General features: G+C 38.6%; 2 protein-coding genes across 8 annotated transcripts; one reads left to right on the top strand and one right to left on the bottom strand.

Annotated features, from left to right (window-relative positions):
* Window positions 1-64478: 64478 nt before the first annotated feature.
* Window positions 64479-136334, bottom strand: LOC136887289 (DNA polymerase epsilon subunit 3). Of its 4 annotated transcripts, XM_068231071.1 has the most exons (5): window positions 135998-136120; window positions 117559-117784; window positions 113961-114235; window positions 95297-95419; window positions 64652-64790 (listed from the first exon to the last, which is right to left on the bottom strand). In XM_068231071.1, the coding sequence occupies exons 2-4, from the start codon at window positions 117696-117698 to the stop codon at window positions 95310-95312; spliced, it is 525 nt and encodes a 174-aa protein (XP_068087172.1). In that variant the 5' UTR covers window positions 117699-117784; window positions 135998-136120; the 3' UTR covers window positions 64652-64790; window positions 95297-95309. The 4 variants fall into 4 exon arrangements, with proteins under 4 accessions (XP_068087174.1, XP_068087173.1, XP_067015894.2 ...); XM_068231073.1 differs by lacking the exon at window positions 95297-95419 and having other exon boundaries at window positions 64479-64790; window positions 114120-114235; window positions 135998-136118; XM_068231072.1 differs by lacking the exons at window positions 95297-95419; window positions 117559-117784; window positions 135998-136120 and adding an exon at window positions 136232-136334 and having other exon boundaries at window positions 64479-64790.
* Window positions 136335-168163: 31829 nt separating this feature from the next.
* On the top strand, window positions 168164-855602 carry LOC136887288 (E3 ubiquitin-protein ligase LRSAM1). 4 transcript variants are annotated; one of them, XM_067159789.2, is made up of 16 exons: window positions 168164-168528; window positions 244201-244314; window positions 273270-273398; window positions 284478-284778; window positions 306614-306714; window positions 342380-342409; window positions 387456-387557; window positions 428814-428922; window positions 577637-577804; window positions 600737-600836; window positions 677048-677291; window positions 690547-690675; window positions 698398-698610; window positions 772665-772853; window positions 800647-800795; window positions 854923-855602. In XM_067159789.2, exons 1-15 carry the CDS (start codon window positions 168457-168459, stop codon window positions 800767-800769), a joined length of 2124 nt encoding a protein of 707 aa, XP_067015890.2. In that variant the 5' UTR covers window positions 168164-168456; the 3' UTR covers window positions 800770-800795; window positions 854923-855602. The 4 variants fall into 4 exon arrangements, with proteins under 4 accessions (XP_067015890.2, XP_067015891.2, XP_067015892.2 ...); XM_067159790.2 differs by lacking the exon at window positions 387456-387557; XM_067159791.2 differs by lacking the exon at window positions 772665-772853.
* The last annotated feature ends 71855 nt before the right edge of the window (window positions 855603-927457 follow it).

Below are 927457 nucleotides of genomic sequence, written 5' to 3'. Positions count from 1 at the left end.
AGATGTTCCAAATGGAATGAAACATGTACTGTTAATAATTAATTAATTTGCTGAATCTATATATATGCACACGAGTTTTGTCTGTACATTGCTCAAAATTTTAAAAGGACGGTATTTCTGTATCGGTTATGTCCATAGTAACAAGGAAATGCACTTTTTAATTTTCCATAATGTCTGTCTGTCTGTCTGTCTGTCTGTCTGTCTGTCTGTCTGTCTGTCTGTCTGTCTGTCTGTCTGTCTGTCTGTCTGTCTGTCTGTCTGTCTGTCTGTCTGTCTGTCTGTCTGTCTGTCTGTCTGTCTGTCTGTCTACGCATCACAAGAAAACGGCTGAAGAGAATTTAATGAAAATTGGTATGTAAAGTCCGGGAATAAGTCGCTACAATCTAGGCCATAAATATTTTTCACACTGAGAGAAATGGTAGTTTAGGGGAAGACCTAACATTTAATTCTCAAATATTTGTTAGTTTTCCTATCGTAATGAAAATCAGTATGCAAAGTCAGCGAATAGTTACTACAATCTAGGACATAAATAACTTTATTCACGCTGAGAAAAATGGTAGTTTAGGAGAAGGCCCAAAATTTAATTCTCAAATATATGTGTTATTAGTGGTCTTATTGACAAATACTATATAACTAAAGTTATATACTTAAGTTATATAGTATTAAATTGTGATCATTTATGTCTTATACATTTTTACTGTACTGGCTATGATAACAGAGATATTCATGAATTTGGATTGTGTTGCTAAGTTCATATCAGCGCCGTCACGAGAAAATGGGTAAACAGAATTTAATGAAAATCGGTATGTAAAGTTGGAGAATAAGGAACTACAGTCTACGGTATAATTAATTTTTTAAGATGCCCTAATATTACAGAGTCGAAAGAAAACTGAATGTGGAGGCCTATAATACAGAAAGCTCATAACATTGATCAACCATAACATTGCATTGACCATTGTTTGTTGTGATGTGCTTTGTGTCTCTGTTGCCACTCATCTCCGATAGATGGGATTACTGCTGTATACCGAGTTTTTTTAAAATTTGCTTTACATCGCGCCGACACAGATAGGACTCATGGCGACAATGGGATACAAAAGGGCTAGGAGTGGAAAGGAAGCGGCCCTGACGTTAATTACGTTACAGCCCCAGCATTTTCCTGGTGTGAAAATGGAAGACCACAGAAAACCATCTTCAGGGCTGTCGACAGTGGAGTTCGAACCTATTACCTTGCGGATCCAAGCTCACAGCTGCATGCCCCTAACCGCACAGCCAACTCACCCAGTCGTACCGAGTATAACAGCCTGCCTGAATATTGGCAGGAAGTAGCTGGGGAGTTAGGTAACTTTCTGATACTACTGATACATAGCAAACTGGTTCATCATAGCATTCGAGCTATTCAATTCCTACTCTGAGGCACTGATTGGAATGAGCAGTGTGCATATTTAACGGAATAATGGCAGAGAAGTGTTCAAGGCTGTGTGCGGTCTGGTCATTTCAGCACTGGAACTTTGGACTGTTAGATCGGCACCGTATTACTGTTCGTTAGTCCGGCTCCATGTCCAAATGGTTAGCGTGCTGGCCTTTGGTCACAGGGGTCCCGGGTTCGATTCCCGGCAGGGTCAGGAATTTTAACCTTAATTGGTTAATTTCGCTGGCACGGGGTCTGGGTGTATGTGTCGTCTTCATAATCATTTTATCCTCATCACGACGCGCAGGTCACCTACGGGTGTCAAATCGAAAGACCTGCATCTGGCGAGCCGAACTTGTCCTCGGACACTCCCGGCACTAAAAGCCATACGCCATTTCATTTTACTGTTCGTTAAAAGTGAGAAAATGTGCGTTTTTTTTTAAATTTGATTGAGTACTTTATATGATAACATTGCTTTTAATCGCTACATTCCTACTGACGACTCAGGTAGGAAAACAACAAAGACAGTCTTTCTGAGAATGCTGTCGCGAAGCACGGGTGGATCAGCTAGTGCAAATATAAGTATCAAAAAGGTGGAAATTTACTGTTATTGATTCATTGTAAATAAGATTTGATATGGAAAATGAAGCTGATTTCTTGCAGACCTATCTGTGTTGGTGCGACGTAAAGCCAATCATAAAAAAAAAAGTTGTTACAGTTTAACTCTTTGTTTCTTTTAAAACTATTTGTTTCTATGTCACCGAAGATTATAATTCTTTGCAAAATTTCACCTAAGCAATGAAATAAGTAGCTGAGGATCTTCCTAAGGAACAAAGCAAGTACTACTAGGTAGCTTGCCTTAAGCAAATATATAGTTTAAAAAAAGTGGAAAGCTTTTGAAACTTGGATAATTCTAAATGGAGAGAGGACAAACCATGGAAGATGTGACTACCTCCTACTCCAGTGGGGCAAAGGGCAATCACCAGCATGCGATTGTGGTGCAGCTCGACAGACTATCCAGCACATAGTGACTGAATGCCCTCAACATTTGTACCATGGCGATATAAATGACTTTTTGTTGGCTGCTCCATATGAACTTGAGTGGATTGAACAATCCACTTTAAATTCTAATAGTTTGTCTTTATTTCATTGTACTTTCAAAAATGTTATTTCGTTTGTAATGCTGTATGCTAATTAAATAATAACCTGTTTAGTCTTTCTCAAGTCCATTATATTGCATGATTTTGCTTTCAAATATTATTTTAAGATGTGTAAAATACGGTTAATAGTTGCAGTACTTCATTATATGGCGGTAAGCCACTGGTAATTTACAGTTCGAAATGAATTGGTAGAATAGAAAGAAAATTATAATTTTTATTTTAAGTAATAGAAAGGAATAAACTAGTGAAAATCACGTCATATGTAGAAAGACAGAAACCAAGAAAGTTGGCTAAGTAGCTCAAGGCATGTAGCTGTTAGTTTGTATCATTCAGGAGGTAGTGGGTTCAAACCCCACTGTCAGCAACCCTGAAGATTTCTTTCCATGGTTTCCAGTTTTTGCACCAGGCAAATGCTGAGGCTGTTCCTTAATTCAGGCCTTGTTTGTTTCCTTCCCAGACCTAGCCCTGTCCTATCCCATTGTTTCCATAAAACCTATCTCGGTCAATATGAAATAAAAAATAAACGATTTTAATTTTAATATTCTTGGTTATTTACTTCTCTGTATTCAAACATGCTGGACCGGGCGAGTTGGCCGTGCGTGTAGAGGCGCGCGGCTGTGAGCTTGCATCCGGGAGATAGTAGGTTCGAATCCCACTATCGGCAGCCCGGAAGATGGTTTTCCGTGGTTTCCCATTTTCACACCAGGCAAATGCTGGGGCTGTACCTTAATTAAGGCCACGGCCGCTTCCTTCCAACTCCTAGGCCATTCCTATCCCATCGTCGCCATAAGACCTATCTGTGTCGGTGCGACGTAAAACCCCTAGCAAACATGCTGGTATAACACAGAACCAGGACTTACATGTATTGTGATGTGTTTGAAAATTGCTTTTATAAGGTTAAACTCTGTATTGAGCAAACAGATGATAATTCTGTTCGCTAACTCGTATCAGTTATCTCTTTACCAATCAAGACAGAACATACAGTATATTGTTTTGTGTGCTTTTGCCATCTATCTCGTTTAGGGTTATTCTTTACACAGCACATAGTATCGAAGATCACTCACCAAATCAGCCTCTCTGATTGCAACAAAATGTAATGTACAACATCAGTTCAAGTTCAGGAGATGTCTTAATCTTGAACTTGAGGCACTCATTGAATGCTGATGCACTGCAGCTGGTTCTCCCACTTCTTATCAATCACTGCTTGGTTAAGGTTGGTGGAAGTACAAAACTGTCATTAGAGAATTTAAATACCACCTTAAAAAAATGGTATAGGAATATTTATTGGACATTGTGTATGATTTGGCATACATCAAAAAAATACAGCTGAGTGATAAAGGGTTAAATAATATTTCCATTCAAGCTCAAGTAAGAGCATGTAGGGTTTTGTGATTGATTGATTGATTGATTGATTGATTGATTGATTGATTGATTGATTGATTGATTGATTGATTGATTGATTGATTGATTGATTGATTGATTGATTGATTGATTGATTGATTGATTGACAATAGTGGGAGTTTACAAATTCTGTAATATTTGGTACTTCTTAATTTTTTATAATGTGTTTTCCATGCATGTTCACCTGGATTCATGACAGGTTGATGAAACGAAATAGCTCTTACAGTGGCTACATGTAGGGAAGTGGATTAATATGCATTTTGAGTGCAAAGTGTTTCCATTATCAAAACCATGTTATCAAAATGTGCTAGCATTTTAAAAATGACCAACTTTTGTATCGAGCATACTGGAACATCTATCAAAACTTTGGTGCTGATTTTTATTTGATATGAAAGTTAATTGTTATTTGAACTGGAGTAGTAGTCCTCCTTTCCAGTTGCACCATGCATTGCCAGCAGTAGCTAGTAAAGAATGTGAGTACCAGCTATCATGTATCAGCATTCAAACTCCTAATTTTTACCTTTTAGGTGTTAAATGTGAACAACAGAACTATATCCACGTGACGAGAAGTTGCTTGAGACGGGTGTAGAGAAGAGTGGGATCTCCACAGACTCCTGCACTTGCACATTGCACCTTGCCTTGGTTAATTCCTGAGTGGCAAGCATAGTGCTGGCTGTTTTGTATTATTATCATAATAATAATAATAATAATAATAATAATAATAATAATAATAATAATAATAATAATCTTCTTCATCATCATCAAATGTTTAATTATGCTGTCCTTCCTAGCAGGATGTAAGTGTTACATTACAGAGGTGTGTCCTTGCTATGTAATGGTGTCACAAGGCAGTCAAACAGATAAACCTTACTGTCTATGTAAGCACTTTACCTTTTACCTGATTGTGAGGGAACTAATCATGTTATTGGGAATCTTTTTTCTTTTCTTTTTTTCATAATATGTTTCAGCCTTTCCACAAAAACCTTCCCACTTACAACTTTTTTGGGTATCCTTGTTCTTCATCATGTACTTGTAGATATGGAGTTTTCTTACACAACCCAAATTTATTCTTATTTTGAGTGATACTATAAGTATGTCTATACCTTTAGAACCATTGTAATCCAAATATCACAAAAATTGGTTTTAAAGTGTAGAGAAAGGAATGGTTGTAAAATGAGCTTGTACCTGATTCACTGTGAGATTACACAGCTCATCATGACTAATGTTTCAGCAGTGTGTAGTATTTATTCCTTGCACATACCTACAAACTTACTATGACTTCTTGTGATGCAGACATATTAAGGTTCAGTCATCTGCCAAATCAACATGCCATTTGTCGTGCTACATCAAAATCAGAGAGCTTGAGTTGGCGAGTGTCCATTGTAAGACCCTCAATTCTGTATGTGATTCACTGAGAACTTTAATCGTTTACTTTCTATATTGCACATTACAGTAATTGTTCCCATAGAAAAATGAAATTAATTGATCCTCCTCTATCAAACGAGCAACTTTAAGATAAATGGAATAGCCATTAGGAAGCTACCTACCATATTGTATCAGTACAGTACAATGAATAATGTCATTTGATTAAGTTAGCATTTTTTTACTAGAATGGTAGACTTATTTACAAATGTTTGAATGATTTAAATTTTTTACAAAGGATTGTTTTTGTAGTAGTCAATATTTTGTTCTTTTTGGTGTTCATAATATTATATGTTAAAGTGCATTTGTTTAAGATTTACAAAAGAAGGAAAGGAAGTAAGGAAGGGGAAAAAAGAGGAACCCAGATGGTAATGGCCTTTTCTCTGTGTTATTTATTTATAATCTGTGTTGTTCTATTTACTGTCCAACGTTTTTTCATATTTCTGACTGTTGTATAGAGCTTTATATAATTTCTAATGCTCAGGCTGTTACATCGGCCTTGATTTTGTTCCTTGGGGTTGTTTCGATGATATGGCACTCTCTTTACTAGACTTTGAAGTGTACATATATTTTTATAATTTTTATAAATTTGAAATTATAATTTTCTGTAAATTTGAAGTATATTTCATGTCAGGTGTAAAGTAACTTGAGGGAAGGTCAAATGAAAAGCTTATAGAAGTTACACTTCTCTGTTTGAAATTATTAAGTATGATGTGTGTTTGTGTATATTTAATTGTACTTCAGGATATTGTTATGAATCTCACATTAGAAGTTTGTTTGCATTAGGGATTGTGTGTGTGTCTTATGAGTGGAGGTCACTGTAATTCCTTCTTTCAAATTTTTAACTCATCTTTTACTAAAACCAGGTACCATTTTATTCTTATATCTTATGTTTAACTTTTTGTAATTTATTCTCGTGATCAAGTGTCTTCCCTTGTGTGTGTTATGATGTAAAATAATATTGTAGAATTTATTGAAAACCATAGCTATGGAAACTTGGTTGACTTTATTACATATTTTTCTATGTATTATCCAGAATAGTTAAAAAGATATGGAACTAAAAAGAAAGACTAGAGAGATTTAACAATGAGTGATTGCTGGTGATAGATTTGAGTGCTCTTCCTCTATTTGGAAGATAGCAGTCATCTTTTCTTGAACTTGCATGTGTAACACTGCAAAAGAAAAGAAAGAAAAAGTTATACTTCTGGGATGTTTCACACTTGATGACTGACTTGGTATACTGTATTAAGATTATGATACTTCAACCAGAAGTAATACCAATTATCAGAAAAAGTGCCACACAAATTTTCAGATAATCTGTTATACTAATAGTCAATGTTTAGTTACAAATGCCAGCCTATTAGCTCTCACGTGTGATTTCAGTCTGATCTCATGAACATGGATATCTTTTTCTAGGATCTATAAATATTTTTACTTAGTTTTTAACAGTATTGACTTTTAAAACTTCTACTGTTACTTAGCTGAACAGTAAAATTAATCGAGGTTGTTTATGATGATTTCACTCCACTCTAACAGAGAAAATAATCTTTAGAAACTGGATTAATTTTAGAAGACTAAACTTATAGGTCTAGGAAAGATATGTGAGGCAAAGAGTAAAACAAGCCCCTGTATTTGAAATTGCCTGTTTAGTATCCCCATTCTTAAGAATACAAACTATGTGGCTCAGATCTAATTACTGGTAGATACTTTACACATAAGCCCATGATTGCCATGCAGTAAGTGCAGCAAATCCCACAGCATATCTGTTATGTGTGTTGGAGGAGAATGATAAATTATTGCAGATGTATTTAATTGTTTGATTACAACAAGATTTTACTGTGTGTTCTCAATGCTAGTTAGTGTGCAATATTTTAATCTATGCTATATTGATTTAGTTAATATTTAGTTCTTTCTTTCAGTTTTAGTCCTGTCTGTTGTTTAGTTCTTGGAGAACTTTGATCTACTCTTTGATTGTGTATTCACAACATATCCTTTGTTCTCTAATTCTTTGTGTATATTTGTCAACTTCAGCTGTTAACAGTTCATAGTTGCTTGAGAGCAGTACGTAAATGCTTTCGATCTTTGTTAATCAAGGTACAATTTCTCCTCTTCTACATATTGTATATATCCCACAAGGTCCCATTCCATTTCCGTGGTCCATTTTTGCTTTGGATGACCTCTTGGTGAATAGCCTTCCAGTTCTCTCTCCAGCTTGTGGATCTACAGTTGGAAATTCATATAAGCCTGCCATTAAAAATGCCTAGGTGTTTTGTCAATTTTTGGGTGTTTTCTTTGCCTTCCAATTATTAGTGCGCCAGGTTGAGTGGCTCAGATGGTTGAGGCGCTGGCCTTCTGACCCCTTAGCAGGTTCGATCCTGGCTCAGTCCGGTGGTATTTGAAAGTGCTCAAATACGACAGCCTTGTGTTGGAAAATTTACTGGCACGTAAAAGAACTCTTGCAGGACTAAATTCCAGCACCTCGGCATCTTCGAAAACTGTAGAAGTAGTTAGTGGGACGTAAAGCCATGTACTATTCCTCAAGTTTCATTTTAGATAGCTTAGAATTACAACAGCAAGAACTAATTACGTAATGTCTGCTACCTCGTAACGAGGATGGGTACACTTCGAAACATTGTTAAAATAATCATTCTTTCAAATCAAACATTATTGTGCGATCCACTTAATTTAGATTAGAAACAGTGTCAAGATATCAGTTCAAGTTAAACGTCACTATTGTTTTACCTTTGTTCTATCGATGGCTAAACAAACAAACTCCTTGGCACTACAGCCCTGATAGGCCTTGGCCTACCAAGCGACCGCTGCTCAACCCAAAGGCCTGCAGATTATGGGAGGACACATGGTCAGTGTAACTAATCTTCTCGGCTGTTATTCTTGCTTTTCTAAACCGGGATCACCATCTCACTGTCAGACAGCTCCTCACTTGTAAACGCGTAAGCTGAGTGGACCTTGAACCAACCCTCAGGTCCAGGTAAAAGTTCCTGACCTGGCCAGGAATTGAACCTGGGGCTTCCAGGTGAGAGGAAGGCGCACTACCCTTAGACCACGGGGCCATCTCCATTGATAGCCAGTGTAGCTAAAATACCAGTAGGTTGTTGCATCTTCAAATTACAAACCATATACAATACAGGCGATAAATACATTCTCAGAGGTAATAATTTTGATTAGACTGACCAGATTTCCTCTTGGCCAAAGAAGAACACTTATCCATAAACCTGAAACATGTTTTGGAGTACAGAATGGTTATGAAATTAAAATGCAGTCTGATGAATGTAGTGTATTATTTTATTAGATAATTTATTCAGACTCTTAACAGAGGAGAAGCTTATGTGATGTTTTATTATACTTTTCAGATAATCATAATAATCAATATAAGGGGAGAGAAACATTTCAAAATATTCAAGAATTCATTACAAGTTGCTGAAAATTATACTTTTTTCATCATAATGTATTTTAGAGTTTTTACTTTAAAAACCATTGTAGTTTGTACTCAGTTTTATAGTAGGACTACTATAAAATCTCCATCCAGTTTTATAATTTGATGAACTCTTTATTATCAGCCTTGGATATGAAAACGATGTTCAGGTTACATAAATGTCAGATACAACAGAATTAAAATCCTTGGATTGTCTGGTCTCCAGTTAAGAGGCAAAAATGCTACGCTGGCTGGCAGTGTGATATTCACGGTACAGCTAATTTATAGACTTTTTCTTTGTAATGATTATGTGGCCAAACATTGGAAAGTATTAATTTGGGAAGAGGCAGCATACAGGTGTCTGTGTGAGAAACTGTTCACTCAGATACACAAAGGAACATAAGTTTGAACCTGGATTTCAATTAAAGTGTGATTTCAAAACAAGGTTAAATTGGATGTTACAATTTCAACATTCATTTTTAGAATAAAAGTAACATAAAGGCCCAGCATTTGCATGGGAAACCATGGAAAACCATCTTCAGGGCTGCCAACAGTGAGGTTCGAACCCACTCTCTCCCCCGAATGCAAGTTGGGAAGATTTAGGTTATAAATTAACATCTTTTGACAGGAGTTCACGAGATAATAAACCTGGGAAATTAAATTAACTGAAAATTTAACCGAGTATCGGACTGTCTTGATCACTTAGACATGTCAAACAGCCATAAACAAAAGAAATAGCACTAAATAAGTATATCATATAAGGACTGAAGTGAAGGGAATACTTTTATTATTTTATTACTATTATTATTGTTTATTTCCTAATGTTTAGTCATGGATTGATGCAGGGTCCACTTTTAAACATGCTATCCTCGACTTCTTGCGATCTAGGGCATCCGCTTCTTGATGCCTACAAGACACATGTCTTCCTTGAAGCAATCAGAAGAACCATTACTTTTTGGGATATGCACAGGATTGAGAACCTCCAGGATCAAATTTGAAGGCTGTATATATTGTTGAGTATTCTGGGCTTCAGATGAAATGACCGTACTATCTAATTCGTGGTTCTCGCATCTTCTCTGGAATAGGTGCCACTCCCATTCGCCCTCCGATATAATCGTTTCTGACATAGTCCTATCTTGTAAGACCCAGTAACCAACATAACTTTTTCATCTCAATACCATGTAGAACTGGCTTGTGCTTTTGTGTTGTGGGCCTGCATTCTGACCCATAGTGTGCAACTGATTGGACCATGGATTTGTAGACTTGTCCTTTCATGCAGGTAGAAATTTTCTTGCAACATAGCACATCAGTGACTAGGTGCCACTTCAGCCATGTAGCATTTACTCGTGATCAGGTCTCTGGTAATGTGTCTTCATCTGAGGTGATAAGTGTTCCAAGATATTCAAATTATTAAGCTTTAACTAGGTCTTGCCCATCGATGCAAATGGTGCCAGTAGTCTGCAAGCCACATTGCAGATATTTCGTTTTTGTGATGTTAAGGTGCAATCCATATTTCCCTCTCCAAATATGCAGGAGATTTTCCAGATTCCTTTGGGATTGATCAACAAGGAACACATCAGCAGCATATAAGGTATGGTGTATGTATGTTAGCTGTGACTGTATTCATACATAGGATAAATAAGAGAAGAGACAGTGCTTAACCCTGATAGAACCCAAAGTTGAGAGGAAATGAGGGTGAGATTCCTGCTGGACAGCGAACCACGCTAGTGACGTTGTGGTAGAGAAGTTGAGTCCATTGGACTTATGCTTCTGGAACAGTATGGGATCAGAGGGCTTTTCAAATAAGCTCATGTGGTATCTGGTCAAAGGGTTTCTCTAAGTCCAAAAAGGCTAGGTGTACAGGTTTGTTTTTCTCTCTATGGTTTTCCACCAGTAGACTGGCTGTATGAATAGCATCAGTTTTACTGATCCCTTTGACAAAGCCTCATTAGTTTGTATAAATTTGTACAATGTTGCATAGACGACAATCAGGAAGTTGTTAAAAAATCTTCATCATCTGACATACCTAATAAACATATTGGTTGGTAGTTGATGCATTCATCACCAACACCTTTGCCTTTCCAGATAGAGACTTTATTGTTGGTCTACCAAATTGCAGATATGCTACCATCATGGAGAATTTTGTTAAACGGCTTCATGAGAATCTCAGCTCCACGCTGTCCAAGGATCTTTCAAGACCTCAGATGGTATATCATCTGGTCCTGGTGCTTTGTAATTTTTCATATTTTGCATAGCCATTAAGACTTCTGGAATGGCAATGGGTGGGATAGGTACACTCATTCATCATTTTCATTTCCCTTAGTCCAGCTCCTGCCAGGTCGGGGTGTTGATGGCACTTCTCCACCATTGCCTCTCCTTCCACCACTCCTCTTCAATAATTGTATTCCAATCCAATCTTATTTTTCTTATACTGTTCTTAACAGAATCCATCCATCTTGCTCTGAGCCTCCCCCTTGCCCTCTTTCCTTGTACCTTAGGCTCCAACACTTCTTTTGGTATCCTTCCCTCTTCCATTCTCATAACATGTCCAAACCATCCCAATCTCCTATCACTCAGTTTTTCCACCCCTATCTCTTTCCTGACCTCAACATTTACTCTGTCTCTCCTTGTCTTTCCTACCATACCCCTCAGGAACTTCATCTCACTGGCCTGAATTTTACTCCCATCTCTTGCTGTCAAAGTCCAAGTCTCTGATGCATACCTACGTTAATATAGGGTTATAGTACATATTGCACATTATCTCTTTACATTTCATAGGAACTTCTCTGTTCCACACACCAGGTTCTTTATATTCTGGTGGAATGTATTTCCCACTTGTACTCTTGTGCTGATCTCCCTATCAAACTTGCATCTTGCAGTATTTCAATTCCCAAATATTTGAAGCATTCAACAACCTCAAGGTTTTGTCCTCTGATACTAATGATTCCTTTTCCGTCTCTATCTCCTCTTGTCATTACCACTGTTTTGCTCTTCTCCACAATGATTTTCATACCATATTTCTCAATATTGTCATGTAAAGCCTCTAGTTGGATTTGCACTTCTGTATTGTGAACTCCCAAGATCACTATATCATTTGCAAACAACAATATTTTCATATCCCTTCCATATCTTGCCATTGTTTCCTTTAGAATTTCATCCATAACCATTATAAATATAAGTGGAGACAATACACTTCCCTGTTTTAGTCAAGTTTGGTATCTAAACCAATCTGTTCTCCACACTCGCGTCTGGAGACAACTGGAACAATTTTTATACATTGCTTTCACTAGTTCTCATGATTTCTTTCCACATCTTTTCAGAGTTTCCCACACCTTTTTTCTATTAATGCTCTCACATGCCTTCTGTAGAACAAGGAATACCGTTACCAGATCTTTTCCATATTTCCACTTTTTCCATCAGGAATCTTATGCTAAATATAGAGTTTATCGTTGACCTGCCCTATCGAAATCCATACTCCTCTTCTTCTAAATTTCTTTCCACCCTTCCTATCATCCTTCTTTCTATTATTTTCTCCAATATTTGGGCTACTTGTGACAACAGTGTAATTCCTTGATAATTGTCACATACCGTCCTGTCACCGTTCTTAAATTACATCAGATATCAGGTACTTGCTTCTTCCTCCATATACCCCTTACCAGTCTATATAACCAGTGTAGACCAATAGGTCCTGCTGCCTTTATCATTTCCCACACATATTTCATCCATCCCTGCTGTTTTTCCTATTTCCATTTGTTTAACAGGTTTAACAGTCATTTCTCCCTCTGCCATTGCAATATCACTCTCCATTTCTGGATCGTCCTCATTTACTACTACATTCTCTTCTGCATCATTTCTCACATTCAGGAGTTTATTGAAATAGTCTTTCCACCTATTCTTTATCTCCTCTGGGTCTGTTATTTCATTTCCACTCTCTTCCTTCACTTGTTTTGTGTAGTTTTTCATCAACTCATACAACATCCTTTTCCAACTCTTGTGTGAATCTCTCCCAACATATTTATCCCCCCTCCCCCATTTACCGCTTTGTTACACTTTTAATCTCGTGATATTTAGTATAACTTTATTCTTTCCTATATCTATTCCAGTCTTGCCATGCTTTCTTCTTTTGTTTAACAGCCTCCTCCACCTTTTCATTCCACCAAGGTGTCTCCTTTTCCTGTACTCTCGCCAAAGTTCTGCTACAAATCTTCTCTTGGATAGGTACGCTATAACGCATAAATTTGAGGTAGAGAAGTACAATCCCCAGTGCTTTTAGATTAACTGGCCTGCTTGAAATTGTCTGATAATTGCACAGCTAAGATGTATACAGAAACACATCCTAGAAAATCCAACTGAGATTTTCATTACAATGGCAGAATTTCAAAATTCTTCTCAAAGCATTAATGACTCTGAAGGGTTGGTTGATGTCATATCCTTATGAGGGTAATGTTTCAAACTCAAATCAAGATTCATCTTTAGTCATAGACCTTCTTATTATTATGTGGATATGGACTAGTTGTCTATTTTATAAAATATTTTAAATCACCAGTGCAATATCACACCAACATTCTTCATTTCTTTGCAAACATTTTAAACAAGCTTTAACTGTAAATTATCAATTAAGAACTCCTAACAATTTCACATTTTGTAATACTCATTCTTAATGTTATATTTTAGCCAAAGCAATCAGGATCCTGACTTTTGTCTTTTAGGTATGAGTGTAAAAAAGGCTGATGATGCCCTTATAAGGGCAAAACATGTCCCATCAAATTTTAGTATAATAAGATGTAAATCCTAACTTTAGGAATTGTATTGAATAGGTTGATCCTAATAAATTTTAGTAATATTTTTTAAACTCCTTATGAGGTTGCATATGGGAAATATTTTCATTCATTCATTATAAAGTGAGGTTGATGATAATTGATGTGAAAGTAGAGTAATTTTGCTGATGGTAGAGGAGGGACTAAAAAAGAGAGAAATTACTGTGATAGAAGGTCACTCCAGTATGTCACAGAAAGGCTTGTAAAATGGAAAGGTACCCTGCTCACAGTTTTTCTTAAAGAGTAAACATGGTGGTTGTTGTTTTAAGAGGCAACAGGAAACAAGTATTTGTCAAATATTGTGTGACACATTGTATAAGACCTATTGGAGCCAGAAAATTTTGGATCCTTATGTTATAGAAGCATTTGCGGAAGTACTTTAGTGTTGAGAGGTTGCCTCGAAATGGAAGCAGGTGATTCCAGTACTTAGAGGCTCTATTCTGGAAGATCTTCACTAACTTTCGATCATTCATTTCAAAATGGTTATGAACAAGGTTGCATACCAGACTGCTTCAGTTCTGAAATTGGTGTAAAGAATCAACCTGGGAAGAACTTGCACTACTGTACATAACCAGAGCATACTACTATAAATTTCATCCTAATTATTATAAAGGGCACCATAATTATGGCAACATTGCACATCAAATGAAAGACAGATCCTTTAAGAATCATTCAGTACAGTTAATGATCTTGTGTTTTGTACCACATTTAATCAACCATGCTTGAATTGGCGATCTTTATATGAAGCGATAAATTCTGCTCATTTAAGGTAAGCAGTATTATTCGCTGAACAAGAAAGTACACGCAACCTTTTTAATACCTGAAATGTGTTTGTAATAAATTAAAGTAACTTCCCATTAGCTTGATCTGGGGGGAGAAGAAATATGCCAGTACCATATGGTACTAAAGTCCTTTAGAGTAGAATTTCATGTTGTTCTATTATTTCTTTATTTTTATATTACAGAGTGAATTATTACAAAAGTTAGTATTTATAAATGTATGAATACAACCTGGATAGATTTTATTATGAATTTTAAGAGGTATGGTGTGTTTAGAAATTCAAGTGAACGGTAGTAACTTGGTAATTAGTTTCTTTCTCCATTGGTCTCACCTTGGAGGAAGTATTCCATATACTGGAAGAGTATGACAAAGACGTAAGGGAGATAACTGACCACTGGATTTGGCTGTACATTCTGATGAGGACTCTGCAGGGGAGGATGAGGGGGTTCAGCAGACAGTGTTACTAATAATAATATTGGCTTTATGTCCCACTAACTACTTTTTTTTATGCTTTTCGAAGACACCGAGGTGCCAGAATTTAGTCCCGCAAGTGTTCTTTTGAACAGTAGGTCAGTTATTGAAGCTGACTACAGAACAGAGCTGTGTAGTGTGTAGAAACAGTCTTCCACTTGTTTCCTCATGATAGTAAACTCACTGCAACCCAATTTTATGAACAGTTGTTAATAATAGTACCACAAGCTAAATAAATAAATAATAATTGTCTACAAATATACATAATTTTTATGTGTATATTTTTCGGTGAATATATTTTCAGGTTATTTATCATAGAGATAAAAGACCACCTAGGGTCACATTCAGTAATTATGTAACTTAAATATATTACCAAATATCGCAAAATTTGCTGTCATAAGAGACTGCGGTACTGTCTGGTACCAGGCTCTTATTGACACCCATAAGAGCCAGTTAACACAAAAATATCTTTTCTGGGCTTCCCTTCAGTGGTTATGTTCAGATTTCATCAAATGAACCAGTTAAAAGAAAAAGAAAATCTCTGTCCTTCCCGAGATAATGTTAAGCTAACAGTCAAAACTTTGTGTTGAAATGGGTATCTTCAGATTTTGAAATAAAACATAAGGCTGGCAAACATAACTGGAAAGAAAAGGAAAGAACTTTTTTTCTGTTAATGGTTTAACATCACACCAAATCAGACAAGATTTTGGTGGTGATGAGAAGAGAAGGGTTAGGAATGTGAAGGAAGCAACCATGGTGTTAATTAAGGTACAATCCCAGTATTTATGTGGTGTGAAAATGAAAAGCCATGAAAACCATCTTCAGCTCTTTTTCTATATTTTTATTTTAAAGAAGGAAGCTAAAAAAATGCACCATTAAACAAGGAATAAAAATACACACTAATAAACAAAGAATGATTTGTTTCATTCTTAAAAGAACATCATCAGATTCTGTCAACTCAAACCTGTCCAGCTCCATGGCTAAATGGTTAGCATGCTGGCCTTTGGCCACAGGGGTCCCGGGTTTGATTCCCGGCAGGGTCGGGAATTTTAACCTTAATTGGTTAATTTCGCTGGCACGGGGGCTGGGTGTATGTATCGTCTTCATCATCATTTCATCGTCATCATGACGTGCAGGTCGCCTATGGGCGTCAAGTCGAAAGACCTACATTTGGCGAGCCGAACTTGTCCTCGGACACTCCCGGCACTAAAAGCCATACGCCATTTCATTTCAACTCAAACTCAATATTTGGAAATATTTATGTTTATATCTGTCCAAATACCTAGGTATTTGAAATTTGAAACTTATCTTAATGAAGTAACCATTTGTTTTCATTTGTGTTTAATAGTGTGTACTTTTATTCCTTGTTTAATAATATGTCTCTTTTACAGGTTTCTAGTTAGGGAAAGGATTTTTTGGCACGAATAGGTTAGAAAGCAAATGTGTTTGAACATGGTGTAAGTGTAATCTAGACGCTCTACGATTATGTCGGGGAGTTGCATAAATTTTAGGGGTTCTGATAGTTCAGATCGCTGATATTATGCAGATCACTGGAGAACTGTTGTGCAGGTAGAAGACACATGTATCTTGGTTAAATGCATTTGCATTCTAACTTATTTGTGCCTAAAATCCTTTCCCTTGTTATGTTGTAACATTTATATTGAACTTGTGTGTTCGACAGACTGGAAAGCTTTTAACTTACATATTCTGGTTTGCCAATAGTGAGGTTTAAACCCACATCTTCCACATGCAAGCTAACAGCTTCACAGCCCAAACCATGCATGCACCTCATTCAGTTTTAAAAGAAATGGAACTGAAAAAACAAAAGTTTGACTTAATCTCACCAATGTACTAATGGAAATTTTCTTTGATTTGATTGGTCTTAATTCTCATTCAGCTTCTTCATCTATCAATGATAATGTATGGTGTGATTGGGTAAGCTTAAATAGTTATCTAAAAAAATCTTAAGGTGAATGAAAGAGAGTGAGTAGCAGTATTTTAATATAAACCAGGACTGTCTGTCTGCTTTCTTGATTCCCAGGTTTCCTTGTGATACTTTCCTGTATACTTCCTAAAATGGTTTACTTGTATAATGTGTAATATTTAGATCTCTTAATATGCTGCAGAAATACCTCTGAATATTTATTTTCATTGGTAATCTTGGCGATAAGTATTGAGGATGTATTTTCAATGAATTAATAATAATAATAATAATAATAATAATAATAATAATAATAATAACAACAACAACAAACTATGGTGCAACAGGACCGAAGGCCCTTGACCTGCCAAGCAACCGTTGCTGAGCCTGAAGGCATGCTGATTATGAGGTGTCATGTGGTCAGCTATTATTTTTGGCTTTCAAGACCAGGGCCACTGTCGCACCATCAGATAGCTCCTCGATTTTAATCACATAGGCTGAGTGTTCCTTGAAACAGTCCTCAGATCCAGATGAAAATCCGTGACCTGGCCAGGAATCGAACCTGGGGCTCTGGGCAATGGGCAGCCATGCTAGTTCTACACCACGTAACCTGCTAGTAATAATTTAAGTTAAATGTAAATACTATTGTGAAAATAAACCTTGTGAGTTTCCTTATGTTTTATGTCAGTTTAGTTTGAGATCCAATCTCAGGTTTGTTGGGACCAGCATGAGCAATATAAACCCTCTGTATACCCTTCTTAACACCAATCATGTTCCTAAGGTTGCTTTATCTTTTTCTTCTTTTCCTCTTTCACATTTGAAATTGTAAGAAATAAGCATTTATACTCAAATTTATTATGTCTTTAAGTTTTCTCAGTTTATTAAGTTAAGTGTTGCTCTTTACAATCGGTAATCTTCAATCGTAAGCTAATATGACTGGTATAATTAATACAAGAAGAATCGACTACAAAGCTGTGTTTTCCCCTTGTCTGCAGCAAGCCTTTTCAAGGCACATTCACTTTACTTAAAATTAAAGTAAACATAAAACTTAGTTATCATTGTTATTAAAATAAATGTTCTCAACTTGAAATTATTTTATATTTATTTCATTTTCTGGTTTAGTACTTTGAAAATGCTAACAGACAAGGGTGAGATCACCATTTGTAACCATCAGTGCATAGCTTAATTATCCATGGAATTTTAGGAATATAATTAGATTTGTTCATTTCTGGAAAGTCACTTTCTTTATACTACATAATTCAGCATATTTCCATAGCTTCTGGTAGAAAATGTGTGGACTTGAAAATATTGTAATTACTATTTATTACCAAGTTGAGAAAAATTATTTTAATTAATTTGTAATATATTGTATAGTTTTTTTACATTAATACTGTACTTATGTAACATCTTTAGACTAACTAAGTACTTCATTTTATATGTAAATAAATCATGAGGTGGCATATTAATTTAAGTGTGTTTTAAGATTTGAAATATTGTATAGTCATATGTGATATGTATATTTGATACTTGTAATTAAAGTATATTTTTCACTAAATTTAATAATACAAATATTTTATTCATGATTTCCCATCCAAAAGTGTACACATATAAGAATGAATATTGACATTATGCATCGATAAATGCTATCCATACAGAAGCAACTGACTTACAAAAAGAATATTATAGAAATTTGATGAGGCAGGATGTCTTGGGGTCACTACCTTGAATTTTGGTATTTACAGCAAATAAAAATTAGCTTCTTGTTACAGAAATTATACAGAACAGTTCACTTGGGACTGAACTGTCATTTTTAAGTAACTTGTGATAGCATAGTTACATTTGAATAAAACTAATGTGTTAGATACTTTACAAATTAATATAATCTGGAACATAGGCTCTCAATAGGGATAGAAATTTTTCTCGTTCAAGAGTTTTGAGACCAGCAGCCAAAATCTCAAGAACCTCATAACACTTCTCTAGTCGATGTAAATAGAGCTGCACTCTGCATGCGAGAATCACATTGTGTTGTAAACATTTCCCTCAAGTTTTTTCCTATAATTGGTCACAACACCTGCAAAATATCTTTAGAATTTCAAGCCTTGAGAGTAATGTAACGGCATGTAGACAAAATATTATTTGCAATTTAGTAAAAGCTGAGTATTGTTATTGATTTGAATTATACTTTCACTTCGTTTTTTATTATTTAACTGTAAAATCATGACTACTAATTTTCAACAGGAGCAAATATTATTTTGCGCTTTATTTTCTAGGACTTGTGTGAAGTACTACCAGGCTCGTGATTTTCTCTTGGTAGCCATAAATTTGCACTAAAAATATTGCGTTGAATAAATTACAAACGGGAAGACACAGATTTTTCCTATCCCCCATTGAGCTCAAGCTCAAATGAAGTAACAAACTCTGCTATCTGCATTGTGGGTTGACTCGAATAAATTAATCTCCTACCACGTTTCTTCCTGCTTGCACATAAATATGTCTATGCTAATTGCTGTGAATGGAAGACCAAACTGTCTTCTGACTTGTCCAGAAGACCAAGATGTTGCAGTGTGTTATAATTTTCCAGTGTGCCACATGTCATCCAGAATCTCATGAGCAAGACATCGTGAAGTTCTCGAGCTTCTCAAGACACGTGCTCTCATTTCTCACCTCTAGTTCTTAACCTGTGGTGCATGTACCCCTGATGTTATGGAATAGAAGTATAAAATATTAAGTTATGGAATGTTTTGTATGCACCATATGATACAAATTAAAGAACGTATTCATGATTATGTAAATGTCCACTCAAAAACTGGGAAACTAAGCAAAATAACAAATGGGTTTAATATTGTCATGTGTTGGGATGTATATGTTGAGTATTCAGCCCAAAGGCTGTTTAGATAATCAACATTTAATCATCAGTTGTCGTAGACGTCGTCGTTGAAGAGGCATACTAGGGAAATGAGGAGTGAGGTAGTTTCCTGTTGCTTTCCTCACCAAGCCAGCTGTTGCTATTATATATCAGTCTGCCAAGCCCACTGAAATGTTCACACCAACCAACCATTTGAGCGACATTTTCACACCATTCATAACAGGGACTGGCGTTATAAGGAATGGCATTACTAGCATTGCTTATACCTCAGTCACTTTCATAATATCATAGCCAAGGATTAGATTGAGACAAGTGCATGAAAGTAACAAATTTGAGCTAACGTATAGTAGAAAGACATGGTGCACTGTAAACACTTGGTCTCACCAGCAAAGGCACGGGTTAGGGATACTGAATAATATTACACTGTATGAATATTTTATTCATCACATGGCAATAATGACGTATAAAGGATGTTTTAGCAGGTAACACTAAAGCAAATAGGAATCACATTTGTTGTTTGTTTAACCCTGACAAGCAGTTAATATAATATTGCAGAAAAAAGATATGCCATGGACAACTCCTTAACCTATATGATATAATTTGTGACTGCTGTATTTAAATAAGTTTTTTGACTGTGTACTTTGACTTTCAGCCAACCAGGAAGGTAATAAATGAAGCCCTGATAGCTACAGTACAGTGGAAGTACAATCCCAGTTACGGTACCTATAAACATGGATTTACTTCTACTGTTTCACAGTGTGTGATTTGTCATGAAACTCTGTCCAATCATTCTATAAAGCTTTTCCTTCTTGAGAGAGAGAGAGAGAGAGAGAGAGATTTAAAAAATAACCATTAGGTGAAAACTCTATTAATTATCTACCAGTACCGGTACATCATTCTCAAGACTTAAAATGAGAGCTCTGGTGGTATATTACTTGTCACTATATAGTCAGTTCAGTTCTGGCAGAAAATGCATCAAAACTACTTGAATTGATAATATCACTATTTCACAAAGGATTTCAGAAGCAGCAGTTAATAGAGGAAGTTAAACTAGTAAATATTTTTCTATCCAGCTAGATGAAACAACTGACATCACCAATATGACCCCACTTTTTTCTTTTCTTTCTTTTTTAAGAATTCTTGTCTTATGACTAATTGCTTGGCCGAACATGTTCAAATAAAACATTTTTCAAAATTTGATCAATTTATAAACGTAAATTTTGTATAGTAGAATGGTATGTTAATGTTTTTTCCAATGATGCACATTCAATCACTGGTCAACAGAGTTATTACCAAAATAAAAGAAGTTCCTCCCCAAGCTAAATAAAGTTACAATCAGCATTCTTTGTGAGGATTTTGTTGCAAGAAAAGCAGCTGCCCTTCTCAGGACAGTTTCAAATAAAACCATATAAGTTGTCAATCTTATTAAGTCCTGAGCTACAAACATTAGACAGGTTTGGATTTTGTGTGAAGAAATAATCTTCCAAGCATCTTTCTTCATACTATATAGTTAGTTTTCTGTCTAGAGGAAATGCAGATCAGGATTGATTGATTCCCAGGCTGAGTAGCTCAGATGGTTGAGGTGCTGGTTTTCTGACCCCAACTTCTCAGGTTCGATCCTGGCTCAGTCCGGTGGTATTTGAAGGTGCTCAAATACGTCAGCCTTGTGTCGGTAGATTTACTGGCACGTAAAAGAATTCCTGCGGGACTAAATTTTGGCACCTTGGCGTCTCAGAAAACTGTAAAAGTAGTTAGTGGGATGTAAAGCAAATAACATTATTAATGATTGATTGATTGATTGATTGATTGATTGATTGATTGATTGATTGATTGATTGATTGATTGATTGATTGATTGATTGATTGATTAAACTTTGTTCAGAAGTACAGATTTTCTGTAACATCTCTCGAGTTAAATAATTTCACGCACAAATTGTAACGTGCACATTTGACCTTACCAGCAGATATATTTCACCATCTCAACCAGAAAAACTTGGGATCAACATGAAAGAAATTGATTGAATAAACACTAGTTCCTTTCTGTTGAATGGTTTCTTAAGGGAGAATGAAATTCGAGTTAGTAATGACCGGGCAAGTTGGCCGTGCGGTAAGGAGCGCGCGAATGTGAGCTTGCATCTGGGAGATAGTGGGTTCGAATCCCACTGTTGGCAGCCCTGAAGATGGTTTTTCGTGGTTTCCTAATTTCACACCAGGCAAAATCTGGGGCTGTACCTTAATTAAGGCCATGGCCGCTTCCTTCCAACACCTAGGCCTTTCCTATCCCATCGTCTCCATATAGGCCTACCTATCTCTGTCGGTGCAACATAAAGCCACTAGGCTTAGGAAAAAAATGAACTACCGTACCATAAATACAATACCGGTAGTGCACATGGGGGCCTAATCAAAGACTTCAAGTAATACTGCACCATATCCTGTCATAATTTCAGCCTAGCTCAGGGCAGAAGCGAGTGGAGCATTCAGATGTGGGCAGATAAAAATCTCTTACTAATAAAATACACCAAAGTATAAGGACAGGAAATACGTACGGTACATAAAAATGTAGTGAATGAGAACGTAGGTAATCGGGTAAAATGGATTTATTAAACTAAACATGAGTTAAAATCATAGTAAATAAAGAATGCGGAACAAAACGAATAACCGACCATTGGTTACTCAAAGGAAAGTGACACGCACATACACATAAATTAACAACAATATGTTTAAATGCGTCTTTGACTTCAGCTGCTGTCTTAGAACGCACAGGTTGTGCAAAAGCAAACTTCGAGTACCGGTACACATCGGCAACAGTAAGTAGATACTTATACCCCTTATTGCTAGAGGCATATGGAATCATTTCTACTAAAAGTCTGCTTGCCAGAGATCATCTTTCTCACGTGTAATAACGCGTCTGCGACAATAGGTGCGACGTGCTGGTTTATGTAACTCGTGTGCGATGTTTATCTTCATAGGTGAGATCTTATCTTGACGAGCCATTACAAAATAATACCGGCATGTTGTAATTCTCTCTCTATTTCTAGAATTTGTGATTCATGACCTGTGTGACCAGCATCTTGCGATGCTCTTAGAAGTTGTAATCGTACAACGAGTAAGTTTGGATCATTCCAGTACTTTACATCTACATACGGCAAAAAAGGCTTGTAGATAATAATAAGACCACGTGCAGTCGGAAACAGCTTAGAAATAAACTCACGATACTTGTAACCCTTATTTGCATTTACAGCTTCTGTTCTCTTGAAATTATGTCGTGTTGTGTCAGTAGTAAAAAGTATTGTTTTATATTGTTTAAGATCATCTTGTAAAATTATATCTTTATCAGGTATTCGTGAGAAAAGAAGTTCTAAGAGTCCTTTCGTAAGTTTATAGGTAACACTTTTTACAATAAGTTTGTTGCTATTAATCTTAACATTTGAATTTCCTATCCAGAAACAGTCTTCTTCATAGTGAATACCGTAGGTGGTGTCAGTTTGTCCTGTAAAGAGTTTTTCTATATAAGGTGCAAAGAGAGATCCATAGGTATCTTGAAGAAAAGTTCTAAACTGATTACGATACTCTGGAATGATCATAACCTCAGACAAAGATGGTAGATTTGTGTTGATGTAGTAGGTGTTTCAGCAATAATATCCGTAGTTAAAAACTCAGCACGCTTAGATGATGAAGTATCGTTAAGTTCATCTTCCTTATCCTGTTCTTTATGCTTTCCTTGTTTTTGCTTCTCTTCTTCTTCATGCTTCTCTTTATTATATTATGTTTGCATAGAAACAAAACTTGTAGTAGACTGCGGCAATGAAGTAGAATTAAAAATGTGTTTCAGTGGTGTACCTAGTTCCGTTTTTTTATAAGTCATTGTCTGCTTGAATATGTTTAAGCTTTTTAAATTTCCGTCGAATATTGTTTCGAGCATGGATTATATGTTTTGTAATCTCCTTGCTAGATGTTAACATGATGATGGTTTTTGATCAAGTAGTCACTGTAATTGTGTGTTAATGCATATAAAATGATCGAAACCCATGCGATATCGTCCATGGTGAAAATCACTTTCTTTATCATTAACTAAAAAACCGTAACGATGTGATGATCAACATGTAGCACACATACGTTTTAAGTCATTGAATGACATATCAGTGTTAACATGATCATCGTACACATGCCGCATGTTGCGCTCATCTTGCCAAAAGAGCACAATAATATTTGCGTTGTCGCCTAGGCACATGAGAATAGGTTTGACATAAATAGATGTAATCAACATTTTTATGTCGCCCCATACTAAAGTATGCACGAATAACGTTTTGCTGTTCTGTTGCGACATCGTCAAAGATCATAAGAGAATTCGGAAGCACATCGTCCGGTGATGGTACTTGCTCATGTGAATTAAATTCGAAATATTTTACTCCATCTTTAACGAGATCGTGCATTACAATTTGTGGAATAGTATATAGCGGTTGATAGAGTGACTTTGCGAAAACGTAAATATTCTCAAAGCGTATACCATTTAAAGAAGTAATGAGTGTAAGTAAAAGATTTGTTTTTCAACATCCCGATGGACCTGATATAATGCATCGAACAGTGAAAAGAAACAATTCCATGACGCTTTTTTTGGAGTTGTACTAGAACTAGGTAAGAGATGTGGCACAATGTCACTAACAGGTAGTGTGTCTTGCTGCTTTATAAGCTCCATGATAAATGAATAATAAAGTAGGCAATAGCAATATATAAACGATATGAAGAAGAAAAAAAAGCAAAAACTGTTGGATGGAAAGATGTTATAAAGGCTGCACAAAAAGCTATTCGAGGGAAATACAATACGCGTGTAGCTATTACTAAGGCACTACGCGCAACAAGAGCGAGAATTTTTCAAAAGTGCAGAGCAATGTTTAGTAAACGTGCACGAATTATTCCTGTACCAAAACGAGGAAGATTTCTTCCTTCGCTGTTTGCTGGACTAGCAGCTTTAGGGTCATTGCTGGGTGATGCTAGTGCTGTAGCAAGAACTGTTAAGGCTGTAGAAGATGCAAAACAACAGTTAAAAGAGAGTGAACACCATAACAAGACGATGGAGGCAATTGCATTACGTGGCAAAGGCGTACACATGAAGCTAGCGCCATACAAAAAAAGCCTTGGCATCTTCATATCTCAAAAAAGTCTACTAAATCCACTGCCACATCGAGCTTTGACCCACGAAGTTTTTACGCTAAACAACTAGGAATTCATTATTTTCGAGGTGTGTATATGCGCGATCAACTATCAGCATGCCCACGTGAACGTGAACGTGTTGTAATTAACTTAGACAACAGTTGCGGACGTGGAAATTATTACGTTCCCTGTGTAAAACTTAAATCTAAAGTATGGTATTTCGATAGCTCCTCCATTTGAGCTCATACGTTATTTCGGAAGCAGTACAGACATTGTTTACAATAAAAACATGTGCAAAAATTCAGTACACGCATGTGCGGACGATTATGTTTTATATTCTTTTATCAAACCCAGGCAGTAGATAAAGAGCATTAGTGTGCACCTGATGACTAACAGTGAAAGAACGTTCGCTGTACGTGGAGAAGGTCCTATAATGTGCGTGATGGTGTAAACAAGCTCTATTACGATGAGTATGTGCTAACGTTACCCTCTGGCAGTTATTCAGTAGACGATATCCATGACTACATTGAAAGGTCGTTAATTGAACAGTTAGGAGAAGAGTTTAAGTAATCATAATTACAAGTTCTCAATTAATGTAAGCAACATTACACATAAATGTGTTATTGAATCATCATTTAAGATTGACTTCAAATCACAACCTGATTCGATTGGTCCATTGCTTGGATTTTCACCGAATGTACGTTACGAGTCTGATCAACCTATAACACTCTTCGATGATTATCACGTGAACATTACTTGTAATATTATTGCAGACTTGAATAGTAATCAGCAACCTTCGCACGTCCTGCACGGCTTCATTATTACAGAGGAACGTGGATGTCCTATTCGTGAGAAACCGGCAGTAGTTCTTTATCATCCTGTGTCTGTAAAACACATTAATAACATTACTCTTAGGCTTGTAAATAAACATAATCACCTTATTAATTTAGATCGGCACACGTACGTAAATTACAAATTTTATCTTAAACCAGTACGAAAAACTTATATAAAACACGGTATACTTTATGAAGACATGCTACATGTTTGCGAAGACTCATCGAATTAACAGATAATCATAAGCAGATACTCCAAGATTTAGGTAATACGCTACTACAACAAAATGGAGGAAATGCTAGACATTATGAATACAGTAGAAACTCATGAAGGTGTAGTACGAAGTGAGCTTCATACTTATCAACCTTTTACGTATGGATGAAACAACAATGATGAAATTCGCTTTATCATTAATCAGCAAGATGTATACACTAGTGATGGGCAATCTGAGACGATGTCTCGAGATTTCTCGGGATTTCTCGGGATTTCTTCAGACTAGCGCAGGCACTATTTCTCGCGAGAAATTTCGAGAGATCTCGAGAGCGTTGTCCCCACATGTGTGGCGACGTTGCCTACGAGATATACAAGGCCGGGAAGTGGACCGATAGAAATGCGGGTCGCAAGTAGTTTTATGAACGTCCGCTAGAGGTCTCGACATCGTGCTATGCTGCTCGCGCGAAATACATTCAACTAATAGTACCTGTTGGTTTTTAAAGACGTAAAAATCTACAAATAATGAAGTTAGGACCACTTAAATGTGATTTCGACTGATTGGATATAAAGTAAAGCACATTTAAGTGGTATTTGGAATTATTTTAGGCGAAGTCAATTGCAATAAATAATAAAATAATACATTAAAAACGACTTACCATGATCACTGCTCGTATCACTCACATTTTTAAGATCTTCCAACTTAAAGGCTTTGTCCTGAAGTTCTTTTCCAAGTCATGAGCATCTGTAATTGTATGAGCTTCATTGTCGAGTATTGGTTTTAAAAGTTTTGTAATGAGAGTTGCAGTCAGTACTCTCTAATTACACTCGTCACATTTGGATGCTTCAATGAACTTTGGAATAACAAAAACGTTAAGTTTTTAAAATTAAATTCATAATTCCCAGATAATGTAATGAGTGACGCGTAAAATTCAACATATTTTGCAGGGAGTAAACAAATTTTTTGAGGGGTGGCGTAATGCTCCACGATCTTTCATCCTAATGAGGCACATGGACTGTCAGTAGTGGCCGAGGATATCTGTCCCAAGCATGATTCACACTTGGAATTTTTCTTCCGCGACTCCGACAAGATAACCATATATCATGGCCAAGGAAGACAACTCCAGAGTGACAGGTTTTTCTATAAAGGTATGGTGTCATTCTTAATATGAATAGTATTTAATATAAAACTAGCGGGCGAGTTGGCCTGCGGTTAGGAGCGCCCAGCTGTGAGTTTGTATCCGGTAGATAGTGGGTTCGAATGTCAGCCGTTCAGCGACGTAAAACCAATAGCAAAAAAACTTTCAGATATTTTAGGCCTATTAAAAATAGTACATCTGAAAGAAAATACAATAATCGCCAGAATTGATTACTTAGCTTACCTTCGAGCCTTTCGTCAAGTAGGCGTATTTCCAGAACTGTTGCTGACCAGGATTACGATTATAGTGTACTCAGGACTTGATAGCCACTTCATCTATGATAAGGGATCCTAACGTTTCCTCCACCACGCACGTCATATTCATGGCTTCGTAATGGAGGTTTTCTTTAATGAGTGGTAGTGATTATTGTTTTAAGAGGAAGTACAACTAGGCAACCGTCCTCTATATAACTCTAATCTGAGGGGGAAAATGAACGGATCCGACAATTCAAAAATGAAGATATCGGCCAAAGGAAGACAAGGGCCTCGTGAAAATGAAAGACTCCCTAGGCCTGGGGAACCTAATACCGTCGGGGTCGGAAAAAACAAGAGTTGACCAAGAGAAGTCAGATAGGATAGATGAAAGTGAGGAGCGTAGCAGAAGTAAGTGGAAGCAATGCCAGGACTCAGCTAAGGGCCCCATGGTCGCTAATCTACGCTCCAAAGTTCAGAGCCCCTGAGGCTACTTTTAGTCGCCTCTTACGACAGGATGGGGATACCGTGGGTGTTATTCTATCCCCCTACCCACAGGGGATTTTTAATCAGGGATGTCATTCTAGTTTTTTCCATTCGAAAAGCCAATATAGGCCTAATCCTTAAGTGTCTTTTGATGCGGTAACCGGAGGCAGTGAAGTGATCTAATGAATCTGTAACCCATAAACTGAAGTATCAATATTTAGAATGTAAATTATGGACTCAGGATGACGTCCCAGGCGACTAAAGTGAACCTAATTCCCCCCCACTCTGGCCGGATGTAGCAATTATCCACTTCTTTCTTTCTTTCCTTAAAGGTATTAAGGAGCTCCTAGTTCAATATGCAGTGCTTTTCTAGGTTTTAGGCAAAATTTATCGTCACACACGTTTCCATATGAAAACTGCTGATGATAAGTATCAAGCTTACACTTGTAGTTACTGGGACGTCGCACAGCTCGCAGCACACGAGAATTGGTCTCGAGACCGTTGCCCATCAACCCTGCTGAATGAATTGGAGCGAAGTCGGGCATTTTAGATTACACGTTCCACTCATGTGTAATGGGGGTTGCATATGTAGCAAAGCACATCTTCCCCATCTCAAGTTCGATTAATGCACGCCCCTAGTATCCAAGTAGGTGTACATCCTGTCTACAGTTATTCACAAATAATGCAAGGTTATTCAGTTAAGATGTCCACCCCAAATAAGTCGTGAACAGTTTAAGATACTAACATTCTGTTTTCACGTTCGTTAATGGTATTAAGGGGTTCATAGTTGAACATGCAGTACTTTTTCAGGCTTTTGACAAAATGTGTTGGCTCACACGTTTTCATATGAGAACATTATTTCACGCAATAACTGCCAATGATACACTATCAAGTTTACAGTCGTAGTTACTGGTACATCGTACAGCTTGCACTACAGACGGATCGGTCTCAATATTCTCGCGAGAGTCTCGAGAGTCCCGGGCGAGAGCGTTGCCCATCACTAGTATACACCCTACCACACGAAAGCTACCTCTATATTGAACGACGACTAGATAAGTCAGATGGAATTGGACCAAGCACATCGCAACTAAACAACCATGCTCTAGATTTCCTCTTTTCTTAAGCGCAATATGAGGTAAATAATATCGAAATAGAACTAAGAAAGTTGATATTACAAGTGCAATGAAAACCTACCCTTCTTTTTGTGATGAAGAAAGTCATCTTTTGCGGATGGCAGGATGGTGTCCAAAAGCTACTAACACTGGATGATTAATGAGGACGAAACATTTACAGGTATGTTATCCTTGAAACATATTCTTGGCTTCGCAGAAGACTTTACACGTATTATAATTAACGCAAAACAAGAGCTTATTCTGATCCGTGATCGAAGTGATTACAATTCTCTCAAAGCAGCAGGAACACCGTTAGACTCGAAAATTACACTTCATCGTATATTGTGGAGGATTCCACATGTAACATTATCTGATCGTGAAAAACTTCGATTGCTCAAGGTTGTACAAAATGATACACCATTACCTATACGTTTTCGAAGTTGCAAGCTGCATGAATATCCTGTGTTACCACCTACAAACAAGCATGCCTGGGCTGTTAAAACGTCACGTTTTACTGAGAAGCCCTTTTATATTATTTTTGGAGTTCAAACCCACCGCAAATTCAATCACGAAAAAGATAGCTCACAGTTTGATCACTGTAAATTAAGACATAATAGAATTTATCTCAACTTAATTACGTATCCCTGCGAAAACATGGACATTAATGTTGAGAAAAATAAATTTGGAATGCTCTATCACATGTTTTGTCAATTGCAATAATCGTATTATCAGAAAGAAGATAGTCCGCTATTTTCGCCTCAAGAATTTAAAAATAAAGCACCGATTGTGGTTACAGACTGCTCTTATCATGAAGAATCTATAAAATAATCTCCTGTCGGTATTCGTTTAGAATTTGAAACATCTGAAAACATTCCCGCTAACACAGCAGCCTATTGTCTTATTATTCTTTTGAGTGATATTACTTACCATCCGCTAACGAATATTGTTACAACACTATAAATAAGAATAGCCCTTTATCATAAACATTAGTGTGTGCTTCGACATCGTACGCTATGAAACAGAAGGAGTACACGATTACAGTAAATAACAAACAAAACTGTGAATGTGCGTGCTGTCCGCATGCTCATACGCAACATCTTATTTATCTCACACGAGGAAGTGAGGCTATTAAGATGTTCTATAAACATAGAATCTTATATAAGATGCCAAAACATCTCATTCAATATTTACCGCCAGGACATTTATCTACGTATGCTGCCCCTTACGTAAATGATTTTTGGGACATCCTTCGTCTACACAGTAAGATGTCAGTCGATGTAGCTTTATGCAAAACCTGTCTACGTCATAACAAGCATCGAGTTGAAAATGGTGATGATGATTGGGATGGACCAAATCCGAGGATTGAACACTGTACACAGTGTATGGATAATGTTTTTCCATTCATTCCAGTACATGATGACGATGATTCAGAAAAGGAACAAACCACATGAATAACAACAAGGTAAGAACTACATTATCTTCTTTGTAAAGCATAACATACCTAGTATAATATATTTCATAAACACTAAATGTTTTCTTTAATATGAATGTTGCAGGAGGCATTACGATTTCAGAAGCATGCTACCTCTTTGCAGAAAGCTGTTAAGGAGCATAGCAACCGTGTCAACAACAAAACGAAAACTGTTGTAGTACATTGTTTTAATTTTGTAAATAAATATTTCATTGCATTCAAAATGTTGTACTTATTGCAATCCTTTGCCTCCTTACACCTACTCATTCCATCTATAAAAGCTTGAGTAAGTAACCTTGATAACGAACAAGTCTAAACATGCATAAATATGGTGACGTCATCGCTGCAGGTTAAAACAGAGTAATAGCCAGTGCTCACTCTAGCCTTAAACTTAAGATCGCGTCGTTGTAGCAATGCATGTTTGAACTTCTCGGATAGGGACATAAAGCTGTGCCCCGACAAAAAGAAAAAGGAGAAGGAGGCCATAAACAGCCTATATATAGGCGCGATATTGCGCAAGCGCCCTTAGCCGTCTCATAAGAGTCTATAGCCGCCATCTTGCACAGTAGCCTCTACGCTAGCCTTTTCATATAAGCCTGTGTATAGCCGCCATCTTCCGCAGTAGGCCTCTGGGCCAACTTTTTCCATAAGAGCCCATGTATAGCCGCCATCTTGCGCAATCGCCTATAGACGTCATCTTCCTCCATAAGAGCCCATGTATAGCCGCCAGCTTGCGCAAGCGCCCCTAGACTTTCTCATAAGAGCCTATGTATAGCCGCCATCTTGCGCAATTCGCGTTGGGAAGGGCATCTTGCCGTAAAACTAAGGGTAGTCTCTTCAAGATGGCGGATGTGAGGTTATGCTCGCTCTCTTAGGCGTCGGGAAGGGCAACTATCCGTTAAAGTGTAGTTATGCCCCTCAAGATAGCGACTGTAAGGTTAGGCTCGCTCTCTTAACTATTTACATAGGCCAGCCTGCCATGCCCACGTGCTTAAAATATGACAGTTGTCAAAAAAGAACATCGAATTTCAAATTGCCTGCTATCACGTGCATAAGATGGCAGCTATGAGGTTTTAGTCCCGTCAAGAAGCCAGCACTGAAGTTAGCGATGCTACCTTGTTTAAAGATAGCAGCTGTCACCTTGACAGCTGTCAAAAAGCACGTAGAATTTCAAATAGCCCTCCACCACTTGCATAAGGTGGTAACCATGAAGTTTAGCGCCGTAAAGATGGCAGCACTGACGTTAGCGATGCTCTCTGGTTTAAAGATGTTAGCTGTCAAAAGCACGTGACTTTGTTAACAAACAGAGCACGTGGAATTCAAATTTCGTGCGCGCAATCACGTGACAAGCTGAGCGGCCTCTGAGTGGCCGGGGGTGGCAACCCTATTGCCCTACTACTTATAACCGCACGTATGCCAAGTAACACTAGGGGTAAGTCTTTAATCCATATTGCACTGTGACACATCAGCGAAGCTCTTAACTGTCTATGAACACGCTCCACCATACCGTTAGCAGAGGGGTGGTAACTGGTTGTACGGATTTTCCTTGTACCAAATTGTGTCATAAGTCTGCGAAACAGTGTAGACTCGAATTGTCTTCCTTGGTCAGTAGTTTCACGGGTAGGGAGACCAAATCGGGAGATCCAACAACTTATTAGGGTGTCAGCTGTTTCTTCGGCAGTGACGCTGCGCATGGGCCATACCTCTGACCAGCGGGTAAACCTGACAACAGGAGTGAGGAAATAATGATATCCTTCGCAGACAGGCAGTGGACCAACAATATCCAAGTGAATGTGGCTGGAACGACCTGTGGGTGCAGCGAAATTCCCCAGAGATAATATTGTGCCCGTTTACATCTCGTAGACAGCTTTCAAAATGGCGTCGAAGGAAGGTATGGCCCATCCGATCTATGAGATACAAGTAGTATATGTAGTGCGATATTATAGAAGGTCATGCATGTCTGGGAACGGACAAATATTGAAGGCACTGCGGGACAGTAGAGAGTCAAGTGAATTGTTTTACCAAAAAATAGAAGCGAAGGGATTGTTAAAAAACTTCACTTAAAAATCTGCATCGCAAGAGTGAAGACGTAACCGGTAAACGAGCTATATATTGAAAGAGGGTACAAGAATTTAGAGGAGATTCTTGAAGAAAAGGGATCGTCGTTGTAAAACAACTAATATAATTCACCGGCCGACAAACCAGAGTTAATTAAAATATATAAAAAAATAAGCAAGATACGGTGATATACGTCTAGAAGGATCCCAAGAGCAATCGCGTCGCATTCTGTAAGGAGGGACCAATTGAAAACCAAGAGAAATACTTTCATACGGCAAGAAGTCTACCTTGGTCTAATTCAAGAAACAGGAAGAATAAATTTTCCAGATTTTCCCAGAAAGAGCCGATATATATCTACGGAGAACTTAATCCCGACGAGATCAAAGTTATATCTCAGAGAGCAAGAAAAAGGAATAACAACTGAAGAATTATTATTGTCAGATGGATCATATCGTGACAATTTTCTGCTCCGAAAGGTTAATTTTTGTTATCAGCAGAAGTAATATGATGTGTGCCTGCTAAGCATATCATCCGTCTAAGTTGTAATCATGTCCTTACTCCGCTATATAAATATCGATTTCATCTGACAACTCACCCCGTTTTGTGAATGTGGTAACCCCGATGGAGATGCCAATCATATCTTTTTCCAATGTCCTTTATATAGTTTTTTAAAAAATATGTGCATTTCTTAAGTCACCCATATTTCCTTCAGTGCTTGTCAGCACATTACGGCATTCCAAACGGGGTAACTTGGAACACAAGCAGCCACACATATATGCATATACATTTTCCTGAATTAAATCAAAACTCACAGATCGCACCTACAACAGCACATTGGTATTGAAGGTTAACTGCTGCACTATACAATAAAATAAGGTTTATATTTTAATCCAGTTATAATACATGTCGCGCAGGTTAGAAATTTAGGAAGTACCGGTACTATAAAAATCTCGTGTCACTTGAAGAATATATATGCAAATACCATATTTACTTACATGTTCTTGTCACGAAGGAAATTGAAGGAAGACCGCGAATCTTTCTGTGCTTCATAGTTATTGCAGCCAAACACAGCACACATCTTTCCACTCATGTTGAGAGGAGATATAAAGGAATAACACACGCTACTATTTACTAATGTCAACTTACTGCAACCGGATAAATATCGCCAAAAACTTCAACAATTACACGTGCTCTTATGACAGTATCATTAACTCCAGGTCACTCCGCTAGATAGAGCTCTAATCGCTGTCCCTCGATATTTCGCAGAGTGTCGCGTATTGTCTCTACTGTATTTGTTTATACCAAATACAGTAGAGACGATACGGACACTTCCGGATTTAGCTTTGCTAAAATGGGAGACAAAATGTCAAGTGGCGCTCCTAGTGGCTTGACCTGAAAATTTGCGCTAAATTAAAATTTCAATGGAAAGATGTATACGGAAATGGATAAATAAATTACGTTTAGAAAGAAAGTGTTACTAAGATATTAACTTCTAGTTGCTAAAGCAATTCTGGATAAATGAATGAAGAATTATTTAACAGGTTATTACTTAAAGACTGAAATTAGACATATAATCAAGATGTGAAATGGACTGCTGTGAAGGCTTGATCTTTCATTTAGGCATTACATTTTTAGCTTTAGAATTCCTGCCTGAATGTTCATGGTTATATTTTTTTTCTAATTTAACAGCATTATACCATCATATTAAAACACTTGTTAAAAAAATATCGGCACATTCCTAGGGTTACCAACTAAAAATTTCCAAATGCAGGACATTGCTTAGCAAAAAGCAGGGCATTTAAGAAAAATGCCTGGCAATTTCAATCGATAACAAAATTATACATATATTACACACAACTTTTTACAAAAGGAAATACCTTACTGAATGATCAGTCCTTGCTGCAGTTCATTACCTTGAAGGTGTACTTTTCAACAGAACCTACTTTTGAAAGAAGACGTGAGTTATTTTCTTGAAGTACATATTTATAAAATTCTTCACACGTCACATCTTTGAAATTGAACTTCACAAGTAACATTCCTTTCACTGATTCTACCAACAAACGGTTCCTTTCCTTTGTCCATTGAGCATTTGTGAATGAAAAGACACGCTCAGTGGAGGCATTGCTGCCTGGTATGGCAAAGAAAAACTGGCAAATGTTCAAAAGTTCAGAAAATACCTCAATGTTCTGGCACTTATTAAGAAAGCAGACCATTGTTGGTCTAGTGTTGTATCTTTATCCAAAGTTGAAGTTTTAGAATAAGTCCTTACGTTGCAGAACTGGTCGAATAATTTTGAATCATCTATTTCTACACCTTTTGACTGTAAGTACTGAATACATGGTACAATATCGTCAAAGCTGAGGTCTTTAATGTTTTGAAGTTTCAACCATTTGAAACACTTGAATTCCTCTATAGGATGCATCCATTTATCCAAGTACTCAGTGCAGGTTTCATAGAAGCAAGATACATTCTCCATAAGCACATTGCATTCTTTATCCAAACCATCTTCTGAATATGTATTTAACATCTGTCTGACTTTAAGGGGAATGAATTGACCTTCAAGTCTGCCTTTCAATGAAGATTGGACAGATTCTAATAGATCAAGCACTTCTACAACTGAATTATGTTCTTTCTCAAGTGACAAAATTTTATAGTGAAAAATATGCATGGTTGAGGAAAGAAGCGAAAGATAGAGCTATGAAAATTCATTTTCAAGGAAGTTTCTAATTGAGGAAGGCACTGACTTCCTACCCTGAGAAAGAAAGTAGGATTTCAGAGCTGGGAACAATTGCAGGATTGTTTCCACTGCTGGATACAATGTTAACCACCTAGTCTTAGAATGATTTAAAAGCTGCAGATAATCTACATCAACAAATTTACAGAAGTCTTTCAGTTCCTGAGTGCGCACTGCATAAATATGAAAGAAGGTGAAAAGCTCATCACCACAGACTCAATATCAACAGGAGGAGCATCAGCTCCATGTTGCAAACAGTTATGTAGAATGTGAGCAGGACATCCAACACCTACTATGTTTTCATTCAAGTCTTTGTAGAGAGCAGAGAATACATTCTTCCATTCCCTGCGTGAAAGGCCTCCAAAATTAACACTGACATTGTCTCCAGAAAATGCAATGCATCTAACAGGTTCCAAGAAGGACATTCCAGGAATAATTAATGAACAAGGGGAGTGTGTATGTGAGGATCTTCAAAAGGCAGAAGTATTCAGTCAGCAGTATGTAAAGAATGTTGGTTACAAGGATAATGTCGAGATAGAGGAGGAGACTAAGGCCAAAGAAGTAATAAAATTTACATATGATAACAATGACATTTACAATAAGATACAAAAGTTGAAAACTAGAAAAGTGGCTGGAATTGATCAGATTTCTGGGGATATACTAAAGACAATGGGTTGGGATATAGTACCATATCTGAAGTGCTTATTTGATTATTGTTTGGTGGGAGAAGCTATACCAGATGAATGGAGAGTTGCTATAGTAGTCCCTGTGTATAAAGGAAAGGGTGATAGACATAAAGCTGAAAATTACAGGCCAGTGAGTTTGACATGCATTGTATGTAAGCTTTGGGAAGGCATTCTTTCTGATTATATTAGACATGTTTGTGAAATTAATAACTGGTTCGATAGAAGGCAATTCGGTTTTAGGAAAGGTTATTCCACTGAAGCTCAACTTGTAGGATTCCAGCAAGATATAGCAGATATCTTGGATGCTGGAGGTCAAATGGACTGTATCGCGATTGACCTGTCTAAAGCATTTGATAGGGTGGATCATGGGAGACTACTGGCAAAAATAGGTGCAATTGGACTAGACAAAAGAGTGACTGAATGGGTTGCTATATTTCTAGAAAATAGATCTAAGAGAATTAGAGTAGGTGAAGCTTTATCTGACCCTGTAATAATTAAGAGGGGAATTCCTCAGGGCAGTGTTATCGGGCCTTTATGTTTTCTTATATATATAAATGATATGAGTAAAGGAGTGGAATCAGAGGTAGGGCTTTTGCGAATGATGTTATTCTCTATAGAGTGATAAATAAGTTACAAGATTGTGAGCAACTGCAACGTGACCTCGAAAATGTGGTGAGATGGACAGCAGGCAATGGTATGTTGATAAACGGGGCTAAAAGTCAGATTGTGAGTTTCACAAATAGGAAAAGTCCTCTCAGTTTTAATTACTGCGTTGATGGGGTGAAAGTTCCTTTTGGGGATCATTGTAAGTATCTAGGTGTTAATATAAGGAAAGATCTTCATTGGGGTAATCACATAAATGGGATTGTAAATAAGGGGTACAGATCGCTGCACATGGTTATGAGGGTGTTTAGGGGTTGTAGTAAGGATGTAAAGGAGAGTGCATATAAGTCTCTGGTAAGACCCCAACTAGAGTATGGTTCCAGTGTATGGGACCCTCACCAGGATTACCTGATTCAAGAACTGGAAAAAATCCAAAGAAAAGCAGCTCGATTTGTTCTGGGTGATTTCCGACAAAAGAGTAGCATTACAAAAATGTTGCAAAGTTTGGGCTGGGAAGACTTGAGAGAAGGGAGACGAGCTGTTCGACTAAGTGGTGTGTTCCGAGCTGTCAGCGGAGAGATGGCGTGGAATGACATTAGTAGACGAATATGAATCTCGTTTATAAAAGTAGGAAAGATCACAATATGAAGATAAGGTTGGAATTCAAGAGGACAAACTGGGGCAAATATTAATTTATAGGAAGGGGAGTTAGGGATTGGAATAACTTACCAAGGGAGATGTTCAATAAATTTCCAATTTCTTTGAAATCATTTAGGAAAAGGCTAGGAAAGCAACAGATAGGGAATCTGCCACCTGGGCGACTGCCCTAAATGCAGATCAGTATTGATTGATTGATTGAGTGATTGATTGATTGATTGATTGATCTAGAAGTAATTTCATGCATTTTGAGAGTATCTGAAATATAGGAGGAAATACATTCAGAACTTTCATTTGGACATGCTTGTAAATCAAGAACTTTTATCTGAATGCCATTATTTTTGAAATCAAAGAATTGGATGACAATTCGAAACAACTTTAGTGTACCATGTTTGCTTGCATCTGTTCCTAGGCCAAAAAATTGAACTTTATTGTTAAGAGTTTCAATTATAATATCTGTCGAGTGAGGGGAAAATACATTATTTATTATGGCTTCTGTTTTAGTTCTTGCACAGGTCAGTTTCTGTGCTACTTCAGAACCTAAGAACATACTCTTATTCAATTTAGCTGTGCAGTCCATTGATTTGTACGACTGGTGATGGAAAACTGTATGAAATGACATTGTAGCTTCTGCGGCTTGAACTCTTTTATAATCTGGTGAATATTTGGGAGTGACAAATGATAACATTGAACATGATATTGACCTAGTTCTCAACGTCTTTTTGTGTTTTACACTGTTAACGTGTCTTTCCAAGTCACCAACACCTTTGTATCCGACATTAAGATAACTATCACACACTGCACATTTCGCTTCACGTTCACTGTGTCCGTGAGTAAAGCAAGGATACTTATGCTTTAGTTTATCCGAAAATTTACACTGTATTTTTTAAGATTCACTCCTTTCAGGTTGCAAAGATGACATACCGGTACGTAATAGGATGCAATGAGATTAATATTTCACTCCACTCGCTGCATACTCACATTATAATTTACGGCGACAACCAGATAACCAAACACGATAGCTGCAAATCATATGGCAAGCACATGTAAACTGTGTCTCTAAACACTTCCGGTTTCTCTCAACATAAACGTGGAAATGAAGCGCGTTGATTAGTTGATCGATGCCTGGACTTCGAGTTCAATATATCGAATATTAGTATTACTTATTTTCACCCTCGCAAGTAGCGCCCTGAGCACATGGAGTTGATGTACGATACAATAACATGCTGTCTTCAGCCTAAAACCTAAGTGAGCAATCTTGTGACGGAAAATGCCGGACAATGTCGATAAATTAGAAATGCCGGCCGGACATAACCAAAATGATGGAAAAGCAGGACATGTTCGGCAAAAGCCGCCGGTTGGTAACCCTACACATTCCTTAAACACATTTACATTTAAGAGCTGGACAATCTATAAATCTAAATGTATAAATTTAGCCTCAAAAACATTCAAGCTTTCGCTATAAGCAATACTTGCCATAATGCCATTACATTAGGGTAGAGCAAATTTGCATCATCATATTGTTTCAACAAAGTATGTACATTTCTCAAATCACTCATATTTTCTCCAATGCTTGACAACGCATTACGGCATTCAAAATGGGGTAACTTGGAACACAACCAGCCACACTCATATGCATATGTATTTTTCTGAATTAAATCAAACCCACAGATCGCACCTATAACAACACATCGGTATTGAAGGTTAACTGCTGCACTATACAATACCATATGCGTATTATATTTTAAGCCAGTTAAAATATGGGTCGAGCAGTTCAGAAGATTATAAAGTACTATAAAAATCTCTTTGTCACTGGAAGAATTTATATGCAAACACAATATTACTTACATTTTGTTGTCACGAGGGGAACGGCAGAAAGACCGCGCAGTCTTCTCCACTTCATACTTACTGCAGCCAAACACAGCACATACCTTTCCCCTCATGTTGAGAGGAGATATCAAGGAATGACACACGCTACTATTTAATTATGTCAACTCACTGAAAACGCATAAATAACACAAAAAACTTCACACACAAATACGACGTGCTCTTATGACAGAATCAGTAGTTCTCAGGTCAATCCTCTAGATAGAGCTCTAATAGCTGTCCCTCGATATCTCGCCGAGTGTTGCGTATTGTTTCTACTGTATTTGTTTATGCACATATCTAACGGTGTTTTATAACTCTCATAAGAATATTGACTGGACAAAAATCAGAGGGACCCTAATACAACTTTTCTCGGAGAAGAGGACGAAGAAGAGGAAGAAGGTCTTGTTTGGTTTTTCGTTGTAAACAGTGCCTGTGTGATTATTCTTGTCATAGTGGAGTTTGTAAAACCGGGAGGATTTTTAATATTTTGTACCAATTTTGACACGCTTGGGATGTCGCCTACGAAATATACAAGGCCGGGACATAGCTACTAATTTGCCGATGAAAGACGGCCCGACCAAGTTCACGGTTTGGCCGCTAGATGTCAGGTTTTTGTTCTGCTCTGGGCGGACTTTAACATTGTGATGTACGGAGTAATTGTGGTGTTGTGTTGATTTTATGCAGTTTATTGTGCGTATTGTATCTGTCGGTGAGCGTCCGTGAGGTTGAAAAGCATGGTGCAATGTTGTGTACCTCTATGTACTTCGGATACCGCTGAAAAGCAAGAAAATGTGACGTTCCATCATTTTCCTTCGGCGTGCGGTTAAAGAAAGAAATACAGGCAAGCTATTTCGAGGCACGAGTATGTAGCTTGCATTTTAATACATCAGATTTCAGTGTAAGCATATCAATCAAGTGAATTCTCCCCAACGAAGTTCCTTTTTTTTAAGTGTATATCCTGTTCACAACAGAAATTTGTCAAACGCAGGAAGGATCCAGCTCCCAGGAATGACGTATTGCCATCAAAATATATTAAAACTTCTTATTCAGATAACGATGGGCATACCATATCTTCAGCATGTAACTGATCTACGTCACCCGCAAACAAAAGAGAAGTATAGGTGGGCTGGCATAATGTTGCACTTGACAGTTGTAAGTCATGTTGGCACCACTACAAAAATGAAATGAAGAACGTCACCCGTAAATCAAAATCACTAATCTACTACTTTTTATGTCAGATACAGTTACGCATTTTATCCGTGTTAATTCGTTTTTAATTCCTATTGGGCTTATAATGTATTATTTGCTTACACAAATATATACAATTTAAAAATATTACAAGTTTTAAGCGAGCCACAAAATAAATACGAACTATTTTCAGTTGATTGTTGTTGGCAATATGGATAGTATAGTGGTGCCATCTATAAGCAGCTTGAGTACCGTACTGAAGTGTTGCCGTTTTGTCTGTCGCTACTAGCATGTGGTCAGATGTGATTCGCGCGTTTATGAAAGTTTTGTTTTCATTGTGAGATAATTGTGAAATGTTACTTTAACGAATGCAGTGCGATGTCTCGGAAATGACAACATAGTCATGAGCGCGAGGTGATAATAGCCTACTTTGCGCCGCGGAGTGTCCCTTAATAGTGCCATTAGAATTAGTGCGGTGAACTCGTGGGTTTTACGATAGAGAGAGGAAATTCGTACGCTTGTATAGCCGCCTCTCTGTTCCTACAGATCATGTTGTGGAACGCATATGTCGAACATTAAGGCTTTCAAAGCGTACTGTTATTCAGAGAGGTGTTGGCTTCCAAGAACAGAAGGGAAAAGGACTGGGGTGCATAGCAGTAACGGAAATGGGGCTGATAGTAGGGACTTGTTTCACAGCACTCCGGGAAAGAAACGAATTAAGCTATCTCCTGCAACAGGAATTTATACTTTCCAGGCTGATGCAATACGAAGGCACGAGTAGGATTATACAGCTCAAAGTCCCTTCTGTCATTGTTATGGACAATACACCTTACCACTCCGTAATAATGGACAAGACCCCTACTTCGAGCGCCAGTAAAGAACTGTTAGTGGAACGGCTGCAGTAAAGAAATATCCCAGCGCATATGTGCATGACTAAATTCGTCGACACCGGGCGAGTTGGCCGTGCGCTTAGGGGCGCGCAGCTGTGAGCTCGCATCCGGGAGATAGTGGGTTCGAATTCCACTGTCGGCAGTCCCGAAAATGGTTTTCCGTGGTTTCCCATTTTCACACCAGCAAATGCTGGGGCTGTACCATTATTAAAGCCACAGCCGCTTCCTTCCCATTCATAGGCCTTTCCTGTCCCATCGCCACCATAAGACCTATCTGTGTTCGCGCGACGTAAAGCAAATACCAAAAAATGACGAGGTAGCGAAGGAACAAGTGCACGAGGTTATTAGGTTGCCGCCGTACCATTGTCTCTTCAACCTCATTGAGTTGGTACCTGTACGGTATGGGGTGAAGTAAAACATTACGTACGCTCTTCACAATTACTAAAGTGGTAGGAGAGTATTGCTCGAATGGATGCTGCTTTGTGGAGGAAGAAATTTAGCCATGTTGCAGCATTCATTAACTCGGCAATGACAATACATTGCATCATCAGTGACTCTCAGGAGTTGATGATCTTCCTAGACGACGATAACAATGACAACGAGAGCGACGATAGTGGTGGCAGTGATCTGGAGGGTATTGAGCCTCTACCTTTGTGAATCAGGTATGAAAATAAGGTTTTTGAAATGACGTAAATTTTACAGATTTTACTTCAAACCTTTTGTGTTAGCACTGGTGTATATTATTCCAACATTTATTGGTGTATTTGAAGTGAGATCGTTGTCGGCCGATTTCTTCCTTATTTTCTAAAATCGCGCTAATAAGAACTTCGTAATATAATTATCTCGTAGGCTATAATTTTGTGTGATGAATAATCAGTGAGTTGAAAGTTCGATTTTTGTCGGCGTATTTCATTCGTATTGTGTATCATCGCGATGACATTAAAAATATTTCTCCCATGTTTCTAAAAACTCGCGTGTCGTGCAATCAGCTGTTGTTACGGCGGCAGCATCACTTCGTGCGCCATTGCAGTGTGGCCAATATTGTGCACAGCTGTTACGTGCAACCTTACACCGTCCCACCTAATACATACAAGTCTCGTTTCTATGACAAGGAAAGACTACGAGTATCAATGTTAAATCTAAATATACACTGCTGTTTGTAGAAAGTGAAACACTCAGAAGGAAGCACGCCAAAATCTGAGGACGTGTAGAGCAGTGGAACCTTAATAAGTGTTTAAAATTGCAGAGAGATGGCGTGCACGTAGGCCCAGAAGTGCTCTTCTGTGTGTGACCGGTCAGGGCAGTGTTACGCAACGCTCAGTCAGTGCGAAACCGTCATACGAAGCGGAAACGTGTACATAAGTCCAACTATGCCTCGCTTACATCTCGGAAGGGAATATCAGCATGTGAGTGCGTTTGAACGGGGCAGAATGATAGGGCTCCGGGAGATGGTCTGTCGTACCGTGATATTGCGTCTCGTACAGGGTACGCTGCTTCAACTGTGAGGCGTATGTGGAACCAGTGGAAAGAAGAGGGCTTTACACAGCGCCGACAGGGTATTGGACGACACAATGTGACCACAGCGCGAGGTGACCGCCACCTTGCCCGCTTGGCCGTAACGGACAGAACAGCTTTGTCTACGGTGTTGGCTCGATGTTGAAGCACTGCAACGGGTGTGGGCATGTCTGCATCGACGGTTGGATACCGTCTTCTGAGGGCCGGACTGGTGGCACGCATGCCATTGCGCCGGCTTCCATTGGCCAGCAACGACCAAGGCCATAGACTGCAATGGGCACGTGAACACCGACACTGGTGTGCTGAGTGGCAAAATGTGGTGTTTTCGGACGAGTCCCACTTCAACGTGTCCTACAGTGATGGTCGCATACGCGTTAGACGCCGCCGTGGTGAATGCCATCAGGCAGACTGTATTGTTGAGCGGCACAGCGGACAAACGCCAAGTGAGATGGTTCGGGGAGCAATTGCTATAACATGCGATCTCGCCTCCTACGCCTTGAGGGCAATCTGAACAGCTATCGCTACATCAGGGAGGTTTGACAGCCCGAGGCATTGCCCCTCTTGCAGGCCGTTCCAGACGCCATATTCCAGCAGGACAATGCCCGGCCGATGTGGCGAGGAATGTGCAAGCCTTCTTCGAAGAACGACGTATACCACTGCTTCCCTGGCCTGCCCGTTCACCGGATATGTCACCCATTGAATCTGTCTGGGATATGGTCGGTCGGCACCTTGTTCGTTCAGGTTATCCTGCAGCCACTGTTGATGATTTATGGACGCGCCAACAAACCGCGTGGCAGAGTATACCCCAGCAACATATTCAGGTGCTCTTTGATTGCATGCCACGATGTCTAGTGGCTCTGATTGCAGCGCGTTGTGGAGCTACGCCGTACTGAATTTCCACGGTCACCGTTCGTGTACAGTTCTGTAATTGTAATCATTTGTGTCTTGACATGTCCCAAATATGTGGAATAAATTGCATTGTGATCACAGCTCTGTCTTGGTTTTTCACTTTCTACAAACAGCAGTGTATATTAATGAGATTTCAAATGCCAGATTTCGGAAAACAGTCTTTATATTGAGAAGTACGATTCGATAATGAAATCAGAAACATGATTTAAGGTATCTGAACTTGGCCAAAAAGTAAACCACATTGAAAATAATTGTACAAATGGTCATTTAGGAGCTTTATTCCTGTTTAGAACAAACTGAATCTTACGGGAAGAAAGAGTGAAATACGGAGAAACGACGCTAAATATTTGCGTCTTCTGGCGTAGGAAAGCATCTACCGGCTACAGATTTGAGATCCTTGCACTGTCTAACTGTTCCACAGGAGAAAATGCTGAAAAATTATAGAAGATTTTGCAATGGCGAAACGGGCATAACATTACTCTCCAAACAGTGGCTTCAATACGAATGTCGCAACATGAGGTGTGTGGAGGAAAATGTAGGGTACGTAGCTAATAATTTATAAGATGGTGATTAAACCCAAAGTTTTTATAATTTTTTATAAGTTTTTTAATGTCGATCACTTTATCGGATACACTGAGGAAGAAGTAGAGAAAACAGGAAGAAGTGACAAACTCGCTAAATGACTTCCCTGCTTATTTAGTTTAAGGAAAGTTTAAGAAATACGTTATAGAAAGTCATCCAACTTCTCTTGCTCTATTTTTTTATTTCAATCTGTTTGGTGTCTTGTGAAATAGCTAGTTATAATGAATTTTTATAGGTTTTCGTACTGGAACGTGCAGCAGTGAGCGGGCGAGGCAGCTCAGTAAAGAGAACTCTAGCGGCGCTTGTCGAAAGTATCCCGAGGCCGTGTCTAGTGTGCTGAATTTCCCGGCCTTATGTATCTCGAAGGCAACTCTAGCGTGAAGATTAGTATACCTTGTGTCCCTGTGATTTTCCTGTATCTCCTAGTATTGTATACATAATTTAATCGCTCTTAGTTGTCTAGGTGCTACGTCTTCTAGTGATTTCAAGTGCTTTGAAACCATTTTGTGAGTCAACTGCACGATCTTCAAGTACTTATCAATCAGAGAAAGTTGCGAACAGCATTTGTGTCCTACTTTATCGGAATTGTGTGCGAGTGTAGAACTAGTACAATCATAAACAAGTATTGTATCTGGGTGAAATAACGTGCCCAAATCCACTTCAAGAACAAGAAAAATCTCGTAGGCAACGCTTGGGATGGATGCTGTTAAGATGCGCTCAGTGCTGCCAACCTCTGTACTTAGGAACTAATGAGTGGTACTTCGATAGTTGGTAGTGGTGATTGTTGTTACATTGGTTAGACCTTTGGTCTAGATTGGTTCATGCTGTGCGGACGGTTAGGATAGGATCTGGACAAGACCATTGGTCCTGGACGAGTAGAAACCGGGAAGCGGCCCTAGGCCCCTAGTTTCGTGAGGAAACACGATTGGTCTGGACGGTTAGGATTCTTGCCGTGGACAAGACGATTGGTCTTGGACGGTTAGGATTCTTGTGGACAGGAAGATTGGTCTAGACGGTTAGGATTCTTGCCGTGGACAAGATCATTGGCCTGGACGGTTAGAAGCCGCGAAGCGGCGCTAGGCTCCTAGCTCCGTGAGGAAACACGATTGGTCAGGACTGTTAGGATTCTTGCCGTGGACAAGACCATTGGTCTGGACGGTTAGAAGCCGCTAAGCGGCCCTAGACCTCTAGTTTCGTGTGGAAACACGATCGGTCTGGATGTGCGCACGGTTGGGATAGAACCAACACCTCCTAGATAATAAGGCCTAACAACAGCGTGGGGACGTCACGCTAAGGAGGCGATGACAATTCGGAGAAACGCGGAACATAGTTAAACACAGACATGATTTTAATATTTTTTGCCAATGGAATAATTTATTCACTGACAAATAGCGTTTCAAATTTAAAGGATATTGAATAATACTGTCGTTATTACCGTATTTTAGTGACTCTTCCATTCAAGAAAAACAGCAAACACTTGTATAACACGACAGCATTTTGCAGTGTTAACTTAGGCCGAATTGCTAACAGCACAACAGGATGTTAAAACACATTTCACTTTAAATAGGCATTACATGATCTTAAAAGAAAACTAGCACGTATAATATTAGCATAGGCCTAACATCTAAGCTGATGTAGCATCACTGGCAGTATTTGCACATGAGCTTACAATGTTTCCTCCCATGAAGTTCATGTATGGTTTAATGAGAATTTCACCTACCATCGATGTTACCAATTTGTCATTCTGTTCCAAACCTTGAACTTTATGTTTTATGTATTCCAGAAAGTATGTAAGTTTCTGTTCTAATATTGGACTAACATTCAGACTGGAGCCTACTCTTTTAAAAGTATTGACATTTGGCAGCATTAAATTGCTACTATGTCTCATGAAGTTGTAAAAATCGCACGGCGCAACAGCACTGAATGGCTTGGGTTTGGCGCTGCTCAGCCCGAAGGCCTGCGGATTACGAGGTGTGTTGTGTTCGGCAGGACAAATCCTATCAGCCGTTATTCTTGACTTTCTAGTCCTGGGCCGCTATCTCACCGTCAGATAGCTCGCAAATGTAATCACACAGGCTGAGTGGACCACGAACCAGCCCTCAGATCTAGGTAAAAATCCCTAACTTGGCCGGGAATCGAACCCGAGCCTCCGGGTAAGAGGCAGGCATTATATCCCTTCACCACGTGGTCGGCTATTAATTTGTAAACATGAGGAGATATCAGATAGAAGGTTGAACAAATAACAAGAAAATCATACACATACTAACTTTTGAACTAAGAAATGTTTTAACTATTACTATTAAGTTAACTGTGGGGACATCATCCTCGGTGTTCAACTCACCAACTAGGACTAGAATTAAGTTATTTCTTGAAACTTTCTACACATTGTTACACTCATTCCCTGTGATGCAGCTATGATATTTTGTAACTAAAGAATATACCGCATTTGTATTAGTAATTTTGTCCACATATATATTAGAAATATTTTATACTTTAATAAAACCCGTTTAGAATAAAGTCCATGTCCTATAAGATAATTGCATATGCTATGCAGTATGGTTGCCTTGGTGTATCGACGTACAGAAAAATTACTTACATTCCCTTCATCACAGTACAACAACCATCGGGTAACAACATGTTTATTGAACTTTTCATTTGTGTAAGATCGTGGATTGAAATTATGTGTATGAAATATGCACTATCTTCAATGGCTCTGTTTATTGCTCCTCTTTCTATTCTACATTTTTGCCTGGTTCTTCTCTTCACCTGCCAAGATGTGACAATAAATATGATGGGCAGGTGGGAAAGATATAAGCCACTGCAGTCTCTGACAGTCATTGTCTTGGAAGAGGAGTAGTTAAAAGTTTATCCTGAGGATCAGTACCAGTTACTTCCATCGCCGACTACAATTACAAGCCAGAGTCGTGTAAGTGTGGCAACGTCCCATGGAGGCCAAGGTGAAAGGGCGGGATCTATCCGTGTATGTTGATGTCTAGTGAACTTCGTCTCGTGTTTCGTTTAATTCTTCAGGGATAGGTTCGAGTATATTAACAAGATGAGTGATAGAATAAGCATACGTGGGGCCCATTATCCAAATAATGTGAAGGCTAAGCAGGGCTGAGTAGCTTGGACTGTAGAGCTGGCTTTCTAAGCCCAGCTCGGTCTGGTGGTATTTGAAGGTGCCCAAATACGTCAGCCTCGTGTCTGTAGATTTACTGGTACGTCAAAGAACGCCTCCGAGACAAAATTCAGGCATCCCGGCGTCTCCCAAAAATCGTAAAAGTAGTTAGTTGGACGTTAAATCAATAACGTTATTATTTGTGAAATTGCGGACTGAACTTGTATTATTAATAAAATGTTTCGTGTATTTGCAGATGCCCAGAAAATGTTGTGTTCCCATGCATCGTAACAACTATAGCATTAAAACGGGTTTTTTTACTTTGTTTAGTTTTCCTTTACACTGGGAATTAAAACAAAAAGTAAAAAAGGATTTGTCATTTTAAACGGGATAATTGGGATCCTGGGAAGGATTCAGTCTATGCATAAAACATGTCACACAGGAAAGATTTTCAACAGGGCATACAATTTGTGATAGTAAAGTCAACGTAACTATATTACCACCTAAACCTAATGAGTTTCTCCCTGATGCATGTTCAATTATTTTCCCAAATTTGCCAAAATATTTATAATCGAAAAATGTTAAAAATAAAAGATCCTGAAGGTAGGATCCTGGAAGTGTAGAGTAGGGTAAACAAGAAGATGGATGATATGCCAAATATAACCCATTTACTCAAAATTCACCAAGATATGAATGTCACTGTATATGTTATCAGGTGTTGGTAAAAGAAATGACATGTTTAGCAAATGGTAAAATATCAAAGTGGTCTCAACTAAATGCATATTTATTAAATTATATAGGAACCACTTCTTGTAGTGTTAGTGTTAAATGTGTACATATAAATATATTAAAATGCTTCACAATCTCATAGAGTATCGTGAGGTAAGCAGTAAAAGCACACTCTTTGTCTTGCCTCATATGTTTAAGCGAACTATTTGAACTTTGCACTAAAATGGCCGGGCTGAGTGGCTCAGATGGTTGAAGCGCTGGGTTTCTGACCCCAACGTGGCAGGTTCGATTCTGGCTCAGTCTGGTAGTATTTGAAGGTGCTCAAATACATCAGCCTCGATGTCGGTAGATTTACTGTCACGTAAAAGAACTCCTGAGGAGCTAATTTCAGGCACCTTGGCTCTCCAAAGCCGTAAAAGTAGTTAGTTGGACGTAAAGCAAATAACAATATTATTATTATTGTTATTATTATTATTATTTCACTAAAAGGAAAAAGAGTTAGGCCCTGCTCATAAAGTTTCGTTTGTAACTGTGAAAGCAAATTATTTACTGTCAAGAAACTTTCAAAGTAAAACTTAGAAAGAAGGTTTGTCAGTACTGTTATTGGTTGTACCTACCTGCACCTCAAGTCCTAGAAAGTGAGATGAAAATTAGGATTAAGTGTGTTCTAGTTTTGCGGTGGTGGTGGTAAATGAAATGGCGTATGGCTTTTAGTGCCGGGAGTGTCCGAGGACAAGTTCGGCTCGCCAGATGCAGGTCTTTTGATTTGACACCCGTAGGTGTCCCGCGCGTCGTAATGAGGATGAAATGATGATGAAGACGACACATACACCCAGTCCCCGTGCCAGGGAAATTAACCAATTAAGGTTAAAATTCCCGACCCTGCCGGGAATCGAACCCGGGACTCCTGTGGCCAAAGGCCAGCACGCTAACCATTTAGCCATGGAGCCGGACGGTGGTGGTGGTGATGGTAAGGAAGAGTAAGGTTTGGCTGTAGCCAATTAGAAATTTTTGATTCCATCAAGACAGATGTTATTGGACTGAATATGGAAATAATAAACAAGTTATACTCACATTTGTGATGTGAATTTTTTTGGTGGGCAGTTTGAGATGTCAGCGGTAAAAATGCTGTACATTTCTGGGTATACACTAAGGACAGTATCCATAAGGATAAGCTGTGACACTTGTTTAGGTCTCCTGCAGAGTAATGAAACAGGTGATCCCTATTTTGAAGAACTTGTGAGATGTAGGTTAGGGGTACCATCAGATTGTATTATGTGTGTGTCTGCAGAACAGTGGTATACGAAGACAATCTGGGTTGTGAAAATTGTAAAGCATTTCTGTTTTCTCTATCCTGAGCTGCTTTAGGAAGAGATGACAATCAAAATTCTGGTTTGAGAGCCGTCATTGTTGGCGTGCCAATAATGGTGCGATAGATTGTTTATTGTCTTCATTTTCCAGTGTCGTGTTGAATAAGTGCTGAAAGCAGATAAAGAACACGAGTAATGTCAGCAGTGAGGATGAACACACTAAGCGGAGGAAGCTGTCAACGCTCCACAATAATCGACCTTGTGAGTATTGTTCTTAAAATGAGCCTTTGGTTACGCTCGCTTACAGACCCAATATGGCGGCTCCATAAGAAGCATTCTTGACTTTACCTCCCTAGACAGACCTTGTGGGAGACAAGTCTCAAGTGGCGCTCCTAATGGCTTGATCTGAAACTTCGCGCTAAATTCAAATATCAATGGAAATGTATAAATAAATTACGTCTAGAAAGAAAGCGTTGCTATGATATTAACTTCAAAATTCCTAAAGCAATTCTGGATAAATTAATGAAGAATTATTTAACAGGTTATTATTTAAAGACTGATGTTTGTTTTTGATTTTGAAGTAAAGGAACTTGGTGCCTTCTATACTTTATTGCATTTGATATGTCTTAATGATGCGATATCACAACTTGATGACGGACATGACTGTTGCTTGCGTAACCATTTTCAACAATAAAAAATCATCTGACCAATCGGTAATAGGCTTGGAAAGTTCCAACTTCAATTAATGAAATACATTTGCAAAAATTAAAATTCTCTTCATAACATCATGCGCCCCTTGAAAGGAGTTCTTTCAATTAAGTATTGTAATCTTATACCTATTGTAAAAACAATTATTCTGAACATATGCATTAATACAAAACTCTATACATACATATTTTTATCATTAAAAGTAAATAATATTGAAATTATATCTTTGATGAAAAATAACACAAAGTTAAAGATATTACAGGAAATCTTGAATTCAGTTCTCCTTGTCATCCCCTTCAATGGGAAGAGGGCATATTTTCTTGATGCTTCGGGTGAAAGTTCCACCGGCCGTCCGAACGGTGACAACCCTCACCTCACCATCTCGTCCAGGATGAACTTGAACTATCCTACCTCTGGGCCACTATGGAGGAGGGATGTTGTCCTCAATTAATAGCACCAAAGAATCAACATCAATACGTCGATTGGTATCATGACACTTGACGCGTTTTTGCAATTCCTGCAAGTATTCTCGCTGCCATCTCTGCCACAACCGCTGCCGAATTTTCTGCAAGTGCTGCCAACGTGACAAGCGGTTATCGGGTTCTCTCAACAAATCCCTTTGCACAGGTTGCACGATCGAGTCACTTAGAAGAAAATGTGCTGGTGTTAAGACTTCTAAATCATTTGGATCATTTGGCAAGGGAGTAAGGGGGCGTGAATTTAATACAGCCTCTATATCGCAAAGAATAGTGTAGGTTTCTTCGAAAGTTAGCACGCGTCCCTGTGTTTCAGTCAGTAAATGTCTTTTCATCATCTTTACAGCTGCTTCCCGCAATCCCCCAAAATGGGGTGACCGGGGAGGAATGAAACTCCACTGTATCTGCTGCTGAGCGAGTGAGGAGGTGATGGTCGTTGACCCCTTTTCCAAAAAGGACTGGATATCTTGTAGTGCGTTGGCTGCTCCAATGAAATTCTTCCCATTATCAGATGAAAAGCTGCTTGCACAAACCCAACGAGCTAGAATAACATAGAGGGGCTGTATACCTGACATCAGCCCTCCCTGCTTGAAGCAAGTTGATAAGGGGCAGCCATGTTAACGGTTGTCAAAACAAAGCGAATTGGCGCGAGAGCATATGTTGAGGTGACAGGGAGATCGTGCTTGCCAATTTAGTTCCCTAAGAAATGAAAAGATAGATTCTCGCTTTCAAGAATGCCAGCCGTAAGCTCAGCGTATGGTTGTACTAATCGGAGTAATAAAACCAAGGATATATCGTACTTTAAGTAAGTATTTCTGAATTATAGCCGAGATTACTTTTTTGTCATTTCTGTTTGTAATTAAATCCATTTTATTGTTTACTTAGCGAAAGTACGGATAGCCACGGTAATTATTTGTCGAATTTTGTTTCAGATTTCGTTTAAAGAACAAGGAATTAACTGAACAATGCGTTGTGAGGGCGAAAAGAGATAAATGGTATCCCACTCAATTCAGTTGCTTATGCTCTGTACATTTCCAGCCCTATTTAATTTTCATTCACATTTACAAATAAAGGAAATGGAACGCCCACCATCAAGGAAACGTAACCACAAACAATCACTTATTTCGTTCAAACGTACACCAAGTATGATAAATACAGCATTTTACTGCTATTTTTGAAATGTATACAGCCTTTATTGTAGATGTCTGTTGCCTTGGTTTTTAAAACTACGCCACACTTCATAATGGACAACTTTCAAGCTAGTAATCCCAGTATGATATGGTAATGGGAGAAGCATGATATCCCCCCATATTATAATAAATAATTACACTAAACGATTATTGTGGTAAAGTATTCATGGGCCGCCTCTGTGGTGCACTGGTTAGCGTGAGCAGTTGCCACCCCTGGAAGCCCGGGTTCGATTCCCAGCTCCGCCACGAAATTTGAAAAGGGGCACGATGACTGTAACGGGATTCTATCAGCCTGGGGAGGTCAACTGAGTAGAAGTGGGTTCGACTCCCACCTCAGCCATCCTCGAAGTGATTTTCCGTGGTTTCCCACTTCTCCTCCAGGCAAATGCCGGGATGGTACGTAACTTAAGGCCACGGCCGCTTCCTTCTCCCCCCCCCCAAGGCCCCTGTTCAGCATAGCAGGTGCAGCCCTCCCTCACAGTTGTATCCCCCGACCCAATGTCTCACGCTCCAGAACACTGTCCTTGAGGTGGTAGAGGTGGGATCCGTCGCTGAGTCCGTGGGAAAAACCAACCCGGGAGGGTAAACAGATTAAGAAAGGAACACAGTACTCATGAGGATGCAATAATTTTTAAAATATTAACAGAATGAGGTTGTAACATATTATAGGTCCCTGTGATTTTAAGATTTCCTGTCATAAATATTTATGTCCATCGTTTTTATTCTAATTTACGCTTAACCACAACAGCCAAGCAAGCTAACGCTCTTGTTCCGATTTCAAGGCCTATTCGTATGTCACTGTGCGATGATTTCGAACTACCCTACAATCAACTGATCGAGATGTTGGCCTCGTGCCGAAATATGATGAAGTGGCGGTATTCGCTTTCATGCTTCAAGCTTTCGGCAACGGACTTTAATTCTCCCCCAGCGATTCTAAAATGCGCATTTCGTCATTTAAAGGCCATGCCCCCTTGCTTGTGTGACAACAGGAAACATGGCGGACGTTCGTTCTATTAGGTTCACCCAGGCAGCGCTTCCGCCTCTCTATGTTATTCTAGCTCGTTGCACAAACCTCTTCTCGCTGTAAGGCGTTGCAGTGCAGCTAAGAAAGCTTCGGTCGTTAGCTCCGACACCAACTCCAAATGCACTGCCTTGGTACTGAAGCTAGTAAATACAGCTACGTAACTCTTGTAAGTATGAATGCGGCCTCTTCTGTGGCTTTCTCTTACAGATATTGGACCTGCATAGTCCACTCCTGTGGAAACAAAGGGTCGAACAACTAACGTGACCCTTTCTTTTGGTAAATCTGCCATGCGAACCTCTGGAACTGTAGGATGGTAACAAAGCAACTCAGGCACCTCTTGACAATCCTTTTCGCTTCTCTTCTGCCGCTGATAGGCCAATATCGTTGTCGAGTTGCATGTAGCAGTTGCTCTCGGGCACAATGCTTCAGACGACGATGTTCATTTTCCATGATCATTCTGGTGACGTGATGATTTGCTGGTAGAAGCAGAGGATGTCTCTGTTTTGATGTTAGCTCCGAGAAACGAAGCCTTCCTCCAACCTTAATCAATCCGTCACTATCCAGAAACGGACTGAGTGACTTTAGAGAACTCTTCTTTGGGAGGTCTCGATTATTAATTAAGCAATGTAGTACTTGAGGGAATGCTTCTAATTGTGTCCATTTGACTATCTGCTTCTCTGCTTTACAAGTTTCTTGTATTTCTAGTGAACCCTTTTTCCTTTCTGGCGGTTTGAGTTTGCAATTATAAATGAATCTTTGGCAATATGCTACTATACGGCATAATTTCGGAAATGACGAGAATTTATTCAGTAGAATGCTGGTTGATGTTGCTGTCAACGTAACTGCTGTGACCTTCAGCTCTGGTAGTTCTGTTTCAAATTCATCTGAATGCTCTGGTTGTTGACGTTGTGTGCGAAGCCAAGAAGGTCCACTCCACCACAGCTTTTTATCTTCGAATTCTGCTGAAGTAATTCCTCTTGAGAGATCAGCTGGATTTTCAGTCGAAGGAACATGCTTCCAGGTGGTTGCATCAGTGGCTTCTTGAATCTTTGCAATCCTATTTGCCACAAATGTCTTCAGCAGCCCTGGTTCAGTGTTGATCCATCCCAAAACAATTGTACTGTCACTCCATAATCTGATCTGACCAATTTTTTTTTTGCAAAGCTCTCACTGTTGTTTGACAAGTTGTGCAAGAAGAAAGGCTGCCTCCAATTCGAGTCTTGGCAACGAAATGGTTTTTAAAGGAGCTACTTTCGTCCTCGCACAAAGTAAATTGGAAATGTAGAGACCACTTTGCGTTTGACAAACTGCATAAATGCATGCTCCAAAAGCCTTTTCTGAAGCATCACTAAATCCAAACAAATCAAAAGAGCCAGAGCAATTCCCAGGATTTATGTTTCTCATAATTCTGATGTTGTTGAGTCTTTCTAATGACGCATAATACTCGTTCCAAATCTGAAGGTGCTCTCGAGAGAATGGCTGATCCCATTCAAATCCATCTACCCATAAGTGTTGCGTCAACAACTTCCCTTTGATCAGTACTGGACCCACGAGTCCTAGTGGATCAAAAATCTGTGCGATTTTGAAGGCGACTTCTCTTTTGGATGTTGGTGACTGCTTTGCCACCTCAACTCGAAACTGAAGGCAATCTTGTGTTGGGTCCCAGAGGAGTCCAAGAGTCTTACTAGCTTCACCTTTGTCTAAAACCATTTCAGTCCCTTCGTCGCTTTTGCCCTCCAAATCCTGCAAGATCTCTTTGCTGTTGGACCTCCATTTCCTCAAATGCATTCCACCACTCTTGAGTATATTTTGTATTTGCCGCCGTAGCCCGATCACGTCTTCTAGAATGTCTCCTCCACTTAAGCAGTCATCCATATAAAAATCATCGCGAATGGCCTTTGTTGCTGCTGGAAATTCATTTTCATGAAGAGTAGCCAATTCATTTAGGCATCTCATGGCATGGTAAGGTGCTGATGCTGTTCCATACGTTACTGTATTCAACTGATAAATCCTCACAGGGGCTGAAGATTCCTCTTTCCACAAAATCTCCTGTAAAGCTCGATCTTCAGGATGGATGAGGATTTGCCAAATCATCTTTTCCAGATCTGCCGTCATGACGTACTTATGGCTGCGAAATCTAAGTACAATGTGAAAAAGATCTCGCTGTAAATTAGGTCCTGTCATGAGCTTGTCACTGAGTGATGCCCCGAGTGATGTTTTTGCCGAGGCATCAAATACCACTCTGATATTTGTGGTGTCACTATCTGGACGTACCACTGGTTGATGGGGAATGAATTTGGTACATCTTGATTTCGGTTTGTTTTAATCAAGCTCATATGCTCTAGTTTTTCATATTCATTCATGAAATCTGCATAAGCTGTTTTGAGTTCAGGGTGTCTGCTTAATCTCTTGACTAATGATTCCAGTCTGTTTAGTGCATGTATTCTCGATTCTCCGACGATGACATCTGGCTTAATAGGGAGCCTTACGATGAATCTACCTCTCGTATCTCTCGAAACGGTGTCCGTGAACTGTCTTTCACATATTCTTTCTTCTGATGTGTAATGTTGGATCTCCGGAATTGCTTCTTGTTTCCAAAATTTCTCCATCTGATCTGATAATTGTTGATTGTTAATTTTCATGCATGTTGTTGATCCTTGTTTGTTCTCAAAAACTTCACCACCTATAATCCAGCCTAATCGAGTGTTTTTCAGAGCGGTTGTCCTTCAGCTTCATTCTTGGGTGGACCTATGACTATTTTCCAATAAAATACTGCACCAATTAACATGTCGATGTCTCCAGGCTTGAACGTGGGGTCTGCCAAGCGAATGTCCTTTGGAATAATAATTTTGTCCTTCTTGATCTCCAACTGTGGCAATCGTCCTGTTATAGGTGGCAAAACTAGAAATTCTGCTTCCACCTCAAATCCGTCATTCCTTTAAGCGAGGTGTACTCTCGTGATTCTTTTTGTTTCCACTTTGGAACTCCTATGATCTGTGTGTTTGTCTTGACATTCGGTAAACCAAGTTTCTTATACAGACCTTCCTTTATTAGATTCGACTGAGATCCCGGATCCAATAAGGCTCGGCATGTCATTCTTCTTCCGTGAACATCTTTCACATCAATTAAAGCTGTTGACAAAAGTATTTGTGATGTTATTCCTTTCGCCAAGCTCACATTGAGTGAAGCAGGTGAATGCTGATATTCGACACACAGGTTTATGGGCACTTGATTTTCTTTAACATTTTGTTTCTGTTTGTCATCTTCCTCAGCATGTAAAAGTGTGTTGTGAAGAATTCCACATTTCTTGCATTTTGATCCTCTGCAATTTCTTGCAATATGTCCTGGTTTCAAACAGTTATGACACTGTCCTCTTTCTCGAAGCAGTTTTCTTCTGTCTTCAACTGATCGTTTAATTAATTCTTCACATGTAAAAATGGGGTGACTTCCACCACACAGATTACAGCTTGCCTGAGATGTCATAACAACTTTCTTGCTAGGTTGTCTGTCTTTCGGATTTGCCTTCATGTTCAATGCCTTGGTTTTGTTGTGATTTAAAAGCATATACGATTGGGAACGTTCAGTTAAAAATTTCAAGAAATCATCCAATGTTGGCATCTTTTCTGGAGTGTTGCCTTTCACCCTTTCCTGCCAGTCTCTTTGCTCAATGAAATCCAGCTGCTTCTTCGCTAGATGAATAACCAATGTGTCCCACTATTGTACCGGTTGCTTCATTGCTTTTAATGAAGCCATGTGAGTTTGAATATGAAATTGTAATTGCCTGAGTGATTCAGATTTGTTCTCCTTAAAAACTGTAGGAAACCTGAAAAGTTCATCTAGATGTGCCTCGATTATCATCATTTGATTATCATATGTATCTACAAGCAAGTTCCACGCACTTGTGTAGTTTTCTTCTGAAATGGTAAAACCTTGAATGACCTTGCGTGCCTCGCCCTGCATAAGACCGATCAGATACTGATATTTTTGGATATTTGTTAGTTGAGTATCATGAATGGTTGACTCAAAACTGTTATTAAAAAGCAACCATTTTGTGAATTCGCCGTTAAATTCCGGTAATTTAAGTATTCTTCTGTTATGATGTTGTGGAACTTCCTGTTGATGAACGGCGTTGTTTACTGCCGTGTTGATTTGAGCTAGTAAATTATTTTGAACATCCTCTGCTTCATCTATTATCGTTTGCAGTTGTGCAACTGCGCTGAAGTAAATAGATTCAAAAAGTTCTCGCTCTACGTCACATTCCTCTTCAAACTGTAGTGCAACTGTTTCATCAGTTACCTCTGTTTCCTCAATTTTAATTTGTATTTCTTCAAAATAATTCCATAGCTCTTCACATTTTTAAATTCTAACCTTCGCCTCCGATTTTGACGTGCCAGTTGTAATCGACTTTATTATTCTTTTTAACGTGCCTTTTACTCGACTACTCGATTGTTTCAATTTCGTTAGTTGCGACATATTGAAATTAAGGTTATGCTGTGAAAGCTCGAATGGATTGCGTGAAGGTTATGTACAAGTTCAAAGGAATTGTGTTGTTGAACTGAGGTTGTATGACAAAGGAATTTGGATCTTTTTTATTTATGACAACAGGAGGATCAGTGGACTTCAATTATTATTTTCTCATTATTATTATTATTATGTTGATCACTGCATGTTTATGTTAAGGCCGGTCTCCACTGATTAACATTTAACAACAACATGTTAAATGTTAAAAGTGTTAAATGTTAACTGGTGACACCATCAACATGTTAAATGTTAAATGTCAAAAAGTGTTTCATCTAACATTGTGTCCACACTTAATAAACATGTTAAACTTGACATTCTTTGTTTATATACAGGTAGTTCATCATATCAATTTATGGTAATACATTTAGATGGTATCTAGAATTTTTAAATAAGGACAATGGACTCAGATGAAGAGGAATTGGCCTTTGTTATTGCCACTGTTGTGTCTTATGATTTAGAAATGCAGTTTTATTAGGCACATTTCCTCCCCTCACTCTGCTCATTGTTTCAAAAGCAAACCACTTTGAAGTATAAACTTCGTCCGCTCCCGACTACTGAATTTTCTGAACTTTCTGCAATTCTCGACTGTACTGGGAGCAGAGGGGAGCTAGTTTTCTTTTCGATTTACTCGCGGGACCAATTATAGATATTTTCGAGTTCCTGGAAACTGTCGGCTTTCTTCGCTTTATATCTGTATTCCTCTGATGAGACATCCCACAAATAAGGCCTTTCTATTATAACATTAATTAAGTCCAGAGTAATCTCCTTGCTCTACTCCATTTCTGACTATACATTTTAGTATAGTGCAGAGAGAACGACACACGTGCGTGTACTGTATTTATAGCTTATAACAAAGAGTAGGAGTGTTGCGGAGTGTTGTAATTATAATCCTACTTCATGAGGAGCACGTAATTTGCGTCGTTTAGGTTGTGTTGGCATGGAAACATCATGGAAGTTGCCGAAGCTGTGCCGACATAGCATGAACAACGAATTGACTTGACATGTTTTCCACTTGGAGCCAACATGTTAAAAGTGTTAACTCAACATTCTGAGTTAACATGCAAAGTATGAAGGACCTTGGGACGAAGTTACTGTTATTTGTTGCTGGTCTGGTGAAATAGAATGGAGTTGCATATGCTATGAACTGCAGTGGAGAGATTAGAATGTATACGGTAACTACAGGGTCACGTATCACCGACTGAGCCTCCTTCATAGTCAACCAACATCCATCAACAAATTGCCTCTCAGCGACACATCCGATAACTTCCACTTCATACAATCCAACTTTCAACAAGACGCTAGAATTCCAGCGCACATCGACACGAATATGGCGTGCTACTACGGCTCCTCTTCGCAGACAGAATGAGAAGATGCCTCGTCCCAGCAACAACGTCTGACCCTGTAGATACCGTATACATTCTAATCTCTCCACTGCAGTTCATAGCATATGCAACTCCATTCTATTTCGCCAGACCAGCAACAAATAACAGTAACTTCGTCCCAAGGTCCTTCATACTGTCATTCACGAAATAATATCATTTTAAGTCTCACTGGCATCTCACACCGATGTTTTCACACATCATTCCAAGCTACAAGAAGTTAACTAAGAAAAAGGGAAGGATTCAACCCGCAACATATTCCCAATAATACAATTACCTACAAATAACTGCCATCATTGTTGCCAATCAAATGCACCATATACTCAATGACACCCATTGAGTCTCCGTCCACGCTGACCAGTTCACCGTACCGAACCCGGTGCTTCAACCAGACAACTTTCTGTTTGATGCCTATAGAACCTCATTTGGCTATGGAATATTTTCCCTGCCCCCTGTGATTATAAACTAAGATTAAACCACTCTGCATATTTCTGATATGTCAATGCTACAATCATATTCCAACGATTAAAACAATGGGACGCAGTTGGTACTAGACTTTTTTATATCCTTGCTCACCAAGCTGCTCTCTTGTAAATATGTATGTGTGTTGAGTCATCAGTCCATAGATTGGTTTGATGCAGCTTTCCATGCCACCCTATCCTGTGCTAATCTTTTCATTTCTACATAACTATTGCAACCTACATCTGCTCTAATCTGCTTGTCATATTCATACCTTGGTCTACCCCTACAGTTCTTATCACCTACACTTCCTTCAAAAACCAACTGAAAAAGTCCTGGGTGTCTTAATATGTGTCCTATCGTTCTATCCCTTCTTCTCATCAAATTTAGCCAAATCGATCTCCTCTCACCAATTCGATTCAGTATCTCTTCATTCATGATAAGATCTATCTATCTCACCTTCAGCATTCTTCTGTAACACCACATTTCAAAAGCTTCTATTCTCTTTCTTTCTGATCTAGTTATCGTCCATGTTTCACTTCCATATAATGCCACGCTCCACACGAAAGTCTTCAAAAACATCTTTCTAATTCCGAATTCAATGTTTGAAGTGAGTAAACTTCTTTTCGTAAGAAAGCTCTTCCTTGCTTGTGCTAGTCTGCATTTTATGTCCTCCTTACTTCTGCCATCGTTAGTTATTTTACTACCCAAGTAACAATATCCATCTACTTCCCTTAAGACTTCATTTCCTAATCCAATATTTCCTACATCACCTGCCTTCGTTCGACTGCACTCCATTACTTTTGTTTTGGACTTATTTATTTCCATCTTATACTCCTTACCCAAGACTTTATCCTTACCATTCAGCAACTTCGAGATCTTCTGCAGTCTCAGATAAAATAACAATATCATCAGCAAATCTCAAGGTTTTGATTTCCTCTCCTTGGACTGTGATTCCCTTTCCAAATTTCTCTTTGATTTCCTTTACTTCCTGTTCTATGTAAACATTGAAAAGGAGAGGGGACAAACTGCAGCCTTGCCTCACTCCTTTCTGGATTGCTGCTTCTTTTTCGAAACCCTCGATTCTTATCACTGCAGACTGATTTTTATACAGATCGTAGATAATTCTCCGTTCTCGGTATCTGATCCCTATCATCTTCACAATCATAAATAGCTTGGTCCAATCAACATTATCGAATGCCTTTTCTAGATCTACGAATGCCATGTACGTGTGCTTATCCTCCTTGATTCGATCCTCTAAGATCAGACGTAAAGTCAAGATTGCTTCACGTGTTCCTACATTTCTTCTGAAGCCAAATTGATCTTCTCCCAACTCAGCTTCAACTTGTTTTTCCATTCTTCTGCAAATAATACGTATTAAAATTTTGCAGTCATGAGATACTAAACTAATGGTGCGGTAGTTTTCACACCTGTCAGCACCGGCTTTCTTGGGAATAGGTATAACAAAATTCTGCCGAAAATCGGATGGGACTTCTCCTGTCTCATACATCTTGCACACTAAATGAAATAACCTTGCCATGCTGGTTTCTCCTAAGGCAGTCAGTAATTCAGAGGAAATGTCATCAATTCCAGGTGCCTTGTTCCTATTGAGGTCACTCACAGCTCTGTCAAACTCTGACCTCAAAATTGGGTCTCCCATTTCATCAGCATCAACAGCCTCTTCATGTTCCAGAACCAAATTATCTACATCTTTTCCTTGATACAACTGTTGGATATGCTCCTGCCATATTTCTGCTTTGTCTTCTTTCCCTAGAAGTGGCTTTCCATCTGAGCTCTTAATATTCATACACGTAGATTTCCTTTCTCCACAGGTTTCCTTGATTTTCCTGTATGCAGCATCTGCCTTTCCCAGGACCATACAGCCTTCGACAACCTTGCACTTCTCCTTCAGCCATTCTTCCTTAGCTATCTTGCACTTTCTATCTACTTGATTCTTTAATCGCCTGTATTCTTTTCTGCCCTCTTCATTTCTAGCATTCTTGTATTTTCGTCATTCATCAATCAGGTCTAGTATATCCTGAGTTATCCACTGATTCTTAGTTGATCTTTTCTACCTTCCTAACATTTCTTCAGCAGCCCTACTGACTTCATTTTTCATGACTCTCCACTCTTCCTCTATAGTGTTTCCTTCAGCCTTTTCATTTAGTCCTTGTGCAACATGCTCCTTGAAACAATCCTTCACACTCTTTTCTTTCAACTTGTCTAGATCCCATCTTTTTGCATTCTTTCCTTTCTTCAATTTCTTCAACTTCAGATGGCATTTCATGACCAACAAGTTGTGGTCAGAGTCCACGTCTGTTCCTGGGAAAGTTTTGCAATCCAACACCTGGTTTCCAAATCTCTGCCTAATCATAATGAAGTCTATTTGATACCTTCCAGTGTCTCCAGGTCTCGTCCACGCATACAGCCGTCGTTTGTGGTGTTTGAACCAAGTATTGGCAAGGACTAAATTATGGTCAGTGCAAAATTCAACCAGCCGACTTAATCTTTCATTCCTTTGTACCAATCCAAATTCTCCTACTGTACTACCTTCTTTTCCTTGGCCTACCACTGCATTCCAGTCTCCCATCACAATTAGATTCTCGTCACCTTTTACATATTGTATTAAATCTTCTATCTCCTCATATATTCTTTTGGCTGAACGGTCAGTGTACTGGCCTTCGGTTCCGAGGGTCCCGGGTTCGATTCCCGGCCGGGTCGGGGATTTTAACCTTAATTGGTTAATTCCAATGGCACGGGGGCTGGGTGTATGTACTGTCTTCATCATCATTTCATCCTCATCACGACGCGCAGGTCACCTACGGGTGTCGAATAGAAAGACCTGCACCTGGCAAGCCGAACTTGTCTTCGGACACTCCCGGCACTAAAAGCCATACGCCATTTCATTATCCGCTGAACTAGTAGGCATATAGATCTGCACTATTGTGGTGGGCATTGGTTTGGTGTCTATCTTGATGACAATAATTCTTTCACTATGCTGTTCGTAGTAGCTTACCCGCAGCCCTATTTTCTTATTCATTATTAAATGAATTTACTGTATAGTTGCCAACCACTGACAGTAATTTTTGTTACAAACTTTGACGCCAAATACTACACCCTTTCCCCCATGACCGTTATACTGTAAATAATTTTATAATCTTTGTAATTTCCCACGAGTGCGTAAATTATTCTTCAGAGCACCACTGCTGAACTCTGCTATAATTACCCAGTAATTTTAAGCATTGGCGCAGACTTCTTATTCTACAAACTTATATGGTTTAACCATCACCACTGTACACGTGTTTCTCGTACTTAATTTTCCCATTGTAATGTGTATTAATATGTGCATGTTAAATACTAATCAGGTACCTGATTTTTGCCTTGAGGAGGTGATTTGACTGATGATGCCCTCAATGAAGGGCGAAACATGTCTCAAGTGGAAATAATAATAAATTCCTAAATGTAAAATTTATATGTATTGAATATGTGAGAAAATAAACCATTTAGCATCCTACATTCAGTATCTTCAATACAGAAACAATGATTTTTATCACTTGCAAAGTGTGATAGCTAGGCGCATAATGTCGGTACGCGAGACCGTACACTTCTTTTTATTATGAAAGGGGAATCAAATCATGAGATAGTGTTAAAACAGTTCAGGTTTAATCCGCGTGTACAAAACGAACTGATGAGGGTCATTTCGTAAGAGTCGATTACCAAAATCGCCCCGAGATAACCTTCTTTGATTCACGGGATGAACCCATTTTCTGCACCGTTCTGTGTACACAGATGCCAGGAACAAAGCAAAAGATGTTTGAAGTAATATGAATTCCGCTACCACGTTGTTTGATTCCATCGAGATATTAAAATATAAAACTGCGAGATATCCTAAAACCCAATTTCCGTGTTAAATAACATGGCAGTGTTTTGATTGGCTGCTGTGTACTCTTTTATGTTCCTCCATTGTGAATACCACAAATTTTATGTTAATATTACGGTTACGTTTGCACTGTGAATGGGGCCTTAAGCATCGGCAGTTCCTAACCTTCTTAAGTTTGCAAAGGATTAGTTGGACAGTGGTGTAGCATTTGTTGACTGTAACCTCTGAAAAAAATATTACTCTTGTTAAAATACTAGCAATAACCTTCAACATTTCACTTCTTGTAACTTGTAAAGCAGCTTTCGGCTCTATCACATAATCAAATCATTTTGGTGAATCGTTTCAAATGAATCAGTTTCCCCATCTCTAGAAGGTGTTAAAAAGGGAAGGGCAGTGAGGGGTAGGACTGTTCATTGGGAATACTATTACTGCACACAGCATAGTTTCTGTTAGGTACATACATGAGGAAACGATCTGGGTAGATTTGGCAGTTGGAGAAATTACAAGAACTGACTCAGTATATTCTCCATGCGAGATGAAAATGTTTATGAATCCTTGTGACATCGTCGTCAAGATTAACAGGAAGGATAGGATAGTGCTAGTGGGAGATTTCATTGTGAGAATTGGAAACAGAACCGAAGTATACAAAAGGGCATAGGTAAATGTGGGGTAGATATGGAAGCTAAATCATCTTGAAAATACCCCAAAGTGTCCAGCTGCTGAAATAATCTCTAAATGCGAGTTGCATGTATAACTCTATTAACTTACGTAGATACAAGCAATAGTACTGTATATGCCTCTGTTTATTACATGGCGTGGCACGTGTTGCCAGTGCCATCTGTGCAGTAGTCCAAGGTAACTAATGGAGAGCTTACACTTCCTCTCTATGAGTTTAATAAGTTATTACAATTTAAAAAGAAGTTTTTTTGTTGTTTGTTTAGTATGTTCTCTAGTTTATGTAGTTCAGAACTTTTTCGTCCCTTGAAAAATGTGTTAATGATATTCTACTGTATAAGCAAAGGGAGAAAGAATGGCATAGCAAACTACAAAAATACAAAAAGAAAGAGGATGAGGAATTCCCATGTTATGATTGATAAAGGTACTTAAAACAATAAGACAATAAAACGTGGACTGGGACATGTAGATGATTGAGTGATGGAGGGACAGAATGTAGGTATGGAGAGGAACTATATTTCACGGGTCTGTCTGCATCTGGAGAAGAGGAACGCAACTTTATTTCTAGTAGTCACTGAAAAGCACATTTTACCCAGTACTATTAAAATTTCGGATTTTCTTCATTTGTTCCTATTCATAATTTTTATGAGGTACTAATAATGAGTCGTTAAAAGACAGCATGATAATCAAGGCCCGGATTTTGATGACATATATTTTAAATGATATATCACACTCATTTCTAATGTGAAATACACATGAAACTGAAAGGACTGGGAACATTACTTTTTAGGTTCTTTTAAAATTGTATAAAAATAGGGTTCTCAGTAAATGAATACCTTCCTTCTATTTTTGGATACATTTTTTCTGTTTTAGAGTAATATTTTGATTATTTTTAGACCATTCTATACATCATTTTCATATATTTATTAGGTGATCAAAATTTGGGCCCTGATGATAATATACTAAAAACAGAGTTAATTCCAGAATTACTAAAAAAGTAAGGGTTTTTATATATACAAATACACTCATATACAATGCTTTCGACAAATATATTTACGACAAAGTCCAGTTATGAGTCCTAATTTAAAACTGCGATTCAGTGTTCTTTAATATTTGGTGTCTCTAACTGTTCATTTCTTGCAAAGGTTTGGTCTGATAACATAATTAAAATTACTCATCTTCAGTAAGTTCCATACTTTCTTTATCAATTTCTTCTTCCATAGCAGGGTCATCTTGTTTCTTCTGCAACTTTCGCTTTGCTACAGCATCCTTCTTCTCCTTCTGCAGTTTTCTAAAATCTAAAAAGAAACTAATAATTAACACCGCAAATCTACAGTGGAATGCAAAATAGTTTACAGTGAAACAAAACAATCATGATACATGTTTTATAACCATAACATCTTGAAATGGAAGCAAGCAAGTAGCTGGAGCCTTTAATATAGCTACAACCTCAGCATTTGTCTGGTTTAAAAATAGGAAACCTTTGAAAACGATGTCCAAGGCCGATGATGGTCTGAACTCACCATCTCCCAGATGAAATCTTATAACTGTACCGTTTTCATCGTCCTGATAACGAGAAAAACGAAGGTGTTACAATACTTACGTTTGCCATGCATGGTAATGAGATCACAGAGATTATTTAATTGAGCCAAACATCTAAAAAAAAAAGGAACGGATATCTGGTTAAATAGGCCGTGATTTCAGAATATATAAAATACGGACGCATAAAATCAAGGAGGCCATGAATGTGACGGCAAAGATGTTCATCTGGCGAATCAAGTATGCCTAGGTCACGAAATTAAAACAAAGGATCCATGCGGCCGTGATAAAAAAATAATAGAAAGTTTTTAAAATTGTTAAAAAAAGAAGTGAGTGAACAATAAAAAAAATTTACGCAAAACTTCGAAGCAAGTTCATCCACGAAGAAAATAGTCCTGCGGGAAGGAGGGAGATATATACAGAGCAAGAGCTAAAGATCCAGCACATTAAAGAATATTTAAAGTTACGCCGATATCCAGCCTAATGTCGAGGCAGATAAGCAGAAGAAATTGAATAATATTTAGACAGTAGTCGGAATACAAACTGAAGGTCGTCGCAAAAACTGAGGATACCCGACGTAGCACATTTTAAAAAATCCCCACACCGTGGAGTAAAACTGAGGATATCCAAAGCGGCGTACATTAAATTGTCATAACGTTTAGGCGGAAATGAGGATACCCAGGGGCAGTGACAAGATAATTGTCAGACACAATAAATCGATGCCCAGCAGTAAAGTAAGATTGAGGATACCATAGCCCAAATGTTGAATTGGCATTGACCGTTGGAACATAATTGAGGATACTTGATATGGGAATATTTTAAAGAAAATAATGAGGAAGGTTGGCTAAGAAAGATAATAACCAGCAATGAGGCGAAGAATAAATGATTATTTGAAATCGGATATTTACAGAAGACGCCAAAAAGGAGAGAAGAAGTTGAGAGATAGGTAAACAGTTCAAGGCTGTGAAAGAAAAGCGGAAGAAGAGATGGATAAATAATATTGAAATAAATTGCAATAATAATTTAAATAATTAATAGGTTAAGATAATTTATAATGTTGATTTCGATCATTATTATCATATTATGTTAAGATAGGAATAGGTAATAGGTTAATAATGAAAAAACGTTTAAAAAATGCTTATTTTCGGTGTCCTAAATGACTGGGATAGTAGGATGGCTGATTAGCGGGGGAAGTCGGATTGTCAGTCCCATATTGATTGAGCAATTGATATAATTTTTAGTGATTCTAAGTCATAAACAATTAGAGAAACTGATATTTTAAGGAGGTTGCATAATAATAAATATTAGTATGACGAGTTTGAATCAGCTTCATTTACAATTTGAGGAATATCAGAAGGAGCAGGTAGAGAAACTGCAAGAAAAGGATGAGGAGATAAATAGAATAATAGAGGATGCAGAAAAGACAAAAGGAGAGCAGGAAAATAGATTTAAGAAGGATGAGATAACTAAGATAATCGAAGAGTTAGACAAGACGAAAAAAGAACAGAAGGGAATAATAGAAATGTTAAAGGAAATGAAGAAGAAACAAGAAACACAGCAAGAAATGATGCGGAAACAGGAACAAAGAGAGAAAGAGCAGTTAGAAGAGGTATTTGAAAGATTTCGAGAAGAATACGGACAAAAACAAGAATATAATGAGAAACAAGAAGAAAGTCATCGGAACCAGATGGAGGAAATGAGAAAAATGAAAGAACATAATCAGAAACAAGAAGAAAGTCAGCAGAACCAGATGGAGGAAATGAGAAAAATGAAAGAACAAAAAGAACATAATCAGAAACAAGAGGAAAGTTATTGGAACCAGATGGAGGAGATGAGAAGAATGGAGAAGAGGCAAGAGGAGATGATTAGAGCAGGAATTGGTGAAATCGAAGAAGTTTCCCACATGAAAACCGGGTTAAGCGAACTACGAGCTGAAATGATGGAGAAGACAGAAGATAAGAATAAAGAGATATATAATGAAATTAATAAAATTAGAGGAGAATTAGCGGAAAGTAGAAATTACATCCAAGAATTCAAGGAGGAAGAAATTAATAAATTAACGGAAAACATGGAATCGATGAGAGTAGATTCCCAAGAAAAATGGAATCCATATGATGAGAAGTTGAAAAACATAAATGAGAACGTATTAACAGCAAATAAAACGCTGGGAGATAATTTATCTTAGCACGTGACCATATTGGAGATGAGATGAAAATTATAAATGAATGAAGAAAAACAAGAATGAAACGGAAAAGAGAATAGTTAGAACAGAGCAGGGAATCGATGACATGAAGAAAGAAATTCAGAACATTAGAGGCGAAATTCAAATGACAAAGTTGGAAATATCAAAACAGTTGAATAAACAAAGAATGGTAGACATAAATACAAACGACAGAGAGGGAACACCGACAATATCGGGCGAAACCGACCAGAGTAATAAGGATATGATGGTTGGAAATATTGGAAATCCAGCCATTATAAATATTGTAAAAACGTACGATGACAGGCCCAAAAATTTTAGCAACACTGCAGCAATGTCACCAAAGAGATTCTTGCGAGAGATGGAAGAGTATTTTAAAGAAAACAGAATACCTGACGAAAAGAAACTGAGGGTAGTCGAAAAACACTTGGATGCAAATCCGGACCTGTGCTACCAGGCATTTAAGTATACTTTCCATGATTACGATGAGTTTAAGGTTGCATTTCTCAAGCGTTTTTGGAACCCTGAGATTCAACAAAACCTTAGGTTGGAATTGTACTCGAAAAGATATTCTTCAGTAGGACCAATGAGATATAGTGATTACTTTTCGTACCAGTTTCACAGGTTCCAGGACCTCGATTCTGCACCCAGTGAATTAGAAGCGATAAAGACCATACAAAAGCAATTTCCTCTGGAAACTCAAAGATTACTAGCTCCCGCAAATGTGACTTCCGCGATTGAAATGGAGAGCATCTTGAGGCAGCTGGATATGACATCGAGTCACCCGGCAGCAAGAATCCACAGGAACACAAATAATCAAGAAGTAAATTTAATAAACTGGGAAAACACTAAGAAGAAATCAATACCTGAGAAAAGAGATAATGATAGAAGCCCAAGGAAAAGAAAGATTAGAGAAGATGAGACGAGAAATGATCGAAACCGATGCAGGCAAAATGGACATGATTGTGGAAGGCAGAATGAAGATAGACAATTTTTGCCATATCATCGACCGCCTAGCCGGTTTAGGAATGAAAGAGAAAGAGGAAGTTACAGGCAAAGGCCGATATATCATGGAGCGCCAATGAACAGATACAATAACAGGGAGAATAGGAACAGGCAGTATGTTCAGGAATTGAGAAAAGAAACCAGAGAAAAGAAGAGATGGGAAGAAGCGATCAGAGAACGAGACATCAATGGAGATATAGAGGGAGCCGAGAGTTTAGAGCTTCAGGAGTATAAAAGAAAAGATAGAGAGGTGCAGAAATTGAATCCAGAAGCCCAATCGTATCAAACGGATTCCCGGAATAAAAGAAAAAAAAGCCAATCTCAATTTAGAGATCAAGAGAATTGATATTTCGGAAAAATTGGGCAGCAAAATTAAAAGTTGGCATGTACTGCAAATTGACGCCTGGGATATCGATCCGGATGATTTACTGGACGAACCGCAAAAGAATAACAAAGAAAACAAATTGCACTTATCCATTATTACCGCACGGATAAATGGCTTAAAGACACATTGCTTGATTGATTCGGGGGCGTGTATAAGTGTAATATCAAAAGCGTTATTTGTTGAGGTCAATCAGGAAGGAAAACTGCCAATTATACCAGTCGCACAAATGAAAATAAGAGGAATTGTACCAGATAAATCTGTCGAGTGTAAAATACAAACTTATTTAAATATCAGAATTGGCAGGTTTATATTTGAGCACCCATTCATGGTTATGAACAAAATCAAGTATAATGTGATTCTTGGGGTAGATTTTATAATAACTACAGAAATGACAATAGACCTGAAAAATCAGGAAATAATATTCCCAATTATTAGGGACAATGGGAAGATAACCAAAGAAAGGATAAAATTAGAGGAAAAGGCAGAAGAGACGGAACATATGAAATTTGAAGGTGTTGAGACACAAAAACAAATGGGAGAAGAAACACCGTTAAGTGAGACTGAGGAAATGGAAGAAATTATACATAGTTTGGAGAAGATCTTGATGAATGATGGTGAGAAAGAAGAGTCAGACATTTGGAGAAAAATCGCAGAAATAAAGTTGGGTCCTAAAGAAAAGCAGAAACTATATTCGATCATAGAAAAATATTCAGGAATATTTAAAGATAAACCGGGACAAATACCAAACTTTAAATATAAAATCATAGTGAATGACTGGACAACATAGAGAGGAAAATTATATGACATACCTGAAAAATATTTCCAGGAAGTGAGGAAGATCATCCAAGAAATGGTAGCTGATGGTATAATCATAAAAACTACCACACCTTATTTGAATCCGATAGTAGTCGTAAAAAAAAATAACGGAAAATTAAGAATTTGTCTCGATGCCAGAATGCTAAATGAAAAATTAATACCGGAGTATGACCAGGTTCCAAAAATTAAGGAAATAATAAAGAAATTTAAGGGCATGAAATATTTTTCAAGTTTAGACTTTACATCTTCGTTTCATCACATACTACTAGAAGAGAAATCTAGACTTCTAACAGGATTCATGTTTGATAACCAAACCTATGCATACTGTAGGTTGCCTTTCAGATTAAAGAACAGCTGCGCAGTATTAATAAGGGCATTAGATAGGAACCTGTTACCTGAGGTGAAAGAGTATGTGACATGTTATGTAGATGACATGGTTTTTGCAACGGAGACATTTGACGACCATTGTATCAAACTGAATCAATTGTTAGAAAATTTGGAAAACACAGGCTTGAAAATCAACCTGGCCAAATCGAAATTTTGTCAAGATGAAATATTTGTCGGACATGTGATTGACAGATGGGGTGAAACCTAATCCAGTTAAAATTCAAGCCATTTGCGGATTTCCTAGACCAACGCGAATAAAGCAGACCAGACAGTTTCTGGGGATGACTCAGTTCTTTGCGAACCACTGTAAAGGGTACATGGAAGTTGCAGCGCCATTACAGGATTTATTAAAATCAAACAAGTGGAAATGGAATGATCAAACAGAGGAAGCTTTCGTGGCGATGAAAAGGTTACTGGCAAATAGCATCAAGTTGAGGTATCCGGACTTTACTCGAGAATTTATTATACAAACGGATGCATCTAATATTGGTATAGGTGCATATTTGTACCAAGAGGCACCAGAAGATGGTAAAAATCGAGTATATTTAGCATTTGCAAGCCGAAAGTTACGCAGCCATGAGATAACTTATACGACTCGGCAAGAGTTGCTAGCAATTGTTTATGCCCTGCAACAGTGGAAAAAGATCGTATACGGATTCCCAGTTACCATTCGTACTGACCATAAGGCTCTGGAATTCGGTCTTAAGTCAGCAATGCTAAGTGAAAGAATTACACTATGGATCCTATTTGCCCAACAGTTTACTATCAGAATTGAGTATTGTAGCGGGAAAGATAATGTCCTCGCTGATGCATTAAGTAGAAATCCTGTAGCAAAAGAGGAAAATATATATTAAATTGAATTAGTATGGCGAGACGAAGAATTTTTGGAAAAACTAAGGGATATATCGGCATGGCAAAGAGCAGATGAGGAACTAATGCTAGAAATTGCAAAGGTTGAACAGGTTGACTCTGATGGCAAGAGGCAACTAAATAAAAATAGCAAATATACATTGGAACATGGAATATTAATGCAATATGTCACTAAGGATTTGAATAGGACAAGAATAGTGGTACCCAGATCTTTACAAAAAGGGATAATTTGGCATGTCCATAGAATAATTGGACATGGGGGTATGGCGAAGGTGGTAAGGAAAATAATGGAGAGATTCACGTGGACAGGAATGAGACGAACCAGAGATGTGATACATGTCAAAGGACAAAATATAGCCCTTTCCTAACCAAGCAAGAACCAATTGCAATATTACCAACGACCCCTCGTGAGATCTTTGCAATAGATATTTATGGAAGATTACCAACGGCTGCTAAAGGGAATAAATACATAGTTGTTACAATGGACATCTTTTCGAATCACAGTCTTGCAGCCAATACAGAGAGCTACAACAAAACAAGTATTGAGAGCCATAAACAAAAATGTAATACCTAAGATGGGAAAACCGAAGAAAATCTTGACTGATAGAGGAACTCAGTTTACATCGAGTGAGTTCCAGGAAGCAATGCAAATTTTAGGAATCAAACATGTATATTGTTCAGTAAGGCATCCGTCAGCCAATCCAGTGGAGCGCTGTATGCGAGAGATCTCTAAATATTGCAGGATATATTGTTCCCAAAATCACTGGAGATGGATTGAAGTAATAAAGATAATTGAGGCATGTATAAACAACACAGTCCATGAATCAACTAGCCAGATATCAATACTCATACATCTGAATGAATGACCAGCTCGACCATGAGATGATATCATAGGGAAAAACGAAGAAGCAAAACCTAGCTGCATGGAGATCAATCAAATAGTAAGCGCCAAATTGAAAGAACAAGCGAACAAACGACGAAGAAGAGTCCGAAACAAGAAGTTCCACCCACCATTCGGGGTTGATGATTTGGTAATGATAAGAAAAGTACCAATTTCTAGCGTTTCGGAGCGGATATTAGCCAAATTCATTCAATTATATGATGGTCCATATTTGGTAAAGACGGTGTTTGGAAACAACGCATATATGATTGAAAATTTAGACGGAACATACAAGAATATATACAACACTTCAAACATGAAACGATATTATGAAGAAGATCAAGAGTAAAGTACAAACCAAAAATCCAAAATATACAGGACGGACGAACAAAATCAGGCCGATGAAAAGGAACACCTATGTAAAAAAAAATGAAATAAATATACTGCGAGCAGCATATTTATTTATCCATGGCAGGAGGATAAAATGTACAGTTTTCATCGTCCTGATAACGAGAAAAACGAAGGTGTTACAATACTTACGTTTGCCATGCACGGTAATGAGATCGCAGAGATTATTTAATTGAGCCTTACATCTAAAAAAAAAAAAAAAGGAACAGATATCTGGTTAAATAGGCCGTGATTTCAGAATATATAAAATACGGACGCATCAAATCAAGGAGGCCATGAATGTGACGGCAAAGATGTTCATCTGGCGAATCAAATATGCCTAGGTCACGAAATTAGACATAAAGGCATAAAGGATCCATGCAGCCGTGATAAAAAATAATAGAAAGTTTTTAAAATTGTTAAAAAAAGAAGTGAACAATAAAAAAATTTACGCAAAACTTCGAAGCAAGTTCATCCACGAAGAAAATAGTCCTCGCGGGAGGAAGAAGGGAGATGTATACAGAGCAAGAGCTAAAGATCCAGCACATTGAAGAATTTTTAAAGTTACGCCGATATCCAACCTAATATCGAGACGGATAAGCAGAAGAAATTGAATAATATTTGGACAGTAGTTGGAATACAAACTGAAGGTCGTCGCGAAATTCCAAAACAAATTAGACCTCTCATATGCTGAATGTCCGAATGAAAAACTAAGAGCCAATTCGATAATTTACTTGTAAAAGTCTGTTACGAGAAATTAACATTGAATTTCTGCTGTAATAACCTGCTACAAAACTATAATCTAGCTTCTTTGTAGTATATTTTGAAGGCTATGTTCGTGACATTAATTACAATGCTGGAAATGTTTCTTTCACATGTGACTAACGGCTACAACATGAGAGGCTAAATCGGAGATGAGGCTAACTTTCCAACGTAGACCGCCCAACTGTTCCTGCTAGCCCAAGTCTTGAGTCTACCGCCTGATGATGACGTAACGGATGTTGGAGACTATCTACGCAGCCCTAAGTTGACAACATCGGAGCCCAACCCAGTCATTTAACATCGGCAGTTGCAAGTTAAGTCCAAAGAATTATTTTATCATCTTGAAATTTATGTGTCGTAGACGTAGTATATAATACTTGCAGTAAATGTTGGTGTGTAGTTTGTTACGAAGTTCTTCATGATGAAATCTCAGTCGATAATATCTTCGCAATGAGATTATCCTAGTTGATTTATCATTACGGGAGTAAGTATTCTTCAAGTGTATATAATCAAATGTCATGATGTGGGAATGCTTAAAGTTAAACAAGGAGAGATTTCAAATGATGTTTTCAACCATTATGGAAATAAAAAGACATACTCAATGTGATATATTCCAGACGTAACGTTTTAAAGAAGATAATTAATTTCTGAGTTGTTTAGACTTGGTTACTTTTACGCTGCGACTACATGTGAGTAAATATTAACTTATTTTGTTTATACATGTGTTTCTTTTACAGAATAACGTGATCATGTACATTACAAGTGAAATTTAACCCAGAAATGCACCGCTGTAGTATATTAACGATATGTTGAGATGATTTGCCGCCTAGATGGAAGTGATTAACGTTTATGTAGGAAAGTAAAGTCTTGAACGACGTGTTGATGAGGTTATACGTATAATTATTCGTTGAGATATATTTATGGTTATGAATGACGCGATATTATAATGTTTAATATTGGTATATGGAGAGATAGATATAATTATGAATTTTTGGTAGTAAATACGATGTGTTACTAACCAATAATGTTATTTAACGTATGCGGCATGATTTTAAATAGTATAATGCAAGATATATTGGGTTAATGATACATGTATACAATGAAATACGTCGCAGAATTCGTATGTTGGTTACCGTAAATTGTCTTCAGATTAAATCTCCAAATAAGGAATAAATAAGGGTAAACTTGTTGTCTTCATGGAGAATATGTCAACGTTGAAATGAATGTTATTTGATGTTTGATCTCAAGGTTATATTTTAATGGATAAAGGACAAAACTCTTATTTATTTTCAATTGATTCTCTTTAATACAAAATAATATTTCAACAATCGCTCCGAAAGTCTAAGGTGTAAGATAGAAGACTTGTCCAGTGGAGCGTTATCTGGAAAAGTGCCCATAACACTGGCAGCATTTCCTCGCTGGATAGCAATTCCTATCCGCTGTCTCAGGAATTCTGTTGAAGAGGTGTCTCCAGTGATTGCTGTTAGTCGTTTGCCAATATCTGAAATCAGACTTTTAGCTTCTTGACACCACGTCCCCATCGTTTCGACAGCGAATACCACGAAGATGTAGCTGTCCGTTATTGCTCTGTATTTGGCCCTTTTATTGCGCACGGCCGTTTCTGCAGCAGAACCAGCAGCCTTGCCAGTGTGAGGCAAATGCAATGGTGCTAATGTGTCCACACACGTGGCATCCCACAGGAGAGATCTGCCTTTGTTCCGTTGGACTAAAGTCAGACCATCAGGGCGTTTTCCGTCTGTGCGGCTAATTCCACTCGGTTCTAGGACAGAAGGGACATCGATAGATGTAAAAGCTCTTTTGATAATGTCATTAATTGAACAGTGTCTTGAAAATCGGCCAGCACTCTTAGGGCAACTTAAAGCATGGCGTCCATAAACGTCGACTTCCGCTCCACTTATGTGACCGGCATAGTTTGCAACCAAGACGTAAGCCGATTGCTATTTTAAACGACATGTTATCCATAAGCGTGCCAACATTGGGTGACGGAAAAGCCTTAAGCCATGAGCCCGCTTCCTTTTCCTGGATAGCAAGATGTCGTGCTCGATCAGTTTCTGTTGGACATGACAAAATCAGAGAATCGAAAATTCGACGGGTGTTTATCATATCCCAACTTCTTTGTGAATCCAGGGATACTGGAGGACTCAAGTTATCGGTCATGATATTCCAGTGATATCTTGCGTCAACCAGATGGCATATCTCGACATTATCACCGTAATCAGAGAACAGAGACTTGATAAAGTCAGATACTCCATGAGCGGAAGCAAGAAAAGCGGGGATGGAAATATCACTTAATCTACAAATTCCGAGGCCTCCAAATCTTACTGGTAAACACGCCAAAGTCCAGTTATGTTCCTCCAACGGTATATTTAGTAGAGACTCGAGACAACTTCTTGTGAAATCATCAGCCTGAGCAAGGAACGAAGGAAATAACCATAGAGGTGTGGTCCGCAGAAAGTAATTAAATTTTGGAATAAAAATACAGTTCTTTAATGAGAAGTATGCCATGTGAGAATTGATCGCTTGGAGACCATCATACAGCCTCATTAATTCTGTTAGCTTTTGCTTCGCAATTTCCTCCACGGCCTCGACTGTAAGCGGTGATCCAAGCAAGGATAGACTGGAATTTGTTGTAACGTGAATACCGGGAACAATATCTTGAATTGCAGAAATTGTTGCCTCATCTCTCGCGGAACAGAAGTAGATTTCACATTTATGCGGATTAACTTCCAAACCGATGTTTTTACACTCAGTGATAATTTTCTTTAGATCCATAAGTACCGTATCAGGATCACTGCCGATGGTTCCATCAACCAAATAAAATAGGTTAAGAGGACTGTTCAAGTCTGCGATGACAGGCTGGAGTGCAAGACTAAAAAGTAAAGGTCCTGTTGGATCACCTTGCTGTACCCCATTGAATCTCTACTACAATTAAATAAATAATGTTACTAAATATATTCCTACGAATTTTATGGTACTTGATTGGACATAGGTGCAACCATAAATCATGATAGGTATAATTTCTGATAGAAGTACGATAATAACTGATCATTATACGATACCTACATTTAATTTTAGGATGTAATATGATTATTTTTACCAAATGACATGGTCAAACTGACCAATATTTTTCATTTAATGATCGATACATGTTCGAAATAGCCATTTTGAGCTATTATATATTTGGAACTTACTTGCAACTGCTGACGTTACAATTTTGGAAGATATGCATTTTGTTTAGTGACAAAATATGAATTCAATATCAATGAAAATAAGCATTTTTAAAAAAAAAAGAAACAAGAGCCGAGGGACTCTAATTAAGCATATTTATTCTGCATTTTTCTAAGGCTTAGGGACTTAGATTTTTTTTTAACCAATGTTAACTTATCTGCTTATCAATTCATTGTCATTTTTAATTTGAGATACTTAATTTCAAAGAATATCTGACTACATCCTCATCAAATATGACTGGTACCTACGACTTATGTGATTATGAGAATTTTTCTTTGTTTTTATGATGCGGATAACAAGTATTTAGCAAGAGGATTAATTGAATCAGATCATAGATAGTTTAGGTTTATATTTTTCAACAGAAAGAAGAGAAAGGTGATTGATGTAAATGACTTATCATATTTTCTTTTATGATTCTAGAATCATGAATAAAATTGTAGATTTATACAATTAAGAGGTTATTATTGAAAGTAGGCTGATATAATTATGGTAGATAAGATGATTTTGAATTAATTAAAAAAATATTTTTACTTGAATGAATGGACATGAACAACTTAACATCGATACCGATGGATAGATGGTATTGCTGGTAAATTATTAAAAGGAAATGCGGGTTCCCAGTTGACCTCACGTTAAAAATACTATTTACAGATGCATTTTAATTATCCCTGAGAGGTGTTGCGTGGCAATTTGGAAACTATTTCGATGACAAATGTGACATGTGAAATGAAAACTGCGGCGTTGCTTAAATTTTTTTTATGGCGCGGTCACTGATTTATTCATTGATTAATAGAAGCAAGTATAGCTACCGACACTAAGCATCGTTTTCATAAATGCATTGATCCATTCTACTGATCCGAAGAGATGACAGTCGGAGGAGGGGAAAATAGCCGGAGCATTTGATAGGTCGCCCACGATGGTGCAAGAAAATGATTCCCCGCAGGATGGTGCATAACTTACTACACAAGGTGTACTGTATAAGGCCGTAAACAAGCTTTCAGTTCAGTGTGACGATCTTGTGATCATAGCCACAAATAAATATACACAGAATCCAAATTGCAAGGTCATATTTCATTTTAAAATCTTCAAATCCATTGATCAGAATTTGAACTGCAGCCATCTTAGTCAAAAACCAGAGATGATGTCATTCAGCTATCATGTACCTGAACATCTTTAAGCATGAAGGATGTCCCAGTAGAATATAGCCATGAAAGGAGGGAAATATCAGGGTACCTTCTTACCACCTATGATTCAACAGAAATATCAAATGAAATATACCTGGCATTTAAAGTGCAAGTTATTTTTGTACCCATGCAGTAAGACCTCTCACATGTATTGTTCACAATTTTAATCCAATTTGTCGCCCACCACTGCATGCATAGGATTACTTCCTCACGTGGCCATTAGTTTGCATCTCTGCCATACCATTCTAATATCAGTTTTAAAACGACAAGCTGGTGGAAAAATAGTCAAGCATTGAGGTGTGCAGTATGATACAATTTCTGAATCTAAAAGGTTTATCAACATCTAATAAAGTAAAACAAGATAACTTGGATTACTAAGGACAAGTAGCATATAGCAACAGCCTAAAATCAGAAAACCATGCAGAGGAGTTACTATGGTTTTACCATTCAGAGGTACTGGGCACAACTTGATACCAATTGGTAATAATAGTCTTGGAACATTGCAGAAGCTAGGTAGATTTTGCCATATGACAGGCGGTCACATAAGGCTTCAGGTTTCTTCTACCAAATTAGCTAAATTTTGAAAGAATTTCTACAAGTTTATACTCATAATCGTTCTGAAATGGATTTAGTACCAATCCATTTCCAAGGCCAGAATTTCGATCTCCCCAGTCAACACACTAAAACTACCAGATTCTAACAATGCTTGCAACGTTTTTCAAGAAAGATCGTTCAAATTTAACTTGGCTGAATCATTGTTTGCAAGAAGTTTTAAGCTAACCTCTTTAAATATATGTATTATTTGTTCTCGTATGTTTTCTCAATAGTTTTAAAAATGGAACTTCCATTTCAAATACGGACAGCAACAATGGACATTGATTCCGTACGAGATGTTATGGCAGGCTTGTCCATTTCAAATTAATTTCATTTTTAACATTGAAGACAAAGTTTTTGCAAGAAGTGAGATCAATTTGTGTATATATTTATGTATATATATTTATATTTTTTGCATTTCCCAAATAGTCTTTAACCCATTGAGCCCTGCATATTTGTTGGGTTGAAACTGCATTGGCGCTGGGATTATTTTGGAGGAAAAATAGTGTTGCTTCATATCATGAGAAATTTCTTAGTTACAAGACCATTAAAGATTTAAATATACATGAACACAAAAGGCTTCCATACCACAAACTGCGCAACAAGGAATACAGTAAAACACTTTATTTTATTAGCATCACGGAACCGTAGGCCTACTCAGTCCGCCTGCTGAGCTGTAACCCAGTTTTCTCTTTGCACTTTCTCTTTGATTTCCACATCTATTTGTTATTCAGGAGCATTGCTCACACTAGTACTAATATTACTACTAATTTCACTGAAAAAATTACATTCCTAATCATCATTACTTCCTAAAAGGGGTTATATATCTGTAAATATCAGTTCTATACTGACAGCCATCTTGTTTACAAGCGAATCTCAAAGGCAGAGATAGCCCACTTCAAACTAATATTACCAAGCACACTATCAATATATATTGCCAAAGAGCATATAACATTGCAAAGAAAGAGTCCCTACACAAATCGCAAATGCAACTCACTCTGCCATCTCTTGAGGAAAAGTAGAATTACGTAGTAAAATGAGACAACGGAACAGTTCCGTGGTCCGGCGTTTGGTCCACCGAGATGAAGCACGGAACAGTTCCGTGGCTCGGGCCCAATGAGTTAAAAGATAATGACTTCTTCCATTTTTTACAGTTTCTGATTTGAGTTTTGTAATCTACCACGTGATTTTATGGCTATGAAGTCTCAAATAGAGATGAAACATGTCGCTAAATGTTTTTTAATATAGTTCACTTGTAAAGTGACTTGTATTGACAGGTTTGACCAAAACCTAACATTGTTTATTACTTTTTACACACCACTTAGTCGAGCAGCTCATCTCCTTTTTCCCCAGCCCAAACTTTGCAACATTTCTGTAACGCTACTCTTTTGTTGGAAACCGCCCAGAAGAAATCAAGCTGCTTTTCTTTTGATTTTCTCCAGTTCTTGAATCAAGTAATCCTGGTGAGGGTCCCATACACTGGAACCATACTCTAGTTGGGGTCTTACCAGAGATTTATATGCCCTCTCCTTTACATCCTTACTGCAACCCCTAAATACCCTCATAACCATGTGCAGAGATCTCTACCCTTTATTTACAATCCCATTTATGTGATTACCCCTATGATGATCTTTCCTTATATTAAGACCTAGGTACTTACAATGATCCCCCAAGGGAACTTTCAGCCCATCAATGCTGTAATTAAAACTGAGAGGACTTTTCCTATTTGTGAAGCTCACAACCTGACTTTTAACCCCATTTATCATCATACCATTGCCTACTGCCCACCTCATAACATTATCAAGGTCATTTTGTCACAATCTTGTAACTTATTTATTACTCTGTACTGAATAACATCATCTGCAAAAAGTCTTATCTCTGATTCCACTTCTTTACACATATCATTGATATATATATATATAAGGAAACATAAAGGTCCAATAATACTGTCTTGAGGAACTCCCCTCTTAATTATTATAGGGACAGATAAAGCTTCGCCTACTCTAATTCTCTGAAATCTATTTTCTAGAAATATAGCCACCCATTCAGTCACTCTTATATCTAGTCCAATTGCACTCATTTTTGCCAGTAGTCTTCCATGATCCACCTACCAAATGCCTTAAGATAGGTCAATCACAATACAATCCATTTGACCTTGTGAATCCAAGATATCTGCTATATCTTGTTGGAATCCTACAAGTTGAGCTTCAGTGGAATAACCTTTCCTAAACCCGTACTGCCTTCTATCGAACCAGTTATTAATTTCACAAACATATCTAATATAATCAGAAAGAATGCTTTCCATAGCTTACATGCAATGCATGTCAAACTGACTGGCCTGTAATTTTCAGCTTTATGTCTATCACCCTTTCCTTTATACACAGGGGCTACTATAGCAACTCTCCATTCATTTGGTATAGCTCCCCCATGTAATCAATAAATGGTACTATATCCCAACCCATTGAATTTAGTATATTCCCAGAAATCTTATCAATTCCAGCTGCTTTTCTAGTTTTCAACTTTTGTGTCTTATTATAAATGTTGTTACCACAGGTAAATTTTAATACTTCTTTAGTATTAGGGTCGGTTCGACCATCTGCCAGTAAACTGGCTGGCAGCTGCACGGGAGGCAAACTACCTGGAGATGTAAAAATCAGCTGGTACCTTGGCTTCCGTGCAACCACCTCCGCGCAAGTGCTAGGTAGCTACCTGGAGCTGGACACTGATATATGGGGTTAACTAGACTGAGTTTCAGCGACTTCTCTGTTTCGAGTGAGGTGCTATCTATTGTTAGATCGATGTATGAAACTCATTTCGAGTGTCTTATTTTCCTGTGCATGCATCTGCTGATTATCACCAAAAAGTCTAATAAGGGAAGTCTTTAAGAGTTATGGATAATTATATATGTCAACCTTTTTTGATTTGAATCTATGAGTTTCAAAATCAATACCTGACTGGGATTAAAATCTCGAGATTACATTTTTTTATGCCAGTTATAACCTGTCATGTAAGGCAGCGTTTTGGAAAATAACCTCGTGGATTGGTCAAGTCGCCCGCTTTGTAATAAAAGGTATGCAGGTTCTCTTCGTCTTTCTAATTTTTAAAAATTTCTTTTTCGTTCCCTGCCACTGTTAACTTTCTTTTAGGCGCTTCCATATACGTATATACACACATCTTCCTTATGAACTTACTGCCTTTGAGCATTCTATCTGCAGACTTCTGTGAATTGATGAAGTATCTCCATGATCCTCTATTCACAACTAGCTCTGTGACCTCGTTTAGTTCCACATGCTTCCATTTACTGATAATGCATTTCATTCTAATGTTTAACTTTATGAAGATAAACCCCTCAGCGTCGCAGCCATTTAAATGGCTTCCTACCCCGCGGCCGGATAAGATTTCAACTACGCGCGACTGAAATACATCGATTCACTTAAAGCGTTACTGCAAGTATAAGAGTAGCCCGATTTTCACGAAATTTGGAATTCCTTATGATAGAACTATGTACATGCAGATAATTACATAATTGTTTCACATTTCCTTAGTAATTTAGTTCCGTGTGATAGAGTTCGAAGCACTCTTTGAGACAGGGACTCAAGTCACACTCCTGGCAGCAGTACAATGACGTCTTCTTTTCGCCGTGTTTTGAACACAGGATACAATGTCCCTCAGGTTTGGATTTCTCACTCTTGGGTGCTAATTTCCTGTTAAAGTATCTTTCCCGCAACCTTGGAACTGTATTATCTGATGCGCGCCGGCCTTGAATATTTCGTTCCCCTCCCAAGCGAGCGTATTTTGTAAACAAACCTTTCACCAGCTGAACCCGATAAAGTAATTGCTCAATATTTGTCTCTGTGACCTGTGTGAGTATAATTAGCGAATTTAGCAATCAGAATTCACTGTTGAAAACTTCTCTCTGACCTGTATAATTATCTATAGCCTCCTACACGAAATGTCCAAATACTGTTTCCTCCTCATCGTCACTTTCATCATTTACCACTGCTACATCATCTATTTCATTATCACTGCTCGTTATACTGACACTACTACTTCCGACTAAACTTTCATCTGAATTATACAATATTTCAAGCACGTTACTGTCAGTCATATCACGGCTGAGCGCGGCGCGTCACACGGACTGACGAAGCTGCAGCGAGACCGAAAGCAACAGGACGAAACTGAATGAGGGGAATAACATTTATGACGAAACAAACCAACTCGATACATATTTCAGATAAAAGGTCGAGACATCGTCTTTCAAACGAGATATATACCACAAACAACTGGTTCTCATATCGTATGACAAAAAGCAACACTAACTGATGCCTACACAGAGCGCTCGTGGAGAGTTACGAAAATATTACAAGCTGAAAAATAAAGACAAATATAATAAATAAATCGCACTTCCATTGTACAAATAGAGCAAAGAACATCACACGAAAAGACAAACTTCTCAGATCATCATTTCTTTATTTGATTCTGTGGGAAAGAATGAAGCAAACAGACTTTAAAAAAGCAAGAGATTAGTGTTCAGACTTATTTGACAAATAATTATCCTTGCAAAAACAACTACATTACGATTTTTCAATTCTTATTTACAACACTGATAAACCCGAAAATGTCTTCTTGGAAACAAAACAATTTGCATGTCAGTAACTCCAAAACTCTTTGCGCTATAGCCGTAAATGTGAAACCATGTATGGGTCTATACCACGTATAGAGGTCGGCGCTGAGGGGTTAAGTTGGAAGATATTGTAAATGTAAAGAAGTAATCAGGGTAGATATCCATTCATAGGAAGAGGAATTTGGGAACGGAATAGTTTCCAATTTCTTTGAAATCGTTGACGAGAAGACTAGGTAAAAATCCGATAAGGAATCTGCTACTTGGGCGACAGTCCTATATGCTATATGCTTTACTACTATAATGTGATTGGAATTAATCATAACTGCACTTTCTTATAAATAGCACACATATAAAGCATTTTCCTAGTAGACACAATATTGTGATTGAACATTTCAATGAAATATATTATTAGCAAAAGAACGTATTAATAGAGGCATACAGATGAATACAATGATAATTACGAAAATAAAAAATATTTGGCATAATGAAGACTCGAACCAGCATGACTCATATTTTTTCTATTTGCTTTACGTCGCACCGACACAGATATGTCTTACGGCGACAATGGGATAGGAAAGGCCTAGGAATTGGAAGAAAGCGGCCGTGGCCTTAATTAAGGTACAGACCCAGCACTTGCCTGGTGTGAAAATGGGAAACCACAGAAAACCATTTTCAGGGCTGCCGACAGTGGGGCTCGAACCCACTATCTCCCGATTACTGGATACTGGCCGCACTTAAGCGACTACAGCTATCGAGCTCGGTAGCATGCCTCATTTTACGAAGCAAGTGCATTAGCCAATACGCTATGAGAACGCTTGGGCTACTTGAGATACATATACTTATACCTAGTGTCTGAAAACTGAAAAATTAAAATTAGAAAATTAAAGCCCATTTGAGATCATTTCTGAATAGGTTTTAATTTTATGTCCTTGTAGAGTTTCTTTGCGAAAGCTTGACGTATAAAATGTGTCCCCGACGCTGTAGATGAGAGGCTGGAGTGACCATTGCAACTCAAGGGAAGCATTAATGTTCAAAATCCTGCAATACAATATCAATCACTGTTATGGTATCATGCTTTTATCAATATAGTATGCTAATTTAAGCTGTATGCCACCAGAAATATGGTTAATAATGTTCGGCTCTTAAAACCTGCCCAGCAGGTAAAGTCTTATCAGGCGCTCGAAGCGGCTGATAAATTATGCAATGAGTAACTAAGATTTAGCTGCTGATAGCGCTACCTGGGAGTGGTCGAACGGAAATATCTGTTTACGCGGAGGGCAAGTTAGGCGCTAGTTTACCCATAGCTGGTAGAACCGGCCCTTAGTCACCTCCTCTATCTGGACATTATCCTTGTAACCAAAAATCTTTACATACTGCTGACTGAAATCTTCTGCCTTTTGAAGATCCTCACATACACACTCCCCTTGTTCATTAATGATTCCTGGAATGTCCTCCTTGGAATCTGTTTCTGCCTTAAAGTGCCTATACATAACCTTCCATTTTCTAGTGAAGTGTAAGAAACTTTGTCTGAAATAAGGAAGTACCAAAGAAACATAAAGATGTATTATGCACCTATACTGACTGATGATGATGATAATAGGGATGAGAGTAGAATTCAAGCCAGTGAAATGAAATACCTAAGAAGGATGACACAAAAGAGAAGGAAAGACAAATTGAGAAACTAAGATGTGAGACAGGAGGCTGGAATGGAAAACCTAAACGAGAGAATTGATAGGAGTAAACTAAGATGGTTTGGACATGTGGAGAGGAAGGAGGAGGAAAGAATACCAAAACAGATAAAGGAGATGAAGTTTGACAGAGAGAGAGAGAGAGAGGGGGGGGGGAGCACCTAGAACAAAATGGATCGATTCTATAAAGAGGAGTGCACGGAGAAGAATACTGGACAGGGACAAAATGATGGAAGAGGAATGGTGGAAGGAGAGAGGAAGGTGAAGTGCCATAAATGCCTAGACATAACAGGAGCTAGATAAGGGGAAAGGAGGGGGAGAGGGAGGACGAGGATGATAAAGAGTACAGTGAAACTCTGTTAAGAAGTTTTTCAAGGGACTGCAAAAAAAAAAAAAAACTTCTTAAAAGGGGTAATGCCCAAAAACTTCTTCTGTATTTTGAAATACATGTGAAACACACAGCCGACAGATTTCCTTGTTTGTGAACAATACCGAAATAGTCCGATATATAAGAGCAGCTAACAGAAAGCCACAATATAAAAATTTGATTATCATGACAATATTTTTAGAGATAAAGTAAAATAATTGAACATACCGTATTATAAATATATTTGATAAGAGACGGGAACATATTATATAAAAACGTTGCAAGGTTTGCTTATTTTAGCAGGCAGAACCATTTCCTTCCACACTTTCCTTTCCTCCGCACATACACTCTCTGCTTCGCCACAAATTGTTTTGTAAACGATGCCGGCTTGATTTTTAAAGCGGTCCAGCCACCCGTTCGACGCGGTAAAAGGTACCCTTAATTTGCATGCGGCTTTCTCCTGCAGAATAGTCCCACTGAAAGGTATGTTTCAACTTCGGTGCTGTTTAAACCATATTAGCAGAGCTTGTTCTATTTCGTCGTACTTTTCAGATTTAACTTCCTTACAATTTGCTGAAGTATTCCCTGCAGAAGCAAAGATCACTTCTTTCTTCGCTATAATGTCGTTCAAAGTAAACGGTGGCATCCCCGGCTCCTTTGACAAAGCAACACGGGAAAGTGTAGATGACTCCACTTTTCTTATAATCTCCACTTTGTCTTTTATTGTTAGTGCCTTTCGCTTGATCTCCTTCCTCTGAGTTCCGCTCATTTTCACCTTAAAACGTTTGTACGTTGATATTACAAGTACAACTAACTTCACACCGACTCCTATTCATACTAATTACGACGCTACACTATGCTTGGCAATCCGTAGCTTAGGCTTACAAGACGCAAAGACAAGACGTGTACTACAGTTTGTTAGCATGTGCTTTCTATCTTCCTCACCCCACCCGATACCTCCTTCAAGGATAACGGCAGCAAACAGGAAATCTGGTTAGAGATTCTTAGAACCCAGGCCTAAATCACCCCTGCATTCCTACTGGTTGTCACAGCAACGGGCATGTTTCACAAGTACCGCATGGCCAAGCCAGTACCGAGTTTATTTTCCCGCTTCAATCCTCTCCATGCTATAGGTAATGAAGAAAAGAAACACAGGTTCAAAGTTGCAGAAATGAATGCATGGAAAAGTATCTGGGGTATTACGTGGGAGTGATAAATGCGCAGTAGCAACACTAGCACATCTAAACGTAAACAGTTTCTTTCCTCGCGAGAATTTTATTTCATGTCTCCTCATCCTTCTGCTACGTTCTAATAATGCAATGTAATAATTACGAGTGACACGATAATACAATGTTTAGCTCGTATAAAGGTAAAATTAAAAATAACTTTCAATTTTATGCCAACACGTGGTATTGCAATGCCTCTGTGTGCCTCCCACCAACACCCAGTTGGCTATCAAAATTCGTTCAACTTCGTAAAAGATCGGGATCATTCGGCCGGCTGTTTGGCGCCATGTGTATAAGCTGGCTGGTGGCAAGTCGGCTGCTTCCTGCATAGAGTTGGGAAGTTCTTTTTGTTCATCTCACTAATAATGGACACGGAAAATCTTATCAGTTTAGTTCAAAAACGTAATTTCCTCTACAGCAAGACCCATAAGTATTATTGCAACAACAACGTTAGAGAGAATGCCTGGAAGGAAATAAGCAAGGGAATGAAAATCAAACAGGTTAGAATATTCACTTTTGTGGTAGATTAACAGTAATGTTATGGACAAATACATATTACGGTTTTTAATTAATGTTTAGGCCATCTCAATTAATGACTTCACCCTGTCGCGGCCCGCAAATTACTGCATTAAAGTTTTATCAAACCATCCATTGCGTGCTTTATGTTTCCCACGTAGAATCCCGTTCGATTCTATTTCGCTAGATGGAACGATGGAGTGTGGAAATTTCGACTGATGGGTTCGAGAAGTAACTATTAATAACCACCTAATCGATACTTTATTAATGCCTCAGGCAAAATTGAATAAAATTAAAACTTACAGGACATGTTTCGACCACTTAGTGGTCCTCTTCAGCTGTATAAATAAAGAACCGAAAAGAAAAACATTATGACAATAAGCACAAATAAAAGTTCTTTGGAGACTCCTTTGATAAAAATGGAGGTCATCAGAATAGGTCATCTTGCCTCTCGTTCTTGTTTGGAAAAGATGTTTATTCTGTGCTGTCTAGAGGGTCTGTTTTTGAGTGCGACCTGGTGAAGTAACGATGTGATACAGTTTGACAGTTCATGGAAAGCTCTGGAGAGAAGGGAAGTAGAGTTTTATCGTCATCTAAAATAACATGTGAGGGAGGAGGGAGATTGGGCTGTGCTTCTGCGATGTCGTGTTTGATTAAATCTCTTGTTCGTCTAATCTGTTTCATGTCTACCCATTCTAAGTATTTGCTAATATTCTCATATAAGATGTTTTTATGCTCGTTGTTTTCGTTGAGATTCTCTTCACCGTTTTCCAATTTATCAAGAACGATGTGGATGTTTTCCAGGTTGTTCATAAGATTACCTTTATTAATCATACAGATAATTTGAAGGTCCTGTTTTATATTGGTGAATTTGTGGTTGGACTCTTTCATATGGAATCCCATGGCAGAGAATCTTTTGTATCTTTCAGCATTGACGTGTTCTTGATATCTAATTGAGAAGTTCCTTCCAGATTGTCCCACGTAAGTTTTTTTACATTGAGCACAAGTCAGCTTATAAATACCCGATTCCTGGAATTCGTCATCTTTAAGTTTATTAGCTTTATTATGTCTAAAGAATCTATGTTTCGTGTTGTTGTTTGTAGAGAAGGCTACCTTGGTATTGTGTTTCTTGAATAAGTTGGTGATTTCGTAAATCTTCGGGTTATTAAAGGTGAATTTTACATATCCTTTTTCTTTTTCTGAATGCTGTTTAAGTTTAATTTGTTGTTGGTATTTGCATTTAGTGATGATTTTATTGATGAATTTCAAACTGAAACCATTATGTAGAGCCTGTTGACGAATGAAAGAAAGTTCCTTTTTTCTGTCTGTTTCTGTTGTTAGCGGAATTTCAAAGGCTCTGTTGACGAAACTATAATAAGCTGATTTCTTTTGCGAGATGGGATGTAAAGAATCACTTTTGATTGTAGTTGGGGTAAGTTTTAATTTTATTCAATTTTGCCTGAGACATTAATAAAGTATCGATTAGGTGGTTATTAATACTTACTTCTTGATTAAACATCGATACGGTCATGAAATGGACAACTTATAATGATGGGTTCGATTCGATTCCACAAGGTGAGAGTGAGCATCTGGTGTCCGTGTTGTCATAGCGTGACGTCGTATGTGGCCTTGGCAAGTCCGCACAGGTTCCGTGACACCAGAGACACAACGCGAGCGCGCGAACGGTCTAACACAGGGTGCAACTTGCGTGGAGATGGAGGGTTCTAACCATGGGCTGCTTTGAGCAGACGTTTTCTATCTAAAGGAGCTCTAAAATCTGAACTAACCGGGAAATATATTTACAACAGAACACTTTAAACGGGAAAAATATACATATATCTTAATGCAACTGATCAAGGGACCAGGAATATCACACTTCTTAGGCGCGAACTTCTTAACCAAGTTTCACTGTATTTATTTAGTTGGCTAAACCTTGAATAACTGTTATTCAAGTTATTTTAAACAATTTAAAATATTTCACAGCAAATTTATATCTGTAAGGAGTAATAAATTTAATGCATTGTTGAGCAGATTGTTATCTATATCATCTCATCTGGTGCATGGAATCAGCATGTGACGACTCTCCCTTTGTTCATATATGCTATTGTTGATCGTCTTATTCTTTGATTCGAGGAAGCCTGCTGTATGTTGTCTGTCATTGCTGTTGTGGCGCTATCATATTGTGTCTAGTTACTCTGGCTAGTTACTTAATAATTTTGTTTATTGAAGGGCTAGTGTTTTTTATTGTGATGTGAGCAATTATTTAAATTGAATTTGAAAGAAATGACATACATCTAGATGTATTGTGTAGCTGTGAACCTATCCATGCTTTGATCCATCTCATATTAGTCTTGCCTTATGCAAGATACCATGTGATTGAAGCTTCTGTAATATTAAAAAATGACATGCTTGTTCGTTGCATTTGAATAATACAGGTAACATACAGGTGAATTCTATATTTTAATTTATGTTCATATATGGAATGATTACACTGAAATTTATCATTACTGACGTTTGCCGTCTTTGCTGATTAAATTCTCACCTTGCTACCTGGCTTACTGTTCATGAGCTAATTCTAGTGCCTCTGGTGCCATTGTCCTAGTCATAAACACATGCAAAGAATTTTTTTTCTGAATACTGAGTACCTCTGGACTTTTGGTGAAGACACTAAAGAGTCATTAACATCCACAGGCAAATATGCTAATAAGTTTGTGACAGACTCCAATGTCAATACTTTTGTGCATCATAACTAAACAGGAGCCGATGACCTTCGATGTTAGGCTCCTTTAAACTACAAGCAACATCATCATCATCATCATCATCATCATCATCAGAACTAAACACATTTAAAGTAAATTTGATTTTACCAATGACATACCGTGAGAAACATAGCTATCAGTTTGAGGAAAATGATGCTGTAGAGGTGAAAATGACTGTAATACAGAGCAAACTTCAGAGCACAGAATTCTTGCAGTAACTCACAACAGACTTCCACTGAGGTAACATAAGCCAGTCAGTCATTAACCTCCTTAACACGTTCCGTGCGGTTCGGGTCACCATGTGCCCTGAAACATGTTACTCTTATCCGTTGGTACGAACTTCCCAAAATTGCGAAGTAAGTAACTACGTCCTAGTTACGAATTTCCATTAACTAATGGCAACATAGTGTTCCAATTGAAGTAAAGGATCAAGGCATACTGCTAGTTTTGATCGGCCCACCGGTGACCCGAAGGAAGTTGTTTTCATCTTCCATTCATATTGCTTCGTGTCAGCCTGAGTCCCGATTGTTGCCTGACCTATATTTTTACGCGGGAATCACTTAGCGCGGTTACGGTGAATGAAGCCTAGAGTGTTGCTGCCCGCAGATGGTAGATTGTTGTTTAAGGAGTATCAAACCAAACCCCATGGCACTACAGCCCTTGAAGGGCCTTGGCCTACCAAGCGACCGCTGTTCAGCCCGAAGGCCTGCAGATTACGAGGTGTCGTGTGGTCAGCACAACAAATCCTCTCGGCCGTTATTCTTGGCTTCCTACACCGGGGGTGCCATCTCGCCGTCAGATAGCTCCTCAATTCTAATCACGTAGGCTGAGTGGACCTCGACCAGCCCTCAGGTCCAGGTAAAAATCCCTGACCTGGCCGGGAATCTAATCCAGGGCCTCCGGGTAAGAGGCAGGCACGCTACCCCTACACCATGGGGCCGGCGTTTAAGGAGTACCACCCTTCTGATATCTGCTTTCTACACTGCTCTTAGGTAAGCGAATAGAGGTTATTGGAGTAGTTATTGACATATTTATCTTCCGTAGATAATATTTACAAGCAATTTCACGTCCTTTTTTAGGGATGGAGCCTTCACATTCTGACACGGAAAAGAAAGAGGGTTAGGACAGCACTGGATCCCGGACGAATTGTTCATTATTTGGAACAAAGTGATGACAGTGACAGTAATTTCTCTCCTGTATCTGACGATGACACTACGTACAACCTCCAAGAAAGTGACTCGTCTTCTGACACACGCAGTGACTCTGAAGCATGTGGGTCAGCTATTTATGGGGACGAAACGCTAAGTGATGACTCTCCAAGTCAGATTGTTGGTAATGGCGATGTAAGTGATGACGATGTGCCAAGGTGGGGTCCAGTAGGGGGACATGACATTGGCATACCCATTTTCTGTGATGACACAGAAGTGAACATTGTGACTAATTTTGAAAGCCCTTCTGATATTTATAACATGTTTGTAAAACAGCAAATTATGCCGACTATGGTAACTGAAACAAACAGACTTACTGCACAAAAGTCAGAAAAGTGTCCACCAAAGAAAGGGCTTGTTACGGGGTTAAATTATGTCCCTGAACTGGCACTCTATTCGTCGAAGAACTCTTTATATGAGAATAAGGTAATAAAAGCCACTATTACTCGTGATAGCTTCTTAGATTTGCTCTCCTGTTGGCATTTGTGTGATAATGAAGCCCCTAGGGAGAGAAATGAAAGAGTGTATAAAATGAAACCTCTAGTAGACCAGCTTCAGGAAAATTTTCAGAATGCCTTAACCCCTGGGAAAAATGTAATAGACGAGTCCATGGTGCCGTGGAGGGGAGGATTGCTTTTCAGGCAATATATTCTGAACAAATCACATAAGTACGGAATTAAACTATACAAAGTGTGCATGAAAGATGGGTATACATTTGCAGTAAGAGTTTATTAAGGGAAAGATGATGAGCTGCAACGGACAGGTCACGCTGAAGCGGTCGTCATGAACATGTGCGAGCCATTGTTGGGAAAAGGTCACATCTTGTTTGCCGACAATTTTTATACAAGTGTTCAATTGGCACAGGATCTATTGGACAAGCAAACACTTCTCAGTGGAACAATTCGACCTAATAAGAGCGGTCTCTCCAAAGATGTGGTAATAAGCGTCTTCAAAGGGGGGAAATTTGTGGAGCAGAGAATGAAAAGGGGGTCAAGATAATTAAGTGGATGGACAAGAGGAGAGTTTTGATGATATCCACTGTACCAGATCATGGTGATATTCTGGAAGACACCGGAAAAAGGAACAGCCGAAATCTGTGTTGCACTACAAGATCAAAAAGGGTGTTGATCTTGGTGATCAAATACACCCCATTGAGAAAGGGTGTAAATTGGTGGAGGAAAGTTGCCATTGGACTTCTCCTGGGTACTGCAGTTGTAAATGCCTGGATCCTACAATGCAAGCGCAGTTCTGGGGAAAAAAAAAAAAAAAAAAAAAACTTTTCATCATTTAAAGGAATCTCTTGCCTTTTCTCTATGTCGGTACAGCACTGCTACATCTTGTACACCTCCAACAAGGAACAGGGCGCACACACTGGGTAAACTGGAAGGATGAGCCAAAAAATGCGGCGACACTGCACAGTGTGGTACAAGAAGATATTTGCACAGCATGGTAAGAAAACTACCAACAACAAAACAAAGAAGTTGGTGACATTTTGTGCAGTGTCCAGGAGCACCAAAAATGTGTATGGAGTGCTTCAATGAAACTCACGTGAAAAAAAAGCCAGTGAACGTGTAAAACGCAATGGTGACTGTTTGTGTTATATCTCGTCTGGAAATCAGTACTTAATTTTACTTGATGACTTTTCTGAAAAGTATTGGCAAATGATGTTATAATTTGTCCCGTTTTTACTGTAAATAGCTGGGATTGTTTTTGTGTCTAGTAAATATCGTTCCGAATTTATATCCTTTCCCTTTTGTGATATTACTTTTTTTACTAAGCATAACATGAAAATAATTAACACAGGCCTCTCATATTCCCATAAAGAGAGATCAATGAACGAGAATCTAACAATTATTTCCGGGGTCATTTCTGTTTCACGCAATTGTTGAATCGGAACACTGTCGCACAGGTAAATACGCTGGAATGTCTCTTCAACAATAATGCACACAACAAGTGCACATGCATTGTTTAGGATTTCATACTAGGGAGTAAACAAAGTCAAATTCGTCAGGTCACCGGTGACCCGAACCGATAATAACTAAAGGCAGCATCGGGTCACCGCTGGGCCGATACGACGTAACATTAAGTCATCGAAATTCACTACCGCACGGAACATGTTAACCTTTTTTGAGAAGAACATCAAATGGTTCTCACCAATAAGTGGTAAGAACTTCCAAAACGTCGATTATACACATGGAAAGCTCCTAAAGATGATCCTCAGAATCCTGACTCAACAAGAAACCAATCTAATTACATTCTGATAACGAAGCGTTTCAGAAATCCCATCAAAAAGTGTCGCCACATATCCAGGTGCAGACATTTCCTCAGATCATAATCCGTTGATAGCTAATGTAAGAGTCTGACTGAAGATCCTAAAGAATAAGCCAATAAGGAAGGTACTAAATACCGCTAATCTGCAAAATTGTGGAACTCTGCAGAAAATTGTTCAGGATTTGAATAGGCATTTAAAAGAAAACAATACCAGTAACTGTAAAACAACAAATGGAGTCAGTTTAACCCGTATCTGCCCAAATAATTTTTTTGTGGAATATTGTAATATATTTCGTAAGTACAGTTGTTTGTAACCTAAATTAAAGGGTTATGATGATTTTAGGTTTCATTAACATATTTTCGTGAGAATTTACCTTGTCGACATGTCGACAGTGAGCATGGACGGGTAGGGTAAAAGACATGCTCAACAAAGGAACTTTTCTTCACATTTTCAGCTCATATGAATGTAATAATAAATCTCTTAGTAAATATTAGTCACACATGTGTTGAATAAGCACAAAATATATGATTCAAAACATAAATAAAGAACAGTTTTGTTTCAATTTGAAAGGCACACTGTTTCAAAACAAAAGGACAATATTCGTATGTTTGTAGTACTTATTATACACACAATACCAAATTTTAAGCAAGTATGATCACTCTGAAAATAGCAAAAAAAGGAAAACTACGAGTAGAACCACAAAACAGTTTAGTCTGTGTTTTGAGGTTACACTCTGCTTTTCGTCATCCAGTCTGGTTTAGTGTGAGTGAAATGCCTCGAAGCAAAGGACGGGGCAGCCAACGTTACATTTTTTGCACCGTTTCCTGGCAGCTTTACCACACTGAGCGCACCGCACGTGCTTCTCTCTTGTTTTGAGGTAGTGGGATATCCCATTGAAACTCACTTCTGGCAACACGCGTGAAGATACTTTCGTACTCTGTTTTCCTGCGTTAGGACGCGCAGCGGCAAAAGATCGGATATATGCCCTAACGATGTACCGTGTGAAGCCGAGAAGGTCTAAATTTTCCTCTTTGCCCTTTAGGATCAAACGATAAAGTTCACTTATTTTTCTACACACTAGGTCAGCACCAGCCAGGAGTTGATTACCAGAGAGTCTGTTTATATCCAGTGTTGCCAACTTAGCGGATTTTCCACTAAATTTAGCGGAATTAGAAGACTGTCAGCGGAGAAATATACCATTTAGCGGACAGCGGATTTTTTGGCAGATTTCTAGATTTATTATAGCGGAATTTAGCTTTTATCTATTTTACTTTTTAAAAAAATTGTACTCCGGTCTGTCTCAGAGCTATTCCGTATTTCTTGCCAGGAGCTAGCAGTCACATGATAAAAACGTGTCATTTGGATTTGATGTTATGAGATCGTGGTATCATAAATTTGCAATGCGTGGGGAAAGGGTACTTATCTCTTAGTTGACGAATGATGACGGATAATGAGACTGTGAGAGAGTAACATTTATATTTATGCTATGAAGGAAGGCCGTTTAATGAACTGGCCTGTTCTGTGTTAGGCCCTTGAGGTAGAAGATTCACGTAGTTTGCACCCGGCAGTAAACCGCCTACAAGTTTTAGCTCGCCGGCTCGCAGGCAGGGAATTAATCCCAGTGGAACTCACAGATCAGGTGAGTACAAACATTTACTACTATTATTATTATTATTATTATTATTATTATTATTATTATTATTATTATTATTATGTGCGTACGGACCCAATGGATCATGCAAAGCTCTAACGATTCTGTTTCCTGAGTTGCCACACAGCTCTCATCCTTTCTCCATGGATCCTTTTTCGTTCTTCTGTCCACTTTGCTCCAGTCTTCTTTTTCACTTTGTTCTCTGGTTGCACTTTCCATCCATTAACTTTTTTCCTACAGAGGTTTCTGTCCGCAGTGTCATTTGAGTTCATCTGGACTTTTTCCAGATCTTTCTTCACTTCCAGTAGCCATGGAATATTTTTTAGATGTTCTATGTAGGTGAGAATCTTGTGTGTCAGTCTCAGTCTGCGGACGTGCCCATAAAATTTCAGACGTCTTTTGCGGATGTCTGCTGCAATGTTGGAAATCTCTTCTGTCACTTTGCGTGACCTCAGTCTATATCCATCTTCTGTTTTTCAGGGGCTGAGAATTTGCCTCAGATTATTATTATTGCCCATGATTTGAGATCGGATTTCTTGGCGGAATTTTAGCGGATTTTTAGTAGTATTTAGCGGATCTTGAAAATATAAGTTGGCAACACTGTTTATATCTCTGCATGACTCATCATCATCATCGCTATCCCCGTCACTATAGAAAGCATTTTCAAGTGGTTCTATGTATTTATAAGCATCTTTTTTTTTTTTTTTTTGCTATTGGCTTTACGTCGCACCGACACAGATATGTCTTATGGTGACGATGGGACAGGAAAGGGCTAGGAATTGGAAGGAAGTGGCCATGGCCTTAAGGTACAGCCCCAGCATTTGCCTGGTGTGGAGGGAAACCACGGAAAACCATCTTCAGGGCTGCCGACAGTGGGGTTCGAACCTACAATCTCCCGAATACTGGATACTTGCCGCACTTAAGCGACTGCAGCTATCGAGCTTGGTATATTAGCATCTAAGATGTCTTGTGATTCCTCCACGATGCTTACGATCTGCTCGACGGTCAATCTGAGAATAATAAATGAAAATTCTATATCAGTGTTGAGGCAACCCCATTCGCGCCCACTGTCGACATGTCGACGTGGAACTTTTGTGCTCTGCTAGACAAAAGCAACTACAAATCAGCCATAAATTGATTCAAAATCTGTTAAAGGCATGTTTCGTTATTATGTTTAACACAACAGTCCGATCTTACTTTCAACTGTAACAATATTAAAAGAAATTATTACTCACGGCGACGAAAGTGTCATCCTCTTGAGTGTATACGGAATGATATTTCATACACAGCCACGCGGTAAGGCGTGAAACCCGAATGTTTCTTGTTTTCGTGCTGTGCAGTAAGTACCAAACAATGACCTGTAAACAATGCACCTCTAAAATATTCTTTCGGTTTACCGATATAAGATCAACAACATTCAGATATTAACGTTGACAAATGTCGACAGTGGGCACATATGGGTTAAAAATCGGGTAGAGGTACTTTTTCAAATAAACATCAAAAGACATACCCAGTGAGGAAAAAGAAATACATAACATGATATTCCTGAATTAATGAAACAATAAGTATCAGAGAAAAACAATGTAGAGGATTATACAAAATTACAGTGCCATATAAGGAAAGAAATATGTGCTGCTAAAGAGAACTCGATGAAAGAACAATTTGTGGAAATGGAAACCTTAGTCTAAACATAACCCATTCAATATACATAAAAAACTGGAGGAAAAAGCAGGAATGTACAGAAAACAAAACTTTCCTTATTGATTCCATGGATAGGCCCATTATTAATGAACAAGAAATTTTAAATACTTGGGAAATTTATCTAATGGGACTTTTCTGATATCAGAGAGGTGAGGAAACTCACCATTTAGTTACTGTGAAAGCCCAGATATTCTTGAATCAGCAGTGCTATATTCCGTGAAAGTTTCAAAAAGCAAGAAATCACCAGGTCCAGATAATACCCCTGTAGAACTTCTTAAAATGATTAACAATGACAATATCCAATTCTTGTGAAGTTGTTCTATACTAGGTATATATAACATTGGAGACACCCCATCCAACTGCTGTTATCACATTCATCATGCTGCCAAAGAAGTAAAAGCTATGTAAGTGTACTGATTTTAGGTTAACAAGTCTCATGAGCCACACATTTAAAGTATAGTATTCCTTCGCATAATCCATTAACCCCTCAGCGTCGCAGCCGTTTAAAGAGCTTCCTATCCCGCGGCCGGATGAGATTTCAACTACGCGCGACTGAAATACATCGATTCAGTTAAAGCGTTACTACTAGTATAAGAGTGGCCCAATATTCACGAAATTTGGAATTCCTTATGGTAGAACTATGTACATGAAGATAATTACAGAATTGTTTCACATTTCCTTAGTAATTTAGTTCCGTGTGATAGAGTTCGAAGCACTCTTCGAGACAAAGACCCAAGGCACACTCCTGGCAGCAGTACACCGATGTCTTCTTTTCACCGTGTTTTGAACACGCGATACGTCTCTGAGGTTTGGATTTCTCACTCTTGGGTGCTAATTTCCTGATAAAACGTATTTCCTGCAACCTTGGAACTTTATTATCTGATGCGCGCCGGCCTTGAATATTTCGTTTGCCGCCCGAGAAGCGTATTTTGTACTACGTAAACAAACCTTCCATCAGCTGAAACTGATAAGATAACTGCTGAATGTTTGTCCCTGTGACTTGTCTAAATATTATTGGAGAATCTAGGAATCATAATTCACTGTTGAAAGCTTCCCTTTAACCTGTATGCGTATCTATAGCCTCCTACACGAAATTTCCAAGTACTGGTTCCTCCTCATCGTCACTCATCATTTACCACTGCTACATCATCTATTTCATTATCACTACTGCTAATACTGCCACTATTACTTCCGACTAAACTTTCATTTGAATTATACAATATTTCAAGCACGCTACACTCAGCAGGAGCTAGCCATTGAGCGCGGTGCGTCACACAAGCTGATGAAGCTGCAGCGGGACCGAAAGCGGCAGGACAAAACTGAATGAGGGGAATAACATTTATGACGAATCAAAACAACTCGATACATATTTCAGATTAAAAGGTCAATACATCGTCTTTCAAACGAGATATATACCATGCACAACTGCTTCTCGTGTCGTATGACAGAAAGCAGCACTAACTGATGCCTATACAGAGTACTCGTAGAGAGTTACGAAAAGACTACAAGCTGAGAAATAAAGACAAATATAATAAATAAACCGCACTCTTAATACAAAATTAGAGCAAAGAACATCACACGAAAAGACAAACTTCTCAGATCATCATTTCTTTATTTTATTCTGTGGGAAAGAATGAAGCAAACGGACTATTAAAAAAGCAGGGATTGGTGCTCAGACATAATTGACATATACTTATCCTTGCAAAAGCAGCTACACTTTAACGATTTTCAATACTTATTTAGAACACTGATAAACCCGAAAATGTCTTCTTGGAAACAAAACAATTTGCATATCCATAACACCAAAACTCTTCGCGCTATAGCCGTAAATGCGAAACCATGTATGGGTCTATACCACGTATAGAGGTCGGCGGCGGCTACGGAAGAAAAGGGGGTCTATACCACGTATAGAGGTCGGCGCTGAGGGGTTAAGTGTGAAGATCTTGACGAACCACAATTCGGATTCAGAAATTATTTTGGTAAAAGGGAAGCATTTGACAAGGCATTTGACAAGGTACAATATCCAAAACTCGTAGAAGTCCTAAAGGATACAGCAGTTGACACCAAAGTTATTTGGATTATCAAAAATCTTTACTGGAGACAAAAGGTTGTAGTCCATATCAGAAATCAAACTACAAACGATATAGCCACCCAAAAGGGAGTTAGACATGGTTATGTTTTATCTCTATTGTTATTCAATCTTTACTCAGAAAATTTTCAAAACAGGTTTAGAATATCACGACAATGGAGTAAAATACCAATATAAATTGTCCGTTATTGAACGTTACAAATTTTCCAGCTAACCCATTCCTAGTTGCCAGTGTTTTGCCCTCGTGTGCTAGGTTGGGCTCGTCAGTTGGTACCTAGCACACCTACCAAGACGCATGGCTAGTGCATACCGTGGAGGCCACTGCGTAGGCTACTTGAAGCCACCGGCAGTGCCATTGCACTATGACAGACCTTGTCTCACTTCCAAAAATTGATGCCTGCTTGACCGTCAGATGATAAAGATGTTGATTCCCATAGGGAATCTGAAATATTTGTCCCGAATGAGTAAATTTATAATACCAATATAAATGGTCCGTTATTGGACATTACAAATTTTCCAGCTAACTCATTCCTGGTTGCCAGTGTTTCGCACTCGTGTGCGTAGGCCAATTGTAGCCACCGGCAGTGCCAATGCACTATGAGACACTCTGTCTCACTACTAAAAATTGATGCCTGCTTGGCCATCAGATAATACAGATGTTGATTCCCATAGGGAATCTGTAATATTTGTTCCGAATGAGTAAATTTATAATACCAATATAAATGGTCCGTTATTGGACATAATAAATTTTCCAGCTAACTCATTCCTGGTTGCCAGCGTTTCGCCCTCGTGTGCCAGGCTGGGCTCATCAGTTGGTACCTAGCACACCTACCAAGACGCATGGCTAGTGCATACCGTGGAGGCCTCTGCGTTGGCTGCTTGAAGCCACCGACAGTGCCAATGCACTATGAGAGTCCTTGTCTCATTACCAAAAATTGATGCCTGCTTGACCGTCAGATGATATAGATGTTGATTCCCATGTGTGTAAGTTCTGTGTGTGTGTGTCATTCTAGACAAAGGGAATGTGTGACAAGTGCTGGAGCTGATACCAATTCGATTCCTTCAAGATTTGTAGCAGTTGAACGAGCCAATCAGGATGATGGACTGTCGCAGTCCAGGTTTGAAGGCTGATGCTCTCGTCTACAGAGCCGAGAGTATGGACGAGTAGAATTCTACCATGGGTTTCCTGTGGAAGGAAGAATGACCACCAAACAGATGAGTTGATGTCATTTTATTTCTTAGCATGACAAAATATAACCGGGATGACATAATGTACGATTTTCTTTGTTTAATACATAAATGCTGTAAATAATGCATTTCCTAATATGGAATTTGAGTTTTCCTTTTGTCATGTTAACGTAAAATGAAGAGAGCTAAACTTTCCAGATGAACCATATCTTTCTTTCTGATGAGTAGTTTTTTTGTTAGTAATTAGGAATATGCTAGCAAGTGTGGGAAACAAGGATAGAATAGCATTTTGAGTTCCTCTAAAGCAGGTGGAAACAGAAGTGAGTGATGAATGAGAGATACCATGTCCAAGAAGTTGCTATTAATGTTCAATAGGGTTGTTATAGAGAACAACCAGGGAGCTCACGGGTTATTTAGACAATACATGCCTAGCTGATACGTATTATTAAGGCATGAACATTACGGGTGAAGAGTTCTGACTGAGAGAGATACAAAATTGTGTTATTTAGGTAGATAAGGTTAGGGATAATATGCAAATTTCCCTTGATTGTTGATTTTTATCAGAATCTGTCTGGGGTGTTCTTTTTTGTGCGAAACCAGTGTGAAGTGCGGTGGTACCGGGTGTTTGAAAGAGTGGTCAGAATGTTTACAGAGAAATATGAAGAGTTGAGAAAGGAATAATGATAGCCCTATTACCAAGGAACTAGGATATGCGGTATGAGAAGTAATGAGAAGGTCGAACGCCAAAAAGTCTACGATGATATATGAAATGAGGAATTCGGATGTTATCATGCCCCAAGATAATAGACATGAATAAGAGAATGGAGAGCAAATGAATAGTATTTCTTGGGATCTCCGTGGTGATAAATAAATGAACTTGGGCAATTATAAGTGCATACTTGGAGAACTAGCCGCTGTAATTATGAAGGGTTAGGGCCCTTGCAGCCATTGAATGGGAAGGACCGCCCTACTAACAGAGTCGCGCACAATAGAACAGAAACCTTTCCTCTCATTCTTTCTTCCCTATGTGCGGTGCGACGTGCTGTGCATTGAAGTTGATAGCTATGGACTCTTGGGTTTCACACTGTGTTTTCTTTCAATAGTTCGGTAAGAACACTTGTGTTAAATGATAATATAATGATAATTTTGATGGTAGTTAGTATATACTGTATACAAGGTGTACAAGGTAATGGATAGCTAGGGATTTTCAGATGTGTATCTCTCATTCAGAAGGAGCCTGGTTCGAACCCCGAAGACGGCCAGAATGAGCCGGCATGCGCAAGCTTGCATTAAGCTGTCACCAGGAGCAGAAGAAAGTGATATCCATGTTTCTCCTACAGGAATTGCCCCATTTGTACATACATTGTACATATGATTTTATTCAGGTTATTGTTTTATTTCTTTGAGCTCAATCAGAACCGATGTTCATCGTTGTGTGTCTCAGTGTCAGGGGCTACAGAGAGTCCAGGGAATTTTGCTCACTGTTGTGTCTTTTTATGTAAATGTTTCTCTCACGTGTTATTTATGTAGCGTAGGGACCGGTTAATTACGTGCTAAGAATATTGTATTATGAAGGGGACATCTTTTCAAATGATATGGTGGTGATCGACCAAAAGAAAGTAAATTAAGGATAGAAAGACGGATGATGTTTAATTGCCAGACTTTGATTATACGTCATTGACAAATGAAGCCTGTACTGAGTAAGATCATTGAACGCCCTTCAAGTGAGTCAATTTAATTCGCGTACCTTTTTTTCTTTCCTCCGTGTGTGGAGATTTTGTGATAGTGTTCTGTTTTTCTTGTCACAATTCAGGAATAAATTTATATTCGTTACCCCATTACATGATTCTTGTCATTTCTAGCAGTGCTAAGCAGTATCCAGTAAATAGTTGAACCCAAAAATCCTACTTTCACATTAGGAAAAACTCTTCAAGTATTTTCCTTATTTACATTTTTTCGAACATTACCACCCCCCAAGTGCTTCAGTTGTCAAGGCTACCACAGAAAGTAGGAAGAGGGGGGTTTGAAGACCGTGTTGGCAATTCGGGCCGCTCTTCGATATAGTCTCATCCGTGGTTGTTCGTCAGATTACGCTGACCGCATCATTATGCTTGGGTCTCATAGTCAAGCCTAGGAAGGGTGTCGTAGCCAAGTCATAGATGCAACTAAATCAGATGGGTATCTGTCAAGAGACAAAACAAACAATTATTCATTGAAGACAAGAAGCAGCCTGCTGGAAGGTCAGCAGCAAGGATGATTAATTAATAATAGCCTAATAATAATAATAATAATAATAATAATAATAATAATAATAATAATAACAATAATAATAATAACGTTATTTGCTTTACATCCCACCAACTACTCTTTTACGGTTTTCGGAGATGCCGAGGTGCCGGAATTTAGTCCCACAGGAATTCTTTTATGTGCCAGTAAATCTACCGACATGAGGCTGACGTATTTGAGCACCTTCAAATACCACCGGACTGAGCCAGGATCGAACCTGCCACGTTGGGGTCAGAAGGCCCGTGCCCCAACCGTCTGAGCCACTCAGCCCGGCGGATGATTAATTAAAATGGCACTGTAATAATACTCAACATGGTCGAACTATATTGACACTGCTGCATGACTGACAGCAATGAGAAGTAACAATCTGAACTCCCAAGGACATGCAGCTCCCTGTGACTGAATGATGTACTGGTGATGGTTTCATTCTGAGAAAAATCAGAGGTAAAATAGTCCCCGTTAGGATCCCTGGGTAGGGATAACAAGAGACAGGTTGATTTTCAAAAGGTAAATGCTGCTGACATTCTTTGAATCAGAATGTTGAAGTTGTTAGGGAACCCGAAAAGAAAAATGGATAGACTAAAGATAGACGTAGTTGGATCAAGATAAACCCATCAAAAGAAGTGGCCGCTCTCTTGAACGCAAGTCCCTTTGCTATTATCTGTAGATAGACAATGTTATATGTTGTTAGGTCATAGTGCGACATAGCCTGATATCTATAGTTATAACGGACCAGTTCTGCATGTTACTATTGTAGGATAGTGGTAACAAGTTGGACTGATATTCATGAGGTTGTACATTCGCAGGTTCACAAATTCATTATGCTATGACTTTATAATTATTATGACTTTTTTTTTTGCTATGTTTTAACGTCGCATCGGCACAGATAGGTCTTATGGTGACGACAAGATAGGAAAGGCCTAGGAATTGGAAGGAAGCGGCTGTGGCCTTAACTAAGGTACAGTCCCAGCATTTGCCTGGTGTGAAAATGGAAACCATCTTCAGGGCTGCCAACAGTGGGGTTCGAACCCACTATTTCCCGGATGCGAGCTAACCACATCCAGTCCTTAGGGACTGCACGGCCAACTCGCCCGGTTTATGACATTTTGGCTTTAAATTAAAACTAATGAAAGTTTTTACTCTCAACAGAAGTATTCACTATTTAGTCCATCTTGTTCAAAACTTCATCACATTCTGCAGTCAAGTGGGCCTGGAGTTGACTAATCTTTCTGAATAAAGACTGTTTTTAGCCAGCATCCCAGGCATCCTAGCCAAGCTTCCACAAATCATCAGGACATCTTGGAGGGTGACTGAGCCAAATTTTTTCTCGTATGTTCCTTTACTTCTGCCCAAATTTTTTCAACTGGGTTCAAGCCCAAACTAACAATTTTATATCTTGCCTGCTCGCAAACCCGTCTCTAATTCAGATGTGTAGACTTGCTGATCATCCTGCTGAAATTGAAGAATTCCAACAAGATACAAGAACCTAGTATAAAGAACCATGTAAAGTTCCAGCAACCATTTATATTTACACTGGCTCAATTTTCTGTGAATGCGATGGGTTGTGCCCATTCTATGACAAGAAATCCATCCTCAACACGACAGAGATAATCTACTACTGCAGGCAGGGATGACAGCGTATCTGTGGTGGAATTGAGCGCCAGGACTACAATACACCAAAGTTGTTCCTTCTTTTCTAGCAGAAAAGGTGACAATCTGAATAAATACCCTTTTCCAATCCGATCATAATTTTCCACTAAAAAGACTAAACACTTATCTGTATGCTCCTCCTTAAGAACTTCTCTAAGAATAGCATGAGATCTCAAATTAGCAGTCCTTACACTAAGTCTCAAGGTCTGGTCGTGGCTGGGAAAAATGACTACTACATTCAAAGTAGCAACAGTATTAAAGGCATTCCTTAAAACTTCTGCCACTAATCTAGCGTTGTGCAGCAGCGTTGAAATTTTCCCTCTACCACTCCCAGCTGTCCTTTCTGAAACATGGAATCCTCAAGCTGCTTTGAATGCCAAAAACCCAAACTCAATTACAGCTTGTATTACACTTTCTTTTCGTTCCATCACCACTTTAAGGAGCCACGTCAGTCAACAGCAAAGTCTCAGGCAGAAATTACATCGTTAGTAATCTCGTAGAGTGTAAGGCTCTACCTAGGTCTTAAAATAACAGCACAGTATTCACAATGACAGAAATATAAATTTTAGAACTAAAAATTAATAATGTAAATACATATAAATTAATGGAGTCTTATTAACACATTATTGACCGGCTGCTTGAGCTTGTCACATACCCTGTGGACCGGTCATTTTTCTATTGAGCATACGAGAGTGCACTTGATTATAAAAATGTACATAAAATATTAAACTAGTCAAGATTTTATTTTTAAAGTTGAAATATCTCAGTGGATCTGTCTTCATAAAACCATCTTCAGCGTAATTTCCTAATACATCAATGTTTACATCGTTGTCATCAGTCACTTGAATAAATGAGAACATCATGTAAATTACGGCGTGTAGGGGCTTGAATATCACTTCAACTAATACTCCCACATTCAGTTTCCACTAATTCATGAAAACTATAGCCATCTGAACGATCGGCATAAAATTCTTCTAAAATATCGTCATTAGCTAACACTGTATTACGCGAGAGCTCCATCTTATCATTGACCAGTGTTCTCCCCAGAAATTTTCGTGAGCCGGGTGGCAGGAATGAGTAACTGGGCAGGGAATACTACGTAAAAAATGAATATAGTAAAATTTCAATGTATTCCCCTCAGTTCATTAAAAATAATCTTAGGCAGTTAATATTAACTACAAAATTGAACTATTTTATTGTTATTATCACGAACAAGACAATCATAACTTCTAGTATTCTACCGCTCGTCCATAATCATGTAACGCCAAGACTTACCACTTGCTTGCTGTGGAGTGCCATACAGGTTTATGACGACATGCAAAATCGAGTGCTCGCATGCGATTCCAGGCTAATCCAGACACCGCTCGTGCACGACACTATGCGATAGTCAAGCTAAACATTTAAACTCTGATGTAATTAATGCAATTATGCCAAGAATAATAAAGATTTGTCATTTAAATAAACAGTTTTACAGTATACATACACCTCAATTTGGAGCACCAAGCGACTTAATATTACATAAATAGCACATATCTAGGTTATGTTAGCTGGGCGGTTTGTAAAAATAGCAGCGCGGCGTGCCCATTAAAAAGGTCCTGGGGAAAACACTGTTGACTGAACCGGCAGAAAGAAAGTCGAAGTTTCAAAACTAAATCAAAAGAATATAAGAAAAATAAGGATTAATACCATATGTATAAGTACATGAAAACCTTTGTAATGGGAGACTGGAATTCAGAAGTAGGCCAAAAAAGACAGGGTAATATATTAGAATATAGATTCTGACAAAAGAATGAAAGAGGAGGCATTAAGTCTTGTTTTGCAAGATCTTCAATTGAACACATGAACTCTGATCAAAGAAATGCCAACTAGAGTTGAAGATACCGCTGCTCTTTTGAAACCACAGGCAAATACAGTATAACCGCTCCCAACGTCATATATACATAGCATCTTCATTATATACCGTTATGCCTTTCAGTGTTCAGTCTGCAAATCTATGTGAATTTAACAAATGCCGCCACAATCCTCTATTTCAGGGCCTCTCAGTGCATGCACTGTGCAAAAGACGACTTCGCTTGGTTGCCCAGAGTGTAGACCCCCACTCCTCGATTTGGATCAATAGCACTGTCTCTCTCTTTCCCCACGCCTGACTCGCTCGCTCCTCCTGTCTCCCTCTTCCTCACTTGCTCCGTGGCGCTCCAAATCTGAGCCGAGTAGCCCAGAGACGAACCATTGGTCTGAGCCAAGCCGAACCGATGCACTGTGCACAGGAACTCTAAGCCGCTGTTTGCACGCATGAGATTTTTGGCGTTTGAGAGGCCCTGCTCTATTTGTAACTAGTTCTGTGGCCTCGTTTAGTTCTATACCTCTTATCTTTAAATCGTTAGAAACTTAATCTAACCAAAGTTATATTGATCTCCCTCTTCTTAACTTCCATAGCACAGTCCATTATTCTCCTACGTAACCTATCCGCCTCCATTCGCCTCACCTCCAACACCGAAGCCGGTTTATGCGTACAGCTTCTTCCATCGAGTACACTCCTAACTTAGCCTTTATCTCCTCATTCCGAGCACCCCCTGCTATTGTTCCCACCTGTTTGTACCGGCAATCATTCTCGCTACTTTCACGTCTGTTACTTCAAACTTATAAAATATCCAGAGTCTACCCAGCTTTCACTCCCATAAAGCAAAGTTGGTCTGAAAACAGACCGATGTAAAGAAAGTTTCTTCTGCGAGCTGACTTCCTTCTTACAGAACACTGTTGATCGCAACTGTGAGTTTATTGCATTAGCTTTACGGCACCTTGATTCAGTCTCAACTATACTACCATCTGGGAGAACATACATCCTAAATACGTGAAGTAATCTACCTGTTCCAGCTTTGTATCCCCAATCTGACATTCAATTCTCTTGGACTTCTTATCAACTGACATCAATTTAGTCTTTGAAAGGCTAATTTTCATACCATACTCACTGCACCTATTTTCATGTTCCAAGATATTAGACTGAAGGCTTTCGGCACAATCTAGCATTAAGTCCAACTCGTCAGAATAGGCCGAACTGCTTACTATATTTCCACCCATATGAATCCCTACCTGCCACTTTATACCTTTCAGGAGATGATCCATGTGAACTATGAACAACAAAGGTGGAAGATTACAGCCTTTTCTAACCCCTGTAAGTACCCTGAACCAAGAACTGATTCTACCACCAATTCTCACAACAGCCCAATTGACAACATAAATGCCTTTGATTGATTTCAATAATGTACCCATAATCCCCCAGTATGACAAACATCTTTTCCCTCGGTACTCTGTCATATGTTTTCCATTCTCTAGATCTATGGAACATAAACATAACTATCTATTCTTCTTGTAGCATTTTTCAATTACCTGGCCCATACTGAAAATCTGATCCTGACAGCCCCTCTGTGGTCCGAAACCACACTGATTTTCATCCAACTTTCACTCAACCACTGATCGCACTCTCTTTTTCAAGATGCCAGTGAATACTTTGCCTGGTATACCTGATCAATGAGATACCTCTATCATTGTTGCAATCCTTCCTGTTCCCTTGCTTATAGATTGGTGCAATTACTGCCTTTGTCCAATCAGATGGTATCTTACTAACACTCACCCGATGAAGCCAATTCATCCCTGCCTTCTCACTATATTTCACCATTTCATGTCTGATTTCATCTTTTCCTGCTGCTTTGTGACAATGGAGTTTATTTACTATCTTTTTCACCAACATCATTGCCCTCCTCCCCATGAGCTTGGTTGTTCGTGACATCACCAGGGAGATTTCCCTTAACGTTGAGAAGATTCTCAAAATATCCCTTCCACCTGTCCAGCGATTTGCTGGAATCTATCATGAGTTCAACTGAATTACCCAAACACTATTCATTTCCTTTTCCCATCCCTTATTAAAATTATTTATTACAGTCCAGAAAGGTTTCCCTGCTGCTCGGCCTAACCTTTCAGGTTATTACTAAAATCTTCCTACAACTTCTTTTTGGATTCAACAACTACCGTATCTGTTTTGCTCTGTTTCTTTCATCTATGTACAATTTCGTCTGCATCAGGTCTTGTTTGGAGCCATTTCTGATACGCCTTCTTTTTACATTTACAAGGTGCTCTCACTTCATTCCACTATGATGTTCGCTTTTCCCCATCCTTACACACAGTTGTTTCTAGGCATTCCCATGCTGTTTCTATTACAGCATCCCTGTATGCCACCCATTCTCTTTCTATAGCCTGAACCTGCTTGCTGTCCACCATTTGGAACTTTTCACTAATCATATCCATGTACTTCTGTCTAATTTCCTCATCCTGGAGATTTTCTACCCTCATTCATGTGCAGACAATTTCACTTCCTTAATCCTACGCCTAGACATGCTTACTTTACTCAGCACCACCTAGATATAAGGCCTGAGCACAAAACCAAGATGGCTGACAATAGAGGCAATCATCATAATGTCACTATGGCATCTTACCATATGTTTTAATTGATCTGGCTACTTAAATGTCAAAATAATGACCCCAAACCCTCATTCTTCCATATAAAAGTCACTTACACCTTCAAAAAACTTTCTGAAAAAATCAGGGATGGTTGATACACAAGGTTTCTAAATAATGCTGAAACTCAAGTGAGGTTCAAGAATTAAGGGAATGGCAGAACCCCGAAATTCATAAAAAATGTTTTATTTTGTCCCCCCACGCACAAAAAAAGAGGAAATGAAAGCAACAACACACTTATTTACATAAATGCAGATTTGCGTGAAGTTCAGTTCTGTTGACAAATAACACGTTTCTTCCTTGTCAGTACCTTCTTTGACATGGAGCTTTCTTCCAATAATTATTCAAATTTGTTGAAGTCCATACCAGTTTTCTGCAAACACATTCTGATGTATGTCTGTTATTACACATATCTGGCTCCCACAAAAGTTCTTTATCATGAATAACTATCATTGTACTCTCACATACAACTTCCCTATGATCATTTACTAAAAGAAATTCCGTTTCAAAATCTGTACATAATTTTGTTACTACCAGATAATTATGTATTATTACATTGATAACAAACATTTCAGGGAATAAAAGCCTACCCCTACTCTTATTTCTAATTAGATTATATGCCTCATCATCGGCATCAATGAAATCCTCAGTAGCAAGAATTCCTTGCGACAATGGAGTTTATTTACCATCTCTTCCACCTCATCAAACATAATTTCACCAACATTACTGTCCTCCTCCCCATGAGCTCGGTTGTTCGTGACATCACCAAGGAGATTTCCCTTAACCCAATCGCATCATTTGACAACCCTAGCTCGTCATAGTTACTCGTGGCATATGAATCACATGACGAGCTCTGCTCGCGGCGATGCACAGCTGTACATCAATCCATATAGTTCAGTCAATAACCCACAGACGCCACTAGTATGCATTCTGAGCTGAAGTTTACACATGTGGCTTTGGTTTTTTCCCTTTCACCAGGTTCTCGCACACTTCCGGAACAAGAGATAAGAGAATCTTTTTTCACATAATTTCGCTCATGTCAGTTGCTATCGTGGCGTCAAGCAGATATGCTGGTGTTGATGAAGAAGGAATACGAAAGCTAATAGATAGTGTTTTAGAGAGTGATATTGAAGGCAGTGATGTTTGTGACGACGAAATAGACCCTGAAGTCCTTAGTTCGAGTACTAGCGATGCGTATAATAGTTCTGATGACACGGAAAGTGAAGCAAATAACGACGGTGTACCAAGTCTTTTGAAACGATGTTCGTACCTCGGCACAGACTAACCTGACTGACTGGAACTGGACAAAAAGTGACAATAAACCTGTTGTACATAAGTTTAGTGAATACAGTGGGGTTAGTGAAAATTTATTGAAAAAGTTTGATACGCAGCCATTATCTGTACTCTCAGTTTTGTGAATACATGAACCCTTTGTTTGACAATATATCTGTCGAGACAAATTCATATGCAGCAAAACAGTTGAGCAATCCTGACAGAAAAAAGTTGAAAGACGATGACAAATGGTTTGAGACTACACTCGACGAAATCAGGGCATATTCTGCGTTAGTTATACTAATGTCACAAGTGCGAAAGTCAAGAATACAGTTATACTGGAATAAAAACAGGTGTATACACACTCCTATTTTTCGTGAAACCATGAGCAGGGGAAGATTTATTATAATTTCATGAGTTTTACATTTTGTTGACGATGAACAAGTCGATAGTAGTGACAAACTAAGAAAGATTAGGCCTATAATACAACATTTCCGCTCCAAATTTTCAGAATTATATTTACCTTCACAAGACATTGCTCTAGATGAAAGTCTAATGAAATTCAGAGGCCGCCTTTCATATGTCCAGTGTAATAGGTCTAAACGTTCTTGGTTTGGAATAAAAATTTACAAAATTTGTGAATCAAGTTCTGGCTACTGTCTGTCTTTCAAAATTTATGTAGGTGATGATGTAACGGATCCAAGTCTGCCAGCGAGTACAAACGTCGTGCTCAACATATGTGAACCCTTGTTAGGCCGAGGACATAAATTGTTTTTAGATAACTGGTATTCTTCCCCAGATATATTCAAAAGGCTACACGACAAGCAGATGAATGTAATTGGAACTGTTAGACAGAACCGAAAAGACATGCCTCACGATATCAGTAAGAAGAAACTAAAACGTGGAGAGTATGAGACGTGGGCTGCCAACAGTATGTTGTGTGTGAAGTGGAAAGATAACAAGGATGTTTGCTTTCTCACCACTAAACACAAATCAGCTGACATGATAGGGAAAGGCAAACTCAGGCGAAAGAGAGGACAAACTCCGAGGGAAGAAGTGATAAAGCCCAAGTGTGGCCTTGAATACCAGAAGGGGATGGGTGGTGTTGACCTTCAGGATCAGGTTACAGCTCTGTTCCCCGTCATGCGACGCACAGTGAAAGGATATAGGAAAATATTCTTTTATCTCCTAGATATGTGTATTTTCAATTCCTTCACTGTGTATCACAAGATCGCTGCTAACAGAAAGACGAGCTACACGGACTTCCGAACTAGCATTGCGCAGCAGCTACTAGAGACTGTTCAGTTGCCGGAGTACTCGGTTCGAGGTCGACCTTCAGCGAGCACCACCCCAACCAGATTACAAGCTAAATCATGGGCCCACTTTCCCATGCATATTCCCCCTACAGAGAAGAAATCAAAAGTCACAAGAAGGTGCGTTGTGTGCTACAGCCGGGGTAAAAGAAGCGAAAGTTGCTGGCAGTGCAAAAAGTGTGGCGTAGCTCTTCACTTAGAAGAATGTTTTGAGGTGTACCACACTCAGCAGACGTACTAAAATAGCGGCATTGGTAAGTTTATTACTTCTTTATCATGCATGCAAATTTTCAGAAAGGAATATTTACTGGTTGGTTTTGTATGATTTTCTAAATAATAGTGTGATGACGACGGCCGCAGAGCGGTATTTAAATGTGATTTCTTAGTGAACTCCTATGGTATTTAAATGTGAGGCGAATGGGTTAACGTTGAGAAGATTTTCAAAGTATCCCTTCCACCTGTCCAGCGATTTGCTGGGATCTATCATGAGTTCAACTGAATTACCCATACACTATTCATTTCTTTTTACCATCCCTTCCTAAAACTCTTTATTACGGTCCAGAAAGGTTTCCCTGCTGCTCGGCCTAACCTTTCAGGTTATTACTAAAATTTCAAATATTTTGAGACACTATAGCAACAATATCCCGCTAAACAGACTAAAATTTGCATGTCATTGTTACAGTTTTCAATAACCTGTTATCGTACATGTACATCTATGCTCATACACAATGAATTATCAAAATCCAAAAAGGCAGAGGATTCAGGAGGCAGGTCAGAGAACTCTTCCACTTCAATCTCCCCAAATGCATTTGATCTTATCTTCAGAGTCAGTGATGATGGTAACCTTAACTTATTTTCAACTTCAAAGAACTGCCTCACAGAAATATTGTACTGCCCTCCTGCAAGCTGCCTATATTTCCCAAACCTGTCCTCTAATATGTCTGTTTGAAATTTTCCTAATAGGAGATATGCAAAATTAAGTTTTGACAAACAATATTCTATCAACAACAATCCTTCAGTTGTCAGTATCAAAGCAGCCATTGTTTCAGATGATAATGAACCCTTTCCACCTAGATCTTTCCACTTTACTATAGTTCCGTTATGAGTTTTGACTTGACAGTTAGCCGGAAGTCAGACGGTGGTGCCAAATTGCTACGAATACAAACAGCTGATTTACGATACACAACACGAACAGAAATATAAATACTGGAATATAAGTCCGTATCCAGTTATTCTTTGTAGCAACGTACATGATTCAAATTAGATGAACAGTAATACACAACACATTTAGGATAACGCTACAAGATAAAAATATGTCAATGCTCGAACAGATAAAACGTCAGAAAATTAAATTAAATTTCTACTCACTATAAAGAAGATCTTGCGTTGTGTTAGATTCAGTTTCCCGTAACAAAGGAAATAATTCTTCAAAGTGAATATACCACTCATTTCTGAGTCACTATCGGCATTGTCATCGTCTGTTGAGGTTTTACTCTTGCTTGACCCTAAAGAGATAATAAAGTCTTCAACATAATCGTGTGTGAGACTTTCTTTCTCCCAAGCTTTAATTATCTCGGATTTCGTGTGTCTCACAACGTTGCTCCAGTCCTCCGCACTTATACGGCCTACGGCTTCGAAAATAAGTCTTTCAACTTCCGAAACTGTGAAGAGTCGGTTATTCTCAGCTGCATAATCCTTCACTTGGGCCCCAAATCAGTTCTATGGCGTTAAAATGGCAATGGTATTGTGGAAGGTGAACTACTTTATGTCCATTCCTTCTGGCTATTTCATCCACCACATAAAACGGGCACTGCGGCTTGTTTTGTTTCAAGAGATGCATAAGATCCCCCTTCCCCATGTCATCGCGAACCGAAATATTGTACTCCTTCAACCACTTAATCAACTCATTCTTTCTAGCCGCCATTGTTGGTGCTTTGTCAAGAATGACTCCCTAACATTACAAACAATTTCCCGGGCCTGGCTCCTTAGTGGAGTACCGCGCCAGAAGGGCTTTCTTCTCTTGGGAGCTTCAACCCTTAGACGTGGGTGTCGACATGACAGAATATCAAATTCACACATAGACCTAAAATTAACCTACTATATAACTACCGAACGAAATATTAAACTAAGCTACTATATAATCTAGATCACCTCTTACACACACTATTCACTACAATATAATGCACTACACTATTAAAAATACCAAACAATACAGTTATAAACTCTACACTACGAAATATAAACAAACAACAACCTAGCACAATGACACACAAAGACCGCGAAAAGAACTGAGCACAATCCAACACACAGCTGATAGCACGTGGTTACAGTAAACAACAGATCGACAACACTGCTAACTGGAACTGGAGTCTAATGCACTCTATCGGAGCGATTGGCTTCCTATGACTGGCTGTTGATTAATTCACTTACCCTCCGCCAAAAGGCAGCACTCAAACGTCAAGTCGAAACTCATAATAACTGAACTATAGCCATTGTAGGAATTTCTTCAAATATTGAAGCCCTTCCCCTGAATTTGAAGAGACTGGACATATTACGCTGTTTGAGCCTTAGCCCTTTACCTGGTGTTTTGACATTGACAACAGCCCACCAATCTATTATTATTTTGATATATGAAGCTGTTTCTTTATAATATGGTAGCTTACACTTTTCACCTAACACTTTCAGCCCTTCTATAACACTGTCATTGAAAACTTGTAGGGTTAACTTTACACTCTGCCTTTCAAACGATGAAGGACTTAATGCTTTGAGAAACAGACCATAACCATATTTTATGAACTTTTCATGCTCAAGATCATTATAATTTCTTAATTGTAAGAAAAGAAGCACACTGCACTGCACTGTTATCTTCAAAATCAGGGAAGTTCATGCACATATTCTCATCCTTTCGATTTAACCAGTTATTGCGAATACATTTGAGCAAGTGAACACTATCAAACACAAAGAAAAGTGGTCTGCTCTCATCAGCAGGATGTGGATAAACACATTTCAATTCATTTTCAGGTGAAAAAAATTGCATGCATTTTCTGTTTACAGAACTATTATCACTAACAACACAAACAACTTTAAACCCTGTTTCCTCTAAACCTACAATAACTTTTCTTACTACACCACGCAAATATTCTCCAGTAATTGATTTTACAGGTAATATGTGAGCTACTTCTTTAAAATCAGATAAACTTGAAACCATAAAACAATAAGCACCTGTTGCTAACTGCTCATCATTGAATGCTTTGCCAACAACATTACCACCTTTATAGTCCATTAATGGTTTAACACGAATTTCATCTATCAAGCACAATGAACTTATCCAAGCGATTCCAACTGAGGTGCTCCCATGACCCCGGCCGGTCCCTGCAGCAGCCCCGAAACTTTTAAAGACATGGATGATCTGCAAATCTAGGGGTTGAAGTTTGCTTGTGCAGTTGGTTGGAAAGAATACCAACACCACATATTGCAGCAGCAAGTTATGAGTATGAGCCAGGCACTGGTTGTGTTATCCTACCCACTCAGTGTGCTCCATACAAAATTTTACTGGATTAAATATCACTTGCGCCAAGCCAAAATATTTTTACTTAATAAAAACAACTGGAACAGCTTCCCATTTGACAGAGTATATGGGAGCAGCCTAAGAATATTCCTAATTAAGAATATTCAAGAATGCAGCCTGTTCTAGTGGTAAGATTAGTCTTCTAACTAGTCATGTGTTTCATTTCCTGGTCTATCAAAGCATCTTGTCATTGATTTGGAGGTCTAGGATTTAAGCTCACTTCACCTTTATCTACAGTTCTAAATTATGAGAAAAGTGAAAACAGTTATAACAATCAACTAACAATTTTTTACTTAATTCTAATATTTTTTTTTACTTACTTCCTAAAGCTTCTTCCAAAGGTTCAAGAAATTTGTTCAATTCAGTTTCCTCAATAGCTTTCAATACATCCTGTCCATTAATAGTTTTACGGTTATTCTTTATTGCTATACTACTGGAAGCAGCAGTCAAATAAAGTACAAACACTGAGGCTGCTTTACCAATTGCTGTCCTAGCTTCTTTGGCCACATTCACACCATCAGGAAGAGTTTCCTTAGCAAGTCTTGTCACAACAGTGTTTGGTAAACTCAAGTCTTCAAGACGTTCTGCCATGATACTGCAAATTAGGCATAGGAAGAAATTTAAAAATCAATGAGGTACAATGTACAATCATCAACATGTCAGGTAAAACCATGGGACAGTGGGTAGAAATCATTCTACAATAGTTTGACTACAACAATGTGAAGTAAGACACTACAATGAAACAGAGATCTTACAGGGAACAGGAGGATGGATTAGAATGTGAATCAGCAAACTGGAAAGTAATTATTCACAGAAAAGAAAAATGCATTGAAAATTCTACAATTAGAAACACGAGGAAAAAAATGCCTATCGTAAATTATCAATATTGTACGAGGGTCATTCCAAAACTAATGCATCGAACACTTGCCAGGCTGAGTGGGTCAGATGGTAAAGGTGCTGGCCTTCCAAGTCCAAACTGACAGGTTCAAACCGGGCTCAGTTCAGAGGTATTTGAAGATGCTAAAATATGCCAGCCTCATGCTGGCAGATATACCAGCACATAAAAGGACTCCTACGGGACAAAATTCTGTGAACTTGGTGTTGAAGAAAACCATAGAAGTAAAACCAATACCATTAATCAAGAATCATATATTTTTACAAAACCAATTTTTATTCTATACCTAGGTCATTTCTCTACTACAGGGTGGGTGAGAAGTCCCTGTACCCCTATAATTGTTTAGTATCAAATGTTATTTAGGTTATGTTACGTATTAAGTGTCAATATATTTGTATGTTCTCCATCATGCTGTGAACACAGTTCTATACATCTGCATGTTGTTCTTGATATATTTCTGAGCATGTCCAGTGTTATAGCGAAAAATGTATCCTCAACAGCATTGTGCAGTTCTTCATTTGTAGCATAATGACATGCAGATACATGCGTCTTAACGACTCCCCATAATGAGTTGTCAGGTGTGGTGAGGTCAGGACTTCTTGGTGGTCATTTCAAGGGAGCTGATGTTGCTAGCGAATAACGGCCCTTTCACCGTCATGGGAAATGTTCGTTTAGGAACTCGCGCACCAACAGAGCGCAGTGAGCAACCATACGCGTTCTGTGAGGCCCCTTTCCTCAAGTTAGGGCATTAACCAGGTTTGTAACACGTGTAAATAATATGTGCCATTCACAGTCCCTTCAGAAAAAGTACGGTCCAAGCAGATGAAATGAAATGTCGTATGGCTTTTAGTGCCGGGATATCCCAGGACGGGTTCGGCTCGCCAGGTGCAGGTCTTTCTATTTGACTCCCGTAGGTGACCTGTGTGTCATGGTGGTGGTGGTGGTGGTGATGATGATGATGATGATGATGAAGACAACACATACACCCAGCCCCCGTGCCATTGGAATTAACCAATTAAGGTTAAAATCCCCGACCCGGCCGGGAATCGAACCCGGGACCCTCTGAACCGAAGGCCAGTATGCTGACCGTTCAGCCAACGAGTCGGACATCCAAGCCGATGTTGTGATGTCATCGCTGCCCATATCATTACGTGGGGCGGATTCCTTTCCAACTCTGTAATGAGGATTCTTCAGCCCACACGACAACATTTCTAGCATGTGAGCTGACATAAATAGCACATTCATCTGGAAACAACCTTGGCACGGCTCACTGCATTTGAGAATTTAGTTAAAGCACGACATGCTAAAACAGGCTCATTCCCGTCTCTATCCGATAACTCATTTACGAACATCTGTCGAAAAGGTTTGCAATGAAGGTCTTTTATAATGTAATCTCTCATTGCTATCCATGGTATACCGAGTTCTGTAGCATGTTTACGTATTGGCTTCATAGGAGATTGTTCAATCGAAGTCCAGACTCTAGCACGTTTCTGCTATCTTCTTCCTTCCACTCTGCGACCTGTTTTTAACACTGCCTGAGGCAAAAGCACGTCTGTCCCAATTGATAAATGTTGCATTTTGCAGTGAACCTTATTAAATCTTTCCTGGAATGCTCCCATAATCTGCCCTGTCTGCTTGTGTGTTCACATTCGTGCACCCACACACTTGCGACTAAACCACTCCTCAATAGTGTAACTCTTACCGCTCACATATGCCACAAACTTCACACTAACACTGCGACAATATGTATTCCAACAGTAGATTCCAACAATTAATAAGAAGTAATATAGCTACCAACCTGCATAACATAGCATAAATAACATTCCATACTAAACAATTACAGGGATACGGGGACTTCTCGCCCACAATGTGTATTACTACATCCTTTAGGCACATTATGTCACTTCTCTATATAATCTCTGTTCTTTTTAGATGCCTTACACCCACTAGGATTGAGCACATGTATGCTTGTACAGTAAAAATCCAATCTGGTATATATAAACCATTGTGTAATAGCCACAAGGGAGTCGTTATCTTCCAATCTCTTTCTGTGAAGTGAATCTTTCTGTTTGGTGGTGGTGATTGTTTCAAGAGGAAGTAGAGCCGGGCAATCATCCTCATTGAATCCTAATTAGAGGAAAATTGAGAGAGTCTGACCTTTTGAAAAATGAAGGAATCAACAACAGGAAAGCAAAGACCGCAAAAAGTGGAAATGAAAGACTCCCCAGACCTCATAAACTTAACATCTTCGAGGTTGCAAGGAAATGAGTTGATCAAGGGAAGTCAGATATGAAAGATAAAAGTGAGGAGCTAATCAAAGTAATAGTAATCAGGAGGAGGCCAATTCAGGGCTGTAAGACGTGTGACAATGTTGCCCATCCTAGTTGGTGGATAGCATCCTTGATTTTCTGACCGATGTGTGGTCAAGCATCATCGTGTAACATCCACAGAATCCACCCATGGCAAAACTTTTTCAACCCCAACTGTTACAGTATTCTGGACATACTTACCTCCTGAAGTACCAAGTTCGAGCAACATTTTCATCACAGTTGCCATGTAGTTAGCACGCTGTACATTATCAAGTGTGAGAGGTATGCACTTTTGCCAGTACAAGGAGAATTTTGACATGCCTATTGTTGCCCAATATTATCTGTGTTCAGCGACTTACTGCACTGCGATCAGCAGCGTCATACACTTGTTTCAACCTCGTGCGATTGTTTCTCACAGCCTCACTGCCCGGCTCCTTGGCTGTATAGACACTGAAGTCGCCTTCAGTTCATTTATCTGGCTCGGGGGGGTGTGTGTGTGTGTTCGTACCATCCTCAAAATCCCTGCAACTTACACACCACACCTAATACTTGTCGTAGGTACGCCATCCCATACATAACAACTCTTGTAAAACCATGTCCAAACAGGTAGGTCACCATGGGCTGTGAGGCGGGGCGGAGCCTCACGGCAACCCCCCAAAAAGACACATACTAACACAGCTCTATTCTCTTTATCTCACCTAGACAAAGACAAACCTTGTCGAGCTGGGCTTTGCGATGACCGTCCGACCAGGCCTCCAGTGATTTCCACCTCTTCGGATCGTTGATGAAGCACGAGGATGAACGCCATGACGTGGCTTCAGAAACTGGAAGCAGATTTCTGTCTTAACCAACATCGATGTCTTGATGTAGAGGAACAAGAGCTTGGGTAAGAATAGTATGTTGAATAGCAACGTGTACTACTATGTATTCTTTCATCTGCCTGTAAAATAAAGTTTCTCCATGCAAGATCTTGTTTCATTATTTTTTAAAGGTACAATATACTTATAACACATGGTGCCAGTCATCATTGAAGGGCCTGCCTTACAAATGCTGCACCACTCTTAGTAATAAGCCATACAAAACGCACCCTGGGGTGTACAAAATTCCCTGTACTTGCAGCAAGGTATACATTGGCCAAACCTTCCAGTTCCATTGGTACTCATATCAGAGAAAACAAAGTCAAAGTTACCCGTCTCCCCTAATCTCGAACACCATAGATTAGGGAGAGGGTATTATTTATTGTAATTGTTTCATAATCTGCGATACATGCAGTATACAAAATTAGGAGTAACCTGAAATAACTATTGAAATTGCTTTGGTACACTCAATGAATATTAATATAAACACAGATGATTAGAAATTGAACAGAGAAAGAATAACCTGAAATGAATATTGGAGTTGCGTTGATAGATGGCACTTTGAAAGAAAAACCGAAAAATCTATGAATATTAATATAAAACGCAAACCAAACCTAATAAAATCTCAATATTGCCTTTTCAGACTATTGAGAAAAACAAAAAAATTAAAATAGTATTGTCTTTTCTAATACAAGAAACAACTTGGACAAAAATGCAAATGTATGCATGACTGGATGGAGTAAAAGTTATACTTCTCCAGATATTCATTAACCAAGTAATAAACTGTATCAGTAAGGAATCTCGCTTGACTGTTCCAGAATTGCTGATATTTTGAGATTTAAAACATGCTCTTGCTCATAAATTAAGGATAATATGACCTTTTGGTACCACGGGGCATGACTTTGTACTAAACTAGTGCTGAGAGCATAGATACAGTCGAACATGTAAGAAATAACCAATGCACACATGTGATGCATAACTATTCTTTTGAGCATATACACAGGTTTCAGTGTGGTATGTGATGACCATGCACATAGATACTGTACATACAGTACAATGGGTAGATGTATTGTGGATCAGGTTGTTGAGCAGCTGTTGGGAGATGGTCTCTCATTCTTGCACCAGTGCCTGTCATAGCTCAAGAAGATTTGTGGGAGGGGAAAACATACACCCATACATCAACAGAGAGAATTTCAGGCAGGCTCAATGAGGTTTAGAATATGGGAATGGGTAGGCCAGGCCATTCATCTGGTGTCTTCTGTTTCATGATTGATCGCAGCCCAATGTAATGGTGCATTGTCATCCATTGGTAGGAACGTGGGACCCACTGCACCCCTTAAAAGGTAGATGTAATTTTGCAGATTGACATCCTGGTACAACAGATGTGTTGCAGTTCCCTGAATAATGCTGTTTATAGCAGCGAGATACCTCGTTCATATTGCACGCCAGATGATTGCGTGACAAAAATTACTCTTGAGAGTATACTTGGAGCAGTCAGTGAAGCGAACCTGGGTCCACTCTATACCAGGCATTTCAGGCTCCTCTGTGTGCATTGACCAGTGGAATGCAAATTGTAGGCCTCCATGCCCGTTGAGTCATCTGTACACTGTGTGTCCAGGACCAGCTGTTCCAGTGGCAGCAGCAAGGTGCCCCTGCAGTACTCATGCACTTATGGTGAGATACCTTTCTTGTACACTGTAGATGTTCTCTGCTGTACTGCCAAGATATATTTCATGCCTGGTGAGATGACACTTCATGGCATGTGTAGCTCCCGTGGTACGCCCTTCTGCGTTCGGCCAGCCTCTAATCCCGTCTCTATCCTGCCCCTCATTATATCATTATGCGAGTTTTGAGCCATTTCCAACTCACAATCACCACTGACAGCAGAATCACACCTGTGAGTCATCGGTCCAGTTACAACGCCACCATCCATCTGACCAAGATCACAGTTACTGCAAGGTGTTTGGTACAGTGATTTCAAGCCACAACATGCACCCCAAAGTTTTGTTTGCATCTGGTTCAGAATTAACCTAATTTATGAGCATGTGTGTAAGGCATAAACATTATTTCTACCCATATAGCTAGGCTTATTTTTTGAAAATTCTAAAAGCTTGCAGCCTACCAGTGCAAGCAAGTCTTTTCCTCTTGTACTGGCAGTAATGAACAGTATATCTGAGTTTTATAACATTACACATTGTTTTGAACATGAAGGTGTTTGCACGGTTCATTTTATTTGAATTTTGCTAGGTATCCAACTTAATGGCTAGTTTCTGCAAAATTTATAAAAATTCTGCTGGGAAGTATTACTTCATAATTCTGTGCCATATGTTGTGGGGAAATAGATCACTCTTGCAGTGCTGACAGGACCTATTTAACCAGTATTCTGAAGATAAATAGTCCCTTACTGCTTATATGAACTAATTTCTCTGTATGTTTCTTCAGAGTAAATGTTCATCTATTCTCATTGATTGTATCCTCTCCACTGCAAATGTGCAGTTCGAAGTCAGTAAACATGACTTTCTCTCTTGTGTGCTATCTCAACATAATAAAATGCACAACATAAGGACTTCATTCAGATCAAAAGTAACTTAAATTTAACATAAAAAATAGTTATGACTATTACTGGTTTTGAAGGAGAGAGTATCCTTTCATAATTACATAACAGTAACAGGATACAAAAGTGATATGGAGATAACCTGAAATTGAATAAATAACCAATGAAAGGAAGAGTGTATACATAAGAATATTGAAAAAATGTAACTGAATTATTTACTTGCAAAATGTAAGACAAAGTACTATGGTACAATCTAGTATGTGTGAAGATAAACAAGTTGGCAAACAAAACAAAGTTACAGATAGTTGAACTGCAGTGCCTGGTAAACTGAATGATGAAGTTCAGTGGTATCTCTTTCACAGTGTAATGGAGTTTAACTTATTTCAGTTTAAGTTTAAAAAAATCTAAGGGTACCTTTTGCCCAGAGAATCACAACCTGTTTGAGCATCAGAATCTGGATGCATCACATGCTGTAGAAAACCCTCATTTCCTGCAAAACATAAATAGGAAGAACGCAGAGTGCTGATGGTTTGGAAGGGAGGCTGACATATAGGAGAGTAATATTAAGGAGAATGAAGAAATAAATAGAGATTTTAGTTGTTACCTCAAACTAATTTCAAATATATTATCTCAAATAATGACAAACTATTCTATTGAAAGTTTTGACATCTAATTAATGGAATGTATCTCTTCATTACAGGATACGCAGGAAACCCTGTTAGATGTTTCCGTCCCTGTTGTGACACATCTCACTGCGACTGCTGGCTGTGATGATTCTGCAGATCACGCAGAAGGTGAAGTTTCACCTGTTCTCTTGTCTTAGTCTCCTGCAAATAAAAATTCACAGTCAGCAGTTCAGCATCCGCATGCGGTGCCACAAATTGTGAGAGGAGGCAGAGTATCCAGATCCAAGTCATGTGTTTTTCCTGAGCATATAAGGCACAAAAAGAGGAACAGGCTGGGAGACTACACTGCCAGCAAAACAGATTTCAATGATTTTAGATGCCAACTCTTACTGGAAAAGTATGAGTTGGAGATGGATATTTTACGTACAAATCTTCAGGTGGCAAAAACAGAATTGGAAATAAAGAGAGCCATTTTAAACAGAGAAAGTAATAAATAATTTCCATTTCAGTGAAAGAATGTGTTAAAACTTTATTTACCTTTCTGCCACTTCCATAAAATGTGTATTTATGAGTGCAGCTCTGACTGCATTTCTCCCATTTCCTCTTCCTCCTGCAAGTAGTTCATCCTCATCTGCCTCTGGGTACATTCTTGCAATACTATCTTCATCGAGAGGTGGGGGATCATTTTCTCCTCTCTCCAATAGTAAGTTGTGGAGTGCAAAACATGCAGTAATGCATTCTAAAGTGGGAGATCTTTGCCTTCCCAGTCTGCACCAAAGACCCACTGACAAGCATGGGTACCTTCTTTTTACCACTACAAATGCTCGCTCGATGCAGTTCCGAGTGTATACCAGAGTAGAATTGTACATCATCTCTGGTCAGTCCTGGGATTTACTAAGGGTGTCAATAGAAAATTTGAGCATGGGTAAACTCCATCACCTAAAAGGATTCCATTACCCATTTCTCTATTGACAAACTGAGCACGCAGCCTGCTCATTAAAAATATGGTGCTGTCATGTGTAGATCCCTGACAACGGGCTACAAGATTCCAGAACTTTAATGAAAGTGTACAGACTGCCTGTACATTTATAGAAAAGAAACCTTTTCTATTACGGTACAGTTCTGCATCATTTCCACCTGGTGATATGATGGGAATGTGAGTACAGTCTATACAACCAATCACTACTGGAAACCCTGACATGGCAGAAAATTCTCTTTGTATTTCCAGACATTCTCTGTCAGTACTGGGGGGTTGGATCAAAGTTTCGGCGAGCATTACAATCTCGTGTGTCACTTGCCTAACCACTCTGCAGATGGTTGATTTGTGAACCCCTACCAAGTCACCCAAAACAATCTGAAAACACCCGGTAGCATAAAACTGAAGTGTTATTAGAATCTGGTTCATGGGAGAGAGGGTGATTTCTATTTGTTTGTCTAGAAATTCTTTCCTCAATAATTAACAAAAAAACCACACGCGCCCTTACTTAACCTAAATCTTTTCACAAACTCACTTTCGATACACATAAAAAACAGTTCACGTCTATCATGAAAAATTCGTCTTCTTAATATAATTTCTTCATATTGTTCAAAGATTTCTTCATCAGAAGAATCCATATTAATAAATTACCTGTACTAGACACACACGTGACAACTGACCGGCGAACAGGCCACGGCAGGAGTAGGGCACGGTACGAAAATTACAAAACATAAAACAAGCATGCTGCGGGACAGGCTGAATTTTTATCATGTTGGCTTATTCATTTTAAAAAGTCAGGTTTTATATAGATATAAATATGCCAGAGATAAGTATTTATTTCAAGATTTGGGTGCTATAAATTAATCGTTCCATGTTCAACATTGAGGTTATATGTGAGAATAATGACTACGGAAAACAAAATAGTACGTCACTCAAATCCCATTTTCTACATGAACTTGAATTTATTTATCACTGAAACGTTAAATCAGATGTATTTAATAAAAGAATAGCATCCTTGAATTTTAATGACTGCATGAACTGATTTGAGAATCAGTGCTTGATCAGCATGAATTTGCTGGTCAAATCTGATGGGAGATTGATCGTCGATCAAACACTGATTGCTGTTTCTGCAACTCACATAGGATTGCCAATCAAACCCACACTGATTGCCAGTCAATCTCTGGTCAAACTCTAACTGGCTTTTCTGCAACCAGGAATTAGTATTGTCTTTTCAGACTATCGGCAATACACCAGACTAATAGAACTACTACGACAAAGTAGTTCCATACTATACCTAATGGCTCTAGACTTCAACGAAGTTATATTGTCTAGGTTACCTTAGGCACAATTTAGTTCCTGGCTGACATGTATCACATCCTTTCCTTCCCTCAGTTTCCTACTCCACATTCCCCTAGTAATGTTAAATAATTTTGCGATTCTTCCCGGGTGCATCCATTCTCTGTTCAATAACTTTACAATTGTATACAGCTGATTTTCGTCCTCAATTTTCTTTACATCCTCCTCATCTATAAATTTATCTCGTATTTGCTTTATCTTTGAACAATCTTTTATAAGGTGTGCCCATCCCATTTCTTCAGAACACAGTAAACATTTATTTTCATCTCTGTTTTGTCTGTATGCTTTATTATTATGTATCCCCATATTATTATGTATCACCATATTATACCCCTCATTCCCTTTTATGTTATAATCTCTATATTTATCCTCATTCTCCCACTTACATTACAAAATTCTTCTGATGACCTCTTAGGCTGATTCTCCACGAGCAGGTAAAACGCTGCTGTTCGCCTGCCTGACCGCTCAAACTTTTTGCCTATTCTACACGAGTGGTTGAATTGACGCCTGTAAACAGCGCCAAAAACACTGGCAAAACGCGCAGCCATTCTCCACCAGCGATAAACCTGCCAGCCATATTGTAATGATGGATGTCGTACAAATAGATTGTGTTGTCGGACCTGTTTAACTACAGTTATTAGCAATATTAAAAAAGAAACCTGGTAAGAAAAGACCTTGGTGGGCTCACCCTGCGTTATCGAATCGGCTCACTACTGGACAATTTCATTTAACGTTTTGCGAAAACAGGAGCTATCCGAAAATGTTTTTCCAATATCACAGAATGTCAGCTGCTTCATTCGATGAGCTGTTTGAACTTATTAAGATGCATATTACTAAATGAGTGAAATACTAGTTTAGGGGAAGGCCTGAAATTTAATTCTCAAATGTTTGTATTATTAGTGGTCTTATCGATAAATATTACATAACTCAAATTATATAGAATTATATTTCCGCTCATTTATGTCCCATACATGTTTACCATACCGGCTATGATAACGGAGACATTCTTGAATTTTTGTTGCTAAGTCCATATCAACGTCGAACCAGGAGAAAAGGGGTTAACAGAATATAATGAAAATCGGTACATAGTCGGGGAATAAGAAACTACAGTCTAAGCTATAAACAATTTTATTCACCTTGGATGAAATTGCAGTTTAGGGAAAGGCGCCTAAAATTTATTTTTTAAATACCTACAATAAGTTATTGGTCCTATCGAAAAGTACTGCATAGCAAATCTTAGGGAGAATACAATTTCCGATCATTTATGTTTTATTGCCAACGGCCGTAGCCGTGTTGAAACACTGGATCCCATGAAATATCTGAAGTTAAGCAACATTGGGTGTGGTCAAGATTTGGATGGGTTGCCACGCACTGTTGGTGGGGGGTAAGGGAATGGAGGAGCGGAAAGGAACTGGCTACCCTATCGCACGTAAACTCCGGCTCAGGCACACCTCTGCGGAGGTTCGGACCTGCCTTCGGGCAGAACACACCCTTAACTTTTTGTTTTATTCATTTTTTTGCAAGTTGCTTTACGTCGCACCGACATAGATAGGTTTATGGCGATGATGGGATAGGAAAAGGCTGGGAGTGGAAAGGAAGCAGCTGTGGCCTCAATTAAGGTACAGCCCCAGCATTTGCCTGATGTGAAAATGGGAAACCACGAAAAACCATCTTCAGGGCTGCCGACAGTGGGGTTTTATTCAGTTTAACCACACCGACTATGATAAGAGTGGTATTTCAGAGTCGGAAGAAAACTAAATGTGAAGGCCTACAATATCGAAAGCGCACAACATTCATCAACAATAACATTATATTGACCACTGTTTGTTGTGATGTTGTTGGTCACTTATGCTGCCACTCAACTCCAATAGATGGGATTACTGCTGCGTACAGAGTATAACAGCCCGACTGAATATTGGCAGGAAATATCTCGGAAGTTAGAAAACGTTCTCCTTTAGCATTCCATTCCTCTGGGTCATACATTTCCTGATACTGCTAGTACGTAACACACTGGTTCATCATAGTATTCTAGCTATTCGATCCCTACTCTGATGCACTGTTTTGAATGAGCAGTGTGCACATTTAAGGCAGAGGCTTACTTAGTAGTAGTAGTGGTAGTAGTAGTAGTAGTACCTGGCCTAGAATTACAATTTAGGACTACTACAAATTTAGCACCACAATTCACTAAATAATTCAAAATTCAACCCTGAAAAGAGCCGTTTCTTAAGAAAAGCTTCTTCTGCTTCACTTTTATTACAACTATATTTATTTTATTCCAAATTAGCAGTGAAGAGGGGCTTTGTCCTGTGGCTTTGAGGAAGAATTTGCCTCCAAGTCAGATAGTTTCTTCTCCCGCCAGTGTAGTGAATTGAGATTTTCCGAATCATCGGATACTCCTAGCAAACAGATTAGTAAAAGGGCATAGTTTTTGCCCTGGGACTCTCCACTATTCGACCCCCCCCCCCCTCCTCCCCGCTGAAAAAGGACGAAGAGCGTTCACGGATCACGGCTGTCTGCGGCTTGGTCATTCCAGCTCTGAAAATTTGGATTGTTACATCGGAAGCGTAGTACTGTTCATTAAAAGTGAGAAAATGCGTGGTTTTTCATTTGATTATTTCATATGAAAACATTGCTTTTAATCGTGTCTTTCCTACTGACATCATCGTAATGACCTATGTTCATTTCAGTTGGGAAAAAAATGACTAAAGACAGTCTTTCTGAGGATGTAAAAAGGCAGGCGGAGATTGAGTGTCTGCTATTATAATGCTCCCCAACTTGATTGTGACTGATCGTAGGCAAGTGGGCCTACCGTTACAATGAATATTCCCTAACCCAGTCTTCATATGAGAAAAGATGTTTGGTGACTTCCCCGTCGTGTTTCTAGGGTAACGTTAAGAGCTATGGAATTTAATACAATCTTGCTCACAACGTGTACACTACCTAACCTAGAATTCTGTATACAATGTAGAATTCCGTAGCGAAGCACGGTACATCAGCTAGTAAAGAATATGCTACATTTCAGGCAGTTCCTATTGTGCGACAGAGGTGGGTGAACTGCTCACTGCCGCCACATGGAGTATGATTCGCTGTTCTACCGCTAGCGGGAATAACGCCTCTGCTGGCGTTAAGACCCGCCTGCCCGCTCATGGACGCACCCACCCGCGGCGTGCAAAGTGCCCGTGTAGACAACTCTACAAATACCCCATAGTTCTGTTCCGTAAGCGGGTTTGTAGCGGGCGAACAGCGGCGTTTTACGTGATCGTGGAGAATCCGCCTTACTTCTCCATTGTACAGCAATACATTGCTTTTCAATATCCTTAACTCTTAGGACTTTTTTTTTTTTTTTTAAACATATTCTCACCTTCTCTATACAGTCTCTTTTCCAATAATATCCCACTCCTATCGTTTCCCAAAATGTTCCGTACCCCATCCACCCAGTATCCTTGGTTCTGATGTTTCATTTGGTGTTGATATGCTATCTGTAATACTTCGTCACCTTCTCAAAGCTTCAGTATCAGCCAATACTTTATTATCTTTTTAATAATATCCGCTTGCAGCCTTGTATCTTTGCACATCCTTCTCACTCCACAGTTAGCTGTACAACTGGGTAGACCCATAATTATTTTACCAAATCTACTCGTGATTTTATCAAGTGAATCAACCCTCCCTTCAACTCCCCAAATTTCCACTCCGTACAACACTCTAGATTTAACTAATGCATTAAAACATTTTTATACACTCTGTAATCTGTGTTGGGCATCTTTTTCTCCAGTATGTTAATGGTTGACAGGGCACTCGTAACTTTTAGTTTAGCTCTTTCCTCTGTCCATTTTACATTTCCACTTAATATCAAACCCAAATATTTCACTTTCTTGACAACTTCTAATCTCATCTCGTCCGTCCACCATTTTTCATTCTTCGACAGTTTATATCCTTTTTTACTCACCATTACCTTGGTTTTCTGTGCATTAATTTTTAAATTCCACTCTTTACAGTAATTTACCACTACATTTATACTATTCTGCACACTATTGGGTGTCAAAGTGAGCAGAAGGATGTCGTCAGCAAAAATGAGACTCAGAATATCCTGGTTCTCAAGACTTGGGTAAACCCCTGCTTCAAAACCTTTCAACTGAAAGATATCGTTTATAAACAGAAAGAACAGTACAGGTGACAACTTACAACCCTGCTTCAGCCCTACTTTTGAGAATATTTCCCCAAATACTACTCCCTCCTTAGTTTTAATTGAGCACTTCACTTCTGAATATACATTTTCAACTGCTCTTATCTTGTGAGACACCCCTATCCTTCTCATCTTGGCTACGACCGCCCCTCTGCTCACAGAATCAAATGCTTTCTCCAAGTCAATAGCAGTAATGTACAATTTTCCACCTTTCGTTTTTACATACTTATCCATTATTGTTTTTACTACAAAAATATTACCAGTTGTCCTCATCCTTTCTCTAAAGCTTGACTGAAGTCTCTCCAAAATCGTTCCCCCCCCCCCCCCCTCTGTCCACTTCATTATCCTTTTTGCTAACACACCTGTGTATATTTTACTTAATGTATCCAGCAACGTTATGCCCCTGTAATTATTTGGGCTAGATTTATCTCCTTTCTTCTTGTAGATTGGGCAGATCACTCCCTCTTGCCAAGATTTGGGAACCCCCCCCTTCAAATATTCTGTTAAATAATTTCACCATACTTTCTAGGATATCCTTATTCTGCACCACCTGCTTCCAAAATTCGTTAGTGATGCCCGAAATTGCTCCTGATTTGCCTTTCTTGGCTTGCCCGAAGACCTCTCTTACTTCTTCTATCGATATTTCCTTATCTAATGCAGGCACAGTACACCCCAGTCCTAACGATATTCCGTTTTCATCTATCATCTATTCTCGGTCTCCACCTATCTTCAACCTCTATTAGTTTCTTATAGTGATATTGCAATGATATTCAATTCAACAACTCTCTGGTCCTGCCATTTGGACTTAGTTGTATACAGTATTTCTCTATAATCTCGTTGTATACAGTATTTCTCTATAATCTCTTCTTAAGTTACAAAATTCAATCCTATGGTTTTCTCCCCCGTGCTCTCTATACGCTTTCAAGTTCTTCATACTTTTTATGCCTGCATTCGTCATTGTACCAACCCTTTCCTATTATGTTCTTCCCCTCCTTTACCCTCATCTTCTCCCCTGCCATCTGTACAGTGTTTTGTTATTTTAACTGCTGTACTCGTTAGGTTAATCTCGATCATTGAGTCTATTCCAGCTTTCACTATGTAGCCTATTTCTTCCCCATTATAGTTCATAAATCTCTTCTTTAGCTCCTCTCTCCACCTGTATTTAGCAACTAATGTTTCTTTGAATTTTATTGTATTGCTTGTTAATGCCCTACCCTCTATCATTTACTCTGACAATAATTGGTAGATGTGACTCACCAAATTCCTTAACCTTCGTGCTTTTAATCACAAACAACGCATTCCATGAGCATAGCGCCAAGTCTATGATACTACCACCTGTCTCCGTTATGTATGTCAGGTTCCCTAATTCGTCACCATGCCACCATCCATTCAAAATATATAGTTCTACCGTACCACACAGCTCTAGCAACTTTTCTCCATTTTTATTACAGCCCTTATCCTGGCTCACTCTCTTTTGTACATAAACTACTTCTGCCTCTTTGTCGTACAGCGGCTTCTGAACCGCAACCCTCGCATTGAAGCCCCCCATTATTAGAATACCTATATCCTCCAAAATGTGTTGAATTCTATAAATTTCTAGTGCCAACTCATCAAAAGAAATCATTTTTCACAAATGGAGAGGCTTCAGGAGGGTTGTAGATAAAACCAATACATAAATCTGGCTCACTCTCATCGTACATCTTTATTTTAACCCACATCATCTCCATTTCTGATTCAATTTGGTCTATTCTAGCTTGCAAATCCTCCCTAACCATAACCATTATCCCACCCGGGTATCTGCCCCTGCCGGTTCGTCTTCTTTTGCCTTATAGTAAACCGTGAACTCTTCTATTTCTACATTACTTTACGGTGGAATCCAGGTTTCCACACATGCTAGGATATGCAAGCTTCGTAAGAACTCTTTTAAAAAATTCATTCTGTAACTTACTTTTAAGGCCTTCAATATTGATGCACCCTACTGTTCTCTAGTTATTTCTTCCTCCTCTGCCCCTCACTCTGGCTGTTCTTAGACCTTGTAATCCTAGTAACACCCAGTTCGTCAAGAGTTCTCATCTAGTGTATTAACACATTCCCTAACGAGGCCAGCCTTGTTTAAATTACCTTTTCTGTGCCAGAAGTCCTTCAGACTCACACGCCAGCTTTTCGGTGTTGCGTCTCTCACGGAGTCAGCACTCTGCTGCCACTGTAGATCACCAGGACTACCCTAGCTATTAGTTGACTGCGTCGACTTCTTCCTCTCTCTGTCCTTGTCGCTTCACTTCCTGGTCATCGCTCGCTGCTCCGCATTCTGCTGATCTCAGGTGCCTTGTACGTTCACTTTTCTCCTTGGCCAATGTATACTCTGTGCTGCACATATTCTTTAACTGCTCCACCACCCTGCTCCAGTCCACTTGCCATCACCTACCACTAATTTGTTCCCCCTTATGTAGGCCATTAATCCTGCACGCCTGCATTTTCTGGTTCCTGAAGGCTTTTTTCTCCAGCTCCTGTTTGATCCATAATTTTTCACCTTTCAATCGGCTTGTATTATAGAAAATCTTCCTCACCCGTAGGGTTGATACGGACCTCTCTCTCATTGGTCTCTTGCCTTTTGCCTTCCCCATTCTCTGTATCTCGTCTATATCAGCCTCCCTGCAGCTGATCTTCAACCTCTCGTTTATTAGCTCCAGCACTTTGGATACCAGATATTCTTTAGTGTCCTCGGGTAACCCATATATAAAAATATTTTTCTTACGGGTTTCCTGCTGACGCTTTTTCTTCTGCCACCTCAATTCTTTTATCTCATCCTCCATTCTTCTCACCTTATCCCTCAAACTTGATATTTATTATTTTGGACCACCATTTCTGTCGCCTTACCTATCTCCTCTTTCACTTTCACAACAACACTGCCATCACTGATGCAGCCATCAAAATTGAAATCAGACTCACATGCTGTCTGGTTCTGCAACCTATGTTGGGCCTTGTGGGCCCGCCTCTACCGTGCCAACGATCTATCGTCGCCCGATACAATTCTATTGAAATCCCCATGTCAGCACTCACTCACTAAAGGGGGCTCATACACCGCGAGATATCAAAATTTCCGTTTTTTCCTTTTTCCATTTATATGAAAGACCGTACCTTTCTTAGTACGTTTGTTAAGTTTCGTAGCTAAATTCGGCATTTTGACAGAGATATAGCATATTACGTGAGACCATGTGCACATCTGTCAATGAAGTGGGTGTGGCATCAACAGTCAGTGTCCTCTGTATAAATTCTCGGTTACTGTTTTCGTATCACCGGACCGATTGCACATTTGTTGTGGACTAAAAATAGCTGCTGTAGTTCGGGTTTGGGTGTAGTCAAGGAAATATGAACGGGAAGGTGCAATCTTCTCTTGTTTTGATAATTATTCCGGTTCCTATGTATTCCATGTGGTGAGCAGCAGCTTTGTGGTGTGTTATCTTTGTGAGTGTTTACATATTATTTCGGAATAACAATGAGAAAGAAAGGTAGTGTGGCGAGGTCCAAAAAGAGGCGTTTCCTTGGAAATCAACATACAGACAGCAATAATGAAGTCAGTGATCTTCAGAGACCTGGAACTTCTAAAAAATAGTGCGTCTGCCAGGAAGCGTGATTTGAAGGTTAGCCCGGAACGAAGTACTCCGACAAGTGAAGAAACTGTGCATAGTATAGATAATGTTGGTTATAGGATTGTATATCTTCCTAGTTTATATACTGCTATAAGTGAGAATCTGTGTTGCAAAGTCTGCCATAACAACACTACGTTGGTAGAAACTGCTAGGCAAAACGCCAATGAATCCTTCCATAATAAAGTGTGGACAATTTACCCAAAAACACAAACAGTAGAGGAAAAATCGTGATCATTGCTGCTTTTGATGCTGTGAATCCATTCAATGATGGCAATGCTAGCAAATTAAAAGTGTAAAAACATTGAGTTGGAAGATGAAACATGTGCTCCAGGAGCTTTTTGAGCACAGTTTAAGTCGATACGAAGTGTTGAAATTTCAAAGCTATTTTCCCGAAAGTTTGTTTTTTTGGAGGGAAAAACACAATATCTCCAGAACTATTTGAGATAACTGCATGAAACTTGGCATTAATATCCCTGTTAATGATCTCTACAGGATGAAGCACGTTCATGAAGTTATACTTTAAAATAATTAAGATATACTTGGAAAATTAAACAAAAAATGTTAAATTTTTGAGAGACGGTTTAACTTTTTTCATTTTTAAAAACAATATCCATTATAACATTCATAGTGCTTCATCCTTGAGATTTAAGCATCTTCTTTACAGGAAAAAAGAATCAATCAATTCAGATCAGTATTTTTTTGTTAAATCGTGTTTTTTGTACTTTATAAAGTTAAAAAAGTCACAAATATGTTTTTTAAAATAACTCATGTAATACTTAATACACTGTTCCCATTCATATATGAAATGAAATCTCTGTGTCTACTATCAGTATGTCAGTTTTTGTAATTCTATGCCACATATTAGTGAAACTATAATGTAATATTTATCTGTATGCACAAACCGACTCTCGCGGTGTATGAGCCCCCTTAACAACCTTCCTCTTCGCTTGCATGGTTACAACTGGTAAGAGCTATCTTTTGCAACTGATGAGATTTTGATCAATTATTATTTCATTTTCCAAATTTGTCTTTATAACTGTTAAACTGTAACACCCATTACAATGGAATGCCTGAATAGCCACAAGCAGGCATTTACACAAGTGGAGGTACATACTTCCCCTAGCGTACAGTCATGCATCATCCTACATAGGAGGCTTGCAGTGGTGTCTCAATGGTGCACTAGCCGTCAGTGTCTTCTAAAGGCGAGGCAATCTGATGAGCCCACTGCCAATGTGAGCAAAACACTGGTATTTTCAAGACTGAAAGGCCTTAGGAGCTTGAATGTTTTAACATTTGCAACTGATGAAATGAAATTGTAGTTTCCTTCTGGGAACTTAATATTTTATATAATAGCAGTTATACAGTTAAAATCCAGGAGAGGCATTCCAGCAAATAACTTTGCCAGTTAATATACATATGTGTTACCTTATAAATGCCAAGGTCCTACCAAACCACCCCAAAAATTACATTTACTTTTATAGCCTAATTAAATATTTCCCATGCCACTGCCTATTAGTCAAGCAGCTACTAGCACTGTCAATGGCTGGCATGTCATTCTGCTAAGACATTCAACCTGGAGCACCAATCTGAAGGAGGGAAGGATGGAGGCCAAAAGGACAAGAGGAAGACCAAAAAAATAATATATGACAGACATCAAGACTGAAAGACCGTACACAACTGTACGGAGAGCACTAGACAGAATATGGACAGGGTATCTATATCGTGATGATGACAATTCTGCCCACCAACCATGCACTGTAAGGTCCAGAATTAATTAAATGAATGGACGACTTTTTCTACTTTCAGTCAACGGCAAAATGTTTTCTTTACAGCAGTAGTCCAAACACTAAAGTTAAGCATACCAGGACTGTGGCTAATTGTATAACAAAAATAAAAGACTTTACTATTTCCAGGTTCAGGAAGGAATACAATCAAATGCTCTTGAATGTTGCCCCCCCCCCACACACACGCAAAAATAATTATTTCTTTGGCGCCTTATTTTCTGAGCTGAGTATAAACCCTACTCCCCCTTTATATATTCAATTCCTGGTTTGGTGTTGCTGAACAATTGCCAAGTGCATGTAATAATACACAATCCCAAGAACTAGTATACCTCCTACGAAGATCAAAAATAGGATGTAGGTAAATCACTCCATGCGATTTCTGCTTTGATATTAAAGTTCATTACTGTACCTTTTTAAATAATAATCAAGGCCGCATTATATACGCAATAGAAGAAAAATTAATGTTAAGTACGAACATTCGGGTGTCTAGGAAACCTCTCGTAAAGAAAGTATTACTGACATAGAAATAACTTAAATATTCTTCCCATGTAAGTGAGATGAATAATATCCTGCAATGCTCCTTACTATCAAAATAGGATCTTGTTTGCTATTAAACTGATTATTTCAACAGAGTTGTTATTTTAAAGTGAAGTAGTACTAACTCACACGGAATTTATTTCTGTATGTTGACAGAATACGAAGATCCTAGGGATGCACTTGGACACAGAAGTCAAAATAAGGATGTCCTGTAGAGTATGGATTGTTCCTTGTAACATAGGCTATTTGTTTTTAGATAGGTAGATAATGTTTAAATTTTAAGTTATTAATCCTTTAACATGAGAGACTAATATCTACAAAGGAATTGTGCGATTTGATGCTGTTGACGACAATATTCACTTTACTATTTACAAGTTTCTTAGAACATTATCAAATTAGAAGTACCATATGCAATAGTTACTGTAGCTAGTTTCACTAATTTGTATACATAGTGGTATGTCTTATTTCTCCTTGGCTGAATGGTCAGCGTTGAGGCCTTCGCTTCAGAGCGTCCTGGATTCGATTCCCGGATGGGTCGGGGATTTTAATCGCGTCTGATTAATTCATCCATTTCGGGAAATGAGTGTTTGTGTTTGTCCCAACACGTTCCTCTTCATATCCATAAAACACACCACACTACCAATCACCTCAGAAACATGTATAGTACACACACCTTTTAGTGAAAGATGGGACACCCTAGTGCTGAATCGGTCGACCTTGGTTACCTTCGAGATTCGTATTGGTAACCTTTGAAACACAAGGTAAGGATCGCTTATGTTCGCTGTGAGACATCTGGCGTACACTTTACTTACTTGCACTGTTGTTGTTCACACAGCAAAACCAAACTATAGAATTCATGCTAGGAACAAGATTCGCATCGAGAAATGTTATATAATGTGTATGCGACACAGTTGTTCGCTTAAAAATATAAAGGATTAGAAAATTCATATTGATCGATCATATTATCAATTCAATTCAGATTTCATTTCCATTCTGTTGGCAGTATTACCGGAACCTGCAGTGCTCCCTTATCAGTAAAAAGTGCACGTACTATAATAGTGATTACATACCTCCATATAGGCTCGATATAAGGAAGGGCATCCTGCCATAAAACAGGGCCAAATCCACATCTGCGACACAGGTGTGGGAAAAGTGGTAATAGTAGAAGTGGTTTATGTCTTATTTAGTTCAGTGTCCTGCTGTCTTTACATTTTGTGGTAATCTGTTGTAGTGTAGGCCCACCTATTATAAAACTATAAAATAACAATACCTATTGCTATTACTACCTTGTTTTATTTGTCAGAAGGCTAGACGCCAGTTTGTTAAAGATGTGAGTACTAGAAAAATTACCTGGCTCCTAGATTTAAAAACATTTGTCATGGCCTGGAAATTTAGTAAACATAGTCCTAAATAGAAATTGTTGACTCTCTATTTCATAAACCTACTAGCGTGTTGTGTTAGTCTTATTGCGTAGGAGAAGCATGTCTTCCACTCCAAGCACTTTGCCACGAAACAAATGTGAGACTGTTGTACGTAGACAATTGATGCAGTACATTGTGTGTGTACATTTCTACTGTATCAGGCACAACCAAGCACACTAGTCAACCTACAGTATTTCACAGCACACTATAGACGATATTGCTCTCGCAGTCATCCCCCTGCTGGTGGGGGCAGTAGAATAATAACTACGGTATCACCTGCTTGCCTTACGAGGCGACTAAAAGGGGCCCCAGGGGCTCTGAACTTGGGAGCAAGGGTTGGCGACCATGGGGCCCTTAGCTGAGTCCCAGCATTACTTTCACTTACTTCTGCCAGGCTCCTCCGTTTCATCCATCCTATCCGACCTCCCTTGGTTAACTCTTGTTCTTTTCAGACCCCAACGGTATTGGAGCACTCGAGGCCTAAGGAGCCTTTCATTTTCACGCCTGGATGATATCTTCATTTTTCGAAGTGTTGGATCCCTTCCATATTTTCTCCCTGACTAGTGTTATATAGCGGATGGTTGCCTAATTGCACTTCCTCTTAAAACAATACTCGACACCACCACCACCATCACCACATGAAATACCCTATCAATCTCTGGAATTTACTTCAGCACAGAAGTTAAAATATTTTTTCTTATCAGCTGATAACATTGGATGTTGTCTGACAACAGCAGAACAAGTGTAACTTATAATTTTGTTCCTTTGTTTGAGCATTGATGAATTTTGTTCACGTCTGCAATACCAAAATTAGATTCTGATATGGTGAAGGACGTTCTAACCTTTTGTTCCATATCCCTCCAACACACACACCCAAACACACATTCATTTCTGCTAATAAATACAATAGGACCCCAATAGAAGTAAAAACAATATGTTGTGATTAACATGTTGCAATGTTATACCAATTTATTGATAAAAATACCTTTAGGGTTTGTATTATTCAATTCAAACATCAAAATCAATTCTTAAGGTGACAAATCATCAAGATGCGATGATTTTCTGTGTGCTATTGGCTGGTTATGATGAAGAAAATGTTCATATTGCCCATCTTCTGCGGGAAATATTGAAAAAATAAATAAATAAAGATGGAGAAACGTGAAAGTATTTTACGAAAGCTATAACTATTTAATATAATTGACTAACTACTTTAACCGTTTTCGGAAACGCCGACGTGCCGGAGGTCTTCTACGTGCCAGTAAATCTACCAACACGAGGCTGCCGTATTTCAGCACCCTCAAATGCCCGGACTGAGCCAGGATCGAACTCGCCAAGTTGAGTCGGAAGGCCAGCGCCTCAACAGCCTAAGCCACTCAGCTCGCTAACATTTAACTAGGCCTAATTAATGCCAAATAAATCACTTCTAATAATAAGAAAAAATACCCGGTTAGAGGATGATTAACCATCAATAACTACGAAAATAACAACAGCTGATCACGTCGCGCAACATCGAGACTACGAGAAATGCTTGCTGACAGTTTTAATGACATATCCGTGACAGTGAAACTCACGATAATGCGCCCACCACAATTTCAACTATCAACATGCGAATCCACACGATCTGGCCCCATCCAAAAATTTTCGCCAACAACACGACGGCGACGACTGCAAATGATAATTTAGTACAAACATGTAGGAGAATACTCACATGTAAACAAATTAACGAAATGACGAAAGGCGAAAAATTAGAAACCGCAGGCTTTGTACACTAACTAATTACTTTTGTTTTAAAACAAGACAAATATAACAGCTTCATAAAAAGGCATCTTCCATGCGTCTTTCCAACACACAATTTCCCATGCCAAGTTCACGTCTGCTTGCATCTGCTTAGGAAGAAAAGTGGCGCCAAAATTGCCAAAATGAAACAAATTGAAACGTATTAAACGAGCGGGTGAAAGTAGAACCTGTCAGTACTCGGGAAGTATTAGTGTTAAATTATTGAACGCTGTGCCAAATACACGTGCCACTTTGAGGACCAAATGTTATTTGGAAAGTTCAGCACCGTAATTAATCCAGCACAGGGAAGTGAAGTGATTAGATCCCTGTAAATATTGTTCAGTAATGTGCAGATTCATATCAAATCAAAATCTCTTTATTTGCAAATTAGGTGTCTACCTCGGTGGCAAATGGTACACTAAAATACATTATTGGCAAGCACTAAATATTAAATTAACAAGAGAAGAAAATTTTCCTATAATACAATAATATACAATTTATATAATCACATAACCACATTTCAGTAGAATTGTAGTGAAGATAAGGTATAATATATTAGATAGTATCTTGCCAGTTATATTCGTGTTTTTCTTCGTGTACGGCAATCCGTTCGATACTTAAGCATTTAATCAAACGCAGTGTAGTGTAGTGTAGATAAATTGTAGTATAGATACAGTACCATAGTGCCGTATCTTGCCTGCTATATTCGTGTGTTATTTTTCGTGTGTATCTATTAGACCGTAATACTAATAATAACTTGTCTAAGAAATTAGCTTCTTTGGTAATCTTTGAGTACAGTAGTTCTTGCAAATTTCATTTCTGTTGTGCTTAGTTTAGTGACATACGGTACGGTACCGGTATCGTAATTAGGATACGTCTGAAAGTAGTTTAAAATTACTGTAGTGTACTGTACAGTAGTATACGAGTAATATCCTATTATAATTTAGTGTGATTATTTTATTATTGTAAAATATTTGTGTAGTACTGGTGTAGTAGAGGTATCCGTAGAAACTCTTACTAAAATACTGTTGTTGTAATTAGAACAGGCTTAATTGCAGTTTGGAATTGTGTAGTTCTTGTGTAGGCTATTACTTTCGATATTCAGTAATTAACAGCAGTTTTTATCCTATCAGGAGTTGTAGGGTAAAAAAAAATAGAGCACGACTAAGTAGTATTGTAGTGTAGTCGTATATTAATTACCTTATTGTTGTGTACTATCCCAGACAATATATCCCTCCGTTCATTTATTTTTTGCAAATAAGTTATTTTATTTTTAATTTCATTTCTTTCCCCGTAAAGAATGGCTAAGGAGCGCGAGTGTACTTACTGTGGATATGGCGAGGCATTGAGGGGTATGAGGGAGGAGTTGGAAAGTTTGAGGGAGATAATTAGGATTCTCACAGAAGACAGGAAGGAAGATAGAAACAATGTACAGGTTACAGTAGGTGTAAAAGAGGGAGGGGAAAGAAAGGGAGGAGTTGTAGAAGACAGGTGGTCTAATGTTCTAAGGGGAAGGAGATTGCAGGCTAAGGGCTCTATTCAGGATCAGAATTCAGGACAGGTGTTTGTGCGAAATCGGTACGAGTCACTCTAGGTAGCACAACAGAGGGAAGATGAGGGACAGGGAACTGTTGCTGAGATGTGTGGAAGTAGGAGGAAGGGAAAAGGTAGGAAAGGGAAATGCGGAGTAGTGGATAAGAAAAGACAGGTGGAACAGGGTCATGGGAGGGAGAAAAGGGAGGAAGAAGTAGCTTCTGCAGCTGTCAGGAAAGATAGGGCTGACCAGGAGGGGAGGAGACCAAATGAGGTGGGTAGGTTTGAGGCTCTGGTCATGGGGGATTCCATTGTTAGACGTGTGGAGAAAAGGGAACCAGGTTAGAGTGTTATCCAGGAATTAGGTTGAGGCAGATGTTGAGGAGTGTAGAAGAGAGAGAGGAGGGGAAGGAGAAGGTGGTAGTGTTTCACGTTGGTACCAACAATGTAAGGCAAGCTGATATAAGTACCAAAATAGTTGGAGATGTGTGGGATCTGGTAAATGCAGCACGGGTGAAGTTTAAGAAAGCGGAGATTGTTATTAGTGGAATACTGTGTAGAAGGGATACTGACTGGAGGGTGATTGGGGATTTAAATGAGACTATGGAGTGGGTATGTGGGAAACTGGGAGTGAAATTTCTAGATCCTAATGGGTGGGTAGGAGATAGGGATCTGCGCTCAGATGGCCTTCATTTAAACCGCAGTGGTACGTATAAGTTAGGAAATTTGTTTGGAAGGGTAATAGGGAGGTACATTCAGGGAAACGGGATGGCCTAGGGAGCGGTGATAAGGGAACAGGGAAATGGAAATCAAGTAGGGATGACATAAAATTGTTAGTGTTGAACTGTAGAAGTATTGTAAGGAAAGGAATAGAATTAAATAATTTAATAGATATATATATTTTCCAGATATTGTAATAGGAGTCGAATCATGGCTGAGAAATGATATAATGGATGCAGAAATTTTCTCACGGCACTGGAGTGTGTATCGTAGAGATAGGATAGGAAGGGTGGGAGGGGGAGTGTTCATTCTGGTGAAAGAAGAATTTGTAAGCTACGAAAAAGTTAAAGATGAGACACATGAAATTCTAGGTGTAAGGCTCATTTCTAAAGATAATAGGCAACTTGATATATTTGGAATGTACAGATCGGGAAAGGGTAGCACTGACGCAGAATCGGAATTATTTGATAGGATAGTCAGCTATGTGGGAAACGACATGGAAAGAAATGTGATTGTAGCGGGAGATCTGAATTTGCCAGATGTCAATTGGGAAGGAAATGCGAACGACAGGAAGCATGACCAACAAATGGCAAATAAGTTAATATGGGAAGGACAGCTGATTCAGAAAGTGATGGAACCAACCAGAGGGAAAAATATCCTGGATGTGGTGCTGATAAAACCAGATGAGCTCTATAGGAAAACTGAAGTAATAGATGGTATTAGTGATCATGAAGCCGTTTTTGTGGTAGTTAAAAATAAATGAGATAGAAAGGAAGGTCTTAAAAGTAGGACTGTTAGCCAGTACCATATGGCTGATAAAGCAGGCATGAGGCAGTTTCTAAAAAGTAGCTATGATCGGTGGAAAACGGTAAATAAAAATGTAAACAGACTCTGGGATGGGTTTAAAGAAATTGTTGAGGAATGCGAAAACAGGTTTGTACCATTAAGGGTGGTAAGGAATCGTAAAGACCCACCTTATTATAATAAAGAAATAAAGAGACTAAGAAGGAGGTGCAGACTGGAAAGAAATAGAGTTAGAAATGGCTGTGGAAGTAAGGAGAAATTGAAGGAACTTACTAGAAAATTGAATCTAGCAAAGAAGGCAGCTAAGGATAACATGATGGCAAGCAAAATTGGCAGTCATACGAATTTTAGTGAAAAATGGAAGGGTATGTATAGGTATTTTAAGGCAGAAACAGGTTCCAAGAAGGACATTCCAGGAATAATTAATGAACAAGGGGAGTGTGTATGTGATGATCTTCAAAAGGCAGAAGTATTCAGTCAGCAGTATGTAAAGATTGTTGGTTACAAGGATGATGTCGAGATAGAGGAGGAGACTAAGGCCAAAGAAGTAATAAAATTTACGTATGGTAACAATCACATTTACAATAAGATACAAAGGTTGAAAACTAGAAAAGCGGCTGGAATTGATCAGATTCCTGGGGATATACTAAAGACAATGGGTTGGGATATAGTACCATATTTAAAGTACTTATTTGATTATTGTTTGGTCGGAGGAGCTATACCAGATGAATGGAGAGTTGCTATACTAGCCCCGGTTATAAAGGAAAGGGTGATAGACATAAAGCTGAAAATTACAGGCCAGTAAGTTTGACATGCATTGTATGTAAGCATAGGGAAGGCATTCTTTCTGATTATATTAGACATGTTTGTGAAATTAATAAATGGCTCGATAGAAGGCAATTCGGTTTAAGGAAGGGTTATTCCACTGAAGCTCAACTTGTAGGATTCCAGCAAGATATAGCAGATATCTTGGATTCTGGAGGTCAAATGGACTGTATCGCGATTGACCTGTCTAAAGCATTTGATAAGGTGGATCATGGGAGACTACTGGCAAAAATGAGTGCAATTGGACTAGACAAAAGAGTGACTGAATGGATTGGATTATTTCTAGAAAATAGATATCAGAGAATTAGAGTAGGCAAAGCTTTATCTGACCCTGTAATAATTAAGAGGGGAAATCCTCAAGGCAGTATTATTGGACCTTTATGCTTTCTTATATATATAAATGATATGAGTAAAAGAGTGAAATCGGAGGTAAGGCTTTTTGCGGATAATGTTATTCTCTATAGAGTGATAAATAAGTTACAAGATTGTGAGCAACTGCAACGTGACCTCGAAAATGTTGTGAGATGGACAGCAGGCAATGGTATGATGATAAACGGGGTTAAAAGTCAGGTTGTGAGTTTCACAAATAGGAAAAGTCCTCTCAGTTTTAATTACTGCGTTGATGGGGTGAAAGTTCCCTTTGGGGATCATTGTAAGTATCTTGGTGTTAATATAAGGAAAGATCTTCATTGGGGTAATCACATAAATGAGATTGTAAATAAAGGGTACAGATCTCTGCACATGGTTATGAGGGTGTTTAGGGGTTGTAGTAAGGATGTAAAGGAGAGTGCATATAAGTCTCTGGTAAGACCCCAACTAGAGTATGGTTCCAGTGTATGGGACCCTCACCAGGATTATCTGATTCAAGAACTGGAAAAATCCAAAGAAAAGCAGCTCGATTTGTACTGGGTGATTTCCGACAAAAGAGTAGCGTTACAAAAATGTTGCAAAGTTTGGGTTGGGAAGAATTGAGAGAAAGAAGAAGAGCTGCTCGACTAAGTGGTGTGTTCCGAGCTGTCAGCAGAGAGATGGCGTGGAATGACATTAGTAGACGAATAAGTTTGAATGGCGTTTATAAAAGTAGGAAAGATCACAATATGAAGATAAAGTTGGAATTCAAGAGGACAAACTGGGGCAAATATTCATTTATAGGAAGGGGGGTTAGGGATTGGAATAACTTACCAAGGGAGATGTTCAATAAATTTCCAATTTCTTTGAAATCATTTAGGAAAAGGCTAGGAATGCAACAGATAGGGAATCTGCCACCCGGGCGACTGCCCTAAATGCAGATCAGTATTGATTGATTGATTGATTGATTGATTGATTGATTGATTGATTGATTGATTGATTGATTGATTGATTGATTGATTGATTGATTGATTGATTGATTGATTGATTGATTGATTGATATAAATATTATCCAACTGAAGCCTCTCACGGATATCTCCCCATGCTTCTTTTCCCGTATAGGCTCTATATAATCCTATAAGTCTAGTTTTCTCCCTTCTCTTACTTAAAGTTTCCCACCCAAGTTCCTTTAACATTTCTGATACACTACTCTTTCTCCTGAAATCCCCTGTTACAAATCTTGCTGCTTTCCTCTGCACACTATCTGTTTCTTTTATTAGGTATTCTTGGTGAGGATCCCAAACACTGTTTGCATATTCCAATAATGGACGAACCATACTCAAGTAACTTTTTACTTTTAATTCTTTGTTGCATCCTTTAGGTAGCCTCATTATGACATATAACGAACTGTATGCTTTCCCAACAATGACATCAATATGACCCTTCCAGTGCAAATTACTTTCAAATCTCACACCCAAATATTTGCACTTGCCATCTTTTGGGATAACTACCTCATCCAAAGTATATTCAAATTCAGTTTTAAAGCTCCTGTTTGTAAAAGTTGTAACAGTTGATTTGCCTCCATGAACCTTCATATTATTTTCTTCAACCCATTGTTAGATACTTTCAAGGTGCCTTTGTAATTCTGAACAATCCTCAATGTTGTTTATTTCCCTATAAACAATTATGTCATCTGCATACAATTTTATTTTTGATGTTAAATTGTTCCCTAAATATTTTGCGTATATTATGAAAAGTAACGGACCGATTATACTACCCTGTGCAACTCCCTTTCAATCTTTCTCTTCCTGAGATACATTATTTCCTACTTTGACTTTCTGAACCCTTGAATTTAGAAATGTTTTTACCCAACGTGTAACCCTTACGTCCAATCCTATTCCCTCCAATTTCTTTAATAATATTCCATGTTCCACTCTATCAAAGGCTTTGGAAAGATCTATGGCTATGCAATCTAACTGACCTCCTGAATCCAACTGATCTGATATGACCTGCTAAAATTCCACGAGTTGTGCCTCACAAGAAAAGTTCTTTCTAAATCCATACTGGCTCCTCATGAACCAATTTTTATCATCACATATCCCTCTGATGTACTTCGATATTAAACTCTCCAGTATTTTACAAACTATACTGGTCAGGCTGATTGGTCTGTAGTTCTCTGGTTTCCTTTTATCATCCTTTCCTTTATAAATTGGTATTATTATAGATTCCTTCTATTCCTTTGGTATTACACTATTATTTATGACAGAGTCAAAGAGAAATTTTAAATAAGGCACTATGTACCATCCCATTGTCTTTAATACCTCCCCAGTAATTTGATCACTTCCTGCTGCTTTTCTTGCTGAAGCAGTTGGATTTCTCTGAAAATATCTTCGTTTGTGAATAAGAAGCTTCTTGTTTCCCTCTGTCTCCCTCCCTCTCTATCTTCTGTTTCGGTTTCCAACTCTTGACAATCATCTACTGAATCTCTAAATTCCCTACTAAATAGGTTTGCTTTCTCAGTATCTCTTAAATAGTTTTCACCCCCTTCTCCCACCATTGTAGGAATTTGGATTCCTTTTCCTTTTTGATTCCTGATATATGAATACAGCTTTTTCCATTTCCCTTTGTGGTCATTACCCTCCTGAAGTATACCATTCATATAATTCTCTTTTGCTTCCTTTTTCACTCTATTCTGTTCCCTCATTAGCTGTTTTCTAGTTTCTCTACTCTCCCTACCCTATTTGATTTTCCTGTTTCTTATTCTACATTTTCTTTTTAATTTTCTTATTTCCCTTGTATAATAAACAGGTTCTGAGGTCATTTTACCCTTCTTACCAGGTACAAATCTCTTCTCTCCTTCCCAAATGATTCCTTTAAATTTAGCCCAAAGTGTATCCACATTACTCCCTTCACTTATCCAACAACTGAATTGTGATTTAAGGTAAGTCCCAAATTCATCAACTTTAGTTTTTCTGTACAATTTCTTGTCTTGTGTAACCCTCTTATTAAGCCTTTTTGGTACGAGTCCTACATCCATTATTACAGCCTTATGGTCTCCTATTCCTTCAATTACCTCAGTTTTATCAACAATTTCCCATGGTTTAACCAAGAATACATCTAGTAAGTTATTGAGACGAGTCGGTTCTTGTACTACTTGTGTAAATCCTCCCTCCCAAATTAACGTATTTGCCAGTTTCTGTTCATGGGCTTCACTTGCAGCTCCATTCCATTCAACTTCAGGCAAATTTAGATCTCCCCCGATTATTACCATATCATTATTATTGTTTTTACGAGTATAATCTATTATTTTCTCAAAGATTTCCATGTCTCTTTCCTCTCTCCCAGGCTTGTATGTTCCTATAATTCCCACCTCCTTCATATTATCACAAACTAATTTTATCCCTAATATTTCATCCCTTTCATCGGTAAACCATTAATGTAAACAGTAAGTTTCCTTCACCAGAATAAACACCCCCTCCCTTTTTATCTCCTCGGTCTCTACGATAGACTGTGTACCCTTCTGGAAATACTTCCCTATTACCCACCCCTTCTTTCAACCACGATTCCACTCCTATCACCACATCAGTCTCATAAGATTCCATCAATGTACCAAATTTTAATTGTTTATTTACTACACTTTGACAGTTTACCAAGAGCAATCTCAGACCCCCTTCCTCCCTAAAACTTGACTGTTGCAATTGGGTAACTTGAAATTCCTTACTATCCTGAGTTTCTTTTTCTAGTTGACTGAGCCAGCTTGAAGTACATCTGGCTCTTTCTATTAGTTTTCCTGGTCATTATTATAACTCAAGGGAGTTGCCTGTTTTACAGTACATATCTTAAGATTAATAAAATCTAGAACAATATTTGCTATCTTTCGTTTACCTGAATTGTTTAGATGGAGGCCATGTTTTGTATAACAGTATCTCTCAAAACTGCTGCATTCAATAACCTGAGTATTCCGAAAATGTCTACAAATTTTAACAATATCTGTATTGACCTTGTCCACTTCAATGTTCAAACACGAGTCTCTACTCAAATCATGCCTGTGGGGCACGTTCACTACAAAAACGTTAGTGTGGGTCAGCTTCCCTAGTGTATGTTTAAGTTGTGATCTTACATTCTTGGCGTCGTCGTGAGCTACGTCGTTCGTCCCACCGATGATGAGCACTGCATCGCCGCTCCCGAAGTTCCTAGTTGCTGCTTCTACGTTTTCCACAACACTGCTGATAGAAGCTCCTGGATATATTTATCCGGTTGCTGCTATATTCTCGTCGTTAATCACTCCCGCAATTCCCCTTCCTTGGCTATCACCAAAGACAGCTACCTTCGCTGATTTAGGCCTAACTGGGTCTTGAATCTGAATTCTAGGCCTAAATTTTAAACTCGGCACGGCAACGGCAGCGGATTGAGATGATTTGGTTTCACGCGTGCGATCACTTTCTTCCAGAATTAAATTATTTAGGGCAGAAAACCTATTTCTGATGTTTATTTTCGGAAATTCAGTTGTAGATTTCTTCTTAGCCGGCCATCCACGAACTACTTGACACCACGTGCTCGAGTTTGTTACTTGTACCGGTATATCACTCGAAAAATGGTCAGTCCCAAATTCTAGCGATCACAGTCTTTCTTTTAATTCTTGATTTTCAACTTTAAGAGTCTCATTGTCCTTTTTTAGAATGTTTATAATTTCTAATGCGCTTTTATATTCCTCATCGACTGTTTTCGGTGCTTCGTCAACACCGTCCCCAACAACAACATTCCGAACACACTGCTCACAAATCCAGTCAATATTTTCATTAGTTTTTACGTCTCTACGGCAATTTCCGCACTTATAATGCCACAACCATCGATCCCATGAATCACACAACATTCCATTTTTCACTAATCGTCATTTTCCGCACTTTTCGTCACATTTTACGGTTAATTTACTCGGAGAATAAAACACTACGTCGTCATTACCGGGCGCCATTTTGAAAAAACAAGATAAATGCAGAATTACCTCCTGAGGCATGAAAAATAGACTGGTAGACTTTGAAAGATTCATTTATTTATCGTACTCCTTTTAGATGCGGAATGTCCAAAGACATGTTCAGCTCGGCTGGTGAAAATTGTTGAGATACGGGTAATGTTTATTGAAAAAGAAGACGATGTTTTAATAACGTGTTAATTCTTCTTCTCTTTCTCCTAATTTTTTTACTTGAGTAGAGAACACCGTCATCTCAGTTTCTATATACTGCCTGCTCTATGCTATGCGGTTAATATGTTTCGCGGCGTAAGTTCTTAGTGTCCCGAACCTCCGCCAGGGGCGCCAGCTAACGCACCCAACCATGGCAAGACTTTACTAAGGCCGTGACATTGGAGATCCGACAACGTCGCTTGGAGTCAAGCATTTGACTTCTGTATTCGTAATTTGTAAACAAGTCTAACGTGGTGTATCATTGTACTTTGTGTTGTGTGTGAATTAACTTCATGGCATTGATTAAAATTCAGAGTATACTGAAGATATTTTATGTGTTATAGTTTAAAACATCAACCTACATGCTATTTGGTTGCCTGGAACGGCATTAATTTACGGCAAAGGTGAGCTTTCTCATGTTACAATATGTATAAGTGTGACCATCCACATCATTTTTAAAGCCATTCTGTGTGTGTATTTTTAAAATCGATTAGTTTAAAAGAGTGGCATGATTGTGTTATTTTATTTTACGTTGCACAAGTATGATAACCACAACTAAAGCTAGACTTAATTTCAGATGCCAAGGCATTGCTGTGTTCCTTCGTGCTCCAGCAACTATGATTCTAATCAAGAAGGATACATTTCAGTGTTCAGATTTCCCAAGGATGATGCAGTGAAAGCTTCTTGGATGCAATGTATCCCCAGAGACAACTGGAACCCTACTTCATCTAGTGTAGTCTGTGCGAAACAATTTGCTACTGAGGATGTGGAAATATATGAGACTTACATTGATCACAATGGTGAAAGGAAAACAAGGAAAAAGATAGGCCTACATTAAAGCCTGGTGCTCTCCCTAGGATTTTCCCAAACCTTACCTATTATTTAACCAAACCCAGTCCACCTACAAGAAAAACTCCCGATGACAGGCGTAAAGAAATTCAGAAAAGAGAGGAGGAGGAATTTCAAAAACTTGTTGAACAAGACAAAATTGTAGATTTTGTAGCCTTAAAAGATTGTAAAACCCTCCTTGCTGACTGTCTAGGAAACGGATGGTTGACAGAAAGTAGTGAAAATGAATTTGTATTTTACACTCTGTCAATCAATGAGGTACCAAAAGTTGAGGTAGCAGTAAAAGTGTCAGTGTTGTTGGAGCTATCAGTGTTTGTGAAAGGGAAAAATGTAGGTAAGGATGATCCCATATTAAAGGGAAAGTTACAGAAGTGGTCACAACTCAGGGACATTCTGAACAATTATTGTGAATGCCATGAAAATAATGAGTTGGAACCTCAGGTGCATTACAAGAAAATGGTTAACCATATCAAAGGCCAGCTGTCAGATCTTGAGACTTTCATTGAATCTCACTCAGATGAAGCAGTTCCAGACTCGAAACAAGCAGTGCTTTTAAGCCATCAGTTTCAGCTCCTGTATGTGTCAAAGGAGTTATATTCCTGCCTTCTTTTTCAGTATTCATTTCTAATTTACTACATATCTTCTTCCTGTTATGCTGCTATTCGCAGTCAAAACATTATGTTCCTTCCTCATTCTAGACATCTCAAACGCATAGCAAATGCATTACATGTGTCACCTGATAAAGATAATGTTAGTTTTCTGAAGAGTATAGCACGTGGTCTTTCTGTAAGACAGCGATATGTAAATCTCTTTTTGAATGAAATGTATGTTAACTCATATTGCCAGTATAAGTCAGGTGTTGTGCATGGCCATGCTCAGAATCAAACAGGAAAGTTAGCTAGAATCATTCAGGCCTTTATGATAAGTTCTGTTTTTGGGAGTGTTTCTGCTGTAGTTGCACTGGTGCCAGTCAAAAATTTAACATGTGATGACTTAGCTATCTTGACAAAAAAAAACTGTAAGTACTGTCCAAAATTGCGGTTTTACTGTGCTTAGCATTATTTCTGATAATAATCGGATAAATCGCAACATGTTTTCTGTTCTAGGTGGAAGTTTAAATTATAAGATGCCCAACCCAAAGTGTGATTCTTATATTTACTTTTTATTTGATATTGTTCATCTCCTTAAATCCGTCAGAAATAATTGGTTAAATTTGTGTGATGAAGCTAAAACATTCTTTTATCCCAAATTTGATCCAGTTGTTGGTCATGGTTGTTCAGTTTTCAAAGCCCAGTTTTCAGTGTTGACAGAACTGTACAAGTTAGAGTCCAACAAGTTATTAAGTGTGCCTCTAGACTTAATTACAAGTCAGTGTTTCCATCAGTCATCGAGAGGCAGAACGTGGCTCTTGCTTGTAATGTTTTTGTAATTAGACAATTACAGCAGTGTCTACAAAGGGCTATTCTGAAGTAGAACATTTTCTTAACTTGATTAATAGATGGTGGACAGTTATGAACATTAAGAGAAAGAAAGTCAGTTGGAAGCAGAAAGAGAGAAGTGGATGCTGCTCCATTCACATCAAGAGATGATATCAGATTACAGTTTCTTGAAGAATTTGTGAATTGGTTGAGGACATGGCTTAATATGACCTTGCAATACGGTCGCCTTTCAATAGACACTTTCAGGGCTCTCATACAAACAACAAGTGCCATGAGTGTGTTGATAAGCTCTTGTTTAGATCTACCTGAAGTCGAGTATGTGTTGCCAGGAGAGTTTCAAACCGATAAACTTGAGAAGAGATTTAGTTCTTATAGACAGTTGTATGGTGCTAATTGTAATGTATCTGTTTTACAAGTTTTTGAAGCTGAGAAGAAGATAAGAGTGCAATGTTTGCTAGGATTAAGGTCTGCAAAATATAAAGAAATATACTTAAGCAAGGATATGTTTGAATTAGATTCCGATTCATTGAACATAACTGACGAAACAGATGTATGCAGTGAATTTTCCAGTGTGCTAGTTAAAGTAAATGAAATAGAAGTAGACTTTGATAACATGTTTCCTGTCATTTACATTTCAGGTTATATAGCTTTTAGGTTAGCCAGTCAACTTAATTGTAGGCACTGTATCTCAAACATATCAAATGAAACAGTGGAAAATGACATGTTTAATAGCTTAAACAGGGGTGGGTTATCGGTCCCATCAGAATTACTCTTATATGTGTGTACAAGTGTATATAAGATCATGCAGATTTTAATCTGTGAGGAATATGAACTAGCATTCCTCCAGAGTAAGAATCAGAAATGTGATTAAGCTTGCTAGACAAAGTGTAAGTGATACAAGGGAGTGCTGCTCATATTGTGAATAACCTCTACATGAAATTCTCTGTCTATCTTTGCCCTATTTTGCAAATATTATGATCAACAACTACACAAAACATGTTGATGATTCTGATGCCATGGTTAAGAGTTCTGGCAAGAAAAGAAAACTGATGACCCTGGAGTGATTATGTTGTAAGTTGATTCCCAATGTTAGAAATGTATTTTGATGGACATAGGATTGTATTGTTTTTTTCTAGTTGTAGCCATATATTTGTTTATTCTCATATTTACATTGACGTATTTATTTCAATTTTCACCTTGTTTTATATGTATCCAATGAAAACTGCTCTTCCAGCAACGTTTTATTTGAGAAAACATCATTGAAGGTTAACTTCCCATATGTTACAAGAAAGACTCCAAAGAGTAGCAGTACAGTGTTGCCAAGTTTCAGTGTCACGGCCTTTAGTGTAGTCTGGCCATGACCCAAATTATCTCCGTACCCACGTTATTGTGTTCCAATGCGTTTGCATCGAGCATTTGTGTGTGTGTCTCTGGTTTTAAAATGATTAATTGCTGTGTTCCTATCTGCATATCAAAGCAGGAAATCAACATTCTTCAGGCGTGAGGATTCCTGTTATCGCCCCCAAATAAAGAACTTTGGGAAAATTGCGTTAACGCTATATCAAGAAAAGGATCAACCAAGGGTGATCAATAGAATCCATCCGATTATTCCCGTGCACGTAGTCTGAATTTTCGAGATGGAGATAAAAGATAAAGCTAAAAGAAAAATATATAGAAGCCAAAGAGCGTGCCTAGTCGGTCTTTGAATTATCTCAATTACCTTCAAACCAGAAAAATAGCTCCACGAAAGACGAGACAGCGACAAGATATTTCTTCGGAAGAAATCTGTGATGAAACAAGCTCTCCAACCGCAGAAAATACATTGGATGACGAGTAGGAAATTCATTTGAACAGCGATGTATCAATCCAAGTCAATATTCCAACGAGTAAGAATGAGTGCAGGTTCAGGAAATCAGACATTAGAGGCACCGATCAAGAATTCTGAGACTGCGATAACAGCTGATGACTAACTTTAATGAAGTTAAAAGACTACAGAGACAATTCGAAGACAACCCAGAAATTGATCGTTTGAATAAAGTAAAGGAAGCAGGTAAATTTAATGGAAAAAAACGATCGTTTGTTAAAATCAGACCATAATTTTCCCAAGACAAAATCTGGGCAGTCAGAACAAATCACGCGTTACTATGTGGCGTGGAGAATAGTATCCCAAACTTTTACGAATATGGCAGGACTCCAGGTCTAGTGTCAGCTTCGTCACAAAGTACTCTGGACAGGTAACCTAAATGGAAAATGTTGATTGTGTTTGTCGGGATTTCCCAATTAGCGAAGGAAAGGCTTTGAGCTGAATGTAAAACTCTCAGACCAACCGAGAGGAGTGTAACAGTGATCGCTGATTAAATGGTTAATTAGGTTCGGCTCCTTTAAAACCGAACCAGTGACAAGTTCGTTTGCGTGGTCAATGTTGAAAGTGTATGCGGCACAGATATTGTAAAATCTGCTACTCTTGCGAATAAACTGTTGTGTTTTCTTGTAATCCGACTTTCAAAGAAGTTCTCTAGTCCTGCTGCCTCTTTCCTCGTTAAAGGATTAGAAGTCTCCGATCTATCCCTTGTAGTCCAGAAATGATTACTGTAATGCCTTTCGGCAAAACGATGCAGCTTGTCTGCATTTCTATTCACCAGCAGATAAAATACTTACAATGGTTGAATGATGATTTTATCGAGTACGTTAAAATAATTCGGTTGGAATCAAACCGTGAAAATAGTGTCTGACTAATGAGTATTCATTCTCGTGAAAGAAGAATTTGTAAGCTACGAAAAAGTTAAATATGACAAGCACGAAATTCTAGGGGTAAGGCTCATTTCTAAGGATAATAGGCAACTTGATGTTTTGGAGTGTACAGCAGGGTGCGAAATCACGGCGTGGGGGGGAAGGGAGGGATTACCCCCACCGACGATTTTATCTCAACGGTTCTACCCCTCCACTAAAATTACCCGGGGGGATTCTTTCATTATAAAATTATGATGAAAATGTAGAATACCGTACATATAATTTATGACTAAAATTAATGATTTTACTGAACATATTTTGGTGAAAACATCAGAAATAATTCAAGTGACTGCCAGACCTTCAGCAATAAAACAACACATCAATGGAAATCCGGACCTGCAAATTATTATTCATGTTTCACTCTGACAAGTCTATCTGAAACCCAGGAAAAAATATAGAAGCTCTCCTCCTTTGTCATTTCTCTAAGTAGCTCGAGCTTACACCACTCCTTGGAGAGGTTGTGTTTCAGATAAGTGGCCAATAGTACAATATTCTCTTAAGCAGTGTACAAACCGACACATTTTTCAGTCAAAACAGCCCTGACAGAGGAAGGTTCCACTAATAATGCAATAAATAGGGACAAATCGCGCCTCGTCTGGCCTTTCGTAAGAAAACGACAGTCTCTCAAAACTTCTCACCTGATTGGAATAATGTTCTAATGTTTATCATTCTCGTGATAACAACAAAATTCAAACAAAAAGATCTACAATTTATATTTGTCTGGAGGAGAAAGGGTAATTAAATACTGCCTGAAATAAACATTAGTATTTAAGCCTATGTCCCTTACCCCCACCATTTATTTCTGATTTTTCACCCTGGTGTACAGACCAGGAAAGTGTAGCGCAGATGCTGATTCAGAATTATTTGATCAGATAATAAGCTATGTGGGAAACGATACGGAAAGGCTCGTAGCGGGTGATCTCAATTTACCAAATGTCATTTGGGAAGGTAATGCGAACGACAGGAAGCATGACCAAAAAATGGCAAATAAGTTAATATGGGAAGGGTACCTGATTCAGAAAGAGATGGAACCAACTATAGGGAAGAATATTCTGGACGTGGTGCTGGTAAAACCAGGTGAGCTCTATGGAGAAATCGAAGTAATAGATGGTATTAGTGATCATGAAGCTATTTTTGTGGTAATTAGAAATGTGAAAGAAAGGAACAGATTAAAATTAGGACTGTTAGGCAGTACCATATGGCTGATAAAACAGGCATGAGGGAGTTTTAAATGAGTAACTATGATCGGCGGAAAACGGTAAATAAAAATTGAAACAGACTCTGGGATGGGTTTAAAGCAATTGTTGAGGAATGTGAAAATAGGTTTGTACCTTAAAAGGTGGTAAGGAATGGTAAAGATCCACTATATTATAACAGGGAAGTAAAGAGACTAAGAAGGAGGTGCAGGTTGGACAGAAAGAGATTTAGAAATGGCTGTGGAAGTAAGGAGAAAGAAGGAACTTACTAGGAAATTGAATCTAGCAAAGAAGTCAGCTAAGGATAACATGATGGCAAGCATAATAGGTGGCTACACTAATTTTAGTGAAAAATGGAAGAGTATGTATAGGTACTTTAAGGCAGAAACAGTTTCCAAGAAGGACACTCCAGGAATAATTAATGAACAAGGGGAGTGTGTATGCGAGGATCCTCAAAAGGCAGAAGTATTCAGTCAGCAGTATGGAAAGGTTGTTGGTTACAAGGATAATTCCCAGATAGAGGAGGTGACTAATACTAAAGAATTATTAAAATTTTTCCTATGACAGCAATGACATTTACAGTAAGATACAAAAGTTGAAAAGTAGAAAAGCCGCTGGTATTGATACGGTTTCGTAAAGACAATGGGTTGGGATATAGTACCATATCTGAAGTACTTGTTTGATTATCGTTTGTATTAAGGAACTTTACCAAATGAATGGAGAGTTGCTCTAGTAGCCCCTGTATATAAAGGAAAGGGCGATAGACATAAAGCTGAAAATTACAGGCCAGTCAGTTTGACATGCATTGTATGTAAGCTTTGGGAAAGCATTCTTTCTGATTATATAAGACACTAGCTGTAGTACCCGGCGTTGCCCGGATAGTTTTTGAATGTTTACCTTTAATATTTGTATTACCAGTTAGTTAAGTGTGAAATGAATGTTTATAGAATTCTTTTTGAGGTGTTGGTTTTACGACTTATTATGTAGTTTTAGACTTATTTAGATGTATCTGATTTCAAGTTTTAGATTATTTAATTATCGAGTAAACACTAATCTCGGTCATTTTACACTATTTACTTTTAAGCCCTTCTCAGCTCCTGCCTCGATGGAGGCTGAACGTGGACTTAAACGGTATCCACAAGGTCACAGTTCGTAACAACGACACATGAACAATGGATTTCGACATTGATATTGATTATTTTCCTTATTTTTGCACGTCAGCCGCTCTCATTCCCCAACACCGGCGGGGGCTAGGTGTATCTGACCTCCACAGTAATGTTTTCTATATAGTAAGTCATGTGTATACCAAGTTTGGTTGAGAGATATGCTAGAACATACACACATACATCCTTAAACTCTGTCCCTTTGGACGTTTTCAACTTTTTGCCAGTTCTCATCCGCCTGCCAATTAGGACGGAGCTTTAGCTTAAACGGCATCCAGAGTGTCACAGTTCATCTCAGCTACCCCGAAAAGAATGGATTCGATACTATTTTCGAATATTTCTACATCTCACCCCGTCGTAGGTGTGCTAGGGTTGTCAGACCTCCACGCAGGTTGTATCCTTATAATAAGTCATAAGTGACCAAGTTTGTTTGAAATTGCTCCCGTAGTCCCTAAATGTATGGATTCAACACTAATATCGGTCATTTCCAGTCATAATTATATTTCGTCCCCTTATCTAAGGCTTCTAGGGGTGTCTTCCCCCACAGTATTTTTTTCAGGTAATGGGTAATATTTGTATCAAGTTCTGCTGACAGTTATCCTGGAACGTACAAAAAGCATCATTAATCTCGGTCATTTGGATATTTTCTGTTCTTGACTCCTTCTCACCTGCCTGGCAATTGGGATCAACTTGGACTTAAACGACAACCTGAGTGTCACTCTTCATTTCAGCGACACCTAAAACCATGGATGTGACATTATTTTCGATTATTTTATATCTAACTCCCCCCTAACACCCCACAACAAAGGGGTCTGAATTTGGACTTTAAAAGTCAAGAGTGCCACTATTCATTTCAGCGACCCAGAAAACTGTGGATTCGATACTATTTCCGATTATTTCCATATATACTCACCCCTCGTCCTCCACCCCAAAGGGGGCTAAACGTGGACTTTTAAAAGATTAGAAGTGTCACTATTCATCTCAGCGACCCCCAAAACTATGGATTCGACACTATTTTTGATAATTATATATATCTCGCCCCCTACCCCGAAGGGGGCTGAACTTGGTTTAAAAGATTCCGGAGTGTCACTGTTCATGTCAGTGACCCCGAAAAGTATGGATTGGACAATACCTTCGATGATTTTTATATATCAGCCCCCTTCCCCCCCTGCCCCTAAGGGCGCCTGGGGTGTCTTACCCTCACGTGGTTTGTCTCATGATACTAAAATTCCGGACTACCACTATTCATCTGAGCGACGCCGAAAACTGTGGAATCGACACTAATTACGATTATTTTTACATATCACTCCCCCTTGCCCCCACCCTAAAGGGGGCTGAACTTGGAATTAAAAAAATTTCCGTGATGTCACTATTCATCTAAGCGACCCCGAAAAGTATGAATTCGACACTATTTTATATTATTTGTATATATCACTCCCCCTCGCCCCCACACCAAAGGGGGCTGAACGTGGACTTTAAAAAACTCGGAGTGTCACTAATCATCTCAGGGACCCCGAAAAGTATGGATTCGACACTATTTTCGTTTATTTTTATATATGACCCTCGTTTCCCCCCGCCCCTAAGGGTTCCTGGGGTGTCTTACCCCCACGTGGTTTGTCTCCAAATACTAAAAATCCGTAGTGTCGCTATTCACTTTGGCGACCCCGAAAACTATGCATTCGACACTAAATACGATTATTTTTTATCTCACCCCCCTTGCTCCCCACCCCAAGGGGGGATGCACTTGGACTTAAAAAATCCCGGGCTGTCACTATTCATCTAAGCGACCCCGAAAGTATGCATTCGACACTACTTGCGATGATTTTTATATCTCACCCCTTCGCCCCCCACCCGTAAGTGTTCCTGAGGTGCCCTACCTCCACGTGGTTTGTTTCCTGATAGTAAAAATCCGGAGTGTCACTATTCATCTCAGCGACCCTGAAGAGTACTCGACACTCTTTTCGATTATTTTTATATATCACTACCCCCTTGACCCGCACCCTAAAGGGAGCTGAACTTGGAATTAAAAAATTCCCGGGATGTCACTATTCACCTAAGCGACCACGAAAAGTATGGATTCGACACTATTTTCGATTATGTGTATATATCTCTCCCCCCTTTCCCCCACCCCAAAGGGTGCTGAACTTAGACTTTAAAAAATTCGGAGTGTCACTATTCATCTCAGCGACACCGAAAAGTATGGATTCGACACGATTTTCATTTATTTTTATATATGACCCCCCTCGCCCCTGCCCCTAAGAGTTCCTAGGGTGTCTTACACCCACGTGGTTTGTCTCCTCATACTCAAAATCCGGAGTGTCTCTATTCACTTTGGCGACCCCGAAAGCTATGTATTTGACACTATTTTCGATTATTTGTATATATCACTCCCCCCTCACCCCCACACCAAAGGGGGCTGAACTTGGACTTTTAAAAAATTGGAGTGTCACTATTCATCTCAGCGACCCCGAAAAGTATGGATTCGACACTATTTTCGTTTATTCTTATTTATGACTCCCTCGCCCCCCGCCCCTAAGTGTTCCTGAGGTGTCTTACCCCCACGTGGCTTGTCTCCTGATACTAAAAATCCGGAGTGTCGCTATTCACTTTGGCGACCCTGAAAACTATGTATTCGACACTATTTTCGATTATTTGTATATATCACCCCCTCGCCCCCACCCCAAAGGGGGCTGAACTTGGACTTTAAAAATGGAGTGTAACTATTCATCTCAGCGACCCCGAAAAGTATGGATTTGACAATATTTACATTCATTTTTATATATGACCCCCTCGCCCCCCCTGCCCCCAGGGGTGTTTGGGTTGTCTTACCCCCACGCGGTTTGTCTCCTGATACCAAGTCATAAGTGTATCAAATTTGGTTGAAATTACTCCAATGGTTTGGGAGGAGATGTGGTACAAACCCACCCACCCACATACATACAATGACTTTTATATATTGTACCAGTAAAAGAGCCCGACTGTCAGATTAAATTTTAAAGTAGCATGAATATAGTTCTCAGGGCGAAAAACTGGATTAATTGTAGCTAGGGCTCGGTACAGGAGGTAGGGTCCTATCTACAGAAAAACTTTGACTCTGATTGCACAGGAGTTTATTCAAATAAGTCATGAATTTGCACATCACCTCTCAGTAGACATGGATTGTCTTCCTCGTATTCCAATAGTATGGCTCGGGTTCTCCAGCTCACCAAGCCAAGCTGGTTGAAGCACGTTCCAGAAGACTCCAGGGATTCCAGAGACTCCAGATACTCCAGACAGAGGCAGCTGGACTGTCTGGATTGACGGCAAGTAGAGATGTCTCGAACTCTGAGGCCCGGGTTGAACCCCGGTGATCCAGGCGATGTTGTAGATAGGCATGTACAACCTCAGCCCAATGAGACTGAAAGGATTGATGTTCCCAAGGTCACTAGTAGCACTGAGTCCATGAAAACCTTGGATGATCAACTTATAAGCAGAGTTCTTGATAACTGTACATCAAGACTTCCAACACTCCTAAAACGATATGAGTGGTATTAATAATTTTAGAGTTCATCACTAGGAAAATCCTCGTCCCTGAATAACTTTTGGCAACGAAAAATACAAGTCCCTTCTTGTGAAATTATAGTTAAACTCAAAGTTCATTACTGGCGAAGGTGCAAGTCTTTGCCTAAACTCGAATGAAAAACACAAGTCCATTCACTTGGAAGTTTGAATATATATTTAAAGTTAATCACTGGTGAAATTCATAAAGTCTTTGAGTAACCACTGACGGAAACACAAGTCCTTCCACATAAGTAAATTCACTGACGAAATTTATAAGTCTTTTAAACCAACACTGGCAAATGTACAAGTCTTTGAGTAAATGTAAGTGAAATCCTAACTTCGTTTAAAGCCGTTGGAAAGTTAAAGTTCATCACTAGCAATGTTAATCAATCACTGTCTATTAGAAGGATGAGTTCCTCAACAGTCGCAAATATTCCACGTAAATAATACAAGCCCATTTCACGAACACTTAGAAAAATTCCAATCTCGAATACTCGTAAATAATACAAGTCCATTCAATGATCACGTAGAAAAGTTCTGGTCTCGAACACATGAAAATAATACAAGTCCATTTAGTGAACACTTAGAAGAATTCGGGTCTCGAACCCATGTAAATAATACAAGTCCATTTCACAAACACTTCGGAAAATTCCAGCTTCGAAGACACGTAAATAATACAAGTCCAAACACTTAGAAAAGTTTCAGTCTCGAAGGCACGTAAATAATACAAGTCCATTCAATTAACACTTGTAAATATTCTAAGTTCAATTACGAAGACTTAGAAAATTTTCTACAACACTCGTAGTCTTATGAGTCCACTTTATAAAACTTGGAAGAATCGTCTTCCCACACTTGTAGAATGATAGAGTTCCACGATGATAGTAGCAGCAAGAGTGTCCCCGCTGACTACTCAGCTGAGACTGTGTGAATAGGCTACAGTAGGTCCTCCTTTTATTCGATTCGGGACGTCTACGTCATAATACGGTTTGATTGAATATCTCCCGAATCCCTCGATGGATTTGCTTGAAACTCGAGCATTGGGACGTTTAGGTGATCCCAAACAAGATGTCATATTGCTCGACTCGCTAGCATCATTATAATAGAAATTTCCAAATTTTCTCCATCGAACTCTCTAGAACAAGTGACGTGGAATCCAGAAAATACCAGTCAAGGCTGGTAACACGTGTTGAGACGAGCGGGCGGTCTAGCTAGCCCCCTGTGGCTACGTCACAGCTCACAGTCGTCATACACTCGCTAGCTGGTCCTCGGTGCTGGTAAACAAACCTGGCGCTCTCGGAACATTACGCGTGGTAAATAAACGTAACTTATGCTCAAAAATACTTATGTACAGGTCGTAACCGGTAATATATATATATATATATAGATATATAGATATGCAATATTAATAACTGGTTCGATAGAAGGCAGTTTGGGTTTAGGAAAGGATATTCCACTGAAGCCCAACTTGTAGGATTCCAGCAAGGTATAGCAGATATCCTGGATTTAGGAGGTCAATTGGACTGTATTGCGATTGACTTATCTAAGGCATTTGATAGGGTAGATCATGGGAGACTACTGGCAAAAATGAGTGCAATTGGACTTGACAAAAGAGTGACTGAATGGGTTGCTCTGTTTCTAGAAAATAGAACTCAGAGAATTAGAGTAGGTAAAGCTTTATCTGTCCCTGTAAATATTAAGAGGGGAATTCCTCAAGGCAGTATTATTGGACTTTTATGTTTTCTTATATATATCAATGATATGTGTAAAGAAGTGGAATCAGATATAAGGCTTTTCGCAGATGATGTTATTCTGTACAGAGTAATAAACAAGTTACAAGATTGTGAGCAACTGCAAAATGACCTCGATAATGTTGTGAGATGGACAGTAAGCAATGGTATAATGATAAACGGGGATAAAAGTCAGGTTGTGAGTTTCACAAATAGGAAAAGTCCTCTCAGTTTTAATTACTGCGTTGATGGGGTGATAGTTCCCTTTGGGGATCATTGTAAATACCTAGGTATTAATATAAGGAAAGACCTTCATTGGGGTAATCACATAAATGTGATTGTACATAAAGGGTACAGGTCTCTGCACATGGTTATGAGAGTATTTAGGGGTTGTAGTAAGGATGTAAAAGAGAGAGCATTTTTGTTTCTGGTGAGACCCCAACTAGAGTATGGTTCCAGTGTATGGGACCCTTACCAGGATTACTTGATTCAGGAACTGGAAAAAATCCAAAGAAAAGCAGCTCGATTTGTTTTGGGCGGTTTCCGTCAAAAGAGTAGCGTAACAAAAATGTTGCAAAGTTTGGGCTGGGAAGACTTGTGAGAAAGGAGACGAGCTGCTCGACTATGTGGTATGTTCCGCGCTGTCAGTGGAGAGATGGTGTGGGAGGACATCAGTAGACGAATAAGTTTGGATGGTGTCTTTAAAAGTAGGAAAGATCACAATATGAAGATAAAGTTGGAATTCAAGAGGAAAAATTGGGATAGATATTCGTTTATAGGAAGGGGAGTTAGGGATTGGAATAACTTACCAAGGGAGATGTTCAATAAATTTCGAATTTCTTTGGAATCATTTAAGGAAAGGCTAGGAAAACAACAGATAATGAATCTGTCACCTGGGCGACTGCCCTAATTGCAGATCAGTAGTGATTGATTGATCGATTGATTGTTGTACGATACAAATTCAGGCCGTCCCTTCACAAATAATAATGTTATTGATTTAAATTCCCAGTAACTACTTTTACGGTTTTGGGAGACGCCGAGACGCCGAAATTCTCTCAGGAGTTCTTTTAGGTTCCAGTAAATCTACCGACACTTGGCTGACGTACTTTAGCACCTTCAAATACCACAGGACTGAGTCACTATTGAATCTGTCAAACTCCTCAGCCCTGTTGCGCCTTTACATATTTCGGTAATAGGTTCTATGTATGCTTATTCGATCACTTACCTTATTAATATACTCAAATATATCCGTGAAAAAAAAACCAAACACAAGGCGTAGTTCTCGGCACATCAAAATGTACGGATAGCTCCCGTGCTTCCACCTTGGCCTCCGTTGTACGTTGCCAAATTTACATACAACTGGATTGTAACTGTAGTCGGCTATGGCTTAATATTAGCATCATTCTACTGTAATCTCCTGTTAGTAATAACTGACACAAGCGACACTTTTTTCTTTTCGTTCGTGTCAAATGAGGGTTGGCCATGTCTTGTCCTTGAAAATTTCTCACTTCTCCTTTGTATTCTACGCCTATTCTGGATTCGTTTCGGTTCTTTTATTTCCTCCATAGCTACTGCGACTCTCGTTGCATTGCTACCGTCTTTTGTCATTTCTTCCACACGTGTTTTGGTGAGTCATTCTTTTGTCAGCCGGACCACAATTCATGCGTAACGTGTTTAGTATATTAAGTCGATCTCAATAACATACCATTCCGAAACTTTTCACATATCCTTTGATCACTACCTAAATGTCAACCCTATGATTCGTGTTCTTCGCTTCCCAAAATTAACTCCTTTAAAGTCAGTGTTTTATGTCCTATTATTCTTCCCAGCTGTAGATCCCGGCATGTTCGTGTGGTATTGGACGTCAAGATGGATCACTTCGGCGTGAAGTTTACAACTTGGTGTCCATATGCTTTCTCCTATGTTTATTTACCCTTCTGCCTTTGTTGATTCTCACTACTACTAGAGATTATAGGGTCAGAGTACTTTATGCATAAGTTTAGTTGCATTGATCCCACATACTAAGGAGAGTCGCCTTATACAGTATTTAGCAAGAAGTTCACAGTTTTTGTCAAGTAAGGAAACGGTGGTACAAAGTTGTTAATTAACCATCATAAATTGTGGTTAATAGTGTTGTGAAGTGTTTATAACAAATACAGTAGAAACAATACACGACACTGAGCGAGATATCGAGGGACAGCTATTGGAGCTCACTCTAGCGGATAGACCTGAACGGTACTGATTCTGTCATAAGAGCACGTGTATTTTTGTGTGAAGTTTTTGGTGTTATTTATGCGTTTTCAGTGAGTTGACATAATTAAATAGTAGCGTGTGTCATTCCTTGATATCTCCTCTCAACATGAGGGGAAAGGTATGTGCTGTGTTTGGCTGCAGTAATTACGAAGTAGAGAAAAATGCGCGCTCGTTCTTCAGGTTCCCTCGTGACAAGAACATGTAAGTAATATTGTGTTTGCATATATATTCTTCCAGTGACAGAGATTTTTATAGTACTTCATAATCTTCTGACCTGCTCGACCCATATTTTAACGGGCTTAAAATATAATACACATATTTTATTGTATAGTGCAGCAGTTAACCTTCAATACCGATGTGTTGTTGTAGGTGTGATCTGTGGGTTTTGAAATGTCACAGAAGCGATTTGGATAAAGTGTACAAGAAAGAAGGGACGTTACGCTTGTATAAGAATTATAAGATCTGTTCAGATCATTTCCAGGCCAGCGACTTTAAAAATCCTCGACTATAAAGCCAAGAGTATGTTACATTTTTACTCTAATTGTACGTAAATATTCCTCAAAGCATCACTATCGACAACATTTTCAAACTTTTCTTTCTTTTATCCCTCTTCTCAGATTAAAGCCGAGATTTTATAGATTTTCTTTCTGTTAGTAGGCTTCATGTTAAGAGGAAAATTGTCCAGCTATTAAATGTTAATTCATTGCATCATATGTGTAAGGAATGTGCCGATATTTTTATTGACAAATGTCTTAATGTGATGATACAATGTTTTCAAATGAGGAAAAAAGACAAATCCAACCGTAAGATTTCAGGCAGGTATGCTAAAGCTAAAAAAGTAATGCATAAATGGAAGATCAAGCCATTTCACAGCAGTCCATTTCACACCTTGTTTATATGTCTAATTTCAGTCTTTGAATAATAACCTTTTAAATAATTCTTCATTCATTTATCCAGAATTGCTTTAGCAACTTCGAAGTTAATATCTCAATACCACTTTCTTTCTAGACGTAATTTATTTATCCATTTCCGTATATACATTTCCATTGATATTTGAATTTAGCGCGATTTGTTCAGGTCAAGTCACTAGGAGCGCCACCGTCGAATTGTCTCCCATTTTCGCAAGGCGAAATCCGTAAGTGTCGTGTATTGTCTCTACTGTATTTGTTTATAATTCTTCGAAGTATTGGAACTGGGTGTCAAGTACCAAGCCCATTCAAATATTCAGCAGAAGAAGAGGGTTGGCGAAACTGCTTAAGATTTATTCTATCGCCCACATAGTCTCGTCCGCGACATCGTGCTGTACGGTTCGTTGTGTTCGAGGTTTCGTGTTCGGTGTTTGACGTTTCTCGAACTTACTCGTGCGTTCGGGTGCTAGCTTGCGTGTGATTGTGCAGTGGTAGTGGCATGAGTTCTGATAGTGGAGGTACTCGGGACTTTCATCCCGCGTCAAATAGTAATGTTGAACGAGAAGAAGAAGTGCAAATGGATACAACCGTGACTGATAATTCTACGCCTACCCCTTCGTTGCAAACCGCGACTCAATCCAATCCTAACCCTCCCCCTCCTGCTCAACCTCCTAATACTAGTGCATGTAATTTATACCCATTAAACCACCCGGGACCATATTTTGTTTTTGTTTCATCCAAACAAGGTAATAACATTGGCAATCTACACCCTATGGCTATAGGGCGTCTACTCCATGAAAGGAAATTTCCTGTTAAATCCATCCAGTATAAAGGCCGTAACAGGATTCAGGTAAACTTTCACTCTCCTAATCATGCTAATGACTTTCTGCAGAATAAGTTTCTTGAGACACAAAAGTTGCATGCCTTTATTCCTCACTCAAATATCTTCCGCGTAGGCATTATACGCGGTGTTGACAAAGATCTAACTGAATCCGATATTCTTACTTTACTTCAGAGTGACGTCAAAGTTCATTCTGTTCAACGCCTACGTCGTAAATCCCTCCAAGATGGTCAGTCCGTATATCTACCTACCGGCTCCGTCAAGATTGTTTTTTGCTCCAAAACGTTGCCCAAATATGTTTCCATCTATCATGTAATGTTAGAAGTCAATCCCTTTATATTTTACCCCATTATTTGTTCCAAATGCCAGCGTTATGGACACACCATACGCAATTGCCAGTCCACTAACTTTCGCTGTCGCAACTGTGGTTTGAACCATTCTACCTCAGACTGCCTTGCTAATGTCAAGTTATGTGTACATTGCAATCGGGAACACGAAACGGGTTCATCAGATTGTGCTGTTCATCAGAAGCAAGTGGAAATCAAAAAACTTATGTGCACTGATAACATTTCGTTCTCCGAAGCTTCTGCTCGACTATTTCCACCTACTTATTCTGAGTATCATAACGTCCAACAATTTCCTCCCCTACCCTCTCAACATCCTTCTCCATTACCAGACGCCCCTCGCAAACGCAAATTCACACAAGTGGTTGTTAAGGATTTGCCACCTAAACCTTCTCCCGGCTATGATAGAGCTGCGTATCTCCAGCTACTGCAATCCACTACATCCTCTCACCCCTCTCAATCTCTGAGTTATCAATACCCCATTCAACCCAGTCAGCCCCCTCCCTCAACATCGAGCCCGTCAATGCCTCTGCAACCCGCACAGCATTCTCAAACAGGTACTACACTTCCTCAGCGAGAACATGTTCATCAGTGTGTTCTCCATCTTCTCATGCAGCTTACTCAACTAATTGGCGATCACCCCAATATCTTACCAGTTATTAGTCAACTTCGCGAAAGTTTACACCTTATCTTTAATAATGGTAGTACGCATCCTTCAATGGAATGCTAGGAGCCTACAAAATAAACACCACGAATTCAAAATTCTCATGCACGAAACATCTCCTCACATAGTCGCTTTGCAAGAAACTTGGTTTTCTCATACAACTCACTTTTACTTTCCAGGATATTCTATCGAACGCCATGACGGACCAGGATTTGATGGTGTCGCACTTATGATACATACTTCGTTATCGTACACTCCATTACATCTACAATACATAATACCAAATACCTATTCCCTAGGTCTTATATATCAGAACACAAATGTTATAAACTTGTATAATCCCCCTGATAACTACATATCTTTTGCCCAATGGTTCAAATTTTTTAATCAGTTTCCACCTGACACCCAACTGTTGTTTTTAGGCGATGTCAACATTCATCATACTCAGTGGGGAGCTCCGCTCAACACCTCCAAAGGCACACAGTTCTTACATGCTGTAACTCAACATAATCTTTTGCTTCTGAACGATGGTTCCCCTACCAGGCTCACTCCTCCTGGTTCGTTGCCTAGTGCAGTCGATCTATCACTTTGCCGCAACTCCATTGCCCCTATAACCACGTGGAGAGTACTCAGTGACACTCATACAAGTGATCACTTTCCTATCCTCATTACTTATGGCCACGGGTATATCACTAAAAATCCCCTTAACGACCATTATATCGCTCCGCTACGTTCCATGAGACAATTCAATGCTTCGTGCTTTAACTCCTACATGGTAACCCAATTGGAGACCTTCCCTGTAACAGAATTATCCTATCACTCCCTGCTCAAAATAATAACACAGTATTTGGACCTCTACCATCCTTTTACGACACCATCAAACTCCATGACCACTGGTGCCTCTCAATTAAAGTGGTGGGACAGTGAATGTCACCAACTAATCCTTAAACGCAAGAGACTCTTCAAAATTTATCGTAAAACTCTAACCCCTTCACACTACTTTCACCTCAAACATCATATTGCGCATATCAAACGTGTATTCAATCAAAAACGACGACAGGCATGGAAAACTTTTATATCCTCTTTCCATAACCATATTTCTGCATCTCGCCTATGGAATGCTATCCGTGCTCTCACCCGGGCTTCCACTCACGTTCCACGCCCTCAAATCCCGCCGCCTATTCTGAATGACTTTATCAGGTCCCTCACTCCAGATCATGCACTTCCACCTTATACTCCAGTTATCTCTGCTTCCACTCGTAATTGTTCAGTACTTTCATGTCCCATCACTCTCCCTGAGCTCACGTCCGTTCTTAATTCCTGCAAATCATCCACTCCCGGTCCTGATTATATCTCTTATGCCATGTTACAACAGTTGCCGACCAAAGCCCTACACGTGCTTGTTCAGTACTTTAATTTTGTGTTACATACTACGACTCCACCTCCCGAGTGGAACACTTTTTTCCTAGTTCCGGTTCCAAAGCCTCGACGTCCAATGACCTCCCCTCACAATATTCGAGGAATAATTTTGCCGTCTTGTATACGCAAACTATTTCTTAAACTCCTCCTCCAAAGGTTTCTCTGGTACTTGGAATATTATTCCCTCCTTCCCAAGTATCAGTATGCTTACTGTAAGGGTCGAAATGCTCAGGATGCGATCAATATGCTTATAATAGACATCTTATTAGCTAAATCTCGAAAAGAACACACTATTGCTGTCTTCCTCGATATACGAGGTGCCTTTGATTCCGTCCCCCTGAATATGTTATGGGATGTGTTATCACAGAAAGGCATCCCAACCACTTTCATAACTCTTCTACGTCATCTCTTAACGTCTCGCACTCTAATCTTCAAACCTCCTCTCACTACGCCATCCCCTCGTCAAGCTAATGTCGGCGTCCCTCAAGGTGATATCTTCAGTGGAATACTGTTTGCTTTATATTTATCCGGCCTCGAGCAACTTGCCCTCCAATCTGCCCGAATTCTTATGTATGCTGACGACATAGTTCTCTACTTTTCCCATAAAGACGTAGATGTTGCTCGCACATGTATAACACGGCTACTCATTCAAGTTCAGTCCTGGTTACATACTCATGGGTTCTCTTTATCACCTGATAAATGCTCTGCAGTAATCTTTACTACCAAGCGGATTTACAACTCCGAGCCTTTACTGTTCGATACTTCTGAAATTTCCATACATTCGCACCATAAATATCTTGGCATTATCTTTGACCGTAAATTACAATTTTCCCAACATATACAACACCTACGTAACTCTACTGCCACGTATATTAACCTCCTCAAAGCCATTACACGTCGTTCGTGGGGAGCTGATCCTGCTACAGCAAAATTAGTCTATTGCTCCACGATCCGTGCTCGTTTCGACTACTGTGCACATATAATTGATCTAGCATCACCATCTGCCCTTCAATCCCTCACCACAATTCAAAATCAAGCACTACGAGTTTGTTTTGGTGCGTTGTCTACCACACCTACTAATGCCTTATTAGTTGAAACTGGTGACCCTCCTCTTCCCCTTCGACGCAGATTTCTAGCAGCTAAGTATCTCCTCAAACGACTTCTCGTACTCTCCAATAACCTTCTACCCAAAATACAATTACTCGCTCAATCATTTGCAACGCCTATCCCACATCCTTGCCGAGCCCCTGCCTTAATTTGGGCATTTCAGTTTGTCTCCCCTTTTAAATCTACTATTATTCGTAGTCATGTGCTACCATACTATTCTGTGGCATACGATGTGATTCAATATACACCTCCTATTATTCATTCTAAAGAATCTTCTTTTGCTATGCTCCCTTACCGGCTTTCATATTTTCCTCTACATTCTAAAAAAGTTCGCATATCATCCACTAATGCCTGTCCCAATTTTTATACTGATGGATCGAAAAATTCTTGTGGTGTCGGCGCTGCTTTTTATTATGAACAGACTCAGTATGCTGAATTGTTTCACTTATCGTCCCACTTTTCTATTTTTTCGGCTGAACTCCTTGCCATACGCCAAACATTACTCTACATCAAACATTCATCCATACAATCTGCTAATATATTCACTGATTCTCTCTCTGTGCTACAAACACTAAAATCTAACAAGTTTACACTGAACTGGTATGTTTATAACGTCAAACACATCCTCTTCAATTTACACCAATCAGGTGTCCAAATCACCCTCATTTGGATACCTGCACATAAGAACATACCAGGCAATGAACGAGCCGATCGCTTAGCGAAAGAGGCTTCCCTCTTATCTACAACCCCAGCTACATTTTCTGTTCCAGCCACAGATTTCATATCTCTCCTCAAATCACAACAACGACAAACATGGCAAAACACATGGACAACATCTGCATGTCAGAAGGGCAAATTCTATCATAGTCTCCAACCCATACTACCTACTACTTTTTGGTATCAACACGACACCTACACTCGTCGTCATATCATCAATATCATACGTCTTCGCTTTAATCATTCCCTTACCCCTCTCTATAAATTTCGCTTTCGCTTACAACCGCATCCCATATGCCATTGTGGATCTGTAGATGCTGATATCAATCATCTCTTTTTTCAATGCCCATTGTATAACTCTCCTCGTCGATGCCTGTACTCCAACTTAATACAATACAATTATCCACTTCCCACGTCAATTGCATGTCTCGTCTACAAGCCCTCTCCCACAATCATACGTATCTTAAATCAGTTCTTAGATCACTCTAATTTACAACTCTAACCCCACTTTCCCACAATACATTGACACAACTTACATATTTCATCATATTCTCATTGCCTCCTGCCCTCCCTAACGCCTCCTCTTCAACCACGACACATAGCTACCGTTTTTTTTTTCATCTCCCCCTCCGCCGATCGCGTGTACCTTTTCATTGATGTTCATAACAACACAATATCGCCCCTCTTCCTCTTTTGTTTACGATTTCACCGACACTTTCCCCTCCCTACATCCCCCATATACTTTGCTCAGATCTTTCCTTCCATCCGTCCAAAGTCCTACACCCTCACATATATCCACCCCTCCGTCGTTCCCCTGCCCTCTCCTGCTTGTCCCTTATATGTTGGCCCGGTGTGTATGTTTTGTAGAAGTCGCTGAGACGGCCACTCTAGCGTGAAGATTAGTATACCTTGTGTCCCTGTGCTTTTCCTATATCTCCTAGTCTTGTATACGTAATTCCTCCCTTTTAATTGTCTAGGTGATACGTCTTTTCTTGATCTACTTTCAGTGCTTTGAAACCATTTGTGAGTCTGCTGCATGGTCTACTTCCCTCAATCTTCAAGTACTTGTACTCCGAAAACATTGTCAACTGCATTGGTGTACTACTTTATTGAAATTGTGTGCGTGTGTAGATCTAGTACAAATATCATACGGTATAGTGTCTGGGTGAAATAACGAGCCCAAATAAACTTCACGAACAGAACAGAACTATCGCCCACATGCCGTGGGCGTGGCGTACGAAGCTTATTCTCTTTGGTACGAAGAAAGGTTGCATGGTTTGCGTTTGTTGCGTGCTAACTATTATAGGCGCAAACTTAGGACCAAATGGCGAATTATGCTTTACTCGTAGTATTCGCGGTGTTTAGTGCAGTGAGACGATGTATTCTTCACTGCGGAACAAGTTCTAAGAAACCGACAGATTTTGGTATCAGTCAGTGAAATTAGAAGTTTTGTTGACAGATCTCCAGTGAAAAATGTTAAAATATTTTAAACTTTAACCTAACGGTGTGCCCTGCAGTTCATAAAAATGCCCCTCTTTGGCAAGAAGGAGTCCAAAGATGCCCAATACAGGGCGCGACTAGAACACAAACTTTATCTGGTTTGTATTCGGTATTTTTGCACTATAATGTTACAGAATTTCACTTTTACATAGCTTATAGTTCTGGAGTTTAGTGGGCTGAGAAGCGAAGCATGAAAATCCATTATTTCTTCTACTTACTGAACACATTTTACTTTCCTGACGGCCGATCAACATTATTTTGATAAGCCTATTCTAATCTCGTAAGTACACCTGACACAGTGTTTACCTGGTCATTTTGATATAAACGAGCATTTAAAAGTTCTATTGCAAAAATAATTAACAACATAACGGAAATGCATTTGAATGCTCCCAGTTTACCGGATTCACCAAGCAAGTTGGCCGTGCAGTTAGGGGCGTGCGGCAGTAAGCTTGCATCCCTCCTGTTGGCAGACCTGAAGGTTGTTTTCCGTGGTATCCCATTTTTACGCCAGGAAAATGCCACGACCGCCGGCGCTTCTTTCCTACTCTTAGCCCTTTTCTGTCCCATCATCGCCATAAGACCTATCTGTGTTGGTGTGACGTAAAGCAGATTGTAAAAAAAATAACTACACTGTACTTAGACATACCGTATAATAATATAATAATAATTATTAATATTAATAATAACTAGATGACCCATGCTGCTGCGCAGCATTCGTTATAAATATGTTAGATACCGTGCATTAATATAAAATAGCTTCGTGCTCTGCCCAGGTACTTTTTTTAAAACATTTATGGTTAAGATTTGTATTACTTGTTAATTACGTGTCAAGTGTATTTCTGTAGACTGATTGATATTTTACAAACTATTTTGTAGCTTTAGAGTTATTGTGTGTTTAAACTTTTAGGTCATTTTGTTTCGCGTGCAAGTTTGTCCTTGTGGCAACCCATATTTTGTGGGAAGCAGTTGACCTTATCAAATAAACATTCAAAATAAGTACCGGTAATTGTATGTATTTATGCATCATGCTATGGATATAGTGTACGTAATTCATACTGTCACTGGGACTCTTATCTATTAGCCTAGTGAACCCAAAAACTGTGAATTCAATACTAGGTCATTTTTGACATTTTCTTTCTCACCCCTTCTCTCCCACATACCAATGGAAGCTGAAATTGAACTTAAAGGGCATCCAGAGTGCCACATTTCATCTCAGTGACCCCTAAAAGTATGGATTTGGTGTTAATATTGGTTGTTCTTTATGATTTCTTAACTTCACTCCCTTCGAACCCCAACCGTAGGGGTGCTAGGTGTGTCTTACTCCCACAGTATTTCTCTCGAGATAGGACGTAGGCCTACGTGTACAAAGTTTGGTTGAATTGGCAAGTTTGCCTAGAGTTGCCATCATTTTTTAATCATTTAACCTTGCCGATATCATTACATCAAGATATTGGTCTTTAACTGTATGCAACCTGCTAAGTACAGTAAGTATTTCAGGCTAAGGCAAGCCTTTGTTTGCGATTATTGAAGTGATCATTTAATGATTCGATTTTATGATTACTCACAGTTGACTGAACTTAAAGATCTGTTCACCAGCGGGTAATTCTGGAGAGAATAAAACAAAAATGAAGCAAATCGTTTGAGTAGAACAGATGGACAGATGGACAGACTAACTAGACAGAGGCGTTTTTAGTAAACTTTTTTAATATATAGATAATATTATATTAATAATTATTATTGTTATCTTATCCATGTGATCTTGCTGCGGTGGGAAGGCTTGCATGTCCCAATGAAGCAGATAGCCGAACTGCAGGTGCAACCATATCGGATTGGTATCTGTCGAGAGACCAGACTTTTTTTCTATTTGTTTTACGTTGCACCGATACTGATATGTCTTATGCCGATGATGGGATAGGAAAGGCCTAGGAATGTTAAGGAAACGGCCATGGCCTTAATTAAGGAACAGCCCTAGCATTTGCCTGGTGTGAAAATGGGAAACGACAGAAAACCATCTTCAGGGCTGCCGACAGTGGGGTTTGAACCCACTATCTCCTGGATGCAAGCTCACAGCTGCGTGCCCCTAACCGCACGGCCAACTCGCGCAGAAGAGACCAGACTAGCGAATGGTTCATCGAAAGGGGGGTTGCAGCCTTTTGTAAGTTACAAGGGCGGAGTCTAGATGATTGACTGATGTGGCCTTGTAATAATATTGAACATGGTTTAGCTGTGTTGATACTGCTACATGGCTAAAAGCGACGGGAAACTACAGCCGTTACTAACTCCCGAGGACATACAGCTCTCTCTGTATGAATGATATACTGATGATGGGTTCCTTCTGGGTAAAATATTCTGGAGATAAAATAGTCCACCATTCAGATCTCCGGGTGGGGACTACACGAGAGGGAGCGACCATCAGGAAGATGGATACTGACATTCTGCGAGTCGGAGCATGGAATGTTAGAAGTTTGAATAGTTGTGATAGGTTAGAAAATCTGAAAAGGGAGATGGATAGACTAGAGTTAAGTGTAGTTGGTATAAGTGAAGTACGTTGGCAGGAAGAGCAGAATTTTTTGGTCATGCAACTACAGAATTATCAATACAAAATCAAATAGGGGAAATGTAGGAGTTGGTTTAATAATGAATAAGAAAATGGGGCACTGGGTAAGCTACTACAACAAGTATATGTACATACGTTCATACATTCATCATCATTATAGACCGTTATGCCTTTCAGTGCTCAGTCTGCAAGCTCTGTGAATTTACTAATGTTGCCACAATCCTCTATTTGCAACTAGTGTTGTGGCCTCATTTAGTTCTATACCTCTTATTTTTAAATCATTAGAAACTGAGTCTAACCGTCTTGGTCTCCCTCTACTTCTCTTACCCTCCATAGCAGAGTCCATTATTCTGTTAGGTAACCTATCCTCCTCCGTTCGCCTCACGTGATCTCACCACCGAAGCCGGTTTATGCGTACAGCTTCATTCAACGAGTTCATTCCTAACTTAGACTTTATTTCCTCATTCCGAGTACCCTCCTGCCATTGTTCCTCCAACTGCCAAATCTACCCACATCATTCGCTCGTTTACATGCATAACAGAAACTATGTTGTGTTTAATAGTATTCCTGATAAACAGCCCTAACCCAGACTCTGCACTTCCCTTTTTAACACCCGTCAAGTACACATTGTAATCTCCTATCTCTTCCTCGTTATCTCCCCTTACCCGAATATCACTTACTCCTGGCACATCCAGATGCATCCTCTTTGCTGACTCAGCCAGTTCTACTTTCTTTCTTCCATAAGCTCCATTAATATTGATAGCTCCCCATCAAATTCCATTTCGTTCGCCAAGTTGTTTGCAAGGAGTCCCTTGCCTGTCAAACGGGAGTAGGAGTCCGTTACTCCCATAGGTCCGAGGTTTGCTTAAAATGTTCTGAGCTCGGTAAATTCATGAAGCAGGATGCTACCTTACTTGCACATAGTCCACATGAGGATCTCTCCTCTAACGGGTTAGGGGCCACTGCTAGCCACCTGAGCACAAGGAAGGCCATGATTCCGAATATGTCCAAGATGCCCACTCCCATCCGTAGCAACTGGTATCCCGACTCTCGGGACCACTTACTAGGCGACTCAGCTATTGCCTATGGTTCACGAACTAGGACATGGCTACAGTAACCCACACCATGAGCCACAACAAGAAGCATAGTGAATGAATTATTGTTGTCAGGATAGACACCAAACCAGTGCCCACCACAATAGTGCTTACTAGTTCAGCAGATGATGAAGAAATTGAAAGAATATACGAAGAGAGAGGAGATTTAATACAATATGTAAAAGAAGACTGGAATCTAATTGTGATGGGAGACTGGAATGCAGTGGTAGGCCAAAGAAGAGAAGGTAATGCCGTAGGAGAATTTGGACTGGGACGAAGGAATGAAAAAAAGTCTGTTGGTTTAATTCTGCACTGATCATAATTAGCCCTTGCAATGCTTGGTTTAAACACCACAAACAATGGTTGTATGCATGGACAAGACCTGCAGACACAGGAAGGTATCAAATAGACTTCACTATGATTATGCGGATTGCAAGACGTTCCCAGGAGCAGACATGGACTCTGACCACAATGTGGTAGAAGTAGAAGAAATTGAACAAAGGAAAGAATGCAAGAAGATGGGACCTAAATAAGTTGAAAGAAAAGAGTTTGAGGGATTGCTTCGAGGAATAAGTTGCGCAAGGACTAAATGAAAAGGCTGAAGGAAATGCACACCTGCCAACTTTCCCGATTTAGGCGGGAGACTTCCTATTTTCGACAGCTTTTCCCACCTCCCGATTATTATTTCTCCCGATTTTGGCTTATTTCTTTGGTGTATTTCAAACATTTGTTTCCAAATCTTGCCATTTCAGCTTTGTACGCCAGTGGCTGGAAGTCCTTCGCTCATTATCCGCTTTGAAATGAAATATCAGCCTTTATTAATACGAGAAATGTGTGCGAATATGTGATGTTTATTGAAACCTGTATATCGATTGTCAATCTCTCGTTCTCGCGTACTTTCTTCATGTTCGTTCACATTAGTCTAGTCGATTCTAGAAACTAGTCGCTAGATTAGGAGTCTTTTTTTTTAGTAATTTAGTGACAGAATTCCAAAGACAGTGATTAGTGATTTCTTAAAAAACAAAAAATTAGGAACCATTTGGAGACAATTATGGCGAATTTTAATTTATTGCATAATCGCGCGGCGCGTAATGCACTATATTAATCTATGCATTTGCTAAGTAATGGCATCTAAGTGCATCATTGATTCATACTATTTTTGGAAGGCTTATCAGAGGCCGATCATCTCATTCACATACTTCCTGTGAGGGAACTGAGATGTATAATTTGTAGCCTTGTAGCCTGGTATAGCAACATTCAGATTTTGAGACAATAAGTGTTATAAACCATAGTACTCCTGTATTGCGCAAGACATATAGAATAAGCAGTTTTGACCAATTGCATCTGTTTTCATCAAATAGATAAATTATATTGAATAATAATTTTGACACTGTATGTAAAGAAGTATAGGACCTATATACGCAATAATTTAGACATAGTGAGCCTATAAATCTCACACACATGTTTTCAAACTAAGATGTTCCCACCAACATTCTAAATACAAAAATTTTTTTTGACTCAATTGAATTAACTAAAAGATTAATATTTTACATGTGATGTTTTTGTAAATATCTTTTTTATATGTGTATCAACTGAAGATGATCCCTTAGGCATCGAAACCGGTCTTGACCTAATTTACCAATTTTGAAGTAAATAAATATGAGTATTGATAAGGTGGTGACTTTTAAATTATCTTTATACTGTGATACCAATCAATACGGAAATGAAGCTAATAGATTATAATAGAATTATCAGAGACCGAACATTCACTCGCATACTTCCTGTGTGGGACTAGAGATGTGTAATTTTCAACCTTGTAGCATCGTATAGCAACAGTCGTGTTTTCAGACAATAAGTATTATAATATACCATAGTACTCCTGTATTTCGGTTTTGAGCAATTGTATCTCCTGATTCCTCCCAATTTTTCTTGATTTCATATCCAAATCTCCTGATTTTTGGTTTTGCAAAGTTGGCAGGTATGCAAGAAGAACGTGGGCATCACTAAACAGGTTTCGCACTAATTGTGGAAGATCTGCATTCTCCCTTCACCAGTGGGGCTTCGGGCACTCTCCAGCGTGTGATTGTGGTGCTTTAGTCCAGACCATGCATGATATAATGGACGAATGCCCTCTGCGTGCTTATGGTGGAGACCGGAAAGACTTTGCTGATGTCTCAGAATCCCTAGTGCAGTGGATAAACAATTTAGATATCAATGTGTAATTGTTCCCTACTTACCATGTATTCTTTGCAGGTTTTTCTTTTGTATAATATTGTATATACTTGTCCATTCTGTAAATTCCATACGCTTAATAATAAGCGAGTCGGAGGTGGTATCTATGATGGTGTATGGCATAGGTGTATGTTTAACAACTACCTTTTTACCACAAGGCGCGGGTGAATCGTGACACATGGATGTAACACAGACCGGGCGAGTTGGCCATGCGGTTAGGGGCGCGCAGCTGAGGGATTGCATGCGGGAGATAGTGGGTTCGAACCCCACTGTCGGCAGCCCTGAAGATGGTTTTCTGAGGTTTCCCATTTTGATACCAGGCAAATGCTGGGGCTGTGCCTTAATAAAGGCCACGACCGCTTCCTTCCCATTCCTACGCTTTCCTTTCCCATCGTCGCCATAAGACCTATTTGTGTCGGTGCGACGTAAAGCAAAAAAAATAATGTAAAAACAGCTTTTACTATTTGCTATACGAGGTACCTGTGCCTCGCAATTTTAGTAGACGTCCCGCTCAACTGCGGTGGACAATAGGAACTATACATTTTTGATAAAAGTATTATCCTGTTGTAGCTATCATTCTAGGCTGACAGAAATCTGTTGTAACATCATGTGAATATCCTTGTCAGCGTGTGAATTAACTACAGGATTTACAATTGGGCATCTTTTCTATGCAGCATCACGGTAAGGACATTACTTATATACAGATTTCATCATCATATTCTCAGCTATAAGCATAGAAAGCTAAGGAATGTGTGTGAATTGTTTCAGATGAAACATAGATTAGCAGACTTCCACCTACCCGAAGAGTGTTCCAGTTCAGACTCTTCACAACGAACCAGGAGATCTCGTTTTGAGAAACCATTAGAGGAGTCGGATATTAGGGATCTTTTAGGATATGATAATATTGAATGTAGTGATATTGAGGATCCAAATTTTTCATTAACAAGTTCATCTTCACCAGTATCCTCTGGAACTGACACAGAGGTAAATGATAGCCACAGTGAAAGTGATAGTGAACAAGCTAAAACACAATTAGGTAAATCAGATTGCAGTTGGGGTGATATAACCAGGAATGATTTAGGCTTCACTGTTTTTCCTGGGCAAGCAAAAGTTCAGTTGCAGTTCGAAGAGGGACAGCCCATTGATGGATGGCAGTCTATTAGAAATTATGGTTCAGGAAACCAACAGATATGCCATTCAGTTTAAACAAACTCATAATGAGAAAAGCAAGTCCAGAAGTTTGAAATGGGAGGAAACTAATATTGAAGAAATGAAACAGTTTCCATAAATTATCATGTATATGGGTCTTGTTCCTCACCCAACTGTTAACTCATACTGGTTCAGGAATGACTTATATGTTGTGCGACTTAGACCAGTAATGTTACAGGATCATTTCCTTCTTCTCTTGAGATTCTGGCACTTCACAGACAACGAAGCTAACCATCAACCAGGCGATCATCTATCGAATCCAACCCCTTCTTGAAAAATTAAACCAAAATGTTGAGAATGCCATGACAGTGGGAAAAGAAATGGTTATAAATGATACTATGATTCCTTGGAGAGGCCTTTAATTGTTTAGAATGTACATTCCTAACCAAACTCACAAATGTGGAGTTATGGTGTACCAACTCTGTACAAAAGAAGGCTACACTGTTAGAACGAAGATCTATGCAGGAAAATCCAGTGCGAGTGAAAGCAGAGTGGAGCTTCTAAGTGGATTTCTAAGTGAAGGCTGTATCCCCTATGCTGACAATTTCTCTGGCAGAAGAACTTCTGAGGAACAAAACATTTGTGCATGGGACGCTTTGTAGCAATAGACGTGGATACCAATGATATTGAAACAGAAAATGAAGAACGGAGAGCTGGTGGGTAAGATGAGTCATCACGGTAGTGATGGGCTGCAAATGGACTCACAAAGAATCGAGTCTGGGACCGTAAAACTCGAGGTACTTGAGTCCGGACTCGAGGCCGAAGACGCTGGCAGCGGTATCTGTGAGCTATGTAGGGAAACAACATGATGCACAATATTGTAGGTAGGCCAAGGACAAGTATTGGTTCCGTTTCCCAATAATCCACAGTGATATAATGTACAAGTCCGCCTCTGTGGTGTAGTGGTTAGTGTGATTAGCTGCCACCCCCGAAGGCCCGAGTTCGATTCCCGGCTCTTCCACAAAATTTGAAAAGTGGTACTAGGGCTGGAACGGAGTCCACTCAGCCTCGGGAGGTCAACTGAGTAGAGGTGGGTTTGATTCCCACCTCAGCCATCCTGGAAGTGGTTTCCCCACTTCTCCTCCAGGCAAATGCTGGGATGGTACCTAATTTAAGGCCACGGCCGCTTCCTTCCCTCTTCCTTGTCTATCCCTTCCGATCGTCCCATCCCCCGCAAGGCCCCTGTTCAGCATAGCAGGTGAGGCCGCCTGGGAGAGGTACTGGTCATCCTCCGGCCCAAAGTCTGAAGCTCCAGGACACTGCCCTTGAGGTGGTAGAGGTCGGATCCCTCGCTGAGTCTGAGGGAAAAACCAACCCTGGAGGGTAAACAGATTAAGAAAGAAAGAAAGAAAGAAAGAAAAGATATAATGTACAAACTAATGTTGCCACGTGTGTACACAGTCGCCCTTTGAAACAGTCGTTATGACGTATTATATGAACAGGACAGGCTGAGGACTTGGGTTCGAATATCAGATTGACGTTGATATAAAACACTTTCTGACACCATTAAATTCTTAGTCTAATTTATTTAAACAGATTATCAAATATACCCTTCCAATAATATTACATCACACCTGTAAATATTCTCTTCTCAATATTACTTTAAAAGTAACCAGTTTATCAGTCTCTGACTTTTTTGGAAAATACACACACTTCTATGATTCACTATACAACATTTATAAATTCCCTTCAGTCTTTAAAGTCTCTTAACTAGTTGATACTTATCTTGGGTTTTAAGGCTTCTTTCTTCTTGCTTCTCTCTTGAATCCTCGTTGTGGTGTTCCTCTGAATCTTCCCTGACGGTTTCAGGACTCGAACACAGAACTCTAAGGTGAATGCTAACTGAAGCTACAGTCTCCTTCGAACACTCAGTGAGTTCTCTACGTACTGACTCTGTACTTTACCCTGTGGGACACTGCTAACCAGTTCTACTGCTTGACAGTCTTAATTGCTGCCTAATTTGAATAACTTCTTATATTGCTGTCTTCACTAACTGATGGCAGGCTCAACTACTGCCTGATCTGACTAACTCCATATACTGCTATCTTCACTGACTTTATTCTACAGAGTCTGTTCTCTACCAAGTGATCTAGTGTCCGTCCCTTCCCAAGAGAACGTTCCTTTCCAATGTTAATAGAATAACTTTCTGAATGACACCAGAATTAAGACCAACAGAATGACACAGAATCGCACAGAATGGCCAAGAATGACAGAATGACCAAGAGGCTCCCTTGTCACTCGCCTTTATCACTTCTCTGCGCTTCTGGAACAAGTCATCCCCTACTACTATGTTCCCTCACATCACTGATCTGTTAGCTTCCTATTGGTTACTTCAAGTGTAGTCCCACCCGTCTCATGGATGTACATGTGACTGGTGACCTTCCAGAAAGAATTATTGCACCACAGCATGCGTTCTTATTTTTACAGGGCACCTTGCTACGTGACTAACAACAGGTTTGATTTTCCTGGTCCACCCACTAAAAGCTAACTATGACCTTGTAGTCTGTTTACTTGTTTCTCTGACCAATATTCTGATTGCACAAGTTTGCCTCATTCTCAGCTCACTGAAATGTTCCAAGTTGAGACTAGCTTTAAGAAATGCTTTTAATTATAATTGTAATTCTGCACTTATTCACTGCACTGATATTCTATTACACTTAATCATTCACTTCCACTGTTTCTTGCTGTATCTTACCTTTATACAGGGTTATTCACCTAACATGTTACACAGAAATTACTTCTAAACGATTAAAGATATCAGCATTCTGTTTCATATTCGTAAATGGTACCCAGCGCCTTGTAAAATAATGTGCTACTTAGTCTCATGGGGTGATTAATAACAGAGATAGTGATACTAACTCCATATTTTTAAATGGAACGCCACAAATTCATACAGCTGGCCTAAAAGATCAACTGCGCACAAGTTCAAATATGTAAGTATTTTCAAAATCGGGCAATTACTTTTTGAGATATAAATAAGAACAGCATGCGCAGTTTTCCTGCCTCATCAGACGGCGTGAAGTCGGGCAAGGACATATTGAGGTGCAAGCTGCTTCCTGGCCTTGATTCCAGCCACAGAACGGATACCAGGCATGTACTGTAAACATAATGTGATGTACCATAACATACCCTGGGTGTGCAACATTATTGTATGACTGGCAAACACACAACGGAGAAGGGAGACTAAAGTTGTATTGTTTTGTTTTGTCATGTAATAAGTTGCGCTCAGTTTTTCTCACGGATGGGAATGGGAAGGATTTGGAAAGGTAGTTGGCCGTGGCCTATCTCAAAGGTACCTATCCGGTATTTGCCTAGTGTTGAACATGGGACACCATGAAAATCACTTTCAGGTTGGGCGAGGCAGGACTCGAACCTACGCTCTCCCGAATGCATGCTACTACAGTTTGCACTGAAGCTCTGCAGAGGTTAATGCGTGTAAAATAAAACATAAACAGTAGTGTTCCTGCCATTTAACCACGATCAGCTCTGACCATTTGCTTTTCTAGGAGGAGGTCTTCCGGTGTTTTGTGTTATGTTTATTTCTCAACTGAAATGAAATGTCGTATGGCTTTTAGTGCCGGGATATCCCAGGATGGGTCCGGCTCGCCAGGTGCAGGTCTCTCTATTTGATGCCTGTAGGCGACCTGCGCGTCGTGATGAGGATGAAATGATGATGAAGACAATACATACACCCAGCCCCCGGGCCATTGGAATTAACCAATTAAGGTTAAAATCCCCGACCCAGCCGGGAATCGAACCCGGGAACCTTTGAACCAAAGGGCAGTATGCTGACCGTTCAGCCAACGAGTCGGACATTTCTCAACTCATAGAGTAGTATGAAACCAGTGACAATTATAGCTTTCGTTATGTTCCTTTCAAGGCAAAGTACTTATTATATTCCTTTTAAACACATCAACCCTTTCTGTCCTGTCATGTGTTCGCCTGTCATACACACTTTGCAAACCCATCACATGTATATGAGGTGCTTACATGCCTGGTATCCATTCTGTGGCTGAACTCACTCCCAGGAAACTGCTTGTGCCTCAATATGCCTTTGCCCGGCTTCACGCCGTCTAATGCGGCATGCAAAACAGCACATGCGGTTGTTACTTATATCTCAAAAAGTAATTGTACGATTTTGAAAATACTTACATATTTGAACTTGTACGCAGATGAACTTTTAAATCAGCTGTATGAATTTGTGCCATTCCATTGAAAAATATGGAGTTAGTATCAATATCTCGGTTGTTAATCACCCCACAAGACTAAGTAGCACATTATTTTACAAGACCCTGCGTACCATTTACGAATATGAAAACAGAATGCTGATATCTTTAATGGTTTAGAAGTTATTTTCGTGTAACATGTTAGGTGAATAACCCTGTATATTACACTTAAACTACTCATGAGTATTGGGGATTTCTGACTGGGAGGTCATGGATCGAATCTCGTTCGATGCGCTCGCCCCATAATTTTCCACGGAAGGACGTGTTGTGAATCGGTGCTCGCGACACCTCCCCGCCCAGGTAAAGAAGTGTATCGCGACCCATGTTGCGATCACTTCTGTCAGTCCCTTCTCTTTGACTTTTTTTATACTCTGACCTTTATACTCTGGCTTTGTCTTTGATCCTCTGGCTACGGGATGTTTGTACTTTTTCTTTATCCTCCTCTGTCTCTGAAATACCTGACTCTGATTCTAGGTTATGAATACTAGGCCTAGTGCCAATTACTCTAGGTCTCTCAAAATGCACTACTATGTCTTCATCTGATGACTTTGCCTTTACTCGACTTGCATTAATTATCTTTTGCTTGACGCAAATTTTCACACAACACCCAGTAGCTGAACCCCAATATTTTTTTTTACACATGCTAACAAGACATGGATTACAACATTTACAACACATTAATATGGCAAGTATGGCTACAATAGTCCATACAATTATTTTATTGGTATTAAAATTGGAATACACGTGATTTGCATACATTTCCTTTTCTTTATCAATAATTAAGTTCTCGACTTCCTCTACTTTCTTGCCTGCATGTTTGAAGTCCTCAACATGTGTTAACAAACTGTGCAAGGGGGCTTTATTTAAATTTATTACATCTCCTAATTTTAAATCACTGTTCAAATGTACACAACAATCATATTCTAACAAGACATCTGGTATTAGATCTTTCCTGTCAGTGGTATTTACCTTTTCTGTGGACCGTATTTTACTGTTTGGTCCATATACTGTACAATATTTGTAAAATGTAATTATCCCTGAATTATTTAAAGTCACCTCAGTGGTGTTCTTACATACTACAGTTATTTTTGTTGGTTCTGGTGCTAGATACACATATTTATTTTCTTTAATGAACAACCATGTTAATTGTTTAATGTGAGTGACATCTTTTGCACAGGTTTTAGGTACAGTATTTATCCCTTTTAATAGAGTAATTATGCAGTCTTTGTCTACCTGTATTATCTTTAGTGGAAAGTCTGATTTGCATACCCTACATTCCTCGTTAATTTCTTTACATTTTCTTATTTGCTTATCAGTTAAGTATGCAAAAATTTGCTTTTCAGCATCAATTACAATAAAATCTTTCTCTGCTGTAATGTGTATAAATTCTCCCATGTTATTTTGCACTGGTGTTGGGAAAGGAAGTATTTCATACAATTTAAATGTCTTTTTATCACTAGAGGCATCATTATTACATATGCTAGCATATTCGTATTAATAAATGCATTTACATTTACAATCTTATAGATTAAATGTTCTTGAGTCGTTCCCAGCTCAAATGGTAAGGTCATACTGTGTGGAAATTAATCCCTAGATATTCTATAGGCTCTTATAATTTCTGTGGGGCTTAAAATTTGCACATGTATAATTCCTAATTGTGCATACATTATCCCTGATGCTATTACCTTATATTGATCATACACCTGTGATATCAGATCCTAAGTTTCGAACAGCTGCCTATTGACTGCAATTTCTATATCCATTTGTGTAAATACTTATTTTAACTGACCCGTTTCATTTTTAAGAAATTCTTTTATTTGTTCTAAGTTTTTATTCAAGCGTAACTCATTAGCTATTACATAATAATAAGTACTATTGACCGATTGTAGAGTTGACTTAACAACGGTTAACTGTTCCTTCGTGATTTTGATCATTGACATCTGCTCTTTTTCTAACTCTGAAATTTTATTTTGATAGTATTCGGAGTCGTTTTCATCTAATGTGCCAAATAATGTTTTAGATATCGTTCCTATAAAATTGAAAATTCCTCTTTTTTCGCGTTTACCCTTTTCTTTAGTAAATTGTTTTATAGTTTCTTTTAATTCTTGAATCTTTTGCAATCGGCTTGCTTCTAGCTGTATTTCGTGTCGACAAGTGTGATTTAATTCTTGCTGTAATTGATAGCACAATGTTTGGGTCTTTTGCATATTTTCTGTATAACAATGTACGCATCATTTAATTTACTTAAATTTACATAAGTGATTAATTTCCATTCTATAGAATATAATTGCATTTCCCCTTGATTCTTAAAATAAACACCTGGTGTTTTCTCGTAAGGCATAATCTGAAAATCTAACGCCTCTCCCATAAAATTTAATATGCATATTAAAGCTAGAGTATAGACTATTTTCGTTCTGGGATTCTCCATATCGTTTGTCGTATGACCTGTAAAGAAAACAAAAGGTCACTATACTTTTGTAAGTGTAATATTCTTGTGTTAGTCTATCTTACTCTACTGATTCAGGTTTTTCATTACATCTACATTCTACATTACAATCACTATGTATGTAGGGGTTTGTTATTAATTCGTGTCGCCTTCAAATACAGGGGCACTTATTTATTAAGTGCAGGACTCAGCTTTTCCAGCGCTGTTGTCCTTTTGCGAGGTTGACATCTAGACTGTGGCCTCGCTATCTCACAGTCTTTTCGTTACGGGTACTAAGGATATATACGCACTGATATTCCCGTACCAAAATTCCTTGGTTTCAATACCCCAGGTTAATTTTCTAATTTCTCTTCAAAATTTTGCACGCAGTTTGGCACGGTATTTCTACTAACCACACCAGCAACTGTCGATAGTTCTAAAAAGCCGTTGGGATGGTAAAGAGCACAAGACCGTCGCGGCCGAAATGAAGCCCATCCTTTCTCACACTCAAATATACAATTTTAATCTGTTCCTATGCACCTTCATTAATTTTCCCTTTCTGTTAGTTTTTAGAAAACAGTTCACGCCATCAATTCATCAATTCGCTCTATCTCATAGGGGCTTCTAAACGGAGGTTCTAGCTTTCAGGACCTACCCTGTCTCAGGGTTTCATCCCTTAACAACATTTTATCTCCTACCTGTAAGGTTAGGTCGTGCTGTCGTTTGTCATATCTCTCTTTTTCTTTCTCTTTATTCTGTATTAGTGTTTTTTGAGCAATCTCATTGTTTTCTTGTAGTCGGCGAGTTAAGTCTTCGACTACATTTTGATATTCATTATAGGATGTCTCGGGTTTCCTTTGGAGCACTCCCGAAACATCCGCCTTTCTTCCGAATATTAATTCATAGGGCGTAAATCCCGTATTACTGTGTTTTGAGGTATTGTTCACGAATGTGGCTGTGGGTAAATATTCATCCCAATCGTTTTGATCCTTGCAAATATAGTGATGCAAATACTCGGTGAGCACTCTGTGTGCTCTCTCTATACTACCATGACTTTGTGGCCGAAGTGCACTTGTGTGTACCTTTTGAATTCGTAAAATTTTGCACAGCCTTTTAAAAGTTTGACTCATGAAATTACTCCCCATGTCAGTCAAAATTGAGCTCGGTATCCCAAATACACTAATAATGTTCATTACCAATGCCTTCGCCACAGTATCAGCTTCCTGATTAACCATTGGTACTGCGACTAAATACTTGGACAATTGGTCCTGGCAAGTAATTATGAACTTATGCTGTCTTTTGTTAACTGGTAGGGGGCCTACAACGTCCAATGATATCGTCCCCACTCTGGCAAACTAGCGAAACTGACAAACTAAGGAATCTGTAGTTCTGAAGTTCTGGTCTAGATTTTGTTATTTATATATTGTCTACCCTCTGAAAAAAGTCACATCTGCAGCTCGTTCTGTATGCCTAACACATAAAACCAATAATTAAATATAAAAATTGATTTGACATGAGTAATCACAACTTCTTTCAGCTCTCCTAACCTTTTAACAATTTGCAGATTCGTTAGTTTGCCAGAGCAGGGACGATATATTTTCGAAAACAGTATTTGGAGTATCTGTTAATACTAAGGGTGCCTTAATTTCTGGACCTGTAATTTTATTTCTCTGACATGAAGGACAGGAGCGTATAAAGGCTTCCACATCCTTCTTCATGTTTGGCCACTGAACATCGTCTTTTATTCGCGCCTTTCTTGTGATCCCCTGATGTCCACCTACAAGGGACGTATGGGCATCACGTTGTATTGCTAACTTTTTTTCCTCAGTCAGATCTTTACGCTCATTAGCAGGTGATTCTTCTTCTTCCTTGGACTCATTCTCCTCTGCTTTTGCGTCCTCAGAGTTAGAGTCTTTGGTCCGTACCTTCCCTCCTGACCTCTCTGCTTCCGCGTCCAAGAGATCATTCCGCTCACTTTTTACTCTTTCGGTTTCACCTGTTTCAGCCGTCCCTTGGGATATGATTCCCTCTGAACTCACGACTTGTACCGCCTTTTCAGGCACAACGGGAATTCTGCTTAATGCATTGGCATTCTTATTTGTTTTACCCATCTTGTATACTATCGTGAAATCATATTCAGCTAACTTTAGCCTGAACTTTATTATCCTGGGTGAAGGATCTTGGACATTGAATACCCACTTCGGTGGCTTATGATCTGTTACTACTGTGAAATGTCGCCCGAATAGGTACAATCTAAAGTACTTCACTCCCCATACAATTGCAAGTAATTCTTTCTCCGTAACTGAGTAGTTTTTCTCTGCCTTATTTAGAGTTCTACTTGCATATGCCACTGGTAAATCTTTCCCTAATTCTCCCTGTGATAAAACAGCTCCGAGAGCTTCACCACTTGCATCCGTAGTTAGGATGAATGGCTTTTCGAAGTCTGGATATTGTAATATGGGCTTTTCGGTCAACTTCTGTTTCAAGATGTTGAAAGCCGTCTCCTGTTTGTCTGTCCATACGTAAAGGACATTGCTCTTCAGGAGTTCATATAGAGGTTTTGCAATCTTACTATACTCGGGTATGAATCTCCTATAATACCTGCTCAAGCCTAAAAATCCCTTCAGTTGTTTGGTGGTTGTAGGCCTTGGAAAATTTCTCACTGCCTCAACCTTTCGTTCGTCCGGTTGCACCCCATTCTCGGTAATCACGTGGCCTAGAAATGCCACTTCTGTTCGCAGGAATTTGCACTTATCTGGCTGTACTTTTAGCTGGTGATCCCTGAGCCTCTGGAACACTTCCCGCAATTTCTGATTATGGTCCTCGATTGAATTCCCATAAATTAAAAAGTCACCCATATAAATCAAACATTTTACACCATTTAGGCCTAACATCGCTGTCGTCATGATCCTCATAAAGGTACTAGGAGCGTCTTTAAGCCCCATAGGCATACGCAAGTACTCGTAATGCCGCCCTAAGGCTGAGAATGCAGTCTTCTCACAGTCCTCTGGCCTTATTAACACCTGATGGTACCCTGATGCTAGGTCCATAGTAGAGAAGTAACGTGCTTTCCCTAAAGCATCTAAGAGCTCTGATATGAGAGGTATTGGAAATACCGTCCCTATCGTCACCTTATTGAGCTTTCGAAAATTGATGCAAATGCGGTAGTTTTGCTTCCCTGAAGCGTCCACTTTCTTTGGGACGATGAGTAACGGTGCAGACCACGGGCTGGTACTAGGCGCAATTATTTCATCCGCTAGCATTTTATCAATCTGTCTTTGGATCTCCTCCTTTTGAGCCTCAGGTAATCTGTAAGGTCTCACATTAATTGGAGGTTGATTTTCCCTGATCCGAATTTTGTGTTGTAACACATCGGTGTAAGTTAATTTATTCCCTTCCAAGTGAAAAATGTCATTATGTGCCGCACAGATAGCATACAACTCTTCTCAGTCTTTGGGTGCCAAATGGTCGACCCTTAATTAGTCTATCACCCTTTGTTCTCGGGACTTCGTGTTCTCATGTTTTACTTGGGTTACATGGTTGACTTTCCTTCGCTGATATTGCTTCAGAGGTGTCACGGGTTCGACTTTATGGATGCAGAGCTCTGGCATTTCACATTCAACCTCTGCATCTCTTGTATTTAGCACGCTCACAACTGCCTTGTGATTACGTGCTCTCGTCAGGCAACTTGCTGCATATACTCCTGGCAGAACCTCCCTTTTTTTCGATCACACCATCTGCCATTCACTTATCTGTTCTTAATTCTATTATAGTCTCCGTTCGGGGTTTGAGACATATCACCTGGACTTGAGCAGTCCGTTCACCTAAGGGGTATTCCTTCCCAGCTATTATAGCATAACCTTCTTTGAAATTAATTATGCTATCTCTCAAGGCATTCCTTCCAATAATGCCATCATAATATGAATTAAAGTTTTCATCCACTACGTAAAAGTTAGGGTTCGATTTCCCTACCAGAAGTCTTACTCTGCCCCTAGTTTCGATCTTTTCTATGCCTAGCCCCCTTAATTTTAAGGTAGGCTCATTCACAATTAATGCTTCTCGTGGCACAAGCTTTCTTTTCACAAAGGACACTTCTCTTCCCGTGTCTATCAGGAATCAAAGGGGGTCCTTCCGACCCGGCACCTCAAGATAAATTACACTTTTATTCTCTCTTGGATGATTCGTGCCCTTAATTGCTATGCAACTAATATCTCTTATACTTAATACCATAGGGAACTTTTGTCCAAAGATTTCCACGTACCCTTCGTGATAATTAATTATACTGTCTTGTAGGTCTCTTCCCACGAGTCCATCTACTGACAAACGAAATTCATCTCCTACCACATGAAACTCAGGAGTGGATTTCCCTATATGCAACTTCACAGATCCCCTTGTACGGGATGTCCTTCCTGTGACACCGCATAACTCTATTATTGGATTTCGATAATGGACTTCCTTTTAGGGCACACTCCTTTCCTTAATTAGACTGACATCAGCTCCCTTATCAATAAGGAACTTGAGGGGTTCCTTACGCTCTCTGGCTCGCACTAGAATAGAGCCGGTTCGATCATGTTCTTCCTGTGTACCTTGTCCTCCTGTCCACTTTTTCTTTAGCAGACAGATTTTTTGGGGCTCCCCTACTCCGTGGGTCGTTTAATTCTTGGGACCCGCCTTTCAACCCGCATTGGTGGCCCCTTTCTCATTTAAATTTTGGGTTTTCAGTTTAGCCCAATCTCTGTCTCTGCTAGAGACCTCTTCCCTACCCTGTTCTTTATCACGAGTTCTGATTTTCTCCTTTCCGCGATTTCTTGGACCCTTTGTATTCTGAGGATTGAACCAACAGTTCCTTTGCAAGTGACCCTTGCATCCACACGCAAAGCATGCCCTGTCTCCAGACTGTCTTTGGACTTCCCTAAAATACCGTTGGGTATGTCCCATTCTATTGCAATTATAACATCTTATAATCTCACAAATCTTTTTGTGCTTTTCACTTTGCCTCCTCTCTATTTTATTTCTACAGTCTTTCTCGAGATGCCCTATCTTTTTACAATAGCTACAGGTATCTCGTCTCGGTTCCCGTTTCACTATTATTTGAGCTTTACAATCACGGGTGAGATGTCCCTCTCTGTTACAATTGTAACATATGACTCTAATGGTTGCCTGTCTCTTAGGTTTACAGGCGGGCATGGACGTCCTCTGATAGTGAGGTACCAACCTTGTTCTTACCTCTACAGGTCTTCGCACCTGTGTCATTAATTGCTGTTTTGCCTGAGTGGAGATAACAGTCTCCTCCTCTCTATCCATGGCTTGTTCTAGAGTTTGAGCGTTTCTACTTTTAATTAAATTTTGGATTCTTTCATACTTAAGGCCCTGGACAAAACTAGCCTTTATTAGTTTTCTAATAAATCTCGCCTGGTGTTCCCTAGCTACAGGTGTTTCCCCCTGTGTGGCCGTGTTTCTCAGTTCCGTGCCCATACGGTCAATTCTGTGGGCCCATTGGGCACTACTTTCATTTTTGCCTTGTCGGGCTGCGAACAACTGACATGCATAGAAATCTATTGTTCGCCTTTCGCTATAATATTCTTCTAGCGCACCCTTAATATCTTCCCATGTTTGGATATCTGATCTTACTATCAACTTACTTCGCGCTTCTTTAGTAATCTTCGTTAGGATTAACTTGTAAAATAAATCTAGGTCACCTGGTCTCACTAGCCCCAATGCAGTCTCCACATTTTCACAAAATTCTCTTAACCTATCAGGGTAAGAGCCATCAAACTCTTCTCCAATAAGTTTTAAAGCCTCTATTACTGTAGTATAATGGTAAGCATGCACTACTTCCTCATGAGCTATATCAATGTTGCTGGGAGCAGGACTACCACTTCTATCTGACCCATCCATTATGAACTAGGAATTTGACTCACCCTACTGTTGAATAAAACAGGACTCTGAGCTGGGCTGCTACTGCTGGTAACTTTTTCGATGATGCCTCCAAGTGTTTGCTGCTGGTACTTCCTTTCAACACTGGTCTTACAATACTCGAACTTTCTGGAACATGTACAAGCATGTATTAGATAGGTTATTACTTCATCCTAACTAATTAATTACCCCAAAATCTGACACCAAAAATTTATCGTCCACCTGTCGTATTCTATGAACAAGACAGGCTGAGGACTTGGGTTCGAATATCAGATTGACCTTGATATAAAACACTTTCTGACACCATTAAGTTCTTAGTCTAATTTATTTAAACAGATTATCAAATATACCCTTCCAATAATATTACATCACACCTGTAAATATTCTCTTCTCAATATTACTTTAAAATAACCAGTTTATCAATCGCTGACTTCTTTGGAAAATACACACACTTCTATGATTCACTATACAACATTTATAAATTCCCTTCAGTCTTTAAAGTCTCTTAACTAGTTGATACTTATCTTGGGTTTTAAGGCTTCTTTCTTCTTGCTTCTCTCTTGAATCCTCGTTGTGGTATTCCTCTAAATCTTCCCTGACGGTTTCAGGACTCGAACACAGAACTCTAAGGTGAATGCTAACTGAAGCTACAGTCTCCTTCGAACACTCAGTGAGTTCTCTACGTACTGACTCTGTACTTTATCCTGTGGGACACTGCTAACCACTTCTACTGCTTGACAGTCTTAATTGCTGCCTAATTTGAATAACTTCTTATACTGCTGTCTCCACTAACTGATGGCAGGCTCAACTACTGCCTGATCTGACTAACTCCATATACTGCTATCTTCACTGACTTTATTCTACAGAGTCTGTTCTCTACCAAGTGATCTAGTGTCCGTCCCTTCCCAAGAGAATGTTCCTTTCCAATGTTAATAGAATAACTTTCTGAATGACACCAGAATTAAGACCAACAGAATGACACAGAATCACACAGAATGGCCAAGAATGACAGAATGACCCAGAATGACCAAGAGGCTCCCTTGTCACTCCCCTTTATCACTTCTCTGCGCTTCTGGAACAAGTCATCCCCTACTACTATGTTCCCTCACATCACTGATCTGTTAGCTTCCTATTGGTTACTTCAAGCGTGGTCCCACCCGTCTCATGGATGTACATGTTGTAACTATTTGATGATAATAATAAATAAAATCATGAATAAAATATATAGATAAATAAAATTTCTCTAAAACTTCATAAAACACTTGAAATAAATTATTAAACATAATTAATCGAAATGTCCGTAGTATGGGCGCCAGAGTTCACCAGAATGGATCCCTTGAATTTTGATAGAGCATGATAAACTTTATATCCCAGGGCGTGTACATAATGCTGCGTACTGGTACATCTGCTGCAGGCCTTACCTAACCTCCTGAAAACGACTAAATAGGTAGGAACTGCACCTAGGTTCATCAATAACTCCACTGATTCTAAAATAGCTAACTATATTCTTAACAAAATCCGTGCATGAGCACCTCATCAACACACACAATTATACACATAATACACACACAAAAGATTGCTGGAAGACTCCATATTTACAACAACAATGAAAAACAGTGGGAAAACGAAAGTGAGAACTAAACAACCATTTGTAGATAGTCCGATAAACAATGTACATGTATGAAGATAAATACCATTCACTGTCTCTATATCAATTTGACTTACCGATTCTCATAATCGGCAGTTATCACATCACACAGATACTGTACCTTGTAATACTGTGTTCACATATTTTAACACTTGTTGTAAAGATATATACACACGTCTGTCGATCCTCAACATAAATGATGGAAAGTCTGAGATAGCTTTCACCAACATATAAGGCCAGACCTCCACAAGTACTACAACACTTAATGCATACGCCCTCCATAGTTTGTTGATCAGCCACTTTCTACGAACATAACAAGACTACGCTCCATGAACGTTTGAAGTCCAGTCCATTGCAGCCGTGTCACTCGAGTACCGTGTATCAGCACCACTTCCTTCCCGTACAGTGTGTCAGTTGTCGTTCCTTCATACCGAGTGGTTCTCTTATACAGTGTCACTGGTTGTAATTGTCTTCCTTCTCGTTCCTTTACAATGTCCCTGGTTGCCGCCGTATGATCAACCTTTATAGACATCAACATCCCCCTCCTCTCAGATGATACGTCTGGATTGGTGCTTGCCAGGCAATCATGAGTGAACCTCTTGTCAATACCATGCCCTGAACTACTTCTTGCTCCGAAGAGATAAACAAACTCTGGAGTTTATTACATGAGTCAACGAACTTCCCTAATACAACAACAAGCTCATCTCATCAGGCTGGGATATATACATGACTCATGGAATATCCCGACACAAGTACATCACAACAAACACTGGGGTAGCCACAGACTCATCCAAATTACCAGAGTTATTAAAGCAATGTTTTCCCACTCGTGCAAAACAAATTACTCATACCTACATATGTGGATATCTTCCAGCTTACAAATATAAATGGCAAAATATACAAATGAAATACTGATAATAATAATGATAATGATAAATCGAATACTGACAATAATATCTCTAACTTCTACATATAATTCGGGGGTGTGATATATGTACTATCACATAACGCCCCCTTGGTGAATCAATGATATCACATATTATGATTCACCATAAAACAGAACTTCATACATAACTTTATAATGACATAACTGAACACTTAATTTACTGTAATAATGATATATACATTGCGTCCACTGCATTGTATTCGCACACACGAAATACAATTTGTCCAAACAATAATAATAATATGGCTATGTACACACAACTCCGATTGTTTTATATACCGTTGAACACAATCCCTTCTTACTACAGAACACTTAACTCAAAATTGATAATATATACATCCAAGGTGCAGATCCTATCTCTTATATCTGCAAACGCTATAGATATTAAATGTCCCAAGGACCTTGTTGTCAGAAGTTAGGAGCCTATAAGCACACTTGCCTATTCTACTGTCCACAGTATATGGACCCTGATATAAATAAAAAAACTATACATAAACTTAACATCAGCATCGATAAGCGAGGAATGCGTACCGCAATAAAATCTAACTACGTCTAGAATCCACTATCTTACACACAAACATTCATTCCATCCAGTCACACAAGAATTATACAAGCTTTCATTCAGGACATTCATTACAAAGAAATTCCTATTTCTGAAATGCGCGGGAATCTCACTACGTTTACTCTCCCACAAAACCATAATTAATGCAAGCAAACAGATCACATACTTTCTCACACATTCCACATCGATATCACTCAGCACGTCATTCAAGTCATTCACACAACTCTCAGAATTAAATAAAACATTACACACTCGCTTGGATGAATCTTATATCTTTGAATTCTTGGATACCTCACCAAATGCCCAGAGCATTCCTTCAATCAATTGAACATTGTGGATATTGAACTAGGGCACGCGTTGTTCTACTGCACAACAAGATATACAGTCGAACATGAACATTATGCCATATTTACATGAATGTATAGACCTACACAACAAAACTTTATTGTAACATAAACTAAGGAACGTGTGGACACAGTTGCCACGGGTGTCAAATCTGAAGACCTGCATCTGGCGAGCTGAACATGTCCTCGGACACTCCCGGCACTAAAAGCCATTTCATTTTATCGGCGCACAGTGTGAAATTTTAGAGATCAGGCAGGACAAAAGTACATTTTCGACTAATCTATTTCTATTATAAAGGGCATTATTTTACGCTCTTTACTTCCTTTGGCCAATACCTTAATTTTTCGAAGTTTCGGATCCCTTCCATTTTTTCTCCCTGATTAGTGTTATATAGAGGATGATTGCCTAGTTGTACTTCCTCTTAAAACAATCATCACCACCACCACCACCACCACCACCACCACCACTCTGGGAGAAGTATGTAATGAATAGTTAAATTATGTTCCTAATATTCACTCCGTATCTTAAGTTAGCAAAGGCTAACTTAACGGGCAATATAATGCAAAAATGCAAACTCATGTCCTCATCCTGAGGTGGTGCAGCTCCTTTCAGGAAAACCCCCATTGCAGGTGAGCTGCATGTACTATTTCAACCACATACCAGCCCTCCTGACATTCTAAAATTTCTGGCGGTATCGGGAATTGAACCCAGGCCCCAAGGATGGCAGTTAATAACACTAACCATTACGCTACAGAGGTGCTGTAATGAAAGAGCCCAACTAAATATAGACGAAGGAGAAAAAGAAGAATGTCATTGTGTGACAAACTAAACGAATTGCATTTTGAAACAAATATGTTAGGTCTTACACTCGCATGTTTCATGTTATGGTCATCATTTACTTAGCTGTTGTAGTAGTACTTAATGATTGGAGTATTTATTCCGACTGCTCGGCAACAGGTCGCAGTTACGGATCATGACGTTACCGGGGAGACTCGAATACTTCGCACAGGTTACTCGGAGAGGCTCGGACTCGCCAGACTCGATTCTAGCGAGTCGAAGAGTCACTGGCGCACATCATGACACCACGGTATTCAAGTTATCAAGTGGGTTGACAAGCGATCTGTTCTAACGCTTTCAACACTGCCGAGCCGTAGTGACTGTCTGGTAGACTTTGGGAAGATAAACAGGGACAGTGAACCTTTCAGGAAGCCTCTCTCTGTTCTTGATTACAATGGAGTTAAAAAGAGGGTCGATTTCAGTGATCAAATGGGAAATGTCTTCCTGTTATTCAGGTCTATGGAAGGGATTAAAATGGTACAAGAAATTAGCCTTAGAAGTTATAATTGGAACGGCCTTGGTTAATGCTTGGATTCTTCACACCATGTCATCTGCACAAAAAATTCCGCTACTGCAATTTCAAGAAAACTGTGCGAGAAGCCTGGTTGGACCACAGGCGGAATCTGTCATCAGTCCTGGTGGTGGTATTATTGTTTTAAGAGGAAGTACAACTAGGCAACCATCCTCTATTAACACTAATCAGAGAGAAAAAAGAATTGAAGCGATCTAACATTTTGAAAAATGAAGGTATCGGCCAAAGAAAAACAAGGGCCATGAAGGGCATGAAAATGAAATTAGTGGTGGTGATTATTGTTTTAAGAGGAAGTACAACTAGGCAACCATCCTCTATGTAACATTAATCGGAGAGAAAAAATGGAAGGGATCCGACACTTCAAACAATTAAAGTAGCGGCGAAAGAAAGACAAGGGCCACAAAGGGTGTGAAAATGAAAGACTCCCTAGGATTCGCAAACGTAATACTGCCATTGTCGAAAGGAACAAGAGTTAACCAAGAGAAATTGGATAGGATGAATGAAAGCGAGGAGTCTGGTACAAGTAAATGGAAGCAATACCAGGACTCACAGGACTCAGTTGAAGGCCCTGTGCTCGCCAACCCATGCTCCCAAGTTAAGAGCCCCCGGGGCCACTTTTAGTCGCCTCTTACAGCAGGCAGGGGATACCATGGATGTTTTTCTACTTCCCCCGTTTACAGGGGGACATCAGTCCTGGGAGGAGATGTCTGCACACTCTGTTAAAGATGGAAGGACCAGCCATAAAAGTTTGAAGGCAATGCGTAGTTTGCTATAGAGCTCAGCCAGAATGTGGCATATCAAAAGACGATTACAAAGCAAAGCAGGTGATAACGTTCTGTGGAGAATGCCCAAACAAATCATTCATGTGGAGGGGATGTTTTAATAAAGTTCATAAATGCTGGAATTGAACTTCCTGTGTTCAAAATAAAAATTGCTGTTGTATAATAATAACATTAATGAAATCATGAGTGTAAATGGTTTAGGGAATTTTGAGATCAGTGAAAAAACATAAGACACTTGGGTTCAAATAGAGAACAGTGTTATTTACAAAATATTATTTAAAAACTTGTATGCAGCGCCTTTATTATAAAGCAAATAAATATACCCGTTTATTGTTTGTCTAAACATGTATTTATGCTCATGTAAATCAAGCTTTACCAACACATAGAAAGGGAGTTAATGCACTGTTCTGTGCTACGCGAGGCATGGTGACTCGTGGACTTCAATGATTATTGCTGATAAACTGAGTGCTGGTGGATCCCCCTGCTGAAGAATGTGAGAACTTGACATGACTTTCAGCTGCCAATCTCATTATTTCAAAGTAATATAGAGATCGGGCCAGCTAGGAAGACATCCGGTGAGGGGAAGTGTGCGAGTGAGAAAGCAGAGTCGTGGGAGCGAGAACGCTGACTTCCCCTTCTCGCTCAGTGTAGTGGCGACGTACAGTTGACCCGAAATATCTATTATAACTGCCATGTAACACTCCGCAGATTTTCAGTTAGTGGAATTACCTTCTAGCTGTAAATTACAGACATACCTAGCCGAAATGAATTTATTTAGAAGTGTTACAGATGATAGATAGATTTAAGGAGTTAGACTATAATTTAACCTCTTATTATGGTAGCTCTCAAAATCGTTTTCGTGTATCAATTTGCGTAGTCCTTAAATTATAATTTGATGTAAAATTAACTTTACGACGCTGTAGATGTACAGTGTAGAATATGGTTTGCTATAACACCAGGCTTCATAACCTGAGCCACGTCATGTAAAATAACTCGATGATAATAATATTAATAATAAGATAATATACATCAAGAATGAAACATGCTACAAGAAAATTGAAAAACTCTCAGATACAATGGGAAGAAAGAGGATAATTATTTTCGGTCATCTTCTTCTCAGAATGAAATCTAATAGATTAACCGAAGAAATCTTTGACTTCTTCCGTAACCCAAAACAAAACCAAACTGGTTTAAAAAAACTGAAAAGGACCTGGTAGAATTAAAAATTACAGAAAATTCAGCTGATGCTACTCTTTCCTGCACTTTTTTGCAATCTATCATGAACTTTACTTCCACTGCCTCCCTTTCCATAAAGTCTATAACGTTCAAGATTGCTGCACCTTACGATGCAGGCTACTTTTAACGCCTTCCATGCAGTCATAGATAGGCCTAATGCACACCACCACTAACCACATTTACTACACAACAAGAAATTAGAAAGCAGCGTGCGACAGCAGAGTGTAAACTTATGCACTGTACTGTCCTTGTAGCAGGAGCTCTGTTGGGAGGGGATGCGGTATGCGGGATAGTCCAAAGTGCGCATGAGCTCCCAGACGTCTTCCTAGCTGGCCCGATCTCTACAGTAAAACTTAACGGATGATTTTCTAAATCCATAATTAAATTCCATGTTGTATAGGAGTAATTTACACCTCTTATACGGACACCCTCTATTATGGACGTGGACACACCATAGTCACTAGAAACTTCAATTAAACCTCTCCTAACAGACACTTATTTTAAAAAAAATATTTTGTCCTGTACAGTTTTCTGTTACTTTTTGCAGAAGCGGTACCTCCAAGAATTGCAGGCACTGTTATTTGCAATGCAGGTTGTACACATTCTTGGAGGGCAACACTAAGCTATGCGGTCACTCTCGGAAGTTGTGTGATCTGACATGCTTGACAGCGCTGGAATTTGTACTTTCACTGTCAGATTATATTTCATGGTCTCGTGGGCTTTTGATGTGTTCATTTTATGTTAGTAAGTTGGTGTATTTTAACATCGCTCTGAGGAAGCTTTTAACTCTAAAAGAAAAGGTAGGCATAATAGACTGTCATAAACTGCGTAAACTCTCTGAAGTGTTCAAGATTAGAAAGATACAGGCATCTGAAATAGTAAAAAATCAAGAGGAACTAGTAAAAGAATGGCATTTAAATGGCAACAAACCGCATTAAACTGTTTCAAAGTGGTAGTGGAGCTCTCATCGACAATGCAACGCTAGAGTGGTTTGGTAGAATAAGAAGTTAGAATGTCCCTGTGTCAGGACCAATCATACAAGCGAAAGCATTGCAATTTGCGGCAGAATTAGGTATTGGAGATTTCAAAGCCTCAGATGGTTGGCTAGAAAGATTCAGAAAGTGACATGGTATCACCTTCAGAGCTATTTGTGGAGAACCATCCAGTATTAAGATGGAGATTGTTGAAAACTGACAAGAAAATATACCTTCAATCATAGCCGGGTATTCTCCGGAAAATATTTTGAATGCCGATGAAACTGGATTATTTTTCCGTGCTTTACCCGACAAAACTTTGTGTTCTAAAGTTAAAAACTTCATCACTGATCCATATTGAACTAATAGTTACAATGCTAAAAAGAGAAAAATGTTCCACCTTTTCAATACAATAACACTGTTGCACGAATCAATGTAGCAGCATATTTAATTTATTAAGGGACCGGTTTCGACATCTGTCCATGCCTTTTTTGTGTAGGCTGATGATGACATGGACAGATGTCGAAACCGGTCCCTTAATAAATTAAATATGCTGCTACATTGATTCGTGCAACAGTGTTATTATATTGAAAAGGTAGAACATTTTTCTCTTTTTAGCATTAAATCTTTGTGTTTCAAAGGAAATCGTTATACTGGTGGAAAAATTGCGAAAGTATGTCTTACGGTCTTGTTATGTTCAGGTATGAGTGGAGAATGGGAGGAGCCCCTTATGATAGGCAGAGCATTAAAACCAAGGTGTTTTAAGAATATGTACATTACAAAGTTTGGCAGTGAGTGGAAAGCTAATAGGAAGGCATGAATGACTAGAGAAATAATGGACAGGAAAATATACGCCAGGAGCGAAAAGTGTTATTATTCCTTGATAATGCAGCATCGCATCTGGATACAATTAAGTCGCAGAATATGAAGATCGTCTTTTTCCCACCAAATTTAACATCAATTTCTCAGCCGCTTGACCAAGGAGTAACCCAGAACTTCAAGGTTATGTACTGATAGTTACTGATGAAGCACAATGTATAAGAATTTAACGGGAATGGAGTAACCCTTCAAACAGTAATAAAGGGACGGAATGTTCTCCAAGTAATTTCGTGGGTAACTGTTGCATGGAAAAACGTTACAGCTTGAACAATTCGTAACTGCTTTCTGAAAGGTGGGATTCCTGCTAGTGGTGGACATCCTGAAATACAGGGTCGTGCACGAATGGTTGACACATTTAATTTTAGGAAAACAACTTCATTTTTCACAGAACACTAATGAAATTTTAGATACAGGCAGCTTGGACCCTGGAAATACATTTCACTATATCACACATTCAATGTGGCGTCCACTTCGGCGGATAACCTTTTCGAGACGAGTATGCATGTTTCTGACGACTTTACGGCACAGGTCTTCATGAATTTCACTGGAGAGCTGCACAAACCAAGCACACATTTCCATGCGGTTTTGAGGTCTTGAAGCAAAGAGTTTTTCTTTCAAATAGCCCCACAAAAAGAAATCTCAGAGATTTAAATCTGGGCTTTAAGGAGGCCAGAATAATCCACCATAATTCTTGTACTGTGGGTAACGATGAGACATTACTCGATCAACACATACTTCCCTCAAAAACTCAAGAACATCGTTAACTGTGTGAGGTGTTGCACCATCTTTCATAAACCACTGTGTATGAATAGGTTCAGCAAGAATTTGAGGCATGAATTTATTGCCCAGCATGTCCTTGTATCGCTGTGCATTAACTGTCTGACTGAAGAAAAATGGTCCAGTTAACCCATGACTTCACAGAACTATCCACAGACTCACTTTTTAGCCATACATGTTTTTTTCGTGAATAATTTCTGGTTTTCTGTAGCGCAAAACAGCACAGTTTGTTTATTTACTGCCCATGTGAGATGAAAATAGGCTTCATCAGAGAACCAAGCGTTAAATAGTACTTCTTTATCTTTAGTCCATAAGGCGTACTGCAAACCCTTCTGCCTGTGAAGATCTGTTAACTTATGTAGCACAGACATTTTGTACGGGTACAATTGAAGGTTGCCGTGTAACATTCTCTGAACTGAATGGCGCGATATTCCACTTTCTCTTGAAGCCCCCAATGTTGACTTGTGGTGGCTGCGCTGCATGGCGACCCTCGGCGCAGCGATGTTTTCAGGAGATTGAACTGCTGGTGCACGTGGTCGCTTTTCTTCCTTCACACTGCCTTGTTCTTCAAAGTTTCTGTATAAGCGAAGGGTGGTGTTCCTTGCGGGTGCCCACCTAGTCTGAAATGCAGCTCGAAATTTCTTTTGTGTCGTCGTAACAGTTTTTGATTTGCATTAAAATATTACTGTTTTGGTGCGCTGCTGAACGGAGAGTTGGCCATGGCAGAAAGCTCACTGGAATGCAGGCGTTTGGAGACAAAGCAGCAGTGTCACCTCTATAGATATTTCCATAAAACAGGGAAGGTGTGCGCGAAATTTTAACAACATAGTGCATAAGTTGCATTTTATATTTGGTTTTCAAATGTGTCAACTCTTCGTGCGCCATCCTGTAGAATATGATATTTCTGAGAGCATGGAAGCAACACAACAGTTAATTAATGCAGCAGATTACAATGTAGAAGTGAACACTTGTATCGAAGTTGATTCAGATATTCCAACAGAGTGTGAGAGTGGAGACACGAAAATGGTTCTTCAATCAGTCTAAGGGAAGGAGGACAAAAATGAAGATTATGATGAAAGCGTCAGTGAAGGCAATGCTAATGACGACTTTGCAGGAAATATGGAAATTAATGTGCTGCCAATAACCTCGTACAGTGAGGCTTTCGGCTTTGTCAAGCGACCAAAAAAATTCTATTGCAAGTAAAACGATGAAAAGGGTGTAAATTTGACACAGGATTTAATTGCACTTAGTGAAAATATCATTGCTAAACTAAAGTGGACAAAACAAATGAACACTAAAGATTTTTCAAGTGCTAATATTTTATTAGAGATTGCTGCATGTACATATTGATTTCAAGTTTCAAAAACTCGTATGTTGTTCTTATTTTTAACAGTGTGCTCAGTAGAGGTTTTCATAGAAGTGTTTTTGTCTCTTTGTTACATCGCAGCTGCAGCAGCGCATCTGTAACTTTCTCCTTTGAGTACAGTACAGAATATTGTACAATACTATATACAGTTATTTGCAAGAGTTTTTAACGCATACAATACATGGGTTATTGTATTCCAACTTACGTTTAATAGTACTGGTTTCATATCTCTCTCAGGTGGACACCCCTTCATAATGGACAATTTTTTTGGTCCTAAAGGTGCCTGTTACAGAGAGGTTTTTCTGTACTTTCGCCATCCATCGGCAGCCTGCAGAGCTAGTTCCATAGGATGAGTTGCACATGCCTCGTGACGCACACCAGCGAAGTACGGTATGAGACATCTGTGACTTGTGGCGCACTCCCGCTTAATGTCAACAGTGTAACAATAGCAGGGAACGTGTTAAAAATAAACTCATCTTATTAATTACAATGTTCCTTTTATTGGTTCTTCAGCCCGTGATATTAAAATAATAACCAAATTAACAATCACCATAGGTAACTGAAGACTTACACGTAAGTAATATTTACCCTACTTTATAATGGTGGGAAAATATGACGCAAGATGAATGATAGGTTGACATGGCAAGATAAAATGTCGCACATAACCACATTATTTCTTGTGAAGCATCAGACTTTTATTAATCATTTATATGGACTATTTAACCTCATCAGCTGTGTGTAATATGATAAGAATGATAGGTTAGGTATCATATATAATGAACGCCATGAATGAAGCTAATAGAAAACAAGCCGTTAAGAAAAGAGGAATCATAAAAGCAGGTCTTAGCCGCACTGAAACATTTGTCTACACTAAGCTAGAAACTGTGGATCTTGCACTAATTCAGATTAAATTAAATAGATTGTGATCCCTCAACAAAGAATTCCAAGCAATTTAGTTTGATTTGGAGTTATATGATGAGTCGGAAGATGCTCAGCATAACAAATACTGCGAGGAATTGGAAAATTTGTATATCATAATAGAATCTAAACTACAAGGCACAGTCAACATAAAAGTTGCAAGAAATAAAGTTGATTTACTTGCCCTTTCTGTAAATAATTCCTGCCATAAAATAAATATTAGTCTTTTGAAAACAAACCTGCCTGCTTTCAATGATAATTTTACCACATGGCTGCATTATAAAATACACCTTTGAAAATTTTATCATATCTAATGAGTATCTGTCAAATATAGAAATATTTCATTACTTTCATTACTTAAAGGTGAAGCCAAGGACACACTCAAAAAATATAAGCGTTTCAGACTCTAATTTTACAAATACCTACAATCTATTAAAAAGCAGATACCAGTGTCCAAAACTCATTGCTTTTGAATACATCAAACAGTTGTTAGAACTCCCCAAGTAAACCAAGTTCTATGGAGCCAAAATTGCATTCTTTCATAAACACATTTCAAGGTAAATAAAATTCAGGAAACTCAATCGTCAAAAATTACTAGTGTTTCACCCCATTGCAGCATGGGCTCGTCAGTTGGATACCGCACCTTCCTAAGACACTAGCCGGCTAGCACGCCGGTAGCGACACCACTGTAAGCTAGGGTGACAAGCACAATGCAGTGCCGACGTACCAGGGGAGAATTGTATCTCCACTTGCCATATATGCCCTCCCGGCCTAGCATGACCAAAAATATGACTTCCGGTTGAGATAGCTAAATAAAATTCAGGAAATTCAATTGTCAAAAATTACGAGTGTTTCACCCCAGTACGGTATGGGCTCATCAGCTGGATGCCGCACCTCCTCAAGACACTGGCTGGCTAGCACGTCGGTAGTGACACCACTGTAAGCTATACATGTGATAAGTACAATGCAGTGCTAACGTACTAGGGGAGAATTGCATCTCTACTTGCTATATTGTCCTTATCACATGTACAGCTTGCAGTGGTGTTGCTACCGGCGTGCTAGCCAGCCAGTGTCTTATAAAGGCGCGGTATCCAACTGATGAAGCCATGCCGCACTGGGGCAAAACACTGGTAAATTTTTATGATTGAGTTTCCTGAATATTATTTAGCTATCTGAATCGGAAGCCATATTTGTGGTCACATTTCAAGGTAGTTTAGCTGCACGGTCAGCATTAAATGCTCAACCCAGCATTCAAGATTTCATTCTGACTGAATTACTGTTATCTCATGTTTACAGAAAACTAAGGTTAAAATTTAAAACATGTATTCTAATCATGATGTCATTAGCTTCAATGATCTTGTCAACTTCTTAGAAAAGAAATGCCAAACTTTGCAGTTATGCATGTCAACTTCTTTTCCCAAACAATCTCACGGTTCAGGATCAAGAAAACATCAAGGGTTGTAATGTATGTAAATAATAATAATAATAATAATAATAATTCATGACCATCGCCATATGATTAAGTTAATCAAATTTGAATGAAATAAAATACTTAATCGCCTCATGCTTGGCCTAAATTGTAATCTAATTCAAAATATATGAATAAATAACATAATTAAAATGATTTATCAAATTGTCCGTAGTTTGAGTGCCAGAGCTTACCAGAATAGATCCCTGAAATTTTGATAGATCATGATTATTCTTTCTTTCCCAAGGCGTGTACATACAGCTGCATACTGGTACATCTGCTTCAGGCCTTACCTAACCTTCTGAAAATGACTAAATAGGTAGGAACTGCACCTAAGTACATCAACACACCAAAACATACATAAAATACACTCACAAAATACTGCTGGAAGACTCCATATTTACAACAACAACAAAAACAGTGGGAACCAAAAGCGAGGACCAAACTACCATTTGCAGTCAGTGCGCTGAACAAAGCACATATATGTAGATAAGTACCCTTCACTGTCTCTGTATATCAACACGACTTGCATAGTCTCATTATTGGCACTTGTTTTATCACACAGGTACTGTACCTTTATAACATTATGTTCACTGACTCTTTAAAGATACATTCACTTGAGCAACACATGCTTGTCGTTCCAAAACATAAATTATGGAAACTCTGAAGTACAGCACTTCATAGCTCTCACCAACATATAATACCAAGCAACCACAAGTGATACAATACCAAGTGCCTAAGCACTCCATAGTTGTAGGTTAGTACCACTCTTCACATTCCACAAACATAATAAGGCCACATTCCACTAAAGTGATATCTCCTCTCTTCTGCTGTTTTAAGTCAACTCTTCTCCACCAAAGTTTGAAGTTCAGTCTTTTTCCACTGTTTGATCACATGCCTATATAGACCTCAGCTTCCCCCTTCCTCTCACATGATACGTCTAGATTGATCCTGGCCATCCAATTACGAGTAGATCCTCTTGTCAAGACCATGCCTTGAACCTCTTCCGGATCTCATGACAACATCAACAAGGCCACCTCGTCAGACTCAGGGATGTCTGCATGACTCACAGAACTTTCCGAGTTGTAATTAGCATTGTTTTCCTATCCGTTTGTACAAAACAAATTACTCATACCAAATATGGAGACCTTCCAGCTTAAAATATTAGGAATGAATATACAAATGAAATAATAATAATGATAATAATAACAGGTATAATGACAATAATAACTCTCACTTCTGAATACAGTGTGAGGGTGATATATGTACTATCACAGGGTTCAATGAACTTACCAAATTATATCAATCCTGTATGTCTAACAACCATATCAGGTTGTGTTTGTAGTGCTTCACACAAATTATATGCATGTCCTGAAGTTTTACATTTAAATATTAACGGCAGATATAAGGTGGTAAAGGATAACAATGCATGCATCAATTGTCTTAGTATTCTTATAAATGTACATCGTGCTAATCTGAGTTGTAAAAAATGTAATAAATACCATCACACATTGTTAACATGATGAAACAAGGACTCTGTCACAGACATCACCAACAGCAAACATATCAGAATACCAGACTCAACAAGGAACTGGTCACCAGTACTCTAGCTATCACTCCCTAAAAACCAAACCTGTAATTCAAGTATCGTTGAGTACATCCCTCATAAAAATCAAGGACCCTAGTCGAATGTTACATATAGTTTGAGCTATCCTTGATAGTGGTTCTCAGAGTAATTTCATTTCAGAAAAGATTATTCAACAACTTTGGTTGAAAAGATGTAAAACTCACACAATGTTACAAGCTTTTGGAGATCTTACTTCACATTCAGACACAACAGTAAACATAGAAATACATTCTGACTTGAATGACTACAGCTTAAATGTTGAGTGTGTAGTTTTCCCTTAAATTATGGGTAATGTGCCTGCTTCACATATATTCCTTGTAAAACTGGAATATACTATAAAAGGTATTTCATTAGCAGATCCAGGATTTTATAAACCTCAGGTTACTGACCATCTCGTCGGGCCCCAGTAGTCATGTATCTTCTGAAGATGAAACGCAAGAAACGTCCAGGCAACTATCCAGTTTTACAAAACACACATCTTGGTAGGATACTCAGTAGTAGTTACCATCAACCAACACCACGAAAGGAATGAATAAATCCTTGTTCATTTTTGGTTCATAATGACCTCGTGCTTGAAAGTCAACTCCAGAAGTTTTGGAGCATCAAAGAAATAAATCATGTTGTTTATTTACCCCAAGAAAGAGAATATAAAAGACATATTCAGGAGAATACCAAACGAAACAGCCATGGAGGATATACAGTAAGCTTTCCCTATAAGAATAACCATTATAAGCTTGGTAATTCGAAGGACATGGCCCCCACCTTTTTCACTTACACTTAAGAAAATGGAAATTGCAACACCATGAAGGCATTGGTCGTTTGTGTTGATTTTCAAGATATGTAACGATGCCATGTAGGTATGTAAACGATCAAAGTTTCAGACCTATTGGATTGTTGCTACAGGTCTCCCCACGTGATTGGTCATGGAAAAATCAACTCCAGTATACGGACTCTGGTGTAGCATAGTTGACTTGCAGTCTGTGCAGTGAAGTGTTCCCCATCAAACATGCCTCGGCAACAGAGAAGACCACGCTATCAACAACTGTCGCTGTTTGAGAGGGCCCGGATAATTGGGCTGTGTGAGGCTGGATTATCGCTAAGGACTGTCGCTGCACGTGTTGGCCGACAGGCATCTACGGTACAACGTGAATGGCGGCAGTGGTCAAATGAAGGTACGCACACTCGTAGACCTGGCACAGGCCCAGCGCGACAGACAACTGTGAGAGAGGATCGCCGCATCATTCGGATGGCCCGGATGGAACCCCATGCAACAGCAGCGCAAATTTTAGCAGCTGTGGCACCCCACGTTATACACCGAACAGTTGGTAATCGCCTGCGTGCAGCTGGCTTACGAGCCCGTGTCCGTGCAGAAGGTGTTCCATTGATCCCTCAACGGCGACGTGTAAGGCTTGCCTGGTGTCGAGAAAGATCAACGTGGATCGACGAATGGCATAGGAACGTCTTTAGTGATGAATCGCGCTTCTGTCTTGCCCGCAGTGATCGCCGGAATCGTGTGCACCGATGTACCAGTGAGAGGGGCCCCCCAGATCATATTGTCGAGAGGCACACAGGGCCAACACCAAGCATTATGGTCTGGGGAGCTATTGGCTTTAATGTGAAATCACAGTTAGTGCTTGTTGAGGGCACTATGAATGCTCGACAGTACGTTGATAGGGTACTCAATCCAGTGGTTGTCCCTATGATGGCGAACATTGCTAATGGGATGTTTCAGCAGGACAATGCCCGAGTTCACACTGCACACATCTCCAGAGAAGTTCTCCACGACATCACAACCTTAGAATGGCCCGCCAGATCCCCGGACCTCAGTCCTATTGAGCATGTGTGAGACATGATGGGTCGACAACTGGCCAACCGTCCTCAGCCACCCACAACTCTGGAACAACTGACCCGTACAGTGCAGCAAGCATGGGCCACAATTCCTCAGGAAGCGATCCAGGGCCTTATTGACTCCATGCCTCGACGAATTCATCAATGTATTGCAGCTCGTAGTGGGCACATCCTGTATTGATTTTTGTCCAAACTTGTGGTCAGAGGGACCTGAAAGTGTAATCATCGAAACACAACCAAACACTCGTCCTGCATGTTCAATTGCAGCAATGTAGCACCACTCCTTCTGGGTGTTGCAATTTCTATTTTCTTCAGTGTATTAGAAAGAAGACTTCAAAGAGACAAGCACTTACACCAAGAATACATTGATTTTATGAGAGAATATAAAGCACTTGGACACATGCAACAGATTTGGCAAGTGGCAACAGATGTTGAAGAAAATAACTACTATTTATTACATAATCCTGTCTAAACGAACTAGTAGCATGACAAAAATGTGCGTTGTATTTTTTGCCTCAGCAAAGACTGAGAATGGTTTAACCTGTTCACTCCGGCGTAGCGAGTACGGTGGCGTGACCCTCTGGATGTGAGCAGCGAGCTGTATGGAATACTTGTCTCGCTCCACTCTCGAGTCGGCATACGGCTTGCAACGTGAGGAGGGAACAGGAAGAGGTTAAATGTATTTTATTTTTAATGCAAAACTCCACCTGCAGCCACCTTCTGAGAAAAGTATCTGTTAGCCTTCTCGCATTCGTGTTAAAAAAACAGCCGAAAGAAACTTAAATTTTCAGTCAAGGATTAGTTGCATCGAATTTATGTTTCTTCGATTTCAGGTTCTTCTTTTTCCAATTTAGTTTTCTGCTCGGTGGTTCAGGCATCTGGTTTTCATCCTCATTATCTTCATTTTCAGTCAAATTGTCGAAGTAGGCCGACCTTTTAGACAAAGAAGCGGTAACTGAAGTAGAAAACGTGCCTGAGGTAGAAGGTATGATTGAAGTTTTTTCCATCACCAGAATTAGATGATAAATCACTATCATCATATTCTTCAAAGTCACTACCCAATATGAGGGCAAGAGCTTCCTCCACAGTATATCTTTCCTCCATCATCAGGCTTTTCACAATTTAAAAGCGATTGAAAGCTAAATTGAAAAGCTCAAGCATGTCAGCACAGGGGAGCAATTAGGCGCGAAGTGAGTAGCATACTGGACACATTGCTTTCGTCTTCGAACTGGTTACTTCTGTCATCTGGTGATCATAGCCATAACTATAGACTCCCAAATCAGCCACGAGAGACTTCCAAGGCCGAACTTCCCCAGCAGTCTATCATGGCAGAACGAAAAACAGCCAAAAGACACGTGACTGCTACAGCAGTCCACCGCGTGCGCAGCACAGCTCCGTCCCTCGACCGGAGTGAAAGGGTTAAGCTTGAACGACATACTTCTTGTAGATCCTACAATCCAAGACTACCTCTGCTCCATTATCCTGGGACTTTGCACCAAACATAGTGCAGACTTTGAGAAAATGTACCATCAAATAAACATCAGTCCATAGAACAATCATGTACAACACATTTTGTGGTGAGAAGATCCTAAGGTGACACTCAAACATATGCTTTCATGACAGTTATATATGGAAATTCATCTGCACCATTTCTGGCAACAAGATGCTTGCAGCAACTTGCCACTGACAGAGAATGCTTTCCCAGAGCATCCATCTTTCTCAAGCGAGATTTGTACTTTGTCAATTGTATATCTGGTGCTAGCTCAATTGAATTAGCCCACATTCTCCAATCTGAACTTCAAGACCTTCTCAATTGTGGAGGTTTTAATCTTGGTAAATGGTGTACGAACAGTTAAGAATTGTTGAATTCTCTTCCTACACACCTTCAAGAAAATCAACATGCTGTCATTAATGACAATAGTGACATTTTAAGAACTTTATGTCTCAAATGGTAACTACCTAGCGACAGTTTTCAAATTGTCAGTGATCCTATTTCTCATCAGCAATTGAACAATATTAAGGTTATACAAAGATGTGTCCTTTCTAGATTAACAACAGTATTCAATCCATTAGGTTTACTAGTTCCTATGATAATTCTTTGCAAGATATTTATGCAACGTCTTTGGCAAAAAGGCTACCTGGGGATGACCCATTAACCTCACAACTTCTGCAGAACTGGAAAACGCTTTCTAACCAATTTCAGCATTTCACAGCACAGCTAGGGATGATTGATGGCAAAGTAGAGAGTATTAAATTTTATGGATTTTGTGATGCCTCAGAAAGGGCCTACGGAGCCTGTATCTATATAAGATCTTTTAATCATAAAGGGAAGACTGCTGTCATACTGCTTTGTGCAAAATCAAAAGTAGTCCCGCTAAAACAAATCACACTACCACATTTAGAACTATGCAGAGTTTTATTGCTAGCAAGACTTATAAAGAAAACACCAGCCTGTGTTTGACTATTGAAAGTGTTCATATGAGGACAGATTCTATGCTTGTATTAAATTAGCTTGCTTCCTGTCCCACGAAGTGGAAAATATTCATTGGCAATCGTGTGGCAGAAATTCAAGACAGTAACTACCATAAGTGTGTGGCATCATGTACCATCTAAAGATAACCTGGCAGATCTCATTTCTCGATGGTATGAAGCTTCATCATTAATTAATTGTGAAATCTGGTGGCATGGACCTGATTGGTTGAAAGAAGATCCTAACACGTGGACACTTGATAAGGATACCCCTTCATAAAAAACCTTACTTGAACAAAGAAGCCTTACAATGCTCATAACTATTCCTTACAATGATAAATTTATCATGAGATTCTCAAACTTATTAAAACTGCAACGTGTAATTGGATATTGTTTACAATTTATATCAACAGAACACAATTTTGACACATTGTCTCCCAAAGAACTAGACATAGCATTGGGAAAATGTACCGGTATTAAGATAATACAATCCCTTTCCTATGCTAATGAAACAGATAAACTGAAGAAGGAGAATAAATTGAGCTCCAAAAGAAACATTAGGAAACGTAATCCTATTCTTGATCAAGAGGATTGTATTTGTGTTGGTGGAAGATTTATCAATGCTCTTCTATCCTATGAAGTGAGACATCAGATCATTGTACCTGGTCATCATCACTTAACAGAACTGATAATAATTAATGGACACAAATGGCTACTACATGTTAGTAATCACCTTCTAATTTCATAATTGCGATAAAGATTCTGGATTCCCACAATAAGATAGATTGTTAAGAATGCATTCACTCATGTATAATATGTACAAGGATAAGTGAAAGAAACTACAGAGCAACTCATGAGAAATTTACCTAAAGAACGGGCTACACCCTCTCATCCTTTCATGAATGTAGGTTTAGATTATGCTGGCCCTTTTCTAATAAAAAATGGTAGCAAGTGAAGTAAGACTTATTCCAAGTCATATGTATATAGCACAAAGGCTCTACATCTTGTAGTATTAACAGATTTTACTACGAGTGTTTTCTTGGCAGCCCTACATTGTTTTACATCCCGAAGATGATATCTCTCCAGGATATACAGCAACAACGCATCTAACTTTGTTGGTGCTAATAGAGAAATTCAAATGACCATATTCAAGAATTAATGAATGCTACCACTGTAATGGGACTAATATGGCACTTCATTCCACCATCTGCACCTCATTTCGGAGGCTTATGGGAAGCTGCCGTTAAAATCTATGAAACATCATCTCAGATGAGTAATGAGAACAAGTTCACTTACATTTGAAGAGTTAACTGTTTTAGTTTCTTAAATCGAAGCATGTCTTAAATCCAGACCCGTAATCAAAAGTAATGATAATTCGTTAGATCCACTATATTGTATATCTGCTCATTTCTTGATCGGAGAACCCCTCACATCCTTTTCTGAATTTGATATTGAATCAAAACCAATTAATATAATCTCTAGATGACAATACATACAACATTTGAAACAACATTTCTGACAGATGGATGAAGGAATATCGGAACACTTTGCAACAATGTCACAAGTAGACAAGAAGTTCTCCTAATCTATGCCCTGGAACTGTGGTTCTCATCAAAGATGACAATCTATCACCATTTTGCTGGAAATATGGAGTAATTGAAGCAATTCATTCTGGTAACGACAACCAAGTACATGTAGCAACAGTCCAGTCTAACTCTGGTGTGTTGAAAAGACCAATGCATATACTGTCTATTCTCCCAGTAGAAGAATAATTTGAATGAACCAGTGGCTTGATTTGAAGAAACTACAATTCAAGAATTGTTCATTGTCTTATAATTGATTCAGTTCATTTTCTTATTTCCTTCTTTGTGGACTGAAAATTAATTTATATTATCATGTTATTCATTTATGAACATTTCTAATTGCACTTAATTATTCTCATAAATCTTCTTCTAAAGGCCAGATAGCCTTTGATGGGTGGTATGCTCATGATTTATAATTGTAAGATGCATGTGCCATTAATTCACTACTCTCTTAAAGCATACAAATTGGGAACATGGCAATTGATATCTTTTGTTTTACATAGCAATGAGGCAGTTATTAAAAATAAACACATCTTATTCCGATGGTAAAAGCAATGTTCTTTCCCTTCCATCCCCACAGTATGAATATAACAAACAGATTAGAGTAGATGTAGAATGTAGTAATTACATAGAAAAATGAAACGTAGAAAAATGAAACGGTTAGCATAGCACAGGATAGGCTGGCTGGCAAGGAGAGTTCCATCAAATCAGTCTATGGACTGATGACCCAAACCACCACCATCTTCTTTCGTAGGTTAAGAACTTAATGTTTTATCCGTATTGACATGTGTATTGAAAGGTGGATAACATCATACGTAACAACCTTCTTTGTCTTCAAGAATTATATTTATAAGCTTCGTTTGAAATGAGATAAGAAATAGTTTATACATATTAATCTGATGAACTTGAAGACCTATTGTCTGTCATACAAGTGCCGCTTAATATTCTCATTCGACCTTGAATTCTTGCCAGTAACTTGCTGTAACTCAAAATGCACAATTTCTTCTATAAGTTAGACTATATTGGAAAATATTTTTCTTCTCACTTCAGCTTCATAGAAACTTAATTCTTATATACCGAGCTTGATAGCTGTAGTCGCTTAAGTGCGGTCAGTATCCAGTATTCGGGAGATAGTGGGTTCGAACCCCATTGTTGGCAGTCCTGAAGATGGTTTTCCGTGGTTTCCCATTTTCACACCAGGCAAATGTTGGGGCTGTACCTGAATCAAGTCCACGGCCACTTCCTTCCCAGTCCTAGCCCTTTCCTGTCCCATGGTCAACCTCTCTGTGTCGGTGCGACGTAAACCCAATAGCAAAAAATTAAAAAAACTATGTAAATTACGCTCCTTTTACTAATATTAAGTCTTGCATTTTCTTTTTTTTTTTTTTCCATCTGCTTTACATAGCACCAACACAGATAGGTCTTATGGGAATGATGGGATAAAAAGTGGCTTAGGAGTGGGAAAATTGCAGCCGTGGCCTTAATTAAGGTACAGCCCCAGCATTTGCCTGGTGTGGAAGTGGAAAACCACAAAAAACCATCTTCAGGGCTGTCGATAGCGGGGTTCGAACCGACTATCTCCTGGATGCAATCTCTCAGCTGCGCACCCTAACTGCATGGCCATCTTGGTCGGTACTTGCACTTTATGTCACTAAAAAAAAAAAAAAAAAAAAAAAAATTGTAAAGGTACTTTTACTCAATATTATTTCGTATAACTTGCATTCTTCAGTGACAGTTCTATAATCTGTTTACTATTCCCTTCTGTTCCCAAAAGGGGGCTGCCTGGCCGAGGCGGTGAAGGCGTGCTCGGTTCACCCAGAAGGGCATGGGTTCGATACTCCGTCAGGAAGTTGAAAAAATTTAAAAAGCAAGATTTTCACTTCCGGAGGTGCACATGGCCCTGAGGTTCACTCAACCTGCACCAAAAATGAGTACTAGGTTAACTCCTGGGGGCAAGGCAGCTGAGCGTAGAGCTAACCACTCTACCCGACCAAGTGCTGATGTTACAGATGGTGGAAGTCTTTACCTTCCACCCCACTAGTGGCCTTCATGACCTGTACGGAGGTAATTTTGCTCTGCTCCCAAAGGAGATGAAAATTAATCACAGTGGCATCAAATACCACAACAGAAATTTTGTTCTTCACTTTAGATACCAAAAATCTTTTTATGTCAATAGACTTGCCTTGTCATTTCAATACATCAATATCATTAGAAAACAATTCTTCCATTTCTAATACAAACTGCAATATAAACTCATTCACAAACCATTTAACCTTTCATAAGGAAAGCCATAGGGCTCTAAAGTATCCAGGTTTTTTGAACATTTCTCACAGTGTCTGGAAATCTTCTTAATACCTATAATTAGACAACCCAACAAACAATACAGAGAATTATTTTCACTGGGGGTCAAGCTTAGGCTTGGTTTGCTGAAATGTTGAGGTATTTCAGGTTCTTGCACTTGCACTTTCTGCTAGCACTCTAATTGCTTAGTGCAATCAAGAAAACCTGTTAAGAGCCTCTCTATCATCCCCATCATAGCTTCCATTTCTTAATCTTTCATGATCAACTTCAAGTTCTGTTTGAACTGTAATGCTGTAGAGACAGGTTGCATGGTGACCAAAATGTCTTATTCCCACTTAATAAACAAATTTGATCACTATTGAACACTTTTCTCAGGCTTTTCTTTATGCTGTGCATATAATTTATTTTGCTTTGTCTGATAATACGTTTAAATTTCAAACTTGTGTGTTTCAGTCTGCAATTTTGCTTCTCAAACTTTTTGTAATGGTTTTCATACTGCTGCAACTTCTCATTCAACGATTTTTCTGTGTCTCTATTTTAATGTGGCAGGCTGTAACTTGCTATTGCAGTCTCATTTAGTGAAGGAATTGTTGAGTTAAAAATAACAATAATCTCTTCTATACTTGTCACTGCAGTGTCTGGTAGATTAGAACATGGTATTCTCCTACCTTCCTGTGTATTTCTTTGTTTTTGAATTGCATGGTTTCTGAGCGATGAGAGACTTCCTTCTTTTTGGAGGTTCTCGATGAGAAAAAATTGTGGGAACGGCATTACATCTCAAAATTTGTTTCTCATCCTCTCGTACTTTTTCCCACATATGCAGCTCAAAGTGTGCCTAGTTAAATAAAGTAACATGCCAGTCATTCCAGCCAACTGTATTGTGTGAACTTTGATCACTTAAAAGAAAAGTATCGTGGGCTTATGTCACGTAAACGTGGTGTGTCAATAGGAGACTACCCTTCTCTTTTAACAATGGCAGTCCATTGCTTCCTTCGAATTCGTTCCATGGGAAATTCCTTCATGATAAGTCCTTTCTCCAGCCTGTTGGTACAATCGAAAGCACAACAACCCAGCATTTTTACCAACAATGTGTTTACAATATAGTGCTAGGGACGAATATGGTGAATAGAATGCAACTCCAGGGGCAGACAATCAGAAATCAATCTATAATAGTCACTGTAGACTGGGCCTTTGTACCAGTACGGTACGGTAGAGTACCTCCTAAGTTGTGGAAGATGGCAGTAATCAAACGTGCATTCTGGCATTGACGGATTAATTCATGTAGTGCAGATGAGTAACGGTGAACATAAAAGGCCTATTCACAAAGTCTGATTCTTACTGACTGTGAAACAGAAAAGGCAAGATGCCTTTTGGTGGGTAGTATGTTTGATAATATATTTATTCATTGCAAGTTAGTGATATTATAATGTGTCACCATATACTATGTAGTACCACAAACCACATTGGGTGCAAGAAGACCGTTTCACATGTTACAAGATAGCTACAGTGTGTACGTCGTGTTTTTTTTTTTTGCTTTACGTCGCACCGACACAGATAGGTCTTATGGCAACGATGGACAGGAAATGGCTAGGAGTGGGAAGGGAGCGGCTGTGGCCTTAATTAAGGTACAGCCCCAGCATTTGCCTGGTGTGAAAATGGGAAACCACAGAAAACCATTTTCAGGGCTGCCGACAGTGTGGTTCGAACCTACTATCTCCCGAATACTGGATACTGGCCGCACTTAAGCGACTGCAGCTATCGAGCTCGGTACATTGTGTATTGGAGCTCTCTTACAAGTGATTATTTTCACTTTGACCGTATTGAAATTCAATTATTAAATGTTACACAATTAATTTATTGAAACCACCTATTCAATACTAGTTAAGTCTTTATGACTATAACAATGTCATTACATTAAGTTTGAATATGGTACATGTTTCGCCTGGCATTGCAGGCATCATCAGCCATGAATTCTATCTCCAAGTCAGAGCTCTGAGTGGAGGCTATATTAGGATTAATCATAGTAAATATTACGTACGTAACAATTGCAATGGAGTGATCAAGCCATCCATGTTTTAAGGTACTAATGTGACGTCCAAATCTTGTTCACGTTTAATGGAGATAATATTAACTCTCAACATTCATGAGTTAGTAATGAGAACGGCATGATACATGGGTTTAAACCATCTGTGCATTTTACAACTTATTGGAGATTAAGTTGTGCTAGAACTATTCTTAAAAACTATTTTTTACACAATTTACACTAATGTATACAAACTTATGTTACGTTTTGGAACTGAATTGGTTGATCTTGTCTTGAAGTTTCAATGGGATGTCCTACTCATGTCCTGTCAAATGGAGATAAATGCTATGACTTCAATAGACTACAATACCATATCAGTATCAGCATTATCTCCATTCGACAGGACATGAGTAAGACATCCCATTGAAACTTCAAGACAAGATCGACCAGTTCAGTTCCAAAACGTAACATAAGTTTGTACACATTAGTGTAAATTGTGTAAAAAATAGTTTTTAAGAATAGTTCTAGCACAACTTAATCTCCAATAAGTTGTAAAATGCACAGATGGTTTAAACCCATGTATCATGCCGTTCTCATTACTAACTCATGAATGTTGACAGTTAATATTATCTCCATTAAATGTGAACAAGATTTGGACGTCACATTAGTACCTTAAAACATGGATGGCTTGATCACTCCATTGCAATTGTCATGTAAGTAATATTTACTATGATTAATCCTAATATAGACTCCACTCAGAGCTCTGACTTGGAGATAGAATTCATGGCTGATGCTGCCTGCAATGCCAGGCGAAACATGTACCATACTCAAACTTAATGTAATGACATTGTTATAGTCATAAAGACTTAACTAGTATTGAATAGGTGGTTTCAATAAATTAATTGTTTAACATTTAATATTGGAGCTCTCACTATGAACAATCATACTGCCTGCAACTTGCATCTACAAACAATTGTATGTACTTACAAATCTAGAATTAGTGTGTTTCAATAAGATTATATAGGTGTTTCATTTGGAAGTGGCCAGTAGTGTCTATCAGTGTCCTTTCGTAAACACTGTTGAAGAATCACTGCAAAAATAAAAATAAAAAAAGGACTGCAAAGAACTTAGAAAGGGACAATATAACAACACATATGCTTTAATTCAGACTGGATAACATGGATGTCAAGCAATATAATCCATCAAATAACTCAATTAATAAACACGATGGTTTTAGCAATGCTAATTGGAGAGAAGCAATAAAAATACAGGCCAATATATGCGCATTAAGAACCATACCTGGCAGATCTCCAGACGGCGTTGCCTCAGTGAGACAGAAACCCTTGCACCCTGCTTTGGATCCTGCCATTATAGTGAAAACCTGTGCAATACAAGACACTATAAAATGAGATCTTTTGAAAGCTTTCTCCTTTTGACTGAAAGATCTAACTGTATACAAAGGAGTTCATGGTATAAGAGTTAATGGAAGCACTCATCATATCGGCATGATTGCAGTTGCACCGAAAACCAAGATTGCAGTGAAATTTGATCTTACAGTTCCATACCAATCACTACTGCATTTAGAGCAGTCGCCCAGGTGGCAGATTCCCTGTCTGTTCTTTTCCTAGCCTTTTCTTAAATGATTGCAAAGAAATTGGAAATTTATTGAACATCTCTCTCAGTAAGTTATTCCAATCCCTAACTCTCCTTCCTATAAACGATTATTCGCCCCAGTTGAATTCCAGTGTTATCTTCATGTTGTGATCTTTCCTACTTTTAAAGACACCACTCAAACTTATTCATCTACTAATATCATTCCATGACAGCTCGGAACATACCACTTATAGTTACAAATTCTTGTTTTTATATCCACCTTATTCAATACATAAAAATGTTTATTATCACTAAAAGGACATTTATTACAATACAAACATTAAATGCGACATGTTTCGCTCGTTGTGTCGAGCATCTTCAACTATTTTGTACAATTATCTCAAGGTTGAGTCATTATAATAAACCTTATTTTATAATTATTTGTTTATTAAAATGTTATTACACAAAATTGTATTGTATTGTAAGTAAATGTCCTTTTAGATATGATAAACATTGTTATGTATTGATTAAGGTGGATATAAAAACAAGAATTTGTAACTATTAGTAGTAAGTTCAGTATGGGCAAAAACATGAAATTGGTTTTATGCAACATACAACTTAGTCAAGCAGCTCGTCTCCTTTCTCCCAAGTCTTCCCAGCCCAAACTTGCAACATTTTTGTAATGCTACTCTTTTGTCAGAAATCACCCAGAACAAATTGAGCTGCTTTTCTTTGGATTTTTTCCAGTTCTTGAATCAAGTAATGCTGGTGAGGGTCCCATACACTGGAACCATACTCTAGTTGATGTCTTACCAGAGGCTTATATGCCCTCTCCTTTACATCCTTACTACAACCCTTAAATACCCTAAATTGCAAGAAGATACAATCTCTCTGAAATCACTGTCAAAGAAATGCTGGTAGGAGTTAGAGCAGTCTTGTTCACTCTCGGCTTTCTGTACTGCGGGCACACAGCATATAAGGGTGGTGATCAGTGTGTGTTCTTCATCCACAGTGATGATGTGGTTACTTCACATAGTGATGGGTAGTCTGAGACTAGCGCAGGCACTATTTCTCGCGAGAATTTTCGAGAGATCTCGAGAGGGTTGTCCCCGCATTGTGCGTCGAGCAGCGTGTCGTAGGCCTACAGGTAGTCGGAGATGAATATTGTTTGTGCCGAGTATGCGAATAGCCAACCACGGGCCTTCTCCATTTCGTAAATACGTATCAAGCGACTAGGGCGTTCACTTTACCGAGGTCTATTTTGACGCAGTATAACAATTATAAAGGATACGCATTCTGGCATTGTTTGCACTGGTAGGTACACGAATGAGTGGTTTAAGTACGGAACCTGAAGGCTGCTGTAGGTACTCGTACCTGGATACTAGAGGCGTGCGTTATTCGAACTCGGAACGATGCAAGATGCGCCTTGCTGTATATTGTATATGCAACCACCAATATGCATGAGTGGAATGTGTAATCTAAAATGGTTGAGTTCGCTCCAATTCTTTCGACAGATAGGTGTATATCGTTATCAGACACCACATTCAATAACATATGACCACTGCTTGTGTTTACCGATATTTTGGTGACGAAAGAAATAATTCCTTATAATGTCATTCCCGTCATAATTAGGTACTTCGATATATGACGGTGCAATATGAAATTGTACTAGTTGTACGCGACAATTTGAAGACGATGTCCGAAATGCAACGTAAGTCGTTGATGTCGGTTATTTTGAAGAGATGTCACATAGCACAGCATGCTGTGTTGCTTGTTCAAAAGAAATAAAATACGTCGGCAGAAATGCTTCTATCGGTGCGACGTAAAGCCCCTAGCAAAAAAAAAAAAAATACTTCTGGGATGATCCGGCACTTACAAACGCATATTATCAATGAACAGGAATCGTCACAGAACACCTCCGGCCCGGTCTGCATCACAAGAAGCTCCCCTGTCGACTAGTGATGGGCTGAGACGAGATCTCAAGATTTTCCGAGACTAGCGCAGACACTATTTCTCGCGGGAAATTTCGAGAGATCTCGAGAGCGTTTTTTCGCCGAGTACCGGTATGCGAATAGCAAACCATGCACCTTCTCCATTCCGTAAATACGTGTCAACAAGCGACTAGTGCGTTCATTTCTAGCGAGATCTATTTTGACGCAGTATAACATAATTATAAAGGATACGCTTTCTGGCATTGTATGCAGTGGTAATTACACGAATGAATAGGCTAAGTACAGAAACTGACGGTTACTCTTGGTACACCTACCTGGATACTAGAGGCGTGCATTATTCGAATTCGAGACGAAGCAAGATACGCCCTGCTGCATATGCAGCCACCATTACGCATGAGTGGAATGTGTAATCTAAAATGCTTGAGTTTGCTCCAATTCTTTCGACAAGTAGATGTACATTGTTATCAAACCCCACATTCAATATCATATTATGACCACTGCTTGTGTTTACCGATATTTTGGTGATGACGAAGGAAATAATAGGCCTATTCCTAATCTATTCGCGTCATATCGTCAGTCTAGCTTAAGCCAGTAAGGAGGACAGACGTGTCGTGTGGCGTGCGCCTGTTGAGTGGAGTGGAGTAGGAGTGGGGAAGCGGTAGGGTCAAGTGGACGGCAAGGAGAAGATGAGCTGGGTAGACGTAGAAGTTATGAGGAAGTGGTAACAGAGATAGTACAGGAGTTATGTCCGTTTGAGCAATTAAAAAAGATGCTTCAGGAGCAAGTCCAGGAGCACGAAAAGACGAGACAGTGGATCCAGGATTACATGAAAAATACGAAGGCAATGATGGAAGACAGCGAGAAAGAACTGGTGTCACTAAGGGAGAAAATAAAAAAATATGGAAGAGGAGCTGGTAAACCTGAAGAAAGAAATAGCAGTCTGCAGACAGGAGCGTAAGAAGAGATCCATATTTATTTACGGGGTGGAGGAAGAAAAGGCAGAATCTAAAGTGGACATTATTTACAAAGTGGTAGATGTCATACAAAATAAAATGAAAATTAATTTCAGTGAGGTCGATATAGACAATGTGGAGAGAGTTGGCAAGGTGGGAGGGCACAGACCCATGAAAGTGTCACTGCTATCTTCGTTGATGGCAGATATAGTGACAAGGAACGCTGGTAATCTATGGTGTGAGAAAATTGGAGTTAAGAGGGATTTCGGAAGAGAAGAAAGTATGAATTTCAAAATTCTTAAGAAGCATTTAGTAAAAGCAAAAATTCAGGGGTTGAGAGCGTATATATTAGTGGCCAGATACTTGTGGTGAGCGACAGGAATTGGACCCGAAAGTGGACAGTATCGAAACTGAAATTAATGGATGAGAGTTTGAGGCACGAAGAAACTAGCAGGGCTGAGAGTTCGAGGCAAGAAGAAACTAGCAGGGCTGATATGCATATTATCAAGGGAGGAGCACCGAGCAGAAGGGGTTCCTGAGAAGCGATCGTAAAAAGAGCTGAGGAAAGAGTAAATGCAAGGAGAACGGAAGAAGTCAGGAAATTAATGAACGAACTAGTGACGGAGGTCAGCGTCAGAGAAGAAAGCAGGATGCAGGAAGAGAAGATGGAAGAAGAAACACAGGGGATGACAAGTGGACATAACCAGAGCGAAAATAATGGTTTGAGGGAGGAAGCAGAAGTAAGAAGTGCCGTGGCTAAAGGGAGAAGCTTGAGTTCGAAGGAGTTATGGGGTAAAAAGGGAAAAATGGAAGGAGTAATTACGAGAAGTCAAAAGACAAGTAACAGTAGTAAGTAACCTGGTTTGCTTAAATGGTATTGGTGATAAGAGAGGTAGCGAAGTTTAGATGGTATTAATTCAAGTGGTGGTGTCTGTGGTATTTATTCATAAGATGGATGAATTGTGGAGTTCGATAGATGGAAGTGTATTGTAATTGTATGGTATTTATTCATAAGATGGATGAATTGTGGAGTTCGATAGATGGATGATAAAGAGAGGTACCGAAGTTTAGATGGTGTTTTTGGGTATAAGATGGATGGATTGTATTTATTCAAGTGATGGTGTCTGTATGTGTATTGTAATGGTTAAAGTAAATGTGGCCTGGAATAGACGTAGTAGCAGAATGTGAGTGCAACGGAAGTATGGAATCAGCAACCCCGAGGGAATCAAGTAGAGGAAATGTAGGAGGAATGGAATGTGCAGCAAAGGTTTGCGTGTATACTCAGCAGGGGCATGAAGGTCTGTGACATTCATAATGTCGCTTAAATTGCATATTCTGGCAAGACAATAGTAATATTCAGGAGAGAAGTTGGACGTGACATGAAGAGGCCAAGGTTGACTACCGTGGTGACCTTTATTTGGGGGGTCACGTTTCCGGAGTATCCGAGGGGATTCATGCCATGTCCAAGGAATATCATTATTTTACTAAATTGTTCTATTCATTTTCTGTTCATTACGTGTATTATTTTCTTTTTCTGTACCGTACATGGAGTGTGAATTGGCTTAGGCTGGACATTGTTATTTTTCTCTTTTAAAGGATCAAATGGGTATTGTTACTGCAGATCTGGAGAAAAATAATAAATAAATAAGTAATGAAGTCAACGGCCTTTAAGAGACCACCAAGGAAACAGAAGACCTGGACGTCACCCAACAACCTCTTAGGGGAATTTCAGATAGATCATGTTGCCATTGCAAGGAAAGCCCATAGAGAGATCCAGAATGTAAGAGTGTTAAGAGGAGCGAAGTTGGACTCCGACCACTACCTCTCCAAAATAAAGCTGAAATTTCTACCTAGGAACACTAAAAGAACCAAGTCAGTTAAACTTACTAAGTTTGATTTAGAAAAACTTGCAACTTGCGAACAGTTTACAGAGAAATTGGAAAGAATAGAATGCAGAGATTGGGATGAATTGAAGAAAATCCAGTAAAAGTAGCAACAGAGACTGCGCCATTACTAAAACAGAAGAAGCATGCCTGGTGGACAGCTAGATGTGAAGAAGCGGTAATGCAGAGGCAGATGGCCTGGTTAAAGTGGAACTCACAGAAGACACAAGACAACAGAGAGAAGTTCATAGAGCAACGGAAGATAACTGCCAATATCATCAGACAAGTGAAACGGCAATTCACAAAAGACCAATTGACACAGTTGGATGATGACTTCAAGAAGAACAATACCAGAAACTTTTACAGAGGCTTTAAACGGAACGTTAATCACTACAGTCCACCCAGTCTCCATTTCCGTGGACCAGATGGGAAGATAGCCTATAATGACACTGACAATTGCCACCTTCTCGCCAAGTACTTCGAGGATCTCCTTAATTGTGAATCACCTGATACCTTTTTTGTTTACCAAGACAACATCAAGCAACCAAACTCGCAACCACCATCCAAAGAAGAAGTAATACAAATCATCCAGTCTCTGAAAAACAACAAAGCATCCGGAGAAGATTCAATAGTAGCCGAACTATGGAAGCAGGCTGGAGACAAGACTGTAAGCAAGCTGACAGAAATTCTACAAAACATCTGGGAGACCGAAACATTACCTAGTGACTGGACCACTGCATTGATTCATCCCTTGTACAAGAAAGGAGACTTGACTGACATCAATAATTATCGAGGAATCTCATTGGTACCTGTCACATACAAAATTTTCTCTAAAGCCTTATTAAATAGAGCCGAACCTCAACTAGATCCACAATTAGATGAGTACCAGGCAGGATTTAGAAAAGGACGCTCTTGTACAGAACAGATACTCAATCTGCAATCGTTATTACATCAAGCAAAATTGGCCGGTAAGAAATACGTTGCCATTTTTGTCGACTTTACAAAGGCGTATGACTCAGTAGACAGACCTACTCGTATGAAGATTTTTGCAGGAACTAGGACTTGATGAGAAGACCCACAACCTAATCAAACAGACTTTAAGAAACACCAGGTCACGAGTGAAGTTCAGAGGAATCATATCAGAAAGTTTTGAAATTAAATCAGGAGTGAGACAGGGAGATGGTCTGTCCCCTCTCCTCTTTAACTGTGCCTTGGAGAAAGTAATAAGAGAGTGGCGAAAGGAGTTTCCAAGGAGATTCCAAGTGGCATTTATTTGGGACATAAGCGCAATGAGCTCAATGTTTACTGTCTGGCGTATGCCGATGATCTGGCCCTGATATCTAATTCAATAGAAACCTCAGTGAAACAACTAAATGTTCTCAGACAACAAACAACAAAGGTTGAGCTACATGTGTCTCTCGAAAAAACACAATTCATCACGAACATCGGTGAATCTCCTTGTACGTTGCATCTGGTATAGGGAGAGATCAGGAAAACCAACAGGTTTAAGTACTTGGGAGAATGGTTGGAATCCAATCTCTCTGAAGGAACGGCTTTGTCAACTCGAGTTAACAGGCTTGAAATGGCCTACCAACTGACCAAGAATACGTATAATAAAAAGTGTCTCTCTCGTAATACTAAGATGAAGCACTACCAGACAGTCATCCGCCCTGAAGCCTTATATGCTTCAGAATGTTTAACATTCAACAGGAAGGAACTCATGGAAAAACTCGAAATCCAGGAAAGAAAGATAATGAGGAAGATACTGGGGCCAGTCAAGAAAGGGGACAGTTATAAAAGACGGCCTAACCAAGAGCTCTACAAGTACTGTGAAAGAATAACGAATGTAGCAAGGAAGAGACGCCTAGCATTCTATGGGCACGTCTACAGGATGCATCCTACCAGGTTGACCAACCGGATTCTCAGCTACTGGCAAAATAGGAAGACCAAGTCACCATGGTTGATGGAAGTGAATAAAGATCTACAGGAACTGGGAATAACAGAAGGAATCTTAAAGGATCGTAAAGCACTCAGGAAGATGCTTAAACATAAGAAGTCCCAGGACAGACTACCAACAAAGAAGACTGGCGCCCTTTGGACAAAGGAGAGGAAGGAGCAACACAGCCTGAGGATGCGCAACTACTGGGCAAACATCAAAGCCCATTCCAAAATGCAATAGTTGAATGTCGTGGTCCTTAGCTGGCCTATACGAAACAATAATAATAATAAATAAATAAAATAAATATTCGCGTCATATGTAAAGTTAGCATAATTATCCAAAAACAACAACAAGAGTACATCAAGCAATTCCATGGAAAAGAAATATTACAAGTACTACTACTAATTTAACATTCTACATCCAGCATCATCGTAAACAAATTCAGTACGGTATTTCCAGTGCTTAATACTACCGCTTACAATACTATAGGTTGAGCTTTCTACTAGCTTAACATTACAAGTGATGATAAAGTGAAATTAAACCATCATTGCCCTACAACTAAAACAACAACAACAACAACGAAAGGAAATATGACAAGAAATACTACTAGTTTAACTTTATTAATCCAGCATCTTTATACACAAGTTCACACACATCTTAAGTACCGGTACCTATTTCCATTACTTAACACTATGGTTTACAATACTATAGGGCAGGTTGAACTTACTACTAGCTTAACACTACAAGTGATATTAAAGTTAAAACATAACTACCCAACAACTACAACAACAAGAGTACAACAAGCAATTCCATGGAGAGAAAATATTAGAAGAAATACTACTAGTTTAACATACTAAATCCAGCAGAAAATCACAAATTCAGTGTCCGTCGTTTACAGCTTTTACTTTTCACTTTACACCAGCACTAATCATCATCTTAGACGATTTGATACCGGAAGAGAATCTGTCTAAGACTGCTGCAGATTATTCATTCCAATCCCTTATGGTCCTGTTGACGAAGGAAAACTTGCCCACATCAGTATGCTGGTTATTATTACACTACTGTAAGTGACCATTGCCAACGGGAGATTTCCCATTTGCAATGTATTTGTTAATAATAATAATTACGTACTACGCTATATGACAGTGCAATGTGTAATCGTGTCTAGTTGTACGCGTCAACTTGAAGACGAAGTCCGAAACGCAACGTAAGTCGTGGATGTCGGTTATTTTGAAGAGATGCCACATAGCACAGCCTAAAATACGTCGGCAGAAATACTTCCGGGATGATACGATATTTAAAAACACACAATATAAATGAAGAGGAATAGTCACAGAACACCTCCGGCCCGGTCTGAATCACAAGAAGCTATCCTGCCGACAACGATTGTGAGGCATCCAGGTAGGTTTACATCCTAATAACAGTTATTAACAAATTATACGGGTTATTCATCTAAGAAGTCCACCTGAAATAACTCGTGAACAGTTTCTGTCTTCACTTTCGTTAATGGAATTAATGAGCTCATAGTTCAACATGCAGTGCTTTCCTAGACTTTTGACAAAATTTATCGTCACACACGTTTCCATATGAAAACTGCTGATGATAACTTTGAAGCTTACACTCGAAGTTACTGCGACGTCGCGTCGCACAGCTCGCAGCATACGAGAATCGGTCTCGAGAGCATTGCCCAACACCTTTACTGAAAGAATATTGAAGCAAAGTCGGGCTTTTTAGATTACACGTTCCACTCATGTGTAATGGGGGTTGCATATGTAGCAAAGCACATCTTCCCCGTCTCAAGTTCGAATACTGCACGCCTGTAGCATCCAAATAGATGTACATCCTACAGTTAATTCACAAATTATGCAGGGTTATTCAGCTAAGATGTCCACATCAAATGAGCCGTGAACAGTTTAAGATACTTTTCACTTTCGTTAATGGCATTAAGGGGTTCATAGTTGAACATGTCCAGGCTTTTGACAAAATGTATTGGCTCACACGTTTTCATATTAGAACGTTATTTCACACAATAACTGCCAATGCTATACTATCAAGTTTACAGTCGTAGTTACTGGTACGTCGCACAGTTTGCAGTACAGGAGGATCGGTCTCGAGATTCTAGCGAGAGTCACGAGAGTCTCGAGGGAGGGCGTTGCCTATAGACTGTATCTAAAATTCTTTCCTATCAGAAATGTCACCTAAGAAGCATCAAAAAAAGGAAAAAAAATAGAATCAAAATAAATATTTCTCTAAAATATTGTCTGATGATTTCAGATATAACCTACAATAGTTACATTAAAAAGCATAGAAACTTTTTTGGAGTATAATAAACCCTCAAGAATGGAAGGTAAGGGGTGTAATATGAATAAAATGTGAATACATAAAATAAAATACAATACTCACCTCACACTTGGGTGATATTTGTAATGTTATACCCTACTGCTGGGTGACATTTGTAATATAAATAAACTATTAATAAAATGAATGAAATAATTAACTGAAACATCTGGAATTTCAGTACTAGAGTTCATGAAAATGGATCCCTCAAATTTTGATAGAGTATGATAATTTTCTCTTCCAGGCCGTGTATATAAAGCTGCGTACTGGTACATATGTTTTGTGCCTTACCTAACTCTCTGAAAATGATTAAACAGGTAGAAACTGCACGTAGGGTCTCCAATAACTTACAGACATGATACTGGGTACTGTATAGGCTTTCACAAGAAAATAAGGTGAAATTCTTTACGTTTCGCAGAGAACTGTGCTCTGCGTCATCAGAAGAAAATCTCAACTGTCCACGAGAAAGGCTTCTTAAACAATGACTTACTGAAATTTAGACGTTATAATAGAAGTGGAAATGGTACGTTCATTCGTCACCATATGGCTGCTCAGATGTGGCACAGCGCTAGTGTTCAAAGTGGAAGCTGACCGAACCATTAGAATCAGTCAAAAGGGTCACATAACATGTGTACGTAACATATGACATTGACAGGTGTATGACATAGACACAAGCCTGGAATGAAACATCTGGCGATGAGGAACGTACGAATTTGGAAAACACAGACGAAGTCTCTCATAGTGCATTGGCACTGCCGGTGGCTCCAAGTAGTCTACGCAGTGGCCTCCACGGTATGCACTAGCCATGCGTCTTTGTAGGTGTGCTATTTACCAAGTGATGAGCACAATTAGCACACTGGGGCGAAACTCTGGCAACCATGTTGTAAAGAGGATACAGATCTCTTCACATGGTTATGAGGATATTTAAGGTTTGCAGTAAGAATGTAAAGGAGAGGTCATATAATTCTTTGGTAAGACCCCAGTTAGAGTATGGTTCCAGTGTATGGGATCCACACCAGGATTACTTGATGCGAAAACTGGAAAAGAACCAAAGAAAAGCAGCATCATTTGTTCTTGGTGATTTCCAGCAAAAGAGTAGTATTATGAAATGGCAAATTGTGGGCTGGAAAGATTCAGGAGTAAGGAGATGAGCTGCTCGACTAAGCAGTATGTTATTGGACAATATCAATTTTCCAGCTAACTCATTCATGGACCGAGGTGGGATAGCGGAATGGGAGCTGCAGGGCGTGGCGTACGGTGCGTCATTCTATGGAAAGGAGTTGGCTGGAAAATTTATAATATCCAATAACGGACCAATTATATTGGTATTGTAAATAACAATAGTGAAGCGACAGGGAAGGGAACTACCTACGTAAATCCTTAATGGCCCTATAGAAAGTGCGAAACATGTCCCAAAGGTGTCTGTAAACATACAATGTTTTTACCATTGTATTTGGAGAAATAGGAGACAATTCTAAGAGACATTCTATAAGGACGTCAAAAGTTCATATAAGATGAAGATCTAGTTTTAGTCCCGGAACACATGGCTTTAGAATGACTAAGTGTTAACAGTAATAATAATTAAATTAATGTTGTATGGTCCACCTTTTTCAATACTATATTATGCAATATTATTGAATTACATTACTAAAATAGGGACTAGTTTCGGCCTTGGCTGGCCATTTTCAGCCTTAATGTAATACATCTAATAACTAAACAAATGTAAAAACACACTATTGACATGAAAACTAATGTACAAACATACAATTAACATTAAAATCTGGGATGAACTAAGTGTAAAATAGAAAAATAAATTAGGCTCTAAAATCTTAGCATCTGGAGTATGCTCCTCATTCCAGACTCTTTCTTATATCGATATTCATAGAATTGTTTGTTCCATCAGTGCTAATCATTACATTTCAATTGAAAAACGGGAACTGGTAAATGTTGATTCTGTAGTCAGATCATCAATCACCAAATCTACTTGAGTGGTGTTAGCAGTATGCAAGCCACTGGATGCCACTGTAAATAACCACCAGCTGACGCAGAACTGGTAGATGGTGTTTCCACATCAAAATAAAATGAAATGTTCCCATAGTGCTTGTTAAAATCATGCTGAAATGTTGGACATTGTGAGGATGGCACATGAAGATACGGTTAAAACGGACACATTCTTAATTTGTGGCTGGTGTAAATTTGCACAATTTATTGCGGTGTCCATGAAGTTAACCTGATAAAATTAAAAGGAGAGAGAGCGAGTGTGTTAGTCAAATGGCATAGGTTATATGAGACTTACCTCTCGGTGTAGCATTTGGTGTAGCGGTGGGGACGGAGCGGAGCGGAGCGGAGCAGTTGTTGTGACGTCATCACCCGGTAGTACCGAGTGAACTACCGAGTGAATGTAATGTGGCGGCACGTTTAAATACGTTATTGGTATGGCAACGTTAATTCAATGCCCTTTTCTCACAACATAACCATTTTGCTGAATACAGCAATGTTGCTTTCTGCTGGAGATGCCGACCTGCTCATTTCATCCTTGTGATGCCTCTTGATATAATCCCACAAATTTGATACGCTACCACCCGTCGCGTAAATGCGGCCGCAAAATTTGCATTTTGCTTATTTTTATCACCAGTAATTTCAAAGAACTGCCATGCAGCAGACGGTTTTCGTGGCATTTGTGGTACAAATTTCAGTAAAAATGTATGCAATTCCTTAAATTTTCTAAAACATGAATACCATCTCAAAATGGGATTAAATATCAAACTAATGCCACAATTATTATCTACTATGCTTTGCATTGCCTACAAAACACTACAAGCGGAGGAAATACAGAAGCAAATTAAGAAACACAGACTGAATACAGGTATAATACTCTTACAAGGGGTGACCACGGCGTTCGGATCACGGAGTATCTTTACTCTTCGTACACATTTAGTAGTCCATTAGGACAAGATAATGTGCAAGTAGTAAGGTGTACTACTAAGGCGTTCTCGAGAAAATCTCAAGAGAAGTTTTCGGTGCGTTGTGATCATTAGCGCGAAACGGTGGTGGTCGAGTGGTTAGCGTTCAAGCTCCGTAATCGCTGGCTCGCTGGATCGAGTCCCGCTTGTCGTTTTGTTTTTCAACACTGGTCAAATTCTTTCATATACATTACAATTCAAAGGTAATATACTGAAAAAAGGTATATTTGCATGAACTTTTATTGGATTTCCAATGTTATTTGGCTCTTTACTAATGTTTAACATTACAAAAAATATCTGTCTTTAATCTGTTTACCCTCCAGGGTCCGTTTTTCCCTCGAACTCAGCGAGGAATCCCACCTCTGGAGCGCGAGAGTTTGGGTCGGGTATACAACTGGGTAGGATGACCAGTACCTCGTCCAGGCGACCTCACCGCTATGCTGAACAGGAGCCTTGTGGAGAGATGGGAAGATTGGAAGGGATAGGCAAGGAAGAGGGAATGAAGTGGCCGTGGCGTTACATTAGGTAGGGGCTTACATCCCGGCATTTACCCGGAGGAGAAAGAAATGGGAATCGACGGAAAACCACTTCGAGGATGGCTGAGGAGGGAATCGAACCCTCATCTACTCAGTTGACCTCCCGAGACTGAGTGAACCCCGTTCCTGCCCTTGTACCACTTTTCAAATTTCGTGGCAGAGCCGGGAATCAAACCCGGACATCAGGGGGTGGCAGCCAATCGCACTAACCACTCCACAACAGAGGTGGACTACAAAAAAGTATATAATTTCTTTTCTGCTAGGGGCTTTACGTCGCACCGACACAGATAGGTCTTATGGCGACGATGGGATAGGAAAGGCCTAGGAGTTGGAAGGAAGCGGCCGTGGCCTTAATTAAGGTACAGCCCCAGCATTTGCCTGGTGTGAAAATGGGAAACCATGGAAAACCATTTTCAGGGCTGCCGATAGTGGGATTCGAACCTACTATCTCCCGGATGCAAGTATATAATTTAAAATTATCAACAAGTAAACGGCCCAATGCATAAAGTATTCCTGAAAATGTATGCCTATCGTGATTTGTGAAATCCCTCATACCTGATAGTGTAATCGAGTAAGGTACCCGGAACTGCTTTGCACCTGGACGCTCTGACCTGCAATATATATAAAAGAATATGACCAGTGTTGAAAAACAAAGAGTGAAAAGCGAGACTCGATCCAGTGATCCAGCGATTACGGAGCTTAAACGCTAACCACTCGACCGTCGCCACCTCGTGCTCGTGACCGCAACGCACCAGTACACATTCGAAATTCTCTTGCGATTTTCTTGAAAACGCCTTAATAGTACGCCTTACTATTTGCACATTATCTTGCCCTAATCTATATAAATAAAATTGTAGGGGGTCCGCTGTCTGTAATTTCTTTTGTTTTGCCAATTTTTAATATATTTATCCGTTTTAGGTCAACTCAAGACCGAATCGGTGGTTTTTACGTTTCGTGTCTGTTTGTTTGTCTGTTTGTCTGTTTGTCTGTCTGTTTGTTTGTCTGTTCCAACATCACGTCGAAACGGCTGGATAGATCTCAACCAAACTTCATATTTAGAGTATACTCATCCCGGGGAAGGTTTCGATATATATATCATTTTAAAATCTTTGAGTAGACGGGGGGTTTATAGGAAAACCAGAATGGTTTTTCCACCATCACGTCGAAACGGCTGGATAGATCTCAACCAAACTTCATATTTAGGGTATACTCATCCCGGGGAAGGTTTTGATATGCATATCATTTTAAAATCTTTGAATATACGGGGGTTTTATAGGAAAACCAGAATGGTTTTTCCGCCATCACGTCGAAACGGCTGGATAGATCTCAACCAAACGTCATATCTGGAGTATACTCATACCGGGGAAGGTTTCAATATGCATATCATTTTAAAATCTTTGAATAGACGGGGGGTTTATAGGAAAACTAGAATGGTTTTCCTCCATTTTCTCTTATACTATTGATTTTCTGTAAACTTCATTTACCGTACGTGAAACGCCTCTTCATTATAAACAACTTTCGTTATGTTCATAATTTACCTTACTTTTCACATGACGGAGAAATTTACAATTTTCCGCTGGTATCATGCTCTGCATTGAGTGACCGACAGACCGACAACGAACCTACAGGTTACCATGGCAACGTCTCTGACTGCATGCCAGCAGCGAAGTAACGTATTGCCATTTTCCTCATCATGCTTTTAAATTCGTGGTTGTTCCTTGGGTAGAAGGAAACGGAGGCGACAATCGGCCTATCTGCGGGATATTGGCGGAATATCGTTGGATGTTATAACCGCCCTCGAATAGATTAAATAATAACACCATCAGTCATATTCTTATTATTTGTTTACCTAGGAATCACTGGACCTAAATTTCTCCTCTGTTACCACTTTATTATATCCATAACTCACACTAGCATAATTTGGCTAGGGGCTTTACGTCGCACCGACACAGATAGGTCTTATGGCGACGATGGGATGGGAAAGGCCTAGGAGTTGGAAGGAAGCGGCCGTGGCCTTAATTAAGGTACAGCCCCAGCATTTGCCTGGTGTGAAAAAAAGCGTAATTTATTGAGGGGCATTTGATTTTCCAATACATTAACTTGGCATTTACATATTTGTCGTTATCCGGCTGTCCTCAGTTATAATCCATTTTCTATTACTTTCAACTTTCTTAACTGTATTATTTTCTTCCTTAATTACGCCGATGTACGCGAGTGCTACAAACTACTGGATGTATTTCCACCAGGACTCATATTTAGAATACACCTGTCCTTGATAGGTTTTAGGGCAAATATTGTTTCTAAATCCCTGAACTGACTGGGGGTTTATACGAAACCGAAACAGTGATTTTGCACTTCCACAAAATATCCACAACCAAAGTTAATTTAAATCTACCTGCCTTGGTAGAAATTAATTTCTAAACCTTTTTTTCTCATGTGCATCATTTCGATACGAGGATTAATACGGGAGATATCAATAACGGACCGTTTTTCTGTACAAGTCCCATCGGACTTAACTCACGAGCGGGTGCGTGTAAAGCGTATTCCTTACAACTTGAAAACTACTGAAGACATTCGAACCAAAATTTATATTTAGCATCCACCTGTCCAAAGGTAGGTTTTAAACGTAAATAACATTTCATGTTCCGGAATGGACTGGCGGTTTATAGGGAACCGAAATGGTGATTTTACTCTTCCACAATATATACAGAACAAGATCAACCTGACTGGAAATCGAGCAAACGTGATGGAATTCCACCTCTAAAGCTTTTTTTTCATGTGCATTTTTTCGTCAGGAGGATTAATAAGGGAGTATCATGAATGGTCACTTTTGCAGGTTAAGTCCAGCGGACATAGCCCAAAAGGTGTTTTACATGGAGCAGATTCCTTATCTATATAAATCAAATCGTAACGACTGTGTGCCTCTACACTGACTATTTTGGCGAAATTTTCGTACAGCTTTCCGTTTAAGGGGTAATAATGACCATCTGCATAATTTTTGGTTTAGTTTCCTGAATGTCCTAATTATTACCCGCCTCGCCCAAAATCCAGATTGCAGCATAATCTGCCAGAAGAAAAAGAAGATAATTGAAATTTGACAAAATTATACGTTTTAGCCTGTAACGAACGGAAAACATCCAAGATCATTAAATTTTTCATTTTTATCCCCGAAGAATATCGAAATGTGCAGGCAATTTTCATGATGGTGTAGACCTTCGGAAATTCCTATCACATAACTGATTGCACAATCTCCGTTCAATTTGGAATGATCTACAACCTTGGTCTTATGACTTTTAGCTGTATCTGTATCCCTTTTACGTTTGATTTTTCTCTATTAATCGATGTTAAGTCAATTTGGAATTTTCACATGCATAATTCATAATTTCGATTACTTATATGAAATACAGAGTCATCAAACTCTTCACGAAAATTGGCCCTCCCAGTAGCCATATGTGAGCCAAATGCTATGCATGTAGCTGTCACATAATTATCCGAAAAGTAATGTAATGTGAGATAATCTTACAAAAACGTTACACTGTTCCACGTTTCTAACTCAATCTGACCCAAGAATAGATGACATATCATAGGACCAGCCATTTAGGCCACTAAATCCGGCGTGTCTTATGGTATAATCCTTTGTCGATATGACGTACGTTTAATAGCAGTTAATCTGTAAATGAAGGTCTTCAATATTGTAAACACGCATATACTTTCGTATGTCGATCTATATATATTCACTGATGTCGATTTGTAGCGATCGAGAAAGGGTGGGTCTGCTATTGTAATCAGTACTCCCCACACCGACTTTGACTGGCAGTACGAAAGGGTTCCTTCTCCAACTCCTGTGTAACTGTCATTAGTAAGGAAGGCCTACAATTGTAATGAATAGTTCACTTCTCGATTTGACTTGCAGAAGGCAAGTGAGCATGCAGTTTTGTTTAAAACTCCCCTACCCGATTGTGTTTGGCATTAGGCAAGGGTGCCCGCCATTATAAAGAAATGTCCTCATCTAAAATGTGACTGGCATTAGGCATAGTGGCCTGCTATTTTGATGGAAACTCACCAAATTGGTGTGACTGGCAGTAAGCTGGCTGGAAGTAGGAAAATGGGCCTGGCATTATAATGATAACTGCACAACTCAATTTCGAGTGATAGTAGGGTAATTGCCTGCTATTATAATAAAAACTCCTCAACTGTAATCTGTCTGGAAGTAGGAAAGGGGGCTGCCATTTTAACGAAAACTCCCCAAATCGATTCTGTCCGCGTAGTAGGCAATGGGGCCTGCAATTATAATGTAAACTTCCCAACTCGATTGTGAATGGCAGTAGGCAAGTGAGCCTGCCGTTATATCACAAATCCATAACAAACACTTTACATTGGAAACAACGTACGGGGACCTCCCCATGCTCTTTCTCGGATAACGCTAAGAGACATGCAATTTTAAAACAATCTTATTTACTGCATGTACACTATTTACTTCGATATTCGAATACAATGTAGAATACCGTAGCGAAGCACGGGTACATTCGCTAGTAGACTACTAAAAGTGTACAAAATTTGAAGATGATCCATGATCTCAAAGGCGTGGTCTCCCCTTGTTAAACACGTGTCGTGCGCTACACTGTGCTCTGGTCCTCCGCGAGTACTTGCAGTTGTAAGCGGAGGGGATCGGTGGTGCGCTCTACCGCTACAACCGGATTACTCATTGGTATTACTCGCTCCGTCCCCACCTCTAATTTGGTGCGTGATGTATTATTGTGTGCCTCGTACTAACTGTTGTGAGATTCAAAGGAAGAGGAAGGGGTGGGGCAAGGGGATAGGTCGAGAAAAGGAGACAGGGGGTGGAGGGAAAGGGGGGAATTAAGGCGGGGCCGAAGGAAGGGGGAAAAGAGATGGCTGCTGAGGAAAGGTGCTGTGAATATTATGAAAAACTGAATTATGACTTGTTGGTTTGACGTTTCTAAAAATGGGAATTAGAAGGTCAAATAGGATATTTGGCTTTTCTGAAATGTCATTAAGATTATGATTCGGGTTAAAATATTGATCTATGTGTATGAAGCAGCTTTCAGTAATGTTAAGAAGAGGTCCATTGTTGATGATTTTGAGAATTTCCATATCTTGTTTTATGTCTGTGAATTTATGATTATAGTCATGAATGCTGTCCTACAGCTGAAAATTTATTGTACTTCAGGGCACTGACATGTTCCGAGTACCTTATATTAAAATTCCTCCCACTGGGCGAGTTGGCCGTGCGCATAGAGGCGCGCGGCTGTGAGCTTGCATCCGGGAGATAGTAGGTTCGAATCCCACTATCGGCAGCCCTGAAAATGGTTTTCCGTGGTTTCCCATTTTCACACCAGGCAAATGCGGGGGCTGTACCATAATTAAGGCCACGGCCGCTTCCTTCCAACTCCTAGGCCTTTCCTATCCCATCATCGCCATAAGACCTATCTGTGTCGGTGCAACGTAAAGCCCCTAGCAAAAAAAGAAAAAAAAAATCCACCCATTCTGTACGAAGTAAGAAGAATTACAACTGTTGCAAATAATCCTCTATTCTCCTGATTTTGAAAACCTGTTGAACTTATTTATGGATGTGGCATTATGTAAGACCTGTGCATTCCTATTGTTGGTTTTGAAAACTACTTTTACATCGTGCTTTTTAAAGATGTTGGTGACATAAATTTGTTCGTTGAACATAAAGATAGAAAGGGAGGAGTTGTTTTGTTTATCCTTTTTCAAAGTGGTAGAGGGGCGATATTTATATTTTTTTATTACTTTTTCTATGAAGGAACTGTTGTATCCATTAGATTTAGCTATATTACAAATGGTGTTCAAGTCATTTTTGAGGTCTCTTTTAAACATTGGAACATTGAAGGCTTGGTACACCATGCTGTTGTACTCTGCTCGTTTGTGAATTTGGGGGTGTGAAGAATCTTGACAGATTTTAGTGACTGTTTGGGTGGGTTTTCTGAAAATCTTATATCTTAGGTAGCTTGGGTGCATGATAATAGTTAAGTGTAAAAAATTAATTTTCCATTCAATTTTGGATTCAAGTGTGAATTTTATATGCAGGTCAATGTTATTTAGATTATTGAGGGTGGTAGCAGTGTCTGTTATGCTCTCATCCATAATTACTATGGTGCCATCTACATATCTTGCCCAGAAAAGGATGTCAAATTAATTATTATTATTATTAGTTTTTGGTGTGTTCTAAAAAATCGAAGTAAATCTCGGCTAAGATACCCGAGACCAGCGATCCCATACCCAATACTTCTTGTTGATAAATAACATTATCGAAAGTTAAATAATTGTTGCTTATAACTAATTTAAGCATAGACATGAAATCCTGTATTTCCAATATACGTAGGCCGCTGTATTTGCTTAAATTGTTTTGAATGTTAGGGTATACCTTGGAGATTTGTATGCTAGGATACATGTTTACAATATCGAATAAGTGGAGAGAATGATTGGATTGAATGTTCAAGTTTTTGAATTTATTGATCAATTCCTTAGTGTTTTTGATGGATTTTTTTTTTACAAAAAACGATCGTTCCTTCTTAAAAATCTTTGAATGAATTGTAATGCTTTATATAACGGACTCGGTCTATAGTTAATGATCAGGCAATTTGGCGGTGGGTATACCTGGGTTCATATTAATTAGTTTTTTCTTGATCTGTCAATAGATAAGAAGTATTCTTGAGGGTCTGCTTAAGTTGATATTGGATTCTCAGGGTAGGGTCCTTCTTTACTGTAGAGCTATCTTTAAAAAATTGATTTGTTTGCTTACATATTCGTTTATGACCAATATGACAGTAGTGTTACCTTTATCTGCTTTCATAATTATAAGATTATTATCATTGATTTTCTTTTTGAGAGCATGTATTTGCTTTTGTATGAGAATCAAATACTTGTAGCTATTGTCGTTTTGAGTAGTAAGGGGTGAATTACGGGAGTTAATATTGTTTTTTGGATTAAGAATGGAGTTTTAATTTTCTTTTTACTTCAAATCTTACTTCGTCTTGTTTATTTGCTGGCAATTTGCTAATGGCTAATTCTGCTTCTACAGTTGTAGTGATGGCTATGTTCAGAGTGTTAAAATTAGGTCAATTGTGTTTAGAGCCCTTGGCTAAAATGGAACTTTCGTCTTCATTCAATTGTACCTTGGACAAATTTATGATCGGAGGGTGAAATTGGTTGGGCATGTTAGGCCTAGTGTTTTTGTTGGTTTCTTTAGCATAGTTATTGTTGAGTTTAGAGTTCATTATCATATTTAAATTTTTCTCTAGGGTTTCTTGTTTTTTTGATAATACAATAAGTCATCTATTGTCAACTTGGGCTTGAAATAGGTTCCAGTGAGCATCCGAAAGTAAACTTGTACTTCGAGTCTCATATTATGGTTAAAAAAGGACTTTTTCTTGTACAAAAATTTGATCTCCTCTTTCAGCCAAATCTTATTTGTTCTAGTTTGGGTCTTAGTAATTTGAAAAGAAGAATGATGATTCTTAAACTTGCTTTTAAGAAAGTTGGGTGTCAAATTGTAAGTAATACACTGTTTGAGAAATTCGATTTCTTTGCCCAATTTGGCTATTTTGACTTTAAGACCTAAATATAAATAGGCTTTCTGCTTTGCCTGGTTGGTTATGTAATCATAGGATATAATGTTCCAGTGTCTAAAAGAGACCTCAAAAATGACTTGAACACCATTTGTAATATAGCTAAATCTAATGGATACAACAGTTCCTTCATTGAAAAAGTAATAAAAAAATATAAATATCGCCCCTCTACCACTTTGAAAAAGGATAAACAAAACAACTCCTCCTTTTCTATTTTTACGTTCAACGAACACATTTATGAAGTCACCAACATCTTTAAAAGGCACGATGTTAAAGTAGTTTTCAAAACCAACAATAGGAATGCACAAGTCTTACATAATGCCACATCCATAAATAAGTTCAATAGTTTTTCAAAATCAGGAGTATAGAGGATTATTTATAACAGTTGTAATTCTTCTTACTTCATACAGAATGGGAGGAATTTTAATATAAGGTACTTGGAACATGTCAGTGCCCTGAAGTACAATAAATTTTCAGCTGTAGGACAGCATTCGTATGACTATAATCATAAATTCACAGACATAAAACAAGATATGGAAATTCTCAAAATCATCAACAACGGACCCCTCCTTAAAGGAGAACACAACACAAAAACACATATTTCATTATTCATTGCTAAATATGTATTATGGGAATATAATAACAATGCCGTTAATCCAGTGCCTCTATGTCCAACCATTCTCAAGTTATGTGCGGAAGTAGTAACTGGTCGTGACGTCACTGCGCTGTAGAGTCTACCTGGCAGCCTTGACGCTGGGAGTAAATTCGCGCAGTCTTTTCCTACAGTCCATCTGCTACTGCCATGTTCTTCTGTTGCCAGTGTTAGTGGGCTTATTTTTATTTATAATGGGTGTAAATATCATTCGTCCATATCAGTATGACCCAGAACGAACGACATTTGCTGATGTCCATTCAGATAGCGATCTTGACATGGATATGCTAAACACTACAGGCCGTGCCGGCACGCGAATTTGGTGTAAATGTAATGAGTGTACCATCATGGATACGGATGTAGAAAGTGTATGCTGTTGTGAATTAGACAATGTAAAAGCAGTGAAATCTGAGAAATGTATGTGTATAACAAGAAATCCCTCGTTTACAAGGCTTATTTTAGACCGTGAAGTATTGACAATGACAAGGCATAACATGAGCTTAAAAACAAAGAACATGGCATGGAAACGTTTACTGACAGCTTTAAATCCATCAAATAGAACTTGGCATTTTATTTGTTACAAACAGTTTACTTCGTGGGTAAATTCATGGACTGCGATTGGTAAAAAGAAGAGTTGCCATACCATCATGTGTTGTCAACACCATAAGGAACACATTTCCGGAACCCGATGGCACCTATGTGGGCTTCAAGCTGTAAATGAAAAAATGAAATTAAAACAGTAGAATTATATAAGAGTTTCCTAAGCTTGTTTGTGTGATAAATATAGATAATGTACACTGACTGACAGAGCAAATGCAACACCAAGAAGGAGTGGTCAGAACTTTATGCCAATTGCAGGGTAGACTGACGTCACTGAGGTATGCTCATGATGTGAAATGCGCCGCTGTGCTGCGCACGTAGCGAACGATAAATGGGACATGGCGTTGGCGAATGGCCCACTTAGTACCGTGATTTCTCAGCCGACAGTCATTGTAGAACGTGTTGTCGTGTGCCACAGGACACGTGTATAGCTAAGAATGCCAGGCCGCCATCAACGGAGGCATTTCCAGCAGACAGACGACTTTACGAGGGGTATGGTGATCGGGCTGAGAAGGGCAGGTTGGTCGCTTCGTCAAATCGCAGCCGATACCCATAGGGATGTGTCCACGGTGCAGCGCCTGTGGCGAAGATGGTTGGCGCAGGGACATGTGGCACGTGCGAGGGGTCCAGGCGCAGTCCGAGTGACGTCAGCACGCGAGGATCGGCGCATCCGCCGCCAAGCGGTGGCAGCCCCGCACGCCACGTCAACCGCCATTCTTCAGCATGTGCAAGACACCCTGGCTGTTCCAATATCGACCAGAACAATTTCCCGTCGATTGGTTGAAGGAGGCCTGCACTCCCGGCGTCCGCTCAGAAGACTACCATTGACTCCACAGCATAGACGTGCACGCCTGGCATGGTGCCGGGCTAGAGCGACTTGGATGAGGGAATGGCGGAACGTCGTGTTCTCCGATGAGTCACGCTTCTGTTCTGTCAGTGATAGTCACCGCAGACGAGTGTGGCGTCGGCGTGGAGAAAGGTCAAATCCGGCAGTAACTGTGGAGCGCCCTACCGCTAGACAACGCGGCATCATGGTTTGGGGCGCTATTGCGTATGATTCCACGTCACCTCTAGTACGTATTCAAGGCACGTTAAATGCCCACCGCTACGTGCAGCATGTGCTGCGGCCGGTGGCACTCCCGTACCTTCAGGGGCTGCCCGATGCTCTGTTTCAGCAGGATAATGCCCGCCCACACACTGCTCGCATCTCCCAACAGGCTCTATGAGGTGTACAGTTGCTTCCGTGGCCAGCGTACTCTCCGGATCTCTCACCAATCGAACATGTGTGGGATCTCATTGGACGCCGTTTGCAAACTCTGCCCCAGCCTCGTACGGACGACCAACTGTGGCAAATGGTTGACAGAGAATGGAGAACCATCCCTCAGGACACCATCCGCACTCTTATTGACTCTGTACCTCGACGTGTTTCTGCGTGCATCGCCGCTCGCGGTGGTCCTACATCCTACTGAGTCGATGCCGTGCGATTGTGTAACCTGCATATCGGTTTGAAATAAACATCAATTATTCGTCCGTGCCGTCTCTGTTTCTTCCCCAACTTTCATCCCTTTCGAACCACTCCTTCTTGGTGTTGCATTTGCTCTGTCAGTTAGTGTATTATTTTGACATGAAGTACGGTACCTCATTTATTGTTGCGAGTGAAATTGTGAGTAGTGCTTCTTGATCAGGTCGTCATTGGAAGGTCGAGGTATTGGAGCGATGCTTTTAGGCAGTGACAGATCCATTGCTTGATCTTCAGGTGAGGCTGTACTATAGTTAGTTTGCAAGAGAGTTATTTTGTTCATTATTGCCTGCTTCCATCCATCACTTGACGCCTCATATTTCTGTTTTATCACCCAGGCTCCTGTTGATTTTGAATACTGAGTTTTGATACCAGCTTTCAATTTATTGATGTTCCAATTATAGTCCGATACAGCAATCACTGACCTGAGCTTTAAGCCTCTGTACGAGAAATGAACTCTTTTAGGAGCGTGTTTCAAACGAAGGTAGTGATATCTTTCTAGGCTTCCGGTGTGAACGTAGTGTTTTATATGTTCCACATCTTTTAAAAATGATTTGTCTAAAACTAATTTCTTCAAGGCTTCATATGAACTTGAATTTCCTTTAATCCACATTTTCTTTCTCTCTTCCTCCTCCGTTAATGTATCGTGCTCACAGGATTTCCATTCACCGTTTTCTAACAACTTATGCTCATTTTTTACGTGGTGCAAAATTGACGTAAATTTATCAATTAACACAGAACTGTTTCCATTACATGTTTGTGCTGCCCACCATAAATTATTATTTATACTGGCCTTCCATGCTTGAACTTCCGGATGATTTTTATCGAGAGGTTTCATCTTTTTCATTAGACTTTTTGATATGTGCCAAACATCAAATTCATGTTCAATATCAGGATACTGCATTCTCAGTAAATACCTTACTCCTTTGTGTCTATCGGAAAGGAAGAGTTTTATATTACAATTTTCTTCCTGTACAATCTTCCTCATCGTGATTTCACACACAGCCCTTTCAAGATCACCTTTCACCATCACTCTCTGAACAAGTTCCAAATAAGCTATGTGGTCTGTATTTATATCCATTAGTGAATACACTAAATATTTGGTTGAAAAACCGGGAGAATCGTACTGGCCATCTCCGGTTAACCAAATGGGTTTGGCACTGCTTTTCACACAATCAATAACATTAGTCATTTCTTGATCCCAAGCACCCTCCACTATCGGACCAGTTATTCTATGAATAATTATATCATATACAGTTCGTGACATCATATGTAAGTTAATGGACTTGCAGAATGACCGGAAAGGTTCAAACAGGACAACAATAATGTTGATGATATTAGGACATTTGCTTCCAGTTCCTTTCCTTCCATATGTTGTGGATACCAACAGACTTTATTACCACAATCGCAAAGTGATTTTACGCACAACATAGTCCCTTTAATGTAATGTGAAATGTTTTTCACTTTACTTTTACAAATATAACAAATTTCAAAGAGTGTGAGCAAACTTGTCCCCGCTACAAAGAAATATGAACCTGTAATATGTACATCGTCCCGAGTGTGTTCGTTATCAGTATCACTAATGTAACTTTCACTGTCACTTTCGTCTGGTTCATAGAAACTGTCATTCAACTGTTCTCCCAGTACATCACTGTTCAAGGCTGTGCCGGAAGTTGCAACGTCAAAGTATTTTCTAGCTATTTCACTTTCTAACTCACACTGTATTTCTACACTACATTCGTGTCTGTCTGGTGAAATATTTTCACTCATATAATTCTGAACATCGTGTACATCATTATCGTTATCACTTTCGTTTAATACTGTGTCAACAAACTCCCTTCGTCTTTTAGCCTCATACCTTTCCGTCCTGCTCTTTTTAGTTTCTGACGAGTACTCCCACAGTGTATTTTATGAAGCGGCTTCCGTATGAATTAGCATTCCTGCCTGAGAAGTATCTCCATCTGTCGACGCCGGACATCTTATTGAAGGAACAGACCCTGACTTCAATTTAGGACCTTGCAGCTTTTCCGTAGGCATCACCTTCATTTTCAAAAGTTGCGTTTCATTATAGTCTGTATTTTTAAAATGCACTGAGCACACAGTAGCTCCCTTACCGGGAAAAAAATGTTTCCTCATGCAAAATTGTACCCAACTGCTAAACCTTTGAGGCGACTTACTTCGATTTGGAAACCTATGGAAATGTATTTCTTTCTCTCTACGCTTTTGGTTTCTACTCGTTGTGTTGTTATAGCTGTACACACTACAGGAAGGTATTTCAACAAACAGTCACCGCACTATTAAAATAAACAACACTTCAAATAAACAGAAGAGCGGCTAAGCGCGTACTGCAATAACCAACTGGATGGTTCGCTCAGCGCTTACAGCGCAGTGATATCATAGCTACTCGTGTTTCCTTAGTTCACCGGCCCGCGGAGTGGCGCACAGCAAAAGCAAATGTATAGTTGAACACTGTCCGATACACTCTTTGATTCTGAAGCAACTTGATTTTTGTGTTGTGTTCTCCCTTAACATTACTGAAAGCTGCTTCATACACATAGATCAATATTTTAACCCGAATCATAATCTTAATGACATTTCAGAAAAGCCAAATATCCTATTTGACTTTCTAATTCCCATTTTTAGAAACGTCAAACCAACAAGTCATAATTCAGTTTTTCATAATATTCACAGCACCTTTCCTCAGCAGCCATCTCTTTTCCCACATCCTTCGGCCCCGCCTTAATTCCCCCCTTCCCCTCCACCCCCTGTCTCTTTTTCTCGACCTCTCCCTTTGCCCCACCCCCTTGTCCCTTGCCCTGCCTCTCTCTCCTTGCCCCGCCCCTTCCTTTTCCTTTGAATCTCACAACCGTTATTATGAGGCACACAACAATACACCATGCACCACATGCTGCAACGAGAGGTAAGTCTCATATAACCTATGCCATTTGACTAACACACTCGCTCTCTCTCCTTTTAATTTTATCTATCATTTATTCAGGTTAACTTCAAGAACACTGCAATAAATTGTGCGAATTTATACCAGCTGCAAATTAAGAATGTGTCAGTTTTAACCATATCTTCATGTGCCGTCCTGACAATGTCCAACAACATTTAGCATGATTTCAACAAGCACTATGGGAACACTTCATTTTATTTTGATGTGGAAATACCATCTAGCAGTTCTGCGTCAGCTGGTGGTTATTTACAGTGGCACCCAGTGGCTTGCATACTGCTAACACCACTCAAGTAGATTTGGTGATTGATGATCTGACTACAGAATCAACATTTACCAGTTCCCGTTTTTCAATTGAAATGTAATGATTAGCATTGATGGAACTAACAATTCTATGAATATCAATATAAGAAAGAGTCTGGAATGAGGAGCATACTCCAGATGGTAAGATTTTAGAGCCTAATTTATTTTTCTATTTTACACTTAGTTCGTCCCAGATTTTAATATTAATTGTGTGTTTGTACATTAGTTTTCATGTCAGTTATGTTTTTTACATTTGTTAGTTATTAGATGTATTACATTAAGGCTGAAAATGGCCAGCCAAGGCCGAAACTAGTCCCTAGTTTAGTAATGTAATTCAATAATATTGCATAATATAGTATTGACAAAGGTGGACCAAATGGCATTAATTTAATAATTATTATTATTGTGATCACAATTCAGTATGGATCAAAACAATGAAGTATATCCTATGACTAACTGATAGTTTTTCAATGACATTTTTTCACAGTTTTTATTTAGTGTTGTCCATATGTCATATTTAATGTACCGGAATTTTAAGCATTAAGGTCACAGGCTAATTATCTAGCTTATTGTTTTAATATTTAAGGTTAATATTTAAGATTGATTTAAGGCTGAAGATGCTCTATAGAAAGGGCAAAACATGTCCTGAGGGTGTCTGTAATGGTATGTATTTGTAACCACTTACAAATGGACAGTATTGAATAAGCGGACTAATAAAATACCTTTATTGGATTTTAAGTTATAAGTGGTATGTTCTGAGCTGTCAATGGAGAGATGGCATGGAATGACATTAGTAGACGAATGTCCGACTCGTTGGCTGAATGGCCAGCGTACTGGCCTTCGGTTCAGAGGGTCCCGGGTTTGATTCCCGGCCGGGTCGGTGATTTTAACCTTAATTGGTTAATTCCAATGACACGGGGGCTGGGTGTATGTGTTGTCTTCATCCTCATCACGATGCGCAGGTCGCCTACGGGTGTCAAATAGAAAGACCTGCACTTGGCGAGCCAAACCCGTCGTCGGATATCCCGGCACTAAAAGCCATAAGACATTTCAGTAGACGAATAAGTTGGAGTGGTATCTTTTAAAGTAGGAAAGATCACAATATGAAGATAAAGTTGGAATTCAAGAGAACAAAATGGGGCAAATATTCATTTATAGGAAGGGGAGTTAGGGATTGGAATAACTTACCAAGGGAGATGTTTAATAAATTTCCAATTTCTTTGCAGTCATTTAAGAAAATGCTAGGAAAACAACAGATAGGGAATCTGCCACCTGGGCGACTGTCCTAAATGTAAATCAGTAGTGGTTGGTTGGTTGGTTGGTTGGTTGGTTGGTTGGTTGGTTGATTGATTGATTGATTGATTGATTGATTGATTGATTGATTGATTGATTGATTGATTCATTGATTCATTCATTCATTCATTCATTCATTCATTCATTCATTCATTCTTGTTCTTGCCCTGAGGTAGTGCAGCTCTTTTCATTCACACCCCCAATGGAGGTGAGCTGCGTGTACCATTTTAACAACATACCAGCCCTCCTGCTGTTCTTAAATTTTTGGCAATTCTGGGAATCGTACCCAAGTCTCCAAGGACGGTAGCTAATAGTGCTAATCGTTACAATACAGAGACAAACATAGAGGTTGAAAGTGATATCACATTCAAACTTTTGGTGATTCACGTGCCATTATTACTGACAGGAAAATTATGCTAGTGGACTCCTCTTATTCTTTTTTATGTTCATTGACTTATTAAATTAGACTAAGTAAAATGTTTTACCTAAACTTAAGTGTACTTTACCTTTATTACCTCATGGTAGAACAAGTAAGCCCTGAAATAACTAGGATAAGCAGGAGATCCTTTGCATTAGTTACCTTTTGATTACTTGAAAGCAGTTACCACACAACCTACCAGCAAGGAAGCAACCACCACTGCAGGCTGAAAAGATTACAACAGATGTTAAGCTGATACTTGTATCATTGTAGGCAAAGAGCTTACAGACAGCTTACAGAAAAGTACTATTTGTGATGTGTGTGTGGTTGTTTTTTATTTTTGAGGAACGCTGTGAGATACAGGTACATTCATCATTTTGCAGATCTTCCTTATAACAGTACCAAGGAGAAAGCATATTGACCACATTTGATGGAGTGTCATATCAAAGATGTACCATATTTACCCTAATCTAAGACAAGTTTTTCCTATCAATTTTGGGTTTGTTTGAAAACTTAGTGGTTGTCTTAGGTCCACAGTTTATTTTTTTATTTTTTATTTTTTTACAGTTTGCTTTACGTCACACCGACACAGATACGTCTTATGGTGACAATGGGATAGGAAAGGCCTAGGAGTGGGAAGTGGCCATGGCCTTAATTAAGGTCCAGCCCCAGCATTTGCCTGGTGTGAAAATGGGAAATCACGGAAAACCATATTCAAGACTGCCGACAGTATAGTTCGTACCCACCATCTCCTGGATGCAAGCTCACAGCTGTGCACCCCTAACTGCATGGCCAACTCGCATGGTGGTCCACAATCTAAGGCATACCATTACACTCAGTTGGCGTTAATGTTTTCACTTAGCAAATGATCACTATCATTACAAGAGTCCCATCAATTATGGTATATCACAGCACATATGTACAGCTGCCTTCATTACTGAAGCTGCAACAGTAGAAAATAATAAAGAGTGGTATTCTTAATTTGTTACAATCTATGTTCATAGTATGTTTAGAAGTTTGGTACGATGAAAATGGATTTAACAAATATTAGTAGGCATGATTTTGTGGAGAGATGTGGTTCAATAAGTTCAACAAGTTTGGTTTGTATTCATATCAGTAATTCACCATCTTGCATGCATTTGTCCACTTCTTCCAGAAAGTGCTCTGGGTTGCCATCTTTTATTTCCTGTTTTGTATGTCCTTATGTAAGGTTGCTTAAAAGAAGAATGAGCATATAGTATTGTTTAAGTTCCTCAGAAGTACATTTTTCTCAGGGACAGCTGAACATGTAGATATAATGTTCGTTATGGGCTTCCACAAGGTGTGTGTGTACAAAGGAATTTAATTATATTTTGATAATAATTAAAATGAAGTCTAATAAAATATTAAATATGAGGAATATACAGTACCATGTGATCTTTCTTTTTTGAGTAATTTTAAAATTACTTTGTCGTTAATTTGTATTTCTTTATTAATGTTCTAGGCTCGTGAGAACCCTGAACCTGTGTTTGATTTAGCCGCTTGTGGCCTAAAGACTGTACCTGCTGGAATATACTCTCTCTGCAAGGTTTTCAGGAAGGAAGTCCTTTACCTGCAGGTAATTTATTGTCTTGTAAATTAGAATTGCATACCGTATTTCATTTTCTGTGTAGAAGGCATACATAACAAAATATTAATTTTTTCAGCATGTTTTATTAATGTAACAGTAGATGGAAGAGGGAAGGTGTTCATGGATTAATATATAATATATATATATATCATCCCTGGAAAGGCAAAATATCGTAAGCAACATTTTTTTCAAAATTGAGGTGACGTAGTGGTGACTGTTGTTGGTTATTGCTGTAGTACATGTTTTGTAACTGCTTCAAATCAATTTGGCACTTGAAACATAAGGCAAAGCGTGTTGACAGACCTATCGCATGTTGATTGACAGCTTATATACTAATGGAACGCAGAAAAGGGGCGGGAAGGGAAGAGAAGGGGGTGCTTCTTGTGCGAGACTTGACTGAGCAAGTACGATCAGTAGCTAAACAAATCGGTTCATTGTCAGTACTGCGCCATTCGGAGTCCAAATCTCGTAGCGTTCAAGAAGGGTCGGTGAGCATCTCAGGGTTTGTAGCAAAATATATAAACATTTTTTTTTTTTTTTTTACATGAATTCAGATGATATTTATCCAACACAATGATTCCATTGATGCCAGACAAATTTGACGGATGTTTCTATCATATGTCAACCTCAGAATCAGCAAATACCGTATATACTCGCATTACCATGATTTTGACTTAAGTACTATAGTATAATCTATAAATGATAAAAATGAATTGATTCTTACAACTATCTTTTATTCAAAAATATTAAATATGATGGATAAATTAAATATTTGCTTGAGGCACAAAATTCTTATCGAAAGTAAGAATAATATTTTTTAAGTATTTGCTCAATAACATCTTCTCTTCATATAAATTGTCACAATGATCATTAAAAAGAAAATAGTCATCTCAGCTTTTCCTCAACGTATGATTTTAAAGTTAAATCATTCACATCATATAAGTCTTCGTAGATTGGAATTAGTTAACCAAAATTAGTCTTTCTCAACACAAATTGCCTCTCACATATTCGAAAACTAGGCTTCTGATATTGAAATATTAAGTTATTAAGAAATTTAAATGTTAAAGTCCGACTCGTTGGCTGAATGGTCAGCGTACTGGCCTTCGGTTCAGAGGGTCCCGGGTTCGATTCCCGGCCGGGTCGGGGATTTTAATCGCTTATGATTAATTCTTCTGGCTCGGGGACTGGGTGTATATGTCCGTCCCAACACTCTCCTCATCATATTCAGACAACACACTACACTACCAACCACCACAGAAACACGCAATAGTGCTTACATCCCTCCATAGAGGGTTGGCGTCAGGAAGGGCATCCGGCCGTAAAAACAAGGCCAAATCCACTTGTGTGACGCAGTTCGCACCCGCGACCCCACAGGTGTGGGAAAAAGCGGCAGGAAAAGAAGAAGAAGAAGAAATTTAAATGTTAAAAATTGAAATATTTTGCTATTCAGATTGAAATGTTGAAAATATCATAACATTGAGAATAAAATATTTTTGATATTAAGAACAATTGCTTCAATATGTCTTCACAAATTAGACATACACAGAATAAGATCTGTTTCAATTATGTGAAGCTTTCACTGGCTAACCATATAATGTTTTCTAAATTAAAGTAATTATCAGTAAATATATTCAAATTCCAATTCTAGAAATAGGTGAAATTGCCCCAAATAGTCTCGGTAGTTTCATAGTTGGATTGCAATTATAGTTTATCATCTCATAAAATTCAATCATTCCAATATAAGTTATTAAGGAATACCATGGATGAAAATTCTAAGTCCTCATTACTCATAGAATATTACTAAGAAGACATTAAGATTGTATATCCTACCTAACAACCTGTTATATTGGCTATAATCAGCTTAAACCACATATATAATATTTATTTAATCTCGAAATTGCCTCTGATTGATGATCATGGGTTACTGGCTTTATTCTTGATGACCAGTACCTATCATTAGCTTGTAATTTCAATACCAAGTTGCCATTTGCCATGTGATATGGATTATTTAATACATAAACATTCTTATTACCACTCAGTCTACCATTGATCCACGTTTGCATTACTTAACTACTCTTTATTCATTCAAATATGAAAATCCTTCCTCATATCTCTTTGCATTTGTCATAATTCATTGATTCTTTCCCTCATATAATATTATTTCATTTCACACTTCCTTTCTCATATTTCTTTTATATATTTATACTGCACCATATGTCAGTATTACTTATTTAATTCTATGTAACGCACAATTCAATTCAATTCAATTCAATTCAATTCAATTCACATATAACCAAAATATTATATCATGGGTCAACAACTATCTCATATCTCTGCCAATATGTACCTTATTTATCCATATACATTCATATTTAATCTGTACTGACTTATAACTGGCAAGAAATAATCAATCTTACGTACTTGGTAACCTACGACTCAATATTAATTTGTAACACATTCTGTTCTCATCATTAATTCCTATCATTGGCAGTGGTTATTAAAATTAACTGAATATCGCTAATTTAACACTTCACTGATATATGTTCTCTTGCCTATCTTAGGATGTACTTAAACCATACTGAAGACTACCTATTACCTTCCTTAATACGTCACTTTTGGATCACTTGCATGGAAATACAAGTTATTGAATCATATCACGAAGATACAATGACCTGTTCCTTTCCAAAATAAAACGTACATCAACTACCTTCTACTAAGGAAAAACATAAAATGATTTGGAAACATTTTTGAAAACTTATTTTATTCTGTGTTGGTCTGCTGCCAGGATTGGTGTTGGTTCTGCTACATCTTCCACTGTACTGGTCCTCCTTTGGTTATAGGCTCAGTCATCTGGGATTTACGGGAAATTAGCTCTCATCTGCTGGTGATGTTGACTGGACTCCTTCAGTTGTCAACCCCATGCTCGATTTACAGATCCATTACGCCAGTTTCTTGCGCATCCAAGGAAAACAGATTTCAAAGACAATATTAATAACATCATTTGGTTAGATGCAAAGCCTTCTTGTACTACTATCGTGTTTTATATTCTCAAATCTAACGTCAATGTGGAAGTTATGTACAGACTACCAATATGTATGACGCGACTTAAGTTCGTCTAACTCAATAGTATTTATCTTATATGATTGCGTATTTTAAAATCTGTTCCCTAACAAAACCTTTACTTTACTTCTATAAGTTAGGTCCGTTTAAAATCTTGCTCTTCTTCTTTCAAGCATCCGAGATGAATTCTATAATATATCTTATCCCTTTTCCGTATTACGTATTAAAATGATCTTGTATATTACGCGCGGAAGTATGTCTCTGATATGTCTTTGTTTTTCTACCGACAAATGTATTATTTTAACTCCAAAAATAACTTAATTCTTCTAGAGATTGATTCTGCCAATCTTCTCACCTGTCTTTTTCAAAATCAGTTCTCTCTTGTTCTCTCTATTGATGCTAACAATTTCCAATGGTACATTTTATCTTGGTCACGGCCACTATGATTTGAGTTGTGCTTGTATCATCTGACTTGTATCTTTCTGACGCTAAAAATACAAACTTTTAAACTTTATTTACGGCAATTCAGAACATCTTAACTCCGTGTTTTGGCAGTCAGGACAATGGAACGGCACATTTTATATTCCTATCATTCGTGCACGAAGTGAATTATGCCGCTGAAACTTCTAAACTGAAGTTTGCGACAAGAGGACAAAAGCGAGAGATTGTTCAGTGTTTGTAGTTTTATGAATAAGCAAGCTTAGAACAGAAAGAATAAAACACAAGAATAGTATGGAAGGGAGTTGTAGAAAGTACAACAAGAAATAGCAGATGCAATAAAAGTGTTGTGTAGAGGACAGTCAAGGGAATTTTAACCGAACAAGTTGACCATGCAGTTATAGTCGCGCAGCTGTGAGCTTGCATTTGGGAGGCAGTGAGTTTGAATCCCATCGTCGGCAACCCTGAAGATGTTTGTCCATGGTTTCCCATTTTCACATGAGGCAAATGCTAGGGCTGTACCTTAATTAAGGCCACAGCCACTGCCTTCCCAATCCTAGCCCTTTCCAATTCCTCCTTTGCCAAAAACCTTCAATGTATTATTGTGACTTTAAAGAAGTAGCAAAAATAATTATAAAATAAAATAGCAGAACAGAGACATTACGAGACTGAAGAAACTTTGTTTGGTACACCAGGAAAAACATGGAAAGGGAGAAAGCATGTAACGGAATTTTAAGATTTTGACGCACAATCCATGCATTTTACATTCTTTAGAAAACAAGTTCATCAATATCTAAATTACGACCTGTGTCATGAGAGAGGATTGGTTTCCAAGGAGATTGTATCAGTTTGAGAAGTATTATAAAATAATTAGGCTTCAACTGGAAGAAGATTAGAAATAATAAAAGGGTTTTAAGGTTGCCTATATGGTGAAAGACCTGCATCAGGCCTCTCTGGAGGCCACAAGCAATGACATTACAGTAGTTATCTCATGAATAAATTTGTGAGTTGCTGTGGAAACTGTGCGTACTTCGCATAGGAAACAGGGAAATTTTGTATAGCCTTTTTGTTGTCCCAGCAACAATTCAATGATCTTCAAATCACCGCAAATTTGCCACCCATGCTCGTGATATTTAATTATTTAAAGCACCAACTTTAAGGTCTCGTATGTTTCAGACATTTTTGTGGAGTGTGCAAGTGGTACAGACGCCAGAATATTTGTATTATGAAGCAAAACAGCCTTTAAACTACTTTTGGAAGAGTCAATAAAAACATGCCAGTTACTAGGATCATACTCTTTCTCTCCCAGATTGACGTAGAAGATTTGAAACATCTGTACAAAATACAAGTTCATCTTCTTGAGTATAATACTTCTGGAATTCTTTGTCATGATTTCGGTACCAGGAAAATGTAACACCGTGTGCCAACATATTCTTTTCGCGCAATCTTGAACCAAGTAATTCACTTTTTTCTTTGATTAGCTCTAAGTCCCTTACCAGATCATTCAATTCGAATTGTGTGAATTTGTCTGAAGGTGTGTAATATTGATGTGGCTCGAAATCTATTTCTTCATCGTCAGATTGCAATGAACTGCTACTTTCCTCACTCAAGTGAGTAGGTGGAGTAGGTACAGCTAAGTCAGGTCCATGAGGAATATGATGGCTGATTACTGTTGGTCGATTGCAGGAGACGACCCTTTTAGAGATCATTCAGGAACTTCAAAAACCCGAAAATTCCGCAGAAAACGGAAAAAGACGGAGGTGTGAATCTAATCTGCACATAATGTAAGTAATAAAACTGTGTATGTTTAACCATGTAATTCTTATTCAAGGTGCGGTTATATTAATTTAAAAGCAACTGTACAGCCGAAACTAAATAGGCGCTTTATGCTTCAGTTTCTCGAATTTCAATATACATTAAAAAATAATACAAACCATCTACTTGCTTACAAAGCAGCATTTATGTGTATTTAATGCATGCAAAATATGATTAGGTTTTGCAAGCTGAAATTTACATTAGTATGTCAAATTTAATCAATACCAAATATCAACAATTTTACGTGAGAACAAAATAACATTTTGTAAAATTGCCACTAAACCAGACATGATACACCAAAACTAATTTTTTCTTGAATTCTGCGTTAAGAAATTCATAAAATCCACCTATTTTCCTTTTTACCGCACAAAAATTTTTTTTTTTTTTTTTTTTTTTTTTTTTTTTTTTTTTTTTTTTTGCAGGCTAGTGCTATCGATAGTTCAAAATCAAATCAAAATCTCTTTATTTGCAAATGAGGTGTCTACCTCGGTGGCAAATGGTACACTAAAATACATTATTGTCAAGCACTAATATTAAATTAACAAGAGAAGAAAATTTTCCTATAATACAATATTATACAATTTACGCTAACAATGTTTTCTATTAAACACACAGCTCATCCTTAATAAATTTATATTGTTTACAAAATTCCTACTTATAATATCTCCTGTACTACTTACAAATATAGTCAACTGATATACAGTATGTGGAATTACTTCAAATGATACTATACAACCGGTATAAGATTAATATATACATTGCATTTATTTATTTACTTTTTTTTTTTTTTTTTTTACCCGTTCTGGATCCTAAGTAGCATAACGACCTGCTGCGTCTTAACCAGAGCCCCTTTTGCCACCACTTTTCAGAGTTCCTGAAGGGCCTTCACAGCTACCGTAGCGGTCCCAGGGCCCTCGAAGTCCCCACTGTACTTCACCCCTACAGGCAGTCCCCTACTTTGGCTGTCCAAACTCCTTAGACCAGGGGATGGAATTAATTTATTCACACACATCTTTTTATTTACAATAACCTGCACTGGTCGAATGCCCTCTAACACTTCATTTATTTTCTCTGTTGCTGTTTATTCTCTTCTTGAATATCTGTACAGATTTTGGAAAAGGATCAAACACTACCCCTGGTAAACTGTTCCACTCCTTCACACCCTTCCCAATGAATGAAAATTTACCCCAATCGCTTCTGCTAAAATTCCTTCTAATTTTATATTTGTGGTCAGTCCTGCCGATATAATTATTTTCCAACTGAAGCCTCTCATGGATATCTCCCCATGCTTCTTCTCCTGTATAGGCTCTATATAATCCTATAAGTCTAGTTTTCTCCCTTCTCTTACTTAAAGTTTCCCACCCAAGTTCCTTTAACATTTCTGATTCACTACTCTTTCTCCTGAAATCCCCTGTTACAAATCTTGCTGCTTTCCTCTGCACACTATCTATTTCTTTCTTTTGTTAGGTATTCTTGGTGAGGATCCCAAACACTGTTTGCATATTCCAATAATGGACGAACCGTACTCAAGTAACATTTTTCTTTTAATTCTTTGTTGCATCCTTTAAGTAGCCTCATTATGACATGTAACGATCTGTATGCTTTCCCAACAATGTCATCAATATGACCCTTCCAGTGCAAATTACTTTCAAATCTCACACCCAAATATTTGCACTTGCCATCTTTTGGGATAACTACCTCATCCAAAGTATATTCAAATTCAGTTTTAAAGCTCCTGTTTGTAAAAATTGTAACAGTTGATTTGCCTCCATGAACCTTCATATTATTTTCTTCAACCCATTGTTGGATACTTTCAAGGTCCCTTTGTAATTCTGAACAATCCTCAATGTTGTTTATTTCCCTAAAAACAATTATATCATCTGCATACAATCTTATTTTTGATGTTATATTGTTCCCTAAATCATTTGCGTATATTAAGAAAAGTAACGGACCAATTATACTACCCTGTGCAATTCCCTTCCAAACTTTCTCTTCCTTGAGATACATTATTTCCTACTTTGACTTTCTGAACCCTTGAATTTAGAAATGTTTTTATCCAACGTGTAACCCTTACGTCCAATCCTATTCCCTCCAATTTCTTTAATAATATTCCATGTTCCACTCTGTCAAAGGCTTTGGAAAGATCTATGGCTATGCAATCTAACTGACCTCCTGAATCCAACTGATCTGATATGTCCTGCTGAAATCTCACGAGTTGTGCCTCACAAGAAAAGTTCTTTCTAAATCCATACTGGCTCCTGATGAACCAATTTTTATCATCACATATCCCTCTGATGTACTTCGATATTAAACTCTCCAGTATTTTACAAACTATACTGGTCAGGCTGATTGGTCTGTAGTTCTCTGGTTTCCTTTTATCACCCTTTCCTTTATAAATTGCTATTATTATAGATTCCTTCCATTCCTTTGGTATTACACTATTATTTATGACATAGTCAAAGAGAAATTTTAAATAAGGCACTATGTACCACCCCATTGTCTTTAATACCTCCCCAGTAATTTGATCACTTCCTGCTGCTTTTCCTTGCTGAAGCAGTTGGATTTCTCTGAAAATATCTTCGTTTGTGAATGAGAAGCTTCTTGTTTCCCTCTGTCTCTCTCCCTCTCTATCTTCTGTTTCGGTTTCCAACTCTTGACAATCATCTACTGAATCTCTAAATTCCCTACTAAATAGGTTTGCTTTCTCAGTATCTGTTAAATAGTGTTCACCCCCTTCTCCCACCATTCTAGGAATTTGGATTCCTTTTCCTTTTTGATTCCTGATATATGAATACAGCTTTTTCCATTTCCCTTTGTGGTCATTACCCTCTTGAAGTATGCCATTCATATAATTCTCTTTTGCTTCCTTTTTCACTCTATTCAGTTCCCTCATTAGCTGTTTTCTAGTTTCTCTACTCTCCCTACCCTCTTTGATTTTCCTGTTTACTATTCTACATTTTCTTTTTAATTTTCTTATTTCCCTTGTATAATAAACAGGGTCTAAGGTCATTTTACCCTTCTTAACAGGTACAAATCTCTTCTCTCCTTCCCAAACGATTCCTTTAAATTTAGCCCAAAGTGTATCCACGTTACTCCCTTCACTTTTCCAACAACTGAATTGTGATTTAAGGTAAGTCCCAAATTCATCAACTTTAGTTTTTCTGTACAATTTCTTGTCTTGTGTAACCCTCTTATTAAGCCTTTTTGGTACGAGTCCTACATCCATTATTACAGCCTTATGGTCTCCTATTCCTTCAATTACCTCAGTTTTATCAACAATTTCCCATGGTTTAACCAAGAATACATCTAGTAAGTTATTGAGACGAGTCGGTTCTTGTACTACTTGTGTAAATCCTCCCTCCCAAATTAACTTATTTGCCAGTTTTTGTTTATGGGCTTCACTTGCAGCTCCTTTCCATTCAACTTCAGGCAAATTTAGATCTCCCCCAATTATTACCATATCATTATTATTGTTTTTATGAGTATAATCTATTATTTTCTCAAAGATTTCCATGTCTCTTTCCTCTCTCCCAGGCCTGTATGTTCCTATAATTCCCACCTCCTTCATATTATCACAAACTAATTTTATCCCTAATATTTCATCCCTTTCATCGGTAAACCATTCATGTGAACAGTAAGTTTTCTTCACCAGAATAAACACCCCCCCTCCCTTTTTATCTCCTCGGTCTCTACGATTGACTGTGTACCCTTCTGGAAATACTTCTCTATTACCCACCCCTTCTTTCAACCACGATTCCACTCCTATCACCACATCAGTCTCATAAGATTCCGTCAATGTACCGAATTTTAATTGTTTATTTACTACACTTTGACAGTTTACCAAGAGCAATCTCAGACCCCCTTCCTCCCTAAAACTTGACTGTTGCAATTGGGTAACTTGAAAGTCCTTACTATCCTGAGTTTCTTTTTCTAGTTGACTGAGTCAGCTTGAAGTACAGCTGGCTCTTTCTACTAGTTTTCCTGGTCAGTATTATAACTCAAGGGAGTTGCCTGTTTTACAGTACATATCTTAAGATTAATAAAATCTAGAACAATATTTGCTATATTTCGTTTACCTGAATTGTTTAGATGGAGGCCATGTTTTGTATAACAGTATCTCTCAAAACTGCTGCATTCAATAACCTTGAGGCCACTCTAAACATCTTCAATGCTCTCGGCGAGGATTACCAACAACTCTTTGTCTGTTTGTTTGTTTGTTTGTTTTGCTTGGTGTAGTTAAGGCTCTACAGCCTACTCTTACATTAAACCAAAGTTAACAACTATAAAACTGATATAATTAAAGTTACTAGAAAATAATTTTAAGAACTAACCCATAAAATAAAAATTACAAATCTATATATTAAAGAAAACAGAAAAATCTCGAGAAGAACTAATTAATGCCAGAAGACAAACAGCTAAAGAAATTAGGACAATTAAAAGAAATTATCAAAGGGAAATGCTTAACACTATAGAGGAAACATTCAATCAGCATAAAACAGGAGACTATTACAAAACATTCAAGCAATATCAATCTAAATTTACCCCTCCCACACTTATGTTAAGAAATAAAAATGGAAAAATGGCACACAATAATCAGGATAATGCTAACATCCTTGCAGAATACTTTAAAGAGTTACTTAATTGTGAGGACCCTGTGGAACATTTAGAATTTGACCCTAACCCAAAAAATAAAACTCTATTACAAAAGATTATACCACCAGTTTACAATGAAGTGAAAACAGCAATTAATGCACTTAAAAACTACGAAGCAGCAGGAGAGAATCAAATAGTAGTAGAAATATGGAAGAATGCTAATGATCAGACTATTCAAAACCTACATAAATACATCATTGATATTTGGAACACGGAGAAGCTTCCCGAGGAATGGAATACAGCGATAATCCACCCGCTGCATAAGAGCGGTGATCGCTCTGATCCAAATAATTATCGGGGGATATGCTTGCTTGATATTACATACAAGATTTTATCCAAGATTATATACACAAGAATCCAAGAACAACTCGACCAAGAACTTGGAGAATATCAGGGAGGATTTCGACCAGGTAGAAGCTGTCCAGATCAAATCATTAGTTTAAAATGGATAATGAAGCACCAAAGAGTTCGAAGTAAGGGTCTAGTCGTCATGTTTGTAGATTTAAAAAACACATACGACAGTATTCATCGTGAATCATTATTAAAAAGCCTTAAAGAATTTGGCTTACACCAAAAACTTGTTAACGTCATTATTATGACTTTTAAAAATACGAAGGCAAAAGTTAAATTTAGAGGTGAATTATCAGAATCATTCACTATAAGAACTGGACTTCGACAAGGAGGCGGACTTTCACCTTTGTTATTTAATTGTGCATTGGAGAAGGTTATGCGTGAATGGAACAAGAAATGGCAACCAACTATCAAGATCTGTAGAAATATTAAACTCAACTGCCTTGCTTTTGCGGATGATTTAGCATTACTTGCAAATACAATAGAAGAGGCTAAATTTCAAATTGAACAACTAGAAATTATAGCTAAAAATATGGGATTACAAATTTCATTTGAAAAACAGAAATGATGCCAACTTTTAAAGTTGATTTACCAGTTATTCAACTGAACAGTAATAAAGAGATTAAAATTGTTCAGAAATTCAAATATCTTGGGGAAATAATAACATGGAACACAAATGAAAAAGAAGCAATAGAACACAGAACAACTAAATTTAAACAAGCACAAAGACTTACCTGGTGGCCAACCTATAAAAAAAAATCTCTTTCGATAAACGCTAAGCTGAAACACTATAATTCCATAGTTAAACCAGAGGCAACGCGTGCTAGTGAAACTTTATTCAAATTAAATGTAAAATCTACAATAGACAAATTAAAGTAAAATGAGAGAAGAATTATTAGAACAATTATTAATAAAAAACACCAAGTTGATGGGCAGTGGAGATTGTTGCCTAAGAACATTGTCTATCGCGAATGTGAATCAAGAATATCTACAATGCGTAAAAGAAGAATTTCCTTTTTCTGTCACATATCAAGATTACCAGTCACCAGGATATTGAAACAACTATTTGACTACTTTTTGAAGAATAAAATCAATAATAATTGGTTCAAAGAAGTTCAGGATGATTTGGAAGAATTGGGTATAACTCGGCAACAAATCAAAGACAGAAAAGAGAAGAGGATTTTGAAGTACAAAAGCATAAGTCTCAAACTAAAAACAGTTGAACAACGATTTTCAAGTTCCAAGATATTACACTGGAGGCTTTCGGCACAATCTGCCATTAAGACCAAGTCGTCAGCATAGGCCAGACTGCTTATTACATTTCCACCTAACTGAATCCCTCCCTGCCATTTTATACCTTTCAGCAGATGATCCATGTAAACTACGAACAGCAAAGGTGAAAGATTACAGCCTTGTCTAACGCTGTAAGTACCCTGAACCAAGAACTCATTCTACCATCAATTCTCACTGAAGCCCAATTGTCAACTTAAATACCTTTGATTGATTTTAATAATCTACCTTTAATTCCATAGTCCCCCAGTATGGCGAACATCTTTTATCTCGGTACCCTGTCATATGCTTTCTCTACATCTACGAAACATAAACACAACTGCCTATTCCTCTCGTAGCATTTTTCAATTACCTGGCGCATACTGAAAATCTGATCCTGACAGCCTCTCTGTGGTCTGAAACCACACTGGGTTTCATGAAACTTCCTCTCAACGACTGATCGCACCCTCCCTTCCAAGATGCCAGTGAATACTTTGCCTGGTATAAAAATCAATGAGATACCTCGATAGTTGTTGCAATCCTTCCTGTTCCCTTGCTTATAGATAGGTGCAATTACTGCTTTTGTCCAATCTGAAGGTACCTTACCAACACTCCATGCTAATTTTACTACTCTGTGAAGCCATTTCATCCCTGCCTTCTCACCATACTTCACCATTTCAGGTCTAATTTTATCTATTCCTGCTGCTTTATGACAATGGTTGCCATCCTTTCCACTTCCTCAAGCATAATTTCACCAACAACATTTTCCTCCTCCCCATGAGCTTGGCTGTTCGTAACACCACCAGGATGATTTCCTTTTACATTGAGAAGATGTTCAAAATATTCCCTCCACCTCTCCAGTGATTCCCCGGGATCTATTATGAGTTCACTTGAATTACTCAAAACACTGTTCATTTCCTTTCTCCTTCCCTTCCTAAGATTCTTTATTACTGTCCAGAAAGGTTTCCCTGCTGCTTGACCTAGCCTCTCCAGGTTGTTACAAAAATCTTCCCACGACTTCTTTTTGGATTCAACAACTATTTGTTTCGCTCTATTTTTTTCATCTACGTACAAATCCCTGTCTGCCTCAGCCCTTTTTTGGAGCCATTTCTGATAAGCCTTCTTTTTACGTTTACAAGCTGCTCTCACTTCATCATTCCACCAAGATGTTTGCCTTTTCCCATCTTTACACACAGTTGTTCCTAGGCATTCCCTTGCTGTTTCTACTACAGCATCCCTGTATGCCACCCATTCACTTTCTATATCCTGAACCTGCTTACTGTCTACTGTTTGAAACTTCTCACTAATCATATCCATGTACTTCTGTCTAATTTCCTCGTCCTGGAGATTTTCTACCCCTGTTCGTTTGCAGACAGATTTCACTTTCTCTACCCTAGGCCTAGATATACTTAGTTCACTACAGATCAGATAGTGGTCTGTATCATCAAAAAATCCATGGAAAACTCGTACATTCCTAACAGATTTCCTGAATTCGAAATCTGTTAAGATAGAGTCTATTATGGATCTGGTACCCCTAGCCTCCCATGTGTAGCGGTGAATAGCCTTATGCTTGAAGAATGTATTCGTAACAGCTAAACCCATACTAGCACAGAAGTCCAGCAAACGCTTCCCATTCCCATTAGCTTCCATATCTTCCCCACATTTACCAATCACCCTTTCGTATCCTTCAGTTCTATTCCCAACTCTCGCATTGAAATCGCCCATTAGCACTATTCTATCCTTGCTGTTGACCCTGACCACGATGTCACTCAATGCTTCATAAAACTTGTCAACTTCATCCACATCTGCACCCACACATGGTAAATACACGGACACAATTCTAGTCCTAATTCTTCCAACTGACAAATCTACCCACATCATTTATTCATTTTCGTGCCCAACAGCAACTATGTTGCGTGCAATGGTATTCCTGATAAAGAGCCCTACCCCAGACTCTGCCCTTCCCTTTCTGACACCCGCCAAGTACACTTTATAATCTCCTATCTCTTCCTCGTTATCTCCCCTTACCCGAATATCACTTACCCCTAGCACATCCAAATGCATCCTCTTTGCTGACTCAGCCAGTTCTACTTTCTTTCTTCCTTCCATAAGCTCCATTAATATTGATAGCTCCCCATCGAATTCCATTTCGTTCGCCAAGTTGTTTCCAAGGAGTCCCTCACCTGTCAAATGGGAGCGGGACTCCGTTACTCCCATAGGTCCGAGGCTTGCTTAAAATCTTCTGAGCTTGGTAAATTCATGAAGCAGGATGCTACCCTACTTGCACGTATTCCAAGTGAGGATCTCTCCTTTAACAGGTTATGGACCACCGGTGAATTGTGTAGTCCTAGCCGCCTGAGCACAAGGAGGGCCATGACTCAGAATATGTTCGAGATGCCCACTCCCATTCCATAGCAACTGGTATCCCGACACTCAGGACCACTTACTAGGCCACTCAGCCATTGCCCATGGTTCACAAACTAGGACGTGACTACAGTAACTTACAAACATGAACCAATTCAACAACAATAAAGGTGTTTTAATTTAATCCACCTATTCAATACTTTTATTTTCACTTATAGTGGTTACATAAATAGACTCACAGTTAAATGGGACATGTTTCGCCCTCAATTAAGGGCATCTTCAGCCTAAACCTCGCTGAACAAAATGGTTTCAAAATAGAAATGATCAACAAATTAATCAATAAAATTAAGAACAAGTTATCCTCAAATCTGATACCAGAAAAAAAAAAAAAAAACTGAGTATGCTATATTCCCTTTTAATACTCCAGCTATACACCAGATTACTAACGTATTCAAGAAACATAATTTTAATATAGCTTTTAGAACTACTAATACTAACCAGTCCATATTCTTTAATCATAAAAAAGTTAATTATGATAAAAATCGTTATTTGGGATCAGGAGTATACAGACTCAGTGTAATTTTTCATATGTTGGACAGACTGGGAGAAGTTTTATGACAGGATACATGGAACATGTTAACGCGGAAAAACATAGGAAGTACTCAGCGATGAGTTTCCATATGAGGGAGACTGGTCACAGATTTGAATCCATAGAGAAAGACCTAGCGATAATTAGAAACATAGAAAAAGGGAGAATGTTGAACGAATTAGAAAGTTTATATATCTGTTTAGATCAGACGTAGAATAAGCAACAGAATCTTAAGGAAACCACGGACAGTAAAAGTATGTTACATGAATTAATGCCGAAATTATTAAAGTCAGTTAGTTCGAATAAATTTAGGATACCTAATATATTTAATTCTTCATACTCTAATACTCCTCCCATACCTACAGATATTAAGCCTACTTCCAGCAATACGGTTGATTCCGCCCCTTTGTCAGCCTCGTCACAATTGACTCCACCCATCCTCTCCTCCTTTCCACACTCCCCTATTCCTTCCCCTCCGAGTTCACTACCGCCACTGCAGCACAGTTACAACACCAGACTCAGAGCCAACAGAAGGGCAGCAACCAACACAACAGTAGATAACAAATAACAACTTTCAACTAACATGTAAGTCCTTATCTGTCTCAATTTATGTAATCCGAATTCTCTCCTTACGTTCAGCTTATTTCATCTTTTCCTTCCCTTACAGAAAACATTATTTCAGTATCTACTGACATTTCCTGGCAAGGTTTCAGCCTCCCGGTGCTAAGGGCCACTTACAATTTTTCAACTGATGCTGACGAATTTCATCAGCGGCCTTGGACATATTGTATTTATGACAATCATGTTTATGCTTGTGTTCACACCCTCATGTCTTTGGCTTTATATTATTACCACTTTGGTTTTCCTCTAACATGTTAAATGAACTGTTTTAATTAGAATTTTAATGGAAGAAGTTTTAGTCTCCGACAAGATTATAGTTTAATCATTGATGGTGTTTCCATTAGCATCTTTATATATTGTATCATTTTTCACATTTTTATGTCCCGTATTTTAATAACTGGCTAAACTTTTAGCTTTCACTTTTAATATTAGTTGTACTCTTGATGATTGTTTTGAGGCTGAAGATGCCCTTAATTGAGGGCAAAACATGTCCCATTTAACTGTGAGTCTATTTATGTAACCTTTATAAGTGAAAATAAAAGTATTGAATAGGTGGATTAAATGAAAACACCCTTATTGTTGTTGAACTGTAAATTTTCAATACGGACCAAAAATGAGATTTATAACATGTAAACATGAACCATGCGGCATGAAATAAATTGTAAAAAAAAAGTTTGTAAATTATCAGTCAACATCATGATAGAGAAATCTACAAAAAATCACTTCACACATAATTAACAGGTAATACAAATTCAAAAATGTAACGTTCAAAATAGCACCCGGACAGCGCAAGGAACAATATTATATCAAGACACGTTATCTGATCTGTTTATAACGAATGCTGCAGAGCAGCATGGGTCCTCTAGTTTGATATTAATTCATAATAATAATAATAATAATAATAATAATAATAATAATAATAATAATAATAATAATAATAATAATAATAATAATAATAATAGTAAAGATTTTAACATAAAATAAATGGAAAATAAATATTTCTTATACTGGTTTGTAAATGATGAGCTCAACATCAGGCTCTGTAACTCATCTGGTATGGAGTTCCAGACCTGCACAGAATGTACCGTGAAGAATAGGGTGTATCATTTGGTGGTGTGTGCGGGGATGATTGGGATGTTCCTGCTGTGGGAGTGTGTTTTGATAGCTTGGAAAACCTGGATACTGAGGTATAGATGTACTTAGAATGTTGTATAGTCAACACTAAAAATGTTTTCTTTTCATTTGCAGATTTTGCATTGACAGTCGGTTAAGATATGAAGTATTTATCTTTGTAGAAGCCTGGTGCAGGTCTTTCGAGTTGATGCCGTATAGGCGACCTGCATGCCTGTGAGGATGGATCCCTCCTTAAGATGAATTCTAATGCTGAAGACAGTACAAACACTCAACATCCAAGCCAGAGGAATTAAGCTGAAGAAAGTTAAAATCCCCTACTCAGCCAGAAATTGAACCTGGGATTCCCAGGACCAAAGATCATAATGCTAACCATTTAGCCATGGAGCCGGACAATAGTGATATATTAACACTATTTTACACTGAAGATGAAATGAATGCAGGAAGTTCGAGCTTTCTGTAGTCTACTGGCTGCAAGTTAAGGTCACAAAGGTCACTATATACAATACATCACAGTAGTCAAATAGGGGCATTATTAGAGTTTTTGACTAGGTTGTTGCTAGAGGTAGAAATTTGGCATTTTGCAATGGATGAAGAGGTCAATACACTCTCGAACAGGTATATTTTACTTTCTGTGACTAAGTAAGTGGCTGCACGTTTTGGATCACATAGCTAACAGCTTGGGTTCAGATGATAGTGGGTTCAGACCCCACTTTCGGCAGCCCTGAAGGTAGTTTTCCATGCTTTCCCCATTTTCACAGCAGGAAAATGCTAGGGCTGTACCTTAATTAAGGCCACAATCACTTCCTTGCCACTCCTAGCCCTTTCACATCCCATCGTTGCCGTAAGACCTACGTGTGTTGGTGCGACATAAAGCAAATTATAATTACATGCTGAGAGGTCTTCGTCAAACTTTCCAAGATTTTTTTACTATTTTTCTCTGAAAGACACCATTTGAAAATGTTTGATGGAATTATTAACTTAATTATAAAGGTTTATACATAGGAATGACATTTTTGAGTTTTCTTTAACCTACACCACGGCATATCAAGATGATAAGATGATCTGGTATTGTGGGTATATACACTCACTGGCATGAAAAATGCTACACTTCAGTTCCTTAGAAACACAGAGATTTATTCTAGTCACTTTTATGACACTAATCTAGTATTTTCTGATAAAATATTGTGGTACAGACTCCTTTAGGTTTCTGACAAGGAGGAACGATTTTTTCTGAACAGTTTAATCGAGATATGGAAGTAACACGTATTGATTTACACTTCAAACAAATTTTGAGGAATCTCATGAAGTTTTCCCTTTGTTTTGCTTTTCTACACTTCGCACTTCACTTCATAGTCTTCTTTTCTCATCGTCAGAAGTGTGTATTACGTCTTCTTGCACCAGTCACAGCATCCAACCTTTCAGGCATGCTCCTGATTAATGCGCTGCAATGTCCTTTAGGGAATCATCGCCCATTGTTCCAGGAGGGCTTCCCGTAGGTCCTTTAGAGTGTCTGTAGTGTTGATGGATCCTTCTCCCCAGTTGGTACCATAGATGCTCAGTAGGATTCCAATCGGGGCTTCCAGCAAGCCAAACCATAATATGAATCTCCGCTTCATCCAAAAGCTGTTTAACACATCTTGCATCAGTGTGGGCATAGATTGTCCTGCATTTGTATGAAACCATCACCAATAAATGGAGAAAAAGGCATAATATGCTCCAGAGGTTTTCCACATACCAATGTGCTGTAAAGCTCCCATGTTCCACGAAGACCAAATCTGCCCTTGCAGTCATGTTGATTCCTGCTCACATCATCAGAACACCACCCTGAAAAGGCATGCTGGGGAACATCTTTCCCCAAACCTTCTACAGACCCTTTCTCTACCGCAAGGTGATCACAAGTTAATCGTGACTCATCAATGAACAGCACTTGCTCCTGTTGTTGTACTTTCCTGTCATGATGTTCCGTTGTGAAATGCAGTTGAGCTGCATGAGGTTGTTTGTAAGGTCTAGGCCTTTAGCAGTTCTTCTGAATTGAAGATTGGCTTCTTTCAGTCTTTTTTGGACAGTTCTCTCATTAATATTGACTCATCAAACTTGGTAGAGCTAATTTTGTGCTTCAACGGCAGTGGCGTGACAGTTACAGAGAAGTTGAGGCTTTAAAAAGTGATCATCTCTTGCCAGTGTTGCTTTTCTGGGGCCTGATCCCGGTCTCCTTGAATAGACTCCAGTTTCCCAGTACCTTCTTACGGTTCTGGAAATCATGGAAGGTGTAGTTCTGCAGTGTTGTTTCTCCAGGTTCAAGAAATTTAACCTTCACCCATTTGATGTTTATGCTAAAATCATTTTTTGAGGATAGAAGTGACCAATGCAGACACCAAGCATTTCCCATACTTCATTTGATCTCTTTGTCTTGCCTGTTAAGAAATTTAACTGAGTGACCTATATACTGTGTACGTAGTCATCTATGTATTCTATACAGTTACCATTGATCTTAATTTCTTCCTCAAGGCTGTTGGTCATGAGCTTGGTTTTTGTTTCATTAATCATGAGTCAACTTGGTCACTGTGCTCATTTATATCTTATACCTGAAGCCATTTCTTTTCACGTTCAACTGAGTTAATTTATAACTGTTGTAACTAAAATTAAATATAATCAACAAAATTAATACCGTAATGTAAGTGGGCATCATTTGCAAAATACTTGCAGAAAGAAATAATTTGGTTGAGCATGAACAAACTCCTTCTCCCAAGGTGACAGTCATAAGGCTGATGAGGTTCCAAACATATTTCATTACCTTACCTGCTACTCTTTAACCCTGAAGAGGAATCTGGGTAACATGCCAGGTTTTTCTTTACTCCACCAATAAGAAACATTTACCATAAGTTTCACTATGTGAATTTACTCCAGAAACAAACAAAAAACAAAACTATAATCATCATATAATGAGACCAACTCGTTTAGCTGCTAACACAAACTCATAGATTACCAAAACTGACAAACAACAGATGTGCAATTTACCCAGTTCAGCTAAACAAAGTCTTCATATACGTATTACCAATTATTACATACCTCAAGGTAACAGTCCGATAGGTACTGCCTGATGCTCCTAGAATTCCCCTTTATCTAGTAAGAAAAGGTGCGACGACCTTCCTTATACTTGAATGTCCCTTATTTGAGAAGGTCATCCCTAACCTTAATTACACACTCCCTCTTCACTGACTTCTTGAGTCCTACCAGCTTCCAACAACTATTTCCAAAGGTTGATCCAGCCCCTCACTTGGTTTCATGATATTAATATACATGAATTGCCTCCTTGGTTCACAGATGTAGGTACATAGTTTTGAAGGCCAGGCTTCAGAGTGATGATTTCATATGGATGAGATTGCTGTCCCTTTCTTTACCTCCTTTGCATGAACAACATAATCCTATCACCATGGAATAGAGTCACCATGTATTATAACTACACAAGGTATGAAAAAGAATCCTAGTCACCTCACAATATTATGTGATGTGAATCTATCTAAACAATTTCACAATGTCAAATGAATGAACAACGAATGCCATGTTGAATCACTGAAAGAATGACCAAGCAATGAACACTTGGCCTACGGTACTGTTTCACCTTGCAATAGTCAGTTTTGTGTGAAATAATCAGTTCTTTATCTCCAGATTACACACATATAAACCACTATGCATTTTACATTCTCCCAGGGAATGAACGAGGAAATAAACACCTTGTAGTGTCTTCCACAGACTGAACACAGAAAGAGACCTCATAATGAATACTGTCGCACGTGTACACACTTATATATAGTCTTGCTCCACATGACTGCAGCGTCTCCAAAAGTTCACTCTTAGCGGCGCTCTTCCTGACACATCTTCAAGCGTCTCTCAGTCAACGCAACCTTGTTCAAAATTGGAGAAAAGTCTCGTGTGCATCCACACTGATGAATTAAAATCTTCAGCTTATACTTTCCGACTGTACCCCAGGTTTTCAAGCCACTTGTTGCAACATTTCCAACCAGACTTCAACCGTCTTTACCAATGTAGTCGCTGTTTCCCATGTTGCACAATCTTGAGCAATCTTCAAATTAAAAGTTATACAAATATAATGATATACATGTTCAGTATTCCTATATACAAATTCTTTTTGTAGCACTGTATTCTTACATCTTAACAAACTCACATGATATTCTCCACTGTATATTACAAATTATTTTAAGAAAATTTTCTAACCTAAAATTGGGGTATTGTACTTCTGTACGGGTTTTAGAGTTTCGTGCTATCTTTTTATCATTCCATTCCATGGAAAACATCCTCTGATAAGGAGATGAATAATTTAGAGGAGTTAGATTTGTTGTATCATCTTGATATTAAGATAAAGTTAGAATTCAAGAGGACAAATTGGGGCAAATATTCATTTATAGGAAGGGGAGTTAGGGATTGGAATAACTTACCAAGGGAAAGATTCAATAATTTTCCAATTTCTTTGCGATCATTGAAGAAAAGGCTAGGAAAACAACAGATAGGGAATTTGCCACCTGGGTGACTGACTTAAATGCAGATCAGTAGTGATTTGATTGGGTACATTGTTACATTCTTTAGTCTGCCAAAACTAATTTTAAATAAATAAATTTACAAACATCCTGAAAAAGAAAATGTATCTTAACAGAATTATACATAAAAATGAAACCTAACAGAAAAAGAACTTAACAGTTCTAAATAAACTTCTGAAATTGGAGGGTTTTTCAAGAAAAGGACAATATCTTATGCAAAACCTCAGATTTTAGAGTTTCTTGCTATCTTTTTAGCATTCCATTCCATGGAAAACATCCTCTGATAAGCAGATGAATAATTTAGAGGACTTAGATTTGTTGTATCATCTTGATGTGATGTTTCTGAATTATTTGCTTAGCCAAAGTATGCTAAAGACACGAGCCCTTGTTTTAGCCAAAAATGCTAGATAGGTCTTTGTTAAATTCCTTGTATTTCTTGATGACTTGGTTGGCAACTTGCAGTTGATCAGTAGTTAAAACAGCCAGCATGAAGTCCAGCTTGTTCCATTGGTTGATTCAGATCTAAAATGGTCATAAATCTCCTTAATAAACTATTTGTAAGGAGCTTATAAACAGCAGACATCAAACTAACTGGGTAATAGTTGTTTTACCAGGCGAGTTGGCTGTGCAGTTAGGGGCACGCGGCTGTGAGCTTGCATCCGGGAGATAGTGGGTTCGAATCCCACTATTGGCAGGCCTGAATATAGTTTTCCATGGTTTCCCCTTGTCACACCAGGCAAATGCTGGGCTGTACCTTAATTAAGGCCATGGCCGCTTCCTTCCAACTCCTAGGCCTTTCCTATCCCATTGTCGCCATTGGCCTAAGACTTATCTGTGTCAGTGCGACGTAAAGCCACTAGCAAAATAAAGAAAAATAAAAAAATAGTTGTTTATGAGTTCTCTAGAACCTTTCTTGTGGAGAAAGACTTTGTCATTGAATATCTTAGTTGCTGGGCTAACAGGATTATTTGTAATGGCCTTCAGAATGTTATGCCATCTTCATCTAGACACTTGTTCTCAAGACCTTTCAGTGAGGCTAAAACTTCGGATTTCGTTGATGGTGGTAGTCGCTCTTTGAATGTTCTAGATTGTTTCAATTACTCGAACCAAGACCATCAACACTGACTGACATAAAAGTTGGTGGCTAGTTTTAAGACTCACTCCTTGCTGTAAACTGTCACCCTTTTGTTAGATCTTTCCTTACTTTTTTTGACTGATTTTGATTTTTCTGTTATGGTTTTTGCCCATTAACAAATGATTTTTTCTGATGTCATTCCTGATTATTCTCTTGGTGAGTTTGCTTTTACTTTTTGGGCTCTATTTCTTTCCTACTTTTCCTCTTCCTCTCTCATCTCATGTCTAAAGTTTTTTTCTGCTGTCTTTCCTGCTGGTCAATTGAGATAAAATAAAAATGTTAAATTTAGTGTGGCTATTTCTAGTCTGGTGCAGACCTTGTAAGGCAGACCCTCCAATGAGGGTGGGCGGCATCTGGCGTGTATGGGAACTGCGTGTTTTTGTAGTGATGGATATTGTTGTGTGTGGTGTGTGAATTGCAGGGATGTTGGGGACAGTACAAATACCCAGTCCCCGAGCCAGGCAAAATAACCATTTAAGGTTAAAGTCCCTGATCTGGCTGAGAATCGGACCCAGGGCCCTCTGAACCGAAGGCAACTATGCTGACTATTCAGCTAAGGAGCCGGACAACTGAGATGATCTTGCAGCCTCTTTTATTTGGTTTAAAAGATTGTTATAATGTTTCAGTAATAACCCTCGTTCAGCACAGAAAATCTGTTCTGAATTCCCACAGCAAACTTTTGTTTGTCCAGATTATCAAGTTAAATAGACTTATAAGCCAGCCCCATAGTGTAGGGGTAGCGTGCCTGCCTCTTACCCGGCAGCCCCGGGTTCGACTCCCGGCCAGGTCAGGGATTTTTACCTGGACCTGAGGGCTGGTTCGAGGTCCACTCAGCCTATATGATTAGAATTGAGGAGCTATTTGACGGTGAGATAGCGGCCCCGGTCTAGAAAGGCAAGAATAACGGCCGAGAGGATTCGTCGTGCTGACCACATGACACCTCGTAACCTGCAGGACTTCGGGCTGAGCAGCGGTTGCTTTGTAGGCCAAGGCCCTTCAAGGGCTGTAGTGCCATGGGGTTTGAATAGACTTATAAGGTTTGAACCATTTTTTCCTGTCTTTCTTTTCTAATATGTCAGTTGTTACTCTCACAATTCTTTGGTAACTATCAAATATGCGAGGGTTAGGGCAAAAGTCATTGTAACCATTTTCTTTCTTGTAGATACCAGCCTGGTTGTGGTATATACAGATGAAAGTTCGAGGTGGGACATTGAAGAACATGTGAATATTGTGCCCCACATATTTATTATGGTAGTGTACAGGACAATACCAGTTTCATGTTACAAAATAATTACAGCCAAGCACACCTACATTACAGCACTGCACAGTGCACATACCCTTGACCTGACAAAACTGTATCTAAAGACCCTCAAAGCAGTAGCTTGTAGCATTATTCACATACTGCCAACCACTGACGTTCGGGTTCCCGTTTGTATGCCCTGGCCCAGAATTCATCAATGGTGATTATTCATGCCAAGAAGAGATCACTATCCTGTTGCCAGTGTGCTAGGTAGTCTGAGCATGTTACATATTACATTCACCGCTGAACTTCCATCAGTGCATGCGGTATCCATTGTGATGCAATTTTACGCAGTTGCAGCTCTATCCACAATATCCTGTGGATGGTGCGTTCCTTGATTCTATTTGCCCTCTCTGACTGCAGTAATGTCTGTTGTCTGTCTTCCTCCAGGAGCTCCTCGATGACGGCATGGGTCATGTCGGTTGGCATACTGACAGGTCACCCTGAGCATTGCTGATCACGTGTTGCCACACGTCCTTGCTGAGACTTTCCTGCCCACCCTGCTACTGTACGGTATGGGAGGTCATTATTTCCAAGGGCTTTCATCAATTCACTGTGACATTTTCTCTCATTTCTCCCCCAGAAATGACTATTTTGATGTATGCACGCTGCTCAGCATGGGTTACTTCCATCACGCACAACACTCGCCACACAACTAATTTTACAGTGCTCTCTGTGCTACTACCAGCAATCACAGAGCCATCTATTGTTGTGAATACACACTATGTATGTATAGCTTCCACATGACAAATAGTAGTTTGTGATCCGCTCACATATGTGCAAGATGAAAATAATATTTGCAATGACTTTTGCCCCAACCCTCGTATATAAACTGAGCACATCTACATCTTTCAACCCTGGAATATCATCATTAATATAAAGTCTACCTCATTTTAATTTGTCCTCCTGGAAGCATCCCTGTCCAACTCCATGCAGTCCCTTCATCTGACCATGGTAGCAGGAGAGGGATCCATCATCTCTTTCTAGAATGGATTCTCCTACCCATCTCACTTCTGATAAGCCAACCATATCCCATTTGATTTTTTCAAGCACTGCATGTAATTCTGATAATCTTGCTTCTCCTAGAAGAGTTTGAACATTAAGGGATGCTATTCTTATAGTTTAATTTAATGTCACTCCCTTTTCAAATGTTGGGATCCTGTGGCATTATCTTGTCCTTTAATCCATGCAGGCTACTGAGGGCATTTTCTCTTTTTTCTATTGATGTGAGGTTTGACTCCTGTCTTCCGTGGCAAGTCACTCGGGCGTGGGAGATTTTTATATAACAGGCCACCCTTATTATAGGGAACAGGCATGTTTGGCAGCTGTTCCTAACATGGAGAAAAGACAGTACCTGATGGTTTCCAGTGACATTTCCTTCACTGAGGGACCATCTACCCTTCTAAGGGAACCCATCCACCTGAAACCATCTGCTTCATTAGGCAGTCAGGTTATTATGTCACTGGCTGCACTGTCTGCTCTGTTACCGTAGCAGGACAACACCTAGCTAGACTTGGATTTTCCAGAGGTGGTAGTGTAATAATGGTATCTAAACATAGTTTAGGAAAGATTGCATCAGAGAAACTAACAGAAAGCAGCAGCATGGTGATATGACATAATGAAAGAAAAATTGAAATAAAGAAGAAATTCTGGAGAGAATGAAAAACAACACTGAAGAATATAAGAGAGGGTACTAAAGCAAAAATAATGTGCAAGAAATAGATTGCTGAATAAAAGAAGAAAATATGGGAACAATGCACTCAAATAAGAGGTGATCTGAACTGTAGAAATATACTGTTATATGGAATTGTAAGTGTATTAAGAGTGAAAAATATTAATGTTAGATTTGTGTAGTATATGATATTGACAACACTAGCAGAAATATAAAGCAGCTGGAAGGGACATTTTAAATAAATGCTATTAGCTTTATGTCGCACCGACACATAGGTCTTATGGCGACGATGGGATAGGAAAGGCCTAGGAGTGGGGAGGAAGTGGCCGTGACCTTAATTAAGGTACAGCCCCAGCATTTGCCTGGTGTGAAAATGGGAAACCATGGAAAACCATCTTCAGGGCTGTCAACAGTGGGGTTCGAACCCACTATCTCCCGGATGCAAGTACACAGCTGCGTGCCCCTAACCGCACGGCCAACTCATCCGGTTAAAATAAATGAATGAAGTTGGTGGCCAAATTAATAGCGTTGGAACAGCAATGAAACTATCTGTTTCACTCTTTCCCTAAATTCTCAAGTGTATATTTAAAGATGCAGTTAACTTTTACAGGAATCACAAAGCACAATAGTAACATTCGTCTTTGTTTCAAAACTTAACCCACAAGTTCACCGCCTTCTTGAACCACAACATCGCTGCTTGTCCAGACACAGCATCCTCCCACCTTTGATTTTACACTGTCAAATCAAAATTATCATCACATTAACAAATATTAACGAAAATTTTGAACACAGTTTAATTTCTTTCACTCAAGAAAACATGCAGGGATGTTCACTTTCCTTCCTGTCCTGGTAACTTTAACACCTTGCAAGGGGGCACCAGGAGCTGGAGACCTTGTAACAGCTACTTTGGTATTTTTTCGTGTAACGTCTAGTGTTGCGCCTTTACTTGGTCTTTTGGGAGAGAAACACATCTCTAAGGGGTGTGTTATATTGGCCAGATGAATTCTCCAGCAGCAGTTTTCACCTTCACTACTTGTACTACATTGTCCTTCCTGGGGAACACCTCTTATCACTCTCGCTAAGAGCCAGTCCATACTCTTCATGTTGTCATTGCCGATCAGCACATCATCTCCATACTATATCTCTTCCCTCCTCTCCTTCACATCTCCTTTCTTGTGAATAAGTTGACCTAGATACTCCAGTCTGAATCTCTTCCTCTAATCTTCTCTCAAGTGTTGTTGGTATTGCAGCCTTTTTGCTAAATTAATGTTATCACTGGAATTGAGATCTAGCACTCCCACCCTTTTGATCTTTTATGTACATTGAAGGTGTCTGAGCAACTAGGTCATTCTGGTCATCTGATATGTAAGTCAATGGTCTGGAATTTACAACCACTTCACAGTCAATAAAAATTGTCATCATGACCCAGAACCCGTCGCGACAACTTTTTGACCATCTGAACAACTCATTACCACCACCCACCCCACCAGGCTACAGTGGGTGGGTTGAATCTCCATTTTGTATTCAAAACTACTCTTTCTTCGGTTATCTCCTTCCAGTCAAATATCTTGAATAAATTGTCCATTCCACGGAAATCAAATGGCATATGGCTTTTAGTGCCAAGAGTGTCTGAGGACATACGGCTCGCCAGGTGCTGGTCCTTTGATCTGACACCCGTAGGCGACCTGCGCATCATGATGAGGATTAAATGATGATGAAGACGACTACATACATCTGACAGCCCCTGTGCCAGCGGAATTAACCAATGATGATTAAAATTTCAGACCCTGCCAGGAATCAAACCGGGGACCCCTGTGACTAAAGGCCAGTGTGCTAACCATTTAGCCATGGAGCTGGACCGTTCCACGGAAGTTTGTGCCATTGTCGCTATATATAACATATGGTCTACCCCGCCCAGACATGAATCGTCTCAATACCAACATAAAACTGGACACAGAGAGCGAGGTAACTAGCTCAAAATGAACTGCCCTGACAACAGCACATGTAAAGATTACTATCCATGATTTTGTATTACCTCTTAAGTGCAATGGATCTGCTAGATCAATTCCGACCACTTCAAATACAGGCGCTTCTCTTACTCGAGCTTCTGGAAGTTCCACAGGTTCTGTTTCAGCATTCTTTGATTCAAACCTTCTACATCTGAGACACTTGACCAGAATACTATGAATTATCTTCTTTCCCTTGATGATCCAATATTGTTCTCTGAGTATAGATAACAAGATCTGTACTCCTGCATGAAGAATTTTCACTCTTTCCTTAAATTCTCACCCATATATTTGAAGATGCACTTAACTTTTACAGGAATCGCAAACCACAATAGTAACATTCGTCGTAGTTTCAAAATTTAACACGCAAGTTCACTGCCTTCTTGATTCACAACAACATCGCTGCTTGTTCAGACGCAACAATGTCTCTACTTTTAGTGTCTAGTCCCCTGATTTTATCATTGTAAGCATATGTATCAGAGTTCATGAGATCCGCCATTGAATACATATATTAGTCATTGTACAATTCCTCTGTATGAACCTTTGGCTCATTGGAATTCATTATTGCAATTATTGCAATAAATATCTATCTTTTTCTAACCTCTGACGAGCTTATTTCTACTTCCCAGCATCTTCACAATGGCAGTTATCAACACCTATCTGTCAGATCTTCAGTCTTGATGTGGGAAGTATAGAATAGGAAGAAAGCCAGATAAAGATAAGAAAAGGGAAGCAATGAAAAGAAAAGGCTGAAAACAAATAGTAAAAGAATAGAAGCCTGGGATGAACACACAAGGAAAAATGGAACAAAGACAATAAAAGTGATAAATCAGGTTGTATATAGAAAGTAAGAATGTAGGGGAACTGGTAGTAATGAGGAGAGAACTTATTTGAACACTGCGGTATGTGAAGACATGGAGAAGGTGTAGTAACTGAGTGGCATAGCCACTAGAATCTCACTAATATGGCCATAGTTCAAAACTCTGCCAGTACATGTGAGATTTTTAAAATGAAACTCATGTTCCTGTGTTTTGGATTCCACAAAAACATGAGGTCTTGGGGCTATCACAATACAGTTGCATATAAATATGGTTCTCTTTGCTTTTGGGTTTTTTCACGTTTCCTCTTTCTGTTACTCCCTCTTCCATTGCTAACCTGTCATTGTTTTTATCCTATTATGGTTCCTTATCATGTTCCTTTTGACTTGAGTTGTCACTTATTTATTCCATTACTTAAAATCTCATACCATTTTCAAACCTACTTTGCAGCCCAGTCTTCTTCTTCTTTTCCTTTCTGGCACTTTTCCCAATTTATTGGGGTCAGCACGTGAAGTGGATTTGGCCCACTTTTATAGCCGGATGCTCTTCCTGATGCCAATCCTATGCTAAGTGATGTGCTCACTGTTATGTATTTTTGTCGTGGTTGGTAGTGTGATGTGTTGTGTAGAGGTGAAGACAAGTGTATTAAGAAAAACACAGACGCACAGCCCCCGAGCCAGAGGAATTAACCATGTACCAACCTGGCCGGGAATCAAACCTGGGGCCTCTGAACAGAAGACCAGTACACTGACCATTTACCCAGGGAGCTAGACACTCTGCAGCTCAGTCACCTCAGCAAAATAAAGACCGCCAGTGCTAATCTCATGTGTAGGCTAGATGAAAACTATCTATTACAGTTGCAGAATATTTACCTTTTGTTGAATTGTTTTGTAGACTTATAACCTCAATGTTTGGCCCCATAAAACAACAGTCATCGACCTAGTTTTTTAAAAACTTAGATCAATGTTGATGGCCCATCAGTTACAATAAATTCAGAAACTAATTTTAATGTTGACAGTAGCTGTTTTCAATGTTTGCATATTTAGTAAAAATGTACATCCAAAAAACGCTGGTTTTTGAAACCCTTAATTTCTCAGATTGCTGTGTACCTACTTCATATTTTATTTCTTATTCATAATTCACATGTGTTGTTTACTTGCAGGAGAATCTCCTTGTTTCTTTGGCAGCAGGTGGAAAAATGCAAGATTTATCTTTACTGCAAGTATTAGACCTTCATTCCAATAATCTGGCTGTTTTACCTGATGATATCCGATATCTAAAGAACTTGAGGGTTAGTAGATTTCCAAAATCTTGTTACTTGCAAACATTTGTGTTGTGTTATGTAACCTTTTTGTATGACCTCTTTGGTATTGAGATATTGATTATGGCAAATATCTGAGTATTATGGTTATATGTAATATGTTTAGTTTTGTGGATGTTGGGTTATGTGAAGTACACAATAATAACTTATGTTAAAAGACGATAGCTCATTAATATCCTACGCCCAACATTACATGGTATCGGGTGTTTTGTGAGTGATATTGTGATAATGATATCATCTGGCCTATTCAATCAAATGGGAAATACCACTACTCTTCAAATGGAAGCTACCAGTTGTTACCAAGTCTCACCTCCTGAGATATTTCACTTTAAAGAGCCATCAGATTGGCTTCATTGGATTAGAAGGTTTGAACGTTTTAGAGCTTTGTCCGAATTGAAGTGCAAGGAAAAGGAGGAGCTATTGAGTATGCTGTTATATTCTTTGGGAGACTAGGGTGAAGATCTGTTGAAGTATTTCGGTTTCAATGAGGCGGATAGCGGTAAATATGACAAGGTCAAGGCAGAGTTTGAAACGTTTCTTGGAAAAGTTACATTGTGGACACCAGGGTCTGGTTAAATGCTGAAGACGGGCCAAGGAGTCGGTGGTGGCCGGGATGCTCAAAGGACATCGAGTGTATTGTAGCCAACTGTAGAGTATGTTTGGAAAATAGACATGAGCCCCATGCCGAGCCTCTAATGACTGGAGAATTGTCACAACATCTGTGGCAGCAAGTCTCGGCGGACTTATTGAAACACAATGGCGAATGGTACCTGGTCATACAAGATTACTACTTGCATATCCTGGAGCTGATATACGTAGACTGTTTCACATTTGTGCCGCACCTCATTACCTTCATATCTTACTTTACTGATATTATTATCTGCTTACCAGTTAATGAACAAGTTCCTCTTAGATACGAAGTTAGTAGATCATTATCCAATATGATAGAACATATGGTAGAGAACCATAAGGAGTTGAATAAGAATATTAAATTATTGAAGAAGGAGATAGATAATAATATATAATAATATTGTTGTGACAAAAGCTGATAAAGGTAATACTGTTGTGCTGATAGAAAGACAAGATTATATTGAAAAGACTAAAAATTTTCTAAGTAGCAATAATTTTGAATTGATAAAAATAGGTCCCATGTCATCTATGCAGAAAAAACTCAAACAAATTCTCAATACCGTAACTTTCTTATTAGACTCCAAAGATACTGTCTAGTTAACATGAGACCAGAAATAACTACTTTAAGGGTACTACTGAAAATTCATAAACAAGAAATTCCTATTAGACCAATAGTTGATTTTAGAAATAGTCTGGTATATAAGACGGCCAAATTCATACAAAGATTTTTAAAAGAACCCTATAAGTTTAATAGCCAGATGCACCTAATTAATACTATTGACTTTTGTAAAAGAATTAAAAATATTGAGCTAACAGACTACTACACGATACATAGTTTGGATATCAAAGATATGTACTCCAACATTCCTATCATAGATACTATAAAAATAGTAAGAAAGAATTTAATCCAACACAGCAAATTAAGTAAGGTGGAAATTGAAGAATTTTTAACATTACCAGAATTTCTTTGGAAAAATAACTATTTTGTTTTTGACAACAAAATTTACAAACAGTCTAAAGGCCTAGCAATGGGTTCACCAGCTTCAGGTATTTTAGCAAACGTATTTATGGATTACATGGAATATAATAAAATAGATAAAATAGATGGATTGATTACATGGTTAAAATACGTCGATGATATATTTATTATTATCGATGAACAAAAGGTTAAACCTGATGATATATTAGAGTATTTAAATACTTTGGATAAACAAGTGCATTTTATGATGGAATCTTAAAATGATCGGACTTTAAATTATTTAGACTTAACAATTACTAGAAATTCTGGTCATTTTGATTTTCAAATTTTCAGAAAAGCTACTCAAACAGATACTATTATCAGAAACTACTCCAATCATCCAGGTCAACATAAAAAGGTAACATTTTACAGTTTAATTAATAGAAAGAACTATGAACATGCCTATGTCTAGGAAGAATTATAATAGAGAGATAAATATAATCTACCAAATTGCTCGTAGCAATAGATATTCCAGAAAATGTATTAATAGAATGATAAATAAAATGAAAAAAGAACCAAAAATAACTTTAATTAAAGAGCAAAGGGAGAAAAAGAAATCTGCAGCTCTAACATTTTGAACGTTCTTATCAACTGGTTAAAATTTTCACAAAAAAGAACATCAATATCCCATACAAAACGGATAATAATACTAATAAGATAATTTTCAATTCAGGTAAGATAGAGAATAAATGTATATTCAATAAATCAGGAATTTACAAATTGACATGCCAAACATGTAGGTAGCGATACATAGGACTGTCTGGAAGAAGTTTGGCTATAAAATACAAAGAACATGTTAATGCAGTCAAACATAAAATATATTCGGCAATGGGAGAACATATGGTCAAAAAGAATCATAAATTTACAGACATTTCTAATGACATGGAATTAATACATTCGGTCAAAAAGGGAAAATTAATGACTGTTTTGGAAGGTTTAGAAATTTATCTACCGGGCAAGTTGGCCGTGCGGTTAGGAGCGCGCAGCTGTGAGCTTGCATCCAGGAGATAGTGGGTTTGAACCCCACTGTCGGCAGGCCTGAAGATGGTTTTCCGTGTTTTCCCATTTTCACACCAGGCAAATGCTGGTGCTGTGCCTTAATTAAGGCCACAGCCGCTTCCTTCCCATTCCTAGGCCTTTCCTATACCATCGTCGCCATAAGACCTATCTGTGTCAGTGCGGCGTAAAGCAAAATAGCAAAAACAAAACAAAATATTTTTTTATCTTGCACAAAAAGAAATTGAATCAGGTTTAAATGAGAGAAGTACAGACGATAACCCACTGTATAGACTAGCATATGATCATTTAAGGAAAAAAAGAAGGAGAAAAAAGAAGAAAAACTTGAAGATCTTAAATTTATGTAAGTATTCTGAATGAGAGCCTCCGTGGCTCAGACGGCAGCGCGTCGGCCTCTCACCGCTGGATACCGTGGTTCAAATCCCGGTCACTCCACGTGAGATTTGTGCTGGACAAAGCAGAGGCGGGACAGGTTTTTCTCCGGGTACTCCGGTTTTCCCTGTCATCTTTCATTCCAGCAACACTCTACATTCTCATTTCATAGCGTCTATCAGTCATTAATAAAATCACTTTGGGATTGGCGACCCCATCGTACTAATAGCCTATATATGATTCATTCATTTCATTCCTGACCCGGTCAAAGACTGGAAAACAGGTTGTAGGTTTTCATTTTCATTCTGAATGAAATGAAATGTATGGCTTTTAGTGCCGGGATATCCCAGGACGGGTTCGGCTCGCCAGGTGCAGGTCTTTCTATTTGACTCCCGTAGGCGACCTGCGCATCGTGATTATTCTCATTCAGTTGAACAAAATTTTATGTATTGATCATTTTCATAATATTTCATTAGTTTTCTTTATTCATTGATATGGTGAATTAGGACACAATACTACCAGGATGAATAGAAATGAATAGTGTGACGACCCCCTCTGAATCACATGTTAACAGACACGGCGTACATGTTCTTCGTCACCTGCAGCACTGCCATCGATAAAAGTCCAAGTACGCGCGCTTTTTGTCGGCTTAATTTGGAAGCGTGCAAACACTTTGTGGTATTTTTCCAGTAGTTTTATACATTCTCCAGTTTTATACATGCAAAATATCTGGTGTTAACTTTTCGTGAACTGGAAAGTTAAAAAGATTATGCATTTGAGAAGTAGGACGTATACTTTGGCATATGGATCAATTTACTAACGCATGTGAATTTGCCTACAACTTGCTGTGTCCCGGGTTGCAAGTCGGGTTACGATAAACATTCGAATGAAAACCGGCATTTTTTTTCACACCCAAAATATCCCATTCTATTCTCAAAGTGGTCGAAGGCTATCCCATGTCAAGATTTGCCTTTAAATGATAGTACCCTTAACATAATTTTTCAGTCAGATTAGAGCCATGGCAAAAGCTGTTATCAAAGTGAATGCCAAAATCATAAGTACAGCTCAGGAAAAATTTACAGCAAACTTACCTTTGATCAGCTACTATTATCAAGTTGCGAAGATGAACAAATAGTTCCTTTCACCAGTTCAAAAATGAATGTTATTCATCACTTCTATGGGGATTTTTTTAAACATGCAAGCAAAGTGACAGATTTTACAGCATGTATTGGTTATCTGAAAAACAATACGGAGGAGTCCGGCTCCATGGCTAAATGGTTAGCATGCTGGCCTTTGGTCACAGGGGTCCCCGGTTCGATTCCCGGCAGGGAATTAACCATAATTGGTTAATTTCGCTGGGACAGGACCTGGGTGTATGCGTCGTCTTCATCATCATTTCATTCTCCTCACGACGCTCATGTCGCCTACGGGCGTCAAATCAAAACTCCTGCATCTGGCGTCCTCGGACACACCCTGCACTAAAAGCCATACGCCATTTTATTTAATACAGAGGAGGCAAAAGGCAGTCTGTTTTCAGTTCTAACAAGTTTACCAGATTATAGTAACTCACCCAACTATCTCATTTACCCATAGAATTAATTATTTATGTTTTCTCATGTAGAGGAAGTTGTATGGGGAGAAATATTTCAAGAATGCCTGGATAGTTTACCTCCAATTACTGTTTCTCATGGACTTGGGTGCTGTACTGAACATTGCTCAGGACTTGGTAGCAAAATTAATTTACCATTACAATATGATGCCGATTTTATTTCCGAATAAAAGAAATAAGGAAAGAAATGCAAGCTCGTACAACTGCAAAACATACCCAGAAAATGTCAAAGGTGTCCAGTTAACTGACTGATGGGGTGAAGTGCTGGCAAGATTCATTAAGCTGAGCATGTTAATATATTTTTAAGTAGTTATATAGGAATTAAATGTGTATACCATAGAGAGAGAGATTTATTAACGAAATAAATCGTCCGTCCTCCAATGAGGGTGACCATTTGGATCCAGAATACAGTTTCAATTCCAATGGAGTTTAAAAATATTAAGAAATGAAGATTTAATCGTTGAAGCTGTTATCTTATTTTTTTCCCGGGGTTAGTGGGGGAGAAATGTCAATCACGTTCTCAGGTACAGATGGAAGTGAGTGATTTGCAGAGAGTCCCTCAGTATCTGTATTACTATTTTTTCTAACTCGCAGAATGGAACTTTCAAGTTTTGTAGGAAGTTCGATGTCTGACTAGGGAGGGCGCCTCTTGCTCCGAATAGCAGGCCTCTGACAATCCGCCGATCGATAGGTATTTTATACTTAGATGAAAGGTAAGGCAAGCATGGAATATAAATAGCTTGCTTTTCTAGGTCCACATCCCTAGCCTGATCCAGGTCCCTTTCAAAGCGAATGGTACGTAACAGTCATGTGGGTGCCTGCAGAGTTATAATATGTTTATATTACATAGCATGTACACTAACAGTTGAACATAGGTTTTTAAGGTTATAATTGATAATTGCAACTGAGTTTGATTTCGGGGTCAATTAATGAAAGATCTCTTAGCTCTAAAGACACATACACGTTTGACATATTCATTAAGATACTGATGAACCAATTTTATAAGTAATGTCATTAAATCATAACTGAATGCAAAATATTTCCTGTGTATTTTTCACTTATTACTTTCAAAACAAGGAACACTATATATTAATTTGAATGAAACGCAGATCGCACATAAACGCAGTTATCGGTCAGTAAATAGAATGCTCAGTCTGGAAACATTGCAATAATTAACACACGGTTTTAAATAATTTGTTTAAACGATAAATTCTGAATTAAATCATTTCAGATCTCATTTAGAATCACATCTTCGGAGACAGCTGATCACCTTCTATCTACACCAGCGCCATGTAGTGTAGGAACATATCAACCAGCAGAATTCGTCACACTATGCATTTCTATTCGTCCTGATACTACTTTAAATTCTAAAAACAAAAGATAGTGTTATATTGTTTTATTCTTTGAACTGACATCACTGATGAAGGGAATGGATGACTTCCCGAAACATGTATGATAAAATAAATAGTTTTCTTTCATTATAAGGTGTATTGACAAAGCGGACTGAAGTAAAACTATTTTAAATAGTTCTGTAATAAACCTGGCTATGTCAAATAATAATTTGACCTTGAATGAAAATGAAAACCTACAACCTGTTTTCCAGTCTTTGACCGGGTCAGGGATGTAATGAATGAATCAGATATAGGCTGTTATTACGATGGGGTCGCCACTCCCAAAGTGATTTATATTAATGAGTGATAGATGCTATGAAATGAGAATGGGGAGTGTTGCTGGAGTGAAAGATGACAGGGAAAACCGGAGTACCCGGAGAAAAACCTGTCCTGCCTCCACTTTGTCCAGCACAAATCTCACATGGAGTGACCGGGATTTGAACCACGGTATCCAGCGGTGAGAGGCCGACGCGCTGCCGTCTGAGCCACGGAGGCTTGAATGCCCTGAAATTGATTATTTCGAGGCGTTTTTGAATAAAGAAATGTCAGCAATGATAGTGGACGAAGCGAACAGATAGCTGATGCTAAATTCATGGCAAGTTCCGCTCTGCTCTGATCGGTATTGTGTGCTGAATTGAATCTTTCTGCTGTTAATTGTGTGTGTGGATTGGTATTGCGTGTACATATAATAGACGCAGCCCATAATGCAAATGAAAATTTCTAAGCCTCTTCCTAATGGACAATATTTTGGCCACCTCGTTAGGAATCGAACCCTGCATCGCAAACATGAACCGTCTCCAAAACTGTATGAATAAACTGGCGAGTTAAAGTATCATCTCAAAATATTATTCTGAAATTAGTGCTTGTATTTTATGTTCAAATTAGTGTTAATTTTTGTTGAGGTAGTTGGCTAAAATAATCCAGCACTGGGGGTGCACCAGCCTGTTCAGAATTCAGCAACAAAAGGGAGATACTCAATAAGTTTCCTAGTTCTTTGAAATAATTTAAGAAAACCCTAGGTAAACAATCGATAGGGAATCTGCCACCTAAACATCAGCCCTAAATCCAAATTGATTGATGATTGAGTGATCGAATGTGCTTGATGTGAATGTACTTTTCGAGGCATTACTCAACAGTTTCTCCTTGAACAAGCCTCACAACAAACGTTTACACACTCGCTCCCCACACACTGGATTTAACCCTCCCCTACTCTCCCTTCAAACTAGCTTTAATCCCACATGGCCTCCACAGTTCACCTTCAGTCAGCCGTCAACATTAACACACGCTTTGAGCTAACCATACTTCGGTAGGCAAGGACGCAAGTAGTCAGATGTGTCGCATATTATTTCTAATTTCACTTGTAATTATAAGATGCTTCAAACTTTCCTACTTTTAACGTTGCTAATAGCAAACGTTTTCGTTCTAGGGATACTCAACTACAACACAATTTCTTCATGTATGAAATTGCAGTCAACTATTCTGCCTGTCGTATAACTAAGAATTGTTAACGACATCATCACGTCAATAAGAAGAGCTCAGTTACCTTTATTTTATCGGAACTCTCACACGTGTTTAATATCTGTGTCTTCACTTTATTAGAACCAAACATTTGTGCTCCAGAACATTCTTCAAACAAAAAATATTTTTAACATGAATTTTAATGGATGTATTCTGTAATCCGAATCATTTTAATGTGTTTTTGTACTTGTCTATTGTACTTATTTTTACAATTATTCGGCTGATGATGTCTACAAGATAGACGAAACACATACCAATATTTTGTTAATTGTTAATTAAATAAAAAAATCTTTTAGTATTGTAAAGGTGGAACCTTTGACTGTACCTTTTGAAAAAATGATTGATTGAGTGAGATAGCAATTGATTGATTGATTGATTGATTGATCGATCTAGGACTTGGAAGGAAGCAGCTTGGCCTTAATTAAGACACACCCCTGGTAGGAAAATGTATGTCTGAGAATCTCGTCAAATACAATCTAATCTTGGTCAATGCATGTGGGTTTACAAATGTAACCGCGAGGGCTTGATTACGCAAAAAAAAAAAAAAAAAAGTTATGAAATTTGTGGCCATTGTTGAACAGCAATGAACAGAAATCAGTGAAACAACAGAAGTCCTTGTGATATAAATGTTGCCTTGTTATCATTTAATTTTGTCTTCTCATCATGTTGGGTAAGAAGAAACATTTAAAGAACTGAAGTGTTTATGCAAAGCAAATTATTGTATGTAGTTTTCTTACTTAAAAATTATTAAATATTTAGGCCTATGAAGGAAGGGACTATGAAGAAGATTTATGTTCTTTTAAATTTCCTGATTTAAATTGTATTCTTTTGTAAAGTATAGAAAGGGATGTGGAATTGTTATACATGACTTGTGAGGCAGGGTGTGCCATGTGTAAGTGGCTTTTTCCTGTCGTTTTGTAATATCCGCTAAGATGCGAATTCAGCAGAAAGGATTATACTATATCATTGTAATTGGCCAAAGTACAAGTGTTTTTATTGGCCAGTATATTAGGATTTTAATTGGTGAGTGTGGCAAACTGGAGTGTTGCTATTGGTTAGTTTGTAATCACTTGATTTCCTGTTTGTGGCTCCTCGCATGTGCGAGTCAATTTGTCTGCGTCTTTGAATTTGGATCATTGCAGCAGGCAGACAAATTTAGCATCCGTCTCGCAATGGGTCTTCAGCCGGCAAAGGCAAGCGCTATGTTATTGCCTTATGTTATTTAAATGCATTCTTGTGTTTATTGTAACTTCAGTAATTATGTAGAATTTCATCTTGTGTGCCGGAGTTTCCTCTAGTTTTCCACATTTTCCAAAATAGAACATTTATATGACTTAGCAATTATGCTAGTCTGCAACATGTTGTTTTCAGAGGCAGACCTTCTTTTCTAACTCTAGTTGTAATTGTAAGTAACTGCAACACACTTTCTTGAATAGTGTATTTAAATTTTGATTCTTTTCTGGTTGCCTCCTTTCATTCCGTGAATTTAACTTTACTGTGAATCTCTATGTTAAAGTTTGTTCATGACTGAAGAGCTTAATTGTTTCCCTTATACATCTTTTGTTTTGTGTCTCAAGTATCAGTTAAACCGCAGTTCATTTATTTGTTCATTTATAATTGTATGTTCATTTTCTCAATAATTATTTGTCTGTTGGGTGTATTATTGTAAATCTTTTCTCCCCCATAACGTCATACCTTCCCATGGACCTCATAGGGTTCCAGCACCTTCCACTCCCCTCTCTTAGTTGTCATTTTTAGGCCCGTAAGTGTTCTCTTGTATTTGATTTAATTTTGAGTACCAGTATTGATAGTTATCCGTCACGTTTCCATGCTCTGATGTGAATTCACCGCCACTGCATCATTTTGATATTTTCTTATTCATATTATTAAGTATTCACTTTTATTATTATTATTATTATTATTATTATTATTATTATTATTATTATTATTATTATTATTATTATTATTATTATTATTATTATTATTATTATGTGTAGGCATAATTATCCCAATTATGGTTACAAAATTTAAACACAGTAAGAGAAAAACTGAAGGTTCAACAAAAGCATTGTAGTACAAAACGTAAACAACAGGTTAGGAATCATGACAACTACAGAATATATGTGGAAAGTAGCATGGTACCCTGAGAGGTAATAGAACGTAGCCTTTTGCAAAGAAAGAAAATGTAGAGGGTAATTCCCTTGGGTTGCACACATTTATTTTAATAAAAAGGAAACAAATCAAAACTCATAACAGAAAGGAACAAATCAAAAACTCAAAATAGAAAAAACTTTACAAGGAAATTTAGAATTTAGCCATGCCTGCAGATATTTGCAGTTCATTAAAAGAAATTTAATCACAGAATTTGAATTGAAGGGAAATTATCCAACAATACATGATGATAAAATGAGGGCTAATCCCAATCTACACAAAAGTAGCAATAAGACCAGACACAGAGGTACAGAAAACTTGCATCAGTACCTAAAACACTTCAGGTAATATGCATAGATGTTCAGTACTTACATAAGGCAACACAGAAATGCAAGGAGGCGAACCTGAGGGATATTACATTAGAAGTTACCTGTACGAAGTTAAGGAAAAGGGTATTGCCTCCAAAACAAAAGGTACAATATCTTAGCTGAAAAGCCAAGTCATTTCGACATATTTAGTGGTAAATGTGAAACGTGAAACTCGAGAATAAACTCCTGCACAAGGAAAATAAATTATTACATTTAAATGAAGTTGAAAACCAAAATAAATGTAAAAACAGTGCTTACTTTGAGACTAGGTATCGCATGAAGGGACCAAAGGAGGAGCACGACCGCTCACTACTATGGTCAGATAATCAAATACGCAGATCCTACCTCGCTCCCACCGAAGAAGCAGGGTAAGATCCAGAAATAGGAAATGGTGCAACTACCCAAGGGAACCAATCAGAAACCAGGATTTACCCTTGTCTTTCACATTCACCCATTAAACTTACATTAACTCTTATTTTCTCCAATCAAAAGTCTCTTCATTCTTGCTGACAAATGTTCGAGATAAGTCTTCGTTTACAGAATAGGAAAAGTGCTTCCAGAACTGCGGATGTAGGTACATGCCGTTTCACAAATTTTGATAACAAAAATTTAAAATTCACAGATAATAATTTTGATTAAAAAAAAAAAGTTTCTAAAACAGAATTCTCCCAGGTCCTAAGGTCCAAACAAAATAAAATCTTATACAACAACAAAAAGAATTTTTAAAACAATAAAGAAATTTCAATCAATTCCCACTGCTGTCTTAATACTGCCACAATAAAAGTGATTAAGCACATACCTTCAATTCAGATTCCTCATAAAGCAGAAACCTACATGGCACTGATCATGATGTGAAGAGTTGTGTAAAATTACAAGCTTATAACTGTATAATAGAGAAGCTTTTGAAACAGTAAATGACTATATGACTATATATGCTATTAAGAAAATTAATTTTAATCTTTCCTTTTCTTTCAGGAACTGAATGTTAAAGCTAATCAGCTGACTTTTCTTCCTGAAGTTATAAGCGAGCTGGAAAACCTACAGACTTTGATTGTATCAGAAAATAAATTAGAGGGATTGCCAAGTTCCATTGGTTGCTTGCTCAACCTCCAGCATCTGGACATTCGTCTCAACAAGGATTTGTCACATTTGCCAACTAACTTATGCAAAGCTTGTGCCCTCAGAGAGTTACATCTAAATCCTGAGAACTTCACATATCCTTCAGCGGCGGTGCTCCGCCAAGGAACTGAGTCTATAATGAAATTCTTGGCAGCAGGTAGAGTTCAAGATTATTTTGTTTCTTAGTTATGAGGTGAGGTGCATTTGGATTTAGAGTTGTTATGAGTTTTTGATAAATAGAGATAATAAAATACTTAAGCACCACAGCAGCAAAATTATCAATTCATTGAAACTTGTATACAGTGTGAGTGATTTGCTGATAAAATATGGATTTTTATGCTATCTTACCTTGATTTTAATTTAAATATTTAAATAGTATAATTTATGGCAATATTGAAATAATGTAATAAGTCTATGTACAGCACTGAAAGAATACATGGATCTGTACACATCCTGAGATCTCATTTGTTTGGACCTCTATTATTTAAAAAACTTTTATCACCACTATATATCTATATGTTAAACATTTCTGTATACTGAAATGCTTTACTTTGTCTGTTGTGGCAACCTGTAATTGTGGAAATTCATTGATTCATTCAATAAATATACACTGAGTGGCCAAAAGTCATGGGAAGACACTGAATGTGATGTTAATAACAAGTTCCTCCTCTGCGAGCCCCCAAAACGGCAGCAGTGCGGTGAGGCATTGACTCTACAAGGTGTTGGAATCATTCTGAAGGGAACTGGACCCATGCATCTTGCACTACTAGCCACAATTGCTCTTGTGAAGTTGGTGCAGGGTTCGTGTAGCATACACCAGCATCGACAGTGTCCCATAAATGCTAGATTGGATTAATATCGAGCAATCTGGAGGGCTGTGTGCCACCACAGAGCGGCGACATGGCGCATTGTTCTGTTGAAACATGGCATCTTGATCAGGGTATCTAGGGCCAGAAAGGGATGCAGATGGTCTGAGCGAATGTCCACATAACGTGCACCTATCTGCGCTCTCTGCAGCCGGACAGTGCAGCCTAATTGTGACTATGAGAACGCCGCCCAGACTTGAACTGAACCACCTCCCGCCTGGACACAACCTTGTTGACACGCAGGATCCATAGCTTCATGGGGCATATGGCACACTCTCACATAACTATCAGCTCGATACAGCCTGAACCGGGATTCATCGGACCATATCTTTCGCTGTCACTGTTCCATGGTCTATTGCCGATGTTCATGGTCCCATGCACGTCACTGAGCTCTGTGTCTAGGTGTCAACAAAGGAACAAGAGTTGGTAGGCCGGTGAAGCCTATGCAGTGCATTTGCTTCCTTACAGCCCTTGTAGAAATGGGTTCCTGACTCCCAACATTCAGTTGGGCGGTGATCTGACTCACAGTAGCCTGTCGAGCGCCCAGTATGGTTCTGCGGAGGTGAAGTGATGTTAATTTGTTAAACACCTGTGGTCTTCCCGTGGGGCGGTTCACGCGGGTGGTAACATTCTCTCTGTGATATTGAAGATCCACCCTCGACACTGTTGACCTCGGAAATCCGAATTCAGGTGTAATCTCTGCAATGCTGTGACCCATGCGCTGATGATCATCCCAAGTTCAAAGTCGGTTAACTCGTAACATGTTGCCATCTTCACAACACTCAGCTGCTCAGCCACTCAATGTATATATATACAGTATTTATTCTAATTCCAATAATAATACTTCTTTTTTTTTCTCAGTACTATATTAAGTACCACAATTATAATGTTATTAACGTACCTCATATTGCTGCATCATTATTTTATACCTTAAAATCACAATGTCTGAAATAATAACATTTTCAAATTTTCTTGATACAATCCCCAAGAAAATTACTCATGCCATCAAGCATCTTGACATATATGTATATTTATACCACTGACTCGCAACCGACATTCAATGACTCTCCAACTATAACAACTACCACAACTTCAGACAAAAAACTCATTCTTCAACTTACTGTCCGATGACATAAAATATTTTACTAAGTTCCTTCTTGCATCAAACTTCTTTGCCTCAAAATATCTTTTCAGTATAAACAACCAAAAATACTGCATGTACCAAACTCCACTCATTCACATAATTGAACTCCTCCTTATTGCACAACTTGTACAGTTTTTGCTACTGATGCCTATGAAGTTAACATATTGTGCGCAAGTATCCTTCTGCATTATTCTCCTGTGTATTTTTATAACTTTATTGGCCACATTCGACCACTTGAGTCTTCTATGTATACTTTTTCTTTGAAGTTTGTACTGTTTGATTCTTCTTACCTGCCCAGTACCCCTTCCACTATACCATTGCCATTTTAACGCCATAGAACTGATTTGGGCCCAAGTGAAGTATTATGTAGCTGAGAATAACCGACTCTTCATAGTTTTGGAAGTTGAAAGACTTATTTGTGAAGCCGTAGGCCGTTTAAATGCGGAGGACTGGAGCAACGTTGTGAGGCACTCAAAATCCGAGATGATTAAAGCTTGGGAGAAAGAAAGTCTCACAGACAATTATGTTGAAGACTTTACTACCTCTTTAGGGTCAAGCGAGAGTGAAACCTCAACAGACGATGACAATGCTGATAGCGACTCAGAAATGAGTGGTGTATTCGCTTTGTAGGATTATTTCCTTTGTTACGGGAAACTAAATCTAACAGCAACGTGAGATCTGCTACATGGTGAGCAGAAATTTAATTTAATTTTCTCACATTTTATCTTATATCTTATCTTTATATTTTAATGTGTTGTGTATTATTGTTCATCTTATGTGAATCATGTATGTTGCTACAAAGAATAACTGATTATGGACTTATATTCCAGTATTTACATTTCTGTTCGTGTTGTGTATCGTAAATCAGCTGTTTATATTCGTAGCAATTTGGCACCACCGTCTGACTTCCGGCTACTGTCAAGTCGAAACTCATAAAAACGGAACTATAGGTCCTGACCAGGGTAATGACAGAGAGGTGATGGAAATAGTGCAAGATGATCGTAACTGGTTTCCAGTGGTTACACGATACACAGTTAAGAAAAGGGGAAAAAAATCAAATTACACGGTACGTTAAAACCTTAGCACAAAATAAAACATCAGATAAACTGCACCAATACAAACGAATAAACATCAGGTTGGGCAACGTGACGACTATAATAAAGGAATGTGGAGCGGGTCTGGGAAACCTACCAGGGCCATCGGGATATGAAGGTTGCAGGTTTCCAGAAAAATCAACAGTCGAAATGTCGTATGACTTTTAGTGCCGGGATGTCCCAGGACGGTTTCGGCTCGCCAGATGCAGGTCTTTCTATTTGACACCCGTAGGCGACCTGCATCTCGTGATAAGGATGGAATGGTGATGAAGACAACACATACACCCAGCCCCCGTGCCATTGGAATTAACCAATTAAGGTTAAAATCCCCGACCCGGCCGGGAATTGAACCCGGGACCCTCTGAACCGAAGGCCAGTACGCTGACCATTCAGCCAACGAGTCGGTCAAATCAACGGTGATCCCTTGATTCAAGATATTATTTTCCAAAATAAACATTACAAAGAAAATTCAGAACAAAATCCATCTATCCAAATAATCCAGTTACGCTATTTCCAAAATACAAATTAGATGTTTGTAGAGAGCTTTCCTCTTACGGCAATAGGTTAACTAAAGATATCTTAACATAATGCAACTTCTACAATAGAATTTTGAGGCAAAGAGGAAGTACAGGATACAAATACAATATTAAATGAAAGTTAACGCGCTTTCTAAGGCATCTGAGTAATTGAGTGGCGAGTCTGGGCGAGTAGGGCAAACTCCTATGTGAAAATACAAGTGAACATTAAATGTGAATTAAGGTGGAACTGAAAGCAACAGTGCTTACCCCAAGGTAGCCCATCCCGGAAGCGAGGATTCGCCGACGTGCGTCTGATCGCTGGACTGATGAGAAAACGAAAGACCATGAAATCTCATTCATTCTCTTAAGAAGGCAAGCCTGGCCCTAGTGTGATCACCAAGTGACCAATCAGAGCGCAGGAGTCTTTCTATCGCCACCGAGATCTACCAATCAAAACCCTTTATCACGTTGCGATGTTTTTGCAATATTCTAGAACATCACCTAACTCTAATCGCGAACTTTCCCATCTTCCAAAATTGGTAAAGACATGCTTCTAGAATCGACAAGGGCCGACACACCCTGTTCCAAAAGTCCGCGTCTTAATATTTCCAGAACCTTACAGAATATCACTTCCAATGATGATGATGATGATAACAAAACAACTTACAGGTAATGTATGTCTATGAGATTGACAATGTGCCAATGCTGAATTCTCTTCATTGTTCTGAATGATGTATCCTAATTTTCTATACAATTTCAATACAACATTTAATGTTAAGAATATCATGATATAAATTAGTAGAACATGTTTTATCCAAGTATAGGACATCTTCAGCTACTAGTTATGTGGGAACTAAAACATAATTCAATTAATCTTATGTGCTTAAGAGGAAAATCATATTAATCCTGGAGCATAATGCACATTTGCCTACTCTGTCGGATTTTTTGTGAAGGGAAGGTGTGACTGTGGAATCGCTTTATTATATGCTACATAATGGTGTAGTGCTGGGTGTTTACCTTAAAATTGCACCACCGAGCTCGATAGCTGCAGTCGCTTAAGTGCGGCCAGTATCCAGTATTCGGGAGATAGTAGGTTCGAACCCCACTGTCGGCAGCCCTGAAGATGGTTTTCCATGGTTTCTCAGTTTCACACCAGGCAAATGCTGGGGCTGTACCTTAATTAAGGCCACGGCCACTTCCTTCCCACTCCTAGCCCTTCCCTGTCCCATCGTCGCCATAAGACCTATCTGTGTCGGTACGACATAAAGCAATTAGCATAAAATAAAATAAAATAAAATTTCACCATATGTTATTTATAACATCATAAATTCAAGATGGCTGCCATATGTGAAATTCATACATTATATTTAGAATAACTTCTTCCAGAGCTCTCATATGCAAAATGTGCATAGAACATTTTTTTATGTCCGTGATCCGAAGAACAAATTTAGTCCTTATCGATTTTTTCATATCTCTTACCAGTTGTTAGTTAGACACCAGTTTCCCTCCATGAAACATATTTAGTAATCTACATTTATTTCCTAGACTATATATTGCCCTGCTTGTCCGCATATCTATCCTTGGTGAATAAGCCAATGAAAAAAAAAAAATGAGGGTTTGTTTGCTTCCTCTCATAGACAGCAGTCCAGAAACTGTTTCTACACAGGTAACGTGTATGGAAAGGTTGGAAAGACGGACAACCACCATTGTAGGTTCAGATTAAAAAGCTGTGTCTCTTTCAACCCTGGTCTTTATAAACCAGTTTGTAATTTAGCAATAGCAAAACCAGGTCTCTCTACTAAAAATTGGATGTTGAGACCAGGAGAATTGCACAGAGAAATGGCAATGCTAAAAGCAATAGGTATATTTGTAGAAGGTACAGCACTTGTATGTGCTTTATATGATTTATATGGCGATTTAATAATGTCACAAATCCTGGCAGGAAAGCATGCGAGATGAAGAATTGAGGAGCATACAACACTTCTGCTTGCTTTATTTAAATGCTATACTGACTTGTTTTCTACCCATAATGGAGGTATAAAATAATTTGATAGGGAGATCAAAAAGTTGATTGCTGCCCTGCAAACAAACAACATTACAGATATTAATTCAGTTCACAAACAGACTGTTTTTGCTCTAAAGAACTTGAAAATCCTGTCTAAAATGGAGGAATTTGATAATGCTGAAGGAGAGCACAAACCCACCTTTAAAGTTGCTCGCCAATATATGGAAATGGTTGGCACTATGTTGAGTTACATACGATCTGTAAGAACTGGTAATTGGGAGCTACATCTAGCTTCATTGGAAGATTTTGTCAGATATTTCTTTGCTCTTGATTTAAGAAACTATGCAAGTATGATCACTTGGTATTTAGCTAATATAAGGTGGATAGAAAGGACAAACCTAAATCTCTGGGAAGATTTTATGAAAGGGAATTTGGTAGTAAACACGAGTAAGATACCATTTTGTGGTTTGGGTGCAGATAAGGCTCTAGAACACCAAAATAGAGCAATGAAGGTAGCAGGTGGTCTTGTAAATATTACCCAAAGGAGAAGTACGCTGGTAAGGTTTTTCTGATTGCTCCTGGACTGTCAAGGCTAGCCACAGAAGCAAAAGACTTAATGGAAATAACAGAATATTCTCACTTACATCATCACAATCTTACAACATCAAAGTTGTAACACCAAATTTCTGACGTGACTACAATCTTCAGTGCCCCGAGTTATTCAGCAGACCCGATATTATACGATGGTAATGACCTTATCATTATCAGCACAAAAGCTGTTTTCACCAAAGACATTCAGATTGATCCCACACGAATGTCAGCACTTGGGAAAGAGTTGTACGTCAGCTTCAAAACTGGACAAATTGAGTCTGACTTAACGTATTTCTGGACGAAAATAAAGCAAATTAAATTAAAATTGTGTAGATCTGGTTTCAAAAAAGTATCAACAAAAGTGGTAGAAGCAGTTTTACAACTAAAGGCAGATCGACCGCTGTTACATGTTTTGCTGGTTGTGTCAAGAAGTTGACCTGATATCAATCTGAAGGAGTCACTGGGTACTTATGAATTTTCTGCTGTTTCTCGATCAATGTTCGCCTTAGATGGTACACGGTTATTGTGTGCTAATAAATCTAAACCGATGAAACTATTGGAAGATCACGTCACTGCATTATAACGTAACTGTTAACCTGCACCCATTAGCAAATCAGATATCTGTCACTTCAAATCATTCTTCAGTAGTAGATACATCTAATAAACTTGCAGTAGTGGTTTTTGATGGAATGGCAGAAGTACAAGCCATGAAAAATCCTCCTACTGTTAGAACCTGTAGTGATCTTGCAAACGAATTTAGCAGGAAAATGGAATATACACTATTATGTTATGATGAAAGCCACTTGGTCTTCAACACATACAGAGAAGATTCACTGAAATTGCATAAGAAAAGAACCGGCAAGACACAACTAGTCCAGTACGAGATAAGTGATACAATGTACATTGGGAACACTTCTATTGAGTTATTGTTATCGCACACCAAGACTAAAAATGAGTTAACAGCATACTTATCCAAGAGAGCAATCAAGTATGCTACTGAAAGAAACAAGTGTTATTTGTATCTTGGAGGGAAACAGCAAAGTCTTCAAAGGGTATTGTAATAGATGATCTCGAAAGCAATCCCGAGGAGGTAGATACAAAAATCATTTTACATTCCATATTCGCCTGTCGTCGTGGTGCCACACAGCTTCATATTTACTCACCTGCTTTGCTTTGTGATGGTCCAAGCTCTTTTCAATGGGCACTATGTTTTTAACTGGAGTTTGTCAAAATCCAAGTATGATCAGTCTCAGCAAAGTAACCAATTTCCTGGGCCAAAAGAAAACTTTAGCATTACTAGGCATGCATGCATTGTCCAGAAGTGACACCACAGAAACATTGGCAACGAAATCAAAACCCTCCTTCTGGAACATCTTCAGTAAAGCAGATGACGACATACTTGAAGCTGTTAGCAAACTTGGAAACTTGGAAAATTTTCTTGATAATGATAGTCTTTTAATAGAAAAGTTCATATGTCAAGTCTGTCTCTGGCACAAATATATCAAATGTTGGAGAACTGAGCGGGTGGATGTTCACAAAGAAAGAAATGTACAATATAACTATATATATCATGGTTAAGTTTATTAACAAAGAAAGAAACTCGAGGAGAAAACTTGCCACCAACAAGAGCATCACTGATACCATACGTTGATAGAGTTCGTTATCAAACCATAGTAAGGTGCCGTGATGACCAGCCCTACCCAGATCTGCCTTTATCATTAAACTGTGGCTGAGAATTGAAAGAGAAAAACAACCATTATGCTTCTGTTATATGTCTGCTACCATTCGCTCCAAAAACAGTTTTTCAGCTTATTCGGTGCTCTTGTATTAAAAGAATTTGTGCTCCACCATGTAAATGTCTTTACCACAATCTAAACTGTGCTGAAGAGAGAGAGAGAGATGACCATATAAACCATGAAGCTTGTTAAAAGAATTCTTTTAATTTGTTTTAAAAGAATAAAATCTCATTAAAAATATGTTTTATATCAATGCATAACATATTTTTAGAACTACTACTACTACTACTACTACTACTACTACTACTAGACTCTACTAATAATTTATTATATGATGGAGTTAAATTTGCTTTATAAAGAACAATGTCATATCGTTATCATTAGTTCATTAATGTTAAACACTAAAGTTTGTTAAATATCATTGTACAAGTATTAGTAAAATGTGTTCATACCATTGTACATGACTGTACTAGTAATGTTTGTTCCATATCATTATATTATTAAAGTTATTGTGAGTAAATAACAGCACTATCATTATTTCCTCTATTCCTTAATAAATAACTGATGTCAAAATATTCAAACAGCTTATAAATTTCATATTTTGTCCCATATTGGCTCAACACAACTAAGGTTATGTTACAAGGAGATTCCCACCTTGCATTACTTGTCAGCTAATTATGGAACATCTTCAGCTAAAAGATTTAACAAAGATTCACAAGACAAATAGAACACTTATGATGATTATGATAATGATGATAAGATAAAATGTTCGTTCGTGTTGGGTTAAAAATTCTGAGTCAGTATCCAAGTTAATGAATAAAATCGACTTAACGGGTCTTCATTTAAGGCTTGAGAAGTATATGTTTGTTGAGAATCTTTGACGGTAAAATTAAGAATATAAAAGGTTTTCTTAAAATATGACTTTCGGGGGAACTCTTGAAAACAACTGTAGTTGAAGTTGAATTTAAAGTTCGACTGTTGAAATAAGTCTGAAATGAGAAAGAAAATTTAAATAAGGAGGGTGGTATTTTAAAGGAGAAAAACTTGTGAGGATATATATTGATGAGGTGTTTAAAGATACGTGAAATTATAGTCAGTCGTGTTATTTTTTGCGTCCTCCTTTACGTCGTGTTGTCAGCTGACTGAGTTTGTATGTATGTGAGGAGCTTGTAGTAGGCGAGGGGAAGCGAAAGGAGAAATAGGGGGATTAGGGGAAGTAGGGGAAATGGTACATAGGGTGGAGCTAACGGAGGGGAAGCGTATTGGATGTTTTTCCGGATCCTTTTTGATGGCTTTTCCTAGATAGAACCAATTTGGTGGCCTCTTCTAACAATATACCGATATTATCTGTTATTCCATTAATATTCTGGCTAGGGTTTTGTTTCTGATCTATCTCAATATAAATATTTTCCTGAATATTCATTAATTTACCTTTATTTAACATTTGTAAAATGGTTAAATCCTTTTTCTATTGTTGTAAAATTGTGTTTATATTCAGTCATATGTAGACTCATGGCTGAGTATTTCCTATATTTCTCAGCATTAACATGTTCCTGGTATCTTACTAAGAAATTCCGTCCTGTTTGCCCAATATAAGAATTGGCACAATTTGTAGACTTAAGTTTATATATTCCCGAATTTGAATATCTATTATTACTTGCAATGCTTTGGTAATTGGAAATTAAATGTTGATTATTGTTATTGGTGCAAAAGGCTATATTGAAATTAAGTCTTTTGAAAATATTGGTAATCTGGTAATTGTTTCCATTATTATAGGTGAAGGTGGCAACATTTTTCTTTTTTTCAGCTGCATTTGAGGTTTTCTCTTTATTTTGTTTATTAATCTATCTATGTCATGTTTTGTGTATCCATTGCTTATCGCTATTTTGTAATTGACATTGATATCTATTTGGAAATCGTTTTTGGACAAGGGGATGATAAAGACTCTACTAACATGCTTAAAAAGGAGCTCCTTTTATGTGCTTCAGGATGGTATGAATCTTTTTGTATGGTATTTATGATTTGGGTCGGTTTTCTAAAGATTGGAAAGGAGAAATTTTCTTCTTTTCTTTCAATGGTTAGATCCAGGAAATTAAGTTTTTTAATGTTCTCAGTTTCTAAAGTGAATTTTATGAAAGGGTCTAAACTTCAATCTATTAAATTAGCGGTGCAATTGATCTGTTCAATTGATAATTGCAAAAATGTCATCAACAAACCTTAGCCAGATGATAATACCTTTTCCTTCATTTAAAATTTTATGTTTTTCTAGATGATCCATATAGATTTTGGCAAGTATACCTGTTGCTGTAGATCCCATTGGGAGACCTTTCTGTTGGTATACTGTATTATTGAAGGAAAAATAATTATTGTTAAGGGTAAATTCTATGAGTAGCATAAATGCTTCTTTTTCATGGTTACTAAGTTCCTTATGTGTCCTTAAGTTGTTCTTAATTATGTCTAGGGTTTCCTTTGTAGGGATGGTAGAATACATGTTAGTAACGTTGAATGGTTTCAAGGTAAAAGATGGTTTTAATTTAGTGTTCTCAATAATTTTACAAAATTCTATTGAATTTCTAATTGTAATTCTACTTTGGAAAGTATAGTGCTTTTTTAGGAAATTATTGATAAATTTAGAGGTTTTATAGATAGGGCTATTTTTGAAGTTAGTACTTGGTCTTAGAGGTGTGTCGGGTTTGTGTATCTTAGGTAAAGCTCTTCGTGTAGGTAGTCTTGGGTTCATATTAATTAAGGCTGATATTACGTTGTTGTTAAGGATAAAATTAATGTTTTTAAGTATTTGTTTCAGTTTTCTTTGGACAGAGGTAGTAGGATCTTTTTTTATTTTTGTGAAAGTTGTATCTGAAAAAAAATGCTTTGGTTTTCTCTACGTACTCTTTCTTGTGCATAATAACTGCCACATTACCTTTATCCGCCTTTGTGATTATAAGGTCGTTGTCATTTATTTTTTGTTTTTTAAGCCTTTATGGTCTTTTAGAAGGTAAATGGAGCGTATTATCTTTCTGATCTTTGAATAATTCTTGAAGTGTCTTTTTAACTTAATTTAATTTCAGGTTGTTGATCTACTGGGAGTTCAGCTATAACTTGTCTACTTCGGCAATGGTTGTTATATATTGCTTTTGGTTTTATGGACTAGACCAATTAAGTTTGTGTCCTTTCTTAATGATCTGTAACTCTTTGTCCTCGAAAACAACGTCAGTCAGATTCTTAGTTGGAGGGTGAAAGGTTAGGTTGGGTTCGGTATTAATGGGGGATTCTTTTGACTGATTTATATTTTTTTGATTTAGAGTAAGATTGTGAAGTTTTTTGTTCAAGATTTCTTTGTTTTTATCTAAGATGTTTTGAATTTTAGTATTACCATATCTCAAAAAGATATGCCATTCAATAGGGGCCATACGGGAGGAAGATTCTAGATGAGCATTATATAACTTAGAATTTAGAAACAACTTTTTTCTGTAAAGGAACTTAATTTCATTTTTGATCCATAAGTTGTTAGTTTTTTTCTTGAGAAGCTTTATGCCATTTTTTTGTACAAGATTTTCTATGTACTGAATTTAGAAATTTAGGAGCGAGTTTTTGATATAAACACTGTTTTAAAAAGTTTATGTCTTTGCCAATTTTTGACACTTTAATTTTTAAATTCAAAAAGTTATTTGATTGCTTTTTTGCTTGGTTGGCTAAATTACAGCTTATATATTTCATATTTTGTCCCGTATTGTCCAGTATTGTTATGTTACAAGGAGATTCCCACTTTCCAATACTTGTCAGTACCAATTATGAAACATGTTCAGCTAAAAGATTTAACAAAGATTGACAAGTCAAATAAAACACTTATGATGATTATGATAATGATGATAAGATAAAATGTTCGTTCATGTTTGGTTAAAAATTCCAACTAGTCAATCTCCAGGTTAACAAATAAAATCGATGTAAGGGATCTTCTTCTAAGGCTGGAGAAGTATATGCTTGTTGAACCTTGACAATAGAATTAAGAATATAAAACATTTTCTTAAAATATGACTTTCATCCTTAATGACAATGAAATACCTGGCTTAATTAATATGAACCCAAAACTACCTACAGCAAGAGCTTTACCTAAGATACACAAACCAGACACACCTATAAGACCAATTATTAACTTCAAAAACAGTCCTACCTAGAAAACCTCTATATTTATCAATAATTCCTTTAAAAACCATTATACTTTCCAAAGTAGAATTACAATTAAAAATTCAATAGAATTTTGTAAAATTATTGAGAACACTAAATTAAAACCATCTTTTACCTTGAACCCATTCAACGTTACTAACATGTATTCTACCATCCCTACAAAGGAAACCCTAGACATAATTAAGAACAACTTAAGGACACATAAGGAACTTAGTAACCATGAAAAAGAAGCATTTATGCTACTCATAGAATTTACCCTTAACAATAATTATTTTTCCTTCAATAATACAGTATACCAACAGAAAGGTCTCCCAATGGGATCTACAGCATCAGGTATACTTGCCAAAATCTATATGGATCATCTAGAAAAACATAAAATTTTAAATGAAGGAAAAGGTATTATCATCTGGCTAAGGTTTGTTGATGACATTTTTGCAATTATCAATTGAACAGATCAATTGCACCGCTAATTTAATAGATTGAAGTTTAGACCCTTTCATAAAATTCACTTTAGAAACTGAGAACATTAAAAAACTTAATTTCCTGGATCTAACCGTTGAAAGAAAAGAAGAAAATTTATCCTTTTCAATCTTCAGAAAACTGACCCAAAACATAAATACCATAAGAAAAGATTCATACCATCCTGAAGCACATAAAAGGAGTTCCTTTTTAAGCATGTTAACAGAGCCTTTAACATCCCCTTGTCCAAAAACGATTTCCAAAAAGATATTAATCTCATTTACAAAATAGCGATAAGCACAGATACACAAAACATTACATAGATAGATTAATATATAAAATAAAGAGTAAACCTCAGATGCAGCTGAAAAAAGAGCACAATAAGAAAAATTTTGCCACCTTCACCTATAATAATGGAAACATTTACCAGATTACCAATATTTTCAAGAGAATTTCAGTATAGCCTTTCGCACCAATAACAATAACCAACATTTAATTTTCAATTACCAAATCATTGCAAATAATAATAGATATTCAAATTCAGGGATATATAAACTTAAGTGTACAAATTGTTTCAATTCTTATATTGGGCAAACAGGAGGAATTTCTTAGTAAGATACCAGGAACATGTTAACGCTGAGAAATATAGGAAATACTCAGCCATGAGTCTACATATGACTGAATATAAACACAATTTTATGACAATAGAAAAAGATTTAACCATTTTACGAATGTTAAATAAAGGTAAATTAATGAATATTCAGGAAATTATTTATGTTGAGATAGATCAGAAACAAAACCCTAGCCAGAATATTAATGGAATAACAGATAATATCGGTATATTGTTAGAAGAGGCCACCAAATTGGTTCTATCTAGGAAAAGCCATCAAAAAGGATCCGGAAAAATATGCAATATGCTTCCCCTCTGTTAGCTCCACCCTACATACCATTTCCCCTACTTCCCCTAATCCCCCTACTTCTCCTTTCACTTCCCCTTGCCTACTACAAGCTCCTTACATACGTACAAACTCAGTCAGCTGATGACACGACATAAGGGAGGACGCAAAACATAACACGGCTGACTATGAGGTAAATAATTTTACGTATCTTTATACATCTCATCAATATATATTCTCATAAGGTTTTCTCCTTTAAAATACCACCATTCTTATTTAAATTTCCTTTCTCATTTCAGACTTATTTCAACAGTCAAACTTTAAATTCAACTTCAACTATGGTTGTTTTCAAGAGTTCTCCCGAAAGTCATAATTTAAGAAAATCGTTTATATGCTTAATTTTACCATTAAAGATTCAACAAACATATACTTCTCGAGCCTTAAATGAAGACCCCTTACATCGATTTTATTCGTTAACTTGGATATTGACTCGGAATTTTTAACCCAACAGGAACGAACATTTTATCTTATCATCATTATCATAATTATCATAAGTGTTATATTTGTCTTGTCAATCTTTGTTAAATCTTTTAGTTGAAGATGTTCCATAATTGGAATGAATCATGTTCTATTTAATATTATACTCAGAGATTAAGCTGGATTATGTTATGTAATTAATTAATTAATTAATTAATTAAGTGGGAATCTCCTTGTAACATAACCTTAGTTAACATGTTCAAAACCAATGATGAAAATGTAATGGACCATAACTCACAAATGGTAAGAGATATGAGAAAGTTGATAAGGACTAAATTTTGTTCGGCGGGTCGTGGACATCAGAAAATGTTCTATGCACATTTTGCATGTAAGCACTCTGGAAGGAGTTATTCTTAATATAACGAATAAATGACACATATGGTGGCCATCTTGGATTTATGACATCATAAAAACCAAACGACACAATTTTAAGGGAAACACCTGGTACTAGACCATAATGTAGCATACAATAAAGCAATTCTACAAAGGCGTTTACAATCAACAGTGTTCACTAATATTTACACAGTCAGTAAAATATGCAACATTAGGTAAACTGAAGTGATGGAATCACAATCAAAAGTCTTATGTTTTAGATAATTTTATAAAATCTTCATCAAAAGTTCATTGAAATACTAATAGCACTGTTTCTTGATGAAGTAAAATGTTCACACAATTCTTATTTCATTGAACATGCAAAATTGAACAACCTATGAGTAAGGCAGTATGAATGAACATTGCTGTAGTGGATATTTCGCATGATTTGATTACAACACCTACGTTGTTGGCTTACTTGTCAAGTATCCCAAGTTTCATAACTTCTGGTTGATGTTCACTACAGCAGTGAGAAAGTTCCCCAATTATGTTTATTGGGCTGAGACATCATGCCAAGTCCTAATCCTCACAAAATGCAAGAAAAGCAACCTATTTTGGGCACATCTTTTGAAGTGATAAATACAGCCTAATACAACTGATCATAGCAGGAAATTTAGAAGAAAACCTGGATGTGGGCTAAGAAGATTATCCTGGGCTCAGTGCAACCCTAATTCGGCAAGCACAAAATGGCAATAACTACTCTCTGATGGTAACCAATCCTCTGTTAAAAGAACGCACAAGAAGAAGAAGAAGAAGAAGGAGAAGAAGAAGATATCAGTATTGAAGAATCCTTATTTTATAAAACAACAACTAAAAATTTAAAAAAAGAAGGAAATCAGATAGAATTCTGTAATTTCCTTGAAATATATAGCACCACCATTATACATTGTCAGAACTGTCCTTCATGAGAATATAATATGACTAGAAAACAGTATGTGTCAATTTTCTCGGAATTCAGTAGAGGTTGCTTTCAAACACCTTGAAAATGAATTATCATCAACCATGAAACTGCTTATGACTTTTTTGCTTCAGAATTATCTACATACTGTAGAACCTTGTGTATTTGTTTGAAATGGGACTGGGTCCCATGGTGTGCAATGATTGAAATCAGTTGAATTTTATCATAAAATCTATGATTTAAATCAGTTGGCTTAATTTTATGTCATCTTATTACTTGTTGTCGGATCATCGCCTGGTGCTTAAAGCCCACTCCACTTGACAAGCATTTTTGCCTTGCTGGTATTGCACCTCCTGACATCTGTAGAGAGGTAGCAGCAAAACGTGAGATGTACAAGGTGCAAACTTCTCAAGCACATCCTTTACATGGATATCAACCAGAAACCCCATGACTAAAATGAAGGAACAGCTTCCTCAGAAAAACAGAGGCTCTTATCGGGAACCACAGCATTCCCAAACTGATCTCTGGCATGTAAGGCTTAACAGCCCTGAGGGATGGCTCACACCCTGTGAAAAACTTCCCGCTAGATACACAGAGAAATGGATCACATGAAGATCACTCAATAGATTGCGGTCAGGTGTTACTAAATGCAAGAATAACTTAATGAAATGGGGTTTCCATGTGGAGTCACTGCTATGTGAATGTGGCGAAGTTCAGACATCCTCCAACCTGCTCCAATGTAGTGAGTGTCCAACGTCATGTACTCTGAAAGACCTGATTTGTGCTACATGAAATGCAATTGATGTTGCTAACTTCTGGGCGGCAAAAGTGTAAATGAACTGCCAATTCAGTGTTATATTGTTCATGTATCATGTACATATTATGCATTATTACCACATTAACTTCAATCAATGTAAGTGCTTCTGACACAAATTGAAAATAAACCTGTTGTCCATTGTTCAAAATTAATATAAAAATCAACTACTTAAAATCAGGTTGCTTGCTTGTGGGTGGTGCTTTTGTACCCATCCCACATGTTTGGAATCGTAGAAAAATGATGTTCTATGATCAAAAGTGAGACAGCATTACAAGATTGCCCATATTAGTAATTATCAAATATTTCCTTATGAACTAATGTGGATGTAAACTGAGGTAAGTGCAAGTAGTGGTTAAGTCAGAAACGACGACACTTGTTTGAAAGGCCTAATTGGATGGTGTTATACATCATTTGACCAAGCGCCAAAAGTAGATTTTGAGATATTGACACAAACGCAAAATCCTTTGTATTAATTCATATTTTCTTTTCAATGTGAGGTATTATATACCAAAATGAAAATAAAAACATAAATTTTCTTCTTAATTTATTCAATTTAGGGATATTTGAAGTATATCGTTGTAATCTAAGATAGTGGTGCTTGGTCACTTGATGCTTTATTGCGGTTACATTCGTTTTTGTTTTGCATCACTTGACCAACAAATATAATTGTCATTTAGTGATAGATTTGACTTTTAAAAATTCAGTGCAGTGTAAAATATGGTACTTGTTAACTAATTTTATTGCTTATTTAAGTACAGGATTAATTTATACATAACAGCATACAACATGACATAGAAAAAACATGAATTTTAGAATATACAGTAGTATAGATATTACACTGCTAGATCATAGTATTAAGGCATCATAAAAACAGAGTCTTCTCGTGTAATATAATGCAGGATTTTAAGAATTTTCAAGTTCAAAATCCATATTTCCACAATCTATATCATCTATATCATAGTCTATTCCAGGATCACTAAACAAGGCCTTATAGAAAGGCTTAGCATCATTGGGAATCAGCTCCATGAGAGAGCGCAGGTCGTTCAGTTTTGCTTCTGAAACTGGTTTTCCATTGGGCCATAATAGAGTGAGCAGACCATGTAAAGTTAATCCATTTTCGTTCTGAAGCTGCGACCAACTGTAGATTTCTTAATGTTCACTTCAACAGTGCATTCTGCATAAAAATGCATTTTGAAGAAAATGCTAAAAGGTTTATCTTTATTCAACTTTATTTCTCCTACATGCAGCCTCACTGTTTGTGCCTGTCTTCCTGTTTACAATGTGCTTCTGCAGATGAACCGTACTATGAAAATCCGGTCCGATCATTCTGAGCACAAGCAGGTTCTTCTTTCGGCACATCTTCATTACATTTATGTAGTCTTCGGTGGTATAGAGGCACTGCTGAAATTTGAAAGCATATTCTACATCTCCAAAGTCGCTGTCATTAGGGAGGAAGGTATGGCCTGGAAATAAAAATATTTGTGTAATATTTTCAATGGTAGGATGTTGTTCCAAAAATGTTTTCAGAATTAGAACACTGTTTATATTACGATTCTGGCCTCCTCAAGAATGTGACCACAATATGACTTCTTTGGCATTGTGCATGTTTTCCATAAGATGCTTGTACAAGGAGGATCCAACCTCCTGAGCCCCTCGTCCTGCTTTTCTTTCCAACCAGACATAACAATTACCTTTATTATCTTTCCCACTATGAATTCTAAAGTTATATAAGCACAACTGCCGCTTGTAAAATACCACATCTGTGGTAATACGGGACAATGGCAGTGTTTTTTCAAGGTCAAAACGAAACGTTTCCAGTTTTTCATCCAACTTCGATCTTTCCATATCGGAGGATTTTAGGTTCTGGGCATATGCCGCAGGGAAGAAAACCTGTGCGGAAATCCACTATGCGGGAATCTACATTTAGCATCACATGACCAAGCGACTGCATGCTTGTCCTGTGGTCATTTGATATGTAATTCAGACTCAGAAATGATGATTGGTCACTTGATGCAAACCAAGCTCGATAGCTGCATTCACTTAAGTGCGGCCAGTATCCAGTATTCGGGAGATAGTAGGTTCGAACCCCACTGTCAGCAGCCCTGAAAATGGTTTTCCGTGGTTTCTCATTTTCACACCAGACAAATACTGGGACTGTACCTTAATTAAGGCCACAGTTGCTTCCTTCCCACTCCTAGCCTTTCCCTGTCCCATCGTCGCCATAAGACTTATCTATGTCGGTGTGATGTAAAGCAACTAGCAAAAAAAAAAAAGTAGCACTTGATGCAAAACTTATATTTATGATTGAGAGGTTGGCGTTTGGTCAAAATTCATTTCCTGCGAAATCATATTGAGAATAAAAGTCCGAACAATAACCTTTGTAAAGTTTATACCTTTAGCTACCAGTTGGTGCAATAATCTAAAAAAAAATCCATTTTGGCGCTTGGTCAATTGATGCATAACACCATCCAATTATAGCATGCCTTCATCCAACTCTGGTAATAATGTTATGCATGGTAATAAGATTGGATGAATAGTGAATGAAAATTGAGGTTGTGCAGTATATATAGTGATCACAGTTCAGGATGTAAAGTGATGACAGTAGTTGTAGGCATAATTATTTATGTGTTATTGTCTAACTCATGCGAAATGTTTTTCATGATAATAAGATTGAGTTAAATGTGAATGGAAGTTGAGGTTATGTAGTTAAATCCCCCAAGTGGCGAGTGTAGCAAATATCAGTTTTTCACTGGTTGATGGCTACAAGACATAAACTTGAAATTTAAAGTAGAAGCATATGAAATGTTTCACTTGCATGAGTTAACTACATCACGAACACCAAAACAAAGACTGACTACCAACTTAATTAATAATTCTAAATTACTAAATATTAACAAAAATGGAACTCCTATTAACAAGCCAATTCACTGGCATGGCAAGAACATTGGCACATATAAATAAATCGAGAGCTCTTCCTGCGGTTGACTTTAATGACATGCATTGATTAATAATTGAAACTTAACTGCTTTTTGGAGTGAAAAGTGAAGCTAAACTGTATTAGATTTAATTATGTGGAAATAACATTAATTTACATATATGAAGTATTTGTACTACTTAAAGAAAAGGTAGGTTGTTCCAATTAATTTCCTAAGTTTTTTGTGCACTTTGTCTCCCAGTTCACTTGAGATAGAGTTAAGTAGTAATTATTGAAAATATTTCACTATATTGAGAGTGTTGTACTGTACCTGTGTCACAAGAAATTTGCTTTTAACTTAGAATGAGTAATCCAGGCTGTAAACTGGATCCAATATTTTTGTTACTGCAACATCTGGCAATGAAGATCAAAATTCAGAGACAGATCCAGTAATTTCACCTTCAGCATCAAAACAAGAGAGATCATTAGTAACGAATCAGCTATCCACTGAGGTACCCTCTCTAATAATTTAGCAGAGTTAGATTAGTCACTTTGTTGTCTGAATTAGTGAAAAGCAAAAAGAGGACCTAGATAAACAGGTTCCAAAATTCTGTTATTCTTCAAACAGTGCCTTCTGCTCCATTAATCATCTAGAATTCAGGTGACTCGTAAGTACGTTGGGACCTTGCTATACTCCTCCATCATCTGCTGCAGTAGCTGGACCCCTTCTTCTTGAAGAAATTTATCAAAGTGAGAGAGGTAAGTGTTTCAAGGATTTTGTTTGAGAATACAGTTTATATGAGCTTAGACGGATGCATAATAAGCCCATTGTGTATGTTACAGTGACCTTTGAAAACAGGGATGTACATCTGTTAACACAGTTGATACATCTGGGCACCTCTATACACACATGACTACTTAATTGAACTTGCAATTAATTCAGTGAAAAGTTGCAAGAGCAGATTAAAGTTAAATGTGAGAAACTTCGTTACAGACACTGTAAGCAATGTAGCAAAAATGCGGAGTGCTTTGAAAGAAAGGGAAGATATTGAAGTATTTTCCATATGGCTGCTCTACTACTATTTTGAATCTTCTCACACAGGACCTTAGCAAGGACACTTCAAACATGAAGGAACATATAATAGAAATTGTGAAATACTTCTGCAATAATCATTTTGCCTATTCAGAATTTGGGAGTATAGGAGGACAATCATTAATCCTGCTTCAGGAAGTTCGATGAAATCCATTGTCTGTCTGCCTTCCAGCTTACATTAAAACTGGCCACTTCTTGTGAAGATTTGTGAAGAGAATGGAGACAGGATTCAAGATTCCAGTAAGAGATAGATTCTAATAAACCAAAATGCTGAAGACATTTCAAATGTGTTAAAACCAATAGCAGTGGCTCCTGATCTAACCCAGAGAGTGCTTGTACCATTGGACAAGCAGTGTGAGTGTGGAAAAAACTAATGTATGACAGGGAACAATTACAAGTGTTAAGGAAATCTGGAATTAATGACACAAAACTAAGATGTTTTAAAAATGTTATTATCAAGCATTGGCTGCACCACGTTTTCTGGCTTCCATTGTTCATTCAGTATTAAACAATGCAGAATATGTTTTACATCCATCCGAGCATGAATATGCATTTCAATTTACGCAGGAAAAATATGTGGGAACTTCATTTCTATCAATATATGTGAAATACCAAGCAAAATCTCAACCCTTTATTTCAACAATGTTCATCAATGTAGTAGAGTAAGGTGTGTCTGCTTTGCACTGGTGAAAACCTCAAGAAAATATATTTGGAAAGTTGGTAATAGACAAAGTTATGCAACTCTTTAACAGCTAAAGCATCATCCGCAGATGTAGTATGTGTGTTTTCTACATTTTATATTGTTCATTCAAAATTAAGAAATAAACTTTGTGTAGACAAAGCTCCCAAGCTTGTGTTTTTGTATAAGCACTTAAATAAGGAAGCCATAAATGTGATGTTCGATGAAGAACTAGTTTAGAAAAGGGCTTGGTGTAAAGAATACCTTCTTGTTTGTGTTTTTATTTAAAAGAATGAGTCATGAGACAGAAAAACTGTTTTAATTATATATTTTAAATATCACACCCCAATTAAAAATATTGTTAAAACCAAAGAATTTAGAGTGATCCTTCGTTATTCATCTTAGGTACTTAAACACTAACGCATGCACAAATCTGAGACTATTATCAAATGATTAGCAAAAATGTAAAATTTAAAAAATTGTTTAAATAAAATAAATCTGATTTAAATCAAAACATACTTAAAATTTTTTTTTAAATATCCTGGATCCAATCTAGATGTCTGGAAGTCTCGATAATCCATAAAATATGTTAACAACTTAAATAATGCCGTTCATAGGCTTTCTGTAGAGTCGTGACTGAAGTGTGGTTCTATACACGTCATCAGAATTATCATCACTTTCAACATTATCATGAGTTGAAGAAGCTGCAGTTATCTTTGCATATTAGAATATTTGAATTTCATAATAATCATCTTAGAATTAAAAAGCAGCTGATGACCTCTAGACCCCTTTAAACAACAATCATCATCATCATCATCATCATCATCATCATCATCATCATCATCGTCATCATCATCATCGTCTTCTTCTTCTTCTTCTTCTTCTTCTTCTTCTTCTTCTTCTTCTTAGAATTAAAAAATGTCCACTTTTCAATGAAATTCTCTTAAATTTAAAAGATCATTCATGTTAGACTTAAAATTATTTTTAAGTGTGTGGTTAATGTAGTAATGTTATATACAGTCCAGACAAACTAGTTATCTAGATTAATGGGTTCCGGATAGACAGAGTTTTGCTTACTGATCATCCTTCCACCAATGTACTAGATGAAAATTAGGGTAACAGGAACTTTGTTCGCAGAAAACCTCTGGATGAAAATAAGCATATTAGTACAATTTTGTTTTTCAGAAAGTGGACTCAATTTTGAGGAGCTTCAGAGTGCAAGATATGAATTGCCGGGACCAAGTTCAAGTTCTTCTCAAGATCAAGAACAGGAAAATAAACTTAAGGTAAATGCATATGTTCCTTTTTGTTATCAGAGAGTACATATTTTTTTTTTTTTTTTTTTTTTTTTTTTTTTTTTTTTTTTTTTTTTTTTTTTTTTTTTTGTGGGAATGCTTCATTAGATCAAGAATGCAAAGTCAAATGCTCAAAGTTATCAGGCAGGAAAAAGCACGATTTGTTGCTCCCTTTTTTTGTAAATTTTGTCTTAAGGAAGAACTGAGGTGCAACATTTAATGAGTTGAACAAATGTTTCAAATGTCAAAGTGAATGAAAATGAATCCAAAAAGGGAATTCTAAGTTAAATAATGATCTTTGACTAGAAATGCCTGGTCTTGTTGCTGTGCCATCTTAAAGCATGGACAAGGGTTCAGGGAGTAAATCATTCAATAGCATCTGAACCAGTGGTGTAGTCGTAAAAATAAAAGCACGCAGGCACTTAAGGAATGGACTATGTTTTTCTAAATAGTGTACGGTGCCTGGGGTGCAACATTAAAAAAAATCTTGGTCTCATTTTGGTGTATTTCCTTTTCCAGTACTAACATGACATAGGATAGAATATTTAAATCTATATATATTGTACTCTAAAGGTACATGGGCAAATAAATCACACAGAGTGGGCACAGTAATGGGCAACTTACCTATCATTCCTGTCCTTTCTTCACCTGGCTAGATTGTCGAAGAGCGCGTGTCTAGTTCGGTGGCTACATAAAATGTAACAGGATCTTAAAGATTTAACAGGACAGGAAACGTGTTGTGTGATCAAATGAGGAACGATATAGAATAAACTGAATTTAATGAACGAAAGCATAGTGTAATGAACAAAAAGGAAAAATCACGAATTACACAAATGCGTACAACACATAATTATAAACATTAAATCATTGGCCATTAGGTGGCAACGAAACAACAAAATCATGGAGTTCACGTGGTAATTGCTTTAGCGTTAAATTGAATTGCGGTAAGTCTGAACAGGCTTTTAGTGTAAATGCCTTGGCACAACGTTTGTAACTTATGATGTTAGGAACAGAAATACATCACAGATTTTTAGATTAACACTATCATCAATTCCCTCACATACGGGTTATATTTCCACATAAACATGTTTGCAGGGCCATTTGTTGCCCCCAAAAGACATAGAAGTTAAGTGTGAGCTTGAATCTCACTAACATGGATGGCACATGAACCCACAACCTCTACGTAGCGTGCATGCTACTGCACCTTCTAACAACAACACATGGCAACACAACAAATAGAAGCAACACAAATAATACACAATAAAATAACACACTTTGCAGCACATGAAAATAATAACAAGCCAATGGAAATAAACACTTTACTCTAGTTACAACTTTCTTTTCTTAAAGAAAAGATCAGTTCCTCTGCATTGCATGCTAAACTGTGTCAATGGCCGCTCGTGCCGAGGGGTAGAAACACAGTCGTCTGCACTTCCAGCCGTTCAAGCAAAACGTCAACAGACCCCTTCTTAACTTGGCCTAGTTTCCACACAGCTGACACTGTCTCGACATAATGGGATCTTTAAATACCTTTTTTTCCCTCAAAGCAGGCAATCTTTCGGCTCTCTGGGCCTCTTCATAATACACATGGGGATCATTTCCTCCTAATTCACATTACAGCATATGTGCCTGACCTCTTATCAGGTCAGATTCATCTAAATGAAACTCTTTCATATATCAAGTCTCCATTAAAATCCATGGAGTTTTGTCTGTACAGTGTATCACTTTGTTCCTTAGTCCCTGGTTCAGATCCAGTGCACATTTGTGGTAAAACCCTAACAGTAAAATTGAAAACCCTTTCTGTTTCAACGTGGCGGACACATGCTCCGCTGCTCGGCCCCTTTTCTCTGTAATTCATGACAACAGAAGAACATGCAGATCCTAACTTTAAGTAACCTAATACATCGTGATAAATTCCCCTACAACACTAAGATGGCAAACCTTTCTGTTTTAAAGACACTGCTTTACAACAAACTACATTATCTCACACAAGGAATAAAATAACTATTTACATGACGACAAACCTAGATTGGGCCTATCTACCTTGTTACCCATAGATCAAAGCTAAACACTGGCTACACATTCATTAGTCCTGTTAACAATACTAGACTGCGAAAAGGGCTTAAATATGAATTTATTTACATTGACAGAAAGTTATCTGCAGAAAATTGCTGTCCCTAACTCATGCCAAAACACATGATCAACTTATTGCTGTAGACCTCATGGCACCTCCATTGCGGACTGAGCAGTTATATTCAGCCCATCATCAGGCCGTCGTCATCCTGGGTTGACAGTCCTGGTTTCAGCTCCTTGGATGGCTTAATCGTGATGCCGCCTTCTTGAAGATGGATGTAGGAAGGTCTCATGCTATTGTCAACTCTTGTCGTAGTTTCCAGGTCCTAACTGCAATCAAACGTTCCATTAATCATCTTCGATGCACACAGGATTCTCCTACTCCTTTACGTTAAAGCAGAAATTTGTGGGTTGTTAAGCCAAATGCATTCATTATATGTCTAATGCTTAACTGCTTTGAACTCATCAGATAAATCTAACTTTAAGCAAATTATGGTCTAGCTGGCTGAATTGTACATTATTAATGTTTCGTGCTCAACCGCACACGCATTCTTGGTTGGAGTCTAACCTTCGCGTTTAGGCACGGATTGTGACCTAGCTACGCAAACTGTACATTGTTACTGTCTCGTGCTCAATCGCACACATATTTTTGTTGGAGGTCAGTAGTACTAGCCGTTCTAGTTCATATCGCTAGCTCCACTCCTAACTTGTATTTTACATTGTTCGTCTACCCAGCTTCTTTGAAGAAGTCTTTGTTCACGGCGCAATTATTGGTTGGATTGACACTCGTGATCACACTGAGAAATTGTTAGAACAGAGTGATCTAATCACATCTTTGTTCTATAATAAGTTCATGGCGCAATTCATCGGCCGGACTAATACACTCATGACTGCACTGAAGAAAAGATTTTTATAGAATGACCTAACTGAACCTTTGTTCTATGATAAGTTTATGGCACAATTTATCGGCCGGACTAACATACTTGCGACCGCACTGAAGCAAATGAACTGTCTCCCCACACATCTCGTTCTACTTATAGGGAACAGTAAGAAACGCCACGCCAGGGAGTTCACCCAAATATACACTTGAGATTGGTATGTGGCGAGTCGTTTCATTCCCACGTGTGTGCGCGAGTGTTGTATTCCAAACTTAATTGCCAATTAATGTCTCAAGACACATCAGGCCATGCAGAAAATTATGTGGAATATTACTGTAGTTTTAGTTTTTCTAATATCCTTCCAGGAGAGTAAATATGGCCTGATTTTCTCAACATGCCAAGCCGATTCTTGCCGCCTTAATTCTTAACAAGGTGGCATGGGTAGTTCCCCATATAGCATTCAAGGATCTCCATCCTTTATCTGCTATATTCTTTCTCGCTTACTCCCAGTGTCACGCCCACCTCCGGGAGCTGCACTCCACCTAAAGCTCTCATCTGGACTTCGCGCCAATTGTGACTTCAATCCCCTGACGCTATATTATCGCTGCGTGAAATATATATTTTTCTTACCATGAACAATACCGTTCAATATATATTTGTATACATTATATAATGGGAAATTATCTTACCTTTAAAAACTTTCCAAAGGTCATCTTTGTCCACTGTTGATTCAGAGTACCTTGATGTTGGAATGTGATGCGATTGTTTGCTGTCAGCTGTACGGTGCCTCAATAGCCTTCACTTGACATATGGGGCTGGCTGCCATAACTCCAGAGGGAGGCTATTAATTTTCATAAATAACAGGGAAGGCGCATTCTCTAATGTCATGCTATTTCTTTCATTTGTCAGTTAGTGGTTCATTGCTGAGGTTCCTCTCTTGCACTCAGCGGTGCTGGAAGGTAAAGTGTTGTGATTATTGGGATTCTATTATTTGGACTCGGAAAATGGCGATGAAATTGTATATATGTAATGCATTTGTTCATTTGTTTTCCCTTTTGTCTTCTCGGTATGTGAATTTTGGAATTGTTTAATTTGTTTGATGTTAATATGATTTTAATATTATTCAGTCGTCATGGTAATTCTGGTGCATACTGTACCACATGCGCCACATCGGCGTGGGAGATTTCTGGTTTCGTAAAGTTGCATCAGTTTCATAATTTCTCGAGGATTCCCAAATGTTCTTTGTCAGCACTAATTTCTGTGCTCCAGTTGGAGAAAATAAAAGTGAATGTGATTGGTAGGTGAAGGAAAAGATCGGACGCTCATTGGCTGTGTAAGATTTCCTAATTTCCGGAGAGAAGCGTTGTCGCTAGAGCCTGGCTCTGCGAAGGTGTTTTTTCTGTTTGACCAGTGAAGGGAACGGTCGCCTCCTAAGGTATGGGTCTTCTTGGCCCTGCCTTCCGGTAAACACTTTATTATTTTTCACTTTTCTGGTATTCAGTTTCAAATGTAGTGTTTCGTTTAATTTTCTTTGCCGGAGCATACCCGTGTTTCCTTTAGCTACCGAATTTAATTAATATGACTTGCCCATTTCGGTAAGTCCCCTCACCTTTGCAAAGAGATAGTCCCCGTTTTGTTGTTCTGGTAAATTAAATTTTGTACGCCGTTCGATGTAATCTCTAAATGTAAATTCTCCTCGGGACTGTCTTGTTCTTTCTGCTTCATCGTGGAGTATTTCCCTTTAGGTCCGGTACCCTTTCTCAGAAGTGTTTTTGAGGGGGCTACCCACTGAAGGCGCTCTGCTCCATGATTATATTTTAAACGTTATTTCCTTACATGTACGTCTTCACTTTAATGTAAATTTACCTTTCTCTTACTTATTTCAAACTGCTTTGGTTTTTAAAAGTATCGCCACAAACAGTGGAACATCATGTGCAGTGTTCCGGTGAAAATTTACATAACTTATATCTAAACTCATGGTATACTGTAATAACAGCTGTAATAATGTTGTCAAATTTTAATGGTGTATTTGTTATTGTTTTATATTTGAATTTGCATCGAAATTGTTAAGTAAAGTTTAGGATTACATTGACTTCGCTTCTTCAGTATTACCAATACCTTCCACTCCCTGGATATGGTTCCCAGATGCTTCCCTGTTATCCTTTCGTAGTCGTCATGTTGGTTATCCTGTTCGTTTTAGTTTCTGTGGCTAAAGTGTTTATAATTTAATTTCGTACATGTTGAGATGCCTCGTGTAGTGTACATATTTGGTAAATGCACAACGGTAGCAAATATTTTCTCTTTATTATTTCTGTAACTTGTAACCCCAACGGGAGGTTGCATAAAGCATTCACTACTCTCTGCAGTTTAGCTACAATAGGCAGCACAACTTTCCCTCCATTGTCGATAAATTCTCGGAATGCAAATTCCACTGGCTTGTTGTCCATGTGCATTATTTTGCAAAGTCTTACAATGGATTCTTTTCCGTACAAATGACAAATATTGGAAGGTCATATACTTGCATCAAAGATGTCCTGTATGAAGGTTGTGTAAATATTTGATGGTCTGGGGCTTGAGAGACACTTTACATTTGATGCTTGAAATGAAAAACATCTTGAATTCAGATTATCAGTGATGTTGGCAATAAGCTGAGCTCTATTTAGCTGGGTCAGTTTTTTGGGAGTCAACTCCTTTGAAGGAACCCAACTCCACAGCTTTCTCACATTTGTCACTCGAGTGTCTTCGCATTTCACCAATTGTTTCAGTTGAAAATCAGATTAACTTATCTGCTTTTGCCATGTTGCAGCTTCATTCATGAAGACTTGAGGACAAACATGACAGCTTTTCCAGTACGTCATACATACAAGCTTGATCTCTCAAAAATTCAGTCGACTGTAATCTTTTTAGTAGTCCCTTGTATTGGGTTTGCTCAGTTGTTGATCTGCTACTATCAGTGGGTGCCTGAAAGAAGTGCTCATTCAAAGCTTTTTAATTTTCACAAATAGCCTTGACAGTCCTGAAGTGCTAGCAACCCAACGCACTCCAAATATTTTCCCAGTTTTCTTAATTTGCATATTGAGATCTGCAGCTGCATTTTTCAATTCTCTGCAGTTTTTAGGCAACTGGTGGTAAAGCGAATAAATTTTACCAATGAAAAATTCTGTGTAGTTAATTTCAGATCGCTCATTAATTGCATCTCTAACTGCAAGTTCAATTCGGTGGTTCAAACAATGCCAGATTACTATTCGAGGAAATAGTTTCTCAGATTTTTTTCGTGAAATCCATGCTTATTTAAACAGCTCAAAAGAGAGAAAAAAATATTTTTTGCTCTTTGATCTTCAAGTTCAACAAGGTCTAAAAAAGTTATCATGTCTTTATTTTCAAGAACTATTCTAATATCGATGCTTAAACATGATTTTTGACGAACACTTGTTGACTCATCAATTATGATAGAAACGTTGCAATTTTCTCGAACAGTTGTTTCTGCTAATTTCTTCCTAAATTCACTAGCAATGTGGCTGATTATTCCGGTGGCACTGAATCTAGAGTGTAGAGTAGTACCCACATCCAAGCCATTTATTTGTTCCAGATGAATCAAATCTTCATGATCAGTAAATGGACGTCTGTTCTGAACTAGATAATAAAGTATAGTTGCGGTGTATTTCTGAATACTGCTTTGGACAAAGTTTTCTAAAACATTCTTCTCTGCCCCTTGCAAGGTTTTTTTCCACTCTTTTATGAGTTTCGCTTGGCTGATGAAAACTAATTTTATTTCTCAATGATTTCAGTTTCACAGTCTTATGTGAGTTTGAAGAATAAGTCACACTGAAATTACTCTATTCAGAACTTATACTGAAGCCCTGGCTTACGTGAACACACAGAGTTTTCATTTTTTCGCACAATTTACAACCCAGAAAACCACTTTTGCACCCCATCCACGGATATCTATTTCGCCTGTCAGTCCACGGAGATATGTGTTGCTCCGTCCACATATCTGAATATTCAGTTGTAGTCGTACAATTCAGTATTTAAGTACCTGATTCCCTTTCACGTTTATTGCCACCCCTTATTTTATCGTCGACTTCATCACTTTCACTTACTGATGTGGTCTCGTTTTTAGCACCTGGATCTCTTCAACTGTTATTTCAACTGCTTATTATATCATCGTATTTGTGGACTTTATCACTTTCACTCTGTGATGTGGTCTTGTTTTTACCTTTATCTTGCCTACATGTTTTCTTTAAAATTGGAGATACTTGTTTGGTGTACTTTAACTCGCTTCTTATTGAAGAAAGGAAGAAAACGTGCTGTGACTGTCGCACACGATAGCCCGCCAGAAACTGAATAACTGGACGAATGACAAATGGAATGCACTTTACTCGTGTTGGAGGGAGAAATCGTACAGTATTACCAGATTGCTTTCTAGGCTTTTGACATGCCCTCTCCTTTCTCATTTCAATCTGAAGGCTGATGCAGCCACTTTTAAAATGCTTGGCACCCTTGTCAACCAGCTGACCAGTTCAGTCCCAGGCAGTGTTATCAGCTGTCAATCAAGATTCTTCTGAGATGAAGTAGTCTGCCACGTGCATTCAGTAAGCTATGATCAAATGTTTGTAAATGCTATTTTCAATCCCAGCAATAATACTTACACATACAGAATTACTTATAATGACATGTTATTTTTGTTTTCTTTATTAAGAGTCTTTAGAACTTAATTGTATTAATTTATAAAAGAAATGACACAGATTATTGAGGTTTAAAAAAAGATAATACCCAGAAAACAGTAACTAGGCAGTGTCTTGTCTGGGCTCCACTACACCACTGATGTGATCAACCATTGGAAGACTTGGAAGCTCAGTAAGTGGATTCCTCACATTTTGACCAAGGAAACCAAACTCAGCAGCTCACCATTTACTCTTCATTGCTGTCACGCCACAAGAAAGGACCAGATATTGAAGTGTGAAGAGAAATGGGTGTTATACTGTAACTGCAAAAGAAACTACTGGTTGTCCCCTGGTTTTTCTGCATTTGCCCCCAAACGAAACATCCATCAGCAGAAGGTACTGCTCTGTGTTTGGTGGACCAGCACTGGTATTGTGCATTTTTTAGTTTCTAGAGCATGGCAAAACAATCACAACCAAGGTGTACTAATCCCAGTTGCAAAGGGTTGCAGCTGCACTGCATCAGATGCAGCCCTCACTAATCAACAGGAAAGGAGTGATCCTTTTTCAAGACAACGCTGGACCTCATACAGTGAAAGCAACCAAGGAGGTAATCAACACACTTGGTTGGGAAATTTTACTTCATCCTCCTTACTGTCTGGACATTGCTCCATCTGACTATCATCTGTTTTTGGCCATGGATAACCATTTGAGTGAGCAACAGTTCCAAAACTGAGATGATGTCACTCAGGCCATAGGGCAATTTTTTGCTTCTAGGGACAAGAACTTTTACAAATGTGTTATTTATAAGTTTGTATCTTGTTGGAAACATGTTATTGAAGCTGAAGGAGATTATTTTGCTCAATAAAATGCATACAAGAAATTACTTAGTTGTTATTTCTCACTGAAAAGTATGGTGCAAACATTTTTGGATGCCTAGTATAAAGCAAAGAAAAATTTATTATCAAGAAATACTAGATGCAAAGAAAATAGAAGAAGGCGAGTAGCATCCTTATTAAATACTGAACAAAAGAAAATTCCCCTGAGACATTCCAATAGAAACTTGGGAGTGGAATATGCATCAAGTACTGCAAGCAAAAGAAACTTTCCCATTAAAAGTATCAGCATCAAAAGTGACTGAGATAGTATCCATAACAGCAAGGAATACTGTAGATACTGTACACAGCATGAGCAATGGAAAACCGTGTGGACCAGACCAGATGTTCAAGTTTTATGTGGGCCGATGACCTTCACTGTTAGGCCCCTTTAAACAACAAGCAACAAGCATCATCAAGTTTTATGTGTAGTTATAAATTCAATCAGCATCGGCCAGGCAGCACTTGCCACCAGCAGTGTGACAACTGGAGTGGGGTGGGGGGGGGGAAGAGACTTTTAGCAAGGTGTTAGACATAAACATTGTGTGACCCACGCATCCAGGAAAGATGGCGTGTATGGACATCAATCAAGCTTCATATCTATCTGGAGTCACGATTTTATAGTAAATTCTAATATTAACAGTGTTTCAATGAATGTAAACAGTGTGTACCGAGTGATATTTTGATTATATTTTCATGCATTCGTATAGTTGCGATCCAAGTGACTATTTAAAAACCAGCCCGCCTCACGGCAACCATTTTACAGTCCACTCATTAACCTGTAACAATAAGTACATCAATGTTTGGACATTAATGCAAGATTTGGACCAATTGAAAAATGTAGTATTTGTTAGGAGCACTGCAAGGCCAAGCTAAGGCATTAGTTCAAAACCTACCTACTAATGAATCCATTTACAGTGTTGCATGGGATTTTCTCTGCAATAGATTTCAGAATAACTAGTTAACTGCATCAATACAAATCAGAGAGAAGGGGAGTCAGCTGTTGAAATTAGACAATTCATTAACACATTTTCTAGTAATTTGCAAGCCTTTAAAGCTCTTCATTTAGACAACCCATTGGAAGATGATCTTAGCACAGCATGCAGTAGACCAGTTGGATCATGAAATGAAGGGAGGTTGGGAAATTGAGTTAGATTCTATGGCGACACTCCAGCAGCTGTTTAAACATTTAGAACATAAATGTCACAATTCTGCTCCAGTCAAGGTCAGTCAAGACCTGCTGTTTCCAAGATTCACATGTCTAAAAGGAAAGCTCATCCTTACACACATATGACTTGTACTGACTTGTAATCAAAAATATAAACTGTTTGCATGTGAAATATTTCAGAATTTAAGCATTAGTCAAAGAATACGGTATGCACATAATGATAAACTGTGTTCTAATTGCTTGAAATCAGATCATGCAGTTAATGTGTGCACTTCTGGGCATTGCCGCAAGTGTATTTAATCCCATAATACATTGTTGCATGTAGACACCAATATCTCCTATAGTACAAGTAAAGAGTTACTCACCAGAGATCTAATGATGTAGTTATATTCAGGGTGCACACAGGATTGGAGTCGGTTTTGATTTGTGTTAAGAAGGAACAGTTTCGATTCTTGCCTGAAAGCCTAGTAACTATACAGTGACCTGAGGTAAAACCTGTTCGGTGATACAATCAAAAATAGTAAAAATATGAACATCAGGAAAAGAAATCGGCAATCTGGCTGGACTTCTGCATTACAGAAGCGATGCTCAACGACAAATAGAAGGAAGCCAACTATGAGTACGGCATGTAACAACAAGACTAGCTGTGCATGGTTTTCATTTCTAACTATGCTTCACGACGAAGTATCACTCGCCAAATGAGGGATGCATCTGTGCTTTGTGCGGGAAGCAATGTGATCATTATCATGTACTAAGGTGTTCAGGAAGGAAAATTCTTCTAATTAGGTTCTGCATTGAATGATTGTATTGATTCTTTGTATATGGCATTGAAAATCCATGGCCTGTTTCTAGTCATTTGATCAGGTCAGTAATGGAATGAATGAAGCCCCCATCTAGCAGCGAGGATAGGAATTGTGTCAGCTGCCAAAGCCTATCACACTCCTCTGGGGCAATGATGAATGAATGACAGATGAAATGATATTGGAGAGTGTTGCTGGAATGAAAGATGACATGGAAAACCGGAGTACCCGGAGAAAAACCTGTCCCGCCTCCGCTTTGTCCAGCACAAATCTCACATGGAGTGACCGCGATTTGAACCACCGAACCCAGCGGTGAGAGGCCAGTGCACTGCCACCTGAGCCACTGAGGCTACGCATATAGCAATTAGCTGCAATAAATATGTTGTTATTATTATTTTAAAACGTTTGCGAATGCGTTATATCAAGAACATCTTGTAGTTGGTCTTGATTATACTCAATTCTGCCTGTCACTAATCACAATCAAATTGGAAAGAGAAAAAATATTATCAATACTTCAGAAATTACGGTTATTCGTGACCTTGAACTTAGATGGAAAGCACGCTCACTGCACAAGTCAGTATGAGTAGGAAATGATACAAAATTTTTTAATGAAACGTGCGCAAATAAAACGACTGCAGTTTTTGTGACATAAACACAAAAATGTAAAATTCCCAGTCTTATATTAGGACCAGAACAGTAATAGACAATCCCAAAACCTCCCATGGCTTTACGTATGTAAGGTGCAACATTTGTTTTGGTCTGGATAACATAATCGTATACGATAAACTAGATTTGTGTTAAGAAGGAGCAGTTTTGATTCCTGCCTGAAAGCCCAGTAACTGTATAGTGCCCTGAGGGAAGTGCCGAAAACCTGTTCAACAACACAATCGAAAAAAGTAAAAATATAAACATCTAACCTTGGACATAATGTGAACGTTTTACAAGTACGAACATTTTACGAAACTTGTTCTGTCTTCATGTAGAGCTGTTGAAATGCACTCTGTCTCCTTCCAGTTGTTGTGGCCACACTCTGCTTTAAGATTTTCAAGGATTCTCTAAACAATACCAGCCGAATGCGATGCTATGATGGTCCCTTATGCAAATTAACTGCCGATCGTTTTTCCAGTACAGTACTTGCTCTAATTATCACAATGATGAGGCATAAACACCAAGATCTATAAGTATGCTGTAGAAGTCCTTTAGTGAGATACAGTTCCTTGAAAAATGCTTGATCGATGATTTAGCATTGATGTGACTGGAATTTCTGGACGGTTGATCTGGAAAATTGTTTCTTCGGAGAACGGATAATGCTGAATTTTTACAATGTGATTTAATTAGGATTTTCGCGGGACCATATACTTTGAACATATAATCCGGGAAAACATACATTCCAGAAACGGATATTCGAGGTTCCACTTTATAGTTTTATACCTCTCCCTAAAAATTTGGATTGTTTACCATGTACAGATTATGCCAATTGGAACATTCATTAGAAGTCTGCATTTGTATCGCACAAAATGCAGCCTTCTCAGAAGAGATCAAAGACTTTAAACATGGAGGTGTCGTCTCTAAGAAGAGTCAGATAAAGAGCAACTACAGCAACTCGATGTGAGCCCGTCATAAAGTGACAAACGATAGGAAAACAAATTACTGGATGCAATCAAAGTTACCCACACCAGTTGACCAATTAGAGTAGAATCTGTTTTAGTAGTGTCCTCATTTTTATCAAATTTAAATATCAATCGATCAATCAATCAATCAATCAATCAATCAATCAATCAATCAATCAATCAATCAATCAGTCAATCAATCAATCCTGATCTGCATTTAGGGCAGTCACCCAGATGGCAGATTCCCTATCTGTCGTTTTTCTAGCCTTTTCTTAAATGATTTCAAAGAAATTTGAAATTTATTGAACATTTCCACCGAGCTCGATAGCTGCAGTCGCTTAAGTGCGGCCAGTATCCAGTATTCGGGAGATAGTAGGTTCGAATCCCACTGTCGGCAGCCCTGAAAATGGTTTTCCGTGGTTTCCCATTTTCACACCAGGCAAATGCTGGGGCTGTACCTTAATTAAGGCCACGGCCGATTCCTTACCACACCTAGCCCTTTCCTGTCCCATCGTCGCCATAAGACCTATCTGTGTCGGCGCGACGTAAAACAACTTGAACATTTCCCTTGTTAAGTTATTCCAATTCCTAACTCCCCTTCCTATAAATGAATAATTCTCCCAATTTGTCCTCTTCAATTCCAACTTTATCTTCATATTTTGATCTTTTCTACATTTAAAAATACCACTTATACTTATTCGTCGACTAATACTACTACTTACAAAGCCATACCAGAATTTATTTTCATTTATTGAAATTATCTTCATACATTTATATATAAAAATTGCTGCACTATTATGATAAATAAAACTCATTGTCATCTAGAGGAATGTGCAATCTTTCTAAATATTCCAAAAATTATTACAATCATTGTTTTTATTAGGAATGAAAAGATTCAAAATCCATTAAAAATCTTCTGATTGCTGGAAGGTAACACTTTCAAGTATGACCATCTCCAACATGTTATATGTTGGTGAATTGGAAAATACATTAGAAGTCTGCATTAATATCACACAAAATGCAACCTTCTCAGAAGAGATCAAAGACCTGAAATATGGAGGTGTCGTCTTTAAAGAAGAATCAGATAAAGAACCTATGCCCATTCCTACATAACAATGTTTTAAGAGTTAGGGCTGGTTGAAAAATACATCAATTCCGTATTCATTCAAACACCCAATACTGTTACCATCTAAACATTATCTTTCAGAGCTCATCATAAGACACGAACATCTTCAACAGTCCCATGGAGGACCTGGATTGTTATTGGCTTGTCTCCCTGAAAAATATTGGGTCCTGAACAGCAGGAATGCGATAAGACATCAGACACACAAATGCATACGGTGTCACAGATTAAGAGCATTTACAGCACAGCAAATCCTGGCCGACCTACCTGAGCATCATATTCAGCCAACTCGACCATTCAGCATTTGTGGAATCAACTACATCAGACACACAAATGCTTACGGTGTCACAAATTAAGAGCATTTACAGCACAGCAAATCCTGGCCGACCTACCCAAGCAATATATTCAGCCATCTTGACCATTCAGCATTTGTGGAATCAACTATGGTGGCCCTATTCTATTATGCCCCATCAAAAAAATAAAAGAGCAGATTGAAAATAAATGCATACATAGCATTGTTTGCCTCTTTTTCTGCTAAGTCTGTTCACCTTGAGGTAGTAAGTAGCCTCAACAGCGAAACGTTTCTGGGTGCTTTACAGCGATCCATAGAAAAAAGGGGAAAACTAACAACATTTACCGGAGCTGACAAGGGACTGCAAGGTCATCAGTACATGTTATCAAACCACTTCCAGGAAGAAATTATTAACAACATCAGTAATAATGGTACTAATTGGCATTTTATACCTGCACTATCGCCTCACTTCGGTGGAATCTGGAAAGTAGTTATTAAATCTGTAAAGTATCATTTGCGTAGAGTTGTTGTCAGTGTTGCACTTACATATGAAGAAATATGTACTGTGCTTACACAAATTGAGGTTTGCTTAAATTCAAGGCCATTCATATCTCTGTCCTATGATCCCACAGATTCTAAGGCTTTAACACCAGGACATTTTCCAATTGGCAACAACTTATTCTCAATCCCTGAACCTAATCTGATACCTGTTCCCAGCAATATGGGAAACATCTTCAACAGATAGGGCAACACTTTTGGTTCAGATGGTTCATGGAGTATCTTACTCAGCTACAGCAGAGACCCAATTGGGTCAGTCAGCAACCCAACCTTAGGGGTTGGAACTGTGGTCGCTATCAAAGAAGACAACCTGCCACCCCTGCAGTTGAAGCTTGCAATAGTGTAAGAACATTATCCTGGTAGAGATGGACTTGTCAGAGTGGCAACTATCAAAACTGCAAATGGTCATCTCAAGAGACCCATTGTGAAGCTTAGTCCATTACCTCTAGAGTGAACTATCTGCCCAGCCATCAATGACAATATTTGAGGGTTTTGTTTTTATGTTTTTCTTGTTTGTGACATTTTCATCATTTCAGTGTGTAAAAATATTTTACTGGTACATAGTCTTACCTTCAGAATAAAAACTTTATTGAAAGTGTTTCCCTCAGTTTTGATTGTCGGTGATCAACAGCAGGGAGAAGATTTAAGTGTTATGCGTAGTTATAAATTCGCTCACGAGAGTGCTGCATTGGCCAGGCAGCACTTGCTGTCAGCAGTATGGCAACGGGGTAGGGAAGAGGGGTGGGAGCAAGAGACTTCCGGTGGGGAGATGGGACATAAACGTAGCATGACCCATGTGTCCGGAAAAGATGCTATGTACGGTCACCAATCAAGTTTCACATCTATGTGGGGGTCACGATTTTATAGTGTGTTTTAATATTACTAGTGTTTCAGTGAATGTAAGCTGTGTGTATCCTGTGATATTTTAATTATATATTAATGCATTTGTGGTTCATGGTGTGGGTTACTGTAGTCGCCTCCTAGTTCGTGAACAATGGACAATGGCTGAGTGACCTAGTAAATGGTCCTGAGAGTCGGGATACCAGTTGCTATGGAATGGGAGTGGGCATCTCGGACATATTCTGAGTCATGGTCCTCCTTGTGCTCAGGCGGCTAGGACTATACAATTCACTGGTGGTCCATAACCCGTTAGAGGAGAGATCCTCACTTGGACTATGTGCAAGTAGGGTAGCACCCTGCTTCATGAATTTACCAAGCTCAGAACATTTTAAACAAGTCTCGGACCTATAGGAGTAACGGAGTCCCACTCCCATTTGACAGGCGAGGGACTCCTTGGAAACAACATGGCGAACGAAATGGAATTCAATGGGTAGCTATTAATATTAATGGGGCTTCTGGAAGAAAGAAAGTAGAACTGGCTGAGTCAGCTAAGAGGATGCATCTGGATGTGCTGGGAGTAAGTGATATTCGTGTAAGGGGAGATAACGAGGAAAAGATAATAGATTATTAAAGTGTACTTGACGGGTGTTGGAAAGGGAAGGGCAGAATCTGGGGTAGGGCTCTTTATCAGGAGTACCATTGCACGCAATATAGTTTCTGTTAGGCACGTAAATGAGCAAAGATTTGTCAGTTGGAGGAATTAGGACTAGAATTGTGTCTGTATATTTACCATGTGAGGGCGCAGATGAGGATGTTGACAAGTTTTATGAAGCATTGAGTGACATTGTGGTCAGGGTTAACAGCAAGGATAGAATAGTGCTAATGGGTGATTTCAATGCGAGAGTTGGGAATAGAACTGAAGGATACGAAAGGGTGATTGGTAAATGTGGGGAAGATATGGAAGCTAATGGGAATGGGACTTCTGTGCTAGTATGGGTTTAGGAGTTACGAATACATTATTCAAGCATAAGGCTATTCACCGCTACACATGGGAGGCTAGAGGTACCTAATCCATAATAGCCTATATCTTAACCAACTTTGAATTCAGGAAATCTGTTAAGAATGTACGAGTTTTCCAGGGATTTTTTGATGATACAGACCACTATCTGATCTGTAGTGAACTAAGTATCTCTAGGCCTAGGGTAGAGAAAGTGAAATCTGTCTGCAAACGAATAAGGGTAGAAAATCTGCAGGACGAGGAAATTAGACAGAAGTAAATGGATATGATTAGTGAGAAATTTTGAACAGTGGACAGAAAGCAGGTTCAGGATATAGAAAGTGAATGAGTGGCATACAGGGATGCTGTAGTAGAAACAGTAAGGGAATGCCTAGGAACAACTGTGTGTAAAGATGGGAAAAGGCAAACATCTTGGTGGAATGATGAAGTGAGAGCAGCTTGTAAACATAAAAAGAAGGCTTATCAGCAATGGCTCCAAACAAGGACCGAGGCAGACAGGGATTTGTATGTAGATGAAAGAAACAGAGCGAAACAAAGAGTTGTAGAATCCAAAAAGAAGTTGTGGGAAGATTTTGGTAATAACCTTGAAAGGCTAGGTCAAGCAGCAGGGAAACCTTTCTGGACAGTAATAAAGAATCTTATGAAGGGAGGGGAAAAAGGAAATGAACAGTGTTTTGCGTAATTCAGGTGAACTCATTATAGATCCCAAGGAATCACTGGAGAGGTGGAGGGAATATTTTGAACATCTTCTCAACATAAAAGAAAATCATCCTGGTGGTGTTGCAAACAGCCAAGCTCATGGGGAGGAGAAAAATGATGTTGGTGAAATTACGCTTGAGGAAGTGGAAAGGATGGTAAATAAATTCCATTGTCATAAAGCAGCAGGAATAGATGAAATTAGACCTGAAATGGTAAAGTATAATGGGAAGGCAGAGATGAAATGGCTTCATAGAGTAGTAAAATTAGCATGGAGTGTTGGTAAGGTACCTTCAGATTGGACAAAAGCAGTAATTGCACCCATCTGTAAGCAAGGGAACAGGAAGGATTGCAACAACTATCGAGGTATCTGATTGATTAGTATACCAGGCAAAGTATTCACTGGCATCTTGAAAGGGAGGGTTCGATCAGTCGTTGAGAGGAAGTTTCATGAAACCCAGTGTGGTTCCAGACCACAGAGAGGCTGTCAGGATCTGATTTTCAGTATGCGCCAGGTAATTGAAAAATGCTACGAGAGGAATAGGTAGTTGTGTTTATGTTTTGTAGATCTAGAGAAAGCATATGATAGGGTACCGAGGTAAAAGATGTTCGCCATACTGGGGGACTATGGAATTAAAGGTAGATTATTAAAATCAATCAAAGGCATTTATGTTGACAATTGGGCTTCAGTGAGAATTGATCGTAGAATGATTTCTTGGTTCAGGGTACTTGCAGAGGTTGGACAAAGCTGCAATCTTTGAGCTTTCTGTTCGTAGTTTACATGGATCATCTGCTGAGAGATATACACTGACTGACAGAGCAAATGCAACACCAAGAAGGAGTGGTTCGAAAGGGATGAAAGTTGTGGAAAAAACAGAGACGGCACGGACGAATAATTGATGTTTATTTCAAACCGATATGCAGGTTACACAATGCGCACTGCATCGACTCAGTAGGATGTAGGACCACCGCGAGCGGCGATGCACGCAGAAACACGTCAAGGTACAGAGTCAATAAGAGTGCGGATGGTGTCCTGAGGGATGGTTCTCCATTTTCTGTCAATCATTTGCCACAGTTGGTCGTCCGTACGAGGCTGGGGCAGAGTTTGCAAACGGCGTCCAATGAGATCCCACACGTGTTCGATTGGTGAGAGATCCGGAGAGTACGCTGGCCACGGAAGCATCTGTACACCTCGTAGAGCCTGTTGGGAGATGTGAGCAGTGTGTGGGCGGGCAATATCCTGCTGAAACAGAGCATTGGGCAGCCCCTGAAGGTACGGGAGTGCCACCGGCCGCAGCACATGCTGCACGTAGCGGTGGGCATTTAACGTGCCTTGAATATGCACTATAGGTGACGTGAAATCATACCCAATAGCGCCCCAAACCATGATGCCGCGTTGTCTAGCGGTAGGGAGCTCCACAGTTACTGCCGGATTTGACCTTTCTCCACGCCGACGCCACACTCGTCTGCGGTGACTATCACTGACAGAACAGAAGCATGACTCATCGGAGAACACGACGTTCCACCATTCCCTCATCCAAGTCGCTCTAGCCCGGCACCATGCCAGGCGTGCACATCTATGTTGTGGAGTCAATGGTAGTCTTCTGAGCGGACGCCGGGAGTGCAGGCCTCCTTCAACCAATCGACGGGAAATTGTTCTGGTCGATATTGGAACAGCCAGGGTGTCTTGCACATGCTGAAGAATGGCGGTTGACGTGGCGTGCGGGGCTGCCACCGCTTGGCGGCGGATGCGCCGATCCTCGCGTGCTGACATCACTCGGGCTGCGCCTGGACCCCTTGCACGTGCCACATGTCCCTGCGCCAACCATCTTCGCCACAGGTGCTGCACCGTGGACACATCCCTATGGGTATCGGCTGCGATTTGACGAAGCGACCAACCTGCCCTTCTCAGCCCGATCACCATACCCCTCGTAAAGTCGTCTGTCTGCTGGAAATGCCTCCGTTGACGGCGGCCTGGCATTCTTAGCTATACACGTGTCCTGTGGCACACGACAATACGTTCTACAATGACTGTCGGCTGAGAAATCACGGTACGAAGTGGGCCATTCGCCAATGCCGTGTCCCATTTATCGTTCGCTACGTGAGCAGCACAGCGGCGCATTTCACATCATGAGCATACCTCAGTGACGTCAGTCTACCCTACAATTGGCATAAAGTTCTGACCACTCCTTCTTGGTGTTGCATTTGCTCTGTCAGTCAGTGTAAAATGGAAGGGAGGGATTCAGTTAGGTGGAAATGTAGTAAGCAGTTTGGCCTATGCTGATGACTTGTCTTAATGGCAGATTGTGCCGAAAGCCTGCAGTCTAATATCTTGGAACTTGAAAATAAGTGCAATGAGTATGGTATGAAAATTAGTCTTTTGAAGACTAAATTGATGTCAGTAGGTAAGAAATTCAACGGAATTGAATGTCAGATTGGTGATACAAAGCTAGAACAGGTCGATAATTTCAAGTATTTAGGTTGTGTGTTCTCCCAGGATGGTAATATAGTAAGTGAGATTGAATCAAGGTGTCGTAAAGGTAATGCAGTGAGCTCACTGTTGCGTTCAGCAGTATTCTGTAAGAAGGAAGTCAGCTCCCAGACGAAACTATCTTCACATCGGTCTGTTTTCAGACCAACTTTGCTTTACGGGAGCGAAAGCTGGGTGGACTCAGGATATCTTATTCATAAGTTAGAAGTAACAGACATGAAAGTAGCGAGAATGATTGCTGGTACAAACAGGTGGGAACAATGGCAGGAGGGTACTTGGAATGAGGAGATAAAGGTTAATTTAGGAATGAACTCGATGAATGAAGCTGTATGCATAAACCAGCTTCGATGGTGGTGTCATGTGATGCGAATGGAGGAGGATAGGTTACCTAGGAGAATAATGGACTCTGTTATGGAGGGTAAGAGAAGTAGAGGTAGACCAAGACGATGGTGGTTAGACTCGGTTTCTAACGATTTAAAGATAAGAGGTATAGAACTAAATGAGGCCACAGCACTAGTTGTAAATAGAGGATTGTGGCAACGTTTAGTAAATTTACAAAGGCTTGCAAACTGAATGCTGAAAGGCATAACAGTCTAGATATTGCCCCCTTTTTCCTGGGCTCAGATGCCAGACATGATGAATCCCAGTGTGGACCGTTCAAGGTGACTTTGCAATTTTAGACATTATAAAAAGGTGTTGGAAGGGTTTTGGCAAATATTTCAAGTTATGAAATGGCATATGGCTCTTAGTGGCGGGAGATCCCAGGAGGGGTTCGGCTTGCCAGTTGCAGGTCTTTTGATTTGACGCTCGTAGGCGACCTGCGCATCGTGATGAGGATGAAATGATGATGAAGACAACAAATACACCCAGCCCCCATACCAGGGAAATTAACCAGTGATGGTTAAAATTCCCGACCCTGCCGAGAATCGAACCCAGGACCCCTGTGACCAAAGGCCAGCACGCTAACCATTTAGCCATGGAGCCGGACAATATTTAAAGTCTTTAAATTTGACTCTCACACCCTATTACAAATTTTATAAAGTGTAAACACAGTCATCCTCATCGTCCTCTTTCTGGTTCACATAGTAACACCTGACGTTGTGATTGAAATACGGATAAATAAAATAATTAATTTGTTGTCCAGATTTACTTAAATCAGATGAGAGTAATCTCTCCAATCTTATATTTATTTAACTCCTCAAAGTGCCTCCCTTGCATTGCATCATTTTAAGGACTTACTTAGTTGTATGAGCAAAGCATGTTCTGAAACTATGGTGCTGAATGAGCATTTTTCTCATGCCGAGTCAGCACATTTTTCCTAGTAGTAGGACTATAAGGTTTCTATGTCATTGTGGTCATTGACCTAGTAGTAAGACAAAGCAGGGTCAGTGACCTACTTGTGAGGTTAAGACGTGAAATAATGCCATAACCTTATGTACGAGAGCAATCATAACCTCACATGCTCCCTTGGAGGAGTCCGATAAGTCAGGTCAATGACCTGGGATATTTTTGACCCCTAGGTGAAGTTAAAACGTAACCTTACATATGAGACCAATGCTAACCTCACGGCCCCTTTGAAGAAGCCGAATCATCAGGTGACCTGCAGGTGAAGTTAAGACATTATTATGACGTGTTAACCTAACCTTGCGCATGAACGCTAACCTAATCCCACACAGACTCTTTACCGTCTCTCCTTAGAGGAGCCCAATCGGCTAGGTGAATTGTAGTTGAGGTTAGGACATCATTATGATGTGTAAACCTAACCTTGCTACCAGGAACGCTAATCTAACCTCACACAGGCTCCTTATGGGCTCCACTTGGAGGGGCTGAACTGGTGAGGTGACATGTGTTAACCTAATCTTGTCCACAAACACTAAACAAGCCTCACACAGACACTTTGCCATCTCCCCTTGGAGGAGCCGAACTGGTGAGGTGACCTGTAGGTGAGGTTAACATGTGTGTTAACCTAGACTTGCCTACGAATGCTAATCTAACCTCACACAGGTTTTTTACCATCTCCCCTTGGAGGAGCCGAATACAGGCTGCCCTTGGAGAAGCTGAACTGGTGAGGTGACTTATAGGTGAGGTTAACACGTGTGTTAACCTAACCTTGAACATGAATGCTAACCTAACCTCACACAGGCTGTTTGCCGTCTCCACTTGGAGGAGTGACGGAGCTCTGATGTTATTACAAGTAACTAATCTCATATCTGTTCCGTATTGAAGATAACAATAAGTTATGAGCTCCTGACCAATGAATGATATTGACAGCATGTTCCAACATGCACATTTTTAACCTCTTAAATAATACCATCCAACCACGCTTCTTTCTAATGGGATATCCAAGTCCAACAAGATTGACATTATACCACATTTATTTTTGCATCTGTGCACTTACGACATAGGTGATCATAACCTCCTTTGAATGAACACATTTGTATAAACTATCAACCTAATGATTCATCCATACAGTTGGAGAAGTTCCATTTTACGCTTTGGTCAATTTCTAGTCATTGTGAACACATTTGCATAAACTATCTACCTAATAATTCATCCATACAGTTGGAGAAGTTCCAATTTATGCTTTGGACAATTTCTAGTCATTGTATGATAATTTTAATTGCTTCCTTGTCACAAATTCTGGGTTTTAATTAATGTACACATTTTAAATCTATGTAAATATCACCTAAAGCACAACTTTTAGTAAAACATTTTTTAAGCATAAGACCGTTGTATTTAGTTTCAAGTTCTAATGTTTAATTGGTTAAAGGACTTGACCTTAAGATTATTATTATTATTATTATTATTATTATTATTATTATTATTATTATTTTTTTTTTTTTTTTTTGCTAGGGGCTTTACGTCGCACTGACACAGATAGGTCTTATGGCGATGATGGGATAGGAAAGGCCTAGGAGTTGGAAGGAAGCGGCCGTGGCCTTAATTAAGGTACAGCCCCAGCATTTGCCTGGTGTGAAAATGGGAAACCACGGAAAACCATCTTCAGGGCTGCCGATAGTGGGATTCGAACCTATTATCTCCCGGATGCAAGCTCACAGCCGCGCGCCTCTACGCGCACGGCCAACTCGCCCGGTAAGATTATTATTAGGCTGAAGATGCTCAAAACTAGGGCAAAACATGCCCCTACCGGGCGAGTTGGCCGTGCGCGTAGAGGCGCGTGGCTGTGAGCTTGCATCCGGGAGATGGTAGGTTCGAATCCCACTATCGGCTGCCCTGAAAATGGTTTTCCGTGGTTTCCCATTTTCACACCAGGCAAATGCTGGGGCTGTACCTTAATTAAGGCCACGGCCGCTTCCTTCCAACTCCTAGGCCTTTCCTATCCCATTGTCGCCATAAGACCTATCTGTGTCGGTGCGACGTAAAGCCCCTACCAAAAAAAAAAAACATGCCCCTAATTAGTATATGTAATTCATGTAGGATTTAATCATTACAGAATATAATTGTATTGAATAGGTGGACACAGTAAATTTTATTCTTGAAAGAATTTTACTTATTGTTCCGATGTCATAGCGCGGGCATTTTAAAATGCAGACTGTTGGCTAAGAGTGCGTGCTTATCTTTATATGACATAATAACCTGACGTCCAGGCCTGCTGCTGACAGCTGTGACGTCACAGTGCAGGCAATTTGAAATGTGGACCTCTAACTAAAAGTGCATGCTTAACTTAACATGACGTTATAACCTAACGCTGGTTACGTGTGCAGGCGTAACCTTACAGGCCTTGGGTTCGACCCCTTTTCCAGGCTTAATCTTACAAGTGCGTTATTCTACCAGGCTCTACCTAACTAGACAAGATGGTGACTGTACGGGAGGTAGTTCAGAGTCTCGGATACGAGCGACCGTGGAGTTAAATATGCTAGCGTTTGAGCTGATGTGTAATGCTCTGTTTTTAGTGTCTGGAACACTCAGTTTTAGATTTTAACTTTAGAGCTTATAGATATAAACTCAGAGCACACTCTAAAACTTAATTTACTACCGTAAAATGGGGGAACTTTGGATACGTTTGAAATTAAATTGCCAGCAAATCTTAGTTTGAAAGATAAAATAAAGTTATTGGCACCAAACTCTTAATGAGAGACTGCATTAAATATATGTAATGTTTCATTCAGGTCCGACTTCATTTTATGCCTGAAAAGTTAAAAAAATAAGGGTGTCCAATGTTAGACCCTTGAGTGGGTAACTTTGGACAGGCTGTTGTTTTACACTGCTGACCACAATTGTACATGCTAAGTTAAATAATAACCAACCTATGTCATATTTTCACTTATATTTTTCTTGCTCTACATAAGCTCACAACCGACATTTGTACCAGATCTACTTGTGGATGTTGAAGAAGCCAACAACTGTTCCTTGACTTACAAAAATTCTGTTTTCAGCTATCTACTGAATGGGATTTATAAAATCTAAAACGAGATCTGTCTTTCATACCTACTTTGGTTGGGGCAGGTATAATATACAAAACATCCTTGACCAAAATTTCACATTGATGCAAGTGCGATAACAGGTATAACTTGAAAACAGTATTCTCTCAACCATGGGTAACTAATGCAGATATTGAGCTCGAATTATTATTATTATTATTATTATTATTATTATTATTATTATTATTATTATTTGTATGTATAGCTATTAAGTGTTACATCCATTTAGTATTAGTATTATTTACATAGTTTGTGAGGTTATGTCGTAAAACAAGTGATATACATAGATATTCATATGAGTTCAGTTACTGTAAATACCTGTAAATTAATTTATTCTTACCTGTATAATTTGTAATCTGTAATCTGTAATTGTGATACAACTGTAACTTCTGGAATGGTAATAAGGCACTAGAACAATTGAGAATATTCTATACGTTGTATTCTATGTATTGGACACTCTGGAATATTCAAGAAGGTGTTTTTTTTTTTTTTTGGTATTTTTCTAGAAACCTGGCCAGGATATATTTAAAGAGGCAATCTGGACACTGAAGTCCAGTTACTGTTTGGAAGTTATTGGTTGACAAGTATGGGATAGCAAGGAATATTCTTGTGACTTCGTGACATGCGGTAAAATGCAGTTTCCATATTGAAGTGATATGCTTGTACGCAGTCATCTGTTTCTTTTGTGTTCAAAGTTGTAATCTCCATGTGCTGTGTTATTCAGTTGTTTTTAATAATGGCAGCTTGTTGATATTCTCAAAGTGAAGTGTTTTGATACTGTGATTTGTGAATAAAATTAATTGTACCAACTGCCAGCATATCGTGTGCGTCTGTGTGGCTATGTTAATTGGTGACCGTGGGACAGGACGTAAAAATTTACGAGTGAATAAGAGTGTAGTAGTTCAAAATGCAAGTCATTTTAGAGAATATGTCGCTCAAACAGCTCAAAGACGAACTTACTAAGAGGAATCTCCTGACGAATGGGAAGAAGAAATTGCTACAGACGCGACTATGGGAAGATCTCATGGAAAAGGGGGTAGATCCAGAAAAGTTTTTCATTGAAGTCGACAAAGATTCAGATAGAAGAAGAGGTAAATATAATTGAAATGTGTTCTAACTTAATGACCATGATGCAGGCACTAAACGACAAAATTTCAGATGAAAATGTCAAACTTTCAGGCAAAATTTCAGACAAAATTTCTCGAGCTAACTCAGTTTTAATGGGATAAATATCACATGTATAAACAAAGGTTTACAATTTGGAACAGGGCCTAGAATCAAAAATTTCAACCGTAAATGACAAAATTTCATCACAAATTAGCAGCGTCACTAATCAATTAACGCAGCAGATATCGGACATCAGGTCAAAACTGGAACAGGTTGACCAGGTCGATAGTAGAGGAAGCCAGCTGGAAGAGGATATTTTGGACCTCAAGGAGGGGGTGGAAATCCATATAAGGGAAAGCATCCTTCACACAGTAGAAAATAGATTGACTCAAACAGGACATACCGCCACACCTCTAACCTCCTCAAACCTAACTGACAATACAGGACACCTAGACCCGAAGGTGATTATAGAGAGCCTTCTGGAATTCCACAGGCAACTGGAGGAGAACCCGACTAGCTTCGTCGTGGGATCAGTCAACCTATTAAGAAGGACTAGTTTACCAGAGGACATCTTCATGCAACTCATCACACCGCGATTAAAGGGGCAAGCCGCTATTTGGAGGAACAACTTGACAGGATTACTTCTAAACTGGACGGACTTCAAGAGTGAATTCCTCGCTAGGTTTAATTCTGAAGGGGTGAAGAGCTCCGTGAAAAGGAAGGTACTCTCTGAGGCACAACCCACTGGCATGAGAGCTAACACCTTCATCCTACAGAAATACCAACTCTTTAAGCATCTGCATCTGGAAGGGAGCAAAAACGAGATCTTACCAGATATCACAGAGCTACTCCATTATAAGATTCGGCCCCTAGTGAAAGTATCACAGCCTATCACAGGATCTGTCCTTTGATGATCTACGCAGAATCATCGCCCAGCTGGAGGAGGAACACAAAAGCAAAGCTACGGAAGAGCCCAGCGCAGTTAGAAAGTGCTACCAATGTGAAAGAGTGGGGACACCTGAAGAAAAAGTGTTCAGCTTTGACGTCGGAAAACTAGGGCTGGCCCATTCTGGATTAAGGTGGGATGGGACCAAGAGCAGGAAGTTGCCTCAAGACCTGACAGACGAGCAACTCGGAGCAAGTAAGAGAGGGATTGGTCAGATAGTGAGTAGAATAGGCCAACCCCGCCCCGCTATCATCTTAAGGATTGGCAACGAGAATTTTTCAGCCATACTCGACAGCCAAGCAAGCCATTCGTTTGTCAATGGGACTGTTGCCAGATTACTACCGCCTATGAAGTCTCACCATCTCGGAAGGGTAGTGGGAGGGCAGCAGACAGGGTAACCTATTCCATCCAAGGACAGACTAACCTAACTGCTAAATGCATGAACATGCCTATCGTAATTGATGTTGCAGTGATTCAGAACCGGATACCGGACATCATATTACGTCATGACTTTCTGATGGAATACAAGGTTATCCTAGACTATGCAGCTCATGAAGTCTTTTTGGGGAAAGACAGACGTCTGAGGGTCTCCTGGCATAATGGAAATCTCCGGACTCGCAGGGATATGGAAGTTTTAACGTAAACCTGGGAGATATCCAATAAACACATCTTCGACCGAGTGAAGAAGAGAGCTGAGACACACCTTAAAGTACTTTCCGGAAGTCATCACCAATAAAATAGGATGGACTACCACAGTAACACACACCATTCAATGCAGCACTTCCTCACCGATCAAGCAACGTCCATATCCAATCAACCCGGATAAGCACAAGTTCATCATCCAGAAGATTCAAGAGATGGAAGGGCAAGGTCTCATCGAACTGTCTACATCCTGTTGGGCTTCACGTATCGTCCTGCCGAAGAAGAAGAATGGGGAGTATCGACTATGTGTAGAATATAATGTATATAAGAAAATATTAATTTTTTTCCCACCTAGTCAATACAATGCACAATGTTAACATGTGAGTTAAAACATTGTTGAAATATAATGAGACATGTTTTGCCTCTTCTTGTGAGGCGTCTTCAGTCAATATCAAAACCTTATTTGTTACCAGGTACCTGGTTGAAAATTATTCTAAAATGTATTGTAAAATGATGTATGTAGGATAAAATTTACAGTTCATCATAAAAATGTTTCTGAAATAATTAAAACTCTAATACAGTGATAAATTCGTGCGTAGTTTCACTTAAAGAAGGAGCCGTCATTTGATTAGAAGTAACATGATTGATGGCTTGATAAAGTATAAAATAGGTTCAGTGTTGAGTATAAAATGGTAAGGAAAAGCATTCCAACAAGTTCGACAAACTCACAACAAATTAGTCCAACTACAAGTATCTGTTCAACTGCAAGTCAATACAATCTCGCCGGGCTAAATTACAAACAAACTTTATGAACTGTTGACTAATCTCTTATGAATGTTTCAAGTAATACACGCCAATGTCAAATAACATTTGGCTCAATAATTGGAATGCTTTTCCTTCCCATTTTATACTCAACATTGAACCTATTTTATACTTTTTCTGCTATGTATTAACTTATCAATTTCCTTCTACATCAAACATTGACTATGGCTTCAAGCCATCAATCATGTTACTTCTAATCAAATGACGCGTCCTTTTTTAAGTGAAACTATGAACAAATTTATCATTGTATTAGAGTTTTAATTATTTCAGAAACATTTTTATGATGAACTGTAAATGTTATCCTACATACATCATTTTACAATACATTTTAGAATAATCTTTAACCAGGTACCTGGTAAAAAATAAGGTTTTGATACTGACTGAAGATGCCTCACAAGAAGAGGCAAAACATGTCTCATTATATTTCAACAATGTTTTAACTCACATGTTAACATTCTGCATTGTATTGAATAGGTGGTAAAATAATAAATATTTTCTTATATATATTATATGATACTTTCAATACGGACCAAAAATGATTTTCATTACTTGTAATATGTGTGTGGAATTCTGCAGGTTTAACAAGAAGACCGTTAGTGATGCCTACCCCATGCATGACCTGAAAGACTCACTGAAACAAGTAAGTGGGTCTAGGATTTTCAGCATGCTGGATCTCAACTTCGGATACTGCCACGTGGAGGTCGAGGAAAGTTCTATACCACTGACCGCTTTCATGACACCGAGAAGATTGTACCAGTTTGCAGTAAAATGCCCTTTGAATTGAAGAATGCTCCTGCCACCTTCATGCGACTGATGGATAAGGTATTATCAGGATATGTTGGAGATTTTTGCCAAGTGAATCTTGATAACATTTTAATTCACGGCAAGAATTTTCAAGACCATCTTTTACATCTGAGGAAAGTGCTGGAACGACTGAAGATTCATGGACTGACTTGCCAACTGGCCATGTCCTAACCTCTGAAGGCTTAGAAAGGCAACTGGAGAAGAATCAAGCTATTGAAGAAGCTGAATGCCCACAGACCAAACGACAAGTACGGCAGTTCCTTGGTTTGTGTGGATGGTACAGCAGCTTCGTGCCACACTTTGAAGAGAAGGCAATACCACTCACCGATCTACCCCATAACAACTGCCCGTTCCAGTGGACCAGCAGGGAAGAGGCAGCATTCCAAGGCATTAAGGCTGCAACATGCAACGCTCCTGGTCTAGCCCACCCTGACCATCAACAGAAGATGTGCCTGCAGACAGACACCAGTGTCTCTGGCTTAGGAGCAGTGGAAACTTGATGGAGAAATGACTTTCTCCTTTGATTGTTAAAAGAATCATCCAATCCCAAAATTCTATTTGTCTGGGGGGTTCTAAAGATCGTCAGTGGAGAAACAAAACTTTTGTTTATGTATGGCTTGAGAATTTATACAGGAAGGGTTCAAACAAAATTGCATCTGCACTTTACCACAGATTTACATCTACTGACCTGGCAAATTACCATTCCATCAAGCTGGTCGCCGATGATTGTGGAGGCCAGAACAAAAATAAAATCATAATTGGAATGCTTGGCAAGTTCTTGGCTGAAGATGCTTCTCCTTCAATTAAAAAGAAACTACTGTTTCCTGTGGTAGGGTATTCATTTATCCCTCCTGATAGGGTTTTTGGACAAATCAAGGCCGATGTTAAGAAGCATACAACACTTCTTACAGATCGAGAGTATGTTAACATTCTTTGAATCTCATGCAACTGTGATTCAATTGAGAAACAGCTGTCCTGTGATGGACTGGAAACAGGCATTGTTCTTACACATTGAAGGAACCAGGTAACTGGCATTTCAAACTTCAATCTTGTAAGAGGATCATACTTACATGAATAAAATCAGGCAAATGTGTGATAAGAGGGTGAAGTAAACTATAACAGCAATTGTAGTGAAGCGAAAAGCATATTGAAGCATGGAAAACACTTTTCTGCTATTGTTTAATACCAGTGGAGAAAGGGGTTCCTCTTAAGAAAGAAAAGCTCAATGACCTGATCACATTGCTGACCGAACATTAGGGGAAAGAATGGATACGGAACGATGACCTCACATTCTTCTAGACACTGTTTGATCAGCAGCAAACTTTGAACAGTGAAATGCCAGACTATGACACTGATGTGGCAGATTTTGTTGAGGACAATAATGGATTATTCATGAGTTCTATTTTTGGGCTTATGCCGTGTAAATAATTATAAACACACTCAACGTTTCAAAAGGAACCTTGCCTTTCTTCATCAGGAGACAAAAGAGAAGAGAAACGACGTATTGATGGTTGCTAGGAGAAAGCAACAAGGAAGCTTCAAATGGTGCCCAAAGATGTAAAGGGGACGCCATTTTAGCCCAATGCTAGAGACAATGAATAGTAGCAGCAAAGCATTACTCTCTAATGGTTCTGATTATAGGTAGCCATGATTCACTGAGGTTGTAACCTGTATCGCGGTTGAAATTATCTGGATGTTTACGTATTTCAACCGCCTCCCTGATAATTCTTGGGCGATATTGCTTTATACGGGCAAGAACATCCACTTCTTGGAACAAGACATCATGACCAGGTGTTAGGGCATGGTCAGCAACAGCTGATTTATCAGGTTGGTTGAGTCTGATACATCTGGTATGTTCTTTGATGCGAGTACACACCGTTCTCGAAGTCTGCCCAATATAAACCTTGCCACAAGTACAGGGAACTCTGTAGATACCAGGTTGTTGTAATTTAGGCAAACTATCCTTAGTTGGTCGCAGGAGTTGCCTAATCTTAACTGATGTTCCAAAAACAGTTCGTACATGGTACCTACGTAAGATTTTAGCAATACGATCCGTCGTGTTATGTATGTAAGGTAGGTAAGCAGTTCCTTTTACATCTTTTTTCTTAACAGACGTCCGATTATGTGCCGATTTCAGAACCCTTGAGATCAAAACTCTGCTGTAACCGTTGCTCTCAAAGGTGGTTCTCAAGGTGTTAATTTCCTCTTGTAGATCTGACGCTTCACAAATCCTCCTGGCCCTGGTAGTCAGAGTTGTAAGGATACCATGTTTCTGGGCAGGGTGATGGTGAGAATCTGCGTGGAGATATCTATTGGTGTGTGTGGGCTTCCGACACACGCTGTGTCCTAGAGATCCATCCTCTTTCTTGGTGACGAGAACATCCAAAAATGGTATCTTGCCGTCAGACTCCATTTCCAAGGTGAAACAAATGGAAGGGTGCTGGCGATTAAGGTGATCCAGAAAGTGACCAAGATTGTCTTCACCTTCTGTCCATACGACGAACGTATCATCCACAAATCGCCACCAGATCTTCGGTTTGCAAGGTGCCGACGACAAAGCTTTCTCTTCGAAGTTTTCCAGGAAGAAATTGGCCACAACAGGAGAGAGAGGACTTCCCATGGCCACACCATCTGTCTGTTCATAATATTTCCCATTCCATAGAAAGTAGGAGGAGGTCATGCAGTGATAGAAAAGCCTTGCGATCTCTTCAGTAAAAATATCATTAATGAGATTTGTGGATGATACGTTCGTCGTATGGACAGAAGGTGAAGACAATCTTGGTCACTTTCTGGATCACCTTAATCGCCAGCACCCTTCCATTTGTTTCACCTTGGAAATGGAATCTGACGGCAAGATACCATTTTTGGATGTTCTCGTCACCAAGAAAGAGGTTGGATCTCTAGGACACAGCGTGTATCGTAAGCCCACACACACCAATAGATATCTCCACGCAGATTCTCACCATCACCCTGCCCAGAAACATGGTATCCTTACAACTCTGACTACCAGGGCCAGGAGGATTTGTGAAGCGTCAGATCTACAAGAGGAAATTAACACCTTGAGAACCACCTTTGAGAGCAACGGTTACAGCAGAGTTTTGATCTCAAGGGTTCTGAAATCGGCACATAATCGGACGTCTGTTAAGAAAAAAGATGTAAAAGGAACTGCTTACCTACCTTACATACATAACACGACGGATCGTATTGCTAAAATCTTACGTAGGTACCATGTACGAACTGTTTTTGGAACATCAGTTAAGATTAGGCAACTCCTGCGACCAACTAAGGATAGTTTGCCTAAATTACAACAACCTGGTATCTACAGAGTTCCCTGTACTTGTGGCAAGGTTTATATTGGGCAGACTTCGAGAACGGTGTGTACTCGCATCAAAGAACATACCAGATGTATCAGACTCAACCAACCTGATAAATCAGCTGTTGCTGACCATGCCCTAACACCTGGTCATGATGTCTTGTTCCAAGAAGTGGATGTTCTTGCCCGTATAAAGCAATATCGCCCAAGAATTATCAGGGAGGCGGTTGAAATACGTAAACATCCAGATAATTTCAACCGCGATACAGGTTACAACCTCAGTGAATCATGGCTACCTATAATCAGAACCATTAGAGAGTAATGCTTTGCTCCTACTATTCATTATCTCTAGCATTGGGCTAAAATGGCGTCCCCTTTACATCTTTGGGCACCATTTAAAGCTTCCTTGTTGCTTTCTCCTAGCAACCATCAATACGTCGTTTCTCTTCTCTTTTGTCTCCTGATGAAGAAAGGCAAGGTTCCTTTTGAAACGTTGAGTGTGTTTATAATTATTTACACGGCATAAGCCCAAAAATAGAACTCATGAATAGTTACACGGGCCGTGAAAGTCTAAATGATAATAATGGATTGTTAATATAACTGTACAAAATGTGAAAGAACTTATAAAACGTTTTGAATGAATGATGATTTCTTGATGTAACCATAAAATCAAAGAGTGGGGGTTAGATATCAAAACAGATTGCACCCTAACCTTAATTTCCATTCATGCTACTTTCAGAGTGTAATACTTTCAAATGTAGATAATAAAACATGTTCACCATACATTTGCACATTCTATTCCATATACTGCTGCAAAACCCTTTAGTTCCATAAAACTGCTGCAAAACTTGTTGTGTCCAAATATTTTTTCAAATAACATGGGTTTTATAAGTTATATTTTGTGGAGATTTTGCGGTATGACGAAGATGAACGTTTACAGTTTAATTACAAAATTTCAACCTCCTATCTTTGTTGCACAACAAACAACAGTTTTTAACTCTTCCTGAAAAATTTGTTTGTCTGCACATGACGAGTTTTGAATCTGGACAACTCGTATTTACCTGACCTAGCGTCCACAAGCAAAAAAAGAAACTCTATGGTCTACCATTCAGCACTCCTGCATTGTGAAACAATATAAAAATGAGCATGAAATTGTACCTTTCAGTTAGTAAATAATGAAATGGAATACTAATCACATGTGTATTCTGTATAAGATTTCATTTTCCTTGGGAAAGGGCCATCACTCTTGGCCAGACTTAGCCAAGCTCGAGGCTCATTTTCAACATGTGGTTGGACGGTTGTAAAAGTAGCTTGCTAATTATTCCAAACATTGGCTTTGTTTTATGACTAGGTAATTACACTTGCCGTTTTGAACATTGCACATGCCACAAATACACTTCCAGGATTATAAACACTGAAAATAACAGTTAAAATAAAATGTTGTCATTTATGTTAGTAGACTGTATCTTCATGATGAGATAAGCAATACACTACCGTATTCCTTCCTGGGCTGATAAATTACTGCTGAAGTCGTACCAACTTTTGCTACAATAAATCAAGAGCTCTCTCCTTTTGCACTCCCACGAACATATTACCTTTTAACGAATTCATGACGTAATTTACACAATTACGGTTTAAGTTCATGGTGTTAAACTCCCATACAATGTGTGATCACTACGGAGTTTACCTGATTGACTCAATCATTTTCTTAAATAACCATTAAATGTTCTTAACGCTTGTCTCTGCAAATATTGGTGCAAAGCCATTACCAAAGAAAGCACAACACTTGTGCCTACATTCTAATACCTCTACTAACCAATAGAAAAGTAATTTGCATACTGTCAAGTTAATGAAAATGTATCTCATTCCAGCAGAAATTATGAGTTTCAACAGAACTATTGAAATGAATCTTCATTTCTTGGTTCCAATATACACTAGTGGATAGTCAACTCTATTGACACACAAATAAAGATAATCTGCATCCTGTCACCATAAATAAAACACTTGCGACTGCAGCACAAAATCTAAGTCCACAAGAGTAGTATTGGATTGAGTCTTGATTACCAGTTCTGGTACATGATAGTGAGGAAACTACATCGTTAACACACAGACAAAAGATTTGCATATTATCTCATTAAGGAAATATTACTTGCTGCTCCATCACAAATTCTAAGTTCCACAAAAAATTCTTGGAGTAAGTCTTTGTTATTTTGTCACAGACTAGCATGGAGACATCCTCCTTAACACACAGAAAAGAGATAATTTTACAGATTGGGGGTTCCTTATATGAACTAGAACATAGTGCCAAAATATCAGTGGAAGGCACAATTTTTCTGACGGCTTAGCACGAGTGATTTAAACTTGCATGTTCAGTTTTCAACTTGAATTTTAGATGTTATTGTAGTCAAAACATTGTCACACAAGGCAGATTTTTTAAACTTTTATTCACATCCCAAAGATATCATGAGATATGGGGCACAACTACCAATTGACCAAATAATAAAATATGCCAAAAAGTCCATAGAATTTAGCTCAATTTTCTATTAACTGTCAGTCCATAAAATCTAATGTAGGTAATTACAATTTGTAACTTATTGCACACTATCATAATCGTGGACTAGACAACATGTGTTTCAAATTTATATTACACTCATGTTCATAAAAAACAGAACACATTGAAAGACTAGAGATAAGAAGTTCATATTCACAGGACATGTTCATTAGTATGTTCTGCAGAAATGATTAGTATTTCAGTCACCTAGGTTCAGCATGTGTCCTGTTGCCTAGTGGGCACTCGGTCCTCCATGGGCACTGATAACTTGTTTCATGCATGATGGCATCGACGCGTATAAGGTGCGAATGGCGTCCTGGGGTATAGCCATCCATGCTGCATTCACCTGGCTTCACAGTTCGTCTATGGTGGTTGGCATTGGGTCACAGTGTCCCACCCGTTGTTTCACAATATTCCACAAAGTTTTTATTAGCGACAAATCCGGTGATCGGGCGGACCAGGGCAACAGTCTGACATCCTGTGACAGCAAGAAGGCATGTGTTCATGCAGCAACATGTGGTCGCGCATTGTCCTGCTGAATTATAGCGTCTTGGGTGTCGTGCAGAAACGTTGTGGCTACTGATCGCAGGATGTCATGCATTAGCTCAAACTGGTCACAGTGCCCTGGACATGCACCAACTGTGATTTGTGGTTGTACCCAATAGCACCCCACACCATAAGACCTTGAGTTGGTGCTGTATGTCTTATGCGAATGCAGTCAGTGGTGATGCCTCTCCCTCTGTCTGTGGTGAACCAAAATGCGGCCATCATTTTCAAGCAAACAGAACCTGGATTTGTCTGAAAATGATATCTGCTGCCATTTCTGTGCCCAGTGACGCCGTTCCATAGACCATTGCAGTCTAGCATATTTATGCACATTAGTCAAACGTAGGTGGAGAAGTGGACGACGCGTCGGTAACCCAGACCGCAATAAGCGGTGACAGACTGTCATTCCTGATAGTGTACGATGTGTAACACTGTTCCACTGTTGCGCCAGAGCGAAGGAGGATGCGGATTTCTCCTACAGTGCCATTTGGATGAGGTGTCGATCTTCTCAGGGGGGTGATATGGGTGGTGCGACCAGACCCATCTCGTAGTGTTCTATGGCATTCTGTGAACCGTGCTGTACACATCTGTTGCACTGCCAACACACTTTGTCCCACACAAGCAGCAATTTCCCGGATGGATGCATCACGTTCTCTTATGCCAATAATGCACCCTCTTTCCAACTCACTCATTTTCGGTACAGTTCTTGCATACATCTGCAAGGCATTCTGCATATCTGCTCAAGTCACACTGATCAATTACCTTCAGTTTATAGTGACAACGGGAGCCGCAATCACATTTTACCAGTCGGTGGTGGTGCACCAAGACATCGATGTGGACCTTGAACCTGAGGGCCGACATGGTTCAAATGCTAATCATTTCTTCAGAACATGCTAATGCACATGTCCTGTGAATATGAACTTCTTATTTTTAGTCTTTCAACGTGTTCTGGTTTTTATGTACATGGGTGTACATTCTAACTGCAGTGATAACAATAGTTTCAAAAATTCCCAATTTTTTTTATTGATATCACCCCAGTTTATGGTGTTTCACAAAAAAAAAAGCATAGTTTATGGTGAAATACTGAAAACAGTCAATTATTAGGACAGTCAATTGCAATAATTTTGTGGCAAGCCATACTTTATTACTGTGATTTAAACATAGGTTTTACAGGTATGAACAAGGAGGTAATGAAAAGGCAGTTGCTAAGGCTGAGAACATCTATGTGTAAAGTCAGTCCTCAACTGAAGTGTAAGTGAAGTCTTCCAGAATTCAACATTCTCTGTTACTTTTCCCATTTTTCCTGTATCATTTTCATTTTCAGCTTTTGTTGGTAGATATATGGCATATGTATGTAAATATTCAAAGATTTAATTATCTTATTTCTTCTTCTTTTCCAGGCCATAACTCTGCAGCTCGAGAGACTGAAGGCATGTTGAGTAAATATAAGCAAACTTTCTATGCTTTTTCTGTCCTTCCTGGCTTTTTCTCAGTTACTTAAAGTCAGCATTAGATATGGATTAAGCCCAGATTTATGGTTGAATGCCCTTCCTGTTGCCAACCCTATGTAGAGTGATATATCACTTTCTCGCGTAATTCATGCACCTTTTTGGCAAAAAATACAGGTGAAAACTTTGGATGTGTAAATAATTATTCAAGTAATTCAGATATTTAAAAATGATTTACAATTCATTTACATTTAAAAGATACAACAAATATAATATAAACGCAATTGCTTCAACTCATTTGTGGTTATCGTCATTTGGCGTAAAATTCCGGTGTGAGATTTTTCTGAAAAGTCAAATAAGGTACCATACCAGTACGTCAGGTAAGTTGGACACGTGGGTTTGAAGTACAGACACTGGAAAATATTCTTCCCATTACGAGCTAACAATACGACTTGAAGTGAAATAAACTTGAAAAAGTACAATTCATGCAAGTACATAATAATGACACACTGGCCAAAAAAAAAAATATAACAAAAAAATTTTCCAACATGAGAAAGGACGGACATCGAAGGACGGACCCTGCTAGATTTCCCCAAACCGTTCGTATCCAATCTTGTACGAGAGACGTGTCTATCCACCCTTTTACTTGTCTTCGAACGTGGCTCCCTTACTGAAATTTTACTTTAGGTATTTTTTTTTTTAAATTTAGAACAATGTAAGGTGGAAGCTTTCTGGCATCAGTGTTCTTCTTCTTGGGGGAGAAATTATGGGCTCCTCTATTTCACCCAGTCACAAGTGTTGAGGTAGGGTGCACATGCTCACAATAATTACAAACAACACATATTACCTCATGTAGCAAATCTCATATACGTATGTTCACCACTAATCTAGTAGCAAAGAAGGGAGAAGTGAAGTACAAAAAACGCCAGTGGAAGCAGGAGTATATGACCTTGGATGGAGAACATAACACTGAAGTTTACAAAACAATCTTAGCATCATCCAGAAACTTATTGATCAAATCAATTGTGGTGGGAGTTGGACTGTGTAGCAAACAGGAGATGCTGGTTGGGAAGGGGTGTTATAGGCACGTGAGATGATGTAAGAATTTTTGGCTAGTGGAGGTATATGCAGGGCATTGAAATAATAAGTGATTGGCATCCCCATCTCGTGTGCTGCATATGCACGTAGGAAGGTTGGTAATACGAACTCTGTATTTGTATTGAGGTATTAGCGCATGATTAAAATGTCATTGAATAATATTGGTGATCTAACGACGGGAATACGAGCCTTTCATGTACCAAGGTTTAGGGAGGACTAGTGGTTGTATATTATAATAAAATTTCCCTTTATGTAAAGCAGAAATGTTCCAATCCTCTTGCCAAGTATTATAAACGCTGTCTTTGAGATTTGGGTAATAATCCGTAGGAGAACTGATATTCGAAGTGGAGGTGTTGCTAATTGAGCTGCATGTGTGGCAAAGAAATCTGCTTGGTCATTGCCGTATATACCAGTATGACCGGGCACCCAGACCAACGTGAGATAGACTCCTGATTGGTGTAGTGTATAGAGGAGGTGCTTAACATTGTATAGGTACCAATTTAATGAGAAAGTATGTGCAGATAGAGATTGTAACATGCTGAGAGCATCTGTATAGATAGTAGCTTTATGAATTGCATGTTTCCTGATAAAAATAAGGGCTTGCCGTATTGTAAGTAGTTTGGCTGAATAAATAGAGAAATCATTTGGTAGACTATATTGCTCTACTACTTATGTGTTGGCTGTAAGGAAAGCTGCTCTAACCCCATTAAGATTTTTAGAGCCATTCGTATAGATATTAAAGTCCGCGGTCAGCGAGGGATATGCATATTTTCTTCTTAGGCGGCTCTATAGCTGTGTGACTGGTTGGAGACCAACAAAACCAGATAACAGGTGGGATGATGATAGAAGGCGTAAAGTATAAACTAGCGAGGGAAAATGAATAAGGAGGGGCATGGATGGTTCTTAATATCGAATCACTATGAGTATGTAGTGATTGATAAGCAAAATACAACACTGGCTTTCGGTAGCATTGAGAGTTAGGGAGTTGATAGTATTTATATAATAATTGCAGTTTCAAGACCAGTGGATTATTCACCAGAGCAAATCTTTAAAAAAATTTTTTTTTTTGCAAGTAATTGTCAGCAAATTAATAGCAGGGGCTCGCCGGACTTGACAAGAAGAGCATTGGTTGGAGTGGATATAAGAACTCCCTAAACAAATGTGGAGAGCCTGAAACTGAATTGTATCGAAGTGCGCTAAAGTAGCAAGAGGTGCTGTATCAATAACGTATGCACAGTAGTCCATATGCAATTGAATGGTAGCCATACAGTATATAATATCTTAGCTGTGACTGGATCAGCTCCCCAATTCTGATGAGTAACCGTTTTCAATACTTTAATATAAACATCAGCCTTATTACGTAAACGTGGGATATGCTGTTTCCAGATCGGATTGTGATCCAAAATTATGCCAAGATATTTGTGATGGGTACAAATGGAAACGTGTACGTAGCAAAAGTAATCAGTTGTGCATTGTAACTGTACTTGTGGGTAAAAATCATGGCAGAACATTTTCTAATGGAAAGTTGTAGTCCATGTAAGTTAAGCCACATAAGTGCGTTACCCATGAGGTTGGATAGGTGGTTGCGGCACGTATCGATGTCATCGTGTGGATAATAGAGAACAAAATCGTCCGCATCCATCAGCTGTTACAGCAAGCAATTGTACTTATTTTTCGTTAGTACGTACGATAACACTCGATGTCCCTTTCTTATCGATTGTTCGACTTTGTGGCATATGCAAACCGATTGGAGTCTGACCTGCGGTTCCTATTTTGGAGATCAAATATTCCTTTACTTTACGTTTCTCAATCACAAAGTGATGAAAATCAATTACTTTTTGTTTGAAATCATTCAACATTTTATGGCATAATATTGTTCTTCATCAAAGAGAAATCTGAGACATTGATTCCATGTGCAGCAGTTATTTCTTGTCCTTTAAAATTCTGCATTTTGTGAGAAACGGCATATCCAATGTTGCATAACAAAATCATATATTTAAGCAGATCCTCCTCTACTTGCAGAAACTTGCCATTTTTTTGGTCCGCAAAATGCTTTGCGAGACTTATTGGTTGCTTGAAGTGCACTTCTCTGTTACTGTGGTAGCGCATGTTGCATTCGGACACTCAATACTTGCACACCGCTGTCCTGTTCCCGTATGTTTCGGCGTAACTGATCTCTGCAAGATCATATGATGCAGTATTACTCGAATACTTGCTCACTGTGGACTAACAAACAGTTTTGAGAGCACAGAAAACGCATGTCCCATACCCGAAACACTAGTAAAATATGTTTGTAGCAGACTGGAATAGAGCGTCACTATTACTTATGTGCTGATTCTCTCGCTGAATTTGTGCAGTGGTATTTCCTATTGACTGATAACAGCATGTTGCTCAGTATTTGGAATGCCCGATTTTGCAATAGGAAGGCTACTACTTGAGTAGTTGATAGCTTTATTTCGAAACGCATCCGGAGCTGCATGATGGATGTCAAATACGTTACGTGAAAAAAAAATTTTGTCCACTTTGGACCAAAAAATATTGGGATGGATAAATTATGCAAGAAAGTACGGTATTCATCATGATTTTCTGAATATAATTTATAGTATTTTTCTGGCATCTTCATAATATTATTGTTCAATTTTAAATTGTTACATGTTCAGATATAATTCAAACTATTATGGTATACTATAATGTATAGTATTATCATTATAGGCCTAAATGTAAAAGTGTTGTATGTTAACTTTTAAATCTGATCATTTGAAAATATTTAGAATGTTTTATCAATATTTTGCCTGTTAACTTCAATCGATGATGGGATGAAAGTTCCTTTTGGGGATCATTGTAAGTATCTAGGTGTTAACATAAGGAAAGATCTTCAGGGTTCAGATCTCTGCACATGGTTATGAGGGTGTTCAGGGGTTGTAGCAAGGATGTAAAGGACAGGGCACATAATTCTCTGGTAAGACCCCAACTAGAATATGGTTCCAGTCTTTGGGACCCTCACCAGGATTACTTGATTCAAGAACTGGAAAAATCCAAACAATGGAGCTTGATTTGTTCTGGGTGATTTCTGACAAAAGAATAGCGTTACAAAAATGTTGCATAGTTTGGGCTGGGAAGAATTGGGGAAAAGAAGATGAGCTGCTCGACTAAGTGGTATGTTACAAGTTATTATCCTCATGATTTTTTCCATATTGAAAGTTATTCATATAAGAAATAACAAAGGTATTTTTACTGTTCCACCTATTCAATACTACCCACTGTTCTGTGGTTACATTTATAAACAGCTATATACATTAATGGTACATGTTTTGCTCTATCTAGAAAGCATCTTCAACCTTTAGTCAAACTTAAAATGCTATACTTAGATATTAAATAAAAATGAGAAACAAGAAAGTAGACAATTAACATTGTAAACCTAAAACTAGAATACAAAGTCATATGGACAACCCTAAATTAAAACATGTAATGATAAAATAGATTAAAATAGATTAAAAATCAATGTCAGTCTAAAACTACGCTTCTGAAGCTAAAACTCGATCTTCATCCTTCTATGACGTGTGGTACTTTTATATTTTCAAGCATGTAATTCCAATATAGTCACCAAGTTATAACACTAGAAGCAGGACCAACAGACAAGCTAACACTGCTATAACAGGAGGACATGTACAACATTCTAGGCATTCTAGGATTATATTAACATATTTATTGAAAATCTGAAACAAATTAACTGGAGCTTTGTATTTGAAAAATTGTATTGAAACTATATTTGGAAACATTTTAGGTAAATTGGATGAATTGTGGCATTTTTGTTCACCACTGGTAAAAATTAGTCGTAATGGTAAACTTAAAAGCAAGAAGTTGAACTGGTATACTGATGAAATGAGTGTAGAGAAAGAATGCTTTTGCTGTATAGAATTTATAAAAACTCTTGTCAAGGAGGAACCGAGCAGAATGGTGTGTATAAAGCTTATCTTAATTGTAAAAAGTTATATAAAAGTAAACTTATCCATGTCAAAACTTTAGCTTGTGAAAAATATATTGAGTATGCACCCAACAAATGCAAGGCGGCATGGGATGTTATAGTACAAGAGAACATCCCTACTCAAACTCAAGACACATTTCTCGATCTGGAAGAACTGAATAATTATTTCTTAAACTCTGTAAAAGAAATTGGAGATGAAATTAAGGCAACAGGTACAGCTGCGAGTGACTTTCTTCACAATCAACCCCCCTGCTGAAACACTTTCCACTGGGTTGAAATCACATTTGATGAAGTAATTAAAGTTAGCTTAAAATTATCAAACTCTAACAGTATGGATTGTTATTGGTTATCTAATTACATCATCAAAAGAATAATACATTTGATTTCTGAACCTCTAGCTTTTATTTTAAATAAGTGTTTGGAGTTTGGAGTTTTTTCTGATCTACTTAAAATTTCTAAAGTTATTCCAGTATTTAAAAGTGGGGACAAAGAATTTCTTCAAAGCTATCATGCAGTCTTAATTGTTCCAATAATTTCTAAAATATTTGAAACACTTTTGTACAATCAACTTAGCAACTATTTTGAAACTTACAATCTCCTATCCGACTGTCAGTTTGGGTTTCAACAAGGTAAATGTACTACTACTGCTGTTCTTGAAATTGTTAATCAGATATTAACAGCTTTTGAAAACAAGCAGTGTTATGGGATGTAAGTAAAGCTTTTGATTGTATTAATCATGAAATTTTACTTGCACAGCTCGAGATGTATGGTGTCGAGTATCCCTCACTGAACATACTTAAATAACAGATATCAGTTTGTCTCAATTAAAAATAGGTATTCCACTTTGAAGAAAGTTACAACTGGTGTGCCACAGGGCTTGTCCTTGGTCCATTTTTATTTACCGCAAAATGTCAAATGTCGTGTTCTTATATCATATGCGGATGATACAATGTTAATTACAAAACACTAGAGCATCTCAGGTTTGAATCATATGTCACAGGAAGCTCTTGCAACTGCAATGCACTGGTTTTCATCCAATAGGCTGTTGTGCAATCAGGATAAAACTCAATTTCTCACACTAGGATTATCCAAAGATATTGAAAGTCAGTCAGTCAATCAAACTTTTGGGTTTTCATATTGATGCCAAACTGAACTGGGAAACACACATTGATCATGTTTGTAAAAAAATATCACGAGTGGCCTATTTGATATGGAAATTGAGGGATTTAGTTAGCAGTGACTACCTAAGGATGACATATTTTGGTTTCTTCCAGTCAAACATTAATTATGGACTGTTATTATGAGGGCATTCTTCTTATGTATATAATATTCTTCTAATACAGAAAAAGGTTGTCCGAACAATGTGTAGGGCTGGTGCAATTGACCATTGTCGACCTCTCTTCATTAAGCTTAAAATACTGACAATTATAAATTTGTATATTTATATATCTTTGACATATGTTAAAAAAAACATAAATGAATTCAGCACTAGGGAAAACATTCACCTTCATGATACTCGGGGCAAAGCAGACATTGACATCCCAATTCACAGGCTGTCAAAAACTGCTCACTCAGATAAAATAAATTCTTTAAGATTATTCAATAAATTACCACATTCTGCACAGTCCACTCCTTTAAATAATTTTTTGAAAGAAAAATGTATGATTGGTTAATAGACAATCCATTTTTAATACCTCTGAATTCTTAGAAATGCATAATGTTAGTATTAAGTTTTAATAAAAGGTGTATGTTCATTTAGCCTTAGTAATATTAAAGAAATAGTAATATTAAAGAAATAGTAATATTAAAGAAATAGTAATATTAAAGAAATGTTGAAGAAAGAAAGGAAAGAATGCAAAAAGATGGGATCTAGACAAGTTGAAAGAAAGTGTGAGAGATTGTTTCAAGAAACATGTTGCAAAAGGACTAAATGAAAAGCTGAAGGAAACACAATAGAGGAAGAATGGATAGTCATGAAAAATGAAGTCAGCAGGGCTGCTGAAGAAATGTTAGGAAGGAAGAAAAGATCAACTAAGAATCAGTGGATAACTCAGGAGATACTAGACCTGATTGATGAACGACGAAAATACAAGAATGCTAGAAATGAAGAGGGCAGAAAAGAATACAGGCGATTAAAGAATGAAATGGACAGAAAGTGCAAGGTAGCTAAGGAAGACTGGCTGAAGGAGAAGTGCAAGGATGTTGAAAGTTGTATGGTCCTAGGAAAGGTAGATGCTGCATACAGGAAAATCAAGGAAACCTTTTGAGAAAGGAAATCTAGGTATATGAATATTAAGAGCTCAGATGGAAAGCCACTTCTAGGGAAAGAAGACAAAGCAGAAAGATGGCAGGAACATATCCAACAGTTGTATCAAGGTGAAGATGTAGATAATTTGGTTCTGGAACAAGAAGAGGCTGTTGATGCTGATGAAATGGGAGACCCAATTTTGAGGTCAGAGTTTGACAGAGCTGTGAGCGACCTAAATAGGAACAAGGCATCTGGAATTGATGACATTCCCTCTGAATTACTGACTGCCTTAGAAGAAACCAGCTTGGCAAGGTTATTCCATTTAGTGTGCAAGATGTATGAGGCTGGAGAAGTCCCATCCGATTTTCGGCAGAATGTTGTTATACCTATTCCCAAGAAAGCCAGTGCTGACAGGTGTGAAAACTATTACACCATTAGTTTAGTATCTCATGCCTGCAAAATTTTAACACGTATTGTTTACAGAAGAATGGAAAAACAAGTTGAAGCTGAGTTGGGAGAAGATCAGTTTGGCTTCAGAAGAAATGTAGGAACATGTGAAGCAATCCTGGCTTTACGTCTGATATTAGAGAATCGAATCAAGCAGGACAAGCCCACGTAAATGGCATTCATAAATCTAGAAAAGGCATTTGATAATGTCGATTGGACCAAGCTATTTAAGCTTCTGGAGGTGATTGGGATCAGATACCGAGAACGAAGAATTATCTACAATCTATATAAAAATCAGTCTGCAGTGATAAGAATCGAAGGCTTTGAAAAAGAAGCAGCAATCCAGAAAGGAGTGAGGCAAGGCTGCAGTTTGTCCCCCCTCCTTTTCAACGTTTACATAGAACAGGCAGTAAAGGAAGTCAAAGAGAAATTTGGAAAGGGAATCACAAGCCAAGGAGAGGAAATCAAAACCTTGAGATTTGCCGATGATATTGCTATTTTATCTGAGACTGCAGAAGATCTCGAGAAGCTGCTAAATGGTATGGATGAAGTCTTGGGTAAGGAGTACAAGATGAAAATAAATAAGTCCAAAACAAAAGTAATGGAGTGCAGTCGAATGAAGGCAGGTGATGCAGGAAATATTAAATTAGGAGATGAAGTCTTAAAGGAAGTAGATGAATATTGTTACTTGGGTAGTAAAATAACTAAGGATGGCAGAAGTAAGGAGGACATGAAATGCAGATTAGCTCAAGCAAGGAAAAGCTTTCTTAATAAAAGGAATTTGTTCACTTCAAATATTGATATAGGAATTAGAAAGATGTTTTTGAAGACCTTCGTGTGGAGCGTGGCATTGTATGGAAGTGAAACATGGACGATAACTAGCTCAGAAAGAAAAGGAATAGAAGCTCTTGAAATGTGGTTTTACAGAAGAATGCTGAAGATGAGATGGATAGATCGAATCACAAATGAAGAGATACTGAATTGAATTGGCGAGAGGAGATCGATTTGGCAAAATTTGATGAGAAGAAGAGATAGAATGATAGGACACATCTTAAGACACCCAGGACTTGTTCAGTTGGTTTTTGAAGGAAGTGTAGGTGGTAAGAACGGTAGGGGTAGACCAAGGTATGAATATGACAAGCAGATTAGAGCAGATGTAGGATGCAGTAGTTACGCAGAAATGAAAAGGTTAGCACAGGATAGGGTGGCATGGAGAGCTGTATCAAACCAGTCTATGGACTGATGACTCAAACAACAACAATATTAAATACTAAATTATTATCAGTTGACGAAGGCTATTTCATTGTATAGGGTCAATGGCAAATAGAGATTCTTGATTCATGTAAGTAACAGTTCTAGTTCAGTAAAAATGGAGGACCCCTTAACTTTTCCAAGAGATTAAAATTTCTTTCCGTTTCGTTTCATTCCAGAGAAACGACGTTCCATTCAACTATAAAATATTCTCTACGAAGGGCCTTACCTCCAATGAAACTACATCGTCATCTACATTTCACCTTTAAGATATTTTTAGCAGCAGTTCCAGCTAATGTCTTATTTTATGTGTCTCTAATGACAAACTCTGCATTCTCACCCATTATTATTTACGACGCATCAAATACAGATTTCACGACTCACACAAAATTATATTTTTCTACAAATGCTCATTTTTATTCAGTTTGGACACAAAGTTTAACTATGGGCAATATCTTTGGTGACAATATCAGAATTACATGCTTGAAATATACAAGTACCACATGTCATAGAAAGATGAAGATCGAGTTTTGGCTTCAGAAGCATAGTTTTAGACTGACGTTGATTTTTAATCTATTTTAATCTATTTTATCATCATATGTGTTAAATTATTGTCAATATGATTTGTATCCTAGTTTTAGCTTTACAGTGTTAATTGTCTAGCCTACTTTCTTGTTTCTCATTTTTATTTAATATTTAAGTATAGCATTTTAAGTTTGACTAAAGGCTGAAGATGCCCTCTAGATAGGGCAAAACATGTACCATTGATCTATTTAGTTGTTTATAAATATAACCATAGAACAGTGGGTTGTACTGAATAGGTGGAATAGTAAAAATACCTTTGTTATTTCTTATATAAGTGGTATGTTCCGAGCTGTCAGCGGAGAGATGGCGTGGAATGACTTTATTTGACGAATAAGTTGAGTGGCGTCTTTAAAAGTAGGAAAGATCTCAATATGAAGATAAAGTTGGAATTCAAGAGGACAAACTGGGGCAAATATTCATTTATAGGAAAGGGAGTTAGGGATTGGAATAACTTACCAAGGGAGATGTTCAGTAAATTTCCAATTTCTTTGAAATCATTTAAGAAAATGGTAGGAAAACAACAGATAGGGAATCTGCTACTTGGGCGACTGCCCTAAATTCAGATCAGTAATGATTGATTGATTGATTGATTGATTGATTGATTGATTGATTGATTGATTGATTGATTGATTGATTGATAGACATAGTAATTTATTGTTTATTTTTATATGGTGTTTTTTCTTTCTTCTCTTTCTCCTTCTTTTTCTTTGTTGTTTCATTCCCGCAGAAGGTTGGCTATCATCACGAAGTAGTTATTCCTATTTTTCTTGGTTATGAACTGCTGCCAATAATGATAATCTTCTCGACGTTCTTTTCGCCAACATTTTCCACCTATCTTACCTTCTATGACCAGTTGTATCAGGCTGTGTTTGCATTTTGAAAGAAGAAACCAAAATAGGCCACTTTCCTGAGGTTTTCAGCACTTCACATGATTTTAACTACAGGTTATGTAGTGTATGGGTTACCATGTCTGCTATGGTGTCCTGTACTGGTTGGTACAAAACACTGCAGGGAATTCATTTTTTGCATTCGTTTTACATTCCCAAATTTATCATGTATATTCATGGTTTTTAAGTACTTTAAAAACCTTATCTGTGATTACATTTCTTTACTCATGTCATTTATACAGATAAGAAAACAAAGAGTTCTAATAATACTGCTATGCAAGCCCCCACGCCTCCCCCACCTCTTAATCATTATTGATATTGCCTCATCTACTCTGATTCTCTGAGTTCTATTTTCTTGAAATTGAGCCACTCATTCAACCACTCTTTTGTCTTGTCCATTAGTCCTCATTTTCGTCAGCAGTCCCCCATGATCTCCCTTATCAAAATCCTTAACAGGGTCAATAGCAATGTAGTCGATTAGACCTCCTGAATCTAAAATATCTGCTATACCTTGCTCGAATCCTGTAAGTTGAGCCTCACTGGAATGAACTTTCCTAAACCTAAATTACCTTCTATCAAACCAGCTGGTAATTTTGCAAGACATGTCTAATAAGCTCACCGGACAAAACATTAGTCACCTTAGTATGCACGCACAGATGGATGATTAAATCTCCACGGATGGCACAGCGAATGAGTCACGTGTTTGACCACATGCGCATTGCATCTACATGAGCATAAGGCAGTAGCGATCAGTGAGACATAGATGTTTCAAGTGGGCAGTGTACATCAATATGGGTAGGTATAAGAATGCAACAGAGTGGCAAAAAGGGGCAATCATATATGGCCGTAACCATGGCCGTATGGTGTGTGAAGTTTTTGGATTTATTGGGTTTTGCAGCAGACTGTTCACCGTGTCTACAAGCAGTGGTCTACTACACGTGGCCACGAAACACGTCAGAATTGTTGTTAGAAAAAGATCACGACTGAGAGGGAGCGGAGATGTGTTTCACGGCTTGTGAATCAAATAACAATAATTGAAATTAAGAGGGTTCCTCCTATTCAATACAAAGATATTTATTAACGTGAATGAATCCCATATCATTCATATGAGGTACCAGTTTTGGCACTAAACTTGTTCCATCATCACCCAACAAGTCAAATTGGGCAAGGCAAACACAATATAACTTTAAAACAACTTTAAAACACACTATAACACCTGCACAGATGAATATGAAATAAAATATGCTACATGATAATGTTGCATTTCAGTTTAAAATCCATTAAAATGACGATGAAATGCAACATTATCATGTACCCTATTTTATTTCATATTCATCTGTGCGGGTGTTATAGTGTGTTTTAAAGTTGTTTTAAGGTTATATTGTATTTGCCCGATTTGACTTGTTGGCTGATGATGGTACAAGTTTAGTGCCGAAACTGGTACCTCGTGTGAACGATATGTGATTCATTCACATTAATAAATATCTTTGTATTGAATAGGAGGAACCCTCTTATTTTCAATTATTGTAATCCTACTTCAATATGGATCATGAAATTTCTAAATATCAATTGTGAATCAAAATCGCTTTCAAACCTGACAGGAATTGGAACTGCATGCAACGAACATTTGGAGTCAATCACCTTGCAAGAGACCATTGCTCACACAGACTGCGCGTCTTCAATGGGCTATAAATAATCAAACATGGACAGTAGCTGACAGGTGGAATGTAATATGGTCTGAAGAATCACATGTTTGCCTGTACTCCAATGGCGCATGTCATCGAGTCCACCGAAGGCCAAATGAAGCATTTCATCCTGGATGTGTGCAAGGTCGGATTCAGCCGGAGGTGGATCTGTGATGTTTTGGGGGTGTTTTTCGTATCATGGATTGGGCTCACTCACTAAGGTAACCGCTAACATGAACCAGCATGTTTATTTAAACATTCTGGATGATCAGATGTTACCTTTCAGTCAACATCTACATTACGAGTATGTTACTGATACCCTGATTTTTCAAGATGAGAACAGCAAAGTTCATGGGGCTGGACACATATCTGACTGGTTTTATGAACATTCCCCCACCCTGTTACATCTTGATTGCCCTGCAAAATCACCTGATTTAAACCCCATTGAAAATCTGTGGGACATCTTGGAACAGCGGGTAAAACATTGACATAAAAATGCTTGCAATTAAGTGGAATTGCGCGATCATATCCTCAGCGAATGGCTTAACCTGGATGTGACATACCTGCACGACCTTATGGACTCACTTCTTAACCAAATTCAAGCACTTATCAAGGCAGAGTTTCACGGTATTAAATGATGCTTGTTATGATTTCTCCAGAGGTGACTAATTTTTTGTCCAGTGAGCTTATAATGAGATAGAATGCTTTCCCAGAACTTATGAGAAACAAATGTCAAGTTGACAGTTGTGTAATTATCTGCCTTACGTTTATCACTAGGGCTCGGAAGATGATGATGTAAAAATTACTGAAAATGACGTATAAAAATACCTTAAATTAATGAAAATATGACCAAAAATACTGAAAAATGATGTATAAACCTACCTTAAATATATGTAAATATGGCACAAAATTTAAAAAGTCACTTAAATGAACACTGTATTTAGTATTGCAGTAAAGAACCCTAGCCATTACACATGATAAAATCATCTTTGGACAGTATTGACTAATTACAGTTAAAATATAGGATTTTTATCCACCTTATTCAATACACAATGTTGTTAACTCTAAAATGAACACATAAATAGTTTCAAGCATAGACATGTTTCGGTCCTTTGGATCATTGTCAATACAAAAGAAAGTTATAAAAGAATTAAAATATCAAGACATTTGTATAAAGTTTCTTTGAGGAGTTATGTCCTCTCATTGCGATCTTCTTTATTTTCTGTTTGTTTCTTCTTGTGTATTTCTTGTCATTATTGTAAATATTGTTATGAAGTTCTTAGATTTTGTAGATATATAATGGAATTTTGTTGACTCTTATGTGTCTGTTGGTGTTATTATAATTAAATCAGACCAAGGTTGATGTTGTGGATGTTAATCTTCTAAGAGCTATAAAATAATGGTTTCATGGAGTGGAATCTATGAGAAGGAAAAAAAAAAATCTATTAGAAATCACAGTGAATTTGGTATTGACTTCAAATTGTGAAAAGAGAGAAGGTTGTCTCACCTTATGGTCCGTAGAGTGGTGTGTTGTTATGCGGCTGGTAGTAGAACCACTACTGAACAAATATTGGAATTGACGGCTGCTCCTAGTGTGTACTTATGAGGGTAGGAAGGGGGAGGCAGAAGGCGGGGTAAGAGGGTGGAGTTTGGTCGTAGGGAATGTGGGGTGAAAAGGAGGAGCTAAAGAGATACGTGGTTTGAAATTATGTTTGAATACTTCGTCTAATAAAATTTTAATTTTTTGTGATATTTAGTTCAAATTATATGTAGGATTGAGTCTTTGGTCTACGTCAATACATAGACTCTCAAGGTAGTTTAATAATTTACTCTTGTTGGCTTGATGTAGAATAATCATGCCTTTCCTTATGCTGTGAAAAGAGTGTCCAAAATTGGTCATTGCAAAAAATTTATGGTACTTTTTGGCAATGAAATGTTCTAAATACCTGATCAGGTAGCTCCTCCCAGTGTGTCCAACATAACTCGTGTTACATTGGGCACATTTCAGTTTATAAACTCCTGAACTTAGAAATTTGTTGCAAGTGTTAATTGTTAAGTGTTAAACTAAAGAATGTACTTATAGACACTATACATCCAAATTATAGTCAAACACAATGTACTGAAAGGAAATCTCAAAAACAGAATTTTTTATACAACAACTTGATTATCACGAAAGCCGATAAGGGCAATGTTACTGTTATAATGGATAGAGATGATTACATTTTAAAAACTGAAAACTTGTTCAAGGACAATGGATTCATTCCAACAAAAAGATCCGACCTAAAGGATCGTAAAGAACATCAAAATCCTTTTAAAAAATTCTAGCTTCTTACTTACCAATCAGGACCGCTTCCACGTAATTATAATGAACCCTAAATTACCTACAGCTAGTGCTGTGCCAAAGATTCGTAAACAAGGCGTCCCAATTAGACCAATCATAAACTTTAGAAAAGTCTGATATAAGGTGTCTCAATTTACCCACTTTATAAAAATCAAACATTACAAATTTAATAACCATTCTATAATAAAGAATTGAGTAGAATTCTGTAATAAGACCAAAGATTTAGTACTATCACCCACACATACCTTGCATTCTTTTGATATAACTAACATGTATGCTGATATCGCTATAAAATAAACCTATATCCCTATAAAATAAACCTATGTTTTAAACATAGTGCAAAACAGTTTAAATAAACATAGTCTACTTAGTAAACAGGAAATCAATGAATTTATGACCTTACATAAGTCTATTACCTAATCGGCCTCCCAATATTCTGGAATATTAGCTGAAATTCATATTGATAATCTTGAACATACTAAAATCAACAATCTCATCTGAGGTATTGCACCTGCCTCCTTCCTATCGGGTCTCCGGCGATGAATCTACAGGGTCGTTCACTGGGTTATAATCAACTAGGCATCAAAAATGTATAAAATAACTTAGCGCCATAACAAGAATATGGGTGTCATATAACTACAATCGAATGAGAACAATATTTTAAAATTTTAAAATAAAAGGATTTCTTATACTCCTGATAATGATGAAAAATGACGTGAACATACACATGGTGAGTACATAATCAAATTTCACAAAATTAAACTTCGGATACGTTGAGCTTTGTTCAAGCTTTGGGAATAAAACGGAGTATAACCATTCAAGAAGAATTTATTTTATGACTTCATGTGTACAGAATATTAAGTATTAATCACTGAAGCTACTCCCAATTTTACTGGGCAAACAAGACTATGATACTCAAATATAAACAAATCTGAGTGACACCTAATCTAACATTAACAAATTTCCCACTGGAATAATCTTAAGTAATGTAACATAAACGAACACAAACTTTAGATGTACTGGGTCCAAATTGAATCCCACCCATATGTACACAAACCCGTCGCACCATTGGTTGAAACCAATCTCACCCCTGAATAACAACACAAAACAATTAAACACATAACACTTGAGACATAAAGAAATTATATACACAACACAGATGAACGCTAACCACCAGTCCCAACATTTGTGGGTCTGTCAGTTGCATACCCAGAGCCAAACCCAAGATCTTCGACGTTTGCAAAGGGCCTGAAATCCCTACTAATAATAATTTTTAGATGCATGAAAACAATTAAGAAAAGGAACCAGGTTATTGATGTCTGATATTTATTTAAGTCGTCTGAGGAAATGAATCAATATCATTCCACACGGGAACAATATTAGAAACCTTTTTCATGTCACAATACGGACCACGATTTCATGGTGTGGGGTCAAAGACAAGAAAGAATACAAAAGGCACACTCTTAAGAGACGAGCCTCCGTTCACTCAACCTCTCGGCCAGAGGCGCAATAGTGCGATAATCAGGTGACCAGTGATCTTATAGTATGGTTAAGACTTGCCTGGACAAAATCTGATCGCAGAATCCCCAGTAATGAATAAATAACTGTCTTCAATTTTCAGCTCACTCATGGGGTTCCCCCTGTCAAGTGGGCATCAAGACATTTAACACATAGCCTCTATAACTTTCCACTGTTATGTAATCTCATATTCCTTCTTTTAACAGAAGATGCCAACGGCCATAGCCATGTTGAAACACCAGATCCCGTGAGATCTTCGAAGTTAAGCAACATCGGGCATGGTCAGGAGTTGGATGGGTTGCCACGCGCTGTTGGTGGGGGGTAAGGGAATGGAGGAGTGGAAAGGAACTGGCCACCCTATCGCACATAAACTCCGGCTCAGGAACACCTCTGCAGAGGTTCAGATCTGCCTTTGGGCAGAATAACCCTTACCTTACCTAACAGAAGATTATTACCATAAAAGACTTCACACACTAAATAAATTCACAAATCATGAACAGCTCCTTTGAATCGTTGTACAGTGCAGTATTATTAAAATTATTAATTCCTTTAATGTAGAAAATGAAGTTGACCAAGCTGTTTTGAAAATGGTTCCAAGATTACGATGCTAAAAAGTGTACCTCTCCCACTCACCAACGACTAGTGGTGGGGATAACTTTTCCCTCCTTCTCATCCAGGGATTCCCTAGCTCTGCTTGGGGGAAATACATTCTAGCCTCATCCGTAGCGTTCCAAGCTTCAAGATCCCGCGTGCTCGCTTTCAGACAAATAAATGCGCATCCACTTGATCATTAGTCCTTGGTTTATGTCCCTGTCAGGTACAGTATATACTTCTGGGTTCATTTTGTGGATGATATCTTCGCTGTAATAGACCAACAGGTATCAAGTGATTCCTCCATACTCACCCATTTAAACTGAAGAGACCCTTACATAAAATTTACAATCATCATCATCATCATCATCATCATTTTACAGTTCCAGTTTCCCGGGTACTGTTGACGAGCCTCTTCCATTCTCTCTTATTGAGATACGTTCTGTTGTTAATGACGTCCTCCAGTGTCCTTCCCCGATCTGCAATGTCCATCTTTATGATGTCCATCCAGTGGGTTCTTGGTCTTCCCACCATCCGTTTCCCTGCCACATGTCACTTCAAGTTAACATATGCTGCCCTTGTTGGCTCCATCCTCATTACATGCCCAAATCACCTCAGTCTGGACATGCAGATCCAATCTAACAATGATGTAACAATCCCTGCTTCCTTCCTAACCACATCATTCCTCAACTTGTCCAGTTTGGTTTTATGAATTTTGGTCCTATGGAACTTCATCTCGGATGCCTGCAACCTTGATGAGTCTTTCTTAGTAAGGGTGCAGGTTTCAATACCATAGGTTAAGATTGGTATAAAGTACTGATTGAACATCACCAGGTTTGATTTTGTTGGTACTTTGGAATCTCAGAGGAGTGTTTGTACTTGCTGGTAAAAGTGAATGCTCTTCTGCACTCTATTTGCCACCTCCTTTGTGGCTAGTGTATCTCGAGATATTACACTGCCAAGGTATGTAAAGCTTTCCACACTTTCTACTGGATGGTTTCCTAGCATCTCGACTGTATTTGTTCCTCAGTTTCTCTCCAGATCATTGCATTTAGTTCACCAGAGGTTTTCTTGATGTTCTTCATTATGTCATCCATGATGGTGATAAACAGCAATGGGGATAGTGCACTGCCTTGCTGGACTCAAGTTTTGGGCATGAACCAGGATGAATGTCCATCATCCAATCGCGCACAGTTGGTACAGTTCTCATACAGCATCTGAACTTTCCTCACCAGTCCCTCTGGTACATTCCTTTTTCTCAGGCATTCCCATATCTTCTCTCTTGCAATGCTGTCATATGCCTTCTCACTGTCAAGGAAAACATTAAACAGATCTTTGCCTTTTTCCCAATATTTTTCCATTAACATATGGACGCTGAAGATTAGGTCTGTTATGGACCTGTTAGGCCTTAAGCCATACTGTTCCTCTTCAAACTGTGGCTCTAAGATGACTCGCAATGTACTCTAATATTTTCTCAAGAATCTTAAGCCCATGTGAAAGGAGTGTTATTCCCCGGTAGTTGGAGCATTTTTGGCAATTAATTTCTTAAACAGGGGGATAATGACATGTTTGCTCCAATCAGTAGGTATCTTGCCATCTTTCCAAACTGCATTGAGCACTCTGTGTAGCCACTGTAAACCCTGGACTCCTGCTGCTTGAATCATGTCCATGCTGACTTCATCGATTCCTGGGGATTTCACTTGCGCCATCTTCTTAAGGGCTGCTTCTGTTTCTGCCCACGTAATGGGAGGTACCTCTGTGCTGGTTTCAATGACTGGTACTTTCGTTCTCTGATCTGCTTCTTTCCTGTTCAATAGGTGATCAGAATGGTTCCTCAGAACCTCTCTGATATCTTCTTTCCTGGCCAGGTTTCCATTAGGATCCTCAATTGCTTTGATGGTTTCAAGTGAATTCCTTTTGTTTTTGATCACTCTGAACAATAGTTTCATATTGCCTCTGCTGTCTTCCTTCAGTGTTTGAGTAAATTTCTCCCAGCACTTAATCTTCTCCTCTTCTACTACTCTTTTAACTCTCAGTTTCTTATCCCGGTAAACTTGTTCGAGCTCTTTGATTTTCCCCTTGTCCCTTACTTGTTCTGGCTTGGATTTCTCTCTATTTCATACTTTTTATGCCATGTTCCTTTCCTTTATTGAGGATCATACTCTCTCATTCCACCAGGGTGTCTCTTTTTTCGTTACTCTCGCACTTGTGTTCCTGTAAACCTCTGTTGCTTCTTTTATCAAGGTGCTTTTAAATCTTTTAAATCTTGTCAATCTTGTCCACTCTATGACACCATGCTCCACTTCTTCCATAGGCAATTGTCCTCTTATAGGATCCTGATAGTCTGTCCTTTTTTCCAATCTGTTGTAGTTCCCACACTTTAATCTAAGGTAATTTCCTGGTTGTCATCTTTGGTACATTAACATCTTACCGGGCGAGTTGGCCGTGCGTGTAGAGGCACACGGCTGTGAGCTTGCATCTGGGAGATCGTGGGTTCGAGCCCCACAGTCAGCAGCCCTGAAGATGGTTTTCCATGGTTTCCCATTTTCATACCAGGCAAATGCTGGGGCTGTATCTTAATTAAGGCCACGGCCACTTCCTTCCAACTCCTAGGCCTTTCCCCTCCCATCGTTGCCATAAGACCTATCAGTGTCAGTGCGACGTAAAGCAACTAGCAAAAATAAAACAAAAAACATTAATGTCTTTCAGATCTGCTACTAATAACCGGTCGTCGCTATTGAGGTTCTCACTTGGAATCACCTTGATGTCAATCACAAGTCTACTTCTTTCTTTATCTGTAATGACATAGTCAATGACCGTCTTGCTCTTTCCATCCCAGCTGTAACGGGTAATCTTGTGACTGACTCTTTTGTTGAACCAACTGTTTTTTACTATCAAACAGTTTCTTATGCAGAAGTCTAGGAGATGTTCGCCTTCCAAATTCCTTCTCCCATAGTCATGTGGTCCCATCACCTTCTCATAGCCATTCCTGTCTGTCCCGAGCTATGCGTTGAGGTCCCCGGTGATGATTGCCCTCTCTTCACACTTATGATCTCTTCTAGGTCTGTTGTCTACTCCGAGTTCTTTGTTTGCATCCAAGGCTTGTATAAGTGTTGAAAGCAAATGCAGTTACTCTCCAACTGACTTGATAGGCCTAACATTAGAGAAGATTTTCTGTCAGGGTTATCTCCCTTAGCCTTTAGCAGTCCCCTGCCACATCTGCAAGGCAGCAGCTTCCAGTTGAATTTATGTGTCATTTTCTACACAATGGCTTCAACAAGCCCCATAAGGGTGAACTCCTCTGCCCATAGCAATTGGTTCTCCCTTAGTTTGTCAGGTTGCCAAGCAGGCATCAATTTTTGGTAATGAGACAAAGTCTCTCATAGTGCATTGGCACTGCCGGTGGCTCCAGGTAGTCTACGCAGTGGCTTTCATGGTATGCCCAAGCCTTGGTGGGTGTGCTGGGTACCAACTGATGAGCCCAACCTAGCACACGGGGGTGGAACGCTGGCAACCAGGAATGAGTTAACTGGAAAATTTATAATGTCCAATAAAGAACCATTTATATTGGTATTATAAATCTACTCATTTGGGACAAATATTTCAGGTTCCCTATGGGAATCAATATCTATATCATCTGATGGCCAAGCAGGCATCAGTTTTTGGTGATGAGACAAAGTCTCTCATAGTGCATTGGCACAGCCGGTGGCTCCAGGTAGTCTACGCAGTTGGCTCGACGGTATGCACTAGCAAATGCATCTTGGTGGGTATGCTAGGTACCAACCGATGAGCCCAACCTAGTACATGGGGGTGAAACGCTGGCAACCAGGAATGAGTAAGCTGGAAAATTTTTAATGTCCAATAACGGACCATTTGTATTGGTATTGTGAATTTACTCATATGGGACAAATATTTCAGCTCCCCTATGGGAATCAACATCTATTACAATGTATGTATACAAAGATAATGTAAATGATACTTTAAATAATAAAATAATGACACTATATTCACAAAATGGCACATACTTGTTTTATAACGTCCTCTACAGCTCTTCAGATCCACTGAGTCCTCTGTCATCACTTCTGTCATCCTCACCGGATTACATGTCGTCGGCTCCCAGCTGGATCACAAATGACTCTATAATGTCTTCAGGAGGTTTCTCATCCCACCTTCTTTGTGTGTTCACATTTTCATTTCCAGTCTTCAGCAGATATTGATTTGAATTTCTGCCTAGTGAGTTTTTCTACGTCGTCTATAGTGAAGGTGACGTTGTGAGAAGCTACCGAGTTCTTCACTTCTGTTCACATTATTTCAGTACTGTTTAATTCAGATTGATAGGGGGGCAGTCAAAGGACCGAGTTTCTGTACTGTTCCACGAGTTCATCTAGGACGTAGGTTTTGTGTGCCGGCTTGTGCAATTTGATAAGATCATAAAGCTAGTGTTTGTACATCGTCTTACAATGTGAAATGTTCCTATTCACTAGTCAGGAGATCGTCACTTTCCGTGAGCTGGAGGTTGGAGCACTGTCTACTTCCTTGTTGTGATACGACGCATTTTCAATCATGAGAACACTGCGAATTGGAAGATTAGGAACAAACATACCTCTCACCCACTTAAAATAATTGCCACTCTTCATGTCATCGTGGTAGTCGCCATTATTGCTGCCAGACTTCCAGATTAGCAGACAGGTCTCGATGAAACCCATTTCCCTGGCAGTGCATGTACACCTGTAAGTCTTTACCCTATTGACACGGGCACTGATATACTGGATATTGAATTTTGCTGGATACATGGGACATATGTGTATAGGTTTCATCCTTGTAAACTATAGGCCTATTCTCTGCCCGATACTGGGCAATTATTTCAAATAAACAAATCTTTTGTATTTTATGTCATATTTTTCCATTAGGATGTGCTTGTTAGTGTTAGTTTTTTCCCAAAGATATCCTAATGGTCGAAGGATTCGCTTGACACTAGTATTGGATCCTTTGAACTTTAAGTCTTTCTCTAACCTTGCACGAATTTTTGAAACTGTAGGTAAACATGTTTCAACTAAATAAAAGTTGTTAACAATACGACGTATGGCACATGATACAGATGTTGATTCCCATGGGGAATCTGAACTATTTGTTCCGAATGAGTAAATTTATAATACCAATATAAATGGTCTGTTATTGGACATTATCAATTTTCCAGCTAACTCATTCCTGGTTGCCAGCGTTTTGCCCCCATGTGCTAGGCTGGCCTCATCAGTTGGTACCTAGCACACCTACCAAGACACATGGCTAGTGCATAACGTGGAGGCCACTGCATAGGCCAATTGTAGCCAGCAGCAGTGCCAATGCACTATGAGAGACTTTGTCTCACTACCAAAAACTGATGCCTGCTTGGCCATCAGATAATATAGATGTTGATTACCATGGGGAATCTGAAATATTTGTTCCGAATGAGTAAATTTATAATACCAATCAATATAAATAGTCCATTATTGGACATTATAAATTTTCCAGCTAACTCATTCCTGGTTGCCAGCGTTTCACCTCCATGTGCTGGGCTGGGCTCATCAGTTGGTACCTAGCACACCTACCAAGATGCATGGCTAGTGCATACCATGGAGGCCACTGCGTAGGCCAATTGTAGTCAGCAGCAGTGCCAATGCACTATGAGAGACTTTGTCTCACTACCAAAAACTGATGCCTGTTTGGCCATCAGATGATACAGATGTTGATTTCCATGGGGAATCTGAAATATTTGTTCTGAATGAGTAAATTTATAATACCAATATAAATGGTCCATTATTGGACATTATAAATTTTCCAGCTAACTCATTCCTGGTTGCCAGTGTTTCACCCCCATGTGCTAGGCTGGGTTCATCAGTTGGTACCTAGCACACCTCATAGTGCATTGGCACTGCCGGTGGCTACAATTGGCCTACGCAGTGGCCTCCACGGTATGCACTAGCCATGCGTCTTGGTAGGTGTGCCTGGTACCAACTGATGAGGCCAGCCTAGCACACGGGGGCAAAATGCTGGCAACCAGGAATGAGTTAGATGGAAAATTTATGATGTCCAATAATGGACCATTTATATTGGTATTATAAATTTACTCATTCAGAACAAATATTTCAGATTCCCCATGGGAATCAACATCTGTATCATTTGATGGGCAGGCAGGCATCAGTTTTTGGTAGTGAAACAAAGTCTCTCATAGTGCATTGGCACTGCCGGTGGCTTCAATTGGCCTACACAGTGGCCTCCACGGTATGCTCTAGCCATGCATCTTGGTAGGTGTGCTAGGTACCAACTGATGAGGCCAGCCTAGCACACGGGGGCAAAATGCTGGCAACCAGGAATGAGTTAGATGGAAAATTTATGATGTCCAATAATGGACCATTTATATTGGTATTATAAATTTACTCATTCGGAACAAATATTTCAGATCCCCCATGGGAATCAACATCTATATCATCTGATGGCCAGACAGGAATCAGTTTTTGGTAGTGAGACAAAGTCTCTCATAGTGCATTGGCACTACCGGTGGCTACAGTTGGCCTACATAGTGGCTTCCATGGTATGCACTAGCAGTGCGTCTTGGTAGGTGTGCTAAGTACCAACTGATGAGCCCAGCCTAGCACACGGGGGCAAAATGCTAACAACCAGGAATGAGTTAGCTGGAAAATTTATAATGTCCAATAACGGACCATTTATATTGGTATTATCCCTTTGTCAAAGTTGTCCAGTCCAGTAACATTCTTTGTGCACATTCTTTTTTTGTTTTGTTTTTTGTTTTTGTTTGGTTTGGTGTTTCAGACTTTCCATAAGTTTTCCTAATTCTATTGCTTTTTGTTTTTCTCTCTTAATCCATGCAGCAGAGCTTTCTGAGATTCCAACAGCTGCTGCTACTCTTTCCTGCACTTTCTTACAATCTATCATGAACTTTTCTTCCATTGCCTCCTTTCCATAAAGTCTATAACATTCGAGATTGCTGCACGAGTCTAACTCTTTAGCATCTTACAATGCAGGCTACTTTTAACACCTTCCATACTCTCAGAGATGGGCCTAATATACACCACCGCCAACCACAGTTACTACACAACGAGAGATTAGAAAGCAGCACGCGAGAGCGGAGTGTAAACTTATGCTCTAAACTGTTCTTTTAGCAGAAGCTCTGTTAGGAGGTGATGTGCTAAGCTGGATCATCCAAAGTGCACATGCACAACCAGACATCTTCCCAGCTAGCCCCGTCTGGATAACTGGCCTTAATAACTTCAGCTATGTTGAAATCACTGACAATAAGGCAGTGAGATGTCATAAGACCTTCTATGTTTTCAATGTAATTGAAGTATCCCTCATATACAGAAAGTTTTGAAGAGGGGATAATGTACACGGCATTTATGAATAACTTACGAGTATGACCCTGAAAGTAAACAGATTGATTCACACCATTGCTTATTATATTTAGAACACAGTTTGTTTGTACCCCTTTTTGACAGCTACTAAATCTCTACTACCTCTAGTCTTCCCAGATAAAATCAGATCTCTGTCATTTCTGAACACTACATAGCAATCATCGCAGAACTCAGATCAAATAAGTACAATCGCATTGAATTCCTTCAGTGTAATCACCCGTGTTGTATCCACAAAGATGCACACACGAAATGCTCTCAGTTGTGTACACTGTTTTATTTACAAATTATATACACAGCATTATACACATACATTAATGAACCGCCATCCTGACAAACATTTGACTACTACAGTAGCATCTCAACAGAATCACAACACGAGTTCACGACTTTCACTAGCAACTCGTTAACAACTCTCCTAAAGACTGCCTCTTTATATACATTGCCTGGTCAGGCTTCTAGAAGAATATGATACAACATGTTTTCTCGTAATTTTAAGAGTCTCCAATAACCTATCTACAATGAATGGAATATTCTGTAACTTTCTAGTTCCAAAGATACGTTGGCCTGGATTACTACTGTGTTGCAGAAAGTTGCATTGGATTTATACATCATATATTCAGGTAATAATAAATTATATACTATTAATTACGTGTTCTTACCGTAAATAAACTCATATTAATATACATACAGCAGGTGTTTCATGACATAACCTCACAAATAATACAATAATGATTTATACCAAATAAAGTCCAGACATAAGTACATAAATAATAAAAACAATAACAACAATAATAATAATACTCAAGCTCAATATTTCCATTATTTACCAATGAGTTAGAGAATATTGTTTCGAATTTATACTAGTCCATTACAGTTGTGTCACCTGTAAAGTCTATTACCTTTTGCCAAATGTTGGGAAACCTTTGGGGATCATCGGCAAGGCATTCTCTGTTGATTACAGCAACGGAGCGCCCTACTGCACGGAGTACAGATGCCACATCAGGAAATCAGTGGCCTCAGAGGGGTTCCTTCAAATTCAGAAAAGGTCAAAGTCAGAAGGACTCAAGTGTGTTGAGTACGGAGGATGTTCCAAGAGGTCCCAATGCCACCGGTGCAATAAGAGCTTGACATTGTTTGCGAAGTTGCCATGCGACACGATAGGGCAATCATCTCACAATAAACATTGACGCAAGTGTGATAAACTGATGTAACTTGAAAACAATATACTCTCACACATGGGTAAATAATGCAAGTATTGAGTTATTATTATTATTATTATTATTATTATTATTATTATTATTATTATTATTATTATTATTATTATTATTATTATTATTACTTGTAATGTATGGCTATGGTGTGTTCCCATCCATTTAATATTAGTATTATTACTATTTACGTAGTCGCATAATCGCATTGTTTGTGAGGTTATGTCATGAAACGTGTGCTGTATATAGATATTAATATGAGTTCAATTAATGTAAGAACCTGTAATTATAGGTCTTTTCTGCTCTGATGGTGGGCGGCCAACATGATGTCAAGGGAAGCAAAGAGCGTGGGGCCGACCAATCCTACACGATGTGAGAGGCCTTTAAGGGAAAGAGATAGAGGCCACTACTACAACGTTGCCGGGAGTGTCCGCGCGCACATTATAGTTGTGTTGAAATCCACATAGTTATGAAATAAAGAGCTTCATATGTTATAGTATGAGTTATATTATTTTTATTTATTTTATTATATCTCTTTCTAAATCACCACATAATTTGTTCAGTGTCGGGTATTCACCCTTTACGTAATAACTGAGGAAAGTTCTTCTAATTACATCTTTATGGAATCCGTCGATTGCCTTTGTTATACAGTTCCTTTTGATTCGTTTGCGCGGTGATTGAAATGAGATGGAATCAGATGACTGGGTACTGTCTTTATCTTCCTTTACTATACGCTGAACGGTTCACGTACTAACTTGACAAGTTTCCGACACTCTCTGCTGCACTTTATACACACTCACTAAAAGGCCATTATTTTCTGCTTCCTTTGAAAATATTCATGAACATTGCTGATTATTTTTTTACCCTGGCTCCTTATCTCCTTCCTCTTTGCCATTGTAAGATATATAGTGCAGTTATTACATACAACAAAAACAACATAGAGCAACACAAATATAAACAACAGAATAGAAACAAACTAACATCACATCACATGCCACAAACACGCTAATCAAAGAATGTAGTAAAAGGACGGGCAAGAATTACTAATTAAACAAGAATAATCCTAAAACAAACTCATCAAACAAGTTCTTTGTAATACCCACACGCACACTGTAAGACTACTCGGGAACACAGCAGTTGGTAGAGCTAATTGAGCGCGGCAAACTCCCCGCGCAACTGAGCAGTACTCAGCGCCACCGCTAGGTGATCTTTTGTCTGATTGGACAGTGACATACTGCCCGCACCCCACTTCCCCTGACAGCATGTAGGCCACCCGCCATCAGAGCAGAAAAGACCTATAATAATATATAATTTATTATTACCTGTATATATGATTTGTAATCCACTACAGTATTGTGAAACATACTGTAACATCCAGAATGGCACTAGAGAAGATGAAAACTATGGAGAATATTCTTTACATTATATCTGGGCTTTAAGCACTCTAGATTTTACGAGAAGGTATTTTGTAACATATCTTTCTAGAAGCCTGGCCAGGCACATATATAAGGAGGTGGTCTTGATGGTGGATGACACAAGTGTAGAATAATATATTGGAAGTGGAAAGTGTTTGTAGGAGATTTTATTTGTAAATCTGGTGTTTTAGTAATATCTCCTGTATGATCTGGTGTGTGGTGATAGGATATTTTATTTGTATTCCGTGTAACTACCTAACCTGTACAGTGTAAATATTTTTGTAACATATTGTATTTGTAACTAGTAGATTACATTTCTATATTAACTGGAACTGTTCAGAAAGTTTGTGGCACAAATTTTTGAACAGGGTGTGTTGGCCTTTGTTAGTTATGCATTCGAGAAATATGGCCTTACTGTTCTGGAAATGGAAGGATCGCGATCGTTCGTGTTCGAGAAAATGGTTCAAAGATCGCGACCGCTGAAAGAGTTGTGATTGGTCAATCCGGGAAAGCTCCTGTGTTCTGATTGGGTACTCCAAGACCAGATTTCCCTTTAAAAGGGGCTAGGCAGCATTTTGTGGGAGATAGTAAGTTTCTGAGCCGCCTTGGTCTTGGCCTGCCGAGACTGCCGAAGTTTTTGACGTCGTGAACGTCTCCTCGGTACCAGCATGGGCTGCCTTGGGGGTAATCGCTGTTGTTTTCTGTCCGGTTTTAAGTTCCATTTAGTTTTCGTTGGTGTATCACAGGAGTTTGCCCTAATCGCCACTATTATGTTGCTCAAATTTTGAAAGGTTAGTTTAACTTCACTCTGTATTGTAATAGCGTATTGGTTTCCTTTTACCTCCTTGATTGTATTGCCAACTTGGTTTGTAAATTGATGTACCATATTTGCGTGACTCTTTGAACTTATAGGGAGTTCTCGTCAAAGAATATATAACTTATGTGTCTCTAAGAACACGTATCTGTATCTTACGAAAGGTGTATCGGTATTTTTCACTTTGACTGAAACTGTTTGTAATTTATTTGTTTTGGTAAAGTCCATTTGGTAAATAATATATTGAATATCAAAGATCACTGTTAATTTTTCTGAAAACCGCAACCTAGACATATCCATGCCCCTGGTAGGTTCCCAGTTCCGTCCCACGTTCCCTGTTTGTTATCGTCAAGTTGCCCTCACTGGTATTTACTTCTGCTGTTTTCGCCACAATTCATTACATGATTATGGTATGTATAGTGTTTAGGTACCTTGTAATTTGATTTTCTTTCCTCCCTTTACCTGTGTTTATGTAACCGCTGAAGTCCCGGTTACAGAGGAGACGAGTTTTTGCTTAGTTGGATTGTGGTTTAACAGGAATTGTACTTGTGATTTCATGTTATGGACGACATGCTTGTCAGCAGTTATCTGTTTCAAGGTTGTAATCTCCATGTGCTCCATGATAGGCAGTTGTTAAAATGGTGTTTTGTTGATATGGTGTTTTGCTGTGACGGCAGTTAATTGGGTTATATGCATGTTTAATATGTAATGTGTACATAAATAGTTCTAAATAAATAAGTGTACCAACTGACAGCATTTTGAGTGCATGCTTGTGGCTACATCAACTGGCGACCATGACGAGGACATAAGAATTTATGAGTGTAGTGCGAAATAGATCAAAATGCAACTTATAGTAGAAAATATGTCGGTGAAACAGCTCAAAGACAAACTCACCAAGAGAAATCTCCTGATGAACGGGAAGAAGAAATCACTGCAGACAGGGTTACAGGAAGATCTCGTCGAAAAAGGAGAAGATCCCGAAAAGTTTTTTCATCGAAGTCTATGAAGATTCAGAGACAGAACAAGAGGTAAATATAACAAAAATGTGTTCTAAGTTAACGAGCATGATGCAGTCTCTCAATGACAAAATCTCAGGCATTGATTCACGAGTTAATTTCACCTTAACGGAACAGAATTACAAACTTGCAGAACAAATTTCGAAAGTAAATGACAAAATTTCAGATGTCAATTACGCCCTAACAGAACAGATTGCAGACCAAATTTCAAAAGTAAGTGACAAAATTTCAGATGAAATTTCCCAAGCTAATACAGTTTTAACCGGACAAATAGCATAAGTGTACACACAGGTTTACAAAGTAGAAAAGGGCCTAGAATAGATTATTTAAACCGTAGATGACAAAATTTCATCGCAAATTAGCGACGTCATCAATTGATTAACGCAATAGATATCAGACATCAGGTCAAAATTGGGGCAGGTTAACCAGATCGATAGTAGGATATGCCAGCTGGAAGAAGATATCTCAAACCTCAAGGAGGAGGTTGAAATCTAGGTTTCCGGCATAAAGCAACAAGTTGAGGGGAGAATTTCTACCATTGAGGGAAATTTTGGAAGCCATATTTCTGCTGTTGAAGGAGGATTAGAAAACTGGATTTCGACCATCAAGGGAGATGTGCAGAATATAAGGGAAAGCATCCTTCACGCGGTGGAAGATAGATTAACTCAAATGGGATGTATCGCCACACCTCTAACCCCCCTCAAACCTAACCAGCAATACAGGACACCTAGACCCGAAGGTGATTATAGAGAGCCTTCCGGAATACCACGGGCTACTGGACGAGAATCCGACTAGCTTCATCGAGGGATCGATCAGTCTGTTAGGAAGGACTAATCTACCAGGGGACATCTTCATGCAACTCATCACACCACGATTAACCCGCGATTGGTTGCTATATGAGATTTCCTCTAACATTATTTTGTATTGTGAGTTTATTTCTCGAGTGATGTAAGGTAGGTGACTGTTACCTCTTCTAGCTGAGTTGATAATTGTCCTGAGTAAGGTGATTCACATTTGAAGGGTAAGCAATCCCTTCTCTAGTCGGAACAAACATTCGTCTAAGTTTGTGCGCCCTGTGGGTGAGAGGTTCTCTCATTGTTGGACCAGTGGCGTTGGTGTTTTGTTGAAATCGAGAGGAAAATTTTATCCTATTGTAGGCATTAGTGTTTGACTTAAGTCGTGAGCGAAACGTTCTCCTTTTGCAGTTACTGATAAATGAGTCTTCACAAATAGTGTGTCCAGGAAGAATACTGGGTAATAAGCGCTGTTACAAACTCCAGCTAACTGAAATGTTATGAGAGAAGACCTATTGTACTTTATTCTTGCATTCGGATTGCGTCTGTCAGAAAGGTCTATATTAATAACAATGTTATTGGTTCTACGTCCCAATAACTACTTTTTAAGGTTTTTGCATATGTCGATGTACCGGAATTTTGTCCCACAGGATTTCTTTTACATGTCAGTAAATCTACAGCTGACATATCTGTGCACCTTCAAATACCACCGAACTGAGCCAGGATCAAACCTGCCAACTTGGACACAGGGAGCCAGTGCCTTAACCATCTGAGCCATTCAGCCCGGCACTCTCATGAATATTACGTACTGACATGTGACTGAACTAATGACTAAATTCCATTGAGTAGTAATTTGTTTCTGTAATATACGGCTAATAATTTTATTTTTTTTAAATCTAAAATGTATAACGCAGACTTTGCGTCTCATTTCCGTAATTCATTTCACACTTACGCCCCAAAAAATTGTGGAAGATATATTTATTTTAAATGAAGTTTAATGTGAGAGAACGTCTCACGTGGGACCACTCGTGTTGTATTATGGCTAGCGACTACTCGCGGGTTAAAGGGGCAAGCCGCTACTTGGTGGAATAACTTGAAGGATTTAAATTTAAACTGGATGGACTTCAAGAGGGAATTCCTTGCTAGGTTTAATTCCGAAGGGGTAAAGAGCTCCATGAAAAGGAAGCTACTGACTGAGGCAAAACCCATTGGCATGAGAGCTAGCGCCTTTGTCCTAGAGAATAAAGCTATGTGCATATAATTTGTAAATAATTGAAAATAAAACCATGTACTCAAGTTGACAGCATTTTGTGTGCATCATTGTGGATACATCACTGGCGACCGTGGGACAGGACGTAAGAATTTACGAGTGAACACGAGTGTAGTAGATCAAAATGCCAGTGATACTAGATAATATGTCGGTGAAACAGCTCAAAGACCAACTTACCAAAAGGGATCTCCTGACGAATGGGAAGAAGAAATTGCTAGATGCGTGGCTACGAGAAGATCTTGTGGAAAAAGGAGGAGATCCTGAAAGTTTTTCATCGAAGTTGACGATGATTCCGAGACAGAAGAACAGGTAAATATCACTAAAATGTGTTCTAACTTAATGACCATGATGCAGGCACTAAATGAGAAAATTCCAGACGCCAAGTCCGGCCTAAATGACAAAATTTCAGACGGCAATTGCGGCCTAACAGGACAGATTAAAGATCAGATTTTGAAAGTAAATGACAAGATTTCTCAAGCTAACTCGGTTTTAACCGGACAAATATCACAAGTGTACACGCAGGTGTACAAAGTTGAACAGAGACTTGAATCGACAATTTCAACCGTAAATGACGAAATTTCATTGCAAATTAGTGATGTCACCGATCGATTAACTCAGCAGATATCGGACATCAGGTCAAAACTGGGGGACAGGTTGACCAGATCGATAGTAGAGTAAGCCAGTTGGAAGGGGATATATTGAACCTCAAGGAGGGGGTGGAATTCCAGGTTTCTGGCATAAAGCAACAGGTTGAGGGGAGAATTTCTACCATTGAGGGAAATTTTGAAAGTCGTATATCTACTAATATAATGGTCCATTATTGGACATTATAAATTTTCCAGCTAACTCATTCTTGGTTGCCTGCGTTTTGCCCTCGTGTGCTAAGTTGGGCTCGTCAGTTGGGACTTAGCACACCTCCCAAGACGCAAGGCTAGTGCATACTGTGGAGGCCACTGCATAGACTACTTGAAGCTACCAGCAGTGCCAATGCACTATATCTGCCGTCGAGGGAAATTTTGGGAGCCGTATTTCTCCTGTTGAAGGAAGGATAGAAAACCGGATTTTGACCATCAAGGGAGATGTGCAGAATATAAGGGAAAGCACCCTTCATGCAGTAGAAAATAGATTAACTCAAACAGGATGGACACCTCTAACCTCTTCAAACCTAACCGGCAATACAGGACACCTAGACCCGAAGATGATTACAGAGAGCTTTCCGGAATTCCACGGGTGACTGGAAGAGAACCCGACTAGCTTCATCGAGGGATTGGTCAGTCTGTTAGGAAGGACTAACCTACCAGAGGACATCTTCGTGCAACTCATCACACCAGATTAATGGGGCAAGCTGCTACTTGGTGGAATTACTCGAAGGGTCTAAATTTAAACTGGATGGACTTCAAGAGGGAATTCCTCGCTAGGTTTAATTCCAAAGGGGTGAAGAGCTTCGTGAAAAGAAAGCTACTGACTGAGGCGCAACCCACTGGCATGAGAGCTAGCACCTTCGTCCTACAGAAGTACCAACTCTTCAAGTGTCTGCCCCCGGAAGGAAGCGAAAACAAGATCTTACCAGACATCACAGAGCTACTCCACGATAAGATTTGACCCCTAGTGAAAGTATCACAACCGAGATTCTTTGATGATCTACGCAGAATCATTGCTCAACAGGAGAAGGAACGCAAGAGCAAAGCTACAGAAGAGACCAGCGCAGTTAGGAAGTGCTACTAGTGTGGAAGAATGGGACACCTAAAGAACAAGTGCCCAGACTTGACGTCGGAAAACTAGGCTCGGCCCATTCTGTATTGAGGGCGGATGGGACCGGGAACAGGAATGCGCCTCAAGACCTGACAGATAAGCAACCCTGGTCAAGTAGGAGAGGGATTGGTGAGATTGTGAGTAGAACAGGCCAACCCCGCCCAGCTATCATCTTAAGGATTGGCAACAGTAATTTTTCAGCCATATTCGACTGCCAAGCAAGCCATTCATTCATCAACGGGACTGTTGCCAGATTACTACCGCCTATGAAGTCTCACCATCTCGAAAGGGTAGTGGGAGCAGCGGACGGGGTAACCTATTCCATCCAAGGACAGACTAACCTAACAGCTAAATGCATGAGCATGCTTATTGTAATTGATATTGCATTGAATCAGAACCTGATACCTGATATATGATTCATAATCTGTAATGTGGATAATAAAAGCCAAATGAATAATTAAAAAGAATGTGACTAAGAGGAAAATTTAAGGCAAGTCTTTGATGGCGAAACTAACTTAAGTTATGTGGCCCGCTTGACCTTCCCGTGTTTGCTGACTGCGTAGTCCAGCTCTCGATTGACATGCTCCAGCAGTCGAAATGTGTGATGTGTTGTTAGGAGGGAGTGGTGTGGGAAATGGGGTAGAACTTGCGAGAGTGTGGGGTAATAACTGAAATTGAGTGTAGAAGTTGTGAATTCTTCTGATCTTGTTTTTTATTGTAAATAATCAGAATGAAAGTTTCCCATGTTATGTTCTTTTCTTTTCTTTATCTCATTTAAGTTAAGAACTGGTGGATTTCTGTATTGATCCATACTAATGTGAAAATTCTCTAAGATATTGAGTAGTGGACTTTTTTGTTCACGCTGTAGAATTTTTAGATCTTGATCTATTGTGATATAACTATGATTACAAAGGGCACTAGGAAAGTTTTGCAATGTGAGTGAACACTTTAGACTTTTTCAAAATAATTTCCACCACACTCAGTACACTTCTCCATATCTCGAAACCAGTCACTGAACCAACTCTGCCACTTTTCTTCGGTTACATTTTCACACTCTTGATCCCATGCTGCCAGAAGCTCCTCGTCGGATGCAAAATGCCGCCCTTTCAGCTTCATCTTCACTTCTGGGAAGAGTACGAAGTCACATGGGGCAAGATCAGGACAGAAGGGTGATCAAGCACAGTCAACCCTGATCTGGCAAGAAAATCCATTGTTACATTAGCACGATGTGCTGGAGCATTGTCGTGATGCAAGAGCCAAGTGCTGAGCCGTGACCTTGGACGGAGATGCTTGAGAGCCTGGATGACCTGAGGTAGACAAATCTCACTGTACCACTTTGCAGTAACTGTCCTTTGTGTTTCTAGCACAACCCGAGTCAGGATGCCCCGTTTAGTAAAGAATGCTGCAATCATCCTTTTCTTCACTGACCTTGACTTTTTCACAGTCACAGGAGTACCCTCATCTTCAAACAGCCACACCTTGTTCTGGGATTTTGTTGGAACATCGTAATAATAAAGCCAAGTTTCATCACCTGTAACGATACTATTGACGGTACGCAAAGTCCCATTTCCAAATTGTTTTAGCATTTCTCAACACCATTTCACTTGATGTGACCTTTGTTCCTCTGAAAGTGAATGGGGCACCCAAAGGGAACAAACCTTTCTAACATCGAGATGGCCGTGTAGAATTGAATGAATAGCTGGTGCAGGTATGTGGAGGGTCTCTTCTACCTGCTGATATGTCAACCGCTTCTCTTGCTGCAACATTTTCTTCACAGCTTCAACGTTTTTCTCAGTCACTGATTCAGACGGTCACCCAGAAGGAGGATCGTTTTCAACCCCAAAATTTCCCCTCTGGAACTCTTTGTACCAGCGGAAAATTGTTGTCCGATGTGGACAGTCTTTTCCCAGCACAGGAGTCATTTCCTCCGGGCACTGGTCAACAGTTGATCCACGAGTAAAATTGTAGTGGATAATTGCGCGATATTCAACTTTAGACCACACTGACATTTTAACTTGCTTTCAATCCCACTGCTTGGTAACAACTGGTGTGAAGGTCAGTCCTTGCTGTCTTCCAAACCAGTTTTCACCCCTCTTTTCATCCCTCACCATAACAGGGGTGTCCAGCCAACCGTTTTTGCGTATTGCAAAACTTTCCTAGTGCCCTGTATGGTCTTCACGATGGTTGCTTATGGCCAAGAAATAATTATATTTTAAAGCGTTGTGGTGTTTTGTGTATCTTATCAAGAAATTCCTGCCGATCTGTCCAGTGTAAGTTGATGTGCTTCCCTGGCATTCCAGTTTATATATACCACAGTTTGTGTTGTTATTGCAACTATTTACTGCGTAAGAGTTAAATATTATTTTTTCATTGGTGTTGCTGGTTTTAAAAGGAATTTTTTCTGTTTTCTTAGGACTTTATTATATGTATATTATTATTAAATGAACGTGGCATATTATTCCTTAATTTTAGACTCTTTCATCACAGTCGTTTTGGGCTTGTTTCTATGTTTACTAATTAACTTATTTATAAACTTTGCTCACAGCTATTTCACGAATGATCTTGATTTCTTTTTTCAAATTTTTCTTTGAGAGCGGGAATTTTAGAGCTCTCTCTAACATGCTCTTATAGGCAGCTTTTTTGTGAGCTTCATGATATACTGAATTTTGTTTAATGGTGTTAGCAGTATAAGTTGGTTTTCTGTAAATGTTAAATGCCAGGTCATTATTTCTATGGTGTGATACTATTTTGTCCAGATAATTAAGCGAGCTGTTATTCTCCATTTCCATAGTGAATTTAATACTCTGATCTAGACTATTGAGTAGTTCCAGAACTTCCTCTCCTTTGTTAACATTCTTGTTTATGATAGCTAGAACATTGTCAGTATACCGTGTCCAGTATTTTATGGCTTTGATTTTGTGTATGATGTTTGTGTGTTATATATGGTCCATATATAAGTTAGCCAAGATACTGGTGCTTCCATAGGTAACCCTGTCTGCTGGTAGATTTTATTATCAAAAGACAAAATAATTATTACTTGATGTGAATTTTAATAAGCATATGAACTCGTCTATTTCACCGGTGCTCAGTTTACTGAATTTGATTAAATTATTCCGTACCAAACTTATAGCAGCTTTAACGGGGATATTAGCGTACATATTAATGACATCAAACTAAAGAATCTCGTAATGTTCTGGTACCTTCAGGTGTTTTATTCTTTTGTTAAGTTCTATAGAGTTCTTTATTGTAGTATTCACTTGGTAGTGATAATGTGTAGAGAGAGGGGGTGCGGGGTGTCATTATCTTGCCAGGTAGGTAGCCAGATCATTTAAAACCGAAATGTCAAGATGCTATTGTGACGTTATGGTGATAGCCTCTATTGTCAGCCATCTTGGTTTTGTGCTAAGGCTTTATATCCAGATGGGTTTGTTAAACTCACTCAAGCAATTCCGTGACATGACTTGCCATAGAACCTAATGGGGCAGAAGGCCTGGTGACACATTGGATAAGCCATACTACATTGTGACTAGGAGAGGAGAAGAAACTTAACAACTGAAAATACAAGAAAGAACAATTTAAATTTTGAAAAAACTTAGTCATAATGGCACAAATTGAAGAAGAGAAGTGGGGGTCCACACTCTTACATCGTTAAGACATTATATGACACTCACTTGGGTAGTTACACTCCATCCTAGAAACCTACTTGTTACAAAATAAAATTAAATTAAGATTGCCTATCTTAAAATAAAGGTAAACGTGTCTCAATCCTAACTGTTACATGCTAGAGGAGAATGCTGGTATCTTCCTGTCGCCACATGTAATTCCAATGTATTGAAATTATAAATTTTTCAGATACTCATTCTTGGTTGTCAGCATTTCACTCCAGTGTACTAATTTGGGCTTTCCACTTGGTAACTAGCACACCTACCAAGACACATGGATAGTGCATATTGTGGAGGCCACTGTGTAGGCTACTTGCAGCCATAGGCAGTGAGAATGCACTTTGAGAGGCTTGGTCTTTATTACAAAATTGCTACATAAAGCAGCTTGTAAAAATATATTAATATGACATCTGTTACATCAAATGATGTAGATCTTAATTCCCATGGGGAAGCTGAAATATTTGTCCAAAATAAGTGAATGCATAATTCTAATAAAATTAAATTATACATTTTCCAGCTAACTCATCCTTGGTTGCGAGTGTTTCACCCCATTGTGCCAATTTGGGTTTGTCAGTTGGTAACTCTTGTTGATCTTGCTAATGCTGACAACCAAGAATGAGTTAGATGGAAAATTTATAGTTTCATTATATTGAAATTATGTATTCACTCATTTGGGACAAATATTTGAGGTTCCATATGGGAATCAATGAGAATTCCACTTTCGGACGTGCACATGGCCCTGAGGATCATTCAGCCTACACCAAAAATGAGTACCAGGTTCATTTCTGGGGGCAAAGGTGGCCGGGCGTAGGGCTAACCACTCTACCCCACCAAGTGCCTGGGTTACGGATAGTGGAGGCCGTTACCTTCCACCCCTCCAAGGGCCTTCATGGCCTGTATGGAGATGACTTTGCTTTGCTATGGGAATCAAGATCTACACCATTTGATTGCTTAGAAGGCATCAGTTTTGTAATAGATACCAAGTCTCTCATTGGCACTGCTTATGGCTGCAGGTAGTCTACACAATGGCCTCCACTATATGCACTAGCCATGTTTCTTTGTAGGTGTGTTAGTTACCAACTGAAGAGCTCAAATTGGCACACTGGGGTGGAAAAACTGGCAACCAAGAATGAGTTACCTGGAAAATTGAATTATGCATTTGCTCATTTGGGACAATATTTCAGGTCCACACCCTGTGCATGGGGGACGCAGACGAAGAATACACTCACGGTATTCCCTACCTGTCATAAGAGGTGACTAAAAGGGGCCCAGGGAGCATGGGTTGGTGACCACGGGGCCCGTAGCTGATTCCTGACATTGCTTCCAGTTGTGCTAGCCCCTCACTTTCATCTGTCCTGTATGACCTACCTTCGTCAACTCTTCTTCTTTTCCGACCCTGACAGTATTAGAGTATTCGAGGTCAAGGAAATCTTTCATTTTCATGCCCTTCATGGCTTTTGTCTTTCTTTGTCTGGTAGTGCATTTTTTGAAGTATCGGATCCCTTCCATCTTCTCTCTCTGAATTCCCTGTGGGTGGGGGACGCAGGTGAAAAATACACCCAAGGTATCCCCTGCCTGTCGTTAGAAGCCACTATAAGGGGCAACCAAGTGATGATGGAATTAGTTATTTGTTTTATGTTGCACCGACACAGATAGGTCTTATGGCAACGGTGAGACAGGAAAGGGCTAGGAGTGGAAAGGAATTGGCCGTGGCCTTAATTAAGGTACAGCCCCAGCATTTGCCTGGTGTGAAAATTGGAAACCACAGAAAACCATCTTCAGGGCTGCTGACATTGGGGTTCGAACCCACTATCTCCTGGATGCAAGCTCACAGCTGCGCACCCCCGACCGCACGGCCAACTTGCCCGTTTGATGGAATAATTAGAACTATGAGACTATTTATGATTAGTACCATCATGCAAGGAGCACCATGGGTCGACTTTACTTGCGATTAGTACCACTATGTGGGTCACACCATAGGTTTGTGATTAGTAGCATTGTGGGTGGGTCACCATGGGTTTCCAATACCTGTGATTAGTATCAATATCTGTAGAACACTATGGGTTTACGTTGCCTGTGATTAGTACTACAATGTGAGAAACACCACGGGGCTGGGCATTACCTGTTGTTAGTAACACTATATGAGTGACACCATAGGTCTGCATTGCCTGTGATTAGCACCCACTATGTGAGGAACTACACATCATAGTACGGGTCCCTGTGATTAGTAGCCCAATGTGAGGAACACCATGGGTTTGCGTTGCCTATGAGTTACACCATTATGTGAGAAACACCATAGGTACATGGGGCACAGTACATTACTTTTTATTAGAACCCCTATGTGAGGAACACCGTGATTCTACGTTGCTTATGATTAGTACCGTTACCAGAGGAACACCATGGTTCTACTTTACCAGCAATTAGTACCATTATGAAGGGCCCAAGACCTAGATTTTGGGCCCCTTTAGTGAACAAGTATCATCAGTTTAGTATTTTGCTTTGAAAGCAGTCCCTTATTTGGTTATTTTATGGGAAGTTGTGGTATTATGGGTAGGATCCACTGATTGTTTTATGTTCATAATCATTGTTCATTATCGTCTTTTTTAATTCATCAGTGGACGTATTTTGGAATTATTTTAACTTCCAGTATTATGAATTAGATCTGCTGATTATTTTAAATTCATATTCATTCTGTCAGTCATCATCATTTTTTGAACATTCTTGTCAATGGATAAATCTTGGAATTTTAAGTGACATTACATTTTGTCTCATCTCGTACCATTAGGGGCCGATGACCTAGATGTTAGACCCCTTTAAACAACAAGCATCATCATCATCCTCCTCCTTATCATCATCATCATCATCATCATCATCATCATCATCATCATAATATTTCAGATTCCCTATGGGAATCGAGATCTACTTCACACACAAGTAAGTTCACGATAGAGTAAAGTCTTTTAGCTGCCTACCTTGGAAACTGCCCCAGCTCACCTCTAGCCTCGTGTGAAGAGAGTCTCACAGCCCATAGCTGTTCAGATCCAATCAAGATAAATACACAAGTTTCAAGGTTACTCCTATTTGTAGGGGTGAACTGGGCGATGATTGGTTGATTTAATCTGAAGTTGCAGTAGTGGCAACTTAGAAACAGATGAAATAACTATCATGTGCCAACCCCCTATTAGGTACAATACTCTACTACACAATGCTCAGTCCAAGCCCCTATGTTGCACTCTAAATAAAAAATAGTGACATCTGTTAATAAATAGAAAATTATCTGGTTTTCATTAAGTTCAGACTATCTCCACGAGACTTCATCACTTTCAGGCGTTTAAGGTGTTGCCTACCACTAGGGAGAGGCCATACCGATGTTACAATTTCCATTCATATTTTTGGCGGCGCAAGTCTGTAGTGGGGGGATCTAACTGGAATAGTGTCTGAAACATCAATTAGTAAACCAATTAATAAAAACATCAGAATACCTGTTACGGAGTTCTCAAATTTGGTGGGCTTGAATTTTGTTCAGATGACCTAAACTAAGATTGGGTTCACTAGCATCTAAATCCTCATCAAAAAGTGACACTTGGTTCAATACTCCAGAACACAACATCTTAAATGAAATGTTAACTGAAGGTCTAAATTCTAAATTTAAAACTTGATTTCCTAGATTGTAGGTCCAAAATAATGCTGGGGCTGTACCTTAATTAAGGCCAGGGCCACTTCCCTCCCACTCCTAGCTCTTTCCCATCCCATCATCACCATAAGACATATCTGTGCCTGTGCGATGTAAAGCAATTTATTACAAACTATGCACTTGTAAAAAAAAAAAAAGTCAACACAAGAAATTAAATCACAGGATAAATTTCTGATAACTAGACACCTAGCTTTCCAAGTAAATTTGAAGACCCTAACCTTAATTAAGACTGATCCAATGATGTCAAATTGATTATGATTAGCAATAATACATGTCATCAATACTGGCTCAATAGGTGGAAATTTACATGCAGTTTTCATGCTTTGATAATCGTTGAAACCACACTACCAGTATTGACAAGGGCACTAACAGGTTAATTGTTTATTTCAGCATCAAACAGTGGAACATGATTACCTACATTGGTATAAATCACATTACATCCAGAAGGAACGTACAGCAGAGGGATTTTTTAGTATTAAATCTTGATTTGGAATATACAGGGCTATTCACCTAACATGTTACATGGAAATAAATTCTAAATCATTACAGATATCAGCATTCTGTTTTCATATTTGTAAATGGTAAACAGGGTCTTGTAAAATAACATGCTACTTAGTCTCATGGGGTGATTAACAACCGAGATATTGATACTAACTCTATATTTTTGAATGGAACGGCACAAATTCATACAGCTGATTTAAAATTTCATCTGCGTACAAGTTCAAATATGAAAGCATTTTCAAAATCGGACAATTACTTTTTGAGATATAAGTAAGAACAGCATGTGCTATTTGCATGCCGCATTCGACGACATGAAGTCGGGCAAGGACATATTGAGGCGCAAGCAGTTTCCTGGGAGTGAGTTCAGCCACAGAATGGATACCAGGCATGCAAGCGCCTCGTACACATGTGATGGGTTTGCAAAGTGTGTATGAAAGACAAAAACATGACAGGACAGAAAGGGTTGATGTGTTTAAAAGGAATAAAATAAGTACTTTGCCTTGAAAGGAACATGACAAAAGCTATAATTGTGATTGGTTTTAGTGTACAGTTCATACTACTCTATGAGTTGAGAAATAAACATAACACAAAACACCGAAAGACCTCCTTCTAGAAAATTAAATGGTCAGAGCTGATCGTGGTGAGATGGCAGCAACACTATTATTTATGTTTTATTTTACATGCATTAATCGCCGCAGAGCTCCAGTGCGACTGTAGTAGCGTGCATTCGGGAGAGCGTAGGTTCGGGTCCTGCCGTGCCCAACCTGAAAGTGATTTTCATGGTGTCCCATGTTCAACACCAGGCAAATACTGGATAGGTACCTTTGTGATAGGCCACGGCCGACTTCCTTTCCAAATCCTTCCTATTCCCATCCATGAGAAAAAATGCTGAACTGAGCGCAACCCATTACATGTCAGAACAAAACAATACAACTTTAATCTCCCTTCCCCGTTGTGTGTTCGCCAGTCACACAATAACGTTGCACACCCAGGATATGTTACGGTAAATCACATTATGTTTACTGTACATGTCTGGTATCCATTCTATGGCTGGAATCAAGGCCAGGAAGCAGCTTGCGCCTCAATATGTCCTTGCCCGACTTCAAGCCGTCTGATGCATCAGCAAAACCGCGCATGCTGTTCTTATTTATATCTCAAAAAGTAGTTGTCCGATTTTGAAAATACTTACATATTTGAACTTGTACGCAGTTGATCTTTTAGGCCAGCTGTATGAATTTGTGCCATTTCATTTTAAAATATGGAGTTAGTATCAATATCTCAGTTATTAATCGCCCCATGAGACTAAGTAGCACGTTATTTTACAAGGCCCTAGGTACCATTTATGAATATGAAAACAGAATGCTGATATCTTTAATGGTTTATAAGTTATTTCTGTGTACATTTTAGGTGAATAACCCTGTATATAGGATTATCCTCCACATCCAGTAGTCATATATTAAGATTATTAGGAGATAATGTTAGGCTAGAAGATTTAGACAAAGGACAATAACATTTACTGTATAGTTTGGTACCACAACTAAAACAACCAGGAATAGAACTGATAGTGGAATAATGAGGCTGGGGTTTCCTTACCTAACACATATTCCTAAGATGATCTTGGGAATTACAGCCAAAACATTTTCTTTGAAATACCCCTGTACATGAGGAGAAGATAGGATTACTTTGGCTGTACACAGCTGGAGGAGGAATATCCATTACATGACATGAGCCTTCATATCTGATACTCTCTGCCTTAATACTTGCAGCTTCAACTTCATATATATTCAACCTAGATCAAAAATTCAAATACGATCTGTACTTGGGGGGATATACCTTGCACTAGGTAGCTTACTAAGACATCTTCAGCAATAAATTATCAGAAAACCTTACAATAATACTTGCACATAAGTGGAGTTTTTCATTAATTACCTGTCTCAGGAAGTGATAATCTTGGACAAGAGACTGTTTGGTGCTAAATGGGATAAATTTTGACAACGGTGATCCTGAAAATTATTTGTAAGAGTGAAGCTTTAGAGTGCCAGTAATCAGGGGATATTAAAGCAAGGGGTTAACAGAAAATTATCCATGTTCCTAATATTTGTCTCTGAAACTTGTATTACCTTATTAAATACACTAAGGGATACTCTATTTCTACTTTCTTCTACCTGTCTTTGCCTTTGTATATCCTTAATCCTCATTATAATCGCTCTCTGGTTTCTGCTGCCCCTTCTATTCCAGACTTCTTGCCAAGTGTAACCCATCCCCACCCTCTGCACTTACATTTTAATTTTTGATAGCCAGCTCTCAGCATACATACTTTTCCGTTGTTGTTGGTAAGCTACTTGCAGCACTTCACCTCCCTACCCTCTTTTTAAATGGCTCCAATAGTTAAGTACTCTCTTAACACATTCCTCTTCTATATACTCCCCACACATTAATACCGCCCCGGCACTTGCTGTGCGCTGTGGGAGTCGCATTACCGCCTTACTAAATTTACAAATAATTTGATTTAGTATAGCTTTTTTTCTCAAGATCCCATAATTCAGCCCCAAACAGCATACAGTACTCTACTTAACACTAATGTCGTTAACACTAACCTTAATATTTTATAATTTATCCCTGGGAACTTTGTTTCTAGAATTTTAACAACTGAGAGGGCTGCATGTCCCCTTCCATTTTGCTCTCTTTAATTGATCTTTCCATCCACCTCTTCTGTTTATAATCACTCCTAGATATTCTAACTTATCTACTTGTTGAATCCTCTCCCCCTGAACTAGCCATTTCATTTCATTCTTTCTTCCTGTATTCTTGCACATTACTATCACCTTTGATTTATTTCCATTAATTTTCATGGACCACTTCCTAGCATATTCTGAGACCGCATTCAAACTTCTCTGCATCCTACCCCCCGCCCCCCCTGTTAAGGTCAGTAGAATCATGTCATCAGCAAAAATCAGTCCTGGGATCTCTAACTTGTTTACTACCAGCGCCGCCTGGTTACCAGTTATTTCCTCAGTGCCCTTGCAATATGTCATTTATGAATAATAGAAATAGAATCGGTGATAACTTGCATCCCTGTTTTAATCCCATCTTGCAATCTATCAGACTACTTATTATATTTTCCTCCAGTTTAATGCAACAATAGACATTCTGATATATAGCCTCAATCACTCGGATAATCTTTCTTGACACCTTCCCAGTTAACATTTGGTAAATTGAGATCACCCACTACAATTACGTTCCTTTCTGTGTCATTCCCCACATAGCTGATTGTCTTTGAAATGATTCCATATCAGCATCAACACCACCCTTTCCAGGTCTGTACATCCCAAAGACATCAAGTTGCCTATTATCTTTGGAGATTGGCCGTATACCTAGAATTTCATGTTTCTTATTCTCAACTTTTTCGTAACTTAAAAATTGTACTGGCTTAAAGGGAGCGCTTACCAGATGTACCTCTTCCTCTGAGCCAGTCCTTATAGTGGATTGAAGCCGCACTCTTTCATTCTCAGCATTTTGATAAAGTAATAGGAGGGCCATTGATTTTACCTTTAATTAACTGGCCAAAGACACATTTAAACTGATAAATGGGATTCTGTAGGCATCACAGCATTCCTCAAAAATAGATTATAAAGCTAGAAACCCATGCCTTGAGGCTAAGTGGTTCTCTGGAGATGTTGGAGAGAGGGAAACATGAACTCGAGAGTGTTCCTGGAAACGTAGGACACCATTTGCAAACAAAACTATGTGACATTCTGAAAAGAAATCCAGGCTACAAGCTATAAGCAAGTATCTGGAAGATGTTGACTGTGCGGATTACCGAATATATGACTACTAAGTTTGTTTCTGAATACAAATACTCCCCTATCACGTCTGTAGATGTAGAGGGGTTATTGTCTACTTTTAAATTATTTCTACAAACATACATCGCAGATTTACACCAGAAAACCTGTAAAATGAAATAAAATGGTGTACTGAAAGGAAAATTATGGACAAGAAATCTAACGGGAGTAGCCTAGTCGTGTAGTAAGAGTGAACTGAAGTCTGTTTCTGCTAACCATGAACACAGTCTGCGAACATAATCATTAATGCTTATTTCTGAACCAACTGTGTTGTGGACGGTTTATTTTTGCCAGTGAAATTACGTGCATCTCTTGACAGCAAACATTAAAAAATAAAGATATTTTATAAATCGTGCACTAGGTACTTTAACTAGTGGAATAGTTACAACTGTAAATAGAATATGGTTGCTACCTTTCCCTCTTTGATTATTTGATCATAATTTGTGTATACGGTAATATATGGGTGTGGGTGAATAGCTTAAATATAATAAAGGTTATGTCAAAATGGCATAAAATGTGTTAAATTATATACAAATAAGTGTGTATTTTAATAATTTTCAACAGATATTTGCATGCATATTTTGGAAATTTTCAGAGCATTGAAATCCATTTTCTATTAATAATTCCCTTTCTGCAAACTGTATTTGATCATAATTGAATAAACACACTGGGTTAATTTGACATATTATGCTCATGCCTCATCAGTGATTTAGTACTTGTTTTGCTACTTTAAAATCTCTGGAAGAAGTTTGATAAACCAAAATTATTTTACATCAGTCACTTGTGCTAATTGCATGCATTTCTTTCATTCTTTCTTTATACTTTGGTATAAATGGCAGGGCATGAAAGGCACATCATTTTGTAGTCTTTAAGTGTTGCTGAAACTTCAACTCCACTTTTGAGATGATTTCCTTTCCAGCTCATTCAGAATATAATTGTCATCAATTACTGCTGTTTTTCTTATCATTTTAGCTTTTATATGCATAGTCATTATGGCTTTAAACATATGTTTCAGGAGCAACGGCAGAGAGAAAGATTGGCATTGGAAAAAATTATTGAAGAACAGCAACAAAAAGAGCTGGATCTGAGGGTTGCAATGCAACTTTCTAAAGAAAAGGTACATTTCTGTATCTTGCTTAATTTGTATTATAAGGCATCATATGGCGTGTATTGAACAAATAGAGAGCAGCATTGTAAAACCATGTTCTTCTCAGCATATTGCAGTTTACAACTGGAATATGTGATTGCTCAAACATTTTAAAAATATCTACCTACCTACTTGCCCACCTGTCCACCATTCATTTCAAAATAATTTTGTAGTTCTTGACTAACCTATGCCATTAATTCTGAAGATCTACCAGTTACCAGCAAGTTGTCCACATATGACAAAATATACATTACAGAACCATTATCTTCTTTCCTGGAATACAGACATTGATCCACATTTTTTTTGCAAGTTTCTTTAGTTTCTTTACGTCGCACTGACAAAGATAGGTCTTATGGCGACGATGGGACAGGAAAGGCCTAGGAATGGGAAGGAAGTGCCCGTGGCCTTAATTAAGGGACAGCCCCAGCATTTGCCTGTTATGAAAATGGGAAACCACAGAAAACGATCTTCAGGGCTGCCGACAATGGGGTTCGAACCCACTATCTCCCGGATGCGAGCTCACAGTTGAGCGCTCCTAACTGCATGGCTAACTCGCACGGTCTACATTTGCTTGTTGAAACCCTAGCTTCAGTAAAACTTCTTGAGCCTTTTTATTCCTAACACGTGCAGACTGCTTCAATCCGTAAATACTTTTTTGCAATTTTAGTACTATGTCTTCTTGACTTGGTTCTTCAAAACCTTTTGGCTACTCCGTATATATCTTCCGTTAATCCGCTGTTTATGTACGCAGATTTAACATCCAGTTGTCGAGCATACAACAGCATACAGCAGCTACAACAAACAAAACTCTAATAGCCTTATGTTTAACAACTGGTGCAAATGTTTAGTCTAAATCATCTCCAAAGTTTGCTACTAAACAGGCCTTATACATGTCATGAACATTTTCATCCCCATTTCATTTTGTTTTGAAAACCTATTTGTAGGAAATCGCTTTCTTTCCAGTTGGAAGATCTGCCAGTTCCCATACATGACGTTGATTTAGAATATGTATGTCTTCTTTATCAGCAGTTGACTATAACTTTCGCTCACAGGGTTTCATTTTCAGCAGTTCATCCCATATTCATCTCACGTAATCCACTTGCTGTTTGTAGGTCAGTCTTGTCGATGGTACTCCTTTAGTTCTTTGGTTTAATGCAAATCATTGGGGTACCTCTTCAATTTCCAGCACACTGTCAAATTCCTCTTCCTAGTCATCTTTCTCATCACAAAAATCTTGTGTATTGTTATCAGTTGAACACATTTCAATGGCAATGCCGTTTGCCATTGCTTTGGTCCTTGAGATGACATCAGCTACCCCTTCTGGCATTGTACTGTTAACAACATTCATGTGACTGGTGTCTCCTTCGACTATTTTCACAGACCTGTTGACCCAACCTTAGCTGAGTTAGGGTCAGAAATCCTATATCCTTTAATATAGTCATCATACTTTGTTTCTCTTGCCATATTAGCTACCTGCATTGGAGTCACAGTTTGAAATTGGAATGAATTACCATTGCTTCTTGTCTCAGCCATGATCTGTTGTCATTTGTAGAAAAAGTTTTGGTTGCTAGTTACATGTCTTGCATGGATATCAATGCACTACCCCACAGGTCATGTGGTACTTAGCTTATTTTGCATCGTGAATGACATGTAACTCTGTTTACCTTCCACCTTGACCGATGATTTGACAGATTCTGTACCACTTGACATCCTTTGTTGATTTGTCTTGAATCAAGGACAATCTGTCTTTAAATGGCTGAGTATTTTACAAAAATAACATATTCGGGTCTCTTTATAATTTTAATTTAGTTTTTCATCCTTTGTAACTTTGTGTGATCCCTTTTTATTATTATTATTATTATTATTATTATTATTATTATTATTATTATTATTATTATTATTATTATTATTATTATTATTAACCTTACTGAGCTTGTTGCGGTTGACTGTTGCACTATCTTACAACTTGCTTGCTTCGATACATTTTTGATACTCATTGAGCATTTTCCCAACTTATGTATTTTACAAAGAAAGATCTTCATTAGGTTACTCACATTAAGAAGGTTATGAATAAAGGTTACATATCTCTTCATATGAGAGTATTTAGGCGTTTTAATAATGATGTAAAGGATAGGGTATGTAAGTCTCTGGTAAAACCCCACTTAGAGTATGGTTGCTGTGCATGGGACCCAAACCAGGTTTGCTTGATACGAGAACTGGAAAAGATCCAAAGGAAAGCAGCATGATTAGTTCTGGGTTATTTCTGACAAAAGAGTAGTGTTGCAAAAATGTTGCAAACATTGGACTGGAGAGACATGGGAGTAAGGAGATGAGCTGCTCGACTAAGCTGTATGTTCTGAGCTGTCAGTGGTGAGATGGCATGGAATGACATTAGTAGATGAATATGAGTAGAGCTTTTAAAAGTAGGAAGAAGATAAAACTAAAATTCAAGAAGACAGATTGGGGCAAATATTCATTTGTAGAAAGAGGAATTAGCAATTGGAATAATTTATTAAGGAAAATGTTCAATAAATTTTGAAGTTCTTTGAAATCATTTAAGAAAAGACTAGGTAAACAATTGATACAGAGTCTGCCACTTTGGTGACAGCCCTAAATGCAGATCAGTGATGATTTCTTTCATGATCCTGTTCCACGTCCCTCTTTTTATCCTCTACTCTACGTTTCCCTTCCCTATTACCTCTCCCCTCTGTAACATTTTCATGTTCCTCATGGTTGTTTTACTAATTCTACCTGCAGTAACTCATACTAATTCCTCACCAATAGCTGTCCTGAACTTTACCCCTGACTAGACCCGTTGGCCCTCAGTTTCATTCCTCTTGAAGGCCCACCTGCCTTCCACAACTTCTCCCTTTCCTTCTCCTCCATCTCATATACCTACTGTATCTTGTGCATCATTTGAGGGAGACCTCCCTTTTTTCTGTCTTCTATTAGAAGTATTTCACATCATTTACATTAATTAATAGTTAAACAACATTGGGCAAAGGCAGCACTTCAATGGATAGACTGAGTGCTGTTGGCTGGAGGAGGTGTGGAAAGGAACTTACCACCCTGCCCCATATGAATTCTGATTCATGGAGCTTGGTTGAAGGCATTTTCTAGCTTGCTAGTGCCCAGTTTGGACAGTTATTCAGAGTATTTGAATATACAATATAAACTGACCTTAAAAGAGCCAGATAAAGAAACATACACTTAAGAAAATGAAAATTGCAACACCATGAAGGCATTGGTCGTTTGTGTTGATTTTCAAGACATGGAACGATGCCATGTAGGTATGTAAACGATCAAAGTTTCAGACTCATTGGATTGTTGCTACAGGTCTCCCCACATGATTGGTCACGGAGGAATCAACTTGTAGTTGACTTGCAGTCTGTGCAGTGAAGTGTTCCCCATCAAACATGCCTCGACGACAGAGAAGAGCACGCTATCAGCAACTGTCGCCGTTTGAGAGGGCTCAGATAATTGGGCTGTGTGAGGCTGGATTATCGCTAAGGACTGTTGCGGCACGTGTTGGCCGATAGGCATCTATAGTACATGTATGGCAGCAGTGGTCAAATGAAGGTACCCACACTCGTAGACCTGGCACTGGCCCAGCGCAACAGACAACTGTGAGAGAGGGTCGCCGCACCACTCGGATGTCCCGGATGGAACCCTATGCAACAGCAGCACAAATTCAAGCAGCTGTGGCACCCTACGTTACACAACAAACAGTTGGTAATCACCTGCGAGCAGCTGGCTTACGAGCCCGTGTCCCCGCAGAAGGTGTTCCATTGACCCCACAACAGCGACGTGTAAGGCTGTCCTGGTGTCGAGAAAGATCAACGTGGGTTGATGAATGACATAGGGTCATCTTTAGTGATGAATCGCGCTTCTGTCTTCCCCGCAGTGATCGCCGGAATCGTGTGTGTCGATGTACCGGGGAGAGGAGCCAACCAGATCTTATTGTCGAGAGGCACACAGGCCCAACACCAAGCATTATGGTCTGGGGAGCTATTGGCTTTAATGTGAAATCACAATTAGTGCTTGCTGAGGGCACTATGACTGCTCGACAGTACGTTAATAGGGTACTCAATCCAGTTGTTGTCCCTATGATGGCGAACATTGCTAATGGGATGTTTCAGCAGGACAATGCCCGGGTTCACACTGCGCGAATCTCCAGAGAAGCTCTCCACGACATCACAACCTTAGAATGGCCCGCCAAATCCCTGGACCTCAGTCCTATTGAGCATGTGTGGGACATGATGGGTCGACAACTGGCCAACCGTTCTCAGCCACCCACAACTCTGGAACACTAACCCGTGCAGTGCAGCAAGCATGGGCCACAATTCCTCAGGAAGCGATCCAGGGCCTTATTGACTCCATGCCTCGATGAATTCATCAATGTATTGGAGCTCATGGTGGGCACATCCTGTATTGATCGTTGTCCAAACTTGCGGTCAGAGGGACCTGAAAGTGTAATCATCAAATCACAACCGAACACTCGTCTTGCATGTTTAGTTGCAGCAATGTAGCACCACTCCTTCTGGGTGTTGCAATTCCATTTTCTTCAGTGTAATTATATATTGATACATTCTTGTAATCTCTCCTGTCAACTCAAGCCATTTTAAACATTCCAGTACTTCACAAAATGGTTCCTACTTGCTCCAAATGATCTTATGAAGAGATTTTATTTATATTTTATATATTTGTATGTAGCCTATATGTTATGAGCCAACGGCCATAGCTGTGTTGAAACATCGGATCCTGTGAGGTCTCCGAAGTTAAGCAACATTGGGCGTGGTCAAGATTTGGATGGGTTGCCACACGCTGTTGGTGGAGGGTAAGGGAACGTAGGAGCAGAAAGGAACTGGCCACCCTACTGCACATAAACTCCGGCCCAGGCACACCTCTGCGGAGGTTCGGACCTGGCTTCGGGCAGATTACACCCTTACCTTATATGTTATGAGATCACTATAATCAGTCAATCACCACTGATCTGCATTTAGGGCAGTTGTCCAGATGGCAGAATCCCTATCAGTTGCTTACCTAGTCTTAAATAATCTAAAAGAATTTGAAAACTTCTCCCTTGGTAAATTATTCCAATCCCTAACTCCTCTTCCTATAAATGAATATTTGCCCCAATTTTCCCCAGTTTTTTCTCTTGAATACAAACTTTATTTTCATATAGTGATCTTTCCTACTTTTAACCTTTCCTGTTCCAAGTTCTTTTCAACCTTATGCATGTCCCATTCTGGATTTCTCTGGATGTTTCAACAATGGTTGAAATAGGCTAAAAATACCTTGTATTTACATAGCTGCTGAATAGTCATGAAACAACATTAGCAATAGTTTTATTTTGGCTCTTTTACCAGAACTAACAATGGCATGATAAATGCCCACAGCTTTTTTTCACTGCAACTTACCTATCTTCACTATACTCATACAAGTCACCTTTATCAGCATTCCCTAAAATTTCTAAAATATAATTTTCCTTCACACTTTCTTTATACTTTTGTGCACCCATCACAGACAACAGCTGTGAAAGAAACACAAGGCCCATAATTATTGTCGAAATATGGTCGTCCATTGTCTGAACAAAGCATGTGATGAACAACAGAATTACAGCATCAGACTGAACTTTGAATTGGAGAAGAGTACAGTGATTGAAATTTGAACTTGTGTTTGGGCCAGCAGGAGACATGTTGACATCCGAGTTAACCTGGGCAGTGGATGGAAAAGGTTAAAAACATCACTCAATCTTATTCATCTATTAATCTCATTCCATTACCCCACCAACAGCTCGGAACTTACTGCATATGATAAAGATGTTGATTCCCATAGGGAACTTGAAATATTTCCTATGCAGTGGACTCCATGGTATGCACTAGCCGTGCGTTTTGGTAGGTGTGCTATTTACCAACTGATGAGCCCAACTTAGCACATTGGGGCGAAACGCTGGCAACCAGGAATGAGTTAGCTAGAAAATTTATGATGTCCAATAACGGACCAATTATATTGGTATTACTTACTGCATAGTAAAGAAGCTCGTCTCCTTTCGTCCAAGTCTTTCCAGTCTAAAACTTGTAATTATTTTGTAATGCTACTCTTTCGTCAGAAACCACACAGAACAAATCAAGCTGCCCTTTTTTCTTTTTTTTTTTTTAGTTCTTGAATCAAGAAATCCTGGTGAGGGTCCCATACAGTGGAACCATATTCAAATTGTGGCCTTGCCAAAGACTTATGTGCCCTCTCCTTTACATCCTTACTACTGCCCCTATATACCCTCATAACTAGAGGCACTTATTTGTGGTGAAAATGTTTGACTAATTTTGTAATTTAAAAAATTTCATTTTGGTATATTTTTTGCTATTTTTATTTTATTTCATCAATCATTTTACTAAATTCTTATTTCCACTTTACAGCAATAAAATGTAAACCAAAACATAGTTGATAGCAAATTTGCAGTAAAACATATTTTATATTTGTATTTGTACAAGAAACACGAGAGTCATTCTTCTGTTGAAAAAACCATATCACATGTATCAAAGCAAGGATACATGGAAAAAAATTATCTTACTACTTTAACAAGTGGAGCCTAGCCTCAATGCTTTAGTTATGAATGTGCTTCAATATTATATGTGTGTAACCGGTTTCCAGCAGTTACATGGTACACAGTTAAGTAAAGAGGAAAATAAGTCAAATTACATGACACTTAAAAACTTTAAGACACAACAAACATCAGATGAACTGCGCCAATACACAAATAAATATCAGGTTGGGCAACGTGATGACTGTAATTAAGGAACATGGAACGGGGCTGGGAAACCTACCAAGGCCATCGATATACAGAAGTTACAGGTTTCCAGAAAAATCAACGGTGACCCCTTGATTCAAGATATTATTTTCCAGAATTAAAATTACAAGGTAAATCCTGAACAAATTCATCTATCCACACCATCCAGTTACACAGTTTACGAAATACAAATTTGATGTACTTGCCAAGAGCTTTGCTATTAGGTCAAGAGGTTAACTAAATATATCTTAGCATAATCAAAGTTCTACAATACAATATTGAGGGAAAGAGGAAACACAAGATGCAAATACAATATTAAATGAAAGTTAACATGCTTTCTAAGCCCGCTGTCACACAGAGCATCGAACGATCAAGAGCAACCAACTGCCATCGAGCACTAACGACTAAACTCATTTACCTTGTCACACTGGTCATCGATCGTGAGAGATCGACTGCGCGGAAACAGCTGATACTTCCACCCAGTGCCGTACAGGCTATAGGACGTATTCATATTAACGAGTGGAAAAGAATGTGTCGTGAACGCGATAATTCGTGTGAAGATATTATTCTAACGTATGAATATATTAGGAGAAAGGAAAGAACCAGACAATCGCAGTGGACAAGGCAAAGAGCCATGGAGAATTCCACCAACGTGTGCCTTCGTTGTGGAATGATGAAGGAAAATTCAGGAACTAGTACCGAATGTCCATCAATAATTATAAGGAATTAGTGGGAAAAAATGAAGTCACTAATAAACATCAGGCAAACAAATTACAGGAAAAGTATAAGTTTTGAGGAAAGGCTGACAGTATCGTTAAATTCAATATTCACAACGATTTTTTAAGGTTTAAAGTCAGAAGCGATGTTCACCTCCGAAATAACTATGTCCGTGACAAAATATATCAAATAAAAGATTAGTGGCAGGTACATTTCTTTGCATTCTACAGGTTGTTAATAAAGTATTGATAAAAAAAAAAAGGACTGAAAGCAATGGAGTCATTTATGTACATCAATTGGAATTCATAATTTGAAGGTATTACAATTAACAGTGAAAATATATTTATTTAGGCCTACAGGTTTCTGGACATCGGGGACTCATACATGTCTGCATCTTACAGATTTAGGATTGCTCATATTACATCAGCAGATTTGTACCTGTGATGCCATTCATAGAGCACTACAGCCAGAATTCCTGACAGGGTGAAAATTGCAACAAAAGCCTCACAACAGTGGCTCATTGTATTTCAAATATAAGACAAATACCATTTATGCTTATTTTTTTAATGATGCTGGTTCTTGGGACATAATTACTGTCTTTTTCAGATGATATTTTGAGGTGTTTATTAGATGGAGGTTAACAGCTTTTTAATTTTTTTCATACCACTTGGTGAGATCCCACCTACCAAAATAATAAATATATCAAGAAATGCTTCCAGTTAAAATTTACATTATACCTAGTGTAGAAATAGTATGTCAAGTTTTATTAAAATCCTGTAAATAATTTTGAAAGAAAGAAAAATGTACATATGTTCTGAATATTGTGAAAATGAGAAAAACAAGGAAAAGCAATGGGCATATTGCTTTCATGACAAGCATGTTGCTGAATTTCTGTACTGTCTTTTGTGCAAAGAATCCAGGTCCAAATCCAAACTTTGCAAGAATGACAATCCTGTGTTATCACTGAAGACTACAGCAGCTTCAAAAGCAGCTAATTTTACCAAATGGCTGTGAAGAAAGGTTGTCTATGGACATCTCTTCCAAAGTAAATTCTCTTTAGAGTTCTGTGTATTCACATATGTGTACATTTCTTGAGGAGTTCTGGTGAGGCTAGTACTCTGTACACTAGCTTAATAACTATAGGAAAAGCTTCTGGAATATTGTTCTAATGAGTAAGTTGGCAGTGTAATAGACTGATACTTGTCACAACTACATGTAAATTACACACAAGGTCTTATTACCCTCATTACTATGCATAAAGTACTGTCTCTCCAAACTTTGCACAGGCAAGCTGATCTAATTGCTCACTTAGCAATAATAAACCTATTAATCTAAATCCTGCACTTCCATCCAGGTTACTGGTAAACTCCTTGGTTCAGAGTTACAACTTTTTCCACCAATGTCTGGTAGGACTCTCTTTCTTACTTCAATGTTGATTTTGCCTTTCTGTACATTTTTCATATGCATCTTTACTGATGTGAACACTACCAAGCTTACGTATCTATCCTGAAATACTTCCCTTATGAATCACTGCAAACAATAATAGGTGCTAATAAACAAGCACCTTGCCTTCTATTTTTAGAAGTGAAGAGTATGCCTTTCTAACAACTAAGTACCATGCCTGTTTACAGTAGAATGTTATTTAGGGCTTTGCTCAGATGGTAAATGATTTCATTTTGCTATATCTTACATTGTGTGTCAAATTTTTTTAAAATACTGATTATATAAAATAATGTTTGACAGAGTAGGGTGCTTGGCTCTTGTAAGATCTCGGATTAACTTACAGGGTAATTAATCTTCTCAACCTTTTATTACAAGCATGTAACTGTGATATGAATATATTTTTATAAATATGCATATTTTCTGCCATCATATCCCCTTAATATCACATCACACAAAATGCAGATTTTTATTTTGTAGATTAAAATCTACAAAACTTTGGTAGAAACACCTGTCAAAACAGTTACAAATGAATTTTCCACCTTTGTTTTTCTTTGTTTACATGGACCTACAGCACAAGAAATAAAAGAATGGGTCTACCTTGATGCCCTCAGTAGGCCTGTATGTTATTAATAAGTTATAAGTAACAGACATAAAAGTAGTGAGAATGATTGCTGGTGCAAACAGGTATCAATGGCAGGAGAGTACATGGAATGAGGGAGATAAAGGCTAAGTTACAAAGGTATAAGGTGGCAGGGAGGGATTCAGTTAGGTATAACTGAAGTAAGAAGTTTGTCCTATGCGAATGACTTGGTCTACTGAAACCGTGCAATCTAATATCTAGCAACTTTAAAAAAAAGATGCAATGAATATGACATGAAAATGAATAATCTATGTAATGCACATTCGTGTGCTTTTCTAATAATAATAAAGTTAGTCTTTTCAAGACTAAAGTGATTGCAGTAGGGAAGACACCTAAAAGAGAACTGAATGTCAGGTTGGGAATACAAAACTGGAACAGGTAGATAATTTCAAATAGTTATTTAGGATGTGTTTTCTCCCAGGATGGCATTATAGTAAGCAACATTGAATATGGGTGCAGTAAACCTAATGCAATGAGCTTGCATATGCAATCAACAGTAATCTGTAAGAAGGCAGTCAGCTCCTGGACAAAACTACTCGTACCAGTATCTATACACTGGTCTGGTTTCAGACCACCTGTGCTATACAAACCTAGTGCAATGAGCTTGCATTTGCAATCAACAGTATACCATGAGAAGGAAGTCAGCTCTTGGACAAAGCTATCAATACACCAGACTGGTTTCAGACCACCTGTGCTGTACAACTGTTTACTACATACCGTACACATAGAGAGGACCTACTACCAGTGCTTCAAAATAGGCTACCCCTTTTTTTAAACCATTCATGTCATACCACATAAAATATACAAATTAAGTTGTAATAATGCTAATAATTAATAAAAATTGGAGTTAAGGTTACTTTCCCATTAGGTGCTAATGCACATAACTCACTGAGGATTCCAATAAATGTTGATAGATAAGTAGAAGGAAAACTGATTTAATTTAAAAAGTAGAACATTTCTCAAGGACATAAATTTTATTAGATTCTTTCTTGATCTACAATAGTTCCTGAATTTTAACTATGAAAAACCTTTGACCTAGTTCACTCAATCTTTCCATGTCATCATGAAGACACTAAAAATAACATTGATTAGCCTATGTTTTCTTTTCAGTTTTCAGTATCTTTTCTAAATATTTACTTAACACATCACTGTCACTTTCACATTTCTATTTCTTTCTTTTTTTTTTAACTGCTGGCAGAGCTGTTGGTAGAAGCAGAACTCACTGGACTGGAAGTTGAAGTCCCTTCAATAATTACTGAACTGCAGGATTTAAACCCATCCAACACAAATTATTTCTGCCTCCTCCTTCTCCATTTCAGCTTGGTGAGAATGCTCTCCTACACCAGGTGCCACTTCCATAGGTGTGTGTGTTATAGAACTGAAAAAAAATAAACAATATATTAATGCAATTCTTCTAAATTGGAGCTACATTTTAGTCTGCATACAAGCCTTCTGTTTAAGAAATTATTAGTTTCAATAATTATTATAGTAAGATGATTGTTAGGTTAGATTATATTATATTACTTTCAGTTATATCTGATACATTAATGAACAGATGGGTAGAAGTTATCGCCTAGAGACTGAATTTTCCCCTCACTCTTTCACAACTAGAACACTGGTCTGTAGTGTACGCCTACTTTAAAAAATAAATATTACAGAATTGTACCTTCTTCCAGCAATGAAGGGTTCCAGAAAGTTGAGAGCAGTGAAGTAGACCCATTTCTTGTTTTCTGTACAGCAGAACCTGGGAGGGGAGGGGGGATGTTATCTCTCCAAGTTCGATACCCTGCCCTCAGAATTTGCCATATTTTGGCACAACTTTTTTCCTGAAACAATGAATTAGAATATTGTGACAAAGAAAATATACTTGTTGTACTTATGGCATACACTTATTTGTCATTAAAACGAACAATGCTGTTCATTTTATTAGTTAGGCCTACGAGATGGAGGTTAGGAAAGCACTGCTATGTTTTCCAAACATTTCTTCAATTAAGTCATAAGAATGATAATTACTACTTCTCCTAGTGTAACTTTCTTTGCCAATCTGTTCCATATAATATATTTTATTAATAATTAATCTAAGATATCACTACACATAATCATAATAAATCTAATAATTACTTACCAGTTTTTGTCTCAATTCTCAATGCTATAAAATGCCATACGAAATTTACGGTCTCCCTGTTACTATATCCAGGGAGTCTAGGATTATACAACACTTTGTTTTCATACACTAGGCAAATTAATGTTTCGATTTCATCAACAGAACACAATGTTACGTCCGCCATTATCGAACGACTGCGACTGAAAAACGAACACGTTTGTTTTCACAAACCAGTCGATCTTCATCGCTCGTAGTTGATCGCTGACGATCGATGCTGTGTGACTGGTGCCACTGCCCTCTGTAGGTTTGTTTTCTTTTTTGGTTGATCGCAGTCGTTCAATCGATCCAGTGTGACAGCCCTTTAAGACATCTGAGAAATTGACTGGCGAGTCTGGGCGGGTAGGGCAAACTCCTATGTGAAAATACAAGCGAACATCAAAGTGAATTAATGTGGAACTGAAATCGACAGTGCTTACCCCAAGGTAGCCCATCTCGGGAGCGAGGATTCGCCAATGTGCGTCTGATCGCTGGACTGACGAGAGAACGAAAGACCACAAAATCTTGCCTCGCTCTCTTAAAAAGGGAAGTCTGGCCTTGGTGTGATTACCGAGTGACCAATCAGAGCACAGGAGCTTTCCTATCGCCACCCAGATCCACCAAACATAACCCTTTATCCAGTCACGATGTTTTCACTATGTTCCAGAACATAGACAGACACTAATCGCGAACTTTCCATCTTCCAGTGTTAGTAAGGACATACTTCTAGAATTGACAGGGGCCAACACCCCCTGTTTCAAAAGTCCTACAGTTAAAATATACTACAATAATCTTTTACACCATACAGGTTAGGTAGCTAAATGGAATACAAACAAAATATTCTACCACCACATTTCACATCATACAGTGAACACTCCTTAAAAAAGATTTACAAATAAAATATTCTACACCAACATTCCACATTATACAGTAAACATTCCCTAAAGAGATTCTGCACACATCTCAATGTGTATGTCATTATTTCCTAGTAGCTTCCTGTATGGTATAGCGTACATGTGGAGCTGTACTGGAAGCGGCTTACAAGTTTGCAGGTTTCCCCCTCATAGACCCCACCAACTTTCTCCCACTGTAACTTCATGCCACATCATGCTGCAGTCAGTGACGCTCGGCAGGCATATCTGTGAGGGTATTCCTCTTTCTTCTTAAGTACACAAGTGTTAAAATTCGTAGAAACGAGTTTGGATTCTCTGTTGAAGAAACTTTCTCTGCTCGATCTTTTGAAGAAAAAGTCCTAGTACTGAGAAGCCTTCCTCTAATATTATTATGTTCATGGAGGCAAGCTACTGGTACTTGTACAAGGTGTATAGGTGTATTCATAGTGATGTTTATGTAAAATATCCACGGATGTGGTTGTGAAATTAAAAATGCCCTTTTCTGCTTTCCTTGCCTGTTATTTGGAATTAATGATTCCTGGTCACAGTTTACTATAAAGGACCTACAGTACTTAAATGATTATACAAATAAGCATTTGTTGAGTAAGAAACACATGTGCTGGATTTCACTACCTTCCAAGAGTAAGCTGTACTTCTGTATTAAAGTCAACACTTGGTGACTTCCATATGAGAGTAAATTACTTCTGAAGTTTTTTTAGATATAATTGTTTGTTTGTTTCTTTCTTTCTTTATTAATTACACATGCCTGTAACAGAGTTGCACTCCAGTTACAACAGACATTACTAAATATATTATTGTAATAGGTAATGCAAATTAGAAAAAAATGTCATGAGAAATAACTCGACCCCCTAAGAGGACCAACGGCTTCGGGCGGATGAGTTCTTTTAGATGGGGTGGTAGTCCCCTCAGTGTAGGAAATGAAACTGGAACCTATCGAGCAGCATCTGTCCCATTTTAGGAACAGCTGCAGAAGGCATCTCTACTCTGTCAGGAGCGGCCACATCACCTGCTGCCAGCACCTCTAAAATGCCTTTGGGGGTGGCAAACCCATTGTAATAACAGCCTAAAAATGAGTGCAAATATAGTGCGGCCTCAGAAAATGCTAGGGCGTCCCCTGCAAGCAACACACAGTTCTTCAGGTACTGGGGGAGCTGTGACAAGTGGGTGATCAGTATCACAATATATTCAAATTGGCACATTCAACATCCTAACCCTAACAGACAAGACCAAAGAGTTGATAAAGTTGATGAAAGAGATCGACATACCCAAGCAGACCTGGTCAGCAACTGGAAACTGCATATGATGATGATGATGATGATGATGATGATGAAAGATATAGCCATCCTTGGTCTAGTGAAACAAAATGGAGGGAAGTGAGGAAAGAAAAATAAAGGAAGGGTATAGGTTGTTTTGCAGTGGAGGACAGGATGCAGTAAGCAGAGTAGGAATAATCATTAGAAAGGATGTCCTGAAATGATCATAGCAAGGATATAGGAATGTGAGATCTGTGCCAAGTATATGCTCCACAGTCTAGAAATAAAGAAGAGAATACAGAAAAATTCCTTGAAGAAGTGGAGAAATACATAGAAGGCAAGGAAGTAATTATAATGGGAGATCTGAATGCACAAGTGGGAAGAGAGAGACTGAGAAAAGAAGAGATTCTGTGGCTGTATGGATATGGCAACAAGAATCAAGAAGGGGATATGTTAATGGACTTCTGCCAGAGAAACCAACTCATATTAGGAAACACATGGTTCAGGAAGAAAAATTGCCAGATAACCAGATATGGATGGGGGGACAGAAGAACAAAAAGTTGATTGATTAAATTCTAACCCCCGGTTACACCAACATACAAATTACATCGGAAAAGTAATGAAACTTAAAAATATAGGAAATTTGAATATATGCTCGAGGTTGCATAAACTTAAATTACAGGTAGACCAAAACGACAATTACGGAAAGGATGTGGAAGTGGCATGGAAACCCTATGAGGCCGTGTGAGCATATATAGTTGTGATAAAGTAGAGGTATGCGATAATCACCCTCAACTCTTAGTTTACTAAATGAACAAATAGAAGATAAGGTACAAAAATCAAATTAATAAACTCAAATGAAGAAGTAACATATTAGATGAAAAATTAAAATGGAAGTTCCCGCAAACACGAGGTGTACTAATGATCCTTAAATAAATTTAAAAAATTACAATAATGGAATGATTAGACTCTTAGGAGAGTAGGAACTTTAAAGTCTTAACACAGAAGCTGATACAGAGTTACGGGAGGGAACCCCAAGGGAAATCTATATATATTAATTACACAGTTCATAAAACCAAAAGAAAAAAAGGGGAATTGCCTCCAAAAACCAAAAGGAATGACTAGCTGCAAAGCTAAGTCATTTCGACAAAATTGACGAATGCGGATGTCTAGAGTAAACTCCGATGCACAAATTAGATATTACATTAAAATGGACAAGTTACATTAAAATAAGTTAAATGCCAAAACACAAGGAACTAGTGCTTACCACAGAGGCTGGCATCCCCAGACGGGGGCGGACACCAAGCGCGTCCGCTCTCTAGATCGGTCAGGTGTTAAAGAATGGAAAATTCTAAATTCCCATGGAGGGAATTAGATATTTTTACCAATAGAGTATGTCAAAAATGTCAAAAACATATCAGATGTAAGGCTTTTCAGGCGTTTTTTGAAACGCTGGTTAATAGAGCAAACACCTGAAAAGCCTTAAATCTGATATGTTTTTGACATTTTTGACATGCTCTATTGGTAAAAATATCTAATTCCCTCCATGGGAATTCAGAATTTTCCATTCAGAATTGCTAGGTGGGCAATAATTCCATTGTGGAGATTTATCTCCCGTATGCAGTTATCAGACTGTGCCTCTTATAAGGGCTTCTGATAATTCACCTGCATACACCCCAGCGTCAGTGGGTAAGGTCTGACACATCCCACTCTGATGAGTCTAGTGTCAGACCTAAGACGAAACGCTGGTAAATAGAGCAAACGCCGGAAAAGCCTTACATCTGATATGTTTTTGACATTTTTGACGTGCTCTATTGGTAAAAATATCTAATTCTCTCCATGGGAATTTAGAATTTTCCATTCGGAATTATTAGGCGGGCAATAATTCCATTGTGGAGATGTATCTCCCATATGCAGTTATCAGACTGTGCCTCTTATAAGGGCTTCTGATAATTCACCTACATACACCCCAGCGTCAGTGGGTAGGGTCTGACACATCCCACTCTGATGAGTCTAGTGTCAGACCTAAGATGAAACGCTGGTAATAGAGCAAACACCTGAAAAGCCTTACATCTGATATGTTTTTGACACAGATGTTAAAGATGCGGAAAACTTGCTTCACTCTCACAAGGAGCCTGAAGCCAGAAATGGTCTGATCACCAGGTAACCAATGGGGCAATCTCATTACTCCGACATCCACATTCACCAATTAAAAATGTTTTAATTCCGATCCATTACAATTCACCAGATTTCCGCAGGGGAAGTTCGAGATCATTCTATTATGACACACCAGCAAAAACACAGCACGTATAAGCACACCCTGTCTCAAAAATAAATACATAATACCTAAAATTCCACAAATTAATAATAACCTTTTACAACCAGAGATACATAATAATTTTAAATAAGATTCTAAAATTTCATTGAACATAATTCTTGCAATGTTCTTTAGAGGTCCAATTATAAATAATTTTCTTCACCAGTCCAGAAAGATAAAATAGTAAAAATAATATATCAAGAGTTCACGTTTCCAAAATTAAATAAAATGATGCATGACATTTTCAAAATACAATGAAAAGATTTTGATCACTTCAGCTGTCCGAATTCCGGTCACATAAATATTGGTGGGAAAAGGACATTGGAAAATTATTATGGATGTTAGATGTTATAACTATGTCTGAGGAAGCCTATGTGACTGACCATAGAGCAGCGATAGCAATGTTGAAATTACACAAGGTCACAAAACTACAAGAAAAAAGAGAATGAAAAATTAGGGTCTGGATATCGAAAGAAAAGGAGGTTCGGGAAGAGGTCATGGAATAATTACTAAAGCTTATACCAAGGACAGATATTAGTCATGTTTTGAACAGGAATGGAATAATTTTAAGAGTGCATTTGTAACATGTGCAGAGAAAACATGTGCAGAACATCAAGCAACGTAAGAGAAAAAGAGACAACATAGTGGAATGATAGAAAGAAAGGTCAGGTAAAGGAAAAGAAGAAAACTTGAAAGGAATGACAATGCAAAAGACTGACTAGAGTAGAGCCAAATACATGGAAGCAAAACAAATTTGCAAAAAATTAGTAGCCAAAGAAAACTTTGGGAAACATTCACCTAGGAAGTATAGGAAGATTTGAACAGTGAAAAAAAATAATTTTTTTTGAATTGTAAGGCACTGTGGGAATGAAAGGACTAATACAGGATTTGAAAAGAATAAAGAAGGATTAATACTGACAAAACCGGAAGAGATAATGAACAGATGGAAAGAATATTTCAGTCAACTGTTGAACGTGAGAAATCGGACATGTGGAGAAGGTATCCAGGCCACAGGAATAGAGGAAGAAGAAGCAGAGAGCCGGGCTGAGTGGCTCAGATGGTTGAGGCACTGGCCTTCTGATCCCAACTTTGCAGGCTCGATCCTGGCTCAATCTGGTGGCATCTGAAGGTGCTCAAATACACGAGCCTCATGTCAATAGATTTACTGGCAAGTAAAAGAACTCCTGTGGGACTAAATTCCGGCACATCAGCATCTCCGAAAACCGTAAGGCCAATAGCATTATTATCATCATCATCATTATTATTATTATTATTATTATTATTATTATTATTATTATTATTATTATTAAGCAGGGAATGAATCAGACATTACCATGACGGAGGTGGAATGCGCAGTTAAAAAGATGAATATGGGAAAAACTGTGGGAATAGATGAAGTAGCCATAGAAATGGTTAGGGCTGCAGGACCAACAGCACTCCAGTGGACTTATAGAATACTCAAGTGTGTACGGAGAGAGAGAGACAGTGTCTGAGGGGGTGGGAAAATGGGCTTATTATACCAATATTCAAGAAAGGAGATAAGAAGATGTGTAGTAACTATTGAGGAATCACCATCCTCTCTCATGTTGCCAAGATAAATGGAAAGGATATTGGAAAGCAGAATTAGAGAAAAGGTGGAAGGTCAGTTACAAGAGGAACAATTTGGATTCAGAAGTGGAATGTCAACAGTAGAACCCATTTTCATTCTGAGACAGATTATGGAAAAGAGCTGCGAATATGGGAAGGATATAGTAATGACTTCTAAAGACTTTGAAAAGGCGTATGACAGCATCCCCAGATCAGAAATTTGAGAAAACCTGACATACAGGGGCATTGGCAAGGATCTAATAACATTAATAAAAACAATATATAACATTTGCAGCTGTGTGAAGACAACATTGGGTAGAACAGAATAGTTTGGAATTTACAATGGGCTAAAGCAAGGGAGTGTGTTGTCACCTTTACTGTTTATAATGGTGATGAATGAAATCGTAAAGGCATCAAGGGAAGATTATAGAGGGGAAGAATGAATGTAAAGATGATTGCAGATGATGATGTGATCTGGGGAGAATGTGAGGAGGAGGTACAACAACAGCTGAATGTACTGAATAGAAGGATTGAAAAATGGGGATTGAGTATCAATGTGGAGAAGAGGAAGACAATGATGATGAATAAAGGAAGTAAAGAAGGAAAAGGAAGTATCAAAATTGGAGACAAGGAACTGGAAATAGTAGAACACTTCATATACTTGGGAAGTGAACTGACAAAAAGAGGAAGAAGACTGGATATGGAAATTAATTGGAGGATACAACTGGAGAACAACAGAGATTACTATGGAATAACAATGTACCAATGCAAGCTAAAGAAGTAATGTACAAGGGATATTACTTACAGTACGTGTAATGACATATGCAGCAGAAACCTTGACAACAACTCAGAGAGATGAGAGTAGAGTACAGGCAGCTGAAATGAAATTCCTGAGGAGTATGGTACAGAAGACAAGGAGGGGTAGAGTGAGAAATTAAGACATAAAATTGAGATAAATGTTCAAAAACCAAATGACAAACTGGAACAGAACATATCTAGATGGCTTGAACATTTCAAGCAGATGAAAGAAGAAAGACTGCCAAGGCAAGCACTGGCAAGACAGATGTTAGGGAAGAGAAGACGCGGGAGACCAAGATTACGATGGATGGTCTCTGTGAAGAACAGTGTAGGACAATGGAACCTGGACTGGAACACTGTCTCGGATGAGAAATGGTGGAGAGACAGAATGAAGTGGAGAGGAACCATATTTGCCCCCACCCGGTTTCAGTTGTGAAAGGGGAAACAATAATGATGATGAAGATTTTAAGTGTATTCGCTGAATTAATTCAGTAGACGGTTGGGGGCATTGAGAGATCTATGGCATTGTTTTTTAATAAGTCATTAAACATGGTACACATCCTTACTAATGGCAAATATTTGTGAATTAATATGTTGGATAAAGGATTGTGAAAAGACGTCCAGCTCTGCAAGTTTGCTTTCCTGACGCAGAAATGTATTCTGGGTAGCCTATCACCACTGTTTATAATGCTGTTTATAATTTTGTGTAGAAAAAGTTGTTGATATAATACTTGGTGAGCATTTAATGAAGCATAGCTAAATTCTTCTAATAAGTTACTAGACCAATATGAAATTCTCAACCCATATGTTGACTGATTATACTTCTTGTAATAAATACAGAGTAAGAATCTCTTTTGAACCTTTTCAATTTTAGTTATGTATAATTTGTAACTTGCCATCCATATAATGGATGCATATTCTAATTTCAACCTTATAGAAGACACATAGAGTCTTATTAATTTCTTCCCATGTCGTTTAATGAAACCCAGTTGTTTCAGTGCTACATGTACTATTATATCAATATGTGAACTGAATGATAGGTTACTACTTATTGTAACTCCTAAGTAATTCATTGATACAACTTGTTCTAAATTCTGTCCAGTCATTAAATACTCACTGAAAGGGATCATTCCCATAGAATAGCTCATCATGAAGAATTTTCTGATATTAAATGTGATTTTATTGGTGATGCTCTGCATGTAGATCTTCTCAGTATCCCAGCTTGGAGAAATGGAGTCATCAACATGTGATAGCTCTTTGTACAACTTAAGATCATCAGCAAATATGAGGCATTTGGAATTTATAACTACATCTCTCATATCATTTATAAATGACAAACAATAATGATCCTAAATTTGAACCTGGAGATACACCTGAATTAACACTGAACACAAAAGATTTGGCCTAATGCTAGGTGACAAACTGACTTCTATTATGTAAATAGGAGGACATAAGCTTGAGCATAGGGTTCTTAAGTCCAAATCCAGAAAGCTTTCTGTGAAGTACTGCCCCCACATTATATCTTTCTGCCACTGCATGACTGTTGCATTTCTAAGAAAGTGCAAGATCTACTTGCTGTCAGCACTTCTATTTCTATTCCCGAGTCCCACAATGTGAAGGAATGTAATATGATTAGGAATGGAAGTGCTGAGAACAACTAGACTTATCACTTTCTTAGAAATGCAATGGTCATGCAGCAGCAGAGATATAATGCAGGGACAGTACACTGTGATCAATCTTGTCAAACACTTTTTGAAAGTCCATATTTATCACATCAACTGAGTTATGACTGTTTAAACCATTAGCCACATCTTGTACTAGATTTGATAGGTTAGTGACAGCTGACCAATCAGGGTAGAATCCATGTTGATGTGGTCAAATGTAGTTTTGAACATGATAAAGAATCCAGAAATAAAGAATTGTTTCAAAAACTTTTATGAAAGTACATATTATGGAAATGGGCCTGTAATTTTGTACATCTCCATGATCTCCAGTTTTATATACTATATATCAAGCATACATGTGAAATTTTCCACATTTCTGGGAACATGCCTGTATCTAATATAAGATTAATTATCTAACATAAGCCAGGCTGAATGGCTCAGACAGTTGAGGCGCTGGCCTTCTAACCCCAACTTGGCAAGTTCGATCTTGGTCCAGTCTGGAGGTATTTGAAGGTGCTCAAATATGTCAGCCTCATATTGGTAGATGTACTGGCATGTAAAAGAACCCCTACAGGACTAAATTCCAGCTCCTCAGTGGTTCCGAAAACTGTAAAGGTAGTTAGAGGGACGTAAAGCAAATAGCAATTTAAAATTTTTTTTTTGCTAGTGGCTTCACATCGCACCGACACAGATAGGTCTTATGGTGATGATGGGATAGGAAAGGCCTAAGAGTTGGAAGGAAGCAGCCGTAGCCTTAATTAAGGTACAGCCCCAGTATTTGCCTGGTGTGAAAATGGGAAACCATGGAAAACCATCTTCAGGGCTGCCAACAGTTGGTTTCGAACCCACTATCTCCCAGATGCAAGCTAACAGCCGCATGCCCCTAACCACATGACCAACTTGCCCGGCAATAGCTTTATTAATATTAATATCTAACATAATGGTGGCATTAAGATATTCGAACAGCCTTTGACTATGTAAGGAGGATTCCCATCTGACCAACTTGACCTGTTAGATTTATTTACTTATTTATCATTTATTTTAGGGCTCATGGCCATAATATACAGATGATGCAGACTGGAAAGAAATAGAGTTAGAAATGGCTGTGAAAGTAAGGAGAAATTGAAGGAACTTAATAGAAAATTGAATCTAGCAAAGAAGGCAGCTAAGGATAACATGATGGCAAGCATAATTGGCAGTCATACAAATTTTAGTGAAAAATGGAAGGGTATGTGTAGGTATTTTAAGGTGGAAACAGGTTCCAAGAAATTCCAGGAATTATTAATGAACAAGAGGAGAGTGTATGTGAGGATCTTCAAAAGGCAGAAGTATTCATTCAGCTAAGATTGTTGGTTACAAGGATAATGTCCAGATAGAGGAGGAGACTAAGGCTAAAGAAGTATTAAAATTTACATACGATAACAATGAAATTTACAATAAGATAAAAAAGTTGAAAACTACAAAAGCGGCTGGAATTGATAAGATTTCTGGGGATATACTAAAGGCAATGGGTTGGGATACAGTACCATATCTGAAGTACTTATTTGATTATTGTTTGGTTGAGGAAGCTATACCAAATGAATGGAGAGTTGCTATAGTAGCCCCTGTGTATAAAGGGAAGGGTGATAGACATAAAGCTGAAAATTACAGGCCAGTCAGTTTGACATACATTGTATGTAAGCTTTGGGAAAACATTCTTTCTGATTATATTAGACATGTTTGTGAAATTAATAACTGGTTTGACAGAAGGCAGTTTGGATTTAGGAAAGGTTATTCGACTGAAGCTCAGCTTGTAGGATCTCAGCAAGATATAGTAGATATCCTGGATTCAGGAGGCCAAATGGACTGTATTGCGATTGACCTATCTAAGGCATTTTATAGGGTAGATCATGGAAGACTACTGGCAAAAATGAGTGCAACTGGACTTGAAAAAAGAGTGGCTGAATGGGTGGCTATATTTCTAGAAAATAGAACTCTGAGAATTAGAGTATGCGAAGCTTTACCTGACCCTGTAATAATTAAGAGGGGAATTCCTCAAGGCAGTATTATTGGACCTTTATGTTTTCTTTTATATATATATCAGTGATATGTGTAAAGAAGTGAAATCAGAGATAAGGCTGTTTGCAGATGATGTTATTCTGTACAGAGTAATAAACAAGTTACAAGATTGTGAGCGGCTGCAGGGTGACCTCGATAGTGTTGTGAGATGGACGGTGGGCAATGGTATGAAGATAAACAGGGTTAAAAGTCAGGTTGTGAGTTTCACAAATAGAAAAAGTCCTCTCAGTTTTAATCATTGTAAATACCTAGGTGTTAATATAAGAAAAGACCTTCATTGGGGCAATCACATAAATATGATTGTTAATAAAGGGTACAGATCTCTGCACATGGTTATGAGGGTATTTAGCGGTTGTAGTAAGGATGTAAAGGAGAGGGCATATAAGTCTCTGGTAAGACCCCAACTAGAGTATGGTTCCAGTGTATGGGACCCTCACCAGGGTTACTTGATTCAAGAACTGGAAAAAATCCAAAGAAAAGCAGCTCGATTTGTTCTGGGTGATTTCCGACAAAAGAGTAGCGTTACAAAAATGTTGCAAAGTTTGGGCTGGGAAGATTTGGGAGAAAGGAGATGAGCTGCTCAATTAAGTGTTATGTTTCGAGCTGTCGGTGGAGAGATGGCGTAGGAGGATATCAGTAGACAAATAAGTTTGAGTGGTGTCTTTAAAAGTAGGAAAGATCACACTATGAAGATAAAGTTGGAATTCAAGAGGACAAATTGGGGCAAATATTCATTTATAGGAAGGGGGGTTAGGGATTGGAATAACTTACCAAGGAAATGTTCAATAATTTTCGAATTTCTTTGCAATCATTTAAGAAAAGGCTAGGAAAACAACAGATAGGGAATCTGCCACCTGAGCGACTGCCCTAAATGCAGATCAGTAGTGAGTGTGATTTAAGGTGAGCATTGAGAGTCATGGAGACTGTGATTTGAATTCTTGAACTGGGTTTATCATTTTAAGGCTGACCAAAAATCCTGGTCCATATTGTGGGACATTCTTCATCACTCTCTTCCTAGGTATACCTTTATAAAGTCTGTATCCTTGAGATTCCAAGGCATTCTGGTCAGTATTTCTCATTTCCTGCAATCCCATGATAAGAATTTTGTGTTGGTCCATTACGTATGTCGGTGATCATTTTTAGTTTACCAGTTTGCATGAGTGTCTTTATATTGTGTATAGGGAAGTAGGTTATCTGCTTTGGTTAGATTCTTGATTTTGTCTCGTTGGTGTATATGGTACTGGGGTATTTCCATACCTCTGACTTCACGGTATCTTTTAAGTAGCAGCCCACCGTATCCGAATGCTGCCTTCTCTGAACACCTGGTTCAGTCGGTGCAGTGTTACTTAAAAAAGATCTTTCATGGTTGACTGTCAAGGTGACATCTGTGTGAGACTAGGTCCTGAGTTACAACTCTGGGTGTGATCTAGTGAGGTGATAATGAGGCCGCTCCTCTGGAGTACAGATGCCTTGTGCAGACTCTCCTAACCTAGAGAACGCTGTATGATATGTTTGTAATAACCATATTGAAACTTCAGAATATTATACTGAAGTGTCAAATGACACTCACTCACAGTTAGAATTTGATGATTTTCTTGTGATTTAAGCAGGTGAATTGTGGAGCACACTTACACATGTCTAGCTCTCAGCATCATAAAGTCTGAATATAGTCTTTTTTGTTTATATGAGCCACTGGAAGTGAAGAGTTCGTTTTCATCTGAGTTTCAACATCCATATTACCTCGGGAACTATTGCTTACATAAACCAATATGTGGTAAAGCCATCGACTATTTGCTTAATGCTTTACAAAGGTACACTGTTCAAAGTCATAACCCCATGGTTTGATCTATTATTCCATTAAAAAGAAATAGAATTCCAAAATGATGATGGGTGTATATTTATAAGGTCTTCAGAACTCCTTTCATATGCATTTTCTGTCAGCGATTCTGAAAGCTTTCTCATTTATTTAAAGATGATCTTATTGTATTCTGAATTCTTCATATGTTTTCAACAATATTCCTTTAATTTTACGGTTTGCATAATTTCCTTTGTAAACCAAGTTGGAGTATGCCTTCCCATTTTTTCATTTTTGGATTAGTCTTACCCAATATCTTGTCAAAAACATCATAGAAGATACTCCTGGGCTAAATTACTACAAAAGTAAAATGTTGAAGATCACCACCTTGTAGTATATTACTAAGGAAGTAAATAAAGTATAAATATAGGTTTGAATTTACTATCATGTCATGCATGGAGTAAGCCAGGAGTAGACCTGTTGACTGAAATAGAATAATGTGTAGTAAACAAAAGGAAGACATTTTAATGTTTTCATGGATTGCTTAGATTACATTGACAATTCAACAAAGAAAATAATGGGAATGTAGTAGTGCATAGGGTGTGAAAGGCGAGATTTGTATGATATTTACATGGAGAGAAAGTTTAAGGTACGTTTTGGTCTTACCAAAAAATCCTTTAATTTCCTTCAGAATTCTATTTGCAGACCATCTACAACAAAATTCAGATAGGAATTCAGCTGTGTACAGTTGTTGTGTGCACTATGAATGTTTCGTACTGGAACATTTCAGTTTTTTGCGGGTGATCTTATTAATGTTCACCATACGACTGCACATTGATTTTTTCACTTATAGTTTAATGTTGTACTAACACATCAAGTAAAGGGATAAGACTAGGGAAGTACTGGAATGGCCTTAACTAAGGTATAATCTCAGCATTTGCTTGGTGTGAAAATGGAAAACCACAGAATGACATATTCAGGCCTTCTGACAGCGGTATTCGAACCCACCATCTCCAGAATGAAAGCTCAGAACTACAAAATGAATGGGACATATCTTTCTTCACGTGGTTAGAGTACTAACGACATTAAGAATAAGGTGCACAGATATGCCTGCAAATGATGAAGCATGTTAAAAAATAAGAGTTGTTCGCATTTGCAAGTTTTCCACACATCGTGAGTGCATTTGACTGCATATTTATATTATATATTCCTATTTTGTACCCTCCCAGTAACTTTGGTGAACTTTTTATAAACCAGAAGGGAGTATTTCTCCATTAACAGGCAACTTGAACTTGCTGTTCAGTTACAAATATTATAAACAATGTTTGCTGATAGCCTGGTTGTACGTATAATGCATGAACTTGGGATAGCGGTGCTGTTGCAGTGAATTTCGAGCATAGTGTCTGTAATGAAATTCGGACATTATTTCAATGATAATCTTCAAAACATCATTCACATATGTTGTCTCTGGACCACCACCAGTTTTAAATGATTCCTGGGTACCCATGACTTGCTGCTGTTTAGACTTCACATTCAGGTCTTTCCACAGATTTCTCACTTGGTCTTGAATTCATCTTCCACTATTTTCCAGGCATTTCTTTCTATCTAGCATCTATACATCATGTTTCTTGCACTTTATAACCTGTGTATGGATGTACATTATCACTACTAATATGTTTTTATCTTCTTCGCATATATTTTTCTCCTGTCACACATAACATTATTCATAGCTTTAAACAAAATACATGAACACAATACTCTGTGAGTAATGAATGCTCTTTCAGTAGTAGTAACTCAAAGAGTAAATCACATTCCAGCTCTCTGCCAGAGTAAATAACTCCTGTAGTAGTTTACTTCTGTAGTATGGACTTCTTTAGTAGATGCTACTTTCTGAGTAATATACTCCAAGATAGTGAACCCCACCCTTGGTGTGATAAACATTGGTGTACAGCTCAGTTCAGAATATAGTGACTCTCTTAAATCAAATCAAAGCAATTCAAAAAAATTGGTATATTAAATAAAACTAATAGACTGCATAAAATTTTGCAGTGCATTTGGCATTAAAGGGACCTGATAAAACAAAAGATATTGAAAATTTTGGAATATATTTGGGACTTGCTTAGTACGGTAGCTTATTAGCAAGTGTTGACAGTACTGTAAAGAATCACGGGGAGACATACTGTTGCTTAATGGACATCAAAAGAACATAAAGTGAATTGTTACAATATTGGCTGGACATCTGCTGCAAAAAATAAAAGAAGAGCTGAAGAACACAAAAATGTGTAGCTTTTACAGCAGATGATACTACAGATATGTAGAGCACTTTCACACGGTCCTTGTATCTCTAAACAAGATTAATGGAGATGTCTACAGAAGGTTTTGGGTATTTTTTGAGCGTGATGGATAGAACTCCATATAACTATCAGAGTGTCTGCTTACAGAGTCAAACAGTCATTTCAAGTCAACACCAAACAAGATCATTGTGCAGACATATAATAGCACTGCTTTTATGAGGAAAGTAGCAAATGGTGTACAATCAAAAATAAAATAACACTATCGCGTGGCACACTATATACACTTTTATGCACACCAGTTGAATCTCTTAATGGAGAAAGCTGCTTCACAAAACAAACCAGCAAGAGTGTTCTTCCTCACCCGGATTGGATTTCCTGCTTTCTATTTTGCTCAGTTCAGCATATTTCAGTTCTGGAAAATATCTGTGAATGTCATATTGCTGCCATTTCTGTAGTTAGGTGGAATTTTATGTCCTGGACAATGAGTTGTATTTTTGAAAATAGAGAAGCATTTACTGAATATTTTCTTGAATTTAAGGGCCCATTTTCAAAAGACCGTGTAAAGATGCGTGAGAACTATGACACAACTTACAAGACAAAGAATTCCTGTTCTGGTTAGATTTATTTCATAGATTGATGCCTCATGTTAATGTAGGTACTCTACAACCGTTTGCAGATGAGGAAAACTAATAGCATGAAAGTCAACCATTTAGTGAAAAACTTTGTACAGATGGCCCACAGACTGCATAAGAGCTTGCATACTGGCTCTTCTGAAGAAGGTTCACATAGAAATATGGGGAAATGATGGACCTTTAAAAGACTGGCTGACACTAAAGAGATGTGTAATTGCATCACAGTAGAGACAAAGGATGTTTGAATGAATATCCAGTATTGATATGTGTAAGCTCTTGAACTCTGAAAATTTCCAAGAATATTAGAGAAACTTTCACATCATATTCTAGATGTGGTTGTAATGATATCCCATACAAACAGAAACAAAATTAAATCAGAGCTTTGATTTGTATATGAAAGGCCAGAATTTCAATCAATCAATCAATCAATCAATCAATCAATCAATCAATCAATCAATCAATACTGATCTGCGTTTAGGGCAGTCGCCCAGGTGGCAGATTCCCTATCTTTTGCTTTCCCAGCCTTTTCCTAAATGATTTCAAAGAAATTGGAAATTTATTGAACATCTCCCTTGGTAAGTTTTTCCAATCCATAACTCCCCTTCCTATAAATGAATATTTGCCCCAGTTTGTCCTCTTGAATTCCAACTTTATCTTCATATTGTGATCTTTTCTACTTTTATAAACGCCATTCAAACTTATTCGTCTACTAATGTCATTCCACGCCATGTCTCCGCTGACAGCTCGGAACATACCACTTACATGTGATAAATATCATTCTTGATCCGTATTGATGATACTTGAATGGAATAATATCAGTAAGTTAATTTATTGAATTTACCACCTAATCAATACAAAATGTCATACATTAGTTGGTTTACTTTGGCATATTAACTAAAATGGTACATGTTTCGCCTTGAATTCAGGCATCATCAGCCATTATCTTAACTTAAAAATAGAAACAGGCATCTGATTTATATATACATGAAATAAAATTTTAAAAACTTGAAGAGACTAAAATTACAATTAGCATATAGTAAAAGAATTAAAGTTAAGTTGGTTATAAAGATATTACAATGAGTCAGTAAAATTACAATTGGTGGAAGTAATGGTGATATGACATTAGAAGGTTTCTATTATAATTAAAAAGAAAGAACAAAGCAACAGTTTGTCCTAAACGAGTGATAGGATTGCTAAAAATTATGTTGGCCGACCAGCGGTTACAACGAAAATGACAATGATGGTCGTATTTAATAAAAATGTAGCTTAAAATAATAGTGAAATACGGTCATGTGACCGTCAATACTTGTTGACTAGAGATAAATCGAAAGTCAATGGCATATGGTGATATGGTTCAGTTTAATAAAAATAAAAATGCGAAGTTGAATAACGATGTTTAAATAGGGCCTTTATGGACCATCTCAGTTTGTTGCAAATACTGCAATATTCTTAAGAATGTGTGGATGATTGACATTCGAGTCGATACAGAAGTGTTACAGTTGAATCTGTAAAAGGAAACAAAAAACGTGGAGTTAATTGAGTGAAAAATCGTAATTGAATGTTAAAGTGAAGATTGTGTACACTTACCATTAGACTGAGAGAGGGTAGTTTGTTACGTTATTACGTTATTAACTGAACGTTATTGTCGACTGTCTGCTTCTTACTGCAAGTGTTGTAACAGTATGTTTGAGTTGGAGGTGGAACTGTTTGCGAAGGTGTGGCTATGGGCTTGTTTGTAGTGCTTGGAGGGGAGTTGCTATTGGCGGAAGAGAGAGGGGGAAGTGTGCTGCTGCGCGTGTTGTAACGGTGAGATGCCGTTGGAGGGAGCAAAAATACAGTGGGTGTGGCTACGGGTCTATTGGTAGCATTTGAATTAGAGGTAAAGGCGGTGAGGGGAAGGGGAGGGATTGTGTTAGTTGTAGAGGAAGTAGGGAGGCTTATTGATTTGAGGTTGAAAACTTTTAGGAATATATTGGTGAGGGGAATTGAATCTTGTAATAGACATAAAGTCTGTTCGTACAAGGGGCTTTTTTTTATCAATGATATCGTTTAAGTTCTTATCTTTGTTGAAATGTTGGTCTAGGAAAATGAATAAATTTTCATACTCAGTCATAAGTTTACTTTTGTTGACTCTTTTAAGGATATGAAGGTCTTGGTCTATAGTGGTAAATTTGTGTCCCGTGTCCCTCATGTGGTTGGCCATTGCTGAAAATTTGTAATGTCTTTGTGCATTATAATGTTCGGCGTATCTAGTGGAGAAGTTGCGGCCAGTTTGGCCAACATAGGAAAAATTACATGTGGAGCATTTTAGTCTGTATATTCCTGATCCAGAGTAACTATTGTCTGTGATGTTAATAGAGTTATGATTAAAGAATAGATTACGACTAGTGTTTTTGTTGTATAGGCTATTTTTACATCGTGCTTCATTAGTGGATTGGAAATCGGATAAATACCATAGTTATTGAATGTGAATTTAGCGTATTTTGGTTTAGCGGGTTTCAATGGGGTTAAATTTATAGCTAATTTTAATTTAGTTTTATTGATGATTTTATCAATTATATCTGTATGAAATCCATTGAATTTAGCTATTTCTTTAATGAATTGTAATTCTTTCTTTAAATTACTGGGGGACATAGGGATTTTTAATGCCCTATATATTAGACTGTGATAAGTGGCTTTTTTATGTGAGTTGGGATGTAAAGAATCATTTTTTATGGTTGTTGGAGAAAAGGTGGGTTTTCTGTATATTTGGAAGTCGAACTTGTTTGATAATCGTGTGATTTTGATGTCTAAGAAATTTAAAGAGCTATTGATTTCATCTTCTTTAGTGAATTTAATGTTATTGTCCAGATTGTTGAGGAAGGATAATATGTTGTCACTGTCATTGATTTGTTTATCTATGATTGCTATGGTATCATCGACATAACGATGCCAAAGACAGAGTCCGTTGATGTCATTGATAATTTTGTTGTGTTCGAGGTTATCCAAGTATATATCAGCTAATATTCCAGATAACGGGTCTCCCATCGCCAAACCTTCCTGTTTGTAAATTTTCTTATTGAAGGTGAAGTAATTATTGTTTAAAACGAAACTAAGTAATTTTAACCACTCATCAATTTCGATTTTACTCAATTTGCTATGTTTCGATAGATTGTTCCTTACGATATTAATAGTATTATTGATAGGGATATTTGTATACATGTTGGTGATATCGAAAGAGCATAAAACGTGGTTTTGTTGTAGATTGAATTTATTTAGGGAATTGCAAAGTTCGATCGAGTTTTTTTATGGGGTTGGAGTTGTTGAATTTGAAATGTTTTTTCAGGAATTGAGAAGTTTTATAGGTAGGACTATTCATACTATTAATTATAGGTCGAATGGGGACTTCCTTTTTATGAATTTTGGGTAATGATCTTACTGTAGGTAACTTTGGGTTCATTATGGTTAATTTCTGATAATTGTGATCATTTAAAATAAAAGTAGAATTTTTGAGAAGGTTCTTTAAGTCGCGCTGTATTTTGTTTGTTGGATCTTTATTAATTATAGTATAGGTTTTGTCTGATAGAAAGGTTTCTGTTTTATCTATGTAATCTTGTTTATTCATTATTACTATGGTGTTGCCTTTATCTGCTTTGGTTATTACTACATTACTATTATGGATTTTAGATTTTAGATTTAGGATTTGTTTTGAGATGTTGTAGTTGTTGTTAGATGTTATCTCATTAAACAATGTTGGGAGTCTCTTTTTTACTTCATAACGTACGTCATTTTGCTTCTCAATCGGAATTTGTTTATCAATATTAGTTTCGGTTTCAGCGATGGTATTGATTAGGTGGTAAATTCAATAAATTAACTTATTGATATTATTCCATTCAAGTATCATCAATACGGATCAAGAATGATATTTATCACATGTAATATTAATGCCAACCAGGCAATGATAAAACCTAATAAGTATTTGAACCTAAGAATTAAAATAGGCAAGATTTCTAGAGATATTAAGTTTCTTAAAGATTGCTTGAAATTAGAGTTGGTTCCTAAGTTTCTCAAATCTTTGCAACGAAAAGGTCATCCCCATTCAAAATCTAATGTCACTCAAAAGAAAGTAAACAGCATATGGTTAAAAAATGAAATCAAGCTATTATACAGGAAGAAATCTCTATTGAATTTACAATTATACAGGACACATTTGACCATCTCTCAAAAACTATCTCCACTTGAATGGAATTCATTTTCAAGGCACACTGACCTTAAACTGTCTTACATATTAGACAGGAAACAGAAAACCCTAAACCATAAATTATCTTGTTTACAAGAAAACAAACGCAAAACTTCCGACCATAACACAACTAACAAAGTGCCCCCTTCCCATTTGACTAACTTTTCCACTACTATCAGTCTTTCTAATACTGCCTTCTCCAAACAAGAGATGAATCTATTGGATAAGGGTATTAAATATAATTGGCCTAATCACAAAAAGCAGACGACATAATTACTACCATCGCTCTGAAACCGATACTAATATTGATAAACAAATTCTGATTGAGAAGCAAAATGATGTATGTTATGAAGTAAAAAAGAGACTCCCAACATTGTTTAATGAGATAACATCTAACAACAACTACAACATCTCAAAACAAATCCTAAATGTAAAATCTAAAATCCATAATAGTAATGTAGTAATAACCAAAACAGATAAAGGCAACACCATAGTAATAATGAATAAGCAAGATTACATAGATAAAACAGAAACTTTTCTATCAGACAAAACCTATACTATAAGTAAAGATCCAACAAACAAAATACAGCGCGACTTAAAGAACCTTCTCAAAAATTCTACTTTTATTTTAAATGATCACGATTATCAGAAATTAACCATAATGAACCCAAAGTTACCTCCAGTAAGATCATTACCCAAAATTCATAAAAAGGAAGTCCCCATTCGACCTATAATTAATAGTATGAATATTATTATTGAAAAATGCGCACATGCCGTGCAGAATACCATTACATTACATACACATTACTTTTCTTTGCTATAAGCTACGATGGATTTCTCTCTATTCCTGCATTTTACAATATGGTATCTATCACAGAATTCCAAGCACAACTCACACACACATTCGTCATTTGGTTCGTGAAAGAATTTGTTGCAGCACACCTTGTGGTGGAAACCATGGATCGCCAATCTCGTCGTCACGCGTCGCATATCATGATTAGCTTCCATCCAGGTCCTGTCTTGCATAGCAGATGTTGCATAGAAGTCCTCTGGTATGTTGTTTTTCTTCTCATGCAGATCTTGTATAAGCTGTTTGAAGCTGGTACTAGCTTGAAGTATGAGCTCGCATCTCAGATCCTCTATTAAGAAGGTCTCCCTGGTAAGCTCATACACTAGCCTCGATCTTGCATTCTGCGGGACTCCTAAAATTCTCTTCAGGTATCTAGCCTTTACTCGCTCCAATTCTTCCAGCTGTTTGTACGTGAGGTATTCTGCCATTAATACTAGGTCATACGTCAGAACAGGTAGTATCTTTAACCTAAACAAGTCCATAGCTGTGCTGATCGATAGTTGTGTGATGTTCCGGATTTCATTCATAGCCCTAGTGGCCGCCACTGCTCTAGATCTTATATGTAAACTGAAACTCTTTCCCGTTGTTTGAATTGTGATACCTAGATATTTAAAATTGTTAGCCCTCTTGAGTAGTTTGCCATTGCGTTTGATGTTCTCTGCTTCAGTGAGTCTTCCTCCTTTCCTAAATACTACCAATTCCGTCTTCTCTTCGTTTATCTGGATGTCGTTTCTCTCTGCCCATTCACATAGTGTGTTTAGTGATACTTGCAGTTTATCTATATCTGTTGCTGCGATGGCCATGTCATCAGCGTATACGTATGTGCTTGTTCCTGCCATTCCTTTGGTGACATCGTTCGTGAGAACATTAAACAGGATAGGGCTGAGTGGATCGCCTTGGAGGACACCGTTCGTCTGCGACAGCCAGTCAGATATGCCTATTCCATCATCTATCTGTATGTAGTTTTCTGCCAGTATATTCGATATCAGGGTCGTTGTGCACGTTCTTCCAATTAGTTCCTCCAGTTTATCTATTAATACCTTTCTGTTGACCGTATCGAAGGCTTTTGAGTAATCAACAAAAACCACATAAAGTTTTCCTTTTGGTCTTTCTATCGTCTGTTTTATTTGTTCCAACAGGTTTTCTACTGCCAGAGTCGTGGACCTTCCCTTTCTAAAACCAAACTGTTCCTCTGGTAGAAGGGGTTCTATCTTCTCTGCCAGCCTTTTGGCGAGGATTCCTGTTAGGAGTTTCAGTAATGTAGATTCCAACGCTATTCCTCTATACGCGTTTGGGTTCTCTGTGTCTCCATTTCCCTTGTATAATAGCTTGATTGTTGACTTTCTCCATTTGTCTGGTATACTTCCTAATTCTAAACATTTATTTAGAAGGGAGGTCCATATCGGTAAGTATTCTTGTGCTGTCTGCTTTAAGTGTTTACTTCTTATTTCATCTACTCCTGGTACTCTGTTATTCCTCATTTTCTGTATCGCTTTCGCAATTTCATCCATGGTGAAGATCTCATCAGCTTGTGGAGCCATAGGTGTCCTAATCATGGGTCTTGTTTCTTTTGAGCAAATTACTATTCTTATATGATCTATCCATGTTTCCATAAGTATGTTGGGCTGTATTTTCTGCCCTTTTGGCCTCAGAGCTCGGTAGGGGTCTTCTTCTGCCCCCTCTACCATTTTCTTATGTTCTTTTTCCAGGTGTTGCTTTTTCTTCTTTTTTATTAGGTCCTTGTATTTCTTTCGTTCTCGTTGGTATTCTTCGGTGGTTGCGCTTGCCATTTGTCCTCTAGTTTTATGTAGTGTTTTCAGTGTCAATTTTCTTTGTTCATAACATTCTCTGTCAAACCATGGCCTCGCCTTCCTATTTGAATCTTGTGTGGTGGCCCCACTTATTATAGTTGATTTCAGCCATGTAGCGGCCTCATCAATATTTCCTGCTCTTATTGCTCTTTCAACCTTATCTTTTTCTTTCATTTTCCCTTTAATTTTTTCCATGTCCAGGGTCTTGCCAAATGTTATATTTAGTCTTTCTTCTAATTTGCTACTTCTACCGTTTTCTATATTTAATTGTACTGGAATGTGTTTACGGATGACTGCTGCTTCTTTTTTCACTGTGGTGGCAAGGTGTTTTGATCTAAAGCCCTTTGTGATTATTAGGTCTATTGTGCTAGCTCCGTTATGCCCTATGTATGTCCAGTCCTCCTGTCTGCTGTGTATTGTAAAGCCTTCATTTGTTAGATATTCCATTACTTCTTTGCATTTTCTATCTTGCATATTTATTGCGCAATTCAGATCTCCCGCAATGATTATCTTATCCATACTTCTACTATGATCCAAGGCCATCCCTAGTTTATCTATTATGTCTGTCGCGGTGTGATCTGGATTAAAGTAGACTGCTACTATAACTCCAATTCTTGTCCTGACAACCAGCATGTTTTCTTCTCTTAATAGTAGTTTGAAGGGAGCCAGTTGTGGTTTGATGATGCATAGCACACCGCCCGCTGGTCTTCCTCTTCTCACACACTGTATCGCATAGGCATGAAAATTGTAGAATTCTGGGATGTTCAGTTCTGTGTCCTCTTTTACCATTGTCTCTGTGAGTACTCCAATGTCATAATCAGCCATGATATTTCTCGGAAGCAGGCTCAAGACTCCCCTCAGGCCTTCTACGTTCCATGTTATTATATTAGTTCCTGGTTGCCGGGCCTCTGAACTTCCAGGGTTGCCGAAAGGGCCGACATATTACATCTTCTGGCCAGAAGTTTCCATCGTAGACTGTTTCTAGGTCTTGCATTGGAATGCTTATTTTGAAGGCTCTGCTTCCTATTTTGTCATTCACCAGGTTGCAATATATTTTCCCTTTTACTCCGTTTTCCTTCAAGTATTCTATGATAGCTTCCTCCGTCGTATCTTTGTCCAGTTTTCCCACGTATAACCAGGTGTATCATTCTGCTGCCTTTATTTTACTTTCCCCTTGTCTCATTCCCATTTTTCTTCCGTCACTTCTTTTCCTGTCTCGTTTTCCCATTGTCTGTTCCCGCCTCTCACCGCTGTTGTCCACTCCCTATCCTGATTCTCTAGTTTACTCTTATCATTTACTGGTGTTCTAGGTTGCCTCGTTGCTCGCTTCCACTCTTCCCCTTCTATTACATTTATTTCGGCATCGTTGGGTCGTTCTTGCTGGCCCCTGCGCTCTTGTCTTGTTGCCTTTGTCTCTGTTACGCCATGTGTTTGAGCTGGTTCCTGTCTTTGTGTCACCATTATTTTCATTTCCTCTTTTATCATCATCTTTATATTATATGTCAGATTTTCAACCATGTATTTTATCTGTTGGTTCATCTTTTCTATTATTATTCCTTCTATATCTTCTTCCGTTCGTGTTTGGTGTGGTGTATGTCTAGCCAGGTCAGGTGACTGACCATTAAGTGTCACCAGTTCGTCATCATTTCCCTTAGTCAGCCTTCGTTCATCACTACTAGTTGCCTGCTGATCTCTTTGTATCTTGGAGATGTCGTCGTTGCTGTAGCCGAGAGATGTCACTAGTTGTTTTGCTGTGAAACTATTGCTGTCAGTTGGCGGAGACCATTCCATTGCCAGCTTGCTACTTGGAGGTTCATAGGTGAGGTCGGGAGATGTCACGAGTTGTCGCGCTATGAAACTCTCTTTTGTCTGCTGACCTGCGTTTGTTACATTCATAACCTCTTAGACATTTATTTCTTGAACAATATTCTTATCTTCAAAGGCATGTTTAGTTGTTTGAAAGTACAGTACTCACGAATGATCTTCACCGCTTCCTGCAGCTGTTCCTTTGTTTCCTTTTTCATATATCCTCCTGCGTCCGCTATGTCTTCAACGCTTTTCAGAGCACTTTTAAATCGTTGTTCAGCTTCGTCCGCCATCTTGTGAGAAACAAAATCTCTGTTCATTAGGGCTCCCTCCCACATAATCAGCTGAAAAATCTTCTTCCGAATTTCCAAAGATTTTAAAACGATTTGCTGTATGGTTATAGTAGTCGGCTTCTATGAATTTCGGTACTTGCCGGACTGTCTCGTATTATTCTTTCTTCTACGATGTTCTCCCGATCCTAAAGGCAACAAATTCTTTCTGTGCACTTCCCAAGTCTCTGCTTAATAGAAAGTCTTGTCGCATTTGTAGCATGAGATGGGAGTTTCTCTTCTGTGTGGTGATAAATGCCTTGTCGCATTTGTCGCACAAAGTTAATGCTTCACCCCTGTGCGGTGATAGAATGTCTTGTTGCACTCATGGCATGAGATGGGAGTTCCTTCTCTGTATGTTCTGGAATGTCTAACCGCATGTGTTACATGAGATGGAAGATTACCTTGTATGTTGTGCTAGAAAGTCTTGTCGCACTTGCAACAATAGATGAGAATTTGTCTTCTCTGCAGCCTGCGTTGGCAGCGTTACGATCTAGCGGTTTCGCTGTTCAACACACCGGCATGTAGTTCCAACATGCAACTAAACTAACCTTTTTGAGGTTAAAATTCCGCCAGTCTTACGGGTATTGATCTTCACAATTTTCCCACACTTACGGGATTTTCGGTTGTTTTTCTTCCCTCACTTTTCTTCTCTGTTGTTAACAGGCACTTCCTAAGTATGTAGGCTAGTCTTTTATCACTTTTAACACATAGTTTTACCGCGTTTTCGGGACCGTCCGACGTGGTTTAAAATTTCCTCTGTGGGAATCCCAGTACCGAAATTAAGTTCCCAGTTGGAAACCACCATTTCATTTAACCAATTGACAATATCAGTATACTAATCAAAACGGTTATATTGCGCAATATAATGGATTTATTACTTTCTACTTCCAATGCTGTTCCATGAATATCAGTCATTTAGGATATGAAAGAAATATCGAAATATCCTGATGTCAAAACATCGTAAATATCTGAGTATGATTTTTTCAAATATTGTCTCTGTTTTGTTTTACACAATAGTCATGCACAGTCAAATACAGTCTCTACTGTATTTGGTACAGTTAAAAAAACTAATAGCATGAATAGTCCTACCTATAAAACTTCTCAATTCCTGAAAAAACATTTCAAATTCAACAACTCCAACCCCATAAAAAACTCGATCGAACTTTGCAATTCCCTAAATAAATTCAATCTACAACAAAACCACGTTTTATGCTCTTTCGATATCACCAACATGTATACAAATATCCCTATCAATAATACTATTAATATCATAAGGAACAATCTATCGAAACATAGCAAACTGAGTAAAATCGAAATTGATGAGTGGTTAAAATTACTTAGTTTCGTTTTAAACAATAATTACTTCACCTTCAATAAGAAAATTTACAAACAGGAAGGTTTGGCGATGGGAGACCCGTTATCTGGAATATTAGCTGATATATACTTGGATAACCTCGAACATAACAAAATTATCAATAACATCAACGGACTCTGTCTTTGGGATCGTTATGTCGATGATACCATAGCAATCATAGATAAACAAATCAATGACAGTGACAACATATTATCCTTCCTCAACAATCTGGACAATAACATTAAATTCACTAAAGAAGATGAAATCAATAGCTCTTTAAATTTCTTAGACATCAAAATCACACGATTATCAAACAAGTTCGACTTCCAAATATACAGAAAACCCACCTTTTCTCCAACAACCATAAAAAATGATTCTTTACATCCCAACTCACATAAAAAGCCACTTATCACAGTCTAATATATAGGGCATTAAAATCCCCTATGTCCCCCAGTAATTTTAAGAAAGAATTACAATTCATTAAAGAAATAGCTAAATTCAATGGATTTCATACAGATATAATTGATAAAATCATCAATAAAACTAAATTAAAATTAGCTACAAATTTAACCCCATTGAAACCCGCTAAACCAAAATACGCTAAATTCACATTCAATAACTATTGGTATTTATCCGATTTCCAATTCACTAATGAAGCACGATGTAAAAATAGCCTATACAACAAAAAACACTAGTCGTAATCTATTCTTTAATCATACTCTATTAACATCACAGACAATAGTTACTCTGGATCAGGAATATACAGACTAAAATGCTCCACATGTAATTTTTCCTATGTTGGCCAAACTGGCCGCAACTTCTCCACTAGATACGCCGAACATTATAATGCACAAAGACATTACAAATTTTCAGCAATGGCCAACCACATGAGGGACACGGGACACAAATTTACCACTATAGACCAAGACCTTCATATCCTTAAAAGAGTCAACAAAAGTAAACTTATGACTGAGTATGAAAATTTATTCATTTTCCTAGACCAACATTTCAACAAAGATAAGAACTTAAACGATATCATTGATAAAAAAAAGCCCCTTGTACGAACAGACTTTATGTCTATTACAAGATTCAATTCCCCTCACCAATATATTCCTAAAAGTTTTCAACCTCAAATCAATAAGCCTCCCTACTTCCTCTACAACTAACACAATCCCTCCCCTTCCCCTCACCGCCATTACCTCTAATTCAAATGCTACCAATAGACCCGTAGCCACACCCACTGTATTTTCGCTCCCTCCAACGGCATCTCACCGTTACAACACGCGCAGCAGCACACTTCCCCCTCTCTCTTCCGCCAATAGCAACTCCCCTCCAAGCACTACAAACAAGCCCATAGCCACACCTTCGCAAACAGTTCCACCTCCAACTCAAACATACTGTTACAACACTTGCAGTAAGAAGCAGACAGTCGACAATAACGTTCAGTTAATAACGTAATAACGTAACAAACTACCCTCTCTCAGTCTAATGGTAAGTGTACACAATCTTCACTTTAACATTCAATTACGATTTTTCACTCAATTAACTCCACGTTTTTTGTTTCCTTTTACAGATTCAACTGTAACACTTCTGTATCGACTCGAATGTCAATCATCCACACATTCTTAAGAATATTGCAGTATTTGCAACAAATTGAGATGGTCCATAAAGGCCCTATTTAAACATCGTTATTCAACTTCGCATTTTTATTTTTATTAAACTGAACCATATCACCATATGCCATTGACTTTCGATTTATCTCTAGACAAGTATTGACGGTCACATGACCGGATTTCACTATTATTTTAAGCTACATTTTTATTAAATACGACCATCATTGTCATTTTCGTTGTAACCGCTGGTCGGCCAACATAATTTTTAGCAATCCTATCACTCGTTTATGACAAACTGTTGCTTTGTTCTTTCTTTTTAATTATAATAGAAACCTTCTAATGTCATATCACCATTACTTCCACCAATTGTAATTTTACTGACTCATTGTAATATCTTTATAACCAACTTAACTTTAATTCTTTTACTATATGCTAATTGTAATTTTAGTCTCTTCAAGTTTTTAAAATTTTATTTCATGTATATATAAATCAGATGCCTGTTTCTATTTTTAAGTTAAGATAATGGCTGATGATGCCTGAATTCAAGGCAAAACATGTACCATTTTAGTTAATATGCCAAAGTAAACCAACTAATGTATGACATTTTGTATTGATTAGGTGGTAAATTCAATAAATTAACTTATTGATATTATTCCATTCACATGCCACTTAGTCGAGCAGCTCTTCTTCTTTCTCTCAATTCTTCCCAACCCAAACATTGCAACATTTTTGTGATGCTGCTCTTTTGTCGGATATCACCCAGAACAAATCAAGCTGCTTTTCTTTGGATTTTTTCCAGTTCTTGATTCAGGTAATCCTGGTGGGGTTCCCATACACTGGAACCATACTCTAGTTGGGGTCTTACCAGAGACTTATATGCACTCTCCTTTACATCCTTACTACAACCCCTAAACACCCTCATAACCATGTGCAGAGATCTGTACCCTTGATTTACAATCCCATTTATGTGATTACCGCAATGAAGATCTTTCCTTATATTAACACCTAGATACTTACAATGATCCCCAAAAGGAACTTTCACCCCATCAACGCAGTAATTAAAACTGAGAGGACTTTTCCTATTTGTGAAACTCACAACCTGACTTTTAACCCCGTTTATCAACATACCATTGCCTGCTGTCCATCTCACAACATTTTCGAGGTCACGTTGCAGTTGCTCACAATCTTGTAACTTATTTATCACTCTATAGAGAATAACATCATCCGCAAAAAGCCTTACCTCCGATTCCACTCCTTTACTCATGTCATTTTTTATATGTATAAGAAAACATAAAGGTCCGATAATACTGCCTTGGGGAATTCCCCTCTTAATTATTACAGGGTCAGATAATGCTTCACCTACTCTAATTCTCTGAGATCTATTCTCTAGAAATATAGCAACCCATTCAGTCACTCTTTTGTCTAGTCCAATTGCACTCATTTTTGCCAGTAGTCTCCCATGATCCACCCTATCAAATGCTATACATTCCATTTGACCTCCAGAATCCAAGATATTTGCTATATCTTGCCTGAATCCTACAAGTTGAGCTTCAGTGGAATAACCTTTCCTAAAACCGAATTGCCTTCTATCGAACCAGTTATTAATTTCACAAACATGTCTAATATAATCAATTTTTCTGAAGACAGTCGTCACCATCCGTATGACTTCAGCAGAACCAAAGTGATGTTTGTCCTCACTGAAATGGATCAGATGCTTCCTGAGGAACACACACTCAGCACTCGCCGTGCTCTCTATAGAAAATGAAAAATCAGAAACTGGTGCATAAGTGTGCAGCATGCTAACCATGAAATCCATCGGGTGGCACTGAAAATAAGTTTGTTGTATTTTAAATGCGGGTAAATATATGATCAGACAGAACAGGAGGCTTCATAGTCTAAGCCGTGCTGAGTAAAATGAGACATTTAATTAATCAATCAATCATAATCAATCTATGCCTCTAATGAGTACTATATTCATGTAATTGAAACTTTACTTCAATAATGCATTACTTATTATTTTATTCTTTATCTTAAAAGACAAGAGAAATATACTTTATAAGAATCTGAATAAATATAAAATATTTTGCATTTATTTCTCCTCTATTCCATGTGTAAATATTATTTCAGATTTTTATGTGTATTGTACTATTAGTGTACGAATGTTTACTCATTATGTTTTTGTTGACTGTCTCTTTCCAGTTGTTAGAAGACTTAGTTCAGCAGCAGACAAAATTGGAGTGTGAAATATTACAAATCCAGCGAGCTAAAGAAGCTGACCGACGGCAACTACTTCAGGAACTACAACAAGGTGAAGCTAAGATACTTATATAATATGAGGAAGAGTCAGTCTTATTGAGCCATTATTAAAAAGTTATCACAAAATGAAAAGCCTATGCTATTGTGTTGTCAGCTGTATAACCAAATTTCTACTATTTTTTGAAAGCATTATTTCAGACAAGCTCTTGTCAGCTTAATATTCTCAAATACATGTATCTAAAACTGTATGACTGTTTTGCTGCTTGAAGATCTTGTGATTTCCAGCTCTTGGGAAGTCTCCTAATAACACTGCATTTCCAATTGTCAGTTTAGTGAATGGAATAATAACTGGTGAAGAAACAAGACTATATACTTCAATGTACGGTATTCATACCATGGTGTGCTTTGCTAGCTTTTTGTCAACATTACACAACAATTTCTTTCAAATTTCTCAGGGGCATTAAAAGTTTATTGCTTCCCGATAATTCTTTGGAAACAAACTTTTGTAATCCATCTCCTTCATGTGTTTGATAAAATTGATTCCATCTGACCTTCACCCCACCACTCACAGTCACACTTTGAAATCCACAAGTAGATTCGCTCACAACCAAATGACACACCACACTATATTGTAGGGTGAGAAGATCTTATGACAAGGCGTTATAGGTACCACCCTAACTTTACTGGAGTTTTCCAGTCCAAGACATAAAACTTCTTTTAAACAGCGTGGGTGAATTACATCAAGTGGCACAAAAATAAGGTGCAAAAGGTATGGCTTAAGTTCATGGAAGGGAAAAATTGCTTTTCACAGTTTGTGTTAATGAATTTTCTAAAAATGCTAATGTGTTTTCACTTCTTGAGTGGTTGGAAGATTTCACACAAGTTACTGTATTTACACTACTGTCACCGTGTCTTATACTGGTTTCCACTGGACATTGTGTAGTTATCAACTTTAAATACTCAAACAGAACTTCTAGTAGGCAAACAGTCTTGGCTGCTGAACTCATATGAATTGCCTCGCTAAGCTTGCGTATCTCTGTAAAGGCATGATACATGATACCAAGATTTTCAGCAAACTCAGAACTAGTTCAAATTCTGCTCATACTTCTATACTTCCTTTCTTGTTTTCCATGAAGATTTTAAAAAAATATATCTTTATGAACCTAATCCCTTGAACAAGTATACTAAAACCAGGCAAGTTGGCCATGCGGTTAGGGGCGCGTGGCTGTGAACTGCATCCAGTAGATAGTGGGTTCGAATCCCACTGTCGGCAGCCCTGAAGATGGTTTTCCGTAGTTTCCCATTTTCACACCAGGCAAAAGCTGGGGCTGTTCCTTAATTAAGGCGACGGCTGCTTCCTTTGAACTCCTAGGCCCTTCCTATTCTATCATCGCCATAAGACCTATCTGTGTCAGTGCGACGTAAAGCCACTAGCAAAAAAAAAAAAGAAAAAAGTATACTAAAATTTTTTGGAAGATCATTTGAGATATTGGTGTGTTTTGCTTTCCTGGTAAGCTAAACCCAAAATACTTTTTTCTCGTACTGCATACCATTCATTCCATTCAGAGTACTAAACACTCGCCTATTGATAACTGTGTACTTCCTTCTCCTAGCAAACTTACACTAGTGTGAAATTAGTGAAGAACTGTTAATCATGATTAACCTATCCTGAATGCACAATTTAACTGTTTCAGGTATTATTTTACTTGAAGACCGTTAGAAATGTTTACATTTAATATGAAGGAAACTTGAGAGTAATGCATTAGTTGCATTATATCATGTATTTTGTTAGTTTATAACAGTGTCGTTATTTTGATTTAAACCTTTACTGTACTAGAAATATTTACTTTAAAGTTTATAATTCTGTATTAACCTTACTAAAAACAATTTACTTTAAGAATACAAATCCTCTAGCTAAGTCTTTCAATCAGTAACAGAAAGCATACTTAATAAGGTAACTGAAGGAAATTTCAGATGTTATTATACAACCTTGTATAATGCTGGAAAATGTGATTATCACTCATGATATAACCAGCAAGTGAAAATTAAACATGCTGTTAAGACTGTCGTTTCTTAAAGATAAAGGGATGGTGTCTAATTGAGGCCATACTGACAGAATCTTCTGACAAAGGTCTTGAGGCAAAATTCTCAAAACAGGTTGAGCTCAACATAATAGGGACTGCATCCCTCCATGACCAATATGTTTATTCCACTTGTGTGTCATATATTGCACTTCTAATTTGATTGATTAGTGGTTTAGTGTACTTATGCTAAAGGAAGATCACAGTGAAGATTTTCATTTTAAATGTAGGTTAGTTACGGTACTTCCAAAGATGGTGGTCATATTGGCCATGGGAACCTCCAGAAGGCATAGTGTTAAACTCTCAGGCTGGTTCTATATATGTGGGTTCACTCACGCTTAGTAGCCAGAGTACTAACATAAACAGTATTTGTACAATATCTATGGAGCATTTATGGGAATTTCAGACATCAAGGAGTTCTAGAAACCTTGATCTTCCTGATCTCTGTATTTCACAACAAATATTTTTGTAACTTACCTCTGTGTGTCGAGATGAACCCAGGCCCATTGACATGGGAGGACATTGAGAAAATCAAGGAAGTTGTCCGCGATGCTTCTCAGGCTGACCAGACCAACGAAATGGTCGAAGCACAGTTCCAACAAATCAACGATATGAAGGAAAGCATAACCAAAGATCTAACAAAAATAAAGGCGAAGATAAGAGAAGACAAGGAAGAAAGAGCTATAATAAATCAGAGGATACAGGAGCTAGAAGAACAAGTACAGGTACTTCAATGGCGAGATAGCAGAAGAAATATTATTATTTACGGACTGGACGAAACGGAAGGAGAATCTAAGATGGAATTGATGAGCTCAGTCCTTAAGCTAATGAGAGAGAAATTAGGCATTGAGTGTACCGAAAGGGAGATAGATGATGTGTATAGGATGGGAAAGAATAGAGGAAGAAGACCCGTTAGAATTAAGTTTGTTTCCTCATTAATGGCAAGCCGAATTTTGAATAGTGCGAGGAACTTGAAGGGCACCAGAATTTGGATAAAAAGGGATATGGACAGAAACAGCCTCCAAGAGCAAAGAGTTCTACAATTCCATTTACGACAAGCAAGAAAATCGAATCTACGAGCATTTATAAGAGGAAACCGCTTGCATGTGATGGGAGATACCTGGGCGAGAACGTGGACGGTCAGTGATCTGGGTGACATGTTTAAGGAACGAAGTAAGCAGTTTGGGTCATCAGCGGAAGTGCATGGTGAAGGAGTGATGACACAAGAGATTCCAGAGTATACGTGCGATGCTCGGGTTTATAACCCCGGGCAGGTGATTCAACAGCCTACGTCAGATCTTCCAGTGGGAGGAATGACGAGGAGAGCCGGATGTCAACAGCGGCGCCGCGTGGAGGAGCTGAGGATACTTCCAGTCGTAGGTCAGTGAGTCTAAAAGACTTTTTTCAGAAGAAGGGGATGGGTTCAGGTAGTAGATTAAAACTCACAGAAGAACTATCTGAGAAGGACGTTATTTGCTCTCCGGAGGGAAGTATAATGGAAGTGGAAAGATCTAGAATAACTAGAAGTAAGTCAGGAAGTTTAGAACATAGAAGTAAAAAATAACTAGAGTTAAAGGTATCATGTGTTAACATTGAAGGAGTATGGAGCAAAATAGGTAACGAAGACTTTAAAGAGCTACTGGAAGAAATGGACATCCTTGGGCTTGTAGAAACTTGGGTTGATTACAAGAAAAACTTAAAGATAGAAGGGTGTATCGTATGGAGTCAATATGGATCAAGGAGATCCAATAGAGGAAGGATATCGGGCGGAATTTCAGTGGTTATCAAAAACAACTTAAAAGATAGAATACAGCTGTTAGAATCTGAGTTTAAGGAATTAATCTGGATAAGAATATTAGATAGGGTCAATTGGAGGAATGAAATATGTATAGCTTTTATATATAATCCACCTTTGAGCTCCCCATTTGCGCAGAATGATTTTTTTGAGCATTTAGCGACAGAAATTAGACGAATGAGAAGTACGTATGATCAGGCAAGCATTATTATTATGGGCGATCTTAACGCGAGGATAGGGGACAAGAAACCAGTTTATAGTCAACTTGAGGACGGGGTATTACTAGTTAATAGAAATAGCCAGGATAAAGAATGTAACAGAAATAGAGAAAAACTACTAGAGTTATGCGCGGTAGAGGAGCTTTATATATTGAATGGGTGGTGGTTTGTAGATGAGAGTGGAAAACTAACCTATATAGTAGAAAATGGGGGCAGTACAATTGACCTAGTTGTATGCTGTAGGGACAGTTTGCAAATTATCAAAGAGATAAGCATTAAGGATTGGGCAGAGGCAAATCATACCTCTGTTTGTTTATGCATCATTGATGCAGGGGCGGCTTTTCAGGTGAAGTAGGTGAAGTGCCACTTCACCACTTATTTTTACCATAATGAATTACTTAAATTAATTTTCTTATGACATTTGTTGGTTTAATTAATTGAAGGAACAAGAATCCACCTGATCGATACTTTCACTTTTATTTAGCCTTAGGCTATTTCAATAGACATTAAATTAAAAGTTCAGAACATGTTTCGAATGCGTTGCATTCATCATCAGCTGCTTGCATTTGGCAAAAGTAAAATTAGCTAAAAACAGTCTCACAATTTTCTTAAAACCTTAAAAACAAGTGTTAGTAGTGCGTGTGTGAATGGATGTGGGGGGCGGTACGTCTACTACGCCAACACAGCCGTAAAACATTCTAGCGATTTCTGCAAGAGAATTAAGGACTTCAAACTCAAATCCTCTCACACAGTATGTTCCTTCGATATAAAAGATATGTACACCAATATCCCCATAGAGAAGGCTATTAAAATCATAAAAACCAACCTATTAGAATATAAAAAGGTAAGCATACCCGAAATAGAAGAATTTATGGTTATCCTTGAATTCGTACTTAGTCAGAACTATTTTATGTTTAACGGTAAGATTTATCGGCAGGATGGCCTCCCCATGGGCACTCCAGCCTCGGGCATACTAGCAAACATTTACTTGGATTACTTGGAACATTCCTACATTATAGACCATATCAAAGGACTTGATTTATGGGTACGCTACGTTGATGATACGTACGCCATAATTGACAAGGTTCATACTGACAGTTCTAGCATTTTACACATGTTGAACACCTTAGACCCCAATATACAGTGTACGGTTGAAGAAGAAGAAAATGGTTCGATTAATTTTTTAGACGTGACCACAACTAAAAAAGACAACCAATTTCACTTTAGTATTTATAGAAAACCTACATTCACCCCAACAACCATTCATAGTAACTCCCTACACCCCGATTCACACAAAAAATCAGCGTACCACAGTTTTATCAACAGAGCTTTTGAAATCCCGTTAAACAACAAAGAGAGAAATAAAGAATTAGCCTTCATTCGACAGCAGGCCCTTATTAATGGTTTTAATTTAAAAACCATTAACGGATTAATTGCCAAACGCAAGCATAAACTACAAACAAACTTAACAAAACAATCAGAGCAAACAAAAAAGTACGTAAGGTTCACCTTTAACAATACCAACATTTATGCAATTACCAATTTATTCAAGAAGCATGACATCAAAATAGCGTTCTCGACGAATAACAATACAAGACATAAATTTTTCAACCACAATATGGTCAATCGAAATAGCGAGGAGCGGTTCCAGGATTCAGGTGTTTATAAACTGACATGCAATCAGTGCAAGGCCACATACATAGGGCAATCTGGACGTAACTTCACAATAAGGTACTTAGAACACGTCAATGCAGAGAAACATAAAAGATTCTCTGCAATGGGAGTACACATGAGTGAAACAGGCCATAGATTCACAGACATTAAACAAGACCTAGTAATTCTCAATAGGCTAAACAAGGGAAGGTTAATGAACAGTCTAGAAAATATTCATATCCTTCTAGACAAGTCATTTAATAAGGACAAGAATTTGAATGAAGTAAACGAACAGAGAAACCCCTTATTTGAATGCATATCGAGATATATTGAGTTATTACGAAGGAAGCAAACACGCCCAGCGCACACTTCAAGCAATCACAAGGCCGACACGTCACAAGCAGAAACCTCCTCCCTGCCTGATATAGCAAATGATGACGCGTCCGCATTTCCCCTCCCTCCTAACCAGGCTAACTCACGAACTACAGCACACAGTTACAATACAAGGTTGAAGGCAGCCGGATTAAACCCACTCCCGTAGTACGGGAAGTTAAACTAACACGCAAGACAAGGGTAAATTCATACTTTTATACTTTCCTACACTCAAAGACTTATTATCCGTTACGTTTTTCAAACTCCAACTAATAGCCGCATTTTTCCTGCCGGTTACAGATCGTGATACAGATGATCCAACTGTTTTTATTCAAACTACAAATTAGCAAACTTCATATTCGAAACAAGCCACACCTCTCCACTCAACAGGAGATAAGAGACGTGAAAACACCGGATGCCTTCTTAAGGAAACTTTTTACCAATAGCTCAACAGAAATACTTCCCATAGTGCATACAAGTTCTTCAGTAATCAACGAACTTATGGAAAATTCACAAGACTTATAGTGAACTATATTTTAGTCCATCAGTGTTTTTAACATTAAGATTTTTAATAATAAGTCATAGTTTAACTAACAGTCGCCTTCAATGCATTCCCCCCCCCCTCTACCCCCCCCCCCACACATCCATTCACACACGCACTACTAACACTTGTTTTTAAGGTTTTAAGAAAATTGTGAGACTGTTTTTAGCTAATTTTACTTTTGCCAAATTCAAGCAGCTGAAGATGAATGCAACGCATTCGAAACATGTTCTGAACTTTTAATTTAATGTCTATTGAAATAGCCTAAGGCTAAATAAAAGTGAAAGTATCGATCAAGTGGATTCTTGTTCCTTCAATTAATTGGATCTTATAGTCGATACGGATATGAAGTGGATAGTATGTAACATTTGTTGGTTTTACGGAAAGAAAATGTTTTATTGTACGGTGTTTGGAGCACCTCATCACCTGATGAGAACCAGGGGAACTCACGAAAGCGCCGGCTGTTGGCCACAGTACAGCACGTGAGACTGAGTGAAGACGAGAGATTCCGCAGCTGCCTCTACCTCCCATCTGCTCCCTCCTAGCGCTTGGCCTTGGCGGTTGCCATGAGAATCGTGACATCACCCGTGTACTTTCCACATAGCGGAATGTGGTAGTGAAGTTGTCGGAAGAGCGGAATGTTTCGTCTTCCCTGCGTCATCCTGTGTGAAGTACGAGTACTTACACATCGTGGTTCATTCGTAGTGTTGTGGTTTTATTTAAATATGTATCCTATTTATGACATAGTGTGCATTTTAGTATGAACACCATTTTCACGTTGGAGAAACGAAGATCAGAATGAAGTTCTACGTTTTGATTGCCCTACTGAATCACGGCAAATTTGTGCTACAAAAGAAGTGAAACATTCCGGTAAATCTTACAATCTTAGTTTCAAACGATCGTGGTTTAAGGAACTTCCATGGTTATGCTCCTCTCCAGCTCTACAGAAGTTGTTTTGTTGGGCCTGCTTACCTTTTATCAATAAAAATAACGTTTGGAATAAAGAAGGATTTTCAGCCCTTTTGAACATAACACGTTCTTTACATAAGCTCTCAGACTCTGCAGAACGTAAAATATGGCAGCTAGATTTCAAGACATTGGAAACAAACCAAAATACGATCTCTGATGTCCTGAAGGAAAATGCCAGACTGTATATTGTAATTGTACAGTTCAGTGAAAATGTACATTTAAATAGGCTTTTCCTTCAGTTGGTAATTGATGCAGTGCTCTATTTAAGTAAGCAAGAACTAGCTTTTCGTGGTCATGACGAAACATTAAATTCAATAAATCGTGGTCATGTGCTGGACCCTCCACCAGTCACAGATACGAGTACAAAACAACCAAAAACAACACGTAGTTCCTAAATCTTGTCCTCCTCTGTGGTGTAGTGGTTAGTGTGATTAGCTGCCACCCTGGAGGCCCGGGTTCGATTCCCGGCTATGCCACGAAATTTGAAAAGTGGTATGAGGGCTGGAACGGGATCCACTCAGCCTCGGGAGATCAACTGAGTAGAGATGGGCTCGATTCCCACCTCAGCCATCCTGGAAGTGGTTTTCTGTGGTTTCCCACTTCTCCTCCAGCAAATGCCGGGATGGTACCTAACTTAAGGCCATGGCCGCTTCCTTCCCTCTTCCTTGTCTATCCCTTCCAATCTTCCCATCTCCCACCAAGTCCCCTGTTCAGCATAGCAGGTGAGGCCGCCTGGGCGAGGTACTGGTCATCCTCCCCAGTTGTAGCCCCCGACCCAGAGTCTAAAGCTCCAGGACACTGTCCTTGAGGCGGTAGAGGTGGAATCCCTCGCTGAGTCCGAGGGAAAAACCAACCCTGGAGGGTAAGCAGATTAAGAAAGAAAGAAAGAAAGAAAGAAAGAAGTCCCTAAATCTGTCACTCGAAACCGAACGGGTAATAGCTCTTCACCATACTTTACAGCCACAAGCCGCCACTGCATTGATGTGAGGAATAATTTGCTTTATGGCCTCTGTTGAGACAAAGTAGAAACTTTTGACTCCTTGGATTCCTTTATCATGACTACCATCTGTGCTAAGAACTTATACCTACATGCATGTTGTAGTCACAAAATGAAAATGAATATTGTTAGGGAAAGTACCGGTACCATGAAAATTGGCAGGATCTTTGCATGGTCATTCGGATTCTAAAATTGAAAGTGCTCCATTAGGTGAAGAAGGAAGTAGTATAGGCAGTTTCACTAGTGATGCTGATAGTGCCTGAGAACTTTAGTCTATTGAAGAAGAAGACAAAGACGTGGAACATGTCAGTGTTACATCTGCTTATAGTGACATTCATTGGATGTGGTGGTAGTTACAGTTCATACAGTGTACGGTAAGCAGAAAATAACTTTTACTGGACAGTCAAGGCCACAGAACAATTTTGTAGCCTAGATTGTAGTGCCTCATTCCCCGACTTTACATATCAATTTTTGTTAAATTCTCTTCAGTCATTTTCTTGTGATGCCCATACATACATACTTACTTCCTGCACCTGTAATACTAGTCAACAGCTGGAGAACACTGAGACACCTCAGGGGTGCTCAGTTCGCAAATGGGACGCGTAAGTAACATAACCAAGGATGTGCCATGCATAGGAAAATAAATTGATATTGTGGCATGTAATAAAGAAAAACACAGAGTAAACTTCACATATGGCATGGTTTATTAACGTAAAAAGTCTCAGATTGTCATCCTTTAATAACTATGATCGTGGAAGTGATCGCTAATAAAAACTGAAATGCAGCTCTTGATGTACAAACAAAATAAGTCAAATGGGGTGGTACATGATTCTTCACCCTATCTTGCCCTAACAAATCACAGTTACACATTGATTTTGATAATTTTGTTAAAGTAAACAGATTTCATTTAACTAACTGAAAGATCTGGGTTCTAATGATCCAGTCTAAAATATTAGAAAAGAAGAAAAGAAAAATTAAATTCTGTGCAATAATTATATCAAATTCTCAATTATTTACCCGAAGTTTAAATTTACTGTTACATAATTTGATGCCATAATTTCCCTTTAAACTTAATCAACTCAACAAAATAATTATCTGTTCATTTACCAGTCCCTTACTGGATTAGCGAAATTAAACAAATAAACTAAAGTCTGGATATATAATTTTAATCATTTCAAATGGTCTGCCTAACTCAAAATCTTAACTCCAGAAACGCCACATCATAAATCTTAGATGCAAATATCAAAGAAAGTAACACTGCCCAGATAGCACAATAACATCTGAGGAGCATCGTTTCAAATCGTATTAAGTGCACAGATTATAATTTTACAGGAAGTTACAAAAAGTCTTACTTCCTAACCAAATAAGACATGTCAAAATTCTAAACAGCAATATCTAGGTATTGAGGTTATGTTCCCGAATCAGTCATGATTCAAATCATTTCCCAATACATGAAGGCGTCATTCTAATTATAAAATTTTACTTGATACGTTTTGAACCAATTCACTGAACAAAATACGATTTGATACAACCTTTTATTCACATAATACGATTTGAACCGTTCATTTGATTCGAAAGATTTTTATTGACTTTATTGTTAGCTACAGCGCATCATGTACAGTAATTAACGTTATTATTAACACATTGTTAATGCTATATGGATGTTTACAGTCTTGCAAGTAATCCTTCTTCCTCATGCAAACAGTCGCAGTCGTCATCATGAGTCAGCCTACCAGTATCTGACGTTGAACCGATATTTAGTGCTGAAACATAAAATTGCAAACTGTTGAACTCCTTCCAGTTGTCTCCAAATCTGCCTCTCAGCAGGTTCTCTTCATTCAGTTTTTTGCGTCAGGTAATGCTCTCGGTTTATCGATTATGGGAAATTCATGTACCTGGCCCAGCCTTATGCCTCGTTTCAGAAGGGTTACGAATCGCTTTGAGGGGTCATCAAACCTGTACGTCAGTTCCATCTTTACTGTAACGTGGTAATGACCACTTTTCTTGGTTTTCTTCAGAATCACCGTCTTCATTTCTTTAATGGAAAATTCTAAATTCTCATGGAGGGAATTAGATATTTTTCACCAATAGAGCATTTCTTTAATCCCGTCTATTTTCTTAAAATGCTTGGCGAGGATCCTGTAGTCCCTTATAACCCAATCTTTTCCTAGATGTTTTACAGGCCCCACAGACTGATAGATCTCTCGGTATTCCTCGGGAGTAACGATGTCAGAGCACTTACGAAGAAACTTTTCTACAGCACCGAAAACCTTGTCTGTGTGTAAAAATTAATGTCCTCTGACAGGAAAGATTACAACAGTCATGGAAATGTTAGCGGGTGCTTTGGTTTGTAGCCAGTAAACTAGAGCATGGATAACATGTATTTTCTTGTTTTGGCCTCCAAATCCGTCTCGAAATGTACTTCATCTAAAAACGATGTAACGGCTGATGACACCTCGTTTAGCCCTCTTCCAGCCTCAGTCTCACTCCATACATAAAATTTTGGATTCTGAATACTGACATTGCTAACACACAGTGCGTTAAATAATAATTGGCACAAATAGAACGCTTCTCCAATTGATAATTTAGGAAGTGGTTATGCCTGTTGCAAATCAAAGCAGAAGGACATTGTGTCAGCAGGTCGTTCCCTAATAAGTTTGTGAAAAGCCTGTGAGCGTATTTTATCTGCTCCCAAATCAGGTAGTAAATGGTTCTTTTTAGCACTATTTTTTTTTTTTCAGATTTAATCTGAAAGAGCATTCAAGCACAGTAACTACAAGCATCTGTGGATGGTATCCCAAACCCAGTGTTGAACTGTGTACGGAAAATATTCTGGAAGAACCATTTTTTCACTTTTAGGTACGCGGAAACACTCTCATACGGGTAAGTAGCCCTCCATGGTGATGGAAAGTAAACGGGCATGCAAGCAATACCACACTGTCAAGTACGATATAAAAATAGCGGGAACAGCCAACAAAAGAGCAGGATAAATGCAGGCTGGGAAACATTATCGTGAACATAATACGTTTTGAACCGTTCGCCGTGGTGCACATAATACGATTTGTTGCGAATCATGTTTTTCAGCACTGAATTCCTATGGGAAAGAATACAAAATGACCCGATCTAACTCAACAGCGCTAAAGAGCATATCCTAATTTGCAGGAAACCGCATCAAAACATATTCTGACCTCGACTGCATTTAATACGTTTTGAAACGATGCTCCTCATCTGAGACAATAAAATACAAGATGAACTCAAACTACCATAACTATGATTATAATTCTATGTTACACTAAAATCTACAAAATACGAGGCACGTCCAGAAAGTAAGTTCCGTTTCAATTTATCTCCGCTGCAGCGCTGCTATCGCAGTTCCGCACATGCACGGTAGACGCTCTGTATCAAGGAAAAGAAGCGTGTGCCATTTTGAGATCGCTGTCAGCCACGTACGCTTTGTTGTGCTTGTTTACAATGTCGGTGTTGATTGAAAATCCCGCCGCTTGTGAAATCAGACCTATGATTCGTTTTCTGAATGCTAGGAAAGTGAAACCAATTGAAATTTATCGGCAAATTTGCGACGTTTAGGGACAAAATGCGATGAGTGATTCAATGGTGAGAAGGTGGGTCCGACAGTTCACTAAAGGACGTAGTGACGTGCACGATGAAGAACGAACTGGACGTCCATCTTTGGTTACAGAAGAACTGGTTCACGCGATTGATGACAAGATCCGGGAAAACCGCTCACTAATTCATGAAATTGTTACCGAAAAACTGAAATTTCGTAAACTTTGCTCACGTTGGGTACCAAAGATTCTTACTGAGCAACACAAAACAAAACGGATGGGTAGTGCACTTCAGTTTTTGACCCGTTATAATGAAGGGGGCGAAGAATTTCTGACACAGATAGTCACAGGAGATGAAACTTGGATTTCTTACGACACCCCTGAAAGTAAGCGGCAATCAATGGAATGGAGGCACAGTTCACCCCCAGCAACGGTTAAGCCGAAACATATCTTGACACCTCGAAAAATGATGTGCACAGTGTTCTGGGGTTACAAAGGCATCTTACTCATTGATTTCTTACCGCGTGGTCAAACAATGAAAGCAGATGTTTATTGCGAGACACTTAGGAAATTGCGCCGCGCAATACAGAATAAGCGCCGAGGATTGCTGTCAAAAGGTGTTGTTTTCCTTCACGACAACGCACGACCACACACTGCAAATGTGACGAAAAACCTCCTACAGGGATTTGACTGGGACGTGTTTGAGCATCCTCCGTACAGCCCTGACCTCGCTCCTAGCGACTTTCATCTGTTCTTACATCTCAAGTCTTTCCTTGGCGGTCAACACTTCAACAGTGATGAAGAGCTGAAAGAAAATGTTTCCAACTGGTTGAAGACACAGGCGGCAAACTTCTATGAAGAAGGTATACAAAAACTTGTGCCCCGCTATGACAAATGCCTGAAAAATTTCGGCAGTTATGTGGAAAAGTAGTTTAAGAGTTGTGGAATTTTGTGCAATAAGTAATTTTTCTGTATCTGTACACAATTTAGTTTTATTACCAAACGGAACTTACTTTCTGGACGTACTTCATATATTACAATATCTACACATTTGGCAACACGGAAGATGATCATAACGTCTGAATACCGTCGAATATTCCTAGCATAGTTAAGTGTACTTCAAGGTTTCTAATATTCAGGCAGATGACCCGGATGAAAGTCCTTGACGTTCGGGAAAGGTCTCGAAGATTGATCCAGAACCACTGCGAGTTAACGCAAATATTAAAGTTACAAATTACGGAGAATTCGAGATAGAACCTAATTAGACATAATTCACCGAAGACGTAGTCAAAATCAAATATACGCAGGCTCTAATTATCCAAAATTATGCAAATATTTAACATATTACAATACCTAACTGTCATTTGCATCAATAATCTTCTTCTACAATCATGGCGTGACTTTACTCTTGAAGAAATACATCCATTATGCACTACAATTTAATCTCTCTCGGAGACACAAAATTATCACGTTAATAATAGTGAAATCTACTATAATGACCCATATCACACGACGACACATTTGTGATCCGCCCTGGGATGTCAAATTCATCACAGTAGCATCATGCGACAAATCCTATGCGTATACAATTATATTTGAATTCTCGAAGATCCAATCCATCTACCCATTCTTGTGTCTCGATTTAACTATTTCTACTCTGCATTTTATATTCACGGGTTCTGATTTAAAGTAATGGAATCATTTTTTCAAGACTTAAATTCAGTGATCACACACAATTATATTCCAACAGATACCATTTGAAATTATAATCCGCTTCAGTGCGACGACTGTACATCCGAGAAAATCTCATTTAAGTAATCGAAGATTCTAACACAGTTCTCCACCAGTCATGTCTATAATGAATTTATAAAGTGGAATCATGAGAATTAGTACCAACTGATTCACCGAACATAATTCAAAAATCACATATACCATCCAATATTATATTAAGCCTATCTAATGGAAACAAGTATGTGAAGATCATCTACTGATACTACTATATGGCAAAGTGCTACAACTACTCAACTATACCAAAATGCAAGACCATTTACCAATTATAACTACGCAACTATCCCACTACAGAGCAGATATTTATTATATGACTGCGTCGACTTAGCTTTACGATGTCTTCATAATGCTGGACGACTGGTCATCCTCAATAGTACAATTATATGTGACTTCCTCTTAATCCATCACTGTCAGCTTCGGTCTCATAGTTTAAGCCTCCATCTCAACACTAGCACACACAGCGTTAGGTAACATCACCATAATGAAATTTGTAGCTGTCATCTTCTTGGATTACCGAGCTTGATAGCTGCAGTCGCTTAAGTGCGGCCAGTATCCAGTAATTGGGAGGTAGTGAGTTCGAGCCCTGAAGATGGTTTTCTGTGGTTTCCCATTTTCACACAAGGCAAATGCCGGGGCTGTACCTTAATTAAGGCCACGGCCGCTTCCTTCCAGTTCCTAGGCCTTTCCTATCCCATCGTTGCCGTAAGACGTATCTGTGTCGGTGCGACGTAAAGCAAATAGCAAAAAACTCTTCTTGGATTTCAATCTGAAACTTTCACAATGAAAGTTAATAAAGTTGTCAGACCACCAATTCCTGGAAATATTGTCCAAAGAATATGTACTGTAGGAAACTCAACGTCTGTTATTTTAAGTACGTTGTCGAAGAGAATAGCCCAAGTGATATATTTGCGTTACATACAGTTACTTTAAATCAAAGTTCTACTTCTTCAGATCCTGCAGAAGGTATAACTGTCTGCTATCGAACCAAGTCCTTTGCCTGAACGGCGTGTCGAAGAAGACTGACGTCCAGCGACTCACTGACCCAGTAACCTACTTCCAACATCAGCTGGCGAGTTAGAGTCCTTGAAGCATCGCGCACGCATTTGCACATGCAGGAGGCCTCGTCAAATTCACAACTATGTTAATAATATCCCACATTTGTATTACTTGCAAGATAATATTCAGAAATGTTATCATTATTATTATTGTTGTTGTTGGAATACACATTGCCTTTCCACCAAGCTGTTTAATAGTATCACTAGTCATTTGCTAAGTTGGACACAGCCGGTGACAGTCTTCAGGTTTATCGTACACTCATGAAGTGCGTTTCTCTTTCTTTCTTTCTTTCACAAACAGGTTCATTCCTAAACCGCCGACACCAGTATGAAGTCTTATGGCTTAAATCAATTAATTAGAAGAGTACTAAGTCCACAGGTGAAATCCATATGAATTCAAAGAGCACTAACTCCAAGATATACCACTCGGTCTCATATATTCGAGCCATCCGGCCTATCAAAACTGTCACAATACATACGTACATACATACATAGATGGCGGAAAATTAAAAAGTGCATTTGCTTATTACTGTGGACATGACCAATGCAGAAATACCATTCTTTTTAAATTCTGAGCATTGTACAGACTAAACTCTTATTTTGTACATATATATAGACTAGCAAGATACCCGTGCTTTGCTACGGTATTATACTGAAATTTATAATTGAATGCTTATTGTTTTAAATATATAATATGCCAAAATTCGCGACCTGACTCGTTTTCTGCGAGAATCCGCCAAAATTCGCGATCTGACTCGTTTTCTAATAGATTACGGCAAGTTTCGTCCCATTTTTCAATCTTTCTTTCCAGCAATCGATTTCGTACTTCCCGGGCTAGGTCCAGGTAGTCCTCCCAGTCAGATGGGTCCCTCAATCTTTGCCATCTTTTCCTATAACCATTTTTAATATGGATCAAATCCTTCAGGAGATCCGGCGTGGTGTCTTCTTGGGTGCCTTGGCAGTACTGACCCCTCAGCCAGACTGAATTCTTAGTCATTACCCGTCCAGGACCCATTTCCAGCGCGGTCCGCACATTTGCCGATGGTACAGAACATTATTATTATTATTATTATTATTATTATTATTATTATTATAGATGCTCTGGACCTCACAGCTAGATGCAAGACCGCTACTTGGCGGTAAATTACATCTGCTGCCATTGTCATTGTTGACAATGTGACCAGCACCATTGTCGCGCGTAGGCAAGTGTGCGGGATTTCTGGCGATGCGAATGACATACTTCCATGCATTATTGACCTTATTATAGAGGTGAACAATTTGACGGGCAATCTCGTTCCTATCGTTTATTTCAAATGTGTTTACATTTTTATTTATATGCCACGAGAATCTACTGTAATCGAAGAACATTCTCCGAAGGAAAAGATGGCTGTTGAAAATGAACCCAGGAAAGATTAAAAATGATCGGTTTGTGATCAGAATAAGTACATCGAAAATCTACAGCCTGTTTCCAGACATTTGACAGGGTCAGGAATGGAATGAATAAAGCCCCATCTAGCGGCGACAATAGGAATTGTGCTGGCTGCCCAAGCACTCTTCTGGGGCAATGATTGATGAATGACAAATGAAATGAAATATTGGACATTGTTGCTGGAATGAATGATGACAGAGAAAACTGGAGTATCCGGAGAAAAACCTGTCCCGTCTCCCTTTTGTCCAGCACGAATGTCACATGGAGTGATCGGGATTTGAACCACGGAACCCAACTGTGAGAGGCCAGCATGCTGCCGCCTGAACAACGGAGGCTCCTTATAAGTACATTATGAACAGTAAAATCAATTGGTCTTTTACACCCCACTGCCGTTAAGTTTATTTACCCCCCCCCCCAAAAAAAAAATTAAAAGAAGGTGTGTTTCTTTATGTTTAAAGGAGATTCCAAACACCAAAGTTCACGTCTATTACCTTCAGTTTTGAAATATAAGTATTCCCATAAAAATAATTCACTTTTTTTCACTTCCTTTCACACTCCCCCCCCCCCCCCCTAAGTGAATTTTCCGGCAAAATATACTTGTTTCTGTAATAGTAAAGGATCTTCTAAATACCAATTATCACGTCTCTAACTTCTTCAGTTTTTGATGTATGTGTCCTCATGAAAGGAATTCAACTCCTTTTCACTCCCCCCCCCCCCCCCGCCCCAAGATGGTTTCCCCCACACAACATGTTTTTCTTTTTTTTTTTAAAGGAGATCCAAATACCAATTTTCACGTCCGCAACAACTTTAGTTTTTATTAGATGTATGTATTCTCATACAATTAAGTCAATTTTTCAATTCTTCCACCCTTCATTGGATTTTTCGAGAATATGCGTTTCTTTACTTTTAAAGCAGATTCCAAATTTCATGTCTGCAACATCTTCATTTTTGAGATTTCAGTAGCCTAATTAAAAGAATTCAACACAATTTTCAGTCACTTTCACCCCCCTCACCCTCTACCCAAGTGATATTTCCGAAAACTAAAAATACACGTTTCTTTATTTTTAATAGAGATAAAAAATACCATTTTTCACTTCTGTAACATGTTAAGTTTTTGAGATATACTGTAGAAATTCTCATTTTAAAATTTCACCCCTTTTTAGTTCCCCTTAAGTGGAGTTTCCAAAAACAAATCACCTATGTTTTTTTACATTTACAGGAGATTCCAAATACCCACTTCTTACGTTTGTAACATTTTACGTTTCTCAGATATTCTGTAGATATAGTCTTTCAAAAACTTAACCCTAATTTGTCACTCTTGTTTAACCGCCATTAATTGGACTTTCCAGAAAATAAAAAATTCGTTTTTCTTTATTTTTAAAAGAGATCCCATATACAAACTTTCAGTTCTGTAATATCTACAGTTTCTGAGATATATGTATCCTCATTAAAGGCATTCAACCCATTATTCACCCTTTTACACCCCTCCTATTGGGATTTACAGAAAACAAAAAAATACGTGTTCCTTTATTTTTCAAGGAGATTCTAAATTCCAATTTCTACATCTGTAAACTTTTAAAGTTTTAAGATGTAGACACACTCATTTTAAAAATTCACCCCCCTTTATTTGGATTTTCCAAAAACAAAAAATACCTGTTTCTTTATTTTTAAAGTAGATCCCAAATACCAATTTTCAGGTCTGTAATATCTTCAGGTTCTGAAATATAAGTAGCCTCATTAAAGGCATTCAACCACTTTTTCACCCTTTTTCACCCTTCCTATTGGGATTTTCCAAAAACAAAAAATACGTTTTTCTTCATTTTTAAAGAAGATTCTAAATACCAAATTTTACATCTATAAACTTTAAAAGTTTTGAGATATAGGTACACTCATTTTAAAAATTTACCCCCTATTCATCCCCCCATTAATTGGATTTTCCAAAAACAAAAAATACATGTTTCTTTATTTTTAAAGGAGATCCCAAACAGCAATTTTCAGGTCTGTAATATCTTCAGTTTCTGAGATATAAGTATCCTCATTAAAGACATTCAACCCATTTTTCATCCCTTTTCACCCCTCCTATTAGGATTTTCCAAAAACAAAAAATTTGTGTTTCTTTATTTTTAATGAAGATTCTAAATACCAAATTTTACATCTATAAACTTTAAAAGTTTTGAGATATAGATACACTCATTTTAAAATTTCACCCCCCTTTTCACCCCCTTAGCGACGGAATATCCAAAAATCCTCTCTTAGCGAGCACCTACATCTTAATATGAATATAACCCCAAAATTTCATGTCTTTATGTCCAGTAGTGTTGGCTTGGCGATGATGAATCTGTCAGTCAGTCAGGACAAGTTCTTTTATATATATATAGATATATGATAACCTAATAAATGCTTGGAGCTCACATTATTTGAAACTCATTTTTGAGGAATTAAACCATGAAAGAAATAAAGAAAGAAATGACAATAATGAAGGTATTGAATGTGTATATGGGTATATTGGTATATATCAAGAAGACTTTCATTCATAATATTGTTGCTTTGTCGAGAAGAGTGATTGCATGATCATGACTATCATCAACTGCTGTGTCCTCATATAAGTATTTGTTATCAGATTAGTCTTAGCAGTTGTGTTACTGTAATATGATCATTACTAATGTTTTTAAGCTCCTTAAATATTTATACATTTTGAAAAATGATTAACTGGTAATGTTGTTTCCATAACAATTTTTATAACTAGAGACTGAATTTTTAAGCAGTAATAGATTAAATTCCAAACAAATTTAAATGAATATCCATTGTTGTCTAGTCCGCAAGACAGTTCTGCAATGAGATGTGTGTGAACATAGTCTGTTTTGACCCCTACAATTTATGCACCTCTCCCTAAATAACATTACTGTGGGTAACAATATCTGTAGGTTAGAAGGTAACTTGAGGGAGCTGCAAATCTGGTCTTATCTGGGCTTTATTTATAACAAACTAGCTGATGTACCCGTGCTTCGCTACGGAATTCCACATTGTATACAGAATTCTAGGTTAGGTAGTGTACACGTTGTGAGCAAGATTGTATTAAATTACATAGCTCTTAACGTTACCCTAGAAACGTGACGGTTAAATCACCAAACGTCTTTTCTCATATGAAGACTGGGTTAGTGAATTTTCATTGTAATGGTAGGCCCCCTTGCCTACATCAGTCACAATCAGGTTGGGGAGTTTTCATTATAATGGCAGACACACTCCACCTGCCTTTTTACATCCTCAGGAAGACTGCCTTAGTAGTTTTCCCAAATTAAATGAACATAGGTCATTACAATGACGTCAGTAAGAATGGCGCAATTAAAAACAATGCATTAATATGACATACTCGATCAAATGAAAAATCACACATTTTCTCACTTTTAACCAACAGAACTACGCTGCCGATCTAACAGTCCAAAGTTCCACAGCTGGAATGACCAAGCCGCAGACAGCCGTGATCCGTGTGAACACACTTCGTCTTACTTCGGCCGAGTAGGGATGTCGAATAGTGGAAACTCCCAGGGCAAAAACTATGCCCTTTTACTAATCTGTTTTCTAGGATTACCCGATGAGTCGGAAAATTTCAGTTTACTACAACGGCGGCGAAAGAATCTATCTGACTTGGAGGCAAATTTTTCCTCCAAGCCAGAGGAGAAACCCCGTCATCACTGCTAATTGGGAATAAAATGAATGTAGAATTTAATAAAAGTGAAGAGGAAGAAGTTTTTCTTAAGAAACGGCTCTTTTCAGGGTTGAATTTTGTTATTTAGTGAATTGTGGTGCTATAATTTGGAATAGGTCTAAATTGTAATTCTAGACCAGGTCATACTACTACTACTACTACTACTACTACTACTACTACGTGAGACTCTGCCTTATGTGTGGACACTGCTCATTAAAAATCGCGCGTCAGAGTAGGGATCGAATAGCTGGAATACTATGATGAACCAGTCTGTCACGTACCAGCAGTACGGTATCAGAAAATGTATGAACCAGAGCAATGGCATGCTAAAGAAGAAAGTTTTCTAACTCCCCAGCTATTTCCCGCCAATATTCCGTCAGGCTGTTACACTCGGTACTCAGCAATAATCCCATCTATCAGAGTCGAGCGGCAGCATAAGAGACAAAGAACTTCACAACAAACAATGGTCAATGTAATGTTATTGTTGATCAATGTTATGCGCTTTCAATATTGTAGGCTTTCACATTTAGTTTTCTTCTAACTCTGAAATACCACTCTTAACATCGGTACGGTAAAACTGAATAAAATATAATGTATTCTCTGTAACTTTTGTTATGTAGTACTTTTCGATAGGACCAATAACATAGGTATTAAAAAATTAAATTTTAGGTGACTTCCCCTAAACTACAATTTCATCCAAAGTGAATAAAATTGTTTATAACTTACACTATAGTTTCTTATTCCCCGACTCTATTTACTGGCTTTCATTAAATTCTGTTAACCAATTTTCTCGTGGCTCGTCGTTGATATGAACTTGGCAAAAAATACAAATTCATGAATATCTGTGTTATCAAAGCCGGTACAGTAACAATGTGTGACATAAATGATCAGAAATTTAATTCTATATAACTTTAGTTATGTAGTATTTAACGATAGGACTACTAATTATATACATATTTGATAATTAAAATTTAGGCCTTCCCCTAAACTACCATTTCACTCAGCGCGAGTAAAATGATTTATAGCCTAGATTATAGCGGCTCATCCCCCGACTTCACATACCAATTTTCATTGAATTCTCTTCAGTCGTTTTCTCGTGATGCGTGTACATACATACAGACAGATAGACAGACAGACAGAAATTACGGAAAAGTAAAAAGTGCATTTCCTTGTCACAATGGACCTGACTGATTCAGAAATACAATTATTTTCAAATTCTGAGCAATGTACAGACAAAACTCTTATTTTATATATATAGATATTAATCTGTATCCCTATTTTATAGTTCCAAATATTTTATTATTAAGCTTCTAGAATTTTGACTGTTAAATATCGAAGGGACCACTGTACCATAGACCATTTAAATTGCTAGAACTGCATTATAGTCTTTGAATGTTTACATTCTGCTTAAAGCTGTATCATTAAGCTAAAATTCCTTAGGTGCTACTTATATGCCTCATCCATTCACTTTTGATGCAAGGAAAACTTTTGTTAAAAGTTCTAAATGTTGGACTACAGCCTCTTAGCAATCTACCTCTAATTATACAGTGGAAATGGAATAAAGAAGTGTTTGAGTAAAAATCAAAGACAAGAAGTTATGAACGAGCATGGAAAAACACAGAGGCTAATATGGATAGAACTACAGACAAGAGAGACAAATACAAGCATAGAAACTCAGAAGGACAAGGACGTACTCCTATCATTTCTAGTTTCCTGTCCTTGATGTGTATTCTTAAAATCAGTAAGGAGATTTGGCTAAAATAATTTAGCATTTTTAAGCACTGAGGTCCATTGCCATGTTTAGTGATGACGTCCATTACTTTGTGATGAAAAGCATTAACAATGAAAGGTAACAACTTCACTAAGTTTTTATGGTAATCAAGGTACTACATTGGAGTTCAGTGTTAACTTTGTATTCATAGTTAGTAACAGATAGGATCACTGATTAGCAGCACATAATAGGATAAACACAATGGCAGGTCAGCATCAGAAGCGAGAGCAATAAAAAGAAAAGGCAAAGACAAACATGAAAAGGACAGGGAAAATCTTCATACACTGCCATCTTAAAAAATCTAGGCTCTTTCTTCATCAATCCAATTCTTCTACATCCATTTCTTCTCAGACTCTGATGAGCTCATTTCTGTTTTCCAGCTTCATGGGAAGAGCAGGCGTTAACACTTATTCAAGTGCTTTCTTGGCAGATGTTCAGTCGTGATGTGGAAAGTGCAAGATAAGAAGATCAGAAAAAAACAGGGGAAAAGCACAGAAAGATAACAGAAACCCAATGGGACAATATAATAGAAAGGAACAAACGAGTGACAAATCATGTAATAAATAGAAAAATAGGAACATGAATAAGAACTAGTAGCATGTATAAAGTTTAACTTAAGAAGGAAATCAATAAATAAAATATTTGATAATGAATAAGAGTGTCTGTGGCATGTGATATTCTTCGTCTTAAAACCATAATTTACTTAAATACAAAGAATTATTTCAAGTATAGGTGGTGGAAATCAAACTAAACCTACCTCCTGATCTCATTGGTACTTGCCATATGCTAAACACTCCATAGATCTTGAACACAAAACTTTTACATTTTTTCATGGTGAATAATATAAAATTAAGTATTAGGGACGGATGATAATGATATTTCTTGTTATTTGATGGGGCCAAAATTAAGCTTCTGGTATTTGAGATTATATGCTGTACCAGTAAACATTAATACCGTATATGAACAAAATTCTATACTCACCATTGCAGGATGTTGTAAATTCTTCATGCTTTTAACCAAGTATATGTTTAACAATTATGCACATCCATTGAGGCAGGTAGTAAGAAGAGCAGAAAGTAGAAACATCTGTCTGACCTAAGGAGAATACACTCTGGCAAGATGTTCAAGCCCTTACTTATGCAAAGCATAGTTACCATTGTTGTAACTTAAGACAAATTGTTGACTAATAATAAAAACATTATAATGTTACTTGTGCAACACTATGCACGTGGTGGTAGTAATACCGTATGCACCGATCAAAGACACTGAAATGTTATTTAATTGAGTTGGTACAGTATGGGTGTGTTCAAAATGTGTACCATCATGTGCCACCCATTGTTCATAATGCTTTTGAAGATTATTGAACATGTTGACAAACAATGGTTGCAATAAGGACACAAAAAATTATATTATCTTCTTGTGTAATTAGGGAATATTTGTAGTTGGGTCATCTGTCTTGAAAACTGATACTTTCAACATGCTCCATGTGTAGGTAACAGGGGCTGTGGCAAGGACAGCAGTCTGAATGATTGACTGATATGGCCTTGTAATAATACTCATCATGGCTTAGCTGTGTTGATCCAGCTACATGGCTGAAAGCAACGGGAAACTACAGCTGTAACTAAACCCCGAGGACATGCAGCTCTCTCTATATGAATGATGCACTGATGATGGTTTCCTCCCAGGTAAAATATTCTGGAGGTAAAATAGTCCCCCATTCAGATCTCTGGGTGGGGACTACAAGAGAGGAGGCAATCATCAAGAAGATAGATACTGACATTCTGCAAGTTGGAGCGTGGAATGTTGGAAGTTAGAATCGTTGTGGTAGGTTGGAGAATCTGAAAAAGGGAGATGGATAGATTAAAGATGTAGTTTGTATAAGTGAAGTAGACTACATTGGCAGGAAGAGCAAAATTTTTAGTCAGGCTATTACAGAATTATCAACACAAAATTCAGGGAAATGTAGGAGTTGATTTAATAATGAATAAGAAAATATGGCACCAGGTAAGCTACTATGACCAGCATAATGAAAGGATTATTGTTGTCAATATAGACACCAAACCAATACTCACGACAATAGTGCAGGTCTATATGCCTAATAGTTCAGCAGATGATGAAGAGATCGAGATAGAAGATTTAATACAATATATAAAAGGTGACAAGAATTTAATTGTAATGGGAGACTGGGATGCAGTGGTAGGGCAAGAAAAAGAAGATAATACAGTAGGTGAATTCGGATTGGGACAAAGGAACAAACGAGGAAGTCGGCTCGTTGAATTCTGTACTGATCTTAATTTAGTCCTTGCTAATACTTGGTTCAAACACCACAAACGACGGCTGTACGGTATACGTGCATGAGACCTGGAGACACTGGAAGGTATCAAATAGACTTCATTGTGATTAGGCAGGGATTTAGAACTTTCCCAGGAGCAGACTTGGACTCTGACCACAACTTGTTGGGGCATAAAATGCCATCTGAAGTTGAAGAAATTGAAGAAAGGAAGGAATGCTAGGAGATGGTATCTAGAGAAGTTGGGAGAAAAGTGTGAGGGACTGTTTCAAAGAACATGTTGCAGAAGGACTACATGAAAAGGCTAAAGGAAATGCAATAGAGGAAGAATGGACAGTCGTGAAGAATGAGATCTCTAGGGCTGCTGAAGAAATGTTATGAAGAAAGGAAAGATCAACTAAGAATTAATGGATAACTCAGGAGATACTAGAACTCATTGATGAATGACAAAAGTACAAGAATGCAAAAAATGAAGTGGACAGGAAGGAATACAGATGATTAAGGAAGGAAGTAGTAGAAAATGCAGGAGAACTAAGAAGAATGACTGAAGGAGAAGTGCAAGGATGTCGAAGGTTGTATGGCCCTGGGAAAGGTAGGTGCTGTATACAGGAAAATCAAGAAAACCTTTGGAGAAAGGAGAACCAGGTATATGAATATTAAGAGCTCAGATGGAAAACCACTTCTAGGGAAAGAAGACAAGGCAGAAAGATGGCAGGAACATATCCAACAGTTGTATCAACGTAAAGATGTAGATGATATGGTTCTGGAACAAGAAGAGGCTGTTGATGCTGATGAAATGGGAGACCCAATTTTGAGGTCAGAATTTGACAGAGCTTGGAGAGATATAAACAGGAACGAGGCACGTGGAGTTGATGACGTTCCGTCTGAATTACTGACTGCCTGAAGAGAAACCAGCTTGGCGAGGTTATTCCATTTACTGTGTAAGATGTATGAGACAGGAAAAGTGCCATCTGATTTTTGGCAGAATGTTGTTATACCTACTCCCAAGAAAGCCGGTTCTGACAAGTGTGAAAACTACTGCACTATTAGTTTAGTAACTCCTGCCTGCAGAATTTTAACACAAATTATTTTCAAAAGAATGGAAAAACAAGTTGAAACTGAGTTTGGAGGAGATCAGTTTGGCTTCAGAAGCAATGTAGGAACACTTGAAGCAATCCTGACTTCACGTCTGATCTTAGAGGATTGAATTAAGAAGAACAAGCCCACTTACATGGTGTTCAGAGATCTTGAAAAGGCATTTGATACTGTTGATTGGACCAAGATACTTGAGATACTGAAGATCGGCATCATATACCGAGAACGAAGAATTATCTACAATCTGTATAAAATTCAGTCTGCAGTGGTAAGAATCGAGGGCTTCGAAAAAGAAGCTCCAGTCCAGAAAGGAGTGAGGCACTGGGTGAGTTGGCCGTGCGGTTAGGGGAATGCAGCTTTGAGCTTGCATCCGCGAGATACTGGGTTCAAGCTCCACTGTTGGTAGTCCTGAAGATGGTTTTCTGTGGTTTCCCATTTTCACACCAGGCAAATGCAGCCGCTGAACCTTAATTAAAGACATGGCCACTTCCTTCCCACTCCCAGGCCGTTCCTATCCCATCGTCGCCATAAGACCTATCTGTGTTGGTGCAAAGTAAAAAAAAGTAGTGGGGAAAGGTTGCAGTTTGTCCCCCCACGTCCTTTTCAGTGTTTATATAGAACAGGCAATAAAGGAATGTGGGAAGGGAAATACAATCCAAGGAGAGGAAATCAAAACCCTGAGATTTGCTGGGGATATTGTTATTTTATCTGAGTCTGCAAGGATCTGGATAAATTGCTGAGTGGTATGGACAAAGTCTTGGATAAGGAGCACAACAAAGACTTAATAACAATTAAAAAACTTCCACCTTTTTGATAATTATATTTGCATTTAAGCAAATCAATTAATCATACACAGTTCATGTTTCATTCCTTTTTAGAACATCATCAGCTGTTTTACATTGCTTAGGTGAATTCACTAAGTATTTATCTTTTTAAGAACATCTTAAACAGGTACCTTGTTTTTCTTAAATACAACATAAATTTGAATGAAATGAAAATAAATTAAAAACAATGTGGATGGTTGAATGGGGTAGTGAAATGAGAAGGAAATGGATCTACTTATAGTGGGCCTGTTTTAAAAAAACTTTCTATTCATTTGAACATATGTTGTAAAAAATGTTTCCAGCAATTTTATCGCTAAAATATTTATTGTTATTAAGTCTTTGTAGATAGGATTTGATACGGGAAATGAAGCTGATTTCTTGCAATAAGGAGCACAAGACGAAAATTAATACGTCCAAAACAAACGTAATGGAGTGCAGTCGAACAAACTCAGGTTATGCAGGAAATATTTGATTAGGAAATGAAGTCATAAAGGAAGTAGATGACTATTGTTACTTGGGTAGTAAAATAACTAGCAATGGCAGAATTAAGGGCATAATATGCAGACTAGCACAAGCAAAAAAGGCCTTTTTTAAGAAAAAAATTTGCTCACTTCGAATATTGAGATAGGGATTAGAATCGAAACAGACTTTCAACGTATTAGGTCGTATTACGTACATGTAGTACGTGTTGAAGAGATGTTAAGTACAGAACAAAAATGGCCAGCCGGACACCAGTGGGATCCGAACCCACAACCTCCCGATTTCGCATCGATAAAAATGGCCAGCCGGACACCAGTGGGATCCGAACCCACAACCTCCCGATTTCGCGTCGGTTGCTCTACCAATTGAGCTATCGACGCGAAATCGGGAGGTTGTGGGTTCGGATCCCACTGGTGTCCGGCTGGCCATTTTTGTTCTGTACTTAACATCTCTTCAACACGTACTACATGTACGTAACACGACCTAATACGTTGAAAGTCTGTTTCGATTACAATGCGGTCGTGAAAATTCAATATTCACAGGGATTAGAATGCTGTTTTTGAATATTTTCATATGGAGGTGGCATTGTATGGAAGTGAAACATGAACGATAACTATCTCAGAAGGAAAGAGAATAGAAATGTGGTGTTACAGAATAATGCTGAGGGTGAGGTGAATAGATTGAATCGCAAATGTAGAGATACTGAATCGAATTGGTGAGAGGAGATCAATTTGGCTAAATTTGACCAGAAGAAGAGATAGAATGATAGAACTCATCTTAAGACACCCAGGACTTGTGCAGTTTTTTTTTCTGATGAAGTGTAGGTGGTAAGAACAGTAGGGGTAGACCAAGGTATTAGAGCAGATGTAGAATGCAGCAGTTACGTAGAAATGAAAAAATTAGCACAGGGTAGGGTGGCATGGAAACTGCATCACCAGGCGAGTTGGCCGTGCGTGTAGAGGCGCGCGGCTGTGTGCTTGTATCCGGGAGATAGTAGGTTCGAATCCCACTATCGGCAGCTCTGAAAATGGTTTTCCGTGGTTTCCCATTTTCACACCAGGCAAATGCTGGGGCTTTACCTTAATTAGGGCCACGGATGTTTCCTTCCAACTCCTAGGCCTTTCCTATCCCATCGTCGCCATAAGACCTATCAGTGTCGGTGCGACGTAAAGCCCCTAGCAAAAAACAAAAAAACTGCATCAAACCGGTCTAGGAACCGATGTCTCTAACAAACAATAACATCATTAGTTTTATCATCATCATCATCAACATTATAATAATAATAATAATAATATAAGAATAGTAATAATAATAAAGTAGTAATAATAAAGTACTTAATAATATGACTAAGGAAATTGTAAATAACGCAGTGGCGGTGTATTGACATCAGAACATGGAAACGTGACGAGTATCTTTCGATATGCAAAATTAAACCAAATACAGAGAACACTTACAGGCCTAAAAATGACGACGTTATGGGGGAGAAAAGACTTACAATAATACACCCAACAGACAAATAATTATTAAGGAAATGAACATACAATTATAAATGAAGAAATAAATGAACTGCGGATTAACTGATACTTGAGATACAAAACAAAAGAAGTGTAGGTGAAACAACTAAGGTCTTTGATCACGAACAAACTTTGACATAGAGATTCAGAATTTACAGAATGAAGGGAGGCAACCTCGAACGAAACAAAATTAATTACACAATTCAAGAAAGTGTTATCCTTTACTTACAATTACAACTAGATTTAGAAAAGAAGGTTTGCCTCTGAAAACAATACATTGAGGACTAGCATAATCGCTAAGTCATATAAATGCTCTATTTTGGAAAATGTGGAAAACTAGAGGAAATTCCGGCACACGAGATGAACTTCTACATAATTACTGAATTTACATTAAGTGGGAATTTTCCGAAACATTTAAATAGCATAAGGCAAAAATGCACCTACCTTTGGCGGCCGACGACCCATTGCGGGACGGGCGCTAAACACGCCCGCTCGTTGTAGTGATCCAAATTCAAAGATGCGGACAAAGTGAATCGCACACACGAGGAGCCACAAACAGGAAATAGAGTGATTACAAATGACCAATAGCAACAATCCAGTTTGCCACATTCACCAATTAAAAATTCTTATATACCGGCCAATAAAAACACTACCGGGCAAGTTGGCCGTGCGCGTAGAGGCGCGCGGCTGTGAGCTTGCATCCGGGAGATAGTAGGTTCGAATCCCACTATCGGCAGCCCTGAAGATGGTTTTCCATGGTTTCCCATTTTCACGCCAGTTAAATGCTGGGGCTGTACCTTAATTAAGGCCACGGCCGCTTCCTTCCAACTCCTAGGCCTTTCCTATCCCATCGTCGCCATAAGACCTATCTGTGTCGGTGCGACGTAAAGCCCCTAGCAAAAAAAAAAAAAAAAAATAAACACTTGTACTTTTGGCCAATGACAATGATATTCTAGAATTATGCTTTCTGCTGAATTTGTATCTTCGTGGATATTACAAAACGACAGGAAGGGCCACTTACACGTGGCACACCCTGCCTCACAAGTCATGTAGCCTATAAAAATTCCAAATCCCTTTCTATAATTTACAGAAAAATACAATTTAAATCAGGAAATGTAACAGAACGTAAATCTTCTTCATAGTCCATTTCTTCACATGCCTAAATATGTAATAATTTTTAAATAAGAAAACTTCATACACCAATTTACTTTACATAAACACTTCACTTCTTTAAATGTTTTTGTTTATCCAAAATGATGACAAGATAAAAATTTACGTAATATTACATAATAAAGACTTCTGTTGCTTCACTGATTTCTGCTCACCAACGGCCACTATTATTATTATTATTATTATTATTATTATTATTATTTAGCATCTGGGAACAATCATCAGAAAAGTTTGAATACCACTGCTCTGGCTGTCTCATCGCAGTGGGTAAACAGAAGGTATGTTGGAGCCTTTGTAATCAAACATAATATGGTGACAAAAAAATCATGTATTTTATAATAGCTACATTTCGCATACAGACACATTTATTAACACTTTTCAGTAAAAAGAGAACACTCTGTCCTCTGATGGGACATATGTTAGTTTGGACTGTATAAAGTCTTCTGTGTTTGGAACAAGGATTGACAACAGTCAACTGCACCGAGCTTCTCAGGTTAAGGATCGTTAAACTATATGCTGCTGGGACTTGGTCAGTTTCATAACAGGAAAAAATACTTGAGTACATACGGTATCTCCCCGAATCCAAGATGACCCTGAATGCAAGACAACAAACAATTTTTCTTTCAAAAATATTAACTCAGGGTTAAAAAGTGTTTTTTGAAATCATATTCTTATTTTAAATGAATTAGAAATTTAAATTGAGAAAAAATAAACATGCACAAATATAATGTAATTTCTACCTACTTCTCTATTCACTAAGAGGGACTTGAATTGGTGTCACTGATCTTAACATGCTTCCACAGACTGTTATTTTCATGAAATAATAATCTTATTTAAATTGAATTACAATTTTAATCTGAGAAACAAATAAACACACTCAATGTCATGTAAATCCTACCTAATTTTTAAATAACTGTTACTGGAGCTGTCATTGAAGGCTTCTGAATCACTGGCACTGATGTAAACATCCTTTCACAGAATATCATTTTTGTCAAAAACATATCAGATGTGTGGCTTTTCCAGCATTTGCTCTATTAACCAGCGTTTCGTCTTAGGTCTGACACTAGACTCATCAGAGTGGGATGTGTCAGACCCTACCCACTGACGCTGGGGTGTATGCAGGTGAACTTATCAGAAGCCCTTATAAGAGGCACATAACTTGATTCAGCTTGGGGACCAAGAATAACTGACCATGTTACTTACAGTCTTGCAGGAAGAAAAATTGAGATAACCCAAGAAATGTTTGGCCTATCGCCGGCTGACAATTAACTTAACCAGGATCCCACTCCATCACCATCTCTTCTTATTTAAAAAAATTCAATTAAGTGTCCACCAGCAACAGCAAATATAGATGTTTCCACTACAACGACCCCAGACTAACTACTGAGAGTCAAGTAATTCACAATTAAGTATTTATTTATTTTCCACCTAGTCGATACAATGATTGCTTAAGGCAACTTTTAATGGTCAAAAGTGGTACATGTTTCGTATATTATCAACATCTTCAGCCACATAACACTGTTTAGATGAAAAATATATAAAATTGACAAAGTAATGCTTTAGATGAAGTGTCCTTAAAATTAACATAAGATTGACAAGATTAAAACAAACAAATAACTCAAGAGAAAATATATAAATTATTTCTACAATAGAAAGCAGTCGTCAAGGAAACACTTGTACAATATTCCATAGAGAAATTGTCCTAATAAATATTCTTTTCTTAATAATTCATGAAAAAAAGATCAATTTATAAATTAAAAATTATACAATTTATAAGTAATTATCGAAATGAAGAAATCCTGATATCACAGTGCGGCTCTTATTATTAATGTAGATGAAAATATAACTAATTCCTAGTTGTCAAATTTTATTAAGCCTGCTTTCCTTTGGAACAGTAACTCCTGTCATTCTTTCACAGTTTTGCGCCGGGTGTAATATTGATGATGCGTTCTTCCTTGCTCTTGCACCTGAGGAGGTGGAGGAGCGGGGGATATAGGTGTGTCAAGAACTTCCTTGCTGTCACCTATAGCTTCAACTGAGGAGGAATAAGTTGTAGGGCTATCTGTAGGTGGAGAAATTCCAATTCTTTTTTCGTGATCCTTCTCAAGCATTTTCAAATATACTAGAATTTGATAATATAATGGATTCTTATATTCTACAGCCTCATTAAGGTTATTCTTTTTCTTTACAAGTTGGTCTAGATGAATGTACAGGTCTTCATAAGTGTTCATTAAGCTGCCCTTTTTTAACTTTTTTATGATGGTCAGGTCTTGTTCTATGCTGGTAAATTTATGACCTGTGGCAGTCATGTGTGATCCCATTGCTGAGAATCTTCTATGTTTTTCAGCATTCACATGTTCCAAATATCTAACTTTAAAATTGCGGCCAGATTGTCCTATGTATGTATTTTTACATTCAAAGCATGTGAGTTTATATATTCCGGAATCAAAAAATTTATCTTTTCCCGAGAGATTTATTGTATCATGGTTGAAAATACTATGTTTCATGTTGTTATTGGTGGAAAATGCAATCTTGAAATTTTTTCTCTTAAATAAATTTGTTATTACATGAATGTTTGGATTATTATATGTGAACTTGATATATTTTTCAGTTTTACTAGGTTCGACTGCTAATTTAGATTGTTGCTTCTCCGAAAATTTATTAATTATTTTATCAATCATGTTATTGTTGAAACCATTCAAGAGGGCTTGTTGTCGGATAAACAACAGTTCTTTATTCCTTTCAGATTTGGATAAAGGAATACTAAATGCTCTGTTAACGTAACTATAATATGCTGATCTTTTCTGTGCCTCAGGGTGTAACGAGTTGTTCTTGATAGTGGTCAGTGTGAAAGTGGATTTTCTGTGTATTTTGAAAGAAAATCCTTTTTCTTCTCTTGTTGTGACTATGTCCAGAAAATTCAGTGATTTTTCAACTTCTTCTTCTAAAGTGAATTTTATATTGGAATCCAAATTATTCAATATATTTAAAACTTTATTGCTATCGGTGAGTCTGTTATCTATTATAGCGTAAACATCGTCCACATAACGTGTCCAAAAATCCAAACCCTCTATTTGATTAATAATTTTCGTGTGTTCCAAATAGTCTAAGTATATATTAGCCAATATTCCTGATGCTGGGGCTCCCATTGAGAGTCCTTTTTGTTGGTAAATTTTATTATTAAACGTAAAATAATTTTGATTTAACACGAATTTTAAAACGTTAATAAAATCTTCAATTTCTGGTATGCTTACTAATTTGTTCTTCGTTAAATTCTTCTTAATGATTCTGAACAAATTAGTAAGCATACCAGAAATTGAAGATTTTATTAATGTTTTAAAATTCGTGTTAAATCAAAATTATTTTACGTTTAATAATAAAATTTACCAACAAAAAGGACTCTCAATGGGAGCCCCAGCATCAGGAATATTGGCTAATATATACTTAGACTATTTGGAACACACGAAAATTATTAATCAAATAGAGGGTTTGGATTTTTGGACACGTTATGTGGACGATGTTTACGCTATAATAGATAACAGACTCACCGATAGCAATAAAGTTTTAAATATATTGAATAATTTGGATTCCAATATAAAATTCACTTTAGAAGAAGAAGTTGAAAAATCACTGAATTTTCTGGACATAGTCACAACAAGAGAAGAAAAAGGATTTTCTTTCAAAATACACAGAAAATCCACTTTCACACTGACCACTATCAAGAACAACTCGTTACACCCTGAGGCACAGAAAAGATCAGCATATTATAGTTACGTTAACAGAGCATTTAGTATTCCTTTATCCAAATCTGAAAGGAATAAAGAACTGTTGTTTATCCGACAACAAGCCCTCTTGAATGGTTTCAACAATAACATGATTGATAAAATAATTAATAAATTTTCGGAGAAGCAACAATCTAAATTAGCAGTCGAACCTAGTAAAACTGAAAAATATATCAAGTTCACATATAATAATCCAAACATTCATGTAATAACAAATTTATTTAAGAGAAAAAATTTCAAAATTGCATTTTCCACCAATAACAACATGAAACATAGTATTTTCAACCATGATACAATAAATCTCTCGGGAAAAGATAAATTTTTTGATTCCGGAATATATAAACTCACATGCTTTGAATGTAAAAATACATACATAGGACAATCTGGCCGCAATTTTAAAGTTAGATATTTGGAACATGTGAATGCTGAAAAACATAGAAGATTCTCAGCAATGGGATCACACATGACTGCCACAGGTCATAAATTTACCAGCATAGAACAAGACCTGACCATCATAAAAAAGTTAAAAAAGGGCAGCTTAATGAACACTTATGAAGACCTGTACATTCATCTAGACCAACTTGTAAAGAAAAAGGATAACCTTAATGAGGCTGTAGAATATAAGAATCCATTATATTATCAAATTCTAGTATATTTGAAAATGCTTGAGAAGGATCACGAAAAAAGAATTGGAATTTCTCCACCTACAGATAGCCCTACAACTTATTCCTCCTCAGTTGAAGCTATAGGTGACAGCAAGGAAGTTCTTGACACACCTATATCCCCCGCTCCTCCACCTCCTCAGGTGCAAGAGCAAGGAAGAACGCATCATCAATATTACACCCGGCGCAAAACTGTGAAAGAATGACAGGAGTTACTGTTCCAAAGGAAAGCAGGCTTAATAAAATTTGACAACTAGGAATTAGTTATATTTTCATCTACATTAATAATAAGAGCCGCACTGTGATATCAGGATTTCTTCATTTCGATAATTACTTATAAATTGTATAATTTTTAATTTATAAATTGATCTTTTTTTCATGAATTATTAAGAAAAGAATATTTATTAGGACAATTTCTCTATGGAATATTGTACAAGTGTTTCCTTGACGACTGCTTTCTATTGTAGAAATAATTTATATATTTTCTCTTGAGTTATTTGTTTGTTTTAATCTTGTCAATCTTATGTTAATTTTAAGGACACTTCATCTAAAGCATTACTTTGTCAATTTTATATATTTTTCATCTAAACAGTGTTATGTGGCTGAAGATGTTGATAATATACGAAACATGTACCACTTTTGACCATTAAAAGTTGCCTTAAGCAATCATTGTATCGACTAGGTGGAAAATAAATAAATACTTAATTGTGAATCTATTGAAGTGCGATACGGACCATGAAGCTGATTTTATGTAATAGTCAAGTAATTGTCGTTGTACGCACAAGTTGACAAACGACGAAACAAAGTTCAGTGCACATGGCCAGGTGGCACCACCATATAGACAGGTGAGCTGCAGGAGTCCAGCGCTCCCGGCATCAAGGTGAACTATCTTGAAGTCACAGGATAACGTATGAATTTAATAACACACGAACAGGTCAATGAGACCCAATCATGGATGATAATGTGCCTTGATACAATTTCCAGATATGGTAGATTGCCAAACACATACAATTACTCCAAAATACATTATAGCATGAAGTAGGTCTCATACAGATTTTTCTTAGATACCAAAGGCACTTGAGTGTCCCGAAGGAGGTTCCTGACTTGTTGGTAAAAATGGGCTCCTTTTTGAACTCTGTTCATGATTTCAGATGAGCTTCACTGTCTTGAGTTACAGTGCTCCCAAGATATTGGAAATGATCAACTACTTCTAATTTCTTTTCTTCCAGCATAATGTTCATATGTCCTCCTTGCCTGCTCACACTTTCTGTGGATGGGAGTGGTAGAATAACACCCGCGTTATCCCCTGCCTATCATAAGAGGTGACTAAAAGGGGCCCAAGGATCTCCTAACATGGGATCGTGGGTTGGTGACCACGGGGCCCTTACCTGAATCCTGGCATTGCTTCCACTTATTTGTGCCAGGCTCCTTGCTTTCGTCTATCCTATCTGACCTACCATGGTTAACTCTTTTTCTCTTCCGACCCCAACGCTATTGGGTTCCAAGAGCTAGGGAGTCTTTCATTTTCATGCCCTTACTGGCTCTTATCTCTCTTTGGCTGATATCTTCCATTTTTTTCCTCTGATTAGTATTGATAGAGGATGGTTGCCCAGTTTTAATTCCTCTTATAACAGTTATTACCACTGCCACTGCCGCCGCCACCACCACCACAACCACCACCACTACTTGTCTGATCACTTTCATTACTACTGTTATTATAGAACTGATTTTGAGGCCAAACTCCGTAAATTGGTAGTTCCAGGCGTTAGTTTAGTTTCTTCTGTACTTTCTTGTCTGTGCAATCCTATAGCACTACATTATCTACAAAAGCAAATGTCTTAAAATCATTTTTGAAATTTTGTTCTTTTATGCTATTTATGATTTCATGTATTACAGTGATGAATATTAATGGTCACAATGAAGAGCCTTGTTGCACTCCCTAAGTTGTGACAAACCAATCCAAATATCTCTATTTGGACACAACTTTGACAATGGTTATAGAGTTTTTTCACTTTCCTGATAAGAGATTCTGGTACTTTTCCTCATGTTAGACATTCCCAAATCTTGTCCATAAGCAAACTGTTATAAGCCTTTTCTGTCTCCAAGAAAACAAAGATGACATCTCTCCTTTCTCTCATTTCTCCATAATCATCCTAATGGCGAAGACGAGGTCTGTGGTTATTCTGTTTCACTTGAATCCAAATTGTTCTTCTTCTGACTGAGGTTCAGTGATGCTCCTTAATTGTTTATCTATGATTTTCTCCCTCAGCTAATCTATCCTAATCTAGTAAATATGGATTTATACTGAAAGCGTATTTTAGTAAGTTCAGAACTTTGTTTGTGTAGTAATAGGACTATGTGAGCCCTTATGTGCTGTAACGTGATGCCGGGGTGGTAGATACATACGTGATTGGTAGCATTACTATAAGATTGATTAAACAAACCCTAATAATCACTTACACACAGGCACACAATTACACTAGTTAAAGCCCTTTCTCTTTTTGTTCCCACTGTTCAATCAGTATAGTATTTCAGTCTAACACTTACTTACCTAATACAGTTCACATACTAGGTGATTCAAATATAAACTGGAATTGTTTTTTACAATTTGATTGAATCCACCAACAAATACACAACAAGCACCTCATTTTTCTACACAGTCTTTCAAATTTGACACACATTTTTGCCACCCAATTGGCAACATTTATATGCTATCCTCAAAAAAAGAACATCATGTGTGCAGCCAATTGCACACATACTCCTGTACTGCTGCATCATCATGAAATCGCTTTCCTCTCAGTTCTTTCATCAGTGGTCCAAACAAGTGGTAGTCACAAGGTGACATGTCTGGACTGTAAAGGAGTATGTTCCAGAGGTGTCCAAAGCATTTCCTAGAATTTTTCCTGTTGTTGCAACAGAAGTGTGTGGCCTTGCAATGTCATGCAGAATAAGAACATCTTGGATCAGTTGCCGGCGATGTTTATTGCAATAGTCAGCTTTTGTCTCGCCCAAAAGACAGCAGTAATAGGCTGCATTCACTGTTCTTCGTTCATGGAAGAAATCCACAAGCAAAATGCCCGCATAGTCACAAAGAACCCTTGTAAACACCTTACCAGCAGAAAGGCATGTTTTGGCCTTAACTGGGCCAGCTGTACCTCATTCCTGCCACTCCATGCTTGCTTGTTTTGACTCCGGTGTGTAATGATGAACCCAAATTTCATCAGAAGTCACAATGCGATGCAAAAACTCGTATCATTCCTCCTTGTCGCGATTCAGATGCCTCCAACAATCATCCTGGCAGATTTTTTTTGTTGCTGGGTGAGAAGACAAGGAACCCACAAGGCAGTCAATTTCCAAAGGTCGAGTTCATCATTGATGATGGCTTGAACACTTTTAAAACTTATTCCAACGAATGAAGCAATTTCAGAAATTTTTATGTGCCGATCTTCTTCAATAAGGTCATGTACAGCACGAATGTTGTGTGCGGGAATGCTCGTCCCCTGTTGTCTTTGGTGGGGCTGATTTTCCACTTCTTCCCGTCCTGCCAAAAATTGTTTGTGCCATTCATACAACTGGGTCTTTGAAAGGGCTGCGTCCCCAAAGTGTGTATGGACCCTTCTAAAAATTTCTGAAGCTTTGCTGCCTTCTTTTGCCAGAAACTTAACAATGATCCATTGCGCAGTGGACATTTTTACCTCTTGCTCGCTCATGGCATACTGAAGTAAGCGGTCGCTTTGTGGTGTGTGATGCATCAAGAACCCCTAGTCCGAACATCTCAACCAACATCCTCTCAAAGCCCCACCCACTTCTGTTCGCTACCAGAGCCGCTAATTTAAAATTCCGGTTTATATTTGATGCACCTGGTACACGCACTGTACACTATCACTTGTACCCCAGGGTGGTTAATTATAAAACTCACAGTACACTGTTGGTAGCCTCACATTTACAGTTCGCATAAACACTATCTTACATTCACACAAAAGATAGGCTTCATTCTTCAAGGTCCCACGTCACTCAACTGGACTGTTCTGCCTTTGCTGTCAATTCACAGACAGCTCTTTGATGACACAGTGGCATGCTGATCCAGTATTTCAGCAGTAAAACAAATTAAATGGCGTATGGCTTTTAATGCCGGAGTGTCCAAGGACAAGTTCGGCTCGCCAGATGCAGGTCTTTTGCTTTGACTCCCGTAGGCGACCTGTGTGTCTTGATGAGGATGAAATGATGATGAAGACGACAACATACACCCAGCCCCCGTGTCAGCAAAATGAACCAATTAAGGTTAAAATACCCGACCCTGCTGGGAATCGAACGCAGGATCCCTGTGACCAAAGGCCAGCACGCTAACCATTTAGCCATGGAGCCAAACATTTCAGCAGTATACACACTTAACAGCGCAGTCACTCACAGAACTGAACCGTCTTGTTTGCTAGCAGAAAACTCTTCAGCGGCAGTCACTCGCTGACGGCACTCTTCGCTATCAACCACTGACTGACTGAGCTCACACTGAACCACCAAAGCTCATTCGATATGCCTTTTATAATAGGACCAGCCCTTCGAGATACTTCTGGCAAGCAGAAACCACTCTAAATCTCTGGAGATGGAATGTTTCTATTTCGTCTTTCTTGTTGTTTCTCATACCACCGAAAACACATACTGATGACATTGATGTAGTAGATGGGCTGGCCAGTGAATGCCTGACTTGTCGAAAGGATGATGTCACCCACCTATGGAGTCGGGTTGTCTTGCTCCTCCCAAGCCTTATAAAAAATGGTGGATGGACCCCACCACAATACTTATTTCTATGGCAAGGGTTTTAGTTCCATCTAATTAGTATCAAATTACAAATGTATAGACAAGAAAAGGTTCCACCTTATCAATACAATGTTATTATTGTAAGAATTAGCTTACAGGACCGGTTTCAACTTTTAAACAGTCATCATCAGCTGTACATGAATACCTTTACATTTGTGTCAAGCATTAGTTGGTATGCCCTTTTCTAAAGGGAGATGCCATAGGGAAGCATCATGTCCTAATTGGGCATGTTGAATGTAAAATGGTTATATATTATAATTCAGGTACTTAGATATAGAGCTATCTTTCAGGACTAGAATTTGTTTATAAAACCTAACTTAAGCTTAAATCTAAATTACAAATACATTAAACACATTAAAATACACAGTATATGTTAAAATGAATGTATGCATCTTGCGTGTATCTATGTTCTCGTTTGAGCTCTCTTAGGAAGTCTTATTGTATGTTTAAATGTCTCCACTTGTGTGTGTGGTGAAAAGCTTCTATTGTTAACAAAATCCAGTTATATAGACGGAGGTAAGTATGTACAGCTGTGAGTGCAATATTATCTTTAAGTATTGGAGGAAGTTGTGGTCTTGGTTGTACGTAAGTATTTCTTGATGCAGAGTGGTGGCTCCTTCCTCATCTATAACTGTATGCTGATATATATTATTATTGCTGTCATGGTTGGGTTGTGTTGGATTTGACAGCTTGGCGTGTACTGTCAAAACCGGTCCTGTAAGCTAATTCTTACAATAATAAAATTGTATTGATAAGGTGGAACCTTTCCTTGTCTATACATACGTGAACTATCAATACGGAAATAAAACTAGTAAATTAAGATATAACAGTATCAAATTATTTTACAAACTACTGTATTATATACATATTTGTACAAATGGGACTAGTTTCGACCCGACAGTCATCAGCTGTTAAACTTAACCTAGAACCATAATAGAAAGGTACATAATATGATGATATATATACATTCTGAATTATTGTTGTTAGCCAACTGTAAACATGGTAACATATTCAGGAACATATCAAAGAACATATTGGTGAAACATCAGCTGTTGATATGGCTATGAAACATAAATTGAATTACAATCGTGCCATATGTATATTCAAAGAGACACGTTCTAATAGTCAAATGTTTAAATAATACCACATTGTTTGTATGACTCTCTAACTTATCTGAGATCAGATTGGTTATGTTAATGTGATACCCAATAAATTAAATACAATTAAATTTGCATGAAGCCAGATTGAATCAGAAATATTTTGAAGTCATTCTATAATATTGTAATTGGCCATAGTTGTGTCATGTTGGTAGAACCAGATGTATGTTTTGCCTATTGTCATCAATCCTGTGTTCAGCTAATTAGTTATAATCCACATGTCATGTGCTTGATCCTTCTTATTTCACACCATTTCTCCACTAATGCATATTTCCATATTCACACCATTACATATTTTCTCCACTAATACATATTTCCATATTTACTGATACAGTTTCACTGCTACCTTGTTAGACCTGTACCAGATCTCTTGGCAATGTGTTCCTTCTGACCTCATGACTTGGCACGGATTGAAATTCCCGCTGTTCTCTATTTACAACTTGTTGTTTGAGTAATCACTCCATAGACTGGTTTGATGCAGCCCTCCATGCCAACCTATCCTATGCTAACCTTTTTTTTTCTACATAACTGCTGCATCATACATCTGCTCTAATCTGCTTGTCATATTTATACCTTGGTCTACCCCTACCATTCTTACACCCTACACTTCCTTCAAAAACCAACGGCACATGTCCTTGGTGTCTTAAGATGTGTCCTATCATTCTATCTCTTCTTCTCATCAAATATAGCCACAATGTTCTCCTCTCACCAATTCAATTCAGTATCTCTTCTTTTGTGATTCTATCTATCCATCTCACCTTCAGCATTCTTCTGTAACACCACATTTCAAAAGCTTCTATTCTCTTTCTTTCTGAGAGAGTTATTGTCCATGTTTCACTTCCATACAATGCCACGCTCCAAACGAAAGTCTTCAAAAACATTTTTCTAATTCCTATATAAATATTCGAAGTGAGCAAATTTTTTTTCTTAAGAAAGGCCTTCCTTGCTTGTGCTAGCCTGCATTTTATGTCCTCCTTACTTCTGCCATCCTTCGTTATTTTACTACCCAAGTAACAATATTCATCCACTTCTTTTAAGACTTCATTTCCTAATCTAATATTTCCTGCATCACCTGACTTCGTACGACTGCACTCCATTACTTTTGTTTTGGACTCATTTATTTTCATCTTGTACTCTTCACCTAAGCCTCCATCCATACCATTCAGCAATTTCTCCACCTATTCTGTAGTCTCAGGTAAAATAACAATATCATCAGCAAATCTCAGGGTTTTGATTTCCTCTCCTTGGATTGTAATTCCCTTTCCAAATTCTTCTTTGATGTCCTTTAATGCCTGGTCTATATAAACATTGAAAAAGAGGGGGGACAATCTGCAGCCTTGCCTCACTCCTTTCTGGATTCCTGCTTCTTTTTCATAGCCTTCGATTTTTATCTCTGCAGACTGATTTTTATATACTGTAGATTGTAGATAATTCTTCTTTCTCGGTATCTGATCGCGATCACCTTGAGAATCTCAAATAGCTTGGTCCAGTCAACAGTATCAAATGCATTTTCTAGAAATATGAACGCCATATATGTGGGCTTGCCCTTCTTAATTCGATTCTCTAAGATCAGATGTAAAGTAAGGATTGCTTCATGTGTTCCTACATTTCTTCTGAAGCCAAATTAATCTTCTCTCAACTCATTTTCAACTTGTGCTTCCATTCTTCTGTAAATAATATGTGTTAGAATTTTGCAGGCATGAAATACTAAACCAATGGTGCAGTAGTTTTCACACTTACAAATTAGGGTAGGATGCGATTGCCTGAGAGCCGTAACAGAATAGAAAGACCTCGGAGTATTATTAGACTACCTCACCCTCTTGAATTTCCATGTGCCACGCTCAAATTCAAGATTTCATTTAACATTTTCAAATAAAAAAGCTAGAGCATCTGCCCATCAAAATTCACCACTTTACAGACTATACAGTATCTATAACAGTGCATCTTGGAAAAATAATGCTCTTGATTTCAGTACAAACATAACAATGGCAACATAACAATATTTTAAAAAGAATTCATGACAGCAAGAAAGGCCATGTAATTGAACTTGCAGTCAGAATGGAGCATCATGCTAGCCAGCCTTTATATTCCCGTTAATGTCATAATGAGCAATGCACTGTTCATTGATTTTTTTTTGTGTGTTTCCAAATGTTAATGCTGTAGACTGTATACTGTGTTATTGTTATTAAATGTGATAATTTTATTTATGTAGTTAAACTTTGTTCTTATGGCAATGCAGAATGCTGGAAAGCCATTCATTTTTTCAGTAAAAAGGATTAGATTAAGATTAGTTTAGAATAGATTTAAGTTAGATTAGGTAATATTAAGTAGCAATTATTTGTAAGTTCTCTGTGCATCATAAAGAATGCTGCTGTAATTGGGATAAAAATCCTGTAGCAAGCAATAAATTAAATTAAACTTGTCAACACTGGCTTTCTTGGGAATAGGTATAACAATATTCTGCCGAAAATCAGATGGCACTTCTCCTGTCTTGTACATCTTGCACACTAAATGGAATAACCTTGCCAGGATGGTTTCTCCTAAAGCAGTCAGTAATTCATAGGGAATGCCATCAATTCCAGGTGCTTTGCTCCTATTTAGGCCTCTCAAAGCTCTGTCAAATTCTGACCTCTAAATTGGGTCAGCCATTTCATCAGCATCAACAGCCTCTTCTTGTTCCAGAACCTAGATAGAATTGTTGGATAATGTTCCTGCCATCCTTCTGCCTTGTCTTCTTTCCCTAGAAGTGGTTTTCCATCTGAGCTCTTAATATTCATACACCTAGTTTTTGTTTCTCCAAAGGTTTCCTTGATTTTCCTGTATGCAGCATCTACCTTTCCCATGACTTTCAACATCCCTGCACTTCTCCTTCAGCCATTCCTCCTTAACTGCCCTGCACTTCCTATCCACTTCATTCTTTAATCACCTGTATTCTTTTCTGCCCTCTTCATTTTTTTGCATTCTTGTATTTTCGTCGCTCATCGATCAGGTCTAGTATCTCTTGAGTTATCCATTGTGCCTATCCTGCGTACCGGTATGACCCAAGTAAAAATTTCCCGGTAGCTGATATTCTCTCAGGGCAATTCTTCACCAAAATGGTTAAGATTAACGTGAGTTCCAAGAGAAGATAGGTACCGCACACGACAAATACAGATGAATGTCTCCATCCTATTGCATTCATCGCAAGACCTAAAGTAAATCGTATAAAAAGTACCTTAATAACTAAGTCAATCTATGGCTAACATCTACAAATCATGTCCAACTCGTTGGCTGAATGGTCAGCGTACTGGCCTTTGGTTCAGAGGGTCCCGGGTTCGATTCCCAACCGGGTCGGGGATTTTAACCTTCATTGGTTAATTCCAGTGGCCCGGGGGCTGGGTGTTTGTGCTGTCCCCAACATCCCTGCAACTCACACACTGCACATAACACAATCCTCCACCACAATAACACGCAGTTACCTACACATGGTAGATGCCGCCCACCCTCATCAGAGGGTCTGCCTTACAAGGGCTGGACTCGGCTAGAAATAGCCACATGAAATTTAAAAAATCTACAAATCATAACTCATTTAAAAAATAAAATTAAAGAAGAAATTTATTAAATTACTCAAGAATGAAAGAAGAGAGAACTCATATCTTAAAATTCTTTCAACAGTGTTTTAAAATCGATCATTATTTACAAACATCTCATATAAGTCAGGGCTGGCTTAAGAAAGAAAAATTGAAATCTTTTCTGAAATGAACTAGTATCATCTTATTACATTCCCTCTTGTATGAAAATTATTCAATTAATTACATTAATTATCATACGAAGCAAATTATTAACATGAAAGAAAGTTCATGATTCGTGTTATTAACATCTCAACACTGAGTTCAATCTCAAACACTTTTTGAAAATGAGCAATCTGAATTAAGTATTCTAAATCATTCACTGGCGTGTAGGAATATATTGTTGATGATTGACGTGCTAAGGTTACTATCCCTATTGCCTACCAAAATCTAGGCTCCTAACATCCTAGCCTATCATCTTTAAATGTTAAATACATTATTAATCATCATTCAAAAATATAAAAATAAACTATAGCCTAACACATTTCTAACTAAATAGCTCTTAATTCGCTACTCATTAGCTCAATATGTATCTGATCATTCACTAGGTTCATATTTATTATGTCAAGCTTGTTTAAGCGACTCCACAAATATTTCCATTACGATATCTTGATATTATTCATCTACGTTGTTCATTAGGGCTACACACACTCATTACATCTTTCATTGCCTTCAGTGCGAGAATATGTCGTCTGCTGTGAGTGTTTCCTAACATCAACAGCTGTATTTGACATTACGGAAACCATTAACTCTTATCTAAATACATGGATTCGTTATTCATACCTTGTATTAAGTTACTGCCTTGACGTACGTCTTTCATTGTACTTGCATCGCATATTTGATCCACCTTCAAATATTTCAACATTTAACAACCATATTTACGTCTTATTATAACCCAAATTCAAATTACCTTACTCAAATCGCTTCACATTACTCCATTCTCGACTACATGACATTCAATCAATTCATTAACACCATTAACATAACCATATTTCGTATATATAAACTCTTCCTAAATAAACAACTTATTAAGACGTATTATTCTCCGTTGCATTCATATTCCGTTATTTGGATCACTTCTTTTCTCATAGATCGACACTTAACCTTAAAAATTCATAATTCCATTTGATGACGTGATTCTACAAGGAATACCTAGTATAATCCTACTTCTTCTCATATAATCCCATTATGACGTTAACATAGCCTGAATGGCTTCATGAAATCCATTAATAATATCTAACACTCGCAAATACTCATATTCATCTGTATAATAATCTACCTTCTTTCTCGAAAATAAATGTATTCACATTTTCCACAATCTTCTACTCGACTTATGCATAGCCATTTTTTTCGAGATATCAGTCTAGTTATAGGTTAACTTAATATAGTATCATTCAACTATATATACAAAATATATCACTTCACTGAGTCACTTCCACTTCTAAGTATCTCTCACTTATTGTAAATCATATTAGATACAAATGCCTAGCTTAATTAAGAACTACCGAGCTCGATAGCTGCAGTCGCTTAAGTGCGGCCAGTATTCGGGAGATAGTAGGTTTGAACCCCACTGTCGGCAGCTCTGAAAATGGTTTTCCGTGGTTTCCCATTTTCACACCAGGCAAATGCTGGGGCTGTACCTTAATTAAGGCCATGGCCGCTTCCTTCCAACTCCTAGCCCTTTCCCGTCCCATCGTCGCCAGAAGACCTATCTGTGTCGGTGCGACGTAAAGCAACTAGCAAATTAAGAACTAACGTATATAGTAAGACTTAGCTCGCCATTCATCAAGTTCGCCGTCTCTGTAGCTCTCTCTCTGCGTCACATCACTGGTCTCGGCTGGCTACGGTCTGCGGTTTGGCTGGAGTCTCCTCTCACATCAGGCCTGGTCTATCGGCTGGATCATATCCATCTCCAGGTCGGTCCACCTCGAAATTAGCAAGACATCATCTTCTTCATACTGCAGCTGTTAATGACATCCAAGAAATTCAACAAGTAATCGTTCATCTTTAGAGTTTCTTTAAAATAATAATCTCTTCTTAAGTATTCTGGTATTTTCCGTATTTTGGTCAATCAACTATTTTATACTTGTTTTGGCATCTTCGACCTTATTTTAAAAGAATCTGTAATTTTAGAATATTTATCTTCTGGAAAGCTCAATTATTTCTCATATCTTCCTCTTAGAAAATGATTTCTGCGTATTTTTCTCTTCTTACAGCTCTGCTCGATGATGAACTCCGACGTGTCGTTGTATTATGTATCGGTTCAACTGGTGAATGTATTTAAATGAAATGTTCGTATTTCACGCCGCTCTTATACTTCTTAATGATGAATAGCAAGTATTCTGCTGTATTTCCTTGTTTATAAGATGTAAATTTCTGAAATTCCAATTATAACAGCTATTATTCTCCTCCTCGTCGCAGTGGTAATGATATGCTTCTTGTCGCTTTCAGTTCAATTTAGTAAGTGAGAATAATAATATATAATATTTTACTTGTTTTTTGAAACAATGCACTGTTCTCCTCACAGCCTTTTAAGATTGTATGTTCCGACTTCGTCATGGCCTTACATGTAATAAATATCATTTTGGTCCGTATTGATGATATTTGATTGAAATAATAACATTAAGTTATTTATTAGACCACCTAATCAATACAAAATCGTCTTGGATGATTTACATAAATTTGTTAGCTAATAGTGGTACATGTTTCGCCTTCCCTGAAGGCATCATCAGCCATAGTCTTAACCTTAAATTAAAAATAAGCGTCTAAATAACATGTAGTAATGAAATGAATTTTAAAATCTTGAAGAGATTTGAAGTAAAATAACATTAAAAATAACAATGATGGTTTGAAAATACAATGTGATGAGATACAATAGTGGAAGTATTAACAAAATTAACATTAGAAGGCTGCTAAAATAAGTACAATGGATAAAACAACAGATTGTTATACAACGAGTAGTAAGATTGCATAAAAGTAAAGTTGATAGTCTGGCGGTTATAATTAGATGATGGCGAAAAATCTTATATAATCAAAGTAAAGAAGAGAGAATAAAAGTCAAAGTTAGTCGAGAGATCCGAAGTTAATCATGATCTTGAAGATAAAAGACGAAAGTCAGATGCATATGGTGAAGTTGTAGAACACGTTGAGGATATGAAGTTGGTGAATAGAAGTTGAAGAACAGTTTCAAATAGGATCACTATGGACCATCTCAAAATTTTGAAGTGATGTTCAAATGTTGCAAATTGTGAACTTGCAGATATTCAAGTTGAAAAAGCATATAAAAGTGGAATCTGAAAATGGAAGCAAGAAACGTAGAGTTAATTGTGTGAAAAGATATTTGAAAAATATTGAAGTAGAATCGCATGCACTTACCATTTGACGGTGACAAAGATAGCTTGCAATATTATGAGTTAGAAGTATTTGCAACAGTAGACTTCTTGCTACGTGTGTTATAACTGAAGTTTTGTGCTGGAGGGGGATCTGTTTGCGTTGACGTAACTATTGGAGGGGGGCTGCTATTGGTGGGAGGGAAGGAAGAGAGTGTATTACTGCGCGTGTTGTAACGGTGTAAGGCTATTGGAGGGAGCGATGTTACGGTGGGTGTGGCTATGGGTTTATTGGTTGTATTTGAATTAGAGGTACTAGCGGCGGGGGGAAGGGAGGGGGGTATATTAGCTGTAGGGGAGGTGGGAACTCTAATTGATGAGAGGTTGAAGATTTTTAAGAATTTGTTGGTGAGGGAAGTTGATTCTCGTAATAAAATAAGAATCTGTTCATACAAGGGGCTTTTTTTTATCAATAGTGTCATTTAGATTTTTATCTTTATTAAAATGTTGGTCGAGGAAAATAAATAAGTTTTCATATTCTGTCATGAGTTTGCTTTTATCGACTCTTTTTAGGATATGGAGGTCTTGTTCTATTGTGGTGAATTTATGCCCGGTGTCCCTCATATGGTTGGCCATTGCGGAGAATTTGTTGTGTCTTTGGGCATTGTAATGCTCGGCGTATCTGGTAGAGAAGCTGCGGCCAGTTTGGCCAACATAAGAAAAATTACATGTAGAGCATTTCAATCTGTATATTCCTGATCCAGAGTAACTATTGTCTGTGATGTTAATAGAGTTGTGATTGAAGAATAAATTACGATTAGTGTTTTTTGTTGTGTAGGCTATTTTTATTTCGTGCTTCATTAATGAATTGGTTATCGGGTAAATGCTATGGTTAGTGAACGTGAATTTAGCGTATTTTGGTTTGACGGGTTTTAATGGAGATAAATTGGTAGCTAGTTTCAGTTTGGTTTTATTGATGATTTTATCAATCATACTCGTGTTAAATCCATTGAATTTAGCTATTTCCTTGATGAATAGTAATTCTTTCTTTAAATTAATAGAGGACATAGGGATCTTTAATGCCCTATATATTAAACTGTGATAAGTGGCTTTTTTTATGTGAGTTGGGATGTAAAGAATCATTTTTTATGGTTGTTGGAGAAAAGGTGGGTTTTCTGTATATTTGGAAGTCGAATTTGTTCAATGCTCGTGTGATTTTGATATCTAAGAAGTTCAAAGAGTTATTGAACTCATCTTCTTTAGTGAATTTAATATTATTATCTAAGTTGTTGAGGAATGATAGTATGTTATTGCTGTTGTTGATTTGTTTATCAATGATAGCTATGGTATCATCAACATAGCGATGCCAAAGACAGAGTCCGTTGATGTTATTAATAATCTTACTATGTTCGAGATTATCTAAGTATATATCGGCTAGTATTCCAGATAATGGGTCTCCCATCGCTAGACCTTCTTGTTTGTAAATTTTCTTATTGAAGGTAAAATAGTTGTTGTCTAAAACGAAATTAAGTAATTTTAACCATTCATCAATTTCGATTTTACTCAATGTGCTATGTTTCAACCGATTGTTTTTTATGATGTTAATAGTATTGTTGATAGGGATATTAGTATACATGTTGGTGATGTCAAAAGAACATAAAACGTGGTTTGGTTGTAGACTGAACTTATTTAGGGAATTACAAAGTTCGATCGAGTTCTTTATGGGGTTGGAGTTGTGAAATTTGAAGTGTTTTTTTAGGAATTTGTGTAGGAATTGAGAGGTTTTATAGGTAGGACTATTGATACTATTAATTATAGGCCGAATGGGGACATCATTTTTATGAATTTTGGGCAGTGATCTGACTGTAGGTAATTTTGGGTTCATTACAGTTAATTTCTGATAATCTTGATCATTTAAAATGAAGTTAGAATTTTTAAGAAGGTTCTTTAAGTTACGCTGTATTTTGTTTGTTGGATCTTTGTTAATTAAGGTATAGGTATTGTCTGAAAAAAAGGTTTCAGTTTTATTGATGTAATCTTGTTTGTTCATTATTACTATGGTGTTGCCCTTATCTGCTTTTGTAATTACTACGTTGTTGTTATGGATTTTGGATTTCAGGTTTATAATTTGTTTCGAGACATTGTAGTTATTATTAGATGTTATCTCATTAATCAAAGTTGGGAGTTTCTTTTTTACTTCATATTGTACGTCATTCTGTTTATCAATTGGGATTTGTTTATCGATATTAGTTTCGGTTTCAGCGATGGTAGTGATGATGTCTTCTGCCTTTTTGTGATTAGGCCAATTATGTTTGATGCCTTTATCTAATAGATTTAATTCTTGGTTAGAGAAGGTTGCATTAGATAGGTTGATTGTAGTGGGAATGTTAGTCAAATGGGAAGGGGACACTTTGTTGTTTGTATTTTGGTCAGGAGTTTTACATTTGTTTTCTTGAAGATAAAGTAATTTATGGTTTAGGGTTTTCTGTTTCTTGTCTAATACGTAAGATAGTTTGAGGTCAGTGTACCTTAAAAATGAGCTCCATTCGAGTGGGGGTAATTTCTGAGAGATGGTCAAATGAGTCCTATATAATTGTAAATTTAGTAGAGATTTCTTCTTGTATAATAGTTTAATTTCATTTTTCAACCATATGTTGTTTACTTTTTTTTGAGTGGCATTAGATTTTGAATAGGGATGACTTTTTCTTTGTAAAGATTTGAGAAATTTAGGTACCAACTCTAATTTCAAGCAATCTTTAAGAAACTTGATATCTCTAGAAATCTTGCCTATTTTAATTTTTAGGTTCAAGTACTTGTTAGGTTTTACTATTGCCTGGTTGGCATTGACATTACATGTAATAAATATCATTTTGGTCCGTATTGATGATATTTGATTGAAATAATAACATTAAGTTATTTATTAGACCACCTAATCAATACAAAATCGTCTTGGATGATTTACATAAATTTGTTAGCTAATAGTGGTACATGTTTCGCCTTCCCTGAAGGCATCATCAGCCATAGTCTTAACCTTAAATTAAAAATAAGCGTCTAAATAACATGTAGTAATGAAATGAATTTTAAAATCTTGAAGAGATTTGAAGTAAAATAACATTAAAAATAACAATGATGGTTTGAAAATACAATGTGATGAGATACAATAGTGGAAGTATTAACAAAATTAACATTAGAAGGCTGCTAAAATAAGTACAATGGATAAAACAACAGATTGTTATACAACGAGTAGTAAGATTGCATAAAAGTAAAGTTGATAGTCTGGCGGTTATAATTAGATGATGGCGAAAAATCTTATATAATCAAAGTAAAGAAGAGAGAATAAAAGTCAAAGTTAGTCGAGAGATCCGAAGTTAATCATGATCTTGAAGATAAAAGACGAAAGTCAGATGCATATGGTGAAGTAGTTGGCCATGCAGTTAGGGGTGCGGAGCTATGAGCCCGCATCTGATTGGGTTTGAGCCCCACTGTCGGCAGCCCTGAAGATGGTTTTCTGTGGTTTTCCATTTTCAGACCAGGCAAATTCTGGGGCTGTACCTTAATTAAGGTCATGGCTGATTCCATCCCACTCCTAGCCCTTTCCTGTCCCTCTGTCGCCATAAGACCTATCTGTGTCGGTGTGACGTAGAGCAAGTTGTAAAAACAAATATAATAAATTCTAAAACTGTTGGACAAACAATACCAAAAATTATGAATTTAATTTTCATGAAACGATTTTCTTCTCTCTGAGAAAAATGACATGGAATTAATTTGACCAACTATTGGTACATCATTGTGTGTAAGTGATGCATATGATGATATTAGCTTAACATCCAGTGTCAAGAAAATTATGTATATTAGAATTAGAAAGATTACAGATCTCTTCATGTGGTTATGAGAGTATTAGGGATTGTAGAAAGGATGTGAAGGAGAGGGTATGTAAGTCTCTGGTAAGACCCCAGTTCGAGTATGGTTCCAGTATATGGGACCCACACTAGGACTACTTGATATGAGAACTGGAAAAGATCCAAAGGAAAGCGGCATGATTTGTTCTGCGTGATCATTGACAAAGGAGTAGTGTTACGAACATGTTGAAAATTTTGAGCTGGGAAGATTTGGGAGTAAGGAGATGAGATGTTCGACTGTGTGGTATGTTCAGAATATTCAAAGTAAATACAGAACAACAATGAAATTTATAACTTAAAATATGTGGTATGTTTCGTGCTGTCAGTGAAGAGATGGTGTGGAATTACATTAGTAGATGAATAGGCTTGAACAGAGTTTTTAAAAGTAGGAAAGATCATAATATGAAGATAAAGTTGGAATTCAAGAGGACAAATTGGGGCAAATATTCATTTATGGGATGAGGATAAAGGGATTGGAATACATTATCGAAGGAAATGTTCGATAAGTTTTTAAGTTCTTTGGAAAACATTGAAGAAAAAGCTAGATAAACAATGTTAGGCCATCTGCCACCTAGGCGATAGCCCTAAATTCAGATGGTTGGTCGGTCGGTCGGTCGGTATTTCATCCATCACAGTAATGAATATAATGATAGAACAGAAGATTTTGTAAAATTTGTTGTTTGTTCTAATAAGGTTACTTTTAAAATTAACTAGCTGATGTACCTGTGCTTCACTACGGAATTCTACATTTTATACAAAATTCTAGGTTAGGTAGTGTACACATTGTAAGATTGCATTAAATTGCATAGCTCTTAGCATTACCCCAGAAACGTGATGGGGAAGTCTCCATATGTCTTTTCTCTTGTGAAGACTGGGTTATTGAATTTTCATTGTGATGGTAGGCTGTCTTGCCTACAATCGGTCTCAGTCAAGCTAGGGACACTCACTCTCCATCTGCCTTTTTACATCCTCAGAAAGATTGTCTCAGTAGTTTTCCCAACTGAAACTAACATAGGTCATTACAGTGACATCAGTAGGAATGTCGCGATTAAAAGCAATGCCATTATATGAAATACTTGATCAAATGAAAAACCACACATTTTCTCACTTTTAATGAACAGTCTAAAGTTCCAGAGCTGGAATGACCAGCCCACAGACAGACATGAACGCACTTCTATTACTACTACTACTAAGTGCGCACACTGCTCATTCCAATTAGAGCCTCAGAAGAACGATCGAATAGCTGGAATACTATGATGAATCAGTGTGTTACATACCAGCAGTATCAGAAAATGTATGAACCAGAGGAATGGTATGCTAAAGAAGAAAGTTGTCTAATTCCCCAGCTATTTCCTACCAATATTTAGGTAGGCTGTTATACTCGGTACGCAGCAGTAATCCAGTCTATCGGAGATGAGTGGCAGCATAAGAGGGAAAGAACATCACAACAAACAAATTTCAGTGTAATGTTGTTGTTGATCTATTTTATCAGCTTTCGATATTGCAGGCCTTCACATTTAGTCATCTTCCGGCTCTGAGATACCACTGTTATCATAGTCGGTACGGTAAAACTGAATAAAACATAAGTGATTGGAAATTGCGTTCTCTATAACTTTTGTTATGTAGTACTTTTTGATGGGACCAATTACGTAGGTGTTTAAAAATTAAATTTTAAGCACCTTCCCTTAAACTACCATTTCAACCAGGGTGAATAAAATTATTTATAACCTAGACTGTAGTTTCTTATTCCCCGACTCTACGTACCGATTTTCATTAAATTCTGTTTACTCATTTTCTCAGGGCTCGGCATTGATATGGACTTAGCAACAAAAATACAAATTCATGTATATCTCTGTTATCATAGCCGGTATGGTAAAAATGTATAAGACATAAATGATTGCAAATTTAATCCTATATAACTTTAGTTATGTAGTATTTATAGATAGGACCTTTAATAGCGTAAATATTTGAGAATTAAAGTTTAGGCCTTCACCTGAACTACCATTTCACTCAGCATGAATAAAATTATTTATAGCCTAGATTGTAGTGGCTCGTTCACCAACTTTACATACTGATTTTCATTAAATTCTCTTTAGACATTTTCTTGTGATGCGCGTACATACATACATACATACATACATACATACATACATACATACATACATACAGACAGACAGACAGACAGACAGACAGGCAGGCAGGCAAAAATGATGGAAAATTAAAATGTTACTGTGAACAAGCCCCATACAGAAATACCATTCTTTTTAAATTCTGAGTAATGTAAAGACAAAACTCTTAATTTATATATTGAACCCTTTGGTCCACTCTGAAGGACACCTACCATCCTTGCCTATCAGCAAAATTTCATGAGATCTGTCTCTTGGGTCGTTTCGGGTTCTTCATCACTTGCTGAGGTAAAGGTAGGGTTCAGTAATCCTAATCTATCTACTCAAATGAAAGGTCTATTCATAAAATATTTGTATTTTATTTTGGAAAAATTTTCTGAAGAAACTAATAATTTGTAATCCAGGTATAATTCAGACTCTATCTTGTCCACTCCACCACAATCATTTTTACACAGAGGGGCTGAACGCTGGTTTGAGCCTTTGACTTAACTGCCTGATGGGCATCCTTACTAGAAACCATTGTCTCAATTAATAAATAAAGAAGAAAAGTCTGGAAATCCTTACATTCGGCTTTCATGTGAGACTACATGTACCATCATGATGATTCTTGATGGTTCAGCCCTTGTAACACGAACTCTGGACTCTGGGTATAATTAAGGCAGTCCAATCGGTGTGTGCCACACAGTGGTTATACAACATGGACCCCTAATTGAATCGATGTGACCTGCGACTATGTCATGGACCGACCTCTAAACTTCTAAGTTACTTTAAAGTCATTGTGGATGATGACCGCAAGGAAAATGATGCTACAGTGGCATATGGCCCTAATCTAAGTCCCTGAGGTTGATGACCCCATGACCATCCAAGTTTCTAAGCTGAAGGCTAAACACAATTAAGTTACATCGGTTGATGACCAAAGTTTCCACTTTACTAACTTCGGCACATTTACTGCTCAATCAATCAAAGTCAAATAATGCAACAACAACAACAATGCTCACAATACTTTGTGGCAGTAAAATCCATTACCTTCAGATATGTTTCCTTAATTGTTACGTTAACATTTAAATATTCCCAGAAAAATAAACTAAGATTTCCAGAATGCATCTCCAAGTTATTCGCTTGCTTTTAAAGTTATCTCACAAATATGGTTCCACTGAATTTAATAATTAAATAAATTAAAATGATTTAATGAAATCTTAATGAACAACAAATCTATCTCCACGGATTAATGGTTTCTTTCACAAGTTCCTACTCAATGTTTGACGCAGTTATATTCATTTCATGTTTAATGTTTATCATCTATCGTTATTTTGCAGCTGGAAAAAATTTGCATCATTCATTTCCAGTATTATATCTTGTTTCATGATATCACACTTTAAATCTAATCTAACCCTTGCCATTATTAATACTTGGATAACCCTAATAATTACGTACAAACCAAAAGTAACTCACCATATAATGTAAGCTGATTACAATGTCATATCTTGTTATAACATTTCATAAAGTCTGTGCACCCTCACAACAAACAATCATCACTACTACCACTCTATATTTTGGACAACCCTGAAATTGGCTAACCTCGCTCATTATACTTTAACTTTAGGGTTTCAGATATACATTACCATCTCAATTAAACAAATTCACAGTATCTAATAACCTACACGTTATTCCCGGATGAAAATTTTAACTAGATCCCGTATTTAATGATCTCCGCTGCCAAGAGTGCAGTCTCGTTTCAATACGTAACTCTCTACACTCCTTCCATTATACTAACTGTCCCCTATCGATCAGCTGGCGGCACTGGACACAAATCACTCTCGCTGTCAGTTTCAACATGAAACGTCTGTCGTCATACATGACTGGCCTCTAAGAATGAAAGCCTTTGACTTCGCAAAATAGAACAAAATACGATATTCTGACCAAACAAATATGGACATAGATTTACTTTTAAATGTCCGCCAATAATTGTACACGTCGCAAATTAATACTGGCGTGGATTCTTGTACTCTACTTTCCTTCCCAAATGTTATAAAATCTTCCTTGGGCTCCCACAAAGTCCCAGCATCATTTACAGGCTTCCAATCACCTGATTCGCAAATCCTATCTCAACTCATACGACAAATCTAACCTCTGTTCTGAAACTTGACGACTCTCACTGACAAAAAAATTGGAATTAAAAAAAAAATCCTTACTAGAATCCACGATGCCTAATAACGCACAATATTTTAATAATGAACACCTGCGCATAAAATGATATTGTATTTTAAAACGGGATTTTCATGAAAATGACTGACAAATTTACTATTATTACTGTCACTCAGACACGGTTTAAACGGACATAGAATACGTTACACTTCATGACAAATTCACCGATCTGCATTACTCAACACTACGTACAGCGCTTCCGTCCGATTGAAAATGGGTAATCACGGATCCCTTTTGCACCAATTCCATCAAAATTCCAACTAAAAATTTTACGTTGAATAAACATCTTAATTTGACATCACAAAATATAAGCAATAAACACACGGAAATGACGATCTACTTTGGACGTGATATCACTTCGAAACCCTCATTAATAACGTTTTACAACATTTCACGGCACTTGCAATACTTTAAAACTTTATCCAAGCAGAAAATAAAACAGATTACCTTTTCGTCATATTCTGACATTCACAAAGAAATCATATATACCCACTTCAAATACATATAAGTTTGACATCATGAAATAAGATACAGTAGGCGGTAAGATGGCATGTCACCTACCTTAGGTCATGTCAGCGTTCATCTTTGGGGTTCACCGGCGACCCTCTGTCATTTATTTAGCCATTTTTATATTTTTGGCTTTACATAGCATTTTTATTATTTCTGTTTCCTGGAAATAAAGCATTAAAAAAAATGCCCTTCACTTGTCATTTTTGTTGATCGCACATGACTGATAGTATTTATTACCTGCTCACAAATTACATTCCTTACCACACACAAATTTATAAATACTTCTTCGGTATCTTGACCGTCCTTTTTACACAATTGGGAACATGCATCATTTTCAAAAATATTTTTTTTGAAAAGTACACCAATGAAATAGTACGTAAACGTATTACATTGTGGTATGTTGCCTTGTTTTCTACCATTAAAAAAATATTTAATAGTGCCTTTCCGCAAGGCGAGTGAAACGGCCTCTGACGTAAGCGGCGCGCTGTGACGTCACGATCCAGTACCGCATGGAGCTCTACCAGCCGTTGTGCATCAGCCGTTGCTAAAAGCCGATTGTTTATTATTCATGATCGCGAATAACTTCAAAATGACAGAAGAAAGGTTCAAAACAGCACAATCAGACAATCTATCATGTGTAAATGTCATCATTCTTGAAAAATAGTGACTTTTGTGGCCGCAGAAATTCGCGGATAACAAGCAAGTTTGTAAGTGGCGTCTTTTATATACGTGCAATGTACTGTAACCCATAGTATTAGGATAACAACGAACCTGGATAGATATCACATCACTTTCAACATTTCCTTCTAGACTGATTCCCCTATCAAAGAATAACATTACATTTTCGGGCTTTCAGCATTAGTAAAGTAAGAAATCGGATTTCAGCACTAACATAAACATATAGGTAGCATTATAGTACTAGTCCGCTTCTGTGGTGTAGTGGTTAATGTGTGCCACTCCCGGAGGCCCGGTTTCGATTCCCGGCTCTGCCATGAAAGTTGAAAACAAATAGTACGAGGGCTGGAACGGGGTCTACTCAGCCTCGGGAGGTCAACTGAGTAGAAGGGTTTCGAATCCCACCTCAGCCATCCTCGAAGTGGTTTTTCGTATCTTCCTACTTCTCCTCCAGGCACCTAAGGCCACGGCCGTTTCCTTCCCTCTTCCCTGTCTATCCCTTCCGATCCTCCCATCCTCCAACAAGGCCCCTGTTGAGCATAACAGGTGAGGCCGCCTGGGCGAGGTAATGGCCCTCCTCACCAGTTTCATCACCATACTCAAAGTCTCACGTTCCAGGACACTGCCCTTGAAGTGGTAGAGGTGAAATCCCTCGCTGAGTCGGAGAGAAAACCAACCCTGAAGGATAAACTGATTAAAAAGAAAGAAAGAAGGAAACCAAGATATATTGGTAGAATTAGAGCTGTCAAAATGGTTCATAACCCCTTTGATTTATTATCTTGACATGGATCACACAAAACATAGGTTAGGTTTGGAGAATACTTTAATAATCAGCATTATTTAATGCACTGTTTATTACTTTTTTTTTTTGCTATGGGCTTTACGTCGCATCGACACAGATAGGTCTTATGGCGACGATGGGATAGGAAAGGCCTAGGAGTTGGAAGGAAGCGGCCGTGGCCTTAATTAAGGTACAGCCCCAGCATTTGCCTGGCGTGAAGATGGGAAACCACGGAAAACCATCTTCAGGGCTGCCGATAGTGGGATTCGAACCTACTATCTCCCGGATGCAAGCTCACAGCCGCGCGCCTCTACACGCACGGCCAACTCGCCCGGTGTTTATTACTTTCATATTCCAAGATGTAATTGAAGCATTTAAATAAAGCATCATACATTAAAATTTAAAGTTTTACCACTAGAACAGCTGACATGGAAAAGTGATTTGAAAATTCAAACAAATTCATCTTACGTTAAAATCTTCAAAAAAATAAACTGTAGACTTTTCCGATATATCACCAGCATTTCTCCAGCTCGCCAAAATCCATTTCTCCCTAGTTTTAGCGTCTTTCGAACGTTTATAAGCAATTTGTTTGGTATGGTATGCGATGTGCTATTGCACATCGGAACTCTACACCATTTATAAGTTTTCTGCCTCACTGTCTGCGCAGGATTCATTTTAAGTCTAAAATATACCACTCAGATTATTATCCAATGTATAGACCTCGAATTTAACCATACTAGACACTAACGTAAAGTAGAAATACGCGAAGTGTATCGTGCTTCTCACAGCACACTATGTGTTATTTCGTCTGCTAATTCAGTCAACCTGTACGATGACGTCAGGCCAATGAGATCGCGTACTTGCGTGACGTGACATTTTCGTAGATTTTTATCATGTTTGGAGTTATTATTTGTACATTCTGATCACATTTTTGAATTCTGCATGCAATTTTGAATCAGATTAGCATATTTTTAATTAAAACCCCGGATCATGCATGTTCCCTATTACTTCTGCTCAAAGAAAAACTATCTCCACATGGAGTCAAGAGCCCAGCCACATCGGCTAAAATCTTTTGGTTGGACTTAGTCTGCTTGTCGATCGATTTACAGAACAGTTCAACCCTCTGTCTTCAGCCTCAACGATGCAAATGCAGGGGTTTCAACATGGCGTCCCTTCTATATTTATGGACATTACCCCCTCTCTCCAGGCATTTTCCCTTCACCGCCAAGAAAATTTGTGTAACTTTTTCATCTTAAATGAACTGTATTTAAAAGAGTTTTGGATGTAACCACATACTTGCTATGTTGCTAGCGGTAGAGTTCCTGAACGTTTAAATTTTATACTTATTAAACTAACTGGTTAAATGACCTCATTTGATGGGCACTATTTTTTTGTAAACTTAGCATGGGTAAGCTAGACACACGTGTCCATCTGAAATAATCCCCAGAAATGGCTTACCAATCTCAAATCCGTCTTACTGAAGACCAATTGTCTTACAGATAAATACAGGACCCTCATTATATTGCATTCACCACTAATTCTTTCGTTTAATTATATTTATTCAACATAAACTTTCTTCTGTATCCTTCCACTGCCGACACGTGCGGACGACGTCACATCTCAGAGCGTGGGATGGAAAGTAGCCACCTCCTTGCCATGTGTCACTCCTGTGATATATATAAAATTTCAAGCTTCCTATTACAATTGACATGGGGCCTCCTATAATAATTTTCATACTTAAAATTCTTAGGGCACAAAGGTCATGGGTTCAATATATAGATGGTTAGGGTGTACTGTCAATACATAGTGAGCCAAAGAAGTCCACATATAAGGGAACAATGAACATTTAATCAACAAGAGATATTGTAGTGGAACAGTGTCTTATTCAGAGGAATGTCTGAACCATTTTTCTTTATAGTGAGCATCACAAGTCCCACTTATTTTAACAATGTAGTTAGACAATCTCATGCCTCATTTTTGTTAACTGTTTTAAGAACAACATAACTTTCAGTACTGATTACAGTGACAGCTGGTGATTATTCTGTTGGTGGTGACAGCAAATTCAGAAGTTGTTAACAAATCTTTCAAAGTTGCAAGTACAGACAGTGCATATTTACCTTCAAAGTTGCAAGTACAGGCAGTGCATATTTACCTATGCTATAAATTGCATGAAATGACATGTCTATTTAACTTGCTATTGTACAAGACTTCTTTGAATGAAGTGAAACAAATTTATAAATTGGGAAACGACTGTAAATATTTACTTTAATCCACATGCAATTTTCTTAAAGTTCCAATTTTAGGGAAATTATTGAATGTTTGAACAACCTCTCAGAAAAGAGTAATTATGATGAAAACATGTACACGGCCTACTCACCAAAAGTGTGTGTTCCAAAACCTTGAACAATACCTCCGTACTCGCTTCAGCGGCCCAAATTAACTAATAAGCACGGTACTAAAAGTAACGCATGCTTGCGTCACATGGTAATAAATAATCGTAGCAGTTGCGAACACATGCACCTGCACAAACACTTGATCACAATATCAGTTGCCGTGAAATTGAAATGTACCAAATGACTTACCTACACATATATAAATTTGGAAGCAATATCTGCTGCACCCTACATAATTACATACAAAATTAATTTAACAACACTATTCATAAAGTATCAATAAACTTGACCATATTTGGTTCTATCTGATCCGTATTGACTGGTATCTCTTACCAGAATTCTATAAAACAGAGCTATAAATAGGTTCACCTTTTTTGAAGATTGCTGAGGAAGACAACTGATTATTTCTCAAAACATTTTCAGTGTAATGTAATAAATAAGTTATATATGTATATTTGTTTGTGTAATTGTATGGACAAGGCAAACCTATTCATAGCCATGTTCCATTAAGGATTCCATTAAGTGCTTTTCATAAACACCAGAAATGTTTGCAACTTTGATATTTTGTGCTTGTGTTCTGCAAGGTAACTGTGTCGCCAACTTACATTAATGAAACAGAGAAAAATATATTGCAAACAGCCCAAATCATTACATTGTGAATAGAGAAAATTTATTTCTGTTGCTACTCATCATCATCATAATCATTTTCATTTCTCCTTGTCCAGCTCCTGCCAGGTCGAAGTGTTGATGGCACTTCTCCACCATTTCCTCCCCTTTCACCTCTCCTCTTCAGTAATTGTATTCTAGTCTAGTCTTCTTTTTCTTATACTGTTCTTGACAGTGTCCATCCTTCTTGCCATTTTTCTTTCTATCCTAGCCTCCAACACTTGTTTTGGTATCCTTCCCTCCTTTATCCTCATAACATGTCCAAACCATTTCAATTTATTCTTCTCCAGCCCATCACTCAGATTTGTACCCGTATCTCTTTTCTGACCTCAACATTTCTTACTCTTCATGAGGTATATTTTTCAGCTTATATCGTGTAACTAATTATAAAACACACTCTACGCATTTCGAAAGAAACCTTGCCTTTCTTCATCAGGAGACAACAGAGAAATGAAATGACGCATTAAAGGTTGCTAGGAGAAAGCAACAAGGAACTTGAAATGGTGCCCTAAGATGTAAAAGGGACGCCATTTTAGCCCCAGCTAGAGACAACGAATTGGCAACAGTAAAGCATTACTCTCTAATGGTTCTGATAATAGGTAGCCATGATTCACTGAGGTTGTAGCCTGTGTCGCAGTTGAAATTATCTGGATGTTTACGTAACCGCCTCCCTGATAATTCTTGGGCAATATTGCTTTATACGGGCAAGAACATCCACTTCTTGGAACAAGATATCATGACCAGGTGTTAAGGCATGATCAGCAACAGCTGATTTATTAGGTTGGTTGAGTCTGATACATCTGGTAAGTTCTTTGATGCGAGTACATACCGTTCTCGAAGTCTGCCCAAGATAAACCTTGCCACAAGTACAGGGAACTCTGTAGATACCAGGTTGTTGCAATTTATGCAAACTATCCTTAGTTGGTCGCAGGAGTTGCCTAATCTTAATTGATGTTCCAAAAACAGTTCGTACATTGTACCTACGTAAGATTCTAGCAATACGATCCGTCGTGTTATGTATGTAAGGTAGGTAAGCAGTTTCTTTTACATCTTTTTCGTTAACAGACGTCCGATTATGTGTCGATTTCAGAACCGTTGAGATCAAAGCTCTGCTATAACCGTTGCTCTCAAAGTTGGTTCTCAAGGTGTTAATTTCCTCTTGTAGAGCTGACACTTCACAAATCCTCCTGGCCCTGGTAGTAAGAGTTGTAAGGATACCATGTTTCTGGGCAGGGTGATGGTGAGAATCTGCGTGGAGATATCTATTGGTGTGTGTAGGCTTACGATAAATGCTGTGTCCTAAAGATCCATCCTCTTTCTTGGTGACGAGAACATCTAAAAATGGTAGTTTGCTGTCAGATTCCATTTCCATGGTGAAATAAATAGAAGGGTGCTGGAGATTAAGGTGATCCAGAAAGTGACCAAGATTGTCTTCACCTTCCGTCCATGCGACGAATGTATCATCCACATATCGCCACTAGATCTTCGGTTTGCAAGGTGCTGACGACAAGGCTTTCACTTCAAAGTTTTCCATGAAAAAATTAGCCACAACAGGAGAGAGAGGACTTCCCATGGCCACACCATCTGTCTGTTCATAATATTTCCCTTTCCATAGAAAGTAGGAGGAGGTCATGCAGTGGTAGATAAGCCTTGCGATCTCTTCAGTGAAAATATCATTAATGAGAGACATAACACCATCAACAGGTACTTTCGTAAACAGAGACACCACGTCGAGACTCACCAAGATATTGCTTGGCTGTAGTGATATAGTTTTCAACTTCTCAATGAAGTGTGTGGAACCCAGGTGTGGTTGAAATAGACTACCTATATATTTAGAAAGGGCATATATCGGGGAACCAGTCGTACTAACAATAGGCCGAAGAGGGACACCTTCCTTATGTATTTTGGGAAGCCCATACAGTCTTGGAGGAATAGCATCCCCTGGAAGGAGATTCTTCGCTGTATCTTCCGGAATAGAAGATTGCTTGACCAATTTGACGGTTGCATTTGAGTAGTGAGTTGTGAGATCATGACTGTTAATCCTGTATATAGGATCAGCTAACAAAGACAAAATCATGTTGTCATAATCATCCTTATCCATCACCACTGTCACGTTACCCTTGTCAGTGGGGAGAACGATTATATCAGAATTGTCCCTTAGATCTTTTAGCGCCTGGATTTCACCTTGTTTTAAGTTGGACTTAGGTGGATTAGCGGTCTTGAGAACTCTGGAACATTCTTGTCTAACTTCCTCAGCCTCTTCAGGTGTGAGGTTATGTACCGAGGATTCTATAGATGTAATAAATCGACACATAATCGGACGTCTATTAAGGAAAAAGATGTAAAAGGAACTGCTTACCTACCTTGCATACATAACACGACGGATCGTATTGCTAAAATCTTACGTAGGGACCATGTACGAATTTTTTTTGGAACATCAATTAAGATTAGGCAACTTGTGCAACCAACTAAGGATAGTTTGCATAAATTGCAACAACCTGGTAACTACAGAGCCCCCTGCACTTGTGGCAAGGTTTATATTGGGCAGACTTCGAGAACGGTATGTACTCGCATCAAAGAACATACCAGATGTATGAGACTCAACCAACCTAATAAATCAGCGGTTGCTGATCATACCTTAACACCCGGTCATGATGTCTTGTTCCAAGAAGTGGATGTTCTTGCCCGTATAAAGCAATATTGCCCAAGAATTATCAGGGAGGCAGTTGAAATACGTAAACACCCAGATAATTACAACCGCGACACAGACAACAACCTCAGTGAATCATGGCTACCTATTATCAGAACCATTAGAGAGTAATGCTTTACTGTTGCCATTCATTGTCTCTAGCTGGGGCTAAAATGGCATCCCTTTTACATCTTAGGCACATTTCAAGCTCCTTGTTGCTTTCTCCTAGCAATCTTTAATGCGTCGTTTCATTTCACTGTTGTCTGCTGATGAAGAAAGGTAAGGTTCCTTTCGAAGTGCGTAGAGTGTGTTTTATAATTAGTTACACGGCATAAGCCCAAAAATATACCTCCCTACCCTACTCCTCAGGAACTTCATCTCACTGGCCTGAATTTTACTCTCGTATTTTGCTGTCAAAGCCCAAGTCTCTGATGCATATGTTAATATAGGGGTGTAGTACATCTTGTACATTATATCTTTACATTTCAAAGGAACTTCTCTCTTCCATACCAGGTTCCTTACATTATGGTAGAATGTATTTACTGCTTGTACCCTTCTGCTGATCTCCTTATCCAACCTTGCATCTTGCATTATTTCACTTTCCAAATATTTGAAGCATTCAACAACCCGAAGGTTTTGTCCTCTGATACTAACAATTCCTTTTCCTTCTCTTTCTCCTCTTGTCACCACCACTCTTTTGCTCTTCTCCACACTGATTTTCATACCATATTTCTCAATTTTGTCATTTAAAGCCTCTAGCATATTTGCACTACTCTTTTGTTGACTTCCCAGATCACCATGTCATCTGCAAACAACAATATTTTCATATCCCCTCCATATCTTCCCTTTGTTTTCTTTAGAATTTCATCCATAACCTTTATAAACATAAGTGGAGAAAATACACTTCCCTATCTTAGTCCAGTTGGTTTCTAAACCAATCTGTTATCGTCACTGGAGTCTGGACACACCCCAGCCATATGTAGTGATCTTTCTACTATTCTTCTTTTTAAACCAAGTGCTGGGCCGATGACCTTAGATGTTAGGCCCCTTTAAACCAGAAGCATCATCATCATCATCATCATCATCATCATCATCATCATCATCATCATCAAACCAAGTACTACCCACAATCATTCCATTTCTCTCACAAAAATCAATCAACTTATCTCCCTCACTGTTTCTTTCTCCTTATCCAAATGGACCAATCACTTCTTCTTTACCAATTCTGTCAATTCCAGTCTGTACGACGTTTAAGTCTCCCATGACTATCACTTCCTCAACAGTGATTACTTCCCCAAGTGTCTCCAAGAATTCCTCATTGTTTCCAGTTTGGGATGCATAAACTTGGATGAAATCTTTCACTCTTTCTTCTGTCCTCAGTTGTACTCTGATTATTCTATCACTAAGGGTTAACAATCACTCCTACTCCATTCTTTGCCTCACCTCCTCCACTTCATTATAGGGTGTACCCTCTACTCATCCTCTTCACTCCCTTTCCCCTCCACTTGTCCTCACTCAGTCCCATCATTGCAACATTCTCTTTCTCCATAAAATCAGTTAACTCCTCTTATTTTCCCCTCAGGGTCACAGCATATATTATTCCCCCTTCATAATATTAACTGCTGGTTACCCATTTATCACAGCTCCCACCCCCAGCATAAGAACTGCACGTTGCTTTTAACAGGGTACGCCCTAAACTTTTCCGAAGCTGATAATTACCACCATTCATTTTAGGCTTTTGTTACAATGGGGTCTCCACTCCCGAAGACATTTTAGAGCTACTGCAAGCAATTATTCAGGCCGCCTCTTGCATGGGGAACAGACGCCCTTGCAGCCGCCCCTAACATGGGAAACAAATGCTGCTGATGAACAACATACTTATACTATTCCACTATTCCCCGAGTACTGGCCTGCCTCTTCCACAATCTGCACTGTTCTGAAGTCCATCTTCTCCGCTGTAAGTTCTGTTGAGGTCTTTGCTCGTAACCCTGAGCTGGGACTCTTACCAGATGCTACACTCCGGGTCAGTGTGCCCTGTCTCTACTTCGAGTTATAAAAAGTTGGTAGGTGTCTATTTCAACACAACAAAATGAAGAACATATTGTTGTTAAAAGACAAGAAACAGATACAGTGAGAAAATTGGTATAGTGGTAATGCTGGGTGTTGTCTACATTGTACTTAAGATGTACAATATAATAGGTTAGGATCCACCTTTCAATACTCCGTAATAAGATGGTAAGAAGTAGTTACAACCTGTTTAATGGGACCGGTTTCAACACATTTTAAGTGTCATCATCAGCCAATTTTCGAAGATCTTAAAACAACTAGCACATTGAATACAGGCAAAAAATTAACAATGTATCATAACGTAGCAATTCAGTAAATGTTCAAAACACAATAATCACAGTCAAGAGAGTAAACAGAACATCACTATCTTGCGCCGAAAACAAATATAGCTGAAGTTCATAAGCAGGTCAAATATTCGCTTATGTAAAGTCGTTGCTAGGCAGGTCTTGTAGGCATTTGTTTTTCCGGCCGAAGAGCAAAAGGTGACGTGAATGAAGTCTTAGGAAAACAGTATAGGATTTAATTTCGTCAAATTTCAAAGTGGATATATAGGTTTTATAAAATAATTTAAAACGTTAAAAAAGAATAAAGCCAAATAAAAATATATTTAAAAAAATAGGGAGAAATAATGAAAGAAATACGAGGTTCAACTCGAAACAACTTGCCGTAGTAATTGATAAAGAAATGATAAATAGAGAAAGGGGGGACGTTAATTAGAGGGTGGTGATGGTGGTGGTGGTGGTGGTGGTGGTGGTTATTGTTATTAGAGGAAATATAATTGGGCAAAAATCCTTAATATAATATGAATTCGAAGAAAAAAGAAAAAAGAACCGACACTTCGAAAAATGAAGATATCGGTTAAAGGAAGACAAGGGCCACGAAGGGCGTGAAAATGAAAGACTCCCTAGCCCTCGCAAACCTAATAGCATCGGGGTCGGAAAAGAACAAGAATTGACCAAGGGAGGTCGGACAGGATAGATGAAAGTGAGGAGCCTGGCACAAGTAAGTGGAAGCAATGCCAGGACTCAGCTAAGGGCCCCGTGGTCGCCAATCCACGTTCTGAAGTTCAGAGCCCCTGGGGGATGGAGGATGGGAAGGAAAGAAAAAATGAAAAAATGGAAGGGATCCGATACTTCGAAAAATGAAGATATCAGCCAAAGGAAGACAAGGGCCACGAAGGGCGTGAAAATGAAAGACTCCCTAGCCCTCGGAAAACTAATAGCGTCGGGGTCGGAAAGGAACAAGAGTTGACCAAGGGAGGTCGGACAGGATAGATGAAAGTGAGGAGCCTGGCACAAGTAAGTGGAAGCAATGCCAGGACTCAGCTAAAGGCCCCCGTGGTCGTCAACCTACGTTCCGAAGTTCAGAACCCCTGGGGGATGGAGGGTGGGAAGGAAAGAAAAATGGAAGGGATCTGATACTTCGAAAAATGAAGATATCAGCCAAAAGAAGACAAGGGCCAACGAAGGGCGTGAAAATGAAAAACTCCCTAGCCCTTCGGAAACCTAAAAGCGTCGGGGTCGGAAAGGAACAAGAGTTGACCAAGGGAGGTCGGACAGGATAGATGAAAGTGAGGAGCCTGGCATAAGTAAGTGGAAGCAATGCCAGGACTCGGCTAAGGGCCCCGTGGTCGCCAACCCACGCTCCGAAGTTCAGAGTCCCTTGGGTGAGGAGGAGGAGAACTAAGGAGGATCAAGGGGGGTGTTGCGGAAGGGGGAAGTGGCATGAGAGGGTGTTGTGTAAATTGTGAAAGATTGATTCCTTATTTGTTGACTTCAGGTTATTTAAAAAGGAGATGAGAAAATACATTGTACTTGTCGTATGCTGTACTCTAGTGGTTGAAATATAAAGCAGTTTTGACTTGCTTGTTATGTGCTGCACTCTAGAGGAGGAAACTGAAGAATTGTGTCATGCAGCCATTTGCACTCCTGCACCCCTTAACACATCCAAGCCAAACAGTTTTTGTCCAGTGTCTAATCCTTGGAAGTGGTGCCTGTGAGATGTGGCTCACACACTCAGAGAGATGCCACCAGAGAGCATGTCAGTTTGCATGCTTATTGAAAGGAAGGCAGAATAAGACATGCATACATTTTCTTCAAATTTAAATTTAAGATAAACTGTTCATGAGAGAAAAATCTCATATTCTTTATTACATTGGTGGTGCCATAGCACCCCAGCACCACCTCATAATCTGCCTCTGCTATATTACCACACTGATATCAAAGTAGAGCTCAAAGCTCTTGATGTTTCACGGGCGCCAAGCACCATGTTGTTATGTTGCACAGAGCTGCTTTGCATCATATAGACAGGCTGTCTCTTTGCTTGTAAAACTAAAAACAAATACCATAGACACTCTGAGAAATGTTTCATCTTTGGGAGTTTGACTGCAATTGACAAAGATCAGGACATTTTTATGAATATATATATATATATATATATATAGATAGATAGATAGATAGATAGATAGATAGATAGATATATGAACAAAATTCATAATTTTATACTGAGTGGCGAATTTTATACCGTAGTTTGTTAAAGGAAATAGCTGTAATCAATTTCCAGGATTATGCACAGGTGGTTTTTCTTCTTCTTCCTCTTCTCCTCCTCCTCCTACTGCTTTTTCCACACCTCGTGGGTTTGTGACTGTGGGGCACAATGGGGATTTGGCCTTGTTTTACGACCGGATGCCCTTCCTGGTGGCAACCCTATGTGGAGGGATGTAATCACTATTGCATGCTTCTGTGGTGGTTGGTAGTGTGGTGTGTTAACTGAATATGAAGAGGAGAGAGTCGGGATGAATACAAATAACCACTGCCTGAGTCAGAAGAATTAATCACATGCGATTAGAATCACCAACCCGGACGTAAATCGAGCCCATGACCCTCTGAACCAAAGGCTTCAACACTGACCATTCAGCCAAGGAGTTGGACATTATGCACAGGTTATTGCTGTCTCAAAATTCTTAACGGACAGGCTTAAATATAGTCATCTTTCCTTTCATTTAAAGAAACATTTATATCAGAAAACATGTTCTAATATCTCATCAAAATTTTTCTAAAGCTGATGACTAGTAATAACTTGAAATATGTCTATAAAAGGCTTTTGATAGAAATATGTAACAAAAACACACATGGTACTAAGAATAATAGATTTAAACAACATACCTTTTATAGTATAATTTCCTATTTGAGTGTCACAGCAGGTGGTGTATCTTCTTCCTCCTATTCACAATCAATGTCTTTATTATCATCAGTATCACCATCACTGTTGTCTTCTAAGTTAATTATAATGGGTTCCAAAATTTCAAGTTGACTTATTTCCTTCATAAAATCATCTTCTTGCAGTTTCTCTGTGTGTTTTATGCAAGAAATCCGTTTTTCCCTAGTTACATCATTAGCATCATCATTAACAAGCTTTTCAATGTCTGAAAGTCTGAAAGTGTGTTTCTTAGTGACTTATCATTTAATTTGTGCCCAGACAAGTTCTATAAGGTTATACTGGTAATGATATGGTGGAAGTAGTGCAACTTTGTGCCCCATTTCATGGGCCATTTGGTTGAGTTTGTACGCTTTCTCACTTCCTTTGTAAACTCTAAAGATTTTCTTAATACCACTTTCCCCAGAAGATGGATATGACAGAGAGGAAGTGTGGCATACTCACGACAGTCTCCAGATTTATTCCCTCTGGAGTTTGATTTAGGCCAGCCCTGTGTTGTTAGGGTAGTAAGCTTATCTCATTGTTAGAGGCCCAGTGTTTGATTCTCAGCCAGGTAAGGGATTTTTTTTATCTGGATCCAAGGGCTGGTTCGTTCTTCTCAGACTACATGAGAACAATTGAGAACCATCTGATGGTGAGATAACGGTCTCAATCTTAACGCCAAGAGAAACGGCCAAGAGGATTCTTAGAGCTAATCATGTATTACCTTGTAATCTTCAGGCCTTCAGGCTGACCAGCAGTCGCTCGGTAAACCAAGGTCAATCTTGGCTGTAACATCATGGGATTTGATATTTTTTTACTTACAGGATACTCAAAAGAATGTTGTGCATGCAATAGAAACAAAAGACCTGTAGGCATGTGATAGGAAATTCTCTATGCTGCTGATCCCCTTGCTGATTGAAAACACTTGTAAATTTTAGCTAACCAAGATAAAATTTACAGCTATCAACTTTTCTCAATTTTAAAGTACATATAGCAATACATTAGTATACATTTTGGGGTACATGTAACATGATTATTACAGAATGTTGGTTTTTAAAATGTGAAATAGTAAGGAAATAATATTTGTGAGCAGAGAAGTAAAGAGTTTTGTAATCAGTATGAAGATGTTAGTATTTGTATACTTTTTTACAAACTCTTGTGACACAAACCTAATTCAAAGAAGTGCATATTTAGATTGCTCTTTGTTGTTTCATGTCATAAAGAATATTTAAAAGAAAATGCAGCCATTGACTCATCTGAATTATCTTAAGTATGAAATTATTTTTTGAATTATTTCGTCGTGAACTTAAAACATTTCAGTTTGTTCCGCTAATCCATATATGAAGTATTTTAGAACCAATTTTTCAATAAGTGTATGGTATAATCAGTAGAGTTTGGAAAAGGGAAGTGACAGCGTGTGAACTTAATGAGGTTAAGTGGAATTTGAGGCAATTAACAAATGAACTTTTCACCTCTGAGTACAGCTCAATGAGTTAAAGATTTTCCAAAAAAGAAATCCCCACATTATTTAATACACTGACTGACAGAGCAAATGCAACACCAAGAAGGAGTGGTCAGAACTTTATGCCAATTGCAGGGTAGACTGACGTCACTGAGGTGTGCTCATGATGTGAAATGCGCCGCTGTGCTGCGCACGTAGCGAACGATAAATGGGACACGGCGTTGGCGAATGGCCCACTTCGTACCATGATTTCTCAGCCGACAGTCATTGTAGAACGTGTTGTCGTGTGCCACAGGACACGTGTATAGCTAAGAATGCCAGGCCGCCATCAACGGAGGCATTTCCAGCAGACAGACGACTTTACGAGGGGTATGGTGATCGGGCTGAGAAGGGCAGGTTGGTCGCTTCGTCAAATCGCAGCCGATACCCATAGGGATGTGTCCATGGTGCAGCGCCTGTGGCGAAGATGGTTGGCGCAGGGACATGTGGCACGTGCGAGGGGTCCAGGCGCAGCCCGAGTGACGTCAGCACGCGAGGATCGGCGCATCCGCCGCCAAGCGGTGGCAGCCCCGCACGCCACGTCAACCGCCATTCTTCAGCATGTGCAAGACACCCTGGCTGTTCCAATATCGACCAGAACAATTTCCCGTCGATTGGTTGAAGGAGGCCTGCACTCTCGGTGTCCGCTCAGAAGACTACCATTGACTCCACAGCATAGACGTGCACGCCTGGCATGGTGCCGGGCTAGAGCGACTTGGATGAGGGAATGGCGGAACGTCGTGTTCTCCGATGAGTCACGCTTCTGTTCTGTCAGTGATAGTCACCGCAGACGAGTGTGGCGTCGGCGTGGAGAAAGGTCAAATCCGGCAGTAACTGTGGAGCGCCCTACCGCTAGACAACGCGGTATCATGGTTTGGGGCGCTATTGCGTATGATTCCACGTCACCTCTAGTGCGTATTCAAGGCACGTTAAATGCCCACCGCTACGTGCAGCACTCCCGTACCTTCAGGGGCTGCCCAATGCTCTGTTTCAGCAGGATAATGCCCGCCCACCCACTGCTCGCATCTCCCAACAGGCTCTACGAGGTGTACAGATGCTTCCGTGGCCAGCGTACTCTCCGGATCTCTCACCAGTCGAACACGTGTGGGATCTCATTGGACGCCGTTTGCAAACTCTGCCCCAGCCTCGTACGGACGACCAACTGTGGCAAATGGTTGACAGAGAATGGAGAACCATCCCTCAGGACACCATCCGTACTCTTATTGACTCTGTACCTCGACGTGTTTCTGCGTGCATCGCCGCTCGCAGTGGTCCTACATCCTACTGAGTCGATGCCATGCGCATTGTGTAACCTGCATATCGGTTTGAAATAAACATCAATTATTCTTCCGTGCCGACTCTGTTTTTTCCCCAACTTTCATCCCTTTCGAACCACTCCTCCTTGGTGTTGCATTTGCTCTGTCAGTCAGTGTACATTTCAGGGGAACAGAGATTTTCAGTTAGTTCAACCAAAAACTTTCATTTAAGTAATGAAAAGGAACAGACAAGTGACAAATCAAGTTATGCTTTACTCATGTGAAGACAGCAGTATTTGAAGATGTAGAGCCTGATTTTGTTTTTTTGTGCCTTCATGTCCCTCTGTATTCTTTGTATTGCTTGCTCATCCCACACTGACCTATCATTGTATTTATCCTATTATGTATTCCTTGTTCCTATCTTTCTATATGGCTTGAAAAAGTCCGTTATCAACCTTAAATCTCTATCAAATAATTCATATTGATCATCTGGATGTGTCTTACTGGTGTGGAATTTTGTGGCAGTTGAATGGTTTTTTATAGCTTAACAATAAAATTAAATGGGAATTAATGATACATATTTAGTGGTGTATAATATTCTGAATGTTCCATTGAGCTGTTTCTGCAGTCTCATAAATTACTGAAGATTTTAATAGGAGGCGTTCTTGATCAGCAAGAGTGGTGGTGGATGATTTCAGCACCGGTATGTCTTTTCGAAGATATGTATGAAGATTTTTGTGCATGTTTGTCTGAAATTATACTGTCAGCTAATTGTGTTTATGTTTGTTTAATGTTATAAGAATCACTGCTATATTAATATTAAATGCTAGTTTAGCAATTCATGTAGATTCTCTAGCTATTATTTAGTTTATTTCTTTATTTTACCTGCAGTCTGCTTAGAAACCACAAGAAAGTGTAAAACATATAGGAGAGATCCTTTACATACTTTATTATCTGATAATAGAAGTCCTTGAATTTTACACTCCAGTTACCTTCAAATTTTGTATCTAAGTAGCTGAGCAAGTGTAAATTCCAAAAGTGAAACCGAACTTACTCAGATTAATATTTAACTATTTGTTTAATGTTGAAACTTGGGAAAATATGTACCAAGAAACATTGTGCAGCCTCATGCCTGAGGTAAGGTTGAGAGACATGAGTCATAACTGTGCAATTGAATGTCAACTAACCTTGACAGACTGATAATTTAGGAGTAGCATGGAAGCCAAAAACGTCCAATGGTACAATAGGGTTTGACTTTCGACAATGTCGAATGCTCAGCACCATTCTGCTCAGACTTGTAGTTCACAGACAGTTGAGTGTTACAAATAACACAGGTAATATCATTCAGTGACATATTTATCCATCGAAAATTGAAAATATACTGCCTGTACAGGTTTCATGCCCAAGAGGAAAGAACACTGCATTTATTTTCTCTCTACAACCTTAACTTGGCCACTCACTACTACACAGCAAAAGTTTCACAAGTTTCATCATTAAATAAACAGCATCAAATATTCATGTGGGCACATATGGTTTTCACTTTTGGAATTTACACTAGCTCTGCGATTCAAATGGAATGGAATGGAATGGAATGGAGTTGGAGTGTAACACCTTGAAGACTTCCCTAGTGAAATGATATTGGCTCCTCAGTCCTTTTGAAAGTGCAATATTTTATAAAGTTTTCCAATAAAATTTCTTGAATTTGTTAAACAAAAATAATATTTTCTCTCATTTTGGATTCATCGTATACAGTATCCAAAATGAAACAGAGATACTTGACACCAGCTACCACACTTTTTAGTGTTATATTTTTTCATACATAATCAAACTGCCATGCAAAACACCATTTTTTTTTTAAGAGCAACATTATTTCTCATTCTCTGAGAAAATTGTAAACAAAAATGTTATTCAGCATAAAACAGTGTTATCAATAACTTACGTTCTCTAAGTAGAAGAGAACAATAACATTCAAAACACAACTAAACTACCATAACAATGATCGTTGATTTAGGATTATATAAGAATAATCAGTTTACAAAACTGCATGTTGGACAGTAAAATGTGGTTCAATAAATTCTGAGTTGAGTAGCTCAGATGGTAGAATACTGGCCTTCTCTGCTCAAGTTGGCAGGATCAGTCTTCGCTTAGTCCACTGGTATTTGAAGGGGCTCAAGTATGCTAGCCTCGTGTTGGTAGAATTACTGACATGTAAAAGAATTCCTGGGGAACAAAATTCTGATACCTTGGCTTCTTTTTGAAGTGTAATAATCCCTCAAAATTGAAGGTAAAGGGAAATGAATAGCATTTTGAATACATTGGGTAAACTCGTTCTAGATTCTGGGAAGCACTGAAGTGATGGAAGGAATAATTTAAACTAGCTGAAACCCATTAAAACATGTCAATCAATGGGGTAAATATTTAGTAAAGGATTTCCTTACATACTGCATTCTTCATACAATTACTTTTTGGCACTGTTGCAACTTTAAGGGCATCAAAAGATTGCGTTTTCATCATTGCAACATATAATTGGACATGGCTGAAAACTGGCTGAGGTAAATAGAGAGTTACACATTACAGTGTTTCTCCTTGAGCTTTATTGACTGTGATACAATATACCAAGCAAATTGGAAACTGGTGCCTCTTAAAATAAAATGTAAATGTTTTATTGGGTGGAATTAAAACAATTTGAGGTGTTGGAGTTTTCTGCCCAGCTTTATCTCCACTTATTATTTCCATATCTAAATAAATAATTGTTCATATGTATTACAATCAATCTGGTTCCATTTAGAAGCCCTATGGAAATGTTCAGGTTTCTAAGGAGCATAACTATGGTTCCAATTTTTACAGTAAGAATATGTGGAAGCAAACCACTTAATTCCAAGGAATTCAAGAATTCTGCAGGAAATTGAAGTGGCTGGCTTTCATCTTCAGTAATTAATCTGTTGATCCTAGTGTTTGTTTTTGAACCACTGAGTATAAGCTCAATGACTTATAAATTAATTTCATTACAGGATTCATTTTTTGGTCTAAGAACAACAACTCTTGAGAAATTGATATCTTTTGTAGAAGTGAATGTTTTGTCATTAATTTCAGTTATGATATCATAATGTGCTAAAATTCTGGCTGGTAATTCAGTAACATTTGATCCCTCACCATTCACAAAAGGTTAGTCGATATTACCAATTCATTTTATATTTTTAAAATTTTTTTAAATATAACTGTTACATTCTTCAGTCTGTTGATTTTTTTTTAAATAAATGGATTTATAAACTACCTGAAAAAAAAAAAAAAACATATGGTAACAGAATTATACCTGAAAAGAAAAATTCAATTTTAATTAAGTTGTTGCTTTTTCAGATATAATTCTTTTACATTATGTTTTCTTTTTCAGGTAGTTTATAAATTTCTTTATTCAAAATGAGGTTTGGCAGACTGAAGAACCCAACAGTTATAAGTTAACTGAGTTGAAACTAGAGAGAGATGGCTTCAGGTATCACAAATTACTAATGTCTTGCAAGAAATCAGCCAATACTATTTCTTGTACGTTTGCCCACATGTTTTTTTATGTAAGTGGCATATTTTGAAGAAGAAGGGCCAAAGAGGAGAGTATTTAATACAGTTATGAATAATTGTTAGGCAATAAGCGTGTGGCACAACAGGCAAAACCTGTCTGAAATCTCCCTCAAGAACAATAATTTTCCTGCCGAAAGGAATATTGTTACACATATCTTTTAGAAGACAATTCACATTTATTAATGAATGACTATTTGCCATTGGGGCTTCATCAAATTATCATCAGCCATGCTAACCAAAATTGAAGCACTTTTGTCTTAAGAATTGGCATATAGCCAAAATGTTTTTCCAATGCCTCTGGGACCATCAATGAAAATGCATTCTTTAGATTTGTGTTGTTTCATTGGAGCACATCAATGATTTCATTAATAATTGAGAGTTGTTCCTGGTTTACGATGAGCACCATATCGGCCAAATCAAAATTGAAAATTGACACATTAGTAGTTTGCTCATTTAAGTATAAGTTAATAATAGTTGGTAGGTTGAATGTTGGGCGAGAAATACCATGCAGTGTCAGAGTTTCATTAATATGTCTAAGAGATGATTGATCAGTAGTGTTTACATCTGTAGACTTCAAATAATTCTCAGTGATAGAGTTTTTATACATTTTCCATAAGTGACTAGTATTGCAAGGCTGTTATGAAAATAAGTCAATTGAAAGGGCATATGAGAAACTGATGCCTCCATCAAACAGCATTGCCATTCAGAATCATCTAGAAGCAGTTGCCACATCTTTGGTAATACTTTGGTATGTTTGGAGATCCTCTAAGCTTGTGGCACTTGCTGTATGAAGTAAAAGTAAGTGCAGGTGATATCTTTCTAATTCAGACAGAGAAACTTTGTACATACGACATTACTTTTTTAAATCTAATTTGTTGTTTCCAAACACATTTCCTTCCCCCCCCCATACATAGTGAACTGGTGTTTCAGGATAAATATATGCACTCATTGTTGGTGGAATTTTTGTTCAGTTGAAAGTATGCAGTGAGTAGTGAAGTTTTAACTGCACCCATAATAATCCTTATGAGGCATTATGAGAATTAAAGAAATATGTCTTGTTGGTCTGGTAAATGGACAGGTACAAGCAACAGTGTGAAACTATTGGTGCATGTTGTAATAAAATATCCTGTACACAGCCTCATGTGAACCATCATATCTAGCATTTAAATGTGTAGAAACTTCGTCATAATGTAGCATTCCATCCATTGTATTGATTTGCAAGTTAGCACATTCATGCTCCTTATAAATATATATATATATGAGGGTTGGGGCAAAGGTCATGGCAACTATTTTTTTTCTTGAAGATACCAGTCCGGTTGGAAAATGTGACATACACAGGTGAAAGGACAAGGTGTTAACTACATGTGTGGACAATGAATAGCACTGAAATATCGTAACACACTAATTTATTACGGTAGTACACAGGGCAATATGGCCTTCCCGGTGTAAAACAATGACAACACAGTACACATAAAGTTGACACGACAAACTTGGGCCTAAAGACTCATAAAATATAGTACTTCTGGAAGACTCCATATTTATACAATTGTGTTGTGTTTGAGTCATCAGTCAAAAGACTGGTTTGATGCAGCTCTCCATGCCACCCTATCATGTGCTAACCTTTTCATTTCTACGTAACTATTACATCCTACATCTGTTCTAATCTGCTTGTCATATTTATACCTTGGTCTACCCCTACCATTCTTACCACCTACACTTCCTTCAAAAACAACTGAACAAGTCCTTGGTGTCTTAAGATGTGTCCTGTCATTCTATCTCTTCTTCTTGTCAAATTTAGTCAAATCGATCTCCTCTCACCAATTCGAATCAGTATCTCTTCATTCATGATTCGATCTATCCATCTCACCTTCAGCATTCTTCTGTAACACCACATTTCAAAAGCTTCTATTCTCTTTCTTTCTGAGCTGGTTATCGTCCATGTTTCACTTCCATACAATGCCACGCTCAACACAAAAGTCTTCAAAAACATCTTTCTACTTCTGATATCAATGTTTGAAGTGAGCAAATTTCTTTTCTTAAGAAAGCTCTTCCATGCTTGTGCTAGTCTGCATTTTATGTCCTCCTTACTTCTGCCATCATTAGTTATTTTACTACCCAAGTAACAATATTCATCTACTTCCTTTAAGACTTCACTTCATAATCTAATATTTCCTACATCACCTGCCTTCGTTCGACTGCACTCCATTACTTTTGTTTTGGACTTATTTATTTTCGTCCTGTAGTCCTTACCCAAGGCTTCGTCCATACCATTCAGCAACTTCTTGAGATCTTCTGCAGTCTCAGATAAAATAACAATATCATCAGCAAATCTCAAGGTTTTGATTTCCTCTCCTTGGACTGTGATTCCCTTTCCAAATTTCTCTTTGATTTCCTTTACTGCTTGTTCTATGTAAACATTGAAAAGAGGGGGGACAAACTGCAGCCTTGCCTCACTCCTTTCTGGATTGCTGCTTCATTTTCAAAGCCCTCGATTCTTATCACTGCAGACTGATTTTTATACAGATTGTAGATAATTCTTCATTCTCGGTATCTGAACCCTATCATCTTCAGAATCATAAATAGCTTGGTCCAATCAACATTATCGAATGCCTTTTCTAGATCTACAAATGCGATGTACGTGGGCTTGTCCTTCTTGATTCGATCCTCTAAGATCAGACGTAAAGTCAGGATTGCTTCACGTGTTCCTACATTTCTTCTGAAGCCAAATTGATCTTCTCCCAACTCAGCTTCAACTTGTTTTTCCATTCTTCTGTAAATAATACGTGTTAAAATTTTGCAGGCATGAGATACTAAACTAATGGTGTGGTAGTTTTCACACCTGTCAGCACCGGCTTTCTTGGGAATAGGTATAACAACATTCTGCCGAAAATCGGATGGGACTTCTCCTGTCTCATACATCTTGCACACTAAATGGAATAACCTTGCCATTTTGCTTTCTCCTAAGGCAGTCAGTAATTCAGAGGGAATGTCATCAATTCCAGGTGCCTTGTTCCTATTTAGGTCACTCACAGCTCTGTCAAACTCTGACCTCAAAATTGGGTCTCCCACTTCATCAGCATCAACAGCCTCTTCTTGTTCCAGAACCAAATTATCTACATCTTTACCTTGATACAACTGTTGGATATGCTCCTGCCATCTTTCTGCTTTGTCTTCTTTCCCTAGAAGTGGCTTTCCATCTGAGGTCTTAATATTCATACACCTAGATTTCCTTTCTCCAAAGGTTTCCTTGATTTTCCTGTATGCAGCATCTACCTTTCCCAGGACCATACAGCCTTCGACGTTCTTGCACTTCTCCTTCAGCCATTCTTCCTTAGCTACCTTGCACTTTCTATCCACTTGATTCTTTAATCGCCTGTATTCTTTTCTGCCCTCTTCATTTCTAGCATTCTTGTATTTTCGTCATTCATCAATCAGGTCTAGTATCTCCTGAGTTATGCACTGATTCTTAGTTGATCTTTTCTTCCTTCCTAACATTTCTTCAGCATCCCTGCTGACTTCATTTTTCATGACTATCCACTCTTCCTCTATAGTGTTTCCTTCAGACTTTTCATTTAGTCCTTGTGCAACATGTTCCTTGAAACAATCCCTCACATTATTTTCTTTCAACTTGTCTAGATCCCATCTTTTTGCATTCTTTCCTTTCTTCAATTTCTTCAACTTCAGATGGCAATTCATGACCAACTAGTTGTGGTCAGAGTCCACGTCTGCTCCTGGGAAAGTTTTGCAATCCAACACCTGGTTTCTGAATCTCTGCCTAATCATAATGAAGTCTATTTGATGCCTTCCAGTGTCTCCAGGTCTCGTCCATGTATACAGCCGTCGTTTGTGGTGTTTGAACCAAGTATTGGCAAGGACTAAATTATGATCAATGCAGAATTCAACCAGCTGACTTCCTCTTTCGTTCCTTTGTCCCAATCCAAATTCTCCTACCGTATTACCTTCTCTTCCTTTGCCTACCGCTGCATTTCAGTCTCCCATCACAATTAGATACTCGTCACCTTTGACATATTGTATTAAATCTTCTATCTCCTCATATATTCTTTCAATTTCCTCATCATCCGCTGAACTAGTAGGCATATAGACCTGCACTATTGTGGTGGGCATTGGTTTGGTGTCTATCTTGACGACAATAATTATTTCATTATGCTGGTCGTAGTAGCTTACCCACTGCCCTATTTGCTTATTCATTATTAAACCAACTCCTGCATTTCCCCTGTTTGATTTTGTGTTGATAATTCGGCAGTCGCCTGACCAAAAATCCTCTTCTTCCTGCCAGCGTACTTCACTTATACCAACTACATCTAACTTTAACCTATCCATCTCCCTTTTCAGATTCTCTAACCTACAACGATTCAAACTTCTAACATTCCACGCTCCAACTCGCAGAATGTCAGTATCTATCTTCCTGATAATCGCCCCCACTCGTGTAGTCCCCACCCGGAGATCCGAATGGGGGACTAGTTTACCTCCGGAATATTTTATCCGGGAGGAAGCCATCATCAGTACATCATACAATTATACAATTATTCAACAACAAAATATGAAATGGCATATGGCTTTTAGTGCCGGGAGTGTCCGAGGACATGTTCGGCTCGCCAGGTGCAGGTCTTTTGATTTGATGGAATGATTATGAAGACGTCGCATACACCCAGCCCCCGTGCCAGCGAAATTAACCAATGATGGTTAAAGTTCCTGACCCTGCCGGGATGCGAACCAGGGACCCCTGTGAGCAAAGGCCAGCATGCTAACCATGTAGCCATGAGCCAGACATCCAACAACAAAAACATCAGGAAACCAAAAGCAAGGACCAAGCTACCATTTGTAGTCAGCCCGATGAACATGAATTACAAAGCATATAAATGTAGATAAATACCCTTCAATGTCTCGGTGTATCAACACAACTTGCATATTCTCATAATTGGTACTTGTTATATCACATTGATACTGTACCTTTATAATTCTGTGTTTACTGATTCTAACACTTGGTTTAAATATACTTTCACTCGAGCAACACACGCTTTAGTTCCAGACCATAAATTGTGGAAAATCTGAGATACAATACCCCATAGCTTTCACCAACATACAAGACACCAAGCCGCCATAAGCAATATAATATCAAGTGCCTAAGCACTCCACAGTTTGTAGGTCAGTACCACACATCATATTCCACAAAATTTCACATCAACCACGTTCCATGAAAGTTTTAAGGCAAGTCTGTTCTACAAAAGTTTTAAGTCAACCTCTATTCTACTAAAGTTAAATCTCCTCTATTTTCCACCAAAGATTTAAGTCAACCACATTCCACAAAAGTTTCAAGGCAAGTTGTGTTTCACCAAAGTTTGAATTCCCTCATCTTCCACAAAAGTTACATCTCTTCTCTGTTTCACAAAATTTTAAGGCAAGTCCCTTCGTCGTTCTCTCACATGCCTAAATAGAACTCAACCTCCCCTTACTCTCATATGATACGTCCAGATTGATCCTGGCCATCCAATCATGAGTGGAAGATCCTGTTGCCATACCAAACCTCTTCCGGGTTCCAAGACATTAACAACCAAACCACATCATCAGACTCTGGGCTGTTCCACATGACTCACGGAAATTTTCTGAGTTGTAAGTAGCACTGTTTTCCCATCTGCTTGTAGAAAACAAATTATTCATATCACATATGAAGACCTTCCAGCTTAAAATATTAAGAATAAATATACAAATAAAATAGTAATAATAATAATACAAATAATGACAATAATATATGTTTGTGGGTTACTGTAGTCACGTCCTAGTTCGTGAACCATGGGCAACGGCTGAGTGGCCTAGTAAGTGGTCCTGAGAGTCGGGATACCAGTTGCTATGGAATGGGAGTGGGCATTTCGGACATATTCTGAGTTGTGGCCCTCCTTGTGCTCAGGCGGCTAGGACTACACAATTCACCGGTGGTCCATAACCCGTTAGAGGAGAGATCCTCACTTGGACTATGTGCAAGTAGGGCAGCATCCTGCTTCATGAATTTACCGAGCTCAGAACACTTTAAGCAAGCCTCGGACCTATGGGAGTAATGGAGTCCCACTCTCATTTGACAGGCGAGGGACTCCTTGGAAACAACTTGTCGAACGAAATGGAATTCGATGGGGAGCTATCAATATTAATGGGGCTTATGGAAGAAAGAAGGTAGAACTTGCTGAGTCAGCAAAGAGGATGCATCTGGATGTGCTAGGAGTAAGTGATATTCGGGTAAGGGGAGATAACGAGGAAGAGATAGGAGATTATAAAGTGTACTTGACGGGTGTTAGAAAGGGAAGGGCAGAGTCTGGGGTAGGGCTCTTTATCAGGAATACCATTGCACGCAACATAGTTTCTGTTAGGCACGTAAGTGAGCGAATGATGTGGGTAGATTTGTCGGTGGGAGGAATTAGGACAAGAATTGTGTCCGTGTATTCACCATGTGAGGGTGCAGATGAGGATGAAGTTGACAAGTTTTATGAAGCATTGAGTGACATCGTGGTCAGGGTCAACAGCAAGGATAGAATAGTGCTAATGGGCGATTTCAATGCGAGAGTTGGGAATAGAACTGAAGGATATGAAAGGGTGATTGGTAAATGTGGGGAAGATATGGAAGCTAATGGGAATGGGAAGCGTTTGCTGGACTTCTGTGCTAGTATGGGTTTAGCTGTTACGAATACATTCTTCAAGCATAAGGCTATTCACCGCTACACATGGGAGGCTAGGGGTACCAGATCCATAATAGACTATATCTTAACAGACTTTGAATTCAGGAAATCTTTTAGGAATGTACGAGTTTTTCGGGGATTTTTCGATGATACAGACCATTATCTGATCTGTAGTGAACTAAGTATCTCTAGGCTTAGGGTAGAGAAAGTGAAATCTGTCTGCAAACGAATAAGGGTAGAAAATCTCCAGGACGAGGAAATTAGACAGAAGTACATGGATATGATTAGTGAGGAGTTTCGAACAGTAGACAGTAAGCAGATTCAGGATATAGAAAGTGAATGGGTGGCATACAGGGATGCTGTAGTAGAAACAGCAAGGGAATGCCTAGGAACAACTGTGTGTAAAGATGGGAAAAGGCGAACATCTTGGTGGAATGATGAAGTGAGAGCAGCCTGCAAACGTAAAAAGAAGGCTTATCAGAAATGGCTCCAAACAAGGGCCGAGGCAGACAGGGATTTGTACGTAGATGAAAGAAACAGAGCGAAACAAATAGTTGTTGAATCCAAAAAGAAGTCATGGGAAGATTTTGGTAATAACCTGGAAAGGCTAGGTCAAGCAGCAGGGAAACCTTTCTGGACAGTAATAAAGAATCTTAGGAAGGGAGGGAAAAAAGAAATGAACAGTGTTTTGAGTAATTCAGGTGAACTCATAACAGATCCCAGGGAATCACTGGAGAGGTGGAGGGAATATTTTGAACATCTTCTCAATGTAAAAGGAAATCATCATGGTGGTGTTGCAAACAGTCAAGCTCATGGGGAGGAGGAAAATGATGTTGGTGAAATTATGCTTGAGGAAGTGGAAAGGATAGTAAATAAACTCCATTGTCATAAGGTAGCAGGAATAGATGAAATTAGACCTGAAATGGTGAAGTATAGTGGGAAGGCAGGAATGAAATGGCTTCATAGAGTAGTAAAATTAGCGTGGAGTGTTGGTAAGGTACCTTCAGATTGGACAAAAGCAGTAATTGCACCTATCTATAAGCAAGGGAACAGGAAGGATTGCAACAACTATCGAGGTATCTCATTGATTAGTATACCAGGCAAAGTATTCACAAGCATCTTGGAAGGGAGGGTGCGATCAATCGTTGAGAGGAAGTTGGATGAAAACCAGTGTGGTTTCAGACCACAGAGAGGCTGTCAGGATCAGATTTTCAGTATGCGCCAGGTAATTGAAAAATGCTACGAGAGGAATAGGCAGTTGTGTTTATGTTTCGTAGATCTAGAGAAAGCATATGACAGGGTACCGAGGGAAAAGATGTTCGCTATACTGGGGGACTATAGAATTAAAGGTAGATTATTAAAATCAATCAAAGGCATTTATGTTGACAATTGGGCTTCAGTGAGAATTGATGGTAGAATGAGTTCTTGGTTCAGGGTACTTACAGGAGTTAGACAAGGCTGTAATCTTTCACCTTTGCTGTTTGTAGTTTACATGGATCATATGCTGAAAGGTACAAAATGGCAGGGAGGGATTCAGTTAGGTGGAAATGTAGTAAGCAGCCTGGCCTATGCTGACGACTTGGTCTTAATGGCAGACTGTGCCGAAAGCCTGCAGTCTAACATCTTGGAACTTGAAAATAGGTGCAATGAGTATGGTATGAAAATTAGCCTCTCGAAGACTAAATTGATGTCATTAGGTAAGAAATCCAACAGAATTGAATGTCAGATTGGTGATACAAAGCTAGAACAGGTGGATAATTTCAAGTATTTAGGTTGTGTGTTTTCCCAGGATGGTAATATAGTAAGTGAAATTGAATCAAGGTGTAGTAAAGCTAATGCAGTGAGCTTGCAGTTGCGATCAGCAGTATTCTATAAGAAGGAAGTCAGCTCCCAGACGAAACTATCTTTACATCGGTCTGTTTTCAGACCAATTTTGCTTTATGGGAGCGAAAGCTGGGTGGACTCAGGATATCTTATTCATAAGTTAGAAGTAACAGACATGAAAGTAGCAAGAATGATTGCTGGTACAAACAGGTGGGAACAATGGCAGGAGGGAACTCGGAATGAGGAGATAAAGGCTAATTTAGGAATGAACTCGATGGATGAAGCTGTACGCATAAACCGGCTTCGGTGGTGGGGTCATGTGAGGCGAATGGAGGAGGATAGGTTACCTAGGAGAATAATGGACTCTGCTATGGAGGGTAAGAGAAGTAGAGGGAGACCAAGACGACGATGGTTAGGCTCTGTTTCTAACGATTTAAAGATAAGAGGTATAGAACTAAATGAGGCCACAACACTAGTTGCAAATCGAGGATTGTGGCGACGTTTAGTAAATTCTCAGAGGCTTGCAGACTGAACACTGAAAGGCATAACAGTCTATAATGATAATGTATGTATGTATGTATATCTCTTACTTCTGAATTTAGCGCAAGGTCTGCTTTTATATTATTATTTTGTGGAGTAGAAGCAGAGAGTGATAGCTACAATGCTGATTTAGTTTAAACCAATTTAACTCATGAAATGTTCTTTATAAAGCATGCACATTGCTCAGTTTCAATTATCATTTGTCCATGACAGTGGTGAGTGTTAGAGTTAGGGTTTGAACAAGATAGTGACTAATTCAAATACTCGTTGAGATGATCATTTTTCTTTACCATGGAGTTTAAGTGTAGGCTAACATTATTTGAATTGAAAGAAGCAATGAATATCAATCCTTCTTTATTTGTCTTAAATATAGGCATAAACAAACAAAAAATATAAAAAATATGGATACAGTAAAAACAGTAGTGAGTGAAGTGTGAAATAGAAGGAGAAATATTAATATTAATCTTGCCCCAAAAATATGGTAATACTTTTAATACAGTAGGCTACTGTTAAGCACATAATCTGCTCACAGATAATCAAGAATTGACTGTATACCTGTTTACTAATACTTTATTTTATGTAATTAGTTTATTCTTTCTTTTAAATCATTATTTCATACTGAAAAGAAGAATGCACGAATCAGTATTAGAACATTTCTATATATTTAACTGTATCTATCTTTTCAACAGGTGTAAATCTAATTTTCATCCTACAACCACGAAAGTATAGTTATTTTAAGGATTATACCTGTTTTTTTAATCTTGAAGTAACTTTCATGCTGGGAGATTCATTTATATATTTTTACTTCTAGCATTGACAATTCTTCTTAAGGAATTATAACTAGGGCAGAGAAATTTCACAAAATCAAAGAGATCCCTGGGTTAACATTTTTCATGATAATAAACATCCTCATACATTAAGAATAGTTCAAACTGTGTTGAAGACCCAACCACAAGGTTAAGCATGGCAGTTGCCAGTGTGCTGAATGAATGGTTTTGACTGTTATAAAGAATTCTGTGCTCTTGATTCTCATGAAAAGAATTGGTTCACTGAGATTGTCTTGTTTAAGAGAACGTCACACAAAGCGTAACCTGCTCAACCTGCCAATACGAATTGAGTACAGCTCCCAAGACCAGGCAAATGAAGTTAACGAAAAAATTCTGTGAGGATTGAATTCCATATTTGTGTGATAAGTACTTTGATTGGTATGGAAACCATGCATACTCTGTTAAAGGGTCGTTGTTTGAAGCCCAAGGAATTATTTACAGAATGGTTGTAGAATTTGTACAACAGCTTCACATAGAAGAGATTTTGTTAAATTCTCTTTGGAGGGTATCATAGGAGGCTCTGTGGCTATCATGCTTCACCATATTTACAAAACCTGATGGTTTAGGTTTATATATAAAAATGTTAATGATTCATGTCTTATTATATGTCCAGAAATGGGTGGAAGGATACTCTTTGTCATGAGGCAACTTGAACAAAGTCAAGCAGCTTAATTTATTATGTATTCAATAGCTGTACCGTAATAAATTAATTTCTTCACAAGGCATTGAACTATTTCTCACCTTATAAATAGCTTTAGGGATTCTTATCAGACAGATTTCTTCTCCTTCTACTTCTGGTGCCATCTCCTCACAGAAGGCTGGCAACCAGCATGGAATATTTTTTTCCTATTTCGTGTTTTCCGTAATATGAGAGTTGCTAAATTGTGAATGTCAAATTATTGTTAGAGGTTCTGCTCCCAGGATAATCTTCTCCACCCACATTTGCGTTTCCCTTCTATCTTGCCCTAAGATCACTTGTGTCAAGCTGTATTTGTCATTTTGGAAAATTTGACTGAAATAGCCTGTTGTACTGTGTTTTGCGAGGGTTAAGAATTCTTGTTCATTGAAGTACCACCTCATTGGTGACGTGGTGTACCCATGAGATTTTGAACATTCCGTGATACACCCACAATTCAAAGATCTGCAGTCCATTCATTGAGAATAAACATAGGGTGATATGAATAAACCGGAGACGTATCTCTTGTCTCATAAATATTAAGACATGTCTCAAATGTATATGAATAAAAAAGCGATGTCTCAGCAGTGACCTTTGCTCCTTGAGACACAGCTCGTTAGCGGATTCTCCCGGAGACACATCTCCAAATGTATATGAATAAACTGGAGTTTAGTCTCTCTGAATGGAGACTGGTCTCAGAATTTCTTGAGACAGCCCAGAAGGTGACTCAAGCCGATAGAATCAGGCTGAAAACGTGATGGCGGAGTTTATGATGGTTTTACAACGGAGAAGAAAAATTTATCAAGCACGAATAAATTCTCTCGAACATGATTATAAAGATCTCTACCGTTACCGGAAAGAAAATGTAGAATGGTTAGCACATTTTCTGGAGCCAATACACGAGATATTCATATAACAATAATGATAAAGTTGATGACGATGATAGCCATTTGCGATAGGATTTACATGCATTATAAAGTCTAAGATGTTCAAAATTAAACCAGAAATATGCAAAACCGTGCAACATACAATTCTGATAATTTTCTTAGTAATTATTAAATTAATTTAATTATTCTTAATCTATTCTACATTTGTGATTTTTCTGTACATTAACATTTTTTTCTATTAACAAATTACGACTAACAGTTTATAAATGAAATTAATTCACAATCACGGAAAAGACCGAAACAAAACATAGCTATGTTTAAGATATGACCTACAATTATTCAAGGCTTTCATTATTCACTTTGTCCCGCTCCTTAGCTGAATGGTCAGCGTGGTACTTTTCGGTTCAGGGGGCCCCCGGGTTCGATTCGCTGTCGGGTCAGAGATTTTAACCTTAAATCCTCAACATTCCTGCAACTCACACACAACACTATCCTCCACTACAATAACACGGCAGATGGCACCCATCCTCGTAGGAAGGTCTGCCTTACAAGGGCTGGTACCAGGCTAGAAATAGCCACATGAAATTACTACCTATTATTATTATTATTATTATTATTATTATTATTATTATTATTATTATTATTATTCACATTTTGATATCTGGAAGGATATTTCTTCAAGTCTGAAAATTATCGCTCTCTATCACATGTTGGCCAAATGGTATTGAACGAATGTGCGAGTATCTTTGGTCCTGGTGTAAGCTATCCCATTTATGTTTAAGTGCCGTAAAATTCCCTGCCCATGCCTTTTTCGATTGCACTGTTTCTAAGTGTATTTAAAAGTTTCAACCGGCGGCTCGTGCCCTTGAAAAAAATATGCTGTAACTGGCTTCACAACATTTAACAGATTCGCATAATGACGTTATTCGGCCAATGATTTGCTGCCTCTATGACTGCTGCTCTTTCTCAACCATCGCACCAAAATCTCACTTGCGCCGAATACTACGAGGGAAGCATTTGGTTTGGATCAGACAGATTTCGATGAAACTTCCATGAATTATCAATCTACCTGTCTTAAATTTATTGCTGATATTCACTTTGTCATAAAATCAACGACATTGTTATAATTAATTGCTAAAGAACAGCTGGGTGGTTTGCAGCTGTATTGAACTCGCGTATACACTGTAGAAACGCACTGATAGTTCTATTTTAAAGTTACATTAAACAGTGCGCTATAGAGTGAAAATTAGATTTTGACAATATGAACAGAATGTCTTGCTCGTCAAACCCATTTTACTAACATGTACAGGATATGAATATTTCAAAATATTAGGCTTTTAATACTTCTTTGTCGTTTACAATTGTGGCTAAAATATGTAATATGAAATCCTCGTCATTTGTGTATAAACTAGCAGGCTATAAATAGCCTTAAACTTTCGGATTCTTGTTGAGAGTGATTCATTTTGTCACACTGCGGGTAACCTATATAACAACGTCAATCATGCAGCGATGTTCTGATGTCTTAATTGATCATCCTACCATGTTTCATTGAAATCGCTGCCATCTACACACCACGTTCCATGTACAACTGGAGCAAAAATTTACTGTCAATAGATACCGGTACGAAAATGTTATTTCACGGCAGAACGGTTATCACCATTGAGTTCCGGATGTCTTAGCTCATCATGTTACTAAGTTTCATTGCAATTTGTCCGGTCCAAATCAAACAACTCCCTTGTTAGTTATATTCGTTAATGAATATGGATAGCATTTTGTATTACTTCTATGTTTTGATAGTTTGAAATTTAGACAGTTTATGCAACAGTATATAGGTATTGGTTGTATATTATATACAGGGTGAGTTGGCCGTGTGGTTAGGGGCGCGCGGCTGTGAGCTTACATCCGGGAGGTAGTGCGTTCAAGCCCCACTGTCGGGAACCCTGAATATCGTTTTCCGTGGTTTCCCATTTTCACACCAGGCAAATGCTGGGACTGTACCTTAAGGCCACGGTCGCTTCCATCATACCCGTCCCATCGTCGCCATAAGACCTATCTAAGTCGGTGCGACGTAAAACAAATTGTAGAAAAAGTACATTATATGCAGAAACACCCCTAGCTATGCACAGGTATGATCAATAAACTCCTCATATTCGTGAAGAATGAAGTACAAAGCGTGTTTAAAAAGTATTTGAATGACTTTCAATGACCGCAGAAAATTATGCATTTGTATGTGGATCCTAAATGTGATGATAAATACAATGTAACTTCTTACACAATATCTTGAAGGAAACTTACAAGAAAAGAAACCTTAAATCAGTCGTTCCCAAGCTGGGGTTCAATTATACTAAGTGTACGAGCCACTACGTTTATGTAAGCCTAGAAAGAATTGAAATAAGAACTAGTGATTACTGAATTGATAGGTAGAATAGGCTCCCAAGTGAAACATAACTGAAGAAGAAAAAAAAGTCTGTCAAGAACTATTCTAAATGAAAAAAATATCGGTGGGTGTTCCATTTCGGTTGTACTTATTTGTTCTGCTCTCTTCTCCCTTTCATGTAAAATATTTTCCATTTGCAGTTGCAAAATCTGTTTTTGCACTGACATGAGTTCTTCTGTTTTTTCGAGAACACACTGTCGCTTTTAAATCTAACACTTTTATCTGTTCCAACAAAACCACTCTTCGTAGCTCTCGGATTGTTAATTCACTCGTCAGCTGACAGATACCAGAGCCAGTGTGCGAGACTCATCTCAAGCGGAAGGAGACATGTCTCGTTAGCGAGAAACAAACTTTATTCATATACATGACGAGTTCTGTCTCGCAAGTGACTTCCGTCTCAATCCTCCTTCGAGACTTGTCTCCGAGTTACAACTCATTTTTATTCATATCACCCATAGTGTATACATCAGCTCAGTGATTCCATGTCATGTTTGTTCTAGTGCACAAGGAGGTTATGTCACACACTAACAAGGACTTGGAGAATTTTTTTTTAAAGTCTGCATTTCCATAACACTGGGTTGTTTCTTTGATATGATTAATAATATGCTATAAACTGACTATAACTTCCATGCATGTATTTTATTTGATTAAAAGTATCTGGACACCCCTCTGCAATAGTATGCCAATGCCTAGATGTCATTACAATCACATTTATGTTGATGTGTATTGTTCTTTAGTAAGAAGTACCAGGTGAATGGTTATGTCAGGTCACGGAAACTCAGCAACATGGGCGAGTTATTGGTTGCTACATCAGGGATGTTTCAGGGACATTTCAAAGCTTCTGAAGCTTCCCACATCGACTATTGGTGACATACGGTACTTATAAAGTGGGAATTTGAAAACACAATCAGACCCCAATTAGAGAATATGGTTCTAGTGTATGGGCACCACATCGGGACTACTTTATCCGAGAACTGGAAAAGGTCCGAAGGAAAGCAGCATGATTATTCTATAAGGAGTCCCCTTCTCCATACAACCATATTCTAACACTCAATGTCTTATATTTATTCATCAATTTATTGTAAGCATTTAGATACAAGAAACAACATAGCTTATATACAAGTGAGCCCCCTATAATAACAGAAACGAGAAGATAAGTTCTCATAGTGTTTATGTGGTGTTCTAATGACATGTTCCTTCAACAAGTCTCAACGAGACTTCAAAAGTTGTGTTTTAACCATTTTTATTATTCATACTCATTTAACGTGGTCATACTTCTTACCTATGTTGTCTTCATACCTTTTTATAATGTTTTCTAGAGATTTCGAAAAAACACTCTGTTTTTCAAGAACTTTTATGAACATAACCTAAGAAGTGAATTTTAGTGGTTAAATCTTTTCTAAACAGCTGAAGATGCCCGGAATAAGGGTAGAACATGTCCTACTTTTTAAATAATTTTATTATGTATATATAACTTGTGTAAATATACGTTGTATTGATAAGAACTTTTTCCTCTCCACTGAAGTCAAAACATGTTAAGGTGGAGAACTTCTCAGAATTGTTGGTTCCAACCCAAGGTATTTGAATCTCTCCACTTTTAAGATTCTTCCATGGGTAGTCAGAATATGTGATGTTAGAAATGAAGTGGGTTTTGGTGTAGGAGATTTTGAGGCCAATCTTAACTGCGCATTCATGCAGGTAATTGATTTATTGAGTAGCTAGTTCGAAACAGAAAGTAAGGAGAGTGAGGTCATCTGCAAAAGCAAGGCAATCAATATTGATACCATTACAAGTTCATCCTATTTGAACTCCATTGCCACGAACCTGGCAGGGGGAGAGGTGATACTCCCACGTGGCGCGTCCCAGGTGGTGGATAGGGGGGTCCTAACCGACTTGCCGGCGGACTTGAGGGAAATAAAATACCTCTCGCAGACCAAACACACAACCCCCTGTGGGTGGGGGATGCAGATGAACAATACACCCGCGGTATCCCCTGCCTGTCGTAAGAGGTGACTAAAAGGAGTGACCTAGGCGCGGACATGGATTGCGGTTTGGTATAATGTGTTGGACCTCCTGTGGATGGGAGGGTGAGAGGGGCTGAATACATTCATGGGTAATCCCTGCCTGTCGTAGAAGGCGATTTAAAGGGTCATGTGGCCATGGTCCCCTCTTTATTTTTTATTGTTTTTCGAGGGTTAGTTGTAGACCATTTCAAAATTTTTGATGTGCGTGCTCCTTGGCGATGGAGCTCCTACATGTGCGACTATGCTCGAAAGCCCATGTCAGTAACTACCCAGGAAGCGGCGGGTAGGAGTATCATGTGCCCGGGCAGTAGTGTCCGCCTGACAACACAGGTCCCTGCACAGCCGAATGCCAGAAGAATATATTCTTACTAATTATTATTATTTATTTTTACCTATGTTTAGTGCTATGTACACGCTATGGGATACATGCTATTGCGGGTGACTGGAGGAAGGGAGTCCTAGTACTCATTGCCTCAGTCCTCCCGTATTAGGCATCGTCCAACATCGGACCGCGGACAGTACCGGCTATGACCAGGTGGGTATTGCCTTGGCTGCTTGGTTCGGCTACAGAGACCCCTGATCGGAGTGGGTGGCATTCGGGGAGGATGATTTCGGGCATGGCGTCAAAACAACTTCCGCCTGCCACCTCGGGTAGTTCGCTACCCAGTCTTTAACTTTTGATTCTCTAAGGGGGGCAACCCCTTGGGAACAAGCGCAGCGTATTAGTCTGGGTTCCAGCTTCCCTAGGTTCCTGGTTGCTACCAGAACCGATGGGCAAGATTTCAAGCTGGATATATCGATACTTTTCAGTCGACACATCGAAGGTGTATACGGTGAACTTGAGGATCTACAGAAAATGCGCAATGGTGGTTTGCTTCTGAAGACGATCACTGCGCTCCATGTCAATCTGTTGCTTAAGTGCGACCACTTTTGTGACATCCCCGTCAAAGTGGAAGACCACAAAACCTTGAATCTGGTTCGTGGAGTTATTATCCACCGTGACCTTATTTTGAACACTGACGATGAATTGATGGAAGACATGAAGCACCGTGGCGTGACACACGCCCGGCGCATTACGCGCAAAGTCAACGGTGAAGACGTTGCCACAGGTGTGCTCATAGTCTCCTTCAAATTGTCACTGTTGCCAGAGAAAGTCAAGGTAACAACCTATCGTTACGATATGAGGTTGTACATCCCGCCTCCTATGCGGTGCTATCAATGTCAGAGATTCAGACACATGGTATCTTGTTGTTTGAATCAGTCTATGTGTGGTACATGTGGGAAAGTAGCTCACGGCGCGGAGGAGTGCACAACTCTGTACAAGTGCACTAACAGCTCTGTTCTTCATTTTCCTCGGGTTCGGAACTATCCGACCTATCTGAGTGAGAAGAAGATCCAGGAGAATAAGACACTGGATGGTCTTTCCGACCAGGGAGCGTGCCGTAAGCTTAATTCTCTGAATGCACCGGCCAAGCCTTAGACTTCAGCACGTTAGCACAGTCTCTCCCAGGTTCGTCATTTTCGTTTGCAACACCTGCAACACCCCCTAACAATGATAATGAATGACGTGCGTCATAGGAACGTGTGCACACAAGACAAATATAACCAAGGAGCAAATGAAACCAAAACAGAAAATCACTCCTCAAAAATACACGGGAGCAAGGAAGAGTTCTGGAACCTACCCATTAAAAGGATAGAGGAGGGGATCCTAGGAATCACAAGGCAGTTCACCTCAAAAATATAATTAATAAACAATGGTTACAACTATACACCAAAATTAAAAAATTAAATAACTCTGAGGAAACTTGGAAAAAAAAACACAACATTAAGGAGCAAAACGAATAATCATTAAATAAATGACTTGGATGTAAATAAATTCATATCACTAATTAACAGTACCTTTCTATCCCCCCAAAATATATATACTGATGCATCAAATTAGCTTAACAATTACCCATGATAAACACATGTTTGAAGTATATTCATATTAAATGAATTTAAAATTTAACACAGAAAAAGGAAGTGTTTGGATTGTAAATCGAAGGCTTTTGACAGCACCCCAGTGGAAGCTAAAATCCCACCAAACCACATATTAATGAAGGACGCCCGACATATCACCATTAACACAGAACACAGCAAATACCGACCATAATGACCCCACAGCAGACACGCCCAGAAAATAAAAATACAACCCAGATAAAACCAAAATTTAAGACCACAAAGTCATGTTAAGGCGAGACAATAAATAAAACACCGGCACATAATTTACAGGATAGAACCAGTTCACATAACATCACCAAGACCAAAAAAAAAAAAAAAATAAACACACAGTTCCAGAAGGAAACAAGTCATAATAGCATTCACGGAGCAATCCACAAGATGCTCTTATCGCGCCCGTAACAATTCACAATATCCCCAATAATAAAAGTTACGTAACCGTCAGGCACGAAGCGATAACCAACAATAATAATCAGGATAGATAAGATAAGAAACAGGCTTCATATCTTTCGCACTAGGGTTGTCCAAGCCCTCAATTAAATGAACACGTTACAATGGCATTGTTGACCAACCGTTAAGATAAATTTGGGTTTACTAACATAATTAGAACAAGGATCTCATTAAAAGTCCACAATAGGAATGAAAATAAACTAACTAAACTCAAATAAATATTCCCAAAGAGAGAATTTTTTTTTCAAATTAACGAAAATAATAATAATCATAATAAAATAATAATAATAATAATAATAATAATAATAATAATAATAATAATAATAATAATAATGAACTTTAAAAAAGTTTTAGAAACTAGTGTAAGCATAGTGTTAGTTCGAAAATGGGTAAATGAAATTCCTAAACACACAGAAAGATGTACGAAAAATTTAGATGAGAATCACAACAAAATCACACGCAGTTATGTGTACCAAACACACTGCACGACAGCAAATATTCAAAATATTCAAATAGGAATGACACACACACCAAACAAAGGCCAAAATCACTCGCAAAAAAAATAAAAAAATACAGAAAACAAGTAAACCCAAGGGAAAATCAACATTCAATCAAGACGGAGGAGAATTTTGAAATTACCTAGGCAATAATGGCCTACTTCATTACGCGCCGAACACATTGGAAACATGACGCCTTACCACTAAACTAAGATATATTTTAAAATCACAAAGGATACATGCACGATCGTATAACAAACTTACACAAGGGAAACAAAAATATGAGCACAAGGAAATGATAAAGGCGTACTTACTTTAATCCATATATGCCTAGGTAAGGCAACCGTGTTCTGAACTATCACTACAACTCACCAGTAAGAAAATATTTTTACATAGGCTATTCACATTCTTACAACTATATATTTACACTAGAAGAACTATAATGCAAAACAAGATGTTTAAAAAAACATAATTCCCCAGGTGGGAAGGTTTTAGGGTGTCACCCTATACCAGTCTGCAGATGCATTGTATTTGCAGTGGTAATGTAAGCCATTGCTCCACGACAACGTCTGCCTTCAAACACCTTCAAGCGTAGACCAGTGCACTTCCAAGTTCCCCGCTATGAGCGACACGGGCTAGAGCCGATACTCGCCCTGGTGTGCGCTGTCTAATCACACACTGTAGTAGCCATGTAGTCTCATAGATGGCGTAAGAGTTCATGTAGCTGTCCACAATGAAATTGTACCCTTAGAGATAATAACACACAGTATAACTATGTGATGAAAGGTTCACTTTGCCACGTATAGAGTAGATGACCAGTAGGCTAACAGTTCTTAACGCTTAGGCACAATTTATCAGAGTCCACCAGATACAAGTTTTATTCATCCAATACTTCGAATAGAGTGGAATTCCAGTCTCATATAATCTTGGTAATATCACAGCGCCGTACAGTCACTGGGTCGCGAATACAAGGTCCATAGCAGAATGCAATGATTCACCAAACTTTACAAGTGCCGATAAGAGACACAATTTAAATATACATGGCGTAGACAGCTATTGTCCAAAGTATATCACATAACAAGCGTATTTTGTTAAATAACGCTTCAGTCACCCCCGCCTGAAAGAGGACCACAGGGGGCCGAGATGAGGCAGGTAGTGTTCAGTCATATGCACTTGAAAAGGCTCCTCTCAGTCACAGAGTACAAAAGCGTCCCAATAATTTGGCATAAGTCCGTTAAGTCCATAAATAAGTTAGACGTTACAAGTTTAGTATCAGAGTTTCTCGACGTCGAATATGTTTCCATTCATGCATAGAAAATAACTTTTGGAATAGTCTTACTTGGAATTAGATGACATCGAAGAATCAACACAGGGCATGGCACGGACTGTTCAGTGTGCAAGAAGACGGTGTTCAAATGGCCAGTAAGGACAACGTACAATGCACCAGGTGGAAAACAGATACATGACTTGCAAACAGCAGCACCAAGTGTTGAACTCCAATGACATCCAGTGGTGTACCAGTCCTCGGGTGCTTCAGAAAACAGCAGCTTCAGGATGGAGAACACGCGCGCAAGCTGCAACATGAACGAGGAAGCAAACAATGAGGAAACAAGCACATCACACATATATTAAGGAATATAAAATGGTTTGGTCACATACTTTGGGGAGTACATTTAATACAAATTGGGTTCTCACGACCCGCAGTAACAATAAGGTTTTAGAAAAATCACGGGGCAATAGTAAGTACCAACACTTACCGTGACATGAGATTTCATCTCAGAATTTTCCATGAGAAAATATGTGCACACAGCACGGAAAACTGTTTTACAATTTGCCAAGGGCTACCATAATAAGTACCAACCCACAAAATTATTACAAGGCGTGATAAGGAGCACCTGACCATCACTAGTTACATTGAATTACTTAAGCCATTAAGGCCATACACGAGAATAATACATTAAAGGTATGCACATATTAGATCATACAACTAGAGCATAAAATTTACATCTGACATAATTGAACAATTTAAGCGGGTTTTACTTGGCTGATATGAACATGGCGGATTCTTTTAGCCTGAGGGTCATTTACCAACACAGAAACAGGGGTCAAAAACTCAAGAATAGTACAAGGACCATGAAAACGGGGAGCAAGCTTACGAGTGAATTTATCAACTGCCTTACTTTGGTAAAGAGTCTTGATAAAGACTTCGTCACCAAAAACCAGGTCAGCAGGTCGACGGTCCTTGTTATATTGCTTCTCCACTTTAGCGTATGAAACGTTTAATTTATCTTTGGCTTCCTTCCACACTCTTTTAATCTCCTCAGGATCTTTTTTTCTCAGGAAGCAACTCATCAATCCTTAGCAAATTAGAAATGGGGGAAAATGGAGTGAAAGTGAAAATAAGTGACATAGGGGTTTGCGTATGAGACTCATGAACAGGGGAATTTAATGCATATGTTAACCAGTGTAGAGAGGAATCCCAATTTTGATGATCCTTATGATGGAATGCAATCAACGCAGACTTAAGGATCCGATTCTCTCTCTCAGCATATGACGGGGCAGGATGATAGGGAGATGTAGTGACATGGGAAATAGACAGATCGAAACAGAATTTCTTGAACAAATTACATGAGAAGTACTTAGCATTATCTGTTAACAAAAATTTAGGTGGGCCAAAGGAACAAAAGATGGAGTTCAAACATTTAATAACAGTAGGAGCGGTAGCTGAATGAGTTGAGAAGGTCCAGGAAAAATTAGAATATCCGTCTACACACACAAGTATGAATCTAGAGCCTCGCCTTGAATGGGGTAACAGACCCACGAAGTCTACAAATAGCCTTTCCATGGGGGAGGAAGCTTGGGATGATGCTAACATACCAATTTTAGTGTTCAATGCCGGTTTGCTAATCACACACACATGACAAGATTTTACCATCTCAGCAATTTGAAAATCCATGCCCTTCCAAATGAAGAAATGTCATGATCTTTTGATGAGTTTTGAAGATACCAGGATGTCCACCAATAGTAGAATTATGATAGTACTGAAAAACCACAGGAATCAAGACTTGAGGACATACAATTTTCCACTTCTTGTCATTACGTGCTTTACAACACAAGACACCATTATGCAAACTATAGGGTTTTACAATTTTACCAGCCTTGATATCATTGATGATCAATTTCAATTTCGGGTCTTCCTTCTGATGCTTACTAATATCTTGATATAACAATGGGCAGTGAGATAATATAGCATTGACACAACCAGAGACACAATGACATGGTTGAGGAAGATCGACAGTTACAGGTTCATTATTCTCAACAGGGGAGTCACCAAACATACGACTCAGACAGTCGGCAGTGACGTTGTCAGTCCCTTTTATGTGACGTACCTCAAACTTGAAGGCAGAAATGCGAATTGCCCATCAGTTCGACATGGGCAATTCAGAACCCAACTTAAGGCCATGTTATCAGTTTCCAAGAGAAAGGGAGCATGCTCAATATACATCTGAAAATTTTCCAGGGCAAAGATAACTGCCAAACATTCAAGCTCATACATGGAGTACTTAGATTCTAATGAGCTCAATGCAGAAGATGCATACACAATAGGACGGCTACCGAGTTCAGATTCCTGAGGAAGAACTCTGGCTACAGTGGAACAAGAGGCATCAGTTTATACGATGAATTTTTTGGAGAAATCAGGAATGGCCAAGACGGGAGAGTTAGATAATGCAGTTTTCAAGTTTTTGAAAGCTTTTTTTGGGGCACCAATGTCAGCAAAATTTGGTACTAATTTCCGAATGAAGTTAGCCATGCCAATGAAACCAGTAACGTCTTTTTGGTTTTTGGGAGGAGGGAAGTCGTGAATCGTTTGAGTTCGACTTTTATCGATAGCAACCCCTTTGGGAGACACAATGTGGCCAAGAAAGGACATCTGGGGTTTAGCGAAGGACACCTTAGCAATTTTGACAGTCAGGTCCGCTTTCTTTAAACGAGTAAGCACCTCATGGATATGTAGGTTATGTTCCTGAAAGGTTTTGGAATAAATTATGAGATCATCCAAATAATGATACACGTACTGAAATTTAATGTCCGAAAAGATAGAATCTAGGAGGCACATGGGAACTGCAGCACCAGTCAATAAGCCAAAGGGCACACGACAGAATTCATACAGATTCCAGTCCGTCGCAAAGGCAGTTAGATGACGAGACTCTTCGGCAAGAGGAATCTGAAAATATGCACTGTTCAAATCGAATGATGTATAAAATTTTGCTCCATGAAACCAGGAAAATCAAGAGTGAATATCAGGCAACGGCACAGACTGTAGAGCCACCTTGCGGTTCAAGGCACAATAATCCACAACAGGACGGTAACCACCATTAGGTTTAGGCACAAGAAAGATGGGAGATGAATAAGCAGAGGTAGATGGACGGATGACACCCTCATTCAGCATATCTTGGATATGTCCTCCAAAATTTTCATGCGGGGAGGAGCCAAGTGATAAGGAGGGGACCTGACATGGATGTTATCGGACACATCAATTTTGTACTCAAGGACGTTTGTCAACCCAAGCTTATCGGTGAAAACATCAGGAAATTTCGAACACAAATCACGAATTTGTACAGCTTGGTCACTAGGTAATTGCTCCAAGTCAATTTGAATGGAATCAACATTAGCAGCACCTTCGACAGAAGAAATTAAACTTGAGGGAATAATATGCCTGCCAATTAATGGAACTTTAGAATGAGGAGAAAACTTGAAAAATAATTTTCTTTCCTGAAAGTCAATCACCAAACCAACATGAGTCAAGAAATCAGCCCCCAAAATAAGATTACAATACAATTCCTTAACAACTAACTTAAATTTCCACTTGAAATTCAAAATATTAATTTTGATAACAATAGACCCAATAACACATACAGTAGAACTGTTAGCAGTGACACAATTTATAGTTACCGTTTGCAGCTCAGGAAGGTTACAAGGGAACTTATACCTTTCATACCAAGACATGTTGACCAATGAATACACGCTCCCAGAATCCATGAGAGCAGACACGGGCTCACCATTGATCTCAGCTGCAATAAAAGGCAGATTAACACATACATGGGCAGAGATATGCTGACAATCAATATGACACAGGACATCATTAGATTGGCCACGCAAGTTCATAGATGTCATTGAGACAGGAGAAAAACTCTCAGTATTGTTAGGGTCGACTAGTCAAATACTGGATTAATTGGATTATTTGGGCAGGAACGCTTACTATGTTGCTTGGACACACAAACGAAACAGGCAAAGTTGGAGTTAGAGTAATTCTTAGGTGTTGTGGGCTGCTTCAGGCTCAGACACTTGTCCCAAAGATGATCCCTGGCACCATATGCATAACATTTCTTAACTGGTTTGCTAACTGAGGTTGACATTTGAGAAAGACTGGGTGGACAAGGTAACAGTGGAGGAATGTTCGCCACACGACACGAATCCTCATATTGAACACACTCCACTTCGACACAAGCAGCCTCCAGATCCTTAAAAGTTACAGGTCTAGCAGTAAAACACTTGTAGGACCGATACTGTGGTGAAATGCCTCTGACCAAGTGGTTCACTAAGGTAGTTTCAGGGATGGATTGCCTCAAGACCTTGCAATAATATTTGACATCTTTAATGTAGTTCGATAGCTTTTCATTTGAAGATTGCCTCCTAAAGCAACAACTCTGAATCAGGGACTGCTGGGCACTCCAAAGGATATATTTGTTTAAAATATTACCATGAAAATTTTCCACAGTCTCATTTTCAGAGATGGCATCACGTAATTCATCTTTTAACATCCCCTGAAAATGAGGGAAGCAGACCCTGAAGACATTCTACGAAGTCAGCTTGAAAATATATGATGTTTCCAACAATTCGACCCAGAACCTCAAAAATCGAAGGGTCTCTTTGATGGAATCAACTGAGAAATTGGCCAAACCCTTAAACAATTCTAAGACCGGGGGTGGTACAATGAACAAGTTACTGGGTGAGCATCCTCGACATTTATTCTCATTTTGGGGAGACAAGGTACCAGTCGGACAACGGTTGGATGTAGTAAGATGTTCGACTATACTCGCCCGGGCATCAACATCAACGAGGGTAAGCTTCTGGACATCAATAAATACTTCAAGTGCATGAACATCACAAGACAAAGAAATGGCTTTAGTTAACAATTTGGAAACAACTTGACGATTATCAGCGCTAAGATTTAAGGAAAGCAGATCCTTAATTTGATTCAAGTAGTGTTCTACTCTAAATTTGATTCTTTTTAATTGAGCCTTAGATGGCATAATATCAGCAAACGAGGAACATAATTCTATCAACTCATCAATATTATCAGTGACAAGGACAATCGACTCACCGACTGACTGTTGATCCAATTCCGGAACATTAATGGAAAAGTGGGCGGCTTCGATGAGCCTCTCGATCCTGTCAGTATTGGTCCCCCCCGCTTTCAAGGCCCCATATCTACAACTCGTAGGCCAACTCAACACTACGTAGGAACCGGGGATCGCTTATGGTGTGTACAGCCATCAAAGGTAAGGTACATGCTACAATAAACCAAAAGAATTAGTCGGGTTCACCTCAGCTCACATATACATACTTAAATTTTCACTTATTTTTGGTGTCATTTTGGGTGCCTACGTCACAATTTTATCACTAGCTATTCAGCATAGTTTCACCCAAGAAACCACGTTCGTTAGCGACCAACTGCAACACCCCCTAACAATGATAATGAATGACGTGCGTCATAGGGACATGTGCACACAAGACAAATATAACCAAGGAGCAAATGATACCAAAACAGAAAATAACACATCAAAAATACACGGGAGCAAGGAAGAGTTCTGGAACCTACCCATTAAAAGGATAGAGGAGGAGATCCTAGGAATCACAAGGCAATTCACCTCAAAAATGACACCAGAATTTTCATGAAAAGAAAATTAAAAAATAATTAATAAACAATGGTTACAACTATACACCAAAATTAAAAAATTAAATAACTCTGAGGAATAATGAAACTTGGAAAAAAAACACACAACATTAAGGAGCAAAACAAATAATCATTAAATAAATGACTTGGATGTAAATAAATTCATATCCCTAATAAACAGTACCTTTCTATCCCCCCAAAATATATATACTGATGCATCAAATTAGCTTAACAATTACCCATGATAAACACATGTTTGAAGTATATTCATATTAAATGAATTTAAAATTTAACACAGAAAAAGGAAGTGTTTGGATTGTAAATCGAAGGCTTTTGACAGCACCCCAGTGGAAGCTAAAATCCCACCAAACCACATATTAATGAAGGACACCCGACATATCACCATTAACACAGAACATAGCAAACACCGACCATAATGACCCCACAGCAGACACGCCCAGAAAATAAAAATAAAACCCTGATAAAACCAAAATTTAAGACCACAAAGTCATGTTAAGGCGAGACAATAAATAAAACACCGGCACATAATTTACAGGATAGAACCAATTCACATAACATCGCCAAGACCAAAAAGAAAATAATAATAAACACACAGTTCTAGAAGGAAACAAGTCATAATAGCATTCACGGAGCAATCCACAAGATGCTCTTATCGCGCTCGCAACAATTCACAATATCCCCAATAATAAAAGTTACGTAACCATCAGGCACGAAGCGATAATCAACAATTATAATCAGGGTAGATAAGATAAGAAACAGGCTCCGTATCTTTCGCACTAGGGTTGTCCAAGCCCTCGGTTAAATGAACACGTTACAAGGCATTGTTGACCAACCGTTAAGATAAATTTGGGTTTACTAAAATAATTAGAACAAGGATCTCATTAAAAGCCTGCAATAGGAATGAAAATAAACTAACTAAACTCAAATAAATATCCCCAAAGAGAGAATTTTTTTTTCAAATTAATGAAAATAATAATAATAACAATAATAATAATAATAATGATAATAATAACAATAATAATAATAATAATAATAATAATAATAATAATAATAATAATAATAATAATGAACTTTAAAAAAAATAGAAACTAGTGTAAGCATAGTGTTAGTTCGAACACGGGCAAATGCATTGCCTAAACACACAGAAAGATGTACGAAAAATTTAGATGAGAATCACAACAAAATCACACGCAGTCATGTGTACCAAACGCACCGCACGACAGCAAATATTCAAAATATTCAAATAGGAATGACACACACACCAAACAAAGGCCAAAATCACTCGCAAAAAAAATAAAAAAATACAGAAAACAAGTAAACCCAAGGGAAAATCAACATTCAATCAAGGCGGAGGAGAATTTTGAAATTACCTAGGCAATAATGGCCTACTTTGTTTCGCGCCGAACTCATTGGAAACATGATGCCTTACCACCAAACTAAGATATATTTTAAAATCACAAAGGACACACGCACGATCATATATCAAACACAAGGGAAACAAAAATATGAGCACAAGGAAATGATAAAGGCGTATTTACTTTAATCCATATATGCCTAGCTAAGGCAACCGTGTTCTGAACTATCACTACAACTCACCAGTAAGAAAATATTTTTACATAGTCTATTCACATTCTTACAACTACATATTTACACTAGAAGAACTATAATGCAAAACTAGATGTTTGAAAAAACATAATTCCCCAGGTGGGAAGGTTTTAGGGCGTCACCCTATACCAGTCTGCACTTCCGAGTTCCCCGCTAGGAGCGACACAGGCTAGGCCCGATACTCGCCCTGGTGGGCGCTGTCTAATCACACACTGTAGTAGCAATGTAGTCTCATAGATGGCGTAAGAGTTCGTGTAGCCATCTGCAATGTAATTATACCCTTAGATATAATAACGCACAGTATACATATGTGATGAAAGGTTCACTTCGCCACGTATAGAGAAGATGACCAGTAGGCTAACAGTTCTGAACGCTTAGGCACAATTTATCAGAGTCCACCAGATACAAGTTTTATTCATCCAATACTTCGAATAGAGTAGAATTCCAGTCTCATATAATCATGGTAATATCACAGCATCGTACAGTCACTAGGTCGTGAATACAAGGTCCATAGCAGAATGCATTGATTCACCAAACTTTACAAGTGCCGATAAGAGACACAATTTAAATATACATGGCGTAGACAGTTATTGTCCAAAGTATATCACATAACAAGCGTATTTTGGTAAATAACGCTTCACACCTTCCCAGAAGATTGCTGCACCCAAGGTGGCAATTGCTCCTGTGAGCAATGCCGCAAAGAGAACGAGCTCGAAGGCGGGTCCATCCTGGCCTTGGACCACCAAAAAGCCTGTGCCGGTTAAGAATCATACGCCGGTGCAGCAGGGGAAGAAGAAAACATTTCCTTCCCCCTCGAGGTCGGCGAAAGGCGCGCCTAAGTTGGCGGAGGCAGGATCGTCGACCAGGGCCGGGAAATCACCTCCCAGCCCATCTAAACAAGAATCGACGGTAGGGAAGAAGAGCACCCTTACCAGGCATTCTTCTACATCTCCTACAAATGGGGCCTCACGCCCTCCACCTGGGGGGCCTGATTCTGTGCCAGCGGGTCTTCCTCCTGGAAAACCTGCACGCTCCCCTCATAGGAAGAAACCCCGCCCCTGGACTACATCAAAGAAATTCAAGACATGCATCACCTCGTCTGGTGACGAGGTTAGGTAGCATTACGCTGCTCCTAACCTAAACTTCAGAAGTCCTCACCCACAATATGGCACTGTTACAATGGAATTGTAATGGTTATGATAGGCATCTTGCTGAGCTGCGGCAGCTCATTAGCAGAGTATAGTCTGTATTCAGGAAACAAATTTCAGACCAGGTCATCATACGGTCTTGAGAAGTTTTCAACTATTGCGAATGTTCCCTATATTTGACAGAATGACATTATGCTCACCAGGCTACCGGTGGTATTAGTATTTTTGTTCATTCTGATACCTACAGCGAAGAGGTTCCATTAAGATGCCCGCTGGATGCTGTAGCTGTTCATGTTCCGCTGCCTGTCATAGCAACAGTGTGTAATGTTTATTTTCCACCAGACCAGCCTCTTAACATAAATGATGTCACTGATCTTATAGATCAGCTTCCACCTCCCTTCCTTTTATTGGGAGATTTTAATGCCCATCACCCAATATGGGGCTCTGAGGCACCTTGCCATTGGGGAAGAGAGCTGGAAACATTAGTAACAGAGCTGGACTAATGTATTTTGAACACAGGGGAACCAACTCACTTTAGTGTACGTTACGGCACACATTCTCGCATAGTTGTAAGTCTATGCAGTCGAGGCTCCCCCTCGATAGATTCTTAAACATGCTGATTGGCCAAAGTTCACATCCCTAGCTGTCTTTAACGCCAATACCACACGGACCATAGACGACAAAGTAACTGATATAACACAAGTTATCCTTGCTGCTGCTGAGGAGTCCATTCCTTCCTTTTCAGGGCCTCCTTGCCGAAAACTAATTCCTTGGTGGAACAAAGAAATTGCAGCAGCTATCAATGCCATTGTGCCCATAAACGTTATCGTAGACAGCCTACTGTGGCCAACTTGGTAACATTTAAGAAAATCTGCGCTAAGGCGTGAGTTCTTATTCGCCAAAGTAAGAAAGCTTTGTGGGAGAGATATGTGTCGCCTATGACATCACATACTCTATCATCTCAAGTGTGGACTAAACTTTGACGTATTTTGGGTATCCAGGGATCATCTTCTGTACCGGGAATTTCCACTGCAGGCAGTGTCGTCACTGAACCCCTCTTGATTGCTAACCATCTAGCTGGTCATTTCGCGGATGTATCTGGCTCCAGGAATTACCATCGTGAATTCCTCGCTCTGAAGTGGAAGGCAGAACGTCATCACCTTAGTTTTGCCACTCAATCTTCAGAGGACTATAACGTGCCCTTTACGGAGTGGGAATTTCACAGCGCCTTAGTGCTTTGCAAGGACACGTCTCCTGGACCAGACAACATCCATAACCAGATGTTGAAACACCTTAGTGATGATAGTCTACGATATCTCCTTCATGTGTTCAACCCAATCTGGATAGAGGGTGATTTTCTGTCTCATTGGTGAGAGGGCATAGTCCTGTCCTCAAGCCCGACAAAGATCCTAAGTATGCAGGAAGTTACAGACCGATTTGTCATACAAACTGCCTGTGTAAGCTATTTGAGAGGAGGTAAATCGCTGACTGGTGTGGTGTCTGGAGAAACAAGGACTCTTTTCCAAGTACCAGTGTGGTTTTTGAGTCGATCACTTGGTACGCCTTCAGAGCTCTATCCAGGATGCGTTTCTCCACAAACAGCATTTGGTAGCTGGTTTCTTTGATTTAGAGAAGGCCTACGACACCACATGGTGATATGGTATCCTTTCAGTCCTGCATCAATGGAGATTCCGAGGTAACTTGCCAGTATTTATTGCGAATTTTTTGTCCCTCCGTCTGTTCCATGTCAGAGTAGAGAGGACATATTCGCAATACCACGTTCAGGAAAATGGAGTCCCACAGGGGTCAGTTCTTAGTGTCACTCTGTTTGCGATTGCCATAAACGGTATTGTCGCTGCTGCTGGTTCAGCAGTAATACCATCGCTATATGTTGACGATTTTTCTCTGTACTATAGTTTGCTTAATATGACAGTTGCAGAGCGACAATTACAGCAAGCTATAAGGCGAGTGGAGCAGTGGATCTGAGAACATGGCTTTTGGTTTTCCACCGCAATGACCTCTATTGTCCACTTTTGTCGTCAACGTACTCTTCACCCTCCTCCTGAACTTTATCTAGGAAATGTCATTCTCCCCGTAGTTGACACTTACCGATTTTTTGGGCTTCTTTTCGATAGTAAATTATTGTGGGAGCCACACGTGCGGCATTTAAATGCACAATGCACTAAGAAGCTGAATATCATGAAGTTTCTTAGCAGCACTCATTGGGGTGCTGACCGCACGGTGCTCCTACGATTCTATAGAGCACATATTTTATCCCGGCTAGACTACGGCAGTGCAGCATATGGCTCAGCAAGACCATGCATCCTTGCAATGCTGAACAGCATCCACCACAGAGGGGTTAGGTTGCCGACGGGAGCTTTTCGTACAAGCCCCGTTGCTAGCCTGCTCCCTGAATCTGGTGTGCCGCCATTACATCTGAGGTGCCAGCAAATGCTTCTTTCGTATGCTACAAATTTGTGACAGATGCCCCTTCATCCAAGCTATCCTTGCGTATTTAACAATGGCAACTGTTTGCTGTACGCTGCTTGTCCTCGAGCAACGCAGCTGGTTGGAATACACTTGGAAAGCAGTTACAAATTATTTCACGTACCTTCGGTTCCTTGCCTTGTCAGACAACCAAGTGGGGTACCTCCGTGGGCAGTACGACGTCCTGAAATAATCCTGGATCTGCACAACGGCCGGAAGGAAAACACGGACCCTTTGATTTATCGGAGGCTCTTCCGGTCCGTTGTTGGCTGATATCCAGGTTCAGTCATCGTTTACACAGATGGTTCAAGGACAGAAACGAAGGTGGGCTGTGCGTTCGTTGTCGACAGTGATAGGTTTCTTTTTGCTCTCCTGGAAACCTGTAGTGTGTACACAGGAGAGCTCTATGCTATCTGTGAAGCTCTGTGATATGCACTGTCCGATGAGCACCGACACTGTCTTCTGTGTACTGACTCCTTGAGTTCGCTACAGTCTATTGATACTTGTTACCGAGCTTGATAGCTGCAGTCGCTTAAGTGCAGCCAGTATCCAGTATTCGGGAGATAGTAGGTTCGAATCCCACTGTCGGCAGCCCTGAAGATGGTTTTCCGTGGTTTCCCATTTTCATACCAGGCAAATGCTGGGGCTGTACCTTAATTAAGGCCACGGCCGCTTTCTTCCAACTCCTAGCCCTTTCCTGTCCCATCATCGCCATAAGACATATCTGTGTCTGTGCGACATAAAGCCAATAGCAAAAAAAAAAATTGATACTTGTTTCCCTCGACTCCCTCTGGTGCAGTGGGTCCAGGACCTGCTGGCTGGGTGTTCGGATGCCGGCACCAGAATCACATTTATGTGGCTCATAAGACACATTGGGTGTAGAGGGATATGAATTAGCAGATAAGGCTGCCAAGGAGGCAGTTACACTGCCCCTGTTGCCTTACGAAGTTCCAGCAAGTGATACTCATGCTCAGCTGAGACATCTGGTTATGTCCCATTGGGAAATGGAGTGGCAGCCCATTCCACTTCCAAATAAGCTGAGAGCGATGAAAGGTACAACAAAGGTATGGAGGACATCCCTTCGGGCTTTGCGGAGGGAAGCAGTGGTATTATGTCGTCTTCGGATCGGCCACGGTATCCTGACTCACTCCCATCTATTGAAAGGAGAACCCCCTCCGGTGTGTACTTGCAGCAATCATCTTACCGTGGTACGCATCCTTACGGAGTGTGTGGACCTGGTCGATCTGCGCCGTAGTCTTAACCTCCCGAGTACAATCTCCCTTATCTTGCGAGATGACGAGCAGTCAGCAGACCTCGTTATGCACTTTATGAGGGATAGTGGTATGTTTTATCATGTGTAATGATGTCCTTTGTGCTAGTGTATTTATGTCAATTGCGCTTTTATCCTATTGAGGTTTTTAGATTGTGTTGCGTATTTTAATGTGTTATTTTAACATCTAATGTAAATTAGTATATATATCTGTACTACCAGGCAATGCCTTATTCCTTTGTCTCCTGTATTTTCTCTTATTTTATTAGAAAATAAGGCATTGCGAATTAGATCCACTGATTCTTTTAATCATACTCATTTTTCTCCATCAACACTTTTTAACTCTAGTTAGTGGATACATTTTAAAATTTTAACTTCATATATCATGTCATCCATCTTGTTCCATTAGGGGCCGATGATCTTCGATGTTAGGCCCCTTAAAACAGCTAGCATCATCATCATCATCATCATCATGAACTCCATTAGGAATTCCTTTAGCTTGGAGAACATGTCTCCATTCCCGGATGACCCTCTCATGAGCACAGTTGAAAAGTAGTGCTGATAGTCCATCTCCTTGCCAAACTCCTGTTTGGATTTGAAAGGCTTCAGAAATCTCAGATGTGAATTTCACTTTGGAAGATGTACGAGTACTTTGAATGATCTGCTGGGTCTTGTCTAGGTGAAATTCTTGGATATCTTGGAAAAGGGTTGTATGGTCAGTGGAGTTGTACACCTTCTAGAGATCTACAAAAGTGATGACAAATGCTTTGGCTCTAATTTTCAGGTAGGTGATAGTCATTTTTTAGATTCTAGATCTGTTCTGCACAGGATTTGGATTTTTGGAAGTCAGCTTGGTATTCACCTATTTGTGAGTCAAGTTGTTATACGGCTCTAGTGAGTAAGGCTTTGGAGAGAATTTTATAAGTAACAGGAGGAAGAGAGATGCCACGGTAATTATTGGCATCCAATTTATCATCTCTTTTGTGAAGGGGATGAGTAAGAGCTGTGACCCATTTCGAGTCTATCTGAGTGATCTTCAAACGCACCAGTGATTACATCCCTCCACATAGGGTTGGCAACAGGAACAGCCATCCGGCCATAAAACAGAGCCAAATCCACATGTGCGACAGTCATGGGAAACGTGACAGAATAAGAATATAATAAAGGGTGGGAAGTGCGGCAAGGAGAAATGCTTCAGTATGTTGTGCTAAGGCGAGCTGTATGGTGAGATACATAGCAAGATGATCAACTCCAACATGTATTTGGCCTAAGAAACCTCATCTGAAATAATGAAGTACCGAGGAAGTGTAAAGAGACAATGTAAAAAAAGTATTATGCACACATATTGACCTATGTGGCTGAGACCTGTACGTTACAAGTAGGGAGGAGAGTAGAATTCATGCCAGTGAAATGAAATACGTAAGAAGTATGATAGGAAAGACAAGGAGAAACAGAAATGAAGATGTGAGAAAGAAGGTTGAAATGGACAATCTAAATGAAAGAACTGATAGGAGTAAACTACGTAGGTCGAGTCATCAGTCAGGGCAACTACATTTTTCTTGCAAACAGGAGACAACACGGAACATCTAAGATATGCATTTGGAAACGTACGGTATGTACTTGCATATGATGCCACTAGATGGTGTATGTAAACAACAGTGTGGGTCTAAGCATGCCCCCAAGTTCAGTGTGTGAGTGAGAGCGTCACAAAATGTAAGTTAACAAGCAGGAGCAACGATCGTATATTAAAATAGCAGTTTTAAGCACAGAAATGCACGTCAATGCCATGCAGAGCTGTGGGAAGCATTAGGTGTGCATGCCATGCCCTATAGAGCAGTGGCGCGGTGGGTGGAGATGTTTAAATGGTTTGTAACAAAGAGGACATCATAACAGCATTTTGGAGAAAGGTGTCACACGTTAGCGATACACCTGCAGAGAATGGTATTCATCGCCTGCCCCATCACTGGCAATGCATAGTGGAAACCTTGGGTGATTATTTTGAAGGTCTGTAACCAGTGGAGATCTGTCCTTTGTACGTAGTCTTGTGTATTTGCTGTCTATACCATAATAAAACAATGTTTACAATGGCCTGTGTTCTGTCACTTTCCTACGAGAATCTCCTGAAGTCAGAATTTGTCTTCAGGCACTATGCATAAGTACATGTGCTATTTTTCCAAATGCAATCTTAGATTTTCTGTGTTGTCTCCTTTTTGCAAGAAAAAAAATAGTTGCCATGACTTATGACTCGACACTCGTAAGATGGTATGGACATGTGTAAAGAGGATGGAGGAAGAAAGAATACCAAAACAGATGATGCAGATGATGTTTGAGGGAAAGCAGATGTAGAACAAGGTGAAAGAAACCTGAACTAGGACAAAATGATGGAAAATGAATGGTAGAAGGGCAAAGGTGGAAAAGTGCCATAAATGCCCCGACCTGACAGGGGCTGGATAAGGAGAAATGATGAGGATGATGATCGCTACTATCAGAGACATACAAGATCTTTTCAAAGGCACTGCTACATAGAGCACAAAAACAACTGGAACAAGAAATTGATGAGTACCAAGAAGGTGTTAGAAAGGGGAGATTATGTATTGAACAGATCCTGAACCCAAAGTTGATCAGCAGAGAAACAAGAAATTCATCCTCACATTTGTGGACTTTAAAAAGTCCTATAGCGACGTAAAGCAAGTAGCAAAAAAAAATTTAAAAAAAAAGTCCTATGATTCGGTACAAAGGAAAACGATCCATATCCTAGAAGTAGATGGTGACTGGCACAACATCCAAGGTCCAGAGAGATATTATCAGAATCTTTTGGAATTCAAATGAACCGGTTGTTTTTAAAAGGGTGAAGTTCAAGAAATGTAAATATGTGGGAAATTGAAAAAAATTACTTCAGGGGAACCTACCCATAAAGATACCATTTTGAAAGTATAAATATTTATTACTTTTGAATGTAATTGCCTATTGAACATAATACACAATAGTATTTTTATAGGTTTCAATTATGGAAAATACCACCCTTTTAAAAAAGAGCAGGAGCCCCTTTAAAAAGATTACCTTAAAGACAGGGACAAACTTAATTATTTAACAATAATACAACATTCTATTACACTGGAAGTTTTTATAAATCATATACAAAGAGCAAAATGTTAATGAAACCCAAAGTATTGTTTACATTATAAAATAACACATTAACTAATTCACTACTTTTCAATCACTATCTACACCATTATTCTCAGTAGGGCAGTTGAAAATTTCCTCTATAAAATTCTATATGTTCATGTAGAATAAACTGCTTCATCTTTTTCAAGTCTTGCATTTTGTTAACTGCAATTGGCACTTTTCCTGAAAGGTATGCTAGTGCTGATGGTGAAGGGACAGGTCCTCTCCTAGATACCAAAAAGAATGTGTGTTTTATTAATCCATTAATTCCACTGGATCCTTTGATATATCAAACTCTATCATATGAGTACACAAGGTGGAACAGGGTGCTGATTGCAAAATTTATTCTTCATTTCTAGGCTTGCTCCTTGTTTGTTCAGCGACAAAGCCTTCTTGAGATGATTCCAAAATCTCTGTCACAGGGCATAAAACTGTGTCCTTGCATGGGACAATATTGCTGAATTTTTTGGAAATGGCCAGAATCTGTCAGTGATAGTAAAAATCTTCAGAGTGGCTGGTTCTTGTTCTGTCCAGCACAGTTATCACAGAACAGTCTAAGCTCTTTGATGTTTTTGGGCACTGAGTTTAGGTAGTGAAACAAAAAGGAACATACTTCGTTAGGACCCTTTTTACTATTTCCTTTGTGGTAAACATAATATGAAATGAATGCAAAAAACATTCATTGTAAGTTTTCTTAAATAAAATAGTTCCTGAACTGGCACTTTTGCCAGACTAATGTTCTGCATGTAATCAAAAGACAATGCCAATATGTACATCTCCTTTTTTGCTACATCTGATGCCTCATACTTGAGAGCAGAATAACATTTTTTACTTCGACGCTGATGTACTATCAACTCTGCAGCCGCTGTACGTTTTGCTACATCATTAAGATATGGTGATCTAAGTTTCAATTTGAGCTCTTAACAGGTACAGGTCGCCCAAATCGATAATTGAAGGTTTTTTTTGAAGAAATTCCAGTAAAAGTCTTAACTTACTTTACATTCTGGATGCTTCTCTAAGAACAATGTCCACATTGTTTTCACATCTAATTCTGCACTAAGGTAATACAACTTTTCAGAAGTATAATGGCCCTCCTTTAAGGGGAATGACTGAATATGATCCCATACTGCATCATGAATAGATGAGTGAAGACTGTGTGTAATTCCCCTACCTCTCTTGTCTTCTGGGGTTTCACCAGACTGCTTAAACAGCCTTATTCTTCAAACTCATTTTTCACTAATATAAAAAACTGAGAGGAAACATTTCATGCAAACCTCTTGACGAAGTAAACCGACAAGTACATGATACAAAAAAGTAGCAGAATGTAGTCTCAAAGGGTTATCCTGTTTTCTTGGTCACCTCTGCTTGACCTCTCCGACATCTATTTAGACCTTGAAGAAATATATCTTGCTCGTTCTTAGTAGAAATATTGTAAAAATTTGTGAAAATATCTAAGCAGTTTTCTTCAATGACCTCCAAACATTTCTTCCTACATATGCAAAAATAAATAAAATTGCTTTCAGAATAAGAAACGGATTACGTTATTTTGAGGTTATGTATGTGGAAGGTCAATATATTATATCATTTATATCTATTATTCGTGATATGGTAATGCATTTCTATATAATGGGACTGACATAGATGGTACATGCTATAAAACGTACTTAAGCCATGCTTACCTGCAAGAGAATTCAGGTTTTTTAGCCTCAATTGACTTGCCTCTGTGATTGACATAGGCTACTCCCTTCAGACGAGCTGCTTTTATTTTGTTACTTTTGTACCTGGAAGGATCTCTTCCTTTCTTTGACTTTCTAGTTTTATCTTCAATATCGCCTTCTACATTGCTATCATCTGACATTTTACAGGTAATTAAGCCTTTAATTTGCTCAATAATATATTAGTAGATTTCATTCCACAAGGCAGCAACAAACAGGGTTGTTTTTCGCCCGCTCTGGCACTCTTCATCTGTTTCCACGTCAACTGTCCATTTTTAAAACAGTGCACGTCAGCGATATCCGCCCGTTTGAAAACAATTACATATTTCATTCTTCCGTTACCAATCAACCAGGAGCATTACAGATGCCCTTTTGAACACAAATGATAGGCCTACCTCTGTACTATCTAAAGCGTTACAAATGTGAAAATGCTAAAAACCCTGACTTACGCCCTTTTAAAAAAGACTGATTCAAACAGAAGTCAGACAGGGAGATGGACTATCTTCCCATCTGTTCATCTGTGTACTCAACAAAGTGATTAGAGGTTGGCACTATAAGATGCAAGGAAATGCGGTATATGATTGTGCTGCAAGAACAAAGGCATTGGAGTAGGCTGTTTAACCCTTGTAAATGACGTGGTTCAGTCAGAGTCAATGGAGGAGGCACAGAACCAAATTCTCCAACTCCAGGAAGAAGCAAGTAAGGCAGGCTGGCAGATCTCCTTGAGAAGACACAATACATGACCAACATCGAAACATCATCCAGATGGATGAAAATTGGGAGAGAAGGATTAAGAAAGTGGAGTTCAGATATCTGGGAGAGTGGATAGACAACAACCTGTCAGAAAGAGGAGCACTCTTTTCAAGAATCTGCAAGATGAATTTGACTAATAAACCAACTATGAACACTTACAAGAAGAAGAAGATCTCGATCAATGCAAACTCGGACACCACCAGACAGTGATCTGCCTGGATTATTCCATTATTCTCCTAGGTAACCTACCCTCCTCCATTCACCTCACGTGACCCCAACACTGAAGCCGGTTTATGTGTACAGCTTTATCCATTGAGTTCAATTCTAACTTAACCTTTATCTCCTCATTCTGAGTACCCTCCTGCCATTGATCCCACCTGCTTGTACCAGCAATCATTCTTGCTACGTTCATGTCTGTTTCTTCTAACATATAAGATATCCGGAGTCCACCCAGCTTTCACTTCTGTAACGCAAAGTTGGTCTGAAAACAGACTGATGTAAAGATATTTTGTTGTTGTGGTTTATTCAGATTATGTTCCTCTGTAGACATGCTTCAGTTATTCTCACTAGTGGGTCTCTCTCGCCGATTGTCCATTTCATTTTCTCGATTAGCTTTCGCCTGTTGATTGAGTCGAACGCCTTCTTGAAGTCAACAAAACCGGGCGAATTGGCTGTGTGTGTAGAGGCGCGCAGCTGTGAGCTTGCATCCGGGAGATAGTGGGTTTGGATCCCACTGTCGGCAGCCCTGAAGATGGTTTTTCATGGTTTCCCATTTTCCCACCAGGCAAATTCTGGGGCTGTACCTTAATTAAGGCCACGGCCGCTTCCTTCCAACTCCTAGGCCTTTCCTATCCCATTGTCGCCATAAGTCCTATCTGTGTCGGTGCAACGTAAAGCCCCTAGCAAAAGAAGAAAAAAGAAGTCAACAAAGACTGCGTGATATTTCCCTCCTTTGGGTCTCAAGGCTTCTTCTACCTGATCTATTAGGTATTTCACTGCCTGGACTGTGCTCCTGCCTTTCATAAAACCGAATTGAATAGGTGGATCTTTCTCTACCCTTTGATAGTATGTCTTCGAATGCATGCCACACTGCATTTTCTGTTTCGGTGAGTTTTTCTTCGAACAAATGGTCCTCTGCATGTTGCGGATTTGAGGGCCAATGAAAATACCCCCTTTTAGTTTTGCTTTAATCAGCCTGAGAAATTTGTCGCTTAAATACTGAAAACCATTCCCATTTTTGTCCATTGCCTTGCAAAAGTTTTTCATTAAACCCAGTGCTATATGGAGTGGTGGAAATAAAATTTTCTGAGAATCTGCAAGTTACATGAAACGTAATTTCCTTTTCACCTGGTACTAAACTTTGTCTCAAAAGTCACTCCTTCACTCTGTAGTGATTAACTCTGTCCCAAGAGTTCCACTCACTCAAAAAGCAACAATATTTTGTAAATCCTGATTTCACTTGGGAGAAAAATAACTTTCAGGTCTCCCCATATTTTGCATTAGTGATCATTATAACTTACTGCTCTTTGGAGGATATCCGTATTTTCATACATTTCTTTCATATTTACGGCACAAGCCATTGGTACCGAAGGGCAAATATTACTATTGTGTAGTAATACGGCTTTTAAACTTGACATTGACATACCACTCATCTGGAATACGTTCTCTACTAACTGCCTCATAAGTTCATTCACATCATTGCATTAAATAAGGTCACCCTTTTTAAAATAATATGTTGATTTATTTTTTATTGTGTCAGAAGTATACATAAGTTTTAAATTAAATATGAGAAAAGAACATAAAACATAAAACAAAATATAAATTCTTCAGTGACGAAGAGCCACATTAAACTATGCGAGCCCAAAACCTTGCGACTTCAAGTGCATTTGGCTTCGCTTTAACTAGGTCTTCTGTTGTGCAGCTGAATGGGCATGAACTACATTGCAGCAAATGGGCCGTGGTCTGCTCTTCTCCACATACATACGAGGTACTGTCCACTTCGAAATCCCATTTCTTCTGGTTGACCCTACACCGCATAACACCAGAGTGCAGTCTATTCAGTCCTCTCCAATTCACCCAATCTGTAACATGGCCAGTTCCTCTTTTGGGGTCTTCCATCGACTGATACTCGTATGTTGACTCCTGGCGTGCCATTCTTGAATTCTTTCTTGCTGCGCTGTTCCTGCAAGTGTTTCGGTTACTCTCAAGAAGCTTTTCCTAGACTTGAGGCGCTGGCAGGGTGGGCTTCAGATGTCAGTGTCTTTCTCTTTTCTTTCTTGGCTGCCACTTCATGGCAGATATTGGGAGGTGCTATCCCTGCGAGGTAATACATTTTTTTCAAAGGTGTAGGTCTCAAACATCCAGTAATAATGTGGCAGGTCTCGTTGAGTGCTACATCAACTGCTTTGGCATGGCAAGATTTGTACCACACCGGGCATGCATATTCAGCTGCAGAATAGCAGAGTGAAAGGGCAGATGTCTTCACTGTGTCTGGTTGATGCTTTTGATTAACTGACACTTTGCTCAGTTGTAAGATTCCATTTTTTTAGTCGAGATGCAAACGATTCAGACTGGGCTTGTGCGTGATTTAAATCTCCTACAAGATACTTTAGCATTGATGGGGTATGTGGGATTCCACTAAATCAGGAATGCTGTCGGGTATTTGAGAAGTACTGGTACCAGCCTGAGGGCAAGAGCTCAGAGCTTCGTCGTCTGGGGTCAATTATTCAGATGGCATAGTGAATCACTATACTTAACAGCCCTTTATGCTAAGGCAAATCTGGATAGACTATGGAATATTTATATATAGATGAGAGACCAGAAATGTTGCTAAAACAGAAATAACTGTTTGAGATGTGGTCCTTCTGCTCTCTCCATACCATGGGAATTGCAAAGAGCATAGAAGAGTGAGTGCCATTTAACCTGCCTCTCAAATTATGGGTACATCCACTACAACAATATTTAGGTACAAAATTTTTGTTGTTATCCACTTTAGAGTCAAAGTACAATTCTTGATTGTCAGGACACATATGACAGTTCTCCACCTTCCTTTATCCTTCCCCTTCTACCATTTCTCTCTCATCATTTTGTCCCAGTCCAGGTTTCTTCTTCTTGCACTCCTGTTTATTGAATCAATCCACCTTTTTCTAAGTCTTCCTTTCACTCTCTTTCCCTAGAACTTTATCTCCATCATCTGTTTTTGTATTCTTTTCTCCTCCATCCTCTTACATGTCCAAACCATCTTAGTTTATTCCTATCAATTCTCTCATTTAGGCTTTCTATTCTGACTTTATTTCTCACTCTGGCTTTTCTTCTCTTTCCTATCCTACTTCTTAGGTGTTTCATTTTGCTGGCTTGAATTCTACACTCCTCCCTACTTGTCACTGTCCAAATCTCAGCCATGTAAGTCAGTATAGGTGCATAACCGGAATATATTTTGTACATTATCTCTTTGCACTTCCTTGGTACTTCCTTATTCCAGACAAGTTTTGTTACATTCTGGTAGAATGCATTGCCCTGTTCACTCTCTTCCTTATCTCCATGCCCAGCCTTGTATTGTGCTTTAATTCACTCCCTAGGTATTTGAAACTGTCCACAATTTCAAGGGTTTGACCACCAATTTTCACAATGTCTTTTCCTTGTCTTTCTCATCTTCATGTCACCATGCTCTTGCTTTTTCTTTCACTGATTTTCATACCATACTTTTCAGTTTTCTTGTTCATTGCATCAAGTTTTTCTGTACTTCTTTGCTGTTCCTTCCCCAGAACACAGTCATAGTTTTCCAGCTCCAGTTTCCCAGGTGTAGCGTACAAGCGCTCGCAATCTCTTCCTGTCTGCATACATCTTCTCTTCCAGGACATCTTCCCATTTGAGACCTCTCTCCTCCACATCTGGATGTCAAGTTTGGTAATGACCGTTTGACCCTCAGCGAGACAGTCTCAGGTAGTGCTGTTTGCTGTCATATATGGTAGCAGGCTGATCCTGACCTGACAGATGCCAATTCTTTTCTATTAATTGCCTCATGCTGAAGATAGTATCCTCTGTAGATCTTCCACTTCTAAAGCCGTACTGTTCCTCTTGCAACCCTCCATTTACCTTTCTTTCTACCTCAAGGTATTATTATTGGACCTTTGTGTTTTCTGATACATACAGCGTGATTCAGCCGCCCCTCCCAATGTAGTTTTCTGCAACCCACAATATTCATCCGTCCTGAAAACATCTGCCCAGCCGGTATGCTCAGACAACACAACTGGTTATCTTCTCTTGGTATTTACCGCCTCATTGTGATAGGATACCATAATGTTATACTCGTCTTAAACACTGGAAGATATGCGTGTGCAATCTAGATCATATGAACCTGACACGCCGGCGAAACACTAAATTGATATTGTGACCGTAGAAAACCTAATACTTGCTATAAGCTGCCCAGTGTGCAGTACAAAACCGTTGTGTAGATGGTAAAGGCATGGCGGAGTGGGCTTGCATGTCAGGTGGGAGGTTCGAGTCCAGGGCGAAGATTACAAATTTTTGAAATATTTGTTTAATACGTACTGCACACAGTGTAAGTTCAATACCCGCTTTCATGCAAATTGTGTATGAATGAATGTGTTTGTAGCCCTAAGAAGTGCCGATTAGTTAGCAGACCAGACACATACAGACCGGAAATAATAGGAACACAACTGCCCTGACCATGTTTTATTGCAGCAAATGCTTGATCTGATGACCGTTTTGGTTTATGCACATTCGGGCCTGGTGTCCAATAGATGGTCTTGTGCGCTGAAGCATTCCAGGTGTAATTGCTCAGCAAACGTCCTGAGAATGTTCCTTACTCTCTTACTTACTTTTGAAATTATATCAAAAGTGCATTTAAATTGAAAATTATAAAAATTACTATTCATTAAATAAAATACACAATCGTCGAACCTTGTACTCACACTTACTTCTTACCTGCTTACTTACACATACGTTATTTGAAGGGCGCCAGCTACAACTCAGTGCAGCAATAAGAGAATGTGATTCTTGAATATCTCTAGGCTGTGGGGTAATAAGCTTACTTTTGACAACATAACCATATAAGTTCTGGGAAAAGGAGATTGGCATTCGGTTTCCCCATTAAATTTGAGGTTATCTAATTCTGTCATTGAAATAATACTATGAATTCATTTGATTGAACAAAATATATTCTTTAAATTGTATAGAAAAAATAGTAAGTCTTGCTGCGATAAAACAGATGAGAATATTAAATTATGACATTGCAACTGAAAGAAACTAGGCATGAATTTGAATTCTTCTTGACCAGACATTTAACAATTTTACACGAAATATATCCCTCACTGGTTCACTTGACTGTACCTTCAACACTTTGAGTGTAATTACGACGTATTCCTTTGATCTGGAGTTTACTGTAGATGTGTCACTCCTAATTTGGTGATGTATCCATGTGACTGCTTCTTCTCCATATCATATGACTTCTTGGTAAGTCTGTACTGTATGACTTCATTGCAAGTGTATCCTTCTGTGACTCCATGGTAAGCCTTTCCGTCCGTATCTTCAACTAAGTGACCGACCAACTGTGGCCTCACTCTCTCAATGACCAATGACTCTCGTTGATTGACCGACTGAGGCCTCTGCATCCCTATGATTTCTTCACTGTTCAGCTTCTGTTTAACTAATGACTAATGACCGGCTGAGGCCTCTCCATCTCGTTCACACTCCGACCAACTGTGGCCTCTGCTTCCAATTGAATAATGACTGACTCTACAAGATACAGCCACCTTTTATAGACACTGGTTGACACACCTTACTCTCCAGAAATAACTATGATCTACTCGCACCTCGCGACAAATGTTACACCATATGGCGAAATCGCCTGCAGCACCCATTAGGTATCTCCAAGAACGTAAGCTCACTGCTAAATAAGCACGATGATGTAGCGATGACGTAGCGATGACTTGGCAGTAACACCAGCAGTATTGCACAATGTAACAATGTCATATCCACATCTGATATATAGCAACTCTTACTGTACATGTTTTTAGTGTTAATCTACACACACATATATATGCATACATTTAACTACAATCACGCAAGCGACAAGCGTTGCAGAATTGAATCGAGCAATAAAAATAATACAATAATAGTAATCTCACAGATAAAATAATAATAGTAAGGGCATAATAATAATAATAATAATAATAATAATAATAATAATAATAATAATAATAATAATAATAATAATAATACAGATATCACCTTGTAACGGGATTTGAACCGTTACAGTCCGTGATGAGTTACTAGAGTTGGTCAGGATTTTCTGGTGCATGAGTGTAAACGACGTTCTTCAAATGTCTCCACAAGAAGAAGTCTAACAGTGTTAAATCCGGTGGTTGGCAGGCCAAGAAACAGGGCTTCCTTATCCTATCAACTTTCCTGGCAGTACCTCATTCAGATGGTTACGAATGGGCAAAGTCGAATGTGGTGGAGCTCCATCCTGTTGCAACCACATCGTCAAACAATCGTGCAAGGACACATCCTCCAGCAGCAGTGTGAGTTCCTGATGCAGCAAGTGCAGATAGCATGAGCCCATCCAATGGCCCTCAAGTAAGGTCCAATCAGGCGATCCCCCAAGATTCCACACCAAACATTTACTCCCCTTCATACCTGATGGGCCACCTGTCACACCCAGTGAGGATTGTCCGGACTGCAATAGTGCATGTTGTGGCGATTGACATTTCCATTATTGTGGAAGCGCGATTCGTCCCAGAACAAGATATGCAATACGAAGGCTGCATCATTGTCCAGCCTGCCTAATAGCCACCGACAGAACTCCATTCGAGCTTCAAAATTCAGCCCATGGAGCTCTTGGTGTAGCTCAAGAAGGTATGGGTGAAATTTATGTTCATGCAGTATTCGCCAGACGGACAGCTGACTGGTGTTCACCTGTCGTGCAGTCACCCTTTTACTGATGTGTGAATTATTAGGAGCTTCCTCCAGAATGGCCTCTTCTGTTTCACCCGATGTAATGGGCCTATCATTGACTGGTGGCTAGTTGGAAATCACGCCCGTTATCCTTAAGCATCTTTCAACACGGCGGAATGTCGTAGCAGATGGGTGTCGCCTGTCAGGATACCATTCCTGGCACAGACGTAGTGCCTCGCATGCATTTTGTCTTGCTTCCCCATAAATGAGGAGCATGTCAACATATTCCTCTGAGGAAAACATGCTGAATGACAGTAGAGTTTACAGTACCTTCAGGCCCTAACCAGCAGAGTATGCACAGTGCACAAGATGAATAATAGCATCATTCTACTGTTTGAATGTGGCAAATGTGGGCCTGTGTTTATGTATTCAAACATCATACCGATGCAAAAATATTTGAACATTGCAGGATTCGAACTGCCGCTGGCACATTCCGTCAATTGCTAGGCGAACGCCTAATCACATCCTCTATGCTACACTGCTGGAAACATGGTGATAGTACGATGAGAGCAGAGTGCATACGCCATCCAGTTTGGTGTTTAAGACATTAATTACTGCACTGTTACCTAGTTTTATGCATTGATTCCCCTCTTCGTTACACCTGGTCATGAGGCATGACACATTAACACTGTTACATGGTAAAAGGATATTGCTACATGATTTCAAGGCATCTTGTTTTTAACGGATGATATAACACTTTGCTTGGGTTCAGAATCCTGTGCACAATGTGCTCCCTGAACATTAGTACCGTACAGTACACCTGCAGGGGAATAGCACCCCTATAACCACGTGCACGTTAGTTGGTCTGCAGCAAACAATATTGGAAGGGGCTGCTGTATCACACTGTATAAATGATCACATATAAGGCTTTGAGCAGATGATGATACACTGTATAGAGTAGTAAAGAAATTACAGGATTGTGAGCGACTACAAAGGGACCTTGAAAATATTCTGAGATGGTCAGCAGAGAATGGTATGATGGTAATCGGGATGAAAAGTCCGGTTTTAACTCTCATCTAGAGAAAATGTCCTTTCAGTTTGATTTACTTTGTTGATGGCATGATAGTACCACATGGGGATCACTGTAAGAACCTAGGTGTTAATATTAGGAAAGATCTTCAGTGAGGTAATCACATTAACAAGGTTGTAAATAAAGGTTACCTAATGAACCTGATGAGAAAGGCAGATGAAAGGGTGGATTATTTGGAGAAAGAGGGTATGCAAATTATGGGGTTGAGCAAAGTCAAATGGAAGGGGAAAGGGAAGAAGAGAATACTGCAGTGGTGGTCGAGAGGTGAAAAGTGGAGTTTGCCTGATAATTTCAAACCTACCTGCCATTGCATCATCTTCTGGTTAAATTTAGAGGTTGTAGTAATAAAGGATGTAAAAGAGGGAACATGTAAGACTCTGGTATAAGATTCCAGCTGAGAACCTTTTTTCCAAAAGGTACCAAATCCTCAAAATTCAAAATTGAGATGATGATGATGATGATGATGAAAAACATATGTTAGTAGAAAGCCCAATAATATGAATGAGGAATAAATGATCAAAACTGCACAAATCCATGTCAAACAGGGCATTGAAAATTATGGTTGTTGTCAATAAATACCGAATCTTGTGGGGTAAATTGTACAAAATATATTGTATCCATGCAGCCAATGAGGAGCCATTTCTGAAGCATGTGACCAGAAACAACGGAACGTTTAATTTAATTTACATTGTTATATTTGATGATTGGATTGAATATTACTTGTATGTATGTTCAGTCCGTCAGCGATGCCACTGGTGGGATCCTCAACAGCTCTGCCATCAGCTGTCATAGATGGCCTAGGCATCACTGAAGAGGCGTACTAGGGAAATGAGGAGTGAGGTAGTTTCCCGTGGCTTTCCTCACTGAGCCAGAGTTGCTATTACATATCAGTCTGCCAAGCCCACTGAAATGCATACACCAACCGATCCTATGAGCAACATTTTTACACCATTCATAGCAGGGACTGGCCGCATAAGAATTGGCATTACTATCATCGCTCATACCTCAGTCACTTTCATATTGTCAAAGCCAAGGATAAAACAGAGACAGATCTATGAAAGTAACAAAATTGCTCTAGCCTATACCAGAAGACATAGTGCACTGTAAACACCAGCAAAGGCATGAATATTACTTATTTTTTTTATTCATGTCAGTAGCACAATATAGATTACAGATGCAAATTAGATAAAATATATTAAATTACAATATTACATAAAATTAAACAGTTATTTACAAAATATCGGCCCAGAATTTGGCCACGTTAACAGCACTGATACTGGCCTGTGCCAGATCAAGTTCTGTGCATTTAACTGGGCATAGAGGGCAATTAATAAGGTGCCTTGTCATTTGTACCACGCTGCATTCACATAGGGTCTGATCCCCCTTCAGGAGGCCCCATTTCTTCATATTGTCCTTTGATCTTCCAACGCCTGCTTTTAGTCCTTTCAGTGTCTTCCATGTAGTCCAGGGTTGTTCATGACCTGGGGGAAGCTTTTTCTCCAATTTTAAGTGTTCTGGATGAAAAGGGATTTTCTGATCCCAGAGTAGAAGCCTGGTCTTACTTGCATCTGCGCGTGTGGGAGATGAGGAGTGCATAAAACTGTTCCTGGACTTCAATCAAGTTGGTGGAAGTTTGTGTCCATGTAGGGGGTGGGCTGAGCTGGTAGAAGCCCTTAACCTCTCCATATTTGCAGCTACTTTGCGTCTGATCACAGGAGGGGCTATTCCTGCAAGGGAGTACAGTGTGTCTGTTGGTGTTGGTTTCAGACATCCTGTAATATGTCTGCATGATTCATTCAGGATGACATCGACCATTCTGGCATGTGTAGATTATACCAAACGGGACTAGCATACTCCCCTGCTGAGTAACAAAATGCTAAGTCTGTTGTCCTTACTGTATAAGTGTGAGCGCCCCACTTTGAACCTGTCACTTTACAGAGCAGGGAGTTTTGAGAGGAGACCTTTGCTTTGATGTTTGAACAGTGCTCTCTGTAAGTTAGAGAGCGATCCAAAGTAACACCCAAGTATTTCGGTGTGTAATTATGTTCTAGGACTTTGTCCTTCCAATTCACTTGCAGCTTCCTTGAGGATTCATTCTCATCGTCATCATCATCATCATCAGTGTACCACTCCAGTCGCCCAGGTGTGGTAAACAAACCTCCTCCATTCCTTTCTGTCCTTCCACTTTTCCTGCTCCATTACTTCTGCCACATCCAATCCAGCTTCCCTAATGTCATTCCATATCTGATCCATCCACCTTCTTCTTGGTCTTCCAACTGGTCTCTTTCCCTTAACTTTCCTTTCCAATTCCCTTCTTGCTACCCATTCCTTTCCCATTCTTTTTACATGTCTGAACCATCTCAGTCTTGCTTTCTGTATCTTCTGTACTAACGGTTCTATATTTAGCTCTTCTCTGATTTTAATATTTTGAATTCTATCTCTTCTTGTCTTTTTAACCAATGTTCTTATAAATTTCATTTCTGTTGCTTGGAACTTACTATCTTATCTCTTATTAGTTACCAGCACTTCTAGTCCGTATGTTACAATTGGTATGAAATACTGTTTATATAATGTTAATTTCGTTCTCTTGGATACTTTGTTATCCCATAAAAGCTCTCTGACTCGATGATAAAATGTTGTACCTTTACTTAGTCTGTTATTAATTTCAGGGGTGATTTCATTATTTCCATCAATAATGCTACCTGTATATATAAACTGTTCTACATTCTCTAACCGTTCTCCATCTATGTTCACTTGGTTTCTCTTTTCCACAATGCATGACTACAGTTTTCTTTTTACTTATTACCATTCCAAACTCCTTCAGATTTTCATTCCAAATGTCCAGTCTCCTTCGTACTTCCTGTACTCCTTTTCCCAAAATCACCACATCATCTGCAAATACCAAAGCATTCACATCATCACTACTGATACTCTGTTTTACACATTTTAATGTTCAGAATTTCCTGAAGTCTATTTCAGAAATTTATGCATGAAGAATTACCATACAAACGTATTAAATTAGTTGGACTGATGTTCTAGCCTATGCCAATAATACACTGAAATGTCTTACGCCGGGCTGAATGGGTCAGATGGTTGAGGCGCCAGTCTTCTGATCCAAATTTGGCAGGTTCGATCCTGGTTCAGTCCGGTGGTATTTGGAAGTGATGGTGCTCAAAGACGTCAGCCTCGTGTAGGTAGATTTACTGGCATGGACAAGAATTCCTGCAGGACTAAATTCTGGCACCTCGGCATCTCCAAAAACCGTAAAAGTAGTTAGTGGGATGTAAAGAAAATAATAATAATAATAATAATAATAATAATAATAATAATAATAATAATAATAATAATAATAATAATAATAATAATAATTCGAAACTCATGACATTCAATTTTCAGTTTTAAGATTACCAGGATAACCATTACATGTCAGGCCCACAAGTTTTCAGTTGTGAAATTTATGGTAATACTCAACAACGTGGTCCCTCAAGTTTGAGTACTAGAGTTTCATATCTGTTAATGTTATTAGTTTTACATCCCACTAACATTTCAGTAGAGTATTTGATTGATTTCTTAATATAAGAAGCATAGAATATAACCTCGTGAGGTCATTACTTTTTTTCAATACTTGAGGTCCTTATCAATTCCCATGCCATTATGTTGCTGGGTAATTTGTTCAGCACATAATACTTTTCTTGGAATATAACTGCAATGTAAGATTATTTAGTGACAAATACCTATACGTCATAAACAACACACCAATATGCCAAGAATCATCCTTGCATACACACTCCCCTTGTTCATTAATGATTCCTGGAATGTCCTTCTTTGAACCTGTTTCTGCCTTAAAGTACCTATGCATACCCTTCCAATTTTCACTAAAATTTATATGACTGCCAATTTAGCCATCATGTTATCCTTAGCTGACTTCTTTGCTAGATTCAATTTCCTAGTAAGTACCTTCAATTTCTCCTTACTTCCACAGCCATTTCTAACTCTATTTCTTTCCAACCTGCACCTCCTTCTTTGTCTCTTTACTTCTCTGTTATAGTAAAGTGAGTCTTTACCATTCCTTACCACCTTTAAATGTACAAACCTGTTTTCACATTCCTCAACAATAGCTTTAAACCCATCCAAGAGTCTGTTTAAATTTTTTAATCATTTTCCACCAATCATAGTTACATTTTAGAAACTCCCTCATGCCTGCTTTATCAGCCATATGGAACTGCCTAATAGTCATGCTTTTAAGACCTTCCTTTCTTTCACATTTAGTTTTAACTATAACAAAAACAGCTTTGTGATCACTAATACCATCTATTATTCTGGTTTCTCTATAGAGGTCATCTGGTTTTACCAGCACCACTTCCAGTATATTCTTCTCTCTAGTTGGTTCCATCACTTACTGAATCAGCTGTCCTTCCGATATTAACTTATTTGCCATTTGTTGGTCATGCTTCCTGTCGTTCATATTTCCTTCCCTATTGATGTTTGGTAAATTGAGATTTCCCACTACAAACACATTCCTTTCCATGTCGTTTTCCACATAGCTGATTATCTTATCAAATAATTCTGAATCAGCATCAGCGCTAGCATTTCCCAGCCTGTACACCCCCAAGATATAGCAGATATGCTGGATTCAGGAGGTCAATTGGACTGTATTGCGATTGACTTATCTAAGGCATTTGATAGGGTAGATCACGGGAGACTACTGGCAAAAATGAGTGCAATTGGACTAGAAAAAGAGTGACTGAATGGGTGGCTCTGTTTCTAGAAAATAGAACTCAGAGAATTAGAGTAGGTGAAGCTTTATCTGTCCCTGTAAAATTTAAGAGGGGAATTCCTCAAGGCATTATTATTGGACCTTTATGTTTTCTTATATATATCAATGATATGTATAAAGAAGTGGAATCAGAGATAAGGCTTTTCGCAGATGATGTTATTCTGTACAGAGTAATAAATAAGTTACAAGATTGTGAGCAACTGCAAAATGACCTCGATAATGTTGTGAGGACAGTAGGCAATGGTATGATGATAAATGGGGATAAAAGTCAGGTTGTGAGTTTCATAAATAAGCAAAATCCTCTCAGTTTTAATTACTGCATTGATGGGGTAAAAGTTCCCTTTGGGGATCATTGTAAATACCTAGGTATTAATATAAGGAAAGATCTTCATTGGGGTAATCGCATAAATATGATTGTAAATAAAGGGTACAGATCTCTGCACATGGTTATGAGAGTATTTAGGGGTTGTAGTAAGGATGTAAAGGAGATAGCATATTTGTCTCTGGTGAGATCCCAATTAGAGTATGGTTCCAGTGTATGGGACCCTTACCAGGATTACTAGATTCAGGAACTGGAAAAAATCCAAAGAAAAGCAGCTCGATTTGTTCTGGGCGACTTCCGACAAAAGATTACAAAAATGTTGCAAAGTTTTGGCTGGGAGACAAGCTGCTCGACTAAGTGGTATGTTCCGAGCTGTCAGTGGAGAGATGGCATGGGAGGACATCAGTAGACAAATAAGTTTGGATGGTGTCTTTAAAAGTAGGAAAGATCACAATAGGAAAGATCATAATATGAAGATAAAGTTGGAATTCAAGAGGACAAATTGGGGCAAATATTCGTTTATAGGAAGGGAAGTTAGGGATTGGAATAACTTACCAAGGGAGATGTTCAATAAATTTCCAATTTCTTTGCAATCTTTTAAGAAAAGGCTAGGAAAACAACAGATAGGGAATCTGCCACCTGGGCGACTGCCCTAAATGCAGATCAGTAGTGATTGATTGATTGATTGATTGATTGATTGATTGATTGATTGATTAATTGATTGATTGATTGATTGATTGATTGATTGATTGATTGATTGATTGATTATTTGATTGATTGATTGATTGATTGATTGATTGATTGATTGATTGATTGATTGATTGAAGACATCAAATTGCCTATTATCTTTAGAAATGAGTTTACACCGAAAATTTCATGTTTGTCATCTTTAACATTTTTGTAGCTTACAAATTCTTTTTTCACCAGAATGAATACTCCCCCTCCTACCATTCCTATCCTATCTCTACGATACACACTCCAGTTCTGTGACAACATTTCTACATCCATTGTATCATTTCTCGGCCATGATTCAGCTTCTATTATAATATCTGGTATGTATATATCTATTAAATTACTCTATTCTATTCCTTTCTTTACAGTACTTCTACAGTTCAACACTAACATTTTTATGTCATCCCTACTTGACTTCCAGATCCCTGTACCCCAACCACCAATCCCTAGACCACCCCATTTCCCTGAATGTACCTCCCTATAACCTCTCTAAACAAATTTTCTAACTTATACGTATTACAGCGGTTTAAGTGGAGACATCTGAGCGCAGATCCCTATCTCTTACCCACCCATTAAGATCTAAAAATCTCACTCCCAGTTTCCCACATACCCACTCCATAGTCCCATTTAAATCCCCAATCACCTTCCAGTCAGTATCCCTCCTACACAGTATTCCACTGATAACAATCTCACCGAGCTCGATATGATAACAACTATAGGAATAATCGAATGATTCTACCAATATGATAACTCTCTTCTATTCTTAGGCTTAACCTTCATTACTGTGATCATAATTGAATAATGACGAGATATCACAGGTGAAGGAACTTACCAAGGTCTTCACACCTTACCAGTTAGCAAGAGATTACAATGAGGAATAGTTTTATTTATTGTCTCTGAAATTTTCTTCTTTATCTCCTTTTTCTGAGCTTTCTTTCACAGAAACCTCTCCCCTAGAATCGAACTAGGGAGCCTTTGACTTCCTTTAAGTATTCAGCCTTTCAACCCCTTACAGATTTCTCTTCTCAACACTGCTATTCTCTTTGCTTCAGGTGTAACAGTAACTTGAGCTCACCAAAGCATAATAGAAGGAAATTATAGTCAAACCACCCAAAGACTATTCTTCACAATCTTACTAGGCATCTACTTCACTATCCTTCAAGCCTATCAATATATTGAAGTCCCTTTTACTATTAGTGATGCCATATATGGATCAACCTTCTTTATAGCAACAGGGTTCTATGGCTTACACATCATCATTGGAACTATGTTCCTCTTAACATGTTTAATATGACACCCAATATGTCATTTTTCCCATCAATCACCATTTTGGGTTTGAAGCCGCCGCATGATACTGACACTTTTTTGATGTGGTATGATTATTCTTATATATGTGTATCTACTGATGAGGAAGATAACATATTTATTTAGTATATAAGTACATTTGACTTCCAATCAATAAGATTGATTAATTCAAAATAAATAATCAGAATCGTATTCATTGTTACAATATTCACAATTATCTTAACATCAATTGTAATAGCCCTAGCTTCTATTCTATCTAAAACAAAACTATTAACGATTGGGAAAAAAGTTCACCTGCACGGCTTCCTTTTCCCCTATGATTTATTCTAATTGCTGTAATCTTCCTCATCTTTGATGTAGAAATTGCCCACCTACTCCCAGTCATCATCATTATAAACTGATGTGATAGTCCCGACGTTTCACGGAAGACTGCATTCGGGTTCCGACTGACTTCGATAGCTGCAAAGCTCACAGTAGAATGAAGTTGTGTTGCAATTCCATCTCATTATATAGTGCACTGGTCACCTATTGGTTCGCCATGCTGGACTGGTGGTCACTGGTTGGTGTTCTTTGGCCAATGATTGAAATATTAGGGAGCCCAATGTACATCTACCTGCCTTGGCGGAGAGAGGCAACTGATCAAATCGAAATTCTAAATTCCCATGGAGGGAATTAGATATTTTTCCACCAATAGAGCATATAAAAAATCAGATCAAAATTAGATATATGGCTTTTCAGGCGTTTGCTCTATTAACCAGCATTTCGTCTTAGGTCTGACACTAGACTCGTCAGAGTGGGATGTGTCAGACCCTACCGACTGATGCTGGGGTGTATGCAGGTGAACTTATCAGAAGCCTATTCATGAGGCACAGTCTGATAACTGCATACGGGAGATTAAACTCCACAATGGAATTCATGCCCGCCTAGCAATTCCAAATCAAAATTCTAAATTCCCATGGAGGGAATTAGATATTGCTCCACCAATAGAGCATATAAAAAATCAGATCAAAATTAGATATATGGCTTTTCAGGCGATTGCTCTATTAACCAGCATTTCGTCTTAGGTCTGACACTAGACTCATCAGAGTGGGATGTGTCTAACCCTACCCACTGATGCTGGGATGTATGCAGGTGAACTTATCAGAAGCCTATTTATGAGGCACAGTCTGATAACTGCATACGGGAGATTAAACTCCACAATGGAATTAATGCCCGCCTAGCAATTCCAAATCGAAATTCTAAATTCCCATGGAGGGAGTTAGATATTTTTCCACCAATAGAGCATATCAAAAATCAGATCAAAATTAGATATATGGCTTTTCAGGCGTTTGCTCTATTAACCAGCATTTCGTCTTAGGTCTGACACTAGACTCGTCAGAGTGGGATGTGTCAAACCCTACCCACTGATACTTTTTCTGGTCTGCTGCAGCCATCGTGTCTTCCAGGATTTAAGGCTTTCAGGAAGGAAACCAGGCTTTGTTTACCCATTCAAATTCCTCCTTACGGTTAAAGCTGTTGGTGTGCTCAGGATTTCAGCGACTTCCCCCTTGTAGTCAGACATAATAAGATACAGTGGTTGACAGTACTTTGGTGTTGCTGTACTATATGTCATGGCCTGCTAACAGCAAGTCAGTGACTGATGATCTTTCTGCTTGTCACAACCTGCTATGTCTGTTATGCTCCTTCAGTCGTGTGGCGATACTGCGTTTTGTAGTGCCTATGTATACCTGGCCGCAGCTGCACACCAGTCGACCAACCAGCAGAAGAACAAGTTTGAGCGATATCAGGAGAATCGTCTATCATATATCATATCATTCATTTCATCTCATATCTCCTCTGATGAGGTTGACATCAGGTAGGGTATGCAGTCGTAAAATCTTGCTACTAAGATCCATCTGACTTCATATCCAACCCCTTAAAGAATTAGGACAAGGGTTGGGCATACATTTATAATGTTAAGCTATGTAAACTTTCAAATTCATAAGTATCCATCTTATAATGAAAATCTGGAATTATTTAGCATTCTTATTTTATTTTATTATTGCTTTTGAGGTCTCTATCTGGGTTTGTAATATTCATAGATTCAGGTATTTTATTTTATTTATTTATATTTTTTACTGGAAAGGAACTGCTCATGTATGCATGTCATGCATAATAGGAGACATTCTTCTGGCCATGTGAATGAATTTGCGAGGAAGAAATATATTTCAACTTGTTTCTTATAGATGTCAATAAGCAAAATATTGATTTTATGCATATACTAGTTGATGTACCCGTGCTTCGCTACGGAATTCTACATTGTATTCAGAGTTGTAGGTTAGGTAGAGTACACGTTGTGAGCAAGACTGTATTAAATTGCATAGCTCTTACTGTTACCCTAGAAATTCCACGGATAAATCACCAAACGTCTTTTCTCATATGAAGACTGCGTTAGGGAATTTTCATTGTAATGGTAGGCCCGCTTGCCTACCATCATTAACAATCAGATTGGGGAGTTTTCATTATAATGGCAGACACCTACTCTCCATCTGCCTTTTTACATCCTCAGAATGACTGTCATAGTGGTTTTTCCCAACTGAAATGAACATAGGTCATTACAATGATGTCAGTACGAATGGCGCGAGTAAAAGCAATGATTTCACATGAAGTACTCGATCAAATGAAAAACCACACATTTTCTCACTTTTAATGAACAATACTACGCTGCCAATCTAACAGTCCAAAGTTCCAGAGCTGGAATGACCAGGCCGCAAGCAGCCATGATACGTGAACACTCTTAGTCTTTTTTTGGGGGGGGGGGTCGAATAGTGAAGATTCCCAGGGCAAAAAATGTGCCCTTTTACTAATCTGTTCCCTAGGAGTACCCGATGAGTCAGAAAATATAAATTCACTACAGTTGCGGCGGAAAAATCTGACTTGGAGGCAAATTTTTCCTCCAAGCCCTCCAAGCCAGAGGAAAAACCCCCTCTTCACTGCTAATTTTGAATAAAATGAATGTAGAACTTAATAAAAGTGAAGAGGAAGAAGATCTTTTTTAAGAAACGGCTCTTTTCAGGATTGAATTTTGAGTTACTTAGTGAACTGTGGTGCTATAATTTGGAATATGCCTAAATTGTAATTCTAGACCAGGTCATACTACTACTACTACTACTACTACTACTACTACTACTACTACTACTACTACTACTACTACTAGTAGTAGTAGTAGTAGTAGTAGTAGTAGTAGTAGTAAGTGAACCTTTGCCTTAACAGTGCACACTGCTCATTCAAACCAGCACGTCAGAGTATGGATCGAATAGCTGGAATACTATGATGAACCAGTGAGTTACATACTGGCAGAACGGTATCAGAAAATGCATGAATCACAGGAATGACATGCTAAAGAAGAAAGTTCTCTAACTCCCCAGCTATTTCCCGCCAATATTCTGTCAGGCTGTATACTCGGTACGCAGCAGTAATCCCATCTATCCGAGTTGAGCGGCAGCGTAAGAGACAAAGAACATCACCACAAACAATGGTCAATGTAATGTTATTGTTGATCAATGTTATACGCTTTTAATATTGTAGGCCTTCACATTTACTATAGTTATCTTCCGACTCTGAAATACCACTCTTATCATAGTCGGTACGGTGAAATTGGATAAAACATAAATGGTCGGAAATTGTATTCACTATAACTTTTGTTATGCAGTACTTCTCGTTAGGACCAATAACATAGGTATTTAAAAATTAAATTTTAGGTGCCTTCCCCTAAACTATAATTTTATACAGGGCGAATACAATTGTTTATAACTTAGTTTGTAGTTTCTTATTCCCCAACTCCATATACCAACTTTCATTAAATTCTGTTAACCCATTTTCTCGTGGCTCGGCGTTGATATGGACTTGGCAACAAAAATACAAATTCATGAATATCTGTGTTATCAAAGTAACAATGTATGACATAAATGATCGGAAATTTAATTCTATATAACTTTAGTTATGTAGTATTTATCGATAGGACCACTAATAATATAAATATTTGAGAATTAAATTTTAGGCCTTCCCCCAAACTACCATTTCACCCAGCGTGAGTAAGATAATTTATAGCCTAGATTGTAGCGGCTCATCCCCTGTCTTCACATACCGATTTTCATTAAATTCTCTTCAGCCGTTTTCTCGTGATTCGTGTACATACAGACAGACAGACAGACAGACAGACAGACAGACAGACAGACAGACAGACAGAAATTACGGAAAAGTAAAAAAATGCATTTACTTGTTACTATGGACATGGCCGATACAGAAATACCATTCTTTTCAAATTCTGAGCAATGTACAGACAAAACTCTTATTTTATATATATAGATTTCTGTATATCAAGACTTGTATTATTCAGAATTAGAATGCAGTTCATGAATTACAGAATGTAATTTAGAATATACAGCCTGAAGGTGTGGATGGAATCTCTATTTAGAAAAAGATACTAAAAAAAGTCTTGACAACTCTAATCTGAGATGAAGGCAAGCCATTATTGGTGCCACCACTTAGCTTTCCTGCTGCTAATGTGTACCCATTCAGCCTATGTCAGCTTTTCTTGACAAGGGCATCTGTATAGTCAACATGGCTTAGTATGCCGGAAGGAGCTCAAAACTACACCAGAATAGAAGGGCTTATACAAAGGCACTGAAATGCATTACTGTTAAACATAGTCATCATCCTTATCCAAGCTATTCTTTCAATGGTACACCAAGGCATCAGTGCCAACATGGAAGAAAACTGCGTCCTATCCCTGAAGCACATCATGAAGGTATGCTTAATGGTTGTATCGTCATAGATTCACTTATCACCCAGGTGCTTTTTCAATGGTCCGAGGAGATGGAAATCAGTGGGTGCCTGGTCCAGATGGTTGATTTTCTCATTAGGGCCACCCTGGAGCATTTACAGGCCATGTTGCTACACGAAAACACCAGCAGCACCTGTGAATTGTGATGGTGCTTCCGATGGACCATCCTCCCTACAGCACTAACCTGCCATCCAGTAATTACCATTTCTTCAGACTGTTGAAGAAACAGTTTGGAGGTAAACAATTCAACGATGATACGACTGCTCAGCATCTTATCGTGTCATGGCTTTGCATATCGGATGCAGTTTTTTGCCATACCAGCATCAATGCCTTGGTAATAATAATAATAATAATAATAATAATAATAATAATAATAATAATAATAATAATAATAATAATAATAATAATAATAATAATAATAATAATAATAATCTTGTGGCTTCAGCTACCATGTGCAGACATTTCAATCTGTCGCCATCTGGCTGTCTGCTCATCAATTTTGATGTTCTGTTTTATTCTAGGCTTACTAGATGGCAGACCGAGTAAACCAAAACTCTCTTGGGCGTCTCTGGCAGAGATTTAATTAATTTTGTCAGGTAAACACCAAATGTGTCATCAGAAATCTTTTACATCATACTACATGGAGTGTCGAATGGACTTTTTTCCGCCCTTCAAAAATCTGATTACCTCTGCCGGGTTTGAACCCACTGTCTTGGGATCCAGAGGTCGACACTCTACCACTGATTCACAGAGGCAGCTAATGCCTTGGTGTACTGTTGGAACAAGTGCTTGGACAAGAATGGTGACTATATATTAAATAGTAATGCATACCAATGCCCTACTACTGTGTATCCTTATATCTACTTGTAAAATTAAGTTTCTCCGTGCTACCTCTTTTTATCTAATTATTTGAAGCTGTCTTGTATTTTAGTAAAATGCTAACGTGAATAGAGAGGATTGAAAATATGATAATTGTGATGATAAATATCATGGGTATATTAAAATAGTGTTATGTTTTACATCCTTTTAACTACTATTATGGTTTTTGGAGATGTCAAGATGTTGGAAATTTTGTCTGGTGGGAGTTCATTTACATGGCGGTAAGTCTACACCTTCAAATACCATCAGACCGCGCTGGGTTTGAAACCATCATTTTGGGCTCAAAAAGCCAACACACTACCATCTGAGCTACACAGCCAGGCAAATGTGATGAATCCCACATGTTATTATTAGGAGTTCTGGATCTCATAACAGCAGTTTGGTAGTTTTCTATATGTGATATGTTTTTAAATAATAGTAAAATGTAGTTTTGGGGATGGTTGCCTAGTAACTTTCCCTTAAAGCAATAATTACTACCACTGCTACAGAATGTCTTTCAGTTTTTTAATTTATGGAAATATCATGATCATCAGCCCTTGCATGTGAAGCCTGTTGCTTTATTAAAACTGTTATTTCTGAAAAAATCAAATAAAGATTTTGTATGGTTCTGGAAAGAGTTGGGGTGTTCCATCATTTGCATTTTGTATTTTCATATGAATTATGTTTTAGTGTTTTTATTTGACATAATTGCTTACAAACAACTTTTACTCAGATTCTGTAATCTTGATCATTTCTTCAATATTAACATACATTACATAAAAGTCAATTCAGAAGAGATTTTTGAAAGGGATACCCTCTTCCCTGCATTCTTGTTGTACAAATAAATGTATATTTTCTGGTCTTTGATCTTAACATAAGAGCCATGAAAACTGCAAACTTGCTTGCTTATTGAACTGTGATACTGTGATTAATTTTTGGATGAGTTGTTAGAAAACTTGTAGAAGTTCTGTCTTGTAGATCCTGTGGTTTGCAATAGCTCCTCTGCAATGTTTGTTAATCAGTTTGCACCTTTTAGTCTTGTTGCTTTCATAAACTAATGTACCTCTGTCTGCCACTACCCTTTTGTATAATGAGTTTTCACAAATCATTTTTAGCTAAACTTAAAAAAAAAAAAAAATGAATTTAACTCACTACCCTTTTATATAATGAGTTTTCACAAATCTTTTTAGCTAAAATTAAAAAAATGAATTTGACTGTATACTATATCAAAGACTGGTAGTGTTCCTAGAAAAGGGTCCAGCAATGAGATGGCTGGGCTTCTCATGCCAAAAAGCATCCACCATTTTCTGCAACTCTTCAAAACGTACTAAACAATTAGATACAGAAAATTGCCTGTTGATAATAGTTGCAGGGGTGAGGGATAAAATGGGCTAAGAAGCCAAGGTTTATGAAATTTCACATTACTTCCAGCAAAAAACTGGATATTTGTTTTAGTGAATTGTGGTGCTTTCTCAGACAGAAGGACTTCAATTTGATGACAAAGAAAATAAAAACTGAGTCCGAGAACCACACAATAGGAAATTTTGATGTAACCTATAGGTTACACTGGATCTCAGTTTAAAAAAAAAAAAAGGTAGTATGGCATTATGACACAGTACTAAAACTGTGCAATAGAAATGTTCATTCATAATTAAATACAAAGTAGAGTTGTTAATTAAATAACAAACAAAATATAATTATTGGAATAATCTTAATTAGTATATGTGTCCAAATCACAAATTAAAAATTAATTTAAAAATAACCAAATACTTAAACATTACAAAATGAGTGAAGTATTCACATATCATGGATCAATTTGAAGCAATTTATATTTGCGTTAAGGCACAAGAACACTTGACATCTTGAGCACTTGACGTGGCATTTTGGGCATCACATCCAGGAAGTATGCATCGGGAAGGTTTTCCACCTTCGGGGATCTCAGGCATGTGCTTTGCCTTTCTCTTTCTCAGGCTGATATGAATGTGGCGAAAAGTTGTCAACATAAGTTAATTCTGCATAGTATATTTTCATCACCGCTGTTAGGAAAACAGGACGATTTCAAAGCAATGGTAATAATGCACCACCGATTTCTCTAACAAGTTTGATCGCATCAACATTTCACGTATACAATACAGAAAACGAGCAGTGTGACAGGAAGCAACACTGGGAGATAGAGAGAGAGGTTTCTGTGGTATGTACCCAACAAAAGAAAAGGACCACCATTCGATAGCTCAGATAAACAACTGTATTAAGTAAATAACCTTCCACAGTACACACAGATTAACATAGGATCTAAAAAAAGTCTGATATAAACATGGATGGAGATCATTAATACAATTCCTACTTTCAATAAAGAGACACAAAGTTCAACAATTCACTAAATAGAGGGGAGTAAAAAGAACTACTAGCCAGGATTACTATCAATTTCCAAAATAGTTCACACATTAACGTGTCATATAACATTCCTTTCAGGAAAACAGATGTAAATTTTTCAAAGAACAACATTTTACCATGACATCAATAATATTTGACCACAATCTAAATACAACACCTCCAGGGTGTTTACAAAAGTCTAATGATCTAAGTGAAAGAAGGAGGGAAGGGTAAAAGGAAGACAATAATAGCAAGGATAAGAGAGGAAAATAAAGTAGGAATCCAACTGCGCAAACTTGAGAGAGTTCATCCACCCGTTACTGTCCTCGTATGAATGCTTGAGTAAATAATGTCGACGTTGGTTACCCTCGGTCCACATTAAAACTTTTCATGACGTAAAAATTTAAATCAGGAGAAAATTGTAAGAGTTAAGGCACAGATCAAGGCCTTCAAAAACTAGAATGAATAAACAGCCAGCACGCTTGAAGGGCTTAGCTTAGAGCTCCAATAATTAGCACGTGGAATTTTTAGCTCACCCAGATCAGACGATGTTAAGTTTCCAGTTGGACTGAATAGAAATCCAATCGCATGGCAAGCCGCACGAGGTCAGTGGCCCCTCCATACACACATAATGTACACAAGTCGATGCCAGGCTGGTTAGATGATCGAAGCTGTCCATTATATATACACAAGGAAGCGAAGACTAGTATTTTTGAGAAGATATAAGTGACGTAGCAGATGACGTAGGTAGTAGAAGGTAGACACAGAGCAACAGTCAGTTTGTAGTGAGTTACGGGAGTGGAGAGACGGGTGAGCACAAAATATGATTAAACCAGTAATACGTGGAAGGGTAGATGGCAAAAGCAGGTTAGAATATTTAAAGTAGAAAGTAGGTGATCCAGTAAAAGCATAGATACGAAGATATTGCTGGAGTATGTAGAGACGTAGATGCGAAGATTATTCCAGAAACTCATAGAAACATAGATACAGAGGTTATGGCAGGTGCACGTTACATATTCCTGCCACCAGGCGGAATCTGCAGGATGGGCGAAAGCAGGTCAGCGAAGTAGCAGCGATGTCCATGAGTGGCGCCTTCTCAAGAATCGACGATCGGCGATCAGAAGAAGCGCAGTATCGGAAACCAAAACAAAGGATCAGCAGAAATTTGGAAAACAAATAAGCAAGTGAAGCAGGGAGAATAGGGAAAAGGGAAAGGAGAAGAGAAAAAGGGGAGGGATAACAAGAGAAGTGATCCGGACTGAAATAAATTACATTTTAAAAATAATAGTGGCCAATATAAATATATGGAGAATTTCCCATGAAAATTTGGAAAAACCAAAAGGAGACTCCAAGTAAAAGAAATTACAATTCAAGAAAGGGCATGGGAGAGTCTGACATCAAGTATGTGTGGGTGGAGGGGAAAGGGACTGGGTGAGCCAAAAACACAAAGCAAATAGATAAATTCTCAAAAATGTGGATCAGAGTAATCAGTATAGACATAACGTAAGCATAACTACCATAAAACAAATTTTGAATGAAGTCTCCCTCCATACCCAGGGACAGAAAAGAGAAGGAAAAAAAGGATTCAAAAAGAAAATTTCTTAAGTTCGGAAAAATGAGCCTTCCGTACATCCTGAGGGTTAGAAATAGACTGTAATTGAGCAGTAACCAAAGAAGGGAAAGAAAGGATTCGATATGGGCCGATCCAATGAGGGGAAAGCTTAGCTGAAATGTGATGTTGGGTAGAACTAATGGGGTGGTTTTTTAACAAAACTTTATCAAGGATCTTAAAGTTGGGAGGGCGGAGGCGGGAATTACATGTTTTCCTGTGAAGATATCTAGCATGATTTAAAATTACGAAGAGCTTCCTGTAATAGAGAGTCAGTAAGCAGGTGAGAAGGGGTATGCAATAAAGAGGGCAAATTCCAATTTAAAGATAGAGGAGTATGAAGATCTCTTCCCAAGAATAGCTTGGCGGGAGAAAAGGAGGTAGAGTCGTTAACAGTAGCATTTAAAGCTTAACAAAAGTAAGGAAGTTCGGTATCCCATAATTTTTGATCTTGGGAATGAAAGATGGAAAGAAAAGATTTAAAATTCCGGTGGTAACACTCAACAATATTTGCCTGAGGGTGATAAGGTGAGGTACAAACTTTTTTGATTTCATAGGGAAAGTAAAAGTTATAAAGAACTTTCGAAGTAAAAATAGCGACATTATCAGAGACCAGAATTTTTTGAATGCCAATAAGAGGAAAAACTTGATTAGTTAGTAAATTAATAATAATCTGAGAAGAAATATTAGGTAATGGACGTACAACAAGAAATTTCGAAAAACCATCCAATAAGATAAATATGTAGGAGTTTGATTTTGAAGATTTAACCAAAGGACCGATAATAATGATGTAGAATTTCTCCGCTGGGTAAGTAGAAGGGGAGACAGCATATGTCCCGAAAGGTTGATGATTGGGGGGTTTGTGCTTTTGACATAGGTCACAAGATCGGACCCAAGAGAAAACATCCTTTCGCATTTGGGGCCATTAAAACTGAGAGGCAATACGAGAATAAGATTTTGCCATTCCAAAATGTCCACCAGTAGAGGACCCATGAAAATATTGAAATATCATGGGATGTAAGGTGGAAGGAAGAACCAAACGAGGAGTAGCCCGAGGGGTAGGTTTGAAGACAATGAGTTGATTTACAATGCGAAAGGGACCAGAATAATTACTAGAAGAAATATTGTTTTTTAATTGTTGACAGTATGGATCAAGGTTCTGATGGTCTTGACATGACTGAGAAGACAAAGGGAAATTTATGAGAGAAGAAACAGAATTTATAGTAGCAACCGGAAGGTGGTTTCTCTCAGAATCATTAAGATGATGATCTTCAAAGAGGCAGGACAATGCGTCAGCTACAGAATTTTGAAAACCAGAGACAAATTTCAGAGAAAATTTAAAATGTGATAAACGAAGCAGCCGACGACCAGTGCGTCCAATTTTCGGGGCATTATTAAGTAACCAAGAAAGAGCTTGGTTTTCAGTGCTCACGATAAACTCTCGATGATCGAGATACTCCGCAAAATGTTCAGTTGAGAGGATTAAAGCAAATGCTTACTTTTCAAATACGGAATATGTACCGAAATAGGCAATAGTGTGGGTGTCACCCTGCACAGTTTGTTGCAAAACAGTGCAAGTGGCGACATCGGAAGCATCAGTCAAACTTGATATTAAAATCAGGAATTTGTAGAAGAGGAGCTTGTGATAATTTGGCCTTTAAACAGGAAAAGGCGTTTTGCTGTGGTTCGTCCCAGTGAAACTCAATGCCTTTGCATTTCAATAAGTTAAGAGGTTCAGAAATATGGGAAAAATTTGGTATATATTTGCCATAAAATTCCACCATGCCAAGAAAAGAATGTAACTGCTTTAAGTTCTTAGGAGGAAGCACCTTCTAAACAGCAGAAACCCTATCCGGATCGACAGCAACACCGTTAGAACTGAGAATATGTCCTAAAAACTTAATCGAAGTTTGAGCAATTAAGACTTTGGAAGGATTTACCGTTAAACCCACTGAGCGAAGGTGTTTTAGGACTTCATGAACATGCTGTAGGTGAATTTGAAGATCAGGGGAATAAATAAGAATATCATTGATAAATGGGAACAGATATTGATATTTTATGTCAGAAAAAAGTGAATCAACAAAGCGTTGCATAATTTGGGAACCTAAATTTAGGCCAAAAGGAACTTTTTGAAACTGAAAAAGACCATTAGGAGTAATAAAAGCAGTGTAACGGGAGCTAATTTCATCTAAGGGAATTTGGTTGTATGTAGAATTAAGATCAAAAATGGAGTAATATTTGGCATTGGAAAAATGTTGAAAAGCGGATTGCAATTTGGGCATAGGATAAACATCATAGAGTATCCGGGCATTTAATTTTCTATAATCCATGATAAATCTTGAAGAGCCATCGGGTTTATAGACGATAAAGGCTTGGGAGGCATAATTAGAAGAAGGAATTATAGTTTTGTCTTGAAGCATTTTATCAACTAATTGATTCAAAGTTTTCATTCTAGAAGGGCTTAAAAAATAAGGGGATGAGCGAACTGGAGTAGTATCGATTAAGTCAATATGAGTCTTGAAATTTTTTACTGTATCAAGAATAGGAGTGATAACGTCAGAAAATTCTGTTAACAAAGAGGCAATTTGATCAGAATGAATAGAATTGATACTAGGAGACATCGATGAGGTCAAAGAAGGATAATCAGCATTATAAATTAATGGAATAACTGTTGAAGAAAAATGAAAAGAAACCGTAGAGTTCAGTGAATCAAAAATGAGGCCAGTATGGGAAAGAAAATCATACCCTAAAATAATAGGGGAAGATAAGTCAGAAACAACAAGAAAGGTAAACGGCCAGGAAAAATGTTGAATTTTGACAGTAAGAGAAATATGACTAAGAACATCAATAGGTTGATTTGAGGCCGAAATACAACGGGCAGTAGAAGGAGAAAAATGAAGATGGGAAAATATCTTTTGCAAAGATTCAAAAAAAGATAAACTGATCAAGGAAACAGCAGCCCCAGAATCAAGAAGAGCAACTGAAGGGACATTATTAATGACCAAAACAATATGAGAAGTAGGTGATGCGAATGACGAGGCCTCACTCGAAAAGGTTTGAGAAGAAAATTTAAGAGGCAAAGAACGATCATTGGAAACAAAGAAGGAAACTGAACAACTGAAGACAGACTTTTCCCATCATTATGCCTACTGTCTAATGACGCAGGTAAGACACGTTTCTCGAATAGGGAGTAGCACAGTTCCTAGAAATGTGACCCTTTCCTTTGCAACGGAAGCAAATAGTAGAAGAACGAGTAATTATTATCAGAAGAAACGGACGTAGAAGATAAAGCTAAAAAAGTACAAGGTGAAGTACGAGAATCTACAGGAGGTGGGATAGATGAGTAATAAGAAATGTCTCCCAAAGAATTAAAGGCATGAAATTGAGCACGATTATAGAGCTGAAGCATGGACGTAGGAGGCCTTAAAATGTTAAAGAGCTGCCGAAACGAAGGAGTAGTGTAAAATTGGACAATAGAAATTAAGTCATTTACAGAGTGAGCGATGTTTAAAACATCACTGTAGGTTGCAGTTGAATCAAGATAATCATGAGCAGGTTCTGTGGAGAGTTGGTGACGACGAATAAATTCAAGGCTAAGCTTACAACGTATTTCGTAAGGTAAGAAATAGTTATGTATGGCATTGCATTGTTGATACCTATCTGAAAATCTTAACATATTATCGACCCAAAATTTAGCGAAAAAACCAGTAGTTTTTGGGGACAGCAATCCCATTAATTGAGGAAATGAAGCTAATTTGATGTTTAGAAATTTTCGAGCGGAGAAAAGCCACAAGGTCAAACTACGAGGATCAGTAGATTGTAATTGGGGTACTTGATCAAGAGATTGTTTTATAATCTGTACATTCAAGAAGGTATCAACAGATTTGTATTGAGTCACTGAAAGAGGGGGATAAAAATGTGGATCCGGAGACATAGAATGTTGTTGAAGCAATGGGGAAGGCTTACTATCAGAATGAGTCAATAAATCGGGAGAACCAACATGAGAAGATAATGTGGGGGTATCAGAAAAAGAAATTAAATCAGCAGTTGGAATATTAGGTAAAGACAGATTTCGATATAATGGGGATGGGGATAAGTTACTATCCTCACCTAATGGAAAATTATCCGAAAAGCAGGCCATAATGTTGAAACAACAACAACAACAACAAAAGGACAAAATTTGAGAATATCTAAAGAAATATAATAAACTGAAATAGTATTAGTTTAGGCAAGAAAGTGTAATTAGAGTGAAGAGAAAAAATGTCTGCTACCATTTGTGGAGAAAAGTCGTCAACATAAGTTAATTCTGCATAGTATATTTTCATCACCGCTGTTAAGAAAACAGGATGATTTCAAAACAATGGTAATATTGCATCACCGATTTCTCTAACAAGTTTGATAACATCAATATTTCACGTATACAATACAGAAAACGAGCAGAGTGACAGGAAGCAACACTGGGGGATAGAGAGAGAGGTTTCTGTGGTATGTACCCAACAAAAGAAAAGGACCACCATTCGATAGCTCAGATAAACAACTGTATTAAGTAAATAACCTTGCACAGTACACACAGATTAATATAGGATCTAATAAAGTCTGATATAAACATAGTTGGAGATCATTAATACAATTCCTACTTTCAATAAAGAAGAAACAAAGTTCAACAATTCACTAAATAGAAGGGAGTAAAAAGAACTACTAGCCAGGATTACTATCAATTTTCAAAATAGTTCACACATTAACATGTCATATAACATTCCTTTCAGGAAAACAGACGTAAACTTTTCAAAGAACAACATTTTACCATGACATCAATAATATTTGGCCACAATCTAAATACAACACCTCCAGGGTGTTTACAAAAGTCTAATGATCTAAATGAAAGATGGGTAAAAGGAAGACAATAATAGTAAGGATAAGAAAGGAAAATAAAGTAGGAATCCGACTGCGCAAACTTGAGAGAGTTCATCCACCCGTTACTGTCCTCATATGAATGCTTGAGTAAATAATGTCAACGTTGGTCACCCTCGGTCCACATTAAAACTTTTTATGACGTAAAAATTTAAATCAGGAGAAAATTGTAAGAGTTAAGGCCCAGATCAAGGCCTTCAAAAACTAGAGTGAATAAACAGCCAGCACGCCTGAAGGGCTTAGCTTAGAGTTCCAATAATTAGCACGTGGAATTTTTAGCTCACCCAGATCAGACAGTGTTAAGTTTTCAGTTTGACGGAATAGAAATCCACATCGCACGGCAAGCCGCATGAGGCCAGTGGCCCCTCCACACACACACACACACACACACACACACACACACACACACACACACACACACACACACACACACACACACACTGTACACACGTCGATGCCAGGCTGGTTAGACAAGCGAGGCTGTCCATTATATATACGCAAGGAAGTGAAAACTAGTATTTTCGAGAAGGTATAAGTGACGTAACAGATGACGTAGGTAGTAGAAGGTAAACACAGAGCGACAGTCAGTTTGTAGTGAGTTACGGGAGCGGAGAGACGAGTGAGCACAAAATATGATTAAACCAGTAATACGTGGAAGGGTAGATGGGAAAAGCAGGTTAGAATATTTAAAGTAGAAAGTAGATGATCCAGTAGAAGCGTAGATACGAAGATATTGCCCGAGTATGTAGAGACGTAGATGCGAAGATTATTCCAGAAACTCGTAGAAACATAGATACTGTAACGAGTTGGCGGGGTAGTAGGATCAATTAACACTAAACTGGGAGCTTGTTACTAAGATTTATTAGCTAGGCACTAAAATTACACAAGACTACACACAACTTTTGCTCATAACACACACTTACGCAGTTCGCGCGCTCTCTCTCCCTTCGTTTCTCACTTGTTCTCACACTACACAGTTTTACACTCACACACAAGGTCCCGCGTCGCACGGTTACATGTTCTCTCCTTCGTCGATAGTCCGCACTGTAGCACACTAGTCCGATAACCACAGCAGTTCACATACCTCACTACACTGGCAGTTGCTCACGACTGAACCACACCAACTTCTAACTCACTCTAACTCTCACTGACTGCAGGCAGGTCATTCCTCTCTTATATACCTGCACTGGCCCTTCTAGAATTGTCCAAATGCCGGATGGATCCAGGAACATCGTGAGATGGAACACTGCAGATTAATTGTGGAGTCATTTCCATACTCCTCTGCTACGGGACCGCGAGCGGAAGCGAGTGGGTCTGGCTTAGCACTTAAGCACTGCTTGTGATTGGCGCAGTTGAAGCATAAGGGGTGGGTCTATACGGTGCCGGGCCGGGCCCACTGCCATTTGGCATGGCGGACGCTATATCCATTACACTACAGAGGTTATGGCTGGAGCACGTTACATGAGGAAGAGGCGTAACTGCCTTTATCTTTCGGGATATAGTTTTGTCCTCATCTTCATCTTCTCCTTTTGCTCTCTATTTCAGGATTCATGAGCCAGTATCAGTTTCTTCCACTAATTTGAGAGTAGGAGCTGGAGGTAATGGCTCAAAAACCCTGCATCTCACCCATTTTCCCTCTAAGACCACAGCAGCTTCCTCTTCTTCATCATCTTCCTCATTTTCATTTTCACAGATCCTGGTAACAAGACACTGAATTTATCTACCTCATCATCATCATCTGATAAGCCAGACAAGTCTGAATTGTCGAGCAACTCTTCTTGGCTGTGCAGTTAGAGTCACTCAGCTGTGAGCTTGCATCCGGGAGATATTGTGTTCGAATCCCACTGTCGGCAGCCCTGAAAATGGTTTTCCGTGGTTTCTTCCGTCCATTCTTTTCAGATGACCATAAAATCGTGCCCGTCTTTTTCTGATTGTGTCGGTAATTTTCTCTATTTTGCTGTAGACTTCCTTGTTGGATCTCTTTTGATAGATTCCATTTCTGTACTTTGATCCCAAGATTCCTCTCACAATTTTGCGTTCTCTTTTCTCCAGTTCTGCAAGGAGTCCTTTGTTGGCATTTAGAGACAGGGTTTCGGCTGCATATAGAACTACTGGCTTCAGAACTGTTTCATAGTGACGAATCTTGGTGTTTTGGGAAAGGCATTTTTTGTTGTAGATTGTGCGGGATGTTTGGTAGGCTATTTCCAGTTTGCATACTCGCTCCTGAAGTGCTTCTTTGTCCAGTCCATTTTTCATGATGATCTCACCCAGGTATTTGAATTTGTCTACTCGGGTGATGTCCCCGTATTTTGTATGGAGTTTTGGTGGAGCCTCTTTGATGTTAGTCATTACTTCTGTTTTCTCAAACGATATCTGCAAACCAGTTTGTTCGGCAATTTCCTTTAAAATTTCAACTTGAGCTCTAGCGGTTTCTATGTTGTTTGAGAGAACAGCAATATCATCGGCAAATGCTAAGCAGTCTGTTGCGATCCTCTTGGATTTGGTTCCTATTCTCAATGGACTGTAGTTGGTTTCCTGTAATCTCACCCGCCAGGTTCTGATGGTCTTTTCAAGAACACGGTTGAAGAGTATCGGGGATAGCCCATCACCTTGTCGGACTCCTGTTTTGATGTCAAAGGAATGCGAGAGACATCCGTGGAACTTCTCCTTGGATTTTGTATCAGTCAGGGTGGCTCTAATTAATGCCAGCAGTTTCAAATCAACTCCAAATTCATTTAAGATGTTTAGCAGGACTTCCCAGTCAATGGAGTCGTACGCTTTCTTAAAGTCCACAAAGACGGACACATACTGCTTGGACCTTAGTGTACAATATCTGATGATCATTTTGAGATTTTGGATCTGTTCAGCTGTTGAGCGACCTTTTCTGAACCCTCCTTGGTATTCACCTATTTCATGTTCGACTTGTGCTTCCAAATGCTCCAGGATGGCAAGTGATAGAATTTTGTAAGTCACAGGTAGCAAAGATATTCCTTTGTAGTTGTTGATGTTCTTCATGCTGCCTTTTTTTTTGTGTAATGGATGGATCAAAGCTATTTTCCAATCTTCGGGTAGGGTCTCCTTGTTCCAAATTTCTTCTATTTGCTTTTGCAAGATATCAAGTGATTCCTCTGGGGCATATTTCCATAGTTCTGCTACTACTGAGTCTTCCCCCGGCGCTTTGTTATTTTTGAGATGGGCAATGTGGCGCTTTATTTCATCTCTGTCGGGTGGTCTGGAATCTGGGTACCTGAGTAAGGGTTCCTTGGTCTCAATGGCGCTTTGCGGTTTAGAGCAATTAAGTAAATTCTTGATGTAATCTGTCAGAATGCTGCAATTTTCTTCATTTGACGTCGCCAGTGTGCCGTCCTCTCGCTCAAAGCATAGAGATGGTGGTTTATAGCAAGTGAGTTTGCGTTTGAAGGCTCTATAGTACTCTCTGCTTTCATTCTTCCTAAAGTTTTGTTCTATCTTTTCAATGAGAGATTTTTCATATTTACGTTTCTCAGTTCTGAACACCCTAGCTGCTTGGGCACGTTGGGTTTTGTAGGTTTCCCAATCATTTTCTGATTTTGTAGAGTAGTACTGTTTCCACGCATTGAGTCTTTCTTGGAGGACTGATTCGCAGGTACCATTCCACCAGGCATGCTTTTTGCTTCTCTTGATTTCTGCAATGTCTTTGGCGGCCTCAACAAGGAGACTTTTGGTGTTGTTAAAGTCACAGTCATTTGGTCTAGCCTTCTCCTGGAACTCCTCGACCCTTTGCTGAAGTTTATCATTGTCGAAGCGTGTGATCTGTTTGGTTGTCTTCCTTGTGTTTGAGGGAATTGGTTTGAATTTGATAAGAGACATATAATGATCTGAGGCCACATTGATGCCTTTCTTTACCTTGACATTCATAATCTCAGGACTGTTTCTCCTGGAGATTGCAACATGATCAATTTGGAACTCTCCGAGAGCTTGGACGGGAGAACGCCAAGTCATTTACTTTCTGGGTAGATGGCGAAAGTGGGTCGACATGACCTGCAGGTTGTGATTTTCGCAAATGGACACCAGTCTTTTGCCGTTGGGATTGGTTCTTTTTTGAGCAGGGTAATTTCCTATAACTTTCTTTTACTTCTGTTCACAACCTAGTTGGGCATTGAAGTCACCGAAAAGAAGCTTGACATGGTGTTTGGGGATTTTGTTTAATTTTTCATCCAGTAGGTCCCAGAAATTATCAACTTCGTCTGGATCAGACTTGTTCTTATCGTTTGTAGGAGCATGTGCGTTAACTAGGGCGTAGGTTTTGTTTGCGCATTTAATTGTGAGTATAGACAATCCGTCATTCACATGTTCGAAATTTGCAACCGATTTAAGGATCTTGGTTCTAACAGCAAACGTGGTTCCAAGCATCACAGCTCCGTTGAGGATTGCTCTTTGCGCTTTGCTCTTGAAAAGTCGGTAGCCTTCGGATTCAAAAATCTCTTCATCTGGGTACCTTGTTTCCTGTAGGGCCATTATGGATATCTGATTTTTGTGAATAGCTTTGGTGAGGGTTTTCAGCTTGCCAGTTTGTGTAAATGAATTTATGTTGAAAGTTGCTAGAAAGCTTTTAGATTTTGGCCTGAGTTTTTGACTCTTCGGGGTACACTGAGACGCTCCGACTCGTCTCTTGCATGATGTCAAGTCTCCCCCAGAATCCGAATGAGACTCGTGCGCCGTGGCGTTCACGTCCAGGGATTTATCCGAAGATTTACCCCCTGGGGTATTTTTCTTGAAATGTTGTGCCATCATGCTTTTTGACTTGACTTTGCTTTGGACGGGTACCCATCCTTTTACAACTAGGATTGCTAGCCCTAGAGGTTGCCTCAAGATGTTTTCTGGCTTCTGGTCATTTACCAGTCTTCGCCGTAACATTATTATTATTATTATTATTATTATTATTATTATTATTATTATTATTATTATTATTATTATTATTATTATTATTATTATTATTATTATTATTATTATTATTATTATTATTATTCAGTTAGGCCATCTTAGGACAACATGAAATAGTTTTCTTCTTCTTGTCTTCCCAATACTCTCTTGTACTGTCGCCATCAATAATTATCCTTATATGGAATGTTGCACTAGATTAATTTGAGGCCATTCTGTCAATTGGGTGCATAAAATTACAGTTTAAACAACTTTTGTTTGCAGTGAGAAACAAACCAACATTTTTCATTGAAACATGATGTACTTGATGAGCATTCTTTGTCTGGGCTGGCTTTACCTACACATTACAAAAACCAAGTTGAAAATATCTTCTGAAGCACCAGAGTAAAGGCACTTGATGAATTTTAGTTGAAACTACTGTATTACACCATTCATTATGAACCATCCAATTATGCTCAGGAACAGGACAAACACACCGCCATTTGACAAAATCATCTACCACATGAAGACACATACAAGATGAGTGGAGAGACCTGTAAGTGTTGGTAGAATCCGCATGAAATTTTAAAATCCATCTTGTTTAGCAATTCTCTACACATCCTTGCAATGTGTATCAGCAGCCAATTTAAGTTTTCATGTTTTATTTTTCTCCAAAGTTTTGAAGAGTTAGACAGAACAGCAGGTTGTATTTTGGTATGACATATTTAACAGTCTCTTTGTAAGTGTTAATATCATGTGCCAAAAAGAAAATGATTATTGGTGAACAATATTCCAGCTATTAAGATTTTTGATGAACACCTACTAATGGAAGCAAAAAAAATTGGAATAGTTATGTCAGGATTCAAATCTCATTTTTCCAGTTTGTAGGTATGCTGATATGCAGTTTTTCTTTTTCTCTGCCCTTTTTCTTTGTGTGTGTGTATATATTCAGACATTCTTAGAATAACCTAATTGCTGGAATGCACTTAGTAAGTCCATGAATATTAATTTGATGAACTAGTTCTTAAAATTAGTTCACTAATATCATGTTGTTTTTGAAGAGAAGAAAATTAATTCTGCTTTGAAATTTAATGTTATGTCTGTAGAAAAAAAAATTAAGTGCTAGACTTAACTCCTGTTAATACTGCGTAATGATAAATAACTGCCACCATACATTAAGTAATAACTACTAATTAAAGAAATTTACATAATTGTTGTCTGTATCAAAGATCAAAGCATTTTCTTTTGAACACGCATGTTGGCGATTGCAATCAGCTGAAAATTTTCAGATTATATCAATGTGATATTTTGTTTAGTATTTGTGATCTTTTGATGGCTTTGGCTATAAATTGCTGTCTTAGATCTACCCTCATTGCATTATATTTACTCTTCTTCATTAGTATTTGCATCTAAAATGCAGTATTTTTAATCATATTTTATGGTTTAGGGCAGTATTCCTTTCATTTTTCTGTTTATTTGCTGCTTCTATAGTATAAATTTCCAGTTTGATGTTTAGCATAAGAATTTTGATCATGGGCTTATTTTTCTGAGCTTCTCCTTTGATCACAATATTTGGGTACTTTTTGTTCCCTAATACTTGAAAGGAATTTGAACTCAGTCAACTGTAAATTCTCTCATCAACTTCAGCACCATCTGTGATTTTCCGTTCAAATAATGAAGGCAAAAATTATAGCGATATAATATTTGTTATGAATTGCATTAAACTTGATAGCATTTCAAAAATATTTTCAATGTAATGAGCAAATTTATAGAGAATGTTTTCTAGTTGTACTTCCTTTGTAAACAGCAATCACCACCTTCACCAGAACATGTTTTTCTTTTTACATTTGTATATTTAGTTGTACTTCCCTTTAAGACAATAATAATTATCAGCACCACCACCCATACATTTTTTTAATGTTCTCATAACTATTAGACAGATAACTAAATGAAATTTTATTTTGTTACTTTTTCAGAGGAAACTGCAACTGATTTGGTTGTGTCACAGCTACTGTCTTTGAATTCAAATGAACGCAACTCTGTGCATCTTCAACTTCTATTTGAACGTGAAAGAGAAGAGGAAGAACATATTTTGAATGTACGCCAAGAAGAATACAGAAATCTAAGACGAAGGGATATTCTAAGTAAGTTTTCATTACTACAAATTTGTGTTCAACTGGCAGTTTTAACAAGCATTGGTTTATTATACGAATACAGTTGCTCTCAAGAGCCTAAAAATCTATTCTGGGAAGCACCTGATCTTAATAACAGATCAAATATAGAAAGATAGGAACACAAATTGGAACACATAATAGGGTAAACACAGATGACAAGTCAGCATCTGAAAGAGGGAGCAACAGAAAAAGAAACATGGATAAACATGAAAAGATAAAAGAACAGGAACAATCTCCACATCTTTATATCTTTATACACGGTTGTCTTCATATATCTAGGCTCTCTCTTCATCAATCCAGTTCTTCTACAACCATTTCTCCTCAACCCCTGACAAACTCATTTCTGCTTTCCAGCTTCATCAAGAGGGCAGGCTTCAACACCCATTGAGTGGATGTCTTGACAGATCTTTCATCCTATGTAAGTCAAGGAGAAAGCTAGATGAAAAAAAAAAAAAAAAAAAAAAAAAAAATGAATACGTGTGATAAAAGACTACAAACATAGAATAAACACACAAGCAGAAAAGAAACTCAATGGGTCAATACAAGTTATGAAAAGAAGCAAACATGTGACAAATTAAGTCGTATAAAGATAGGAACTGATAATACTAATAATAATAATAATAATAATGTTATTTGCTTTACGTCCCATTAAGATAGGAACTGATATCTTCAGATAGACTCAGATGGACTCTCCTCATCAATCCCAGTTCTTCTACATCAATTTCGCTAGGAGTGTTGAGGCCTGTTCTCCTGAAGAAGCTTGGAAGTGTAAATGAACTTGTCAGCAACCAGCTGTAATTTTGCACTCATAAGCCTTATAATTTTCTTTTATGTGTAACACATGTATAAGATGTATAAGATTTCTGCTGAAGTTACAGTTAATATTTCCAGAATTCAATCCATGGACATAAAATGTGTACAGCAAACTGAACGACCAATGAAGAATAACTTTGTTTCTAATTTTTTTATTGATAAATTTATGTATAAGTTCCGTGCTTTCAGATTGGAGATTTCTCTTCATTAAAAGAGAAGACCCTTAGGTTTGAAGAGCAAAGTAGAAAAAAATGCTTTAGTTGCATGACTTTGGACAAGAAATCCATCAGCTTCTAGATCTAGGTTGCTATTTGATAGTATCACTGTTAAAGCTGAAATGTATTTGAAAGACTTCATTTTTAATAAGCCTGGCTTGCTTTAGTATGACCATTCTCGACTAAATATTTCATGGTTTCAAACTAAATATTTCTTGATTTCTATTATTCTAGAGACCTGAACTTCTGTGCCACTTTCCCTGTATTCTGTATTAAAAAAAAAAAAAGAAGTCTATAAACTTCATCCCTTGAATACAGTTTTAGAGCATCATCTAGAAGATATTCCACATGGAATGGGTTGCTATATTTCTAGAAAATAGATCTCAGAGAATTAGAGTAGGTGAAGCTTTATCTGACCCTGTAATAATTAAGAGGGGAATTCCTCAAGGCAGTATTATCGGGCCTTTATGTTTTCTTATATATATAAATGATATATGTAAAGGAGTGGAATCGGAGGTAAGGCTTTTTGCGGATGATGTTATTCTCTATAGAGTGATAAATAAGTTACAAGATTGTGAGCAACTGCAACATGACCTCGAAAATGTTGTGAGATGGACAGCAGGCAATGGTATGTTGATAAACGGGGTTAAAAGTCAGGTTGTGAGTTTCACAAATAGGAAAAGTCCTCTCAGTTTTAATTACTGTGTTGATGGGGTGAAAGTTCCTTTTGGGGATCATTGTAGGTATCTGAGTGTTAATATACGGAAAGATCTTCATTGGGGTAATCACATAAATGGGATTGTAAATAAAGGGTACAGATCTCTGCACATAGTTATGAGGGTGTTTAGGGGTTGTAGTAAGGATGTAAAGGAGAGGGCATATAAGTCTCTGGTAAGACCCCAACTAGATTATGGTTCCAGTGTATGGGACCCTCACCAGGATTACCTGATTCAAGAACTGGAAAAAATCCAAAGAAAAGCAGCTCGATTTGTTCTGGGTGATTTCCAACAAAAGAGTAGCGTTACAAAAATGTTGCAAAGTTTGGGTTGGGAAGAATTGAGAGAAAGAAGAAGAGCTGCTCGACTAAGTGGTATGTTGCAAGTGATGAAAATCATTGTTATCCGTATTGAAGATACTGAATGTAGGATGCTAAAAGGTTTGTTTTGTCACCTATTCAATACATATAAATTTTACAATTTAGGAATTTATTATTGATTCCACTTGAGACATGTTTCGTCCTTCATTGAGGGCATCATCAGTCAAATTATCTCCTCAAGGCAAAAATCAGGTACCTGGTTAGTAGTTGACATGCACAAATGAATACATATTATTAATACACATTGCAAAAATTAAGTATGAGAAACAGTTGTACAATAGTGATGGTTGAACATATAGGTTTATAGAATAAGAAGTCAGCACCAATGCGTAAAATTGTAATAATGTAAATATTTTTGAAACTTTATATTTTCCTATGATTGCGTCAACTGTTCTCCAGAGCACCACTGCCGAACTCTACTATTTTAATTTTACGCATTGGTGCTGACTTCTTATTCTATAAACCTATATGTTCAACTATCACTATTGTACAACTGTTTCTCATACTTAATTTTTGCAATGTGTATTAATAATATGCATTCATTTGTGCATGTCAACTACTAACCAGGTACCTGATTTTTGCCTTGAGGAGATAATTTGACTGATGATGCCCTCAATGAAGGGTGAAACATGTCTCAAGTGGAATCAATAATAAATTCCTAAATTGTAAAATTTATATGTATTGAATAGGTGACAAAACAAACCTTTTAGCATCCTACATAAGTGGTATGTTCCAAGCTGTCAGCGGAGAGATGGCGTGGAATGACATTAGTAGACGAATAAGTTTGAGTGGCGTTTGTAAAAGTAGGAAAGATCACAATATGAAGATAAAGTTGAAATTCAAGAGGACAAACTGGGGCAAATATTCATTCATAGGAAGGGGAGTTAGGGATTAAAAATAACTTACCAAGGGAGACGTTCAATAAATTTCCAATTTCTTTGAAATCATTTAGGAAAAGGCTAGGAAAGCAACAGATAGGGAATCTGCCACCTGGGCGACTGCTTTAAATGCAGATCAGTATTCATTGATTGATCATTGGGATATTCTCGTATATTTTTTGCACTTCATGTCTCTGTAATCTCTCTATAATAATAACAACAGAATGTCTCCAATTTCCTTCAGAATAAAGCTTCTGAAGGACAAAAAATTATGAAGCATTTTGTTACCTTGGACATGGAGTTTACATTCCTGAAGCTGTTTGCTCTGAAAAGAGATAGCGCTCCCACATAGCTCTATTTTTCAATCTCAGTCAGAACCTCAAACACTTGGTGTTCGTAGATTTTTTTATTGTGTACAAAATATTTAGTGGAAAGATATTTTACTTCACAGAGAACAGTGGCAATGTGCTGATTTCAACCACTAAAGTAATGGGTTCATTAGTCCTCCAAAACAATGTAACTGTACAAAAGTACAATCCTCAATTTTAGGGTAGGAAATGTTTGTAAATAACAATCTCCCAAATTTAGGTTAGGAAATTTTCATAAATAATTTGTAATATAAAGTACTGAATATCATGTTCATTTTTAAAAGCAAGGCGTAAGAACATAATATTGTAAGAATAATTTGTAGTTAGGGAATATTGCATATGTGCATCATTATATTTTATATAGATTTCTGTTTGGGTAAGAGTCTGTGCACATGGCCTGTCAGTGAAGATTGTGCAACAAGGAAAACAGTAATTGTATCGGTATAGATGGTTGAATTTGATTAAAAGTGTTGCAACAAGTGGTTTAGATACCCAGGGTACAGCCGGGAAGTGTATGTTGAAGATGGTAATAAATCAGTGTGGATTAGCGTGCAAGACCGCTATTTGCGGATCGGCAGCTCAGTAACCAATTTGAAAGCTCCGATTTTGAACAAGGTTGCATTGACCAAGAGAGATGCTTGAAGATGTTGCAGTTGGAGTGTTGCTTCCATCCAGTTGCTTTTCATGACGATTACCATTACAAAGGCTTTGTTGTACGAATTCTTTACGATTGTATTACTGTACCATTACATAGTCATAATGAGTGCATTACTCGGTAATTACAAGTTCCTAGTGAGCAGTTGGTGGAAGGCACTACATAGTGTTCTTTTGCAAGTCAGACTCTGGATTATTCCTCTCTGAAGAAATGCACACTGTGGTTAGTGTTTTATAGGTGCAATCCGGAGATAATGTGTTGTTGTACACAGAACTGATTATTGCTTGAAGTAATTATAGGCCAAGTGTTCAGCGCTTGGTCTTTCTTTGATTGATTTGACGTGGCATTTGTCTTGCATGTAGTCCACAGAATTTTTTTTAACATAGTGAAGTTGTTTGATTAACAGAGTATAGTGAGGTGACTGGGTTTATTTTAACACACAGTTATAACACATGGTAAATAGATTCCATGGTGATGATGCTATTCTGCTAATGTGTATATGATTAAGAATGGATAGTCTTATCTGTAGGATACCATTAATTTGAAGCATGGCCTCAGAGCTATGTATAGTTGTGGTGTATAGCTTGTAGATGTTGTTTGTGGATATTTATGTTAGTCTCATCACGTGATGGTTATTGTTTTGTTTTGTTTTGTTTTGTTTTGTTTTTGTTTTGTTTTGTTTTGTTTTGTTTTGTTTTGTTTTGTTTTGTTTTGTTTTGTTTTGTTTTGTTTTGTTTTGTTTTGTTTTGTTTTTGTTTTTGTTTTTGTTTTTGTTTTTGTTTTGTTTTGTTTTGTTTTGGAAGTAAATTCTAGTAGTGAAACGGATAGCAAATCGTGTATTGGTGCAGAAAGGAAAAACCCGGCATGCTATCCAAATTTACTTTCAGGGTTAAATAATAGCAAGTAGGGTAATGAAGCAACTTTAGAGCCTCGTCAGCATGATGACCGTCTCCTTGGGAGAAGGAGTTCTTTCATACTCTACAGAGTTAATTATTCCTGTAAATATTTTGCAGGTGGTGTGCAATTTTGTTACTTATATTTATTTCAAATTAATGTTTTATTTCATTACCCAGATTTTGTGTTTCTATTTTGCCAAATGGTTACAACCATTTCAGAAAGTCATGCACAGGATTTTTCTGAATTATGACCATAAGATGAACCACTGTTTTCTAGTATGAGCTCTCCAGGCTCTGCTTAAGTTTCATTAGTTGATCCTGTATTTCCCTCAGGTGGTGGTGATTATTGTTTTAAGAGGAAGTACAGCTAGGCAACCATCCTGTATTAACACTAACCAGAGAGAAAAATGGAAAGGATCCAACACTTCAAAAATGAAGATATCAGCCAAAGAAAGACAAGGGCCACAAAAGGCGTGAAAATGAATGACTCCCAAGGCCTCGATACATAATACCATCGGGGTCAAAAAAGAACAAGAGGTGACCAAGGTAGGTCAGATAGGACAGATGAAAGTGAGGAGCCTGGCACAAGTGGAAGCAATGCTAGGACTCGGCTAAGGACCCTGTGGTCGCCAACCCCCACCCCCACCACCACCCTCCCCCTTTAAAGTTCAGAACTCCTGGGGCCCCTTTTAGTCACCTCTTATAACAGGCAGGGGATATTGTGGGTGTTATTCTATTGCCCCACCCACAGAGGGTGTCTTTTTATCAACAGTCCATTCTCTTCTTTGTATAGGTTCCTCCATAACAGCTATATAAATTCCTTGTATCCATCGGAAAGATTCTTGTGCACTGCTCTGGCATTCATCACTACGATCTTGACACTTTCCATCTTCTTCTTCACTTTTGATGAGTTGTTCCATTGGAATATCTTTGGTTTACATAAAGGTGTTCACCTGCTGGGGAATGCAATTCTCAGGCTGATGATAAATTTTCAAATTTTCTGCATTGAATATTCATTTTCCCATCCAGACTTTCAATCTTATATGCATTATTCCTAAAACTTTGAATGACTCAAAAAGGACCTACATAAAGAGCTGCAAATTTTGGATAATATCTCCCCTCAGGATATGAAATCACTGGTCTTATTATCAGTACCAGTGCCCTTTCTTCCAGTGGCCCGAGAAATCATGTATCGTTCACCCTCCTTAGGGGGAGGTCAACTTGACATTGGGGATGTTCAACCATCTGCTGAATACACAGTTCCTGTGAAGGTTGTGGAACATTAGGACATCATATTACAGCGTGCCAAGGTCTTGTTGGATATTATTACAGTGAATCACGGATGGCAACTTCTCAGTAGATTCATGGATCATGCCGTTGACACAGTCAGCTATAATGGTTAAGACATTGATCCATTTCCAATACTTATTAGGGCAATAGATCATACAGAACTTTGCAATATCTTGCATTACTCTCTGAAGAATTACCTTCAGGATGCCTGAATGAAGTAAGGCTGTGCTTAATGTCAAGACAACGAATCTTATGTTTGAATTGTGCAAGTGTCAATTGCGAGCTATGGTCAGATGACAAAACCTCCGGATTTCCCATGGTGGGAATGACATGATGATTGATAAATCGGATAGTGGGTTTGAACCCTACTTCCGGCAGCTATGAAGATGTTTTTCTGTAGTTTTCCATTTTCACACCAGGAAAATGCTGAGGTTGTTTCTTGATTAAGGCCACTGCTGCTTCTTTCCCACTCCTAGCCCTTTCGCATCACATCACCATAAAATCTACCTGTTTCAGTATGATGTAAAGCAAATTGTAAAATATTGATAGGTTGTAAAACCAATTTAGAATTTGCCTTCTGCATAGGTGTCAAGGAAGTAAATTTAAAAAAGATGTCAATTGTCACAAGGGCATAATGATTATCTCTTCTAGATTTTGGGAGAGGTCCATAAATGTCTGTCGCATACAGTTCCTTCGGCCTTGAGGGCAACACCTGTATCAGAGCTTGTTTGATCAAGAAGGTATTAGTCTTGACTTGCTGACCAGTGTTGCATGTGATTACAGTCTCACGTACCATATCATTTAGGTTCATCCAAGTGAACATTTCCCGGATGGTGGCTGCCACTTTGTCAATTCCACCATGACCCATAATTCAGTGTGCATGCCGTACCAGGTCTTTGTGCAGAGAAGATGGTATCAACACTCTGGCTTTCATATTATCCCTGTGAACAAATCTCAATAATATCCCATTAATATACTGTGCTGTTATTTCGGTGCGATAAAGGTTTATCAAAGGCAAAATTAAAATTGACAATAAGGCAAAATTAAAATTGACAATAATATGAGGGTCGAGTCATAAGTCATGGCAACTATTTTTTTCTCGCGAACAGGAGACAACACAGAAAATCTAAGAAATGCATTTGGGATTATAGGGCATGTACTTATGCATAGTGCCTGCGGACAAATTCTAACTTCAGGAGATTCTCGTAGGAAAGTGACAGAACACAGGCCATTGGTAAACATTGTTATTATGGTACAGACAGCAAATACACAAGACTACGTACAAAAGACAGGTCTCAATTGGTTACAGACCTTCAACATAATTATCCAAGGTTTTCACTGTGTGTTGCCAGTGGTCGGCAGATGCTGAATACCATTCGCTGCATGTGTATCGCTAACGTGTGGCACCTCTCTCCAAAATGCTGTTACTATATCCTCTTTCGTAGCAAACCGTTGTCCACGTAATGGCTTCTTGACTTTGGGGATTAGATCCTAGTCACATGGGCTCAGATCAGGCGAATAAGCCAGGTGTGAAAAAAACCTCCCATCCCCACCGTAGTAAGCGACGCTGAACGATGGCTTCTGTGTGAGCTGTCACGTTATGATGTAGGATTATGGCGTTGTCTAAATGATCTGGATGTTTGGTTCACACTGCACAGCGCAATTGGTACAACAAAAAGGAATTGCAATAAACTGCATTGACAGTGTGCTACTCACGCACTGGATGACACCATAACCTTATTGGGCCACTGTTCTATAGGGCATGGCATGCCCACCTAATGCTTCCTGCAGCTCTGCATGGCATTGGCGTGCATTCCTGCTGCGGAGAACTGCTATTTTAATATACGATCGTTGCTCCTGCTTGTTGACTTCCATTTTGTGATGCTCTCACTCACACACTGAACTTGGGGGCATGCTTAGACCCACACTGTTGTTTACATACACCATCTAGTGGCATCATATGCAAGTACATACCGTACGTTTCCAAATGCATATCTTAGATTTTCCGTGTTGTCTCCTGTTATAATACCAATATAATGGTCCGTTATTGGACATTATAAATTTTCCAGCTAACTCTTTCTTGGTTGCCTGCGTTCCGCCCTCGTGTGCTAAGTTAGGCTCGTCAGTTGGGACTTAGCACACCACCCAAGACGCAAGGCTAGTGCATACCGTGGAGGCCACTGCATAGGCTATTTGAAGCCACCAGCAGTGCCAATGCACTATGAGAGCTATGTCTCATTTCCAAAAATAGATGCCTGCCTGGCCATCAAATAATGTAGATGTTGATTCCCATAGGGAACCTAAAATATTTGTCCTGAATGAGTAAATTTATAATACCAAATAGCCTATGCAGTGGCCTCCACGGTATGCACTAGCCTTGCGTCTTGGGTGGTGTGCTAAGTCCCAACTGACGAGCCTAACTTAGCACACGAGGGCGAAACGCAGGCAACCAAGAATGAGTTAGCTGGAAAATTTATAATGTCCAATAACGGACCATTATATTGGTATTATAAATTTACTCATTCAGGACAAATATTTTAGGTTCCCTATGGGAATCAACATCTACATTATTGTCTCCTGTTCACGAGAAAAATAATAGTTGCCATGACTTATGACTCGACCTACGTAATATGCCGGAAATAAGCAAGATATCTTTGCAACTCAAGTTAGTGTGCGAGGAATGTTGAATAAATTATCTGTGATAGTGATGTTCTTTGACGGGCAGTGCTATAACAGAATCGGGCACAAACAGCTGTTCTCTAAATCCTAGTAAGACTTTGGATATGGACAGTTGTGGAACGTATTGTTACATTAATTCATCTAGTAATTTCTTGTTTGTGTTGATGTCTTGCACACTGATAGACTTGTCTATCGAAGTGAAAGTGAATGTGAAAACTGCAAACATGGAAAGAAACATGTGCTGACTAATTTTTTACTCAAGATTAATATTCAGTGATAATCCACACTATTAAATTTTGGGCATCAGGCAGTTAATAGGATATTATCAGCATTCATGAAATCCAATTGTAAACAGGATTTATTGTCTGTTGTAATGGAAAGACAGATTGGACAGTCTGGAAGATAAAGGTTAGAAGGTAAAGACAAACATTTGTCATGAGTCCATGACAGCTGTGACATTATTCATCTTTCTTCCTTTATTATGTGAATGGATATATATTCTGACCAATGGTGATTGAATTATGATGGATTTTTTGTATTTCATGAAGAAGAGTTTTCATAAAATGAATAACTCATTCAAGAGATGGCAGATTACAATGGAAAAAAAAAAAAAGAACTTCAGACCAGCATCATAAGGGAACAACCTGCAACCGAAGTTCAAGGAATTGGATGTCACGAGTTCCTGAGATACTTTTCAACATGAATCATTAAGTACTTGAAGAGAGAATCCAAAGCATGATTATGATATTTAATTGAAATTACCTTAGGCATTATTTTGTATGAATTGAAAGATCAAGGTTATGTGCAGGTTACCATATATCAAATGAATGATTCAGCACAATTGATTTAAGGATACAGTGTTCAATAATGAATTATGGGATCGAAAAATAGGATGAGATCAATCTTCACTATACACTATATTGCTAACTAGCAAATGTACCCGTGCTTCGCTACGGTATTCTACATTGTATACGGATATCGACGTAAAGACTGTGCGTGCAGTAAATGAGATTGTTTTAAAGTTACATGTCTCTTAGCCTTATCCGAGAAATAGTATGGGGAGGTTCCCATACATTGTTTCCAATGTAAAGTGAGGGTTGCGGAGTTGTGATGATAACGGCAGGCTCACTTGCCTACTGCCATTCACAATCGAGTTGGCAAGTTTACATTATAATTGCAGGCCCCATTGCCTACTGCGCGGTCACAATCGATTTGGGGAGTTTTAGTTACAATGACAGACTCTTTTCCTACTCTCAGACAGATTACAGTTGAGGAGTTTTTATTATAATAGCAGGCAACTTCCCTACCACCAGTCAAAATTGAGTTGTGCAGTTATCATTATAATGACAGTCCCTTTTTACTGCTGCCAGCCAGCTTACTGCCAGTCACACAGAATTAGTGAGTTTCCATGAAAATAGCAGGCCACTATGCCTAATGCTAGTCAAATTTTAGATTGGAACATTTGTTTATAATGGCGGGCACCCTGGCCTAGAGCCAAACACAATGGGGTAGGGGACTTTCGAACAAAACTGCATGATCCCTTGCCTTCTGCAAGACAAATCGAGAAGTGAATTATTCATTAAAATGGTAGGTCCACCTTACTAATGCCAGTTAAAAAGGAGTTGGAGAAGGACCCCATTCCTACTGCCAGCAATCAAAGTCGGTGTAGGGAGTACTGATTACAATAGCAGACACACCCTTTCTCGATCGTTACAAATCAACATCAATGAATATATATAGATGGACATACGAAAGTATATGCATGTTTACAATATTGCAGACCTTCATTTACAGATTAACTGCTGCTAAACGATACGTCATATTGACAAAGGATTGTACAGTAAGGCGCAGTATTTAGCAATCTAAATGGCTGGTCCTATGATATTTTCTCGCATCTCATCTATTCATGGGTCAGATTGAATCAGAAACGTTGAATAGGTTGAAATTTATGTAAGATTATCTTGCATTGCATTACTTTTCGGATAATTATGTGACATAGCATTTGGCTCACATATGGGTACTGGGTGGGCCAATGTTCATGTAGAGTTTGATCATACTATCTTTCCTGTAAGTGACTGGAAGTATCAATTATATAGGTAAAGAGTCCAAATTTACTTAAAATCGAGAAATAGAGAAGAATCTAACATATAAGCGATACAGATAACGACAAAAAGACCAAGGTTGAAGATCACTCCTAATTCAACGAAGATTGTGCCATCCGTTATGTGATAGGACTTCCCATTTATCCCACGAAATACCTTGAAACGAAGGTCTGCACCATCATTAAAATTGCTTCCATATTTCGATATTCTTTGGGGATAAAAAATGAAACAATTAAAGATCTGTGAAGTTTTTCATTCGTTACAGGCTGAAACGTATAATTTTGCCAAATTTCAATTTTCTTGCTTGTCTGGCAGATTATACTGCAATTTGGATTTTGGGTGAGGGGGTAAAAATTATGACTTTCAGGAAATTAAACCAAAAAATATGCAGACGATCATTATTACCCCTCAAACGGGTATCTGTACAAAAATTTCACCAAAATAGTCAATGTACAGGCACACACAGTCGTTACGATTTTATTTATATAGATAGATAAGGAATCTGCTCCACGTACAACACATTTTGGCTACGTCCGCTGGACTTAACCTAAAAAACCAACCTTCATGGTATCTCACTTATTAATCCTCCTGTCGAAAAATTCACATGAGAACAAAAGTTTTACAAATGGATTTCCATTAAGGATTGTAGATTTTGATTAATTTCGGTTGTGCATATTTTGAGGAAGTGCAAAATCATGGTTCCGGTTTTGGATAAACCCCCAGTAAATTTAGGTATTCAGAAATAATATTGGCCCTAAAACTTACACAAGAACAGGTGGATTCTAAATATCAAGTTTGGTAGAAATATATTCAGTAGTTTTAAAGTTATAAAAACTCATAAATCAAACTGACAAACAGACACCAAAGTTAAGAAATATGCAGATGGTCACTATTACAACTGAAACTGATAACTGTATGGAAATTCCGCCAAAATAGCCAATGTATAGACAGACGGTCATCGTGATTATATTTATATAGATGACAGGTAAGCATGGGCACGTTTGAAAGTGCAAACCTTCATTTCGAGATTTACTGCTCCTAAACGGTACATCATACCAACAAACGGTTTGCACCCTCAGACGTCCCTTTTATCGCTCTACATGTTTGGTGTTAAAACATTTTCTCGTATCTCACATATTTATGTGTTCTATTGAGTTACGATATTTGAATGGGGTGAAATTTGGGTACATTTTATCATTTTACATTATTTTTCACATACTTATGTGGAAGCGAGAATCATGAAATTGGGTTTGCATATAGCCATTTGTCATGTCAACGTGCGTGCCAAATTTGATGACTCTACCTTTCCTATAAGTGTGTCAAACTAAGTAATACACGTGTAAAAAGCACAACTTTTACGAACCATCGAAATATACAGCCAAATCTGCCCTATAAGGGAGAGAGAGACAGACGACAAAATATCACAGGACCAAAGTTGTAGATCACTCGAAATTGAACGGAGATCGTGCCATCCGTTTTGTGATAGGACTTACCGTTTAGCCGCGAAATACCTCAAAATGAAGGTCTGCACCGTCATTAGATTGCCTATATTTCGATATTATTCGGCATAAAAAGTGAAATATTTAAAGATCTTGGAAGTTTTCCGTAGGTTACCGGCTAAAACGTATAAATTTGCTTAATTTCAATTATTCAGTTCGTGTGGCAGATTGTGAGTCAATCTTGATTTTGGGCGAGGTGGGGGGGTAAAATTTAGGACTTCCAGGAAACTATAGCTAAAAAATATGCAGGTGGTCATTATTACCCCTTAAACGGAAAGCTGTACGAAAATTTCGCCAAAATAGTCAATGCACAGACACACGGTCGTTACGATATGATTTATCTAGATAGATAAGGAATCTGCTCCACGTATAACACCTTTTGGGCTATGTCCGCTAGACTTAGCCTGAAAACCGACCTTACATGTTATCTCCCTTATTAATCCTCCCGTTGAAAAATGCACATGAGAAAAAGAAATTAGAATTGGATTTCCAAACAATTTGATCGATTTCCAGTCAGGTTGGTCTTGTACTTTATATATTGTGGGAGAGTAAAAATCACCATTTCGGTCCCCTGTAAAACCCCAGTCCATTCCAGGAATTTGAAATGGTATAAACGTTAAAACCTACCCTTGGACGGGTGGATGATAAATATAAATTTTGGTTCAAATATCTTTAGTATTTTTCAAGTTGTAAGAAATACGCTTTACGCGCACCCGCTCTTGTGTTAAGTCCGGTGGGACTTGTACCGAAAAACGGTCCGTTAATGATATCTCCATTATTAATCCTGGTATCGAAATGATGCACATGAGAAAAAAAGGTTTAGAAATTAATTTCCATTAAGGTAGGTAGATTTCCATTAAGTTTGGTTGTGTATATTTTGAGGGAGTGCAAAATCACAGTTTCGGTTTCGTATAAACCCCCAATTAGTTCATGGATTTAGAAACAATATTTGCCCTAAAACCTACATAAGGACAGGTGGATTGTAAATATGAAGTTTGGTGGAAATATATCCAGTAGTTTTCAAGTTATAGACCGACCGACCGACAAGTTTGGTTCAAATATCTTCAGTAGTTTTCAAGTTGTAAGAAATGCGCTTTACACGCACCCGCTCTTGCATTAAGTCCGTTGGGATTTGTACCGAAAAACTTTCCGTTAATGATATCTCCCTTGTTAAAAATCCTATTATCGAAATGATGCATATGAGAAAAAAAAGTTTAGAAATTAATTTTCATTAAGGCAGGTTGATTTCCATTAAGTTCGGTTGTGTATACTTTCCTTCATAGTTTCCTTCACCACAATAAACACCCCCCCCCCGCTGTTGTAATTGGGTAACATTCGACTCATGAGTTCAGAACTTCCCTGGAACCCAGATCCTTGTACATAGATCTTGATTTAAAGATCTGGATTTTCTGGCAAGTTTCCCTGTATATCCAGTTTAGTGGTATGGGTTTCCTTAAGTGCAGATTAGTTTGCAAATCTCTGTTGATAATTGTAGCAATTTGTTTACAGAGAGTTGCTTTTCCATTACCATTCAGATGTAACCCATTCCTAGTGAACATTTGCCTGCCAAGACCTAAAGTATTTACTACATAGACATTTCTAAAACTCTTACATAATCTCTTGATTTTTATATTTACATCATGTAAAGCTTTGTTCACACATGAGTCCTCTAAAAGGTCATACCTGGGTGGCACATTAACTACAATTACTTTTGAGTCAGGTAGTTTGGAAATCTTACCTCTAAGGGTCGTAATTAGTTCCTCACCTTCATTTGCAGCAATATCATTTGTACCACTAACAATCACCACATAATTGTCCTTCTCTAACACAACTTGAAAGGACGTCTTCAGTTTTGGCACCGGGTTTTATTAGTCCTAAAACCTCAGAGTCTGGATTCTGATGGCAGAACTGTTTGTAGAAGCAGAAGTTACTGGACTGGAAGTTGAAGTCCCTTCAATCATTTCTGAACTGCAGGAGTTAGACCCCTCCAACACAAATTTGCCTCCTCCTCCTCCTCCTCCTCCTCCTCCTCCTCCTCTATTTCAGCTTGGTGAGAAGCCTCTCAAACACCAAGTGCCACTTCCATGGATGTGTTTGTTATAGAACTGAAAAAAATGAACAACATAATAATGCAATTCTTGTAAATTGGAGCTACATTTTAGTCTGCACACAAGCCTTCTGTTTAAGAAATTGTTAGTTTCAATAATTATTTTAGTAAGATGATTGTTAGGTTATATTATATTATATTATATTATATTATATTATATTATATTATATTATATTATATTATATTATATTATATTATATTATATTATATTACTTGCAGTTATATCTGATACATTAATGAACAGATGGGTAGAACTTGTGGCCTACAGACTGAATCTTCCCCTCACTCTTTCACAATTGGAAAACTGGTCTGTAGTGTAGGCCTACTTTTAAAAATAAATATTACAGAATAGTACCTTCTTCCAGCAATGAAGGGTTCCAGAAAGGTGAGGGCATTGAAGTAGACCCATTCTTTGTTTTCTGTACAGCAGATCCTGGGAGGAGAGGGAGGATGTTATCTCTCCAAGTTCGTTACCCAGCCCTCAGAATTTGTCATATTTTGGCACTACTTTTTCCTGAAACAATGAATTAGAATATTGTGACAAAGAAAATATACATGTAGTACTTATGGCATACACTTATTTGTCATTAAAGCGAACAATGGTGTTCATTTCATAAGGTACGAGATGGAGGTTAGGAAAGCACTGTTTATGTTTTCCAAACATTTCTTCAATTAAGTCATAAGAATGATAATTACTACTTCTCCTAGTGTAATTTTTTTTTACCAATCTATTCCGTATAATATATTTTATCAATAATCAATCTAAGATAACACTACTCATAACATAATCATAATAAATCTAAAAATTACATACCAGTTTTCGTCCCAATTCTCGACGGTATAGAATGCCATACAAAATTCACGGTCTCCCTATTACTATATCCAGGGAGTCTAGGATTATACAACACTTTTTTCGTACTCTATAGGCAAATTAATGTTTCAATATCATCAACAGACCACTATGTTATGTCCACCATTATCGAACAACTGCGACTGAAAAACGGACATGTTTGTTTTCATAAACCAGTCGATCTTCATCGCTCGTAGTTAATTGCTGACGATCAATGCTGTGTGACTGGTACCACTGCCCTCTGTAGGTTTGTTTCCTTAGTTGGTTGATCGCATTCGTTCGATCAATCCTGTGTGACAGCCCCCTTAGACTCAGGAAGCGTGAGTTCCATTATTTCCAAAGAGTGGTATTCTAAATTAAAAGCCTGTTGTAAATTTCCAGACTATTGTTTCTCTTCCATTAAATGTGTTTTGGCAAACTCATCACCATTGGAAATTTTAGGCTTCCTTTTTGCTAAAGTTTGCATTTCAAAATTTACCTGGAAAGTTAAGTTATTTGTAGCCAAACAATTGTCTTGCCCTGTAATACTGGGGGCCAATTTTATGTCTCATACAGGTCTTGTGCTCAACATTCAGAGCAAGTCATGCACCTTCAAGTTTCCTATTAACGGTAATATTCCCCTTTTGAAATGTAATTATGTGTCATTTTCATCTATTTCGCCTACCCAGATCTTAGGCATCTGCCTGAAGATCAGGCTGAAATTATTAGAAGGTTTTGTCAGTCTTTCCCTGACGTATTTTCAGATACTCTTGGTGAACACGGACCTTATTGAATATAAGATTGAGCTAACAGATTCTATTCCAGTTAGGTTTTCTCCTTATAGACTATCGCCACCTAAAATGAAGGATCTTAAAGAAATCGTCGATCATATGTTGAGGGATGGTATCATTCGACCTTCCAAGTCGGCATATTCATCACCCATTTTTCTTGTACCGAAACCTCAAAGTGGTTTCAGGCCTGCGATTGATTACAGGGCTTTGAACCGTAAGGTTGTGTTATAGTCTGTGCCCCTTCCAGATTTTCATTCTTGTTTTTCATGGTTTCGCAAAGCTAAGTTCTTTACCATCTTAGACATTAACCAGGTATGTAATCAAATTTCTCTAGTGGAAGAATCCAAACATCTAAAGGCTTTTGCCACTGATTGGAATCTGTATAAATACAACCGTGTGCCTTTCGGGCTCCCCACATGTGCAGCTGTCCATACTAGACTGTTGGATAGGGTCTTCTCTGACATCAAATTCGAATATCTGTATCATTACCTCAATGATGTTGTCGTGTTTTCAGAGACCTTCGAAGAACACTTGGATCATCTGGAGGAAGTTCTCAATCGCCTTTGGAAGCTGGGTTGACTGTTAAATTATCTAAGGTAGCTTTTGCTAAGCCTTCTATGTCGTTCTTAGGGCACATTGTGTCGCCTGATGGTCTTTTTATTGACCATTCCAGAACACAGGCTGTTCGTGACTTCAAACCCCCTAAGGACATTAAAGGAATTGTTAGATTTATAGGCATGGTGAATTTATTCAGGAAATTTATTCCTAACTTCGCTAACAGGGCGGTGCCCCTGAACCTGCTGCATAGAAAAGGCGTCAAATTTGAATGGGGGCTGTCGCAGGAAGCCGCATTTGAAGACCTTAAATTAGTTCTTTGTAATGTCCCTGTATTAGCTATGCCAGATTTCTCCAAGAAATTCATTGTCCAAATGGATGCCTCTTCATCTGCTGTTGCTGCTGTCCTTCTTCACAAAACAGAACTCGTAGGGCGGCCCATCGCCTATGCATCTAGGACTTTATCGACTCAAGAAGTCAAGTATGCTGTCTATGAATTAGAGGGTTTGGCAGTCTTGTTTACCCTGGACAAGTTCTGCCTTTATCTGGAACATGTCAAATTTGAATTAGAGGCGACATCCAAGCCTTAAGTTGTGTATTAGCTAGGCTTCATACTGGACGTATCGCCCGATGGGCTGTCAGGATCTCAGCATTCCAATTTGATGTACGACACATTAGGGGATCAGAAAATGTAGTTGCTAATGGACTAAGCATCATATTTTCTAGTGATGTTGAGACCAGTGAACTGGAAGACAGTTCTTCTCTTCCCACACCCATACCTTCTAGTATTAATGCTATTTTGATGAATGCCCCTATGCTATTCTGTGACATTTAAGAAATATCAACGAGAAGATCCAGTGCTGACTCCGATAATGGAAACCCTTTCTTCTGGGGAACATGTTGTCCCTTATGTGTTGAGGAACGGGGTTTTGTGTTGCCCTTCGAGGCATGATAAGAAGATGAAAGTTGTGGTTCCAACCGTTCTTGTGCCAATAATCTTCAAATACCATCAAGAGACCCCATTAGGGAGGCATTTAGGCATCTTCAAAACAAAAGAAAAAATCAGACAGATGTTTATCAGCAGCTGATAAGTTCACTTGCATACACACCAGCGTCAGTGGGTAGGGTCTGACACATCCCACTCTGATGAGTCTAGTGTCAGACCTAAGACGAAACGCTGGTTAATAGAGCAAACGCCTGAAATGTACAGAATATTCTCAATCATTCTAGTGCCTATTACCATTCTGGAAGTTACATTGTGTTTCACAATTATGGATTTAAAATACAGGTAAGAGTAAATTATATAATATTAATTTACAGGTATTTACATTAATGGAACTGATATAAATTTCTATGTACAACACATGTTTCATGACATAACCTCACACACAATGCGATCACATTGTGATAATAATACAAATACTAACTGGATGTAACCCTTCATAGCTATACATACAAACAATAACAATAATGACCATAATCGTAAAATAATAATAATAATAATAATAATAATAATAATAATAACAACAACAATAATAATAATTCAAGCTCGATATTTGCATTAGTTACCCATGGGTGAGAGAATATTGTTTTCAAGTTATAACTGTTTATCACCCTTGTGTCAGGATTTGGCTTGGTTTATTAATGAAGTGAAGGTACATTATGGGGATCTCTGTAAGTACCTAGGTGTTAATATAAGGAAAGATCTTCATTGGGGTAATCACATAAACAGGATTGTAAATAAAGGTTACACACTGGGCGAGTTCGCCATGCAGTTAGAATTGCGCATTTGTGAGCTTGCATCCAGGAGATAGTGGGTTCGAAGCCCACTGTCGGCAGCCCTTAAGATGGTTTTCCATGGTTTCCCATTTTCACACCAGGCAAATGCTGGGGCTGTACCTTAATTAAGGCCATAGCAGCTTCCTTCCGATTCCTAGGCTTATCCCATCATCGCCATAAGACCTATCTGTGTTGGTGCGACGTAAAACAAATAGGAAAAAGAGTTACAGATTTCTTCACATGGTTATATGGGTATTTATGGGTTGTAGTAAGGAAGTAATGGAGGGGGCATATAATTCTCTGGTAAGACCCCAATTAGAGTATGGTTCCATTGTATGGGACCCTTAGCAGAATTACTTGATTCAGGAACTGGAAATAAATCCAAGGAAAAGCAGCTTGATTAGTTCTGGGCGATTTCTGATGAAAGAGTAGTATTACCAAAATGTTGCAAAATTTGGGCTGGGAAAACTTGGGATTTAGGAGACAAGCTGCTTGACTAAGTGGTATGTTCTGAGCTGTCAGTGCAAACATTAGTAGATGAATAAGTTTGAGTTGTGTTTTTAAAAGTAGCAAAAATCACAATATAAAGTTGAAGTTAGAATTCAAGAGGACAGACTGGGGTAAATATTTATAAGAAGAGGAGTTAGGGATTGGAATAATTTACCAAGGGAGATGTTTGATAAATTTTTAAAATTCTTTGAAATGATTTAAGAAAAGACTAGATAAACATAGATAAACAACAAATGGGGAATCTGCCACATGGGTGACTGCCCTAACTGCAGATCTTAGTGGTCGGTCGGTCGGTTTACAAATATATCCCAATTTGTCTGCTTGAATTCAACTTTTATCTTAATACTTTATCTTTCCTACTTTTAAAAACTCCATTCAAGCTTATTTGTCTATTAATGTCATTCCATGGCAGCTCTGCTCTGACAACTCGGAACATACTGCTTAATAGAGCAGTTCATTCAGCCTAAGTTTGCAACATTTTTGTAACACTACTCATTTGTAGTTGGTCCGTTATTGGACATTATAAATTTTCCAGTCAACTCATTCCTGGTTGCCAGTGTTTTACCCCAGTGTGCTAAAGGGCTCATACATCAAGCATACAATTACAATACTGATCCTCAACTTATTTATTCTTCTTCTCTTCAAGATTTAAAAACTTTCAAAACATAGTGCTACAGTCACATGTGTTATACTGCTCCACACGAACTTACATATGGCTAATAAGATAGAGTTTGAGGAATGTTCTACCATTCAACTCTATCTTATTAGTTAAACGTCAACATGGAAATGAAGATCATAACCTACCACTTACGTTTGGCAAGGATTACAAGATTGATCCTCGAGCTATTTATTCTTCTCTTACCAGGCGAGTTGGCTGTGCGGTTAGGAGCGCGCAGCTGTGAGCTCGCATCCAGGAGATACTGGGTTTGAACCTCACTGTCAGCAACCCTGAAGATGGTTTTCCGTGGTTTCCCCATTTTCATACCAGGCAAATGCTGGGGTTGTACCTTAATTAAGGCCACGGCCGCTTCCTTCCCATTCCTAGGCCTTTCCTGTCCCATCATCGCCATAAGACCTATCTGTGTCTGTGTGACGTAAAGCAAATAGCAAAAAAAAATAATAATAATAATAATTCTTCTCTTCAAGATTATAAAAACTTTTAAAACACAGTGCTACAGTCACATGTGTCATACTGCTCTACAAGAACTTACGTCTGGTGAAAAAACTATATCTTCTACATTACTGGTTATTTATCTGTGCCTTGTTTATTCTGTTTTTCAGCCATCGGCTGATGATGACTCTGAATTTGGAATACTATTATAGTTGGTATGTTATTGGACATCATAAATTTACCAGCTAACTCATTTCTGGTTGCCAGTGTTTCGCCCCAGTATGCTAAGTTGGTATTGGTATTATAAATATGCTCATTCGAAACAAATATGTCAGGTTCTCTTTGGGAATACGCATCTTTATAATCTGAATTTGGAGTTGAAACCTGTACCGTTTCAACTAGTGATGTAACCTTACATTACTAATTTTACATGTACTGAAAAGGTGGAACCTTATATAATTTTATTAATTTTAAAAGGACAAGCAGTCGATATATCATCCGCCTGGTCTGCCGTGAATTTTGGCTTATTGTTCTGTTACTGATGAATGCATCATTGCATTGCACCTTTTATGTGCCTTTCTCACTACAAGTAAAGCCATTAGTAGATGACAGCGGCAATACACTGAAACCTCTCGTTGTCAAAAGCTACAATACCCATATGGGCAATGTTGACAAGAGTGATCGTATGGCCAGTAGTTACAGTATTCCCATCAAACATGGAAGAGGACCAAGAAAATATTTTTCCAACTGCTAAACGTTGTTTTCTTTAATGCCCTCACCATTCACTCGTCCTGGGAGCAAGCTGTGTCCCAAAGAATTTCATAAGGTACTAATAAATGCTTCTTGAGACATGAACCCAGATCTACTGTCCACTCACCATGGAAGACCAGTGGAGGACTGTACGTCTATCTCTCTCACCATGATGCAAAGTGTTGCATACATTGGCCTATCAGGATACATCGTGCTGATGAAAGGAGTGCTAGGAGAAGGAGAATGCAACAAGGTAGAATTTCCATTATGTGGCATACAGTATAGTATTATGCGTGTACCCTTGTTTCAAGATCTTCCACACGAAAAGCAATTATGCATACCTTCTCACGTTCTAGATTGTGAAACCTTTTGTTTATTTGAATTATGCTTTTATACTTCCTGAAGTGCCGTTTGTTAAGAATAAAATATCTCGGTACCTCATTGTACTGTCTTCACCTCTGCAAATCGAAATGACTCAGCATGGTCTATATTTGTCTCATTGCGACAGATGATTTGTTTCTTGTCATTAACCTAGGTTTACCATGGAACATATACTCATTCCATATCTAATGTGTGATTTAGAAATTCTTTTGTTTCATTTCAAATGTGTCCTTATATGCGTACTGTGTGTATGTGAAATTCCGATGTAAATAAATTCTCACAGCATTTATAATCTCTTCTAATAAGTGTTAGGAAAATGAGTTGCTATTGTCGGATTCCCTACTCTATATGGAATAACCCAGTCTTTGTTAGCAGTTGTTCATTCACATTCTCTAATTTCTAAGGGAATTTTGGTAAAAGAGTGAAGATTATTATGCTTCGAGAGATAGGAATTCCATTTGAATGAGTGCACAGAGCTTGCTGATAGTCAGGCCGTGGGCTGTAATAGCACACATATGTAAGTATGATAAAGGTTAATTTGACTACCCCAATGAAGATCCTTCCTTATATTAACACCTAGGTACGTACAGTGAACCCCATGAGGTGATTTCACCCACAACACAGTGATTAAAACTGAGTTTCATCTCACTTTTCACCACATTTACGATCAACTATTCTCTGCTCTCCATTTCACAACATTGTTAAGGTCTCTTTGCAGTCACTCAAAATCCTGTAACTTATTTACTATTCTATACAGTATAACATCATCCACAATCCAAGTAAAATTCAATTTACAACCTTAAATTAGATCAAACCTCTCCTTTCTCTTACTAGAAGCAAAGAAAATTTATCAAAATTTCTGTGTGATTCCACCATTGCTTTTATAAATTAAAGATTCCAAACTTGGTCTCAGTTAAAGTAAGAAGTAACTTCATTCAAGACTAATAGATATTCATAAAGTGGCTCATTGCACATTTTGTATGTGTTTTAATAAATCTTCTAAAGAACTGATGTGCTGTAATCTTCGGAGCTTTTGATATGCTTCTAGTACTTAATATTGAGATTTCCAGCTCAATTTATATTCTTCTAATTGAATTTTGTCTGTGTTCAGCTACAAAATGTCACGTTATCAGTCTGAAGTTGGTTGTATTGAAAGTGGGAATTATGAATCAATTTGAATATTACTTCATATATTTCTTTTAATAACTGAAGCCATCTTGTTTTCAGTTTTGAGTCAGTTAATTTTGAACTGTTACATTCTTCAGTCTGCCAAAACTAACTTGATAACTTGATAACTTGATAAGTGATAAATTTATAAACTACCTGAAAAAGCAGCATTCTATGCTTGAATGGAGAGAAGATAGGACTTCATTAAGATAAGTTCCAGATTTCAAGTTCCTAAGTATTTAAACAGAAATAAACATAATACTGTTACAAATGTTTCTTTTTTGCAGTAAGTTTATACATTAGTTTTGTCAGACTGAAGAAACTAACAGTTATATTTTTTATAGATCTTCAAAGTTTGAGACATGTATGAATTTTAAGTTTCAAAATGAACATTCAATCATTACTTAAAAGAATCTTTTTCACCTTTATAGATGCAATGGAGACTCTACTTGAAGAAGAGTGTCAGCGAGAAAGGAAATTGCGAGAATATGAAGAAGGAAGATGGCGATCAACGAGAACACTTCTTGATCAGTGAGTATGTCATAATGTTAATTACATTGCTGTGAATTTTATCACAGTTCCATTAACATGATAGTTGAATGACATTGTTGCTAACTTCTCACCTAGGTGACTAAAGTTTGAATATTGGGTAATGCAAGTAAGGTTTTTGAACTAGAAACTGAGCTATGGTTCAGATCCTTCATAAAACTTATTTTCCATATGTTGTTACTCCAAACTAGCTCTCGTAGTTTCATTAGCCACACCTCAGATAAGAAATATTGATTTAGCTATAGTAATTCCCAAAACTCAAAACTGTTGTCACAAATAATTGATATTTGAAGCTTTAAGACCTCCCTTTGACACTGTAAGTAATCAGCACCAACTGACTTCATTCTGCCAGAATTGCACCCAGATTACATATAAACAATGCACCGCTCTTACATGTATAAACTGGTCCACCGATTATGGTAAGATTTTGACCATTAGAAAACTTAATTCTTCCAAGTTATTATAGATTATATACAATCACCTAGCTTATCAGGGAAGCAGGAATTTTAAAAATGTGGGACAAGTTATAAAAACTGCATGTCCTGAACCCTTAAAAGTGAACACACTGCCTAAACTATCATATTATAGGTACAGCAAAATGATATGGGGAAACATTTGTACCTTTTAATGAAATGAATTCAGTATCAGCATACACTTACCTTCAATCAATATCAATCACTACTGATCTGCATTTAGTGCAGTCGCCCAGGTGGCAGATTCCCTATCTGTTGTTTTCCTAGCCTTTTCTTAAATGATTGCCAAGAAATTGGAAATTTATTGAATATCTGCCTTGGTAAGTTATTCCAGTCCCTAACTCCCCATCCTATAAACAAATATTTACCTCAATTTGTCCTCTTGAATTCCAACTTTATCTTCATATTGTGATCTTTCCTACTTTTGAAGACACCACCCAAACTTATTCGTCTACTGATGTCCTCCCACGCCATCTTTCCACTGACAGCTCGGAATGTACCACTTACATGTAATAAATATCATTTTTGGCCCGTAAATAACTTACTGTTATTATTCCAATGTACCACTTAGTCGAGCAGCTCGTCTCCTTTCTCCCAAGTCTTCCCAGCCCAAACTTTGCAACATTTTTGTAACGCTACTCTTTTGTCAGAAATCTCCCAGAACAAATCGAGCTCCTTTTCTTTGGAATTTTTCCAGTTCCTGAATCAAGTAATCCTGGTGAGGGTCCCATACACTGGAACCATACTCTAGTTGGGGTCTCACCAGAGACAAATATGCTCTCTCCTTTACATCCTTACTACAACCTCTAAATACCCTCATAACCATGTGCAGAAATCTGTACCCTTTATTTACAATTGTATTTATGTGATTACCCCAATGAAGATCTTTCCTTATATTAATACCTAGGTATTTACAATGATCCCCAAAGGGAACCTTCACCCCATCAACGCAGTCATTAAAACTGAGAGGACTTTTCCTATTTGTGAAACTCACAACCCGACTTTTATCCCCGTATATCATCATACCATTATACCTACTGTCCATCTCACAACATTATCGAGGTCATTTTGCAGTTGCTCACAGTCTTGTAACTTATTTATTACGCTGTACAGAATAACATCATATGCGAAAAGCCTTATCTCTGATTCCACTTCTTTACACATATCATTGATATATATAAGAAAACATAAAGGTCCAATAATACTGCCTTGAGGGATTCCCCTCTTGATTATTACAGGGTCAGATAAAGCTTCACCTACTCTAATTCTCTGAGTTCTATTTTCTAGAAACATAGCCACCCATTCATCACTCTTTTGTCAAGTCCAATTGCACTCATTTTTGCCAGTAGTCTCCCATGATCTACCCTATCAAATGCCTTAGACAGGTAAATCGCAATACAGTCCAATTGACCTCCTGAATCCAGAATATCTACTATAGCTTGTTGGAATCCTACAAGTTGGGCTTCAGTGGAATAACCTTTCCTAAATCCAAACTGCCTTCTATCAAACCAGTTATTAATTTTGCAAACATGCCTTATATAATCAGAAAGAATGCTTTCCCAAATCTTACATACAATGCATGTCAAACTGGCTGGCCTGTAATTTTCAGCTTTATGTCTATCACCCTTTCCTTTATATACAGGGGCTACTAGAGCAACTCTCCATTCATTTAGTAAAGTTCCTTCATGCAAACAATAATCAAACAAGTTCTTCAGATATGATACTATATTCCAACCCATTATCTTTAGTATATCCCCTGAAACCTTATAAATTCCAGCTGCTTTTCTAGTTTTCAACTTTTGTATCTTACTGTAAATGTCATTGCTCTCATAGGTAAATTTTAATACTTCTTTAGTATTAGTCACCTCCTCTATCTGGACATTATCCTTGTAACCAACAATGTTTACATACTGCTGACTGAATACTTCTGCCTTTTGAAGATCCTCGCATACACACTCCCCTTGTTCATTAATGATTCCTGGAATGTCCTTCTTGGAACCTGTTTCTGCCTTAAAGTACCTATACATACTCTTCCATTTTTCACTAAAATTTTTATGGCCACCAATTATGCTTGGCATCATGTTATCCTTAGCTGACTTCTTTGCTAGATTCAATTTCCTAGTAAGTTCCTTCAATTTCTCCTTACGTCCACAGATATTTCTAACTCTGTTTCTTTCCAACCTGCACCTCCTTCTTAGTCTCTTTACTTCCCTGCTATAATATAGTGGATCTTTACCATTCCTTACCACCTTTAAAGGTACAAACCTATTTTCACATTCATCAACAATTGCTTTACGTCCATCCCAGAGTCTGTTTACATTTTTATTTACCGTTTTCCACCGATCATAGTTATTTATTAAAAACTCCCTCATGCCTGTTTTATCAGCCATATGGTACTGCCTAATAGTCCTAATTTTAATATCTTCCTTTCTTTCACATTTATTTTTAATTACCACAAAAACAGCTTTGTGATCACTAATACCATCCATTACTTCGGTTTCTCTATAGAGCTCATATGGTTTTACCAGCACCACATCCAGAATATTCTTCCCTCTAGTTGGTTCCATTACTTTCTGAATCAGGTGCCCTTCCCATAATAACTTATTTGTTATTTGTTGGTCATGCTTCCTGTCATTCGCATTACGTTCCCAATTGACATTTGATAAATTGAGATCACACGCTACAATCATGTTCTTTTCCTTATTGTTTACCACATAGCTGATATCTTATTAAATAATTCTGAATCAGCATCTGCACTACCCTTTCCTGGTCTGTACACTCCAAAGACATCAAGTTGCCTATTATCTTTAGAGATGAGCCTTATCCCTAGAATTTCTTGTTTGTCATCTTTAACTTTTTCGTAGCTTACAAATTCTTCTTTCACCAGAATGAATATTCCCCCTCCTACCATTTCTATTCTGTCTATATGATACACCCTCCAGTTCCGTGAGAAAATTTCTGCATCCATTATATCATTTTTCAGCCATGATTCAACTCCTATTACAATATCTTGTATATATCTATTAATATTTAGAAATTTCATGATCCGTATTGAAGTGGGATTACAATATTTAAAAATTAAGAGGGTTCCTCCTATTCAATACAAAGATATTTATTAATGTGAAAGAATCACATATCGTTCAAATGAGGGTATTGTATTGAATAGGAGGAACCCTCTTAATTTTTAAATATTGTAAGTATATATCTATTAAATTACTTAATTCTATTCCTTTCTTTACAATACTTGTACAGTTGAGCACTAACAGTTTTATGTCATCCGTACTTGATTTCCAGTTCCCTGTTCCCTTAACACCGCTCCCTAGGCCACCCTGTCTCGCTGAGTGTACCTCCCTATAACCCTTCCAAACAAATTTCCTAACGTATATGTACCACTGTGGTTTAAGTGAAGGCCATCTGAGCTCAGGTCCCTATCTCCTACCCACCCATTAGGATCTAGAAATTTCACTCCCAGTTTGCCACATACCTTCAACAGATAACTTGCAATGAGCATGTTTAAGGTTGCGTTTTTTGTTTGTTTGTGGTTTACAAATAGTAAAATATATAGAAGAGACCAATATAGTAAAAATCTCCACGATGTAATGACAATGAACCACACAGTTAGCAATAGAATTTAATAACAGTAATATTAAAGATTAGAAACACATATCATGTATCTCATTAGGAAGTGTTAAAGCAAACAACACACCCACTTTTTTTGTGGCTGAATTAACTCATTTATTTCATGGCCATGCTCATACTGACAAGCTTCATATAGTGTTATATGGAATCTCACTGCCAGCAGCCCTGAAGATGGTTTTTGATGGTTTCCCATTTTCACACCAGGCAAATGTTGGGCAGCTGTACCTTAATCAAGGCCATGGCCAATTCCTTCCTGTTCCTAGACATTTCCTGTCCCATCATTGCCATAAGTCCTATCTGTGTTGGTGCAACCATAAAAAGAGTAATTGTGTTGCATGTTGCTCTAAGGTACTACTCTTTTATGAAAGGATATCACATACAGGCTAGTATTGATTGAAATTTACATCAAACTAGAACACCATAACTGGCTAATGTCTTCCCCACCATTTCGCATCTACACTCATATCATTTACTTCTCAATTTGGAAAGTCATAATTTGCATCAATGTTGATGCTTTTGTTTATGATTGTTTATTAATGGGTCAATGGGCAAATGGTTAGTGTGCTGGCCTTTGGTCACAGGGGTCCTGCGTTCGATTCCTGGCAAGGTCGGGAATTTTAACCATCATTGGTTAATTTTGCTGGCACGGGGGCTGGGTCTATGCCTTGCCTTCATCATCATTTCATCCTCATCATGACACGCAGGTCACCTACGGGCATCAACTCAAAAGACCTGCACCTGGCGAGCCAAACATTTCCTCGGACATTCCTGGCACTAAAAGCCGTACGCCATTTCATTTCAATGGTCTGTATTCTGTTGTGATGATGATTACAGTTATTTTGTAATGAAGCATTTTTGTAATTATACGAACGGGATTTTTAGTATGAAAAGTCTTGTTCCTGTAGCTCTGATTCCATGTAAATAGAGCCTGAGGTCTTGTTCCTATGAATGCAATATCAACAGTCACATAAAACGACAAGCTTCAAGATTCAATTTATTCATGTTATGAGTATTTATTGATACTTAACTTGGATTGGATTCTGTTGTAACCTTAATTACAATCTCACTATGTATTGAAACATGAATGCCCATACTTTAGCTTAGTGGGAAGCATGGATTAACGCCAAGGCGTGTACAGTTCATGCTCAGAGAGTATAAGAGAGAAGGGTAGTGCAATGAGTTCATCTTTAAAGTGGAACTTGCAGTTTATTCAAGAAAACAGAGAAATTATATCATCTTTACAGATGAATGGTTTGAATGTCCTCAAAGATGTGGAGAAGGTGTCATCCATTGGATCGTCCCTTGGCATCGGCATCATCCCATGTCGTCGGCATCATCCTATGTCGTCGGCGTCGTCCCACGGCAGTTGTCAACCCTCGATGTTGAAGGAGGCTTGAACCTGGGGCGATCATCTGGTGATAGTGCAGCGTGGAATAATTGATTAGCTTTGTATTCCACTAAAGTCCCATGAAGGGAGTAGAGAAATGTAAAAGGTTTGCACAGAATGTCAATAGAACCTGATACAACACTTCTCCACTGCACTGCAAGTTGTGACGAGACACTGTTTATTAGCCGAACAAATTCCACTGTAAATGGTGTTAGACGCACATTACTTTTGGAAAAAGAAATGGATTCAAAATCACAGTTCTGTGAAAATAATAGAAATTAACACTGTTCATGAACTAGTCACTGGTGAACTCAAACAAAAAATAATCTGAAACTTTCTGAGATTCAACTGTATACAACTTCACTTAATCTCAGCGCAAAGAAGAAAAATAAATTGAGTCCTACGGGCACAGTCTTTCGTACTGTTTGTAATGAGTACGGAGAAGCAAATGCAATGATCTCGCACACACACACACATATGGAAATATATTGAAGTTTCTATGAAGACAGTAAGGGAACAGTTTGTGACTTAACACGCAGTCTCGCGAAAAAGAACCAAGTTCCATTAAGCCACAGTCTTAATTTTAAAAAATCACATAGTTTCTCAGAAATAAATTCTCCACTAAGGCACAGTTTTACAAGTCTTAACACAACTTCTCGGCGATAAATGTAGACGCAGTCTTTCATGAGGGGGAATTAACATAGTCCCTTGAAAAGAAATGTCGGCACAGTCTTAGGAAAGAAAATGTTAGCACAGTTCCATGAAGTGAATTAACACAGTCTTTTGAAAATAAAGTTGCCACAGTCTTATGAAAAGAAATGTCAACACAGTATTTCACAAAGTGGATTGACACAGTCTTTGAAAAGAAAGGTTGGCACTGTCATTTATGAAACAAATTAACACTGTCCTTTGAAAAGAAATGTACTTTCACTAGGGCACAGTTTCACGAAATAACGTAATACAGTCTCTTGAAGAGGAAACAATGTTTCACTAAAGCACAGTCTTTACGCCCTAAGTTCTTTAAGCACAGTTTCAAAAATATCTAGCGAATGCTGACAGAGCATTCCCGTTTCAGTATGTTGTTCTTTATTTTTTTTTTTTTTTCCTGACTGCTTATACTTCTGTTGTTGCCCCTTGTTAATGGTTTCTATGTTGTTACAAGGTTTTTAACAGTTATATTGTTATAAAGTAAATAGTATTGCCTTCATACACTTTTGTTCAATGAGCTTTATCACTACCAGTGTCAATACCACTAAGTAATACTTCCCACACAAAGAAAACACATTAAGGCATCTTCATGAAATGGGAGAGAATAGGAAACTTGACTGACTGAAAATAATACAGCTACTTCTTGTAGATGTGCTACAGGCAACTGTTTTGAAAGGAATTGTCATGTAAGGTATGCAGATGCTTGAATTAAAGCATTTTTAGCTAACGTCAAGCACAGAGCGCCATGTTCATTTGTTTTCAAAAAATTCAGGTATTTCAAGCTCAAAGCAGGGTAATACCAATATTGGTATTATAAATTTACTCATTCAGGACAAATATTTCAGGTTCCCTATGGGAATCAACATTCATATCATCAAAGCTGGATGTCGAGTGTTGAGCATTCTGACATGCTTTGCAGACACAAAGGTGATGTGACTCACACTGAAGCCAGAGAAATCAGCGTGGCATGCACTGAGAGACTTGACGAACTGAGGTCTAGAGCACACAGCATTGGTGTTTATTACTAAGCATTAGGAATAGATCCACATTCTATTATGATGGTACTGTTGACCATTCTCATCATAGAGATATCCAAAGAGAACTGATGGATAAAGGATGCGATAAATGCAACTCAAAAAATTGATTGACAAACCAAATGGGTTTTGCTCCACCTGTTGTTGTATCCACAAAGACGCACACAAAATGCTGTCAGTTGGTAAACTTATTTATTTCACTTTAACTTCACATAAACATACACATAACCTTAATCACTCCTGTCACAAACAAAATATACACATCAATAACCCACCATTTTAACAACTGCCAATCACTAAGCACACACCACATGGAAATTTCAACCTTAAAACACAGTTGAAACACTTGACTGCTGACAACATGTCGGTTCAACACAACACTTGGTCACAAGTATATTCCTGTTACACCATAACTCCAACTAAACAGTAACTAACTCTATCATCAAGACCATTCGGGATGTTTCATGTTTCACAATTCTGTAGTAGATTATAAATCATTAATATAGGTAAAAATAAACATATAATATTAATCACAGGTTCGTGCATTAACGAAACTCATATAAATATCTATATACAGCAAGTGTTTCATGACATAACCTCACAAATAATGCAATTGTAAACTAATAATGATACTAATAGGTGGATGTATATCACAAATAATAATAATAATAATAATAATAATAATAATAATAATAATAATAATAATAATAATAATTTGAGATCGATACTTGCAATATTTACCCATGGGTGAGAGAATATTATTTTCAAGTTATATCAGTTTATCACACTTGCATCACTTTGACAAACTTGCCATCCAGCAATGTGAGAACTACAACAATCACAGACTTTTTAACAGGCGTACATACATTATCCATACCCTTTTCTTAAACAACAGCTTCTTTTCAATGATTTACAATCTATCATCATTGCTCTTACCCAGGAGGCAGATTCGCTATCAGTTGCTTTCCTACTATTTTCTTAAATTATTTCAAAGTACAGTAGAAGTCCGATATAGTGAGTACGGCATATAACGAGAACCCCGTTATAACAGCAATTTTTGTCTGTCCCTTCAAAATTCCTATATTAAACCAAGCATTACCCTTTGGTTACAGCGAGAGCCCTATCACTGACGCATCCGTTATTACGAGCGGTTAAGCGCGTGCTATTTTATCCGTTACCGATATTTATGCACCCCCGCGATTATATTGCATGCGATCGATTACCTTCGTTATCGTTTTCTTGCTATGTCCATTAGCGAGTTCTCTCGTCGACATTCGAAGGTGATGTCAGACTCGATTAGTAGTACCCGTCGACTGCTGTTCCGTAAAGAAAATTCGAAATGAAAGAGAACTTCATTTCATAGTAGATGCGTAAATAACATGTCCGTTAACAGTTGTTAACTCATTAAAAGTAAAGGCTGAATAAACGATCGCTTACCAGTAGGCCTAATTTTAATGCTAGATACTGCAATGAAGATATGGCAGAAGGCATCATTGATTTCAGAGATTAGTATGTATTTTCTCGCGTCTGTTAAGTTACGGAAAGGCTATTATAATGTAAATTTATAGCTACTGGCTCTTGAACTATGTTTTCATCTTACATAGAGTACAGTTAGGTTAGGATAGGTGACGCTGTTTGAATAAGAAAACTGAAACGTTTGCCACAAAATGCGATCGATCATCTTCGGTACAGTATAGTTTTCTTGCTATGTGCATTTGCAAGCTCTCATCAACATTCAAAGACGATACCCGTCGACTGCTGTTCTCTAATGAAAATTCAAAACGAAAGGGGATAACACTTTTTTGTAATAAATGCTTATATAATGTATTTTCTTGCGTCTGGTTAAATTTCAGAAAGGCTATTCCCATGTAAAATTTTACCGAGGAGGTTATCATTTCTCTACATTCAGCGTTGATATGTTTTTATGATACATATACGGCTAGGTTAGGTGACGCCATGTGAAGAAGAATACTGAAATGTTTCCCACAGGAGCCTCTGGAATGATACCGTATTCCTCCGAGTCCAAGACGACATTTTATTCTCAGAATCTCATGTGAAAAAGCAAGTGTCGTCTTGCATTTGCGGCCTAACAGTAATCAATACCACTGGCAACTACAGCAGTAACCACGCTGCTTTTATTTCACCCCCGCGTGCGAGCGCACACAAAACACGTCAATAAACGACCGCCTCTTTATTTTACACCGTTAGCCGCGGCAACTGGTTGTATAGTGCCTATGTGTTACGTCACTGGATTTCGGGAAATAGTTAAGTGAGAATGAAGTTCTGTTAGCCTCTACAAAAACATTTCTCAAATCTGCGGAATGGCATAAACACATGCGAACATGGTCGGAAGTAAGTACGAGGTGCTGTAACAGTAGGCCTAAAACTAATCATGATCGGGGCGTAGGCCTAGGTATTGAATTAAGGAATAAGTTCCAGGTCCTTGAATCAATTACCGCTAGTGAAGAAGAATATGTAAAGATTAATAACATTCCAGCCATTACAAGGAAGCCTGCACTGGGGTTGAAGAAGAAAAAATGTAAGGTAGTTGTGTACGGGGATAGCCATGGTCGGGGTATTGCTGTCGAACTTGGTGATATGCTACCGGAGACTGAAGTTGTAGGTTTTGTCAAGCCAGGTGCTCTGTTCAAAGAGGTTCTTCAGTCAGATATGGAAGAGATGGGAACACTTAATGAGAATGACTACGTGGTTATTATGGCAGGGACGAATGATATTGCCAGAAATGAAGCATCAAATATGATTTCTGGGGTGAAGAAAGCACTTTGCAAATTAAAGACCACCAATGTAATATTATGTAATATTCCACATCGACATGATTTAATTGAATGGTCTTGTGTAAATAAGTTAGTTGATGATACAAACAGGCGGCTACAGAAAATTGTCAAATGCTTTCGAAATACAGAAATAATTGATATGAGCAATATGGATCGAGGATATTTCACAAATCATGGCATGCATCTTAGCAGAAGAGGGAAAAAGCAGCTATGTAATATGATAAGAAAGAAAATACAACAGACTTCAGGAACAGCTATCACAACCAATGCCATACCACTGCTGTTCGATAAAGATGAGGAAGTTGCAGAACATTTGCAGGTAATGAAAGTAAGAAGAGTTGAGGAAGTAGTTGAGGTGAGTGCTACCACTAAAGAAGGATGCCTAGGAGAACATCAGCTGAAAGGGATTAATGTGATTCTACCACAATCATCAGAGACAGCAATACCAGAAAGCACTGAGTACTCAGGGAAAACTTGTGAGGAAACCATTGAGATCATCAGTAGCAGTCAGTTGGATGAACGAGGAGAGGAGTTACTGGAGAAGTTGGATGTTGGAGCACCATCAGGACGAACTGAAGGAGGGCAAGCTAAACAACCAGAAATAAGAACGTCAAGTAGGACAAGGAAACGACCAGTATTACTAGAGCAGGATTTTTTATGGTAAAAGGTAGCAATAGTTATAATCTAAAGGGAGAGCTAAATTTGTTCCACCAGAATGTTCAATCTTTAAGAAATAAAATTCTAAGTATGGAGGTTCTGTTGGCAGATAACCTACAAGGGTATGATGTTTTATGCTTAACTGAACATTGGTTGATGGAGGATGAGATTTCAAATTTTGTATTAGAAGGTTATGCTCTTGCAAGTAAGTTTTGTAGAAAGAAAATGAAGTGTGGAGGTTCATGTATATATGTGAATAATAATATCAAATGTAAGCAGTTGGATAAATTTGAATATCTGAATGTAGAGGAGCATTTCGAGGCTAGCTTTGTTGAACTAGTGGATTATAAGTTAATACTTATATGCATTTATAGAAATCCTTCTAGTAATGTTGAAACTTTTTATAATAATATTGAAATTATTTTAGATGACCTACAGAATCATAACATAAATGTAATAATCATGGGTGACTTCAATGTAGATTTTTTAGGGAATAATGGTGGGCGAGATAAGCAAAGGCTAGAAATGTTGTTTTCCTTGTACGGTCTAAAGGCAGTTGTAAATCAACCAACTAGAATATCTGGGGATACAAAGTCAGCAGTAGATCAAGTCGTATTGAATGAGGAAATGTGGAACTATGAAATAGAAGTTTATGATACAGGTTTTTCAGATCATTCTGCTCAAATTGTGCATCTAAATTTTAGGGTAATAAGAAACCATAATTTAAAAAATAACAATGTAATTTACAGGGAAACTAGAATGTGCAACAAGGAAAATATTTCATATTTTAACCAGTTATTGGCCAAGGAAACTTGGGAGAGTGTATATAGAAATAACTCAACTAATGAGGCCTTCAGTGAGTTTTTGGGTTTGTTCGATTATTATTATCAAGTGGCAATACCAGTCAAAAGGATAATTGTAAAGAATTATAGGAATGGGTGGATTACAACAGGAATTAGAAATTCAAGTAGACGATTAAGGTTTTTAAGCAAATGTGTGAAAGGGAGTAACACCTCATCTGAATTGAAGGATTATTATAAGAAGTATAAGAACATATATCAAGAAGTTTTGAAGGCTGCCAAAAGATTGCATAATGAGAATGAGCTAAAAAATTCTAAAAACAGGTCTAAATGTATGTGGAACATTATAAAAAGGGAGAAAGGTACTCTAGTTCCATTAAAAAATAATATTACTCTTACAAATGCAGGGAAAGAAATCAGTGATCCAGAAGAAGTTGCAGAAATATTTAGTAACTATTTTATAGAAGCAGTTTTGAGGTTAACGGAAAATTTTCAAACATCAGTGACAAGAACAAACTTGAATACAGTTCACAGGAATGTATCATCCATGTTTCTTACTCCTGTGACTGAGCAAGAGATAGATAAGATAATAAAACAGATGGGTAAAAAGAAGTCTTCTGGTTTAGATGGTTATTCAAACTACCTTATTCAATGCTGTTACCAATACATAATCAAGCCTCTCTGTTACTTGATAAATTTGTCACTAACCACTGGTAAATTTCCAGACAAATTCAAGGTAACCAAAGTTGTTCCGATACATAAAAAGGGTAGTGAAGAAGATGCTGGTAACTATAGGCCTGTCTGCCTCCCCTCTGTATTCTCCAAAATACTGGAAAGAATTATGTACGATAGACTGTTATCATTCTTAGAGAAGCATAATATATTAGCTGGTTGCCAGAATGGCTTTCGTAAAAATAGATCAACTACCACAGCATTCATTAACTTTATTGAACGGATATATGACACACTAGATGGGAAGGGTGCATGTTTAGGTATTTTCTTGGACTTAACAAAAGCTTTTGATATAATTGACCACAGCTTGCTTTTAGAAAAGTTATACATGTATGGAGTTCGGGGAATGGCCTATGACTGGTTCAAATCATTTTTAGGGGATAGAAGGCAGATTGTTGAAATATCATATACCGGTACTGATTTGAGCAAAAATGTAATTAAGAATGTGTATTCCTGTGCCAGAAACATAGATCATGGTGTTCCACAGGGGTCAGTTTTAGGACCATTATTATTTTTAGTATTTATTAATGATATCGTCCAAATTGTTGATGATATTCAAGGAGTGCAATTAACTTTGTTTGCAGATGATATTACTGTCTTTGTAGCTGATGAAAGTTCTGAAGGGTTAGAAGTGAAGGCAGGCAATATAGTGAGTAATATCCTGAGCTGGCTTGAGGATAATAAATTAATTTTAAGTAAACAGAAAACTTCTGTGATTAGATTTCACCATAAGATTAATTTAAATATGGAAGTTAGTCCAATATCATTTGGAGAGACCATAATTGAGTACTCATCATCAACAAAGTTTCTTGGCTTGTGGATGGATGAATCATTAACCTGGGATAAACATACAGAGTTTATAGGGAAAAAGCTTAGTAGAATTTATTTCATGATAATGTCTTTGAAAAATAGTTTTAATTTAAAGGCTTGCCAAATTATGTATTTTGCATATGTCCATCCCATACTAACCTATGGAATCATTTACTGGGGGAATTCACAATATAGCAAAGTCATCTTTAAGTTACAAAAGAAAATAATTAGAGGAATGGCCGGTGTCGGCAGGAGGACAAGCTGCAAGAAATACTTTAAACTTTATTTTATTTTACCATTGCCTAGCCGTTATATCTTCCATACACTTGTATATATGAAGGAGAATGTAAACAGCTACACCATAAATTCTGATGTACATAGGTATAATACTAGAAATAAACACAGTCTGCACATAGAACCACACAAAACTAAGCTATATGAATCAAGTTTGAGTTATGCAGGAGTACATTTATTTAATAAATTACCAGACTGCATTAAGCAGATAAAACCATGTTCAAAATTTAAGAAAGAATTATTCAAATTTGTTTCTAACCATTGTTTTTATTCTATTGAAGAATACTTAGCTCTTGAAAATTAACTTATGTATCACTTTTTTTTTTATTTTTTTAAATCTGTGCCTCTTTACCACATTGTATATTTCTCTTTATTTATCATGGCATGTATATTACTGTTTTATCCTTTGTTACTGTAAATATGATTATTGACGTGTCCCATATCACTGTATGATCAGTTGGACGAAATAAAATACAATACAATACAATACAATACAATACAATACCTTCGAATTCTTAGAAAGGCCGCGGCTACTTAGCAGCAGTTATAACGTGTCTTCTGTACCTGACGCTTAGTAAAATTAAGTTTTATAGACAACAGGAAGATGTTCGTGATGGACCATCGTATTGTAAATATACGTGGAACAGGTACGGTACCAGTATTGCCGGCAAATTTTCAACGGGTTCTCATCGATATTATGATGCCAATTTTAAGTTCATGGTTATTAAACACTCGGAAATTTAAAATAATTGTGCAGCTGCAAGAAATTACATCATAGGTCTAACTAAAGCCAATATTCGGCGTTAGTGTGAAGACAAAGATAGCTTAAAAATGCGTACTGTACAAGAAAGCATTCAGTGGTCCACAACAAGGACGCTTCAAAGAAGTCGAAGATGAAATTGCGAGGTATGTCCGCGAAAAACGCAGAGGCGGAATGGCCATATCGTGGCGCAATAAACTCGTTCGTTGACCTTCAACGTCCGCAATTAGGCCAATACATCGCTAGCCGCTGAAGTTGGCCGAACCCGGCAAGTGAGACGTGGGTGTAGCTGCAGCCAGTTATATCTGATGCTGAGTGAAAGTAACAGTTTTCTTCTTCTTTTATGTATGCATAGGATCACTTTAGTCAGTCCATCGTTCAGGTCTCTTTGAAGGGATTGTTCGGGCTTTGCGGTCCTCACAGTACTTCAGACGCTCTGATCTTCGTGCCCTTTCCTCGGTTGAAACTATGCGTGTTGTCGGTTTGTTTCGTGTAAGGGTAAAGCAGAGGTTTTGTGTTCTTGAGTTTTGTATTCAATTTTATAGTTAGAATATTCTCCTGGTGGATCGTCGAATTGTAGAGGCGCGTAGAATAGGTTTTGCCGGCAAATTTTCAACAGGTTCTCTTCAATATTATGATGTAAATTTTAAGTCAATGGTTATTAAACCTGCGGAAATAAAGAATAATTGTGCAGCCGCAAAAAAATTACGACATAGTTAAAGCCAATGTTCGGCGTCTAAAAATAGTCTAAAATGCATACTATACAAGAAAGCCATTCCATATGATTTTACAAAGCACTTTTTAAGCCTGATTTAAATTTTTTGAAGAAGAATGTGGGGGTCGTCTTGGAATTTAAGAAATCGGGTACTACAATTTTTTCAGAATGAAATTAAACATACACTTTCACGTAGTATCGGATTTTGAAAAATAACAATCCAGTAAGACGTAGTGTGGAAATTATCCGCAGAAACACAAGTTTTGAACAAACTGATTGCCGTTTGATACCAATTTTAATGTGTATGGGGGGTTTACGGGACTTTTACAAAAATCGGATATAACGAAAATCCATTATATTTCCCGCCATTAGGAATTCTTGCTATAACGGACTTCTACTGTACTTGGAAATTTATTGAACATTTCTTTTCATAAATGATTCCAGTACCTAATTCCTCTTCCTATAAATAAAAAATTGTCCTAATTAATCCTCTTGAATGTCAACTTTATCCTCATATTATCAACTTTTCTGCCTTAAGTTCCACTCAAGCTTATTCGTTTACTACTAATGTCATTCCACACCATTTCTCCACTGACAGTTCAGGATATACCACATAGTTAGGGACACTCGAATTTCTTGAATGAAATCGTGCTGAATTCTTGATTAAGGAGAGGAATAATTCTTGAGTAGCAAGGGAAGATTCTTGAGTAGGAAACAAAAATTTGTGGGTAGAAAAGACAAATTCTTCGCTAATATGGATCTTAGGGAAATAAAAACTTAAGCAGTATTTTCAAATATTTATATTGTAACTGCCAAAATTATTACTGCAAAAGACAGAAATTTCAAACATTAAAGACAACAAGGATATTTACAAACTTTACTTCTGTACCTCCTTCAAGCTTTACATTCAAAATTGTAGTATGAAAGCAATTCCAAATTTGTCATGGTGAGATTAGTTCTGAAATCAGACAGCACACAAGAAAAGTTTGAAAAGAATCTTTCACAATGTACGTTTGACACTCTAATCCACAGTGCCCTTAATGCACCATCAACAAATTATTGATGATCCTCACGCTTTACCTGAAGAGCGTCTTCCGCGAATATTTCCGTGTTCCTCTTCAAAATATCCTGAAGATCCCTATACGCGAGCACTCCTTCTTCAATGGGAATACCCTTCAGTGATGGTATTTTACTGAATAGGGCCTTCACTTTGTCTACTGCTGCAGACTGTGACAACACATTCTGCTTGTAGAAGAGCTCAGACACTGGCTCCAAAAATGTACAGACAGTGTCCCCCAACACCAGGTTGTCCAACTTTGTATGCATATGGCCTGACATCATCTTTATTTCCTCCATTGCTCTGCCCCTAAGATTACTTTTCAGGGCATCCAGATCTTCCTGGACCCTGTTGCTGAAAATTCCTTCAGTAACCACTTGTAAACGCTTCTTCGAATTCTGAAGTTTGGGGTACACTTGTGCCCCGTGGTAACACGGTCAGCATATTATTTTCCCAGCGGCTCAATTTCTTCTCAATGTATCCCATGTCTCTCGTAAAATCTGTGATCTTACATTTGGTCGCTCTTAACGTGAGCTCTGAAGAGTATCAGTCCATCGCCGACGTATCACCGAAGTATTAATTCGTACGAGAGAGTACCGACTACCGAAAACCTCGAAAAAATTCTTAGCATTCGTCCATCCATTCAATTGCTTAGGCCTACTTAACTTAACAACTAACTTATGAGCTAAGCGTTCAGAGAAAGAATTCATTACACAGACACATTCTAGAAAAATAATATAATAGTATTTATTGAAATAAAATATCAGCCTCCGAAAAATTAATGTGAATTTGGGTAGTAGTATCTTGATATCATATACGCATAATAGTTCAGAGTCAGCGCTGGCTCGAAATAAAAGAAATTAATTTGAATTTCAGACTATTTACACACTCACATACTCATATTTATGTTTTTGTTCATTCATATTCAATATTTCTATTTTATGTTCCATATTTATAATTATTTTAATATTATTATTCTGAAATGAGATCAAAATGACCCTTAATATGTACACTAGATCACTGAGCAATCACAGATTTGCTTAAAATACTTCTTTAGCTGGACGTAAATACAGTCATGTTAATTGTATTATCTATTCTCAACACATTCAAGTCAATTACTTCTGAATCAAAACATATAGTTCACCATAATGAAGCGTAATAATAATAATTAAATAGATTAAAATCAGATTGCAAATATAAAACCGAGCATATCTTTGGGTATATGCCTCTGAAATAAACCCTAGCATGAGTATGAACTCATAAAATTGCTCTCCTAAGTTGGCATTCATAAATCTGAACTCTGATTATATAGTCCTCCTTCTTTAATACGCTTGAATAACAGCTTACGGGCCAAGACAATACCTTCCTAGTGCCTGTGAGACACGGCTCCTAACCTACCATTTCACTACTTATTATATTTTCTAAGAACGTCGCTTCAAAATAATCTCTGTTTTAAAAGAAATAAATCACCTAACTACCTATTTACGTAGTTTCCGATCCACACACACATCTACCTCAGGCTCAGTGTGCCTTCCTTTCCTCACATTATCCAATATCTCTTATCCTTACGGGCTACTAAACTCATATGGTCAGTTAGGATGAAAGTAACACGCATTCATGTTTCGAAGTATGTCACCACATCAAAGGATATCATAATTACACTTGGTCATGAGCGCATTTAAATAACATGTCAATGAACTCTCGTATTTAATACACAACCTCTACAACTGTCAGATAAATACTGTCACGAATCTCAATTCTACTATGGTACATATCAGTCTTACCTCAAATAGGTCATCCGCGCAATGTACTCTCTTTCACGTACTCTTTTTATTTCAACACGGCATCTCTCCTCATATTAACGTAACATAGCGTTTCCTCAGCAAATAGCAATTGATATCAACACTGAAGCACATAAATAAATATCCGCGTTTCAATATTCCTTACTGGACTCCGTAATAATCACATTACAAACTTCATTTCAATGTACTACTATCACTTCATTTGCATACTCTTTACCATAAACATATCGCCGATTACTTTTATACCGCTACACTAAGCATCCCAGAATTGCCTTTTTATAAAACGCATTTCAATAACCTCGCATATTTTAACATAAGACAGAGTTCAATGCCCTCATTCAACAGACCAAAGAGTACGTAACTCAAATACAATCATATCTGCCGTGCGGGTCAGACGTGACGTAACCAATGTACAATTAAAACGAGATCTATTTATGTTCCAACAACGTGTGTTAACTCATTGCTATCAGATCTTAGAAAAACACTTCTTTCATTTACTCATGCCACTTTACACTATTTCTGACCAAGTACGGTAGCGCGTATATAATGTAATATAGATCTTATTCTACACTGCCATCTTATATCAAAGCCTTAAATATCTCACACTTCACTTGCATAATTCGCTCACATTCATAATTAAGTAGTTAATATCTCCAATTAATTGACACATGCCGAAGTTAGAGTGCGGATGCAGATAAAAAAGAAACTACGTAACTAGAAAAAACTGTAAGGACTTAGCTCGTTAGATGTTATATGTGTGTGGTCCAGTAGTCGCTCCAGTGCTTGGATGTGGTTAGACCCGCGGTTGAGATCCGGGTCTGGTCATCCTCCTTCCATGCGTTTGGAATCGGCTCCTGGTGGGTTGCGATTCTCGCTCGTCATGGTCTGGACATCAGGTTGGACATCGCCTTCCACGTCATCGGCTGGTCGTCTGGTTGGCCGTTGCCTTCCTCCGCCGTAGGTTGGTCATCTGGTTAGGATGTACCTTTCCCCAGTTCGGCCCATCTTGTAGATTTACCAAACAGTCATGACTTCAGTTCTGTAGGCAGCAAAGATATACATTTCGACGAAGAATTCAGTCATAATAAATTCCATTTTTATAATTTTATTTCTCAGTGATATACTCTTCTTTGTTCTTTGGGATGAAGTTTTTGCTTTGGTCGGAATTAAGTTCTCCGTATATGCGAATTTATGTATCTGCCTTTCTCTGTAGAACTCCAAATTCATTCTCGTTCTTCTTAAATTGAGCAGGAATAATCTTCTTCCCGATTGAAATTGTCGCTCCTCTTTTACAGTTGGTCCCCCTTTGCCAAAACGTGGGATGGTTGCTTACGGGACCCTGTTAAGATGTAGATCTCCGTAATTTTTTATTATTATTCCTCGGCTCTTCTTATATCGTCCGGGGGTGAATTCTTTCGTCAGTTTCTGAACGACGATCGTAAATCTTTGATATCCCCTTCTTAATCCTTATATTATCTTCCGATACGAAGCTCGACTTGCAGTTGCGTCCTTCCTTTACCGATGCAAATTTTTAAGAGTGAATTTTCTTAACAATCACCTCGCTGCTACATTTTTTCAAAACAATACAGTTGACCCTCTACTGTCCCGTAGTGCCTTCCAAAATGGTCCATTCCGTGACGTACATCGCCTTCTATAACATCACATTACCGAGAAGTTCATTGTATCTGATAGATCGCATGGGCCATACCTTCCTACGCCGCCATTTTGCAATCGGTCTACGAGATGCGAACGGGCACACACTTTTGCAGCAATTGTTTTGGAATTTGTCTCCGCTCTGAGCAATAAAGGTTTCATTAGCAATGCTATGGATTTAACAAAAAGAGTTTTTTGCTAGGGGATTTACGTCGCACCGACACAGATAGGTCTTATGGCGATGATGGGATAGGAAAGGCCTAGGAGTTGGAAGGAAGCGGCCGTGGCCTTAATTAAGGTACAGTCCCAGCATTTGCCTGGTGTGAAAATGGGAAACCACGGAAAACCATCTTCAGGGCTGCCGACAGAGGGATTCGAACTCACTATCTCCCGGATGCGAGCTCACAGCCGCGCGCCTATACGCGCATGGCCAACTCGGCCAGTAAAGTGTTTTGCATATAAAGTACTTATAACTCCAATTCCATTATATTCTGCAGATGTGAAAATACACTGGTAAATGATTCTTTTCTGTCACTGGATTGGAAAACTCTAAAAGAATGGCCCAGCTATCTGCCAGCCACTGAACTACTTCCAGCCAGGATTTCTACCTGGTGGCAACAGGAATTGAAAATGTCCCAGCCCCCCGATTCTTTCTTCTACAGGAACTATCAGAAGGTGTGCCATTTCCTTCTGGCACGCAGAAATGTTTGCTTAATGGAAACAACTAATTTGTTCAGGGATTATAGACATTCTTTCACCACAACACTAACCAAATTGAACTTATGTGCCCAGCATTGAATGTGAAAATAGTCGTCTGGCAAGAGGAGTTAAAATAAGATATAAAATGGTTCAACCTATTCAATACGACATGAAAATATCTTTTAGAACCAATAACAGAAATATTGATATATTACACAACTCTAACTCATTAAATAAATCTAATGTTTTTTCTAAATGTGGAGTATACAGATTCAAGTGTAACAACTGTAGCTCTTCGTACATTGATGATGATGATGATGATGATGATGATGATGCTTGTTGTTTAAAGGGACCTAACATCGAAGGTCATCGGCCCCTATCTTCGTACATTGGACAGACTGGATACAACATTAATATCAGATACTTTGAACATATCAACGCCATAAAATATAACGGTTTCTCTGCAGTAGGTCAACACATACAAGACTCTAAACATAATTTCACCAATATTGAACAGGACATGGAAATACTTAAAGTTATTAACAAAGGCCCCCTTCTAAACACAACTGAAAATTGTTTTATCCACTTTGACCAATGCTTCAACCCCAATTTCAATTTGAACAACATTTCTGAAAAACCCAATATTCTATTCAAATTCCTCATTCTCATTTTCAAAAATGCTAAATTTCTAAACTCAAATTCAATTCTCCATGCCTTACACAGTCCCTACCCACATTTTCTACCTCCAATAACCCAATAACTCCAATTATTATTATTATTATTATTATTATTATTATTATTATTATTATTATTATTATTATGTATAGCTATGAAGTGTTACATCGTGTTAGTATTTGTATTATTATTACGATACGATCACGTTGTGTGTGAGGTTATGAAACATGCGTTGTACATAGCCATTGATATCCGTTCTGTTAATGTAAATACCTGTAAATTAATATTATAATTTATTCTTACCTGTATATATAAATTGTAATCGTATTTGTGAGACACACTGTAACTTCCAGAATAGTATAGGTGCTAGACCAATTGAGAATATTCTGTACATTATGACCTATGTATTACACACTCTAGAATATTCAAAAAGGTAGCTTTTTGTAACGCAACTTTCTGGAAACCTGGCCAGGATATATATAAAGGGACGATGTTGACGGTGAAGTTAGTTACTGTTAGTTGTGGTTTGGATGTTATTGGAAGACAGTTGTTGTAGCACATGGCTGACATGCCGAGTTAGGCAGTCTCCATGTTGAATTGATCAATAGTCATCGGTTTTCAACCATGTGTCAAAGTGTAACCTCTGTGGTATTCGGTATCAGTTGTCAACTGTTTAAAGATGGCAGCTTTTGCTGATAGTCTCAAAGTGAAGTCTCTGTTGTAATACTGTGATTAAGGTTATGTGTGTGTTAATCTGTGTATATATGTGAATGAAATTAATTATACCAACTGACAGCATCTTGTGTGCGTCTTAGTGGATACGTTAACTGGTGACCGTGGACAGGACTCTGTTGAATCTATTGGACTGTGAAATTAAGAACAAGAGGGTCATGGTGATGCTCAAACAGTTAACTTCATTCAGGCCCAGGCTAAGAACATCGAGGCCCAATTTAGAAAACTCGAGAAGAACATCAAAGCCCAGTTTGGAGAACTTGAGAAAAACATTGAGGCCCAGTTTAGAAATCTCGAGAAGAACATCGTGGCCCAGTTGGGAAAACTCAAGGAGGACATCGGGGCCCAGTTCGGAAAACTCGAGGAGAAAATCGGGGCCAAGTTCAAGACCAGATCGAAGTCAGAAGAGGGATATCACAAATACTATTATAGTATTTGAGGCGTCCAGAAGCAAAACGCTGTGAGTGCACCAGAACATTTTTTTCAGGAAACACGAAAAACAACTCACTTCCTGTGGCTTGCATATATGCAAAATTCCTTTTCATTGTAGATTTATATTCACTTACGGACTATTTTTATGACAATCTTTAAAATATTGGGGTTTAATTTTTTTAGTTATTAGCTAAAATTGTTTGGATTCACCGAGTTTTGCTCCTGTTTTCATGGATCTAGGTAGATTTGCTTCTGTAGAGATATTATCACAACGTAATTGGAAAGACGATGCCTTAATGCTGGTTCAAATGACAAAATAAACTATTTATTGACTACAAGTAAGTGTGATTACATAGTATATGATATCAAATGATAGTCTGCAAAAACTAAAAAGGCCGCAACCTTGGAAGTCCTGTACTGTTCCATCGAAATTACACAGGCAACCTATTGTCTTCTGGATTAATTTCAAACTCTGAGTCATCCTCTGCATTTTTCACAGCTGTTTGAGAATCCATCAGATTCTTATAGAAAACAAGACCTTCGTTTTCTTCCCATGTCTCCCCGAAATGCTTTCTAAGCAGAAAATCAATGTCCCTAACTTTCACTTCCTTTAAGGCTCTTCCAATCTGGATAACATTAGGCTTCATAGACGAGTAGGCTTTGCTACGTCTGCATATGCCTCTCCATTCACCAGCGTCCATTCTGTAGGCCACTTCACCTCTTATTAGTGCGTTTTCATGTTTACTCCTGGTGATCACAACCCTTTTTACAGGAGCAAATTTGAAGTGACACTGACCACAGGGCTTGACGACATCAGCAACTGCATCTTTCCAACACCGATTGATGACATCTGCTGCCAGCTGAAAAACTATTCCGTGATCCTTGAATACTTCATGGTACTCACTCAGTAATATGACAGTAACTTTCGACCTGAGAACTTTTTCTATTCGACCAAAAATTCTATCGGGTGGTAGAAAAGAATGTCCAACCACTGGATACAAGATCTTCACCCGTTTCACACTGACAGGAGCCTCTTGTTTTATCCAAAAGCACAGCATACTCAGCATTGTCTGGTTCTTGTTTTGCCCTACACAGCTGTCCGACATTAGGTGGATGGTGGGGATGCCATTCAAATCTGTTGATGTTAACCTGTGATGCACACAGGACACAATTTCATTAGATCCCTTTGTAAAATCAGTTTCCTTCCAAGTGTAAATAAATGCGTTTCCCTGGTTTTTCTACACACCTGATGGGCCTTGGCAGTTCGTAAAATTGTACACATACATTTGGCGTGTATAATAAGCACTTTGATCTTGCAACTTAGGCAATATAGGTTTTTCTGGCAATCAAATGTGAAGGTTATTTCACCATTGTCCTCAACTTTCAGTTCTTCATAAAAAGCTTTTGCCTTAGCTTTGTGCACAAGCTCAGAACTAACATCCATGGAGAAAAAAGCTTATAAAATAGCATTATTCAAACGCAGAACACCGTGTGTATTAAGCTAGTTTTGCATCTGCAAACCACCTTAAGTAATGGCGCTTGGTCAGGATACACCAATTCTGTTTCTTTATGATGAAAATGGATTCACTCAGTTTTGCTTTGCAAACAGATATGGAAACACACACTTTTGCATCTGTAGGTTGTTTTCGGGGTGCGATTTAAAGCAAATGGAAGCAGTTTTGCTTGAGTTTTAAGGGTCTAATCAACAGACGACAGCATAGAGAACAAAATAGTGGCAACAACTCATTTTCGAGCAAAAGTGGATTTACTGCATTTTGCATCTGGACGCCTCATTTATAGATCCACCTTGTCAATACAATACAATACAATACAATACAATACAATCCACTAATCCACTATTTCATGTGGTTAAAATTTATAAATAATACATAAAATTCATTAGTACATGTTTCATCCTTTTTTACGGGCATCATCAGCCTATATCAATCTTAAAAGTTAATGGATATGTGATCTTTCTAATCTTATAAACTATAGAGTAAAATGTTGGACAATGATCTCATAAAATGTTGTACTATAACATCTAAAACACGGGTATTGCACAGAAAGTATGTCAAAAAATACTGTGAATTTACAGTTTTTAAAGATTATAACGTAGTTAATCATGAATATTTGAGCGTTTAAAATCAAAATGGATCCTCTTCTTATACATCATTAGGACTGTGACGACCTTGAGTGTAAAAGCACAATCATTCAAGGGGGGATGTTTACTCCATTCCCATAGCATGAGATCAAGTTTATAGTAAAATCAATGTCATTTATTTAAAACAGAAGTGTGCACGTATCAAATGTATTAAAATATGTACGGTTGATTTATCAGAAAGTCGTAGAAAAGAAGATGGGACTTCTTGTGGAGACGTTGCTAATGATAGAATGTTGTGTCAAAGCTAGCTGATGTCAGTGTATAGTTATGTTAGTACAGTAATCAATTGGATCCAAAAGATGGTCAAGTGGGTGTTATTAACCCTGTTGAAACATTTGTTCGAAGAAATGATCGAGTTTTACCTGAAACAAAATGTTAAAGAGAGTTAGTTAAATAGTATTGTGCATAAAACTTCCCTTACGTCAAAAATGCCTATGGCGGTACTTACTCGTACGGTGCGTGTTAAGTACGTCGGGCTGTTGCAGCAACGCTAGTTTGACTGACCTTTCTACTTCTAGTATTATACCGGTGTGGCTGAGGCAGTGATGGACACGGAGGGGGGGAAAGTGTGGGCGGATCCTTGCACGCAGGTGTTGTTGTTAGTGGGCTGTTAGGAGCAGGATGGGCGGGCCTAACATTTGGCGAGGTGGTGGGAGCTTTAGAACAAAAAGTTCTAAAAGTCTGAAGGATTGTATTATGTTTCGAGTTCCCAATACCTAATAGCTTTGGAGTTAGCTCATATAAAGGATTTTTTGCTTCCGTGGCGTCATTAAGATTACGGTCTTTGTTATAGGCTTGGTCTAAAAAGATGTAAAGATTTTTCTAATTCATTCATAAGTTTTCCTTTGCCTGTACATCTTAGAATAGTGAGATCCTTATAAATTGATCTAAACTGGTGTCTTGTTTCACTCATATGTAAGCTCATCGCTGAATATTTGTTATGTTTGAAGGCATTTTAACGCTCCAGGTATCTTGTATAGAAGCTGCGCCCAGTTTGACCAACATAACTATATCCACACCGAGAACAAGTTAGTCTGTAAATACCAGATCTCGAAAAACGGCTGTTCTTATAATTGACTTTATTATTATTATTATTTAAAAATATACTTTGATTTCTATTTACTGTTCTGAAGGCAATAGTAATGTTGTATTTCTTCAGTGTGTTCGCGATCTTGTGGATGGCTGGGTTGGTGTACGTAAACGTGGCGCAACTAGTTTTTTTAGGTTTATCCGGAATGAGATTCGTGGATAGTTTATAATTAACTTTATTAATTAACCAGTTAGTCATATCAACTTCGAACCCATTAAGTTTAGCCAAGTTCCTTATATAGTTTAATTCAATTTTTAAGTTTTGAGGGGAGAGCAGGATTTTCAAAGCTCTGTGTATTAAATTATAGAATGATGCCTGTTTTTGAGAATTGGGATGCAAGGGGGAATTATTTATGGTTATAGGAGATTGTGTGGGTTTCCTGTAGATTTGAAAGTCAAAAGTATTATTGACGCGCGTGATCGTTATATCTAGAAAATTTAAGGACTGTTTGACTTCGTCTTCCTTAGTGAATTTTACATTGGGGTCAATTTTATTTAAATTCTCTAAAACTTCGTCGCTGTTAGTAACATTTTTGTCAATAACCACAAAAATGTCATCCACAAATCTTAGCCATAAACATATACCTTTTATACGTGCTTTGATTTTCGTATGCTGCATTGAATGCACATAAATGTTAGCCAAGATACCGGACAAAAAAGAGGGAACCGTATACCCAAATGCTGGACTTCGTGGGCAGGAGATGGAAGTATGACGCAGCCTGCAGTCACGTTTGACCTGCAAGGAAGCTGTGGGAGAATTCGGCGGGCGCGACGGTGTCCACCAGCCGCGAGCTGACTGCTGAGTCCGGCTGCGGGAGGGGGCGCAGCGCGCCGAGGAAACGCTGCGGATGTTCGACGCTGAGACTGACCAACCAGACGACACGACGGTGAATGGGCCGTACCGGCATGACACCGAGAGCAAGGTACATAACAGCCGCAGTAAGCTCCACAGCACCGTGAACTGTCCAGGGAGGATGTTCAGCGTGGAGCAGAACTGTGTGGAGGCTCAGACGATGTTTCGTGAGATGGAGGCAGCAAAGGCAATGACAAAGCCAGTGGGACACCCTCTAGGTGACGGAAAACCAATGGGGTCCGAACAGACAACCACCAAACGAGGGTGCCACCTGACAGAACACCAAGGTACGAACGAGGGGAAAGCCAGCGGAGCTTTGAATGCCACGCGAGTACCTGCGGATCACCATCACCAGGAATGAAGACACCGTCGACCGAACCAAGCGGATCCACCATGGGAAGGTGGTGATCCCCGATGGAACCGCCGGGCTGTGAACCGTGGACTTCGACAGCACCAACAGGAGGGCTGTGTGAGTGAGGTAGCCTGTGTGTGGTTAAATAGTGAGGACAAAGACAAAGTCGAAGAGTGTGACAGTGTGTGGAAATTGTTTCAAGTTATAGTGAGGATATTGACGCAAGTGCGGTAACAAACACTATTCTCCCACCTGTGGGTAACTAATGCAGATATCGAGCTTGAATTATTATGGTTATTATTATTATTATTATTTCACAATCGTGATTATTATTATTATTTTTACAATCGTGATTATTATTATTATTATTATTATTATTATTATTATTATTATTATTATTATTATTATTATTATTATTATTTGTATGTATAGCTATGATGTGTTACATTTATTTAGTATTAGTATAATAATAATAATAATAATAATAATAATAATAATAATAATAATAATAATAATAATAATAATAGTAATATATAATTCGCTGGGGTCATCAAGGACCACATTAAGTCTTGTTGCATTTGACACTGAACTTGGCCTTCTTTAGAGCCCAAATTTCCCTCATTCTTTGTGAGGGCTCTTCTCTTCGGTTGCTCGTCTCGGTTTAGCCCGTTCGTCAATATTTTCTTGCGGAAGAGATCTCTGTTAAGGGCGTCTTCAGCTGAGATATGTAGCATTTGCAGGTCTTCTTTGGTATTTCTAAACCAGGGAATTGTGGTTTTGGGGTTTGAATTAAAAAAGTGAAAGATTTCTTTAGTTAACTTTCTTCCGTCCATTCTTTTCAGATGTCCGTAAAATCGTGCCCGTCTTTTTCTGATTGTGTCGGTAATTTTCTCTATTTTGCTGTAGACTTCCTTGTTGGATCTATTTTGATGGATTCCATTTCTGTACTTTGATCCCAAGATTCCTCTCACAATTTTGAGTTCTCTTTTCTCCAGTTCTTCAAGGAGTCCTTTGTTGGCATTTAGAGACAGAGTTTCGGCTGCATATAGAACTACTGGCTTCAGAACTGTTTCATAGTGACGTATCTTGGTGTTTTCGGAAAGGCATTTTTGTTGTAGATTGTGCAGGATGCTTGGTAGGCTATTTCCAGTTTGCGTACTCGCTCCTGAAGTGCTTCTTTGTCCAGTCCATTTTTCATGATGATCTCACCCAGGTATTTGAATTTGTCTACTCGGGTGATGCCCCCGTATTTTGTATGGAGTTTTGATGGAGCCTCTTTGATGTTAGTCATTACTTCTGTTTTCTCAAACGATATCTGCAAACCAGTTTGTTCGGCAATTTCCTTTAAAATTTCAACTTGAGCTCTAGCGATTTCTATGCCGTTTGAGATAACAGCAATATCATCTGCAAATGCTAAGCAGTCTGTTGCAATCCCCTTGGATTTGGTTCCTATTCTCAATGGACTGTAGTTGGTTTCCTGTAATCTCACCTGCCAGGTTGTGATGATCTTTTCAAGAACACGGTTGAAGAGTATCGGGGATAGCCCATCACCTTGTCGGACTCCTGTTTTGATGTCAAAGGAATGCGAGAGACATCCGTGGACCCTCACCTTGGATTTTGTATCGGTCAGGGTGGCTCTAATTAATGCCAGCAGTTTCAAATCAACTCCAAATTCATTTAAGATATTTAGCAGGACTTCCCGGTCAATGGAGTCGTACGCTTTCTTAAAGTCCACAAAGACAGACACATACTGCTTGGACCTTAGTGTACAATATCTGATGACCGTTCTGAGATTTTGGATATGTTCAGCTGTTGAGCGACCTTTTCTGAACCCTCCTTGGTATTCACCTATTTCATGTTCGACTTGTGCTTCCAAACGCTCCAGGATGGCAAGTGATAGAATTTTGTAAGTCACGGGTAGCAAAGATATTCCTCTGTAGTTGTTGATGTTCTTCATGCTGTCTTTTTTTGTAATGGATGGATCAAAGCTATTTTCCAATCTTCGGGTAGGGTCTCCTTGTCCCAAATTTCTTCTATTTGCTTTTGCAAGATATCAAGTGATTCCTCTGGGGCATATTTCCATAGTTCTGCTACTACTGAGTCTTCCCCCGGCGCTTTGTTATTTTTGAGACGGGCAATGTGGCGCTTGATTTCATCTCTGTCGGGTGGTCTGGAATCTGGGTATGTGAGTAAGGGTTCCTTGGTCTCAATGGCGCTTTGCGGTTTAGAGCAATTAAGTAAATTCTTGAAGTAATCTGCCAGAATGCTGCAATTTTCTTCATTTGACGTCGCCAGTGTGCCGTCCTTTCGCTCAAAGCATAGAGAAGGTGGTTTATAGCCAGTGAGTTTGCGTTTGAAGGCTCTGTAGTACTCTCTGCTTTCATTCTTCCTAAAGTTTTGTTCTATCTTTTCAATGAGAGATTTTTCGTATTTACGTTTCTCAGTTCTGAACACCCTAGCTGCTTGGGCACGTTAGGTTTTGTAGGTTTCCCAATCATTTTCTGATTTCGTAGAGTAGTACTGTTTCCACGCATTGAGTCTTTCTTGGAGGACTGATTCGCAGGTACTGTTCCACCAGGCATGCGTTTTGCTTCTCTTGATTTCTGCAACGTCTTTGGCGGCCTCAACAAGGAGACCTTTGGCGTTGTTAAAGTCACAGTCATTTGGTCTAGCCTTCTCCTGGAACTCCTCGACCCTTTGCTGAAGTTTATCATTGTCGAAGCGTGTGATCTGTTTGGTTGTCTTCCTTGTGTTTGCGGGAATTGGTTTGAATTTGATAAGAGACATTTAATGATCCGAGGCCACATTGATGCCTTTCTTTACCTTGCCATTCATAATCTCAGGGCTGTTTCTCCTGGAGATTGCAACATGATAAATTTGGAATTCTCCGAGAGCTTAGACGGGAGAACGCCAAGTCATTTGCTTTCTGGGTAGATGGCGAAAGTGGGTCGACATGACCTGCAGGTTTTGATTTTCGCAAATGGACACCAGTCTTTTGCCGTTGGGATTGGTTCTTTTGTGAGCAGGGTAATTTCCTATAACTTTCTTGTACTTCTGTTCACGACCTATTTGGGCATTGAAGTCACCGAAAAGAAGCTTGACATGGTGTTTGGGGATTTGGTTTAATTTTTCATCCAGTAGGTCCCAGAAATTATCAACTTCGTCTGGATCAGACATATTATTATTATTATTATTATTATTATTATTATTATTATTATTATTATTATTATTATTATTATTATTATTTTATGATAATGATTAGTATTATTACTTGTATGTATGGCTGTGATGTGTTGCATCATGTTAGTATTTGTATTATTAATACGATATTATCACGTTGTGTGGGAGGTTATGTCATTAAGTATTAGTGTTATTATTATTTACATAGTCGAATGATCATACGTTGTGTGAGGTTATGAAACATGTGTTGTACGTAGGCATTGATATCGGTTCCGTTATCTTACAGTCGGTATTGAATAAGCAGTTTAATCAACGACTGACGATGATCTATTTTACAGGTCAAAACCGGTAGCCTTTTATGTAATTACAATTGTAGACACTTTGTAAAATAAAGTATTGATTAGGTGGAAAACTCTCATCCTTCAAACTTGTGTGCTCAAACTATCAATACAGACCACGAAGCTGATAGATTATAGTGTATATACCTGTAAATTAATATTATAATTTATTCTTACCTGTATATACGAGGGTTGGGGCAAAAGTCATGGCAACTATATTTTTTCTTCAAGATACCAGTCAGGTTGGAAAATGTGACATACAGAGGCGAAAGGACAGGGTGTTCATGTGTGGACAATGAATAGCACTGAAATATCGTAACACACTAATTTATTACGGTAGTATACAGGGCAATATGCCTTCCCGGTGCAAAAGAATGACAACACAGTACACATAAGGTTGACATGACAAACCTAGGCCTAAAGACCCTCAAAGTACTCCCCTGCTAGTGACACCACACGCTGCTAACGATGTGGGAGGCACTGAATACTATCTGCCTCAGCATTTGTAGCACACTGTGTGAATCAGGTCACCTGTTGGCACACAGCATTAGCAATGCCCTCTCGTGTTGCAAACCGCCTACCACGTAGTGGTTCCTTAATCTTTCGAATGAGATCAAAGTCATAGAGTGAAATGTTGGGAGAGTACGGTGGGTACTCCAATTCTTCCCATCCCCAGCGTCACAGTAGTTGTCCTACACACTCAGCTTTATGCGGTTTTGCGTTGTTGTGCGGGATTATTACACTGTCCACAAGATCCGGACGTTTCTCCCGAACGCCACGTCGTACCTGTCGCACCGCGAAGTCCCTGTAGTACTGTGTGGTCACTGTTCTGCCATGTGGAACAAAGAGGCAAACAATGACGCCCTGGCATCATACACGACGATCACCATCAATTTGACTGGGGAAGCATTCTGACGGATCTTCTGCCTCTTTGGTGATCCAGCATGTCGCCACTCCATGGACTGACGTTTCAGTTCTGGTTCGTATGCCCTGGCCCAAAATTCATCAGTGGTGATTACTCGTGACAAGAATTGATTGCCGTCCTGTTGCCAGCATGCAAGATGGTCTGAACATATCGCATAGCGCACCCACCTTTGAACTTCTGTCAGTGCATGCGGTACCCATCACGATGCGATTTTGCGCAGTTGCAGCTCATTACGCAATATCCTGTGGACTGTGCGTTTCTCGATGCCACTTGCCCTCTCTAACTCCAGTAGCGTCCATCGTTTGTCTTCATCCGGGAGCTGCTCGATAATGGCACGTGCCATGTCGGTCCGCACACTGACAGGTCGTCCCGAACGTTGCTCATCACTTGTTTGCACATGTCCTTGCTGAAACTTTCCTACCAACCTTGCTACTGTACGGTATGTTAGGGCATTATTCCCAAGGGCTTCCACTAATTCACTGTGACATTCCATCGCATTTCTCCCTCGGGAACGGCTATTTTGATGTAAGCGTGCTGCTCAACACGGGTTACTTCCATCTCGCACGACACTCATCAATTGACTGATTTCACAGACCTCGCTGCGCTACTACCATCTGTCACAGAGCCATCTGTTGTTCTGCATACACACTGTGCCTGCAGAACTTCCACACGACACATATATGTTTGTGGTCCGTTCACATATCTACAAGAAAAAAATAGTTGCCATGACTTTTGCCCCAATCCTCGTGTAAATTGTAATCCATAATTGTGAGACACACTGTAACTTCCAGAAAGGTATAGGCACTAGAACAATCGAGAATATTCTGTACATTATGTCCTATGCATTACGCACTCTAGACTGTTTCAGAAGGTAGTTCTTTTGTAATGTATCTTTCTGTATATAAAGGGATGATCTTGACGGTGAAGTTAGTTACTGTTAATTGTGGTTTGGAAGTTATTGTAGCACATGGCTGTCATGCCGAGTTAGGCAGTCTCCATATTGAATTGATCAGTAGGCATCTGTTTTCAACCGTCTGTGGTATTCAGTGTCATTTGTCAACTGTTTAAAGATGGCAGCTTTTATTGATAATCTCGAAGTGAAGTGTCTGTTGTGATACTGTGATTAAGGTTATGTGTGTTTTAATATGTATATATATGTGAATAAAATTAATTGTACCAACTGACAGCATCTCGTGTACGTCTCTGTGGATACATTAAGGCCCAGATATAATGTACAGAATATTCTACAGAGTCCTTCTCACCAAGGGCCATTCGTGGTTTTTATAGTGTATTTCACAATTCTTGTAACATCTGCAAGCTGTAGAAAATATGAAATAAATAAACGGTGAGTAAAATAAGTATAAATACTAAGACTGGGCACCACCTGTAAAACAATTGCAGGAATATATAACTATGTAGAGCAATGAGCAACTTCCTCTCACAAGGCGACGGTCATAAGGCTGACGAAGCTCCAGACTTACTTTATAATCTTACCTGTTCACCCCTGAAATTAGATGTGGGTAGCATGCCAGGTTCCTCCTCAATCCACTGATAAAAAGACTTACTGCAAGTTTCATTCCATGATTTTACTCCCAAAATAATAAAAAATATATAACAAATACCACAATAATCATCACTTGATGAGACCCACTCCTGATTGCCGTCCACAAAGGCAATTTACAAACAACTACGACCAACATAAATCATTACTTGACAAGACCTACTCGTTTGTCATTTACAAAGGCAAATATACACATTACGACCAACAACAAAATCATTACTTGACGAGACCTACTCGTTTGTCGTTTACAAAGGGAAATATACACACTACTACCACCAACACAATCATTACTTGAGGAGTCCTACTCGTTTGTCATTTACAAAGGCAAATATACACACTACTACCACCAACATAATCATTACTTTCGTTAGATATGCATTTCTTAACATACCTCCAGGTAAGAGTCCCACTACACTCTCCACTGTTACAGAATAAAAATCGTATTCTGGTAAAGAAAAGTACGATGACTTTCTCTACGTACAGATGCAACCTTCTTTACGAAGAGCATCCCTAATCTTATTTACACACTTCTTCATCGACGTCTTGAGTCCTTCCCGACTGCCGCACAGGTTAGTGTGACGCCTCACGTTTCTCCAACTGAAACTGCATACTCGGCCGACGATTTCCTTTACCAAGAATTAGCTCTGTGCACAACCACACATCCACTACTGAATGTAGATTCGGTACGCATCACCACATCCACTGTACATTATCTCGTAGAAGAATTATAGTGTAATTATTATACAGAGTTGGAATTACAAATAAACACTTAGTAGCGTCTTTTACATATCGGCCACCAGAAACTCGTAACATCAGCGATATTTAGCGTGCTCACTCCGTAGGTAAATATACTTAAGAACAACAGAGCATCGCCTAGGAATCTGCGCAAAGTAGCTCCCGCGCGCCGGTCCAAGTGACAAACGCACAGAATCAAGAACACAATCAGAAACAGAATCAGAGTCAGAATGAATTGCCGCACACGCGTACATACTTATATAGGCTTGCTGCACGTGGTTATAGCATCCTGAAAAGTTTAATAGTAGCAATGCTTTCACAGGCACTTCTTCACGCGCCACTCAGTCAACCCAACCTCGCTTAAAACAAAGCCCTCGTATTGGCTATCGTGCGTCTGATGTGACATCGAACGTCCACTCACATACATCCACATTGATCCACTCCAATCTTCAGCCTATACTACCTGGTCATACCCCGTGTTTCCAAGCCACTTTGTTGCAACACATTCAACTGACTTCAACCGTCCTTCCCGATATAGTCACTGTTTTCCCGGTTGCACAATCCTTACGGCTAGGCCATATTTACAGACTCTTACCCAAACGGAAATTTATACAAAATAATGATGCACATATGCAATATTCCCTAACATTACAAATTATTTTACGAAATTTCTTAACCTAAAATTTGGGGATCGTACTTTCGTACGGTTACATTCTGTAGTAGATTACAAATCATGTGTACAGGTAATATTAAATTATATACAGGTTGTTACATTAACAAAACTCACATACATATCTATATCTATATATCTATATTAAACAAATGTTTCATGACATAAACTCACAAATAATGCGATCATGAACTAATAATGATGCTAATACGTGGGTGTACATAACAAGTAATAATAATAATAATAATAATAATAATAATAATAATAATAATAATAATAATAATAATCATAAAAAATAATATTTTGAGCTCAATACCTGCATTATTTACCCATGGATGAGAGAACATTGTTTCCAAGTTATATCAGTTTATTACACTTGCGTCAGTATCCCCCCCTATAACTTGAACAATTTCCGCACTCTGTCACACTCGTCGACTTAGCCTTGGTCATAGATTGTATCTTCCTTCTTTCTCGATGTCATTGGGTGTACTCTCCTCCTCTTGACCATCTTGTGCCGTGTCGGGGGTCGGGGTTGCCTCGCTGCCAGCCTCTTCCTCGATGATGGTCTATGCATTCTCCTCACGATGACCAGATTGTGCCCTCTCATTAGTAGCCTCTCCTCCAGGCTTACTCTGTATGCTGAGCGGTTGGGTGACTCGCGTGCACCTTGACAGGAGGGTTGGTCTTTAGTAAGCAGACCCCATGGTCCTGCTGTTTATCCACCTCGATGGGACCAACCCACTTAGGTGCGAGACCTGCGTGAAACCCTCAAATCTTATTACTGACTGGGTGGTTACGTCGCAGTTCTTGTTGGTCTGGTAGGAAGATCTGGGTCTCTTTGACATCTTCAGCTTGGCCGGGGTAAGGGATCTCTTCTCAGTCAAAGCTTGCATCTCCTTGATGTCCTGCTGCTGCTGCTGCTCCCACTTTGATAGAGAAACAGTAGCATCATCTTGACCAGAAGTGGGTGGTGGACGAATCTCCCAATTCCCGGTGCTGTATAGCTGTTGACTAAGTAACAGCTCTGCTGAGGAATAGCCGGTGACACAGTTGATGCATTGTCGCAGGGAAAAGAGTGACTGCGTTATCTGACGGACCTGCAGTCGATGTTCTTTGTCTATTAGGTGGATAATTAGCATCCTTTTCAGCTCCTGGTTCCATCGTTCCGTTGGATTGCCCCTTGGGTTATAGATGGGGGTCGTCCAGTGCTCCATACCCCATTTTGTCATCATTTGCTGCCACTTCCTTCTTGATGGTCATAAGGACTGGTTCCTTAGGCTCACTCTGGTGTTTTCTTGGGGACTCCCTCTCGACAATGGTGCTCCTAGCTTCAGGTTCCATCGTCGGTGCTTAGATATGCTGAATACCTCATCTTGTAGAAGGCTGGTGATGCATCCTCTTGTGGCTTCTGGTATTGGAAAGGCCTCAATCAATCCAGCTTGTGAAGAGGTCGGTGACTACTAAAAGTCCTGTTTTACCCCATGGTGTTCTAGGTTAAGGACCCGTCAAGTCCGGTGCTATGACTTCCCAAGGGTGTTGTGGCCGTCTTCCTCACTGAGTGGAATCTGCCTTCCTGTTGCTTGCCTTGGTGTAGAACAGATGTAGCACCACATCACATAGACCAGGATGTCATTCCGCATGCTGACCCAGAAGAATCTTTGCCGGATAGACTGATACGTCTCTTCACCTCCTAGATGTCCGGCTTCAGTGCTGTCGTGGAACTTCTCAAGGATGTCCATTGTCTGCCACTACTGCAGGTGTGTCAGAGAGGTGAGATCTGTATATCAAGAGTCCTCCGTCAGCCCGGAACTTCTTGTAGCGCATCTTGAATTCCCTTGAGAGGTGTCTACTATCAGTGTTCTGTTTTCTAATCCACAGCGTCATGGTCCTACAGGGCTTGCCTTGTTCTTGACACTGTTTGATTACTCCCAGATCAAGTTCCTTCTTGATGGTCATAAGGACTGTTTCCTTAGGCTCACTCTGGTGTTTTCTTGGGAACTCCCTCTCGACAATGGTGCTCCTAGCTTCAGGTTCCATCGTCGGTGCTTAGATAAGCTGTCTGCTCCTATGTTTGTCGGTCCTGGGACGTGACACACATCAAAATCAAATACTGCTATTAACAGAGCCCGTTGAATCAATTTCGATTTTGAGCCAGAGACTGAGTTTAACCATAATAATAATAACCATAAGAATTCGAGCTTGATATCTGCATTAGTTTCCCACAGGTGAGAGATTAGTATTTGTTACCACACTTGCGTCAATATCCCCCCTATAACTTGAAACAATTTCCATACACTGTCATACTCTTCGACTTTGCCTTTGTCATCACTATTTAACCACACACAGGCTATCTCATTCAACACAGCCCTCCTGTTGGTGCTGTCGAAGTCCACGGTTCTCAGCCCGGCGGTTCCATCGGGGATCACCACCTTCCCATGGTGGATCCGCTGGGTCCGGTCGACGGTGTCTTCGTTCCCGGTGATGGTGATCCGCAGGTCCTCGCGTGGCATTCGGCTTTCCCCTCGTTCGTACCTTGGTGTTCTGTCAGGTGGCACCCTCGTTTGGTGGTTGTCTGTTCGGACCCCATTGGTTTTCCGTCACCTAGAGGGTGTCCCACTGGCTTTGTCATTGCTTTTGCTGCCTCCATCTCATGAAACATCGTCTGAGCTTCCACACAGTTCTGCTCCACGCTGAACATCCTCCCTGGACAGTTCACGGTGCTGTGGAGCTTACTGCGGTTTTCATGTACCTTGCCCTCAGTGTCATGCCGGTACGGCCCATTCACCATCGCGTCATCTGGTTGGTCGGTCGGTCTCAGCGTCGAACACCCGCAGCGTTTGCTCGGCGCGCTGCGCCCCCTTCCGCAGCCGGACTCAGCAGTCAGCTCCCGGCTGGTGGACACCGTCGCGCCCGCCGAATTCTCCCACAGCTTCCTTGCAGGTCGAATGTGACTGCAGGCTGCATCATACTTCCATCTCCTGCCCACGAAGTCCAGCATTCCGGTATTCGGTTCCCTCTTCTTAGTCCGGCATCTTGGCTGACATTTATATGGATTCAATAGAGCATACGAAAATCAAAGCACATATAAAAGGTATATGTTTATGGTTAAGATTCGTGGATGACATTTTTGTGGTAATTGACAAAAATGTTACAAACCGCTGGAACTTCCCCAAGTAGCTTACACCATGGCTAAGGCTTCCTTCTCGGCAGTGCAGTAGCGTTGTTCGGTGGGAGATTGCTTTCTGCTGGCATACTCGATGATGTCCCTTCCACCGGCACTCCTCTTCTGGAATAACACTGCTCCTAAGCTGGAGACCCTGGCGTCCGTCTGCAGGCACATCTTCCTTTGATGGTCAGGATGGGTTAGACCGGGAGCATTGCCTATCGCAGCCTTAATGCCTTAGAATGCTGCCTCTTCCTTGCTGGTCCATCAGAACGGGCGGTTGTTACGGAGTATCTCAGTGAGTTGTATTGCCTTATATTCAAAGTGTGGCATGAAGCTGCAGTACCATCCACAAAAGCCAAGGAACTGATGTAATTGTCGCTTGGTCCGATAGCTCGATTAATCTCTGGTTACCTTTCTAAGCTTGCAGATGTTAGGACATGCCCAAGATATTCTAGGCAGGACTGGACGAAGTGGAATTTCTCCAATTGGCAAGTCAGACCATGAATCTTCAGTCCTTCTGGTACTTTCCTCAGATGTACAAGGTATTCTTGAAAATTCTTGCTATGAATTGAAATGTCGTCAAGATACACTTGGCAAAAATTTTCAACATATCCTGATAATATCTTATCTATCAGTTGCATGAAGGTGGCAGAAGTAATCTTCGATCCAAAAGGCATTACTGCAAATTAGTACAATATTCTCGGTGTCATGAAGGCAGTCAGTGATCTAGAACATTCCTCGACCTCTATTTGCCAGTATCTAGAGTTGAAATCCAGCGTGCTGAAAAGCCTAGACCCAGTTACTTGTTTCAGCGAGTCTTTCAGGTCAGGCATAGGGCAGGCAGCAGTATGGGTCTTCTCGTTCAACCTGCGGAAGTCCCCACATAGCCGATAGTCCCCATTATTCTTCTGTAGGATGATAGAATATAGAGGGTTCGATGAGACTTTGCCCTTCCGTCTCTTGAATCTTATAGATGACGAAGTTGTGCTTATCCGGGTTGATTGCGTACGGACGTTGCTTGATGGCTGAAGAAGCACTGCATTCAATGGTGTGCATTGCCATGATAGTCCATCCTATTTTACTGGTGATGACTTCTGTAAAGTCCTTTAACCCTTTCCGACCCTTAGCGCCCGAAAACGCCCGACTGTTCATTCAGCCTTCCGGTCCTTAGCGCCCGGCTGCATTATTTGCATTCGTCTGCGATCTGTGCGATAGTTTTTTTTATTTTTCTCATCAGAATAGTGTTTATAAGGCATTTATAAACACGCAGTGCAATCTACTAGTCTTACGGAATAAAGGAAGAGAGATAATCTTTCTTGACGTTGCCTAGGCAACGGTCTTGAACTTCCGCGAGCGCGGGTCAGCTGTTTCGTCCGTAAACATGGCGGGATTGAATATCGCGTATATTGAAACTGAGCTGAATATGGGCGAAGAAAGTGACACAGAATCCTTGAGTAGGGGTGCAGGTGAATTTTTAATGAGTGAGTAATGTATCAACGAAGATACATTTAGTGAAAACAGTGATATGAATGAAAACGAATATCGATAAATCGGACCTGATGGCGATGCCATGGCAATTCAGGTAACACAAATATTACGTTTCGTTACTCCGAATGATTAAATGGATGATGTTAAACCTGCGCATAATTCGGAAAGAGTATTAGGGGAAAGAGATTGTTTTTACGTATGCTAGGAGGAGAAAAACTCTTCAGTGACATAGCCTATTGCGCATATAACAATGCAGCCTTCAAACAGTCGCATTCCGGTAAGATAAAAACAGAATGGAAGACCCTTGCCCAGATGAAATAAAATCTTATATACATGGGCATCATTCCACTTCCAGAATCACATGATTATTGGTTTTGAGGGATTCAGACAACATGGGAATGTGACAAATGCAGACTGTCTCTGTGTCGAGTATCACGAGGAGGGGGGGAACACATTATGACTCAATAAACAGAGAAATGGATGTGATGGTATATTTTCTAATGTTATTGAAAATTTGAATTCATTGTGACCAATAGTTTTTACTGTATTTAACTTTTTCTGAAACAATACGGTCTGTTTCAGTTTTTGCTAAATAATAGGTTGAAACCTGGGGATAAGCGGAGTGAAAATGCGGGCGGGAAAGGGTTAAGGTGTGTCTCAGCTCCTCTTCTTCACTCGGTCGAAGATGTGTTAACTGGATATCTCCCAGTTTGATGTCGACTTCCGTATCCTTGCGAGTCCGGAGATTTCCATCACGCCAGGCGACTCTCAGACGTCTGTCTTTTCCCAAAAAGACTTCATGAGCTGCATAGTCTAGGATCACCTTGTATTCCACCAGAAAGTCATGACCTAATGTGATATCAGGTATTAGGTTCTGAATCACTGCAACAGGCATGCTCATACATTTAGCAGTTAAGTTAGTCTGTCTTTGGATGGAATAGGTTACCCCGTCCGCTGTTCTCACTACCCTTCTGAGGTGGTAAGACTTCATAGGCGGTAGTAATATGACAACAGTCCCATTGACAAATTAATGGCTTGCTTGGCTTTCGAGTATGGTTGAAAAAAATATACTCGTTGCCAATCCTTAAGATGATAGCTGGGTGGGGTTGGCCTATTCTACTCACTATCTGACCACTCCCTCTCCTACTTGACCAGGGTTGCTTATCTGTCTGTTCTTGAGGCGCATGCCTCTTCGTGGTCCCATCCTCACTCAATCCAGAATGGGCAGGACGTAGTTTTCTGACGTCAAGGTTGGACTTATTCTTCAGGTGTCCCGTTCTTCAACACTGGTAGCACTACTTTCTAACTTCGGTGGGCGATGATTCTGTGTATAACATCAAAGGATCTCAGTTGTGATACTATCACTAGGGGTCGAATCTTATTGTGAAGGAGCTTTGTGATGTCTATGAAGATCTCGTTTTCGCTTCCTTCCAGGTGTAGATGCTTGAAGAGTTAGTACTTCTGTAGGACGAAGGTGCTAGCTCTCATGCCAGTGGGTTGACCCTCAGTCAGTAGCTTCATTTTTACGGAGATCTTTAACTCGAAATGCAAATTCTAAGTTCCCATGGAGGGAATTATATATTTTTCCACCAATAGGGTATATAAAAAATCAGATCAAAAATTAGATGAATGGCTTTGCAGGCGTTTGCTCTATTAACCAGCGTTTCGTCTTAGGTCTGACACTAGACTCGCCAGAGTGGGATGTGTCAGACCCTACCCACTGACGCCGGGGTGTATGCAGGTGAACATATCAGAAGCCTATTTAAGAGGCACAGTCTGATAAATGCATATGGGAGATAAAACTCCACAATGGAATTAATGCCCGCCTAGCAATTCCAAATGGAAATTCTAAGTTCCCATGGAGGGAATTAGATATTTTTCCACCAATAAAGCATATAAAAAATCAGATAAAAAATTAGATGTATGTCTTCAGGCGTTTGCTTTATTAACCACCTTTTCATCTTAGGTCTGACACTAGACTCGTCAGAGTGGGATGTGTCAGACCCTACCCACTGACGCTGGGGTGTATGCAGGTGAACTTATCAAAAGCCTATTCAAGGGACACAGTCTGATCCCACTCTGATGAGTCTAGTGTCAGACCTAAGACAAAACACTAGTTAATAGAGCAAATGCCTGAAAAGCCATACATCTAATTTTTGATCTAATCTTTAACTCTTCGGAATTAAACGTAGCTAGGAATTCCCTCTTGAATCTATCCAGTTTAAATTTAGACCCTTCAAGTTATTACACCAAGTAGCGGCTTGCTCCTTTAATCGTGGTGTGATGAGTCGCACGGAGATGTTCTCTAGTAGATTAGTCCTTCCTAACGGACTGACGGATCCCTCGATGAAGCTAATTGGTCCGGGCGAGTTGGCCATGCGGTTAGCGGCGCGCGGCTGTGAACTTGCATCCGGGAGATAGTGAGTTGAATCCCACTGTCGACATGCCTGAAGATGGTTTTCCGGGGTTTCCCATTTTCGCAGCAGGCAATTGCTGGGGCTGTACCTTAATTAGGGCCATGGCCGCTTCCTTCCAACTCCTAGGCCTTTCCTATTCCATCGTCGCCATAAGACCTATCTGTGTTGGTGCGCTGTAAAGCCACTAGCAAAAAAAGAAGAAGAATCTAGTCGGGCTCTCTTCCAGTCACCCGTGGAATTCTGAATGGCTTTCTATAATCACTTTCAGGTCTAGGTGTCCTGTATTGCCGGTTGGGTTTGAGGGGTTAGAGTTGTGGCAGTACGTCCTGTTTTTTACTGCGTGAAGGATGCTTTCCCTTAAATTCTGCCCATCTCCCTTGATGGTAAAAAACCAGAAATACGGCTCCCAAGATTTCCCCTGACGGCAGAGGTATGGCTTTCAAGATTTCCCTCAATGGTAGAAATTCTCCCCTCAGCCTATTGCTTTATGCTGGCAACCTGAATTTTGCACCTCCTCCTTGAGGTTCAAGATATTCCCTTCCAGCTGGCCTACTCTACGATCCATCTGGTCGACCTGTCACAGTTTTGACCCGATATCTGCTGCGTTAATCGATTGGTGACGTCGCTGATTTGCGATGAAATTTTGTCATTTACGCTTGAAATTTTCATTTCTAGGCCCTGTTCAACTTTGTAAACCCGCGTGTACACTTGTGATACTTGTCCAGTTAAAACTGAGTTAGCTTGAGAGATTTTGTCTGAAAGTTTGTCATTTACGTCTGGAATTTTGTCATTTACTTGGGAAATTTGATCTGCAATCTGTCTTGTAGGGCCGGAATTGATGTCTGATATTTTGTCATTTAGTGCCTGCATCAGGGTCATTAAGTTAGAACACATTGGGGAATATTTACCTCATCTTCAGATGTTTCGTCTGGATCTTCGCCAACTTCGATGAAAATTTTTTCGGGATCTTCTCCTTTTTCAGCGAGTTCTTCCCATAATTGCGTCTGCAGCGATATCTTCTTCCCGTTCATCAGGAGATTACTCTTGGTGAGTTCGTCTTTGAGCTGTTTCACCGACATATTTTCTAGTATCACTTGCATTTTGATCTATTTCGCGCTACACTCGTGAGTTCTTACGTCCTCTCACAGTTGCCAATGATGTACCAACGAAGATGCACACACAATGCTGTCAGTTGGTACACTTATTTATTTCATCTTAACTTCACATACACATAACCTAATCAACTTTTGTCCCAAACAAAATAGACACATCAACAAACCGCCATCTTTGACAAATGCCTACCACTAAGCACATGCACAAGGCCACGGCCACTTCCTTCCCATTCCTCGGCCTTTCCTATCCCATTGTCGCCATAAGACCTATCTGTGTCGGTGCGACGTAAAGCAAATAACAAAGAAAAAGAAGAAAAAAACAATGTTATGTTCTTACATCTTAATTTAACAAATTCACATGATAGGAAAGATCACAATATGAAGATAAAGTTGGAATTCAAGCGGACAAATTGGGGCAAACATTCTTTTATAGGAAGGGGAGCTAGTGTTTGGAAAAATTTACCAAGGGAGATATTCAATAAATATACTATTTATTTGAAATAATTTTAAAAAAGGCTAGGAAAACAACAGATATGGAATCCGTCACCTGGGCGACTGTCCTAAATGCAGATCAGTATTGATTGATTGATATTCACCACTTTATATTACTAGTCAACCCGTACTGCTTCACAGCATTCATTGCAAATAGGTCAGAAAACCTGTCTTTGTATGCCTGTCATAGTCATATTGTTTACCTGCCCTTTTCAATCGTTTTATTAAATTTGATATCAGTACATTATAACTGATTCATTCGTAATGTAGTTTATAACACTTCTTTCCATACAGTATTCACTGTGTTTCGACCATTCGGGTGTATCTGGATCTTAACATTTTCAAACAATCTTGCCCAAGGTAGTGAAACATACAATTGACATGGTCATACAGTAGGCTAGTCGACTTGATACCTTCCTGTTTGTGCGTACGTCAATGTTTTCTATTAGCAGCATATAAGTTATTAGGAAAGTTCTACCATCTGTTGAGCTATTTACAGCTGGTGAAGGTGAGAGAATCAAAAAGTATATAGCACAGAATAATATTCTTTCATGATCAGATGAAGTGTATGCTCTCTGGCTTGACAGGTAGTATTCAGACATGGCTGCTGACAATGACATTACTAAAGATGAAAATAACATATATCAGAAAACTATATTGATGAAAGTTTCAGTCGCTTAGCAACCTGCTAAGTACATAATGTATGCGGGTTAGGATAAGTCTTCGCCTACAATTATTGGAGTGATTATTTGAAGATTTGATTTTATGATTACCCAAAGTTGGCTGAACTTAGGGTCCTGTCAATGTCTTAAGATTAACCAGCAGGTTATTCCGGGAAGAATAAAACAAAAATGAAGCAAATCAGTCCAGTAGAATGGATGGATGGATTTGCCAAAGCTGTTTTTAGTAAAGTCTTTTAATATATTGTAACTACTACATGCTATTGAAAATATGAAATGAATAAATGGTGACTAAAATAAGTATAAATAACAAGAATGGGCGCCACCTGCGAAACAGTTGCAGGAATAATTAATTCTGTAGAGCAACGAGCAACTCCCTCTCCCAACGCGACGGTCATCAGGCTGACGGAGCTGCAGACTTACTTTATAACCTTACCTGTTGCTGTTTAACCCCTGAAATTAAATTTGGGTAGCATGCCAGGTTCATCCATACTCTACTGATAAAAGATTTACTGCAAGTTTCATTCCATGACTTTACTCCCAAAATAAATTAAATATATATATAAAATACCATAGTAATCGTCACTTGATGAAACTAACTCCTGTTCGCCGTTTACAAAAGGCGAATTACAAACAACTACCACCAACAACAACAAAAAAAAACATCACTTGACGAGACCATCTCATGTTTGCCGTTTATAAAAGGGCAATTATACAAACCACTAAAACCACCACAAAAAAAAATCACTTAACGAGACCAACTCGTGTTTGCCGCTTACAAAGGCCAATTACAAACATCTACTAACCACCAAAAATTATTTTCACTATATACATATAACATACCTTCAAGTAAGAGTTCCACTGCACTCTACTGTTACAGAAGGAAATCCTAATCTGGTAAAGAAAAGTATGACGACTTCCTCTACGTACGGATGCAACCTTCTTTACGAAGAGCATTCCTAACCGTATTTACACACTTCTTCATCGACGTCTTGAATCCTTCCCGATTGCTGCACAGGTTAGTGTGACGCCTCACGTTTCTCCAACTGAAACTGCATGCTCGGCCGACGATGAATTCGTTTCTCAAGAAATGTAGAGCTTTTCAAGTTCTACAAAATTGGTCCGCGAGGGCATACAATTATAATGTAGATTCCGTATGCACCACCACATCCACTGTACATTATCTTATAGAAGAATCGTAGTATAGGCCTAATTATTATAGAGAGTTTGAGTATCACTTAGTAGCGTCTTTTACAGAACGTCCACCGCAAGTCCGCAAAGCCGGAAACTCGTTAGCATTTGTGATTATACCATGTTCACTCCGTAAAAGATACGAACAATTGAAGATCGCATAGGAAACTGCGCAAAATACGTAGCTCCTGCGCACCTTTCCGAATGAGAAACACACAGAATCAGCATGACTTGCCGCACACGCGTAGGCTACATACTTATATAGGCTTGCTACACGTGGTTATAGCGACCCGAAAAGTGTACAGGTTAGTGATGGGTCGAACTAGCTCTTTTGAGGGAGCTAACTCATTCGCTCTCGCTCCTAACTGAGAGTCGTTCAAAAGAGTCGACTCTTGGGAGCGGGAAGGTAGGAGCGAGCCAGGAAGTCAGAGGCCGCTCACCGCTCCAGGTTCGTTCGTTCATTCGTTCATCCGGTTTAGGGCAGACGGCTCTTTATGACTTCCGGTCGCTCTGTATGACTTCCGGGAACGAATGATATAGCGCAGCACAACGTCCAGTTTAGAAAGTTACTCTTGAAATAAAACAACTAATATATGCACTCCTGGCAACATTGGCAAATAATCTAACGATAAAACTTTATATACAGTAACGAAGAAATGTTTAACAAATATACAGTATTAATGGATAACATCTAATATTACTACTTTGCCCATGTTCCTTTCTTCTTAAAATGATGCTTTTCAAGACTGAATGCACCGTGACGAGACGTATGTTCATGATATTGGCAATACTTACACGTTAATAAATAATTGTTTAAGAATGTAATGGGATGTAAGTTACTATAGTATACACTAAGCCATGAGTTATTTATTCATAAACGCCCAAAATAGCGTGATTTTACATTTTCTAGATTAATCATGACTCCCGATTTTATTTGAAGGAGCGAGATGGCGCGAGGTAGTTAACCTTTCCCACAACAGATGGCAACACAATATACAGTTTGGTACGCTACTCTTGAAATAAAACAAATGTACAATGCTGGCAACATTCGCAATTAATCCAATGATAAAGTTTTATACACAGTAACGAAGAAACGTGTCAAAAATATACAGTGTTGATTGATAACATCTAATATAACTTTGCCTAAGTTCCATTCTCCTTAAAATGATGTCTTTCAAGATTGAATGCACCGTACGGGACGTATGTTCGAGATATTGGCAATACTTCCGTTCGACCCCGACAATCCAGATAAGCATAAGAAGAATCTCTATCCTGTGCACGTAGTTTACATTACACTCAAAAGATGTCATCAGAAAATCCTCTTTCGACTGGAGCTACAGAAAGTTTCTCACTTGACATTCCGCGTTGAAACAACAGATTCTTTCATTCATTAATGGAGGGTAGAAACATAGCTGATTAAACGCGATCTTTAACGAAAATAATGGAAACTACTATCAGCACAAATGTACATATAACCAAGTATACTACAGTACGCATAGCATTTTGACTATTTTTCGTGTACAGTATGGTCACACTCTCTTCTACTATTTTTTTCAAGAACGATCAAACCGTATAAGTCGTATATGTTCGATGTATTGGCATTCCTTACACTATCTAAACTTACCTCTTCTTCTTCTACTTCCGCTTCGACCACTTTTCCCACACTTGTGGGTTCGCGGGTGCGAACTGTTCCGCAAATGTGGATTTGCCCCTGTTTTATAATAAGTAATAATGTTACTGGCTTTACGTCCCACCAACTACATTTATGGTTTTCGGAGACTCCGAGATGCCAGAATTTAGCCCCGCAGGGGTTCTTTTACGTGACAGTAAATCTACCGACAAAAGACTGACGTATTTGAGCACCTTCAAATACCACCGGACTGAGTCAGGATCGAACCTGCCAAGTTGGTGTCAGTAGGCCAGCGCCTCAACCGTTTGATTCACTCAGCCCGGCTGGCCCTGTTTTATGACCGGATGTCCTTCCTGACGCTAATCTGATGCGGAGGGATGTAATCAATATTGCGTGTTTCTATGGTGGTTGGTATTGAGGTGTGTTGTCTGAATATGAAGAGGAAAGTGTTGGGACAAACACAAACACCCAGTTCCCCAGCCAGAAGAATTAAATTCCCGATTTGGCCGAGAATCGAATCCGGGACCCTCTGCAGTGAAGGCCTCAATGCTGACCATCCAGCTAAGGAGTCGGACTTCTTACACGTCAATAAATAATTATTTTAAAATGTACTGTGGTATACACTTTGGTATGAGTTATTTAGCCTATATTTTAAAGCCAAAACTAGTGTTATTTTCTATTTGCCTTAATTCGATTTAAAACAACGGTATATTATTGTATCCACTGTACCGTAAAACCGAAAGATTTTGGCAATATGTTAATTCATAACTACGAACGCATTTAAGAATTAGGTGAGGATTTGTCAGAGTATTTCTTAATTATTTCAGACAGAATAAAACTACGCCGTTTCTACTTGCCGAGTGGTATATTCAGTATTCTGGATAGTGACTGTTTGTTCGTGCTTAGTTGAGGTTAGTTAACCCGAACTTCGTGTTGTTTATTTGCTCCTAACCTACTGGATCTATACTAGGCCCTACATCCTTCGTAGATTATGAGTGCATACAAGAAGTGAACAGGTAAGTATTGCTCAATAACATGTTGTTTATTTCATTTCATTGTTTCGTTACGTTGCAAGTTGCCAGAACTATGGCACAAAAACGTACCTAACAAACAGACCGCAACCACCGCGCTCAGAGCTAGTGATGTGACGAGTCGAATATTTTAACTCATTTAACTCGAGTCAAGCATGTATTCGAGTCAACTCGAGTGACTGCCTGTTGTAACTCGAGTAAAGAAATCGACGGATGTCCACACGAACCATGGCCGACTGTGATAAGACCTCACTCGTTGACTCGCTCCCGAGTCGCCCGAGTCAGAGACACGAACTCGCCCGAATCAGCCCGAGTGAGATCGAGTGCTTTCTGTTCCTGACTGATCGATTTCTAATATATGCCGGGAAGAATACTCGAATTCAATTTCGAGTACTCATTCAATTATAATCGTAATGAGTGTTTACTTTTACTTGTTGATGTGTTGGTGTGTTGAATGTTTTACGTCATTCCTCGAGAAAATAAGAAATCTGTTGTGTGGCATTTTTACAAAAAAGACGGGGGATAATAGAGTGAAGTGTGACCTGTGTTCGTGTTCCTATAAGCATTTCGGAAATACAACTAACTTAATATCACATTTGAAAAGGAAGCATCCAGTCCAGTTTTTAGAAAGTTCATATCCTGTAGTGTCTAATACTATCAGTACAAATACAGCAGTGCAGCCTAGACTAGACGAACAATCCAGAATCGCAGTAAATAGGCCTACCAGTACTTGTACTACGACTGGGATTCAATTAAATGAAGACTTCCTTTCCACATCGCAAGAGGAAAATACCTCGCGGCTAGATAATGCAGAACCTCGTCCAAAACGTCAGAGACAAATGCGATTAATTCCTCCTGCAAAAGTGAATCAAAAGGTTATTGACGAAGCGTTGGTAGATATGGTAGTTTTAGATTATCAGCCTCTACAAATTGTAGAAAATGTGGGTTTCAAGAGGTACACGCAGAAACTCAACCCTGACTATACGCTACCCACTCGAAAAGTATTATCAGATAAAATGCTCGATGACAGATACAATATATGTTCAGAAGCTCTCAGGCAAAAACTACAAATGGTGGAAAATGTAGCAGTAACAACTGATATTTGGACGTCTGATAGCAACAAATGCTATATATCCATAACAGCTCATTTCATCCACGACTGTAAATTGAACTCGTCGGTTTTGTCCACTACGGAATTGCCTTCACAACACACGTCTCTAAACATAGCCGACACTATACGAACAATTGCAGGCGAGTGGCATATATACGGTAAAATTGTAGCTATTGTTACAGATAATGCCAGCAGCATGAAAAAGGCAGTAAATGACTACTTGCGCAAACGTAACCACTATTGTGTTGCCCATACGTTGAATCTTGCTGTTAAAGATTGCATAACAAAAGACAGTGGCGAAAATAACCATTTAAAAAATGATCAGTTGATTGAACTTATCACCAAATGTCGGTCTATAGTTTCACATTTCAAGCACAGCAGTAAATCATCTTATAAATTAAAAGAGATTCAAAAGCAAATGGGCCTTGAAGAACTTAAACCAAAACAGGACGTGCCCACAAGATGGAACGCAACTTTATATATGTTGGAAAGATTGTTAAAAGTAAAGGTTCCTTTGTCAGCAACATTACCACTCATACAGTCACCAGTGTCTAACTTAGATTCTTCCGAATGGCTTATACTCGAAGACATAACTGCTCTCTTAAGTCCTGTGGAAAAGATGACTGTAATCCTAGGTGGAGAATCTTATCCGACTTTATCTTGTGTGATCCCACTAATAAGGGGACTGCAAAACGCAGTAAACAAAAAGAAACCTCGAACAGATGCAGGAAGACATTTACAAAAATCGTTAGTTGAGGTGCTCGACAAACGGCTAAATGTCTACGAAAACGTTCCATCTTGTGGGCACGTCCTGTTTTGGTTTAAGTTCTTCAAGGCCCATTTGCTTTTGAATCTCTTTTAATTTATAAGATGATTTACTGCTGTGCTTGATCCTCGCTTCAAGAAAAAAGGCTTTGGCTTGGAGTCGAACGCAGATAACGCTCAGAAGTGGGTGATCGAAGAACTTGTGGCAGATAATCAACTCACAGTCACGCACACACAGCAGGTGCAATCTATATCAACAGAATCTACACCAACAGAAAACGACGAAGATGACCTTTGGGAAACATTGGACAAAAAGATTAAGGAAATGACAACTCAACAAACTCCGGCTTCTTCAGCTACAATAATAGTGAAACAATACTTGGAATTACCATATTTAGACAGGAAAGATAATCCCTTACAGTTTTGGGAGGACAGAAAAAACATTTTTCCTTCCCTTTACAAATTGGCCAATAAGTACTTGTGTATACCTGTGACATCGGTCCCATCCGAAAGGTTATTTTCCAAGGCTGGTATGCTCACAAATGAGCGACGAAACAGACTCTCACCAAAGAAGTTGGACAAAATGTTATTTCTCAATAGCTGGTGTGCTGCAGCCTACAAATCATAACTAGGAGAACATATTGTGATTACAAGAAAAATATTATGCTTGATTTTTTAGGAAATGTGCGTAATGATATCAAATTTCTCCATTTTTTGCATAATTACTTATAGTTTTCCTGTAGTTTTAATATTATTAGTGTTATCAATTAGTTTTTAAATCAGAGGGTTGAGACTATATTTTGTCTATATTTTAAGAATAATTCAGAGCTTTTCTCCTTGATTTCATCAAATTATTTTTATTCAGCTACTGACCAGTGTTAGTCTAACATGTATATGATCTCTGGTGTAAAATTCGTTATTACTATTTGAATACGTTATTACGAGTGGCATTTTTCGTACCTCAATTGAGCATCCTATAGTCTATATTCAGAGTCATAACATGGACTCGAGTAAACTGTGTGAATACAAAAAGTATTCGTGTTCCCTTACACGTCTTGCCTAGTTGGAATATCTGTTTTTCCATATTTATTAAACATTTTCTTTAGCTGCCAGATAGTGTTAATTTAACAAGTATGTGCTTTCTGGTAGGAAATGCATTACTCCCATATACAATTGTCTTCGTTTTCATGCCTGAAATGTGCAACCTGTATATTCACAGTCATAGCATAGACTCGAGTAAACTCAGCGCACACAAAAAGCCTGGGCGTCTTGACTCGCTCTCCCTGCCCGACTCGTCAACTCGAGTTCCCTTATTCGCTTCTTTCAGGAGACATTGCGATTGTCTTGCTCTCCCTGTCCTATCCGGTCGACTCGTCAACTCGAGTTGGCAGTGTTTCCGAATACGAGTGACTCGAGTTGACGAAGTATTCGACTCGTCACATCGCTACTCAGAGCACCGACTGAATGCGGGAAGAGGCTAGACTGGGCAGCCTATAAAAAAGAAAGCGGCTTCTGTACGTCACGTGATTATCTGAGGCATGGTATTGGCTAGAAATGAACGAGAGTCGATGTGACGAGCTAGCTCTTTCTTGGAGTCGCTGTTGATAAAAGAGTCGGCTCGTGTTAGCTCTCAGGGAGCAAGGAGGGAGCTAGCTCATACAAGAGTCGACTCGTACATGAACGACTAGCTCTCAAGGAGCAAGGAGGGAGCTAGCTCTTACAAGAGTCGACTCTCATTGAGAGAGCTAGCTCTCTCCAATGAGTCGTTCAAAAGAGTCAGTTCGTTCATGAACGACCCATCACTAGTACAGGTAGCAACGCTATCGCAGGCACTTCTTGACGCGTCACTCAGTCAACCCAACCTCGCTTAAAACAAAGCCCTCGTATTGGCTATCAAGTGTCTGATGTGGCATAGAACGTCCACTCACTTATATCCACATTGATCCATTCCAATCTTCAGCCTATACTACCTGCCGTACCCCGGGTCTCCAAGCCACTTTGTCGCAACTAGGGATGGGTCCAGTCCACTGATCTCTATACCTGGATGGCTGGTAGCTTGGGTAGCGGTAAGCCGAATAGAAGATGACTGGCGCAGTAAGATGGCAGTGAGCGCACGGTGCAGTAGACCACGAGGAGCGCGCTTGCTTTGTTTATGCTTAGTTCAGTGACGCCAGGCCTCTTGATTGTAGTTCTACGAGTGTTCTGTGCTTTGTAATTGCAAAGTAAATAGTAGTGTATTTTACGAATTTAGGTTCGTTGCCTTGTAGTATACTTGTGGATAACAAGATTCAATTTAAATATGTATGTGTTTATCTGAGTCCGCCTCTGTAGTGTAGTGGTTAGCGTGATTAGCTGCCACCCCCGGAGGCCCGGGTTCGATTCCCGGCTCTGCCACGAAATTTGAAAAGTGGTATGAGGGCTGGAACGGGGTCCACTCAGCCTCGGGAGGTCAACTGAGTAGAGGTGGGTTCGATTCCCACCTCAGCCATCCTGGAAGTGGTTTTCCGTGGTTTCTCATTTCTCCTCCAGGCGAATGCCGGGATGGTACCTAACATAAGGCCACGGCCGCTTCCTTCCCTCTTCCTTGCCTATCCCTTCCAATCTTCCCATCCCTTCACAAGGCCCCTGTTCAGCATAGCACGTGAGGCAGCCTGGGCGAGGTACTGGTCATTCTCCCCAGTTGTATCCCCGATCAAGAGTCTGACACTGCCCTTGAGGCGGTAGAGGTGGGATCCCTCGTTGTGTCCGAGGGAAAAAGCCGACAGATGATGATGATGTGTTTATCTGAAATATGAATGAAGAAACATTCTACGGGATGTAGAAACAGAACCGATCAGTAGAAGGAGAAATCATTTCATCGGGGAGTTTTATACTGTACATAAGAATCTTGCTAGGGTAGTGTTTTGAGTTTTAGGTTTATTGTATCTTATTTCGCATATTCCGGGAGCAAAATGGCAATTAATTTTTAACTGGTGTTACATATATCTGATGATGACTATCAATATCGCTTTGCTAGCTGAATTTAATTAAAGAGGTCTGTAGTAGTAAATTAAGCTGCAGGTAATGTATATTGACAAGTTTTGAATATTTGCTGGTTTTATAAATGTGTACATTTGCTTCACTGATATTTTAATTTGATAATATGCGCGTTATTTCATAGAAACAGGAATTCATTATCAAGCACCGATTATGGTATATCGAATCTAGGCCTGTATAGTGAGCTACTTTTATAGGTACATCATTTTAAGAATGCATAATTTCGTCGCATACAGGTATACAATTTACGGCAATCTTTCCAGAAACTGGTTTTCACTTGTATTGTGTTACCGATCGCTAATTGCATGTATTCAGCACCTAAGTTAATATTTGTCGGCCGTTATTATACACTCATGTTTATTGCTATCCCGGAGATTTAGTGACCTCGGAATGACGTGTCAGTGATCCCAATGTCCTTATGCTTTGAGTGAACATGTCTCTAGATTTTTAATTATTCCAATGCGCCATTAATTGCGACTTAAAATTGACTATATTATCATTGCTTCCCCATAAGGAGAGCTCTAGGTTGGGTACGCCAACATGGCGAACCGCGCACTCAACTTGGCGTACTTTCTCCTGCAGCGGAGACCTGCCATCAGCGATCCATGTATAGAGATCAGTGGTCCAGTCAGAATTATGAGCTCTCTTGGCAACAGCACAAGCGGCGTGAGGAGAGGTAGTTTACCGTACCGCACGCGAGCTAGTACGTAAATTTTACAACAGATGGTACTTGCGTACGTCTTCGTTTTCCTTTAATAGAATGGCAAACCGTACAGCCTTGACCCCACCCCACCTCCTACGTTGTTTAAAGCTCGGTGGTTTTAAGGGGCGTATGAATCAGCTGTTTGAGAGAGAAGAAGCTACTATATTTACTGCCTTTATACATTGCACTAAGGTGATGACTGTTCTTTTTATCTGTTAAAGAGCTGGGAGGACGAACCGTATGAAACGTCCTGTTAATAAGGGATGTTCCTGAATAGCTAACTAATAAAATGTCAGATGTAAGTCCTTTAAGGCGTTTGCTGTATAAAACTAGAGTTTCGTCTTATGCCTGACATTACACTCATCAGAGTGGAATGTGTCAGGCCCTATCCACTGACGATGATAGGGTGTATGCACGTGAATTTATCAGAAGCCCATTAACTTTTGATATACTCTATTGTACCATTTCATTGCCCTGGTCATTTAGAATCGCGATATTAAAATCGCCGTTTTGCCGTGAATAGCGATAAAGTGTCGGAAATCATGCGGCAGAAAATATGACTTGTAATATACAGGCGTGCAGAATTAAATAGGCCATGAATATCTTAGAAGAAAGTGCAGACATGTGGAATCCAAATGGCCGTGATTTAAATGAATGCAGTGACTTTTAATTGGAAGAAACAACAATAAGAACGGGTGAACATCGCATGAAGTCGCCAGGAAGAGATTTACGTATGAATTGATAGGCAGCTAGAACAGAAGAATATATTTTTCGTAGTCGTAACGGAAATCTCAAGCAGAGTATCAAAAAAAAAAAAAAAGGGGAATAAACAAAGAAAATAGTGGAGCGCAGGTTCCGAATAAACTAGCGAAAATCGATCAATTAATGTGTCTAGTGAAGACACAGCAACACTTAAGATACCTCTTAAGATCATTCAAATTATAATATTGACGTTTGTTACATAACCTACTCTGCTCAACTTAAGTATAGTTTAAGGAAGCTAATGATGTCTTCAAATATGTGTTCTATGCATGTCTTCGAGAGCTACGTGATGACCGGCTAAACTGAAGATGGGACGAGAGTCTGACGGTAACCCGCCAACCATTCCTACGGACCCGAGGATCGTGGCCGCAGCCCGGTCATGATGCAGCGATAACCCGGAGATGAACGTCCTAGGAGAACCAGGAAGCAGCCATCCCAGTCCAGAAACGCAGATGGATTAAGTTAAGTTTCACAAATTTCTTTTCTTAAATTGTAGTTATATGGTGATATCAAGTTGTCGATGGTGATTGTACGAGAGCTAGGTCGATATATATCTTCGAGAGGTGATCTCAATATCGAGTTTCAGCGCGAATGTACCAATGTTGATGTTTAACTGATGGATTTAGGTAATCTTCCAAAATTAATAAACACTCCCATGTGTAGGAAAGATAACACTCGCAAATGATGTGCTTTGCTTGCAATGTTTAGTTTTCTTTCAAAGAATATTGCCGTACATAATGTGAAATGAGATATTTCAAACGAGAATATATAGTATATTGAATTATAGGTTAACGTACGGATACGACGTCAACTTTTACCTAATGTAAATTGGTACAGGCCTAGTATCTTCAGACTTTAATGAGAGAAGTATGCGTCTATATAAATGATAGTTGTTGATCCATATAATGTGAATTCTGATGAGATATTGAATATAGTGAATTGAGCGGTACTTTGAAAAGAATTAATGATGTTTATATTTACGGTGAGCTCATATACGTCGGGAATATTGAGGTAAGACTTGTCAATGTTATAAATAATATATGCATTGAGATATTAGGCGTGGAATTGTGATTAATACGACGACGAATAAGGAATTGATGTCCGTTTATTTCAAGCAGCTATGGATCAGGATATATTTGACGCATATAGGGATATGTAACATGGCTTGTCTTATTATTTGAGTTATTGACATTTGGTTAGTGAACTTGCAGATTGGTAATAACGTACGATCCTCAAAAATAACCCTAGATAACCTATAGTAGAGTATAATGACGGCATTTTCTAAGAAAATTTTACATGTTACTCAATAGTTAAAATGACTTAAGTGGGAACAGTAAATCATTGACAGTAGTGTCTTCATACTGTTATGTTATTGCTATTTGCGAGTGTGAAAGTTTCATCAACGGTAGCCCTTGACCATTAGCACTCAATGATTGGATTTATAAAGCATTTCGACCTTTATTTGACCTAGACATAAACTTGTTGAGATTTTATTGAACAATTATTACATATTTCTTAGGGAATATTTTGTATATGTCCAAGTATGATCAAACATATATAGGTATATATATATATATATATTTTTTTTATGTTCATTGGTATATCAGCCTAGGTAGCAATTGAAAGCTACACATGTGAAACATTGCTTACTCCATCTACGTTATTAATGATACAGTTACAAAAATGAAATAATGTTAGGATGAGACACCAAAAAGAAGCATTCTTTAAATACAAGGCCGAACAAACCTTTTAATAATTACGTACATATGTAGGACATAATATTATGTAATTATTCAAGATCTTGATAAAAGTTAATAACAAGTTAGAATTTGATATTTAAGGAGAATTTGAGAGTCCTATTCTCAGATAATTTCATGTTAGTTCATTCTTAATATAACAGTTCATTAATTTTGAAGTAGCCAAAGGAATCATAGAATTATTTTTATGGTAGTTTAGTGGACTGATCATTTTAATTCTTTTATATATGAGACTGAGGAGATATAGGAGGTAATCCATGTCAGGTCAGGAGAGCTTCCTGAAATAATATAATTCCCCAGAGAAATTGAGGAAGATAATTCTGGAGTGGAGCTGGGGGGCGATATATATGCCAAAATAAAAAAAAATAATAAAATCGTGGGAAATTAAAGAAAACTATATTACGTTGAAACTGATATGTTTTACTACATTTTGACAATTTCAAGGTATCATTTAGGTTAAAAGAAAGATAATGATATAGAACAGTGTAGTACAGTCCTGCTCATTGAGACACAGAAGTGCAACAAATGTACAGTTTTCGGGAAGGATATAGGTGCCATGCGAAATGTCTTTAGAAAGTGATACAAGTGTGAGGAGCACGGAGCACGATATCGACAATGAATATTATTGCACTGAACGGCATTTATTAAAGAACGTACTATATTATGCAACTGATGACAAATATATGAGACAGCGAAGTAGGTCTAATATTGTTCATTCATAACATTTCTTACACAAAGGTTCCTTCAAATATGCCTGGGTGTTGGACAACTGAAGGCTGAGCGTGAATGTGGTATTATAATCGATATTGCTCTGTGGAAGTTCGAAACTAGTAAATATTATGTTACAATTATTGTCGCTCCTGGACACAGAGATTTCATCAAGAACGTGATTACGGATACTTCGTAGGCTGACGGTGCTGCACTGATTGTAGCAGTTGGTATGGGTGAATTCGAAACTTGTATCTCGAAGAACGGTCAAACCCGTGAATATGCTCTGTTTGCTTTCACCCTGGGTGTCAAGCAGCTGATTGTAGGTGATAACAAAAATGGTCTCTACTAAGCCCCCTTACAGTGAGGCTCGTTTTGAGGAAATCAAGAAGGAAGTAAGCAACTATTTTAAGAAGATTGGTTACAACCCAGCTGCCGTGGCTTTCGTGACAATTTCTGGCTGGCACTTATATCACTCCCTACAAAAATGCCGTTGGACTTGTATCAGGCTTTATCCTTCGGAAAGAGTTTGAACTACAAAAGGGAGGTTGGTTCAACTTACATCCTTTTCCATATTATTGGCAACGGCACATAGATCAATTTTAGTGAAAAAACCGCATTTTTCATTTTATGGCATTTGTACCGTTTCCCGATTCCACTCCACAATTGATTATCAGAATAGACGAGACCGTGGATGTTAAAAAAATACTAATAATGTGAATGAAATGTAAACCAATAATGAGAGTAATATCTTCAAGTCAATATTTTTTTTTTTGATGAGATACCTGCATGTACATAAGAATCATTTAAATAACAGCTTATTAATACAAAAATAATTTTTGAATAAAATTAGTATTTAAGAATTTAACTTATTAATATTATTTATAGGATATAAGAATAATTTAAGTTAATTTCATATGGAAATAATGGAATTTAAGATTGATCGTATTTTGAATTATTGACCTGTTAGTCAGGCAAACATGATGGATATATTCGAGGTGCGTATCTCAGTCGGATTCACGTTAAAAAAGGAAAATACAACATTTTAGTTTGAAATAGGATAATCCCTGAGTTGTGTGGCATAGCTAGCTGGAGATTTTCTTGAACGCCGGCGTGTTGTTGATTGGAAGAGAGACTGACATCACAGTGAAGAGTAAGTCGGTTCAAGAAAAATTGACGCCCAACAGTGGAGCAAGACTGAGAACGCCCAGCACAGTTACAAAATGAATGTAGGGTGCATCAAGAAAAATCAATGCCCACCAATGAGGCAAAACTGAGAAAGAGGCGTAGCATGACCAAGAGAAAGAATAATTAAGAGAACTTGATGTACAATTGTGAAGTAAGGCTGAGAGGAAGAAGAAAATGATTAGAATTGGACATTTATGATTGAGATCAAGGGAAGAGAAGCACAGTAGAACAGAAATTATTTCACGCTGCTACATAGAAGAAAGAGAGGAAAGAAGGGCAAATCAAGAATCAAGCGAGAAGATATGCAGATGCATAGGGGAGCGGAAGAAGAGATAGATAATAATGATAAGTTACAATAATAATTTGAATAATTGATAGGTTAAGTTGATTGATAATATTAATTCAGATTATGATAGGATTTTATATTAAGATAGAGATGGTTAATAGGATAATAATTTAAGAAATACCAAGAATGCTTCTTTTTGAGTGTCATGAGTGACTGGGATAGTAGGATGGTTGATTTATTGGGGGAGGTCAGACTGTCAGTCCCATACTGAATTGAAATACTGATATATTTTATTGGTTGCAAACTATAAACAATTAGCAAAATAGAATCTTTAGCGAAGCTAAGCAATAATAGACATAAAATGGCGACTATTAGTCAATTGAGGTCACAAGTTGAGGAATACCAAAAGGAAAAGGATGAGGAGATAGAGAAGATAACCGAGGAGTTAGAAAAGGCAAAAGAAGGGCAGAAAGGAATAATAGAAATATTGAAAGAGATGAGCAGAAAACAAGAAGAAAAACAAGAAGAAATGATAAGAAAAATGGAAGAGAGGCAGAAGGAGATGAAAGAGCTGCAGCGAAACCAGATGGAAGAGATAAGAAAAATGGAAGAGAGGCAGAAGGAGATGATGAAAACAGAAATTGGTAAAATCGGAAGAGAAGTTTTCGAAATAAAAAATGGATTAACGAATCTTCGAACCGAAATGATTGAAACAATGGAAAATAAGAATAAGGAGATCTATGAAGAAGTAAATAGAATCAGAGGCGAATTAACAGAAAGTAAGAAGTATATTCAAAGCTTGAAAGAGGATGAGATCAAGAGACTAACTGACAATATGGAGTCAATAAAAATAGATTCACAAGAAAAATGGAATCAGTACGAAGGAAAGATAGAAACAATAAACGAAATTGTACAAACGACGAACAAAACAATGGAAGTGAACTTTATAACAGCGCGTGACCAGATTGGAGACAAAATAGGTATCATAAAAGAAGAAATAGAAAAGAATAAGAATGAAACCGAAGAAAGAATGATTAGGACAGAGCAAGGATTGGATCAGATGAGGAAGGAGATCCAAAATATTAAAAATGAAATCCAGATAACAAAATCGGTAATATCCAAGCAACCGAATGAACAGAGGATGGTGGAAGTGCAGATTAATGAGAGAGAGGGAACACCGACTGTATCTGGAGAAACAGACCAGAGCAATAAAGACATTATAATAGGAACTAACGGCAATGGACATCCAGCTATCATAAATATTATTAAAACTTACGATGACCGACCTAGACATTTCAACAATACCGCAGCCATGTCACCAAAGAGATTTCTGCGTGAAATTGAGGAGTATTTCCGAGAAAACAGGATACCAGATGAGAAAAAGCTCAGGGTAGTCGAGAAACACCTAGACGCCAACCCAAACCTTTGGTATCAGGCTTTTAAATATACTTTTCACGATTATGAAGAGTTCAAATTAGCCTTTCTAAAACGATTTTGGAATCCTGAGATTCAACAGAATCTCAGATTAGAGTTGTATTCAAAGAGATACTCATCAACAGCACAAACTCGATACAGCGAGTATTTTTCATACCAATTCCATAGATTTCAAGATCTGGACTCAGCGCCTAGTGAACTGGAGGCGATAAAAACTATACAAAAACAATTCCCTCCAGAGATCCAAAGGCTACTTGCGGCTGCAAATGTAGAGTCGGCAATAGAAATGGAGAGTATACTCAGACAACTCGATATGACATCTAGTCATACATCGAATAGAATAAATAGAAGCCCGAACAATGAAGAAGTAATAAATATACTGACTCGGGAAAACGACAAGAGGAAATCGTTTACCGAAAGGAGAGAAAATGATAGGGATCATAGAAGAAGAGAACGGAAAGAAGATGAGGAAAGGATGAGGGAAGAGAGCCGATGCAGGTGCAGGCAAGAGTGTCACGAGGTCGGAAGGCAAGGTGGAAACGAAAGATTTGTGCCATATCATCGACCATATAACCAATACAGGAATAGTGGAGATAGAGGCAATTATAGAAAGAGACCTATGTATCGTGGAAGACAGATTAACAATTATGACGGAAGAGAAAACAGAAATAGGCAATATATTCAGGATCTGAGGAGAGAGACCCAAGAGAAGAAGAAATGGGAAGACACAATCAAGGATCGGAACATAAACGGAGACTTAGAAGGAGCCGAGAGCTTGGAATTACAAGAGTATAAAAGAAAAAAAAGAGATGAGCAAAAGCTAAACCCGGAAGCCCAGGCATATGAGTTGGATACCCGGAACAAAGAAAAACGCCAATTTTAGATTAGGGAAAGAAGTAAATAGTACAAGGGATAAGTTGAATTACCAAATTGAAAACTGGTGTATTTTACAAATTGAATCTTGGGATGTAGATCCAGATGAATTATTGGAAGATATGCAAAAAGATAATATTGGTATCAGAGCACGCTTACCCATTATTATTGTGCGGGTAAACGGGCTGAAGACGCACTGCTTAGTTGACTCTGGAGCGAGCATAAGCGTCATGTCGAAAATACTGTTTGACGAAATCAATCGAAAGGATAAATTACCTGTAATACCAGTTGCGCAAACTAAAATACGAGGAATAATACCGGATAAAACAGTTGAGTGCAAATTACAAACATACTTGAAGATAAAACTTGGCAGAATGATATTCGAACATCCGTTCATAATAATGAATAGAATAAAATATAACATCATTCTTGGGATTGATTTTATGGTAGCCACAGGAATGACCATTGATTTGAGAAAACAGGAAATAAGATTACCCGTTATCGAGGTTGATGGTGAGAGAACAAAAGAAAGAATCAAACTGAATGAAGAAACACAGGATTCAGAACATATGAAAATGGAGGGATTAGAAATACAAAGACAGGCGGAAGAATATACGGCACAAAGGAGGCTGAGTGAATCTGAAGAAGAAGAAGAAGAGGAGATAATACAAAGTTTAGAAAAGATTTTGAGTGTTGAAGATGAAAGGGAAGAACCAAGTATATGGAAAAAGATTGCTGAAACCAAGCTGAATGCTAAGGAAAAACAGAAGTTGAATGCAATTTTAGAAAGATATTCTGAGATCTTTAAGGACAAACCTGGCCAGATACCAAATTTTAAATACAAACTTGTAGTGAATGATTGGTCACCATATAAGGGAAAATTGTACGACGTCCCTGAAAAGTATTTTCAAGATGTAAAGGAACTTATCCAAGAAATGGTAGATGATGGAATAATCATTAAGACAACAACACCATATTTAAATCCAATTGTAATTGTGAAGAAAAGTAACGGGAGTCTGAGAATATGTCTCGACGCTAGAAAATTGAATGAAAAGCTAATACCGGAATATAATCAAGTCCCGAAAATCAAAGAAATAGTGAAGAGATTCAAGAACATGAAATATTTTACAAACTTAGATTTCACATCATCATTCCACCATATAATATTAGAAGAAAAATCAAGACTCTTAACTGGATTTATGTTTGATAATCAAACTTACGCATACTGCAGATTGCCATTTGGGTTAAAAAATAGTTGCGCTGTATTAATAAGAGCTCTGGACAGGAATTTATTACCTGAGATCAAAGATTACGTAACATGCTACGTGGATGATTTGATTTTTGCAAGCGAAACTTTTGATGACCACTGTATCAAACTCAACAAGCTGTTAGAAAATCTAGAAAATACTGGTTTTAAAGTTAATTTAGCCAAATCAAGATTTTGCCAAGAGCAAACACTGTTTGTAGGACACGTTATCGATGGTGAAGGAATAAAGCCAAATCCAGTAAAGATACAAGCGATATGTGAATTTCCTCGTCCGACAAGAATTAAGCAAGTCAGACAATTTTTAGGAATGACCCAGTTTTTCGCGAATCACTGCACGGGCTACACAGATACAGCAGCACCGTTACAAGAGCTGTTAAAATCGAACAACAAGTGGAAATGGAATGACAAGACAGAGCAAGCATTTCTTGCAATGAAGAGATTATTAACCAATAGTGTAAAACTGGGATATCCAGATTATACCAGGGAATTCGTGATTCAAACTGACGTTTCCAATGTTGGAATAGGTGCCTGTTTATATCAAGAGGTAACGGACGAAAATAGGAAACGAACTTACTTAGCATTTGCCAGTCGTAAACTGCGAAAACATGAGCAAAGTTATACTACCACTGAGCAAGAACTATTAGCCATTGTGTACGCGCTACAACAGTGGAAGAAAATTATATACGGATACCCGATAACAATTCGAACGGATCATAAAGCCTTGGAATTTGGACTCAAAGCGGCAATGGCAAGTGAGAGGATCACACGATGGATCTTATTTACTCAGCAATTTCAAATCAAAGTAGAACATTGTAGTGGGAAAAGTAACATCCTTGCAGATGCACTGAGTAGAAACCCTGTAGAAAAAGAAGAAGTAATACAGCATATTGAGTTAATACAACAAGACGAAGAATTCCTAGAAAGACTAAGGAATATTGCTTACTTGCAAAGATCAGATGAGAAACTAGCGCAAGAAATTATAAGAATAGAGCGTGATGATCCAGAAGATAACAGGCGAGCGAATGAGAACAATCAGTATGTACTGAAGGACGGAATGCTAATGAGCTATATTAACAAGGATACGAATAAATTAAGGATAATGGTACCGCAGGCATTGCAGAAAGAAATGATTTGGCATACTCATAGGATTATAGGACACGGAGGAATGGAGAAAGTAGCAAGAACAATATTAGAAAGATTTACATGGAAGGGAATTAGAAAAACAATCAGGAATGTCATTAAGACTTGCGATACTTGTCAGAGAACGAAGCACAATTCATTTTTAACTAAGCACGAACCAATTGCCATATTACCGACAGCACCAAGAGAAATTTTTGCAATAGACATTTTTGGTAAACTACCATCAGCCACTAAAGGACGTAAATATATAGTTGTCACCATGGACATATTTTCAAAATTTGTAACATTGCAGCCAATTCAAAGAGCCACAACCAAGCAGGTACTCAGAGCAATAAATAAAGGCGTAATACCTAAAATGGGAAAGCCTAAGAAAATGCTAACAGATAGAGGCACCCAATTTACATCGGCTGAATTTCAAGAAGCAATGCATGAAATGCAAATTAAACATATATTATGCTCCGTTAGGCATCCTTCAGCCAATCCTGTAGAACGCTGTATGCGGGAAATATCAAAATATTGCAGGATATATTGTTCTGAGAGTCATTGGAAGTGGATTGACGTTTTAAACATAATTGAAGAAAGTGTTAACAATACTGTCCATGAATCGACCGACCAGATACCTAGTGTTGTGCATTTAAATCAATATCCGAAGAGGCCATGGGATACAATATTTGGAGAGAATGACGAACAAAGACCTGGTAGCGGAGAAATCAACCAGATGGTAAACGAAAGACTGAGGAGACAGGCTGATAGGCGACAGAAAAGAGTCCAAAATAAAAGATTTCATCCACCTTTCAAGATTAATGATATGGTGCTGATAAGAAAATCACCTGGCTCAAATGCATCAGAACGCATATTTTCCAAATTTGTCCATTTATTCGACGGCCCATACATCATAAAGAAAGTATTAGGTAACAACGCCTACATTATAGAAAACTTGACAGGTACTTATAGAAACACACACAATGCCGCCAACATGAAGTTGTACTTTAAACAAGATCATGGATAAGGCTTAAAGAATGTTAAAATCATAAATGACAGAATTATTCAAACAGGTCAATGAAAGCTCCATTTATATAAAGAAATGGAATGGAAATAAATATACTGCGAGCAGTACATTTATTTGTCTGTAGCAGGGAAGAAAAATGTACCATTTCATTGCCCTGGTCATTTAGAATCGCGATATTAAAATCGCCGTTTTGCCGTGAATAGCGATAAAGTGTCGGAAATCATGCGGCAGAAAATACGACTTGTAATATACAGGCGTGCAGAATTAAATAGGCCATGAATATCTTAGAAGAAAGTGCAGACATGTGGAATCCAAATGGCCGTGATTTAAATGAATGCAGTGACTTTTAATTGGAAGAAACAACAATAAGAACGGGTGAACATCGCATGAAGTCGCCAGGAAGAGATTTACGTATGAATTGATAGGCAGCTAGAACAGAAGAATATATTTTTCGTAGTCGTAACGGAAATCTCAAGCAGAGTATCAAAAAAAAAAAGGGGGAATAAACAAAGAAAATAGTGGAGCGCAGGTTCCGAATAAACTAGCGAAAATCGATCAATTAATGTGTCTAGTGAAGACACAGCAACACTTAAGATACCTCTTAAGATCATTCAAATTATAATATTGACGTTTGTTACATAACCTACTCTGCTCAACTTAAGTATAGTTTAAGGAAGCTAATGATGTCTTCAAATATGTGTTCTATGTATGTCTTCGAGAGCTACGTGATGACCGGCTAAACTGAAGATGGGACGAGAGTCTGACGGTAACCCGCCAACCATTCCTACGGACCCGAGGATCGTGGCCGCAGCCCGGTCATGATGCAGCGATAACCCGGAGATGAACGTCCTAGGAGAACCAGGAAGCAGCCATCCCAGTCCAGAAACGCAGATGGATTAAGTTAAGTTTCACAAATTTCTTTTCTTAAATTGTAGTTATATGGTGATATCAAGTTGTCGATGGTGATTGTACGAGAGCTAGGTCGATATATATCTTCGAGAGGTGATCTCAATATCGAGTTTCAGCGCGAATGTACCAATGTTGATGTTTAACTGATGGATTTAGGTAATCTTCCAAAATTAATAAACACTCCCATGTGTAGGAAAGATAACACTCGCAAATGATGTGCTTTGCTTGCAATGTTTAGTTTTCTTTCAAAGAATATTGCCGTACATAATGTGAAATGAGATATTTCAAACGAGAATATATAGTATATTGAATTATAGGTTAACGTACGGATACGACGTCAACTTTTACCTAATGTAAATTGGTACAGGCCTAGTATCTTCATACTTTAATGAGAGAAGTATGCGTCTATATAAATGATAGTTGTTGATCCATATAATGTGAATTCTGATGAGATATTGAATATAGTGAATTGAGCGGTACTTTGAAAAGAATTAATGATGTTTATATTTACGGTGAGCTCATATACGTCGGGAATATTGAGGTAAGACTTGTCAATGTTATAAATAATATATGCATTGAGATATTAGGCGTGGAATTGTGATTAATACGACGACGAATAAGGAATTGATGTCCGTTTATTTCAAGCAGCTATGGATCAGGATATATTTGACGCATATAGGGATATGTAACATGGCTTGTCTTATTATTTGAGTTATTGACATTTGGTTAGTGAACTTGCAGATTGGTAATAACGTACGATCCTCAAAAATAACCCTAGATAACCTATAGTAGAGTATAATGACGGCATTTTCTAAGAAAATTTTACATGTTACTCAATATTTAAAATGACTTAAGTGGGAACAGTAAATCATTGACAGTAGTGTCTTCATACTGTTATGTTATTGCTATTTGCGAGTGTGAAAGTTTCATCAACGGTAGCCCTTGACCATTAGCACTCAATGATTGGATTTATAAAGCATTTCGACCTTTATTTGACCTAGACATAAACTTGTTGAGATTTTATTGAACAATTATTACATATTTCTTAGGGAATATTTTGTATATGTCCAAGTATGATCAAACATATATAGGTATATATATATATTTTTTTTTATGTTCATTGGTATATCAGCCTAGGTAGCAATTGAAAGCTACACATGTGAAACATTGCTTACTCCATCTACGTTATTAATGATACAGTTACAAAAATGAAATAATGTTAGGATGAGACACCAAAAAGAAGCATTCTTTAAATACAAGGCCGAACAAACCTTTTAATAATTACGTACATATGTAGGACATAATATTATGTAATTATTCAAGATCTTGATAAAAGTTAATAACAAGTTAGAATTTGATATTTAAGGAGAATTTGAGAGTCCTATTCTCAGATAATTTCATGTTAGTTCATTCTTAATATAACAGTTCATTAATTTTGAAGTAGCCAAAGGAATCATAGAATTATTTTTATGGTAGTTTAGTGGACTGATCATTTTAATTCTTTTATATATGAGACTGAGGAGATATAGGAGGTAATCCATGTCAGGTCAGGAGAGCTTCCTGAAATAATATAATTCCCCAGAGAAATTGAGGAAGATAATTCTGGAGTGGAGCTGGGGGGCGATATATATGCCAAAATAAAAAAAAATTAAAAAAAATCGTGGGAAATTAAAGAAAACTATATTACGTTGAAACTGATATGTTTTACTACATTTTGACAATTTCAAGGTATCATTTAGGTTAAAAGAAAGATAATGATATAGAACAGTGTAGTACAGTCCTGCTCATTGAGACACAGAAGTGCAACAAATGTACAGTTTTCGGGAAGGATATAGGTGCCATGCGAAATGTCTTTAGAAAGTGATACAAGTGTGAGGAGCACGGAGCACGATATCGACAATGAATATTATTGCACTGAACGGCATTTATTAAAGAACGTACTATATTATGCAACTGATGACAAATATATGAGACAGCGAAGTAGGTCTAATATTGTTCATTCATAACATTTCTTACACAAAGGTTCCTTCAAATATGCCTGGGTGTTGGACAACTGAAGGCTGAGCGTGAATGTGGTATTATAATCGATATTGCTCTGTGGAAGTTCGAAACTAGTAAATATTATGTTACAATTATTGTCGCTCCTGGACACAGAGATTTCATCAAGAACGTGATTACGGATACTTCGTAGGCTGACGGTGCTGCACTGATTGTAGCAGTTGGTATGGGTGAATTCGAAACTTGTATCTCGAAGAACGGTCAAACCCGTGAATATGCTCTGTTTGCTTTCACCCTGGGTGTCAAGCAGCTGATTGTAGGTGATAACAAAAATGGTCTCTACTAAGCCCCCTTACAGTGAGGCTCGTTTTGAGGAAATCAAGAAGGAAGTAAGCAACTATTTTAAGAAGATTGGTTACAACCCAGCTGCCGTGGCTTTCGTGACAATTTCTGGCTGGCACTTATATCACTCCCTACAAAAATGCCGTTGGACTTGTATCAGGCTTTATCCTTCGGAAAGAGTTTGAACTACAAAAGGGAGGTTGGTTCAACTTACATCCTTTTCCATATTATTGGCAACGGCACATAGATCAATTTTAGTGAAAAAACCGCATTTTTCATTTTATGGCATTTGTACCGTTTCCCGATTCCACTCCACAATTGATTATCAGAATAGACGAGACCGTGGATGTTAAAAAAAATACTAATAATGTGAATGAAATGTAAACCAATAATGAGAGTAATATCTTCAAGTCAATATTTTTTTTTTTTTGATGAGATACCTGCATGTACATAAGAATCATTTAAATAACAGCTTATTAATACAAAAATAATTTTTGAATAAAATTAGTATTTAAGAATTTAACTTATTAATATTATTTATAGGATATAAGAATAATTTAAGTTAATTTCATATGGAAATAATGGAATTTAAGATTGATCGTATTTTGAATTATTGACCTGTTAGTCAGGCAAACATGATGGATATATTCGAGGTGCGTATCTCAGTCGGATTCACGTTAAAAAAGGAAAATACAACATTTTAGTTTGAAATAGGATAATCCCTGAGTTGTGTGGCATAGCTAGCTGGAGATTTTCTTGAACGCCGGCGTGTTGTTGATTGGAAGAGAGACTGACATCACAGTGAAGAGTAAGTCGGTTCACTATTGGTATGAAAAATCTAATTCCCTCATCGATAAACATTCCCCATTAATATTACAACATATTACAGTGAGTTGTGACTGACATTATGAACTTGAAATGCGGTCAGCTGATTCTTAACCCAGACGTAATTACCGGTAATAGTTTCGTTGTCAGGGAAGAAATGTAGGAGATACACAATTTCAATTTGTCTTTATCACACCATTGTTAAAGCGTAGTTCTTTGCTCTATTCACTTGATCATAAGAATGTAGGGTAATTTCGAAGGAATATGATAGAAAAACATTTTGTATGCGACAAAGTGACAATAAATACGTACATAGGTTAATGGGAATGCAAAACTCCCTCTGTAGGTCAGTAGTCTACTTCCGATCCGCAAGATTGGGGGTTCAAACCCGGCAGAAGTACTCGGATGTTTGAAGGGCGGAAAGAAATCCGTTCGAAACTATATCGTGCGATATCGGCAGGTAAAAGATCTCTGATAACACATATGGTGTTTACCTTAAGTCAATCAGATCACCCTCCTGGTGAAATAAAGCAGAACTTAAAATCAAAATGCCTGTACATGGTAGCTGAAGCGTACTTAAAATAATAATAATAAATTTATTTATTTATCTGTTTACCCTCCAGGGTTGGTTTTTTCCCCTCGGACTCAGTGAGGGATCCCACCTCTACCGCCTCAGGGCAGAGTTCTGGAGCTTGAGACTTTTGGTCGGGGGATACAACTGGGGAGGAGGACTAGACCTCGCCTAGGCGGCTTCACCTGTTATGCTGAACAGGGGCCTAGTAGGGGGGAGGGAGATCAAAACGAATAGACAAGGAGGAGGGAAGGAAGCGGCCGTGGTTTTAAGTTAGATACCATCCCGGCATTTGCCTGGAGGAGAAGTGTGGAAACCACGGAAAACCACTTCGAGGATAGCTGAGGTGGGAATCGAACTAACCTCTACTCAGCTGACCTCCCGAGGATGAGTGGACCCCGTTCCAGCCCTCGTACACTCTTCAAATTTCGTGGCAGAGCAGGGAATCGAATCCGGGCCTCCGGGGATGGCAGCTAATCACGTTAAGCACCACACCACAGAGGTGGACATTATATTTTTGCTAGTTGCTTTACGTCGCACCGACACAGTTAGGTCTTATGGCGACGATGGGACAGGAAAGGACTAGGAGTAGGAAGGAAGCGGTCGTTGCCTTAATTAAGCTACAGCCCCAGCATTTGCCTGGTGTGAAAATGGGAAACCACGGAAAACCATCTTCAGGGCTACCGACAGTGGGGTTCGAACCTACCATCTCCCGAATACTGGCCACACTTATGTGACTGCAGCTATCGAGCTCGGTATTATTATTATAATACAGCAATTGAATGAGTGCACTTGTTACACACATGACCACTTCCTTTTAAAATTTAAAATTTGGACTTGGAGCTGTAAAAACGGTGGTAGGGTGATAGTAATTACATTTTTATACAGGAAAAACTGAACAGTTTTTAAAGCCCGAAACTGAAATATTGATAGGCCTATTTGAACGGAAATAGCCAAATTTTCACTCCTGATTCACCTTAGCGTAGTTTACGGTATTATTTGCTTAAGATGTATTTGTTTAGAGAAAATATTCTTAAGGCGTATTTTTTATGTGGTTTATGATGGTGGAAATGATGAAAACTTTCGCGTATTCTGTGTCAATCGCATCTTAAGATAGCTTACCGTATGTGTACTGATGTCTTGTATGTTACCATGTGCTAGCATGATTTTGCTACTCCGCTTCAAATGCGTGTGATTTCGTTGTTGACATTGTTTATTTTGTGTGTAGACAGAGTATTTATTTACCGGTGCCCGTGTATTATTCCCCACAACTGTCGTGTATGATAGAACGCTTACGTAAGTGCCAGACAGTGAACACTTTTTTTTTTTCGTAATGGAATTCTGAGGAACCTCGAATACGGTATTGTTCGTTAATATTATGTGGGATATCGTTGTTATAAGAGGTAAACCAGCGACGTTATCACCCCATCGTGTGTTTCGTGGACCGTATCTTGCATAGAACCGGACTCGAACCAACATGCGCTCAGTTACAAAGCTAGGCGACTAGTACGACATTCTGTGAACTTGGTACTTCATCGTCTTGCGGAGCGCCTAGCACGAGCAGAAAACAGCTGCCCAGTGCCCAGCGGCGCCGCCAGCCTGCTAGGTGGAGAAAAGTCATCTACGAGAGACAGAGAAACAGATAAACTTTCTAATTTTTTATAACTCTTCTCCCTGCTCCATCACCAGTTGAGAAATGTGCTGTCATGTGATCATTAACACGGCACGCCATTGGCCATTTTCGTGCGTGCTTATTTTGTCGTTCAAATGAACGAGGTACTTCATTTTAGTGCTGGGGACGGAGCGGAGCGGAGCGGAGCGGAGCGGAGCAGTTGTTGTGACGTCATCACCCGGTAGTACCGAGTGAACTACCGAGTGAATGTCCTGACGCGGGACGTTTAAATACGTTATAGGTATGGCACTGCGAACGTATTGCATCCCCCTATTAATACCCTTCTCTCACAACGTAACAACTGTAAATAACTGCATATATATTCACTGTAATTGTTATATACGTAACTGCTAGGGAGTAGGAGGTAGTATGTGCAATAAATGTTAGTAACTCGTATAGTTAAATCATTCGAATAGTGAAACAAAGTATGGCGCATACCTACCGAAAGGGTTTGTATACAAGGGGATTGGAAGTTAACAGAAAAGTAATGTGTTAACAATTATTTCGTAAGTTCATGTGATACGGTACACTGTTAATGAGAAGAATAACCTGAATATAAAGAATCTTATCACAATATAATGAAAAACACTGACATAATTTCATCTACAGGATGACAAAAGTAATTACGTAAATGAACGTTGACTGGAATGTCCTCTTTGCAAATGTGATTACAAAACATATCTCACAACATACTACTACACGTCCCAATGCCAAACAGCTATCAGTAGATTGCTTCTATAAATACAGTTATATTATATTATATTATATTATATTATATTATATTATATTATATTATATTATATTATATTATATTATATTATATTATATTATATTATATTATATTATATTATATTATATTATATTATATTATATTATATTATATTATATTATATTATATTTGATATGCCACCACCCGTCGCGTATGTGCGGCCACAAAATTTGCATTTTGCGTGTTTCCTATTATCAGTGATGTCAAAAAACTGCCAGGCATCCGACGGTTTTCGTGGCATTTGTGGAACAACGTTCTGTAAAAATTTCTTTAAATTCCTTTAAATGTTCTAAAAATATAACTACTATCTACGGATACACACAGATTGAATACAGGTACTTTCGTACGTGTGTTGTGCGCTACACTGTGCTCAGGTCCTCCGCGAGTACTCGCAGTTGTAAGCGGAGGGGATCGGTGGTGCGCTCTACCGCTACAACCGGATTACTCATCGGTATTACTCGCTCCGTCCCCACCTCTAGTTCATTTGTGCTCTCGCGGCATGTCGTTCGAATGAACGAAGTCGTTCAAATGAACGAGGTAGTTCATTTGTGCTCTCGCGGCATGTCGTTCGAATGAACGAGGTAGTTCATTTGTGCTATCTTCATGCAAGCAGCCCTCGCGGCATTTCGTTCAAATGAACTAGGTAAAGCTATCTTAGCAACAGCACCAGCGGCGCAAGAGAGATAGTATTCCGTGCTGACGTGAGCTAGTACGTTAGTTTTACAATAGATGGTGCTTGCTTACGTCTTCGTCCTCCTTTAAAATGCTGTATGCTCGCGTGAACGACTCGTTCAAAATATTTGAACGAACTCGAACTAGTTCAAATAAACGAGTCGTTCAAATGAACTAGTTAGTTCATGAACGACCCAACTCTAGTCGCAACACTTTCAACTGACTTTAACCGTCTTTCCCGATATAGCCACTGGTTTCCATGTTGCACAATTCTTGAGCAACCTACACTGCCATGCCATGTGCAGACACTTACACAAATTAAAGTTACATATATATATACAAAATTCCCTACTACAAATTGTTCTTCTAATGTTATGTTTTTACATATCAATGAACAAAAATGATTTACATGACTTATTACGAACTATTTTACAAAAATTTCCTAACCTAAAAATTTGGGGATCGTACATTCGTACGGTTACAATATAGATATAAGAGAATTTCCTAACCTAAAATCGGGAGATCATCATTTACAAACATTTTCTAACCTAAAATCGGGGATCGTACTTTTGTACGGATAAATATTGAAAATAAAAATTTTGAACACTAGGCCATATACTTCCAACTTTTATCAGGCCTTCAAAGAGGAACTCTCGGGTTATAAACCGCAATGTCTTCACTTTAAGAATACAGACAGGGAGTTGGTTACCTGTAACTGCCGGAACGTGGAACTTTTGGCAAACTACTTTGAGCAGCTGCTCAATTGCGAAGAGCCCACAGAAAGATTACCTGTTGAAGATCCTCCAGAGATACACCTCCCATCTAACCCACCAACAATGCAGCAAGTTGCTAATGCCATCGGACATCTTAAGAACTGCAAGGCACCCGGGGAAGATGGCATCATTGCGGAAGCTCTAAAAGCAGGTGGAAATACGATCACAGAGGCCATACACCAGATCTTGATCGACTGCTGGGAGACTGGCAGGATCCCTGATGACTGGAAATCAGCTAGCATACACCCTTTACATAAAAAGGGTGACCGTAGTGATGTCAACAACTACCGAGGGATATCTCTGCTGTCAGTAGCGTACAAAGTGCTGTCAAGGATTTTACTGGACAATGTAGAAAGCCAATATGATCGAACAATTGGTGAATATCGAGGAGGATTTCAGTGGGGACGGTCCTGTACCGAGCAGATCTTCAACCTAAAAACCATTCTCCAACTAAAACAAGTAAGGAGTATGAACATCGCTGTGGTTTTCATCAAGTTTAAAAAAGCTTATGATTCCATCGACCGCCAGACACTCTTCTCCGGACTGCAAGAACGAGGTGTTGATTACAACACATGCACCCTCATCCAACAGACTCTTACGGATACAACATCTAAGGTGAAGTTCAGGGGAGAACTATCTCGGAGTTTCAAGATAAGAACTGGAGTACGACAGGGTGATGGCCTCTCACCCATTCTGTTTAGTCTAGTGCTTGATAAAGTCATGAAGAACTGGGAATGTACACTGAGGAATCTAGAAATTAAACCAGTTGCCATTGGAGCCGGAACCCGAAAGATTGAGATCAGGTGCCTAGCATTCGCAGATGACATTGCAATCCTAACCAACAACTCTAAGGATGCTGTAATTGCTATCGAAGCCCTGCACGAGATAGCGGTGAAGGCAGGATTACACATATCGTACGACAAAACTAAGTACTTTGAGACTCGGCATCCCGGAAACCCCCCTTTGACGATCATACATGGAACGATTGGGAGAGTCAATTGCTTCCGCTATCTTGGTGAATGGGTCCACCCCAATGGTAGAGACGGTACATCCATCCTAGAAAGGTGTAACAAACTCAGTGCAGCATACCAACTATCCCACAACTATTATAATAAGAGGTGCATTTCGAAAAATGCTAAGATCTGTCATTACAAAACTGTTGTCAGAGCACAGTTTTTATACGCCTCAGAGACCCTCCTGATGAACAAAAAAGGCACCATGCAAGATCTAGAGAAAGCCGAAAGACGTATCCTCAGGAAAATTCATGAACCGAGATTGCTCCCAGATGGAACCTACAGACTTTAATCAAACTCTGAGCTGTATCGACAGTTAGAATCAGCCAATACCTGCATGTGACGTAGGAGGCTTAAGTTCTACGGACACCTACAACGAATGGACAGCAACAGGCTTTCCAAGAAGATCTATTTGGTTAAAAGCTACAAGACTGGAAGCTTATGGCTTAATGAAGTACAGAAGGACTTAGATTTGGCTGGGATTTCAGACAATGATATAGTAGATCGTTCCAAATTTTGTGCTATGGTATAGTCTTGGACCCCACCACCTAGAGTTCCTAGAAGTCGGAAGCCCCTTTCACAGGAAAGAAAGGAGAAATTATCAGCAGGGCTCAAGAGATATTGGGAACAAAGAAGAGCATTGAGGAAGAACTAGTCATCAGCGCTCCTTAGTGGGCTTATAATAATAATAATAATAATAATAATAATAATAATAATAATAATAATAATAATAATAATAATAATAATAATAATAATATTTCTTATACTTAATTTATAATATTTTATTTAGAATGACAAATAATTTGTAATTTATTACAATTTGCTTTATGTGGCACCAACACGGATAGGTCTTATGGCAACGATGGAGTAGGAAAGGCCTAGGAGTGAGAAGGAAATAGCTGTGGCCTTATTTAATTAACATCTCTATTTTATCTTGCCTTACAAATAAATTCCAACTGGGTAAGTTGGCCATGCGGTGAAGGGCGGACAGCCGTGAGCTTGTATCTGGGAGATAGTGGGTTCGTACTCCACTGTCCGCAGCCCTGAAGATGGTTTTACATTGTTTTTCATTTTCACACCAGGCAATTACTGGGGCTGTTCTTTAATTAAGGCCATGGTTGCTACCTTCTCACACCATATGAGCAGGACCATGGGATGATAGCTACCATGCTTCTGCCTTGCCTGTGATTGGTACCCACTATATGAGGAACACCAGGGATAGTGGAAGGTCCCTGTGGTTAGTACTCTTATGTGATGAACACCATAGGTTTGCGATGCCTGTAAATGGTGCCGCAAAGTGAGAAAAACATAGGTCTGTATTATATGTCGAATTTCATAACCTGTGAGTAGTACAATAATGTGTGGAATACCGCAAGTCTCTGCTTCTTTTGATTAGTACCACAATATGGACAAATACCATGGTTCTACTTTCCTAGCGATCAGTACCGTTATGAGGGGCCGATAACTTGGAATTTGGACCTGCTTTAGACTGCAAGCCTCAGCGATTCATTGTTATGCTAGAGCGGCAGTCCCTTGGTCGGTAATCCTATTCTTTTACATCAGTTTCTGTGAATGTAAAGCATTGCGGGTCGTATCCACTGATTGTTTTAAATTCATGTCCATCCATTCATTCTTCGTTCTCACGCTTTGAATTCTGGTCAGTGGTGAATTTTAGACTTTTAATTTGTGATTCCATTTCATCTCATTTCATACCATTAGGGGCTGATGACCTCGATGTTAGGCCCCTTTAAACAACAATCATCATCATCATCATCGCTACCTTCCCACTCCCAAGCCTTTCCTATCTCATCATCTCCATAAGACTTATCTGTGCCGGTGCAATGTAAAGCGAATTGTAAGAAAGAAAAAAGTATTATGGTGAAAATATATAGCAATATGTATTGCTTGTCACCCCATCCTCTCCTTGAGCTTGTTCGCAATCCATAATTGTATGTTGGTGGTGATTATTGTTTTAAAAGGAAGGACAACCATCCTCTATTAACACTAATCAGATTGAAGAAATGGAACAGGTCCAATATTTTGAAAAATGAAGTTGTCAGCAAAAGAAAGACAGGCGCCACAAAGGGCAGAAAAATCAAAGACTTTCTAGGTCTCGGAAAACTAATATTGTCGGGGTCGTAAAAGAACAAGTGTTGACCAAGGGAGGTCAGATGAAAGTGAAGAGCTGACACAAATAAGTGGAAGCAATTCCAGACTCAGCTACGGGAACATGTATGTATGTATGTATGTATGTATGTATGTATGTATGTATGTATGTATGTATGTATGTACTATAATCAGACACCAAGATTGCTCAATATTGATATCATTGAAAATGTCTCAGCTTAGTGAAATCAGTTTGTATTAACCCTAGAATACTAACATACACAAAATTAACGTCCATGCGTCACATAACTGTGCACTGCTCCTTCCCGCATTACCCCCAACAGAACACCTCCATGCGGCGTTCCCATTGATCAATGTGGATGATGTCACCATAGCATTTAGATGCGTGTGTGAGAAGCGAATGCCCATAGAGTTCATTTTTGGTAAGTCACTAACATATTGTTAGTATTGACGGATTATTTTTGGTACGTAAAACTTATGTACTATTAGTATGTAACTGGTACTTGGATGTTGTCATAACCAGGCGAGTTGGCCGTGCGGTTAGGAGCGCGCATCTGTGAGCTTGCACTTGGGAGATAGTGGGTTCGAGCCCCACTGTCGGCAGCCCTGAAAATGGTTTACTGTGGTGTCCCATTTTCACACTAGGCAAATGCTGGGGCTGTTCCTTAATTAAGGCCACGGCCACTTCCTTCCCACTCCTATCACATCATTGCCATAAGACCTATCTGTGTCTGTGCGATGTTAAACCAATTGTAAAAATAAAAAAATAAAAAATAAAAAAATGTTGTTATTAGGCATTTGGCTTTCCAAGACACAATGCATAAACAAAGAGAGAAACAGGAGGGGTTCATTTGCCGTATTCTTGACAAGCTGAATGAAGATAAGAGCGGGGAAGACAACCATTTAGAAACTAAATCTGAGCACGAAGACTCTCTGATGATGATCCAAACTATACACCCAGTGATGATGGTTACGAAAATAATCTTGAGTGTGATCCAGATTTACGAGCTTCTGTTGAAATTCAGCAAATGAGCGACCATCAAAAGGGAAATCTCAGAAAGGAATTAGGAAGGGAATAACAGAAGCAACTACTTCAAATAGCTCAGCTTCAGCCACTCAACCTCTAGTACAGATTTTTGTTGACTGTGAAGTGGATAAACTCTTTGGTAAGGGTGAGCATATACGGAAAACAACTGATTCTAACACAAGAAAACACTCAAAAAAGAATGTAGTTCATATCCAACCAGGACCTACATTGAGTATAGAAGCTGATCCACTTAGCTGTTTTGAATTATTCTTTACTAACCAGATAATGGAACTATAGTTGGTAATTCTTAAATAATATACTACCTCTGGCAACAATGTGGAGTTTGCTTATTGTTACCTTTAACGTAGATATGGATGTGCATGTAATTTTTACATATGTTAGTATTGGGCAACTAGCGAATAATGTTAGTATTCTAGGGTTAATTCCATTTACATTTCACTATTTATTCATATCTGAACATAAATGGAATCATTTATTGCAGTTGTTATCCTCATAACTTTTGGTTTACAGAGAAATGGAAAGTAATAAACAGCTGGAAGAACGGTTGGTGAATTATGGTCTAGCAAACACGGAATTGGTCAATCATCTTCAAAAGGATGAGGAGCTACAGAGAGCAGCTGTGGCAACCCTTCTTGAACGAAATGATGCTCGCAGCTGGGGACTATTACAGCAAGTTAAGCTTGTAGAGGCACAACTGGCAGCACTGTCTGCTCTTGAAATGAAACGGCGATCATTAAGAATCACAGAACATGTGGTAATGTACATCTTATATATAATGATTATATGTAAATTCTAGAATAATGTGAGTTTTGCACCTGAGTATCTACACCCTAGTTTCTCCTATCTCTGCTGTTGCATTAGAGAACTAGAACATCACCACCATCATGTCTTCCACCTGTTATAATGTTAGTCAAAGACAGGTAATAAAATGTGGGTTTAAAGCAGTGAGAAAAGTAAATGGAAACTAGGAACTTTGGTTATGATGACTACAATTCAAATTATACTTGGAGAATTCGGTGGTAGTAGTAGTTGTTTTATTTCTTGCCTTTCAGTATTGATATTTTCCCATTACAGTATTATGGTGGTACACAATGAATGAAATTCTTCCTTCACAATGTATAACTAATATGCAGTGCCTATATATAAAAATAACTTACACAGTGGTTTATTTACACAAGATTGATGTTTTTGTTGATTTAGAACATTTCTTATCCATGTATCTCTACCCCCCGCCCTCTTTCATTCCAACGTCTTCCTGACGCATTCTTCCTTCTTCCCTCTAACGCAAGTGTGATAAATGGATATAACTTGAAAACTATATTCTCTCACCCATGGGTAAATAATGCAAGAATCGAGCTTGAATTATTATTATTATTATTATTATTATTATTATTATTATTATTATTATTATTATTATTATTATTATTATTATTATTATTATTATTATTATTATTATTATTATTATTATTATTACATCATATGTTCATACAATACGATCACGTTGTTTGTGGGTTTATGCCATGAAACATGCTCTGTATGTAGACATTTATATAAGTTCAGTTAATGTAAATACCTGTAAATTAATATTATATAATTTATTATTACCTGTATATGATGTGTAATTTGCAACAGAATTGTGAAACACACTGTAACATCCAGAATGGCTCTAGATCAGACGAGATGATGGTAGAATATTCCGTACATTACAACCATGTTGTTAGGCACTCGAGAATTTACGATAAGGTATTTTTGTAATGCATCTTTCTAGAAGCCTGACCAGGCACCTGTATAAAAAGGTGGTCTTGATGGTAGGGACGAGTTATTGTTTAGTAGGAGTTTCACTGGTGAACACGTGTTGTGGTTAGGCTGACATGCTGATGTAGGCAGTCGGTAGTCAACTGGTTCAACTGTGTTTTTAGGTTACAACCTCCAGATGGTGTGATAAGTAATTGTTAAAATGGTGGCTTGTTGATGTTCTCAGAATGAAGTGTTTTGTTTGTGATACAGTGATTAAGGTTATGTGCATTTAATTTGTAAATAATTGTAAATAAATCCATGTACACAAGTTGACAGCATTTAGTGTACATCGTTGTGGATACGACATTGGCGACTGTGTCAGGACTCTTAGAATCTATTGTACTAAAAAATGAAGAACGACCAGAGGACCATGGTGATGTTTCAACAGTTAATTTCCTTGATGCTGGCCTACTCCAAAAATATCAAGGCCCAGTTTGGAAAACTTGAGGGGAACATCGAGTCCCAGTTTGGAAAACTTGAGGGGAACATCGAGGTCCAGTTTGGAAAACTCAAGGGGAACATCGAGGCCCAGTTTGGAAAATTCAAGAAGAACTTTAAGGCCCAGTTTGGAAAACTCGAGGGGAACATCAAGGCCTAGTTTGGAAAACTCAAGGGGAATATCGTGGCCCAGTTCAAGACTGGATTGACGTCGGAAGAGGGAGCTGAATACCTGATTGCTGGACTTCGTGGGCAGGAGACGGAAGTACAACACAGCCTGCAGCCATGTTCGAGCTGCGAGGAAATTGTGGAAGAATTCAGAGGGCGCGGCAGTGTCCATCAACCGAGAGCCGACTACTGAGTCCAACTGCAGGAGAGGACTCAATGAACCGATAGTACGCCGTGGGTATTCAACGCCGAGACCTAACAACCAGTGGACCCGACGGTGAATGGGGTGTACCAGTATGACACCAAGAGCAAGTCACTCGACAGCCGCAGTAAGCTCCACGGCACCGTGATTTTCGAGGGAGGATGTTCAGCATGAAGCAGAACTATAGGGAGGCTCAGACGATGACCCACGAGATGGAGGCAGCGATGGCAACGACACAGCCAGTGGGGCCCCCTCTAGGAGACGGAGAACCAGTGAAGTCCAAACCGACAACCATCAAACGAGGGTGCCATCTGATCAGGACACTCGTCCCGGCACGAAGCCATGTACCAGTAAAAATATAGAAATCAGCACCTGGGAAAAAGAGGAGACTCAACAGAGCCAAGCCTGAGACATGCGAGCCTGTCCCATGCAGCACACCGGTGAACTACGAAGCTTCATGGGCCCTGACAGAACACAAAGATATGAACGAGGGGAAAGCCAGCTGAGCTTTGAATGCCATGCGAGGACCTGTGGATCATCATCACCAGGAATGAAGACACCGTCAACTGGACCCAGCAGACCCACCATGGGAAGGTGGTGGCCCCCAGTCAAACTGCCTGACTGCGAACTGTGAACTTCGACAACACTAACAGGAGGGCTGTGTGACTGAGGTAGTCTGGGTGTAGTTAAATAGTGAGGACCAAGAAAGTGTGACAGACGGTGGAAATTGTTTCAAGTTATAGGACGCACGTGTGATAAATGGATATAACTTGAAAACAATATTCTCTCACCCATGGGTAAATAATGCAAGTATTGAGCTTGTATTATTATTATTATTATTATTATTATTATTATTATTATTATTATTATTATTATTATTATTATTATTATTACTTGTAATGTATGGCAATGAAGTGTTTACATCCAGTTAGTATTATTATTACATCATATGTACATACAATGCGATCGCATTGTTTGTGGTGTTATGTCATGAAACATGCACTGTATATAGACATTTATATAAGTTCAGTTAATGTAAATACCTGTAAATTAATATTATATAATTTATTATTACCTGTGTATGAGTGTAATCCACAACAGAATTGTGAAACACACTGTAACATCCAGAATGGCTCTAGATCAGACGAGATGATGGTAGAATATTCTGTAGGAAAGGGAAATGTAGAGTAGAGGATAGGAAAAGACAGGTGGAACAGGGTCATGGGAAGGAGAAAAGGGAGGAGGAAGTAGCTTCTGCAGCTATCAGGAAAGATAGGGCTGACCAGGAGGGGAGGGGATCAAATGAGGTGGGTAGGGTTGAGGCTCTGGTCATGGGGGATTCCATCGTTAGACACGTGGGGAAAGTGTGTGGAGGAAAGGGAACCAGGGTAGAATGTTATCCAGGAATTAGGTTGAGGCAGATGTTGAGGAAAGTAGAAGAGAGGGAGGAGGGGAAGGAGAGATAGGATAGGAAAGGTGGGAGGGGGAGTTTTCATTCTGGTGAAAGAAGAATTTGTAAGCTACAAAAAAGTTAAAGATGAGACACATGAAATTCTAGGTGTAAGGCTCATTTCTAAAGATAATAGGCAACTTGATATATTTGGAGTGTACAGATCGGGAAAGGGTAGCACTGATGTGGATTCGGAATTATTTGATAGGATAGTCAGCTATGTGGGAAACGACATGGAAAGAAATGTGATTGTAGCGGGAGATTTGAATTTGCCAGATGTCATTTGGGAAGGAAATGCGAACAACAAATGGCAAATAAGTTAATATGGGAAGGACAGCTGATTCAGAAAGTGATGGAACCAACTAGAGGGAAAAATATCCTGGATGTCGTGCTGATAAAACCAGATGAGCTCTATACGGAAACTGAAGTAATACATGGTATTAGTGATCATGAAGCTGTTTTTGTGGTAGTTAAAAATAAATGTGATAGAAAGGAAGGTCTTAAAAGTAGGACTGTTAGGCAGTACCATATGGCTGATAAAGCAGGTATGAGGCAGTTTCTAAAAAGTAACTATGATCGGTGGAAAACGGTAAATAAAAATGTAAACAGACTCTGGGATGGATTTAAAGAAATTGTTGAGGAATGCGAAAACAGGTTTGTACCTTTAAGGGTGGTAAGGAATGGTAAAGACCCACCTTATTATAATAGAGAAATAAAGAGACTAAGAAGGAGGTGCAGACTGGAAAGAAATAGAGTTAGAAATGGCTGTGGAAGTAAGGAGAAATTGAAGGAACTTACTAGAAAATTGATTCTAGCAAAGAAGGCAGCTAAGGATAACATGATGGCAAGCATAATTGGCAGTCATACAAATTTTAGTGAAAAATGGAAGGGTATGTATAGGTATTTTAAGGCAGAAACAGGTTCCAAGAAGGACATTCCAGGAATAATTAATGAACAAGGGGAGTGTGTATGTGAGGATCTTCAAAAGGCAGAAGTATTCAGTCAGCAGTATGTAAAGATTGTTGGTTGCAAGGATAATGTCCAGATAGAGGAAGAGACTAAGGCCAAAGAAGTAATAAAATTTACGTATGATAACAATGACATTTACAATAAGATACAAAAGTTGAAAACTAGAAAAGCGGCTGGAATTGATCAGATTTCTGGCGATATACTAAAAACAATGGGTTGGGATATAGTACCATATCTGAAGTACTTATTTGATTATTGTTTGGCCGAAGGAGCTATACCAGATAAATGGAGAGTTGCTAACGTAGCCCCTGTGTATAAAGGAAAGGGTGATAAACATAAAGCTGAAAATTACAGGCCAGTAAGTTTGACATGCATTGTATGTAAGCTTTGGGAAGGCATTCTTTCTGATTATATTAGACATGTTTGTGAAATTAATAACTGGTTCGATAGAAGGCAATTCGGTTTTAGGAAATGTTATTCCACTGAAGCTCAACTTGTAGGATTCCAGCAAGATATAGCAGATATCTTGGATTCTGGAGGTCAAATGGACTGTATCGCGATTGACATGTCTAAAGCATTTGATAGGGTGGATCATGGGAGACTACTGGCAAAAATGAGTGCAATTGGACTAGACAAAAGAGTGACTGAATGGGTTGCTATATTTCTAGAAAAGATCTCAGAGAGTTAGAGTAGGTGAAGCTTTGTCTGACCCTGTATTAGTTGAGAGGGGAGTTCCTCAGGGCAGTGTTATCGGACCTTTATGTTTTCTTATATATATAAATGATATGAGTAAAGGAGTGGAATCGGAGGTAAGGCTTTTTGCGGATGATGTTATTCTCTATAGAGTGATAAATAAGTTACAAGATTGTGAGCAACTGCAACGTGACCTCGAAAATATTGTGAGATGGACAGCAGGCAATGGTATGTTGATAAACGGGGCTAAAAGTCAGGTTGTGAGTTTTACAAATAGGAAAAGTCCTCTCAGTTTTAATTACTGCATTGATGGGGTGAAAGTTCCTTTTGGGGATCATTGTAAGTATCTAGGTGTTAATATAAGGAAAGATCTTCACTGGGGTAATCACATAAATGGGATTGTAAATAAAGGGTACCGATCTCTGCATATGGTTATGAGGGTGTTTAGGGGTTGTAGTAAGGATGTAAAGGAGAGTGCATATAAGTCTCTGGTAAGACCCCAACTAGAGTATGGTTCCAGTGTATGGGACCCTCACCAGGATTACCTGATTCAAGAACTGGAAAAAATCCAAAGAAAAGCAGCTCGATTTGTTCTGGGTGATTTCCGACAAAAGAGTAGCGTTACAAAAATGTTGCAATGTTTGGGTTGGGAAGAATTGAGAGAAAGAAGAAGAGCTGCTCGACTAAGTGGTATGTTCCGAGCTGTCACCGGAGAGATGGCGTGGAATGACATTAGTAGACGAATAGGTTTGAATGGCGTCTATAAAAGTAGGAAAGATCACGATATGAAGATAAAGTTGGAATTCAAGAGGACAAACTGGGGCAAATATTCATTTATAGGAAGGGGAGTTAGGGATTGGAATAAGTTACCAAGGGAGATGTTCAATAAATTTCCAATTTCTTTGAAATCATTTTGGAAAAGACTAGGAAAGCAACAGATAGGGAATCTGCCACCTGGGCGACTGCCCTAAATGCAGATCAGTATTGATTGATTGATTGATAACCATGTTGTTAGGCACTTGAGAATTTACGAGAAGGTACTTTTGTAATGTATCTTTCTAGAAGCCTGACCAGGCACCTATATAATGTGGTGGTCTTGATGGTAGTTATTGTTTAGTAGGTGTTTCACTGGTGAACACGTGTTGTGGTTAGGCTGACATGCTGATGTAGGCAGTGGGTAGTCAACTGTTTCAACTGTGTTTTTAGTTTACAACCTCCAGGTGCTGTGATAGGCAATTGTTAAAATGGCGGCTTGTTGATGTTCTCGGAGTGAAGTGTTTTGTTTGTGATACAGTGATTAAGGTTATGTTCATTTAATTTATAAATAATTGTAAATAAATCCATGTACACAAATTGACAGCATTTTGTGTGCATCATTGTGGATACAACACCTCCTCCTTGCCCACGAACAAGGTGTCCCATTGTCTTTTCACTTTCTATACAGATTGTGTACATTTTTTGAATGTTCTTTAGCCCTGCACCTGTTGGTCAGCGTTCTCATACCTGAATCTGGTAATGATGATTTGGTCTTGCTTGTGACCACTATGCAAGTACTATTTATTTATTATTATGCCTTTATAGGTGGCGAAGTTAGAGCTCTTGGCCCTCTCTTACACTTAACCACTGTAGTGATACATCATTGAGAGCAGAGTTTGAGTACATATTATATAGTAAATAACCTACACAAAAATACATTACACTTTTCTAACTCACATTCATTCGATCATTCATTCATTCCAGTCATACAAGTTAGTCAGCTGCATTCAGCAGGTAGTCTCGGCAAGCAGTCTTAAATGTAAGTAATGAGGTGGAATTTCTGACACTGACAGGCAGGGAATTCCAAAGTCTAGAACCCGCCACAACAAAGGAATTGTTGTACATAGAGGAGCGGTGAACAGGAATAGAAAGGGAGGAACCAGAGCGGGTATTACTGCTGTGAAAGGAGGACAAATACTTAAGCTGGGATGAAATGTATAGTGGTCTGTCTTCAGAGAGCACACTCTATATCTGTATCAGTATGTACTATTGTAGATCCATTGTCCAAGTGTTCTAGTAATGATACTAGTTATGGAAAAGAACAAACAACAAGTGACAAATCAAGTTATACATTGAAAGATAGGAACATAAATAAGAACTCATAATGAGATAAACGTAATGACAGGTCAATGACAGGGAGCAACTGAAAGAGGAGGCAAGGACAAATATGGAAACACAAAAGGACAAGGACAGTCTCCTCGTCAGTCCCATTTCTTCTATGAAAGCTATTTTTTAATTGAGGACTGATTGTCTGTATCTCTTAAAATCGCACACATTTGTTCTATCGCACATGCGCACTGACTCCTGGCATCCTTGTGCTTGTTGCCATCTTGATACTGTGTTGTTCCTTCATAGTATCTGATGTAACACGTTAAGACAATCAAGCAACGGAGAGAGTGAAACCTGGTGTCGGCATATATTCTAATCCTGTCAAATAGCACCAAGGGGTCTGCTCAAAGTTCAACATCCCCATCCAATGGACGAATAACCACCAACAGCGTCATATGCCCTAACTCCATATGAACACTGCTGAAAAGTTTGGAATTTAATCCAGACTTTTGGCTGGGAATCTAGTTATTATAGTTGTTTACCACCACCTCTCATACCCTGCTGCCAACATTCTGATGGTGAATTTTTTTTTTTTTTTTTTTTTTTTTTTTTTCCCCGACGAATGGGACTCGAACCAGCTAACCATTGTGTCAGGCCATATAGATTTGATACCTTAACAATCATGGCCACTGGGCAGGATGGAAAAGTCCATAAGTGCATAAGGTTATTCAAGGAAGTTTGGGAGAATGTTCATGATGATGAATGCTCTGGTCGTCTAATAGTGACTGTAACCGGTACTTCAGCGGCTACACCAAACACAGGTAAATGGAGGAAAGTAAGTGCAATTACACAGTACCTAAGACACTACACACACAATAAAACATCTGATGAACTACTCGGAACTCCGTCGATAACAACAGGGGTAAGTATCAGTAGGGGCAACTTGATGATGATAAACCAGGAACGTGGAAAGGAGACTGGGAAACCTTACCAAGGGACATGGAGGTGCAAAGGTTGTGGTTTTCTGAAAAGCCAACAGTGATCTCTTGTTTTCAAAATACACTGACTGACAGAGCAAATGCAACACCAAGAAGGAGTGGTCAGAACTTTATGCCAATTGCAGGGTAGACTGACGTCACTGAGGTATGCTCATGATGTGAAATGCGCCGCTGTGCTGCGCACGTAGCGAACGATAAATGGGACACGGCGTTGGCGAATGGCCCACTTCGTACCGTGATTTCTCAGTCGACAGTCATTGTAGAACGTGTTGTTGTGTGCCACAGGACACGTGTATAGCTAAGAATGCCAGGCCGCCGTCAACGGAGGCATTTCCAGCAGACAGACGACTTTACAAGGGGTATGGTGATCGGGCTGAGAAGGGCAGGTTGGTCGCTTCGTCAAATCGCAGCCGATACCCATAGGGATGTGTCCACGGTGCAGCGCCTGTGGCGAAGATGGTTGGCGCAGGGACATGTGGCACGTGCGAGGGGTCCAGGTGCAGCCCGAGTGATGTTAGCACGCGAGGATCGGCGCATCCGCCGCCAAGCGGTGGCAGCCCCGCACGCCACGTCACCCGCCATTCTTCAGCATGTGCAAGACACCCTGGCTGTTCCAATATCGACCAGAACAATTTCCCGTCGATTGGTTGAAGGAGGCCTGCACTCCCGGCGTCCGCTCAGAAGACTACCATTGACCCCACAGCATAGATGTGCACGCCTGGCATGGTGCCAGGCTAGAGCGACTTGGATGAGGGAATGGTGGAACGTCGTGTTCTCCGATGAGTCACGCTTCTGTTCTGTCAGTGATAGTCACCGCAGACGAGTATGGCGTCGGCGTGGAGAAAGGTCAAATCCGGCAGTAACTGTGGAGCGCCCTACCGCTAGACAACGCGGCATCATGGTTTGGGGCGCTATTGCGTATGATTCCAAGTCACCTCTAGTGCGTATTCAAGGCACGTTAAATGTCCACCGCTACGTGCAGCATGTGCTGCGGCCGGTGGCACTCCCGTACCTTCAAGGGCTGCCCAATGCTCTGTTTCAGCAGGATATTGCCCGCCCACACACTGCTCACATCTCCCAACAGGCTCTACGAGGTGTACAGATGCTTCCGTGGCCAGCGTACTCTCCGGATCTCTCACCAATCGAACACATGTGGGATCTCATTGGACGCCGTTTGCAAACTCTGCCCCAGCCTCGTACGGACGACCAACTGTGGCAAATGGTTGACAGAGAATGGAGAACCATCCCTCAGGACACCATCCGCACTCTTATTGACTCTGTACCTCGACGTGTTTCTGCGTGCATCGCCGCTCGCGGTGGTCCTACATCCTACTGAGTCGATGCCGTGCGCATTGTATAACCTGCATATCGGTTTGAAATAAACATCAATTATTCGTCCATGCCGTCTCTGTTTTTTCCCCAACTTTCATCCCTTTCGAACCACTCCTTCTTGGTGTTGCATTTGCTCTGTCAGTCAGTGTATTATTTACAAAATCGGCAATACAAATTAACTTCCAAAACCAATTCAGCTGTACACCAAATCTAGATACACACTACACATGATATACATGTTCTTTGACAAAATACAGTTTAGATGTTCCTAGACAAGAGCTTTGCCTTAAGTTCAAAGAGTTAACCAAGTACCATCTCAGTACAAATCAAATTTCACAAATACAATATTGAAGGTAAGAGGAAGCACAAAAGCACATTTTAGCGTGAAATCAAAACTTGCTTTTCACATCTGAACAAAAGAGTGGAGATAAGGGCAAACTCCTGTGATACACCAACGAAAACTAAATGGAACTTAAAACCGGACAGAAAGCAACAGCGCTCACCCTGAGGTAGCCCATGCTGGTACCGAGGGAACGTTCACGACGTCAAAAACTTCGGCAGGCTCGGGGAGGCCAAGACCAAGACGGCTCAGAGACTTCAGACCGCAGACCTCTCACGAAATGCTGCCTAGCCCCTTTTAAAGGGAAATCTGGCCTTGGAGTAGCCAATCACAACACAGGAACTTGCCCCGGGTTGACCAATCACAACACTTTCTGCGGTCGCGATCTTTGAACCATTTTCTCGGACACAAACGATCGCGATCCTTCCATTTCCAGAATATTAAGAACATATTTTTCGAATGCATAACTAACAAAGGCCAACACACCCTGTTCAAAAATTTGTGTCACAAACTTTCTGGACTGTTCCAGTTAATATAGAAATTAAATCAACTAATTACAAATACAATATGTTACAAAAATATTTACACTGTACAGGTTAGGTAGTTACATGGAATACAAATAAAATATTCTATCACCACACTCCAGATCATACAGAAGATATTACTAAAACACAAGATTTACAAATAAAGTCTCCTACAAACACTTTCCACTTCCAATATATTATTCTACACCCCTGTCAGTGACGATATTGTGTGTGAGGTTGACACCATTCCTCATACAAATAGACTATTCACAATATCATAATCTGTCAATTCACTGTTCACACATTTCAAGGTCAGTTCTCTACAGAATTGTGTCAGAAAATAAGTACTACAGAAAGTTGTGCAATTGGTGTGTTCTGGAGATGCTGACCGAAAATATACAAAATGACGAGAGATGCCAGTACTTTGATATTCTTAACCTGGTAACAATTTTTTTATAGCTAACAAATTCTTTCCTTTCACCAGTATGAACACCCTCTCCTATCAAATTCTGTTCTGTCTCTACAATAAAAACTCCACTTCTGGGAGAAGATTTCTCCATCTATAGTATCACTTCTCAACTATGATTCAACTTATATATTACAATACTTGATGCATTCCTCATTAACACCTTTTCTCACTTAACACATATATTGAAAGTCCAGATTTCCATCATATTGAAGCTATATAAAATACCTTGCTTATCATGCCACCAATTTTTGCTTTTACCGCTTAGTCCGATCAAACTTTTCCTAGCCCTAAAAACATTATTAATCACAGTCTGGGGAAAGGAATGTAATTTTCAACACATACCACAGAAAGCAGGTCGGGAAAATTTGTCTTATAACAGGAAAGGCCTTGAATTCCTGAACTTCAGAAGGTAAGTTGTACCTTCAAGGAGCAATCTGTTATCCGCAGGGATGTTTTATTTTGCTTGCAACAGTGAGATTGCTGACTAGCCCATTGAGCCTGTCTGTGCTTGTATTTTGCATTCCATTCAGAAATTGTAAATTTATTCTGTGTTCCGTGATACAGTGAAGGGTAGTGAATATTTATGGAGTGTTAGCCTACCTACGAATTATGAACATAATTGTGTGAAGTGATAGCCTAGTTATAGATATGGAAAACATCGTGAAATTGCATACTAATGACAAAAATTAAAATCCTTCATTAAATGAACTGACATCCTCATCCGTAACCCATTCTGGTCTGGGCCTGCGTATCCCTGAACGTGTGTACGTAACATATGATATTGACAGGTGTATGATATAGACATAAGCCTGGAATGAAACATCTGGCGACGAGGAACGTACGAATTTGGAAAACACCAAGACAAAACAATAGTGAAAGGACAGGGAAGAGAACTACCTACGTAAATTCTTAATGGCTGGCAACCAGGTTTTACTTAATTGATAGCCGGTGTCCCTGGTGATGAAATTGTTAGGATTTCTATGTATTTCCACAGCTTCCCATATAATCCAGGACCTGTAGTGTCTAGTGTGGGTAAGAGCTCAAGCATCTTGGCACATGACATCATGACCCGACGATAGAGCATGCTCAGCTATTGTCGATTTGTCTGGTTGGTTGAGACGAATATTATGTTCATGTTCTTTGATACGGGTACCAATGGACCGGCATGTTTGGCTGATGTATACCTTACCGCAAGTTCAGGGAATTTCGTATACCCCAGGATATAAAAGTGGGGACAATTTGTCCTTGGTTTTACTCAGACTGTGAGCAATTTTAGTGGCGGTGCCAAACACGGTTTTTATATTGTGTTTGTGGAGGACCTTTGCAATTTGATCTGTGGTGTTGTGAATGTAAGGCAAGTAGGCAGTTCCCTTCACTACTTCCCTCTGTGAGCTTTGCTTGGTCGTTTCTCTGGGATGCAGGGCTCTATGAATCTGCAAATCGCTGTAACCATTACCCTTGAACGCGACTTTGAGCGTATCTGTCTCCACCTGGATATGTGATGGCTCACAAATTCGTCTCGCCCTCTTGGCAAGTGTCATGAGAATGCCTTGCTTTTGTGCTGGATGGTGGTGAGAATCTGCATGAAGATAGCGATTTGTGTTGGTAGGCTTACAATAGGCGGTATGTCCTAAGGAGCCGTCCGTTTTTTTCTTACTAGAACATCTAAGAAAGGAAGGCATCCGTCCGACTCCATCTCCATAATGAATTTTATTGAAGGATGTCCCCGTCCTTTTACTATTGTTATTTCATCTCTGTGTTTTCCAAATTTGTACATTCCTCGTCGCCAGATGTTTCATTCCAGGCTTGTGTCTATATCATACACCTGTCAATGTCATATGTTACGTACATACGTTTATGTGAACTGCTTAGACTGATTCTATGGTTCAGTCAGCTTCCGCATCGAACGCTAGCGTTGTGCCACGTCCTGGGAGCCATCTGGTGGCGAATGAATGTACCATTTCCACTTCTATTATAACGTCTAAATTTTAAAGGGTCATTGCTTTGTTTAAGAAGCCTTTCTTGTGGACAATCAATATTTTTTCTGAGGATCCAGAGCACAGTTCTCTGCGAAACGTAAAGAATTTTACCTTATTTTCTTGACACGGCATAAGCCCCAAAGCCTATACAGTATCATGTCTATAAGTACGGGCCGTGAAAGCATCAATGGCAAAATTTATGACATGTTTCTCTAATTTGCACTTGATTTTTTTATACCTAATATTTTTCTCTTTTGTTTTTCAGATGTATTAATTTAGTGTTACATTTTTCATTGCACTTTTTTTTTACTCCATCTTCTGGTAGGACTCTATCTAGCTCTTTCATTATTCTACAGTGTTACAATGAGAACAAAATGGTAGGTGAAATTCCTCTGTCCAGAGGTCAATGACCAAGATGTTAGGCTTCTTTAAAACAGCAATCATCAACTTTTCTCGACTCTAGATGCAATATTAAATATCTAGTATATACTCACTATTGTGTAAGATTTAAAATTCATGCTAAAAATGCTGTTGATAGTGTGTCATCATTGAATAATGCTTTCAGGAAGACTTATGTGAGAAGCGTATTGCACTGTCTGAACTACTTATGGATCTACTGACACAGCAAGATGTTCGTCGAAAACAACTACTAGCCACTGTCAAGGAGATGGAGAGACGTCGATGGATGAAGGAGGTAATGCAGACTCTTTCTTATAATTTTCAGCATTTATTGTAATAGCTAAATTGCTATGTTACTGAAACATGTAATATTCATAAATGCCTGCACAGTCTCATATGTCTTCATGTCTTCAAAGAGTGTTGTTCTTGGCTGTCCATTTTGATTTCTTGTTGTTATGATAAAAGTGCATGTTTTGCCTGAAGTATAAGCTTCCCAAGGACATGCATGACCTATATGCACCTAATCACAATTATAAACATATCTCTTTGTTTGACCTTCCATTTCACAATTCAATTTCATAGATTAGATATAACATACCATACATAGACAGTTTCATTCTTATCTAGTTCCTTGGCTGAATGGTCGGCGTTGTGGCCTTCAGTTTAGTAAGTCCTGGGTTCAATTCATAGTCAGCTTGGGGATTTTAGCCAAGTCTTGTTAATTCCTCACTTGAGGATGTGGTATTTGTGTTTCTCCCAATATATACCTCTTCCTGTACTGGTACTCACAATTCACTACACTACCGTCTACCACAGAAATATGCATCCCTCCACATAAAGTTGGTGTCCGGAAGGGCATCCAGCCATAAAACAGGTCTATATTAACTTGTGCAACATAATTCACACATGGTATTATAACCTTTGAATGGATTCCGGATCAAAGATAAAGGAAGCATTGAAGGTTATGATAGTAAAGAAGTTAACGAAAATCATGTGAAAGCATACGTCCAGTCCATTTACATCCAGACACATGGATAACTTGAAATAACTCACTCAACTGAGCAATAAATTTAATAAAAATGGAATATATAGTAACTCATAAGCTCAGAACCCTGTGGTATCTAAGTAGTGTACGTCCAGAAATGTGATATCGAAGTACAAGCAATTAATGTTAAATGAAAATGTTATATTTGACGGGAGAGTAAAATGATTCTTTATATGTGCCGTTTAGTTCCAATAATGGTATATACCAGGGGTGGCCACTAACGTTACTTCTGGGAGCCTCAAATTTAGGAGACAAAAAATTGGGAGCATGTTTAGAAAATGGTTTATAAAATGAAGACACGTTTTTCATTTTATAACAAACTAGCAATTACCCGCGGCTTCGCTCGCGTGGATTTCGTAATTTGATCAGATTAATCGTTCTTTGGCATTGTACTAAGAGACTATCTGAAAATTCCTAAAGTATAAAAATTCACCCAAAAATTGAGTTTCATTTACCCCAGAAATTATATGTAAACCATGTTTTTGGTATTACCTTTTCGAGCTAAGACGACCATGCGACATAGAACTGTACATGCGAGAAACAGTCTGCTCGTGAGTCAAGAAATAAATACATGTTTCCATATTTTAAAGGAGATTCCAAATACCTATTCCCGCATCTGTGACATATTCAGTTTTTGAGCTATAGGCCTACATAGGTATCTCCATAAAATAATTCAACCCCTTGATCAGTCCTTCCCCTACCCCCACCTAAGTGTATTTTCCGAAAACAAAAATACATGTTTCCTTATTTTAAAAGGAGATTCCAAATATCAATTTTCCAGTCTGTAACATTTTCAGTCTTTAAGATATGAGTATCCTCATAAAAAATAATTCAACTACTTTTCACTACTTCTCACCCCCTGTTAAGTGCCCTCTCCGAAAACAAACAGGTACAGGTTCCTGTATTTTTAAAGGACTTTCCAAATACCAAGTTTCTTGTCCCTAGCATGTTAAGTTTTTGACATATAATGTAAAATGAAATGGCGTATGGGTTTTAGTGCCGGGTGATCCCAAGATGGGTTCGGCTCGCTAGGTGCAGGTTTTTTGATTTGGCTCCCGTAGGCGACCTGCGCAGTCGTGATGAGGCTGAAATGATGATGAAGACAACACCTACACCCAGCCCCCGTGCCAGGGAATTTAACCAATAATGGATAAAATTCCCGGCCTTGCCGGGAATCGAACCCGGGCCCCCTGTGACCAAAGGCCAGCACGCTAAACATTTAGCCATGGAGTCGGACGACATATAATGTAGATATACCGGTACTCACTTTAAAAATTCACCCGCTTTTTCAATTCTTTTCAGCCCCTGAATTGGATTTTCTGAAAGCAAAAGGAAACAAATAGGTGTTTCATTACTTTTAAAGGATATTCAAATACCAGTTTTCATGCCTGTACATTTCTAACGCCGTCAGTTTTTGAGATAAATGTATACTCATAAGAATTATTCTGCTTCTTCTTCCTCAATTCTTTCCACCCATCTCCCGCCTTAAGTTGACTTTCCGAAAACAAAAAGTACGTGTTTCTTTAATTTCAAAGGAAATTTAAAATACCAACTTTCACGTCTGTAACAGCTTCAGTTTTTAAGATAAAGTATCCTCATAAACTTATTTCAACTCTTTATTTACTTATTTTCAACCTCGCACCCCTTACGTCGATTTTCCGATAAAAAACAAATGCGTGTTTCTTTATTTTTAAAGGAGATTCCAAATAATAATTTTCACGTCTGTAACATCTTCAGTTTTTGATATATAATTATACTCATGAAAGTAAATCAACTCCTTTTTCAGCCCCCTTCCTACCTGTTAAGTTGATTCCCCCTCCCCAGAAGTGCCCGTATCTTTATATTAAAATGAGATTCCAAATACAAATTTTCACGTCTTTAACATTTTTAGTTGAAATGAAATGGCGTATGGCTTTTAGTGCCGGGAGATCCTAGGACGGGTTCGGCTCGCCAGGTGCAGGTCTTTTTATTTGACTCCTGTAGGCGACCTGCGCGTCATGATAAGGATGAAATGATGATGAAGACAACACATTCACCCAGCCCCGTGCCACGGAAATTAACCAATGATGGTTAAAATTCTCGACCCTGCCAGGAATCGAACCCGGGGCCCCTGTGACCAAAGGCCAGCACGCTAACCAATTAGCCATGGAGCCGGACAACATTTTTAATTTTTTGAGATATAAGTATCCTCACTCAAAAGTTCAACTAATTTTTCAATTCATTCACCCCCTTTTCCATAGACAAAACACGTGTTTCTTTAGTTTGAAAGAAGACTAAAAATATAAATGTTCATGCCTCTAACATTTCAATTTTTGAGATATAAGTATCCTCATAAAAAGAATTGAACTCCTTTTTCACCCCAACCCGTTAAGTTGATTCCTCACCCCCCCCCCCCTCCAAATGCGTGTTACTTTATTTTTAAGGTGATACCAAGTAAATATTTTCACGTGTGCAACCTTAAATTTTTGATACATAAGTTTCTCCATAAAAAGAATTCAATTTTTCACTTCCTTTCACCCTCCCCCTTAAGTGAATTTTCCGAAAACCCCAAAACTTGTTTCTTTGTTAATAAAGGAGCTTCCAAATGCCAATTATCACGACTGTAACATCTTCAGTTTTGAGATATATGTATCCTCATAAAAAATAATTAAACTCCTTTTTCACCACTCCCGCCCCCAAGTTGATTCGCCCCCCCCCCCCCACCCCGCAAAATGCCTGTTTCATTATTTTTAAAGAAGATTCCAAATACCAATTTTCACGTCTGTAACATCTTTCGTTTTTGAGATATAAGTATCCTCATACAAAGTATTCAACTAATTTTTCAATTAATTCACCCCCCTTTAAGTGGATTTTCCAAAGACAAAATATTACGTGTTTCTTTAGTTTGAAATAAAATTCCAAATGCTATTTTTCATGTCTGTAACATCTTCAGTTTTTGAGATATAAGTATCCTCATGAAAAGAACTCAACTCCTTTATCACTCCACCGCCGCCCGTTAAGTTGGTTCCTCCCCCCCCAAAAAAAAATGCATGTTTCTTTATTTTAAAGGAGATTCCAAATACCTATTTCTAAGTCTTGAACCTTCAGTTTTGAGATATAAGATTCTCCAAAAAAAAAAAAAAAATTCTATTTTTTACTTCCTTTCACACTCCCCACTCAAGTGAATTTTCCAAAAACAAACAGTACCTTACTCGTTTCTTTAAAAGAGCTTCCAAATGCCAATTATCACTTCTGTAACATCTTCAGTTTTTTTAGATATATATATCCTCATAAAAGGAATTCATCTCTGTTTTCACCCCCCTCTACCAAGTTTATTCCTCCCCCCAATGCGTGTTTGCGCGTTTCCTTATTTTTAAAGCAGATTCCAAATACCAGTTTTCACGTTTTTAACATCTTTAATTTCTTTTGGTATGTATACATTCTCATACAAATAATTCAACTAATTTTTCAATTCTTTCACCCCCCCGTTAAGAGTCTTTTCCGAAAACCGAAAACCAAAGAATACGTGTTTCCTTATTTTTAAAGGAGATTCCAAATACCAATTTTTACATCTGCAACATGTTAAGTTTTTGAGATATACTGTAGATACGCTAATTTAAAAATTCACCCCCTTTTTCAGTTCCCCTTAAGTGGAATTTCCGAAAGAAATATTTATGTTTCTTTACTTTTACAGGAAATTCCAAATACCAGTTTTCAAATCTGTAATATGTTACCTGTCTTAGATAATTTGGAGATACAGTCTTTTGAAAAATTCACCCCACTTGTCACTCCTGTTCACCCCCTATTCATCGGATTATCCAAAAACACAAAAATATGTGTTTGTTTATTTTCAAAGGACGTTTCAAATTTCAATTTTCATGTATGTAACATCTTCAGTTTTTGAGATATAAGTCTCCTCATAAAAGGTGTTCAACCTCTTTCCCCCCATTTTTCACCCTTCTTAATGGGATTTTCCGAAAACAAAGAAACACGCGTTTCTTTATTTTCAAACAAGATTCCAAATACCAATTTTTACATCTGTAAACTGTTCAGTTTTTGAGATATAGATATCCTCATTTTAAAAATTCACCCCCCTTTTCACCCCCTTAGCGACGGAATATCCACAAATCCTCCCTTAGCTAGCACCTACATATTAATATGAATGTACCCCCAAAATTTCATTTCTTTCTGTCCAGTAGTTTTGGCTCGGCGATGATGAATCAGTCAGTCAGTCAGTCAGTCAGTCAGTCAGTCAGTCAGTCAGTCAGTCAGTCAGTCAGTCAGTCAGTCAGGACAAGTTATTTTATAGATATAGATGAAGGAACATTTATTTTCTACACTACACAGAACATTATTTTTCAGGTACACATCAAGGAATGAGATTTTACTTTTGAGAATTGCTTTTTCTGAGTGTAAAGTTTTGCTGTTAGTCTTTTTGAAATCTGGCTGATAATTGGTAAGCGCAGTTCACACAATTTCACTTAAATGTTCATCAGTTCGTTCAGATCGATATGTAGATTTAATGAATTTAATCGTTGAGTACATTGATTCACACACACATAAGTAGTCCCAAAGTTTGAGATTAGTCTTTTGACACACTGTTTTGTTAGTGTGTATTTTTCTTCTGGAACATTCTTCCAAAATTCTATGGTAGAAATGCCACTTCATTTGAGTTCTTTTAATCCTTCGTCCTCTTGCAGTTCTTGTAGCTCCAACTCTACAGCTGCTGTATCCTTTGTTATTGGTGATGAAACAGGACTGCCATCACTCACAACATCAACAGAAAAAGGATTTTCTAGGAATGATCTCAAATCATTAAATCTGCCATTGATTTCTTCAGCACAGCACACGACTGCCTATACGTGAATGCGACTGGCTTCACCTAACGGCACTGGCTTCACCTAACGACACTGGCTTCACCTAACGACACTGGTTCACTGACACTCTCCCGCTCAAAGCACTATCAAATGGAAGGCGCCGGAATGATCTTCACCTCCCATGTCTTACCACTGACCTACAGTGCTAATAACGTTAAGCCGCACATCACTGCTACTGACTGACGCCAGCTGCGAGATGTCGTTAGATTCCATTAATTATATCATTTAATTTAATTCTAAGGTTGGTGTCAAGGGCCGCACAAGACTGACTCAAGAGCCGTTGTGGTAATCAAAGATTAATCTTGTTAAAATTAACATGTTTTTAGGATTTCGTCAAGAGTGATCTTTGCTTTGATGTGGCTGATGATGACCCCTAGATGGGTCGAAACTAGTTCCATGTAACTTTAAAATATTGTGAATATATTTTGTATTGAATAGGTGGAAACCTTTACTGTGTTGTTTACTCATATGTTATATAAGTCTTTGGTAAGACCCCAACTAGAGTATGGTTCCAGTGTATGGGACCCTCACCAGGATTACCTGATTCAAGAACTGGAAAGAAACCGAAGAAAAGCAGCTTGATTTGTTCTGGGTGATTTCCAACAAAAGAGTAGCGTTATAAAAATGTTGCAAAGTTTGGGCTGGGAAGAATTGGGAGAAAGAAGACAAGCTGCTCGACTAAGTGGTATGTTCTGAGCTGTCAGCGGAGAGATGGCGTGGAATGACATTAGTAGACGAATAAGTTTGGCGTCTTTAAAAGTAGGAAAGATCACAATATGAAGATAAAGTTGGAATTTAAGAGGACAAATTGGGGCCTATTCAGCTCATTATTATGGACCATTATAAACAAATTCTTATAAAGAAATATTGTCATACCTTCATCATTCTTAGGCAATATACATAGAGTTCATAACTTTCATACCAAGCTCAATACTGCAGTCGCTTAAGTGCACCCAGTATCAAGGAGATAGTGGATTCGAACCCCACTGTCGGCAGCCTTGAAGATGGTTTTCTATGGTTTCCCATTTTCACACCAGTCAGTTGCTAGGGTTTTACCTTAAGGCCACAGCCCCTTCCTATCCCATCGTCGCCATAAGACCTATCTGTGTCAGTGTGACATAAAACAACTTGTTAAAAAACCATAGCTTTCATTTATGATCAATATGTTTTATAGAGCATCCACAAACATAAAATAATACTGCACAACTTATTTGAGATGATTGTTTGCAAAATGATTCACCAATCCTTGTTTGCAAAATGATTCACCAATCCTGTATTCTTATATAAAACAAATTCTGACTTCCAGCATGGTATTCAACAAACTGTCACACATTGTCAGTCACATTTATGCAGGCCACAAATATGACAACAAGGTCACTACACAACTAAGAAATCCACAGTCAATTATTCCCTTCAGATGTTGCCAAATCTTCATCTTGATGTGAAAAGTGTAGAATAAGAAAAGAGCAGGATACAGACTGAAAAAAGGAAGAGGAATATGTTTAAATATGAATACAGGTGGTAAAAGACTAGGGGGACAGGATAAACACAGATGTTAAGCCCGCAATGAGTGTTGATGCTCCCCCTCCTGATGAAAATGGAAAGCAGAAATAAGCTGACTGGGGGCTGAGAAGATCTGGAATTGATGAGAGAGAGCCCATCTATCTGAAGACAGCCACGTATGAATATATGGAGACAGTCCTGGTCCTTGTGTGTTTTCATGTTTTTCTTTGTCTCCTTTTTCTCTTAGTCCCTTATCCCACGTTAACCTGTCATTGTGTTTATCCTTTTACATGATCTGTTTTAAATTCCTACCTTTCTGCATATTAATTCATTTTTCAAAGAATTGTGTAGTATATATTCTATTATGGTTCTGAAGTGTGAATATTAAGGAATATGTCATCACATTTTTATGTAAACAGTTGTCATTACTTCAAATGATGATCATAAGGTATATGTGAGAGAGTAAATATATTAAGTATGGTGCACATCATGATTTTAGGTCTGAGGAAATAAATCTTCACCTTGTATCAATCTTTGCAGTTCTCCTTTTAGCATGCCATACTTTCTTTCACTTTCTTTGCACTGTATCAATAATCTTAATCATTCTGTGCAGGGAGAAGAAGTAGAAGGAGACTACTGGCTGCTCCAATATCAACTTCTTTTAGATTCTCATTCTGGGAGTCTAATGGAGCTAGAACGCTCTTTGGACCCAGCACTGGTTCATCAGCTGATAATTAGTGGGGTTATTCACTGTATGCCCCTGTTAGCAGAGTGGATGACATCTCCCAGCATGTTAACTGAGCTGACCGATGATGCCCTTATTAAGGTATTTTTTCTTTACTTCTCCAATCTTATACCATGTTCTAAAAAACCTAGGAAGTCATCATAAACATCATCATCATCATCATTAAGGAGTGGAGATCAAGGAAGTAGGAAGCTAGATGTTGACAAGATCCTGAAATATTCTCATAATATAGAAACTCTGGTAAGATAAAAGAGTAAGTAAGATATATTGATACAACAAACATACAGAATTTAACATTATGATAATAAAACGGATTACCTCAACACTGTTAATATCCATAAATACAGCAAGCTTTCCTGTTATTTTTTTTTATGTCATGGAACTTCTGGTACTATCTAGGCATTTAGAGATAGCATATCTAACCTAAATAATGCAGTCTCTCTATCTCATGTATGGCTGTTTAGGTAAATCCAGATGTGATAAATATACAGAACAAGCGTGAAGTACACTTTAAAGTTATGTCCAAAGAATGTTTCCAGTCACTATATATTACATTCAGAAGTACAACTCATAACATGTACTAGCAATCAGCTGGTGGGTTGGCACACTTTCTACACAAGGCTATATTCTGTTACACATACACCAACTGGAAAGATACAGAGGACATCTCTAGAAACTATTTGCAAATAGATTCTCATTGTTTGGATTCTGTAATCTGGAACAAAATATTTTTAAACATTTCAGAAAGATCAAAATCTCCAATGCTCTCGATGGCAGTGAAGTTGACATCATTTGGGATGACGACAACGCCGGTAGCAGGGAAGATGGCGGCACAAGACTGCGATAATTCAAATGAAAGCAGTGATTAGGTTTACTATGTGATAGACCTACTGCTCAGTTGACAGAGACAAATGACTGGCCATTAAGTTCTTTTTCGTTCTTTTGTATGAATATTGCGTAATATAATATATAAAATTTTATGTCCAAACCTTATCCCTTTTCTCTCTAAGGGGTGTAGTAGTGGTGGTGGTGGTGGTAGTAGTAGTAGTAGTAGTAGTAGTAGTAGTTTTTTTTTTTTTTTTTTGTTATGGCAGGGGAAAATCTTTTAAAGACACCACTCTGTGTGGGAGTTGGATTTCCACCAACTAAAAACCCCTGCCCTCTTCACTCAGACCATTCTGGAACTGCTTGTCGGCATGACATCAGAATGGAGTGATGTATATTATTAAGTTCTTCCTTTCTCTTCTTTCTCCTTCATCCCCATAATGCTTGTCGCCATTGCCTTTACTGTGTTCCAGGCAAACGGGCTCTCTAACATAATCTGAACCAGATTCCCTGGCGTGAGTTGTCGGCCAAGTTGTTGGCAGGCTTTTCTTCGTTCTTCTTCCCATCGAACACAGTAGAAAAAGGTGTGTTCTACTGTATCCCTTTCAGAACAGTACCAACAACCATCTCCCTGCGTCTTTCCCATCTTCATGGCGTATACGCCGAATCTTCCATGTCCTGTCAGGATCTGCGACAGATAGTAATCTACCTGCCGATGTCTACATTTAAGCCAGTCTCCTATGTTGGGTATTAGCTTTTTTGTCCATTGGCCAACATCGGTTGTGCCATCCCATCGGTCTTGCCAGTCTAGTAAGAGTTGGTTCCTCGAGGCTTTCTTTTCTTCAGCAGATATAGTTGCACCCCTTTCATGCCAAAGTTTTCTCTCTACAACGAGGAGGTCAATGGGAATACTGGCAGCTACAACTTGTAAAGCTGCTGTCGAAACAGTTCGATATGCACAGGTAACTCTGAGCAGCATTTTCCTCTGTACTCTTTCCATAGCTCTTCGGTGAATCTTCCTCCTGAGTGCATTGTGCCAGATAGGTGCAGCATAAAGTAAAATGGAATATACTGCAGAGCACATAATCTGTCTTTTAACTGTTCTTGGTCCCCCGATGTTAGGCATGAGTCTGGCTAATGCCGATGCCTTCTTCTCTGCCTTTTGGGTTACTGCCTTCACATGTGCACCAAATGTGCAATTCCTGTCAATAAGAACCCCAAGGTATCGTACAGACTTTCCTGGGATAATCACTGTATCATTTAATAAGAAACGGACATTTTTCCAATTCCTGGAACCTTTCAAAATTACAGCCTCAGTCTTATGTGGAGCCAATCTCAACTTATTATTTACCATCCAAAGGTTAACTCGTCTCAGTGATTCATTTACTCGGAAGGTCAGTTCTTCTACATTCGCTGCTATTACCACTATTGCAAGGTCATCTGCATAACCAATAGATGTTGTCCCTTTTGTCAGCTGCAGGCGTAAGATACCATCATATAGAATGTTCCACAAGGTGGGTCCTAGGACAGATCCCTGTGGAACGCCAGGACTCATTTCAAGATCTTCTAAATCATGAAATCGTATTCTTCGTCCTTTGAAGTACTTAATGATTATTTGTTGTAGATACTGAGAAATGTTCATCCTACGAAGTTCTCTCAAAATAATGCTCCAAGAAGCAGTGTTAAAAGCATTTTTGACATCCAGCGTTATCAAGGCAGCCCATTTCTCACTGCTTTCTGCCTGTATTTGAATCACCCTCTCAATAGCTTGGGTTGTGGTTCTACCCTTTCTAAATCCAAACTGGTTCGAAGAAAGTCCTCCCTGTTGTTCAAGTTCTTTCTCCAGTCTAGTTTTAATCAATCCTTCGTAAAGTTTGCTCAAGGTGTTTAATAAGCACAGTGGCCTGTATGCTGATGGATCTAATGATAGTTTCCCTGCCTTCAATAACAGCACTAGCTTGGCTACTTTCCACTCATCGGGGAATTCACGCTTTTTTAATAAATCATTGAAGACTGATAAGATCCAACCAGGTGCCACCTCAACTGCATACTTGATGGCTTCTGGTGGGATTCCATCTACACCTGGTGCCTTACCAGTCTTCATATTGCGTGCTACCTCTTGTAACTCAACCACAGTGAACGGTTCTGCAACACAAAAATCTGATTCCGTTTCAAGTCTGTCATTAGTACAAGGGAACAACTCCATTGCTATGGCTTTCTTTCTATCAGCTGGGAGCTGAACTGGTGCCCTGTTGATTATTCGACCGGTCACTATCTTATATCCCGCTCCCCAGATATTACTGTCTAGATCTTCGCATAGCTTTTGCCAGAGATTTCTCTTAGAATCCTTTATTAGCTTCATTAGTTGCCTCTTTGATGCCTTATAGTCAGCTTCTAATGGTATTAAGTTGACCTGACTGATTTTTTTCCTAGATCTTGTAAGAATTCGTCTCTTGCAATTGCAGTCTTTCCTTTGCATGTCTATTTCATTGTTCCACCAGTAAGGGACTCGTGTTTTATATTTTGTTGATCCCCTCAATCGGCTGGTCCTACAAGCATCTTTAAGAGCAGCAGTTACATCTTTTAGAGTATGTTGCACTGTATCTACAGTTTGTGACATCCACTCGATTGCAATTTTAAAGGTTTCCCAATTATAGTTCCACACCGTTTTCGTGATATCATTAAGCTTCTTCGATCCCTTAACTTGAAAGTAAATAAAACGATGGTCGCTGAGAGATTCATCTTCCATAACTTCCCAGTCAGCAATGAATGATGCTATACCCTGTGTTGAGCAGGTGACGTCTATGAAAGACTCTTGAGTTCCCTCTGGAAAAAGTTGGTAAGATTCCAGTGTTATGAACCACCAAGTCTAGGGTCGCTATCCATTCTGCCCAATATTCTCCCCTATGATCTGCAGTTGGTGCCCCCCACAGAGGCGACTTGACATTTAGGTCTCCGAGAATGATAGATTCAATACCTGACGCCATGCAGTCCTGAACTATTGCATCTACTTCAGCTTTGAAAATATCAAAAGGGATGTTAGGAGAGATATAGCAACAATAAATCTGATATTGCTGAAGTTGAATACACAAATATCCTTCTTCTGCCCTTATGCTTAGCACCTCCAACTTATCATTTAAAAAATATGCAGCTACATCACATCTTTTGTCCGTGAACCAACCACCTTCGGCTACTCGCCTTCTGTTTGGCTCACTAACAAGCACTAAGTCTACTTTCTTTTCCAAGGCTGTCGCATACATGATGTCATGACTGTCGGATTTCCTCATGAGATTCGCCTGCAGTATGTCCATTATTGGTCGTTTAAATTCAACTTCCTTGCCTCTAATATTAGCTTCCTGTAAGTAGGGCATTTCATTTGATCTGAGCGGTGGCCCTCCACTTGGCACATGGTGCAAAACGAAATGTTCCCACAATCCTTTGCCAAATGGCCTTCTTGTCCACAATTTAGACAGCTCCGTGACCGGTCATCCTTAACGTCGCAGTGTGGTGCTTTATGTCCAAATCCAAGACATTTAAAACACCTTGCAACTGTAACTTTTTCCTTCACCATACAGGTTGCCCATCCCACATTTATTTTCTTTTTCTTTAACAGTATTTTCGATGGTTCCGTTGGCAATATTACGGTAGCATTCAGATTTCCGAACCTCCCCGGTCTTACGGACATAATATTGATCTGAGATTCTTCGACAGCAGCTTCTAAGGAGAGTGCTGCTCTGAGATAGTTTTCATTTAAATCCGGATCCATACCGTACACTAGAATTGTTGTCTCCTTCCTTTTTGTTGAAACCTCTATTTCCTTGACGTTTTTAGTTATCTCACGTTGTAATACGTCAGCCTTTCCTTTGCCTTCTACAGTAAGTATAAGGTCATCCTTTGCTGTTTTCCTTATTCGTTTTATTTTAACGCCAATTTTTTCGATGTTTACTCCTTCCTTTACTGTTTTAAGCAATTCGGCGTACGTTTTTCCCGTAGCTTTGCACGTAACTGTTTCCTGAGTATTGTCACTTAAGGATTTCTTTTTCGATGTTAATCCCACAGAAACAGCCTGTTTTACCTGCGTTTTACCCGATTCCAAGCACCCTATTTCAATATCACTCTTACGAAACATCCATTCCAAGATTTTCCTTATATAATTCCGATCAAGGGTATCCGGGATAGTTATCAGCACCTTCTTTCTTGCATGAGTCTCATTTATCTCTCTCCAGTGGGTGAGAGATGAATACAGGCTCTGCAGGTCATTTACTCCATCCTGATTAAATGAATATGGTATTACATATACATATCGCAGCTTCTCCCGCTCTCCTCCTCGACTCGTGTAGGTTTGCGTAACAGTGCGCAGGAATTCCGTCTTACCTTCCTCCAGATTAGAGTTCAGCAAGTCAGAGATTTCCGTATGCATATTCTTCATGCTTCTCATAATTCCATCCTCCTCTGTAAGATGTTTGGGATTTACAACCATTGATGTATCCCAATCAGTCAATTTCCCTATATTTCCGGAGATGACATGCGTGTTACTGTAAACACAGTCAGGCCATTCCTTATCCAATAGCTTCGCAAACTCGTCAAAGCACGTAGCTTCCAATAGGGTCTGCTCTATATCTAGCACTCTGTCACTGAATTGCGCCTGTGTCCCAACATCACGGGTTATTTTCTTACTGGAGGTAGTGCCCTGTTCCAAATCACTCCTAGCCTTTGGATCTTCATTCATGTCAAATTGTTCCCATTCCCATGAACGACTACGGATTATTTCTGCCATTTGTCCCATTTCTTTAATACCTTTCTTTATCTCCGCTTTGGTATTGGGAGTCATCTTAACTAATGCTAAAAAGTCTTCACTATGCTTGACTAACTTATCAATTTCTAGTCGCATCTCTTCTAATCCTACTCTTTGGTTTATAGTCTTCGTACTCTGTAGTTCCATGGTTACGTCCAGCTCCTCATCCGACATAGTATCTCTTTGGTTTTCTACGTCTATTTCAACCTCTTTGGATTTGACATTTCTATTCTCAGTACCTCTACTCTCTTTTCTCTTTGAAAACATAACTTTAAATCATTTAAAGCAATATAAATGGCCTATTTACCTTGTCAGAAAAGGGATGCCTCTTTAGCTCATCAAAGACAGATAATAGCGCGTTCTGAAGGGCAGCACTTCCACTTATAATCGCAATATATTTTAACCATACACAGCCTTTAAAACACCACTTAATTAAGCAAATACGCGGAGCATTAAACAACACCAGCCATTCAATAGCAGCACGCGAGTAGTAGTAGTAGTAGTAGTAGCAGCAGCAGCAGCAGCAGCAGCAGTAGTAGTAGTAGTAGTAGTAGTAGTAGTAGTAGTAGTTCATTTGTCGGCTTATACAAAAGAACTGTACTTCCTTTATGGCTTCCGAGGAATAATAGTGGTTCTACTTGTGGTGATATAAATGAGTTAGTGTTATCTTGTGATTTTGTTGTTGTATAACAGGGTTTTTGGTTAATATTTAATATGAATTTTATGCCATAAATGTCCGCCATATTAGTAAATACAACAATTATTTAATAGATAACACGATATAGAGATCACTTCATTTTTCTTATGAACTTTTTTGACATAACTGCACTCATTTTGTTTCTTTTCTCATCAATTCCATAGAAACCACAAATAAGACATGCAATTTTCCTTTTCCTATCAGCGTTGCCAAGGTCACACTGCCGGCCACTATTGTCAGCCATTTTTAAGACTGGTAATGTGACACATATGTATTGGACAGCATAATACATTATTACCTGGTCAGCTCACGTGGGGGTTTAGTTCCGAACTGAATACGAACTAAGCATAACCCTGCGTGAGACACTGGGATGGTGCCCTCAACCCCGACACGCCGCGTCCCAATGGCTAATAGGGGAAGTCTCCTGTAGATACACAGAACAAGTGTGAATAAGACTCAGTCAAGTAAGCACTCGCAGATCAACTGAGGAAACTAGAACTGTGGTAACGGCTTCGATGGCAGAAGAGGACATATGTCTCAATGGCTGAGAGGGCGGAAGAACCAAAAATAAAATCCAGCTCGCGTCTGACTTGGATCGAGCGGCGAAGTGGTCAACGTCTGTTTACCTAGTAGGTACGGCTGTATAGTTACACTCGCTTTCGCTCGTTGGGGGCTGCGCCCCCAAACCCCCAATTCCTCTACATTACAAGTGGTCCCATGGAAAATTACTGTGAAGAATCGGTACTTCGTTATGAAAAACGGATTGTGCCACCAGAAGGCCCATTTATTTGCGTATATTTTTGGTCCTATAATATTTTCTCGTACCGTATATATACGATTTATAGCAAAGATAGCGTTAAACGTTTGGACGTGGTGCAAATTACGTACGGTTCTCACAAGATAAGAAATATTTTCCTAACGTAACGGGGAGTTATAGTCTTGAAACTTGGTAGGTTTATCGTAGTTGAAACGCTCTATATTTACGTTCATTGATGTTCTGTCGTATCTGCATCGAGTTCAGCGAAGATTGGTTTAGAACCTTGGATTAGGAGTACAGTGTTTACGTATTACTTCCGTTTTTCCATTTTTAAAGGGTGCTAGAATCATGCATTTTGCTGACATATGATCCACGAACGTTCCAATGAGTCTGCCAAATTGCATGATTCTGTCAGTCCTATAAGTGTGTAAAACAGTAACATTATTTATGGAAAATCTAAAAAAAATGGACGTCAAATCTGAAAAAAGAAGCTCTATCCAAGGCATAAGGGATCAAGACACGACTAAAATTCCCGGGACCGAAGTTGTAGATCTCTTCATGATGGGATCAACACATCTTGTCCATTTGGAGGTACGACTTACAGTTTAGCCACCAAAATCCTCGAAAAGTTAGTTATCAGCTCATGAGAATTGCTTCCAGATTTCGATAATTTCTGGAGATAAAAACGTTAAAGAATGCAACTCTTTCAAATTTCTCCGTCGGTTGCAGGCCAAAGTTGTAACTGCGACAAATATTAATTTTCTTGCACACGGCAACACACCGTCCACAATTTAGTTTAAGGGAAAGGAAATAAAAATAACAAAAAAACAACATTTAGCCAGGCAATGTGCATGCTAAATAGTGCAGGCTACCGTTTGGAAATTTATTGCGGGCAAACGGTGCGTCGTATCGTGGTACGGATTGCGGCGTTAGACGACCCTTTTAGTCGTCTACATTACTGTATTAGGCGCTTTCTCGTATCCCGCATATTTATACCATAGAAAGAGGTGATCGTTTCGACCCATGTCAAATTTTGTCCACTTTTCACAAATTGAAAAATAATTTCGCCAACTTAGCAGACAGGTACAGTCTTGAAACTTTGCAGGCAGGTTGATGATGAAATGGCCTATAATTTTGGTTATTTGAGGTTTTGCTGTATCTCAATGAGCTTCGCCATAAATTGCTTAAGAATCATAAATTAGGCTAAAATTTCAATAGTGTTTCCACATGTACCCACAGTTTACCCCCAGTTGCAAGGCAGACAGAATAACAAAAGTCGGTCTACATATGGCCAATGATGTTTCCAAGGAGCGTGCTGAATTTCGTTTATCTACCCATCTTATGAGTGTGTGAATCAGTAAAATCATTTATGGAAACTTAACAATAATGACGAAAACCGGGAAAATGAAGCTCAATCTAAGGTAGAAGGAGTCGAGATACGACAAAAAGTCATAGGACCAAAGTTGTAGATCTCTTTCATTTTAGGGTGCGAAAGTGCAATCCGGTTATTGATAGCAATTACCGTTGAGCCGCAAGATAGCTCGAAACAAAAGTCTGCACCGTCATTAAGTTTTGCTTAATATTTCGAATTTTTGAGTGGGTAAAAGGTTAAATATTTGAACTTCTTGCAATTTCTACGTCTCTTACAGGTTAGGAGATAGATTTTTTCCAAATGTTAATATTGTAGGGTACTGCATTATGGCGTCCGCCACTGTGTTTGGTGCTAGGGGGGCAGAGGATTTTGATTGGGCGGTGCAGGGGTAAATATGAGAGGGTCGCGTAGCTGTGAGCTTGCATTTGTGAGATTGTGGGTTTGAATCCTACTGTACCGAGCAAGTTGGCCGTGCGGTTTCTTGTAAGTTATAGATGTATGACTGCTTGTAGTTTTTGCTGATGCATGAACCACGGGCAACTGTTAAGTGGCCACCGTTGGTCCCATAACCCGTTACAGTGAAGCATTTTACTCAGTGGGACAATGTGTAATACTTCACAGAATTTTACGTAGTATAATTCAGGATATGAAAAGAGGATGGGTAACATACAGGTAGGCTATTCCGTGCATAGTAGAAACAGCAAGGGAATGCCTTGGAACAACTATATGTAAAAACTGATGTCTTCAATGGCAGGAGGGTATTCAGAACAAGGAAATAAAGACTAAGTTATGAATGAACTATGTATGACCTGGCTTCGGTTATGAGATGATCAAAACCGTAGGCATGGTGTCAAAGTATGCAACGTTGTGGTCGTGTTCCCAGTGGCAAATTTTATTTTCCAGATTATAAGTTTCCAAACGGAACCGAGTGAACAGTACGTGGAGTAAGGGTCGCGAAGCTGTGAGCTTGCCTCTGGAAGGTAGTGGGTTTGAATCCCACTGTCAGCAGATCCTAAGATGGTTTTCCGCTGTTCCCCATTTTCACACAAGGCAATTGCTGGGGCTGTACCTTAATAAAGGCTATGGACGCATTGCCGAATTACAAGTTCCTAGCTCATCTGGAAGGGTCGAACCCGAAAATTGAGTCTGAAATTTTGAATCACCTGGGGGGGGGGCTAAGTATGAAAAATTTGAACTTTTGGATTTTTTTTTTGGGTTACAGCGTAATAGGTATCAGTTTGACGAATTTCAAGTTCCTAGCTCATCTGGAAGGGTCTAACCAGAAATGTGAGTCCGATATTTCGAGTTGGTGGGGGGGGAGGGCAAATGTGAAAAATTTGAATTTTTTGGAATTTCTCCTTGGGTTGCAGCGTAATAGGTATCAGATTGCCGAATTTCAAGTTCGTATATCATCTGGAAGGTTCTAACACGAAATTTGAGCCCAATATACTGATTGAGCGGGGAGGGGCCAAACGTGAAAAATTTGAACATTTTGGAATTTCTCCTTGGGATGCAACCTAATAGCTAACCGATTGCCGAATTTCAAGTTCCTAGCTCATCTGGAAGGGTCTAACCCGAAATTTGAGTGATTCGTTGGGGGGGGGGGCTAAATGTGAAAAATTTGAACTTTTTGAAATTTTTCCTTGGGTTGCAGCCTAATTAACGTTAAGAATTTCATATTTAGGTTCCATATTGAAACAAGATTTACATCAAAGAAAGGACAATAAGTTCCACCTTTTCAATACTATATATTGTGTGAAAGTTTTACATTACAGTTAAAACATCACAACTTTTGTACATTCAGTACCGGTTTCGACAGATTCCCTGTCATCATCAGCCAAGAATAATTAAACAAAGACAAATATAGATCATGATTCTTATGGTGTGATTACAATGGTGGATTAAAAATATACATTATATGATTAAAATAGTATACACACACACACACACACACACACACACACACACACACACAAATAAAAGGTACCGGTAAGTAAAATGGGAATGGTCATTATTCTATGAGGTGTACACCTTAATATTTCTAACTAAAAGGTTAATTTGTTAAAAGAAATTTTGTTCTTGTAATATATAATTAGGGCCTATAGTGAAATTTGATTGTAAGCTTAAATCTGTAATATTTTATCTTTTTGACCAGTCAATTCATTGAAGTTATGTAGCCATGTTTGACACATTAAAAAGGTAAACAAACATTTAGTCGAATGGTGTTCCACATAAAATATGTACAATAAAATTCGATTGGAGCTTCAACTTGGACTTAAGAATGGAAGAATTATATTAATGTTCAATGCAAGCAGAAATAGATGAGTTAATTTTTTCACTATGTATTGATGTTGATAGTTAGAATGTCCATTGAACAGTTCAATATGTCGATTTGTATTCTGGAATGGTTTACATTATTTTGAGAAATAGTAATTGAGGTTCTTGCTAAGGTGGTACTTGAAAATCTTGTGTTGTAAGTTGTGAATACATAAATGATTTGGAAAGATCCTGATCCAAGTCGGAACCTATAAGAAATAAAATGCTATTTAAAGTTATATGAAAATCGGAAGGAGTAAAAATTCGCGAAATATTAGCGAAATGAAGGACTCACCTCAGGTGCCAAGTTGGTAGTAGATGTATCGGAGTGGAACTAACAGGCTGAATGTGAAGAGACGGACCTCAGAAGAAAGCAAGGAGGGGCGGAGTTACTGAGCGAGGGGAAGAGGGAGCGCGGTGGAGGCGAGACTATAATCGGGTGGGCGCGGACGGCGGTAGGGGTAATATGTAAGCGTGTTATGGATTGTTTTGAAGATAGATCGATTTTTGGGGATTTTAAGATTGTTCAATATTTTGATAAACGTATCAAATAAAATCGTAGGTTTGTCGGATAAATCATTGAAATTAAAATTTGAATTATGGTACTGATCAAGTGAGATGTAAAATTGTTTAAATATAAAGTTTATAGAAAACCCACACATACTGCTACGACAATACAACAGGACTCTACTCATCCCCCTAATCATAAACGGGCTACCTACAATAGCCTAGTACACCGAGCATTCAATATTCCTATGTCAAAATCAGACCTTAATAAAGAATTAAACACTATACACAATATCGCATTTCATAATGGCTACAATAAGAATTTTATAGAAAATATAATCAGCAAATTCAGACATCGCCCAAAATCGAACCTAATTAAACAAACTACTAAATCAAAAACTTTTTCAACTTTTACCTATAATCGCAATATCCATAATATTACAAATATATTTAAGAAGCAGAATATTAACATTTCCTTCAGAACTAATAATAGAAACCTAGACATTCTACACAACTCAAACTCAATCAACCCTTCCAACCCCTTTGAAAAGTCAGGTGTCGATAGATTTCATTGTAACGACTGCCTCAGTACCTACCTCGGACAGACCGGTAGATCGTTCAAAATTAGATATACAGAACACGTAAATGCAATTAAATACAGAAAATTCTCCGCAGTAGGCCAACATATACACGACTATAAACACAAATTTTATGGCATAGACCACGATATAGACATCATTGAAATAATAAATAAAGGTCCTATACTTGATTTCACTGAACAATTTTACATCTCACTTGATCAGTACCATAATTCAAATTTTAATCTCAATGATTTATCCGACAAACCTACGATTTTATTTGATACGTTTATCAAAATATTGAACAATCTTAAAATCCCCAAAAATCGATCTATCTTCAAAACAATCCATAACACGCTTACATATTACCCCTACCGCCGTCCGCGCCCACCCGATTATAGTCTCGCCTCCACCGCGCTCCCTCTTCCCCTCGCTCAGTAACTCCGCCCCTCCTTGCTTCCTTCTGAGGTCCGTCTCTTCACATTCAGCCTGTTAGTTCCACTCCGATACATCTACTACCAACTTGGCACCTGAGGTGAGTCCTTCATTTCGCTAATATTTCGCGAATTTTTACTCCTTCCGATTTTCATATAACTTTAAATAGCATTTTATTTCTTATAGGTTCCGACTTGGATCAGGATCTTTCCAAATCATTTATGTATTCACAACTTACAACACAAGATCTTCAAGTACCACCTTAGCAAGAACCTCAATTACTATTTCTCAAAATAATGTAAACCATTCCAGAATACAAATCGACATATTGAACTGTTCAATGGACATTCTAACTATCAACATCAATACATAGTGAAAAAATTAACTCATCTATTTCTGCTTGCATTGAACATTAATATAATTCTTCCATTCTTAAGTCCAAGTTGAAGCTCCAATCGAATTTTATTGTACATATTTTATGTGGAACACCATTCGACTAAATGTTTGTTTACCTTTTTAATGTGTCAAACATGGCTACATAACTTCAATGAATTGACTGGTCAAAAAGATAAAATATTACAGATTTAAGCTTACAATCAAATTTCACTATAGGCCCTAATTATATATTACAAGAACAAAATTTCTTTTAACAAATTAACCTTTTAGTTAGAAATATTAAGGTGTACACCTCATAGAATAATGACCATTCCCATTTTACTTACCGGTACCTTTTATTTGTGTGTGTGTGTGTGTGTGTGTGTGTGTGTGTGTGTGTGTGTGTGTGTGTGTGTGTGTGTGTGTGTGTGTGTGTGTGTGTGTGTGTGTGTGTGTGTGTGTGTGTGTGTGTGTGTGTGTGTGTGTGTGTGTGTGTGTGTGTGTGTGTGTGTGTGTGTGTGTGTGTGTGTGTGTGTGTGTGTGTGTGTGTGTGTGTGTGTGTGTGTGTGTGTGTGTGTGTGTGTGTGTGTGTGTGTGTGTGTGTGTGCTATTTTAATCATATAATGTATATTTTTAATCCACCATTGTAATCACACCATAAGAATCATGATCTATATTTGTCTTTGTTTAATTATTCTCGGCTGATGATGACAGGGAATCTGTCGAAACCGGTACCAAATGTACAAAAGTTGTGATGTTTTAACTGTAATGTAAAACTTTCACACAATATATAGTATTGAAAAGGTGGAACTTATTGTCCTTTCTTTGTTGCAGCCTAATAGCTATCCGATTGCCGAATTTCAAGTTCCTAGCTCATCTGGAAGGGTCTAACCTGATATTTGAGTGATTCGTTGGGGGGGGGGGGGGCTAAATGTGAAAAATTTGAACTTTTTGGAATTTTTCCTTGGGTTGCAGCCTAATAGCTATCACATTGCCGAATCTCAAGTTCCTAGATCATATGGAAGGTTCTAACACCAAATTTGAGCCCTATATATTGATTGTGACTGGGGGGGGGGCTAAATATGAAAAATGTTAACCTTTTGGAATTTCTCCTTCGGTTGCAGCCTAATAGCTATCAGACTGCCGAATTTCAAGTTCCCAGCTCATCTGGAAGGGTCTAAAACGAAATTTAAGTGTTCTCCTGGGGGGCTAAATATGAAAAATTTGAACTTTTGGGATTTTTCCCTTGGTTGCAGACTAATAGCTATCAGACTGCCAAATTTCAAGTTCCTACCTCACTTGGAGTGGGTAAACATTGAGTGAGTGAGTGAGTCAGTTAGCCTTGTGGCTTTATATATATATAGGGTAGGATAAGATAAGATAGAGCCAGGCAATGTGCATACTAAATAGTGCAGGCTTTCGTTTGGAAATTTATTGCGGGCAAACGGTGCGTCGTATCGAGGTACGGATTGTGGCATCGGACGACGCTGTTAGTCGTCTACATTACTGTCTTAGGCGCCTTCTCGTATCCTGCATATTTATACCATAGAAAGAGGTGAACGTTTCGATCCGTGTCAAAATTGGTCCACTTTTCACAAGTTGAAAAATAATTTTGCCAACTTAGCAGACAGCTACAGTCTTGAAACTTTGCAGCCAGCTTGACGAAAAAATGACCTATAATTTTGGTTATTAGAGGTTTTGCCGTATCTCAACGGGCTTCACCATAAATTGCTTAAGGTTCATAAATTAGGCTGAAAATTCAATAGTGTTTCCATATATACCCTCCATTTTCCCATACTTGCAGGCAGCTAGAATAACGAAAGTCGGTCTACATACGGCCAACGACGTTGCCAAGGAGCGCGCTGAATTTCGTTCATCTATCTATCTTATGAGTGTGTGAATCAGTAAAATAATGTAAGGAAATTTAACAAAATTGACAAAAGCCCGGAAAATGGAGCTCAATCTAAGGTAGAAGGAGTCGAGATACGACAAAAAGTCATAGGACCAAAGTTGTAGACCTCTTCATTTTAGGGTATGAAAGTGCAGTCCGCTTATTGATAACCATTACCGTTTACCCACAAGAGAGCTGGAAACGAAAGCCTGCACAGTCACTAAATTTTGCTTAATATTTCGAATTTTTGAGTGGGTAAAAGGTTAAATATTTGAACTTCTTGCAATTTCTACGTCTCTTACAGGTTAGGAGATAGATTTTTTCCAAATGTTAATATTGTAGGGTACTGCATTATGGCGTCCACCACTTTGTTTGGTGCTAGGGGGGCAGAGGATTTTGATTGGGCGGTGCAGGGGTAAATATGAGAGGGTCACATAGCTGTGAGCTTGCATTTGTGAGATTGTGGGTTTGAATCCTACTGTACCGGGCAAGTTGGCCGTGCGGTTTCTTGTAAGTTATAGATTGTATGACTACTTGTCGTTTTTGCTGATGCATGAACCACGGGCAACTGTTAAGTGGCCACCGTTGGTCCCATAACCCGTTACAGTGAAGCATTTTACTCAGTGGGACAATGTGTAATACTTCACAGAATTTTACGTAGTATAATTCAGGATATGAAAAGAGGATGGGTAACATACAGGTTGGCTATTCCGTCCATAGTAGAAACAGCAAGGGAATGCCTTGGAACAACTATATGTAAAAACTGATGTCTTCAATGGCAGGAGGGTATTCAGAACAAGGAAATAAAGACTAAGTTATGAATGAACTCTATGTATGACCTGGCTTCGGTTATGAGATGATCAAAACCGTAGGCATGGTGTCAATGTATGCAACGTTGTGATCGTGTTCCCAGTGGCAAACTTTATTTACCAGATTATAGGATTCCAAACGGAACCGAGTGAACTGGCCGTGCTGTAAAGGTCGCGTAGCTGTGAGCTTGCATTTGCGAGATTGTGGGTTTGAATCCCACTGTCGGCAGATCCTAAGATGGTTTTCTGCTGTTTCCCATTTTCACACAAGGCAATTGCTGGGGCTGTACCTTAATAAAGGCTATGGATGCATTGCCGAATTACAAGTTCCTAGCTCATCTGGAAGGGTCTAACCCGAAAATTGAGTCCGAAATTTTGAATCACGGGGGGGGGCTAAGTATGAAAAATTTGAACTTTTGGAATTTTTCCTTGGGTTACAGTGTAATAGGTATCAGTTTGACGAATTTCAAGTTCCTAGCTCATCTGGAAGCGTCTAACCAGAAATTTGAGTCCGATATTTTGAGTTGGTGGGGGGAGGGCAAATGTGAAAAATTTGAACTCTTTGGAATTTCTCCTTGGGTTGCAGCGTAATAGGTATCAGATTGCCGAATTTCAAGTTCGTATATCATCTGGAAGGTTGTAACACGAAATTTGAGCCCGATATACTGAATGAGCGGGGGGGGGGGCTAAATATGAAAAATGTGAACATTTTGGAATTTCTCCTTTTGTTGCAGCCTAATAGCTATCTTATTGCCGAATTTCAAGTTCCTAGCTCATCCGGAAGGGTCTAACCCGAAATTTGAGTGATTCGTTGGGGGGGGGGGCTAAATATTAAAAATTTGGACTTTTTGAAATTTTTCCTTGGGTTGCAGCCTAATAGCTATCCCATTGCCGAATTTCAAGTTCCTAGCTCATCTGGAAGGGTCTAACCTGAAATTTGAGTGATTCGTGGGGGGGGGGGAGGGCTAAATGTGAAAAATTTTAACTTTTTGGAATTTTTCCTTCGATTTCAACCTAATAGCTATCACATTGCCGAATCTCAAGTTCCTAGCTCATCTGGAAGGGTCTAACCCGAAATTTGAGTGATTCGTTTGGGGGGGGGGGGGGCTAAATATGAAAAATTTGAACTTTTTGAAATTTTTCCTTGGGTTGCAGCCTAATAGCTATCCGATTGTCGAATTTCAAGTTCCTAGCTCATCTGGAAGGGTCTAACCTGAAATTTGAGTGATTCGTTGGGGGGGGGGGCTAAATGTGAAAAATTTGAACTTTTTGGAATTTTTCCGTGGGTTGCAGCCTAATAGCTATCACATTGCCGAATCTCAAGTTCCTAGATCACCTGGAAGGTTCTAACATCAAATTTGAGCCCGATATATTGATTGGGACGGGGGTGGGCTAAATATGAAAAATGTGAACTGTTTGGAAATTCTCCTTCGGTTGCAGCCTAATAGTTATCAGATTGCCGAATTTCAAGTTCCTAGCCCGCCTGGAAGTGGGCAAACATTAATGTCAGTGAGTCAGTGAGTCAGTTAGCCTTGTGGCTTTATATATATAAGATTCCAGGAACTAGCTAGCTAGCGGCTTTACGTTGCACCAACACAGATAGGTCTTATGGCAACGATGGGATAGGAAAGGCCTAGGAGTTGGAAGGGTGCGGCCGTGGCCTTAATTAAGTTACAGCCCCAGCATTTGCCTGGTGTGAAAATGGGAAACCACGGAAAACCATCTTCAGGGCTGCCGATAGTAGGATTCGAACCTACTATCTCCCGGATGCAAGCTCACAGCCACGCACCTCTACGCGCACGGCCAACTCGCCCGGTCCAGGAACTAGCAATCCCTGGTCCTAATTTCCCAGTGGAAACACTGGACCAATCTTTGATTACAAGCTATGATGATTCGTGAGAGTAAAATCAGCATTACCCCAGGTGACAACCAATCCACCCGTCATGAGACGGCTAATGGGTATTCGGATTCTGGGGAACCAGGCAATCACGAACACAAGAAAGTCTGAGTTCTCTGGCAAACTAACATCCAAAACCATCACATACGTTGGCATGTTCAATGTAAATACCTTAATCCAACCTGGTAACAGGACTAGATCAACAGAAATTCCAGATACTTGCCCTGCAGGAAACAAGATTCACTGATGAAGACATAACTGATTATGGAAACTACCAGATCTTCAGGAGTAAAATGGACCGAAGTGTTGGTAAGGGAACTCCCTTACTAGGAATGGCCTTCATGGTACATAAAGGTATAGTAGGCTCAATAAAAGAAGTCACCCCCATAAGTAACCAGCTCATGACAATGCGAATCCAATGTGCTAACAAGAAATATACAATAGTGAATGTACATCACCCACTAACGTGGACAAGAAAAAAGAACCGCAAAAAACTGTTGCTTTCTGGGCTAAACTTGAGAAAGTAATGACGAAAATTCCAAAAGAGGATACAAAAATTGTGCTGGTCTCCCGTTCCAGGGATCGGTGAATTTCAAATCAATCACATTGCCATCTCTCATCCCGTGCAGAGAGAGGTATACGATGTACAGGTACGCAGAGGAGCAAACGTCAATTCCGATCACTACCTGGTGAGAATAAAGGTAAAATTCACCCTGAAGAAAATTCATCATAAGAGGTCACACATACCGATGTTTGACATGACACAGATTGGAAACACTGCAAGAAGTGTGGGAAAGGGAACATACAGGCACCTGGGAGGAATTCTGCAACAAAATCATCCAGAAAGCTCAAGAGCAAATTCAGAATACTAAACACCCTTGGTGGAATTCTGAATGTGAACGTGCCTTGAAGGAACGAAAAGAAGCATTCCAGATATACAAAAGCAAGAAATCACCAGAAAACCAAACATATTTCAATGAAACTAGAAATCAAGTAGCCAAAATTGTCAGGCAGGTCAAGAGAAAATACTTAACGCAACAACTGGACTCGATTGAAGATCACTTTCGTAACTACAACGTACAAGATTTCTACAGGGAATTCAGACGACAAGTCCGTGGGTATGCTCCTCAAAACCTGGCTTTCAAAAGATCAGATGGAAAACTTGCACTCAGTAACCAGGAAAATTGTCAGGAACTAGCACTTTACTTCGCTGATATCCTCAACTGTCCAGAGCCCCTCACAAGATTCCCTCAAGTACCCCCAAGACACACTTTCCCAGAATGTCCACCACCAACAGAAGAAGAAATCTGTGGCCACATCCTCAAACTTAAAAACAATAGGACCTCCGGAGAAGATGGCATCATTGCGGAACTTCTGAAAAATCTTGGGCCTAACTCCCTCAAGGAACTCACTCAAATCATTATAGATATCTGACAATTGGAAGAATTACCTCAGGACTGGAAGTGCGCCCTCATCCACCTGTTACACAAAAAGGAAGATAAGACTGACGTGAACAATTACAGGGGCATTTCTCTTCTCCAAGTGGCATACAAAATTCTTTCAGCTTGCCTTTTGAAGAGAATGCAAGAACAACTTGAACAAAGTATTGGCGAATATCAAGCAGGCTTCCACCCTGGTCGCTCGTGTGCAGAACAAATATTCAACTTGAAGGCAACACTTAAATACAAAGCATTGAGGAACAAACCGGTCATCTGCATTTTTGTTGACTTCAGTAAAGCGTACGACTCAGTTGATTGACAGTCTCTCTTTGTTATTCTTGAGGAGCTGGGGCTTGATTCCAAGACCCTCAACCTCATCATTGCAACACTCACTGACACTATCCCCAAAGTTAAATTCATGGGGGAGATCTCTGAACCATTCCCAATTAAACCTGGCATCCGACAAGATGTTGGCTTATCTCCGCTTCTTTTCAACCTCGTCCTAGACAAAGTCATCTGCGAGTCGGAGAAGGCATTGAAAGACATGGGATACTGGTGCCCCATACGACTAGAATGACCCAAAGACGGTATTGAGATATCATGCCTCGCTTTTGCAGATGACCTGGCCATACTGACAGATGATATACTCATAGCTGTCACACAAATTGAAGCCTTTAGCGAATGTACTGGAAAGGATGGCCTACAAATTTCCTTTGAAAAGACCAAGTTCTTCTGCTCAAACCTTGGCATCCAAAATTTGAACATGACATGTGGGCAAATCAGCCAAGTACCACACTTCAAGTACTTGGGAGAAATACTTGAACCAACGGGAGGCGAGAAGGCAACCCAGAAAATTCACCTACAATTTTTTCAGAAAGCCTGCGGTAGGGTTCACAACATATACAATAAAAAGTGCTTGTCCTGCCATGCAAAGATCAGACACTATAATACAGTAATCAAGCCCAAAGTCTTATATGCCAGCAAGACAATCATCAATCAATCAAATCAATCAATCAAATCATCTGCATTTTGGGCTGTCACCCAGGTGGCAGATTCCCTATCAACCGTTTACCTAGCTTTTTAAACATTTTCAAGGAACATTGTGATTTTCAAACATTTCCCTTGATAAACTATTCCAATCCCTTACTCCTATAAATGAATATTTGCCCAAATGTGTCCACTTGAATTCCAACATTATCTTCATATTATTATCTTTCCTACTTCCAAAAGTTCTCCTCAAGCTTATTCTTCTACTAATGTCATACCATGCCATTTCTCCACAGACAACACGGAACATATCGCTTAATTGAGCAGCATCATTGAAAACCAGTCGTGCACAATTACATCAGTACACAAATCTCCAAGCACATAATTTAGTCTTCAGGAACCAGTCGACTTTCAGTCACAGTCTATAAGGATGGTTATGGATGACTTGAACTGCCACTGTACATCCTGATACAGCAAAACAGAACAAAATGGTGAATGAGAAGACCCTTTCACTAAATGGGAAAGGTGACCTAGAAAACATTTTAAAAGAAGAAAGAAGAATCCTGAGGAAAATTCTCGGTCCCCAGAAAACAGAAGATGGATATAGACTGAGGTCACGCAAAGTGACAGAAGAGCTTTCCAGTATTGCAGCAGACATCCACAAAAGACGTCTGAAATTTTGTGGGCACGTCCACAGACTGCCGGCAAGTGGACTGACACACAATATTCTCACCTACATAGAACATCTAAAAAATATTCCATGGGTACTGGAAGTGAAGAAGGATCTGGAAAAAGCCCAGTTGAACTCAAATGACACCGTGGACAGAAACCTCTATACGAAAAAAATTAATGGATGGAAAGTGCAACCAGAGAACGAAGTGAAAAAGAAGACTGGAGCAAAGTGGACAGAAGAACGAAAAAGGATCCATGGAGAAAGGATGAGGGTTGTTTGGCAACTCAGAAAACAGAATCATTAGCTTTGCGTGATCCATTGGGTCCATATACACATAATAATAATAATAATAATAATAATAATAATAATAATAATAATAATAATAATAATAATAATAATACTTATTTACATATTTTATGCCCACATTGGAGCACTTAAATCAATACATTTGAGTTAATTTCTTCTTTTTCTTCTCCCAGAACTTTCTCATCCTCTCCGACCTGGAAGCCCTTTGTGTGTCCGATATAGTGTATTGTTTCCGTTCAACTGTTTTTAGTTTGAGACTTATGCTTTAGTTCTTCAACAACAATTTTTTTTTTTTTTGCGAGGGAGTGTGGAAAATCTTTCATAAGACGCTTGTGAGGGTCCGCACTCAACAAGTGTGTGGAGATTCTTACCCACTAAAAACCACACTCCCTTTTCCCACGATGTTTATCTCCGCCCCGGAAACCGCTCTCGCATTACTTTAGGAAGGATGTCGTGCTTAATGCATCTTGTGCTTCATCTTCCTTCTGCTTTACTGTCTGTCGTAATCGTCCAGGTCCTTCTTCTGACGCAGAATATTTTCTACGTAGACTGCCACCTGGTGCCGAGATTCTTGACTTCGTAGCATTACTGACACGATCCCTTCCGGCGTCAATTCTCCCTACATAACTTCTAAGCATCTTCTTTGTGGCAGTCAATGAACACACACGAAGAAAGTATGTAATATGTCATCGATATCACCGCAGTACACACACACCGGACTAGTTGCTAGCCCTAGTCTATGAAGAAATTTTCGGAAGCATTCATGACCTGTCAAGAACTGTGTGATATAGTAGTTCACTTCACCATGATTTTGGCCAACCCATATGCCCAGAGAAGGTATCAGTCTTTTCTTCCATATCCCTCTAGAATCATCTTCCCATCTTGTTTGCGATCATTCCATTCTGTGACTAAGAGCCAAAGCCTTTGCCCTTTTCCTTCGTAGCTTTTTTTGTGTGAGCCAAATTTCTTGCCTTTTGAAGGCCAACAAGTCAATAGGAGCTACTGCTGCTACTACTAGAATCGCAGGTTCTGATACTGTACGATATGCACAAGCAATTCGTAAAGCTGATCTCCATTGTACAGCTACAATTCTTGTCCGATATTTCGCAGTTTTTAACGATTCAGCCCAAATTTCCGAACCGTATAGCAGTATCGATTGGACAGTCTACATGAGAAGCCGCCTTTTACTAGATTTCGGCCCCTTGATATTTCCCATGAGTCTACTCAGTGCAGTCATGGTTTTACGCTGCCTTATCTGTTTCCCGTTGGATGTGGTCCCAATATGTAAGCTTAGTATCAAGCGTTACACCAAGATATTTTGTGCTCCTAGTTGTTTCGATGGCTATCTGCCCGATCTGAATCGGTACAACAGTATTAATCCTTTTCCTCGCCAGGAGGACAATTTCCGTTTTATGATCTGCTAGTTCTAACTTGTGATTTATCATCCATTCTTTAACACGTCGCATTACCTGATTCAATTTAAATTGAGCCAACTCTAGGTTACGGGTTACTATTAGAGCTTGTGATAAATATCATTCATGATCCGTATTGATTATATTTGATTGGAATAATAACAATAAGTTAATTTATTGATTTCACCACCTAATTAATACAATAAGTCTTGTCTTAGTTGAATTTAATTTGGCTTGTTAACTAAAATGGTACATGTTTCGCCTTGAATTTAGGCATCATCAGCCATTATCTTAACCTTAAAATAGAATCAGGCACCTGATTTACATATACATGAAATAAAACAGATTTTTTTAAAAACCTTGGAGAGATTTGAACTAAAATTAAGATATGGTAAAAGACTTGTAATGAAGTTGGTTTTAAAGATATTACAATGAGTGAGGAAATATACAATTGTTGAAAGTAGTAGTAATATTGAAATTAGAAGGCTTCTATTAAAATTAAAATGAACAAAGCAACAGTCTGTTATGAACGAGTGATAGGATTGCTAAAAAATTATGTTGGCTGATCAGCGGTTACAACGAAAATGACGGTAAAAATCGTGTTTAATAAATAATGTAGAATAAAATAATAATGAAATATGGTCAAGTGACCAGCAATATTAGTTTACAAGAGAAAGAGTCGAAAATCAATGGCATATGGTGATGTGGTTCAATTTGATAAAAAAATACGAAGTTGAAGTTGAAGGTTGAAGAACGATGCTTAAATAGGACCTTTTTGGACCATCTCAATTTGATGCAATGCTACAATGTTGTTAAGAATGTGGGTTGATTGACATTCTAATCAAAACGGAAGTGTGACAGTTGAACCTGTAAAAGGAAACCAGAAACGTGGTGTTAATTGAGTGAAAAAATCGTAATGAAATGTTTAAGTGGAAATAATGTACACTTACCATTAGACGATGGTGAGGGTAATTTGTTACGTTATTAACTGAACGTTATTGTCGACTGTCGGCTTCTTACTACGGGTGTTATAGCTGTAGGTTTGAGTTGGAGGTGGAACTGTTTGCGAAGGCGTGACTATGGGCTTGTTTGTAGTACTTGGAGGGGAGCTACTATTGGTGGGTGTATTGCTGCGCATATTGTAACGGTGAGATGCCGTTGGAGGGAGCGATATTACAGTGGGTGTGGTTAAGGGTCTATTGGTTGCAGTTGAATTAGAGGTACTGGCAGTGAGGGGAAGGGAGGGGAGTGTATTAGTTGTAGAGGAGGTAGGAGGGCTTCTTGATTTGAGGTTGAAAACTTTTAAGAATATATTGGTGAGGGGAATTGAATCTTGTAATAGACAGAAAGTCTGTTCTTACAAGGGGCTTTTTTTTTAATCAATGACGTCGTTTAAGTTCTTATCTTTGTTGAAATGCTGGTCGAGGAAAATAAATACATTTTCATACTCAGTCATAAGTTTACTTTTATCGACTCTTTTGAGGATATGAAGGTCTTGTTCTATTGTAGTAAATTTATGTCCTGTGTCCCTCATGTGGTTGGCCATTGCGGAAAATTTGTTATGCCTTTGTGCATTATAATGCTCGGTGTATCTGGTGGAGAAGCTGCGGCCAGTTTAGCCAACATAAGAAAAATTACATAATGATAAAACCTAATAAGTATTTGAACCTGAGAATTAAAATAGGCAAGATTTCTAGAGATATTAAGTTTCTTAATGATTGCTTGAAATTAGAGTTGGTACCTAAGTTTCTCAAATCTTTACAACAAAAATGTCATCCCCATTCAAAATCTAATGTCACTCAAAAGAAAGTAAACAGCATATGGTTAAAAAAATTAAATCAAGCTATTATACAAGAAGAAATCTCTATTGAATTTACAATTATATAGGACACATTTGACCATCTCTCAAAAATTATCTCCACTTGAATGGAGTTCATTTTTAAGGCAAACTGACCTTAAACTATCTTACATATTAGACAGGAAACAGAAAACCCTAAACCATAAATTATTTTGTTTACAAGAAAACAAACGCAAAACATCTGACCAAAATACAACCAACAAAGTGTCCCCTTCCCATTTGACTAACATTTCCACTACAATTAACCTATCTAATACTGCCTTCTCTAACCAAGAGATGAATCTATTGGATAAGGGTATTAAAAATAATTGGCCTAATTACAAAAAAGCAGAGGACATAATTACTACCATCACTGAAACCGAAACTAATATTGATAAACAAATTCCGATTGACAAGCAAAATGACGTATGTTATGCAGTAAAAAAGAAACTCCCAACATTGATTAATGAGATAACATCTAACAACAACTACAACGTCTCGAAACAAATTCTAAACCTGAAATCCAAAATCCATAATAGCAACGTAGTAATAACAAAAGCAGATAAAGGCAACACCATAGTAATATTAACAAACAAGATTACATAGATAAAACAGAAACCTTTCTATCAGACAAAACCTATACTATAATTAATAAAGATCCAACAAACAAAGTACAGCGCAACTTAAAGGACCTTCTTAAAAATTCTACTTTCATTTTAAATGATCAAGATTATCAGAAATTAACCATAATGAACCCAAAATTACCTACAGTAAGATCATTACCCAAAATTCATAAAAAGGAGGTCCCCATTCGACCTATAATTAATAGTATGAATAGTCCTACCTATAAAACTTCTCAATTCCTACACAAATTCCTAAAACAACATTTCAAATTCAACAACTCCAACCCCATAAAAAACTCGATTGAACTTTGCAATTCCCTAAATAAATTCAGTCTGCAACAAAACCACATTTTATGCTCTTTTGACATCACCAACATGTATACAAATATCCCTATTAATAATACTATTAACATCATAAAGAACAATCTATCGAAACATAGCAAATTAAGTAAAATCGAAATTGATGAATGGTTATAAATTACTTAGTTTCATTTTAAACAACAATTACTTCACCTTCAATAAGAAAATTTACAAACAGGAAGGTTTGGTGATGGGAGACCCATTATCTGGAATATTAAAATCAAATCAAAATCTCTTTATTTGCAAATGAGGTGTCTACCTCGGTGGCAAATGGTACACTAAAATACATTATTGTCAAGCACTAAATTTTAAATTAACAGGAGACGAAGAAAATTTTCCTGGAATACAATATTATAGAATTTACACTAATAATTTTTTCTATTAAACACAGACATCATCCTTAATAAATTTATATTGTTTACAAAATTCTACTTATAATATCTTACAAACATAGTCAACTCATATACAGTACGGTATGTCAAATTACATCTAATAATACTATACAACTGGTATAAGATTAAAATTAACACTGAATTTATTTACATATTTATATTTTACCCATTTTGGAACCTAAGTAGCATAACGACCTGCTGCGTCTTAACCAGAGCCCCCTTTGCCACCACTTTTCAGAGTTCCTGAAGGGCCTTCACAGCTACCGTACTGGTCCCAGGGCCCTCGAAGTCCCCACTGTACTTCACCCCTACAGGCAGTCCCCTACTTGGGCTGTCCAAACTCCTTAGACCAGGGGATGGAATTAATTTAATCACACACATTTATTATTTACAATATCCTGCACTGGTCGAATGCCCTCTAACATTTAATTTATTATCTCTGTTGTTGTTTATTCTCTTCTTGAATATCTGTACAGATTTTGGAAAAGGATCAAACACTACCCCTGGTAAAGTGTTCCACTCCTTCACACCCTTCCCAATGAAAGAAAATTTACCCCAATCGCTTCTGCTAAAATTCCTTCTAATTTTGTACTTGTGGTCAGTTCTACCAATATAATTATTTTCCAACCGAAGCCTCTCACGGATATCTCCCCATGCTGCTTCTCCTGTATAGGCTCTATATAATCCTATAAGTCTAGTTTTCTCCCTTCTCTTACTTAAAGTTTCCCACCCAAGTTCCTTTAACATTTCTGATACACTACTCTTTCTCCTGAAATCCCCTGTTACAAACCTTGCTGCTTTCCTCTGCACACCATCTAGTTCTTTTATTAGGTATTCTTGGTGAGGATCCCAAACACTGTTTGCATATTCCAATAATGGACGAACCATACTTAAGTAACTTTTTTCTTTTAATTCTTTGTTGCATCCTTTAAGTAGTCTCATTATGACATGTAACGATCTGTATGCTTTCCCAACAATGTCATCAATATTAGCAGATATATACTTAGATAATCTCGAACACAGCAAGATTATCAACAATATCAACGGACTCTGTCTTTGGCATCGTTATGTCGATGATACCATAGCAATCATAGATAAACAAATCAATAACAGTGACAACATATTATCTTTCCTCAACAATTTGGATAATAACATTAAATTCACTAAATAAGATGAAATCAATAGCTCTTTAAATTTCTTAGACATCAAAATCACATGATTATCAAATAAGTTCGACTTCCAAATATACAGAAAACCCACCTTTTCTCCAACAACCATAAAAAATGATTCTTTACATCTCAACTCACATAAAAAAGCCACTTATCACAGTCTAATATATAGGGCATTAAAAATCCCTATGTCTTCCAGTAATTTAAGGAAAGAATTACAATTCATTAAAGAAATAACTAAATTCAATGGATTTAATACAGATATAATTGATAAAATCATCAACAAAACCAAATGAAAATTAGCTACAAATTTAACCCCATTGAAACCCGTTAAACCAAAATACGCTAAATTCACATTCGCTAACCATGGTATTTATCCGATAACCAATTCACTAATGAAGCACGATATAAAAATAGCCTATACAACAAAAAATACTAAACGTAACTTATTCTTTAATCATAACTCTATTAACATCACAGACAATAGTTACTCTGGATCTGGGATATACAGACTAAAATGCTCTACGTGTAATTTTTCTTATGTTGGCCAAACTGGCCACAGCTTCTCCACCAGATACGCCGAGCATTATAATGCACAAAGACATAACAAATTTTCCGCAATGGCCAACCACATGAGGGACACAGGACATAAATTTACTACAATAGAACAAGACCTTCATATCCTCAAAAGAGTCGATAAAAGTAAACTTATGACTGAGTATGAAAATGTATTTATTTTCCTCGACCAGCATTTCAACAAAGATAAGAACTTAAACGACGTCATTGATTAAAAAAAAAGCCCCTTGTAAGAACAGACTTTCTGTCTATTACAAGATTCAATTCCCCTCACCAATATATTCTTAAAAGTTTTCAACCTCAAATCAAGAAGCCCTCCTACCTCCTCTACAACTAATACACTCCCCTCCCTTCCCCTCACTGCCAGTACCTCTAATTCAGCTGCAACCAATAGACCCTTAGCCACACCCACTGTAATATCGCTCCCTCCAACGGCATCTCACCGTTACAATATGCGCAGCAATACACCCACCAATAGTAGCTCCCCTCCAAGTACTACAAACAAGCCCATAGTCACGCCTTCGCAAACAGTTCCACCTCCAACTCAAACCTACAGCTATAACACCCGTAGTAAGAAGCCGACAGTCGACAATAACGTTCAGTTAATAACGTAACAAATTACCCTGACCATCGTCTAATGGTAAGTATACATTATTTCCACTTAAACATTTCATTACAATTTTTTCACTCAATTAACACCACATTTCTGGTTTCCTTTTACAGATTCAACTGTCACACTTCCGTTTTGACTAGAATGTCAATCAACCCACATTCTTAACAAGATTGTAGCATTGCGTCAAATTGAGATGATCCAAAAAGGTCCTATTTAAACATCGTTCTTCAACCTTCAACTTCAACTTTGTATTTTTTTATCAAATTGAACCACATCACCATATGCCATTGATTTTCGACTCTTTCTCTTGTAAACTAATATTGCTGGTCACTTGACCATTTTTCATTATTATTTTATTCTACATTATTTATTAAACACGATTTTTATCGTCATTTTCGTTGTAACTGCTGATCGGCCAACATAATTCTTTAGCAATCCTATCACTCGTTCATAACAGACTGTTGCTTTGTTCATTTTAATTTTATAATATCTTTAAAATCAACTTCATTACAAGTCTTTTACCATATCTTAATTTTAGTTCAAGTCTCTCCAAGGTTTTTAAAAAAATCTGTTTGATTTCATGTATATGTAAATCAGGTGCCTGATTCTATTTTAAGGTTAAGATAATGGCTGATGATGCCTAAATTCAAGGCGAAACATGTACCATTTTAGTTAACATGCCAAAGTAAATTCAACTAAGACAAGACATATTGTATTGATTAGGTGGTGAAATCAATAAATTAACTTATTGTTATTATTCCAATACTATTAGAGCAGCCACATCATCAGCATAACCCACAAGTTTTACATCTTCTGGCATCTCCAGCCATAACAAACCATCATACATGATATTCCAAAGGTGTGGTCCAAGAATTGAGCGTTTCGCTGCACCAGCTGTGAGCCGTTTTTTTCTCTGACCATCTTCCGTGTCATATAACAATGTAAGGTCTTTCAAATAGTCTCGCAGTATATACATGTGATATTCTGGTAGCTTGAAAGTTTCTTGTAGAGATTTCAAAATGTCACTGAATAATAATAATAATAATAATAATAATAATAATAATAATAATAATAATAATAATAATAATAATAATAATAATAATGGCTTTATGCCCCACTAACTACTGTACTTTTACGGTTTTTGGAGACGCTGGTTGAGTATGAATTGAGATGAATCTTCATAGTGAGTTTTTACGACCGGATGCCTGACATCAATCTCATCAGAGGAGTTAATGAGATAAAACGAATAATGTGATATAAGAGTAAATGAAACTGATCATACTGAGCTCAATAGCTGCAGTCACTTAAGTGCACCCAGTATCCAGTATTAGGGAGATAGTGGGTTCGAATCCCATTGTCGGCAGCCCTGAAAATGGTTTTCCATGGTTTCCCATTTTCATACTTAGGCAAATGCTGGGGCTGTACATTATTTAAGGCCACAGCTGCTTCCTTCTCACTCTTAGCAGCCCTTTCCTGTCCCATCGTCGCTATAAGACCTATCTGTATCAGTGCGATGTAAAGGAACTTGCAAAAGAAAAAGAAAACTGATCATAGTTACAGTATATGTAGGCCTATGTCATATGTTCAAGATTTATTTTCTTTATATTTTAAATTTAGAAATACTGCTGTTCAACAAAGGTAGCCAGTAAGACTCAGAATACAATCCTAAATTTGTTAAAGAATAGTGTAGAATACATACCTGTATCCAGAAGTCACTGCACGAAATGGTTGGCTATCACATATTGGACCCCACACTCCCCCTCCCCTTACTTTTTGTAGCTTTTAAAGGAGGGGAAAATGGGGTTTAATATGCAAGGAAATACAGTATTATCATGTATGCATGTTTTTTGTTATGTAAATGTAAACATATGATGTTCATCTCTAAATATTTCTGTGTGTCTATCTAATTCTAAATTAACTATAAGAAGTTGTAAGTTTGAATTGAACTTTGTTGTAATGCTAACATAAAATAATAGTTTTGCATTTGTTAGGGGAATTTTTGGCTTATCCCAAAAAAATATTATGTATGTGGCTTTAAAATATGTAAGTTTCAGAATATGACATATGTAGCTTATATTATCCTAGTTTAACATTTATGATTCATACCGTAGACTTAAGCACAGTTTTTATGTGTGATTTATCCTATTCTCTAAAAATGCAGGTACAGGAAATGAAATAAAATTTGAATTTGAATTGAGAAGTTCAGATGGACTGTATTGCTATTGACCTATCCAAGGCTTTTGATTGGATAGATCATGGGAGTCTTCTGATAAAAATGAGTGCAATTGAACTAGAAAAAAGAGTGACTGAATGGGTAGCTACATTTCTAGAAAATAGAACTCAGAAAATTAGAGTAGATGAATTATTATTTGGTCATAAAATTATTAGGAGGGAAGTTCCTCAAGGCAGTATTTTTGGACATTTAAATTTTCTTATATATATATATGATACAAGTAAAGAACTGGAATCAGAGATAAGGGATTTTCCAGATGGTGTTATATTGTATAAAAAAATTAATAAGTTACATGATTGTGATCATCTGCAGAAAGACTTTAACAATGTTGTGAGATGGACAGCAGGCAATGGTATGGTTATAAACAGGGTGAAAAGTCAGGTTGTGAGTTTCACAAAGACGAAAATTCCTCTCAGTTTTAATATAATAATTTTGTGTGGCTATTTCTAGCCGAGTGCAGCCCTTGTAAGGCAGACCCTCTGTTGAGGGTGGGCGGCATCTGCCATGTGTACATAACTGCGTGTTATTGTGGTGGAGGATAGTGTTATGTATGGTGTGTGAGTTGCAGGGATAATGGGGACAGCACAAACACCCAGCCCCTGAGCCATTGGAATTAACCAATGAAGGTTAAAATCCCCGACCCGGCCGGGAATCGAACCCGGGGCCCTCTGAACCAAAGGCCAGTACACTGACCATTCAGCCAATGAGTTGGACTCAGTTTTAATTGCTGCATTAATGAGGTGATAGTTCCACATGGGGATCACTGGAAGTAGCTAGGTGTTAATATAAGGAAAGATCTTGATTGGCGTAAACACATAAACAGGATTGTAAATAAAAGTCACAGATCTCTTCACGTGATTCTAAGCCCGCCTGGTGGTCATGATCATTATGGCATTGAAGTCTAAATGGTCTGACACCGAGGTTAGCCAGTTCGAGCCCCATTGGTCGAAAAAATGTTCACCATCAGAACGTTGGCCTGTAGGGAATGAAAGGTGGTGGTATACAATTTCTAATCACTAGATTGCATGCCAAAAGCCTGGATTAAACTCCAAATCTCTCCACAGTGCTCATATGGAGTGATGGCATATGACACTGTTGATGGTGAATCGTCTGTCGGATGGGGATGTTAAGCCATGAGCAGACCCCTTGGTGCTACTTGACTGGAGTAGGCTACGTGCTGGCACCAGGTTTCACCCTCTCCTTTCCTAGTATCATATATCACGTCATTCATTTCATCTCATTAACTCCTCTGATGAGGTTGATGTCAGGAAGGACATCCGGTCATAAAATCCCACCACGACAGATTCATCTCACCTCACTTCACACCTGACCCCTTAGAGAAAGTGGACAAGGGTTAGACAAACAAACATCTCTTCACATGATTCTGAAGGTATTTAGCGCTTGTAAGAAGGATGTAAAGGAGAGGGCACATAAATCTTTGGTAAGACCACAATTAGAGTATAGTTCCAGTGTATGAGACCCTCACTGTAGTTGCTTGATTCAAGAACTGGAAAAAGTCCAAAGAAAAGCAGCTTAATTTGTTCTGGATGATTTCCAACAAATTTTGCAGAGTTTGGGCTGGGAAGACTTGGATGAAAGGAGATGGGCTGCTCGACTTAGCGGTATTTCCGAGCTGTCAGTGGAGAGTTGGCGTGGAATGACATTAGTAGAGAAATAAGTGTGAGTGGTGTTTTTAAAGGTGAGAAAGATCACAATATGAAGATAAAGTTGGAATTCAAGAGGACATATTGGGGCAAATATTTGTTTATAGGAAGTAGTGTTAGTGATGTTTGATAAATATCCAAATTCTTTGAAATCATTTAAGAAAAGAGTGGGTAAGCAACAGATAGGGAATCTGTCACATGGGCGACCGCCCTAATTGCATATCACTGGTGACTGATAGATTGATTACTTCACAAAATGCCATTCTTAAGGAAATCACTGACTTTCTTTCGCTTGGGTTTGGAATAACACAAAAGTTTTCAAGAAATAGATATTACTTTATTTTTATTTTTTAATTATTTTTAAGCATAGAGTGACTATCATCATTAACTATAAGTGAGACTGAAATGATACCTTGGAACTTTAAAAATGATCTTCTTGCATCATTTATATTTATTTAATGATTTCTAGTATTTATATTTTACACATAAAGTAACTGGTTCTTAAAATTTCCTTTGCTAAGCCTTAACTTCTTCGGGAGAAAGTACATCTTTGCATTTGCTGAAAAGACACCCTGCAAGACGCACTTGAAGGAATGTTTATGTTTCATTTTAAGAACATCATTGGGATAGGTAAGATATCTTTGGAAGTACTGGAGATGTAAGAAAGAACCTCATCCAGAACTGATGGAGCTACTGATTCCGCTGTAGTAGAAGTGAAAAAGTTATTGTTGTCATTTCTGCTTCTATGCAATCCAAAAATAGTAATAATAAAAATGCCAGTGATTTCCTGAAGACTGGTGCTCTGCAAAGTAACTCTAGTATTAATTTCACTAATTTCTTTTTGTTCAGCTGAGGCTACAAGCACTCATTCATTCTGAAGGTGGAAAAACCATCTTGAATCAGTCAAGGGTATGCGGACTGGGAAGGCAAATGGAAACCACCTAGTTATACTCCCTAGAAGTTTGTGGCACGGACCTCTTTAGCAATATTTTACTGAGGTAAAACTACCCCGCAATTGGATCTCTGGAAGGGAATCACATGGAGGCAGGGAAAGGAAAAGAACCTTTATGAGAATAGAAATTAGAAGAGACAGAGGATTAAGAAAGATAGAGAAATTCTTAGAACAGGCACGTGGAATGTGTTGCCCCTATTACAAGCAAGTTAACTCAATATAAACTTTCAACATATTAGGTCATGTTTACTTACTGTTCCATCATCTGTTGTTCCTATCTCATGGGCAGTATTGCCACCTTTTTCTTTGAAAGTACATCCGTAGCCTCATTGTACATCAGAGCATGTTTGCCTTTTTTTTTTTTTTTTTTTTTTTTTTTCACTGCAGTTTTCTCAATGCCATTTTTCTTTTGAATTGTCAGTTTCACTCCATAACTCATTCTTTCATTTTTTGTAATTTCTTTCTTCCATAACCATCAATTTCCATTTGTTTCTATCTTCCATTTATCTATGATGTTCTGCATTATCTGTTCCTTTCCTGAAGTTCTCATTCCTTTCATTTCTTTCTTTTGCTTTCTCTTTTAGACCATTCTTGATGTTGTCCCATCTCTCATTTATACCGGTAGTTTCATTTTTTTGTTTGCAAGTGTGCTGAAATTGTTTCAAATTCTTCTTCTTTTGCACCTTCCTTTAGCTATTCTTTGTTTATGCTCTCCTTTCTCCTTGTTTTCTGCATCTTCCTTAGGTTTAGGTCCAGAGGTCTACTCCAGGGTAACTCCTGGCTCTTTTCAAACTATTCATGTACACTTGAATTTTCACATATCTTTATTATATCCTTTCAGCCTCAACATAAAGACTCTCACATTGACACATTATACTTTAGCAACTTTCTCTTTTATCCTCTTGTTTATCAGAATTCCAGCTCCATGCCTTCCACTTTTTTCCTTTTTTCTCTGCTCTCTGCTTAACCAGTTCCACCCCCCTCTTACTTCACTCATTCCAAATATGTTAAATTTATTTTTCCTCATTTTCTGTTTGGGTTACTGTAGTCATGTCCTAGTTCACAATGGGCAATGGCTGAGTGGCCTAGTAAGTGGTCCTGAGAGTCGGGATACCAGTTGCTATGTAATGGGAGTGGACATCTCGGTCATATTCTGAGTCATGGCCCTCCTTGTGCTCAGGCGGCTAGGACTATACAATCAACTGGTGTTCCATAACCCGTTAGAGGAGAGATCCTCACTTGGACTATGTGTAAGTAGGGTAGCATCCTGCTTCATGAATTTGCCGAGCTCAGAACATTTTAAGCAAGCCTCGGACCTATGGGAGTAAAGGAGTCCCACTCTCATTTGACAGGCAAGGGACTCCTTGGAAACAACTTGACGAATGAAATGGAATTCGATGGGAAGCTATAAATATTAATGGGGCTTTTGGAAGAAAGAAAGTAGAACTGGCTGAGTCAGCAAAGAGGATGCATCTGGATGTCCTAGGAGTAAGTGATATTCGGGTAAGGGGAGATAACGAGGAACAGGTAGGAGATTATAAAGTGTACTTGACGGGTGTTAGAAAAGAAAGGGCAGAGTATGGGGTAGGGCTTTTAATCAGGAATACCATGGCACGCAACATAGTTTCTGTTAGGCACGTAAATGAGTGAATGATGTGGGTAGATTTGTTATTTGGAGGAATTAGGACGAGAATTGTCTCACTGTATTCACCATGTGAGGGTGCAGATGAGGATGAAGTTGACAAGTTTTATGAAGCATTGAGTGACATCTTGGTCAGGGTCAACAGCAAGGATAGAATAGTGTTAATGGGCGATTTCAGAGCGAGAGTTGGAAATACAGTAGAACTGAAGGATACGAAAGGGTGATTGGTAAATGTGGGGAAGATATGGAAGCTAATGGGAATGGGAAGTGTTTGCTGGACTTCTGTGCTAGTATGGGTTTAGCAGTTACGAATACATTCTTCAGGCATAAGGCTATTCACCGCTACACATGGGAGGCTAGGGGTACCAGATCCATAATAGACTATATCTTAACCGACTTCAAATTCAGGAAATATGTTAGGAATGTACAAGTTTTCCAGGGATTTTTCGATGATACAAACCACTGTCTGATCTGTAGTGAACTAAGTATCTCTAGGCCTAGGGTAGAGAAAGTGAAATCTGTCTTCAAACCACTAAGGGTAGAAAATCTCCAGGATGAGTAAATTAGACAGAATTAATATACCCTACAGGGCATAAACAATAATGCATTACTGAACTTACCTGCTTACCTGTCAATAAATAACTGCACCAGCCTAGCTGCAACTGGCAGATGATTGATTTGGGGTTCTTGTGACGAGAGTATGTTAGGACAGGTATATAACTCTATTACCTTAAATTACGGAAATGAGGAACTCAGTTGCTATTTAGATATATAATTTGACAAATCATAAGTTTCTGTTTTCACAAATCATTTTCCTTTTTTTTTTTTTTTTTTGAATACAATAGATTGCACTTGTAGTGCAAAAGATAAATGTTATAAAGTCTTACATCTAAAATTTCCAAAGAATAAAATGAATGATGTTACAAAATAAAATAGCGTGATGATGCCTTGCATAGGAGTAGACCAGTGAACCAAAAATACGTCCCTTATATGGAACAGCACCAATAGACCTATAAAATAAAACATGATGCCAGGATTAGGGATGTTTTGCAGAAATAACACTATTACTAAAGGTTCCCTCACATTTTGGGGAAATATTTACATGTAAACAGCCACTCGGCATGTTACAAGTGACGACTAAGGTAAACCAAACACTGAAACTAGTATGCTACTCAACTACATATAAAAATTCATAGGGATGTGAACCCATATCCTCTGAGCAATCTTTGTACATACTAGATAGACTAACAATACTAATCCCTTAGTACCAAGACATCATATATACAAGTACACATCAGTATTGACAAGTAAGTGGAAAAGGAAAGGGGAAACAAAAAGAAATAATCGCTGTCACAAATAACTCTCTGCCTGAAGAAGAATATCTTACCACACTTGGCTTTTAAAAATGGCTGCAGCTTCCCGGGGTGCAGGGTTGGGATGATCAATCAATCAATCAATCAATCAATCAATCAATCAATCAATCAATCAATCAATCAATCAATCAATCAGTCAGTCAATCCTGATCTGCATTTAGGGCAGTCGCCCAGGTGACAGATTCCCTATCTGTTGTTTTCCTAGCCTTTTCCTAAATGATTTCAAAGAAAATGGAAATTTATTGAACATCTCCTTTGTTAAGTTATTCCAATCCCTAACTCCCCTTCCTATAAATGAATATTTGCCCCAGTTTGTCCTCTTGAATTCCAACTTTATCTTCATATTGTGATCTTTCCTACTTTTATAAACGCCATTCAAACTTATTCATCTACTAATGTCATTCCACCCCATCTCTCCACTGACAGTTCGGAACATACCACTTAGTCGAGCAGCTCTCCTTCTTTCTCTCAATTCTTCCCAGCCCAAACTTTGCAACATTTTTGTAACGCTACTCTTCTGACGGAAATCACCCAGAACAAATCGAGCTGCTTTTCTTTGGATTTTTTCCAGTTCTTGAATCAGGTAATCCTGGTGAGGGTCCCATACACTGAAACCATACTCTAGTTGGGGTCTTACCAGAGACTTATATGCCCTCTTCTTTACATCCTTACTACAACCCCTAAACACCCTCATAACCACGTGCAGAGATCTGTACCCTATATTTACAATCCCATTTATTTGATTACCCCAATGAAGATCTTTCTTTATATTAACACCTAGATACTTACAATTATCTGGTCGTCTCGCCAGTAAAGCCTCCCCCATCCCACACACAAAAAAAATCATAAATAAGGGTGCCAGTGGCCTGGTTTCTCTGCATTCTGGACTAACATCACAAAAGGGCTTTCAGTCACGTCTTCTCTTGACAAAGCAATAAGCCTTAAAACAAATAAGGAGCCAATTCTCATTCTATATATCGGGCTCTAATAACTGGCCACCACGGGCCTAATTTATTTCATATAAAGTACTATACCATGCTATTTCTCATAAAATCACCATCGTCTATACTTATGACGTGCTCTTGATAGCCTCTGGGTCCAAGGTTCAAGTCCATGTTTGGCAGAATAAAACGGAGACAAAGATTTTAATGACACAGCCTACGATGTGGTTTAATTTCACCCGGAGTTGATTAAATAAATACATGCATATAAATCATATTCAAGCAGGATGCAAACACTATGTTACACAGATCTATCGATCCTTCCAAATAGAGAGAACGATAAACTACTCCAAATAATCCTTACTTACAAGAAAATTTTATCCAACGACTTACACTAAGGAATATACTGATCTAATATTTACTAAACAACCTTAAGGAACATTAGGCACTTTTCTTCCCATCACATAACATACTCACGTCGCTATCTGCTACATAAAAATATTTATACTCTACAATTTTAGTACTTTTAAAACCATGTTAATAAATAGCCTGATGGGCTATAATCAAGTCATATACTAATATTTACCAATTTAACTACTACATTTCTGTGTAAAGAACCCCCAATCCTAACACATGCCTACTAATATGGTTCACCTATCTGGCATTTGATGACCTCTTATCTCTCTGTCAGGGTAAGCTGTGCCTGCTCAGCCCATCGTGGTAGCGATATGGTCCTGGGTCGATCCTCTGGGTCCAGTCTCCCTGGGTAGCTCGTTCATGAGGCCATCTTCTTGAGGGATGGCTCATTCATGAGGCCGTCTTCTTGAGGTTGCGGTCAGAAGGTCTTGTATCACACGTCTCTTGAAACACGGCACAGGTCTTCACTAGAATGAAATGCCTAATTTATTAACAGCAGATCACTCCTGGTACTTTTATTTAATTTTTGAGACAGAAATCAGTACTGGCGATCTGCGACGTTAAAAATCATTGTTCCCCTTTAGCTGCTTAACCGTGCACGAATGTATGTAGGCAATATATCTACTATCTGAAATCAGCAACTTAATCGGCCGAGCGAATTGTCATTTTCTCATGCTCGACTGATTCTGACTCGTAAGTCTAGCAGGAATAACACAAGTGGCCTTAGTTTGTACTTGCACTGCCTCCGCACTTCGCAGTATGTTTGCGGGGTTACCCATACCGCTTCATGATGAAGTCTATATGGTAATCTATAATTTCTAATTGTGAAGTCTATATGTACGGCATTGTCTACAGTCGGTTAATTAGGCACTCGTGACCTCACTGTAAAGCGTCTGAATACATCATACGATTGAATAATTACTGGAAAGTTTATGGATCACCGATCCACTGAATAAACGTTAGCACAACTGCACTAAAGTAATCACAGTCTTTGTCCTAAACAAAGGTTTCTGGCACAAATACAGACAGACACGTGACACGCACTAGCAGCAATCTCACCGTCGAATGAACACCCTCCCTCCACATCTCTCATCTCTTATAGGGAGCAAAAGCAAAGCGACGCTGGGGAAACTCCCTCGAGGCCCTCTTGAGTTTGGTATGCAGCCACTAAACAGCTTATCAGAAATAGCTCCAAACAAGGGCCGAGGCAGACAGGGATTTTTACGTAGATGAAAGAAACAGAGTGGAACAAATAGTTGTCGAATCCAAAAAGAAGTTGTGGGCAGATTTTGGTAATAACCTGGAAAGGCTAGGTCAAGCAGCAGGGAAACCTTTCTGGACAGTAATAAAGAATCTTAGGAAGGGAGGGAAAAAAGGAAATGAGCAGTGTTTTGAGTAATTCAGGTGAACTCATAATAGATCCCAGGGAATCACCTGAGAGGTGGAGGGAATATTTTGAACATAAAAGGTGATTTTCCTGGTGGTGTTGCCAACAGCCAGGCTCATGGGGAGGAGGAAAATGATGTTGGTGAAATTACGCTTGAGAAAATGGAAAGGATGGTAAATAAACTCCATTGTCATACAGCAGCAGGAATAGATGAAATTAGACCTGAAATGATGAAGTATAGTGGGAAGGCAGGGATGAAATGGTTTCATAGAGTAGTAAGATTAGCATGGAGTGTTGGTAAGGTACCTTCAGATTGGACAAAAGTAGTAATTGCACCTATCTAGAAGCAAGGGAACAGGAATGATTGCAACAACTATCAAGGTATCTCATTGATTAGTATACCAGGCAAAGTATTCACTGGCATCTTGGAAGGGAGGGTGCGATCAGTAGTTGAGAGGAAGTTGGATGAAAACCAGTGTGGTTTCAGACCACAGAGGGGCTGTCAGGATCAGATTTTCAGTATGCACCAGGCAATTGAAAAATGCTACAAGAGGAATAGGCAGTTGTGTTTATGTTTCATAGATCTAGAGGAAGCATATGACAGGGTACCGAGGGAAAAGATGTTCGCTATACTGGGGGACTATGGAATTAAAGGTAGATTATTAAAATCAATCAAAGGCATTTATGTTGACAATTGGGCTTCAGTGAGAATTGATGGTAGAGTGAGTTCTTGGTTCAGGGTACTTACAGGGGTTAGACAAGGCTGTAATCTTTCACCTTTGCTGTTCGTAGTTTACATGGATCATCTGCAGAAAGGTATAAAATGGCAGGAAGGGATTCAGTTAGGGGAAATATAATAAGCAGTCTGGCCTATCTCCTACGCTGGTATCTTCATCTTGTCGCGATGTGGGAGCTTGCGTGCCTAAGTGATCCTGAGAGCTATGCCGGCGGGAGCATAAGCTCCTGGTAGGGCCACCCAAGCCGGACAGGTCAAAGGTGATAGGCCAGACTAAGAGGGATACCCTGGTCCTCCAGGTTGGGGGTTGATCATGGGGCTAACAACCCTATATCGAAAAAACAACTCGTTACGAAACTCACAGACAAGAATAGCCGGACTGATGAGAATGGTAAACGACCCGCGTGAGGAAATGGAAGATGCAAACAGAAATATGATATGTATGTAGCAACCCGGAATGTACGAACCCTGAATAAACCAGGAGCCCTAAACAATCTAAAACAAGAAATGGAGAAATATAATATTGGAATAGCAGCAATTCAGGAAGTCAGATGGAAAGGAAATGGTGTTTTTAGAAGTGCTAGATATACAGTTCTGCATAGTTGCGGAGCCAGAGGTACAATAGGTGGCACAGGCTTCCTAGTGGATGACAGATATAAATCAGCAGTTTTGAATTTTAAACCTGTAAATGAAAGAATATGCACTCTAAGGATGAAGGCCCATTTTTTCAATATCACCCTTGTGTGTGTGTATGCACCTACAGAAGAGGCTCAGGGTGAAGAGAAAGATATGTTCTATGGACAATTGGAACAAGAAATAGAATGCATCCCAAGACAAGATGTAAAAATCATACTTGGAGATTTCAACGCTAAAGTGGGTAAAGAAGAAGTCTATAGGGAGACAGTTGCGAAGGAAAGTTTGCATGATGAGTCAAATGATAATGGACAGAGGCTAATTGATTTTGCCATGGGAAACTCGATGGTGGTGAAGAGTACATAGTTTCAGAGAAAGAATATACGGAAAGCCACTTGGTGTTCACCAGATGGTGTCACCTTTAATCAAATAGACCATGTAGTAATCGATAGGAGACATGCATCTGACATACTACAAGTTGACAGTTGTAGGGGAGCTGATTGTGATTCGGACCATTACTTGGTATGGGTAAAATACAGGCAACGTATTGCAACTTACAGATCTGCTAAGAAAGGGAAAGCTCTAAGGAGATATATGGTCTCAAAATTGAAAGATAAAGAAACTGCACAACTATATGAATGCAAGATGGAGAAGAAATTGGAGGCTAAACAACAAAGCTGGGCAGTGGAAAACATCGAAGGAAAGTGGATTTTATTGAGGGATGCATTGCAGGAAACTGCGGATGAAGTACTAGGAGTGGAGGTAAAGACTGAAAGGCAAGGATGGTTTGATGATGATTGCAGAAGAGCAGTTGAGGAAAGAAATGAAGCAAGGAAGAAAATGTTTAGCTGGAAAACAAGAACATATGTAGAAGAATTTAGGAAGAAGAGGAAAGAGGCAGACAGAATTTGTAGGAGAAAGAAGAGAGAGGCAGAGAGGAAATGGATTACAGATTTGGAGGAACAATATGATATGCAAGAAGTACGGAAGTTCTATGGGAAAATAAAGGACGTACAGAAAGGTTTTCAACCACATGCTGTATTCTGTAGAGATAAAGAAGGAAACATGATTGGGGGAAGAGACCGGATTCTTGACCGATGGGCAGAACACTTTAGTGAACTGTTGAATGTGGCTGCAGAGACGGTGAGATTGGAAGAAGAGGATGGGCAGCCTTGGCAGGATCCTAGCCTAGATTTAAAACCAGTGCCTGTACCATCTATAGAAGAAGTGAGGACAGCAATTAAGTACTTGAAGAATAATAAGGCTCCAGGAAGTGATAACATTTCAGCTGAGATGATTAAATACGGCGGGTGAACAGTTGACGCAACTTCTTCACCAACTAATTGTGGAAGTTTGGGAAACAGAACAAATGCCAGAGAATTGGAGCTTAGCAATTATTTGCCCAATTCATAAGAAGAAAGATAAAGCAAATTGTGAAAATTATAGAGGTATATCTTTGCTTAGTGTGGTTTATAAGGTCTTAGCCAAGGTTTTGTCTATGAGACTCACTCCACTGGTTGAGCAGATACTAGGAGACTACCAAAGTGGCTTTCGACAGGGTAGATCAACAACAGATCACATCTTCACTGTCAGGCAAATAATGGAGAAATGCTATGAATATAATGTGGATGTGCATCAGCTGTTTGTGGATTTTCAGCAGGCTTATGATAGTGTGAAGAGAAGGAAACTGTATCAAACAATGATGGACATGGAGTTCCCAACTAAATTGATAAGACTGGTACAAATGACCCTAACAGGTACTAAATGCATGGTTAAAATAGAAGGAAATCTTATTACAGAGTTTGAAGTAAACCAAGGTTTGCGGCAAGGGGATGTGTTATCTACCCTGCTCTTCAATGTGGTTTTGGAGCGTGTGATGAGAAAGGTGGAGATCAGTAATCCAGGCGGTACGCTGTTCAACCGTGTAACACAGAATCTGGCTTATGCTGATGATGTTGATATGCTGTCTAGAAGATTGAAAGACCTAGAGGAGGGACTGGATAGATTAGAAAAGGAAGAAGGTGAAATGGGCCTAAGGGTGAATAATGCCAAAACTCATTACCTGTTTGCATCTAGGAGGACCGTAGTAAGGGAAGACAAGTGCATAAAATTAAATGGGATTAACTACAAGAGATGTGAAAAGTTTAAGTATTTAGGAGTGCTGGTGACAAAAGATAATGACATGAAAGAGGAAGTAAAAGCGAGGATTGCTGCGGGCAATAGGGCTTACTTAGCTTTATTGAAAGTGTTTAGATCACGCAGCCTTGGTAGAAGATTAAAGTTGACAGTCTATCGAACAGTATTACGACCAGTGGTAACTTATGGCTCTGAAACATGGACAATGTCCAAAGTAGATGAAGAACTGTTGAACAGATGGGAGAGAAAAATACTGAGAAAGATTTTTGGCCCAGTGAAGGAAGGGGAATTGTGGAGAATAAGGAAAAACAAGGAATTGAAAGAACTCTATGGACATCCAAGTATCGTAACCGAAATACAAAGCAACAGATTAAGGTGGTTGGGACACGTGGAGAGAATGCCAGAAAATAGGGCTGTCAAGAAGATCTATAAGGGAAATCCAGGTGGTACAAGATGGGAAGGAAGACCCCGGAAAAGATGGCTGGATGATGTGGAGGAGGATTTAAGAAAGATGGGAATAAGAAGATGGAGGAGGCGTGCAGAAGATTGTGAAGATTGGGCTACAATCGTCAGAGAGGCCAAGGCCTACAAGGGCTGTAGCGCCGAGGAGTAAGTAGTAGTAAGTAAGTCTGGCCTATGCTGACGACTTGTTCTTGATGGCAGATTGTGCCGAAAGCCTGCAGTCTAATATCTTGGAACTTGAAAATAGGTTCAATGAGTATGGTATGAAAATTAGTCTTTCGAAGATTAAATTAATGTCAGTAGGTAAGAAATTCAACAGAATGGAATTTCAGACTGGTGATACAAAGCTAGAACAGGTCGATAATTTCAAGTATTTAGGTTGTGTGTTCTCGCAGGATGGTAATATAGTAAGTGAGATTGAATCAAGGTGTAGTAAAGCTAATGCAGTGAGCTCGCAGTTGCGATCAACAGTATTATGTAAGAAGGAAGTCAGCTCACAGACAAAACTATCTTTACATCGGTCTGTTTTCAGAACAACTTTGCTTTACGGGAGTGAAAGCTGGGTGGACTCAGGATATCTTATTCATAAGTTAGAAGTAACAGACATGAAAGTAGCAAGAATGATTCCTGGTACAAACAGGTGGGAACAATGGCAGGAGGGTACTCAGAATGAGGAGATAAAGGCTAATTAAGGAATGGACTCTGTTATGAAGGGTAAGAGAAGTAGAGGGAGACCAAGACGATGATGGTTAGGCTCAGTTTCTAACGATTTAAAGATAAGAGATATAGAACTAAGTGAATTCGATGTTGTCTCCTTATGCAGTGCAAACAGACACAGTGAAAAGCGTTATTTCGTGGTGTGGCTGCTGATGTTAGCAATCACCTACCAGTAAAGTTATTTCCCATCCTGATTCAGCACTTTGATTGGAAAAATGGAGGAATACAGTCTAAACTCTTAGACTTCAACAGTAAGCCAAGTGAGACTGCACAGACTATTGCACATTATGTGAAAACATCACAAAAAATTAGACTTCAACAGTAAGCCAAGTGAGACTGCACAGACTATTGCACATTATGTGAAAACATCACAAAAAAATTTGATCTTACTGAAAAAACTATTGCCTTTTTGAGCGATAACTGTAACAGATTCACAACTAAGTATATTTTATTTCCGACCTTGTCAATACATTACTTGCTTAAGGCAACTTATTTGTTAAAAGTGGTACATGTTTCATATATTATTGACATCTTCAGCCACATAACACTGTTTAGATGAAAAATTCATATATTGACAAAGTATCAATGCTTTGAGAGAAAGTGCCCTTAAAAATAGCATAAGAAGATTAAATGACAACATTAAAAACAAAATACTTATGAGAAAATATATAAATTCTTTTTACAATTGAAAGTGGTTTTCAAGGAAACACTTGTACAATAGTCCATAGAGAATATATTGTCCTGATGAATATTTTTTTTCTTAAAAAGTATGTGTTAAAGATTAAAACAAAAAGCCAATTTATAAATTAAAATTTATACATTTTTTTAGTAATTGTCGAAATGAAGAAATTTTGGTTTCATAATGTGGCTCTTATTACAATTGGAGATGATAATATCACTAATTCCTAGTTGTCAATTCTTTTTAAACCTGCTTTCCTCTGGAACAGTACCTTTTTGTCTTATTTATGGTCCTGTGTCTGGTGTAGTAGTGATGTGTTCTTTCTTGTTCACGTACTTGTGGAGGTGGAGGAGCAGGGGATATTGGTGTGTCATTAACTTCCTTGTTGTTACATTCTGTTTCAAAGGGGAAGGAACATGTCATAGGATTATCTGGAGCTGGAGAGATTCCAATTCTTTTTTCACCGAGCTTGTAAGTCGCTTAAGTGCGGCCAGTATCCAGTATTCGGGAGATAGTAGGTTCGAACCCCACTGTCGGCAGCCCTGAAGATGGTTTTCCGTGGTTTCCCATTTTCACACTAGGCAAATGTTGGGGCTGTACCTTAATTATGGCCATGGCCGCTTCCTTCCCAGTTCTAGCCTTTTTCTGTCCCATCGTCGCCATAAGACATATCTGTGCTGGTGCGACGTAAAGCCAATAGCAAAAAAATTTCTTTTTTCGTAACTTTTTTTCAGTATTTTCAAATACACGTGGACTCAAAGTTGAAAATCTTAACTGGGGATAAATTAATAGGTATTGGATGTCATGTGCTAAATAACTGTCTACGGCATGGTATGGATGCCCTTGAATTTGACATAAAATGAATTTTGCTGAAAATTTACAATTATGTTAGTACATACACTGTAAGAACAGAGTTGCTAAAGACTTCTGTCAGTTTGTGGACATTGAATTGAATCAGTTACTCTACCAATGCGAGACTAGATGGTTGTTTGTTTCTCCTGCAGTGGACAGGTTGCTTGAAATGTACCCAGCTCTAAGATTTTTCTTTTTGTCTCAGTCACAGCCACCTAAAGTGATTGATTTTTTTTTTTTTAAACTAATTTAGTGAGATGTACCTGTTACTCATTCTGTCTTTAATGGGAATGATTTAAGTCAATGTTGATGCATTTCAGACAAAGGGAATATCTTTTATAGAGATCCAGTCAATACTTGAAAATGTAAAAACTTCAACTGAAATAGGTTAGAATCAAAATTTGCTCCACTTAAAGCCAAGATTATGATGATGATGATGATGATGATGATGATGATGCCACCGCCTTACATGGAGGAAGAAGGTTATGAAGATGAGTGCAAAAAGTTCAGTAAGCAAACTGAGGACCTTTATACTTCTTATCTTAGTTATTTAAACATGTGGGTTGAGCAATACAATGAATTCACTGTATGCAGTGCTATGAGTTTAAATGGCCCAACAACTTGCTGTGCAGTATGTTATGTCAAAGGGGTAAATATTGATGACAATAAGTGCTTTAATGATTTCAGTCATCCTCAGCAATCATCATCATATCCCGTTATCCAGCTCCTGCCGGGTTGGGGTATTTATGGCACTTCTACATCTTCCTCTTTCTTCCAAGGTTGATTTACTAGTACCATTCATATATAGGCTATTATTACGGTGGGGTCGCCACTCCCGAAGGCATTTTATACCTACTGCCAGGTGTTAGCTCAAGGTTACTGCATATAACTATACAGTATACAGAATAATGCATACAGTACTGTATTTGAATAATTTACTAATCACTTAAATATAAAATTTAAACAAGTTATTTACTCACAGTTTTGGAAATAAAGCACTGTACTGTAATCTGTGTTAAATTATTTGTTCTGCAAAAAAATTAATATGTTTTTGCTTAAAATAAAATTTATTAACACTTTTGCTAAATTTGATTTGGACTAACAAGAAATCCAAACTAAAGGTGGCCGTTTCTACAACGACAGAAGTATTTACTCATGCCTCAGTTCCAACAGCAAATTTGTAATCATCGCCATCATTTGGCAACATCAACTCATCACTGGCACATCCTCAGCAATATATAGAACAAAATGAAACAAATTCAAAATTTTGTTCATTGCTGTCACATGAAAAATGAGCCTGGTATTTTAGTGTTGGCAATAATGCTGAAAATCATTCTGAGCTCTTAAAACTAGTGCAGTTCTGCTATTCAGTTCCTGTGCATAATGCCAGTATCGAGAGAGTATTTTCTCTTGTGCAAAGTCAGTGGTCAAAAGAAAGGGATAACTTTATAACTTTAGAAACATTACACATGAACAGCTTCATTCACAGTCAAAATGCTGTCAAAAATTGTTAAAAGAAATTGGTTCATCTGAGAAGTATGTTTGGGCACAGAGACAGATCACATGTAGTGTAGCAGCACTTTTTGAAAATTATAGAATTTTTTGTATGGCGTCCTCTTGTTTTCTTCAGAGAATATGGTAACCGTACCCAGGTGGCAGATTCCATATTAATTGTTTACCTAGCCTCTTCTTAAATGATTTCAAAGAACTTGGAAATTTATCAAACATTTCCCTTGATATGTTATTCCAATCCCCAATTCCCCTTCCTATAAATTAATATTTGCTGAAATTTGTCCTCATGAATTCCAACATTATCTTCATATTATGATCTTTCTTACCTTTAAAAGCTCCACTCAAACACATTCATCCACTAATATCATTCCATGTCATCTCTCCACTTACATCCCAGAACATACCACTGTATTTATATTTTATTACTTTTGGAAAGTTATTTATAAATAATAAAAAGAACAATGGACCAAGGTTTGAGTCCTGAGGGTCTCCAGAATTAACTTTGAACTGGAATGAAGTATTTTGTGCATAAGATACAAACTGTTTTCTGTCTGACTATGAAGAAATTAATTTCAAAACTCAGAAGATAAACCAAATAATGATAATTTATTCAAAAGTATACCATGATCAGTTTTATCAAAAGCTTTTACAAAATCAGAATAAAGTTCATAAGATTAGTCGTAGTAGAATGCTTGGAATAAAACCCATGCTGATATTCTGATACATCAGGTTTGATATGATTAAATATTCTAAAATAGAGTATTTGTTCAAAGAGCTTCGCTGGAGCTCTGTAGTTCTCAATTTTCGAACTATCACCAGATTTAAGGATTGGAGTTATTTTACTTGTTTTCCAAATTTCAAGAAATATTTGCGTCTTTAAAATTAAATTATATATGGCACATAGTTGAACCATTAGCACCTCTGCACATCCGTTAATAATGTAAGGAGGTATGTAATCAAATCCCGTCAATTTAGATGCCGTAAGTTTTGTTACTGCATCGTTGTACTCATCTTCGCATGTAGGAACCATCTGTAAACTGTGAGCAGTAATCATTGATACTGACTCAGAGGCTTCATATAAAGGAGGCTGGGTGCATAAACAGTTTGAAAATAACATGCAAACGCGTTGTCTATTCCTTCCGGAGTTACCAAATGGTTTCCACCATATGACATATACCATTTGAACAAACTATTTTTTCGTTTACTTTTATGAAACCCCAAAATGTTTTTGGATCCTTTTTTATATTCTGTGCCTGTTATATATACAATTTATATGCCCTTGCAATAAGTGTCTTAGACGGTTTTCTTAATTGTTTGTACATGTGAGCACTGTATTCAGAATGTTTCATGTTGTGCTTCCTGTGAGTCTCCTTTAATCAACATTTTAATTATATCTGATGTTAACCAACAAGCTACATTCTCTTCTTGTTCACTGTTTTCTTAGGAACATATTTTGTGAAAAGGTTATTAAGGACTTCATAAAAATAGCTTACTGCATTATTAGGGTTTTTACTCATTAGTAACTGATTCCAGTCATATTTTTGTAACGATGCATACATTTCATAAAAATCGGCCTTATGGAAATTGTAGATGCTGGCAGGTAATATTTTGACTTGCTCAATGTCAACAACCAGTTCAAAATATAAAGTAGGATGATTATAATCTTCAGGCACAAGGGGGGTAATCTCTTCTGAATACATTAATATTTCCTACATAGTTGGACAGGACTAAATCAAGTGTTTTACCATTGGCATTTTTTACGTTGTTAAACAAATTCAGATTGAATAAAGCAATAAAATTAACCAGAGCAAGGTATTTTGGTCCACAGTGAAGTAAATTACAGTTACTATCATTGATCAAAGGTAAGTTAAAATCACCCGTTATAACAACATTATAATGTTGTATGAATTCGATATTTTCAAGTACTGCAAAAAAGAAGATTATAAGTTTCTAAATCAGAATTTGGTGGAAAGTAAACAGTTACCATGAGATATACCTTTTCACCTAAAATAAATTTAACACAGACACATTCGATGTTCTCTACGTCAGTTTCTACAAGAACAGATTTAAAAGTATTAGCAACAGCTATCAAAACACCACCACCCTTCTTATGAACACGATCCCGCCGAAAAACATATCTAGTATAAAATATTTCCCCATCATATACGTTCTTCGTCAACCATGACTCTGTCACCATGATCATGTCATAATTACTAGCAAGGACACTTGTGTGTACGTCACTTATTTTGGTGTTCGAATACAATCAATCATTTTCTATTGCAAGCCGTCCACTTCATGACCGTATCGATGAGTAAAATCAACAAATGCCTGAAGACTGTTACAAACATTGACTTTTTTATTCAAGCCACCTAGTGTTATTACGAAAAGTATATCACCATAGATGCTTTTAAATATTTTAAATATGTAATTGAAAAATGCTACGAGAGGAATAGGCAGTTGTGTTTGTTTCGTAGATCTAGAGAAAGCATATGACAGGGTGCCGAGGGAAAAGATGTTCACTATACTGGGGGACTATGGAATTAAAGGTAGATTATTAAAATCAATCAAAGGTATTTATGTTGACAATTGGGCTTCAGTGAGAATTGATGGTAGAATGAGTTCTTGGTTCAGGGTACTTACAGGAGTTAGACAAGGCTGTAATCTTTCACCTTTGCTGTTCGTAGTTTACCTGGATCATCTGCTGAAAGGTATAAAATGGCAGGGAGGAATTCAGTTAGGTGGAAATGTAGTAAGCAGTTTGGCCTATGCTGACTACTTGGTCTTAATGGCAGACTGTGCTGAAAGCCTGCAGTCTAATATCTTGGAACTTGAAAATAGGTACAATGAGTATGGTATGAAAATTAGCCTCTCGAAGACTAAATTGCTTGTCAGTAGGTAAGAAATTCAACATAATTGAATGTCAGATTGGTGATACAAAGCTAGAACAGGTCGATAATTTCAAGTATTTAGGTTGTGTGTTCTCCCAGGATGGTAATATAGTAAGTGAGATTGAATCAAGTTGTAGTAAAGCCAATGCAGTGAGCTTGCAGTTGCGTTCAGCAGTATTCTGTAAGAAGGAAGTCAGATCCCAGACGAAACTATCTTTACATCGGTTGGTTTTCAGACCAACTTTGCTTTACGGGAGCAAAAGCTGGGTGGACTCAGGATATCTTATTCATAAGTTAGAAGTAACAGACATGAAAGTAGCAAGAATAATTGCTGGTACAAACAGGTGGGAACAATGGCAGGAGGGCACTCGGAATGAAGAGATAAGGGCTAATTTAGGAATGAACTCGATGGATGAAGCTGTACGCATAAACCGGCTTCGGTGGTGGGATCATGCGAGGTGAATGGAGGAGGATAGGTTACCTAGGAGAGTAATGGACTCTGTTATGGAGGGGAAGAGGAGTAGAGGAAGACCAAGACGACAATGGTTAGACTCGGTTTCTAATGATTTAAAGATAAGAGGTATAGAACTAAATGAGGCCACAACACTAGTTGCAAATCGAGGATTGTGGCGACGTTTAGTAAATTCACGGAGGCTTGCAGACTGAATGCTGAAAGGCATAACAGTCTATAATGATAATGTATGTATGTATGTATGTATGTATGTATGTATGTATGTATGTATGTATGTATGTTAATAAGTTTTTTAAAACACAATTGTAGACACGAATTGTAATTTAAGTATCATCCACACATATTACCTTACTCCCCCAAACCTCCCCCCACGCCCCCATCCTTTCTTTTAGAGCACCTAGAGCAATAGATTTTAGGTACCCATGGGACATAGTTTTAAGGTTTAATGTGCTTACTGTCCAATTGTTTTCGTCTAACCTATCTATATACAGCTGAAGATGACCACTAAGTGGTCGAAACATGTTCTGTGTGTGCTAATGTATTTTTAATTTTGCCCAAGGCAAAAGATAAAGTATCGATTAGGTGATTTTTAAATTAATTTGTTGATTGTTGATACAATCAATCAGTCACTACTGATCTGCATTTAGGATAGTCACCCAGGTGGCAGATTCCCTATCTCTTGTTTTCTTAACCTTTTCTTAAATGATCGCAAAGAAATTGGATAATTATTGAACATCTCCCTTGGTAAGTTATTCCAATCCTTAACTCCCCTTCCTATAAACGAATATTTGCCCCAATTTGTCCTCTTGAATTCCAACTTTATCTTCATAGTGCGATCTTTCCTACTTTTAAAGACACCACTTAAACTTACTGATGTCCTCCCATGCCATCTCTCCACTGACAGCTCGGAACATACCACTTAATTGAAGTAATACCACCGAATCAATACAAAGTCTAGTCTTGGATGATTTACATAAATTTGTTAACTAATAGTGGTACATGTTTCGCCTTCCCTGAAGGCATCATCAGCCATAGTCTTAACCTTAAATTAAAAATAAGCGTCTAAATAACATGTAATAATGAAATGAATTTTAAAATCTTGAGGAGATTTGAAGTAAAATAACATTAAAAATAACAATGATGGTTTAAAAAATACAATGTGATGAGATATAATAGTGGAAGTATTAACAAAATTAACATTAGAAGGCTGCTAAAATAAGTGCAATGGAGAAAACAACAGATTGTTATACAACAAGTAGTAAGATTGCATAAAAATAAAGTTGATAGTTTGGCGGTTATAATTAGACGATGGCGAGAAATCTTATATAATCAAAGTAAAGAAGAGAGAATAAATGTCAAAGGTTGGTCGAGAGATCCGAAGTTAATCATAATCTTGAAGATAAAAGACGAAAATCAGAGGCATATGGTGAAGTTGTAGAACACGTTGAGGATATCAAGTTTTAGAATAGAAGTTGAAGAACAGTTTCAAATAGGATCTCTATGGACCATCTCAAAATTTGAAGTCATGCTCAAATGTTGCAAGTTGTGAGTTTGTAGATATTCTAATTGAAAAGGCATATAATAGTGGAATCTGTAAAAGGAAGTAAGAAACGTAGAGTTAATTGTGTGAAAAGATATTTGAAAATATTGAAGTAGAATCGTGTGCACTTACCATTTGACGGTGACAAAGATAGCTTGTAACGTTATGAGTTAGAAGTATTTGCAACAGTAGACTTCTTGCTACATGTGTTATAGCTGAAGGTTTGTGTTGGAGGGATATCTGTTTGCGTTGATGTAACTATTGGCTTGTTTGTAGTATTTGGAGGGGGCTGCTATTGGTGGGAGGGAAGGAAGAGATTTTATTACTGTGCGTGTTGTATCGGTGTAAGGCCATTGGAGGGAGCGATGTTACGGTGGGTGTGGCTATGGGTTTATTGGTTGTATTTGAATTAGAGGTACTAGCGGTGGGGGGAAGGGAGGGGGCTATATTAGCTGTAGAGGAGGTGGGAACGCTAATTGATGTGAGATTGAAGATTTTTAAGAATATGTTGGTGAGGGGAGTTGATTCTCGTAACAAAATAAGGATCTGTTCATACAAGGGGCTATTTTTATCAATAGTGTCATTTAGGTTCTTATCTTTATTAAAATGTTGGTCAAGGAAAATAAATTTTTCATATTCTGTCAGGAGTTTACTTTTATCGACTCTTTTTAGGATATGGAGGTCTTGTTCTATTGTGGTGAATTTATGCCCTGTGTCCCTCATGTGGTTGGCCATTGCGGAGAATTTGTTGTGTCTTTGGGCATTGTAATGCTCAGCGTATCTGATGGAGATGCTGCGGCCAGTTTGGCCAACATAAGAAAAGTTACATGTAGAGCATTTCAATCTGTATATTCCTGATCCAGAGTAACTATTGTCTGTGATGTTAATAGAGTTGTGATTAAAGAATAAATTACAATTAGTGTTTTTTGTTGTGTAGGCTATTTTTATTTCGTGCTTCATTAATGAATTGGTTATCGGATAAATACTATGGTTAGTGAACGTGAATTTAGCGTATTTTGGTTTGACGGGTTTCAATGGAGTTAAATTTGTAGCTAGTTTCAGTTTGGTTTTATTAATGATTTTATCAATCATACTCGTGTTAAATTCATTGAATTTAGCTATTTCCTTAATGAATAGTAATTCTTTCCTTAAATTAATAGAGAACATAGGGATCTTTAATGCTCTATATATTAAACTGTGATAAGTGGTTTTTTTATGTGAGTTGGGATGTAAAGAATCATTTTTTGTGGTCGTTGGAGAAAAGGTGGGTTTTCTGTATATTTGGAAGTCGAATTTGTTCAATGCTCGTGTGATTTTGATGTCTAAGAAGTTCAAAGAGTTATTGAACTCATCTTCTTTAGTGAATTTAATATTATTATCTAAGTTGTTGATAAATGATAGTATGTTATTGCTGTTGTTGATTTTTTTATCAATGATAGCTATGGTATCGTCAACATAGCGATGCCAAAGACAGAGTCTGTTGATGTTATTAATAATCTTACTATGTTTGAGATTATCTAAGTATATATCGGCTAGTATTCCAGATAACGGGTCTCCCATCGCTAGACCTTGTTTGTAAATTTTCTTATTGAAGGTAAAATAGTTGTTGCCTAAAACGAAATTAAGTAATTTTAACCCTTCATCAGTTTTGATTTTACTTAATGTGCTATGTTTCAACATTGTTTTTATGATGTTAATAGTATTGTTGATAGGGATATTAGTATACACGTTGGTGATGTCAAAAGAACATAAAACGTGGTTTGGTTGTAGGCTGAACTTATTTAGGGAATTACAAAGTTCGATCGAGTTCTATATGGGGTTGGAGTTGTGAAATTAGGAATGCTTTTTTAGGAATTTGTGTAGGAATTGAGAAGTTTTATTGGTAGGACTATTTATACTATTAATTATAGGCCGAATGGGGACATCCTTTTTATGAATTTTGGGCAGTGATCTGACTGTAGGTAATTTTGGGTTCATTACAGTTAATTTCTGATAATCTTGATCATTTAAAATGAAGTTAGAATTTTTAAGAAGGTTCTTTAAGTTACGCTGTATTTTTTTTTTTTTTTTGTTGGATCTTTGTTAATTAAGGTATAGGTATTGTCTGAAAAAAAAGGTTTCAGTTTTATTGATGTAATCTTGTTTGTTCATTATTACTATGGTGTTGCCCTTATCTGCTTTTGTAATTACTACGTTGTTGTTATGGATTTTGGATTTCAGGTTTAGAATTTGTTTCGAGACATTGTGGTTATTATTAGATGTTATCTCATTAATCAAAGTTGGGAGTTTCTTTTTTACTTCATAACGTATGTCATTCTGTTTATCAATTGGGATTTGTTTATCAATATTAGTTTTGGTTTCAGCGATGGTAGTGATGATGTCTTCTGCTTTTTTGTGATTAGGCCAATTATGTTTGATGCCTTTATCTAATAGATTTAATTCTTGGTTAGAGAAGGCTATATTAGATAGGTTGATTGTAGTGGGAATGTTAGTCAAATGGGAAGGGGGACACTTTTTTGTTTGTATTTTGGTCAGGTGTTTTACATTTGTTTTCTTGAAGACAAAGTAATTTATGGTTTAGGGTTTTCTGTTTCTTGTCTAATATGTAAGATAGTTTAAGGTCAATGTACCTTAAAAATGAACTCCATTCAAGTGGGGATAATTTTTGAGAGATGGTCAAATGAGTCCTATATAATTACTAACATTAACTTCCATCTCCCTGTCTTGGAGTGTGCACCCCCTCACTGCCCTCTGTTGCCAAAAGTGAGATATCATCTGCATATACTAGTGCCTGTATCCACACGGGTCTCATCTTGAAAAATCCAACTTTACATGTACTTGTTCGCCTCTTACATTGTTTAATAACTTGATCCGTGAATATTATAAAGAGTAGAGAACTAAGTCCATCACCTTGCATGACACCTGTTTCCATAGTAAATTCCTTGGAGGTTTGACCATTTATCCTCACTATACTTATAACCCTCCTGTATATACTTTAAATCACCCTAGTCAGTTTAGGGGTAATATGTGCGTTCTGTAAAGCTATCCATAGCTCTTCTCTCGGTAGGTACTCTGTCAAATGCCGACTTCAAGTTGATAAATTCTACAAATATTTCTCCTTCCTGGTTTAGGATCTTTTCTGCTGCATTTTTCAAACATAAGATCCAATCTTGTGTTTGCTGATGGGGTCTAAATCCAGCCTGTTCCTCTTCCAGTTCTTCCTCTGCTTGATCTCTAAGTCTCTCCTCTATTATAGATGAATATAACTTCTGGAGGACTGATGCTATGCATATCGCTCTGTGATTAGGACAATCAGTTGAGCTTCCCTTCTTGTGAATGGGAACTATGATGTTCCACTCCCAATCTTCTGGTATTTTCTCAGAGTCCCAAACTAACTTGAAAAGTTCCCAGATCCATTTCTCTAGTTCTCTTCCTCCGAATTTCTCAGACTCCAGGTGAATATTATTCCAGCCTGCTGCTTTACCAGTTTTGATTGCCTTAGTTGCCTCATGCACTTCCTTCAAACTAATACCTTCTTACTTTTCCCTCTCTCCACTGTTATCCTCTTCCATTGGTGTCATGCCCACCTTGCTATTGCTTTCCTTGAAGGTTTCTGAGTAATATTCGCTCCACACTTCCAGGATGTCCTTTATGTTGGTTTTCAGCCTGTTATTTTTATCCTTAATGTTTCTGATTTTCTTTCCCCTTTTCCCTTCAAGTTTTTCACCACATGCCAGAACTTTCTTTGATTTTCCTTATAACTTTCTTCTATTTCCCTTCTGAACTGTTTCCAGGATTCCTTTTTAGCTTCCTTGACTGCTCTCCCTGCTGCATTTCTTAGTTGTATATATGTTCCTTTGTCTTCCTCAATTTTGGATTTCATTTCCATGTTTTCTTCTTGGCTGCAACCGCTTCCTATACTGTTTCGCTCCACCATCTTGTCTGTCTCCTATTTCCCTTGACTCTGCTGATCCACACACCTCTGTAGCTACCTGGTTAATCGTCTCTTCCATCACCTTCCGTTTGTCTTCCACGTTCCAAATACCTCTGTGATTTTGCTCCTTCTGTATGAGTTTTTTGCTCAACTTATTCTCATACTCCCGTCGCTTGGAGATATCCTCTAAGGCAAATACTTTCACTTTGACATAATTCATTTTTGTTGATTCTCGTATATATATATCTGAACCGGGTTTCCATTACCAATAAACAATGTTCAGTGTTGAGTTCCACACTGCAGAATACCCTTACATCCATTCCATCATAGTGGGTATTCTTTGTTTACACATAGTAGTCTATTGTACTTCGTACATTTCTGCCTATTGTCTCGAAGGTAATTTGGTGGATCTGTTTATAAGGGAAGAAAGAATTCCCTATTCGCATTTCATTATCTATGCAGAACTCAAGCATTCTCTTCCCCTTGCTGTTCAGACTTCTCTCTGCCCCTAACCTTCCCAAGCTTCCATGACCAGAACTCATCTTATTCCCAACTCTAGCATTCCAGTCCCCCATTATTATCAGCGATTCTATGGTATCTCTAGCTTTGTCCATTGTCCTCTGGAGGGCAGAGTAAAATATCTCCTTTTCTATCTCATCACTATCTTCAGTAGGAGTATAAGGGGCTGTACCTTAATTAAAGCCATGGCCGCTTCCTTCTTAGTCCCATCATCACCATAAACCTGTCAGTTTCGGTGTGACGTAAAGCCAATAGAAAAAAAAGGAGCATATATTTGTATGAGAGCAACTTTTTGTTTATTTTCCAGATCCAGATCTGATCTCATTATCCTTGGGCTTACTGCCTTCCAATCCACCACTTTATTACTTAATAGTTCACTTGAAATTATTCCAACTCCTTCAGTAGCTCTACTTCTCTTATCTACTCCTGAATATCTCATAACATATCCCTGGTCCAGTTCCATCTCACCTGTTCCCTTTGTCTTTACATTGCTGAATTTTGAGTTTGTACTTCTTCATCTCCTCCACTACTTGCACTTCCTTGCCTGTCAGAGAGGTAATATTCCAGGTTCCGATTCTCATATTACATTTCCCGCCATGTGGTTTCAATGTAATATTTCTCTGAATTGTTTTGAAATTCACTTCATAAGGGTAATTAACCCTGTGCGGGAGCTAGGACAGTGAAGGGGCCGATGACCTTCAATGTTAGGCCCCTTTAAACAACAAGCATCATCATCATCATCATCATCATCTAGGACAGTGAGAGGGCTGCTCCCTTAAAGCCTCTGTCCTTGCTTGATTTTCTTTCTGGGTTTACTGCCATAGCCTTTGACTCAAAACCCTATCCACAAGACAGTGGATTGCCTCAGTTGATCCGCAAGTGCTTATTTGGTATAACCTTATTCGTACCTGCCCTGCATATCTACAGGAACTTCCCCTATCAGCCATTGGAACGTGCCGTGTTGGGGTTGAGACCCCCCAACCCAGTCTGTTCCCTGAAGAGTACTGACTGGCTCCTACTCAATTCAGAACCAGTTCTCAACCGGAACTAGACCAGGCATGGGAGGGAATTCCTCGTTAGGTTTGATTCCGAAGGGATGAAGAACTCCATGAAAAGGAAGGTACTGACTAAGGCACAACCCACTGGCATGAGAGCTAGTGCCTTCGCCCTACAGAACTACCAACTCTTCAAGTGTCTGCACCCAGATGGAAGCAAAAATGAGATCTTACCATACATCACAGAGCTGCTCGATGATAAGATTCAACCCCTAGTGACAGTATCACAACCGAGATCCTCTAATGATTTACACAGAATCATCACCCAGCTGGAGGAGTAATACAAGAGCAAAGCTACGGAAGAGACCAGCGCAGTTAGGAGTGCTACCAGTGTGGAAAGATGGGACACCTGAAGAACAAGTGCCCAACCTTGACGTCAGAAAACTAGGTCCGGCCCATTCTGGATTGAGAGGAGATGGGACCAGGAACAGGAATGTGCCTCATGACCTGACAGATAAGCAACCCTGGTCAAGTAGGAGAGAGATTGGTCAGATTGTGAGTAGAACAGGCCAACCCTGCTTTGCTGTCATCTTAAAGATAGGCAACGAGAATTTTTCAGCCATACTCAACAGCCAAGCACACCATTCATTTGTCAACAGGACTGTCGCCAGATTACTACCGCTTATGAAGTCTCACCATTTTGGAACGGTAGTGGGAGCAGCAGATGGGGTAACCTATTCCATTCAAGGACAGGCTAACCTAACCGCTAAATGCATGAACGTGTCTATTGGTCACGTTCACTGATTCAGAACCTGATACCTGACATCATATTAGGTCATGACTTTCTGGTGAAATACAAGGTGATCCTGGAGTATGCAGCTCATGAAGTCTTTTTGAGGAAAGACAGACGTCTGATGGTCGCCTGGCACGATGGAAATGAGACTGAGTCTCTCTCATAGTGCATTGGCACTGCTGGTGGCTCCAAGTAGCCTATGCAGTGGCCTCCACTATACGCACTAGCCATGCGTCTTGGTGGGTATGCTATTTACCAACTGATGAGCCCAACTTAGCACACTGGGGTGAAACGCTGGCAACCAGGAATGAGTTAGCTGGAAAATTTGTAATGTCCAATAACAGACCATTTATATTGGTACAATGGAAATCTCCAGACTCGCAAGGATAATGAAGTCGACGTAGACCTGGGAGATATCCAGTTAACCCATCTTCGCCCGAGTAAAGAAGAGAAGCTGAGACCCACCTTAAAGGACTTTCCGGAAGTCATCACCAATAAAATAGGACGGACTACTACGGTAACGCACACCATTGAATGTAGCGCTTCCTCACCCATTAAACAATGTCCATATCCAATCGACCCGGATAAGTGCAGATTCGTCATCCGGATGATTCAAGAGGTGGAAGAGCAAGGTCTCATTGAACCGTCTATATCCTGTTGGGCTTCACCTATCGTCCTACCGAAGAAGAAGAATTGGGAGTATCGACTATGTGTGGACTTCTGCTGGTTGATCGAGAAAACCGTTAGTGATGCCTACCGCATTCCTGACCTGAAAGACTTGCTGAAACAAGTGGGTCTAAGATTTTCAGCACGCTGGATCTCAACTCCAGATACTTGCAAGTGGAGATCGAGGAAAGTTCTAGACCACTGACTGCCTTCTTGACACCGAGAGGATTGTACCAGTTTACAGTAATGCCTTTTGGATTGAAGAATGCTCTTGCCACCTTCATGCAACTGATGGATAAGGTATTATCAGGATATGTTGGATAATTTTGCCAAGTGTACCTTGATGACATTTTAATTCACAGCAAGAATTTTCAAGAACAACTTGTACATCTAAGGAAAGTACTGGAACGACTGAAGATTCATGGACTGACTTACCAACTGGAGAAGTGCCACTTCACCTAATCCCACGCAGAATATCTTGGTCATGTCCTAACATCTGAAAGCTTAGAAAGGCAACCAGAGAAGAGTCGAGCTATTGAAGACGCTGAACGCCCACAGACCAAGCGACAAGTACGTCAGTTCCTTGGCTTGTGTGGATGGTATAGCAGCTTTGTGCCACACTTTGAAGAGAAGACAATACCACTCACCGATCTACTCCATAACAACCGCCCGTTCCCATGGACCAGCAAGGAAGAGGCAGCATTCCAGGACATTGAGGCTGGAATATGCAATGCTCCCGCTCTAGCCCATCCCGAACCTCAACAGAAGATGTGCCTGCAGACGGATGCCAGTGACTCTGGTTTAGGAGCAGTGTTATTCCAGGAGAGGAGTGACGGCGGAAGGGACATCGAGTATGCCAGCAGGAGGCTATCTCCCACCGAACAATGCTACTGCACTGCTGAGAAGGAAGCCTTAGCTGTGGTCTGGGCCATAGGCAAATTCAGAGGCTACTTGGAGGGAAGGAAGTTCCAGCTCTACACCGATAACGCCACTCTCAAATGGTTGAACTCGGTCTCTGTCTCAAAATCTAAATGGATGTGTTGGGCCCTGTTAACCCTGTTGATTTTGAATTGTGTCACGCCCAAGGACCGATGGACATAGGAACAGACAGCTTATCTACGCACCTGTTGATGGAACCTGAAGCAAGGAGCACCATTGTCGAGAGGGAGTTCCCACTAAAACACCAGAGTGGGCCTAAGGAAACTGTCCTTATGACCATCAAGAAGGAACTTGATCTGGGAGTAATCAAACAGTGGCAAGAACAAGACAAGCCCTGTAGGACCATGATGTAGTGGATTAGGAGACAGAATACCGATAATCAACTCGTCCCGAGGGAATTCAACATGTGCTACAAGAACTTCTGGCTTGACGGAGGACTCTTGATGTACAGATCTCACCTCTCCGACATACCTGCAATAGTGGTGATCCCCAGACAGCACACGATGGACATCCTCGAGAAGTTCCACGACAGCACTGAAACCGGATATCTAGGAGGTGAAGAAATGTATCAATCTATCCGATGAAGATTCTTCTGGGTCAGCATGTAGAAAGACATCCTGGACTACGTGAAGGGGTGCTACATCTGTGCCTGCACCAAGGCGAGCAACAGGAAGGCAGATTTCAGTCAGCGAGGAAGACGGCCTCAACGCCCTTGGGAAGTCATAGCCCTGGACTTGATGGGTCCTTACCCCAGAACACCACGGGGACTGCTAGTGATCACCAACTTCTTCACAAGATGGATTGAGGCCTGTCCGATATCAGAATCCATGATGAGGCGCATCACCAGCCTTCTAGAAGATGAAGTATTCATCCGCTACGGTTATCCACGGTGCATTCTGTCAGACAACGGGAGTCAGTTCACATCAAGGAAGTAGCAGCAAATGATGACAGAATGGGGTGTGGAGCACTGGACCACCCCGATCTACAACCCAAGGACCAATCCGATGGAACCCGGAGCTGAAAAGGATGCTACGGGTCCACCTAATAGACAGAGAAAAGCGACTGTGGGACCGTCAGATACCGCAGTCACTCTTTGCCCCACGACGATGCATTAGCCGTGTCACCGGCTATTCCCCAGCGGAGCTGTTTCTTGGTCGACAGCTATGCGGTACCGGGGTTTGGAAGATTCGTCCACCACCCACTTCTGGTCAAGATGATGCAGCTGTTTCCCTAGCAGTGTGGCAGGAGCAGCAGCAGCAGGACATGAAGGAAATGCAAGCTTTGGCCGAGAAGAGATCCGTTACCCATCCAAGGCTCAAGATGATGAAGAGACCCAGATCTTCCTACCAGGCCAACAAGCAGTGCGACATAACCACCTGGACAGTAATAAAATTGGAGGATTTCACGCAGGTCTCACACTTAAGTGGGTTGGTCCCGTCGAGTTGGATAAGCAGCTGGGCCTTGGGGTCTACTTACTAAAGACCAAACCTCCTGTCAAGGTCCACGCATCAGAGTTGTGGTGAGTCACCCAACCACTGCACATACAGAGTAAGCCTGGAGGAGAGGCTACTAATAACACAGCACAGTCTGGTTATCGTGAGGAGAATGCATCGACTATCATCAAGGAAGATGCTGGCAGCAAAGCAACCTCGACCCCGATACAGCCAGCGACATCAAGGAAGAAAGAAGATACAATCTACGATCAAGGCAAAGTCGACGAGTGTGACAGATTGTGGAAATTGTTTCAACTTATAGCGGGATTATTGATGCAAGTGTGATAAATGGATATAACTTGAAATCAATGAATATTCTCTCATCCATGGGTAAATAATGCAAGTATCGAGCTTGAAATATTATTATTATTATTATTATTATTATTATTATTATTATTATTATTATTATTATTATTATTATTATTATTATTTATTTCTTCATTTCGGCCTGCTGTGGACCACGTTATTTCAACCGTTTGCATCCTTGAGCTTTAATTCTTCCCCAGTACTCACGCATTCTCGTTCTGTGAGCCTCCTTCCTTTCATCAATCCACTTCTTGCCTGTTTTCAACTTTGGCCTTTCTTGGAACCTCTTGTATCCCTGGAGCTTTTTCTGGAGGGGAGCACGTTTCTGGATGTCTTTGAGTGTGATTCCTATTTCTTGAAGGTCTTTTTCAACTTCGATAAACCAGGGTCCCTTGGTTTTCTTGTTAAGAAAGTAGGAAAAGATCCTATTGGTTTGTCTCTGTGTGCTCATGTGTGCTATATGGCCATAAAACTTAATCCTCCTTTTCCGAATCATGTCCGCTATCCTCTCCATATGCTGGTACAGATCGCTGTTGTGTCGTCTCCTGTACTCACCATTTTCTTTGAATATGATTATTATTATTATTATTATTATTATTATTATTATTATTATTATTATTATTATTATTATTGCTGCTACTACTCCTACTTCTACTTGTGATGTACATGCACTTATTAATTTCATTATCAGTTTACGATTGCAGTATTTGTCAGGTTACGTCATGGAACGTTTGCTGTATATAGATATTTATATGAGTTTAGTTAATGAAGAACCTGTAATTAATATTATATAACTTATTATTACCTGTATATATGATTTGTAATCCACTACAGAATTGTGAAACACACTGTAACATCCAGAATGGTGCTCTGTAGACGAGAACTCTGTAGAATATTCTGTACATTATATCTGGGCCTTAAGCTCTCTAGATTTTACACGAAAATGTATCTTTCTAGAAGCCTAGCCAGGCACCTATATGAAGAGGTTGTCTTGATGGTAGAGTTAGTTACTGTTTATTTGGAGTTATGGTTTAACAGGCGTTATACTTGTGACCACCTGTTATGACATGCTTGTAAGCAGTCAGTTGTTTTAAGGTTGCGATCTCCGTGTAGCTTAGTCATAAGCGTTTTTTAAAGATGGTGGTTTGTTGATGTGTGTATTTTGATTGTGACAGTAGTTGATTAGGTTATGTGTATGTGCATGTGAAGTTAATGTGAAATAAATAAGAGTAACTGACTTTTTTTTTTTTTTTTTTGTGCATCTTTGTGGATACAACAGTTTCAATCTATAAATACATAAGATTTTATATTTATTGAATATGTTCATCAATTTAGAGTTACATAAAATAAAAGAATTATTGTTAGATGTTTTAAATGCTATTTTATGATTACATCTTTTGAATAAATTGGTAATATGGTACGTATTATTAAAAGTGAAAAAATTGTATTCATTTTTAGGTTTGTCTTCTTTAACTAGACTAGATTTGGGTTTGTGTTTACCTTAATGAATGATTACATTGAATATCTTGATTCAATTCTAAAACAACTCAATCAATCACCAAATGGACACACATGAAATCTTGAAAAAAATGACCATGAGGTAGAACTTGTGTCATCAATAAACACACAAATTTTGTATACAACACATAACAATTCAAACATTGGTGCAATTAACCCAGTCGAATACAGCAACATTCTATGTTGGTGGCCACGCCAAATGCGGCCGCCGAGGTTCGAACGAGCGGTCTCCCCGCTCTAAAGATGGGCTTTTTAAACCCTAACTATCATACTTAATATAATGGCCGTATTACGCTTGATCAAAGACCCTACCTCTAACGTATCCACAAAGACACACGTGAAATGCTGTCAGTTGCTACAGTTATTTATTCACATCTATTTACAAATTAAACACACACATAACTTTAATCACTGCTTCACTAGCAAAATACACACTTCAACAAAGCCTCCATTTTAACAACTGCCTATCACTTCAACATGTAGACTACAACCACTGCATGTCACAACAACACGAGGTCACAAGTATACTCCTGCTACATCATAACTCTACTAAACAATAACTCGTCTCTGCCATCAAGATCACCTCCTTATATAGGTGCCTGGCCAATCTTCTAGAAAGATACATTTTCTCGTAAATTCTATAGTGCCTAACAACAGGATCATAATATACAGAATATCCTACCATTATCTAGTGCCATTCTGGAAGTTACAGTGTGTTTCACAATTCTGTAGCAGATTACACATCATATACAGGTAATAATAAATTATATAATATTAATTTATGGGTATTTACATTAATTGAACTCATACAAATATTTATGTACAGCACATGTTTCATGTCATAACCTCATAAACAACATGATCATATTGTATGTACAGTACATATGATTTAATAATAAAAATAATACTACTAAGTGGATGTGAGCACTTCATAGTCATACATTACTAATAATAATAATAATAATAATAATAATAATAATAATAATAATAATAATAATAATAATAATAATAATAATAATAATAATAATAATTCAAGCTTGATACTTGCATTATTTACCCATGGGTAAGAGAATATTGTTTTCAAGTTACATCTGTTTATCACACTTGCATCACCTCTCATTAACTTAAAGTTAATCATACAAATGAATCATACAAAAAATGTTTGTTTGGAAACCCAGTCCCAATGCAAATCTATCTCCACTATGTCTTTGCCTCACAAAAATGTATCGCTCTCTTTCCACTTTCTTCACATATGGGCTTCTCAAATACACAAATCTGCCTTCTTGGCTTTAAAACTTTGTATATAATAAAATTTGGCCCATTAATTCATCTGATTCATTGAGGCATTACATGCAACACATACATCAAATCTCTCCACACCAGTGTTCTGGCTTCGAAATCCTTGACATCGTAGATAGAGTTATTCCCCTGCTCATAACAACTTAATTCCTTCTTAAAAATGATTGTCCTGGGGTATTAGGATGAAGCTACTACATTATCTACTCACAGCCTTTAATTCTTACAATAAGAATGATTCTAAACACAAAATGGCTCTTGCCTAGCTACAAGGTGGAGGATGTTCAAACCTTGGCCACAGATCCTCTTCATGTCATGCTTACACATATGACTATTCTACTATTAACAAATCACACGCACATTACTTTTAAGACCCTGAATGCTGGTCCTACCCTAAATGTTCAAGAAATTCTCAAACGTATGCTACAAAATGACTCAGAATAAATCAACAAACTGGTAATGTTTGCGTTCTCGAGCATAACATTACAAGGATAATCCTAGTCCTACAAACAGCTAAATATTCCCAAAAACTACGAGCATTCACAGTTAAAAACTTATGTAAAATTAGTTACAAATATATGGTAAAATATCTAAAAGAAAAATGATAAATTCCCATTAAATCTGCATGCATATTTACAGAAAATTAAAGAAAACAATCCAGTCAGACCATGCCTAACATTACTTGTGTGGCCTGCTTTCTAGGCACATTTTAAATCTAACCCTGTCATCTGATATTTACAAGGTGTGAATTCAATTCACATCACAACATGTTTATGCAATTGTAGGTAATTGTATACTCAGCCTTTTGCCTTCTCCATGTCTCCACTCGACTCTGGGAAGTCCATGATGGTGTTTAGTTCATCATCTCTATCGCGCTGAATCCTGTGAAGTCCGGGTTCTAATCCTTGTTCATCCACACCAGTTCATGCTGTTGGTTCCTTTACTATCCACTGCTAATGCTGGGAACAAACACACACAGTTATTTTCCATTCTGGAACATCACAATTCATACACACTTGCCATGCTGGATTTTAACGTCACACTGTTCTGAACTCAGGGTTAATAAGTTTATACGTTATGAAATGTTTCGCTATGTCTCATAGCAGATTATTTCATCCCATATTATTCACAGTTCCCAACTTTCTCAGTCTCAAATAATAATAATAATAATAATAATAATAATAATAATAATAATAATAATAATAATAATAATAATAATAATAATAATAATAATAATAATTTTTTTTTTTTTTACGAGGGAAGTGTGGGAAATCTTTCATTAGACACTTGTGAGGGTCCACACTCCACAAGTGTGTGAGATTCCTACTCACTAAAACCCACACATCCTTTTCCCACGACGTATATCTCCGCCCCGGAACCGCTCTCGCATTACTTCAGGGTGGTGTCATGCTAATTTGTTAGGTTTCTTCTTCCTTATTTCTCCTTACTGCCGTTCATGAGCATTCATATCTCTCTTTTTCTGACACAGGATGCCTTCTACATATACTGCTATCTGATCCCAAGATTCTTGGTTTCGTAGCATCGCCTGCACAATAGTTTCTGGCGTCAACTCTCCTTGCTCAGTATATAAACATCTTCTCTGAGTTGACCAATGATAACATACGAAAAATGTGTGAAATACATCGTCTATATCATTGCAATAAATACACGCTGAGTCGCTCGCTCTACCTACTCTATGTAGAAATTTAAGGAAGTATCCGTGACCCGTCAATAGGTGCGTAATGTAAAAGTTAACCTCGCCATGAACTCGGGCAACCCAATCAGCTAGGCGTGATATCAGCCGCTTAGTCCATTTTCCTCGAGGATCTTCCTCCCATCTTTGCTGCCACCGCTCCATTCGTTGCCTATAAGCTAGCTCCTTAGCGCGCGTCTTTCCGAGCTCTCCGTGAGTTCGCCAGACTTCCTGTCTCTCTAAGGCAAGTAAATCAATCGGTGCTACCACTGCTATCGTAAGGACCGCAGGTTCGGATACTGTGCGATATGCGCTTGTAATACGCAAAGCTGATCTCCGCTGTACCACAGCTATCCTTCGCCAGTATTTTTCAAACTTCAAAGATTCAGCCCAGACTTTGGCACCATATAGAAGTGTCGAGTGAACTATCGACATCAGAAGTCGTCATTTGCTAGACTTCGGACCTTTAACGTTGCTCATTAATCTACTCAGCGCAATCGTTGTTTTCACCGCCTTATCTGTCACCCGTTTGATATGATCCCAAAAAGTAAGTTTGGTATCAAGTGTCACTCCGAGATACTTTATACTTCTGGATGTTTCAATTTCTGTTTGTCCAATAATAATAATAATAATAATAATAATAATAATAATAATAATAATAATAATAATAATAATAATAATAATAATAATAATAATAAATAATAATAATAATAATAATCGGTTGCAAATTTCGAACCTGTGAATGACAGATTGTCTATACTCACAATTAAATGCGCGAACAAAACCTATGCCCTAGTCAACGCACATGCTCCTACAAACGATAAGAACAAGTCTGATCCAGACGAAGTTGATAATTTCTGGGACCTACTGGATGAAAAATTAAACAAAATCCCCAAACACCATGTCAAGCTTCTTTTGGGTGCCTTCAATGCCCAACTAGGCCGTGAACAGAAGTACAAGAAAGTTATAGGAAATTACCCTGCTCACAAAAGAACCAATCCCAACGGCAAAAGACTGATGTCCATTTGCGAAAATCACAACCTGCAGGTCATGTCGACCCACTTTTGCCATCTACCCAGAAAGCACATGACTTGGTGTTCTCCCGTCCAAGCTCTCGGAGAGTTCCAAATTGATCATGTTGCAATCTCCAGGAGAAACAGCCCTGAGATTATGAATGTCAAGGTAAAGAAAGGCATCAATGTGGCCTCAGATCATTATATGTCTCATCAAATTCAAACCAATTCCCCCAAACATGAGGAAGACAACCAAGCAGATCACACGCTTCGACAATGATAAACTTCGGCAAAGGGTCGAGGAGTTCCAGGAGAAGGCTAGACCAAATGACTGTGACTTTAACAACACCAAAAGTCTCCTTGTTGAGGCCGCCAAAGACATTGCAGAAATCAAGAGAAGCAAAAAGCATGCCTGGTGGAATAGTACATGCGAATCAGTCCTCCAAGAAAGACTCAATGCGTGGAAACAGTACTACTCTACGAAATCAGAAAATGATTGGGAAACCTACAAAACCCAACATGCCCAAGCAGCTAGGGTGTTCAAAACAGAGAAACATAAATACGAAAAATCTCTCGTTGAAAAGATAGAACAAAACTTTAGGAAGAATGAAAGCAGAGAGTACTACAGAGCCTTCAAACGCAAACTCACTGGCTATAAACCACCATCTCTATGCTTTGAGCGAAAGGACGGCACACTGGCGATGTCAAATGAAGAACATTGCAGCATCCTGGCAGATTACTTCAAGAATTTACTTAATTGCTCTAAACCGCAAAGCGCCATTGAGACCAAGGAACCCTTGCTCAGGTACCCAGATTCCAGACCACCTGACAGAGATGAAATCAAGCGCCACATTGCCCATCTCAAAAATAACAAAGCGCCAGGGGAAGACTCAGTAGTAGCAGAACTATGGAAATATGCCCCAGAGGAATCACTTGATATCTTGCAAAAGCAAATAGAAGAAATTTGGAACAAGGAGACCCTACCCGAAGATTGGAAAATAGCTTTGATCCATCCATTACACAAAAAAGGCAGCATGAAGAACATCAACAACTACAGAGGAATATCTTTGCTACCCGTGACTTACAAAATTCTATCACTTGCCATCCTGGAGCGTTTGGAAGCACAAGTCGAACATCAAATAGGTGAATACCAAGGAGGGTTCAGAAAGCGTACGACTCCATTGACCGGGAAGTCCTGCTAAACATCTTAAGTGAATTTGGAGTTGATTTGAAACTGCTGGCATTAATTAGAGCCACCCTGACCGATACAGAATCCAAGGTGAAGGTCCACGGATGTCTCTCGCATTCCTTTGACATCAAAACAGGAGTCCGACAAGGTGATGGGCTATCCCCGATACTCTTCAACTGTGTTCTTGAAAAGATCATCAGAACCTGGCAGGTGAGATTACAGGAAACCAACTACAGTCCATTGAGAATAGGAACCAAATCCAAGGGGATCGCAACAGACTGCTTAGCATTTGCCGATGATATTGCTGTTCTCTCAAACGACATAGAAACCGCTAGAGCTCAAGTTGAAATTTTAAAGGAATTTGCCGAACAAACTGGTTTGCAGATATCATTTGAGAAAACAGAAGTAATGACTAACATCAAAGAGGCTCCACCAAAACTCCATACAAAATACGGGGACATCACCCGAGTAGACAGATTCAAATACCTGGGTGAGATCATCATGAAAAATGGACTGGAGAAAGAAGCACTTCAGGAGCAAGTACGCAAACTGGAAATAGCCTACCAAACATCCCGCACAATCTACAACAAAAAATGCCTTTCCCAAAACATCAAGATACGTCACTATGAAACAGTTCTGAAGCCAGTAGTTCTATATGCAACCGAAACCCTGTCTCTAAATGCCAACAAAGGACTCCTTGAAGAACTGGAGAAAAGAGAACGCAAAATTGTGAGAGGAATCTTGGGATCAAAGTACAAAAATGGAATCCATCAAAAGAGATCCAACAAGGAAGTCTACAGCAAAATAGAGAAAATTACCGTCACAATCAGAAAAAGATGGGCACGATTTTACGGTCATCTGAAAAGAATGGACGGAAGAAAGTTAACTAAAGAAATCTTTCACTTTTTTCATTCAAACCCCAAAACCACAATTCCCTGGTTTAGAAATACCAAAGAAGACCTACAAATGCTACATATCTCAGCTGAAGATGCCCTTAACAGAGATCTCTTCCACAAGAAAATATTGATGAACGGGCTAAACCGAGACGAGCAACCGAAGAGAAGACACGGTGCCCCTTGGACAGAGGAGCATAAGCAGGCCCACTCCCAAAGAATGAGGGAAATTTGGGCTCTAAAGAAGGCCAAGTTCAGTGTCAAATGCAACAAGACTTAACGTGGTCCTTGATGGCCCCAGCAAATTATATATAATAATAATAATAATAATAATAATAATAACAACAACATTTTTTTACGAGAGACTGTGGAAAATCTTCAAAAGACACTTGTGAAGGGTCCGCGCTCCACAAGTGTGTGGAATTGTTACCCACTAAAAACCACACACCCTTTTCCGACAATGTGTATCATCATCCCGAAAGTGCTCCCACATTACTTCAGGGTGATTTCATGCTCACTTAGTCTTTCAGACTTCTTCTTCCTTTATTTCCCCTTTACAGGCATTCGCACGCTTCCAAATCACTCTTCTTCTGACGAAGGACATCTTCCACATACACTGCCACACGATCCCAGGTTTCCTGGTTTTGTAGCATCATGGAAATAATAATAATAATAATAATAATAATAATAATAATAATAATAATAATAATAATAATAATAATAATAATCATCATCATCATCATCATCATCATCATCATCATCATCAAAGTTCAGTCATTCCTAAAATTTTATTAAACATACATCTGTTATTAAATTATGTTTATTTCTCAAATCTTCACCAAAAATCAGTCTCACAAAGGAAAAGTTCCCAGAACGTTCATGTTAATGTTTCATGCCCAAGTGATATATGGTAAGGTGCCAGGTTCCTTTTATACTTCAGCTACAAAATGGCGTAACTCAGGATAATTTCCTCCACTCAGAATTGAGTACCCCATTTCCACGGGATGCTATGTCCGACTCGTTGGCTGAATGGTCAGCGTACTGGCCTTCGGTTTTCCGATGAGTTGGAAAGTTTGGTCTGTAAAAACCACGCCCTTCTCTTGGGTGACTAAAGGTTTGATTCCTGGCCGGTTCGGGGATTTTAACCTTCATTGGTTAATTCCAATGGCCCGGGGGCTAGGTGTTTGTGCTGTCTCCAACATCCCTGCAACTCACACACCATACATAACACTATCCTCCACCACAATAACATGCAGTGTCCTATAAATGGCAGATGCCACCCTCCCTCATTGGAGGGTCTGCCTTACAAGGGCTGCACTCGGCTAGAAATAGCCACACAAAATTATTATTACACGGGATGCTATGAATGAAATAGTGTGTTAATCAGTTAGCCAGTATTTTTATAGACTGAGATTTATCCATAAAAGATCCAATCATAAATTCTCTAGTTATGATGATATATATGCTCTTCCTTCAAAAGAACTTCTGGTTTCAAATACCCTCCAGATGCTTGCCAGATGGCTAATGGAACTTTTTGCTCTTATATAATACACTATTTTCTTTTCTTTTCAGTTTTAGTATAATAAAGTATGCCATTGGTCATTAAACATTCAGTTATGAATGTTCTGATCTTTTGATTTCATGTTCAGCGTTGTATTAATTAAATCCTTGAACTGCACGCAATGAAAACAATGTTGTTTTCCGATGAGTTGGAGAGTTTGGTCTCTAAAAACCACGCCCTTCTCATGGCTGACTAAAGGCTTGTGACTGAGTTAAGCTCTTCCTATAGGCCTCAGGGATTCCCTAGTTCAGTTCTATGGATCTCCCTTTCTCCCTGATCGGATGGCTTGGGGTGACACTATCCAGCAATCCACGATTCAAGTCTCTTTGAACTTGCCCATAGATAAAATATATTTTCTTTATCCTTTTGATCCTTGGTTCGTGCCTTTGCCAGATATGGTATTTATGCATGCTACGGGGCCGATGACCTAGATGCTAGGCCCCTTTAAACAACGCACATCATCATGTATGTATGTATTAGTAGTTGGAGGAAGAGAGCATTTTAGGTGGAAGTACATAATACAAAAACAAGGAAAATGTAGCTTAGATTGGTGAGAAATACTGTAAATATAGTAACGTGAACATCTGTATTGTACTCAGGTATTAAAACATGTAGTAGTCATTGTTGACTTCTTTTCTTTCCTCCCCTCCCACTATCATTTCTTCCATGAATTGTCTCTACTACTGTTTCACTTTAAGCATTTCAAAGTAATGCTGCTACTTCTCGCATCTTGTTTATTTTCTAGGATGAATAATGTACAAAATCTGCATTGTGAAGATTTATGGGGCTGCTTATAAAGGAACACTAAGTATCCAAGATTAGGATTTTTTAGGTAAAAACAATTTAGAAATCAACAAATGGGTATTACACCAATGGAAATGGAAGAGGCAACACACTGAAAGATATTAGCTGGAAACTTCCCAGCAGAGGTGGAGGTAAGAAATGAGGAGTTCAAATAGAAAACCATGAAAGTGCCTAAAAAATCAAAATTGATTTTTTTGGGAATGAATGTACGTGCCAAGCTGAGGAAGGTGGTAAACAGTGAAAGTGCCTAAGGTTATAAAATTAGTTCTTACAGACATATCAGATGTAAGGCTTTTCAGGCATTTGCTCTATTAACCAGCATTTCATCTTAGGTCTGACACTAGACTCATCAGAGTGGGATGTATCAGACCCTACCCACTGATGCTGAGGTGTATGCAGGTGAACTTATCAGAAGCCCTTATAAGAGACACAGTCTGATAACTGCATACGGGAGATAAATCTCCACAATGGAATTATTGCCCGCCTAGCAATTCCGAATGGAAAATTCTAAATTCCCATGGAGGGAATTAGATATTTTTCACCAATAGAGCATGTCAAAAACATATCAGATGTAAGGCTTTTCAGGCGTTTGCTCTATTAACCAGCGTTTTGTCTTAGGTCTGACACTAGACTCATCAGAGTGGGATGTGTCGTACCCTACCCTGATATATCTCATTACAAAGAAGTATGTTGATGCAGTTGAACCTAAGTTTTGCATGTCTGAACATAGTTTCATGGCCTGCAACAGAGACTTTGCTTGATCAAAAAGCAAAAAGAGCGGGCTTCGTGACAATGGTACCTGATGGTATTAATAAGACCTTCAAGTATTTTTATTCTAATTCAAATGAAAGAAGGGGACTTTTTCAACTTTGTGGCTCTGGCAGATGAGTTCATCAACACAAAGAAGTTGAACATAACAAATCTTTCATTCATTAGTGTAAACTGCTGTAATCCATCAGTGGTGTTTGTTAAAGAAGTTCATAGTGAACTGAGTGAGCCTGCCAAAGTACACATATTCAAACAAGGAAAAACATCTAGCCTTCCATTGCTGTTAGGACTTCCAGGACTAAGGATGACAAAAGACATAAGTGAAGAAAAGAAGGACTTGATAGAAGTGATCCCCTTTTTGCCTGATGTTAATCACAGAAAGTTTTATTCCGAATTGTGTGGGCAGCAAATGGAACTTTAAAGTAGAGCCAGTGATGAGGACTGGAAAGAGATTTCTTCCTACAAAGACAGTTAGACTTTAGTTTAGACCAGGTGTAAACATGTACTATGTACAGTATATTAAATGCAGTGTGATAAAGTGAATGTCCATAGTACTGTGTGTTGTCTAACATTCAGGCATTATTCATACGGTGGTAAACCATGTAAGTGCCATACTGCATAATAAATAGATTTCTCTTCAATACTGAACACTTCTGTGTTTTACACTCACATGGTTTTCCATTTGAACTCTTCAAATGTCTGTGCAAGTAAATGATAACAACAACAATGTCATACTAATTCAAAATTCTGTCTCAAGATGGAAGCTTTACAGTAGATCTGCAAAGTTCATCGGGTGTAATTGGCAATAAGGAAACAATGTAACTCTTATCAGATTCTGACATACGCAGTAGTGTGCCATACCCTGAAGACAGACTCACAGTGAATTTTTACATTTAAATTATTTTAAAAGGATTACATAGTAGATTTCAAAGGATGATTCTATAGGCAAATTGACAAAAAACTGGAGTGAGATGTTGCAACTGTTCATTGTTTATTTATTTTTTTCTATGATGGTTAAATAAAGGTGTATAGTCACTTAAACAAAAAACAAGACTGAGCGCATGATATTATATGTTCCTTGCATTTAATATTTTATCAGACTTCATTTTGATTATTATCAAAATATAATTCACCTTCTGTGTAGATACAAACCCTGTGCATACCCACAACAATCATATCCATAGGTTCAGTTATGTCTTAGAAAAGTGTACCTTCAAGGAACTTGCACAAACCATCTACTATTTTTTTGTTTTGTTTGAGCGATTGTGTATATTCATAGACAAGGTACAGGACCACCCATCAAACCACTACACTTGAAGTTGAGTCAAGCACATTGGGCGTACTACAATGGTGAAGCATATGGCCACAGAAACATGCATTTGAGCTTTGGTTGCTGCTGGATTCTTTGCCTGAATCATTAGAAACAGTATACTGGAGACAGGTCTTTGATTGTGTGTTCTTTTGGGCTGATTACCACTCATTCCTACCACTGCAGAGCACGCCTTCAGTAGTTTTGCAAACAAAGTGGTTGTAGAGAGTAATGGGTTCCAGTGTATGGGACCCTCACCATCATTACTTGAGTCGAGAACTGAAAAAAAAAAAAAATCCAAAGAAAACCACTTCAATTTGTTCTGGGTGATTTCCAACAAAAGAGTAGTGTTGCAAAAATGTTGCAAAGTTTGGGCTGGGAAGACTTGGGAGAAAGGAGACGAGCTGCTCGACTAAGTGGTATTTTCTGATCTATCAGTGGAGATATGGCATGGAGTGGTGTTTGAGTGGTGTTTTTAAAAGTAGGAAAGATCACAATATGAAGATAAAGTTGGAATTCAAGAGAACAAATTGGGACAAATATTCATTTATAGGTAGGGGAGTTACGGATTGGAATAATTGACCACTGATGATGAATTCAATAAATTTCCAAATTCTTTGCAATCATTTAAGAAAAATGCTAGGAAAACAACAGATAGAAAATCTGCCACCTGGGCAACTGTCCTAAATGCAGATCAATGGTCGGTCGGTTTTCATTGATGAAAAGTGCTTATGCCTAGGCATGAATGATGGACATATGCGTGTCTGATTTAAATCTGGAGAGAGGCACGTATTCCATATATCCATCTGAGACACACTGGGCCCACCCTAGCCATGTTTACAATAGTCACAACTGCTTTGTCATCATCATCATCGGTACCCTGACATTCACAGCATACATGCAAGAAGTAATCCAACTTGCCCTGCTTCCTTTCATTCTTGACCACAGGGTCTGATGGGGTGGTCCTATACCTAGTCTAGAGACGTGCTCTACAGATTGTCAGCCGCAGCCTCCAGACCTGTCCCTGAATTAGGATGTGGGGGACTAGATAGAACGATGCATCACCTGTCTCCAAGCACTGCTTATGAATCTGAATCAGTTGACAGGGACTGGAACAGGCATGGGATGCTGTACCTCATCACTGGGTTCAGAATCAGTACAACACTGTGCTTGATAGAGTCTGTACATGCATGGCAGAGCAAGGTGGTTATACCCAATATTATTCTTTATGTTGGGGCATTCTTCTTGATCTTTGTATGGCTAAATCATTGCCATATTGCATGCATCTTCAATTAATTTGCTTTGTTTCAATGTCATTATTCCCTTGCCTATTTTGACCTCCCACTCATCATTCCTTCTGGTTATTGATTTTTCCGTTTCTGTAATTCAGTATGAGTTAAAGAAGAGAACAGTGGTATGAGATCTAGCAGCAAGGCATGCACACTCTGTAGGATGTAAGAAGAGGTTTACGCTTGACTTTATCAACTGTATTCTGCCTTGTTGTGACTTCTTGTACATATTGTTTATTTTATGTTTGTTTTTAAATATGAGATTAATTTTTATCTATAGGCTGGAATTAGTTCTCCTGAAACTCGTCGGGCCATACTAAAAGCAGTTGAAAACTATCACAAAGATATTACCAGAAGAGATTCAAGTCTATCACAGAATACACCAACACCTACAGCTCCCATCGAAACTGATGTGGAACGCGTCAGCAGGATTCAAGAATCAGAATGTGTAATTTGTATGGATCTTGTGGTGAGTTAACTTCAAATTAAGTGTAACTTCTCTTAATAGACATTCTGGATAAATGACATTTTTTAATTCTCCTGCAGAAATACATGGAGATATATGGAAGAAATGCTTCTCAGTAGTGGACAGTCTCAGTAAAGGACACATCAAAATAAATATTATTAGATAAAATTTTCTATAGAACAGACACAAATTAGAGTAATTTTGAGAAATTGAAATCGAATTGAATTAAATTGATTTGAGACTGGACACTGCTGTGTATTGTATGCCACTAACTGCAAGGGTAAGCATTGTGCTCTGTAAAAGTTTTTTGACAGACCTTTCATTTGAAGGGGGTATAGGTGTAGCTCGTACAGTAGTTTGCTTATTGCCAATTGCAACAACAGCCCCTCTACCTTACTCCTCAAGTCTCCTTTGTGTGAGTTAGCAGCTCTTTTGTTTATTGTCAATTGCCCTTTTTCAATTTCTGTAATCAGTGCAAATTGTTCATGTGTTCAATGCAAGTGGCAGTAGTCTCTTCGTGTGAGTTCTTTTCGCAAGTTCTTAAAATATCATGCTTTATAAATTGTCACCAAAGCAAAAAAGTTTTGTCTTTCCCAATAACTAAATAAGTTCAAAATCAGCCTACATATACACACAGACCATAACAGTCTTTCTTTTGAAGTTTTACCTCCACCACACTGTTTTACCTTCAGACACATTGTTTTGTCTAGTAAAGACAAGTGATTATAATGAGTGAAAAAGAGAAACTAAACATATGTGAGTTAGCCACTACATTTTATGAACAGCAAATGCAAATTAGTGAAATATAAAGTCTTCTTCTTATTATTCTTTCCCGGCCCTTTTCCCAGTTATCTGGTGTCAACACTCCTGGCACTAAAAGCCGTACACTATTTCAATTTTACCATGAATGTGGATCAAGCCTAATTTCACACCCAGAAGCTCTTTCTGATGTCAACTATTTGTGGAGGGATGTATTCTCTGTTGTGTATTTCTGTGGTGGTTAGTAGTGTGATATGTTGTGCATTAATGAAGATGTGTATGTAGATGATCACAATTACCCAGTCTCTGAGCTAGAGGAATTAACCAAACATTATTAAAATCCCTGGCTCAGCTGGGAATCAAACACAGGCCCCTATGAACTGAAAGCCAGTACGCTGACCATTCGGCCAAGGAGCTGGACAGATATTGAAGAATAAAGAAATTATCTTAAAAGCTATGCTAGCAGTGAAACTCAGGCCAGTAGGATTGGCAGTAAATACTGTTGCATTTAAATGGTTGTGTAGAGTTAGTGTTAGAAATTGGTAGAGAGTTTGGTTTCACAGACTTCAAAGCTTCTGGTAACTTGTTAGATAAGTTCCAAATTTGACACAGTGTTTCCTTCAAAGCTATCTGTGGTGAAGCAGGGTCAGTGGATGAAAATGTCATTTCACAATAGAGGGAAGAAAATCATAGACATTAGTGCAGACTACAAAACTAAACAATTATTTATAACTGAACTTTTTTTTCAGGTCTTTATTATTATTGTTTCCGAATTTGGCCGCCTATGGACCGCATTGAACTTAAGGCTTTTTATTATTATTATTTCTTCTTCTTCTTCTTCTTCTTCTTCTTCTCCTCCTCCTCCTCCCAGAACCTCTTCATCCTTTCACTTCTGATCTTCCTTTCTTTCTCAGATATGACCAGTTTGGGTCTACATTTTGGTGGTTTCTCCTGGAATGTTTTGATGCTGTCCACTCGGCTTCTAAATTCTTTTCTGTTATGAATCATATCCATTGTAAGTCCACTTTCTATTGCATCTCTTTTTACCTCTTCTACCCACTTCGTCGAAGCATTCAGTCCAGTGATGTACTTGAATATTTTCTTAGTTAGTCGTTTCTCATCCATTCTTTCTAGATGCCCATAGAATTTTAGCCTTCGCTTTTGCATGGTGACAGTGATTTTTTCGGTGTGTTTGTAGAGATCATCATTTTTTCTATTCCTCCACTCCCCATCAGCATTTTTCTGTGGTCCTAAAATTTTCCTTAATATTCTCCTCTCCTTTTTTTCGAGATCTTGAAGCTCACCTTTTTTATTCATTGTCAGGCTCTCTGAAGCGTAGAGACTCTCTGGCTTTACCACTGTGCTGTAGTGTCTGAGTTTCGCCTTGTAAGATATTGCTCTTTTGTTGTATCTGTTCTGGGTTAACCTGTAAGCCAATTCTAGTTTTTAAATTCTTGCCCTATTTGCCTCTTTATCCAGTCCGTTAGGTTCTATCCATTCCTCTAAATATTTAAATTTCTCAGTTCTTTTTACAGTCCCATGCTTCACTTCTAAGTGTTTCTCCCCTTCATGTCCATATTCCATGTATTCCATCTTCTCATATGATACTTTGAGACCCATTTTCTCAGCGATCTCATGTAGAGTATTCAACATAATTTGGGCATTTTCTTGGTTGTGAGCCAAGAGGACAAGATCATCCACGAAAGCCAAACACTTAATTTCTAAGTTCTGTCCTTTCCTCCCTAAATGTATTCCCTTTATTCGTTTCATTTCCAATGCTTTTTCCCAGGTTCTAATGATTTTTTCTAGAACAATGTTAAAGAGAATTAGTGATAGGCAGTCCCCTTGTCTGACTCCCATTTTTATTTCAAATGGTTCAGAAATTTCACCGAAGAATTTGACTTTTGAGAAAGTTTCTGTCAGGGTTTGTTTTATTAACATTCTTGTTTTGCTGTCAATTCTGAATTCCTCTAGGATGTTAAATAGAGTCTGCCTGTCAATTGAATCATACACTTTCTTAAAATCAACGAATATTACCACAGTGTTCTGGCTTCTCAAAGCTCTTATTCTGAGAATGCTCTTCAGGTTAAATATTTGTTCTGCACATGATCTTCCTTTTCGAAAACCAGCTTGGTACTCACCTATGAGATGGTCTGCTTGTTCTTCAACTCTTCTCAATATCACTTTAGAAAGTATCTTATATGTTATTGGGAGTAAAGAGATGCCTCTATAGTTATTGATGTTCGTCCGAAGACCTTTCTTGTGAAATGGGTGTATAAGAGCACACTTCCAATCACTGGGGATCTTTTCATCTCTCCAGATTTCTCCTATGATGGCGTGGATTGCTTTTGCTGCAGTTTCTCCTCCAAACTTCCACATTTCTGCAATAATTCCATCTTCACCTGGTGCTTTGTTATTTTTAAGCTCATTTATTATTTCTTTGATCTCTTCTAGACTCGGTGGCTTGGAATCTTGATTATCCTGAGATAGATTTTTCGTATCCAATCTTTCCACAGGTTCTGCACAATTCAGCAACATTTTGAAGTAATCTGCGAGAAATTGACAATTTTCTTTGTTGTTCGTTACTACACTACCATCCTCCCGCTTGAAACACAAACTTGATGGCTGGTATCCCTGTAGTTCCTCTCTGAAGGTTTTGTAAAATGCTTGAGTGTTGTTCTTTCGAAAATCATCTTCTATCTTATCCATCCTACTTCTATCATAATTTCTTTTCTCTGATCGTATGATCTTAGCTGTTTTCTTCCTCTCTTCCCTGAAAGTTTCCCATCTCTCCTTGGTTTTGTTGGAATGCCACCTCTTCCATGCTTGTAGTCTTCTGTCCAAAGCTTCATCACACTTTTCATTCCACCACCTGTGTTTTCGTTTCCTCACTGGATCCCCCAAACCTTCAGCTGCCGTAAACACTGACCTTTTGATCTCTTCCCAGCTGTTCATATTCAGCTTCGACAATTTTTCACAATATGTCTCTTTGCTTTGTTTCAGAGTATCTGCATCAATTTTAAGCTTCCTCTTGATTCTTTGTTTGGGTTTATTTGGTTGGAATCTTACTTTAATCTCTGAGAGGTAGTGGTCCGAATCTATGTTTAAGCTTTTTCTTACCTTGACGTTCAAGATTTCCCTTCGGTTTCTGGTCATAATAGCAACATGCTCGATCTGAAACTCCCCAAGCAACGTGTTAGGAGATGCCCATTCTTTTTTGCTTATTCGGGAGTGCCTTGAAGTGTGTAGACATGAGTTTCAAGTTAAAATGTCTGCAGAAACTGATTAATCTTTCGCCATTTCTGTTCGTTCTGTTATGTGCTGGGTAGTCCCCCACAATTTTCCTGTACCTTCTTTCTTTACCTATCTGGGCATTGAAATCACCAACCAAAATTTTCACATGGTGTTGTGGAATTTTGGACGTTGTGTCTTCAAGAATTTCCCAAAAGTCATCTACCTTCTCCGGGTTTTTCTTGTTATCATCATTTATCGGCGCATGTGCATTGATGATCGTGTATGCTTTATTGCCAGATCTAAAGGACAGAAACGAGATCCTCTCTGCTGGTGAGGTGAAGTTGATGATGGACTCCAGAATGTTACTTTTAACCATAAAGGCCGTACCTAGGATCGTTACATTTGTGTTGTTTTTTATTGCTGGTTTTCCTTTGTAAATTCTATAACCATTAGATTCCATGTGATTTTCATCAACGTATCTTGTCTCTTGGAGTGCAAGTATGTAAATATCTCTTTCTCTCAAAACATCAGTAAGTTGTTTTAATTTCCCAACTTTTAGGAGCATGTTGATGTTAAGTGTTCCGAGCAGATGTTTTTGCTTGGTTCGTATCTTTCTTGAGGAGGTTCTGGGAAGCTCTGAGTCTTCCCTGCATGACTTTCCAGGCTCTCCAGAATCCCAAGGCCTGGTTGCGCCGCTCACGACGATGGGGGGATTTCCGTTTCCGGCTGCCCCCTGGAGTAGTCTTTCCTGAAGGTGTTTCCATCATGCCTTACGTTGAAGTTAGTTGGGAGGGTAGGCATTGCCTCCTCCTCCGAATTAAAACTAAGGTTGTAAGCCGCAGAGTTTGGTTCTTCCGCCCTCTAAACCGTTGGGAATCTTCCTCTTTTGCTTTAGAGACCGTTGACCCTTTTCTTTTGCCTCAGTTGTTCCGCGGGTGTTTATTTGGAGGAACCTTATTTACACCTGTCCTGCATATCTACAGGAACCTCCCCTATCAGCCATAGGGATGCGCCGTGTTGGGGTTGAGGCCCGCCCATCCCAGTATCTTATGAAAGATCATATCCAACCTCTGCTTAGTTCCTGGAGTATGTTTACTGCCGTCCCTCTGGAGGACAGACACCTCACATTGCTTGTCTTAAAGATGGCTGACATTATGGGCCGGCTGTTTGATCCAAACAACGCCAAGGTCTTTACTAGACAAAACAATGTGTCTGAAGGTAGAACAGTGTAGCAGAGATAAAATTTCAAAAGAAAGACTGTTATGGTCTGTGTGTATATGGAGGGTGATTTTGAAACTTCTTTAGTTATTGGAAAATTTGCTTAACCATGTTGTTTCAAAGGGGTTAACTTAATTAGTGTCCACTGGCAAGAAAATAAACATGTCTGGATGACTACAGATTTCATGACAGACAGGCTAGTCAGTTTTGATAAGGAAATGAGCAAACAGAAGAAGAGGAAGATGGTTCTGTATAATGTTTCTTCAATTCCAAGGATCATTACTCAACAAGGGGAATGTATATGTGAGGACTTGCAGAAGGCAAAAGTATTCAGTCAACAGTATATATAGGTTGTTGGATATAAGGATAATGTCCAGATAAAGGAGATTAATACTGGTGAATTACTAAAATTTGCCGTTGGCCACAATGTTTCCTTCAAAGCTATCTGTCGTGAAGCAGGGTCAGTAGATGAAAATGTTGTTTCACATTGGAGAGAAATAAAGATATTTGCAAAAAGATACAGAAACTGAAAACCAGAAAAGCAGCTGGGGTTGATAAGATTTCTAGGGATATATTAAAGGCATTGGGTTCAGATATAGTGTCATATACGAAATACGGTATTTATTTGATTACTCGATGTTTGAAGGAGTGATACCAAATGAATGGAGAGTTACAATAGTAGCCCCAGTGAGTAAGAGGAAGGCGGCAGATAGTTACAGGCCAGTCAGCTTGACATATATTGTTGGTAAGCTCTGGGAAAGCATTCTTTATGATTATTTTAGACATATTTGTGAAATTACAAACTGGTTTGTTGGAAGACAGTTCGTCTTTAGGAAAGATTATTCCAGTGAGGCTCAACTTGTAGGATTCCTGCAAGATATAACAGATAATTTAGATTCAGGAGATCAAATGGACTGTACTGTTAATGATTGTGATGGTGATTATTGTTTTAAGGAAAAGTACAACGAGGCAACCATCCTTTATATAACACTAATCAGAGAGAAAAAAATGGAAGGGATCTGCGACACTTCAAAAAATGAAGTTATCAATCAAAGAAAGACTAGGGCCATGAAGGACGTGAAAATGAAAGACTTCTTAGGCTTCAAGTGCTCTAATACCATAGGGGTTGGAAAAGAACAAGAGTTGACCAAGGGAGGTCGCATAGGATAGATGAAAGTGAGGTGCCTGGCACAAGTAAATTGTTAATGACTTATTCAAGGCTTATGATAAAGTAGATTATGGGAAATTACTGATGAAAATGAGGGCTATTGGATTAGACAGAAGCATAATTGAATATGTTCTGTCCTAATTATTTTTATGGGGATACTTATATCTCAAAAACTGATATTACAGATTTGATAACTGGTATTTGGAATCTCCTTTCAAAATAAAGAAACACATATTCTTTTTGTTTTCAGAAAATCCAATAATGGGGTTAAAAGTGAAAAAGGGGTTGAATTCTTTTTATGAAGACTTATATCTCAAAAACTGAAGATGTTACAGACTTGAAAATTGGTATTTGAAATCTCCTTTGAAAATAAAGAAACATGTACTTTTTGTTTTCTGAAAATCCACTTAACTGGAGTGAAAAGAAATGAAAAAAGGGTTGAATTTTTTTAAGAGGATACTTATATTTCAAAAATTGGAGATGTAACAGACGTGACAATTTGTATTTGGGATTACCTTTAAAAATAAACTTTTTTTTTTTTTGAAAAAGCTTTATATGTTACAGATGTGGAAATTGGTATTTGGAATCTCCTTTAAAAGTAAAGAAACATGTAGGCCTATTTGTTTGTTTTCGACTTGAGAGAGAGCTGTTTCTTACATGGACATTTCTATGTCGCATATCCCAGAGTTAACTCTGCCATTAGCCTGGTCATCTTAGCCCCAAAGAGGCAATACCACAAAAGTGGTTTACAAAGACTTACTGGGGTAAATGAAACTCAATTTTTTGGTGACTTTTTATAATTTAGGAATTTTTCAGATAATGCCTTGGTGCAGTACTGAGGAACAATTACTTTTATCAAATTACAAAATCCATGCAAGCAAAGCCGTGGGTAACAGATTGTATATACGTATACATATATAAATGATATGAGTAAAGAACTGGAATCACAGATAAGACTATTTGCGGATGATGTTATACTGTGTAGAGTAGTAAATAAGTTACAGGACTGTGAGTGACTACAGAAAGATGTAGACAATGTTGTAAGAAAGACAGCAGACAATGGTATGATGGTAAACAGGAAGAAAAGTCAGGCTGTAAGTTTCACCACGGAGATAACTGTATGTACCGAGATGTTAATATAAGGAATGATCTTCATTGGGGTAATCACATTAATGAGCTTGTAAAGAAAGTTTACAGATCTCTTCACATGGTTATGAGGGTATTTAGGGGTTGTAGTAAGGATGTAAGGAGAGAGCGTATAAGTCTCTGGTAAGACCCCAATTAGAGTATAGTTCCAGTGTATGGGACCCACATCACAAATACCTGATACGAGAATTGGAAAAGATTCCAAGGAAAGCAGCACAATTCGTTCAGGGTGATTTCTGACAAAAGAGTAGGGTTAAATTTTTTTTTTTTGGGAAAAATTCCACCTTTAGAATATTTGAAATGATTTTATTCCTTTTAAGAACTCTTGTTCAAGGTTGACAGTATGGGTTAATGAGGACATTCATTTGTAAAAGAGTATTGTAACAAAAATGTTACAAACTTCAGGCTGGGAAGGCTTGGAAGTAAGGAGATGAGACGCCATACTAAGTGGTATGCTTTTATGAAAGAATGTTTCTTGAGAGTCCACCTTTTCAATACTTTATGTGATTGTTATTAATTACAGTACATATATAATATTATAATATCTAATTGTGGAACATGTTTTGCCTAACTTTTATCGGCATCTTCAGCCACTTTCCTTTATCTGAGGTTAAAATTACTGACAAAGTCCTAGACTCATAATACACTTGTATGTCACTGGTAAAAGTTGCTGAATTAACTGTCTGTAAAAACATTTATGATTAACATGCATTACAACTTATAAAAACACCCAAAACATTGTTTTCTCATTTCATAAAAGTTCATTTGTATAAAAGTTCAATTGTGCATCTATAATATACTGTTGTTGTGGTTAGTGATCTGACTATTGTCTTCATTGATGTTAAAATGGGACTGCCTTCTGTTGCATTGATGGGAAGAGGGGACTTCTCGAGATTGTTCTTCCAACAGAAACTTGGACCTTATTTATTCCATAATGAGAGAATAATTGATGTATTGAATCTTTGTAATGAAAGAGAGGAAACTAAGTTATAGAGCTTGAGATTTGAAAATAAAATATGAATGGGGGAGATAGGCAAAAACATTTTTCACTCACCCCTTTGCTTCCTCATTTGCTGATTCTCCCTGGTGATATGTCCTATCCAACTGGCAGAGGCCAATGCTGCTCTCCTCGTGTTGTATCTGTGTATGATGCGCGGAAGAATGTGAGCTGGGGAGGAGGGGCTTTTACACCAGTCGGGGAGGGAGGTCTATCAGGGGGCGAAACTGTAAACAGTGATGATTTATTATCAGTTTGAAATGTATTCTTTTATTTTCAATAATAATAAAAAACTTGATCATAAAGAGGATTTGTAACTTCTATAGTGTCATTTAAATTATGATTAAAATTGAAAAACTGGTCAGTAAAAATGTAAATTTTTCAAACTTGTTCATCAGTCTACCTTTTTTTCATTGTCTTTAAGCTGGTTAAATCTTTTTCAATAGATGTGTAGGCATGTCCTGTTTCTTTCATGACTGAAAATTTATGATGTTTGTTTGCATTGAAGTGTTCTAAATATCTGGATAAAATTCTTCTTCCTGTCTGTTCAATTATTTTACATTGGACGCAGATGAGTTTGTAAATCCTGGAGCCAGAATTGACACTGTTGTAATTTAGAAACATGTCTTGTTTGGTACTAAGAGTTGTAAAGGAAATTTTGAAATCATGTTTTTTAAACAGGTTGGATATTTAATGTATATTTGGATTACTATAAGTGAACGTAGCTAATTTGGCCATTTTTATCTTTCTGGAATTAACTTTGAAATTTGTTTATTTCTTATTTTTCTTAAAATTTTATGGACAATTTTGAAGTTAACCCATTTGTCATGTTCCTTGTTAGGCAAAAATGTTGGCTTTCTGTAAATTTGGTAAACAAACCAGTCTTCTTTTCATTAATGGTAATGTCTTAGAAAATTTATGGAATTATTGATTCAATTTTCTACTGTGAGTCTTATGTTTTGACCCAAGGAGTTAAGAAATTGCAGAACATCTGTACTATTGTTTAGGCATTGATCTATGATAATGAATGTGTCATCGACATAACGAACCCGTGGTTCCAAACCTTGTATTTTCTTTACAATTTTGGTTTGTTCTAAGTGGTCAAGGTAGATGTCAGCTAAAATACCTAAAGCCAGAGCTCCCATTGATAGTCCTTTTTGACTGTATATTTTCTGGTTAAAGGTAAAAAAAATTGTTTTTAAGGTACAAAGTCTAGAATTTTAATAAATTCATTGATTTTAAGTCTGCTAAGGTGGCCTTGACTTATTAAGATATCATTGATAATGTTAACTGTTTCTCTTACTGGGATCTTTGAATACATGGTGGAGATATCAAAGGAGCACATAACAGGATTTGTTGATACCTTGAACTTTCGTGGAAGTCTATGGAGCTTCTCAGAGAAGAACAATAATGAAATCGATAATGTTTTTTGAGGAAACTGTGTATGAACTGTGAAGTCTTGTAGGTTGGACTGTTTTTAAAGTTGATGACAGGTATAATGGGAACTTCGGCTTTGTGTAATTTTGGTAGAACTCTAGCCGTAGGTAGAGTACGTAGACTCAGGTTCATATTGACTAATTTTTGCGATTCTTGTTTATTTAGTAAACAAGATGAATTTTTAGAAGAGTCTGAAGGTTCCGTTGAATACGGGTTGTGGAATCTGTATTGATTAATGAAAAGGAGTCATCTGAGAAAAAAAAGCTTCTGTTTTAGTAACATAATCATTTTTGTCCATGATGACTGTTGTACATCCCTTATCAGCTTTTGTGATGATGACATTTTGTTTTATTTTTTTTGTGGTTTTTTGTTTTGTTTATGAGTGTTACGAAAGAAGGTTTGTGTTGATTTCATTTACCAAATTAGTGAATTTCTTCTTGACCTCATGTCTCAAATTATTTTGTTGTTCATTTGGGAGTTTTGAAATATTGGACTCGACTTCAGCAATTGCTGTTATGATGTCTATTTCTTTTCGAGAATTGAGCCGATTAAATTTATGACCTTTATTAAGTATACCGGTATCTAATTCTGTTTCTGAAAAATGAACTTTAGATAAATATATTGTGAGAGGGGTTATGTTTGTAAGTGGTCTAATGTTTTCACTTTCTAAAACATTATCCTTCTCTTTTGGATTTCTGCTCTCAGGGCACAATAGTTTATTGTCTAGAATCTTCTGTTTATTACTTAAAATAGCCTTTTTTTTGAGACTTGAGACTGAAAAGAATTCCATTCTTGGGGAGCCAGCTGCTGAGGGGCATACAACAACTTTTACCAGTAGTAGATATTTTTCAGGGGTTTGGCCGACACCGCCACCACACGCCCTCGGCAGAGGCCTCCACCGCATTGACCTCTGGCAAGGTCATGACCACATGCTCTTGTTTGTAAGCAAAACCACGTGCTCTTGTTTGTAAACAAAGCCACGTGCTTTTTTAACAGCTGTCAAGCTGACAGCCACGTGCTTTTTTGACAGCTGTCAGCGGCCATCTTTAATCAACAAAGCATCGTGCTGCCATCTTTACGGCACTAAACCTTATATGCACGTAGTAGCGGGCAATTTGAAAAATTCCACATGCTTTTTTGACAGCTGACAGCTGCCATCTTTAAACATCAACGCATCGCTCACTTCAGTGCTGCCATCTTTACAGCACTAAACCTCACGGCTACCACCTTTGACATGTGGTGACGGGCAATTTGAAATTCCACATGCTTTTTTGACAGCTAACAGCTGCCATCTTTAAACAACAGATGATCACTGACCTCAGTGCTGTCATCTGTATGGCACTAAACCTCACGGCTACCACCTTTGGCACGTGGTGGCGGGCAATTTGAAAATCCACATGCTTTTTTGACAGCAGCCATCTTTAAACAAAACCTCGCGCTCTTGTTTGAAAACAAAGTCACGTTCTTTTTTGACAGTTGCCATCTTTAATCAACAGAGCACCGTGCTGCCATCTTTACGGCACTAAACCTCATGGTTACCACCTTAGGCACGTGGTGGCGGGCAATTTGAAAAATTCCACGTGCTTTTTTGACAGCTGTCAGTGACCATCTTTAAAGAACAGATGATCGCAAACTTCAGTGCTGGCAGGGGCTAAATCCACATGTGTGCAACCTTAGACATGTAGTGGCGGGCAATTTGAAAAATTCCACGTGCTTTTTGACAGCTGTCAGCCGCCATCTTTAACTACATGCACATGGCTTACTGCTATTTTGACGGAAGTAAACTTCATAGCATGGAATTTAAATTGATCTTAACGGGACTTAGCCACGCCGCAAGCAAGCAAGCTGCCCTTCTCAACTTACTAAGATCATAGTTATAAAGCAAGCTGCCCTTCTCAACATACTTACTGAGCTGCCCTTCTTAACATACTATTATCTCAGTTTTTAAACCAAGATGCTGCTAGAGATGCCGGCCATGGATGATTGCACAAGATGGTGGTTATACATGGGCTGTTATGAGATGGCCGAGGGGCGATCGCGCAAGATGGCGGCTATACACATGATCTTATGAAGAAAGCTGATCCAGAGGCGACTGTGCAAGATGGCGGCTATACACAGGCTCTTATGAAGAAAGCTAGCTTAGAGGCTACTGCACAAGATAGCGGCTGTACACAGGCTCTTATGAAGAAAGCTAGCTTAGAGGCTACTGCACAAGATAGCAGCTATACATAGACTGTTATGAAGAAAGCTAGCTTAGAGGCTACTGCACAAGATGGCAGCTATACATAGGCTGTTATGAAGAAAGCTAGCTTAGAGGCTGCTGCACAAGATGGCGGCTATACATAGGCTGTTATGACCTCCTCTTCCTCTTCCTCCTCCTCCTCTGTCAAGGCATAGCGTTATGTCTCTATCGAACAAGTTTAAATGTGCATTACTATAACAACACAATCTTATGCTTAAAGCTCGAGTGAGCATGTGGTATTATTCTGTTTTTAACCTGCATCGATGACGTCATTATAGTTGTGCATGTTTAGACTTGATTGTTTTCTCATGCTTTTATAGATAGAATGAGTAGGTGTAGGGAGGCAAAGAAATGCGATAAGTACAACATTTTGCTTGCTTGTTGTTTTAAGGGGCCTAACATCGTAGGTCATCGGCCCACACATTTTGAATGTAATTAAATATTTATTTACAATGTACTACAACAGTTTTCGTTTTCCTGCTGACAAGGTTTGTATGCTTCTTAACAGCTTTCTGCGAAGAGGTAGCATGCTTCCAAAATTGTAATGCCTCCTGCAACATTGAAATTGAACAAAACATTTAGAAATATATTATACTACGTATGCTATGCTTTACAAAGAAGATAATGCAGTTCTTACCTTGTTGTTATTCATGTGGTTTGTTCCTTTTCTGAATCATCATCATTATGTACTAGAAAAAGTTCATCCATACGCTATGTACAGTGTTCAATCCTCGGGTTTGGTCCACCCCAATCATCATCACCATTTTCCCCTCTATGCTTGTAATGACGTTGACAGATTCTGCATAAAGCTACATCGATTGACATCTTAACTGTGTACAGGAAGGATGTCCCAAAAATCATGTACGTAAGGGGCAGCGTACGTAGATAAAAATCCTGGCGGTAAATATTGAATGAGATGTTTTGGCATCTCATATAAGGTTCTATGTTTATAGAACATCTTAATAGCCTCACTTACTCGTGTGAGATAAATAAGATGTTGCGTATGAGCATGCGAACAGCATGCACAGTCACAGTTTTGTTTGTTGTACTCTTTCTGTTCCATAGCGTACGATGTCGAAGTACACACTAATGTTGATGATAAAGGGCTATCCTTATTTATAGTCTGGTAACAATATTCATTTGCGGATGGTAGTTACATCATTTATATGAATAATAAGACAGCAGGCTGCTGTGTTAGCAGGAATGTTTTCAGATGTTTCAAATTCTAAATGAATATCAACAGGAGATTCTTTTATAGATACTTCATGATAAGAGCAGTCTATAACTATAATCGGTGCTTTATTTTTAAATTCTTGAGGCAAAAATAGTGGACGATCTTCTTTCTGATAATATGATGATTGGAATTTACAAAACATGTCATAGAGCATCCCAAATTTATTTTTCTCAAAGTTAATGTCTATGTTTTCGTAGGGATACGTAATTCCGTTGAGATATAGTCTAACATGTCTTAATTTACAGTGATCAAACAGTGAGCTATCTTTTTGTGATTGAATTTATGATTGGTTTGAAATCCAAAAGTAATATACAATGGTTTCTCAGTAAACATGACATTTTAACAGCCCAGCTATGCTTGTTTGTAGGTGGTAACACAGGATATTCATGCAGTTCCCAACTTCGAAAATGTATAGGTAATGGCGTATCATTCTCTACAATCTTCAGCAATCGAAGTTTTTCATGATCAGATAAGGTTACATGTGGAATACTCCACAATATACGATGAAGTGTAATTTGCAAGTCTACTGGTTTTTCTGCTGCTTTAAGAGAATTGTAATCACTTCGATCACAGATCAGAATAAGCACTTGTTTTGCATTGATTATAATACGTGTAAATAGGGGCCGATGACCTTCGATGTTAGGCCCCTTAAAACAACAAGCATCATCATCAATACGTGTAAAGTCTTCTGCGAAGCCAAAAATATGTTTCAGTGATAACATACCTGTAAAAGTTCCATCCTCATTAATCATCCAGTTGTTAATAGCTTTTGGACACCATCCTGCCATCTGCAAAAGATTACTTTCTTCATCACAAAAAGAAGGGTAAAGTTTCATTGCACTTGTAATACCAACATTCTTCATTTTTGACATTATTTACTTCATATTGCACTTCAGAAAAGAGAAAAGCTAGAGCATGGTTGTTTAGTTGTGATGTGCTTGGTCCACTTCTATCTGACTTATCTAGTCGTCCTTCAATATAGAGGTAGCTTTCGTGTGGTATGGTGTATACATCTTACTGATTAATAATAAAGTGAATTTCATCATTGTTATTTACTGTAATCCAAGCATAAAAGGTTGATAAGAATGAAGCTCACTTCGTACAACACCTTCACGAGTTTCTACTGTATTCATAATGTCTAGCATTTCCTCCATTTTGTTGTTGTAGCGTATAACCTAAATCTTGGATTATCTGCTTATGGTTATCTGTTAACTCGAGGAGTCTTCGCAAACATGTAGTATGTCTTCGGAATGTACACCATGTTTTATAGATGTTTTTCATACTGGTTTGAGATGAAGATTGTAAGCTACGTACGTGTGCCGATCTAAATGAATATGCTGATTATGTTTATTTACAAGCCTAAGAGTGATGTTACTAATGTGTTTTACAGACACAGGATGACAAAGAACTACTGCTGGTTTCTCACGAATAGTATATCCACGTTCCTCTGTAATAATAAAGTCGTGCAGGTTGTAGATTGCTATTCAAGTCTGTAATAATATTACAAGTAATGTTTACATGATAATCATCGAAGAGTGTTATAGGTTGATCAGACTCATAATGTACATTCGGTAGGAGCTTCCTTGATGAAAATCCAAGCAATGGTCCAGTCGAATCAGGTTGTGATTTGAAGTCAATCTTAAATGATGATTCAGTAACACATTTACGTGTAATGTTGCTTACAGTAATTGAGAACTTGTAATTCTGATTACTAAAACTCTCTTCTCCAAACTGATCAATTAACATACTTTCAATATAGTCATGAATATTGTCTACTGAATAACTGCCTGAGGGTAGCACTAGCACATACTCATCTTAATAGAACTTCTTTACACCATCACGCACATTATAGATTTTATTGTAGCTTTCAAACGGTACTAGTTCAAGACTATGTAGCTGATATCCAAGTTCGATCGGTGGATTAAAATAGACAGTTGTTTCAGATCCTTCTCCACGTACAGCAAACATTCTTTCACTGTTAGTCATCACGTGCACACTAATGCTCTTTCTCTACTATCTGGGTTTGATATAAGAAAATAAGACATAATCATCCGCACATGCCTGTACAGAATTATTGCACATGGTTTTTATTGTAAACAATGTCTGCACTGCTTCCGAAATAACGTATGAGCTCAAAGGGAGGAGGTAAGTCTCCATAGCTATTGAAATACCATACTTTAGATTTACTTTTTACATAGGCAACTTAATGAGTTCCAAGTCCACGACTGTTGTCTAAGTTAATTACAACACTTCCACGTTCACGTGGGCACGCTGGTAGTTGATCGTGCATATGCACACCTCTAAAATAACGAATTCCTAGTTGTTTAGCAAACATAAAAACTTCTTCATGCATCAGAGCTCGATGTGGCAGTGCATTCAGTAGACGTTTTTTGGAGAAATATAGATACCAAGCCCTTTTTTGTATGGTGCTAGCTTCATGTGTACACCTTTGCCTCGTAATGCAATTGCCTCCATTGTCTTGTTATGACGTTCACTCCCTTTCAGCTGTTGTTTCACTTCTTCTACAGCCTTAACAGTTCTTGCTTAAGCACTAGCACCACCCTGCAATGACCTTAAAGCTGCTAGGCCAGCAAACAGCACAGGAAGAAATCCTCCTTGTTTTGGTACAGGAATAATTTGTGCACGTTTACCAAACATTGCTCTGCACTTTGGAGAAATTCTTGCTCTTGCTGTGTGTAGTGCCTTAGTAATAGCTACACGCGGATTGCATTCCCCTCGAATAGCTTTTTGTGCAGCCTTTATAACATCTTTCCATCGGACAGTTTTTGCTTTCTTCTTCTTCATGTCATTTAGATATCATTGTTTCACCATTCTGTATATGACTTTACTCATCAAGAGCAAATTACAAACTAACTGTTACCTCTTGTTTCGTTTACTATATATTACTATTGCCTACTTTATTATTCAGTTATCATGAAGATTATAAAGCAGCAAGACACACTACCTGTTAGTGACATTGTGCCACATCTCTTACCTAGTTCCAGTACAACTACAAAAAACGTCATGGAACATTGTTTCCTTTTACTGTTCGATGTATTACCTCAGGCCCACTGGGATGTGGGAAAACAAATTTTTTACTTACACTTATTACTTCTTTAAATGGTATACGCTTTGAGAATATTTATGTTTTCGCAAAGACACTCTATCAACCGCTACATACTATTCTCCAAACTGGAATGCATGATCTGGTTAAAGATGGAAAAAATATTTTGAATTTAATTTACATGAGCAAGTACCATCACCGGACGATGTGCTTCCTAATTCTCTTATGATCTTTGACGATGTCGCAACAGAACAGCAAAACGTTATTCATGCATTCTTTAGTATGGGACGACATAAATATGTTGATTGCATCTATTTATGCCAAACCTATTCTCGTGTGCCTAAGCAGTTGATATGCGACAACGCAAATGTTATTGTGCTTTTTCGGCAAGATGAGCGCAACATGCGACATGTGTATGACGATCACGTTAACACTGATATGACATTCAATGACTTTAAACATATGTGTGCTACATGTTGGTCGATGCCTTTTAGTTATTGATAAAGAAAGTGATGTTCAGCATGGACGATATCGCATGGGTTTCGATCATTTTATATGCATTAACACAGAATTACAGTGACTACTTGATCGAAAACCATCATCATGTTAACATCTAGCAAGGAGATTACAAAACATATCATCCATGCACGAAACAATATTCAATGGAAATCTAAAGAGCTTAAACGTATTCAAGCAGACACGGATTTATTTTTAAAAACACAACTAAGTACACCACTCAAAGAAATTTGTAATTCTACTTCAGTGCTGCAGTCTACTTCAAATTTTGTTTCTATGCAAACATCATATGATAAAGAGAAGCATGAAGAAGAAGAGAAGCATAAACAAGAAAAGCACAAAGAAAAGAGAAGCAAAATGAGGAAGAGGAGAAGCAAGATATAGATCAAGAAGAGGATAAGGAAGAAGATCTTAACGATACTTCACCATCTAAGCATGTTGAGTTTTTAACTACAGATGTTATTGCTGAAACACCTACTACATCGACACAAGATCTGCCATCTTTGTTTGAGGTTATGATCACGCCAGAGTATCGTAATCAGTTTGGAACTTTTATTCAAGATACCTATGGGTCTCTCTTTGCACCTTATATAGAAAAACTCTTTACAGGACAAACTGACACTACCTACGGTATTCGCTATGAAGACGACTGTTTCTGGATAGGAAACTGAAATGTTAAGATTAATAACAACAAACTTATTGTAACAGGTGTTACCTATAAACCTACGAAAGGACTCTTAGAACTTCTTTTCTCACAAATACCTGACAAGGATATAATTTTACAAGATGATCTTAAAAAAATATAAAGCAGTACTTTTTCTGAGATGCAGCACAACGTAATTACAAGAGAACAGAAGCTGTAAATGCAAATAAAATTTACAAGTATCATGAGTTTATTTCTAAGCTGTTTCCGACTGCACGTGGTTTTGATGTTATCTGCAAGCCTTTGTTGCCATATGTAGACGTAAGATACTGGAATGACCCAAACTTACTCGTTGAACAATTACAACTTCTAAGAGCATCGCAAGATGCTGGTTACACAGGTCACGAAACAGAAATTCTAGAAATAGAGAGAGAATTACAGCATGCCGGTATTATTTTGTAATGGCTCGTCAAGAGAAGATCTCACCAGTAAAGGTAAACATCGCACATGAGTTACATAAACCAGCACATCGCACCTACTGTCCCAGACGCATTATTACATGAGGAAAAGATGATCTCTGGCAAGCAGACTTAGTAGAAATGATTCCATATGCCTCTAGCAATAAGGGGTATAAATATCTACTTACTGTTATTGATGTGTACTCGAAGTTCGCTTTTGCACAACCTGTGCATTCTAAGACAGCAGCTCAAGTCAAAGAAGCATTTAAACATATTGAAGAATTGAAATGCTGCCCAAGGCTTCTTCAAACTGATCAAGTTAAAGAGTTTTACAACAAGGATTTTTCTTCTTACCTCAAAGTTACTTGGCATTCAACACATTCTACGTTCAGCAGTCTCAATGCAAGTGTTGTAGAATGCTTTAATCGTACACTGAAAACAATGATGTGGCAAGAATTTACAGCACAAGGTTCATATTGTTGGATTGATCTGCTACCTAGATTTGTATCTACCTACAACGATACACCTCATCGCACTATCGCAACAAAGCCATGTCTTGTTACAAGGAATACACCTCACCTAGATGCTATTCATCTTGTAATAAAAACAGCTGATTCATGCCGCTATTGCTTTAAAGAAGGTGATTTTGTTTGCATCAGCAAACTCAAGTATATCATTGCAAAAGGATTCACTCCCAACTGGAGCACTAATCCAGTTACGTATTTATTTTGGGATCTCAGAGGACAGCATATTGGAGGATTCTACATCGAAGAACTGCAGAAAACAAAATATCCTGATCAATATTTAGTTGAATGTGTTATTCAAAGTCATGGGAATATACTGTATGTTAAATGGCTTGGTTTTAATAACAACTTTAATTCATGGATTAATAAAGAGGATGTACTTTAAATCTTGTGTGTGTGTTTTTTAATTCTCGATCCTCTACCTCTCTTTTCTTCTAAGTTAACATTATTACTAGGACATGCTGTAGGATTAATATTAAACAACACCTGTAATATGTTTTGACAATTTATATTTATTTTAAAATATATATACATTTTTTTCTTCTAGTAAATCTGATTTATCCTTTCTTTTTTACTGTCTTTGCCACTACCTAGTAACAGTTTTCCTTTTATCGCACTGACAACAACAAGTGCTGCTATATTCTCAGCAACTGAAGCACTAGGTGACGACACACGCAGCATAGCTTTACGAAGCAGATTTTCATCAGCTACACGTCTTAGTTTAGGATTGTTTTGTCGATAAGCAAGGTCATGCTTCTTGCAGGCAGAATCTAACATATTAATAACAGGAACACCATGTGCCAAGCGAAGGTCAAGTCATGTTCTAGGGCCGCAGTACTCATAACTAGGAAGATGAAGCTCAAAGGGAAGAAGATCAATCACTTTATTGATGAGCCCATGCCCAGCATGATTCCTCACCTTTCTCCCAGCATGTTTCTTCACCTTTTTCTTGTTCACTCTTTTCGCAGCCATGATAAGTGTTTATAAGCAAAGACAACTTGTTAGTTTTAGGTCTATGATACAGTTTAATCAGTTGACATGTACAACATGTACAACACTGTCTCACAGAAGATCTCCTACCTAAACTCACTTGTTCATGATGTGAACTACATGTTTGAAGCTCTGACAAAACAGGATCCACTCACGAGGCACCTTATCCCAAATCTTCCTTACAGCATTTGCAGCTACATTAACCAAAAATACCTTTGGTAATGCATTTAACTCTTCCTCAGTAAAAGTGTTTAGTTTCTTTTTGCATGCATAAAACTTTACGATTGCCTTTTCAGCTGCGTTACACTTAGTATCAGTTAGAAATGACATGATGTCTTTACTCTACAAATGTTTCTTTCACACTAATGTTATTTCGATACTGCAGTTTACATATGTTGTTCACCTCCTGGCATGCACTGCAACACAACCAATCAAACAGCATGCACACATGTTGTAAAGACTATTTACTTTTTTCTCCACTATGCTCCTTCGTAAGAGTTTTAAATGATGGACACCCTAATTCATGCATGTCGATAACTTCACACGATAATGGTAGAAACTCATGCAACCATTCCTTCTTTTCACAACCCTCTAAAGAAAACAAGATCTGCTCTTGACAAATGGGCGTTCATTATTAAAGATAGAAAACAATCAGGTATTCCTTTTTCTTACCACTGCAAACCTAAACTTTTTTTGATCCATAGAGTCCACTTTTTATCTTGATCTGTTTGCAAACAGTAAGGGAAAGGTGGACTAATACTAAACTAACAAGTTTTGGTGCCCACAACGCACTGCAATCTAACACAGCCACCTCTTTAAACACAAATTTGTTGCCATTTACTTTAAAGCCTTGTACATCAACTATTAATGTTCTCGTCATATTTGTGCTTTACTCTCTATTGCTGTATCTCAAAGACTAAAGCTTTCAGTCAGTAAGTAACGATCAAGTCTAAACATGCACAACTATGATGACGTCATCGCTATGGGTTAAAAACAGAATAATAGCATGTGCTCACTCTAGCCTTAAGCACAAGATTGCGTCGTTATAGTAATGCATATTTAAACTTGTTCGATAGAGACATAACGCTATGCCTTGACAGAGGAGGAGTAGGAAGAAGAGGAGGAGGAAGAGGAGGAGAAGGAGAAAGAGGAGGTCATAACAGCCTATATACAGCCGCCATCTTGTGCAGTAGCCTCTAAGCTAGCTTTCTTCATAATAGCCTATTGTATAGCTGCCATCTTGTGCAGTAGCCTGTAAACCAGCTTTCTTCATAACAGCCTATTGTATAGCTGCCGTCTTGTGCAGTAGCCTCTAAGCTAGCTTTCTTCATAAGAGCCTGTGTATAGCCGCCATCTTGCACAGTAACCTCTGGATCAGCTTTCTTCATAAGAGCCCATGTATAGCAGCCATCTTGTGCAATCACCCATGTCCGGCATCTCTAACAGCATCTTGGTTTAAAAACTAAGATAATAGTATGTTGAGAAGGGCAGCTCAGTAAGTATGTTGAGAAGGGCAGCTTGCTTTATAACTATGATCTTAGTAAGTTGAGAAGGGCAGCTTGCTTGCGGCTTGGCTAAGTCCCATTAAGATCAATTTAAATTCTGTGCTATAAAGTTTACTTCCATCAAGATAGCAGTAAGCCATGTGCATGTAGTTAAAGATGACGGCTGACAGCTGTCAAAAAGCACGTGGAATTTTTCAAATTGCCCGCCACTACATGCCTAAGGTTGCAGGCATGTGGATTTAGCCCCTGCCAGCACTGAGGTTTGCGATCGTCTGTTGTTTAAAGATGGTCGCTGACAGCTGTCAAAAAAGCACGTGGATTTTCAAATTGTCTGCCACCACGTGCCTAAGGTAGTAGCCGTGAGGTTTAGTGCCGTAAAGATGGCAGCACGGTGCTCTGTTGATTAAAGATGCCAGCTGTCAAAAAAGCACGTGAAATTTTTCAAATTGCCCGCTACTATGTACCTAATGTGGTAGCCGTGAGGTTTAGTCCCGTAAAGACGGCAGCACTGACGTTTGCGATCGTCTGTTGATTAAAGATGGCAGCTGTCAGCTTGACAACTGTCAAATAAGCACGGGGAATTTTTCAGATTTCCCACTACTACGTGCCTAAGGTGGTAGCCGTGAGGTTTAGTGCTGTAAAGATGGCAGCACTGAGGTTAGCGATGCGTTGTAGTTTAAAGATGGCAGCTGTCAGAAAAGCACGTGGAATTTTTCAAATTTCCCGCTACTACGCGCATTTAAGATTTAGTGCCGTAAAGATGGCAGCACGAAGCTTTGTTGATTAAAGATGGCCGCTGACAGCTGTCAAGAAAGCACGTGGCTTTGTTTGCAAACAAGAGCACATGGCTTTGTTTACAAACAAGACCTTGCCAGAGGTCAATGCGGTGGAGACCTCTGCCGAGGGCCTGTGGTGGCGGTGGGGGCCAAACCCCTGAAAAATATCTTCTACCAGTGACATTGATGTAGCCACAATGATGCACACAAGTGAAGTAAACTTGCATAGATAGCTTTATTCACAGTTATATACATAACTTAAATCACTGCCGTCGCAAACAAAAACACTTCACTCCAAAACATTAACACATCACCATCTTTAACAAATGCCTATCACTAAGCCACACGGAGATTACAATCTTAAAACAATTGACTGCTTACAAGCATGTCATAACATGTGGTCACAAGTATAACTTCTGTAATACCATAACTCCAACTAAACAGTAACTTTCTCCACCATCAAGACCACCTCCTTATATACATGCCTGGCCAGGCTTCTAGAAAGATACATTTTCTCATAAATTCTAGAGTGCCTAAGGCCCAGATAAAATGTTCAGAATATTCTACAGAGTTCTTGTCTACCTAGTACCATTCTGGATGTTACAGTGTTTCACAATTCTGTAGTGGATTTTCAAATCATATATACAGGTAATATTATACACAGGTTCTTACATTAACTGAACTTAACAGTACATGTTTCATGACAACCTCGCAAATGATACGATCATCTGACTATGTAAATAATAATAATAATAATAATAATAATAATAATAATAATAATAATAATAATAATAAATGGGCCAACGGCCGTAGCCGTGTTGAAACACCGGATCCCGTGAGATCTCCGAAGTTAAGCAACATTGAGCATGGTCAGGAGTTGGATGGGTTGCCACGTGCTGTTGGTGGGGAGTAAGGGAATGGAGGAGCGGAAAGGAACTGGCCACCCTACCGCACGTAAACTCCGGCTCAGGAACACCTCTGCGGAGGTTCGGACCTGCCCTCGGGCAGAATAACCCTTACCTTACCAATACTAAATGGATGTAAACACTTCATAGCCATACATTACAAGTCATGATAATTATAATAATAATCATAATCATAAAATAATAATAATTTGAGCTTGATACTTGCATTATTTACCCATGGGTGAGAGAATATAGTTTTCAAATTATATCAGTTTATCCCACTTGCGTCAACATACAAGTGTATTATGAGCCTAGGACTTTGTGAGCAATATTAATCTTAGATATAGGAAAGTGGCTGAAGATGCCTATAAAAGTTAGGCGAAACATGCCCCTCAATTAGATATTGCAATTATATGTAATTAATAAAAATCACATAAAGTGTTGAAAAGGTGGACTCCCAAGAGGCATTCTTTCAGAAAAACACAAATTGTTCAATACAGATCCAATTATGAGATTTAAAACTTGTAAGTGGTATGCTCCGAGCTGTCACTGGAGAAAGAGCTTGGAATGACATTAGTAGATGAATAAGCTTGAGGAAGTAGGAAAGATCATAATATGAAGACAAGGTTGGATTTATCAAGAGGACAAATTGGGGCAGATATTCATTGAAGGGACAAAGTGTAAGGAATTGGAGTCATTTTTCAAGGGAAATGTTTGATAAATGTCAAAGTTCTTTGAAATCATTTAATAGGCCAGGTAAACAGTTGATAGGGAATCTGCCACCTGGACGACTGTTCTAAATGCAGATCATTGATTGATTGATTGATTGATTGATTGATTGATTGATTGATTGATTGATTGATTGATTGATTGATTGATTGATTGATTGATTGATTGACAATGAGAAGCTAATTTTCTACCCCATTAATAAGTTAGCCAGTCAGCTACTAAATCACTGCTTCATCAAATGCTTTAAGACCTTCTACAGATAGAGGGTTTCTAAGACACCTTTTATCAGAAATGTGTAATGCTCGATCAGCAAGTGAGCTTTCAAAGTATATTGATGTACTGGATGCAATGCTTTGTATTATGTCATCTGTCAAGTAAATCAATCCAGAAAGCATACATCATTCTTTTCTGCAGGCTGGATTTCCTATAAGTAATGGTGGTTCATAAAGTGATGAACGTGAAATGAAAGTGATAAATCTGAACTTGGTGAACTTTTAAAACAATTTGCTAATGATGCTGCAGTCTTTCTTTAAGTCCATTGATAATGTTATGCACACAGAGGACCCATCCATGGATGTTGAGTGTCTTGTTGAATGTGTGAAATTGTTGATTGTTGAAAAGTCTGTGCAAAAATAAAAACTACTTACGTGTTTGGGGTAAACTTTTTTTATTTTTCGACATAGTCTCCTTTTAGGCTTCGTCCAACGATTTTCTAGTTTGTTCATCCCTTCCGAATAATAGGATTTGTCCAAGTCTGCAAAATATCCATTAATGTTTGCAATCACCTCCTCGTTTGAATAAAATCTTTGTCCCGCCAGCCATTTCTTCAAATTGGGGAACAAATAGTAGTCCGAGGGAGCTAAGTCTGGAGAATAGGGGGGATGTGAAACGAGTTGTAATCCTATTTCCATTAATTTTGCGATCACAACTGCTGAGGTGTGTGCTGGTGTGTTGTCGTGATGGAAAAGGACTTTCTTGTGGGCCAATCGTGGGCGTTTTCCTTGCAGCTCGGTTTTCAAATGGTCCAGTAACGATGAATAATATGCACCTGTAATAGTTTTGCCTTTTTTCAGATAGTCGATGAGGATTATCCCTTGCTAATCCCAAAAGACAGTCGCCATAAACTTTCCGGCCGAAGGAACGGTCTTCGCCTTTTTTGGTGCAGATTCCCCCTTGGTAACCCATTGTTTAGATTGTTGTTTGGTCTCAGGAGTATAGTAACGTATCCAGTGACGAAATGATGCTTAAAGTCCTCCGGATTCGTCTGGAACAGCTGCAAACCATCCTTGCACACTTCACACGATTCCGTTTTTGGTCAAGTGTGAGCAATCACGGCACCCATCTTGCGGATAGCTTTCTCATGTCCAAATGTTTATGAAAAATATTATGTACCTATTCAGTCGAGATGCCCACAGCACTAGCAATCTCATGCACCTTAACTCTTCTGTCATCCATCACCGTATCATGGATATGATCAATGATTTTTGGATTGGTAACCTCCACAGGCCGTCCAGAACGTTCAGCATCACTTGTGCCCATATGGCCAGTCCAAAAATTTTGAAACCACTTATAAACTGTTCTAATCAAAGGTGCAGACTCACCATAATGTTTATCAAGCTTCTCTTTAGTCTCCTGAGGCGTTTTGCCTTTCATAAAGTAATGTTTAATCAGCACACAAAATTCTTTTTCCGTCCATTTCTTGAAAAATCACTTGACTTCCTTGATTCACACGAATGCCAAACACAAAGAAATAGACCAATATGGCTGAAACTTGGTGTGCGTTCATTCAAGAGATGCTACTAACTAAACATGACCTCAATATGCACCAGTGGTGCCATCTCTCTGACTTTGCATGAACTTTTCAAACCACCTTGCTAGTGCATCAAACTTGGATGAGGATGAAGCACGGAAGCAACAGAAACTCATAGGCTCCCTGGTGGCCATGATTGTTAAGGTGTAAAACTTATATTATGGCCTGACACCGTGGTTAGCCGGTTTGAGACCCATTGGTGGAAAAAATGTTCATCATTGGAATGTTGGCTGGCAGGATGGGAGAGGTGGTGGTTTATGATTTCTAATCACTAGATTGGATTCAATTCCATATCTCTCCATAGTGTTCATGCAGAATGAGGATATGACACTGTTGATGGCGATTCACTCTTCAGTAGCCCAGCTCAACTCCTTCCAACAACTGCACCAACGCGCTGCTCAAGGTCTCCACAATTCCATATCAAACTGTTAATCGTAACATTGGGTCAAATTAAGATCTTCACACGACCACATTGTTTGCTTCGGAACCACTTGAGTTTAGCCTGTTGAATATCACTGATTAAGAGAACAAGCTGTATTCTTCCCTCAGATTTGCAGTTTCGTTTTAACAAGACTAAAGATACACCTTATGATCCATACGCCTCAAGCTGGAGTATTTGTTGTATATCAAGAATTAACAACTAAGTTACCTTCTCAGATTTTATAGAATTTTACTTTATGGTTTGACACACCATACTCTCATCATCTTGTACCACAATTTTAACTTGTTACAATTTAACATTTGTCATTGTAGCTACTGTCATGTGTTTTATATTGTTTTTTAATTACTTGTGATTTGCTCAGTTGATTCATTGGCTGATGATGACGTGCAATGAGCATCGAAACTAGTACCAATCTTGTATAAAACGACGTGTGATCTAACTCACATCAATAAATTGTTATTGTATTGAAAAGGTGAATCCTTAACATTTTCAATTTACTGTAATCACAGTTCAGTACGGAACATAATGAAGTTTCTAACTTTTAAAGGCGATTCATCTGTCATGTGGGGATGGTAAGTTTTGAACAGACCCATTGGTATTATTTGACAGGAGTAGGCTATGTGCCAACACTGAGTTTCACCTCCTTCCTCTTTATCTGTTGTGATGCCCCACCCTTGTTTTCAAGACAGCGTGCTACTCAGCGAGCCTTCCAGAAGCTCTGCATGTTCCTGTCAGCGAGCATAGTAGCAGTGATGTCATCCCGCTAATGGCCTATATATATATAGCCATCCAGGTGGAAAGCGAACAGAGGCTGCATGCAGGCAGTCCAGCAACTAGCTACACCACCAAGGAGGTTTCCCCTCTTTAAAAGGTGCATGGAACAGGTGGACTTCAGTTTAGTCAAGATGTTCACCTCAGGACAAACGCATTAGCCTCACTTCCTCTTATTTTCAATATTCTACTCTATTTAGTCTTTGTCTCTTCTGGCCAGCCCTTGTATTATGATTGTAATATTCATGTAGTTTTCAGCTCTGTCCTTTCTCGCTCTTAGGATGTACTGTATATTCTAGGCAACAGCCTTCAGAAACTTTTATTTGCATGTGTTCTGGCAACGTAAAGAATTTGTAAATATTAGATTAGGCAGCTTGTTAATGATTTCAGTAATAGATCAACCAGCTCATGCATGTTATTAGTTGAATGTACATATTCAGGTAGTATTGTCATTCGACAGCAGAAACTATTTAAAGAGAGAGTTTTTAGTTTTGTTATTTAAGTCTGGGCAAAGACAGCAAGAATAATGATTATACATAGTGAAAAGTGTTCGCAAATAAACCATTTACCTTGTGTTGTGCATATCATCTCATATATACATCATCATCATCATCATCATCCCACATCCAGATGCGCATATTGCCCAAGGGCGTCAAATAGAAAGACCTGCACCAGGCAAGCCGAACATGTCCTAGGACAGTAGCCATACCATGAATGAATGAATGAATGAATGAATGAATATGAAGTGATGTCATATAAAGATGCCATTAAAAAGGTGGGAGAAGTGAAAAATTACTTCATCTATAGCGGAGATGCAGAGCTTAAAAATTTCAGTAGTAGAAATGTACCTGGGAAATAAACTTCAAAGTGCTTTCACAACACAAACTCTCATACTGGATTTCTTTAAAAGTAAGGAGGAAAATGGATATCCTGTCTTTTCATTTTGATCTAGGAGATGTTTTACTGTACTTTCTTACTGCACTCTATTAATGTACCTTACACTGTTTAGTGTATTGCTGTGTTAGGCCTACTATTTAAATTAATTTTAACGCAACATTATTTTTTCTTTTACTTCAGCTCTGTCTTCATGTGGAAAATATGTCCCCAAATATGTTTTACTTTTTTCCCAATTGCAGATACTTCTATGTTTTTGTAAATCTCACTATTGAGAAGTTTCACTGTACCTGATAATATTCCTGCTGTTTTGATATTCTTTTGTATGTTTCAGTGTGAAGTAATATTTGTACCTTGTGGGCACATGTGTTGCTGCATCAAATGTTCAGAATTAATGGGTGATTGTCCTATGTGTCGAAGCCATGTGGATCAAAAAATACGTGTGATATTACCATGACCATGGTTGGTGGCATTTCGACTGAGGTATGTTCATTTAATTGGAATTTTTATTTGGATATTCTTCTTCTACCACTACTTTTTCCACATCTTGTGGGGCCGCAGGTGCGAACTGGGTCGCACATGAGGCTTTGGTCCTGTCTTACGGCTCGATGCCCTTCCTGACGCCAACCCTATGTGGAGGGATGTAATTACTATTGCGTGTTTCTGTGGTGGTTAGTAGTGTAGTGTGTTTTCTGAATATGAAAAGGAGAGTGTTGGGACAATCACAGACAATCAGTCCCCAAGCCAGAAGAATAAATCACACATGATTAAAATCCCCAACCTAGCCAGAAATCAAACCCATGACCCTCTGAATCGAAGGTCTCAACGCTGACTATTCATCGTAGGAGTTGGACTTTATTTCAGTATTGATTTTCTCATAATATTTATGAGTGTCTTTAAGGAAGTCTGTTGGGTTTTTTACAATACCTAATAGCCTTTAATATTTCTTCTGTTAGCAGAATATTTTTCATACTGTAGACTTCACCGTATTATTCCATATCATCATACAGCAAAACTCTAGCATTCTTGGAAAACCAGATTAAGTCCAGTATTTTTCTGTAAATACAGAGATAAGATAAACAAACTTTAGAATTGAGTTGTCTTATGCACAGTTGTTTTTTTTGTTTTTGTTTTTTTTTCATGAGAAACAGTTTATGTAGTCCTTTTTGGATTCTTTTAAAACATAACATCAGTAATATGCTAGCTGGGACAAATAGGAAGGAAGAGACCAGTAACACCTCTTTTAGAAAACTTGGTCGAGCTGACTTGGCTGGTAGTACCTCATACGAGTCCCTTGCCAGGATTACTGTGAAGTATTCAATGGAGGAATCCTTTAGTATGCCAAACTCATTGGAAGAAATAACCTGTATCTTTGTGGGGTTGATAAAGATGTCCAGTCAGGCCAGCTAACTTGCTGTGGTACCCTGGATGAATCTTGTTACATGTAGCCTTAAGGAACGCAAATGAAGTGAACCAACAAATTCAAGATTTAGCTCCAAAGAAGCTCATCTTCAATCCTAACGTCAGCAAAGGTGCAACCTTTTTATGTGTCTGTAATGTTTCTACAACCTGAAAGGCTGCATCTGTCTTCAAGTCTCCAGTCACTGTAGAGTCTACGCCACACGATTGGGCATCAAATTTGTCAGGGACCACATGACTGTCATAGTATTCCAACATTTCCACATTAAAGATTTCACTTAGACATCTCCTGAGGGACAATGACAACAAGTCCCAATGTACAACGAAGTCCTGTGGCGATTAAAGAGTTACATTGGAAGCAGGATTATGTAGTCTGGTAGTTTATAGTGACAAACTGGCATGTAGATGGTTAGCAGGCACGTATTTAGTGTATGTGATGCCCCAGAGCAGTCATCTATTTTATGCCCCCCTTCAATTTTCAGCATCACTCTTTTTATATAGACTATAAATAATCAGTTGTGGAATTAGTTAATATGTAAATTTTAAATTGTTTTGAAAAGTATCTAAACTTAAATGAATACACATTACATGACAAACATAGAAATTTTCCATCTGTTCTGAACACAAAATACATACTCAGTAAGCACATAGAAAACAACACTGTAGTTCATTGGGTCCTATAAAAAACATTACTGAAAAAATATAGACTCTGCAATTTAATATGGATTTGTAAAATTTACACAGCTTAGAGAAATGACTTTCTCCTCGCCTTTCTAGCTGCGAATGCATTAATCACTTCCTCTAAATCGAGACTGATTGTGATATCGGATTCTGTAGTTAGCACTCCAAGATTGACCAGTCATTCTTGACTCTGAGATGTCTGTAGATAATTTTTAACTTGTTTTAAAACTGAGAATGACTTTTCAACATAACAGTTTGTTGCTGGAGTACAGCTGTAAATCTTAAGTGTGAGGTACACATTTGGGTAGACATCAGTAGATTTCTGAAGCCAACATCCTGCAGAGAAATGGAAGAGAGAATAACTTATCATCATGTCTATTTTACGGATAAGAAGTAGCTTTTAAAATTGATACACCCTTCACAAAAGTTGCTCTCTCTGTCAGAATCATAAATGGTTCAAAGTTTCTCCGCAGCATCGAAAATTTGAACAGCTTCTAGTTTCTCGATATTCAGATAATTAAAAATCTTGAATTGTACTCTCTGTTGATATTAACTCTCTTCCAAGCCCATTTTGAATGCAATTTTTAAAAATATAATACTTCCAGCTCTGGTCATCATCTTTGAAGCAATCTGATCCTATTTCTTCTTCGGGACATTTTTCTGGTTCTGCTTCTGACTCAAAATCAAAAAATCAAATCAAAATCTCTTTATTTGCAAATGAGGTGTCTACCTCGGTGGCAAATGGTACACTAAAATACATTATTGTCAAGCACTAAATATATTAACAAGAGAAGAAAATTTTCCTATAATACAATATTACGGTATACAATTTATGCTAACAATGTTTTCTATTAAACACACAGCTCACCCTTAATAAATTTATATTGTTTACAAAATTCTACTTATAATATCTCCTGTACTACTTACAAATATAGTCAACTGATATACAGTATGTGGAATTACTTCAAATGATACTATACAACTGGTATAAGATTAAACTTTACATTGCATTTATTTATTTACTTTTTTTTTTACCCATTCTGGATCCTAAGTAGCATAACGACCTGCTGCATCTTAACCAGAGCCCCTTTTGCCACCACTTTTCAGAGTTCCTGAAGGGCCTTCACAGCTACCGTAGCGGTCCCAGGGCCCTCAAAGTCCCCACTGTACTTCACCCCTACAGGCAGTCCCCTACTTTGGCTGTCCAAACTCCTTAGACCAGGGGATGGAATTAATTTATTCACACACATTTTTTTTTTTTTTTTTTTTACAATAACCTGCACTGGTCGAATGCCCTCTAACACTTCATTTATTTTCTCTGTTGCTGTTTATTCTCTTCCTGAATATCTGTACAGATTTTGGAAAAGGATCAAACACTACCCCTGATAAACTGTTCCACTCCTTCACTCCCTTCCCAATGAACGAAAATTTACCCCAATCCCTTCTGCTAAAATTCCTTCTAATTTTATATTTGTGGTCAGTCCTGCTGATATAATTATTTTCTAACTGAAGCCTCTCACGGATATCTCCCCATGCTTCTTCTCCTGTATAGGCTCTATATAACCCTATAAGTCTAGTTTTCTCCCTTCTCTTACTTAAAGTTTCCCACCCTAGTTCCTTTAACATTTCTGATGCACTACTCTTTCTCCTGAAATCCCCTGTTACAAATCTTGCTGCTTTCCTCTGCACACTATCTATTTCTTTTATTAGGTATTCTTGGTGAGGATTCCAAACACTGTTTGCATATTCCAATAATGGACGAACCATACTCAAGTAACTTTTTTCTTTTAATTCTTTGTTGCATCCTTTAAGTAGCCTCATTATGACATGTAATGATCTGTATGCTTTCCCAACAATGTCATCAATATGACCCTTCCAGTGCAAATTACTTTCAAATCTCACACCTAAGTATTTGCACTTGCCATCTTTTGGGATAACTACCTCATCCAAAGTATATTCAAATTCAGTTTTAAAGCTCCTGTTTGTAAAAGTTGTAACAGTTGATTTGTCTCCATTAACCTTCATATTATTTTCTTCAACCCATTGTTGGATACTTTCAAGGTCCCTTTGTAATTCTGAACAATCCTCAATGTTGTTTATTTCCCTATAAACAATTATGTCATCTGCATACAATCTTATTTTTGATGTTATATTGTTCCCTAAATCATTTGCGTATATTAAGAAAAGTAACGGACCTATTATACTACCCTGTGCAATTCCCTTCCAAACTTTCTCTTCCTGAGATACATTATTTCCTACTTTGACTTTCTGAACCCTTGAATTTAGAAATGTTTTTATCCAACGTGTAACCCTTACGTCCAATCCTATTCCCTCCAATTTCTTTAATAATATTCCATGTTCCACTCTATCAAAGGCTTTGGAAAGATCTATGGCTATGCAATCTAACTGACCTCCTGAATCCAACTGATCTGATATGTCCTGCTGAAATCCCACCAGTTGTGCCTCACAAGAAAATTTCTTTCTAAATCCATACTGGCTCCTCATGAACCAATTTTTATCATCACATATCCCTCTGATGTACTTTGATATTAAACTCTCCAGTATTTTACAAACTATACTGGTCAGGCTGATTGGTCTGTAGTTCTCTGGTTTCCTTTTATCACCCTTTCCTTTATAAATTGGTATTGTTATAGATTCCTTCCATTCCTTTGGTATTACACTATTATTTATGACATAGTCAAAGAGAAATTTTAAATAAGGCACTATGTACCACCCCATTGTTTTTAATACCTCCCCAGTAATGTGATCACTTCCTGCTGCTTTTCCTTGCTGAAGCAGTTGGATTTCTCTGAAAATATCTTCGTTTGTGAATGAGAAGCTTCTTGTTTCCCTCTGTCTCTCTCCCTCTCTATCTTCTGTTTCAGTTTCCAACTCTTGACAATCATCTACTGAATCTCTAAATTCCCTACTAAATAGGTTTGCTTTCTCAGTATCTGTTAAATAGTGTTCACCCCCTTCTCCCACCATTGTAGGAATTTGGATTCCTTTTTCTTTTTGATTCCTGATATATGAATACAACTTTTTCCATTTCCCTTTGTGGTCATTACCCTCTTGAAGTATGCCATTCATATAATTCTCTTTTGCTTCCTTTTTCACTCTATTCAGTTCCCTCATTAGCTGTTTTCTAGTTTCTCTACTCTCCCTACCCTCTTTGATTTTCCTGTTTACTATTCTACATTTTCTTTTTAATTTTCTTATTTCCCTTGTATAATAAACAGGGTCTGAGGTCATTTAACCCTTCTTAACAGGTACAAATCTCTTCTCTCCTTCCCATATGATTTCTTTAAATTTAGCCCAAAGTGTATCCACATTACTCCCTTCACTTATCTAACAACTGAATTGTGATTTAAGGTAAGTCCCAAATTCATCAACTTTAGTTTTTCTGTACAATTTCTTGTCTTGTGTAACCCTCTTATTAAGCCTTCTTGGTACGAGTCCTACATCCATTATTACAGCCTTATGGTCTCCTATTCCTTCAATTACCTCAGTTTTATCAACAATTTCCCATGGTTTAACCAAGAATACATCTAGTAAGTTATTGAGACGAGTCGGTTCTTGTACTACTTGTGTAAGTCCTCCCTCCCAAATTAACTTATTTGCCAGTTTGTGTTCATGGGCTTCACTTGCAGCTCCATTCCATTCAACTTCAGGCAAATTTAGATCTCCCCCAATTATTACCATATCATTATTATTGTTTTTATGAGTATAATCTATTATTTTCTCAAAGATTTCCATGTCTCTTTCCTCTCTTCCAGGCCTGTATGTTCCTATAATTCCCACCTCCTTCATATTATCACAAACTAATTTTATCCCTAATATTTCATCCCTTTCATCGGTAAACCATTCATGTGAACAGTAAGTTTCCTTCACCAGAATAAACACCCCCCTCCCTTTTTATCTCCTCGGTCTCTACGATAGACTGTGTACCCTTCTGGAAATACTTCTCTATTACCCACCCCCTCTTTCAACCACGATTCCACTCCTATCACCACATCAGTCTCATAAGATTCCATCAATGTACCGAATTTTAATTGTTTATTTACTACACTTTGACAGTTTACCAAGAGCAATCTCAGACGATTCATCAAAAAATCTCTTACAGTTATTGTGATGATTTGGTCTTGAAATATCATCAATAGAACCAGATGAAATTGAGTCTGAACTCCTGTTCAGAGCAAGTTTCTTTTCAGTTAAATCCTTGTAAACCTGGAAAGAGGTCTGAAGTTCAGTTAAAAAAATAGTAGAAGAGTCATACATTTCAACAACACTGGACATGACCAACAGATTGTTGCTAGAGTACAGCTGTAAATCTTAACCCTTATGCTTTCAAGGTAGTGATCTATTGGTACCCACAGTTCCTGCGAAAACTGACATGGTGACAATCCATCGTTACCGGCCTTTGTTGTTATTATTTCATTATTTACCGGTACATGCCAGACAGCAGCATTTTGCATGAAATAAGAAGAGCACAGTTTTAACTCACGTTATACTCTGCGGGAACTGCCAACTATCCATATTTATTGATATTCTTAGATTTTAAAGCATGTGCTCACTGGAGTTCAGTGTATTGTTTATGTTGTGGTTGGCAGCAAACATGCAAGCATTTTTTTCTGCTTTATATATATATTATTAGTGGAATTATATAGTGGAATTAAGCAGTATCATATGCATTATATTTAATTTACTTGCTAGTTCATTATTAAATAGTTTTCTTAGGTAATTAGGTGCATATTGTAACCAAAGTTTTAGATGTAACCTGGTCAGATACAGTTAATTTAGGTTAGGCCTAGTTATTTATTACGTGCTACATGGCGAAGAAAGTTCATTTAGCTGACAATATCACTGAATACCTTGACAGTTATTCAAGTGATGATGTTATTTTGTCCAAATCAGAAAGTGTAGATGACGATGATAATAATCCAGCACCTCCAGTAAGAAATGTGTATTTTATACAAAATGGCCGACTTTTTTCAATTATACAGCACTTTGCAAAATTGAATATATCCTTGGATCTAATGCACAGAGAACCCTGATATTTACCATGCTAGTAAAATGTAATATGACCTTTCTACTAACATCAATCACAAATTTGTGCATTGAACACCATTTCTCAGAATTACTTCAAAACTTTCAAAATCTGAAACTTGTAACTTTGTTTCTGAATTTGTTTTTTAAATTGAACCCTTCTGGTTTAGGGACATAACTTACATGCAGTGATAATAAGTGACATATACTGTGTAAGTTTACATGCTTGCATGTTGATATCTTTATTGGTGTGCCTTCCATATAATTTTAAAAGAAATGTGTGCATAGTGGGGTAAATATGGCTGACAGTTTTCACACATCCATCAGTTGAGAGCTTGAACGCAAAAGGGTTAAGTGCAATGTACACATTTTTGTAGACATCAGTAGATTTTTGAAGCCTACATCCTGCAGAGATATGGAAGAGAGAATAACTTATCATCGTATCTTCCAGCTTTTTCATTACTTTAACAAATTGCTGCTGAATACAATCCCATACAGATGTTATAAATGCTACATGAACAGTGTTTAAGTTTCGACCTACAGCTTTACATCTGACATTATCCTTTTCATTTTCTAATCAGCATTTAAGCTCTTGCAAGCATCTTCATGTGCACACCATCGAGTTGTTGATAGCGATTTCAGTGCCATGCTTTCAGAATCAAAAAATGTTTCCATGGAGTTCCATCTTTCTGTAGAATCTGCAAAGTAATATTATATACATTTTGTAATAAGTCAAAAAGCCACTTTGCAGTTGTACAACATTTCACTGCATGTATTCTAACTAAATTTAGCAAGTGAGCTGAACATGGAATGAAGAAAATAATAGTCCATTCCTTGAACCTTGCCTGCAAGCCTCAATATATTCCTGAAATGTTGGCTGCATTGTCATATGACATCTACAATTCTCAAGTTTCAGACCATGCTGCTCTAGAGAATTCAGAACTGCTTCAGAAAGTTTTTCTCGAGTATGGCCTGTATTTTTTATAAAATACTGAGAGGCCATCTTTAGTTACATATATAATTATTATACTGAACTGGTCATTAAGTGGTCATTACGGGATAAATCTGGTATAGAATCTACTGAAAATGAAAATGAAAAATACTCATAAGAAATAATTTCATTAGCAATTTTTCTACACGCTAATTTCCCAATAAGATACACTAATTCTTCTCAACTTGCTGCTGACAAGTCTGAAGAACATCCTTTATCATGGTTACCAAACAGTGCAATATGTTCAGAGATAAAAGGATCATACTCCATGATTAGTTCAAAACATATCGTGAAATTTCCATTTTTCACAGAGCCAAACACCTCTTCGTCTCCACAAAAAGCCATACCCCCTACAATATGATAAGAGTATAGATATTCCACCTAGTCTATACGATTAATTATATTTACAATTTAAAATTGCAAAAACATCATAAGAATAAGAGATTATACTTATATTATACTACATTGGTGACTCCTTCTTCCGTTGATGTATTTTAACATTTTATCTTTAATGCCTTTATTATATAAGAATGTAAGATTCCCCACATTATGCTATTTTCAGATATTGCAGTCCAGTTGTATTATTTCAATGCACTGATCTCTTACTTTTATGATGTTTTGCAATTTTAAATTGTAAATATATTTCATTTAATTGTATTGATTAGGTGGAATGTCTATACTTTTATCATACTGTAAATTTGTCAATACAGAAGCATGCAGTGCTGTACCCTTTCTTAAAGCCCAATTGTAATGGGTCAAGGAGAGAATAGTTATTTAAATATTTCAGTACTTGCTTGTACACCAGTGTTTCCAAAGCCTTAGAAAGTGCTTGAAGAACAGTAGAAACTGGGCGATAGTCAGAGGTCAGTTTAGGATCGTTTATCTTGGGCACTGGGATGACATTAGCTTGTTTCCAGAGTGCAGGGAAAGTTCCATTTCTAAGACAGTAATTGAATATATGTGTGATAATTGGGAGGATAGCGCCTATTATATTATGTATGAAATGCATAGGGATGTCATCTACTCCTACTGCTTTAGATTTAATAGAGTATAGTACTTTTTTAATTTGGTTGCTAGTGACCTCTTGGAATGAAAATTGAGGATGGTTAATTGGAGGGATGGCTGGTTGATTCGTATTTAATTCTGCCTGATTGATTAGTTTAAACGCGATTCGTTCTTCAGAGAAATATGTTATGAGCTCATCTAGGGGAACAGTTGGTTGTTGTTGTTGGCTTTTTACAATACCAAGAGAGCGTAGTTCTTTCCAGGAATTCCTGGCATTCAGTTTACCTGAAAGACAGTTTAAGTACTTAAATTTCTGATTTTTTGCTTAATTATGTTCCTAAGTACTCGATAGTTTTCAAAATCGGATTCGTTATGGGTACGTTTGTACTGTCGAAACCATGAATCACGGTGAGCCATCATATTCTTAATTTCGTCATTTAATCATGGGCAGGTGGGGCGACTCACTTTCACTTGTCGTTTGGGAGTGTGTTTGTCGTATAGACTAATAATGAGGGAATTTAGTTTGTTTATTTTTACGTCAGTATCGTCTAGTAGTAGAATATCATCCCAGGGTAGGTTGTAGGCGTCATACTTCAGTTGATCTAAATTAATATCTCTTATATTCCTACAAGTGGTGAACTTAGGTTTGTATTTGGGTATGCAAAGAGAATAGGATAAATAAACTAGGTCATGTGTTGAGATCGATGGAACAGGAATTTGGCCGTGATTTAAGACTTTCTGGGGATTGTTTGTTATGATTAGATCGATTAGTGACTGCGCAGTGTGATTATTGCTATATATATGGTTGGTAGGATTTAATGGAAGAATCGCAAGGTTACAGGAAAATAGTGCACCCGTTGTCGCAACGGTTTGCAAAATAACTCCCAGCAGCTCAATATATTCTCAGGGTATACCATAGCATATGAAAAATCTGAAAATTTTTCACTAAGTTTCGCTTAACGTGAATTCATTGAAGATACAAGATCACCCGAAGACGTAATATTATGTAAATAGTTCGCCTATAACAAATACTAACGTTGTCATTCCATAATAAATTACATTCAAACACCTATGCAATAAATTAATTACTTATCTTACAAACTATCTCAAGGACTCTTCTTCTTCTTCTTCCTCTTCTTCTTCTTCTTCTTCTTCTTCTTCTTCTTCTTTTCTAGCCTATTTCAATCCACTGCTGGATATAGGCCTCTTCCATGTGCTTCCATCGTCTTCGGTCTTGAGCCACTTGGAACCAGCGTGTTCCAGCCAACAGCTTTATGTCGTCGAGCCATCTCTTCAGGGGTCTTCCAATGCCTCTCTTGTGTCCCCATGGTCTCCAGTGAACAATCCTAGAGATCCACCTGTTGTAGTCTTGTCGAGCTACGTGTCCTACCCATTGCCATTTTAGTCTTGCTACTATCTCTAGGATGTCTGTTACATTAGTTCTTCTCCTGATGTCCTCTGAACGGATCTTATCCCTAAGGCTGATCCCTAGCATCTGTCGCTCCATGGCTCGTTGTGTTCGCTGAAGCTTGCGAGCACTTTCCTTCGTCAGAGTCATCGTTTCCAGACCGTAAGTTGTAACTGGCAGCACGCACGTATTATAAACCTTGGTCTTCAGGTTAATTGGAACATCCTTGTTGGTGAGGATGAATCTTAGTAAGTTAAAAAGAATCAACACTCACAAATTCTATAAAAATAATAATCCACATTTTATTTAATAAGAAGATTGCCCTAGGAAAAGAAATTATATTTATGATTGTATTATCTTCATCACTATATACAATGAATAATTCTAAGTCAGCGCTGGCTTATAGAAAAAAAATACTGTAAATGTAATGTTAACTCATTTTGATTCGTTTCTGAAATGAAATCAAAATATAAATATTATTGTTCATAATTAGTCCTGGGACATCCAAAGTGTTCTTGGAAACAACTCATCTAATTGAAGTTCATATTGTGATGATGTCTCAACACCTCATAATCACCTATATATTACCATACTAAACAGATTAAATAAATAAAGGTTGAAATAAATGAGTGAAATTTGAATAAAAAATGAATAAAATGAATAAAATCTTAATAAAATCTCAACTCAGTTAATTCAGGTTTCTTCTTGGATATTATTTAGTAACGACTCACGTGCTAAGGCTTTACATCCCTAATGCCTGCTAAATCCGGCTCCTAGTCTACCATTTCCCTATATATTAATCTCTTATAAAATGCAAATTCAAATAAACACTGTTCTAGAATAAATAAACTACCTATCTATATCCACATAATTCTTGATTTATATATTTTAGGCTCAATATGCTTTCTTTTCTTCATATTCCAACCATTACCCTACTGTGCAAGTTACTAGGTCATGTATGCAGTCTAAAGATGAATATCACTTATTTATGCTTTGGGATTACATTACCGCGTATTGTACCCGCTCAAAGCCTGAGTCCCAACCAGCATTTATCTCAGGGAGTGTTACGGTCCGAATCTATCGCAACTAATAAACAATAAAAAAATTATATTTTGAGATATAAGATCTCAAACTAAATGTAAGGGCGCCATCCAATCAGTACTACAGGGTTGAACGGGACACTCTAATCTTTAACTTTAAGGCTCATCATAAAACACACAAATTCAGATCAAAGGGAAATTATGAAGGCTCCATCCTGGGGATGGGGACGGATATTTAAACGGTCACCAAGGGTTTACTATTCTGCAAGAACAAGAACCTGGAACTGTTTCCTTGCAAATGCTAAAGGAGCATTTTATTTAAGTAAACAAAATAATTTTTACACACAATCAAAATCTGTTGACCCTGATTTGCCGGTAATTTGGCAAATTATTCCTGAAAAATGATTACATAATATTTATCACTGTTGACCACCCTTCCATTTGGGTGGTGGAACCGTTGATATCTGAAGGTATCAGATTTACCTTCGTTAACACCATGACCATAATTAGTCGTGGACCAATTACCTGTTTGCTAAGTGGGCGCGATCACATGAACTATGTTATCGCCTCCACTTTGATTGAGATGAGACCAACCCGGGAAACTACAAACTCTGTTCCTAACCAAGATATGCTAATCGTTAGTTGAAGGAAACGACAAAGCGACTCTAAACTAATGGTCCAGATGTAGGGATTTGCCTTCATTTTACAACTATTAACTTAACTTATTATTCACAACACTTGACATTATTACGTTAATTCGCCAGCTGACTTCCCTAGTATCATTCATCATCAGCCTCCGAAATAAAAAAATAAAATAAAAATATTAAAAAATATTATTATTATTATTATTATTATTATTATCACCATTATTATTAATAGTGGAAATCGTGATTATCGTAACCCGTAATCATCCTTGCTATAATACTTCAACTTCTCGCTCTTGTTATTCTAAAAAAAAAAGCTTCCTTTTTATTCTTCTTCTCCTTCTTCAAATATTCTCATTATTATTATTATTATTATTATTATTATTATTATTATTATTATTATTATTATTATTATTATTATTATTATTATTATTATTATTAGTTAAAAATCTCAAATTTTTCATTTCAACTCCCAACATCATTATTATGTCCAAAATATAAAAAAGTAAATTCTTCTTCTTCAAATATTTATTATTATTATTATTATTATTATTATTATTATTATTATTAATTTAAAAAAATAATTTCGCTTGTTACACGGTAGTCCACTCTTAATATGTTTAACGCATAACCCCTTTTACAATTCCAATTTATTTTGGCACTAATCAATCCAGACATGATTTACTTGGAATATTATTATTATTATTAATATTCTTATGCTTTCGAGAATCTTTATTTTTATTCCCCATCTTTATAATTTAGTCACATACGTTCTCTCCCACACAGAAATCACCAAGATCCGAATTCACATCGGTCGGGTCATAATAGTGTTCGAACCCGCAACCTTATTTTCGTACTGTCGTTAATTCATGGAGACCATATGCTCCTAAGACAATTCTCAAATCCCATAACACCTCGCAGTTGGGCAAATACCTCCAATCTCTGCAAGTGTTAAATTATTCCTTCCTTTTTCATTTTGAAGTTCATTTATCCATCGGAACTCTTCAAAACATTTTCATTAATTAACCCTCGGTGTGTGGACTCTCTTCTGCCACTCATATCACCGGTATAGAAATACAACCTCTATGTAGGCCTTAAGATCCATCTATTTCTTCATCAACATCAGTACAATTCACTTTTATTTCAGGCCGGATTTCTGTCCCACAAAACTCCAAATCTCAACTTTCGGCTCAAATCACTCTGGGCCTCAAACATAGCGTGGCCATATTATCAAAATGCCTATCTCGTTTCTACCAAAATTATTTATGATTATTATGGAGTCCAAAAACGTTAAATCAACAATTAGTGTTAAAATCGGATTCAATGCCCAAATTAATTATTCATGCCACATAATATCTCCACATTTAAATTACTTTAATTTGCAATCATTCTATCCAACTTGGCCCGTGCCTTTATTCTCAAAGATTATTATTAAACACGCCTTTACACATTACCCAATATTAATGTAATACTTCGACACTTGTACAGATTATTATTTTGTCCACTGGCGAACTTCGCGATATTTACAACAAATCAATGGACTTCATTCCGTCCCACAACAATTGAAATCACTTGGCAACCCTACCTCTGGATTATCTTAACAACATGCCTTAATATCTATAAAAGTTCCGATAACGGAAAAACACTTTGGAAGCACTTCTAAATGAATATTAACATTATCTTTACGTGAAACGTGCTCCATATCATATCAAACTACTCAAGCACTTGAATGAACAACCCAACCCTACTATACTCTATTTAATAATCAAAATTATGATGAGTGCTCGATCTAATCATGTACATATTAATTTGTCCCTTTGTCTATCTATCTTTGAATTTATACGAGCCGGAAACGGCTCTTTTCACAATCAAGTTACCATGATAAAATAATATGATTTCCTCCCCCTAACGATAGCAATCTACAAATATTTGAAAAGGTTACTCATCTCTGCCATTGTAGTCTGCTAAAACCGGACATGGAGCCTAGCCCCTCCGGTTTTTAGCACTGCATTCCACTGGTATTCATGCCAGCTTGAAGAATTAATCCTTGACCCTTTTCAACTTTACACATTTTGAATAAAAACAAATAAAGTAACTGTTGCACTCTGGAATAATTTCCACCCTAAATTGTACTCACAAATTTGACACTCTCGGCCTTGTATCTAGCCCACTTAATGTAGATGTACATTCTTCATTCCTTTCCCGGACAGTAGGAACATGGGATACCTCGGGATCCCCTTTACAACGGCCCGTGCGCGCACTTGAATTTCCCGTCTCACGTTCGTGTAGCTGACTAGGTATCAGTTTAGAATCGACTGTTTACTAGGTGACATAAACACTCGTGACCGTTCTCACGTAACGCACTTCCTAATCTGTTGGTAGAATCTCACACTCCATAAGTTATGCTTTACTGAGTCCTGTCTATTTGAAACACTTCATACTAGTATACTGCTCAAGACTGTAATATGAGCTACATCACGTCATGAATCACTGTAGTATGTAACAATATAATACTTCGAATCCTACTCTACGAGTAAGTACACACACGCACCCCTGGCGTAATCACGGCTCGAACAAAATATCAGAAGTTGTCACGCACCCCAGGCGTGGTATCAGCTCCGACACTTTGTCAGAAGTAGTTCTCAGTCCTTGTCCACGACCTCATATTTATACTTGTATCCCCTCTCTTCCGAGTTCAGGGGAGGTTATCTTAGGATGCGCAGTCCAGATATCTTCATACGACGATTTGCGGTTCGGCCCATGGCTTAAATATGATATCCAATGATGTAATTATGTTCTCAAAGGCTCTATACCAATTCTCAACTATTATCGTTCGCTGGTAATGGATATATTTGCGAATTTAGCTGCCGTATCCCGGCCTGGGATTTCGCGCTCTATTGTGGCGTCCTTTGCCTGCAGCCAATCATCGGATAGCATTCATGAATTCTCAGAATTACACCATGTAATCTCCCGCAATTATTAACTTTTTATAAGTTTTATAATATATTAAGGCTCCTAAATTCCACCTTATTCTGAATTGATAACTCACTCCCTTCTATCAGTTTAATCCGCGGAGTTAGCCTCGCTAGTGCTTCTTACAATACGAAGTTGTCGCCTTGGTTTGGTCAAGTGAATTTTTCCATTGGTCCACCTAAACCACGTGACCGGGAAGGCTCATATTTTTTCTTCCAGTGCCAACCCCGCGTTCAACTCCCGCTAGTATATGGTGATACCCTGCCTCATTTCTTAGAAATCTGCACCCGGCACTCCGCGCTGTTGCCACTACCTATTCTGCCCGGGGCTATGAAAACTTTCCGCAACTTGTCAACAACTCGTGCCTTTCTCATTCCCCCTTCGTCACAATTTCTGAGAATTCTAATTCTGCCGTTCATTGTGTTTGTTAATCTCAGTGGAGACAATAGTCTGTGCATGTTTCATCATACCATCTCGGCCTGGCCTGCTCTTACTGTATGTACAGTACGATCTTCTCGCTTCTGAAAATGAAATATATATTCCTCCATAAATAATTACAATTGCATGACGCTTATCACACCCCCACCAGGGCGCAGTATATATATATCATGTCTTTCATTTGGCATAAATACTGTTCGAGAATATGTCATAGAACTCTCATGCTTCCAACACAATATCTATTATTATTATAACACTTCATCTAAATCTCAATTCAAAGTTAATATAACACATTCATACCTTGGTTTTGGTCATTCCAGCGGTGTATTTCCTATTACGTATATGCATCATTTCATAAGATCCTAACCTTTTTAAATGTGACATTTCATTCCCTTGAACAACATATATACCTTGCATTTACCATTAATCATAATATAATCCTCCGTATTACATAATATCTCCACTTATTTCGCCGTTGTATGATTCAGAAATATCATCTCAACCACTCAATTTCACACCTTAATTACCATGACCTTCGATACGAAAACGTCGCGATTACTCATATATCGCCTTGCTAATGTAACAATCACTCACCTATTTTCGGCTGCCCTCATCTGGAACTCCACCTATTTTCATATACTCGCCACTACTTTACTCATCTAACCGGCCTTGGACTTCCACTGCTGCCTCGCCGAGCATCTGTCCTGGTGACTTGCTCACTACACACTGACTCTCCACTGGATTACGTCACCCGCTGTGTCAGTGTCCGATATTTCTCGACATTTTGTGTACTTTTTCCTGAACTTTCTGCAGCGGTATAAAGGCTTCCCCCACATACTCGGTCTTCAGTCCAGCACTGACACCGGGTGTGGTTGGAGGGTCGTCTGAGGACTTCCCAGTATTTGCTGGGAAGCTCCACTTCTTTTATTTGCTGTATTGGGTGAGCAACAGAGTATTTATTTTATAATTACCACTATTATTCTTCCCCTATGGATTTTGGAGTTATCTTCATTGCTGTGGCCGTTTTTCTTTTAAGCTTGATATGAGTGATATTTCTCCTTAACAAATGAACATCGAGTAATATGCAATTTGAAGAGTTAGTGAGTGATTGAACTTGTGGCCTGGACGGTACAACTTATCACATAAAACTGTTCCTGCATTTGGCAACGTTTATACTCAGGCGACTCCCATTATTGTGATCCCCGTCCTTGGTCTTTCCCGTGCCTTTCTTCTCCCTTTTGTTTACCTTTTTGGAAATCTGTGTCAATATTCTCCGAGGCTTATAGGTTACCATGATCATTTGATTAGTCACACATTATAACTTGTAAATGGTCTAGGGATTCTATTCTAATGTACGTCATTCACGATGAGCGTCTTCTTTTATGTGCCAGATTACAAAATTTTGAGTTGTAAATTTGAAATTGATTTCCTTGTAGAAACAATATACTGTTTTGATTAACATTTTTTCTTATTATTACATCCACCAACCTCCAATTGGTCCCAGCCCTTTTCTCCTTGAACATCTTGTCAAAGAATCTTAATCAACTACTACGTTGTTGCTTTGTTTTTCTACGAATTGATAAATTTGTTTCTTTCTACAAACCCCAACACGTCACAAAATGGTGGTAGAGTAACTCATCCGATTTATTTACTGTTATCTTCTTTCAATTTTTCTCTTTTATTTTTTTACTCTTTGTTACTGTACTCTCTTTCTCAACATGGCAACTTTTTCCGATAATTTTCCATTAAATTTTTCTGATAACTATTCATTTTTATCCCCGATTTCCTGGTCTCTACCTAATCCAACTTGTGCGGATTTAATTTCTTTCGATGACACTCCACCCTCAGAATCTTCATCCACTATTTGTTCGTCTTCGCATTCTAACACTTCAGATTTATTTGATCAAGACCTAAAACCAAAACTTCCAAGTACCACTCATCATTTACATCCTGAATCTTCTAGGCCACTCACCTCATCGCCCATTTCCCCAAATCCACTCATTCCCTCATTAAATCTAGAGATTATTAAACAGTTATTAACACAAGTGCCTCCTTTAACTGATACAAATCCTCAAAATTTAACTATATTGTTATTTTTGTCCGTAAATTTCTTAAAATTAACCTTACCCCATTTTCTCAACTCATTAGTTTATTAACGTCTAAAACTACTGGACATTTAACGAATTTTTGGCTTGAAAATACGGCACATTTTCAGGATTGTGCTCAATTTCGCACATGTCTTCATAATTACTTTCTGCCTTATGAGGTACGTCATACATTGAGTTTGGAATTTGTCCGCCATTACCAACGTTCTCTACCGGGCGAGTTGGCCATGCGTGTAGAGGCGCGCGGCTGTGAGCTTGCATCCGGGAGATAGTAGGTTCGAATCCCACTATCTGCAGCCCTGAAAATGGTTTTCCGTGGTTTCCCATTTTCACACCAGGCAAATGCTGGGGCTGTACCTTAATTAAGGCCACGGCCGCTTCCTTCCAACTCCTAGGCCTTTCCTATCCCATCGTCACCATAAGACCTATCTGTGTCGGTGCGACGTAAAGCCCCTAGCAAAAAAAAAACCAACGTTCTGACGAACCTGTACACGATTATTTAGACTCGCTTCTTACTTTTAGTGATGTTCTTAATATCGCTAATAATCCATCGGACTTAATTTCAATTGTTACATTTTATGCTGTGCCTTGTTTCCGACAACTTCTTCAGACACATTCTCCTCCTACCTCTTTGCTACAATTGTACATCGCAGCACAAGCTCATTCGACTTACTCGTATGCAGATATTTCCTACTATGCTCGTGTACCACCACCAGTTTTACCTTCTGCTACTACCTCTCCCCCCGGCATCATTATCATTACCAATATCTCGTTCTGTTACAGTCAGTAAACCTATTATTTGTTACCGCTGTAGAGGTACAGGACATATAGCTAAATATTGTGCCTCCCCCATCTCGGGAAACGCCCCCAACCTCCGTCCGTAGGCAGTGGACGCGCTCAAGGGGCAAATCTGCCTAATCAAATACATGCTTTTCATCACGACACCTTTACTACTCGGCAACCTTTTCGATCTTCTACTATTTCTTACACTAAACCGAGCATAAAATATGATTCTCACATTTTTTGCTCATTACCCAGAACTTCATATATTGTAGTCTTGCTCCACAATATTCCTACTATTGCACTTTTAGATTCTGGTTCAACGACTTCTTTAATTAGTCTAGAACTTTTCCAATCTCTTCAGACTATTTTTTCTCATCTTCAACTTTCTCAGTCTTCCCTTCATTGTACTTCTGCATCAAATAATCTACTTCAGACCCTTGGCCAAGTCAAGCTCAACTTAAAAATTCAACATTTTTCGTGACCCTATTCTTTTAATGTTGTAGAAAATTTATCATATCCATTAATTCTAGGATATGATTTTTTTGTCATACTGGTTTGGTACTTGATTCCTTTTCTTCCTCTGTTCATTTCACCTTTTCGGATATTAGGATTCGATTAGTGAATTGTTCTGATTTCCCTCTTTCACATCTTCCTTCGGTTCATAAGGACTATGTGTATTGTAACCGTTCTCAGTCTGACCAACTTGATAATTTGTTAGTTAAGTTTTCTTATGTTGTAACCTCTAAACTTGGAACCATTTCCAATTTTCACACTCATATTGATTTCACTGATACCAGTCCTGTTCGATCCCCCCCGTATCATTTGAGTCCACCCAGAATGAATATTTTTAATCAACTTGTAGAGAAAATGCTGGTTGATAATACCATCGTACCTTCCACTTCGGACTATGCCTATCCCGCGTTCATTGTTGATAAATCTGACGGGTCCTTTCATTTTGTAGTTGATTATCGTAAAATTAATTCTAAGATCCTCTACGATGCTTACCCCATGCCCAAAGTTCAAACTGCGTTTCAACATTTTTCCGATGCACAGTATTTTTCCCTTTTAGATTTCAATTCTGCCTATAATCAGATACCCTTAGATGATAGTAGCTCTAAGTATACTGCTTTTATTACACCTACCGGGCTGTATCTTTTCACTAAAGTACCTTTTTGATTAAACCTTGGCTCACAAATAATGCAAAGATTTGTTGACAACTTTTTTTCTGATATAAAATATCAGTATCTATTTCCATATGTGGATGATCTTTTGATTTATAGTCCTGATTTTGACACTCATATTAAACATCTTCGTGAAGTACTCTCTCGTTTACATTTTGTTAATCTTACCGTCAATCCTTCTAAAATTATTTTAGCTCAGACTTCTATTAAATTTTTGGGCCATATTCTATCGAATAATGGCATTTCTGTTGATCCGGATCGGGTTTCTGCAATTGATCGTATTCCTCCACCTAAAAATTTGAAGCACTTGCGAACATTCTTAGGTATGGTTGGTTTTTATAGTAAATTTATCCCTCACTATTCTCACATATCTGAGCCACTTAATTTACTTAAATGGAAAGGCATGAAATTTCACTGGGGAGAACAGCAGCAAAATGCATTTATTTCTCTCAAATCTGCCTTAACCAAAGCCCCTGTTCCTCAAATACCTGACTTTGATTTACCTTTTGAAGTTTTTATGGACGCCTCTGACGTTGCTGTTGGAGGAGTCTTAAATCAAAACCGAGAAGGCAAACTTCTTCCTATTGCTTATTTTAGTCGCTTGCTTTCGCCTACTGAACGTAGGTATTCTGTTTATGAAAGGGAAGCATTAGCGTTAATCCTCACTATTGAGCATTTTTCGGAATACCTTGACCATCGTCAATTTCTTGTTCAAACCGATAATCAGGCCTTATCCTGGCTACTGAACAATGTCCCTAAAATAGGCAGGAACGGTCCATGGCTGCTCCGCCTTTTTCATTTTAATTTTTCTGTAAAATTTGTTTCTGGTTATCAAAATTCAGTTGCTGATGCTCTTTCTCGCCTTTTTGACCAATCTTCCTCTTCAACCTTAGATCAACTTCCTTCTTATGAAATCAATGCGATTTCTTCTCTTATTGATTTTCCATTATCTTTTGACTCTTGTCATCAGCATCAATCTACTGATTCTTATTCTAAAGACATTAAGATTTCTCTGTCTGCTGCTAACTATGATGGACCTTTTCGGATCCACAATGATTTGCTGGTTTTTAAACCAACTCCTAAATCAATCCCTAGAGTAGTCATTCCTTCCCCTTTACGTTCGATGCTGTTTCAGTATTATCATGGGTCTCCTACAGGGAGACACTTTGGGCGCGCTAAAACTTATTCTCGGTTGGCATCTCAATTCTTTTGGCCCAATATGCGTAAGGATGTCTTCAATTGGGTCAAATCTTGTACTTTATGCCAAAAACACAAACCCCAGAACACATTGTCCTTTGGTTCTCATTCCGCCACACCTTCTACTTATCCTGCTGAGAGGTATTATATTGATGTTGTCGGACCTATCACTAAATCCTCCCAAGGCAATGCATATATCTTTACTCTGCTCGATGGTTTCTCTAAATTTTTAATTTTGCGTCCGTTGCATACGCTTTCTGCTCATACTATTATTCGGCTTTTAAATGACCAAATTTTCCCTATTGTTGGTCTACCGAAATACCTAGTTTCTGATAACGCTACCATTTTTACCTCACAATCCTTTTACAAATTTTGCTTTATCAATGGTATTAAAAAGGTCTACCTCCCCCTACCACCCTCAAGCCAATCTCGTCGAAGATATCATAGAAATTTGAAAGTTCTATTGTCCACTTTTCATTCTGAAGATCAACGCCATTGGGATTCTGAGTTACCTGCCTTTGCGCTAGCACTTAATTCTGCCATCATTAACTCCATCTCTTTTTCCCCGGCAAAATTGTTTTTGGGTAGAGATTTGCAAACTCCTTTAGATTTAACATGGGATCTACCTTCTTTGCTCCTTTCCCCCCCTAATCAAGTCACTCAGGCGGAGTGGAAAAGGGCATTAACTAAATTGCACCAGGCACGGGAGGTCCATCGACGGGTTCACGATCGTGGGCACCGTCCCTCAAAATTTAAACTTTTAGATAAAGTACTGTTAAAGAACCATCCTCAAAGTTCCGCGAGTGATCATATATCTGCTGAACTTTGCCCTCGTTGGACAGGCCCTTTTTCAATCATTCGCTTCTCTACTCCGGTTTCTGTATTATTACAGGATGCAAATGATCCTTCCATTGTTAAAAAGGCCCATGTTTCGCAGTTGAAACAGTATTTTCAGTAATTTCTTTTTTTCTTTTCTCTTTTGCTCTACCCAGTGACCCTTCAACCCCACCCGGGTCAACTGGACTCTCCCATCTTGGTGAACATTAGGGAATTTTCCCCTTCTTTTGTTTTATTTATTTATATTATGCATGTGAATGGGACAAAAAATTATCCTAGACCATATTGTGTTTGTTTATTTTTTTTGACACCCCCTCCCTTCCTTGTGCTTTTACTAGTTGTTTATTTAAACTTTGTTTCTTGCCGAGTCTGCTTTTGTTCCAGCTCCTCTTTTTCTTCCTTCCTCTTCGCCCGTCACCATTCGTCGGATCCATCTTGACTCTTCACTCCTGGAATCCTTCGGATTCCTGGCCGGCGGGGGAATATGTAACGATCACTCACCTATTTTCAGCTGCCCTCATCTGGAACTTCACCTATTTTCATATACTCGCCGCTACTTTACTCATCTAACCGGCCTTGGACTTTCACTGCTGCCTCGCCGTGCATCTGTCCTGGTGACTTGCTCACTACACACTGACTCTCCACTGGATTACGTCACCAGCTGTGTCAGTGTCCGATATTTCTCGACGTTTTGTGTACTTTTTTCCTGAACTTTCTGCAGCGGTATAAAGGCTTCCCCCACATACTCGGGCTTCAGTCCAGCACTGACACCGAGTGTGGTTGGAGGGTCGTCTGAGGACTTCCCAGTATTTGCTGGGAAGCTCCACTTCTTTTATTTGCTGTATTGGGTGAGCAACAGAGTATTTATTTTATAATTACCACTATTATTCTTCTCCTATGGATTTTGGAGTTATTTTCATTGCTGTGGCCATTTTTCTTTTAAGCTTGATATGAGTGATATTTCTCCTTAACAAATGAACATCGAGTAATATGCAATTTGAAGAGTTAATGAGTGATTGAACTTGTGGCCTGGACGGTACAACTTATCATATAAAACTGTTCCTGCATTTGGCAACGTTTATACTCAGGCGACTCCCATTATTGTGATCCCCGTCCTTGGTCTTTCCCGTGCCTTTCTTCTCCCTTTGTTTACCTTTTTGGAAATCTGTGTCAATATTCTCCGAGGCTTATAGGTTACCATGATCATTTGATTAGTCACACATTATAACTTGTAAATGGTCTAGGGATTCTATTCTAATGTATGTCATTCACGATGAGCGTTTTCTTTTATGTGCCAGATTACAAAATTTTGAGTTGTAAATTTGAAGTTGATTTCCTTGTAGAAACAATATGCTGTTTTGATTAACCTTTTTTCTTCTTATTATTACATCCACCAACCTCCAATTGGTCCCAGCCCTTTTCTCCTTGAACGTCTTGTCAAAGAATCTTAATCAACTACTAGGTTGTTGCTTTGTTTTTCTACGAATTGATAAATTTGTTTCTTTCTACAAACCCCAACACGTCACAAAATGGTGGTAGAGTAACTCATCCGATTTATTTACTGTTATCTTCTTTCAATTTTTCTCTTTTTTTACTCTTTGTTACTGTACTCTCTTTCTCAACATGGCAACTTTTTCCGATAATTTTCCATTATTCTTCTGATAACTATTCATTTTTATCCCCGATTTCCTGGTCTCTACCTAATCTACCTTGTGCGGATTTAATTTCTTTCGACGACACTCCACCCTCAGAATCTTCATCCACTATTTGTTCATCTTCGCATTCTAACACTTCAAATTTATTTGATCAAGACCTAAAACCAAAACTTCCAAGTACCACTCATCATTTACATCCTGAATCTTCTAGGCCACTCACCTCATCGCCTATTTCCCCAAATCCACTCATTCCCTCATTAAATCTAGAGATTATTAAACAGTCATTAACACAAGTGCCTCCTTTAACTGATACAAATCCTCAAAATTTAACTATATGGCTATTTTTTGTCTGTAAATTTCTTAAAATTAACCTTGCCCCATTTTCTCAACTCATTAGTTTATTAACGTCTAAAACTACTGGACATTTAACGAATTTTTGGCTTGAAAATATGGCACATTTTCAGGATTGTGCTCAATTTCGCACAGGTCTTCATAATTACTTTCTACCTTATGAGGTACGTCATACATTGAGTTTGGAATTTGTCCGCCATCACCAACGTTCTGACGAACCTGTACACGATTATTTAGACTCGCTTCTTACTTTTAGTGATGTTGTTATAATCGCTAATAATCCATCGGACTTAATTTCAATTGTTACATTTTATGCTGTGCCTTCTTTCCGACAACTTCTTCAGATACATTCTCCTCCTACCTCTTTGTTACAATTGTATACCGCAGCACAAGCTCATTCGACTTACTCGTATGCAGATATTTCCTACTATGCTCGTGTACCACCACCAGTTTTACCTTCTACTACTACCTCTTCCCCCGGCATCATTATCATTACCAATATCTCGTTCTGTTACAGTCAGTAAACCTATTATTTGTTACCGCTGTAGAGGTACAGGACATATAGCTAAATATTGTGCCTCCCCCATCTCGGGAAACGCTCCCAACCTCCGTCCGTAGGCAGTGGACGCGTTCAAGGGACAAATCTGCCTAATCAAATACATACTTTTCATCACGACACCTTTACTACTCGGCAACCTTTTCGATCTTCTACTATTTCTTACACTAAACCGAGCATAAAATATGATTCTCACATTTTTTGCTCATTACCCAGAACTTCATATATTGTAGTCTTGCTCCACAATATTCCTACTATTGCACTTTTAGATTCTGGTTCAACGACTTCTTTAATTAGTCTAGAACTTTTCCAATCTCTTCAGACTATTTTTTCTCATCTTCAACTTTCTCAGTCTTCCCTTCATTGTACTTCTGCATCAAATAATCTACTTCAGACCCTTGGCCAAGTCAAGCTCAACTTAAAAATTCAACATTTTTCGTGACCCTATTCTTTTAATGTTGTAGAAAATTTATCATATCCATTAATTCTAGGATATGATTTTTTTTGTCATACTGGTTTGGTACTTAATTCCTATTCTTCCTCTGTTCGTTTCACCTTTTCGGATATTAGGATTCCATTAGTGAATTGTTCTGATTTCCCTCTTTCACGTCTTCCTTCGGTTCATAAGGACTATGTGTATTGTAACCGTTCTCAGTCTGACCAACTTGATAATTTGTTAGTTAAGTTTTCTGATGTTGTAACCTCTAAACTTGGAACCGTTTCCAATTTTCACACTCATATTGATTTCACTGATACCAGTCCTGTTCGATCTCCCCCGTATCATTTGAGTCCGCCCAGAATGAAAATTTTTAATCAACTTGTAGAGAAAATGCTGGTTGATAATACCATCGTACCTTCCACTTCGGACTATGCCTCTCCCGCATTCATTGTTGATAAATCTGACGGGTCCTTTCATTTTGTAGTTGATTATCGTAAAATTAATTCTAAGATCCTCTACGATGCTTACCCCATGCCCAAAGTTCAAACTGCGTTTCAACATTTTTCCGATGCACAGTATTTTTCCCTTTTAGATTTCAATTCTGCCTATAATCAGATACCCTTAGATGATAGTAGCTCTAAGTATACTGCTTTTATTACACCTACCGGGCTGTATCTTTTCACTAAAGTACCTTTTTGATTAAACCTTGGCTCACAAATAATGCAAAGATTTGTTGACAACCTTTTTTCTGATATAAAATATCAGTATCTATTTCCATATGTGGATGATCTTTTGATTTATAGTCCTGATTTTGACACTCATATTAAATATCTTCGTGAAGTACTCTCTCGTTTACATTCTGTTAATCTTACCGTCAATCCTTCTAAAATTATTTTAGCTCAGACTTCTATTAAATTTTTGGGCCATATTCTATCGAATAATGGCATTTCTGTTGATCCGGATCGGGTTTCTGCAATTGGTCGTATTCCTCCACCTAAAAATTTGAAGCACTTGCGAACATTCTTAGGTATGGTTGGTTTTTATAGTAAATTTATCCCTCACTATTCTCACATATCTGAGCCACTTAATTTACTTAATTTACTTAAACGGAAAGGCATGAAATTTTACTGGGGAGAACAGCAGCAAAATGCATTTATTTCTCTCAAATCTGCCTTAACCAAAGCCCCTGTTCTTCAAATACCTGACTTTGATTTACCTTTTGAAGTTATCAATCAAATCAATCAATACTGATCTGCATTTAGGGCAGTCGCCCAGGTGGCAGATTCCCTATCTGTTGCTTTCCTAGCCTTTTCCGAAATGATTTCAAAGAAATTGGAAATTTATTGAACATCTCCCTTGGTAAGTTATTCCAATCCCTAACTCCCTTTCCTATAAATGAATATTTGCCCCAGTTTGTCCTCTTGAATTCCAACTTTATCTTCAGATTGTGATCTTTCCTACTTTTATAGACGCCATTCAGACCTATTCGTCTACTAATGTCATTCCACGCCATCTCTCCGCTGACAGCTCGGAACATACCACTGATATAAAATATCAGTATCTATTTCCATATGTGGATGATCTTTTGATTTATAGTCCTGATTTTGACACTCATATTAAATATCTTCGTGAAGTACTCTCTCGTTTACATTCTGTTAATCTTACCGTCAATCCTTCTAAAATTATTTTAGCTCAGACTTCCAAACCCGTTATTTAGAACACTACAATGCCCAAAAACATAATAAATTTTCCGCAATGAGCACCCACATGAGGGACACTGGCCACCACTTCACCACAATAGAACAAGACTTAACAATCCTAAAAAAAGTCGAAAAAGGCAAACTAATGACTGAGTTTGAGAACCTATACATCTATCTAGACCAACACTTCAACAAGGATAAAAACCTCAACGAGATAATAGATTTAAAAAACCCCCTTTATGAACAAATTCCCACCTTACTACAAAAAATAAATTTTCAAGGCAACAACGTGTCTAAAATCCTCAATACCACATTAACTAACTCACCCAGCACGTCGACAATTACCCCCCTACCCCCCACCTCCCCCTTTCCGACCAATTCCCCCACACACAACGACAGCAAGCCCACACGTCCTCCCTCCCAAGCACCTCCCCCACCACCACGACCCCACCGATACAACACGAGAAATAAGAACCACTCGACCTTCAAAAACAGTACAACACCCAGCACAAGCAAATAACATTCACCACATTAACAAACGGCATCAATATTATCTGCGTAACTTTCGGTTCCTTATCCCCCCCCCCCTCTTTTTATAACCAACACTACATCAACCTGCACTCCCTATACACAACAAGCTCGCCCCTCCACTCTACCTTCCTCCATTCTGACAGCTCACCTTTGCGCATGACTCCGCCCATGCCCCTCCCCCCCAAAGCTCTCCACTCCTCCCGCCGCCATTGCTAACCGTATGTGCGTATTACCGACTAAGCCTCATTCATAGTCCACCAATTCTCATCAACAATTACCTCTCAGCGACACATCAGGTACGTAACATAACATTCACTCTTCATTTCTTACCATAAACCTTTCTTACACACCAACTAATACTATTAACATCTCAATTACAGATAGCTTCCACTTCATACAATACAACTTTCAACAACTCGCCGGAACCCAGCGCACATCGGCACAAATATGGCGTGCCACTACGGCTCCTCTTCGCAGTCAGAATAAGAAGATGCCTCACCCCAGCTTTAACGCTCTGACTCTGCAGTTGCCGTATACATTCTAATTCTCCGCAGCAGTCCACAACACAAGCAACTCTATTCTATCTCACCAGACCAGTAAAGAACAACAACTTCATCCCGTAGTCCGCCTTACTTTATTCCACGGAACAATATCATTTTGTCTCACCGGCATTTCACACCGATGTCTTCACATCACAATCGATGCTACAGAAGTCAACTAAAAGAATAAGCGGAAGTCTCAACCCGCAACATTTTTCCTAATTAGCAATTACCCACTATTAACTGTCACCATTGTTACCGTTCAAACGCACGGATTACCCATGAATCTCCAGCCACACTGACCAGTCTCCATCCCGATCTCGGCGCTGCAACTGGAAAACTTTCTGTTTGATGCCTAAAAAACCTCATACGGCTATGAAATTTTCCCTACCCCCGGTGATTTTTAACTAAAATAAACTGCTCTACATATTTCTGAAGTGTCAATGCTATTTCCTTCTTCCAACCTCTAAAACATCAGGACGCACTTGGTACTAAAAATTTTTTATCCTTGCGCACCAACTGCTCTTGTGTAAATATGTATTTAATTGTAAATTCTCAACTATTCAATTAGATAATGTAATTACTATATAGTTACCAACCATTGACATTAGTTTTTTTTTACAAACATTTACGCTGAATGTTAAATGTAAATATTTTTTAAAACTTTTTCTCAACTGTTCAATAGAACAATGTAAATACTGTATAGTTACCAAACTTTGACATCAATTGTAGGTTAAAAACATTGACGCCAAACACTACACCTTTTCTCCCTTAATTGTTATAATGTAAATATTTTTAACTTTTTATTATCATATGATTGCGTCAACTGTTTCTCCAGAGCACCACTGCAGAACTCTACTATGTTAATTTTAGGCATTGGTGCTGACCTTTCATCTATAAACCTACATGTTCAACCATCACTTTTGTGCAACTATTTCCCATACTTAATTTTTGTATGTTGTTAATAATATGTATTAATTTGTACATGTCTACTACTAACCAGTTACCTGATTTTTTACCTTGAGGTGATATTTTGACTGATGATGCCCTCAATGAAGGGCGAAACATGTCTCAAGTGGAATCTACAATAAATTCCTAAATTATAAAATTTATATGTATTGAATAGGTGAAAAAAACAAACCTTTTAACATCCTACATTCAGTATCTTCAATACGGATAACAATGATTTTTATCACTTGCAACATACCACTTAGTCAAGCAGCTCTTCTTCTTTCTCTCAATTCTTCCCAACCCAAACATTGCAACATTTTTGTAACGCTACTCTTTTGTCGGAAATCACCCAGAACAAATCGAGCTGCTTTTCTTTGGATTTTTTCCAGTTCTTGAATCAGGTAATCCTGGTGAGGGTCCCATACACTGGAACCATACTCTAGTTGGGGTCTTACCAGAGACTTATATGCACTCTCCTTTACATCCTTACTACAACCCCTAAACACCCTCATAACCATGTGCAGAGATCGGTACCCTTTATTTACAATCCCATTTATGTGATTACCCCAGTGAAGATCTTTCCTTGTATTAACACCTAGATACTTACAATGATCCCCAAAAGGAACTTTCACCCCATCAACGCAGTAATTAAAACTGTGAGGACTTTTCCTATTTGTAAAACTCACAACCTGACTTTTAGCCCCATTTATCAACATACCATTGCCTGCTGTCCATCTCACAATATTTTCGAGGTCACGTTGCAGTTGCTCACAATCTTGTAACTTCTTTATCACTCTATATAGAATAACATCATGCGCAAAAATCCTTACCTCCGATTCCACTCCTTTACTCATATCATTTATATATATAAGAAAACATAAAGGTCCGATAACACTGCCCTGAGGAACTCCCCTCTCAACTATTACAGGGTCAGACAAAGCTTCACCTACTCTAACTCTCTGAGATCTATTTTCTAGAAATATAGCAACCCATTCAGTCACTCTTTTGTCTAGTCCAATTGCACTCATTTTTGCCAGTAGTCTCCCATGATCCACCCTATCAAATGCTTTAGACATGTCAATCGCGATACAGTCCATTTGACCTCCAGAATCCAAGATATCTGCTATATCTTGCTGGAATCCTACAGATTGGGGTTCAGTGGACTAACCTTTCCTAAAACCTAACTGCCTTCTATCGAGCCAGTTATTAGTTTCACAAACATGTCTAACATAATCAGAAAGAATGCTTTCCCAAAGCTTACATGCAATGCATGTCGAACTTACTAGTCTGTAATTTTATGTCTATCACCCTTTCCTTTATACACAGGGGCTACTATACAACTCTCCATTCATCTGGTATAGCTCCTCCGACCAAACAATAATCAAATAAGTACTTCAGATATGGTACTATATCCCAACCCATTGTCTTTAGTATATCCCCAGAAATCTTGTCAATTCCAGCCACTTTTCTAGTTTTCAACTTTTGTATCTTATAGTAAATGTCATTGTTATCATATGTAAATTTTAATACTTCTTTAGTATTAGTCTCCTCCTCTATCTGGACATTATCCTTGTAACCAACAATCTTTACATACTGCTGACTGAATACTTCTGCCTTTTGAAGATCCTCACATACGCACTCCCCTTGTTCATTAATTATTCCTGGAATGTCCTTCTTGGAACCTGTTTCTGCCTTAAAATACCTGTACATACCCTTCCATTTTTCACTAAAATTTGTATGACTGCCAATTATGCTTGCCATCATGTTATCCTTAGCTGCCTTGTATGCTAGATTCAATTTTCTAGTAAGCTCCTTCTCCTTACTTCCCCAACCATTTCTAACTATTCCTTTCCAGTCTGCACCTCCTTCTTAGTCTCTTTATTTCTCTATTATAATAAGGTGGGTCTTTACCATTCCTTACCACCCTTAAAGGTATAAACCTGTTTTCGCATTCCTCAACAATTTCTTTAAACCCATCCCAGAGTCTGTTTACATTCTTATTTACCGTTTTCCACCAATCATAGTTACTTTTTAGAAACTGCCTCATGCCTGCTTTATCAGCCATATGGTACTGCCTAATAGTCCTATTTTTAAGACCTTCCTTTCTATCACATTTATTTTTAACTACGACAAAATCAGCTTCATGATCACTAATACCATCTATTACTTCAGTTTCCCTATAGAGCTCATCTGGTTTAATCAGCACCACATCCAAAATATTTTCCCTCTGGTTGGTTCCATCACTTTCTGAATCAGCTGTCCTTCCCATATTAACTTATTTGCCATTTGTTGGCCATGCTTCCTGTCGTTCGCATTTCCTTCCCAATTGACATCTGGCAAATTCAGATCTCCCGCTACAATCACATTTCTTTCCATGTCGTTTCCCACATAGCTGACTATCCTATCAAATAATTCCGAATCCGCATCAGTGCTACCCTTTCCCGATCTGTACACTCCAAATATATCAAGTTGCCTATTATCTTTAGAAATGAGCCTTACACCTAGAATTTCATGTGTCTCATCTTTAACTTTTTCGTAGCTTACAAATTCTTCTTTCACCAGAATGAAAACTCCCCCTCCCACCTTTCCTATCCTATCTCTACGATACACACTCCAGTGCCGTGAGAAAATTTCTGCATCCATTATATCATTTCTCAGCCATGATTCAACTCGGACGCCTCTGACGTTGATGTTGGAGGAGTCTTAAATCAAAACCGAGAAGGCAAACTTCTTCCTATTGCTTATTTTAGTCGCTTGCTTTCGCCTACTGAACGTAGGTATTCTGTTTATGAAAGGGAAGCATTAGCGTTAATCCTCACTATTGAGCATTTTTCGGAATACCTTGACCATCGTCAATTTCTTGTTCAAACCGATAATCAGGCCTTATCCTGGCTACTGAACAATGTCCCTAAAATAGGCAGGACCGGTCGATGGCTGCTCCGCCTTTCTCATTTTAAGTTTTCTGTAAAATTTGTTTCTGGTTATCAAAATTCAGTTGCTGATGCTCTTTCTCGCCTTTTTGACCAATCTTCCTCTTCAACCTTAGATCAACTTCCTTCTTATGAAATCAATGCGATTTCTTCTCTTATTGATTTTCTATTATCTTTTGACTCTTGTCATCAGCATCAATCTACTGATTCTTATTCTAAAGTCATTAAGATTTCTCTGTCTGCTGCTAACTATGAAGGACCTTTTCAGATCCATAATGATTTGCTGGTTTTTAAACCAACTCCTAAATCAATCCCCAGAGTAGTCATTCCTTCCCCTTTACGTTCGATGCTGTTTCAGTATTATCATGGGTCTCCTACAGGGAGACACTTTGGGCGCGCTAAAACTTATTCTCGGTTGGCATCTCAATTCTTTTGGCCCAATATGCATAAGGATGTCTTCAATTGGGTCAAATCTTGTACTTTATGCCAAAAACACAAACCCCAGAACACATTGTCCTTTGGTTCTCATTCCGCCACACCTTCTACTTATCCTGCTGAGAGGTATTATATTGATGTTGTCGGACCTATCACTAAATCTTCCCAAGGCAATGCATATATCTTTACTCTGCTTGATGGTTTCTCTAAATTTTTAATTTTGCGTCCGTTGCATACGCTTTCTGCTCATACTATTATTTGGCTTTTAAATGACCAAATTTTCCCTATTATTGGTCTACCGAAATACCTAGTTTCTGATAACGCTACCGTTTTTACCTCACAATCCTTTTACAAATTTTGCTTTATCAATGGTATTAAAAAGGTCTACCTCCCCCTACCACCCTCAAGCCAGTCTCGTCGAACGATATCATAGAAATTTGAAAGTTCTATTGTCCACTTTTCATTCTGAAGATCAACGCCATTGGGATTCTGAGTTACCTGCCTTTGCGCTAGCACTTAATTCTGCCATCATTAACTCCATCTCTTTTTCCCCAGCAAAATTGTTTTTGGGTAGAGATTTGCAAACTCCTTTAGATTTAACATGGGATCTACCTTCTTTGCTCCTTTCCCCCCCTAATCAAGTCACTCAGGCGGAGTGGAAAAGGGCATTAACTAAATTGCACCAGGCACGGGAGGTCCATCGACGGGTTCACGATCGTGGGCACCGTCCCTCAAAATTTAAACTTTTAGATAAAGTACTATTAAAGAACCATCCTCAAAGTTCCGCGAGTGATCATATATCTGCTAAACTTTGCCCTTGTTGGACAGGCCCTTTTTCAATCATTCGCTTCTCTACTCCGGTTTCTGAATTATTACAGGATGCAAATGATCCTTCCATTGTTAAAAAGGCCCATGTTTCGCAGTTGAAACAGTATTTTCAGTAATTTCTTTTTTTTCTTTTCTCTTTTGCTCTACCCAGTGACCCTTCAACCCCACCCGAGTCAACTGGACTCTCCCATCTTGGTGAACATTAGGGAATGTTCACCTTCTTTTGTTTTATTTATTTATATTATGCATGTGAATGGGACAAAAAAAATATCCTAGACCATATTGTGTTTGTTTATTTTTTTTGACACCCCCCTCCCTTCCTTGTGCTTTGACTAGTTGTTTATTTAAACTTTGTTTCTTGCCGAGTCTGCTTTTGTTCCAGCTCCTACTTTTCTTCCTTCCTCTTCGCCCGTCACCATTCGTCGGATCCATCTTGACTCTTCACTCCCGGAATCCTTCGGATTCCTGGCCGGCGGGGGAATATGTAACGATCACTCACTTATTTTCAGCTGCCCTCATCTGGAACTCCACCTATTTTCATATACTTGCCGCTACTTTACTCATCTAACCGGCCTTGGACTTTCACTGCTGCCTCGCCGTGCATCTGTCCTGGTGACCTGCTCACTACACACTGACTCTCCACTGGATTACGTCACCCGCTGCGTCACTGTCCGATATTTCTCGACGTTTTGTGTACTTTTTTCCCTGAACTTTCTGCAGCGGTATAAAGGCTTCCCCCACATACTCGGTCTTCAGTCCAGCACTGACACCGAGTGTGGTTGGAGGGTCGTCTGAGGACTTCCCAGTATTTGCTGGGAAGCTCCACTTCTTTTATTTGCTGTATTGGGTGAGCAACAGAGTATTTATTTTATAATTACCACTATTATTTTTCCCCTATGGATTTTGGAGTTATCTTCATTGCTGTGGCCGTTTTTCTTTTAAGCTTGATATGAGTGATATTTCTCCTTAACAAATGAACATCGAGTAATATGCAATTTGAAGAGTTAATGAGTGATTGAACTTGTGGCCTGGATGGCTCAACTTATCACATAAAACTGTTCCTGCATTTGGCAACGTTTATACTCAGGCGACTCCTATTAAATGATCTCCGTCCTTGGTCTTTCCCGTGCCTTTCTTCTCCCTTTGTTTACCTTTTGGGAAATCTGTGTCAATATTCTCCGAGGCTTATAGGTTACCATGTTCATTTGATTAGTCACACATTATAACTTGTAAATGGTCTAGGGATTCTATTCTAATGTACGTCATTCACGATGAGCGTTTTCTATTATGTGCCAGATTACAAAATTTTGAATTGTAAATTTGAAATTGATTTCCTTGTAGAAACAATATACTGTTTTGATTAACCCTTTTTCTTCTTCTTATTACATCCACCAACTTCCAATTGGTCCCAGCCCTTTTCTCCTTGAACGTCTTGTCGAAGAATCTTAATCAACTACTACATTTTGCTTTGTTTTTCTACGAATTGATAAATTTGTTTCTTTCTACAAACCCCAACACGTCACACTAAATATGTCACAATTGCGTTTCACACAAAACACTTCTCAATAAAGTTATGATTCATAACCCCAAAATGAGTTCTCAATAGTACAATATCGCCATACAAGGAGTACATAATTATACTTATCCACTTCTGATGCGCGATCCATCTATGACGTAATCCATTAGTATGTTCAATGCGATATTTATCGAAATTCCACAACATATGTTAACTCTTAGCAATCAGCTCTTATCTCAAGACGCTTCATTCATATTCTCAAGTACCTCACTGATTTATCTGACCAAAATGCGGTAATGTGTTTGCAAAGTAAATATAAATCTAATTCTATACTGCCTTGTTATATCGTTAAAGTCTTAAATATTTCTCACTGTACTGCATATTATCACTTGCACACTTAATTAGATGGTTTGTATCACCAATTTCAAAGCATATGCCAAATTAGAAATATATATAAATAGATCAAGAATTAAGCTACTAAATGTAGAGACTTAGCTCGTTCGTTGTTACTCCGGGGTCAGTTGTTCATCTTTGAGCGTCATGTGGTAATCTCTGCGGTCTTGATCTGGGATTGACCATCACTCCTCCTCCCGTTCAGAACCGAATTCTGGTGGGTAGTATTCCTCTTTCATCACGGGCTGGTCATCTGGTAGGATACTTTTCTCATCACGGGCTGGTCATCTGGTTGGGTGATACCTCTCTCCAGGTTGGTCCATCTTACACGTTTAGCAGTTCATCATCTTGTTGGTTCTGCTGGCAACAAAAATAAATATTCCCAAGAAGAACATTGTCATAATAAAATTCATCCGAGATTAATATTTCTCACAGTTACTGTTCTTTTTCTTCCTTTGGGCTATAAACTCTAATCTCTTCGAAATTACGTATTATATATATATCAGCTATCTTGGGGAAAAATCTCAATAATTGCTTAATAACATTTAGAATTATTCTTCTTCCAACTTGAGTATCAATAAAATAGTCTCCTTTTCGTTTATATTTCTCTAGCGCAGATCGTATGTTCCCTTCTTGCTGATGTGATAGGCTTGCTCTTGGGACTCCGCTGAGCGTATTTAATCATATTTTGCTTAGCTATAATATTTCTGCTAATTATGGTTTCACTGTAGATTGATTATGCTGTTTGCTTTTCTTCAGGAATTTCTCCTAAATCTCTTATAATTTCGTCCAATATGTTGCACAATCACAGGTCACGTCTTCACTCCTACGATTCAATTTTTTTAAGTAAGGTTTTTAAACAATCTCTTCTGTTCTATTTTTTTCTTCAAAACAATCTACCTGACTTTTCGCTGTTCCGCACTGCCTTTGGTATATGCCCTTTCCCAGATATGCATGGCCTTCTGATATACATCGTATCATACATTTATTGTATATTCTTTTAAACTGATTGGGCCATACCTTCCTTCGGCGCAATTTTGTAAATGTCTACAAGATGCAACGGGCACAATAGTATATCAAGTAGTTTGTCCTTCTGAGCTGATTCTTTCAGTAAGTTTATATTTAAGTCTTCTAATACTACGATATGTTCATAAGTTGGTACTAGGTTGAATAAGCAAGCTTCCAACTCCATCATGTTCACTATATCTGGAGGTTTATAAACTAGGGCGAAGAGGACTTTCGTCCCTTTAACGGAGATCTTCACTTCCGGCTGAGTGGCATTTTGTGATGTGCATATTACTCTACCTCTCATTTCTGAAATAAAGGGCTATACTGCCACCTTTCCTACCGTCCGTTCTATCCCAGCGGACAAGTTCGTAATTATTAATATTTACCATGGCGGAAGGGATGGTAGGCCTTGGCCAAGTTTCTCCAATACAAAAAACATGTATGTCATTGTCGTTAACAATTGTACGTATTTCATCTATGTGAGCAGGGTGAGAGAGCGCATTCACATGGCAACATTGTAAACCCTGTGGCACGGAGGAGAGAGTCTGTCTCAACAAGAAACCTGTTGCAACAGGGGGTTGCGGACCGGAGCCAGGCTCAGGTAGCGGGCGTTGAGCTAACAGTACAAGGGGATTATGTTTAACTTAGATTGACAGAAACAATGGGTACTCACTGCTGCCTCCCGCCGAAAGAGACCGTTGACTGTTGCACACACACATTCACACTCACATTTCAAAAAAATATACACATAACTAGCACTATTTGAGGCAAATTTGAAACTCATGGTAAACAAGAGTCCTGTTACATATTTTAAAACTAGCCCTATTATAACACATTCACTCATTGCCACTCTGTGCTCCGCTACGCTGCCTGATGAGAACTTTTAGGTCCCTAGGAGTGATCAGAGTGGTTTTCTTGACGTCTGGTGTAATTACAGTCACACGTCCATCTTGTGTATACGCATTCTGCAGTCCAAATGTGTTGCCTGTCTTATTCAAAACCCCTTTTCTTGTTGCCGTGAGGGATTCCGTGACCATGATGTTTGTGTCCTTCAGTAGTCGCTTCACCCGCCAGACTTCATCCCGTTGATGGTAACGCAGAAACCTCACAATTATTGGCCTGTTCCCAGTGGCCACTGCGTTGGCAGTCGTCCTGCGCTGGCCACCCAATCTGTGACATCTATCGATACTGTCCATGCAAATATCTACCTTAAGTCTGTTCTTAATGATGTCTATGACAGCCCCATAGGTGTCCACTGCCACGGCTCTCCTTAAAGTGACAGACGGCATCAGACTAGAGCTATGGAACAACAACAAGTTACAGTACTAACGCTACTGGATTTCAGTGGTGCATTTGATACAATAGACTTACAGCTACTAATTAAGTAAATGGAATCTTAATTGTTTGACCCCTTAGTACTGAAGTTTTTTACATCATATTTGAAAGATCGGAGGCAGCGGGTGATAACTCGTGAAAGAAATTCAGAATGGCCCTGAAGATGGTTTTCCATGATTTCCAATTTTCATACCAGGCAAATGCTGGGGCTGTACCTTAATTAAGGCCACAGCCGCTTCCTTCCCACTCCTAGGCCGTTCCTGTCCTATTATCGCCATAAGACCTATCTGTGACAGTGCGACGTAAAGCCAATTGTAAAACTTAGCTTCTAGGGGTATACATGTCATAAAACCAGATGAGCTCTATAGAGAAACCGAAGTAATAGATGGTATTAGTGATCACGAAGCTGTTTTTGTGGTAATTAAAAATAAATGTGAAAGAAAGGAAGGTATTAAAATTACTGCCTAATAATCCTAATTGTAAAAAAAAGCTGAAAAGTACAGGCCAGTCAGTTTGACATGCATTGCATGTAAGCTTTGGGAAAGCATTCTTACTGATTATATTAGACATGTTTGCAAAATTAATAATAGGTTTTGATAGAAGGCAGTTTGGGTTTAGGAAAGGTTATTCCACTGAAGCTCAACTTTTTAGAATTCCAGCAAAATATAGCAGATATCCTGGATTCAGAAGGTCAAATGGACTGTGTCGCGATTGACCTATATAAGGCATTTCATAGGGTAGATCATGGGAGACTACTCGCAAAAATTAGTGCAATTGGACTGGACAAAGGAGTGACTGATTGGGTGGCTATATTTTTAGAAAATAGAACTCAGAGAATTAGAGTAGGCGAAGCCTTATCTGTCCCTGTAATAATTAAGAGGAGAATTCCTCAAGGCAGTATTATTGGACCTTTATGTTTGCTTATATATATCAATGATGTGTGTAAAGAAGTGGAATCAGAGATAAGGCTGTTTGCAGATGATGTTAATCTATACAGAGTTATAAATAACTTACAAGATTGTGAGCAACTGCAAAATCACCTGGATAATGTTGTGAGATGGACAATAGGCAATGGTATGATGATAAACGGGGTTGAAAGTCAGGTTGTGAGTATCAAATAGGAAAAGTCCTCTCAGTTTTAATTACTGCATTGATGGTTTGAAAGTTCCTTTTGGGGATCATTGTAAGTACCTAGGTATTAATATAAGGAAAAATTTTCATTGGGGTAATCACATAAATATTATTGTAAATAAAGGGTACAGATCTCTACACATGGTTATGAGGGTATTTTGGGGGTTGTAGTAAGGATGTAAAGGAGAGGGCATATAATTCTCTGGTAAGAAACAAACTAGAGTATGGTTCCAGTGTATGGGACCCTCATCAGGAATACTTGATTTACTGCTGACAGTGGGATTTGAACCCACTATCTCCTGGATGCAAGCTCGCAGCTGCGCAGCCAGCTTTATGTTTATCACCCTTTCCTTTATACACAGGGGTTACTATAGCAACTCTCCATTCATTTGGTGTAGCTCCTTCATGCAAACAATAATCAGATAAGAACTTCAGATATGGTACTATATCCCAACCCACTGCCTTTAGTATATCCCCAGAAATCCTATCAGTTGCTGCCGCTTTTCTAGTTTTCAACTTTTGTACTTTACTGTAAATGTCATTGTTATCATAGGTAAATTTTAATACTTCTTTAATATTAGTCACCTCCTCTCTGGACATAATCCTTATAACCAACAAGCTTTATATACTGCTTACTGAATAATTCTGCCTTTTGAAGATCCTCGCGTACACACTCCCCTTGTTCATTAATGATTCCTGGAATGTCCTTCTTGGAACCTGTTTCTGCCTTAAAGTACCTATACATACTTTTCTATTTTTTACTAAAATTTGTATGACTGCCCATTCTTGCTATCATGTTATCCTTAGCTGACTTCTTTGCTAGATTCAATTTCCTAATAAGTTCCTTCAATTTCTCCTTACTTCCGCAGCCATTTGTAACTCTATTTCTTTCCAACCTGCACCTCCTTCGTAGTCTTTTTACTTCTCTGTTATAATATAGTGGATCTTTACCATTCCTTACCACCTTTAAAGGTACAAACGTATTTTCACATTCCTCAACAATTGCTTTAAACCCTTCCCACAGTCTGTTTACGTTTTTATTTAGCGTTTTCCACCGATCATAGTTACTTTTTAAAAATACCCTCTTGCCTGTTTTATCAGCCATATGCAGATGATGTTAATGTATACAGAGTAATAAATAAGTTACAAGATTGTGAGCAACTGCAAAAACACCTGGATAATGTTGTGAGATGGACAATAGGCAATGGTATTGCCCCCATTATTGCCTAGCTAAGCCCAGCCAGTGAGCGAGAGATCCCAAGGGGGACAGTTCGTTCATTGGCTATTGTTTTCTAGAGGCATTTAAGGGTAAAGGATTGATGACCAAGCTCAAAATAAATTTTAAAAACAACACTGACATTTATTAACATAAGCAAATCACAAATAAAAATATTCTGGCTGATATTTTTTTTAACATTGGAACTTTCATAACATCTATTTCTTCCTCCTTCTTTGAGAAGCACGTATTTCTTAATGGACAGCCTTACTGGTCTGTAACGAAAATCAAAGAAAAATTAGGCCTACCGCCTTAAAAATCAAAATATAATCGGCTGAAAGAAATTCAGAAACTCAATAAAGATGTTCACAAAATAACTTGATAACTTCTTGCTAGTATTTTTACAATAAAGTAGTTAAAGGCTTCATGACTTTAAAGTAGCCTCCACACATGGTTTAAGCTGAATTCTACTAAGTTTTATCATTTAAGACATTTAACACTGGTCCATAACACCAGTATAATCTTTAATGGAAAATCGAAATTAATTTCAAAAATTTGAAAATTAATTAAATATTATTATCAATCTCTCTCCTTATTTAATTAACACGTTCTTCACTATCGTGTTTCTAATTAATTCCTCACAACATCATTCACTTAGCAATAGTCATTAACACTCCCAATAATTATTTTCCAATTAATTATTGTGACTTATTATCACCAGTATTCGAAGTAATTATGCAGCTAGTGAACGTCTACTACTGATCCTTGCATGGCATTTTATGTTTCAAATTAATTTTAAAAGACTTCAAAATTCAAATATGAATGTGTTAGAAAAACTTTGATATCCACGTGTGAGCTAGTTAATATTTCATTTTACAAATCGATTGCCTTCGTGAAAATAACGAGATGATCTTTCCTTTTAAATCACGTTCATCAACAAAAATAAATCCTTTCCTAGTCTTCCTCGACTTAAACTTATCCAATTTTCCCTTAAGGGTACGAAAATTATTTCTTAAGGTAGCACACAACAATGAATGTAATCTGCGTCGTCACAAGCACACGACCAGATCAAGTTAAATAAAACAAAACATGAAACAAGAAAAATACACATATTTACACACACACACATTCATACTGGGAAACACGTATTTTATATACAATATTTACATCGAATCCTATTCCTGCAAGTTTACTTTTGATTTTTAGAATGGTCAGGGCACGTCATGTCCAGTAGGAGATAATTTGTGTACAGAAATTATTTTTATTATTGATGGTGACTAGTGATCGAAGTTAGGGATATCACTTGGGTAAGAATATGCTTCTCATACAGATGGAAATCATCTAACTTTTGACATAATAATTGAAGATTCCAATAAAATCCGTAATCACTACCAGTACATGGGTTACCAGTTGGAACTATCGTGTCCGTGAGCCTCAATCACATTATTATTATTCCCTATTCGTGAAATACACACGCAACACGTGCTCCAATAATTATAATTCATCTTGTGCTCCCAATAACACAAGAACAAGTCAATCATCATAAATAACGCATCCAATAACTCAATTACATAACAAATATCCCGCAGGATTGGTCATATTCCAGACACTTCATAAACAGAGCACATTCAATCTCATATATAAGGAATCTACTGTAAAGTTATGGCTGACGAGCATTTAATTCTCTTTTACCTGATCTTTAGTCATTTTTATTATTAGTCAAGTGATTATTACATCTACCGATCCTCGTGAAATATCGGAAAATCAGATGACTCGATCCTAAGGAATGCAAGTGATCTTGAAAAGACTCTAGGTTCGACCCTATCTCACAAAGTGTTCACGTAAATTCAAGTCCGATAAAATTCAACATTATACAAAAGTAGATTTATCGTGTGGTCAGTGATTTTTAAATATTTAGCTCAAAAGCATGGGAAATCATCCAAAGACAAACTACATGTCTACTCTAACACGTTCAAGATTTCATTCACACATGTGACTCATCTACCACGACACCTTAAGAATTGGAAAAATGAAATGCTTCTAACTACAGCAAAACTAATAGCTCTACGATTTAAAGAAGAAAGACCTCTAGTTTACAAAAAGATGAGACAGTAATTGAATTAAGTGGTACTCAAGTTTTAGATGAAGTTCAATCCCAGGCAGAAGTCAATCATTCCAGCATTTTCCCGGTCAGTTTCCTTCCCATGACCAGAGACGCCTCACATTTTAGAGATCCATGGAGACTTAGTCGTCGATATCCCTCGATGTCGTTGAGTTGCAGATGATTGTAGAATTATCCATATTGGTGTACTGCAGCTTTCAGGACGACTTCTAGTAAGTTCCGGACGTAAGCTGTAACCGAGATGGCAAGAATAAATATGTGCACAAACACATGCAGAATTTTGATAATTCTTCTAGATAGCCACTTAACTTGGTTTTTAAGATGATTATTACTCCGTAGGAGTTAGCTAATTAGTTCACCAAATTGTTGGCAGAACAGGCATCTGCTTGCACTGAAAATTACTCCTCCACGTGGTCGTAGCAAGTACAGAATTTTCAGAATGCAGCGTAGAACATTCAAAGCAGAGTAAAACAGAGTAGAACAGTCAGAGATTGATTTGCTCGTAACGAGGCTTTTTATTTTCTCGGCTTGGGAGGCGTGTATTCCAACGAGAACTGTAATTGGTCATCAGGTCTCCTTCAATTGGCTCAGACTATTCTGGAACCAAGCTGTCTGTCGTTCGCGCGTGTCAGGCAGTGCATACACGTCACGTGATTTGCTTTGGCCTTGGTCGAAGCTCGATCAATACGTCGCCCCTCTGAATGACGAAAAAAACTTGTTTTCAGCTCGCCACACTACTTCCTAAATGACAAGTTACAGCTCCAGGCAGAAAATAAAATTTTTAATATCCGCTTGTTGGAAATATACTAAATATCGCCAGATTTGACGGGGACAGTATGATGATAAACGGGGTTGAAAGTCAGGTTGTGAGTATCAAATAGGAAAAGTCCTCTCAGTTTTAATTACTGCATTGATGGTCTGAAAGTTCCTCTTGGGGATCATTGTAAGTACCTAGGTATTAATATAAGGAAAAATCTTCATTGGGGTAATCACATAAATATTATTGTAATTAAAGCGTACAGATCTCTGCACATGGTTATGAGGGTATTTTGGGGGTTGTAGTAAGGATGTAAAGGAGAGCGCACATAATTCTCTGGTAAGAACCAAACTAGAGTATGGTTCCAGCGTATGGGACCCTCACCAGGATTATTTGATTCAAGAACTGGAAATAATCCGAAGAAAAGCAGCTTGATTTGTTCTGGCTGATTTCTGACAAAAGTGTAGCATTACGAAAATGTTGCAAAGTTTGGGCAGTGTAGCCTTGGGAGAAAGGAGATGAGCTGCTCGATTAAGTGGTATGTAATATTGAAATATTCAGTTTATTTTTTAAAAGTTTCCACGCATTCAATACATATGTTATATCTTAAGCTAGGACTTATGCATTATTATTCACAATCCTAACTGGTACATGTTTCGCCCTATATATTGGGCATCATCAGCCATTAGCTCACCCTCAAAATCATTCACAAGTTAGGAAAAACCCCTACATTTTAGGGCTGTTATAGTTGACATCCAAACTTTTACTAGCAAAAAGTATGTTTATATGGATATCCAAGACGATAATAGCATTTATTAAAGATGACAAACAAAGCTAAGTAATCTTTAACCAGATTCTAAGCCTCCTAAATGAACATTATGTGCAACTTATGTTTGTTATTTAATTGTGTTTTGTTTTAATTAAAACACAACATACCCAAGATTAGAACTGGACAATACTGTTGAATGAACATTTTAATGTGTTTCTTATTAATTGTTCAATGAGGGTTCAACATTCATTTTTTTTAAATTTCGTTAGGGCCATCTATGGACCACGGTGCTTGTGTTTTAGCTGTTTCTTGATGTCATCACCGTTGTTTGCCACAATTGGTGTTCTTAGCGGTTGGTTTGGCAGCTGTTTTCTTGTTGGTACCTCAAGCTTTCCTGATGGCCCAGTAGTCCTTCATTTTCCGGCTAAATTCAATCTTACGTTCCTCAGACCATTTCCTGGTCTCGTCTTTTGGTCTGTGGGTAACTTCTGTGAGGGATGTTACGAAGGATTTAGTTTTAAGAGTTGTATGATAGTTACTCTGATCAGCTATGTTGTTTTGATTTATATGGAGTTCCGAAAGGTCCTTCTCCACTTGCTTCATCCACACGAATCCAGTAGCTTTGCCCTTGTTAGCAGCCTTGAGGATCTTATGGGATAACCTATTTGAGTCCATTCTGGATAGGTGTCCGTAAAAAGCCAGTTGCCTTCTTCTGATGGCATCTATGAGATTTTCTTGGTGTTTATATAGCCCACGATTTGGTTGATACCATCGGCTTCCATCTGGTAAAATTCTTGGTTCCACTATCCGTCTCAGGAACTTTCTTTCTTGTACTTCGAGGGCTCTTAGTGGGGTCTTCTTAGTTAAATATAGACACTCTGTTGCATAGAGGTCTGAAGGTCTGATTACTGCATTGTAGTGTCTTAGTTTGACATTCATCGACAGATTTTTTGAAGCATATAGCTTTCTACAGGCATGGTAAGTCTTATCTAATTTGAGTCTCCTGTGTTCAAGAGCCATTGTTTTGCTGAGGTCCTCTGAGAACCATTCCCCTAGGTACTTTACACTTTTGACTCTCTTAATGTTATATTATCACTGACTCTCATCTTTCCAGGGGCTTCTTTGATGTTAGTAACAAACTCGGTCTTTCCTATGTTGATCAAAAGACCCGTTTTAGCTGCTATTGAGTGCAGTGTCTGGAGTTGAGTAGTAGCCTCCTGTATGTCATTTGCCAATAAAGTCAGATCGTCTGCAAAGGCTAGGCATGGTATCCTTAGGCTGTCGGCTTTAATCCCCATCCGTAATCCAGTGTTCTCTGGAAGGAATCTCATCCACTCTCTAATTATCTTTTCCAGAACACAATTAAATAATATACATGAGATGCCATCTCCTTGTCTCACCTCTGTTTTAATGGTGAAACTCTCCGAGAGTTGTCCTCTAAACTTTACTCTGGTTGTGGTATTGTACAAGGTGGCTTGCACCAACCTATTGATCTTGTCGTTAAGACCTAGTTCTCTTAATGTCTTATAAAGAGTAATTATGTCTACTGAATCGTATGCTTTCTAGAAGTCAACAGATATAGCTACCCATTGTCGGGCTCTTGACTTGCTGTATTGAAGGATGGTCTTCAGATTTTGTACAGGACCTCGATGCTCTGAACCCTGCTTGATTTTCTCCTAACTCTTTATCCAACTGTCTTGTTACATGGCATTCCAGAATCTTGGAAAATATCTTATAGGTAACAACAAGGAGTGATATTCCTCTGTAGTTACTGGGATCTGTTTTGCTTCCCTTCTTGTGGATTGGATGGATAATGGCTGACGTCCAATCATCTGGGAGCCTTTCACTAGTCCATATGTCCAGAATTACTTTATGTATGCTTCTATAGCTTTATCACATTCGCTGGACCACCACGGATGCTTGTTTCCTTTAGGTCTATTGGGGATTGTTTCCTGAGCCGCTACTGTTATGGCATCCCTAAGTTGATCCCATTTTGTAGATGTGTTAATCCTGTTGGTATTATGAATCAGTCTCTCTTGGTAAATAGTGCTGTCTTCTTTGAGTGGTGATATCAAACCTAGGGATCTTTGTGTTTTTTGCTAACATACCCAAGGTCTTTATTAGTGGTTTCAGGTTCGTTTTAACCAGAGACGGGTAGTGATCAGAGTCAATGTTGGCTCCTCGTATCACCTTGACATTTATAATATCCCTGTGGTGCAGCTTGTCTATTGCTACGTGGTCGATTTGGAATTCACCCATCATGCTATTTGGGCATCGCCATATCATTGCCTTTCTGGGAAGGTGTTTGAAAGCTGCAGACATCAAAAGTAATCCATAATTGGTGCAGACACTGATTAAGCGTTCCCCATTGGTGTTGGTTCTTTTATGTGTTTTTATATCAAATTTGTAATATTTAACTAGTCAACTAAGAGTGATAAACAAATGTACCTTTCAGTTCACATCCATTATGCCTAAGCAATAATGAGGTTAATTAATACATAGTCGGGATCCCGATACTTAATGATTGAACATACCTATTATATTTTTAAAATTATTATTACATCATATGTTAATACGATAAGATCACGCTGTTTGTGAGGTTATCTCATGAAACATTAAGTATTCATATCAGTTCAGTTCAGTTAATGTAAATAACTGTAAATTAATATTATAATTTATTCTTACCTGTATATATAAATTATAATTCATAATTGTGAAACACACTGTAACTTCCAGAATAGTAAAAGGCATTAGAACGATTGAGAATATTCCATACATTATAATCTATGCATTATGCACTCGAGTTTTCGAGAAGGTATTGCTTGTAATGTATCTTTCTGGAAGCCTGGAGAGGATACCTATATAAAGAGACAATCTTGATGGTGAAGTTAGTTACTGTTCAGTGGAGCTATGGTGTAGCAAGATTATACTTGTGACCACATGTGGACATGCTTTTAAGCAGTCAACTGCTTTATCTTTGTTCCAAGGTTGTATTTTCCATGTGCAGCGATTGGCTTTTGTCAAAGTGGCGGTTTGGTGATGTGAGTGTTTTGTTGTGACAGCAGTGATCAGGATTATGTTTGTGTTTAATTTGTAAATACATGTAAATAAAATAATTGTACCAACTGACAGCATCTCATGTGCATCTTTGTGGATACATTGTGACAATATCATCCTTGAACAGCTAAATGCAGTTGATCATGGATCAAGTTTACTTCAAAAGTTGAAATCAATAATTCTTTTAAATTTTTAGATATCACTATTAACACCAGGTCGAACAAATTTTCTTATACTATCTTTAGAATGCCCACCCAAACCGTAAACACCATTCATCAAGTTTCGATGCATCTGGACTCTCAAAAAAGAGCAACTTTTTATAGCTTAATTCATAGAGCTTTTTATGTCCATTTATCTGATGCAAATCGTAAAAAAAAAGAACTCAATACCATCTACTTAATAGCGAGAAAAAATGTTTTTTTCAGGCATTTCATAGACAGGATAGTCAGAAAAATTGTTAACACATCCACTTCAACTCTGCACAGACAAACAAAACAGAAAATGGATAACTAGCCACCATCACTTACACCAATAAAAATATTTTCCAAATCATCAATATTCTTAAGAAACATATCAAAATTACCTTTAAAACAGTCAATAACAATACTAATCTCTTTTATAACTAGAACAAAATTAATGACATTGGGAATAAACACAACAAATCAGGTGTATATAAGTTAAATTGCAACCAATGTTCTGCGAGCTATGTTGGGCAGACAGGAAGAAGCTTTTTAATTAGATATAAAGAACATGTCAGCACCTCCAAACAAAAAAAATATTCTGCCATGAGCACTCATATTACAGAGTCCAATCATTCCTTCACCTCCATAGAGCAGGGCTTATTCATTCTTTATTTTTATAACAAGGGCAATTTACTCAATGTTTTAGAAAACATCTTTATTAATATAGACCAAAAATACAATCCTGCTTACAATTTAAATGAAATTTCAGAAACTGTGAACGTAATTTTCGAGGCATTACTCAACAATTCCTATTTGGACAAGCCTCGTAACAAGCCTCTGATCAGTCACTCCTCTCCACTGGCTCCAGCCTTCCCCTACTCTTCCCTCATACCAGCTTCCATCACACACAGCCTCCACAGTTCACCTCCAGTCAACCATAAACATCTATACACGTTGATCTAGCCATTCTTGGGGCAGGCGGGAACATAAGTAATCAGATGTGTTGCATTTTCACATTTTATTTTTATTTCATTCCTTTGTAGTACAAGATGCTTCAAAAACTTGCCTACTTTTAACATTAATGATAGATGTGATTCTCATTCTAGGGCACTCTACTGCACATTCCACTTATGAAATCACAATCATATATTCCGCCCACTTAGTAGTTTAATAAAAACACTGGTCTTGTAAACCAATATTAAGATATCTCCATGTACTCCATCATCACAGTTGTGGACAAAACACTCATATTATCAGAGTACACAATGTTCCCTCAGTCCCCGGAATCTCCATTAGTGGAGATATAGTTAAGATTCCTTCAGTCATTGCAGACCACATCGCGTCATATTTCGCAGATACGTCCAGCCCTGGGAGATACGACTGTGCATTTCTACCAATTAAGCGCGAAGCAGAGGCCCACCATCTCCCTTTCGCCTCTAGTGTTTTACATCCCTACAATGTGCCCTTCACGGAGTGGGAGTTGCGGAGTGCACTTGCGCCATGCAGAGACACGGCTCCAGGACCGGACAAAATCCATAATTAAATGCTTAAGCTTTGACAGATTGAATCACAGATGTCTCAAGGATATCCTCACCCTGTTCAACAGAATATGGAGTGAAGGAGTGTTTCCATCTCAATGGCGTGAGGGAATTGTGATACCAATTCCCAGGCTGGGTAAAAAACAAAAACTTCTGGATAGTTATAGGCCAATATGCCTTACAAATGGCCTTTGTAAGCTATTTGAAAGGATGGTTAACCGGCGTCTTGTGTGGGCCGTGGAAAAGGAAGGTCTCTTGCCTAACTACCAGTGTGATTTCTGCTCTCATCGTTCTGCCACTGATCATCTGGTCAGACTGGAGAACGCCATTAAGGAGGGCTTTCTCTGGAAGGAACACCTAGTCGCCGTGTTTTTTGACCTGGAGAAAGCTTATGATACTACCTGGTGATATGGGATTCTCTCTACACTACACCAGTGGGGATTTTGGGAAAATTTGCCAACGTATATTGCATGTCCCTCCAGCTCTTTCGAGTCCGAGTAGGGAATGCATTTTCTCAATATTACGTTCGGGAAAATGTAGTACCACAGGGATGTGTATTGAGTGTCACGCTGTTCGCAATCACCATCAACGGCATAGTTGCCGCTGCTGGGCCCGTAGTCGTTCCATTGCTGTATGTAGACAATTTAGCTCTATATTATAGCTCCAGAAGGGTGGCGTTTGCTGAGAGACAGCTGCAGCAAGCTATCATCCGAGTCGACAGAAGGGCCCTGCAACATGGTTTTCAATTTTCAGTGGCGAAAGCCTCTGTTGTACACTACTGTCGACGTCGGCTTGTGCATCATGAACTAGAGCTCCACTTGCGAAATAGTGTCTTACATGTGGTAGACACCTGCAGATTCCTGGGTCTCCATTTTGATAAGAGACTAACGTGCCAGCCCCACATCCATCAGTTGAAGGTTGCTTGCATGAAGAGACTTAACATGCTTAAGTTTCTCAGCAACACTTCACGGGGGGTGACCATGCGGTGCTGCTACGTTTTTACACAGCAACGGTCCTCCCCTGAATGGACTATGGTAGTGAGGCTTATGATTCAGCATCAAAATCTACACTGAGCCTTTTAGACAGTATTGACCAGAGTGGAGTTAGGCTGGCAACGGGAGCTTTCTGTACTAGCCACATTCCCAGCCTATTCGCTAAAGCGGGATTTCCATCTTTACAGATAAGGAGGCAGCAGTTACTCCTCATGTACGCTGCCAAAATTCATGAAATGCCGCTACTTTCAAGCTATCAATGCATCTTTAGTAGGCCTACCCAATACCACCAGAGGTACCAAGACCGGCCAAATGCCGCACAGCCGATCAGGTTTCGAATTGATAGCTTGTGTCGTGATCTAAATATAGATATCGGTGGTTGTCTTGAACAGACTTTTAGCAAGGTTCCTCCGTGGTTAGTTCCGCAACCGGTTATACATCTAGATGTACTCTGTGGACCCAAGGTGAACACAGATTCCTCCGTTTATCAGAGGTATTTCCAGGACTTTGTTCACCAGTATCCGGCCGCAAGTCATATCTTCACGGATGGTTCTAAAATCAGAGGAAAAGTTGGTTGCTCTTTCGTCACTGATGATATGAGCATGAAGTTCTCGCTTCCTACTGTATGTAGCGTGTATACTGAGGAGCTTTACGTCATCTTAGAAGCTCTGCTGTTTGCACTGTGTGACAAAGGAAACCATTTTGTTATGTGTACCGACTCATTAAGTTCTCTGCAGTCTGTTGAAACCTGTTTCTAGCAACACCCACTGGTGCAGCAGATTCATGACCTTCTAGCCAGGTTAAGTGATGCTGGCACCAGAATCACTTACGCATGGCTTCCAAGCCATGTTAGGATTTCGGGAAAGGAACTTGCAGATGAAGCTGCAAACGAAGCGGTACTTTTACCTCCATGACCTATGAATGTACCTGCTCAAGATATTTGTTCTCAGCTACGTCGAACCATCTTGGCGTCCTGGGAATCGGAGTGGCTAGCTATCGAACCTCCCAACAATCTGAGAGCAATTAAGAAAACAACCACAGTGTGGCGGTCCTTTTTCCGCCCTTCGCTGAGGCCATAGTATTGTGTAGGCTGAGGATAGATCATGGACGATCTACGCACTCTTATCTCGTAAAGAGTGAAGATCCTCCCGTGTGTTCTTGTGGTTCCGACTTCACCGTGGCCCACATCCTCACAGAGTGCGCCGATCTCTCTGGACTAAGACGGAGCCTCGGTCTGCAGGAAACACTCGAACACATACTAGCCAATGACTCGGCTACTGCTGATCTCGTCATCCGCTTTATGTGTGACAGTGGATTAATCAAGGGTATATAAATTACAAGTGCACTGTTACTCAGGAAACGCATGTTCCCTTTTGATTCGTTAGTGATTTTTCGACCTAATTCAATAATTTTAAATTTTATTTTAAATTTCTTTTCCACTAATTTGTTCAGAGAGGATAATTACCCAGTTGTACTTCCTCTTAAAGCAAAAAAGCACCACTACCACCACCATGGATATACAATCCTTAAACTTATTTCCACGTCTGACCCTTTGGCCTTCGGTTCAGAAAGTCCCGGGTTCAATTTCTGGCCGTGTCGGGGATTTTAATCTGCATTGGTTAATTCCAATGGCCCGGAGCTGGGTGTTTGTGCTATCCCCAACATCCATGCAACTCACATACCACACATAACCCTATCCTCCACCACAATAATACCCAGTTACCTACGCATGACAGATGCCGCCCACCTTCATCCGAGGGTCTGCCTTACTAATGCTACACTCGGCTAGAAATAACCACACAAAATTAACTTATTTACACCAGAACATTAAGCTTTCTTCCACAGATTAAACAACGAAACTTGTTTCCTCTTCTTTCTAATCATGTCTTTCTGAATCCAGTCTTGAGCTGACTTCATTAATTCAAGAAGTGGGGAAGATTTATATGTAATGGCAAATTACTTCATGTGATACAATTCCTTTAGTTTTGGTAATTGCCATCTTTTCAATACAATAAATATATATTACAAAGTTAGATATTTATTATGATGTTTACATGGTACATGTTTCGCTCCTTTTCGTGAGCATCATCAGCCAAACTATCATTAATCTAAGACTGTGTAAGATCATAAAACAATTCTTTTGGTTCAAGATTACTCCTATAAAACTAATTGACAATCTTATAACATTTTAAAAGTCACAAAACAATAAAATTATGTCTTAAGTTAACACTTTTTGTCTAAATTCTTCTTCAGTCCAAACATTTTATCGCCGAAACTCATCCGGTGAACATCTTTTAAAATTGTTCAAAAATAAGAATAAAATAAAAAACTTTTGAAATCTGGCTAGTTGTGTTGATTCCCATTGCTAAACTTGTATAATTGTCATTAAAACTTCATAACAATATTGAATATTTTCTGCAGTTGATAGTTGTCATTATGGTCGATAGACTTGTTCTCGTTGCTGGAGTAACATGTATAAAATGTATTGGTATTAATTTATATTATCAATGGGGTAAAGTTGTTCATGAACAAACTTGTTGATGAAACACTTTTTGATGTGATATTGGATTTAAAATGTTCTCAAACGTTCCATAATGGCTCGTTGGTGTATCCGTAATAAAAGATAAAAATTATATGTTTATGGTTTTGATTGTATTTCTGTATAACATCTTATTGGAAGAATTATCACTTACTTTCCTTTCTACTGTGTAATTGTTTGGTGTTACTCCTAGCCTCTTGAGATCTACTTGTTATCCTGTTTGCACTTCTTGTGTTGTATGAGTGAGTGTGGATGAGTTTACGTTTTGGCGGGGGGGGAAGGGGAAGTTAAGGTAGGCGGCGCATTGGTAGCTGCAGTAGACTGTGGAAGGGATAGTCTAGGGGAATTGAGGGGAGGAGTTGAGTTTGTTTGTGTCAATAAGCCATTAACTTTTATCGGATTAAAATGTTTATAGAATTTATTTATATCTGATTTAAGTATTTGTATTAGTTCCGGTAATTGTAATAAGATGGGATTCTTTATTTCTATTTTGTCATTTAGGTTTTTATTTTTATTGTATTGTTGATCTAAATGAATGTATATGTTTTCCAATTCCGTCATTTCTTTTCCTTTTTCTACTCTTCTTAAGATTTTTAAATCCCTTTCAATAGTTGTAAAACTGTGTCCAGTTTCTTGCATGTGTGTACTCATTGCAGAATGTTTCCTGTGTTTGACTGCATTTACATGTTCAAGATATCTTATTATAAAACTTCGGCCAGTCTGGCCAACGTATGAAAAATTGCACTCTGCGCACGTGAGCCTATATATTCCAGATCCTTGATATTGATTACTATTTGTATTAACTTTATTGTGGTTGAAGAAAACGTTTTGGTTCATGTTTTGGGTCTTGAAGGCAATGTTAATATTTTGTTTTTTGATGGTATTAGTGATTTGGTATGAGTTTCGGCGATAAAATGTTTGGACTGAAGAAGAATTTAGACAAAAAGTGTTAACTTAAGACATTTTATTGTTTTGTGACTTTTAAAATGTTATAAGATTGTCAATTAGTTTTATAGGAGTAATCTTGAACCAAAAGAATTGTTTTATGATCTTACACAGTCTTAGATTAATGATAGTTTGGCTGATGATGCTCACGAAAAGGAGCGAAACATGTACCATGTAAACATCATAATAAATATGTAACTTTGTAATATATATTTATTGTATTGAAAAGGTGGCAATTATCAAAACTAAAGGAATTGTATCACAAATAGATCTTCAATACGGACAAGGAAAATGAAGTTTATGACCTGCAAATTACTTCATGTCACCTGTTCCTGCATTTGAATTTTGATTTGATCTAAATCTTCTTGCTCGTCTCCTTCTTCTGTCTCCTCCTCGTTCTCAGCCTTTCGCACTGCTAGGAGGACTGTAGCTGATTCTAAATTATGATGTGTCATTAGTTGTTCACTTCAAATAAAGTTCCTTGATTCACAGGAAACTTTTCTTGAAGTTTTCAAGCACTTCATTCATTCCATCATCTGTACCTGTTTATCTTAGAAAAAAGGATTACTGGCCTTTCCCTCGTAGAGATTTCTGAAGTGTCCCAGTCAAGAAATAGAAATGCAAGTGCTCTGATTGCAGGGATGTCCAAACACCTGCTTCAGTTTGTCCATACAATGACATTTATCATACCAGCAGGAGCAATGCACAAATATTGTACGTAAGACTACATCAGTTCATAATATTTTCCGCACTGTACAAGCAGATTTTTAAAAATGCTTTCATTTTTTGTTTCTGTTCCCGCATTGAGGAGATTCTGCATTATACAAAAGTAAAAACATTATAACGCCATACGCTTAGCCGGGACCAAGAAAAAATTCTATAGTGGAAAATTTTCCTCCTTATTTAACTTCCTCTTTGAGAAAGTTTTACTGTATGTGTGTATCTTGTATTTATTAATTCTGCACATGTTAATACCATCTTGTGTCCACACATTGTTGCTCATGTTGCTTTCAGTCATTTTTCATTACGGTATTCTTGATTATCTGAGTCTCAACTAACCAAAGCTCTGTGTTGTCCGAGTCTGATCAAAAAAGAAGAAGATTGTGTTTCCATCAGCCTTTAAAACATGAATGTGGAAAATCTTCCTGTCAAGTATGCCATTCAATACAGTGCTCTGATGAACTCCAACATTTCTAAGTCTGGTGTCATGAACAGTTTGTGCCTAGTGTTAAGCAATTTAGTGATGGGAACAATCTTCCTCACAAGGCATTCTTACTTCTGGATAATGCTTGCACTCATCCTGACAAATTTGAATTAATCAGCAGAGATATCTGAGCTTTTCTTTAAACTCTGAATGCAATGGCCCCCATTCAGTTTCTAGATCAAAGGGTTCTTGGCAATTCAAAATGAAACTACCGGCAGAGATTTTTTGAAACACTTGCTGCAGTATTTTGAAAATGACAAGTTAGTCATGGAAAGCCTAAAACAGATTACATCTAAAGGGTGTTGTTTACTGGTTGGAAGAGTCATGGGACGATGTGATAGACTCGACCCTCATGAGAAGCTGGAAAAACATTTTCTGGAGGAAGAATAGCCTTAACAAAACCCAAGAGAATTCAAAATATGAACTAGTGAATCTATTAAACCAGGTACCAGTTACAGACATTGATGGTTTTTTACGTAGTTTATGTCCCCATTGGAGCACTTTAATCAGTCATATACATTAAAGTCTAATAGTATTAAATAGAGTCAGCTTTTCAGCTTCTTCCACTCTCAAAACTTCTTCATCCTGTCGGACCTGGCTGCCCTTTGGTTGTCAGTAATGGTGTACTTCTTTCGTTCACATGTTATGAGTTTGTATCACAAGTGTTTATTCCTTAGAATTCCTCTTCTCTGCATGCAGTTTGGAGCATTGATAAATTTAATTCTTCTAAATCATTTATGATTGTGAAACTGATGTTAATTAATGGATGAAAGACAATGAATAGTATGAATCAACTGATGAAACCATTATCAATTTAGTGCCCCAAGATAAGAATGATGAAGATCAAGATGACAACTACCAAACAGCATGCAAATATTATGATGCCATGTTGTCTGCACAACCTGGTGGAAAAAAAAGGGAGACAGCTTAATTAAACAGAAGACTGTTCAAGACTTTTAAAAATGAAATTATAACCTTTCCTACTGTACAGTATTTCATGCTTTTTTGTTGTTCTTTTATGTATACGTACAAAAATTTTAACACCTAGAGTTCATATTAAACTGATTTGTTCATTCTACTTAGTTCAGTGAGTAAAAAGTTTGTCTAATTTCTAATCAAAATACAGTTTTTCAGTAACCATCAGTTTTATTCAAGGTTTTGCTTATCCAAGGAAGTCTTGGTCCACATTAACTCAGATGATCAGAATTCTACTGTATTAATATACTTTACTAATATGTTACAGGTTGCAGTTCAGAACCAATTAAATGAATACTCAGCAGCAGAGCCCTGCTGAGGTTTCACAGAAGAGTGGCTGCGTTCTCCTCATCACCATGCAAAACAGAGATTGAAGTGCCTTGTCCACACTGTCTGCAATTTTAGAAGATCTGTTATATTTAGTGTCCCTATTAGAAATAAGTATCAAGATTCTAATTGCACACAAATCACAATTTGAGAATATTTGTTGGAAATTGTCTTGTTATATCTTGACGTATTCTTTCTCAAGTTCTTTTTAATGGGATTGTGGTAAATTGATACAGCAATGACTTGATAGTTTGTGGTAAGTGGGACCAAGCATCGAGTATAACTAAAGCCGACAGAAATCGCAGTAATGGACTTGTTTACAGCCAATGATAATAGATTTTCAGGCACAAATCCCAATTATCAAGACTTTATTGTTATAAAAAATGGATTTATATTTTATTATTTACGTTGTTGACATATCTTCCACTCAGAAAATGCTTTTAATTGATACTGAGAAAATTTGTGTTTTATCTTGTTATACAGATAAGGTATTATATAACTATTTGTGTCTCTTAATTTTATTTTTTAATATCTTGGCACATTTCAAAGAAATTGTTATCTCTGCTTTATTGTGTGAATTGTAAATGTTAATTCCATAAATAATTCATTGCATTGAGTGACTTTATAAAATGTAGTTTTCATTAGTTTGTTTCTCTAGTCCTGGTCTAGAAAACCAAAAATAATGACTGAGAAGATTCATTGCGCTGATCATGCGTCACCTTGTAAGCCTTTGGGGCTGAGCAGCAGTTGCTTTGTAGGCCGAGACCCATCAAGGCTGTAACACCAGAGTTTTTTTGGTACATCTGATAGTTACTGCTTTAAGTGAATGGGTTAAAATTTCCCATTTTCATTTTTTCTTTTTTTCTTTCTTATTTATTTATTTATTTATTTATTTATTTATTTATTTATTTATTTATTTATTTATTTATTTATTTATTTATTTATTTATTCATGCATTCATTCATTCATTCATTTGGCGAAGTTAGGGCACACGACCCTCTCTTACACTTAACCACATATAATTAACAAAATTTAGATTATATTACACTATATTCCAAGTACACATTTATTACTTGAAAGAAGTAATCTTAAATAATATTTTCCTGGTCTTTTGGGTCATGAAGAACATTTTAGTTGTAAACTTTATCACTCAGCACTAGTTTTCACCTAGCTCTTCCATACTATTTACTTACGGTACCGGTAACACCAATTTCCACCTAGCTTCTATGTTACTACTATAGATTATCAACCAAAAGGTTGAAGTAATAATAATCGCATGTGACCTCTGAAGATGCATGGTGCAGATCTATTGGGTTGACGCCAATGGGCAACCTGAGAGTCTATAACGGTGAGGCCCTGCCTAGGATGAAATCTAGTGTTGAAGACACTACATATACCCAGTCCCTAAACAAGAGGAAATAGCCAGTGAAGGTTAAAATCCCCAATTTGGCCGGTAATCGAACCTGGGGATCAATTGGACCAAAGATCAGCATGCTAACCAGTTAGCCATGTAGCCAGACAGTGATTGAAGCATTGATGATGAAAAGGAATTTAAACTGTTGGACAAATTAAACAGAGATCTGGTGTTAAAAACAATTTGTACAGTTACAAAAGAAAATATGCCAACAGACATCATGAAAGAAATATAATTCAAATGGGAGGGTAGTACTCTTATGATCTGCACTATGTGGCTATATATTGTTGAATTTGTGGTAGCTGCAACCATATTTCTGGTATTGCAAGAAATTTAATGAAATATGTATTTTGTTCTAGTAGCCATGTAGGTAGAAAGCCCTTATATTCATAAATATTCACTTTTAGGTTATATAGATTCCATGTATAATAGTTATTCAAGCATTCATGAAACTGAATCTTTGGCTGAATGGTCAGCATTGAGGGGTTTTGGTTCAGAGGATCCTGGAATCAGCTCCCGGCCAGATCAGGGTTTTTAATCACATCTCGTTAATTCCATTGACTCGGGGACTGGGTGTTTGTGTTTGTTCCAATACACTCCTCTTCATATTCATGCAACGTACCACACTATCAACAACCACAGAAACACACAATAGTGAATACATCCATCCACATAGGGTTGACATCAAGAAGGGCATCCAAATGTAAAACAGGGATAAATCTACATGTGCAAAACATTTCACACCCACAACCCAACCAGAGTGTGGGGAATGTGGTATTAAAAAAGAAGAAGAAGAAGAAGATTAAAGCATCCATGCTGCTACAATGTCCTACTCTTTCCAAAGCAGCAGAGTGGTTTTACAGTATGATAATTAACTTCACTTTCTTCACAACATTCTCCCAAAGAATACCAGTTTTGATTTTTTAAATCATTCCATTCTCTTTTATTTCCACCTAACTGAATCCCTCCTTGCCACTTTATACATTTTAGTAGGTGATCCATGAAAACTAGGAACATCAAAGGTGAAAGATTACAGCCTTGTCTAACACCTGAACCAAAAACTCATTCTACCATAAATTCTCAACACAGCTCAATTGTCAACATAATTTCATCTATTCCTGCATCTTTATGACAATGGAGTTTGTTTATCATTCTTTTCACTTCCTCAAGCATAAATTCAGTAACATCATTGTCCTCCTCCCCATGAGTTTGGTTGTTTGTGACACCACCAGAAAGATTTCCTTTTACACTGAGAAATGTTGAAAATATTCTTTCCGCTTTTCCAGTGATTCCCTGGGATCTGTTATGAGTTCATCTGATTTACCCAAAACACTATTCATTCCCCTTTTTCCCTCTCTTTCTAAGATTCCTTATTACTGTCCAGAAAGGTTTTCCTGCTCCTTGACCTAGTCTTTCCAAGTTATTACCAAAACCTTCCCACGACTTCTTCTTGGATTCAACAATTATTTGTTTTGTTCTGTTTCTTTCATCTACATATAATTGCCTGCCTGTATCATTCATTGTTTGGAGCCATTTTTATACACTGTTTTTATGTTTACAAGCTGTTCTCACTTCCTTCCTCTAAGATGTTCACTTTTCCCCATCTTTACATACATAGACATTCCCATGTAGAAATCCATTTTGAAGACAGCTGACAGTGGGGTCAAACTCACATGTCTGCCAAATGCAGAGCTTGGCTCCATAGCGCGTTAACACATGTGGCCACTCCACTCAGTTGACTTGCACGTTAACACACAATATTTTTGAATAGCCATATATTTCTAGGTTATGGTATGATAAAACTGCTGAGAGTAATGATAATATGGTTTTATGCCCCATTAACTTTTATATTTTATGGAGATAATGAGGAACTGGAATTTTGTCCTGCAGAAATTCTTTATATGCTGGTAAATCTGTCAACATAAGGCTTGCATATTTTAGCACCTGCCAATACCATAAAACTGAGCCGGGATTGAATCCGCCAACTGGGGCTCAATAGGCTAGTGCTTAAAATTGATTTTCATGCTGTTGTCCAAGACTCCATTTAGGAAAGGCGACAGGTTCTTCATAGCTACTGTATGAGGAAGAAGATGCAGTGGCTACATTTACATATTTTTTTAGATAACACTAGATGCAGTCATTGCCTTTTTCCTTTTTTTTTTTAACAATTTGCTTTACGTCGCACTAATACAGAGAGGTCTTATGGCGATGATGGGATAGGAACGGCCTAGGAGTGGGAAGGAAGCAGCCATGGCCTTAATTCAGGTAAACCCCCAGCATTTACCTGGTGTGAAAATGGAAAACCACAGAAAACCATATTCAGGGCTGCCAACAGTGGGGTTTGCACCCATTATCTTCCGGATGCAAGCTCACAGCTGCATGCCCCTAAATGAACAGCCAATTCGCCCGGTAGTCATTGCCTTTATGCCATTGTGCACACATCAACACATGTATTCTATGGACTGCCCCTCACTGTGAAAAATTTGTCTATTGATTTGAGAATTTCCAACATAACTTGTGTTCAGTTAGTATCAGCTTGCAGAAAAGTAGATCCTCTTGAAAAGATTCCAAATACTCATAGTGAACAAATTGTATTAAAATTATCAACAAAGTTAGATCTATTCATTTATCTATTCAAAACATATTTTTAGTTTCCTTGTTCAGGACAAGAAAGTGGCTCGCACATCCTCTCCCAAGTATCCAGTTTATTTAAATATTGTGTTACTTGACAAAGGAATTGTCACCTTCTAACTGCTGTAAAATTATCAGCACCCATTTCGCTTGTGTCTTTCATTAGCATAAAGGCTACTGCACAGTAGATTTACAATGGCAGCACAGCCTAATATCTTGAGAAAAAAAATTCCATCACTTTTACGAGCTGTGAAAGTCTAGACCAGTACCAGTATCAATGTGTCTACAGATTTTTGTAGCTTTGCCCTTTATACAAGGCCTGATGAGGTTTTCAGCAATCATACGGACTTTTCCAGCATTAGCAACTCAGTTGTTGACTTTGTAGGAAGCCATCAGAGACTTTTTTAGTCATAGGATATGCTTTTTTGGGCTTGTAAAAGTTCACTGTACATCCATATGAAAATGCTGGTCAGGTTTTCTTTGCATTCTAGATGAACCCCCTCAAAATGATAGTGAAGTTTTACTGGGAAAATGTTAGTGTTTGGTAACACTTCACCACAAATTACACAGTGTGTTTTGTTGTCATAAATTTGATCTTATTTGTTGCATGACTACAAGCTTGGAGTCTGGGAAAAGCATTATCTGAAATGTAAAAGGCACAAACTCTCACTGACTCAAACAATCAGAAAAACTCTTTCCTAAATACCAGTGGAAGTGGATCACTTGGAGATGTAACAACTGGTTCTATATACTGGAATAGGAGATTACACTCTCCAGAAATTCATATTGTACCTTCTGCTGTCCCTGCATGGCCTAGCTCAGCAGAGATGCTGCGTGGTGCATGTGAATAGAATAAGATACGGGTTAAGAGGTCTAGCCAAAATAAGCTCATAGGACAGGTTCTAGAGTACATATTTGCAAATGAGAACTCAAAGAAATAAATGGGTGGAAAAGTTTATTAACCCATAAAACATGAGGTTGACAGAATTACATTATAAATTCCCATCACTGGTTCAAATATATACACGGGTCTCAAACCCAATTATAAAGTAATTGTGTGAAATATGGTGGTGTTATTGAATTTTGACGGAGGTTGAAATGGGTTATACTGCACATGGAATGTAACCTCGAACTGAATTGTCTCTTAACATGAAATAATATTTATAGATTCGCACATCTCGGCCTGATTAAACAAATCCAAACTAGTCAGTAAACAAATACAATAAACACTTGCTTGGAACTGGTATTTACCCTCCAAAAAGACACTACACTTACAGCACAGGTCCGCTCCTGGAACAAATTGAAGAGGAACAGAACCTCACAATCCAAAATCAGCACATGCCATGATCCACTTAATCAACGACACAAACACGAATAACAGACAACATATAGGACAAATACGCACAAAGTAAAATAAACACAGCCTGAAAGAGAAAACAAATATGTACAATTGATGTCATCGTCTGGGTTTGGTTTTGAACCCAAGACCTCTAACGCTCTGGACATCAATTGCCATACATGTACATAGCGGAGTGTTGCAAATTAAAATTAGCAACTAATGGTCAGCTGTGGAGAGAAAATCAATAACAAAATATTTTACACGCGAACAGACCAACATTCCATACCCAGAATAGCGGTTCTCGTGTGTACAGCAAGTTCATTCATTTGAGGTTCAGCCACTCCTCGCAAAGAGTCTTTACCAGCATAAATTTATCACTGAGTCAAGAGCCTATTCATCTTCGCGGCTTTCAGAAACAGGTCTCGCCTTTCAAACATATGGTCAGGCAGGAAGCTCACTGACACAAAACCCTCATGATTCTTGTTACGGCACACCCACATTATTCCGAATCTAGTCTACTCGTCAGCCTGCTCCCAAATATATATGTCATGAGGATAACATACCCTCTTTAAGGATCTTCACAGCCTCGCATCCAGGTTCGCATCCAGGCACTCACTTGGCCTATTCTCACATCTAAGCCGCCTCGGCTGATTTTCACAAATATCTAACTGCGATAATACACACTCATTGTGGCACTTCACGGCCTTCCATCTAATCTATCCAGTTTCGCATCCTACCTTCAGCTATGGCATAGTCTGTCGTGATATTATATAAAAGAACCTCTCTGATTTACAATGGTGTAAATTTCCCTCCGCTCTTGCTGCAAACACAAATTCATTCCCCATGCATAATCATGCACATCCTAACGTTTTAACTAAGTCATCTTCGATACCGGGTTCCCTGTTCGAACCTCTAGAGGTAAGTTGAACCTCCGACTTATTCTGTAAAGACATTTGATATCAACATAAAACTCGCGTCACTACATGGCGCAGAAGAAACCTACATTCAAAAATCTCGAAATAACAACTAAACTATTACATTACCCTGATTCCATCTAAAGCAAAGCTAATAAACACATCGCTGGCGCAGGCGATCAGCCCGAAGTTAAATTACCTAACCTATAATTGAATATACACTGACTGACAGAGCAAATGCAACACCAAGAAGGAGTGGTCAGAACTTTATGCCAATTGCAGGGTAGACTGACGTCACTGAGGTATGCTCATGATGTGAAATGCGCCACTGTGCTGCGCACGTAGCGAACGATAAATGGGACACGGCGTTGGCGAATGGCCCACTTCGTACCGTGATTTCTCAGCCGACAGTCATTGTAGAACGTGTTGTCGTGTGCCACAGGACACGTGTATAGCTAAGAATGCCAGGCCGCCGTCAACGGAGGCATTTCCAGCAGACAGACGACTTTACGAGGGGTATGGTGATCGGGCTGAGAAGGGCAGGTTGGTCGCTTCGTCAAATCGCAGCCGATACCCATAGGGATGTGTCCATGGTGCAGCGCCTGTGGCGAAGATGGTTGGCGCAGGGACATGTGGCATGTGCGAGGGGTCCAGGCGCAGCCCGAGTGACGTCAGCACGCGAGGATCGGCGCATCCGCCTCCGCCGCCAAGCGGTGGCAGCCCCGCACGCCACGTCAACTGCCATTCTTCAGCATGTGCAAGACACCCTGGCTGTTCCAATATCGACCAGAACAATTTCCCGTCGATTGGTTGAAGGAGGCCTGCACTCCCGGCGTCCGCTCAGAAGACTACCATTGACTCCACAGCATAGACGTGCACGCCTGGCATGGTGCCGGGCTAGAGCGACTTGGATGAGGGAATGGCGGAACGTCGTGTTCTCCGATGAGTCATGCTTCTGTTCTGTCAGTGATAGTCACCGCAGACGAGTGTGGCGTCGGCGTGGAGAAAGGTCAAATCCGGCAGTAACTGTGGAGCGCCCTACCGCTAGACAACGCGGCATCATGGTTTGGGGTGCTATTGCGTATGATTCCACGTCACCTCTAGTGTGTATTCAAGGCACGTTAAATGCCCACCGCTACGTGCAGCATGTGCTGCGGCCGGTGACACTCCCGTACCTTCAGGGGCTGCCCAATGCTCTGTTTCAGCAGGATAATGCCCGCCCACACACTGCTCGCATCTCCCAACAGGCTCTACGAGGTGTACAGATGCTTCCGTGGCCAGCGTACTCTCTGGATCTCTCACCAATCGAACACGTGTGGGATCTCATTGGACGCCGTTTGCAAACTCTGCCCCAGCCTCGTACGGACGACCAACTGTGGCAAATGGTTGACAAAGAATGGAGAACCATCCCTCAGGACACCATCTGCACTCTTATTGACTCTGTACCTCGACGTGTTTCTGCGTGCATCGCCGCTCGCGGTGGTCCTACATCCTACTGAGTCGATGCCGTGCGCATTGTGTAACCTGCATATCGGTTTGAAATAAACATCAATTATTCGTCCGTGCCGTCTCTGTTTTTTCCCCAACTTTCATCCCTTTCGAACCACTCCTTCTTGGTGTTGCATTTGCTCTGTCAGTCAGTGTACATGCCTATGGCACTGTAAATTACATATAGTCGCTGCCGGGGCAAAACCTCCTATGTGAAATATTTTACCTTAGAACTTTGGACGGTAAGGTTCTGTCATCTAAGGTGCAATATTGTGTGAATATAGTCAAGGCATTCTCGCTCTTCATAATGTATGTGCTGCGGGTCAGTATATCTCCAAAAATATTTTCACATAGGAGGTTTTGTCCCGACAACGACGATGTGTAATATTACCTTTACTGAAAATGAAAACCTGGAAACGTTATTGTGGATGCATTCTTCTTCCTTGGTCCTTGGCAACTCCTGAAAACTGGATGAGGAAGTATGACACTCCTCTTCACTGCACTTTAAAAAATGCTATTTGTTTGGGACATCGACCTAGAAAAATCTTTTGCCCCTACTTGCACCATATGTGAGGAACCTGTGTGTATTTTGTAAATGTAAGGAAAGGAATGTTAAGGATGACACAAACACCCAGTCCCCAGGCCAGGGATATTAATAATTTACAATTAAAAACCCCTGACCCAGCCGGGAATCGAACCTGGGGCGGCCAGGTGACAGGCGAACGTGTTGACCCCCACACCGCGGTGCCATACTCTTCACTGCTTAGTTTGTAGTCGCATACAATGCTGAGACCTAGGCAAGATACAATTTGCTACATCTACTACTTATGGTATCAGTCCGACCATGAGTAGCACCTATTATGGGTATGATACCCGATGACAATATGTCCTTCTGGCAGTTAACCTACATGTACCACACTAAATTTGAGAAATCGTTCTAGTTACATTATTATTCAGTCACTGTGAATGCTCAGGCAAGCTAGACCAAGCTCTAAATAAGACTTTCTAATTACTTTGGAAAATTAACTTTGTCTAGAGGTTTGATACGAGTGACACGCACTAAGCACTGGTCTGTCAGCAAATAGCCTGAAGCTGTTTCAGAGACCTTCCCTTTATAGCACTGGTAGATTCCATTGGGCTCCGGTACATCCCCGCACTCACAATAGATCACCTTTGTGGTCCAGTCACGTCCTCCCAATGGCTATTTGAATTTAACCAAAGAAAACATTTAACATCCCTACTTGTCATCGCTATGGTGTAAATAGTGCATCATAATTACAACCAACATTATCCAGTGTTTTACTTTTGCTGAAACTTGCACTAGTGTGGAAATAACGTCTCAGATTTGTATGCTACCAGACCTGGATTGCTTGGATTAGGCTACGTGCTGTTGGCACCACTGGCTTCATGTGACAAATTCAAACATCTTTGTCTCTTTCTTGAAATCTTCCTTCTCCTTCTCTGTCTCACTTGGGAAAGCGATATCTGGGGTCTCCCCGAGTAGGTTCAAAATAAAGCTTCCTTCTCGTTGGGGCTTACATGAGTATCCACAGGGACTACAGCTTGTGCTCTGGGGTTCTCCTCCCCCTAAGACACGGAATTCGGGCTCTGCTTGAAGCTATATTCAAATATTCCTGCAACGTAAAATGATGATATTTGGACCGTAATAGAGTGATACAGTTCAAAATGGTCAGCTGTAACTGTGGAGAGCTCCCAAATGTGTAGCATTTACTTAACTGCTTGTTGTACATATTAACTTCTTAATAGAGATTGGCTGATAAGTCTTCATCCCAAATTCTTGTTTGATCCTCAAACAGCACCACTAAAGTTTATGCACTTATAGGGAAACCACAAAAGTTCATAATGGTACCATTATGAGAGTTTGCCATTGCTTCCCTCACTGGACCAGAACGTGCTATTGCAGTATGACTGTATGAGTACACCTTTCATAACATCCTGATGTACAAATCTTGCTCTGGAAGTCATTACTCAGTACCACCCATACCTCAGCAACTTGGATATTGTCACAGACATAAATGAAATTGAGGGGTCAGTGCAAGCTACATTTTATTCTTGCATGTGCTAAGAGAGAGAGATGCAAGAATGATGCATCCAGAAATAAATAACAGCAGGCAGGTCTTAAAACAGTAATAACTACTAGAGCTGTGCAAAGCGATATATAGACTTTTTCCTATTAATTTATAAAAAATGAGTCTTGATCAAATCTAAACTTGTTCAAAGCTTCCTGATTGGGCACTCTGGTCTGTTAGTGTTTGTAAAATCCAAACCCAAAAAATGTACTCATCTTCACAGAACAAATGATTCTACTGAACTCTTTAAGCTGTCTGAACACAATGAGCAGAAATGAGTCTGAGCAGATCAAGCAGCTCAAAAACTCAATAGTTCAAGTGCCTCACTCATTGGTAAACTGTTGCCACATGCTTTGGTGCTCAGTATGTCTCTGTTGTACAGCCTTCTTCTTTGTCCAATCACTGCATATAACACTCGTAATGCACTCATGCAAAGCATGATCACCCACTGAGTGACTGAACAACTGAGTGGACTGGTATACCCAAGTCTATTATCAAGTTTTAGTTGATGCACACAACTCACTATTCAAATATTGCCCACCATGACCGAGTCTGTTCAGACTCATTCATTTATGAGTCTTATTTCATTCTAGCAGGAGGTTTGTTCTCTTACCAAGCTAGCAGAGTAATAGAAATGGAGAGGTATAATCTGAAGAAATAAGCTCAGACTCGGTCATTGCACGGCTCTAATAACCATGACTACCACTGCTCAACAACTCGCTTCCAAGCAAACTTTCTTCTGGAAATACATACATCTGTAGAAATTGCCCATTTCTGGTCAAATCCTGATGTAATGTAGTGTGTATATTCCTTCATTAGAGACTTTCGGAAACTCTGACCAACACCTGTCCTTGAGTCACATCTTCCTTCCTTATCTCCCACCCTGCTCAGCCAGGCAAGATGGATCTTATCTCTCTTGTTTCCAGTTATGAACACTTATGTGCATGGTAAAGATAGATCAGGCTGTTTGATTAAATAGTTTTGTTAAAGTGCAGCTGTACTGTATACTGTACTGCATTGCATGTTTTCAATATATTAATTGATTGATGAATGATTTATTTATCCTGGCAAATTTAAGGCCAGGTGGCCTTCTCATGCATCTGACCATTTTAATGTACTGTTTACAGCAAGTTGTTCACGATTATACAGCATGTCTCAAACCTTTTGGATCAAATTGAAACAGGTGATAGTGAGATAGGGAACCAATTGTCAGAACTGCATATTTATTGTGTTACGGACATACACGGCATACAGTGCATAGCAACAACATAGTTTATAGTAATTGTTCAAAATGACGACCGCCAGTCTCATTGCATTAATTGCAACAGCGCAGACAGTTCTGCTGCACTCTCGCAAAGATCCCAGATGTCTGTTGTACAATTGAACACCCAGCAGGTGAACAGTGTACACCCTGATCACCAAACAGACGTACTGTACACAACTTAGCTCATAGCACATGTATTACGGTATGTGACAACCGCACGCATCGCACCAGCACATTAACCTGTGCCGCACTCACGCCGCTTGTAACCGTACGTATGTAAGATCCCCGAATTTTTAGGTTAGGAAATTTTCGTATATAGTTTGTAATGTTAAAATCATGTAATTTTGTTTATTGAGAATGTAAAAACGTAATATTATAAGAAGAATGTGTAGTTAGGGAATATTGCATATGTACATCATTATATTTTGTATAAATTTCCGTTTGGGTAAGAGTCTGTAAATATGGCCTAGCCGTAAGGATTGTGCAACCGGGAAAACTGCGACTATATCGGGAAGGACGGTTGAGGTCTGTTGAATGTGTTGCAACAAGTGGCTTGGAAACACGGGGTACGGCAGGTTGTATAGGCTGAAGAATTGGAGTGGATCAATATGGATGTACGTGAGTGGACGTTCGATGTCACATCAGACGCACGATAGCCAATACGAGGGCTTTGTTTTAAGCGAGGTTGGTTTGACTGAGTGACGCGTCAAGAAGTGCCTGTGAGAGCGTTGCTACCAGTAAACTTTCCAGGACGCTATAGCCACGTGTAGCAAGCCTATATAAGCAGGTACGCGTGTGCGGCAAGTGATTCTAATGCTGTTTCTGATTGTGTTTCTGTCTCTGATTCTGTGTGTTTCTCACTGGGACTGGCGCGCGGGAGTTACTTTGCGCATAGTCCTAGGCAATGATGTATTGTTCTTGACTATCGTTTTCGGAGTGAGCACGCTATATGTTGCTGATGCTAATGAGTTTCTGGTGGCTGTTAGGTCAAAGACGCTACTTAAGTGTTTATTTGTAACTCCAACTCTGTATAATAGTTGGACTACAATTCTTCTACGAGATTATGTACAGTGGATGTGGTGATGCGTACAGAATCGAGATTCGGTAGTGGATGTGTGTTTGAGCACAAAGCTGATTCTTGGTCGAGGAAATCGTCGCCCGAGTATCCACTTTCAGTAGCAGAAACCTGAGGCGTTACACCAACCTGTGCGACACTCGAGAAGAACTCAAGACGTCGATGAAGTGTGTACATAAGGTTAGGGATGCTCTTCGTAAAGAAGGTTGCATCCGTACGTAGAGAAAGTCGTCGTACTTTTCTCTACCAGAATACGATTTTTGTTCTGTAACAGTGGAGAGTGTAGTGGGACTCTTACCTGGAGGTATGTTAAGAAATGTATATATAGTATCAACAATTTTATTGATGGTTTGTAGTGTGTATATTTGCTTTTGTAAATGACAAACGAGTAGGTCTCGTCAAGTAATGATTTGGTTGTTGTTAGTAGTATGTATATTTGCCTTTATAAACGACAACCGAGTAGTTCTCGTGAAGTAATGATTTGGTTGTTGTTAGTGGTGTGTATATTTGCCTTTGTAAACGACAAACGAGTAGGTCTCGTGAAGTAATGATTAATGTTGGTCGTAGTTGTTTGTACGTTGCCTTTGTGGACTGCAATCTGGAGGGGGTCTCTTTAAGTGATGATTATTGTGGTATTTATTATATTCTTTTTTATTATTTTGGGAGTAAAGTTCTGGTATCAAACTTGCAGTAAATCTTTTTATCAGTAGAGTATGGATGAACCTGGCTTGCTACCCAAATCTAATTTCAGGGGTAAACAGGTAAGGTTATAAAGTAAGTCTGGAGCTTCGTCAGCCTGATGACCGTCGCCTTGGGAGGGGGAGTTACTCATTGCTCAACATAGTTATATGTTCCTGTAATTGTTTTACAGGTGGCGCCCATTATCTTGGTATTTATACTTATTTCACTCACCGTTAATTGATATATATGTTTATTATTTATTGGTAGTCGTCAAATTGTTACACACTATCCCTGGTATTAGTTGTCCATTGCATCAGACAGCTTGTGATATGTCCATGTGAGGTGTATTACTGTATACAGTGCATGGCACGTACTGTTATTCTGTCAAGGTCCGCCTTGTCAATACAATTCAAAATCTAGTGTATATCAAATACATCTATATATATAAAATAAGAGTTTTGTTTGTACATTGCTCAGAATTCAAAAAGAGTGGTATATCTGTATCGGTCGTTTCCACACTAACAAGGAAATGCACTTTTTCTTTTCTGTAATGTCTGTCTGTCTGTCTGTCTGTCTGTCTGTCTGTCTGTCTGTCTGTCTGTCTGTCTGTCTGTCTGTCTGTCTGTCTGTCTGTCTGTCTGTCTGTCTGTCTGTCTGTCTGTCTGTCTGTACACGCATCACGAGAAAACGGCTGAAGAGAATTTAATGAAAATCGGTATGTAAAGTCGGGGAATGAGCCACTACAATCTAGGCTATAAATCATTTTATTCACGCTGAGCGAAATGGTAGTTTAGGGGAAGGCCTAAACTTTGATTCTGAAATATTTCTGTCATTAGTGGTCCTATCGATAAATACACATAACTAAAGTTATATAGAATTACGTATCCGATCATTTATGTCATACGTTTTTATCATGCCGGCTTTGATAACAGAGATATTCATAAATTTGTATTTTTGTTGCAAAGTCCACATCAGCGCCGAGCCACAAGAAAATAGGTGAACAGAATTTAATGAAAATCGGCATATAGAATCGGAGAATAAGAAACTACAGTCTAAGTTGTAAGAAAGTGTATTCACCCTGGATGAAATAGTAGTTTAGGGGAAGGCGCCTAAAATTTAATTCTTAAATACTTGTGTTATCGGTCCTATCGAAAAGTACTGCATAACATAGTTCATAGAGAATACAATTTCCGATCATTTATGTTTTATACAGTTTTGCCGTACCGACTATGATAAGAGTGGTATGTGAGAGTAGGAAGAAAACTGAATGTGAAGGCCTACAATATCGAAAGCTCATAAAATTAATCAACAATAACATTACGTTGACCATTGATTGTTGTGAATTTGTGATTTTCTTTATCTCTAATATTGTCACTCATCTCCGATAGATGGGATTACTTCTGCTTTCCGAGTACAACAGCCTGCCTGAATATTGGAGGGAAATAGCAGGGCAGTTAGATAACTTTGTTCTCTAGCATACCATTTTTCTGGTTCATACATTTTCTGATACTGCTGGTACCTAACACACTGGTTCGTCGTAGTATTCCAGCTATTTGATCCCTACTCGGAAGTGCTGATTGGATTGATCAGTGTGAACATTTAACGGAATAATGGCAGAGGTTCACTTCCCAGTCTTCATATAAAAAAAGACGTTTTGTCACTTCCCAGTCGCGTTTCTAGGATAGCGTTAACAGCTATGCACTTTATTACTATCTTACTCACGTGTACACTACCTAACTTAGAATTCTGTATACAATCTAGAATTCCGTAGCGAAGCACGGGTACATCAGCTAGTAAATATATATAAGTAAATGTTTCGAGAATTAAAATTTTCTTCTTCAGCTTATAGATTAAAATCATATGCATGTAAAAGACCTTATTTAAAACTAGTTTATGTCCTAACAAAATGATAAAAAATCAATACATCAACAACATTAAAAGAACAATTTCCCAACAGGCGTCATCCTAATTGGAAAAAGTTTATCTCCGTGGATACCAATATGAATAATATTCATTTTTAAAATGTTAATGTTGTTTTGTATTGTTTTTATCCAGTATTTTGTTAGGACATAAACTAGTTTTAAATAAAGTCTTTTACATGCTTGTGATTTTAAGCTATAAGCTGAAGAAGAGAATTTTAATTCTCAAAACATGTACTAATATGTATTTATGTATTTGATGGCTTAGTATATACACTAGATTTTGAATTGTATTGACAAGGAGGACCTTGACATAATTAATAACGGCAGTTAAGTCAATATGGACCATTGGTGGCAATCATAGTCAAGCTAATAGATGCATGACACGTAGTCAAAGATGGAACGTTACTCGTCACGAGAGTTGGCAGACATGCATTTAATGTACTGTGCAGCAAGGCGTAGTGCCCATAAAGCAGCACGAATTTACTGACGCAAGTCTGATAAACTGATATAACTTGAAAACTATAATCTCTCACCCATGGGTAAATAATGCAAGTATCGAGATCGAATTATTATCATTATTTTTTTACAGTTATGATTATTATTATGACTTGTGATGTGCATCCACTTATTAGTGAAAAAATGAAAACCTACAACCAGTGTTCCAGTCATTGACAAGGTCAGGGGGGAATGAACGTTGCTCACGTCCGCAGGATTTTCCTCCACATTGCCCTGCACGTGTTCCCCGGGTGGTGTTAAACGAGCAACAACAAATCGGCGGCCAAACTATCAACAGACATTGATCTCCTGGCCAAATGGACTCAGAGAGAACTTCTGCAAATGGTCCGTCTCAGGACCAACCTGCAAAGATACTAGGACCTTCTTTACAAATATGCCAAATAAATATCGAAGGCATATCCAGATCGAAGAGTGAACATCTTTCTAGAATCCTTCTTGAAAACATCGATTTAGTGACCATTCAAGAAACTCATACTGCGACTGAGGAACAGTTAATATCGAGAGGAAAGTTCCCTGGTTATATCGTTATTGGGGCAACCTACCACCAGACGTATGGGGCAGCAACCTATGCTCGTTCGAATCTATGAGATGTTCGGCTCATTTCAGCAACGGTGACTGACGATATTCATGTGGTAACTGTAGACATATCGGGCATCAAAGTGATAAATGTGTATAAACCACCATCTGTGGCTTGGTCAAATGAAGTGCTCCTCACCCAGAATCATCCAGCAATATATGTCGGAGATTTCAATAGTCACCATCCGAACTGGAAATATGATGATACAGATGAATGTGGCTCTCAACTATTCACCTGGGCTGAAGCTAATAATCTACTCTTGGTTTTCGATGTGAAAGATAGAGGAACCTTTAAGTCAGCTCGTTGGAAGAGAGAATACAATCCTGGCCTTTGCTTTGTCACTGAAGATGTAAACGGTATTGTCCTGCCTACTACAAGGAAAGTAACGGAAAACTTTCCCCACAGTCAACACAGACCTGTCATGATAACTACAGGAATACAAATATCTTTGGTTAAAAGCAGACCTTAACCATGCTGGAATTTCAATAAAGCCAAGTGGAATTGCTTTTCAGAAGATCTTGACAAATGTGTCCGATTCATACCGCCTGTTCAGTCTAACTACGAGCGTTTTGCTGGTCTTACTATCTCAATTGCCAAGAAATATATTCCAAGAGGGCTGCAGAAAGAGTATATCCCTGGATGGAATGAAACCTGTGAGACACTCTATGAGGAGTATTTACAGTGTGGAGATCCTGAAATAGCAAGTGCTCTGTTACAGAGTTTAGATGAATCTCGTCAGCAGAACTGGAACAATACAGTTGAGACTATGGACTTCAAACAGTCCAGCAGAAAAGCCTGGAGTCTTCTCAGGAAACTTACCGGAAACATAACCTGCCACAAGAGAAATGGTTACATCACCCCCAACCTAGTAGCTGAACATATTGTTAATATGTCACGAGCGCCTCTGATAAGAAACATACCGTCCAAGTAAAGAAGCTGCTCAAAAAACAGAAAAGCAACTTGCAGGAGAACTCTAAATACTCGGAACCATTTTCACATATGGAAGTAGATACTGCTATTAAAAGCCTCAAACCAGGTAAAGCTGCTGGATTTGATGGGATATTTCCTGAGTTTCTGATACATAGTGGTCCAAACACAAGGCTCTGGTTGGCTAAATTCTACTCTAATATATTATCGTCTGGACATCTGCCATATGAATTCCGGGTAAGCAAGATCATTGCAATTCTGAAACCCGGTAAACCGGAAGACCAAATCGATAGCTACCAACCAATACCATTGCTGGGTGTTTGCTATAAACTCCTTGAGAGACTTGTGTACAATAGAATTAGTTCGGCCATTAATGAAGTGATCCCAGTAGAGCAAGCTGGATTCAGGCAGAACCGATGCTGTGTTGACCAGGTGCTAGCACTAACAACTCACTTTGAAGCTGGTTTTCAAAGGGGTACTAAAACATCTGTAGTCTTTGTAGATCTAAAGGCTGCATATAATACTGTGTGGAGGCAAGGGTTGATGTTGAAGCTGCAACGAGTTATCCCTTGCAAAACTGTAACCAGACTGATCAACAATATGCTAACCGAAAGGCTCTTCCGTGTCGTCATGTATGATGACATTAGTCGTCTTAGGAAGCTAAAAAATGGCCTTCCCCAGGGATCAGTATTGGCACCTCTTCTATTCAATCTCTACATATCGGATATTCCTGAGACAAAATCATTAAAATTTTCTTATGCAGACGACCTAGCCATTGCCATTCAACATCCAGATCTCAGCCATGCCGAGGCCATCCTGACGTCTGACCTGAATACACTTAGCTGTTACTTCCGAAACTGGAGACTACAACCAAATACAGTAGAGACAATACGCGACACTAACGGATTTCGCCTTGATAAAATGGGAGACAATTCGACGGTGGCGCTCCTAGTGACTTGACCTGAGCAAATCGCGCTAAATTCAATCCTCTTAGAAAATGTATACAGAGCGCGCTCTTGGCCGTGTCTCTATTGAGTAACCAGAATGCATCTGGTTTCCGGCAACGAGAGAAGATAAAAAAACGACAACATGTCGGCGAGACATGCATTCACGGCCACATGGCCTCCAACTTAAGCAATAGCCATCCAGGCATTTCAGTTTATTGTTTAACGTGTAAATAGTTTCTATGCATTTTGTTAATCATGTACAATTGTAATAAAAGTGTTATTACTTGTAATATTGGTGAATGACTCGGCCCTATGGTCTTATCACGTGCTTAACCAAACTACAGTCCACTACCAGAGTAATCATCGCTGTTTAGTAATACAACATGTGTGCTACAGCATTCAATTCGTCATTCCAACATTTTTTGGTCCATTTCCGGGCCCGATATTACACTGTAAAAGTGAAACGCGTGTGAAATACCCGCAGGATTGGAAACATCATACAATGCAACGTGGGACTCTTCAGTTTACAAGGTCAGATTCCTTTTAATTACCTTTTCCTTGCATTATTAACATTTGTGTGAGCCAGTGCATTACGATGGATGAGAACGAAATCGCAAAGCTGATCAAGCAACGGGGTTATCTGAAAGGTAGAATTACAAAGTCAAAACTTTCGTCGAAAAGTACAACACTACTCAAAACCTAGCAGACATTAGGGTTAGATATGATGCACTTACTGATTTAGAAAGCAAACACGATCTAGTTCAATCGCAGCTTGAGGTGGAGGATAGTAAACGAGATCATGGTGTAGATAGAGATGAAGTAGATGACATTGTGTACAGTTTGAAGGCAAAAATGCAGGTATTATTGTCGCCAGACCAACACGAAAATGCCGGTAGTACCACAAGTAACACTTCAAATTCGTCGCACGAAAATATCAACATCAAATTACCCGCGATTAAACTACCCATGTTTAGTGGTAACTATGAAGATTGCATGTCGTTCGAAGATAATTTCAAACTATTGGTGCATGAAAATTCCAGTCTAGCATCCATTCAGAAATTTCACTACTTATTAGGAGCAGTTCAGGGTTCAGCTAAAGCATTAATTCAGAACCTTCCAACTACTGAAACAAACTATACGGTAGCTTGGAACCTATTATGTGATCGGTTTCAAAACAAGAGACTAATAGCAGCAAAGTATGTTAGAGAAATCTTAAACATTGCAACAGTGGAGAATGAAACCGCTGAAAACCTCAGGCAGTTCATTGGCACATTCTCAAGCAACTTACAAGCTCTTAAGGCATTGAAATTAGATACTCCTCTCGAAGAAGTAATACTGTCACAACATATTGTTGATCATCTTGATTATGAAACCAGGAGGGGCTGGGAACTAGAAGCAAACGCCAACAAAAATTCCTCCCTCAAACAATTAACATCTTACATTGAACATCGCTGCCAAGTCCTTGAAAGCATGCAAACATCTGTCAGCCAAGTCAAGGTGTGCGGTAATAAAGAAAGCTCACATAAGAAAAAACCGTCTTCCTATACACATGTCGCATGCATTAACAATCAGTGCTCTTATTGTAAACAAGGTCATGCACCTGGACTTTTTGCATGTGAAGCATTTCTCAAGTTAACAGTGTCAAATCGCATTCAATATGCTCGTGACAACAAACTCTGTTTAAATTGTCTTAAAGGATCACATAAAACGTCAGAGTGTACATCCAGTCACTGCCGCAAATGCAACAAGGCCCATAACACATTACTACATCTTGAAAATCACAAGTCTAGTACAACTAACGAAACTACTTCTAACAACAAGGTGGTATTTGCCAGCGTTCATACAACCACCAAGAATGAACATTCATGTACTCGAAACAAACCATATGTGTTGTTATCCACAGTTATTGTCAAAATCAAGGATCACAGTGGTAAATTTCGTAAGGTTCGAGGACTCCTGGACAGTGGCAGTCAAACTCATCTCATCACTAAAGACACTGTCAACAGACTAAATTTAAAATGTAAAGAAGACACCACTTCTATTGTAGGCATTAACAATTCTTCATCAACTCTGAAACACAGTGTGGATATTCACCTCCAGTCCACAGCATCAGATTTTAACACTAACATAAATTGTTTAGTGGTTCCTGCCATCACAGCAGAAATGCATTCCATGGAGTTAGATTACAAATCGTGGAACCTACCTAATGACATCACACTAGCAGATCCTAAATTCTACAGTCCAGGCAAGGTAGATTTAATCATTGGTGCAGAGATGTTTTTTTAACATTTTAAAGACAGATGCGAAAAAACGTCCAGGTGATTACCCGGTATTGCAGGACACTCATCGGGGTTGGATAATTTCTGGTAAATGTCCTCAGTCAAACAGCCATCCTGCATGCAACACAGTCACTTCTCTCTTTGTCAAAAAGGAAGATCAACTCGACACGCAACTTCGTAAATTTTGGGAAATAGGAGAATTGCACACCAAACCTAAAACTCAGGATGAACAACATTGTTTACAGCACTTCAAGGAGAACACCACACGCACTCCTGAAGGAAGATTCGTTGTCAGGTTACCTCGTAAAGAAACTCTATCACCCTTGGGCAATTCTCGTGATATGGCAACACAACGATTTCAACAACTGGAAGCAAAATTCAAGAAAAATCCAGTATTGCATGAACAGTATGCGAACTTCATGTCCGAGTATGAACAGTTATCTCACATGAGGGAGGTAGGCCTACATGTAACAAATGATTCTGAACATTATTACTTGCCACACCATGTAGTATTTAAACAAAGCACAACTACATCTGTCAGAGTAGTTTTTGACGCATCAGCCAAAACCACTACTGGAGTGTCGCTTAATGATACATGGCTAGTAGGGCCTACTATACAACAAGACCTTTATTCCATTGTATTGAGATTCAGGACACACAGTATTGCATTTACGGGAGACATCACGAAAATGTACAGACAAGTTCGGGTTCATGAAAATGACACGCGGTTGCAAAGAATTATTTGGAGGGAATCGCCACAAACATCTGTCAAGACTTACGAATTATTGACTGTCACGTATGGCACAGCTTCAGCTCCATATTTGGCAACACAGTGCCTCAAACAATTGGCAGAAGATGAAGCAACTTCATTTCCACTGCATCAACGGTTTTACAAAGAGATTTTTATGTTGACGATGCCCTGTGTGGTGCGTCCAACATCGCTGAAGCATTACAGTTGCAAAGTGAACTCATTGCCTTACTCAATAAAGGTAGTTTTCCCATCAGGAAATGGTGCTCAAATCATGAAGCTATACTTGCCGCTGTTCCACCTGAAGACAGAGAAATTAACTTACCTTTCCAGTTTGATAATGATGACACCATACAAGCTTTAGGATTATCATGGCATCCTACGTCAGACAAATTCTTAGTAGCAAACAGAATCAAACACATTCCAGGGAACAGTAACATTACTAAACGCACCACTACGTCAACAGCAATTTCAATTTTTGATCCATTAGGACTCATCAGCCCATTAGTAATAACCTACAAAATGTTTCTCCAGAAATTGTGGTTACACAAACTTGATTGGGATCAACCATTACCTGAAGGCTTAGCCGCAGAATGGAAGGTGCTTCAGAACCATTTGATGCACACCGAAAAAATTCTGGTAGATAGACATGTCTTAGGAGCAGGTGTGTGTGTAACATTCAAGTGCATGGTTTTTCAGACGCCTCTCAAACAGCATACGAAGCTTGCATCTACCTTCGATCTGTAAATCAGCATGGGGAAATAAGTGTCAAGTTGTTGTGCTCAAAATCCAGAGTGGCTCCAGTCAAACGAGTTACACTCCCTCGTCTTGAATTGCTTGCAGCCGCATTGCTGGCTCAATTACTTCAAAAATCCATTCCAATTTTAAATCTTGAAGTTAACGAAACTCATTTGTGGACAGATTCTACCATTGTTTTATCATGGTTGGCTTCTCCTTCATCGCGTTGGAAAACATTTGTAGCCAACAGGGTGGCAGAAATTCAGCAGTTAACTAATGTCAAAGATTGGCATCATGTTTCATATCATCAAAACCCGCAGATTTAATTTCTCGAGGAGCTGAACCTCAAGAGTTACAAGAGTCCACATTGTGGTGGCCAGGTCCATCGTGGTTGTCAGCACCTCAGCTCAACCTGCCGCAGCCCCTCGTCATCGATGAAAGTTGTCACACCACATTGGAACAGCGAACAGTGGCAACATTACTAGTCACTAAAGGCAATGATTTCATCGAAAGATTTTCTTCGCTGACAAAACTACAAAGAGTTCTGGCATATTGCAGCAGATTCATTCACAACTCCAAACAGCCAAACAATAAACGATTGGGACCGTTATCAGTTCAAGAACTTCAGTCATCATTAATGTCATGCATTCACATAGCGCAGGCGGAGTCATTCAGTGAAGAAATCAAGGAATTGCAAAAGGAAGGCAATGTATCAAAGAAAGGTCAGCTGAAAAATCTCTGTCCATTTCTACATGATAATATACTTAGAGTTGGTGGTAGATTGAAGAACACGTCGCTCCCATTCTCAACAAAGCACCAAATTTTATTACCATCAAAACATCACCTGCCGACTCTAATTGTCAAACATGAACACTTACAACAAACTCATGCAGGACCGGAATTGTTGTTAACAACCCTCCGTCAACGTTATTGGATTTTGAATGGCAGAAATATAGCCAGACAGCAAGTGCACAAATGCGTAACATGTTACAAATTGAAAGGCGTAACTAGTCATCAACTCATGGCTGACTACCCTGAGCATAGAGTTCAACCAGCACGTCCATTGAGTGTTTGTGGCATTGATTATGGACGTCCTATTCTACTTCGCCCAATTAACAAGAGGAACAATGTACGTATCAAGGCATACATCGCACTATTTGTTTGCTTCACGACAAAGGCTGTACATTTGGAAGCAATCAGCAGTCTTACCACAGATGCCTTCTTAGCCGCACTTCGCCGTTTCATAGCCAGAAGAGGAAAGCCCGTAGATATATACAGTGACAATGCTACTACGTTTATTGGAGCCGACAGAGAATTAAAAGATCTTCACCAATTCATGGCATCGCAGCAGCATCAAGAGGAAGTTGTAAGCAATCTGGCAAACAAAGGTATCAACTCGCATTACATTGCACCTCGTTCACCTCATTTTGGGGGATTATGGGAAGCTGGCATTGTAACGTTCCAGACGTCACAGTTTAATGGTGGTCATTTTATTATGTTTAATTAATTCAAGTAACTTATTATATATTTTTACGTCATGATATTTATCTTCGTATGTAATTTTATTATAATTCATGTTTGATCATTTGCTCACTATCATTTCATTACTTTGTAACTACGACTTGTAAATGAGGGTTGAATATCTTAATATTAATTTAGATTCTTGCGACATTCGTTTAAATTTAACTTGCAGTAGATTTTCCTCTATCTTGCCACATCACCGAGGAAGAAGGAAGGACAAATTTAGACATCAAATTCTGGGAAAAGCGAGCACGTGTTCAAGCGTTGTAACCACAGCTGCTGTATTTCGAGCTGAGTAATTCAAACTGATCACCGCCTATATTTTCAAAGGAGCGTCATGTTGCCATGGATACTGAGTGAAAGGGCTAATAGAAGAACAGTTGATATCATGGTTGGGACCCATCAGCTTTAATATCTGGAGTGGGGAGAGACGTGTCACCTGATTGGACCACGTGTTGCGACCTGTAATTAGAGCCAGAAAAGCTTACTTAAGGGCGTGTTGGAGCTCGTGGCATCATTTTCTATCTTGCATTTCGCTTTAGGTCTGATAACTGGTCTTATGGTTGTTGTACCATAGTGGATTAGTGTGATAGTTTATAACTTCTACATTCATTACTTCGTTACCACGACGTGGTACTTAGGGATCTCTGAATGATGGGTGTATATCCACTCTCATCAGGAAGTACGTACAGCTCGACTACTAGACCGGTTTGTACCAGTCTAAAACAATAGATAGCATTAAACTAGCTAGAAATGAAACTACGGTACACATTTTCAGTCAAGTTGGAAGGAATGTTAATTCAGTATCCTCTCCACATAACCCAAGGAGGTTTTTCTAACTATGATTTAGGGCTCATCTCCAATATATGGGATAGAGCATAATAGGGAGTGTTAGTGTCGAAGCCATCTTCCAATTAGTGGTCGGTGCACTTAGCAAGGCAGGAATGGTACTTGGCGGCAGATGGAAAGACCTCAAAGACGATCGGCAGTTTTCCAGCTACAAGGACGGAGGCGTTCTCAGGACAAGCAGAACAAGACTACATGGTGAGCAAGCGAGTTAAAAATATTGCAAGTTTTTTGCGAAGTAGAGTCATTCAATTTTATTGTTAAATTAATTTCCTATTTTAAATTCAGTTCTCGTAAAACCGTCGTCATTTTTATTCAGAATAATAAATGTTATTCTCTTGGTTCATTTTAATCAGTCTGCCTTAATTAGCCTTTTGATTTCTAATTCTCCCTGTGATGAGAGTCCGTCCAAGCTTTATTATAAATTTTTGTTTTTAAGTCATCAACTTAAAGACTGGCGCCCTTAGCTTGCATAGTTGCATTGCTCGTTCAATTATTGTTCTCTGAGAGGGGTACATCACAGCATCAAGTCAGTTAAATATCATTTGCATCGAGTTGTTGGAAACTCATCGTTAACATTTGAAGAGCTTAGTACTATGCTCACACAAACTGAAGCCTGTTTAAATTCTCGTCCACTTACAGTCCTATCCTCAGATCCGACTGACCCTCAACCCTTAACTCCAGGTCATTTTCTTACTGGAAACAGTTTGAATTCTATTCCTGAATCCAATCTGACACTTATACCCAGTAATAAACTTTCAGCATGGAAACGGTTGCAGCAAATGGTGCAACATTTTGGACCAGATGGCATAAGGAATACTTAACTGAACTACAAAACAGGCCAAAGTGGGCCTCCCAGCAACCCAGTATACAAATTGGAGCAGTGGTGGTTATCAAAGAGGACAATTTACCCCCGCATCAGTGGAGACTAGGTGTGGTTGAGGAACTTCACCCAGGTCTCGACGGACTTGTGCGAGCATTCACCATAAAAAATGCTTATGGAAAATTCAAGAGACCAATAGTGAAGTTGTGTCCCCTCCCCATCGAGTAATGTTTTTTTAAATGACAATATGATTCTTTACAGTGTCAGTGAGTTGATTGTATAAAATTGTATTTGTATTTATGTTGTACAGTCATTTAACAAGATGAACAATTCAAAAACTTTCATTGTGCATCTGTGAACAACAATCCATCAACCAGCACACCAGTGTACAGTTCTGTTTCATTTTATATATGTTAATTAGTGATTGAAGTTCATTTAAGTGCAACATTTATTATTATGTATTTGTATTCTGATGACATTTTTGTTTTATGTTATTTTCATTGAAACTGTATTTTGACTTGATTGAATGCAATTAACACAGGGGAGAATGTTTCATCCTCTTAGAAAATTTATACAGAGCGCGCTCTTGGCCGTGTCTCCATTGAGTGACCAGAATGCATCTGGTTTCCGGCAACGAGAGAAGATAAAAAAACGACAACATGTCGCCGAGACATGCATTCACGGCCACATGGCCTCCAACTTAATCAATAGCCATCCAGGCATTTCAGTTTATTGTTTAACGTGTAAATCATGTACAATTGTAATAAAAGTTTTATTACGTGTAATATTGGTGAATGACTCGGCCCTATGGTCTTATCACGTGCTTAACCAAACTACAGTCCACTACCAGAGTAATCATCGCTGTTTAGTAATACAACATGTGTGCTACAGCATTCAATTCGTCATTCCAACAGGGGTACTAAAACATCTGTAGTCTTTGTAGATCTAAAGGCTGCATATGATACTGTGTGGAGGCAAGGGTTGATGTTGAAGCTGCAACGAGTTATCCCTTGCAAAACTGTAACCAGACTGATCAACAATATGCTAACCGAAAGGCTCTTCCGTGTCGTCATGTATGATGACATTAGTCGTCTTAGGAAACTAAAAAATGGCCTTCCCCAGGGATCAGTATTAGCACCTCTTCTATTCAATCTCTACATATCGGATATTCCTGAGACAAAATCATTAACGTTTTCTTATGCAGACGACCTAGCCATTGCCATTCAACATCCAGATCTCAGCCATGCCGAGGCCATCCTGACGTCTGACCTGAATACATTTAGCTGTTACTTCCGAAACTGGAGACTACAACCAAATACAGTAGAGACAATACGCGACACTTACGGATTTCGCCTTGATAAAATGGGAGACAATTCGACGGTGGCGCTCCTAGTGACTTAACCTGAACAAATTGCGCTAAATTCAAATATCAATGGAAATGTATATACGGAAATGGATAAATAAATTACGTCTAGAAAGAAAGTGGTATTGAGATATTAACTTCGAAGTTGCTAAAGCAATTCTGGATAAATGAATGAAGAATTATTTAAAAGGTTATTATTCAAAGACTGAAATTAGACACATACATGGGCGCCCGCAAGGGAGGCAAGGGGGGGGGCGCTTGCCCCCCCCCTGGAATTCTAAAAAGTTGATGTTAAATTGTTTAATATCATACCAGATTATTTCATGAACTGAACTTACTGACAGTCATCTAGCATCTGTTATATTCACAAATTTCTGTAAACAATTTAATGTTGCTGACGTTATATTGGTATTTATATTCAAGAAAATTGTTAATGTGCCCCCCCTTGGAAAAGATCCTGCGGGCGCCCATGGACACATAAACAAGATATGAAATGGGCTGCTGTGAAATGGCTTGATCTTTCATTTATGTATTACTTTTTTTAGCTTTAGCATCCCTGCCTGAACTTTTACGGTTGGATTTGTCTTTTTTCATTTAAAAAACATTGTATGATCACATTAAGACACTTGTCAATAAAAATGTCGGCACATTCCTTACACACATGATGCAATGAATTAACATTTAAAAGCTGGACAATTTTCCTCTTAACATGAACCTACTAACAGCAAGAAAATCTATAAAATTCCGGCTTTAATCTGAGAAGAGGGATTAAAGAAAGATAAGTATGAAAATGTTGTCGATAGTGATGCTTTGAGGGAAATTTACGTACAATTAGAGTAAAAATGTAACATAACCTTGGCTGTATAGTCGAAGACTTTTAAAGTCGCTGGCCTGGAAATGATCTGAACAGGTCTTATAATTCTTATATAAGCGTAACGTCCCTTCTTTCTCGTACACATTATCCAAATCATTCTGTGACATTTCAAAACCCACAGATCACACCTACAACAACACATCGGTATCGAAGGTTAACTGCTGCACTATACAATAAAATATGCGTAGTACATTTTATGTCAGTTAAAATATGGGTCGAGCAGGTCAGAAGATTATGAAGTACTATAAAAATCTCTCTGTCAGTGGAAGAATATATCTGCAAAAACAATATTACTTACATATTCTTGTCACGAGGGAACCTGAAGAACGACCGCGCATTTTTCTCTACTTCGTAATTACTGCAGCCAAACACAGCACATACCTTTCCTCTCATGTTGAGAGGAGATATCAAGGAATGACACACGTTACTATTTAATTATGTCAACTCACTGAAAACGCATAAATAACACCAAAAACTTCACACAAAAATACACGTGCTCTTATGAGAGAATCAGTATTGTTCAGGTCTATCCGCTAGAGTGAGCTCCAATAGCTGTCCCTCTATATCTCGCTCAGTCTCGCGTATTGTCTCTACTGTATTTGCTACAACCCAGCATGAATAAGACAGAATCTTCTTGCTTCCATCAAATACAGTAGAGACAATACGCGACACTGAGCGAGATATCGAGGGACAGCTATTGGAGTTCACTCTAGCGGATAGACCTGAACAGTACTGATTCTCTCATAAGAGCACGTGTATTTTTGTATGAAGTTTTTGGTGTTATTTATGCGTTTTCAGTGAGTTGACATAATTAAATTGTAGCGTGTGTCATTCCTTGATATCTCCTCTCAACGTGAGGGGAAAGATATGTGCTGTGTTTGGCTGCAGTAATTACGAAGTAGAGAAAAATACGCGGTCGTTCTTCAGGTTCCCTCGTGACAAGAATATGTAAGTAATATTGTGTTTGCAGATATATTCTTCCACTGACAAAGATATTTTTAAAGTACTTCATAATCTTCTGACCTGCTCGACCAATATTTTAACTGGCATAAATTGTACTACGCATATTTTATTGTATAGTGCAGCAGTTAACCTTCAATACCGATGTGTTGTTGTAGGTGTGATCTGTGGGTTTTGAAATGGCACAGAAGTGATTTGGATAATGTGTACAACGCTTATATAAGAACTATAAGATCTGTTCAGATCATTTCCAGGCCAGCGACTTTGAAAATCCTCGACTATACAGCCAAGGGTATGTTATATTTTTACTCTAATTGCACGTAAATATTCCTCAAAGCATCACTATCGACAACATTTTCATACTTATCTTTCTTTAATCCCTCTTCTCAGATTAAAGCCGGAATTTTATAGATTTTCTTTCTGTTAGTAGGCTTCATGTTAAGAGGAAAATTGTCCAGCTTTTAAATGTTAATTCATTGCATCATGTGTGTAAGGAATGTGCCGATATTTTTATTGACAAGTGTCTTAATGTGATCATACAATGTTTTCTAAATGAGAAAAAAGACAAATCCAACCGTAAAATTTCAGGCAGGAATGCTAAAGCTAAAAAGGTAATGCATAAATGAAATATCAAGCCATTTCACAGCAGCCCATTTCATATCTTGTTTATGTGTCTAAGTTCAGTCCTTGAATAATAACCTTTTAAATAATTCTTCATTCATTTATCCAGAATTGCTTTAGCAACTTCGAAGTTAATATCTCAATACCACTTTCTTTCTAGACGTAATTTATTTATCCATTTCCGTATATACATTTCCATTGATATTTGAATTTAGCGCGATTTGTTCAGGTCAAGTCACTAGAAGCGCCACCGTCGAATTATCTCGCATTTTATCAAGGCGAAATCCGTAAGTGTCGCGTATTGTCTCTACTGTATTTGCTTCCATCTCCACAACAAGTTGGCTAATACAAAACTCCAAGTATGCTTCAATGGCTCAGTGCTAAAGCACAATCCTAATCCAAAGTACCTCGGGGTAACGCTTGACCGTACCCTATCTTATAGAAAGCATCTTGGAAACCTCCTAAGTTGAGATCACGTAATAATATTCTGTTTAAATTGTGTGGAATTTCATGGGGTGCTTCAGCGGACACATTACGACGCACTGGGCTTGGCCTCGTGTATTCTGCAGCTGAATACTGCTCTTCAGTATGGCTTAACAGTTGCCACGTGAAGAAAGTCGATGTACAACTTAACACCACCATGCGTATCATCTCTGGTACTCTGAAGCCTACTGCAACGCACTGGCTGCCAGTCCTGTCCCACATTGCTCCACCAAGCCTGCGACGTTCAAGAGCCCTTGTTCAAGAATATGATAAGATCATGTCCAATCCAACTCTACCTATCCACAGAGATGTTGCAGATCTCTGGAGATAAAGGCTGAAACCCCGCAAGCTGCCAATAAAAACAGCTAAGAACCTAATGGATGCTGGTTTCAATTTTTAAAAGAGGAATGGAAAGAGCAATGGATTCGTACAGCTCCGGAGTGGCCAAGCCTCTTTAATCCAAACCACGCCCCAACTGGTTTCAGTTTGCCAAGAAGAACGTGGGCAACACTAAACAGGTTTTGCACTAATTGTGGAAGATCTGCATTCTCCCTTCACCAGTGGGGCTTCGGGGACTCTCCAGCGTGTGATTGTGGTGCTTTAGTCCAGACCCTGCATCATATAATGGACGAATGCCCTCTGCGTGCTTATGGTGGAGACCAGAAAGACTTTGCTGATGTCTCAGAATTCCTAGTGCAGTGGATAAACAATTTAGGACCGGGCGAGTTGGCTGTGCGCGTAGAGGCGCGCGGCTGTGAGCTTGCATCCGGGAGATAGTAGGTTCGAATCCCACTATCGGCAGCCCTGAAAATGGTTTTCCGTGGTTTCCCATTTTCACACCAGGCAAATGCTGGGGCTGTACCTTAATTAAGGCCACGGCCGCTTCCTTCCAACTCCTAGGCCTTTCCTATCCCATCGTCGCCATAAGACCTATCTGTGTCGGTGCGACGTAAAGCCCCTAGCAAAAAAAAAAAAAAAAAAAAAACAATTTAGATATCCTTGTGTAATTGTTCCCTACTTGCCATGTATTCTTTGCAGGTTTTTCTTTTGTATAATATTGTATATACAGTGACTCGCATAATTATTCAGACATACATGATTTATTACGTTTTCTTTTGTATTAGTGATTTCACTAATAATAAATCACTGATATAAATTGAATACAAGTTTCTGTAAGAAATATAAAAACTAAACGTCCATCGTTCTTCTAATGAACTTCGTCATTGAAAATATAATAATGAAAAAACAAAATGAAACCAAAACCAATATTGCACAAAATTATTCGGACACTTTCCTTTTTACTTATGATCCTAAAGGTTCAGCGCCTGGTTGCCTTTCCTTTCATTTTAATTACATCCCTGACTCGATTTGGCATGCTCTCCACTAATTTCCGGGTGTAATCGGGAGATATCTTCTGCCACTCTTATTGAAGTCGGTTTTTCAGCTGTTCTCTAGATGTAATTGTTGTTTTTCTTATTTCTTTATCAAGTTTGTCCCAAAGGTTCTCAATCGCATTCAAGTCCGGTGATTAAGGGGGAGGATGAAGCACCTTTTGGCAATTAAACAATAACCACATCCTTACATTCCAGGTCATATGCTTTGGGTCGTTATTTTGATAAAACTTAAAATGTTCACCAATCCCCACCTTTTCGGCACTCTTTTTCATATTGTCGCTCTGTATACTAAGGTATTTTGGTAGTCAATTTTACCTTCAATGAAAACCAGTTCACCAACTCCATTCGTCGACATGCACCCCCACACTATTACAATGCCCACTGTCATCCTTCACAGTTGCTTCCAGATTTTCCCTTGAAGCTCAGTATTAGGACGCCGCCAAACTGTTATCCTCTCATCAGACTGAAATATGTTAAATCTGCTCTCATCAGCAAATATAACGTCATTCCAACACTCATTGTCCTCTCTAACACACTCTTTGGCAAATAGCATTCTCTTCGGCTTATTTGATTTATGAAGGGCTTCCTTCTTGCAATACGGCCTTGAAAGTTACCTCTTTTGGGCACTCTTCGTATTGTTTAGGGATGCACTTTCTTTCCGGTGTCTGCGGCAATCTGATTAACGAGTTTTGGAGCACTTGACTTGGGTTCCTTTTTTGTCTTTCTGGGGTTATAACTCTCTTCTCTCACAGATAAAGTTCTTGGACGTCCCGTATACGGTAAATGTTCAATCCTATCTTCCTCCCGGAATCTTGTGGTAATAACAGAGACTGTACTTTTCTTCATTTGTAACATTTCAGCAAGTTGACGAAAACTTTTACCTTTGGCATGGTGGAAGAATTACTAGCTGCCGCTGTTCGATTTTGCTCTCTTTTCCTCTGCGGCCCAGTTTCTCTTAAGTTGTACACAGTACTCTAACTCACTGAATGTTTACGTTCATACTGTCCGTGGCTCTTCTTTACACGACCTCTGCATGGCAACTGACTTGTGTCCGAATAATTTTGTTGAAGCACGTTAACTGCGTTCTGAGCTTCCAGGGTCACTGGTTCTCTCATCTTTCCTAAAAGTACACTTTTCGACGCCGCGTTGAATCTGTCAAACTGGGTTATGTCAGACACTAGTTTGTGTGTACAATATTTTCTCTGAAATATAGGGACAGTGTGTAGCAAAGGCTATAATTACTAACGTGTCCGAATAATTAGTATGCGGGTCACTGTACTTGTCTATTCTGTAAATTCCATACGCTTAATAATAATACCGGGTCTTTACTTCCCTAATGCTATGAAATGAGAATGGAGAGTGTTGCTGGAAATAAAGATGACAGGTTAAACAGGAGAACCCGGAGAAAAAACTTTCTCGCCTCTGCTTTATCCAGCACAAATCTCACATGGAGTGACCGGGATTTGAACCACGGTATCCAGCGGTGAGAGGCCGACGCGCTGCCGTCTGAGCCACGGAGGCTCCCACATATTAGTACCATTATTAATTTACCATCGCATTATTTGTAAGATTATGTCATGAAACATTTGTTGTATATAGATATTTATGAGTTTAGTTGATGCAAGAACCTGTATATCATTTATTATTACCTGAATATTATACCAGGAAGGCATAGGCCTGGCACATACGAGTAAGAAACCATTATTCATGAGCGAACGGCTAACTTAAGACGCACAAACAGCCGTGCGAGAGAAGGTTCTCGTTCTCACTGCACCGTGTGAGGGAGACCGCATGAGTGGAGCAAGGTCAAATGATGTCAGCACTGTCTGTAGCTTACCTCCCCGTAGAATTCTCCCGAAACCATTGTTAAGCTTCTCAACGACTGGATCAATGAATATGAGACAAAACTAAATTGTAGTCCACATTTTAAAAGTACAACCCTGCAAATTAGAGATTAATCCGTCCAGTGGTTTCCAAGATATAACAAGTTGAAATTTGGGAAGTATTATCACCCCTTCGTAACCTGACTCAGAGTCCTGCTCGCAGCCGGATATAAATAGGTCAACGAAACGAGCGTATAGCCTGTGTGTGTGTGTGTGTGTGTGTGTGTGTGTGTGTGTGTGTGTGTGTGTGTGTGTGTGTGTGTGTGTGTGTGTGTTTACCTTAAACTCTACGATTATGACAGAACGACAGTATGCTCCCACGCGCTCCGCGAAAACGTACAATTTACACTTGAGGACTTTGAAATTGTGCGAAGACGTCACAAGTAAAGTTTCTACCGCGTCGTGACGAATGAAATGTTATAAAATTTTCTCAGACTAAATCGTCATTGTGTAACATTTAGGAGTGTGTTAACCGAGTGAAGTTACAATAGAAATTGTGAATTGAAGTGTAATTGGGGATTCAAGTATTTCATTTACCAGTTGACGGTATTGCGGACTTCGTCATTTTCTCGTAATTTTGAACTTGGTCATTGACCGTGACAGTATTCTAAGACATTGCGTGTGATAAACTAAACTTCTAATTTATGACCATTTAAATTATTCTGAGACGCATTTCTTCTATACTAGTACAATTGTGAACTGTGTGAGATACTATTCCACTAAACATTCAACAAATAACAGGGCTAAATGTGACTATTTCTTCGTGTATTTTCTCGAAATTTCTACTACCACGAGAAACTAACCGAATATTAAGAACTTTTTATGTCAATATTAGATCGTACGGACTCGTGTTATGCAAATTCAGTCATAAAATCTTCTTAATCTATGAACATTATTATTCCAGAGACTGTTGTAGGGGTGTTATTAATGACATTTTTTAAGTGTTTCATGGACTGTGATGATTATTCTACGGTCGAACCTAAGACATATTCAATGACTATTATGAACTGTGACAGTGTTCAATCCTTATTCTATAAACTGTGTGTGTGTGTGTGTGTGTGTGTGTGTGTGTGTGTGTGTGTGTGTGTGTGTGTGTGAAAATCTGTGTTTTCCGTTTTGAAAACGGCTGTAGGTCATTATTTCATTAACTTGACTTACGAATCATACTGTAGCGTAGACTGTGATATTCTAAGTCGCGTATTCAACACCGTAAAACAAAAGTGAGAATACGAACTGTGCATTGAGACTTGTGTCAGTGTATAACACAAATCTTAATGATAATTGTGAGGTCTATAGTCCATTATTTTGTGCCAATTGAACTTTCCGTGTTCCGACATTATCTTTAAAAGAACATCGGAAATCTTGGCAAAGTGTCGTGAGATTCTACTGCGTAGAACGTCATTTCCAGCGTGGGATTAACGTGGTTTCTTCAATCATGGTACCCAGCGAGGGACGTCCACGAGGGATAATAACATGGTGTCTTCATTGAACAGACTTGACACGCTGCTGGTGCTGAGTTCGAGTCTTGGCTGCACGCTGCAGAAAGTTCCAGTCACCAAGCTGCAGGACAGTACTTCACCAACCCTTATAAGCAGATTCCAGGTGATTTTCTATTTTGAGTGAGTAATTCCACTTAGACACTAACTGACTTTTGACAAAGCACTCAGTTAATCATTAGCGCTCCATCCAACAACAGAAAAGTGCTTCGTGTGAATATTCAGCTTGCTATTTCTAATAATTCAAGAAGGCTTCATGTCTTGCTTTTGAATTGTGTATTCTTCTTTAAAATCTTTTATAACTTGAAGTAATTTTGCGTAGATTAACTCTTAAGGTTTGCCATAAAAGCAAGTGCACTATTTTATTTTCTTATAAAATCAACGTAGATGACCTGTAGGATTATACAGCAAGTAACTGAAAACTTTTATTTGAACTATCAGATTATTAATGGAAGTGTGTGTTAATATTATACAAATCTTAGAAAAACTGTAGGTTTGCATCACAAGTGATGGACTTAATTTTTACCCAACCTACAAATTTGGTTAAATGAAATTCTATGTGCAAAGTGTTATTTTGGCATTTAAATCCATTTAAGAGATCTTAGATGAACTGAAGGGTGTTTACGATCTCTAAAAAAGTTACATTTATTTTGGACATTTTTAATCAAGTAGATGTCTCAGAATAAAATAGCACCGATATTTTATTTTTGCATTTTTGAAAATATTGACTGAAAATTTCATTTTCACGATTCAACTGCAGGGTGATTTACGTGAATATTTTAATAAATATTGTCAAAAAGATTTTACCATCTATTATTCGCCCTGCGAAACTATCCATCTCTGTACCTGCTCCAATATCTAACCGCACACTACCTGAGATCCTTCCCATGCTCTGGCCCCATAATCATTTCCTGGCACAGTATATGATTTGTAAGCCACTACAGAATTGTGAAACACGCTAACATTCAGAATGGCACTCGGTGACGAGAACTCTGTAGAATATTCTGTACATTATATCTGGGCATAAGCACTGTATAAGTTACGAGAGATGTATCTTTCTAGAAGCCTGGCCAGGCACATATATAAAGAGGTATATATATATATATATAAAGTTATGGTTCAACAGGACCTCGTGCTGTGTTTAGGCAGACATGCTAGTCAGCAATCTTGTCTTGAAAATTTAATGGGCTTCGCGTGATAGCCACTGACATAGTCAGCAGTCAGTTGTTTTAAGGTTGCGACCTCCGTGTGACACATTTTCAGTGGTAACCTAGGCAATTGTTAAAGAGGGCTGTTTGTTGATGTGTGCATTTTGTTTGCGACAACAGTTGATTAGGTTATGTGTATATTTATGTAAAGTTAATGTGAAATAAATAAGTGTACCAACTGACAGCATTTTGTGTGTGTCTTTGTGGATACATCGTTGTCGACTGTAGAGCACGACGCAAGAACTTTCGAGTGATTACGAATGTAGCTCAAAATAGATCAAAATGCAAGTGATACTAGAAAATATGTTGGTGAAACAGCTCAAAGACTAACTCACCAAGAGAAATCTCCCGACGAACGGGAAGAAATCGCTGCAGACGCGATTAAAGGAAGATCTCGCTGTTAAAGGAGAAGATTCCGGAAAGTTTTTCATCGAAGCCGACGAAGATCCAGACGAAACATCTGAAGATGAGGTAATTATTCCCAAAATGTGTTCTATCTTAATGATCATGATGCAGGCACTAAATGACAAAATTTCAGATGTCAATTCCGGCCTAACAGGACATGTGGCAGATCAAATTTCGAAAGTAAATGACAAAATGTCAGACGTAAATAACAAACTTTCAGACAAAATTTCTCAAGCTAACTCAGTTTAAACAGGACAAATATTACAAGTGTAGACGCGGGTTTACAAAGTTGAACAGGGCCTAGAATTGAAAATTTTAACCGAAAATGAAAAAATTTCATCGCAAATTAGCGACGTCACCAATCGATTAACGCAGCAAATATCGGACATCAGATCAAAACTGGGAGAGATCAACCAGATCGATAGTAGAGTAAGGCATCTGGAAGGGGATATCTTGAAACTTAAGGAGGAGGTGAAAATCCAGGTTTCCGGGATAAAGCAGCAGGTTGAGGATAGTATTTCTACTATTGAGGGAAATTTTGAAAGCCGTATATCTGCCGTCGAGGGAAGTCTTAGGAGCCGTATTTCTGTTTTTAAAACAAGGTTAGAAAACCGGTTTTCGACCATCAAGGGAGATGTGCAGAATATAAGGGAAAACATCCGTCACGGAGTAGAAGATAGATTAACCCAAAAAAGACATATCGCTACACCTCTAATCACCTCAAAACCAACCGTCAATGCAGCACACCTAGACACGATGGTGATTGTAGGGAGCCTTCCGGAATTCCACTGGCGACTGGAAGAAAACCGTACTAGCTTCATCGACGGGTCGGTCACTCTGTCAGGAAGGACTAATCCACCAGAGGACATCTTCGTGCAACTCATCACACCACGATTGAAGGGCTAAGCCACTATTTGGTGGAATAACTTGAAGAGTCTAAATTTAAACTGGACGGACTTCAAGAGGGAATTCCTCGCTAGGTTTAATTCCGAAGGGGTGAAGAGCTCCGTGAAAAGGAAGCTACTGACTGAGGGACAACCCATTGGCATGAGAGCTAGCGCCTACGTTCTACAGAAATACCAAATCTTCAAGCGTCTGCTCCCGGAAGGAAGCAAAAACGAGATCTTACCAGACATCACAGAGCTACTCCCGGATAAGATTCGTCCCCTAGTGAAGGTATCACAGCCGAGATCCTTTGATGACCTACACAGAATCATAGCCCGGCTGGAGGAGGAACACAAGAGCAAAGCTACGGAAGAGCCCTGCGCAGTTAGGAAGTGCTGCCAGTGTGGGAGAGCGGGACACCTGAAGAACGTGTGCCCAATTCTGAATTAAGGGGGATTGGATCGAGAACATGAAGGTGCCTCAAGACCTAACAGACGAGCAACCATGGTTAAGTACGAGGGGGATTGGTCATATAGTGTGTAAAATAGCCCAACCCCGCCCATCTATCATCTTAAAGATTGGCAACGAGAATTTTTCAGCCATACTCGACAACCAAGCAAGTCATTAATTTGTAAACGGAACTGTTGCCCGATTACTACAGCCTATGAAGTCTCATCACCTAGGAAGAGTAGTGGGAGCAGTGGGCGGGTAACCTATTCCATCCAAGGACAGACTAACCAAACTGCTAAATGTATGAACATGTTCATTTTGATGCCTTTTTGGGAAAAGACAGACTTCTGAGGGTCGCCTGACATGATGGAAATCTCCGGATACGCAAGGATACGGAAGTCGACATAAACCTGGGAGATATCCAGTTAACCCATCTTCGACCGAGTGAAGAAAAGGAGCTGAGACACACCCTAAAGGAATTTCAAGAAGTCATTACGAATAAAATAGGGCGGACTACCACGGTAACGCACACCATTGAATGCAGCGCTTCCTCACCCATCAAGCAACGTCCATATCTAATCAACCCGGATAAGCGCAACTTCGTCATCCAGAAGATTCAAGAGATGGAAGGGCAAGGTCTCATCGAACCCTCTTCTTCCTGTTGGGCTTCACCTATCGTCCTGCCGGAGGAGAAGTTGTAACTGTACAAGAGTAAGTATGATCCATAATTTTAGGTTAGGAAATATGTTTATACGAATATCTCCCAATTTTAGGTTAGGAAAGTTTCGTAAAATAATTTTAATATAGTAGTAAATATCGGTGAGTTTTAAAATTAAGATGTAAGTACATAATATTGTAAGAAGAATGTGTACTCCGGGAATATTGCGTATATGCATCATTATATTTTGTATAAATTTCTGTTTGGGCAGGAGTCTGTAAACATGCCTAGCAGTTAAGATTGTGCTAGCTGGAAAACCTTTGCTTTATTGGGAATGACGGTTGAAATGGGTTAAAAATGCTACAACAAGTTGTTTAGACACCGGGAAGTGTATGCTGAAGATGGTACCGGTAATTCGTCAATGTGGATAAACGTGCAATATCGCTATTCGCTGGTCGGTCTCTTGGTAACCAATCTGAAAGCTCCTATTTCGAACGAGGTTGCCTTGACCAAGAGACGCTTGAAGATGTGTCAGTGGTAGTGTTGTTAACAGGGGTTTTTAGCAGACGCTACGCTACATGGAGCGAGCCTATACAGATGTTAGGGGTATACGTTCAGATATTTCTTTCAGCATTAGAGAACGATCTGACAGACCACTATATATCAAACTTATAGTAATCCTCAGAAGTTATTTTCGAGAGCAAAGGAATACGATGTTTTTAGAATAGGTAATATGCCTTGTTCTTTTGAATGAATGGTTTTCCTTCGATAACAGAAAAATTACGCGCCATCCGTGCCAAACTTGTTTCCTTTTGTTTAAGAGAAAATGTACTACCGTAACAGCTAAACGCTACCGATGCAAAGCCACGAAATGTTACGTAACACACTTGCCAAACTGGTTTTATGTGTAAGAGCAACTGAACTACGATAACCGCTGAAAGCTACGGTGCTACTAGGGTATGCCATGTTACGTAACATACTCGTCAGACTGGTTTTGTGGTTGCTAGAATTTTGTTTCCGTCTCAGGGGCTTCAGACAACGCTAGTCATCTGTTTCGGACCCTGGAGATGTATCGAATTGTAAGTGTTAATACTGGTTGTTTTGCTGTTACGTCCTTAAGGGGATTGGGATATCTGTGGTCATCAGCCTCATAGTCTAGTGAGTATGAAAATGACCTGAAAACCTGTGTCGGTACAGTATCTGTACGAGCGTGTGATATAATTATTGGAGCGTAAGGTTGGGATAGGGGCGCCAGGACGTGAAATACGGTACGATCCCCGTTGTGCATTACGTAGACGTAGGAGGAAGAAGACAGCTCTTGAATCGTGCAGTCGAGTAAGGAACTAAGTCAGATTTTGCTACTTTTCTGGAGAGTAAAAAACTGATTTTCTTCGACACGCTTCAATGAATAGTTCCCATTATTTTGTATAATATTTAGATCAGTGATAGATATATAACGGAGGTAACAGGAAAATGTTCAAGAAAAATTTATAAATGTTATGACCGTTTGAACTTTTTTGACTTAGTTCTTTTCTCCAATAACACCGAAAAAAATTGGGGTTTGGGAATAAATCTCTCATACGAACTATACCAACCTTTGTTATATATTGAACATAGCATAATGCAATACATAAGCACTGTTTACAATTTATCCAACAGAAAAAACAGGGAAAACAAATACAAATGACCTTGAAGCGCCAAATTACTACAGTATTTCAACCGAGACTACTAACGTAAGGGGAATTCATTGGCTGTGAAATAATGTCCAAATAAAATGCCAAAGTAACCTCATTCGCAACATATTTCAACAGTTTACGCAAGTCCTTTATCTTCTCAGCTTTTATTGGAACCGCACACTCTGGATATGCTGCCATTGGTTGCAAGGAAAATGTGCAAAAGTTACCTTTCCGAAGATGAAACGTGTGTTTCACAATGCTGTTTATGAAGGGAAGTGCTACAAGAACTCCTGGTTTCTCTGCCCTATATCTGTATTGTTTAAACGAAGAAGAAAATGCAATCTTTCCAGCACGAGAAGTATTCTTTGTCGATGTTTCAGCCGATACAGTCACTTTTTAAAAAACTCAGGCCACCACTTGTCAAAATTAAATACTGCACTTGAGTCTACTAACTTAACTGTAACATTTGCTTTGCTGTTTACAATAATTGCCATATACTCTTCGATAGTATAAACTCTGTCTGCTTTTTAAATGTTTTTCTTAAATACACCAAACTCCCTGTTGCATGGTAGGAATGAATGACCCCTCTCGGGAAAGTACTGTCTAATCTCCTTAAATAGATTTGAAGCTGCCAGGCCTAGCATTAGTCGTATGACCGTATGTTTCTGATTTTGGCCAGGAGAACTATCAGAGGAAACGTGTAACTGGTCAACATTTTCTGACACAAATTCGTCTATATACTCTTTCAGGAAAGAAGCAACTTCATTCGCACCCTTCTCTCATTGGCCTTCATGATACATATACACAACACACTTATTCGTTGCAAGATCATGAATACAAAACACATTCACCCACAACTGTCTCATGTAAAACATTTCTTGCACCGGTATGTGTGGCAGGGGCAGATTTTGCATAAAGTCAAAGGCAAGGCCAGTCAGTTTGTCATTTGTTCTGCATAGTGTTGCAACTTCTTTCAAAGACCTGTAGAATTTCCTGCTTCTTCTTTTATGAACATCATATTCAGCCTGAGCTGCACGCTTTGCTGATTCACAAATATGTGGAAATGCACAACATGTTTGTCGCAAAATACTCGGAGTGTGGAGTCAAGTACAGCTTCTACAGAACTTATTTTGTTGAGAATTATAACTACCGATTCGGACGACCACAGATCGATGTCTGCAGCAAGTGTGAGGATTTCACAGCTAAACTTAGTAATTTAGTAGTTAAGTACCGAGCTCGATAGCTGAAGTCGCTTAAGTGCGGCCAGTATCCAGTATTCGGGAGATAGTAGGTTCGAACCCCACTGTCGGCAGCCCTGAAAATGGTTTTCCGTGACTTAGTGCGTTTCTTCACATTATGCCTGATGTCCATCCACTGTTTCTCCCACAAGGAGAAGGCTGACTTATTTCTTTCCTTTACCAAACGATAGGGCTTGGTTATGTGAGGTAAATGAGGCAATAAAGTGAAAATGGCCGATTTTGACTTAGTTCCTTACTCGACGGCACGATTCAATTATTGGAGCGTAAGGTTGGGATAGGCGCGCCGGGACGTGAAATACGGCACGATCCCCGTTGTGCATTACGTAGACGTAGGAGGAAAGAAGACAGCTCTTTATATCAACGAATGCATGCATGAGATAGAATGTCCAAATTATAAGTATCGGAACTGAATTATCGAAGCACGTCGAACGTTTTGTTTCAAACGAATAATGGATATTTTATACAACTAAATAAATTAAACGTACCTACATTTCATGCTTCCTGCCAGGCTGAGTGGCTCAAACGGTTGAGGTGCCGGACTTTTGACTCCAACTTCGCAGGATCGCACCTGGCCCGGTCCGGTGACATTTGAAGGTGCTCAAATACGTCAGCCTCGTGTCGGTAGATTTACTGCTACGTAAAAAAGAACTCCTACTGGACTAAATCCCAGCACCTCAGCGTCTCCGAAAACCGTAAAATTAGTTAGTGCGACTTAAAGCATTTAACATTATCGTTGTTGTTATTATTATTAGGTTATTAAAAGTTGAAAGACGTGAAAGAAAATAGTAAAGTATGCGTGGTTTAGGAGGAAACAAGATGAAATGTACGTCACGCTAGGCAATATCGTTCGCAGAAGTTAACTACAGATGACTATGCGTAAGACGGGAACCAGCTAAAGCTTCTGGGGATGAGTCAGCCGTAACCTCGTATTGTGGTTAGCGAGAGAGAACGAAGTGTGACAAACAAGTTTTGTGTATAAACATCAAACATGCACATCAACAAACCTGAGAAACATAAACAAGGTTACACGTGAGAGACATATAACTATTAACCTGAACGCCAGGCCGACGGTCGCTTTCGTGTGTACAAGATGAGTAATCAAATTATACACAATTCTCAGATGTCGAACGTATCTAAGATGATTCCGCCACAACTACATCCTACATAATATTACGTCGCAGAATAATACGCTATTGCGTGTTAAGATGATGCCGGTATAATTCATCTGGTTAAGACATAAAGCCCCAGCAGTAGAATAAGAAGAAGGTAACGAGAGTCACATAGTCAAGCAGGACATAGCCGATCAAGACTCACATTATTGACACAGGCATAAGAGTGGCGTGGTCGTAGGAACTACAGTCGTAATAGTAACACTCTGTTTTAGGTAAGAATGAACTAAAGACAGTAGGGGCTCCGTAATTTCAGGTGGATGGCAACAAGACTATGTCGAATAGAAAAACAATGATTTACGAACGTACACCAAAACTCTTGTCTACACGAAAAATTTACCTATGTCGAGCGTATCTAAGAAGATTCCCCCACAGTTGCATCCTACATTACACTATGATGGTGCTAATAACAAATCGCAGCAGATTACGCTAGTGCGTGTTACGATGATAATTACAGCACAACAGTTTAGAAAACAAAAACATACCGATGGCCTAACACAAAAATAAATTTTAAATTATCTTTTTTCTAAATTAAAAAAACGCTCTAGACAACCTTCTTAAGTTAAACGTTAACTTATAGTTCCTATTTCAGTAGTGATGAATATAAAATAAGCATTTTATTGATTTTCCAAACGTGATAATGATGATGATGAATTTAACTGTTTTAGGTCATCGGCCCTTAAAAACGCGAAGTGTCGTCTGTTTTAACTCATAGTGAATAAAAAACAAAATATAAACTGCTCGAACACACGTAATGAATCCAAACCACGTGCAGGGTGGGATCGAAGAACTGCCGAACTGCGTTCAAGGTCAGTGTCAAGCGATTTAACAAGCATGTCTTCCGTGTGTTGTGTTCAGCTTTCGCCACGTATAACGCACTCTAGCACTGAAAATCTCAATTTATAATTTTTGTTACAATTACTTCAAATTTTGTGCTCGGATTTATGAGAATATCGAACTATCGGGACTCAAAATACTTCATCGATTTTGTACTGTACTCCCAAGTCAATACGCTGCAGAAATGTCGTAACATCTGGCATACCAAAGTGAAACCCTTAGCAATTGCTGGTAGCCCTGGGCTTCCCTGCAGGCTTCACTTCTCCGAAACCAGTGGTGACGCATTAGAGCCAAGACACCTGGGTTATTCACGTCCTCTGAGAGCTCCAGTACCGTAGTGTATATACAGGAGCAAGGCAACATTAATAATGATTAGTTCCAATAACCGACCTTCTTCTACACCCATCCAGATATTAATTCAGAACCGGTGCTGGAAATTGCCTTGTCCTACTGAGTGGGGATGTTCCACAGCCCATGAGTGGGATATAGAGGGTTCGAACTCCTCTGTCGGCAACCTTAAAGACGGTTTTCCGTGGTTTCCCATGTTCACAGCAGACTGTAACTTCTTGAAGGTCACGTTCGCTTCCTTCCCGATCCTAGCCCTTTCCTGTTCCATCGTCGCCATAAGGATAGCTACATCGATCAAATATGTAAGTAAGATTATTGGTACCGGTCTGAGTGTCTCAGACGGTTGAGGCCCTGACCTTCCGACCTCCAACTTGGCGGATTCGATCTTGGCTCAGTCCGATGGTATTTGATGGGGCACAAATATCTCAGCCTCGTGTCGTATAAATACTGCCACGTAAAGGAACTCCTTCGGTGTTAAATTTTTGCACCTCGGCTTCTCAGAAAACGGTAAAATTTGTCAGCAAAATAACGCTAATAAAAAGACGATTGGTGGAAGTAACAGTCCTCCCACTGTATCCATCCAGATATTAATTCACAGCCGGTGCTAGAAGTTGCCTTGGCATACTGAGAGGCGCTGTTCCACAGCCCATGAGTGAGTTATGTAAATATTAAACACTGCTTGTGTAAAAATTGCCTAATGTGTCACTAATACACCTGACAGAATTTGTAGATTGCGGCAGAAATCCACTCTTAAATCATCACCGAACTTCATAGCAGCAGTCGCTAATGTTGGGACAGTATCCAGTATTCGGTATATAGTAGGTTCGGACCCCTGTTTCAGCAGCCCTGAAGATGGTTTTCCGTAGTTCCCCATTTTCACACAGACTGTAGCTTAATTAAGGCCACGGTTGCGTCTTGCCTGATCCTAGCCCTTTTCTGTCCCGTCGTCGCCGCAAGACCTATCTGTGTCGTGGCAACTTACATCAACTTGTAAGAAAAGGTGATCAGCTGGTGAAAGACACTGCACACGTTTAATGAGTTCAGGATGCATTCGTACTTCATGCAGTGTCCTACGTATGGTCAAAGTTGGTACACCAACGACATGTGTTCTACTAAGCATACGGCGCCCGGGATCATCGTTTACCATTGTCAGGATATCGTCTTCCACCTCTAGGATTACACGTGGCCGTACAGAACCTCGCTTTTCATAGCGTAATGTAACACAACCAGTATCGTGAACACTCTGCACTACATCATGCATCGTTGCTGGATTCGGCACAAGTCTTTTGGAAAACATTTACCGATAGATTCGTGGAGCGCGACCCGTATTCTGTTCTGCCTCACTATACACTAGCTGCATAGCATGGTATTCGTGGTTTTCATACTCTGGCATTATTCAAATACTATTACTACGATGTAACTCGCGTCCGACTAGTACGGACATAATTCGCCTCTGTGACAGCTGTTACTCAGGTGAAGTTCAGGCAGGCACCTCATACCTCTAGTCCGGTTTCATGTAGGGGCGGTAACCCGTCTAACCACATCCCCGTCGCTTGGAACAGCAGACAACCGAACTGGCACATGACACGGCTAGTGATTTTGTCGAACTGCTTACGTTGAATGTTTTCCCACAGTGTGATTTCATTATCATGGATTTTTGGGAGAACTGGTCGCCGTATGCAGAAACACCCCAGACTTCATTTCTTCACTTTGTTATAATGCACAAAATAGCTTAAGCATAAAACCTATAGGATGACAGGTTAGTCTCCTAGGCAAAATCGTGTTGACGTGTACGTAAACAATGTTTCTTACGTCAACGAAAGAATGCATGGGATAGGATGTCCAAATGAGTAGTATCGGAACTGATTTGTCAAAGCCTATCGAACGTTTTGCTCCATACCAATAAGGGACATGTTATAAAAGTAAATCAATTAAACGTACCTTCATTTCGTGCTTCCAAACGAAATAACATGCGTAATGGTAAAACAAAGCATTTTAAATTGCTGCTGCTTTTGCAGTGCTTATTAAACGTATCAAAATAAACGCTGCCAGGCTGAGTGGCTGAGACGGTTCAACCACTAGTTTCATGAACTTGGCAGGCTCGATCCTGGCTCAGTCCGGCGGTATTTGAAAGTGCACAAATACGTCCGCTTGTAATCGGTATATTTACAGGCACGTTAAAGAATACCTGCGGGCAAATTTCCGACACCGCGCGTCTCCATTGGTACATAAACACCACCACCATAATAATAATAATAATAATAATAATAATAATAATAATAATAATAATAATAATAATAATAATAATAATAATAATAATAATAATAATAATAATAATAATAATAATAATAATAATAATAAGTCTATTCCTGCTAACTATTGTGAAAATAAAAGTTAATAGCCACACTCAAACTTCGCAGCTCGTCATCTGTCAGAAAACACTAAAGAAAATAGTGAACTGTCAACAATTCCGAATTATTATCAATCTTATAATTCCGGACGTGTCTCCGAAATTACAGCAAATGTACTTACACGTTGTTTTACGTCGCACTGAAACATGGCGACGATGGGACAGAAAAGGGATGTAAGTGCGAAGGAAGCGGTCGTGGCCTTAAAGGTACAGCCCCAGCATTTACCTGGTGTGAAAACGGGAAACCACCTACAACCATCTTCAGGGCTGCCGACAGTGGAGTTCGAACCTACTATCTCCCGAATGAAGGTCACAGCTGCGCGTCCCTAACCGCACGACCAGCTTACTCTAAGCTCTAATACCGGGCTGAGTAGATCGGACGCTAGAGCACTTGTCTTCTGATTCCAACTTGGCAGGTTCGTTGGCGGCTGAGTCCAGTGGTAATTGAAGATGCTCAAATACCCAAGTCTCGTGCCTTTAGATTTACTTGCATTAAAAATACTGCGGTACAAATTCTGGCACCTCGGCGACGCCGAAAACCGTGAAAATTAGTTAGAGGAACGTAAAGACATTATTATTAATAGTAGTAGTATTAGTAGTAGTAACACTGTTATTACGGAAGCTCTAATTAAAACGGCTCAATTACAGTCACCATTATACCTATCGGCACTTGCTGTCCAGTAATAAGCCTTCTATTACAAATACACGACGGCAGTTCCATAGTAGCTCTTTATTCTTCGAGCAGTGTTCACGCGTGGGTGCAACAACGGATTTTGAAATTTGTCTCATTAATAACAATGTCACTGAATACTTACAGCCTTTTTTCAGTGCCCACCGTCGTTTCATTTACCTGAGAATATTATGAATAATGCAAAGACAACTCGTATTGTCTATTGTCAGAAATTCATCGTAGACTGTCACAATAAGAGCACAGAAATGTTGCGCCCTGTTTTCATTAAATTAGTAGCCATTTCCCTTCATTTTTGTCGGCTTGGATCACTGAATAATGCCAGTGACGTCTTATAAATCACATAGATCTAGATAACACGTGATTCTGATGTATGTGCTGGTACGGATCTTCGATGTCACGTACTGTACATAAACGAGTTCAAAATAACACTCGGCGGCAACATAAGAAGGTACAAGAGTTATGGATTAAGTGTTAAGGATTGTGTGTGCTTTACACACAGGGTACCCTACACCAATTTTCGTGTACAGCAAGTGGTCTGGCCCGTGAGTCAGCCTTCCCGACTTGCCAAGCGTTTAGGGGAAGTGCACAACAAAATGTGTTAACCTGCGATAAGAAACAGAATAAATAACCCCTATACTCTACTACTGTACCTCCACTACACGAGGACAGAATGATGTAACTGGCGTATCGTGCTGCGGCCGTTCAAAACGCATTAGGTCCTCAAATATTTGGCTCAGGTATGGGGAAACTTATAGGACAAGGTAAAAAGTACATATCATCCTCTATTTTGAGATGTATTTTTCTTTTCCGACTGGCAAAATATCTGCACGTACATCCCTAACAACCTGTATGTAGTGGTGTCCGCGTACAACCAAGTGTTTATTACTTGCTCATTCCTTGAATAATACGACATATTTCTCCTTGTTTATTAATCGTACAGCAGATATTTTACATTGTGGATTGTATGGCTTATTAACAGTGTATAGTGGGGTGACTGGATTTGTTTCGCAGACAGTTATAATCCTAAATAAATGGATCCACGGTGATGATGCTATTGTGCTAATGTATATAAGGTGAGGAAGGGACAGTTTTCTTATCCGTAGGATATAACCGATTTGAAGCATGGCCTTCAGAAATATGTATAGTTGTAGTGTATAGCTTGTAGATCTTGTTTATGGATATTTATATTGGTCTAATCACGTGATGGTAATTGTTGGTTTTTGTTTTGTTTTAATTTTTGTTTCGGGAGTAAATTCATGTAGTGAAACGTGATGTAAATCTTTTATCGGTGGAATAGAGAAAAACCTGGCACGATACACAAATTTAATTTCAGGGGTAAACAGTAACAGGTAAGGTTATAAAGCAAGTTTGGATTTTCTTCAGTCTGATGACCGTTGCATTGAGAGGGGGAGTTCTGTCATAGTCTACGGAGTCAATATTCCTGTAAATCATTTGCAGGGGGCGCCGAATTTCGTTTTATTTTCTATTCTAGTTACAATTTATCCATTTAGTATTTTCAATTTCTCCAAAATGTTACAAAGATTGGGAAGTATCGACTATGTGTGGACTCTTGCAGGTTGAACGAGAAGACCATTAGTGATGCCTACCCCATGCCTGACCTGAAAGTCTCACTGAAACAAGTAATTGGGTCTAAGGATTTCAGCATGCTGGATCTCGACTCCGGATACTGGCAAGTGGAGCCGAGGAAAGTTCTAGACCACTGACCGCCTTCATGACACCGAGAGGATTGTGCCAGTTTGCAGTAATGCCTTTTGGATTAAAGAATTCTCCTGCCACCTTCATGCGACTGATGGGTAAGGTTGGAGAATTTTGCCAAGTGTATCTCGACGACATTTTAATTCACAGCAAGAATTTTCAAGAATACCTTGTATAGGTCCAGCAAGAAGAGCTTGACAAAGAAAGCTGCGCAGAACTTCGGCAGTGTTCGGGTGGCTCGATAGTGGCACTGCACGCCCCTTCACTTCACTAAATCGCTTTACTGCAAGCAGTTCTTAATGAACCGTTTGCGCTGGCGGTCTGGCCAGCTGAACTGTGACCGGCGTTCGAGTGAAAACTCAGCGCGTGTGTGTGATACCTTAAATAGTTATAATCAGAGGCATGACACATTAACCTATAGAATAATGATATTGTTGGACATGCAGAATCGGAAACATTGAATGAAATAACAAGCAAAGAGGTTAAGAATTATGTAATCGTAAAATAGCAGTTAACTTACCTAATGGCTTGTTCTAGTCCGCATTTTCTGAAAGATTTTGTAAGCTGCTCATATCGCCTTCACTGTCATCCGCGCTATAACTAGCGCTCTCTCCGTCACTTTCACTATCGTCCTTCAGATTAATGATTATGTTGTCTGATACTTCATCCATTATGTGATCGCTCGCAATGTACTTATTCTCAGTTCCGTCACGTGCCTACATCGACTCGACCATCTTTCCGACCCAATTGACGCAATTCCTTCCATTAGCAATGTTCTTGCATTATCAAGTCTGAAAGTAACCTTCTTTTATGCTACATAATCTTTGACTTGAGCCCAAATAATTTCGATTGGGTTCATGTCTGGATGGTATGGCGGTAGACGCAAAATAATTTGCCCATATGTAGCAAGTAGTCTGTAGATTTGATATATCTTATAGCGTGATTTATGGGATTTAATTAAAGCGTTCAGTTGGGGTTTCATCATCTCTGTAGAAAAGGAAATACTGTTATCAGTCAACCAATCCTGCATAACTGTTTTTTCGGGATGACGATGTGGGTGCACGCTCACATTAGACATTATGGTACGAGGCATTATCAATCACGACTACAGAGTTGGGTAGCAAATTACGAATTAACTTCTCTGTCAGATATTTCTCGTAGTTTCTGTAGTTCATCTCATCGTGAAAATCCCCTGTTGTTTGGTTGGATTTGAAAACCAACAGAGCGTTTGGAACGAAAACATCATCTGAACCGGCATGTACCACTATTAGTCGTTGCCCTTTCGAGATAGGTGACTTCAGTCCATCAAAAGTACTGTCATTCTAAGCACTTGAGTTGGTGTGTGAACTATGCAAATATGTCTCATCAGTGTAAACAATAGGCCAACTCTCTTGTCGGTACCGTTTTATACTTTGTATGTACTGCACACGTAGGAGCGCTTTTCTATAAGTATTCTACTCATGTCTTCTGTCTTCCTCCATCGAAAAACTAGGCTTCGAACTATCTTGCTTAGTGTTCTTCCGCAACCTTTAAACTGTATATTCTCAACCAGTTTCTTACTGAACTTTTCAAGCATTTGTCTCTCGCCTTCGGTATTGTGAAAATTGCGAATCGTATGCCTGACCGCGCATTTCTCAAAGTCGTCTAATTCACACTTTTTGACAGACCTCGGTCTTTTCTTTCCAGGCGTTGAATCCGAATCAACCTCACCCCTTTCGTTCTCCTATGCGTCTCGTATTACATTCCGCACGGACCCCTCCGACACACCCCTTGCTTTGGCCACTTTCTTTTGAATAGCACATAAGTTTCCAGTGGGATGCGTTTCGTTTATCATGAATTTATACACGTAATTAACTTCTCTAGTTTGACTGTGTAAAGTTTTAGCACTCACTAATTTACGATGAAACGGGGGCATCGCTACGTACACTGAATATCATACTACAACAAATTCACGTTCAGGTACGAAATATAAATCAAATATTAATAATACACGCACACGCTTCTTGCTTCTTTTCAATACACCCTTGATAGATAGCTGTACACTGTGCCTCTCAGTGAGCGGTTGAAGTAACAATGAGCCCGGTAATCAGCATTCGGGCGACACACAGAAGCCCCGCAACGAGCTTAAACTTCGTCAACAGATATTGGTCTCTGCGCACTTTTGAGTATCGGCAAGCTATTTTTGCGGGGCCTATACATCTGAGGAAAGTACTGGAACGACTAAAGATTTATGGACTGACTTACCAACTGGAGAAGTGCCACTTCACCCAGTCCCGCGTAGAATATCTTGGCCATGTCCTAACATCTGAAGGCTTAGAAAGGCAACCGGAGAAGAATCGAGCTATCGAAGAAGCTGAACGCCCGCGGACCAAGCGACAAGTACGTCAGATCCTTGGCTTCTATGGATGGTATAGCAGCTTCGTACCACACTTGGAAGAGAAGGCAATACCACTCACCGATCTACTCGATAACAACCGCCCGTTCCCATGGACCTGCAAGGAAGTGGGAGCATTTCAAGACATTAAGGCTGCGATGTGCAACGCTCCCGGTCTAGCCCATCCCGAACCCCAACGGAAGATGTGCCTGCAGACGGTCGCCAGCGATTGCGGTTTAGGAGCAGTGTTACTTCAGGAGAGGAGTGACGGCAGAAGGGACATCATCGAGTATGCCAGCAGGCAGCTATCTCCCACCGAACAATGCTACTGCACTGCCGAGAAGGAAGCTTTAGCCGTGGTGTGGACCATAGGCAAATTCAGAGGCTATTTGGAGGAAAGGAAGTTCCAGCTCTACACGGATAACGCCACTCTCAAATGGTAAAACTCTGTCTTGCTCAAAATTTAAATTGATCCGATGGGCTCTGTTAATCGCAGAATTTGATTTCGATGTGTATCACGTCCCAGAACCGACGAACAGAGTAGCAGACAGCTTACCTAGGCACCCGGTGGTGGAACCTGAAGCTAGGATCACCATTGTCGAGATGGAGCTCCCACAAAATACCAGAGTGAGCGTAAGGATCCTGTCCATATGTACATCTAGAAGGAACTCGATCTGGGAGTCATCAAATAGTGGCAGGAACAAGACAAGACATGTAGGACCATGACGCAGTGGATTAGGAGACAGAACACCAATAGTCTACTCGTCCCGAGTGAATTCAAGATGCGCTACAAGAACTTCCGGATCGACGGAAGACTCTTGATGTACAGATGTCACCCTTCCGACACGCCTGCAGTAGTGGTGATCCCCAGACCACACACGATGGACATCCTCGACAGGTTCCACGACAGCACTGAAGCCGGACATCCAGGAGGTGAAGAGACATATCAGTCTATCCGTCAAAGGTTTTTCTGAGTAAACATGCGGAAATTCACCCTTGACTATGAAAAGGTGTGCTACATCTGTGCCTGAACGAAGGCGAGCAACAGGAAGGTAGATTCCAGTCAGCGAGGAAGCCGGCCGCAACGCCCATGGGAAGTCATAGCCCTGGACTTGATGGGTCCTTACCCTAGAACACCACGGGTAAGAACAGGACTCCTAGTAATCACCGATTGCTTCATATGCTGAATATAGACCTTTTCTATACCAGAAGCCACGACAGGACGCGTCATCATCCTTCTACAAGATGAGCTATTCAGCCGCTACGGTTATCCACGGTGCATTCTGTTCAGACACCGGGAGTCAGTTTACGTCGAGGAAGTGGCAGCAGATTATGACAGAATGCGGTGTGAAGCACTGGGTTACCCCTATCTACAATCCATGGGCTAATCTGACGGAACAGTGGAACCAGGAGCTGAAAAGGATGCTACGGGTCCACCTAATAGACTAAGAACTTCGACTGTGGGACCGTCAGATACCCCAATCGCTCTTTGTCCTGCGACAACGCATCAACCGTGTCACCGGCTATTCCCCAGTGGAGCTGCTCCTTGGTCGACAGCTGTACGGCACCGGGGATTGGGAGATTTGTCCACCACCTACTTCTGGTCAAGATGATGTAGCTGTTTCCCTAGCAAATTGGCAGCAGCATCAACAGCAGGACAGCAAGGAGATGTTAGCTTTGGTCGAGAAGAGATCCCTTACCCAGGCCAAATCTCAAGATTATGAAGAGACTCAGATCTTCCTACCAGGTCAACAAAACTGCGACGTAACCATCCAGTCAGTAATAAGATTGGAGGGTATCACGAAGGGCTCGCACCTAAGTGGGTTGGTCCCGTCGAGGTGGATAAGCAGCCGAGCCATGTGGTCTACTTATTAAAAACCAACCCTCTTGTCAAGGTCCACGCTTCGGAGTTGCGGCGAGTCACACAACCGCTGCACATACAGAGTAAGCCTGGAGGAGAGGCTACTTATGACACAACAAAATCTGGTCATCGTGTATAGAACGTATCGACTATCATCGAGGAAGAGGCTGGTAGCGAGGAAACCCCGCCCCCGACACGGCATAAACTGGTCAAGAGGATAAGAGCATATCCCGCGATATCGGGGAAGAAAGAAGATACAATCTACGACCAAGGCAAAGTCGATGAGTGTGACGGAGTATGGAAATTGTTTCAAGTTATAGGGGGATATTGACGCAAGTGTGATAAACTGTTATAACTTAAACAAATATTCTCTCACCCATGGGTAAATAATGCAAGTATCGAGCTCGAATTTTATTATTATTATTATTGTGGAGTAACAACACCGTGTTTATTACAAGCTAATCTATTTTTATAAACAATCCCTCAGACACAGACTCTACATTAACACATACATAGACGTTACAATAACTGCAACTAGATAGCGTGCGGTATCCCCCTGAGTCCGTCACATCTCCTCCCCACTCTGGTCGTTTTCCGGAGGAACGACCAGTTGCACCGGTCGACTGATTCTGGAGCCGTCTGGCTGGCGTAGGATGATTGTTCGGATCTTTCCATATCTCCCTGAATCCTCCCCGCCAAGCCGCCCGTGGTGCGATGCATTTCCATGGGACTCCCTGGTGAGCACAATAGTGATGCGTACTGGGGTATTGTTTTCCAGGACAGTGTCGCCACTGGCTGGGAGTTTTTTGGCTAATTATCACTGTTACACAATTTGCAACGAAGGTCTTCCATTTGTTTGGGTAGTTTTATATCCATCCCAACGTCACTGTAGAGTCGCTCCACGGAATGGGCCTCTTGAGGCCGAAACCTGTTTCCTCACAAAAATAGCGCAGGAGGCGAGTGCCAATAATTGCGGCGAGCAACTCTAATCTTGGAAGCGTCACATTCCTCACTGGTGCTAGTCTGTTTTTGCTGCAAACTATGCGAGCGGGTGTAGTATAGTTCCGTGTTGACGTCACATAAATAACTGCTCCGTATGCCCTCTCAGAGGCATTACAGAATACATGAACATGTGATTCGTGATTTGTCTGCCCCATCCCGATCCATCTGGGGATGTTTATAGATGACAGGAAGTGAAGTTTGCTAATCCATGAATGCCAATCCTTTGCTACATCCGGAGGTGGTAACTCCTCCCAAGTTAAACCTCTTAAGCCCGGTGTCCTGATAGATTATTTTAGCAACAAAGCCTACTGGTGCGAAAAGTCCAAGAGGATCGTAGAACTGGGCGGTGGCACGAAGAATGTTTCTCTTGGTTCCTGGTTTGTGCATAAGATCGCTAGAAATCTTCTCCTTGTTGATAAAGAGACAATCTTCAACAGTATTCCATTCTACTCCCAGAACGGACGTTACTCTTCTTTCCTCCAGCATTCCCTTGCGCCATAACGTCCTTAACGGTTCCGAGTTAGTTGCCCACTTGGAGAGTGGGAGTTTAATCTGTTGTAAGAGCGCGGTAAGTTCTTGATATATAGCGATTACCTTTGAGTCATCATTAACACTTGCAGTGAAGTGATCCATTAACATACAGTAGAATTGTCAACTAGCTCTGTTTCATCTCTATATCTGTTCCGATTAAGTGTGGCAGTTTCCCTTTTAGTGTCCGACAGGAGGAATGGACTAGACGTCAGTCCAAAGGGCAAGCGTTTAAAGCGATAGGATATCAGCTCGTTTGATGTGTCACCGGTTCCATCCTCCCTTCGCTCGACACGATACCATAGAAATCTCGTAAGATCTCTATCATCCTCGTTGAGTGTTAATTGTAGGAATGCTTGTTGGCCGTCGCATAATACTGCCTTGGAGTGTTTTCTATATTTTAACAATGTGCCTAGGATTTCCAGTAACAGGTTAGGGCCCATTTCCAACGCGGCGTTCAGTGATGGAGAGTCTGTTTCGTGGGAGGATGCGTCGAAGACGACTCTGTATTTTGCGCTACTCGCGTTGGATTTCTTCACAATGTGGTGGGGTAGGTAAAACACATCCCCAGAACAGTTATTGAGGAACAGCCTCTACTTGATCTCTCCGTATATAACCTAACATGTGTTTATGGTAAATAGACTTCAGCTCATCATTCCTTTGTAGTCTATTTTCTAATGATAAGAATCGCCTTTCTGCTGTTGTGAAGTTGGAGGAAAAGAGCACGCCCTCTTTCCTATGCAGCGAGACAACTCTCCTTCCATCTTCCTTACGGTAGGTGTTATGGAAATCTTGGAATTTGGCGTGATCCTTGGGTGACAGTGCTCGCCCTTCATGTTCCTTAATGCCGATGGTTTCCAACTCCCAAAACTGACGTACGCTCTCATCGGAGATTTCGTCTACAGCAAATGAAATATGATGGACCATTATCTGGTTGCCTGTAACGTCGGATCTGTTTCCGCTAACGACGTATCCAAATATAGTAGGCAGTGGAACAAGAGAATAGGATACTCTCGTTGGTCACAATCTTCCAGGAGTGATCTGCGCTTATGAGAGCTTCTATCCGAAGTTCTCTTTCGTCTTGCGGATCCGCTAGTTTGAGTTTGTTGAGTGAAGCCAGGAACGTTATGTCATGTTGTGGCGTCGGTTGTGGTGTATAGGTGTTGTGACTTTCGAAAGCATCAACTGGAATACGAGCATTAGTCGAAAATCCCATAATTTCAAATGAGACGTTCCTTCTTGAAGTTAAAGTCCTAGAAAGTGATTCAAACTTGGTTAACTTCAATGTTTGGCTATGATTAACGTTGAGTTCCAATGAATCTATCAGAGAATGATGAATAAAGCTAGACTGACTACCAGTGTCCAGGACACAACGGGTATGTTTCAGTTTTCCTGTCGGTCCTTTGATCCACGTGCGAATAGTCTGAAGGTTTGTGAAGTTAGAAGCGGTGACTTCTATTTTGCCAACGAAAGAAGGCAGTGTCTGCTTTACTGCAGATAGATGCGTGATTGAGACACTTACACTGGTTGCAGGATACCTTTCCTCGTTTGAAATACTTATCCTTATTGTGACCTGTTCTGAGACACAGGAAACAACGTTTTGCCGTCTTAAGTTTATCAGTTCTAACCTTGGTGTCTTGTATTTGTTGACATTCTTGGCCCCAGTGCCCTTCATTTTCACAATACACACAAAACGGTGCCGTTTCTCGCTTCCTTCTTCTCGCAGCATTGTTTGCTTCTGTGTTCACCTGAAAAGCGGCGGCTGTAGGTATGTGAGGTGCTGCAAGAAAAAGATCTCCCGTATTTGTTGTGCGTTGATAGCTCCTTCGACCTCTTCATTAAGGAATTCCATTAGTTTCGAGAGATTCCCTACTTGCGTGTTGTGTCTTTTGGCGTGAATGAGCCAACGGCGACAGATGACTTCCGGAAAAGCACGCAGTAGCTTAGGAGCGAGTGTCCTTCCATATAAGTCCACGTCTTCTCCTAATGCCCGCAAGGCTTGGATTCGCCTGTGACATTCTATGTACGTATTGTTTAGTATTTCTGGGGTCTCTGAAGCTGCAACCTCAAGATTTTCTAAGAAACCTCGATGTGATTGGTTAATTCTATTTTTATCCCCATAGAGTGATATCAGAATCTGCTTAGTTTGTTCGTATGTGTCGCTTGTAACGGCTATCCCGTCGACTAGCCGCTTTGGTTCTCCTTCCAAGTATCCGCGCAGAAAGACGTGTTTATTTATGGCAGAGACATGGATTTCTGTCTACGGAGGCCTCAAATTGTTCCCAAAACTGGGACCATTCCTCGATCTTTCCCGTGAAAGAGTGTAGTTTTATCGTTGGTAACCTGACTTCTGGGACAATGTTGTGAACCGTTGGATTTGTAGAAGATTGGGTGGCGACATTCGTGCTATTTCCAACTTGACTCTGCTGCAGAAGATGTTTCACCCTTCTAATAGCTCGTTTGCTTTTGTCTGTGTACTCTTCACATGCTATTGTATCTGCATTGTATTCTACGTCATCGAGCAGATCTTGAATGGAATCATCTAAGACGAGTAAGTTGTCCAAAGCTTCGCGTAAACGTTCACTGAAATGCTCTATTTCGTCAACAAGTGTGAAATGATCAAACGTATTTATTTGATTTATGAAGCGTGTGGCATTTGCTCGATGAGTTAGCCGTTTATGTTTTAATTTTGAAAGATGCCCTGCAATTTCAGTCATGTTGATGCTGGATTCACGCTTGTGCGTAATTTAGAGTGGAAATGACAAATCTTCCTATTAGGTTTAGTTCCTAGAGAAGTGACAGATGGCAGCACCAGTCAAGACGACTAGCGTGGATTTGTGGTATCAAGTCTTCTCTGTCACAAAATGGCGCCTTCGGAATCAAACGATGGGTTCAAGCCAACGAGCTAGAATAACATAGAGGGACTGTATGTCCGATATCAGCGCTCCCTGCGGAAGCAAGTTGATAAACGGAAGCCATGTTGACGGTTGTCAAAACAAAGCGAGTTGGCGCGAGAACATATGCTCAGACGACAGGGAAATTGTGCATGGAAAATTAATTTCGTAAGTTTTGAAGAAGTGAAAAGATAAATTCTCACTTTCAAGAATGCCAGCGGTATGCTCAGCGTACGGTTGTACTAATCGGAGTAATAAAACCAAGGATATATCGTACTTTAAGTAAGTATTACTGAATTTTAGCTGAGATCACTCTTTGTAATTTCTGTTTGTAATTAAATCCATTTTGATGCTTACACAGCGGAAGTACTGATAGCCACGGTAATTGTTTATCGGAATGGAAAATGGAGCGCCTACCGCCAAGGAAACGAAACCACGAAAAGTTATCTATTTTGGTCAAACGTACACCAAGCATGGTAAATACACCATTTTACTGCTATTTGTGAAATTTACGCAGCCTTTATTGTAGATGTCAGTTGCATTGGTATTTAAAACTAGGCTACACTTCATAGTGGACAACTTTCAAAGTTGGTTTTCAGCCAGTAATCCCAGTATGATATGGTAATCGAAAGAAATTTTATGCCCCCTATACTGTAATAAGTAATTACATTAAACAATTATAGTGGTACAGTGCTCATGGGCCGCCTCTGCGGTGTTAGCGTGAGTAGCTGCCATCCCAGGAGGCCCGAGTTCGATTCCCGGCTCTGCCGCGAAGTTTGAAAAGTAGTACGAAGACTGGAATTGGCTCCACTCAGCTTCGGGAGGGCAACTGAGTAGAGATGAGTTTGACTCCCACCTCAGCCGTCCTCGAAGTTGTTCTCCGTGGTTTACCACTTCTCATCCAGGCAAATGCCGGGATGGTACCTAACTTAAGCCTCGGCCGATTCCTTACCTCTTCCTTGTCTATCCCTTCCAAACTTCCCATCTCCCACAAGGCCCCTGTTCAGCATAGCAGGTGCGGTCGCCTGGACGAGTTAGAAGTCGTCCCCCCAGTTGTAGCCCCCGACCCAAAGTCCCATGCCCCAGGTCACTGTAGAAGTGGGATCCCTCGCTGAGTCTGAGGGAAAAACCAACCTTGGAGGTTAAACTGTTTAATAAATAAATAAATAAATAAATAAATAAATAAATAAATAAATAAATAAATAAATAAATAAATAAATAAATAAATAAATAAATAAATAAATAAATAAATAAATAAATAAATAAATAAATAAATAAATAAATGAATGAATAAATGAATAAATAAATAAATAAATAAATAAATAAATAAATAAATAAATAAATAAATAAATAAATAAATAAATAAATGCAGTACTCGTGGGGAAGCAGTACCTTTAAAAATATGATCAGAATGAGGTTGTAACCTATTATAGGTCCCTTTCATTTTAAGGATTTCTGTCATAAATATTTATGTATACGGTTTTTATTGTCATTTACGCTTAACCACGACAACAAAGCAGGCTAACGCCCTTGTTCCGATTTCGAGGCCTATTCGTAAGTCAATGTGCAACGATTTCGAACTACCCTACAATCAGCTGATTATGATGTTGGCCTCGTGCCGCAACATGATGAAGTGGCGGTATTCGCAGTCTATGGTTTTCAATGCTTTAAATCTTTCGGCTAACGGTCTTTAATTCAGCCCAAGTGATTCTAAAATGCGTATTTTCTACACTTTTCTCCATTCAGGAGCGATGCTCCCTTGCTTGTGTGACCACAGGCAACATGGCGGACGTTCGTTCTATTAGCTTCATCCAGGCAGCTCTTCCGCCTCTCTATGTTATTCTAGCTCTTTGGTTCAAGCATTCATACAACTAAACGCACACCTAAACCAATCATTACGGTACTAAAGGGAAAAACAACTATTGAGCCAAGTCCTACTTGAATGCCAGTAAGTATTATATTTGACTAAGAAAGAGGGTGAAGCTTGTACTTATCCGTCGTGTTGAAGCTAAACGTGATGACGTGAGGCTAGTGATTAATCCTTTTCAATAATCCTTAAGGAGTGAACTTAAAACATCACTGCTTTCTCACAGAAACGACCAAATATGTTTCGGAAGCCGATAGTGTTCGAGGTTCGTGTGAACTCTTAATATTCTTCCGGGTTTCGGCACCAGAATTGTGGAGTAATAACACCGTGTTTATTACAAGCTAGTCTCTTTTTATTAGTAATCGCTCAGACCCAGAGTCTACATAAGCACCGTTGCTTGCGCTATTATACAAGGCTGGGAAATGAGCCATGAGAAGTGGGGCCGCGGAATTTAGTTTTCAGTTCTCCCGCTAGGATCGCCTTTCTTAGACACAAGTTCGACAAATTTTAAATGTCTTCCTGTGTTCAGCGTGGATTTTGAGACAAGTGCTCGTGGAAATTCACTAATATACAGCCAATTATGATACTTACGAAGAACCACGTGTTTTGAATGCTGCTCGTGATCTATTTTTGTCGTAGTGAAAATAATCCCGTCAAGGTGATATTAACGTGTCCTGTTCGCAAATTATTTACATCAGTATCCTGAGGTTATGAGTCGTCGTATTATGGAACCACAGTGAACACGAATTTATACATATTTACAAAGGTGTTTTAAAGTGTTTGGGAAATATATAGTCAGTTTATACTCACGTAAAATCTCTTACTTAAAATGTAGTATTTGTGGTGGGTCTCCAGTTCAGAGACACCATCACTGCCTAGACTAACTTAACTTAAACACTTTTCTGTTCAAAGGTTTTCGGTCCAGATTCGGAATATTTTGGTACTTCGATGAAAACTTCCTTGCAATATTGTCCAACAAAGGCTTGAGTCATTTCTGCAGCAACAATAGTGGCAATGTTTCGTTATTGCAGGTCCTGCACATGAGTTCCCTTAAAAACCTGTTTTTCAGGTAGTGGGTGCAGATCGGTAAATAGTGTTTTCTTTGGAGATAGTGTACTGCTTCAATAACGAAATCGTAACACATTTGTATCATAGCCCTAAAGAAAGCGTTAGGGTACCTTAACCCTCCCCTGTCCTGAAAACGGATTAAGAATACTGCAGGACCATCAGTTGCAGGTAAGGATATTATCTGTAGACAACTGTCACGGCTAGTTTCTTCTTCTACTAGATCTATCAATATCCAGCTGTCATCGCCAGTGAAATTGATGACAGAGTAAGTACAGATTCTGAAAACAGAAAAATGTAATTATCACTGCTGAGTTAAGGATCAAATCATTTGTAAGCACTTTAAAAACGTTTGTTAAATTAGCCTGTAGACGACCCGCTGGACAGCAATATGCAGACCTTTATAATGTTCTCTCTGAATTTACACTTTTGTTTACAAAAAGCCTGAATCCGCTCAATCAAGAAATTTGCTTTTTAATCACCTTGTTCAGCTAGTCCTGTAATTTTATTTAGTTGACTGTCAAATCCATGTTTATTTTTTATTTTTTAGTTGATGCACCATTTCTTTTAAGGTAGTAATAATACGTTTCTTCTTTGCTATAAGTGCTCTTTGTTTCCTACATTTCCTGGCTATTCTTAGCACTTTCTGTGATGATATAACTTCTATGGAAATTAGTTATACGTAATGTATCTAATGAGAACTCTTTGGATGTTTAATGCTCTTTGATTTATTGTTAACCTCGTTGACGTATTACATAACATAGTCTCATACCTATATGCTGAGATTTGTTTAATAAAACCTACGCAAAGGTGAACAGTCATTCCTAATTCATTTCTTTTATCAGTTTCAAACCTAATTTAGTGCAGTATAGTTTATATTTAATAGAACACTGTGTGGCTGTGGTTTTATATAATGGTTCACTGATAAGTACAGGTGGAGGTTCATCCTCTTCACTGGCTGTAGATGTGCTTGGTTCCACATGAAGTTCAATTTTCTGGTAGGGTTTAGCTTCATTTGCCACTTCTAAAGCCTTCCTTTTAAGTGGTCTTCCTGTATGTGATTATGTTTGTTTGTGTCCGGGAAAGTCTTGAAATACGGATGGAATGATGTTCGGAAGTAGGATTTTAGTTCTGTGCTCACACTGTAATCTGAGTCCTTAAAATGCCTACTGCAAACAGTGGAATGTACACTAGATTTCCACAGAGATCCCAGTCTATTTCACTGACGAGAAATTGCCAAACACTATTTAGTTTTAAGTTTCTCGTCTTTCGAAAATCTATGAAATGAAATACCACACCCTTTGGAGATCTTTGATTTGCTACAAGGAACACTGCAATACACCATGTTTTTTAAGTTTATCCGATGTTAATATTACGTAAATACGGTGATTAATTTAAATCACTCAATTATAATCACCTACACTAGCGTAAGAAAGCTCATAAAATACAAAAATACGCCTTAACACGCTCGTGAATATTTGAATGAGTACCTCGCCCGCGCAATTTTATGTCTAAGAAGAGCGCAGCTAGCGGCAAAACGATGCGTTTCGCAAGCCCGAGCGGGAACCAGTTTCACGACCAGCAAGGCCTTGTATTTCCCAGCCTGGTATAATAGCGTAAGCGACGATAAACACATGCATAGACGTTACAATAACTGCAAGTAGATAGCGTGCGACATCCCCTTGAGTTCGTCACAATTATTATTATTATTATTATTATTATTATTATTATTATTATTATTATTATTATTATTATTATTATTATTATTATTATTATTATTATTTGATTTTTTGCTAGTGGCCTAACGTCGCACCGACACAGATAGGTCTTATGGCGACGATGGGATAGGAAAAGCCTATGATTTGGAAGGAAGCGGCCGTGGCTTTTATTAAGGTACAGTCCCAGCATTTGCCTGGTGTGAAATGGGAAAGCACGGAAAATCATCTTCAGGGCTGCCGACAGTGTGATTCAAAACCACTATTTCGCGGATGCGAGCTCACAGCCGTGTACCCCTAACCGCACGGCCAACTTGCCCGGTCGCTTTTATTATTATTATTTCACGATTATGTTTATTATTATAGCTTGTGATGTACATTCACTTATTAGTAAAATCATTAGTTTACGATCATTTTATTTGTGAGGTTATGTCATGAAACATTTGCTGTATATAGATATTTATATGAGTTCGTGTAAAATCCTGTACATAATTTATTATTACCTGTATGTGCTTTGTAATCCACTACATAATTGTGAAACACACTGTAACATCCATAATGGCAATTGGTGACGAGAACTCTGTAGAAAAGTCTGTACATTATATCTGGGCCTTAAGCACTCATGTATTTACGAGAAATGTATTTTTGAAGCCTGGCCAGACACATATATACACTGACTGACAGAGCAAATGCAACGCCAAGAAGGAGTGGTCAGAACTTTATGCCAATTGCAGGGTAGACTGACGTCACTGAGGTATGCTCATGATGTGAAATGCGCCGCTGTGCTGCGCACGTAGCGAACGATAAATGGGACACGGCGTTGGCGAATGGCCCACTTCGTACCGTGATTTCTCAGCCGACAGTCATTGTAGAACGTGTTGTCGTGTGCCACAGGACACGTGTAGAGCTAAGAATGCCAGGCCGCCGTCAACGGAGGCATTTCCAGCAGACAGACGACTTTACGAGGGGTATGGTGATCGGGCTGAGAAGGGCAGGTTGGTCGCTTCGTCAAATCGCAGCCGATACCCATAGGGATGTGTCCACGGTGCAGCGCCTGTGGCGAAGATGGTTGGCGCAGGGATATGTGGCACGTGCGAGGGGTCCAGGCGCAGCCCGAGTGACGTCAGCACGCGAGGATCGGCGCATCCGCCTCCGCCGCCAAGCGGTGGCAGCCCCGCACGCCAGGTCAACCGCCATTCTTCAGCATGTGCAAGACACCCTGTCTGTTCCAATATCGACCAGAACAATTTCCCGTCGATTGGTTGAAGGAGGCCTGCACTCCCGGCGTCCGCTCAGAAGACTACCATTGACACCACAGCATAGACGTGCACGCCTGGCATGGTGCCGGGCTAGAGCGACTTGGATGAGGGAATGGCGGAACGTCGTGTTCTCCGATGAGTCACGCTTCTGTTCTGTCAGTGATAGTCACCGCAGACGAGTGTGGCGTCGGCGTGGAGAAAGGTCAAATCCGGCAGTAACTGTGGAGCGCCCTACCGCTAGACAAGGCGGTATCATGGTTTGGGGCGCTATTGCGTATGATTCCACGTCACCTCTAGTGCGTATTCAAGGCACGTTAAATGCCCACCGCTACGTGCAGCATGTGCTGCGGCCGGTGGCACTCCCGTACCTTCAGGGGCTGCCCAATGCTCTGTTTCAGCAGGATAATGCCCGCCCACACACTGACCGCATCTCCCAACAGGCTCTACGAGGTGTACAGATGCTTCCGTGGCCAGCGTACTCTCCGGATCTCTCACCAATCGAACACGTGTGGGATCTCATTGGACGCCGTTTGCAAACTCTGCCCCAGCCTCGTACGGACGACCAACTGTGGCAAATGGTTGACAGAGAATGGAGAACCATCCCTCAGGACACCATCTGCACTCTTATTGAGTCTGTACCTCGACGTGTTTCTGCGTGCATCGCCGCTCGCGGTGGTCCTACATCCTACTGAGTCGATGCCGTGCGCATTGTGTAACCTGCATATCGGTTTGAAATAAACATCAATTATTCGTCCGTGCCGTCTCTGTTTTTTCCCAACTTTCATCCCTTTCGAACCACTCCTTCTTGGTGTTGCATTTGCTTTGTCAGTCAGTGTAAATTGGAGTTATTGTTTAACAGGAGTATACTGGTCACCTCGTGCTGTGCTTGGGCAGATATGCTAGTCAGTTGTTTTAAGGTTGCGACGTCCATGTGTCATGTGCTTAGTGGTAGGCATTTGTTAAAGATGGGGGTTTGTTGTCGTGTGTTTTTTGTTTTAACTGTTGATTAGTTTGTCTATATTTATGTGAAATTAAGGTGAAATAAAGAAGTGTACCGTCAGTACAGAGAACGCTTTCCCAACAGGCGTCATCCTGTTTGGGAAAAGTTTATCTCCGTGGATACCAACTTATGAGAGACGGGGTCGTTCAACACCAAAGAGAGCCAGCCAAGATTTCCACCAAAGCCATATCCGAACACCAGATTTTGAAGAGATGTTGGTCTGTCGTGTGGCCAACCACCCACTAATAAACACCCGTCAACTAGTCCGTGAAACGCACACTTTGAAGGATAGAGTGTGGAGAGTACTAGCGGAAGAGGAATAACATTCCTATCATAAAGAACGTGTGCAAGCCCTGGCAGGAACATATTTTGATCCCAGCATTCACTGCTCTCAATGGATTATCCACCGCAGTACTGCACTGCCGAACTTTGTAGAGTTTGGATTGTTCACGGATGAGGCCTCATTTACCCGTGATGTTGTTTTCAACAGCCGCAACAACCATGTCTGGAGTGAGGACAATCCCCACGCCACCCACATCGGTGGTGACCAACAATGATTCTCTGACAAATTATTGGCGGGCATTGTCCAAGATAACCTAATTGGACTTTATTTGCTGCCTCCCCATTTAACTGGTCCACATTGCCTGGTATTCCTGCAAGATGTGCTGCCACAGTTCCTGGAGAGTGTATCCCTTGTCCGCGAAACGATGTCGTTTCGCCACAACGGTGCACCAGCCCTCTTCAATGTTAATGCCTGCAAGCACTTGAATAACGCGTACCCACGTCGTTGGATTGAATTTGGAGTCCTGTCCCATGACCAGCGTGATCGCCGGATCTCACACCTCTGGACTTTTTCCTCTGGGGTTACGGCACGTTATTGGTGTATGAAACCCCCGTAGAAACGGATGAAGACCTGCTTGCTAGTCTCCATGCTGCCTGTCTCCTGGTACAACAGACACCACGAATCTTTGAGAGAGTGCGTCAGAACTTCATGCGTCATTGCAATGCATGCATTGAGACTCTCGGTCGTCACTTTGAAAAATTACTAAGAGCTAAGTTGTGTTATACGATGTACGCTGTGTATATCCATAACGCAATAAATGAGCATTTACTACCATTGGTTCCCTATCTCAATATAATCGTTTTTGGACCCACTATCACCTGATTCAATTTGACGCAAAAGGTTTTGAGACACTCTGTATACAATATGTACATACATTAAAATCTGCTAACCAATTTAAAAATATTCAGCATTGTATAAAATAGTAATTAATAAGTAATTATTGAGTAAACAAATCATAACTAAATAGTTTAACAGGAAAATAAACTACAGTATTTCAGCCATGATGAAATATGAATTTAACAATTATATATACAAGATATGAGCATTGTACTTCAGTTTCTATACATACTTAGAAAGGTTGTGTAGAGTATAAAATAGAAATTATAATAATTAATAAAAAATGAGCAACTAAGTAGGTGATTGAAAACTAAATTTTTTATAACCAACTAAAGTGAAAGTATAACAAAAAGAAACAAACCTCTTTGTATCATGATTATATATGAATGTAACAAGAGTCAGCGCGTTACATGAGGAGGATATACATGATATTTAATTTAATTAGTACGGTTAGTGATTAGTCATTCAGTTACACAAGAACTCCACCGCTGCTTTGAAAGCATTTCCGATTTGTTTAGCCCTGATATTCTCAGGAATTTTGTTCCACTCACCAGATGCGAAAATTGTGAAGGAGTTGGTGAACATGGTAGTCCTGTGCAAGAAGGATGTTGTTATATTTTCGGGTATTTCTTTTTTAATGGTGTGAGGAGTGTTAATTGAAGGAATTTCTCAGGTAGGTTAGTTGTGAAGGATTTGGTATTTTATGAAGTATGGTTATGAAGTGATAAGTGCGTTGCACTCTTAGATGTGATCAAAGTAAGTGTGTAGGTCTAGGTCTTATGGCGACGGTGTGATAGGAATGGCGTAGGAATAGGAAGGGAGCGGCCGTGGCCTGAAAATGGGAAACCACGGAAAACCATCTTCACTATCTCCCGGATGCAAACTCACAGCTGCGTGCCCTTAACCGCACGGCCAACTCATCCGGTCCTGCAGATCTGGCTCCTTAAAAATTTCATTCAATTGTCAATATATTATTTTCAACATAATTAATGTTTGTCAGTTACGTTATAGGCCTACCATTTTCCTCAATTTATTAATGTCGTAATATTCAGGCTATGATTTCCTACCTCTCAGGCGGCCGATGGTAGGGTTATTCTCTCCCCGCATCAGATTCATCAGCCGCTTCTCTCATTATTTTAACCATATGCATTTGTTTCCCGTACGCCTTAATTCTACTTTATACTCCAGTCTTGTTTTCATGTTTTGTATTTTTTAGCAACAGTTGTTGGACGGAAATTCTTCTTCTCCTTCTACCGCTTGTCCCACCTCTGTGGGGTCCTGGGTACGAATTATGTCGCACATGTGGTGGCCCTGTTTTACGTCCGGATGCTCTACCTGACGCGAACCCTAGATGGAGGGATGTAATCACTATTGCGTGTTTCTGTGATGGTTGGTAGCGTAGTGTGTTGCGCGAATATGATGAGGAAAGTGTTGGGACAAATACAAACACCCAGTCTCCGATCCAGAAGAATTAATCAGAGTTGATTAAAATCCCCGACCCAGCCGGGGCCCTCTGAACCGAAGGCCTCAATGCTGAGCATTTAGCCAATCAGACAGTTGTTGGACGGAAATGTTTATGTTAAATTTAGCGAGTAGTTCACACTGAACTGCATTTATTGCACTTGTTTCCTTGTGCTTCTTATCCGGTAACTGTGACTTTGAAGACATAATTGTATGTTCCTTTAAAACGGAGATAAAAGCGGACTGGAATTCCACACCATCGCCTGCCATATTAAGCATTGAACTACCCGGAAGTTATCGAAGTGTTATCACAGTCTAAGGTGTTATATACATGGCACGTGCACGACCTTGATCAGTGACACTGAGTGGCTGCTCCAGACACTCAAGTGTACGCTGTGCTTCCGCTCTATATTTTTATTCACCGCAAATGGGGAGTGGAAGCTCATCGGCTGGAAGACACTCAGGCACTCAGCGAGCACACGCTCACTCGCTTAGACTCATTTTTATTCACACCACCCAATGTCGAGATAGAGGGGGAGACTAAGGCCAATGAAGTATTAAAATTTGCATATGATAACAATGACATTTACAATAAGATACAAAAGTTGAAAACTAGAAAAGCGGCTGGAATTGATCAAATTTCTGGGGATATACTAAAGACAATGGGTTGGGATATAGTACCATATCTGAAGTACTTATTTGATTATTGTTTGGTCGGAGGAGCTATACCAGGTGAATGGAGAGTTGCTATAGTAGCCCCTGTGTATAAAGGAAAGGGTGATAGACATAAAGCTGAAAATTACAGGCCAGTAAGTTTGACATGCATTGTATGTAAGCTTTGGGAAGGCATTCTTTCTGATTATATTAGACATGTTTGTGAAATTAATAACTGGTTCGATAGAAGGCAATTCGGTTTTAGAAAAGGTTATTCCACTGAAGCTCAACTTGTAGGATTCCAGCAAAATATAGCAGATATCTTGGATTCTGGAGGTCAAATGGACTGTATCGCGATTGACCTGTCTAAAGCATTTGATAGGGTGGATCATGGGAGACTACTGGCAAAAATGAGTGCAATTGGACTAGACAAAAGAGTGACTGAATGGGTTGCTATATTTCTAGATCTCAAAGAATTAGAGTAGGTGAAGCTTTATCTGACACTGTAATAATTAAGAGGGGAATTCCTCAAGACAGTATTATCGGACCTTTATGTTTTCTTATATATATAAATGATATGAGTAAATGAGTGGAATCGGAGGTAAGGCTTTTTGCGGATGATGTTATTCTCTATAGAGTGATACATAAGTTATAATGTGAGCAACTGCAACGTGACCTCGAAAATGTTGTGAAATGGACAGCAGGCAATGGTGTGTTGATAAACGGGGTTAAAAATCAGGTTGTGAGTTTCACAAATAGGAAAAGTCCTCTCAGTTTTAATTACTGCGTTGATGGGGTGAAAGTTCCTTTTGGGGATCATGGTAAGTATCTAGGTGTTAATATAAGGAAAGATCTTCGTGGGGGTAATCACATAAATGGGATTGTAAATAAAGGGTACAGATCTCTGCACATTGTTATGAGGGTGTTTAGGGGTTGTAGTAAGGATGTAAAGGAGAGTGCATATAAGTCTCTGGTAAGACTCCAACTAGAGTATGGTTCCAGTGTATGGGACCCTCACCAGGATTACCTGATTCAAGAACTGGAAAAAATCCAAAGAAAAGCAGCTCGATTTGTTCTGGGTGATTTCCGACAAAAGAGTAGCGTTACAAAAATGTTGCAATGTTTGGGATGGGTAGAATTGAGAGAAAGAAGAAGATCTGCTCGTTTAAGTGGTATGTTCCGAGCTGTCAGCGGAGAGATGGCGTGGAATGACATTAGTAGACAATAAGTTTGAGTGGCGTTTATAAAAGTAGGAAAGATCACAATATGAAGATAAAGTTGGAATTCAAGAGGTCAAACTGGGGCAAATGTTCATTTGTAGGAAGGGGAGTTAGGGATTGGAATAACTTACCAAGGGAGATGTTCAATAAATTTCCAATTTCTTTGAAATCATTTAGGAAAAGGCTATGAAAGCAACAGATAGGGAATCTGCCACCTGGGCGACTGCCCTAAATGCAGATCAGTATTGATTGATTGATTGATTGATAAAACATATACGGATGAGAATTTTAAATACCAGATTACAGAAAATAATCTGTAAATTAGGAAGTAGTATACCGGTAATGAAATCAGAAAAAAATCATTTTACGGTATCTGAACTTGACCAAAAAGTAAACCAAATAGAAAAGCATGCTAAAATTGGTCATTTAGGAGCTTTATTCCTGTTAGGACGAATTTAATTTTCTTCTTCTTTCTTCATCCGTTTACCCTCCAGCCCAGGGTCGGTTTTTCCCTCGGACTCAACGAGGGATCCCACCTCTACCGCTCAAGGGTAGTGTCCTGGAGCACCAGACTTTGGGTCGGGGGATACAGCTGGGGAGGATGACCATTACCTCGCCCAGGCAGCCTCACCTGCTATGCTGAACAGGAGCCTTGTGGATGGATGGGAAGATTGGGAAGGATAGGTAGGGAAGAGGGAAGGAAGCGGCTGTAACCTTAAGTTAGGTACTATCCTGGCATTTGCCTGGAGGAGAAGTGGGAAACCACCGAAAACCACTTCGAGGATGACTGAGGTGGGAATCGAACCCACCTCAACTCTGTTGACCTTCCGAGGCTGAGTGGATCCCCGTTCCAACCCTCGTACCACTTTTCAAATTTAGTGGCAGATCCGGGAATCGAACCCGGACCTCCGGGGGTGACAGCTAATCACACTAACCACTACACCACAAAGGCGAACACAAATTTAATTTTACGGAAAGAAAAAAAGAGAAATACGGTGAAACGACGCTAAATATTTGCGTAACGGGCATAATATCGCTTACCAAACAGCGGCTTCAATGCGGATGTCAAAATATCAGATGTGCGGAGGAAAAGATTGGATCGCTAATAATTGGTGAAAGGGCGATTAAATCCAAGGTTACTTATGACCGCAATCTCGATCCGCTTATCGGATACTCTGAGGCACAATTAAAGGAATCGGTAAGAAGTGACAAACTCGCTATCAGATTTATCTGCTTCTTTCGTGAATTACTCATTTCGTTTAAGCATATTGTAAGAAATACGTTGTAGAAAATAAGTCAAACAATTGCTCTTGGTCTATCTTTGATCACATATCTGTTTGCTGCCTTCTGAAATTACTAGTTTTAATGAATTTTATAGTTTTACATATTCGAACGTGTTGTAATGTGCGGGCGAGACAGATCAGTAAAGAGAACTCTAACGGCACTTGCCGGAAGTATCTCAAGGACGAGTCTAGTTGTTGCCTACGAGATAAGCAAGGTTTGGACCGTTGCCTACGCTATAATACAAAGCCTTGATATGCACTCGTGCAAACGGGTTGCTTCCTAGTTCACCATTCAGCCGCTAGGATCGCGTTCTTGCCCCCTTGTTTTCGGATGGCCGTATATGTCAATAAGTAAATTATATCCTAAATAAAATGAACTGAAGGTTTTTGCGAGTATTGACAGTACTTTATTTATAGAGCGGTGCTGCATTGGTTTGGATATGTCATTGAAGTTTCAAAACTTTCCTTTTGAGGGGCTTCTTATCAAGTTTCAAAACTTTCTCTCTTCTACTTGAGTGGCTCAAAGCAATGTTGTCTAACAGAGGTTTCGGAAATCTTCATAGTAGAAAAAGAGGTGGTTTGTCGCCTTTACACTTTCCACACTTAATTTCACTGTTGAACATATCTTTCGAAAAAATAAACGTACACCTTTTAGTAACTCTCTGCGTAGCAGAGGTGACAAATTCCGTCGTTCACTGCAGAAGTGCCACAGAGGATGATTTTCGGTATCTGAGTGCTCCTCGATCTTGAAAACGAATAAGACACAATGTTGGACTTTGAGTAGCTGGAGAAGAAATATGTTCCAAACAGCCTTCACGGTGTGTTTTTTATTTTGCCACACGAACCATAATGTCATTTTATTCCGCTTGGCGTCTTAGGTAGCTGAAGAAGAGCTCATTGTTTATAGCTCGTTAGGTTACTCGTCAATGGATAATGCAAATGTATACTTATGAGTTATTTTACGCAGGCCACAGTGGATTGGGTAGTCGAGATCCATGCCTGATACATTTCTCTCATGAATCTTTTTTACTTTCTCTGAATGCATTTGAAGTTTCTTAATATATGACAGGAAATCATTTATTAACCAACTGAGGAGTTCATCTTCAGTACTAAAAGGTGTTTTTTGCTAGTGGTTTTACGTCGCAACGACACATATAGGTATTATGGCGACGATGGGATAGGAGAGGCCCAGGAGTTGGAAGGAAGCGACCGTGGCCTTCATTAAGGTACAGCCCCAGCATTTTCCTGGTGTCAAAATGAGAAACCACGGAAAAACATCTTCAGGACTGCCGACAGTGGGATTCGAACCCACTCTCTCCCGGATGCAAGCTGACAGCCGCGCGCCCTTAACCGTACGACCAACTCGCCCGATTAAAAGATGCTCGTTTGTTCTCGTTCCTGGAATATGTCCCATGTGAGGTGTTACAGACGTCATGCGCATCGAACAATTTCATAAAATTCTCCATAAAGCAAATGGCTTATTTTAAACTGCATTTAATGCTCTCGGGACAAACCACCTCCATACTTTTCAAACCAGAGACTGTTTCGGGGGAAAATACAATTCTTTTTAGCTCTTGCTACATTAATTTTCGCCAAATTATTTTCCTCGTTGGTTTCCTAATTTAAGATTTCTGAGTTTGAAGATGCCTCTGAAATGATCACTGGTCACGGTAGCATTGTTTACAAAAAAGTCCAGCGACAAATTTTGGGATTCGCCCGATTCTTATGACGTAACTCAGATCAAAACCTAGGGATTGATGCCTACTTCGATCAGCTTGCATTCGTATCTCATGCGCAATACTTTCTCTGTATAATGTTCCGAACATTGAACACTCACTGGAAACTTGTGAAACGAAATTCCACTATCTTTAATTTCTCGTGAATAAACCATGAAGGGAACTGCGAATGCTTAACATCAGACGAATACATAATACATTCTCAAACCAACTCAGTTAATGAACACGTTTAAAGGCGCGAATCTTGTATACAGGGGGGCAAGAAAGCGATCCTAGCGGCCCGGCATTGAACTTCGGTGTGACCACTTCCGTAGCGTTTTACGGGCTCTATTTCCAGGGACATAGCTACTAATTTGCCGCTCAAAAAGATGTCAGGTTTCCGTTCTGTTCTTGGCAAGGTCTGTCTAGGGAGGTCAAGTCACGAATGCTACTTATGGAGCCGCCATATTGGGTCTTTAAGCGAGCGTTACCAAAGGCAAGTGTATTCGAATTCAGAGGATTTCGGTACCGTACATTGAAATAAAAACGAAATACCAACCAATTTTGATAAAGAATTTAATTGGGCATCTCCTGGCCATGTATATATAACTGTATAACACTTAAATGATATGAATACATTCACAGCTATTTGAATAGGAAGATAATTAACAGAGGCCGAAATTCTTTCTCTTTTTTTTCTTTTTTGAGAAACAAGAATCAACAGAAAAGCTCATGTTCTTCTGTTTTACTTCCTTACAACTTGGTCTTACTGTGTTTCTTATTAACATCATCTGTCAAATACGTAATCTTATTGACAGAAACATAGAAATCTGTACAGTACCTGTGTCATATTATGATTACCGGTACATGAAATACTGAACTTGAAGTACTGTATTTAAAGTACTAAACGACGGTTGTAATAAATTACCTTCAGCGTTTTCTTTATTAAGAAAGTAATTTCCGATACTGCGTTTCTAAAAGGTTACCCCAGTATGTTGACAAACACTGAATGCCCCTTGAGTTGAGTGCATTAAATTATGTATGGTAACTGTTGTTATCCATTCGTGTGGTATTTCTTTCGGTTCTAAGGCAAAAATATTCTGCACGTATGCATCAAGAGTGATGTTCTTGGCAACTCTTAACTAGTTTATTGATAACCCCTGCAGCTATATAGTACAAAGTGGTGGTGGTGTTTATTGTTTTAAGAGGAAGTACAACTGGACAACCATCCTCTATAAACACTAATCAGAAGACAACAGATGGAAGGGGACCAAAACTTCGACAAATGAAGGCATCGGAAAAAGAAAGATGAAGGCCACAAAGTGCGTGGAAATGAAAAAAACTTCCCAGGCCTCGAATGCGCTAATGCCGTCGAGGTCGGAAAAGAACAAGTGTTGACCAGGGGAGGTCGGATGGGTTAGAATAGTGAAAGCAATGTCAAGACTCAGCTAAGGGCCTCGTAGTCACAACACAAAATAGATTCCCCTCCGTGGGTGGGGCAATAGAACAACAACCACGGTATCCCCTGCTTGTCATAAGAGGCGACTGAAAGGGGCGTCAGGCTCTCCTAACCAGGGAGCGTGAGTTGGCCACCACGGGGCTCTTAGCTGAATCCTGATATTCGTGCATATAATAATAATAATAATAATAATAATAATAATAATAATAATAATAATAATAATAATAATAATAATAATAATGGTTAAGAAAATTAAAGCCATTGGTAGACACGATTTCATAAGAAATAGAAATTCAGTCACTATTAAGTTGAGTTAACCTAGGTTTGGCTATTTTAGCGATTACATTAGGATATTACGTTAGGCTACGGTACATTAAATTACAGTAGCCTAGTTGGTTAGTGCGAGTGAAGCG

Source organism: Anabrus simplex, chromosome 1 (assembly GCF_040414725.1).
Source record: "Anabrus simplex isolate iqAnaSimp1 chromosome 1, ASM4041472v1, whole genome shotgun sequence".
In the NCBI taxonomy this organism is placed as follows: domain Eukaryota; kingdom Metazoa; phylum Arthropoda; class Insecta; order Orthoptera; family Tettigoniidae; genus Anabrus; species Anabrus simplex.
This window is presented reverse-complemented; position numbering and strand designations above follow the sequence as displayed.

Excerpts from the sequence above, each read along its gene's own strand:
- LOC136887289 (XM_067159793.2), bottom strand. The coding sequence starts at position 117,698 with ATGTTGGTTAAGACAGAAATCTGCTTCCAGTTTCTGAAGCCACGTCAT. Across the intron at positions 114,236-117,558 it reads GCAAAGCCCAGCTCGACAAG|TATCATGGCAGAACGTCTTG; the intron begins GTTTGTCTTTGT and ends CCTAATTTGCAG. Across the intron at positions 64,791-113,960 it reads TTTGGAAGAAGCTTTAGGAA|ATTTTAGAAAACTGCAGAAG; the intron begins GTAAGTAAAAAA and ends GTTTCTTTTTAG.
- LOC136887288 (XM_067159789.2), top strand. The coding sequence starts at position 168,457 with ATGCCCCTCTTTGGCAAGAAGGAGTCCAAAGATGCCCAATACAGGGCG. Across the intron at positions 273,399-284,477 it reads GATATCTAAAGAACTTGAGG|GAACTGAATGTTAAAGCTAA; the intron begins GTTAGTAGATTT and ends CTTTTCTTTCAG. Across the intron at positions 677,292-690,546 it reads TAAGAATCACAGAACATGTG|GAAGACTTATGTGAGAAGCG; the intron begins GTAATGTACATC and ends TAATGCTTTCAG.